At 38.5% G+C, this 1,153,433-nt stretch overlaps 6 protein-coding genes, 4 long non-coding RNA genes and 2 pseudogenes across 27 annotated transcripts; 4 read left to right on the forward strand and 8 right to left on the reverse strand.

Moving 5' to 3' along the window:
* Positions 1 to 29,663: 29,663 nt before the first annotated feature.
* On the reverse strand, positions 29,664 to 548,472 carry WDPCP (WD repeat containing planar cell polarity effector). 5 transcript variants are annotated; one of them, XM_032653049.1, is made up of 17 exons: positions 548,302 to 548,472; positions 540,888 to 540,940; positions 344,130 to 344,214; positions 325,184 to 325,231; positions 324,293 to 324,337; positions 322,693 to 322,763; positions 322,382 to 322,441; positions 299,057 to 299,171; positions 296,666 to 296,799; positions 292,967 to 293,158; positions 275,147 to 275,753; positions 264,337 to 264,525; positions 261,106 to 261,229; positions 211,891 to 211,954; positions 199,478 to 199,564; positions 183,234 to 183,336; positions 177,038 to 177,095 (listed from the first exon to the last, which is right to left on the reverse strand). In XM_032653049.1, exons 3-17 carry the CDS (start codon positions 344,188 to 344,190, stop codon positions 177,076 to 177,078), a joined length of 1,920 nt encoding a protein of 639 aa, XP_032508940.1. In that variant the 5' UTR covers positions 344,191 to 344,214; positions 540,888 to 540,940; positions 548,302 to 548,472; the 3' UTR covers positions 177,038 to 177,075. The 5 variants fall into 5 exon arrangements, with proteins under 5 accessions (XP_032508942.1, XP_032508940.1, XP_032508939.1 ...); XM_032653048.1 differs by having other exon boundaries at positions 540,794 to 540,940; positions 548,352 to 548,471; XM_032653051.1 differs by lacking the exons at positions 199,478 to 199,564; positions 540,888 to 540,940; positions 548,302 to 548,472 and adding exons at positions 29,664 to 30,425; positions 442,765 to 443,145 and having other exon boundaries at positions 177,033 to 177,095.
* Positions 423,448 to 429,846, forward strand: LOC116764021. The gene is given in 1 exon segment (XM_032652249.1): positions 423,448 to 429,846. A coding segment is annotated over 1 exon segment (5,313 nt). The 5' UTR covers positions 423,448 to 423,842; the 3' UTR covers positions 429,156 to 429,846.
* On the forward strand, positions 443,136 to 465,987 carry MDH1 (malate dehydrogenase 1). The gene is made up of 9 exons (XM_032653052.1): positions 443,136 to 443,597; positions 448,566 to 448,664; positions 449,495 to 449,591; positions 452,268 to 452,443; positions 454,313 to 454,435; positions 462,642 to 462,818; positions 463,281 to 463,394; positions 464,794 to 464,883; positions 465,651 to 465,987. Exons 1-9 carry the CDS (start codon positions 443,595 to 443,597, stop codon positions 465,774 to 465,776), a joined length of 1,005 nt encoding a protein of 334 aa, XP_032508943.1. The 5' UTR covers positions 443,136 to 443,594; the 3' UTR covers positions 465,777 to 465,987.
* Positions 541,744 to 548,445, reverse strand: LOC116764022 (annotated as a pseudogene).
* A 58,466-nt stretch (positions 548,473 to 606,938) lies between the features above and the next one.
* LOC116764671 lies at positions 606,939 to 607,375 on the reverse strand (annotated as a pseudogene).
* Positions 607,376 to 637,707: 30,332 nt separating this feature from the next.
* Positions 637,708 to 660,742, reverse strand: LOC116764110. Its single transcript, XR_004352731.1, has 3 exons — positions 659,889 to 660,742; positions 641,227 to 641,534; positions 637,708 to 637,768 (listed from the first exon to the last, which is right to left on the reverse strand). It is a non-coding gene; the product is annotated as an uncharacterized LOC116764110 (long non-coding RNA).
* Positions 660,743 to 661,560: 818 nt separating this feature from the next.
* Positions 661,561 to 716,106, forward strand: UGP2 (UDP-glucose pyrophosphorylase 2). The gene is given in 17 exon segments (XM_032652371.1): positions 661,561 to 662,148; positions 676,318 to 676,445; positions 677,287 to 677,394; positions 706,718 to 706,903; positions 708,221 to 708,230; positions 708,233 to 708,273; positions 708,275 to 708,354; positions 709,076 to 709,158; positions 709,161 to 709,219; positions 709,221 to 709,373; positions 710,461 to 710,575; positions 710,578 to 710,684; positions 711,234 to 711,290; positions 711,292 to 711,387; positions 711,389 to 711,487; positions 714,452 to 714,556; positions 715,678 to 716,106. Coding segments are annotated over 17 exon segments (1,554 nt in total). The 5' UTR covers positions 661,561 to 662,129; the 3' UTR covers positions 715,786 to 716,106.
* On the reverse strand, positions 705,417 to 871,014 carry VPS54 (VPS54 subunit of GARP complex). Of its 13 annotated transcripts, none has more exons than XM_032652359.1 (30): positions 870,922 to 871,014; positions 859,547 to 859,831; positions 858,860 to 858,966; positions 851,366 to 851,439; positions 847,624 to 847,887; positions 820,093 to 820,204; positions 794,577 to 794,732; positions 792,981 to 793,222; positions 784,198 to 784,276; positions 781,783 to 781,817; positions 779,589 to 779,720; positions 776,056 to 776,441; positions 768,152 to 768,278; positions 767,068 to 767,175; positions 764,484 to 764,539; positions 761,154 to 761,250; positions 754,401 to 754,741; positions 748,470 to 748,599; positions 747,682 to 747,863; positions 746,972 to 747,084; positions 736,078 to 736,141; positions 733,492 to 733,597; positions 732,504 to 732,591; positions 731,801 to 731,922; positions 731,612 to 731,692; positions 724,324 to 724,431; positions 722,318 to 722,412; positions 718,020 to 718,121; positions 716,502 to 716,680; positions 705,417 to 706,138 (listed from the first exon to the last, which is right to left on the reverse strand). In XM_032652359.1, the coding sequence occupies exons 7-29, from the start codon at positions 794,710 to 794,712 to the stop codon at positions 716,605 to 716,607; spliced, it is 3,006 nt and encodes a 1,001-aa protein (XP_032508250.1). In that variant the 5' UTR covers positions 794,713 to 794,732; positions 820,093 to 820,204; positions 847,624 to 847,887; positions 851,366 to 851,439; positions 858,860 to 858,966; positions 859,547 to 859,831; positions 870,922 to 871,014; the 3' UTR covers positions 705,417 to 706,138; positions 716,502 to 716,604. The 13 variants fall into 13 exon arrangements, with proteins under 13 accessions (XP_032508250.1, XP_032508251.1, XP_032508246.1 ...); XM_032652360.1 differs by lacking the exon at positions 705,417 to 706,138 and adding an exon at positions 706,149 to 706,571 and having other exon boundaries at positions 792,981 to 793,186; XM_032652355.1 differs by lacking the exon at positions 705,417 to 706,138 and adding an exon at positions 706,149 to 706,571.
* PELI1 (pellino E3 ubiquitin protein ligase 1) lies at positions 870,256 to 919,273 on the reverse strand. Of its 2 annotated transcripts, none has more exons than XM_032652369.1 (7): positions 918,944 to 919,273; positions 882,767 to 882,906; positions 879,632 to 879,761; positions 875,941 to 876,042; positions 873,522 to 873,719; positions 873,243 to 873,431; positions 870,256 to 872,668 (listed from the first exon to the last, which is right to left on the reverse strand). In XM_032652369.1, exons 2-7 carry the CDS (start codon positions 882,835 to 882,837, stop codon positions 872,102 to 872,104), a joined length of 1,257 nt encoding a protein of 418 aa, XP_032508260.1. In that variant the 5' UTR covers positions 882,838 to 882,906; positions 918,944 to 919,273; the 3' UTR covers positions 870,256 to 872,101. The 2 variants fall into 2 exon arrangements, with proteins under 2 accessions (XP_032508260.1, XP_032508261.1); XM_032652370.1 differs by lacking the exon at positions 918,944 to 919,273 and adding an exon at positions 895,941 to 896,060.
* Positions 919,274 to 978,664: 59,391 nt separating this feature from the next.
* Positions 978,665 to 1,000,438, forward strand: LOC116764392. The gene is made up of 3 exons (XR_004352867.1): positions 978,665 to 978,701; positions 991,696 to 991,741; positions 1,000,163 to 1,000,438. It is a non-coding gene; the product is annotated as an uncharacterized LOC116764392 (long non-coding RNA).
* An 87,888-nt stretch (positions 1,000,439 to 1,088,326) lies between these two features.
* Positions 1,088,327 to 1,112,494, reverse strand: LOC116764703. The gene is made up of 4 exons (XR_004352981.1): positions 1,112,431 to 1,112,494; positions 1,104,360 to 1,104,437; positions 1,094,246 to 1,094,307; positions 1,088,327 to 1,088,423 (listed from the first exon to the last, which is right to left on the reverse strand). It is a non-coding gene; the product is annotated as an uncharacterized LOC116764703 (long non-coding RNA).
* An 8,658-nt stretch (positions 1,112,495 to 1,121,152) lies between these two features.
* On the reverse strand, positions 1,121,153 to 1,143,202 carry LOC116764704. The gene is made up of 3 exons (XR_004352982.1): positions 1,143,069 to 1,143,202; positions 1,134,568 to 1,134,709; positions 1,121,153 to 1,121,253 (listed from the first exon to the last, which is right to left on the reverse strand). It is a non-coding gene; the product is annotated as an uncharacterized LOC116764704 (long non-coding RNA).
* Positions 1,143,203 to 1,153,433: the final 10,231 nt, after the last annotated feature.

Here is a 1,153,433-nt window from a genome sequence, read left to right on the forward strand (position 1 = left end):
TGTGAGTGGGTTCCAGCTGAAAAGATTAGAACGTGTTGCTCTGGCTCAATACTAACTGAAGGGACAAAAATAATCTTAAAAGAATAAATAAAATTGACTGAGTTCTCATTTTTTAAAGGCTGACTTATGTTTCAAATGGACTGGAAATAACCAAATTAAATTCATTTTTAAAATGTAAGAAGTTCACAGTACTGCTGGAGAAATTTGTGTCTTTTTTAGAGAACACATTAATGAGCATAATCTTATTTCTACAAGTTTTTATAATACCAAATACATCTGTTTTGACAGTGCTTGCTTACTTTTACTCTGTAAGGTGCTGGTAAATCAGAACAGTGACAGGTTAACAGTTCTTGCATGTACTGTTTCTGTAGACTCTCATAAAAATTAGAACTTCTGGTGACTAGAATACAAATACTCATCTAAGGTTCACAGAGCACAGGCACAACACAATTAAATTGGGCCTAGATAGTTTATTACAGTTCATCTGGAGGAAGTAGGGTTAGTGTTCAGTAACATTATTATCTTTCTTTTCATGTTAACTGATTAATTGTATGAGCAAGATTAGTCTAAATAGAAAATGTTCTTAGTAGATAAATTTAAAGAGCAAATTGATTTTTCATTTAAATATTTTATATTGTTTATATCCGGAATTCTGATTGGAGTAAATCTTTAAGGAAGCTTTAAAAAGTTCATCTGTAACTGCAGGTAAGGTATCTTTTGATGATGAATTTATAAATCAGCTCCTAATCAAAAAAGCAACTTCCAGATAAACATGGTCAGTTGAATACATGTGTTTATTTTCACTCCCTCTTGAAAACATACTAAAATGAAAGTCAAGGAATAAAGAAAGGCATGAACTCCATAAGGATAAAGAGAAGTTGAGAGGAGATGTCAACAGAATTTTGGAAGCTGGGACATCAGTAGGTGAGTGGTAGCTAACTTAGTAAAGAAAGCTTAACCCTTAGTCTGTACAGCTGCCTTCCACCTGCCACACCTGGCTAGCCAAGATAGCAGTTATTAGCCAATGGCTGTACAGATGCCGATGGTTTCCAGGCAAGTGGCCAGCATGAACTTGGTAGGGAACCAAGGCTCTGTCTTGGATGATATGATTGCAATACATGTGCCTAGACTCTTTGAGCCTGGGAATAACTGAACATTCATGGCTGAAATATGCTATGTAAGCATATATTATGAATAATTGCAACAGTAAGATGATGGCATCTAAGGAAGACCCTCAGTGGCTCTATTAATTCGACAAGGGTATCATAAGTCTAGATATTATGCAATTATAATATCTAGAGCTACACAGTCCAGTATGGTAGCCAGTAGCCACATGTGGCTTTTGAGCTATTGAAATATGACTGATTTGGATGGAGATGTAATTTTTTTGTTCTATTTATTTATTTGGTTGCACTGGGTCTTAGTTGCAGCTCATGGGCTACTTAGTTGTGGCACGTGGGCTCCTTAGTGGTGACATGCAGAACTCTTAGTTGCGGCATGCATGTAGGATCCTTGACCAGGGATCGAACCTGGGCCCCTTGCATTGGGAGCATGGAGTCTTATCCACTGTGCCACCAGGGAAGTCTCCCCGAGATGTAATTTAAGGATAAAATTCACCCTGAATTTCAAAAAGTCAGTATTTTAAAATGTAAAATATCTCATTAATAATTTTATATTATGTAGCTGCTTGTAGAAATATGTATATATTGTCTTAAATCAAATAAATTATTGAAAATATTTCACCTGTTTCTTTTTTACTTTTCTAACGTGAATACTAAACAATTTTAAGTTACATATGTGCTCTTATTATTTTTCTTTTAGACAGCTCTGAAGAGAGGTATTGATCCTCAGGGCTGGCTAGTATTGTTCCCTCGTCTGTTTACACGGGTGTTTAAAAAGAAGGTATTCTAAATGGGGACTTGTACCATACTGTGCAGCATCTCTCAGCACCTAAAGTACTGCAGTATGTACCTTTGCCAGACTACAAAATTAATGGCGTATGAGTCTGTTTATTGAATAAAAGGGAATAGTCTAAACTTATCAATAGACATCTTGCTAAAATTTGTAATTTTCTTGTTATCCATTTACCATGTCTCTTCAGCACAACTGAATCCTTATAACTCCCTGTAGCTGATTACTGAACGTTATAAGAGAAAACTACACAGTTGATCCAACTGAAAATGCCGTAGTTTTGGTTACCAACCCGGCCTTGGGTTCTCATTCTTTCTAGCTATATTTTCATGTTTTCCTTTTTTAAAAATTAATTAATTAATTAATTAAATTTTTGGCTGTGTTGGGTCTTCATTGCTGCAACTTTCTCTAGTTGCAGCGAGTGGGGGCTACTCTTCCTTGCGGTGTGCAGGCTTCTCATTGCGGTGGCTTCTCTTTGTTGTGGAGCACGGGCTCGAGGCGTGCAGGCTTCAGTAGTTTTGGTTCGCAGGCTCTAGAGTGCAGGCTCAGTAGTTGTGGCACATGGGCCCAGCTGCTCCGCAGCATGTGGGCTTTTCCCGGACCATGGCTTGAACGCATGTCTCCTGCATTGGCAGGCAGATTCTTAACCACTATGCCACCAGGGAAGTCCCTCATGTTTTCCTAATCATCTCTTTAACTTAGTCCTGATAGTGGCCATTTAAAACATCTTTCATTCTTCCCAGACCTCTTATCCTTGTTCTTAGGAGATGACCTTACTTCCTACTTCATTGAGAAAATGCTTTAGTAGGCATCAAAGAAGAATGCCTTTGACTTTCAATTTTTGTATATATATTTATATATATGCCATACCTACAGTCTAAGTGCACTCATAGCACTGTCCAGTTCTTGTCTCCTGTCTCAGGATAATCTCTGTTCTGTGTTCTGTATCGCATACCCTCTCTTTTAGCATCTTCAGTTTTTTCTCCTTCTCTATTGGCTTCATCCCAACAGTACTTAAACATGCTGTAACCTCTGCCATCTTAAAAAACTCTTCTCTTGACATTTTGTCCTCCCATACCTACCACTAGGTCTTCTTCTATTTAACTGTTGAGCTTCTTGAAAAAATTGTCTATTTGTTGTTTCCACATTCCCACCTTCTATTCACTTTTTAATTCACTGCAATAAAGCTTCTGCTCTGGAGACTGCTTTTGCCAGAGTCACTAGTAACATATGTTTGTGATCTGAGGGAACAATTTTCAGTCTTAATCATAGTTAATCTCTCTACAGCATTTGACACTAATAGTCATTTTCTCTTCTATGAAATACTTTTTCCCCTTGTTTTTTGTGATACTCTACTCTTCTGGGTTTTATTCTAATGTCCCTTCTTCATAGTCTCCTTTGTGATTCCCTCTTTTCTGTATGGAGAGAATATGCCTGAAGGTACGTGGAGAGAAAGAAAGGCCTGGACATTCCAGCGTCCCAGGTGAACCCAGACTTTTAGATGTTCCTGCCAAGATGCCAGACCTATGAGAGAGCCACCTTACGTGCTCCATACCCAGAAAGTTCCCAGATAATTTCAGCCACAGGTGACATCACATGAAGCTGTAGAACTGCCTAACTGAGCCCAGTTAATCCACAGAATAATGAGAGATAACAAAATGGTTGTTGTTTTAAACCCTAAACTTGTGATGGTTTATTTCACAATGGATAAAACCAAAACAAACAAACTCTCTCTGTTCTGTTTACTACTTCAGTCTCACCTCTGATAATTCACCTTTGACACTTTAAGATCCACCTCCAGTAAGCTGCTTGAAGTTTCCTGAATGAATTCTACTTTTTCTTCTAGACTTTTTGCTTCCAGTGTCAGCAACATTTTCTTCTTTTTAAAAAAATATACTTATTTATTTAGGCTGCGCCAGGTCTTATTTGCAGCATGCGGGATCTTCGTTGCGGCATGCATGCGGGATCTAGCTCCCTGAACAGGGATCGAACCTGGGCTCCCTGCATTGGGAGCACAGAGTCTTACCCACTGGACCACCAGGGAAGTCCCCATTTTCTTTTTCAACTTACACCCTCCCCCCACCAAATTCCTACTCAACTTTAAAGTTTTTACTCAGATATCCCTAAAACCCTGGGTGAATAAGTTGCCTTGCTGTGTCCTCTCATAGTAGCAAGTACTCTTACTGGCAGTATAATGGTTGAAAATACAGTGTCAAGTAGTGTAATATTTTGCAAGTTACTTAGGCTTCCTAACCTTAGTTTATTCATCAGTAAAATGAGGATGATAATGCAATTACTTAGTTTGTTAGGTGCATGTAAGAGTACTCAAAAAATATTAGCTTTTATTGATGTTATTAACACATTATCATAAGTGCCTTTTCATCACTTCATCCCTACAATCTAGCCAAGTGCCTGGCACAAGTGTCTAGCCAAGTGTCTTATTTCCAAAATTTTTTCATTACTCCATTTAGAAACTCTGTCCTATTAAGCACGAACTTCCCATTAATTCCTTCTCCCAAATTCTGGTAACCTCTAGTCTACTTTCTTTCTCTATGAATTTGCTTATTCTAGATATCTCATATAAGTGAAGACACAATATGTGTCCTTCTGTGACAGGCTTGTTTCACTTAGCATAATGTCTTCAAGGTTCACCCATATTGTAGCAAGTGCCAGAATTTTCTTCCTTTTTAAGGATGAATATTACATTGTATATATACCACATTTTGTTTGTCCATTCATCTGTCGGTGAACACTTGGCTTGCTACTGGCTATTGTAGATAACACTGCTCTGAACATAAGTGTACAGATTTATTAGTTTACTAGGGTTTCGATAACAAAATACCACTGACTGGGTGGCTTAACCAACAGTAATTTATTAATTTCTAGAGGCTAGAAATCCGAGATCAAGGTGTCATCAGAGTTGATTTCTCCTGAGGCCTCTCTCCTTGTCTTGCAGTTGGCTACCTTCTTGTTGTGTCCTCACGTGGCCTTTTCTCTGTGTGTTCACATCCCTGGTGTCTTCCTCTTCTTAAAAGGTAACAAGTTGTATTGGATTATGGCTCACCATTTGAACTTATTTAACCTTAATTACCTATTTAAATGCCTCATCTCCAAATACAGTCACATTCTGTGATGTACTGGGGTTTAGGACTTCAATGTATGACTTTTGGGGGTACACAGTTTGGTTCATAACAACAAATGTCTGTTTGAGACCCTGCTTTCAATACTTTCAGGTATATTCCACAGAAGTGGAATTGCTAGGTTGTGTGGTAATTCTATTTAAAAAATTTTGAGGGACCAGTATACTGCTTTGTATAGTGGCTGCGCCATTTTACATTCTCACCAACTGTACACAAAGCTTTCAGTTTTTCTACATATTCACCAACAGTTGTTATTTTCTGTTTTTTTTGTTTGTTTTTATTTTTTAGATAGTAGCCCTTCTAATTGGTGTTAGGAGGATTTTATTCTTTTTGATACTGTTATGAATGAAATTGCTTTTTATTCAGATTGTTCATTGCTAGTGTATAGAAATACAACTGATTTTTACCTGTTGATTTTGTATCTTGCAGCTTTGTTGAATTTATTTCTTAGCTCTAACAGTTTTGTTTTGTGGATTCTTTAGAGTCTTCTACCTAGAAGATCATATAAACTACAAATAGACATAGTTTTATTTCTTCCTTTTCAATATGGATGCCTTTTATTTTTCTTGCCTAATTGCTCTGGCTCGAGTTTCTAGCACTATGTTGAATAGAAGTGGCAAAAGTGGACATCCTTGTCTTATTCCTGATTTTAAAGGAAACCAAGCCTGTTTTTTCCATAAAGTAAAATCTTCCACAAATGGAGAGTGGTCTTTCACATTTGGGATATAATTCTCATTAGCTTGCTTTGAATGAGGAAATACAATCGCTTATTAAGAACAAGAGGAAAAAAGTGGGGGATGGAAAGAGTTGGGACAAAGCTAGGCTGAAGTTGGGATGATAGACAGGTATGGGAGAGCATTACAAGGCATGACAAGATGTTCAAACAGAGGTGGGGTCAGGAACATACAAGAATCATCCTACCACTAGGAGGCAGTCCCTAGCTGCCTTAGGGCTAGATCCTGAACAAATGGACAGGACTCTACAAGTTATTAGCAACTGTAATGGATATTCATAGCATATGACAGGTATTTTTATAAATTAGGAATGAACAAGAAGTGAAAAATAAGTGTAGTTCATAAAAGCTCCCTGTAAACTTGGCCTCATTGATATAGAGTCCATGTAGTTATTATCTACACTTTAAGAGTGAAAGAGGGTGCTACTAATGATCTTCCCTGAAAAGCAGATGTGAACTGATTGTCCCAAGCAGACTGGGACATAGGATATCCTATTTGTAGAGCTCTTCTCATTCATAGCAATAGATTACAACTGCAGTTAATCTTAGGAATGTTTAGTCATGATGGCATATTGATTAATTTCTGTAAAAAACTGACTGCTAAAACAATCTAGATATGGGTTCATGAGGTTGAGAAATTTAGTGTAAATCACTTCAGATTACAAATGAACATAGATAATAAAGGATAATTTACAAAGAATGTAGAGATCTTTGTTGCTGTTACCTCTATTATTGCATATAACTAAATCTAGGCTCTAAGCTGGACTGCCCTTTAGGCAACTTTTTTTGTCTGTTACACTGAGTCAGAGTAATTCTTATAATGAGGTAACTTTCTGTGATGATTGATGATAAGTTTATAGCTCATTTATTTTATTTTTTTAAAGAAGTTTTTGATGTGGACCATTTCTAAAGTCTTTATTAAATTTATTACAATATTGCTTCTGTTTTATGTTTTGGTTTTTTGGCCATGAAGCATGTGGGATCTTAGCTTCCCAACCAGGGATCGAACCCGTACCCCCTGCATTGGAAGGCAAAGTCTTAACCACTTAACCACTTCCAGGACTGCCCTGGAAGTCCCCTGTAGCTCATTTATGCTTACTGTTATTTTCTGAAAGTTTATAATAGCATCTATGAGTCAAGTGATTCACCTATATATGACAGAATCCATTTTCTGTAAGTAGTATGTCTTTCTTTTGGAAAAACCTTCTCCATGAAAGGATGTATATGTTACTTAGGTACAGGGCTACAATCTTTGCTATCAACCTAAAACTTTAGGAATTTATGTCATACCATATTAGTAAACTGTCATGACTATGACAGTGTGGTCTATAACTTTTCTTAAATTTTAAAAAGTAATTAGTTTATATTTTTGGTTACATTACATTTTTGATATATATTATATATAGTTTTTTTAGTTTATATTTCACAAATGTTCAGAAGGTAACTGGCATTTAGTTCTTTAATTATTTTGACTATTGCTTTGTTTACTTACCTACCCTGTAAGTTCCATGAAGGCATACAGACCTGTGCTACACCTCTTTGAGCTTCAGTGTAATCAAGTGCTAGGCACATAGTAAAGGCATACTGATAAATGGTTATGTTTTAAACATACCATATTTTCCAGTATTTACCTTAACCATACCATATTTGTGGTTTTGTTTAATTTATTCATGATTTTGTTCAATCATAGGTTGTCTTAATTCAAATTCTCATCTTTATGGAACTAAAGCTTATACATCAATGGTTCTCAATTTCATCAGACTGAACATCCTTCTTTTAAAAATTAATGCTTTATAACATCCACTGTATTATCCTGAAATAAAATTTATAGGCAATACAACCTATTTATACATCTAATTTTGAAAGACAGTATAATGTTTGAAATCGTATTAAGGAGCAATAAAGGAAATGGATTCATAAGAAAATATTAGATTTCAATATATAAATGCTCAGGCATTATTACACTGGAAGTCCTGAGGAAGTAATCAGATCTTTGTACTTGTACCAAAATCACCGTGAAATAGACGGCTACATATGCAAACTAATAGAGGTGTGTTGTACTGATGTTTAAAATATCATGAGTGGTGTTTCTTTTAGTAGTGATTTTCTGCAGTGGTGAACTATTCTTGAAAAAAATTCCAAACTTTGTATTACTGAAAAATTCAGCACATGTCAATACCATGCAAGAATATATTGTATTTATATGTAATATGAAGTTAGATTATAGGCTCAAGTAATTATAAATAAGTTTTTCCCTTATATGGCTGTCAGGAGTTTGGAAGTCATGGGTCAGTTCTTTGTTCTTGGAACTGTCCTACTTCCCACCCACTAGCTTCTTGCCCATTTATATCACTAACACCTCACCCATCCCAATAATTATAATACAGTAACCAAAAATGCCCCCCAAAATTTCCAAAAATATTTAAAGAATCTTTTAATTTCCACAAATTAAAAAAAATTCCTCTTTCTTAGAGGATTCCGTCCCATTGAGAATAATGTTGAAAATGATTTTGATTTTCAAATAGAATCAGCATTCCTCTAATGGTGTTTTGTGATAAACTAGTTTTGGACATGTTAATGCCCTTGAGGGAGAAAATATTCTATGGGCAAAGCAAAATAGTTTACTTTTTCTCTGAACTGTGTAACTTTTCATAGCCTTTTTTTTTTTTCCCAATTTATTTATTTTTGGCTGTGTTGGGTCTTTGTTGCTGCGCACAGGCTTTCTCTAGTTGTGGTGAGCGGGGGCTACTCTTTGTTGCGGTGCATGGGCTTCTCATTGCAGTGGCTTCTCTTGTTGCGGAGCACGGGCTCTAGGCGCACAGGCTTCAGGAGTTGTAGCACGCAGGCTCAGTAGTCGTAGCTTGCAGGCTCTAGAGCACAGGCTCAGTAGTTGTGGTGCACGGGCTTAGTTGCTCTGTGGCATGTGGGATCTTCCCGGACCAGGGATCGAACCTGCGTCCCCTGCGTTGGCAGGCGGATTCTTAACCACTGCGCCACGAGGGAAGTCTGATTACTTTTCATAGCCTTTAATGTGCTAATAGGTATTGTCAGTCTACCAGAGGAAGGTGCAGTGTTCCCAAAACTGCTCCATTGTGGAGTCCTTTTGAAATTGCAGAATTAGATTACTTAAAAATATAGTCCCGTCAGGCATATTAAATCCTGTGGGTTGCACTTTGAAGATAAAGACATGAATGTCTGCAATGTACTCTCTTTATAGTGGGATGTAGGCAGCCCTTGGTCACCTGGAGAACTTTTAGAATTGCATATATCTTGCCACATGTGAGCACTTCCGTTCTACCACAGTATTATGGAACAGTTCAATCCTGGACTGTGAAATTTAATAAACCTAGGAAAAGTTATGAAAAAATTCTGAAAAACCATTACTACACAATTGAATTTGATATCAATCTAAAAGTGGCAGGAAGACGAAGTGGCCAAAATTAGTGTAATAGTTCAATACCAGGTGTCCTTTGTTGGCTGAACTGGTCTCACATCTGGCATGGATTGTTAAAATTTTCCTTTTGTTGGTAGTTTTTTTTTTAAATTATTTTTGGTTGCATTGGGTCTTCGTTGCTGTGCAGGCTTTCTCTCTAGTTCTGGCGAGCGGGGGCTATTCTTCGTTGTGGTGTGCGGGCGTCTCATTGCGGTAGCTTCTCTTGTTGTGGAACATGGGGTCTAGGTGCACGGGCTTCAGAAGTTGTGGCTCGTGGGCTGTAGAGCACAAGCTCAGTAGTTGTGGCGCATGGGCTTAGTTGCTCTGCAGCATGTAGGATCTTCCTGGACTAGGGCTTGAACCCGTGTCCCCTGCATTGGCAGGAGGGTCCTTTTTTTTTTTTATTTAGAAGGGTCATTCATTCATTTATTCATTCATTCAGGCAGGAAACCCTCGTATATATATATTTTTTTTTGTTTTCATTTTTGGCTGTGTTGGGTCTTTGTTGCTGTGCATGGGCTTTCTCTAGTTGTGGCGAATGGGGGCTACTCTTCGTTGTGGTACATGGGCTTCTCATTGCAGTGGCTTCTCTTGTTGCAGAGCATGGGCTCCAGGCACACGGGCTTCAGTAGTTCTGGCACGTGGGCTTAGTAGTTGTGGCTTGCAAGCTCTAGAGCACAGGCTCAGTAGTTGTGGCACACGGGCTTAGTTGCTCCGTGGCATGTGGGATCTTCCCGGACCAGGGCTCGAACCCGTGTCCCGTGCATTGTCAGGTGGATTCTTAACCACTGCGCCACCAGGGAAGCCCCCGGCAGGAGGATTCTTAACCACTGCACCACCAGGGAAGTCCCTTGTTGGTAGTTTTTAAAATTCATAAAGACATTATATGCAGTTTAGAGAGGACAATGTAAAATATATGAATGCATCTCTAAAAAGATACCAAAGTGAACATAGAAATAAGTTAGGTTCTTTGGAGAAATCTCAAGCAGTGTTGAAGAAGATCAGATGGAAGAGTCAAAGGGAATGAAATGCACTAAAGAACGGAAAGAACACAAATCAATATTTTTTATTAATTTTTATTGGAGTATAGTTGCTTTACAATGTTGTGTTAGTTTCTGCTGTACAGCAAAGTGAATCAGCTATACATATACATGTATCCCCTCTTTTTTGGATTTCCTTCCCATTTAGATCACCACAGAGCATTGAGTAGAGTTCCCTGTGCTATACAGTAGGCTCTCATTAGTTATCTATTTTATAAATAGTAGTGTATATATAGTCAATCCCAATCTCCCAATCCATCCCACCTTTCCTTCCCCCCTGGTATCCATATTCTCTATGTCTGTGTCTCTATTTCTGCTTTGCAGATAAGTTCATATGTATCAGTTTTCTAGATTCCACATATAAGTGATATTATATGATATTTGTTTTTCTCTTTCTGACTTCACTCTGTATGACAGTGTCTAGGTCCATCCACGTCTCTGCAAATTGCACAATTTCATTCCTTTTTATGGCTGAGTAATGTTCCATTGTATATATGCACCACATCTTCTTTATCCATTCCTCTGTTGATGGACATTTAGGTTGTTTCCATGTCCTGGCTCTTGTAAATAGTGCTGCAATGAACACTGGCATGTGTTCATTGTGTTCATGTGTCTTTTCTAATTATGGTTTTCTCTGGGTATGTGCCCATCAGTGGGATTGTTGGGTCATATGGTATTTCTATTTTTAGTTTTTTAAGGAACCTCCATACTATTCTCCATAGTGACTGTATCAATTTACATTCCCACCAATAGTGTAAGAGGGTTCCCATTTCTCCACACCCTCTCCAGCATTTATTGTTTGTAGATTTTTTGATGATGGCCATTCTGACAGGTTTGAGGTTATACCTCATAGTTTTGATTTGCATTTGTCTAATAATTAGTGATACTGAGCATCTTTTCATGTGTTTGTTGGCCATCTGCATGTCTTCTTTGGAGAAATGTCTATTTAGATCTTCCACTCATTTTTTGATTGGGTTGTTTGTTTTTTTTGATATTGAGCTGCATAAGCTGTTTGTATATTTTGGAGATTAATCTCTTGTCAGTTGCTTCATTTGCAAATATTTTCTCACATTCTGAGGGTTGCCTTTTCCTCTTATTTATGGTTTCCTTTGCTGTGCAAAAGCTTTTACGTTTAATTAGGTCCCATTTGTTTATTTTTGTTTTTATTTTCATTACTCTAGGAGGTGGGTCAAAAAAGATGTTGCTGTGACTTATGTCAAGGAGAGAACACAAATAAATAGAATCTGTAGAAATTGCTACTTCTTGCCAGAGTAGAGTCCAGAAATTTATTTCAGATGGCTGCAAAGGAGCTCCACTTGAAGAGAGGAGGTGATTCTGTTTTTTTGATTGACAAATACTGTAGTTTTGTAAATCACATCCATTATTATCACACATAGTATGCAGAATTACTGTTTCAGACTGCCTAGCTGGCAAGAAATCTGTGGTGATGGTACCAAAGTAGTAGAGAAAAGAAATGAATATGATAGAAGAAATAGACTCCAGTCTTTTTCCCAATATCTGGAACACCTCAACTTTCATCATTAATAGAAGAAGCATGATTGGATCAAAAAGTAGACTGCACAGTTGGGTCCACTCTACCTCTCCATTTCAAATACCTCCAGCTCTTGGGCCAGAATGTACACCAGCCCGTAGACTGTTATGTTAACAGCACATCAGTACTTCCAGAGAGTTGAGAAAGGATAAATAATCAGCAAATACTTCACATGATCCAATTAACTGTTAATCTTTTGTAACTGAACTGAACATGCTGAAAAAACATAAATTAAAAACTATTTTTCCACATACTGTTGATAAGACCTTACTTAGCTTGTTACAGGGAGATGCTAATCTCTGAGGAATAAGGCGGCTGACTTTATGGAGAATTTTGACACCAAAGGAAGTGGTTGGTTACCATGGTCATAGACAAATTTGCTGGAAGAAATGAAAAGGAAACAGTGACTGTGTCAACTCCATGCCCTGCATCCAGAAGAAGCATCACCTGGGGAATTTGAAAAAAGTAGTGTTATTCCCCTCACTGAATTATTTGGAATGTTTTTCAATTAAGAGCAACTGCAGATAAGATAGTAGATACTTCCAAAAGTGCTTTTACTTTTAAGGCATCAGTGTCCAAACTAGAAATCATATTTCCTAATGATATAAGTGTAGCAAAAACTGTCTTTTCTAAGTATAGGAAACTCTGTGCTACTGTGAAACTCTGACCATTAGTGACAAATGGTCACAACACCAATAACATGATGAAAAAATCCTTGGAAGTTTACCAAGATCACATGCAGGCGAACCAGTGCGTGAGAACTTCAGGCTGCTGGTCTCAGGCTCCTTCCTGATGGGTTCAGGACAGTCATAGCTTGTCTCTTTTAGGATAGCAAAGTAGGAAACTCTACAAAATATTAATGACACAAGACCCTGTTTTGCTACTCTAGGTCCTGCAAAGGGGAGCACAAGGTTTGAGTTATCCTAAATGCAGTTGTCAGGGAGTACCACCTGTTTTGAAGGGAGATGCTCCAACCAGGAAAGAAAAAGCAAGCACATTTCATTAAATGGCTCATTGCTTCTCTCACCATAAAAGAGTTGGGGGCATCTTTGCTTTCTTAAGGCATAACAGCAGAGGAATCCAAAGGGAAACAAGATGATCAACAGGAAGATGCTGAAACAAAGTCAAATGATTTTAGGGTATTTCTTTCAATATTGATACATAAGTATAAGTATTCACTTCTAAATAAGAAGGGAAATTTTTTAGGGTTTTTTTTTCTTGCTCCTATAGGAAAATTCCAATAAGGTGATAAACTTGAGGTTTGGGGTCTTTGTTTGTTTATTTTTTAAGAATTTTAATGAAAGTTACATATGTTTGTGTCAGCCATGTTCATACCATGTCTAGAAAGCCCCCTATCTTGGGAAACTTAATCTCAGAGCTTCCTCTTCAAAATGCAAGCATCAAATTTTAAAAAATGTATGTGTAGTCCCTTTAATGTGATGCTAAAGTAGATATCTTTTCCCCTGTATATTGGTTTAATACATGTCAAATGTAGTTTACAAAGGGAGAGGACAAGTAGCTATGTATAGAATATACAGACACAGTATCACACTGGGGGGCCCACAGAACAGCGAGGAAGACAACACTTTTCTGTGGGAACAGCAGCTCTATTCCCAGAAATGGTTCTTGGCAAAAGGCTGAGAAGCCTGAAGCATAGATATCTTAACAAAATGCTGCTGTACAGCAGCCTCAACTATTAAAGTATGGACAATAAATTATTCTCACTTAAGCTAGTGTGACTCTTTTTTTTTTTTCCTCTTGGGTGTCCCTAGACTCTTGAGCTAGGATTGAGTTCTCAAGGATGTAGAGCAACATGGGAAGTATTCTTAGGGCTGCAAGATAATGGATGTAACATTTATTAAATGCCTATTATGATCTAGGCACTGGGATAGATTCTTTTAATTTACTTAATCCTCACATAAGTTTAGATATTTTATTTTCCTTTTACAAATTATAAGAATTGAGACCAAGAGAAATTAAATAACTTGTCCAAGATCATTCAGGTATTAAGTACTTGAACTTAGATTTTAATCATGGTTAATCTGATACCGAACCAGTTATTTTGCCATTTTGCATAATCTAAAAAATAACGTTAACGTAATTTCTACCTGTTAGAAGAAACAAATTTTTATAACTGAGTAGGTCATCTTTTGGAGCTGACCCTGTATCCCATTCCTAAGTAGGGGATTATCAATGACTAAGGGACAAAGAGCTTTTCTAGGAATAATAAACACGGGTTGGAGACCCTCTACAACAGTCACCATTTGATAGGAAGTTGATTGTCAGATCAGAGGTGATAACAAGAAAGCAACCATTTGGGTCACAGCTGGACTAGCACCCCATAGTCAAAGTGAATCAGAAAAAGGCTAATTGTGTAAATTCTTCGTTGAAAATCCTTCATTTTGGCATTCTGTTTCACTCCTTGTAAAGCCAGTTTTTATAATGGTCTACAAAGCTCTACTTGATCCCTACCCTACACTTATCTCCTATTGTCTCTCTAACTTCTCCTTCTACTATTTTTTTGTTGTTGTCGTTTGTTTTGATCATTATGCTCTGGCCACTCTGGCATTCATGCTGTTTTTTTAAATACATCAGACATACATTTGCCTCAGGCTCATTGCATTGGCTGTTCTGTATTATAAAACATTGTGTAGATATTCACAGACCTCACTTTCTTTTCTCCGCAAGTCTTTGCTCAAATGTCATCTCATTAAGGCCCACCCTGATCACCCTACTTAAAATTGCCACCTCCCCTACCTCAATACTCTCTTATCTTGCTCTATTTTTTCCATAGCGTTTATCATCCAACCTACTATATAATTTACTTGTACCATGTATTATCTGCCCATTCTCTCCCAATTAGAATGTAACCTCCATAGGTCTTTTTATCTGTTTTATTTACTGATGCAACCCCAGTGCCTAGAACAGGGCCTTGTATAAAATAAGTACTTAGTAAATATTTCTTGAGTGAATGATTGAATGAATGGGCTCTTCTTATTTCTTCAGAGGTTTTCTGACATCTGCAGCAAGCGGTTTGAAGAATCCCTTAGTGTATTGCCGTCAGACAGTGGCCCTGGTAAATAGTGGCTAGATCCAGGTTTATCTGAGTGACAGTACAGTCAGTCCATTTTTGATTGAGTGACTTCACTGTGGTGATTCCTGAATTAACATATATGTAAGACAAGATTTGATTTTTTTGGTTTCAGCTTGTTCTTAGTTTTTTTAGTAAATTTTTTCTTTCCTTTACCTTTTGGAAAATTTTGGGTATGAACTAAAATGGAGAAATACAGCAAACCCTTATGTACTTATCATACAGCTTTAACAGTTAACACATGGACAGCCATATTATGGAGATATTCCTCCTCGCTCACTGCCCTTTTCCCAAGATTATTTTGAAGCAAAATGGAGAGATAGAATTTTCATTTGTAAATTATCTGAAAAGTTTTTTGGTAGAGTTGAATATTGTTAAAACTGTTAATATCGCAGCTCATAATTTGTTTCAAAATATAATTAAATCACTGCTAAGGCCATCACTCATATTATGGAGTCTTACTATATTTGTATCTTTTCATCTAAGATATGCTGAACTGATTTTCCGACTTATTTTTGGTTTGAATGTGACTTTTCCCCTTTTGGTTATATAACTCAACTGTATTTTTTTTAAAAAGTCATCCTCTTAAGGTACCTGTTTTTCATATAAATGGCCTTTTATATAAAGTGATTGGACTTAAAAAGGAAAAACTGTTTGTTTTTAAGGTAGTGGGATTATGGGTAATGTTTAGTTTTTTCCAAAATTGGAGTGTCTTTACTATTACTGTTAAGAGAAAAAAGTATTTTGTAATTGAGGATTTCCTGCTTATCTGTGGAATATGAGATGACCAAGTCAGTGATGCAACAGAAGGGCCAATTTTGTTGTACAAATGGCTGAAGAAGAGCTGGATAAAACACTTTGTTCAAAGCAAATGAGCTGTAATTTTTATCTGAAAGCTTATTTTTTGAAGCACAAATTCTCTATGTGCTATGGGGTTACTTCATACAGTCTCAGAGCATGACTAAAGTCAAAGTTTTATTTGCTGAAAATTATTATAGGCCCCTACAATGTGTGGGGTTTTTTTTTTTTTTTTTTAGATTGGGAGCAGAAGGGAAAGCAAACAATTAGTGTAAGTACCAAAATTTGTTCATTATTAAGCCAAATTATTTTAAAATTAGTCAGAATTTCCTAAATAAGAGAATACATCTCATATGTGAAATTTTAATATTAGACTATTAAATGTAGTTGTAATAATTTTTATAGCTTGCCAGTTGTGAAGGCATAATAAAAAAATTTAGCCACTTGCTGTTACTAAATTATAGTCCCTGGTAAGGAACATATTCTGCCTAGAAACACTTGAAAGTTTTAAGTGCTGACTAGGAAATTTTAAAATGTTATATTATTTTAAAAAGATTTTCTTGACAGACAAATCAGCATCTCTGCCAGTTTCTGCATCATTATTTTTGGCAGGATAATAAGCTGTAATGCCAGGATTCAGATATATAGTAGTTGGAACTATAGATGATCCAAAAATTCATTCTCAAACTGTGATATATCTCACACTCATAGGAAGTTGGGTGTGGATTACAAATAATTAGGTATATACATGGTTTTAAAACTATCCAAATGAAGATAAGTGGTTTCTAATAAGTGGATGAGAACTTTTGAACTATTATAACTTTGATTATGTATTTTAATTTAATAAAATATTCAAAGCCTTAGCGCTCTTTTAGACTTTGGCAGTACATAACGGCAAATACACAATGATGCTCAGCATTTCTTGAGAGGAAAGGCAGAACTTTAAACGGTTTCTGACATGTGTCCTTTGCTTGAGGGAGCAGTTGAAATTACAGAAGAGAGGGGTTAACGGATGGAGTCTGATGTCTGAGGAGCTTATGCATAAGGATTCTGGGCCAAGAGGTGAGGAGGGTGAAATATTGTGCTTTGCCTGCTAAATTTATTCCCTGGTGCAGGGATTGTGTACCTAGAGGAGACACTTTTCTCTTACGGTGTGCACATGAGCTATCAGAGACTCTGGTGGGTAGAGATGAGCTCCAGAACTCAGGAGAAGAGATTCCTATTCCGTAATGACTGTAGGAAAGTAGAAAGTAAAAATCTAAACAGACGTCCCTTCAAATATTTGTTCAACATTTATTTTATCGAGGGGTAGGAAGATGCTGACTTTCTCGTAAAAAAAAAAAAATATATATATATATATACAATTATGTTCATAAGAAAATATTTACCACTTGCACAGTACATAGCTTAATATTTTTTTAAAAGTTTGTTGTTTTCCTGTCACAACTAGATAGCCTTATTTATTTACACTCATTAAAGATTGGCTCATAAAGCCCTACTTGATCTAACTTCTCCCTACCTTTCTGCCATCATCTCCTATAATTTATTTCCTTGCTCATTATATTCCAGCCACAGAGAAATATTTTTTTCTCCAAAGACCAAGCTTATTTCTGTTTTGGAGCTTGCTATTCCCTCTGCTTAGAATGCTCTGTTCTCCCCTATGCCCTATGTTTGCATGGTTGGTTTCTTTTTATCCTTTGGGTCTTTTGTACCTCATTGTGGCCTTCCCTTACTTTCAGTCTACATTAGCAGCCTCTCCAGCCCAGTCTTCTCTATCATATCTTTTTTTTTAAAAAAAATAGCATTTATTACTATATGTTATCTTTTAAAAAACATTATTTACTACTATATATTAATATTATCTTCATTTATTTGTTTATTATCTGCTTCTGCTAGAATTTAAATCCCCAAGAGCAGGGACCTTGTTTGTCTTGTTTCCCAGATCAGTACCTGGCACATAATTGGTGCTCAATAATATTGTTAAATAAATGATTAAAGTGGGAAAGTCTTGTTCAAAATATATTTTAAAGTTATTTTTCTGGTTTTCATGTTGGCAGCATGCTTCTTACTTTTCTATATTTTGGTTCTTTAATCAGTTTTCTTATGCTATTTTCTGAGCCAGACAGAAAGGTGTATTAAAAGTTTCAAATTTAGGCATATTAAAGGTTTCAAATTAGGTATATTAAAGGTTTCAGATTTAGGTTAAAAAATAAATTAGTTGTTCCTGGCAAATAGCACCATGCAATGCATGGTTTACTTTCAATTTTTCTGGAGATTCTGTCAGTTTCAAGTGCCTGTTAGCCACCTGGATCAGGGTTGGTAGTGTAACCTTTAGTAGCACTGTACAATCTAATAAATAGATACAATTTGCAAAAATATTTGATGGAGATAGGTTGGTGCTGGAAAGAAGTATTTAAAATTTTTCTCTCAAATGCTGTCCACTTTGGTAGTTTAGAGACCAGTGCACATTTGCCTGATTATAAAGCAGTTGCTCTAAATGGTCTCTTATTGTCAGTTTCTTCCAGTGATTTTATAGTGCTTCTTGTAGACTGGCATTCAGGCAGCTATTTGGTGAGTCAGTCCTTTAATCCAGCTCCGGGATATAGATAGGTATGAGTACAGGTCAGTATAAGAGTGATACCAAGAATTTGAGGAGTTCTTGGCTGATGTTCCTTATCGGTGAATTAGGAGGCAAGGTCATTTGCTCAGATTAAGGGTAGAAATAGCAAGATGGGAGGTTTCAGGAAAGTGGTGAGGAGTGGGAGAGAATTGACCAGGGAAGTCAAGAAGGGTTATTAGGTAGAGTTGAGGGCAAAATTGAGATTGGTGCCGCTGAAATGTATCATTTACCTATCTGCTCATTTGTGTGAACAACTGGAATGGAATGGTAAATTGTTGAGTAGTGTAACAGACAAGTCTTATTTTTATGAGTTCTATAGTATATATTGGACAGTTGAAATAAAAAAGACTATCAAATGGGATTTTCAATATAAGTTGATGTAATATATGAGATAACTAAAACATAAAGGGGGAGGGTAAAGGGATCTATATGGTGGTAATGTTTCTCCTTTCCACTTGAATTGTTAAAACACTGATTCTAAGAAGATTGAAAAGTTGTCAGTTTATTTTAATCCCTAGAGAAACCACTAAAAAAATCCTATAGGTATAAAAAATAAATATACAGAGATATAATAAACAAATATATAGTAACTAAATATAATAAATTAAAATGAAATACTAAAAATTATTTAACTAATTTAGAAGAAGTCAAGAAAGGGGAAAACAGAGGAATGAAAACAGAGGGACAAACAGAAAACAATAAAATGGTAGTTTTAAATCCAAACGTATTAATATTTATATTAAATATAAATGGCCTAAATATAAGAATTAAACAGTTAGCAGTTGTCAGATTCAATAATAATAATAATAGTAAGAACATAGTTGCTTGTAGGAGTCTCTTATGGTCCTTTGTATTTCTGTGGTGTCAGTTGTAACTTCGCCTTTATAATTTCTAATTTTGTTGATTTGGGCCTTCTCCCTTTTTTCCTTGATAGGTCTGGCTAAAGGTTTATCAATTTTGTTTATCTTTCCAAAGAACCAGCTTTTAGTTTCCTTGATCTTTTCTATTGTTTTCTTAGTCTCTATTTCTTTTATTTCTGCTCTGACCTTTATGATTTCTTTCCTTCTGCTAACTTTGGGTTTTATTTGTTCTTCTTTCTCTAGTTGCTTTAGGTGTAAGGTTAGGTTGTTTATTTGAGATTTTTCTTGTTTCCTGAGGTAAGCTTGTATTGCTATAAAGTTCCCTCTTAGAACTGCTTTTGCTGCATCCCATAGGTTTTGCATCATGGTGTTTTCATTTTCATTTGTCTCTAGGTATTTTTTTTCTTCTTTGAATTCTTCAGTGATTCATTTGTTGTTTAGTAGCATATTGTTTAGCATCCACATGTTTGTGTTTTTTGCATTTATTTTTCCTTATAGTTGATTTTTAGTCTCATAGTGTTGTGATACCACAACCAGACAAAGATACCACAAGAAGAGAAAATTAGAGGCTGATATCACTGATGAACGTAGATGCAAAAATCCTCAACAAAATACTAGCAAACTGAATCCAACAGTACTTTAAAAGGATCATATACTATGATTAAGTGGGATTTAAACCAGGGATGCAGGGATTTTTCAGTATCCACAAATCAGTCAGTATGATACACCACATTAACAAATTGAAGAATAAAAACCATACGATCATCTCAGTAGATGCAGAAAATGATTTTGATAAAATTCAACATCATTTAAGATAAAAACTCTCCAGAAAATGGGCATAGAGGGAACCTGCCTCAACATAATAAAGGCTGTATATGACAAACCCACAAGTAACATCATACTCAGTGGTTAAAAGCTGAAAGCATTTCCTCTAAAATCAGGAACAAGACAAGGATGTCCACTCTCACCACTTTTATTCAACATAGTTTTGGAAGTCCTAGGCACAACAATCAGAGAAGAAAAAGAAATAGAAGGAACCCAAATTGGAAAACAAGAAGTAAAACTGTCACTGTTTGCAGATGACATGATACTATACATAAAAAATCCTAAATATGTTACCAGAAAACTACTAGAGCTCATCAATGAATTTGGTAAAGTTGCAGGATACAAAATTAGTACACAGAAACCTGTTGCATTTCTATACACTAACAATGAAAGATCAGAAAGAGAAATTAAGGAGAAAATCCCATTTACCATCGCTTCGAAAAGAATAAAATACCTAGGAATAAACCTACCTAAGAAAGCAGAAGACCTGTACTTGGAAAACTGTAAGACACTGATGAAAGAAACTGAAGACAACACAAACAGTTGGGAAGATATAGTGTTCTTGGATTGGAAGAGTCAATATTGTTAAAATGACTATACTACCCAAGGCAATTTACAGATTTAATGCAATCCCTATCAAATTACCAATGGCGTTTTTCCACAGAACTAGAACAAAAAAATTTTTAATTTGTATGGAAACACAAAGGACCCCAAATAGCCAAAGCAATCTTGAGAAAGAAAAATTCACCTGTAGGAATGGGCTTTCTGACTTCAGACTATACTATAAAGCTGCAGTAATCAAAACTGTTTGGTACTGGCACAAAAACAGGCATATAGATCAATGGAACAGGATAGAAAGCCCAGAAGTAAACCCACGCACTTATGGTCAATTAATCTACAACAAAAGAGGCAAGGATATACAATGGAGAAAAGACAGTCTCTTCAATAAGTGGTGCTGGAAAAACTTGACAGCTACATGTAAAAGAATGAAACTCTTAACACCACACACAAAAAAACTCAAAATGGGTTAAAGACGTAAATGCAAGACCAGATGCTATAATACTCCTAGAGGAAAACATAGGCAGAACACTCTTTTTTTTTTTTTTTTTTTTTTTTTTTATGCGGGCCTCTCACTGTTGTGGCCTCTCCCATTACGGACCACAGGCTCCGGACGTGCAGGCTCAGTAGCCATGGCTCATGGGCCCAGCCGCTCTGCGGCATGTGGGATCTTCCCGGACCAGGGCATGAACCCGTGTCCCCTGCATCGGCAGGCGGACTCTCAACCACTGAGCCACCAGGGAAGTCCCAGAACACTCTTTGACATAAATTGCAGCAATATCTTTTTGGATTCATCTCCTACAGTACTGGAAATAAAAACAAATATAAACAAAGGGGACCTAATTAAACTTAAAAGCTTTTGCACGGCAAAGGACACTATCAACAAAATGAAAAGACAGCCTATAGAATGGGAGAAAATATTTGCAAATGATGCAACTGACAAGGGATTAATCTCCAAAATATACAAACAGCTCATACAACTCAACATCAGAAACAAAACAGAAACAAAAACAACCCAATCAAAAAATGGGCAGAAGATCTAAATAGACATTCCTCCAAAGGAGATGTACAGACGGCCATGAAAAGATGCTCAGCATCACTAATTATTAGAGAAATGCAAATCAAAACTACAATGAAGGCTTCCCTGGTGGTGCAGTGGTTGAGAGTCCGCCTGCCGATGCAGGAGACACGGATTCATGCCCCTGTCTGGGAAGCTCCCACATGCCGCAGAGCGGCTGGGCCCGTGAGCCATGGCCACTGAGCCTGCGCGTCCCGAGCCTGTGCTCCGCAACAGGAGAGGCCAGAACAGTGAGAGGCCTGCATACCACAGAAAACAACAACAACAACAACAAAAACTACAATGAGATATCGCCTCACATGGGTTAGAATGGCTCTCATCAGGCTTCCCTGGTGGCACAGTGGTTAGGAGTCTGCCTGCCAATGCAGGGGACATGGGTTCGAGACCTGGTTTGGGAAGATCCTACACGCCGCAGAGTAACTAAGCCTGTGTGCCACAACTATTGAGCCTGTGCTCTAGAGCCCGTGAGCCACAACTGCTCAGCCCGTGTGCCACAACTGCTGAAGCCCGCGCACCTAGAGCCTGTGCTGCAACAAGAGAAGCCACTGCAATGAGAAGCCCACACACCACAAGGAAGAGAAAGCCCGCAACTAGAGAAAGCCTGTGTGCAGCAACAAAGACCCATCGTAGCCAAAAATAAATAAATAAAAGAAATAAATTTATTAAAAAAAAAAGAATGGCCATCATCAAAAAGTTTACAAATAATAAATGCTAGAGAGGGTATGGAGGAAAAAGGAACCCACCTACATTGTTGGTGGGAATGTAAATTGGTACAACCATTATAGAGAACAGTATGGAGTTCTCTTAAAACACTAAAAATAGAGCTACCATATGATCATGCAGTCCCACTCCTGGGCATATATCCAGAGAAAACTATAATTTGAAAAGATACATGCTCCTCAGTGTTCATCGCAGCACTATTTACGATAGCCAAGACATTGAAACAACCTAAATGTCCATCGACAGATGAATGGATAAAGAAGTTGTGGTATATATATATATACAATGGAATACTGCTTGGCCATAAAAAAGAATGAAATAATGCCATTTGCAGCAACATGGATGGACTTAGAGATTATCAAACTAAGGTGAGGTAAGCCAGACAGAAGAAGATAAATATCATGTAATATCACTTATATGTGGAATCTAAAAAAAATGATACAAATGAACTTAACATACAAAACAGAAACAGACCCACAGACATAGAAAACAAACTTATGGTTACTGAAGGGGAAAGAGGATGGGGAGGGATAAATTAGGAGGTTGGGATTAACATATATACACTACTATATATAAATTAGATAACCAACAAGGACCTACTGTATAGCACAGGGAACTATACTCAATATTTTGTAATAACCTGTAAGGGAAAAGAATCTGGAAAAGATATATATATATATATATATTTATACATACATACATATATATATACACATACATGTATATATATACAACTGAACCACTATGCTGTACACCTGAAGCTAACATGACATTGTAAATCAACTATACTTCGATAATATTTTTTAAAAAATTAACAATACTGAACTGCTTTAAATAAAGAAATAAGTAAATTAAAAAAAAAAAGACCTGGAGAAAAATAGATCTACAATATGATCCAGCAGTTTCACTACTGGGTATATACCCAAAGAAAACACTAATTCGAAAAGATACTTGCACTGCAGTGTTCATAGCAGCATCGTTTACAATAGTCAAGATATGGAAGCAATCCAGGTGTACATTCAGTAGATGAATGGATAAAGAAGTGGTATGTATGAACAAAGGAATATTACTCAGCCATAGAAAAGAATGACAAATTTCCACTTAAAACAGTATGGATGGACCTGGAGAGTATTATGCTTAGTGAAATAAATCAGACAAAGACAAATGCTGTATATCACTTATATGTAGAATCTAAAAAATATAACAAACTAGTGAATATAACAAAACAGAAACAGACTCACAGATAGAGAACAAACTACTGTTTACCAATGGGGAGAGGGATGGGGGAGGGACAAGACACGAGTAAGGGATTAAGAAGTACAGACTTCTATGTATAAGATTCAAGGATATATTGTACCCCACAGGGGACATAGCCAATATTTTATAACTTTAAATAGAATATAATCTGTAAAAATATTGAGTCACTATGTTGTACATCTGAACCTAATATAATATTGTAAATCAACAATACTTTAATAAAAATGTGAAAAGATACAAAAAAATTAAAACAATAGTGTAAGATAAGAATAATCAATATAGAGTTAACCAATTAAAACCAGAAAGTAAAAGATTAAATAAAATAATAAAGCATTCTCAAATGATAAAAAGTAAAATAATCTAAGATTAAGGAGATTTAAAAAAATAAAATCGAACAAAAATTGAGGAGAGGGCTTCCCTGGTGGTACAGTGGTTGAGTCTGCCTGCCGATGCAGGGGACTTGAGTTTGTGCCCTGGTCCGGGAAGATCCCACATGCCGCGGAACGGCTAGGCCCGTGAGCCGTGGCTGCTGAGCCTGCACGTCCGGAGCCTGTGCTCCACAGTGGGAGAGGCCATGACACTGAGAGGCCCGCGTACCGCAAAAAAAATTGAGAAGATAAGTAGATACTCAAATCTTTTTTGGAACTTCCCTGGTGGCCCAGTGGTTAAGACTCCACACTCCCAATACAGGGGGCCCAGATTTGATCCTTGGTCAGGGAGCTAGATCTCGCATGCCGCAGCTAAAGATCCTGCATGCCGCAACTAAGACCTGGCACAACCAAATAAGTAAATATATATTTTTTAAATTAAATCTTTAAAAAAAACCAATTATCAATTTCATTTTAGGTTATCCCACCTTGGTCCATGGCATTCCCTCAGGACTTGTCTAGGATTCCAACCTCTTGACCTCTGACAGGATCCTCCAACTCTAGTAGTGCCCTCCAGGCGACACTCCTTAGCCTAGATCTGTTTATTATTTTTTTATTTAAAATTTTTTTAAAATTTTGGCCATGCCACGTGTCTTAGTTCCCTAACCAGGGATTGAACCTGAGCCCTTGTCAGTGAAAGGGTGGAGTCCTAACCACTGGACTGCCAGGGTATTCCCTGAAATTAAATCCTGACATTAACATCCTGTAAGAGAAGAATAAAAAGTGTCTTCTGAGCTGAGGAAGCTTCACAGCTTGAGTGCCTTACTACAGATTGCTATGGGATAGAGGACAGTACCTACTTAATAGTGCCATTTCTATCATGCTTCTCATATTTGAAAAAGCATCAGTTCTCATATATTTTAAAAGAAATTTGAAAGAGTATGCTTCTTTCTTCATTGTGTCGTGTTTTCAAGTCCTTAATTAGTTTGTAAAACTTTGTGTATGAATGTTTCTGAATCATTGTTACAATCAACGAATGTTTGGTTGTAACAACAAAAAGATTCAAGTAAAAAGGTAGGGAGAGTTGATACCTTAAAAGGGCATTTCATTTCATTCAACTGGCAGCCTCCAGGAAACAGTTCTCTGGAACCAGCTGTCTTGTTGACATTTCTCTGCATGTTTGCTTTTCTCTTCTCATTTGTTATAAATTGGCTTTCCTGCTCATGCATTCACTTGCACATGGCCATATCAAGACCATCTCAAAATGATAGCCTAAGACCTAGGTCTTAGTCTACATTACTTCTGGTTGTTCTTCCCACAATTAAATGTACATGTTCTAATTCCAGATCCCCAGGAAAGAGTAATAAATTGCCTTAATCAGTTGTGTTCTGGAGGTACAGTTGGGAGTGAGGGGACAGGGTCAAATGGCACAAAGGACATTTGCCTTCCTGGGTTACGAGCAGGGCAGGTTTTCAAAGAAGAAATTATTGGCATCTCTCTCTCTCTTTTTTTTAAGTTAACCATTTAAAAAAATATTTATTTTTGCTACGTTGGGTCTTCATTGCTGTGTGTGGGCGGGCTTTCTCTAGTTGTAGTGAGCGGGGACTGCTCTTCGTTGAGGTGCACAGGCTTCTCATTGCGGTGGCTTCTCGTTGCAGAGCATGGACTCCAGGCACACAGGCTTCAGTAGTTGTGGCACGAGGGCTCAGTAGTTGTGGCTCGTGGCCTCTAGAGCGCAGGCTCAGTAGTTGGGGTGCACGGGCTTAGTTGCTCCGTGGCATGTGGGATCTTCCCGGACCAGGGCTTGAACCCATGTCCCCTGCATTGGCAGGCAGATTCTTAACCGCTGTGCCACCAGGGCAGTCCCTATTGGCGGGCATCTCTTGTATACATCATTAATAATTTGATTTTTTATATGTAATATGAGTAATTACAGAGTAAAGAAAGGGTTCTTCTTTTTAGTCTGACCATGTCTTTCATTCTACCTGTGAATTATGTGAGCACATCTCTCCTCTCTTGATAGTGGTAACTTCAGTGAGTGATCACAGAATGAGATCATGTTGACTTCTAGATAGAACCCCCTTAAATAAATCTCTATATTTAAGGTTTACTTATTAATTTTATATTAAATGTTATCAAATGAAGACTTTAATTCTACCTCTTAAAATTAAATATGACATTTATTTCACATTTTAAAATAATTAAGTCCATTCATGTTAACATAGACTTTTTTTTGCTGTACGCGGGCCTCTCACTGTTGTGGCCTCTCCCATTGTGGAGCACAGGCTCCGGACACGCAGGCTCAGCAGTCATGGCTCATGGGCCCATGCTCCGCGGCATGTGGGATCTTCCCAGACCGGGGCACGAACCCATGTCCCCTGCATCGGCAGGCGGACTCTCAACCACTGCACCACCAGGGAAGCCCATAACATAGACAGTTTTTGACATTTTAAAATAAATAAGTACATTCATGTCATATAGATTTTAAAAGCTAATATTTTAGGATTTAATTCTTGTCCTTTGTACATTTATAGAGTCACTTCCTGTATAATTTTAAAATCTGAATTCCTCTTAGCATGCAGAATAAATAGATTATGATATACTGAAGGGCTAAGCTTCACTGTCTTGTGTCAGATTAATCCCTCATATATAGGTCATCACTTGTACTGACAGAAATATGGCTGCAATTCAGCAAAAAAGTGCAGTGGATAAGTTTTTTTATGTAGGGTGAATCCTATGCTTCTTGACTGGTTGTTGTATAATTCTCCAAACAGACGAACAAACAAACCAACCTCCATGATTTGAAAAAAAAAAAATTGGTGATTATTTAACTAGGATTATAGATTCTAGATTATTAAAATATGGGAAATATTGTTACTTCTGAAAATTAGCTCTTTTTTGGAGTTATTTTAATGAGGTAGCAGATCTTAATGTACATCTTTCAGAGACTTCAAGGTCATATTGTAAAGTAAAACTGTGTGTTACATACATACTTATAAAATCATGGTAAAATACACATAACATAAAATGTATCATCTTAACCGTTTTTAAGTGTACAGTTCAGTAGTATTAAGTATATTCACATTATTGTACTGCCAATCTTCAGAACTTTTTTGTCTTGCAAAACTGAAACTCTATACCATTAAACAGCTCCTCCTGATTTCCGCTGCGTCCTAGTCCCTGGCAACCACCATTCTACTTTCTGTTTCTATGATTTTGACTACTCTAGATACCTCATATAACTGAAATCACACAGTATTTGTCTTTTTGTGACTGGCTTCTTTCACTTAGCATAATGTCCTCAAGGTTCATCTATGCTGTAGCGTGTGTCAGAATTTTCCTTCCTTTTTAAGACTGAGTGTTCCATTGTATATATATATATATATATATATATATATATATACCACATTTTGTTTATCCATCCTTTGGTGGGACACTTGGGCTACTTTCACCTTTTGGCTATTATAAATAATGCTGCTATGAACATGGGTGTACAGATACGTATACCAGAAAAGGAATTGCTGAACGATATAGTACTGTTTTTAATTTTTTTTAGGAACTGCTATGCTGTCTTCCATAGTGGCTGCACCATTTTACATTCCTACCTGTAGTACACAAGGGTTCCAGTTCTTCCACATCCTTGCTGACATTTACTTTCTTTTTCGTCCTTAGTAGCCATCCTAATGTGGTGAAGTGGTATCTCATTGTGGTTTTGGCTTGCATTTCCCTAATGATTAGTGATGTTGAGTATCTTTTCATGTGATTACTGGCCATTTGTATATCTTCTTTGGAGAAATGTTTATGCAGGTTCTTTGCCAATTTTTCAACTGGGCTGTATTTTTGTTGCTGTAGAAGTTCTTGTAAGATACATGATTTGCGAATTTTTTCTCTCATTCCATAAGTTGCTTTTTCACTCTGTTGATAATGTCCTTTGATGAACAAGACGTTTTAAATTTTGATGTAGTCCAATTTATTTATTTTTACCTTTGTTGCCTGTACTTTTGGTATCACATCCAAGAAGTCATTGCCAAATCTAATGTAATGAGGATTTTCCCTATGTTTTATTCTAAGAGTTTTACATAAATTAGGTGTTATGTTTTGGTCTTTGATCTATTTTTAGTTAATTTTTATATATGGTGCAAGGTAAGGGTCCAGCTTCATTCTTTGGCATGTGGATATACAATTTTCCCAATACTAAAATCACTTGATTATATCTCTGAGGGTTTATATCTGGGTTGTCCATTCTATTCCATTGGTCTGTATGTCTTTACATACTTTAAAATAATATAGTTAATAAAGTTTTAGAATATAACATCACTTGTAAATCTGATAGTTCTTGTCTTTACTAACATGTCGATAGTTGGTAAGAAGCAAGTATAATATCAGTTTTGGTTATTTGGCTTTTTAGTGAAAGCAAACCATTTAGAAACAGGTATTCTAAACACAGTTTATTTTGGTAATCAGGCACAATGTCATCACTAATATGAGTTACTGTGGAACTTTTTGGGGATCTGAGAATGTCACAGAATAGTTGAAAAAGCTCATGCCTCTGTTCCTGAAGGAGAAAATGTGAACCTGTCAGTGCTAGTGCAGATGCTATGTAGCTGTTCTTGTTTGTGCCTCTATTCTCACTTTAGAGCAGTGGAAGTTCATTCATCATCCTTCCTGTCTGTAGCAGAGCAGAAATATCAATTTATTGGAATATTTAATAAATACCCCCAGGTTCACAACATTTTGAAAGCACAACATTTGTAAATCATGGACACTCTTGAAGATGTCATGTATAACATATTCTTACTACTGTCTAAACTTGGTTTTCTACATATTTGAGTTAATTTTTCCAGAGGCATGTGAAGTGGGAAAAATGGGAAATTTATCTAAGAACTAAATTTTGTTTAATTTTCACCTAGATAACTGGCAAACCTACCATCATCATCATTGTATAGAAGAAAATAATTTTATTTATATCCATATTTTATCTTAATATTTCATTTAAATTTTTACTTTTTAGTATGAACTATGGTCTACTCACAAAGGACCTAGAAACAGTACTGAACTTTTCTACCAGTCTCTAGACAGTGGCCAAATAAACAAAAGGATATGGTAGATCAGAAAATGTGTTTTGTATTTCTGGTTAATGACTATTTACTAAAAAATCTGGAGAAATTGTTGCAATCTTGACAAAGCCATGTTTTTCTCAATATAATGTTTTCTTTAAAAAATCAGTTAACTTTTGATTATTATGCTAAAGAAAGATAGGAATAGTAAAAAGAAAATTTGCTGGTAACTTTTCATCTCTTTTTAGTATGGTTCAGGTACTATGTATTACTAAAACTTTTCCAGAGCATATTGAAAAATCTAATTTGGGTTTCACCTCTTTCCTGTATTGTACCCTCTGGTAGTGGTACAGAGGAATAGGAAGTAGGGAGAAAAATCCAAAGTATAAAAGGGTTCAATCTAATTAACTCTTAACTATAAGATTTAAATATATAATGTGCCTCATATACAATATTTGAAAAAGATGTTGATTATTATAGACATTTACAGTTGTAAAATATGTGCTACCTGCTAATGAATGGGGATCAAGAACTGTGAAGGGTCTGAGATTTTTATCCTACTTGCGAGACAACAAGTTATCAAACTTCAGTTTCATGCTGGTAGAAGACATGAGACTCTGGGTCAGAGACAAAAGAGAGTTTATTACTTACAGCAATAGTTGCTAGAGTAACACTTTTTTGCAGGGTGGGCAATGGTTTCCTAAGTCCCATTCCCACAGGGTGATGTGAAGAGGGCCAGGTGACAGTTGCACACTCATTGGGCTGTGTAAAGGGTAGGAACTCTGAGCTTAGGGAATTCAAACCTTTTATAACAGGTTGTAAGCATATTGCTCCAGAAGGAGATAGTATCTGTGTTCCAAGGGGCAGTCAGTGCCTCATTATCAGTAATTCAAGAGACCCATGGAAAATTGTCTTCCAACAATGGGCCTGGGCTGAACTTTTCACTTAATAAATACTTTATTCATCATGCAAATTAATAATATAAACAATATCACAAGAGGAGATATTTAAAATACTTGGGAGAACCAAGTTTAAATATCCTACTTTTGAAGCACCTAATAAGGTACAATTTAAGGAACTTCAAAAATTTTACATTATTGAAAATAAGTAAATTAAAGACTTTTACTTAAGATGACTTTGCTGTTATGCTGCATGTTTTTGAAACTAATAAAACTTTACTTTGAAAATACTCTGAATTTAAATGTTTTAACTAATTCATGTTATCTCTCCTCTTTTTAATTCATATAGGGAGATTTTAATCTATATCAGGCCATGAAAAAGTTTAGATGTGAAAAATGCGGGTTTTTTAAAAATAAAAAAACAAGTTTCGTATTTATACCAAACCGAAGTGAACCATTCTGAGAGAACCACCATCTCCGATTTCCTGAAAGTAAACAGATAGAAACAAATTAAAATCATGTTTAAGCAGAGAGTAAAAAATAATTGACAATATTTATATCTTTAATATTCTTAATTTAAATATTTTAAAACAGTGAAATAAAACAAAAAGTTTAAAATGAATTGTATATGTGTAAACAAGAGAACTGTGTATTTATCTTACTCTTAAAATTTTGCTGGAGTGTTTATAATCAGTGAAGAGAAATAACATATGAAGCATAAGACATTAAAGAAGGAAGGATAAGATGTTAGTTGAAATTTGGAAGCATCTGAAATGTTGCAAACTGTGGGTCTTCGTTTGTGATTCCACCTATTTGAATTTATTTTTAAGTTTTATTATTTATTTATTTTTATTTTATTTACTTTTGCTGTGTCGGGTCTTAGTTGTGGCACATGGGATCTTCGTTGAGGCATGCAGGCTCCAGGGTGCGTGGGCTATGTAGTTGTGGCGCACGGGGTCCAGAGCACGTGGATTCTCTAGTTTGTGGCCCGCGGGCTCTAGTCGAGTTGCGCAAGCTCAGTAGTTGTGGCACACGGGCTTAGTTGCCCCACGGCATGTGGGATCTTAGTTCCCTGACCAGGGATCGAACCCACATCCCCTGCATTGGAAGGTGGATTCTCTACCACTGGACCACTGGGAAAGTCCCCACCTATTTGATTTTACAATACTGTCTGTTCTAAAAAGTCCCATGTAGCATATATATATATTTTAAATTAATTAATTAATTTATTTTTTGCTCTGTTGGGTCTTCGTTGCTGTGCGCGGGCTTTCTCTAGTTGCAGTGAGTGGGGGCTACTCTTCGATGTGGTACACAGGCTTCTCATTGCGGTGACTTCTCTTGTTGTGGAGCATGGGCTCTAGGCACGTGGGCTTCAGTAGTTGTGGCACGTGGGCTCAGTAGTTGTTGCTCCACAGCATGTGGGATCTTCCCAGACCAGGGATTGAACCTGTGTCCCCTGCATTGGCAGGTGGATTCTTAACTACTGTGCCACCAGGGAAGTCCCAAGTATATATTTCTTAATTTTGATGTTTTACTGAGTATTTAATAGTGGCTCTTGAGATAATGGTTCGTAGAAAAGATTGTGTGTTTATAAGCCCTTTATGAAACTGTATGAAGCTACAAAGAGATACTAACAAGAATCTCATCCATTTCCCATTTCTTATTCTTTCTGTCTTTCACATCTCCCCACCAACCCTATCAAGTATAGAAAAACAAAGGATTTTATGATAGGATTCTGAAGTTGGAGAGTGTTTAAATGTAAGACTAAATGTGAGTAATTTTATTGGAAAAAACAATACAGTGGGGACATATTTGAAAGTTTGGAGATAACCTAATTAGAGTTGAAATGGTAAAGGGGAAAGGTAAAGAGAGTAGGCATGATGGTTAATATTTAAACTAACATGTCATAACTGGAGACATTTCTCTTATTAAAAATTATTTAAAATTTTATTCCTTAAGCTATATCCTGAAAGTTCTTTTTACTAAGAGAAGCCTTTCAGTAAGTCATTACCTTATTCTAAGTAGTCATATCTCAAAGAAAACAGGTGTGGGGCTGGCAGGTAAGGGAAACTTGTATGTATGCATGTGCCTGTGGATCCTGATTTACACACACACACACACACACACACACACACACACACACACACACCAACCTGGAGAAACAAGTAACATGAAGAATGAGTAATTTAATATTGCCTGAGGCTTGTGTGTGTGCTGGCAAGTTCAGGGGTTTTAGGTAGCTTTTAATTTAAAAACAAAAAACGTAAGCACTGATATTTTAAAAATATTAAGCTCCATCTCTTGGTTTATAAGCTGCCATACAAAGTCTATTTCCTATACCACTAGAATGGTCAAGAAACCTGGATTTAGCTTTTGGTCTTGTACACTGACTGGCAGAGATCCTAGGTAAATTATTTTATTTTCCTAATATCTGGTTATAATCGTTGCTGGAAGGCCAGACTTTGCATACCCAAGAAGTGTCATCTGGTTCAGCCATATTCTTGATGTTCTTTGGTGCCTTCTATCCAGGCCTTAAAGCCTGTCTTACGTTAGGACTTACATTTAATAAAGTAAAAATCATAGAATTAACTTCTCAGTGATCTCCCAGGACTTAAATTTTTTTTTCCTTTGAAGGATTTCCTTTAAAATCCATTTTATTTTTAAAAGACTTACTTCTAGACATTTCCAGGGTTTCCATGACTGTGTATTCCATGCTAAATAACCTTAACTAGTACCCTATTTACCTTAGAGGAATATTTTAATGAGTAATGCAATAATGTATTTTGTATACTCAATTATATAATCATTATTAAAGATAAACTATATTCATTAAATAAAATTTGAAACACAGAAATGTACTAAAATTTACCCACAGTCCCACCAGTCATATAAAACTATGGTTTAATGTGTATTTGCTTCCTGTCACTTTCTTCCACATATATATTTTACTTATTTTTTTAAACACAGCTGAAAGCATATTGTATGTGCAGTTCTGTACATACAGTAAGTCCCCTGCATACAAACGAGTTCCGTTCTGAGAGTGAGTTCTTAAGCCCAATTTGTTTGTAAGTCCAATAAAGTTAGCCTAGGTACCCAACTAACACACTTGGCTATACAGTACTGTACCGTAATAGGTTTATAATACTTTTCACACAAATAATACATAAAGAGTAAACACAAAAAATAAAACATTTTTCATCTTACAGTACAGTACCCTGAAAAGTACAGTAGTACAGTACAACAGCTGGCATACAGGGGCTGGCATCAAGTGAACAGGCAAGAAGAGTTATTGACTGAAGGAGGGAGAGGAGGTGGGAGAGGTAGAGCTGAGGGATCGTCAGCAGTAGGAGATGGAGGGCAAGATGCAATTTCACTCATGCCTGACGTTGATGGCACAGGTTCTGGTTCCTTGCTGAATTCAATTCTATCTACCCTCTTGAATAAACGATCCAGTGATGTCTGGGTAGTAGCTCTTTTTTTCTTGTCATAGATGACACGGTAGCACTGGATTGCATTTTGAACGGCTGCTGCAACCTTTGTGTACTGTTTTATGTTTCCATCCTGTGCCTCAAAAACTAACAGTGCCTCCTCAAAGAAACTCCCCTTGCCCTTTCCAGTGTCGTGAATCTCTTCGGGTCTTCAGTTACTTCTTCTTCCTCTTGTCTCTCTTTGTTCTTTATCTGGGCCTCCAATTCCATCAGGTCCTCATTAGTAAGCTCCTCCTGTTGCACAGTAGATTCCATTGTTATTGCCTCGCGCTTCTTAGCAGTACCAGCTATGTCACCACTCCTTTAAGGCTTGCTTCTGGACATCCTGGGCTTGAGATAAAGATACTGTACTACTGTACTCTATATAATACTGTGCAATAAAGTACACAAAAGCACAACCACTTGTAGAGGATACATGCACGTGACAATGTACTCCAGACATGTGAACTAACTTACGTGACTGGACGTGCAAACGCACATTCGCATCTTTGAAAGTTTGCAACTTGAAGTTTCATGTGTAGGAGACTTACTGTATTTGGCTTTTGAGTTTTTTGGCCTTACTTTAAACACTTCTCAATGCTCCCACAAAGTCTTTGTTTTCAGTGGCTAAATTTTATTATATTAATTACTATAGCTTTACTTAACCATTCCTTTTTTTGGTTAAATTTATATTGTTCCCAATTTCTTCTTTTTATAAATAACCCTATGACAGACATTCGTAGGCCTGAAGTTTTTTCTGTGTTTAGGGTTATTTCCTTGGTATAGAGCTGTAGAAATAGAATTATTGCACCAAAGTTTATGAAATTTTAGGCTTCTGGATAAACACTCTAGAATTGGTAGTTTTGCTTTGTTTCTTTCCTAGTTTGGGAGGAAATGATTTTGTTTGGTAACCGGAAGTGGTGGTTTCAACAGAGGTCGATCTTCATTTTATTACGTGCTGAAATTGTGCTTATCCTTGACTGAATGCTACATGTTAATTCTTGTGATAATTTACTTCAACAAAAGGGTTTTCCCCAGGCCCTCATTTGATTTCTGCATACAGTTAAGTACATATTCTGAGTCACACCCTATTGCTGTTACCTAATGTTGGGTGATACCAGGTAACTTTCTTTGAAATGTACACAGACTTTTTTTTTTTTTTTTTTTGCCTTACGGGGGCCTCTCACTGTTGTGGCCTCTCCCGTTGCGGAGCACAGGCTCCGGACGCGCAGGCTCAGCGGCCATGGCTCACGGGCCCAGCCGCTCTGCGGCATGTGGGATCTTCCTGGACTGGGGCACAAACCCGTGTCCCCTGCATCGGCAGGTGGACACTCAACCACTGGGCCACCAGGAAAGCCCCGTACACAGACTTTGTAAGCAGATTCTACAGACAAGTTAAGGTTTGCTTTGCTACAAAGTAGAGTTTGATGTGTTGCTCATTTAATTAATATAAATACCCGTTTTTAATATACTAAATGATCATCTCATTAATTACTGTTAGGTTTCCCCTGTGTTACTGATGGTCTCATAAAGTTTCTGATTTGGCTCAACAGTAGTTAAATCCCAGAAGTATACTATTTTAGAGACAGAAGAAACCTTGAAGTTTTCTAATCTGAAATTCTTTCATTTTACAGTTGAGGAAACTGAGGCTCATGTGGGATAAGTGTCTTGTCCAAAGTCACTCACTTAGTGGCAGAGTTGGGATTAGAATTAAGTTATTTCCCTCTCTAGTACTTTCCTCACTTTTTTATGCCTAACCACATGTGTTCCACAGGCTGTTTTATGATTAACTCCGATGATTGCCTATTCTTGTCACTTAACGGATGCCATAGTTCACCTCTACACAACAGGAGAAGCTTTGCTGATAAAGTTGGCAAGTTATTCAAGTTTCACTGTTGAATATTAACTCTCCTTTTCACATATTTGGTATCATATAGCAATTTCTTCTTAATCAGCATTCCAGAGTTGTGGTGCTTGATGTTCTGTCTAGAAAATGAAATCTCACTGACTACAGTCTAGCACTTGCCAAAGGCTAGCTTGAGGTTTCTGGTACTTATGAGAGACAACTTTGTAGATAAGCTAACTAACTTTCCAACTACTTCTGTGTTAAGTAAACAATCAGAAAGGAATGTACTTAGAACATGTCATCTCACCTTTCCACAGAATTGTCTTCACTGAATTATTATTCAATGTAATTCCCTCAGCATTTATAGAAGATTTATAATAAAAACATCATGTGAATAGGATTTTTGTCTTTTTCAAAACCCTACATGAAGACATGTTTAGTTTGTTTTTCAGTTCTCTAACACAGTTTTTTTTTTCTTTTTTTTTTTTTTGCGGTACGCAGGCCTCTCACTGTTGTGGCCTCTCCCGTTGCGGAGCACAGGCTCCGGACGCGCAGGCTCAGCGGCCATGGCTCACGGGGCCAGCCGCTCTGCGGCATGTGGGATCTTCCCGGACCGGGGCACAAACCCGTGTCGCCTGCATTGGCAGGCGGACTCTCAACCACTGCGCCACCAGGGAAGCCCTCTAACACAGTTTTTGAGTGTGAGATCCAGTGCTAGAAAAATGTTTCTATCCAGAAGAATTTACCATTTGCATACTTTAAAAAAGTAAGTCAATAAAAGCAATAATAATGAGCAGTGTTTTGGAGTTAATAAAATCCTTTCGCATTATCTAATTTAACATATCAATCCCATGATGTTAGTAAGTATAACTATTTTCATTTTGCAAATTAGGGAATAGGTATAAAGAAGTGTGTGGCAGGGGGAGATCAGCCAAGATGGCAGAAGGGAAAGACCCTGAGCTCACCTCCTCTCATGGGCACACCAAAATTACAACTATTTACAGAAAAACTATTGATGAAAAAGACCAGAACCTGCCAGGAAAGATCTTCTACAACTAAAGATATAAAGGAGGAACTACCATGAGATGGGCAGGAGGAATAGAGTTGCGGTATAGTCAAGTTCCATACCCCGAGGTGGGCACCCCACAAACAGGAGGATAATTACGATTGCAGACGTTCTTCCTAAAGGACTGAGAGCTCTGAGCCCCATATCGGGCTCCCTAGCCCGAGGAGCCTGTGCCGGGAAGACAAGCCCCAACAAGGGCAGAAGCAGTTATTTGAAAGGAGCCTGGATCAGACCAACCTGGTGATCTTAGAGAGTCTTCCAGAGAGGCAAGAGGCAACTAGAGGTCATCCTGGGGACACAGAAACTAGTGGCAGCCATTTTGGGGAACTTATTCTACCACATGGACACTGGTGCTGGCAAGCACCATTTTGGGATTCTCCCTCTAGCTTATTAACCTCAGGACCCAGCCTGGCCTCTGCCCAACAGCATGTAGGCACCAGTAAGTACTGTGATGCTTCAGGCCAGGCAATTAACTGGGCGGGGACACAGCCCCACCCACCAGCAGACAGGCTATCATAAGACCCCCTGAGCCCACAGCTGCTCCTGGACATGGCCCTGCCCACCAAGGCCCAGGACTCAGTCCCACACACCATCTTGTAGGCACTAAACCCGGGAACCCCCCAGAGCCTTGCAGCCAGAGATCCTGGGAACCAGCCTCATCCATCAGCATGCGAACACCAGCTCCAGGGCAGCAACAGCTAGGCAGCCTGTGGAACCAGCCTGCCCACCAGCAGGGCAGCACCAGCCCCCAGCTCCGCCCACCAGCAGGTCAACACAAGTTTCCAGACACCCCGGACACTGCAGCCAGCTTTGTCAGGAACAGGCCGCACCCACCAGCAGTCTGACACCAGCTCTGGGACCCCTGAGCCCTGCAGCCAGACCCCAGGATTTGGCTCAGCATGGGCTGGCATTAGCTCCAGGACCTAGTTTCATCCACTAGTTGGTGGGCACCAGCCCCAGGATTTTCTGGACCCAGACTCCAGCCTCCAGTGAGCTAGTACTCACCCTGGGCACATAGCCAGCTGCCTTGTGACAGAGCCCTGCCAACCAGCAGTTGGCAGCTTTCACACAAGGCAGGGCTTGGCAACCAGCTGGACCAGGGACCAACCAAGCCTACCAGACCACTCACATTAGTCAGCCTACTACAATAGAAGGGGCCACACAGCTCATGTAGGGGACACCCCTAGAGCATATAGCTCTGGTGACGAGAGGGAAGTGCACTGCTGGGATTCATAGGACATCTCCTACAAAAAGGCACTTCTTCAAGGACAGGAAATGTAACCAACCTACCAGATACATAGAAATAAAACAGCAAGTTAGGCAAAATGGGGCAGTAGAGGAACGTGTTCCAAATAACAAAACAAGATGGAACCCCAAAAGAAGAACTAAGTGGAGATAGGCAGTCTCCCTGAGAAGGAGTTCAGTATAATGATTGTAAAGGTGATCAAATAACTTGGGAGAAAAATGGACACACAGAGTGAGAAGTTGATTAGAGTTGGAAAATATAAAGAACAACCAACCAGAGATGAAGAATACAATAGTGAAATGAAAAATACACTAGAAGGAATAAGTGGTAGACTAAATGATACAGAGGAACAGGTCAGTGAGCTGGAGGACAGGATAGTGGAAACCAATGACGCAGAACAGAAAAAAAGAAAAAAAGAATGAAAAGAAACAACAGTTTAAGAGACCTCTGGGCAACATTAAGCATACTAATGTTTGAATTATAGGGGTCCAAGAAGGAGAAGAGTGAAAGAGTCCGAGAACATGTTTGAAGACATAATTGCTGAAAATTTCCCTAATCTGGGAAAGGAGATAGATATCCAAGTCCTGGAAACACAGAGTCCTAAACAGGATCAACACACACCAAGATACATTGTAATTAATATGTCAAAAATTAAAGATAAAGACAAAATATTAAAAGCAGCAAGGGAAAAGCAACAAGTTACATGCAAAGGAACTCCCATAAAGCTGTCAGCTGACTTTTCAGCAAAAATTCTTCAGGCCAGAAGGGAGTGGCATGATATATTTAAAGTGATGAAAAGGAAGAGCTTACAACCAAGAATACTCTATCTGGCAAGGCTCTCATTCATATTTGATGGTGAGATCAAAAGTTTTACAGACACACAAAAGCTAAAAGAGTTCAGCACCACCAAACCAGCTTTACAAGATATGTTAAAGTGAAAAAGAAAAGGCCAAAGAAACGTGAAAATTACAAAAAGGAAAAAGCTCATCGGTAAAGGCAAACATACAGTAAAAGTAGAAAATCAACCATGTACAAGGTGGTAGGAAAATTAAAAAACAAAAATAGTGAAATCATCTATATCCACAATAAGCAGTTAATGGATACACAAAACAATTCGATGTAAAACGTAGCATCACGAAAAGTAATTGTGAGAGGAGGAGAGTACAAATGCAGGGTTGTTAAAATGTGTTTGAAATTAAGAGATCAGCAACTTAAAATAAACAAATGTATATATAAAGAGATTGCTATATATAAACCTCCTGGTAACCACAAACCAAAAATCTATAATAAATACACAAAAAAAGAGAAAGGAATCCAAGTGTAACACTAAAGATAGTCATCAAATCACAAGAAAATAGAACAAAGAAGAAGAAAGGAACAAAGAGAAAAGACAAAAACAACCCAAAACCAATTAACAAAGTGGCAGTAAGAATGTATATATAGATAGTTACTTTAATTATAAATAGGCTAAATACCCCAATCAAAAGACAGAGTGGCTGAATGGATACAAACAAGACCTATATGTGCCACTTACCAGAGACTAACTTCAGATCTAAACACACACACAGACTGAAAGTGAGAGGATGGAAAAAGGTAATCCTGTGCAAATGGTGATCAAAAGAAAGCCAGGGTAGAAATAAATATATCAGACAAAATAGACTTTAAAACAAAGACTGTTACACAAGAAGATATAACAATTGTAAATAAATATGCACCCAATATAGGAGCACCTAAATACATAAAGCAAATATTAACAGACATAAAGGGAGAAATGAACAGTAACACAATACTAGTAGGGGACTTTAACCCCCCATCTACATCAATAGATTGTGCAAAAAGAAAATCAATAAGGAACCAGTGACCTTAAATGACACATTTAGACCAGATGGCCTTAATTGATATATATATATAAAACATTCCACCCAAAAGCAGCAGAATATACATTCTTTTCAAATGCACGTGGGACATGCTCCAGGATGGATCACAGGCTAGGCCACAAAACAAGCCTTGGTAAATTTAGGAAACTTGAAATCACATTAAGCAAATTTTCTGACCACAACACTATGAGACTAGGAATCAACTACAAGGAAAAAATACAAATACACAGACATGTGGAGGCTAGCAATATGCTACTAAACAACCAATGGATCACTGAAGAAATCAAAGAGTAAATAAAAAAATACCTGGAGACAAATGAAAATACAACAATCCAAAATGTATGGGATGCAACAAAAACAGTTCTAAGAGGGAAATTTATAGTGATGCAAGCTTACTGCAGAAAATAAGAAAAATTTGAAATAAACCTAGCCTTACACCTAAAGTAACTAGAAAAAAACCAAACAAAACCCAGTTAGTAGAAGAAAAGAAATTATAAAGATCAAAGCAGAAATACATGAAATAGAGACTAAAAAACAATAGAAAAATCAATGAACCTATGAGATCGTTCTGTAAAAAGATAAATAGAATTGATAAACCTTTAGCTAGGCACATTGAGAGAAAAAGGGAGAGAGCCCAAATCAATAAAATCAGAAATGAAAAAGGAAAAGTTGCAACCAACACCACAGAAATACAAAGGATCATAGAGATTAATATGAACAACTACTTGCTTATAAAATGGACAACCTAGAAGAAATGGACAAATTCCTAGAAAGGTACGATCTCCCAAGACTGAACCAGGAACAAATAGAAAATATGAATGGACAGTTATCAGTAATGAAATTGAATCAGTAATATTGATAATAATAAGGAAAAAAAAACTCCCAATAAACAAACATCCAGGACCAGATGTCTTCACAGGTGAATTCTACCAAACATGGAGAGAAGAGTTAACACCTATCGTTCTAAACTATTTTGAAAAATTGCTGAGGAAAGAATGCTTCTGAACTCATTCTATGAGGCCAGCATCATCCTGATACCAAAACTAGACAAAGATACTACACAAAAAGAGGAAACTATAAGCCGATATCACTGATGAACATAGATGCAAAAATCCTCAACAAAATACTAGCAAACTGAATTCAACAATACATTAAAAGGATCATACACCATGATCAAGTGGTATTTATCCCAGGAATGCAAAGATGGTTCAATATCCACAAATCAATCAATGTGATACATCACATTAACAAACTGAAGAGTAAAAACCATATGATCATCTCAATAGATGCAGAAAAAGCTTTTGACAAAATTCAACGTCCATTTATGATAGAAGTGGGTATAGAGGGAATATACCTCAACATAATAAAGATCGTATATGATAAGCCCAAAGCTGACATCTTACTCAACGGTGAAAAGCTGAAAGCATTTTCTCTAAGATTAGGAACAAGACAAGGATGCCCACTCTTGCCAGTTTCATTCAACATAGTATTAGAAGTCCTAGAATTAGACAAGCAAAAGAAATAAAAAGAATCCAAATTGGAAAGGAAGAAGTAAAATTGTCACTGTTTGCAGATGACATGATACTATACCTAGAAAATCCTTAGATGCTACCAAAAAATTACTAGAGCTCATCAATAAATTTTGTAAAGTTCCAGGATACAAAATTAATACACAAAAATCTGTTGCATTTCTATACACTAACAACAAAATATCAGAAAGAGAAATTAAAGAAACATCCCATTTATAGTAAAAAAAAAAAAAAGAAAGAAAAAAAAAGAAAAAACCTAGGAATAAACTTACCTAAGGAGGTAAAAGTCCTGTACTTGGAAAACTGTAAGACACTGATGAAAGAAATTGAATAAAACACAAACAGATGTAAAGATACACCATTTTCCAGACTCATAGACATAGAGAACAAACTAGTGGTTATCAATGGGGAGAGGGAAGGGGGTGGGACAAGATAAGGGTAAGGGATTAAGAGTTAAAAACTACTATATATATAAAATAAATAGGCTACAAGAATACATTGTACAACATAGGAAATATAACCAATATTTTATAATAACTATAAATGGAATATAACCGTTAAAAATTGTGAATCACTATGTTGTACACCTGAAACATTATACATCAACCATACCTTAATAAGAAAAAGGTATGCCTTTTTCATGGATTGGACGAATTGTTAAAATGACCACACTTACTACCCAAGGCAGTCTGCAGTTCAGTGCAATCCCTATCAAATTGCCAGTGGCATTTTTCACAGAACTAGAACGAATAATTTAAAAACTTATATGGAAACACAAAAGACCCTAAATATCCAAAACAATCTTGAGAAAGAACAGAGTTGGAGGTATCACTCTCCCTGACTTCAGGCTCTACTACAAAGGTACAGTAATCAAAACAGTATGTACTCACAGCAATCAAAATTCATCACCATTGCTATTTATTTACTAAGAGATTGAATGTGCTGCCAGTAACACTCAGTGAGGTTGCTGATGATCATGGAATCCTGGAATACATATAACCTTTAAAAATTGAGAATCACTATATTGTACACCTGTAACTTATATAGTATTGTACTTCAACTATACTTCAATCAAAAAATGAAAAGAAAAAGTATGGTACTGGCACAGAAACAGATCAGTGGAACAGAATAAAGATATCAGAAATAAACCCACACACTACAGTCAATTAATCTACAACAAAAGAGGCAAGAATATGCAATGGAGAAAAGAGAGTTGCTTCAATAAGTGGTGCTGGGAAAGCTACATGTAAAAGAATGAAATTAGAACATTTTTCTCACACCATATACAAAAATAAACTCAAAATGGAATAAAGACCTAAATTTAAGACCGGAATCCATAAAACTCCTAGAAGAAAACATAGGCAGAACACTCTTTGACATAAATTGTAGCAATATTTTTTTTGGATCTGTCTCCTAAGGCAAAGAAACGAAAGGAAAAATAAACAAATAGGACTCAATTAAACTTAAAAGCTTTTGCATAGCAAAGGAAACCATTGACAAAAAGAGAAGATAGCCTATGGAATGGGAGAAAATATTTGCAAATGATATGACCGATAAAGGGTTAATATCCAAAATATATGTACAGCTCATACGACTCCTTATCAAAACAAACAAACAACCCGTAAAAAATGGGCAGAAGACCTGAATAGACATTTTTCCAAAGAAGGCATACAGATGGCCAAAAGGCACCCAAAAAGATGCTCAACATCACTAAGCATCACAGAAATGAAAAAGCCACAATGAGATATTACTTCTCATCTTTTAGAATGACTATTATTAAAGGACCACAAATAAGAAATGTTGGTGAGGATGTAGAGAAAAGGGGACCCTGTACACTGTTGGTGGAAATTCAAATTGGTGCAGACACTGTGGAAAACATTATGGAGGTTGCTGAAAAAACTAAAAATAGAACTACCATATGATCCAGCAATTTCATTCTTGGGTATATATATCTGAAGAAAACGAAAACAAATTCAAAAGGATACCTGTACTCCAATGTTCATAGCAGCATTATTTACAATAGTGAAGATATGGAAGCAACCTTAAGTGTCCATCAGCAGATGAATTGGTAAATAAGGTGTGGTATATACAATGGAATACTACTCAGCCATAACAGAGAATGAAATTTTGCCATTTGCAGCAACATGGATGGACTTGGAGGCTATTATGCTAAGTGAAATGAGTCAGAGAGAAAGACAAATACTGTATGATATCACTTATGTATGGAATCTAGAAAATGCAACAAACTAGTGAATAAAACAAAAAAGAAGTAGACTCATGGATATAGAGAACAACCAGTGGTTACCAGTGGGGAAAGGGAATGGAGAGAGGGGCAATATAATGGTACAAACTATTATGTATAAAATAAGCTGCAAGGATATATTGTACAACACAGGGAACATAACCAATATTTTTTAGTAACTATAAATAGAGTATAATCTTTTAAAAATAAATTTACTTATTTATTTATTTTTGGCTGTGTAGGGTCTTTGTTGCTGCGCACAGGCTTCCTCTAGTTGCGGAGAGTGGGGGCTACTCTTCGTTGTGGTACATGGGCTTCTCATTGCGGTGGCTTCTCGTTGCAGAGCATGGGCTCTAGGTGCACAGGCTTCAGTAGTTGTGGCACACGGGCTCAGTAGTTGGGGCACATGGGCTTAGTTACTCCACAGCATGTGGGATCTTCCTGGACAGGGCTCGAACCCATGTCCCCTGCATTGGCAGGTAGATTCTTGACCACTGAACCACCAGGGAAGTCTCAAGAGTATAATCTTTAAAAATTGTGAATCACTATGTTGTGCTCCTGAAACTTATATAATATTGTATATCAACTCTACCTCAATTAAAAGGAAGTTGTGTGGCAGTGAGAAAGCAGTGGAATAAAACTGGAACTGAGATATTTTGTTTATAAATCCCGTGATATTTCTATTATACCATTTGCCTCCCAAAGTATGCCTATTTCCCTTTTTTGCCTCAGACTTCCCAAATTCAGAGCTAAACTCAATTTTAATTTGAGTAATACAGCCCAGATATTCAACAACCTCTCTTACTTTGCAACTTTTAATTGATTTTTGCTTTGTATAATTTTACTTTAGATATTGTTTATGAAATAATTTTGGGAATTTCCTCAAATCTTTCAAAAAGTAGATGAGATAAATTGGTTTATATCTATGAAAACTGATCACTGTGTTATGGCTGTGTTCACACTTTTGTTTTTTTAACTAATGTTTTATGTAACTCATCTCTTTAGGTGATATGTTGATACATTTTAAAATATTTTAAAAATCGGGCTTCCCTGGTGGCCCAGTGGTTGAGAGTCTGTCTGCCGATGCAGGGGACGTGGGTTCGTGCCCTGGTCCGGGAAGATCCCACATGCCGCGGAGCGGCTGGGCCCGTGAGCCATGGCTGCTGAGCCTGTGCGTCCGGAGCCTGTGCTGTGCAACGGGAGAGGCCACAACAGTGAGAGGCCCACGCACTGCAAAAAATAAAAAAAAAAAGAAATCATTCTTTGGAGGAAACAAGTATGAGAATAGTTTATCACTTATTCCATCTCAACAAATAGTTCAGGCTGTTGTCATCCATCAAGTAGATTAATACACTTTGTGATAGAAGGATCAGTGAACACAAAAATTTTATCACATTTTTAGAAATTACATACTTTTACTCCAGTTATATAAGGTGCTCTTTATTAATGTGGATAATTATCAATTTGTAAATATTGGGGATATTTCTATTTGTATACATATATACACTCTATTCTATCTGTACTACTCTCTTCTGGCTAGGCTCAACCCTCCTGAGTGATTCTAAGGACAGAAAGAGCAATATAAGTAGCAAATTGCTGTATCTGTCATAACTCCACATTAAAAAAATGGGTTTCTACCATTTCCAAAATTTCCAGACAGTATGCCAGTGAGTAGTACAGCAAGACAAATTAGATGTAAAACTTCATGATTTGTTACCTGCTTGTCCATGACCAGAGTCAGTGGTGGGGAACAAGAGGTATGCTCCATACCTAGAAACTCATTCCAACATGCAACCCAAGGTAGCATCTTTAAAATGTATTGATTAAAGTTTAACAGAGAACTCACATTCTTTCCCTCAGTTTTTGTCATTAGCAGAAATCCCTGCCAGAATATTCCCTGGAGCTAGCTAGACCCCTAGTGGTTTCATTTTTTTTTCTTTTGTTTTTTAAATTTTGGTGAAATATACATAAAATTTACCATTTTAACTATTCATGACTTTTTCTAATTGGTTTTTTTGTTCATTGTGGCTGACTCTTAACTGTAACTCAGTTCAGATCTGTTTAAATATGTTTTTCAAAATACTTCTGGAGAAAGTGGGCAAGAATCTTCTTAAAGTGTACCACATCCATCAGAGAACAGTCTACGAAATTGCAGGGCACCTGAGGTTAATAAGATCACTGTGAAGATGGTTTATAAGTTGTAAAAGTGAGGACGAATTAATATTTTCTTATTGCAGGGGGAAAATGCCAGAGCATTTTTTGTTTTCATGAAGACTAATATTAATTTTTCTTCAGATGGTAGTTATTTCAAATTAAGACATGGTAACATAATTCTCTTTTCATGTTTTTCGACAAAAGAGAATGTGAACAGGGAAATATGAAGGACAAACTTTTTCTTGAAAAGTTGTAAAGAGGCAGTAATGTATACTATTAGAGAAAAATATTTACTGTAGTAATTAAGGTTTGACAGCAAGCTAATTCAAAGCATCAGAGAACTTTACATCTGGATTTCTCTGTATATTCCGCAGAGGATTTTACCCAAAGAATTTTTCTTAGAATTAAAGTCCATATTCTGATGAGCCTAAGGCTAGGTCATGGTTAAAATAAGCAATAATTAAAAATAGTGTCACTCCTTACTTTAACTGTAAACTATTTTTAGGCCTGAGCAGAATATGAACTTTAAGAAAATTGTTTGGCTAAAATTCCTCTGGGGATTGATGGAAATAGATAGGTAGATAGGTAATCTGTAATAATATAATATATGTTATGTATAATATATATATACACACTTATATAATGGAACACTTAAGATTTGTGCATTTAATTGTACATTTTATAAGGGGAGGGGAAGGGTTGAAAATAAACATTAAACTCCAGTTAATGATATGCATGCTAAATTGGCTTAAAGGGGTGAAGTGTACAGATGTCTGAAACTTACTTCAAAATATATCAAAATATAAGATGGTTGATAGAAGGACGGGTTGATGGATAGATATATGATAAAGCAATTACTATGAAACATTAACTGTAGAATCTAGGTAGTAGGTTTGTGTATGTTTATTGTCAAAGTCTTAACAACTTTTCTGTACATTTGAAATTTTTCATAATAAAATATTGGAAAAAATAGTGTTAGTGATAAGATACCTAAATAGTTCTAGTAGATCTACTTTGGTTCAATTAATATTTATTGACATATTGACACCTCTAGTATGCCAAGTGATATAACAGGAATTAGGGATATATAATGACTCAAGACTCTCAGGTGGAGAGTAGTAGGAGATGAAATTGGAGAGGAGGACATAGGCTGGGTAATGGAGAGTCTTATATACCATAATAAGGAGCTTGGCCTTTATCCTATGGGGCTTTAGGCAGGGGAATTATAGGTAGATCACTCTTGTAGCTTTGTGGGGGCTATATTTGAGGTAGTGGTGGGGATAGACTAAAGATAATGATATCAGTTAGGAAGCAGTATTCCAGGTACAGAAAATTAAGATCTGAATTACAATGGGGCTAGGTTCTAGAAATATTTAGGAGCAATCAACAGAACTTGATGATTGGTTTGATTAGCTGTAGGTGGGTTGTAGGAAATCAAGAATCATATAAATAACCATATAAGAGAAGGATCAAGTTTGGGGCCTGAGGATAAAACGATGAGTTTGGTTTTAGATATGTTATGTTTCAGATATGTGAAAGTAACCAGGTTAGGTCCAAGATGGAGTCATTCATGCTAAGCCAACCTAAACTTAACTAAGCTTCTGCGCTTGGCTCTTCTAGAAAAGGAAGGTCTAGGTCAATGAATTAGTGCCTGCCTGCTCAGCACAAGTTACCTAAGACTTCCCTTTGCAACATGTAAGGAAAGTAACCTGCTTTAACCAATCAGCAAATGCCCAGTATAACTTCCTTGTTCCTGCTCACTTTGGTCTATAAAATCTGTTACTTTGTACAGCAATTCAGAGCTCCTTTCTGTCTACTAGATTGGATGTTGCCAACTTCATGAATCATTGAATAAAAGCTTGTTATGTCAATATATTTTCTCTGGAGATTTACTTTTAACAGATACTTTCTAGTCAAAGAGATATTTATTCATTCATTTGTACCTATGTTATTTGACAAATATTGACCACAGAATTCCATGCCTGCTGTTAATGATAAGATGGTGAGCAAAATGGACATAAATAATGCTTTTAAGAAACATAGTCTAGAGGGAAGAGATATGGGGACATATGTATATGTATAACTGGTTCACTTTGTTATAAAGCAGAAACTAACACACGATTGTAAAGCAGTTATACTCCAATGAAGATGTTAAAAAAAAAAGAAACAGTCTATGGGAGAGACAATTAAATCAGAAGGGATAATAAAGAGTGATCTTTCTGGTGATAGGAGAAGCAAAGGATGCTGTGGAACTTCATAGAAGAGACAGCTATCTTAGTCTGTCAGTGGCTTGCAGGAGCAGGATGTATCAGTGTGAAGCTTTGGATGAAGCCTGGGCTGAAGATACCAATTAATGTGTTTCTGCTGCTGATTCCTGAGAATTGATAAAAATGTCAAGGGATAATATATAGAATTTAAAGAAGAAAAGGCTAGAGGCAAGTAAAAAGTTATAGAAGGAGATGATATAACAAGGTAGAAGAACTAGTTGAGTGTAGTATGATGGAAGTTAAATGTTTCAAGATAAAAAGCAAAGTCAAGGGTGTTAAATAGTATAGAGATCTGTGATGAGTTAGGCATAATTTGTCCATTGGGTTTGGCAGTTCAGAGGTCATTCGTGACTAAGTGAAAGCAGTTTCAGTGAACTGATGTTTAGTTAAAACAAAAAAAAGTTAATCTTTAGGGGCCAAGATTTTTAACATAAGAAAAAAAGACTACAAGGAAAAAAACACACAAATAAATGAAATAAACCCCTCTTCATCCTAATTTTAAATTGGAAATATCAGTTAAAACTCTTTTTTTTTTCCTTTTAAAAATATGTATTTGTGTTCACTGAAAAAGCCTAAAAGCTATAACTCTAGAGAAATAGTAGATTCCAAGTCTAAGGCAGGGAATATATGAGTCAGGTACATGCTGCACCATAAAAGTAAGGCAGCTGCCAAAGGCTAATTGGGTCATATCAAAAGGAGAAAGGAGCCGACATGAAGGGAAACAATTGGAGAGTCAAAACTGATAATGACTACAGGGGATTGGAGTGCATCAAGCATCTAAAAATCCACAGGTTCTTAAAGATTTTTAACACACACACACACATACACACACACTTACTCTCTCATTGGATGTGTGGAGGTGGCTAGGGCACCAATTCATAACTCTAAACAAGGAGTTGGCAGGCTATGGCTTATGACCCCAATCCAGTCCACCTCCTATTGTTGTAAGGCCTGAGAGCCAAGAAGGGTTTTTAAATTTTAAGTAGCTGGAAAAAAATCAAAATAAGGATATTTCATAATGTGAAGATGACATGAAATTCAGATTTTCAGTATTCATAAATAAAGTGTTATTGGAACATAGACATCCTTATTCATTTAAGCATTGTCTATGGTTGCTTATTTGCTATAATGACAGAGTTGAATCATTGTGACAGAGACCATATTGTCTGCAAAGCCTAAAATATTTACTATCTGGCCCTTTATGGAAAAAGTTTGCTGATCTCTGCTCTGAACATTGATAAATAAAAGGAAAGAATCAAGCATTTATCCTACCTTTTTAAAACTTCCTTTCATGAAAACCAGATAGTTGATGACAGACACATTTTTACAGAAGAATTGCAAGTAAATGATAGACTTAGAAAATCCCTATTTTTGAATCCCCCATGAAAAAATTGTTAGGCAGTGTTCACCAATGTATTTTAAAACCACCAAGTAAAAGTTTGATGGGGAATTTTAAGTGGAGGAATCAGATACCGTCTGAATCTGTTGGTCAATTATAACATCACTAAAACTTGGGGCAGCCAAATATTTATGTACCTCATGATATGATGTAAAAAACTGCCTAGAAAGCTGCACTTTAAGCAAGAAAATGGATTAAAATACAAGTGTATAGGAAATAACAGGGGACAGAAGAACAATTTAAATGAGCAATCTATCAACCAAACCCAGAATATGAAGCATTATATAGAATAAATGACCTGGTTTCTCTAAGGAATGAACTATGTAAATGGATTAGACATAAATGTGAAAGGCAAAAGCTTTAATAACAGAATAATATCTGTATAACACTGGGAGGAGGGAAGGACATCTTAAGACATAAAAAACATACCATAAAGGAAAAGGTGGTACATTCTTATCTTTACTGTGGTTGAATTTCTCTGTAACAACCATAAAGACAGGGACAATACAAGCAACAAATAGGGAGAAGTTACTTAACAAAGGATTAGTTCCAGAATATGTAAAGAACTCCTCCAAATCAGTGAGAAAAAGGCAAAGAACCCAATAAAAGTGAGTGAAAGATAGGAATAGGCGTTTCTAGAAAGAAGAAACAAATAACCAGAAACATATGAACATATGTTTAGCCTTATTATTAATTAGGCAAGTGCAAATTAGAATCTCAGCAAGAAACTATTTCACAGATACTAGGAATGGCAAAAAAGTTGAAATACGAATGTTAAATCTAAGTGTTAGATTGTAGAGCAATGGAATCTCTTACACTTCGCTGGTGGAAATATAAATTGGTAAAACTACTTCGGGAAAAATTTGGAATTATTTATTAAAATTTAAGATGTGCATTGCCTATCACCAGAAATTGTTCTTGGGGATATACCCTAGGGATATGTAGAAAAATATTCATAGCAGCACTGTTTGTAATAGAAAAAGCTAGAAACCACTTAAATGTCCATCAGCAGTAGAGTACATGAATAACTTATGATATTCATCCAGTGGAATACAATAGGCAATGGAAATGAATAAACTTACACCTATACACATCAGCATGGATCTATTTCCAAAACATAGTATTGAATGAAAAAAGCATGTAACACAAAGAATGCACTATGTTTTTGTTTATATGAAGTTTAGAAATAAGTAAAACTAAATATCATGTTATTTAGGAATGTAGCCACATACAGGGAAACTATAAAGACAAACAAGGGAACAATTAACATAAAATTTAAGACTGTGAGAGTAGGTAGACGGATAGGAATGTAATTGGGGGGGAGCACCCGGAAAACTTAAAATGTATGAGTAATATTAATTATCATCTCTAGATAGTGTAATTATAGGTGATTTTAATTCTCTTATTTTCCTGCTTTCCATATTTCTATATTGTGGTTTTTAGAGAGGCAGTGTTCTGTAGGGGTTTCTCTGGAGCAGTGCTTCTCAACTGGAGGTGATTTTACCACTCTCCTCCACGAAGGAGACACTTGGCAATGTCTGGAGATGTTACTTGATTGTCACGACTGAGGTGGGGGAACTACTAGCATCTAGTAGGTAGTGGCCAAGTATGCTGCTAATGTTTAATCCTACAATGCACCGGATGGCACCTCCAAAACAAAGAATTACCTGGCCCAACATGTCAGTAGCTCTGAGGTTGAGAACCCTGGTCCAGAGCCAGACTGTTAGGGATTGAATTCCAGCTGTATACCTCACAAGCTGTGTGACTGTGGGGAAGTTACTTAATCTCTGTGTCTGTTTTCTTGTCTATAAAATGGAACTAATAGTAGAATCTACCTCATAGGGTTGTGAGAATTAACTTAATTAAAACATTTAAAGTACTGAGTATATGCCTAGTATACTAGGCACTTGATAAATATTAGCATTAATTATTTTATTATTTACAATTTTTATTTCCTATTGAATACATTCAATTGATTAGAGAAATATGTCAATAAAGTTATTATAGTAAAAGAAAATTGTACAAAGACACACAAAACCCTACTTTAAAATGTAGCATATGAAAGTTTTACATGAGAAAGAACTTTGCAAGCAATAATGACAGGATGTTACAATCTGTGTTTTATCTGTGCTTAATAATAATTCCTAAACAAGAAACCAGGGGGCTGAACATAGAGTGTGTATAAGTTAGTGCTAATCTGACCATAAGCTATATTAATATCTGAACTCAAAGATGTGTGGCCTATTTTCGATAATTATCCTATACTTTAGTACACAAAGTGATGTTTCTCTTTTTTAAAAAAAATTTTAAATTTTATTTTTTTATGCAGCAGGTTCTTATTAGTCATCAGTTTTATACACATCAGTGTATACATGTCAATCCCAATCGCCCAATTCATCACACCACCATCCCTACCCCCCCGCGGCTTTCCCCCCTTGGTATCCATACGTTTGTTCTCTACATCTGTGTCTCAACTTCTGCCCTGCAAACCGGTTCATCTGTACCATTTTTCTAGGTTCCACATACATGCGTTAATATACGATATTTGTTTTTCTCTTTCTGACTTACTTCACTCCGTATGACAGTCTCTAGATCCATCCACTTCTCAACAAATGACCCAATTTCGTTCCTTTTTGTGGCTGAGTAATATTCCATTGTATATATGTACCACAACTTCTTTATCCATTCGTCTGTCAGTGGGCATTTAGGTTGCTTCCGCGGCCTGGCTATTGTAAATAGTGCTGCAGTGAACATTGGGGTGCATGCATCTTTTTGAATTATGGTTTTCTGTGAGTATATGCCCAGTAGTAGGTCATATGGTAATTCATTTTTTAGATTTTTTAAGGAACCTCCATACTGTTCTCCATAGTGGCTGTATCAATTTATTTTCCCACCAACAGTGCAAGAGGGTCCCCTTTTCTCCACACCCTCTCCAGCATTTGTTGTTTGTAGATTTTCTGATGATGCCCATTCTAACTGGTGTGAGGTGATACTTCATTGTAGTTTTGATTTGCATTTCTCTAACAATTAGTGATGTTCAGCAGCTTTTCATGTGTTTCTTGGCCATATGTATGTCTTCTTTGGAGAAATGTCTATTTAGGTCTTCTGCCCATTTTTGGATTGGGTTGTTTGTTTCTTTAATATTGAGCTGCATGAGCTGTTTATAGATTTTGGATATTCTTTGTTCATTCGTTTGCAAATATTTTCTCCCATTCTGAGGGTTGTCTTTTCGTGTTGTTTATGGTTTCCTTTGCTGTACAAAAGCTTTTAAGTTTCATTAGGTCTCATTTGTTTATTTTTGTTTTTATTTCCATTACTCTAGGAGGTGGATCAGAAAAGATCTTGCTGTTATTTATGTCAAAGAGTGTTCTTCCTATGTTTTCCTCTAAGAGTTTTATAGTGTCTGGTCTTACATTTAGGTGTCTAATCAATTTTGAGTTTATTTTTGTGTATGGTGTTAGGGAGTGTTCTAATTTCACTCTTTTACATGTAGCTGTCCAGTTTTCCCAGCACCACTTATTGAAGAGACTGTCTTTTCTCCATTGTATATCCTTGCCTCCTTTGTCATAGATTAGTTGACCATAGGTGCGTGGGTTTATCTCTGGGCTTTCTATCTTGTTTCATTGATCTATGTTTCTGTTTTTGTGCCAGTACCATATTGTCTTGATTACTGTAGCTTTGTAGTATAGTCTGAAGTCAGGGAGTCTGATTCCTCCCGCTCTGTTTTTTTCCCTCAAGACTGCTTTGGCTATTTGGGGTCTTTTGTGTCTCCATACAAATTTTGAGATTTTTTGTTCTAGTTCCATAAAAAATGCCATTGGTAATTTGATAGGGATTTCATTGAATCTATAGATTGCCTTGGGCAGTATAGTCATATTCACAATATTGATTTTTCCAATCCAAGAACATGGTTTATCTCTCCATCTGTTGGTATCATCTTTAATTTCTTTCATCAGTGTCTTATAGTTTTCTGCATACAGGTCTTTTGTCTCCCTAGGTAGCTTTATTCCTAGGTATTTTATTCTTTTTGCTGCAGTGGTAAATGTTTCCTTAATTTCTCTTGCAGATTTTTCATCATTAGTGTATAGGAATGCAGGAGATTTCTGTGCATTAATTTTGTATCCTATAGCATTATCAAATTCATTGATTAGCTCTAGTAGTTTTCTGGTGGCATTTCTAGGATTGTCTATGTATAGTATTATGTCATCTGCAAACAGTGACAGTTTTACTTTTTCTTTTCCAATTTGTATTCCTTTTCTTTCTTTTTCTTCTCTGGTTGTCATGGCTAGGACTTCCAAAGTATATTGAATAATAGTGGTGAGAGTGGACATCCTTGTCTTGTTCCTGATCTTAGAGGAAATGCTTTCAGTTTTTCACCATTGAGAATGATGTTTGCTGTGGTTTCATCGTATATGGCCTTTATTATGTTGAGGTAGGTTCCCTCTATGCCCACTTTCTGGAGAGTTTTTATCATAAATTGGTATTGAATTTTGTCAAAAGCTTTTTCTGAATCTATTGAGATGATCATATGGTTTTTATTCTTCAATTTGTTAATATGGTGTATCACATTGATTTGCATATATTGAAGAATTCTTGCATCCCTGGGATAAATCCCACTTGATTATGGTGTATGATCCTTTTAATGTGTTGTTGGATTCTGTTTGCTAGTATTTTGTTGAGGATTTTTGCATCTATATTCATGAGTGATATTGGTCTGTAATATTCTTTTTTTGTAGCATATTTGTCTGGTTTTGGTATCAGGGTGATGGTGGCCTCATAGAATGAGTTTGTGAGTGTTCCTTCCTCTGCAATTTTTTTGGAAGAGTTTGAGAAGGATGGGTGTTAGCTCTTCTCTAACTGTTTGATAGAATTCACCTGTGAAGCCATCTGGTCCTGGACTTTTGTTTGTTGGAAGATTTTAAATCACAGTTTCAATTTCATTACTTGTGATTGGTCTGTTCATATTTTCTCTTTCTTCCTGGTTCAGTCTTGGAAGGTTATACCTTCCTAAGAATTTGTCTATTTCTTCCAGGTTGTCCATTTTATTGGCATAGAGTTGCTTTTAGTAGTCTTTTAGGATGCTTTGTATTTCTGCAGTGTCTATTGTAGCTTCTCCTTTTTCATTTTTAATTTTATTGATTTGAGTGTTCTCCCTCTTTTTCTTGATGAGTCTGGCAGATGGTTTATCAATTCTGTTTATCTTCTCAAAGAACTAGCTTTTAGTTTTATTGATCTTTGCTATTGTTTTCTTTGTTCCTATTTCATTTATTTCTGCTCTGATCTTTATGATTTTTTTTCCTTCTGCTAACTTTGGGTTTTGTTTGTTCTCTCTCTAGTTCTTTTAGGTGTAAGGTTAGATTGTTTATTTGAGATTTTTCTTGTTTCTTGAGGTAGGCTTGTATAGCTATAAACTTCCCTCTTAGAACTGCTTTTGCTGCATCCCATAGGTTTTGGATCATCGTGTTTTCATTGTCATTTGTCTCTAGGTATTTTTTGATTTCCTCTTTGATTTCTTCAGTGATCTCTTGGTTATTTAGTAATGTATTGTTTAGCCTCCATGTGTTTGTGTTTTTTACGTTGTTTTCCCTGTAATTCATTTCTAATCTCCTAGCGTTGTGGTCAGAAAAGATGATTGATATGATTTCAGTTCTCTTAAATTTACTAAGGCTTGATTTGTGACCCAAGATGTGATCTATCCTGGAGAATGTTCCATGCACACTTGAGAAGAAAGTGTAATCGGCTGTTTTTGGATGGAATATCCTATAAATATCAATTAAATCTATCTGGTCTATTGTGTCATTTAAAGCTTCTGTTTCCTTATTTATTTTTAATTTGGATGATCTGTCCATTGGTGTAAGTGAGGTGTTAAAGTCCCCCACTATTATTGTGTTACTGTCAATTTCCTCTTTTATAGCTGTTAGTGGTTGCCTTATGTATTGTGGTGCTCCTATGTTGGGTGAATATATATTTATAATAGTTATATCTTCTTCTTGGATCGATCCCTTGATCATTATGTAGTGTCCTTCCTTGTCTGCTGTAACATTCTTTATTTTAAAGTCTATTTTATCTGATATGAGTATTGCTACTCCAGCTTTCTTTTGATTTCCATTTGCATGCAATGTCTTTTTCCATCCCCTCACTTTCAGTCTGTATGTATCCCTAGGTCTGAAGTGGGTCTCTTGTAGACAGCATATATGTGGGTCTTGTTTTTGTATCCATTCAGCAAGCCTGTGTCTTTTGGTTGGAGCATTTAATCCATTCACGTTTAAGGTAATTAACGACATGTCCTGTGACCATTTTCTTAATTGTTCTGGGTTTGTTTTTATAGGTCCTTTTCTTCTCTTGTGTTTCCCACTTAGAGAAGTTCCTTTAGCATTTGTTGTAGAGCTGGTTTTGTGGTGCTGAATTCTCCTAGCTTTTGCTTGTCTGTAAAGCTTTTGATTTCTCTGTCGAATCTGAATGAGATCCTGGATGGTAGAGTAATCTTGGTTGTAGGTTCTTCCCTTTCATCACTTTATCACGACACTCCCTTCTGGCTTGTACAGTTTCTGCTGAGAAATCAGCTGTTAATTTTATGGGAGTTCCCTTGTATGTTATTTGTCGTTTTCCCTTGCTGCTTTCAGTAATTTTTCTTTGTCTTTAATTTTTGCCAATTTGATTACACTGTGTGTTGGCATGTTTGTCCTTCAGTTTATCCTGTATGGGACTCGCTGCGCTTCCTGGACTTGGGTGGCTATTTCCTTTCCCATGTTAGGGAAGTTTTTGACTATAACCTCTTCAGATATTTTCTCTGATCCTTTCTCTCTCCCTTCTCCTTCTGGGACCCCTATAATGCAAATGTTGTTTCATTTAATGTTGTCCCAGAGGTCTCTTAGGCTGTCTTCATTTATTTTCATTCTTTTTTCTTTATTCTGTTCCACAGCAGTGAATTCCACCATTCTGTCTTCCAGGTCACTTATCCGTTCTTCTGCCTCAGTTATTCTGCCATTGATTTCTTCTAGTGTAGTTTTCATTTCAGTTATTGTATTGTTCATCTCTGTTTGTTTGTTCTTTAATTCTTCTAGGTCTTTGTTAAACATTTCTTGCATCTTCTGGATCTTTGCCTCCATTCTTTTTCAAAGGTCCTGAATCATCTTCACTATCACTATTCTGAATTATTTTTCTGGAAGGTTGCCTATCTCCACTTCATTTAGTTGTTTTTCTGGGGTTTTATCTTGTTCCTTCATCTGGTACATAGCCCTCTGCCTTTTCATCTTGTCTATTATTCTGTGAATGTGGGTTTTGTTCCACAGGCTGCAGGATTGTAGTTCTTCTTGCTTCTGCTGTCTGCCCTCTGGTGGATGAGGCTATCTAAGAGGCTTGTGTAAGTTTCCTGATGGGAGGGACTCATGGTGGGTAGAGCTCAAAGTGATGTTTCTCTTATTCTGTTTAGCGACCTTTCCAGAAAGATTCTTGGGAAGTCAATTTCTTGATTGAATTTCATGTACATCCAAGTGGATGTGTCTGTAAAGTTTTGATAGGTTGCAGTTTCTTTTTTTCCTTAACAGTTAGTATTCTAAAAAATAAGCTATTTAAAAATATATAAAATTTATGGTTAAATTTCTTTAAGCTTTAGCAAATTAAATGCGGATTATTATGCGAGCACATTCAACTGTAATATGGCAGTTCCCTCTAAGCAATTATTATATTTTCAATATAGATATGTCCATAAAGAAGTAGATTCAAGCAATGATGTTAATAATTACTATCATTAGTATAGTTCCATATAATTAACAAAGTCCTACCACATACATAGTCACTATAGAGCTTCACAAAAATCTTGTGGGGTATGTGGAGTTATCTCTATTTTACAGATGAAGTAGTTGAGACTTACGGAGGTGAAATTATTTTTCCCAAGTTATAATTCTCATAACTGTGGAACTATCATTCAAACTGCAGTCTCATAATGAATCAGTTACTGTGATAATCCACTGTGGCCTTTTTTTAAATGTAACTTCTTAAATAGATTTATTTTTATTTATTTTTGGCTGTGTTGGGTCTTCATTTCTGCTTGCAGGGTTTCTCTAGTTGTGGCGAGTAGGGGTACTCTTAGTTGCGGCACATGGGCTTCTCGTTGCAGTGGCTTCCCTTGCGGAGCACGGGCTCTAGATACATGGGCTTCAGTAGTTGTGGCACATGGGCTCAGTAGTGGCTCGCAGGCTCAGTTAGTTGTGACACACCAGCTTAGTTGCTCCATGGCATGTGGGATCTTCCCGGACCAGGGATCGAACCCCTGTCCCCTGCATTGGCAGGCGGATTCTTGACCACTGTGCCACCAGGAAAGTCCCCATTGTTGACTTTTAATAAAATTATGAGGCTTCCTCTGACTTAAACAAAACCTTTTTGGAATTGGTATAGCAGGGCATTGATTTCTTCTCTCAAAATGAGCTTAGATGTGATGTCAGCAACAGAAGATGGAGAGGGACCCCACATGCATTACTTACAAAAATTACACATAAATGTGATAAAAATGAATTGGTTAACTTCATTATTGTTATAAACCTTTTATTTTTATGTTTAACTTTAGATAATTTCAAATATACACCAAAGTAGAGAGAATGGTATATATAAACTACTATATTACCCATCACCCACCTTCATCAATCATCAACTCATGGCAACTTTAATTCATCTTATCCCTCCTGCTTTCTCCCCGCTGGATTATTCTGAGGCAAATTCCAGATATATAATTTCTTTTGTGGAAAAGAAATTATGCATAATTTTGTTTTTCAAAAATAACTATTTTAATAATAATTATAACCTTGAAATACTGAAAAGCTGAATAGTTTTCTAGAAAGCTGTTTCCAGCTAATGTATTCCAGTAGGCAGCTTTTCCTGAGTTCAGAATAATCACAGTATGCTTTTCTTTTGGAATTTAGATGTCTAATAAACAGAGAAAGAGTTTTACCTGTCCTATGCCATCTTCTCTCATTTCTCCTAAAATAAAAGATCACAACATTCATTATCTTAAAATCTAATAAAGGGCTTTAATAAAAATTGTTAATAGAACCTTTTAATATCCTCACTAAACAGAGAAATACTTAAAATAATCATAAATAAAATACTTAAAACTCTAGAGAAAGCAATAATCAAGCTTCAAAATAGTATGAAAATACCAGTTATTCTCATACATACATGTTATGGCTAATGTACTGAAATCACATGAGTAGACTATGCCTTTATTATTCCTTCTGTTCTTAAAGAGATGCCTTAAAACTTGCATGGTAAGTAAGTTTCATTTAAGTGCCAATTCTGGTGATTAGTGGTGGTTACCTGGGGAGCTGTGTTAAGTTTTATGAGGGCTTTTTTTTTTCTCAATGGGAAAGAATACTATATTTGATTAGTGGGTTATTTGCTCTCATAGCAGTGATATGAGACCTGCTGCCTCTGGCTTAGTACATCAAAATGATGCTTTTAAAAGAATCATCTTTACTTAAATTTAAATATTAGGCTGAGGAAAAAGAAGGGACATTACTGCCACAGTCTAGTTTCTCATTATTGATGAATAGTAGGTAGACATTAATTTACATATTTTCATCCTTGAAACAAGTAATTGTGTATATAATTGGTTGTATTAATAAGTCCCAATTTTGTTTCTCTTTTCTTACAGCACTTAGTGCACATATGCATATACTCATTTGGCACTAGGCTATGTTCACTTATATTATTATTTATTTTCTTTATTTACTTAGTCTAGCTTACCAAGTAGATTATAAATTTTCTTAAGCTTATCAGCAGAATCTTATTCTTCCTTGTAGTCCTAGCACCATGAAAGGCCATGATGATGATGATATTTTTATAAAAGTACATGTTATTTGTCTGTCATTAACTCTAAATTATTTGCTATTTTGTGGCATTTTTTCTATTGACTGGGATATTAGCTATATAGTTTAAAATTTTCATAACATTTCTAATATGGTATGGAGCCATCTTATGAAATCTGGATTGTAATGCTTTCATAGGACATTTGAGTTTTTTAAAATAATGGATTGGCTCTTGCCTTTAGGTAGATAAAAGTTTAAAGCCTACAGTAAGATGGTTATTCTCTTTTGGAAGCTCTCTAGGAGTATAAAATTAACCATCTCTCTCAGAAACTTGTGTAACATTTTGTCTTCCTAATAGTCATACATCATTCTTATGACTAAACAAAACTAAAACAAAACAAAATAACCTGCTTTAATTTATGTTTTAAAAAGTTTTCCATAGACCATAAAACAGCCCAGTGTACTTTGTGTAATTAAATAGTAATTGCTATCCCTGTAATCTTGACACTTTGCACTAAACAACTATACTTTTCAAAATGTTTAAAAGTAAACACTGTTTCACCATGTTAGTCACTATCAATCATCCTTGAATCCATGCCAGTTTTTCATATAAAGGAAAATTAACTTCCATAGAAGAAGTGTTAAGATCTATGATCTAGATTCTAGATGGACATCTAAAGAGATTGGTGTAATGAAGTGATTGCTTCTGACTCTGGTATGTTATAGTCTTTTAAACACATACCACTTTCTGTTTATTTTTCTCATAAAAGACAGTTACTGCTTCATTCAGTTTCTTGTCAACTATGACAGTCCCCATCCCTTAACTATATTTATCTTAGTCTAGATGAGGGGCCTACATAACGTAAAGGGCCAGGTAAATATTTTAGGCTTTGCAGGCCAATAGGCAAAATTGAAGGTATTATGTAAGTACTTATATAGCAAGAGAGAGAGATTCTGAAATGTTTGTCTTGATGAAATTCAAACTATAATAATAACTGATTACAGGTGTTTTTGTGGCACACATCTAATTGGAATGGGGGATAGCATTTCATTTGATTGGGGTTCAAAGTTAGTGTTCTCTCTCATCAAACTCAACTGCAAATATTCATCTGTTAATGCTGATCTCTGATGAGATTTCATGTATTTCACCTCTGAATATGCCCTTTCAAACAGATTAGTACCACACACTGATATCAATCCATGAGCAGCATCTTATTTTATAGAATTCTTCTTTTTTTTATTAGATTCATCTTATTTTATTAGATTCTTCTTTTGATGTTTGACTTTTAGCATGTTATTATATTGCAGATTAATCACTTCCAGTTGCAAGTTAGGTAGAAGCTTCTCAGTTGCAGTTGATGGATTTTGAAATATGGAAATTTCCTTTGCATTTGCATTCAGGTCCAAAAATCACTGCTGGAATTAGGGAGACCAGTTGTTCTAGTTTCCTGGGACTGAGCGGTTACCCAGGATTTGGGACTTCAAGTGCTAAACCTGGGACAGTTGTTTACCCTCTCTGGAGTTTAATTTGATATTAGAAAGTATATCTATTTCAGATTTCTGTGGGAATATAGATATTATTTTTTGTTTTAACTCTTGATAACACAACATATTATTTGTGATTCAAACAGCATTAATTAGCATTGTATTGGCTTTGCTTCAGTAAAAAAAATCACATATTAACAACTGTTTGCCTTATAATTTTAGGTTAAATTCATTAAGAAACATCAAGTTTGCAGCAAAAGCTCATTTCCTAAGCCATTCAGTTTGATAATAGTGGTCAGTAGTGATTCTTCTCATTTAGAAAAATTTTAGTCTTAGTACCTAAAAAAGTCACAATAAAATTTTGTCACTGCAAAGTTTTTGAACTGCATGGTAGGGCAAGTCAAGATATTCAGCTTCCATTTTTGACAAAAATTCACAAAGCTGAGGATAGTTAAACCCATAGGAGTGAGTGAAATTCACCTTTGACACTGTTGGTTCATGATTAATTCAGATATTTTTCTGCAGGATGCCTGCTGATTGAATAATAAATACCGTGAATAACCATAACATTTAAAACACATTTTGTAAATTTGTCTTTTTCTCCTCCACATATATTGGCATCATCGGTTGTAACACATCTTAGCAGATTCCACTATAGGTTGTACTGAACTAGTGTTTTCTCAACTTTGAATATATTCTTGCCTGGAATTGTTTTACACAGATTCTTCATAGAGGTTAATTCTTCAGTTACTCCAAACTTGGCATTGACTCCTCAAATAAAAAACAGCAGTTGAGCGGTATCCACATCTTTTGACCAAAGAAAACCACTTGAAATCATTTTCCTTGCGTGTATATGTGGGGTTTTTTTTGCTTTGTTTTTTCATCAGCTATTCATATTGTTCCCAATGTCCTCAATTTTTTGAGTAACTGTACTCACTGAATGGCTGATAATCTCAGACAGAGATTATTTTCTCTCGACACACTTCTTCAGTTTCTACAATCAAATATGATTTAATTAACTAACCATCAGTAAATGACTTTCCTTGATTAGCCAACAAATGAGCCATTCAGAAAACTTACTTGGTCGGAACCTCATGTTCATTTTTTATTTTTGTGAAGAAACTTTCCTATGATGAGACACACCATTTAAAATTTTCTATTTTTTTCTGACCATTGTTTGCCTGTGGCAGGGGATATTGTGATGAGTTCTTTGATTGGTAATATTCATGTATATTGGATTCAATTGAGCACAGCTATGGTGTCATTGCATAATAAACACGGTGCTTTGCCATCTAATTTGATAACAGAACAATTCACTGCCCACTGTGCCTTAAAAGTGTGACATTTGCAGTCTAATCCTCTTTTCTGGTTTTGATATGATGAGCAGGCACTGGTAATAAAAATAAAGTTAAAAATTGTGATGTGGCACTTGAAAGGCTGTGGATTTATAACTGTGTCACTGCAGTTTGCAGTGTGCTAAGCAGCCATACGAAGTGCTACTCAATTCTGCTGTTGTAGCATGAAAACAGCTATAACCGATGTAAAAGAATAAGCATGGCTGTGTTCCAATAAAACTTTATTTATAGACATTGAAACTGAACTTCTGTGTGTCACAAAATATTGTTCTTCTTTTGATTTTTTCCAAAGCATTTAAAAATGTGAAACCATTCTAGCTTGTGGGCTCTAAAAAAACAGGTGGCCATCAGACTTGGTCCATGGGCTGTACTTTGCAGATCTCTAGTCTAGATAGCCTTTTTCCAAACTATGGTAATGTTACTCCTATTTTTTAACCCTTACATTCATTTCTATTGATTTTCCCCTTTCCATATCATTTTAAAATTTATTTCTACCTAAGTAAATAAACTAAGTGATAGTTATTCTTTACATGGAGGATAGCTAGCTTTAGCATAGTACCTAAAGTACTTATCAGGATGACTGGCACATTGTAAATGATCAGTGATTGTTTGCTTTACCCATGGACATTCTTATTCATAATGGCCCCTAATAGTGGTAGAGCGGTGTTTAAGATTAAAACATTTTCTAGCTTGTTTTGGAATACAGGACACAATCAAAGCCTTTAAAAATTGAGGTATGTAGATTATATCTATAACATTATGTGGACTGTGATAGAAATACATTAAATCAATACAATGAGAATTGCTTTCCAGAAAATCCTTACTGGTTGTGTCATAGTCTCATCAGTTTTATAGGAAGGATGGTAAATTATTGGATAATTTCTTTCAGTATTTGACCAAGAAAATTGTCAGTGTTAGGCCGACCACTGTAATGCTTTAAAAAAAAAAAAGAATTATTTGTGATCCAGTGTCTTAAATGTCTTAAGTACATATCCATTAGGTCTTTTTGACTTGAACACATCCAGTGTTGTTGCTGTTTCATCACAAATTTATTACATGAGCTTTCTCACTAAATTTAATAAGCAGTTACTCGTAGACCAGTGTTACTCAGAGTGTGGGATGAATACCAATAATTGATCTGCAAACTGTTTGCTACTGGTCTGTGAACTGTTTATTATTTGTGATGAAAAATAGAAAAATATGAGAAAAAGCAGTTAGAAATTTTTATGATAGTTTGACAGGATAATTTTATGTGTGTTTAATAAAAGTTTAAACTTTTATTTTTTAAATTTAAATAATATATTAAAATTATGTAATTGACCTATTAGATTCAGATATACAACATATTATTAGATGTTTATATATTGCAAAATTATCACCAAAATATGTCTAGTTAACATCTATTACCACACATAGTTACACTTTTTTTCTTGGGATGAGAACTTTTAATATCTGCTCTCTTAACAACTTTCAAATATACAGCATGGTATTATTGACTATAGTCACTTTGCTGTACATTACATCCCCATGATTTATTTTGTAAGTGGAAGTTTGTATCTTTTGCCCCCTTTTACCTACTTAGCCTACCTCTCAATCCCCACCTCTAGCAAACCACCAATCTGTTCTCTGTATCTATGAGTTTGGGTGTTTTGGGTTTTTTTTAATATTCTGCATATAAGTGAGATCATACAGTTGTCTTTCTCAGTCTAGCTTTCACTTAGCATAATGCCCTCAAGGTCCATTCATGTTGGCACAAATGGCAGAATTTCCTTCATTATTATGGCTGATAATATTCCATTGTGTGTGTGTGTGTGTATCACGTTTTTTTTTATCCATTCATCCACTAATGGATGCTTAGGTTGGTTCCATATGTTGGCTACTGTAAATAATTTTGCAACAAACATGGGGGTACAGATATCTTTTTGAGGTAGTGCTTTTGTTTTCTTCTGATAAGTACCCAGAAGTGGAATTGCTGGATCATCTGGTAGTTCTATTTTTAATTTTTTGAGGAACCTCCATACTGTTTTCCATAGTGGCTGTACCAATTTACATTACACCAACAGTGCATGAGGGTTCCTTTTTCTCCACATCCTGACCAGCACTTGTTATTTCTTATCTTTTTGATGATAGACATTCTGACAGGTGTGAAGTGATATCTCATTGTGGTTTTAATTTGCATTTCCCAGATGATTAGTGACGTTGAGCACCTTATCATGTACCTATTGGCCATCTGTATGTCTTCTTCAGAAAAATGTCTATTCAGATCCTCTCCCCATTTTAAAATCAGATTTTTTTTTGTTATGTGAGTTTTTATATATTTTGGATATTAACCACTTATCAAATATGTGATATGCAAATATTTTCTCCCAGTCTGTAGGTCGCCTTTTCATTTTGTTGATGGCTTCCTTTGCTGTGCAGAGGCTTTGTAAAAGTTTTATGTAGACTCACTTGTTTATTTTTGTTTCCCATTTTGTTGATGGCTTCCTTTGCTGTGCAGAGGCTTTGTAAAAGTTTTATGTAGACTCACTTGTTTATTTTTGTTTCCTTTGCTTTTGTTGTCAAATACAAAAATCATCACCAAGATTGATGTCAAGGCAGTTACCGTCTATGTTTTCTTCTAGGGGTTTTATGGTTTCAGGTCTTATATTCAAGTCTTTAATGAATTTTGGGTTAACTTTTGTGTATGGTGTAGGATAGTGGTCCATTTTCATTCTTCTACATGTGACTATCCAGTTTTCCCAACATCATTCATTGAAGACACTGTTCTTTCCCCACATATATTCTTGGCTCTTTTGTTGTAAATTAATTGACCATATATTTGTGGGTTTATTTCTGAGCTCTCTATTGTCCATTGGTCTACGTGTCTGTTTTTATGCCAATACCATACTGTTTTGATTACTATAACTTGTAATATAGTTTGAAATCAGGAAGCATGATGCCTCCAGGTTTTTTCTTCTTTCTCAGGATTGTTTTGCCTATTTGGGGTCTTTTGTAGTTCCATACAATTTTAGAATTGTTTGTTTTATTTCTGTGAAAACAGCCACTGAGTGCTCAGTTCCTTTCCAGGAGACACCAGTGACCTGGAGCAAAGCAGAGGGAGAGCGCTAGCCTGCATCTTTGGCAAGTAGTTCAGTAGGCACTTGTATGGGTATTAAATTAGATGTCTGTTCCTTAGGCTGAAGATTTAAGACAAGTAAATGGGCCTCTTTCACAAAAAGACTGGGTGTTTTTTCAGTTGGAGCCTCTGCCCTGGGCCCTGGGACATACTTAGGTAAGTCTATGAGCACTTTAAAAACTGTTTCTCAGTTTGTTAGAGCCTTGTTGGTCTTGTGGATGCAAGCCCCATTGGCTTTCAAAGCTAGATGTTTGGGGGCTCAGCTCGAAGTTACAGATCTGAAAAGTTGGGAAACTAGACATGGGATTCAAACCCTTTGCTCCTCAGAGGGAAGTTCCAATTTGAGAGTTCCAATGGCGGGTTGCCATGTGGGGTGAGTTTGTGGCAAGATTATGTCTCAGTCTCTCCTACCCATTTCGATGTTGGTTTTTTTTCCTCATTTGCCTGATGTATAGGAGTCACCTAGCTAGTTTCTGGGGTTTATTTTTTCAGAGAAAATTGTTCCCTATATAGCTATAGATTCAGTGTGTTCATGGGATGAGGTGAGCTCAAGACCCTTCTAATTGCCAGCTTTTTTTTTTTTTTTAGGCTGCACTGGGTCTTTGTTACTGTGTGTGGACTTTCTCTAGTTGTGCCAGGCGGGGGCTACTCTTCATTGTGATGCACGGGCTTCTCATTGCAGTGGCTTCTTTTGTTCCGGAGCACAGGCTCTAGGCACATGGGCTTCAGTAGTTGCAGTACGTGGGCTCAGTAGTTGTGTCACGCGGGTTGCAGAGCATGTGGGCTTCAGTAGTTGTGGTGCATGGGCTCAGTAGTTGCAATGCGTGGGCTCTAGGGTGCGCGGGCTTCAGTAGTTGTGGCGTGCAGGCTCAGTAGTTGTGGCTCGCAGGCTGTAGAGCGCAGGCTCAGTAGTTCTGGCGCAGGGCCTTAGTTGCTCCATGGCATGTGAGATCTTCCTGGAACAGGGATCAAACCCATGTCCCCTGCATTGGTAGGTGGATTCTAAACCACTCCACCACCAGGCAAGTCCCCTAACTGCCATCTTGAGCCAGAACCTCCTTGGATATTAATTTTTAATTTCATTTTAATTTTTGTTTTGTTTTAGATAGAAAATTAAAAAATAAAACTTCTCCTCAGATTATATGATTCATTTATGATTTCTGTAAAGACAGAAGGGAAGAACCATTAAAAGTTTCTTTTTTCTCCTTAATTGTACTTTTTTCTCCTCTATTGTACTTTTTTCTCCTCTTTTGGCTATTTCCACTTTTTCTTTCAAATTGCAAATTTCAGTAAAGTTCTCAACTTAGCCAACTTGGTCATTTGTTAGGTTTTTGTTGTTTATTTTTGCTTTTCTGTCTATTAAGTTAGTTTGTATAGCTTCCTCATCAGCCTCATCTCTGTAATTCCTGCCTATTCTTATTTTGTGTTAGAAAATACCACCTTTATAATGGGTTTTCTACTAGGTAATTAAACTTGGCTGAGCAGGATCCATGTGGATAATTGTTTCTGTGTCAATGTGACTGATCCATAGGGTACCTGTGTATTTGGTCAAACATCATTCTGGGTGTTTCTATGAAAATACTTTTGGATGAATTTAACATCTAAATTGATAGACTGAGTAAAGTAGATTGTCCTTCCTAATGTGGATGGGGTTCGTCCAGTCAGTTGAAGGCTTGAATAGAAGAAAAGGCTGTCCTGTCCCTTCCCTGAATAGGGGGGGAACTTCTCCTTTGTCTGCCTTTGACCTGGGACATTGGTTTTCTCCTGCCTTTGGACTTGAACTGAAACATCAGCTCTTCCTGGATTTGAGCCTGTTGGCCTTCAGATTGGAACTAAACTATCAGATCTGCTGGGTTTCCAGCTTGCAGATCGTAGATCTTGGAACTTGTCAGCCTCCATAATCACGTGAGCCAATTCCTTTTAATACACACACACACACACACACACACACGCACACACACCCTATTGGTTTATTTCTCTGGAGAACCCTAACTAATACAACCCATATTCATTAATTTGTTCTTACTGTATTAATCCTTTGGTACTTAAGTGTGGAAGTTCACACATAGTAAAACACAAAGGGAGATGCTGATGTGTTATTTAGCCACTTATATTAGAATTGGTTGCTTAAAAAATATTTTAAACTTATCTGAATATTATTCTAAAACAGTTATTAGAGCTAAGATCTATATTGGGCAAAAGAGGATTCAGTTGCTAGAATACAATGAAGGCAAAATAAGGTTATTTCAAGGAAGGAGTAGTCAATAATATAGAATGTTATCAGCAGTTGTGCGAAAGAGTTCTGGAAAAAATCATTAGAATTTGTCAGTAGGAAAAGATTAATCGTTTTCAAAATGAATATTTTTAGAAGAATTGGGTAGAAAGGATCATTTAGGTATTAATATGTTTTGGGTGACAAGGAAGTAGAGGTAGTTAAAAAATATGCAGTAGTAGAAAATAAGGTTGGATAGGGATGATATGTGTAGATTATAAAAGGTCTAAATAGTTTAAAGTCACTTTAATGTCAGTTTGGAGAATGTATCAAAAGCATTCCACCATAGTTATCAACTGTGAACCCATTATATGCAGAGATTATGTCTTTTACCTCTGTTTTCACTCTATAACATAGTTTCTGGTACATAGGAGGCACTCAATAAATATTTGTTGAATGCTGGATGAAAGATGCTTACAAGTCGTATTAAATCTTTTATTAATCTCAAAAATTATCCTTTTCTGTTCCTATCAGTATTTTCCCTCAGGCTTACTGTACTCCCAAAGTATCATAATAAGCTTGCTATTTAGTATTTCCTTCTGTTATTTCTCATTTCAATCAACTTGCTATGAGGCCAGTAGATTGATATTCTTATGCCATGCTTTTGATAATATTACTTTCCTGCCTATAACCTTAAAAGCCATGTAACTACCTACTGAAATAAATATAAACTCTTTAGCCTCGCACCACAGCCCATCCACAATCTGACCCATTACCTACCTTTTAGTCCTTATCTTTCACTACTGCTTTACACTTTAGTATCATTGCACTTATAAAGCATGTAAAGCCGTGATCTACTAGCCCAGTTCACTGTCAAAATGACAAAATTCAGCAACCAATTCTTGGTCATTTCGAAATAACTCAAGTTCTTCAATTACTTTTCTTAAATACCATGAAGGAAACTGTATTAACCACAGTGATACAAAAAGCTATAGATATTTAATGTATTCAACTTGATGTATTTGGAGATACATGTACACCTGTGAAACCATTATCACTATTATTGCCATAAACTTATCCATCACCACCAAGAGTTTCCTCCCATCCACCCTCCCTTGTATTTTTTTCTTTTTTCCTTTGTGTAAGAGCACTTAACCTAAGATCTACCGTCTTAGCAACATTTTAAGTACATAATACAGTATTGTTCATCATAGCCCCTGTGTTGTACAGCAGATCTCCAGAACTTATTTTGCATAAGTGAAATTTTGTATCCTTTGGCCAACACTTTCCCACTTCCCCCTCTCCCGAGCCCCTGGCCATCATCATTTCACTTTCTGCTTCTATGTTTTGACTTATTTTATTTAGCATAACTGTCCTTCAGGTCCATCTATATTGTAACAAATGGCAAAATTTCCTTCTTTTTAAGGGCTGGATAATATTCCATTATATGTATATAGAATATTTTCTTTATCCATTTGTTCACTGATGAACATTTGGGTTGTTTCCAACCCAAATGTTGTGAATAACACTGTGATAAATGTGGGATTGTAGATATTTCTTTAAGAACCAGATTTCAGTTCCTTTAGATATATAAAACCAGAAGTGGAATGGCTGGATAAAATGGTAATTATATTTTTAATTTATTGAGAAACCCCCATATTGTGTTCCATAGTGGCTGCACCAATTTACATTCCCACCAACAGTATATAAGGCTTCCCTTTTGTCCACATCCTTGCCAACACCTGTTGTTGTTTGTATTTTTGATAATAGCCATCCTAAGAGATATGAAGTGATATCTTGTGGTTTTGATTTGCACTTTCCTCGTTGGTGATTTTGAGTACTTTTTCATGTACGTGTTGGCCATTTGTATGTCTTCTTTGTAAAAAGGTCTATTCAGGTCCTCTGCCCATTTTTAAATTGGATTTTCTTTTTTAATGGGTTATATGATTTCTTTATATATTTTAGGTATTTATCCCATATCAGATATATGCTCTGCAAATACTTTCTCCCAATATTGCTTTTTCATTTTGTTGATGGTTTCTTTTGCTGTGTAGAAGATTTTTAGTTTGATCTAATCCCACTTATCTATTTTTGCTTTGGTTGTCTGTGCTTTTAGTGTCATATCCAAGAAATTGCCTAGTTCAGTGTTTAGCTTTCCCCCTGTTTTATTCTAAGACTTTATTGTTTCTGTTTTTAAGTTTAGGCGTGTAATACATTTTGAATGGATATTTTTTAATATGGAGTGAGACAAGGGTTCAGTTTCATTGGTTTCCATGTGGACATCTAGTTGTCCTACAAGGATGGAAGAAACAATCTTTTTCCCATTGTGTATTCTTGGCACCCTTTTTGAAGATCAGTTGATCCTATATGTATGGGTTTATTTCTGTGCTCTCTATTCTGTTTCACTGGTCTATATGTCTGTTTTTATACCAGTACTATGCTGTTTTGAGTATTATAGATTTGTAGTATGTTTTGAAATCAGGGAATGTGTCACCTCCAATGTTATTCTTCTTGCTTAAAATTGCTTTGGCTATTTGGCGTCTTTTGTGTTTCTAAATGAATTTTAGGATTGCCTTTTCTATTCCTGTAAAAAATGCCGTTGGGGTTTTGTTTAGTTCTAAAAGTTTTTTTATGGAGTCTTTAGGGTTTTCTACATATAAGAACATATCATCTGAAAACAAAAATAATTTTACTTCTTTCTTTCAAATTTGGATGCCTTTATTTACTTTTTGTTTCTAATTGTTCTGGCTAGGACTTCCAGTACTGTGTTGAATAGGGAGGTGAGAATGAGCATTCTTGCCTGTTCCAGAAATTAAAGGGAAAGGTTTCAGCCTTTCGTTACTGAGTATGATGTTAAGTGTGGCCTTTTCATAAATGGTCTTTTTTGTAAGGTAAATTAAGGTCTTTAACAGGTAGGTTCTTTCTGCACCTGATTTGTTGAGAGGTTTTTTATGTTTGTTTTTGTATCATGAAAGGGTGTTGAATTTTGTCAGATGTTTTCCTGTATCTATTGAGATGATCATGTGAATATTTTCCTTTGTTCTGTTAATGTGTATCACATTCTATGATTTTTGTATGTTGAACCATCCTTGCATTTTAGGGATAAATCCTACTTGGTCAAGTGTGTGATTCTTTTAAGGTGCTGTTGAATTCAGTTTGCTAGTACTTTGTTGGGAATTTTTGCATCAGTGTTCATCAGGGATGTTGGCCTGTGGTTTTCTTTCCTTCTGGTGTTTTTGTCTGGCTTTGGTATCAGGGTGATGTTGGTCTCATAGAATAAGTTTGGAAGTTTTCCCTCTTCTTCAATTTTTGGGAAAAGTTTGAGGAGGACTGTTATTAATTCTTCTTTAAATGTTTGCTAGAATTCACCTGTGAATCCATCTGGTCCTGGGCTTTTCTTTGTTGGAATTTTTTTGATTACCCCTTCAATTTCCTTATTTGTTATTGATCTGCTTAGGTTATTTCTTCTTGATTCATTCTTGGTAAATTATGGGTTTCTAGGAATTTTGCCATTTTGCTAGGTTTTTCAACTTATTGATATATAATAGTTCATAATAGTTCATTATGATCATTTTTGTTTCTGTGGGATCAGTTGCAATATCTCCACCTTTATTTCTGATTTTATTTACTTAAGTCTTCCTTCTTTATTTCTTAGGTAGTCTAGCTAAGGGTTTGTTGACTTTATCTTTTCCAAAAACCAGTTCTTAGTACCAATGAGTTTTAAAAATAGTTTTTTCTATTTTCTATTTAACTTATTTCTACTCTAATCTTGATTATTTCCTACCTTCTGCCAGCTTTGGGGTTAGTTTGTTCTCTTCTAGTTCCTTGAAGTGTAAAGTTATGTTCTTCATTTGTAATTTTTTTTAATAAAAAGTTTATAAAGTTTCCTCTTGGTACTGTTTATGCTGCTTCCTATAAGTTTTGGTATGTTTTCATTTTCTTTGTCTCAAGATATTTTCTACTTTACTTTTGATTTCTTCTTTGACCTAATAGTTGTTTAAGAGTGTATTTTTTAAAATTCCATTAGTTATCCCATTTTCTTGTATTCATTTCTAGTTTCATTACATTGTTATCAGAAAAGATACTTGGAATGACTCCAGTCTTCTTAAACTTGTTAAGACTTGTTTTGTGACCTAGCATGTGATTTATCTGGATGATGGTCCATGTACACCTGAGAGGAATGAGTATTCTGCTGCTATTGTTTTGTATATGTCTTCAGTTTTAATTTGGTGTATAGTGTTGTTCAGTTCTGCTGTTTCCTTCTAGATTTTTCCTGTCTGAATGATTTATACATTATAAAGAGTTAGGTATTGAAGTATCCTGCTATTATTGTATTGCTGTCTATTTTGCTCTTCAGATCTGTCAGTGTTTGCTTTACATATTAATAAACATTTTATATTTGATGTTGGGCACATATATATTTAAAATTGTTATATTTTCCTGTTGAATTGACCCTTTATCATTATCTTTGTCTCATGACAATTTTTGACTTAAAGTCTATTTTGTCTGATACAGTGACTCCTGCTTTCTTTTGGTTACTATTTTCATGGAATATCTTTCTCTACACTTTCACTTTTAGCCTATGCGTGCCCTTAAATCTAAAGTGAACCTCTTGTAGATAGCATGTAGTTGAGTGTTAATTTTTATCCATTCAGCCACTCTGTCTTTTGATTGAGTTTAGTCCACTCACCCTTAAAGTGATTATTGATAGGAAAGGGTTTCCTATTGCCATTTTGTTAATTGTTTTCTGTTTTTTTTCTCTTGTTCTTGTCCTCTTTGCTCACATTTCTTTATTGTTTGATGATATATTTTTTTGGTAATAGCATGCTTTGATTCTTTTTTCTTTATCTTTGGTATATCTATTATACTTTTTAAAAAAGTTACTACTGGGCTCACATCAAAGATTTTATAGTTATATCAGTCCGTTTTAAGCTAATAACAACTTAACTTCCATTATATCCAGAAAGTGCACCCTTTACTTCTTTCCTCACACACACAATTTACAAACTCATGCTAGATTTTACTTCTTTCTATATTGTGTTTCCATGAATACATTACAGTGGTTATAGTTATTCTTACTACTTTTGTCTTTAAAGACTAGTGTTACAAGTGATTTATGTGCCACAATTACAGTATTACAGTATTGTGTTTCTCTTTATATTTCCTTTAGCAGTGAGTTACAGTTTCATGTTATTGTCTAGCATTTTTTTCTTTCAACTTGAACTCCCTTTAGCACTTCTTATAAGGCAAATAAAGCATGATGAACTCCCCAAGCATTTGTTTGTCTGGGAAAGTCTTTATCTCTCCTTCTTTCTTAAAGGAAAGAAGTTTTTCCAGGTAAAGTATTCTCGTTTGGAAGCTTTTCCTTTAGAAAAGGAATATATCATCCCACTCGCTTCTGACCTGCAAGGTTTCTGCAGAGAAATCCACCAATAGTTTATGTGCGATTCCTTGTATACTCCCTCGTATGTGACAAGTTACTGTTCGCTCACTGCTGTAAAAATTCTCTCTTTGCATTTGATTTTTGATAATTATAGTGTGTCTCATGAAAATCTATTTGGGTTCAACCTATTTGGGGAATTTGGGGCCTCACAAATCTGGATGTCCATTTCCCTCTCTAGATTTCAGATGTTTCAACCATTATTTATTTTGTGTTTTATTTATTTATTTATTTTGGCTGTGTTGGGTCTTCGTTGCTGTGCGTGGGCTTTCTCTAGTTGTGGCGAGCAGGGGCTACTCTTGGTTAAAGTGCACTGGCTTCTCATTGTGGTGGCTTCTCTTGTTGCAGAGCATGGGCTCTAGGCACACGGGCTTTGGTAGTTGTGGCTCGCAGGCTCTAGAACACAGGCTCAGTAGTTGTGACGCACGGGCTTAGTTGCTCCACAGCATGTGGGAGCTACCCAGACCAGGGCTCGAACCCATGTCCCCTGCATTGACAGGCGGATTCCTAACCACTTCATCACCAGGGAAGCCCCAACCGTTATTTCTTTCAATAAGTTTTTAGCTTTTCTCTCTCTCTCTCTTTTTCTCTGTCTCTGTTCCTTCTGGGACTCCCAAAATGTGTATATTTGTGTCTTATTGGTATACCATAAATCCCATAGACTTTCTTCACATTTTTCATTCTTGTGGTTGTTGTTGTTTCTCTCAATGGGAAATTTCAAATGACCTGTGTTTGAGTTTGCTGATTCTTTCTTCTGCTTGATTGATTCTGCTGTTGAAGTTATTGAATTTTTTACTTTAGTTATTGTACTCTTTAGCCTCAGTCTTCTTTTTTTTTATGTTCTTTTTAAAAGTATTTTTATTTTTATATTTTTGGCCGCACTGTGTGGCATGCAGGATCTTAGTTCCCCAAGGATCAAACCCATGCCCCCTGCATTGGGAGTGTGGAGTCTTAACCACTGGACCACCAGGGAACTCCCTTTTTTTTTCTTTTTTGAATGGTTTCTATATCTTTATTGAACATTTCATCTTGTTTAGGTATTGTTTTCCTGATCGTCTTTAGTTGTCTATCTGTGTCCTCTTTTAGAACATTGAGCTTTATGACAGTTTTTATACAATTCTTTGTCAAGCCATTCATGGATATACATTTCTTTAGGGTTGGTTACTGGAACTTTATTAGTTTTCTCTGGTGCCATCATCGTTGCCTGATTCTTTGTGATCTTTATAGCCTTGTATTCGTGTCTGTGCATGCACTTGAAGGAGCAGGAACCTCTTCTATTCTTTATAGACTGTTTTTGGCAGGTAAAGGCCTACTCCTGCTAGGTCCTTGGATGGACAAGCCTGCCTCCAAACTGCAGTTAGGCAGGGCCAAGGCCAGATTATGAGGCTGCTTCCAGGTCCACAGTCAGGTCCATGGTTGGCTAGACTATTACTGCGGGCACCAGCAGAAGTACCACATGCTGGGTCCGTAGGTGGATGGGACTACTTCTAAATCCACAGTTGGCAGGTCTCTTTCTTGGGGTGCAGATTGTCTTGTCTCCTCCCAGGTCTCTGGGTGGATGAGACTGCTTCCAGGATCACAGTTGAGCAGTGGGAGCTCGTCATGGGGTTGCTTCTAGTCTTTAGTTGGGTGTGTATTCAGCGGGCCTAAAATTGGAGTCACAGGTGGGTGTGGTTCCTGCTGGGTCTTAGTTGAGTGTGGCTGGAGCCATGTCCACAGGGGGATAGGGCTGCATTCAGGTCTATATTCAGCAGACCTGCTACCACGTTGTGGGCATGCCTTCTCAAAGTGTCTTTCCTTGGTTTTGGGCTCCAGTGGGGATGCTGCAACTTCTACCTGCATTTTGAAGTTCCTACAAGTGGCACTTTTAATTCACGGATGATTGCCAGATCAGTGTTTCTGTGGGGGAATGAGGGCTGGAGGGACCTCCTATTCTGCCATCTTACTAGTAACCGTCAACTTTTAACTTCAACTTTATTGCTGGCCTTTTTAAATATTGTTAACTCTACACTTTTTTTCAAATTCAAGGGAAAACGAAGAGACAAAAATAGCATATTTTTCTGAAGACAAAATCATGTATCTTTAAGCCATTAATGCCAAAAGAATCACTTTTAACTGTTTATTCAACTGCCCATCCTTTACATGAATCATTCCATTGAAAGTTTGATTTCATAGGTGGGAACAGCTGAAGAGTTGAAGTGACAGTATTTTGGTCAGAATTGGGACCATGTATAGTATATCTGCTTTGTGACATGGAGTTGGTAGGCCTCAGTTTATGAAAAAAAATGTTAGTAACTGCTATATCCCTGGCACAATGCAATACTTACAAATTCTTTTTCTGTCTTCACCACATCTCTCAGGTGCTGAAGTTGCTCTCATGTATTTCCTTCCCTGGGCTCTTCAGAAGAAAAACTCCACTTAAAGTCTCTTAAATCCACATGCCTCTCTTGTCCTCTGTTATTTTCCTTTCTTCCAAATTTTGCATTTCAATTGGCCCATTCGCAGAGGTAAAGGGAAGAAAATGAGTAGGCCAAACTTAGGTTCATCTTTAGGGGACAGTGAAGGGGACATAGTGAAAACATTCAAATATTAATTATTTTTGCCCCTTCACAAGCAGTCATCTATGTGTTACTATGCTTTCTATTTCTCTAATTTCATATGCAGTTTCTTCTGCATGGTAAAATTCTACTTATCTTCGAAGGCCACCTGCTCAGCTCAGCATCTTGGCTGGAGGTGAATGCTGTTACCTCATCATGCTTTTATTTTGGTACCACTTTTAGGGAGTATATTACATGGCTGCCTTATTTTACAGTACTTACTGTTTTTATCTTCTTGTTACTACACTGGGCAAGAATCATGCCATTTTTCTCAATGACCTTCAAAGTCTGGCTTCTCAAAGTGTAGTCTTCAGGCCAGCACCATATACATTACTTGAGAGCTTGTTGGAAATTCAAAATCATGGGCTCTAGCCCAGATCTACTGAATTGAGAATCGACATTTTAATGAAATCCCCAAATTTATTTGTGTGCTTATTAAAAGTCAGCCTTTGTTATAATCACGTGACTTGGTATTTTACATTATACTAGCCTAGAGTAGTCTTATAGCACATCAACTAAAAATGCTTAGGGTTTTCTTATTTTTATGCATTCACTTAAAGCTCTTGCCAGCTATGACACTGTTTTTCTGTTACACTTTGAATACTCTGTGTAACCTGGATACCATTACCTTCTTCATTACAGGTCTTAGCCATCAAAGATCCAGCACAGATGTCTTTTTCAAGTTCATTCCTTCTGTCAAATACTTGTCTATTGTGTATAGGTTTTTTTAATTGTAAAAAGAATGAAAAAGGAAATTATAGGGTTAAATATGTTACAGATTTTAAATATTGAATATTTTCAAACTTACGAGGTTTTAAAAAATATAATGAAAAAAATTTCCTTGGAACCTTTCAACAATATAATCATTTAAATACTGTAATGTTAAAAATGTTGAAAACTGTTTTTAACTTTCTCACCATTAAATACTTTACAGGACATTTTGAAGAGCAATTAAATTCAACTTTAATATACAAATGAAATATTTCACATGTACAATTTTCAAAAAAAAGCAGTAATGGAAACAAAATGTGACGCTCTGAACTCCTCCTGGGTATTACAAAATTAGAATGAATGGTAAAAGTTTTCTATTAAATAAACTTTATTTTTCTAATTTTAGAAGTAATCCATTATTATTGTAGAAAAACTAAACACACACACACACACACACACACACACACACACAGAACATTAATATAATCCAAATATCTAGAGTTCTTATTTGGATAGTTAGCTCCTATACTTATTATTATGCATCTTTTTTAACAAATAAAGCTGAGATTATGTTGTCTTACAAAGTTTTAGGTAATTCTCTTACTTATTTAATAAGTTTTTTGGTTTTAAAATTTTTATTAAGTTATTAAAATGAACTTTTAAAGACATAGAATCTATGAATTTTAAGAGATGTATAGATTCATGTTATTACCACTACACCACAAACAGAATACAAAATAGTTTCATCATGCCAAAAAATTCCCTCATACTTTATAGTCACACCCTCCCCTACCAGTACTCCTGGCAATTGCTTCTCACCATGACTATAGTTTTGACTTCAAGAATGTCATATAATTGGAATCATACATATAAACATCTGTGTCTGGCTTCTGTCACTCAGTATATTGCTCCCGATATTCATTCAAGATACTAAATGTATCAATAGTTTGTTACTTTTTATTGCTTAGCAGTATTCCATTTTATAGATGTACTAGTTTATTCACCTGTTGAAGGATATTTGTTTTCCCAGGTTTTGGCAATTATAAGTAAAATGACTATCAGCATTCATCTATGGGTTTTTGTGTGACATAAGTTTTCATTTCTCTAGGGTAAATACTCAAGAATAGGATTGCTGGCTGATGCTAAATATACTTTTGTAGTTTTTTTTTTTTTTTTTTTGGTGGTGCCATGCGGCTTGTGGGATCTTACTTCCCCGACCAGGGATTGAATCAGGCCCCCTGCAGTGGAAGCGCAAAGTCCTAACCACTGGACCATGAGGGAATTCCCTCAATATATTTTTACTTCATAGGAAACTGCAAAACTGTTTCCCGGGATGGTTGTATCATTTTTGTATTCTCATCAGCAGTGAATGAGTTCTTGAGTTGCTCTGCATCTTAACCAATGCTTAGTATTATTGTCAGTATGTTTTTATTACAGATATTCTAATAGGTGTGCAGGGGTATATCATCATGGTTTTAATTTTGCACTTTCTTCATGACTAATGATGTTGAATATTTTTTCATTTGCTTATTTGCCATCTGTATATGTCCTTATTAAAGTATATGTTCAAGTCAAATCTTTTGCCCATTTTAATTGGGTTGTTTTCTTATTGTTGAGTTTTTAGAGTTTTTAATACATTCTGGATATAAATTTAATGTCTATCATGTGATTTGCAAATATTTTCTCCTAGCAAATAGCTTGTCTTTTCATGCTCTTAATAGTGTCATCTGAAGAGCAAAACTTGATGAAGTCCAGCTTATCCGTTTTTTTAAATTATGAATTGTGCTTTCAGAGTCAGATCTGAGAATTCTTTGACTATTTCCAGATCATGAAGATTTCCTCCTATGTTTTCTTCTAGAAATGTTATAGTTTTACATTTTATATTTAGATCTATGATCCATTTTGAGTTAAGTTTTGAATAAGGTGTGAGGTTTAGTTTAGGACTCATGGTTCTTACACATAGATTCCAGTTGTTTGAATACCATATGTTGAAGAGTATCCTTTGTTCATTGAATTGCCTTTGTATTTTTGTTAAAAATCAGGCATATTTGTATGGGTCAACTTCTGAGTTCTCTATTCTATTTCATTAACCTACGTGTCTGTCCTTTTGCTAATACCATACTTTCTTGATTAGTTTAGCTTTAGAGCAGGGAATGGCAAACCACAGTCCATGGCCAAATCCAGTCCATGCCTAGTTTTATAAATATAGCTTTATTGGCACACAGCCATTCATTTACATATTGTCAGCGGCTGCTTTCTCACTACAACTGTAAACTTAAGTAGCTGTGACAGAGACTGTATGACCTGCAAAACCCAAAATATTTATTAAGTGGCCCTTCACAGAAAATATTTGCTGACTCCTGCTTTAGAAAGGCTTAAGATCATGCATGATTCTTCCAACATTATTTCCCATTTTAAAAATTGTTTTTGCTATTCTGGTATCTTTGTCTTTCTGTATAAAATGTATAATCAGCTTGCCTATGTCTACAAAAATCCTTTCTGGGCTTTTAATTAGAATTGTGTTAAGTCTTTAGATCAGTCAGAAGACAACTGACATCTTTACTATATTGAGTTTTCCAATCCATAAACCTGGTGTGTGTATCCATTTATTTTGATCTTTTATGATTACTTTAAACAGTGTTTTATAGTTCTTGGCCTACAGATTCTGTTCAAGTTTTGTTAGATACATTCCAGAGTAATTTCATTTATTTTGGAGCTACTGTAAACTTTAAAATTTTTGACTTCCAATTCTTCATTACTAGTATATAGGCATATAATTGACTTTTATGTATTGGCTGTATATTCTGTGACCTTGTTAAACTCACTTAATAGTTGTAGGAGTTCTCTGTAGATAACCTTGGGATTTTCTATGTAGATAAATCATGTTGTCTGCAAATAGGGATGGTTTTACTTCTTTCCCAAGCTGTATTTTTTTTTCTTTCTTTTTCTTGTCTTATTGCTGTGGCTAAGACTTTCAGTGTTGTATAAGAGTGGTGAGAGTGGACATCTTTGCTGTGTGCCCACCTGTGTAGTTTTGTTTCTGTTTTTGTAGCTTCTCTGTACAGATTGAGGAAGTTCCTTGTTATTCCTTGTTTTCTGAGTTTAAAAAGTGCTAAATGGGTATTAAATCTGGTCAAATGCTCTTTTTGCATCAGTTGATCTGATCAACTAGGTTTTCTTACTTGAACTGTCAATATAGTAGATTTCTTTGATTTTTTTCAAAATTGAATGAGCCTTTGCCTTCCTGAGGTAAACCACTTGATTGTGTTGTATTTTTAAAATATATATTATTGAATTATATTTCTTAATCTTTTGTTGAGGAGTTTTGCTTCTATAGTTATGAGGGATACTGGTCTAAAGTGGGTTTTTGGTTTGTTTGGTTTTTTTGGTTTGTCTTGTTTCGTTTTGGTACTCTGGGTAATGGTAGCTTCAGAAAATGATTTGGGACGTGTGGTTTTTTTTTGGCTTTTTTTTGTGGTACGCGGGCCTTTCACTGTTGTGGCCTCTCCCGTTGCGGAGCACAGGCTCCGGACGCGCAGGCTCAGCGGCCATGGCTCACGGGCCCAGCCGCTCCGCGACGTGTGGGATCTTCCCAGACCGGGGCACGAACCCATGTCCCCTGCATCGGCAGGCGGACTCCCAACCACTGTGCCACCAGGGAAGCCCTGGGACATGTTTTTTAATCTTTATTTTTCTGATAGAGATTGTGCACAATTGATGGTATTTTTTTCCTCTAAATGTTCGGTAGAGTTCACCAGTGAGACTATCTGGACATGGATATATCTTTTTCGGAGTTTTTTTTAAACTATAAATTCAGTTTTTAAAATAGTTCTAGGAGTATTCAAATTATCTGTTTCATTTTCAGAAAGCTTGGTAGCTTGTGGTTTTTAAGTAGTCTATTCCAACTATGTCATCAAATTTATATGCATAGAGTAGCTCACAACATTATTATCTGTTTAATATCTATGAGGTCTATTATAATATCCTCTTTTCCATTCCTGATAATGAAAACCTATGTCTTTTCTCTTTTTTTGTCAGTTTGACTAGAGTTTTATCAATTTTATTGATCTTTTCAAACAACAACTTTTCAACTTTTGATTTCATTGATTTTCTTTTTCTGTTTTTAATTTCAATGATGTCTGCTCTTATGTTTATTATTTCTTCAGCTTGTTTTGAGTTTTTGATCTGTTTTTTTCTAGTTTCTTAAGGTGGTAGCTTAGACTGTTCATTGAGACATTTTTTAAAATAAGCATTTAGTAGAACAAAATCTCCACTAAGCATTGTTTAAGCTATGTCCCACAAATTTTGATATGTTGTATTTTGATATTTTTCAGTTTATAATATGTTCTGATTTCCTTGAGACTGCTTCTTTGACCTATGGATTATTAGAAGTGTGTTTATAATTTCTAAGTTTATAGATTTTTCTGTTTGTCTTTCTGTTATTAATTGCTAGTATAATACCATTTAAAGTCAAGATTTGTTTTATGACACAGGATATGATATGTCTTAGTGAAATAAGAAGGTTCATTGGAGATTAGATTAGGCTGGAGATAAAGTGGAAATATTCTTTTTGTTCTTCAGCTCCCATTATCTTTCTCATATTATCTTCCTCATATTATCTTCATCTGCTTTCTTAAACATAGCTAGAGATTCAGTGAAAACCTGTAATGATCTTTAGGTTGTCAAATTGCTGATACCCTTTAATTTTTATGTTTTGAAAGAGCTTAAGATGGTCTATCTTTGGAAATATGTTTAAAATTGGCCAGTTTTAGCCATATACTGAGGCTTAGAAAAAGACTTCTCTACTTAGTTTCTAGTTTTATAGGCAGCAAACACATAGCAGGGATAATATGAACTTAACCAGCTCTATCTAATATACATTAAACTACCGTAATAGCTGAACACATTGGAAATGCTCAGTATATTCTACATTTATTTCAGTTTAAGATGCATAAATGGACTTCCTAGACATATGCCATATGTTCTCCTCTTATGCCAAGATAACAAGAATTAAAAGACTGAGATGAATAAACAAGGTCAACTTAGACTGAGCCAAATTAGACAACAGAATTGTCAGATTTTCTGTTGGCAGGGACAGTTTGTTTTGAGCCAATCTTCATGAATTATAGGCTGTAAATTTTTTTTTACTGGTAAGTCTACCGCCAGGGATTCTGTTGACAATTTCTTTGTTTTGTAAACACTGAAGATTTTTAACAGTTATATTGTTTATAGGCACACATAAGGATTCTGAATAGAGATGGGCATTTATTTTGTTCCAGTGTAAAGGAAACTGCTTAGATATGAATCAAATAAAACCAAGGCAAAATTTAATAGCTTTTAACAGGATAGTATTTCATTTGGAGTTTCTTAGGTATGAATTCAGATATAACAAATAGCAAGTAACTAACCAATATTGTAATTAATTTATGACAGTAAATATCAAAGTAGATAAATTTGCTAAAATATAAAGTTTATTTGCTCTACAGTAAAGAATTTTAGACATTGAAGGGGACTATCTAATACAAATGAAAAATTGAGGCAACCAGAGAAGTTGACTACTTGAAACATAATAACTAGTTTAGGGAAGTACCAAATCTAAAGTATGTTTAGTTTAGTCCTAGGATCATTTATTTTACTTATCATTGCTCTTCTCACCCTTATGGATTTTTTTTTCCTTCTAAATTGTTTTTTCTTTGAGTTGTGTAACTTTAAAAATTGCTGGTCAAAAATATGAAAATGAACGACTTGAATAATGGTTGTCTTCGCCACATCAAAAATATGAAAACAAACTAGTTGAAATAATGCATTAATGGCATATAAGATATAAAGTCTCAGTCAATTCAATTATTCAGAGTTTGATAGCTGAATAATGAATTTTTTTTGAGTTCATATTTAAAAATTCATTTATAACTTGCCATTCAAAGTGTTTTTAAACAGCATTTTATTAATCAAGTATTGTTTTTTTGTTAACCAATTAACTAGAATATTTTATTATATTGGAAAATTGTAAGATTTTTTTAATTTTAGTCTCTCAAATGTAGCATACAACTTGAAAACTAAAAGGAAAATATTTTTTCCAATATTTTTCCAATATTTAAAGTGTCTGTAGAGAGTTTGCTATTCCCACATCATACAGATGAATAGGGAGAACTTTAATATTGGCAACTTTGACACAGCATTGTTTAAAAAAATTGTTTGAAACATAAGAAGTGTTGAAAATATATACTCGAAAAAACGTAAACCTTACTTAAAAAACCAGCAGCCCTTAGAACCACAGTGTATCTGTATTTTTTTTTTAGTTTTAAAAAATTTTAGACTACAAAAACAGTAAAAACACATACTTAATTTTTACCATGTTGAGCATTTTTTAAGTGAACAGTTCAGTAGTATAAGTATATTCACATTATTGTGCAACAGATCTCCAGATGTTGCAAAACTGAGGCTGAACACCCATTAAAGACTCCCCATTTTTCCTTTCCTCCAGCACCATTTTACTTTGTTTTCTGTAAATCTGACACTTTAGATGCCTCATGTAAGTGCTATCATACAGTATTTGTATTTATGTAACTGGCATATTTCACTTAGCATAATGTCCTCATGGATCATCCATACTGTAGCATGTGACAGTATTTTCTTCGTTTTTAAGGCTGAATAATATTCACTCTATATACCACGTTTTGTTTATCCCTTCATTCTTCCATGGATATTGGGTTGCTTCCACTCCTGGCTATTGTGAATAATGCTGCTATGAACATGGATGTGCAGATATTTTTTTTGATATCCTGAATACAATTTCTTTAGATATATACATATATAAGTAGGTTTGCTGGATAATATGTAAGTTCTATTTTAATTTTTTGGGGAACCACCATATTGTTTTCATTGTGGTTGCACCATTTTACAATCCTACCAACAATGTACAAGGGTTCCAATTTCTCCACATCCTAACCAACACTTGTTATCTTCTGGTTATTTTTTTGGTAGTAGCCATCCTAATGAATGTAAGGTGATATCCATTATAGTTTTGATTTGCTTTTCCATAATAATCAGTGATGTTGAGCATCTTTTCATGTGCTTATTGGCCATTTGTATATCTTCTTTGGTGATAAGTCTATTCAAGTCCTTTGGCCCATTTTGAATCAGGTTGCTTGATTTTTGTTGTCGAGTTTCAAGAGTACCTTATATATTCTGGATATTAATCCCTTATCAGATTATGATTTGCAAATATTTTTTTCCCATTCCATGGATTGTCATTTCATTCTGTTGTTAGTGTCTTTTGATGAACAAAAGATTAAAATTTTTGGTATAGTCCAGTTTATTTATTTTTACTTTGTTGCCTGTACTTTTGGTGTCATATTCAAGAAATTATTCCAAATCCAATGCCATGAAGATTTTCCCTGTTTTTTTTTTTCCCCTAAGAGTTTTTTAGTTTTAGGTCTTATGTTTAGGTATTGATCCATTTTGAATTAATTCCCTAAGAGTTTTTTAGTTTTAGGTCTTATGTTTAGGTATTGATCCATTTTGAATTAATTTTCATGTATGGTGCAAAGTAAGGGTCTAGTTTCATCTTTTGCATATGTATATCACGTTTTCCCCAAAACAATTTGTTGAACAGACTGTCCTTTTCCTCATCAAATGGACTTGGCACCTTTGTTGAAAATCATTTGACCGTATATGTGAGGGTTTATTAATTAATTTATTTATTTTGCGGTATGCGGGCCTCTCATTGCTGTGGCCTCTCCCGTTGCGGAGCACAGGCTCCGGATGCACAGGGCTCAGTGGCCATGGCTCACTGGCCCAGCCGCTCCGCGACATGTGGGATCTTCCCGGACCAGGGCACGAACCCGTGTCCCCTGCATCGGCAGGCGGACTCTCAACCACTGCGCCACCAGGGAAGCCCTGTGAGGGTTTATTTCTGGGCAGGCTATTTTATTCCATTGGTCCATATGTCTGCCTTTATACCAGTGCCATACTGTTTTCTTAGCATTGTGGTAAGTTTTGAAATGAGGAAGTGTGAGTTCTCCAGCTTTGTTCTCCTTTTTCAAGATTGTTTGGCAATTCAAAGGTCCCTTGAGATTCCATATGAATTTTTGGATGAGTTTTTTCTGTTTCTGTAGAATACATCACTGAGATTTTGATAGGGATTACACTGAAGATACGTAGAGTGCTTTGGGATGTACAGATATTTTAACAATGATAAGTCTTTCAAACTCATGAACATGGTATGCTTTTCCATTCATTACTGTGTATTCTTTATTTTCTCTTAGCAGCGTTTTCTACTTTTTAGTGTAGAAGACTTTCACCTCCTTAGATTTAAGAATTTCATTCTTTTTGATGCTCTTGTACATGGAATTGTTTTTTAAATTTCCTTTAGAGATGTTTCATTTCTAGTGTATAGAAACATAGCTGGTTTTTGTGCGTTAATTATGTATCCTGCAACTTGGATGAATTCATTCATTTTAACAGCTTTTCAGTGGAATATTTAGGGTTTTCTACAACTAAGATTATATAATCTGCAAATAGAGATCATTTTACTTCTTCCTTTCCAATATGGATGCCTTTGATTTATTTTATTGCCTAATTGCTCTGTCTGGGACTTCCAGTACTATGTTGAATAGAAGTGGAGAGAGTGGGTATCCTTGTCTTGTTCATGATTGTAGAGGAAAAACTTTCAGCTTTTTACCATTGAGTACCATGTTAACTGTGAGTTCTTCTTTATTATATCAATAGTTTTCTCCTGTACCTACTTTGTTGAGTTTTTATTATGAAAGGGTATTGAATTCTATCAAGTGTTTTTTGTGCATTAATTGATAAATACATATAGTTTTTTTCCTTCATTTTGTTAATGTGGTATATTACATCCATTTTATTCAGGTTGTACTATCCTTGCATTCTAGGAATAAATCGCTTGGTCATGGTGTATAATTTTTTAATGTTCTGCTGAACTTGGTTTGGTAGTATTTTGTTATCAATTTTAGGTTCAACAATCATCAGAGATATTGGTCTATTTTCTTTTTTTTCTTTGTCCAGCTGGTTATGTGGGCATCTTTCTTGTAGTTTTGGTTGTATAAGAGACCTTCTGGGGCTTCCCTGGTGGCGCAGTGGTTGAGAGTCCACCTGTCAATGCAGGGCACACAGGTTTCTGCCCCGGTCCGGGGAAGACCCCACATGCCGCAGAGCGTCTAGGCCCATGAGCCATGGCCAGTGAGCCTGCGCGTCCGGAGCCTGTGCTCCGCAACGGGAGAGGCCACAACAGTGAGAAGCCCGCATACCGCAAGGAAAACAAAACAAAATAAAACCTTTTGCCAGTTTTCAGTTGGTTTTCTAGGAGAAATGTTCCACATGTAGATGTGTTTTTGATATGTTTGTGGAGAAGGTGACCTCCCTGTCCTTCTACTCTGCCATCTTGATCTCCACCAGTCTATTCTTTTCTTTTTAAAAAAAAAATAAATTTATTTAGCTATTTATTTTTGGCTGCATTGGGTCTTCGTTGCTGCACGCGGGCTTTCTCTAGTTGCGGCAAGTGGGGGCTACTCTTTGTTGCGGTGTGCAGGCTCCTCATTGCGGTGGCTTCTCTTGTTGTGGAGCATGGACTCTAGAGCACAGTCTCAGTAGTGGTGGCACATGGGCTTAGTTGCTCTGTGGCATGTAGGATCTTCCCAGACCAGGGCTCAAGCCCATGTCCCCTGCATTGGTAGGCAGATTCTTAAGCACTGTGCCACCAGGGAAGCCCTATTCTTTTCTTTAGTGTCTTTGTCTAGCTTTGGTATTAGGGTAATGATAGCCTCATAGAATGAGTTTGGGATGTTACTTCCTCTTCAGTTTTTTGGAAAAGTTTAAGGAGGTTTGGCATTAATTTTTCTTCAGATGTTTAGTAGAATTTCTAGTGAAGCCATAGGCCCTACACTTCTCTTTCTGATTCAACTTTTTTTTTTTTTTTTTTTTTTTGCAGTATGCGGGCCTCTCACTGATGTGGCCTCTCCCGTTGCGGAGCACAGGCTCCGGACGCGCAGGCTCAGCGGCCATGGTTCACGGGCCCAGCCACTCCACGGCACGTGGGATCCTCCCAGACCGGAGCACGAACCCATGTCCCCTGCATCGGCAGGCAGACTCTCAACCACTGCGCCACCAGGTAAGCCCTGATTCAACTTCTTTATTAGCTATAGGTCTGGTCAGATTTTCTATTTCTTCATAATTCATTCTTGGTAGATTGTGTGTTTTTAGGAATTTATCCATTTCTTCTAGGTTTTACAATTTGTTGGCATGTAATTGTTCATAGTACTCTCTTATAATCTTTTTTTGTTTCTGTGGTATTGGTTGTAATGGCCCCCCTTTCATTTCTGATTTCCGTTTCTGAGTCATCTTTTTTTTCTTTTTAACATCTTTATTGGAGTATAATTGCTTCGGTGTATTAGTTTCTGCTTTATAACAAAGTGAATCAGCTATCTTTGTTAATCTAGCTAATGGTTTGTCAATTTTGTTGAAATTTTCAAACAACCAGCTCTTAGTGTTATTGATTTTTTTCTATTGGTTTTCTCATCTCTATTTCATTTATTTCACCTCTGATCTTTGTTATTTCCTTTCTTCTGCTAACTTTGGGCTTAGTTCATTTTTCTCTAGCTCCTTGAGTTGTAAAGTTACGTTGTTGATTTGAGATCTTTCTTCTTTTTTAATGTAAACATTTATTGCTATAAACTTCCCTCTTAGCACTGCTTTCACTGCATCTCCTAAGTTTTGGTATGTTGTGTTTTCAGTTTCACTTGTCTCAAGATATTTTCCCTTTTGATTTCTTCTTTGACTCATTGATTGTTTAAGAGTGTGTTGTTTAATTTCCATGTTGTGATGGTTAATTCTGTATATCAAACTGATTGGGCTAAGGGATGCCAAGATGGTTGGTAAAACATTATTTCTGGGTATGTCTGTGAAGGGGTTTAGGGAGGAGTTAACATTTGAATCAGTAAAGAAGATCCACCCTCATCAATGTGGGCATGTATCATCCAATCTGTTGAGGGCCCAAACAAAACAAAAAGGCAGAGAAAAGGCAAATTGTCTTTTTCTCTTCTTGAGCTGGGACCCCATCTTCTCTCTCACTCTGACATTGGAGCTTCTGGTTCTTGAGCCTTTGGATTCTGGGACTTAACATCAGTGACAAGTTCTCAGCAGGCCTTTGGCCTCAGACTGAATTACACCACCAGATTTCCTGGTTCTCCAGCTTGCAGATGGCATATTGTGGGACTTCACAATCTCCATAAACATGTCAGCCAGTTCCCATAATAAATTCCCTCATATATCTATCTATGTTCTGTTTGTTCTGTTTCTCTGGAGAACCCTAGTACACATGTATTTGCAGATATATTAGTTTTTCTTCTCTTGGTTTCTCGTTCCATTGCATTATGTTAAGAAAAGATCTTCCTAATGATTTCAGTCTTTTAAATTTTGTTGAGTCTTGTTTTTGGCTTAACATAAAGTCTGTCCTGGAGAATGTTCCATGTGCATTTGAGAAGAATGTGTTTTCTGCTATTATTGGCTGGAGTAGTCTATATATGTGTTTTAGGTCCAATTGGTGTGTAGTGTTGTTCAAGTACTCTGTATCCTTCCTGATATTCTGATTGTTCTTCCATAACTGAAAGTAGGGTATTGAAATCTCCTACTATTAGTTTGTTATTATTTCTTCCTTAAATTCTGTCATTGTTTGGTTCATATCAGAGCTCTCATGTTTAGTGAACAAACACTTATATTGAAATATCTTCCTGGTGAGTTGTCCTTTTTATCATTATATAAGGTACTTTGTCTCTTGGGACAGTTTTTGACTTAAAGTCTGTTTGTCTGATATTAGTACAGACAGCTCTGCTGTCTTGTGGTTACCATTTGCACAAAATATATTTTTCCATCCTTTTACTTTCAACTTATGTGCATTGTTAGATATAAAGTAAGTCTCTTGTGTGCAGCATGTTGTTGGATCCTGCTGTTTTAAATCCAGAAATGAGACATAGGTTAGCCAATCTATGTCTTCTGACTGAGAAGTTTCATCTGTTTACAGCTAAAGTTATTACTGATGCAGAAGTATTTACCATTGCCGTCTTGTGTATGTCTTCTGTATGTCTTGTGGTTTTTGTCCCTCATTTCTCCACTTACTCCTTCCTGTGAGTTTCTTTGACTTTTTTGTAGTGATATGCTTTGATTTCCTTCTTTTTTACTTTTGGGTGCATTCTGTAGATATTTTCATTTTGGTTATTTCAATTAAACAAAATACCTTATAAAGCAATAAAAATCAATTTTAAACCAATATTTTCAATCCCATGTAAAAACTTTACTCCTTTACATTTCTGCACCCAATTTGTTACTGTTGTTAAAAATTATATCTTTATATATTTTGTACCCAGTAACATAGATATATGGGGCAAATATTTGGGGGGCCTTTTGTCTTTTACACTCTATTTAAGAATTAAAAGTGGATTTATGCAACAAAATTACAGGAATAAAGGTTTCTATATTTGTCTATATGTTTACCTTTACTGGGTAGCTTTTACTTTCATATCACTTCATGTTGCTGTGTAACATCCTTTCATTTCAATTTGTAGGACTCTAGCATTATTGTTGGGCAGGCTTAATTCTAGGCATTACTTAGAATTAGTAATGAATTCCTTTAGCTTTTGTTTATCTAAGAAGATCTTAATTACATTTTCATTTTTTAAAAATTGAAGTTTAGTTGATTTGCAATATTGTGTTAGTTTTATATGTGCAACATAGTGTTTTGTTTTTGTTTTTTGCAGGTTATATTCTATTATAGGTTATTATAAGATATTGGGTGTAATTCCCTGTGCTGTAGAGTAAATCATTATTGCTTATCTATTTTATGTATACTATGTTGTATCTCTTAATCCTATACTCTTACTTTGCCCCCCCTTTGGTAGCCACGCATTTGTTTTCTATGTCTGTGAGTGTTTTATATTTAAATTCATCAATACTATAGTTTAGATTCCACATATATGTGATATCATATAGTACTTGTCTTTCACTGTCTGACTTCACTAAGTTTGATATTCTCTAGGTCCATCCATGTTGCTGCAAATTTGTTCTTTTTTTGTGGCTGTATATACCACATGTTCTTAAGTGTATCATTTGTTGATGGACATTTGGGTTGCTTCCGTGTCTTGGTTGTTGTAAATAGTGCTGCTATGAATATTGAGGTGCATGTATCTTTTTGACTTATGGTTTTCTCCGGATATTTGCTGGGATTGCAGGATCATATGGTAACTCTATTTTTGGTTTTTTTAAGGAACCTCCGTACTGTTCTCCATAGGGGCTGTACAAATTTATAATCCCACCACAGTGTAGGAGGGTTCCTTTTTCTCCACACTCTCTCCAGCATTTATTACTTGTAGACTTGTTGATGATAGCTATTCTGACTGGTGTGAGGTGAAACTTAATTGTGGTTTTGACTTGCATTTCTCTAATAACTAGCAATGTTGAGCATTTTTTCATGGGCCTTTTAACCATCTGTATGTCTTCCTGGGAAAAATGTTCAGGCCTCTTGCCCATTTTTTGGACTTGGTTGTGTGTTTTTTTGATATTGAGTTTTATGAGCTGATTGTATACTTTGGATATTAACCCTATGTTGGTGACATTGTTTGCAAATACTTACTCCCAGTTCATAAGTTGTCTTTTCATTTTGTTGATGGTTTCCTTTGCTGTGCAAAAGCGTTTAAGTTTGATTAGGTCCCATTTGTTTATTTTTGCCTTTATTTCTTTTGCCTTGCGAGTCTGATCTAAAAAAATTGTATGATTTATGCCAAAGAATGTTTCGCCTATATTTTCTTCTAGGAGTCAGTCTTACATTTAGGTCTTTAAAGTATTTTAAGTTTGTTTTTGTGTATGGTGTGAAGGAGTGTTCTAATATCATTGATTTATACGTAGCTGTCCATTTTTCCTAATACCACTTGTTGAAGAAAATGTCTTTTTCTGCATTGTATATTCTTGCCTCCATTGTTGTAGATTAATTGACCATACATGTGTGGCTTTATTCCTGGGCTCTCTATTCTGTTCCATGGATCTGCCTGTCTATTTTTGTCCCAATATCATGCTGTTCTGATTACTGTAGCTTTGTAGTAGTACAGTTTAAAGTCTAGGAGGGTTATGCCTCCAGCTTTTTCCCCCTCAGGATTGCTTTGGCAATTCTGGGTCTTTAGTGATTCCATATACATTTTAGAATTATTTGATCTAGTTTTGTGAATAATGTCATGGGTATTTTGATAGGGATTGCATTAAATCTGTAGATTGCCTTGGGTAGTATGGACATTTTAGCAATATTAATACTTGCAATCCAAGAGCACAGAATATCTTTCCATTTCTTTGTATCATCTTCCATTTCCTTTATTAGTGTTTTATAGTTTTCAGTGTATAGGTCATTCACCTCCTTGGTTAAGTACTTTATTATTTTTGTTGCAATTTTATACAGGATTTTTAAACTTTCTGGTATTTCATTATTAGTGTATAAAATGCAACAGACTTCTGTATATTAATCTTGTAACTTGCTACCTTGCTGAAATCATTTATTCTGCTAGTTTTTGTGTGGAGACTTCAGGGTTCTGTACATAAAGTATCATGTCATATGCAAATAGTGACATTTTACCTCTTTCCTTTCAATTTGGATACTTTTATTTTTCTTGCCTGATTGTTGTGGCTAGGACTTCCAATACTGTGTTCAGTAGAAGTGGTGAGAGTGGGTATCCTTCTCTTGCTCCTGAATTTTGCGAGAAGGCTTTCAGCTTTTCACCATTGTTATGTTGGCTGTGGGTTTGTTGTAAATGGCTTATCATGTTGAGATATGTTCCCTCAAGACCAGTGGTCCCCAACCTTTTTGGCACCAGGGACCGGTTTCGTGGAAGACAGTTTTTCCATGGACAGGGTTTGGGGGGATGGTTCAGGCGGTAATGCGGGCGATGGGGAGTGGCAGATGAAGCTTCGTTCACTCACCCGCCGCTCACTTCCTGCTGTGCAGCCCGTTTCCTAACAGGCCGTGGACTGGTACTGGTCCATGGTCCAGGGGTTGGGGACCCTTGCTCTAGACCCACTTTGGTAATAGTTTTTATCATGAATGGATGTCAAATTTTGTCAAATGCTTTTTCTGTATCTATTGAGATGATCATATGGGTTTTGCCTTTCCTTTTCTTAATGTGGTGTATCACATTCATTGATTTGTGTATGTTGAACCATCCTTGTGACCCTAGAATGAATCCAACTTGATCATGGTGTATCATCCTTTTTATGTATTGTTGGATTGAATCCAACTTGATCATGGTGTATCATCCTTTTTATGTATTGTTGGATTGCTAATATTGTGGATTTTTGCGTCTATATTCATCAAAGATACTGGCCTATAATTTTCTTTTCTTTTTTTTTTTTTTTACTGTTTTTTGTCTGGTTTGGTATCAGGGTAATGATGGCCTTGGAGAATGAATTTGGGAGTCTTCCCTCCTCTTTAGTTTTTTGGAATAGTTTGAGAAGGATAGGTATACGTTCTTCTTCATATGTTCGGTGGAATTCCACAGTGAAGCTGTCCAGTCTTGGACTTTTGTTTGCATGGAGTTTTTTTGTTTGCTTTTGTTGTTGTTTTTTTTTTTTTTGGCCGTCCCATGTGGCTTGCGGGATCTTAGTTCCCCGACCAGGGATTGAACCTGGGCCACGGCAGTGAAAGTGCAGAGTCCTAACCATTGGACCGCCAGGGAATTCTTCAGGGAGTTTCTGTTACTACAGATTCTATTTCACATCTAGTGATTGGTCTGTTCATATTATCTGTTTCTTCTTGACTCAGTCTTCACAGGGTACATGTTCTAGAGATTTTTCCATTTCTTCTAGGTTGTCCGATTCGTTGGTATATAATTGTACATAGTCTTCTTCTTCTGTTTTTTTTTTTTTTTGTATTTCTGTGGTGTCAGTTGTTGTTTCTCCTCTTTCATTTCTTATTTTATTCACTTGGGTCCTCTCCCTTTCCTTCTTGGTGAGCTTGGCTAGAGGTTTATCAATTTTATTTATCTTTTAAAAAAACCAACTCTTGGTTTTATTGATGTTTTCTATTTTTTTTTTTTTCTTTTTTTTTTTTTTTTTGCGGTACGCGGGCCTCTTACTGTCGTGGCCTCTCCCGTTGCGGAGCACAGGCTCCAGACGCGCAGGCTCAGCGGCCATGGCTCACAGGCCCAGCCGCTCCACGGCATGTGGGATCTTCCTGGACCGGGGCACGAACCCGTGTCCCCTGCATTGGTAGGTGGACTCTCAACCACTGCGCCACCAGGGAAGCCCGATGTTTTCTATTTTTTAAACCTCTCTTTTGTTCATTTTCTCTCTTATCTTTCTTATTACCTTCCTTCTGCTGACTTTCAGCTTTGTTTTTTCTTTTTCTAATTCTTTTAGGTGATAGGTTGTTTGAGATTTTTCTTGTTTCTTGAGGAAGGACTGTATTGCTATGAACTTCCCTCTTAAAACTGCCTTTGCTGCATCCCAGAAATTTTGTAGCTATGTTTTTGTTTTCATTTGTCTTGAGGTATTTTCTGATTTCTTTTAAATTTCATCATTAACCTGTTGGATTTTTTATTTGCATATTGTTTAGTTTTTACATCTTTGTGCTTTTTCTGTTTTTCTTTCTGTAGTTGATTGCTAGATTCATACCATCATGGTCAGAAAAGATGCTTTTTACAATTTCTATCCTTTTAAATTTGTTGAAGCTTGTTTTGTGGTCTAGTATTTGGTCTATCATAGAGAACATTCCTTGTGTGCTTGAAAAGGATGTGTATTCTGAATTTTTTGGATCTGGTGTCCTGTAGATATCAATTAAGTCCAACTGGTCTGTTGTGTCATTTAGGATTTCTGTTGCCTTATTGATTTTCTGAAATCTGTCCACTGATGTCCATGGGGTATTAAAGTCTCCTACTGTTATTGTATTTTTGTCCATTTCTCCCTTTAAATCTGCTAGTTTTTAAAAATATATTCAGGTACTCCTGTATTGGGTGCCTATATGTTAGCAAGTGCAATATCTGCTTCTTATCATTATGTGATGTCCTTTTCTTTCTTTATGGCCTTTGTTTTAAAGTCTGTTTTGTCTGACATGAGTATTGCTATTTCACTTTCTTGTCTTTTTTGTTTGCATGAAATATCTTTTTCCATCCCTTCACTTTCAGTCTCTGTGTGTCTTTTATCCTGAAGTGAGTCTCTTGTAGGCAGCATATTGCAGGGTCTTGTTTTCAATCCAATCAGACACTCTGTGTCTATGATCAGAGCTTTTAGTCCATTGACATTTAAAGTAATTATTGATAGGTATGTACTTAGTGTCATTTTATTCCTGTTTTGCAGTTGTTTTTGTAGTTCTTCTTTGTTCATTTCCTTTTGTTTTTTGTTTTTGCTTGGTGGTTCGAGGATTTTCTTTTGTAGTATGCTTGAGTACCTTTATTTGAGGTTTTTGTGAATCTATTGTGATTCTGATTTGTGATTACCATGGGGTTCATGTTTGTTTATCCAAAACTATTTCTACCTGCTTTAAACTGAGAGTCACTCAAGTTCTAAGAGATTTTACAAGATTTACGTTTGTTACTCCTCTCCCCCGACATTTTGTGATTTTGATGTCCTATTTTACATCTTCATCCTTTTACTGTTTGTTTTACTTATAAATCTCTTTACATTTTTAAAATTTTGGTTTGTTTTTTAATCTATGTACTGGCTTATTAGATGATCTTTAATCCTTTTATAAATTAGCCTTTCCTATTGTGATTTTTCATTTCCTATAGATTCTTGCTTCTTTTCTATTTAGAGAAGACCTTTCAATATTTCTTTTAGGGTAGGTTTAGTATTGCTGAATTCTTTTAGTTTTTGCTTGTCCAAGAAAATCTTTGTCTCTCCTTCTATTGTAAATCATAATCTTGCTTGGTAGAGTACCTTAGGTTGCAGGTTTTTTCCCTTTCAGGACTTTGAATATATCATGCCCCTCCCTTTTAGCCTGTAATGTTTCTGCAGAGAAATCCACTGATCGCCCTATGGAGGTTCACTTGTAAGTAACTGTTTGCTTTTCTCTTGCTGCCTTTAGAATCCTCTGTTTAACTTTTGCCATTTTAATTATGATATATCTTGGTGTGGGTCTGTTTGGGTTTATCTTGTTTGGGACTCTCTGTGCTACCTGTACCTGCATATTTGTTTCCTTCTTTAGGTTTGTAAAGTTTTCAGCCATAATTTCTTCAAATACCTTTTCAATCCTCTTCTCCCTCTCTTCTTCTGGAACCCTTATTATGCATAGGTTGGCATGTTTTATATCGTCTCATAGAGCTTGTATATTGTTTTCTTTTTTGTTTTGTTTTTTTCTGTTTACTGTTCTGCTTGGGTGATTTCCATTATTCTGTCTTCCAGATTATTCATTTTTCTGTGTAATTTAGTTGACTATTTATTGCTTCTAGTTTGCTTCTTTTTTAAATTTATTTTTGGCTGAGTTGGGTCTATGTTGCTGAACACTGGCTTTCTCTAGTTGTGGCAAGTGGGGGCTACTCTTCATTGCGGTGCACAGGCTTCTCATTGCAGTGGCTTCTCTTGTGGAGCATGGGCTCTAGGCACACAGGCTCAGCAGTTGTGGCTCGCAGGCTCTAGAGCGCAGGCTCAGTAGTTGTGGCACACAGGCTTAGTTGCTCTGTGGCCTGTGGGATCTTCCCAGATCAGGGCTTGAACCTGTGTCCCCTGCATTGGCAGGCAGATTCATAACCACTGCGCCACCAGGGAAGCCCCTCTAGTTTGCTTTTTATCTCAGAAATTCAATTTCCTATTTTTGGTAGGTTCATGTTTATAGTTACTAGTTCCTTGTTACAGTTATCTGCATTTATATTGATAATCTTTTGTAATTCAGTTACATTTTTATTACCACCTTTTTGAACTTGGGGTCTGGTATACTTAAGCTTTTTTTTCTATTACTTATCCTTCTAGGGGATTTTTCTTGTTCTTTTAATTGGGGGTAGTTCCTTTGCCTTTTCATTTAATTAACTTTCTCTGTATCTATGAATTTAGGAGAAACAGTTTTCTATTGTGCTCTTGAAGGGGTGGTTTTATGTGGGAGCATCCCTGTGTAAACTGCATGTACAGTGTTTTTTGGCACAAAGGCTGGTTTTGGTATGGATGCCAGCCATGTCTTTCCTCAGGGTGTGCTGGCCAATATCACCTTGATAGGGGATGTGGTTAGTGTTGGAATATCTAAAGCCTGTGTAGGTTGCTAGTGGGACCTCCTTTCTGCTCCATGGCTTTCACAATTTTGGAGTAGAAGCCTTGAGGGTTGGGCTTGATTCAGCTCTATTCCCCTTTAGAGGGAATGTTCTGCTCCAAAGGAGGGGAGTGCTGAAGCACCTATGTAGATATCCATAGCACTGCTCAGAGGCAGCCCAAGCTTGTGTCCCTTCCCCTGCTGTGTTCATCCCAGATCTAGTGCAAAGTTGTGGCATGGCGTGGGCAGGGCCAGAGCATTCACTCAGCTGGGAGCTTGGCTAGGAGTGGAGACTAAGTCATGCTGGTTCCCAGCACCACCTGAATAAATATTGACAATGGCTGCCACTGCCCTACCCCAAGCATACTCCAGCCTCTCCAGGTTGTCTCTGCATAGCTAGACTGAGTCTTTCCCCAGAGCCCGGCTGCCCCAGATCCTGTGCCAAGCTGTGGTGTGGAGTTAGTGGGGCCAGGATTTAGCCCCACTCAGAGTTGGGAGAGTGGTGAGGTGGCAGCCACCAGTGCAAAATTCTCTCCACCCTGGTTGTTGGCAAGCCAGGATACATGCACTTTTCATGAGTGGTGTCTAGGCTTCTCACCCCCTTCTCTCTGTCCCAGAGATTCTCCAAGCAGCCAAGGGGACTCTTCTTCTCTCCACAGGACCCCAAGACTGTGGCTCGACCTGCTTGTTTGCCATGGCGAGGGTCCACCGGTGCAGACCTTCTTTTCAGAGCCCTCCCAGGAGCAGAGGTCATAACATTATGTCTTTTTGTCCATCCTACCTAGTTAAATGGAAATCTTTCTTGTAGCTTTGGTTGTATAGGAGTTCTTCTGCCAGTTTCCAGTTAGTTTCCCACAACAGTTGTTCCACATGAAGACGTATTTTTGATGTGTTTGTTGGGGGAGGTGAGCTCCATGTCCTCCTACTCTGCCATCTTGATCTGGCCCACTCTTTCATTTTTTTTTTTTTTTATTCTTTTTTTTTTTTTTTTTTTTTTTTGGGTTACGCGGGCCTCTCACTGCTGTGGCCCCTCCCGTTGCGGAGGACAGGCTCCGGACGCGCAGGCCCAGCGGCCATGGCTCACGGGCCCAGCCGCTCCGCGGCATGTGGGATCCTCCCAGACCGGGGCACAAACCCGTGTCCCCTGCATCGGCAGGCAGACTCTCAACCACTGCGCCACCAGGGAAGCCCCCACTCTTTCATTTTTGAAGCATGGTCCTGCAGGATACAGTACTCTTGGTTGACAGTTTTGTCTTTTAGCACTTTGAACATACCATCCCATTCCCTTCTGACCTACAAGATTTCTGCTGAGAAATCTGCTCAGAATCTTATTGAGGCACCTTGTATGTGATGAGTCATTTTCTCTTGCTGTTTTCAAGATTCTTTCTTTGTCTTTGACTATCAACAATTTGATAATGTTGGTGTCTGTATTTAAACTAGTTGAGTTCATTGAACTTCTTGACTTTGAATATCCACTTGTTTCTTCAGATTTGGGAAGTTTTCAGCCATTATTTCTTCAAATAAGCTCTCTTTATACCTGTCTTTTCCTTCTGAGACTCCCTCAATGCATATATTGGCCTCTTTGATGGTGTCCCATAAGTCTTTTAGGCGCTCTCACATTTTTGCATTTTTCTAACTTTTGCTCCTTTGACTTGATAATTTGTAATGACCTGTGTTCAAGTTTTTTTATTCTTTTTTCTACCTAATCAAGTCCGTTTTGGAATCTTTCTACTGAATTTTTCAGTTCCATTGTGGTATTTTTCAACTTCAGAGTTGCTGTTATTTTTAATAGTTTCTATCTCTGCAGATGTTATTTTATTCATGCATTGTTTTCTTGATTTGGCATAGTTGTATGTGTTCTCTTTTAGGTTATTGAGTGTCTTTATGACAGTTATCTTAAATTCTTCATCAGGAAGTTCATAGATATGAATACATAGAGGAGGTGTAACTGAGGGAACAGCATAGTATGTGCCTGCAATCCTGGCCCTCTGACCATGACAGCTGAGCCACAGTTTCAGGAAACCCAGTAGCAACAGGGAAGTTGGCACACATGACTCTGGCCTCCTGACCACAGTGGTGCCTGTGTCAACAGGTAACTGGGCAGCAGAGCAGCAAGGCCTGGAACCCATCCCTCCAGCTGCTGAGGCGCCCACAATCCCAGCCCCTGCGCCCCCCTCCCCAGTCCTCAGAGGTGCAGCCCATGAACCTTACAGCAATGGATATGGTAGAAGTGTCTGTGAAACCCCAGCTTCGGCCACACTAACCCCCTTCTGCCACAGCAGAGGAGCCCACAACTCGGGATTCTAGACATGAGGGAAGAGCCCATGATCCATTTGATGACAGTGACTCTGAAAGAAGGCAACAATGACCCTGGTGGCAGAAGCAGCAGCAATGAGGGCAAAGAGCCATACTTCTTACAGAGACAATGGAGGCTAGAAAGTGCTAATTCTCAAATATAACAAAGGGAAGCTCAGGTAAGAAAACCAAAACCTCTTCTTATAGCATGATCTACCAGAAAACAAAAGAAAGGACTCAAACTTCTAACATGTCATTTAACTTTAAATGCACTGGCAAAGAAACAATTGATCAGGCACCATCAAGAACCACAGTAACACCACAGCACAAACAGGAAATGACAGTTCTTCAGAACCAACCTTAAAATCATAGAATATGTGATCTAACTGATAGAGAATTAAAAATAGCTGTCATGAAGAAAGTGAGCTACAAGAAAACTCAGAAAGGCAGTTTAATGAGCTCAGGAATAAAATTAATGAACAGAAGGAATACATTACCAAGAGATTGAAATTTTAAAGAGAGCCAAACAATTATGGAGCTGAAGAACTGAATAAGTGAGTTGAAGAATGCATTAGAAAACCCTGGAAATAGAGCATGTGGAAGAGGGAATTAGTGAGTTTGAAGATAGAAATCCAGAAATAATATGAATAGAAAAGAAAAGAGATAAGATGTTTTAAAAATGAGGACATTCTGTGAGAGCTCTTTGACTCTTTTAGGAAGGGCAACATTCAGTAATGTGTATCCCAGAAGGAGAAGGGAGGGAGAAGGGAGCAAAGTTTATTTAAAGAAACAGTAGTTGAGAACTTCCCAAACCTGGGCAAGCAATTGGATATACAGGGCCATGGAGCTAAGAAAACAGCTAATTACCTCAATGTAAAAATGTCTTCTCCAAGACACATAATATTAAAAGTGTCAGAAGTCAATGACAAGGAAAGAATTTTAAATGCAGCCAGGGAAAAAAGGATGGTAACCTACAAAGGAACCCTTATTAGGCTTTCAGCAGATTTCTCAGCAGAAATCCTATGGGCCAGGGGGCAGTGGAATGATAGTCTCAAAATACTGAAAGATAAAAACTTTTGTCACCCAAGAATACTCTATCCATCAAAATTATCATTCAGATATTAAGAATAAGTAAAGACTTTCCTAGACAAAGAAAAGCTGAGAGAATTCATCAACACTAGATTTGCCTTACAAGAGATATTGAAAGGAGCTCTTATACCAAACACAAAAAGGCAGAACTACACAAAACTTTGAACAAGGTGAGAAATAGAATCAGAAAATTGCAACGTTTATCAGAATAGGTCTCTAAACACTTTATTATAACATAAAGCTTAAAGGGGGAAAGAAATCAGATTAAGCAGATTATAGCAATTTCAGTTTAGTAACAAAATCACAACATAAAAAGGGATAGATTGTGACAACAAAAACATAAAAGAGAAAGTGGAAGAGGAGAAAACTCATATAGGTAAATGGAAATTAGATAGTATCATCAGAAAAAGGAACATTTTGTTGGTGAGACATTTAATACAAACATCAGGGTAACACAAACAAACACAGATCAGAGACACAAAATATATAAAGAAAGGAAACAAAAATTTCATAGAAAACCAGGAACTCAAAATGGCAGACAGAAACACAAGGAAAAAGAAACAGTGAAGATACAGAGCAACTAGAAAGCAAAAGGTAAAATGGAAGTACTAAGTCCTCATCTATCAATAATCACCCTAAATGTAAATGGATTGAATTCACCAGTCAAAAGATACAGAGTGGCTAGATGGATTAAAAAACGAGACCCAACTGTTGCTTTCAGGATACACCTCAGCTTTAAAGACAAACATAGGCTAAGAGTGAAGGATGGAAGATGATACTCAAAGCAAATAGCAGCCAAAAGAAAGCTGGTGTAGCTACACTTATTTGAGAAAAAATAAACTTCAAGCCAAAAAGATAACAGGAGACAAAAATGGGCAGTGTATAATAAGTGGACAGTCCATCAAGAAGATAAAACAGGGATTAATATATATGCATCTGACATGGGAGCACCAAAATACATAAAACAGTTATTAACAGACCTACAGGGAGAAATTGAAAATAATACAATTAGTACTGGACTTTAACATCCCACTTACATCAATGGATAGATCATCCAGACAGAATGTCAACAATGAAATAGTGGCCTTAAATGAAACATTAGACCAGATGGGTTTGATAGATGTGTACAGAACATTCCATTCAAATGCAGCAGAATAATCATTCTTCTCAAGTGCACATGGACCAAAAGGTGCACATGGACCAAAAAGAGGATATGTTGGGATACAAAACAAGTTTCAGTAAAGTTAAGAAGATAAAATCATATGAAGGATCTTTTCCAATCACAATGGAAAATAGAAATCAACTACAAGAGGAAAATGGGGAAAATTACAAATACAAGGAGGCTGAACAACATGCTACTGAACAACTGTTGGGTCAGCAGAGAAATCAAATGAGAGATAAAAAAATTACCTGAAGAGAAATGAAAATGAAAATAATACATATCAAAATCTGGGATACAACAAAAGCTGGACTTTTATAGCAATACAGGCCTATCTCAAGAAACAAGGAAAATCTCAAATAAACAATTTAACCTTACATTTAAATGAACTAGAAAAAGAAGAACAAATGAAGCTCAGAGTTAATAGAAGGAAGGAAATAATCAAGATCTGAGCAGAAATAAATGAAATGGAGACAAAAAAGACAATAGAAAAGATCAATGAAACTAAGAGCTGCTTCTTTGAACATTCTTTTTTAAAGATTTTAAAAATTATTTATTTTATTCATTTTTGGCTGTGTTGGGTCTTAGTTGCGGCATGCAGGATCTTCGTTGAGGCATGCGAGATCTTTCATTGTGGCATGCGGGCTCTTTGTTGCAGTGCATAGGCTTCTCTTTAGTTGCGGCGTGCGGGTTTTCTCTCTAATTGTGGTGTGTGTGTTTTCTCTCTCTAGTTGTGGTGCGCAGGCTCCAGGGTGTGTGGGCTCTGTAGTTTGTGGCACACAGGCTCTCTAGTTGAGGTGCATGAGCTTAGTTGCCCCACAGCATGTGGGATCTTTTTTCCCTGACTAGGGATTGAACCCGTGTCCCCTGCATTTTAAGGCAGATTCTTCTTTTTTTGTTGTTTTTTTAAAGGCAGATTCTTTACCACTGGACCACCAGGGAAGTCCCCAAGAGCTTCTTTGAAAGGATAAACAAAATTGACAATTTGATAGCTAGACTCACTAAGAAAACAGAGAAGGCCCTGATAAATAAAATCAGAAATGAAAGAGGAGAAGTAACAAAGGATATTACAGAAATAGAAAGCATTATAAGAGAATATTATGAACAGATTTATGCCAGCAAATTGGACAACCTAGAAGAAATGGACTAATTCTTAGAATAACACAAGCTTCCTAGACTGATTCATGAAGAAATTGAAAATCTGAATAGATCCATCAAAGTACAGAGATTCACACAGTAATCAAAAAACTCCCCCAAAATAAAAGTCCAGGACCAGACAGCTTCACAGGTGAGTTCTACTAAACATTCAAGAAGACTTAATACCTATTTTTCTCAAACTATTCCAAAATTTAAAGAGGAGTAAACACTTCCAAACTCATTTTATTTAATTTTTTTACTTCTTTTCTTGTGGTACGCGGGCCTCTCACTGTTGTGGCCCCTCCCGTTGCGGAGCACAGGCTCCGGATGCGCAGGCTTAGCGGCCACGGCTCATGGGCCCAGCTGCTTCGCGGCATGTGGGATCTTCCTGGACTGGGGCATGAACCCGTGTCCCCTGCATCGGCAGGTGGACTCTCAACCACTGCGCCACCAGGGAAGCCCCCAAACTCATTTTATGAGGCCAACATCATCCTGTTACCAAAACCAGATAAAGACAACACACAAAAAGAAAATTGAAGGCCAAGATCTCTGATGAACACAGATGCAAAAACCTTCAACAAAATATTAGCAATCCAAATTTAACAGTACATCAAAAGAATCATATACCATAATCTAGTGGGATTTATTCCAGGGATACAAGGATGGTTCAACCTCCACAAATCAATCAATGTGATACACCATATTAACAAACTGAAGAATAAAAACCATATGGTCATCTCAATAGATACAGAAAAAGCACTGACAAGATTCAACACCCATTTATAATAAAAATTCTCAATAACATGGGTATAGAAGGGAACCACAACATAATAAAGGCCATATATGATAAGTTCACAGTTAACATCATACTTGATGGTGAAAAATTAAAGCTATCCCTTTAAAGATTAGGAACAAGACAAGGATGCCCACTCTTGCCACTCTTATTCAACATGGTATTAGAAGTCCTAGCCACAGAAGTTAGGCAAGAAAAAGAAATAAAAGGCAAGCAAATTGGAAGGGAAGTAGTCAAACTGTCACTGCTTCCAGATGACATGATTTTATATATAGAAAACCCTAAAGACTCCACCAAAAACTATTAGAAATAATAAATGAATACAGTAAAGTTGTAGGATACAAAATCAATACACAAAAATCTGTTGAATTTCTATACACTGACAATATACTAGCAGAAAGAGAAATTAAGAAAACAATCCCATTTAAAAATCACAACAAAAAGAATAAAATACCTAGGAATAAATTTAATTGAGGAGGTGAAACTATACATTTGAAAACTATAACACATTGTTGAAAGAAATTAAAGAAGAAAAAAATTGACAAATAACTGGAAAGATATTCTGTGTTTTTGGCCTGGAAGAATTAATGTTGTCAAAATGCCCATATTACCCAAGGCAATCTACAGATTCAATGCAACCCCTACCAAAACTTCAGTGGCATTTTTCACAGAAATAGAACAAAAATTAAAAAAATTTTTTATGGAACCAAAAAGACCCTGAGTTGCCAAAGCAATTCTGAGAACAAATCTGGAGGTATCACACTCCTTGATTTGAAACTGTATTACAAAGTCACATAATCAAAACAGCAGAGTATTGGCATGAAAACAGATAGCTCAATGGGACAGAATTGAGAGCCTAGAAATAAACCCATGTATATAAAGACAATTAATTTATGACAAAGGAACAAAGACTACATAATGGTGAAAGAATAGTCTCTTCAATAAATGGTGCGGAAAATGGACAACATGCAGAAAAATGAAACGAGGCCACTATCTCACACTATGCACATAAACTAACTTAAAATGTGTTAAAGACTTGAATGTAAGATCTGAAGTCATAAAACTCCTTGAAGAAAACAGGCAGTATGCTCTTTGATGTTGGTATTAGCATTATCTTTCTAGATCTATCTCCTTGGGCAAAGGAAAAAACAAAAATAAACAAATGGGAGTCCATCAAACTAAAAAGCTTCTCTGAAGTGAAGCTTTTTTTTTCTGTGAAAGAAACCATCAATAAAATGAAAAGACAACTTACTGAATGGGAGAAGATATTTGCAGATGAAGTATCTGATAAGGGTTTTAAAAATTTTATTTCTGGCTGCATTGGGTCTTCGTTGCTGCGTGCGGGCTTTCTCTAGTTGTGGAGAGCGGGGGCTACTCTGTTGCAGTGCATGGGCTTCTCGTTGCAGGGGCTTCTCTTGTTGCAGAGCTTTAGGCACGTGGGCTTCAGTACTTTTGTTGCGTGGGTCAGTAGTTGTGGCTCGTGGGCTCTAGAGTGCAGGCTCAGTAGTTGTGGCACACGGGCTTAGTTGCACCATGGCATATGGGATCTTCCCAGACCAGGGATTTAACCGGTGTCCCCTGCATTGGCAGGCGGATTCTTAACCATTGAGCCACCAGGGAAGTCCCTGGTAAGGGGTGATACCCAAAATATATAAGGAACTCACACAACTCAACAACAACAACAAACCCTATTGAAAAATAGGCAGAGGACCTGAATAGAGGATGGCCAACAGGCATATGAAAAGATGTTCAGTGTCACTAATTATTAGGGATATGTAAATCAAAACCACAATGAGATATCACCTTACATTTGTGAAAATGTTTATTAAAGAAATAAGACAAGAAATAACAAGTGTTGTCAAGGATGTGGAGAAAACAGAACCCTCATTCACTCTTGTGGGAATGTAAATTTGTGCAGCCACTATGAGGACAGATTGGAGAGTCCTCAGAAAATTAAGAATACAGCTGCCAACAGGAATAAAGATGCAGACGTAGAGAATGGACTTGAGGACACGGGGAGAGGGGAGGGTAAGCTGGGATGAAGTGAGAGAGTGGCATGGACATATATACACTACCAAATGTAAAACAGATAGCTAGTGGGAAGCAGCCACATAGCACAGGGAGATCAGCGTAGTGCTTTGTGACCACCTAGAGGGGTGGGATAGGGAGGGTGGGAGGGAGACGCAAGAGGGAGGAGATATGGGGATATATGTATATGTATAGCTGATTCACATTGTTATAAAGGAGAAACTAACACCATTGTAAAGCAATTATACTTCAAAAGAGATGTTAAAAAAAAAGAAAATGAATGGAAAAAAAAAAAGAATACAGCTGCCATAAGATCCAGCCATCCCACTTCTGAGTATTTATTCAAAGAATACAAAACAATAATCCAAAAAGATATATGCACCCCTATGTTCACTGCAGCATTTTTTATAACAGCCAATATATGGAAAAAATGGAAGTGCCTATCAGTGGATGAATGGATAAAGAATATGTGGTATATAGATACAATGGAATACTATTTAGTCATAAAAATGATGAAATCTTGACATTTGCAACAGATGGATGGACCTTGAGGGTATTATGCTAAGTGAAGTAAGTCAGATGGAGAAAGACAAATACCATAAGATTTCACTCACATATGGAATATAAAAAAACTAATAAACAAAAACCCCAAATGAATAAGCCAAACAAAAACAAACATGTAGATACAGAGAATAGAGTTATGGTTACCAGAGGGGGAGGGCAGTGGGGGAGAAGGTGAAATGGCTAAAGGGGTTTTAAGTGTATGGTGACAGATGGAAACTAAATTTTTGGTGGTGAGCAGGTTGTAGGGTATACAGGAATAGAAATATAAAGTACACGAGACATATAATGTTATAAATCAATGGTACCTCAATAAAAATTTTTTTAAAAGTCCAGAGTTCTGGCTTCTTTTTGAAAAATTAGAATATGTGGCAAAATTTGACCTCCATTGCTTTTTTTTTTTTTAAGAAGATGTTGGGGGTAGGAGTTTATTAAGTTATTTATTTTTGCTGTGTTGGGTCTTCGTTTCTTCGTGCGAGGGCTTTCTCTACATTCAAATTCATAGTTTTTTGTTTTTTTGCGGTACGCGGGCCTCTCAGTGTTGTGGCCTTTCCCATTGTGGAGCACAGGCTCCGGACGCGCAGGCTTAGCAGCCATGGCTCACAGGCCCAGCCACTCCGCGGCATGTGGGATCCTCCTGGACCGGGGCACGAACCCGTGTCCCCTGCATTGGCAGGCGGACTCTCAACCACTGCGCCACCAGGGAAGCCCCGAGGGCTTTCTCTAGTTGTGGCAAGCGGGGGCCACTCTTCATCATGGTGCACGGGCCTCTCACTATCGCGGCCTCTCTTGTTGTGGAGCACAGGCTCCAGACGCGCAGGCTCAGTAGTTGTGGCTCACGGGCCTAGTTGCTCTGCAACATGTGGGATCCTCCCAGACTAGGGCTCAAACCTGTGTGCCCTGCATTAACAGGCAGATTTTCAACCACTGCACCACCAGGGAAGCCCCCTCCATTTCTTAAGAGCAGAAATCTGCTGAACCAGAATGGCTATTGCCCATTTTAGTCGGATAGACGCACTCCAGTTCATACCAGTCTCCATCATACCATATTATTTCCTCAACACTGAAGCTGGGTATCTATTCTGGTTATCATCAGGCTTATACTCTCACAGGCATTCAAGTTTGCTTTAGAACAGGGTCATCAAACTACTGCCCTTGGGCCAAGTACAGCAAGCTTTCCATCCGGATTTGTATGGCTCATGATGTAGGAATGGTTTTTATATTTTTAAGTGGCTGAAAAAATAATTATTTTGAGGCATGTGAAAATTATATGGAATTCATATTATACGAAATTCAAAAATTTTATTGGAACACAGCCACACTCATTTGTTTACATATTGTCTATGACTGCTTTTGTGTTACGATGTCATAGTTGAGTAGTTGGGATAGTTCATATGACCTGTAAAGCCTAAAATATTTACTATCTGAACCTTTATAACAGAAGTTTGCTTAGCTCTGCTCTAGAACAAAAGGGAAAATCTGTCCTTATTCCTTTTTCTTTATTTTTTTTTCCTTTTCTTGTCTCTTGTACTGGTTTCTTACTCTTATACATGTGCCTTCAGACACAGGATAAAATTGCCTTATCAAATTCCATTTCACATCAAGAAGGAAAACAGTGAAAAACCCAGGAGACGATGGTTCTCATCTCTGTCTTTAACTCTCTGTGATCTTGGACAAGTCATTTAATCTCTCTCAGCATATATTTCCTCATTTATTCAACAAAAATGCTAAATAAGATAATCTCTATTTTTTCACTTTGAAGTCCCTGAAATAGGAGAAAAAAAAGGAAATAAGGGAAGTGAAAAGGTGGGTGAATAAAAATGTAAAAGACAGGGCTTCCCTGGTGGCGCAGTGATTGAGAGTCCGCCTGCCAATGCAGGGGACACGGGTTTGTGCCCCAGTCCGGGAAGATCCCACATGCCGCAGAATGGCTAGGCCCATGAGCCATGGCCGCTGAGCCTGCGTGTCCGGAGCCTGTGCTCCGCAATGGGAGGGGCCACAACAGTGAGAGGCCCGCGTACCGCAAAAAAAAAAAAAAAAAGTAAAAGACAGAGACTAAAATATGATTGGGAGTCTCCTGGTTGCTAAGTAGGTAAGACAGAATAATGATTGCTACCTTAATTCAGTTAGGCCCTTTACATATATTACCCCTAATTCTCATAATGACCCTGTAAGGTAGGTATCATTATCCCATTTGCAGATACAAAAACCAAGGGTCAGAGAGGTTAATTGGTTTGCTCTAAACCAGTATCCCTTAAGTAGCAAAAGAATGGAGGTTCATACCTGGAATATCTAGCTCCAAAGCCAGTGCTGTTCCATTTCAGCAAACCGCCTGAGTCAAAAGAAGTGAGCTAAGAGAACTTATTGCTATTATATGTTTGTCTTCTGAAATAAATGGCACTATTTCCGTGATGATCTTACACATTATTCTTTAAATCTATTCTTCTGTTGGCCCTGTGCCTTTAAAAAAGCTATCCTTTCCAGTCTAAAATCTCCAAAGGATTTTCAAGGTAAAACACATTTCAAGATGTGCAATCACATGGAAGAATGAAAATCTTTTATAATATTGTTTGTTAAACTGACAGCTGTACTTAACAGAAGCCATTAAAATATTTACAAAGTAGCAGCTGTTCTTGTAAAAAAAATACAGCTTTTTGGAGGTATAAAAATAAACAAGTTGATAAGTACAAGATAAGCCATTTGATGGTTTCTTTGTGTACACTGCACAATATATTGAAAATGCTGATATTTACAGAACAATTATACTATGAAGCCTTTTAAGTTAAAAGGACACAGACCCAGTAAGAGCTGTTTACAAGAATTCTTCATATGAATTTTTAAAGCAACTTTTTAGGAAGCCCCCAAACATCATAATCCTTTAAAAAATGTTAGGTTTTTGGTTTCTTTTTTAAATTAGCTTTGTTCTTAGAAGATACTTTATCTTATCTATCTATTTATCTATCTTATCTATCTCTTTTGGGAAATCTCTATTGAACTAGACTTTCAGCCAGCAATCTCATAAAAATAATTGCAAGTCATAGGAAATAGACCAAGAAAGCAAAAATGCGTAAAACTGAACATTTGCATTTTTATACCTTACTCTATTAATTTGACATTTTATATATAAACTGAATGACTGATTTTGTCTTTTTAAAATGAACCCTTTTAAAAAGCAAACATTATTACATAGCTGCATTGTTGGTAATTTTTTTTGTTTTTGTTTGTTTTTTAAACGTGGCTCACGCGTCCCCTGCATCGGCAGGAGGACTCTCAACCACTGCGCCACCAGGGAAGCCCTGTTGGTAATTTTTATTAGCAGTGATCTGCCATTTTTTGCCATCCAAAATTATTTATGAAGGGAGGGAAAAATAGAAGGTGGCTTTTGGCAAAATCTTGATAGTTAAATGGAAGAATGACACTGGTCATGCTTCTGTGATATGAGCTTGGTAATTTTATTTAATGACTTCTACTTATTGGTAAGAGCATTAACTGAACAGAAATTCTGTTAGTGATTTCTAAATGTGTGATATATTAGTAGTTTGAGAAAACCACATATCATAATTTCATTATTAAAGATTCATATATAAGTTAAGGAATTATTCCAAACCTTTAAAAACATTCTGATAACATTTTCCCCTACCTTCAAGTTTACTTTTTTCTTGTCCCTCCAAGTACAATATTTACCATGTTCTTAAGGGAAATAATATGTTTCTATTTTTTAGAACTGGAAAAAGGCAAGAACCTAAGATGATAATGTGGGAAATGTTAGGATGGTCAAGTATCATCAGTGTATCAAAAGTAAGAAATAGCAGGAAGGAAGAGCCAAAAAGTTTAAAAGAGGTGAGCATAGGCAACTTATCCTTTAGGGTTAATGTTATGAAGTTCTACACTGTTCTCAGCTATTTCAAAGCATTGATATGATCTCTATGAAAGTCATGCCCTCCAGTGTAAGAAATACAGCATATATTTTGTTGAACAGTTCTGTTTTCATTAGAAAAATATGTAAGCACAAATAGGAAAGGTAACCATATTATTGTTATCATAATAACTTTGAGTAAAAATTTGTAATTTTAACATTGGGTTTTCTCGTGTCATCCTTTAAAACCTTTGATATAAGTTGATGTACCTCAACTGAAATAAATAATAACTCATTCTTTGGGGAGATGTAAATATATTGAGATTAAAGTACTTTATAAGAATTTTATTTTCAGTTAATCATTACTGTGTTTTGATGGATGTGTTGAGTTTCAGTGTATATATGTTATCAAAGTATATCACAGGGGAAAGAGGTACTTGAAACAGTCTATTCCAGAGTGATTTGGTGGGTAAAGAAATCTTATTAAACCAGATCAAATTTCATTTTTCATTGTTTGTCCCAAGTTAGAAAATTTAGTGAATATCAAGAATCACTAAATTTGTTTATTGTATTTCACTTGGTAAGCAGTTGGTTTTCTACAACTGAAATTTAGTGGTGAGATACTAGTTATCATTATTCTATTTCTATACATTTCCTCAAAATGTATGGTAATCTTACAGTGAAATATGAGGGCTACAAAATATGTAAAGTTGAAGTCTCATTTAACTATGATTTACTAAATGACTTACTAATAGTCTTTAAATTTCAAGGATTCTTTACTCTTATTGTTAATACTAATGGAAACCTATTTTCATTTATGGAATTTTCATGTATTCTCTAAACTTTTATTAACTTATAACTGGTAAGATTTTTTTTTTTTTTTTTCTGCGATACGCAGGCCTCTCACTGTTGTGGCCTCTCCCGTTGTGGAGCACAGGCTCCGGACGCGCAGGCTCAGCGGCCATGGCTCGCGGGGCCAGCCGCTCTGCGGCATGTGGGATCTTCCCGGACCGGGACATGAACCCGTGTCCCCTGCATTGGCCGGTGGACTCTCAACCACTGCACCACCAGGGAAGCCCAGATTTTTTTATAACTGGTAGAGGATGGACTTTTATTCAGAGTTTTATATATACAAATTTTAAAACGGTTGCAATTAGTAAACCATTGGCTCAGGCAGTATGATAATTATTGATCATTATATGAGGTTTTTTTTTTAGGCCATGCCATCTGATCTTGGGCAGGTCACTTAACTTTTCAGACTGTTGGTGAGGGTGTGTAGAAATGGGCATCTTGCACATTGTTGATTGTGTATTGTTGGTAAATAAACCCTTTTAAAGGGAAGTTTGGCAGTATCTATAAAAATATTCATACTCTTTCTGGCCTAGAAATTCTATATCTTGAAATTTATCCTGTATAAACACTACTAACGTCATAGGTACTTACAGAAATATTTATGCCAGCTTGTTGTTAAAAATACACATTTTATTATGGAATTTCAACACATCTGAAACCGGAGAGAACAGTATAATGACCCCCTAAGCTGGCTGTCCATCATGTAGCACTTAGCAGTTTATGGCCAACGTTCTACATCCCCATCCACTTCCACACCCTATCCCCTGTATTATTTTGAAGCAAATCCCAGACAGATCATTTTATTTGAAATATTTTATAATATACTTCTTAAAAGATAAGGGCTTCCCCTTTTTAAACATAACACAATACCAATATCACACCCCTACAGAAATAAAATCATCAGATATCCAGTCAGTATTTTGCCTAAGTTGTCATATATATATTTAAATTTGTGTATTTGAATTAAGAGCCAAACGAGGTCCACAAATTGAGTTTGGTTTATAAATTTCTGAAGGACTCTTAATCTTTAGATTAATTATTCCCTCTTCTGGCACATTTAAAAAAAATTGGGTCATTTGTCCCACAGTTTCCCACAATCTGGATTTTGTTGATTGAATCTTTTTGGGGTGATTTAACATGTCCTTCTGACCCCTGTATTTCCCTGTAAATTAGTAGTTAGATATTGGGACTTGATTAGACTTCGGTTATTTATTTATTTGGAGGGGAGGGAGATTAAGAATTCTTCATATATAATGTTATGGCCTCCATCAAAAAGTACATAACTTCTAGTTCTCTTTTTGTAAGGTTAGTAGTCAGGGATTATGATTGTGTACTCTCTTCATCTGAGTTTGAAAAATGGTAATATTCTAATTTTGTCATTTGAATTCTAACATATGATATGTTTTGATCCATTGCAGAGATTATCCTTATTGACGTTCAAAATATCCCATTTTTAGCCAGTGGACTCTGTTCAAGTTAGTTTTTAGTGTCTTTTAGACATGACCCTACCATTAGTCATTGATATGTTCCCTGCTTTCTGCTCTGAAAAAATGTTCCAGGATCATCTTAAACATTTCCCGCTCCAGAGCAGGAATTGGCTTTTTTGCCAAGAAGTTCTCAGTCCTTTTAATGGGAAGAATGGTATTTAGGGACAACAGTCTGGGCACTAGCAGTGCCTTTTTATTTAGGAATGTTATTGTCTCTAGAACATTTCAGTGATACAGCTAAGATAAAGGTTTGCTTATTTGTTGTAATTAATTAATTATTGGCTGAGTTGGATCTTTGTTGCTGCGCGCGGGCTTTCTCTAGTTGCGGCGAGCGGGGACTGCTCTTTGGGACTAGTCTTCGTTGCGGTGCGCGGGCTTCTCATTGTGGTAGCTTCTCTTGTTACGGAGCATGAGCTCCAGGTGCATGGGCTTCAGTAGTTGTGGCACTGGTTTTTAAAATTTTTCAGAATATAAAGTACATCATTAGTGTATACTGATATTGTCAATTTAAATTCAGATCTATAGTGATTTTTTCATCAATGTTACTATATTTACATCTCATATTTACACATGGGCTCAACAGTTGTGGCTTGTGGGCTCTAGAGTGCAGACTTAGTAGTTGTGGCACATGGGCTTAGTTACTCCGCGGCATGTGGGATCTTCCCAGACCAGGGCTCAAACCCGTGTCCCCTGCATTCGCAGGTGGATTCTTAACCACTGCACCACAATGGAAGCCCAAGGTAGTTTTAATTTGCTGTGAACTCTGTTCATATCTGTGGCCCATTTTTTAAGGATTGTGGATCTTTTTCTTCTCTATTTTTTAGAAGTTTTTATATATTAGATAATCAAAGTTTTATTCATGTAAATTACAATTTTTTTCCTTAGTAGTTATATCTTAAGATTTTGCTTACTGTGTTTTTGCCTTTAAGATATTTTAATTTTAGGTTATCACATTTATAATTCTTTGCCCATTTTACTTCTGGATTTTGAAACATAATGTACTGATTTTTCTGTTGCTGCCATAACCAAATTGAGTGGCTTAAGTCAACACCCATCTATTATCTCACTGTTCCACGGGTCAGAAGTCCAGGTACAGTGCAGCTCAGCTGGGCCCCTTGCTCAGGGCCCTACAAGATTGAAATCAAGTTGTTGGCTGGGATAGACTGTTGTCTGGTGGTTCCGTAGGGAAGATTCTACTCCCAAGGTCATTCAGGTTGTTGGCTGAATGCAGTTCCTTGAGGTTATAGCACTGAGGCCTCCCTTTCCCTACTGGCTATCATCTAGGGCCATTTTTGCTCCTAGAGGTTACCTGTATTCCTTCTCATGCTTTCCATGCAGACTCCTCCAGCAAAAGAAAATCAGTTCTCTCTCACACTTCAAACTTTTCTTTCTTTTTTAAATTTTATTTATTTATATATGGCTGTGTTGGGTCTTCGTTTCTGTGCGAGGGCTTTCTGTAGTTGCGGCAAGTGGGGGCCACTCTTCATCGCGGTGCGCGGGCCTCTCACTATCGCGGCCTCTTTTGTTGCAGAGCACAGGCTCCAGACACGCAGGCTCAGGAGTTGTGGCTCACAGGCCTAGTTGCTCTGCGGCATGTGGGATCTTCCCAGACCAGGGCTCGAACCCGTGTCCCCTGCATTGGCAGGCAGATTCTCAACAACTGTGCCATGAGGGAAGCCCCTTTCTTTCTTTTTTTAAAATTTATTTTTTGCTGTGTTGGGTCCTTGTTGCTGCGCGTGGGCTTTTCTCTGGTTGCAGCGAGCGGGCGCTACTCTTTGTTGTGGTGCGTGGGCTTCTCTTGTTGTAGAGCATGGGCTCTAGGCACACGGGCTTCAGTAGTCGTGGCACGCAGGCTCTAGAGCACAGGCTCAGTAGTTGTGGCACACGGGCTTAGTTGCTCTGTGGCATGTGGGATCTTCCCAGACCAGGGCTTGAACCCGTGTCCCCTGCATTGGCAGGCAGATTCTTAACCACTGCACCACCAGGGAAGCCCTCACACTTCACATTTTTCTGACCTCCCCTACTGCCACATCTTTCTGACTCCAGCCAGAGAAGGTTGTCTAGCTCATCTAATAGGTTGGGCCTACCTGGATAATCTCCGTGCAACTGTAATTATATTTGCAAAGTCCCTTTTTAGCATAACATAGCATATTCAGGTTCTAGGGATGCAGATATAGACATCTTTGGGGGACCCATTTTGCCTACCATTCAGTTTTAGGAAAGTCTCCCCCATTCCCAGCTTATACTGGACTTCACCCATGTGTTCTTCTAGTACTTAAATAGTTTACATTTAAATCCCTCATCCTTCTGGAATTTACTGTGGTGTGAGGAGTGAATCCAATTTTATCATTAAAATATCTAATATAGTCATCAGTTATAGAGATTCCACTTATTAAAAAGTTGAAGTTCATCTTTTCCTCACTGATTTGAATTGCTTTTATCATATTACTAAATCTCCATATGGATTGTCTACTCTTCCGTTAGGATATCAATATAATACTTTTAACTGTAGAGTCTTTATAGTATGTTTCAGTGTCTGTGGGGCCAGCTCCTTCTCATTGTTCTCTTGCAGGATTTTCCTGGCTTTTCTTGCTTATTATCTTTACAAAAGAATTTTACAATTAATTTGTTGACCTCAGGGGAAAAAATTCTGATGGTATTTTTATATGCATAGTGTTAAATTTGTAAGTTAACTTAGGGAGAACTGATTTTGTCAAATGCTTTTTTTGTGTCTGTGGAGGGGATCATGTTTTTATTCCTTAGCTCTATGAATATGAATAAATTTCCTAACATAAAACCAGTTTTGCAAATTGGAATAAAACACACTTGGTCATAACTTTTATTATTATTATTATTTTTTTTTTGCGGTACGTGGGCCTCTCACTGTTGTGGCCTTTCCCGTTGCGGAGCACAGGCTCCGGACGCGCAGGCCCAGCGGCCATGGCTCACGGACCCAGCCGCTCCGCGGCATGTGGGATCTTCCCGGACCAGGGCAGGAACCCGTGTCCCCTGCATCGGCAGGCAGACTCTCAACCACTGCGCCACCAGGGAAGCCCTGGTCATAACTTTTAAAATGTGCTATTGGATTCCATTTCCTAACATTTCATCTAAGAGTTGTTACAGTGACATTTGTAAGTGAGAATGGTCTGCGGTATAGTCTTTGATAGGTTAAGAGCAATGGTTTACTTTCCTCATGACAAGAATTTTGAAATTTTCCTCCTTTTTATATGGTCTGAAAAAGTTTAAGAGCCAGTGGAATAATCTGAGTTTTACAAGTTTGGTAGAATTTCTCTATTAAATTACCTGAGCCAGGAGTGTTGTTGTGGAGGGAGTGCTTTAGTTTTTCTGTTTTCTTCTAAGGTAACTTGCCATTTAAGACTTGATGTTAGTCTGGTAAATTGTGGTTTTCTTAGAAATTACCCATTCTAAATAAGACTTCAAATTTATTTGCATAGGTATGTAAAATAGTCTCTTATGATACTTAAAATTTTCTCTGTCTCAATAATTATTCCCTATTTGTCACGTCTGATTTTGTGTATTTGTGCTTTCTTCCTTTCCCCATTGATTAATAATAGGTTAGCTACTGATTTGTTTATGATGATTTTTTTCAAATGACCAAATTTTAGACTTAAAAGTTCTACTGATTTTGTTTTCTAGCTTTAATTTCTAGAAATTAATTTCTCCTCTTATTTTATTCTTTCATTCATTTTTTTTTGAGTGGGAGGATTTCTTTTGTTGTTTCCTAAGCTTTTAAAGTTATGTCTGATTTTTTGAATTTCATATTTTAATGTATTAAATGCTATACATTTTTCTCTAACTCAAAGACATTGATATATTGGATTTTCATTATTTTTATGAAATTTTGCAATTTAACTTGATCTAAGAATTATTCAATACTATATTCTTAAGCTTTCAAATGACAGGCCTTTTAATTTTTATTTTATTATTCAAGTCTCATTGCTTCCAGAAAGGTCACATTTTCCATGTTATTTCTACTCTCTCCAATTTACAGGTTTATGGAAGTTTTCTTTGTAGCCTAAGATATGGCTAGTTTTCCTGAATGTTTCTGTGAGCACTTACAAAAAGGTATATCCTCCATTATCGGAGTTCAGAGTTTATTATAGATCTAAAAGATCTAACTCACTGATCAGGTCATTTTGGTCTTCTCTTTCCTAAATTTTTGTCCACTTGATCTTTCTTACATTAAGATAGGTATGTTAAAGTCTCCTTTGATAGAGCACTGCTCTTTATCTCTCGTAGCATGTCTTGTAATTTCTCTGATGAAAGCAGTTGCTGTGTTGTTTGGAATTTCCATAACTGTTACGTCTTCATTGTGAATTGCATCCTCTAGCAGTATGAAAGTATCCTCCTTTGTCTCTCTTTTGGTCTGAATTTTGCCTTATCAGATATCAAGAGTGTGACCTCTCATTTCTTTTAATTTGTATTTGTCCACATTTTTATCCCTTTATTTTTAACCTTTCTGAAAATCTCCCCTTCTCCCTTTCCCTCCATCCCTCCTTTCCCCCCTCCCTGAGAGAGTGAGAGCATATGCGTCTATTTTGCATGCAGTATAGTGTTGGATTTTGCTTCGACAGATAATCCAAACCTTCTTCTTTTTATAAATGAGATAAATTAATTTATATTTGTTGATATATGATATTTATGTTTGGCCTCAGATTTGTCATATTTTTCATTGTGCACACACAGAGTCTATGTTATCTGCCTTATTTAATGTGTATATCTAAACTTTTAATACTTAGGAAGTTTTGTATTCTGATAGTTACATTTATGTCTACATTACATCTGTACCTTTATATAATACCCTTGGCACCTGAAAAAGGGGAGCACAGTCTGTTGGTCCCCTACTGTGAGACATGCTGGAATTAGCTATTAGCCCATTTTCCTCTTTATCCTTCTTCTCCAGTGTCAGATTTTTTTTTTAACATCTTTATTGGAGTATAATTGCTTCACAATGTTGTGTTTCTGCTGTATAACAAAGTGAATCAGTATATGTATATATATATCCCCATACTCCCTCCCTCTTGTGCCTCCCTCTCACCCTCCCTATCCCACCCCTCTAGGTGGTCACAAAGCACCGAGCTAGTGGGAAGCAGCTGCATAGCACAGGGAGATCAGCTAGGTGCTTTGTATCCTATGTCAGATTTGAAGTGATATCCCTTTTACTTCCAGCCAGTTTCTATAAGACAATCATGGTAATTATTCTACCCTTATCACTTCTCCACATTTTTTGATAGTTGTACTGTGTTATGTCATTCTCTCCCCTACAACTATTAGTTTTTTATTGTAGTAAAAATAAGCAACTTAAAATTTGCCATCTTAATTATTGATATTTTTAAGTATAAAGTTCACTAGTGTTAAGTATAGTCACATTGTTTTGCAGCAGGTCTCTAGAACTTTTTTATCTAGCAAAACTGAAACTCTGTGCCCATTAAACACTAATCCCCCACCCCCGTCCCAGCAGCCACCTTTCTGCTTTCTCTTGGGCTATTTTTGATACTTCATATGAGTAGAATCCTACAGGATTTGTCCTTTTGTGACTGGTTTCATTACTTAGTTTTATGGGTCGGTATATTTATAATGCTCACCACTGGTCTCCATGTAGATGCCTTCCAGTTATTTTGGTTGTCTGAATCTCTTTCTCTTTTAGATTTCCTACGAATGGCTCATGGGAATAATGGGTTGTTTTGGCTGAATATAAGATCTTTGGTTGACATTTTCTTTTCTTGAGTATCTTAAATGTATTACTATATTGTGTTCTGGAATAAATTGCTGCTATAAAAAAGTACAATCTGATTTTATTTGCTTTATAAGGACTTAATGTTTTTGCGTGAATGACCAAAGGATTTTGTTTGTCTGTTTGTTTTCTTTAAAGTCCAAGCATTTCATTAGAATATGTCTTGATATTAGCCAATGTGGCTCATTTTCCCAGCTGTGTGATATGCCTTTTAATTTTGTAGTACAAAGTATTTAAAAAAATTTTTCATTAGAGTATAGTTGATTTACAATGTTGCATTAATTTCTGCTGTGCAGCAAAGTGTATCAGTTACACATATACATATATCCACTCTTTTTTAGATTCTTTTCCTATATAGGTCATTACAGAGTATTGAGAAGAGTTCCCTGTGCTATACAGTAGGTCCTTATTAGTTACCTATTTTATATATAGTAGTGTGTATATGTCAGTCCCAGTCTCCCAATTATTCCCTCCTCCACACCCCCTCCCTTTGCCCCTTGCTAAGCATAAGTTTGTTTTCTACAGCTGATTCTATTTCAGTTTTGTAAGTTCATTTGTACCATTGTTTTAGATTCCACATATAAGCGATATCATATGATATTTGTCCTGTTCATTGCGGCACTATTCACAATAGCCAGGACATGGAAACAACCTAAATGTCCATCGGCAGAGGAATGGATAAAGAAGATGTGGTATATACATATACAATGGAACATTACTTAGCCATAAAAAAGAACAAAATAATGCCATTTGCAGCAACATGGATGGACCTAGAGATTGTCATAAAGTATTTTTTATTTCGGGAAAGTTTTCTTTAAGAGTTTTTAATTATTTATTCTGTTGTATTTCTTTGGGTTTTCTTCTTTAGGAACTCTTATTATACATGTGTTGGATCTTTTTTGTCTATCATCTATATCTAATACTTTTCCTTGAGTCCTTTTTATCTCATCCTTCACTTTTTTCTCAGATTCAGTAAGTTTTATTCAAGATATACACTTTACTGAGGTATAATTGACATTACATTAGTTTCAGGTGTACAAAATAATGATTTGATATTTGTATATATTACAAAATGATCACCATAAAAAATCCATTCATCACCTTACATAGTTACAATTTTTTTTTTCTTGTGATGAGAACTTTCAAGATCTGTTCTCCTAGCTAATTTCAAATATGCAATACCAAACTATAGTCACTATGTTGTACATTACATCCCTATGACTCATTCATTTTGTAACGGAAATTTGTACTTTTTGACTCCCTTCAACCATTTTGCCCACCCCTACCCCCCCACCCCCGTTTCAGGCAACCACCAATCTGTTATCTATATCCATGAGCTCATTTTTGTTTTTAGATTCCACATATAAGTGAAATCATATGCTCTTTATCTTTTTCTGTCTGACTTTTTTCACTTAGCATAATGCCCTCAAGGTCCATCCATGTTGTCAAAAATGGCAAGATTTAATTCTTTTTTTAAATGGCTGAATAATATTCCTGTGTGTGTGTGTGTGTGTGTGTGTGTGTGTGTGTGTGTGTGTGTGTATGACCCATTTTCTTCATCCATTCATCAGTTGGATGAAGCAACACTTAGGTTGCTTCAGTGTCTTGGCTATTGTGAATAATGCTGCAATGAACATGGAAGTAAAGATATTTCTTTGCGTTCCTGATTTCAATTCCTTTGGATTTATACCCAGAAGTAGAATTGCTGGATCATATGGTAATTCTATTTTAATTTTTGAGGAACCTCCATATCATTTTCTGTAGTGGCTGCACCAATTTACATTCCTACCAACAGTGCACAGGCTTCTTTTTTCTCCAGGTCCTCACCAACACTTGTTATTTCTTGTCTTTTTGATGACCACCATTCTCACAGGTGTGAGGTGGTATCTCATTGTGGTTTTGATTTGTATTTCCCAGATGATTAGTGATGTTGAGCACATTTTCATGTACCCATTGGCCATCTGTATGTCTTCTCTGGAAAAATGTCTATTCAGTTCCTCTGCTCATTTTTTAATCAAATCATTTGTCTTTTTGCTATTAAGTCATTGAGTTGCTCTTAAGTGATTGAATTCTTTATATATTTTGGATATTAAGCCATAATCAGATACATGATTTGCAAATGTTTTCTCCCACACAGAAGGTTGCTCTTGTTGATGGTTTCCTTCACTGATTTTTAAAATTTTCAAGTGTTTCCTCCTTTAAATTCTCTATTTATCATAAGGCATTGTGTTTATTTGGTCTTGTGGTTCTTCCAGTCTAAACTTCATTTCTGAAATGATTTTTTCCTTTTATTTCTAATTATTTTCATAGTTCTTTCACCTCTAAAAAATCTTGCTTCTATAATCATCTCATTTCTGAGTTCCTCTTATACTGATTTATGTTGTTCTTTCACAACTTCTATCTTTGTATTAGTTTATTTAAGCTTATTTTAGAATATTACGGTCAGTTTTCATCTGTTTGTGGGCACTTCGTGGGCACTCCAGATCTTTCTGGAGTGCTTTCACTGTTCATAGGGAAAGTATTCTGCATCTTGTTCTGTTTTGTAGAAGTAACTTTGTATGAGATTTGATTGCAGTCTTTTTTTTTTTAACATCTTTATTAGAGTATAATTGCTTTACAATGGTGTGTTAGTTTCTGCTTTATAACAAAGTGATCAGTTATACATATACATATGTCCCCATATCTCTTCCCTCTTGCATCTCCCTCCCTCCAACCCTCCCTATCCCACCCAGTCTTCTCTTATTATTCGTTTTTATGAGAAATTTGTTTTTCTATACTTTGAAGAGGCAGTGTGGGCCAAGGTAAGTTTTATCTTCATAGTTCTGGAGCTAGCTCATGAGTCTGTTGTGTTCAACTAGTCAAAAATAATGGTCTCCTGTTGTCTTAGTCCATTAGGGCTGCTGTAACACAATACCACAGATGGGGTAGCTTATAAACAGGGAATTTATTTTTTATAGTTTTGGAGGCTGGAAGTCCAAGATCAGGGTGCCAGCATAGTCACATTCTGGTGAAGGCCTCTTCTGGGTTGTAGTCTGCCAGCTTCTCACTGAGTCCTCACATGGCAGAAGGTGAGGGATTTCTCTGGAGCCTGTTTTATAAGGGTACTATGTAATCCCATTCATGAGGACTCTACCTTCATGACCTTATCTCCTTCAAAAAGGCCCACCTCCTAATATTATCACCTTAGGGGTTAGGATTTCAATATATGAATTTTGGAGGGACACAAACATTCAGACCATAGCACCTATATTCTTCCCTTTAATTTCAACCTTTTTTTTTTGTGGCCCTGTTGTGTCTGTTATGCTCAATTTGGTCTCTACTCTCAAGTGTTTCTCTTCAGTTTAGGGATTTATCTAGGAAAAGTATTTTGATTTGTTAGTTTTAAACATTTATAGGACCTAGAATCTAGACCATTCCAGTACTTCCATATCTTCCCACATTTCCTTTGTATCCAAAAATTAGAGCCCCCAGTGTCCCCTCCAGTTTCTGTTGCTGTTCTAAGAGTGGGTATGGGAAATTTTCCAGGTAGTACTTGAGTTCTTTCTCGGAGCCATAATAAGTCCATTACCTTCCCTCTGCTTCTCCCATGAAATCTTTATTATTATGTGTGTGTGTGTGTGTGTGTGTGTGTGTGTATGTTCCTGCTTTCAAAGTCTGTATTCATGCTGAAGATCAAGATCAGGTGAGCTTTTGCTCTTCTGCTCCATGAGAGCCTTCTGTCCTCCCTCAGGACACCTGCATTACATATCACAGGTGTACAGTATCAGTTCAGCTCCCTACCTGTCCCTGTCCCTAGAGTTGTGCCTGGCTGGTATGACTGGGTGCTTGGAGCTAGAAGCAAGAGCCCCTTGGGGGTTACCCCCTCCAATCCCCTTACTGGGTCAGTGAAAAAAAAAGTAAAAGTAGTGGTATTTCAGAGGTGGCCTACAAGGCTGCCCCATACCACCCCTTCATAGGGATGTGGTGGGGGGTGGGGCGGTGCCTCCCACTTATACACCTCTTGAGTCTTTTCACTGTGCCAGACTAGAGTGAAGCTCAATGGGGACTCATTTCCCCACTGATTCTGCCAAACCTCTTTCCTTGACTGTGGTTTTGCTGGATAGTAGGTAGGGACAGTGGGAATCTCATTCATCCATTCACGCATGTCCCTAATTAGATGACAAAGCATTTGGCTACTTTAAGAGAGTCTTAGTTACTTCCACCATTTACCAGAGCTTCATTGAATTCCTTCACTTTGACATTCACAACACTAGGTAGAAATCACATTGCATCAACACCCAATATGGGTCTTCGTGTATCCATAAAGATTTTAGTACATTTTGTAGCTACTGCTGATTTGTTCCAACCCACTTATATTTTGGGGTTCATTAATATGTTGCCACTAGATTTTGTTGTAGATAGATTTTGGGGTTTACTATCCTATTTGCTATTTCTGTTTTATGAGGAGTTTCAAGGAGATTCAAATACTACAGTGATGCTGTCTTTTCAGAAACCTCTGGCAGCAGTGATTCTCATGAAAACAGGGAATAACCCCAATATCCAGCAATAGGATACTGGTTAAACAAATTATAGTATATCCATACAAATGAATAATATAGCTGTTAAAAAAAAGGGGGTCAATCTACATATAGACATGTAGCTTTCCAAAATATTTTGTTAAAAATTTTAAAAAGGAAATTTGTAAAACAGGAAGTAATATATGACCATGTATTACCATATTTTCTTAAAATATGTGCAAGGGGAAAAGCTAGAAAAATATGTAATATGTTAAGATTCCTTTTATGGTAGGTGGGTATTATACAGAGCTTTTATTTTCCCAAATTAAACATTTCATCAATGTTTGAATTTTATGTAATGCACATGTATAATTAACTTTTGTCATCAGAATACTTAATAACTCACACATACTTAATACTCATCTAAAATAGGTAATTTAGGAAATGGCCAAACTTAATAGCTTTTTTTCTGAAAATTTATTAGCATAGGAAATTTTAAAACAGAATAAATGGAACCAGATTTTATACTGAAAACTGATGTTTTCTACTAGGGACTACTACAACAATAATGTCATCTAAAAGCATTGAATTAGGTTCATCTAGAAGAAATATTTTAAACGGCAGTGTTTCCACTTATTTATTCTAGCAACTCATTGATAGGCTTTTAAAAAAATTATCAGATACTTTGAGCAAGATTTTAATAAAATCTCTGACATATTTGTCTTTTTTTTTTTTTTTTTTTTTTTTTTTTTTTTCTTTACGCGGGCCTCTCACTGTTGTGGCCTCTCCCGTTGCAGAGCACAGGCTCCGGACGCGCAGGCTCAGCGGCCATGGCTCACGGGCCCAGCCGCTCCGCGGCATGCGGGATCCTCCCGGACCGGGGAACGAACCCGTGTCCCCTGCATCGGCAGGCGGACTCTCAACCACTGCGCCACCAGGGAAGCCCCATATTTGTCTTTTGAAGCATAGAAATAAATTCACAAAACAAGAATCAAAATAATCTGTTAGAACAAGGGTTGCCAAAATATGGCCAGGCCAAATCCAGCCCACTGCCTATTTTTCTGCAACCTGTAAACTAAGAATAATTTTTCCATTTTCAGTGATTGGAAGAAAGTCAATGGAAGAATATTTTGTGACATGTGAACATTATATGAAATTTATATTTAAGTGTCCATAAATAAAGTTTTATTGGAACGCAGCCTTGATCTTTCATTTACATATTGTCTATGGCTGCTTTTGCACAACTGCAGAGTAAGAGTTGAATGGTTGTGACAGAAACTGTATGGCCCACAAATTCTAAAATATTTACCATCTGGAGCTTTACAGAAAATAATTTGGTAACCTTTGCTTAGAATACTTTATTAACCTAGAAAAGCTGGGTCCATTAGAATCATAGGTTTTAAATCACTCCTCTCCAATTTTATTTTGGTTTAAATAGAGTGATCAACAAAACAGTTCGTTTGATCCTCAATTAGTAGTTTTTCATTTTCATACATGACTTAGGTAAATTCTTGAGACCAAAAGGTGAAGTATTTGAAATAGCTTTCTTTCTCCTGAACTAAAATCTTACCTCACATCTGTCATCTAGGAGAAAAGGGATGACTAACATATCATTTTGTGTTGGGCCACATAATTAATGGACCAGTGCACACATTGATGGGTTTAGATGAAAAGTGACTGAAATTTGAACTGTTAGCTTTCCCTTTCTTGTTACTTCAAAACTAGTTTGGGCTTTAAACATCAACTTACAGGTGTTTATCTTTTCTTCTTGTCAGATAACTAGGCTTCCTGAGACATCATTCTGTGGTTTGGTCCACCTCAAAAAGAAAAACCCAAGATTCCTTCAACTGAATCACAGATAAAGACTAGACTACCTCATGCCCCTTAAGGGTGCCTCCATCCATTGACATAGCTTTCATATCCGTTCAGATATGAAAATTAGAAGTGTCACTATGGAATACTAAGTTACTGAGTAATTACACAAAGGTTTTTACCTCAAATCTGAGCACTGACTGGAATTCAATTTGGTAATTCATGGTACAAGTATTAAAACCTTTAATACTTATCTAGACATTTGAATTATTACCTTGTTGAAATTTAGACCACAAAAGGTATTTTGTTGCAAGTAATGTTTTTGGTCAGATTAGACGGAGTGGATCATGAGAGATTTTCATTGACTATATTGTGCTTTTCTGTACAATTTGTATTTTTTTGATGAGTTCATAGGTTAGTTAAGATTAAATTATCTAAAATTCAGGAAAGAATATTTAGAATATTATTAGTAAGAAGTCAGCAAACTATAATACTTGTTTTCATCCCTTATTTCAGTCCAAAACTGTGCAATTCTTAGAAAACTATGATGTGAATATATACTTGTTTCTGCATTTATTTTAATATTTTAATGTAAAACTAGGCATTTCTCATAAAATGCATCATGCTTTAAAACACAGATTTTCCCAAAGATTTTTGCAAAGACAGTAAAGGTCTCCAGTGAAACTTTTCATATTATTAGCAATTTTAATTCAGTACATATTGTTAACAGTGTTTTAAAATACTGGTTAAAAACTGCCAACAATTAATAAAATTATTTTCTTCATCCTCAATCTGAAATAGTTGCTGAACTATAACAAAGTCTGAATTATCTGTGATTTTAAATATACAACTTACATATATGCATAGTGTTTTAAATATTCTTTGCATTGCTCTTCACTATTTGGGCTTTTTATTTAGTTTTTTCCCAGATGGATGCTTTTATGAGCCAAAACATAGGAGTACTTCCTGAATTTACCTTTAGGCATTAAGACAAAAGAAGTATTATAACCTGACTTGTTTAAAACATCACTTTGCTACTTTGAATGACAGTTTACAATTTACAAGTAGGGTGTGGCTAATAAAGTCACTGAAGCAGACATAAGCATAGGCCTTCCCTTATACACAGTTCTGGCCTGTCAATCACAACTCCTAAATGCTTTGTTGCACAGGCATGCCAATAACTAAAACCACTTTTTGTCATTCTTGTACCCAAAGGCTTTTAAAAGGCGACGCAACCACATCAGTGTTTGAAAACCTGAGATTAAAGTGTAAGTCCTCAAGGAAAGACTTATATTCCATCTAAACGAGTAAAATTTCCTTGCAATTAAAATAACGTATTGTAAGAATTATAAACATTATATTTTAACAAAATTGTTAAAACTTGGTACTAAAAGTACTTGTTCTGCCTTGCTTCCAAATTTTCTATAAAGTAACTTTTACACATCTAGAAAATGTTAATATGAATGACTTAAATATATATGTATATTATCTTCAGTGGTGTAATTAATATTCTATGCATTTAAGGTATAGTAAAAACAGAACAAATAGCAAAAAAAAAAAAAAAAGTCTATGACTATGCTGACTATATCTCCTTCCCCTGCTGCCCCAAACATGGCATCCTTAGTAATTTTTTCTTTTTTATTTATTATCTATATTCTATCTTTTTTTTTTTTTGCGGTACGCGGGCCTCTCACTGTCGTGGCCTCTCCTGTTGCGGAGCACAGGTTCCGGACGTGCAGGCTCAGCGTCCATGGATCATGGGCCTAGCCGCTCTGCAGCATGTGGGATCTTCCCAGACCGGGGCACGAACCCGTATCCCCTGCATCGGCAGGCGGACTCTCAACCACTGTGCCACCAGGGAAGCCCTATATTCTATCTTTTGTGTGGCAATCTGTTACATAGTTTTAACTCAAGGGAATAGATTTTGATGGTAGAAGCAGGGTTTAAGCCAATAAAACTTCTTCATGTGTCTTAGTGCTTTCTAGTTTTAGAAAATTGGTTCCTATTATAGCAGATTTCAAAGCTGGACATGAGGCTGTTGGGAGTTTGTTACTTCTTGCATTCCTTTTATGATTAGAGCATTGGGTGAGAAAGTAACTTGAGAGTTGTAGGGAGCAGCAGCAGAGTGGGTGAATCTGACTGAACATGTATAACTCTAAGCTAAATGTGAGGTAGTTGGTTATAACTATGACTCTGAAAGGTTCTAGGAAACTTTTAGCTAAAATTGATAGAATGAATGTGTCCTGAAGGAAAATGTTTTCTCCAGCTTCAAGGATGTCTCCTGATAACTGTTGTATATTGCTTGCCATTTTAGAAAGTTTCCCTGCCTTATTAGGTTTCTAAGTCTGAAGTCCTTCCTAACTAGTGATTGATGAGAGTTTGTACAGTTATCCAGTAGTGCAGAGAAAAAAAAGCAGGTGTGGAGGTCAAAATTATTATGCAATGATATTCAGCAAATGAATGTAGTAAGTTATTATTTACTGGCCAGTGCTGCACCTACGTTTGAATTTTTCTTTTAGATACTGAGCCAGGTGTATTTGCAGATGATTTCTCCATCTCCTGGCCTATATCCCTTATCTTTAGGGACTTGTCTCTAAATAGCAGTCCCCAACCTTTTTGGCACCAGGGACTGGTTTCGTGGAAGACAGTTTTTGCGGGATAGTTTTGGGATGATACAAGTCCATCACATTTATTGTGCACTTTATTTCTATTATTATTACATTGTAATATATAATGAAATGGTTATACAACTCACCTTAATGCAGAATCAGTGGGAGCCGTGAGCTTGTTTTCATTTGCCACTCACTAATAGGGTTTTGATATGGGTCTGCAAGCAATTGATTTATTATGGTCTCCGTGCAGTCAAACCTCTCTGCTAATGATAATCTGTATTTGCAGCTGCTCCCCAGCGCTAGCATCACCGCCTCAGTTCCACCTCAGATCATCAGGCATTAGGTTCTCATAAGGAGCGTGCAACCTAGATCCCTTGCATGCACAGTTCACAGTAGGGTTCGCATTCCTATGAGAATCTAATGCCACTGCTGATCTGACAGAGGCAGAGCTCAGGCAGTAATGCTAGCAATGGGGAGTGGCTATAAATACAGATGAAGCTTTGCTCACTCACCCGCCACTCACACCCTGCTGTGTGGCCCGATTCCTAACAGGCCATGGACCAGTACTTGTCCGTGGCCTAGGGGACCCTGCTCTAAAGGATTCTTGATTGGGTTAGGCATTGCTGTGTGTAGGTGTCTAACTGTTGTTTGCTCCTATTGTCTTAGTTAATTAAAACTGTGGAAAATTTATTAGAATTCAGGTGAAGCCTTATACTTTTTTTTAGAAGGTTCATTAAGCAGGGTAATGAGGTTAGAAAAATGGAAGATGAAATAACCTGTGAAACCCAGAAGAGTTTAAATATTTTTGATGGGGGGAGTTGTTGTCCTATTCTAGGTTGGATCCTTTCCCATAGCTGGATAGAGCATTGCTTAGGAGAGTCACCTCCAGGCTCTCAAAGATGCGTTCTTAGGGGTTGGTCAAGTGGCAGTACTCTTGCAGGCAGTTCAGCCTTACCTGGACAGAGACTCATATAAAGTTGAAAGCTAAGAATAAAAAGCAAAATTTCATCCATATATATGATCACTGCTAATATAAAAGATCAATCTTTGGAAGCTGGCTGAAGCATTGCATAGGCTTAAGGACATCACAAGTTACTTTTAGCTTAAGAGTATCTGGAAGACTTTTTCACTTAAAATTCTACCCTGTAAGTCCAGATTCTTTAAGACTCAGACCATCGAAGCTGTAGGGTATTGGCACAGCAGGAGTTTCCCCCTGCCCTTTTTTTTTTAAGCAAGACATTGGATAAAATTGAAGATCTCATGTACCACGGCTGGAGATCAGGAATATGGGAAGAGCTGCTGCCTTGGATAATAACTATACATTCTTTGCATCAAGTCTTTTACTTGCGGCTCTAGTGATCAGGTAACTCCTTTTGTCTCCTGGTCTGAGGAGGCCTCAGAGGAGGCAGGATACTTGGTCAGAATTCTAGGAGTGGATAGGGCAGATGGCACACATAATTAGGTGGTTTTTAGACTATGCTTAAGGCCTTGCTTAGAGGCAAAGCTTGCAGCATTTGAGTCTGCAATACAACACTGATGTATCATCCTGCATTTATAGCTGTTACATTTACAGTGATTTTATATACATGTATAAGCTACTTAATAATACTTCATTATGCCTTTCAGTGTAGAAATGTCACAAGGACTTATATTTTTTAAATTATAAACTACATTTATTTCTTATCTACATTAGTTATGACATTGCATTATCTAATTAAAATTATATATGTGTGATATATACATATTCATTATCTATGACTGATTTCAGCAAAGTAAAATTGATGTCATATATTTGTTTTAAAAGAGGAAAAGATCTAAAAATGTTAAGAACAGCTGATCTAACCTATAAAGCATAAGAAAAAATGGGGAAGTGGCTCCAGCAAACCAATTATCTATGTAGACAATATAAAATGGATATATTCTTTAATTCTTTTAGTCCCTCATTAAACAAAAATGAGAAAGTGACTGTATCAGTACTGAATAAATATAAATATGTCTAAATGCAGTAACCTTAAATTTTAAATGAGAAAATTAGGAATTCCTATTTTAGGGAAACAACCCAGCTCCCATTGACAATGCTCATGAATTCTATTCATAGCTGAATGTTAATTCATCTTGACTAAATTGTGCAATGCATTTGCAACTATTCAGATAATTTCTGATAAATTAAAATCAGCAAAGATCTAGACTCTCCATTAACCTAATAATTTTATCAGGGAACTTTTATTTTTAATACTTTGTTGTTAATAAATTTATTTATTTTTGGCTGTGTTGGGTCTTCGTTGCTGCGCGTGGGCTTTCTCTAGTTGCGGCGAGCAGAGGCTACTCTTCATTGTGGTGCACAGGCTTCTCATTGTGGTGGCTTCTCTTGTTGCAGAGTACAGGCTGTAGGCATGCGGGCTTCAGGAGTTGTGGCACGTGGGCTCAGTAGCTGTGGCTCATGAGCTCTAGAGTGCAGGCTCAGTAGTTGTGGCACATGGGCTTAGTTGCTCCTTGCATGTGGGATCTTCCCAGACCAGGGCTCGAACCCATGTTCCCTGCACTGGCAGGCAGATTCTTAACCACTGCACCACCAGGGAAGCCCCTCAGGGAACATTTTACCACCCTCCTATGTATCTCTAGACAGTATATTGTCTAGTTTTGAAGATCTGAGTAGCACTCACAAACCTAGCTTTCTAAAGAAAAGACAGTAATGCTACAGTTACATGAAGGCTCCCTGGAAGAGGGAAGCTGAATAGTAATAGTTGAATTTCTGCTTCCCTATGGAGTTTATAAGAGCCCCATTCTAGGGAAGTCAGTGGGCAACGTTTGAGTAAATTCTGCAAAACTCAAGACTTACTAGCTTCACATAGGATAATTTCGGGGAGGGATGGAGTATGTGCTGGGAAGCCCAAGATGTATCTTTGTAGATGTAACAGGTCTTTACCACTAGTCTGACTTTGAAATTTCTTTCATGGAAGTTATGCCCTTACTGCCAGTGTTCTGGGAGCCAACTGGGGAAAGCAGACAAGGGATCGCAACATTTTCCCATTTAGTTGCACACCATCCTTTAATCCCCCTCTTTGTGACATGGTACTCACACTGGGGTCTTTCTCTTTTACCCTCTCCAGAGAATTTAACCTCCACTCCTCTGTGGACAAGGTCAGTCAAGCGCTAGAATGGGGCTCAGACTGCTTCTTGAAGAGCTTTCCCCCACTGTCCTTTTTATCTCCCCCACACCCTGATTTCTTAGTGCCCTGTTACTACCATTTCTTTGTATTTTGAAGAGTATCCCTTATAATTCAAAAATTCTGTTGAGTAAATCATTTTTCTTCTGAAGGTTGAAGGCACTGCTCCACTGTTGTCTTACTTCCAATGCTGTTGTTGAAAAGTTCACAGTCCAGTCCTTGGGTTTTGTATAATTTGGCGTGGTTCTCAGCCTTCCCCATGCTAGTTTCTTTCTTAGATTTGTCAGTTACTCACCCTTCCCTTCTATTCCTCCTAATTGAAGTTTTAGGAGACACAAAAATTAGATGAGTATAGACTGCCATTTTCCAGGAGCTTTAAAAAAATTCTTAAGTGAGTTCATTTATAACACTGTCTTTCCTACCTTCTTACTGAAGAAAGGATTTTCAGAATTGCATTATTACAGATTAATCATTTAAAACCACTTAAAATACTTGCCTACCTGGATGTTGGAAGGGGTGGCACTGGATTGTGGAAATAGTAGTCCAGAGTCTTTGAAAGTCAGAGTTGCAACATTTTTCAATATGATATTATTAACAAATATTTTTAAGTAGAAAGATTAAGTCTAAAACTAGAAGATACAAAATTTTAAAGATGCCACAACTCAAAACACTTTTATATCCTCAAATATTTCAGTTTTGAATTGAGTCCTTTTGTATCTCTTTTGTAATATTTTGTGTTGTTTTAATAATATTGAAACCGACTTTTTCTTTTGGAAAACACATTCATTTCAAAATATCATATAAATAGTAAAAAAAAAAAAAAAGTATAGTGGAAATTCCTTTATTCTACCTTCTAGACTTTTATTAGTAGCCAAACCTGAATGGCCTGTACTTGTCCGGGGAACTCCTACTAATGGGACCACAGTGGGGGTCTGTCAAATGATGACCAGAATTTCACCAAAACCTACAAATAAGAAATGTTTCTAATGGTTATATTGTATGCTTTGAAAGAAATAAGTTACAGGTTTTAAATATAATTTTCGTTTGAGAAGTTAAGCTGAAATGATCATTTTTTTATTAAAAAATTCTAGTCTGTGGCAGGAATGGAAATGCAGACGTAGAGAATGGACATGTGGACGTGGGGGGGGGAAGGGGAGGGTGGGATGAATTGGGAGATTAGGTTTGATTTAAATACACTACAATGTGTAAAATAGATAGCTAGTGGGAACCTGCTGTATAGCACAGGGAGCTCAGCTTGGTGCTCTGTGATGACCTAGATGGGTGGGATGGGAGGGGAGGGAGGTCCAAGAGGGAGGGGACATATGTATACATATGGCTGATTCACTTCATTGTTCAGCAGAAACTAACACAGCATTGTAATGCAACTATACATTTAATTAAAAATGTATTTTAATTGGATATACATCCAATTAAAAAAAAATTCTAGGTGTGGAGAAAAGGGAACCCTCTTGCACTGTTCGTGGGAATGTAAATTGATACAGCCACTATGGAGAACAGTATGGAGGTTCCTTAAAAAACTAAAATTAGAGCTACAATTTGACCCAGCAATCCCACTACTGGGCATATATCCTGAGAAAACCATAATTCAAAAAGAGTCATGTACAACAATGTTCATTGCAGCTCTATTTACAATAGCCAGGACATGGGAGCAACCTAAGTGTCCATCGACAGATGAATGGATAAAGAAGATGTGGCACATATATACAATGGACTATTACTCAGCCATAAAAAGAAACGAAATTGAGTTACTTATAGTGAGGTGGATGGACCTAGAATCTGTCCTACAGAGTGAAGTAAGTCAGAAAGAGAAAAATACCATATGCTAACACATATATACGGAATCTTAAAAAAAAAAATGGTTCTGCAGAACCTAGGGGCAGGACAGGAATAAAGACGCAGACGTAGATTATGGACTTGAGGACGGGGAGGGGGAAGGGTAAGCTGGGACGAAGTGAGAGAGTGGCATGGACATATATACACTACCAAATGTAAAACAGATAGCTAGTGGGAAGCAGCCGCATACCACAGGGAGATCAGCTCGGTGCTTTGTGACCACCTAGAGGGGTGGGATAGGGAGGGTGGGAAGGAGACGCAAAAGGGAGGAGAGTTGGGGATATATGTATATGTATAGCTGATTCACTTTGTCATAAAGCAGAAACTAACGCACCATTGTAAAGCAATTATACTCCAATAACGATGTTAAAAAAAAATTCTACTCTATGATAATTATGCTATGATATTTTTCTCCATTAATATTATCAGGAAGGGTACCAATATATTGTCACCCCCCCACTTTGCTAGGTAGGAAGCTAAGACATAACAATATTAATTTTTAAGAGATATGCTCATGTAATGAGTTTAATAATGTTTAATGTATTATTATTGTATTATTAAGGGCAAGGTAAAAAAAATCCCTTTTTCCTGACCTCTCTCCCACTGCCTTCAAGCAATACCTCTGCCTGAGAAAGAGAAGTAACATGGGGAATACAGCATGAGAGATTAATATTTTCATATTTCATAGAGAAATCATTAGATATACTAATGGAGTGGGTGTTTACTTACACTGTGCCTCTGTGAGCTGTAATGCATATGGCTGAAACAGACGTATCTGCTACACATGCCCAAGATTACCTGTTTACTGTGCATTGTCACAGTACTTCTTCAGAGTGTTGCCTATGACACCTCTGGTATATTCTTCTTTTAGTGTGTATTAGAGAAAAGATAATAATTTGGCTGTTTCATCTTTTGTTAATCCGCAAACAAATGCAAAATTAGAATTCCTATCAAAATAGATTTTAATACCATTGATTCAAAAAATAAAACAAGATGTTGAATTAACATAACAAATGGAACAAATAACAGTAACAAAAAGACTAAAATCAAAATCACTTTGCAAATAAATACACATAAATAAGATGCTTGTTAAAATAATTATTTTCCATACTCTAGGCTCCACAAATTAGGTCAAGAAAAGAAATTACATATTCCAAAATTAACCTATAAAGGTGAAAAAAAATTTTTAATACTATTAAAATGCTATATATTGGCCTGTCTTGGTAGCACAGTTAAAAAACGAGGGGGATTACTTATTTTTTTTATTATTATCATGTTTGGACCTTAACAACTGTGTATACGTTTTTTGTGTGGGAAATTGCTGGATCATATGGTTACGTGTATGATTAGCTTTTTAAGAGACTGCGAAATTATTTTCCAGAGTGCTAGTACCATTTTACATTTCCATGAGCAATGTATGAGAGATCAAGTTTATCTGTACCTTGGCTAGCATTTGGTATTATCGCAGGTTGTCTTTTTTTTAAATTTTAGTTGTTCTAATAGATGTTCAGTAATAACTCCTTATGGTATTAGTTTGCATTTCCCTAACACCTAGTGATGTTGAACATCTTTTCACCTGCTTATTTGCCACCCTGTGTCCTCCTCAGTGAAATATCTCTTTGTGTCTTTTGCCAATTTTGTAATTGGATTGTTTGTATTTTTACTGTTGAGTTTTGAGATTTCTTTATATATTCTAGATATAAATCCTTTGTCAGATATGTGGTTTGCAGATATTTTTTCCCAATCTATAGCTTGTCTTTTCAATTTCTTGAGATGGTTCTTTACAGAGCAAAAGCTTTTATATTTGAATAAATCCAATTTATCAGTATTTTCTTTTATACATTATGATTTTGGTGTCATATCTAAGAACCCTTCACTAAGCCCTAGGTCCCCCAACTTTTCTTTTGTCTTATCTTCTGGTGTGAAGTTTAGGTCAAGGAACTTTTTTTTTTTTTTTGTCTATGGCTATCGAGTTGTTCCATCAACATTTGTTGAAAAGGTGTCCTTACTCCAATGAATTGCTGTTCCACTCTTGTAAAAGGTCATTTGGTCATATTTGTGTGGGTCTATTTCTGGGCTTTCTCTTCTGTTCCATTGATCTGTGTCTATCCTTTCACCAATATAACAGTCTGGATTACTGTAGCTATGTAATAAGTCTTGAAAATGAGTAGACTGATACTTCCCTATCCATGATTTTCTTTTCAAAATTATTTTAGCATTTCTATATAAATTTTTTTTATTAAGGTATAGTTGATTTACAATATTGTGTTAGTTTCATGTGTACAGCATAGTGATTCAGTTATTTTTTTCAGATCATATTCCATTATCGGTTATTATAAGATATTGAATATAGTTCCCTGTAATATACCATAAATTCTTGTTGTTTATATATTTTATATGTAGGAGTTTGTATCTGTTAATCCCATACTCCTAATTTATCTCTTCCCCCAAAATTTCCCCTTTGGTAATCATAAATTTGTTTTCTATGTCTGTGAGTCTGTTTTAGTTTTGTACACAGATTCATTTCTGTTATTTTTTAGATTCCATATATAAGTGATATAATATAATATTTGTATTTCTCTGTCTGACTTCACTAAGTACAATATTTTCTAGGTCCATCCATGTTGCTGTAATGGCAAGATTTGCAAATCTTTTTTATGGCTGAGTAATATTCCCTTGTGTGTGTATATATATGTGTGTGTATATATATATATATATATATATATATATATATATCACATCTTCTTAGCTAGTCATCTGTTGATGGACACTTGGGTTGTTTCCATGTCTTGGCTGTTATAAATAGTGCTGCTGTGAACATTGGGGTGCATGTATCTTTTCAAATTAGAATTTTTGTTTTTTTCTAGCTATATACTGAGGAGTGGAATTGCCAGATCTATTTTTAGTTTCTAAAGGAACTTACATATTGTGCTTCTTAGTGGTTGCACCAAATTACATTCCCACTAACAGTGTATGAAGGTTCCCTTTTCTCCACATCCTCTCTAGCATTTATTTGTAGACTTTTTGATGATATACATTCTAACTGGTGTGAGGTGATAACCTCATTGTGGTTTTCACTTGCATTTCTCTATTGATTAGTGATGTTGAGCACTTTTTTCATGAGCCTTTTAACCATCTGTATGTCTTTGGAAAAACATCTGTTTAGGTCTTTTGGCCATTTTTTGATTTGGTTGTTTTTTTGATATTGAGTTGTATGAGCTGATTGTATACTTTGGATATTAACCATCTGTCGGTGACATTGTTTGCAAATATTTTCTCCCAGTTGGTAGGTTGTCTTTTCGTTTTGTTGATGGTTGCCTTTGCTGTGCAAAAGTTTTTAAGTTTGATTAGATCCCATTTGTTTATTTTTGCTTTTATTTCTTTTTCTTGGGAGACTGATCTAAAAAAATTGTATGATTTATGTCAAAGAATATTTTGCCTTTGTTCTCATCGAGGAGTTTTATGGTGTCATGTCTTACATTTAGGTCTTATATTTAGCCATTTTGAGTTTAGTTTTGTATATGGTGTGAGGGAATGTTCTAATTTCATTGACTTATATGTAGCTGTCCAGCTTTCCTAACACTTGTTGAAGAGAATGTTTTTTCTCCCTTGTATATTCTTGCCTCCTTTGTTGTAGATTATTTGACCATAGGTGTGTGGGTTTATTTTGGGGCTTTCTATTCTGTTCCATTGATCCAAATATCCATTTTTGTCCCAGTACCACACTGTTCTGATTACTGTAGCTTTGTAGTATAGTCTAAAGTCTAAGAGGATTATGCCTCCAGCTTTTTTCCCCGCAGGATTGCTTTGGCAATTCTGGGTCTTGGGTGCTTTCATATAAATTTTAGGATTACTTGTTCTAGTTCTGTGAATAATGTCATAGGTATTTTGACAGGGATTGATTAAATCTGTAGATTGCTTTGAATAGTATGGACTTTTAAACAATATTAATTCTTGCAATTCAAGAATGTGTATTTGGATGTAGCGTCCTGTAGATATAAAGTCCAACTGCTCTATTGTTTCATTTAGGACCTCTGACTTTCTGCCTTACTGATTATCTGCCTGGATGGTCAGTCCATTGATGTCAGTGGGATGTTAAAGTCTCCTACTAATACTGGAGCCTTGTCAATTTCTCCCTTTATATATGTTACTATTAGCTTTATGTATTTAGGTGCTCCTATATTGGGTGCATCTATGTTAATGAGTGTAATATCCTCACTTTGTATTGGTTCTTTTATCATTCTGTAGTACCCTTTTTATCTTTCTCTATGGCCTTTTTTTGTGTGTGTATTTCCTTTGATTTATTTTTGGCTGCACTGGGTCTTTGTTGCTGTGCGAGAGCTTTCTCTAGTTGCGGCGAGCAGGGGTTACTCTTCATTGCGATGCATGGGCTTCTCACTGTGGTGGCTTATCTTGTGGAGCACGGGCTCTAGGCGTGCGGGCTTCAGTAGTTGTGGCACACAGGCTCAGTAGTTGTGGCTCGTGGGCTCTAGAGCATAGGCTCAGTAGTTGTGGCGCATGGGCTTAGTTGCTCTGCGGCATGTGGATCTTCCCGGACCAGGGCTTGAACCCGTGTCCCCTGCATTGGCAGGCAGATTCTTAATCACTGCGCCACCAGGGAAGTCCCAATGCCTTTGTTTTTCATTTGTGGTTACCATGGAGTTCAAGTATACTGACCCACAACACTATCTACTTCTTTAAACTGACAAGTCATTCAAGTTCAAACACATTTTTAAAAAGCCTACATTTTTATACTCCCCTCCCCCACATTTTGTGATTTTGATGTCCTATTTTACATCTTTGTGCTTATCCTTTTACTTTATTGTAGTTATAATCACTTTTACAATTTTTTGGATTGTTTTTTAATCTACATACTGGCTTACTTAAGTGATCTTCAATCCTTTTCTATATTTGTCTTTCCTATTGTGATTTTCCTTTTCCTATAGATTCTTGCTTCTTTTCTATTTAGAGAACATCTTTCAATATTTCTTTTAGGATAGGTTTAGTATTGCTATATTCCTTTAGGTTTTGCTTGTCTGAGAAATTCTTATCTCTCCTTTTATTCTAAATGATAATCTTGCTGGGTAGAGAGCATCTTACTTTGCAGGTTTTTCCCTTTCAGGACTTTGAATATATCATACTACTCCCTTTTAGCCTGTAATGTTTCTGCAGAGAAATCTGCTGATAGACTTATGAGGGTTCCCTTGTAACTGTTTTTCTCTTGCTGCCTTTAGAATCCTGTCTTTAGCCATTTTAATTATATGTCTTGCTGTGGGTCTGTTTGGGTTAATCTTGTTTGGGTCCCTCCATGCTTCCTGTACCTTGATATCTGTTTCCTTCTTTAGGTTTGGGAAGTTTTCAGCCATAATTTCTTCAAATACATTTTCAATCCCCTTCTCTCTCTCTTCTTCTGGAGCCCCTATGGGTAACTTGGAACATTCTATATAATCTCATACATCTTGTATGTTGTTTTCAATTTTTTTCTTTTGTTTTTCTGTCTTCTGATCGGTTCCATTATTCTATCTTCCATATCACCTAATTGTTCTGTTTCATTTAGTTGGCTCTTCATTGTTTCTGTATTGGTTTTTATCATGGCAATTGAATTGTGTATTTTTGATTGGTCACCTTTATAGTTTCTAGTTCCTTGCTACAGTGATCTGTGTTTCTATCAATAAACTTTCTTAATTCTTTTAACATTTTTATTACCACCTTTTTGAACTAAGGGTCTGGACTGGTGAGCTCTGTTTCATTATTCTTTCAGGGGATTACTTTTGTGTTTTTAATAGGGAGTAGTTCCTTTGCCTTTTCATTTAATTTTCTCTGTCTCCATGATTTAGGAGAAACAGTTACCTATTGTGATTTTGAAGGGTGTTTTTTTTTTTTTTTTTTTTTTTTTTTTTGCGGTATGCGGGCCTCTCACTGTTGTGGCCTCCCCGTTGCGGAGCAACAGGCTCCAGACGCACAGGCTCAGCGGCCATGGCTCACGGGCCCAGCCGCTCCGCGGCATGTGGGATCTTCCCAGACCGGGGCACGAACCCACGTCCCCTGCATCGGCAGGCGGACTCTCAACCACTGCGCCACCAAGGAAGCCCCTGAAGGGTGTTTTTATCCGGGAGAATCTCTGTGTAGACTGTGTGTGTCCAATGTTTTTGGTGTGAGTGCTACTTCTGGTATGGATGCCAGCCACATCTTTCCTCAGGGTATGCTGACAGTTATCCCCTTCACAGGAGTTATGGTTATGCAGGGTGTGAGGCAAGGCTTCGTCTGTTCTGTGGCTATTGCTGCCCTGTCAGGGGTGGGGGTCTTCTCCCCATTTGTTGGAGTAGGAGCCCTGAGGGTAGGGTTTGATCAGGCTCCGTTACCCTTCAGTGCATGCCCTGCTCCAAAGGAGGTGAATGCTGAAGGAACTGAGGCCTGTGTGGTCACAGAGGACCTAAGTGCCGCCTGTGTAGGTGTCTGGGGTTCCACTCAGAAGCAGCCCAAGGTTGTGTCCCTTTCTCTGTTGTTTTGTCCCAGATATAGAGCAAGGCTGTGATGTGGAGTAGGTTGGGGCTGGGATTTGGAGCAATGTGGCTGCAGGAATAAAAGTGGCTGTGCTGTTTACTGCCTGAGATCTGGGCTGCCTCTGTGTCAGTCTTTTCCCAGGACCTGTCTGCCCCAAATCTAGCACTAAGCTGTGTTGTGGAGTCGGAGGAAGGGGGCACTCTTGCTGGGAGACAAACCACTGGGTAGTTAAGTGTGTTGACATTAGCTGCCACCACCCCACTTGGACCACACCCTAGACCCTCCAGGCTGTCTTTGCATAGCTAGATTGAGTTCTCTCCCAGGGCCTGTCTGCTGGAGATTCAGCACTTTGCTGCGGTGTGCTCTTGGGTCGCTATCCTGTGAGCACACTGACAATGTCCACTGCTGCCCTGCCCCACCGAGGTCATACCCCAGGACCCCTGTCTCTCCATATCTAGAGTGAATATTTTCCCAAGGCTTCATTGGCCCAAATCTCACAGCAGGCTGTGGTGTGGAGTGAGTGGGGCTAGGGTGTATGCCCCTTTGGATCGGGAAGTGCGGTGAGGCTGCAGCTGCCAGTGCATGGCTTTCTCCACCCTGATTGTTGGCAAGTGAGCATGTGCTCACTTCTTGCAAGTAAAGGCTAGGCTTTTCTATCCCTTCTGTCTGGCCCAGTGGTTTTTCCCAGCAGGCAAGGGGCTTTGTCTTCTCTGCGCAGGACCCCAGGACTGGGATGCCCAGATTATGGCTCGACCTGCTCACTCCCCACGGTGTGGGTCTACCCGTGCAGACCTCTTCCTTAGATCCCTCCCAGGGGCACAGATCCCAACCCAGTGATTTTTTTTATCCCCATCCTACCAGTTACATGGACATCTTTCATGCTGCTTTGGTTGTATAGGAGTTCTGCAAGTTTCTAGTTAGTATTCCATGAGTATTGTTCCACATGTAGATGTATTTTCAATGTTTTAAGGTGTGTGTGGGGGTAAGTGAGCACCACATACTCCTACTCCACCATCTTGATTCCACTGCTCCATACAAATTTTTGAATGATCTTGTCTGTATCTACCATTAATCTTCCTGAGATTTTGATAGAAATTGGTTTAAATCTATATAACAATTTGGGGAGAACTGACATCTTTTTTTGGCTGAGTTTTCCAATTCGTGAAGATGGTATGTTTCTACATTGATTTAAATTTTTGATCTTTTTCATCAGTGTTTTGTAGTTTTCAGCAGAAAAGTCTTGGGTTTGTTTGTCAGATTACACCTAAGTATTTTATTGTTCTGAGCAATTGTATATAGTACTGTATTTTAGATCTTGGTGTCTATGTGTTCATTGTCAGTCTATGGAAAAACAGCTGATTTATTTTTTATCTCTTATCCTGCAACCTTGCTGAACTCATTTCTATAGTTCTAAGAGGTTTTACTGTTTTTAGATTCCTTGACATTTTCTATATAGACCATCATGTCATCAGCAGATAGAGACAGTTTTATTTCTTCCTTTTCAGTCTGTATGCTTTTTATTTCCACTTCTTGCCTTACTGCACTGGCTAGAACTTCAAGAACTTTGCTGAATAACAACGGTATGAGTGGATATCTTTGTCATGTTCCCAACTTAGGGAAAAAACATTCAGTCTTTATCATTAATTATGATGCTTACTGTAGGTCTTACATAGATGCTCCTTATCAAGTAGAAGTCCCTCTCTTTTTCTGAGAGATTTTTTTTTTTTTTTTAAATCATGATTTGGGTGTTGAATTTTCTCAGGTGCTTTCTCTGCACTGATTGATATGATCATGTGATTTGGCTTCTTTAGTCTGTTCATAGAGTAGATTACATTCAAATACTGAACCAGTCATTCATGCCTGGGGTACCCCACTTGATAATATATTTTTATATATTGCTGAATTTTGTTAGTTAATATTTTGTTAAGAATTTTTTTGTTTGTCTCCATGAAGAGTATTGATTGATTTATTTTGTTTTTTTTTTTTTGGCCACTCAGCACAGCATATGGGATCTTAGTTCCCCAACTAGGGATCAAATCCACACCCCCTGCAGTGGAAGCACAGTCTTAACCACTGGACTGCCAGGGAAATCCCTGTTCTTTTCTTTTTTGTATTCTGTTTGCCTGGCTTTGGTATCAGGGTAATTCTGGCTTCATAAAGTGAGTTGGAAAGTGTTCCTTTCTCTACATTTTTCTTAGAGATTGTGTAGAATTGGTGTTCATTCTTCTTTTAAGTTTGGTAGACTTCTCCAGCATAACCATCTAGGCCTGGAGTTTTTTTTTTCTGAAGTTTTCAAATTATGAATTTGATTTCTTTAATATCATAAGACCATTCAGATTATCCATTTCATACTGGTAGTTCGTAGTTAGATATAGAGAATTATTTGTGGTATTCCTTTATTATCCTTTTGATGTCTGCAGAGTAGGAAGAGACCATTTTCTTCCCAGTAGTGATAGTACAGAAAGTCTTTTTCTCTCTCCCTCTCTCTTTTTTTGGTCAGCCTTGCTAGAAGTTTTCTTTTATTGATCTCTTCAAAGAACCAGCCTTGTGTTCCTCTTGTTTTTCTGTTTTCAATTGTATTGAGTTATGCTCTTATTACATCTTTCTTTCAGCTTACGTTGGTTTTTTTTTTTCCTCTTTTCTAGTTTCTTGAGGTGACAACTTAGAGTAATGATTTAAACTTTTAATCTAATAGAAGCATATGCCTTTTGGCATTTGTGTCCCACAAAGTTTCAATATTTCATATTTCATTTTTATTCAGTTCAATTTATTTTTAAATTTCCTTTGCGCTTTCCTCTTTTTTGACTCATGGATTATTTAGAAGGGTACTTTTTAGCTTCCAAGTATTTGGAGATTTTCCTGTTATATTTAGATTATTTTTCTATATTATTGATATCCACTTTGACTTCATAAAATCCAGAGAACACACACTGTGGTTTCAGTTCTTTTAAATTTGTTGAGATTTGTTTTTTGCTCAGGATATGGTCTCTCTTGGTGTATATTTCACAAGCAATGGAGAAGTAAATACATTCTGATGTTGTTGGGTAGTTGATGGTGATGTTGAGTTCTTCTCTGTCCTTGCAGAATTTCTGTCTAGTTGTTCTGCTGTTGTTGAGAGAGAGGTGTTGATGTCTCTAACAACCATGGGCTTGTCTAATTCTTTCAGTTCTGTCTTTATTTATTTAGCTTCATATATTTGGTAGCTCTTTTGTTTAGTGCATACACAGTTAGGCTTAGTATGTCATCTTGTTGGGTTGCTCTTTTATGATTATATAATATCCCTCTGTGTCCATGGTAATTTTGTTTTCTTTGAAGTCTACTTTATCTGACATTAGTAGAACCAGTCCTGATTTCTTCTGATTAATGTTTAGATAGTATATATTTTTTCTATCCTTTTACACACAGCCTACCTGTACCATTATATCTGAAATGAGTTTCCAGTAAACAGTATATATACTGGGTCATTTCTTTTTAATATTCTGCAAATCTCAGCTATTAAAAATTTTTTATTAGTGTATAGTTGATTTACAATGTTGTGTCAGTTTCTGCTGTACAGCAGAGTGTATCAGTTATGCATATAAATATATCCACTCTTTTTTAGATTCTTTTCCCATACAGGTCATTACAGAGTAATGAGAAGAGTTCCCTGTGCTACACAGTAGGTTCTTATTAGTTATCTATTTTATATATAGTAGTGTGTATTTCTCAATCCCAGTCTCCCAATTTATCCCCCACCCAAATCTGTTTTTAAATTGATGTATTTAGACCACTGACATTTAATTATTGCCATGTTAGGGCTTGCTTACGTATGTAATTTCATTTTTTGTTTTCTCTTTGTTCTTTTTAAAATGATACATAATTGACATGACATTGTACTAGTTTAGGTGTACACATGATTTTATTATGATATGTATCATAAATATATAAAAATTATAAGCTTAGTTAACATCCATTACCATACACAGTTAAAATTATTTTTCTTGTGATGAGAACTTTCATATTTACTCTTGTGTCAACTTCTCAATATACAATACAGTACTGTTAAGTGTAGTCACCATGATGTACATTACATCTCCAGGACTTATTTCTCTTACAACTGGAGCTTTGTACCTTTCAACAACACTCATTTCATCTAGCCCTGCCTCTGGTAACTACCAATCTGTTCTCTGTATCTATGGGTTTTTCTTAGCCTCCACACATATGTGAGATCATACAGTATTTGTATGTCTCTGATTTATTTCACTTAGCATAATGCTCTCAAAATCCATTGTCACAAATGGCAAGATTTCCATCGTTTTTATAGCTTAATAGTATTACATGTCTGTGTGCACACATGTATACATACTACGTCTTGGCTATTGTAAATAATGCTACAGTGAACATGAGCACGCAGATACCGTTTTGAGTGTCTTTATTTCCTTCAGATAAATGACCTGGAAATGGAATTACTTGATCATATGATAGTTCCATTTTTTATTTTTTGAGGAATCTCCATACTGTTTGTTTTCCATAGTGGCTGCACCAATTTATACTCACACCAAAGGTTCATAAGGTCCCTTTCCTGATATCCTCACCAACACATGTTATTTCTGGTCTTTTTGAGAATAGTCATTCTCACAGGTGTGAAGTGCTGTCTCATTGTTGTTTTCATTTGCATTTTTCCCTGATTATTAGTGATGTTGAGCATCTTTTCATGCACCTTTTGGCCATTTGTATGTATTCTTTGGAAAAATGTCTATTCAGATCCTGTGCTCATTTTTAATTGGATTGTTTAATTTTTTTCTATTTAGTTGTATGAGTTCTTTATATATTTTGGATATTCACCCCTTATCAGAAATATGATTTGCAAATATTTTCTCTCATTCTGTAGGCTGCATTTTTATTTTGTTGGTGGTTACAGTTCGTTTGATGTAGTCCCACTTATTTGTGTTTGCTTTTCGTGTCAAATCCAAAATACCATTGCCAAAAATGATGTCAAGGAGCTTACCTATGTTTTCTTCTAGGAGCTTTATGGCTTTATTCAAGTATTTAACCCATTTTGAGCTAATTTTTTTGTATGCTATAAGATAGTGGTTCTGTAATTCTTTTGCATGTGGCTGTACAGTTGTACAGTCCTAATACCACATATTAAAGAGACTGTCCTTTCCTCGTTGAGTATTCTTGGCTCTCTTGTAAATTAGTTGACCACATTTGCATGGATTAATTTCTGGGCTCGCTATTCTGTTTCATTGGTCTCTGTGTTTGTTTTAATGTCTGTACCACTCTGTTTTGATTACCACAGTAACAAGGAAGTGTGGTGTTCCAGCTTTGCTCTTCTTCCCCAAGACTGCTTCTATATTGGGGGGGGGGGTCTTTTGTATTTCCATACAAATTTTAGGATTGTTTGATTTCTGTGAAAAATGCCACTGGAACTTTGATAGGGATTGCATTGAATATGTAGATTGCTTTTGGTAGTATGGAAATTTTTAACAATATTAATTCTTCCAATGCATGAACATGATTATTGTGTGTCTTCAATTTCTTTTCAATCTTGTGTAGTTTTCAGTGTTCAGGTTATTTACCTCTTTGGTTAAATTTATTCCTAGGTATTTTATTTGCTTTGATGCAATTGAAAATAGGATTTTTTTCTTAATTTTTCTTTCTGATTGATAGATCAATATTAGTTTATAAAAATGCAACAGATTTTTGAAAACTGATTTTGTATCCTGAAAGTCTACTGAATTTATTAATTCTAATGGTTTTGTTGGTGGGGAGTCCTTAGGGTTTCCTATATAATATGTCATCTGCAAGTAGGGACAGGTTTCCCTTCTTTCTTTTCAATTTGAATCTTTCTTTTTCTTCCTTAATTGCTCTCGTTAGAAGTGCTAATACTATTTTGATTCAAAGTGGCAAGGGTGGGCATCCTTGTCTTCTGCCTCATTTTAGAGGAAAAGCTTTCAGCTTTCCACTGTGGAGTATTATATAAGCTGTGGGCTTGTCATATATGGAATCAATAGCAGAATAAATGAGGGAGAAAGAAAAATGAATAAGTGAGCTGGAAGACAGAGTGGGGGAAATCAGTACCACAGAACAGAATAAAGAAAAAAAAGAATGAAAAGAAATGAGGACAGCCTCAATGACCTCTGGGACAACACTAAACACACCAATATTTTCATTATGGGGTGGAAGAAGGAGAAGAGAGTGAGAAAGGGCCTGAGAAATTATTTGAAGAGATTATAGTCGAAAATTTCCCTAACATGAGAAAGGAAGCACACAGGTCTCATACAAGGTAAACCCAAGGAGGAACATGCCAAGACACATATTAATCAAACCGAGAAAAGTTAAAAAGACAAAAAGAGAAAATACTAAAAGCAACAAGACAAAAGCAACAAATGACATACAAGGGAATCCCCATAAAGATATCAGCTGATATTTTTTAGCAGAAACTCTGCAGGCCAGAAGACAGTGGCAGGATATAATTCAAACTGATGAAAGGAGAACACCTACAACCAAGAGTACCTAGCAAGGCTGTTGTTCAGACTTGATGGAGAAATCAAAAGCTTTACAGACAAGCAAAAGCTAAAGAATTCAGCACCACCAAACCAGCTTTACAACAGATGCTAAAGGAAATTCTCTAGGTGGAAAAGAAAAGATCACAATTAGAAACAAGAAAAAATTATGAATGGAAAAGCGCACAGGTAAAGGCAAACATAAAGGCAGGAAATCATACACACAAAAATATGACATCAAACCCCAGGAGTCATGGGAAGAGGAGAATATAAATGCAGGATATTGGAAATGCATTTGAAATTAAGAGATCAGCAACTTAAAACAATCTTGTATATATACAGACTGCTATATCAAAACTTCAAGAGAACAGCACACCAAACATCTACAACAGATACAGACATAAAAAAAGAAAAAGTAATCCAAACACAAAACTAAAAATAATCTTCAAGTCACAAGTGAAGTGAATGAAAGAGGAAGGGAAGATAAAAGACCTATAAAAACAAATCCAGAACAATTAACAAAATGGTAATAAGAGCATACATATGGATAAATACCTTAAATGTAAATGGATTAAATGCTCCAACCAAAAGATACAGACTGGCTGAATGGTTACAAAAACAAGACCCGTATATATGCTGTCTAAAAGAGACCCACTTCAGATCTAGAGACACATACAGACAGAAAGTAAAGGGAATGGAAGAAGCTATTTCATGCAAATGGAAATCAGAAGAAATCAGGAGTAGCAATACTCTTATCAGACAAACTAGACTTTAAAGACTGTTACAAGAGACAAAGAAGGACACTACATAACAATCAAGAGATCAATCCAAGAAGAAAATATAACAATTGTAAGTAATATGCAGCAAACATAGGAGCACCTAAGTATATAAGGCAAATGCTAACAGCCGTGAAAGGAGAAATCGACAGTAACACAATAACAGTGGGGGAACTTTAACACCCCACCTTCTTCAGTGGACGGATCATCCAGACAGAAAATCAATAAGGAAACACAGGTCTTAAATGACACATTAGACCAGATGGACTTGATATTTAATACCCCATGGTAAAGTGGGATTTATCCCAGGGATGCAAGGAGTTTTCAGTATCTGCAAATCAATCAGTGTGATACACCACATTAACAAACTGAGGAATAAAAATTAGATGCAGAAAAAACTTTTGACAAGACTCAATATGCATGTATGATAAAACTCTACAGAAAGTGGGTATAGAGGGAACCAACCTCAACACAATAAAGGCCATATACCACAGCCCACAGTAATATCATTCTCAACAGTGAAAAAGTGAAAGGATTTCCTCTAAGATCAGGAACAAGACAAGGATGTCCACCCTTGCCACTTATTCAACAGAGTTTAGAAAGCCCTAGCCACGGCAATCAGAGAAGAAAAAGAAATAAAAGGACCCAAATCGGAAAAGAAGAAGTAAAACTGTCACTCTTTGCAGATAACATGACACTATATAAAGAAAATCCTCAAGATGATATGAGAAAACTACTAGCACTCATCAATGAATCTGGTAAAGTTGCAGGATACAAACTTAATACACAGAAATCTGTTGCACTTCTAGACACGAACGACTAAAGATCAGAAATAGAAATTAAAGAAACAATCCCATTTACCATCACATAAAAAGAATAAAATACCTAGGAATAAACCTACCTAAAGAGACAAAAGACCTGGACTCTGAAAACTATAAGATGCTGATAAAAAAATTCAAAGTTGACACAAACAGATGGAGAGATATACCATGTTCTTCGATTGGAAGACTCAATATTGTCAATATGACTATACTACCAAAGACAATCTACAGATTCAATGCAATCCCTATCAATTACGAATGGCGTTTTTCACAGGACTAGAAAAAAATCTTAAAATTTGTATGGATCCACAAAAGACCAAAGAGCCAAAGCAATCTTGAGAAAGAAAGAGCTGCAGGAATCAGGCTCCTTGACGTCAGACTATACTACAAAGCTATAATATGGTACTGGCACTAAACCAAAAATATAGATTGATTGAACAGGATAGAAAGCCCAGAGATAAACCCATGAACCTACGGTCAATTAATTTATGACAAAGGAGGCAAGACTACACAAAGGAGGAAAGACAGGCTCTTCAATAAATGGTGCTAGGAAAATTGGACAGCTACACGTAAAAGAATGAAATTAGAACATTCTCTGTAACCATACACAAAAATAAACTCAAAATGGTCAAAGACCTAAATGTAAGGCCGGACACTCTAAAGACCTAAATGTAAGGCCGGACACTCTAAAACTCTTAGAGGAAAACGTAGGCAGAATACTCTTTGACATAAATTGCAGCAACATGTTTTTGAATCCACCTCCTAGAGCAATGAAAATAAAAACAAAAATAAACAAATGGGATCTAAGTAAGCTTAAAAGCTTTTGCACAGCAAAGGAATCCATCAACAAAATGGAAAGACAACCCACAGAATGGGAGAAAATATTTGCAAATGATGTGACCAAAAAGGCATTAGTCTCCAAAATTTACAAATAGCTCATGTGGCTCAATATAAAAAAAACGAAGAACCCAATCAAAAATGGGCCAATGACCTAAAAAAAAAACATTTATCCAAGGAAGAAAGATGGCCAAGAGGCACATGAAAAGATACTCAACATTGCTAATTATTAGAGAAGTGCACATCAAAATTATAATGAGGGAATTCCCTAGTGGTCCAGTGACTAGGACTCCACGTTTTTAGTGCTGAGGGCCCAGGTTCAACCCTGGTTAGGGAACTAAGATCCTGCAATTCGTGTGGCGTGGCCAGAAAAATAAAAGCTACAATACTACCTCACACAAGTCAGAATGGACATAATCAAAAAATCAACAAACAATAAATGCTGGAGAGGGTGTGGAGAAAAGCAAACTCTGCTGTGCTCTTGGTGGGAATGTAAACTGGTACAGCCACAATGGAGAACAGTATGGAGGTTCCTTAAAAAGTAAAAATAGAGCTGCCATATGACCCTGCAATCCTACTCCTGGGCATATATCCAGAGAAAACAATAATTCTAAAAGATACATGCACCCCAATGTTTATTGTAGCAATATTTATAGCCAGGACATGGAAGCAACCTAAATGTCCATTGACAGAAGAATGGAAAAAAGAAGTTGTGGTATATATATAAAATGGAATATTACACAGCTATAAAAAAGAACAAAATAATGCCATTTGCAGCAACATGGATGGACCTAGACATGATCATACTGAGTGAAGTAAGTCAGAAAGAGAAAGGCAAATATCATATGATATCGCTTATATGCAGAATCTTAAGATACAAATGAACTTATCAACAAAAGAGAAACAGACTCACAGACTTAGAGAACAAACTTACGGTTACTGGGAGGGATAGATTGGGAGTCTGGGATTGACGTGTACACACTACTATGTATGAAGTAGATAACCAACAAGGACCTACTGTAGAGCTACCTAAAGGGAACTCTGCTCAATATTCTTTAATAATCTAAATGGGAAAAGAATTTGAAAAAGAATAGATACATTTATATGTATAACTGAATCACTTTGCTGTACACCTGAAACTAACACATTGTTAATCAGATGTGCTCCAATATAAAAAAAATTTTTTTTAAATGACACATTAGACCAGATGGACTTAACTGATACTTATAGAACATTCTATCCAAAAGCACCAGAATACATTCTTCTCAAGTGCACATGGAACATTCTCCAGGATAGATCATATCTTGGGCCACAAATCAAGCCTTGGTAAGTTTAAGAAAACTGAAATCATAGCAACCTTTTCTGGCCACAACTCTATGAGGTTAGAAATCAATTACAGGGAAAAAAAACTCTAAAAACCACAAACTCGGGGAGGCTAAACAATATGTTACTAAACAACCAGTGGATAATTGAAGAAATCAAAGAGGAAATTTAAAAATACCTAGTGACAAATGACAATGAAAATACAACAATTCAAAACCTGTAGAATACAGCAAAAGCAGATTTAAGATGGAAGTTTATAGCAGTATAATCTTACTTAAGGAAGCAAGAAAAATCTCAAATAAACCACCTAACCTTACACCTAAAACAACTGGAGTAAGAACAAACAAAACCCAAAGTTAGTAGAAGAAAATAAATCATAATGATCAGAGCAGAAATAAATGAAAGAGAAGAATAAAACAATAGTGAAGATCAATGACACTAAAAGCCAGTTCTTTGAAGAGATAGACAAAATTGATAAACCTCTGGCCAGATGCATCAAGAAAAAAAGGAAGAGGGCTCAAATCAATAGAATTCAAAATGAAAAAGGAGAAGTTACTACCAACACCACAGAAATACAAAGGATCATAAGAGACTGCTACAAGCAACTCTGCCAATAAAATGGACAAGCTGAAAGAAATGCACAAATTCTTAGAAAAGTACAGCCTTCCAAGACTGAACCAGGAAGAAATAGAAAATATGAACAGATCAATCACAAACACTGAAACTGAAACTGTGATTAAAAGTCTTCCAACAAACAGAAGTCCAGGACCAGATGACTTCACATGGGGATTCTATCTATCAAACATTTAGAGAAGAGCTAACACCTATCCTTCTCAAACTCTTCCAAAATATGGCAGAGGGAGGAATACTCCCAAATTAATTCTACGAGGCCACCATCACCCTGATACCAAAGCCAGATGTCACACAAAAAAGGAAACTACAGGCCAGTATCACTGATGAATGTAGATGAAAAAATCCTCAACAGAATACTAGCAAGCAGAATCCAACAACACATTAAAAGGATCATACACCATGATCAAGTGGGGTTTATCCCAGGAATGCAGGGATTCTTCAATATAACCAGATCAATGTGATACACCATATTAACAAATTGAAGAATAAAAGCTATATGATAATCTCAGTAGATGCAGAAAAAGCTTTTGACAAAATTCAACACCGATTTATGATAAAAACTCTCCAGAAAGTGGGCAAAGAGGGAACCTACCTCAACATAATAAAGGGCCATATACAACAAACCCACAGCCAACATTATTCTCAATGGTGAAAAACTGAAACCATTTCCTCTAAGATCAGGAACAAGACAAGGGTTCCCACTCTCACCACTATTATTCAATATAGCTTTGGAAGTTTTAGCTGTGGCAGTCAGAGAAGAAAAAGAAATAGAAGGAATCCAAATCAGAAAAGAAGAAGTAAAGCTGTCACTGTTTGCAGATGACATGATACTATACATAGAGAATCCTAAATATGTTACCAGAAACTACTAGAGCTCATCAATGAATTTGGTAAAGTAGCAGGATACAAAATTAATGCACAGAAATCTCTTGCATTCCTATACACTAACAATGAAAAATCAAAAGAGAAATTAAGAAATCACTCCCGGGGGGGGACGGGGGAAGATGGCAGAAGAGTAAGACGTGGAGATCGCCTTCCTCCTCACGGATACACCAGAAATACATCTACACGTGGAACAACTCCTACAGAACACCTACTGAAGGCTGGCAGAAGACCTCAGAGCTCCCAAAAGGCAAGAAACTCCCCACGTACCTGGGTAGGGCAAAAGAAAAAAAGAAAAAACAGAGACAAAAGAATAAGGACGGCACCTGCACCAGTGGGAGGGAGCTGTGAAGGAGGAAAAGTTTCCGCACACTAGGAAGCCCCTCCGCGGGCGGAGACTGCGGGAGGCGGAGGGGGGAGCTTCGGGACCGCGGAGCAGTGCACAGCGACGGGTGCGGAGAGCAAAGCGGGGAGATTCCTGCACAGACGATCGGTGCCGACCGGCACTCACCAACCCGAGAGGCTTGTTTGCTCACCCACCGGGGCGGGCGGGGCTGCGAGCTGAGGCTCGGGTTTCGGTTTTGGACGGAGCGCAGGGAGAGGACTGGGGTTGGCGGCTTGAACATAGCCTGAAGGGGTTGGTGCGCCACGACTAGCCGGGAGGGAGTTCGGGGAAAAGCCTGCACCGGCGAAGAGGCAAGAGACTTTTTCTTCCCTCTTTGTTTCCTGGTGCGCGAGGAGAGGGGTTTAAGAGCGCTGCTTAAAGGAACTCCAGAGACGGGCGCGAGCCGCGGCTAAAACCGCGCACCCCAGAGACGGGCGGGAGATGCTGGGGCTGCTGCTGCCGCCACCAGGGGGGCTGTGTGCGAGCACAGGTCACTCTCCGCGCCCCTCTTCTGCGGAGCCTGCGCAGGCCGCCTCTGCCAGGTTCCCGGGATCCAGGGACAACTTCCCCGGGAGTACGCACGGCGGGTCTCAGGCTGGTGCAACGTCACGCCGGCCTCTGCCGCAGCGTCACGCCGGCCTCTGCCGCAGCATCATGCTGCCTCTGCCGCCTCAGGCCCGCCCCGCACTCAGTGCCCCTCCTTCCCCCATCCCCCGGCCTGAGTGAGCCGGAGCTCCCGAATCAGCGGCTCCTTTAACCCCGTCCTGTCTGAGCAAAAAACAGACGCCCTCCAGCGACCTGCGCGCAGGGGCAGGGCCGGGTACAAAGCTGAGCTCCTGTGAGCTGTGAGAGCAGGGAGGAGAGGGGGAGGTCTCTCCCGGCAGCCGCAGAGGCGGCGGATTGAAGCTCCACAATCAACTTGATGTGCCCTGCATCTGTGGAATACCTGAATAGAAAGGGAGTGATCCCAAATTGAAGAGCTGGAATTTAAGAGCGAGATCTGTGATTTTTTTTCCCTTTTCCTCTTTTTGTGAATGTGTGCGTGTATGCTTCTGTGTGAGATCTTGTCTGTATACTCTTGCTTCCACCATTTGTCCTAGGGCTCTATCCGTCCATGGTTTTTTTAAAAAAAATTTTTTTTCTTAATAATTAATTTTAATTGTAATAACTTTATTGTACTTTACCTTCGTTCTTTCTTTCTTTCCTTCCTTCCTTCCCTCCTTTAGACAGCGAATCACCCCAGGTTGAGAAGGTGGTCTCTGGGAGCAGGATTTATGATTTTTCCCCCTTTGCCTCTTTTTGTGAACGTGTATGTGTATGCTTCTGTGTAAGATTTTCTCTGTATAGCTTTGCTTCCAACATTTGTCCTAGGGTTCTATCCGTCCCTTTTTTTTTTTCCTAAATATGTTTTAGTACAATAACTATATTATACTTTATTTTTACTGTATCTTCTTTCTTCCTGTCTTTTTTCCTTCTTTCCCTCCTTCCTTCCTTCCTCCCTCCCTCCTTTCTTTCCTTCTTTGCTTCTTTCTTCCTTCCTTCCTTTCCTCCTTTCCCTCTTTCTTTCCTCATACTTCTACTAATTCTCTCTACATTTTCTCCTTCTTTCCCTCCTTCCTTCCTCCCTCCCAACCTCCCTCCTTTCTTTCCTTCTTTGCTTCTTTCTTCCTTCCTTCCTTTCCTCCTTTCCTTCTTTCTTTCCTCATACTTCTACTAATTCTCTCTACTTTTTCTCCCTTTTATTCTGAGCCGTGTGGATGAAAGGCTCTTCGTGCTCCAGCCCAGGAGGCAGGGCTCTGCCTCTGAGGTAGGAGAGCCAACTTCAGGACACTGGTCAACAAGAGACCTCCCAGCTCCACATAATATTAAACAGTGAAAATCTCCCAGAGACCTCCATCTTAACACCAGCACCCAGCTTCACTCAACGACCAGCAAGCCACAGTGCTGGACAACCTATGCCAAACAACTAGCAAAACAGGAACACAACCCCACCCATTAGCACAGAGGCTGCCTAAAATCATAATAAGGCCACAGACACCCCAAAACACACCACCAGACGTGAACCTGCCCACTAGAGAGACAAGATCCAGCCTCATCCACCAGAACACAGGCACTAGTCCCCTCCACCAGGAAGCCTACACAACCCACTGAAACAACCTTAGCCACTGGAGACAGACATCAAAAACAACGGGAACTACGAACGTGCAGCCTGCAAAAAGGAGACCCCAAACACAGTAAGATAAGCAAAATGAGAAGACAGAAAAACACACAGCAGATGAAGGAGCAAGATAAAAACCCACCAGACCTAACAAATGAAGAGGAAATAGGCAGTCTACCTGAAAAAGAATTCAGAATAATGATAGTAAGGATGATCCGAAATCTTGGAAGTAGAATGGACAAAATGCAAGAAACAGTTAACAAGGACCTACAAGAACTAAAGATGAAACAAGCAACGATGAACAATGCAATAAATGAAATTAAAATCACTCTAGATAGGATCAATAGCAGAATAACTGAGGCAGAAGAACGGATAAGTGACCTGGAAGATAAAGTAGTGGAAATAACTACTGCAGAGCAGAATAAAGAAAAAAGAATGAAAAGAACTGAGGACAGTCTCAGAGACCTCTGGGACAACATTAAATGCACCAACATTCGAATTATAGGGGTTCCAGAAGAAGAAGAAAAAAAGAAAGGGACTGAGAAAATATTTGAAGAGATTATAGTTGAAAACTTCCCTAATATGAGAAAGGAAATAGTTAATCAAGTCCAGGAAGCACAGAGAGTCCCATACAGGATAAATACAAGGAGAAATACGCCAAGACACATATTAATCAAACTATCAAAAATTAAATACAAAGAAAGCATATTAAAAGCAGCAAGGGAAAAACAACAAATAACACACAAGGGAATCCCCATAAGGTTAACAGCTGATCTCTCAGCAGAAAGCCAGAAGGGAGTGGCAGGACATACTGAAAGTGATGAAGGAGAAAAACCTGCAACCAAGACTACTCTACCCAGCAAGGATCTCATTCAGATTTGATGGAGAAATTAAAACCTTTACAGACAAGCAAAAGCTGAGAGAGTTCAGCACCACCAAACCAGCTTTACAACAAATGCTAAAGGAACTTCTCTAGATAAGAAATGCAAGAGAAGGAAACGACCTATAATAACGAACCCAAAACAATATACAAAATGGGAATAGGAACATACATATCGATAATTACCTTAAATGTAAATGGACTAAATGCTCCCACCAAAAGACACAGATTGGCTGAATGGATACAAAAACAAGACCCTTATATATGCTGTCTACAAGAGACCCACTTCAGACCTAGAGACACATACAGACTGAAAGTAAGGGGATGGAAAAAGATATTCCATGCAAATGGAAACCAAAAGAAAGCTGGAGTAGCAATTCTCATATCAGACAAAATAGACTTTAAAATAAGGACTATTAAAAGGGATAAAGAAGGACACTACATAATGATCAAGGGATCGATCCAAGAAGAAGATATAACAATTGTAAATATTTATGCACCCAACATAGGAGCACCTCAATACATAAGGCAAATACTAACAGCCATAAAAGGGGAGACCGACAGTGACACATTCATAGTAGGGGACTTTAACACCCCACTTTCACCCATGGACAGATCATCCAAAATGAAAATAAATAAGGAAACACAAGCTTTAAATGATACATTAAACAAGATGGACTTAATTGATATTTATAGGACACTCCATCCAAAAACAACAGAATACACATTTTTCTCAAGTGCTCATGGAACATTCTCCAGGATAGATCATATCTTGGGTCACAAATCAAGCCTTGGTAAATTTAAGAAAATTGAAATTGTATCAAGTATCTTTTCTGACCACAACGCCATGAGACTAGATATCAATTACAGGAAAAGATCTGTAAAAAATACAAACACATGGAGGCTAAACAATACACTACTTAATAATGAAGTGATCACTGAAGAAATCAAAGAGGAAATAAAAAAATACCTAGAAACAAATGACAGTGGAGACACAACGACCCAAAACCTATGGGATGCAGCAAAAGCAGTTCTAAGGGGGAAGTTTATAGCAATACAAGCCCACCTTAAGAAGCAGGAAACATCTCGAATAAACAACCTAACCTTGCACCTCAAGCAATTAGAGAAAGGAGAACAGAAAAGCCCCAAAGCTAGCAGAAGGAAAGAAATCATAAAAATCAGATCAGAAATAAATGAAAAAGAAATGAAGGAAACGATAGCAAAGACCAATAAAACTAAACGCTGGTTCTTTGAGAAGATAAACAAAATAGATAAACCACTAGCCAGACTCATCAAGAAAAAAAGGGAGAAGACTCAAATCAATAGAATTAGAAAGGAGAAAGGAGAAGTAACAACTGACACTGCAGAAATAAAAAAAATCATGAGAGATTACTACAAGCAACTCTATGCCAATAAAATGGACAATCTGGAAGAAATGGACAAATTCTTAGAAATGTACAACCTGCCAAGACTGAATCAGGAAGAAATAGAAAATATGAACAGACCAATCACAAGCACTGAAATTGAAACTGTGATTAAAAATCTTCCAACAAACAAAAGCCCAGGACCAGATGGCTTCACAGGTGAATTCTATCAAACGTTTAGAGAAGAGCTAACACCTAATCCTTGTCGAACTCTTCCAAAATATAGCAGAGGGAGGAACACTCCCAAATTCCTTCTACGAGGCCACCATCACCTTGATACCAAAACCAGACAAGGATGTCACAAAGAAAGAAAACTACAGGCCAATATCACTGATGAACATAGATGCAAAAATCCTCAACAAAATACTAGCAAACAGAATCCAACAGCACATTAAAAGGATCATACACCATGATCAAGTGGGGTTTATTCCAGGAATGCAAGGATTCTTCAATATACGCAAATCTATCAATGTGATAAACCATATTAACAAACTGAAGGAGAAAAACCATATGATCATCTCAATAGATGCAGAGAAAGCTTTCGACAAAATTCAATACCCATTTATGATAAAAACCCTGCAGAAAGTAGGCATAGAGGGAACTTTCCTCAACATAATAAAGGCCATATATGACAAGCCCACAGCAAACATCATCCTCAATGGTGAAAAACTGAAAGCATTTCCACTAAGATCAGGAACAAGACAAGGTTGCCCACTCTCACCACTCTTATTCAACATAGTTTTGGAAGTTTTAGCCACAGCAATCAGAGAAGTAAAGGAAATAAAAGGAATCCAAATCGGAAAAGAAGAAGTAAAGCTGTCACTGTTTGCAGATGACATGATACTATACATAGAGAATCCTAAAGATGCTACCAGAAAACTACTAGAGCTAATCAATGAATTTGGTAAAGTAGCAGGATACAAAATTAATGCACAGAAATCTCTGGCATTCCTATATACTAATGATGAAAAATCTGAAAGTGAAATCAAGAAAACACTCCCATTTACCATTGCAACAAAAAGAATAAAATATCTAGGAATAAACCTACCTAAGGATACGAAAGACCTGTATGCAGAAAATTATAAGACACTGATGAAAGAAATTAAAGATGATTATACAAATAGATGGAGAGATATACCATGTTCTTGGATGGGAAGAATCAACATTGTGAAAATGACTCTACTACCCTAAGCAATCTACAGATTCAATGCAATCCCTATCAAACTACCACTGGCATTTTTCACAGAACTAGAACAAAAAATTTCGCAATTTGTATGGAAACACAAAAGACCCCGAAGAGCCAAAGCAATCTTGAGAACGAAAAAAGGAGCTGGAAGAATCAGGCTCCCTGACTTCAGACTATACTACAAAGCAACAGTAATCAAGACAGTATGGTACTGGAAAAAAACCAGAAAGATAGATCAGTGGAACAGGATAGAAAGCCCAGAGATAAACCCACGCACATATGGACACCTTATCTTTGATAAAGGAGGCAGGAATGTACAGTGGAGAAAGGACAGCCTCTTCAATAAATGGTGCTGGGAAAACTGGACAGGTACATGTAAAAGTATGAGATTAGATCACTCCCTAACACCATACACAAAAATAAGCTCAAAATGGATTAAAGACCTAAATGTAAGGCCAGAAACTATCAAACTCTTAGAGGAAAACATAGGAAGAACACTCTATGACATAAATCACAGCAAGATCCTTTCTGACTCACCTCCTAGAGCAATGGAAATAAAAACAAAAATAAACAAATGGGACCTAATGAAACTTCAAAGCTTTTGCACAGCAAAGGAAACCATAATCAAGACCAAAAGACAACCCTCAGAATGGGAGAAAACATTTGCAAATGAAGCAACTGACAAAGGATTAATCTCCAAAATTTACAAGCAGCTCATGCAGCTCAATAACAAAAAAACAAACAACCCCATCCAAAAATGGGCAGAAGACCTAAACAGACATTTCTCCAAAGAAGATATACAGAATGCCAACAAACACATGAAAGAATGCTCAACATCATTAATCATTAGAGAAATGCAAATCAAAACTACAATGAGATATCATCTCACACCAGTCAGAATGGCCATCATCAAAAAATCTAGAAACAATAAATGCTGGAGAGGGTGTGGAGAAAAGGGGACACTCTTGCACTGCTGGTGGGAATGTGAATTGGTTCAGCCACTGTGGAGAACAGTATGGAGGTTCCTTAAAAAACTACAAATAGAATTACCATATGACCCAGCAATCCCACTACTTGGCATATACCCTGAGAAAACCAAAATTCAAAAAGAGTCATGTACCAAAATGTTCATTGCAGCTCTATTTACAATAGCCAGGACATGGAAACAACCTAAGCGCCCATCATCGGATGAATGGATAAAGAAGAGGTGGCACATATACACAATGGAATATTACTCAGCCTTAAAAAGAAATGAAATTGAGCTATTTGTAATGAGATGGATAGACCTAGAGTCTGTCATACAGAGTGAAGTAAGTCAGAAAGAAAAAGACAAATACCGTATGCTAACACATATATATGGAATTTAAGGGAAAAAAATGTCATGAAGAACCTAGGGGTAAGATAGGAATAAAGACGCAGACCTACTGGAGAACGGACTTGAGGGTATGGGGAGGGGGAGGGGTGAGTTTTGACAGGGCGAGAGAGAGTCATGGACATATACACACTAACAAACGTAGTAAGGTAGATAGCTGGGGGGAAGCAGCCGCAAGGCACAGGGATATTAGCTCGGTGCTTTGTGACAGCCTGGAAGGGTGGGATGGGGAGAGTGGGAGGGAGGGAGACGCAAGAGGGAAGACATATGGGAACATATGTATATGTATAGCTGATTCACTTTGTTATAAAGCAGAAACTAACACACCATTGTAAAGCAATTATACCCCAATAAAGATGTTAAAAAAAAAAAAAATCTAGAAACAATAAATGCTGGAGAGGGTGTGGAGAAAAGGGGACACTCTTGCACTGCTGGTGGGAATGTGAATTGGTTCAGCCACTATGGAGAACAGTATGGAGGTTCCTTAAAAAACTACAAATAGAATTACCATATGACCCAGCAATCCCACTACTGGGCATATACCCTGAGAAAACCAAAATTCAAAAAGAGTCATGTACCAAAATGTTCATTGCAGCTCTATTTACAATAGCCCGGAGATGGAAACAACCTAAGCGCCCATCATCGGACGAATGGATAAAGAAGATGTGGCGAATATTACTCAGCCTTAAAAAGAAATGAAATTGAGTTATTTGTAATGAGATGGATAGACCTAGAGTCAGTCATACAGAGTGAAGTAAGTCAGAAAGAAAAAGACAAATACCGTATGCTAACACATATATATGGAATTTAAGGAAAAAAATGTCATGAAGAACCTAGGGGTAAGACAGGAATAAAGACGCAGACCTACTGGAGAACGGATTTGAGTATATGGGGAGGGGGAAGGGTGAGTTTTGACAGGGCGAGAGAGAGTCATGGACATATACACACTAACAAACGTAGTAAGGTAGATAGCTAGGGGGAAGCAGCCGCAAGGCACAGGGATATTAGCTCGAGGCTTTGGGACAGCCTGGAGGGGTGGGATGGGGAGAGTGGGAGGGAGGGAGACGCAAGAGGGAAGACATATGGGAACATATGTATATGTATAACTGATTCACTTTGTTATAAAGCAGGAACTAACACACCATTGTAAAGCAATTATACCCCAATAAAGATGTTTAAAAAAAAAAAAAAAAAAGAAATCACTCCCATTTACCATTGCAACAAAAAGAATGAAATACCTAGGAATAAACCTACTTGAGACAAAAGACCTGTATGCAGAAATCTGTAAGACACTGATGAAAGAAATCAAAGACTATACAAACAGATGGAGAGATATACCATGTCCTTGGATTGGGAGAAAAATGATTATACTACCCAAAGCAATCTACAGATTGAGTGCAATCCCTATCAAACTACCAATGGCATTTTTCGAGGAACTAGAACAAAAAATTTTACAATTTGTATGGAAACACAAAAGATTCCGAGTAGCAAAAGCAATCTTGAGAAAGAGAAACAGAGCTGAAGGAATAAGGCTCCTTGACTTCAGACTACACTACAAAGCTACAGTGATCAAGACAGTATGGTACTGGGACAGAAACAGAAATATAGATCAATGGAACAGGATAGAAAGCTCAGAGATAAACCCACAAATCTACAGTCAGTTAATCTATGACAGAGGAGGTAAGACTACACAAGGGAAGAAAGACAGTCTCTTCAATAAATGGTGCTGGGAATACTGGACAGCTACACGGAAAAGAATGAAATTAGAACACTTCCTAACACCATACAGAAAAATAAACTCAAAATGGATTAAAGACCTAAACGTAAGGCCAGACACTATAATACTGTTCAAGGAAAACATAGGCAGAACACTCTATGACATAAATCACAGCAAGATCCTTTTTTACCTACCTCTTAGAGTAATGGAAATAAAAACAGGAAGAAACAAATGGGACCTAATGAAACTTAAAAGCTTTTGCACAGCAAAGGAAACCATAAACAAGATGAAAAGACAGCCCTCAGAATGGGAGAAAATATTTGCAAATGAAGCAACTGACAAAGGATTAATCTCCAAAATATACAAGCAGCTCATGCTGCTCAATATTAAAAAAACAAACAACCCAATCCAAAAGTGGGCAGAAGACCTAAATAGACATTTCTCCAAGGAAGATATACAGATTGCCAACAAACACACGAAAGGATGCTCAACATCATTAATCATTAGAGAAATGCAAATCAAAACTACAATGAGGTATCACCTCACACCAGTCAGAATGGCCATCATCAAAAAATCTACAAACAATAAATGCTGGAGAGGGTGGAAAAAAGGGAATCCTCTTGCACTGTTAGTGGGAATATAAATCGATACAGCCACTATAGAGGACAGTATGGAGGTTCTTTAAAAAACTAAAAATAGAACTACCATATGACCCATCAATCCCACTACTGGGCATATACCCTGAGAAAACCATAGTTTAGAAGGACACATGTACCCCAATGTTTATTGCAGCACTATTTACAATAGGCAGGAGATGGTAGCAACCTAAATGTACATCGACAGATGAATGGATAAAGAAGATGTGGCACATATATACAATGGAATATTACTCAGCCATAAAAAAGAAATGAAATTGAGTTATTTATAGTGAGGTGGATGGACCTAGATTCTGTCATACAGAGTGAAGTAAGTCAGAAAGAGAAAAACAAATACTGTATGCTAACGCATATATATGGAATCTAAAAAGAAATGGTTCTCGTGAACCTAGGGGCAGGACAGGAATAAAGACACAGAGATGGAGAATGGACTTGAGGACACAGGGAGGGGGAAGGGTAAGCTGTGACAAAGTGAGAGAGTGGCATGGACATATATACACTACCAAATGTAAAATAGATAGCTAGTGGGAATCAGCTGCGTAGCACAGGGAAATCAGCTAGGTGCTTTGTGACCACCTAGAGGGGTGGGATAGGGATGGTGGGAGGGATGCTTAAGAGGGAGGGGGTATGGGGACATATGTATACAAGTAGCTGGTTCACTTATACGGCAGAAACTAACAAAACATTGTAAAGCAATTATACTCCAATAAAGATGTAAAAAAAAATCGTATGATAAGCCATAATGGAAAAGAATATTTTTAAAAAATGTATATATAGGTATAACTGAATCACTTTGCTCTACAGCACTAATTAACACAACAATGTAAATCAGCTATAATTCAATTAAAAAATATGTAAAGAAAAAAAGTAAATTTTGCTTTCAGGTAGGGTGGAACAGTGTGCAGCACACCAGTATCCCATCTAAGGAGAAACAGAAATCTGTACAAAATTTTAAAATATTTATCTCTTCCATTTTAGTGACACATGAATTATATAATACAGAATACATATAACATTATTATATATATCTTTGTATATGTATGTACACACACACATTATAGATATAGAAGAAGATTGGAGGTAGACTGAATTTTATCAAAATTACAACCCAGCATCAATTTAGTACAGTCTCTGATTTGATTAAGGTTGTCATCCGTCATTCTTTCTACCTAGCAGAGGAAAAGGAGAGAGGAATATAACATTATAGATGACTATAATTTTTTGAAATCAAGAATTAGAATTCAGTAAAAATAACTGGCAAAGCCAAGAGAGAAGATCATACCAATGAAAAACCAGAGATCAGATAGCAGAAACCAATTCACAGGTGGTTCAGGTATGGGCCACTACTAGACAAGGACCACTATAATTTGGTTATTAGTTTTGTTTGTTGATTTCAAGGAACATAAACATAGTTTCTCTCAAGTAACCTCATGAGCCGCCCTTTATTTCCCTCTCGATGCTCTATGTATATGCTCCGTCTCTTTTTTTTTTTAAATCACTTCATATAAGACAAATATACTAAGATTTATTTTATGTTTATATTTTTAAAAAGCATACAAAAAATGAAACAAAATATGCCATTTACAATAGCTTAAATATCCTAAATATTTAGAAATAAATTTAAGAACCTCTGCATTGAAAATTATGAAATATTAGGAAAAAGTAAAGAATTAAATAAGTGGAAAGACATATAGCATGTGGAAGACTCAATGTTCTCAAGATGTCAGTTCTTCATAAGCTGATTTTATAGATTCAATGCAAACCCAATTAAAGTCCTAACAATATTTTTTGTGTAAATTGACAGTTGTTTATAAAATGGAAATGAAAGTGCAAAGAACTAAGAATAGTCAAGGCAATTCTGAACAAAAACAAAGCTAGAAGACTTACATAACCAGAAACCCAGACCTTTTACAAATCTATAGTTATTGAAACAATGATAATATAGTGTAGTTACCTGATTTACAGCAAAGGTGCCACTGCAGTGCAATAGAGAAAGGATGATCTTTTAAATAAGTTCTGCTGGTTCTTGTGGATATCCATTTGGTTAAAACACACATTTTTAAAACCCTGCCCAGTGTATACAAAACCAATACCCAGTGTATACAAAAACCAATTCTATATGGATTATAGATCTAAATATAAAAGGTAAGACAGGGACTTCCCTGGTGGTCCAGTGGTTAAGACTTGCCTTTCAATGCAGGAGGTGTGGGTTTGATCCCTGGTCAGACAGCTAAGATCCTACGTGCCTTGCAGCCAAAAAACCAAAACATAAAACAGAAACAATATTGTAACAAATTCAATAAAGACTTAAAAGTTAAGACAAAGATCTTAAAGAAAATAGAAGATATCTCTTTATAACATAAGATATCTCTACAAACTTTTAAACAGGGCACAAAATGTAATCAACATAATGGAAAAAAAATGGGAAAGGTAGCATATTACTACTAAAAACTTCTGCTCAACAAATTACAATATTAAAAAAGCAAAAAAGGGAACCCAAGAGTGGTAGAAAATACTTGCAGTAATAGGTCAGGATTATATAGAAGACTCCTGAAAAATCATAAGAAAAAAGAATGATAATGCAGTGGAATAATGATCAGAAGTCTTGACAGGCACTTCAAAACATACTCAAATTTCCGGTAAACAACATATAACTGGATGCTCAGTTTCATGAGTCATCAGGGAAATACAAATTAAATCTATAATGTAATACCACTATCCACCCTTCAGAATGAGTAAAATGGTGGCAGGGGATAACAACTGCTGGCAAAGATGAGGCTAAACTGTAGTTCTCATGTACTGATAACAAAAATGTAAATTGTTTCAGCTACTGAATAAATCTTTGGAGGTATTTACTAAAGTTGAATGTATGCGGAAATGGATAGGTATAGTCACAAAGGATATTCAGGAGAACATTTATAAAAGCCCCAAACTGGAAACAACTGAAATATCCATCAGTGACAAAATGATTACATTTTGTTATATATTGCTATATACAATGGAATAATATACATAATAATATGGGTGCATTTCACAAAAGTAATGTTATGTGAAATAAGTCAGACCTCAACCCTGCCCAAAAGACCCTACTGGTCATCTCCATACATTACTAAAGTACATATATTTATGAGTGAACCGATTTCCAGAGAAGGACAGATGATTCTCTTACAAGGTCAAATAAAACTGACTTGTAGTACTAGAAGTCAGAAATGTTTATCCTTTGGAGGCATGAGAAGTTGGGACAAGGGAGTCTTTTTAGAGTGCTGATGAAGTTCATTTCCATTATCTGGATGGTTATATGGGTATGTTTACTGAGCTGAAAACTTACAGTATGTACATTCCTCCAAATGTATGTCATACTTTACCACTTACTGAAGTACACACTTATTTTCCTATGATAAAACCAAAATTCAGCCCTTTAGAAGCAAATCTTGTGATCTAACCATATTCTTCGTTGAAACCCCATGCTTTGGGACAGGAGTTTGTAATGACAGCTATATAATTGCAAAGGCTTCAGAACAAAAGGAAAAGCAGGTGATGGAAACATAAATTTATCATTGAATTTTTTGGTCAACAAATAGATGTATAAATTCTAAATGAACAGATGTATCTGCTGGTAGGCACTCTAACAGTAAAGGAACCTAGAGATTTCTCCCCTACCCTAATTGGCAAATATTTACTTTTTTCTGAGTAAAAGACTTTCCTAAACGTTTAAGCAGTTGAACTCAATTCTTTGATAGATAACAGGGTTAAAAAAAAAAAAAAAAAGACTATATACTCTACAGATCTTTATGTACTATTTACTTAAGTCCTTTTAAAAGATATTATTTTTAAGATTTCTTGAAATTCCTGACCTGAGTCATCTCTGTGATATATCACACCCTGTCACATCAAGTTAACTTACATTGGATAAAGAGAAGAAAGGTTATAAACTTAGCATGCATACCACCTGACATAAAACATTTGCCAGCTATTTCTTCTGCTTAAATGAATGCATTCCAAATATCTAGACTACTACCCATAAAAACTATAAATTTTATTTAAAAATAATGAAACAGTCATCTCTACACGTTATTATAGTGCATACATTTATGAGTACACCTAATTCTAGATAAGGAAAGAGTTTTTACTAGAAACAACATGTTTCTCTTTCACATTTTGTCTTCACCTTTGACCCTGCATATGAATGTATGTGCACAAACTTGTTTTACTTCCTTCTTAGAGGCAGTCTGACCAGGAACACGGTAACTATCTAATTATGGAATTTAGAAAATAAAGAAAAAATAACTAACTGAATTTTAACACATTTGCCCTGAAGTATTTACAGTGCTTAGGTTAACGTGCCATTTGTTATGAAAAAGTTTTATGAAGATCTAAACACTTTTACTTCTGATTACTAGGCAACATGAAATGAGAAGTTCATAAGAATTTCAGGTAATGTAGGAAAAAAGAATTTTTCTGACTAAAGCAATCACTCTTCACCCACACTTAATGGTCTCCACTAATATAAATTATTTAGCTACATTATAAGCAAATTTACTGTAATAATGCCTCTATCTCATTTTGTTATTATAAATACATCTTTAAATCAACATACCCACTGAATGAACAAGTCAATTTCCTTTAACTTTGGAGAAATTGCTGAAGTTTACCACTGAATAGGTGAATGAACTGTTCAGCTCAAAGGCTAAGGTAAAGAAATTCAGTTCCACAGTAGTACTATAATCTTCCAGCTCACTCCTCAAAATTATTATAGAGATTGTATGACACACTGCTCAAAGCTACTTTCCTGCATTATGCTATGAAAATGGTGTACCTGCTCGTGTTTGGCACTGTTAGGATAATATGGTAAACAAAGATGACAAAGAAAACCTTCTATCTTTTTTTTAATGCCAAAAAAAAACCCCAAAAAAGAAATCCCACAAAAAGCAAAACAACTCAAAAATAAGTAAAAAGTAACATTAGGCAGTAAGGAATATGGGAAATTACAGTGGATTTGAAATAAAAAAGAATGGCAAAGTGGTTCAGAGTATGAGATTAGGAGTCAAATAGGAATGGTTTTTAATTCTGCTTCTGTCACTTTGAGTCTCTGTCCTTACTTAAAAACGGGAAAACTAATACTTAACTCTTACGGTTGGTTGTTATAAATGTGAAACATGACGGTAATTGCAGAGCTTAGCACTATGCTGGGTAAATAACATGTGTTAGTATATAGTAATTTTTATTTTCGATGAAGATTGGTTCCTTTATTCTCCTCCCCTGATAATAGTCCATTTCTAGATTCAGCACAGTAGAGAAGTTACAAACACATGCTTTGAGAAAAAAGGACTTATGTATAACAATCTTTCTGCATCATACTTCATCTAAGATTACTGTGACCATTTAATGAGATAATGCATGGTCTTCAACATATTCTCCAGTTTATAGTATGTATTTGATAAATGGTGGCTAAAATCATAAGACCTGAATTCTGGCTCTAGCTGTTGCACTGATGAGTATGTAATTATGTAAACAAGGCACTCAACCTTTCTGAATTTCATGCAAAAAATGGGCATAACATCTGTCCTGTTTATCTTTTAGGGTTGCTGAGATAATAAAATGATGCAGGTAAGCACGTAGAAAACGGGAAAGCCCATAAAAATGGATGGTGTTACTATACTTCTGATGGCAGTTTAGAGGTTAAGTACCATAAAAATGGGATTTAAAAATCTTTTTTATATAATCAAGAAAGCTGTGCTTGACTCTTGTTTCACAGACAATACACAAGTGATGAACATTATAATAGAAGCACCATTTTTCTCTGTTGAGATTTATTGTACTCAGGATCAGAAAAGTTACTTAAAGTGAATATTTTGTCTTGTTCAACCTAACACTTTGATTTATATACATTGTAGTATAGAGTATATGACAAGTAGATTTAAGGTTTTTGTTATGCAGAAAGGCCTTCTTTGACCTCAGGAATTCACTAACAGGAATGGTACATTATTATGTTATAAGATTAACTACAACTGGTAAAGCCCTTTAAAGGTGAAAAACACTCTATAAATGCTTAGCATTTATAGCTACTAACATCTAATAAGGTTAAGCTCTTCTTCAAAATGAGCTACTGCTTGATGAGTTGGTTTTTAAATAAGCTGACATGCCACAAGTGTCAGCTGCTATATCATGTGAGTGATTTCATGATTATTGCAATCATTAGAATGTCTATTATTAGGTATAATTATTGATTGGTTATTCCTTTAAGATTATTATTGTCTCAGAAAACTGAGGCACCAAAAAGTGAAATAATCTGTTTGATTCCACTCATCAAGCTAGCACAGCATAAGGCTCTGGAAAACCCCCGAGGTGATGATGCTGTACAGCTGCTGTCCAATATGGTAACTACTACTAAGTGTGGCTATTGAACTCTTCAAACATGGCTAGTAAGACTGAGGAAAAAATTTTTAAATTTCATTTATTTAAAAAATTTTAAATTAAAAAACTGATACTCAGTTTAGTAATTGTAAAACTTTTAAGAATGTATGGACCAACTTGGGTACATGAAATTACTTCTTCAACTGAAAACTTTATGAAATCTAAATACAGATAAAGTATTTCTGATGAAAATTTAACATCTAATTTGAGATGTACTTTTAACATACAGTAGAAAATTTAAGGGTATGTGGCTTGCATTGTATTTCTATTGGACAACATTGCTATATAGGTTCAAAGACAAACAATAAATTATGTATGATATGGACCCTACTCCCTCTTATATCCATCTGGAGAAGGATATATGAATGTTAAAAATTCAGTTCCAGGAACTGAATAAGGAACAGTTATAGGTGTTTTCTTTTATAGTGGACACTTGGCTTCAGGAACCATAACCTGGGATTACCTCAGTTATGTGCTGTTAAATGACTAACAACCAGCTCTTCAAAAACCAAATCCAAACAAAAGTCCCAAAATCAACCAGTTTCTTGATTTCTGTGGTGTAAATTATTCCTACCATGGCCAGTTTTGAGCTACCAACATGATGTCCTTGAACTTAGAATTGGGAAGAGATACCCTTAATTGGCACTTGGAATGCCACAGGAGCCAGCCCTAGTGCATCACTGGAATACTTTATGAGTTCCTGACATCTGTATTTCTTTAAAGTTTTGTAGGTATGTATGTCTGTTGTGGGGGCTGAAGTAGATCGGCTTTAAACTGAGTTCTACCCCATGGCAAATTGTAGGATGATTAGACCTGGGAATGAAGGGCATTTTATTTTCTTTAAGCCTAAGGGATGTAAGTCACTAGAAAAACCCTGACTCTTCCTTTACTCCCATTGAGAATACAGATTTATGGTTACATGAAGCCATTTTGTGAACTATAAAAATGGTTAAAAACAGGTAAACATACTAAATTTTGATAAGACAGATGCATGATTTGAACTCATAAACTTTAAATACCAACTGTATAACAAATACTTTCTTTTGTGAAAAGAGACATCTTGGGGACATGGTAAGAATATAGGAAGAATTGATGTAAATTCTGACACATTATGAAGAGAATTTAATACATGTAAAATATCTGTAAGACTTCCAAATTCAGCTCTAAAGTTCAATAATTTTATGACTTTTGTTAGCGAATATATGTGAAATCATTCTGTTTATTTAGAAGTTACTCAGTTTCTGTATTAGCTCCTTTGCCTGGACACCCTGATGTTACGTCTCATGCTAGAGTAAATTTCTGCATAAAATCTTTTAAAGGCAGTATTTAAGAGGATTTAATTCAAAAGTATTTTTTTAAGATTTTTTTTTTGATGTGGACCACTTTTAAAGTCTTTACTGAATTTGTTACAATACTGCTTCTGTTTTATGTTTTGTTTTTTTGGCCATGCGGCATGTGGGATCTTAGCTCCCTGACCAAGGATCAAACTCACACCCCTTGCACTGGAAGGCGAAGTCTCAACCACTGCACTGCCAGGGAAGTCCCCAAAAGTGTTTTTGAATAAAGCAGTTCACCTTCTAAGAGAATATTCAAACTTATTTTTTCAGTATGGGTTTGTACTATTAGGTGGATATGCATAAATGATTTCTTTTTCAGAGTTGTATGTTGTCTAGAATTTTGTAGTGTTTTAATTTGGGTTCTGTCTAATCATATGTCATCATATACATAGAATTTATTGCTGAAAAGACTTAGACTCTTCTAGTTATATCTTATTTTATAGTTGAGCAAACTGAGACCCCAAAAAGTGACTTAAGATGTCAGATGGTTAGTCTTGACTAGTTTAACTAAAACTAGAACTCAGCTTTCCTGACTGCCACCTTAGTAATCTTAAAGTTTGTAGCACTGTACTGCATGAATCTATTTGTCTATCCACATTTCAGGATTATTGATACAAATTTTTTTTGCTGTACTCCATACTAGCCAAGTTAGCACATATTCCATTTATTCTTATCTTCATGGTTTCATTAGCTACTCTTAATATAACATACCAACCCTCGGGCAAAATTCTTCATTATTTACTTGCAGAAAATGTAACTGGGAACAATTCTGTCCTGTATCAGCACAGTTTACTAGTCTAACTAATAAGTAAGTCAGAGAAGAAGGTTTGAGACATTGACTCCTTTCTGAAAAGGAGAAAAAGTAGGGGAAAGCCCAAATAGTTTAATGTTTGCACCTTTCTCCATAGGAAAAGATTATTGTTATCTTTTGCTAAGTTACTGTAAATTTATGACTAGGTGAGTCCTGAAAAGATGACACCTTGTTTCATAATATTGTGTATTTCAGAATTCAAAAACATGTTAAATATTTAAATGATAGAAAGGTTTGACCTCAAAATCAATACCTAATTTAGAGAAAATCTATATGTAAGGCAATTAAGAATTGATATTACTTAATATGTCACATTGTGTGATTGACAACATTATGTCACTACAGAAAGTAACAAAGGTTGGATAAGCGTGCATTCTTAGGAATTTTACTGAAAACTTTAAGTCTCTTTTAAGTTATACAAGTGATACAGTCTTGTATAGATCTCTGCAGCTAAGCAAAGCAGTTAGTCTTTAATGCACTTATAATTATGAAGGGTTTAATAATTATGAAGGGTTTAGGGTTATGTCTTTCGACAAAGATGCTTAGAGGTGGGAAGGTATAGGTCAAAACTGACATCATGACACAATTAATATAAGACAGGTAAAGTAGAGCCAAAATTAGGTTGGCATGAATACATCTCCTAAGTCAAACAAGTAATATAGCTTCTAAACCACAATGTAGGTAAACAGTTAACCACAACTTCAAATATTAATAATGAGAATTTAAGAGAGTCTTAACTTTCATGCTTTTATCATCTATAGGTATAATTTTATACACTTGTACAATGGTACCATGATTTTATAGTAAAACCAATAAGGCATTTAGGAAGAAGATAACATAAAAAAATTCAGGCTTTTGAATGGTGTTTAATGACATGGGAATGTAGGCACAATATACCACTGGGTAACAAAAAGGAAGATAAATAAATGACTTGAGTTTTGTTAAATATATGCATAAGAAAAAGAAATAAGTTGACTAATATTATCAGTTATCTCTGGGTGATAATAATTTTTTTTTTTATTTTCTGCCGAACAGTGTAGCATGCAGGATCTTAGTTCCCTGACCAGGGATCGAACCTGCCCCCTGCAGTGGAAGTGTGGAGTCTTAACCACTGGACAGCCAGGGAAGTCCCCAATATAATGAGTAATCTTTATACTATATTTTTAATATTGTATTCTCTAAAGTTCATCACTATGCACAAATAATCTTTCATATCAATTTCAAGATATATTTTAAAAGGAGATTGCAACTTATAAAGCTACAGCCTTTTCTAGCATAGTATCTGAAAGATCATATATGATAAGTGTATTTGGAAATATAATGCACTTGGAAGAATTTCTTAATATTCAGACAGCCACATTACATGCAGCTGGGAATTATTTTTGAATAGGGTTTTAAAATTATTTCCATTTCTGTGCATATGAGGATTATATAGAGGAAGTTGTCCCCCCATTTTGCTTATTGCTTCTTCTAAATACTATTCTTCAAAAGTCATTGTAACAGATGAACTTGTAGCTTTCCCAAGTGGTGACTGCTTTTAGTTATAGGTGTTTTGCTGGGTGTATGCTCACCTCAATTAAGATAGTTCCCAGACTTTCTTACAGTTAGGTGTAGCTTTGTGACCAGGATCTGTCCAATGGGATATGAGCAGAAGTGATGTGTAACAACTCCTGGGTTGTACCTAAATGAGAAAAGAGTGTGCCTTCCTTCTTTTTCCTCTTTCTTGAAGGCAGGACTGTAAATCTTCAAAGATACAGAAAAAATACCCTAGATACAACAAAGCAACACGATAGAAGGAGCCTAGTAATCTGATACCAGGATGCCTTACCAGTCCTTACCACCTCCCAATAAAATTCTTTCTTAAATCATTGTGGTCTCTTGCTACAGCAGCCTGACTGTTACATACTTAACATTGTGGTGGCATTATACCACCACTAGCACACTACCAATGAAGCTCATTTTACCCTGGCAAGTTTGATTCAACATTGTATTGGAGGTCCTAGCTAGAGCAATCAGGGAAGAAAAAGAAATAAAAGGCATTCAATTCAGAAAGGAAGAAGTAAAACTGTCTCATTTTGCAGATGACATGATATTATATGGAGAAACTAAAAAGGCCACCAAAAAAAATGTTGGAACTAATAAAAGAATTCAGTAAGGTTAGAGAATACAAAATCAATAAACAAAAATCAGCTGAGTTTCTTTATACTAGTAATGAATTATGAGAAAGAGAAATTAAGAAAGCAGTCCCATTTACAACTGCATAAAAAATGAGAATAAATTTAACCACAGAAATTAAAGATCTATACACTGAAAACTATAAGACTTTGATGAAAGAAATTGAAAATGACACAAATGGAAAGATAGCCCATCTTCATGGATTAGAAGAATACTGTTAAAATGACCATACTACCCCAAGCTATCAACAGATTCAATGCAACCCCTATAAAAAGTTCCAATGGCATTTTTTAACAGAAATAGGAAAAACAATCCTTAAATTCGTGTGGAACCACAAAAATCCTTGAATAAACAAATCCTGACAGAACGAAGCTGGAGGCAGCACACTTCCTGATTTCAAACTATACTATAAAGCTACAGTAATCAAAACAGTATGGTACTGGCATAAAACTAGACATGTAGATCAATGGAATAGAATAGATAGATACATCAGCTAATATTTGACAAGGGAATCAAGACTACTCAACAGGGAAAGGATAGTCTCTTCAACAAATGTTAGTGGGAAAACTGGATAACTGCATGCAGAGAAGTGAAACTGCACCCTTATCTTACACCACTCACAAAAATTGACTCAAAATGGATTAAAGACGTAAACATAAGACCTGCAAACATAAAGCTCCTAAAAGAAAACATAGGTAAAAAGCTCTGTGACACTGGTCTTGGCAATGATTATTTTTGAAATGACAGCAAAAGCACGAGTGACAGAGATAAATAAGTGGAACTACATCAAACTTAAAAGCTTCTGTGCAGCAAAAGAAACAGTAAAAACAATCGAAAATATCGGCAGAAGACCTGAATAGGCATTTTTCTTAGCGAGACATACAGATCGCCAACATGTTCACGAAAAGGTGCTCAACACTACTTTTAACCAGGGAAAATGCAAATCAAACCCACAATGAGTTATCATCTTGCACATTTTAGAATGGCTATCATCAAAAAGAGAAGAGATAATAAGTGTTGGTGATGACATGGAGAAACGAGAACCCTTGTGCACTGTTGGTGAGAATGTACACTGGTACAGGCGATATGGAAAACAGTATGGAAGTTCCTCAATAAATAAATAGGACTACCGTACAATCCAGAAATTCCACATCTGGGTATATTTACAAAGGCAATTAAATGGATATTGAAAAGATATCTGCACTCCCTTGTTTACTGCAGCATTGTTCACAATAACCAAGACACGGAAACAACCTAAATGTTCCTCAATGGATGAGTGGATAAAGAAGAGGCTGTGTGTATATAACTACATACAATGGAATATTCTTCAACCATGAGAAGGAAATCCTGCCATTTGTGACATTTGGATGGACCTTGAATGCATTATGTTAAATGAAATAAGTGAGACAGAGAAAGACAGATAGTACTTAATACTGCTTATATGTGGACCACAAAAAGCTGATCCTATAGAAATAGAATACAGTGGTGGTTACCAGGGTTGAGGGGTAAGGGAATTGGGGAGATGTTGGTCAAAAGGTACACAATTTCAGTTATAAGATGAATAAGTTCTGGGTACCTAACGCACAGCACTGTGATTATAGTTAACAGTACTGTATTGCTTTATTAAAAATCACTAAGAGTGGGGCTTCCCTGGTGGCACAGTGGTTGAGAGTCTGCCAATGCAGGGGACATGGGTTCGTGCCCCGGTCCAGGAAGATCCCACATGCTGTGGAGCGGCTGGGCCCGTGAGCCATGGCTGCTGAACCTGCGCATCTGGAGCCTGTGCTCCGCAACGGGAGAGGCCACAACAGTGAGAGGCCTGCGTATTGCAAAAAAAAACCAAAACAAAACAAAAAAACACTAAGAGAATAGAGTTTATTCTCACAACAAAAAAAAAATGGTAATTATCTGATGTGATCGAGGTGTTAGCCGACACTATGGTGGTAATCATATTGCAATATGTAAGTGTATCAACAACACACTGTGCATCTTAATTTACACAATGTTATATGTCAATTATATCTCATTAAAGTTGAAAATCAATAAAAAAACTATCAACAGAAAATAAGTTCATAGGAATAATTATTAATAAAAGCTGTGCAGGACAATTATGAGAAATTAATGAACATCATTAAAGATGGTCAAAGACCTGATAAAAGGAGAGTATGCCACATTCATGACAGGAATATTCAATACTGTAAGGATGACAATATTAGCTTTATGCAATTTCACTTAAAATACCCATGAAGTTTTCATGAAACTTGACAAAGTAATTCTCAGTGAAGCTCATATGGCAGAGCATAGCACATGAACAGCTAAGGAAATTTTGAAGAAAAACAAGGTGGGGGAAGATATCTATTAGGTATTTCTTACACAATTCTGTGATGAAAGACAGTGTGGATTGGTACAGGGATATACAAATAATCTATGCTTAAAAGGCTTTCTTCCCCTGAAAACCCATCTGCTCACTGACTTTCAAAATTTTCTACTTTTCCTTTTTTTCATTTTAATTTTGTATTATAACTCTTTCCTCATGCACTCCTGTATTCATTCATTCAGCAAATACTTATTGAGTTACTTACTGTGCAAAGGTCTATACCAAGTGCTATGGATTCAATTTAGCCTCTGTTTATTAAGTCCAACATCTGGGCTTCCTCAGAGGCTGCTTCTACTGATTGCTTTTTTTTTTTTTTTTTTTTTTTTTTTTTACTGTTTATGGGTCATACTTTATTTCATTAAATGTCTTATAATTTTTTGTTCAAAATTATGTTAAGGGGGGATCAAGATGGCAGAGGAGCAGGAAGTGGAGCTTACTGCCTCCGACAAATACATAAAAAATACATCTACAAGTGGAAAGATTTGTACAGAACATCTACTGAACGCTGGCAGAAGACCTCAAACTTCCGAAAGGGCAAGAAAACCTCCACGTAACTGGGTAGGACAAAAGAAAAAAGAGCGAAAGGAATCGGGATAGCACCTGTGCCCCAGGGATGGAGCTGTGAAGGAGGACAGGTTCCTGCACCCTGGGAAGTCTCCTCACTGGTGGGGAGATCAGCCTGGATGGAAGAGTAGCTTTGGAGCCTCAGAGGAGAGCATACCAGTTTGCTGTAGGCAAAATGAAGAATGACATGAAGAAGTGGTTGGTACTGCCACCCTGTGCTCCTCAGCCTCAGATGCTCAACCGTTGGTGCAGGCAGGGGCTGGGTGCTGAAGCTCAGGCTTTGGAGCTCAGACCTGGGAGAGGACCACAGCTGGCTGTGCGGACACAGCCCGAAGAGGCTGGAGTGTGGCAACTGAGGGTACACTCGGAAGAAGCTGGGGCCCACCAAAGAGGCAAGGCTCCATTGGGGGTGCAAGGGAGAGGGGTGGGAGTGGGACCTCCATAGGAGCCTCTTTCTCTGAGTTCACTCTCAGGCAACAGGACACCATCTACATGAGCTCCAGGGGTGGGTGCAAGCCACCAATGCCATCCTGGGTTCCAGAGATGGGCATATGCTGCCGCCTCCGCTAAGAGTCCTGCAAGTAGGTGCCAATCACTACCCCCACTGTCCCATGAGTGCACGGACCACTGCTGCTGCTTTGAGACCCACAAGAAGACACTAGTCACTGCCCTCACTGTCCCGGGAGTGTGTGAACTGCCACCACCACTAAGAGACATGAGAACAGGTGCCAATCACTGCCCCTGCTGTTGTGGGAGTACGCAGGCAGCTGCCTCCACTAAGAGATGTGGGCACAGGTGCAGGTTGCTGTACGTGCCATCCTGGGAGCATGCACAGGCCACCACACCTGTACACCCCCATTTCAAGGGGATAACAGCCAGCACATGCTGAGGAAAGAGGCATAAAGAATCCAAACTAAAAGCAGCCCCTTGATTGTGGACAAGATGGCAAAGTAGAAGAACTTGAGCTCACCCTCTCATGAAAACACCAAAATCACAGCTAACTGCTAAACAACCACTGACAAAAAAGATTGGAACCTACCAAAAAAGATATTTACATCCAAAGACGAAGAAACCACAACGAAATGGTAGGAGGGGTGCTTTCATGATATAATGAAATCCCATACCCACTGGGTGGGCGACGCACAAACTGGAAAATATATCACAGAAGTTGTCCCACAGGAGTGAGTTCTGAGCCACATATCAAGCTCCCCAGCCTGAGGATTTAGGCTAGAGCATTTGGCTTTGAAGGCCAGTGGGCCTTGAATGCAGGAATTCCACAGGGCTGAGGGAAACAGACTCCACTCTAGAAGGTGCACACAAGGTTTCACATGTACAGGGACCCACACAAAGCAGGAGCCAGGGCTAAACTCACCTGCAGGTCTTGGAGAGTGTCCTGGGGAAGCAGGGGTCAGCTGTGGCTCACTGTGGGGGCAAGAACACTGGTGGCGGAGGTCCCAGGGAATACTGACGGGTGTGAGCTCTCCTGCAGGTTGCCATTTTGGCACCAAGAGCTGGCCCCACCCAACAGCCTGCAGCTCCAGTGCTGAGACACCTCAGGCCAAACAACCAGCAGGGTGGGAACACAGCCCCACCCATCAGCAGATAGGCTGCCTAAGTTGTACTGAGCTCACAGCCACCTCTAAACACACCCCTTGACATGACCCTGACCACCAGAGGGACAAGACCCAGCTCCACCCACCGGTGGGCAGGCATTGGTCCCTCCTACTAGGAAGCCTGCACAAGCCCCTGAACCAACCTCACCCAACAGGAGGCAAACACCAGAAACAATAGGAACTACAACTCTGCAGTCTGTGGAAAGGAAACCACAAACACAGAAAGTTAGACAGAATGAAACGACAGAGAACTATGGTCCAGACAAAGGAACAAGATAAAACCCCAGAACAAGTAAGTGAAGTGGAGATAGGCAATCTACCTGAAAAAGAATTCCGAGTAATGATAGTAAACATGATCCAAGATCTCAGAAAAAGAATGGAGGTACAAACCAAGAAGATACAAGATATGTTTAACAAAGAGCTAGGGGCTTCCCTGGTGGTGCAGTGGTTGAGAATCTGCCTGCTAGTGCAGGGGACACGGGTTTGAGCCCTGGTCTGGGAGGATCCCACATGCTGTGGAGCAACTAGGCCCGTGAGCCACAACTACTGAGCCTGCGTGTCTGGAGCCTGTGCTCTGCAACAAGAGAGGCTGCCAAAGTGAGAGGCCCATGCACCACGATGAAGAGTGGCCCCCGCTTGCCACAACTAGAGAAAACCCTCGCACAGAAACGAAGACACAACACAGTAAAAAAAAAAAAAAAAAAAAAAAAAAAAAAAAAAAAAACTAGAAGACTTAACAAACAAACAGAGATGAATAATATAACTGAAATGAAAAATATACTACAGGGAATCAACAGCAGAATAAATGAGGGAGAAAAACAAGTGAGTTGGAAGACAGAGTGGTGGAAATCACTGCTGCAGAACAGAATAAAGAAAAAGGAATGAAAAAAAAATGAGGACAGTCTCAGAGACCTCTGGGATAACATTAAACACACCAACATTCACATTATAGGCATCCCAGAAGGAGAATACAGAGAGAAACGGCCTGAGAAAATATCTGAAGAGATTACAGCTGAAAACTCCCCTAACATGGGAAAGGAAAGACTCACTCAAGTCCAGGAAGTGCAGAGTCCCAGGCAAGATAAACTCAAGGAGGAACATTCCAAGACATATTAATCAAACTAAAACATATTAAAGACAAAGAGAAAATATTAAAAGCAACAAGGCAGAAGCAACAAACAACATACAACGGAATCCCCATTAGGATATCAGCTGATTTTTCAGTAGGAACTCAGCAGGCCAGAAGGGAGTGGCACCATATATTTAAAGTGATGAAAGGGAAACTCCTACAACCAAGAATACTTTACCCAGTGAGGCTCTCATTCAGATTTGACAGAAATTAAAAGCTTCATAGACAAGCAAAAGCTAAGAGAATTCAGCATCACCAAACCAGCCTTACAACAAATGCTAAAGGAACTTCTCTAGGTGGAAAAGAAAAGGCCACAATCAGAAACAAGAAAATTACGAATGGGAAAGCTAAAGGTAGGAAAGACTCCATACACAAATATGATATCAAAACCAGCAATCGTGAGGACAGTACGAATGCAGGATATTGGAAATGCCTTTGAAATGAAGAGAGCAGCAACTTGAAATAATCTTGTATATATGTAGACTGCTATATCAAAACTTCATGGGAACTGCACACCAAAAATCTACAACAGATACACAAAAAAGAAAAAGAAATCCAAACACAATACTAGAAATAGTCATCAAATCCCAAGAGAAGAGAAAAGAGGAAGTAAAGAAAAAAGACCTACAAAAACAAATCCAAAATTAACAAAATGGCAATAAGAACATACATATGGATAATTACCTAAAATGTAAATGCATTAAATGCTCCAACCAAGAGACACAGGCTTGCTGAATGGATACAAAAACAATACCCATATAGATGCTGTCTAAAAGAGACCCGCTTCAGATCTAGGGACACATACAGATTGAAAGTGAGGGGATGGAAAAAGATATTCCATGCAAATGGAAATCAAAAGAAATCAGGAGTAACAATACTCATATCAGACAAAATAGACTTTAAAATAAAGACTGTTACAAGGGACGGACACTATAAAATGATCAAGAGATCAATACAAGAAGTAAATGTAACAATTGTCAATATATATGCACCCAAAATAGGAGCATCTCAATATATAAGGCAAATGCTAGCAGCCATGAAAGGAGAAATCAACAGTAACACAATAATAGTAGAGTACTTTAACACCCACTTACATCAATGGACAGCTCTTCCAGACAGAAAATCAACAGGGAACATATTAGATCAGATGGACTTGATATTTATAAAACATTCTATCCAAAAGCAACAGAATACACATTCTTCTCAAGTGCAAATGGAACATTCTGCAGGATAGATCACATGCTGAGCCACAAAGTGAGCCTCGGTAAATTTAAGGAAATTGAAATCACATCAAGCATCTTTTCCAACCACGGTGCTATGTGATTAGAAATTAATTACAAGCAAAAAAGTAAAAAATACAAGCACGTGGAGGTTAAACAATATGTTACTAAACAACCAATGGATCACTGAATAAATCAAAGAGGAAACTAAAAAATACCTAGAGACAAATGACAATGAAAACACGACAATCCAAAACTATGGGATGCAGCAAAAACAGTTCTAAGAGGGAAGTTTATAGCAATACAATCTTATATCAGGAAAGAAGAAAAATCTCAAATAAATAATCTAACCTTACACCTAAAGTAACTAGAGAAAGAAGAACAAACAAAACACAAAGTTAGTAGAAGGAAAGAAATCATTAAAGATCACAGCGGAAATAAATGAAATGGAGAAGAATAAAACAATAGAAAAGATCAATGAAACTAAAAACTGCTTCTTTGAAGAGATAAACAAAATTGACTCATGAAGAAGAAAAGAGAGGGCTCAAATCAATAAAATCAGAAGTGAAAAGTTACAACAGACACCACAGAAATACGAAGGACCATAAGAGACTACAAGCAACTATATATCAACAACCTAGAAGAAATGAACAAATTCTTAGAAAGGTACAACCTTCCAAGACTGAACCAGGAGGAAATAGAAAATATGAACAAACCAATTACAAGTACTGAAATTGAAACTTGATTTAAAAACTTCCAACAAACAAAAGTCCAGGATCAGATGGCTTCACAGGCAAATTCTATCAAACATTTAGAGAAGAGGTAACATTGTAGAGGAAGGAACACTCCCAAACTCATTCTATGAGGCCACTGCCACCCTGATACTGAGACCAAAGATACCACAAAAAAGGGCTTCCCTGGTGGCGCAGTGGTTGACAGTCCACCTGCTGATGCAGGGGACATGGGTTCGTGCCCTGGTCCGGGAAGATCCCACATGCGGAGTGGCTGGGCCCGTGAGCCATGGCCGCTGAGCCTGCGTGTCCGGAGCCTGTGCTCTGCAACGGGAGAGGCCACAACAGTGAGAGGCCTGCGTACCGCAAAAGAAAAGATACCACATAAAAAGAAAAGTATAGGCCAACATCACTGATGAACATAGATGCAAAACTCCTCAACAAAATACTAACAAACCAAATCCTAACCAAATACATTAAAAGCATCATACACCATGATCAAGTGGGATTTTTCGCAGGGATGCAATGATTCCTCAATATCCACAAATCAATAAATACGATACACCACATTAACAAATTGAAGAATAAAAACCATATAATCATCTCAATAGATGCAGAGAAAGCTTTTGATAAAATTCAGCAATGATTTATGAAAAAACTCTCCAGAAAGTGGGCATAGAGGGAACTTACCTTAACATAAAAAAGGCCATATATGAAAAACCCACAGCCAACATCATTCTCCATGGTGAAAACCTGAAACAGGAACAAGACAAAGATATCCACTCTCACCACTTCTATTCAACATAGTTTTGGAAGTCCTAGACACAGCAATCAAAGAAGAAAAAGAGGGGCTTCCCTGGTGGTGCAGTGGTTGAGAGTCTGCCTGCCAATACAGGGGACACGGGTTCGTGCCCCGGTCCGGGAAGATCCCACATGCCATGGAGTGGCTGGGCCCATGAGCCATGGCCGCTGAGCCTGCGCGTCCGGAGCCTGTGCTCCGCAACGGGAGAGGCCACAACAGTGAGAGGCCCGCGTACCACAAAAAAAACAAAAACAAAAACAAAAGGAAAAGAAACAAAAGGAAACCAAATTGGAAAAGAAGAATAAGACTGCCAATCTTTGCAGATAACATGATACTACACATAGAAAGTCCTAATATGTTACCAGAAAACTACTAGAGCTCATCAATAAATTCGGTAAAGTTTCAGGATACAAAATTAATACACAGAAATCTTGTGCATTTGGGGTTAATATATACACCACTATATATAAAATATGTAATCAACAAGGACGTACTGTATAGCACAGGGAATTCTATTTAATATTCTGTAATAACCTATATGGGAAAAGAATTTGAAAAAGAATGGATATATGTAGGTTTATAATTGGATCACTTTCCTGTACACCTGAAACTAACACAACATTATAAATCAACTATTCTGCAATATAAAATAAAAATTAAATTTAATTAAAACAAAATTTTGTTGAAAAACTGAATTTAAGTAATATGTTTAAATATTATAAATATTTAATAAATGTGTAAATGTTAAATATATTATTTAATATATTTAAATATAATGTGGCAACTCTGTAAATCACTCTTCTCCAAGGTTTGTTGTTGCTATTTGTTGTTTGGTAACTTTTGAACTAATTCTGTAAAGTCTATATATCCTTTGTTGTGTGCAGCCACTGAAATCTCTTTTCAGTTACCTAAATAGTCATCTACAGATTGGATAAAGATTTTTAATCCTAGAATCCTATCTTGGAATCTTTTTGGGTGCGGGTTCTGTGTTTTAGGGAACCCCTTGAATGCTCAGCTAGGCATTTTACAACTCAGCTTTAGCCTCCACAGCTTGCATGCATAGAGCCTCCAGATCAGCCAGAGGTAAGAATTTAGGTGACCATCTCATATATTTCCTAAGAATGCACACAGTCCCGGGCATGCACACAGTAGTATACAGAGTCCCAGAAAGATTTTCGAGCTTTTCAAATCTCCTATGGATATCTTATTCTCTAGAATTTCCTTTTTAGCTTTTTGGTTGGCTTATTGTTTGCCCCAGCACTTATTTACCTTCTCAGGCAGCCAAAATCTTAAACAACTGCCTCTAATAGTTTTCCACAAAGCACCCTGGGGAAAAGGCTTTTTCACAAAGAGTGAGCTTCCAATCAGGTCAAATAAAGAAAGGCTTACACAAGAGGTCTTCCAAGGAACCATCAGTCAAATAATGATAGTTATCTGGGATTGGGACTTTGAAGGACCTCCAATCCTGTTCTTTACTCTCTGCCGGCTCCTGGAGCTGCTGATTTTCACCAGGATTATGGGCTGTGGTTTTCAAGGCTACTGTGGAGCTGGGTGGTGGGGCAGATGCGAGAAGGGCAAGTTAAAACACTACAAAGAACTTCCCTGGCAGTCCAGTATGTAAGACTCCATGCTCCCAATGTAGGGGGCCTGGGTTCAATCCCTGGTCGGGGAATTAGATCCCACATGCATGCTGCAACTAGGAGTTCCCATGCCACAACTAAGAAGTCCACCTGCCACAACTAAACAGGCTGCAACAAGATCCCACATGCTGCAACTAAGACCCAGTGCAGCCAAAATAAATAAATATTTAAAAAAACCCAACAACACTATAGAACTTGCTGTTCTTACATGAAATTCAGTTGTTTTTCTTGAAACCCTCCCCAGATTGCTGCATTTGGTTAATTTACAGAAGTCTGATAAAGAGAAAGCAATAAAGGAAACTGAGAAGGAATGACTGGAAAAAATGTTAGGAAGAAAATCATGCAAGAATGATGTCAGAGAAATCACAAGAAGACCATTTCGACATAGAGGGAGTAGTGAATAACATTTAACTACTGTTGTAAAAGTTATATAAGTTGAGGACTTAAAAATGCCTACTCAGTTTACTGTCATGGTGGGGTAGGGAGAGGGGAGTCACTGTAACATTGTGAAAACTGTTTTGGTGGAATAATTTGATAGCAGCCATATAGGCATGGTTTGAGGAGTGAGTGAATGGGTAGTAGAACAGCTCTGTTTGTTTCCCCAAGGTTCTGTATCCTTTATTTCTCATTCCTTATTTCTTTCCTTGGAAGTCTCTTCAGCTCAAATCCTGATATACGGTGCTGATCCTTCCCTTGTCTTAGATATTCAAATGATTGTGGGACAGCTTGTCCTCTAAGAGCCTTGAATCAGAATACCTGAAAGTAAACCTATTTTCTTTCTTTTAAAGGTGATCTTGCTGGCCTGCAGGATGGAGTCATATTTGGTTCTTTCCTTTACCTCTGAAGTAGATGTCTATAGGATTATCTGCCTAATACCCTTGTCCTAAAAACTGACCCCCATATCATATCCAATTGTGGGAGCCTTTTTCTTGGAGCTATGTGACCCAGCCCTCTGGCCATAGTTGATGGGAACAACTTGGGTAAGGAAACCAGCTGATTCAAAGTCCTTCTCTGGAAATTCTGGAACAAGAATGAGAATAATTTTTCCCTCTGCATGCCTCAACTAAAGGATGCAAAGTTTGAGTCCTACTGGCAAACTTGCTTACTGCCTTAAAAACTTGAGAAGATGAAAATGGTCTTTGGAGAAAGAAAATATTGAAGAAAGTCCAAACAGCTTTTAAGTTTCTGGTTACAGCTATGTCTCAGGTACACCTGTATTCCTATCCTTTGGTACTAGCATATATCCCATGATCCCAATGACATTCCTATTTTTACTTTAGCTCTTTTGAGATGGGTGTCTTTCACTTATCCTCACCCACATAAACTCACCGGTCAAGTCCTATCTACAACCTCTTTGCTCTGTGCAGACTTGACTGGAGAGTTTATTCCGTTATATTTAAAATAACTACTGATAGGGAAGGACTTTTCCCATTTTGTTATTTAATTTCTGTATGTCTTAAAGCCTTTTTCCCCCTTATAGCCTTTTTCCTCCTAATTTCCTCCATTACTGCCTTCTTTTGTGTTTAGTTGATATTTTGTAGTGAAACGTCTGAATTTCCATTGTGTATATTCTATAGTTATTTTCTTTGTAGTTACTATGGGGATTACGTATAACATCCTAAATTATAATAATCTAATTTGAATGGATACCAAGTGTTCCTGTGTGTTCCTGTGCTCCAACTTTATGTTATTGAGGTCATGAATTACATCTTTATATACTGTGTACCTACTAACAGATTTATAATTGTTTTCTATGCATTTGTCTTTTAATTCCTGTTGAAAATAAAAAGTGTAGTAAAATATTATAATAATAATTGTTTTTATATTTGTCCATGTATTAATCTCTATTGGAGATCTTTACATTCTTCATATGGGTTCAGGTTGCTATCTACGATCCTTTCATTTCAACCTGTAGGACTCCCTTTAGCATTACTTTTAGGGAAGGTAATGAACTCCTTCACCTTTTATTTAGCTAGGAATGTCTAAATTTCTGCCTCATTTTTGAAGGAAAGTTTTGCTGGATATAGAATTCTCCATTGACATTCTTTTTTGTTTCAGCCCTTTAAATATGTCATTTTATTGCCTCAGGCCTCCAAGGTTTCTACTAGAAACTTGCTGATAATATTATTGAGGATACCTTGTATATGATAAGTTGCTTTTCTCTTGCTGCTTTCAAGATGCTTTTTTCAAGCTGAAAAGCTTTTGATAGTTTGATTATAATTTGTCCTAGCATGGGTCTCTCTCCTGGCTGATTGTATTTGGAGTTCACTGAGGTTGGATTTGTAGATCCATCTCTTTCCTCAAATTTGGGAAGTTTCCGGTCATTATTTCTTCAAATAGTCTCTCTGTCTCTTTCTCACTTGTCTTTCTGAGACTCCCATAGTTGTTGGTATGCTTGAGAGTGTCCCATAAGTCCTTTAGGCCCATTTCACTTAATCTTTTTTCCTTTTGCTCCTCAGACTCAATGATTCTAAATGTTGTATCTTAACGTTTGCTGATTCGTTTTTTCTGTCTGCTAAATATAAGTGAGAGCCACCCCAGTTTTCTGGAACAAAAGTGGAGTAGAACATTTATCTAAGCTGTTCACTTCTTGATAGTTACTGTTGTTATTAAATGGATCTTTGACAAGAGATAGTAATCAAAGCCATAGGATAAGGCCTGAAAAAAAGCTGAGAAATGGGGAGTAACAGGGTTTCAGTGAAAAAAAGGTATTTACTAGAAATGAGGCAGGGCTCAAAGGGGGAACACCAAACTCTTTGGCTAGGAATTATCAGCTGGCCTAGGTAACCTGATCAAAATATACACAGGGCACAGGATGCATTTTGGTGAATAGTGGAGTTTCTTCATTTTTCTGAAATTTCGTGGTAATCTCTTCATATTCCTTTTCACTCTTAGTAAATTTAAATAGCTTTAAAATGCAAAAATTGCCTCCATTATATCTGAAACCCTGGTGGAAAAGGCAGTGTACATGACAACTAAGGAAAATTCTGATAAAATTTGCTATGAATTAACCTCCTACTGTGTTTCCTAAATGGCAAGAGGGATGGGGATGGAGGATGTTTGTATCCCCATGATGTAACACAGCAATTCCTATTAATATGGTATGATTTCATTATTTAGTTATAAGTGACTTATCACAAATATAAATTGTACCTGCCTCAAAGAATTATGGTGAGGCTTAAATTAGTAAATGTAGTTAACAGAATAGTACATGGCCCACAGTAAGCATTCAGTAAATATTAGCTATTATTGTTTTTACTGGGATGCACATCACTATCCTTAGCAAGTAACAATATACATTGATAGGTCAACTGAAGTTAATCTTATCTAATATTATATTAATATTGAATATCCTTTATCCATTAGGAATGAAGATTTGAAAGTGGTCTATGCATCTTTTGGGTTTGATCAGTTTGGAACTTTTTCAGGGTGGGGGAGGGAGAACAAAATCATCTTTCTGGTAAACAACTGTCAGCTTTGGTATTCAGCTTTAGAGCTACCCTGGTAGTATGGTTTTGAGTCCTTCAGTACCAACTGGGAGACTGGGATCTCTGGTGGTGATGTTAGAGAGAAGCCGACAATTGCTCCTTTTGGCTGCCAACATTACAAAAACAAAGCACAAGATGATCCATCAATGGATAATCAATGTTATAATATTTTCAAGTAACTTACCAAGTGGAAACCTTACTGAAACTTCTTTGTTTTATAGGAGTTCCATGAAGAAATAAATTCTATTACAATTTCTGAGGGTCCTCTGCCTAATTTAGGAATAGGAAATACCAGGAACAATAGAAATTGGGATGTCCAGAGATCAGTACTTTCAGAGTTGGTCACATTAGGATAAACTGAGTTTAGAAAAAGGAAACTCAGGCTGATATTATTATAGTTTTTAAAGACATTTTTCTATATTATAAAGTTTTGAATGGACTTTTAGATTCAATTTAGGCTTTTGATTTATCTTCTTTGGAAGACTCACAGTAAAATGAATCTAGTGGCTTCTAAATTAAAAAAAAAAAATCACCCATCAAACCTAAATTTCACGTGAAGTACTTTGTCTGATATAGGAGGGAATTCTTCTGAGATGTGCCATGTCTATGTATAAAAATAAAGGATTATATATGTTCCTGTGTTGGTTAATTTTAATAATAGCACTAATAATAAACTGTTTTCCTTAAAATCTTATGAAAAGAACAATGACTTTTTAACTTTTTGCTAAGTAGTTATCAATTACTGATTATTAATTTGCATATTAACACAATTCCAAGCTAAATATCCATATTGTACTATTTACCCAGGCTTAATTCTTGTTTTTTCTAAAAAAAGACACTGTCTTCACAAAGAAAATAATTCAAATTAACCAGCCATGCCCTACAAATGTAAATACAAGTGATACTGAATAAGTATTGATTAAAATAAAAAGCACTTTAAAAAAACAGCATTAAATCTTACCAACTCCAGAGGTTATTGATTCTGCATCAATGTCACTAGCTCTCTTTCTTGCCACTTCAGCTAGTGCCAATTCGCCCTTATCTAGTGCAAGGTAATGGATGTCCTTTGGAAATAAAGCAAGATAAAAGATTAATCCAAAATGTATCTTAGTCAAGTTACAAAGGAGATTTTGAAAGAAAGAACTTACTGTTCTTTCAAAACAGTAACAAAAATAGATTACGAAACAGACATGGCTGATGATAAAATACAAAAATTTTGTATTTTAATTTTCTCAGTTTTCTAATACAAGCAAATTTTCTTGAATTGGAAATCATAGCTATAACTAGTGGCAGTTATTTCAATAAATTAAGTCTTTAGGGAAAAAGATAAGCTTTTAAATCCAATGTTTGATGTACTTAGTTTTGTCAGAAAATAAAAACCTTAGTGGCTATTTTCTTTAATGAAATTTTACTATCTGAGGTAGCTTCTTCAAAATTCAGTTCATTATGATAAGCATTTTATAAGGAATACTATTATACAAATTTGTCTCTGATATTTATGTGTCTGGCACATGTTACTTTATTAATATTATTAACACTACTATTATCTTGAACTCATTCAGTCAACAAATAATCAGTGTCTATTAAGTTGTGAAAAGAGAGATCAATTACAATACCATTTCTCAACAAGCTTTCAGCCCAGTAGGGAGAAAGACAACTGTAAACAACAGTTAGTAACATAGTGTAATAGGTTTTATGGCAGAGTTAAGAATGGTGTAGAACCAAAGAGGAGGAACTGATCCTTGATCTGCATCTTGAAGGATAAATAAGAGTTATAGTAGAAGGGAAAATGGAGAAAAGGCAACAGAAAATGAATGATATCTGGTGCACATACATAGAGAAGCTTGAGAAAACACAGTTCTATCAGGCAATGGCAGGTCTTTCAATACGGAAGGAATGTTGGTTGTGTGGGAGAATACAGTGGAAGATAATTCTAAGGAAGTAGACAGAGCCACTAAAAAGGACTTTGAACTCTTTTTGGTACACAGGGTGACTGTTGGAATGAGAATTTTATTGCAATAAAAATGGAAAAAGAATATGAACAACAAGTTTTCAATGATGAAATATAAATGACCTATAATCATGAAAAGGTATTTCACTGTCCTCACGTTCAAAGTTGAAAAAATGTAATTTCAAACTGGACAAATTTTTTAAAGTTAGTACTTACTGGTTGCAAAATTTGGGGGGAAACAGGCACTTATTACATTTACTGGGAATATAGACTTTACAGAGCAGGGGTCAGTAAACTATGGCCTATAAGCCAAATATAGCCTGCCTTTTGTACAGCCCTTGAGTAAAGAATGGTGTTTACCTAGCATAATGCCCTCCAGGTCCATTCATGTTGCTGCAAATGGCAAAATTTCACTCTTACTTATGGCTGAGTAGTATTCCATTGTGTGTGTGTGTGTGTTTTTTATGACCTTTGTTTTTCTTTTTTTTTTTTTTTTTTTGGCTGTGTTGGGTCTTCGCTGCTGTGCGTGGGCTTTCTCTAGTTGCAGCGAATGGGGGCTACTCTGCGTTGCAGTGCACGGGCTTCTCATTGTGGTGGCTTCTCTTATTGCGGAGCATGGGCTCTAGGTGCACGGGCTTCAGTAGTTGTGGCTCAAGGGCTCTAGAGCACAGTCTCAGTAGTTGTGGCACACGGGCTTAGTTGCTCTGCGGCATGTGGGATCTCCCCGGACCAGGGCTTGAACCCATGTCTCCTGCATTGGCAGGGAGATTCTTAACCACTGGACCACCAGGGAAGCCTGATATGTACCACAGTCTTCCTTATCCACTCATCTGTTGATGGACACTTAGGTTGCTTCCATATCTTGGCAAATGTAAATAATGTTGCTATGAACACTGGGGTGCATGTATCTCTTCGAATTAGTGCTTTTGTGTTTTTCACATATACACTCAGGCGTGGAATTGCTGGGTCATATGGTAGTTCTACTTTTAATTTTCTGAGAAACCTCCATACTGGCTGCGCCAGTCTACATTCTCACCAACAGTGTATGAAGGTTCCCTTTTTTCTACATCCTCGCCAACATTTGTCATTTATGTTCTCTTTGATGACAGCCATTCTGACAGGTGTGAGGTGATATCTCATTGTGGTTTTGATTTGCATTTCCCTGATGATTAGTGATGATGAGCATCTTTTCATGTGCCTGTTAGCCATCTGCATTTCCTCTTTGGAAAAATGTCTATTCAGTTCTGCCCATTTTGTTAACCAGGTTGTTTGTTTTTTGATGATTAGTTGTATGAACTATTTATATATTTTGGATATTGACCCCTTATCAGTCATATTGTTTGCAAGTATTTTCTCCCATTCAGTAGGTTTTTTGGTTTTGTCATTATGCTAAGTGAAATAAGTCAGACAGAGAAAGACAAGTACTGTATGATATCACTTACATGTGGAATCTAAAAACTACAACAAACTAGTGAATATAACAGAAAAGAAGCAGACTCACAGATATAAAGAGCAAACCAGTGGAGAGGGAAGAAAGGGCATTATAGGCATAAGGGATTAAGAGGTACAAATTATTAGGTATAAGTTAAGCTACAAGGGTATATTGTATAACACAGGGAATACAGCAAATATTTTATAACTATAAATGGAGTATAACCTTTAAAAATTGTGAATTGCTATATTGTACACCTGTACACCTGTATATATAATACTGTACATCATCTATACTTCAATTTTAAAAGAAAATGGTGTTTACATTTTTAAATGGTTGGAAGAACTGTGCTCAACCACTCAACTCTGAATGGCTTTGGAATTACCTTATGCTGAAGACTTGAAAGTGTTTCAATCTGAAACTATTACAAGCAAAACAGTACTTACATGTGAAACTTATATTGTGATAAAGTCATTTCAGTGAGAACTAACATTGTTTGACTTGCAAGTAATAGGCTGTGTTATACACTTCCTGCACTGTCAAAAGTTAAAAAAAGAAGTGAGATCTCCATTCCTAAATGCTGCTATTTCAGTCCACAGCAGCATTTTTCAACCTTGATACAAGTGCAAAGGTAATGTCCATATTCCAAAGTCTACTTAATGTTGCAATTAAGGAACTTTAATAGGAAGTAATTAATTTGCAATGTAGTAACATGTTAAAAGGCAGTCTAGCCTTTAGCTAATAGAATTGTAAAAATGCCTTCTGATCAGTGAATATGTGCAATTAAACCATACATTCATGGATTGATATCAGTATTTGGAAGTACTTATCTACGAGGAAAGAAATTTGCAAAGTTGAAATACATAAAATCTCATCATAGATCAGTATTCACAGATGAACATTTGCAACAGATTTTGTTGTTAAGGAAAACCACCTTTCAACCCTTATTAAGAGAAATGTTATCCCCCCACAAAAGAATTCCATTATTCACATCTGTAGAACTTTATTATGAAAACTGTACTCAATTAATAGATTTTTAATTTTATCAATAAAGATTTGTGGAAATTTGTTTTCTATCATACTCAATTATTACATTTAAAATTGTATCAACAAAAATCTATGGAAATTTGTTTTCTCAAGTACCTAAATAATAACCTCAATTTTTCCTTTTGGCCCACAAGCCTATAATATTTGCTGTTTGGTCCTTTATGGAAAAAGTTTGATGATTCCATATTTTAGTAATACATCAGAATTCAAATTTGCATACATATACTTTTGGAAAATCTTCTTAAGGAAATGATGTGACCAATCTTATGTCCAAGATTGGTGATGACAGCAATACTTTTTTTTTTTTGAGACTATCTTTTTTTTTTTTTTTGGCTGCACCATGCAGCATGTGGCATCCTAGTTCCCCAACCAGGGATTGAACCCAGGCCCTTGGCAGTGAAAGCATGCAGTCCTAACCACTGGAACACCAGGGAATTCCTGACAGCAGTACTTAAAACGATAAAAAATCAGAAGCAACTTAAATGTATATCAATTGAAAAAATCATGTTGATTTTCTTTTTTAATCCAAGAGTGGCATGATACTTTCATAATAGATCCTTATATTCAATGAAGAAATTAGCAGTAATTTAAAAATATATATACTCCGGTATTCAGTTTGCTAGTGTTTTATTTAATACTTTTGCATTTATGCTTTTTTTCACTGAGGTATAGTTGCTGTACAGTATTATATAAGTGCATCTGTGTTCTTAAGAAATTCTATCACTTTACTTGCACTTGACTGCTAACAAGCCCTCAACTGGTATTAAAGTTATACTAGTCTTACAAATAAGCTAAGGCAGCTTTTTCTCCTATCTTCTTGTCTCTGGCAAAATTTATGTGTGATTCTTCACTGAAAATAAGCAAAAGATATACAATGCATTTAAGAAGAAATTACCACCCATTACTGAGTGACATAAATGAACACCTGATTAAAATACAGATATACATCTGCTTATGGCTGAAAAGATTATACATCATAAAGATATCAATTCTGACCCCAAATAATCTGTAAAATTCAGTGGAATTCAATCAAAATCCCTTCAATATTTTTCACGGAACTTGACAAGTTGATCTTAAAATTTGTATGTGCAAGTAAATGGTCAAGAGTATCTAAGACTTATTCTAGTTAACATTAAGACTATATAATAGCACTAGTATATAGGCATATAAATCAGTGAAAAAGAAAGTTACCCATAAAAAATATCAATTTTTTTGTGAGTTACTAATGTTAGTATTTTATGTTTAACAGTGATGTAAGTGTTGGCTATAAGATCTGTGGTCCACAAATTATTTCTGGAACATACTCTCTCTCTCTCATTCTTAATTCTGTGATTTCTACTCTTAATTTTTTAACTGTTATAGGGAATTTGGGGTCATTAATTTCAAGAAGGTAATAAGGCTTAACAGTTCTTGAGTTGAAATTATATCTGTACCATGAAGGTTTTCATTTCTTAATCTTTCTGTGGACCTTCTCACTATTCATATATATGAATGTAGTTTTTAGTAAAATGCAGTAGAGAGTATATTTCTGTAACTCCATACCTCTCAGTTTGAGACAGTTCATGCATGAATCTTTACAGTGTGATAAAAGACATCTAGTATCTATATCACCCCCCACAATTGGCTATCCTCTGGATACATTTATTTTTTAACTTTTAGATAGTTTTAGTGTTTCAATTTAGTTTAAATGTTGGGTATATACAGTTAAATATGTTCATATACCCCTGGGAAATGGTCATATTCTAAATAAGTCAAGAAAGTAAAAGCCACTTGGCTTTGTATTTCATTTTCATGTCTTTCACTTGATTAGGACAGCACATACAAGAATAGAGGACATGCAGTAAAGCTGGTTGAGACTAAGGCTAAGGTACTGTTAAATGATATTATATTAAATACACTGCAAGAGACCACTACTGGGAAAGTCATGCCTTTCTCATCTTGACCTTAATTCTTATTAATCAAAAATTATTCCACAAATAATTATGGAGTGTTTACTACGTGCCAGATGCAGAGGTAAATTTACTACAAAGTTTATAAAGCATAAGCTTCTCTGCCTCTTATTTGTACATATCCTTCCCAGTACCTAATTTTGTACTTGAAATGTTAAATTATTTTTTTAACTTTCTTTTTTAAATTGAAGTATAGTGGATTTACAATATTATAATATTTTCAGGTGTACAGCATAGTGATTCAGTATTTTTATAGATTATACTCCATTTAAAGTTATTATAAAATAATGGCTATATTTCCCTGTGCTGTACAATATATCCTTGTTGCTTATCTTTTTTATACATAGAGGTTTGTATATCTTAATCCTATACCCCTATCTTGACCCTCCCACCTTTCTGTCTCCCCACTGGTACTATTGGTTTGTTTTCTATATCTGTGAGTCTTATCCTGTTTTGTTATATATATTTGTTTGTTTTATTTTTTAGATTCCATATCTAAGTGATAATATACAGTATTTGTCTTTCTATGACTTATTTTACTAAGCATAATATTCTCTAGGTCAATTAAATTATTTTTCTTCAGAAGTATAAGTTTCAAGCCCCATAAAACATGTATCTACCCCCTGATGCCCATCCATCAAGGTTTTCACATACTAGTGAACTGTGTTACCGTACCATACTTAGATGTTTAGAATCATGTGTCTCGGAGGCACATGGCACAAGGAGACATTGTAAGTTGTACAGTCCTTTTTTGTTTCCTTGGTCTCTTTTTGGAGACTTATTGTGTAAGATTAAAATGGCATGTAATGGGTCTAAAGGGATAACATAGATGACAGTAGATCTGAAAGTGTCATATTGATAAATCCCAACCTTTACTGCCACCCAATCAGGATTACCTAGTTATGAATGGTTTTATTATAAAAGTGTTACTAATGTGGAAGCAAGTTTTCAGAAAAATATTCACAAGAATGAACTATTTAGTTTCTGTCATTCTCAGTGACAATTTTTAATTTACTGTTTGCCAAACTGACTTATATTAGTAACATCTTTTAGCACTATTAAGTGAAATTGGCTTCCACTGAACAAAAGATGACAAACACTGAGTCTTTGGCTATGATCCATGTTTAAAAATTTACATATTCTCTCTGTATCATCTAAGATCTGGAATAAAAGACTTGTTATTCCTGGGAGCTCATTACCTTTCACAGGTGGTATTTAATGTACTACTATAATGAATATGCAGATTTACAACAAAAAGCATTTAAAGCTAAGGAGTCCCTGGTGGTCCAGTGTTAGGACTCGATGCTTTCACTGCTGAGGGCCCGGAATCAGTCTCTGGTTGGGGAACTAAGATTGTGCAAGCCGTGCAGCAAAACCAAAAAAAAAAAAAACTATTCAAAGCTAAAAAAAAATCCTGAGTAGATTTTCATCTTGAAATCATACTTTGGACTAGTCACTGACAGATAAGTTTAACTATTATAACGTAATGATGTTGTTATAACCTTTTCTAATTTTTGTTATGCTTCTGGGGATTGATAGGTTTGTATGAGATAACAGAAGCACTTACAAAGACATGCAACAGCTTCTACACATTTAAGACTACCATGTTCTGGCCCTCCCTGCTATAATATTTTACTTAGTTCAAATCAGTTGATAATATAAATTTTAAATTCATTAACTACAAGCTTTGCAGCTTTAAGCCTTGTCCAAAACTGCTTTCAGAACATTTAATTTCATGCTGCTTTATTTCAAGTAAAGTAAAATGTTGATACACTTCTCTTTGTACTTATTTAAAATAACATTTCTTTTCATAGGACAAATCTGGTTAATAAGAAATTTTAAGAATTAGGAATAAAATATTTCTGATAATATTTTAGAAATATCATATTTGTAGATTTGAGGGAAAAGTAACTTTCAAGATAAGGAAGTCTATGAAATAATTTATCTCATAGTTACATTTATATTAATATAAATTTTAGTAATCAGTTCTTAATGTCTACATAAGTATCTACATAAATAATCTTTTTTATATAAGAACAATGAATAATTATTTTAAATGTGAAAATATATGTAAAGAATTTAGATTTTGTTACCAAATGGAGAATTTACTTGGAATGACTTATTTTCATGTTAGAATAAGTTTTTAAGTTTTTAATTCATAAATAAAACCTACTGCTTTTTTTTAGGAGTTATATTTTTGGCTTGTTTGAATTTTGTCCTTGGAGCTACTGGTTTATTTAAATTCATCTATTTTAGTCAATTCAATTTTTTCATTTTATTCACGTTCACTAAGTTTTCATGTTTATTGCACTGTTGTATATATTATCATACTTTTTAAAAGTCTTCTGATCATTTTATATACTGCTATATAGAATGATCAGAGTTATTCCCAGGATATTATAACAAAATTAAGTTACTATATATAGAAAACCCTAAAGACTCACAAAACTACTGATAAATGAATTCAGCAAGGTAGCAGGATATAAGATTAACATATAGAAATCAGTAGAGTTTCTTTACACTAACAATGAAATATCAGAACAGAATGTAAATAAACAATCCCTTTTAAAATCACATCTAAAAAAAAACAACTTAGGAATAAACCTCACCAAGGAGGTGGAAGACTTACTTATATGCTGAGAACTACAAAACATTAGTAAAGGAAATTGAAGATGATTTAAAGAAATGGAAAGATATGCCATGCTCTAAGATTGGAAGAATTAAAATTGTTAAAATGACTATTCTACCCAAAGCAATCTACAGATTTAATGTAATCCCTATCAAATTACCCATGACATTTATCACAGAACTAGGACAAATAATCCTCAAATTTATATGGAAACATAAAAGACCCAGAATTGCCAAAGCAATCCTGAGGAAAAATAACCCTCCCAGACTTCAGACAATACTACAAAGCTACAGTAATCAAAACAGTGTGATACTGGCACAAAAACAGACATATGAATCAATGGAACAGAATAGAGAGCCCAGAAATAGACCCACACAGCTATGTTCAATTAATCTTCAAGAAAGAAGGCAAGAATATACAAATGGGAAGACACAGTCTCTTCAGCAAGTGGTTCTGGGAAAGTTGGACAGCTGCATGTAAATCAATGAAGTTAGAACACACCCTCACACTATACACAAAAGTAAGTTCAAAGTGGCTTGAAGACTTAAATATAAGACATGACACCATAAAACTCCTAGAAGAGAACATAGGCACAACATTCTCTTAAATAAATCACACCAATGTTTACTTAGGTCAGTCTCCCAAGGCAATAGAAATAAAAGCAAAAATAAACAAATGGGACCTAATCAAACCTCTAAGCTTTTGCACAGCAAAGGAAACCATAAACAGAACAACCTACAGACTGGGAGAAGATATTTGCAAATGATGCAACCGACAAGGGCTTAATTTCCAAAATATATAAACAGCGCATACAACGCAATAACGAAAAAGCAAACAACCCAATCAAAAAATGGGCAGAAGACATAAAACATTTCTCTAAGGAAGACATACAGATGGCCAACAGGCACATGAAAAGGTGCTCATCATCGCTGATTATCAGAGAAATGCAAATCGAAACTGCAGTGAGGTACCACCTCACACCAGTCAGAATGGCTATAATTAAAAAGTCTACAAATCATAAATGATGGAGAGGATGGGGAGAAAAGGGAACCCTCTTAACACTGTTGGTAGGAATGTAAATTGGTACAGCCACTATGGAGAACAGTATGGAGGTTCCTTAAAAAACTAAAAATTGAGCTATCATATGATCCAGCAATCCCACTCCTGGGCATATACCCAGACAAAACTATAATTAGGAAATATACATGCACCCCCTATGTTCATAGCAGCACTATTTACAATAGTCAAGATATGGACATAATCTAAATGTCCATCGATAGATGAATGGGTAAAGAAGATGTGATATGTGTATATGTACGTGTATGTGTATATATATATTTATACACACACACACACACACACACACACACACTGGAATATTACTCAGCCATGAAAAACAATGAAATAATGCCATTTGCAGCAACATGGATGGATCTGGAGATTATCAAACTAAATGAAGTAAGTCAGAGAGAGAAAGACAAATACCATATGATACCACTTTATGTGGAATCTAAAATATAACACAAAAGAACAAATCTATGAAACAGAAACAGACTTACAGACATAGAGAACAGAACTGCGGTTGCCAAGGGGTGGGGGGGAGGAAAGGATTGAGAGTGTGAGATTAGCAAATTCAAACTATTATATATAGGATGGATAAAGAACAAGGTCCTACTGTATAGCACAGGGAACTATATTCAATATCTTGTGATAAACCATAATGGAAAAGAATATGAATAAGAATATATGTATAACTGAATCACTTTGCTGTACAGCAGAAATTAACACAACATTGTAAATCAACTATGCTTCAATAAAATTTAAAAAAAACAAAAAACCATCAAGTTTCCAAACAATGTTTTAATATGCTACTAAAACACTAAAACAGAAGTTTTATTTAAAAACAGGGATATAGATGAATATATATGCATCTTTAGTTTTATATATATATATATATACTATATATTTTATATATATATATTATATATAGTATATATATATATTATAAATGAAGGATAAAACCAAAAGTGATGACCTCACTTTTGGTGAGAAGGACTAAGAAGATGTGACACTAACCAGGAGAAAAAATGGTCACTTGAAACAGACCCAAAAGAACTAATGGTTTACAGGAAACACAGGAGACAGAGGAACATATTAATAAGCACTCCAAAGATATGAGGTTGGCACATGTCAAAATATAAGAAACTCTATAGGGCAAATGGTTCAGTTTATTCAACAGCAAAACTGCAAAATAAGTGGGGAAAAGAGAGAAAGCCGGAACTCAGATTAGAATAAACCACTGAGGGACTTCACTGGTGGCGCAGTGGTTAAGAATCCGCCTTCTAGTGCAGGGTACATGGGTTCAATTCCTGGTCCGGGAAGATCCCACATGCGGTGGAGCAGCTAAGCCCATGTGTCACAACTACTGAAGCCTGCGGGCCTAGAGCCCGTGCTCCGCAACAAGAGAAGCCACCGCAACGAGAAACCCATGCACCACAACGAAGAGTAGCCCCAGCTCACCGCAACTGGAGAAAGCCCACGCGCAGTAACAAAGACCCAACACGGCCAAAAAAATATATAAATAAATAAATAAAATTTTAAATAAATACAAAAAAGAAAAAAAATAGACTTTAAACCACTGAGACACATCAACCAAATGTAACGTTGGACCTGGTTGATCCTGAGATACAACTACCTTTTAGATTTTTTAAAATAAATACTTCTGGAGATAACAGAGAAATCTGAACATCAATTGGATTTGATGATATTAAGAAACTAAGGGGAGAGACTTCCCTGGTGGTCCAGTGGTTAAGAATCTGCCCTGCAATGCAGTGGATGCCAGTTCCATCCCTGGTTGGGGAACTAGGATCCCACATGCCACAGGGCAGCTAAGCCTGCGCGCCACAACTAGAGAGCCTGCATGCTGCAACGAGAGAGCCGACGCACTCTGGAGCTCGCACACCACAACTACAGAGCCCACTCACTCTGGAGCCCATGAGCCACAACTACTAAGCCTGCGTGCCACAACTAGAGAGAAGCCTGTGTACCGCAACAAAAGATCCCGCGTGCTGCACCTAAGACCTGATGCAGCCAATAAATAAATAAGAAACTAAGAGGAATTTCTTTAGATTTAATAATAGTATTGTGATGATGTTTCTTTAAAAAAACCAACAGAACTACTCTTTCAGCGATATATAATGAAGCATTTAAAGTAAAATAATACGTTGCTTCAAAATAATCCAAAATGGGATGTAGGGTGGTTGGAAATATAAATGAAAACTGTTTGGTCATGTATAGGTACTTGTTGAAGTTAGGTGATTGGTATATGGCAGTTCATTATTTTATTCCCTCTGTTTTTTATCCATGATAAAAATAAATTGAAAACAAAATTAATAGTATCCTCCCTTTAAAAACAAATTTCCTTTGCCATAATTATGTCCTTTTCAATCCTAGTTTGTGTGTGTGTGTGTTTGTCTTCTTTTTCTATGCCTTGATGATATTTTTCTAAACTATTATCTTACAGGTCTTTTCTAGAAAATGGCTTTGATTTTATTGAGAAACTCTACTTTAAAAAATTTAATTCTTTTATCTTCATTAATTTCATTTCTCTACATTCTTTGGATTTGTCTTTGTTCTCTTGAGATGAAAGCACAGGTCATTTATTTTCAATCTTTTTAAAAAAATAATAAATTTAAGGCTATGAAATTTCTTCTGAGTATTACTGCTTTGGCTGCAAGCCACAGACCTTGAAATTTTCATTGTCATTAAGTTATAAGTTTATAATTTCCACTTTGAGATCACCTTTAGCCAAAGAGTTATTAATAAGTATGTTGTTAAATTTGGGGGCACATGTTATTTTTTATCAGGGTGATCTTTTTTTAAAAAAATTTAATTAATTTATTTTTGGCTGCATTGGGTCTTCACTGCTGTGCACGGGCCTTCTCTAGTTGTGGTGAACGGGGGCTACTCTTTGTTGTGGTGCACAGGCTTCTCATTGCAGTAGCTTCTCTTGTTGTGGAGCATGGGCTCTAGGCACGTGGGCTCAGTAGCTGTGACTTGTAGGCTCTAGAGTGCAGGCCCAGTAGTTGTGGCGCACAGGCTTAGTTGCTCTGTGGCATGTGGGATCTTCCCGGACCAGGGCACGAACCCGTGTCCCCTGCATCGGCAGGCGGACTGTCAACCACTGCGCCACCTGGGAAGCCCTGGCAGGTGGATTCTTAACCACTGCGCCACCAGGGAAGTCCTGGGGTGATCTTTTTGTAGTTAATTTTTACTTTTACTGCACAGAAGTCACTGAATATGGTTTCTGTGGTAGAAATATTTGGAATATGTTGATATTTCCTTGGTGGCTTAGATATGATTATTTTAAATGACTTTATTAATAATATGCATTCTTTAATATGTTTAATAATATGTTTATTAAACGTATCTTCATTAGGTCAAGTTTTCTAATTATGTTATTAAAATCCTTAATATCCTTACTGTCTTTTTCCTTCTCAGTGTATGGTTTTCAGAGAAGGGTGGGCTAACATCCTGCACTTTGTGGATTTTTCAACTTTTCCTTGAAGGTTTTTTTTTTTTAAGAATATATTTTGGAGCTCTGTAGTTAAATGAATAGTGCTATCTCTATTTGATGGGTTATTTCTATGATTATCAACTATGTTATTATAAAGGATCTCTCTGTATTAGTTATCAATTGCTGTACAACAAATTACCCCCAAAGTTAGTAGCTCAAAACAATAAACATCAATTATACCATAATTTCTGAGGGTCAGGAATCCAAGAAGACTTAACTGGGCAATTTGGACTCAGGGTCTCTCATGAGGTTGCAGTCAAGATGTTGGCCAGAGGGGCAGTCATCTGAAAGTTTGTGTATGAAGGCCCTGCTTCTAGATGGCTCATTCACATGGCTGGCAAATGCAGTTCCTTACCGGCCATTCATCAGACGCATCTGTATCTCACTGCATACAGATGCAGGCCTCTCCATAGGGCCTCTCCATAGGGCTGCTTGAATGTCCTCATGACATGGCAGCTGGCTTCCCCCAGAGCAAGTGATCAGAGAGAAAGGGGCAAAAAGGAAGCCACAACACATTTTATTACCTAGTTTCAGAAGTCACACTTCATAGCTGAAGTTAGTTACTACGTCCAGATCACATTCAAGGGCATGAGAGGATAAGGCACCACCTTTCGAAAAGAGGAGTATCTGGGGCTTCCCTGGTGGCGCAGTGGTTGAGAATCTGCCTGCTGATGCAGGAGACACCGGTTCGAGTCATGGTCTGGGAGGATCCCACATGCCACAGAGCGGCTGGGCCCGTGAGCCACAACTACTGAGCCTGCGCATCTGGAGCCTGTGCTCCGCAACGAGAGGCCGCAATAGTGAGTGGCCCCCGCTCGCCACAACTAGAGAAAGCCCTCACACAGAAACGAAGACCCAACACAGCCAAAAATAAATAAATAAATTAAAAAAAAAAAGTATCAAAGAATTTGAGCACATGCTTTAAAAGTACCTCACCTTCTTTTTCCCTTTTAATACTTTTGTCTTCAGATATTTTCTTCTGACAGTTGGTTTTGGAAGCATTTATTATATATATTTTTCCATTTGAACCATGTTATTTTGGGTTTGGAATGTTTTATATATGCAGCACATACCTGGATATTTAAAAATCCAATGTTGTGGTCTCTGATTTTCAGTAGGTGAATTTAATTCATTGACATTATAATTACTGATGCTTAGACATTCTTGCCAGCTTATTTTTTACTTTCTATTTGCCATACCCTTATTTATTTCCTTTTGATTATTTCCTATTTGTTCTGTAATAATTTATCAAGTCTTCTTTTCTGTGTTTTTATTTACTGATTCTAAAGTTACGCCATTTGTATTGGTCTGTTAGGGCTGCCGTAAGAAAATACCAAAGGCTGGGCACATTAAACAAGAGAAATACTATTTTCTCACAGTTCAGGAGGCTGGAAGTTCAAGATGAAGCTGCTGACAGGTTTGGTTTCTCCTGAGGCCTCTCTCATTGGCTTGCAGGTGACCACCTTCTTGCTGGATTTGCCTCTGTGCACATGCATCCCTGTTGTCTCTTCCTCTTCTTACAAATACACCAGTCATATTGGATTAGGGCTCCACCTCCACGACCTCACTTAACCTTAACTGTATCTTTAAAGGCCTCACTTCCAAATACAGTCACATTAGGGGTTACAGCTTCAACATATCAATTTGGAAAGACAGGGGGACACAATTCAGTTCATAAAATCACCCTTCATATTTTTCTGGTGAATATTCTTAAATTCTTAACATACTCACATCACCTTATTTTTCTAACAATACCTGGGGTTTATCAGTATTTACTTACTTTGACTTCTCCACTCACCCACCTTGCTACAACCTGATTATTCACCCTTGCTATCCCAGGAACATTTTTCTGATTCCTAGTATCCCCTTTCCCAGGGCATGGAGAACTTTTGGTGCTTCTTTCAACTTTGGGAGCCATCTTATCTGGACATTTAGGTTTCTGCTTTCTTTTTTCAATCTTATTTTGTGTGTTTTACAATTTTCAGTGGATTCCTCACAGCTTCCGGTCTCTTATGTATTCTTGATTTGAATTCCAGTTATAAATTTTAACCACACACACATATGTTCCATCATTTATAGAGATGTGGCACAGGAGGGAGAAGTTGATGTATACACTCAATCCAGTGTCTTAAAACAGAAGAGGTACATTTCATTTATAGAGTAATTCTTCAGAGTAGAGACTTCTGACTGGGAAAATTTAAACTTGGAAATCCAAGACAGGTTTGAGTCAATAGAGGTCAGAAAATGCTATATTCATAATATTGTATATAATTATAATGTATATAGTAAATGTCAATTCTTGCTTCAGAAGTTTGCAGGTATAAAACTCTTCTAAATAAAAACAGTGCCAAAGAAGCTATTTTATGTCAACTTGATCACTAATTAAGTGCCTAGGAGTGGCAGATGTAAGCTACGCTATAGAAATAATGCCAACGGAAGACAAACTACGCAATAGTATCATGCCAAGGGAAGGCACAGATGGCTGGAGAGCAGCAGCTATAGGTCTTTTTATAGCATTATCAAATAGCACACTTGACATTCCAACTGGTCCTGTGCCAATGGCCAAGGTAATTAGGGATGTCAACATGAGAAAGTTCAGAAGGCACAGTCATCCTCATGCCATCCATATGGGGCCAGAGAAGCAATCTTGGGTAGTAAATGACTGTCTTTTATGCCACAGTAATAATTAAGTTGGAGAGGTCACTTGAATTTTGAAAAGCAGAATAAGGTCCCAAAGACACAGAATTAAAAGTATTTCTGTGACCAACAAAAATAGACTTCAAAACCACACAGCTTCTACTTAGAGAAACAATGTCTAGAGCTGTGACAATAGTGAAAATTTAAAATATTCTCAGTTTAGAAAAGTTTCAAGTACAGTACAAAGATCTTTTTTTTCTGAATTATTGGAGAGTAAGTTGCCAACACACTCTTGAATACATTAGTGTTTAATTTCCTATAAATTTAGATATTCTCCTACATAACCACAATCAAATCATGAAATTAACATAGATAACGTTACTCCCACTTAATCACTGAAATTTCACCAATTGTTCCAGTAACAATTCACAGCACACAGCACACAGATCCGTTTCTTGATAGATTTAGTTGGTATGTATCTTTAGTCTCCTTATTTAGTATAAAATAGTTCTTCAGTCTTTTCACTGATGTGAACTTGGAATTTTTGAAGAGTATAGGCTAGTTATTAGAATGTCCCTTAATTTGGGTTCAATTGGTATTTCCTCATGATTAGATCCAGATTTTGCACTTTTTTTTGCAGGAAAGCCACAGAAGGGCTGTTGTGTTCTTATAACAATATATAAGGTAGCAAATTATTTTTATTTGCTCCATTTTGATCATTTGATTAACATGGTGTCTACCAGCCTTCTCCACTGTAAAGTAACTTTTTCCTTTTGTAAATAATACATATTTTGTGGGGAAATATTTTGAGACTATGTAAATAATATCCTGTATCTCATGAAACTTTCTCTCACAGTTACAGCATTCATTAATGACTGTTGCCTTATTCAACTATTACTATGATGTTTGCCAAATTGTGATTTTCTTTTCATTTTATCATTCCTTTTATATTTATTAAATGGCTTTCTTTATTTGTGTACTTACTTGTATCAGTATGGAGTCAGGGTGCCTCATTTTATGTAATGGATTACAGGTATACTCTGGAGATATTGTGGGTTCAGCTCCAGACCACTGCAATAAAGTGAATATTACAATAAAGCAAGTCACAAGAATGTTTTGGTTTCCTACTGCATATAAAATTTATGTTTACACCATACTGTAGTCTATTGAGTGTGCAGTAGCATTAGGTCTTAAAAAACATTGTACATACCTTAATTTTAAAATGCCTTACTGCTAAAAAAGAAAATGCTAACCATGATCTGAGTCTTCAGTGAGTTGTGGTAGTAACATCAAAAATTACTGTTCACATATCACCGTAACAAATATAATAATAATGAAAAAGTTTGAAACATTGCAAGAATTACCAAAATGTGACACAAAGCCATGAAATGAGCAAATGCTGTTGGAAAAATGGTGTGTGTGATAGACTTGCCTGAGGTAGGGTTGCAACAAACTTTTAATTTGTAAAAAATGCAGTATCTGTAAAGCACAATAAAGTGGAGGTGCAATATAATGAGGTACGTCTGTATAATCATCCCATACATTTTGATATGTTCATTAAAATTCAATTAAAAATATTTCCAAGTTTCTCTTGTGATTTCTTTGATCCATGAGACTTTCAGAGAAGCGCTGTTTAATATGCAAATAGTTGGGAACTGTAAATATATGAATGTTATTGACTTGTAATTTAATTCCTTTGGTGTCATATTTCAGTCTACTAAAGTGTATTGTGCCTTATTTTATGGACCAGCAGATAGTCTGTTTAGTGAATATTCCACATACATTTGAAAAGAACGTGCATTCTAAAGTTGTTGGATGTGGATTCAAAAACTGTCAGGTTTAAGTTGGTTAAAAGGTTCACTAATCTTTATGGATTTTTTTTTTTTTTTTTACTACTTGTTCTGTGAATTACTGCATTTGTCTATTTCTCTTTTTTGCTGTCAGCTTTTGCTTCACATATTTGAAACTCAGTTATTTTGTACATAAACATTTAGAATTATGTCTTTCTGCTGAACTTTCATTATCACAAGTGTCCTTCTTTGTCTCTAGTAATACTTCCTTTGTCCTGAAGTCTAATTTGTCTGATACCTTACTGTTTGCATGGTACATCTTTTTAATTTCAATTTATTGTGTCATAATAACTGAAGTGTTTCTCTTATACACAGAATATAATTAGGTCTTGCTTTTTATCCAGTTACACAATCTTGGACTAAAAAAAAATTTCAATCTCTGCTTTTTAATTGTAGTGTGCAGTTAATTTGAATTTAATGTAATTATAAATGTTTGGGTTTAAGTATACCATCTTGCTTATTTGTTTTCTGTTTGTTCTCCTGTACTCCCCTCTTTTGGGTTGAGTATTTTTTATGTATTTTTAAATTTCCTCTATTGACTTTTTAAAGTTGCATATCTATTTAAATTTTTAAGAAAATCCTTTCGGCACTACAATATGCAATCTTAATCTATCACAGTCTACTTAGAATTAATATTATACCACTTCAGGTAAAAGGTACGAACGTTACAGCAGTATAATTTCATTTATCCCAAACCCCCGTGATGTTAGTGTCATTCATTTCATATCTACATAGGTTATAAACACCACAATGTATTGTTGGTATTTTCCTCTAAACAGTTATCTTTTAAAGAAATTTTGGCATGAGGAAAAAATACTTTTATTATTAATCCACGTTTACCATTTCCAGAGCTCTTTATTCTTTTATGTATATCCACATTTGGCATCATATTTGTTCTGCCTGAAGAATATCCTTTAATTCTTCTTATGGTGCAGGTCTGTTTGTGCTGAGTTGTCTCAGCTTTCATTTATTCAAAAGTGTCTTTATTTCATTCTCATTTTATGGTAATTTTCACTAGATATAAAATTTTGTGTTGAGAGTTTTGAATTTTTCAGTACATTAAAGATGTTGTTCCATTATCTTTTGGTATCATTGCTTCTGATGAGAAGTCAGCGATAATTCCTATTAGTTGCTCATCATTTTATGTAATTTTTTTTTTCTGGGTATTTTAAAGACTTTTCTCTTCATCATTGGTTTCAATAGTCTGGATATGCTGTGCCAAGATGTTGTGTGCCTGGGTAAAGCTTTCTTCTATCTAGAGTTCACTGAGCTTCTTGGATCTGTAGACTGATGTTTTCCACCAATTACATGTATTTTAGAGCACTTGACTTTGTCTCACATGTTAGTTCTTGTTCATTTTTTGCAATATTTTTCTTTCTTTTATTCAAATTAGATGATCTCTATTGAACTATCCTCAAAGTCACTAATCCTTTATTATACAGTGTCTATTATTTTTCTAAGTAGAATTTTTGATTTCAGATTTCATATTTTTCATCTCTAGAATTCTTCCCCCCATGGTTTTTAATAGTTTCTATGTCTCTGCTAAGAATCCCTATATATTCAGTCATTATGTTCTTCTTTTCTTTTAAAATCCTTGAACATATTTATAATAGCTGCTCCAAAGTGTTTGTCTACTCATTTCAACATCTGGGTCATCTCAGCGTCTGTTACTATTAGCTTCTCTTTCTCTTCATAATACATCACATTTCCCTGCTTCTTCACACACCTAGTAATGTGCGACATTGTTTATGCTCGACATTGTGGATGTCACATTTCAGGGAGTTTGGATTATATTGTCCTTCTTTAAAGGATACTGAGTTTTGTACTGGCAAGGCACTAAATATGCGGTAGATTCTTTTGATCCTGTCAAATTGGTTTTATGATATTTAAAGGCAGATCTATTTCAGTTTTGTAAATAGTCTTAGTATGTGGTCCTTATTCTTACAGCATGGCATTTCTGAGGTTTCATATAAATGCTCAGTGAGGTTGCTTCACTTTGGCTGAACCAGAATTAAAGCATGTCTCAGCACTCTGCAGCCTCTCCATTCACTCTCATTGTCACAGCAGAGGCTCTTTGATAGGCCTTGTCTACTTGCAGCCTACTCTCCCATCAAGGACCCAAAGGGAACCACCATGAAGACTTCTGGGTCCCCACTCTTCACAGATTCTTCACAGAATCTTCACAGATTCTCCCTTTCTGGTATCTTGCCCCACAAACTTTAGACCCCTCATCATCCCTGAATTCTGAACTCTTATCTCTGGCTCTTCAGCTGAGTGATATCACTGGTCTCTGCTCTGGAAGTTGTATACAGGGCTCATCTGTGTATTCTCCATTTTTTGAGGAATCATGGTCCTGCTGTCCTTATTGTCCACTGCCTAAATACAGTTGTCTCATATATTTTGTCCAGTTTCACAGTAGGAGGGCAAGTCTGAAAACCAATGTCTCCATTGGCTGGAAGTGGAAGATTCCCCCTTCCCTTACCTCACCAGTAATATTTTAAAACAGTTGAGCCAATATTAATTATATCATGATTTCTCTTTGTTTGGGTTTTAGTAAGAAATAGCCTTGAACTATAGGGACCAATGAGAAGCTGATGCTTTTCTAAAGGACAAGAGATTGGGGATGGACACAAAAAGTGTTACACCTGTCCAGTTCACATGACACTCTACGATACAACTCTTCTTTGTGTCTCCCAAGATGCAGATGGGTTCTCAAAGAGTAGATTCATAGTTCTGGAAGATCTATCAACATGATGACTAGCATAAACCACATCTACCTGAAAGAAAATCATGCCTAAACATGTGAAAATGTTCTTACCTGGAGACATGAATGAGAAAATAGGGAAATAGGCAATTGGTGCTACTTTTCTGTGATCCATTTCATATTCACTGCACACAACAGATGCTTCCCTTTTACTACAGACAAACTTTAAGAGCACTTAATTTGGATGAATCATCTCCCCAATAAGCTGGGGTTCTGTAAATCGTTCAAGCAAGATCAGATTGTCATGTAGATTGTCATTCTACAATAAGCAGTCTTGCTGAAATCTTTGTGCATTTTCATAAAAAATAAAAGGGAAACAATAGCTTTCTTAGACTTAGTTATGGGTAGTTATCAAGTCACAAATTGCTAACTTTTGGAGAACTTCCAAATCTTTTGTTTATATAAGCAGTTTGGTATAATTGGAAATGACATGGAGTTTAGAGTCAAACACATCTGAGTTTGAATCATGATTTTCAGTTTTCCTTATCAGTTTTGTCAACTATAAAATAGGTATAATAATTCTATTAGTTAGGATTATTATGAAAATTAAATAAGATAACATGTAAAGCCTCTGGCATAATGCCTGGCACTTTGCAGATGATTAAGAAAAGTTAACTTCTTTAATTTTTTGAGCTGTAATGATTTTGTTCCTGATAATCATAAAGCACTTGCATGCCCTCAAGCAAGACAGACTATAAATTTAAGCAGGCATAATCACAAATATCTCCTACTGTTATCAAAGGAGAGACTTGCATTATTAATCCTACAAGATTAAAACAATTCTTGAACTTGAAGAGCTGTAAATTTTTTTTTTACTTTCTTGAAAATGAGTTAAAATAGGAAAAAATTAGGTTCTTCTCTTTAGTTCTTTTACTTTAATTGAGTGATAAACCCTAGTATGCAGTATTTTATAAAATTTCATTTGATCCATTTGGGGCATAAAATTGATGACATGTTATGCTTAAAAGTAGAATTTGTCACATTTAAGGCTCTTAGTGATTAATAGTTCAAACATAATAGCACACTGCAGGGAGTTATACAGAATTGGAAAGCAGCTAGTGCCAAGTTTAACACTTCACTCACCTTCCAAAAATATACTGCAGAACTTCTGATTCCAGTTATCCAGATAAGGATATAAAAGAGAATACTCTTACTGAGAATGACTAGAACAGCTGGATAAAATAATTTCTAAAATTCTGTTTGAAGACACTGGAGACCTACCAAGACAGTGAGTATCTGAAAGACCCAAGTTCCTAGACAAAAGCAAAGCCCAGAGAGGTATAAGCCTGATGTTTGGTGCTGCTTTTGCTTTCAAAGCATTTGCCAATTTGTAATTGGTGGCCAAGAGCCTTGAGAAACTGCGCAGAAAGTAGTGTTTGAAAAGTTGAGAAACTGCACAGAGCTTTAGGTAGAGTTTCAGGTACTGGGCTAAAAGTACAAAGTTATACTTCAGAGATTGCTGAGGCAGAGCTTTCAGCTGGGACTCCTGAAGGGCTACATTCTTGGTAAGTATAAAGTGGAAATAAACCACCTCTCAGACTGAAATTCAGCTTCAAATAAACTCAACTCCAGAATAGATTAAAATGTTGTTTAACCTTTACCCTAATTATTTGCCAGAAACAAAAATAAATTCTTTCTGGAGGAAAATAACATCATATACAGCCTCAAATTATGACTAAATTTTAAATATCTTATGTCCAAAATGCAATTTAAAAAAGGAAAGAGATAAGACTAAATGACCCCCAAACAACAGGAACAATAAAAAGGCCTACCAAAAAGACATTAGTCAAGAGGAAAAAAATACGCTAATGAAAGAGAAGAATGGAATATAGTTAATACTAAGAAGGCCAAGGATGGTTAAAGGACATAGAATAAGTCAGACATACAGAAAAGAAACAGTTTTACTCTTATTTATATTATACTTCAATTAAATGTTCCAATTAAAAGACAAAGCTTGTGAGAGTTGATTATAAATATCCAACTCTATATTGCTTACAAGAGATACAACTTAAATATAAGGAAACATGGATTATGATTTATGAAGGATATAAGCAAACACAAACCAAAATAAAGCTGGTGGAGGTATACTTTGAGATATGAAGTAGGTTTTAAGGCAAACATTTCTAAAAAATAGAAGAATGTTTTATAATGATAAAGGTGCAATATACCAAGAAAATATAACAGTTCTAAACTGGCATGCACCTAACTACACAGCCTTAAAACAAATAAAATAACAAAAAAGGCAAACAGAACCACAATCACAGTGGAAATTTTTAATACATCAGTCTGAGTGAAGATATAGAAGAATTGAACAACATGACTAACAAACTTGATTTTATATAGCATACTGTACCCAACAACTGTAAACTGTAGAGTACATATTCTTCTCAATGAACATGGAAACTTCACTATTGACCATATAATGAGCCATAAAGAAAGTTTCAACAAATTTCAAAGGGTTGACATAATACAGTAGGTTAAGGGGTGTGTGTGTGTTGTTTGAGATTAGTTGAAATTTAAAGAAACCATGGGCAAAGAAGAATTCACAACAGAAATGTTAGAAATATTTTGAGCTGAATGATAATGAAAAATATGACATAAAGTGTCAGAACACAAAGCTATGCTTGAATGGAAATTATCCCCTTGAATGCATACATTGGAAAATAAAGCCTAAAAGAATCCATGATTTAAGCATCTATCACAAGAAGTTAGAATAAGAACAACACATTTAAACAAAGTTGGAAGACTTATGCTACTGGATATAAATACTTAAAAAGGACAATAATTAAGACTGGTCTTGGTACAGGGATACAGACTTAAACGTATATATGGGAACCTGATTTATGACAAAGGTGGCCATGTAAAGCACTAAGCAAAGGACAGTCTTGTTAATAAACAGTCATAGGTCAACTGGATATGTGTGTGTGTGTGTGTGTGTGTGTGTGTGTGACAGAAATTAACTTTGAGCCATACCTAGGTGGATCATAGGTTTGATTGTTAACATTAAAATAATAAAACTTTTAGAAGATTAAAAAAGGAGAATATTTTCAAGACCTTGGGATAATAAAAGATTTTAAAAACAATACAGAAAGAGCACTAACCAGCCTCTAGCAATTACCCTTCTGCTCTTTATTTCTATGAAATCAGCTTTTTTCTTTTTAAGATTCCAGATATAACTGATACCACACAGTATTTGTCCTTCTCTATCTGGCTTATTTCACTTAGCATAATGCCCTCCAGGTTCATCCATGTTATAGAAAATGGCAAGATCTCCTTCATATTTTGGCTGAACAATATTCCATAGTGTGTGTGTGTGTGTGTATGTATGTATGTATGTGTATATATATGTATGTATATATATATCTTTCTATGTATTATATTTTCTTCATCCACTCATGTCAGTGGACATATAACTTGCGTCCAGATTTTGGCTCTTGTGAGTAATGCTGCAGTGGACATGGGAGTACATATATCTCTTTAAGATATTGATTTTGTTACCTCTGGATATGTACCCAGAAGTGGGAATACCGGATCATATGGTAGTTCTATTTTTAATTTTTTGAGGAACTTCCATATTGTTTTCCATAATGGCTGTATCAATTTACAGTCCCACCAACAGTACAAGGGTTCCCTTTTCTCCACATCTTTGCCAACATTTTTTAATCTTATGTCTTTTTTGAAAAAAGCCATCCTAACAGGTGTGAGGTGATAGCTCACTGTGGTTTTGATTTGCGTTTCCCTGACGACTGCTGTATCTGTTGGCCATTTGTATGTCTTCTTTGGAAAAATATCTCTTCAGGTCCTTTGCACATTTTTAAATTGCATTATTTGAATTTTGGTATTGAGTTGTATGAGTTCATTACGTATTTTGGATATTTACTCCAGATCAGATATATGATTTGCAAATATTTTCTCCCATTCCATAGACTGCCTTTTCTTTTTCTTGTTTGTTTCCTTTGCTGGGCAGAAGCTTTTTGGTTTGATGTAGTCCTACATATTTATTTTAGCTTTTTTTGCCTTTGCTTTTGGTGTCTTATCCAAGAAATTACTGCCAAGACCAATGTCAAGTGGCTTTTTCTCAATGTTTTCTTCTAGGAGTTTTGTGCTTTCAGGTATTACATGTAAGTCTTTAACCCATTTTGAGTTAATTTTTGTGAGTGGTATAAGGTAATTTTTGTGAGTGGGCCCAGTTCCATTCTTTTGCATGTAGATATCCAGTTTTCCCACCACCATTTACTGAAGAGACTATCCTCTCCCCATTGTGTGTTCTTGGTGCCCCTGTCAAAAAGCAGTTGACAGTATATTCATGGGTTTACTTCTAGGCTCTCTATTCTGTTCCACTGGTCTATATGCCTGCTTTTATGTCAGTACCACCCATAAAATGGAATACAATGTAACCATTAAAGTAGTGATATAGGTCTATATTTATTTTTATGGAAAACTGTCACTATAACATTGATGAATGAAAAAAAACTAGTTATAAGGAAGTTTAGTACGTGTGTACATTTATAGAGGTATTTTAAAGGATGTTCATTTCTGGATAAGAAAATTTCAAGTGATTTTTTTTTTTTACTTTGTTCTTTATATTTTATGGTATTGTTTTTTATTATATTATTAATTACTCATAATCTAAATAGTTCATTTTCATCTAAGGGCTTACTGAATCATATTGATTTTGCTTACAAAATATCTTCTCTTTTATATTCATGTAATTCAGGCCGTTTCAGGTCTTCATTATTTCTTGCAATTGGCATGTAAAAACAATTGTTGCTCTCTCTTAATAGTAATGACACATAATATCTGTTTAGTACTTCCTAGTTTACAAAGTACTTCCAATACAGTATCTCCACTAAGATTCGAAAACAATCTCAAAATGGATTAAAGACATAAATGTGAGACCAGATACTATAAAACTCCTAAACAGGCAGAATACTTAAATCATGGCAATATATTTTTGGATCCATCTCCTAAAAGGAAAGGAAACAAAAGCAAAAATAAACAAGTGAGACCTAATTAAACTTAAAAGCTTTTGCACAGCAAACAAAACCATCCACAAAAGTGAAAACACAACCTACTAAATGGGAGAAAATATTTGCAAATGATGTGACCAATAAGGGGTTAATATTCATAATATATAAAAAGCTCATACAACTCAACATCAAAAAAACCAAACAACCTAATTACAAAATGGGCAGAACTGAATAGCCAGTTTTTTCAAAGAGGACATGCAGTTGGCCAACAGGCACATGAAAAGATGCTCAACATCACTAATCATCAGGGAAATGCAAATCAAAACCACAATGAGATACCACCTCACACCCGTCAGAATGGCTATCACCAAAAAGACCACAACATATGTTGGTGAGGATGTGGAGAAAAAGGAACCATCATACACTGTTGTTGAGAACATAAATTGGTACAGCCACTGTGAAAAACAGTATGGGATTTCCTCAAAAAACTTAAAATAGAACTACCAGCAATTCCACTCCTGGATATATATCCGAAAAAAACCCCAAAACCACTAAGTCAAAGAAGATACATGCACCTTAATGTTCATAGCAGCATTATTTATAATTGCCAAGGTATGGAAGCAACCTAAGTTTCCATCAACAGTTGAATGGATAAAGACGGTGTCTTATATATATACCTTGGAATACTACTCAGCCATAAATAAGAATGAAACTTTGCCATCTGCAGCAATATGGATGGACTTGGAGGACATTATGCTAAGTGAAGTAAGTCAGAGAAAGACAAATACTGTATGATATCATTTATATGTGGAATCTAAAAAATACAACTAGTGAATATAATAAAAAAGAAGCAGACTTACAGAGAACAAACTAGTGGTTACCAGTGGGGAGAGGGAAATAGGGAGGGGCGATATAGGAGTGAAGGGAAACAAAGGGTTATTATAGGATTACATGAAATCATCTGTGTGAAACTTAAAAATTATAAAGCACCACAGAATTCAAAGATGCTTTTATTCAATTAAAAAACCCAACCTATGGGTAGGTACTATATTATTATCGTCATTTATATACATTTTAAAAAACTCAAAAGTTACTGATCTTGAAGACAACTTATGACCCAAATTCCATGTATCTACCATTACACCTTCCCATTACACCTTGCTGATTTGGGGTAAGGATAAACCCAAACTCCTTAACATGGTCTGGATATAATAAAGAGTACAGTACATTTCCCAGAACTGAAAGAAAGCTGATGTAGCTGGAAAGCAGAGAGGTGAGAGCGGAGGGACCTTAGATGCCATATTAAGGAGTCAGAATTTATCCCAAAGGTGACGAGAAGCTGCTAAAGGGTTTTAAATAGAGGAGTGAAATTATAAATTATGATTTTTTTGACAAGGGGTCTGCAAACTTTTTTTGTAAAACACCAGATAGAAATATTTTAGGCTTTACAAGCTACATAGTCTCTTGCAACCACTCAACTCTGCCATCATAGAGTAAAGCAGTCATACACATTACATAAATCAGTTTGGCTGTGTTCCAGTAACATTTCACTTATGGACACTGACATTTGAATTTCACTATCATGTATTTTTAATATATATTTTAAAGTGTTTTGATACTATTTTGATTTTTTTCAGTGATTTAAAACTGTAAAAAGCCATTTTGGGGCTAGATTTGGCTGGCAGGCCATAGGTTGCTGACCCTAATTTTAGAAGATGTTCACTTAGGCTACAGTGTAAAGCAGACAAAGAGGTCCTTTCTGGCCCATTTCCTCAGGTCCAGTACCCACATCCTGACTTTTTAATATTCAAGGCCTATTGATATCATGCTATATGTCTTTTATCCTTCTATCTCTGATAGATGCTAATGCAAAAAGAATATTCTCAGGTTAACCATTATGCTTTTTTGGTGACCCCTTTGCATTCAATGTGGTCATATTTTTATTCTTTAAGGAAGAGATATCTTGGTGGGAGAAGATAATTTACATGTAGGAATAATCCTGTTTATTTAAAAAAATTTTAAATTCAAAGAGGTAATATTTCTCAGTATATAGGCTAGATGATAATTTAAATACTAATATGTGACCTATTAGAAAATATGATAAATTCTTTAGACAATTTCAATATGGAGCTTCAAATGTATACAGTAGAATCATGACCTTAAATGGAGCTTTAAGGCCTTAATGCTCTCTTAAGGCTCTTAATGCTTCCTGAAGGCAAATCTTGGGCTATAAATAAAGTTACATAGGAAGAATAAGGATGTAGCATTTTGATCACTTTTACAAATAAAAAGGAAAGTAAAACTATTTCTCTCATTCCCTTATTTTAGGTTTTTACCTTTTACTAGTAAATATCCTTATGGGTTAGGGTTAGGGTTAGCCTATCAGTAGAAAGCCTATTTGGCTTTAAACTAACATGGAGACTTTCTTTATATTGTTACTGCCTAACAGACTAAATGCTGAAACAGATATGATTTGAAAAAAAATTATAAGATGGCTTTGATGATTATTTATTAATTAATAGCCAAAGAAGCAAAAATTACAGAGCAATATAATAATACATTGAGAAAGAAAGTTTACCAGACACTAAATATTTAAATACTCATCTCTTCAGTTCTTTTCTTTGCTAGAAAAAAGACTGGGACTATAGACATAAAAAAAATAAAGAAATATGAAGAAAATCTACCTTTACTTGTGAGTAGTGTCAGAGGTGAGAAGGTGGAGATAAAGAGTGAAAGTCACTGGGGTCAGAAAATCTAAAAGGTGTTGTAATTAAATTTCTGACACTGTGATGTCTGCATGCATAGACTTTGGTGAAAATAATAAAATGTTCCCTTCATATACTAATATGCCTGATCAGTTTGACCTAACAAAATACAGATGACCAACAAAAGGCTCACACATGTGAAGTATGACCAATGAAAGCACAATTTAACTGAATGATGCAAAATTAGAATTTAAATAACAAATTCATTACAAAGTCATGAACCCATATTAATATCTAAAGCATCAAAGCTTAATTTAAACTACAAAATGTCTTCATTTGTGCAGAAGATTCAGGTAAAAGAGCCTTCCAGAAGTTTTTGTTGTTTTCAAGAAGCTTTTGCTTCATTGTTTCATTGACAACAGTGAAATCTCTGTGGAGCACACCACAATATGCTGGAAAACCAGGAACCCCACCTTTGTTTATCTGATCCCACTGGACGCTGTGGTGAAAGGTCTTATAAAATAAGAACCTGATACAGAGCACAAAGATCTGTAAGAAACTGGTTGATTTTACTGTTCTGTAGCTAATAAATGGAGGACTAAAGCATATTTGAATTTATATCCTCTTGGATCCACTTTGCACTGTGGATACTTTAAAAATACAAGTGAGAACATTCATAATATGTTACTTCTCACTAAAATTGAAGGGACAAACTGAGCACATTCACGATCTAGGAGACATGTTTTGCCCTGTGTCCTGGTTTCTGAAGCTGTACTTCTTTAGAGAATGGATTAGAAAGACATTTAAGCTTGTTAGATACAAAGGTGTCATCCCCTCACATCAACGTACATGAGGAGAAACGTTCAAGAATTATAAATTCTTAGAAAACTTAAAAAACCCTTTGGGTCTGGCAAGGAAAATGTCAAAAGAGACTAGATGGCTACTGACCAGTTTCATGAAGGCAGAGCTGCAAGCCAGGATGGAATAATACTTTCCCACCATGTGTCGAAGGCACAAATGACACTAATCCTTTTTAATGGTCACAAAAGCTGACAACTTACTCAGCCTTAGAACTGAAGGCACAAAATCATCTCTGGGAATGACTCACCATAAACAGGTCACGAGCACCAATGTCAACAGCTAACAGAAATGCCTTTTCAAATCTCTGGTACCTATAAGGTAGAAAAGAAATGTTATATGCTGTGAACAAAACTACAGAAGAGGAGAGATCAGTTTGTTTAATTTACTTATGTGTTACTGTTTTTATTCTGATACGAAAAATATTCTCAAAGAGGAGGGACTTTGCCTGCTGGGATCTTCCCTATGTGAACTCTTATTGTACTTAGGAGGAGCTGAGGCACACAGCCCTGTGGAGGTGTTCAGTGCAACTTTCAAAGATAAACATAACCAGATTAGGTGCTGCTGAATGTAGAGAAATGATAGCTTAGGAAATAATGTTTCTCATTATATTTTACTTTGTTGTGTTTTGTTATGTAAGAGAAAAGTATGGGGATATGGAGAATATAGCAGGATAAGAGCAATTAATAAATCATATAATTATACTTTCATGTTTCTTAGGTAAAAGTTAAGAAGTCAAATGTTGCATTATTACAAAACTTTCATATTTGTGAGTTTGGAAAAAATACGTTCTCCTCTGTTGTAAATGAAAATAATAAATAGTTTCTAAGATTTTTTTTCTTGTTTTTTTTTTCAGTTTCTTTCAGAAACTGAAACTGCCGTGTCAGTTTCTGCTGTATGTACAGCAAAGTGAATCAGCCATATGTATACAAATATCCCCTTTTTTTCGGATAAGTATTTTTTTAAGATACTACTTTTCTATTCTTTTATCCTATCTTTCCTTGAGGTAAAACTGAGAATTATCTTTGTGAAAGTTTAATTTTAGGCTAAAATACATGAGAACTTCAGTTTAAATTAATTACCTCTGTAGACATTTTTAAATCCTGAGAGAAAAGCATGTCATGAACATACAATTTGCACAGGATTTTGGAATGAAAGTTCATCTTTATTTTGTCTAAATGTTGAGACTTACATATAACTGTCAGTCTTTCTGACTCAAGAAACAAGAACATAAATAACCAAGTTGTTCTCTGTTCTGTTTTATGTTGTGAAATAAAATGGTATAAAATATAATGATGCGCCACAACAAGAGAAGCCACCACAATGAGAAGCCTGCACACTACAACGAAGAGTAGCCCCTGCATGCCACTAGAGAAAAGCCTTCATGCAACAACGAAGACCCAACGCAGCCAAAAATAAACAAATAATCAATTTATTTTTAAAAAATATAGATTTCAAATAAAACGTGTCAGAAATGTAGAATATAAATTATTATGGACAGAGTACATACATTTATTAGTGAAATAGCTAATATAATTAAAATTCAAACACACAAGGCTTATTATTATTCCATATGAGCTGGTAGGTCCAGAACCTGAAACACTTCACAATTTCCATGCTGTGTTTGATTACTGTTATCCCATCTCCTCCCTGGCTCTACTTACTAGTATCTCCAGTATTTGCTTGAATCCCTTTCAACTATGGAAGATCAGAAGAAAATTGTGTTTATTTTTGTTCCAGGAAGCTGAATGATTCATTATATATACAGTGGAAATGGGATGTAATGAGGAAGAAGAGGATCAGCAAGTTGTACTACTCTTCCATACATTCACTGCCATCTTGCATTTGTTGCCACTCCAATGAAACTTTTCTAGCAGTAATAAATTATCCAGACTTAAAGATAAGTTCTTATCTTGTGTGCCCTTTTGGCCATATCTGACCCTACTAACTTCCCCTCCTTGAAACCCTCTCTTTCCTTGCATTTGGAGATTCATTCTTTGTTTTCTCAATTCTTAGAATTCATCTTCTTATTCTCCTTTTTAAGTTAATTTTTCTTTGCCTACTCCATGAAGTTTTCCCCAGTAACCTTACCCACTCCTATGGCATTGATAATTATATCAATGACCCATAAATCTCTAGAATCCATTTATTTCCTGAGCTCCAAACTCTTTATTTCCAGGAAACTCAAATTTAACATGTCTAATATATCCACTGATACATAAATTTGGCAACCATATATATGATTAATTGAAATTGGGAAATATGAAATTAAGGTGGACAGATCAGAAGGTACTCTTCATTCTAGGTGAGAAGTAATGATTAACATTATGATAAAATGAAAGAGTTGGCATTGGTGTCTGGCAGTATGTTCAACCAAAAATATCAAAGAGCACTCCCCAACTAGATTGCTTAAAAAATATATGTTAAAGTACAACACAGGACTCTAAAAAAAGGGAAACTTCCAAGGGTACCACACTCTCAGTAAAAAAAATAACCAACTAACCAAAGTCCCTTGATTGAAACTACAGTAAGGATCCCTGAGCAGAGAGCAAAAATGGGGGGAAAAAAGGCAGAACTACTCTGGGTCATCACCCTCAGTAGACTGAGCCCTGAACAAGTCTCAAGGTAAAGGGGCTAAGCCTGAGACTTTTGATTAAGACATGGGCTAAAATGACCCCAGGTTATTAGTGCCCCTAACTTTGGTAGAAAAAATAAAAAGAAAATTCATGTCTGGATTAAAGCACTTTTGATAGAAGCCATCAGGACTGCCATAAATTAAAATAAAACAAGTATGAGTTCACAATGAAAGATCACTGAATACAAAAGAAAACAAGCTACTGTGATGGAAAATTAGAAAATAAACAACAGATATACTTCTCCAGGGATTTCAGATCACTGAATTATTAAAGTTAGAATATAAAATAATTCAGCATAAGATTTAAAAATAATTATGGAACCATGAAAATAAGCATACAACAGGACATAATAAAAAAAATTACCAGGTAGATCTTTTAAGAAATAAAATAGAACTTTTGGAAATGAAAACCTGAACTGGAGTTAAATAATTTGTCACAAAGAGAGAATTAGTGAAGTAAAAGAGGCGTAAGTAAGGAATTATAGAAAATGTACAGAGAAATAAATATAAAGAGAGATTATCAATACAGAGAACATGGAAAAGTCTAACATGTCTAATCAGGTAATTAAGTTAAAGGCTGAGAATTTTCCAAAGCTGATAAATGATATGAATCAATAAACACAAGAGGGACAATATATATCAAGCAGGATAAATTGAAAAGAATCTATAATTATGGACATCTGTAATGGAATTGCAGAACTCCAAAAATAAAAAGATATTAACTGCCAGAGAGAAGACAGATCACCTACAAAGGAACTACTGATACAGACTGACACCAGACTTCTCAATGGCAACAATGGGATGTAGAGGACATTAGGGATATACTTTCAAATTATAGAGAGAAAATAAGCATTACTCTTTTTTTTTTTTTTTTTTTTTTTTTTTTGCGTTACGCGGGCCTCTCAATGCTGCGGCCTCTCCCGCCGCGGAGCACAGGCTCCGGACGCGCAGGCCCAGCGGCCATGGCTCACGGGCCCAGCCGCTCCGCGGCATGCGGGATCTTCCCGGACCGGGGCACGAACCCGCGTCCCCTGCATCGGCAGGCGGACTCCCAACCACTGCGCCACCAGGGAAGCCCAAGCATTACTCTTGTATAATATGACAGTGGAACTTTCTTTCAACAATTAGAGAAAAATAAAGACACTTTCAGATGTACAAAAACTGAAAGCATTCAACAGATCTTCAGTAAAGGGACTTCTAGGAAGCATAACTCAGGAAAAAGGAAAACGATCCCATAAGGAAGGTTTGAGAAGCAAGAAAGAATGGCTTCAAAAAAAAAGATTTGGTTAATATACAGTTAAATACACACAGACATACAGTCACACACACAAATGGTCTGATATTTTTAAGATCAGAAAATACTAATTACATATATCATGTAAATCAAGTGCTAAGGTCTTTGCTTTTTGTACTGTTGAAGATAATAATTGTTTGATTTTGGTAACTATGCATAGTCAGATTTCAAATAATAACCACTAAAAGATTGTATAAATTACTCGAATAGCAGTATAGGTAGAGTGGGGTTGAGGCTGAGTGAACTGAAAAAGAAAAAAATTCAAGAAGTATTAAAAAAAAAACAAGAACAGTGGATCTATGCTGGTGCCCTGGTGAAAACAACAACTGAGAGACAACAGGGCCAATTGCCTGCATACCCACAGTTAAGGTGCGACCAACAGCAGTGCCAAAAACCGTGTAATCTGAGAGCTCGCACAACAGGTGAAAGGTGACACAACAGAGCACACCCAGGTGAGCAGCTCCAGAGGAGGAATACTCAGTGGCTTCTCTCCCAGTGGGAGTGCTCCAATCCCACCTACCTCACATCACAGATCAGAACACAGGTAAGAAACGGCTCTGGGGGCCTCTACTCCAGCAACTAGGGAGCAGACCATGTCCCTGTCAAGGCAGTGACAACCACAGAGCATGTCTAATATGTCCACTGTCAATTTGGCAACCATATATATGATTAATTGAAATTGGAAAAAATGAAATTAAGGTGGACAGGTTAGGAGGTACTCTTCTTTCTAGGTGAGTAACGATTAACATTATGATAAAATGAAAGAATTGGCATTGGCATCTGGCAGTATGGAAACCAAAAATATCAAAGGGCGCTCCCACCTAGATTGCTTAGAAAATATATGTTAAAGGACAACACAGGACTCTAAAGAAAGGAAATTTCCAAGGGTACCACACTCTCAACCAAAAAATAACCAACTAACCAAAGTCCCTTGATTGAAACTAGAGTAAGAATCCCTGAGCAAAGAGCAAAAATGGGGGTAGAGGAGGCAGAACTACTCTGGACAGGAGTCAAAGAATGGGATGTAGAAGATAGTAGGGACATATCTTCAAATTATAAAGAGAGGATAAGCATTACTCTTGTATAGAATTTGAAAATGAAAAGATACATGTATATGTATAACTGAATCACTTTGCTGTACACCTGATCATAATATTGTTAGTCAGCGATACTCCAATATAAAATACAAAGTTAAAACAAAAAGGAAAATCCTAAAGATGCTACCAGAAAACTACTAGAGCTCATCAATTAATTTAGTACAGTCGCAGGATACAAGATTAATACACAGAAATCTCTTGCATTCCTATATGCTAACAACGAAAGATCAGAAAGATAAATTAAGGAGACAATCCCATTTACCATCACATCAAAAAGAATAAAATACTTAGTAATAAACCTACCTATGGAGGCAAAAGACCTGTATTCAGAAAACTACAAGGTGCTGATGAAAGAAATGAAAGATGACACAAACAGATGGAGAGATATACCATGTTCTTGGACTAGAAGAATCAATATTGTCAAAGTGACAATACTACCCAAGGCAATCTACAGATTCAATGCAATCCCTATCAAATTACCAATGGCATTTTTCACAGAACTAGAACAAAAACTCTTAAAATTTGTATGGCTACACAAAAGACCTGAATAGCCAAAGTAATCTTGGCTGCTTGACATCAGGATATCCTACAAAGCTACAGTCATCAGAACAGTATGATACTGGCACAAAAACAGAAATATAGATAAATGGAACAGGATAGAAAGCCCAGAGATAAACCCACAAACCTACAGTCAATTAACCTATGACAAAGGAGGCAAGACTACACAAGTGAAGAAAGACAGTCTTTTCAATAAATGGTGCTGGGAAAACTGGACAGCTACATGCAAAAGAATGAAATTAAAACATTCTCTATCACCATACACAAAAATAAACTCGAAATGGATCAAAGACCTAAATGTAAGGCCAGTCACTCTAACACTCTTAGAGGAAAACGTAGACAGAACATGCTTTGACATAAATCGCAGCAACATTCAATGTTTTTGAACCCACCTCCTAGAGCAACGAAAATAAAAACAAAACTGAACAAATGGGACCTAACTAAACTTAAAAGCTTTTGCACAGTGAAGGAAACCATCAACAAAACAAAAAGACAACCCAGAGAATGAGAGAAAATATTTGCAAACAAAGCGACCAACAAGGGATTAATCTACAAAATATACAAATAGCTCATGCAGCTCAATATAAAAAAAACAACCCAATCAAAAACTGGGCAGAAGATCTAAACAAACATTTCTCCAAAGAAGACATACAGATGGCAAAATGCGGATGAAAAGATGCTCAATGTCACAAATTATTAGAAAATTGTAAATCAAAACTATAATGAGGTATCACCTCATACTAGTCAGAATGGCCATCATCAAAAAATCTAAAAACAGTAAATGCAGCAGAAGGTGTGGAGAAAAGGGAACCTTCCTACCCTGCTGGTGGGAATGTAAATTGGTACAACCATTATGGAGAAAAGTATGGAAGTTCCTTAAAAAACTAAAAATGGAACTACCATATGACCCAGCAATCCCACTTCTGGGCATATATCCAGAGAAAACCATAATTTGAAAAGATACATGCACCCCAATGTTCACTGCAGCACTGTTTACAATAACTAAGACATGGAAGCAACTTTTAAGCCTATTGGCAGAGGAATGGATAAAGAAGGTGTGGTACATATATACAATAGAATATTACTCAACCATAAAAAGGAACAAAATAGGACTTCCCTGGTGGTGCAGTGGTTGAGAATCTGCCTGCCAATGCAGGGGACCTGGGTTCAATCCCTGGTCTGGAAAGATCCCACATGCCACGGGGCAGCTAAGCCTGTGCACCACAACTACTGAGCCTGCACTCTAGAGCCCATGAGCCACAACTACTGAGCCCACATGCTGCAACTACTGAAGCCCGTGTGCCTAGAGCCCGTGCTCTGCAACAAGAGAAGCCACCGTAATGATAAGCCTGTGCACCGCAACGAAGAGTAGCCCCCCACTCGCCGCAACTAGAGAAAGCCTGCGCGCAGCAACGAAGACCCAATGCAGCCAAATAAATAAATAAATAAATAGAACAAAATAATGCAGTTTGCAGCAACATGGATGGACCTACAGATTATCATACTGAGTGAAGTAAGTCAAAGACAAATATCATACAATATGACTTATATGTGGAATCTAAAAGAAAATTGTACAAATGAACTTATTTAGAAAACAGAAATAGATTCACAGATATAGAAAACAAACTTATGATTACCAGGGGTGAAAGGGGGGCAGGGATAAATTGGGAGATTGAGAATGACATATACATAATACTATATATAAAATAGATTACCAATAAGGACCCTACTATAGAGCACAGGGAACCCTACTCAATACTCTCTAGTGTCCTATATGGGAAAAGAATATAAAAAAGAGTGGAAATATTTATAACTGATTCACTTTAGTGTACACCTGAAACTAACACAACATTGTAAATCAACTATACCCCAATAAAATTTTTTTTCCAATAAAAATTTAAACAAATAAAAATAAAAAACAGGAAAGGAATAAAAGGAAGCACAGGAAAATAGCACAAAGGAAGACAGAAACAGTTCAATATAAAAATAATCATATACATGGACTTAAACTCACCAGTTTAAAGACAGAGTGTCAAACTGGAAAAGTAAAATCTGGTTTTATATTATTTATAAAAGCCACATCTAAATCATACAGACAAACAAGGTTAAAAGTAAAAGGATAGAAGAAAATAGAAGACAATTATTGATAAGAATGTAAAGTAATGCAGCCACTTTGGGAAAAAGTTTGGCAGTTTCTGAAAATATTACACATAAATTTGACATACAATTACACTCAATTTCATGGCAATTCCTAGGTATCTACCCAAGAGAAATGAAACATACCCCAGAGAGACTTACACTCATGTATACATAGTGATATTATTCATAATGGCTTAAAAGTAGAAACAATCCTAAATGTCAATCAACTGATGAATGAACGAATTAAAATACGGTATATCCAAACAATGAAGCAGGTTTCAGCAGTAAAAAGGAATGAAGCACTGATACATACTACAAAATAGATGAACTAAAAAATATTACGTTAACAGTTAAAGAAGCAATATTGTATGAGTCTATCTATGTGAAATGTCCAAAAAGGATAAATCTATAGAGACAGAAAGTAGATTTGTGGTTGGCTAGGGTTGGGAAAAGGGAGTGACTACAAATGGGCATGAGGGATCTTCTTGGGATAAAGGAAATGTTTAAAATTAGATCAAGATAATGGTTTATAAATCTGAAAATTTACTAAAAATCATTGAATTGTAGAATTAAGTGAATAAATTCTATGGCAGTTAAATTAAACCTCAATAAAATTTTCTTGTTAAATTGCTAAGGTAGCTATATAATCAGATAAATGGTTTTTAGAAAAAAATTATTAGAGATAGAAAGAGTAAGAACAAAATAATAAAGGTTTCATGTCTCCAGGAAGATACAAAAATTCTAGACTGGATGCATTTAATAAAATAGGCTAAAACTATATAGATCAAATCTCTGATAGAATTAAAATAAATAATGAGCCCACCAATAAAGGGGAAAGTTCAAAGTTATATCTGAATTTTTGCTAGGCCAAGCAGTAAAAAAATTCGTAAAGAAATAGAAGTCTTAAACAACATAATTACACAGCTGGATTTACTGGATACATAGAACTTGTCACTCATAAATTAGTGGATACACATCCTCCTCAAACACACATGGAATCCTTACAAAATTATGTTAGTAAATAAAAAAGCATGTCTCAATAAATTTTAAGGAATAATATATATAATGAATCTGTCAACAACGCAGTTTTTGATAGAAAGATAAGCAATAAATCCATATGCATTTAGAAACTAAAATGTCATTAGTCAAAGAAAAATTATAATAGAAATTTAAAAATACTTAGAAGTAATTGAAAAACTTGAGCAAATGAGACACTTGAAGGGAAATTCGTAGCCTTAAGTGTTTGTATTAAGAAAAGAAGAAAGGTTAAAAATTGATGAGCTAAATATCCCATTTAATAATTTAGACAAAAATAGAATAATCTCAAAAAGACAGTGGAATAAATGTCTGAGGTACGCAAAGGAAATAAGACTGTCACCCAGATTCTATATTCAGCAAAAAAGTATCTTTCAAGAATGAAGGTGACATAAAGACATTTTCAAGGAAAAAACACCTCTAAGATATGTATCTCCAGTAGAACTGCAGTATAAGAAGGGCGAAAGGAAGTTCTTTAGGCTAAAATAAATGATATCAGATGGAAACTTCAGTTCTTCAATAAATAATGCAAAGTACTACAAGTGATCAATGTAAAGAAGATCATTTCCTTTATTTAACATACATATGTCTGTTTTAAGCAAAAATTATAAAATTGTTTTGTGGGGGTTATAACATATGTAGGTAATATATGTGGCAACTATAGCATAAAGCAGGAGTTCCCAACCTTTCTGTCACCAGGGACCAGTTTCATGGAAGACAATTTTTTCCATGGACCGGGTTGCTGGGGGGATGGTTTTGGGAGGATGCAAGCACATTACATTTATTGTGCATTTTATTTCTATTATTATTACATTGTAATATATAGTGAAATAATTATATAACTTACCATAATGCAGAATCAGTGGGAGCCCTGAGCTTATTTTCCTGCAACTTGATGGTCCCATCTAGGGGTGATGGGAGACAGTGACACCTGAAGTGTATTGCTTATGTCCAGTCTACTCCGTAAGATGCAGCTTAATTGTCACTTGCCACTCACTGATAGGGTTTTTTTTTTTTTTTTTTTTTTTTTTGCGGTACGCGGGCCTCTCACCGCTGCGGCCTCTCCCGCTGCGGAGCAACAGGCTCCGGACGCGCAGGCTCAGCGGCCATGGCCCACGGGCCCAGCCGCTCCGCGGCATGCGGGATCCTCCCACACCGGGGCACGAACCCGTGTCCCCTGCATCGGCAGGCAGACTCCCAACCACTGCGCCACCAGGGAAGCCCAACTGATAGGGTTTTGACATGAGTGTGCAAGCAGCTGATTTATTATGGTCTCTGTGCAGTCAAACCTCTCTGCTAATGATAATCTATATTTGCAGCCACTCCCCAGCACTAGCATCACGGCCTCAGCTCTACCTCAGATCATCAGGCATTAGATTCTCATAAGGAGCGTACAACATAGATCCCTCACATGTGCAGTTCACAGTAGGGTTCGCACTCCTATGATAATCTAATGCCACCACTGATCTGCGGAGCTCAGGTGGTAATGCGAGTGATGGGGAGCGGCTGTAAATACAAATGAAGCTTCGCTCGCTCACCCGCTGTTCACTTCCTGCTGTGTGGCCTGGTTCCTAACAGGCCACAGACTGGTAGTGGTCCATGGTCCAGGGACTGGGGACCCCTGGCATAAAGGATGAAGTGAGGTGGGTAAATGAACCAATTGACATGTAAGATTTCTACATTTTACATGAAATAGTACTATATTAACTCTAAGTAGACTGTGGAACATTATGGATATTTAATGTAACCCTTAGAGCAGCTAAAAAGTATAATGTAAAGAGCTATAGCTAAAAAAGCAAACAGATAAAACAAAATTCTGAAAAATATTCAAATAATCAAAAAGAAGAAAAGAAGGAACAGAGGAACAAATGTTAGAAGAGATAAACAGAAAACAAAAAAAATGGTAGATTGACTTTCAACCATATCAATAATTACATAAATATTAACGGGCTGAACACGCCAATAAAAAGACAAAGATTGTTAGAACGGATTAAAAAAAGCAAAACTCAACTATATGCGGTTTATAAGAAATACACTGTAAATATACAGACACAGTGTGAAAGTAAATGGATGGAAAACAGCATAAGAATGCTAGAATGGCTAAAATTATCAGATAAAATAGACTTCAAAACAAACAGTACTGTCAAAGACAAGGAGGTATAACGGGAACACACAACAATCATAGTGTCTCCAGGGTGAGCTGCAGTTGCCTCCCGCCTCTCCAGGATAATCTCCAAGATCAGCAGGTAGGTCTGACCCAGGCTCCTAGCAGATTACTGCTTCTGTCTTGGGTCCTGGAGCATGTGAGATTTTGTGTGTGCCCTTTAAGAGTGAAGTCTCTACTTCCCCCAGCCCTCTAGGACACCCAAAAGTAAGCCCTTCTCGCCTTCAAAGCCAAATGCTCTGGGGTCTCATCTTCCCAGTACAGGACCCTTGGGCTGGGAAGCCTGATACAGGGCTTGGACTTCTCACTCCTTTGGAGAACCTCTGCAGTTGTAATTATTCTCCTTTTTGTGGGTTATCCACCCACGGGTGTGGGACTTGACTATAGCATGACTCCACCCCTACTACCTTTCTTATTGTGGCTCCTTTATATCTTTAGTCGTATTAGATCTTTTCTGATAGGTTCTGGTCTTTTTCATCAATGGTTGTTCTGCAAACAGGTGTGACTTGGTTTGCTTGTAAGAGGAGATGAGCCCAGGTTTTTGGTTTTTTTTAAAGGAACATTCATCTATCTATTTATCTATCTATCTGTCTATCTATTTATGGGTGTTGGGTCTTTGTTGCTGCCCACAGGCTTTCTCTAGTTGCGGCAAGTGGGGGCTACTCTGCGGTGCTCGGGCTTCTCATTGCGGTGGCTTCTCACTGTGGAGCACGGGCTCTAGGTGCATGGGCTCAATAGTTGTGGCATGTGGGCTCAGTAATTGTGGCTTGTGGGCTCTAGAGCATAGGCTCAGTAGTTGTGGCGCATGGGCTTAGTTGCTCCGTGGCATCTTCCTGGACCAGGGCTCCGAACCTGTGTCCCCTGCATTGGCAGGCAGATTCTTAACCACTGCACCACCAGGGAAGTCCCAAGCCCAGGGTTTTTCTACTCTGCCATCTTAGCTGATCTCCCATGGACCGTACTGTTTAATTTCCATATGTTTGAGAATTTTCAGTTTTCCTTCCATTACTGATTTCTAGCATAATTTTACTATGGTAAAAAAAAGTATGCTTTGTGTGATTTCTATCTTTTTAAATTCATTAAGACTTGTTTTATGTTCTAATAGTGGTCTATGCTGGTGAATCTTCCATGCTCACTTTAGAAGAATGTTATTCTGCTGCTGCGTGTAGAGTCCTCTATATGTGTCTGTTAGATCTAGTCAGTGTATACTGTTGTTCAAGCCCTGTATTTCCCTATTGATCTTCTATGTAGATGTGTTATCCACTATTGAAACGGGTGATGAAGTTTCCAACTATCATTGTACAGCTTTCTACTCCCTTCCATTCCATCACTGTTTGCTTCATATGTTTCGGATCTCTGTTATTTTGGGGCACAGATGTTTTATTATATCTTCTTGATGCATTGTCCCTTTAAGGATAATGTTGTTCTTTACCTCTTCTAAAACTTTTTTACTGATGTCTATTTTGTCTGATGTTAGTAAAGCCACCCTATCTTGCTTTTGCTTGGAGTATACCTTTCATTTTCAACCTATTTGTGTCTTTGAGTCTACAGTGAGCCCCTTCTAGACAACATACAGTTGGATCACATTTTTTTCCACTCTTTCAATCTCTGTACTTTAATTGATGGTATTAATCCATTTTCATTTAGTGTGATTACTGATAAAGAAGCTCTCAGTTCTGCCATTTTACTATTTATTTTCTACATCTATCATTTTGTCCTGTAATTCTTGCAATACTGCCTTCTTTTCCATATGATTTATTTTTTTCTAATGTACCATTTTGATCCTTCTCTCTTCCTTTTACTTTAGTTATTTCATTAGTGATTACCCTAAGGATTACAATATCTTAAATTTATAACAATCTAGGTTTAAATTATACCAGCTTAACTTTAATAGCATACAAAACTTTACTTCTATATAGCTCTATCCTCTCCTTTATGTTATTATTGTCACAAAGTTATCTGTTTAAATACTGTGTGCCCATTAACAGAATTACAATTTTTGTTGCACTCACTGTTTTTAAAATCAGATGGGGAAAAAAGAAGAGTTACAAACCAAAAATATAATAATACTGGCTGTTATATTTACTTACATAGTTTTCTTTCCTTGTATTGTTTACTTCTTTGTACTGCTTTGAAATACAGTCCTTTCATTTCAGACTGAAGGACCCTTTTTAGTATTTCTTATAAGGCAGATCAACTAGCAGTAAACTTCCTCAGCTTTTATCTGGGAATATCTTAATTTTCCTTCATTTTTAAAGGATAGTTTCGACAGGTGTGTAGAATTCTTGATTGATTTTTTTTTCTTTATATACTTCAAATGTGATCCTGCTACCTTCTGCCTTCCATGGTTTCTAATGAAAAAATTAGCTGTTAATCTTATTGAGGATCTCTTCTACAAAACCAGTTGCTTTTTGCTTGCTGCTTTCAAGATTCTGTCTTTGGTTTTTGACATTTTGAATGATGTGGATTTCTTTGGGTTGATTCTACTTGAATTTCATCGTGTTTCTTGGATATGTAGATTCCTGCAGTTAGTCTAAATTTTCTTCTCCTTCTAAGACTCCCATAATGCATACGCTTGATGGCATCCCACATGTCCCTCAGGTTCTGTTCATTTTTTTTTCTTCTTTTTCCTCTCATGTGATAATTTTTTTTTTTTTTTTTTTTTTTTTTTTTGTGGTACACGGGCCTCTCACTGTTGTGGTCTCTCCCGTTGTGGAGCACAGGCTCCAGACGTGCAGGCTCCGGACGCACAGGCTCAGCGGCCGTGGCTCACGGGCCCAGCTGCTCCGTGGCATGTGGGCTCCTCCCGGACGGGGGCACGAACCCGTGTCCCCTGCATCAGCAGGCAGACTCTCAACCACTGTGCCACCAGGGAAACCCCTCATGTGGTAATTTTAATTGTCCTATTTTAACATTCACTGATTCTTTCTTCTGCCTCCTCAAATCTGCTGTTGAGCCCATCTGGTGAATTTTCCTTTTCAGCTCCAAATTTTCTATTTGGTTCCTTTTAATTATTTCAATCTCTTTACTGACATTCTCTATCTGGTAAGAAATCATTCTGATCTTCTTTACATCATTGTCTATCATTTCCTTTACATCTCTAAGCTTATGTAAGACAGCTGATTTAAAGTCTTAGTCTAAATAGAAAGGCAGACATAGAGAACAGACGTGTGGGCACAGCGGGGGGGAGGGGAGGGTGGGATGAATTGCGAGATTAGATTTGACATAAATACACTATCATGTGTAAAACAGATAGCTAGTGGGAACCTGCTGTATAGCACAGGGAGCTCAGCTCAGTGCTCTGTGAAGACCTAGAAGTGGGATGATGGGGGAGAGAGGTACATGAGGGAGGGGATATATGTATACATGTAGCTAATTCACTGTACAGGAGAAACTAATACAACATTGTAAAGCAATTATACTCCAATTAAAAAAAATAAAGTTTTAATCTAGTAAATCCCAATGTCTGTGCTTCCCCAGGGATGCTATTTTTTTTTCCTTGTGAATGGGCCATACTTTCCTGTTTCTTTGTATGCCTTTTAAGTTTTGCTGGAAGTAAGATATTTTGAATATAATAATGTGATAACTCTGGAAATCAGATTCTTCCAGGTTTTACTGTTGTTGCTTTTGAGGCCAGTCATCTATTTGTTTAGTGACATTCTCAAACTATTTTTGCAAAGCCTATATTCCTTGTCATGTGTGATCACTGAAATCTCTGTTTCATTATCTCAGCTATCAGCCAGGTATTTTTAACATCCTGACAGACTGATGTGACAGATTTTTAAAAAAATTCTAAAGCAACAAACAATTCTCTCAGTCTTTGTAGATTGCCTCTGAGCTAAGGCATGGTTTTCACTACTTAGCCAGGCTACCTATGTACAATTCAGCCTCAGAATTCAACTCTTGCTGTGCATAGCCCAAAGGTCCTCCAGAGTTTTAAGTCTGGGGTTCTCTCAGGTCTTTTATGAGCATGCATCTTATTGTGGGCATGTGTGTTGTACCCTGATTCCCTAGTATATGAGGCAGTCCTTCAAGAACTTTATTCCCCCCAAAATCTTCACCTTAGCCTTCTCTTTCTCAGGTCTTTCCATCTGTCTGCTGCTTCCCCCACTCTCCACACCTTGCCTGAGAGACAGCTATGCATATTATGTATTGAAGTGCTTTTGACATACACAAATGCTTTTGCAAAGATGCTGTTCCAGCCTGAGGGAGGTGAAACAAAGCCAAGCTTCTGCACTGGTCCCTCTGGAAACCACAAGTCTGGTCAAAATTTGTGACCAGTTTTGGAGAAAAAGATCCATTGTTGCCCTCTGGCACCAGCTAGCTGACACCAGAAATGCTGGCCACTGTCACACTGGGGAATGGGGGATGGCAGACAGGTAAACAAAAATGCAACAATGCTTTCTTACCAAAAAGTTAGCAGTCTCTGTCTTTAGTAAGCACTCCCCTGATTATTACAAGTTTTAAAAATTAGATTCTAGAGTTTTAAAAAAGTTAATTTTGTCAGTCTTTGTTTGCCTAATGTTTGCTTCACTGAGGGACTGATTCTTGGAGCTCCCTACTCTGCTGTTTTCATGATGTCTCTCCCACTTCTATTTATAGACCCCAATGTGGCATTCATAAGAATATCGCTCTGAGATCTCCTACTAAAGGGAGTGTAACTGACAGCCCCAGCTGTTCCATTTTGAAATGTGTCATTGTATTTTTGTGTTAAGGCTACACTTTCCACAAGCTGCTCCTAGAAAATAAATGAGGGCAGTAAGGGATACTGAGGCAGTCCTGTTCCTGACTGACATCGGATTCTTCGAGTGGCAATATTGGCTTGAGGGCTCCAGAGAGCCAAACCAAACCTTCCTTTCAACTGTTCTGTGGTGTACTGGAGTGGGGGTGGAAGCTGTGGATGGGCAGTGTTCAGTAAGTAGACAGTGGCATAGGCCGATGACTACTAAGTTGTATTTATGCCCCAGGGAAGAATAATAAGAGACTGAGTGCTCTTTACAGTTAATGGCTAAGTGTGACAGCCAGAAAGCCACTCTGGTAGCTTATAGAGGTCCTTATCTACTGTATTTGAATGGAAGGTACAATTGACAGGTGGAAGACCTAACTGTTAACAGTCACAGAGTGCTAGGGACATTTGGATGAATCATCAAGGAAGGTCTGCTTTGCTAAAGTCAAGGCCCTATTTAAGAACACTGAAGGTACTGATATCTAGGTTAGGTACAGCTGCATGGATGCCCTTGAGGATGTTCACAGTGCAGACTCACTGAATCTGAGATAGCACTTCCACCGTGCTAAAACATTCTATACAGACCTCTCCCCACAATGCAAAAGATACTCCCTCCCCTCAGGAAATGCCTCTACTACTCTCCTGGTTGCCAGGCTGATAACAAGGGTTAAATCTCAGCACAGTTTAGCTGAGAATATGCTGGACTTGATAAGCTAGGAGACCGCACACTTAAAGAGTTGAAAGAATTAGCTAGCATGTGCCAGCAGAAACAGGGGAGTTGGAATGGAAGACTGGATAAATAATTCATTAACGTGGGTGGCAGTTTTTCAGGATACTGAATTTAATATCCTATCAAGGACCCCAAAGGATGGTATAAATTGCTGCTAGAATGGCTCTTAGTAGCCTGAAAAAAAAAAAAAGGCCAACACTCAATGAAGTGGAAATGCCTGAGTGCTATGGCAAACTGTGCAAGGAGAAATAAAATGGATAGCAGATGAGGGAGAGGATGAATACTATGCAACTCTGAGATGAACTGCAGCAACAGTGGATGCAGTTTAACTCACTAAACTCCTATTTTGTCTCCAGTCAGTTTCCATGGAGTAGTTGCTGTGGAAAAATAGATCTATACAGACAAATGGTGGATAGTGGTATCACAAGAGTGCATTTCTCAGATCTCTAACTTCAGGAAAGAAAATAAGCCAATACCTCCAGCTGCCATGATGTGATTCATCACTGCATCTACACTGAGGCTACATTCCCCACAGGCTGCTCCCAGCCAATAAATGATACAGCAGGGATTCCTGGGAGACATGGACCTGTCCTGTCACTGTCCTTTGCCCCATAGTGTGAAGTCTCACTCTATGCATGCACAGGTTAGTGTTCAGCCAAAGACTAAAGGTGATCCTTCTGCAGATTTCTGGGGCTCTTTCTCTCCTGACTTTCCTGTTTGACTCCAAAGCTTGGGCTTTTCAAAAATTATTGCATGCTATCTACACAACTGACTAAACCTTAGTCTGTAAGTGCTATACTAGAGCTGTAAATTAGGACTTCAGTGAGCATTCGTAACTAGTACATCCTCCTCAATACTTCGGAGAGGCTATTCATAATTGCTTTTGATGATTACTGAGATGGCATATAGTAAGTAGACTTATGGTATTATAATATTTATTAAAGATATTATTTCAGAGACCTTCTTCTGCCAGCTATGATAAGTAAAGTGTAAGAGACTGACTTTATTGTCATTAACATAATGGTAGAAGTTATTCACTGCCCTCACAGGGACATTGAGGATAATAGTATGTTGTGATATGACTACTGACATTATAATATATAAAAAATGCTTGGACTTCCCTGATAGCGCAGTGGTTAAGAATCCGCCTGCCAATGCAGGCGACATGGGTTTGAGCCCCGGTCTGGGAAGATTCCACATGCCGTGGAGCAATTAAGCCCGTGCGCCACAACGACTGAGCCCAAGTTCTAGAGCCCACGAGCCACAACTACTGAGCCCTCATGCCACAACTACTGAAGCCCACGTGCCTAGAGCCCATGCCCCACAACAAGAGAAGCCACCACTATGAGAAGCCTGTGCACTGCAATGAAGAGGCCCCTGCTCACCGCAACTAGAGAAAAGCCTGCACGTGGCAACAAAGACCCAACGCAGCCAAAAATAAATAAATAAATTTTTTAAAAAATGCTAAGTTGAAGAATAATTCTGTGCTAGTAAATCAGTACAAAATAAATTAAAATACAAACCTCTAAATTAATGGCAGCAAGTATATGTTAAAAGTAAGGACATAAGTGAAAAGATAAGGCCTGACAAAGGAGAGTTTCAGCACTCCTTCTTAACCAAGGATATTCCCCTCAAGAGAACTGTTTGGTCAGGATTTCTGAGAACAAGTGTGTCAACATATTCTGGTTCTAAGGACATCAAGACTTCCCATAATATCTGAGTTGATGAAATACGAGTACCAACAGTGGCCCCATAAAACATGCTGGGAGAAGGAGATGTTTATAAAAAGTATTGAGAAATGTTTTTCAGAGTCACTTCATGGAAACTTAAACTGAGTTTGCCTCCAGTTTCTCCTGTCTTCAATACCTGTATGTTGAGAACAGGAATGAAAACTTGTGATTAATAAATCTACGCATGTTAAATTTTGTCTGTGAAGTATGGATAGAAGTAATGATATAGCTCAAAGTTTCTGACTTATTCTAGAACCATGAGTTCGTCAGAAGTCCCTGGTACTTTACTAAAACTATAACTTACTGTTTTTTATAGGATGTCAATTTAAAAAGTAAAATAATTTAGATCTCAGTTTAAATATATATATACTACTTTTAAGTCATAAAGCACTAAAATTTTATTTTCCTATAATAATTTTTTTATTTTAGTATATTTGAAACCCAGCTAAAATTTCCATCTATTCTGTATTGTGTCAAAGTAACTACTGGATTTGAGTATTTTCTACTACCCCTATCTCTCTCTCTATATATACAGTTTATTTTCAAATATAAACTATTTCTGGTACAAAATAAGATATGCAAAAAACTAAAGTTTCTTAGCATTTTTATTAATCAATAAATACTGAATGGTAGTTGGAAGCCCCTGGAAAGAAAACTGTAAGGTGGTTTCTTTCCTTTTATCCCCCATAAAAAAGTATACAAATCTATATTAAAGTGAAACAGTTGAAGTCATTTGTCTTAGGAATAAACAGTCTGATTTTCACCATTTGAAGGAAAAAAGTACATTTGGAATGAAGGGGGCTCATAAAAACTGACTGACTAGACCACCTGTGTACTCTGTGGTTGCTCACTCAGAATGATACTCCTCTTTACTTAACAATAGCAGGAGTTTTGACTTTTCTTTTGTTGGTGTGGTATTTCACATTGATTGATTTTGAACCATCCTTGTGACCCTGGGATGAATCTGACTTGATTGTGGCGTATGATCTTTTTTATGTATTATTGGATTTGGTTTGCTAGTATTTTGTTGAGAATTTTTGCATCTATATTCGTCAAAGATATTGGCCTATAATTTTTTTTTTTTGCAGTGTCTTCATCTGGTTTTGGTATCTGGGTGATGGTGGCTTCATAGAAGGCCTGTATCACGAAGACTTCCCTCCTAGGACTGCTTTTGCTGAATCCCATAGATTTTTTTTTTTTTTTTTTTTTTTTTTGCGGTACGGCCTCTCACTGTTGTGGCCTCTCCCGTTGCGGAGCACAGGCTCCGGACGCGCAGGCTCAGCGGCCATGGCTCATGGGCCCAGCTGCTCCACGGCATGTGGGATCTTCCCAGACCGGGGCACGAACCCGCGTTCCCTGCATCGGCAGGCGGACTCTCAACCACTGCGCCACCAGGGAAGCCCAATCCCATAGATTTTGGAGGCTTGTGTTTTCACTGTCATTTGTCTCAAGATATTTTTTAATTTTCTCTTTGATTTCATCGACCCATTGGTTTTTTTTTAGTAGCATGTTGTTTAGTCCCCATGTAATCTTTTTTTTCCTCATTCTTCTTCCTGTGGTTGATTTCTAGTTTCATTACATTGTAGTCAGAAAAGATACTTTAAAAAATTTCTATTCTCTTAAACTTTCTGAGGCTTGTTTTGTGTCCTAGGATGTACTGTGTCCTAGAGAATGGTCTACATGATCATCTCAATAGATGCAGAAAAAGCATTTGATAAAATCCAACATCCATTCATGATAAAATCTCTTACCAAAGTGGGCATAGAGGGAACATAACAAAAGCTATTTATGATAAACTTACAGCCAACATAATACTCAATGGCAAAAAGCTGAAAGCCTGTCTCCTAAAATCTGGAACAAGACAAGGATGCCCACTCTCACCACTTTATTCAAGATAGTATTGGAAGTCCTAGCAACAGCAATCAGACAAGGAAAAGGAACAAAAGGTGTCCACATTGGAAGGGAAGATGTAAAATTATCATTATATGCAGTTAACATGATACTACATATAGAAAACCCAAATGACTCCACACAAAAACTACTAGAACTGATAAACGAATTCACCTTGGTAGCAGGATACAAGAATAACATACAGAAATATGTAGCATTTCTTTACACCAATAATGAAATATCAGAAAAGTAAAAACAATAAAAAATCCCTTTCAAAATTGCATCAAAAAATACTTAGGAACAAACCTAACCAAGGGGGTAAAAGACTTGTACACTATAGAGAACTATAAAACATTGATAAAGAAAATTGAAGCTGATTTAAAGAAATGAAAAGATACCCCATGCTCCTTGATTGGAAGAATGTTAAAATGGCCACACTACCCAAAGAAATCTAGAGATTTAATGCAATACCTATCAAAATACCCATGACATTTTTCACAGAACTAGAACAAATAATCCCAAAATTTATATGGAACAACAAAAGACCCAGAATTGCCAAAGCAATCCTGAGATAAAAAACCAAAACAGGAGGCATAACCCTCCCAGACTTCAGATAATACTACAAAGCTACCGTAATCAAAACAGTGTGATATCAGCACAGAAACAGACACCTGGATCAAGGGAACAGAATAGGGATTCCAGAAATACATCCACACACCTATGGTCAATTAATCTTTGCCAAAGGAGGCAAGAATATACAATGGAGAAAAAAAGTCTCTTCAGCAAGTCGTGTTAGGAAAGTTGGACAGCCACATGTAAATTAATGAAGTTAGAACATTCCCTCACACCATACACCAAAATAAACTCAAAATGGTTTAAAGATTTAAACAAGGCATGACACCATAAAACTCCTAGAAGAGAACATAGGCAAATGTTCTCTGATATAAATCATATCAATGTTTACTTAGGTCAGTCTCCCAAGGCAAGAGAAATAAAAGCAGAAATAAACAAATGGGACCTAATCAAACTTATAAGCTTTTGGCACAGAAAAGAAAACCATAAACAAAATGAAAAGACAACCTATGGACTGGTAGAAAATATTTGCAAATGATGCAACAGACAAGGCCTTAATTTCCAAAATATACAAACAGCGCATACAACTCAATAACAAGAGAAAAACACACAACCCACTCAAAAAATTGCCAGAAGTGCTAAATCGACATTCCTCCAAAGAAGACATACAGATGGCCAATAGGCACATGAAAAGATCCTCAACATCACTAGTTATTAGAGAAATGCAAATATAAGATACAATGAGGTACCACCTCACACCAGTCAGAATGGCCATTGTTAAAAAGTCTATAAAGGGAGTGGACTGGGTCTTTCTCACTGGTGTGCAGCCTCAATCAGGTGCCACCATGGATAGAAATTTCTCCCAGTCAAAGCCAAAGCCCTGAGTCTGACACCAGATGGTGGAGTAGAAGGACTTGAGTTCACCTCCTCGCACATAATCACAACTAAATGCTAAACAACCATTGATAAAAAAGATTGGAACCTACCAAGAAAGATATTCTACACCCAAAGACAAAGAAGAAGCCACAGTGAGAAGGTAGGAGGGGCACATTCATGATATAATCAAATGCTAGACTCGCCGGGTGGGTGACCCACAAACTGGAAAGTAATCATATCATAAAGGTTCTCCCACAGGAGTGAGAGCTCTGAGCCCCACATCAGGCTCCCCAGCCTGGGTGTCTGGTATCGAGAGGAGGAGCCCCCAGAGCATATGTCTTTGAAGGCCAGTGGGGCTTGAATGCAGGAGATCCACAAGACTGAGGGAAACAGAGGCTCCACTCTTGGAAAGTGTTTAGCAACACAATCTTACCTCAGGAAACAAGAAATATCTAAAACAAACAACATAACCTTACACCTAAAACAACGAGAGTAAGAAAATAACCTTACACCTAAAACAACTAGAGTAAGAAAAACAAACAAAACCCAAAAGTTGTAGAAGGAAAGAATTCATAAAGATCAGAGCAGAAATAAGTGAAATAGAGTTGAAGAAGACAGTAGAAAAGATCAATGAAACTAAAAGGTGGTTGTTTGAAAAGATAAACAAAATTGATAAAGCTTTAGCCAGACTCATCAGGAAAAAAAAAAAGGGAGAGGGCTCAAATCAATAAAATTACAAATTACAACTGACACCACAGAAATACAAAGGATCATGAGAGACTACTATAAGCAGCTATATGCCAATAAAATGGACAACCTAGAAGAAATGGACAAATTGTTAGAAAAGTACAATCTCCCAAGTCTGAACCAGGAAGAAAAAGAAGATATAAACAGACCAGTCACAAGTAATGAAATTGAAACTGTGATTTAAGAACTTTCAACAAACAAAAGCCCAGGACCAGATGGCTTCACAGGTGAATTCTATCAAACATTTAAAGAAGAGTAAACCCCTATCCTTCTGAAACTCATCCAAAAAACTGCACAGGAAGCAATGCTCCCAAACTCACTCTATGAGGCCACCATCAAACTCATTCTTTGAGGCCACCATCACCCTGATACCAAAACCATAAAAAGATACCACAAAAAGAGAAAACTACAGGCCACTATCATGGATGAATATAGATGCAAAAATCCTCAACAAAATACTAGCAAACTTAATTCAGGAACACATTAAAAGGATCATACACCATGATCAAGTGGGATGTATCCCAGGAATGCAAGGATTCTTCAATATACACAAATCAATCAGTATGATAAAACCACATTAGCAAATTGACGAATAAAAACAATATGATCATCTCAATAGATGCAGAAAAAGCTTTTGACAAAATTCAACACCCATTTATGATTAAAAAAAAAAAAACTCTCCAGAAAGTGGGCATTGAGGGAAACATCCTCAACATAATAAAGGCCATGTATGACAAACCCACAGCTAACATCATTCTCAATGGTAAAAAGCTGAAAGCATTTCCTTTAAAATCAGGAGCAAGACAAGGATGTCCATTCTTTCCACTTTTATTCAATATAGTTTGGGAAGTCCTAGCCATGGCTATCAAAGAAGAAAAAGAAATAAAAGGAATACAAATTGGGAAAAAAGAAGTAAAACTATCACTGTTTGCAGATGACATGATACTATACGTAGAAAATTCTAAAGACACTACCAGAAAACTATTAGAGCAAATCCATGAATTTCATAAAGTTGCAGAATACAAATACACAGAAATCTCGTGCATTCAATGAAAGATCAGAAAGAGAAATTAAGGAAGCAATTCCACTTACCATTGCATCAACAACAATAAAATACCTAGGAATATACGTACCTGAGGAGACAGAAGACCTGTACTCTGAAAACTACAAGATGCTGCTCAAAGAAATTGATGACACAGATGGACAGATACACCATGTTCTTGGATTGAAAGAATCAATATTGTCAAAATGACTATACTACCCAAGACAATCTACAGATTCAATGCAATCCCTATCAAATTACTGATAGCATTTTTCACAGAACTAGAACAAAAAACCTTAAAATTTGTATGGCTACAGAAAAGACCCAAATAGCCAATGCAATCTTGAGAAAGAGAAACAGAGCTGGAGGAAAAAGGCTCCCTGACATCAGCCTATACTACAAAGCTACAGTAATCAAAACAGTTTGGTCCTGGCACAAAAACAAAAATATAGATCAACGGAACAGGATAGGAAGCCCAGAAATAAACCCATGCACCTACGGCCAATTAATCTACAACAAAGGAGGCAAGATTCTAGAATGGAGAAAAGACAGTCTCTTCAATAAGTGGTGCTGGGAAAACTGGACAGCTACATGTAAAAGAATGAAATTAGAACATTATTTAACACCATACACAAAAATAAACTCAAAATGGACTAAACACCTAAATGTAAGAACAGACACTATAAAACTCTTAGAGGAAAACATAGAACACTCTATGACATAAATCGCAGAAATATCTTTTTCAGTGCACTTCCTAGAGTAATGAAAATAAAAACAAAAATAAACAAATGGGGCCTAATTAATCTTACAAGCTTTTGCATAGCAAAGGGAACCGTAAATAAAACAAAAAGACAACCCAAAGAATGAGAGAAAATATTTGCAAATGAAGCGTCCAACAAGGGATTAATCTCCAAAATATACAAACAGCTCATGTAGCTCAATATCAAAAAAACAAATAACGCAATCATAAAATGAGCAGAAGATCTAAATAGACATTTCTCCGGTTGCAGAGCACAGGCTCTGGGCGTGCAGGCTCAGCGGCCATGGCTCACGGGCCTAGCCGCTCTGCGGCATGTGGGATCTTCCTGGACCGGGGCACGAACCCGTGTCCCCTGCATCAGCAGGTGGACTCTCAACCACTCTGCTACCAGGGAAGCCTTCATTTCTAATTTTATGGATTTAAGTCTTCTCCCTCTTTTTCTTGATGAGTCTGGCTAAAGGTTTATCAATTTTGTTTATCTTCTCAAAGAACCAGCTTTTAGTTTTATTGATCTTTGCTATTGTGTTGTTTCTATTTCATTTATTTCTGCTCTGATCTTTTTGATTTCTTTCCTTCTGCTAAATTTGGGTTTTGTTTGTTGTTCTTTCTCTAGTTCCTTTAGGTGTAAGGTTAGATTGTTTGAGATTTTTCTTGTTTCTTGAGGTATGACTATTGCTATAAACTTCCCTCTTAGAACTGCTTTTGCTGCATCCCGTAGGTTTTTGATCATCATGTTTTCTTTGTCATTGTCTGTAGGTATTTTTTGATTTCTTCTTTGATTTCTTCAGTGATCTCTTGGTATTGTATAGCCAAGAGGCTATAAACGTATTGTTTAGCCTCCATGTGTTTGTGTTTTTTATCGGTTTTTTCCCCTGCAATTTATTTCTAATCTCATAGCATTGTGGTCAAAAAGATGCTTGACATGACTTCAATTTTCTTAAATTTACTGAGGCTTGATTTGTGACCCAAGATGTGATCTATCCTGGAGAATGTTCTGTGCGCACTTGAGAAGAAAGTGTAATCTGCTGTTTTTGGATGGAATGTCCTATAAATATCAATGAAATCTATCTGGTCTATTATGTCATTTAAAGCTTGTTTCCTTAGTAATTTTCTGTTTGGATGATCTGTCCATTGGTGTGAGGTGTTAAACGTCCCCCACTATTACTGTGTTACTCTCAGTTTTCTCTTTTATAGCTGTTAACATATGCTCTTATTTTGGGTGCATATATATTTGTAATTGTTATATCTTCTTCTTGGATTGATCCCTTGATCCTTATGTAGTGTCCTTCCTTGTCCCTTGTAACATTATTTTAAAGTCTATTTTGTCTGATATGAGCACTGCTACTCTAGCTTTCTTTCAATTTCTATTTGCATGGAATATCTTTTTCCATACCCTCACTTTAAATCTGTATGTGTCCCTAGGTCTGAAGTGGGTCTCTTGTAGACAGCATATATATGGGTCTTGTTTTGTATCCATTCAGCGAGCCTGTGTCTTTTGGTTGGAGCATTTAATCCATTCACATTTAAGGTAATTGTCAAAATGCATGTTCCTATTACCATTTTCTTAAGTGTTTTGGGTTTGTTTTTGTAGGTCCTTTTCTTCTCTTGTGTTTCCCACTTAGAGAACTTCCTTTAGCATTTGTTGTTGAGCTGGTTTGGTGGTGCTGAATTCTCTTAGCTTTTGCTTGTCTGTAAAGCTGTTGATTTCTCCATTGAATCTGAAAGAGATCCTTGCCGTGTAGAGTAATGTTGGTTGTAGGTTCTTCCCTTTCATCACTTTAAATATATCATGCCACTCCCTCCTGGTTTGTAGAGTTTCTACTGAGAAATCAGCTGTTAACCTTATGGGGATTCCTTTGTTGTTATTTGTTGTTTTTCCTTTGTTGCTTTTATTAATTTTTCTTTGCCTTTAATTTTTGTCAATTTGATTACTATGTGTCTCAGCATGTTTCTCCTTAGGTTTATACTGCCTGGGACTCTCTGCGCTTCCTGAACTTGGGTGGCTATTTCCTTTCCCATGTTAGGGAAGCTTTCGACTATCATCTCTTCAAATATTTTCTCGGGTCTTTTCTCTCTCTTCTTCTGGGACCCCTATAATGCGAATGCTGGTGAGTTTAATGCTGTCCCAGAGGTCTCTTAGGCTGTCTTCATTTAGTTTCATTCATTTTTCTTTATTCTGTTCTCCAGCAGTGAATTCCACCATATTGTTTTCCAGGTCATTTATCTGTTCTTCTGCCTCAGTTATTCTGCTATTGGTTCCTTCTAGTATATTTTTCATTTCAGTTACTGTTTCTTCATCTCTGTTTGTCTGTTCTTTAATTCCTCTAGGGGTTTGTTCTTTAATTCTTCTAGGTTTTTGTTAAACATTTCTTGCATCTTCTAGATCTTTGCCTCCATTCTTTTTCTGAGGTCCTGGATCATCTTCAGTATCATTATTCTGAGTTCTTTTTCTGGAAGGTTGCCTATGTCCACTTCATTTAGTTGTTTTTCTGGGGTTTTATCTTGTTCCTTCATCTGATACATAGCCCTCTGCCTTTTTATTTTGTCTATCTTTCTGTGAATGTGGTTTTCATTCCACAGGCTGCAGGATTGTAGTTCTTCTTGCTTCCGCTGTCTGCCCTCTGGTGGATAAGGCTATCTAAGAGGCTTATGCAAGTTTTCTTTATAAAGGAAAGTTTCATTCCCAAAGCATATCTATAAACTTATGAAAAGTATATTTTCAAACTATCTAATTAGAAAATAGACAAAGGACACCAAGAGATATTTCACCAGAGGATATATACATGGGAAATAAACATATGAAAAGATCCTCAGCATCATTAGCCATCAGGAAAATACAAATAAAAACCACAATGAAACATCATTACACATATAAAATAAAAAATTTTGACAATGTTGGCAAGGGTGACAAGAAACTGGATTTTTGACACATTTCTAGTAGGAATGTAAAAAGATGTAGCCACTCTAAAAACAGTATGGGGCTTCCCTGGTGGCGCGGTTGTTGGGGGTCCGCCTGCTGGTGCCAAGGGTATGGGTTTGAGCCCTGGTCTGGGAGGATCCCGTGTGCTGCGGGGCAAGTGGGCCTGTGCGTCACAGCTGCTCAGCCTGTGCTCTGGAGCCCACGAGCCACGGCCGCTGGGCCTGTGTGCCATGACTGCTGAGGCCCGTGCGCCTGGAGTCCATGCTCCGTGGCAGGAGAGGCCACTGCGGTGGGGGACCTGTGTGCCTTGGCGAGGAGTGGCTCCCTCTCATAGCAGCTGGAGGGGGCCTGCACACAGCAACAAAAAAACCCAACACAGCCAGAAATGAATAAAATAAAGAATTAAAAAAATAAAAACAGAATGGCAGCTTCCTATAGAACTAAACACACATAACCTAGCATATGACTTAGCAAGCACTCCTAGGCATTTATCACAAAGAAGTGAAAATTCACATCTACACAAAAACTATATATGAATGTTCATAGAAGCTTTATTTGTAATAGCCCCAACTTGAAATAATGAAAATGCCCCCCATAGGTAAATTGCATGATTTTAAAAATTGGACCTTACAGAATAATATTTCTTAGGAGAGTCAGATTGGTAGCTTTATATATATCGGTTAAAAAGTAGTATCTATTTAAACATTTCCAAAAAAATTTTTCCCCAAATCATGCAAAACAAACCAAACTTCAGCTTTTAATTAGACTAAAGGCCAATAGAAGTCTGTGTCTTAGTGACTAGTTGTTGAAGAAATTTAAGCACTTGATATCATATGGTTAGATGACATTAGTGAACATTTTTCTATCCAACAAAAGCCAATCAAGTAATTTTACTCCCTTGCCTAAACCGTTATTGATGTTTTAAATTTTCTGAATTCTTTCCATATTTTCAACGTGAAAACTTCTTAAATTCCATAATACCTACTGCCAAACATATAGATTTAGGATTCTGTCTTTTATTCTTTTAATTATGAACTTAATACACAAATATCTTCTCATTTTCAAAACTCAAGCAATGCAGAAAGAGCACAAACCCCCTCAGAATCACCTCCAAGTCCCAAGCCAAGGTATAAGCAGAGGTAAACACTTTTATTATTATGGATTATCTTTTCATACCTTTTAGTGTTCCTGTCTATACATATTATATCTCAAAATAAATGGTTTAAAACACAGTTTTTATAGGGGTACCCTTAGACATCTATATCCAGTTAGTAACCTCCAATGTTTTTTCCTCTCAAGGAAAACCTTTATGTTTTACTAACATCTTACTATTTAGCTGCTTCTCAACTGTCTGTGTTTATCTCTGTATACAGACACAGTGAAGCATTCTCAGCAAAGTGCTTCAGGCTGAAAACAGATGTTAATTAAAAATGCTGATAACGACCCATGGCACCTATTGTTTCACACTTCTTTTGCTCAAGCCCAAGTCTGCCAAATCCCATTCTTTAGTTTTGTAATTCTCTTCAGCCTTTCTTCCATTCCAGCTGTAGGTCTTTCACTGTAGTGATCATTTAAACTTAACAGGAAAGCCATGTTTTACTTAGCCAACCTATCAGGATGACTACACAGTCAGCTCAGAGAAACTACTGTCACAGCTCGGATTAAGAGTGAACTATATTCTAATGATAAATGTCAATTGTATAGATGTGATATTAACAATTTTAACTCTGGGAACAGGAACTTGGTAAATCAATTAAAAGTATGTCCCCCTTCATTGCAGATCTCAGGAGCGTGTTTTCATGGTAGGACAAGACAGAAGAAAGGAAGAGGATATATGTAGCACTGAGAAAGACCAGATCAGAATTCATAGTGACCTTAATTACATGTAGTCAGAAAAGGTTAAAATTCTTGAGAAGTAACTATAGGCAAATCACTGAAAAAGAAATAAACTATATTAAAGCGATAAGATGGGGAAGGAGAATATGTCAGATTTACATAGTGGCTCATATAAAGTAATAAAGACTAAAAAATATAATACATTGCTAAAATAGCTAAATGAGATAATACATGTATAAACTGGCATATGCTGAAACTGATCATGACCATTGACCCTAAATTATAGTAAGCATGGGGTTACAGCCTCAGCAGACACAACGTGAGAGAGCTTTGAGCTCTCTTCTGCACTCCTAGCATAGCGGGTGGCACAAAGTAAATAAACATTTGTTGATTGAATGAATAGTTTCTTCAAAAGCTAAAGAAATATTTGGAGCAGATTCTGCCTACATTGTTCTTAAAGGTGAAAGATGAATGTTCTCCCCTAACACTGGAACAAGAAAAGGATGTCCAATCTAACCACTCTTTTTCAACAAAGTGCCAGAAGTTCTAGCCAGCACAATAAGAGAAGAAATGGAAATGAAAGGAAATTTGCAAAAAAGCTCCTAAAATCAGTAACTGAATTCATCAAGGCCACAGGATCAATTAGCATACAAATATCAATTGTATTTCTATACAATAACAATGAACATGTAGACACTGAAATTAAAACTTCAATACCATTTACAATTAGTCAAAAAAAATACTTAGACATAAATCTAAGGAAAACTTGTATGGGATTTGTATGCTGGAAACTATAAAATGCTGGTGAAAAAGTCAATTATCTAAATAAATGGAGAGACATACCATGTATGGATTGGAAATTCAATATAGTAAAGGTGTCAATTATGCCCAAGTTGACATAAACAAGTTGAGCACAATTCTTATCAAAATCAAAGCAAGATATCTTAGATTTAGACAAGATCATTCTAAAATTTATATGGAAAGATAAAGGAATGAGAATAGCAGAAAAAAAATGAGAAGACTCAGTCTACCTGATTTCAAGACTCATATAGCTGCAGTAATCAAACTGTGTGGTATTGACAAAAGGACAGATACAAAGATCAATGGAGTAAAATAGAGAAACCAGATATAAATCCACATGAATATGCCTAAGTGATTTTTGACAAAGGTACAAAAGCGATGCAATGGAGGAAGGGTAACCTTTTCAACAAATGGTGCAGGAACAGCTGGATATTGGAGGAAAAAGAGAACCTAAACCCAAATCTCTCACTTATGTGAAAATTTATTCAAAATGGATTATGGTCTTATGAATGTAAAATATGAAACTATAAAATTTTTAGAAGAAAAATATAAGAGAAAGTCTTTGGTATATAAAGCTAGTCAAAGACTTAGACTTGACACCTAAAGCAGAATTAATAAAAGGAAAATTGAGCTACTGGATGTCATCACAATTAATCATTTTCACTCTGCCAAACACCCTATTAAGAGGATAGAAAGACAAGTTACAGATGAAGAAAATATTTGCAAACTACCTATCTGACAAAGGCTAGGTATTAAAACAAAGAACTCTCAAAACTTAACAATGAAAAAAAAAGGTTAGAAAATGGTGAAAGGTATTAAGAGACATTTCATCAAAGAGGATCTACTAATGTCAAATAATTGTATGAAAAATATTTTCATAATCCATTAGGGTAATGGAAATTAAAGCCACAAGGAGATATCACTACACATCTCTCAGAATGGCTAAAATACAAAACAGTGGCAACACCAAATGCTGACAGGAGTGTGGAGAAAGTGAATCATTCATTTAGTGCATGTTGAAACATAAAATATAGCCACTCTGAAAAACAGTTTGGCTTTTCTAAAAAAACTAAACCTATAACTACCATATAACCCAGCAACTGCACTCCTGGGCATTTATCTCAGAGAAATGAAGACATGTGCATATAAAAACCTGTACATGAATGTTTATAGCAGCATTATTCATAATAGCCCAAAACTAGACACAACACAGATTTCCTTCAATCTTCAAAGGATGAATGGTAAAACTGTGGTAGAACCATACCATGGAATACTATGCAGTAATAAAAAGAAATGGATACATGCAAGAATCTGGCTATTACATAACAAGATTATGATTATGAATATTAAATATGTCAGGTAAACATTGTTGTAAATGTTATTTGAATCTACATTGAACTATTTATGTGTGCCACTATTCAGGACTTACACTGATATACCATAACTGTTCACTTAGAACTTGGAAAACTTAAAACCTTAACTAGGAAAAGGTTACCTTAGGAACAGGGATTTTATTTTTCTACTCAAAGGAGCCTGAGAAACATAGGATCATAAAATCTCAGGGTTGAAAAGAACCTTAAAAGTATGAGGAAATCAGGTTAGGATCAAGATGGCAGAATAGGAGGATGTGGAACCCACCTACCCACATGAATGTATCAAAAATACATCCACATGTGGAACAATTTTCATTGAAAACTAACTAAAAACTGGCAAAGAGTCTCCTGTACAATGAAATCTGTAAAAAAGATACACATGGAATTGGGTAAGAAGGGAAAAGAAGCAATCAGGTTGGGACCTGACCCTGGCAGGGGACTCAAAGGAAAAGAGAGATTACACAGGTGGACACCATACCCTAGGGAGTTGAGCAGTTTGAGCCACATATTGGGCACCCCAGCCCTGATGTCCAACACAGGGAAGAAAGCCCCTTGGCTGGTTGGAGTGCCAGTGGTACTAATAAGGAGGGCTGTTCGAAGCCTGGACTCCACTTGTGAGAAGCATGTGTGTTGCCTGTGTCCTGAAGCAGGACAGAGAGGGCAGACTAAAAGTGCTCAAGTGGCTGTCCCAGTTTTTACACAACCATCCTAGTGCACACCCTAGCCTGAGCCAAGTGAATGCTCCAGCCCTGCTAACTTCACATCACAGCTCTACACTGAAGTGAGGCTGCCACGACTAAGGAGAGAGCATGATTGTGAGATGCAGAGGCAACTCAGACCCTAAGCAGCATCTGAGTAGGGCAGGGCAGCAATCACTGGCCCTTACAGAGGCAGCACATCAGTAGTAGTAGTACCCATCTCTTACTGAGGACCGACTACCACAGCCTGCGCACCAACACACACCAAGTGCCTCCAGGGCCCCACCTTCCCTATGGTGCAGCTCCACACAATGGCAGGGGTGGCAGAAGCTGAGGGGAGTGAACGGCTCTGAGGGACGAAGAAGCCTTAGACCCAAAGAAGCATCTAAGCAGGGAGGGGGAGGCCACTACTGGCCCTTGCAAAGGCAGTGCATCAGAAGCAGCCCACGTCTCATCACAGGCCGAGAGCCTGCACAGGCCCCTCTTGTTCCAGCACTGCTCCCCTCTGGGGCAAGGGTGCCAGTGCTGGGAGAAGTTAGAGCACACATTTAAAGGGAACAGAGCCAGTTTGGACTCAACCCTCAGGGATTATACTCCAGCAACTTGGGATCTGACCCCACCCTCGATAGAGCAGTGACAGTCACTGAGCAGAGGGGAAGTCCCACCTGACATCTGGCTCAGGCTCTAGCCCCTCCATCTCCATCCCCACCTCCTACCAAGGTGGGTGACATGTGCTAGCACACCCTAAGGAAAGACGTAACTTGTGTCCACATAAAATCCAGTTCTCCTACCAAAGCCACTGGGCACACACAGACTGTATAGGTACACTTCCACATAAGGACAGCCCTTCGAGACCACAGTAGGTACCTGTTTCACCTAAATTCATAAAGACAGAGAAAGTTAATCAAAATGAGAAGACAGAAGAAATGGTCTCAATTGAAAGAGCAAAAGAAAACCCCTGAAAAAATTAAATAATGAAACAGAAGTAAACAACTGACCAGATAAAGAATTCAAAAAGTTAGTAATAAGGATTCTAACTGAATTAGGGAAAAGAATAGATGAACACAGAATTTTACAAAGGAACAAGAAAATATAAAAAGACCCAATCAAAAATGAAGATTTCAACAGCTGAAACAAAAAAACAAAAACAAAACAAAAAACACTGGAAGAAATGAAAAGCAGCCTAAGTGATAAAGAAGAACACAGAAGTGATCTGGAAGAAAGAATAATGGAAACCATCCCATCATAACAGCAAAAAGAAAAACGTATTTTTAAAAATAAAAACAGCTTAAAGGACCTCTGGGATAACACCAGGCGTACCAACTTTTGCATTATAGGGGTCCCAGAAGAGAAGAGACAGAAAGGGGGTTGAAAATGTATTTAATGAAATAATGAGTGAAAACTTCCCAAGCCTGAAGAAGAAAACAGACATCCAGGTACAAGAAGAACAGAGTTGCAAACAAGATGAACTCAAACTGACCCACACTAAGACATATCATAATTAAAATGGCAAAAGTTAAAGAGATGACTCAAAAGGTAGCAAGAGTAAAACAAAGAGTCCTACACAAGGGAAGCCCCATAAGGTTATCAGCTGATTTTTCTGCAGAAACTTCGGAGGACAGAAGGGCATGGCATGATATATTTAAAGTGCTGAAAGAGAAAAACCTGCAACCTAGGATACACTACCCAGCAAGATTATCATTTAGAATCTTAGGAGAGAGAAAGAAATATTCAGACAAGCAAAAACTAAAAGAATCCATCAATACTAAACCTACCCTAAAAGAAATGTTGAAGGGTCTTTTCTAAATGGAAAGGAAGTATGAATATATAGGAAAAGGAATCCCACTACGAAAGGCAGATATATAGTAAGGACTGAAGATCACTTAAATAAGCCAGTAAGTAGATTAAAAGACAAAAAATTATGAAAGCAACTATAACTATAGTATACAGTTATGGGATAAGCATAAAGATGTAAAATGTAGGGGAGTGGAGAAAAAAATGTAAATCTTTTAGAATGTGTTTGAACTTAAATGGCTACCAGTTTAAAACAAGAAGATATAATTTTGGGTGAACATATATGAAACTCATGTAACAACAAGTCAAAAACCTACAAAAGATACACAAAATACTTGCAAGGAAAAGAACTATACCAAGAAATAAAAGCATCAAACCACAAGGGAAGAAACAAAAATAAGAAGAAATGAACAGAGGAGAACTACAAAAACAACCAGAACACAAGCATTGGGCTGGCCAAAAAGTTCGTTCGGGTTTTTACGTAAGGTATTACAGAAAAACCCAAACGAACTTTTTGGCCAACACAATAATAAAGTGGCAATAAATACATACCTATCAATAATTACTTTAAATGTCAATGGACTAAATGCTCCAATCAAAAGACAAGGGTGACTGATCAGATTAAAAAAAAAAAACCCAAGACCCATCTATACGCTGCTTACAAGAGACTCACGTTAGAGCTAATGACACACATAGACAAAGTGAGAGGATGGGAAAAGATATTTCATGAACATGAAAAAAAGAAGAAAGCAGGGTAGAAATACTCATATCAGACAAAATAGACTTTAAAACAAAGTCTGTAACAAAAGACAAAATAAGGCATTATATAATGATAAAGGGATCAATATAAGAACAGTATATGACACTCAACATATATGTACCCAATACAGGAGCACATAAATATATACAGCAAATATTAGTACACATAAAGGGAGAAATTGACAATAATACAATAATAGTAGGGGATTTTATCACCCCACATACATCAATGGACAGATCATCCAGAGAGATAATTAATAAGGCAAAAGTGGTCTTAAATGACATTTTAAACCAGTTGAACTTAATATTTACAAGACATTCCATCCAAAATCAGTGGAATACACATTCTTTTCAAGTGCATATGGAACGTTCTCCACAATAGATCACATGCTAGGCCTAAAAATAAGTCTCAATAAATTTAAGACATAAATTTTATCATGCATTTTTTCTGACAACAAAGGTATTAAACTAGAACTCAGTTACAGAAAGAAAAAGGGAAAAGCACAAACACATGGAGACTAAACATCATGCTACTAAAAAGCCAATAGGTCAATGAAGAAATGAAACAGGAAATCAGAAAATACAAGACAAATGAAAATGGAAATACAACTTTCCAAAATCTATGGGATGCAGCAAAAGGAGTTCTAAGAGGGAAGTTTAAAGTGATACCGGCCCACCTCAAGAAACAAGAAAAATCTCAAACCAACAACCTAACCTACCATCTAAAAGAATTAGAAAAAGAAGAACAAATGAAGCCAAAAGTCAGCAGAAGGAAGGAAATAATAAAGATCAGAGAGGAAATGAATAAAATGGGGGGGAAAAACAATGGAAAAGATCAATGAAATGAAGAGCTGTTTTTTTGAAAAGATAAACAAAATTGATAAACCATTTAGCCAGGCTCATCAAGAAGAAGAGAGATAAAACCCAAATAAACAAAATAAGAAATCAAGGAGGAGAAATAATAACCAACACAACAGGGATACAAAAAAAAAAAATAAGAGAATACGATGAACAGCTACATGCCAACAAATTTGACAGCTTAGAAAAAATAGACAAATTTCTGGAAACATACAACCTGCCAAGCCTGAATCAGGAAGAAACAAACAATCTGAAGGAACGAAATGATAACTAGTAGAGAAAGTGAATTTGTAATTAAAATAAAAACTTCCATCAAACAAAAATCCAAGACAAGGCAACTTCACAGGGGAATTCTACTGAACATGTAAAGAAGAGCTAATACCTATCCTTCTCAAACTATTCCAAAAAACTGAAGAGGAGCAAACAGTCCCAAATCCATTCTACAAGGCCAGCATTACCCTGATCCCTAAACCAGACAAAGACACAGCAAAAACAGAAAATTACAGGCCAATATCGCTGATGAAGATAGATGCAAAAATTCTCAACAAAATATCAGCAAACTGAATCCAACAATATATAAAAAGGATCACACACCATGATCAAGTAGGATTTATTCCAGATATGCAAGGATGGTTCAATTTTCACAAATCAATGTGATTGATACTACATTAACAAAAGGAAGAATAAAAATCAAATGATCATCTCAATGGATGTGGAAAAAGCATTTGATAAAATTCAACATTCATATATGATAAAAACTCTCATCAACACTGAGAGAACAAATCTCAACAAAGGCAGTATATGATATACCCACAGCTAACATCATACTCTGTGATGAAAAGGTGAGAGCGTTTCCTCTAAAATCAGGACAGGGGATGCTCGCTCTCACCACTTCTATTTAAAATAGGATTGGAAGTCCTAGCCACAGCAATCAGAGAAGAAAAAAACAAAGAAAAGGCATTCAGATTTGGAAGGGAAGAAGTAAAACTCACTATTTGCAGTTGACATGAAACTATATATAGAAAACCCTAAAGTCTCCACCTGACAACTAGTAGAGCCAAACAATGAATTTGGTAAAGTTGCTGGATACAAAATTAATATACAGGGCTTCCCTGGTGGCACAGTGGTTGAGAGTCTGCCTGCCGACGCAGGGGACACGGGTTCGTGCCCCGGTCCGGGAAGATCCTACATGCCACGGAGTGGCTGGGCCCGTGAGCCATGGCCGCTGAGCCTGTGCGTCCGGAGCCTGTGCTCTGCAACGGGAGAGGCCACAGCAGTGAGAGGCCCGCGTACCACAAAAAAAAAAAAAAATATATATATATATATATATATACAGAAATGTTTTGCATTCCTATACACTAACAATGAACTATTAGAAAGAGAAATTAAGAAAACAATCCCATTTACCATTGCATGAAAAAGAATAAAATATCTAGGAATAAATCTACTTAAGGAGGTTAAAGACCTGTACTTTTACTGTAAGACATTGATGAAAGAAACTGAACTGAATACATACAGATGGCTAACAAGCACATGAAAAGATGCTCAATGTCACTAATCATTAGAGAAATGAAAATCAAAACCACAATGATATATGTAACCTCACACCTGTCAGAATGGCTATCATCAAAAGTAACAAGTTGGCAAGGATGTGGAGGAAAGGTACACTTTTGTGTACACTTTTGGTGGGAATGTAAATTGTTGCTGCCACTACGGAAAACAGTATGGAGGTTCCTCAAAAAACTAAAAAGAGAACTACCACATGATCCAGTGATTCCACTCCCGGGTATATATCTGGAAAACAACCCTAAATACTAATTTGAAGAGATACATGTACCCCAATGTTCAAAGCGGCTTTATTTACAATAGCCAAGATATGGAAGCAACCCAACTATCTGTCAACAGATGAATGGATAAAGATGTGGTACACACACACACACACACACACACACACACACACACACACACACACACTGGAATATTACTCAGCCATAAAAAAGAATGAAATTCTGTAATTTGCAACAATGTGATGGACCTAGAGAGTGTATGCTTAGTGAAAGAAGTCAGAGAAAGGCAAATACTGTATGTTATCACTTATATATAGAATCTAAAAAATAAAAGAAATGAATATATATAACAAAACAGAAACAGACTCACAGATATAGAAAATAAACTAGTAGTTACCAGTGGGGAAAGGGGAGGTGGGAGGGGCAAAATAGGTGTATGGGATTAAGAGATACAAACTGCTATATACAAAATAGATAAGCAACAAGAATATATTATACAGTATGGGGAAATATAGCCATTATTTTATAATATCTTTAAAATGGAGTATAATCTATAAAAATATTGAATCATAACACTGTACACATGAAATTAACATAAACTGCAAATCAACTATACAGCAATAAATTAATTTTAAACAACTACAAAAAAACAAAACTACAAGGAAACCTCATTTAGTCCCATTTCCTCCCTCAAACCTAGGATAACTCTTCTATGAGTTTGACAATTTTGAATTTTGTTTGATTTTAAATGGAGGCATTTCCTTCTAAAACATGCATTCGCAATGAGACCAATATCATCTTCAAGGGCAAAAATTTACTTCTTTAAAAAGATTTTAAAAATCTTGGGTATTACAACAGTTTGTGGGCCTCCAAAGTTTAACTCTACCTAAGAAATCTTATTACTTAGACTTTAACTTATCTTTTTAGGAAGAAATTAAATTTATTTAGTTAAAATGTATTTTTTCTCCTCGAGGTGGCAGTAATGAGGAAAAGTTGGGAAATATTGTTGTAAAAGTTCATTTAGTCCACCTTCATCTTATTAAACCTCTACAACACCATAATCAATAATAGCATTTATGGGTCCTTATTATGTGCCAGATTGTACCACATGCTCCTATTATAGGGACTATTATATTAATTCTAATAACATCCCAGTGTGGTAGGTACCATGATTATCCTTATTTATTGATACAAATCAAGAAACTGAAATTAAGGAATGGTAAGAATGCCCATATTCAAAATTCTCAGTTGCTTCCCTCTATACTGCACTGTCCCTCCATAGCAGTATACATCTCCTCTTTTATCAAATACCTCTAGAAAACAGGAACTCCTCACCTCTTGAGGTGATTCAGTTTCTAGTATAATGGTGAAGGGCATGGACTTTGAGGTCAGATGGACTCAAGTTAGGATTCTGGTCTGCCATATATTATATATAATTGTTATACAAGTTACTTAATCACTCTGAATATCCTCAGCTATAAAATAAGAATAATATATGCTTACATACTATGATGTGAGGATTAAATGTGATCATATTTATAAAGCCCCTAGCTTTAACCGTCACACATTAAACAGTAACCTTTCACAAAATACAAATAGTCTCTGTGTGTGTATGCGTGTGTGTGTGTGTGTGTATAAGGAAATGTATGCAATAACCATTAGTAAAAAAAGATATTATTAAAGCAGGTTGGAGAGAGAGGGTATATGGGAAATCTCTACACTTTCCTCTCGATTTTGCCATGAACTTAATTGCTCTAAACAATAAAGTTTATTATTTAAAATTTTTAAATAAGAAAGAATTTACTACAACAAAAATTAAAGCAGCAAGGTGCCAAATCTCACCTATTTAATTTTCAACGCTTTAAGATATTGATTATTTCAACTGTGGATATGATGACTAATTTGAAAAAATGGTGACAGGAACATTTGACAAAAATATATCAAGAATCTTATAAATTTTCAAGCTCTGACTTGGAAATTTCACTTACAGGAATTCATTCTCAGGAAATAATCAGATAAATGCACAAAAGTGTGTGTGTATGTGTGTGTGAGAATATATGTGAATATGACATTTATTACAGCATTGCTCATAGTAGCAAAAATTTGGAAATATTCCATGTCCATAGATAGGAGGATGGCTGAATAAATGATAGTGGTACATCTCTATAATGCATGATGTGGATCTATGTTTACTGACATGAAAAGAAGGCAATGATATTATATTGTAAAAGAAAATCATGTATTACTTATACAATCAGGAAGTTTATTTTGGAAAAAATGTAGCTTACTGTTCTAAACTTTAATGACAATGTACAGTCCTGTGGATAAGGAAGAGTTGAATTCATGGGGGACTTTAGGTTTAAACATTTATTTATAAAACCTATGAACTAAAAGACAAATACGTATCCTCTCAGAGCAACAACCACATGTGATCAGTGTGTTCACTAAACATTTCACCAAAGTAATGTCTTTTTTCCAGCCATTTCAACACTGCTGAGGCCCACATGCTAGCTTTCTAAGGAAAAAATTTAGATAGATGCTCCTTCTCCAGGTACTGACAAAACCCAAGCACCTCTTTCTATAAAATGTTATGAGATAGTTAATAAGAATCAGAATCTACAGCAAGCTGAATATTTTATTATTTGAACATGGTTATCAGTGGGGAAGGAAAGGGAAGTGGGGGGAATTAAAAAAATAGGAAGTGAATGGTACTTATCCTGTCTACTCTAGAAGATGACAGATGGGGCGAATACTTACTATAATTAGAAATAAGGTTATAACATCTGTTCATAGTTTTTTAAGTTTAAATATACAATAAAAAAGAATTATTAACATTATGTCTATACTTTATCAAATACAAAGGAAACATTTCACATAAAAGTAGACATATTCTGAAACTTATTTATTGAGGTTCATTTTTTATACTCTATCGAGGTCTTTCCTTGAGCTGTGAGACCTGCCGATGTAAACAATCTGCCTAATAAATTGTTGACTGTATCTTCTCTGCATCTCTCTTTTCAGACCTCAGCAGGTTAGAGTCTCTAACAAAGCCGAATTTCTCCTAGACTTAAGTCTTCATGAGTGTCAACAGCCAAGAATCATCATCACTCTCTTAATAGCCACAAGTTGCATACCATGTATGTCCTTCACTATCTGAGCAGACATCTTTGATTTTTGCCACGTTGGTAAAGGCTCTCTTCACGCCACAGCTTTTTTAAAAGTAGCTGTAACTTTGTTACATGGTCCATGTTACATGTCCATATTCGTCTCTAGTACATACCAATTGCAGCTAGGTGCCATTTATTTAATGCAGTGAATGTGAATAAATCCTAGTGTCTTTTAATCCCTTTCATCTGCCAAACTAAAGAGAGTAAGACTTCCTGACGAGAAGCATGAGGAGGCCGTCATTTGGGGCCAGTCTGGGGTTTGAGGTCAACAACTGTCTTGATCAGAAGTGTCAGGCCTGCAGACACAGTTCATTCACTTATAAATGTGGCCTTTTACCCCGGCCCAGTAAATTACTCATTGAATAAGAGTAACAGAGAAGACAGTGGGAAGTTACATGCAAGAGAAAATGAGAATGACAAGCAGTTCTGAATAGAAAACTCAACTAGAATTTAGGCAGAAAACAAATTTTGTACATCACAAATGAAAACAGTAATGACTAGAGTGAAAAAAGTCTTAAGATTCATCCATTCAATATGATGCCTAATAAGAAGCCTATCCCTATTCTTAACTCCACCTCTATAACGAATCTAGTCTATTTCTCTCACACTGGACAAAAGGGAGTTCTTAAGGTCATTACAGTAATTCCAATAAAACAGAATGGTTATTATGGTGGCTTTTCAAATAATCATGATTTTCCTTTTAACAATGCAGTTTTTACCCATTTTGATTTTTAGACATAAAAATCTGAGAGAGAATGTGAGCAATACAAGTAAAACCTAAGGACTTATTTCACTGGTATAGTCATATATAGGGAAGTGATGCTGAAAAGGAAAGCCATACTGCCAAATGCAACACAGTTTGGATGCTTTGCGCCACATCCCTGGCTCATACCCCTGATTAACTACAAAAGGGGAACCTTGAGGAAGAAGAGCCAAGTGTGTCAAACTTGTTCATGAAACAGCCTTCAAGTTATTTGCATCTATCCTCAACAAATTTTGTTTGGTTTACCAATTTACTGATTAGTATCACAATGTTTTTTTCAAATCATCATTATGGTAGAAGGCCCCTCACCCTCTGGTGGGAATCTCAACTGCCCCTATACCCAACCAGCCCTAACTGGGCCCACATGAAAACAAGCTCCTTCATCTATAAAAGCACATTTATCTAGTTGCTTTCAGTTAAAGGCCTTAAGGTTTTGTCCTTGTTCCCTTCTGTTTATTTTCCCTTTTTGATCTTTGATCCTTTTCCTAAACAAAGGTCTGTTCATATATACGTGAGTCACTTTCTAGAGTTAAACAATCTTTAAATCTAAGGACCATATCAAAGAAAGTAAAAGTCTCTTAGAAGGCCATCATAGTGAATCAACTCTCAGGATTTTTTTGTTTAAAATTTCATGTACTCAATGATTACAACTATGTAAATAAATATGCATTTGAAAAAACAGCTTGGGCTTCCCTGGTGGCTCAGTGGTTGAGAGTCCGCCTGCCGATGCAGGGGACACGGGTTCGTGCCCCGGTCTGGGAAGATCCCACATGCCATGGAGCGGCTGGGCCCATGAGCCATGGCCACTGAGCCTGCACGTCTGGAGCATGTGCTCCGCAACGGGAGAGGCCACAACAGTGAGAGGCCCGCTTACCGCAAAAAAAAAAAAAAAGAAAAAACGGCTAAAAGAAAAACAATGAAGAAAAAGTTGTGTGAGTATAGTCATGGATCCTCATTTGTTAAAAACATCTTGGGACTGTGGCTTACTTTGTGGGAAAAATGTTAATTACTAATTTCATTAATGGTTATAGAGCTATTCAGATCTTCTATTTTTTTTCATTCAGTTTTGGTTATTTTTATTTTTCTAAGAAATTCTCCATTTCACCTAATTTTTCAAGTTTGTTGTTCATAGTGTTCCCTTTATTTTAATTTTTTAAAATCTCTGACATGCCTATCATTAGGTCCCTTTTAGTATATCCCTAATATTGTTCATTATTTTCTGTTTTACCAATCTTGTCAAAGAACAAATGCTTAGCTTTATTAATCCTCTTTTATAAGTTTTTGTTACATTAATTTCTGAGCATATATTATTTCCTTCCTTCTACTTTTTGTAGGTTTATTTTGCTAATATTTTTTGAATTTCTTAAATTGCATGGTGCTTTTTTTAAGAAATTGAAGTATAATTGCTATAGTGATTTGATATCTCTATACATTACAAAATGATCACTGTAATAAGTTTGGTTACAATCTGTCACCATATGAAGTTATTATAATATTATTGACTATATTCCTCATGCTGTGTATTTCATCCCTGTGACTCATTTATTTTGTAACTGGAAGTCTGTACCTCTTACTTTCCCTCACCTATTTTACTCATCCCCCCCACTCATCTCCCCTCTGGCCACCACGTTTGTTCTCTGAATCGATGAGTCTGTTTCTGTTTTGTTGTTTGTTCATTTGTTTTGTTTTTATGTTCCACATATAAGTGAAATCATACAGTATTTGTCTTTCTCTGTCTGACTTATTTCACTTACCATAATATCCTCTAGGTCCATCCATGTTGTTTCAAATGGCAAGATTTCATTCGTTTTTATGACTGAGTAATAGTCCATTGTATTAATATAGACCACATCTTTTTTACCCATTCATCTGTCAGTGGACACTTAGTTTGCTTCCATATCTTGGCTATTATAAATAATGTTTTAAATTGCATGGTTCTTTAATTTTGAGCCTTTCTTCTTTTCTAATACAAACATTTAAAGCTATATATTTCCCTTATAACTCTGCCTCAGAACTTACCTCTGAATTTCTCATTGAAACTCAACATGTTCAAAACCAATCTCTTGACCTTTTCCCACTACCTATTCTTTCTGCAGTCTTACTGGTCTTGTCAATGCAACTCCATTTTTCCAGTTGCTGAGATCCAAACACTTCAAGTCATCCTTACCTTCTCTTTCTATCATATGCTTCATCCAGTCTGTGAGCAAATGCTATTAGCCAAACCTTCAATATGTCCAAAATCCAAGCACTCTATCCTCATCCCTCTTACTACCAATCTGCTCTAAATGGTCACCATTTCTCACTCAATTATTGCAACAGCCTCCCAAATGGTCTCCTTGCTCTTGGCCTTCAAAGGTCTATTCTCAACATAGCATCTGAGTGATTCATTCACTAGTTGATCCAAATCATCTACTGACTTGCCCTATTATTCAAGAGAAAAATCCCAGTTCCTTACAACAGCCAACAAAAGTCCTATATAACCGAGCCACCTGCTAGACCTCTGACCCAAGCTCTTATTATTCTGCCTCTCATTCACTGCTCCAGCCAAAGTGCTGGGATTTAACTCATATTTCACCTTCTTAGGGAGGCCTCACCACCCAATGCTCCCTAGTTCCTGTCCTTGCTTTGCTCTTCTTCAAGGTATGCATCATTACTTAACATTCTATATATTCTACCTACTTATTTACATAATGTTTCCTTCACTAACTGTAAACTTTATGATGCCATGGATTTTTTTTTCATTTTAACATCTTTATTGGAGTATAATTGCTTTACAATGGTATGTTAGTTTCAGCTTCACAACAAAATGAATCAGTTATATGTATACATATGTTCCCATATCTCTTCCCGCTTGCGTCTCCCTCCCTCCCACCCTCCCTATCCCACCCCTCCAGGCGGTCACAAAGCATGGAGCTGATCTCCCTGTGCTATGCGGCTGCTTCCCACTAGCTATCTACCTTGCGTTTGGTAGTGTATATATGTCCATGCCTTTCTCTCGCTTTGTCACAGTTTACCCTTCCCCCTCCCCATATCCTCAAGTCCATTCTCTAGTAAGTCTGTGTCTTTATTCCTGTTTCACCCCTAGGTTTTTCATGACATTTTTTTTTCTTAAATTCCATATATATGTGTTAGCATATGGTATTTGTCTCTCTCTTTCTGACTTACTTCACTCTGTATGACAGACTCTAGGTCTATCCACCTCATTACAAATAGCTCAATTTCGTTTCTTTTTATGGCTGAGTAATATTCCATTGTATATAGATGCCATGGATTTTTGTGTGTGTCTGTTTTGTTCATTTCTATATTCTAGCTCTAACAATAGTGCCTGTTTATATTCTCTATTTCCTCAATTATACTTTGTTCACTTAATCTATCAATTACCACACAAAGGGAATTAAAATTTCTAACTATGAAAGTGGATTTGTCAATTTTTATTTTATGTGTACTCAAGCTATATTATACACATTTAGAATTGTTATATTTTACTGGTAAATTGATTCTTCTGTTGATATTGATCTCTAGTAATCTGTACTACTGATTTTGCTTTAAAGATTATTTATATAACATTATTAGGTCTCTTTTGGTATTGACTTAGTATAATTTTTTTCCATTCTCTAGCTTTTAAACTTTCTATGTGTTAGGTGTCTCTTGTAAAAACGTAGAAAAAACTCTGTTTCAACAATCTCTGCAAATGAAAATTTTAACCTACTTAAACTGACAATGATTATTGATTTTTAAAATTCATTTCTACTACCTCATTGTGTTTTCTGTTTTTCATCTTTTTTTATGTTTCTTCCCCCTGCATGCTGCACCCTCCCCCAATTCTTGCCTTCTTTGGGGTTGAATTTTTTTTTTCCTTATCCAACATTTTCACTCTATTTGTTTAACAAGTACACACTCTATTTCTATTCTTTCAGTGATTACCCTAGAAATTCTACCGTGTATCTTTTACTGAATAAAATCTGGTATTAATAAGTATCTCTACCTTCCTCTTGAAAAGTCAAGGACCTTAGAATGCTTTAACTTCTTCACTTCTCTTCTGATTTATGTGTTGTCATTGTCCAGGATTCTATCTTAATTTAACCACCTGCATTAGACATTAGTGGTTATGTTTTACATGATCCATTTTTGTTTAAGTTCCCACAAGTTCAACATTATTTTTGTCCACCATTCCTTCTTGCATCTCATACCTTCCTTCCTTTTAGTTCTCTCAAGGAAGATGTTGCCCTTCAAGGGTCCTAGATTAATGTGGGGATCTCTGATCCAGTCTCCCACTCTGCTTGAGCCCTAGGCTTTGTCTCCAACCCTCTGAGTACACAGCCTTTATAAATCAAGCACCTCACTGCCAGGTGCCAGCAGATGCCCTCAAGGCAAACTTTGACTTTGCTTATTCTTGTGGAATCAAGCATCCTTGTCATTTCAACTTCTGAGTGTTTCCCTTAGTTTCCTGCCAGCTCTACCATGCTTTAAACAAATATTTTAAATATATTATCCATTAAATAGATGATCTGACCAGGAAGTTTTTCTCTGTATATCATTCTGTCTTATTCTCTAAATATTCGTAGGTAGCAGTTTTAGTATTTTTGTTTTTTGAATTGGTTTCATATAATTGTTTTATTTACTGTGTATGCTCCATTAGTAAAAAGTAAAATTTAAAAAGCCATTTAAAAGTCAAAGTGGTTAACAATTTCTTTTTGCCTAACACATATATTTTTCATAAGCTAAGAGCCATTCCTAAAAGACTACCTTTTTTTCTGAATTCTAAGTGTAAATATTGACTCCAACATAATACCTATTATCCTCCAATATATTATACAAATTTTCAAACATCCAGGAAAGTTAAAATAATATATATATATATTTTTTACCACCTAGATTCTATCATCATTTTACAACATTGTTTTATCACATATCTATTCATCTCCCTTTCTATCCATCAGTTCATCTTATTTTTTTGTTGCAGTGCCAAGGAAAATGCAGACATCAGTACATTTCCCCACAAGTATTTTATAAACATGATATTTTTATTTCTAGGCAATAAAGCTCCCTGTCCCAAGATTTTGCATACTATTTTATAAGCATTTTAAAAATATGATTTTCTGTGCCATAATCACATAATATTTGATTCAGAAAACAACAGTCTTATAGTTAAGAGGGGAAATAAGTAAAATTAACTATTAATCCTTTATAACATATTTCCATGTTAGTAAAATAAGCTTCATATGTGGCACATTCACTGAAATGTTTGCCCTTTTATTTCATCAATATTTAGGAGTTCCTCTTATAGTTTCTATTTACTTATAATGAAAAGCTCTTACTTGTTAATACTTCCCTATTTTTTTAACATCTTTATTGGAGTATAATTGCTTTACAATGTTGTGTTAGTTTCTGCTGTATAACAAAGTGAATCAGCTATACATATATCCCCATATCCCCTCCCTCTTGCGTCTCCCTCCCACTCTCCCTATCCCACCCCTCTAGGTGGACACAAAGCACCGAGCTGATCTCTCTGTGCTATGCGGCTGCTTCCCACTAGCTATTTTACATTTGGTAGTGTATATATGTCAATGCCACTCTCTCACTTTGTCCCAGCTTACCCTTCCCCCTCCCTGTGTCCTCAAGTCCATTCTCTACGTCTGCGCCTTTATTCCTGTCCTGCCCCTAGGTTCTTCAGAACCATTTTTTTTTTAGATTCCATATATATGTGTTAGCATATGGTATTTGTTTTTCTCTTTCTGACTTACTTCACTCTGTATGACAGACTCTAGATCCATCCACCTCTCTACAAATAACTCCATTTCTTTTTATGGCTGAGTAATATTCCATTAATACTTCCCTATTCAGTAGTTCTGGAGGACTGTTCAATTTTATGGAAGCAGAGAGGTGAACAATCACCTTCTGAACTTAGTTTAGGCAAATCTGCATCTTCCTTCTATGATATTGTGATTTATAATAAGAAATATATATATTAGATCTTTGTACTGTTTGTGACAAAGGAGCTCCCTGGAACTTCCTAAGTGACAAGGAGCCAAAAAGGTGAAAGGAAAGTCTTTTGTAATTCATAACAATCCCATTTCAACCATACCTGAGTTTAGGTTAATGAGGTGACTTTCTGAAAGCCTCTACAGATGGGGGCTGGTTGTCAGGGGAACCAACCACATGATTAGAGGGTTAGAACTTCAGTCTCACTCCTGGACTTCTTGGGAGGAGGGAGGAAAGGGGAGCCGGAGGTTGAATTAATTACCAATGGCCAGTAATTTAATCAATCATGCCTATATAATGGAGCCTCCATAAATACTCAAAAGGAGAAGATTCAGAGAGCTTCTGGATTGGTGAATATGTGGAGGGGCTGGGAAGGTGCTGCACTTGGAGAGGGCACAGAGGCACAGGTCCTTTCCCATATAACTTGCCTTATGCATCTCTTCATCTGGCTGTTTTATTTGTATCCTTTAAAATATCAGCAATAGGTGCTTCCCTGGTGGCACAGTGGTTAAGAATCCGCCTGCCAATGCACGAGACAGGGGTTCAAGCCCTGGTCTGGGAAGATCCCACATGCCGCGGAGCAACAAAGCCAGTGTGCCACAACTACTGAGCCTGCGTTCTAGAGCCCGCAAGCCACAGCTACGAGCCCACATGCCACAACCACTGAGCCTGTGCTTTAGAGCCCGTGAGCCACAACTACTGAAGCCCGTGAGCCACAACTGTTGAAGCCTGTGCGCCTAGAGCCCCTGCTCCGCAACAAGATACCGCAATGAGAAGCCTGTGCACCGCAATGAAGAGTAGCCCCACCAGGGAAGCCCCGCCATATACTTTTTGATATTAAAATCAATATTTTATTCTTTTTCTAATCTGGACTCAAGCAATCTGAGTCCTCAGTTTAACCAGTGGGTGATCTTAGGTATATCCCTACTCTGCATGGTGCCTCTTTCCTTCATCTTTAATTTAAAATTCTTTATGATGATCTTTACTGTTTAGGACTTATTCCATTATCTAATAACTTTTTTTTAGAGTATTAAAATACTGGCTAGCCAAGTACAGAGGGTAATGCAATTCTAGTACTTCACAAATACAGAAAAGTATTTGCCCTTTTTCTCTTCCCTTAAGCAGAACTTCTTGGCAGCAGATTAAACAAAAGGATGGTTCCAACTTAAGCTATCTCATTCAATTTCTTCTACACTTAACGTTCCTTTTTTCATAATGCCGTGTATAGCCTACTCTCAAAAGAACTACTAAACATTCATTATAATTGAAATAGTAGAAAGCATGCAAAAAAGGAAATATGAAAAACCTAGTATACCCTAAGAGACAACATTCAATTGCAGATGTAACCAAACAGAAAAGTTAGAGTCTGTGTGGTTACATCAGTACTATGTCAGTCCCAGTATTTCTGTCATGTCTATGTATATGATTATACATAGAACACTGCCTCATTTAGGGTGAAGAATCTCTTAGAATATACTAAAATCGTTCAGATAAAAAGGCAATATTCAACTATAGGTCATAACTCATGCAATATATTAACATCTCTCAGCTTCTATAAAGACTGTTTTCCAAAGGTTTCACTGTTGGGTAGAGATCACAGTGCCACTTTATAAATAGTTTACTCTTTTGTCAATTGATAATACCTCCTTAGCAGGGTTGTTCTGAGGAAAAAAAGGGGAGACTATACATGAAATTGCTTGAGTTAAAAAGAACTACAACAGCTAGGTTATACTGTAAGTAAAATTAAAACTCTAAATTCAACTCAATGTAATTTATGGTACATGAAACTGAAAATTCTATTACTTTCTATTATAAAATATATATAAAAGTACACAAAAAGTATACTTTCAGCTAAAAGAATAATAATTTTTATTGGACCCTGATATATACCCCACTTAAGAAATGGAACATTACTAATACCTTGGTGGCTCCATGGGCTTGTTCCTCTCATATTTCTCTTAACCCTTTCCACAATACCCTAAATTTTGTTATACTCACTTCTTTGCTTTTACTTCTAGCATTGACATAGTCAGATGTATCCCTAAAGTAACTAACTAGCTAGTTATCTATCTATCTATCCATCCATCCATCCATCTCTATCCATCCATTCATCTTCCATCCATTTTTTGAACTTTATATATAAAGAAATGCTGTATGTACTTGTCCTTCAACTTCTGCAGTATCTGTCTCAGAGTAACTTCTTGACATTATCTAATTTTTCATATAATCCATAAGATTAAAAGAATTAAAGGAAATTAAAGCAGAGAAAATGAGGCACAGTGAAGCTAGCAACTTGCCACCTTGTATAGGAAGACAATGAGCAAATCTCTCTACAGTAATTCGGAAAGTAAAGCAGACCTGTGACTGTCTTAGAACTTTATAGCACATTCATTTTAGCTGCAATTAAAATAAACATTTCTCTATTGTTAAGAGTACAATTAATATTTTTAAATTCACTTTACATAGCTGGTAGTTTTTGCTTTTGTATTAAAGGGGCAATTATATTAAAGTGTAGTAATGATGTAAAAGCCCTCAACAATATTCCAATATAGTCCTTAATAGGAAAACAAGAATGAATTAAATAAAGAATATCAAGAGCCAATTTGTTTTTCTCTTAGGGGACAGACTATTAAAAAAGATATAGCCATATTATGGAATATTCTAATTAAAGAAGATGGCTCCTTGAATAGGTAATTAGTCTGACACTAATTAATCCAAAGATATCATTCACCTGAGTAAGTGGTGGAAGAATCTCCTTGCGTATTTGCTGATTTGGTCTCTGTATTCCAATATAGTTGTATCCAGGAGTGGTCTTGTTGGAGCATAGAAGGTTCCAAGGCTTGCCTCAAGCTGTGCTGTGGAATTCAAACATAGCAGCACTAAAACAAGTGAAACTCCTTCAATTACAACAGAATACTCATGTTTGCAGTCAGTCAGGTTTTGCAAACTTGGATGAAATGTGAGCTTGTTGCAGGAAAGATGAAATTAAAATATGACAGCTGATACAAAAACAAACCTGTGTATAAACTTTCACTTGAAGCAAAGCTGACAATGACTCTGAGCAACAAAAAGCTGTCAAAACTGAAGAAATCCATAATGAATCAGCCTCTCACCACAAATGGGTAATTAAAACAGTGACTCATCAGAGTAACACAGTTTGAACTAGTATTTCCAGTAAAATCAACTCACAGTGTGCTCAACATTTACTCTTTAGCTGGAAGGAACAAACTAGCCTTTCTGCATTAGGCATTGAAATCAGTATTAGAAATGTTTAAAAAAATAATACAAATAAAAATATCCTGATTGGAGTAATAATATCTCTCTATTACAACTTTAGAGAAAGACTGAAATTCCCTATACCTTCCTTAAATCCTGTCCTAAACAACAAGATTGTTGGTTTTGTCCAAGTGTGAAAGTTAACACCCCTGGGAGGTATGTTAATCTGCTTTGGTCAACTGATACCCTCCTAGGAAGGAAGGATTGGAGAGCAGGTTTTGATAAGCCAAAGGGCTAGTGATTGGGAGAAAAAAGCACATTTTGCCTAATTTACACTTTTACCAAGACATGCCAATGGGGTTGTGTTTCCTCCCAGAAATACCTGGAAAATATATAATTACCATAATGGTGAGAGTTGTATGAGAATACAGTTCACAGTAAGACTCCACTGATTTTTATGCTACTAGCACTAGGTTGAATGAACAATTCCTTATTTAGCAAAACTCTTTAATTTTAAGCATATCTGGGTTTGAAAGTATTGCATACCTCATCAGAGTAATTGCTATGGACTTGGCTAAGCTGTTAGCTATTTCTTTTTTTAATCTCAAATCTAGACAGTAAAGTAAGATGAACTTTAGTGGTATTTTCTTTCAAAGCAGCAGTCAATTTAGATTAAAATTGAATACAGCAATGCCATTGTGAAAGCAAGCCAGATTCTCTTGCCATTGCTTGTTTTCTTGACAGCATGTTCCGTACATCTGAAATGTTTGAGCCTACATGGAATACTCATAGGTCTCAGCACAGTTATAGATTCATTAGATAGCCCAGCTTGATGTTTAAGGCAGAAATGAAGATCTCAAAGACAACCACAGCACAGCTACAAATAAAAGAGCTCACTGGGTTCCACTAATAAGAGGAAAACAAATTACCATGTCAAATTTGTTAGATTCAGATAGAATAAATCTCAATAGAGAAGAATTGTAAATGTTTTAGAAATGTGTTTTGCAGTTACTTGGGGGAAAATGCATATACCTACTTAAAATGTACATATTCTGATAACCCAGCATCATGCAAGCATTTTATTTTAATAGCCTAGTATATCATACAAGTTTTTTATTTCCCTATCCACCCAATATGGTTCCTTGATAATATCCTTCATTAAGGCGGGAATCTGATAATACCCATTTGTGAATTCCCTAATAATCTTTCTTACTACACAGGGATCTTACAACACAAATTCACTAAGGTGCTAGCAATTTCTCAGTCCCCTAAGAGTCAATATTTTATCTTCTTCATATTTCTTCAACTGTAAATTTAGAGTATCTTGCATGGCTTATGTGTACCAGGCTTTCTTTAGGGACCCTGCTACTTTTTTTTTCCCCTGCTATCTACCCAACCTGAAGAGTGTACCAATACTAATAAATAATTACTTGAGATAACTCTGCAGGTAGAAATACTACAGTAATCCTAGAACCCTAAAATTTTGAAGTTACAGTCTTCTTTTTATTTTTAACTAATATTCATTGAGTACCTACTGTGGGCCAAGCACTGTGCTATGCATTTTCTCATTGCAGAAGTACTGGAATCTCCGTAGATGTGTTGGACTACCTCCAAAAAGCACATTCAATTAACATTAAATAAATATTTATTGTGGGCCTCCTATGAGTTGGGGCCAAGTCTCATGATGCAGACTTCTTGAAAGAACATGTTCTTGCTGATTATTCTTCTCTAAAATTAGTAAAATGAAGGTTATGTACAGAATACTATCTAAACAATTTGTTTACTTTGGAAATGTAATAAAATGGAATAAGAAAATCTATAAACATGGAAAGAAAATAGTGGGGAAGCAAAGCTCTCCAGTAAAGGCCTTTTGACATATTCCTTGTTTTCCTTACCTTGTAAATCACATACAGAAAGTTTCTCATTGGCCATTATTTCCCACTGTTAATATCCATGCTTATTACAAACATTTGAAATAAAGATATGAATGCAAGAATGTTTAGATGCATTTTACATTAAGTAAATAAATTACTCATAATAAAAATAACATACACTGGATAACTGGCAAATATAAAAATTGATTTCATTACTGTATGTGGCACATATGTTTTTTCTTTTTTGTTAACAGTGCCTTGTCTCTCTTTGACAATAAACATCTGAGATCCTATGGGCAAAATAACTTATTAGGAGAAGGTTGGGAAATCCAAGCATGCAGAAGAGAGAGGGGTATCAGAACTCTAAGTTAGAATGAAAACAAGAAGGAACAGCCTGGGCTGCAATTCTCACACACACACACACACACACACAATAAGTGGTAAGGTCTACTGTCTGGACAAAGAACTTGGGATGTGAAAGAAAAATACTGATATCTAAAGTAAAGGAGAAATAAGGACTTTGTTTAGGGCCCTTTGTCTTCCAAACCCTACAGAGTACATGAAATTTCTCATCAAAGTTTGAAATCTGAGCATATTCTACACATGAACTTAGTCTGAAATATACAGTGACTTCATTGTGAGTTCCAACATAGGTATATACAGAAAAGTTATTACGTTGACCAGTACTATAAGTAAGTACCGTATGGAAGTAATTATTTGATACCTCATTTTGTCAGTTTAATAGGGCATTAACATTTTTGTCTTCTAATCTCCAGTAACATGACTTCAAAACATCCTCAAAAAACTACTGACAATAAAATGTACTTCATGTATATACAAAACCCATTTATGAAATATGTTTTAAGTCTGACCTTCTCTCTCTGGAGTGAGCTTTTGTCTAAGAAGATGGTTTACGATGGCAGTCATGCTGATAAAGCACTGGTAGCCCAGAGTGTCCCAGTTCATACTATTCAGGATGTTTATTGCCTCATAGATCTCATCACAGTGAATGTACTGGAAGATGATGTCTACCAGGCCCAGCTGTCCTTGTGTGAAGATACCTGTCACAGAAAAATATAAAATCAAGTGAATCTTTTAAAAATAAGAAGTAGGACTTCCCTGGTGGTCCAGTGGCTATGACTCCATGCTCCCAATGCAGGGGGGCCAGGTTCAATCCGTGGTCAGGGAACTAGATCCCACATGCTGAAACTAAAGATCCCGCATGCCACAACTAGGGACCCCGTGTGCCACAACTAACGATCCCACATGCCACAACTAAAGATCCCAGATGCCACAACTAAAGATCCTGCATGCCGCAATGAAGATCCCACAAGCGGCAGCTAAGACCTGGTGCAGCCAAATAGATAAATAAAAAGTAGACAGCTTCCCTGGTGGCGCAGTGGTTGAGAGTCCGCCTGCCGATGCAGGGGACACGGGTTCATGCCCCGGTCCGGGAAGATCCCACATGCCGTGGAGCGGCTGGGCCCGTGGCCTATGGCCGCTGAGCCTGCGCGTCCGGAGCCTGTGCTCCACAACAGGAGAGGCCACAACAGTGAGAGGCCCGTGTACCACAAAAAAATAAATAAATAAAATAAAATTTTAAAAAAGTAGAATAACAAAAACAGATTTAAATTTTCTACAAAGGAAAAAACCAGTGATCACTTCTTGCATAAAGTGCTAGAAATATGGGATTTGGGGGGACCAAGAGTAATATGGCACTGTGGTTAAATCTTTAAATACCACCTACCAACTCCATCTAGCTTAGGCTTACCATTCAGCACATATTAACTAATTTATAATCAAACTGTTCAGACTAAAAATGAAAAAAACTGAGAACTTTTAGGTAAATCACAATAGCTAATTTAATTTTTCCCATCTGTCATTTAGGCCTCGGTTGTATATATTTAGAGATAATTTTGATGTAACACAATTCTTATTGACCAGCTTAATTAGTTCTAAGTTGCACCTGGTCTTCAGCCCCATGTACTTGGGGGTCAAAAAGTACAAATATCCATGACAAATATAATGTGACTATATAAACATTTTTAGGACTGTTTTTATTAATGGGTGCTCTAAATTGATAGCTTCTTCACAGATACCACATACCAATTTATTTTAAATTGGCACTGAGATTATTCTCTTCTATTATTAGTAATTATTAGTAAGAAATTATCAGGATTAATCTTGTTATTGATCCACTTTCACAACTAAGATCTACTATAAAATATCTTAGAACAACATAAACACATTTGCCTACCCTTTTAAAATGAAAGAAAATCCACTTCTAAGCTTAGAGAAGCAAGAGCACAAAACAAAGGGGGGTGGACTCTGTTCTAGTTTTATCTTATCTTTTAAATATGGCTGATCTCATTTGAAACTAACAATTTCTGTGTAATTAAGTGACAATAAGTATTAGTGCTTTTAAGGAGTTTGCGGTTTTTTTTAATCTTTAAAAAGTAGCTATCTGTAAAATCTTTTTCCTTCCACAAATGTTTACTGATTTGAGTGAACTACAAAAACTTCTCAGTACAAATAGTCATAAAGCTAAATGAGAAAACATATGTGAAATTATTTGGAATCTGTGAAGTATATAAAATAAAAACAGGGAAACAAAGATAATAAATTGCAAACTTTGCTTCTGAAGTTATGCAAGCTAGAGACAACAGTAGAGCTTTAAAAAATGCTGAGAGATAAAAATGAATTAGCCTAGAATTCTATAATTTTATAACAAAGCATTGAAAATTCATGAAGAAAAAACAGTCTTAATAACAGAGCTCTAAAACAATAAAGCAAAAACTATCAAACTAAAAGGAAAGTCAAATCTACAATTATCATTGGAGATTTCAGCATTTCTCTCTGATTAGTTGAAAAAAACCTATAAACAAAATCTGTAAATATAGAAAACACTTGAAAAACATCAGTAAATTTGACCTAATTGACATCTATACAACGCTTCACCCAACAACAGCAGAATACACATTCTTTTTAAGTGCACATATAACACCAACCAAGATGGAGCATATTCTGGGAGATAAAACAAGCCTCAATAAATTTAAATGCTTTGAAAGTATACAGAATAGGTTCCCAGACCACAATAGAACTAAATTAGATATCAAAACAGAAAGATATCTGGATGACTTTCAGTGTCTAAGGATTTATACACCAAGATTTTCAAGGGAGAAAATATTCCCCTTATATCCTCAGTGTGCTGGTAAATCTAAGTGATGTAAATACTCCCACCATGGCTGACTTCAAGCACTAAAGTGATGTCATGGAACAAGTGATGCACCACTGCACACTGTTATGTAATATTTCTACCATACAGATAAAATAAGTGTAAATAACCTCAAAGGTATAGATAATAGCAAAATGTAGTAAAATAACTAGGAAGTGGGAAAAAAAGAAATATATCTGGAAAATCTTTAAATATTTAGAAATTAATCAACACTGTTCTAAATAACCTACGGGTCAAAGAAGAAAACACGAATTAGAAAATATTTTGAAATGAATAAAAATATAACATCAAAATTTGTGAGATGTAGCTGTGGTTATAGTATTACTTAGAGGGAAATTACCAGTATTAAATATTCAATTACAAAAGAAAAAGGGTCTGAAATCAACAATCCAAGCTTCTACATTAAGAACCTAGAGAAAGAAGAGCAAATTAGACCTAAAATAAAATAGGAGATAATGAAAATATGAAAATAAATAATAGAGAAAGTCAATGAACACAAAAGCTGGTTCTTTGAAACAATGTGTAAAATTGACCAACTTCTGGGGTTTCCCTGGTGGCGCAGTGGTTGAGAGTCCGCCTGCCGATGTAGGGGTCACGGGTTCGTGCCCCGGTCTGGGAAGATCCCACATGCCGCGGAGCGGCTGGGCCCGTGAGCCATGGCCGCTGAGCCTGCACGTCCGGAGCCTGTGCTCCGCAACGGGAGAGGCCACAACAGTGAGAGGCCCGGGTAACGCAAAAAAAAAAAAAAAAAATTGACCAACTTCTGCCAAATTGAGGAAAAAAAGAGAAGATACATTTATCAATATCAAGAATAATCATTATAGCACTACAGACATTAAAAAATAAGTGAATAATATGCTAACTTTACAGAAATAAATGTAGCTTAAATGAAATAGATTCCTTTGAAAGATACAAATTATCAAAGCTCATTCAAGAAGAAATGAACAGACAACGTGAATGATCCTATATTTAAATTTGAATTTGCAGTTTAAAAACCTTTACACATACACACACACACAAAACCAGATGCCTTCACTGGTGAATTCTCTCAAACAATAAGAGAAGAAATAGTATCACCTCTACACAACTCAAAATATAAGAGGAGGGAATATTTCCTAATTCATTTAATGATACCAGCATTACACTGATACCAAAAATGACAAAACATTACAGGAAAAGAAAAAGAAAATTGCAAACCAGTATCTCCCATAAACAGATACAAAAATCCTTAAAAAATATTAGCAAATCCAGCAACATATTGAAAAGGTAATACATCATGAACAAGAGAGATTTATCCCACAAATGCAAGGTTGCTGAAACATCTGAAAACTGATCAACATAATTCACTACATGACCAGAAAAAACATATAATCATTTCAATACGTGCAGAAAAGCACTTGATAAAATTGAACATCCACTTATGCTAATATATATCAGCAGACTAGGAATGGAAGGGGACTTCCTCAACCTCGGTAACATCATACATACAGTGAAAGATTAAATGCTATCCACCTAAGATTGGAAACAAAGCAAGGATATCTTCCCTTGCCACTTCTGTTTAATATTGTACTGTCCTAGCTAGTAAAATAGGGAAGAAAACAAAATAAAAGGCATACACATTGGATAAGAATATATAACATTTGTTTTTAACTGAAGTTGCCATAGTCATCTTCGTAGAAAATCCTAAGTAATCTACAATAAAAAGTTACTACAACTAAGAAATGAGTTTACCAGGGTTGCAGGATACATGGTCAATATTTTAAAATTTTATTTTTATATAACCCCAATGAACAACTAAAAGTTGTAATTAAAAATACTAATTACGATAGCATCCAAAAACATGAAGAAATTATATACAAGATCTTTACACTTTAAACTATAAAACACTGCTGAGAGAAATTAAAGAAGACCTGAATAAACAGAGATGTTGTGTTCATAAATTGGGAGACTCAATATTGTTAAATTGCCATTCCATCCCATATTGATCTATAGATTCAATGTAATCTCAATCAAAATCTCACCAGGTGTTTTTGTAGAAATTGACAAGTCAGTTTTAAAACTTACACAGAAATTCAAAACATCTAGAGTAGCCAAAACAATTTTGAGAAGAAGAACAGAGATTTCCCTGGTGGTCCAGTGGTTGAGACTTCGCCTTCCAGTGCAGGGGGTATGGGTTCAATCCCTGGTAGGGGAGCTAAGATCCCACATGCCTCGCAGCCAAAAAACCAAAACATAAAACAGAACCAATATTGTAACAAATGCAATAAAGACTTTAAAAATGGTCCACATCAAAAAAAAATAAATAAATAAAGAACAAAGTTGGAGGACTAATAGTCCTGGCTTCAAGACTTACTGTAAAGCCACAGTAATTAAGACAGTGTAGTACTCGCTGAAGTGTATACACAGAGATCAGTGGACGAGAACAGAGTCTTTTTTTTGTTTTTTGTTTTTTTTTGCGGTACGCGGGCCTCTCACCGCTGTGGCCTCTCCGGCTGCGGAGCACAGGCTCCGGACGTGCAGGCTCAGCGGCCACGGCTTACGGGCCCAGCCGCTCCGCGGCATGTGGGATCCTCCCGCACCGGGGCACGAACCCGCGTCCCCTGCATCGGCAGGCGGACTCTGAACCACTGCGCCACCAGGGAAGCCCCAGAGTCTTTTCATAGATAAACACATACATATGATCAAGGGAATTCAATGGAGGAAGGATAGTCTTTCCAACAGTTGCTGCTGGAACAACTGAATATTCATATTAAAAAATTAATTTCAACTCATACCTCACACCATACACAAAAAATTACTTGTATCAGACAATAAACCTAATTGTAAAAGCTAAAACCATAAAATTTCTAGAAGAAAAAAGGGTTCGACAAAAACTTCTTTGATAGCACATAAAAAGCATAAGCCATAAAATTAAAAAATCCAAGAACTGGCTTTCATCAAAACTAAAACTTCTGCTACCTAAAAAACTGTTAATAAAATGAAAAGATAAATTACAGGATGGAAGAAAATATTCACAATACTAGCATCCTACAAAGGACTTTTGTTCAGAATATATAAAAACTCTTACAACTCAATAATAAATAAACAATCCAATTAAACTTGGGCAAAAGATTTGAAGATATACTTTATCAGAGAAGATACATGGCAAATAAGGACATAAAAGATGACCAGCTCCAAAGGCTCATCAGGGATATGCCAACTAACACCACTATACACCTACTACAATGGCTAAAATTAAAAAGACCATTAATGCCAAGTTTTGGTGAGGATGTGGAGTAACTGGAACTCCAAAATAGCTTCTTCTTAAGTTAATCGTAAACTTAGCATATGGCCCAGCCATTCTACTTCCAGGTTTTTCCTAAATTAAAATAGATGTCATACATCTGTTTTACATACATTTGTACATACTTTGTGGACACAAAGATTAGTACAAGAAAGTACATAGCATTTTCAATATTGGCTTAAATTTGGAAACAACCCAAATGTCCATCCACATGTGAAAAGATACACAAATTGTGATTTATCTATATAATAGAATACTACTCAGTAATGTAAGTGAAAATTTACAGATATATACGGAAGAGTCTCACAGACTCTTCCATACTTACTGAGTGAAAGTAGCAAGACACAAAAGAGGACCTATTTTTTTAGTATATTTCTATAAAATTCTAGAAAAAGCAGATCTAATCTGTAATAACAGAGAGCAGATCAATGCACTTTAGCTTTGAGGGAGGCAGGGATCGACTGCAAAGGGGCTGAGAGAATTTTGAGGGTGAGGGAAATGTTTTACATCTTGATTGTGGTGGTAATCATGAGGATATACATATTTGCCAAAACTCATTGACCTATGCATTTTTAAAACAGGTACAACTAATTTTATGTAAATTATACCTCAATAAACTTGATTTAAAAATCCATCACATCACTCTAGAAAGCAGAATGCTGTCTGGAACAGCAATCCATCTAAAATGATATAAGATCTAGTTTTAAGATGACTAGGCATCTAATAAAGTATTTGACATATCCTTCCAGCAATAAATTACCACCAATTACCACTTGGGTAAAGTAAAATTTAAATAACTCATTAAAAATAACTCTTTTAAAGAACACATACTTCTTACAAAAGTTCTATGAGAAAAATCAGACTACTTGTTTTTTAGATAGAGTGACAAACACACAGATGCAAACACATTGCCTGTGATTTTCAAAATCCTATGAGAGGGAAGAAGTTAGCTTTAATTATTTGTTTAATATCATCATTTGAACTTTTAACCTTTTCCTAACTTTGTAGGTGTTATGAAGCACTGTGGGAACACTCTAGGTAGGTGGAATACTCAACACCACTATGGAAAGAAGGAGTGTGAGAGCACATGCTGTGATTGGGGAGCTACTAGGGAAGCACAGTTGGGGAGGTGAAGCCAGAGACGCAGACAGGCTTATTAACCACTGAAGGATTTCAGGCTGTAGAATCCATGACCAAATCTGCACTCTGGTGGCAGTTCAGGGGATTAATTGAGCGGTGGGTTGGGAAGATTGGAAGACAAGAGGATTACAGATAGAGGGCCACTGCTTGATCATGGTAAAACAGCAAAGATCTAGATTAAGGTAATGACAGCAAGGATGAATAGACTGAGATGTTTTTGACAGTACGTATTTAGAAAGGCAGAACTGATGGGATTTGGTAGCTGATTGGATATGGCATCAGGGGTGAGGGAGGATTCTAGGATAACTTCTGACTTGGGATTCTGTATGTATAAATAACTGTACCATCCCTCAAATTGGAGAATATAGGAGGAAGAAGCAGGGAAAAAGATTATGACTTCATATCTGCCCATAATAAATCTGTATACCTGTGTACATTCAGGGGGAGGTATCCAGCAAGCCACGTTAATATGTGGATGTGGAGTGAGGAGTGGTCTGGGCTGAAGTCAGAGATAGGATACCAAAATCAAAAATAAACTCTCAATCTGTATAAAATGGGAGGAGAGCTAAAAATGGAACCTTAGAGAGTCTCAATATTTTCATGAGGAGGCAGAAGAAGAGCATTAAAAAGTGACGAAAAGTTGCATCTGGAGTCATAGAAGCAAGTATGATGAGAGTTCTATGATGGTGAAAGTGGTCAGCAACCATCAAATGCTGAAAAGTCATCAAGTAACATAAGAGAAATAATGTGTATCAAGTAGGACGTCACTAGTGAGCTTTCCAAGAGCAGTTCCAGGAGAACACTGAAGAAAAGAGCCAGAAGGCAGTGCTGTGAGGGGTGAATGGGAGGTGAAGAAGCAGAGAAATTCAGTGTTCACTACTATTTCAATGAGTTTGACTATGAAAGGAAGGTGAACATTTGATTAATAACAGGGGAAATAATTTTAAAGAAGAGATGTATGTATGTTTCTTTGTTTCATGGTGTGGCTTGGGCCTGTACCTGATGATGTAGCAAAATTCATGGGGAGAGTGGGGAAGGTGACAGAGTAAAGGTATCAAAGGGAATGTTATGGGATCCAGAGTGGAACCAGTGCTGGAACTAGTCTTAGACAAGAGGAAGGCTCCTTTTCCACTGAATTGAAACTGAAAAGATTTATGTACATGTAGGTAAGTCGTTGGGTGGGTGGTGGGGAGCAGATAAAATTAATGAAGTGCCAAGTAAAAGATGAGATTCTCTGTTGAGAGGGCAAGGAGCTAGCTGATCATGTGAGTTTAAAGACAGCAGTGAAGGCTGGAAAAGGTACTGATGAGAATGGAAGAGCTTTAATATCTCAGTAATTAGGGACTCCTCTTAATCGCAGGTATATGTATATGGAAATATGAATGATGATTGTCAGGTAAAGAAATTCTTTTTACACATTGCTTCCACATAGGAGGATGACACTTCTAGCTCACTCCTGAGGAAGACATGTTTTTCGCATTCTTACAACAGTGGTGATGGCCTTTTAACCACAGTGAATTTGTGCGATAATTATAAGGATTTAGAATGGAAGCCCTAGCCTTGCAACAGAGTTTTCTTTCAACATGACACTAACTGACCTATTCTAAGAGTCAAATTCCAAAAATCTTAGCATCTTGGCAGTAGCCACTGACACGTTTACATATGACAGCATTCTATTTTAAACCATGATCTATCTCAGCTTCTTACATTGTAAGCTACACCTTTCATGTCAAAATTTCCAAAGGCTTGCATAACAAGCGTATGAAAAATATCTCATAAATGCTCCCTAGTGGGGAAACTGCACAGGCAACTACCTGTTTATATATGCAGTAACTTGAATTATACATGAAAATTCCACATGGATGCCCAGAATCAGCACTGTGTTAATTCAAGAAGTATATTAAAATTTCTGGATGTATTTAGTAGCAGATCCTAAGAAAAATCTGTTCTTTAAACAGGGTTTTCTTTTAAAAAAAAAAAAAAAAGATCTGTTAGCTGGAATCTACTGTTTCAAGGAATCTACTCTTCCTAGGAAAAATAATCTGTAATAAACATTAATCTTATAATACATTTTCAAAAATTCTGGGGAACTCCATCTTTAGATCCTTTAAAGAGCCTGTAAAATTTCCCTATTCTATAAAACTTCAGTCATATTGAAAATAAAATTTAAATGATAAATGTCAGTTGCAGAAGTTATCACCTTTTCATTTGAATGCTTGACTTCTATTGGATAATTCTCTTCCAAGAGACCTACTTGGGAAAAAGAGGTGACAGCCAACTCATTGCCTAATTGATTTAGGAACAGTGCCCAGGGAGATAGTCCAATTAAGTTTACAAGCTGGCAATTAGCAGGAAGCCCTCTAAATCCCTACACTGAGAGCCTGTTTACTTTAGTAAGAAGGCAAATGTGCTAGAGATAGGAAGAGAAAGCTGTGCTTTTTGCAAAGCTGTTGTGAGTAGGCCCACAAGGCAGGGCTGAAGAAAGGCTAGGTATACGTCAGAAGACAGCCTTCTGTTTGACAGGTAACTTGGGTTATTGAGAGAGAGAGAAAGAGAAGGGGGGAGGGAGTTTTAACAGATATGCAAAACATCTAACATCCACTTTAATAAGTGTTGAGTATAGAGACATACCACTGTTAAATGTGTAGTTGGGCAAAGTAGAACTGGATTATCTCATAATAAATGAGATTCCAAACATATTTTTCTTGGACAATACTGACATGATGAATGGATTTAGCTGCATTTTTAATGTGTGGAAAGAACATAGCCCTCACATTTAATCCCTGATATCTTTCAAGTTAGTCAAGTCATTTTCATTAGATTTATTTCATGTGTTCAATTTCAGAGGGAAGTAGATCCATAAAAAAACAAAGTAAACTGACAGCTATTTAACAAACACTACAATGTCTTAAAAACTTAACTTTTAGAACAGAGCCAAATCTTAAAAGGGGTTTTTAAGTGTATTTACTTTTCTATGTTTTCAAGTTGCGGTGATGTGCATTAATTAAAATCGCTTTTTTAAAACCTAAGTGAAGTTCTTTCAAGAATGTTAAATTATACATAACTGCCTAAAGGGACTTCCCTGGTGGTGCAGTGGTAAGAATCCACCTGCCAATGCAGGGGACACGGGTTCGACCCCTGGTCCAGGAAGATCCACATGCCGTGGAGCAACTAAGCTTGTGCGCCACAACTACTGAGTCTGCGCTCTAGAGCCCGAGAACCACAACTACCGAGCCCGTGCTCCACAATAAGAGAAGCCACTGCAGTGAGAAGCCTGCACACTGCAACAAAGAGCAGCCCCCCGCTCACCACAACTAGAGAAAGCCCACGTACAGCCAAAAAATTAAAAATAAATACCCAACTCTAAAAAAAAAACCCAAAAAACTGCCTAAAGGATATCATGTATTTCAGGACATAGCCAGTAATGCAAAACTACAAAAGGCAAAAAAATCACAATAATAAAATTCCGCTTTAAAGCTTCCTGGCTGAAATGGGATACATTAATACACATTTTTCCAAATATTGATTAATACTTTTGAATATTTTAATCTAAAATCTTTAGTAAATGCTAACTAAATATTTCCTTTCTCTTTTTTAAAACACTTGCTTTACACATTTCCAATCTGGGAAGAAATGGACACCTATAATCTAAAATAATTTTAATAGAAAAGTATTACAGAATTTTGTAATGGACATACTTTTAATATATTCTCATGTGTACTATTTCTTCAGGAATTTTTTTAATAGTTTATTTTGGAAAGCAGCAAATGTGGCTAATTCAGTCTTTTTATTCATCACAATGGAAAATTAATGCAATTTCAAAATTCTTCAATATATAATGTACCTTGACATTTAGAAAATCATCCACAAAGCTTTCTTAAGGAAACTATATGAAATGTTTGAAAGGCAAGCACATTGATGGAATGACAAACAGAAAATCTACATTCCAAGAATAGTTTTATTGTCTTAGTTATATTGTCACCATCATAAAAAATTTATTTACTCACCAACTTCCTTGACTTACCAAGTTTAAACAGAAGCACACCCAAAGGTCCTCTGTCAAACTTGAGGAAGAGGAGATCATAGATGTCCCCACTTTCAGGCTTAGAAACAACCTGCGGAGCTATCCACTGCATTTGAACAAGACTGCTAGAAACATCAAAGAATTTTTTGAATTGTAGAGTCTCCCTAGGTGAGCGGTCTTCAGCCAAAAGCTGCATGTTAATAGGAGAAAGAGCCATATCAAAAATTTGCAGCTCCCCTTGGTTACTGCCAACTAGCAGAATGGCACCACTTGGGTGGCAGCTTATTAATGAAGGCAGAACTTCAGCCTGAGCTAAGACAGTCACTCTACGGTGAGTTTCATAAAGAATTACTGAAGAATCTTCACAGCCCAGAATCAGTTTGTCTTCAGTAACATTCCTGCAACAGCTAATGGCCTTCGATCTTAGTGGTATTCTGGTGACTGATACACACTGGATTTTGTGCCGAACACATTCATAGATGCAACTGTCAGCCATGGGCTCTTTGTCTACACTGATGGAGCACTCCACTGTCAACACCTGATAAGGCTGTTTGGTGCCAAAGCGAACATCCAGTGGATCCCATTCCGTGCGTACAGAACTCAGAACCTGTAAGAAATGTATCAAGTATGTTCATATAGACCTTGGTTTTTCTTCAGCTGTCACACATAGCCCTGCATATTAATCTAGAATCCTATTGAATACCATCAACTATCACCTTAAATATCAGCAACATATAAGCAGCTATGTGTATGTCTCATATAGAACACATATAAATATATATAGCACATATTTAGGACAGCTGCAGAAATTAAACTATAAAATTTTAACTTAAACACTTTGTTTTAGGAAGTCTGTAAGTAACATAAAGACAAATATTTCCCATGATATATAAAAACTAATGAAGTGGGCTTTTAGTAAAATAATATGGCTAGCAGAATATCTAAAGACATTAAAAGTTTGATTTTTAAAAGGATGAATAAAGGACTTAAACAATTTAGTCAATCTCCTTCCAACCCACTACCCCTCCCAATTCTGAAATTATTGGTAAATTACTTACCAGAAATATATTTCTAATTAGTTGGGCAGGGTAGGCAAAGGAAAAACTTTAGAACCCTGTTAACAGTCCTGTAGAAATATTTTACTGTCAGAAAAGATATGAAGGGTTGTTAAGTAGATAAATGACCAATAGAAAGAAATAAGAAGGTAATGCACTAGTTTTAAAATTAAAAAAAAAAAAAAAAAAGACCTGGTAGGTAATATGATTTGCAATACTGGAGAGGCAAAATTTCCTATATACTAATGATGAAAAATCTGAAAGTGAAATCAAGAAAACACTCCCATTTACCATTGCAACAAAAAGAATAAAATATCTAGGAATAAACCTACCGAAGGAGATGAAAGACCTGTATGCAGAAAATTATAAGACACTGATGAAAGAAATTAAAGATGATACAAATAGATGGAGAGATATACCATGTTCTTGGATGGGAAGAATCAACATTGTGAAAATGACTCTACTACCCAAAGCAATCTACAGATTCAATGCAATCCCTATCAAACTACCACTGGCATTTTTCACAGAACTAGGTCAAAAAATTTCGCAATTTGTATGGAAACACAAAAGACCCCGAATAGCCAAAGCAATCTTGAGAACGAAAAAAGGAGCTGGAGGAATCAGGCTCCCTGACTTCAGACTATACTACAAAGCTACAGTAATCAAGACAGTATGGTACTGGCACAAAAACAGAAAGATAGATCAATGGAACAGGATAGAAAGCCCAGAGATAAACCCACGCACATATGGACACCTTATCTTTGATAAAGGTGGCAGGAACGTACAGTGGAGAAAGGACAGCCTCTTCAATAAATGGTGCTGGGGAAACTGGACAGGTACATGTAAAAGTATGAGATTAGATCACTCCCTAACACCATACACAAAAATAAGCTCAAAATGGATTAAAGACCTAAATGTAAGGCCAGAAACTATCAAACTCTTAGAGGAAAACATAGGCAGAACACTCTATGACAGAAATCACAGCAAGATCCTTTCTGACCCACCTCCTAGAGTAATGGAAATAAAAACAAAAATAAACAAATGGGATCTAATGAAACTTCAAAGCTTTTGCACAGCAAAGGAAACCATAAACAAGACCAAAAGACAACACTCAGAATGGGAGAAAATATTTGCAGATGAAGCAACTGACAAAGGATTAATCTCCAAAATTTACAAGCAGCTCATGCAGCTCAATAACAAAAAAACAAACAACCCCATCCAAAAATGGGCAGAAGACCTAAACAGACATTTCTCCAAAGAAGATATACAGAATGCCAACAAACACATGAAAGAATGCTCAACATCATTAATCATTAGAGAAATGCAAATCAAAACTACAATGAGATATCATCTCACACCAGTCAGAATGGCCATCATCAAAAAATCTAGAAACAATAAATGCTGGAGAGGGTGTGGAGAAAAGGGAACACTCTTGCACTGCTGGTGGGAATGTGAATTGGTTCAGCCACTATGGAGAACAGTATGGAGGCTCCTTAAAAAACTACAAATAGAATTACCATATGACCCAGCAATCCCACTACTGGGCATATACCCTGAGAAAACCAAAATTCAAAAAGAGTCATGTACCAAAATGTTCATTGCAGCTCTATTTACAATAGCCCGGAGATGGAAACAACCTAAGCACCCATCATCGGATGAATGGATAAAGAAGATGTGGCACATATATACAATGGAATATTACTCAGCCTTAAAAAGAAATGAAATTGAGCTATTTGTAATGAGATGGATAGACCTAGAGTCTGTCATTCAGAGTGAAGTAAGTCAGAAAGAAAAAGACAAATACCGTATGCTAACACATATATATGGAATTTAAGGGGAAAAAAATGTCATGAAGAACCTAGGGGTAAGACAGGAATAAAGAGGCAGACCTACTGGAGAACGGACTTGAGGATATGGGGAGGGGGAAGGGTGAGCTTTGACAGGGTGAGAGAGAGTCATGGACATATACACACTAACAAATGTAGTAAGGTAGATAGCTAGGGGGAAGCAGCCGCAAGGCACAGGATATTAGCTCGGTGCTTTGTGACAGCCTGGAGGGGTGGGATTGGGAGACTGGGAGGGAGGGAGACGCAAGAGGGAAGACATATGGGAACATATGTATATGTATAACTGATTCACTTTGTTATAAAGCAGAAACTAACACACCATTGTAAAGCAATTATACCCCAATAAAGATGTTTAAAAAAAAATAATAAAATAAAATAAATAGATAGCACCATGAAAAAAAATAAAAAGCATTTCTGGTGCAGAAAGGAAAGGCTACCAAGAAACACCACAGCAGAAGAACAAAGAAATAAAACAACAGGCCATTCACTTTATTCATATGTAAATGTTGGAGGACAAGAACCTGGAGAGTGGTGTCAAAGATAGTTTCTAACACTTTGTCGAAAACTTCAAAATTAGATTTAGAAACATTAAAAAGCACATTTCTACACGAGATAAAATTTCACAGAACTATGCATGTGCACACGCACACGCACACACACACACATACACAAGTGCATGTAAAATCCGATGAAATCCAACTAAGGCCAGTACCTGAGTTAACAGTATTATACCAAGGTCTTGTTCCAGGATTTGACAATGTACTGCAGTAATGTAAGATACTATCATTGGGGCAAACAAGGGGAAGAGGTACAGGAAGGGAATTTGCTTTTAGCCTATTTTGGCAATTATATTAGCAGTTTCTTGAGAGTCAAACTATTTCAAAAATTTTTTTTTCTTTTTTTAAAGCACATACAGCTATGTTACATGGTACTGACTTGGGGAGGGAAAGGGGGTTGATGTGACTCTTTTTAAAAATCCATCCTACACATCATTACCAAACTAACTTTCCAAAACTAAATGTTTATGCTATCATTCCCCTGTTCAAACCCTTTAATAGCTACCACTAACAAATAAATTAAATTTTTATTCCCCTGCCTGGTATGCAAAACAATATAGGATCCATATCCAACCCCTTCCCTCCCTCACACTCACTTTCCTGCTCTTGTTTTTCTTTTTTGTCTAATATATGCTTGAGTATGAGCTACATGCCAGGCACTGGTCCTGGCACTGCTGGGGATACAGCAGTAAGTCCTCACCCTCAGAGAACATACACGCTAATGGCTGAAGACAAAGTAACAATTCACAAACAAACATACATAGGATGTTAGTGATCCTATATACGTACTTCCTAAGTACTATGAAGAAAAATAAAGCAAAGTAACAGGAATGGGAAGGGGAGGTAACAGAAGTCAGGACAGGCCTCTCTGATAAAGTTGACCTAAAATAAGTGAAGGGTAAGCCATGCAGCCACCTGGGAGAAGAAGGCTCCAAGCAGAGGAAGCAAACATCCTAAGGGAGCACTCTTGGCCTGATGAAGGAACAATGGGAGACCAACATGGCTAGATAAAAGGGAGCAAGGAAGAAAACACTGGGAATTGGGGGAGGGAGAAGATTGTGAAGTGGCTTGTAGGCCATTATAGGGACTTTGGCTTTTCCTCTAAACAAGATGAGAAGCCATAAGGAGGGACAAGATCTGACTCACAAATTCTAGTGTTATCTCCGACAGTCTCCCTTCATTACTCTACTCTGAGGTCAAACTAAAGCCACATTTTCCCAGCTCTGTAACTTGTTAAATTAAACAAGGAGGCTGTTCAACTGATGAGGCCCGAATTCCATTGCAACCTCTGTAAGCAAACCAAAACCTAAACCTGTAAATGCCTCAAAGTTACAAAATCAAAACACTAAGGATAACCATTACAACAGCCAATTAGGCTTTAAACTATAGCCAATCAAATAATTTCATTTCTTTGCTTCTGCACTTTCACTGTCAGTCTTTTCCCTGCCTCATATCAGTAGGATGTTCCTAACCACTTCCAGTTTGGCACTGCCCCGCCAGAATCGATTTACTCAAACTCTGAAAACTTTTACTATGCCTCAGCTTATCTTTCAACAGCTTCACTCATGTCCTTTACCTCAGGGGTCCCCAACCCCCAGGCCACAGGCCAGTACCAGTCCGTGGCCTGTGAGGGATCCGGGCCACACAGCAGGAGGTGAGCAGCAGGCGAGCGATCGCAGCTTCACCTGTATTTACAGCCGCTCCCCAACGCACGCATTACCACCTGGGCTCCGCCTCCTGTCAGATCAGCGGCGGCATTAGATGCTCATAGGAGCGTGAACCCTACTGTGAACTGCGCATGTGAGGGATCTAGGTAGCACGCTCCTTATGAGAATCTAATGCCTGATGATCTGAGGTGGAGATGAGGCAGTGATGCTAGCGCTGGGGAGAGGCTGCAAATACAGATTATCATTAGCAGAGACCATAATAAATCAATTGCTTGCAGACACATATCAAAACCCTATCAGTGAGTGGCAAGTGATAATTAAGCTGCATCTGGTGGCAGGCTTTAAATCAGAATCCAACATTTATTTTAGTCTGCACATGGCCTGCCCATTCTTTTATTTACCACTTCTGTCTGCGCCTCTTTCCCGTACTGAGCACTTGTCTCAGTCACAGTTTTGGTTAAGCCCACAAGCTAACCTTAGCCAAAATGAGTAAAAAAACAAATGTCGCTGGAGAGCTTCTTTGAAAAGGAGGAAAGACCAAATGATAAGACAGCAGAAGACTCTAAGACTGCCAACAAAAAGAAAGCTGCATTTAAAAGAAAATACCAAGAGTCCTACTTAAATTAATGGGTTCATTGCAACAGGTGATTCACACTCTCCAAGCCTGCTTTGTATAATATGTGGCAACCACCGGCTATCCAACAAAGCCATGAAACTTTCAAAACTGCTTCGCCACATGGAGACCAAGCACCCTGCATTAAAAGACAAGCCTTTGGAGCTTTTCAAAAGAAAAAAACGTGAACACAAAGAACAGAAGCAATTATTGACGGCCACCATTTCATCAAATGTGTCTGCACTGAGAGCATGATTCTTAGTGGCTAACCACATTGCTAAAGCTAAGAAGCCCTTTGCTATTGGTGAAGAAGTTGATCCTGCCTGCTGCTAAGGACATCTATCGTGAACTTTTAAGAGAGGCTGCAGTTCAAAAGGTGGCACGTGTTCCTCTTTTGGCTAGCACCATAACAGACGAATTGATGAAATAGCAGAGCATATTAAGGCGCAATTGTTAGAGAGGAGTAATGAGTCACCGTGGTACACAATCCAGGTTGATGAGTCTACTGATGTTGACAACAAGGCAACAGTGCTTGTTTTTGTGCAATATATTTTTCAGGAGGATGTGCATGAGAATATGCTATGTGCACTTTTGTTGCCAACCAATACCACAGCGGCAGAACTATTCAAGTCTTTGAATGATTACATATCAGGAAAACTGAATTGGTCATTTTGTGTCGGTATATGCACGGACGGAGCAGCTGCCATGACTGGACGGCTTTCTGGTCTCACTACTCGGGTCAAAGAGGTCACTTCTGAATGTGAGTCTACGCACTGTGTCATCCATAGAGAAATGCTGCCTAGCAGGAAAATGTCACCTGAACTTAACAAGGTTTCGCAGGATGTGATTAAAATTATCAACCACATTAAAGTATATGCCCTTAACCCACGTCTGTTCATGCAGCTCTGTGAGGAGATGGATGCAGAGCACACGTTTTCTCTCATACACAGAAGTGAGACGGCTTCTAAAGGTAGATCACTGGCCAGAGTTTCTGAGTTATGAGAGCCGCTCCGGAGATTTCTTTTAGAAAAACAGTCACCACTGGCAGCACATTTTAGTGACACAGAATGGGTCGCAAAACTTGCTTACTTGTGTGGCATATTCAACCTGCTCAACGAACTCAATCTGTCACTTCAGAGGAGGACGACAACTGTATTCAAGTCTGCAGATAATGTGGCTGCATTCAAAGCCAAAATGGACTTACGGGGGCACCGAGTGAACACTGGGATTTTTCATATGTTTCAAGCATTAGCAGAGATTTGGAAAGAGACGGAGCCCAGGGACTTCTTTCTCCCAGCTGGTGCATGATCACCTATCTCAGCTTTCAAAAGAGTTTGAGCATTACTTCCCAACCACACAAGACCCCCGAACTGGGCAGGAATGGATCCTTGACCCATTTGTGAATAAGCCAGGTGAATTGACCTTGTCCGTGCTAGAAGAGGATCAAACTACTTGAGATTGCAAATGATGGCGGCCTTAAAAGTATGTTTGAGACAACTTCAAATCTCCATACGTTCTGGATTAAAGTCAAGGTGGAATAGCCTGAGATTACCACAAAAGTACTGAAAAGCCTGCTTCCATTTCTAATATCCTATCTTTGTGAAGCAGGGTTTTCTGCAGTGACAGCAACCAAAACGAGATTACAGAGTAGCCTGGACATAGCAACACACTTCGTGTGTCACTGTCTCCCATCACCCCCAGATGGGACCATCTAGTTGCAGGAAAACAAGCTCAGGGCTCCCACTGATTCTGCATTATGGTGAGTTGTATAATTATTTCATTATATACTACAATGTAATAATAATAGAAATAATAAGTGCACAATAAGTGTAATGCTCTTGAATCATCCCAAAATTATCCCCACACCACCCCCCCATCTGGTCCATGGAAATACTGTTTTCCATGAAACCCGTCCCTGGTGCCAGAAAGGTTGGGGACCGCTGATTTACTTGAAATCCACACTCTTCACCCACACAGACTCAGTATTTCCTACCAACAATACTCACTCTTGAAGAATTAGACCAAATGCTATTTGAGTTTCTGAATTTCTTCCAACTGGGCAGCATCCTTCCTTCCTTAGATCTCACTTCCATACCCTCTTCCCCACTCCAACTTGGCCAATGTGTGACATTCGTTTGGCCTTTTATTTACTTCTAATTTTTGATCATATGTCATCATTTTGACTATAAGCTTAAAAAAATAAACTGTCTCATCTATTTTACACTTTTTTGTGTATGCTGTGTAGGCAGCTAGCCAAAAACTATGCTGGTAAGAGCTTTTTAAAAAATATATAAAATTTTTAAAAACCTCACACTATAATGGTGGTTGAATTATCATACTTTCAGAAAGCTTAGAGATTTGTAAAGGAAGCGCCAGGGCAGAAAACTGGGAGGCCAGGTGACACTGAATAGGACCTGAACTCACACAGGGACAGCCTAAAAGGAGGGGCCAAGAAAGACAGCAGTCTTGGCATAGAACAGGTTAGTCCCAAGGTGCAGGAAGAAGGGTCCCAGGCTTCCTCAGTTCCAAAAGTATGTAAGACTCTTACCAATAGGTTCTGTAGTTTCACCAAGAGAAAGGGGTTAAAAGGGAAGTAAGACCATGGACCCCTTATACACCTTCTCCTCTACTGCCAATCCCTGATATCTCTAAAAAGCTAGCAAAGGTCAGATTTAATACCAAATTCTGATTAAAAAAAGAAAGGTAACACTATATATTTATTGAAGTATAGTTGATTAACAATATATATTTGTGATTCAATATTTTTATAGATTAGACTCCATTTATTATTACATAAATGGCTGCATTTCCCTATTTCTTAATACCCTACTCCTATTTTGCCCTTCCCCCATCCCTCTCCTCACTGGTAACCACTAGTTTGTTTTCTGTATCTGTAAGTCTGCTTCTGTTTTGTAATATTAATCTGTTTTATTTATTAGATTCCACATATAAGTGTTAATATAGAGTATTGTCTTTCTTTGTCTGACTTATTCTACTAAGCACACTATTTTCTAGGTCTATCCGAGTCTCTCCACATTGTTGCAAATGGTTTCATTCCTGTTTATGGCTGAATAATATTCCATTATATATATATAAACACAAATATATATATACCACAACTTGTTTATCCATTCATCTGTCGATGGACACTTAGGTAGCTTCCATGTCTTAGCAATTGTAAACAGCGCTCTTGTGAACATTGGGGTACATGTATCTTTTCAAATTAGTTTCTCTGGATGTAACCAGTAGTAGGATTGCAAGATCATATGCTAACTCTAGTTTTTTAAGGAACCTCCATACTGTTCTCCATAGTGGCTGTATCAATTTGTATTCCCACCAACAGTTGCAGGAGAGTTTCCCTTTTCTCCACACCCTCTCCAGCATTTATTGTTTATAGATTTTTGATTGATGGCCATTCTGACTGGTGTAACGTCACACCTCATTGTAGTTTTCATTTGCATTTCTCTAATAATTAGTGATGTTGAGTATCTTTTCATGTGTCTATTGGCCATCTGTATGTCTTCTTTGGAGAAATATCTATTTAGGTCTTCTGCCCATTTTTTGATTGGGTTGTTTTCTTGATATTAAACTGTATGAATGAGCTGTTTGTATAATTTGGAAATTAATCCCTTGCCGGTAGCATTGTGTGCAAATATTTTATCCCAGTACGCTGGTTGTCTTTTCATTTTTTTTAATGGTTTCCTTTGCTATGCAAAATCTTTTAAGTTTAATTAGGTGCCACTTATTTTTACATTCATTGCTCTAGGAGGTGGATCCAAAAGGATATTGCTGCGATTTATGTCAAAGAGTGCTCTGCCTATGTTTTTCTCTAAGAGTTTTATAGTGTCCAGTCTTACATTTATGACTTTAGTCCATTTTGAGGTGTGTGTGTGTATGGTGTTAGAAAGTGTTCTAATTTCATTCTTTTCAACGTAGCTGTCTAGTTTTCCTAGCACCACTTACTGAAGAGACTTTCTTTCCTCTATTGTATATCCTTGCCTGCTTTGTCATAGATTAGGTGGCCATAGGTGGGTGGGCTTATCTCTGGATGTTCTATTCTGTTCCATTGATCTATATGTCTGCTTTTGTGCCAGCACCATACTGTTTTGATTACTGTAGCTTTGTAGTCTGAAGTCAGGGAGCCTGATTCCTCCAGCTCTGTTTTTCTTTCTCAAGATTGCTTTGGCTATTCGTATTTTTTTGTGTTTCTATACAAATTGTAAACATTTTTTTATCTAATTCTGTGAAAAATGCTATTGGTAATTTGACAGGGATTGTGTTGAAACTGTAGATTACTTTGGGTACTACAGTCATTTTGACAATGTTGATTCTTCCAACCCAAGAACATGGTATATCTCTCCACCTGTTTGTGTCATCTTTGATTTCTTTCATCAGTATCTTAAAGTTTTCTGAGTACAGGTTTTTTTGCCTCCTTAGATAGGTTTATTCCTAGGTATTTTATTTTTTTTTATGTGATGATAAATGGTACTGCTTCCTTAATTTCTCCTTCTGATCTTTTGTTGTCAGTATATAGGAATGCAAGAGATTTCTGTGTATTAATTTTTTATCCTGCAAGTTTACCGAATTCATTGGTGTGCTCTACTAGTTTTCTGGTAGCATCTTTAGTATTTTTCTATGTATAGTATCATATCATCTGCAAACAGTGACAGTTTTACTTCTTCTTTTCCAATTGGATCCCTTTTCTTTTTCTTCTCTGATTGCTGTGGCTAGGACTTCCCAAACTATGTTGAATAAAAGTGGACCGAGTGGGCATCCTTGTCTTGTTCCTGATCTTAGAAGGAATGCTTTCAGAATTTCGCCATTGAGTAGGATGTTAGCTGTGCGTTTGTCATATATGGCTCTTATTACGCCAAGGTATGTTCCCTCCATACCCACTTTCTGAAGAGTTATCATAGATGTTGAATTTTATCAAAAGCTTTTTCTGCATCTATTGAGATGATCATATTGTTTTTATTCTTCAATTTGGTAATGTGGTGTATCACACTGATTGATTTGTGAATATTGAAAAATCCTTGCATCCCTGGGATAAATTCCACTTGATCAAGGTGTATGATCCTTTTAATGTATTGTTGGAGTCAGTTTGCTAGTATTTTGTTGAGGATTTTTGCATCTATGTTCATCAGTGATACTGGCTTGTAATTCTTTTCATGATATCTTTGGTTTCGGTAACAGGGTGATGGTGTCCTGATAGAAAAGGTTCTGAAGTGTTCTGTCCTCTGCAATATTTTAGAATAGTTTCAGGACGATAGGTGTTAACTCTTCTCTAAATGTTCGGTAGAATTCACCTATGAAGCCATCTGGTCCTGGACTTTTGTTTGTTGGGAGTTTTTAAATTACTGATTCAATTTCAGTACTGGTAATTGGTCTGTTTCATATTTTCTATTTCTTCCTGGTTTAGTCTTGAGAGATTGTACCTTTCTAAGAATTTGTCCATTTCTTCTAGAATGTACCAGTTTATTGGCATGTAGTTCTTCATAGTAGTCTCTTATGATCCTTTGTGTTTCTGTGGTGTCTATTATAACTTCTTTTTCGTTTCTGATTTTATTGATTTGGACTGTCTCCCTTTTTTTCTTTTTTTTATGAGCTTTTTTTTTAAAGGAATTTTGCCTTTTTTTTTTTCAAATTTTATTTATTTGTTTGTTTATTTATTTATGGCTGTGTTGGCTTCCTCATTTCTGTGTGAGGGCTTTCTCTAGTTGTGGCAAGTGGGGGCCACTCTTCATTGCAGTGCGCGGGCCTCTATCGCGGCCTCTCTTGCTGCGGAGCACATGCTCCAGATGTGCAGGCTCAGTAATTGTGGCTCACGGGGCTAGTTGCTCCGCGGCATGTGGGAACTTTCCAGACCAGGGCTCGAACCCGTGTCCCCTGCATCGGCAGGCAGATTCTCAACCGCTGCACCACCAGGGAAGCCCCTCCCTTTTTTTCTTGATGAATCTGTCTAAAGGTTTATCAGTTTTGCATATCATTTCAAAGAACTAGTTTTTAGTGTCATTGATCTTTTCTTTTTTTTTTTAGTCTCTATTTCATTTATTTTTGCCCTGACCTTTATGATTTCTTTCCTTCTACTAACTTTGGGTTTTGTTTGTTCTTTCTCTACTTGCTTTAGGAGTAAAGTTTGGTTGTTTACTTGAGATCTTTCTGGTTTCCTGCGGCAAGCTTGTATCGCTATAAATTTCCCTCTTAGAACTGCTTTTGCTGCATCCCATAGGTTTTAGATCATCGTGTTTTCTTTTTCATTTGCCTCAAAAAATGTCTCATTTCATTTTTTGATTTGCTCTTTGATTTCTTCAGTGATTCAGAAACCAGACCTTATTGAAGAAACCGATAATTCCAGGTTTGCAGCAGGAAATGTACAAGAAAGCATGGACTGTATTGTTACACCAGACAGAGGGAAGCTACCCAAGACTACTGAGGTCATGACAAGAAGAGGAGCCAACTTGAGGAGGCTCCCACTGCCCAAAGTTAAGAATCTGAGCTTTCTAAAGGATAACAATTACAATTTATGAAACCCATTAAGTCAAGTATGTTTAAATCCATGAATAATGCTATTAAAAAAACAAAAACTAATTGGTTACCTTCAGGGAGTGATAGGGAACCAATTCAATCTTGAAAACTAGTAAATAAAAGAAACAGATGCTTATCCTGATTATACTATATGAATCCAGCCACTGGGAAAACAAGCAGGAGATGAGTAGAAGTGTCTCATTATAAAAATATCACAATTAATAAAAAAAAATAATATCATTAGATATCACCATTTTGCAACCGTCATGAATTACTGGATCTAGGCATTAAGCATCAATAGCTGCTAAAATCAAAAAAGAGAGACAACCAAAAGAGAGAAAGAGAACCTGACATTATGTGCCTTCTGATTAAAAAGCACTCCTTTGCACACAGCCTTGACAAAACTGACTACTAACTTGCAGAATTTTCAAAAGAAAAGAAACTTGTTGAACCATACCATGATGATGGAACAACAAAATCCAGACTGTGGGACACTGCAGTTTCAACAGATAAATTTTAATTTAAAAAAAAGGGATGGAGTGGGAACTTGCAGATTAAAAGAGAGTTAAAAGACACATTAACATGTTTTAAATAGATAATATTAAACTACAGTTTTGCAGGATGCACATTTAGGTGATAAAAACTATATGAGAAAATGTGTAAAAGTCACAATAGAGGTTACTCTGGGGCACCAGGAAGGGTTGAGATCAAAACAGAGTACGTGGTGCTATTGCTGGTGCCTAGCAAAGTTCTATTTCTTGACCTGAGTGTGGTTCAGGGGTGTTTCCTTAAAGCTCATTAAACTATATATTTAGTCTCTGTGGTTTTCCTTAGTGTGCTTTAAAATAAAGAGATTTAAAAAAAAAATCATCCCTAAATAGAAAATCTTGGTTATCTGGTTGAAAGCTAACACAGTTCATACATTTCTTTGGAAGAGATATCTTTTAAATATTTTGGCTTTTCAGTTGAATGCATTTATAATACTTCTTTTATCAAATTATACTATATTAAAAGTTGGTCACATTTTGACTTTCCCATCAGTTGGCTGCTCCTCTAAATCACTGCAAAATTAGTTTTTAATTTTTATGGGAAAAAAGTTACCTTTGTGAGGTTGTATTTCCCTAGCCCTGACAACAGGTTTTAAGGTTTAATAGCTCTGCTTATGTGTTTTTGATTAATTTGGTTAAAAAAATTCAAGTGACCTTTTCTGAGTAAGATATCTTGAAATTACTGACATACTCAGAAAGCATTATCAAATCCATACAGCTGAAAAGCTAAAACATCTGCTTGAATACAAAGGTAAGGAAAGAGTAAGTTGTGTTGTCACCACATTTTTGACAAAGTTAATGAATTAAATAGTTCTATGATGATGGTAATCACCTTTTCCAAATTTAAGTATAAAGAGTGTGAGGAATTTAAGTAAAAATGACTACCATGTTATGTACAATAATACATACAAACATCATTAAAAACTATTTTTAAGTGAATCGTACTGATAAAAAATTTCTTTTTCTTCATACTATTGTATATTTTTCAAAACAAATTTTTTTCCCCTAGACTACATAAATCTCTCTGTTCTGTGCTTCTAATTAAGATATGTACTGTTGTTTAGAGCTCTGCAGTGTGAAATTAGACCAGCAGTTTTCTAATATCCATAAAATAAATTAAGAAATGTTCCTCCTCTGAAAGACAGATAATTCAGTCACAGAGAGCTTACTTCTATGTTTCCTTTGTTTTCTTTTTTTTTTGCTGCTTGGTAAGCCAATTTTCTACTTGGAATTTACTGTTAACACTCTCATTTGGTTCAGTATGTGGGCTTTATCCTTTCCATGGTCTGTTATGCAAAAAAGATGGCTTAAAAATTTTTTTCCAGTCTGCTGTAAAGCAGTGGATCTCAACTTGGATGCACATGAGAATCACCTAGGGAACCTGTAAAAGAATACTGATGCCTCCTACCCCTCTGGAGATTCTGATATAACTGGTCTGGGTGGGCTCCTTTGTAAAAACTCTGCAGGTGACTGTAATGTGTTGCCAAGGCTAAGAACCACTACTCTAGGATCTTGCCATTGTCCAAATAAAAGCTTACTATCTTTTCTGATTGAAATTGGGTGGGAAATTATTTTTTTAAGTTCTATCATTTAATAGATGCAAAGATTAAATTTCTTCTCTATGAGGCTGCTACTTTTTTAGTCTGAGTTTTAGGGTTTAAGAGTATACCATATCTCTTAAGAGTATATCATATCTCTTATTCTGAGGATTAGCTCAAGGAGTCTATTGGTCGCTAGTGAAAAAATATTTAAAGACATATGCCTGAATATTACTTTTATAGACTAGTGGTTTTAGTTCATGTTACCCTAAATAATGTGCTACAATTCACAGTTAAAGATTATGTCTTCACACACACACAAACAATTATTTCCCCAGACATTTCTTCCAAAAGCCATTCACCTTTTGCATATAGAAGTTCACGAGAGGTTCTGAAAAAGAAATCTTTACAAATTTTCCTAACAGTTTAATTTTTTTTTTTTTTTTTTTTTTGCGGTACGCGGGCTCTCACTGTTGTGGCCTCTCCCGTTGCGGAGCATAGGCTCTGGACGCACAGTCCCAGCAGCCATGGCTCACGGGCCCAGCCGCTCCGCGGCATGTGTGATCCTCCCGGACTGGGGCACGAACCCATGTCCCCTGCATCGGCAGGCGGACTCTCAACCACTGCGCCACCAGGGAAACCCTAACAGTTTAATTTTGATAGACTGATTGAAAGAGCCAAATTCAAGACAAAAGCTACTTGACTAAAAAAATGAATTATATATCTTAATATATTATGATCAAAAAATTAGCTATGCAGTCAGTGGTGAACAATTAAAAATCAGGTGCAAGTATTATATACAACTTCATGAAAATCTATTCAAATACTTAAATAAGATGGATAATTTTCCAAAAATACAAATTAAGGAAAATGACTCAAGGAAAAGAGAATTCCCGAAAAACAAACAACCCTCGAAAAATGGAATCAATTATAAAAAATCTACCTTCCTTGAAAGACAGCACACCCAGGCAGTTCTATATGAGTTTTACCAAACATTCAAGTATCATATAATTCCTTTTGGGACTAGTTCAGAGAGGAGAAAAGAGAAAAGCTAGTCAAATCACTCTATAGGGGTAGTACAACTTTGATATGAAACTTAGAAAGGATAGTAAAAAAAGTAAAATTGTGGGCTTCCCTGGTGGCGCAGTGGTTGGGAGTCTGCCTGCCGGTGCAGGCAGCGCAGGTTCGTGCCCTGGTCCGGGAGGATCTCGCATGCTACGGAGCGGTTCGGCCCGTGAGCCACTGCCGCTGGGCCTGCGCATCCGGAGCCTGTGCTCTGCGAGGGGAGAGGCCACGGCAGTGAGAGGCCCGCGTACCGCAAAAAAAAAAAGTAAAATTGTGTACCAACCTTGAGCATATTGTATATCCTCTTTAAAGTTCCTCCCTTATTATCTCTCTAGGTAGAAACAATCATTCCCCACTGGCTCCTCTACAGCTTACACATACTCTATCCACAGCATTATTTAACACTTTAGTGTACTCACATGTTTTCATATTTGTCTCTCATTGGTAGACACTAAGATCCTTGCGAGCAGGGATAGTTTTGTATTTATATCCCCTGGCATGAAATACAGTGCTTACTCCATGGTCATGCTCAGTAGTTGATGAATGATGTGAAAAGAGAGAGGGAAGGTCCTTTCAGGTAGAAATACCAGTAATTTGTACAGACAGGAGGTGGGAAATAAAGAAGCAGTAAACCATTTGGCTAGAACATAGATTTGTATAAAGAAATAACATTGGAAAGGTAAGTCAGGGCCAGTCAGGGGGACCTTTTCAGTGCCGAGGCTAAGTTTAGTTTCAAAATCTACTGAAGGCGTTTGAACATGCAATGGCTAAATCAGACCTGTGCTTCAGAATCCAGATGTGCACGTTTTTGAGGTGCCCAGGACCTATGTGGTTTAAATCCATCATTTTAAAAATTAGAAAACTACAGTCAGAGAGGGTAGGTGATCTATCCAAGGCCAAAGAACATAGTATTAGTTAAAAGCAGGCAGAAGCTGACAGGAAGTAAATTTGATTAAAGTCACACAGTATATGGTCAACCAACAGGCAAACCGAGGTTTATCCAACTCCGAAGTCCATAAACTAGATGACACCAGGAGATGAAGTACATAGACCATACGTATACCCTTTTTGAACAGTCCTAATTTCAGGTAATAAACTCATTTCAAATAAAGGTAATTTGTGTAATGTAAAACTAAAGGCTGATTTATATTATTTTTACTTTTATTATAAAACAGAACATTTAAAAGAATTCTAGTTGGCTTTATTATATTAAGTCATTTTGATTAAGTCTTTTATTCAGTTAGCTTCTGGACCCAAGATCAATAAAATGGTGGGCATGAACAGGAATTGAACAGGAATAAAGCACTTCTTTATCCTCACAAAATCCATACCTGAAGCATTACAACTGGTATTAGTTACTACAACAAATTGGAAAAGTTCCAGAAAAAGGTAAAATAATTAGTTAAAAAGGACTCTTCAGTCTTAAAAGATAGCCTGTAAATTTATAAAACCAGAAGAGGTAGGTAGGGATAGAGAAAACTTGTTCATTGTATCTCAGAATACTAATTCTGAAAAATTAAAAAACTTAAAGCCTAAAAGATAATGGATTTAGAGAAAATACAGGAACATACTATTTTACCCAAGCCAAAACATTAAAAAAACAGGTTGGAGGAAGTTGCTTTTTTTTTAATTACATAAAAAAAGAAACAGAATTTCATACTCAAAGTACTGATGCAAGGTGAAAATAGCCATAGGTTCGTGATAATGAATGATGATGGAGAACCACTGTCAGGAATAGATAGGGCAAGATCTTGTCTGCACCTCTTAGATTAACCCTTTTTGTGCTCCTGTCCCAGGCAGGAAACTAGACTGAGAAGGCTGCTCTTCTAAAGCCCTCCTTACAAATCCTTGCCCCAGCCATGGTTTGGCACCACAGTCTTGCAGAAAATAGGCATCTGACTAATGTTTGCTATCTAACTGAAGTTTAAAGAAGGTGATTGATAACATAGCTTCGATAGGCATGAAATCATGAGCAAACAGTAATGACAGTACTAATAATGATAATGACAAGAATCACAACAGTAATTCAGAGTTTAATATATGTAGTTATTGCTCTAAGTGCATGTATTATCTCATTCATCTTCGTTAACTTTATTTTTCAAATAATGAAACCATAGAGGTTAGTAATCTGCTCAAGGACAGAGAGCTAGGTAGTGGCAAAGCTAGGATTTGAACCCAGAAGCTTGTGCTATTAATCACTATGCTATTCAGGCAAGTCCTGAAACTGTGTATCCTCCAGATGTGATACTTTAAGGGATCCCATTTCATATGTAATTGCCTTTGTTGAACATTCGGAAAATAAATTATATGTTTTTAAAAGTATTCACACTTATTTCAAAATAGAAAACTAATAATCCTATTTTATTTTCTCTTCAATAAAATGTATAGATTTGCTTTAGATTTACCTCCAGTCTTCCTTGAGCATAACCCAGGAGCAGGAGATTGGCTCTGTCTTTCTCAGAAGAAATGGGGGCCCAAGGCCAAGCATCATCACTGACCAGTGGCCACCAGCAAACAACTATATCTTGAACACAATTGATAGCTAGACGACGCTGTGTTGTCCTGCTTACTGGGCCAGGGATTTCATAATAGGAAATCTAATGGTTAAAAAAAAAAAAAAAAAAAGCAGACAAGGATCATTTTTAAAATGCAAAATCCTCAAAGTATTGCAAAAATTAAAGCATCTGTAAATGTAGATAAATGCAAGTAAATATGCATGTTAAACATGTGCTTAAGGAGGTGTCAGAATTTACCAAATTCTTTTGACACATATATAAAAAAGACATATGTTCAAAATTCTCCCCATTTTTAGCAGAGGAAAGGAAAAGGAGAAATGTGAGTTAGGGAGGAATTGGCCATAGCAATCCCAATCAGTACCAAAATGTACAGTCATGGTTGCTTGACAGTATCGACCTACACATAGGATTTAAGACCGGCTATATTAAATGACAAGTTCAGTACTGCTGACCAAGAGTGTCTGACTACTGTTTAAGACATAACATGTTAACAATGACTGAATGACTGACAACAATAAAAGGAAAAACAACTTGAGGCAAATATCACTTTAAAGAATATATGAGACACATACACAAAAATTCTGCATAAAGGGATAAGTCACAGCATCATGCTGCATAAAAGTTTATGCAGCTTCTGAGAATTATGCTTTTCTTTCTTAGGACGGATTTGTAGAATTTATTATTCAAACTATGTTATTTTGGAACATGGTTATTTGAAAACATAAGCACGGCACCATCTGGGTGACACATGCCAAGGAAATATAGATTGCACCGTATTTCTGCTTAAGGAATTAATGGAAGGTTGATAGCTTGGAAGCCAAAAAAAAAAAAAAAAAAAAACTATCTTGCCATTGCTGGTCAGCAATAATCGAACCACTTTCTGGGGATTAAGCGCATGGCTAAGCCTACTGGACCAGACACTAGCAAAGGGCAGGGGGTCTTCTTATCAGAGAAATGCTTCTGGAGCCAGTCTCACTACATGACAGATTGCTTTCATATTCCTGTCTGCAAGGCAACAAAGGATGGCAGTAATGCGATAATGCCAGAGTGCAATGGGTGTTAAGAACCCGTTGCATTTATGTATTGTATTTAGTAAATAATCAGGCTCATCCAAATTGTGATCTCACCACTCAACCAAGGCCATTAAAATCAAGGTTAATGCTTTAATAATCCTCTGCTATTTTTTTTAATATGGTCAAAAGGAACTCTTTTCTATTTGCATGCCCATAATATTATTGACCTCTTCATCCTCTGAATGCACATCAAAAGGAACTGAAATCAAAGTAATTACCAATGTTGTTCTCTCATGGTAAACATTTAACTCCTTGCACTGTCCCTGTCCCTTCACTGTTAAATAAATTGAACTGGATTTTTAAAATGTAGACAGGAAAACCCGTTAAAGGTCAACACTTTCAGGATATTTCCCTTACATTTTTCTTTGCCAAAATTGTTTCAATCTAAAAGGATTAAATTATGGTACAGCTGTAAAGAAAAGCAGAATTATAGTACTCTACACTATTTCCTTGTTTTAAAATCCAAATGGGCAATGACAGACAACACAGATGGACTTTATGCTTTGAAGTGCAAATTCTTATATTTAAGCTCTCAATATCACTATTTTAACTAGCTATCTTCTTAAGAGAAATACCACAATGGAATTGCTAAGTCCTTAAAAATATAGCTACATTATTTTGATGTCCTACCTGCCATGTAAACATGTTACTTAAGAATTTCTAGATGAGAACTGGCACTTTCAGTCCTCACATAATGCAAATCATATATGTTATCTGAAATTTCATGTTTGCTATGAGTATTAATGGCATCAGTGTTGTATCACAATGGTCAGGAAGGCAAGTGAAATGAGTAAGTTTCTTAAAACATCCTTCCAATGGACAAATGGCAGTTTTTACTAAGTATTTAAATACCTATATTTAAGATACTGAACCAGAAAATGAAATCCATGGGTTTTCCAAAGGGAAGCAGGCTACTTCTCTAATGTAAAGAAATGACATGGAGTGCTCATGGAGTGCTTAATTTCTCAAAGCTAAAGGCAGAATGAATAAACAAATAAGTAACTCCCTTATTCAAGGTATAGGGCCCATATACTCGGTCTATTTTTCACATCTTTTCATCAGAAAAGATGACATCCTGACAGTTTCTCTCTGCTCTCATTAACAGGGAGCTAATATCATTCAGCTGAGAAGACTTTGCCAAATTATCCACCACACCTAAGATGGAGAAACTAGTCATACAAAATTTTATATAAATGCATTAAAAACAGTTACTTTAATACCTTGAGCTAATGCATACTGGTGCATTTTAAAGACCAGTATTAGTAAATAAACAACATTTTAAGTAAATCTACAGTTAGCCATTCTGGAAAATAATATCCCATTAAGAATGCTAAACCAATTTTTTTTACTAAATATATGAATACCACTGATTTTCAGTTTAAAAGAACCAATATTATACAAAGTGTTATAGAAACTCCACAAAGTTGGCAGACAAAACCAAATTTTAGTTTATTACCACAGTGAAACATTTATTTAATGTATTTTATCCCATGTTAAAAATCTTTTTTATAAGAGTAGATTTTTCCACTAAATAAAATTAAATCCTCCCATACCACCACCACCTCAGTCACAATAAGAAATAATGCAAAAGGGCAAAATGTTAGGTTAAATACTACTTTTCAAACACACACACAAAGTTGACTTTTAAGAATCTTTGCCCTTGTTACAGACACTCTAGGTATGGTGTAAGTGTGCATCTTGTTTAAGGAAGCTGTATATCAGCCCCGTTCCCAGTGAACTGTCTCAAATCCACGTCACAGAGGCTGGATCAATCTTGCAAACACAAGTCCTTGCTGAAAAGAGGCCTTGAACTGAAACAGCCTGGAAAATGTATTAGATACTCATCCTACCAGAGAGTATGCCTTCCAAGCAGTTAAAATGTAATGTGGCAAAACTTAAATTAAATACATCATTTAAAATAAAAATCCTGCCTTAACAGATGTAAGGTCCCTGATACAAGGAAACAAATTACCTGGAGTTACTGAAGGGAGAGATACTAACACAGGAAGGAGATTTCTTTTTGCATTTTTCTCCACAGTTAGAGTTGGGTGTGGGGGGTGGGGGAGTCTTCCCACTCTTCCTTTATTACACATTTCTATTAACCTTTGAAAGTGCCTTCTTCTTTCTTTCTTTTCTTGTGAAATGGAAGCCAGAGCAGCTATCCTTGCCTAGAAGGATGATACCGGGTCTTAGGGGAAAATGAGAATGGTGTATATACTACCACTAGCAAGAAAACCATTTTCGAACGTATAACTTGCCTCTATTATCTGTCTCTGACTTCCGTAAGTACTATATAAATTACTCCAAGCATGCCACTGTTAGACCCCCATAATGAGAGTGAAAAAGAAAACTCTGGATGGCCACTGTTTCTAGTTGATCAAGCTTAATCTTACAATAACTCTGGTTTTTCTGAAATCCAGAATCATTCAATAAAAACAAGCATAACATCAACTCATGTGATACTCTAGCATACCTTAATAATTAACAATATGACTATATAAAATGAAATCTCTACCTTATAATCCAAGGCTGAGAGTTTTTCCAGTCTTTTGTTTATATCAGGAGAACCCATCTTCTTGATAAACTGAATAAAACACAGTTTGTTTTGTGCCAAAAATGATAAGATGATAAAGCTGTCTGTGAGAAGAGCTTAAAAAAAAAAAGATTTGATAATACTAGCAAATACTAAGTTGGAATAAAATAATAAAGAATTAACAGTTTCTTCCACTGAAATGTTACAAAAAACTATTTTCAGAAGATAAATGAATATTAATTGAAATAACTAAAGTCTCCTAAATACCATTATGACATTTTACAAAGATAATAAAGATACTGGGAATAAACAACAATCATCAATCTAATCATGCATGGATTTGATACTTTTTCTTTTTTCCCAAGACCATTTCAATATACACTGATGTTTGGGGACAACCTCCAAATAAGATGTATTTGGAATAGGGCTAAGAAAAGCATAAAATAAAGACCGTTTCACATCTGAATGTAAAGATAAAAATGTTCACTTTTATTTGTGCTTAGCCTTTAATCCTGTGTTTATATGATATAAACCATCTGAGAATAAATTGGATTTATTAGGGGATACAGATCCGTGTTCTCCACCAATTTTTAAAAAAAATTTTCATCAATGAATCTTCTTTCTGAGGGTATACTAGTTGAATGAAATAAAGCATATTATATCCAATACACACATTATATAAAATAATATTTGATAATGAAGAGTAGCAAAAATATTTCTACAGCTTTATTTTTAGAGCACACAGGTAGATAATTAATATTCATAGGTTACATAAAGGGCCGTTAATGTTATAAAAATTGTTGATAAAAACATATAGTAGGAATTTGAGAAATGTTTTATATTGTTCCCAGCATAAAGAAATTATTGAATGTTTTATATATTTTTCTTTACTTCCATACCCTGACTATGCAAGCAGTAACCAACAGTATATCTACACAATTACAGGAGAATCTGGAGAACTGCCAAGAAATCACATTGTTATCATGGTCTCATGAGAGTATATCATTTGTGGTATAAATAAAAGACACAAGTGAAAAAAGATATGTCAGTGACATGAATAGTGTTGGAAGTCTCCTTTTAATTCTTATGGAGGAGAATCAATATGACAAAATCATCACAGCCACTATTTTCTTTGCAGTGTCAATGAAGGGGTCAATTATTAGACATATGAAAATGGAACCTCTTCCATAGGGAAGCTTCCTTAGCACCATGATCCTATAAGGAAAAGGAAATGGCACACTTATAACCTTAACCCCAGCTTTCATTATCAGGAATATGGCTAATGATAGCCATCCTGCAGAGTGCTTTTCTCTGCAGGATTTATTCAGAGATATTTATTCAGAGATAGCTAGTGAGCATACACAACAGAAGGAAGGTTTCTGTAATCTAACCTCTGTCCTTTCCATTAGATCACACTTTCCTTTGATTATTCAATTAAAGATACTGACAATTTTCAATCTCTAATGATAATGCAATCTGTTTCTTAGACCATTTTTTTCACCTTGAATTAAAGAACATAATCTTAAAACTTCAGGAGTCAGCACACCGTAGTGCAAAGAAAATGGGCTTTGCAGCCAGAACCTGGGTTCAAATCTCAACCTAGTCATTTTTGGGCTAGTCCTTAGTATCTCATTAGTGGTCATGTTCCTTAGTATTTCAGCTTCAATTTCCTTATCCATAAAATGGAAATAACCATACCTTATAAGGAATAGTTTTTTTAATTAAATGTTATACGTAGGTTAGCACAGCATAGAGCCTTTTAGGGATTAATAAATGTCAGTACCCTACTTTTTCAATTACTGGCTTAAAGTCTTTTTTTATGTGCTTCGTAGCAATTATGTACTGATTGTGGTATCACTTAATGGGATTCAGATATATCTAGTATATTTGGCATTGATTTTTGATATTTATAAATACTGCCCAACTCTCTCAAAAGTTAGTATTCACAGACTTTGGTAACAGAGAATCTTCCTAACAGCCAAAACACAGGTTTTGTTTTTGCTTTTGTTTTTTTACTGGTGGCCGTGTTGACAAATTTGGGTTATTTATTATTCAAAATTCATGTGAAAATGAAAAATATTTGAAATGTCAACACACCAAAAAAAAATAAACACCTCTTTTGAAAATACGTTCACATTTTTTTAAGCAAAGAGTGAAAAATACTCAAGGATATGAGTCTAACACTTGACAAAAACTTTGATATTAAATATTAGTCAAAACTTGTATGGGTCCCAGGGGTTGTAACTATGCTATTACAAGCAATTACTTGTGTTTTCAAGTCCCCAGTGGTAATAATTAGTCTACCTGTTGACACACTATTTCTCCTGCCCCACTGTTAATGCAGGCAATTGATTTGCACACGGGGGTAATTACCATCACTGATGGTGTCTGAGATGAGCTTCCCCACCAGGCTTCTGTCAATCACCACTTTCTCCAGCTGCGGCCCGGAAAGGCTTAAGGACACCAGCACACCTGAACCAAAGAGAAGCTAAAACCAGGGAAAGGGGGAGAGGGGGAGGGAGATATACTGAGAATTAGAATCTTTTAAAAATCTCTCTCCAAATGCACAACTTATACAGATATTTACATGTGCATCTACACCACGAAATTATAAAGAGCTTTTCTTCTTCGAAAAACAATCACTGACATTCTGAGTAAAAAGATACAGGTGGTTAAATGATGCAACACAATAAGGGCACTGATTAGTGCTATAAGCAGAAACTGAATTTAGTCCACGTTTATTAGAAGTGTAATCTTCTAAATACTTATAAAATAACCGTGTGGAAAAAACTACTTTGCACTGCATTCAGAAATGTGATGTGTCTTAAACTGAAATGTTTTCAAAGATTACTATTTATATCAGAAATTAAAAGATTTCTTAAGCTTTGAATAATCAATGCTACACATTAAATAGAGAAAAGATGCCATCATTACAATATTAACAGCAAGTATTACAATTTTTTTTTTTTTTTTGCAGTACGCGGGCCCCTCACTGCTGTGGCCTCTCCCGTTGCGGAGCACAGGCTCCGGACGCACAGGCCCAGCGGCCATGGCTCACGGGCCCAGCCGCTCCGCGGCACGTGGGATCCTCCCGGACCAGGGCATGAACCCACGTCCCCTGCACCGGCAGGTGGACTCCCAACCACTGCGCCACCAGGGAAGCCCTACAATTTATTTGGAATTTAAACTGCACTTCTACAAATAAAGATCTTGTCTAAAATATTAAAATACATGTAAATCAAGGCAATTAAAGTAAAATGTTAAAAAATTCATAAATAAATACCACATACCAGAAATAGCTTCTCAAGGAGAGATACAGTAAAGTAGGCAGGCTTTATTAATATTAGCGTTCACCCAACCACCCAACAGAAGACGTCTGGATATCACCATTATGGTTTTATACTGCTCCTTTCCATTTGTGGCAGCATAATTCATTCATCTCCAAATGTTTAAAACTTCTGAAAGGACTATGCATATGTGTATGCTTGTTATCTATGAGATTATGAAATATCAACATTGGAAGAAATTGTTTCACCTTCAGGGCAGCAGACTCAAAGCAGATGAATCATGGAATAGCATATGGTATGGAAAGAAAAAAACCAATTGTCAGTAAACTAATCATGAACATGCCAGCCAAACCCAAAGACAACTATGATTTTAAACAAAACAGGGGACTTCCCTACCTACCTAAGCATCATGTCCCAGCTAGAGGATGATTCTGTGACAAGACATACTGTGACATGTGTGAGAGATGAGCAGCATCAGGGACCAGGTTAATAAAAAAAAAAGACCATTACTCCCCTACGGTCTAACAGATTCCAGGCACATGAATCAGAAAAGAAACTGAAGGGTCCCACATGACTTAATGAATTGCCCATTTCATGTTAATGCCCCCAAAGTGGGGCGAAGGGCAGGGGAAAGGAGAATTTAATCAACTTTATTGGTCTCCAAGACTAATAAGAGAAGGCATATTTGTTCCAAGAATTTCAAAATACTTCACAAATTAATTAATCTCTACTGAATTATGAATTACATCCAGCCCTGCCATATACCTTGATGACAAACACTGATAGTTCCCTTTTAGGGAATTCCCCCATAACAATATAACATATTATATTATATAATAATATATTATATAATAATATAATGTGGTCTTTACTCCCTACATTCTCCCTTCTCAGACAGGGAATTTTAGGGTCATCTTTCATATCTAGTTCTCCCCTTTGTAATAGCTTTTTTCTCCCTTCCTCATTTATTCAAAGCACCTCAAATACCTGCCCTTTTCTATTTATTTTTATCTACTAAAACTTTATACCTATACTCTTAAGCACCTCTTTTCTTCATTATCCACTGATTACTAGCTCCTTATGGATACTAGCTAGGCCACTTTTATCTTTGTATCTTCAGTGCCTAAAACAATGCCAGGCACATAGGAGGTGCTAACTAAATGTTTAGAGAAAGAATCATAATAGGATCATAGGATCAAATAATTCATAGTTAGAAGGAAACCTGGTCTAATCTTCCACTTCCACATGACATGGAAGTTCCTCTGCAGCATCCCTACAAGCATCCTTCAAGCATCCAGCCCATGCTTGAAAACTGCCAGTGACCAGAAGCTTATTACCTTACAGGAAAGCTGTTCTACCAATGGAAAGTTCTAATCAATTTAAAGATCATTCCTTCATTCTTTTCATTCAACAGAAACTGAATGTTGACTATATGCCAAACACTAAACTAAATTTAGTGGCTCAAAAGTGAATCAAATATAACCCTTAAAATAGGTTAAATATAGGTTAGTAGAGAGAGGTAGGGATATAAGCAAGTAAGTGTAATAAAGCGTTACTGGTCCTATCATAAGAATACATACTGGATAGACTGGGGGGACTAAGAAGAGGTGGCAATGCTTGAGCTTGAGGTGAAGGCTAACACCGCCTTCTAAGAACTTCTACAGTAGCCCCAGTTTCTCTTCAATAGTGCTTTTTAAATATTAAAAGATAATAACATAGTGGTTAAGAACATGGACTCAAATCAAAATGAAATCAGCACTGGCTCTACCTCTTACTAGCTGTGTGACCTTGAGGGAGTTACTTAACTTCTGTAACTTCATTTCCTCCTCTGAGATGAGATATAATAATATCTACTTCATAGGATGAGGATTAAATTACTATTTACAAACAGTATCTAGAGTAATGTCTGGCACATAGTAAATGTCTGTAATTATAATTATTGTTATTCAAACATTACTCACATGTTTTCACTATACCATTTACCATCTCTGAACACATTCTTCTGTCTTTTTTAAAATCTTGTGCCCAGACTGGGCTCGATGTTAGATATGGAACACTAGACTCCAGGTGAGTTATAACCACTACAATTTTTTATCACTTTTCCTATTTGCTCTGATTTAACAAGGATACTGTCTCCAAGATATGTGCAAGTTCCTTCAGAACTTTGGAATTTAATTTGTCCAAGTCCCAAATTTGTTGTTCCTTATTTTGTGCTCTCACCACAATTATCACGAACTAACCCTCATCTCCTAATAGAAATTGCTTTTTCTATGTACGAGCACTTGTTATGTTATAAAATTAATTCTAAAAGATCACTTTTGTCGGATGGAGATGGAAAGTGCAACTGTGATAGTACATAAAAGAGGGAACTTAAGCTGGAAAGGATTTGAAGGGGAAGTGTCAAGGCATAGCAGGGAAGCATACCTACATCAGTAGATAACTGATATACACATGGAGATAGGGGCAGTGATTTGGGGACTGTGGATCCTGCCCACTGAGCTTGGGCATTCCTTCAGAATCTTTCTCAAAGGATGGGTGCAGCCACTAATGCATTCACTCATTCATTCCACAAATGAATATTTAGTATTTTGTATGACCCCAGGCCCTGTTCTAGGTGCTGAAGATACAGCACTGAACAAAACAGACAATGTCTTTGCCCTACCTCCCTTCAGGAAGCTTGCATTTGAGTGTGGACACAGAGAACAAAAAACAGTTTTAAAATAATGTCAGAAAGCAATAAGAACTACAGAGAAAAATAAAGCACAATACGGATGGAGGCTTTAGGAGGATGCTGTTTTAAGTAAATGACCAATAAAGAGAAGTAAAAACGCCTCCCTGAGGAGATGACATTTGAGTACAGATCCAAATGAAGTGAAAGAACAGGTGATATGATTATTTGGAGAAAGCGAGTTTGAGGCAGAGAACAGCAAATGCAAAAACTCTGAGGTTAGAATGTGCCTGGGACAACTGAGGAAAGGTAGGCCAGTGTGGCTAGTGGGGAGTAAGTGAGAGGGATATTCAGAGGATGAAATTAGCAAGGTAGTCAGGGGCCAGGTTACACTGGACGTTTCTGATGAGAAGCCATAGGGTTTTAAGCAGCAGAGAATTATAATTTATGTTTTAAAGAGGGATCAGGGCAGTGCTTCCCTGGTGGCGCAGTGGTTGAGAGTCTGCCTGCTGATGCAGGGGACACGGGTTCGAGCCCTGGTCTGGGAGGATCCCACATGCTGTGGAGCGGCTGGGCCCGTGAGCCACAGCTACTGAGCCTGTGCGTCTGGAGCCTGTGCTCCGCAACAAGAGGCCGCAATAGTGAGTGGCCCCCGCTCGCCGCAACTGGAGAAAGCCCTTACACAGAAATGAAGACCCAACACAGCCTAAAATAAATTAATTAATTAATTAATAATATATATACATATATATAAATAAATAAAGAGGGATCAGGACAAGAGTAAAAGCAAGGAGACCATTAGGAAGCTATTGCAGTGGTCCAGGTGAGAGAAGATGATGGCTTGAACTAGAATGGCAATGCTAGAGGAAACAGTATGTCGACAGATTTGAGATATATTTTAAAGGGGACTTGCTGAAGAATTGGGTGTGGCATACAAGAGAAAAACTCAAAGGTTTTTGGGCTGAGCAACTATGTTTACCGAGATAGGAAACACTTGAGGAGAAGTAAATTTAGCTTGGGGGAATCGAGGGTTTGGTGTGGACATGTTAAGTTTAAGGTGTCTATGGATATATAAGTAGAGACATCAAGTAGTCTGAAGTTCTGGGTGAAGTGGTAGCTGGAGATTATATTTGGGAGTCATCAACAATGTAAAGGTAGTGTTTAAAGTCATGGAACTGAATAAGCTCTCCTTAAAAAATGAGTGGAGAGATCATAAGGGTGGGGCCCTAATCTAATTTGACTGGTGTCCTTATAAGAGGAAGAGACACCAGAGGGCTCTCTTTGCATGTGCACACACAGAGAAAAGGCCATATGACAACGAAGTAAGAAGATGGCTGTTTACAAGTAAGGCAGAGAGGCCTCATCAGAAACCAACCCTCACACCACCTTGGTCCTCGACTTCTAGCTTCTAGAACTGTAACAAAATAAATTTCTGTTGCTTAAGAAGAAAAAAGTGGAAAGAGAGAAAGAGGTCCAAGGTCTGAGCTCTGGGACATTCCAATCTTTAGAGGTGTTAAAAGATCAGGTTAGTCCTCTATTGACACCTAGTTTGGGTACTCATTAGGATCAAGGTATGTCCATCATTTCAGATTTCCAAATGTCTTGTGTCCTAGCAGTATCCCTAACACCAGATTTTGGAATAAGGAGGTATAGACAAATTAATTAATACATTTTTTATAAAACAACTTGTGGGGAAGCATAAGGTTTCCGAGTACACTGGTGCCAAAGATATTCCTGGATATAGTAATGGAGATAACCAGAATTAGGGGGGAAAAAATAGTCTGAATCTCAGGAAAAGAATATTCTAGCCCAGACAGGAAAGTATCTCCACCTGTTTCCCCAAAAAGTTAGTTCTTAAGCTCTCCAAAATGGAAAAAGCCTATGTAAGATTTGGCAGGACAAGAAGGAAAAAGGGCACCAAGATACTGTCCTACTCCACTACAAGGAACTGGAGAATTCAACAGCTCAGAAAATGAAAAAGAGCAGACAAAGAAGCAAAGGGAGACACCTCCAGAGTACATCTGAGTTTGAGAAGAGATCCACAGGATGAATAAATGAGAGGGCCCATGGGATTTCCCAACATTGTTCCAATTTTAATGTCGTTTCTTGTGCAGAAGATGACTAAGACAAAATAGGAACTGAAACTTTTCCTTTTCTCCGATACCCTGTCAGACAGGAAGTATCTTCCTTGCTAGTTCTGCTCTGACCATGTTTCTTCCTATTGCTTTTATAATTTTTTCCTTCTCATTTTCTTCAATAAGCTCATACCAGAGAGGTGTGCTTTCTCTTTAAGAAACTAAGAAATGATTCCCATGATATTCAGATGGTTCTTCAAATTGGTTTCTCTTAACCTTATGTTGAGTACTTAATTAGAAATGAAATGGAACTGGGAAAAGAAAGAGAAAATTTTACCAGATGACATCATTAAGCAAAACAAAACTTAAGCAAACACAAGAATCCGAGTTTCATTCACTCAGTAGATCAAAAATATGCGAGTGCCTCCTATATATGCCAAGTACACAGACGGGGATACAACGATGAATGATGCAGGCATGTATTGGTAGAATATGTGTAGAATACGGCCGAAAATCTCATCTCAGAGAAGTGGAGATATTGGTTAAGACAGATGACTACTTCCTAGAAGAGGCAGTTTAGTAGCCATAAAGAAGAGAAATATTACATCATACATCATGTATTGACTGATACATCATGGTCTCATGTATTGAAGAACTGGTGCAGTAAATAACTGTGAATGAGCTATTTTATAATGGTGATCGCAACAATTTAATTGAATTCAGTATTCTCACTGGCTCAGGAAACTCCCCCCCCCCCCAAATCATGTGATTATTATGACATCTGGGGAGAAGTGAAAAGTAAAGGCATGCAGGATCAGTACTAGAAATCAACATTGGGTGATAAGTTCAATCCATCAGGCAGCCAAGACTGATCCCACGAAATCATCAGGAGATGTGGGAGACAGCAGGTGCTAAACACTACAATCCAGAGAGGCAACAAAGTATTATGACCCCTGGAGTGAATTCTAGGGTTGAAGAAAATATTTAAAGTATCAATATTATAAACCATTCCTCTGGAGGTCCAGTGAATTTGCATCAGGATGAGACCCAATACCTCCCTCAACCCTGCCCCACAATCCAATCCATGGGATAAATTCTGGAGAAACTCATAACTATAGACAGACAAACAATTTTACATTGAGGAAATCTACAATGAAAGGTAGGGTCACTGAACATTTTAACAGATAACCTGCTGGAAGAGAGATAACATGTTTTCTGTAATTTATTCCTTCATTCAGCAAACTTTTTTTTTTTTTTTTTCGCGGTACGCGGGCCTCTCACTGTTGTGGCCTCTCCCGTTGCGGAGCATAGGCTCTGAACACGCAGGCCCAGCGGCCATGGCTTACGGGCCCAGCTGCTCCGAGGCATATGGGATCTTCCCGGACCAGGGCACGAACCCGTGTCCCCTGCATCGGCAGGCGGACTCTCAACCACTGTGCCACCAGGGAAGCCCTCAGCGAACATTACTGAGTATAGAGGGAAATCATGCCTGACTAATCCATTAAAGTAGAGAGACAAAAGTGAATGTAGTTAAGACAAGAATAACACATTTAATTGACTCACTATAGGGAATTGACTAAGGAAAAGAAACAAAAGAACAAGAAACAAACAGGTATTTTTTTCTAGATAGAGAAGTGCTAACAATGGGGTTTCCCAAAGATTTCTGTGATGTTATTCAACATATGGAACAGATACATTCCTGGAAATTTGCCTGCTAAATCTATTGCAAATTACAAAATCTCATTTTCTCACTTATTCTCATTATAAAATGAGTGATGCTACATTTTAATCCCTAATGTAATTTTAAATCCAGCTCTTTTATATATATGTATATATATAAAATAATTACATAAAATAAGTGATTGTTCTTAGAAAATACAATATTTTATGAAATGCACGAAAGAACATGGTACAAAGGTAAATCTTGTATTTGCCAGTAGTTTTAAGGATCTAAAGGAAAAAAACAGTGGTAAGAAGTGAACAGGACAGCACATTACTTTTGTACAAAATCTTATAATTTACAGAGGACTTTAATACACACCATCTCTATAATTCATATGAAATGCCAGTACAACACTGGTACATAGTAAGTACATAAGTTAAAAAATAATAGTAACAAGGTTAATCCTCATACTAATTCACAATCAGAAGGGTAAAGCAACTAACCAAAGGTCTCATAATTAGTGGAGAAGTAGAGACCAAGACATAGGACAAATCCTATGTCCCCCCACAACCGGCCCACTTAGAAACTAATATCCTTTAACTCTCACTCAGTTGATTTCCATGCAGTAGCCCATCTGGTTTTCTTCTCTCCAGCTCCTTCTTCAACCTAAACCAGCTTCCCTCTAAACCAGTGGTTCTCAAGTGTGGGGATGATTTTGGCCAGCAGGGGACATCTGGCAATGTCTGGAGACACTGTGATTGTTGCACCTATATATGTCAGCCAGTTCCATTGAGGCTCACCTGAACAAATCACCTGTAAATGAGTTGCTGTGGAGGCAAAGGTGTTTTCCATGTTCCAACAAGCAGATGATTTGGAAGCTTCTCAAAATCGAATCAACACTTTTCTCATAAAGAAAAGGTAACAAATGAGGACCAGGTCAGATATTTTAAATGGAGTGGTGAGCAGTGCACAGTTCAGATCAGAGCCTGGAGGAAGCCTGTACCAAATGTCTGTAACTCTGTTCAGGGATATGACTGATAACTAATGCCAGTTGTCAAGAAAGAAAAAGCCCAAGGGCAAGTCAGAGCCCTAACCATAGCCTGATAGAAATATCCTGTAAGAACGTCTCCTTGCTTTTGTTCTAATTCTTGGCTCACCAATCAGCCTTCTTATCTATAATTTAGTCCCTTGAGTAATTCATCCATCAGGTGGGGGGCACTGAAGCTATGAATATATATTTGATAACCCAGGAGTTCAGAGTAAAGAGGAGAGGGCTTAGAATTAGGCCTTGAGGAACCCTAACATTCAAGGACAGGGGAAAGAAGCATAGGCCTGAAAAGGACACAGAGAAGAATGCTGGAGAGGTAGGAAGAATATTAGAAGAGCAAAGTGTCATCGAGAACTAACAGAAAAAAGTATTTTAAGAACACTGGAGTGGTCGGTACTGTTGAATCCTCCTGTGTATTTAAGATGATGCTTTAAAAAAAAAAGTCTATTGGATTTAGTAATACAGAGGGTTTTTTGTAATCTCAGTGTAAAAGGTTTTCAGTGTAATCAGGAGAAAAGTATAGCTGAAGTTGGTTAAATGCTGAGTGAGCAACAGAGAAATGGAGACCCCAAACAGAAATTCTTTTGAGAAATTTGATTCTGAAGGAAACAGATAAGACATGGTGGTACCTGAGATGAATACTAATTGTGTTTATTTGGTTGAGTAGAAAAGAGTAGAGCCTATTTAAGTTGACCAGAAATCTCAAGGAATTCCAAATAGCCAAAACAATTTTGAAAAAGAAGAACGTTCTCACACTTCCTGATTTCAAGACATACTATAAAGCCACAATAATCAAAATAGTGCGGTACTATCAAAAGACAGATCTACAAGCCAATGGAACAGAATAGAGAGCCCAGAAATGTACCCTCACAAATATGATCTTCAACAAGAGCCAAGACCACTCAATAGGGAAAGAACAGTCTCTTCAACAAATGGTGCTGGGGAAACTGGATATCCACATGCAAACAGTGAAGATGGACCCTTACCTTACACCATACACAAAAATTAACTCAAAATGGATTAAAGACCTGGACTCAGACCCAAAACCATAAAACTCCTTGAAGAAACCATAGGGCAAAGGCTTCACAGCATTGGATTTGAAAATGATTTCTTAGATATGACACTAAAAGCAAAAATAGACAAATGTGACTACATAAAACTTTAAAACTTTTGTGCATCAGAGGACACAATTAACAGAGTGAAAAGGCAACCTACAGAGTGGGAGAAAGTATTTGCAAATCATGTATCTGACAAGAGATTAATATCCAAAATATACTTTTTAAAACTCCTATAACTCAACAACAACAAAAAAATCAAAAAACCCAATTAACAAATGGGCAAAGGACTTGAATGGACATTTCTCCAAAGATGATATACAAATGGTCAACAAGCATATGAAAAGATGCTCAACATCACTAATCTTTAGAAAAATGCATACCAAAACCACAATGAGATATCACCTCACACCCACAAAATAGCAACTATCAAAAAAAAAAAGAACACAGGGCTTCCCTGGTGGCGCAGTGGTTGAGAGTCCGCCTGCTGATGCAGGGGACACAGCTTCGTGCCCCAGTCCAGGAAGATCCCACGTGCCATGGAGTGGCTGGGCCTGTGAGCCATGGCCGCTGAGCCGGTGTGTCCGGAGCCTGCGCTCCGCAACAGGAGAGGCCACAACAGTGAGAGGCCCGCATACCGCAAAAAAAAAAAAATAACAAGTGTTGGTGAAGATGTGGAGAAACTGGAACCCTTCTGTACTGTTGGAGGGGCTGTAAGATGGTTCAGCTATGAAAAACAGGAGGTTCCTCAAAAAATTAAAAATAAAACTATCATCTGATTCAGCAATCCCATTTGTGGGTATATAAGCAAAAGAAATGAAAGCAGGGTCTTCGAGAGCTATTTGTACACCCATGTTCACAGCAGCATTATTCACAATAGCCAAGAGAAGGAAACAATCCACATGCTCATCAACAGATGAATGGATAAACATAATGTGGTAAATACATCCAGTGGAATATTATTCAGCATTAAAAAGGAAGACAATTCTGTCACAGGCTACAACATGGATGAACCATGAGGACATTATGCTAAGTGAAATAAGCTAGTCACAGAAGGACAAATACTGCATGGTTCCACTTACATGAGGTAGCTAAAATAGTCAAACTCATAGAAGCAGAGAGTAGAATGATGGTTGCCAGGGGCTGGGGGTAGGGGTAAACGGAGTTGTCATTTAAAGGGTAGAGTTTCAGTTTTGCAAACTGAAAAAGTTCTGGACATGTTTCACAATAATGTGAATATACTTAGCACTACCAAACCGTACAGTTAAAGATGTGTTAAGATGGTAAATTTTATGTATTTTTTACAATAAAAAATTTGTTTAATTAAAAAATTTCAAGTTTGGGACTTCCCTGGTGGTGTGGCGGTTAAGACTGCACTCCCAATGTAGGGGGCCCAGGTTTGATCCCTGGTCAGGGAACTAGACGCCGCGTGCCGCAACTAAGACCCAACACAGCCAAATAAATAAATAAACATTTAAAAAAATTTTTTAAGTTTATTGGAAAGGTCCAGTTGACAGAAAGGATTATTTTTAAAAAGCAGGTATCTGTGGCAAAAACTCTTTCTAAGCATTTTAAGTATGTTAACTTACTTAATTCTTATAATAAACCTATGAGTTAGGTATTTTTATATTCATTTTATAGTTAAGTGAACTCTGACACAAACAGGTGAAGTAACTTCCCCAAAGTCACACGGCTAATAAGCCAAGATTTGATACCAAGAAGAATGGAGCAGTTTACACTTTCCACCAGTAAGAGAAGGGACAATCATGTGGGGTTCTGAGGGAATGGGATCCAAGTCTATGCCAGAGGCTCCCAAACTTTCTCAGTTCATGGCACCCTCTGTGTCTCAGAAATTTTTATGGCTCCCCTAGTCCAAAAGAAATAACAGAATTCAAACAATTTAAGTATTTATATCCCAACAACTTGGTAGCCATTTGAAAACATAATACACAGAGATTGAAAGAAAAATATATTTAATTCCTAAATAACCACATTACTTACTAATGGGATGTGTGCACTATTAGAAGTTGGGCACTACACAACTTCTCAAACCTTGGAATCAGACTGGAAACCCTTACCCTCATTGTGTTCTATGTTAATTCTTGTGTGGTACTTGCTTTTTTATCACAGCAAGCTCTAAAAAACCAGCTTCATATAGATATGACCTCCCCCAAAGGAAGTTAGTGTGTTCTAATGTTGAAAATCTGCTCTATCTGGAGCTACTTGTTTGTGTAGAATCCAGCAGAAGTCTTGTGTTTTTCCTGAAATTTTAAAATATCCTGCAGGACTCCTGTGAATTCACTGCAATTCCCAGGGTGCATCAGTGCACAGTTTGAGAACTGTGGGTCTAGGTGGGATGCCTGGCTTTAAACAGGAGTAAAGATTATTCCTCTATTATGGCAGAAGGATGGATACAGATAGAGATTTATATGTTTGGCACAGTGTTAACTGAGATCTCACAATTCAACCTAGGATTCTACCTAGACCAAGGGGACTACCAAATGATAGGTACTTCACTGTGGAAAGCCACTGTGAATATTTTACATTCAACACTATTTTATAAGAAGCATAGTTGCAGCTGCCTTTAATTTCAGTCACTTAAGCAGTATAAATGCTAACCTAATAGTTTTATTTTTTAACTTTATTTTTTAAAATAAGGGGTATAAATCACAATTTGGCAAAAGCACTTGATGTGTTTTCTCTACCAGCTATTTTGGCATATCTATAACACAATATTCTCAAATATCATGAATGTAAAGTTGCTGGGTTCTCACACCCAACCATATATACTAAGTTTATATGTACATTTCTAATTGGCACATTCCAAACTGTGCATCTAATACAAAGTTCTAAGTTTGAAGTCATATTTTAAGTTTTTATATAAAAATTAAGTACAAGGACTAAAATATAATGCACTAAAAGTCTTCTCATTAGCTAGCTATCGATGTAAAACTTTACTCTCCCTTTATAAAGTACATACATGTCTGGCATGTGTTTGTTTCCATTTTGTAAAATACACACGAAAATCAATGAGAGTCATTAGATTATTCAGATTTTGAACTCATTTAGCTTTAAACATATTTACTATTAACTATAACTGGATATATGGAGGAAATTCATAGTCCTGAACTGGCTTCCTTTGTGGCAAAATACCTTGAAGCTTCCAAAACATTATTAGACCCAAATGCCAAGGGCAGAGGCAGGGAATTATGAGTTTCTTCAAAGAAATGTTTTTAAATGAAAACAATAAAAGAGAAGAAAGGACCATTTATGAAAAGAACAGGAAGGAAATGCTGATTGATGACACAAAGACACATTATTATGAAGAAGATAAAAATTTTCTTTGTGTCATAACCGTGTTCTAAAACTGGGTCCATATATTACTGTATATTTAAGAGTAAATAGTTAATGTATTGATGAATTATCATAGGTCATCAAACTTTGGATTGAATTAGTCAAGATACAATGTAAATTTTCTATTTTTCCTGGAAAGGAATGATTTTTTTTCCCTAAAAGAGTAATTATTAGGGCATGATATTAAACTGGCTAGCTGAACATTAAGATTACTCAGGTATAGTACTGTGTGTATGCAAACATACAGATACGCATTCTTATTCTTAATATAAACCTTTGTGGGGGTGACGGCCATGGGCATGCATCACTCAGAGCTCCTTCAGGAGGAACGAATGCTGGGAACACAGTTGACTGACCAAGACCAAATATTCCCTAGGTGGCTACTAGCCAATGGCTGAGCATGGTGTGGTACTAGTCCAACAGGGGACTCCTCTAATGAGCAACTTTGACTCAGGGACTCTCCTGTGGCTGAAATTTTCTGAGCACCATGCTGCAGCCTGAGGCTCCTTATACCCAGTCCTTTCCCCTCATCGCTCAGGGCTCAGACCAGCATCACAGTCAAAAGGCTCTCCTGCCTGCTTCCTTCCCCTTTATCTTTCCCATCTCCCCATAAATCACTTGCTGTTCTAGCACTATCTTGACATCTGCTTCTCAGAAGCACTCTGGGCATGTTTAAAAAGTATTTCAGGGCTTCCCTGGTGGCGCAGTGGTTGAGAGTCCGCCTGCCGATGCAGGGGACACGGGTTCGTGCCCCGGTCCGGGAAGATCCCACATGCCGCAGAGCGGCTGGGCCCGTGAGCCATGGCCACTGAGCCTGCGCGTCCAGAGCCTGTGCTCCGCAACGGGAGAGGCCACAACAGTGAGAGGCCCGCATACCACAAAAAAAAAACAAAAAAGTATTTCAATTAAAGAAATACACATATAAATTGTTAAAATGTCAAAGAATACTTGGAATTAAAGCAGCTGTTTACTGTCTTATCCCACCACAGCCTCTCATCCCACTCTCAAATATAACCATTTCAACTCTTGGTAATTTCTCCTGGTTCTACCATATTTCTAAATTTCTAAATACGTTGTGTCACTTAGAACTGCATTCAGGTGCATGTAATAGAAACCTTAAAAAAAAAAGTCATTACTTAACTGAATGGAAGTTTGTTCTTCCTCACAGAACAAGAAATGTGGCCTTAAGCAGTTCATGGCTGAAAAGACAGCTCCATGACATCAACAGGTACCAGGAACCTACTTTTCATCCCCTTTCCCTTTATTAAGTGGCTTTTGGTTAACATTACTCCAGCAATTAATTCTTCCCTTTTCTGCATCGACTGTACTACTCCCATTAGCTTACCAACAGGAATAGATGTTATTCCTTGCATCTAAAAAAAGAAACAAAAACCTCTTTTTTTAATTTATTTTTTTATTTTTTTGCGGTACGCGGGCCTCTCCCGTTGCGGAGCACAGGCTCCGGACGCGCAGGCTCAGCGGCCATGGCTCACGGGCCCAGCTGCTACGTAGCATGTGGGATCTTCCCGGACCGGGACACGAACCCGTGTCCCCTGCATCGGCAGGCAGACTCAACCACTGCGCCACCAGGGAAGTCCCAAAAACCTCTTTTAACCTCACCTCTCTCTCAAGCTCCTGACCTATTTCTCCATTTTCCTTTATAATGTAATCCCTTCTGATGTTGTAAAGCCCTAATTTCTCTCCTCCTATTTTCCCTTAAATACATTCCAGTCAGGCTTCTGCCCATACCATCTATTGACCCTGCTCTAATCTAGGTCACGAATGACTTCCATGCTACTCCATCCGATAGTCAATCTCAGGCAACTGTTACTGGTATGCTACATACCAGCAACACTCAACTTTCTTCCTGAAACCTAGTTTCCAGGGCACCACATTCCCTTCAGTGTGCTCTACCTCTCTGGCTACTCCTTATTCGTCTCCTTTCTCCATCTCTCCCTTTCTCTCTCTCCAATCCCCAGTGCTGGAGCACCCCAGAGCTCCGCCCTTCTGCCTCCTCTAGTTCTCTATCTACACTCACTCCCTTGGTGCTCTTCACTGATTTCTTGGCTTCAATACCATCTCTGTTGCTGCCTCCCAAATTTCTCTCTCCAGCCCAGGCCCTTCTCTAAACTACACATTCCTATAACCAATTGTCTACTGACTTCTCTACTTGAATATCTAATAGGCATTTCAAACACTGACGTCAAAAACTGAGCTCCTGATATTTCCCTCAAAAATGTCTCTTCTCAGTCTTCGCCATCTCAGTAAATGGCCATTCTTCCAGTTGCTCAGAAATTTCTCCTATATTCCACATCTGATCCATCAGCAGAATCTGGCCACTTCTCACCACTTAACCACTCCACGCGGTCAAAACCACCGTTATGGCTGTTCACCTGGACTATGGTAGCAGCCTTCTAACTAATTGCCCTGACTTGATCTTCATTTCCTTCAATGTGTTCGCATCACAATACCTAGAGTTATCCAATTAAAAAGTAAATCAGATCAAGCTCCTCCTCTGCTCAAAAGCCCCAAAGGGTTTCCCATCTCACTTAGAGTAAAAGCCAAGCCCTTCAAAGGCCTGGAAGGCCCTTATATAACTAGTGCCTCATTTTCTCTCTGATCTTAATTCCTACTACTCTTCTCCTTGCTCATCCCACTCCAATCAGATCAACTCTTTGATGTTTTTCAAACATGCCACGTATACTTCCATCTCAGGGCCTCTGTACCTGCCTGGAACCCTCTTCTCCAGATACCTTCCACGGCTTGCTCCTTTATGTCTTAATCACACGAGGTCTTTCCTGGTCACCAGATATCAGGCCCATCCTGCCCTACCATCCCCCACATATACTTCCTATTTTTCTTGCTTTATTTTTCTCTTAACAGTTATTACTTTCTTACATACTCTAAATTTTACTTATCGATCCCTTCTTGACTGTCTACCCTAATGAAACTTAAGCTACAGGGGAACAGGAATAATGGTCATTTTTGTCTGTTTTTTTCACTGGCATCCCTAGCAATGAGAATTCTATTTGGCATATACTAGGCACTATATATATATGCCTTGAGTGAAAGAATGGTCAAAAGCAGGGCCCTGTCCCTTCAGGAATATTTCAGATCCAGACTGGAAGCGCAGAAGCTGAAAAGCCACATCCCAATTGAGTATGGTGTGACATTATATATATATATAAAATAAGTACATGTATTTTATATGTAAAAATACATTTAAAGTATGCAATATTCCTACAATATTTTGCTTTTTTAGAGGAATTTCAAATGCCTCAGCCTGGGGAAGACATATTTTTGGATAAGGGCAGTGGTCTATGGAGAATAATACCACTAGTTTGAACAACCTACTCTGCCCTCATAGCAGGCAGTGAACGGCAGGGCTTTGTGGAGCCGCTGGAAGCCCGAGGCAACAGGAAGAGTCAGTAAAACAGTGCAATACTTATTTAAAATTCTGATATTTTGCTCATTATAGGTCTTCTGAGGGGCATTAATTCTGATTTTTAAATGCTGTACAAAAATATGACTTAAAAAAAGTAAGCTTTCTTGTAAGTCCTACCAGGAACCTCTGCTTACTTTGGCCAGAATTGCTGCATTTTGCCACTCTGAACAATAGGGTCTGTTCATAAAGAAAAATGGATACTGGACAAGCAACTAGCAATGTCTTCCATATGTTATTTCTTGATTTAGTCATTACCTACTGATTTTTTTTCAGTAAAATTTATTTATCCTATATCTTTTATTATCTTATTAAATATTATTATTAATTCTCCTAGATCAGACTAGATATCAGATCTATCAGTTCCTTTTCTTCCCTCCCTCCAATATCCCTAGGAGAACCTTCTGTCCCCTGCCCCAATTTGGACCAGCTGCTACCTAGGCCTAAGGCACAGTCATCCTAAGATTTCTCCTCATTTCTTTCCTGTGTAAGATCCTGTTTCCTGGATCCTAAGAAATCTTGCTTCTTGGTTCACTCTACTGCTTTAGGGCAGCACATCTTCCAATAACCTCCTGAGAAAAAGTCCATGGCAGGTAAGTAAGATTTTTTGAGAGCTAACTAGCTTGAAAGTGTCCTTGCTTGAAAGACAATTTAGAATTCTAGACACAGAATTCTAGGCTAAAAGCTCTTCCCTTCAGAATTTTGAAGGCATGATTCCACAGTCTTCTAACTCCTTATATTGCTGTTGAGAAGTCTGATTCCCATTCCTTTCTATGTATCTTATTTTTCTTTTTTTTTCACTGCAAAAGCTTTCTGGATCTTCTCTTTAACTTTGGTTTTCTAAAATTCACAAAATATGTCTTGGTATTGGTCTTTTTTTCAACCACTGGGTCCTTTCAAACTGGAAACAAACATCCTCCAGTTATGGGAAATTTTCTTCTATTATATGTTGTTTGTTTGTTTCTTCCCTCCTGTTTTCTATCATTAGTAAGATATTGGACCTTCTGGCCTGATGCTCTAATCTTCTTACCTTCTATTGCCTATTGTTCACTATGGCCTTTAGTACACTCTGTTCTGCATTATAGGGATATTTTAACTTTATCGTTCAATTCTTCTATTAATTCTTCTACCAATGCTGTCATATTTTTAAAATTCATTTTTATTTTTATTTATTTTTGGCTGCGTTGGGTCTTGTTGCTGTGTGTGGGCCTTCTCTAGTTGCGGCGAGCAGGGGCTACTCTTCGTTGCAGTGCACGGGCTTCCCACTGCAGTGGCTTCTCGTTACGGAACACGGGCTCTAGGCACGTGGGCTTCAGTAGTTGTGGCACACAGGCTCAGTAGTTGTGGCTCACGGGCTCTAGAGCACAGACTCAGTAGTTGTGGCACATGGGCTTAGCTGCTCCGCAGCATGTGAGATCTTCCTGGACTAGGGCTCAAACCCGTGTCCCCTGCATTGGCAGGTGGATTCTTGACCACTGTGCCACCAGGGAAGCCCCTATGCTGTCATATTTTTAATTCTCAAGAGCTCCTTTCCTTTTTCCTGAGTATTCCTTTTTCAAAAATAGCATCCTATTCTTGTTTCAAAGATGCAAGAACTTCTCTTATTTCTCTGTGGGGATTAATTTTAATTCCCTGAATTTAGTTCTGTTTATTGTACTGTCCCTGATTCTTTTTCTTTTCTGTTTGTTTTAGTCTCAGACTCATAGATCTTAGATTTACAGATGGAGATTTCCTTGAAAGTACTGTGGATCTCTGGCTCCCTGGTTATATCTATTTTTTTAAAAGATCTTTATTGGAGTATAATTGCTTCACAACACTGTGTTAGTTTCTTTTGTACAACAAAATCAATCAGCCATATGCATACATATATCCCCATATCCCCTCCCTCTTGAGCCCCCTCCCACCCTCCCTATCCCACCCCTCTAGGTTGTCGCAAAGCATCGAGCTGATCTCCCTGTGCTATGCAGCTGCTTCCCACTAGCTACCTATTTTACACTTGGTAGTGTATATATGTCGATGCTACTCTCACTTCACCCCAGCTTCCCCCTCCCCTCCTCAGCATCCTGAAGTCCATTCTCTATGTCTACGTCTTTATTCCTGCCTGGCCACTAGGTTCATCAGTACTATTATTTTTTTAGATTCCACATATATGCGTTAGCAAATGGTATTTGTTTTACTCTTTCTGACTTACTTCACTCTGTATGACAGACTCTGAGCCCATCCACCTCACTACAAATAACTCAATTTCATTTCTTTTTTATGGCTGAGTAATATTCCATTGTATATATGTGCCATATCTTCTTTATCCATTCATCTGTTGGACATTTAGGTTGCTTCCATGTCCTGGCTATTGTAAACAGTGCTGCAATGAACACTGTGGTACATGTCTCTTTTTGAATTATGGTTTTCTCAGGGTATATGCCCAGTAGTGGGAGTGCTGGGTCATATGGTAGTTCTATTTTTAGTTTTCTAAGGAACCCCCATGCCGCTCTCCATAGTGGTTGTACCAATTTACATTCCCATCCCTGGTTATATTTAAAAGTGAGTCTCCAAAAAATTGATTGGAAGCTTGGTGCGTACAAGGAGGCTTGTTAACTTGGGCTTCACTGTAAGGAGATTTGTTGGCACATCTATATTTTCAAAGGGAACTACCAAATATCAGTATCCATAGGCTTTGCTCTGGGAGTAATAATCTATTTTGTCAGAGAAGGGTCTTCTAAATAAGTTACATTGAGATATAGCCTCGGTGCTGGAGCAGGTAAGGAGTTGGGGAAGATCTCACCATTCCAGATACAGACTCTTACTTAATCCCCTTATTTTCAGTCTAGCCACCTTACTTCTGCTCTGTGCTTAGAATCTTCAAGTCCAGAAACCCCCTAGTTTGGTGTTTCCAGAAAATAATTATCCCATTTCATTTGTTCTTTGTAGAAATCACCTCTGGTTTTCATGTTTTAGCCTACATCCCACTGCCAGGCTAATCTCTGTGCTTTCTCTAAATTCTTATTACCTTTTTAACTTGGTGTCATACAACTTAGCACTCACTAGTGTCCTAGTGATTTTACATGTCTGTTTTCCTTGACTAGGTTATACTGGCAACTCAGCCCACACTTTACACATCTTTAGTGCCTCCTGCAATGGTGGCAGTCAGTAAATACTGTGTGATGGGTTTTGTATAAATAATATGCTATTACTAATAGTTGTAACTTAAAACCATGGTTTGTCAATTATTATTTTATGAGGAAATCGAAACTGATTTTCACATAGTTTGGTGAAAGATCAGGTAACGATGCTATTCATTATACAACTGAGGAAGTTATAATAAAATAAGTTCCTTAAGGTCACAGTTTATCTGTGATATGCTTGGAAAATAATCTCTACTTTTACATAGACTGTCAAGTAATTCATTACAAGAATTTAAAAAGAAAACTATCTTTTCTTGGCATTTTAAAATTGCATCTGGAAATGTCAAATAAGTATAGAAAGAGATCAGGGTAAAGATGACTATATCATACTTTTATGCTCAAATGTACATATATGATTTAAATAATTTAATCTAAAATCAATATATATGAAGTTACATCTATCTTAATGATAATATTGCTTTTAACTAATTATGCAGTAATCTGCAAATATGAATGTGACTTGAAGCACAATTTAAGGAATTAAAATATTCCACCACAGCAGTGTACAATTTAATAGTATCTTAATGCTGAAACTATTATTCGCTAAGAACAGTTTGGAAAATGGTTTAAGAAATTCAAAGCAGAAAATTATTAAATACTTTCTCATAATAAAATAATTTTAGGAGATCAAAAAAACAGTGAGAAATATATGTGATACACTTTTAATTCATTTCAAACTAGTAACAGGTACAGTCTGAAAAACCAACTTCAAAAGAAAGTTTTCATATAGAACATATGTATAGGTAAGTCTTGATTTATAAACTGCTCTGAATTTACAAATGAAATTTTTTTTAAATGGTACAATTTACAGGTCATTGAATCACTGAATCAACAACATGAATTAAGCTTTGATACTGATGATAACCTATCAAAAAAAAACCTTGTTATTCAACAGAGGGAAAAATCCAGGCTCAGATTGCATCCTCTGAAATTCTTTATGTTGTTGTAGTTGCATTGCTAATTCCTGAACAACTGAACCTTTTGAAGAAATAAGGATCCCTTAAAAAGAAGACAACCAAGATAAATTCCATATAGCCTAAAGCTGCCCCTTTTTGAGGGGGGGATAAAAGATTTACATTAGTTAAGGAGTGGCACAGTCAAAAACTGAAGAGTCTAACTATGTTAGCACCAAGATACTGAGGAACTTTTTTCACTTCTTTTCTAAGAATTAGAGAACTTTACGTGTGATCAATGGCTGCCATTTTAGGGTTAAATATATGGGGAAAATTACTAATAGAAATGAAAGCATATGTTACCTTTAGAGTTACCACACTGGATGATGTACAAAAGGGGGACCCTATGGGAGCCTGTAGAGATGATGTACTGATTTTGCAGCTAACAAAAGGTTAAGGGGAGCCTTATGAAAATTTAGCTTGAGCACCAAATTTTTAATTTTCTGTCATATTAGAGATCTTTAAGAATAACACACATATTCATATTTTTAGAAGACCTAGCTAATAGTCCTGTCTAGAAACTGTGGTAGTAGATGGATAATGTTAGGAGGTCTTTCAAAGGCCCTAAAGATATGGGGAATAACCTGGACCTGTGGACACGGTGGAGGTCAAGTTATCTTGTTGAAATATATCACATCAAGAATGGGCTGGTATTAAAAGGTCTATTTAAGGCATATCTTATCAATCATAGAAATAAAGCACAAAATATGACAGAACATAATGATAAGCTCCACTGGAAATGTTAAACACAGACTCATTGGTACAACAGCCTATGAAATCAGTATTTTCAGTTTCCTATAAATTACGGAAGTAATTTTGTATATATTCTATCACACATATTCCTTTTCTGAGTTGAATTAATTCAATAGTGAGGAATATCCATCTTCATACTCTCCCATACACACATGCACACAAACCTGCTTATTAAATTAAAATGCAATAAAGTCTATTTAAAACGGATTGTGTACTGAGATGCTCCACTGCATATTTTCAGATGCCTGACATGTTCCAACTTACCTGTGCAACAATAAGGGTCAGGCCATGAGACACACCTCTTACTATAGGTGGTAGGCTTCCCCTGCAGTCAAATAATTTTGAACCAGCTTTTAAAGTGAGTAATGGCATTGAGAAGTACAATTTGAGTTGTACTAAGTTTAAAACTTTCTGGAGTATATTTTGTATTCAAGTTTTAAAGTCTGATTAAAATTTTTATGAAAACAAATTATGAATTTTTAAATAATTCCATCCTTTTCAATAGTATCCTAAGTCTAATTTAAGAAGTATTATGGTTCTAAAAAAGAAACGAAATTGAGTTATTTGTAGTGAGGTGGATGGACCTAGAGTCTGTCATACAGACTGAAGTAAGTCAGAAAGAGAAAACCAAATACCGTATGCTAACACATATATATGGAATCTAAAAAAAAAAAAAAAAAGCTCATGAAGAACCTAGGGGCAAGACGGAATAAAGACACAGACCTACTAGAGAATGGACTTGAGGACACGTGGAGGGGGAAGGGTAAGCTGGGACAAAGTGAGAGAGTGGTAGTGTATATATGGACATATATACACTACCAAACGTAAAATAGATAGCTAGTGGGAAGCAGTAGCATAGCACAGGGAGATCAGCTCGGTGCTTTGTGACCAGCTAGAAGGGTGGGATAGGGAGGGTGGGAGGGAGACGAAAGGGGAAGGAGATATGGGGATATACGTATATATATAACTGATGCACTTTGTTATAAAGCAGAAACTAACACACCATTGTAAAGCAATTATACTCCAATAAAAATGTTAAAAAAAAAGAAGTATTATGGTTCTAAAAATATTAATTCAACCTTGTAAACAGTCTCTGGAAAATAATAATTATGACAGTTGAGGAGGTAACTAAAGTCACTTTCATGAATAAAGGTAGACTAGTTTAAACAAAAAATGAGCACAAACCGGAGTCCACTAAAATGAGATCTATATTCAAATAGTATATTAACACAAGTTTATAATTACTACAAATTCAATGTGGTAGATTTATGGATAGAGCCATGGGTCTAAACTTCAAACAAGAGTAGTTAGACCTAAAATTCGTGAATCACATTGTAAGCAAGTAAGAATTTAAATTGATACAGGATATTTAATTCCATAAAACAGTTATAATTATTAGTACTGATGTAACTTCAACTACATGTAGGAGTAGAATATTACTAATGATTCGTTTTATCATAAGCGAGTAAAATTTTTCTAGGCAAATAGCATTTTTTAAGCCTACTGACACAGCTGAGATATCTGTCGATTATTTTATGATCAATGGACAAGTGATTATTATGTCCTGAATCTAGACCCATTCAACATGTAGCTCACCTTGTCCAGACTCTAATAGTGCTGTACAGAAGAACTTTCTCTGATGGAAATGCTCTGTATATATATTGTCCATATGATAACATGTGGTTACTGAGCACTTAAAATGTGGGTAGTGCAACTGAGGAACTGAATTTTTAATTTTAATTAGTTTAAATTTATATTTAAATAGCCACAGATGACTACCAGCTACCATATTAAACAGTACAGTTTAGAAGGTTCAAAAAGTAAGAGCAAATGTCTTGTTTTGTTAGGTCTAACTCTAGTCTGCTTGTTGATTTCCATAAGCATGGTGTTCACAAGTGCTTACAAGAGTGGTCAAAATACCTTTTGTCCTATGGTTTTACCTTCATTCATAAATATGATTAAATCTATGACAAACAAAAAATACCATCGGAAAAGACTGTTACTAGTGCTTATAGTGTCAGTACAACTATACTGATTAATGAGGTAGCCTGAGTCAATCTGTCTAATGTTAGTTCTAGAATGACTAGAATTCAAACTATGAAATACCTGTTCCTAAAAAGTTTTTGTCCATTACCTATCATAACACAAGAATACCAATTACTGCATAGTTTTCAGCTCCACTGGTTAAACACTGCGAAAGCATGTCAAACCTTTTTACCTGACAGATATATTTGTTCTTCCATTTGCTCAGCACACACTGACTATTTTGCATCAGCTCCTGAAGGAAACAGAAAAAGAGAGTGCAGTTGGCTATACACATTGTCGTTACCAGTTAAAGTGCTTCTGATTTGCAAGCAAAAAAAAAGATCAGCATGCCTCACAAAGATGCAACTGTTTTGGAACTCCTCACTGGACAAAAGCAAAGCTATCATCACCAGGAGAGTTGATCCTTTATGAAAATTAAAGCTGTTGAAAGATGTTTTAAAACAGATTTGTTTGTTGCCATTTTTGAAACTTCTGGAAAGATACCTCCAACTCCTTGAGTGAGTCTCGAAGTTTTTCTGGGCGTCTGTTTTTGAGCGTCCATGGAAAATCTCGTGCTGGCAAACAAAACGTGTACTATAGTCAGTTAAACGTGGTTTAAAAAGGAAACTCTGCTTAGCAATGTGCCTTAGGAGATTAAAATAAAACACCTCCTTAACTGAAAGGAAGTAGGCTTCACTTCCATCATCAAATGACAGTTTTTGAAAGGCTCTGTCATAAAAACAGGATTTTTACCACAAAACAATCTCCCTGATCAAAATTTTATGATGACAACTAACAAGGCTCGGAGAATCCCTGGGAAAGTTTCCTAGGCCTGTGAATCTAGCACTTAACAGTAAATGACCCACTCTTTACCACAGAAGTAACATTTTCATATAAATAAAGAGTCAATCCGAAAGAAATTCCAAACTGTGCAAGTAGCCTTATCAGATCTGAAAATTCCTATGAGTAAATGAATATACTGAGGAAAGAAATAAAATTTAAAAAATAACACAGAGAAAATGAATTTAAAATTAAGCATCACACATTTAAACTAAGGACAAATTTGAGGGAAATCCAAGTTTTAACAGATTAGACACTAACAGTGCTCTTTTCTATTTAAAATAATTCTCTTTAAAATCTACACCACAGTTCAATAATGATAAGTCTTTGTTTTGTTTTAAATTAAAAGATAAAATTATTTAGTAGAGTCTCAATGTTAGCCTAAGACAAATTAAAAATAGTTCTGTTTAAAAGAATTAACAGAATATTAAATTCATTATAATGATATCTATTTCATCACAAAAACGAATTCATCTCTGAATTCTCCTAAATAATAATTCTAAATGCGTGTGTACATGTGTTTTGTGTGTATGTACATATAATATACAGTATATATAGGCATTTAAATTTTTATAGAATTGCTATTATCTTATTAAAGCAAATTAATGACATTCTATAAACATAATTTATGATGTGCAGAGCATATGTAAAAAGTTTTAAATCTCTGTTGCAGGTACTAATACAGTATTTTTAAAAATTAAATGTTAGCTTGATCATTTAAAATGAGAATAAGTAGGATATTCAGCTCCACCTATATTCCAAATAAAACAGTCATATTTTAACCACATTATACTGTACCCATATTACATATATAACACGTTTATATATTTGAAAACAGGAAAGACTAAAGAGAATAAAATGCTAATACTGATAATTACAAATCTTATTCTCCTACAATGGGTAAAACATATTAATAATTTAGGCATAATATGGATAATAAAATGCTATCAGAATTTAAGCATGGCACACTTTTTAAATATATTAAATAATATAAATATGGTTCATTAAGAAAGTTTGTGTTTACAGAAGCATATATCTCACCAAACAATGGACAGAGATTTCATTGGTCTAAACGAAAAATTCCTAACAATATGATTCTTATTCACGTTTATGTACCTAAACAATGGGAATTTATAAGAAATTTGTAAGGAATAACATTTTCTATTTGCACAGAAAGCTTAAAATATGTTTTAAGGCTGAATTTTCAGGGATATTAAAATTCCAGTTTTATAATAATTCCAAAAAAATATAAAGTAAAACTTACATTCTGCCAGCTTCTGCTTTTCTTCTAAGTTACCATGCTCTGTTGCTGATATTGTGGCAGCGGAGAGATGTTAAAAAAAAAAAAGTGGAAATTATTTTTATTATAATACTTTGTATTTTTATATGTGCATAAATAATTATTTATACATGCTATTGAGATTAATAAAATATGCCAAACTTTAAAAAAGGCAGTTGAAAAATGCCATAATATGGATGTTTTCATTTCATAGAAGATTTCCTAAATTTGTAGTGAAAAGGCTTACAAAGCACAACAGGTGGGCCAATATCCTGAGTTTGCAATCTCATCAGATAGGGAACAGAACTGCAACTGAGCCCAGAACAGAAGCTGCTTCAGTCTGTCATCAGAACCATGAAGTCAGCCTATTAGCCACCAAGCTAAGCACACAGGATGCCCACACAAGCCTCACTTCAACAGAGACCAAAACAGGAAGTAACTCTAGCTAGAAAGACCTTTTGGCCCATCATGAAACTTCTGGGATTAACAGGATTAATCAGATAAAGAAAATTGATCACTCACTCAGAAATGCCTATTTCAGATATCAGGTGAGGATCCGGGAGGCCAGCATCAGTGGGACCCATGCATTAACAATGCCCTCTACTGGGACACTGATAAATAAACGAGAATAGACTGTCCAGTTATCAGTCTAATCAGCAGTAAAATGAAAATTTTCAGGTTCTGCTATAGCATTTTCTCAATATTGCTTTATTTTATATAGAAATCAACCTCAGCATTTTTCTGAAGAACTGGAGTAACCTTTCTTGAAATTCTAGAATTCATCTAAGACTCATAAAAACAGAGTTTTCAAGTCAGTATTTTACAGTTTAGAATACAAAGTTTATAAAAATCACTTTAGTAGAACAGATACTTTACCTGGTGGCTCTTTCTTGTCATAATACTGGTAGATCCCGATGTCTCTATCTGTAGAAAGGAAGAAATGACATTAGATTATGGTAAAAAGTTATGGAGAATAAGAAGCCAACCCATACTGTACAGCAGGGTCAGTAGGGCAGGGAGGAAGGCAGAAACAATCTCTTTATGTTACTGGAAATAAAATACTTCAAAAGTATGTGGACATGGGTTTATCTATTCTAGGGATATTCAGGAACTGGATAGTTTATCAGTCCAGTTAGAAAAGAAATACACAAAACTAGAATGGCAAGAGGAAAGAAGTGGTAAAGAATTGACGCCAAGGAAGACCAACTTTTTTCTCTCACACTTCCTCTGATATTTTTCACAGGGTGCTACCAAAAGAAACTACCACTAAGTAAGGCGAAATGAAATCAGTGGATAGAATTCTGAGCTGTGGCTTTCTCTTCTCTAATTTAACTCGAGTCTAGTACGGTATTTGGGAGAAATCTGCAGAAAAGAAAGGTTTAGAAGAAGGTGTGGATAAATTATCTGAAGCTTGTTTAGATTCAAAAAACCTTCCAAACCATTCCAATTCGGATGCTCTGCTGGGGTTACAAAAGCAAAGCTAGGCTTCCAAGATGCTGAGAGTGATTTGACCATGGAATCCGTTCCTGCAGTTGAATTACAGGAGAACAAAATAATTGTGTCCACTTTCTTCCTATCTGTGAATAGTGAAATATTTCTTTCTTTGAAATAACATTTGTTTCCTTCCATGCAAAATAATTCTAGTTACTAACAAAAGGATACAACTATTTCTAAAGAAAAGGAAGCAGTGCAGGCTGCCCCCTAGTGACTGACTGCTCCAAACTTTCTCAAACTGAATGATAAAGCTTCCTCAAAAAAGCTATAATTAACTTTTCAAATACAGTTTTTCAAAATAGTCAATCATGCGTACTTACTGAAGCTCTATTTTATTCATCATGCCACTAATTGGGACATATAAAGAATGCAGTTTATTTCTGTTGGTTATATTGAAGATACCTAATAAGGAGTACCAGGGAAAGGTCATGAGTATGGCTCCTAGGGTACTGATAATATTTTATTTCTTGACCTGGGTGAAGATTTTATGGGTGTGTTCACTTTTTGATAGTTCAAAACATATCGTTATAATCTTTACACTTTTCAATATATATGTAATACTTTTAGTAAAAAGATTCTTTAAAAAATCCAAGAACCATATGCATTATGTACACAGGCCATATCCTGTGTACATAATATGTGTACATAATGAATATTCCATGCATCCACGTATTACAACTCTAGAATAGAACTATGAGGATAATAAGGGGTCCTGAATTCTATGCACAAGTCTGACCTACTGCATCTGGCCCAGAGTGGGGCTCTTAAAACCGAAGCAGGAATAGAAAGGCATCCACATAAGACCCACCTCCCATGGAATGCCAGAGCCTAAGCTGGATGAGGAAGGTGTCCATAGGGAAAGTCAGCCTGACATAGTATGTCAGAACCCTAGCAGGGTGAGAAGCACATTCACAGGAGCAATGGCCTCGTCTTGGGTGTTAGAGGCCGAATAAAGTGAGGAGGACATCCACATACAGGGGCAGCCCAACATAGTGTGTCAGAACGTACACGGGGTGAGAAGGACATCCATGCAGGGAAGGGAACTGTCACAGAGACAGAAGACTGTCTGCATACAGGGTGATTTTAAGTAAATAAAATAAAGATAGGAAGCGTCAGCTTTCCCAGTGAGAGAGAAGTACAAATATAAAAAGAGAGAACATTAGAATGAACCCTGTGGTGATAGATTAGAATTTGAGGTACTGGTATGAACTCATGGTTTTCAATATATTGAGATACAGAAGTGAATGTGGATGCAAGTATGTGTGTATGCATACATACATACATTCCCTAAGCTCTGGCCACTGAGAGTACCTGGGAGCAGTGATACTCCAAGAGCAATGAGTGCACCTAAAGCACACCTTGGCTTCTAGATACTATTCTCCTCTAAAAGGAACCAAGCTCCTTAGAGAATTGGCTGATTCCAGCACTGAGGAAGGGAAAGTATAATAAGAGCCTGAAAGATCTGTTGTGCCAGAAAGAACGGAAATGCTCAAATATTGACAGGGACATGGCACAAAGACAGAGAAGCCAGCTTGTAAGGGGTCCCACTGGCCACATCAGGGACAACTTAAACATCAAAATGAATAATGGTACTAATGGATTAAAATCATTGACTAAAACAGTACCTGAGCCCACAGGGATAAAATAAATTTAAAATATATTTAAAGTTTAATGAGGAATAAGATATTCACATATTTTCAAGGTATCTCCCTTACAAAATACTAATTAATTCCAAAGAAGAAAGTAACTTTGCAGTGGAGAAGCCTAGCAGACATCACCTTAACCAAGTGATCATGAACATCATCAATAAAGACACGAATTGAAATTGTGCACTGCCTGTTAGGATGCATTGAGAATACAGCATCACTTCTGGAATATTCCCACCAGATATGCATAATTTGAACCTACTTATGAGGAAACTTCAATGATCTAAATTTAGGGACATACTACAAAATGAGTGGTAAAAAAATCTTCAAAAGTGTTAAAGTCACAAAAGTTAAAAAATAAATTTAAAAAAATTAAAAGGATGAAAAATTTGTTCCAGAATTAAAGAGCATAAAGAGACACGATAACTAAATGTAACATGTCTTTTTTTCTTTTTCTTTTTTTTTTTTTAGGTAAGAAGTGGATTTATTTAGACAGAAACACACTCCACAGACAGTGTGGGCCATCTCAGAAGGTGAGAAAGGCACCAGGGTATGGGGTTGTCAGTTTTTATAGGGGTGGGTAATCTCATAGGCTAATGAGTGGGAGGCTTATTGCAGCTATTTCAGGAAGGGGTGGGGATTTCCAGGAATTGGGCCACCACCCACTTTTTTGATCCTTATGGTTGATCTTGGAACTATCATGACACCTGTGGGCGTGTCATTTAGCATGCTGATGTGTTAAGTGAGGTATACTGAGGCTTAAGGTCTAGTGGAAGTCGACTTGTCCACCATCTTGGACCCATTTGGTTCTAATCAGTTTATGTCATGTCCTCGGGCTATGTCATTCTTTCAAAGGTTGTGCCCTGCCTCCTTCCCTCCTGTTTCATTCCCCCCTCAGATATTTTACTCCCATATTCTTATGAGAGCAGAAGGGCAATCGTCCGTCTTCTGTAACTGCTTCAGAGCTGAGTGGGGGGTGTCGACCCTGCCTGTCAGGGAGTAAAAATCTCTGGATACCTGATCTAGGGGCCCCAGAGGCAGGACAGCTCCTTGTTTTAAGTCAGTATGGGCTGTAATCCTCGCATAGCCATCATATTGGTGTGGAACTGTTGTAACTGCTTCCATAGCCTTTCTATGAATCTTGATGATGAAGCACTTTTTGTAACAGCATCAGAGTACTAAAATATCTATAAATGACAAAGGACTTAAAAGCCATGGTTAAACATCTGATTATACTGTAATCAATAAAGAAACTTGGTTATAATAACCAGAATTCCAAATGATTACATTTAACTTAACATACCAAATAATCCTAGTTAAATATTTCTCTTTAAGATACCTCAGGGGACCTCTAAAGTACCCCAAAGTTAGCTGGAAATCAAAAGAAACAAAAGTATTTGGGAAGTTTGTCAAAAAGTTTTAAAACACTTGGTCAAATAAGATCATAGGTCACTGTGAGACAATACTTATTCCTTAACCAAAGTTACAAAAGATCTCAAAAGCAAATACAAGTCACTTAAAGGCAAAGAAACTCACAATCTGTTGTCAAAAGCAGAATTTCAAGAATACTTTGGAGGGAGAAACCAAACCCAGTCTTGTTCTAGCCCATTCCTAACAAAATCCATTTACCCATCTAAATTCAATCCAGTCTTAGAAAATCCTGATCACACATAACTCTTTTCAGTATTTTTCATTCTTCACACCTTCTTTTACTAAAAAAACCCAAGTAATTCTGAACGAGAACCATTTGCTATAAAAAATGACACTGGAGGAACAATTGGTGAAACTCTGAGTATTAGATGGTAGTACTATTATCATTGTTAATTTCTTGATTTTGATGGTTATATAGATGATGTGGGACAACACATTTTCTATAGGAAATACACACTAAAGTATTTGGGGGTGGTGAGGCATCAGATCTGAAACTTACTCTAAAATGGTTCAAGAAAAAAAATTCTCTGTACTAACAAGTTTTCTGTAAAAGTTTGTGATTACTTCAAATTAGAATAGCATTTATCAAAAAGACAAGAAATAACAAGTGTTGGCGAGGATGTGGGGAATAGGGAACTCTTCAGCACTGCTGGTGGGAATGCAAATCGGTGCACTCACTATGGAAAACAGTATGGAGGTTTCTCAAAAATAGAACTATCATGTGATGCAGCAACTTCACCTCTGGGTATTTATCCAAAGAACATGAAAACACTAATTCAAAAAGATATAGGTACCATTATATCATGTTCATTGCAGAATTATCTACAATAGCCAAGATCTAAGTGTCCATTGATGGATGAATGGATAAAGAAGACGTGGTATATATATACAATGTAATACTACTAAGCCATCAGAAGAATGAAATCCTACCATTTGTGACATCTTGAATGGACCTTGAGGGCATTATGCTAAGTGAAATAAGTCAGAGAAAGACAAATGCCATATGCAGAATCTTAAAAACAAACAAACAAAACACAAGCTCACAGATACAGGGAACAGATTGGTTGTCAGAGTCAGGAGGGTGAAGGGGAAGGTGGGTGAAATGGGTGAAGGGGGTCAAAAGGTACAAACTTCCAGTTATAAAATAAACAAGTCATGGGGATATCATGTACAGCATGGAGACTATAGTTAATAATAATGTATTGCATATTTGAAAGTTGCTAAGACAGTAAATATTAAAAGTTCCTATCGCAAGAAAAAACTTTTGTAACCATGTAAGGTGATGGATGTTAACTAGACTTATCAAATCGTCATGCTGTACACCAGAAACTACTATAATAAGTCAATTAGACCTCAATTCAAAAAATACTTTAGGGGCTTCCCTGGTGGCGCAGCGGTTGAGAGTCTGCCTGCCGATGCAGAGGACGCAGGCTCGTGCCCCGGTCCAGGAGGATCCCACATGCCGCGGAGCGGCTGGGCCCGTGAGCCATGGCCGCTGAGCCTGCACATCCGGAGCCTGTGCTCCGCAACGGGAGAGGCCACAGCAGTGAGAGGCGCACATACCACAAAAAAAAAAAACTTTAAATGTCAAGCATAATGAGAGCATGTAAGAGGGTTACTAACTTAGTCTAAATGGCAGGGAAGGCTTCTCTAGGTGACTTACTAAAGCTGTGCCCTGAAGAAGTATGACTGCACACGGGTTCAAAGAGAAGAATACCCCCAGCAGAGAGAATAGATAGCTCTGCTGAAGATCCAGTTGGGGCAGAAGATCTTACTGCCCCCTGGGGCCTTTGTGCACTACTGTCTTTGGTCAGAGCATTCATTTCCTTTTTTCTATCATATTTATACATATTTCAATATAATTTGGTTTCTTGATTATAAAAGTAATATGTTCACTGTATAAAATTGAGAAAATAAGGAAAGAACAAAAAAATTTAATTTCCGGTATTTCCACTCTTCGGAGACAGCTATTAGTAACATTTTGTTGTCTCTCAGAATTTTTCTCTGAATGTATATTACTAAATAAAAGTCTTATGCTGAAAATGATGTTGAACATTTTTGGTTTTAAATTGTTTTTATTACTGGATAAATATAAAAGATTATATGTAATGTTTAAAAACAAAACACAAGAATATATGTAAAATTAAAAACATACACAAATCTAAAATAAAGAACTTTTATTATATGAGTTCCAGGTGTACAGCATTAAAATTCGACATCTTACACACTACAAAGTGATCACCACCACAAGTCTAGTTACCATACATCACCATACAGTTGCCCCTTTCAGCCATTTCACCCAACCCCTAATCCCCTTCCTCTCTGGTAACCACTAATCTGATCTCTGTATCTATGAGTTTGCTATTGTTTTATTTTGTTTATTCCTTTGTTAATGTTTTTTAGATTCCACATAGGAGTAAAAATTACAGGGTATTTGTCTTTTTCCATCTGATTTATTTCATTGAACAAAATACCTTCAAGGTTCATCCATGTTGCTGCACAGGGCAAGATTTCATTCTTTTTTAGGGTATTATTCCATTGTATAAATATAACACATCATCTATATGCATTCATCCATCAATGGACACTCAGGTTGTTTCCATGTCTTGGCTATGGTAAATAATGCTGCAATGAACATGGGGGTGCATTTATCTTTTCAAATTACTGTTCTCATGTTCTTTGGATAAATACCCAGAAGTGGAATAGTTGGGTCATATGGTAGCTCTACTCTTAATTTTTTGAGGAATCTCCATATTGTTTTCCATAGTGGCTATACAAATTTATAGTTCCAACAACAGTGTGTAAGGTTCCCTTTCCTCTACAGCCTCTCCAATAAATGTTACTTCTAGTTTTTTTTGATAATAGCCATTTTAACAGGTGTGAGGTGGTATCTCATTGTGGTTTTGATTTGCATTTCCCTATTATTAGTGATGTTGAACATCTTTTCATGTGCCTGTTGGCCATCTGTATGTCTTCTTTGGAAAAATGTCTATTCTGATCCTCTGCCCATTTTTAATCAGTTTTTGTTGTTGTTATTGAGTTTATACGTTGGACTTATCAGATATATGATTGGCAAATGTCTTCTCCATTTTGTTGGTGGATTCCCTTGCTGTGCAGGAGCTTTCTAGTTTGATGTAGTCCCACTTGTTTATTTTTACTTTCATTGCCTTTGCTTTTGATGTCAAAAATCATCTCCAAGATTGACGTCAAGGAGCCTACCACCTATGTTTTTTTCTAGGAATTTTAAGATATCGGGTCTTACATTCAGGTCTTTAATCCATCTTCAGTTAATTTTTCTGTATGGTATAAGATAGAGGTCTAGTTTCATTCTTTTCCATGTGGCTATCCAGTTTTCCCAACACAATTTATTGAAGAGACTATCCTGTCTCCACTCTATGTTCTTTGCTCCTTTGTCATAAGTTAAATGTCCATTTATGTGTGGGTTTATTTCTGGTCTCTCAATTTTGTTCCATTGATATGTGTGCCTGTTTTTGCACCAGTACCATACCGTTTTGCTTACCACAGCTTTGTAGTATAGTTTGAAATCAGGAAGTGTAGTACCTCCAGCTTTGTTACTGTTTCTTAAAATTGTTTAGATTACTCGGGATCTTTTGTGGTTCCATACAAAATTCAGAATTATTTGTTCTAGTTTTGCAAAATGTGCCATTGGAATTTTGGTAAGGATTACATTGAATCTATATAGGCATAACTCTTTTACTGCACTTCACTTTATTGTGCTTCGCAGACACTGCTTTTTTGCAAACTGAAGGTTTGTGGCAGCCCTGCACTGAGCAAGTCAACGGGCACCATTTTCCAATAGCATTTGCTTAATTCATGTCTCTGTCACATTTTGGTAATTCTTGCAATATTTCAAACATTTTCATTACTATTATTTTTTTATGGTGATCTGTGATAAGTGATCTTTGATGTTACTACTGTAATTGTTTTGGGGCACCATGAACCGCACCTATATAAGAAGGCTAACTTAAGTGATAAATGTCGTGTGTGTTTTGACTGCTCCACTGACAGGCTGTTCTCCCATCTCTCTCCCTCTCTTCATGCCTTCCTATTCCCTGAGACACAACAATATTGAAATTAGGCTAGTTGATAATCCTACAGTGGCCTCTAAGTGTTCAAGTAAAAGGAAGAGTTGCATGTCCCTCACTTTAAATCAAAAGTTAGAAATAATTGGCTTTCCTGGTGGCACAGTGGTTAAGAATCTGCCTGCCAATACAGGGGACATGGGTTCGAGCCCTGGTCTGGGAAGATTCCCACATGCCGTGGAGCTACTAAGCCCATGCACCACAACTACTAAGCCTGAGCTCTAGAGCCCATGAGCCACAACTACTGAAGCCCACACACCTAGAGCCCATGCTCCACAACAAGAGAAGCCACTGCAATGAGAAGCCCCTGCTCACCACAACTAGAGAAAGCCCATGCTCAGCAACAAAGACCCAATGCAGCCAAAAATAAATAAACAAAAAAATTTAATTTAACTTTAAAAAAAGAAATGATTAAGCTTATTGAGGAAGGCATGTTGAAAGTCAAGATAGGCTGAGAGCTAGGCCTCCTGAGCCAAACAATTAGCTACGTTGTGACTGCAAAGGAAAAGTTCTTAAAGGAAATTAAAAGTGCTACTCCACTGAACACACAAATAATAAGAAAATGAAACAACTTTATTGCTGATATAGAGAAAGTTTTGGTGGCCTCGATAGATCAGCCACAACATTCCCTAAGCCAAACCCTAATGCAAAACAAGGACCTAACTCTTTTCAATTTTATGAAGACTGAGAGAGGTGAGGAAGCTGCAGAAGAAATGTTTAAAGCTAGCAGAGGTTGGTTCATGAGGTTTAAGGCAATAAACCGTGTCCAGAACATAAAGTTACAAGGTGAAGCAGCAAGTGCAGATGTAGAACCTACAGCAAATTATCTGGAAGACCTAGCTAAGATAAAATTAATGAAGCTGGCTACACTAAACAATAAATTTTCAATGTAGACAAACAACCTTCTATTGAAAGAAGGTGCCATCTAGGAATTACATAGCTAGAGAGGAAGAGTCAATGACTGTTTTCAAAGCTTCAACAGACAGGATGACTTTCTTGTTAGGGGCTAATACAGCTGCCAACTTGAAGTAGAAGCCAATGCTCAGCAATCCTAGGGACCTTAAGATTCTGCTAAATCTACTCTATCTGTGCCCTATAAATGGAACCACAAAACCTGGATGACAGCACATCTGTTTACAACATGATTTAATGAATAATTTAAGCCCACCCTTGAGACCTACAGCTCAGAAACAAAGATTTCTTTCAAAATATTACTACTCATTGACAATGCACCTGGTCACCCAAGAACTCTGATGGAGATGTACAATGAGATTAATGTTGTTTTTATGCCTGCTAGCACAAGCACAACATCCATTCTGCAGCCCATAGATCAAGGAGTAATTTTGACATTTGAGTCTTATGGTTTAAGAAAAACAATTCTTAAGGCTATAGCTGCCACAGACAGTGATTCCTCTGATGGATCTGGGCAAATTCAATTGAAAACCTTCTAGGAATTCCCTGGTGGTCCAGTGGTTAGGACTCAGTGCTTTCACAGCTGGGGCCCGGGTTCAATCCCTGGTCAGAGAACTAAGATCCTGCAAGCCATGTGGCATGGCCAAAAAAAAAAGGATAAGAAAAGAAAACCTGGAAAGGATTCTCCATTCTAGGTGCCATTAAGAACATTCATGATTCACGGGAAAAAGTCAAAATAGCAACATTAACAGGAGTTTGGAAGAAGTTGTTTCCAACCCTCATGGATAACTTTGAGGGGCTGAAGACTTCAGTGGAGGTAGTAACTGCAGATGTGGGGAAAACAGCAAAAGAACTAGAATTAGAAGTGGAACCTGAATATAGGACTGAATTTTGTTGCAATCTCATGAGAAAACTTTAATACTTAAGGAGTTGCTTCTTATGAATGATCAAAGAAAGTTGTTTCTTGATATGAAATAAGTCTACTCCTGGTATAAATGCTATGAAGATTACTGAAATGACAACAAGGGATTTAGAGTATTATGTAAACTTAGTTGATAAGGCAGCAGCAGGATTCTAGAGGATTGACTACAATTTTGAAAGAGGTTTTACTCTGGGTAAAATGCTATCAAACAGCACTACATGCTACAGAGAAATCATGTGTGAAAGGAAGAGTCCATCAATGTGGCAAACTTCACTGGTGTCTTATTTTAAGAAATTGCCACAGGCACCCCAACCTTCAGCAACCACCACCCATCAACACTGAGGCAAAACCCTCCACCAGCAAATAGATTACAACTTGCTGTAAGCTCATACGATATTTAGCATTTTTTAGCAATAAAATATTTTTTAATTAAGGTATGTACCATGTTTTAAAGACATAATGCTACTGTACACTTAATAGATGACAGTATAGTGTAAACATAACTTTTAGATGCACTGGGAAACCAAAACATTTGTGACTCACTTTGAGATATCTGCTTTTTTGGAGTGGTCTAGAACTGAACCCACAATATCTCTAAGGTATGCCTGTAGACAGCTTTCGGTAGAATGGACATTTTAACAATATTAATGCTTCCAGTCCATGAACATGGAATATTATTTCCATTTATTTATATATTTTTCAATTTCTCACATCAGAGTCTTGTACTTTTCAGTGTATAGGTCTTTCGACTCCTTGGTTACATTTATTCCTAGGTATTATATTCTTTTTGATGCAATTGTAAGTGGGATTGTTTTATTTCTCTGATAGCTTGTTATTAGTGCATAAATATGCCACAGACTTCTGTACATTGATTTTGTATACAGCAACTTAACTAAATTCATTTATTAGTTATACCATTCTTTTGGCAGAGTCTTTGGGGTTATCTCTATATAGTATCATGTCATCTGCAAATAGTGAGTTTTATTTCTTCCTTTCTGATCTGAATACCTATTTTCTCCTCATCTAACTGCTATGGCTAGGATTTCCAATATTATGTTGAATAAAAGTGGTGAGAATAGACATCTTTGTCTTATTCCTGATTTTAAGGGAAAAGATTTCAGCTTTTCACCACTGATGTTAGCTTGGGTTTGTCATACATGGCCTTTATTATGTTGAGGTAAATTCTGCTTTACCAACTTTGCTGTAAGTTTTTAGCATAGATGGATGTTGAATTTTGTCGAATATTTTTTTCTGCATCTATTGAGATAATTGTATGATTTTTATCCTTCATTTTGTTAATATGATATATCATGTTGATTGCTTTGTGGGTGATAAAACATTTTTGTATCCCTGAATCCTACTTGATTATGGTGCACAGTCCTTTTAATGTATCGTTGGATTTGGTTTACCAATATTCTGTTGAGGATTTTTACATGTATGTTCATCAAGAATTGGCCTGTAATTTTCTTTTTTTGTGTGGTGTCCTTGCCTGGTTTTGGTAGTATAAAATGTTTGGAATGTTTCCCTCCTCTTCAACCTTTTGGAATAGTTTGAGAAGAACAGGTATTAAATCTCTGTTTTGTAAAAATTCACCAGAAAAGCTATCTCGTCCTCTATATTTTTGTTTGTTGGGAAGCTTTTGATTACTGTTTCAATGTCCTTACTAGTAATCAGTCTATACAGATTTTCTATTTCTTCATGATTCAGTCTGTAAAGATTGTATCTTTCTAGGAATTTATCTTCTATGTTGTCCAATTTGTTGGTGTGTAACTGTTCACAATAGTCTCTTATGATCCTTTGCATTTCTGTGGTATCAGCTGTAACTTTTCTTTCATTTCTGATTTTATTTGAGTCCTCTCTCTTTTCTCCTTGGTTATTCTAGCTAAGGGTTTGTTGGTTTTGTTTATCTTTTCAAAGAACCGGCTCTTTGTTTCACTTATCTTTTCATTTTTTTTTTTTTTTAGTCTCTATTTCATTTATTCCTGCTCTGATCTTCATTATTCCTTCCTTCTACTAATTGGGGCTTCATTTGTTCTTCTCTTTCTAGCTCCTTTAGGTGTAAAGTTAGATTGTTTATTTGGGATTTCTCTTGCTTTTTGAAGTAGGCCTATATTGCTATGACCTTCCCTCTTAGAACTCCTTTTGCTGCGTGACATAGATTTTGATATGACATATTTCTGTTTTCGTTTGTATCTAGGTATTGTTTGATTTCTTTGATGATCCACTGGTTGCTCAGTAGCATGCTATTTAATATACACCTTTTTGTGTTTTTTCCTGGCCTTTTACTTGTGATTGATATCTAGTTTCATACCACTGTGGCTAAAGAAGATGTTTAATGTGATTTCAATCTTCTTCAATTTACTGAGACTTGTTTTATGACCTAATAGTGCTCTATCCTGGAGAATGTTTCTATGTGTACTTAAGAAAAATGTGTATTCTGCTGATTTTGAATGGAATGTTCTATGTTTATCTATTAAGTCAATCTGGACTAATGTGTCATTTAAGTCCAATGTTTCTGTACTGACTTTCTGTCTGGATGATTTATTTGTTGATGTAAATGGGGTGTCAAAGTCCCCTAGTATTACTGTATTGCTTTCAATTTTTCTCTGTAAGTCTGTTATTATTTGCTTAATATATATTGGTTCTCTGCTGTTGGGTGCAAATACATTTATAAATGTTAATATTTTCTTGCTGGACAGACCACTTTATCATTATGTAATGCCCTTCTTTGTCTTTTATTACTGTCTCTGTTTTAAAGTCTATTTTGTCTGATATGAGTATAGCTAATCCAGCTTTCTTTTCACATCCATTTGCATGGAATATCTTTTTCCATCTCTTCACTTTAAGTCTGTGTGTTTCCTTTCAAGAATTACAAGAGAAGTAATTCTCTTGTAGGTAACCAATAGATGGGTCTTCTTTTTTTATCCATTCAGCCACTTTTGATTGGCAAATTTAGTCCATTTGCATTTAAAGTAATAATTGATAAGTACATAATTATTCCATTTTGTTAAATGTTTTCTGGCTATTTTTGAAGTTCTCTGTTCCTTTTTTCTTCTCTTTCTCTCTTCCCTTGTGCTTTAGTAGTTTACTCTAACATTATATTTAGATTCCTTTCTCATTTTCTTTAGTGTAGTTACTATACTTTTTTCCTTGTAGTTAGTGAGGTTCACATATAACATCCTATTTAAATAGTGGCCTGTTTTAAGTTGGTAACAACTTAAATTTGAACACATTCCAAAGTTTTATCTTCTTATCCCCCCAACATTTTATACTTTCATTGACACACTTTACATCTTTTTATTTTATGCATCTCTTAACTAATTATTGTAATTTTAGTTAATTTTACTTCATTTGTCTTTTAACCTGCATGCTTGTCTTATAAAAGTGATTGATCCACTACCTTTATCATATAGTTACCTTTTCTAGTGAGATTTTTACTTTTGTATATTTTCTTATTATTAATTAGTACCATTTCTTTTCCTTAAAATTAAAGAAGTCCTTTCAACATTTCCTGTAGGGCCAGTAACAGATTCCTTTAGTTTTTGCTTATCTGAAACCCTTCATCTCTCCTTCAATTATGAATGATGACCTCATTAGGTAGAGAATCCTTGGTAGGAAGTTTTTTCTTACAGCACTTTGAACATGACATGCCACTCCCTTCTGGCCCATCAAGTTTCTGCTGAAAATTTCTGCTCATAGCCTTTATGGGGTTTCCCTTGTACAAAATTAGTTGTTTTTTTCTTGCTGCTTTCTGGATTCTCTCTTTACCCTTAACCTCTCCCATTTTAATTATAATGTGTCTTGGTGTGCACCTCTTTGGGTTCATCTTATTCGGAATTCTCTGGGCTTCCTGGACCTGTTTCCTTTCCCCAAATAGGGAAGTTTTCAGCCACTATTTCTTCAAGTAATTTTTCTAGTCCTTGCTCTCTCTCTCCTCCTTCTGGGACCCCTATAGTCCAAATGTTATTCTGCTTGATGTTGTACCAAAGGTCTCTTAAGTTATCTTCACTTTTTTAAATTCGTTTTTCATTTTGTTGCTCTGTGTGGGTGAGTTCCATTGTTCTGTTTTCTAGCCCACTGATTCATTCTTCTACCTCATGCAATCTGCTGTTGAACCCCTCTAGCATATTAGTTCAGTTATAACTTCTGTTTATTACTTTCTTATATTTCCTATATCTTTGTTGAAGTTTTCACAGTATTCATCCATTCTTCTCCAGAGCTCAGTGAGCATTTTTATAATCATTACTGTGAGTTCTTTATACACTAGATTGCTTATCTCCATTTTCCTTAGCTCTTTTTCTGAGGTTTTGTCATATTTTTCTGATTGGAATATGTTTCTGTCTCATCTTGCCTAAGTCTCTGTGTTTATTTCTATGTATTAAGTAAATCAGTTATTTCTCCCAGTCCTTTCTAAAGTCCTTTCTATTTCTCCCTCTCCTTTCTAAAAGGTTAGAGGGAAAATTTCAAAATGGTGCTCACCTGCACCAGAACTATGAAGGCAGCCTGAAATTGCAAAAATGCTTTGGCCAGTGTCTCTGTCCCCAGAGAGTGTCTCAGTTGGTTCCTGACTCTCTGGCAGATGCTTCAAGATTAGTAAGTGGGTCCCCTTCACCTATGGTCCATGTGCTTCTCAGTATGGTGGTGTTGTGCTGGTTTTCAGGTCAACTGAGTTCGCATGCACATCCTTTAGGAGTGGGTTTTCTGTTCCCTGTTTGTTGTATATGGCCTTTATTATGTTGAGGTAGGTTCCCTCTATGGCTACTTTCTGGAGAGTTTTTATCATAAATGGGTGTTGAATTCTGTTGAAAACTTTTTCTGCATCTATTGAGATTATCATGTGGTTTTTATCCTTCAATTTGTTAATATGGTGTATCACATTGATTGATTTGCGTATGTTGAAGAATCCTTGCATTCCTGGGATAAACCCCACTTGATCATGGTGTATGATCCTTTTAGTGTGCTGTTGGATTCTGTTTGCTAGTATTTTGTTGAGGATTTTTGCATCTATGTTCATCAGTGATATTGGCCATAGTTTTCTTTCTTTGTGACATCTTTGTCTGGTTTTGGTATCAGGATGATGGTGGCCTCGTAGAATGAGTTTGGGCATGTTTCTCCCTCTGCTATATTTTGCAAGAGTTTGAGCAGGATAGGTGTTAGCTCTTCTCTAAATGTTTGACAAAATTCGCCTGTGAAGCCATCTGGTCCTGGGATTCTGTTTGTTCGAAGATTTCTGATCACAGTTTCAATTTCAGTGCTTGTGATTGGTCTGTTTATATTTTCTGTTTGTTCCTGGTTCATTCTTGGAAGGTTGTGCTTTTCTAAGAATTTGTCCATTTCTTCCAGGTTGTCCATTTGACTGGCATAGAGTTGCTTGTAATAATCTCTCATGATCCTTTGTATTTCTGCAGTGTCAGCTGTTACTTCTCCTTTTTCATTTCTAATTCTGTTGATTTGAGTCTCCTCCCTTTTTTCTTGGTGAGTCTGGCTAACGGTTTATCAATTTTATCTTCTCAAAGAAACAGCTTTTAGTTTTCTTGATCTTTGCTATCATTTCCTTCATTTCTTTTTATTTCTGACCAGATCTTTATGATTTCCTTCCTTCTGCTATCTTTGGGTCTTTTTTTCTTCTTTCTGTAATTGCTTTAGGTGTAAGGTTAGGTAGTTTGAGATTTTTCTTGTTTCTTGTGGTAGGATTGTATTGCTACAAACTTCCCTCTTAGAACTGCCTTTGCTGAGTCCCATAGGTTTTGGGTCGTTGTGATTTCACTGTCATTTGTTTCTAGGTATTTTATGATTTCCTCTTTGATTCCTTCAGTGATCTCTTGGTTACTTAGTAGCGTACTGTTTATCCTCCATGTGTTTGTATTTCTTACAGTTTCTTCCCTGTAATCAATATCTAGTCTCATAGCATTCTGGTCGGAAAAGATACTTGATACGATTTCACTTTTCTTAAATTTACTAAGGCTTGATTTGTGAGCCAAGATACGATCTATCCTGGAGAACGTTCCATGAACACTTGAGAATAAACTGTATTCTGTTGTTTTGGGGGGTAATGTCCTATAAATATCAATTAAGTCTATCTTGTCTAGAGTGTCATTTAAAGCTTGTGTTTCCTTATTTATTTTCATTCTGCATGATCTGTCCATTGGTGAACATGGGGTGTTAAAGTCCCCTACTATCATTGTGTTACTGTTGTTTTCCCCTTTTATGGCTGTTAGCATTTGCCTTATGTACTGAGGTGCTCCTATATTGGGTGCATAAATATTTACAACTGTTATATCTTCTTGGATTGATCCTTTGATCATTATGTAGTGTCCTTCTTTGTCTCTTCTAATAGTCTTTATTTCAAAGTCTATCTTGTCTGATAGGAGAATTGCTCCTCCAGCTTTCTTTTGATTTCCATTTGCATGGAGTACCTTTTTCCATCCCCTCACTTTCAGTCTGTATGTGGCCCTAGATCTGAAGTGGGTCTCCTGTAGACAGCATATATACATGACTTGTTTTTATACCCATTCAGCCAGTCTGTGTCTTTCGGGTGGAGCATTTAATCCATTTACATTTAAGGTAGTTATCGATATGTATGTTCCTATTACCATTTCCTTAATTGTTTTGTTTTTGTAGGTCTTTTCCTTTTCCTGTGTTTCCTGCCTAGAGAAGTTGCTTTAGCATTTGTTGTAAAGCTGGTTTAGTGGTGCTGAATTCTCTTAACTTTTGCTTGTCTATAAAGCTTTTGATTTCTCTGTCAAATCTGAATGAGATCCTTGCTGGGTAATCTTGGTTGTAGATTCTTCCCTGTCATCTCTTTAAATATGTCCTGCCACTGCCTTCTGGCTTGCAGAGTTTCTGCTGAAAGATCACCTGTTAACCTTATGGGGATTCCCTTGTATGTTATTTGTTGTTTTTCCCTTGATGCTTTTAATATTTTTTCTTTGTATTTAATTTTTGATAGTTTGATTAATATGTCTTGACGTGTTTCTCCTTGGATTTATCCTGTATGGGACTCTCTGAGCTTCCTGGACTTGACTATTTCCTTTCACATGTTGGGGAAGTGTTCAACTATAATCTCCTCAAATATTTTCTCAAACCCTTTCTTTTTCTCTTCTTCTTCTGGGACCCCTATAATTAGAATATTGGTGGGTTTACTGTTGTCTCTGAGGTCTGTTGTCCTGGAGGTCTCTGAGATTGTCCTCAATTCTTTTCATTCTTTTTTCTTTACTCTACTCTGTGGCAGTTATTTCCACTATTTTATCTTCCAGGTCACTTATCCTTTCTTCTGCCTCAGTTATTCTGCTATTGATTCCTTCAAGAGAATTTTTAATCTCATTTTTTGCATTGTTCATCCTTGTTTGTTTGCTCTTTAGTTCTTCTTGGTCCTTGTTAAATGTTTCTTACATTTTCTCCATTTTATTTCCAATATTTTGGATCATCTTTACTTTCATTACAGTGAATTGTTTTTCAGGTAGACTGCCTATTTCCCCTTCATTTGTTTCGTCTGGTGCATTTCTGCCTTTGTCCTTCATCTGCTGCATATTTCTTTGTCTTCTCGTTTTGTTTAACTTACTTTGTTTAGGGTCTCCTTTTCTCAGACTGCAGGTTCACAGTTCCTGTCGTTTTAGGTGTGTGCCCCCAGTGGGTGAGATTGGTTCAGTGGGTTGTGTAGGCTTCCTGGTGGAGGGGACTGGTGTCTGTGTTCTGGTGGATGAGGCTGGATCATGTCTTTCTGGTGGGCAGGGCCACATCCGGTGGTGTGTTTTGGAGTGTCTGTGAACTTACTATGATTTTAGGCTGCCTCTCTGCTAATGGGTGGGGTTGTGTTCCTGTCTTGCTAGTTGTTTGGCATGGGGCATCCAGCACTGGAGCTTGCTGGCTGTTGGGTGGAGATGGGTCTTAGTTTTGCAACAGAGATCTCTGGGAGAGCTCTTGCCGATTGATATTACATGGGGCCAGGAGTTCTCTGGTGGTCCAATGTCCTGAACTCAGCTTTCCTACCTCAAGAGGCTCAGGCCTGACACCAGGCCAGAGCACCAAGATCCTTTCAGCCACATGGCTGCTAGTTTTGGAGGGTCTCCTGCAGAGGCGGGGGGCAGCTGTGGCTCACTGCGGGGACAAGGACACTGGCAGCAGAAGTTCTGGGAAGTACTCCTTGGCATGAGCCCTCCTGAAGTCTGCCATTATCCCCACCAAAATGCCTGCAGGCTCCAGTGCTCTACACCTTTTTAATAGTAATTCGTTTACTCTCATTTTAGAAGAATCGGGGAAGGAAGCAAATGGGTGTTAAGTCCACTTTGTTTAACTGGATATTCTATCCTTATCCATTTTAAGCAAGCTAAACTTAATGAAATTATAATGACATCATCTGTAATTATATATTTGATATAAAGAAATAATGCTTTGCAAGGTAAACCATTTTCTTAGTAATGATGCTAAAGATGTAAATAAATCTGTCCTCCTAAATACAAGAGTTGCTTTAGATACTCAGACAGGAAAAGATTTTTTTAAAAGATGTTTCCTAATGATATATACTTTATCCTGAAATACTAATAAACATTGTTAAAACACATTTATATTACTCTCTTCCCCCAAAAATGTGAGATTCAAAAAACATGAATAGAGCTTCCCTGGTGGCGCAGTGGTTGAGAACCTGCCTGCCAATGCAGGGGACACGGATTTGAGCCCTGGTCTGGGAAGATCCCACATGCCGCAGAGCAACTGGGCCCGTGAGCCACAACTACTGAGCCTGCGCGTCTGGAGCCTGTGCTCCGCAACAAGAGAGGCTGCAATAGTGAGAGGCCAGTGCACCGCGATGAAGAGTGGCCCCTGCTCGCCGCAACTAGAGAAAGCCCTCGCACAGAAACGAAGACCCAACACAGCTAAAAGTAAATAAATAAACAAATAAATTTATTTATTTATTTAAAAAATGAATATAATTGTACCTCTTAGTTGTATGTTTGAAATATTACTTTAATATCAAATAGAAATGCATTTACCACTAGCAAGCCTGCAAATATTTATGAATATAAATCAGTTATGATGAATAATTCCAGGAAAAAATGGAACATTTGTGTATCTTAAGAGGAAACAGATATTAGGCCAATAAAATTAATGTTCAAAGCAGAAAATGTAACTCAAGTTGAAAAAAAAATAAGCAGAGTTAACTAAAAGAAATTACTATACACTAGCCAATTTTTCATTACGTATAAAGAAAATAATCCAATTCCAGCTGGAGAATCTAGGCTCTAACCTTTGCTAGTACTTATTTATATTGTTGTAACTTATATTTTAAAAATATTGAAATTAATCCAGAGCTTATTTACCCCCAATGTGTAAGGTATTCTTCAAAGACCACAGGTGCAGTTCAGTCAAGCAGAAAGACATCTGATGGCAGAAGGAATCTCTGTCCTGTTTAAAAAAATAATTAAGAAGAGGTGCCAATTAATTATCTTCTATTGCCAATAAAACCAAGATCCCTTAGAAATAATAAAAAGAATCACTTTCCGCTACTGATATTTGAGATACGGTTCATTAGAATAAACACACTTTAATGTATCCTTAGTTAACCACCCAGAAATGAACTCTAGAAAAAGGAAAAAAGCACTTCTTTTCCTAGATTTAGTATGTCATCACATTGAGAAATGTAGTAAGAAGAATATATATATTTGGGTTTCCAATAATATACGTTTGATTTCTAATTAGAAATTAGAATTTAGAATTATTTAGCATTATAATTTATAATTATTTAGCATTTAAGCATTTTTAAAAAGTATTTTTAAGGAAAAGAAACATCTGTTATGTAGTTAGTAAGTACAAACACATTTTGTGGTCTATCTTTAATATACAAAGCAAATATTTACAACCTCCCACATACTAAAAGGCTAATTAAAGTGGAATTTTCAAGGTAAATGATATATAGTTATTATTATAGGAAACATATTTACTTAGAAGTAAACTGTGTGAAACCACATTAGCATTCAGATTAGTTTGTTAATCTGCATGTTGTGATAGATCCAGATAGTCTACTCTACCTGCATTAAAAAAAGAGATAGCAATAATGTACATCTTATATTTTCTCCTAGTTTTAACAGCAGGGGCTAGTGATGGATATTATTAACACTTTATTATTTCCAACAAACTTCTGAATAACAAAAAACGCTTGAAAAATATTTTAAGACATCTTTCATATGGAGGAAAAAGCCCTCAGCTTCTTTAACATTTGGAGTAACTAAAAATATTTTCCCATACTATTCATATGGGTGATAATCCAAAATAATTTTAGACATAACACAAACTTTGTTGGTCCTTCCTTCACCTTTACATTTGACCTCAATGCACTTACAAGAATCAGATGCATGTTCAACTAATGAGACACAGTGTACTAATTATTGAAATGGCAGAGTGAACAATTTCACAGCATAAAAGAAGGGCTCAACCCTGCTTGGAATAGCAGGGCTCTGAGAAAGCTACAGACAAGTTGTAAAATGTCAGTAGGACCTCAGAGAAGCATAGGAATTAAATGATGAACATAGAACGTAAGCAGGACTGGTAGCCCTTCACATTAATGTACTCTGAGTGGTGGCATCCAGACAAAGTGGGATCCACACCCAGCAAAAGTAGACACGGCGGCAGCAATAACGAGTTGATGGAGCAGGTCTAGCAAGTGAGGCAAGTGAGAAGGAAATGGCCAGTGTCCATTAGTAAATGATTCGACTTATTTATGAACACATGTGACAACTCCTGCAGGCTCCCCAAAATATGTGTGATTAAGGAGGAGGCTTTGCAGGGTCATGCATTAGCAGGTAGGCAAAAGATAGTCAAATGTGGGTTATTCATCCTTCTTTTCCTCTGAACTTCAAATATCTGCTAATAAGACCATATAAAGTTAAAAAGAATTAATGGAGTAAATTTTTTAACATTTGTAAAAATCTATAATTACAGATGGACATGGTGGGAGGGGACCAAATCAATAACCTTTTTAGTCCTCAAAATGTCTTGCCATCTTTTACACTCTGCAGGTTTTTGAAAGACACAGCCCTCTGAAGGCCTTGCATCTTACTCAAGAATGCCACCAGTTAAAAACAATGCTGTAATTTCCTTGTTTGAAAAATCTGCCCGAAGGAAGCAGTCAAGACTGAGCTCGTATTATTCAAATATTGTATTAATGCATAAATAGTTGTTTTGAAGGAGGAAAGAAAAGAATTTCAGTAGAATTCTGGATTCTGCATTTTGGGAGGGGGCGTGGGCAGGGATTAAAAAGGTAGTGAAATAGAGAGTACCTACCAAAGTGGAGAAAAATATTGCCCCACTCAGTGCCCTTGTGCATTTCTCTGGGGATAAAACCCAATACACGTGACTTAGAACTAGACCAAAACTAGTTACACAGGGCAAAAATGAATAAAAGAATGAATGACTAAAAAATACAGCAAATTTTAATATTGAATAGGAAAAATAATTAGCCAAATGAAAAGAACAGCAGAAGGGAAAACCTAAACAAAAAATTGCCCTTAATTTAATTTTCATTTAAAATATCTTTTTAACTTTTTCAATTTTCTGTTTAATTTTATAAGGCAGTTGATGACAGTCTCAGATGTGTCAGAAGGCCGTTCTAAATCCAAATGTCCAGTCTCTGTGACAAAATAAGGAGCATGATTTAAACTGAGCTTGATGTAAATCTTGATTGTTCTCGTGTAGGGGGGAGAATCTATGATAGCCCAAATTTTGAGCACAGAGAAATGGGAGGATCTTAGCTTTTCTCACTTTCTAGTTACACCCTCGAAAGCTTTTAAGTCTTCCTTCCAAAACAGATTACATTATAATAAATATTTATTTGCCTTAAGATTAATTGTTACCATATAGGTAAATTTTAAGAAAGTATCACGAAAAACAGAAACCATTGCACTAAGATGCTGTGACTTTTTTATACTTTTGATAACATTATTTTGGAAAATAAAAACTTTTAGAGGTAAAGATTACGTGCCACTAAATAAATCTTCAGAATATTTGTCTTCCCTGGTTTCTGAAGTCAGCTATTTTGACTGCTTTAGAAAGGAGAGGAAGCCTGAGGGCAAATAAAACCCTAATGTAAAACATGATGGGATAGAAAAATTAACTAAGAGAAGAAGACATTGCTGTAGTTTAATAAAGATGAATGATACCATGGTGCCAATGAGACATTTAAAATGAAATGTGTATTGGCAAAATACCTCAAAGAGCCTAAGGAAATATTTCTTGGGCATAAAGTTAGAACATATACTTGCTATTTATTATCAATAGACTTTCTGAGGATTATCTATTCACCAATTTAAAATGTACAAAATTAAAGACAACTAAATAGCACAAATTTAAAAGAAACCACTAGTTGTATTAGGTGTTCTAGTCATCATTAGGTAATTTCAAAATTACCTAAAATACAGTGTATTCCCCCACAATCCCTTGTCTAATGCTATCTACATAAAATTACATTAATTATCTGTTAAGATATGCATGAACATATTTAATCCATGTCACATTATCAGAAATAAAGATTTTTGAAATATTCAACACTAAATCAAACAATCATGCAATGATAAAGTTTGTGTAAAAGGACAGAGGACTCTCAAAGAGACCTCAAGCTTAGATTGAACATACTCTAACAAAAGACTAGATTAGTAGGTACACTGGGTCATTTGTACCTCAGAGAGTCCTATGACATCTAATTATTAATTAAATATCACAAATACTTTGAGCACTTTAGGTGTTTGACATTTTACTTAGTCACAGATACAGGATATATAAATCAGAGTCTCTACTATCAAACAGCTAAAATCTAGTATAGCAGATAAAATAATCAGAAAACCAATATGAATTTTGTGATAAGTGCAAATTTAGCAACATAAACAAAGGGCTGTGGGTGTTCAGTAGATGTTCTAGTTTGATAAAGAAATTATCTTATAAAGTAGAGGACATTGAAGAATTCTTAGATTTTGATAAAGAGAGAGAGAGAGAAAAAGAAGGAAACAATATACAAAAACATAAATTAGACAGAAAGATGCAAGGCATATTTAAGAGGTAGTAAGCAATTGGTTTGGTGCACAAATAGAAGAGATAAATCAGGGCCATACTAAGTAAGTCTTTAAATGCCAAACTTAGGACTTTATATCTTGTTAGGTGGCTACTGAGAAATTATGAATAGTTTCTGATCTGGTAAGGTATTTTAGAAACGGTTAATCAACAGATCAGAATTGTTGTTGGAAGATTAACTTTGTGGATGGGAATATTGGAGGGATTTTTTTATACAAGTGACCTGTTAGAAAGGTAATAAAGTAACAGGCAACACCAATATTTAGCAACAAGGATTTGAATTGGGATGGTGGAAGTTGGAATGTAAAAAAAGAATCAGATTCATTTGAATAAAGTATCAAAGGCATATGGGAACTGATGAATTGTGGAAGTGAGGAAGGAGGAAGAATCCGGAGTGACCACCATGAGATAGGGATCTGGTTACTGTACAGACATGACCCTTGCCTTGAACATGGCTCTAGTGAGCCAACATGCCTCCATCATCATGTGCCAGTAAAAGAGTACCAGCGCATTCTGTTCACAACGACTAACTCAACTACGCAACCAACAACCTCAATTTTCCTAGCCACTGACCTGGCCACTCGGTCTCCTGCTATACTTTAGTCTTGCCTTTCAGTTTGTAATCTGGCTCTTCCTCTTCCTTAGACTGTGATTCAGCTTCTTCACCCTGGCAAAGGACTCAAATACCACTGTTCTGGCCACACCTGGTTCCCAGAAACCCCTTACCCAGACCTGTTCCCACCTGGTTTATCCTAGTTTCAAGGGCAGGACTTGGATTGAAACATACATAGAAACAGGTCAGTCTAGAAGAGGAGCAAGTTTTGTTGTCAATAAACTGAATTTCAGACACAGTGGGAGTTTAAGTTATAAGGGTTGATATGAGTAGAAATGTCTAGCTGATAGCTAGAAATATAGAAAGGGGGTCTGGACTATATAAAAACTATTTTGGAATTTTCTAAATAGAAAGTAAAGCTAAAGCTACTGAAAAAGATCCCAGAAGAAAAATAAAGTCAAGGATAGATATTTCGGTAATTCTCCAACAAGGAGACAATGGAAAAGGCAGATTAAGCCAATACAGTGCCAGAAAAGGCATGGAGGAGAAAATGGTGTGTGTTTTTAAGTGGTTATATAGCGATCAAACTTGTTGTTTCTGAATTTTAATATAGAGATGACCTAATCAATGGTTTAATGAGAAATAGAGTTTTATCGAGGACACAAAGATTAAGTCTTCTAAAGAAGGTGTGATTCTATTGCTCTAAATGCTGGGCTCTGAGCCCAAATGCCTTAATTCTAACCATGCTGTAACAAACTTACCCCGAATCATTCAACCTCTCTGCCTCAATTTCCCCACCAACAAAAACAGGGATAATGACATTGACCTACATTTCTAAGACTGCTATAAGGATTAATTAATTCTGTATAATGTTCTGAAGATGAAAAGCGCTGAATATTATTAGTGGGCATTACATAACTAATTGCCTATAACACTGAAAATGTTATTCTTAAATTTTACTCAAACAATAGTTATCAAATAAATGTTCTAGCTTCCTTAGTGACATTTATCTTCAAATGTTATTAAATTATTATTTTAAATATATCTAGATCTTTTCTATGCTATATCATGTTATCTCATAGCACATAAAGATCTAGATCACTTCAGAAGTCTAGAACACCTTTTCACCTAACACCTAAATATTAAATGTAAATATTCAGAACATATTTATCTGATAATGAGCACCCACCGTAATTAGTCAATAAATGCTAAAAGGTAATAAATACTTCAACTTACAAAACTTTAGATTTAACAAATAACACTAAGCAATGAAATGGCAGGAGCGAAATGCAAAAGCACAAAGCAGTGTGTTAAAAATACCATCTATCATGTCCTTATTTTTAAAACAGCTATAGAACCTAAAAGCATACAAAAAATGAAGAGAGAAACTTCAAAATCTATTAGACAATCTGTCTGGTCTTTTGTGTCCTCTTGGGTTTTAAAATTATAATAGTAATACATGCTTATTGTTTTAAAAAATGCAAATAATACTGAAGTATTTGATGTTAAAACAAACGTGTCCCCTTCCCAGAGGCCCTCCCCACTCTGAAGGGAGCCACTACACAACATGGCAGGTGGCCTTCCAGAACTTCTTGAGATACTTACAGTATGTCCACACCCACATTGACTTGTTTTGTATTTTAGTAAAGACAGGATTTTACTCAACAATTTGCTTTTTTTTCACTGAATACCACAGCATGGATATCCTTGCTAGCATATAAAGATTTACCTCATTTTAATAGCTACCAGATGTTCCATTGTATACCGATCATAATTTACTTAACCATTCCCTTAATGAACACAATTGTTTCTCCTTTTCATCTTACAAATAATAATACTATGAAAATATACATGCACACCTTACATTTTAATAGGTACTCACTAACAGGCTGCCAAGATGACAGTACCAATTTACATTTCCACCAATAACATGACTACTCTTTTCCCTACTTCCTCAACAACATGGAATATTAACAAAGTTTTAAATTTTTGCCAATCTGGTAGGTGAAAAATGGATTCTCGTAGTTTTAAGTTTCATTTTTCCATTCATTAAAGGAATCAAACATCATTTCATGTATTTTTTTTTTAACAATCTTGTTTCTTCTATAAATTACCTGTTCCCAGCTTTTGCCCATCTTGCTACTGAGTTCTCTGTCCCATTCTCTGTGCATTAATATTAAACCTTGGTTATATACATTAGACATATTTAATTCTCTTAAAAATTTTTCATCAACTTTGTACATGAAGAAAATAAGAGAACATAGAATTCACATTTTTTTAAAATTGGGCATAACACCCCAGAAAACTCTCTGAACTCAATTCAGCTAGTGCTGTGCAGAGTGTCATGGCCAGGGTGATTCTTCATAGCTGCTAACAATTGGTCAGGTGATGTTATTTCTAGATGATGCAGATGGCAATAGATTCCCGTTTCAAGAGAAACTGTGCATGATACTTTCTTAAAGAGGTTAGAAGAAATTCTATGCCTAGAAAGAATAGTAGGATTCTCCTCATTTTCCCAAAATAAATTATGGCAAAAATCTCCTGTTATACTTAAATTTGGAAAATATTTCTCTAGAGCATTGTTCAAACTGTTTAATTCACTTAGGTAAATAGATCATGTCAATTTAACATTTTCCGTACTGTAAGCAGTTTTGACATTTGGACAGTTCATCAATGGCTTCCTCATTGTGGCCTGCTTCCTCCTCTTCTTTCTACTCATTACATGCAACAAATTAAATTTCACTAATATTTAAAGATCAGTGTTGACCTTTGCATAGCCATTTTCTAGGTTCCTGTTAATACAAACATCTTGTTTGCTGATGCTCATTTCAAATATTTTGCTGCACACAATTTTCCATTATTCCAAAGAGACCTGTATCTAGTTGAAGTGCATTTCTTCCACGATTTGCAAAATAATCACAATGGCTTATATCAGGCATTTTAGGGAAAAAAGTATGCTTGCATAAGCAAATAATAACAACAACCATAAAATAATCTTTGCTCACCACCACCTCCAACATATGTACCCACTTCCTGATCTTCAAAAATATGGGCTTATTCTTCTTTTAAGGATATATCTCAACTACAACACTACAAAGACAGGGAAAACAGAAATGTGAGAAATGTGATCATGATAAGTAATTCTAGATTGTAGTTCCATAAATATAGTTTTATGCTACATTTGAATATATAGAAAGAAATGCAACTTTGAAGAGAAAATACACTGAATTTCAAGAATAATTCCTACGAAGATGAGTTAAAGACAAGAGAACACTGAAATGCTCTTATCTAAACCAATGTTAACTGCCGAAATAATTTGTCAGTTTAGAGTTACTGTTTTAAAAAGCGTATAAATCAAACACTATTGCAAAGTGAGCAAGAATGAAAAAAGAGATCCTTTCTCTTCAAACAGGAAAGACAGTGAAAAATCCTGAAGTGGCCCGCAGCTATATCACCTTAACCTTGTCAGATTTCACTTGTCAACACTTTGATGACAGATTGCCACCCGCTCCTCTAAAAAACAAATCCTAGTAACTGATGAAAGAGATGGCTTCTTATAAAAAGTGGAATATTATCTCATGCAACTTGATAGCTATATACTTTAAAATCTTTTTTTCCCCCAAAGAGACTTGAAAAACATTTTCTGTGGCTTTTATGAAAACTGAGAAGCTAGAGAACCCTCCCAATGTGGGGAATTAAACGGTGATTTAAAATACCTACTAAATGCACTTTATATTCACTATTTCATTTAATTCTCACAGTAACTCCCTGAAATTGCATACTAAATTGTGTGTGTGTTTGTGTACACAGAAGTATTTTTATGAGCAGGGAATAGCAGTTTTTCCAAGGAGTCCATTTACACACCCCTGTCTCCCATCAACTCTGATGAACTCTAAACCTCTTAATTTACAGATATGGAAACTGAGGTGTAGGGTGGTAAAGTAATTTGCACAAGCTCAGTCCGCTTGCTAGAACAGAACTAGAATTCCTGTCCATGATATCTGTGTGGTGCTCATTCTACTTTACCTCCCTTTGGCTAATGCTGTGCTAAATAGAGCCTTTTAGTTAAGTTTCTGCTTAAGCACCTGAGACAGGTGTCAATTTAGGCTTGTATAATTAATCCATGGTGAAAGATATACATAGATGGAAACTATTTTCTGGCCAAATTTACTTTATTTTTCTTAAGAAAGCCTTTGAGGGAAGTTACTTGAATGATAAGGATAATGATAAGGATTATTTTTAATTAGTATATCAGTAGCTCATAAGCAAACTGATGTACCTAAAACATGATTATAATTGGTATTTCTTAGGCACTAAAGAATATTCACACTATTTGCTTAGCAAACTTCATAGATAATATAAAAATAAGCTCCAACATGAAATAGTAATGCTTTATGGATGAGTGCTAAATAAACTAACATCTTCTTTATAAGTTACTATACTATATCAGAGAAGCTTTATTTCTACTTTGACTTCCCTTATTTGGTCACTCTCTATGACAAGTTCTTAATAAAACGTAAACAAGCCCTAAATGCTCACAGTTTATAAGAGTTTTGTGATGAATCTTTTTATATTGTGATTGGATCTTCCTTCATACTCTTTCTTCTCTGATTGGTTATTTTTGACCTTTAGTAATAGTGTATCACAGCATTATTACTTATATAATATTTTTAGTATTTTGTTTCACTGGTTGAATGGAGAACCAAAGTAGTTCATTCACAAAAGAACAGCCTTTTCTTATTGAAATGAAGGCCTGTGAATAACCACCAAGGTCCCCTGAGAGGGGATCAATTTCACCTTAACATATTTAACATAGGCATATATCATCAGGGCTTAAATGTTAATAATCCTTTAATGCAGTAGGAAATTTTTACCTGATATTTAAAAATCAGTAGAATAAAAATAAAAAACAGAAGATTCTAGATCACGATCATGTTTTGCCCTAAAACCCGAACAAATCATGGATTAATAAAAAATGTTTCCTATGCTTTTAAAACTATACTATATATTTTAAGTTATAAGAGAGTAAATGGGATAATTATTTGAAAATATGTGGCAAAAAATAATTATTCAATAAATGTCAGTTTCCTTTTCCTGAATATTCAGTATCCCTAGATTCTGTTTTCAATAATACCTAGGGGAAAATATTTTAATTATTTTAGCATTTATCATTTCATCTTCTGATTTTTAGTTTGGTTCAACCCACATTTGTGAAGCATCTACTAAGTGCCAACCAGGGGACCAGGCACCATGCTAGGCATTCAGAATATGAAGGAAATAATACAAGTACCTGCACTTGAGGAGGGCACAACTTAGTGAGGGATGGGGGTAGTGGGAGGATAAAAACAATGAATACGATTACATCAGAGAATGGCAAATAAAATAGAACCTTGTCAAAGGAAGAAAGTACAGGAAAGCAAATTGTTAATTGAGGCATCTAATACAAACTCAATCACAAAAATAGAAATTATATATCCAATTTCAGAACCTAAGACCTCTTCAAAGAAAATGAATGACTAGCATATAACCCAGTCACATGAACATAGTGTACTTCCTCAATTCCAGCATCACCATAATTCACATTTGATGGTTTCTGAAATGGTATGTCTCTTGTAATCAATGTTTCTATTTAATACAGTGTTGCTTTGATATTTCTCTATCAAAACATTCTTGCTGGGAAGGGAGATCAAGATGGCAGAGTAGGAGGACATGGAACTCACCTCCTACCACACACACATCGAAAATACATGTGTGGAGTAATTCTCACTGAAACTAGAGATATGCAGAAAAGACTTTTGTACAACCAAGGCTGTAAGAAGGAGCCACACAGAATCAGGTAGGAAGGGAAGAGGAGTGATCAGCTTGGGACCTGTGCCCCTGGGAGGGAACACAGAAGAGGGTGGAATGTAACAGCACAGATCCTCCCTCAGGAGTGAGTGGTTTGAGCCACATATTGGGTACCCCAGCTCTGGGATCTGACACCAGGAAGGTGAATCCCTTTGGCTGGAGGTTGGAGGGCTGGTGGGACTAACAGGAAGTCTGTAAGAAACCTAGAATCTGCTTGTAAAAAGTATGCATACAAAAGTATGTTTTGCTTACTCCCAAAACAATGTGGGGGGAAAAAAAACAGATTAAAACTGCACAAGATTCTGGCCAGTTTCCCACAACCACTCCAGGGCACAACCCAGCCTGAGCCCAGTGTCCACTCCGCCTAGCTTGCTTGGCTCCACACAGGAGTGAGGGCTGCCACAACCAAGGAGAGTGTTCAGTTCTGAGGGACAGTGCCAGCTCAGATCCCTCTAGCATCTGAACCGGGTGGGGGCAGCCATTACTGGCTTTCAGAGGCAGCGAGCACATCAGAGGTGGTCCCAGACTCTGACTGCAGCCAGGGCCACCACAGCCCAGGCCCAGACCTATACTGAGCACCCATAACTGCTCTGTTGGCTCTGAGATGCAGCTCCACACTTGGACAAGGGTACTGGAGCTGGAAGCGGGGAGAGAACACACTCCCTGACCCTCAGGGCTTCTACTCCAGCAACTTGGGACCTGTCCCTGTCCCCAATAGGGTGGTGTTGGCCACTGAACAGAGGAGAGGTCCCAGGTCACACCTGGCTCCAGCCCCACCTCCGACCAAGGTTATAGCTGCCACTACACCCTGAGGAAAGACATGACTTGTGCACACATCAAATCTAGCTCTCCTACCAAAGCCACTGGGCACACACAGGTTATATAACGATGTTCCCACATAAGGACATGCCTTCAAGACCTCAATAAGTAACTGTTTCACCTAAATTCATAGAGACAAAGAAAATTAAGCAAAATGAGAAGAGAGGAACTGGTTTACTTGACAGAGCAAGAGAAAACACATGAAAAAAAATGAAAAAAAAAATTTACCAGATAAAGAATCCAAATCGAGCTTCCCTGGTGGCGCAGTGGTTAAGAATCTGCCTGCCAATGCAGGGGACACAGGTTCAAGCCCTGATCCAGGAAGATCCCACATGCTGCAGAGTAACTAAGCCCATGCCCCACAAATACTGAGCCTGCACTCTGGAGCCCATGAGCCACAACTACAGAGCCCATGAGCCACAACTATGGAGCCCACATGCCTAGAGTCTCTGCTCTGCAACAAGAGAAAACACTGCAACAAGAAGCACGTGCACCACAATAGTGTGGCCCCTGCTCACTGCAACTAGAGAAATCCCGCACACAGCAATGAAGACACAACGTAGCCAAAACTGAATAAATAAAATGAATAAATTGAATAAAATGAATAAATAAAATGAATAATTTTTTTAAGAAAAGAAGAAAAAAAGAATCCAAGTCATTAGTAATAATGACTAACTGAATTGGGAAAAGAATAGATGAAGAACACAGTGATAATTTAAAGAAGGATACAGAAAATATATTTTTTTAATAGAACTGAAACACAGTAGCTGAAATGAAAACCACATTAGACAGAATGAACAACAGACTAGGTGATACAGAAGAATGCATAAGTGATCTGGAAAGTAGAATAATGGAAATCACGCAGTCAGAACAGCAAAAAGAAAAACAAAAAAATGGAACAGTTTAAGAAACCTCTGGAACAACATCATGTGTACAAATATCCACATTTAGGGGTCTCAGAAGGCAAAGGGAGAAAGAAAGAGATTGAAAATGTATTTAATGAAATTATTAAGAATTCCCAAATCCGAAGAAGGAAACAGATATCCAGACACAGGAAGCACAAAAGGTCCCAAACAAGATGAACGCAAACAGACCCTACCAAGACATACCATAATTAAGATGGCAAAAGTTAAAGATAACAAGAGAATTCTTTTTATCTTTAAAGAGAGAAGCTGGGAAGAGAAAAACAAAGAGTCATATACATGGGAACCTCCATAGGCTATCAGTTGATTTTTCTCAAAAAAAAAAAAAAAAATTTGTAGGCCAGAAGGGAGTGACACAATATATTCAGAGAGTTTAAAGGGAAAAACCTGCAACCTATGACACTCTACTCAGATATATTATCATTTATAATTGAAGGAAAGATAAAGAAGTTCTCAGACAAGCAAAAATTAAAAGATTTCATCAATACTAATCCTACCCTAAAAGAAATTTTAAAGTGTCTTCTCTATGTAGAAAAGAAAAGGCTACAACAAGAAATATCTATAGGAAAGGAAAAACATTAGTAAAAGAAAATATATAGTACAGGCTGAGGATCAACCACTTAAGTAAGCTAGTATAAAAAGTAAAACATCAGGGCTTCCCTGGTGGCGCAGTGGTTGAGAGTCCGCCTGCCGATGCAGGGGACAGGGGTTCATGCCCCAGTCTGGGAAGATCCCACATGCCACGGAACGGCTGGGCCCGTGAGCCATGGCGGCTGAGCCTGTGCGTCCAGAGCCTGTGCTCCACAACAGGAGAGGCCACAACCGTGAGAGGCCCGCGTACTGAAGAAAAAAAAAAATGTCAATGGACTAAATGCTCGAATCAAAAGACAGGGTAGCTGACTGGATTAAAAAAAAAAAAAACAAGACCCATTTGTATGCTGTATACAAGAGACTCACATTAGACCTAAAGACACACACAGACTGAAAGTTAAGAGTTGTAAAAAGATATTTCATGTAAATGGAAAGGACAAGAAACCAGGGGCAACAATGCTCGTTATCAGACAACATAAGCACCTAATACAGGAGCACCTAAATATATAAAGCAAATATTAACAGACATAAAAGGAGAAATTGACAATAATATAATAATAGCAGGGGTCTTTAACACTCTACTGACATCAATGGTTGGTCACCCAGACAGAAAATCAATAAGGAAACAGTGGTCTTAAATGGCACAATAGATCAGTTGGACTTAATAGATATCTACGGGACATTCCATCCAAAAGCAGCAAAATACACATTTTTTCAAGTGCACATGGAACATTCTCCACAACAGATCAGCTGCTAGGCCACAAAACAAGTCTCAGCAAATTCAAGAGGATAGAAATTATATCAAGCATTTTTTTCTGACCACAACAGTGTGAAACTAGAAATCAATTACAGTAAGAAAAATGGGAAAAACACAAACATGGTGACTAAACAACATGCTACTAAAAAAACAATGTGTCAATGAAAAAATCAAAGAGTAACTCAGTAAATACCTCAAGACAATGAAAAGGGAAACACAACTTTCCAAAATCTATAGGATGCAGCAAAAGCAGTTCTAAGAGGGAAGTTTATGGAGATATAGGCCTACCTCAAGAAACAAGAAAAATCTCAAATTAACAACATAACCTACCATCTAAAGGAATTAGAAAAAAGAAGAACAAAGCCCAAAGTCAGCAGAAAGAAGGAAATAATAAAGTCAGAGAGGAAGTAAATAAAATGGAGCCCAAAAAAAAAAAAAAGAAACAATCAATTAAACCAAGAGACATCTTTTTGAAAAGATACCCTAAATTGATAAACCTTTAGCCAGGTTGATTAAGAAAAAAATGAAAGAGAATGCAAATAAACAAAATAAGAAATGAAAGAAGGGAAATAAAAACTGATACCACAGAGATACAAAAAACCATAAGAGAATACGATGAACAGTTATATGCCAATAAATTGGACAACCTAGAAGAAATGGACAAATTTCTAGAAACACGCAACCTACTGAATCAGGAAGAAACAGACAATCTGAACAGATGGACCATGTGTAATGAAATCGAACTTGTAATTTAAAAAAAACGCCCAGCAAACAAAAATCCAGGACTGGACAGCTTCACAGGGAGTTCTACCAAACATATAAAGGTGAGCTAATACCTGTCATTCTCAAACTATTCTAAAAACTGAAGAGGAGAGAACATTCCCAAAGTCATTCTACGAGATTCACCATTACCCTGATACCAAAACCAGATGAACACTCCAGAAGAAATGACAGACTGACATCTCTGATAAATATAGATGCAAAAATCCTCAACAAAAAATGAGCAAACCAAATTCGACAATATATAAAAAAGATCATACACCATGATCAAGTGAGATTTATTCCAGGGATATAAGGATGGTTTAAGATTTGCAAAATCAACCCATATGACAACACATTAATAAAAATGCAGGATGAAAATCACATGATCATCTGAATAAGTGAAGAAAAAGCAATTGACAAAATTCAACATCCATTCATGGTAAGAACTCTCATTAAAGTTGGTATAGAGGAAACATATCTCAACATAATACAATCCATTTATGACAAACCCACAGCTAACATCATACTCAGTGGTGAAAAACTGAAAGCTTTTCCTCTAAAATCATGAACAAGACAAGAATGCCCACTCTCGCCACTTCTACCTTACATAGTATTGGAAGTCCTGGCTCCACAAATGAAACAAGGAAAAGAAATAAAAAGCATCCAAACTGGAAGGGAAGAAGTAAAACTGTCACTATTTGCAGATGATATAATACTATATATACAGTCTCCACGAAAAATCTATTACAACTAATAAATGAATTCAATACAGTTTCAGGACACAAGATTAATACACTGAAATCTATGCATTTCTATACACTAATAATGAATCATCAGAAAGAGAAAGCAAGAAAACAATAATGTTTAAAATCACATCAAAAAGAATAAAATACTCTGGAATAAACTTACCCAAGAAGGTAAAAGACCTATACACTGCAAACATTGAAAAAGAAAACTGAAGATGATACCAAAAAAATGGAAAGATATCCCTTGTTCACGGATTGGAAGAATTTATATTGCTAAAATGACCATACTGTCCAAAACAATCTACAGATTTAGTGCAATATTTATCAAAATACCATGGGCAGGGCTTCCCTGGTGGCGCAGTGGTTGAGAGTCCACCTGGCGATGCAGGGGACACGGGTTTGTGCCCCGGTCCGGGAAGGTCCCACATGCCGCGGAGTGGCTGGGCCCGTGAGCCATGGCCGCTGAGCCTGCGCGTCCGGAGCAACGGGAGAGGCCACAACAGTGAGAGGCCCGCATACTGAAAAAACAAAACAAAACAAAAAAAAATACCATGGGCATTTTTAACAAAACTAGAACAAATAATTTTAAAATGTATATAGAATCACAAAAGAACCCAAATGACCAAAGCAATCTTGAAAAAAAAGAGAAAAGCTGAGGGTATCACACGCTCTGACTTCAGACTATACTACAAAGCTACAGTAATCAAAACAGTATGGTACTGTCAAAAAAAAAACAGACACACAGATCAATGGAACAGAATAGAGAGCAGAAAAATAACCCACACACCTATGGTCAGTTAATCTATAACAAAAGACTCAAGAATATACAAAAGGGATAAGACAGGCTCTTCAATAAGTGGTGCTGGGGAAACTGGACAGCTAAATGTAAAAGAATGAAATTAGAACATTTTCTCATATCACATACAAAAACAAACTTAAAATGGATTAAAGACCTAAATGTAAGAGAAGAAACCATAAAACGCCTAGAAGAAAACATACACAGAACACTCTGACGTAAATCTTAGAAATTTTTTTTTGGATCTGCCTCCTAAGGCAAAGGAAACAATAGCAAAAATAAACAAATGAGACCTAATTAAACTTAAAAGCTCTTGCACAGCAAAGGAAACTCAACAAAACAAAAAGACAAACCACGGAATGGGAGAAAATATTCACAAATGGTATGACCACTAAGGGATTAATATCCAAAATATATAAACAGGTCATACAATTCAATATAAACAAACAACACAGTTAACAATGGGCAGAAGACCTGAATAGACATTTTTCCAAAGAAACATACAGATGGACAACAAGCACATGAAAGGATGCTCAAAATCACTAATCATCAGAGAAATGCAAATTAAAACCACAATGAGATTACTGTCTCAAACCTGTCGGAACGGCTATCATCAAAAAGTCTACAAATAACAAATGCTGGCAAGGATATGAAGAAAAGGAAACAACTGTACACTCTTTCTGGGAATGTAAATTGGTGCAGCCACTAAGGAAAACAGTATGGAGGTCCCTCAAAAAACTAAAAATAGAACTACTATATGATCCAGTTATTCCATCCCTGGCTATGCATCTAAAAACTGAAAACACTAATACAGAAAGATACATGCACCCCAATGTTCATGGTAGCATTATTTACAGCTGCCAAGATATGAAAGCCATCTAAGCATCCATCAACAGATGAATGGATAAAGAAGATTCTGGGGTGTGTGCGTGTGTGTGTGTGTGTGTGTGTGTGTGTGTGTGTGTACAATGGAATATTATTCAGCCATAAAAAAGAATGAAACCATTTATAACACTGTGGATGGACCTTAGATGGACCTAGAGAATAATATACTTAGTGAAGTAAGTCAGAGAAAGACAAATACTCTGTATAAACACTTATAGGTAGAATCTAATAAATAAAACAAATTAATATAACAAAACAGAAGCTGACTCACAGATACAGAGAACAAACTAATGGTTACTAGTGGGGAGAGGTGTGGGATAGGGGCAAGACAGGGTAGGGAATTAAGAGATTCAAACTACTGTGTATAAGTTAATAAAGCAAAAAGGATATGTTGTACAGTACAGGGAAATAGTCATTATTATCATTTTGTAATACCTTTAAATGGAGTATAACCTATAACAATATTGAATCACTAATACAATATTATTAATCAACTATACTTCAATAAATATATAGTATTGGTTTTTCATCACAATTCGATATTAAATCAATAGTACTTTATAATCAGTGGTAAATTAGAATCAATGAAACATGGTATATGCCAATGCTTGAATGGTTTCTTTTGGTAGCATGACCAGCTCCAAGTGAGTTGGCAACATGCACAAAACCCAGCATAGAGGACCATCCCAATAAAGATGGGGGACTGAGCACATGTAGTTACCTTCACTTCCTTCCAAACAAACACTAAAATGACAATAAGGCAATAAAAAAGACAAACTCACAAGGCAAAAGGAATTAGAGGCAAGATAACAAAAAATAGATATTAACAAAATTTTAGAGAGAAAAAACCAGATGGTCACAAGTATTGACAAAAGATTCAAAAAAGTACAAAACCAAGAACCTACGGAGGATGGATAACTGAGAGCCAAAGATCACATGCATTAGAAGCTTAGAGAGGCTCAGAAACTGAAGGCACCAAGTACTTTTGATGGAGTGCCTGTGGTGAGGATTGATAACAAGAGAATTGTTTGGAATTCTATGTAAATAATACTTAGACTTCTAGGTGCTTTTCTCTTCAAGCATAGCTGGGGAATTTTCCCTCTCCACCACTGAAGAAAAATGGAAACTGACTCTACTGAAAGGTTGTATTAGAGCAACTTGTTAAGAAAAAAAGGTAACTGAGAGTAGGAGAGCTATTCTGAATAGAGGGAGAAAAGAAACTCTTATCAATAAAAATATGAGAGTCATGTAAATAATTCAAAAGAAAACTTGAAAGAAACTGTTCAGGAAATCTCCCAGAAGCAAAAAACAATTGCATACTTATACACACACGTGCACACACACACACACGTGTGCGCACACACACACAGAGTTTGGAGGATCAGTCAGACTGGTCCTCAGTCACACTACCTAAGAGAGAGAAAAGAGACAATAGAAAGGAAGATATAATAGAAGAAAATTTCTCATAACTAAAGTACATGAGTTTTCAGGCTGAAAGAAATCACCAAGTACCCAACACAATGAATTTATAAAAGACACAACCTCCAGGCATATCATTATGAAATCTCAAAACATAGGGGATAAATAAAAATCCTAAAAGTTTCCAGAGAAGAAAAAAACCCAACAAAACCAGGTCTCTCGAAAATGATGAAAGGAATCAAAATTCTCAACACCAACATTATGCTTTAAAAGACAACAGGGTAATGTATTCAATTTTTTCTTAATTTTATTTTTTTATACAGCAGGTTCTTAATAGTCATATATTTAATACACATCAGTGTATACATGTCAATCCCAATCTCCCAATTCATCACATCACCACCCCCACTTCCCACCGCTTTCCCCACTTGGTGTCCATACGTTTGTTCTCTGCACCTGTGTCTCAATTTCTGCCCTGCAAACCAGTTCATCTGTACCATTTTTCTAGGTTCCACATATATGTGTTAATATACCATATTTGCTTTTCTCCTTCTGACTTACATCACTCTATATGACAGTCTCTAGACCCAACCACATCTCTACAAATAAACCAATTTTGCTCCTTTTGATGACTGAGTAATATTCCATTGTATATATCTACCCACATCTTCTTTACCCATTCGTCTGTCGATGGGCATTTAAGTTGCTTCCATGACCTGGTTATTATAAATAGTGCTGCAATGAATATTGGGGTGCATGTCTTTAGGAATTATGGTTTTCTCTGGGTATATGCCCAGTAGTGGGATTGCTGGGTCATATGGTAATTCTATTTTTAGTTTTTTAAGGAACCGCCATACTGTTCTCCATAGTGGCTGTATCAATTTACATTCCCACCAACAGTGCAAGAGGGTTCCCTTTTCTCCACACCCTCTCCAACATTGGTTGTTTGTAGATTTTCTGATGATGCCCATTCTAACTGGTGTGAGGTGATACCTCACTGCAGTTTTGATGTGCATTTCTCTAATAATTAGTGATGTTGAGCAGCTTTTCATGTGCTTCTTGGCCATCTGTATGTCTCCTTTGGAGAAATGTCTATTTAGGTCTTCTGCGCATTTTTGGATTGGGTTGTTTTTTTTTTTAATATTGAGCTGCATGAGCTGTTTAATTATTTTGGAGACTAATCCTTTGTCCGTTGATTCGTTTGCAAATATTTTCTCCCATTGGGAGGGTTGTCTTTTCATCTTATTTATGGTTTCCTTTGCTCTGCAAAAGCTTTGAAGTTTCATTAGGTCCCATTTGTTTATTTTTCTTTTTATTTCCATTACTCTAGGAGGTGGATCAAAAAACATCTTGCTGTTATTTATGTCAAAGAGTGTTCTTCCTATGTTTTCCTCTAACAGTTTTATAGTCTGGTCTTACATTCAGGTCTCGAATACATTTTGAGTTTATTTTTATGTATGGTGTTAGGGAGTGTTCTAATTTCATCTTTACATGTAGCTGTCCAGTTTTCCCATCACCACTTACTGAAGAGACTGTCTTTTCACCATTAGCTATCTTTGCCTCCTTTGTCATAGATTAGTTGACCATAGGTGCGTGGGTTTATCTCTGGGCTTTCTATCTTGTTCCATTGATCTATATTTCTGTTTTTGTGCCAGTACCATACTGTCTTGATTACTGTAGATTTGTAGTACAGTCTCAAGTCAGGGAGTCTGATTCCTCCAGCTCCGCTTTCTTCCCTCAAGACTGCTTTGGCTATTCGGGGTCTTTTGCGTCTCCCTACACATTTTACGATTTTTTGTTCTAGTTCTGTAAAAAATGCCATTGGTAATTTGATAGGGATTGCACTGAATCTGTATATTGCTTTGGGTAGTATAGTTATTTTCACAATATTGATTCCTCCAATCCAAGAACATGGTGTATCTCTCCATCTGTTGGTATCATCTTTAATTTCTTTCAGCAGTGTCTTACTTTTCTGCATACAGGCCTTCTGTCTCCCTAGGTAGGTTTTATCCTAGGTATTTTATTCTTTTTCTTGCAATGGTAAATGCGAGTATTTCCTTAATTTCTCTTTCAGATTTTTCATTACTGTATAGGAATGAAAGAAATTTCTGTGCATTTATTTTGTATCCTCCAATTTTACCAAATTCATTGATTAGCTCTAGTAGTTTTCTGGTGGCATCTTTAGGATTCTCTATGTATAGTATCATGTGAACTGTAAACAGTGAGTTTTACTTCTTTTCCAATTTGTATTCATTTTATTTCTTTTTCTTCTCTGATTGCCATGGCTAGGACTTCCAAAACTATGTTGAATAATAGTGGGGAGAGTGGACATCGTTGTCTTTTTCCTGATCTTAGAGGAAATGCTTTCAGTTTTTCACTGAATAATGTTTGCTGTGGGTTTGTCGTATATGGCCTTTATTATGTTGAGGTAGGTTCCCTCTATGCCCACGTTCTGGAGAGTTTTTATCATAGACTGGTGTTGAATTTTGTCAAAAGCTTTTCCTGTATCTATTGAGATTATCATATGGTTTTTATTCTTCAATCTGTTAATATGGTGTATCACATTGATTGATTTGCCTGTATTGAAGAATCCTTGCATCCCTGGGATAAATCCCACTTGATCATGGTGTATGATCCTTTTAATGTGTTGCTGGATTCTGTTTGCTAGTATTTTGTTGAGGATTTTTGCATCTATATTCATCAGTGATATTGGTCTGTAATTTTCGTTTTTTGTAGTATCTTTGTCTGGTTTGGGTACCAGGATGATGGTGGCCTCATAGAATGAGTTTGGGAGTGTTTCTTCCTCTAAAATTTTTTGGAAGAGTTTGAGAAGGATGGGTCTTAGATGTTCTCTAAATGTTTGAAAGAATTCACCTGTGAAGCCATCTGGTCCTGGACTTTTGTTTGTTGGAGGATTTTTAATCACAGTTTCAATTTCATTACTTGTGACTGGTCTGTTCATATTTTCTATTCCTTCCTGGTTCAGTCTTGGAAAGTTATACCTTTCTAAGAATTTGTCCATTTCTTCCATGTTGTCCATTTTACTGGCATAGAGTTGCTTGTAGTAGTCTCTTAGGATGCTTTGTATTTCTGCTGTGTCTGTTGTAACTTCTCCTTTTTCATTTCTAATTTTATTGATTTCAGTCCTCTCCCTCTTTTTCTTGATGAGTCTGGCTAATGGTTTATCAATTTTGTTTATCTTCTCAAAGAACCAGCTTTTAGTTTCATTGATCTTTGCTACTGTTTTCTTTGTTTCTATTTCATTTATTTCTGCTCTGATCTTTACGATCTTTTTCCTTCTGCTAACTTTGGGTTTTGTTTGTTCTTTCTCTAGTTCCTTTAGGTGTAAGGTTAGATTATTTGAGATTTTTCTTGTTTCTTAAGGTAGGCTTGTATAGCTATAAACTTCCCTGTTAGAACTGCTTTTGCTGCATCCCATAGGTTTTGGATCATCGTGTTTTCATTGTCATTTGTCTCTAGGTATTTTTTGATTTCCTCTTTGATTTCTTCAGTGATCTCTTGGTTATTTAGTAACGTATTGTTTAGCTTCCATGTGTTTGTGTTTCTGACATTTTCTTCCCTGTAATTGATTTGTAATCTCATAGCACTGTGGTCAGAAAAGTGCACGACGTGATTTCAATTTTCTTAAATTTACTGAGGCTTGATTTGTGAGCCAAGATGTGATCTATTCTGGAGAATGTTCCATGCACACTGTTTTTGATGGAATATCCTATAAATATCAATTAAATCTATCTGGTCTATTGTGTCATTTAAAGCTTGTGTTTCCTTATTTTCTGTTTGGATGATCTGTCCGTTGGTGTAAGTGAGGTGTTAAAGTCCCCCACTATTATTGTGTTACTGTCAATTTCCTCTTTTATAGCTGTTAGCAGTTGCCTTATGTATTGAGGTGCTCCTATGTTGGGTGCATATATATTTATAATTGTTATATCTTCTTCTTGGATTGACCCTTTGATCATTATGTAGTGTCCTTCTTTGTCTCTTATAATAGTCTTTATTTTAAAGTCTATTTTGGCTGATATGAGAATTGCTCCTCCAGCTTTCTTTTGATTTCCATTTGCATGGAGTATCTCTTTCCATCCCCTCACTTTCAGTCTGTATGTGGCCCTAGGTCTGAAGCGGGTCTCTTGTAGACAGCATATATATGGGTCTTGTTTTTGTATCCATTCAGCCAGTCTGTGTCTTTTGGCTGGAGCATTTAATCCATTCACGTTTAAGGTAATTATCGATATGTATGTTCCTATTACCATTTTCTTAATTGTTTTGGGTTTGTTTTTGTAGGTTCTTTTCTTCTCTTGTGTTTCCCACTTAGAGAAGTTCCTCTAGCATTTGTTGTAGAGCTGGTTTGGTGGTGCTGAATTCTCTTAGCTTTTGCTTCACTGTAAAGCTTTTGATTTCTTCATCGAATCTGAAAGAGATCCTTGTCAGGTAGAGTAATCTTGGTTGTAGGTTCTTCTCTTTCATCACTTTAGGTATATCATGCCCTCCCTTCTGGCTTGTAGAGTTTCTGCTGACAAATCAGCTGTTAACATTATGGGAGTTCTCTTATATGTTATTTGTCATTTATCCCTTGCTGCTTTCAGTAATTTTTCTTTGTCTTTAATTTTTGCCAATTTGATTACTATGTGCCTTGGCGTGTTTCCCCCTCGGTTTATCCTGTATGGGACTCTCTGTGCTTCCTGGACTTGGGTGGCTATTTCCTTTCCCATGTTAGGGAAGTTTTCGACCATAATCTCTTCAAATATTTTCTCAGGTCCTTTCTCTCTCTCTTCTCCTCCTGGGACCCCTATAATGGGAATGTTGTTGCATTTAATGTTATCCCAGAGGTCTCTTAGGCTGTCTTCATTTATTTTCATTCTTTTTTCTTTATTCTGTTCCACAGCAGTGAATTCCACCATTCTGTCTTCCAGGTCACTTTTCCATTCTCCTGCCTCAGTTATTCTGCTATTGATTTCTTCTAGTGTATTTTTCATTTCAGTTTTTGTATTGTCCATCTGTTTGTTTGTTCTTTATTTCTTCTAGATCTTTGCTAAACATTTCTTGCATCTTCTCAATCTTTACCTCCATTCTTTTTCCAAGGTCCTGGATCATCTTCACTATCATTATTCTGAATTCTTTTTCTGTAAGGTTGCCTATCTCCACTTCATTTAGTTGTTTTTCTGGGGTTTTATCTTGTTCCTTCATCTGGTATATAGCCCTCTGCCTTTTCATCTTGTCTGTCTTTCTGTGAATGTGGTTTTTGTTCCACAAGCTGCAGGATTGTAGTTCTTCTTGCTTCCACTGTCTGCTCTCTGGTGGATGAGGCTATCTAAGAGGCTTGTGCAAGTTTCCTGATGGCACGGGCTGGTGGTGGGTAGGGCTGGCTATTGCTCTGGTGGGCAGAGCTCAGTAAAACTTTAATCCACTTGTCTGCTGACGAGTGGGACTGGGTTCCCTCCCTGTTGTTTGTTTGGTCTGAGGCAATCCAACACTGGAGCCTACCTGAGCTCTTTGCTGGGGCTAATGGCGGACCCTGGGAGGGCTCATGCCAAGGAGTACTTCCCAGAACTTCTGCTGTCAGTGTCCTTGTCATCACAGTGAGACACAGCCACCCCCTGCCTCTGCAGGAGACCCTCCAACACTAGCAGGTAGGTCTGGTTCAGTCTCCTATAGGGTAACTGCTCCTTTCCCTGGGTCCCGATGTGCACACTACTTTGTGTGTGCCCTCCAAGAGTGGAGTCTCTGTTTCCCCCAGTCCTGTTGAAGTCCTGAAATCAAATCCTGCTAGCCTTCAAAGTCTGATTCTCTAGGAATTCCTCCTCCCATTGCCGGACCCCCAGGTTTGGAAGCCTGATGTGGGGCTCAGAACCTTCACTCCAGTGGGTGGACTTCTGTGGTATAAGTGTTCTCCGGTTTGTGAGTGTCACACCCAGCAGTTATGGGATTTGATTTTATTTTGATTGCACCCCTCCTACCGTCTCATTGTGGCTTCTCCTTTGTCTTTGGTTGGGGGGTATCTTTTTTGGTGAGTTCCAGTGTCTTCCTGTTGATGACTGTTAAGCAGTTAGTTGTGATTCCAGTGTTCTCACAAGAGGGAGTGAGAGCATGGCCTTCTACTCCGCCATCTTGAACCAATCTCCAATGCTTTCAATTTTTGAAGGAAAATTATTTTCTACCTCTAACTATATATGTAACCAAACTGTCACTTCAGCGTGAGGTTAGAATAAAGACATATAAGAGGCAATGGCTTAAAATTTAATAAGCACGCATTGTTTTTCAGAAAGTTACTGGAGGATGTGTCCCACCAAAGGATGGAATAAACTAAGAAAAGAGGATGAGATCCAGGAAGTAAAGGATCCCACATAAGAATAAGGAAAAAAAGAGTCCCAAAGTAACAGTGAAGGATAATTGTATATCATGCAGATTGAAGCAGGAGAGCAGAGAACGCTAGGAAGGATATTGGCAAGAAAAAATAAAATTGAAAGTAATAGATTACCTGATCATTTAAACTTACTGAAAGAAAATTTACACTTCTGCTGGTGAAGTTGGCAATGAAAAATAATAGGTCAGTAAGAAATAACCCAATAAAAAAGCAAGGCAATTATTAACTGCAGAAAAAACAAAAAGTTTTAGAAGAAAAATGTAATCATAGTATGCTACATGGCTAAACTTTGATTATTTACATAGTTAGAATAATGTAAGCACACAATATTGATTAACCAAAAATTGTGGTAAACTATGTTAGAAAGGAGAGGAAGCATGCATTGGAGGTGATAACTGCTGAGGTGGTGGTGAAGTTCTCCTCTTCCAAAGTAAAATGTTAATAGGTTAAAAACTAAAATTTTCAAAATAAAATACATGCATGCTGTTTACAAATATGGAGGTAAATACCAGAAGAAATAACTGAAGAATTGAAAGTGGTTGCCTCTGGAAAGTGCTGGGAAGATAAATGTCATTGTTAGTTATGAGTCTGTAGAGCTCTAACTTTTTATACTGTGTATGTGTTGTTTTGATTTATAGAAAAAGCTTCCCACCTCCTACCAATTTTATTCAGAATACATTTGCAGATGGAAATAGCAGTGAACACTGAGTAAATGCCTCATTCCAGGTGCTTCACCCACTCTTGTGCTAATGCCTTTAATGTAAGCATCCTTTATTCTCCTTCAAATGGATGGAGAACCAGTTATACCATTGATAGAGTTAATCATACTCCTTTGAGAGGCACTTTCCATGAAAGAATATTTTCTATTAGAAAGACAACTAGGATTTTTCTGAGATAACTTACCATTTTGACTTTGTGACATTCCATTATGTCACCAGACATTTAAAAATACATGCAAAATGGCTAGGCTGAAATAGTAATAGTTAGCAATTACTGTTTAGGAGATGCATATTCTGTGGAGTGTCAGGCTAACTTAAAGCTTTAGGTAGACACTAAACACCCAAATAGAGATTTCGAGCTCAGGAGTGAGATCTAGAATGAAAATATAGGTTTAGAAGCCAAAGATGTAACTGAAGCCACAGATGTGGATGGAGAGAGAGAGTGGGTAGCTAGAGGAGTCTCAACATGGAGGGCGAGGTGGTTTTTTTTTGTTTTTTTTTTTAAGATAGAAGAGACATAAACTATCATTCTTATCACTCCTGTATTTGCAACCTCTCTTCCCACGTCCTCCTTTCTAGAGGAAATAGGGCCAGGGCTACAAAGAGCACAGCATCAATAATTGGTTTTGGTGCCATCTCAGGCTGCAGCTGTGTGTCTGTAAACAATACAGTGCAGGATTTGTCACAGACGGTGCCAGCCAAAGACAAGGTATCTAAGTATTCAAAGTAGGGTTTGCTATTTTTTCAGTAGTTAGTAAATATTATATGTCAGTTATTTTCTAATAAAGGAAATGTGGATGATATACATACTTTAATTGCAAAGAATTGTTTTATTTATAATACAGATAATATGAGTAAATGGTGGATTTGATATGAACACTGGTAACTATGCATCCTCTTTTCATGAACATTCCAATTTACACTTATGTAAGTTACCTAATTTATGAAATTGATGTTTGGACATGATTTACTTATTTCAAACGTAAGTTTTATGGTGTGACTTTGTTACAAATTATTCAATATGCGGCTCACTCAAAAGTACTTTCCATTAAAGATACTCAGTAAAAGGTTTAATACTGTTACAGTGCAATGGTCCATTCCTGAAAACTACATTTGTGTTGGGTGTTGTTAACCTCCCACATCTAAATCACTGATTATGTCAATAAGGAAATATGTGCAATTTACCTTTAGAAATTACATTTACTTATTTCTAAACCTCACCAAGTTTGGGAAATCTCCAGGGTTTTAGTGTTGTTCATTTTATGTCTGATCAAAAAAGAAAGAAGAAAGTTCTTTTTTCAGCTAATTAGAGAGCATCTACCATATGCTGAATGCTTTATATTCATTTTCTCATTTAGACTTTACAACACCATATGAAGAAGTATTTCTCTATTTTACAAAATACAAAAATGATGGAGGTACACTTTTAACACAAATTTGTCTAATTCCAAAATCCATCATTTTGTCACTACGTGCTTCTTTCACTGTGGGGTATTTAAAACAATTTTTTTTAAGTTGCTGCTCTACCCAGTGTTCCAGCTGCTACAGCCCTCCATGAGCTCGAGTTTTCCTTCACAGACACTTGTCAGCCCCAGGCCAGAGGGAGAGGGTGTGACTGGCCACCATGTTGTGAAACCACTCAGAGCAAGCCTGTGAAGACATCGTCTTTCAACAATGGAAGAGGAAGAGCTAGCCTCTTGGCCAACAACCAGCACCCCCTTGCCAACCACGTATATGAGCCACCTGAGACTCAGATCTAACAGGTCCAGGCCAGCCTTCGGATGACTGCAACCTCATGAAAGATCCTGAGCCAGAACTGCCCAGCTTTGTGACCTTCGAATATCTGACATGCACAAACTATAAGGATAACAAATGTTTACTTAAGTTCTTCTAGTCTTTTATTAAATATATGAGTAACTAAATTTGAATGACGGCATCCTTTCCAATCTTATTATTACCAACTCTTTTCCCTTTTCCAACAACATGAAATACACTCTGGCTACATAGAAATGCTTGGTTTTACTGAAGGAGAAAGGGAAACGGGGGGGTGGGGGGTTGTGGGGAGGAAAGAGGAAGGGAGAGAGAAAGAAAAAAAAAGGAAAACAAAAAACCACTCTTGCAAGTCCTTCTCACTATCAGTCACCACTGTCATGTCTTCTTTTCCCTTTTTGGCTCTGCTTCATCCCAAACATATCCCAACTTTTCTACTTCTTTCCATCTCGGTTACTATGTTCTTCTCTTTTCTCATGCCCCTACGGCCACATTGGAAGCCTTTCTGAGATAGGTAGTTTACTTCACACATAGCTTTTGAATTTCAACAACTGACAAATGCCACTGCTGCCTGCTGTTGCTACTGTGTGTGTGTGCCACTCAGGAGAGGGAGAGGGAGAGAGAAAAAGCATGTGTGTGTTTATGCTTTAAATAATTACCTTTAGGGACTTCCCTGGTGGTCCAATGGTAAAGGGTCCGCCTTACAATGCAGGGGACGTGGGTTCAATCCATGGTCAGGGAACTAAGATCCCACGTGCCGCGGGGCAGCTGAGCTCGCGCGCCTCAACTAGAGAGCTCGCGTCCCGCAAACTACAGAGCGCACGCTCTCTAGAACCCACGTGCCACAACTAAAGAGAAGCCCGCGTGCCACAACGAAAAGATCCCGCATGCCTCAACAGAGATTCCACGTGCCGCAACTAAGACCCAACACAGCCAAAAATAAATAAAATTAAAAAAAAATAATAATAATAATAATTACTTTTAAATAGACCTTTAAATAATTACTCCTTTAAATAATTACTTTAAATTATTACTCCTATCACCAGGAACTTGAAAATTTTGAGGCTCTCCCTTCATTTATTTTTTTCTTTTCAGTGCCACTCTGGGTACTCATTTTCTTTTCAGTGCCACTCTGGGTACTCATTTTCCAATCTTCTGCTTTCTTTTCTCTCAGGAATTCTCACAATTTCTAATGATACTATTTTTGTCCAACAGACATTAAGAATTTATCTTTTATTTCCCTGTTTCAAAGAATTTGGAAAAGAAAAGGAAGTAGTGGCATCTATACGAAAATGATTTAGAAAGGAAAAAGGCCCTAGAATATCTATAAATTAAGAAGAAAGATGTAAAAAAAAAAAGATGTAGTGGAATAACAAAAGTTAAAGATATCAATAAAATTCAAACGCCTGCCATGATCTACCTCTCCAAGTTCATCATTTACCACTTTCCTCCTTAGCTTGATACACTCCAGAAACATAGACTTTCTTTCTGTTCCTCAAAAAATATCAAGCTTATTCCTTCAGACCCTTTGTACCTGCTGTTCTTTTAATGTGGAAATCTGAGGCTTTTCACAATTCAGATCTCTGTGCAAATGTCACTTCTTCCTGAATGTCTTCTCCAGTGACCACCTAATAAAATAGCTCCATCTCAGTTTCTCTCACATCATTCTATTTTGGTTTTAACAGTATTGAACTTATCCTACTCTAATATTATCTTGATTACTTCTTTGCTTACTTGTCTGAGCTCCTCAGCTAGCATAAACACTACATAAAGCTGTTCTGTAGTATCCCTCACTGTATCATGAGTATTCAATAAATATTTGATGAATGAAAATTTGGGAAAGAAAACACAGCCAATGACACAAGGTCTCAAGGAAGGCAAGAGAAATGGCATCAACATCAAAGTTGGAGTGTTAGCCATGAAAAGAAATAACTTATTTTTGAGATACATGGGAATGAAAGAAGGATAAAAATTAAGATATGTTTTGAGATGCTAGCAGACAATTCTCCATAGGTCTCTCATGTTCCCTTAAAAGAGGCACTGAAGGGCTTCCCTGGTGGCGCAGAAGCTGAGAGTCCGCCTGCCAATGCAGGGGACACAGGTTCGTGCCCCAGTCCGGGAAAACCCCACATGCTGTGGAGCAGCTGGGCCCGTGAGCCATGGCCGCTGAACCTGCGCGTCCGGAGCCTGTGCTCCGCAACGGGAGAGGCCACAACAGTGAGAGGCCCGCATACCGCAAAAAAAAAAAAAAAAAGAGGCACTGAATGCCCTTTGTGCTACACTATCTTTTCAAGCATAGCAAACAGCCCTGGAAAATAGAGGTAATGTCCCTCATGGGGCAAAGAGGAGGCATGCTTACTGCCCATTATAAAAGATTTGGGTTCCTTAAGCTCAGGGCTCCTTTCCTATAATTCAACCCACTGAACATACAGGTGTCATCTGACCCACTTCATGTCACTGAAGGGAACTAGTCCAAAAATGCTGATACTTCAACTACTCTATTGCTATGAATAAACTGTCCTTCATCTCTGACCCAGGAGCCTTATATTTTCTACCAGCACCCATGAAACTGGCAGGCTGTTTTGATTTGCAAGTAGGGTAATATCTCAGACTCTTCATAGTTCTTGATGTGAAGTAGGAAGGACAAAAAGTGAGACATTAAAGCTTTATGTCCTATTTTTTTTCTAACAAAAACTGAAGCGAAGTCTTCTGCTAAGTGAGGCAGGGAAAATAGTGGGGGATTTAACACGAGTGGTTTTGGATATAGTCATTCCAAGGAAGAGGGAAAAAAGCAAACTAGAAATGAACATCTCTTTACCCTGTCCCTTCCACCAGTTGGCGAACACTTTTTTTTTGGGGGGGGGGTTGCCTGATTTGTATTAATTTTATGTCCTCTCCCATGCTATGGTTTGATTTGATTCAGGCCCCCCACTCCTTTCCTGGGCTATTTCAATAATCTCTCCAAAGAACTTCTCTTTGCCCCAACCCAACCTACTGATAGATTAATCTTATGAAAAATCAAATCTCACAATATCATTCCTCTATTTGTAAGATACTGAAAATTAAACTAATGCATTATCATTTGAATTTTTTGATTGTGAAATATACATACTAAAGTATGAAACATGTAAGTACTATTTAATGAATAATAAAATGAATATCTACTACCATCCAGCTTAAGAAACAGAACAATATAAGTACCTTAAGATTCTCATGTCTCCTCCCAAATTGTATTCCTCCCATTCCCTCCTTCAGAGGTGACTAGAACTTGAATTTTGGGTTATTACTTCCCTTCTCTTTTTCAAAATAGATTACTTTCTATATATGCATCCCTAAAGAATACTGCTGATGAACAGATAAACAAGATGTGATATAGCTATACAATGGAATATTATTCAGCCTTAAAAGGAATGAAATCATCCCTGTATTTAAAATCTTCCTATAGCTTCCTATTGCTAAGAGCACAGAACTTTAGGTAGGCTGCAGCCAGGAGGGGAGTGTGAGGCCGTTCCGCTGCTAGCCCCAGACCCTTATGGGGGCCAAAGACCAGAGAAGAGACCCACAGTGGGAATTTTTAAAAGAAAACAAAGCTGGTGACAGCAGGGCTTCTCCCACGAAGGCACGGCAGCTTAGTGCTGGTGGTGCTGGCAGTAGTAGTAATCATGATAAAACGTGATGATGCCAGCTTCTCAAAATTACTTGCAATACATAAAAATTGTCAGATGAACAAAAATACACACAAACTAAAAAAAAAAAGAAAAAAAGGCTATTAAAAAAAAAGAGCACAGAGCTTTAGCATGGCAATCAAGGCCTTCATATTCATTTCCCCCTACTACGTTTCTAGTCCTATCTCTAACACAAACCCTAAAACTGTTGCTAGCTTACATACAACTTGCTACCTCTATGGCCTTATATTGATACTTTCCTATCTTTTACTATGCTGTCTCCTTTACCTGGAATATATTTCCTATCACTCAGTAGCTTCTTTAATGTGCTTGGCAGGGAAGGAATAGAGACGCAGACGTAGAGAACAGACTTATGGACACAGTGTGGGAAGGGGAGGGTGGGAGGAATTGAGAGAGTAGCATTGACATATATACACTACCATGTGTAGAACAGTTAGCTAGTGGGAAGCAGCTGCATAGCACAGGGAGATCAGCTCAGTGCTTTGTGACCACCTAGAGGGGTGGGATGGGGAGGGTGGAAGGGAGGCTCAAGAGGCAGAGGATATGGGTATACATATAGCTGATTCACTTTGTTGTACAGCAGAAACTAACAAAACATTGTAAAGCAACTCTACTCCAATAAAGATGTAAAAAGAAAAATGTGCTTTTCAGATGCTACCTCCTCCATGAAGCATTCCTGTTCCCTAGTCAGACAAATCTTTTCTTCATCTGAAATTACTCAGCACTTTATCTGTATTTCCCATATAGTGTGTATTTTCTACTCTGCCTTAATACCTTTTTAAATCAGTGACACTGCACTCTCCATTTTCCTCCTATCTCTCTCCAGCTACTTCTTCACTGGTTCTTCTTCCTCTGACCATCTCTTAAATGTTGGATCCTTCAGTGTCTTATCCAGGATCCTCCTCTCTTCTCTTTATATCCTCCCTTTAAGACATCACATCTACTCCAATTACTACCTACATGCTGATGACTCTTAATCACTAGTTCCCATTTTTCTCCTGAGCATCTGGTTATATAAAATTCAACTTTTACTGGCCATCTCCATGTAATATTCCAAATTAACTTTAAGTTCACCATTTCTCTAACTAAATTCATATTCTTCCCTTTCAGACTTCTTCCATGGTTCCAATCACATGGAATGGAAGCACCATCTACCTAGTTACCTACCAGAAATTTAGGTGTCACCTTTATTGCTATTTCTTCCACAAGCCTTCACATTCCATCAATCACCAACTCTTTTGCTCTTGCTAGTTAAATATTTCATAAATTCATCTAATTCTCTCCAACTTTATTGCTATCAAAAAAGTTTATGACTCCAGTACATCTCAGTTACTCAGAAAGTCCTCACATTATGTCCCTACCTCTAATCTCACTCCTTCCAATCCATCCTCCACACTGCTGCCAGTGCAATATTGCCTAACAGCAATAATAACCATGTCACTTCTCTGAAATGCCTTAATGACTTCCCATTGCACCAAGGATGAAATTCCAGTGATACACAGACCATGCAAGAAATGGTCCTTGCTCACAGCTCGAGCTTCATCTCTGAACACTGAAGTCTTGGGGTCCCATTAAGTCATGCCACGTTCTCCAGCTCCTCTTTGCCTTTGCACACACGGTGATTTCAAGTGAAACTCACTTAACTATCCCCACTTCTCTCTCCCTTCCAACACTTCGTCTGGCTAACTCTTACACGCGCTAGGCCTCAAGGTTAGCCAAAACTTTCTCCAGAAAGCTTTCCCCAACACCAGGCCTCACTAAGATTTGGTTAGTTGGCCAAACCTAATTCCATCACAGGTACTTTCAGAGTACTCTGTACTTTTCCCAATCATAGCACTCATCAACTTATATATTTAAATTTTAATTACCTATTTATCTGTTCCCCCCGCCCCCCCGCAGAATGTAAGCAACTTGAGCAATGAGGATAACTTACTTACTCGTGTAGAACATACCAGATGTTTTATAAATATGTGTTGTCAAATGAAGGAATGTCTTATCTTTGCTAAAAAAAAAGCAGAAGTCTCCCAATGGCAAAATCTGAGTCTAATAAATTTTCAGTCACCATATGCTAGGCTCAGAAAAACAAGATTTTTTTTTGTATTTCAGATAGGACAAAATAAGGCTTAAATTTCAAAGAACATAATCTGAATTATAGAAGTACAGCTCAAAATGCTAGAAAGGAACCTCAAGAGTCATACAGTCTAGGGCCCTGCTTTTAAACAAGTAAAATATTATCAATCCCTCAGTTATATATGACCAAGTATTTATAAATTATTATTAGCAATATTATTTAAAATAATGGAATCTACAGAATCCCAACTAAGACGTTAAAATAAAAACTGACTCACTACATTATGAAATGATTCATTAATATGCTACTGTAGAAAAATAAGACAAATGTGACTACCTTACAGAATTAGGATGCTGTAATCATTATATGAGTTTAGAGCTTTTATCATTATAAAATATTTTAAACCATCAGTTCAAAAGAAAAAATTTGCTTTTGACAAATTGCTTCGGGTATTCAAATGGAAAGAAATTCATACAAGCAAGCAAGGTTGTCCAGCTATGAAGATGATTTCCATATCCCCAAAATTTTAGCATATATTACTAACACAAGTCTGCTTTAAATGTACTACACCATGCTGTATATTTTCTTTACAGCTTAATATGAGTAAGAATCACTAGTGTCAACACCTCCTTTAAAAACATTCATTCATGTATCATTCAAGGAAAATATTTTTAATATATTACTTTGACATGTATTTTCAAATTGACAAGAACTCAACAATTATAAGGGTTTACATTTTTTAATGTAATAAAGCTAGCAGAAAAGATGAAACTAGCCTGACAGAATTTCACTGTCTAATGGTTCTCAGAGTCAGAATCCTATCGCTTCTAATGAAGAAACACTCAAGGAAAATTATTTACAAAAATCGGTTACTTTATTTTGATCTGAAAAATCACGAGGTGAGATGCAACCACTATCTATGATTAGTGTAGATATTTTCAAAGCAATATAGTGCCAGTCATTAGAATTCATGGGCTGGTGCCTTTTCACAGACTTTTCTCAATTCTTCCCTTTGTAATTCTCAAACCCATGCCTCCTAGAGCTTTTAATAAACTATTAAGAATATTGTTTCAACATCTGTTGCTAAAGTATTTCAAAGAAACCTATTTTAGCAAAAATAGCATTTGATGAAAAGTGAAACTCTTCCCAAATATATACACAATTAAATTAATTTTTAAAAATCAATTTGTATTTCCTTCTAAGACAGTAAACCCACAATTTACACCTATGTAGAAAATTGTATTATCTCACTGCAATCTGGCCAATTTTTTGACACAGAAAGCCACTCTTTTCATTTGCAGTAGAAACTGTACAGATATTGCAAGGTGAAAGCAGATAGAATTCTTTCACATTGCCAAAGCCTTTGTAACATATAGAATAAACTGAGTATGCTGAATAAGGTCTGCTCCATAAACAATGGTTAAAAAAAAATTCTAGAAAAACTCTGATTACTCCAAGTATTATCATATTAATTTTTTAGTAATATATTTCTTTCTAGTAGTTGAAATATTATCTATAGGCAAATGGAGAATTTGAAACAATGATTCTATTAAGTATCATAATTTAGAGCTAAATGGATAGATAGGTAGATAATAGTTAATAAATTATTTCTTGAGTGATTCAGGACATGTTTTGTATTCTTAATTTCTTAAAGAGTTTAACAATTTCATCATTTTTATTGGTATTCTAAATAGAACAAGTTATTCTATTAAAAGGTTATGTTCTAGGAGCTTTGTAACAAGTATCACTTTGAAAAGCAGTTAAATTTTAAAAAACAACTAGACCTTTAAAAACTATACAGAAATCGTTTTCTGTATCTTGATTTAACAGTGGATTAAAGATGGTCTGCACAATTCTATTCAAGACAGAAACACGTTTTCTATATTAAGAACTAGTATTTAATTTACTATTTCTATAAACGAGACATAAATATTATTTGGCCTCTGTTAACATTCTTCCAAAACATCAAAGTATTTGTTTTTCTTTTATAATTAGTTTACTTAAACTCTTACAAGGTCAATATTAACAACCAGTGCAAACAAATTAATCTGATGAATTAAAAGAAGGTATGGAATTCAGAAAATTCATTACATAAAATGTTCACTTTCAGAGCAGATCATTATACACACTATTCAAGTAAAGAGGGTAGAGACAGCAGCTTGTTGGTATAGAAGCCCCCTCTTACGGTTGGCTAAGGAATGAACTTGGTGCTTTCTAGAGGCACCCCTAGCCAATCACACACAAAGAAATGCTAACAGTGAACCAGAAAAAGCATGAGTGTGTTTTATATTATATATTCTAATAATCATATCTCTATACGTGATTGCTTATGTTAAATATGAAATACAGAAAAGCAGTATGCTAGAACTACATCTATTACATATTTTCCTAATTAAAACACGATTAAATTCTGTATTTCAGTTTTTAATTGATCCTATTTTGATTTAATAAGTTTTTAACTCAAATGGACTTCAGTAACTCTTTGATTTTTTTTAACATCTTTATTGGAGTATAATTGCTTTACAATGGTGTGTTAGTTTCTGCTGCATAACAAAGTAAATCAGCTATACATATATATCAGGATATATAGATATACATATATCCCCGTATCTCCTCCCTCTTGCGTCTCCCTCCCACCTTCCCTATCCCACCTCTCTAGATGGTCACAAAGCGCCAAGCTGATCTCCCTATGCTATGCGTCTGCTTAGCTATCTATTTTACATTTGGTAATATATGTACTCTTTGATTTTTTAAACTATATGCAAACAGTGCTCACTCAGAATTTATAATTCAATACGGTGTGTAATAAAGTTACAATCATACATGGTTTTTTAATTTCACATTATTCTTAATTGTATAATGTTGAAAACTTAACTTCTTTCATATGAAAGACTACTTTCATAAATAATTTTTTACCATAATATTCTGTTTTTTCAAAATCATTTAACATTACAAAAATAGAGGAACAAATATTAAAATATATAGCAAATGTTTCATTTTTGCCTCAGTTGGTATTAAAGCAGCATTTGCTGGGTTTCTGCCCTTTTCTTCCCCCTCATTCTCTAATTGACAAATGCTTTATTAAATGTTTAAAAGTAAGGGAGGAAGAGTTGAGTAAAAGTCATACTACTTAATAACTTCAAACCAATGAAACCGAAGACCAACTTGGTTTTTTTTTTTTTTACATCATCACTTTCAAATCTCTTTGGGCTAAATTTTCGTCAGCATGTGAGAATCAGCCATAGCGATCCCATTATTCTGAGTATTCCATATATAATTCCCCATGCATCAAACACAAGGCTTGCACAGTTTATCTTTCAAATATCTAAATAAATATGTACATATATAATACAAAATCCAAATTATTTATAAAACCTTAAATTTATATAATGTATATATACATATACATATTCACACATCTATATGTATACGTACTACACACACACAACACACATTATATCTCCACACTCTACCAGTCTTCTACATAGCTAAGAAGTTGAGTTACAGTCATTGAAAGGATTATCCAAAATAACTGGCTGAATAGCAATATCTTGGATAGCTGAATGAGCTATATATTTAACAGAGTGTGTCAAATGTGAGGATTCCCATTCTTAAGACTATATGTATTACCTAAATGAAACTGTTTGAAGCCTGAATACTGCATTCAGTAATACAGGCCTAGGAAGGAAGTATTTTTTTTCCTTCCTGAAGTGAATTTGATGCTTCTGAAAGACTGACAGATCGAGAAGAAAAAGTATAGCTCCAAACTAAATTAAGTAGTCACAGAACAAACACTGCAGCTGCAGGAGCAATTCAAATTTACTATCACCAATGTTTCAATCCTCTTTTAAAAGAACCATTTCTGAGGTCAGAGGTTACTCCCATTTTCATGGCTATTCAGCCCCCTGGCTAATGTAGCTAACATGGGTGCCATTAAATAGTGACAATTGAGATAATGGACATATCTGCAAGAGCAGCAAGTCATTTTATAAAAGCTGCCAACTACTACAAAAATACTGATTTTTCAATTCCACAAAATTGTTTCTATAACATTTTATCTAAAACTGGTTTACATCACTCAAAAACAAAATCTATATTGTTTAAATATTAATCACGTTACATTCCAAAAGTTACAAAGGGGACAGAAAATAAATTTTAAATAAAAATATGTATCATCCAGTAAGCCACGGCCCAACTGCTTGGACTTAGAGTACTACCAAACTATCTCTGATGTGTGTGTGTCTGTGCGTCTGTGCACACATACATCCCTATTTCACAAACAGAAAGAAAAATGACTCTGTCTTTCAAACCTCCTCTGCTAATTACTGATAATAACCTACCTGGTATTATACATTATAAGGAAGTTTGAACATCTTTTGAAATAAACGTGTAATATATAATTTATTCATAAGTAATGAAGTAATATTACCTCACAACAGAAATATCAAAAATTCAAAAGAAAAATACTAAAAGTGGTAGACTTGAAGTATTATTACAAATGTTAGAGGGAAAGAATTTCATAAGACATAAATCTAAATTTCTAAAAATGTAATTTTTGTATAGTTGTATATGGAAGATAAGTTTTAAAGAAATTTAAAGTCCTATGCTGTTTCATTACATTAGTGAAAAGTAAAATCAGTTTTGTATAACTCTGACAGAGGATATATGATTCACAGTTAGAAAAATGTAAAAATGTACATACAGTTTGTGTAATTCTATCAGTTATGATAGGCTACTTAAGTACTTAAATTAATTCTGATTTTTCTGTGATTATCAGTGAATGTTTTAAGACAGTAGGACAGCTTCACTTTGTGCTTCCAAAATATCGAAAGACATTTAAATACGAATGTAACTGAAAAAACATTATTCACTAAATTGCTAGAAAACATAAATTACTTTTTTTTTAATTTCAGAAAAAAAAACCTATCTCAAATTGGAAAAGAAGTTGAAAGGGGGGGGAAAAACCTTTCAGAGTTAAGACTTAAGGCTTTAAATAATTATCTGTATAGAAATATTTTCTTCTCATTAATATACAAGTAAATCAACAATTATTTCATTTCAGAAACTAAATCTTCAGTTTAATAATTTAATGACCTGAACTTACATAGGAATGCAAGGGTTTTTTATAAAGTGGATAAAAGAAGACAAAAAACATGCCAAGAGAAAAGCTACTTTTCTAGTTTTAACTGATCAACAATCACTTCATATGATGAAATATAATATTACAGATTATTGTTCAATTGTTCCTATGACATTTTAGAATGACTTGAAATAGTAGAGGGTAAGCCTGTCTAGTTGCAGTCACAGAGCAATTCAATATTTAAATGTTTGTAGAAAAACAAATTCGATTAGTTTTCTTTTCTGTTTTTTGTGGGGTTTTTTTCCTTCTGTAGTTAGTTGAGCTTAAAATGCAATATAGAAAGTACAGATACTTCGAAACCTTTGTCGTCTAAATTACAAGACAGGCCCTCATTTGAAGCCCGGAACAATTAATAAAAGAGCAAGAGTCATCCATTCATTTTAATATTTTGAGAATTCTCCTTTCCAGAGTTTCCTCAGGCCAGAATTTTAATTTCATCCTCCTGCCTCCCCTCAAAACAACAAAAAAACCCTCCACATAATTCATTATACGGTCCTTACACAATTGCACCACCTAGTGTTTACTAGGCAATAACCATACAAATTTAGTAAAGTTTTCTCAGTATTTAAAACAAAACAAAACCCGCTGCCATCACCATCATGACAGTACCACACTACATTAACCATCCAAACTTTAACTTATCTTTGTTTAACTTACAAAAAAAGTTTAATAGTTTGAGATGCATTAACATATTACATTTTAATTGTGATCTATTTAAGTATTCTAAACGTGCCCTGAGTTTAGCCCTCAACTCTGAAAATAAGTATTTCAAGAGTGCTCAAACTGATATATATTATTTGAAGAAAAAATTTATTTTAAAATCTAGAATGTGTTTCAATGCCAAAATTAATAGAGAAAAATGAGAATGGTGAGTGGCCCCTTCATGGGCAAAGGCAACAACGTACCTTCTCTTTTCTCTACTCCTTTGGCTTCCTGACGGCAGCAGGGGGCTCTTGTTTCCTTTTCTCCACCCAGAATCACATTTTAAATACTATTTAGCTATGTATAAGGAAGACATACTACTATAGCTCCCACGGTAAATAATTATTAGATTTTTAAAAATCTAATTTTTAAAATTAGATTTAAAATTTTTGATGTTCTTCCTATAGTGTTGAGCAATAACTTCTTTAAATGTGTATCCATTAGTGATAAAATACTATAATTATATTAAATTTACAATACTAACCTGACATTTATTTAATAATGTCATAATGATAAGAAATCATCATTACTGTTCTTACATGGTAATCAAGCATAAGTGATAAACTGTTCACATGAATTACTACAGTCCACATGGCCTTCAGGTAGTTAAAATCAAGCATTACTAAGGTGAGCTGGAGGGAGAGAAAGGGAAATCCAGGTGGAACAGAAAGGTACTCTAAGTCCCTACCAAAGACATTAGATCTATATTCTATACTTGGGAGAGCCAATCCTACTCCCTTCCTAGCAGCAAGGTGCCATGGTTGCAGATGACAGAATTCCTTGGCTGGTAAGTATACCAGTTCTTCAACTTGTGAACCTCCAATGTCAAAGCCAGGACAGAGCCAAATACACTTTGGCTTAGAATCGTAGTTAGTGTCTGTGCATTGAGAGTGTATATGGGGTTCGGGGCAGGAGGAGGGAAGGCAAGGGGTGGAGGGAAGAAAGGAGGGAAAAAGACATATGAAAACAGAGGGCTTCAACCCAAACTGAAAACTAGTCCAGGTTCTCCACTTTAACAGCAGAGGTATGCAATCAAATCTTCGGATAGTGTCGATTTCCATTTGTTTTCCAGCACTAGGCCTCCATCAACCATGCATTTTCTTATCTCAAGTCCACCCTATGATAATCTACCCTTTCTTTTATCTTTGGACATTACATTTTTTACCTTCCCTCTAGTTGACAGACATGATTTATATAATTTGTCTAAAACTGAACATAGAAACAATCCCACAATATCAAGTAGAGCTCAGATCTACCTAGAAACATTCAAATGTTTATGGAACACCTTGTATTCCCTAGAGGCTGAAAGTACACAAGCATATGACACCTCCATGGCAAAAAATGAAATGATGGTCTGCAAAGATTTGCTCTTCCACATCCTCTAGTTGCGTCTAACATAGATTACTATTACTCGTCATGAAAACTGGACTCTATGGTAATATGAGGGGCTCAAGTGCAAAAGTACTGTGAAATGTGGCTATGGTTTGAAAACTTTTTCGAACTTAAACAAAACTTACTAAAATTTTTCCCTTTGCTATATTGGTCCAGAATTCCTGAGATCCTAGAGGCCAACTCTGATAATAAAGTCTCCTAAGATTCTGAGAGCCATGGCTCTCAGGATCCTAAGCCTATCCTAGAACTCCAGGGCACAATAACCACTAAAATGTTGGGGGATACTATATCCAGTGAAGCAGAAAAATGAGAGAGGATGCTTGTGGCCTATAATTAGCTCAGCAAACAGAAGAGATGAGGGTGACATTTGTTCCTTTTCCTCCTGTAGAATCAAATAAAAGTGGAGAATGTTAAAAAGAAAAGTGTTATGTATAAGCTATATGGTGATAGATAACTGAGAGCCTTGAACATGAACTCAGAGCAGAAGAGTTCTACAGCTTTTAAAATCAAGATGAAAGTAGAAAAGTCTAGGCCTGCCAAAGGTAGGGAATCTAACAGACAACCATCCCCACTGTAAACCTTTAACGCTTAAGCACTACATTCTCAACATAAAAGCAAAGAAGTAAGCTGACCCAACTTCTCTTATACCCTAGAGTACTCCCAAGAAAGCTGCCTTGGTACTGAAGGTGAAAGTGAGGAAGGGCAGGGAAAGGATCCTGTTGCTGAGAAATTGTAGTTCAAAGTCACCCATCACACAGAATTGCAATCCAAATTCTCTTGACCTGGGTGTCCAAAGCACTTTACATTTTGAATTTAGCCCAAAGTGGTTCCAGGCTGTTAAGTGATTTCAGTAGCAAAAGCAAATACAATTCCTCTTGGGGGAATGAATACACACTTTCACTTCAGACCCAAAGACTTCCCAAAATTAATTTTCAATAAAAAATGACATAATGAAACGGCATCATGAGCAAGAACCAGTAAAAGTGGTAGAAAGCAGAAACAAACTCAAAGAATTAACATGTTAGAATTAGTAAGCACACATTATAAAGTAACTAGGTTAATTACATTTAAAGAAATAAAAAATCAAGGTTGAAAATACTGTGGAGAACAGTAAACCTATTAAAAAAGAAAAAGACTTAGATTTTAGACAGAAGTAAATAAAACTCCTAGGAAGAAAACACAATAACTGAAATTAAAACTCAATGGAGGGGGCTTCCCTGGTGGCGCAGTGGTTGAGAATCTGCCTGCTAATGCAGGGGACATGGGTTTGAGCCCTGGTCTGGGAGGATCCCACATGCCGCGGAGCAACTGGGCCCATGAACCACAACTACTGAGCCTGCGCATCTGGAGCCCGTGCTCCGCAACAAGAGAGGCTGCGATAGTGAGAGGCCAGTAACAGTGATGAAGAGTGGCCCCCGCTTCCCACAACTAGAGAAAGCCCTCGCACAGGAAAAAAGACCCAACACAGCAAAAATAATAAACTCCTACCACCAACATCCTAAAAAAAAAAAAAAACTTAACAGTAGACAGAGAGGAGCCTCCCTGGTGGCACAGTGGTTGAGAGTCCGCCTGCCGATGCAGAGGACATGGGTTCATGCCCCGGTCCAGGAAGATTCCACATGCCGTGGAGTAGCTAGGCCCATGAGCCATGGCCGTTGAGCCTGCGCGTCCGGAGCCTGTGCTCCGCAATGGGAGAGGCCACAACAGTGAGAGGCCTGCATACCGCAAAAAAAAAAAAAAAAAAAAAAAAAGAGTAGAGAGATAGCTTCAAGATGGCGCAAGAGTAAGACTTGGAGATCACCTTCCTCCCACAGATACATCAGAACTACATCTACAGGTGGAACTGCTCCTATAGAACACCTACTGAACGCTGGCAGAAGACCTCTGACCTCCCAAAAGGCAAGAAACTCCCCACGTACCTGGGTAGGGCAAAAGAAAAAAGAAAAAACAGAGACAAAGAATAGGGACAGGACCTGCACCAGTGGGAGGGCGCTGTGAAGGAGGAAAGGTTTACACACATTAGGAAGCCCCTTCACGGGCAGAGACTGAGATGGCGGACGGGGGGTAGCTTCAGAGCCACAGAGGAGAGCGCAGCAACAGGGGTGTGGAGGGCAAAGCGGAGAGATGCTCGCATGGAGGATCGGTGCCGACCAGCACTCACCAGCCCAAGTGGCTTGTCTGCTCACCGCCGGGATGGGCAGGGGCTGGGAGCTGAGTCTCGGCCTTCGCTTGGATCCCAGGGAGAGGACTGGGGTTGACGACGTAAACACAGCCTGAAGGGGGCTAGTGCGCCATGGCTAGCCGGAAGGGAATCCAGGAAAAAGTCTGGACCTGCCGAAGAGGCAAGAGACTTTTTCTTCCCTCTTTGTTTCCTGGTGCACGAGGAGAGGGCTGTAAGAGCGCCGCTTCAAGGAGCTCCAGAGACAGGCGCGAGCCACGGCTATCGGCGCAGAACCCAGACAAGGGCATGAAATGCTGAGGATGCTGCTGCCGCCGCCAAGAAGCCTGTCTGCAAGCACAGGTCACTATCCACACCTCTACTCCCGGGAGCCTGTGCAGCCCGCCACTGCCAGGGTCCCGTGATCCAGGGACAACTTCCCTGGGAGAACGCACGGCGCGCCTCAGGCTGGCGCAACGTCACGCCGGCCTCTGCCGCTGTAGGCTCGCCACGCATCCGAACCCTTCCCTCCCCTCGGCCTGAGTGAGCCAGAGCGCCTGAATCAGCTGCTCCTTTAACCGCATACTGTCTGAGCGAAGAACAGACACCCTCAGGCGACCTACACGCAGAGGCGGGTCCAAACCCAAAGCTGAACCCTGCGAACAAAGAAGAGAAAGGGAAATCTCTCCCAGCAGCCTCAGGAGCAGTGGATGAAATCTCCACAGTCAACCTGATGTACCCTGCATCTGTGGAATACCTGAATAGGCAACGAATCATCCCAAATTGAGGAGGTGGACTCTGAGAGCAAAGATACATTATCTTTTCACCTTTTTCTCTTTTTGTGAGTGTGTATGTGTATGCTTCTGTGTGTGATTTTGACTGTATAGCTTTGCTTTCACCATTTATCCTAGGGGTCTGTCCATCTGTTTTTTGTTTGTTTTTTACTTAAAACATTTTTTTTCTTAATAATTATTTTTTTTATTTTAATAACTTTATTTTATTTTACTTTATTTTATTTTATCCTCTTTCGCTCTTTCTATTTCTTCTCCCTTTTCTTCTGAGCCGTGTGGATGAAAGGCTCTTGGTGCTCCAGCCAGGAGTCAGTGCTCTGCCTCTGACGTGGGAGAGCCAACTTCAGGACACTGGTCCACAAGACACCTCCCAGCTCCATGTGATATCAAAGGGTGAAAATCTCCCAGAGATCTGCATCTCAATGCCAAGACCCAGCTTCACTCAACGACCAGCTAGCTACACTGCTGGACACCCTATGCAAAACAACTAGCAAAACAGGAACACAGCACCATCCATTAGCAGAGAGGCTGCCTAAAATCAAAATAAGGCCACAGACACCCCAAAACACACCACCAGATGTGGACCTGCCCACCAGAAAGACAAGATCCAGCCTCACCACCAGAACACAGGCACTAGTCCCCTCCACCAGCAAGCCTACACAATCCACTGAACCAACCTTAGTTTAGCCACTGCAGACAGACACCAAAAACAACAGTAACTACGAACCTGCAGCCTGCAAAAAGGAGACCCCAGACACAGTAAGTTAAGCAAAATGAGAAGACAGCAAAACACACAGCAGATGAAGGAGCAAGGTAAACACCCACCAGACCTAATAAATGAAGAGGAAATAGGCAGTCTACCTGAAAAAGAATTCAGAATAATGATAGTAAAGATAATCCAAAATCTTGGAAATAGACAAAATACAAGAAACATTTAACAAGGACCTAGAAGAACTAAAGAGCAAACAAAAAATGATGAACAACACAGTAAATAAAATTAAAAATTCTCTAGAAGAAATCAATAGCAGAATAACTGAGGCAGAAGAACAGATAAGTGACCTGGAAGATAAAATAGTGGAAATAACTACTGCAGAGCAGAATAAAGAAAAAAGAATGAAAAGAACTGAGGACAGTCTCAGAGACGTCTGGGACAATATTAAATGCACCAACATTCGAATCAGAGGGGTCCCACAAGAAGAAGAGAAAAATAAAGGGACTGAGAAAATACTTGAAGAGATTATAGTTGAAAAATTCCCTAATGTGGGAAATGAAATAGTTAATCAAGTCCAGGAAGCACAGAAAGTCCCATACAGGATAAACACGCCAAGACACATATTAATCAAACTATCAAAAATTAAATACAAAGAAAACATATTAAAAGCAGCAAGGGGAAAGCAACAAATAACACACAAGGGAATCCCCATAAGATGAACAGCTGATCTTTCAGCAGAAACTCTGCAAGCCAGAAGGGACTAGCAGGACATATATTTAAAGTGATGAAGGAGAAAAACCTACAACCAATATTACTCTACCCAGCAAGGATTCTCATTCAGATTTGATAGAGAAATTAAAATCTCTACAGACAAGCAAAAGCCGAGAGAGTTCAGCACCACACCAAACCAGTTTTACAACAAATGCTAAAGACACTTCTCTAAGCAGTTAACACAGAGAAGGAAAAGACCTACAATAACAAACCCAAAACAATTAAGAAAATGGGAATAGGAACATATATATCGATAATTACCTTAAATGTAAATGGATTAAATGCTCTCACCAAAAGACACAGACTCACTGAATGGATACAAAAACAAGACCTGATGTCTACAGGAGACCCACTTCAGACCTAGGGACACACAGACTGAGAGTGAGGGGATAGAAAAAGATATTCCACGCAAATGGAAATCAAAAGAACCTGGAGTAGCAATTCTCTTATCAGACAAAGTAAACTTTAAAATAAAGACTATTACAAGAGACAAAGAAGGACACTACATAATGATCAAGGGATTGATGCAAGAAGATACAACAATTGTAAGTATTTATGGGCCCAACATAGGAGCACCTCAATACATAAGGCAAATTCTAACAGCAATAAAAGGGGAAACCGACAGTAACACAGTCATAGTAGGGGACTTTAACACCCCACTTTCACCAATGGACAGATCATCCAAAATGAAAATAAATAAGGAAATGCAAGGTTTAAATGACACATTAAACAAGATGGACTTACTTGATATTTATAGGACATTATACCCAAAAACAACAGTATAAACATACTTCTCAAGTGCTCATGGAACATTCTCCAGGATAGATCATATCTTGGGTCACAAAGCAAGCCTTGGTAAATTTAAGAAAATTGAAATCGTATCAAGTATCTTTTCCGAACACAATGCTATGAGACTAGATATCAATTACAGGAAAAGATCTATAAAAAATACAAACACATGGAGGCTAAACAATACACTACTTAATAACCAACTGATCACTGAAGAAATCAAAGAGGAAATCAAATAATACCTAGAAATAAATGATAATGGAGACACGACGACCCAAAACCTACGGGATGCAGCAAAAGCAGTTCTAAGAGGGAAGTTTATAGCAATACAATCCTACCTTAAGAAACAGGAAACATCTCAAATAAACAGCCTAAACTTGCATCTAAAGCAATTAGAGGAAGAAGAACAAAAAAAAACCAAAGTTAGCAGAAGGAAAGAAATCATAAAGATCAGATCAGAAATAAAAAGAAATGAAGGAAACGACAGCAAAGCTCAAGAAAACTAAAAGCCGGTTCTTTGAGAAGATAAACAAAATGATAAACCATTAGCCAGACTCATCAAGAAAAAAAGGGAGCAGACTCAAATCAATAGAATTAGAAATGAAAAAGGAGAAGTAACAACTGACACGACAGAAATACAAATGATCATGAGAGATTACTACAAGCAGCTCTATGACAATAAAATGGACAACCTGGAAGAAATGGACAAATTCTTAGAAATGCACAACCTGCCAAGACTGAACCAGGAAGAAATAGAAAATATGAACAGACCAATCACAAGCACTAAAATTGAAACTGTGATTAAGAATCTTCCAACAAACAAAAGCCCAGGACCAGATGGCTTCACAGGCAAATTATATCAAACATTTAGAGAAGAACTAACACCTATCCTGCTCAAACTCTTCCAAAATATAGCAGAGGGAGGAACACTCCCAAACTCATTCTATAAAGCCACCATCATCCTGATACCAAAACCAGACAAAGATGTCACAAAGAAAGAAAACTACAGGCCAATATCACTGATTAACATAGATGCAAAAATCCTCAACGAAATACTAGCAAACAGAATCCAACAGCACATTAAGAGGATCATACACCCTGCTCAAGTGGGGTTTATTCCATGAATGCAAGGATTCTTCAATATATGCAAATCAATCAATGTGATATACCATATTAACAAGCTGAAGGAGAAAAAACATATGATCATCTCAATAGATGCAGAGAAAGCTTTTGACAAAATTCAACACACATTTATGATAAAAACCTTGTAGAAAGAAGGCATAGAGGGAACTTCTCTCAACATAATAAAGGCCATGTATGACAAACCCACAGCCAACATCGTTCTCAATGCTGAAAAACTGAAAACATTTCCTCTCAGATGAGGAACAAGACAAGGTTGCCCACTCTCACCACTATTATTCAACATAGTTTTGGAAGTTTTAGCCACAGCAATCAGAGAAGAAAAAGAAATAAAAGGAATCCAAATTGGAAAAGAAGAAGTAAAGCCATCACTGTTTGCAGATGACATGATACTATACATAGAGAATCCTAAAGACGCTACCAGAAAACTGCTAGTGCTAATCACTGAATTTGGTAAAGTAGCAGGATACAAAATTAATGCACAGAAATCTTTTGCATTCCTATATACTAATGATGAAAAATCTGAAAGAGAAATTAAGGAAACACTCCCATTTACCACTGCAACAAAAAGAATAAAATATCTAGGAATAAACCTACCTAAGGAGACAAAAGACCTTATACATAGAAAACTATAAGACACTGATGAAAGAAATTAAAGATGATACAAACAGATGAAGAGATACACCATGTTCCTGGATTGGAAGAATCAACATTTTGTAAATGACTATACTACCCACAGCAATCCACAGATTCAATGCAATCCCTATCAAACTACCAATGGCATTTTTCACAGAATTAGAACAAAAATTTCACAGTTTGTATGGAAACACAAAAGACCCTGAATAGCCAAAGCAATCTTGAGAAAGAAAAACGAAGCTGGAGAAATCAGGCTCCTGGACTTAAGACTATACTACAAAGCTACAGTAATCAAGACAGTATGGTACTGGCACAAAAACAGAAAGATCAACGGAATAGGATAGAAAGCCCAGAGATAAACCCATGCACATATGGTCACTTTATTTTTGATAAATGAGGCAAGGATATACAATGGACATAAGACAGCCTGTTCAATAAGTGTTTCTGGGAAAACTGGACAGCTACATGTAAAAGAATGAAATTAGAACACTCCCTAACACCATACACAAAAATAAAGTCAAAATGGATTAAAGACCTAAATGTAAGGCCAGAAGCTATCAAACTCTTAGAGAAAAACATAGGCAGAACACTGTTACATAAATCACAGCAAGATCCTTTTTTGATCCACCTCCTAGAGAAATGGAAATAAAAACAAAAATAAACAAATGGGACCTAATGAAACTTAAAAGCTTTTGCACAGCAAAGGAAACCATAAACAAGACCAAAAGATAACCCTCAGAATGGGAGAAAATATTTGCAAATGAAGCAAATGACACAGGATTAATCTCCAAAATATACAAGCAGCTCATGCAGCTCAATAACAAAACAACAAACAACCCAATCCAAATATGGGCAGAAGACATAAACAGACATTTCTCCAAAGAAGATATACAGATTGCCAACAAACACATGAAAGAATGCTCAACATCATTTATCATTACAGAAATGCAAATCGAAACTGCAGTGAGATATCTTCTCACACCAGTCAGAATGGTCATCATCAAAAAATCTAGAAACAACAAATGCTGGAGAGGGTGTGGAGAAAAGGGAACACTCTTGCACTGTTGGTGGGAATGTAAATTGATACAGCCACTATGTAGGACAGTATGGAGGTTCCTTAAAAAACTAAAAATAGAACTACCATACGACCCAACAATCCCACTACTGTGCATATACCCTGAGAAAACCATAATTCAAAAAGAGTCATGTACCACAATGTTCATTGCAGCTCTATTTACAATAGCCAGGACATGGAAGCAACCTAAGTATCCATCAACAGATGAATGGATAAAGAAGATGTGGCACATATATACAATGGAATATTACTCAGCCATAAAAAGAAATGAAACTGAGTTATTCGTAGTGAGGTGGATGGACCTAGAGTCTGTCATACAGAGTGAAGTAAGTCAGAAAGAGAAAAACAAATACCGTATGCTAACACATATATATGGAATCTAAGAAAAAAAAATGTCATGAAGAATCTAGAGGTAAGACAGGAATAAAGACACAGAGCTACTAGAGCATGGACTTGAGGATATGGGGAGTGGGAAGGGTAAGCTGTGACAAAGTGAGAGAGTGGCATGGACATATATACACTACCAAACGTAAAAGAGATAGCTAGTGGGAAGCAGCCGCATAGCACAGGGAGATCAGCTCTGTGCTTTGTGACCACCTAGAGGGGTGGGATAGGGAGGGTGGGAGGGAGGGAGATGCAAGAGGGAAGAGATGTGGGAACATATGTAGATGTGTAACTGATTCACTTTGTTATAAAGCAAAAAATAACACACCATTGTAAAGCAATTATACTCCAATAAAGATGTTTTTAAAAAAAAGATGAAAAGACAACCCTCAGAATAGGAGAAAATATTTGCAAATGAAGCAACTGACAAAGGATTAATCTCCAAAATTTACAAGCATCTCATGCAGCTCAATATCAAAAAAACAAACAACCCAATACAAAAATGGGCAGAAGACATAAATAGACATTTCTCCAAAGAAGATATACAGATTGCCAACAAACACATGAAAGAATGCTCAACCTCACTAATCATTAGAGAAATGCAAATCAAAACTACAATGAGGTATCCCCTCACACCGGTCAGAATGGCCATCATCAAAAAATCTACAAACAATAAATGCTGGAGAGGGTGTGGAGAAAAGGGAACCCTCTTGCACTGTTGGTGGGAATGTAAATTGATACAGCCACTGTGGAGAACAGTATGGAGGTTCCTTAAAAAACTAAAAATAGAACTACCACACGACCCAGCAATCTCACTACTGGGCATATACCCTGAGAAAACCATAATTTAAAAACAGTCATGTACCACAATGTTCCTTGCAGCTCTATTTATAATAGCCAGGACATGGAAGCAACCTAAGTGTCCATAAACAGATGAATGGATAAAGTAGATGTGGCACATATATACAATGGAATAATACTCAACCATAAAAAGAAACGAAACTGAGTTATTTGTAGTGAGGTGGATGGACCTAGAAACTGTCATACAGTGAAGAAAGTCAGAAAGAGAAAAATAAATACCTTATGCTAACACATATATATAGAATCTAAAAAAAAAAGGCTCTGAAGAACCTAGGGGCAGGACAGGAATAAAGATGCCGATGTAGAGAATGGACTTGAGGACATGGGGAGGGGGAAGGGTAAGCTGGGACGGACGAAGTGAAAGAGTGTTATGGGCTTACGTATACTACCAAATGTAAAATACATAGCTAATGGGAAGCAGCCACATAGCACAGGGAGATCAGTTCAGCTCGGTGCTTTGTGACCACCTAGAGGGGTGGGTTGGGAGGGTGGGAGGGATACGCAAGGAGGAGATATGGGAATATACGTATATGTATAGCTGATTCACTTTCCTATAAAGCAGAAACTAACACACCATTGTAAAGCAATTATACTCCAATTAAGATGTTAAAAAAAAAACCCAAAAAACTAGATATTCTCATAAATCGTTAGGAATTAGAAAGCAGACATAAGAACAACCCCACACTAAAGGCTGCTTATACCCAAGCTTCCAATTTGTTGTTCCAAATGCTGGGAGATATGAAATCCGGCTGTTAATTATGCAGTGAAGATGCACTCTCTCAGTTCTTGTTTCCTGCACTATCTCCCACTGCTCCTCTCCACGCCAGACCTTTCCTGCAGCACCTTCTGAATCTGTGTTCTGTCCTAAACATCTTCAATGCATTTACAAATGCTTTCTCTCCCTCTTTGTCTTCTATAAAACTTGGTTCTGTCATAATTAAACTGGTTTCTCTTATATTCTCACGTGTGGGTCCTTTCTCTCTGTACCTTACACCTTCCGAACAGAACTATGTTTAAGTGTCTCCCATTTTAAGAAGCAAAACAAAAAACCTTTCTCTACTCCTAATTACCACCACTCTCCATTTTCAAATACAACTCTTGAAAGAGTTTTCTCCACATCCTCCATTTCATACTCACTCTCAGCTCCTGCACTCTGGCTTCTATCTCCACCCTCTATGGTCAGGGTCCCCAACCAGTCCGTGGCCTGTTAGGAACCTGGCCACAAAGCAGGAGGTGAGCAGCAGGCGAGCGAGTGAAGCTTCATCTGTATTTACAGCCGCTCCCCATCGCTCGCATTACCACCTGAGCTGTGCCTCCTGTCAGATCAGCAGTGGCATTAGATTCTCATAGGAGCATGAACCCTACTGCAAACTGTGCATGCGAAGGATCTAGGTAGCACACTCCTTTGGAGAATCTAATGCCTGATGATCTGAGGTGGAGCTGAGGCGGTGATGCTAGCACTGCAGAGAGGCTGAAAATACAGATTATCGTTAGCAGTGAGGTTTGACTGCAGAGAGACCGTAAGAATCAATTGCTTCCAGACTCATATCAAAACCCTACCAGTGAGTGGCAAGTGACAATTAAGCTGCATCTGGCAGAAGGTTTTATAGTGGCAAGTGAGTTGATGTACTTCAATTGTACAGCTGCATCTGGTGGCAGGCTTTAAGTCAGAATCCGACACTTATTTTAGTCCACACATGTCCCGCCCATTATTTATTTTACCACTTACTGTCCGTAGCCTTTTTCCCACACTGCACACTTGTCTTGTCACACAATTCTGGTAAGCCTACAAATTAACCCTAGCCAAAATGATTAAAAAACAAACATCGCTGGAGAACTTCTTTGAAAAGGGGAGAATACACCAATGATGAGACAGCAGAAGACTCTCTAAGACTGCCAAACAAATGAAGCAGCTGCATTTAAAAGAAAACACCAGGATTTCCTGGTGGCGCGGTGGTTAAGAATCCGCCTACCAATGCAGGGAACACAAGCTTGATCCCTGGTCCGGGAAGATCCCACACGCTGTGGAGCAACTACGCCCATGTGCACAACTACTGAGCCTGCGCTCTAGAGCCTGTTGAGCCACAACTACTGAGCCTGCGTGCCACAAACTACTGAAGCTCGTGCTCACTAGAGCCCATACTTCACAACAGAGAAGCCACCACAATGAGAAGCCCACGCACCACAACAAAGAGTAGCCCCCGCTCAATGCAACTAGAGAAAAGCCACACACAGCAACAAAGACCCAACGCAACCAAAAATAAATAAATAGATTAAAAAGAAAAGAAAAGAGCAAGCATCCTACTTAAATTACCGGATTCATTGCAACAGGTGATTCACACTCTCCAAGCCTGCTTTGTATATACATGGCAACAGGCTATCCAATGAAGCCATGAAACCTTCAAAACTGCTTCGGCCACATGGGAGACCAAGCACCCTGAATTAAAAGACAAGGCCTTTTGGAGTTTTACACAAGGAAAAAACTGTGAACATGCGTAACACATGCAATTATTGAAGGCCACCACTTCATCGAATGTGCCTGCACATCATCACTGAGAGCATCATTCTTAGTGGCTAATCACACTGCTAAAGCTAAGAAGCCCTTTACTATTGGTGACGAAGTTGATCCTGCCTGCTGCTAAGGACATCTGTAGTGAACTTTTAGGAGAGACTGCAGTTCAAAAGAGTGGCACACCGTTCCTCTTTCAGCTAGCACCGTAACAGACGAATTGATGAAACAGCAGAAGATACTGAGGCGCAATCGTTAGAGAGGAGTAATGAGTCACTGTGGTATGCAATCCAGGTTGACAAGTCTACCGATGTGACAAGGCAAACAATACTTTGTGTGTGTGTGTGTGTGTGCGATGCATTTCTCAGGAGGATGTGTAAGAGGATATGTTATGTGTACGAGGATATGTTATGTGTACCTTTGTTGCCAACCAACACCACAGCTGCAGAACTATTCAAGTCTTTGAATGATTACATATCAAGAAAACTGAATTGGTCATTTTGTGTCGGTATATGCACGGACAGAGCAGCTGCCATGACTGGACAGCTTTCTGGTTTCACTACTCAGGTCAAAGAGGTCACTTCTGAATGTGAGTCTATGCACTGTGTCATCCATAGAGAAATGCTGGCTAGCCGAACAATGTCACCTGAACTTAACTACATTTTGCAGGATGTGATTAAAATTATCACCACATTAAAGTACATGGCCCTTAACTCACGTCTGTTCGTGCAGCTCTGTGAGGAGATGGACCCAGAGCACACACGTCTTCTCTCATACACAGAAGTGAGATGGCTTTCTAAAGGAAGATCGCTGGCCAGAGTTTTTGAGTTCTGAGAGCTGCTCCAGAGATTTTAGAAAAAGAGTCACCACTGGCAGCACATTTTAGTGACACAGAATGGGTCGCAAAACTTGCTTACTTGTGTGACATATTCAACCTGCTCAACAAACTCAATCTGTCACTTCAGAGGAGGATGACAACTGTGTTCAAGTCGGCAGATAAAGTGGCTGCATTCAAAGCCAAACTGGGATTTATGGGGGGGGACGAGTGAACATTGGGATTTCTGACATGTTTCAAGAATTAGCAGAGATTTAGAAAGAGACTGAGCCAGGGCCTTTTCTCCCAGATGGTGCATGATCACCTATCTCAGCTTTCCAAAGAGTTTGAGCATTACTTCCCAACCATACAAGACCCACCGAACGGGGAAGGAATGGATCCTTGCCCCATTTGTGAGTAAGCCAGGTGAAATCGACTTTGTCCGTGCTACAAGACCATCAACTACTTGAGATCTCAAATGACGGTGGCCTTAGAATCATGTTTGAGGGCTTCCTGGTGCGCAGTGGTTGAGACCTCCGCCTGCCGATGCAATGGACGCAGGTTTGTGCCCCGGTCCGGGAAGATCCCACATGCTGCGGAGCGGCTAGGCCCGTGAGCCACGGCCGCTGAGCCTGCGCGTCTGGAGCCTGTGCTCCGCAACGGGAGAGGCCACAGCAGTGAGAGGCCTGCATACCGCAAAAAAAAAAAAAAAAAAAAAAAGAATGTGTACTTGATTGTACTCACTTGACTGCTTCAGAATACCAAAACCTGGAAACAAACAACCCAAATGTCTGTCAACAGGAGAATAAAGGAATAAATTATGTAATATTCAAAGAGAATACTATACAGCAGTTGAAACAAATGAACCACAGTGACATGCAACAATATGAATGAACCTCAGCAATATAACATTAAGATGTTTGTTGTTGCCAAAGTTATTGGGGTTTTTTTGCCCCCCAACAGTGAGTTTACAGATGCCTATTATTACTTTTCAAAAATAACTAACAGTAGAAAGAGGAATAAGAAGTTTCTCATGTTAAAAGTTTTAGATATTTAAAAAATCTGGTCAAAAATATAACTACTATAATGGCAATGAATATTGGTCCACACTGATCTTAGGTAAACATTAAAGCAATTAAGGCCCAAAATATTTTAAAAGCAAAACGCTGGGCATATTGTTTTGGTTCCCTAAAACCAAATACACACGTGTGAATTATCTGTTCAAATAAACAGCACCCATTTGAAAAAGTAATGAATATTTTTTATAATCGTCTAGATTTGCTAGTTGCCACTTTTTTAACCTATCCCCAACGTATTCTTTCTTTCTTAACTCTTGTTATACCTAGTATAACACCTAAGCATGAGTAGTTTGCTTTCTTTAAAACATTTTATATTCTGTACTCTATTATAAAGACAAGTGCTATATTATATTACCTAAAGAAAACTGTAACAATTTCTTCCACTGATATGTTTAAATCTGTATTTGGGCATTCTCTAAAGTGAACAGAATGTTAAGGAAATGATAACTTCCTTTGTAAAAGATAATTTTCCTCCATTCTCTTTTATGCTATTATTTCCAATTATTCCCAGAGGAAAAAATACACCTACTGCAATTCACTTTTTTAAATCATTTAATTATCAACAGATTCCAGGAAACAATAATAAATGCCAATTTAAAAAGATTTATATCCATATTAGGTACTAACGGGCTAAAAGGATAACCATGTACATTAAAAAGTAATTCAACAGGACTTCCCTCGATGGCGCAGTGGTTAAGAATCCACCTACCAATGCAGGGGACACGGGTTCAATCCCTGGTCCGGGAAGATCCACATGCCATGAGCAACTAAGCCTGTTTACCACAACTACTGAGCTTACGTGCACAACTACTGAAGCCCACGCGCCTAGAGCCCATGCTCCGCACTAGAGAAGCCACCACAATGAGAAGCCCACATATCTCAAACTAAGAGTAGCCCCCATGCTCGTCGCAACTAAGAAAGCCCGTGCACAGCAATGAAGACCCAACGCAGCCAAAAATACAATAAACTTAAAAAAATATAATCCAAACACCAACACCAACAAAAAAATACAGTTAGATGCTCTTAAGACGATTGTGAGGTATAAATATAATATGTCCTCTTTGGGTGTTTATCAAACTAATTGAGAAGATAAAAGGTACAGACACAGTAAAACAAAAATGCAGAAGATTTTATAGGAAATATATGATTAAAAGTCAAAGAAAAGGCTTTAACAAACAAGCTACAAGATTTCTTAAGCATAGAAATCACCATAGAACAACAGTGATTAGAAATAGCTTCCAGGAAGAAGTGGAACCCACAATGTATTCTGTCAGATGGGCACCAAACATTCAGAAAAGAAAAGAGGTGCGAAAACCACATATAATTAGAGCCGAAAATTTTTTTGCATGATAAAATAAATAGAGTATGTTCTTGAGATGACTTCTACAGGGTAGTAAAGTTAAGGAAAATTAGACAGGTTATCACTAAACTACAGAAGACCATGAATACCAAACTAAGGGATATAAAATGAAATTTAACCTGTTTGGACCTAATGGCACTGAAATGAAAGCATCCAACAGACTTTCACTGACAGTTGGGGGGAAGCAATAAATATTTTAAAAGCTTCTGGTTCCCCTAAACCACTGAAGAGGGGAAGAATGGATATAAAAATAAGCTTGATTTAACTTTACCAGCTTTTCCGAACTAAAAACAAAATCACAAATGAATAATGTGAACTCGTCATGGTTAAATTCTATTTATGAATATGACACTACTTTTCTTTTGTTCTCTTTAAAGACTAAGCATTTATTTCAAAGGTTGCGGGAAGTATTTCCCCATCTGGTACATGTCAGGGCCAGTTATTTTTGCAGCTTTGAAGTTGCTTCAAGGTCTGTCATTTCTTTAGGTCAGGGGATGAATGCCTGGGGTGTTTTGTCCTTGAGGATGCTATTTTTCCTTAATGCATCCCTGTTTAGAAATGATTTATGCACTGTGGAATATAGGGTATTTTAAGATTTAAAAAAAATCAAAAGTCCCATGTCAACCTTCATATATTCAAGGCATAATTTTCCATTCATCTATTTTGTATAAGTATTCAAATTCATTTGTACATCAATCTGATCATTTAAAAAAAAACTGTTTTCTCAGTAAACAGAGCATCCAATGTGAACTGGGTTATTGGTAGTCAACTTCAGGGACTTTTTGAAAACTGTATTGTGAAACAAAACTAATAGAAAAGCTTAAGAATAGTACAAAGAACTCTTATACACCCTCAATCCAGATTTCCCAATGGTTAACGCTTTACCTCCTACAACTAACGTTCTCTCATACACACACAAATTTTTTCTGAACATTTGAAATTAATCTGCAGACGTGATGTTCCATTACCCCTTAATATTTCAGTAATATTCCCCTAAAAACCAAGGATACTGTCCTACATAACCACAGTACAATCACCAAAATCAAATTAATATCGACACGATTTTACCATTTAAACCAGAGACCCAATTCAAATTTCACCAAGTGTTCCAACAATGTCCAGGATCCAATACAGAATTATGTTTTGCATTTCACTGTCACGTCTCTTTGGTCCCCTTCAATCTGAAAGACCTCCTCAGTCTTTCCTTGTCTTTCACGACCTTGACATTTCTAAAGCATACATGTTGGTTACTTTATAGAATGTCCCTCAAATGGAATTTTTCTGATGTTCCTCTGTGATGAGATGTGGCCTATGCATTTTTTTTGGCAAGAATACCATAAATTTGATGCTGTGTTGTTCTAGGTTCATTATTTCAGAGGCATACAATGTTGACTTGTCCTCTTACTAAGGCTTACTAACCATCATCTGGTTAAAATGATACTTGCCATGCTTTCCATCAGTAAAGTTAGTATTTTGTAATTATTAAAAAGTAATTAGTAAGTATTTATAGGGAGATCTTTGAAACTCTGCAAAAATCATGCTTCTCATCAAAATTTCACTTGCTAGTTACAGTATCCATTGATGATTTTGCCTAAATTAGTTTATTACTATGAGGGCTGCCAAAGGTGATTTTCTAATTCCAACATTTATTTAGATTTATTAGCTGGCATTTTACTGTAAGTTGGAGTCTTCCCTTCAACCCCATTTATTTACTTATTCACTTATTTATATCAGTATATATGCATGGATTTCAATTTATTCAATGAGTTCAATCTATCATTATTTTGATATTCAAAATGTTACTGATTTGATGGGTAGAGCTTCTTCAAGTTGGCTTGTGTTTACTTTTGACATGGTTTTATCATTCTCTCAACACTTCATTGCTTTCCAGCACAAGCCATTTACCTAAGGAGACCTGATTGCTTTTAGTGATGAATAACATTTCGAAACCAAGATGTGGACACAAGTATGCTCACTGCTGCTAGATCGTCACTGTTTCTAGGCCCTCTCAGGGGTCAGAGCCAGGAAACACTTGTTGGTATACACACAAATACACACATATACATCCATACATATAGCCCACAGCTGGTTCAGTGATTAAAAGAACTGCATTTGTAATTCTAGTCTTAAAATCATCCAAAGAAAAAGGTTTTGATGCATATATAATAGTTTTGACATGACCTCACAAAAAAGTCTCCACTGGAGATAGAACAGGTGATGGAAGAAGGCAAGCAAGATGACCTCCTCTACTGATCCACTAGTCTGAGAAAGTGTCATGCAAAAATTGTCATGCAAGTCCTTTGTTGTACAGTAGAGATTAATACATTGTAAATAAACTATACTTCCATAAAATTAAAATAAATAAATAAATGGCATGCACACAATGCATAATAACGGGTACTTTGTCCTTTTGAAAAATGGTATAATTTAATAATCACTGCAATGTGGAAATGAAAACATTTTAAAGCACTACTAAGTGAGATTTATCTTACTGAGTACAGTCTTCAAAAAGAAAGGGTCAAAAGACACAAAAAGCCACATATTGTATAATTTCATTTATATAAAATGTACAAACTGGACAAATCCATGGAGACAAAAAGGAGATTAGTTGCCAGGCGCTGGAGGGAGGGAGAAATGAGGAGTGACTACTAATGCATATGGGACTTCTTTTGCGGATGATAAAAATGTTCTAAATTAGATAATGGTGATGGTTGCAAACTTTATAAGTATATTAAAACCCACTGGATTGTATACCCTAACAGGGTGAATTTCATGGTATGTGGATTATATCTCAATAAAAAGGGAGGGCCAATAATTCAAGACTTCCTAATGGCACACCAAATGTTAGCTTTTGAGGATTCTTGTGTTGCCAAACTTCCTAAGGCTGTTCTGTACACTAAACACAGCAACTAACACATGATAAATAATACTGTCACTTAAATGAAAGGTTGCTTCATCAGAAAAGGTCAACCTGTCAAGAATATAATTGGAATTTTCAATTTTTCACTTCATTAGTTGACAGAAGTCTAACTTAGCACAGGAATCTTTTCATAGCATTTGAACAGGTAGGCATGCTTTAGAGTTTCACTATTAGAATTCTGTAGCCTGTGGTTTTGGGAATATTTTATTCAGCAGATGTGCAGTGCATATTTTGGGGACTCTGTGACAACACTGTCTCCATTTTACCCACAATCTCTTCCTTGCTGTAATCTCTCAGATCTAGGCTTGTCATAAACCAAGCCCAGTGTCCTTAACTTTTTCATCCAGTTGTATATCAAATGTCTGTGGGGAGCCTCCTTCTTATAACAGGAAGTGAATTTTCCTTTTACTGTCATTATGAACTTGATTTCAGCTAACAGAGGGCAGTTAACTTTTTCTTCAATGCTTGCCATCTTCAACCAAAAGGACCAAAACAAAAAAAATTTTTTTAATTATTCAAAATTCACAAAAATATATGAGTATAAAAGAAATTTAAATAATTAAACTTCCAAACTTTTTTTCCCAAGTCTGTAGCATTTATACTTCTGAAGTCACTTAAGCTTAAAACTGCACTTTTAAGACTTTGGGAACACTCTTATCTTACATAAAATATCAAATTTAGCAGTCACATAGGAATATTTAGTCATCTAGGATATTCAGAAGACCATTACCAACACAGTAACTTGCACCCCCTAAAGACAGAGATGATTTTCTTTTCCAAAAAACAAACAAATAATAATTGTTTGGGTAGAAAATCAAGCACAAACAAGCAAGGACCTAATTAAGGATGACCTAACTGATCATTTTTAAATCTAAAGGTTCAATGAAAGGCATCCTGTGATGCTAAAAGAATTGAGTTAATAGTTATCATTCAGAAGAATCCATTAAAAAAAAAAAACTTGCAAGTTTTCGAATCTTTAGTCACTTTTCCATTGAGACATAGAATGCTGAAGTGGCAGGACATTAGATTCAGTCTAATTATATACCCACAAATCTTACTTTTACCTCTAGAAAAGTAAAGGGAAAAAATAAAATATATTTTAGAAAGAGGATACTAGGAAACACACTTTTTTTTTAATAGTCTGATCAAGGAACAAAAGAGAAAGTTCACAAAGTCTTTCAGATTTCATATAAAACATACCTATTACGTGGTTACAAACTGGTTTATAATTTCACTTCTAAGCCTTATCAATGTAGAAGAGCTACCCAAAGGGGAATAATAAATATTGTTTTTAAGAACTGTTTCTAAGTTAGCTAAGTATTTTCAGCCAAGACATATATGATTGGCTGAAGCCACCATGACTGTCAAATATCTACTACAGCAAAAAGGAAATACCACCCTGGTCAAGGGCCCCCTTAAGAGTAGCCAAAACAATCAAAGAGTATAGTATACTTGTGTAAATACAGACCAAAAAGACAAGAGTACTTCTAGCTATAATGACAAAAGCAAAATGGGACACCATTTATCCTAAGGCTTGAAATCCATGAACAGGCTGAGTATGGAATGACTGTCAAATCCCAGAATACTGGAATTAAAAATTGCAACCCTCAAAGCTTATAAATTGGTTTAAGATCCCCCCGAAAAAGTTGGTATTATATCTTTTTAAAATGAGCAGAAACCTATGAACTTGTCATTATAAATACATGACTGAAAATACAGTTAGGTTCAATAAGGATTTAAATAAATGTACAGATGACCACTGGTCGTAGAACCAATCCAAAAGTCTAGAAGACATAAACCTTGAAAATACATAGCAAATATTTTAAATAACCTCAAAATTTTTAGAATGCTCAAACCCCACAGGATATGAATTATAGTAAGACATCTATGAGCCACTGAGGAAAATAAGGTGTCACAGTGTTGGTTCAACACTGTGCCAACATTTGATTCACTTCTGAATCATTCCCAGTGCCTAACTAGTGCCTTGCTCATTGTAAAAATCTCAAAGATTTAATAAATTAATAATGATATTGTTAGGTAATCTAAAAAGCAAGCAGGAAATGAGTATATCTAACCAGAATCCCACATTAATTAAGCAGCTATATTTTTTAACATCTTTATTGGAGTATAATTGCTTTACAACGGTGTGTTATTTTCTGCTTTATAACAAAGTGAATAAGTTATACATATACATATGTTCCCATATCTCTTCCCTCTTGCGTCTCCCTCCCTCCCACCCTCCCTATCCCACCCCTCTAGGTGGTCACAAAGCACCGAGCTGATCTCCCTGTGCTATGCGGCTGCTTCCCACTAGCTATCTCTTTTACGTTTGGTAGTGTATATATGTCCATGCCACTCTCTCACTTTGTCACAGCTTACCCTTCCCACTCCCCATATCCTCAAGTCCATGCTCTAGTAGCTCTGTGTCTTTATTCCTGTCTTACCCCTAGATTCTTCATGACCTTTTTTTTTCTTAGATTCCACATATATGTGTTAGCATACGGTATTTGTTTTCCTCTTTCTGACTTACTTCACTCTGTATGACAGACTCTAGGCCCATCCACCTCACTACATTTAGTGCTTTTTAAAAACAGATGCTCCTGTAGTGAGGAGCATTTATTTTAAAAAGCACTAAATTCTATTATAGGTTATACGACTAAACAGAAAACTTGTAAAACAAGTCATGTTGAATGAAAAACTACAAACACAATTTAAAAGTTAGCAAAGGAGGTTGATAAACCGAAACTCTGAGTTATCTTGACACCCCCCCTCTCTTTCACCACCCACAGGTACATATACACCACCATCTAGCCATGTCTATTCTATATCCTCAATATTTCTGAATATCTAGTTCTCTCCATCTCACTGCCACCAGCACCTGACACCTCTACAACTTTTTACAGCCTCAACTAATTTATATTCAATACCGTCTCTATGCCGCAGGCAGATCCTTTAAAATGTAAAATAGATCCTGCCTCTCTCCATAGTTTAGCAAAACATGATTATCTCATTGACTTGATGCAAACATTACAAATGTGAACCTACAAAAACATCTGTGTAAGTAAAACATCACGTTTGTTTTCTATATTGAAATAATATGAAATTTTTAACTTAGAATAAAGGTTCTTTGCTATTTAAAAAAAAAAAAGTTTGAAAAACTGTGTCATGTATCACCCAACAGAAATGGCAGAGGACATTATGAACCTGATACACAGAAGGCATTCAATAAACGTTTATGTTTCTTCCCCACCAAAGAGCAGTCTGATTTTCTCTCTTCCTCCATAGCTCTTGTTTTCAGTCAGATATACTGAAAGAGGAGCCATGAGAGTAAAGAGAGGGCTAAGGGACACAATTAAGTCAAAGGATGAAGAATTTGAGAAAGGAATTACTTGCCCCAGGGATTGACCAGGAGGTACATCTGGGCCGATGATCATTAACAAGTTTACATACGAGAAAGTGAAGTATAATACATTATATATAAAGAAAACAGAATGCCAAGAACGTTAGAAACGGAAATGGAAGGTTTCTCATATTTAATATCTTTAACAAATACTTTACCTTTGATTTAGTTTTATTCATATACCATACTTTATTTGCAATATGCTGGTCATTAGGCTTAATTAAGGTTTCGTTTTCTGAGGAACTATAATATAGTAGTTAGGAGCACAAGCCCTAAAGTCAGGCATCCTGGGTTCAAATCTTGGCTCTACTACTTACTAGCTATGAAACCTTAGGCAAATTATCCAACACCACCATGCCTCTCTTTCCTCACGGTAAAAAGTAATTCATAACAGCAACTACCCGATTAAGTTGTTGTAATGAATAAATGGATAATACATGTAAAGAGCATAACACAATGCCTGACATATAGCACTCAATAAATGTTAGCTATTATAATTATTATTTACCAGAGAGTTTCTGCATTATTTCACTACTTTTTACAGGCTACTGCTATTTTCTACTCTACCATTTAAAAATTATCTGATGTCTGAATATCTATAATCACTTAAATAAATGTGTAACTCTTTGATTTGGATTTGGCTGCATGCCAGCATACTGAAAACTGCTGACCTCATATTTTAGAAATACCTCAGTCGTTGTTCTGGGGATAACAACACACATCCTTAATTTTTCACAGTCTACTAAGAGTTAATATTGTACCACTTCATATAAAATGCAGGAACCCTGCAATTGCCTTTCCTCAGTATTATGCTACAATCATTGTATGTATTACATTTACCCATGCTATAAACCTCACAACACAATGTTACAATTTTCACCTTAAACAGTCATAAGTGTTTTAAAGAAATTGAGGGAAAAAAATACATTTACCAACATATTTCCCATTCTGGTGCTCTTCATTCCTCCGAAATTCAAATTTCCACCTGGTATCACTTTCCTTCAGCCTGAAGAACTCTGTTTAGCATTTCTTATAGTGCAGGTCAGCTGGCAACAAAAATCTCATTTTCGTTTATGCAGTGTTATTCTCTCTTTCCAAGTGTTGACTCTTCAATTTCTGCCTGCTATGGTCACCCTCCAGTGCCTTCAGAGAGCTGTGAGGGTTTTGTATTTTGTCCAGAATTTATAATGTTTTTCTGCAGGATTAGTTCAATACGAGCTACTCCACTATTACTATAAGCAGCTCATATTTTAAGATGCCAGAAAAGTTGTAAACATTCAAAGCATATTCTTGGACATGTGACCATAGCTAAAAGATGGATTACAACACTTCAAACTTCATAACTTCATAGTTATCATTATTACATAAATTGATTCATGTGGTCTGTTAGGTTATAATTCAGTAACCTAAATTACTTTAGCATTGTTTCTATTTTTCCCACATAGAATATATACACTTCACTTTGTACTTTGTAAACTTGATAATGATCATATACCTAGAAACATAATCATGTACTTGGCTGTTTCTTCTACTAGAGTTTTGTTTTGGTTGTTTGTTTAATAAACAAGAGAAAACAACTTCAGTTAACTTCAGCAGAAAAGAAACTTATTACAAGAAAATCAGGTCACAGAATCAATGGAAGCCTAGAGAATCAGCCTCCAGAGAAAATCAAAGGAGACAACATATGATGAAAATCCTATGAGACTCCAGTCCCACAGCCCTTGAAACCTATGGAATACTCATCCCCACTCTTCACTCCCATACTACCAAACTCTCAACTACTCCTGAGTCATCTAATCTAATTTAACATCCACCACTCCCCTAAGAGTTGGTGTCCTGGACGGAACTATCTGATTGGCTAACTGCCAGGGGTAGATAGGTAGAGCCTACCTCACCATACTTGGTATTCCCCCCAGAATGAGAAGCATATGCAACTGCAATTTAGTTCTAATATATTATTATTAATTATAAAATAGAAAGTATAAATGATTGGCAAGGGAGAAAACAACAGAGAAAAATCATACACTATGAGGATTTCGTAAAAGTAATATGTCATGCTTGCTTCTTTTGTGGTTCAGTACTTCTAATTATTATGGAGTTAAAGTTATATCCAACTTAAAATCAGATACACAAAGCTCTCATTTATAAAACAAATAAGGCAAGGAGGAATTAATTCCATTAGAAGAGGATTCTTTTTTTTCTTTTGCGGTACGCAGGCCTCTCACTGTTGTGGCCTCTCCCATTGCGGAGCACAGGCTCCGGACGCGCAGGCTCAGTGGCCACGGCTCACGGGCCCAGCCGCTCCGCGGCTTGTGGGATCTTCCCAGACTGGGGCACGAACCCGTGTCCCCTGCATCGGCAGGCGGACTCTCAACCACTGCCCACCAGGGAAGCCCAGAAGAGGATTCTTGCTTTTCAAAAGTATTCACTGCTGGAGTCCTTCAAATAACTGGCTTCTCCATTACAATTAAAACAAGATTAGATTTATAAAAACTCTCTTTTCTTCTACTTTCTGAACCAGGACACAGGTAGTTTTGGGTTTTTGTTTTTTTCATGTAAAAGCTTATTTTTATTTAACATCTTTATTGGGGCATAATTGCTTTACAATGGTGTGTTAGTTTCTGCTTTATGACAAAGTGAATCGGCTATACATATATCCCCATATCTCCTCCTTCTTGCGTCTCCCTTCCTCCCACCCTCCCTATCCCACCCCTCTAGGTGGTCACAAAGCACCAAGCTGATCTCCCTGTGCTATGCAGCTGCTTCCCACTAGCTATCTATTTTACATTTGGTAGTGTATATATGTCCATGCCACTCTCTCACTTTGCAGGACACAGGTTTTAACCATTCAACTTTTGCATTTACACCCAGGACATCATTTTACTGATTTATAGATTAATGCATTTTGGTGTGCCTGCCCTCACAGAACTTACCTAACTAAACTAAACTAATTGGATGGACATGAAACAATTTCTCTCTTATGATGACTAAAATCAAGTTAATATAAAGTACTAGAGACGGAACCAGTACTGAACAGTAGAGAAAAATTGTTAAAGACTGAAACTTAATGGGTGCCTTGGCTGGGGAGGCCATCTGTCTGTCACTGACTAGACTTTTTTTTTTTTTTTTTGGCCACACTGCAGGGCTTGAGGGATCATACTTCCCCAACCTGGGACTGAACAGCAGTGAAAGTGCCGAGTCCTAACCACTGGATTGCCAGGGAATTCCCCTTGGATAGGCTTTTTTTGTAACTCTGTAGAGGGAGAAGCTAACTTTAGAAAACTGATATATATAAAATAATATTATAGAAATGATTCCTGTCCACAGAAATGCAAATTGGCCATGATTATTATTATCCAGTTGATACTGATCAGCTTTGCCTGTTCTGCATTCACTTGTAAATTCATTTCAGCATTCCTTATTTAACTATATATATGTGATACTTTGAACTGGCAACAATATAATATCATTAACTAGTGAGTGAAATAAAACCTCTGACACATGTTCATTTACATGTGTATAAAAGTCATGGTCATATTCTTTTAAAATCTATCCTTTAGTCTGCTTAGTAGAGAGCTACAATGAAAAGATAAACATATACAACTGCTATCAATAACTCTATAATATAACCTTAAAAAATATGGCAGAGGACTGTTTAGAAGGTAATTGCTGTAACTAAAAAGACTGAAGATCAGTGATATGTTTATTTCTCTATATTACATAATATAGTCTAGAAAGGTATTGTTCTCTACTATAGACAGTATATCTGTCTCTATGTATATATATACACACACTATATATATACATATATATATGCACTACATACTACACAGTATATATGCTGGGCACTATAAATATCTTGTACAATATACAGTATATATATATATACTCATACTACTATACATATATAGCACACAGCATATAGCATGTATACAGATGTATATATTATATGCTATAGGCTGTATAAAAATTAGAACTTTCCTAATAGTAAATGAATGATCATCTCCATCACTTAGAATAAGAACCTAGAAAAACTATGAATCCTAGACTCCCATATTTTAACCCTTCACCTAGCTGTTTATTACAATGAGGAGCATAATTTGGCACCAAGAATTTATTTTTTTTTAACAGGCACACAATTAAGTAATTTTACCTTTTCAATTAGATATAGCTTAAATGTCCACTAGTTAATAGCTTTCTCATAATCAACTTACAGTAGTAATAAAATCAGATTTTCACAGCCAGAAAAGGCCATGTTCTTTTAAAGCCTTCACTCTACGGTAGTTCCACAACTCAGTTTCAAACAGTCTTAAAGTAATTTCAAGTAACAGTAACCAAAATGCTTTTTTAAAATCCCCTGGCAATGAGTTTCTATTTAGTATGAAACTTAATTCATTTTAGATACGTATTTCACTTTTATATTTAATCCTGCCTAGAGAGTAATTTCCAAAGTGATATTTCCTGAAGCCAAAACCCAGACTTCACGTCTCTAGAATAATCTTGCCTTTTAGTAGTTTCAACTTCAGTAAGTCTATATATGCCCTTCCCAAAGTAGTTCTGACTGGCCTGGGCTTGTTGCAAATAGTTGGTTCAGTCAGACAGCTTTTTAAATGTCAACACACTTAATTCACATAATGTACAAGGAAAGTATTGTATTTTAAAATAAAGATGCATTTCCTCTTGTGAAATAAAGTTAATCATTTGGGAAAGTCTGATTAAGGGAAATGGGATAGTTTTACATTCTCCAGAAAAGAACTGAGAGGGTACCTCATCTCACTTTTCCCTCCTTTTATCCCATTTTCAATCATGACCAGGAGATCAAATGTTTTATGACAGAAAAAGAAACATATCATTAAAGGATGCAAACCTGCAAAATCTAATAGTCATATAAGCTGTGAGATTCCCAAACACTGTTCTTTTTAAAATCTGAAAAGAAACAAATAATTTTATGTTAAATACAAATTTTTCAAGCTCTCTAGTATATGCCTTCTACAATTTTCAACAAATATACTTGGTATGAAAAATAGCATTTTATCTAAATATCAAATATTATACTGAGAATTTGAACAGCAAACACAAACAGTCCTAATCCCAATCACAAACTATGTTGTAAAATGTTACTGTATTTAAATTTTTTAATTACACATGGAATTAACTGAAATACTATACTTTAAACAGTTAGTTATTAATATTTCAGTCATATTAAATAAAAAGAACACAGGAACAAGTGATACTCAATGCAGAAAATTTTCAAAGGCAAACTGTACATAGTGGGAATTCTAGTTTTAGCTTCTGGAAAATTTTAACTGCAGTCCAGTCTACACAGATATTCACAGAACTGCTGAATAGCTCTTTTAAGGAAAACACTAAATGATGATGCCGTAAGAACAGAAAAATATAAGAAAATACACTGACTTATATTTATATCTCTTAATCAGGCCAAATTAATAAGGCAGACTTAACTGTCATGGTTTCACAATATTTTTAGTGAATAATACAAGGTATTAAATTACTGAAAATCCTTGTCCCATTTTTATATCAATTTTCATCATCATGATTTAAAATAAATATCACAATATTAATATTCTAAAAGAGCTGAGAAAGTGAATCACTTAGCTTACACTGCCTACAGACAGAGTAGGGCTCTATTCCGGCAGGATGAAGAAATCAGGATGCAGATACATATTACCAACTATCCACAGTAGCCACTCAGGGAAACTGCCATCTCCACCAACCCTACTATAAGGGGAGCCAGTCAAAGGATACTCTACGAAAAGGAATAACATGTGTTTTTAAAATCATGATTCCTCTCCAACTGCCCCCCACCCCACATGCTGGGCTGGGAATGGGCACCTGACATAGTCTATAGAGATTGGTAAGCATACTACGGGGGGCGGGGGGGCGGTTATAACCTCCCAGGCCAATCTAACTCTCTGTGTCTCTCTGTCTCTGTCTCTCAGGAACTATGGATACACCAGACAGTTAAGAGCAGGAAGAAAAGCTGAAAGACTTAAAAAGAAGTCAGGTTATATACTGGTCTCTGACCCGGGTTCCTGACACAGGGCTCCTAAATCCCTCATAAATAGGGGTGCTAGGAGAATATTCTATTCTCATATTTTAGTCTTTGACCCCAGTTCCTAGCACAAAGCTCCTAAAACTCTTATAATTTCCTAAGTGATAAGAGCACTTTTTATTTGAATATTTGGTCTCTGACTCCAGTTCCTGATAGAGGGCTCTGTAATCCCTTGGAATTTTCTGGGTGATAGGGGCATCTTTTGCTCTAATGAGGCAACCCCGAGTAGACTGCTGGTTGGCTGCTGGATCAGGGCTTGTTACCAGAGGGAACAAGCTATGATTGGAAGCTTGGAATTTTCATCCCCACCCCCTATTGAATAGAGAGGGGAAAGGAGCTGGAAATGGAATTAATAACTGATCATACCTACAAGATGAAGCCTCCATAAAAATCCCAATATTATGGAGTTTGGAGGAGCTTCCAGATTGTGCTAGTGAACACATCCAGGTACCAGGAGGGTGATGCTCCCCAATTCCACAGAGACAAGTTCATGCGCTCAGGACCCTCCCAGACCTTGCCCTATGTATCTCTTTACCTGGCTATCTATCTGTGTCCTTTATCGTATTCTTTATTATATAATAAAACTGGTACACATAAATAGGTGTTTCCCCGAGTTCTGTGAACTGTTCTAAAAAAACTGAATCCAAGGGAGAAGAGGTCCAGGAACCTACAATTTGTAGCCAAGCTGGACAGAAGTTGTAGGTAATCTGGGGACCTACCACTTGCAATTCCTTTGCTAAAAAATAAAAAAGTAGGAACTAGGACTTCCCTGGAGGTCCAGTGGTTAAGACTCTTTGCTTCCACTGCAGGGGCCACGGGTTCAATCCCTGGTCAGGGAACTAAGATCCCATATGCTGCACAGCATGGCAATCAATCAATCAGTCAATCAATCAATCAATCAATAAAAAGTAGAAACTAAAAACCAGACTGTTTTTAGTCATATGAAGCTGTGTTAGGAGAGAGTAAGTATGGTGCAGGATGGGGGAAAATGTATACATGCTTAAAAACAAGTCCTGAAAGGATCAAACTATTTTTAAGTAACTTAACTGCACCCCAGAATAAAGTTCAAAATTATTTATAGAAAAATAAAAATACCCAACATCCAAAAAGGTAATATTCACAGCAGTTGGCATTCAATAAAAAATTACCAGGCATACAAAGAAACCAAAAAATATGATCCATAGTAGGGAGAAAAACAAAAAACCAACCCAGCTCTGACAAAGATAATTAAGAGACTAGAACATTAAAACAATTATTATAATGTATTCCATATGTTCAAAAATTAGTGGACATGAAATATACTTTAAAAACTCATATCAAGGGCTTCCCTGGTGGCGCAGTGGTTGAGAGTCCGCCTGCCGATGCAGGGGACATGGGTTCATGCCCAGGTCCGGGAAGATCCCACATGCCACGGAGCGGCTGGGCCTGTGAGCCATGGCCACTGAGCCTACACGTCCGGAGCCTGTGCTCCGCAACAGGAGAGGCCACAACAGTGAGAGGCCCGCATACCGCAAAAAAAAAAAAAAAAAAAAACTCATATCAAACGTCTAGAGATAAAAACTACAATAAGTGATATGGAAAATACAATGGATGAAATTAACAGCAGATTAGACATTGCAAAAGAAAAGATTAGTGGTCTTGATGACACAGCAATAAAAACTTTATAAGATAAAACCTAGAAAGAAAAGGGCATTTAAAAAATGAACACAGCATCAGTGAGTAGTGGGACAACAACCAGCTTACTATATGGATAATTTAAGTCTTCAAAACAGTGGCAGGATGAGAGGTAGACAGAAAAAAATATTTGAAGAAATTATGACCAAAATTTTCCCAAATTCGTTGAAATTACAAACCCATGGACCCAAGAATCTCAAAGAACCCAAGCACAAGAAACATGAAAAAAGTTACACAAATGCATATCATAATCAAATTACTCAAACCGAGTGATAAAGAGGAAAACAGACACTTAAGAGCAAAGGAAGAAAGACAAGGATGGCAGATGACATCAGAAACAAGGTAAGTGAAAAGACAGGGGACCACCATCTTTAAAGTACTGAAAGAAAAAAATGACAACCTAGAATTTTGTACCCAGTGAAAATGTCTTTCAAAATCAAAGACTTTTTCAGACATTCAAAGCTAAGAGAATTTGTTACAATACAGTCGATACTATAAAAATATTTTAAAAAGGAAATCCTTTAGGCAGGAGGAAAATCACACTATATTAGAAATGGAGATCTACACAATAAAATGAAAGTACTGGAAATGATAACTACATGAGTAAATATTAGATTTTTTTCTATTGTATCTTTAGAAAATAATTAGCTGTTTAAACAAAAATAATAACAATGTAGTATGGAGCTTATAACTTATGTAGAAGTAAAATGTATGAGAACCATAACACAATAGGAAGGGAGAAATGGAAGTAAATTATTGAAAGTTCTTATACTATAGGTGAAGTGGTATACTATCACTTGAAGGTAGATGTGAGAAAAGGGTGTATGCTATAAGTCTTAAAGTAGTCACAAAAACAACAAATAACTGTTATCACTAATAAGGACAACAAAGGAGATAAAATGGAATTGTAAAAAACTTCAAATAATCAAAAAGAAAAGAAAAAGAGGAAAGAGGGAACAAAGAACAGATGTGACAAACAAAACCAAATGGCCAGATGATAGATTTAAACCTAACCTAGAAAGCTTGAATGGGATTTGTAAAAATGAAAATTCCTCTAAATGGGTAAAAGATTTGTGAGAGACTTCTATTCTTTTACAAAATTGCTATTCCATAATCATATAAAAACTCTAAGCCACTATGTATATTTTTTATTAAATATCATACAAACAATAGTGATCAAAGGTATACGTATATTTTAAATATGTAACAAATATATAATAAAACATAAAAATGAATAAATGAAACAAATACTCATGCATCCACACATCTTAAGAAGTAGCAGACGATTACCAATACTTTGAAGACACCAGTGCATCCTCTCCTACTCTCAACCCCAGGCAACTACTATCTTGAATTTGGAATTAATCATCCCCCTACTCTTCTTTATGGTTTTACCAGATGTGTATGAAACTCTAAATAATAGGGTCTTTACACATTTTAAAATTTTATAAAACTAGGATCATACTGTATGTGTTATGATTTACTTTTTTCACTCAACATTGTATTTTTATTATTCAGTTATGTTGGTGTGTGTTGTTATGGTCCATTCATTTTCAGCATATTCATTCATTCTCTTATTGACAGACAATAAGAGTTTACAGTTTAGAGTTTTGTTCTTAGAAGCACTGCTTATGAACATTCTTGTACACCTCCTAATTTAAATGGATATCTATAGGAGGGGAATTGTTATATTATGTTATATTATGTTTCCAGACTTTACAGTCATGCTGTGTTATTACCCCATTGTATCAATCAAAAGAGACCAAGACACTTGTTCAGGGTCATATAGCTAGGTAGTAGAGTTAAAACCAATAAATTCTACTCCTTCTACTTAAAAGAAAAAACTCAAGGTTAGGTAGTTCATACTCCTGGAAACAAGTAATTATCAAAAAGAATCCTGAGAATAAGTGGAACAGAATAGAGAGCCCAGAGATAAACCCACACACATACAATTAATCTTCAACAAAAGAGGCAAGAATACATAATGAAGAAAAAAGTCTTCAGCAAGTGGTGCTGGGAAAGCTGGACAGCAGTGTGTAAACCAATGAAGTTAGAACACTCTCACATCATACACAAAAATAAATTAAAGATGGCTTAAAGACTTAAATATAATACATGACACTATAAAACTCCTAGAAGAGAACAAAGGCAAAACTTTCTTTGACATAAATTGTAGCAATGATTTCTTAAGGTCATTCTCTCAAGGCAATAGAAATAAAAGCAAAAATTAACAAATGGGGCCTAATCAAACTTACAAGCTGTTGCACAGCAAAGAAAACCATAAACAAAATGAAAACCTACAGAATGGGAGAAACTATTTGCAAATGATGCAACCAACAAGGGCTTAATTTCCAAACTATTCAAACAACTCATACAGCTCAATAACAAAAAAGAAACAACCCAATCCAAAACTGGGCAGAAGATCTAAATAGACATTTCTCCAAAGAAGACATACAGATGGCCAATAGGCACATGAAAAGATGCTCACGGCCAACAGGCACATGAAAAGATGCTCACCATCACTAATTATTAGAGCAATCCAAATCAAAACTACAAAGAGGTATCACTTCACACCAGTCAAAATGGCTATCATCAAAAAGTCTACAAATGATAAATGCTGAAGAGGGTGTGGAGAAAAGGGAACCCTCCTACACTGTTGGTGGGAATGTAAATTGGTGCAACCACTATGGAGAACAGTATGGAGGTTCCTTAAAAAACTAAAAATAGAGTTACCATATGATCCTGCAATCCCACCCCTAAGCATATATACAGAGAAAACTCTAATTCAAAAAGATACTTTCACCTCAGTGTTCACAGAAGCACTATTTACAATAGGCAAGACATGGAAACAGGCTAAATGTCCATCATCAGATGAATGAATAAAGAAGATGGGGTATATATATAAACAATGGAATATTACTCAGCCATAAAAAAGAATGAAATAATGCCATTTGCAGCACATGCAACATGAATGGACCTTATCATACATGGTGAAGTAAGTCAGAGAAAGACATATATCATATGATATCACTCATACGTGGGATCTAAAAAATGATACAAATGAACTTATTTACAAAACAGAAACAGAGTCACAGATGTAGAAAACAAACTTATGGTTACCAAAGGGGGGGGCAGAAGGGATAAATTAGGAGTTTGGGATGAGCAAATGCAAACAACTATATATAAAAGATAAACAATAAGGTCCTACTGTATAACACAAGGAAATATGTTCAATATCTTGTAAGAAACTATAATGGAAAAGAATCTGAAAAAGAATCACTTTGCTGTACACCAGAAACTAACACAACACTGTGAATTGACTATACTTCAATAAAAAACAGATAGATAGCGTAGAAAGGAAGGAAGGGAGGGAGGGAGGGAGGGAGGAAGAATCCTGATAGGTATTATTTTATCTTTTATACATGAAGTTGAAAGAGGAGGTGACTGACCCCAGTCCATTCTATTACCTCTTGACTACTCTCAGCAACTTGATTACATGAAGTTCACATGACTACAACTTTCATCCTGTAAAAATATCCTGTACTTCACCATTCCTGAAAATTCCAGCCAAATATTTTATAGTTAAATATGTCTGGAAACATGTAAATTGTGTATGTATAAAATAATAAAATAGTGGGACTTCCCTGGCAGTCCAGTGTTAAGACGCCACACTTTCAATGCAGGGGACACAGGTTCGATCCCCGGTCGAGGAGCTAAGATCCCGCATGCCACGTGGCTCAGCCAAATAAAATAAATAATAATAAGAAGAAGAAAATAGTAATAAAGCAGTACTCATTGTGACCACAATGACTAACTTTAAGTAAATTACAAGCACTTTAATTTCTTCCAGGACTAAATCTGACTTTAGAAATTCTATGTTTAAGACTCACTGAAGTAAATGTAATAATCATCTTCAAATTACTCTGTATTCATTTTAGAAGTTATTTGAGAATTCTTTCAAAACCTGTTTTCCATGTCATCCAAAACAACCAAATAATTTCCAAGATACATAACATTATGCTTACATTTAAAAAAGAGTACAAACCCAAACTTTTCTTTTTACTAGCTAAGTCAACTGATAACCCTTTAGCCCTGGACAATCCTCCAATTTAAAATATTTACATGAAAAGGATTCTGTGAAAATGGTAGAGTAGGAAACACCAGGAATCTGTCTCCCTACCTGGACAACAATTATACTGGCAGCATCTGTCTAATATAAGGAACTCTGAAGTCAGCTGAAAGCTTGCAACTTCCACGGAAAAACTTGAACATGCAAATATCAGCTAATTTTGGTCAATTTCAACTCTTAGCAGAGTAGCAGCTACCCACCCCCCAGCCACATAGCAGGCAGCTATTTACATGTTCCTGGAGCCGCTTACACACAGCTTGTGGGGGCTAGGTGGAATATAAGAACTCTGTCCTCTGCTTCTGATCACAAAGAGGTGGGCAGCCATTGTTGTTGCACCGCCCCTCACTGATGCAAGTCCCCAGTCTGGCTAAACTGACTTCCCAAAGATTTAATGGGGCAGCACCCTTTTTCACCCCTCTTCATTTTTTCCTGTTTCCTCTTTTGGGAGCCAGACATTAAAGACTAGGACATTCACAAACTGCTGATATACAAGAAAAATTAGAAAGTGACCACACATGCTAAGAGAAAGGCACAGCAAAGATCTGAACAGACATTAAGTTTATACCTCAGTCTGATCTTCAGCACAGACAGCCTACAACAATCAAAATACAAAAACTACAGCAAAAAATAGCAAACCCTGCGGAATGCAGACAATCTGATTTCCAGAGTTACAATATTAGATTCAAATGTCCAGTGTTCAACAAAAAGTCACAAGGCATACAAAGAAAAAGTATGGCCCATTCAAAGCAAAAAAAGATAAATCAAGAGAAACCATCCTTGAAAGATGTAATGGTAGATATACTAGACGACTTTAAAACAACTGTCTTAAACATGTTCAAAGAACAAAAATGTAGACAAAGACAAGAAAACAATGTGTGAACAAAATGGAAATATCAATAAAGAGACAGACAACCTGAAATAAACCAAAAAGAAGTTATGATGCTGAAAAGTACAATAACAGCAAGGAAAAATTCACTAGGTGGATTCAAAGGCAGACCTGAGCAGGCAGGCAGAAGTTGTTCTAGCCAGGGCAATTAAGTATGAAAAAGAAATAAAAGGCATCCAAATTAGAAAGGAAGAAATAAGATGATCTGTTTGCAAATATGATCGTATATGGAGAAAACCCTAAAGACTCCACAAAAGAAAACTGTCAGAACTAATAAATGAATTCAGCAAAGTAGCAGGATACGAAGTCAACAGACAAAAATTAGTTGCACTTGTATCCATCAAAATTGAAGAATCTGAAAAGGAAATTACAAGATCAATTCCATTTACAATAGCATCAAAAAGAATAAAATACTTAGGAATTAACCAAGAAAGTGAAAGACATGTTCAATGAAAAAACAATGCTGAAAGACATGAAAGAAGACAGATAAATGGAAACACATCTCATGGTCATGGATTGGAAGATTTAATATAGTTAAAATGTCAATACTACCCAAAGCAATCTACAGATTCAACACAATCCCTATCAAAATCCCAACAACATATATTGCAGAAATAGAAAAACTCATCTTAAAATTTAAATGGAGAGACTTCCTGGTGGCGCAATGGTTAAAAATCCATCTGCCAGTGCAGGGGGCATGGGTTTGATCCCTGGTCCAGGAAGATCCCACAGGCCGCGGAGCAATTAAGCCCAGGCACCACAACTACTGAGCCTGCGCTCTAGAGCCCATGCTTGCAACAAGAGAAGCTACCGCAATGAGAAGCCCGCGCACTGCAACAAAGAGTAGCCCCCGCTCGTCACAACTAGAGAAAGCCCGCACACAGCAATGAAGGCCCAATGCAGCCAATAAATGGATAGATAAATAAATAAATAAAACTAATAAAAAATAATAAAATAAAAAGTTTGAAAAAAATTTAAATGGCATCTTTAGGGACCCCAAATAGCCAAAATAATTGAAAAAAAGAGAAAAGAACAAAACTGGAGGGCTCATATTTCTTAATATCAAAACTTATTACAAAAGTCGAGTAATTCCAACAGTGCAATACTGGCATAAAAACAGCTAAATAGACCAATGGAATAGAACCCAAATCCCAGAAGTAAACCCTTACATATATGGTCAAATTTTTGACAAGTGTGCCAAGACCATTCAGTGGGAAAAAGGACAGTCTTTTCAACAAGCGGTGCTGGGAAAACGTGATATCCACGTGCAGAAGAATGAAATTGGACCCTTACATAAAACCATATATTAAAAACTCCAAATGGATCAAGGACCTAAATCTAAGACCCCAAACAATAAAACTCTTAGAAAAAACGTAGGACAAAAGCTTCATGACATTGGATTTGGCAATGATTTCTTGGATATGACACTAATGGCACAGGTAACAAAAGAAAAAATAGACAAATTGAAATTCATGAAGTTTTAAAATCTTGTGCATCAAAGGACACTACCCTTAGTAAAACAATGCATTACTTAAAAAGTCATGCATTAATACAAGATCCACTCAATGTGCAGGATAGGCCTATAGATTTTAATGTAACAGAATAGGAAATATTCAATGATATTGTTTCAGGTTACATTTTGCAAATAACCTTTGAGAAACTACCACTAGTGTAGCTTTGATTTAGTATCAAAGATTAATATTATCTGAAACACAATTATCTGAAACAGTTATTTAAAATACTACTCCTTAAAAAAACAAAAAAGCTCATTATCCACAGATCCACTGAATAAAAACGCAACTCACACCATTGGAGAAAATATTCTCAAATCATATATCCGGTAAGGGATTAAGATACAGAATATATAGAGAACTTCTAGAACTCAACATCAAAAAACCAAACCACCGGATTCAAAAATGGGCAAAGGACTTTAGTAGATATTTCTCTAAAGAAGATATATGTGGCCAACAAGCACATGAAAAGATGTCCAAATCACTAATCATTCAGGCAATGCTAATCAAAACTTCAAGGAGATACCACTACATACCCATTAGAATGGCTACTACAAAATAAATAAATAATAACAGAAAATAACAAGTGTTGGCAAGGATATTAAAAAATCGGAACCATGTGCAATGTTGGTGGGAACGTAAAAATGGTGCAGCTGTTAACGGAAAGCAATATGGCAGTTCCTCAAAAAATTAAAAATAGAGTTACCATATGATCCAGGCACTCCACTTCTGGGTATATACCTAAAAGACTTGAAAGCTGGGTCTCAAAGGGATATCTGTACACCCATGTTCATAGCAGCATTATTTGCAACAGCTGAAACTGGGAAGTAACCCAACTGTCCATATACTGATGAATGGATAAGCAAAATGTGGCACATGGCATATACATACAATGGAATATTATTCTGTCTTAAAAACGTTAATTCTGCAATATGTTACAACATGGTTGAAACTTGAGGATATTATGCTGAATGAAATAAACCAGTCTCAAAAAGACAAACACTGTATGATTCCACTTACATGAGTATTTAGTCAAAACCATAAAGAAGAAATTGTAATGGTGGTTGCCAGGGACTGGGGGGAAGGGAGAATGTTGAGTTATTTAATAGGTATCGAGTTTCAGTTTTACAAGATGAAAATTGTTATGGGGATGATGGTGATGATGAAGGGCTATGTTCTACTTTGGTAGAAATAGGACTGAATTGATGCCCTGCCATTAGGCCGTAGTGCTGCTAGGATTGCATCGATCTTCCTGTTTGTACTGTTCGTAACTATGGCCCCATCTTAAGTATTCCTAATTGAAAAACAAAGCCTCAGGAAACCGAAACTTAACCAGCCGCTCTCGCTTCTGTAACTATGCTTGCTGAACCCCCTTTTGCAACCATCCAACCAATCAGACGGTGACTAGTGTCTTTGTTTAAAAGTTAACCAATCATGGCGCAGTGGTTGAGAGTCTGCCTGCTGATGCAGAGGACACGGGTTCGTGCCCCAGACCGGGAAGATCCCACATGCCGCGGAGCGGCTGGGCCCGTGAGCCATGGCCGCTGAGCCTGCGCGTCCGGAGCCTGCGCGTCCGGAGCCTGTGCTCCGCAACGGGAGAGGCCACAACAGTGAGAGGCCCGCGTACCACAAAAATAAATAAATAAATAAATATTTTTAAAAAAAAGTTAACCAATCAGTGACTAATGTCTTTGTTTAAAAGTTAGCCAGTCAGTACCCCCCACCCCTGAAGGTCGCGAGCTTGTTTGTACCTGTCTATAAAAGAGCTGTACTAGGGGACACATAGTTTCTCAAAGCAGGAGCCCTATGTGTTCCCCTTTGCCTGGCAAAGTAATAAAGCTATCCTTTTCTACTTCACCCAAAACTCTGTTTCTGAGATTTGATTTGGCACCGGTGTACAGAGAGGCCAAGATTTTGGTAACACAATTAAACAATATTTTGATGACTATTAATCATTTAAAGATTGCAAGCAGAAAAGTTGATTTTTATAGAGTTATGAATATAGTTCCTTCTTAGGATAAACACATATATACTATCAAACACTGTTTTTGATTAACGGTATAGATACTCTACAAAATAGTCTGCAAATAAGATTTAAAATCGTTGCAGAATTATTGTCCTTTCTTATTACAGATTTGCAGACTATTTTATAGAGTATCTATACCGTTAATCAAAAACAGTGTTTGATAGTATATATGTGTTTATCATGTAATTTCATTTTCTCTATGCAATTTTATAAATGCAATGGGAGAGTGCAAATAAATAAATAAATAGAGATTGGAAGCAGTTTCTAATTACTAAGTCTCAGAAGACATAACATTTAAAAAGCCAAAATTAACTTATTCTAGTGACCTTTGAAATCATATTAGAATAACAATTTAGCAAATCACATGCCTCTTAATTCTGACTGAAGATATGAAATCAAAAAGTAGAATAAAACATGTTGAAGTTGCAGATAGTGCCAGCTTTGGAAAATATTCTGTTTTATATCCTGATCATCCCTAATTTTGGCTTCAGGTCTCAGACTGTCTTCTCCTAAATCATTTAAAATCAAAGAATCTGAGAAACAGCCACATTTATATTAGAGACCTCTGCCTCCAGCTTTCTGATAGACTGGATATTCTACAAACAAACAACCAAAACACTTCTTTCTTTGATATAACTTGATCCTGGGTAAATTTTAACAAGCTTATATTTAAATGAGTGACTGAGCTTGTGATGAAGTAAGAAAAATTAACAGGGTTACCAAAATAGGAATAGCTTGCTAAAACCAAAGCAGTGAGCATTAAGTAATCAAAAGCTAGGGGATGTTCCTAAAAAGCAATGCATATATCAAGTATGTAGATCTTAAAAATAGATGATATAGTATACAACATTGTAAATCAACTATATTTCGATAAAAATTTAAAAAATAAATGACATAGCATGTAGGAAATTAGACATTATCCTTAGGCCCACTGAATTAGAGATAAAGGGACACGACTGCAGTAATACTATGTTTTAGTGAAATGGTAGGTTACCAACATTTTTCTTTTGTTTTATTGAACTATAGTTGATTTACAATATTGTACCAAAATTTCCTAAACAACAAAAGGAACATAGAAGGATACCTGTCTGTCTCCATCTCAAAAAAGAGAAAGACATGATAAAAATAATGATCATCATCAAAATGATAGGCTTATCTGATAACTTACAAACATAAAGCTCTCTCAGGTGACTCTCGATTTCAAATTTTTACAACCCATGTCAATGGAGAGTATCAAGCCAAGAAATTATCTTAAATTGGTCCCAAGTTAGTAGTTCTCCTGATGACATATAAATACTCTCAGGAGGAAAAAAGACCCAAGAAAATATACTCAGGATTTCAACAGAATAAATCCTGTCAAATATTAACTCAGATTAAAAAATACTGGATATTTCAAGAAAGAAGCCATTATGTCTGAGGTCCAGCACAAACAACACAATAAAGACATACAAGGACTTCAGATACTGGAAATATAAGATTTAGAATATAAAATAATTATATTCTAATTGTTTAAAAAATGGGGTAAAAAAATAGCAATGTGCAAGAAGTTATCAAAAACATGAGAAATATCTGATATTCAATTAAAAAAGAGAATTAAGAGTGAAAAATATAATAAATTAAATTTAAAGTGAAGATTAACCAGCAGATTAAATAAATCAGTAGAGATTATTAATGAACTAAAAGAGACATTAAGAAATTATTTAGTCTGTAGCAGAGAGAAAAGAAGATGTACAGCATGAATGAGAGGTAAAAGATATGTAGGACAGATAAACATGGTCCATTAATATAATTAGAGTTCCAGAAATAAAGAAGAAAAATAAAAAAAAAAAAAAAAAAAAAAAAGAGCTGTACTAAACTCCATCGGGACCTCTTAGCGTCACCGGCAACGAGTGCGCGGAGGTCCAGGTTCGAACCTGCAATAAATGACCCTTGCCGTTTGGCTTTGACTCTTGTCTCTGGTGGTCTTGTGGAGGGGTCTCGTGACCGTGGGCATTTCATTTGGGGGCTCGTCCGGGATGCCCCCAAGCCCACCAGACATCAGGTCAACGGGTCATCGCTGACAACCGATCGGTAAGTAAGCTGGCTCAAGGTACCTTCTGTTTTGGGGACTAGGACAGTCCTGGCGGACGCGCTATAGGACACCTAGTCGGGCGTGGTTGGAGACGTCCACCGCAACCCATCTGGGGGTTGATAGCCCATCTGAAGCGCGCACGCGATAACCTCCCTTCCTCCTTTTACAGGCTCCGCTATTGGGACTGCTCTTAATCACTTTCGTTTTCAGAATAACCTTTTCTAACCAACCTCTTCCAGGACCTAAACATGGGCCAAACACAGAGTACCCCTCTCTCCCTCCTTCTCACTAATTTTGGGGATGTGAAATCCCGAGGACACGATCTCAGTCTGGACATCCGGAAAAGAAAACTTATTACCTTCTGCCGCTCTGAATGGCCAACTTTCGGGGTTGGTTGGCCCACCGAGGGTACCTTTTGTCTTCCTATAGTCCTAAAAATTAAATCTAGAGTTTTCTTACCAGGGAAAGAAGGCCATCCGGACCAAATCCCCTACATCTTGGTATGGCAGGACCTGGTAGAAAACCCACCTCCCTGGATGGCCCCCTTTTTGTCATCAGGGACATATAAGATCCTTACGGCCCGACCAACCAAACCTCCCAAGCCTCAGACTTCAACCGCACCCATACTTTCTGACAGCCAAGACCTCCTTCTCATAGAACCACCTCCATATCAACATCCTCCTTTGGCCCCACAACCGGTCCCCCTTCCTGCTCCTGACCCTGCTCCTCTCCCCTTGGAAGAACCTCCTGTGGCCCCTCCCGAGAGGCCACCCAGGTCAGAACCGGAGGAGCGAGAGGCAGAGGCACTGCCGGTCCTCCTGCCCAATGAAAATAACTCCCCTGGGCCGGCTGGACGCACCCGTGGACGCACTCAGCGCGACCCAGGGTTCCGCCATCCAGATTCCACCACAGCCCTACCCCTGCGAGAAATAGGCCCTCCCGATGAGACAGGGAACCCCCGACTCCAATATTGGCCATTCTCTACCAGTGACTTATATAATTGGAAAACCCAGAATGCTCGTTTTTCTGATAATCCTAAAGACTTGATAGCTCTTCTAGATAGTGTTATGTTTACCCATCAGCCCACCTGGGATGACTGCCAACAGCTTCTCCGGATCCTGTTCACTACCGAGGAACGAGAACGAATCCAGCTGGAGGCAAGAAAACTGGTTCCTGGAGATGATGGTCAACCCACCGCTAACCCTGATCTTATTAATGCAGCCTTTCCCTTAACTCGCCCCCCGCAGGATGATTGGAACTACAACACCGGAGAAGGTAGGAGACGACTGCTCATTTATCGCCAGACTCTAATGGCGGGTCTCCGGGCTGCCGCGCGCAAGCCCACTAATTTGGCCAAGGTATATTCAATTGTACAAGGTAAAACAGAAAGTCCCTCCTCTTATTTAGAAAGATTAATGGAAGCCTTTAGGCAATATACCCCTATGGATCCAGAGGCCCCCGAAAATCAGGCTGCCGTTGTAATGTCCTTCGTTAACCAGGCAGCCCCTGATATTAAAAAGAAACTCCAGAAGTTAGAAGATCTGGAGGGCAAACAGATACAGGACCTACTCCGTATTGCTCAGCGCGTCTTTAATAACCGAGACGCCCCAGAGGATAGACAACTTAAAGCCACTGAGAAAATGACTAAGGTCCTGGCCGCCATTGTTCAGAAAGATCAAGGGGGCCCCCCAGCCACTCGACCTCCCAGGCGACCATTGGACAGAGATCAATGTGCCTATTGCAAGGAAAAAGGCCATTGGGCTTGGGAATGCCCCAAAAAAAGGCAGCCGCGCCCCAACCAGGGGCAATGGCAACCGAAGGCCACCACCCCAGTCCTGTTTACACATGATGCAGAGTAGGGGGGACGGGGTTCGGACCCCCTCCCCGAACCCAGGGTAACCCTACAAGTGGAGGGGAAACCAGTCCAATTCCTGGTGGATACAGGGGCACAGCATTCGGTCTTGGTTAAGCCCCACGGGAAAATTTCTGACAAAACCTCCTGGGTCCAGGGAGCTACGGGAGTTAAACGTTACCCCTGGACCACTCAGAGAACTGTAGACTTGGGCACGGGAAAAGTAACCCACTCCTTTCTGGTCATTCCCAATAGCCCTTGCCCCTTACTGGGGAGAGACTTACTTACTAAAATGGGAGCGCAAATTCATTTTCGGTCAGAGGGGCCGATCATAACAGACCCTCACAACCAACCCATATCTGTGCTCACCCTGAACTTGGAAGATGAGTACCGACTTCACCAGGAACCACCCTCCCAAAATCAAGATATAAAGTCATGGCTTCAGCAGTTCCCCGAAGCATGGGCAGAAACAGGTGGGATGGGACTAGCCAAACATCGCCCATCCCTATTCATAGAAATCAAACCAGGGGCAGATCCTGCACGTGTCCGACAATATCCCATGCCCATAGAGGCCCAAACTGGTATCACTCCACATATTCGCCGGCTTCTTGACCTAGGTATACTGCGTCCCTGCCAGTCGGCCTGGAACACACCCCTGCTGCCAGTCCGCAAACCTAACAGTAAAGACTACCGCCCAGTACAGGACCTGAGGGAAGTTAACAGACGAGTCATAGACATCCATCCTACCGTACCCAATCCATATACTCTTTTGAGCGCCCTTAGTCCAGAAAAACAATGGTATACTGTGCTGGACCTCAAAGATGCCTTTTTTAGTTTACCCTTAGCACCCAAAAGTCAAGAACTCTTTGCCTTCGAACGGTCGGATCCCGAGAGAGGCATAAACGGACAACTCACCTGGACCAGACTTCCCCAAGGATTCAAGAACTCACCTACCTTGTTTGATGAGGCCCTACACGAGGATCTCAGTGAGTACCGGAGACAAAACCCCAATATAACCCTCCTGCAGTATGTTGATGATCTCTTAATAGCTGCTGGGACCACTGAAGCCTGCCTGCAGGGAACCAGAAACCTCCTACAGACTCTCGGCACCCTGGGATACCGGGCCTCTGCCAAAAAGGCGCAGATCTGCAGGCCTGAGGTAACTTACCTGGGATACCTACTGAAAGGGGGGCAACGATGGCTCACAGATGCACGGAAAGAGACTGTCCTCCGCATCCCCAGACCCACCACGCCTCGACAGGTGAGGGAATTTTTGGGGTCAGCTGGGTTCTGCCGTTTATGGATACCCAAATTTGCTGAAATGGCCAAACCACTATACTTAGCCACCAAAGAACAGACGCCCTTTGAATGGACAGAGGAGGCTGAGCAATCGTTTCAGCAGATCAAAACTGCCTTGCTATCCGCACCCGCCCTGGGTCTCCCTGATGTCTCCAAACCCTTCCACCTCTTTGTGGATGAAAACAAAGGCATAGCTAAGGCCGTGTTGACCCAACCCCTCGGTCCTTGGACCAGGCCTATCGCTTACCTATCGAAGAAATTGGACCCCGTGGCTGCAGGCTGGCCTCCTTGCCTCCAGGTGATCGCCGCCACAGCCCTAATGGTAAAGGATGCCAACAAACTAACTATGGGACAGGAATTACATGTCACCACCCCCCACGCCATCGACGGGGTTCTCAAACAGCCTCCCGACCGATGGATGAGCAATGCTCGGTTGGTCCACTACCAGGGTCTACTGTTAAATCCTCTCAAAATCAGCTACACTCCAACACGGGCTTTAAACCCTGCCTCTCTATTACCTGACCCAGACTTAGACTCCCCACTCCATGATTGTGCAGAGGTACTGGCTCAGATCCATGGGGTTCGGGAAGACCTATGTGACCAGCCCCTATTAGATGCACAAGTCATATGGTTCACTGACGGCAGTAGTTTTGTCCAGCAAGGTCAGAGGTATGCGGGGGCAGCGGTAACATCGGAAACTGAGGTGATATGGGCAAAGACTCTCCCCCCAGGGACCTCAGCCCAAAAAGCTGAATTAATTGCCCTGACCCAAGCTCTTAAGATGAGCAAAGACCAAAAAGCCACCATATATACAGATAGCCGGTATGCTTTCGCTACCGCACACATACATGGGGCAATATACCGAGAGCGGGGACTACTCACAGCAGAGGGCAAAGACATCAAGAACAAAGAGGAAATCCTGGCCTTGCTAGCGGCCATATGGGAACCCAAAAAGTTAGCCATTGTACATTGCCCGGGGCATCAAAAACCCACAAATCCAGTCGCCCGGGGCAACAATTTGGCAGACCAGACGGCTCGAAAGGCGGCATACACTCCAATACCATTACTTCCCCTACAACTGCCGGATCCAGGGCCCCGGGAATTACCGCCCCAACCCAACTACTCGGAAGATGACATTAGATGGATAAACAAACTCCCTCTAACCCAGATTAAAGACGGATGGTGGCGGGACGCTAAGAACAATATCCTCCTTCCAGAAAAACTAGGAACCTTGGTCCTTGAACGGATCCATCGTAGCACCCACTTGGGCGCCCGACGGCTACAGGATCTCATCAGACAGACTGGACTTAAAATTAAAAATGTCTCCGAAAAAACTGAACGACTGGTTGCTGGCTGTGCAGTCTGCCAACTCCATAATGCTAACACCCACCCACCAACCGCTGGCATCCGGGAAAGAGGGAACCAGCCCGGAGCCTACTGGGAAATGGACTTCACGGAGGTAAAGCCTGGCAAATATGGATATAGATATTTACTGGTGTTTATAGATACCTTTTCAGGTTGGACTGAGGCATTCCCGACCAAGAATGAGACAGCACAAATAGTAGCTAAAAAGCTACTAGAAGAAATCCTGCCCAGGTATGGCTTTCCAGTTATGATAGGGTCAGACAACGGGCCGGCCTTCGTTTCTAAGGTAAGTCAGGATCTGGCTTCCATACTTGGGGCTGATTGGAAATTACATTGTGCATACCGCCCCCAGAGTTCAGGACAGGTAGAAAGAATGAATAGAACTCTAAAAGAGACCTTGACTAAATTAACCATGGAGACTGGCGCTAACTGGGTAGTCCTACTCCCCTACGCTCTGTTTAGGGTGCGAAATTCCCCCTATAAGCTAGGATTTACCCCCTACGAAATAATACATGGTAGGCCTCCTCCTATTATCCCTAACCTAAAGACTAACCTTATCCAATCGGACCCAGAAAATAATCTCCTGTCTTCCCTCCAAGCCTTACAGTGGATACATGAGACAATCTGGCCCAAACTAAAAGAGCTATATACAACAGGACCCCCGCCTACTCCACACCAGCTCCGACCAGGTGACTGGGTCCTTGTCAAACGCCATCGACAAGAGACCCTAGAACCCAGGTGGAAAGGACCTTACCAGATCATCCTGACAACGCCGACGGCCATCAAGGTGGACAGCATAGCTGCCTGGATCCATTACACCCACGTCAAGCCGGTGGACCCACTTTCTGACCTCATCAAGTCCACTAAAGCTGACGTCACCTGGACGGTTGATCGGAGTAAGGACAATCCCCTCAAACTGACCTTACGCCATACCCTCCCCCATGAGGACCAAGGTACTGCTGATAGCTCTAATGACAGTCCTAACCCTCAACCCTCGGGCCACGAGGGGAGGATTCAACCCCCCCCCCCAATAAGAATGCTTTAATGCAACAACTATATGGTGCACGGTGCGAGTGCAGGGGAGGTACTAGCGAGACTCCTGTTGTTCCCCGAAGGTATACTCATATGCAGGATTGCGGGGGAATAACTGCATACCTTGTTCAGGTATATGGAGGCACCGGGGTCAAAACCAGCTGGCAATGCCACCATAAGCCTAAACCACTCCCCCCCCGAGCTATTTGTCCCTGTTCTACTTTTCAGGAATCAATGCATAGCACGTGCTACTCCTCTTACCAGCAATGTACAGGGACCAATAACAAGACTTATTTCACAGCCACACTACAAAATAATAAAAGTCCCACCATTAGTGATAATAATAAATACCTTCAGGCTGGATGCATTGGCACTCCCGGGACCCCGGTGTGCTGGAATACCAGGGCCCCCATACATATGTCAGACGGTGGAGGGCCCCAAGACGAAGTGCGCCAGATAGAAACCCGAAGACAAATAGAAAAGGCCTATCAGGATCTGTACCCGCAGCTCAGCTACCACCCCCTAATTCGCCCTAAGGTCAATCCCTCTGAACTGGACCCCCAAACCACGACTATACTAGAAGCTACTTTTGCGCTTTTAAATACCACCAACCCCAACTTAGCACAAGATTGCTGGCTCTGCCTTCCTCAAGGACCGCCCCGCCCTATAGCCATCCCCATTTTCGCCAATTTAAACATCAGCAAACAATGTAATCCAACTTTACTCCCGGAGCCGTTTCCCATACAATTTTCAAAGTTTTCAACTACCTTTAATACCTCATGCTTTGTCAAGAACGATTCCCTCTCTAACGCCAGTATTGACTTGGGAATCCTTTCATCTACTGGATGTAGTCAGTATATCCCCGTAAACTCCTCCCTCTGTAGTCCTAACACCACTGTCTTTGTCTGTGGAAATAACCTAGCATACACCTATTTACCCCAGAACTGGACAGGGGTCTGCAACCTAGCCACCCTCCTCCCTAATGTAGACCTGATCTCGGGAGACACTCCATTGCCCATTCCCAGCTTTGACCTTTGGGCAGGAAGAACCAAACGAGCCATTACAGCCATACCCCTCCTGGTAGGACTAGGAATTACAGGAGCTGTGGCCACAGGGAGTACAGGTCTTGGGGTCTCCCTTCACTCCTATAATCAGCTGTCTAGACAATTAATAGAAGATGTAGAAGCCCTCTCTGGAACCATTCAGGACTTACAGGACCAATTAGATTCGCTGGCCGAGGTGGTCCTACAAAATAGGAGGGGCTTAGACTTGCTGACAGCTGAACAGGGCGGGATATGCCTCGCTCTAAAAGAAAAATGTTGTTTTTATGCAAATAAATCAGGCATTGTAAGAAACAAAATTCACCAGCTCCAGGAAGACTTAGCCCGCCGTCGGAAAGAATTAGCGGACAATCCCCTTTGGTCAGGATTTCATAGGATGCTTCCCTTCCTCCTCCCCTTCCTGGGCCCTCTACTATGCCTCCTTCTCCTCCTCACTATAGGCCCCTGTATATTCAACAAAATCATGGATTTCGTCCGAAAAAGAATAAACACAGTTCAGCTAATGGTATTAAGATCACAATATCAGCCATACGAGGACTTAGAAAATGAAGAAACTGAGCCTTGAGGACCCAAGATTGGCTCCTCTGGTTCATGAAAGAAGGGGGAATGAAGGGCTATGTTCTACTTTGGTAGAAATAGGACTGAATTGATGCCCTGCCATTAGGCCGTAGTGCTGCTAGGATTGCATCGATCTTCCTGTTTGTACTGTTCGTAACTATGGCCCCATCTTAAGTATTCCTAATTGAAAAACAAAGCCTCAGGAAACCGAAACTTAACCAGCCGCTCTCGCTTCTGTAACTATGCTTGCTGAACCCCCTTTTGCAACCATCCAACCAATCAGACGGTGACTAGTGTCTTTGTTTAAAAGTTAACCAATCAGTGACTAATGTCTTTGTTTAAAAGTTAGCCAGTCAGTACCCCCCACCCCTGAAGGTCGCGAGCTTGTTTGTACCTGTCTATAAAAGAGCTGTACTAAACTCCATCGGGACCTCTTAGCGTCACCGGCAACGAGTGCGCGGAGGTCCAGGTTCGAACCTGCAATAAATGACCCTTGCCGTTTGGCTTTGACTCTTGTCTCTGGTGGTCTTGTGGAGGGGTCTCGTGACCGTGGGCATTTCAATGACTGCACAACAATATGATGATATTTAATACCACTGAACTGTGCACTTGAAAATGGTTAAGATAGTAAATTTTATGTTATTTGTACCTTACCACAGTAAAGAAATATATATATATATTTGTAATAATTTGGTCTCTGATTTATTTCATGTCTTAATCTTGCTTCTTAAATGATGCTGTTTTTAATCACACTATTATCTAACATGCTGTTTATTAATTACATGGATGCTATGTAAAGCACATATTTCTAAATGAGCAGATACCTAAACCAACAGTAAGGGCACATCAGATTACTCTCCAAATATTACTTTGCTAGTTTCAATGAAAGGGAATCAGATTACAAAACTGTTACATAAAAAAGCCTTAAAGCTTAATTGTATTTCATTAAAGAAAACATCAAAATGAATGATTTTTAACTAGATGCATACCAACTTTATATACGCTATAGATAAAATTAACAGGAGATTAAATAATTTCATACTGTAAAAGTATAAAATCTTGTAAGCTCCAAAACACCAGCAGTGTAAAGAGCCAACATTCAATTTTAGGGATTTGAAACTGAACGCTCCTTTAATAGCTCTGTTGGAAGTTGTTAGAATGGTATTTCAAGTATTTTCCGTAATTTGAATTAAACATTACCTTAAAAATGCTGAGCTGGTGGAAAAATGTTAAGAACATCTCCAAATCTAGCATAACAGTTCAATGCTCTATTGTTTGTTGCCTTAACAAAATGAATGTCTACAACGAATTCACAAACCACCTGGAGATTCAAACTGACAATGAAATTGCAATGACAAATCATGCCACTAGACATTAGTTTTAACCAGAGATGCTTCTCCGAGAAGGCAGAGAAGACAGACAATCTTATTATTAGTATAACTGGAAACGTGCTGATACTCCCACCTGACCAAAAATCCTCTCTTCCAACGTATTATATTACCTGTGAAATGTAGCTTATAAACTAATCAGTACCGATGCATTCCTTCATCTGATTAACAAGGGGAATTCACTCTAAAGAGAACAAGGCCTGTGAAATACCAAACAGGCAACTTTGATTGTGTGCATCTGGGAGTGGGGATGGGGGCATGTTTGTAGCCTTCCTGGAGTATGGGAATGTCCTATCCTGCTATAAGACTGCAGTGAGAATTCTGGTTTTGAAAGCTCTTCCTTCTAAAATTCTCTGTAAATCAAGAACAGAAATCATGAGATTTTTAAGAACAACAACAGGGAAAAACCTTTTTCTCTTAGCAGTGAGAAGAATTCATTTAGCAGAATCACAGAAATTTTAAATAAGGTGAAAGGTAAGACTCCAAGAAATCATATTTTGGGAATAATGCACACCTACTCTATATAAGAAAAGGAGATGATGTTTTGCTCCTCAGAAAGAGAGGGAGGAAATGGGGAGAGCCAGAGGGAGCATCCTGTGTGCTATCCCGTTAGATCCATCCAGGCACTCTATGCCCAATGTTTAGTAAGGAATTTAATGCAAGCCACATTTTTTTTTCAGTAAACTGCATAATGAAATAATTATGGTCAAGCTTGATCTCAGAAAATGTTATTTTCTACTTTCTATTAACAAATGTAAAATTATCTGCTATTTGCCATACCAACTCACTTTTTTTGAATTTTATTTTATTTTTTTATACAGCAGGTTATTGTTGTCAATTTTATACATATTGATGTATATATGTCAATCCCAATCTCCCAATTCATCCCACCACCACCACCACCCATCTCCCCCACACTTTCCCCGCTTGGTGTCCATACGTTTGTTCTCTACATCTGTGCCAACTCACTTTTAGCAAATCACTTTCTTCCTTCATTAAATACATAGGAAAAGTTTGTGAATTGTAAGAAGTTTACTGAAGGAATACCATTCCTTTTATCATACTCCTTACTTCATAAATCACTTATCGTTTTAAGCCCACTTTATATCACTTTATTATAAATGAAGCAATGAGAAATAGCATTATCATGATTTTCATATTTAAACATTTATATTTTATTATCACTGCGTCATTTTAATTTGACTTTGTTTTGTAACCTCTCTTTCAAATGCATTCCATAATTTATTTCTAAGTTTTTTTAATAATATTCTTCAAAATCGAATGTTACTGCATTAATTTAATTTAAAAATGAAGTCATACTTTTTCTGAAAACTAAGTCAACCTTATTTGACTGACTGGTTTCACAATTAGGTTATATGGCAGTATTTTATCCAAAACTGAAAATTCAATCAGCAAATAAGACAGCTCAAGATGTTGACAAAAACATATTTAAAGCAGGCGAAAAGATAAAAGCATTTGATTTAAAATACTGTTTTAGGAAGAGGATACTGAAATAATATTTCAATTTTTCCTAACACTTTCAGAACATATTGAATTAATTAAGGTAACTCTAAATGAGAGAGGCAAAATCTTAATAAAGCTTTAAAAGACTAACAGGTAGTAAATCCTTTTGCAAGTCAGGTGGTTTCCAATTGTTTGCTTTCAGCCATTGAATAACAGCCTGAATGAGTTAACGGTTAACACATCATTGAAAACAAGTTCTGATAATAGGCTACCATGTGATTTTGTTTTGCAAATGACATGGAAGGAGTCCAAAGAACTCCCACCTTATTTATGTGAATATGGTTTCTAAGCACATACATCTGTAACTCTGGAAAATACAAATAAATTTGAAACTCAATCCAGTCTCATTCTAATACTCATCCACATATATATAAACTAATCAGAGCAGAAAAAGTCCCATCCATTAACAGATACATTTCCATTAAAATTTTACTTTTAATATTTAATAATTATCTAAAATTTATAACATTTGTTTTGATAAACTGTATGCTACTAAGAATTGTAATGGGCTTCCCTGGTGGTGCAGTGGTTGAGAGTCTGCCTGCCAATGCAGGGGACACGGGTTCGTGCCCTGGTCTGGGAAGATCCCACATGCCGCGGAGCGGCTGGGCCCGTGAGCCATGGCCGCTGAGCCTGCGCGTCCGGAGCCTGTGCTCGGCAACGGGAGAGGCCACAGCAGTGAGAGGCCCGCGTACCGCAAAAAAAAAAAAAAAAAAAAAGAATTGTAATGATAAAATTTATTACACTTAAAGCCATAAGTGGCAGATTGAAAAAAACAAAAAATTAGTTTCAATTTATATTTTTGATAAAGAAGTATGATGACACTGGGATCATGAAAAGACATTTTAGCATTAAAATATAATAAAGTAAGATAAAATCATGTCAGGAGACTGTACTGGGAGTTTGACATTAAGGATGTATAGAAACCTCAACTTTTGACTTCAAAGAGAGAGCTACCTATTTTTTAAATAGATGATGGCAATGAATATTTAGATTACACTGTATATTTTTTGAAGAATGATATAACAGTTCTGGTTAAAAATTCAATATTTATAATACATTGGAAATTACAACCTTTACAACTGTGTAAACATGATATATTTTAGATGTTAATTTTTAAATAGGTGACGGAATATGTAGGGTTTTTTTTTTTAATATTAGTAAGACCTTAGTTTTCTAAACATGGCAAGAAGTCCTCAGACAAGTCACAACCTTTGAAACTGAGTTTCCTAAACTGTAAAATGAGGATAATATCTACTCATTCTACCTCAGGATTAAATTATGTATGTAATATTATGAATGTTCACTACATATATGTATATGCATACATATATATGCTTTCAGTTAAATGTAAAACAGTATGATTAAATTTATGAGGGCCTAGAAAAATAACACCTCCCTTAATTTTGAGTACTTCTTATATGAACTAGACAGATCAAGGAAGACATCACATGACAAATCCCAGCTGTAAGTCATGAAAACTTGATTCATTTCCAGGGGCTATATATTAAATTGAACATATAAGTAACTAAATTCTTTATGTGCCACAATTATTTCAAATTAAACTTGATCAAATATGGGTAGGTATTACAAAACTAGACTTGGGAACTAAGGCACTGAAATGTTCAACTAAAAAGGAGCAAAGGCCTTAGATTTAGAAGCAATGCTGTAGAGGGCCATCCTTACCCAGTCAATCCCAACTTTTGGGGACCGTCTGCAACTTCCTATCTTTACAATGAACACTTTGCAACATAAATTCTAAGGCCTGCAAAAAGGTTATGAAACCAATAAGAGTAATATATGCCCATTCTCTGGGCCTCCATCTACAGTTCTCATTTGTTCCATTTAGATGGAGCCAACCATATTCCCCAGGCAAACCAATCATACTAGACTATAAATATATATTAGAACAAAAGATAATTTTAAATATACATTTTATAATCTAAACTGTTCTTAATTCTCTCTATAGCCTAAGCTTGATAATTTTGCTAAATGATTTGATATACAAGTTAATAATAAGCTATTTACCAAAAAATTGATAATATATAAATTTTTATTAAAGTGTCAAATTACATCTGGGAAATTTCTGATATGTTCAGTATTTCACAAGTTCTTCCAATCATTTTCCAATATAATTTGCGTTTACAAAATTTCTGTTTAGCTAGAAAAGTTTGAAACTGCTTAGGTTCATTAAGCCAAGATTAGTCTTCCAACTCCACAATGGCAATTTTAAAGGCATTCTGCTCCTTCCCATTGTGAGGAAGATATGTTGTGTTCCATGAGGCATTTACAGATGTATAAGACACAGTCTCTGAACTCAAGGAAATTTCAGTCTAATAACTGATACAGAAAAGTTGAAAGTAATGTACAGTGAACACCACAAAAATTCTACAATTAACATTTTACTATATGGTATTTTCTCACATTACTGTATTTGCTTTATCCATATTTTGATTTTTTATGGGCTAACTATTCATCTTTCTATACATCATTAATCCATCTTATATTTTTAATGCATTTCAATGAAAGTTGCAGGCATAAGTATGTTTCACCCCAGATACTATCATTAACTAGAGTTTAATAATTTTTAGAGTTGTTTTTAGAAAAAATTCATAAATATGAAATGCACAAATCTTATATCATTTGCAGATTTTTACAAAAGCTTATACCTCTGTAATGCAAACTCCTATCAAGAAATACACCATTACTGTCAGTCAAAAAGTTCTTTCATGCTCGTTCCCAGTCAATGCCCACCCCAACTCCCACCTCTGGAGCACTGGCTCCGCAACCCCTGGGCCGAGGACCGGTACTGGTCCGCGGCCTGTTAGGAACTGGGCCACACAGCAGGAGGTGAGGGGCAGGCAAGCAAGTGAAGCTTCATCTGCCTCTCCCCATCACTCGTATTACCACGTGAACCATACTATGCCCACCCCCATCCGTGGAAAATTTGTCTTCCACCAAACCGGTCCCGGGTGCCAAAAAGACTGGGGACCGCTGCTCTAGAAGGAACCACTGTTAGTGATTTTTTTTTTTCCCCACCACAGATTAGTTTTGTAGGTAACTTTTAAATTCAAAATTTAAAACAAAGAGCCGGGAATTCCCTGGTGGTGCAGTGGTTAAGAATCCGCCTGCCAGATGAGGGGACACTGGTTCGAGCCCTGGTCCAGGAAGATCCCACATGCCACGGGGCAACTAAGCCCGTGCGCCATAACTACTGAGCCTGCGCGCCTAGAGCCCACGCTCTGCAACAAATAGAAGCCATCTTAATGAGAAGCCCACGAACCGCGACGAAGAGTAGCCCCCGCTCACCGCAACTAGAGAAAACCCGCGCACAGCAACAAAGACCCAACACAGACATAAATAAATAAATGTAACAATTTTTTTAAATCCATCTTTAAAAAAAAACAAAGAGCGATCAGGCTGAAGAATCAAAAAAGAATTCATGTGGATCGATAGGTGTGCAGATACACGATAAATAAAGCAAAATGTTTAACAATTATAGAAATTAGGCGCTAGGTACTATATAGGTGTGCCAGTTATCAATTTACTATCTCTCAGCATTAAATCTACCTTTATTTGCCCTGCTTTATGACAATGGAACTAGACCCTCTAAACACTTCTTCGCCAGCTTTAGAGAGGGCCCTATCAGGTCACTACAGCAGCAGAGAAACACTTCCCTTCTGGATTCCAGTTCTCTATTATTATTAATTAGTGTGAAGGCCCAAGAGCACTGATGAGAAAGGTCCAGCTGTGGTCTCAGGCCCTGTGGCCATGGTAGGTATGCCCTTTTTGAAGAGGCCTGCATCCAAGCTTTGGGAAGAAGGGCTCTCTCCCAGTCTTTCTTCCTCATCCTAGTATCAATAGTAGGTGCTGCTCTTTCACAACTGCTACTTTGGGGACCCTTAGACAGAGCTCTTTTACCTCTTCTAACAGTTAACCACCCCTCCTTGTTCTAGTTAACAATTCATCATATTAAATTTTCAAATAACCTGTATAGTTGTCTCTCCTGACTGAACTCAGACTACTCTCAAGGATATTTACTGTACAGCTTGTCTGTATGTCTGACAATGTTGGGGGAGGGAGGAAACAGGGAGATATATTTTAAAAGATTGGCAGAATGTTGATAATTGTTGAAGCTGGATGATGGACTGAGAAAATTATACTGTCTCTTCATTTTGTTTATGTTTGTAATTTTTTGTAATAGTTTTTAAAAGTGGAGGGCGGGGAAGAAAGGCTTCATATAGGCCAAAGCATTTGGAGAGAGCCTGGTGGAATGGATTTTGACAGGCATAAATGGAGGCCTAGATTCCAGGTGAGAAAAAGCACACAGTGAAAATGGCAGCAGAATACTGAAGGACATATTTGAGCAATAGCAAGTAAGCTGGCTAAAGTAAAGGTGTATAATGCAATTGAATGTTTGCTGAGATTTTTTTTTTTCCTCCCCTTTAACCTTCATGTCAAGGTGTTAGTTCTTCATACTCAATTGCTTTTTTTCCCCCTACTCTCCTGTCCCTACCCCATACTTCTACTTACTATCCAAAGTCTAGCTCTTACCCATTCTTCCCCATCTCTTATTAATCATAAATTGATCCATTTCAGAGTCTTTTCATATATCTTTATTTTTTTAAACAGTGGGCCTAATTATATCTGTCTTGGGACACATTTAGGAGAAAATATAGGTATGTTTGTGCTTATATAGCAGTATTTTTTACATGTAAAGCCATTAGCAGTGAAATGAGACAAGTTTTCATAATCTCTAGTTAGTAGGGGATAAGAGAAAACATTAATTGATTTACTATTATTTAATAACTCGTGACTTTTTATAATCGCAAAATACACCTATACATACAAGAATGAGTATGCGTGTGTCAACACATTATCTCCGGGAAGGGGTTGGTAATATTCTTTGTTAAGCTGAGTAGTGAACTGACCAAATAATAAAATTAATACCCATTATTTTCTCCACCCACCAATACATTTAAAGCACCCTTAGGCTATTCTCCAGTGACAACTCTCTCTGTCCTTCCTTAGGAATGACAAAAATCATAAAATTTGACTTACAAAAAACATTTTTGCTTAATCCAAACTGAAAATATTATAAAGTATAAAAGCAGCTAGAAATTTAAGAACTCATAATAGAGATAACATCAGAGAGAGCACATATATCCAAATAAAACATATATTATGATGATTCATAAAAAGCGCATATGAATATGGACCTGTTGCACACATTAAAATATATAGACACCCCAATGGAGCTCCCTTCTTTCCTAACCCCCATTATTGGTAGGGTCTGAACCTACCATTCTACTTCAAGCTTCAACAAGTGGCACATGCTCTTCCACCTATTTAGAATGTGGCGGGACATAGGTATTCCAGAACAGTAGAGAGCAGAAGAGAAATGTTGTTCGATGTCACTCAGGCGATGACTATGCTTTCCTATGCCCTCCTGAGGATGCAGTGCTGCGGATGCTAAGTTTCATTCAAGATCTAGGACAATGCATTGTTTGTAAACTCTGCACACCAAAACTGTCAATGTGAGTTCTTCCAGAATAAATCAGCAATGGTTAAGACAAGAATTGGGTTTCTTTCCTGCCTCGCACAGGACTCTTCCTGTGTAGTCAGTATCACAGACAGCAATGCACTCCATAGGGTACCCATGGGCAAAAGAAATGCCTCCACAAAGATATGCTGCAGCTGCTCCTGCTCTAGATGACGTCTTGCTTCCACTAAGTTCTGGCAGCCATGCAACAGAACTTTCTGTGATAATGAAAATGTTTGCTAGTCTATCACATGTGGCTATTGAGCACTTGAAATGTAGCCAGTGTGACTGAGAAACTGTATTTTTAAATTAATTTTTATTGACATAGAGTTGACATATGTTAGTTTCAGGTATACTACAAAGTGATTTGATATTTGCATACACTATGAAGTGATCATCATAATGAGTCTAGTAACCATCTGTCTCCATACAAAGGTATTACAATATTATTGACCATATTCCTAATGCTGTATATTACATCCCCATGGCTTATTTATTACATAACTGTAGGTCTGTACATCTTAATCCCTTACACCTATTTCATCCACTCCTCTATCCCTTCCCTTCTGGCAAACACCTGTTTGTTCTCTGTTATCTATAAGTCTGTTTTGTTTCATTTGTTTTGCTTTTTACATTCTGTACATAATTGAGAGCATGTGGTATTTGTCTTTCTCTGACTTACTGCACTTAGCGTAATACTCTCTAGATCTATCCATGTTGACAAAAATGGCAAGATTTCTCTTTTTTTTTATGTCTGAGTAATATCCATATACCACATCTTCCTTACCCATTAGTCTATCAGTGGATATTTAGGTTGCTTTTATATCTTGGCTATTGTAAATAATGCTGCAATGAACACTGGAGGTGTTTTTGAATTGTTTTTTCTGTTTCCTTTGGGTAAATGCCCATAAGTGAAATTGCTAGATCATATGGCAGTTGTATTTTTAATTTTTTAAAGAAACTCCATACTGTTTTTTTTTTAATAGATTATTTTTATTTATTTATTTATTTATTTATGGCTGTGCTGGGTCTTTGTTTCTGTGCGAGGGCTTTCTCTAGTTGCGGCGAGCGGGGGCCACTCTTCATCGCGGTGCGCGGGCCTCTCACTATTGCGGCCTCTCTTGTTGCGGAGCACAGGCTCCAGACGCGCAAGCTCAGTAGTTGTGGCTCACGGGCCTAGTTGCTCCGCGGCATGTGGGATCTTCCCCGCCCAGGGCTTGAACCCGTGTCCCCTGCATTGGCAGGCGGATTCTTAACCACTGCGCCACTAGGGAAGCCCCCATACTGTTTTAAATAGTGGCTGCACCAATTTACAATCTCACCAACAGTGCTTAGCAGTATTTTTTGGTTAAGCCTCCTCATGCAAGGGAAACAAAAACAAACAAATGAGACTACATCAACTAAAAAGCTTTTGCACCGCAAAGGAAACCATCAGCAACACAAAAAGGAAGCTTACTAAATGGAGAAGATATTTGTAAACAATATATCCAATAAGGGGTTAATATCCAAAGTATATAAAGAACTCATATAACTCAACATCAAAAAAAACAAACCCAAACAACTCAATTACAAAATGGACAGAGGACCTGAATTGAAATTTTTTCAAAGAAGATGTACAGATGGCCAAAAGACACACGAAAAGATGCTCAATATCACTAATCATCAAGGAAACGCAAATCAAAATCACAAGGAGAAACCACCCTCACACCTGTACAAATGGCTGTTACCAAGAAGACAACAAATAACAAGTGTTGGTGAGGATATAGAGAAAAGGGAACCCTTGTATGCTAATTTTATTTAATTTTTATTAATTTAAATGTAACAGCCACATGACAATGCAATTCCAAAGCCTTAGTTTTAAAAAAAAAGCAGGGACTTAACACATGTATGTTTGCAAATTGTTGAATGTCAACCCAAAACACTACCTGCAACACTGCAAAGTGGTTCTACCTCCTCCTACCCTAGCTGCCTGGCAGAAACATCCATTTGTCCTCATTCAGACAGCACCTCCTTTGTGAAACTGTGGCAGCCCAGAGTTACTAACTTGTTACTTAACTATTACTAACCAGGTCACACCATGTTGTCATTATGGGTTTACATATCTGTGTTCCCTGCTAAACTGGGGCTCTAAAAAGGCAGCAGTTGTGTATTATTAACTTCCCCAGAGCCTAGCAGAATGCCACATCCTAAAATCCTTGCTCTATTATCACACCAGTCTTCATTTAACCAATCCATACTCTTCAATTTATCACACCAGTCTTCATTTAACCAATTTATCACACCAGTCTTCATTTAACCAATCCATACTCTTCACTACTCTACCATCTGAAATCTCATAATCCCACCATCCATAATGAACATCTTAGAACTGGAGAAATTACAGGTCATATTATCTGTACCAACGGGTGTGGTGTTTTACTTCTACATACAATTGCTCAGTAGAAAACACTGTAAAATAGTGGAAATGATGCATATTAGAAACTCAAGTTTTCTAAAGAGAAATAACGAGAAAGTAGTTAGACACAGGAGTTTGGAATTCAGGACGAGACACAAATTTGCGAGTTTTTGCCATAGAAGTGGCATTTTGAAACTATGCAACTCATGAATTAGATCACTAAGGAATTAAGTGTAGACAGAAGAATACAGGCACTCCAAGGTTAAGAGGTCAGAAGTGAAAAAGAACTTGCAAAGAACACTGAGAAGGGGCAACCAGTGACATACAGGAAAACCAGGAAATATGCTGTCTGAGAGCCACGTGAATAGTTATTCAAGGAGGAGAGAGTCATTAAGCTATGATAAATGCTATTGATAGATCAAGTTGGAAAGTAAGGTTCTATTTCTTTCACACAATAGCAAACCCTCCAAAACTGAAGAGAAAAACTGAAAGATACCACTTGGCATTCAATCACCAGTGTAACCAGAAGTTACACCAATGTTTTCTAATACAGATATTTCTTTCATTTCATTACACATATGCTATTCCAGATCATCACATCTTCCTCTTATCTTAACATCCACATGAAACAAGGTTTCAGTGAGCACAATTTTCCTAGGCAGCACTAATTTTAAACGAAAACCTCGTTATTTTACCAGCTGAGACTGACTGAAATAACCAGTGTCTCCCATTCAGCTGCCACGCTTTCCTTAGAAATGCAGGTTTGGCATAATTTAAAGGTCAAGATGGTTTAAAGAGCATTCAGTTTCCAAAAAAGAACGGACAAAAGTGTCAACATTCACGGAAGACTTCGAGAAAAAGTTAGACTGTGAACTCCTGGAAGGGAGGGGCTCATTTCCCACAAAGCTGGAGCTCAATATTTTTCACTTAACTTGAGAAAAGCTGTATCTTACTGCGGGGAGGTGGCGTGAACTTCAGGGCACTACGCCATCCAGAACACTGTTGCCCGAACACTATGCACGCAGAGAGGGACCGGCGAGCTCGCAGGCATCCGCGCAGATCAGCACCTGGGTCGATAAACGCAACGCGAGACGGCGCACAACCGCACACCGGACCCTAAGGTTGAAAGACCCTAGCCTCGGGCGGGGACTCACCTGCCTCCGGAGTGAGGAAGATGTGCGGCCCCCGGCCGTCTCTGAGGGTGCTTCCCTGCAAACCCCTCACAGCGTCACTGGACACTACCGGGGCGGTGAAGAAGGACACCTGAAGACGCTGCGCGTTCGCTCGGTCGCCTAGGTGTCTGAGCTGCAGCGCCACGGATCCCTCAGGTACTCCTCAGCGGCCCGTGCGTGCGCGCGCTCTCCCACCTCGTCGCTTAGCAACCTGCGAAGCCGTCCAGTCTTCTCTACACTTCAATTCCTCCCGCCCCCGCAGACTGTGAATAGTTTTAAAAAAGATTTTGTTTCCGGGTCGAACCGGCTTTACGCAGCGGAAGGTCTCTTTACCTCCCACGTTTACCCTTGAGGGGAGGATAAAGTCTTAGCAGCTTACGGGACAGCGCTGGAGCTAAGCGCTCTGTCTCTCCACCCTCGAGTTACACAGACCTCCCCTCTCGCCAATTGCTAGGCGCCATCCGGCAGGTCCTTTTTTCCTAAGCCCAAATCCTCCGCTCGTCGCCGTCCTCCAATCACAGCGGCCCGCCCTCGGGAACTACTTTGCAATCGACGAAGAGCGCAAGGAGCAGGGCGTGAGAAGACCATCTGACCTCGGGAAGTGTAGTTCAACAGTCGAAGGAAATGCGTTGGAGATTGCGCCAGAATTAGGGCTGCTTAAACTACAGTTCCCAGGGGGCTCCGCAGCCGGGAGCCGAGCCTTTTCTTTCTAACATCACTCGCCTTTTCCGAGTCGGTTCCACGGTAGAGGTGACCGGACTCTCTGAAGCTCGTTTTGCAGGTGCAGAAAAGTGTCCGCGCAGTTCCCAGTCATGGTGAGTGTGGGCCTCTGCATGCTGCCCACCTCCGACCTTCGCGCCCGTGTGTGGAGTTTCTTGCGTTTTAAGGACTGTTGGGGGAAGGCTGTGCAAGGGATTGTCCTTCGCGCCCTTTGGAAAGCCCCGACTCATCTTCTGGGGACTGTCGCAGGGACCCAGTAATTGGGAAGGGGTTGATTTACAGCTGGGGGTTCTTAGAAGGACTTTAGAGACATCTCTGTCCTTGGAGAGGCGCGATCTCAGTCCTTCTGCATGTTGGGGGTACAGAATACGAAGCTGCGGATTTTCTCCAAAGCACGGTATAGGGGTTTGAAAAGGACGATAAGGTTTGAAATGAGAGGGGGTGTTGGACCCTAAGCTCTTTTTCTCCTCTTAAGCCCACAGTGTTTTTAAGGGCTTTTGTCACAAAGCCCTTGAAAGCACAAGGCCCTCACTGCAAAGGTAGTGCTTACCAGATGCTCGGGATTGCGATCTACGTTTTCGGGAGAAGTGTTTCCGCCATATCTAATTTCACAAAATGTTATTTAAAACCTGTTCATTGATCTCCTTTCGTCGTACCTGGACATGTTGCAGTGACGGTGCCCCTATGCAAATAATTAGTACATTTTTTTTTACTGATCTGTGTGTTAGGAATTCTAGAACCACTACTTTTAAATGTTACACAATAAAACCATCGTGTCATGAAGCTTTGGATACCAAGATATGGATATCTTGTCTCTGCTGAAAGGGAGAGAAGGGAGGTTGGTGAGGGTACTGACGTAGGAATAATCAGCATGCTGTTTGAAGGTGACATTTGACATCAAACTGAGAGAAATTGCTTCAGTACTGTATTTGTAGTTGAAACTGTTTTTCCTCTGTTATTTCAAAATACTAAAATGAGTGGGGAATGTGGGAAAATATTTGAAGGAATTGGAACATTTCCAGAACCTGAAAAGACGTGTTTTCAGGGCAAGGGGATTACTTCTTCCACCTTCATAAGGGAGCCAGTGGGGACAGCTTCTAATTCTCAGTAAGTGTTAAACCTAGGTTTCCTACTTATTTTGTCAGATAACATAATTAGTCATTTAAATGATGGTTTCAGTGGTTTCTGACCTAGTAATCTTAGCAAGAAAGCAGAGGTACTTATTATCAGAGAACCTCAGACTTAATAATTTTAAAACTGGATGTAACCTTTTAAAAAAAAATCTTGACCATCTTAAAATTGAGTTTATTGAAACCGAAAAAGAATGTGATTTGTTCAAGGTCATACAACAGTTTGCCCCCAAGGATCTCGCATACTTTCCATTTTACCATATTGTATCATTCAGACACATATCAAGTCATTCTGAAAATTTATTTTTAGTTGCTGAGGTTCTGGATGAAGATACAAGCTCATACTGCAAATACAAACTAAACTATATATCAGCATTTATATTACTTGATGGTTTTACAATGAGAATATTGTAATTCTAGAATTGGAAGGGAATTTGGAAATTATTTCTTCTAATCTTAAAACATAACCTGGTGAGGTCAAATGATTGTCCCAAGGTCACAGAAAGCTCCTGGGCCCCCATTCTTGCTTTGTTTTTCTACACCGTATATCAAGCCAGGCCTCACCCCAGGAAGGTCACTCCAGCACCAAATAATGTCCATGAGGAAGAACCCTCCTGCCATTTTGCTGAAACTGATGGCAAATTCTCACATGACTCAGTCTCCTTGCCTCCTCAGGAGAGTGTGTGAACAATCACTGAGTTAGAAAAGAACCATCTTTTGTAAGCTATTAAAATCAGGTTTTTTTCAAGGAGTCAATTCTTTCCTTGTGTCCATAGGGAATGACAAGCAAGAATAAACTGTATGAAGGAATCTGAATACTGTTTGTCTTTTATATTACAGAAATATATATAAATGAGAAAGTAAAAAAGGAACACATGGGTCTTTCTGTAGAATAACAGAAGGAACACTTAAATTCAAGCTTTACAACTGAGACTTGAACACATGCCCAAGACAGAGCCTGCATCTGCACGAAGGTCATTAGTGCCCTGCCAAGAGCAAAGACGTTCCTTCCTTGGATCTTGGCAGACTGCCCAGATATCTAAGCAAAGAATAGTAACCTATCTTCACACTGTAACATTGTGAAAATGTCAGTGGGAATCTCCCACCCTCCTGCTTTTCTACTGCAACGTTGCAAAGAGCAGACAGAACCAAATAGGCACTTCTTTCCTGTTTCATCACCAGACATTTCAGACACTGGGCTTCATACTACTCTTAACAAGATGGAATCACGTACCTGTGAAAATAATTTGCTCAGTGATAGAGAATAAGGAAACTGCTCAGGTGGAATTTGTGCCTGTTCATTAGTTGCCCACAACCCCTTCACTAGGGACTGTGGTACTTGGAACCCATTTTTTTAGTAGCTAAAATAAATGCCTAAAATTGACTATTCTTTTCTAACCATCTACCTGACTTTCTGGGAGGTTAAGCTTTACAGATAGTAATGTTTACTTTTCCCCTCATTGCTTATCCTAGCTTGCTTTCATTGAAGTAGCATGTGTTTATGCTTTTCTTAACTCTAACTTTCCTTCATTCAACAAATCCTTGCTGAATGCTATATGGGAGTGCAAATTTGAGTCAGAGGCAGACTGTTCTCCCGGAAGTTTCACAGTCTAGTGGAGAGTAACAGCCTCAGGCTACAAGAGTCCTTAGAGGAAAAACCTGAGACCTATAATTATAGTGCTTGCTACTTACTGTTCTTACTGTTTTGTATGTTAACTCTCTCAATCCTTATGACTACCTTATTTGTCAGGTAGCTGCTATTATTATCTCCATTTTACTATGGAGAAACAATACAGTAACTTGCCTAAGAACATACAGCTGAGTTGAGGAATCAGGATTTGAACCAGAAAGTGTGGCTCTAGAGGCCATCTCTTTAACTGTCACACTCTACTGCCTCTCTAGCCCCCTGTTTTAAAAAAATTGGCTTATCCTCTTGTTTCTTGCATATGGTTCATAATGGAGTCTCTGGCCTAAAATAGTACAAGTTATGTAATAAAAGAAGACTTTCATTAGAACTACTGACATAAATAATTTTGCTAACCATAGCTGGAACTATTGTCATTATTTCCAGCCTTCTCAATGCAAGTATATATGAATAAAATAATTTTTTAAAGCATGTTGGGTTTGCTTCCAAACAATTCTTTTACATTTCCAAGGTTTTGATAGTAATTTTACAAGATCCAGCAAATATGTGAGCTTTAGCAAATGTTTGAGCTCTAACTACATGCCAGGCATTGTTCTAGGCAGCTGGGATACAACAGTAAATAAAGTAGACAAAGCCCCTGTCCTTAAAGAGCTTGCATTCTAAAGAGGGAGGGGGAATCATTTCTTCCTCTATTTCTTTTTCCTCACCTGCTATACTTCAAGGAAAGAGGGGAAAATGACAGAATTTAAAACATGTAAAGACCATGTGATAGAAAATAAATATATACAATAACAGTGCTCTTTATAAAACCTGAAGTCTATTTGGGAACATAAATATGTATTGTATTAAAATTGGATTATTGGGGGAATTATCGTATTTTGTATATTTAGAGATATTAAAGCATAAGGGGAAGTTGGTGAAGAGTATGGACAAGAGACCCAGAAGGTCAGGAAGAAACTCCATAGTTTTTTCCCTTTTTCTCCACTCTCACCCTGGTCACCTCTCTGAAGAAGAAACACATACATAGTCTGCTGTGTTCAGATGCATTTCTCTACAACAGTTGACACTTTCCTGAGACTGTTCTTCCTCTGAATTCTATGGGTACCAGATTGCTAAGTGCTGCTGACCTCCAGAGGTTAGGGTTTGAAGGTTAGAAGGAACCTTCAGGTCATAGTCTCCTATCCTAGAAGCATGACCCCTCTCTAAGAGGGAATTCTAAATATAAAGAAATCTATTCCTCTATCCCCAGTCACTTCAGCCACTTCTCTAGTGTGGGTAACTATAGAGGTGACACAGAGTGGAAGTACATTTACCCAGTATTGTCAGAGAAAGGAACAATTCCCTTGATTGAATTTTTCCATCTAATTAAACTTACCCATTAAGTTTCCAGGCATTTTTGTTCAGCTCCATTTAGTAGAAATATTTCTATCTTTTTAATTCTCTGAGCTTAATTTAACTTATTTTTAATGACTCAGGGTCATCACTTTGAATTAGTTATATATATTTTTGTCCATATGTTCATATTTTATTCAGGGTCTATAAGATGACTTCCATCTATTATAACTAATATGTTCTTTGTACTTTTTCCCCTTCCTCTCCTTTAATATTAATTTTCCCTTAAAATCAGGTTGTTAACTGTTACCACACGTTGTTACTGTTATTTATTAATGCTAAAATTTTTTACAATCCAGATATTAACATTTTTTCATTTTTCTTTCTCCTTAAATAAATATAAGCTTATTTTTTCTTCCTCCAAGTAAAGTTGAATCACGATTAATAGTTTTGTAAAAACTTCCTGGCTCCTTCTAAATGGAAAATTTTAACCGCTATTATTCCTCTTTCTGGTGTGAAGGATTCTTTTCAGCAGAAAGGAGTGGGGAATTTGCATAAGAGGATTGGATTTGTAAGGTTCTAGTGGCCACCAGGGTTTGTATCCTCACATAATGCACATCAACATCGTTAGGCCTATCTTAGTGGTAAAATATCCTAACAAAGATGGATAAGATTTTGTAAGTAAATCCAAGACAGCAGGGAGAGTTAAATAACACCACATAAATGTGCAGCCAAAGGACACATGTTCAAGAAATTGCTTAGTTGCTTTGTGCATGCTGTGTTTACTAGGACAAGTCTGGGATAAACGTCTTCTACTAAGCCAGATGCGAAGAGTCTTTAAAATTTTACATTAGCTTTTAAAGTATGTGGTTGTCTTATTATAGAGAAAATTCTGAATATCTTTAGGGTAAAATAGCATTTTTTAATAAGGTGTTAATGGGTCTCTTTCATTACAGTCTGAACCAATCCGAGTCCTTGTGACTGGAGCAGCTGGTCAAATTGCTTATTCACTGCTATACAGTATTGGAAATGGATCTGTCTTCGGTAAAGACCAGGTAGGGGCAAGTGTCTGTAAATCTTAAGTAAAAGTAAGAACATTTTCAATGAAACCCTGTATTTAGTTGCAAAGAAATGTTTAAATGGTAAAGGAATGGATAATCCCAACAAATGTATTAGGCACACGGCTATAAGTGGAATCTGGTAACTTATTTATATGCACCTCTCTGGGCATTGAAAATGCTTTGCAAATTAGAACTATTCCGCCTACTGTTAAGTTGACTTGGTGCAGCCAGCAGGTATCATAATGACAGTAATTGTTAGGGAGAGTCACGTGGGAGAGAAAGTTGCTGAATCAGCACTTTCTTGTTCATAAATGGTCTTAAGACCCAAAAGAGTTGGACAGGCACATAGGCTTCCCAGTTTGAAGCAGGCACCCCCTATTCCAGCAGGTCTGATTAATGTACACTAAAATCCTTTCATACAGTATTCATTTATCCATTCTCTTCACCCATGGATATCAAGTTCTTCCTTCATGCCAGATACTGTGCTTAGCTCTCTGTGAACTGAAATTAGATATACAGCCATCAACAACAAGAGCAAGGTGTGGCATGTCACTTCAACTTGATATTTCTTCCATGTACTCCTGTAAAATTCAGTAATGGTGATTCCTCTTACTGTGTTTAGCAAACCATTGCTGGTTTTATAGCATTCCTTTTTAAAGGACACCTGATGTTAGACACCTGACTTCCTAAAATAATTATGACTAATTAATGGGAATTATACACATATACACACCAATTAGCAAAAACTCTGTGAAAGGACTTTTTCTGTGACTAAGTGACATAACCTACACTGACAGATGCTGTCCTTGCTATTTACTTGGCAGCCTATCATTCTCGTGCTGTTGGATATTACTCCCATGATGGGTGTCCTGGATGGTGTCCTGATGGAGCTGCAAGACTGTGCCCTTCCCCTCCTGAAAGGTGAGTTGGGGAGTGGAGGAGCAAGGGATTTTATAGTATTTTATATCTTTAAAAAAACAGATTTTAGAGTTTTGTTAACGGGCCTCTCAGTTAGAAATTATTTCATAAAAAGTTTTTGTTTTTTGAACTACAACTACTTGTTAAGATATATACCAAGAATAAATAAGGGTATAAGTGTGAAATAACCTGTATAAGATAAAAGATTATACTTTTTTCCCAACATGCCTATATGTAATTTATTTTACCAATTAAGTATAATATTGCACAAGGGTTATCCACCTGAGATTGTCCACACTGTGTTATTATTTAAATTCTATTTAAATAGTAATAGTAGTGTCCTGTAATGGAGAACTTTTTCAACTCTAAATGATGTTTTCCAGAACCATATGCTGCTTGGGGACTAGAAATTGGTTGGTCCCCATATATAGTCCCACTCCATCTGCCAGTTGTCAGGTTAAGATATAATATAAATTGTTCTAATCCTATACTACATGGTTTGAGAAAGCCTAAAGCCATGGTTTGAGAAAGACTTCTGCTAAGAGCCTTTGAGACTCAATGAACAAGTAACAAATGTAAGACAGAAATCCTAAATTTGGTTGAAAGGTCCATTAAAATATTAGGTCAGGTTGTAAACTAATTTGAATATTTTTCTTTAGCTATACCTTCATCATCTTTTTTGGGGGGAGGGAGGGTAAGGATTAATTAATAATACTCTCAAAGAGGATTGCACAAATCAAAAATGTAAACACGCCCAAGAGAAACAATGCTCAGAATTCATATATCTGTTCAATAAACATTTAGTAGAAGGGGTACTCTGCCATCTCAATCATTTGGTTGCTTAGTTATGTAAGAGAATGCATTACCCTGTCCAAGCTATTCTGCTGGCTCCCTTTCCTCACGCACTGTTTCCAAATCAACCTCCTCTGTTGCTTTTTCCATTTTTATTCCCTTCTCTACAGAGTTCTCTGCTCTCTCTAGTGGGCCCAGGTTACAGTTGGCTTGTCCTTGGTCAGCTGTGAATATGATGGGAAGGGAAGGTTCAGCAGATAAGGGTGCATGGCTGGGAAGAAGATGGATATTTTTTCTCCAGCTGGTGCTCTTATGTATACCTATTTGGGGACTTACAGAAGCCTGACTGACACAAGTTCCTGGTCTAAAAATTTATCAGTGACAACACTGTATCCTGATTGCCTTAGTACCTTTGGGCTGCTATAACAAAAATACCATAGACTGAGTGGTTTATAAACAAAAGAAATTACTTCTTACAGTTCTGGAGGCGGGGAAGTCAGAAAGCAAAGAGCCAATAGATTGGGTGTCTGGTGAGAGCCCAATTCCTGGTTCACAGACAGCCATCTTCTCACTGTGTCCTCACATGGCAAAAGGGGTGAGGGAGCTCTCTGAGGCCTCTTCTATAAGGGCACTAATCCAATTCATGAGGGCTCCCCCTCATGACCTAATCACTTCCCAAAGGGCCTACTTCCTAATACTATCACACTGGGAATTAGGTTTCAACATATGAATTTTATATGGACACAAACAGTCTATATAGCACATGGCCTTTTTAATACAGTCACCAAAAGAAAGCCATGATATATAGCTGACGCTTCAACAACTCAGGGCTTAGTGGTGCCAATCTTCCCTGCAGTGGAAAATCCAAGTACAATTTATAGTTGGCCCTCTGTTCACGGATCCTCTGTATCCACAGGTTCAACCAACCTCAGATTGTACAATACTATAGTATTTACTGTGGGAAAAAAATCCACATATAACTGGTCCTGCACAGTTCAAACCTGTGTTATTCAAGGGTCAACTGTATGTTCTTCAATCAAAAAGCAGGTGGTGGTGGGCTTCCCTGGTGGCGCGGTGGTTGAGAGTCCGCCTGCCGGTGCGGGGGACGCGGGTTCGTGCCCCAGTCCGGGAGGATCCCACGTGCCGCAGAGCGGCTGGGCCCGTGAGCCATGGCCGCTGAGCCTGCACGTCCGGAGCCTGTGCTCCGCAGCGGGAGAGGCCACAACCATGAGAGGCCCGCGTACCGCCAAAAAAAAAAAAAAAAAAAAAAAAAAAAAAAAAAAAAAAGCAGGTGGTGTATTGGACTGACACTGCAGCATAGTGGTTGAAATCTGGACCAATCTTGACTTATAGCCCCACTCCTTTTTGATAGGCAGCTAATTAATCTCTTTAAGCCTCATTGTCTTCATGTGTAAAGTGTTTAAATTTGACAAAAGAAATCTCTTAGTGTTATTCCTTGCAAAAACTTCTCAATAAGCATTGTTTTAATTTGATTGATATCTTAGAATTAAAGTAATTATAACTTAAAAGTTAGGTGAATTAGTTTCTCTTTTGTGTTATCTGTGGTAATTAATGTGAATAATTAATGTTGCCTTGAAAGTTACCTTGCATCATTATAAAAGATAAAAGCTATAGAGTTTTGAAATTAAGATAATTATTGAAATAGGAAAAGCAAAACATATGTATTGACATTTCTGCTGATGTTATGGTTGTTGAATTCATATATTGCCTTTCTTTTTTTAGGCCCCTAAAACTTTGATCAATGTGTTTTGTAAAAGTAAACATTTGCTACAAAGTGAAAGAGTTACTGGGTAGATTCAGTATGAAAAAGAAAACCTCACACTTTGGCGTTTAAGTAGCTCTGCATATTTATTGCCATGTTCACAGATGTCATCGCAACAGATAAAGAAGAGATTGCCTTCAAAGACCTGGATGTGGCCATTCTTGTGGGCTCCATGCCAAGAAGGGATGGCATGGAGAGGAAAGATTTACTCAAAGCAAATGTGAAAATCTTCAAATGCCAGGGTGCAGCCTTGGACAAATATGCCAAGAAGTCAGTTAAGGTGACCAATGCAGTATTTTATTGGGTTTTTTATTATCAGCATTTGAAACTTCTGCTTTCAACATTTAAGTGAAAATGAAAGTATTTGCCTTTTTTTTTTTTTCCAGTTCTGTGCGATGGTCAGTAAATACAGATACAGAGTTTTGCTCCATTAGCCCTCCCTTTCTAGGTTTTGTTCATATAGTGGAAATCTGTATTCTGAGGGGCTCAAAAATATTCTGCCTATTACCATGACATGGAGATTTAATATTAGTTTGTAAACCTATAGAGAAGGCACAGAACTTTCTGGTGCCTTTTAGCTGTGTGGGACTATTTATTCAGACATTTGGATTTGTGTTTGTGATTGTGAAGGGAGATGGCTATAAGCTGTGTCTGTTCTTAGTCACAGGAGGTAGGGGCTTCTGAATGCTCACTTTTTCTCAAGTCCAGAGGAATTTCGATATGTTCGTCTCTTGAGGAGCTGAGTCAGTATGACTTCCTATTCTGTCTCTTTGTGTTCAACCTATTTATTTTGGTTTCTAAATTTGTGTTATTATTACAGTAAAGCCTCTTTTTACCAATTAAGTATCAGTTACCTAGAACTTAATTGTCATAGCAAAAGGGCTTGCTAGTTAGAGATTTTTCTGGTTTTGATACACTTCTTCCACCCAATTCTGAATTCAAAGAAAGGTAAAAGAAAATTTTGTAAGGTTTTTTAATGTTGCCATTTATAATGTTCTATCTTTTATAATACTTCATAGACACCTGAATTTTTGCTTTCTGCAGACTTTATTTCAAATAGTTAACTTTTAGTTTCTGTAGTCATTAACAGAAAATAATAGAAATGAGATGGGTAGAAATCCCCAGGTCTCTTAGTAAAAAAATTACAAGGTTGCTTGGAGTTGTAGTACTGCTTGCATAGTAATTGCCTCTTAGCCAAAAGTGTCTTTCTTGGGGGAAATATACACCGACAGTGGAGTAGTTAGGGATAGCGGAGTATCATATCTACAGCTTGCTCTCAAATAGGCCAAAAAAAAAGACTAAGGGCAGTGTGTGTGTGTGTGTGTGTGTGTGTGTGTGTGTGTGTGTGTGTGCGCGCGCACGTTTGCACGTGCACAGAAAGTGAAAGAGCTAGGGCAAATTGGAGAATCTGGGTACAAGTAATGTGGGAGTTAGTCTTTGTAATATGCTTACAGCTTTTCTGTAAGTTTGATATAATTTCACAGTAAGTTTTTTTATCATTTTATTAAAGATTTTTAAGACTTGTAAAACATGTTCATGTATACATTTTCCTATGCTGTATTGTAATTCACTGCATCCTATACCTACCCCCTCCAAAAAAAAAAGAGAAAAGTCTGAAGTGCTTTCTCCTACAGATTGATTCAATGGGTGTGAAATGGTGGGACCTGGTATTTTAGCAACTAACCCAGTTAATTCTTAGGATTAGGCAAAACTGAGAAACACTTTTCATTCATAAGGGCAAATCATTATCCTAAAGTAAACTTCTCAAGTAGAATTTCTTTCTTGGACTACTTTTATAAGGAAAACTTTTATGATTGAATAGAACTCTGAGATAGAGCCCTAGATTACTAGTTTTTTATGGCAACTAGATAAATGCTGTCTCTGTTTTGGCAGAAAACAAAATGACTTGTGTACATAACGGTGGTTTTAGTAAATGTTTTTAGTAGTCTCACCAAATACTAACAAGGGGGAAAAGTTATTAGAACAGAGGATAGAAAGCTACTAGAAACTAGAAACTGCAATAATAACTACATATTTAGCGTACACAGACTTGGTACGAAGGCTATATGTTACATGTCAGTCATATTCTAAGTTGGTTTAGTTAATCAGTTATGGTCTGTAGCTCTGCTGTGCCTCGCCTACATCCTAGGTTATCGTGGTGGGAAACCCGGCCAATACCAACTGCCTGACTGCCTCCAAGTCGGCACCGTCCATCCCCAAGGAGAACTTCAGTTGCTTGACTCGTTTGGATCACAACCGAGCTAAAGCTCAGGTAAGAAAGATGCCTTTTCAAATCTTATGAATGTTCAACTTTAAACCCTTTTTCTCTCACTTTTAAAGTAGCTGAATCATAGTTTGTGCTTTTCTCTTGTTTTGTTTTAGTAGGAAGCTATTCTAATTTTTTAGGACATCTTTAAATCTCTCTCTTAAAGCAGCTGAACTTTGTACTTAATTTTCTCAACTATATTTCATTTCCTAACTTTAATTACATATCATTGCTAATGTCCTCTTAGTACAGTGGTTAAAAATTAGTCATAAGCATAGATAATTCATATGACGGCACACAAATTATTTTTGTCAGATGTATAGGAGATTATAATTGAAAAACTTGAGCTTTGTGTATTATATGTGGTTCTGCTTTTTTCCCTACTGCTAAGCATTCGAGCTTGATTTTATATTTAATTTCATTTTCATTTTTATATCCTCATACTCTACATGTTTCCATAAAATTTCTTAGTTTTCACTACTTAGTAGCTAAATTTCAATTGTTATCCAGTTTCCTCATCCCTTGGAGCCTTAGATAAATATGCTAAGCAGTCAGTGACCAGGGTATTAACAATAGCTTTTTTTTAATTAGAGGCCATGCCACTCATCTGTGCTAGTTTCCTAGGCTTTCTCAGATCTAGACAATCCCAGTGCCCTTAGATGTCATGACAAAGTTCTAGTTCTTGGACATAACCTCTTTCCTTTTCCCTAGCGCCTTTCTGGCCATCCTCCTTATCCATAGCTCATCTGCTAGATAGGTCTATGAATTTAGTTCTTTTTCTTCTAGAGAAGACAACATTATTGAGTTTCAAGAAAACTATTTTTACCAAATGATGGTGTGAGGTCTAAGTTGAAAAACTGTTACCAGATTCAGTGGGTCCATCACTTGGGGTGCATCGCCAATGAACATACCAAGTACTTTCAGTCAAAGCAGAAGTGTTTATTCCTTGTGACAAGTAAGGAAACAGGTAGATAGCTCTCAAAGCACTGTCTTTCCAAATAGCCAGATCAGGGACATTTTAAGCTAAGGGTACATGTATATTCATGAAAGGGTGAGTGTAATCTTCAATGTAAAGGTGGAGTTCTAGATGCACTTGTGCAGTACAACAACATGCTCAAACATACATGCCTTGCATGTTCAAAAATGGCAGAAATTCCAGCCCTTGGGGTGGAGATTTTAGCATTAAAATGAGGCAAAGGTCACCCTAGGTTGACAAAATCCAGGTGCCTAGTTGAGTGAAATCACAGCGGTCAGCAAAGGCTCATTCCTTAGGCTCCAGTTAATCTGGTGCCTGAGTGCTTGAGGGGTTTTGGACACTGCAAAACAGCTCAAGAATGTGTATCAGGCTGATCTTTACCTTCCAAATAGGACAGAACAGGGAGTCTTTATGACTGATTTGTTATCTTTGCTGTGGTTACTTCTCATGCCAAATAACAGTTGTTTGTTCTTGCATTCTTTGTTCTTTCTAAAATCATTAATTACTGAGACCTATTCTTTGTTTCCACATTGAAGACCTAGGAGGTCGTAGTTCACCTTTCTCCCAATCTCCTTAGAACAGAAGGGTTCTGAAATTCACACTCTATTTCTTAACCTAAGCTTGTCTAGTGCATGTTACAGTTTCTCTTATTGCCCAGTATTCTACTCCTGCAAGACATGACATCCTCTAGTTTAACCCCATACCTTCCTTATTACTGTCTAGCTAACAAAACCACTGCTTTAAACTAAGAGCTTTTAGCTCTGGAGGGCCCAGTGAAGGAGAAAAGTATTTACATTTAAGTTTCTACACTAAGCTGAATGCTTTATATCTGACTTGTCATTTACTTCTCATAGTAGCCATATGAGATATCTGTTATTATTACTGTTTTACAGATAAGAAATGTGAAGCCCAGAAAGGTCAGGGAACCTGCTCAAAGTCACACAGCTAGTAAATGTTGGAGTCAGTAAAAGGGTCTGCCTGACTCCAGACCCTCATGTGTGTTCTTACAAAATGGGATCAAGTGACCTAATCCATTCACTAGCTCTGTGACCCTGAGAAAGTATATTCAAGCTATAAAATGGGATAATAATTGAATCTACCTCAGATGGTAGTTATGTGAACTAACTGAGATAAGATCTATGTTAAGACCTTATCCTGGTGCCTGTCACATAGTAAAAACTCAGTAAAGGTTGGCTGCTCTAGTTACTATTGATAATGATGATGATGATTAAGAGGTTTAAGAAGAGTCACACCTCAGAAATCTCTCAGTTAATTTAGAAGGTCTTTGGATAACAAGCTTAAATTGCAAATATTTCCTGAGAGGCTTTGGGCTGTGAGCTGTGTCTTTTTCCTTGTTATTTAGCCAGTGTCTAGGGGCTGGGAAGAAATGGGAGTTTGTTTGAATGCCTGGAGGCAGGAGATGGGATACTGTAGAACAGTTATGAAGGAAAAGATCATCATAGTTGTTGCATCTGTGGACTCTGGATTACCAGATGGCAATTCACTTAGTTACAACAGGAAAAAAGAGGTAAAATGATGACACCGACAAATTTCCATTTTTGCTGTTTGACCTGAGGCCTTGGTGGAGGCAGGCATTGGAAAATTCTGCTTCCAGAAGTACAGCTAAATAATACTTTGTCCCAGTGCCTGCAGCAGTTTTCCTTGCGGGGTGAAAGTCTGAGTGAGGAAAGAAGGAGCCATCTCATCGTACTTTGACTTTGGCACGTGTTCCAGCATGCCAGTCTGGTACAGTGAATGCTGTTAGAAGTTTCCTCGTCCTATAGAGGCTATTAATCCAATGAGAAAAGTAACAAACCCAAAGATTAATTTTTCTTACATGAATGGATACTGGTCTTACGTAATTTATTTTGGAAATCAGAGCTCCTAGCTACCTAGTGACTGTTTATCACCTGCAGAAATCCTCTGTGTATTTGCAGACCAGAGCTACGTATGTTGTCTGCTGACCAGGTAATTTGGCAATGAAACCAGTTTGGTGGTATCAGAGATAAGAAAATTACTAGAGCTGGAGAATGAATCAAAAACTGTTTAACAGATCTGTGTGACAGACGTGAAAGTGTCTGAAGGAGCAAAGAACTGCTAGCCTGGGTACATGGTAGTTTAGACTAGCTCTGACATGCATGATATTCTCAGAAACTCTGGGTGCAGAGTACTGGCCTTTGCTATCCAGACAGAAGTGGATTAGCTCAGGAGATCCAAAGAATAAGAGGACGTGGCCAATAGGACACAAGAAGTAAGGGGAGCCTCCTGTAGGGAGGATAGGCCTGCAGGCAGTTTGTCCTCACCCTACTTTGGAGCAGCTGAAACTGACATTCAGCAGAGTTATGGTTTCTAAGTTTTTGATTATATACATCTTGGCTCACTTACCCCAGTATAAATATTCCTTTTTCTCAATGATGCCAGCTAAATATAAGTGAGGACAGTTCTTTGCAAGTCCTTTCAGGTCATGGCACACACAGAAAATGGTACTCATTGCACAGCACACCACTCTACCGCAACCACTAAGCAGATCAGTAGCTGGGTACCCCAGAAACCAACCATCCAAATAATTTGTGAAGACTGATATGGTAGTTAATAGTCCTAATACTTGCAGAACTCTAAATGAAGCAGGGTTTAGATCAGAAGTGATTTTAAATGTCAGGAACAAAGAATTTTAAGTTATTTTTTAAATCTATTTGAGGACTTAAGAAATGAGTCTCGACTTATTTTAAGGGTCAGTGAAAGTAAGCACAACTTGCTTCTTACTTGACTGAATAAATTACCATGAAGATGAGTCAAGGCATTGCAAACATTTTAGGTAATGGCTTTTTTAATCTTCATTCCTTTTGGTTGGTTGGTTGTCATTTTATTTTTTACTCTTTAATTTGGAATAATTATAGACTTAGAAGAAGTTGCAGAAATAGTACAGAGAATCCCATGTATCCATCACCCACTTCCCCCAGTGGTGACATCTTACATAACTATAGAGAATTATGAAAACTAGGAAATTGACTAAACTACACACAACACTGTTAACTAGCTTTACTCAGATTTCTGCAGTTTTTGTGTCGTTATGGATGATCCTATGACATTTAATCATATATATAGATTACTATAACCACCATAGTTTCAAGAAACAGAACTGTACCATCACCCACAAAAGAAGTCCTATTCATGTTGCCTCTTTATAGTTACACACTCCCTCTCCTTTCCTAAACTCTGACAACCATTTGTCTGTTCTCCAACGCTGTACTTTGGTCATTTCGAGAATGTTTTAAAAATAGAATTGTGCAGTAAGTAACCTTTTGACACTGTGGGTTTTTTTTTTTCCACTGAGTTTAATGCCTTTAATATCCATCCAAATTGTTACATGTATCAGTAGTTCATTCCTTTTTATTGTTATTCCATTTATTTATTTAATTGTATGAATGTACCACAGTTGGTGTTGGAGGACAGAGGGAACAAAAAGTGCCCACCAAACTGAGAAGGTATTTTTGAGACCTTAAAATGAGGCAGGCAGCTCCATATAACCAATGGATCAGTTTATTATAGGGTGACTTACTCATAGGGTGGGATCAGGATCAGGTGGACAGTGATCCAGAAGCATTTGCAGCTGCACTTCATACCGCAGAGGGACCACGGGAACGATTCTATAGGGTATGGGGGTAGGTGCTTTGAAACAGGACATGCATTTCTAAGTTAAGATTTATGAATGGATAACTAGCCTCATGGGCGCCAGGAATATGTCAAGAAAGGTTTTCATCATTGTTTGGGGACCAGCAGAGCATAGAGGCTACCTGGTCCTAATGTTTATTGAACAGTATCTATTAACTACAAAGCCCTTGATGTGATTCACTTCACAGGTCAGTTTTAAAGGGTAGAAGAAACTGTAAGGGCCTGAGATGGCGTCAATTATGCTAATAGTCATACTTTGTTTAACCATTCTTGAAGGACTTTTGAGCTGTTTCCAGTTTGGAGCTATTGGTATCCTTGTTTTTAAAATTTCTTTAAAATATCAGAGTGTATTCCCTTTGCTGTATGGTGAATACACAACCAGAGCTTTGATGCAGTGCTGCTGTTATTTATGTGTGCAAAAGCTGTGGATTCTGGTACAACTATTTTTTTCTCTCATTCTTACTTTAACATAAAGGAAAGAAAAGTCACTCACGATGTCACCCTAATACATCAGCTTTTTAAAATTTTTTTCCAAAACCTTCTCTTCTAGATCATTATAAATTCTGCTATCTAATTAGGAACAAATTACAGGCATACATTAGAGATATTGTGGGCTTGGTTCCAGACTACTGCAATAAAGCAAATATCAGAATAAAGCAAGTCAATGAATTTTTTGGTTTCCCAGTGCATATATATATATATATATAAAAGTTGTATTTGTACTGTAGTCTATTAAGTATGCAATAGCATTATGTCTAAAAAATATATACATACCTTAATTTTAAAAGGCTTTATTGCTGAAAGAAAAACAAATGCTAACCATCATCTGAGCCTTCAGCAAGTCCTGATCATTTTGCTGACGGGGGGCGGGGGGGGGGGCGGACTTGCCTCCATGGTGATGCTGTTGACTGATCAGGATGGTGGTTGCTGAAGGCTGGGGTGCCTGTGGCAATTTCTTAAAATAAGACCACAGTGAAGTTCACCATATTGATTGACTCTTTCTTTCACAAATGATTTCTCTGTAGCATACAATGCTGTGTGATAGCATCTTACCCAGAGTAGAACTAATTTCAAAATTGGGAGTTAAACCTCTCAAACCCTGCCACTGCTTTATCAACTAAGTTTATATACTATTCTAAATCCTTTCTTGTCATTTCAACAATCTTCACGGCATCTTCACTGGGAGCAGTTTCCATCTTTAGAAACTACTTTCTTCACTCATCGTAAGAAGCAACTCCTCATGCATTAAAGTTTTATCATGAGATTGCAGCAATTCAGTCCCATATTCAAGCTCCGCTTCTAGTTCTAGTTCTCTTGCTATTTCCACCATATCTGCAGTTACTTCTTCCAATGAATGTTGGCAGTTTGCCCTCTTCCCAGGAATCACAGATGTTCTTAATGGCATCTCAAATGATGAATCCTTTCCAGAAGGTTTTCAATTGACTTTGCCCAGATCCATAAGAGGAATCACTATCTCTGGAAGCTATAGCTTTATGCAATGTACTTCTTAAATCATAAGACTTGAAAGTCAAAATGAGTCCTTGGTCCATGGGCTGAAGAATGGATGTGTTAGCAGGCACATTATCCACCAGAGCTCTTGGTGACCAGGTGCATGGTCGATAAGCAGTAATATTTTGAAGGGAATCTTTGTTTCTGAGCACTGGGTTTCAACAGTGAATATTTCAACAGGTTTAAAATATTCAGCAAACCACATTGTCAACAGATATGGTGTCCTCCAGGGTTTGTTGTGCCATTGATGGAACTCAGGCAGAGTAGATTTAGCAGAATTCTTAATGGCCCTAGAATTCTCACAATGGTAAGTGAGCCTTGGCTTCAGCTAAAAGTCACCAGCTGCATTAGCTCCTAACAAGAGAGTCAGCCTGTCCTTTGAAGACTTGAAGCCTTGAAGCCAGGCATTGACTTCTCCCCCATAGCTCTGAAGATCCTAGATGACATCTTCTTCCAACAGAAGGCTGTTCATCTACATTGAAAATCTGTTACTTGGTGTAGCCACCTTCATTCATTATCTTAGCTAGATCTTCTGCATAACTTGCTGCAGCCTCTGTATCAGCACTTGCTGCTTCACCTTGCACTTTGATGTTGTGAAGACAGTATCTCTCCTTAAACCTCATGAACCAACCTCTGCTGGCTTCAAACTTTTCTTCTGTAGCTTCCTCACCTCTCTCAACCTTCACAGAATTGAAGGGAGTTAGAGTCTTGCTCTGGATTAGGCTTTGGCTTAAGGGAATGTTGTGGCTGGTTTGATCATTGTGGCTGGTTTGATCATCTATCCGGACCATTAAAACTTTCTCCATATCAGCAATAAGGCTGTTTCACTTTTCTTATCATTCGTGTGTTCACTGGAGTAACACTTTTTATTTCTTTTAAGAACTTTTCCTTTGCATTCACAACTTGGCTGTTTGGCCTAGCTTTCAGCTTATCTTGCTTTCAGCCTATCTTGCTTTCAGCCTATCTTGCTTTCAGCCTTCCTCACTAAACTTAATTATTTCTAGCTTTTGATTTAAAGTGAGGGATGTGCAACTCTTCCATTCATTTGAAGACTTAGAGGCCACTGTAGGGTTATTAATTGGCATAAATTTAGTATTGTTTGTGTCTCAGGGAATAGGGAGACCCAAAGGAGAGGGAGAAAGAAAGGGGAATAGCTAGACGGTGGAGCAGTCAGAACACACACAACGTTTATTGATAAGTTCACTGTTATATGTGAGCAGGGTTCATGGCACCCCAAAACAATTACAATAGTAACATCAAGGGTCATTGATCACAGATCACCATAACAAATATAATAATAATGAAAAAGTTTGAAATACTGTGAAAATTACCAGAATGTGACACAGAGACATGAAGTGAGCAAATGCTGTTGGAAAAGTGGTGCTGGTAGACTTGCTCAACACAAGGTTGCCACAAACCTTCAATTTGCAAAAACACAGTATCTGTGAAGCACGATAAAGTGAAGCACCATAAGAGGAGGTATGCCTGTATACATCCAACTAACCATAATTTCTTTTCCTCACATTACCTTATCAAGTGATTAACAAAGTAAGCAAGCTGATTTTATTTAGATCTTTCAAAACATAACTTTAACCCTTTCTGGTACCACTGTACTATAAAACATAATTGATGTTCATGTGACTACAAGGCATGCAGGATCCTGAAGTGTTTTCTGAACCTACAGCTAGAGATTGTTACTTCTGTTACAATTTTAGTATTATATATATTTTGTATTTAAATTTTTTTTTTTTTTTTTTTTTTTTTTGCGGTACGCGGGCCTCTCACTGTTATGGCCTCTCCCGTTGCGGAGCACAGGCTCCGGACGCGCAGGCTCAGCGGCCACGGCTCACGGGCCCAGCCGCTCTGTGGCATGTGGGATCTTCCCAGACCGGGGCACGAACCCGAGTCCCCTGCATCGGCAGGCGGACTCTCAACCACTGCGCCACCAGGGAAGCCCCAGAGGCTTTTTATCTTAAGGACGTTTGTCAAACGGGTCACAATTTGAAATTAAAAAAAAAAATTTGTCAGTAATATATTTGTTTTCTGTTGAACTAGATTGCTCTTAAACTTGGTGTGATTTCTGATGATGTAAAGAATGTCATCATCTGGGGAAACCATTCCTCAACTCAGTATCCAGATGTCAACCATGCCAAGGTGAAACTGCAAGGAAAGGAAGTTGGTGTTTATGAAGCTCTGAAAGATGACAGCTGGCTCAAGGGAGAATTCATCACGGTGAGAAAAATCCGGGGGCTCTCTTCACAGCCAAGCATCAAGAACTCTTGAGAGACACACCACATTACTGACCTGAGTGTGTCCCCAAGGGGTGGTGGGAGGAAACTCAAGGACAGCAGGCATTTGATGAGTGCATATTTTCTTTGGGGGTCATACTAAGGCAGTCATAATCCAATCTGATCTATTGTGTAGCAGTCAAGATTGATTGTTAAAGTGGGAAAAACTAGATACCCTCTAGTCATCCAGCTATCTTATAGAGATCTGTTTCTTTGTATGAATTGTGGTAAAGCTTTCTGTGCAGTTATATAGTTTTCACTTTTCAGGAAGACTGGTGCTTCTAAGTGAAATAGGTTAGTAAGGTCAACATGGAGTAGTTGAGTGATTTTGGAAGGGACACATTAAGCTATGGTTTCAGCCTTTCACCCCAGGAATAACACTGCTGTCTCTGCCTGCCCTACCCAGACTGTGCAGCAGCGCGGTGCTGCTGTCATCAAGGCTCGAAAACTGTCCAGTGCAATGTCTGCTGCAAAAGCCATCTGTGACCACGTCAGAGACATCTGGTTTGGAACCCCAGAGGTGAGAACTCAGTGAACTGCACAGGCCACTCTTTTATTTTTGTCCTTTAATGCTATAATGTAAAAAAAAAAAACATAGCCTTGCAGTCAGGCCAGTTAGGTTCATATTCCACCTCAGCTGCTGACTAGCTGAGTAACCTTGGGAAAGTTGCATAACCTTACTGAGCTGTTTTATCATCTTTTACATGGCATCTAACTCACAGCATTGTAAGGGTAATGAGATGAAATATGGAAAGCACCTAGCACACATGGTAGAGGTGACTTTTTTTCCTTCTTAAAACCTATATTGGGCCTAAAACTTTTAGAGGAAAACATAGGCAGAACACTCTGTGACATAAATCACAGCAAGATCCTTTTTGACCTACCTCCTAGAGAAATGGAAATAAAAACAAAAATAAACAAATTAAAAAATTTTTTGCACAGCAAAGGAAACCATAAACAAGACGAAAAGACAACCCTCAGAATGGGAGAAAATATTTGCAAAAGAAGCAACTAACAAAGGATTAACCTCCAAAATATACAAGCAGCTCATGCAGCTCAATATCAAAAAAAACAAACAACCCAATCCAAAAATGGGCAGATGACCTAACTAGACATTTCTCCAGAGAAGATATACAGATTGCCAACAAACACATGAAAGAATGCTCAACCTCACTAATCATTAGAGAAATGCAAATCAAAACTACAATGAAGTATCACCTCACACCAGTCAGAATGGCCATGATCAAAAAACCTACAAACAATAAATGCTGGAAAGGGTGTGGAGAAAAGGGAACCCTCTTGCACTGTTGGTGGGAATGTAAATTGATACAGCCACTATGGAGAACAGTATGGAGGTTCCTTAAAAAACTAAAAATAGAACTACCATACGATCCAGCAATCCCACTATTGGGCATATACCCTGAGAAAACCATAATTTAAAAAGAGTCATGTATCACAATGTTCATCGCAGCTCTATTTACAATAGCTAGGACATGGAAGCAACCTAAGTGTCCATCAAGGGATGAATGGATAAAGAAGATGTAGCACATATATACAATGGAATATTACTCAGCCATAAAAAGAAACAAAATTGAATTATTTGTAGTGAGGTAGATGGACCTAGAGTCTGTCATACAGAGTGAAGTAAGTCAGAAAGAGAAAAACAAATACCATATGCTAACATATATATGGAATCTAAAAAAAAAAATGGTTCTGAAGAACCTAGGGGCAGGACAGGAATAAAGATGCAGACATAGAGAATGGACTTGAGGACACGGGGAGGGGGAAGCATAAGTTGGGATGAACTGAGAGAGTAACATTGACATATATACACTACCAAATGTAAAATAGATAGCTAGTGGGAAGCAGAATCCCTTAGCACCATGAGAATGTAAAACATTGTTATTTGTTATTTTCAGGGAGAGTTTGTTTCCATGGGCATCGTCTCTGATGGTAACTCCTACGGTATTCCTGATGATCTGCTTTACTCATTCCCTGTTACAATCAAGGTAAGGTATTTTGGGTTATTTTCCTCTGTCCTCTACTGGGAAAGCAGTTGTGTGTTTTTATTAATAATGGTATAATTTAGTCTAGAAAGTTGTTCCTTTACTAAATTAGACATTTTTCTCAATTTTAAAATCATGTGAAGCACAACTTCAGGTCACTAAAATGTTGAAATTAATCTGGAAGGCAAGTTGCAACTCTCCCCACTAGATACATTTTGTTATTATGCTTCTAATATTGGATATCTACAAATATTCTATTACTTCTAAATGAAGCAATGGTTCTAAGTATTGTTGCTCTGTATTATAACTATACTGAAGTCAGTCTTTTTTACGTTTGCTGATTAAAGCCTCATTTAAAGATTTTTTTCTAGATTCAGTGAGTTTCAGATTCAAGTGTTGTTTTCATCAGAATTATCTGTTAATATCTGGATTTTGATTTGCTTCTTTAGAATCACACTTTAAAACATACTTCTCTAGATTAAGTTCAAACTAAGTTGTTGCTTGCTGGAACATCAATTCTAGTTTAATGATAAATCTCTTGGGACTTCCCTGGTGGTTCAGTGGTTAAGACATCACCTTCCAGTGCAGGGGGTTTGGGTTGGATCCCTGCTCGGGGAGCTAAGATCCCACATGCCTCACGACCATAAAACCAAAGCATAAAATAGGAGCAATATTGTAACAAATTCAATAAAGACTTTAAAAGTGGTCCATATCAAAAAAATCTTAAAAAAAAAATTATAAATCTCTTATTTGCAATTATTTTCAAACAGGATAAGACCTGGAAGGTTGTTGAAGGTCTCCCTATTAATGATTTCTCGCGTGAGAAGATGGATCTTACTGCAAAGGAACTGGCAGAAGAAAAAGAAACTGCGTTTGAATTTCTTGCCTCTGCCTGACTAGACAATCATTTCCGTGTCACTAAGTGTCCCAAAGCTGAAGAATCTAAATGTCGTCTTTGACTCTAGCACCAAGTAAAATAATGCTATACTTAAATTACTTGTGGAAAAACAACACTTTAAAGATTGTGTGCTTCCTGGTACAGACTTGTGACAGTTCATCATCATGCTGTTAGTGCTGCATTCTAAAATAAACATACATTCAAATGAAGATGATTCAGACTCTAATTTCTAGATAATATTTTGTTTCTATTCAGAAAACAATCTTGCATATTTCCCAGCTTGCCTAAGGGGTTATGATTTAAAAAAAAAAAAAACACAGAGAAAGTAAAGATAGAAAAGATAGAAAATGTTACAAGGTAAAACATAATTCTCTCATATTTAAATAGGAGAGGAAAATCCACCTCGTGAATCAATCTACTCCGGAATATAATTTTAAACATTACCTACATTAGGCAATTAAACACATCATATACTTTAGATCTTAATTTATGCTTTGTGGATAATTTGCTTTTAACATTAGCTGTTAAATAGGCTGCAGATAATACTCTGTTAACAGTTTAATGCCATTGATGATATTAGAACCATCATTTTCATGACAGAAGAGAGAGGTAGTTAGTCTTCCCTTGAGGTATTCCTCTATAGCAGACAAGGATTCATTTACACTCCATAACTGGTAAATGCCACTGAAATTTATGCTAGTAGGAATATTCTTAATCTAAGTGTATTACTGGAAACATGCTGTTGTTCGAGAAAACTAGCCTTTTATTTCCAAAAATCCATGAGGATGGGAGACATCTATCTTTTCATCCTTGTCGTTAACTCTGTACATAAAAGATACTCAATATCATAAATCTCTCAGGGCCTAATACAGTGTTCATGGGTGTCCAAATATGTGGCTAGGTTTGTTATTTAAAATCACCTATACTGGGGCTTCCCTGGTGGTGCAGTGGTTAAGAATCCGCCTGCCAATGCAGGGGACACAGCTTCAATCCCGGTTCGGGAAGATCCCACATGCCGCAGAGCAAGTAAGCCCATGCGCCACAACTACTGAGCCTGTGCTCTAGCGCCTGCAAGCCACAGCTACTGAGCCCACGTGCCACAACTACTGAAGCCCGTGCACCTAGAGCCCACGCTCCGCAACAAGAGAAGCCACCGTGATGAGAAGCCTGCACACCACAATGAAGAGTAGCCCCTGCTCGCCACAACTAGAGAAAGCCTGTGTGCAGGAACAAAGACCCAATGCAGCCAAAAATAAATAAATAAATGTATTTATTTTTAAAAAGTTACCTATATCATGATCTCAATATTTCATATGTAGAAAAGAAAAAAGCGAGAGAAAAACGCTTTTAGAATTGTTATTAGATATATAAAAATTTTCACATAGAATTTTTATAAATTTATACAAGGAAAGTACAAATGTGGCAAACACACCCTTCCGTACTCTGCATGTGACACTGGGATTGGGTCTCTGCAAACATTTCTTTACCAGCTGCTCCTTGTTAAAATCTGACCATAAAGGGTACTAGAGGGAGACTAGAAGGCTGAGGAAGAAGGAAAGACATGCTCCTGCTCCTCCATGTTGTCTTTCTCTAGCATTACCTTCTCTTGACTTTATAGAGAAGCCAGAAAAGAAGAACACAAATGAGTCAAACGTATCTTTAAAACAGCAGTTAAGTGGAAGCACAAAGACAAAATTATTTCATGTGGAATTAAAGAAAATGTTACATGAAGTGTGTGAGTATAAAAGAGCTAGGAGACACAACTGGAAGATACGGTATAAAGAAAATTAAATTTATTCAATAATGTGTTCACCTCTTTTATCGTCCATATTTTTAAATTTTATTTATTTATTTATTTTTGGCTGCATTGGGTCTTCGTTGTGCGTGGGCTTTCTCTAGTTGCGGCGAGTGGGGGCTACTCTTGATTGTGCGCAGGCTTCTCATTGCGGTGGCTTCTTTTGTTGCAGAGTGCAGGCTCTAGGCACGTGGGCTCAGTAGCTGTGGCTCACGGGCTCTAGCGCACAGGCCAGTAGTTGTGGCGCACAGGCTTAGTTGTTCCGCAGCATGTGGGATCTTCCCGGACCAGGGCTCAAACCCATGTCCCCTGCATCAGCAGGCGGACTCTCAACCACTGCGCCACCAGGGAAGCCCTATACTGGCCTATTATTTGATTCTGTAAATTAACCTCACCCAACTCCTTAAAATCAGGGATGACATAAACATAAATGAAATGACAGTACATTTGAGAGAGAGCTGGTAGATTCAGATTGAGAGATTTTTCTGTAGACACAATTTCTCACCAACTGTGCTTTTAAAGCATAGCTTTGTGTTTAATAGATTCACCTTGTGAAATTGAGTATTCTTTATGCTATTCACTTCTGTCACCTTAACTAAGAAAATAAAGCATTTTATTGCCTCCTCTCTTCATGGACAGAGTCCAGGCCCAGGAAATTGTGCCCTTAAGAAGCATGATAATTTGTGAAGAGCCCATGCCTTTCATAATCATTTTACTAGAACTTGATGAAATTCACATGGGTGAAGTATAGAGCAGAAGACAGTACATGTTAAACAGATAATGTTGGATTTAAAAACTTTCTAGAAAAGTTACAATCTGAATAAAATAAACCTTAGGAGAGAATTGGCCTCTAAACATCCTTATACTGGTAGTGTTTCCTAAACAACAAAGAAAGATGGTCAGCAAAAACTTTTTTAAAAAAATAAAAAAACAATGGATTGTTTTTAATTATAAGAAACCATGAGGACTTCCCTGGCAGTCCAGTGGTTAAGACTTCACCTTCCAATGCAGGGGGTGCTCCTGGTCAGGGAGCTAAGATCCTACATGCCTCACAGACAAAAAAACAAAACATAAAACAGAAGCAATATTGTAACAAATTCAATAAAGACTTTAAAAATGGTCCACATCAAAAATAAATAAATACAATCTTGAAAAAAAAAAAAGAAACCATAAAGAAAGAGGAAAAAAAAACCCTACGATCCTCCTGCCAATTAAATCATATTTTACATAAAAGTAATACATACATGTTAGGAAGTCAGTGAAATGGTGTTAAATGAAAACCAAAAGCCCCTTCCTTCCCCCAAGAATAAACTCTCTTGAAAATGTGTTGTTGTTGTTGTTTTTATCCTTACAGGAAGAAAAAAGAATACAAACATTTATTTTGAAAGTTAAAAACAAAGTGAAGGGCTATATAGTGAAAAGAAATTTCGTTTACTCACCTAACTCCCACCCACTTAAACCCCATTTTTTTCTCCTTGTTGAGAGTACAGAAATATGTGATGCATAACCCAAGTATGTATGTGAATATGTGGGTGTGTGTTTGTAATCTTCCCCTTATGTACATAAATCATAGCACACTAAATACACTGTTCCACACTTTGCTTTTTTCTCTCAATATCTCTTATAGCTATGTTGATAGCAATAGTGCCACCTCATTCATTTGATCAGCTATGTAGTATTCCATTGAATGGATATACCACAATTTACACGCTTAGTCACCAGTCAATGGACTTTTACGTTCTCTTCAATCTTTTTTTTAATTTATTTTTGTAATTAATTTATTTTTATTATTAATTTATTTATTTTTGGCTGCGTTGGATCTTTGTTGCTGCATGCTGGCTTTCTCTAGTTGCAGCAAGCGGGGCTACTCTTCATTGCGGTGCGCAGGCTTCTCATTGCAGTGGCTTCTCTTGTTGCAGAGCATGGGCTCTAGGTCCATGGGCTTCAGTAGTTGTGGCTCGCGGGTTCTAGAGCACAGGCTCAGTAGTTGTGGTGCACGGGCTTAGTTGCTCCGCGGTATATGGGATCTTCCTGGACCAGGGCTCGAACGCATGTCCCCTGCATTGGCAGGTGGATTCTTAACCACGGCGCCACCAGGGAAGTCCCTCAATTTTTTACTATACTGTAAAAATGCTGTACTATTTATGTAAGTATGTTATTTCACGCATGTGCAAGTGCATACGTGGAATAAATTCTTAAAAGACAGCACAATGGATTTTTTTGACACTGTTGAATCTGATTCACTTTAAAAGCAGCAGCCTTCTGGATCCTTTAGTAATATGTATATTTAATACTATCTTAATTGGTTTTCTTCTAAACTCCCTTTTTTTTTTTTTTTTTTTTTTAAACAAGACCTTGATTAAACCAGCCATAATATTTCTCAAGGAATGTCAGCCAGGGACAAAGTCTATTAGAAGGTACCTTTCTGATATACAAACTTAAGAGCTTGGCTATGAAAAACAAAAGACAACAGAAATAGGTTCTTAGTCGTTCCTTTGAAACTGGAATAAGAATCCATGATCTTTATGATTTTTATGGCTTTAAACAACTTTAACAAAACAAGAAACATATCCATGTGTGGGTTTCCGAGTATCAGTCGGTTCTCATACAGCCTAAAAGGGTTAGTGACTCAGCAGGAGTATGTAAGCTTTGCGGTATTTTCCCATTAGTGTCACCTGGTACTTTGTGGGCTGTATTGACACTATTAGCCATACTAAAGTTTCATAAGGTTTATGATACCTACCACAAAGGATTGTGGTAAAATTAAATTACATAATACTCACATAGGTGCTTGACACTCAGTAGATAAAAGATAAATGTTATTTTTCTTCACTACTTAAACTGTGCTTAGTGAAAGAAGAAAACCATTTGATACATTGCTAAGGTACCAGCCTAGTCTAGTGGAAAATTAAACAGGGTAAAATTTTTTTAACATGAAAAAGGAAGTCTAATGTGCAAATTTGAGTCTTTTGTATACCCTTTATAGCTTATAATAAGAAATATCAAAGAAAAATAAAGATAAAAGATAATTTTAAGATTCTAGTGGCTTTGGTATTGCCAATAATGTCGATTAGTGGACAGTTTTTTTTATCCTGAAGGGAAAGAGGCCATATCACTCTACTACCTTCCTCTAGTATTACAGTTCAAATATGGTAGAATTACTTAAACACAGCAGTTCATGCACAGAAGAAAAAATTACTATAATGAAAAAGTATATGCAAATAAGGATATTAATGGTAATGTGAAAAAGAACTAAACAAAATTACAATCCGTAGAGGGATTTTACAGCTGGAAGAAACCTTTGAGATTATTTAGTAAAATCCCTTTGCATTTCTTTTTAAAGAATTGATCTAAAAAAAAAAAAAAAAAAGAAACAGAATTGATCTAATGGCAAGGATCTTTAAAGTTTAAGTATTTTTGGTTTGTTTATGAAAAACAAAATGCCTTTCTATAACACACCCAAGGAAAAGTAGGAGTGGATTAAATGAAAAAACAGATAAGTTTAGAAATGAATGCAAACCAGGAGCTTTTGCCTTGTCTCTGCTCTGCTGGCAGGTCCTCTGGGGCAGAACTGAGCTCCAGCTATTAGCACCTCACCAGGGGAGAAATTTTTAAGAACTCTCGACTAAGCCATTCACAACACAGAATAAATTCTTGCACATTACTCTAGGGGGGAAATATCTACATTGGCCATGCTTTTGCAACCCCAAGAGCTAATAATTAACCATGGTTTAATGTGTTAGTTGGGGTAATAATGTAGACCAATTGTCCTTTAACTCAGCTATCAAACTCAAAACTTTTCAGAATTTTCTTGAACTTAGAGATGGGTTGAAAGTAAGATTAGAATGATTACATTGTACTTCAAATGAAATTATGACCTCATTCCTTCATTTCATATGTATATTTACATATAAATTTTTATTTCAATCTTCTAGTGGGAAAGTAAAAACAAATATCTTAGAAACCACACCACTTTTAGACAAAACATGAAAAATTTTTTTTAAAAGGTGATTTGTTAAAAATTCTTCCTCTGTACTGTTTGTTTTCTCTTTTTTCTCATTTAGTAAAAAAAGAAAAAAAATGCATTTTATGCATTTTGCATTTCAACTACTAAATCCTTAAGGATTAAGACAGATTTAAATGAAAGAGGAGCTTATGTAAATACAACCACCTGTGAATTGGAAATGGGAACAATTTTCTTTTCTGCTCAGATACCAATGCCCTGTTGAGAAGAAGATTCTCCAAAATGCTCAAGCAAGTGCTTAGAATGAAAACAGCCAGCGTGGAGTGGAGAAGTGGGAAGCCGGGGAGGATGCTTTATTTTCTGGGAGTGATACTGCAACTTTTAAGTTAATAGCTTAAAATCTGTAACTTAGGTAGAAATGGACTTCGTTGTATTCCTTCAACACAATTCTAATTTATGATCAAGAATTTAATTGCCCGGGTGTCAGGTCTTTTTTTTTTTTTTTTTCTGAATCTATTTACTACAATTGTCTAATAGTGAGAGATTATCTCCTAGGTTCATCCCTTAGATGCTGACTGCCAGGCATGCTGAAGCAATTTCTCTTTTAATACCCCTAGGCTCTAGTTGACACAGTTCTGCATGCCCTGGGTTCACTTTTCCAAGCACAGGCACCACAGCCCTTTTTAAAATGTGTTACTCTTGAAAGAAGAGGGATAATCGTTTGGTTTTAAATTGGTTGTAAGTTGTAAGTTGTGAGGTGGGTCTATTATCCATATTAAGATGTAAAATTAAACACAACCACTATCAGGTTTCCCAGGAGGATTTTCTTTATTCTCTGATCCTTCCATTTCATTTCTTGACCACTGCCTCCTTCCCCAACCCATGTTAGTCTGCTGACCATTTGGGGGAAAAGAAAAAAGAATGAAGGGCAGAAAAGAGTTCTAAGCTGGTATCAGTCTGCTGGGTCATGGATAACTCAGATTATCCATGAAAATTATCCAAACAGCTTCCTTTAAAAAGACTAACAGAAGGAATTTCAAGGCTTGAAATGCCCATCCTCCTTCACCTCCATCTATCCACAACTCTCCTATCCTTCAAGACTTGGCTTAATTGCCACTGTCTCTATAAAGCTGCAATCTGAAGTGATTCTTCCTCCTCAAATTCCCATAGAGTTATTCAGTATAATTAACTCATTTGGCTTTGCAGCATCACCTCCCTTTGAGCTCAGACTGCTATTATTATTTACTATTCCATGGATCTATATCTTATTTCACTAGATTGTAAACCCCCAAAGGGTGGGATCTACATCTTATATTCTCTAACAGCCTAACATCATGCTTTGTACCTAGTGGACTTTTAATAATTATTGTTGATTTAAAAATAAGCATGAGGCAACTGGTTCACATGAAAAGTCCAGGACTTAGGTAAATGACACATTTGGTGAGTATTTCCATAAAAGGATAATTTTCCTGCTTTGATCTTGATTAGCCCATTTTGTTTTCTAAAACATCAGTCTCAAATACTGAATTTTCTCAGTTTCCCAAGAACAGGATCCTAATAGACAGTCTTTAATTCAAACACAAAGCTCATTCATTCTCAACTTTCCTCAGGATTTTCATGATCTAAAGTCACAATAGTCATGATATTCAAGGAGCATTTAGCTGACAATTTTTATATCCTAGTCAATGACTTTTGTACTTTAAAAATACTGAAAATCATAACTATAATGTTATATTCTGTATACAAGCTTCTTGCACTATAAAATAGGAGGATCTTTCTATTTTAGACCAACAAAAGGTAGAGTTTTTTTCCCTCTCACTAGAAAAAATTGCTACTATTTTCTACTCTTTTAACTCTCAAAACAAAATGAACATCATGTAGTTAATTATATCTACTCAGTAAAAGATAGTAATGATAAATGTAAGAAATCAGAATATGCCACCCCCAAATATGCCACTCTGGCATAAGAGCTGAAGGCAACTGAGAAAAAGCAGACTCAGGATGAGCTCTCTGCCATCCTCCAGCTACCTGAAAACAGATCATAAATTCCCCTTGTGAAGGTGTCCCTCCCCCACCCCACTTCCCAGACCAGGAGGGGAACAACCACCTTATCACCAAAGACAATATGACACCAAGAAAAAGTCTACACAAACAAATCTTACTAACTAGCCCTTATCTACTATTAGTTCCCTGCATATATGCCTTCCTACAATTTACTGCCCCTACAGCCCCAAGGTTCCTTTCCATTATCTTGTCACTTCTCTTTAAATTTACCCTCCTTTGTCCAAACAGTATAAAAGCCTGCAAGCCTAGCTGTTTCCTTAAGGGTTTTCTCTTCTCTCTATGAAGTCCCCAGGGCCAGGTAAAACTTGTAACATCAAATAAATCCCTATGCCTTTTCTCCTCTTAACCTGCCTGTTGTCAGTTTATTTCACAGAACCAGCCAGAGAACCTAAGAGGGTAGAGGAAAATTTTCCTCCCCCGTATATACATATTTTGATAGTGAACATAAAGCATGGGCTCCAGGCTAGACATTTACAACTAGCCTCCTGTTTATATTTCTTGAGGCAAGAAATAGATGGGCTCCAGGTTAGATATTTACAGCCAGCCTCCTGTTTACACTTCCAGATAAAAATAACAACAGGAACAGGGTAAATAGCTGGACTTTGTCTCTGGTGGACACTTTAAGATAAGAGTAAATGGCAGGGACAGAGAGGAGCTGAGTCCTGCCCAGATAAAAGATAAAGAGACCACATATTTCTCATTCTTGAGGTCAAGGAGACCTCCCCGACTACACATGCACAGAAAAGCTACTTGGGGGTCAAAAAGGAAGGGGCACTACCCCATAATAGGTGATGCCAAGCCTCCCACAGGTCTTTGCGCTGGAATCCATCTTGGCAAAAAGTTATGCACGCATGTTGCAGAGGGTCCTAGGGCAGGTCAGGTGTGGAAAAAGAAACAAGAAAATTAGCCAAAGGTAGGGCTTCCCTGGTGGCGCAGTGGTTGAGAATCTGCCTGCCAATGCAGGGAACACGGGTTCGAGCCCTGGTCTGGGAGGATCCCACATGCCGCGGAGCAACTAGGCCCGTGAGCTACAACTACTGAGCCTGCGCATCTGGAGCCTGTGCTCCGCAACAAGAGAGGCCGCGAAAGTGAGAGACCTGCGCATCGTGATGAAGAGTGGCCCCCGCTCGCCGCAACTAAAGAAAGCCCTCGCACAGAAACGAAGACCCAACACAGCCAAAAATAAACAAATAAATAAATTAATTAAAAGAAAAGAAAATAAGCCAAAGGTAAACAAAGAGCCAGAAGAACTGCCCTACCTAAATGATTTAACCAAGGGGTCCCCAACCCCTGGGCCGTGGACCGGTACTGGTCTGTAGCCTGTTTGGAACCGGGCCACACAGCAGGAGGTGAGCGGCGGGCCAGTGAGTGAAGCTTCATCTGCTCTCTATCGCTCCCCATCGCTCGCATTACCGCCCGAACCACCAACCCCTTCGCCACCAGCCCCCAGTCCGTGAACTCTTCTACAAAACCGGTCCCTGGTGCCAAACAGGTTGGAGACCGCTGATTTAACCGCCTCTTTACTGCACTCCTCCTCATTACGGAGGATGCCCACACCCTTTTCTCTCAGCATGTGTATCTCTGCTTTGCTTCTGTCTTAATTAAACAAACTGTTTCTCTGTGTGCTCTCCCACTTGTTGTGCTCTATCTCTAATAATAAACTTTGTACCTGTTTTTATCACTTTTGCCTCCTTGAAACATTCTTGCTTTCAAATGGCGCAAGAGTCAGGGGAAACTTTGCTTCTAGCCTCTAGTCCTTTCTGGTCTAGTGACTAGGATTCCTGGTTTTTATCCAGGCTACCCAGGTTCAATTCCTGGGCAGGGAACTAAGATCCTGCTTTGAGCCACGGCTCACTCTGTCTCCTCCAGATCAGAAACAGCTTCTGACCGTTCTATTTATGAATTTAGGAACAGAAACAACAACAGAGCTCATTTTTAAAAATTTATTTAAAAGGCATAAATGTCTAAAAAATAAAGTCCTTGGAAAAATAAAATCTACCAAAGGGGGGGAGGGAAGGCATAAATGTCAGCTGAGGAAAAAGTAAGACAGGAAGATGTTAAAATAAGGAGAGAGATTTCAGTCTAAGATTCAAAAAAATTTTTGCTAAGCTTCTGTTCTGTTAGGGAATTCAGAGCTATAAATTTAAGCTTCATTTGGTTTAGGGGAATTCAGTTTTTCCATACAAAGGAGCAGCTCTCAATTTAACACCTAGGTACGTGGCCTAAGGAAGTTGATAAACAAAGCCCTTTGCAATAGCTGCCCACCTTTTAATTCATTATTTATTTATTTATTTTTGGCTGTGTTGGGTCTTTGTTGCTGTGCGCGGGCTTTCTTTAGTTGCGGGGAGTGGGGGCTACTCTTCGTTGTGGTGCGCGGGCTTCTTGCTGCGGTGGCTTCTCCTGTTGTGGAGCATGGCCTCAGTTGCTCTGCGGCACGCGGGATCTTCCCGGACCGGGGATGGAACCTGTGTCCCCTGCACTGGCAGACGGATTCTCAACCACTGAGCCACCAGGGAAGCCCTGCCCACATTTTTAGTAGAAAATCATAGGAGTCTGGGAGGAGGGCGCATCCTTTGACAATGGTTTAGCGATCACTTGGATTAAGTTGGAAAACACTAATGACCTGCAAGGTCTCTCCTAAAAAGCCCAGACCCAGGACCAGAATACAGAACACTGCATCTCAGAGCTGGAACAGGCCTCACTGATGCTTAGTCCAGTGGTCCCAAACTTGGACTCAACTAGAAGCTTCAAAAAAAAAAAAAAAAAACAACCCTCAGGACTTCTGTTTCCAGAAAAGTGAAGTAGACGTTATTTTCTCTATTCCTCCCTCTAGGTATAACTTAAAACCCTGAACATCATATATAAAATAAACATTAAAAGGCTCTGAAAAGTTGAGAGAAGAAGGCAGACTGGATAGGGAGTTCAGGCCCCCCAAGGAAAAACATGCTGCTGAGTTCCCTGGGTTTGGTTTGGTTTGTTTGTTTGTTTTTGCCTTATGCATTGCAGAAGGCAATGACCTGGAAATGTCAATAAGTGCAGACAAAAAAGCTTCTACATAAGCTGCTCTCTCTAGCCAAAGAAGCAGCCTGGCAAGAGAAAAAACCTCCAGGCAATAAGCTGCTCTCTCTAGCCAAAGAAGCAGCCTGGCAAGAGAAAAAACCTCCAGGCAATAAGCTGCTCTACTCCAGCCAAAAACCACGGAAAAGAACTGTGGCCCTACTACCACCCACACCCGCAAATGCCAAGTGGGGAGCCTAGAGTTCCACTCAGGCCATGCTCTAAAGATACATCCTAACCCCACCACTCGGGTGCTATCAGAAAAGGCTAAGTACGATTCCAGGACTTTCATCCCCATAGGGATAGGCAGTTTGGGGCTATCTCCATGGTATCAGTGGAGACTACATGGGGAGTCTGGACCTCCACCCCACAAAGCAGCAGTCAGGCAACCCTCCTCCACTTCCATGTTACGGTGGTGTCAGAGGAGGGTTAGTGGGGGATCAGGACTTGTATCAGCAATAAGAAGGCCAGTCCCCTCTTGGTGCCAGTAGAGGCAATAATGAGGCACTCCTACCCCTTCCAGCCAGGGAACTATTAGCGGAAGCTTAGTGGGGAGCTGGAATTCCACCCTCACCCAGCAGTACAAGTAGTTTCCCCCACACTCCAGTTGGGTGTCAACATAGGCTGAGGAAGAGACCTAGATGTCTACCCCCAGCTGACAATAATGAGGTGGTACTCCCCTCTTCCTCTGCCAGAGTGCTATCAGAGAAAGCCAGCTAAAACAAAAGATTTAAGTAAGACTCAGAGTAAGATTTAAGATCTCATAATATAATAATCAAAATGTCCAGGTTTCAATTGAAAATCTCTTGTCATACCATGAACCAGAAAGATCTCAAATTATATAAAAAAGACGAAAGATGCCAACACTGAGATGACAGAAATATTAGGATTATCTGACAAGGATTTTAGACAGCCATTATAAAAATGCTTCAATGAGCAACTATAAGCATACTTGAAACAAAGGAAAAAATAGAAAGTCTCAGCATAAGTAATGTCTATATAATGTAATACCTATAACAACCACTAAAAAGCTATAACAAAGAGATACACTCAAAAACTGTAAATTAAAATGAGTTTCTACAAAATGTTCAAATAACCCACAGGAGGGCAAGAAAAAGAAAACAAAAACAAAATCCAGAGAGAACAAACAGAAAATAAAAATAAAATGGCAGACTTGAGCTCTAATATATTAATAATTTCAGTAAATGAGAATGGTCTAGATATACCAATTAAAAGACAGAGATTGACAGAAAGAATTAAAAAAACATGACCCAACTATACACTGTCTACAAGAAATTCACTTCAAATATAATCAAAGAGACAGGTTGAAAACAAACCAAAACAATAGAAAAAAGAGATATCACACAAATATTAATCAAAGGAAAGCAGGAGTGTCTATGTTAATATCAGATAAAGTATAGACTTCAGAACAAAGAAAATTACCAGATCAGAGAAGTGCCTTACATAATGATAAAAGGATCATTTCACCAAGAAGACATAGCAATCTTAAATGTGTATACACCAAACAACAGAGCTGCAAAATATGAGAAGCAAAAACTGGTAGACTTGAAAGGACAGAGAGGCAAGTATACAATTACAGTTGGAAACTTCAACATCCCTCTCTCAACAAGTAGACAGAAAATTAGCAGGATATAGAAGAACTCAACAACATCAAACAACAGGATCTAATTGACATTTAGTGAACACTCCACCCAGCAAAAGCAGAAAACACATTCTTTTCAAGTGTCCTTGAATATTCCCAAGATAGACCATATTCTGGGCAATAAAGCAAAGCTAAACAAATTTTGAAAAATTGAAATCATGTAGAGTATATTCTCTGACCATGATGGAATAAAATTAGAAATCAAAAATGGAAAGGTAACAGAAATTCTCCAAACACTTGAAAACAACATGAAAATACAGCATATCAAAAATTGTTGGACACAGCTGAAGCAGAGCTGAGGGAAAATTTTATAGCACTAAGTGCATACATTAGAGAAAAGGAAGAATCTCAAATCAAATATTTAAACTCTCACCTCAAAAACCTAAAAAAAGAAGGAGGGAGGAAAAAAGCAGAAGGAAGAAAATATTAAAGATCAGAGCATAAATCAATAAAATCAAAAATAGAAAAATAGGGCTTCCCTGGTGGCGCAGTGGTTGAGAATCTGCCTGCCAATGCAGGGGACACGGGTTCGAGCCCTGGTCTGGGAAGATCCCACATGCCGCAGAGCAACTGGACCTGTGAGCCACAATTACTGAGCCTGCGCGTCTGGAGCCTGTGCTCCGCAGCAAGAGAGGCCGCGACAGTGAGAGGCCAGCTCACCGCGATGAAGAGTGGCCCCCGCTTGCCACAACTAGAGAAAGCCCTCACACAGAAACGAAGACCCAACACAGCCATAAATAAATAAATAAAAATATTAAAAAAAAAAAAAAAAAGAAAAATAGAGAAAACCAATGAAATAAAGAACTGTTCTGTGAAAATATCAATAAAATTGACAAACCTCTAGCATGACTGACACAGAAAAAACAGAGGGAAGACACAAATTACTAATATTTGTAATAAAACAAGGATATCACTGTAGACTCTACAGACACAAATAATACTAAGTGAATACTAAAAACAACTCTACATTCAGAATCTTGACAACTTAGGTGAACTAACACAACTCACATAATATGAAATAGATAATCTGAATCACCCTATAACTATTAAAGAAATTGAATTCATAATTTCAAAGCTTCTAAAATAGAAATCTCCAATCCCAGATAGTTTTTCCAGAGATTTTTTTAAAATGTTTAAAAGAATTAACACTCATTCTACACAATCTCTTCCAGAAAACAGAAGAGGAGGAAACACTTCTCAATTAATTTTATGAAGTTAGCACTACTCTGATAGCCAAAATAGACAAAGAAAAAAAAAGAAAGAAAGAAAACTATAGGCCAACATCTCTCATGATTACAGATGAAAAAATAGTTTATAAAATTGTAACAAATAGAATTCATCAATATTTGAAAAGAACTATACATTATGACTAAGTGCAGTTTATTCCAGGAACCTAAAGGTGTTTCAATATTTGAAAATCAATCAGTGTACTCTATCACAGTAACAGGCTAAAGAAGCAAACCACATAATCATATTAACTGATACAGAAAAAAATTTGGACTAGATTCAACACTCATTCATGATTTAAAACTCTTAGAAAAATAGGAACATTAAGGGCAAAAAAAAAAAAATCTACAGCTAACATACTCAATGGTGAAATAATGAGCACTTTCTGTTATGAACTGAACTGTGTCCCCCAAATGCATATGTTGAAGATGTAACCCCCCAGTACCTCAGAATTTGACTCTATTTGGACACTGGGCCTTTAAAGAGATAATTAAGTTAAAATGAGGCTCTTAGGGTGTCTGATTGGTGTTCTCATAAGCAGAAGGAGATTAGGACACACAGAGAGACACCATGGGTGTGCATACACAGAGGAATGACAGTGTGAAGAGACAGCAGGAGACCAGGCCAGCCATGTGCAAATCAAAGAGAGCAGACTCAAAGGAAACCAAACCTGCTGACACTTTGATCTCACATTTCTAACTTCCAGAACTGTGAGAAAATCAATTTCTTTTGTTTTAGCCACCATTCTGTGGTATTTTGTTATGGCAGCCCTAGAAAACTAGTACACTTTCCCTTTAAGATCAGAAAAGGGCAAGGATATCTGTTCTCTCCACTCTTAACATAGTGCTGGAAGTTCTAGCCAGTGCAGTAAGGCAAGAAAAGGAAATAAAATGTATACAGATTGGGAAGGAAGAAATAAAACCTCTGTTCTTGCCCATGATATGAATGCCTATGTAGAAAATCCCAAGGAATCTACAAAAAGTATCCTAGAATTAATAAGTGATTTCAGTAAGGTCATAATATACAAGGTCAACATATAAAAATTAGTTGTATTTTCATATACTAACAATGAATACATTGACATCAAAATTTAAAATGCCATACCATTTATAATCTGTCAAAAAAAAGAGATACTTAAGTGTGAATCTAACAGAACATTTATAGGACTTTTGCACTGAAAACTACACAGTGCTGATGAAAGAAATCAAAGAAGATCTAAATAAATGGATAGACATACTGTGTCATGGATTGGAAGATATGAAATAGTAAAGATCTCAATTCTCTCCAAATTGGTAAACACAATTCCTATCAAAATCCCATTAAAGGGGGTTTCCCTGGTGGCGCAGTGGTTGAGAGTCCGCCTGCCAATGCAGGGGACACAGGTTCGTGCCCCGGTCCGGGAAGATGCCACATGCTACGAAGCGGCTAGGCCCGTGAGCCATGGCCGCTGAGCCTGCACGTCCAGAGTCTGTGCTCCACAACAGAAGAGGCCACAACAGTGAGAGGCCTGTGTACCACACACACACAAAAAAATCCCATTAAGATTTTTTTGTGGATATAGGCAAGATTATTCTAAGATTTATTATTCAAAAGAACCAGAATAACTAAGAAGAGTACAGAAGGAGAAAACATTCTATTTGATTTTAATACGTATAGCTAGAGTAATCAGGCTAACAAGGACTGGTGCAGGGTAAACATATATAAATGGAACAGAATAGAAAACCCAGAAATAAATCCATACAAATATGTTCAACTCAATTTTTTTAGTTTTTTTAAAATTTTTATTTTTTATTGAAATATAGTTGGTTTACAATGTTCCAGGTATACAGCAAAGTGATTCAGTTATATGTATATATATATATATATATATATTCTTTTTCAGATTCTTTTCCATTATAGGTTATTACAAGATATTGAATATACTTTCCTGTGCTATACAGTAGGACCTTGTTGTTTATCCATTTTATATATGGTAGCCTGCACCTGTTAATCCCAAATTCCAAATGTATCCCTCCCCACCTTTCCCCTTTGGTAACCATAAGTTTGTTTTCTATGTCTGTGAGTCTGTTTCTGTTTTGTAAATAAGTTCATTTGTATCATTTTTTTAGATTCCACTCTGTGATATCATATGATATTTGTCTTTGTCTGACTTACTTCACTTGGTATGATAATCTCTAGGTCAATCCATGTTGCTGCAAACGGCATTATCTCATTTTTTTTTATGGCTGATTATAGCAGCTTTATTCATAATAGACCCAAACTGGAAAAAATCTAGATGTTCTTTACCAGGTGAACAGTTAAACATATTGTGGTACATCTGTACCGTGTGATACTACTCTACAATAATAAGTAATAAACTACTGATACATGAAACAACCTGGATAAATTTCCAGAGGATTATGTTGAGTGAAAAAAACCAATCTCAAAAGATTACATGCTGTATGATTCCATTTATATAATATTCTTGAAATGATAAAATCATAGACATGGAGAACAGATTAGTAAGTTGACAAATAGTTCCTAAAGCTCACAATGAGATTGCATCAGTTTCCTACCAGCCAGAGTGGAAAGACCTTGCTGAATATGTGGGAAGTTTAATAGAGACCCCAGATTGGTCAAACCTCAGTAGTGGGGCTAAAGTCAACATACATGGTAACCTTAGACATGTCCTAAGAAAACCTTCAAAGCAAGGCTGGAAAAGATCAAGCTAATCTGCAAATAACTTCCTACCAGAACAAAGTCAAACACTGTTTACAGGTACAAAACAATATCTCACACTCAGTAATGTGAAATTTAAGTCCAACATCCAGTAAAAAATCACTAGACATTCAAATTACACAGGAAAATGTGACCCATAACCCAGAAAAAAAAAATTGGTTGATAGGAACAGACCCAGAAATGACAGATGATGAAGTTAGTAGACAAGAACTTTAAAAGAACTATCAGAAGTAATATAAACGTGCTCATTGTTCTCTATTGGTCTGAGTAGTGGTCTACATCTCCATTGCGCTGAACACAGCAATTGCTTCACATTATAACTCTTATTTTGACTCTTTGTTAAAAACAAAAATAACCCAACCAAGTGTGTTTTAAATGGCTTGGATAGAGTTGCTTCATATATACCCTGCAATAGTGGAAGGACAGTGTCCAAGGTCCAGATGATCTCTGCCCTGGATAATCTCTGTGCAATGTCAAAATGTATTACTGGAAAAGGACAGAGTGGGTGGTTTAAGAAAGTCCTTCCTGGGATGTGCCAGCTGTTTTGCAGCCACATACTTTTCTGCTCCATCTCTGTGATGGGGTAATCTGCCCTATGTACTGACTATGCAGAAAGGTCACTTGGATCCAATAGTGAGAGAAAGTGGCTTCATAGGACAGATAGCAGAGAATATAAAAGAGGAAACCAAAACAGAATTGAGTATTTTGATTGAATTGAGCATTTCTTTTTATTTTATTTTAATATTTTTAAAATGTTTTATTTATTTACTTATTTTTGGCTGCGTTGGGTCTTTGTTGCTGCACGTGGGCTTTCTCTAGTTGTGGCGAGTGGGGGTTACTCTTCCTTATGGTGCGCGGGCTTCTCATTGCAGTGGCTTCTCTTGTCATGGAGCACAGGCTTAGTTCCTCCGCGGCATGTGGGATCTTCCCCGACCAGGGCTCGAACCCGTGTCCCCTGCATTGGCAGGCGGATTCTTAACCACTGTACCACCAGGGAAGGCCCTGAATTGAGTACTTCAACCAAAAGGAAACTTTTAAAATATTGATTATCCTGTTTATTATAAAATCAGGACACTGGAAATACAACTTAGTAATGTCCAAAGGCAGGGGTTAGCTACACTTCCTTCAAACGCTCAAATAACAATAATTTGCACCCCCCAATCCTGTGTAATGGCAGAAAGTCCAATGGTTTACTGGGTTCTCTGATCTGAGTGTTTCCAGGAATCCCTGGGAAATGCTGATATGTTCCACAAGGCTGAAGTGCTTTTCGTTGATCATCTCAGGCAACTGGCTCACTATGACCCACTGCTTCTCTCTCTTCAGACCTCCTCTCACTAACTTTCACATTCAGCTGGGCTGCTGAGGACAACATCATCTCAAATGGATGAGTCTGTGCCAAAAAAAACTAAGCCTGACCTCACTTGACTGAAAAATTCAGGACAACAGAAAGAAATTACAATGCTCATGAGAAAAAAAATAAAACTAGATATAGTGGACTACATGGTGGCCCCCCAAAACACAAGTCCTAATCCCTGGAACCTGGGTCTTTACAGATGTAATTTTAAGTTGAAGATCTTGAGAGGAAAAGCTTATCCTGGATTATCTAGATGAGCCCTAAACTTATCACATGTATTCTTATAAGAGAAAGGGAGATTAGACTGAAAAACACAGGGGAGATAAACACACAGAAAAGAGGAGGAGGCAATGTGACCATGGAGACAGAAGTTGGAGTGTTGTCACCACAAGCCAAGGAATGCCTGTAGCCACCAGAAGCTGGAAGAGGCAAGGTATGGATTCTCCCCTAGAACCTTGGGAAAGGGCACACTTTGATTTTGGATTTCTGGACTATAGAATGGTGAGAGGATAAATTTCTGTCATTTTAAGTCACCTAGTTTGTGGTAATTTGTGAGAGCAATCACAAGAATCTAATACTAGATGCTACTGACTATGGATCCATAAGCTTCCACAGTGTCCCATAATGGCCACCTCCATCCTCAGTCCCTGGTCTGTGGCCACACTGTAGGATCAGCTCACTTCCTCATGGTCTAGTTGGAGTCTAGACCAGCTTCTCTTTTATTCTGAAGAATGGTGAAAACTCCTCCATTTTAATGATCCAACCATTTTAAGAATTTCTGCGAAGATGCAACTCTAGCCAAAATAAAAACAGCAGGAGGATTATAGAATATGAGTGCCCAAGAGCGAGTGTGTGCAGGGGCCGGGGTAGAGGGGAGGTGGTGAAAAAAAAAAAAAAGAAAGAAAAGAACAGAGAAAATGAGATGGAGAAAAGAAATGATGAGAACCTACAGTGCTGGAGATCATCACCCGCCCTTTATCAACCTATGTTAAGGTCTGAATAATGTCTTAGTAACACAGTATTATTATTCTTTAAAGTTTAGTAGTTGAGCTTAGTGAGAACTCTTCACATAAGAATATATTTAAGTACAAATTATTGTGGCAAATGTTTTCTTCAACATCACTAAAAAGGATCTTTTAACTACATGTATTTGATAAAATTCAATTCCATTTAGTAGAGGAAATACGAATCTAATTTTTTAAATTAATTTATTTTTGGCTGTGTTGCATCTTCATTGCTGCGCATGGGCTTTCTCTAGTTGCGGCGAGTGGGGGCTACTCTTCGTTGCGGTGCATGGGCTTCTCATTGTGGTGGCTTCTCTTGTTGCGGAGCACAGGCTCTAGGCACACGGGCTTCAGTAGTTGTGGCACGCGGGCTCAGTAGTTGTGGCTCACAGGCTGTAGAGTGCAGGCTCAGTAGCTGTGGCGCACGGGCTTAGTTGCTCCACGGCATGTGGGATCTTCCTGGGTCAGGGCTCGAACCCGTGTTCCCTGTATTGGCAGGTGGATTCCTAACCACTGCGCCACCAAGGAAGTCCCTGAATCTAAATTTAAATTAGGAAACCCTGTTATAATCTCTCATTCCATCCTTGTATTTCATAGCACTTACCATCTTTTGTAGTTATATCTTCATTTGTGTGAGTGTATGTAACAAATCTCTCAAAACTTAGTGATTTAAAATTACACATGTTTATTATCTCACAGTTTCTATGAGTCAGCTTTTCTGGGTTCTATGAGCACAGCTTAGCTGGGTCTTTTGCTTCAGTGTCTCTTACAAGGCTGTAATCAAGTTGTCAGTTGGGGATGTCATCTCATTTGAAGACGACTCGGGGGGGATTTACTTTCAAGCTCGCTCAAGTGGTTATTGGCAGGATTCACTTCCTTGCACTGCTGAATTGAGGCCTCAATTCCTTATGAGCATTTGGCTCCTTGCCACATGGGCCTTTCCATAGAGAATCTCCCAATATGGTAGCAAGCAAGAGGACAAGAGAGACAGAGCCAGTAAGAGAGAGATGAACAGCCTCATTACTCCATGTCATATCTGCTTCTACTTGTTCATTTTCTGACCTATAACCCAGCAATCTTTTGGTCACTTTCTTGAGCTTCTTTCACACATGTAATTTCTGTAGAGTCAAGATTCAGGAAAGCATCTTGTCTGTAGTGAGATAATATTTTTAACTATTAACTGATGGTTTTCCTGTGCCCTGCCCCCTGCCCTCCCCCAAACTTGGCAGCTACACATGGGATCACTATTATTTTGGGATATTTTATCACCAGGGAATCAGAGAACAAAGATGCCTAGTACTTCAAGAGCTCTGGTTCAGACCTGAAACAAATATTTGGAAACTACATGATCTTATAAAACACACAAGGTACTTATAATTATACAATGTACTCCTTCTCTACCCTAGGATTAGATATAGATCCCTGGAAGGGAAAGTAATAAGAGAGCAATAGTGAACTCTGATGTAGATTGGCTCCCAACTTCACCCAGACTGAGGGGGTAGGGAGGAAGCAGGAATAGAATCCCCCATAAAGTGGCAAGTGAAGAGCACAGAAATGGAGAAAGGACAAAAGGATGAACTTTGGAGGTTTTAAGATTTTGTAGGTGGGATTTATAAGATTTGGCTGGAGTCCAGAGTGACTCAGATTTCTAAGTTAGGTAATTTGTGACTAAAATATTTGGAGGGATGTTATAGATTAATTGGATTTTGTAGTGATGGGCTTTTACCTTATAGGTTGATAAAAAATATTTGTGACTCTTATGCTATTATGAAACAACTAGTACTGGAATGTTTCAATTTGATAATTGGTGTTGATTCCATGCATTTGTTGATTTTTTTTCATGTTTTCAATAGAAACAATGTTTTTCCTAGTTTGTGGAGTTGGGCATTTGCCCCCTATATCAACACCCCCCCACACACACCTAACCCAATCTGTACTGAGAGGCATTTGAGCATCTGGTAATTCCATTCAACTGAGAAACTATAGTGAGATTTGAGATCATTAAATCATTACATTTGGTTATGCACATGTTTGTCTCAAGGTCATATTCTTTTTACTGAAGTATAGTTGATTTACAATATTGTGTTAGTTTCAGGTGTTGCAGCAAGTGATTCAGTTTTATATACACACCTTTTTCTATATATATTTTTCAGATTATTTTCCATTATATATACAAGGTATTTTATATAGTTCCCTGTGCTATACAGTAAATCCTTGTGGCTTATCTATTTCAAGGTCATTTTTAGAACATATAGATGGAGAGGTCCAGATAGAATTCTAAGTGAGAAGTAGAGGCTGAAGTTCCAGGTTTGAAAATCATCAGTATATAAGTGGTCATTGAAACCAAAGTTGCATCCATCAAGGTTCCTGGTTACAAACAACAGAAGCCAACCCTGGTTATTTTAAGCAGGAAATAATTTATTAGAGATAATAGGTAGCTTATAGAATCTCCAGGAAGACAAGAGGACCAAGCTTAGAGATTTTATGATAAGAAACAATTCCCGGGGCTTCCCTGGTGGCGTGGTGGTTGAGAATCCACCTGCCAATGCAGGGGACACTGGTTCGAACCCTGGTCCAGGAAGATCCCACAAGCCGCGGAGTAACTAAGCCTGTGAACCACAACTACTGAGCCTGCACTCTAGAGCCCGTGAGCCACAACTACTGAGCCCACGCGCCACATCTACTGAAGCCTGCGTGCTCTAAAGCCCGTGCTCCGCAACAAGAGAAGCCACTGCAATGAGAAGCCTGCGCACCACAACGAAGAGTAGCCCCCCTCGCCGCAACTAGAGAAAGCCCATGCGCAGCAATGAAGAACCAACACAGCCAAAAATAATAAATTAATTAAAATAAATACATTTATAAAAAAATAAAAAAGAATAGAAGCTGAGATGGTGAAAGAGAGATGTGGAAGAAAAGAGAGAAGATAATTAACAGCAAATATTTATTGAGTGCTTACATATTCAGTATCTCATATATATAAAATAATTTACCCTTTAGATCAACTCTCTCAATTAGGAACTTTTCTTTTTTAATAAGGAGCACACATGTTTGGGAAATGGATAGTCATTCTTAGTTGCCTCAAGTAGAAACTATTGGTTTGCAGGTAGGGAAACTGACTCAACAGAGCAAACACATTGCCCAAGGTGACCCAGCAAGGAGGGGTGACTCCAGAATACACTATACTACCTCTCCATGGAGAGGATGAAGATGGAATTCTAGGAAACACAGACATTTAGGGAGTAGATAGAGAAAGTGAAATGGATTGAGAAGCAACAAATGATCATAGAGCTAGAGGAACCTCAAGAAGAGTACTCTCTATATCAGAAGTCCTGGGATAAAAAATGGTAGTTGTATAAGTTTCCTAGGGCTGCTATAACAAAGTACCACACACTGGGTAGCTTAAATAACAGAAATTTATTGTCTCACACTTCTAGAGGTTGGATGCCTGAGATGAGGGTGTCAGCAGAGTTGGTTCCTTCTGAGGGCTACGAGGGAAGGATCTGTTTCATGCTTCTCTCCTATCTTCTAGTGCTTTGCTGGCAATCTTTGGCATTCCTTGGCTTGTAGGTGCATCATACTGAGCTCTGCCTTTACATGGCATTCTCTTCATAGTCTTCCCCCTTTATATGTCTGTCTCCAAATTTTCCCTTTTTATAATGACACCAGTCGTATTGGATTAGGGCCTACAATACTCCAGTATGACATCGTCTTAACTAATTTACGTCTGCCATGACCCTACTTCCAAATAAGACTACATGCTGAAATACTGGGGGTTAAAACCTTGACATATGAATTTGGGAGGGTACACAACTCAACTCACAATAGTGGTCAACTATACCAATGCTGCAGAAAAGTCAAGAACGATGAAGGCTGCACATAAACTATTGGATTTGGCAACTAGGAGGTTACGGAGATTTGGCGAGAACAATTTCAGTAGCATGATACTGGTAGACATAGATTATAAAGAAGTTGACATAGGAAAGGTGCTTAGGAGAGGACACGGAGGGAACATGCGTAGACAATTCTCTATATGTTTGATGTGATAGGGAATGTACAGTCATCTCTATATTTGGAGGAAGACCCTTGAGTAGCCTTTACCAAGTACCCAATGGTATAAATAGAAATTTTATGGTTTGGTGGTGTTATTTCCTATGTGCCAAGCCAAATCTTTAGAAATTTGATTTAAAGCTAATAACTGAAAAAAAAATAAACAAAAAATAAAGTTAATAACTGGTTTTGGGCAGACATCTGTATAACATGTGGAAGTGCTGCCATAGTGATTGTCACTGTAAGAAATTCAGGTAGGGTATTTTCTGTGTTCAAAATGAAGTCATAATTTTAGATACTAGGGACCTTTCCATATATCCCTCTTGAATGTTAATGTTACTCAAATGAGTAATAGAACGCTTCAGACACTTTCGTTCCTTGAAAATGAAATGCCTTTCTTCCCCTGTCTGGAGACACTCTTCTACAGTGCAAGAGCTCAAATAACTGCAAATTCAAATAGGGTTTTTGAGCTGTACAGCAGGAAGGAGTAGGATTTAGAAGGCCAATTTCAGTGCCTGCTGTGTTTTCATTTCTCTTTGCTAGGGTCAGTTGCTGTGTTTCAGAAACGGAGAAGCTCTGAAAGCAAAGATGTATGACTTGAGAACATGGAATTGGTGTCCCACGTATGTTTAAAAACTCCAGTTTGAAAGAAATGCTTTATTCCTTTTCAAACTTCCCTACTGTTTCAGTGAATTCAGTTCTTACATGATCCCGCAGGACTGAATTTTATGCTCCCGCCTTCAGGCTGGAAATAGTTTAGTCCTATGTGCTAATGACTGATTCTCCCAGAGTGCGGTCACCTGGCTGCTGGGGCCTTTTGAAGTTCCTACTACAGCCAAGTTGCTCATCTCTGGGTATTTTCCACTTCCTTCTGTTTCCACTCCACCACTTTCATCCATTAACATTGTGAGAGCCCATGTGGAGTGTGTTGGAACCTCACCATGAATCCTACCCCACACAAATAGCCCACACTCTCCACGTTCCACAGGGGTTCTCTGCTGTAGAATCAAGGAAATCAAGCTCGGAATCTTGTCAAATTTCCCACTGATAGAAACCAAAAAATCTACCAAAAAAAGGGGGCATAGACACTCACAATGCAGATGCTTTTGTAAAAGATTTTAGGAAGTTTATTTCATTTCATGAGATACTTGACTCAGAAAGAAACAATATCCTGGAAGCATCCAAAAATGTTTATTAAAATGGTGGGGGACTTCCTTGGTGGTCCAGTGGTTAAGACTCCACGCTCCCAATGCAGGGTGCCCAGCTTCGATCCCTGGTCAGGGAACTAGATCCCGTGCAACTAAAAAAGCCCACATGCTGCAACTAAGACCTGGCACAGCCAAAGAAAGGAAGAAAGAAAGAAAGATTTTTTTAAAATGGTGGGACCCTATCTTGATTGTAGTGATGATTTCAGGGGTGCATACATCTGTGAAAACTTAACGGATTGTACACTTTAAATAAGTGCAGCTTACTGTATGTCAATTATGTCTCAAGGCTGTTAAGAAAATGTGAGGACTCCTGAGCAAATATATCTTTTGGTGTCTCATTGACATTGTAATATCTCAGAATTTGGCCAGTGACATTCACACGCCCATTTATTCACCATACGGTAAGGCTGGTAATGGACTTGTCCCCTAAGGCATGGCAGGGTTGGCAGAGGTACCGGGATAGGTGAGCACTTCACGCTGCAAACAAAGTGACTGGAAAAGCCTGAACAAATAATCCAGTGACTTCCGGCTCAGTAGATGGAACACTGAAATGATATTTTGCTAACATTTTAATAATAACAGCTAACTGCTTGTAGGTTTGGTTCGTTTCCCCACCCCCTCTGCTTTTCAAGGAGTGATTAGACTATGCACATCCAAAAGCAGTTCAGAAACTTTCTGGTATTTTCCCCCTGTTTTCTTGCTCCCTTCTTCTCTTATTTTCTTCTTTTTCCAGCGCCGCATTAAACTTATTTTTCTTCTATGGTTGTCTTTTGCAGGATAGGGTGGAGAATGGGGAGGTGCAGGGAAAATGTATAGAGGTAGGGTCATGTGATAACCCAGGCGAGAAGTGCTTCAGCTAATTCTTCCATATACCCTCTGGATTCCAGCTAGTGAAACCAACTGCCTTGAGTTCTCCAGGCTTCCTTCCTTTCATATTCAAGTAAAGTACCTTGAGTCCCACGCTGCACAGCTAGAAACCCAGTTCCTTCTTGCATGTTTCTTAAGGCTAGTGGGGTGGGTGTTCACACACTCTGGATCCTCCCCAGCCACCACTTTTCTCTACCTGATTTGTGCTTCTCCAGGATGCTGGACCTTCTCTCTGGCTCTCTTTGCTTTGAAACCTGGATTTTCTAAGGCAATGAGTGCTCACTCAAATCTGATACTAAATTGTGATGATTAACAAAAGCTTTTTTTTTTTTTGCGGTATGCGGGCATCTCACTGTTGTGGCCTCTCCCGTTGTGGAACACAGGCTCCGGACGCGCAGGCTCAGCGGCCATGGCTCACGGACCCAGCCGCTCCGCGGCATGTGGGATCTTCCCAGACTGGGGCACGAACCTGTGTCCCCTGCATCGGCAGGCGGACTCTCAACCACTGCGCCACCAGAGAAGCCCTGAGGTTTGTTTTGTTTTTTTAACAAAAGCTTTTTAAGGGTTTAGTGGAGGAGGAGGCAACAAATAGATGGCCATTACTGGGCAAGAACAAGACACAGAATGAGATGTTGGGCATCCTTGTTCCTTTGCAGGGAGGCACTGGCTGGCCCTGGACAGCTCTCCTTAGCAATCTGGGGCGGTCTCTCACACTCTCCTGCTCCTCCTCTCCCACCATTCCCTGGCCTCAAAATTCCAGGTTCCATGTTCCCAGGAAAACTAAAAAGTTTAAAGACTTAACACAGAAATGATTTTTCCACCAAAAGAAACCAACCCTTTTACAACAATCACCAGAAAAGTTTTAGCTCACCAAGTTCTGGTTTTTCTGGATTTGGCTTTAGCACAGCTAAAGAATCATTCATAGTACCCCACTCCGACCCCAAGAGAACAGCTGTCTAACCCAGAAGGAAATCTAGATCTGCACTTTTAGAAAATCAGGGTATTGATTACAAACTGTGAAATTATACTTTTTATTTAAAATGTAAACATACATTCATCAGCAGTACTCAAGATCAAGGTTTCTGCGCTTCCCTCCCCTGCTGACAGTGCCACAGATAGCGTGGGGATGAGATGATAGATTTATCACACACTCTACCCCATCCCACCACACCCCAACCTTTCCAGGCAAACTGAGGAGTTTGGCTCTTTCATTCTTCCTTTCCTTCCTCCTCCTTTCTATATACTCCTGTCTCTTTCCTAAATATATATGTTTACTTATTTTGTGGGAGATTCTAATAGACAGGAATTAGATCTAAACCTGATCTTGGCCTATCACCCATAAATTACTGCTGGTGTAATTTTGAGGACACTAATTGCTCTCTATAATAACTCTCCTTTCCCAGGAGCGAAAGTATGGGCATTGGAAACTGCTGCTAGCATCCTTTCAGCCAGATCCTAGTCATCTCAAAAGCTCAAAACTTAGCAATTATTATGTAAACCATTCCAGGATGCATAGGTCAGCAGTGTGTTTGTTCTTTTCTGGTATGAAGTACATAACAGTGTCCCAACAGCCACACCCCAGCAAACAATTAGGGGGAGAGCTTCGAACTGGCTTCTCTGAATTCTACCCCTTCCCTCTGAAACTCCAGAAGATAAAACCATGAAGTCTAGCAGAATAAACACAGCAGCTAAAGCCTGCACAGTGCAGAGTAGTAAAAAGTCTAAATACAACATGGATACATGCTTAAATGCAATCTAAGCAATTCGATTCTTCTACAAGGTTTACTTTTTAATTTAAAGAATACATGTTTTTGTTACATACATTTAAAAAGCTCTTCTCTACCTACATTTACTCAAAAGCCCAGTGGTGTGCTCAAGCACTCTGGCTTTGTCAGGACTCCTGCAGTGCCCAACTCCAGTGAACATATCTCGGTCTACGTGAATAGCTCTCCCAAGAGGTGTCCAGTGTGCAGACTGCATGACGGTATATGGAGCCCCTGGCTGGAATCCTGGCTTGCTACTTACCAGCTGTGTGAACTCAGGGAAGCTTTCTTCTTCTTTAAGCCTCATGTTCCTCAACTGTAGAGAGGGGATGCTAATGGTACCTCCCTCTTAGGATTGCTATGAGGATTAAATAAGGTCAGCTAATTAAGGACATGGTAATAACTGGAAGGTATATTGATAAAAATAACAAATGGGTACTAAAGTCCTGATACTCTAAGTTCCCTATTTCTCTGGTATTCAGCTGCAGAGAACACTTCTGTGATAGTAGTAAATGAGCATAGGGCAGGAGCACATTGCCACCACGCAACAGCAACATTGTTTTTCAAGGCTCTAATTTGATGTAGTTTTATGAATCTTGGCTCCTAGAAAGCTCTTTCAAGGTGCCAGGCTTTTATGTTACCAGTCTTCCCCCTTAGATCTGCTGCAGACCTGACATCGCTATGTACCCAGTGCTGCCTGACTTGCCTTGCCTCTGGCCACATAGCCCCTTTACTTCAGTTCTCCCACCCCAATGACTGCCCACCATGGAGACTTTACATGAACCTTAAATAGAGTTAGGACCCAGGGAAGGTGGGATCCTGGGATCTAACGTAGGGAGCTGTAAGTACTATAACCAAGTATACTGGGAAAGGTGGCTTCTGGGGTTCTTCCCTCCTGTCCTTGAAATCCAGGTCTGGTTCCATGGGGAGAAGCCACAGAGGTATCTTTTCAGTCAGATCCTATGGAAAATTGCAATACAGCAGGAAGATCATAGGGATGTGAGTATCCAAGGGGGAATGTGTGCAAGGGAAAGGGTAGAGGGAAAGTGGTGTAAAAACAGGGAATAATAGCAAATGAGATGGAGGAAAGAAGTGATGAGAGTCTAGAATTGTTGGAGACCATGATGACATCTGCCCTTTATCAATCTATGTCAAGGTCTAGGATCTGTTCAGAAACGGCTTCTGAGTTTATTAATCACACTCACCTTTGTACTGAGTTAGCACTGTAAATAACAAGGGTCAGCAACCTCTTATTACCTGAAGCAATGGGGGCAAACCTAAGGCACAAGTGTGAAATGAGAGACAGAGAGAGAGAAGTAGAAAAGGGAAAAAGAAGAAAACTGGAGAAAAGGAGAGAGGAAAAGGAAGGCTAAAATAAAGTTATTGCTCTTGAGGAACCAATTAACAGGCATGGTTGCCACTGCTACACATAACACGTTTTGCAGACAAGGGAGTGAAAGAGGTAAAGCCCACTGCACAGCCAGGACCCTTAATTCTGTCCCCCTCAGGCCCAGCTTTGAGATTTTTGAAAGAGGCTAAAGTAGTGCTCAGAGTGCCCAGGAAGGCGGCTAGGATCCTCTTCCCTTTGCTGACACAGTACTCCCCTGTCTCTCTGACTGTGACTGAGAATGTGCCTACCAGACCTCCAACTACTGGGAGTGTAAGTAGATGGAAGGCCCAGCTCCTGTGCTCTGAAATCCATCATCATTCTTGTCCCAAGGCCAGGCTTCCCACAGGCTGCTCCAAGTCAGTGACAGAGTACAGCAGGAATTCTAGGGCAGGCCCACTTCTGGGAGACACAGGAATCTTCTGGTGATGACCTTGGCTCTCTAACGGCTTTGCTGAACCTTTCTTAGACCATGGCAGTCTAAGATCTTCCACCCATCCTTCCCTCTCTCTCTTCTTCTCCTGGGGTCAGACTTGCTTCATGAACTGATGGCTCTCCTAGCCTCCTTGGGCTCCCTCCTCATTGTCTTTCACAGGTGGTCCCTCCTAATAAAATCCTTGCATATTTATTCCCAATTTGGTGCCTGCTTCCCAGGCTAACATAATCTCTAAGCACTAGCACCCTGATCTTAGGGTCCTTTTGAACCCCATCCCAAGCTTCTTTTAGTCCTTTGGCTCTCTCAACACTTTTTCATCGTCATTGGGAGCTCAGGAACTTTCAGTGTCTTCCGGGACCACCCTGGAGTATGAGATCCTGCCAACAGCCTCTTAGGCCCATCTGCCTACACACCTCCCTCAGCCTGGCTCATCTGCCACCCAGGCAGCAAGTTTCTCAGAATCCTGCTGAACTCACTAAACTCGAGGCTTCTCTAAGAGTTCTACAGTCTCTTTGTCTGGGATTCCCTCAAAGCTTTCTGGGTGTTTCCATTACACTATTTCCATTTGGGCTTTTACTCCAGGTAGGTGGCATGTATAACAGTGAAGCAAGTTGGGGGGATGGTTCTAAAGTAAAGAGTCTTTATTTTATTTAGTTCCCTCTAAAATCTCTTCGCCCTGACTGCTGTTCAAACTTCTTGCTTCCTTTTCTTTTTGTAGGGAGAGGACACAGAAAAATGGCTATTATACATTGTCATGTACTCTTTTCTACTCTGTTTTTTAGAATAAAGTATGCTTAGCCCTCAAAGTTTGGCACTTTCTATTTAAATCTAGTGTGGAATTACAAGAAAACCTTTTTTTTCTTTCAACAAAAACTGAGTCTTAAAAATCAAAAGGTTTCAGCCTATTGTTTCTGAGCAACAATATTTAAAAATTCATTTAGAAATTCAGTTGACATTTTTTGTCTAAAGCAGCTAGCCATTTTCCCCTTGAAGTCCAGATATATACAATGATATCACTTGTTTAAGTGTGGTGATAAAATGAATGTAAAACATAATTTAACATCAAAATACTGCCCAATGTAAAATATAATTTAATATCAAAATACTGCCTGATGTAACACAAATTTATGGTTCAGTTATAGCAAATATGAAAACCTTACGGTAAGATATTCTATTACCAATTTTTTCCCCATAGTTTCTAATTCTTTCCCCTTAGTCTACATATTTTCTCTAGGCCCAATGTTTTAGTTTTATTTAAATATTATTGAACAGAGTTCTATCTCTGACAATGGCTGAGTGGGTTATTAGGGACTAATCTTGGCATTGATAACAATTGCAAAAGATGGCCAGAATAGAAAGTAAATATCTGTTTAAGGCACCAAAAAGCTGCTGAGACAGTTTATAGGGCCAGAATCCCCAGAAAGAAAAAGCCTAGAGAGGGGAGCTCAGCATTTGGTCCTCTTTTCCCTCAAGGTAGTTGCTGATTCTGAAAGTGAAAGCTGTGGCTGAGGGCATGAGAGGCTGAGCAATCTCCTCCAGCTGGAAAAAACCTACCGAGGAGGGGTGGTCCCGGGAAACACACCAGCCTTTTGTTTGGGACCCTGAAAGGCTATGCGGAGGAGTAACAGCGAACAGGAAACAGTCCAGCCCTTACAACAGTGGTTCTCAATCATGAATGCACATTAGAATTACCTAGGGAGACTGAAAAAGATATTGATGCCCTATAATTTAAAAACTATCTATGCAATTATGCTGAATGAAAAGAGCCAATCTCATGAGGATCTGCATGATTTCTATTTATATAACAATCATGGAATAACACTCATGGAGAACAGATTAGTGGTTGCCAGGGGTTAGGGATGGAGGGGAGGAGATGGGTGTGGCTATAAAGGGTGTCACAGGGAGGGATTGTACAGTTGAGCACCTTGATTGTGGTGGTGGTTATGGAAGGCTACAGATCTGGAAAAATGACATAGAGCCCCCCCCCCACACACACAGATAACTACTGAAATCTGAATAAGCTGTATGAATTGTGCCAATGTCCATTTCTTGGTTTTCATATTGTAGTTGTGTACGATGTTGGTGTTTGGTGGGAGAGATTTGGGAAAGGGGTACATGAGACTTCCCAGTACATTTCTTTGTAACAACCTATGAATCTATAGTTACTTCAAAATAAATGTTTAAAAAAACTACCAAAAAAATCAATGCCTCACTCCAGAGCAATTGAATCAGACCTCTGGAGTGGAGTCTAGGCACCTGCATATTTTTAAAGCTTCCATTGTGATTCTAATGTACATCTAGGGTTGAGAACCACTGCCTTACCAGCATTGTAAGGCCACTTTTAATAATTTCAGTACTTGGATTAAGGTTATCTGCCACTAGTCTAGTTTATTCCAGAGCAAGAGTAAATCCTCTATGGAAGAAGATAACATCATCAGGGTTAAAAATTGTCTCTATAATTTTTCAAACTCAATGTCCATCAAGAAGACAAGACTTGATCTAAAACTAAGAATAAAAACAGATAATAGAAACATCCACAGAAGATCTAGATATTGAAGTTATCAGCAAAAGATTTAAAAATAACTATACTTAATGTTCATCAATGGATGAATGGATAAAAAAAAAGTGAGACATACACATACACATATATACACATAAACACAATGCAATATTATTCAGCTTTATAAAAAAAGGAAATCTTACCATTTGTGACAACATGGGTAAACCTGGAAAGCATTATGATAAGTGAAATAAGCCAGACAGAGAAAGCCAAGTACGGTATGGTATTACTAACATGTGGAATCTAAAAAAAAATGTCAAACTCATAGAAACCAAAAGTAGAATGGTGGTTGCCATGGACTGGGGGAGTGGGGAAAATGAGAGAAAGCTGATGAAAGAGTACAGACTTTCAGTTATAAGATGAATAAGATCTGAGGGCCTAATGTATAGCATGATGATTATAGTTGATAATATTGTATAACAGAAATTTGCTAAGCATTCTCACCAAAAAAAAGGTGAGGTGATGGATGTGTTATTTAACTTGGTTATGGGAATCCTTTCACAATGCATATATATATATCAAATCATCACTTTAAATATATTATAATTTTACTTGTCAATTATATCTCAATAAAGCAGAAAATAAAACCATTCTTTTTTTTTTTTTAAACCATTCTTAAAATAGCTCTGCAAACAGAAAAAAATTCTTAAGCATTAAAAAGACAAAAAAGGGCTTCCCTGGTGGCGCAGTGGTTGAGAGTCTGCCTGCCGATGCAGGGGACACGGGTTTGTGCCCTGGTCTGGGAAGATCCCACATGTCGCAGAGCGGCTGGGCCCATGAGCCATGGCCGCTGGGACTGCGCATCCGGAGCCTGTGCTCCGCAACGGGAGAGGCCACAACAGTGAGAGGCCCACGTACTGCAAAAAAACAAAACAAAACAAAAAGACAAAAAAAACCCACACCTATGCCCATCAGAGCAAAAGTACTAAGATCAAAGACAAAAATGTCTTAAAATTAAGCAGCCAGAGAATAAAAGACATAAAGGGACAGAAATAAGATTAAACAGTGTGATCCTCAACAGAATACTGAGAGTCAGAGTAAAGGTATGCTTCAAAATGCTAAAAGAAAATTACTACGAACCTAGAATTCTATACCCAGTGAAGACATCCTTCAAAAATGAAATAAAATAAGGTCATTTTCAGACTACTAGAAATTGAGAGAATCTGTCACTAAAGGAAATAAGAAAGAGTGCTCTTCAATAGAAGGAAAATAATCCCAGATGGAAATATGGGTCTGCAAGGATTGAAAAACAATAGGGTAATATGTGGGTAAGCCTACATACATGAATACTGACTGTATATGTTTTGTTGACTATACACCTTGGTAGATGCTTCAAAATATTTGTTTACATAACACTTTAAAAAGTATTCTCAAATGAAGTATATCATTTCATTTTCATAACCATTCTACAACAGGAAATCTGTATATCATTTAGGAATGTTTGGCTCCAAGTATTTGAAAAGCAAATAATAACTTAAACAAATAAAGGTTTATTTTTCTCATACAACAAGAAATATAATGTAGGCAATCCATGGCGCTTGCAGCTGCTCAATGTAATCAAGGACTCAGGCATTTTCTCTCTCAGCTTCATTATTCTTAATTTGTTAGCTCTCAGCCTTAATGGTCAACAGACGGCTGTCCCTCCAGGCAGCACATTCCCAGTTTGGGAAGGAAGAAAAGGAAAGATCAAAAGGATTCATTAGCTTTTTTGTTCCTCTTTTGAGGGAAAGCAATGCTTTCCCAAATCCGCTTAGCAAAGTTCTGCTTACACCTTATTGGCCAGAACTGTTTCACAAGGGCACCTCCAGTTGCAAGAGAGACTGGGAATTGATGGAGCCTTTCTCTTTTCAGTCTCTACTGCAGAGGAAGGCAAAAGGGAAGGGGGCTGGGAATTAGTGGGAAGTAAGTCGACCTACAGTACCTGCATGATGGATAAGGTCAATAAGCTCTCTAAATATTCACTCCACCCTCCTTTTAGTGTACCTTTTTGTATTGCAGAGGCTGGAAAGCTAAAAACAACTTTTCCCAACTAGGATTCTGTATAATTCAGGTTTTGCTAATCAGATGCACTTAATGAAGACTTGGAAGGTGGAAGTGAGTGAGGTGAAAGCCGTTCTGCTGTTCCTTTGACCCTTTCTGCTAGCAGGAATAAAGCACTGGCTTTTTCTATGACAGCATTTTAGTGGAAAGTTGTTAGCTTCATGGATAGCAATGGACCTGTTGTACCTCTACAACACACACCTCAGAGATTCGGCATAGATCTGAAATTAGCAGTGTGGTGGTGATGGCAGCAGCTACCTGACCCCAGGTATGTGCTCCTGAAGCCAACAGTTACTATGGTGATCTCCTGCTGGTGGCAGAAGTCACATCTCCATCAATACATAGTTCAGCAAAACTGTTCTGGGAGTTAATTTTGAAGCCCTAGCCTGGTACTTAACCCTTCATCTCTACCCAGAATCTTTTAAGTTTCTAATTAAATGTATTAAACACCTTTGCTTAAAATAGTTTGTTTTCCATAGTTGATCCTGACTCATATAATCTTCTACGGTCCACATCTTTAGGTTCCCAATACCCATACTTTTCATCAAATATATACTTCATTTGGAGGGGTCATTCCTTCCCCAAGATTTCACCCAGTTGCTACATTCAGTTTGAGTGATTTTTATCCCTCTCTGTCAGTTTCATATGTGGCTCCCCATGGAACCATGGTGTTAATCTGCCTTCAACATTCCCAGCCTACAGTGTGAGGAAAAGAAGCAGGATGACTACAATACGAACGTAAAACCTGGAATTATCAGTGGTCCATGGCACACATGGAATCCTATTGGACAGGAATGGTGAGGACTCTCCACACTGATAGTAGAGTCAGCTCCATGGTTGAACCATCTGTCTCTTAGTCCCAGCTCTGCCCTCTGTGAGAATCTTCCCTTTATCCTCCATGTCCACATTTTATTTGGTCACTGGAGAGTATTCCACTCCTGTGCAGATTTTGTAGCCTACTTCCTACTGACATGGATTCAGAGTTCCAAGGATGGCTTTCAGGGCTAAATTGTCTGTAACTAGTTATTGGTCAGCCAGCCTTGCATTCCTTTGAAGCTTCCATGAACCTCCTTAGGAGGTTTCTTGTCAATCCCATGTGTAAGTAACCATAGTCAAAGGCTTGTTTTGATATAATCTTAAGTCCAAAGATTTTTTTTTTACCTCCAGGCCTGTGTGCTATTCTTCCCCTCAGCCCTTAGCTTCATGGCCACTGCCTTTTAGATTGGCTATTCCTAGGTCAAGTTCATCTCTATTGTAAGACTTTGTAGAAAGTGGCAGTCATTCTGAATAGGGTGTGTATTGGGGGCAGGAGTGTGAGGAGCATAACTGAATGGATCAAATTGTTGTTTTTAAACTCTCCAGGGTATTCTGAGCAACTGGTTTACTTTCCTCTAAATAATTTTCTTCAACTGAATAAATTTTCTCCACTGAAAGCATTTTTAAAAGTAAGGCCTGGATGATGTCACCAAAATGATGGTTTATGAGACCCCAGACTCCATCCTTCCACAAAGATCAACAATTAGACAGCAATTCATGAACAAAATCAGCTATGGGGAGAGATCTTAAGAAATTTCAGCAACACAGCCAAACAAAAACAGGACATAAGTGCACAAAAGAGGAAGGAAAATAGCTTCATTTTGCCTGCAGCATCCCATCCCTCAGGCTGGCACTGCTCAGCACTGGGAGTACACTTCCCAAATGGAAAGAGTTCCCCTTGTTCAGAGAGCAGAGTGAGCAACGAGGTCCCCAGCCTTTTGGGGCACCACATGAAGGACCCTCTTTAGTTTCACCTCACCCAGAGAACTGCAGATCTGAGATGTATAGAGGTAGCTACAAACAAGGAGAAAAACCAGGGGCTACCAATATCAGCCACACAGCAGGAGCAACTGCAGTTCCCAATTGCCAGCACAGCTGCCACAGAATCCCTCCAGATTTCACCACCTTCACCCCACAGGTATTCATGTGCGCAGACACCAGCCATCTGAGTCTTTTCCATCTTCCTCCCGCTTGCCCCCCAACCTTTACAGGAGGCTGGAACCGGCACTGGCAGCCAGTCCAGGACTCTGTAGCTATGTGAGTACAAGACACCAGCATAGACCTCTGTAGCTGTGCCCTATCAATGTGTGCACACTCAGGGCTAGCCACTCTAGCTGTGTACCTGCATGCTGCCAGCCTGTCATCTGTCATCAGCCTCCATTGATGTTTGTGTACCTGTGGCAAGATCCTACAGTCACAGAAGTGCACACTGACCCTGTTTCCTGGCACTGGCCTGCACCATGGGACTCATCTGCAGCTTGGCCCTCCAGCTGTGTACCCGAAAATCTTAATCTGACTCCCAGCACTAGCCTCCACTTCTCCTGTGGTAAGACCCAGCAGCCACAACAGTGCATGCTAATAGCTGGGCCCTCATAGCTGCCAGTGTACCCACAGTTGGCCCTGGCCCTTTCTGCTTGCTGTGGCCCCCACTACTATGTGTGTGTCTGCAATAGGCCCCTGCCACTGTATAGGCACCTAAAGGTGGCTCCTGCAGCTGAATGTGTGCTCGCCACCAGCTCCAGCCACCACTGCTGCCTGCCTTGATCCCTAGCAACTGGACTTGGAGGTGCTACTGAGGACCCCAACAGCCTGTGAAGCCACTAGAGACTCCCACCCACTACAGCACTAACCAAGGACCACACAGTTGATGATGCTGTGGACCCCAGCAGACTGAGCCAAAGAGCCACGATGCCTCTTTGGACCTGGAGTCACCACAAACACCCGCACCTGTTGCCCTGCACCACTAGACCCCAGATCACAGCATGCTCCAGTGTGCCCCCACACACAAGTGAAGGTCTTTCCTAACTGAAGTCAGTCCATAAAGTGTGGAAGATGTGACTGCTTCTTCAAATATGCACATACCTACACAAGGTTATAGGAATCACAAAGAATCAAGGAATCAAAGCACCACCAAAGGAATGTAGTAAACATTCAGTAACTGACCCAAAAGAAATGGAGATACATGAATTACCCGACAAAGAATTCAAAATAATTGTTCTAAAAATGCTCAGAAAGCTACAAAAGGACACAGATATACAACTTAACAACATCAGGAAAACAACATAAGAACAAAACAAGAAGTTGAACAAAGAGATAGAAAAAAAAGAACCAAGTAGAAATTTTGGAGCTGAAGAATACAATGACTAAACTGAACTGAAGAATTTATTGAGAGCCTTAACAGCAGACTTGATCAATCAGAAGAAAGAATTATTGAGCTTGAATACATGGGACTTAAATGACATGTTAGATGGTCTACACAGAAACATATAGAACATTTCATCCAAAATCAGCAGAATATTCATTCTTCGCAAGTGCAAATGAAACATTCCGTATGATAGATCATATGTTAGGCCACAAAACAAGCCTTAATAAACTTAAGAAGACTGAAATCATATCAGGCATCTTTTCTGACCATATGGGTATGAAACTAGAAATCAGTTACAAGAAGAAAACTGGAAAATTCACAAATATGTGGAGATAAAGCAACATGTTACTGAACAACCAATGGGTCAAAGAATAAATCTAAAGAGAAATCAAAAATATCTTGAGACAAATGAAAATGGAAATGCAAGATACAAAACTTAAGGGTTGCAGCAAAAGTAGTTCTAAGAGGGAAAGTCATAGTGATAAACACCTATATTAAGAAACAAGGAAAAGCTAAAATAAAGAATCTAACTTCACACCTCAAGGAACTAGGGAAAAAAGAACAAAGTTCAAAGTTAGCAGAAGGAAGGGGATAACAAAGACCAGAGTAGAAATAAACAAAATGGAGAATAGAAAATAATAGAAAAGATCAACAAAACTAAAAGTTGGTTTTTTGAAAAGATAATCAAAATTGATAAACTTTTAGCTACACTATCAATTAAAAAGAGAAAGGACTCAAATAAATAAAATTAGAAATGAAATAAGAGACATTACAACTGATACCACAGAAATATAAAGGATCATAAGAGACTAATATGACCAATTACATACCAAAAAAATAAAAATAGAACAACCTAGAAGAACTGAATAAATTTGTAGAAACATACAACTTACCAAGACGGGATTAAGAGTAAAAATCCTGAACAGACCAATACAAATAAGGGGATCAAAGGAGTAATCAGAAATCTCCCAATACAGAAAAGTCCAGCACCAGATGGCTTCACAGGTACCAATTCTCATCAAACTTTTCCCCAAAAAAACTTAAAGAGGGAACACTCCCAAATTCACTTTTTTGAGGCTAGCATTACCCTGATACCAAAGCCAGATAAGGATACTATAAGAAAAGAAAGTACAGGCCAATATCCCTGATGAATGTAGATACAAAAATATTCAACAAAATACTAGAAAACCAAATTCAATACACAATAAAAGGATTATACAACATGATTAAATGAAATTTATTCCTGGGATGCAAGAATGATTCAACATATGCAAATCAACAGATGTGATAAACCACATTAAAGTCTTTTAAATTAATTAATTGTTGTGTTTGTTTGGATGCGTTGGGTCTTCATTGCTGCATGCGGACTTTCTCTAGTTGTGACAAGTGGGGGTTACTCTTCATTGTGGTGCACAGGCTTCTCACTGCGGTGGTTTCTCTTGTTGAAGAGCATAGGCTCTAGGCACACGGGCTTCAGTAGTTGTGGCACGCGGGCTCTAGAGTGCAGGCTCAGTAGTTGTGGCACATGGGCTTAGTTTCCCTGCGGCATGTGGGATCTTCCTGGACCAGGGCTTGAGCCTGTGTCCGCTGCACTGGCAGGCAGATTCTTAACCACTGTCCCAAGCCACATTAATTAAATGAAACACAAAAATCAAATGATCATCTCAATAGATGCAGAAAAAGCACTTGACAAAATGCAATATTCTTTCATAATAAAAACTCTCAACAAACTGGGAACATATCCAATATAATAAAGGCCACATGTGACACACCCATAGCTAATATCATTGTCAATGGTCAAAGACTGAAAGCTTTCCCCTAAGATCAAGAACAAGACAAGGGTGCCCACTCTCACTACTTCTTGTCAACATAGTACCAGAAGTCCTAGCCAGAGCAGTTAGGCAAGAAAAAGAAATAAAAGGCATCCAAACTGGAAAAGAAGACGTAAAATTGTCTCTGTTTGATGGTAATAGGAAAATCCTAAAGACTGAACCAAAAAGCTGTTAGAAGCAATTAAATGAACTCAGTAAAGTTTCAGGACAAAAAAATCAACATACAAAACCCAATTTATTTCTATATAGTAACAATGAACTATACAAAAAAGAAATAACAAAAACAATCCCATTTATGATAACATCAAAAACAATAAAAATACTTAGGAATAAATCTAACCAAAGAGATGAAAGATCTATACACTGAAAATTATAAGATGCTGATGAAAGAAACTGAAGGAGACAGAAATAAATGGAAAGATATCTTGTGATCATGGATTGAAAGAGTTAATATTTTTAAATTGTCTATACTACCCAAAGCCATCTATAAATTCAATGCAATTCCTATCAAAATTTCAATGGCATTTTCCACAGAAATAGAAACAACAATCCAAAAGACCCTAAACGGCCAAAACAATCTTGAGAAAGAATAAATCCGGCAGCATCACACATCCTGATTTCAAACTATATTACAAAGACATAGTAATTAAATCAGTATGGTACCAGCATAAAAACAGACACATAGATCAATGGAACAGAATTGAGAGCCTAGAAATAAACCCATGTATATATGGTCAACTAACATTTGACAAGGGATTCAAGAATGCTTAATGGGGAAAAGATTATCTCTTTAATAGATGATGTTGGGAACACTGGATATCCACATGCAAATGAATGAAAGTGGATCTCTATTTTACACCACTCACAAAAATTAACTCAAAATGGATTAAGGACGTAAATGTAAGACCTTAAACCATAAAACTCCTAGAAGTAAACGTATGGGAAAAGCTCCTTGACATTGGTCTTGGCAATAATTTTTTGGATACGACATCACAAGTATAAGCAACAAAAGCAAAAGTCAACAAGTGGAACTACATCAAACTAAAAAGCTTCTGCAAGGCAAAAAGAAACAACATGATGAAAACGCAACCTACAGAATGGGATAAAATATTTGCAACCATATATCTAATAAGCAGTTAATATCCAAAACACATAAGGAACTCATACAACTCAATAGCAAAAAAAACAAATAATCCAAATTTTAAAATGAGCGAAGGACCTAAACAGACATTTTTCCAAAGAAGACATACAAATAGCCAAAAAAGGTACATGAAAAGGCACTCCGTGTCACTAATCATCAGGGAAATGCAAATCAAATCCACAATGAGATATCACCTCACACCTATTAGAATGGCTATTATAAAAAAAAAGACAAGAATGTCAATGTTTGCTGTTTTCTATTTTCTCAACCATGTGTTTGGTCGTGGAAGGCGACAGGAGAAGAGAATCAGCTCAACAGCAAGATTGGCTTGCAGACATTAGCACATGAAAGCTGTATTGATGTCTGTGGCTCTGGAAAGGCTGTGAGTTCTCCTGTTTCCTTTTAGCATCACCAGCATGTCTGTCACAAGGTCAGCCCTTTCCAGAAGGAGTTATAAAAGAGGGTTTGCAGAAGCTGATTTTTTTCTCTCTCCAATTTTCATTCCAAACAGGAGTAAAAATATCTTACACCATAACAACTAAGTGATTGAACACAATAGTTGGTTTTATATGTATTATCTTATACAATGCTTACAAGAAACTTATGAGGCAGGTACAATTAATATTCTCATTTTGTAAATGGAAAAAATACTGAGACTCAGATAACATTTCATGGGTTCACTCCCACTGACAAATGCATAAGCATGTAGGGATGGCCATGGCTGTTAGTTTACAAACCTATGACAAATGCGTAGTGATGTTTTAGAGGAATTACATATATCTCAAAGCATTGGTTTACTTCACATTACTAAATTAAGTTTAGAAAATTCTACAACATCTATTTTCAACTTAATACAGCTCATAACAATGTTTATAAGAATTGCGCTTGTTTCTGAGTACTACTTACTTGGTGACTTCTACACATTGTTTTGAGTAGTTGCTTAAAGGTTTAAAAGTTTTTTAAAAAAATATGTGAGCATGGTTAAACGATCTTAACTGTAGAGGAAATGCTTGTGAAATAGTAGAGAAGCAATAAGATAGAGACCCAAACCATCAGAGAACACCAAAGAATGAAAGGAAAAGTCAGACATGGGGTAAGAAGAGCAACATGATGTGAAATTTATCACAGACAAGTTCCAGGTGAGAATAACCAATAAGCAATAATTAGTCAGGAAAAGCCCTGACTTAGGGAATATGAATTCTAAATGTGAGAGCACAACGTGAAACATTAAGAATAGGAGTTAAACTCGTTGCAGATACTCACTAGATGCCATAATGATGGAAAGGTTTTACCTAACCCTGGTGTGAGAACACCCACAAGAGCTGTTCATGCACGAAGTAACAAAAATTACAGAGATCCTGCTAGTGAGTCCACTTCACAATGACTTTCAAATCAAAGACACTACTTTTGGTCCTTGGCTTCTTTCAATGTTCTATCTAAGAAAAATACAACTTTATTATGTTTGTAAGAAAATAGATGCACATTTAAAACAAAGTAAGGCCTGACCTAATATTTTCCCATTATTCTCTATTACTTCTTGTCTTATTCAAAGTTACTAACTCAGCTATTCAGTGTCGTACAAAATGAAGACCTCCAGAAATTGCCAGGTTCAATTCAACCTTCCCTGCCAAGGGGTCAACTTGATCTTATTAGCACACTGTATTACACAGAAACAAGAATAAAAGTCGTAAAACATCATTACAAGGCAACTAGCAAGATTTTTAAAGACCTCAGAGAGATGTGAGCAATATCTTATTACTATATACTTACCACCCTTGCATTCAGATGGTGGTAGAAACCCCAGGATGAGTGTTTAAAGAGGTCAAGAGTAGGGCATAAATAGGAATTAGGCAGACTGGCTGAGTGAAACCATTAACAAAGGGTGGTCAAGTGTTAGATCATTTATCCCTCTGAACAGCCTGTTCTACACTGTTCAAAGTACTTACAATCAGTTATTTTAATTAACAGGCAAAACAGTTTCCTGTGGACTAGGTTGGAGAGGAAATTATTGTAAAAGTATATTTAAAACTGTTAAATTCAGCTGCAAAGGTTAATTATCATAATTTTACAAATGAAGAAACTGAGACAAACCCTGTTTTAACTCCTGGCTCTGTGCTCTTTTCACACCATCCCAATAACTCCCTACCAGGAACAAACTTGGCCCTCTATATCTTGGCAATACACATCAAAAAACCCCAAGCAGATTGTTCTAAGGTAGTAATCATGGATATATGTAAAATTTATCTAATGATCCCACTGAAGAGCTGTTGAAGTCAAAAGATCAGAGCTAATATATATATCTACCAAAGATGGAAAATTAAATTACATGGGGAAATGTCATGGTGGTAGGAAAAGAAAACACGCACATATTGTAAAAAAAGTAAAGTGTATAAACATAATACTGTATATCAAATTGGCGTTAAAATCAATGCACATGCATACTCTTAAATATATATTTATTAACTAAGCTCTGTCATAAGCAACAGTAACATCAACAATAGCATTTTTGTTCACAACCAAATCTCACGTGAGCACACTTAGTACCAAGATTTTCATCTCTAATACTATTCTCCCTTAAAACGAACCAGGATTCTTGAAGGATAGTTGACTCCATAATTTGGGGGCAGGAAAAATTATGTTGGGTCTGAAACATCAGGTTGATGCCAGAAATCAAGGATGCAATGATAGTAGTGTTTAGAGGACAAAAGAAACCATATAAAGGAGCTTCCCCTGAACAGGTTGTGGACATTTAAGCATCCAATAAGAAGTGGTAATTAATCAAAAATAATGGTTATTAGAACAATTAAGACTGTAAAAGTCTATGAGTTCATAGTGAAGCTGAAAAATAAATGCTTATTAAAAGTGATAAAAATAATATAGTTGCCATACAGAAGAATAAAGTTTCAATTTACTTTATTAATTTAATAAGTAGAGAGGTATTGATCTATACAGCTTTTTAAAAATTACATACTATAAAGTATATATATGTTGTGTGTATATATATGTATATATATTTTTCTATCCTATTAGCAGGGAGAAGTTTACGAAAACTTGTTGAATGAAGGAAACAATTCCCCCAAATATACAATAGAATTTACTTGTTTTCTAAATGTGATTTTTGCCAGTATCCTATAGCCAAATTACTCTCATTATTTATATCTGGAAGGATATTTTCTGCAGGTTTTGTTTGGGTTGCAAATTCCTAGCTGTATCTCATGGAGAGTACTTGATCTTGTTAGAGCCTCACTTTACCCAGAGAAAAAATTTTATAGACATATAACGCCATTGACCAGCAGATGGCTCCACAGAGCAATAAAAATCACTTGAAATGATTTAAGGTTGCTGTATCTGCAAATAATTAGTGCTGGAAATCTTCGGTTTTACGAACTTATCCACAAAATGAACTTATCTACAATACAGAAATAGAGTTACAGATGTAGAAAACAAACTTATGGTTACCAGGGTGTAAGGGGGGTAGAGGGGGATAAATTGGGAAATTGGGATTGACATATACACACTACTATATATAAAATAGGTAACTAATAAGGACCTACTGTATAGCACAGAGAACTCTACTCAATACTGTGTAATGGCCTATACGGGAAAAGAATCTAAAAAAGAGTGGATATACGTATATGTATAACTGATTCACTTGCTGTACACCTGAAACTAACACAACATTGTAAATCAGCTATACTCCAATCAAAATTAAAAGAAGAGAGAAATAAACTATTCTGTTAAGCTATTTATAAAATCATAACAACTTTGACTAGTATAAAATAAAATATTTAATTTGCTAAATTAACCTAGGCAAGTTAAATGTTTTGAGAAAATTTTAGAAACAAATATCTTTCAAGAAGTTCCTCATGAAATTGTTATTGTCAATTTATACTTCAAAATTAACCCATACTTTGGGCTCCCCTGGTGGCGCAGTAGTTGACAGTCTGCCTGCCGATGCAGGGGATGCGGGTCTGTGCCCCGGTCCAGGAAGATCCCACATGCCGTAGAGCGGCTGGGCCCATGTAATGTGATGTCTAGAAAAATAAGTGTACCAAAATCTCTTTTATATATCTTACATGACTTTTTATTTAAAAAATACAAAGTAAGTAATATAGAATATAAACTTCATTCTGAAAAATCTTTCTAGTAATAAATATACACATCATGACATCTTAAAGAGAGATAATAATTTCCATTAACATTCTTATGCACTATGATTATTTTATAATCCTAGTTCCAGAGATAATAAAAAGTAGTCATTATTTTCTCTAGATTTCAATTGCAGTCCATACTGTTTTATTCATTCATTCAAATAGCTAATATTTATGGAACACTTGCTATGTGCTAAGCATGCTTTTTTTTCTTTTTTTGCAGTACGCGAGCCTCTCACTGTTGTGGCCTCTTCCGTTGCGGAGCACAGGCTCCAGACGCACAGGCTCAGCGGCCATGGCTCACAGGCCCAGCCGCTCCGTGCCATGTGGCATCTTCCCGGACAGGGGCACAAACCCGTGTCCCCTGCATCGGCAGGTGGACTCTCAACCACTGCGCCGCCAGAGAAGCCCTAAGCATGCTTTTTGTTTTTTTTTGTTTGTTTTGTTTTGTTTTTGGCCACAGTGTGCAGCTTAGTTAGTGGGATTCCACTAGGGAGCTTAGTGGGATCTTAGTTCCCCAACCAGGGATGGAACCTGTGCCTCCTGCAGTGGAAGTGCCAAGTCGTAACCACTGGACCACCAGGGAATTCCCTAAGTATGCTTTTTCAGTCACTTTACTTGTATGAATTCATTTAATTCTCAAAGCAATTCTATGAAGCAGGTGTCATTATAATCCCATTTTATAGATAAGGAAACTGAAGCAGAGATTAAATAACTCTTTCCAATTCAGACAGGTAACAAGTGGCAAATGCAAACTCTGGTGGTTTAGTTCCAATGCTGCTGGTCCTCCATGCATTCATACATCAGAAAATATTTTTGGAGGCGCCGTGGAGTATGCACTACTCTCTAGATGTCATACAAAAATGTATGCACAATCCCCGTCTCAGGGGTGGGGTGGGGGCCATAAACTAGTTAATGAAAACAATCATATTTGCATTAGTATGAAGCTTTATAGTTTACAAAAGTATGTTCAAACATCCATGAATATTAACTAACTCTTTAAGAAAGCACTGCAGAAGATAGTGCAAGCTAGTATGTAATAAAACACCACATTAATGGTACAGTGATTTAATAATATAGGCAGGTAAGAGAGAGGATGTCTGTGGACTAGAGTAGGCAGATATAATTTAATGAAAGTGGTGGGTTTTGAGCTGGGCCTGGACAGTGGGGGAGGATTTGGTAGGCAGGGTGGAGGTGAGGAGGTGGTATTCTGGCAGCCCTGGGGGTGCAGAGCCAATAATGAGACCTGATTAGAAATAACCCAAGGCAGTTGGAGGTTGAGGGAAATAACGGTGGAAAAGTAGATTGGGGACAGACTTTGGAGACCTTTGTTATAGGAATGTCAGGGACTACAAGGGCAAGTAGTTGGTTAGTAACTAGTAACAACCCAGCATGTTCCTGGGAGCTGATTTAGCTGCTGAAGGTCACTACTGCATTTGCAGTGGAACTCTCAGAGTTGAAAATACTATTCCAGTTGTTAAAGATTCTGCAATTGTCTATGTCATTTACTGATTAATAAACATTTCAGTAATGTTTATGAAGTATCCTGAAAAAACCAGAGCTACTTGATTTATGTATCTATGGTAATACTGTTTCATAAAAATTAATACTTATTTGCCTTATTTATGATGCTTTTATACTAATTTGTGTATTTTTAAATTCTCCTCTGCACATCCTGAGCCTTTATCATTCTGCCCCCATCCCCTTCCTCTCTCTCTCTCTCTCTCTCTCAGCAAAAGAAATTGGTCACAGTAAAACTTATTAACACAGGAGTAATGTATATATATATATGATTTTTAAAGTTTTGAGTTTCCATGACAAGATAACCAGTCAGTTCAATCAACTGTGTGAAAAATAATTAGTGAAACGTGTTGCCCAGAATTGTTTAGAAATGACTGGATCAATGATTAGTTAAGTGATTCAATCAGAAATATATATAAGTTGACAACATTGCAGAAAGCCCACAAACTTTTGAAAGGATTAGGTGGCCAGCCTTTAGAGCAAAGGTTCCAAATATGGGTTATTGAGATACCTTATGATCTTTCTCTGATGTGGATGCAACTTCCTTTATCCCTCCTGTTTCATATTCCCCTCAAGCATTTTAGGAGATGTACTTATTGTTTAAATGAAAGGATATCAAAATCATTTTTGACTTGAGAATTTTACTCTAAATAAAGTGGGTAATACCCTTGGCATTACAAAATCACAACTTGGAAGCCTTCAGGGAAACAGGAAATAATTTCATTTTATTATCACCCATCTCTATAAAGTGAAAATGTGTCAAAGCACAAAACCTTTGGGATCTGATTCCATTTGCTGACAGAGCCTAGTTGTCCTAAATAATTCGTACTCGAATTTCTTCACCTTTAGGAGTGGAAAGTATAGAAAAGGAAGTAAGATGGAATTCTGAAAACTTGGTTCAAATCTACCAACTGTGTAAGAAGCATAGTTGAAATGTACCAGGTACATATTAGTTATCATTGTTGGAGAGAAAAAGGAAAAGTGACCTTTCTGAGACCAATAACAAATAGATTTTTCAAGTTTAGCCTATGAAACCTAGATAAGAAAAGGCAGGAAAAACACTGATTATACTGAGAAGGGTTCAACTTCCGTCTGAGCAAAGGTTACAAAGTTCTGAGAAAGGGTGAAATAGAGAGGAAAAAAATAAGAAAAAGAGGAAGAAAAAATAAGAAACAAGGACACAGACAAACCAGGAGTGAAATTTTCAGAAACATCAACCTACAGAGTTGCAGATTCAAAAAATAAATAAAAGTGTAAATGATTGGGGTGCTACTTTATTTATTTTGCTTATCTTATTTCTCCTCTTTTTATTGATATGAATGTGGGAATGAGAAACCCAAAACAACAGAAGAGAGGTATGAATGAAGGAGGAATGGAGACAGTGAAATACTAGAGCACTTACTTTCTCATTTCTATCTCCTACAATTTATTTTAATATTTCCTTCTAAGACTATATGTATCTTAAATACATATCATTCGATATATATCCTTTTTTAAATTTTTCATTAAATTAAAGATGAGACATATTTAGAAGATTTAAAGTAAGGGTTGCTAGATAAAATACAGGATGACCAGTTATATTTGAATTTCAGATAAGCAATGAATACTTTATTAGTATAAACATGTCCCAAATATTGCATGGGACATACTTATACTAAAAAATTATTTGTTGTTTACCTGAACTGGGCATCCTGTATTTTTATTTGCTAAATCTGGTAGCCTTAGGAAAGAGCCACTAGCCTTTTTTTTTTTCTGCGGTACGCGGGCCTCTCACTGCCACGGCCTCTCCCGTGGCGGAGCACAGGCTCCAGACGCGCAGGCTCAGTGGCCATGGCTCACGGGCCTAGCCGCCCTGCGGCATGTGGGATCTTCCCGGACCGGGGCACGAACCCGTGTCCCCTGCATTGGCAGGCGGACCCTCAACCACTGTGTCACCAGGGAAGCCCAGAGCCACTAGTCTTAATAGAGGTAGATCATCCTTTGTTTAATCCAATTTATCAATATCCCCTACTTAAAAAATTTTTTTTAAATTGAACTACAGCACATGTACAAAAAGAACACTTATCTTCAGTGTGCAGGTCACTGAACATTCACAAAATGAACATACCCATGTAGCCAGCATCCAGGGCAAAACCCAGACTGTTACCAGCCCCCTAGAGGCCTCCCTTGTGCTCCTTTCCCTCCACTAAGAATAATTACTATCCTGACTTCTAACAGTAAAGACTAGATTTGCCCATTTCACCACTCTTTCTACTTAGGGTTGTTGGCCTCATCCTTATATTCTAAGAAGGTTTCCATCTACTTGGCAGAAACACAGACCCATGGTACTAGGTTAAATGTCCAGCTGACTGAATATGGTTGAGGTTAAGGAAGAACACACTTGCTGCCATGTATTTAAAGTGAATTATCTAGGAAGTGTATTTACCCAAAACCCTACAGGATAGAAGGTGGGCAGAACCTTCCAGGGAACCTAGGAGATAATACTTCCAGAGGAACCAGGAGATAACAAAGGCAGAAATCCAGAAGTCATGAGTCTTCCAGGATATGGTAGGTGACGCACTTTTGGCTAGGAGAGACTGAGGACCAAACAGGTGATTTGGTTGGTGGTATATTTAACAGAGCGATAGTAAGAACTAAGCATTCAGTACACTCCCCCATGCAGAGCTTCTTGAAGGTGATCTTATAAGTCACTGTCCCCCCAACAAGGATTGCCCATTAGCAGTGTTCATCTGCACTGGCATAGCTTTTTTTCATAAAGTTTTTCCATGAAGCCTCCAAATACCTCTGAGTCTGTAACTCCCTCAACCTGTAGAGAGGATACTGGTCCCATTCTACCAGAATGCATCATAATCATTCCCATAACTAAAGACAGGGGATCAGAACCTAGAAGAAGATCCCTTCCCCTTCTCTCCAGTAATGGTGGGAAAGATGGCCACAGGAACTGAGCCTTAAGAGAGAGCAGGATCACCTCCAATAGGACCTTTATATGCACCAGCCTGGAAAATATGGAGGGTCCAGGGACTCACTGAGTTCACTAAATATCCCCCAAGTCTTCTTTGGAGCTGAGCCCATAGGGCTGAGTCATTTTATGTCATGAGAGCCATGGCATGAAGAACTGGAAGTATATGACACGGCTGGCCAAGGATTCTTCTCCAGTTGGAATCTGAGGATAGGATTACTAGTGATTCAATCTAGGAAAGACCTTCAGATATTTGACTGGGTGGTGCCATAAAGTCTGAATAGTTTCTGAGCAGCAACATTCCAGGCAAAAGGGAGGCACTGACATTCTCTCTGCCTCTCCAACGAAGTTCAAAACCAAGAAGGCAAAACATGGTACTTCCATTTCCTATCACTGTATTCTTTCCCTACCTAGTGCACAGTCTGTCCTGTTACAAATACAATGAAAGAAGGATGTCTGATATGATATCACTTATATGTGGGATCTAAAATATGACACAAATGAACATATCTATGAAATAAAAACATACGACACAAATGAACATATCTATGAAACAAAAACAATCTCACAGATATAGAGAAAAGACTTGTGGTTGCCAAGGTGGGGGTGGAGGAGGGAAGGATTGGGAGTTTGGGATTAGCAGATGCAGGCTATTATATATAGGATGGATAACCAACAAGGACCTACTGTATAACACAGAGAACTGTATTCAGTGTCCTGTGATAAACCATAATGATAAAGAATATGAAAAAGAATATATACATATGTATAACTGAGTCACTTTGCTATACAGCAGAAATTAAACATGACACTATACTTCAATAAAATAAAAAAAAGAAGGATGTCTGTTTGCAGTATTGTTCATAATAGCAAGAAAGTAGAACACTAACTATCTAACGATGGGACCTTGATTAAATACATTATGCTACATCCCAAACAATGTAATCTTACCCAGTCTTTAAAATGACATTGTAGAAGAAAATGTAGTAGCAGTATCATAGTACCCAAAGCTAGTCCTATAAAGCCTAAACTACCTGCCGGGTACTGTTCTAACTACTTGGCAATTGTTGACTCACTTAAACATTCACAGCAACTATGTGAAGTAGGAACCATTTTTCAGATGAGGAAACTTAAGTACCTTTATCAATTAAAGGACATGCATGCCCAAGGGTCACACAGTTAGTAAGTGACAGAGCCAGGATTCAAATTCAGGTAGGACCAGAGCCCACACTCTTAACTACATAATGACAAAGGAAAATGTTAATCATTTATCAGTAAGGGAGAAAAGCCAGGTTAAAAACAAAAACAAAAACAAAAATGGTTTAAAACTGTGATTCCAATTCTATACCAAACATTTAAAAAATCATATGACTATACATGCAAAGAAAAATTATTGTAATGATATGTGCCATAGTTTTAACAATGAGAGGTCAGAGTTTAAGTGATTCTTAATTCCTTCTTTACAATTTTCTGTATTGTCTACATTTCCTGTAATAAACAGTTATTGACTTCTTTAATGAGGAAAAGATTCTTAAAACAAAACCGTCTCTTGGTGAAATCAGCTCAACAATTGTGACCTTTATGCAAGGCCTCCTGGTGTGAAGCCGTGGAGAGCAGTCATATCATATGGAAAATGTTTAACCGACATGCCCAGATCACATCATGCCAACCATTCTGCCTCAGAGAAAAGTGAGCTTCAAACTTATAAATGCATAAATCCAGTGCGTGGGAGGTGATCTCTGTAGAGCACCGAGCAGATGTTAGAATGTTGAAGCTGGCAGTGACCTCAAGCTTCTTGAATCTACCCCCTCATTTGGTAAAGACTGAGGCTTGAGAGGCTACCCGTAGAAAGATGGTTAACTGGGAGGCCCTTATAGAAAATGGCATTAGCCTTAAGAAGCAGAACTCAGCAGGAAATTTCACAAATTTAGCCACAAAAATTTCATGATAATAGCAAGAGGGCATTTGAGATTTTTATCTTCATGTGGCCAGAGAAATTTGCCGGGAGAGAGCCCTGTGAATGTATTGCAGCAAAGATCCGTGCATATAACTTGGGAGAGTTCAAAATTAGCTGTAACTGAGAAGAATCTGCTACAGATGATGACAAGGACACATAGCCTTCTTCTCCCAGGGCTGGGTTACAGACTTTCATTGTCTCCCTGTAGGTGCCAATGGCAGTAACCCAGAGTTCTTAGACTTCCTGTCTAGTCTGGATTTCCTGAGGGAAGGGTAAATTGGAAAACCAAGAGTCTCCCACCCAGCCCCACCCTCCCAAGACATCATGGTGACTCATGTGAGGATAGTGGAGAGGGCTGACAATTTCTAAGCAACATGGTTTTTCAAAGCTTGACCTTTCCAATGGCTACTCCCAGGAACAGGGCCAATCAGTGGGTCTTGCTGGTAGAGCAGCCCCTCCTAGCAGCTCCCCTCCCAGCTGGGTGTCTTCCAGTATCTCTTGCTGATTCCAGATCTTGGGTCTCTCTCTGGCTCTGGCTCTGATGATGTACTACCTCTAGAAGGCAGCTCAAAGCAGGGCTCTCACTGAGTTCTGGAATGATAGCACTTCGCAGATTTTAAAGAAACTGTTCCAAATGTCCGGGAGTACATTAGTGAAACAAACCTACGCTCTTTCACAGAATGTCACAATTTTCACTGCCTTCCCAAGCCATTTGCACAACTCTAGGAGTCTTGTGTACAGACCAAATATGTGCACCAGTATTTAAACTAAACAGAACTATGTGATAAGAGTTGCTAGACTTACAAAGAAAGAACTGAGAGGTTTCAAAGGGAAGGTTGTTTCCAGCTGAGGTAGTGAACAAGGCATTCTTCGAGGGATGGCCTTTGAGCTGGGCCTTATAGGTGGACCCATACAAGAAGAGGGGCAGCAGGACAGGGATACCCAGACAGTGGGAAATGTCTGAACAAAATTTTGGAGCTGTGAAAGAATGAGTCATAGCACAGCAAAATGAGAAGTCATGTTTTCTAGGATAGAGGTGTCCCATAGCCAAGCCAAGAACTGAGAAGAGAACCATATTTCATCAAATCTAAGATGACACGATTGCCATGGATTGTAAGATGCACTCTGATTTCAGAGATGTTTTCATTGTTTTAAAAAAAATGTGTCTTAGAATAGATGAAACACAGTTAGCTGGGGTCATATTATAAAAGGTCTTGCAAATCAGATAAGAAGGGTAAATGGTAAGGAAGGGGGAGCCCTGGAAAGCTTCTGAGTGGGGGTGTGATATTATGCTTTATGAAGATTACTCTAGTTTCTGCATGGAGGCCAAGGTAGGCTATGTTGTGCTAGAGCTACTGCATTAGTTCAGGACCAAGTAAGCTAGAGGGGCGGTAGTGGGAACACAAAGGGTCAGACATGAGATATTTCCAAGGAAAACCCAAGTGAGTCAACCACACAGACACTGTGAGTGAGAGAGGAGTCAAAGACGAATTCCAGATGGGTAATGAGGAAGAATGTGCTATGCCTATCATATTTTATGTTTCCAACTCATTATGTTTTCTTCTTGCATATTTTTTCCTTTCCTGATTTTGGCTAGATGGTAGCTTTTGTAATTCTTTTTCTCCCCTATCTAGTGTTTTAAAAGTTTTTATTCCCATCTTTATATTAATAATATTTGCCCTTGCATATTTAAGCCTACATTTTTATGTTAACATAAAAAATTAAGAGCTACTCATTCTGAAATACAATGGAATTTTTTTTTTTTTTTTTTTTGCATTACGCGGGCCTCTCACTATTGTGGCCTCTCCCGTTGCGGAGCATAGGCTCCGGACGCACAGGCTCAGTGGCCATGGCTCACAGGCCCAGCCGCTCCAGGGCATGTGGGATCCTCCCGGACCAGGGCACAAACCCACGTCCCCTGCATCGGCAGGCGGACTCTCAACCACTGTGCCACCAGGGAAGCCCAGAATGGAAGATTTAACTGTTTTTTCTCTCTTCCATCCTCATCCCCACCCCTTTCAGGCTTTGTTCATATTATCACATTTGGAATTTTATTTGGGTGCTAGATTCAGGCACATTTCATACCTAGTTATGAGGGTTATTTAATTATGCTATGCAAAATACTCCCCCAAGACAGGATCAATTTCAAGCCATCAAAAATATATTAAACCTTATGGAAACTTCTACAAATGGCCTGCAGTGAACTTCAGTTTATGGTCCACGTTGTGCTGATTCCTAATAATTCCTAACTACCTCTAAATTGTTTTAATTTTCAATACTGCTGTAATTTCTATTTCCCTAAATTCTATTTTAGCTTTATTGCTCTTAAAGCTCTCATGATTCAATTAGCATGTTTCCTATTCTTACTTTAGGATGCATGCTTCTAGAATAAAGTGTGCAGTTTTAATTGCTGCACCTTAAGGAAATCATGGGAGATATTCAGAAGGAACAGAGAAATACAATAAAATGTGTGAAGAGAAAGGGCTGCTGCTGAGTAGGGACCAACAACAATCATTAGGGATATTAAGTTTGGGAAAGAAATGACTTCGAGGGCATATGGTTAAGGCTTTTGAAATCAAGAGGCAAAGATTAGGTGAATCTACTGATAGAATCCTTACACTAATATTAGAACATTTTATGAAACTTTTAAAAAATAGATTTAGAGGAAAAACTTAAAGCTGTTGAGTTTCACAAGAGTTAGTTTTGCTAAGCACCTTCTTTCGCCTCTTCAGATCTAATTTTTATCCTTCTCTGCCCTGCTCTGGCCCTGGGAGACTGACTAACATGGACAGCATCAACAAACTCCCTTGCCTTCTGGCCAGGGTTGGGTTTGGCGAGTAGGGTGGTGATGAGAGGCACTGGGGCAGGAGACTGGAAGATGGAGGGGAGTGACATTGGGGTATTTGTTCCCCAGTTCCCTCTCTACCAAGGTGTGCAGGGTTGGCTGAGTCTATCCACTGAAGGCTATCACTCTTGTCAGCTCTCTCCATACTCTTTCTGAGTTCTGGCAAATGCATCCTCCCTTGCCCATTGTAGACTTATGGGCAGTAACAGCTCCCCATTGTGCTAACCCCAGATACTGCATTGTCCCTTGCTGATTCCTGTAAACCCTGCCCATACCTTGTAAATAGTGCCTTTACTAACTTCCTTCAATTACCTACATGGAGTATGCCATCCATGTCCAGACCCATGCTGGGCCCTGACTGACACATTATTGCATCTAGAGATCCCTGCACCTAAGAAATAATAAGAGTAGAAAACACAAATGTGAAAAAGTGACCATGGATAAAAGAGATGACCCTGACTTTGGGAAACAGGCCACTATTATACCATTTTGAGACTGTATTATTGGAGCCAGGGGACAACAGTTGGGCTTAGAGTTTGAGTGGATGTAGGCTTTTTCTTTTAGAGAATGGATTTTTCCACCATCAATAATCTTGAGAAATGGATAATCTCCATGTAGGAAATAAAGTGAAACTATGGACTGTGGAAGGAGGGGCACATCTCTCTGGATTAGGGATCCATTTGGCCCTGGACTTTGAAGTATGAAGAAGCTTTGAGCAGGCTTGTGCTGGCGGTGAGCTATCTTCAGGGCAGCACCATCATCAAGCTTTTGTTTTTGTCAGGAACGGCAGTAGAAACAACAGCAGCTCAGAGAAGAAAATAACAAGCACTTGAGGCCCTGGGGTAAGGAACCCCTAGCCTGGAAAGGCCTTGTATCTGTTTCTTTGCCACACGAAAAAGCAGGAAGCATTATCGGGATGTTCTCTTTGGACAAAAGGAAAATGTTTTTTTTTTTTCTGAAGCTGAAGTGAAGGCAACAGTGGGCACTGGTGGGGAGAACTAAGCCCATGACAGCAGAACATTCCTGAAGGTCAAAGCAGCAAGGAGAAGGCCAGAGGGGACACATGGAAAGCTCTCTCTCAGAGCTTTATATATAAAGTAGTACAAATAAAGTTTCAGATAATGTTGAGAGCCCTTTGAGAGAGGTGAATTTTCAGCAAACAGCCTGGTAGGAGAGAATGCTGTCATAATTTTGGTATAAAATGAAAGGATACTTTCCATTGTAAGTCATAGACTGCGAAGCTGGGAATACATGGATTATAGAAATAGCTTCTGAAGGGTCAGGTAAACCCTATCTCTAGTGGACTGATAGTAGTTTATTGATGGACAGTGAAATACGTCCCTGAGGATTGATACTGAAGAAACCAAGCTTCCCTTCCACAAAACTCCTTTTGAACTTCTGCTGGAGTCAGAATGCAGGATTAGGTGGGTATGGCAACATTCATGGATTTTGTTTTCATTGAGGTTCTGCAATTCATTTTCCCTGTACTGGACTTCTCATTGCGGTGGCTTCTCTTGCCGTGGAGCACGGGCTCTGGGTGCACGGGCTTCAGTAGCTGTGGCACTTGGGCTCAGTAGTTGTAGCTTGCAGACTCTGGAGCACAGGCTCAGTAGTTGTGGCACACGGGCCCAGCTGCTCTGCAGCATGTGGGATCTTCCCAGGCCAGGGTTCGAACCCGTGTCCCCTGCACTGGCAAGCAGACTCTTAACCACTGCAGCACCAGGGAAGCCCCAACATTTCTCAAGATTTTTAAAACAAATCAAGAGTACCTTCATATATTAAGAGTTTTGTAACAGCTCAAGAAGATAATTACTGAGAAATGAATATCAACTCTCATATGAAGAATAATTTCTCCTGTCCTTGGAAAACATTAATCGACCTTTAGGGGTCCAGCTAGCTTAGCATCTCAAGATGATAACCTGGGATACAGAGAGATTGAGACTTACGGTTTTAACATAAACTTTTCTATGAACCAAATCCTCCTGAATATGGTTACAGTCTGAAATGTCAGGCTCTCTCCTGTCTGGTACCACCAATTATGTATGACTGGGTTCCAAAATTCCACCTCAGGGACATTTTGTTTCTCCACAGGCACAAACATTACTCTCTGCCCAGGAACTTGTGACTCCTCCTCAAGCAGAAGTCTTTTTCCATGTGAGGGAGGGAGACTCCACGTAGTCTGATCTCCCTAATCTGTTCCTGTGAAATCTAACCAAAGAGTGCATCTGCAGAGCTGCCTTGCCTCCCTGACCTTTTCCGACCTTTCTGCTTAAACTTGAAGTAATCTCCAAGAGCGTGTGACTCAAAGCAGCATAGTATCAGGGATCAGGGCTGAACTATTATAGACACGGTGGTTTAGCAGCCAAGGAGCAGTTCCTCTAACTCAGGCTACCCAGTGTTCTGAGGTTTCATTTTCTGGCAACCATGCCACTCCGACTAATAGTTTTGTAATTCTGAGGAGTAATTCTGAATTACAACATGGCAAAATCCCCAGTGGATGAGCTCATTTTCTGGGTGCACTATTTGGGCACATTATCTCAACTATACTAACTTGAATTAAGACCTCCAAGAAAGAGGAGGGTTTTTGCTTCTAATTTCTTCCATCTTAACTCTGTTATGATCGTAATTCCATTGCACATCATGACTAGCACAGCTTGATCAAGCATGTGGTTCCAGGGATGGTTCCAGGGATGGTGAAGTGTTTCCTACATCAAGAGGTCAGACATCCTAACATTGCCTTTTACTGGCACTGCAGTATAGGTGTGGGCTGTCTACCATTCAGTACCCACTATATCTTCAATATCAATGTCACAAAAGGAAATGTCTATGGGGACATTCAGAAAACTGAACATAGGCGTGGACTTTCAAAAGCCCAGTGTGTTTCTACAATAGGCAAATTAGATTAGTCTTTATACCAATTTGCCTACAGAAGAGTAACAGTTTTTGGGAAAATAAGTAGATGTCTTCTTATGTGATAATTAAATGGTAATTAATTTGCCAAAATTAGTCAAACATTCGAAGTATGGATCCTTATGCTGACAGGAAGAAAGGGCGCAAACCTGACTTCTGGCAACTTTAGATTGTTTTTCAGATTTTTCTCAAAACAGACTTCATCAGAATTGCCTTCTTCCTTTAAAGCAGTTCTCTTAATTGAGTTTGAGTTTAATTATAGTACAAACGTGGCCAAAGCGCAATAGATATGCACTGATTGAAACATCTCAAGGAATTCATGTGGCAAAAACTTAGCTGGAGTTGGGCTGGTTTGCGTTTTCTTTCCCTGGTATTTTATGGAGACTGTGCTGATTGTTGTTTTGGTTCTGTCTGTACAGGAGCAGAGGTCAGTCAGCTAAAACACCTTTGCTGCCAATGACTCTGTGCCCTTTGATTCGTCAGAAAATTCTCTTTGGAAAATTCTCTTTGGAGGTTCAGAGGGCTGCGCTCCTCCTGCTAAGATAACGTTCATTGCATTAATGTCATGGGTTTTCCCTTTCAGAAGTAAGGGTAGGAAAACTGTTTGGCAATTTCTTAAAAGGTTAAACATAGGATTATTGTATGACTCAGCAGTTCCATTCCCAGGTATATAACCAAAAGAACTGAAAACAGATACTCAAACAAATACTTGTACGTGAATGTTCGTAGCAGCATAATTCACAATAACCAACAGGTGGAAACAACCCACCAATAGATGAATGGATAAACAAATTATGGAATTCACATGCAATAGAATATCATTCAGTCATAAAAAAGGAATGAAGTACTGATAATGGTACAATGTGGATGAACCTTGAAAACACTGTGTCAAGTGAAAGAAGATGGATACAAAAAGTAACATACTATATGAATTCATTTATATGAAATATACAAAATAGATAAATTCATAGGACAAAAAGCAGACTGATGGTTACCAGCATTTGGAGGTAGTTAGGTATGGGATTTCTTAATGGGGCAATGAAAATATTTTGGAACTTGATATAAATGGTAGTTACACAATATTGTGAATGTACCAAATGCCACTGGATTGTTCACTTTAAAATGGCTAATTTTATGTTACGTGAATTTCACCTTCAATAAATGTAAACAGCACTTTATTCAATTATCTGCATTAAGTACTACTCAACTCAGAATATCCTTCAGTCTTAGGCAACAGGACTGTAAGCCATAGGTAGAGAAACAACTGCACCAGTTCCTGACAATGAGAAGCTACTTCAGCCACCTGGAATGTGCCAGACTCATAAAGAGAAGCCTGACAGTTCACCAAGGACAGAAATGATACCCAGTCCTCATACTTGTTGGCAGCTGCTTCAAAAAAGAAGAGCCATTCACCTCTCTGATGGCGACAGAACTTGAGATTCCATTTTTTCATGCTTTACAAAAATGTATTTTCAATAGAAAATTGATATACTGTTTTTGTATGAAAAGAAATCTTGCAATTGGTGACCTGCAGAAGAAAAATGACCTATTTCTGTTCATACATTCGGCTGCATTTAAATTCTTAGTGCAAAGATAAAGCCAAGAATTCTCTGCTTCTCAGGGTCAGAGGTGTCAGAATTGCCATTCATCATAAAATCAGAGGGGCAACAACAATAAGTAAGTCTTTGGGAAACAGACCCGCTGAGGGCTAGGGGGAAAAAAGAAGACAGTGTTATAGGGGTTTAGCAGTTGAGGGATGTCACATGAAGTGGTGATTATCTGTCCTCTTTTCCCAGAGGAAAGAGGAAATAAGCCTAAATGTACAGATGGGCTTCTATTCAGCATTAATATGTTCTTGCTGTAAGGATTAAAAGAGACTGAAATAAGACACTAAGGAGGGCTACCATGTTTCTTCAGGAGGTATTTAAATTCTGGGAAGCTAAGGAATGGGATGAGCTGTGAAGTTACAGTACCCTTCTCCAACTCTGAGGAAGCTATAACACATCAGGATCTTTTTTTTTCTTTAGAGAAGGCAACTACCTGTCTGGTGTATTAATAGACCTCTCTACCTGTATCTAACATAATTCCTTCATGATTACTTTCTTGTCCTAACCTTAGTGGGGATAAGGAGCAAAGATATTATCCAAAATATAATCTTTCAAACAGTTGAAGCTGATTGCAATAAGCTCAGCCCCACGCCAGATACTGATAAGTTTTTTATTCTCTGGGTAAAAGAATATTAGTTTTTAACTTGATCATCTGTGGCATTCTTATCATTATTTGAAAGCTCTTTATTGTAGTCTGAAATCACCTATCATCTATGATTGGGCAGCCTAACTTTAGAAAAGAAGCATAAGTGCTATCTAAATAAATATGCTAACAAACCCAGAATATATCTGAGTTGTTCACTCACTTGGTTCCAAGGATAGTGGCTATTGCTCTATTGGCCACAAAAATGCCCTTGTTTGGGAAAGGTTGGTGCGTGTGGTGCAGGGCCAAGTGGAGACCAAGGAGCAAGGAGGAGAAGCTATTGATGCACTGTCCCATGAAAATAAAATTTCCATTTTTAGAAAATAAAAACTGGCCCTGCAGCCAAGAATTCCTCAAACTAAATATTAAGGACTCAACTGGCCGTGCCTTACTCTTTTTCCACTTTTATGTTTCACAAGGCCAAAGGCAAAGAAACAACGAATAGTTACTTACTACACAGAGCCAATCAGCAGTAGAACTGAAGTTAGAATTTAGGAGAACTTTATTGCCAATCTAGTGCTCAGTCTACTGAACTAGGTAGACTGCTCAAATTTGAAGCCAGTTAACATAATAAATATATTGTGATATTGTTCACGTAAGCACTCTGCAAAAAATATTTTGTAATCTCATTCTGGTAGTAATTTGATGTTTTGATCAAACTGACATCGCCACACTTTCTTAGGCATGAGATGTGTTGTAAGGACTTATTTCTTTATAAAGCAATAATGCAAAGCAAGACTGTAAACTTAAATATTTGAATAACAAGTAATTCTCATGATACTTGCATTTATTGTTTTTAATGGTCTTTATGGCACAGAGGTTATGGTGGTGATTTACTAGGTGTGAAGTCTCTGGATACCACTTTGGTGGGGGAAAATGTCAACCTGTAGATCAAAGTCACATGATACACTCAATTTTAGGATTCTAGTGTAAGAGCCTCAGATCAAAGGCTAGACTTGCTCCTATACTTTTCACTTTTCACCTTCCAGGAGAATTATAGTGCATTGTACTTTGGAGCTGCTAACAAAATTCTCAGCTAGATCTGAGTCATTGAGAAAAACAAATGGCCTGGAAAACAGGAAATAAAATATGATGAAATTTATTTTCAAATGGAAAATTGTAACTGGTTCATTCTGAAGGAAGAAGAAAAAGAATATAATCATTAAAGGAGCAAAAGATAAATGTGAAAAATGAAATGCAGCATTTGGAAAAGAAAGAAACAAGATGGGTTTATGTCAAAGCATATCTGAAATCCAATTTTAAAAATAGAATAATATAGGGCTTCCCTGGTGGCGCAGTGGTTGAGAGTCCTCCTGCCGAGGCAGGGGACACGGGTTCGTGCCCCCGTCCGGGAAGATCCCACATGCTGCGGAGTGGCTAGGCCTGTGAGCCGTGACTGCGCGGCCGGAGCCTGTGCTCCGCAACGGGAGAGGCCACAACAGTGAGAGGCCCGCGTACCGCCAAAAAAAAAAAAAAAAAAAAAAAATAGAATAATATAAATTCCAAGCACTCAGGACCAGTCCTCTTGGGTGAATAAGGACTTCAGGACCAAAGGTAGCCATGGAATACAGAGGCTCTGGCACACACCTGCTTTCTGTCACCGTGGAGGAGTATAGCTCCATGTTAATCCTGGGGTTATAAATTTTTATAAGCATAACTCTGGGTAGGCAGTGGTTTCTAGCTCCATACAGGCCATATGGAGGACACTTGGGAGGTCACTGGGTCATGTCCTTATGCAACAAGGACTTGACTTACTGAAACACTATGGGTGTGTCCTGTTGGTAACAAGACTGGGCAATGGAGGAACAAGCCATGCCGAGCACAGAGGGTGGCAACCTGGATGGGCTGCAGAGCCAGTAGAAGTCATCCATGCAAAGGGATACCAAGAGCTATTCCTGGGGTTAAGCCAAGATGAGACCCAAGATGAGGAGCCAGATGTCAGAGCCAAGAGCAGAGCTTGAGTCCAGTGGTAACATTCAACTGGGAGCTGAGGCAATGGCCAGATATTTCAGACAAGAGCAAAGTATGGGGTGTTGGATAAGGAGGGAGAATTCAAACCCCTTCACTTAATTCTTTGATTTCTAGCACTGATAGATTTTTTTAGGCCTACCTAATTGTAGTGGGTTGAATGGTATAGCCCCCTAATTCATGCTCATGTAATAACCTCTGGAACAGTGAATGTGACCTTATTTGGAAAAAGGGTCTTCACAGATATTAAGAATATTGAGATGAGATCATCCTGGATTAGCTGGGTGGGCCCTAAATTCAATGACAACTGTCTTTATTAGAGACGGCAGAGGAGAATACACAGACAGAAAGGAGGAGAAGGCCGTGTGAAGACAGAGGTAGAGACTGGAGTTATGGAGCCACAAGCCATGGAATGCCTGGAGCCACCAGAAACTGCAAGAGGCAAGGAGAATTCTCCCCCAGAGCCATTAGAGGGAGCACAGTCCTGCCTACACCTTGATTTCAGACTTCCAGCCTCTAGAACTGTGAAAGAATAAATTTTTGTTGTTTTGAGCAACCGAGCTTGTGGTCAGTTATTACAACAGCCCTAAGAAACTAATATACCAATTATACTGTGCTCTCATGAAGGGGTATCTTAAAAGCCCACATGACTTCTAATACCACCATCTATCTCTGCAGGTATACACACATACTCACACTCAACAGCCCAAAACAAGGGCTCCTAGGGTGGCAGATGGGGCATAACTATCGGGGTACTGAGTAGGAATACGCCTGAGCTCAACCTGTTTCTGGGTTTTTCTGGTACCTACAGAAGTAGCAGAAATGGTATATACAGGGAGAAATAAATTATTACTTAATAAATGGGATTTGTTTAAAGCATTAAATTTTTCAAAACATGGGGCACAAAAGTAAAAAGTGTTCTTAGTAGTAAAAAGATTTACAGCCATAGTTCTAACTTTTTTTTTTTTTTTTTAACTATCTCTGGGATGATGACAGGATCTCCTAAGACTGGGTTTAAATTGTCCCAAGACAGGGCCACTCTATACTATTTTTTTCTATACCATTCTATTTTTTTTATTGTTGCATATATTACTTAAGTGAACCCTTGAGGACCAAAAGTGCTTGGTAATTTGGAACCATACTAAAAATTTATGACTTAGTCTTGTGTATCAATCACCCAGCCTTCAACTGATAAATTTACAATGAGTTCCAATAAAAAAATAACTGCTTAGTTACTCTAAAGCTAGAATATAAAGTCCCTGCAGGTTGGGATCTTTGCTTTGTCCTTTTGCTTTGCTTTGTATCTTAAGCACCAAGAACAGTGCCTGGCACATAGGAGGCACTCAAACTTGAAGCCCCATTTAAAGAAAATAAAAACAGGACTTCCTTGGTGGTCCAGTGGTTAAGAATCTGCCTTCCAATGCAGGGGACTCAGGTTCGATCCCTAGTCGGGGAACAAAGTTCCCACATGCTGTGGGGCAACTAGGCCCACATGCCACAACTACTGAGCCTGTGCACCACAACTAGACAGAAGCCCGTGTGCTGCAAAGAAGAGACTGCTCGCTGCAACGAAAGATCCCATATGCCGCAACGAAGATCCTGCGTGCCGCAACTAAGACCTGACACAGCCAAATAAATAAATAGAAAATAAAAATATCTAGTATATAACCAAACATACTTTATGTAAGAATCATGGGTTAAAAGTATTAGTGTTATTAGAATTAAGCATATATGTTTCTACAATATAAATACAATTTTAATTCTCAGTTATCAGAGTTATCTTTGGCCTGTTCCATTCTGCTACTCAGTGAAGCCACAAACTATCATCAGTCAGGCTGAGACTGCTGGTAACAAGTGGGTGGAGTCTCTGATTGCATTCCAAAGTGAAAAAAAAAAATGTTATCTGGGTCATTTGTCATTTTAGATTATTGCCTCCTCTTCTCCTTTGTGTTAGCACTGATAACTCTCGGCAGAAAGTATTGGGGTTAGAGATGAAGTTAGGAACATGGTCTGGTATTTTCATAAGATTAAAAAAGATATATCCAAGTAAAGCCTTATCCAGGAAAATAATAAGTCACTTCCCCTTTTTCCTCAAAAGCAACTGACAGTAGGGACTTCCCTGGTGGCGCACTGGATGGGACTTCACTATCCTAATGCAGGGGGCCCGAGTTCAATCCCTGGTCAGGGAACTAGATCCCACATGCATGCTGCAACTAAGAGTTCACATGCCTCAACTAAGGAGGCCAAGTGCTGCAACTAAGAAGCCAGTGAGCCACAACTAAGGAGGCTGCGAGCCACAACTAAAAAGCCCGCCTGTCACAACTAAGACCCAGTGCAACCAAATAAATAAATATTAAAAAAAAAAGCAACTGAGAGTAATAGAAGTAAAGCAATTGTTCTTCACACTTTCTGATGGGGATTCCTTTAGATGCTCATTCCAGTTTTAGCTAACTGGTTTTGTGACTGCACCTATGACTATTTCTCTATCATGGTGATGCGCTATGCCCACACTCTCTAAAGGAGTTTGGCCACCAGAAAGCAGAATAGGGATAAGCCTTATTCTAGAGTAATTTAGCAGTGGATCTGGTGTTGGAGTTCCTCTCACAAAAGAATGGGGCTGAAGACTAACAGCAAGAAGACAGGTATTTATTGAGTTCTCCATGTGTCTGATACTATACCAAAAATGATATGGTGGTTAAGAGCATGAACTCTAGGGTCAGATTGCCTAGGTTCAAACCCTGGTTCAATGTCTTAGTAGCTGTGTATCCTCAGGTGGGTTAGTTAACCTCTCTGTGCCACTTATAATAATACTAGTATTATTACAATGAGAAGCAGAAAAGAAATATGTGACATGGATAGAAAGAGACTAGGCTGAAGAGAAAGGCATAGTGTTTGTAAGGGTTTGACAGGGTTGCTTTCATTTATAATTTAAAAATTTTTTTAGTCATTTTAATGCATTTTCCCTGTGCACAAGAGAAATAACTGACAGAGTCAAAGGATAGAGTTTCCTTTATACATAGTAGTTAAAAGTAATGCAAACATCACATGACACTTTCAGTGAAAGTTACATTTCCAATTTCAAATCAAAATACATATTAGGGTCTCTTTATGGGAGAAGATGAGAAAGAAGTCTCAGGTAAAAAGGCACTTACCTGGTATTACTATACTGATCCTTCAGGCTGCGCTAAGATTAAGGTCATTTACAGTCAATTTGCAAATGTTGACACAATGTCACACTGTAAGTTTTCTGTAGAATTAAATGTATACTTAGAGATATCAGAATAAACATTTCTACTATATTTTAACTGAACTTGCCTAGTCAACATTTTCACTGAGAAGTTTATCAAAGATGCTGTAAGACTCTACAAAACTGCAAGATATACCGAGCTCCAGAAATACACCTACTTACCTGGTCTTTATATAGTCACATATTTATTAAATGGCCTCACTATACAACTTTAATATTCTACTGTAGTTTTTTAGGGATTCAAAAATTAATCAGGCATGGCTTCTTCTCTCAAGGAATTTACAGGCTAGAGGGGGCAAGAGTTATAATTCAGTGTATTATTCATCTTAAGAAAATGCCACCAGATGGGAATGTAAATTGGTGCAGCTACTATGGAAAACAGTACGGAGGTTCCTCAAAAAAACAAAAACAGAGTTGCCATATGATCCAGCAATCCTGACTCCTGGGCATATATCCAGACAAAACTATAACTCAAAAAGATACATGTACCCCTATGTTCATAGCAGCACTATTCACAATAGCCAAGCCATGGAAACAACCTAAATGTCCATCAACAGATGAATGGATAAAGAAGATGTGGCATAAATATACAAAGGAATACTACGTGGCCATAAAAAAGAATGAAATAATGTCATTTGAGCAACATGGATGGACCTAGAGATTACCATACTAAGTGAAGTAAGTCAGAAAGAGAAAGACAAATACCATATGATATCACTTATATGTGGAATCTAAAATATGACACAAATGAACCTATCTACGAAACAGACTCACAGACACAGAGAACAGACTTGTGGTTGCCAAGGGGGAGGTGGGGGAGAAATAGATTGGGAGTTTGGGATTAGCAGATGCAAACTATTATATATAGAATGGGTAAACAACAAGGTCCTATTGTATATCACAGGGAACTACATTCAGGATAAACCATAACAGTAAAGAATATGAAAAGGAATATATATATATATGTATAACTGAAACACTTTGCTGTTCAGCATAAATTAACACAACATGGTAAATCAACTATACTTGAATAAAATAAATTTTAAAAAAAGAAAGAAAATGACACCAGAGAGATTGAGATAAATTATGAGTTCAGGGAAAAGTGGGATTACTTACAGCCGGTTGAGGTCCAGATTCAACGGGACCCCCTTCCGCATATCTGAATCTATAATCGCTTGAATCAGGACAATTCACTCAGATCATTGTCCACTGCCCCCAAACTGAAGGGAAGGTCACTCACTCTACAGAGTCAACAATTGAGAGAATGCAGATTAGGCCAGGGAAGGGGCCGGGGGTAGGGATTTCACTGCCATCTCAAGGATTAGAAGGACATCTGAAAACCTTTCCAAAGAGCCTGTTATATAGTTTGATGGAAACAAATACAATTGATTTTGCTCTAATCTCATTAGGACCATATGCTAAACACGTGAAAAAAGAGAAAACGATCAGTCTGAATCAATTGTTCATAACTGAAGTCATCATCTTGTTTTTCAGTTTTCTAAATAAATAATTAAATTATATGAACAGGGTGGCAATTCCTACTCATAATAGTCCCAGCAGGTAAGAAGGGTCTACCTAATTCAAAGTTAATTGTATCTATTAGAGAAAGTTAAACGTGTTTTTTCAAGGTGCATATGTAGAGCATGAAGAGCTCCATGAAGAGGACTGGTTATAACATATAATACTTAATAAAATGTCCTTTCATATGTGTGGATGTATGCACCAGCCTAGGTGATATTTAACACAAGTATAGTCATCTTCTTGTGCCCCTTTCCCTCCAAATAAACTAGGAGCAACAAAACAGTCATCCCCAGCCACTGCAACTATTGTGGCATTCACCTTGCTTTCTATACCTGGGGAAAATATCACAGATTTTGACACCTGAATATCATTCTGCTTTATATTTTTAAAATTGTTTCATGTATGTATATATCTTCTTTCACTTAGGAAATTATAAGCTTCTTAAAGAGAGAGACACTTTTGTGGGTGTTTTCTGCCACATAGGGCAAGGCATACTGTAGGCGCTCAATACAAACTTTGAGATTCAACTTCCAAACCAGATAGCATTGTAAATTTACACTTTGAGGCACACTAAAATAATACATGGCAATAACAGTTGCAATATAAAAAGAGAACAATTTGAATATACAGTTATCATCAAAATATGGTAAATGTTTCCACATTTCAGTAATAGACTAGAAATACAAAGTGGTCACTCCATGTCCAAAGTGGGCAGAGCCACTCAGGATTGAGGGCAGGGACAGGGCAGGAATGAGGCTCTCCCAGCCATGAAGTTGCCACCATGGTTGCTGTCTGGGGTCACAGCTTATAAGAAGCTGCTTATCTAAGAAGGCAATAGGAAACAGACAGAGTTTTGCAGCAAGGACCTGCCCAATCACCAGCTTATTCAGGGACTAGATTTGTGGTACCTTCACATCACCACAGCACAGGACACTGAGCTGCCACCACAGAACTGATAAAACATGTTGGCAAATGCATTTTAACCACTGACTATAAGAAGAAATCTATTTTTATGCTAAAAAAGGTGGAATTAAAATTCTCTATAATGATAAGGAAGACAGGGATAGGTGTTCATTGGGGAGTTAAAATGTGCTAAGGAGCATTTTTTCTCAGGGAAGAGGACAGAGATATCAACAATTTCATACTTTAGGGAAAATAATAGTTAAGGATATTATAACTTAAAGAGTAAGAATACAATCTGTGTCAAAACTAGAAGAGGGAGTAAACAGAAAACTGAAAGTAATATGGCAAAAATAAGCTCAAATATATCAGTAATCACAATAAATGTGAATGGATAAAATTTACCTGTTAATTTATCAGATTGAGTTAAAAATCAAAGTATAAACTTTCTTAAAGATATACACTTCAAAACAAAACAACACAGAAAGGTTGAAAAACAGGAGATGGCAAGAAAAAAAATTGTACCGTATAAATACAAACTAAAAGAAGACTGGTTTATCAGTTACTATCAGACAAAATAATACTTAAACAAAACCCATTAATATATAAAAGGAACAATCTACCAAAGAGATACATCAACCACAAGTTTATGTACACTTGACAAGATAGCCTTGAAATTAATAAAGCAAAAACTGAATTATAAGAAGAATGGAAAATTCAGAGTCTCGACAGAAGCAGATATTGTGTTCAGGAGAGTTGCAGATATAGTGTTCAGGAGAGTTTACCTGAAGGAACTGAATGAATGGATTGTTTACACAGGTGCATACAGGGTTGAAAGGACAAGAGGGGATGGTGAGGCACCAAAGAACTAACAACAGTGGGAAGCCATTACTCCTCTAGGCCTGAAGGAACAAAGGGAGGGAACAGAATTACTAGAGCCCACAGAGAGATAGAGCTGTGAAGTAGGGGCTGCCCAGAATGAGTTCCTGCCCTGGAGGAAGGCAGACCTCTGTGGGGCAAGGAGGTGGGCCAAACCCACTGACCAAACCTAACTGGAAACCAAAGGGCAAGAGAGTAGGGCAAAGGGCTAAGAATAGATTTTTAAAAGGAATTTATCATTTGATACTAGCAGGTCTTTCTTTATGAGCATCTATAAATCATAGGGCAAATGGAGAATAATCAGCACAATAATCATAGTGAGAAATTTTAACATCACTTTATCAGAAACTGATAGACCGGGTGACCAAGAGTTAGACGTAGAAGACCTCACAATACAATTAGCAAGCTTGATTTGACAGATGTGCATGTGTGTGGAGAGAGAGAGAGAGCCTGCTGCCAACAGAGAGTATACATTCTTTCTGAGCATATGGAATATTTATAAAAGTTTCCCTACTAGGTCACAGAGGATCAAATGCTAAAGAATTGATATTACATAGAACATAATGTAATTCAGTTGGAAATCAGCCTTAAAAGATAGACTTGTATGTGCTAATATGAACTTCAAGATATATTTCTAACTGAAAAGAATAAGATGTGAAGCATTATCTATTTTATACTAATATCTGCATAAAATAATCTACCTCTACTTACATATGCACAGAATACATCTGGACACCCAAGAAACCATTAATAGTGGTTGCCTGTGCGGTGGGAGAGTAATTTACCTTTTTTTTTTTTTTTTTTGATTCTGAATCTTATTCTATCTTTATCATTACTTAAAAAAATACTAGTTAAAAAATGCTGAATGGAATTGAGATATGTTAACCTCAGTTTTTTTTTTTTTTTTTACTCCATTTTCAAGGCAGTTTCCCAAGGTAGTTTTGTAGCATATAGGATTTTAAGCAAGATGAATAGCTACCATGGCTTATCCTAGGTTATGCCAAATTTCCACTTACCCTCCCTCATTTGTTTTTTCCTACATAGCAAACAATATTATAATTCAGTGTGTCTCTTTCCATTGACCTTAAGTTGAGGTGATTTCTGAAAAAATAAAAGCTGAGCTCCTGAACATAAACAACATTCCTGAGACCTCTGAATGTATATGCTGTATTGTTCTTTGAGAATTCCTGCTTGAGAAGGTAGTAATTTATAGAGCAGTCAAACAGAAACAATATGGAGGACATATAAAATAATCAGGACAAGAAAGTAAATATTAACACAGCCCATTGAAATGGATGTCAAGAATGGGACACCTAAATTACCTTATACATTTTTTTTTTTTTTTTTTTTTTTTTTTTTTTTTTTTTTGCGGTACGCGGGCCTCTCACCGCTGCGGCCTCTCCCGCCGCGGAGCACAGACTCCGGACGCGCAGGCCCAGCGGCCATGGCTCACGGGTCCAGCCGCTCCGCGGCATGTGGGATCCTCCCAGACCGGGGCACGAACCCGCGTCCCCTGCATCGGCAGGCGGACTCCCAACCACTGCGCCACCAGGGAAGCCCCCTTATACATTTTTAAGCTGCATTCCCCCTAGTCAGAAACAGTTAACACTTCTCTGAGCATGCTGCCATACCTGACAGACAGTCACTAACCCAGAACCTGAAATGTCAATAGCAAAATAATTTCTCATCTGACATTTCAAGTGATAATAGGGACATCTGAACAGAAAGCCCCGAAGCAAACAGCTCTTTAACGGGCTTCTTTATCTGAGAGTCTACACTGACGATCCCTGCTTTTATAATTCAAACACGGGGTTCAGATACATGAGTTGAGGAGAACTGGCATGACTGAGTAAATGGAGCTGCCACTCAATTCCATGATTTATTCATTTTCAAATTTATAACATGACAATGAATGTTCCCTATCTGCTCCCTTCAAAGGGGTGCCATGAGAGGAGGCATCCTGGCCGTTAAAGTCGGCTCCACACTACCAGATGGGATCAGAGGTGGTGTGCTCGCAGGTATCTGATGGGCCTGGGCAGAGCTCCTCAGTGAGCTAACTTCAGCTTTGCTCTAACTCTCACCTGGGGTCCAGGATTTGAGAGCTCACTGAGCTTCTGCTCAGGTCTCCGTGTGTACTCCATCAGGTCAGGGCCTTACGCTGAGCAACCCCTTCTTGATTGCGCTCTGGGTTTTGGAGTGCGGATGGAACTGGATGGAAGCCTCAATGTCCTGCTATTCTCTATTTGCTCCCTTTTGATCACACCCTCTGCCCCTTTCCTCCTAGCTCTCTGCCCTCTGGCTTCCCGTTGGGTTTGGCTAATGGGGACCCTGATAGGAGACACGTGGGAGAAATAGAGAGTTGAATGAGGTGGCGTCAACTGACTGTGTCCTTGAACTGAGGATCACTGTTCCTTTCAAAGTAGCTTCACACAACTTTCTCCTCGCAGGGTCTGGGAGCAACTCTCTCCTCTTGAAACTTTGATTCTAGGGGTGTTCACAACAGCTCAGCTGCTACTAGCCCCTGTTTACTGAACTATTTCTCATGGTCCCCCACTTTGCATCCTTATTTGGTAATCCTTTGTAAAACAAACATCCCCTCCTTGAATTATCTTCCTTCAAGTTTGCCACCCGTTTCTGGTTGAGACCCAGAATGATATGCCCCTCTTCACTACTGATGAGGTGAATGGCCTCAGACAGATCAAGTAACTCCTCTTAGCCTCAGTTTCCTCATTCACAAACTATGAGGATATCCCTTCCCTAGAGAGTACACAGGGATGTATGGGACACTTTGTAAATGTGCTTCTACCCACATTTCTAAGGGGCTACTTACCAGTAGCCCCACATAGCAACTAACTGGCTTGACCTCCTGGGAATTAAGATGATTTCACCTTCCTGACAATGAGTATTGTCTGAGGCTGCTGCTACTATATTCTTGTGATTTCCAGATCTTTATATCTCACTATTTGACACCTCCACTGGAATGTCTCAGAGCTACCTTAAAATCCACTATGGTCCAAACAGAACTCATGTCCTTCCCTTCTAAACTTCCCATGTCCTCTAGTTCAGTAACACCACCATCTACCTAGTTTTTAAAGTCAGAAATTCTGAGAGTCATTCTTGACAACTTCCTGTCTCCCATAACCAACCAAGTAGCAACTCTTTACAATTCTGCCTCCTGTATTGTCTCTGGAATTTGTCTATTATGCCCCAAGCCGGATGCCAGGCCACCATGATCTCTTAGCTGGATCACTGTAATAGCCTTCTCCAGGGTTCCCTGCATCCCCTTTTGCATCTTCTAGTCCACAATCTACAGAACAGCCAGAATGTTCTTTTAAAAATGTAAGTCCTAAAAAAATAAATTTCACAATCAGTAACTCCCTCACTCTCCTGGCTCCAGCCATGATGGATTTGCAGTTTCTTGACATGCTTTTCCAATTTCTGGGCCTTCCCAGAAACCATTCCCTCCACTTAGAATGCTTCCTTTTCCCCACCCCTCCTACTTGGCTAATTCCTGCTCACCCTTCAGAATGGAAACTTCCTCACAGCCACCTTCCTCGACCTCCCTACCCTCTGGCCTGGTCAGGTTCTGCTATTATAAACTCTCTTAGAATCTTATTTCGTGGGTTTCCCTGGTGGCACAGTGGTTAAGAATCCGCCTGCCAATGCAGGGGACACGGGTTCGAGCCCTGGTCCAGGAAGATCCCACATGCCACGGAGCAGCTAATCCTGTGCGTCACAACTACTGAGCCTGTGCTCTAGAGTCCGCGAGCCACAACTACTGAGCCCACATGCCACATCTATTGAAGCCCGCATGCCCAGAGCCCGTGCTCTGCAACAAGAGAAGCCACCGCAATGAGGAGCCCGTGCACCACAACGAAGAGTAGCCCCCACTCGCCGCAACTAGAGAAAGCCCGTGAGGGCAACGAAGACCCAACACAGCCAAAATTAATTAAATAAATAAATTTATTTAAAAAAAAAGAAACTTATTTCTTTGTAGTCCTTATCATAATGCTAATTGAAGAACTCTCCTAGAGCAGAAGCTCCACGCTGGAGTTCATCATTAGCTGCCCAGCCCTCACACAGTGCTTTGCACGGTAGTTGACATTCTAGAAATAGTTGATGAATTATGGATGAGTGAAGGCATATTAATACCAGTTTGGACTCTACCCAAGTATACCTTCCACCGCCCCCTTACTTGAACTACTGGTGAGCTGTACTGTTATATGAAAATATTTTTATTTTTCCTCTACTTTTTTTTATTATAAAAGTAATATGCTCACTAAGAAAACTTGGCAAAGTTCAAAAACATAAAAAAAGGAGAAAAAAATCCCCCATAACTTCAATGTCTAGCATAGTGTCCATTTTAAACCTCTAGTAAATTTGTGTGGCATTCTACCAGATTTGCTACCTGTGCTTTAATTTGAAATTCCTTTATCCTTAATTAACAACTCACACAACTAGCACATGGCTTATTATGTCCTGCCCAGTTTGAGAAAGTCCTATGAGAGATAAATTATAACCCCCCCAAATACACACTGCTGAGTAATAAAGGAAAAAAAGCTGAATGATGCATCTTCCATCCATAAGATGTTATGGAAAAACCTGAACAAACTTTTTGGCCAATCCAATAGTTTGATGTAGTTGTTTATTGCTATTCTGAAATTCTTGCCCATACATGTATTTACCTTTCACAATAGGGAAAAAAAATGGTCTAAAAGGGCCACATTTAATCTATGTTCTAATTTTCCATTAAATCAACAGATTTAAAAAATGATCTTATGCCTTTTGTTCTTCTCCTTCTTAACTACTAAAGGGCAAAAAATGCACTCTTTGAAAGAACCTCATCAATACTTTTACTGTAGGTCATATTTCTGGGGAATCTCTCTCTTTTCTCTTGCCTCTTCAGATTTTACTAATCATTGAGCCTGACTATATTTTCATATTAAAAAAATCATAATTCCTCTGTGACAGATTTAGCTTCAAAATATCATTAATCATATCTGGGTATCTGCAAAGATTTAGAAGGTAAGTATAGGGCATAGTGGGGCAAAATTTAAGAGTGGGTCAAACCTTTTAACAGCAGCATGAGGAAACTCAAAGGAAATATGGCAACAAACTGTAAAACTCTCCTAGTGAGCAACTTTTAAAAGTTCTAAAACTAACCATTAACACTAGCCTCCCTTGTTTAAAGAACTCAATGAGAGGTTTGTCACTGAATGGTTACCCAGAAAAGCCCACCTCAGTCAGACACATGTGGGCATGTGAACAGATCTTGAAAAATCTGTTTGTGCAGAGGGGCAATTCATTTTTGTTTCTAGGACTGGCTCTGAGCCTAGAAGAACTGCTTTCATACCCATTCACCTCTGGAATTTTTTATGATAACCTTGCAACATCTTTTTACTTGACAAGTAAATTGCTTCTACCTTGAAAGCAAGCGATTTAAAGAAGATGAAGTTAAAAGATCCCCCAGTACTGCAAATTCCAGAAGACAATAATGCAGACATGGTATTTTTTAGCAGTCCATCATAATGTAACACTATCTCCAGAAGAATATCTGAAGATAAAATGAATATATCTTGTAACATCTAACCATGTACAGGTATATGAGTAACATAATAAGGGAACAGAAAGAAAGAAAAAGAAAAAAAAAGGAAGTTAGAGGATTGTCTTATCCAAGCAGCAACTTTATAGCTTTGAGGGAGAAGGAACAGCTGCTCCTAACCTACCTCAATGTAAGAAACAACAACAAAAGTAGTCTTTCAGGGCTTCCCTGGTGGTGCAGTGGTTGAGAGTCCGCCTGCCGATGCAGGGGACACGGGTTCGTGCCCCGGTCCGGTAAGATCCCACATGCCGCAGAGCGGCTGGGCCCGTGAGCCATGGCCACTGAGCCTGCGCATCTGGAGCCTGTGCTCCACAACAGGAGAGGCCACAACAGTGAGAGGCCCGCGTACCGCAAAAAAAAAAAAAGTCTTTCAGAAACCAGACCCACATCTAAAGCTGTATAGCTCCTATTCACAGGAGCTGTGCTTGGCCAAACACCACGGCCTGGACTAGGGCAAGATGATGAGTGAGAAGCCTGCTGGCCCTACATTTAAGGAGGTACGCACTCTCAGGATGGGTCAAGCGCAGGGTCAGATCTGAGAGCAAGGGCCTCCTTAAAAGTTGAGCCCCAGCACCTTACTCACCTCCCCCTGGTCTGGGCCCTGCCAAATGCTATATGATAACAATATTCATGTGATGCTTTTTCAAAGTAATGCTGTATACTTTATTTTATTTAAGACTTATGACAACCCCAGGAAGTATCAATAGATATACAATTACCCTCATTTTACAGATGAGGAAACTGAGGCTCAAGGTTAAGTGATTTACCCAGTTACTCCACCAGCAAGCAGGGTATCTAGACTTGAATGTGGCACTGGCATTCTTCCACTCAACACCCCTCTCATATGCCACTCAGAACAGCTTATCTCTGAATTCCAAGGGGATGCCTTCCAGCAGGTATCAAGGCAATTTTCAATATATGGTCTCAGGAACACAGACTGAAAATAATTTGGAAGTTACAATAAACTTACACTCCACCTAACTATTCATCCAATCTCTATTTATAACCAGCACCAAGAATTACATATTTCACCCAAAAAATCCTTAATCTATATTTTGTAAGAATATACATTGACATATTCTGTACAGCTTTTGAACAAAAGACAGTTATACTCCCAAAGAGTCCACTCCATATTATCCAAAATCATGATATTCCCTACAACATCAGGGTCAAAGTAAAAATCAATTATAGTGCCATATTTTACTAAATAAAATTTTTTTTTGAAAAAATGTATCCTAAATAAAACACTGACATGGAGATAATATGACTCAGTGTTTTCTAATTCAATGTTGTCATAAAAGGAAATAGGGACTTCCCCGGTGGCACAGTGGTTAAAAATCCACCTACCAATGCAGGGGACACGGGTTCGATCCCTGGTCCAGGAAGATCCCACATGCCAGAGAACAACTAAGCCCATGTGCCACAACTACTGAGCCTGTGCTCTAGAGCCCACGAGCCACAACTACTGAAGCCTGCGCGCCTAGAGCCCGTGCTCCTCAACAAGAGAAGCCACCACAGTGAAGAGTAGCCCCTGCTCGCTGCAACTAGAGAAGGCCTGCGTGCAGCAACGAAGACCCAACACAGCCAAACAAATAAATAAACAAGTTAAAAAATAAAAGGAAATATATTCTGGTTATATATTAGTGGTTTTATTAAAATTATATTAATATATTTTTATTAAAACACTATTCTAAAATGCTTTTTTAACCTGTAAGCATTTCATAATATACCACACAAAACAATAAAAGATTTAAAAAATTCCTGGAGAGTAGAGTTGTTCTGTAAAAAGCAGTTCTTGAGTTAAAACAAGTGGGGGCAGGGGGAGAGGTTTGACTCAGTGCTTGCATTTTCCAGATGAATAAATAGGTCCAGCTAGAAGTGGTCTGTCAAGGTCACTCAGTTAGTGGCAGGGCCAGGACCTGCATCTCCTGATCCTCAATCCAGAGCTCTTTCCCTGAACCTTTCTGCCTCCTGATAACACATCAGGCAATTTCCCCTTCATGCTAAAAACAAATCAGAAATATTGCACAACTCAAATTTCTATTTCCTTATTTAACACGTGGAATAACTTTCATCTACAGTTCAAGGCTTTCCCTCCTCCTCCTCCCTAGATTAAAGGGATACAGCCATTATAACCAAATTCTGCACAATATTTAAGTTCTATATGCTATTTTTGTGCAATGAAAAACACTTCCTACCAAAAAGTAAAGATTACAAAGAGGAATTATAAGTTTTATCACACAGAGGTTGCTTTTCCTTTTCTTCCTGTGTCTGATACCTACTCCTGTGGTTTTTTCTTACAATGCTAATCAAATACAGTCCATGCTCAGTTTTCCACCTGGGTGCTTCCTTGACTGGCATTTGTTTATGCATAGTGGGGACGGAAGAAAGAGACAATGCCCCAGGCATGGAGCAGATAAAAGCAATTGTCGCTCAGTGTTTGTAATAAGGAAGGTGGAGTAGCTTCTGATACTAGGAGAGAATTAGAAAGTAAATTAAGTTTGCACACAGACACCCATACACATGCACGTGTGCGCCCTCAAGGGACACTTATATGCATTATCAGATTCAATCTCCACAAGGACCTTAGGAGAAAGCTTTTACCCAGTTTTCACATGAGGAAATTGACTTGCCCAAATGACAGACACAAGATCACACAGCTAGTATGTGACAGCACAAGGATCTGACCTGAGGCTGTCTGACTCCAAAAACCCACAGGAAGGAAAATTTTTCTCCCTTCTATTTCCAGAGATTGATTTTCTACCCCTCCCCAACAAAAATAAAAAGGAGTAGAAATGGTCAGATCTGTATCAGGAACAAGTAATCCCATAGGGACTGAAGTCCTCTAGGAGTAGTATCTTCTTAAAAAGTCTCCAAGAGATAGGTGACAGCATTCTTTAGGGAACTGATTCAAGAGCCAGAAAAGATACTGAGAAAAAGGAAGAGAAAGAATGGGCACGAATAGGGAGTGTCATTAAATGAGCAAAAATGACTTACTGTATTAATGATAGCTAACGAATAAATTGTGGCCAAATGCTGATGACCTCACCGCTGAGTCCCACAAAGCCTTTAGACGGTCGCCCAGACCCACCTTTCGCTGTTGTTTTCAGTGGCATGTGGGAGAAAGGTGAAAGAGCCAGGTCCCTGCAAGAGAAGTATTAGCAGCATTTTAAAAGATAAGAATAATAAAAAAAAAAAAAAAAAAAAAAGACAAGAATGAGACTGTTTACAAAGTGGTGGTTCTTTGTGTTACTAACCCAAGTAATGCAGTTTTTTTTTAATTGGGGTGAAATTCATATAACATAAATTAACCATTAACATTTTAAAAGGTGTACTATTCAGTTGCATTTAGCACATTTCACTGTATTGAGCAATCATCACTTCTAACTAGATCCAAGACATTTTCATCATCCAAAAGGCAACCCTGTACCCACAGTAATGCAGTTTTGCAGAAATACTGTTAGAAAACTGGCAAAAGAGAAGAAAGTAAGACAAAAGTTCCAGTGGTATGGCAAAAAGTGAGAAGTAGCTACCTGATGAACTTAAACCAAAAAAAACTTATTTAACAAATATTTTGCTGAAACATTATAATGTATAATGTACTGTGGGAAGGGTAAGCTGTGACAAAGCGAGAGAGAAGCATGGACATATATACACTGCCAAACGTAAGGTAGATAGCTAGTGGGAAGCAGCTGCATAGCACAGGGAGATCAGCTCGGTGCTTTGTGACCACCTAGAGGGGTGGGATAGGGAGGGTGGGAGGGAGGGAGATGCAAGAGGGAAGAGATATGGGAACATATGTATATATATAACTGATTCATTTTGTTGTAAAGCAGAAACTAACACACCATTGTAAAGCAATTATACTCCAATAAAGATGTTAAAAAAAATTATAATGTATAATGTACTGTGCTAAGTGTTGGACACTTAAAAAAAAATTTCCTAGCAAAACTTTACTGTAGCGCTGAGGTCAGGGCTCTTCTCTCCAGGTGCTGCTGAAACTAGATAGCTGGGGGTGACGGCTCTTGTATTGCACCTTCCACAACACTTCCATCACCTTCAGACTCAAATGGAGGGGGACTGGGGGGCACCCTAAGTTTGCAGCACACTCCAAGGAAGGCCCACTTGCAGACCCTCTCTCAGTCACTGCAGCTAAGCCATTCCTGGTTCCTCATTTCTTGGATCCCAGCTTTTCAGGTTTGGCCCTTCTCACAGGGCTCTTGTCTTTAAGACTGGTTCTCACTGCTTCTCTTCTTTTTCCACCTTTTCTTCCTCAGTAATGTTCGTCTGTTTCTGGGGTACTAGCCTCTTGACTTGTTTGACAGGGGTCTCCTCCTCTAGGGATACATCTACATCATCATTATGTTCCTCCTCTTCCTCCTTTTCCTACTCCTCCACTTACTCCTCCTCTCAGGGCTCCTGTCTGAAGGACAGTCTGAAGCATCATAACATTCCTGGCCTGAGAAACACAGGTTCAGAGCCAGCCTGGAGCTGAAAAGTGACTGGAGGAGAAAGTTCCAATCCCATCATGATGACATGGGTAGGATGGTGGTGATGTGATGGGTTTTGTCTTCTTGTCCTCCTGGCTTGCTGGGGACAGAATCTCCACAAGGTTCATCTTCTCTTTGGCTTTTTTCCCCCAAGCAAATCATACTAGACAACAGCTTACAGTCCTGCTTCCCCTGCTTCTGGGGTACAAAGGTTCAAGTCTGCTTCTACTGGTTTAGCTCACAGCTCCAGAGCATGACTGTTATTGCCTTTTCAGCTGTGCTGCAGCATTAGGATGTGGAAGGTAGCAAAAATACAATCTAGCTTTTGTCTTCAAAAGAGTTTGCAGTCCATTGAAGGGTTCAGATGTATAATCAAATGGTACAAGGTAAGCAAAAGAAAAGGGACTAGAGAGAGAAGGGTTAAGACACCAAAGGAAGGTCAGAGGAAGACTACTTGTTTGGTTTAGATAAAGAAAAGTTTTGGGCATGGACCAATGATGATTTTCTCTTTGAGACTACGAAGAGCCAGAAAGTGCCAGTTAAACTGCTAAAATAGGTAAGGATGTTACACTGGCACATGAACCCAATCTCCACTCTGCAGGAAAAAATGAGGAAAGAAGGGAGCTAGTTAAAGCTTCATGTGACCATAGGTCTTTCTGGTGTTATGGTGTGTAGACCCTCTCACAAGAAAATGCCAGCCAAGTCCAAGAAACTTCAGGGGAAGATATGAAAAGGAGGTGTTTTTATGCAGTTATAGCTAAATGGCATCATTTGGACAAAAAAAAAAAAAAAAAAAAAGGAATGTGAGCATTTAAAACATATAAAGAATAAGCAATATAAACAGGCTTCCCTGGTGGCGCAGTGGTTGAGAGTCTGCCTGCCGATGCAGGGGACACGCGTTCATGACCCGGTCCGGGAAGATCCCACATGCTGCGGAGCGGCTGGGCCCGTGAACCATGGCCACTGAGCCTGCGTGTCCGGAGCCTGTGCTCCGCAACGGGAGAGGTCACAACAGTGAGAGGCCTGCGTACCGCAAAAAAAAAAAAAAAAACAGGTATGGATGCCAATAATAATAAAACAATGGGACATAAAGAGGAATATGATAGCACTAAATCTGTAAAGTATAGAATGGGCATCGGGACTTCCCTGGCAGTCCAGTGGTTAAGACTCTGTACTTCCAGTGAAGGGAGTGAAGGTTCGATCCCTGCTTGGGGAACTAAAATCCCACACATTGCGTGGTGTGGCTGAAAAAAAAAAAGAATGGGCATTCACTCTGAAAGGGAAGAAAATGCAATAATTAGAGATCAAGCTTCAAATTCCACCCTGCCCAAGATGAAACAGCAAATCCTGCTAAAGAAAGATTTGTAAATATAGAAGACAGATGTCTTTCCAGAAGTATGATGAAGGATTATCAATGGAATGTAAAGACTGAGGACCTAAAAAGTGTGATAGGAAATTATCAAAGAACTCTTAAAGGAGATGTATATTTATAAAAGAATAAACAATAAATCTGAGTATTAAAACAATCTTTGAAGCTATAGAAAATAAGAGAACAAATTAATAAATATGGTTTATATTAAATATAATATAAAACAAAAATATCTTACTAAATGTTTTAGCAAACAATGATTCTCCAATAAAAATGTTCAAGTTAAGGGGCAGCAACTACCATTGCATGGGTTACAACTAAATATCTTTGGAGTCAGTCAAGATTAAGGGGAAGGGGGCTTCCCTGGTGGCGCAGTGGTTGAGAATCTGCCTGTCAATGCAGCGTACGTGGGTTTGAGCCCTGGTCTGGGAGGACCCCACATGCCGCGGAGCAACTGGGCCCGTGAGCCACAATTACTGAGCCTGCGCGTCTGGAGCTTGTGCTCCACAACAAGAGCGGCCGCGATAGTGAGAGGCCCACTCACCGCGATGAAGAGTGGCCCCCACTTGCCACAACTGGAGAAAGCCCTCCCACAGAAACGAAGACCCAACACAGCCAAAAATAAATTAAAAAAAAAAATTGGCATTGCCTTAAAAAAACAGATTAAGGGGAAGGAAGAGATGAATTACAGTTCCAAAGAAAAAACTTATGGGTCTTTCTCAGAGGAAGGAGAAAGATGAAGAACAAATCAGCATCTTAAAAATAAAGAGTGGGAAATCAGAAACAGGAAGAACTACAGATGTAGAAAGTCAGGAAAACTGTTGCTATATGGATAAAATATATTAGAAAGAGAAGAGTGAAGCAAATAAAGGGCCAGCAGACAAATCCACTGCATTTATAAGAAATGGAATTTTTCCATTTTCATGATGGATGAACAATTATAAATAGGTGTAAAACATATGCTTGGAAATAAAACATGAGAATCAAATGAGTTAATAAGGATGGAAGTGCTTGAAAAATTATAAGCCAACATACAAATAAAAGCTTTTATTTCAAGTATATGATGTGAGGCTCTTAAGATTAATTTTATTATTTTAAGATTTATTATTTACTTAATTTTTTTTGGCTGCATCGGGTCTTAGTTGTGGCATGCGGGATCTTCACTGAGGCAGTGGGATCTTTACGGGTATCTCTCTAGTTGTGGTGTGCGGGTTTTTTTTCTTCTCTCTCTCTAGTTGTGGAGCGCAGGCTCCAGGGCGCATGGGCTCTGTAGTTTGTGGCATGTGGGCTCTCTAACTGAGGAGCGCTAGCTCAGTAGTTGTGGCGCACAGGCTTAGTTGCCCCATGGCATGTGGGATCTTAGTTCCCTGACCAGGGATCGAACCCATATCCCCTGCATTGTAAGGTGGATTTTTTACTACTTGACCACCAGGGAAGTCCCAAGATTAATTTTAAGATAAAGAATTTGTCCAAAACTTGGCAAATATCACAGAAGGTATAGAAATGAATAAAGTCTTTTTTATATATACAAATATACATTTATATATTGTATATACTATATAAATATTATGTAATTAATATATAGCATTATATATATATAAATATATAACCACTTTAATATATATGTGTGTATATATATCTATATCTATCATGAGCCCTATGGTGAGTCATCTGTCTGTTTTCCATTGAATGGCTGTTCTTTGCCCCACCCCCGCAAAGAAAGAAAAAAAGGCCACAACTTTTTTCAGTGCCCCACATGTAGCAATGTCTCAAGTGAATTCTTCACCTCACCAGATTAAAATTTGTATGACGCATCTGCAGTTAGTGTTGATCTTTTTCATAGAGCTGCATCAGTTTTAACAAACATTTGAACATCACAGTACACAAACTCATGTGATCCTAAATCACTTTTGAAAGCTGACTACAGCACAATGCTTGAAGGAAGGGAACTAGATATTAATTACATGCTCAACCAGTGGTTTAAGTTACTGTACCTTTCTCATTTTTCTTTTTTTCCTGATTTTCCTCACTGAAACCAGAAATAGGCTGAAAAATTATAGGATAGATAGACAGCCATATAGATAATAGATAAATAGAGAAATTTCCCATGGTAACTCTGATTTTTTTTTAATTAATTAATTAATTTTTGGCTGCTTTGGGTCTTTGTTGCTGCGAGCAGCTTTCTCTAGTTGCGGCGAGTGGGGGCTACTCTTCGTTGCAGTGCACGGGCTTCTCATTGCAGTGGCTTCTCTTGTTGCGGAGCACGGGCTCTAGGCCCTCGGGCTTCAGTAGTTGTGGCTCACGGGCTCTAGAGCACAGGCTCAGTAGTTGTGGCACACGGGCTTAGTTGCTCTGTGGCATGTGGGATCTTCCCAGACCAGGGCTTAAACCTGTGTCCCCTACATTGGCAGGCAGATTCTTAACCACTGCGCCACCAGGGAAGCCCTGCTCTGATATTTTTTATTCATCGAACAAACATTTGTGGAGGAACTGCTACATGCCAGGTACTTCGAGGGCTACAAATATGGAACAGACATTGCTTCTGACTTCATAAAGCTGATTATCTAGTGAGGAAGATTGATATGAACATAAATATCTGTAATATATTTATAGAGTAGAGTAGAAATATAGAGTAGAAAGTGATAACTGCTATGAGAGAAATGCAGGTAAGTTGCCATGGGAGCTCAGAGAAAAGAGGTTGCCTACATTTAGGAGAGATCAAGAAAAGCTGGTAGCAGAACCTTGGCCTTAAATTTTAAGAATAGGTAGAATCTGGACAAGTGAAAACAGGAAGCAAGAATCAATGGGACAAAGGCAGAGAGCCAGAAAAATTCTGGGCATGGAAAGAAAGAGCAGGGAACTTGAAAGGCTAAGGTAAAAGGAGTAATGGGCCACAATGGTGGGATGCTGCACTGTGTCAGATGGTACAGGACTCTGTGTGCCATGAGGAGTTTGTATTTTACAATGCAGTAAACAGAAAGGTATTAAGGTTTTGAGCAGGAAAGCAATGCGAGAAGAGCTGAATTTGAGATTAAGCTGATAACCCAAGTATAAAATCATGTGTGAAAAGGGTTAGGGAGAAGAGGCCAGGTGAGAGTTGGAAGGAGAGGGCATGGAGGAAATAAACATTATAAAAACAGAATCAAATAAATGTTTCATATTCCTGTTACTAATTTGCATTCCAGGAAACTAAATTCTATTAAGTTAATATAGAAATAAGCCTTTGATTGATTGCTAACAACACATCACTTGTGCCCAAATGTACACAGAAAATTACCCCAGCTCTCTCTCTAAAAAAAAAAAAAAAAATGTAATATCAATAGCTTCTTAAAGTCCTCTCAAGGTGAATTTTTCTCCTTCAAATACTGAATCCGTCATTAGGATTCTTCAGGGAGAGCTCTCATAATCCAGAGGTTAAGGAATGTGGAACCCTAGTCACAGAACTTTGGACTAATCACAGAACTCTGGGTCAATTTGTCCCACCTCAAACTTTACCAAGAGTGAAACTGAGCACCAAAGCGGGAACTGACCTGTCCAGGGAAACTTGGCTGGTTAGAACTCAAATCTCCTGATCACTGCCCCCACCCCCTAACTCACATTCCACTGTGGATACTCTGGGCTGGCTAGAAGTGAAGTATCAAAATAAAATAACTCAATTTGCTTGGGCTTAAAAAAATGGGTTTCAAACAAATAGCAATCATGAAAAAAAATATGGCTCTACCAGAAAATTAGAAATCTGCAAGATATATATATATGTATATATATATATATATATATTTTTTTTTTTTTACATAAATCAATAGCAAGGTATTGCTATCTAGTTGGAATATTGACATACCACACACCTTGCTCATTAGGTGTCATCAAACACTGAGTTAAATGTAATGTAGCAACTACTTGACTCTTTCTGGAAAATTCTGGTTACTTTGAGGAATTCCGTAGGTCTTACAGAGATTTGTGGTCTCCAAACTCCAAACATTTTTTTTGTCTAGAATAACAAATATGTTTTTAATAGAATTCAATTTGGGATTTCAGGAAGTTACTGAAAATCTGCAGCCTATAGGCATTGCAGAAATGAAGGAAAAGGTCATCAATCTCTCAAAATTCTGGCAGGAAAGGAGTGGCTGTTTCCAAAGTTCTTTTTCCTTTGCAGTAAGCTGCTTGTTGGTGCCAAAAAACAGCTCATCAGCAATATTGTTTCAGTTTTTAGGGATGTTTTGAGAGAGAGAAAAAAAATTAGTAATGTGCGCTGTGATTTTTCAAACCTCATGTCCCACAGCCTACAATAATCTCACCGCATTTTATTTTAAAAAAGGAAACCAAATGTTTGAGATTTGATCTTTAAGTCTACCTTGTTCACTGCAAGCACATACTTTAACCTTATCTTATCACAAAAAGCAACATGTAGTTTCTTTAAACGCTGCCAAGTCAAAAAAGAAAAAAAAAAGTCATAGATTCCATTGAGGACTCAGTGTTTTTCCATGTGTAACTTATGTTACACATAGTAAGAACCATAGCTACAAAATAGCATTTCTTTACCTCTGCTAGAGGGTTCATCCTCTACTGCCCCTAAATCAGGGTACCCAGGGATGTCGCATGTGCCCTCCAAGAATAGGCTGCCAAATGGTATTCAGAGTTCTCCTTGCCTGTTAAAAACAGCTGCTGCCAACTTCCAAGCTACGTCATCACTGCTCACCAAAGGCACTGCCACTGTATGCTAGGAGGTCTGCAAGGCTGAAGTCCAACTTCAAGGCATTGGAAGTGTTGAGAGTCCTGGCACCGACAGTCATACCACTGATAAGCTGCACTCCCTGTGTCCTAAGATTAGCAAAACAAAACAAAACAAACAGCTCCATTAGCTCTTACTAGATCTTATATTACAGCTGTGCTGGGGTCACAGGACTCAGGGACAGACTGTTCAATAGCTATTTGTTGAAAGAATGAATGAGTCCACCAGGCTGGGCTGCAAACAATCTGAGTGGCAGACACCATGATGTACTCAGATATATTCAACTCCATCTGTTGCCCTTAATGCAACCTCTGTAATTTGGTTCTTTCTTCTACTGGGTTAGTTCTTCTTTGGAAGCAACTTGAGTTGTCTTATAAATAGAATTCCAGAGGGCCCACCTCCACCAGACCCCAGGAATGCCCAGATATGCCTGAATACTAGGGAGGAGAAAACTTAGGTTCAAGCATTACCACATAGTATCTTTCTTTATCTTATAAAAGGGAATTACAGAATTGACATACAAAATTCAAGTTTATGTTTTTTATATGATTCTCATCAGAAGTTATGAATTGGTAGCCTGTGGCCAAATCTGGCCAGATGATTTTTTTTTAAACCCACATGATTTTTTAAAATATTTGAATCAGAATACATCTAAATCAATAGTTCTCATACATGAACATGTGTCAGAATCAAGCTTATTAAAACTCAGATTGCTGGGCTCCACCCCCAGTCTCTGATTCAGTTGATCTTGGTTGGGATCTGATAATTTGAATTTCTACCTAGTTCCTGATGCGTTTCTGGTCTGGGGACAGACTCTGAGAACCACTTTTTGTGGGTTCTATGGTTTTCCCAAACCCCATCACCAGACCCCATTGTATTTCATCTGGCTTATTTTACTTATTCTAGTTACCTGTCTGGCTTTTGAATTTTAAAGCTGAGTCTCAGTATTGCAGGTGAAAATCCTTCTTCAGCCTGATTCAGGGAGATGACTGTATTACTCACTTTGTTTCACTTATAATACTTGGTTTATCTATAATATTACAACAAAGTGTTCAGTAAATGGTGTTTCTAATACTTAGGTCCTTATTTTTCATTATGGTTACTATTGACAATTGATTATTCATGAGATTACCACCATCTTTTCCGCCATGCACATAGATTTGCCTGATATCAGCTAAATCTAGAAGTGGGAAATGAAAAAGGCTGGGCTGTTTGTGACAAATGAGAAAGCAATTCAATTTTTGTCTATTTATGTTCAATCCTATCACTTTTAAAAATAAATGGTGATTTTCCAAGCATATGTATATTTGAATTTTTTAATCTGTACCTTGGTCAAAGACCAAATATTGCCTGAACAACAAATACTGATCATATTCATAGCTATAGACATAGTAATAAGTGAGGGCAATTTAAATCTGTCATAAAGAATAAATATTTTTACATTTTTGTTTTTTAACTTTCTATTAAAATACAACAGATAAACAGAATAGTACATATATCTTAAGTGTACAGGTCATTGAATTTTCACAAATTGAATATACGTATCTAACCAGCACCCAGAGCAAGAAATAGAACATCACCAGCTCCCAGAAATCTCCCTCACTCCTTTCACAATTTTAAACCCAAGGATAACCACCATCCTGACTTCTAACGTCATAGATTTGTCTTGCCTGTTTTCGCAATTTATACAAATGGAATCACAGTATGTACTACATTGTGTCTGGCTTCTTTTGATCAACATTATGAGATTCACTCACAATTGTGTATAGAGTTTGTTCATTCTCTGCTGTACAGTATTCCACTGTGTGACCACACTACTGTTTATTCATTCTACTGTTGATGAGCATTTGGGTCATTTACACTTTGAGGTCATTAGAAAAAGTGTTTCTACAAATATGCTCATATGTCATTTGCTGCATTTCTGTTGAGTGCATACCTAGGAGTAGAATGGCTGGGTCATAGGGCATGTGTACAGTCAGTTTTAGGAGATACTGTCAGTTTTTCCAAAGTGGTCTTACCAATTCATACACCCACTAGAAGTGTATGAAAGTTCCAGTTTCTCTACATTCTCACCAACACTTTGGATTTCACTTACACTTTAAAGACAGATAGCCTTGCCTAGATTTAAGTCATCAGTGTCTTCATTTGATTTTCATACATTTTAAGTTCACTGTAAAACTTCTATCACTTTCAAGAAATAGAGGCATGAATCTGTCTTTAATAAATGATTGGGTTTCACAACAAATTTGTAAATAGATACCTTAAATTAGTGAATTTGCTACCTAAGTGAATTTTCCTCCTGCCATGTATTATCTACTGTTTGCTTTTAAGCCACAAAGAATATTCTATATGGGAAGATATGATCGTTCTCTCTGTTTACAGCTCTAATCTAAAGGTGTAACCAAGAGTACTTTGCATTTGGTGACTGGCTGCTGTTGTTTGTAGAAACTCTTCCTGCAAGTGATGCTCTTTTAGAACCACAATTTCAATAATGCAGTAAGAAGTTCAGGTTCAAGACCTCACTCTAGGAAGTCAGAGATTTCTGGATGTCTGCCCACAGGGAATAACATTGACAGTTTCTGGCCAAAGGTTGACTCTAATGATCAGTAACAAAATTTCTAATGTCATGCTATTTCTCTCACTCTGCTGTAAGTGGCTCCTTCAAAAACACTGAGATAAAGCACAAATAAAGACATCATTTGTGTTGCTATCAAGGACTAGCTGGGGAACCAGTCTTAGGCCCCTGGGACCTTCTTTTTTTTTTCTAGGCTGGTTTTCTCCCAAGAATCTCTGGTAATCAAGTGTTATAATACGGTAAATGCTTTATTTAATTGAGCAGGAAATGGCCTTAGCAAAACCAAGGTATTTTGTATTTCACACGCTTAATATTTATTTCTTTCCTTTTCTTGTCTAATTTGAGTGATTTCTGACTTTGATACATGGCATCTTAAATTTTGTTGTTTCACCTGGGTAAGTACAATATTTACACTTTTCTTCTCTTAATATTTAACAGCTTAACAATGTAAATTCTCATTCCATATTTGTCACTTTTAACTGAAAGCTGGATAAGCGGAAAATCTTTGTTTTCGATGATTTTCTTTTTTTCAAGTATAATGATTTTGATTTTTAAAAAAAGATACATGCTCATTTAGAAAATTCAAGCAATTAAGAAAAGTATAACAAGTAAAGCAAAAAACTTACTCCCTCTTATCACTCAGAAATTAACCATTGCTAACCTTCAGTGAATGTCATTCTAGACATCTCTCTATGCCTATATACATATAAAAGAAGATAAAGATGTTATTAAAATTGGATCACACAACAGTTATTGTTTAATAAAAAATATTAGAGTTAATTATAACAAAAGAAAAGCAACCTGAATGATATGAAATAGCTGAACTTCACATAAATTTTTCATCACATTTCAGGCATATTTTAGCGATTGGGCTTGCCTCGGTCCTGATCTCTAACACTTGGCTAAACCTAGAGGAATTTCTTGACTGCATATCCAGTGATATTAGCCTCCTCAATCTCTAATAGTTTGTCTTATTGTAATGTGTGTTTTTGTCAGTAGCCTGTTATTCTTTCTGTTAAAAGATAAAATGTAAAGAAAGAAATGAAGAAGGGGAAGAAGAAAAGGAAGGAAGGAAGGAAGGAGGAGAGGAATGAAAGTTTATGTTTCAATGTCTATATTCCAGTTCATCGTTGTAGTGGTCTTCTTAATTAAAGTGCCATGTAAATTGTAGATGATACTTGCTGAGCATTATAGGGAGAACCAATTTTTTGTTAAATAGGTCTGGGCTTCATTATGGAACAGGTCCAAAGGACCATTATGGTATGGTCACATCAGAGTTTATGATACCCTGCCTGATCTACATCCTCTCACTGTGGAAGGAGGCTGCACTAAAAGTCTAGTCTTGTTCAATCTATTTTATGCAGCCTGTTATTGCTATGAGGCTTCTATTTTAACCTACAAAATTCTAATGAGATTAGCTTTAGTTCATCAGCACAAAACCCCAGAGCAGTGGTAACTAACAACAAAAAAAAACGTACAAGAAGACATAAAAATGTTGATGGATTGTGTATCGTATGCTCTCCACAATGACACAACCATGAACTTGTAGAATGTCTGGGTAATGTACCAAGCAGCACCAGGGAAACTCTATACTCAGTCCTTGCATTAAGGACACAGAGCACAATGCTATCACTTGCATCACATAAACTAGACTGTAAAGAATCTAAGAAGGCTATAATTGAAAATGAACTGAGGGACTTCCCTGGTGGCACAATGGTTAAGAATCTGCCTGCCAATGCAGGGGACACGGGTTCCAGCTGGTCCGGGAAGATCCCACATGCCGCGGAGCAACTAAGCCTGTGCGCCACAACTACTGAGCCTCTTCTCTAGAGCCCACGAGCCACAACTACTGAGCCCGTGTGCCACAACTACTGAAGCTTGCGTGCCTAGAAACCATGCTCTGCAACAAGAGAAGCCACTGCACGAGAAGCCCACGCACCACAGTGAAGAGTAGCCCCCACTCGCCGCAACTAGAGAAAGCCCACACACAGCAACGAAGACCCAACACAACCAAAAACAAATAAATAAATTTATAAAAAAGAAAATGAACTGAAAATTTATTAAGACCAGCATGACCCAGACAAATGGGAAGAAAGGAACTAACATTTCTTGAGCTTCTATTTTAAGCCAGATAGGTTATTTACATCATTTTCATCCTCAAACAACGCTGTGGAATTGGTATTGTTTGTATTTTCATGTTACAGATGAGTAAACAGGGCTTGGAGGGGTTGATGTTGTGATGAGCGAGAATTTGAATCTAGATCTGTCCAATGTTAGGACTTTTTTCCTGAGCTGCTCTCCCTTCCTGCAAGTTGTTATCCAAAGAAATTTCAAACCATACATCAAATAAAGCTTGGTGCAAGGATGGTATATGCAGCCTCTACATGGCTCTGCTACCTGATCATTCCTCAGAACATCAGACCCACTGCTCCAGTAAGGTTGTCAGTGTTCTCTCAGAGTCACACCTAACATTAAATGGATTTGGCTACTGACTGTGCCTGCCACCTGATGCTGCCAAGGGAAATGGAAGAACAGCTGCTGGAAAGACTTACTAATTCCTTTGTATAGTTTGTGACATTATCTAAACTTTAGATTCTAAAGGGCTTTGTAGATACTGCAATTTAAGAAAAAATATATCAAGATATATCTGGAAACAAAAGGATAAGTTTTTTTTGAAAATTATTTTGTTAGTAGTATGTAGACTTCTCAGATAATGTATATGAAATTTAATCCTAACAGTTCATGGTATTAAGAGATGGAATTCTATTTAAAAGGTCATGTGCACATTTGAGCAACTTGATATTAAGTGATCTTATTAGGGAGATTACATCATAGACCTTGTGATATTAAAAGCATTTTTTTTTAAAGTCATGAGCTGCTTAAAGGTAAAAACTGATTGTCTCTGGGATATATTTATACGTCTTACAATTTTAATACCATGGAAAATTAAGTTTAAAAATGCATTCACTGTTTTATCACTCTTTGTGATTTAAAAATCTCTCTAAAAATACTTGGGTAGAAATCACATGACTCCTAAGGAACAGAGGGTATTCTTGATTAAAGTGTACTAAGCCACTTGACGGCAGGGACAACTTCTGTACATAGTGCTCTGAAGAAAAAAAAAATATCATTATTTCTCTAACCTACAGTCACAATATGTTCCAGATGTATGAATGGTGCAGGTACAGAGGGATGGCAGAGAGAGGGAGTTATTTCTCATTTTATTTTAAAACTGGAGAAACTGAGAGAAGTGTTGAAGTCATAAAGCTCTTGGATTTATAACACTTTTATCTGCAGTCACTTTTTCTCTAAGCAGAACACCTATACTTTATTGATTCAGATCAAGGAGGCGGTGCCTTCTTCCTTATTTCTAATCTGCTCTAATTTGAAAGCTGCAATAGCCATGAAACCCTCTCCTCTGGCTCCTTGGCCTTCTTTTATGCCTGTGGTTGGGAATGGCACTTCATCTGTTTTTTGGCTTTAATTTACTAAACTACTTAACTTACTAAAATTACTTATTGAGATAAGACTCACAACAGAATCACCTTTATGTGGCTGTCATAAAGTACCAGTCTATGAATGATTGATTATGTTCTTCCACTGATACACTTTTCAGACATCTCTCAATGTTGAAATGAAACAAATTAGCCAGACCAAGGCACACAGGATTCAGACTCACCTTGGAAATCTGTGAGTCTCTCATACACTGAAGTAATTTATTAAGTTGCAATTGCTTTAGAAAAAAATAAGTAAAAGAACCAAAGGAAAAGAAAACAGTTTACACCCTAAAGAGAAATTAACTTACAATAACACTTTTCTAAGTATGGTTCTTCCAGTTTTTTCCCTTTGAGAAATCTTCTGTATGATTCTCCCCTTTAGGGCCACCGCCTGCACAATCCAGAGAAAACCCTGATTATAGAAACTTTCCATGTGGTGAAATTTTAGGTCCCCCTTTCCCCTACCACCCCCACCTCCTGCACAAATAGCTTTACCATCTGTCTATAACACTGCCTGAAATTCCATCATTAAATGTATTCCTCGGATTACATTACCCACTTATTGTAAAAATCATAATCACTTCAACTTTCCCATCAACCTAACACAACTATTTATATTGTTTTAACTATCTCTGATACTTTCAGTGCTTCTGAGGATATTTTAAATCATATAGACAGTATGTAAATGTATGTTTAGTTCTGGTTGTTCATTTGATGTTGCTTAAAATATCCATATACTTGGAATCTAAAAAAAAATAAATAAAATGGTGCTGATGAACCTAGTGGCAGGGCAGGAATAAAGATGTAGACATAGAGAATGGACTTGAGGACACAGTGGGGGAGGGGGAAGCTGGGACGAAGTGAGAGAGTAGCACTGACATATATACACTACCAAATGTAAAATAGATAGCTAGTGGGAAGCAGCAGCACAGCACGGGGAGATCAGCTCGGTGCTTTGTGACCACCTAGAGGGGTTGGGATAGGGAGGGTGGGAGGACACAGACCTACTGGAGAACGGACTTGAGGATATGGGGAGGGGGAAGGGTGAGCTGTGACAAAGCGAGAGAGAGGCATGGACATATATACACTACTAAACGTAAGGTAGATAGCTAGTGGGAAGCAGCCGCATAGCACAGGGAGATCAGCTTGGTGCTTTGTGACCGCCTGGAGGGGTGGGATAGGGAGGGTGGGAGGGAGGGAGACGCAAGAGGGAAGAGATATGGGAACATATGTATATGTATAACTGATTCACTTTGTTATAAAGCAGAAACTAACACACCATTGTAAAGCAATTATACCCCAATAAAGATGTTAAAAAAAAAAAAAGAGGGAGGGGATATGGGGACATGGGTATGCATATGGCTGATTCGCTTTGTTGTACAACAGAAACTAACACAGCATTGTGAAGCAATTATACTCCAATAAAGATGTATTAGAAAAATAAAATAAAATATCCATATACCAATACAAGGCATATATTTATCACATTATTCTTATTGTCAGTGCGTTCTACTTTGATAATGTACAATGAATAAGGAATTTGAATTGCTTTAAGTTTTGTTTTCATAAATATTTCTACCTTAAACATTACTGACATTGGCTTGATTCTGACTTTTTGAGATTATTTTCTTAAATAACCTTAAATTTCCCAAAGTAGAAATCCAGAGTCAAAGAATGGCAATATTTTAGTATCTCATTTCATTTTTCTAACATGGTTAAACCTAATCCACTGAAAGACTGTATCAATTTATAATGCTGTTGGCAACATATGAGTACCAGTCTCTCTACACTGTTGGTTGATCACTAATTTGTTTTAATTAAAAATATACACATAGTGTTTATGTATATAGCTAGAACTCATAATTGCTGATTTTATATTTATTTTTTCCTTAAACAAGGTAATGATTTTTCAAGTATTGTTCTCTTATAGCCCTTTCATCTGGAAAGTCTGGAGTCTGGATATTGATCTTCGGCTCTGCATTAAGATCATACAGCAAGGAAGTGACAAAATTAAGATTTGAATTTAGGTTTTTCTGACCTCAAATCACTCCACCATAAGGAGAGGAAATTGGCCTGGAGGGCTGGAGGGGAGCTGGCCATAAATATAGGAATGTTCTTAGTATATTTTATAGACTAAATTGTTTTTAATGTTATACTAGCTTCATTTTTAAACATATAGTATACATACAGAAAAGTGTATATGTAATTATAAAGTGAGCTCCTGTTATGAAATAGAACATTGATAATATTTTAGAAGCTCTGTGTGGGTCCTGTACTCTCTTCCAGAAGTAACCTACATAACGTACTCTCCCACTTCTGTGAGTTTTTCCCTATGCTTTTCTTTATAATTTTACCCTTTATATATGCCTTCCTAAATTACACATCGGTTGGGTTTTATCTGTTTTCAAACATCATGCAAATGGAATTATACTGTCTGTATTCTTCATGACTCAACATTATGTTTATAAGATTAATCTATCTTGATACATATAGCTGTAATTTGTTGACTTTTATTTCTGTACAGTTGCAATAGTTTTATATGCTGTGTAACAAATTGCCATAAGTTTAGTGGCTTAAAACATCATTTATTATCTCAGTTTCCACAGGGTCAAGAGTCTAGGTGTGACTTAACTCGGTCCTTTCCTCAGGGTCTTACAGGTTGCAGTCAAAGTGTCAGCCAGGCTTCATTCTCATCTGGAGGCTTAACTGGGGAAGGATCTACCTTCAACCTCATTCAGGTTGTTGACAGAATTCATTTTCTTGCCTTAGAACTCATGGCAGCTTGCTTCTCCAAGGCCAGCAATCATGGGGGTGATATTCCATTACCTTGCCATACAACATAATCTAATCAAGAGAGGAACATCCCATGACCTTTGTCATATTCTATTTCTTAGAAGCAAGTCATATATTCTGTCTGCATTCAAGTAGAGATTATACAGAGTATAACATCAGGGGTAGAGATTATGGGGGGGGCCAACTTAGAATTCTGCTTACCATAATAGTAATTTAGTATTTATTGTATGTGTAAGCCATAATTTATTCATCTAATCTACCACTGATGGACATCTAGATTGTTTCTAGTTTGGGGCTGTGATGGTTAATTTTCTGTGTTAACTTGGCTGGGCCATTGTGCCCAGATATTTAGATGTTTCTGTGTGGGTGTTTTTGGATGAGATTTAAATTTAAATTGCTGGACTTTGAGTAAAGCAGAGTGCCCTTCATAATATGAGTAGATCTCATTCAATCAGTTGAAAGCCTGAATAGAACAAAAGACTGACCTCCTCTGAGCAAGAGGGAAATCTGCCAGCAGATTGCACTTGATCTGCAACATTGGCTCTTCCTGGTTCGCCCGCAGACTGTCTTTGGACTCAAATTGCAGCTATTTCCTGAGTCTCCAGCATGCTGGCTCCCCCATCAGATTTTGGACTTGCCAAGCCTCCACAATGGCATGAGCCAATTACTTAAAGTACATCTGTGTGTGTGTGTGTGTGTGTGTGTGTGTATGTATATACATATACATACACACACACACACACACACACACACATATATATATATCTCCTATTAGCTCTGTTGCTCTTGACTAATACAAGGGCTGTTACTAACAATACTTCCATGAATGCTCTCTGTATATCTCTTGATGAACATGAGGAAGAGTTACTGGGGTATATAACTAGGAGTGTAATTCCTGGGCTGTAAAGTGTTCCATCTTTATCAGGTAATGGCAAACTGTTTTTCAAAGTTTTTGTGCTCATTTATACTCTCACCAGCACAGCTGAGTTCCTAGTAATACAAATGCTCAACATACTGTATTGTCAATTTTTAAATTTTTGTCAGTCTGATGGGTATGAAATGGTATCTCATTACTGTTGCGTTTTCTTGATAACTGATTATGTTGAACATGTTTTCATGTGTTTATGGGCCATTTAAGTTTCTTCTTTTGTGAAAGATTTGGTCAAGTCTCTTGCCCTTTTATCTATTGAATATTTTGCCATTTTCTTACTGATTTGTAGCTGCTCTTATATATTCTACACGTTAGATCTTAGTAACATGCTACAAATACCTTCTAGTTTGTCGCTTGTCTTTGTACTCTATGATATCTTTTGATGATCAAAAATCCTTAATTTTAATGTAGTTTACATTTCAACTTTTTTCTCTGTGTTTGACGTTTTATGCTTTAAGAAGTCCTTCTATACTCTGTTGCCTTGAAGATGTTTTCCTGTATTATCTTTCAAAGGCTTTAATTTTGTCTCTCTTTGTTCTTTATTTCTCCCAGAAATTGATTTTGAAGAGTTCGATATTATTGAAGAGAGACTAGGAGGGTGTACTGCCTCTGGACGCTAGGTGGTTAGGACACACAAGGAGGTATTAGAATGGATGAAAGATATGCTTAAAGCTCTAAAAGATAGAAAGGCACTAAAATAAATGTCTATTATCTCACAATTTTGCCTAGGTTTAGTTATACAACTGTAATTAGAATAACCTATCACATAACTCCTAAGAAACTAAAAACTCTAACTCAAAGGGAAAGTTCATTCGAACTCAAGAACTTTTAAACAATTCCATTTATTTTACTCACAACCCTGGTAAAATAAATTGGAAAGCATAATTTTAAAAAATATATGCAGGGACAGTTTTACTTCTTTCTTCCCAATCTTTTTTTTTTCCTTGCCTTACTGCAATAGCTAGGACCTCCATTACAATTGAATAGAAGTTGGAAAGGTGGGAACTTCTTATTCCCAATTTTAGGAGGAAAGCATTCAATGTGTGACTGTAACAGAGAAGAACAAACCTGACTAATCTTTGTGCTCTGTTGCCTGTGCTTAGTCATGCTGGCTCTGCACCTGTGTAAAAGAATGTTGCCTATGGCCTGAAATATATATGATATCCCATTCTCAAAGCCATTCATATAGAGATTAAAAAGTTGCATAACAGAGAATAACATGTCTTGCTGCAGGTTTACAGGACTATTGTGACCAGACTTACATGGACAGCTGCAAGAACAAAGGTTTATCACAACCCCTCTGGGGTCTGACCAGCACCAAGAAGTTTTAAACAACCAGCCATACCCTCTACCCTTTTAGTACGAAAAAAGCCTGAATTCTAACTCGGTTAAGATGGTTCTCTGGGACACTAGTCTGCCATCTTCTTGGTCTGCTGGCTTTCCAAATAAAGTCACTATTCCTTGCCCCAATACTTCTTCTCTCAATTTATTGGCCTGTCATGCAGTGAGCAGTATGAGCTTGGACTTGGTAACATGATCATTAAGTGTGGTATCAGTTGTATGTTTTCGTAGCTGCCTTTTATGAAATTGAGGAAATTCCTTCCTATTCCTAGTTTGCTAAGGGTGTTTTAAGACATGGGTGATGCACTTTGACAAATGTTTTTTATTCATATATGGAAATGACTTTTTTTTGTCTCCTTTATTCTGTTAATGTGGTTATAGTGATTGACTTTTGAGTCTTAAACCAACCTTGCATTCTTGGGCTAGACCCTTCTTGGATGGTCATGGTGTTTTATTCCTGTTATATATTGTCGGAGTCAATAACCAATTTTTCAAGTGTTCTGACTCTGTGTTCATGAAAGGTGTTGGCAGATAACTTCCTTTTCTTGTAATGTCTTGTCAGGTTTTAAGATCAGGGTTATGATGGTCTCACAAGCAAGGAGGAAGTTATTCCCTTCTTCTCTATTTCCTATAAGAATTTTTGTAAGGTTAATGTTATTTCTTCAATGATTGTTTGATAGAATCCACCAGTGAAACCATCTGGATGTAGAGTTCTCTGTTATGACAAGTTTTTGACAATATATTTAATTTCTTTAATAGATATAGGTCTATTCGTATTTTCCACTTAATCTGTGTTGACTTTGGTAAATTGCATTTTCCAAGAAATTTACCCACTTTAAGTTGTCAGATTTTTTGGTACAGATTTTTGTAATATTATCTTATTATCCTTTTAATGTCTGTAGGATTTACAGTGATAACTTCTCTTTTATTTCTTATATCGGAGACTTATGTTGCATCTTTTTCTTGATCAATTTTAGAATTTATGAATTTTGTTGATACCTCCAGATTATCACCATTATCAGCTTTTGGCTTTCTTAATTTTTCTCTCTTGTTTTTCTGTTTTTAAGCCTTTCCCAAGGTTTTGAACTTGTTGTCTTGTGACCTAAGACAAACAGACTGCCAAGACATTTCTCCAGCAAAGATAGGTTTATTTGGGATGAGCAGAGAATTGTAATTCAGGGTCTGCAAACATGGCGAGCTATGTGCAAGTTCTGCATGGCAAGAGGAGAACTCTTTTATAGCTGGGAAAAGAAGTTGGAAGGGCTATAGTAAACAGAGGGCTTTTCATTGGCTGAGTCTTTGCCAGGAAAGAAGAGGAGTCTTTCTTCTTCCTGTTGGGTTCTGCTACTGTCGCAGGGCATGAGAGCTCCCTCTTCTGGTCTTCTGACTCTATTTAATTGAGGTTTCTGTTTACTAACTTTTTACAGACTGAGAATACATTTTCTTCACTAAATCCAATATATCAGTAATGTAAATAACTGAGACGATCTCACCTCTCCTGTTCAGTTTCATGGAAGTAGGTAGTCTTAGATCAAATTCCCCAGAAGCAGAATCTAAGATAGGGATTTGGGTGCATATGGTTTATTGAGGGAACACTCTTTGGGAAAAACGTGTAAAGTGGGGAAAGGATCATGATAGGGAAGCAAAAGAGCTGCCAGGCAAGGATCTGGTATTAGGTAAAGTATAGCCTTGGCCAAATTTACATAGGGGAGGGCTCTGGATATAAACAGCACCACAGACCTGTCATCCTTTGTGGCAACAGGGCTGGACTTTTACACCATCATCTTATTTGATCATTGGTATGGATCATCTATGGAGAGGGCATAATTTCCTGAATGAGTTGGTTCCCATTGGTTGATGGAAATTGTCTGGAGAAGAGGGCTAGCTGTAAACTATTACAAGCCACCTCTCACAGGAGTCGGCGGGTACTACAGTATCACCTGCAACTGTGCTAGTCAAATAAAATAGAATTTGCAGGTGGAAAATGTGCTTTGAATATTTAATCACATGCCTTTTAAACAATGTTTTTGATAGTGTTTAAAGAGCTATTCCAATAGTAATCCTTGCTCAGAGGAATAATATCCTCATATATACATGAGGGTTAAAGTAAGAAAGAAATAGAATACAAAGTTGGTGTATTAGTTAGGACAGGCTGAACTATTGTAAAATTTAGACCACAAAATGTAATGGCTCTAAAGAAGTTTCTTTCTCTCTCAGTCCAGGTTGATGTAGGGAGTTGAGAAACTAGAGGAGAAGGCTCTCCCCTACAAGGTCATCCAGGAACCTGAGCTGATTACAGCTCTGAACCCTTCTTGTGGCTTCTAAGATTGTCATGAGCATTGCCATCCAGCTGACTTGATGTATCAGTCATCTATTGCTGCATAACAAACTCAGAAGCTTAAATCAACACTTTAATATTTCCTATCTCATAGTTTCTGCAGGTCAGAAATTTGGAAGTGGCTTAGGTGAATGGTTCTCACTTAAGGTTTTTCGTAAGTTTACAGTCAGATATCTGTTGTAATGGTTCTGACTCAATGTCTTTCATAAATTAACAGTCAGATATCAGCTACAGTCAACTAGGGCTTTCAATGTGGCTCAGTTAATGCTGGTTGTGGGCAGGTGGCCTCAGTTCCTTGTCACACAGGCCTCTCTCTATAGGGCTATTTGAAATGTCCTCAGCTGTCCTGCCAGCCTGTGGCAGCTGGCTTCCCTCAGAGAAAGTGATCTAAAAGGTCCAGATGAAAGTCACAATATCTTTTATGACCTAGACTTGGAAATCACATTCTGTCATTTCTGCAATATATAGGTAAGCCATATTCAGTGGAGGAGAGGATTACATAGGGACATAAACACCAGGAGTCAAGAATCATCGAGAGCCATCTCAGAGAGGTGGGCTACCATCCTGGAGAAGCACTGTGGAAGGTATTTACAAGCCAAGACTACTCAAATTCCATTTAAGTAAATTTATCACATGACCACATCTAATGGCAAGAAAAGCAAGGACATGCAAAATAGCTGTCCAGCCATGTGTATTTTATTATAGTGGGAGAAGGGGGTGGGGCAGTATTTAGATGCACATCTGGAAGACTCTGCTACAATTGGGAAAATGAATCAGGAAGAGAAAATATTCAAGAGATGAGTAACTAAAATAAAAACAACAAAAGTTGATCTTAGTGAGCAAATTTCCAAATATGTGTATCCATGCCAACATAATGTTTAAAATTTTCTTTCTGACTTCATGAAATTGTTCTTGCCAACAGCATCTCACAGGCAAAAGCTTTGAAATTCCAATAGGTTGTTTGAAAAGCCAACATCCTAGTCTTGGCTTTAACAAATGTTTTCAATTTATTTTAAGTAACTGACATTTAAAAAACAGTGCAAAAAATACTAATCTCTATTAGTGAAACCCAAGACATACACAACAGAGAAAATGTAATTTGTCTACACACTCACTATCTAGAAAACTAGGAATTTAAGAGCAAAACAGCCCACCCCTCCTTTGAGAATCTCCCTTGGAAAAATGTTTCCTATGTACTGACTTAGGTCATAAAGCAGGTAATTCTCATTCCATTTCCTCTGAAAACAGTAAAACCTCAGATAAAAGACATAAGTATTTAACTGAAAGATATTTTCAATTATGTTAACTTAATGAGGAAGAGATAATCTCTTAGTTGTAACATGAACCTCAAGTGGGGGAAATTTTTCTTCCTAATTTGGCCGTGAGTCATATTCTGCATCAAAGAATTGGAATTCAGAATGTTATTGATTTGTCCTAAACATTTAACAGCTCAAAACTAGTTTTGCTCATATTTCTCCTGAGGATAGGAGAAATTCTTTTTAAAATAAGTTTATTTGACTCTATTTGGTTGGAATGATAGAAGAAGCACTTGTACAAATTATATATTCTCTGAATTGTTGCATGCTGCCTTGTTACTGCAACAATTTAAGGAGAACACAGCCTCATTTCAGGGTCTGTTAGTTCTTTAATAATGGAGAATTATGTAAATCAGATGACAAAATTCTTGTCATGGATTACCATCATTCTGTGACAATTTGGTTTACGATAAAAAATGATACAAATATACATTTTCTGTAGAACTTAAAAATGTTTACCCTGAAACAAGCAGCAGCCACGGTGGGAATAGAACACACAGGGAAATAAAATTGGGAACCCTGACTTCGGTCATTTGCTGGGAAATATTAGGCAAGTCATTTAATCTCTTTGAGTTCTGGTTTCCTCATCTAAAACAGGAATACTAACAGTGTCCTCTCTAAGGTTTCTGTGGATTAAAGGAAGGAAAACAATGTGAGGACACTTAGCAAACACTTATGCAGTACATAAAGGTTTGGTCTGTAATAGAATTTCAGAAAAGAAAATTCAGACAGAGAAGTCAAGTGATGTGCCTAAGACCATATAGTCAAGAACATTCTCTAGTGTACTTACTACTACTATGCTCACCCCAAAGTCTCTTGCAGGGGGTCTATACATCAGTTAGTTACAGCAGGATGGGTATGAGACCTAACTGGATACATACGTGTGCTAAGTGTTGGGGGTAGTATCGTGTGGACTGTTTTGTGCCTAGTTCAGCACATAGAGGAAAAGATAAGTTCCAAATTTTATATATATAGAAAGAAATTATATATATTATATAAAAATTGTATATTACCAATTTTAGATTTATTTTTGTTATATATACTAACTTTAGTTTTTTTTTTTTTATTATGACAGCACCTCACTCCAGGTACCAATTTCTGCATCAATACCTATACTGTATCAGTGTAGATTATGCTATGGCAACAAACATACATATTTCAGTGCCTTAAAACAACAGAGTTTATTTTTCACTCATGCTACATTGTAGGTTGCCTGAGGGAATCAGCTCCATGTCCTAACTCAGGGTATCCAGGCTGATGAAGTCTCCACCATTTGCTGGGTTTAACACCCAGAGGTTCTGTTTTTGTCAGCAGGTCAAGGGTGGGGTCTGATAATTTGCATTTCTAACAGGTTCCCAGGGAGTTGATTTTGCTGGTTAGAAACCACATTTTGAGAATCATTGGCCTAAAGAATTAACTCCTTGCTCCTGTTCAGGAATTTCTGGCCTGTGTTTTCATACTCTCAGAAGATAACCAAACCTCTGAATTTGATAAGGTGTCTCAGAGTAAAAGGCCCGATTAAAAGACAGGCACCCAGCAAATCTTTTCAATTGGTCAAAATGGCTCAGGGAAAAGAGATGAAGTGTGATTCTCTCAGCAAAGTCTAGTAAGCTCAAAGTACACACATTTACAATTAAGAGAGAGAGAGAGATGGCAACAAGGAAGCATAAAAAGCATCGTAGAACCATATCTCAAAAAGAACTATAAAAAAAAAAAACTATAGCATGGTCACTGGCAAGTGGAGCAGACAAGAATCAAACAGATTAAAAACTCTACTAAATTTTTAAGAGAGCTGTATTTGAGCCACCCACCTAGACCAAAAGAGACTGTAACTTTTTGAGATTTAAAACAAATGTTGGGCTTCTCATTGTCCACCATGAGAAACCGGGCTGAGAACGCTGCTCAGTCCTGAAAGAGGCATGTTCCTCAATGTCTGTCTCAGATTCAGCCACAGAGGAAAATGAAAAAGGAAGAATCTTCCAGAAGGCATAGCCAGGTACCACAAAGAACAGTGAGCAAAAGGAGCTTCTCAAAATCAAGGCTTAATCAGATAACATTTCTTAATCAAGTAACCACAGGTAGGGGGCCCTCGGAAGTTCTCCGCAGCAGGATTTCAGAATTCCTACAGACCCCTATTTGCTGTGTATTTGCCATTTTCCCCAAGGAGAGTATTTATTACAATTATCTTGTTCCTGTACTACCATTATATACTGGATGGGAGGACATAGGTATTTGGGGGTTTTTTTGTTTTGTTTTTTTGTTTTTGTTTTTAATTTCACAGGTACAGGTAGAAGCAGCATCATGATTTGAAACTGACATATCTTACCCAGAGGTCTCAGATTGCATGGGATTTTGAGGCTTTCTTCCTTAGGGAGCGGATGAGTATATTTTGCGTGTCAGAAATGGAGTGAGTTAAATATTTGGTGACCAAAAGGGGATTAGCCATTAGGGCTGTTCTATATATTCCAGTTGTTCTTCCAGAGACATGATAGGATTGTATTTCCCTGCCTTTTGACACTAGATATAGACAGGTAATTTACACTGGCTAGTGCAATGTGAGTATAAAGGATATGTGTCACAGGAAAACCCTTTGAGAGCCAGTGCATTATTCACATGTTTCTCTTCTCTCTTACTGTAGTGATCACAGAAGCACATGTTGAGATTTGGTCCCTAAGTCACCATGATGAACAGACCCTCTTGTTGACCTGGATTCTGCAGGTAGAGTGAGCAAGAAATAAATATTTGTTGTGATCAAGGCTCTGCGATAAGGGGGTTGTTTGTTACTATAATAAAAGGTAGCACAAAATTCCTTAATTCATTGAGACCACTTCCTTCACAAAGGAACTTTGCAAGTAAGAGCAATTTCAACCAACCTGAGATAAAGTTTTCTTTTTTAAACTAACCTAATAAATTGTATTTCCCAACAGTAGGTGAAACTGTTTGCCAGAAAATTCTGTCATTGATAGAACCAACAAACTAATCTCCAACCATCTATGCTCGGCCATTTCGTTATAGAGTTAGGCAACAATTTGTGCTATATAATGTGAAATGAAAGGCAATTATCTGGTGAATTTTGTCAGGTTAGATGACTAGCATGGATAACATTTTCCCACGATGCAGCAAAATTTTGTTCTCCCTTGACTTATCCCAAGATAGCAGCTGCAGCTTTTATTGTGTTTTACCTTTCTAGGAAAAGTCAACAGGAACAAACAACTGGTTGTCGGGGAGGGAGTGAGTCTCCAACAGAATTTTATAAAGATAAAGGATGTCCTTTTTATTTTCTTTTTTTAATTAATTAATTAATTCATTTTTGGCTGTGTTGAGTCTTCATTACTGCGCGCAGGCTTTCTCTAGTTGCGGTGAGCAGGGGCTACTCTCTGTTGCGGTGCTCTGACTTCTCGTTGCAGTGGCTTCTCTTCTTGCAGAGCACGGGCTCTATGTGTGCAGGCTTCAGTAGTTGTGGCACACAGGCTCAGTAGTTGTGGCTCGCGGGCTCTAGAGCACAGGCTCAGTAGTTGTGGCACACGGGCTTAGTTGTTCTGTGGTATGTGGGATCTTCCCGGATCAGGGCTTGAATCTGTCTGTGTCCCCTGCATTGGCAGGCGGATTCTTAACCACTGAGCCGCCAGGGAAGACCTAGGATGTTCTTATTTCAGTTATTTTAGATATATGTGTGTGTGTAAAGTATATTGTATTATATTTCCATATAATCTTTTTAATCTCTATTATTTTTTAAAGGGATTATTATACTTATTTGTGCTTTCAGTTTTTGTACAACCATGTAGCTTCTCAAATAGGGATAAAATCGATTAAGGAGAGACTGCAATACTTGAAGGAAGAGGAGTTTTTTTCTTCCTTATAGAATATAAATATAAGCAGAACTCAGCATCCCAGCATCATTTAATTGACAAGAGTTTCCATAAAGAAAGGAGTCTAGGAATAGTTCAGCACAAAAGGCCTCCCAAGGAGGCCACAGTGACCCCTGTGTGTCAGAAAAGCAGAGTGGAAGAAAAATACTGCAGTCATGGGGCCTCAACAGAAGTTCATTCTTTCCCCTGTCAAAAAAAATATGACTGCTTAGCTTGTGATTTGTGGGTTTCAGGGTAAGCAAAAGAGTTTCTGTAATTTTCAAGAAACCTCTAGATTCTTAAAGCAGAACCATGAGTGGGTAGAGGGCATGCTATGAATGCAGGGTGGAGCGATCGTAAAGCTAATGAAGCATGTGTTTCAGGACTCCTCCCTTGCACAGGCCTCCTCCAAGGTCCTAGGAAGGGATGTAGTAATTCTGTATTTATAATTTTTTAAAGGATTGCCCCCTATATCATACAAGCTTCAGGCCTCTGAACTTATATCTGCTTCTGTGTGGAGGTAGCAAGCTGGCTAGAAAGCATTGTCACATCTTCAGGTGTTGCGGGTCAGGTGCAGGATACACAGAAATAGGAAATTAATCCTTCCCTGGGGAAAGGAGACATGAGAGCAGGACCAGCTACAAAATTGCAGGGCCTGGGACAAAATGAAAATATAGGGCTCTTTGTTCAAAAAGCAGGAAACGTGTTTTGTTAAAGGGACCAAAATATAAATCTTTTTCCTTTCTTCTACTTTCTCTCTCTCAACATGTCACAGAGTTTTAAATTTGCTATCTAATGAGGTTCTTTCTTTCTTTTTTGTTTTTACTTTTTGGCCGCACTCCGCGGCATGTGGGATCTTAGTTCCCCAATCAGGGATCAAACCTGGGCTCCCTGCATTGGAGGCGCAGAGTCTTAACCACTGGACCACCAGGGAAGTCCCTAAATTTGCTATTGAATGTAGTGCTCCCTCAGGCATGGGGATCCTCTTGTGGTGAATGTAGAACCTCTCAAGCAGTGGAGAGGTGGCCCCATGTGACCCACCAACTGCTGGGTCCAATCCCCACCACTAACCACTAGACCAATGTACTGCTTCCTGGTCAGGGTTGAGGAAGTCTCCCCTTCCCCCCAGGCTACTGCCCCAACCCACAGTGGACAAGAGACCCCTGGATTCACTACATTCTTGGATCATGGGTGGGCTAGAGGCTCATTCTGCCAAGTCCCTGATCAACATGCTGTGGTGCTATCAGCCCAGGGTAGGGATGGCACTTCCCATGCCTGCCTGACCCCAACCCCCCTATGCCCACCCCCAGGTTCCCACGGGGGGAAAGGGCAACAGCCACTACTGGGTTGAAGCAGTGAGGGGGCAGGCTGGGTGGGTCTCTGGGAATCAGAGAACAGGGTAGTGGGCAGTGGAGAACCCATCCAGAGAGGTGGTGGGAGGTGGGACTGTGCACGAGCTGAGGCTCCAATCCCCAGACACATGTTTCACTGCCCCATCAGACTGCATTTACAAAACACAAATTTGAAGATAAAAGTACGAAGAACTTCAAGATGGTGACCACAGAACATTAAACACTGAGCATGGAGCCCCTGGGAGGCTGTACCCATGAAGGTGGTCCTGCTTGAGAGTTTGATGTGCCAGCCAGCGTTGAAGCTAATATCCATTATTACATATCAACTACTACAACTCTGTTCCAGGAGGGCTTGATTATGTCTCAACTTAGAAGATTTAGACAGGAAAAGGTTTTATTTTTTTCCAGTCCTTACTTTCAACAGAGCTCTATGGAATCTCCCCTTCCTACTCCTAACAGCTTATAGAAGTTCTAGGGAAGTTAAGATTCCTAGCTGTCAGATTCCACAGCTACCCATTTTGATCATTAAAACTCTGTCTATTTAAAGACTTTAGTCTCATTGTCAATTGAAATCTCATTTCCCCTTCTCCCAGGGCAGAACTGAGCTGGGGCCCTGATTATTAAAGAGCCTAGTTCTGAGATGTCTCCTCCTTCCCTCTTCCAAAGTTGAACTTCGCAGTGTTGGGCAGGACAGGCAAGTGACTGGGACAAGGATCTCTTCCTCTCTCAGTGGGTTGTTGCTTCTCTCTGGTTAACACTGTGGTTCTGAAGATGCCTTCTGTGTGACAGTCCAATTCTGCCCACCTTGTAGGGTGCATGTGTGAGTTCTTCAGAGGCAAGGCCTTCCCACTGTAGGAATCCTTGAAGTGGGAGGTGCCACCCCAGCTCTCCCCCAAGGGAAGATGGCCCACAAGCCTGATATTCTTCCTCCTTCTAGTCTCTTTTTAATACATAGTCCAAGTATGGGATGGGTGGGTAAGGCAACGATCCAGGATAAATCAGTTGGTTTTGGTCTGTTTTAGGAATCTTGGAAAAGGGGTGTTGTCCCCATTGTTGATAGCTGTCTTACAATGTATAGTATAGACTCATTTTGTTTTGGACTGGGCCCTAGTTGCTAAGTCCTGGGCAATAATAACCTTTTTTAAAAAACACATGCATCAATAAATAGTAAAAGTCTTAACTTGGTTCTTCAGGACCATTGCAAGGTCGCCACCTCTTTCTGGCCAAGGTTCAGGGCAGGCTTGAGATGCAAGTTGCCTGAAATGGGAGCATTATGAACCAAATCGGGGCAATCACCCCAAAACTAAACCACTAAGTCCAAGTGCGCGGGTAGAGAATAGAGACTGGTGTGGACCTCAGAATCTTCAGAGACAGACTGAGGGGAGTAAAGAGGTTGCAGAGGAGGATGGATGCTTTTTTACTGTAGGGGTTTTCTTGTGGCCCTCAGCCCACTTATGTGAGCAGGATAAATGAATTAAAAGCAGACAATCTGAAGATTTGACATGAAAATGATATTTGCACACTGAGAATGGTGAGAAAGAATGCATTAATTACACTTTTCAGATTATAGCCAATAAATTAGTCATTTCTGGTTTGAGTCATCCTGGACTATGTAAGAACCACATAAAACAGTGAAAATAGTGTATAATTGTGGAAAGCTTTGTCCACTTATCAAAAAATATTTGATGAGTTTCTTTGATGTGCCAGACCCATTATGTGTTCTGGGGATACAGCAGTGACCATGACAATGACTCTTGATGCCCTGAAGCTCATCTTTGTCCTCTGTAATAGCTTTCTATATTTGAAACATGATCATCTATATAAATAATGTGATTATTTGACCATAAATTTTTGAGTAGGTGTATGCCTTATTCATCTCTGTATTCCTAGTACCTAATACCCTGACTGACACCTAGAAGGTTCTCAAAAATTATTTGTTGACTAAGTGGATTCATTTGTAGTGAGAATAGTATAGCTCTTGAAATCCATCCAAAATGCACATATTGTTAATTTAGTGTGACTAAAACTTCATGAAACCAAAATCCATCTCATATATTCTGAAGTGTGACACCAAAAATGTATTTGGATTAATGAAGTTATATAGAAAATATTCTTATAAAGGATATATTCAGAGATCAGTCAGGAGTTATTTTTGTTTGCTTCCATTATGGCTATTCCTCTGTGCCAACAATTTGCTGCTCGAAGTTGTTTTTTTAAACGGAATCTTTGTAGTAGATTAAATCCAGCTGGCTTCAAATACTACAGGGGAAGATGTGGTGGGGGGAAGGGGACCCAGATGGTCACATCTCCAGGGAATTCTGTGACCTCAGTGATGACCGACTGAAATTCCTAGACTTTTCTTGTGCAAGAAATTCTATGTTCCTGAGAATTCTTGTTATTTTTTTATTGAGGTAAAATTCATATAACATAAACATGTACTGAGTTCCAAACCATTTTCATCATCCTAAAAGGAAACCCCATACATATTAAGCAGTAACCCTGGGAATTATTTAATATTTGGCTCCAGGTAATAAGCATTAATCCTATCAGCTCTGTTATAGAGGAATAACACGAAAATTATTTTCCTGCCAAAAGTATAAAAATAGTTATTTAATAATAGGATTTGCAGGGCCAGCCAGGGGCCAGTCTGTGATTCCAAGGGTGATGCCTTCCTGACCTCTGACTCTGAACACATGGGTATGGTCTGCCTTCCAGAGGGGCAGCAGTAATATCTCTGCACAGACTTTACAGCCTCTGACAAAGCTACCTGGGTGATCCTAGAAGACCAAAGTGCCAACTGAGTTTTGAAGAATATTTAAGGTTTTCAGACTTAAGTGATTTTGAATTATCAACAACCAGGCAATCAGGAGATTTAGTAAGTGGTTAAAAAGAAGAGTGTGGATTCGAAGTTTATAAATGGGCTGGAAAGTGAAGAAAGCCACAAACACTACACTAACAGCCTCCAGAAATGGCCTCTTTACAACTTTGACTCCACTGATGGAGAATGTGTGCTGGGGAAGGGACTCATGTATTTAGGGGAAGGACCAAGAGGCCTCTCAGAGAGAAACTCTGTCCTAATAGAAGAGCCTGGAGGAAAAGTTTGGGCCAGAAACAAAGGTTGAGTCACCAGAAGGGCATGGTTTCCCTGATTCCAGCGCTACATTTGTCAAGATTCCTCTCCTAGCCGATTTCTCTTGGGGCTCAAGTTGGGGTGGGGTAGGGTGTGGGACATGGTAAGTAAAAAATGGAAAATCGAAAGAGCTGCATAGCTAAAAAGGAGTACTGAACTAGACTAAGGCATCTCATCCATTCAACAAATACGTTTGGGAAGAACTAAGTGTTGGGCGTTTGTTAGACAAGGATGATATAATGGTAAATAAGACAGATATAGTCCCTTTCCACAAGAATTTTATAGGAGGTAGATATTTAAAATAGGACTACATAAATCCCAATTATTGAACAGGGAAACTACCATGGTTGGGAAGGATAGGGAAGGCTTTTCTGAGGAAACAGCGGCTTCAGCTGAAACCTGAAGGATAAGGAGTTGGGAAGGGTGTGTAAATGTTTTTTGAGGTGGGAGGAGTTTGAGTTTGAGGACAGTGGGGCCAAGTACAGGGGCTGGAGGGAGAAGCCGCAGGACGCAGCTTATGAAGGAGAATGTTCTGCTAGCAAACACACCCGGACCCAGGCAGGGCAGAGAGTCCTTCCCTGTTGTAAGGCTGCGGGGTGTGAGCTGAACTAGGGCCTTGAAGGGCTTGGTAAAAGGTTTGTCAGGTGTCCTGTTTCTCCTCCAGCAAAATGCATTAGGTCATTAATTTGGCCTGTCACATGCCTCAGGTGTCCATGTGACATTGTTTCAAAGATGTGGATTCAATCTCTTCCAAGAAAGTCCAGGATTATTCCAGAATCTGGATCAAGTCTCATACCAGGAGCCAAAACGAAAGCATGTGGTGCTGGCAGTGTCCTTCCTGGTTAACGTTTCTGGCTCAAACTGGGGGCACATTTCTCATGCATAAATCTGCATGAGAAACCCCTCACAACATTAACTCCTCTCTGGTAGGAAGGGTATGGCTATGTTTGTGTTTCTCCTAGGATCACTCCTTCACCAGGAATGAGCAGTCTGAAGAGTCATAAATCTTTCAGTTATATCAGGGCCAGGCTTCCCATCAGATATTTGGGTAGAACTACTATGAATGGGGACAGAACCTCCAGCCACCCTTTGCTCTAAGAGGCCAGGAAAGTTGTCCTTCTTGTTTGAAGCAGTATCCCAGCACCTGGCACAGTGCATACTGTGTGGCAGGGAGTCAGTAAATACCTTTGTAATGAATGAGTGGAAGTTCAGCACAGGGCAGACAGTTCTGCCAAAGCAGTTCCCAGCTAACCCAAAAGATTAGCATTCTCTGCTCTTAGAGATGTGAGAAACCAGCAGCTAAAGCAGTGATTCTCATCCCTGCCTGCACATCTTGGAAATTTTTTTTTAAATGCATATACAATTTTATTTTGGGTATGTTTTTAAAAGTATACTTATAAAGAAATTAGGCTGGAAGTACATATGCCCAAATATTAACTTTTTGATAGTGAGATCATATAGAGTTGTTTCTTACTCTGGTACTTCTGCATTCCAAGGTAGGAATGTTAAAGAAAAACAAGAGCTTTAGTGAGGTATAATTGGCATACAATAAACTGCATATGTTTAAAGTGTCTATATAAGCTTTAACATATGAATACACCTGTGAAACCATCACCACAATCAAGATAATGAGCATATGGATCACCCCCCAAAGTTTCCTTGCATGTCTTTATAATACTATCCTCTGTCCCATCTTTACCTCATCCCCAGGCAACAAGTAATCTGTTTCCTATCACCATAAATTAGTTTGGGTTCTCCAGAATTTTATATAAATGGAATGATAAAGTATATATTCTTTCTGCCTGGATTTTTTCACTCAACATAATTATTTTGAAATTCATTCATGCTGTTTGTATCAGTATTTCATTCTTTTTATTGCTGAGTATTATTGCATTGTACATACATGTAATATATTTATCCATTTGTCTGTTGATGGACATTTGGGTTGTTTCTAATTTTTAGTTACTACAAATGAAGCGGCTATAAACATTTATGTTCAAGACTTTGTGTGGATGTATGTTTTCATTTATCTTGGGTTAATTCCCAGGATTTGAGTGTAAATTCCTAGGTAGGCATATGGCTTAACTTTTTAAGAAGCTGCCAAACTGTTTTCCAAAATGGCTGTACCATTTTGCATGCCCACCAGCACTGTATGAGAGTCCCAGTTTCCTCTCTGGCTTTTGGTATGGTTAGCCTTTTTTTTTTTTTTTTTGTGGTACGCGGGCCTCTCACTGTTGTGGCCTCTCACGTTGAGGAGCACAGGCTCCGGACGCGCAAGCCCAGCGGCCATGGCTCACGGGCCCAGCCGCTCCGCGGCATGTGGGATCTTCCCGGACCAGGGCACGAACCCGGGTCCCCTGCATCGGCAGGCGGACTCTCAACCAGTGCGCCACCAGGGAAGCCCCTGGTTAGCCTTTTGTATTTTAAACATTCCAGTGGACATATAGGCATATCGCTGTGGTTTTAATTTGCATTTCCCTAATGATTAATGATTTTGAGAATCTTTTCATGTGCTTATTTCCCATCTGAATATCTTCTTTGGTGAAATGTCTGTTCATATCTTTTGTCCATATTTTTGTAAGTGTGTTCTTATTGAGCATTAAGAGTTCTTTATGTATTCTGTATACAAGGCCTTTATCTGATATGTGATTTGCAAATATTTTCTCCCGGTCTGTGGCTTGTCTTTTCATTCTCTTCACAGTGTCCTTCGAAGAGTAGTTCTTAATTTGATGAAGTCTAATTTATCAAAACTTTAAAATGGATGACACTTTTGGTTGTGACATCTAAGGAATCTTTGCCTAACCCAAAGTCACCAAGATTTTTTTCTGTATTTACTTATAAAAGTTTCACAGTTTTAGGTTTTGTATTTTGGTCCATGATCCATTTTGAGTTAATGTTTTTATATGATAAGAGATGTGAAGTTCATTTGTTTTTGCATATAAATATCCTACTGTTCCAACACAATTTGTTTAAAAAAACAAAACACTATACTTTCTTCACTGAATTGCTTTGTTGAAAATCTATGAACCATATATGTGTAGATCTATTTCTGAATTCCCTATTCTATTCCATTGAACTACTTGGCTATTTTGACACCAATATCTTTAAGTCTTTAAGTCATGTAGTGTAAGTCCTCCAACTTTGTTCTTTTTTTTTTCAAAATTGTTTTGGCTATTCTAGATTCTCTGCGCTTCCATACGAATTTTGGAATCAACTTGTCAATTTCTAAAAAAAAATGTCTGCTAAGATTTTGATTGAAGTTGCATTTGAATGTATAGATCAATTTAGAGAGAAATGACATCTTAAAATATCAAGTCTTCAATCACTTGGGTGTTTAAAAAATACTGATGCCTGGCTACTCCAGACCAACTGAATCAAAATCTCTGGGCATGGGATATGGGTATCATTATTTTCTGAGAAATTTCTCAGGTGATTTTAATGTGCAGCCAGGTTGGTAAACAGTGAGCCCTGGCATCTCTCTTAGGGGGTTCTCCCCATTTAGTGCTCCCAAAGGGGAATAGCCACGTTGAATAACACAAGGAATGATTGAAGGAACTAGTGATGCTGAGCTTTACAGAAAAACTTTCAAGGTTACATGGACTTGAAGGGCTACCATGTAGGTGAGGAATTAGATTGTTTCTAATCCAAGAGACAGAAAGTTTAGAGAGTCAGATATCATTGCAGCCCAAGAAGGTGCTTTCTAACAGTCAGTGATGTCCTCAGAAACAATGGTCTTTCTGGGAAAGGAGACTGCTGCAGTCCTATAGGCTGGATAACTGTTTGGTGGGACAGCATTTGCCATGCCCCTACTACTTACTAACAGAAAAGCTGCAGAGGTTTTTCAGCATCAGAAGAGTTCTTGGAAGAATGGTTTCGCTAACCACTGTGAGTTTCTGATTCTAGGAAATATTTCTTTAATAATTTTCATGAATTTTTCATGAAATGGCTATTAGTGTAGTCTTTGTTATAAGTTATATCTCAAAGTTGTTGGGGAAAAAGTAAAATATGTTACTTACGGGTAACTAGTTCTGTGTAAGGGATTAGAATACACAGGGGCATATAGCATTATATGGGAGAGACAGAAATGGTAATAATAAAGCAATCTTACTGAGAAAAGAAAGCTCAGAATGATGAAACTTCTGAGGAATGAATCTACCCTGTTGACTGCAAGAGCGGGGCAATGATACTGTGCTGTAAAATTTATATGGAGATAAAGTAGCTGCTAAAATATTTGACAGATTCAAAAATATAATTAGTTTTTTTTAGTGCACATGGAACGGTGACAATAACTGATATTTTGGGCCACAGAGTCTAAAAACATGCAAATGATTGACACTATATAGAGCATGTTCTCTGATTACAGTGGAATTAAGCTAGGAAATCAACAATAAAAAATAATTAGAAAATTGCTAAGTATTTGGAAATTAAGTAATACACTTCGAAATAACCTATGGTTCTAAGAAGAAACCACATTTAATATTGGAAACTATTTTGAACTAAAAGGAATATTTTGTTTCATACTATGAAAACACAACATATTAAAACTAAGGTGCAACTTAAGTTGTGCTCAGAGTCATATTTGCAGCCATAAGTGTATATATTAGAAAAGAAGAAAGTCTGAAAATCATTTTAAGAAGTTAGGAAAATAATACCAACTTAAACCTAAAGGCAGTGTTAGAATGAGTCATATGAAATTATCTGTATTCAACAATTTTTTACCTTTACAAACAGCAATTTCACTTTGTTCAACCTCATAGAAAGAAGGAAACAATAGAAAGCAGAACTTAAGTTATAATGGAACAGGAAACAAAGTTATAACAGTGAGAATCAAAACTAAAGTTGGTTCTTTATGAAGACTAATACAGAGGTTCTAGAAATGTAGTCTCAGGACTATTGGATGTCCCTGAGTCCAAGGGGTCCACAGGTCAAAAAGGTCAAAATTATCTACCTCCTTTGCTCTCCCACTCCTCTTCCTCATCACCATCATATATTATTTTCCTTTTTCATCCTCATTATCTCACAAGTATATAGTAAAGTTTTCCAGTGGTTACATGACACATAGTATTGCAACAGATTGAAACTAAAAGTAGATAAGAGAATCCAGCTGTCTTCTATTAAATCTGATATTAAAAGAAATTTGAAATCTGAAACGTCATTCTTGTCAATAAATTTTTGTTCTAAAAAATATTGCTATTTTCATTTAAACAGATCTTTTTATAAAATGATGTTACTCGTTAAAATGTAATGGGTTTTTAATGAATTAATAAATAAATATCTTTAAATTGTCACAATTTAAATTTCTAATATGATAAATATTGATACATATAGATAATGCAAAAGTTCCTTAAGGTCCTCAATAATTTTTAAGAGTGTAAAGGATACTGAGTATCACTGGACTAATAAAATTGATTTGCCACTGATGAGGTAGGTCAAGAAAAAAGTAAAAAAGAAGGCATGAATCTCTATGATAAGAAATAAAAAAGAGATATGACTATATGCCCTACAGACATGAAAAAGATAATAAGATATTACAAACACTGTTACATTAACTCGTTTGAAATTTTAATGAATTGGCAAATTCCTAGAAAACATAGCTTACTAAAATCGATGCAAAAAGAAGTAGAAAGTATGAGTAGTTCCATATTTATTTAAATATTTAAGCTCTAATTTAAAACCTCCCTCTGCCATATACAAAACCCCATCTAGACCTGATGACTTTGCTGGTGAATTCTACCAAACAATTAAAGAAGAAAGAACACCAATCTTAATTAAATCTTCAAGAGAATGGACTAAAAAGGGACACTTGCCAACTTATTTATTTTTATTTTTATTTTATTTTTTTGGCTGAGTTGGGTCTTCATTGCTGCATGTGGACTTTCTCTAGTTGCGGCGAGTGGGGGCTACTCTTTGTTGTGTACAGGCTTCTTATTGCGGTGGCTTCTCTTGTTGTGAAGCACAGGCTCTACACACGTGGGCTTCAGCAGTTGCAACACACAGGCTCAGTAGTTGTGGCATGTGGGCCCTAGGGTGTGCGGACTTTAATAGTTGTGGCATGTGGGCTCAGTAGCTGTGGCTCGTGGGCTGTAGAGCACATGGCCAACTTATTTAATGAGACAAACATAATTTGGTGCTAAAACTTCATGGGGACGACACAAGAAAGGAACATCACAGGCTCTCTTTCATGACAGATGCAAAATTCCTAAACAAAGTATTAGCAAATTTAATCCAGTGATTCATAATAGGATAATACATCACAACCAATAGGATAATACATCACAACCAAGTTGAGTTTATTCCAAGAATGCAATGTTGGACTTCCCTGGTGGCACAGTCGTTAAGAATCTGCCTGCCAATGCAGGGGACACGAGTTTGATCCCTGGTCTGGGAGGATCCCACATATCACAGAGCAACTAAGCCCACGTGTCACAACTACTGAGCCTGCATGCCACAACTACTGAAGCCTGCATGTCACAACTACTGAAGTCCGTGCAATTAGAGCCCGTGCTCAGCAACAAGAGAAGCCACCACAATGAGAAGACCACACACCGTGATGAAGAGTACCCCCACTCGATGCAACTAGAGAAAGCCCATGCACAGCAAAGAAGACCCAATGCAGCCAAAAAAAAGAAAAAAAAGAATGCAATGTTGGTTTAATATTGATATTTAAAAATCAATCAATGTAATTCATGATGTTAATGGAATAAAGGATATCCATTATATGGTCAATTCAATTTATACAGAAAAAGCATCAACAATTTAAAAAATTCAACAATTACTCATGATATAAAGATAAAACAACCACCTCTTAACAAATTAGGTATAGAAGGGAACTTCATTAACTTGATAAATGATAGTTACAAAATACCTACTGCAAACATCATAGTTAATTTGAGATACGGAAAGCTTTTCCCTGAGATTGAGAATGTGGCAAGTATGCCCACTGTCACCTCTGTTATTCATTATTTTTCTGAAGCCAGAGCAGCAAGCCAAGAAAAAACATAAAATAGGCATAAATATTAGAATGAAGAAAAAATGATAAGACTATCACATTATTCAAAGATAATATGATGCATATTTATAAAATCCAAAAGAATCTTCAGAGAAACCATTAGCATCACATTTCTTTATATAATTTCACCCCTGCACATGTAGCCAATAAAATGTGTACATGTGTGCACCAAAAGACATTTACAATGTTTACAGCAGCATTATTTGCAATATTCAGAAACTAGAAACAATCCAAATGTCCATCAACAGTAAAATGGAAAAATAAATTGAGATATATTCATACAATGGAATACTACGTGGCAACAAAAAGACACAAACCAATGACAGATGCAACAACATGCATTATGTTAAATGAAAGAAGCCAGAAGCAAGAAGTATATGTTGTAGGGTAACATTTATATGACACTCAGAAAAGGCAAAACTAATTTATTGGGTTAAAAGCCAGAGGAGTAACTCCATTTAGAAAGCAGGAAGAGAAACTAGGAAGGGTACAAGGTGGGGATTTCTTAGGTGCTAGTAGTGCTTTATTTCTTGATCTAAGTGGAGATGACATGGATACATTCATTGAGTAAAATATTCATCAAGAATTTTGAGCACTTAAGAATTCTGTACTTTTTGGACTTTCCTGGTGGCATAGTGGTTAAGAATCCACCTGCCAATGCAGGGGACACGGGTTTGAGCCCTGGTCCAGGATGATCCCACATGCTGTGGAGCAACTAAGCCTGTGTGCCACAACTACTGAGCTTGCACTCTACAGCCCGTGAGCCACAACTACTGAGCCCGTGTGCAACACCTACTGAAGCCCACGCACCTAGAGCTGGTGCTCTGCAACAAGACAAGCCACTGCAATGACAAACTCGTGTGCAGCAACAAAGAGTAGCCCCCGCTCACTGCAATTAGAGAAAGCCCACGCTCAGCAGTGAAGACCCAAGGCAGCCAAAAATAAATAAATAAATTTATTTTAAAAAAAAGAAATTTGTACTTTTCTGTATATATATTATACTTCAATAAAATAATTCATAAAGGTATTTGTACAAGATACTGAAGAAGAGAGATCTTTTGACATGTACAGGCAAATGAATGATGACTAAGAAGGCTTAGAGAAATTCCAGGACTGATGCAAAAATATTTTTGAGATAAATCAAACTGTGCCAAAAGAGTGATCATAATACAATTATACAATTCAAATCAACATTATTATGAAAGAGAAAAAACTTAAAAAATCATATCATTTTTAGTATTAGAAACTTTGATTAAAATGTGAGCATTGTTGAAGGATTAGTTGGGAGATTGGGGTTGACATATACACACTACTATATATAAAACAAATAAATAATAAGGACCTATTGTATAGCACAGGGAATTCTACTCAAAACCCCTTAATGACTTATATGGGAAAAGAATCTAAAAAAGAGTGGATATATGTATGTGTATAACTCATTCACTTTGCTGTACAGCAGAAACTAACACAACATTGTAAATTAACTATACTCCAAAAAAAATTTTAAAAATGTGAACATAGTTTAGGAGACCTTCAAGATGGCGGCATAGTAAAACGTGGAAATCACCTTCCTCCCCACAAATACATCAGAAATACATCTACACGTGGAACAACTCCTACAGAACACCTACTGAACACTGGCAGAAGACCTCAGACCTCCCAAAAGGCAAGAAACTCTCCACGTATCTGTATAGGGCAAAAGAAAAAAGAAAAAACAGAGACAAAAGAATAGGGACAGGACCTGCACCAGTGGGAGGGAGCTGTGAAGGAGGAAAGGCTTCCAGACACTAGGAAGCCCCTTCGCAGGCGGAGACTGCCGGTGGCAGAGGGAGAAGCTTCAGAGCCACGTAGGAGAGTGCAGTAACAGGGGTGCGGAGGGCAAAGTGGAGGGATTCCCGCACAGAGGAACGGTGCTGACCAGCACTCACCAGCCCGAGAGGCTTGTCTGCTCACCTGCCAGGACGGGTGGGGGCTGGGAGCTGAGGCTAGGGCTAAGGAGGTCGGATCCCAGGGGGAGGAACGGGGGTGGCTGCGTGAATGCAGCCTGAAGGGGGCTGGTGCACCACAGCTAGCCAAGAGGGAGTCCGGAAAAAGTCTGGACCTGCCTAAGAGGCAAGAGAGCATTGTTTCCTGGTGCGGGAGGAGAGGGGATTAAGAGCGCTGCATAAAGGAGCTCCAGAGACGGGCACGAGCAGCGGCTATCAGCTCGGACACCAGAGATGGGAATGAAATGCTAAGGCTGCTGCTGCTGCCACCAAGAAGCCTGTGTGCAAGCACAGGTCACTATCCACACCTCTCCTCCCGGGAGACTGTGCAGCCCACCACTGCCAGGGTCCCGTGATCCAGGGACAACTTCCCCGGGAGAACGCACGGCGTGCCTCAGGCTGTTGCAACATCACGCTGGCCTCTGCCTCCGCAGGCTTGCCCGGCATCCGTACCCCTCCCTTCCCCCAGCCTGAATGAGCCAGAGCCCCCTAATCAGCTGCTACTTTTAACCCCGTCTTGTCTGGGCGGAGAACAGACGCCCTCAGGCGACCTACACGCAGAGGAGGGGCCAAATCCAAAGCCGAACCCCTGGAGCTGTGAGAACAAAGAAGAGAAAGGGAAATTTCTCCCAGTAGCCTCAGGAGCAGCGGATTAAATCCCCTCAATCATCTTGATGTACCCTGCATCTGTGGAATACCTGAATAGACAATGAAATATCCCAAAATTGAGGTGGTAGACTTTGGGAACAATGATATATACATTTTTTTCCTTTTTCACTTTTTGTGAGTGTGTATGTGTATGCTTCTTCATGTGATTTTGTCTGTATAGCTTTGCTTTTACCATTTGTCCTAGGGGTCTGTCCTTTCTTTTCTTTTTTTGTAAAGTTTTTAGTGCTTGTTATTATTGGTGGATTTTCTTGGTTTCGTTGCTCTCTTCTTTCTTTTTTTAATTACTGTTTAATTTTTTTAATTTTTAATAATTATTTTTTATTTTAATAACTTTATTTATTTATTTATTCATTCATTCTTTCTTTCTTTCTTTCTTCTTTTCTCCCTTTTCTTCTGAGCCGTGTGGCTGACAGGGTCTTGGTGCTCTGGCCAGGTGTCAGGCCTGCGCCTCTGAGGTGAGAGAGCCAAATTCAGGACATTGGTCCACCAGAGATCTCCCGGCTCCACGTAATATCAAACGGTGAAAGCTCTCCCTGAGACCTCCATCTCAACACTAAGACCCAGCTCCACTCAATGACCAGCAAGCTACACTGCTGGACACCCTATGCCAAACAACTAGCAAGACAGAAACACAACCCCACCCATTAGCAGAGAGGCTGCCTAAAATCATAATAAGGCCACAGACACCCAAACACACACCACCGGATGCGGTCCTGCCCACAAGAAAGACAAGATCCACCTTCATCCACCAGAACACAGGCACTAGTCCCCTCCACCAGGAAACCTACACAACCCACTGACACAACCTTAGCCACTGGGGACAGACACCAAAAACAACGGGAACTACGAACCTGCAGCCTGCGAAAAGGAGACCCCAAACACAGTAAGTTAAGCAAAATGAGAAGACAGAGAAACACACAGCAGATGAAGGAGCAAGGTAAAAACCCACCAGACCAAACAAAGGAAGAGGAAATAGGCAGTCTACCTGAAAAAGAATTCAGAGTAATGATAGTAAAGATGATCCAAAATCTTGGAAATAGAATGGAGAAAATACAAGAAACGTTTAACAAGGACCTAGAAGAACTAAAGAGCAAACAAACAATGATGAACAGCACAATAAATGAAATTAAAAATTCTCTAGAAGGAATCAATAGCAGAATAACTGAGGCAGAAGAACGGATAAGTGACCTGGAAGATAAAATAGTGGAAATAACTACTGAAGAGCAGAATAAAGAAAAAAGAATGAAAAGAATTGAGGACAGTCTCAGAGACCTCTGGGACAACATTAAACACACCAACATTCGAATTATAGGGGTCCCAGAAGGAGAAGAGAAAAAGAAAGGGACTGAGAAAATATTTGAAGAGATTATAGTTGAAAAATTCCCTAATATGGGAAAGGAAATAGTTAATCAAGTCCAGGAAGTGCAGAGTCCCATACAGGATAAATCCAAGGAGAAACACGCAAGACACATATTAATCAAACTATCAAAAATGAAATACAAAGAAAAAATATTAAAAGCAGCAAGGGAAAAATAACATACAAGGCAATCCCCATAAGGTTAACAGCGATTCTTTCAGCAGAAACTCTGCAAGCCAGAAGCAAGGGCAGGAAATATTTAAAGTGATGAAAGGGAAAAAGCTACAACAAAGATTACCCAGCAAGGATCTCATTCAGATTCAATGGAGAAATAAAAAACTTTACAGACAAGAAAAAGCTAAGAGAATTCAGCACCACCAAAACGAGCCTTACAACAAATGCCAAAGGAACTTCTCTAGGCAGGAAACACAAGAGAAGGAAAAGACCTACAACAACAAACCCAAAGCAATTAAGAAAATGGTAGTAGGAACATACATATTGTTAATTACCTTAAATGTAAATGGATTAAATGCTCCAACCAAAAGACATAGACTGGCTGAATGGATACAAAAACAAGACCTGTATATATGCTGCCTACAAGAGACCCACTTCAGACTTAGGGACACATACAGACTGAAAGTGAGGGGAAGGAAAAAGATACTCCATGCAAATGGAAATCAAAAGAAAGCTGGAGTAGCAATTCTCATATCAGACAAAATAGATTTTAAAATAAAGACTATTACAAGAGACAAAGAAGGACACTACATAATGATCAAGGGATCAATCCAAGAAGAAGATATAATGATCATAAATATTTATGCACCCAACATAGGAGCACCTCAATACATAAGGCAAATGCTAACAGCCATAAAAGGGGATATCGACAGTAACACAATCATAGCAGGGGACTTTAACATCCCACTTTCACAAATGGACAGGTCATCCAAAATGAAAATAAATAAGGAAACACAAGCTTTAAATGATACATTAAACAAGATGGACTTAATTGATATTTAGAGGACATTCCATCCCAAAACAAAAGAATACACTTTCTTCTCAAGTGCTCATGGAACATTCTCCAGGATAGACCATATCTTGGGTCACAAAGCAAGCCTTGGTAAATTTAAGAAAATTGAAATTGTATCAAGTATCTTTTTCAACCACAACACTATGAGACTAGATATCAATTACAGGAAAAAATCTGTAAAAAATACAAACACATGGAGGCTAAACAATACACTACTTAATAACCAAGAGATCACTGAAGAAATCAAAGAGGAAATAAAAACATACCTAGAAACAAATGACAATGAAAACACGATGACCCAAAACCTATGGGATGCAGCAAAAGCAGTTCTAAGAGGGAAGTTTATAGCAATACAGTCCTACCTCAAGAAATAAGAAACATCTCAAATAAACAACCTAATCTTTCACCTAGAGCAATTAGAGAAAGAAGAACAAAAAAATACCAAAGTTAGCAGAAGGAAAGAAATCATAAAGATCAGATCAGAAATAAATGAAAAAGAAATGAAGGAAACAATAGCAAACTCAATAAAACTAAAAGCTGGTTCTTTGAGAAGATAAACAAAATTGATAAACCATTAGCCAGACTCATCAAGAAAAAAAGGGAGAAGACCCAAATCAATAGAATTAGAAATGAAAAAGGAGAAGTAACAACTGACACTGCAGAAATACAAAGGATCATACAAGCAACTATATGCGAATAAAATGGAAACGTGGAAGAAATGGACAAATTCTTAGAAAAGCACAATGTGCTAAGACTGAACCAGGAAGAAATAGAAAATATAAACAGACCAAGCACAAGCGCTTATATTGAGACTGTGACTAAAATCTTCCAACAAACAAAAGCCAAGGACCTGATGGCTTCACAGGCGAATTCTATCAAACACTTAGAGAGGAGCTAACACCTATCTTCCTCAAACTCTTTCAAAATATAGCAGAGGGAGGAACACTCCCAAACTCATTCTACGAGGCCACCATCACCCTGATACCAAAACCAGACAAAGATGTCACAAAGAAAGAAAACTACAGGCCAATATCACTGATTAACGTAGATGCAAAAATCCTCAACAAAATACTAGTAAACAGAATCCAACAGCACACTACAAGGATCATACACCATGATCAAGTGGGGTTTATCCCAGGAATGCAAGGATTCTTCAATATACACAAATCAATCAATGTGATACACCATATTAACAAATTGAAGGAGAAAAACCATATGATCATCTCAATAGATACAGAAAAAGCTTTTGACAGAATTCAATATCCATTTATGATAAAAACCCTCCAGAAAGTAGGCACAGAGGGAACTTACCTCAGCATAATAAAGGCCATATATGACAAACCCACAGCCAACATCATTCTCAATGGTGAAAAACTGAAACCATTTCCACAATATCAGGAAGAAGACAAGGTTGCCCACTCTCACCACTATTATTCAACATAGTTTTGGAAGTTTTAGCCACAGCAATCAGAGAAGAAAAAGAAATAAAAGGAATCCAAATCAGAAAAAAACAAGTAAAGCTGTCACTGTTTGCAGATAACATGATACCATACATATAGAATTCTAAAGAGTCTACCAGAAAACTACTAGAGCTAATCAATGAATTTGGTAAAGTAGCAGGATACAAAATTAATGCACAGAAATCTCTTGCATTCCTATACACTAATGATGAAAAATATGAAAGAGAAATTAAGGAAAAACTCCCAGTTACCACTGCAACAAAAAGAATAAAACACCTAGGAATAAACCTACCTAAGGAGACAAAAGACCTGTATGCAGAAAACTGTAAGACACTGTTGAAAGAAATTAAAGATGATACCAACAGATGGAGAGATATACCATGTTCTTGGATTGGAAGAATCAACATTGTAAAAATGACTATACTACCCAAAGCAATCTACAGCTTCAGTGCAATCCCTATCAAACTACCACTGGCATTCTTCACAGAACTAGAACAAAAAATTTCACAGTTTGTATGGAAGCACAAAAGACCCTGAAAAGCCAAAGCAATCTTGAGAAAGAAAAACAGAGCTGGAGGAATCAGGCTCCTGGACTTAAGACTATACTACAAAGCTACAGTAATCAAGACAGTATGGTACTGGCACAAAAACAGAAATATAGATCAATGGAACAGGATAGAAAGCCCAGAGATAACCCCATGCACCTATGGTCACCTTATTTTTGATAAAGGAGGCAAGAATATACACTGGGGAAAAGACAGCCTCTTCAATAAGTGATGCTGGGAAAACTGGACAACTACATGTAAAAGAATGAAATTAGAACACTCCCTAACACCATACACAAAAATAAACTCAAAATGGATTAAAGACCTAAATGTAAGGCCAGAAACTATCAAACTCTTAGAGGAAAACATAGGCAGAACACTCTATGACACAAATCACAGCAAGATCCTTTTTGACCCGCCTCCTAGAGAAATGGAAATAAAAACAAAAATAAACAAATGGGACCTAATGAAACTCAAAAGCTTTTGCACAGCAAAGGGAACCATAAACAAGATGAAAAAACAACCCTCAGAATGGGAGAAAATATTTGCAAATGAAGCAACTGACAAAGGATTAATCTCCAAAATATACAAGCAGCTCATGCAGCTCAATATCAAAAAAACCAAACAACCCAATCCAAAAATGGGCAGAAGACCTAAATAGGCATTTCTCCAGAGAAGACATACAGATTGCCAACAAACACATGAAAGAATGCTCAACATCATTAATCATTAGAGAAATGCAAATCAAAACTATAATGAGGGGCTTCCCTGGTGGCACAGTGGTTGAGAGTCCGCCTGCCGATGCAGGGGACGCGGGTTCGTGTCCCAGTCCGGGGGGATACCACATGGCGCGGATACCACATGGGCCCGTGAGCCATGGCCGCTGAGCCTGCGCATCCGGAGCCTGTGCTCCGCAACGGGAGAGGCCACAGCAGTGAGAGGCCCACGTACCGCAAAAAAAAAAAAAAAGAAAATACTACAATGAGGTATCAGCCCACACCAGTCAGAATGGCCATGATCAAAAAATCTACAAACAATAAATGCTGGAGAGGGTGTGGAGGAAAAGGAACCCTCTTGCACTGTTGGTGGGAATGTAAATTGATAGAGCCACTATGGAGAATAGTATGGAGGTTCTTTAAAAAACTACAAATAGAACTACCATATGACCCAGCGATCCCAATACTGGGCATATACCCTGAGAAAAACATAATTCAAAAAGAGTCATGTACCACAGTGTTCCTTGCAGCTCTATTTACAATAGCCAGGATATGGAAGCGACCTAAGTGTCCATCGACAGATGAATGGGTAAAGAAGATGTGGCACATAGATACAATGGAATATTACTCAGCCATAAAAAGAAAGGAAATTGAGTTATTTGTAGTGAGGTGGATGGACCTAGAGTCTGTCATACAGAGTGAAGTAATTCAGAAAGAGAAAAACAAATACCATATGCTAACACCCATATATGGGATCTAAAAAAAAAAAAAAAAAAAAAATGGTTCTGAAGAACCTCGGGGCAGGACGGGAATAAAGTCGCAGTCCTACTAGAGCATGGACTTGAAGACACGGGGAGGGGGAAGGGTAAGCTGGGACAAAGTGAGAGAGTGGCATGGACATATATACACTACCAACTGTAAAATTGATAGCTAGTGGGAAGCAGCCACATAGCACAGGGAGATCAGCTCAGTACTCTGTGACCACCTAGAGGGGTGGGATAGGGGGTGGGAGGGAGGGAGACTCAAGAGGGAAGAGATATGGGGATATATGTATATGTATAGCTGATTCACTTTGTTATAAAGCAGAAACTAACACACGACTGTAAAGCAATTATACTCCAATTAAGATGTTAAAAAAAAAAACAGTGCAAATTAAAACCATATTAGAATGTCTAAAATTTAAAAACTGACAATACCAGGTATTGGTGAGGATGTGGAGTAACTGGAACTGTTATACACTGCTTTTGGAATGTAAAATATTACAGCCATTTTGGAAGACAGTTTGGCAATTTGTTAAAGTGTTAAACATACATTTACCATATCAAAGGCGTATAGCCATACAAAGACTTGTAGTTGAATGTTCACAGCAGTTTTATTAGTAAAAGCCAAAACCAGAAATAACCCAAATGTCCATCAACGGGTAAATGAATAGACAAATTATGATACTTCCATAAAATAGAGTATCACTTCATAAAAAAGAACTAATCTACTGATACACACTACATTATAAATGAATCTCAAAATAATTAATGTTGAGTAAAAGAAGCCAGACAAAAAATGGGTACCTGCTTTGTACCCTTTTATGATTCCATTTATATAAAATTCTAATCAACACAAACTAGTCTATAGTGACAGAGGCAGATGAGTGGTTGCCTAGAGATGGAGGGAGTAAGTAGGCTTGAAGGGGAGGAATTACAAAGGGGCATAAGGAAACTTGGGGGGTGATAGAGACATTCATTATCTTCACTATGGTGATGATTTCATGGATGTATACATATGTCAAAACCTATCAAATTATATATCTAAGTGCAATTTATTGTATGCAATTATACCTCAGTAAGATTTTTTTTTTAAACTGTACAAATAGTTCTGATGAGGAGCTAAGATTGAGAGCCATTGGTCTTCAGGATAAAAAGTGAACTCCTAGTATGCCGTTTAATGCCTTCACAATCTTTCTACCCTACTTCCTTCAACTCTACCCAGTCCATCCTGTGCTACTTACACCTTTTGAGTATGCCTTCTCCTTCATGTCTCTGAGCCTTTGGACATGGTGTTTCCTCTGCCTGTAGGTCATCTTCCCTTCTCCACTCGTTGAATTTCTGCCTATTCTTCAAAAGTCAGCTAAAATGTCCCTACTTCTGGGATATCCTCCAAACTCCCCCTACCTGTCCTTAGTCCCTGTGTCCTATGATGCTCCAGTTACTCTTTGTATTTAAGTACCACTATTTTCAAACTTACAGTGCAATAATTCTACATTTTCTGTACACTTTAGGATCTGTAACCAGTCTGAGCAGCATTTCTCAGCTTTTTAAAAATCTGTGTTCTCTTCTGATAAACATCAGGACTTTAACCCTCAAAGCCATCCTTAATTCTGAGACTCTTAGCACCTCCTGCATATTATTGTTCAAGCTTTACTTTCTGTTGTTCATCTTATGAAATAATATATTTTTGTTTTCCAAATAAAAAATGATATTGTCATAGTGAATATACTTTTTTCAAGTTATACACGTTTTCCCTTCCCTCCCGCTACCCTGGAGGTTCTGATATACATTCCTCTCTCTTCCACTCAACAAACATCACACTAAGGAAGAGGAATATATCTTTTCCTTCTTTGAATCCCAATGTTGGACACACAGTATATCTCAGTGAAGGTCTGTAAAATCTAATTGAATTGAACCTATCTTATAAGGGGTAGAGAGAGACTATTAGGGTACATAATAGTAACATTCATAAGAAGGTTCAAAATACATATAGGTAAATCACTAGGATCAGGCAGGCATCCTCCCAAGAATTTGGAAGACCATTAGAAACTATGAAAATACTAGAACTGTTTTCCAAAATGTGTAACCTGTTGTATAAATGAACACTACATTATGGTAGGATGAATTGCTCTGGCCTCCAATCATAAAACATACTTTTGAAAACAAACAAACAAACAAACAAAAAACATGTTTTGGAGGAGACTCGGGGAATAATAGATGTTAGAATCTCACTTCCATTCCTGTAGTAAAAGGTAGGCTCTTAGAGTGCTTAGGTAATAATATTTTTTTAAGTTGAGAAGGAGCCAAAATAAAGTTTCTGAGAAATAAGGCATACGCTTGTCCTGGCATCTTCTGATTTTGCAGGAGCCTCAGAGGCAACACACTGCAGCTGTGCTTAAGCGGGCCTGTTCAGCCCCTGTCTGTCAGGGAGGGGCATCCATACCTCCTGCCTGAGGATAAACCACGATCTCTCTGCAAGTGTGTATTTCCTTGGGGCAGAGAATGGGCCTTGATGTTGATTTGAGTGCCTTGTGAGGAATAAATAGTAAATGCTTTCCATTCTTCAGTGCAAAAACGGGAGGCAGTTGTACAAGAGAGTCTTTCAAATCACTTTCTCAGATGGACAAAAAACACTGTTGAAAAAACTTTATTCAGCTTCAACTTCTAATCCACTGTGTGAGCATGGGACTTTAAAGCTTAGTATGGTTTCACGATAAATAAGATCAGTATGTATGAATTATCCTTTCATTTCTTTTTCCAAAATGATTCTAAGAACAAGTTCTTAGAATCAAGACACTGTCCTAATCTTTTTTAAAATTAATTAATTAATTAATTAATTAATTTTTGACTGTGTTGGGTGTTCGTTTCTGTGCGTGGGCTTTCTGTAGTTACGGCGAGCGGGGAGCCATTCTTCATCGCGGTGCGCGGACCTCTCACTGTCGCGGCCTCTCCTGTTGCGGAGCACAAGCTCCAAATGCGCAGGCTCAGTAGTTGTGGCTCACGGGCCTAGTTGCTCCACGGCATGTGGGATCCTCCCAGACCAGGGCTTGAACCCGTGTCCCCTGAATTGGCAGGCAGACTCTCAACCACCGTGCCACCAGGGAAGCCCTGTCCTAATCTTTGACATATTTTCTTAATGACTTGTTTCCTTAGTTAGGGTTCTAGGTATACAAAGATGAAAAACACAGTTCCTGCCTTCATGTTGTTCACAATCTTTCCCACAACTACCTATAATACTGCCATAGCTGTTTTCTAAATGCCAAATAATAAAGGGAACTTTGTCTTTTATTCTTATTTCCAGCCCCATGCCTTGTGTTCAGGTTTTCAGTTATGCACAGCTGTTTGCTTCTGTCTTGCATAAATTGAAAATGTGTTCTGTCAGAGTGACTGGCAGTCAATGATCTTTCCAATCCTGGGTACAGTACCTGGCTCATAGGAGGCCTGGCTCAACACATTTATGTTTAATATATGAATATTGTGTCTCTCTACTCTGTGAGAAACTTCCAATCACCATTAAAAAAAAAAGCTAGTGGAAAGTGTTCTCTTGTGGGTCATGGGAGACTATATTGGCCAGAATACAATCTGGAAAGAACAGACAGAAGGATATTTGGCTCTTCGCCAGGATACCCTGCTGAACATTATTATCCTCAATTATAGAGAAGTAGATATTTTTCCTGTTACACGTTTTTCCTTCTAAGCATAGAACACCCAAGGACATACTTGGCCTAATCAGAAGTAGGGACTGAAGTGTAACAAATGAAAGGCAACTTCAGAAGGAGAATCACAGTGTTTTAATCAGCCCACAAGGTCTAATTCAAGACACCTGCTGCTTTGTGTAACAATAGCAATCTTCTCAGGACAACACATCTTTCTTTGTTTCCTAGCACTTATGGCTAATATATGCACAGGGAGAACAACATTTATTATGGTAACTAACTTCAGGCAGAATAGAAGTGATAAAGAAAATAAATATGTAGTTAGACTCCAGTATAATGGAACTTTTTAGGCTCTAAAAAAAGAACAAAATAAAACAAAACAAAAACCAAACAACATGTGGTACCTGAAAACTAGGCCAAGTAGTCATCTTACATTTTTTCCTCCACAAAGAAAACCACTTCAGAAAAAGATGGGATCTCTACTCACAGCTGGAATTGAGCCAACAATGAAAAACTGAAGAATCAGGTCTGTTGTAGAATTAGTTTGAAAAAAGTTTATTGCTCTTTAAGCTGTTCAGCTTACTTAGTGCTATTTGCCCCCTGTATTAGTACTTCAAAGCTACACCCCTGAGGAGCACGGTAAGAGCCCACTGTTTCTTTCCTACATCATTTCCATGCTTAAAGTGCCAAGTTGGTATTTGCTGGGCATATTCACCATCACACATGCCTGTCCATGCTGCATATGTCACAAAGGCCAAAGATGTGAACCCAGAAATGTTGGAATGGGACAGATGTGGGGTGACTTGGGAAGACAAAGAGAAGGAAGGGATAGAAAGGTACATTTAACGGCCTACTATATGCCAAGTACTCTGCAAGATACTTTACTCATTAGCCAAAAGCTGGCCAATCTCTTCCTTCCCACCCAAGATTTTTCATTTAATAGGGGTAGTGTCACTACTAATGGCATCATGCTGCAAGTATCACCATGCCAATTAATCCCAGGCATGCCCAAGTGGTGGAGAGAAGATAACGCAATGTCCAAGGGGATGGTACCTTTAACTTTCCCCTGTAATAGTAGAAACCCTCTTGTTGATTTCATTCATTTTATTTTACATCTTTATTAGTATAATTGCTTTACAATGGTGTGTTAGTTTCTGCTTTATAACAAAGAGAATCAGTTATACGTGTACATATGTTCCCATATCTCTTCCCTCTTGTGCCTCCCTCCCTCCCACCCTCCCTATCCCACCCCTCTAGGTGGTCACAAAGCACTGAGCTGATCTCCCTGTGCCATGCAGCTGCTTCCCACTAGCTATCTATTTTACATTTGGTAGTGTATATATGTCCATGCCACTCTCTCACTTTGTCACAGCTTACCCTTCCCCCTCCCCATATCCTCAAGTCCATTCTCTAGTAGGTCTGTGTCTTTATTCCTGTCTTACCCCTAGGTTCTTCATGACATTTTTTTCCTTAAATTCCATATATATGTGTTAGCATACGGTATTTGTCTTTTTCTTTCTGACTTACTTCACTCTGAATGACAGACTCTAGGTCCAGCCACCTCTTTACAAATAGCTCAATTTCGTTTCTTTTTATGGCTGAGTAATATTCCATTGTATATATGTGCCATATCTTCTTTATCCATTCATCCAATTTTGGACACTTAGGTTGTTTCCATCTCCTGGCTACTGTAAATAGAGCTGCAATGAACATTTTGGTACATGACTCTTTTTGAATTATGGTTTTCTCAGGGTATATGCCCAGTAGTGGGATTGCTGGGTCATATGGTTGTTCTATTTTTAGTTTTTTAAGGAACCTCCATACTGTTCTCTACAGTGGCTGTACCAATTCACATTCCCACCAGCAGTGCAAGAGTGTTCCCTTTTCTCCACACCCTCTCCAGCATTTATTGTTTGTAGATTTTTTGATCATGGCCATTCTGACTGGTGTGAGATGATATCTCATTGTAGTTTTAATTTGCATTTCTCTAATGATTAATGATGTTGAGCATTCTTTCATGTGTTTATTGGCAGTCTGTATGTCTTCTTTGGAGAAATGTCTATTTAGGTCTTCTGCCCATTTTTGGATTGGGTTGTTTGTTTTTTTTTTGTTATTGAGCTGCATGTAAATTTTGGAGATTAATCCTTTGTCAGTTGCTTCATTTGCAAATATTTTCTCCCATTCTGAGGGTTGTCTTTTATGGTTTTGTTTATGGTTTAGGGTCTTATGTTTTAGGGTCTTGTTTATGGTTTCCTTTGCTGTGCAAAAGCTTTGAAGTTTCATTAGATCCCATTTGTTTATTTTTGTTTTTATTTCCATTTCTCTAGGAGGTGGGTCAAAAAGGATCTTGCTGTGATTTATGTCATAGAGTGTTCTGCTTATGTTTTCCTCTAAGAGCTTGATAGTTTCTGGCCTTACATTTAGGTCTTTAATCTATTTTGAGCTTATTTCATTCATTTTTTAAAAAAAATTTTTGACCGCACCCTGGGGCATGCGGGATCTTAGTTCCGCGAACAGGGATTGAACCCACACCCCCTGCAATGGAAGCACGGGGTCTTATTTGCTGGACTGCCAGGGAAGTCCCTACTTCATTCATGTTTGAAAGGTACTCTGGTGGTAGTCTGTCATTTCACTTGCTCATTCATTCAGCTTTATTACTGAGTGCTCACTCTAGGCACTGCACAATTACTATGGTAGGTTCTAGGAAAACAGCAGTAAGTAGTAAGACAGTCTCTGTCCTCAAGAAACAAACATAGCCTTCTTGGGAGGCAGATAGACATGTAAACAACAGGAACAAAACAATCTGTGGGGAAAGTATAACAGTGGACGTAGGTATAAGATAAAACAGGGGAATGGAGGAGGGAGCAACTGCTCCACTTGGGGGAACTAGGGAACCTTCTTGGGACCAGTGGCAGGTCCCTGACATGAATTATGGTTCTGGTAAGTGAAACTGCCATTACCCATATCCTGTTGAGGAGACACTGCAAGTCGGCCTCGCGATCCTGCCCTCCCTCCCCCAGGCACAGCTCTTGGGACTAAAGGTGGGCGCTCTAGGGGAGGAAAAAACTCTTCCTCTACCCTCTTGTTTAGTCTCTGGGCCCTGCAAATTAAACTGACAATAGACAAATTAACAGGAGGAAAAACCCAGAGTTTATTTATGTGTGTAACACTCACACACATGGGAATTCTCCGTGATGAGGAACTCAGTAGGGTAGTTAGAATTTGGGGCTTACATACTTCCTTAATAGGCGAAGGGGAGAGGGGAAAAAACAAATTATTTTTTTGAAAGGTAAATGCGTTTTTAGGATAAAAAACAGGAGATAAGAGATTTTGTGATGTTTATCTATAGGAGTATGAATGGTCTTTCCTGCTCCTAGAGAGCCACAAAACTCCCTTGGAGATGGTTTAATTCATATTCTCCCTCATGGGAGTAGATCCACCCTGAAGAGGAATTTATGGCAGCCTATTTCCCAGAAATTGCTGCTTGTATTAAGATAAGGGAAGCTCCAAGAAGATTCCCCCCACCCCCGCATTTGTCGAATCTCAAATATCTTCAGCTCAAAATAATCTTTATACCAAAGTAGCATATTTTTAAGATGGCATACCCTGATCCACTTTAGCAATGAACCCAAAGCAGTCAATAATCCACACGCAACCTATGGCATGATGTGTGTGTATGTGTGAGTGTGTGTGCACGCGCACACGCGCCTGAGAAAAAGATGACTGGGGAATGCAGAGAGAATTGCGTAGTTAGCCCACAAAGCTTTCTTGCCCTCTTCTGGATATTAATTCATCCTTCAAGGCTGAAGTGAGGAAGCGTCAAGGCAGAGTGGGTTGTCACCAAGGTGCTCTGAGCAGCCAGGGGTCAGCAGCAAGGTCCCAGGAAAGGATCTCCGAAGCAAGTAGAAAGGCACTCAAAGAAAGATGGAGGTTACTTTGGTTCAGGATTAAATAATGTCTTAGGTTAGCTGGTATATGAAATCCCTTTTGACAATTATGAAATGTACCTGCATTTGATAGCAGAATTTGGGCATAAGAAAATGTGGGTTCAAAAAAGTTCTGATTCTTTCTATAATACTAATTGTATAGATTGAAAATGTAAGTGATGAACATGTGAAAGATGACTCTTGAAATATGATTTTTTTAAAACTCTGAACTTATGGAAAAAAACCTATCTTTTTAAAAAATATGCAGTTTCTAGAGGGAAGCCCAGAGAAAGATCTTGCTGCAATAAGGAAAGACAGTGAAATAACAAGTAACTCAAAAGTTAGACCCATTTCACTCAACATAAATGTTATTAGCAAACAGATATTTTAAGATTCTTGTATTCTTATAAACTGAAAATCACGAGTCATGAATACAACCGTATTTCAGTACCTGAATTAAATCTCGGTACTGAAATTGTACAAGGAACTGATGTGTTTAGGATATAGGCTTTAAAATAAGCAAACCTATGTGTGAATCCTGATGCTTTGGATGGCTTTCTTCACCCCTGAAAGCCTCAGTTTCTTAATATAGACCATGAACATAATTATGCTACCTCACAAAGTTGTAAAGATGAAAGGAGACAGTGTATAAAAAGATTTTGGCTGTGCTTAGCATATGAGGTTCAATAAGTGCTAATTATTGTGAAGTAAATGAAACTATCCCCTTTAAATATTTAAAATTAGTTCTTAAAAATCTATTTCTCCATCAGATTTGCTCTTCAATTTCACTGAGTTGGGTTTTTTCTCATTCATAAGAAGAATATTTAAATATATTCTTATTTTTCCTATTCAAAGTTAGCAAAAATGTGTTTCTTAGCCACAGAGGAGAGAATTTCTCTCTTTTCCCTCACAGGTTCTTTCTTGTACCAGAGGAATTATTTTCTCCTTCCTCCTTTTCTACCCCTCTGCTTTTTGTACACACCTAGGCTGACTACTTGGCTTGAGTCCACGTTCATTGCCTCCATCTCACTTATGTGGAGAGCTAAGCTCATTCATTATTGAAGAAGGGTAGAGGGCCATTTTTTAGTCAGTATTTTTAAAGGATACTAAACTGGCATTTAAATTAAGAATCCATAAATATTACATTATATACATTTACTCTTCTATTTTAATATTTATAAAGTTCTTAATGCAACACTCCTGCAGAGAACTTTTTTCTTAGAGTGTTATATTTTAGGAAAGGTTTATCATATTCCTCTGTTCTCCTTTTTCTTTAAGCTTAAAGTTAGGCATCTTCCAGATGAAAGCACACTTCGACTTAACTGACGCAAAAAAAACCATGGTATCTTCTTTGATTCATTTCCTGTCTCCTAATTTGAACCTTACAGGTTTTAATTTAGGTCACAGGGAGAAACTTGAACTGTTTAACACTGGGGTTTTTTTTAGGTGGGGGGAGTTGAGTTTTATATAATTGTGTAGCAAGCCAAAGTCATTTAAAAAATACATCAAGACAGAATTATCATGGTAACAATATATACATTTTGATTAGGAAAAACAGAGCACACATTTGGTAGCACAGCTTCATGTTCTGAAAGCAAGATTAATCACACTGACCTGGCTTTAGCTAAATGCTTTTTTAAAAGGTATATGTTTTCCACAGACAAATCCCTTATTCTAAATTTTTATGTTCCCATTTCATGTTTTTCTCTATGTGATAATCAGTTAAGCAGAAAATGAATATTTGAATTAAAAAATTCAGTCCCATTACGGACTGTATTTAGGTTGATGGCTCTATACAGTTTTGAAGAAGGCACCTATGTAAGCATTTTAATCCAAACCTTCAGGAAAATTTAAGCCAGGAATTTTAATGGCTAGGATTTGCTCATGATATGGCTGGTGCCAAATATATGTGTTGAGTACAGCCTCATTAGACCCTGATCTGCATCCTCTCTTCTATGAAAATGGTGAACTTTAACCTGTCAGCCTCTCACTTTGTTTTCAATAAGGTGAGAAACAAGCCTGTCGCTGATCAGCCACTTCAATGACCACATCTAAGACACTGAATTGTGTTTCATCAAGTAATACAGACATGACATAAAGCATGATCAGAGGAAACAGTACGAAAAAAAATCCAAATTGCATGCACTGATGTTATGACTTACAATATGAAAAAGCATGATTCATACTCTCAAGAGATATAAAACTGTACAAATGTGAGCACATAAGCACAGGGAATTTTATCTTTTGGTACTTGATGTATTTCAAGTGCCTAGAACAATTTCTGGCACATAATAAGTGCTCAATATGTGTGTCAAATGAGTGAACGATCAATACAATATAAATGAAGAAAGGGCATCATTTCTAGTAGATTCTTATGTTTCTTGATTCACGATTACTCTAGCTCTCTCCTATGAGTACATCTGCAGTGACTTTTTAAGAAATTACACGAACTAGTGTACCCTGGGATCTTAAGGAAAATCAACACAGAACAGGTAAATTTAAATGAGGGAAAGAAAATATGATACCCATGATCTTACAGAAAGAGATGCTAGGAACTGAAAGGGAAATTTTAGAATAGAGTGCCTGAGATGGGGCCCTAAGGGCAAGGGTGACTTCAGGAACAGAGGCAGGCATCCAAGACAAACATTACCTACTTTGAAATATTGCTCAGGGCCACCTGGATTCTCACACCACTAGCAAAGTGTGTTTAAGCAAGTAGAGTAGAAAAATAGAATGAGAAGTTCTTCTACCTATTCCTATTGGTAAAACAACTGGACAAAAATAAAGATGAAAAACGTGTTGATTGGAGAGGATTTGTTTTTATCTTAGACCAAAGTAATTTTGACTTATTTTAAAAGATCACCTTAATAAAGGGCACTGAAATTGTGAAAATCAAATGTGTGACTTATTTTCATTGGCTGTTACACAACAGACTTCTTTAAAAGATATATTTATAACAAGAATACATCAGAGCAGCAATTACCTAAAATTGGAGGTAAACTGGAGGACCAACCATGATCCAACTTCTGTCAATTAAAATGATGGTAAATATAAGTAACTCCAGACTATGGAACCAAAATACTAAGTCAATATGATTAGTACACTTGGGGGCCAATATCATTAGCTCTTTCTCTTTTAACCTTAGATAGAACTCATAATATCTAGCATATCTGCAGATGTTTGTTGCAACACTTTTTTTTTTTTTTTTTTAGCGGTACGCGGGCCTCTCACTGTTGCGGCCTCTCCCATTGCGGAGCACAGGCTCCGGACGTGCAGGCTCAGTGGCCATGGCTCATGGGCCCAGCCGCTCCGCGGCATGTGGGATCTTCCCGGACCGGGGCACGAACCCGTGTCCCCTGCATCGGCAGGCGGACTCTCAACCACTGCGCCACCAGGGAAGCCCTGTTGCAACACTTTATAACCAGAATAATTACACAGCCCTTCCAGACACATGTACAAACAAGTTGGACCATGATGTTCCAGTACAGGCAAGTATTACAAAAAGCAGAAATGAGCAATACATCATTAATGGGTATGACTCGCAGGACATTAGCCAATGCACTTTCCAATAAGAAGTCTGATCAACACATGTCATGGGAAACAGGAGAATTTTCTCAGTAAAATTTCCAACTTATACTTTTACACTTTAGAGAAACATATGGTTCTGTACTTAACAGACTTAGCAGTAGTGGGAGGCCTGTGAAAACTGCTTGCAGCCACAACTTGGACTACATCTTCAGGGTTTCTCCCGGAGCTTTCTTAAGGACTCCCTTTTTTCTAATGCTAAATACAGATATAGTCCTATTTTATTCACTTGTGTCATTATTCATTATGATCAGCATGAATATTATCAGAAGGACATTTCTATTTTTACCAAGAGAAACAAACCGCACAGTTCAGTTGTGCAACTAATTTTTTTAAAAAAGAAAAGAAATACCCTGCTTTCTTTTTGTTATTACTTTTTGTTATACTAATTCTGCAAATGGTTTTCAAAAATGATAATTACGGTATATACAAATTTTACCTGCCTTGGCTACCCTCACATTTTCAAATCTCGTTTCTTTCTTTGCCTATCCAGCCATATGCCTTCTGCTCCTGACATTGCCAGATTTCAGTATCACACACATCTGTCTGTAGAGTGTGCCTGTAATTCTGGCCACTCAGATCCTAAACACAGATCTTCAGACAAGAACCACCACAAAAAATAGACAAAGCAAAGACAAAAAAAAAAATAACAAAATAAAAACAAAGAGCACAGGGTGGAGGTGGGGGAGAGAGGATGTGGTGGGAAAGAAGTGCCAATCTGGGTATGATACAGGAGCCCAGCAGTTGGCATTGGGACACTGTGTCCCATTATGGTTGATGCAAGGACAAATCACAGAATATGGAAGCTTATATCCTTGTCTGTATTATCTCATGCATCCCTCTACCCCCAGAAAAAAAATGGGACAGGACTGTTTAACAGTTTTTTCTCTACTGACAGCAGTAAATTCTCTGTGAAGCTAATGAAGTTTAAGCTTTGGGACCCTTTACTTATACAGGCCTAGGAGGGCGCTAGCAACATGCTCACATGGTCAAATACTTTTGCAAACTTTGCAAAAGTAAGGTATTCTACCTGCAATTAAAACCAAAATAAAAGTACCCCCACCAGAGCTTCTCATACTTTCTCTTATGGTATAGTGCTGGAGTAGCTGCAAGTAGATTCAACTAAGGGAAAGGTGAATTGGAAATACATCTGGCTGGGTTTAATGGGAATGTTCACGTGGTTTATAGTCACTTCTGAGTACAGTTAAGATTTTGCTAGCCATCTCAATGTAGGAGTGGCTCCCAGGAATATCCCTAACTCATCCATGACATCATGGCCCTAAGGTGTGTCATGGCCCTAAGGTGAAGGGGCCAGAGGTTGTATCATGATGTGAACAGGTCCCAAAGTGGTCAGCACAGAGGTATACAGATAGTGGAGGTGAAACTAGATTTGAAATATATGAAAACAGAAGCTAGTCTGGGGGAATTCTTATAGTCATTAAATGTGTATAATTACAAGTGGAGGTTTTAATTCTAATCAATGTTAAACAAAATAGAAGTTCTCTTCTGTACAAATGAACTTGACAATGTCACTTGTACACTTATTATTATTTTTTAACATCTTTAATGGAGTATAATTGCTTTACAATGGTGTGTTAGTTTCTGCTTTATAAAGTGAATCAGCTATACATATACATATATCCCCATATCTCTTCCCTCTCGCATCTCCCTCCCTCTCAACCTCCCTATCCCACCCCTCTAGGTGGTGACAAAGCACCTAGCTGATCTCCCTGTGTTATGTGGTTGCTTCCCTCTAGCTATTGGTTTTACATTTGGTAGTGTATATATGTCCATGCCACTCTCTCACTTTGTCCCAGCTTACCCTTTCCCCTCCCCGTGTCCTCAAGTCCATTCTCCAGTAGGTCTGTGTCTACACTATACACTTTCTCCCATTTTAATGAGAATCAGGCGAAATAGAATTTATCATTATCCCTGTGTTCATGGGGAAGAAACCTGTAGCAGTATTACAAATTGCTATGCAGTATTTTTTTTTGATGTGGACTATTTTTAAAGTTTTTACTGAATTTGTTACAACATTGCTTCTGTTTGTTGTTTTGATTTTTTGGCTGCAAGGCATGTGGGATCTTAGCTCCCTGACCAGGGATCGAACCTGTACCCTCTGCATTGGAAGGTGAAGTCTTAACCACTGGACTGCCAGGGAAGTCCCACAAATTGCTATGCAGTATTTTATGTATCTCAAAGTATTAGCACATAAATACACTGACAAAAGATTTAAATTGTTTGCTGATTTGATACAAAATACTGAATCAATAAAGATACTATAAAACTCATAAGATGGGAGGAAATATTTGCAAGTGATATGGCCGATAAGGGGTTAATATCCAACACATACAAACAGCTCATATAACTCAACATCAAAAAAACAAACAACCCAATTAAAAAATGGACAGAATAACTGGATAGACATTTTTCCAAAGAGGAAATGCATATCACCAACAGGCACATGAAAAGATGCTCAACAACGCTATCATCAGGGAAATGCAAATCAAAACCACAATGAGATATCACCTCACACCTGTCAGAGTGACTATCATCAAAAAGAACACAAATAACAAATGTTGGTGAGGATGTGGAGAAAAGGGGACCCTTGTACACTGTTGGTAGGAATGTAATTTGGTGCAGACATTGTGGAAAGCAGTATGGCGGTTTCTTAAAAACTAAAAATAGAACTACCATATGACCCAGAAATTCCATCCCTGGGTATATATCCAAAAAAAACTCCCAAAACACGAATTCGAAAAGATATATGTAGGGTTTCCCTGGTGGCGCAGTGGTTGAGAGTCCGCCTGCCGATGCAGGGGACATGGGTTCGTGCCCCAGTCCGGGAAGATCCCACATGCCTCGGAGCGGCTAGGCCCGTGAGCCATGGCCGCTGAGCTTGCGCGTCGGGAGCCTGTGCGCCACAACGGGAGAGGCCACAACAGTGAGAGGCCCACGTACCGCAAAAAAAAAAAAAGAAAAAAAAGAAAAGAAAAGATATATGCATTCCAATGTTCATAGCAGCATTATTTACAACTGCCAAGATATGGAAGCAACCTAAGTGTCCATCAACAGCTGAATATATATATACATATATATATGATATATATGAAATTTTTCCATTTGCAGCAGCATGGATGAACTTGGAGGGCATTATGCTAAGTGAAATAAGTCAGGCAGAGAAAGACAAATACTGTGTGATATCACTTATATGTGGAATTTAAAAATACAACAAGCTAGTGAATATAACAAAAAAGAAGCAGCGTCACAGATATAGAGAACAAACTAGTGGTTACCAGTGGGGAGAGGGAGGGGGGAGGGGTACCATAAGGTTAGGGGTTTAACAGGTACAAAATATTAGGTATAAAATAAGCTATCAAGCTAACACACCATTGTAGAGCAATTATACCCCAATAAAGATGTTAAAAAAATAAGCTATAAGGATATATTATACAACATGGGGAATATAGACAATATTTTATAACTATAAATGTAGTATATAACCTTTAAAAACTGTGAATCACTATATTGTACACCTGTAACTTACATAATATTGTACATCAACTATACTTTAATAAAAAAAAAAACTCATAAGACACCACTACAATGAGGACATCAATGACACTTCAGAGTATTAAGATTAGCCCCTGTACCAGAAGAGTTGAAATTCCTCAAGTCTTACTGCTTAGATATGAAGAAAACTTGATAGAAGTTTTCCTAAATCTTAAAAACTTACATGACATTACTAATAATAAGTAGTGAGAATGAAAGAAATTTTTCTAAACTTTTAATTTAAAAAATTATTTTTGATCAACCACGCAAGAGTTCTCTCCATTATTTCTATAGAAAAATATATTTCTATAGAAATAATTTTCACAAAAATTATTGTTATATGAAGAAATTATCAAGGATTGTACAGACAAAAATAGGGGGAAAGTATTAGAGAGTTTTGTCAGACAATAAGTTAAAAAATACTGTTTTTATAGATTTTGTGATTTTTGTGGAATTTATCAGCTTTTAAAAACTTTAATTTGTCATGATTTCCTGTCTCTATTCATTTTCATACCTGCTTTTGGTTTGTAATTGAATTCTCTTTTTCTTAAAGAGGGTCTCCAAATTATATAAGCTTCAGATCACACAAAACATGGATCTGCCTCTGCCCAGTGCCTGGCTCAGAACCTGGCATATTAGATGTTTGTTGGAAGAATATGCAGGAAGGGCTATTGGCCCAAGGGTGGTGATATGACACTGAGCTTAGTGAAGGAGAGGCCATTGTATGCTGAGGTTCTTTAGAATATCCAGCCTGCAGGCTTGAGCACTCTGGGATATGATGGGACCACACCTGCCAGTAGAAAACCTGAACCCAGCTGGTGGGAAGCCAAGGTGGCAGAGGCAGAGAAAATGAGGCTGGAGCCTGTCATATTGTTTCACAGTCAAGAAAGAATATTTTTCCTTGTGTGTTCATTGTTGAAGGATGCTGAAATTAATTAAAATAAATTCTTCCTATCTCCAAAGAATATGCAAATTAATTTTCATGTGTTTGGAAATTTTTTCCTTTGAGTTATGTTTCTCATTTGAAGAAAATGGTTACTATTCCTTCCCTTTAAACTGAATAATGTGAATCATATGTGAATAGGATTACATCAAGTCCCAAGATATTAACGTTTGGAAGCAACTGAAGTCTTCCACATAGAGTCCCAATTTTAAAATTTTTAAAAAATTACTTCAAAAAAATGCATAACGTGACCTGATATTGCTGTTCTATTCATGTCCCCACTCGATAATATTTCCACTCTAAAATAATGTTTAACCTCAAAATTTCTAGACTGCTTCATTTCCATCAAGTGCTAGAAGTCTAGGAAGCTCCATTAACTAAAGACAAAGTAAATTCTAGATACAGAGTTTAACTGCTTCTTAATGGAGCCACCTCTGAGTCACCAGCTCCTAGAATTATAACTATCCACCAGATAAGGTACAGCCTGACAGGAGAGGTTGGGAGTAGATAGTCCTCTCTCAAGGTGCTGGGGTAAAGTATAGAGCAGCATGATATCTACAGGCTATAGCAATAGATAAATTCAAATAGTTGGTATCATTTGGGTTCTGATACTCAGAGTAGGGTACCCTAAAAGGGAGAAAATAGGGCACCCAGAGGAAAGCAGTTTGGAAGTTCTAGTAGGCAGAGAGTTTGCATCAGGGATGCTCATCAGCAAGTAACTTTAGCTACCTGGCTGGTGTTCAGGGACAGACTCCAGTCCCTGAAAAGGGTTGATAGTAGAGATGGATAATAAAACAGGACTCTGGTTGTTGAGGATACTAAGTCAGATACCAGCCACAAGGAAGCAAGGCAGAAACTCAGTTAACCAAGCTGAAGCACAAACAGGTCTTAGAAAATCAGACAGAGACTTGTAATCAGAACTTGAGCAAATAGTCAAAGCTAGACTAGCAACAAAGGTTGAAACTGAATCCACCTAAAACTGAGTTCCTCTACTGAGTTTATAATTAACCTCTCTGTCCAAAACTTTTCCCTTTCATGTCCCACCCCATTCCCCTCAGGATTGAGGAGTATCAAAGAAAGGCGGGTATTGAAACCAAGAAAAACTCTGTGGGGCCTTCCTGGGTACAAATGTCCCTCTGTGTCCCCCATTTATTATTTGTAGAAAATAGCCTTAGTCTCCTAAGCCTTCCCCAAGTTCCAAAGAGCAGGCCCAAAAAGTTAACAATTAGAGAAGTGAGGGAATGCAGAAACAAAGGAAAAGTAGTCCATCAAGAAAAGCGGGGGCTTCCCTGGTGGCGCAGTGGTTGAGAGTCCGCCTGCCAATGCAGGGGACATGGGTTCGTGCCCCGGTCCGGGAAGATCCCACATGCCGCAGAGCGGCTAGGCCATGAGCGGCTAGGTCCATGAGCCATGGCTGCTGAGCCTGCGCGTCCGGAGCCTGTGCTCCGCAACGGGAGAGGCCACAACAGTGAGAGGCCCGCGTATCACAAAGAAAAAAAAAAGAAAATAGGTATTTCCCTGGTGGCGCAGTGGTTAAGAATCTGCCTGCCAATGCAGGGGTCACAGGTTCGAGCCCTGGTCCGGGAAGATCCCACATGCCGCGGAGCAACTAAGCCCATGTGCCACAACTACTGAGCCTGCACTCTAGAGCCCACAAGCCACAACTACTGAGCCTGCATGCCACAACTACTGAAGCCCGTGCACCTAGAGCCTGTGCTCCACAACAAGAGAAGCCACTGCAATGAGAAGGCCGCGCACGGCAACAAAGACCCAACGCAGCTAAACAAACAAACAAACAAAACTTTAAAAAAAAGTCAATACAGACTATAATTAAGGACTATTTTTTTAAGTTCAGGAAGGATCAAGTTAGACATTATTTTTCTCTTCCTAAACACTGATTTAGCAACTGTTTGACAGAAATTCTCATCTAGGAAGCTGCTCAGCACATTTTTTTCCTTTGACTCATTGCCTGACTCTCCAGGGAGATAGGTTGTGCCGATATCTCTCATATCATTGCTCAATTCATGGGTCTAGGGTGGAAAATATATTAAAAGATTCACCATATTTTAAGTGGGACTTAAGAATTAGCCTTGTTGTCAGACTTGGTATCTGGTGATCCCTGGGTGGCCATATGTTAGTCCCTAACCCTGTCAACTTGGTTACATTTCAATCTCTGGGCTTCAATCCCCCCCACCCCCCCTTAGTATTCCAATTCCTTGCTGGGATGGAGCCTTACACTGAGACCCAGTTCACTTGTCTGGAGAGTGATTTATCTCTGGATCTGGATTCCTGAAAATCGGAATCCTATTTCCTATACTTCCAGCTTCTGATTAGTATTCTTTTCTTAAGGTGATGATAACTCTAAGCCATGGGAATGATGCCTGCTTATCTTGGAACACTGCTTACGGTCTGTATATCTGCTTGGAATAACTGTGAGATTGGCACCCTCTCATCCTTAGGTATTAGGGAGGATCTCCATAATGTGTTGCATGGAGAAAAAAAGCAGAGTTCTGGAACCTGACAGACTTGAGGTTGATCCCAGCTCTCTTACTTAATTTTAGATAAATTACTGAACTTCTCTAAGCCTATTTCCTCATCCATTAAAACGAGGATAGTGATTCCCACTCACATGACAACTGTGAAAATTAAACGAGAAAAAAAATGTAAAGCATCTACTACAGTGCTTGCATGTAAAAGCTTTTTAACAAATGATAGCTATTTTAATTACGAGCAAATGCAAGAAAAAGTAATTTCATTCAGCCCAAAAATGCTTATTAAGTGCCTATTAACTGCCAAATATTTTATTAAGCTCTGGAGGGAGGTAAAAAGGCGAAGGTGACATGGTCTTCTAATGGGGAAAAAGAATAAACATCCTCAACAGAATATGTTGTAGGTAGCAACGGCAGACATCAGCCCAGGGAGACATGTGTATTCCTAGGAGGGTCATCTAAACTGGAAGTGATGATCCTGGATGAGCATCCTAAAGAAGAGAGCTGATTAGGAGGAAAGGAGGATGAAAGGTGCTCCTGGCAGAAGCACGGAAGAGTTTGGTGATTTGGGAAACTGCAAATAGTTCATCAGTATAGTTGGAATATGGACTGGGACTAGGGAGATGAGTCAGAGAAGGAAATAGAAAGGTAAGTAGGGGTCTCTCCTGATGGCCTTTGTGGCTGAACTAAGGAGTCTGGGATCCAACGTGAGGGCTGTGAGTGGCTGCTGATGAGTTTGAAGCAGAGGAGCAACATGATCAGATTTAAGTTTTAGAAAAATCACTCCAAAGCACTTCCATCGTCCTGGATTTAAATAACACTGAAAACAAAGGCAGAACCACCATAGTAGAAGCCCATGTTTTACTCAAGAAGTATGCTCCCCTCTTCTTAATTCTGTAATGTAAATGTCATGCTAAAATAATCCCAACGGTGCTGGGATAATGAAAAAAACATTTTAAACATAAAATGTCTTTTATTGTGGGCTTCTTAACTTCTTAAAAAACAAAATTATACATCTTCAAAGATGATTAAAATGAAATTCTAGAATCCCTACACATGCTCTGCACCTATGGTCTTAACACTACATGCACCCCTAGTAATCACAGGTCTGACTGAAAATGACTTAATAAATAAAAATTTTATGTAATGTAAAATGCTTAGTCTTCCAGGGATTAGTGTAGAGCTATGTTTACACTGAACTCTATAAATGTTACTGACAATTTAAATTTTAAAATCTTAAAATTCTCAATTTTGTAAAATACTTTAGTACTTCCTCACATATATGTCACATTGCCATTTTTAGGATGCTGACAGGAAATTTAATTTTTGAGAAATTATAAAAGAATTCAATGAACTGAATTATAATTAAAGGTATCTGCTGTATCATACATACAATGAAATATTAGATAAAAATGTCAGATATTGGTTATTGAAGCCTCTATTTCTTATGTGGTCAAACTGTCCAGACAGATCATATAGAAAAGACATGCTCCAGCCAGCGCCCTGCTCTGAATTGCCCTGTTTCATTCTTGTACTTTGCCATTTATCGTTTGTCCCTTAATTTTTTTTTTCTTTTTTTTTCAGGGACCAGTGGAGATGATGATGGTTTTAATTCTCCCTAGAGAGGTAACCCCGGGCACTGAGGCTTGGCCAAGGCGGCAAAGTGCCAGGGGATGCAGCCCAACCCCTTGGGAGGTGGCCTTGAGGGCAGAGTTCCAGTGGGCTGCTGGAGGCGGCCAGCCTTGGGTGGGCCTCAGTAGCCGTCGTCGGCCCAGGTAACCTCGTAGCCAGGGTACCTGGCTTTGATCTTCTCAGTGGAGACGGCGTGCTGGGCGCGACCGTGTAACCCATGGAGTAGCCATACACGTGGATCTTCTTGCCCTGGCTCTGGTAGGAGATGCACCCACGCCCCAGGCACTCGCAGTCATAGCCCTTCTGCATCTCGACTGATACCTCGTCTGTAGATGTCGGAGTGGTACTCCGCCCACTTGTAGCCGCTCACGATCTCTTTGCTTTCCCTGGCCAGGGCCCCGGAGGGCAGCACCACATGGACTCGAATCAGCACATACTTGAAGACGCTGTCGCAGTCGATGTCCACGTCAAGGATCTGGGCGAGGTTCGCCGCTACCATGTTCCTGGAGTGTGCTCGCCCCTGTGGCCGGCGTCCCTTCCCCACGCGACCCGGGGTATCCCTTAATGTTGGCTTCCACTTGTGCAGTAGACACTGAGGTAATCTCTTCAACATCTATCCCACCTCCTGACACCGTGCATCAGCCATTTGGTTTAAGGAACTGACCTAGACATGTGAGGCAGGCCCTGATAAGTCTGCCTCAATCAATACAATCTGATCCTTTTTTGCCTGTAATTGGTCTAGGACCTAATGCTTAAACCAATCAGCACATGGCATTCCTTTAGAAACAGACTGGTTTAGGAATAGGCACATGACTGTTCCTAGGCCAATAAGACATGATAAGAAGATTGTTTGGAGGCTTCTAGGAAAAGTTTCCTCGCTTATAAGTGAATCATTAGAAGAGATGGCTTTTTTTTTTTTTAAACAAAGAAGCATGTAGCTTCAATTGTTACTACCACCCTATGAATATGAGAAAACCACTTTAGGATAGAACTGATGTTATCCTGGGTCCTTGATGATGTTGTTGAACTGAGTTTTAACCATACCTGAAGCCCAGTCTACCTCTGGACTTCCAGTTGTCCGAACCAGTAAATTTTCCTACTGTTTAAGCCACCACTTTCAGTTGGGTTTCTGTTATTTGCAGCTGAATGTATTCTACAAGATGCAATTCTCTACCACTTTTGCCTACCACCTTTGCTTCTAACCTGATGTACCCACTGGCTATCTTTCTTAGCGTTAACCATAATCACTCTTCTATCTAGACATTTATAGTGAACATTTTAGTTGTCTACCCAATACCTGGGCCTAGCTTCTTCCACTGGACATTATGTAGGATAGGTTGCATGAACCTGGTGCAGCCACGGGAGAAGCTAGCCTGAGAACAAAGTTGATATGCTTAAAATGACAAAACAGAAAAATGGAAAAAAACCCGAGGCCTTGATAATGTCATTTAACTGATGGAACACTATTTTCAGCCTTCTTATTATCTGAATAACAAATATTCTCACTGTTTAAGATAATCTGAGTTGGGGTATTCTGTTGTTTGAATTTGAAAACAACTGAAGTATTGTAGTAGTGTCTAATATTAGGGAAAATGGTAGTAAGAATGAGAATGTCAGTAAATGTTGACTACTTCTTATGGTTTTCACTAAAAACCTATAAAAAAGATGGAAGCTTAAGCTGAAAACAGAGAAGGACGTGGGAAGCAGTAGTAGGAGATAAACTTAGTTGCCAAAGTTTCTCCTATAGATGTCCTGCTAAGTAACTTACATTGGACAAAGGCACCTAGTTTTAGGTCAAATATAGGTTTACACAAGGGGCTTCTCTATCTACATTCATTGTTTTCAATTACACTGGCAACATAGGTCATCAAAATGTGAACTAGGGGAATGGGAAGATCTCAGAGAGATGTCTATGGCTAGAAGACTGAAGTGCTCAGACCCAAAGACTATGTCTAGTTGGGCTCTCTGACCGTATTTACTGATTTGTAGAATTAGCCAAAAGAAATCAGGATCCACTAAGTCTCTTAGGGAATTGACTATCAAAGAAATTCTAAGCCTGGCCAATCTACAGCAATGAGCAATTCTGTGATAGTTCAATTCCTTAGGCACCTTCCCAGCACCCCAAACTCACACTAACAAAAAGTGCTAAACTATCTAATACCTGTTTCAAATGTAGCCATAGAAGACAATGAACAAGGAAAATGTTCCCAAAAGAACAGAACTAAGGGCAATGGAAGGCAATGGGTTATCCCAAAAAACAGAATCACAGACTACCATATTGGCTGACCAAGGGACTCATCACTGCTAGGGTGGGCAGTCCTCTCTTCTTTCTAATAGGATATGATATGGGCTATGGGCCAATATCTACTGAATGTCATTTCCATTCTCCCCTTTCCAAATAAGAGTTTCAATTATATTTATCTTGTTCCTTCTCTATTATTTCATATTGAAAATGTCTGAGGTGGAAAACTTTAAGCCATGGGTTCACAAGGAACCATGTCCAGACCCGACAGAGAGCTCTTGGCCTCGGTGCTGGATGTGGTTGCTGGCTGAGACTTTGGGATGTCTCCCACTGGAGAGATAATGAATGTGTCTCACGTAGGTATGGACATTATTTTAGATTGTATGTGGGAAAAAGGAGGTACAAAGTTTGACTTATGTGATAGTGTTGGTTGTCTACTCCATAACCGTTTTCCCTTCTTATTGAAAGAGCCCTACTTTTGTTCAGGTACCCACCCCTTTCTACATGTCCATGTGCATCAGGAGACATTGGTCTCATGCCCATTCCCATGAGGTAAATCCTGACTAGTCTAGGCCAGTCATGATTTTTCTGTTCTCCTTGCTGGTAACTGCTTTAGACATGGGTGTACTGAGCAATGACATATGAGGAAAAGTTTGCTAGAAGACTTCTGGTAAATATTTTCCTACTTTTTAAAAAAATACAAAAGGAAATCACAGCTTCCCTCTGTGCCCTTTATTTTATCATGTCAGGTTACAATGTACGGGCCTGCTGCAGCCATCTGGTAACCATTAGCAGAGCTTTTTGCTATGTACAAAGCTGACATGCTTAGGCAAGGATAACAATGGAAAGAAACAGGGTCCTTCAGACACCGAGTTAAATAGTCTTATAGACTGTCTACCTCAGGATTTCTTGTCATGTATAATAGTAAATATCCTTATGGCTTAAGTCTATTTAAATTGAGGATGTCTTTTACTCACAGTTCAAAGCATCCTCACTGATACATCTCTGTTTCACCCTTTGAGTGCTGTTTTCACCTGATTAATATTTTGTAATGCAAACTTCCCTAGAGGTACCTTATTGAAGGTAGAGACTGGACACTGACCTAGATACTATACTCCAGTGTATTTTTTGGAGCATGAACACATTTATTCAGTTATGCCATACAAATACTAATTCAGACCCTAGTCTTTCAGTGTTTCTTATGAATTGAATTGTGACCCCCTAAAATTTATATGTTGAAGTTCTAACTCCTAGTCCCTCAGAATGCCTTATTTGGAGATAGGGTCGTTACAGAGCTAATCAAGTTAAAATGAAGTCATTAGGGTGGGTCCTAATCCACTGTGACCGGAGCACTTAGAAGAAGAGGATATTTGGACACAGACACATAGAAAATAATGTGAAGAGACATAGAGAACAGAGTCAATCTACAAGCCAAGGAGAGGAATATGTCCTTCCCTCACAGACTGCAGAAGGAACCAACTCTGCCAATACCTCGATCTCAGACTTCTAGCCTATGGAACTGTGAGACAATACATTTCTGTTGTTTAAGCCACTCAGTTTGTGGTACTTTGTTACAGCAGCCATAGCAAACTAATACAGTCTCTGTGCCATTTCTCCTAGGAACGAGGAAGAAGTTTTTCTTTCTTAACAAATGCTAGTCACTCAGTTACATATACAATTTAATTTGACAAGCATTTATTGAGTAACTACTATGTCCCAGGACTTGTTAAGTGATAGGTTCACAGAGATATGTACTCACTTCCTGTTCTCAAAGAGCTCAGTAAAGTAGCTGTGTGTTCACATTTAAACAAATTAAGAGAAGAGTTATGCTCAAACACTTTATAAGAAACTATTTATAATTCAACAAGTCATAAGCCAATGCAGATCACTCTTATGTGTACATTAAAGCAGATTTCTCTCATTAATGTTCATGATAAATAAATGTTATATTCATGAGAGGAATAAAATTGTATTAATTATTTCATAATTAATTCGGATTGAATTATATAATCAGTCTTAATTGGTGAAGCTTTACCCAAATGATTTGCAATGAATAATTTTTTAAAAGTTGCTCAAGACTATCAATAAAGTTCCTAGGGGGCTTCCCTGGTGGCGCAGTGGTTGAGAGTCCGCCTGCCAATGCAGGGGACACGGGTTCGTGCCCCGGTCCGGGAAGATCCCACATGCCGCTGAGCGGCTGGGCCTGTGAGCCATGGCCGCTGAGCCTGCGCGTCCAGAGCCTGTGCTCCACAACGGGAGAGGCCACAACAGTGAGAGGCCCGCATACCACACAAAAAAAAAAAAATTCCTAGGATGTGGAGATTATAAAGGAAGAGGGGTAGTAAAAAAATATTAAAAATATGGTCCTGTCCTCACTTATATAATCTAATAGAATACCAAGACAATGAAAAAAGATATAATTATACTTACAAAGTAAGATATAGGGAAAAGAAAATCTAAGTGAAGAAAGAAAGCTAGCACAAGGAAGGGACTAGCTAGCACTAGTCTTTCTATGTAGAAAACTTTTGTAACTTTTTATAAAAGGAGTTTTAAAGGAGAGGAAAATTCATACAGCCATCATTGGTCATTGTTCTATTTCTCTTCCCTGCTTAGAACCAGAAATTAGGTCCACATTTACTTTGCCAAGGAAACACCAGGCTCCTCTGGTTACTGAGACTTAACAGCCAGTCTCTGCTCCCTGCCAACTCGCCTTGGGGCAAAATGTGGCGAGCTATAAAATTCTTTTAGTCCAGTCAATTCCAGACACCGTTTCAGAAAAAAAAGTGCAAGTGTTACCAAAGAAATAAGTGGTCGTAGAACAATAAGGTATTAAATTTTATTTAAAATCATTCTATCCTGAACTGTTCTAAGTTTGTCTACAAATTATAACCTATTAACTACTTGCAGGAAGCCATAATTCTTTAACAACTGAATTTTTTAAAGAAACCAAATTGATAAGTAAATAACATATTTGACCTTAGATGAGTATGCTGTTTTTGATGCTTTCATGTAAAGTTAAGGTTCTTTGAAAAAAAAAAAAAGATAAATATTAAAATTACCATTTTAATGTTCAAATGTTTCTTTTATTCCAGAAGAAATTTATGGTTAGGAGAATTAAGCAAGAATAAATATCTTTATTTTAGCTTGAAATTAGACTGCATCTATCATAATTAGATGTTGAACTGAAGTCTAAGGTATCTTTCTTCTGACCAAACAGGGTAATAATTCTATACTTAATATCTCTAAAAGGTTATATTTTTCAGTTGAAATGATACCAACCTTAGAATTACTTATTTTGAATTTTGGAAGGTCATCAGTGTTCTAGATCTAAGATCTATCCATGATCTGAAATGTCTTAGAAGTGAACAAATGGGTACTTCTTACTTTTGCTTAATTACCACACCTACCAAGAATATTTTACACTTAAGAGTCTACCAATGCAAATAATAGTTTTCCGTTTCTGGAATTTTCCTATTATGTAAATCAATTGCATTCTGAAGAGCCATTTTGGTCCAAGTGAACAGAGATGTCCAAGAAATTTAGCCTGTGAGGAAATTAATTAAGAAAGCTTGTCAATATTTTATTAGCTGTTGATTTTAAGAGGAGAAACTGAAAATCTCTCTCCTTTTGGATATGCCAAGGAAGCCTGTAATCACATTGCTTCTGATAGCCTTCTTGTGACTAAGATTCTGGTGTCCAAGATGGCACCTAATCTCACCTCCTTCCAAAGGCACACCAAAATTATAAAAATTGCAGAGCAACTATTGATGAGAAAGACCTGAAGATGAGCAGAAAAGACCTTCTATAATTAAAGATATAAAGAAGAAACCACATTGAGATAAGTAGGAAGGGTAGAGATGTGGTATAAAGACCCACAGCCCTGGGGTAGGCAACCCACAAATGGGAGGATAATTACAACTGCAGAGGTTGTCCCCAAAGAACGAGGGGACTGAGCCTCACATTGGGCTCCCCAGCCCAGGGGTCCTGCACTGGGAAGATGAACCCCTAGAACATTTGGCTTTGAAAGGCCATCAGGGCTTATTTCAGGAAAGCCAGAGGGTTACAGAAAAGAAATTCCATTCTTAAAGGGTGCACACAAAATCTCACATGCTCCAAGACCCAGGGCAGAAGCAGTCATTGGAAAGGATCCTGGGTCAGACCCACTTGCTGATCTTGGAGAGGCTCCCAGAGAGGCAGGAGGCAACTGGAGCTCACCCTGGGGATACAGACACTGGTGGAAGCCATTTTGGGGAGCTGGTTCTACCACGTGGAAACTGGTGCTGGCAAGTGCCATTTTGGAATCCTCCCTCTAGCCTATTAGCCTCAGGACTCTGCCCTGCCCCCACCCACCAGCAGGCTGGCTTCCTTAGGACCCCTTAAACCCCCAGATGCCCTGTATTGCCAGTACTAGATCCAGGATCAACCTCACCCACTATCTCAGGGACCCCTGGGAACTGCAGCCAGTGACCTCAGGTCCTGGTTCCACCTACCAGTGGGCCAACAGCAGCTCCAGGACCCTTGCGGCCCTGCAGCTAGAGATGTCAGAACCCAGCCCTGCCCACCAGAGGTCAACACCAGCTCCAGGACCAATGCAGCCCTGCAACCTACAGTGTCAGGACCCAGCCCATCCACCTGCAGGCTGGAGCCAGCCTTGAGACCCATGGGCCCCAGGACCACCCATTAGTGGGCCAACACCAACACCTGGACCCCTACAGTCCTGCAGCCAGAGACCCCAGGACTAGCTGCACCCACCAGTGAGCCAGTACTAGCCCTGGGATTCCCTGGGCCCCAGCCCTGCCCACCAGCAGGCTGACAACTAGACAGCTTAGGCCCCTCAGCCAGCTGCTCTAGGATCTAGCCCCACTCACCAGCAGGCCAGCACCACCTTTGGGACACCCCAGAACCTGCAGCCAGTAAAGTCAGGAACTGGCCCTGCCCCCAGCAAGCTGACACTAGATCAGGCACTGCAAGCCCCACAGTCAGCCACCCTGGGACCTGGCTCTGCCCACTAGAGGGCCAGCACTAGCCCTGGGATCCCCAGGAGCTCTACACCCAGCAGCCTTAGGACCCTGCCCTGTCCACCAGCAGCTGGCAGCCTCCACATAAGGCAGGGCCTGGAAATCAACTGAACTGGGGGCCATCCAGGCCTACCAGACTGCCCACAATAGTCAGTCTGCTACAACAGAAGGGCTCACTCAACCCACACTGGGGGCACCCCTAGGGCATATAGCTCTAGTGACCAGAGGGCATTCTCCTACAAAAGACCACTTCTCCAAGATTGGGAAACATAACCAACCTACCATAAACACAGAAATAAAAACAATGAGTTAGGCAAAATGAGGCTACAGAAAAATATGTTCCAAACAAAGGAACAAGATAAGACCCCAGAAGAGCTAAGTGAAGTGGAGATAGGCAATCTACCTGATAAAGAGTTCAAGGTAATGATCATAAAGATGCTCTAAGATCTTGGTAGAAGAATGGATGAACACAGTAAGAACTTTAACAAGAGTTAGAAAATATAAAAAAGAATGAAACAGAGCTGAAGAATAAAATAACTGAAATAAAAAATACAATAGAAGGAATCAACATTAGGTAATACAGAAGAACAAATCAGCAAGCTGGAAGACAGAATGATGGAAATCACTCAAGCTGAACAGAAAAAAGAAAACAATTTTTAAAAATGAGCATAGTTTAAGATACCTGTAGGACAACATCAAGTGTACTAACATTTGCATTATAAAGGACTCAGAAGAAGAAGAAGAGAGAGAAAGTGGCAGAGAACATATTTGAAAACATAATAGCTGAAAACTTCCCTAACCTGGGAAAGGAAACAGACATCCAGGTCCAGGAATCACAGTGGCCCAAGCAGGATCAACCAAAGAGGAAGATGCCAGGGCACACTGTAATTAAAATGGCAAAAATTGAAGATAAAGAGAGAATCTTAAAAGCAGTAAGGGAAAAGCAACAAGTTACATATAAGAAACTCTCATAAGGCCATCAGCTGACTTTTTAGCAGAAACCCTGCAGCAGGCCGGAAGGGAATGGCATAATATGTTTAAAGTGATGAAAGGGAAAAACCTACAACCAAACTACTATACCCAGCAAGGCTTTCATTCAGATTTGAAGGAAAGATCAAAAGTTTTATAGACAAGCAAAAGCTAAAAGAGTTCAGCAACACCAAACCAGCTGTACAAGAATGTTAAAGGGACTTCTTTAAGACAAAAAAAAGGTCACAACTAGAATTATGAAAATTATGAAAGGAAAAATCTCATTGGTAAAGGTAATTATACAGTAAAGGTAGTAACATGACCACTTATAAAGCCAGTAGAAAGTTTAAAAGATAAAAGTACTAAAATCATCTATATCTACAATAAGCAGTTAAGGGTATGTAAAACAAAAAGATGTAAAATATGGTGTCAAAAACAGTAAATGTGGGTGGGGGTGGTGAGTAAAAATGCAGGGTTGTTAAAATATGTTTGAACTTAAGAGATCAGCAACCTAAAATAATCATATATATATTTTTTATATATGCATATAAAATTATCATATATATTACTATATATAAACCTCACGGTAATTACAAACCAAAAATCTATAATAGATACACACATACAAAAGAGAAAGAAATCCAAACATAACACTAAAGTTAGTCATTAAATCACAAGGGAAGAGAAGAAAGGAACAGAAAAGAACTACGAAAATAATTCTCAATTAACAAAATAGCAATAAGTACCTATATATCAATAATTACTTTAAATGTAAATGAACTAAATGCTCCAATCAAAAGACAGAGAGTGGCTGAATGGATACAAAAACAAGAACCATATATACATTGCCTACAAGAGACTCACTTCACATCTATAGATGCACACAGACTAAAAGTAGGGAGATGGAAAAAGGTATTCCATGCAAATGGACAAAAAAGGAAAGCCAGAGTAGTAATAAGTATATCAGACAAAATAGACTTTAAAACAAAGACTGTAGCAAGAGACAAAGAAAAACATTGCATAATGATCAAGGGATCAATCCAAGAAGAAGATATAACGATGGTAAATATATATGCACCCAACATAGGAGCACCTAAATATATAAAGCAGATATTAACAGACACAAAGGGAGAAATTGACAGTAACACAATAATAGTAAGGGACTTTAACACCCCACTTACATCAATAGATAGATCATCCAGAGAGAAAATAATAAGTAAACACTAGCCTTAAGTGACACATTAGGTCAGATGTACTTATGTATATGTAGAGAGCATTCCATCCAAAAGCAGCAGAATACACATTCTTTCAAGTGCACATGGAACATTCTCCAGGATAGATCACATGCTAGGCCACAAAACAAATACCAATAAATTTAAGAAAACTGAAATTATATCAAGCATCTTTTCCAACCACAAGGCTCTGAGACTAGAAATCAACTACAAGAAAAAAAACCACAAAAACCATAAACACATGGAAGCTAAACAATACACTACTAAACAACCAATGAATCACTGAAGAAACCAAAAAAGAAAATTTTAAAACTAACCTGAAGGGGATTCCCTGGTGGTGCAGTGGTTGGGAGTCCACCTGCCAATGCAGGGGACGTGGGTTCGTGCCCCAGTCCGGGAAGATCCCACATGCTGCAGAGAGTCTGGGCCTGTGAGCCATGGCCACTGAGCCGGCGCATCCGGAGCCTGTGCTCCGCAATGGGAGAGGCCACGACAGTGAGAGGCCCGCATACTGCAAAACAAAACAAAACAAAACAAAACATGAAAACAAATGAAAACAAAAACACAATGATCCAAAATCTACGGGACACAGCAAAATCAGTTCTCAAAGGGAAGTTTACAGTGATACAAGCCTACCTCAGGAAACAGGAAAAAAACTCAAATAAACAACCTAACCTTTCACCTAAAGGAATTAGAAAGAGAAGAACAAACAAAACCCGAACTTAGTAGAAGGAAAAAGAAATCATAAAGATCAGAGCAAAACTAAATGAAATAGAGGCTAAAAAAAATGGAAAAGATCAATGAAACTAGGCTGTTTTTTTGAAATGATAAAGTCAATAAACCTTTAGCCAGGTTCATTAAGAAAAAAAGAGAGAACACTCAAATCAATAAAATCAGAACTGAAGAAGTTACAACCAACACCACAGAATTATAAACAATCATAAGGGATTACTATGAACAATTATATGCCTATAAAAAGGACAACCCTAGAAGAAATGGACAAATTCATAGAAATATACAATCTCCCAAAACAGACTCAGGAAGAAATAGGAAATATGACCAGACTAATTATCAGTAATGCAATTTAGTCAGTAATTTAAAAAACTCCCAACAAACAAAAGTCCAGGACCAGATGGCCTCACAGGTGAATTCTTCCAAATATTTAGAAAAGAGTTAACACCCATCCCTTTCAAAATATTCCCAAAAACTGCAGAGGAAGGAATGCTTCCAAACTCATTCTACAAAGCCAGCATCACCCTGATACCAAAATCAGACAAAGATAAAACAAAAAATGAAAATTACAGGTCAATTACAGGCCAATATCACTGATGAACATAGATGCAAAAATCCTCAACCATACAGTAAAAGTATCATACACCATAATCAAGCTGGATTGATTATCATACACCATAATCAAGCTGGATTTACCCTAGGTATGCAAGGATGTTTCATATCTACAAATCAACTAATGTAATATACCACCTTAACAAATTGAAGCATAAAAATCATATAACCATCTCAATAGATGCAGAAAAGGCTTCTGACAAAATTCAACATTCATTTATGATAAAATTTCTCAACAAAGTGGGTATAGAAGGAACATAACTCAATGTAATAAAATCCGTATACGACAAACCTACAGCTAACATCATACTCATTGGTGAAAAGCTGAAAAGTATTTCCTCTATGATCAGGAACAAGACAAAGATGCTCACTCTCTCCACTTTTTTTTTTTTTTTTTTTTTTTTTTTGCGGTACACAGGCCTCTCACTGTTGTGGCCTCTCCCATTGTGGAGCACAGGCTCCGGACGCACAGGCTCAGCAGCCATGGCTCATGGGCCCAGCCACTCCGCGGCATGTGGGATCCTCCCAGACCGGGGCACAAACCCACGTCCCCTGCATCATCAGGCGGACCCTCAACCACTGCACCACCAGGGAAGCCCTCTCCATTATTATTAGACTTGATATTGGAAGTCTAGCCACAGCAATCAGACAAGAAAATGAAATAAAAGGAATACAAATTGAAAAGGAAAAATAAAACTGACACTATTTGCAGATGACATGATAGTATATACAGAAAAATCCTAAAGAGACCACCAAAAAAACTACTAGAACACACTAATGAATTTGGTAAAGTTGCAGGATACAAAACTAATATACAGAAATCTGTTGCATTTCTATACAGTAACAATAAACTATCACAAAGAGAAATGAAGAAAGCAATCCCATTTACAACTGCATCAAAAAGAATAAAATACCTAAGAATAAATCTATCTAAGGAGGTAAAAGACCTGCACTCAGAAAACTGTAAGATACTGAAGAAAGAAACTGAAGACAACATAGATGGAAAATATATCATGCTCATGGATTGAAAGAATTAATATTGTTAAAATGACCATACTACCCAAAGCAACCTACAGATTCAGTGCAATCCTTATCAAAATAACAGTGGCAGTTTTCATAGAACTAAAACAAATAATTCTAAAATTTGTATGGAAACACTAAAGACCTCAAATAGTCAAAATAATCTTAATTAAGCTGGAGGTATCATGTGCCCTGATTTCAAATTACACTACAAAGCTACAGTAATCAAAGCAGTACGGTAATGGCACAAAAACAGACACTTAGATCAATGGAACAGAATAGAGAGCCCAGAACTGAACCTATCCTTGTATGGTCAATTAATACAATGAAAGAGGCAAAAATATACAATGGAGGGACTTCCCTGGTAGTCTGGCAATTAAGACTCCACGCTTCCACTGCAGGAGGTGTGGGTTCGATCCCCGGTCAGGGAACTAAGATCCCACATGCTGCGTGGTGTGGCCAAAAAGTAAAAAAAAAAAGAGTATACAGTGGAGAAAAAGACAGTCTATTCAATAAATGGTGTCGGGAAAACTGGATAGCTACAGGCAGAAGAATCAGCTGGCCTACTCTCTCACAGCATGCACAAAAATAAATTAAAAATGGATTGAAAACTTAAATGTAAGACCTGAAGTGATGAAAGTTCTGGTAGAAAACACAGGCAATAATCTCTTTGCCATCAGTATTAGTAATTGTTTTTTGGTTATGTCTCCTCAGAAGTGAATCGAAAGCAAAAATAAACAAATAAAACTACATCCAACTAAAAAGCTTCAGTATAGTGAAGGCCACTTACTGAATAAGAGACAATATTTGCAAGTGTTATATACTATAAGTGGTTAATATCCAAAAATACACAAAGAACTCATACAATTCAACATCAAAAAAACAAACAACCCAATTAAAAAATGGGCAGAGGACCTATATAGACATTTTTCTAAAGAAGACACACAGATGGCCAACAGGCATATGAAAAGATACTCAACATCACTAATCATCAGGGAAATGCAAATCAAAACCACAATGAGATATTCCTCACACTTGTCAAAATGGCTATTATCAAAATACAACAAATAACAAGCATTGGTAAAGATCTGGAGAAAAGAGAATTCTCATGCACTGTTGGTGGGAATGGAAATTAGTGCAGCCACTATGGAAAACAGTATGGAGGTTTCTCAAAAAATTAAAAATAGAACCACCATATGATCCAGCAACTCTACTCCTGGGTAATTTATCCCAAGAAGACAAAAACATCAATTTGTAAAGATATATGCACCCCTATGTTCATTGAAGCACTATTTACAATAGCCAAGATATGGAAGCAACCTAAATACCCAACAATAGATGAATGGATAAAGAAGATGTGGTATATATATACAATGGAATATTACTCAGGCATTAAAAAAGAATGGAATCTTGCCATCTACAACAACATGGATGAACCTAGAGGGTATTATGCTAAGTGAAATATGTCAGGCAGAGAAAGACAAATACTGTATGATTTTACTTAGACGTGGACTCCAGAAACAAAACAAGTGAATAAACATAAAACAGAAACAGAGTCACAGATTCAGCGAACAAACAGGTGGTTATCAGACGGGAGGGAGTTGGGGGGAGGACAGAAAGAGGTAAGAGAGATTAAGAGGTACAAACTTCCAGTTGCAAAATAAATATCATGCATATGAAATGTACAGAGAGGGGAATATTGTCAATACTTATGTAATATCTTTGTGTAGTGACAGATGGCATCAAGACTTACCATAGTGATCATTTTGTAACTTGTAGAAATAGTGGATCAGTATGTTGTATGACAGGAAATAACATAATGTTGTAGGTCAATTATACTTCAAAAACCAACCAACCAACCAACTCATAGAAAAAGAGATCAGATTTGTGGTTCCCAGAGGTGGGGGGTAGAGACAGCGGGGATTGGATGAAGGCAGTCGAAAGGTACAAACTTCCAGTTATAAGATAAACAAGTATTAGGGATATAATGTACAACATAATAAATATAATTAACTCTGCTATATGTTATATATGAAAGTTAAGAGAATATATCCTAAGAGTTCTCATCACAAGAAGAAAATATTTTTTTCTATTTCTTTAATTTTGTATCAATATGAGATGTTGGATGTTCACTAAACTTACTAGTGTAATCATTTCATGATGCATATAAGTCAAATCATTATGCTATACACCTTAAACTTAAAGAGTGCTATATGTCAATTACATCTCAATAAAATTGGGGAAAAAAACTCTGCAATAAAATAGGTTAAAAAAAAAAGAAGAGGGCTTCCCTGGTGGCACAGTGGTTGAGAGTCCGCCTGCCGATGCAGGGGACACGGGTTCGTGCCCCGGTCTGGGAAGATCTCACATGCCGCGGAGTGGCTAGGCCCATGAGCCATGGCTGCTGAGCCTGCGTGTCCAGAGCCTGTGCGCCGCAATGGGAGAGGCCACAACAGTGAGAGGCCCACATACCACAAAAAAAAAAAAAAAAAAAGAAGAGAAGAAACAGAATTTAAAGGAAGGTAAACCATAGAAGGTTGGTGGTATCTTAGAAGTAGAATTTTAGATTTGGAAGTGACCTCAACCATTATCAAGTTATAAATGAGGTAACGGGCTCACTGAGATTCAGTGACTTGCCCAAGGTTTCAGAGACAGTGGAAGTTTAAGGAATACACCAAAGTAGCCTCAAGTCTAATCTTTCCTTGACACTAGCCCAGTGCTGATAACCACTCCATAGTAATCTCAGTGGTTTGTAGCAGCATCAGAGTCTTTTCTAAAGCGATCTAATTATGGGCTGATATAGATAAGAGGTTTGCCATCTTTTTCTGTAAGGGCCAGATAGTAAATATTTTAGGCCTTATGGACAACAACCAGTCTTTGTCTCATTTTTATTTTTTTATTGTAACCATTTACAGAAGTAAAAATCATTATTAGCTCAAGCCCCAGTTAAAGGCTTAAGGCTAAATTTGGCCCCTGGGCCAGTAGTTTGCCAATCTTTGTTACAGGTCAGAGAGTGTTGGTCAGCACACTTTTCATTGACCCAGAGCAAAATAAAAAAATAAGGTAATGTAGTGAGCTAAATTCATTCAGTTTAAAGAAATGCCCTCTGTTCTGAATTCATGTCCTTCCTCAATTTTGGGAGAGAGAAAAGCATTAAAATGTTTATGGAATAATGGAATAATGATGATATAGTTTTTGTTTGTTTTTTATGATCTCAGTTAAAAAGAAAAAAATTAGTTACCTAAGTCCCTATAATTAATAATTATATATATTATTGATACCTGAAACCCCAAAGTCTAAAAGAGTACTTGTGGATATTCCCTGCTCCTAAATAAAGCATTTTAGGCTCTTAGAGTATATCCAAGTGGCATATACAACTGAATACACATAACTTAATCTTAAGAAACCCCAATTGAAGTCTGGCAATTACTTCAAAGATATCTGAAAAGATCTTATGTTCCCTTTATTTGGATGACAGAATGCTACTTTGCCCAGTGAGTTATGAGTTCAGTACAGTTGCATTTCTGGTTCTTACATAATGGAAATAGCCTTTCTCAAGACCTATCTCTACTGGTATAGTGTCACATATGAAGAGAGAGACCATATTTTGCCCATATTTTTGTCTTCCCACAGCATCAAGCACAGTCATGAGAACTATATTTTTTCTGATTGAATAAATAAGCAAAATAAAATGATCAGAAGTTCAGAAGGACGCTGGCAGGATTATGGCCCTTAGCAGATACGAATTTAGAGAAATTTGGGGAATAGTTCGGGCTGAAATACGTGTGTATTCCAGGTGGACTAACAATTTGGCATCTTTCCAAAGCAATATCCAAAAAAGTATATGTTCAACACTTATCTAGAGGTAAGGCTAAGTGTTTAATGGCAGAAGAGTGCATTAGCTATTGATTGCTACATAACACATTATTCAGCAGATTAAAACAACAATGTTTATTGTCTGAAATTTTCTTTGGGTCAGGAATTGAGGAGAGGCTTAACTAGGTGGTTCTGGCTCAGGGTCTCTCATGACTTTGTAGTTAAGCTGTCAGTTGGGGCAGTCATCAGATAAAGGTTTGACTGGGTTGGAGGATCTATTTCCAAGATGGCTCACTCAAAAGAGGACTCGGTTCCTCGCCATGTGGGCCGCTCCATAACGTTATTTGAATGTCCTCTTGACATGGCAGCTAGCTTCCTCCAGAGCAAGTGATCCAAGAGAAAGTGCAAGAAGGAAGTCACAATGTCTTTTGTTACCTAGTCTCAGAAGTCACACATTGTCACTTATACCATAGCCTATTCATAAGAAGCAAGTCACAAAGTCCAGCCAACACTCAAGGAGACGGAAGAGGGAAGATGGTAAGTACCACCTCTTCAAAGGAGGAGCATCAAAGAATTTGTATATATATCTTCAAATCACCAAAAATAACAATGAACAAGTACACTGCCTCTCCTCTATTGTTCTGAACAATTCAATTATAATCTCAAACTTGCATACCCTATCATCACTGTTAAAGATGGTTTAGTGTTCTCAGCATGCCCTATGGGAAGGAGGATCCACCCATTAGCCCCAAGTAGTTTACCCAAATATTTCTTTTAACCCATGAATATCAAACACCATTTACACATTTTTCTCCATGTAATAATATTTTCAGTGATATTTTAGTCTCACAATGAGGTTTATAGATGTCCTAAGTTAATGTCCCAAAGAACTGCCTTGCTGAACTTTAGCTCTGCCTGAAGGTAAAGAACTGTGGAAAATATTGGACTGAGTTTCTTAGAGGAACATTTCCTACAAAGGATGATTTTTTTGAAATGTACAGTATTCACAACTTCTCACTTAAGAATTTTGGTGCATTATACCTAGTCCTGCAAATGTATATCAGAAAATTCTCTATATTATCGTTAGCCTATACAGCTTAAAAAAACAAGGAAATGTATTGTTTCTTGCACCTAAAAGAGAAGGAACAAAAGTTCTGAAAAATTCTAATTCTTAGATTTCTTTAGGACTTTCTTAACCAATTATTGGAAGTAGCTTAGGACATTGTTCTGAGCATAGAGCATTTTACCCAAACTCTAACCAAATGAAACACCAGATTTCATACTTATATCTGTTCAGGAAGGTGAAACCTTTCACATAGTCATAACACAAAAAGCTCAAGGTTTTCTCTTTGTAGTTAGATTCTTTATAGCATTTCTAGAGACTCTGACATTTCAAAGGCCCATACCTTGAAAGCTATCTATACAGGGAGTAACACAGACACTTGAGAAGAATGGTCAGAAGAGATGGTGCCTGCCCACCAGCATTTACTTTTAAAATTATTGATGTTTGCTGTTGGTAGGAACGTAAATTGGTGCAGCCACTATGGAAAACAGTATGGAGTTTCCTCAAAAAAATAAAAATAGAGTTGGCATATAATCCAGTAATGCCACTCCTGCACATATATCCAGAGAAAAATATAATTTGAAAAGACACATGCACCCCAATGTTCACTGCAGCACTATTTACAATAGCCAAAACGTGGAAGCAACCTAAATGTCCATTAACAGATGAATGGATAAAGGAGATATGGTACATATTTACAATGGAATACTACTCAGCCATAAAAAAGAATGGAATGCCATTTGCAACAACATGGATGGACCTAGAGATTATCATACTAAGGGAAGTAAGTCAGAAAGAGAAAGACAAATACCATATGATATCACTTATATGTGGAATCTAAAATATGACACAAATGAAACTATCTAAAAAACAGAAACAGACACACAGACATAGAGAACAGACTTGTGGTTGCCAAGGGGGATGGGGGATGGGGGATGGGGGAGGGATGGACTGGGAGTTTGGGATTAGAGATGCAAATTATATAGAGAATGGATAAACAAGGCCCCACTGTATAGCATGGGGAAACTATATTCAATATCCTGTGATAAGCCATAATGGAAAAGAATATGAAAAAGAACATATATATGTATATATATATGTGTGTGTGTGTGTGTGTGTGTGTGTATACACACACACACACATATATATAACTGAATAACTGCTGTACAGCAGAAATTAACACAACATTGTAAATCAACTGTACTTCAATAAAATAAATTTTAAAACTTATTGATGTTTATTATTGTCATTAGAAACTTATCACTAAGCTTCTATGGAATTATGTCTCATGAGATTCTAACATTTTCACTCTGACATTCATTCCTTAGCAGAGACACCAGCCCTGAGAGCAGACAAAGCTGTGTGTGACCTATGCATTTCAAACATACAAGGAAAAAGAGTTTCTGATTTAATTCTGAAAAAAATAATCAATTTGGTCATCAGATTTATTGCCTGCAATAAATTTACAAATTTTTGCTTTTAAAAATAGCAATGGTATATCTTTCTGGCAGAATTGGTATAGTGTAAACCAGAAAAGTATCATCTTTTCATAATATATTGTTGAGTAATATAAAACTAGAATAAACTAAAGGTTGAAAAATTTGGTTCTTTGCTTAAGTAACTTTGGGTAGTGAGTTAAATAATTTGCCAGCATTTACCATCTGCTGTAAACCCATCTCTTTATTTTCCTGTATGTTTAAAATTATTTTTCTGGGTACTTTTTATTTTAAATAAATTTATTTATTCATTTATTTTTGGCTGTGTTGGGTCTTTGTTGCTGTGCGAGGGCTTTCTCTAGTTGTGGCAAGTGGGGTCACTCCTCGTTGCAGTGCGTGGGCTTCTCATTGCGGCGGCTTCTCTTGTTGTGGAGCACAGGCTCTAGACGTGCGGGCTTCAGTAGTTGTGGCATGTGGGCTCAGTAGTTGTGGCGCATGGGCTCAGTTGCTCTATGGCATGTGGGATCTTCCTGGACCAGGGATTGAACCTGTGTCCCCTGCATTGGCAGGCAGACTCCCAACCACTGTGCCACCAGGGAAGTCCCCTGGGTACTTTTTAATAGCTCTTAATAGGGGCTTCCCTGGTGGCGCAGTGGTTGAGAATCTGCCTGCCAGTGCAGGGGACAAGGGTTTGAGCCCTGGTCTGGGAAGATCCCACATGCCGCAGAGCAACTGGGCCCGTGAGCCACAACTACTGAGCCTGCGCGTCTGGAGCCTGTGCTCCGCAACAAGAGAGGCCGCGACAGTGAGAGGCTCGCGCACCGCAATGAAGAGTGTCCCCCATTTGCTGCAACGGGAGAAAGCCCACGCACAGAAATGAAGACCCAACACAGCCAAGAATAAATATAAATAAATAAATAAATAAATAAAATTAAAAAAAAAATAGCTCTTAATATAGAAATTGTTTTTCAAACATTACACTTGTTTTATTATGTTTCATTATTTTTACAAAACAGATAATACCTTAGTTCATTCAGGCTGCTACAACAAAATACCACAGGCTGAGGTTATAAACAACAGAAATTTATTTCTCATTGTTCTGGAGGCTGAGAAGTCCAAGATCAAGGCACTGGCAGATTCAGTGTCTAATGAGATTCTGCTTCCTGGTTCATAGATGGCCATGTTTTCCCTGTGTCCTTCCTTACAAGGCAGAAGTGGGGAGGAAGCTCTCTGGGTTTTTTTTTACAAGGGCATTAATCCCGTTCACAAAGTCTCCACCTTCATGACATAATCACCTGTGTCAAAGGTCCCAATCTCCAAATACCATCATATTGTGGATTAGGTTTCAACACATGAATTTTGATGGGACACAAACAGTCAGTCTACAGAAGACAATGAGGGAAAAAGTGAGTTATTTCCTAGTAGCTCACCTATTTAATATGACTGAGGAGGTTTACAGCTCAGGCTTGAGTTCTCCCTCAGTTTCACTCACCACATACTAAATTCAGTATGTACAGGTAAGGAATTTTCAGACAGACTTTGGGAATTTAAATTATTGAACACAAAACCACATAATTTCAGTATTTAGCTTTAGATATGTACTTATCATTACGGACAATTAAGCACCATGCTTTTATATTTAATTTCACATTGTTCTTTTAATCTCTTATTTTCATATCTCTTCTATCACCAGAAAACTACATGTGACAGAATGAGAAAAATTGCCACTGAAATGAAATAACTGCCTTCAGAAACAGATTTATCCTAGATGATACTGCACTTAGAAATGCAATTGTGACTGACTATAAAATTTTATATGGCTCAATCCTCCCTTTCATACCCAGAGGGTTGGTACCATGTCTTTCCAAGCACACTAAGGAGAAGCAACTTTCTCAATTCTTATTCCAGGGTTTTAGAGGCATAGAAATGTCCTGGAGAACAAGCCAGGTACTCATATCACAACTTCATGGATGTGCCCTTATCCTTCTAACTGCAAGGTAGCCAGACCCCACCTTTGGAAAATAATATTGGCAGAATTCTTGAGGGTCATGGTGGAATAGTTCTCTTCTAACCCCTTCTTCTTCAGGCCTATCTCCTTGTCATATGTGACAACAGCACATGTAGAGTCCATGCCAGGGTATCTCTGGCTTGAAATAGGAGCAAAAGGAAAGCTAGCCAAGTCATATCAAATTTATGTGGCTTCATTCTCCTTTATAGAAAGGAAAGTGTCAAGGCCAACAACTTAGATCAAGAAGTAGATATACCTTTGACAATTTCGTTTTCTGTTGGGAACCCATACATTCAATGAGTACACCCCCCTAATCCCATTTAGGATCACTGAATTTCAGAACTGGAAGGGTATTAGTGACTACAGTTGGAGTTAGGCAGTTAGAGGTCAAAATGTCACCTTTATTATTGATAAGGTTGTTTGGAGAATGAGGGTTAGGACTGAGGGGCCAAATGACCTCGCTAATATCCCCTGACATATCCTGCCTTACCCCACCCTCATTCCTGCCCCCAAACCAAACCTTGAACAGAACCTGAGACTGCCTCATTCTGGTCCAGGGCTGAAAGTTTATGTGCTTATGTTCTTTTTAATAGATTAACTCCACTCAATTATAATCTGTGGATTCATGGATGTCAGCCACTAACAAGGTGGGGTAAGAGGCCAGAGTGTTACTCTGGGGTAGTCCCTCCACATGGAAACAGAAGGAGTGGGGGAAAACCTACCACTTTCCAGCATTTGTGAGGGGCAAACAGGAAGACTGTTAAATAAAAATCTTCCATTTCATTTCAAAATAACTTGAGAACAGTCTAATAAGAATATACTGTAAATTATTAATACAAACTCTAGTTTACTCTTAATAATCTATAAAAGACTTTTACTAACCTCTGTTAAACATATTAGCAAAAAAAATTAATAAAGTTTAAACCACCATATTTTTCCTCTTCTCAAAGTTTTATCATAACAATTTGCCTTACATGTCAAATTGTGAATAATTCAACAACAAACTTATTTTGAAGAAAGTAATACTGGAAATAGAACTGCTCTCTCTATATATATATTTTTAAATTTTTTGGCTGCGTTGGGTCTTCATTGCTGCATGTGGGCTTTCTCTAGTTGCTGCAAGCGGGGGCTACTCTTCGTTGCGGTGAGCGGGCTTCTCATTGCGGTGGCTTCTCTTGTTGTGGAGCATGGGCTCCAGGCGTGGGCTCAGTAGTTGTGGCTCGCGGGCTCTAGAGCACAGGCTCAGTAATTGTGGCACACGGGCTTAGATGATCCGCAGCATGTGGATCTTCCCGGACCAGGGCTTGAACCCGTGTCCCCTGCATTGGCAGGTGGATTCTTAACCACTGTGCCAGCAGGGAAGTCCCAGAACTTCTCTATATTAAAGAACTTTACAACTAAGATGAGTTTTGCTTGCAATTCAATTCTAAATGATAGGACTTTCAAAATAAAATCTCAGGAAATGATATTACTCTGGACTGATGAAGTTCACAATTAGCATGTGGAAGCCATCAGTTAGAAAGCAACCAAATCAACTAAGGCAGTAACAGATCCATATGACAGGTGTTCAGTGTCCTTGTTGAATTATTACAAAGTGTGTCTATATAAAATCTGAAGAAATTAGGCTTTTAGTTCTGAACGTTAAGACCTTTAATTCATTCAGGGTTCATCATTTCAATAAAATACCTCAGGTCACAAGGCTGCAAGCTTACATGTTATAATCTTTAATAGAAATGTTATTTAGAACAGGAATTTACAGAAATGAAACTGGCACAATACTGAAAAATCATCCAAGTTGCTCAAATCATGAAAAATAGAATATTTTACTTAAGGTTTTAAAATTTTAATTCCTTCATAAGAAATATTTTTTTCTTTAAATGAAAAAATTTCATGTATAGTATACCTTATTTACACTGTAGCCAGACTCCAAACCACTCTACAACAATGGGCTAATCAATCTAGTAAAAAGATAAAGTAATTTTAAAAAAAAGCAATATATAAAATAGAACCAAAATACCATGGAAAACTGCAGATACAAGGTTGGTTTACACTTCATTGAGCATTTTAATTAGAGGTTCTATACTTCTTTGATCTGTCCTTTTCTATTCTCTTCTGGATGACCTCATCTACTTTCATGATTTCAAATACCATTTTATATGTTAATTACCTTCACGCATGTACTCCAGCTATCACTTCTCTCCTGCTGTGTTGACCTGTATTTCTTTTGCCATAGGACAACCTCCTCAAGACGTTTACAGTTTCATAAAAAAAAAAAAAAAGGGCATGTAAAAAAAAATTATGGAAGTGTCATAAACATTAATAATATCACTTTGGGGCTTCCCTGGTGGCGCAGTGGTTGAGAGTCCGCCTGTCGATGCGGGGGACACAGGTTCGTGCCCCGCTCCGGGAGGATCCCACATGCTGCAGAGTGGCTGGGCCCGTGGGCCATGGCTGCTGAGCCTGCGTGTCTGGAGCCTGCGCTCCGCAGCGGGAGAGGTCACAACAGTGAGAGGCCCACGTACCACACACACAAAAAAAAAATAATAATAATATCAGTTTGTACAAGGTACTGTGAGTACAAAAGAAAGACAGGAAAAGCTTCATAGAGGAAATAACATTGGAGTAGATATTTAGGGGAAGGGGCAACAGAAGAGGAGGAAGTGTCATCATAGGGAGAAACAACAATGTGAGTCAAGCTCCTGAGTAATGAATCAGCCTATAAGCTAGTTCCCTAAAACATGGGCACTGGAATACAAGTGGGAAATGGCCAGAAACCATACAAGAGCCAAATAAGGGAGGGCCTGACTTGTCATACTTGGAAATTTAAATGTATCCCATATTTCTTATGCCTATTGTGCAGAAATAGAGAACCATTAAAGGGCTTTTTAAGCAAAGGAGAAATAGAATCATAATTAGATATAACAGGAAAAAAAAACATTTTCTATTTTAATTCCTATTGCCTTCTAAATAGCCTGAGTTGAATTTGTTCTGCTGAGTCCCTGAAGAGATTTGGCTGTACACATCTGTGAGTAGAAAGCTAGAAAATCTGAACTGCTGTGCCTTCCAGAGGGAGAAGGAATTCCCGACCATAGGGAAATGGGCAGAGGTGAGGTAAGCTAGCAAAATAGCCAAAGGCAGTGTCCCTATAATTTCCATAAAATACTAACTCACAAACACTTTCAGTGGTTGGTTTTTTGTTTGTTTTGGTAGAAAATAAGCTTCAAGGTCATTCCCAGAGACAGTGCCCAGTAAGCAGATAGCAAGGATAGAGAAGACTGTGAAAATGTTGTTACAGACAGACTTAAGGTGGCTCCCCATGATCTTTACCTCTTGGTGTTCACATCTCTGGTGTTCATGGCCCTGTGAGTGTGAGCAGGACCTGTAACTTGCTTATAATAAATATAATATAGCAAAGACTGTCACTCCCATGATCACACTGTTCTGTCTTGCTAGCAATGCCTCACTCTAGAGACTCTCCTTGCTGGTTTGATGAAGTAAGTAGCCATGATGGGGAAAGTCCACATGGCAAGGAACTGTGGGTGGTCTCTAGGAGCTGAGGACAGGCTTCAGCCAACAGCCAGAACAAAGTAGGACTTTGAGTTGTTTAACTACAAACAAATGCATTCTGCCCACAACTTGAGCACATTTGAAAGTAGATACTTCCCCAGTCAAGCCTTCAGTTGAGAACACAGCCCTGCCAACACTCTGTAGTCTTGTAAGACCCTAAGTAGAGACCCAGCTAAACTGTGCCAAACTTCTGATACAGTGAAACAACAAATGTGTATTGTCTTAAGCCTCTAAAATTTGTGGTAATTTGTTATACAATAGAAAACTAATACAAATGTAACAAACCCCCTCCTCAGTCTCCCCCTTCACCAAAATGACAGCTATTTCCTAATCTGTGGCTTTAATATGAACTCTGGGTTATATAAAGTTTGGAAAAATCATTTCTAAAGTAGTTGAAAAGATGAATTAGAAGGGTGGAAAGGAAGATTAAGGTAGGAGATAATGGCAATAGCCCAGGTGAGAAATGGTGAGAGTCTGAATCAAGTCAGAAAATATAGGAATAAGAGCAGGTTTCAGGAGGAATATAATGAGACCATTTGGGACACAATAGTTCAAGGTGTCTGTAGAACCTCTAAGTGAAGACAGTAAGCTTTGGTACTAACTGTGAGAAATGCTAGTTTTGATCTGGCAAAGGTCACTTTGTCCTGGACATACCATCACAACCTGACAGTAACCTGCCTTTTCAGCCCTCACCATGTATTCTATGCTTCATGGAGCTATCTGATGCTCCCCAAATAGAACACACATATTCACATTTCCATGTCTTTGCTCATGTTGTTCCCTCTGAATGAAATGCATTTCCCAGTTGTGCATATTTATGAAAATCCAATTCACTTCTTAAAATCCAATTAAAATATCAATATGCTTTGTTAGTATGTAAGCTTCCTCAAGGACAGAACTTTTTGTTTTGTTCACAGATATATCTCAAAACTCCAAAATAATGTCTAGCAGGTAGTAGGCACTCAATAAATACTTCCTGAGTAAATGGATGAAAGTCTTGGAATTAGCCATTCCTAATTCTCTACCCAGTCACAGAGCAAGTACTAGTGTATTCCGCATGCTTAACAAATGTTTGCTGATAAACAGTACAACCTCTCCTAATGTTTCTGAACAAATGAGGAAAAGAAAATGTAAATTTAGTAGGAGAGATAATGGGTGTGTAGCTGAACTTTAGTTCTGTTGAACATTGTGGATCACTTGTTAATTCATTACCGAACATACTATATGCAAGATGTGACTGCTACCGAAAAGTCATTCCTAACCCCTTCTCCCTTGCCTCCCTCTCATTACAGAGGTGAGGCAGACAGTCATTTCCTGAGCCCCCTTTACAGCTAGAGATAGTCTTGTGACACCATTATGGTCAATGAAATGCAAGGAGGAAACTATTGGATAGATGATTTGAGAAAGATATGTCTTTTCTAGTAAAAAAAAGAGGCAAGTAGAAAGTTCTAGTAGTGTCCCCTGCTTCCTGCCTTTGAAAATGGTTCTGACACTTGGAGCTTTTGCATCCATCTTGTGACTATGAAGAGAAGGCAAAAGGAATCACAGAGTTACCAACCTGAACCCCCTACATTAAGCTGCTAAAAATGTCAGCAAGCACCTATTCTGGATTTCTTGTTATGTTAGACAAATAAGCCCCTCTTGCTTAAGATCTATTAGTCTGTTATTTGTAGTTGAAAATATTCCCAAACAAGTAGAGAAGGTTTAAAAGTCTGGATAATAATACAATCTGGTAAATAACGCTACATATGAAATGCCCTCAAAATGCCTAATTTAATTTTGAAATTGTGGTTTTGAAAGTAGCATCTACATATCTTTTAAAAATATGTATCATAAGTTACACCATCTCACGTTTGACTATGTTGTCATAGTCTTCACTGTCTCTTCTGTTAAACCTCATCCTGTGGATAACTGTGTCAAAATGAAGAAATCATGATTTCAACAGAGTATATTTGTTTCTCTGATTTCAGAGAAAGGCCTATTAAAATTAAAATTAAAGGGACAGAATAAAGTAGAAATGAAAAATTATGATTAGTGAAAATTCCAAGTTTATCCACCCAAAAGTTTCAAAGTTATTATACTCCAAAATAGTGGCACTGTATCTACACTTTTCAAAAAACTTAAGTAAGCTTTTTGATTTACACACATTGCAAAAGACTGGGGTGGTAATGACAGAGCACATTACATAAGTTTGTTCCTATCTTTAAAACTGCAAGCCATTTTACAGGACCATTTTTAAGTTGTCTAAAAAGTATAACGAGAACTCTATACTTTTCTCTGTTATGCTTGTCAAGTTTCATCAGGGCCTGAGTAGTGTTTTTTGTTTGTTTGTTTGTTTCTGAGCAGTGTTTTAAATTGCTCTTATAAATGAATACTGTAGCCAATCACCAGTTCCTAGTATTGTTGAATAAATGAAGCAAATAGTCAATAAGAAACTACCAGTGTAAGTAATAATCTGGGAGGCTTTCCAATAGATTAAAAAAGAATCATTTATTAAAACAATTTCTAAGAAATTTCATCAATAAGAACTGCTCTGTATTATTGGAATTACTCTACTATGAAGAGTAGAGTTATCAGCATCTTCCTTCTTATTTTTTATTCACAAGCACTATTTAGTCAGGAAACACTTATAAGGCTAAGAAAGCACTGAGATGGGCCTGGAGTTGGAGGATACACAGGTGAAGAACACAGAGTTCCTCTCCTCTAAGACGCTTTCATTGTAGAGTAGAAGCCAGACACACGGGAGAAAGCCTCCAAACCACATCCCAGTAGTTCTATTAACGATGGACCTACCAGAATCTAAGGATAGAATATCCCAGATGGATGGCTTTGTTTGTTAAGGAACCGCATTTAAATCCATTCCAGTGGAATGGTCCATGTTAGTCAGGCCCATAATGAGATAAATGTATCAAATTTAGCCATGGTGATGGCTTTAAGCAAGGGAATGCAAAGTATCATAACAAAACAAAGAACTGACAGAATGGAGTCAAGCTGTGTTTTTGTTTTTGTTTTTTACTTTAACCAAGTATTCTGTTATTTTAAGGGGTTAACTTTAATCAGGTATTTCTGTTATTTTAAGGAGTTAAAGTCAATGTTTCCTGATTTGAAACTTGTTTGTTTCTTGATAGTATCTTGAGAAACAAAAATAAATATACTTATTAGAATTCCATATCTTGTCCCTTGGCAGTATTATGTTTTCACTTATACAACATATTTAGATCAGGTATATAGATGCTGATCAATTCTTACAAAAGTTCCTGCCAGAATTAAAAATGTCACTATGGGTAATTACCACTTAAAATTAATCACATCTTATATTAAGATAATTAGAATTGGAATTCAAAACTGTGAAGCTGAAAACATATCCACAAAAAGCCTTGTATAGGAATATTCATAGCAGTTTTATTCATAATAGCCAAAAGAAAGAAAGAAACAAATAAAGAATTCAAGTGTCTATTATTAGGTAACTAGATAAAGAAAAATGTGACATTGTGTGGGTTGAATAGTGTCTCCCAAAAAGATATGTCCACCTGGAACCTGTGAATGTGACCTTATTTGGAAAAAAGGATATTTGCAGATATAATTAAGGATCTTGAGATGAGATCATCCTCAATTAGGGTAGGCACTAAGTCCAATGACACTGTCCGTATAAGAGACAGAAGAGAAGAAAGACACAGAGGAAAAGGCCATGTGAAGACAGGGGCAGAGGTTGGAGTTAGGCTGCCACAAGCCAAAGAACACCTGGGCCACCAGAAGCTGGAAGAAGCAAGGAAGGATTATCCCCTAGAGTCTTTAGAGAGAAGGAGCATGGTCCTGAAAACACCTTGATTTGGGGCTTGTGGCCTTCAGAGATGTGAGGAATAAATTTCCATTGCTTTTATATATATATAACAACAGAAATTTAGGGAATTCCCTGGCGGTCCAGTGATTAGGACTCTGTGCTTCCACTGCAGGGGGCACAGGTTCAATACCCTGTCAGGGAACTAAGATCCCACATGCCACACGGTGTGGCCAAAGGAAAAAAAAAAAAAAAAGTCAAAACTATTAGCCAGATAGGGCTTTGCATTGACCTTAGAATAAAAACCAAAAATGTGTTGCTGCCTGCCTCCCAGCCTTTCTTCTTCCTCCCCTCCTACAACTTCCTGTAACAGGAGGTACATGATCAATGCTGACTTTTAGAAGAATCTTCTGGCAGCAGTTGGGGAAAGCCTGGAAATAAGAATAGTTAAGGTCCACTGGGATAACTTAAATAATAAGGAATCATTTAATGAATGTTTGAAGTAGAGTGACAGTGGGAATGAAGAAATGATGGATTCCAGGATGAATAAAATATTATTCACCCAATGATACACTATATAGCAATGAAAATAAACTATGGCTACATAAGACAACATGGTTGAATGTCCCAAACATGCTGTTGAGCAAAATAAGCAGGACACATAAGGATATAAACAGTATGATTCTTTTTATAAGAAGTTCAAGACAGGAAAAAACCAAACTATGTTGTTTAAGAATGCATATGGACTTTTAATAAAGAAAGACGTTTAATAAAGAAAAAATTATAACAAGCCAAGATAGTAGTTACCACCAGAGGGAAGAGAGCCATATTGTATGCATGTTATATCACGATTTAAAACAAAGTTTAAAAAAGTATGAATCCTACAGAAACAGTTGAGATAGACAGAATTGGAATTTATATATGGAAGGTAAGGAGGGGACCTGGGTTCAAATCTTGGTTCTGTTACTCACTAGTGGTGTGACCTTGAACAGTTATTTAACCTCTCTAAGTCTTGATTCCTACTAAGGGAGCTAACAGGACTGCTACTAACATTAAAGTTATCTTCTGTCTTCGAGGAGTCACCCCCTCTGGTTGGTCTGGGTAAATCTCCCTCAAATTACTGAGTTTATTAAATGCATTGTGATTTCCTATGCCCTATAATGGATAGGAGTTCCTCAGCACCTTTACAGGTCAGCTGGCTGTTTCCAGCAGATGGAGGATATTAAGCCGTTTGCTCTTATAGTCCTGTTCTCAAACTTAGACATGTATCACAATCTCCTGGAGGTCTTATTAAAACACAGCTCTGGGCTTCCTTGGTGGCGCAGTGGTTGAGAGTCTGCCTGTCGATGCAGGGGACACGGGTTCGTGCCCCGGTCCGGGAAGATCCCACATGCCGCGGAGCGGCTGGGCCCATGAGCCATGGCCACTGAGCCTGCGCATCCGGAGCCTGTGCTCCGCAACGGGAGAGGCCACAGCAGTGGGAGGCCCGTGTACCGCAAAACAAACAAACAAACAAACAAAACACAGGTTCTTGGGTCTCATAGGCCTGTAGTGAGGCCCGAGAATTTGCATTTCTAACAAGTGCTAATAAGTTCCCAGATGATGTCATTACTACAAGTCCAGGGACAACCTTTTGAGAACCACTACTCTAGTATTCTATACTTTATTCGCAGGCTGTCCAAATACAAGGGAGAGAAACACTTTACTCAGACACTAGGAAGGAGAATGATTCCGTCCACTTGTGCAGCACTATTTTTCCCAAAGGGAGTTGGCTTTCCACAGTTACAGACCTCATATGTCCAGTATATACCCTCTCCTATGGACATCCTCAGAAACACACATTATCAACAAGGGTTTGCTGCTCCAGTAAGGAATTAGGGGGAGGAAAGGAAGAAAGGGGCAGGGGGCCAGGAACATATGTTCAAGTCATCTCACTCCTGTGAGAATTAAAGGAGATAAAAAAGCATAGCACCTAGGACATTAAGAGCACTCAATAAGTGTTAGCTGTTATTGTTATGACTTTAACTTTTTTCAGGTGGATGTTTGCAAAGATGGTTGCATCATAAGAGTATACAGGATGAGCAGGTTTATCAGGAAGGTGATTAACTTCATTACCAACATTTTAATATCTGTATTTTCATGTTTATAAATTTAATATCATGGCTCTAAGGTTAAAATTGAGGAATTTTATAAAACAGAGTTAACAAGTCATATGAGAGACAGAGGAGACAGCAGAAAGTTTCTGGAGCTTCCTTTGGGAAATGAAGATGTGGCTGGGTTTGAGACTTAACTAGTTAGAAGGTATCCCAAATGCCAGCAGCTGGTTGGCTCATGGAAACTAGGTTTTAAGAGCAGGCAGTAAGCACATGTTAAACTTGTGATGTGCTTTGGCAGAAAGTCTTGACAAACCTCTCTCATTCTTTAAACACATGGTTCCAAAGTTTCTAAACTAAGCTCAGTCTGAACGTTGACTTTGCCTTCCATGGATAGGGTGGGTGAGTGAGCAGATTTTGCAATACCTTATTAAAGATGTCAGGGTTTTGCCCTCTGCAAGAAACAAGTGTTCTTTTCAGGCAGGAGTTTCTTTTTGGCACATTCCTATACTTTAATATTTGTATCTCAGCTATCCATTCCAATATTATTTCTATGCTTTACATGCTTTCAAATTACCCTGAGACATTAACATAGATTCTATGAATTATACAGACCCCATTAAAGTAAAAAACAACACTACATAATTTTTTTAAATGCAATAAATAAATTTAACTGATAATACAAACATTCGTAAAATTTTAGCAACCATTTTGTAGTTTATTTTTTAAGGTCAAATTATGACACTATAACTAGAAAATCCACATAGTTGATATTCTTAAAAGTGAAATACAATTATTAAACTCATTCCACATGATTCAGTTAAATTCAATTCAACACTTATTTGACTGGTAGGTGCAGGGGACACAGAGGTGAGTAAATGATGAGGTCTTTGTTCTTAAAGAGTTCATGGTCTTTTTGACCATGTGTTTGATCATTTCTTTCTATGTCTCTCTCCCCCACTTGAATATGACTGTCTAGTCCCTAGAGGAGGAGGTGACTGACTGCCAGACAGTCTGAACTTGCAGCTGTCACTGCAGAAGTGAAGTTTGAGTTGGCATTTGAAGGATACTAAGAATTGGGGTTGGGAAGCGGGGAGAGAAGTGCAGGATATTCTAAATGGGACAACAAGTGCAAAAGCACTGATGTGGGAAATAATTTGTTGATACTGACAAGCACCTCTGTGTGGCTGCAGCTCCTGTGCTAATTTTAAGAGGTGTGCAAATGAAGGTAAAAATTTAGGGGGGCCAGATGGTGAAAAAAAAAGATTTCTGTTCTAAGGAGTTTTGATTTTACCTGTAGGTGACTGGGAGCCATGGAAGCTTCTTAAGCAGCAGAGTTAGATCAGGTTTGTGTCCTGGCAACAACTATAGGGTCAACAGGAAAGAGAGTGAACCACAGTGAACTATCTGGACAAAAAGTCATGTTAGGATTAGGTCACAACAGCCCTCAGGAAGCAGAATGCTGTCTACTGTTGTTTCCAAATGTTTGATTTGACAGTAACCTTAAACTATTTTTAACTGTTATATTATACAAAATGGAACAATTGCTGAGAAAGAATTAAAACTGAAGGCACATTAGCCTAAAGTTCAAAATAAAAGTGTAAAATCGAGGATATCAAAGGATTTCAGAAACACACACACACACACACACACATTAGATATGAAGTTCAGGGGTAAAGATAGGTGTATTTCTTTCGTGGTCAGTAAAATCATTTTCAGCAGCTTAATAAATAACATAAGATTAAAATTTGAACCATCTTTGTGTGAGGGCAGAGGAGGTATGATTGCTAGTATATGCAGTGGAACAATTACATATTTTATTAAAGAAAGTTGAAAAAAGAGTTGGGGTTTGCGAATCAATCAGTTTGATCTTTAAAAGGAAAAATATGGGAAATGATATTAATAGTTATGTATAAAAGATGTCAATCTACAAAGCAGAAAAAAGTGGTTAGAATAATAATTTTATACAATGAACAGTCATAGGAGATGCTAACAAAGTACTGGGCAATATGTCACTCCATAAAGGAAAATATATGTTTGACTACACAAAGGTTAAAAATTGACATAAACCACCAACATAATAAAAATCTGAAAGCTAAACCAAACTGGGCAAATATCTGTGATAAGTATTGCAGTATGGAAAGCATGTATATACCCATAAGAAACCTTTAAGATTCTAATAAATGAATTGGCAAGATAAATTAATTTTTTTAATTACAAAAGGAATGACTTAAAAACATTTGAAAAACAGTCAGCCTCACTAATTAAGAAATGCTGATTAATAGATTTAACTTTTTTTTTGCCTATTAGCAAAGCTTTTTCTCCCACTTTGTTTTGCTTTATAAAGTGCACACCCAATATTGTGAAGACTACTGTATTGTGAAAGGGGCACGCTCTTCCTTGCTAGTGCGTGACATTTGACATTATATATTAAAATGCCTGTAACTTTTGATTTAGCATATGCATTTTGGGGACACCTTGTTAAGTGGAAATACATGTTTTATTTAGCTTGTTGTTGTTCAAGTATCAGGAGTCCTGTTCAAGCTCCATACGGCAACGTGGGGTTTTTAGTGTTAGAACCCATGGGACCTGGAAAGCACCTGGAACCAAAGAAATTCTAGGTATTGGCCGCTCTCTCTCATCATTCTCTCATGGTATCTCAGATACTCTCTGCAAGTCTGTCCCCTCTCCCCTTTCTGCTAACTGGCTGCTTCGGTTTATCCATAGTTTGTGACTTTACACATATTCAGTGCAGGTTAGCAGGGGATTCTGTTCATCATCACTCAGGAATCCTGGCTGATGGAGACTCCTCATTAGTGTGCTTCTTTTTTTTTTTTTTTTTTTTTTGGCGGTACGCGGGCCTCTCACTGTTGTGGCGCACAGGTTCCGGACGCGCAGGCTCAGCGGCCATGGCTCACGGGCCCAGCCGCTCCGCGGCATGTGGGATCCTCCCAGACCAGGGCACGAACCCTGTCCCCTGCATCGGCAGGCGGACTCTCAACCACTGCGCCACCAGGGAAGCCCTAGTGTGCTTCTTTGATAACTGTGGCAAAGGTAAGGAAACATGGAGAACTGTGTAGGGGCACTTAAAACATCTGCCCAGAACTGATATGTATTACTGGTGCTCACATTTCACCTGCCAAAGCAAGGCACAAGGCCACAACCAACTCCAAAGTGGGCCAGGAAGAGCAATCCTACCAATATCCAGGAAGAGAACCGAAATATCTGTGAACAGTCCTTGTGATTTCTTCATCATAATGTTTGCATGCTCACTTAAACTTCTCATAAATGAAGATTAAATTGAAAATTATGGTCCTGCATTTTTTATTTTTTTAATTTTTAAAAATTAAGACATGTCAGCACATTTACCGACATAAAATTGTACAAATGAGCACAAATCCACAACACACATGCATCATGCTCAGTTAAAAACCAGTTAAATGTTCAGATGCATCAATTTGGCAAATTCTCTGTTGAGGCAAAATTATATTGTAGCCGATTATGCAACAAAAACAACAGACTAACAAGTAAGTGTGGTGTCATAATACTGTATCCTATTATAAGTATTTTAAGCAATCCTTGTAACTTTTAGTTCCTTCTTCTCTAACCTTTATATTTAAGATAATTACTTCTACTAATAGATATGCTTAATGGTTTAACCTTGAAATAAAATTTTTGAAAATCTACTACTCCTTTCTCAGGCTTCTGAGGCAGCTTAATTTAAAAGTACCCTGAAATTACTATTTGCAAATATTTATCTTACTCCTGCATATCTAAAATAAATTAATTAATTAAATGCTAATGATAATAAAAGACAGGAACTGTCATCCATAATTCCTCTTTAAATTTATTTATTTATTTATTTAACTGCACTGGGTCTTAGTTGGGACCTTTTAGTTGCAGAAAGATCCCACATGCTGCAACTAAAAGAAGATCCCGCATGCCATAACACTTGATTTTAAAATTTTAGTGTGTTCAACAAAGTAGCATCCTTCCTCTACTCCTTAATAAGCAAATGTTATATAGTTAAATTAAAAAACAAATCTATACTAACAAATACACTTGTCTAATTTACATATTGAAATTCTCCCTAAAATTTCATTTGGAAAAAAGTTCCAATGCTAAAATTAATTTTGAGAACTACTTCTGTAGATCACTTTCTTTGTCATGAATCCATTTCGTATTTATCTGACTTTTAGATCTCTTTTATTTTGAAAAATCTTCTAAAAATGCAAATGTGGTCTCTTGTGTCTCATGACTTTCAGACTTTCTTCAGTCTCTGCTTTGTTAGCCATCCTAGCAAGACTCCCTAGTTAACAAAACACCAGAATTTTAAAAGCAGTTTACACTGCATATTTGTAAAAAATTTTTTCCATAAACCTAGAGAATGAGGCAAGAATTTATTTTCTACAATCCCATGCATGCTTATTACTTGGCTAACAAAATTAAGCCCTCCTGACCTTATATCATTGCTCCTTCTCAACCCCTCAGCTTCGGTTTTATTGAATAAAACATGGTGAAAGAGTGTTTTTCTCAGAATTTTCAAAAGATATAAATATTAGCATGATCTAAATGCTTCAATCAAAACAGTTACTGCTCTTGTGGTCTCATCTATATATTGGTTGTACACTGGCTTTATTAGTCACATCCATCTTCAGCCAGCAACATTTAAAAAATTCAGTAAAATGTTCATGGTTTCTATGATAAACTCTTTGAGAAAGTGAGCTGAGTTTACCATTTCTGGTCAGATCATTTCAGTTGCATAAAACAGGCAATTCAACTTAAAATGACTTAAATAAATAAAAAGGAATTTATTGGCTTACATAATTGAAAAGTCCATGTGTAGACAGGAGAAGGAAGGTCTCATTTTAAAGGTTTAAACTCTGTCACCAAGATTTAGTTACTCTGCATTCTTCACTCTGTCTTCCCCTGCGTTGTCTTCACTCTCAGGTTCCATGTGGTAGTCCCCAGAATCTTCAGGCACATATTCACTCAGATTCAAATTTATAGAAGAGGCATTGTCTCTTCCCTGTTGTTCCTTAACAAGTCCCAGGATCCACTTTGACTGGACCATTTTATTCACCTGTCCTTGGCCAAGGGATACTAGGGTCTGTATCAGGAATTCTTTGGGCTGCAAGTAACAGAAAAATCTTACAGTAGTTTAAACAATGTAGACATTTATGATCTCATTTAACAAGAAAATTGAAGGTAAGCAGTTCAAAGGCTAGTGCCATTTATTGAAGTTCATCCTTTTTCGGTCATCTATAATACCCATCTGGCATAAATCAAGTTACTGTATATGTATGGATCAGTTTTTTGACTCTATTCTGCTTCCACTGGTCAATTTTTTGTCGCTGGGCCATTGTCAATATGTTTTACTTAATATATATTTATAAGAAGTCTTGATATGTGATACAGCAAATCTTCCCCAGTTCTTCTTGAGTAGTATCTTGGCTATTTTTGAGTCTTGGATTTTCCATATAAATTCTGTCAAGCTTGGCAAGTTAAAGAAATCCATCTAAGATTTCAATCGAAATTAATTTGGATAGATCAATTTTGAAAGACGTGTCTTCTTTATAATATTGTCTTTCTAGCCAACAGTGTGATTATATTTCTCAATATATATATTTTTAAGATATTTTTTCTTTTGATGTGGACCATTTTTAAAGTCTTTATTGAATTTGTTACTTCTATTTCTTTTTTCTTTTGGGGGGGTACGCGGGCCTCTCACTGTTGTGGCCTCTCCCATTGTGGAGCACAGGCTCCGGACGCGCGGGCTCAGCGGCCATGGCTCACAGGCCTAGCCGCTCCGTGGCATGTGGGATCTTCCCGGACCAGGGCACAAACCCATGTCCCCTGCATCAGCAGGCAGACTCTCAATCACTGCACCACCAGGGAAGCCCTGTTACTTCTATTTTTATATTTTGGTTTTTTGGCCACGAGGCATGTGGGATCCCAGCTCCCCGACCAGGGATCAAACCTGCACCCCCTACATTGCAGGGCAAAGTTTTAACCACTGGACAGCCAGGGAAGTCCCTATATGTCTGTTTTCTTTAAAGTTTTATAATTTTCTCTATAAGGCCTTGCCTAATATCCAAAGGATGTTATAATTTTTTCTTGCTATCATAAAAATTATTTCTTAAAATATTATTTTCCTAATTGCATATAAAATGCATTTAAATTTTGTATATAAATCTTGTATCAGACATTTTGACAAATTCTTTAAGTCTAATGATTTGTCAGTAGACCCTTGGATTTTTCTATGTAGAAAATCATATCACCTGAAAATAATGATGGTTTTATTCATTTCCTTCCAATCCTTTAACTTTTTTTTCTCTTATTGCAGAACTTCTTCTTTTACTTAAGTATTTCTATGTCCTCATATTATAGTTCCTGTAAATTCAATTCAGGTATATTTTTGTATGTTTTTTTTTTTTCTTACCTGATAATGTCTATTTTTCAATTGGTGAGTTGGGTCCATTTACTGATATATTTGGATTTATTTCTTATCATTTTATCTCATACTTTTCTCTTTAAAAATTAAAAAACATCTTTTTACTTTAAAAAATCTGTTATTTTCTCTTGCTGCTATCTACCACATTAAATAAAATTTAGTTACCTCACTATTGTATTTTGGAATAGTACATTCTACATATATTCTTTAGTTATATCCTTAATATAAACATTTAGAGTCTGGAATTGCTAAATATATCTACCTTGATCATGAATAAAACAAGGGCCTGGAATAGTTTTCCTGTGTTCACTCTACCCCATTGTTCATGTTATTACCATTAGTATTTTGGCTTCATCTTATTTTTGTACTCCCTGATGAGTCATTATTATTATCATTGTTTTATATGAATAATACCCGTTTAGATCTTCCCCATATATTTACCTGCTCCCATTGCCCTCTGCTATTCTTTTCTTTTGAGAAGGGTCTCTCATTCCTTTCTTGTGGTATGATTTATTTAATTATGAAGTATATCCTTTAGTAGGGAGTCTCAATTTTTGGTCTCTCAAGTTATAGTTTAGCTGGGTATAAAATTTTAGGCTGACATTTATTTGCTCTTGTTACTTGGAATATATTATGCCATTGTCTTCTGACTTACATTGTTACAACTGAAAAGTCAATTTCAATCTAATTTTATTCTATTGGTGTGGTGAGTTCAAGGATTTCTAGAGATCAAGGAAAAGACAGAACAATGAGATGGCAGTATTGCATAATAATGCTTATTAGGTGGCACTTGGACAGAACTGCATGAAAGGAAAAGTCACTCACAGCAAGAGATTTTTCCAGAGACAGCAGCATGGGGCCACCACTCAGAAGAGGAAAAGGGCAATGGAACTCCCAAGGAGACAGGAATCAGAGAGGGGGCTACATGTCTAGGATATGTCACTCAGTGGTAAGGTGGTGAATCTCTGGGTCAGAGATCTCTGAAGGGCAGCCCAGTTTGGGGTCTTTTATAGCTACAAGGTTAGTCTTATCTATAGCTAGAAGAGTTTGGGTACAGTTTTGTGGGATATGTCAAATAGGTAGTATCTAAGTGGCTAGAAATCTGCTTATTTGGGCTACGCTTAAAACAATTGGATGTATAAAAATTTGACTTTGGTGCTGGTGGGTTTTGATCTAATGGTCCTAGCCTGCTGTGAATAAGTAAACAACATAGGAACCAATATACAGAGGTCATCTTTAACCTATTTATTTAATAATTGGGCAATCTATCTTTTCTCTCTGGATGTTTTTAAGATCTCCTCTTTATCTTTATCTAGGTGTAGAATTTTTTTTCTGTCTTCTTGCCACTATGTCTCCTGAACGTCCCAAGAATGTTCCCAACTCAAAGTTTTTGCATGTCCTAGAACTGCAGCTTGGAAAGCAATTCCTCCAGATATATTTTTGGCTTGCTTCCCCAACTGGTCCAAGTCTCTGCTCAATTACTTCCTGAGAGAGGTCTTCCCTGACCCCAATGTCAAACTTTCTTCCCTTACCCTTTATTTTTCTTCATAGAACCTTTTATATACTACTTGACATTTTCTTAAATATTTATTTGTTCATCATCTGCCTCCCTCTCCCAAGAATATATACCTACAAGGGCACAGACTCGGTTTTATTCACTACTGTATCCCTAGTACCTAGAATAGTACCTAGAACACTAGGTTCTTCATAAGTATTTGTTGACTTAATGAATTACTAGCCTTTCCTCTGTGCTTTATTCTTTCCTTTTTAGGAAGATGAATTCTTTTCTGTGTATCTATGGGCCAAATATGGCTGCCCCAGAATGATACCCTTTTTCCCCAAGTGACCAATACAAATGACAAGCATTTCTGAGTTCTAATTCTAAATTCCTAGGAGAGAAAGTCTGACCAGTACAAATTGGGTCAGTAGTCTCTCCTTGGTCAAAGTAGGTATGGCGATGTGGTGGGTCACAAAGTGCATGTGGTCACAGAGGTCTCACCCCCTGGAGTAGAAGCTTTTAGAAAAGGGAGGATCTGGGCAAGAAGGTACTCAAGAATTGTCTCATATTTGCTGTAAGGGCAAACCGAGTTAAGTTGAAAGTCACCATAGAAATGCAAGCAATTATAGTGTTCACTGATAGGTGAAACATCACACAGAGACAATAAGGTAAAATGATTTGTTGATTCAAGATCATTCTTAGCATTGGGTTACATTGTGACAGTGATATTTAAACTGTTTGATTTCTCTTGCTTTATCTTCTTCTTACTTAATCCATTGCCTGGACTCCTAAAGTCTTAAATTCTTGGCCCTGCCTCAGCCTTCCCTCTCTTGAGTCTTGAGAATCTTTAAAACTTACTGTTAATTTTTCCTTTCTTGCTAAGTGATGGTAAGATTGCTTGTCATTTTGTTTCTTTAGAAAAATTGCCTAATATTTGCTTTTGTTAGGAAATATGCCACATTATGGTATGGAAGCTTATAAATTTGTATTTTTAAGGTATTAAAAAACAGATACATATTTTAAATTATTATGATAAAAATAATACATGCATAAGTTAAAAATTCAAACAGATGAGCAGAAAAATAAAAGAGAAAAATACAGCCCAACTATTGTCCACAACCTAGTTCTACTTCCTAGAGTACTTATTTGACCAGGACCCAAGTAGGAAATACATTTTACACACACACACACACACACACACACACACACACACACACACGATAAAAGTTTCACCAATTTTACTTAATCATACTTTTTCCTCATCTTCTCCCTTCTAATGTAGATTGTAACCCACTAACTTGATTTCAGTCTCACAGTTTGAAAAACACTGCCCTAAAGGTAGCTACATCAAATTGTTTTTAGTACTTCTGATAGTTACCTCCATACTTGAAAATAATACACACATACTGCCACATTTTGGTTCAACTCCTGACATTTTTAAAATTGCCTCCACACTTTGAAAAAGAACAACAAGAATTTGGCTTAATTACATTAGCCTCCATTTTTCTTCCCCTAGTCTCTTCTATGCAATTTTTATTATAATACATTAAGTTCTATTTGTTACTTAATTGCTTTAAATATACTTAAACCTCTATTTCTTGATCTACCATTAGAAAATGTCCATCCACACTTTAGAAAATGTCTCTTGACTCCTCCATTATGTAAGTTTAATACATTTGCATCCTTTCACTTCCCTCCATTTCCCAACTTTATTAGCTGTACCAGTACTTTTACACAGTCAATACTTATAATATTTACACTGTTAGAATAACTGACTTTTGCATTTTGTCTTTAAATTTATTTTGAAAAGTGATTTTTTCAGTATTACAATTTAATAAATCTTATTCACTGCTGAATAGTATAAGTGAACTTGTAAAAGAGAAATATAAACCATGTTACTAAATCTATGCTTTTTGAAGGAACATGTTCTAGGTGTCAATGTCAAATGGATTCTCTTTTTTCATGTCCATTGATTACTCATAATAATGACACATATTTGTTTCATCTTTGGACCATGGGTTATACAATTTTTTTGCCTTTACTAAAGATTCTAATTGTCTTTTTTTAGTTGATGACAGGAGAAGCATATGTCACCCTACAATTAAGATTATTAAGGTTTTTAATCATGCTATTTCATAAAAATGAATCTACTTTTTTCTTAAAGATGTTCTTCTGATACCCTTCTAACTTTCCGTTATTATTACTACTGATCACCTTGAATGTCTAAATATTTGTGCTGAAATATCTTTTTATTGCATTCCTAGAGCAGATTCTATTACTGGCTTCCCATGTTTCCTTCTTGAGTTCTCTTTTCATTTTGCTAGAACATTTACTTAAGCTCTTTTTTTTTTCCTGAAAAGGTATATAAGAAGTCAAAAAAAGTGAAAAATTCCCTAATTTGCTCTCATCCTTGAATGCTTTGTCTGTCTATAGAATTCTAGGTTCAGAATTAATTTTCTCCCAGAACTCTGAAGTTCTACTGCCTTCTTATAATCAGTGTTGCTAAGATAAATAGCAAACTTCAATCTATTTCAACCTCCCTATCACTCCTGTAAAGGTAATTGACAACTTCTATTTGGCTGACTCTGTTTCTTCTGTGCTGTTTAATTAAACTCTCATAACTGGCCATTTCTGATACTCTCTTCCCTGGGCTCTACACCACAAACTATGCTGGTTTTCTTAAATAATTGGCTACTCTTGCTCATTCTCCTTCACATGTTTTTCCTTTTTCTATGTGACCTCTAAATGCTGGAGTTCCTATACCCTCTTTTCTATTCTCTATGCCTTCTCCCTATATCAGTCCCCGTGCTTTAAAAATTATCTGCTGACAATTCCTAAATTTATATTGGTAGGCTAGACTTCTTTTTGAGCTCCAGATTCACATCTTTAAACATCTGCTTGACATCCTCTTGTATGTTTCCTAGGCATTTCAAGCTGAACATGACCAAAATGAATTTTTTCTCTGTAAATCTGGATTCCCTCAGCCTTGACCATCTCAGTGACTGGTGATATGATGAACTGCTGCCCTTGACTCTTCCCTTTTAATTCACTCCTCATGACTCCTCCCTCCTCATCTGATTCTCCCTTCATCCAGTTCATCACCAATTCCTGTTATTTCTACCTTCAAAATATAGAGCTATACTCTATAAAAAATCATATCCTGTCAGTTCCCTGCTTTAAATGAAGGATAGGATAAAATCCAAAACCTATACAGCCAGCCCTGCAGGTCTGATTCCTTCCTAATTCTACAGACTCATCTCTTGCCTCTTGCCACTCTTCACTCACTTACTTCCTCCCTCCAGCTTCCTGTCATCTCCTAGAACACACAGTGCTCTTTCTATCTCAGAGCCTCTATAATTGCTATTCTATCTATCTGGCGTATTTCTCCTCAGGTCTTTATATGGCTGACTCCTTTTTATCCTTCAGGTTTTGGCTTAAATGTTCAGAGCCTCCATGTTAACCCACACATGGCTTCTAAGTGAATTAGGAAAAGGTACCCTTCTGGAGAGCATCATGTGGGTTGGATTAGCCCCCACAGGCAGCAGTGTAAATGCCACCTCTCAGAGGGCTTTTCTTGACCACCTTACTATATTAATGCTCCCTTGTATTCTGGATCACAGCACTCTGTTTATTTTCTTCATAGCTTTTCATTCAACCCGCAATATTTAACTAATTATTATTTTATTTACTTACTTACTGTCACCCCCACTTAGGTCAGGAACTTCTCCATCAACTTCACTATCATAAACCCACGGCCTACTAGTGCCTGGTTCATGTAGGTGTTCAATGAATATTTGTTGAATGAATAAATGAATGAAACTGGGCTCTGAAATTTCATATGAATGTGAAAAATAAAATGGCTTAAGTCATCCAGTTCTGTTTTTCATAAACACATTTCATCTGAAAACTCATTTTCCTTTACATTTTATTTTACTATTCAATTATTTCCATCCCTTGAATTTTTCTGTTTCCTGAAACCTTTTTTTCAAACATCATAGGATTTGAGTGGGATTTATGGCATTGCTCAGGAGTTGGTGATATGTCAAGCTGAGCACAAAGAGGTGTTAAGTATCTTTCATTTCAAAGAGAAAGCTTTAATAATTGGAGCTTTGCCACTTCCAACCCCAGCCCTTCCCCACCTATCCCCAGTGTCTATGACTAGAAGATTGAGGAAGGATGCTGAAAACAGAAATTGTCAGCATCACTGTAGGCCAGAGTACAGCACCTTTTCCACGGGGAGCAGGGAAGTGGGTTTCCTACCTCCCAAACTAGGTGAGGTATGAAGACCAAAAATCATTTCTCATAAGAAGGGAAGACCAACATCAACCTCAACTGTTGGATATTTTTTAGGTAGCCTTCTTGTTGATCTGCCCAGTACTACTTTAAGTGGAGAAAGGAGAAACGAAAGAGATGGCAAGGTGGAAAGTAGGAAGCAGAGGAGAAGTATGTTATCAGACTATGCGGTGTGGCAAGGAAGTAGGATATTCTCATTAGCCAATAGACTCCTTGGAAGGTAGCAGGGTTTAAGTCATTTTGCTAAAGTTGCATCTAAGTGAGCAATCTTTGGGTAAGGGGATGCTTGTAGCAAGAGTCTGTGGGTTGTATTACCAGTTGTAAGAGCTGAGGTAGGGTGAAAGAAGTCAAGTTTGCACCAGATCTCCCGGGTCGGGGAACTGCATGGCTGGAAGGCTTTGCAAGCACCCTCCTGTCCCCACAAATCATATAAATGCCACAATAGAAAGCTGGCATTTGCATCTCTGCCATATGGAAGTAAAGCAGTAAAAACCAACAAAGAACTATAACTGCAAACCCAGTGAACTAAAGAGATATTTATCACTCTTCCCCATTTTTCCTCCAGTCTCCCAATTCCTGGGGAACTACCACCAGAAGGAGAGGAAAGATGAATGAAAATGCAGACCATACCTCCCCCTCCACTGCAGGTTCCTGGAATCTCAAGTAAAGACTGAGAAAAAATAATGGGTGCAGGGAAAAAGAAATTTAATTGGGATATGAAATTGGATTTTTTTCCCTCACTTAAGATAAAAGGATTTTTTTTTCACGTCAACATATATATCAGTACAATGACCACATCTTTTAATGACTGACAGTATCCTTTTATATTGATTTTAAACATATCTATTATAATTTAACTACTCTTCTATTAGCCCATTTGAGTTGTATCTTCATTTTTACTATTAAGACACTGCAAGAAATACCCTTGTATACACCATGAATCTTCAAAGCAATATATTTAAAATTATGTTTAAAAATATATTTTAAGACCCAAACCTATCTTTTTCCACTTAAAGAATCTCAAAAGCTCTAGCTGTAAGGCAGATCTCTAAGAATAGGGACACTGGTTTAACAAGAAAAGTGACTAGAACAAAAAATTTCACAATTTGTATGGAAACACAAAAGAATCTAAATAGCCAAAGCCGTCTTGAGAACAAAAAATGGAGCTGGAGGAATCAGGCTCCCTGACTTCAGACTATACTACAAAGCTACAGTAATCAAGACAGTATGGTACTGGCACAAAAACAGAAATATAGATCAATGGAATAGGATAGAAAGCCCAGAGATAACCCCATGCACCTATGGTCACCTTATTTTTGATAAAGGAGGCAAGAATATACAATGGAGAAAAGACAGCCTCTTCAGTAAGTGGTGCTGGGAAAACTGGACAACTACATGTAAAAGAATGAAATTAGAACACTCCCTAACACCATACACAAAAATAAACTCAAAATGGATTAAAGACCTAAATGTAAGGCCAGAAACTATCAAACTCTTAGAGGAAAACATAGGCAGAACACTCTATGACATAAATCACAGCAAGATCCTTTTTGACCCACCTCCTAGAGAAATGGAAATAAAAACAAAAATAAACAAATGGGACCTAATGAAACTTAAAAGCTTTTGCACAGCAAAGGAAACCATCAACAATACCAAAAGACAACCCTCAGAATGGGAGAAAATATTTGCAAATGAAGCAACTGACAAAGGATTAATCTCCAAAATTTACAAGCAGCTCATGAAGCTCAATATCAAAAAAACAAACAACCCAATCCAAAAATGGGCAGAAGACCTAAATAGACATTTCTCCAAAGAAGATATACAGATTGGCAACAAACACATGAAGGAATGCTCGACATCATTAATCATTAGAGAAATGCAAATCAAAACTACAATGAGATATCATCTCACACCAGTCAGAATGGCCATCATCAAAAAATCTAGAAACAATAAAGGCTGGAGAGGGTGTGGAGAAAAGGGAACACACTTGCACTGCTGGTGGGAATGTAAATTGATACAACCACTATGGAAAACAGTATGGAGGTTCCTTAAAAAACTACACATAGCACTACCATACGACCCAGCAATCCCACTACTGGGTATATACCCTGAGAAAACCATAATTCAAAAAGAGTCATGTACCACAATGTTCATTGCAGCTCTATTTACAATACCCAGGAGATGGAAGCCACCTAAGTGTCCATCATTGGATGAATGGATAAAGAAGATGTGGCACATATATACAGTGGAATATTACTCAGCCATAAAAAGAAATGAAATTGAGTTATTTGTAGTGAGGTGGATGGACCTAGAGTCTGTCATACAGAGTGAAGTAAGTCAGAAAGAGAAAATCAAATACCGTATGCTAACACATATATATGGAACCTAAGGAAAAAAAAAAAGGTCATGAAGAACCTAGGGGTAAGACAGGAATAAAGACACAGACCTACTAGAGAATGGACTTGAGGATATGGGGAGGGGGAAGGGTAAGCTGTGACAAAGTGAGAGAGTGGCATGGACATATATACAATACCAAACGTAAAATAGATAGCTAGTGGGAAGCAGCTGCATGGCACAGGGAGATCAGCTCAGTGCTTTGTGACCACCTAGAGGGGTGGGATAGGGAGGGTGGGAGGGAGGGAGACACAAGAGGGAAGAGATGGGAACATATGTATATGTATAACTGATTCACTTTGTTATAAAGCAGAAACTAACACACCATTGTAAAGCAATTATACTCCAATAAAGATGTTAAAAAAAAAAAAGAAAAGTGATCAAAGGAAATCTCTTCTCAGGATTTGTAGAATAGAGTTTAGAGGTGACAAATGAGTGGACTGAAAAACACAGTCCCAGTGTGAAAAGATTAAGGGCAGTTCTGGGGCTAAGCAAAGAGTAAATGAGCATGGTTTAATTTTTCCTTGACACTACATTTATGGGTCTATCAGTTATACTGTACTGTGTAACAATACATGTATTGGATATAGTTTAGCTGGGCAATTCTTCTACTGGACTTATCTGGGTCACTCACATGGCCAGTTTGACTCATTGGGCTCCAATGCATGTCTGGCAGTTAATGCTGGTGGTCTAGGGGATCTCAACTGGAAAAATTTGTTTCTACTTCAGGCTGTCATTTTCTAGTAAGTTAGAAGGGCTTCTTCATATGGTGGTCTCAGGGCAGCATTCCAACAGGGGAGACTAAAGGCTGAAAAGCTTCCTAAGGCTAAGGCTTAGACATCACACAACATCATTTCTGCCACATTCTATCAATCAAAGAAAGTCACCAGACCAACCCAGATTTAAGGTGTGGGGCGAAAAGACTCACCTCTTAATGGGAGGAGTGACAAAGTGACGTTGCAAAGGATCAGGGCACAGGGGTGGGAAGAATTGTGGCCATCTTTGCAAACACTCTATCACAACAAACTTGTTTTGAAATGCCTCCTTTAGTGCTCTAAAAGTAAATTTATAAGTCAACTATTTGCCATCCCAAACATGTTTCCTGAAGAAATAATGGGAAAACTCTAATATAGACCAATATAGCACTCTACAGCTTTTAAAGTTCATTCATAAATATCTCACCTGATAATTCATTCAACTAGTTTCTTTTGATTGCCTATTATGTGCCAAACACTGTGATACGCTCTGGGGATGCAAGATAGACACAGTCCTTGCCCTCAAAGAGCTTACAGTCTGTGGGGCAACAATAGATGTTTAATAAGTAATTACAAAATAAGTAATAACACTAACGAGATTAATGTTATGGCAAGGCAATACAGGAAACCATCAGTTGAAATCATCATCACTCATACCCTGCCAACACTGAGTGAGATGATCTTTATGATAACTCTGTAGGAGGCAAGACAGGATATTAGTTGTTATTCTCATTTTTAAGTGAGGAAACTAAGGCTCATAAAGTTAACCAAGTAACTTATTCAGGGTTTTCAGGTTCTAAGTGGCAGAACTCAAAATAAAAAAACAGGCTGTTTTCTAAAGTCTGCTTTTTCCAATATACTCTTCTGCCTCCCTAGAAACCAATACTGTTATGAGAACCTGAAACAGAAAAAAAACACCAATAAATTAAAACAAACAGAAAAACCCTTGGATGATGGTACATATTTTGTAGGGATTCTTCTGAAGGGACTTCAGTATTTACAGCTTTAGACACTGATGTTGTACAGTTGATCCTTGAACAGGGGTTTGAATTGGAGGGGCCCATTTGTATAGATTTTTTCAATAAATATAGTACCTTTATTTTCATTCTACAGATCTTTAAGTGTGGGGGAAGAGTTTGTGTTCAATTAGAGATCATAATAGGTAGAATCTTAAGAACTAGGGTTTCAGTCCTGATTCTATCTAAATTGTTTCAGCTTCCTACTCCTTTGTTTTTGGGGTAGAAATAGCAGTAGTCAGATTTTCCACTGCGCAGGTGGGGTGAGCGCCCCTTCCCCCGCCACCACCATGTTGTTCAAGGCTCAACTGTAATGTATAACATATCTAATCTAGTATACCTACCTATACAACAAGGAATTCTGCTTACTTCCTAAATCTCTCTGGACCCTAGAATCTAGACTGTTATCATTTGGGTTCACTATATTGAGAAAAACCCATTTAAAAAATAATGCCTATGGACATATATACACTACCAAATGTAAAATAGATAGCTAGTGGGAAGCAGCCACACAGCACAGGGAGATCAGCTCGGTGCTCTGTGACCACCTAGAGGGGTGGGATAGGGAGGGTGGGAGGGAGACACAAGAGGGAGGAGATATGTGGACATATGTATATGTATAGCTGATTCACTTTGTTATAAAGCAGAAACTAACACAACATTGTAAGGCAATTATACTCCAATAAAGACGTTAAAAAAATAAAAGACTAAAAATTAAAAAATTAAAAATAAATAAATAAATAATGCCTAAAGCAGTTCTTTAACATGACTATCTACAGACAACAAAAAGGATTAGATGAAAATGACAAAACTGAATTTCCACTAAAGAATGAATTATACATTATGCAATTTACTAAGCAATTAACTTAATCAAGAATATACATGTCTTGGCCTCAAATTCTTTTTGGAATAAGAAAGGATATAAATTATAAATAAACATGGACATATGTAATGTATACCCACATATATATGTATGTACGTGTACATATACATATATATGCACACACACATACACACAAAAATTTCAAATAATTAGTATTGTTTTATTCCTTCTCACTAGGAAAATGGTAAAACCCTCAAGTTAACATGGTTTAAGGAAAGTTTTGGTCTATCTGGATCCTTCTTTCTTTGCTTATCCTGTTACTCCATTTGTGCCTTTATCCGATCTCCATCCCATGCTGGTCTGTGTTAGAAAGGCTTACATATCAAACAACTTAAAGTCTCTGAATCTGTCTGTGATGCTCAAAATTCAGACAGTAGTCTTCAATAAATTTATTTCTATTATTTGAATAATCTTAGTTTTTAATTTGTTACTGAACAGATCCATGCAAAGCCAGAACTTCAGTAGGTTTGTCAACCTCTAACGTTTTCTCTGTAAAATTCTTTTCAAAAGTCATTGATAATGGAGAATAGCCTCTCTCTTCCTCCCAGCACTGCTCTCTGCTCCAAAGGCTCATTTTCTTGGTGTGCTGCCCAGCAGTGGTGGGGTGGTAATGTAGACCAGAATTTTCTAATTCTATGCTTCGAATGGCTTACAGCTGTGAAGCATATTAAGCCTTTCAGGCCTGGGGCAGGCAGTTGGGACTCCCTCCGCTGGCTGCCTCCAGCTTCTTGCAGGCTTTATCAGAGGATGGCCCAAGATGAACAGTCTCTACAGGTGGAATGGATGATGAATAATGTCCAGTAGTTCCACAGGCCTCTTATCCAAGCATAGTAGTATGCTCGGCAGTTGGCTGCTGAAGTAGATGTCCAGATGGTAGAATACGTCCTTGGCTGTGCTCAGCACACTGCAGCCAGCATGGAGCTACTGGATGGTGCAGCTTTGATGGCTCTGAAACTCTGACTTCACAGACATCAGATACTTCTGATTGTTTGCAGCTGATGTGCTCTTTTAATGGCATCCAAAGTAGTTTTGGTCTGATTGATCCAACAATGCACATGTGTTTTACAAATTAAAGTTTCATCATTATTTTAAAATACTTGGTAGAAAAAAGTTCAGCTGGATTCAAAATCCATTTGCCTTATCATGTCATGTTTCATCATTGTGTTTGTCAATAAAAAGAGCTGTTAGATTCTTTGAATAGAATATCAACCATTATACATTTTTGAATGGTTGCAAAAGAAATAGTTTAAAATAATTTTTATCACCTATTTGTGCAATGTTCCTGATGAATGGTGACTCTATTAGTTTCCTATGGCTGCTGAAACAAATTACCACAAACTGGGTGGTCTATAACAACATATATTTATTCTCTTACAGTTCTGGAAGTCCAAATGGATTTCTCTGGGCTGAAATCAAGATGTTAGTGGGGCCACGCAGCCTTTGGAGGCTCTAAGGGACAACCATTTCCTTACCTTTTCCAGCTTCTGGTGGCTCTTCATTCCTTGGCTCATAGATTTGAATCATCACCTTTTCTCCCTCTGCTTCCATCATCACATGCTTTTTTCTTCTCTGTTTTCAAATCTGTCTACATTTAATTAAGGACACCTGTGATTACATTTAGGGCTACCCATATAAACTAGGATAATCTCTCTACTTGAAAATCCTTATTTAGTCATATTTTTGAAGTTATCCTGTTATACCATACAGGATAACACTCACTGGTCCTGGGGATTAAGAACTGGATATTGTTGGGGGGCATTACCCAGCCTACCACAGTGACTATCAAGAATCTGAAGAGATTGTCAGTTGACAGTCTTGATCAGAAACTATGTATAGCTATTTCAAGCATAAAACCTGATTTAAAAAAATATGTTCATGCAGGCAAGTTCAAATTTCTGACTCAAAAATTTGAAAAGATTTCATCTCAGAGTTTTTTTTTTTTTGCGGTACGCAGGCCTCTCACTGTTGTGGTCTCTCCCGTTGCGGAGCACAGGCTCCGGACGCGCAGCCTCAGCGGCCATGGCTCATGGGCCCAGCCTCTCCGCGGCATGTGGGATTTTCCCGGACCGGGGCACGAACCCGTGTCCCCTGCATCGGCAGGCGGACTCTCAACCACTGCGCCACCAGGGAAGCCCCATCATCTCAGAGTTTTATACAAATTCAGTGTTTAATATTTCCCATATTACTTTGCTTTTATTTTCATTACTTTATATATATTTAAAAAGCAGCTAATTTTTCACCAAGTCCAATATAGAGGTCTACAAATTCCCTCCAGGTTACCCCAGGATGCCATACAAATATTACCTTCTTTTCTCTGTGTCATGATGAGGAAAAGGTTGGGAAATATAGCCCTACAAAGTTTAGGAAACTAATACAATGGAGGAAAGAATGCCGGCGGTGTAAGTGAGCTAAGTCCATATCTATTGTAATAGGAAGTCAAAACATACAATGCCTAAAATCCAGAAACCAAAGAAATAGCAAAATAAGCATTTAGAAATAACAATCAGGTATAACTGAGGTAACTGTCAGAAGAAAAATGGTTGCCTCTGGGGTACAGGGCTGGAATAAAGAGGGGCAGAACAGGAGAGAACTATTATTCATTATGGGCATTTTGGTATTTGCTAGATTTTTTTTTAAAGATGTGCATCATTATTGAAATTTTTGTTTTAAAGTTCAATTAAAAAGGGTATCAGAACTTAACAGCAATATACCACATTTTTTCCTTTGGTCTTTTCTCTAATATGACATTCCTCCTCCTTTTCATTCTAAGGAGGAAAAACACACTGTTATTTTTTATTTGCTAATCATATTACCCATTTTAATGACCTATAATTACCCAGTTATTTAGGCTTCATCCAAAGAATAATCTTGAGGATCTTCTCTTTAATATTTAGTTAGGGTGGTGGGTATGAAGTGCTTAAAATAAATTTCCTGAGACTAAGTTAGGGAACAGAAGTTCTTTATTCCTTCCTTCCCAGTGGTGGCACTGGCAGGAAATTTAATAAGCTAGACCCAAGCAGAGATGTTTGGAAAACCATCAAACGATGTTTGATGGAATGCACAACAGGGAATCTTTAATATGGTTGAAAGAGGAAGAAAAAAAAGGATTAGACTGAATACTTTTCTATTTAACAGCTCTTCTCTATGAGGATTTCAAAGTCACTAAGAATAAGTAACTTCATTATCTATGCATATGTCACCTTAGAAAAGCAGTATAATATTTATTCTATCTTATGAGTTTAGCAAGAGATGTATTATTTCATAGTGAGTTTTTTTTGTTTTTCCAAATTATGATTACTTAATGATCTATGTTCATTAGAAACTCTGAGGGAATACAGACTGTTTCTTTATGCTTATTCCTAGGCCTACTCACTCTGCCTCTATAATCGGGGTGGGGGGTCTGTAGATGTAGTTTGGCATGTGACTGACATACAATTTATGGGCATCACCATTTGTGACCAACATTCTCCTCTGGGCAAGTGCAGAACAAGAGTAACAGGAGACAACATAGTAAACACCTGCCTTCTATGCAACTTTCAAAGGAGAACCCACAGGGAAATTATTGATAAGCATGAACAAGATAACACATGTGGTTAAACTGCATTTTTGTGAGCCTAATGACTTTTAAGACTACTCAGAAGATTGATTTATCAACTCATTAGACAATTATCTGTAATGTGAGTCAATCCTGTTTTTTAAAACACCTTATTTGAAATAATTGCTACTGTTTTGATATAAACTTAAATAACCTTAAATGTAATTTTAAAAATCATACTGTGAATAAATGGAAGGATATAATTGAAATAATTGAAATTCACAACTTGTTTCAGAAAACTTCCTGATTCATTAACAACAGAGTGTTGGCAACACGAAAGAATGAAGTCTTTCTCTTTCTCAAGTATTTGGAAACCATTCATTTTTTAGACTACTCATTCATTAGTAGTCTGTCTCACAGATATTACTTGATATCTTTTTCCAGTTAACCCTGTTTGGTTACATTCTGACTCAAATAAAATGCCCTATTGTTAGGTCTAGTCAGTAACTGGCAACTTCTGACTAATTGTAGTCCCCTTTTTCTTCTTTCAGTGGGTGGTCTAGGATTTAGATGGATACAGATGGAAGCCAATATTGAGCGTGGGCAACAGTTTAGTGTATAGTTGTTGCCTGGTCTCTCGGCTAAACACTTTGTGCATGACATAGAAATTTTTATGTCTCTGACATGTTCTCCAAAACTGCACTGCTTTATTTTCTTGTGTGTGGGGAAAAGGGGGTACGATAGACAAGGAAAAAATTAAAAGACCACACACATTGCTGATCTGTACACTTATTTCATACTTTAGTAATTTCTAAACCATCCTGTATTGGATAATGCTCATGGTGGGTAGTCAGCAAAGCTTACTGTAAAGTCATCACGGCGTTGCATTTACTGCTCTTACTCTTATACTTGGCCCAAGTTCACATTCTAGGTGGAAATAACTGAAACTTAAAAATTATTTACCTCTAAATATAAATTATAAATTTAATCTTATTTACAGCTCTCAAAGAGTAGCGAACAGGATACAACACTGCAAGTTAAAAAGATTTAGTGGCACTAAACTGGTCATTCAGAATACACTTATTGAGTGCTTGCTATGTACCAGACACTGTGCCAAGCATTAAATCTAAAAAGGCACCAAAAAGGATGCTTAGAAATAGGGCAGTAGCCATCGTTTCCTTGTGTTGATAGAACGTTCCTATCTAAAGAAAAAGATATGGCAAGGTTGTTATACATCCCAGGACATGGAACTGGTTAACTTAAACTGAATTTTCTCATGTTTCTATTGGGAAGTATAAAGAAGGAATGAGAAAATTATAGGCAGAATGTATATCATCCTTGGATGGTAATATATAGTACCAGCGAAAAACTGGCTTTCAGGCTTCTTTTTAGTTTACAGTCCATCTCATTCCAACTCATAACTGTACACACATTCCTTCACAGGCCCCCATTTCATCTTCCTTTAGATTCTGTCCCCCCGCAAGTTTCTGCAAAAGTTTCATCTGTAAATCTATCTATCCACATTACAAATTTCTAATGATACAGATATCAACTTCATGCACCTTGAAGGAAAATTCCACTGTAGTGTATTATGAAAAAAAGGGGTCACACACACACACACACAAAGTGATTTTTCAGATATTAAAGTGTGTAAATATATTTCAGAAATAGACAACAGCCTTTTAAGCACACTTGAAACTTCTCCACGGCCATGATCTTTCCTCCTTAATCCCACGTGATCTGCCAAGTGAGATTGTTTCTAGTGGCTCTGAGGTAGTGGGAGGTTCTTTTACAAAATGTTTGGGGGTTCAGAATTTAAATGTAAATCACTATGTAAAGAAATTCCATTTTACAGGGCACCATTTGAAATAATATTTGAGAATATAGCTTCTAGAGTGCTACTTCTCTAAGAGCCAGCCTCTGAACTGATATAGACCTAACCACTGAAGACAGGTAGTTACTTTTTGGAGATTTCTTGAGGCAGCAAATGTACAACATCCTTTGGTACTCTATCTCAATATATAATCGCTCATAAATCAAGATGTCATTCTTAGGTTTTACCAAATACTCTTGCTGCAATTAAAACTTACTTCCTCTCCCTTAATCTTTTGTGTAGGTAGGAAATAACTGATCATCCTTCTTAAACCTTGTATAATTAAAGACTCTTCACTGCTCTTCAGCTTATCATTTGTATCATTTGTACAATTTGTATCATTTGTATCATTTGCTCTACAGCTTATCATTTGTAGGCTAAGCAACCTATGGGGCTCAAATCTTTTGGTAGTATTTTATTTTGGTGTTAATGCTGATGGATGGATAAATACTGCTTATTCAGTGCTGGAACAATTTCTCTACTGTACACAAAGAATGTAGAGATTCTGATCAAGATCTTCAGTCTCCAAATGCTGCTATTAAAATGTAGACATTTGGATTTTACACACTTCTTTGGGGAAATCAGTTTTATCGCTGAGCGGTTTTTGGGTGTGATCCTTTTGGATTTCACATAAGAAATACAGTACCAAAGGTTATCATTCTCCAGCATGACAAATGAATCACTGGCCTTTTCTGTGTTACTTCAATAACATTTCCATACGAATACACAGCACTAAAAAAATAATTTGTTTACAGAATGAGCCATTTAAAAATTCTCACTTTACCTTGGTTGATTAGTGTTGTCCAAGGCCTCAAACTCTTCTAGAATGACATGGTTTACCTCCAGCACCTAAACAGAGCGCTGACAATTCATTTGTCCTGACGCAGGCGCCTTAGTCATGAATTGTAAAGTCTGAGATACACCCAGTGACAGGCGCACTGGGTCATACAGGTAGGTGGGTTTGGCAACATCAGGTGTGATTTAGCGGGCGCTGCGCTGGCCCTCTTGTAGTCTCCGACTCACTGCAAACGTTCTTTTAACAACCTCTTTCCTTGAGGGCTTCAAAAATCTATTAAAAGGAAAGCACCTCTTGAGGGATAACTTAAGTCATTTCCGCTTTTATCAGAAAAGTAAACGCCTAACACTGCGTAAATCTCTACAGGAATAGGAACCGGGTTGGTGGTTCTGGCGTGAGAGCCTTCGCTTGGCGTTTTCTTCAATGCCCTAAATTCCTCCTCCTGTTAGTTAAGTCCCACACATCCAACTGCTTACTCTTACTCTTTAACGCATCTTCACCCTTCCGAGACCAGATGTGTGGGTAGAGTTTGTGTCTACCGAGATAGGGCCTGGGCTTTCTCGGGGTAGTTGCGCGGGGTGCTCTGGCTCTACTCGCCCGATAGATATCTAGCTTCAGTCTCTGGTAAGCGGAAACATTTTTAAGCACGACAAAAATAACCACTCGTGCTTCAGGCTGTCTCCCTTGCTGAAGTATCTGTGGAAGGCTGGGAGTTCTACTGGTGAAACATCCCTGGCCCAGCCGCTGGAGGCGCAGCCCCAACGCGCGACATCCGGGTTCAGGCTCGGGCTCGGGCTCGGGCTCCGGCTGCGGCTCGGGCCGCGGCTCCGGCTCCGGCTCGGGCCGCAGCTCCGGCTCAGAGCCCACCTCCGCCAGGCTCCCTCTGGCCGCATACGCCCCGCCCCCTGCCACTCCTGCGCGCCTCATTGGCCAGGCCCTGAATCCGCCTCGGCTCCTGACTGGCGGCTGCTCCTGTCTGTCTGCGCAGTGGGGACATTTCCGCCGTGAGGGGGCTGCTCCAAATGGAGGGGGAGGGGAGGTGTTTAGGAGAAAGTGGGGGCTTTGGGTTGCGGGATCCCGCAGCCCGCTGGACGAAGGAGGTCAGAAGCTGGGCTGCGACCACTGGTGAGGGGTTCAAGGTGTGCATGTGTGAGGGGAGAGGGGGAGAGAGAAGGTTGCCTCAGAGGTGACATTCTCTCAGCCTGCGAGCCGTCTTCCAGGCGCGCCATAAACGCCCCCAATTTCCCAGCTACTAAAGGAAGAGGAGGAAGGTGGGTCTCTGTGGCGGTTTGGGGAGGGGCCGGGGCGGGCTTCCCACCACCCCTTGGGCGAGTGTGTTTCCCCCTCTGAGGCGTGTAGAGCCTCCAATGCCTGACCCGCTTTGGCCCCGGAGGCCCAATTTGGGGTTCGAACAGGAGGAACTAGAATGTGTGAGGGTCGGGGCGGGCCCTCCCGGGCTCCTGTCCCTCGGAGTCACCTCTCCCCTCATGGGTGGCCCCCCAGCGTCCGCGGCGGGGGAGGGCGTGTAGCCTTCGGCCCCTCCCGGGAAAAAGCCGCGGCAAGGTTGCCGCCGCTCCCAGCAGCGAGGCGTTGGTCTGGAGGGCCCCGCCCGCCCGCGCGCCGAGCGCCTCTTAGTCCCGGGACGTTGATGGGCCGGTAGAAAGGGTTGAATCGCTCCCCTCTGCCTGCCTTCCCCGCCTCGCAATCCCTGCAGGGCGGGGACCGCCGTTGGCCAGTTTCCCGGGGAACTGTCCAGAGGTCGGACGGCAGAGAGGGGAGGGGGAATAGGGGGTGCGGCCCGCCTGTGCCTGCGGCCGTGCAGCTCCGGAGGGCAGTGAAGTAGCCGCTCTAGATACGCCTCTTTCATTGATGAAATTTAAGTTCGTGTGATACTACCTTTTCCGGGAGCCTCCAGCTGGCCCTCATTTGCGTCAAGGGTTTAGTGTAACCTGGAGTTCCGAGCCGACTCGGTCGCACCAAGTTTGTCTTTTGGAAGTGCGGAAGGTTTTCCTGGGTGTTTTTTTTTCTTTTTTTTTTTTTGAGACAGTTTTAGCCGCTTTGAATACTCCCTTAAGTGGCAAAACATAGGAAGAGGAGAAGGAACTCGTCGGTTGTTAAAGCAGGGGTGGAAGAGAGACCTGCCCATAGCGTGACTCCTCTAGGCATTTGAATATATATATATATACACACATATATATATAGGCCAGAGTATTTTAATAAATCCCTAAAATGTCGAGATTTGTACAAGGTAAGACACGCTTCTTTTTTCTCCCGGGTTGCTTTAGCAGTACCGAATTTGGGTACTGGCAGTCGAGAGGTTGGTGGGTGGTTTGGAAGTGGAAATGTTCATTTGAGATACAATTCGCGAAACCTTTTTCGTTAAATTGACATTTGAGCTGTCTTGAGCTGCTGGGTTGGCGTTTCAGATACATGTAATTTATACCCCTGTACTCTGCTGCATTTAGTTCTGTCTCCCTGAAATCAGGTTAGTAGCACTCTGGCTTTCTGGGATAGGGGCTGTAAATGATGATAAAACAGGACTTTGGCTGCTGATTAATCCCTGTTCTCTTTTCCGGGTCGAAGTCAAGGTAACTCTGGGTGCGGACGGGAAGGGGAACTGAGAGGGCTGAGGAAAGACAGGTGGGTTTAGCCAGGACTATTGGGGAAGCTTTAGCGTTCTCAGCTTCTCCGTTTGTGTGTACGTGGTCTGAGTCTCAGATTCATTTATTGCGAAACCGGCAATAGCTCGTAGAAGCTGGAGGTCATTTCAGCAGGAGAAATGACTTTGCTGCATTGCTGTGTTTATTTTTTCCCCTTCTTTGATATCTGTAAATATTATTAAGGTTTCTTTCAAATTAGAAAATTGTTCTTTAAGTTCTATATGTGTGTTAAAAAAGGTTTAGGGAATGCCTCTCAACTGAGTTAAGCAGTAACATTGTGTGTATGTGTGTGTGTAACGTGTACACATTGAAATTGGTGCTACTTGAAACCTGTCATCAATTTGTAGCATAGGATTTGCCTTCTGGTAAAAGTAAACCCTTTTCTTGCAGACCCCAGAGTGTGAAAGCTTCGGCCATCTTGCTGAACACACAGCTAGTATAAAGTTCACAACCACTTAATGTGGCTCTCAATAAATGTAATGTACTTAAAAAAATTGTGTCAATGATGGCCATCATTTGGCCCTGCGCATAAAAATGCCCTAGTAGGTTTTATATCACTTTATTAACTCTTCTTTGAGTTTTGTATAATAAAGTAAGAGAATTTGCCTGCCTTATTATGAAAACAGATGGGACACTTATGTCTGCCTTTAGCACTAAGCTCAGAAATGTCACTTGTCATTAGACTTTTAAATTCATGTTATGCCTTGTATGTGGTAAGAGATGCTTCTGTTCAGGTTGAATAAATGTCTTAGTCAAGAATAGAAAGTAGAGGTAACTGTCAGAAGTTTGCTGGACTTTGTAACAACAATATTTAATTACCAGCAAACCAGTATTGCAATAATATGCTAGAGAAGAGTGGACAAGTCACTTCTCTTTAAAAGTTAAAAATAACATTAAACTCCAGGTGTTCCTCGTTGTTATGCTTTAGCGCAGCCTACAGAGATGGTGCATGTTGACTAATGTCACATACTTTGCTGTTTGTTAATGGCTAATTGTTTTCAGGAGATTCTAAATAAAGTGGCAATACCTGTGTATGTTATTATTCCTTTCCCTTGTCATCCACTTTTTTTAAAAAATCAGCTTTTTATCTTGAGATTTTTAGAAAAGTTGCACATATGTCAAAACTAAGAAATTATCACAAGTACCTTACTATTAACTAAACTACAGACCTAGACTACTTTTCCATGATTCAATCCAACATTGCATTTAATTGCCATCCAATTTGCTCTAAGTGGTAGTTTTCTTTTTAAATTGGCAGTTTTGCACAAAAAGATGACACCTCTCCCCTCCAAAATTTTTTTAACACGATTTTGCTCCTGTTTATCATTGTTTAAATTTGTACTTCAAGTGTAAACTCTCCGTATGTTTAATTAACTCCGCTGCATTGATCAGTGATAAACTTTATTGGGTAATGATTCTGCTGTCTCCACAGATCAGTTTTTAAGTGTAAGCGTTGGGATTTTTGTTTTTGAATTTTTTTTGGTAGCAAAGATCAAATTGTTTGATTTTTGCTGTAGCATTTATTGATATTTCCACTCATTGACACTTAGCTTGTGCTGCTTCATAAGGAAAAGATTGAACAAATATTAGGCCTCTAAACTGTTTTCATATGTTGTCTCATTTAAGCTTCACAAGAACCCTGAGAGGTAGTAGATTTCAATCATGACCTTACAGGTGAGAAAATTTAAGTATCTTATCCAAAGTTCACAGCTAGTAAGCACTGAAATTCATATATAAATGTGTCTTAAACCCTTGTCCTTTCCAGTACCTTTTATTGCCTCTTATGTTAAAAAAACTTACCAGGAACAATGTCTTCTTTCTCCAACTAGACTATCAGTTCCCTGTGGGCAAAGATAATATTATATTCCTGGGGGAAATACAGTGTCTTGAAGTGGTGGATGCTCTGAAAGAATCTGTCATGGATGACAAATGAGAAATGCAGACTTTCCATGTACTTTTTAGTAGTTTAGCCTACTTTTTTTTTTTTTTTTTTGCGGTACGCGAGCCTCTCACTGTTGTGGCCTCTCCCGCTGTGGAGCACAGGCTCCGGATGCGCAGGCTCATGGGCCCAGCCACTCCGTGGCATGTGGGATCTTCCCGGACCCAGGGCACGAACCCGTGTCCCCTGCATAGGCAGGTGGACTGTCAACCACTGCGCCACCAGGGAAGCTCCTAACCTACATTTTTGGTTGTAGTTTATTAACACCTCTAACACAAATGTTGAGAAAGATAAAAGGGATGGACCTAGGCTTGAATCCTGTTACTAACAGGTGGTCATAGACAACTTTTCTGAACCTCCGTTTCTATTTATATAAACATTGGGTATTAGTACTTATGCCAAAGGGTTTTTGAGAAGCTGAAATGAGATTAATTACATGAATGCATTTAGATGGCCAGTAAATTTTACTTTCCTTTCTTAAAATGATGGTAGCTTTTTGGATAGCATTGCCACTATGAGTATAACCCCATGTCACAAACAGAAACAATGTACCTATGACAGTTCTTTATTTTCCTATTCTAGGTTTGGTGTTCAGGCCTCCAGCAACTTGGGAGTTGATATATATATATATTTTTAAAGTATGGGGTTGGAGGGGAAAGCTTGAACAGTGATGTGAATACATAATTGGTGACAGTTTTTGTTTCAGTCCAATCAACAACTAAAATTATGAGCTCTTACAATACGCAATGTACTGTATTGGGATTTCTCCTGTATCCCTTATGGTTGGCATTTGAAATTCAGATCTGTATATTATACCTGTGTGTTGTGTACACGTGTTTGAATGTCCTGGAACCTGGGGTTGCTATTCTCGGCTTGAATCTCTTCCCTCAAATCTAGGCAATGTGCTTTATAGCAGCGGTCCCCAACCTTTTTGACACCAGGGACAGGTTTTGTGGAAAACAGTTTTTCCACGGATGGGGGTGGGGGGATGGTTCGGGGGTAATGTGAGCAATGGGGAGCAGCAGATGAAGCTTTGCTCCCTAGCCTCCCGCTCACCTCCTGCTGTGTGCCCGGTTCCTAACAGGGTTGGGGACCCCTGCTTTACAGGAAAGCTAGGCATGTCCATTCTCAAGCACTTTGTAAGTTATTAGGTAGAAATGTTCAATTAATAAAAATAGTTAATGTCAATAGGCAGGAGAATTCCCAGTATGTATTCCTTGGCCAAAAGAAGGTTCAACTTGCTTTGGGCATCTCCCAAGTCTGTGTTTCTCAGGCACTTAGAATTCCTTCTCATAGGAGGACTCTTTACTGGATCTCTGGCTTAATCCCCTAGCCGGTGTATTCTGCCCTCAGGTCACCTTCTGTCTGCCTGTGAAATTACATCTCCATTTGCTAGTTTTCTCCATCCCAGGGGTTGTTGCAGGGCCCACAATTTTTCTAAATAAATGTGACTACTACTTAAATGAGAAAGGGCCCCTTGTCACAGTTGGAGGTGACACCTCCTCCTGTGACCCTGCTGGGTCATCAACAGCTGTGACTTTTGCCAGGTATGTTAGTGCCATTTGGAATTTGGCTTTTCAAAAGTTGTGAGAGCTATGGGACAATCTCCCTACATGATTTGAAATTTATAAATGGCACTGGGCCTGCTGTCATCTAGCCAGCTAAGGCTGTGTTATGTACTTATACTGTAATTTAGAAGAACTTTTAGAAATTATTTATTTATTTATTAAAAAAATTATTTTTGGCTACATGGTATGCAGGATCTTAGTTCCCCACCAGTGATCGAACCCACGCCCCCGTGCAGTGGAAGCATGGAGCCTTAACCACTGGACCGCCAGGAATGTCTCTGGAGGAACTTTTTAAAAAACTGTCTACTTAAATTATATAAAAATGTCCCTTAATATTCTTAAATTGAGGTACTTTCTTATATTACAAGGGAAGCCATTTGAGTACCTCTGGGTCACTTAAAAAGTATTTCAGATTTTCCATTTGTTGGAATTCTCTTTTAGTGACTTTTTTTTGGTGATTCTTGTTTGGTCAGTGGAAGGTAGCCAGGGAAGATTAGCTGAACTAATTGTAACGGGAGGGGTCTCATATGAATACAGGGGTGAGAAGCATTCTGGGGCCTGGTTGTAGAGGTCAGTCCTAGGCCTGGTTGTTCTCAAATCCTAAGACTAAATTTAGCCTGTTGCTGATTATTTAGATGACTAGGATGTTTTCAGCCCAGGAAGGTTGTGGCATGGATTTGAGGCAGGACTAGAGGTGGCAAAACAATGACTAAGGCACACTTCTCATCTTTTAAAGAGGTAGCTTAGGATTCACTATGTTGCTAGAGAGACAGGGATTTAGTTAAATTCAGAGTCACAGTTATAAATGGAAAATTAAAAGAAATTGGTTGTCTTTGTTCTTCATAACTGGATCTTCTAGTAAAGTGGATGATTTTCATTTGTGAAAGCCCACTCAGGGAAAAAAGAAATTAGACATTAGAGAAATAAGAAATATTAATTGGTACACTTCTTGGAAGTCCCATTTTAATATTCTGAAGATAAATTGAAAAATTAAAAGGAAATTGATGTTAATTTTGGACAGTAGGTGTTGTAATATCAGTTAACATTCACTTCACATTCTCTGTGTATTTATTTTTCTTCATAGAAAATTGTAGTAACTTTATGAATTGTAGTGACTTTAATCAAAAGAATGGGATACTTAATTTGTGTGAGGAAAATTAGTTGGCCTAATAATGAAAATATTCTGGGTCAAAGAATAATATATTGTAATTTTCCAGTTTCCACCATGTTGAATTTGGTACTTTTTGTGGAAGTGCAGATATTAGGAGTTCCCAAAAAGTCAGATATATCCATTACTGAAAAGTTAATATAAACGAATATTTAAAAGTTAAACTAACTCTGGATTATCTGTAAAAATGAATAATTAAGAGTTGACTGTATTAACTTTATGTAATATGATTCATCCTGATATCCAGAATTTATGCCGGTGGAGAAAATCCCAGCAATATTAGAATAAAATTGTGGGGGAGATCCTCTGAAGGTTTGGGATTTAGTGAATGTGGAAATATGATTCACTTACCACCCTTTTGATTGCTTAGGATCTCTTTAGAAGCTTGGTTTTCTAGACTGGTGTCCTTTTTACACAGCCTACAGTTTCTTTTCTAAACTGTCATGTTTTGAACTTGGTGTAATAGTGTTTGAATTGTGGACATTTTGGTCTTGGGTAATTTGATGGATTGTCCCAGGCACAGTGACTATTAATTGAAACCATATGTCTTAGGTCTCTAAAATTGTACTACCAGGCATGCATCTTTCTATTAATAACTTACTAAATTCTTTGCAAGTTGGCTTGCTAAGTTATTGAAAGAAAATTAAACTTTATGTGTTTTTTGGTTGGGTTTATGTGTGAGAAAGGGGATAGTACTCCATTTGAAAGCTGTTTTCCAGTTCTCTTAACTGGTAAGCAAGCATCTCCTTCAGTTCGTTGCAAAGTAATTGTCTAGGATTCAAATTTTGCCTCTGCCAACAGTCCCATTGTTTACTTTTCTCCATCATTGCCAAATGAAATCCGTTGTGCCCCCAAACCATTTTGACAATTAAGAATTGTTTTTGAGAGCCATGGAGAAATTGGCTATGTTGTCTTAGTTAATTATATAAACAACAAAATGTTTTGTTTTCCAAACCATTGCTAGATATTTGTTAGTTTTTTTATGTAAATCAAGAAAGTTCCCTGTTTCTCTGATTTTTACTTGTATCTTTTAAAAAAAAACCCACTATTCGTTATATTCATGTACATGAAATAGTCATGTTATGCTTAGTCTACGTTTTAATTGTTAGACTATTCTAGGAGACACTCCTTTTAACAATAGTTCCACTTGCTCTTTGGCTGCAAAGGTAATTGAAGTTTGTGTTTTTCTCTGGTTTCTGCCCTGCCAAAGACTGATGTGATTTTTCATTTATGTTATAACCGCCTAGAATTTTAAAGCTTCCAAAGAGTGTAGGAAAACCAAATAACACAGTTCTGCACTGTTGTGGGTTCATCTACGCCGATGGTAAAATGCTTAGGCCTGGTAATAAAATATTTATAGAGTACATAAACGCTTTCTTCAATTTTTCATTGCCCAGAAAATAAACAATATAGAAGGAAAAGTTGAAGCGCACAAGAGAATGCTTATTCTGATATGTAGTTTTCACTTCACGCAGTAACTTCACTTGATAGACATATTTGGGTTTTTGCAGTTTTCATTCATATTTGGTGGCATACAGCCTGGAGGTGGTAAACTACATAATGCACCACTAACAGAGAAAGGGAGAACTTCCTCCAGGAAGGAGAGGCAGGGCGCCACGCGGCAGGGTTGGGATTCTTGCTTGGCTGCCACTGTGACTTTAGGCAAGTCAGCATCTCTAGGCTCTGTTTCATCTCCAAGATAAGGGAATTAGACTCACTAACCTTAAAGCCTTTCCAAGTTTAAAAATTTTATCTAAATGCACATGTATCAAATTACACGGCAGGCCTGTCAAATCATTTTTTGGTCCTTGATGGTGATTTTATGTTGTATCCCTTTTCTCTCCTCTCAACAAATGGGAAATGGGTGTGATAGGCCCCTTACCATCCATTAAACTTGTTGCAGAGTGATATTATTTAACTAGTTGGCACATCTCTCCTGAATGTTCTGTTTTCCAGAAGTGATATTTTCTGTTTTTTTGTTGTTGTTGTTTTTGTTTTAAGAGCTAGTCTGTTGTATGAGAGCAAGGTTAATCTTAATTATTAATGAGAAGTCTGGTTTATGTATAAATTCTAACAGTTACAAATATTTTTTAAGCAAGCAATGCATGATTAGCAAAAATCTTGATTACTAAGTAGCTCTGCATGTTCAGTGCTGGAACAGTTCTCAAAAGCCTGGTACCTTTTAATTTTTGTTAATCAAAAATCATTTATTAAGCATTCATATGGCTGTGACCCATGCAAGTGTTAGGATGTACATGGCTGAGTCATTTAAAAATCTACGTAAATGTAAACAGTCATACTATAGTTTATAAGCTAAAATAATATTGACTTTAATACTGAAAGATCATATAAAATTGTATAAGACCAACGAATTGATTTTTCTTTATGATTGAATGACACGAACTTTATTTTTCTGTGTTTTTCCTAAATAAAGCTAAATTTGAATATATAAATTGCCCAATTTTGTTTAATCTCTAAAGTTAGTGAAAACATTATGGTGACATTTATGCATAGTAATAAAAATTGAAAGGAAATTTAGAGGTCATTTTGTCTAAACTGCCTACAAGTTTGGCATTTCTTTGACCACATCCATGATACTTGACTGTTAAATCAGCCTCTGCTTGAGAACCCTTAGGTACTTCAGGTACTCAAGACACAGACCATACTTTTCTTAGCCCCATTTCTCCATGACTGGAAATCATAGCTCTTGAACACTTTCTCTTTGGCCTTACTGGGTACAACCTCCACTGGACAGGACTCTACCTTCTTTATACCCAGCACATTGCAGTATCATAATAGGCTCTTACTCATTAATTAATAGGCTTAACTCATTAATAGGCTTAACTCATTAATTAATAAACATTACTTGAGTACTATGTTTCAAGCTCTGTTTTATGAATACATTGGGTATACAGTGGTGAACAAAATAGATACAATATATTCTTGGATATTGTTGGGTAAGATATACATTGAATAAATTTTAGAAAGTATGATGTCATAAAGGGGAGGTTCAAGGATCTACCATATCAGCATGTAATGGGCAACTGTGCTTAGTTTAGAAAGATTTCTAGGAAGAGATTACATTTAAATTGGACATACAAATAATATATTACTGGCTGTTCAAACCACTAACATGAGAAGTTAAGTCTTGATCTCCAAATCAGGTGCCTGTACTGTGCCAGGTGTTGAGGTAGGTATAGGAAAAAAAGTTGAATAACACTATATGGCTTGTGCCTGTAAGGTGATACAGACAGACATCTCAGCAAAGAATTAAAGTTTTGCGGGTATTTGATATGTGTCTGATACAGCGCAGATTAAAACCTCCACATAGCCGAGTTGTGGCAGAAAGGAAGGCCTCTTTGAACGTTCAGAAGCCACCACCTAGAACACAAGGAATGCCACCTCCACAATAGCAGATGCTATTCAACTCACAACAGAGTTTGAGCTTTTGGGGGCTGAGGGATCAGGGAGTTTCCCGGGTGTTGGGATGATTCTCATGACTTTGGAATTCACAACTGGGCCTTTAATTTCTATTTTTCTCTCCTGTGTTTTGGAACAGTCTTATAATAGTTAGGATGGTTTTAATTTCATAGAGCAGAAAAATGCCAACTCAGTTGGCTTAAAAAATGAGAGACTTACTTACATCACATGAATCTTGAAGTAGGATGTTCCAGGGTTGGTTGATTCCGTGCAAAGACTGCATCAGTCTTTTCTTCCTTCTCTTAAGTATATTTGTCTCATTATTGGGTCAGCTTTCTTCAAAGTCACTAAATGGCAGAAGAAACTGAAGGTGAGGGGTGGACACATACTCATTGTGGCCAGGGATGGAAAAGGTACTATTTTTCTCAGGTGTCTCTTTTTTCAATGAGGAACGCCTTTATCCAAAGTCCTTTGCAAACTATATCTTTGTTGCTCACTGGCCAGAATCATTTTATGTTTCACATTTAAACCAGTCCCTGGGAAGGCTTTAGACCAGTCTGGGCCTGGTGCCATTTCTGAAGGCCTTGGGGCAGAGAATAGGTGACCAGAATAGCAATGGGGTAGGAAGATGATTGATATGCATGGCTGATACAAACGTGTTCAAATAAATGAGTAGAGTCTATATCAGAGCTACTCAAGGCAATACTGGCTGCATTCAGTTATTTGAAATGCATATTCTCCTCACTCCAGACCCAGAGGCAGGATCTCTGGGAGCTTGCCCAGGAATCATGTGTTTTAACAAGCCCTCCAGGTGATCTGCATGCATATTAAAGTTTTAGAACTACTATTGAGATAGGAACTTGGAGCCTTTAGGCATTCTGCTTGAGCGCTTTCTTTAGCTTTGGCTACTCAGAAAAGTACTTCAGCTTGGCTTTTAAGGTATGCCTGGCTAAGGAATTTGTATTTCTTTCCCATCAAATGAAAATCCCATCAAATGGAGAAGTGACATGATTAGAGTTGCAGTTTAAGGGAATGAATCCATTCTGCCTGGTACCACCAGATTAGAGTGACAGATGGGTAGACTAGTTAGAAAGCTGTTGTCATCATGACCAGGAGAGTGAAATTAAAGTAGCAGTAGTGCGAATGGAAAGCAATGAATGGAATGGTGGCAGTTCAATTAGGAAGTTTGGTATTGGATTGGATGTAATGTGAGGGGAAAGGAGGGAAGAGCCAACTGTGACTGAGATTTCTAGGTCACCTCGGAGTGACTAGGAGAATGTTAATGCCATGGGGTGCCGAGGCGGGAGGGGTGGAGGCAGGGAGATGAATTTAGTTTAGATGATGAGTTTTGTTTTGGACATGTTGAGCTTGAGGTACCCAGCTGGGTATCCAGGTGCAAAAGGTCTAGAAGGCAGTAGGGAATGTGAGCCTGGAGCTCAGGAAAAAAAGATCAGGATGTATTTGGGAGTTATCAGTAAGGAGATGGATAAGGAAATAATTGAGGGGGAAAATGGTCTGAGGACAGAATCTTAGGAAACCCAGGAAGTAGGAGAAGAAAGAAGGAGCCAGTTATGGAAACTGAGGCATGGTTAGAGAGGTAGAAGATGTAAGATAATACTGGGTAGCTGAATCCAAAGAATAAGAGCTTTTCTAGAGGAATATTCGCAAACAACTGGTTTAAAGGACTGCAGTAAGAGCCCGGGAGAGGCTGGTTAGGTTTAATAAGTCATAATTCTACTCAGCATATGTCCTCGGCTTTATTCATGGTTATTTCCAGTTGCCAATACGTTCTTAGAGTTTCGTACTTATTTGGCTCACAGGTCATTTCCTGGTTTAAGATTAAGTGAGCTTGCCAATTCTGTGACTTTGGGTACCTTTTATTGTGGGTTTTCAAGGAAGGTTGGGACTAATCAGATCTAACGAGTGGTGGGAGGTGGCCTGGGAGGGAGGGCTCCTCACCTTCTTAGTTGCTCTAGGTGTTATCTCTGGCCTGCTCCTTGTGAAGCTAGCTTTCTGCTTTGGAATGTGAAGTTGTTTTGTTTGCCAGTATCAGGATGTCAGGGAAGGGTATTATGTACACTTCTTAGTTTGCTGAAATGGATAAAATGAAATACCTGAATTAAGAAATGAAAACAATCACTTGCTAGTCTCCTACTTCTCAATTCTATTCCTTTCTTCCTCCTCTTCTCTTCCCCTCCCTCCTTTTTTGGCTCCAGTTGGATAGGGGAAAGTCGATGGTGTTGAAATCTTAGTTCTCGTAAACAGGAAAGAATTAGGAAATTGAGGTACGGGAAAAGTTTCGAAAGGCCTACTGCTTGTTCTATCCCCAATTTACTAAATTGTCATTAAGTCAACTAAGACAATTCTAGTAAACCCAGTTTCATGTGGTAGGGAGTTTCCTGTCTGTTCCAACTGGGCATAAGAAGACATTCTGATAGATATGCTTTCAGAGGAGAGTGTTATTTGGGGATTTTGTGCCAAAGATTAAAGAGAGCCAGACTAGGAGGGAAAAAATGAGCAGGGTATTTCTACCTCACTGTGGTGGAATTGGGCTCAGAATAAATTGGCTTTGCTTCCAGCATTAGCCTGCTCTGTGACTTTGGGTAGGTCATTTAACTTTTCACCCTCAGTTTCCTCATCTGTAAAATGTTGAGGGTAGATTAAATGCTCTGTCTCGTGTCTAAAAATGTTTTGATTTATGATTGAGGTAATGAAATGTTTGATTCCTAAAATGCTCTCTCTGTCTAAAGTGGAGGGGGATCAATTCTCTATTGCTAGGAAGTGAGGTGGTACAAAACATCTTAGGAGGTTAGAAAGCTTGCATTATTCAGTGGATTCTTTAATTGACCTTCCATTAGAAACACAGCTGCCATTGCCAGAAGTGTAACCTGAGAATGTTAAGTCCAAGAAAGCTTCTGAGTTCTATACTTCTTTTCCTACCAGAAATTCCAGACCTTTCTTAAAAAATTCAGGATGGATAAAAGAGGGCACTGCAAAGGGAAATGGTTTCTAGCTCCATGCTTCCTAGTCTGTGCCAGGTGCTTAAGATTGAAAATTCTTTATTCCTTAGAAGCCCTTATTCGTTAATCACTTAAAATCAGAACTTCATAGTAGCACTTTGCCCAGGGGAAGGGGAAGGAAACAGCAGTGGAATGAGGTGGAAGAGGTAATAGGCTTATAACGTTCTTTGTTGTAAAAGCTGTTAAGATTTGTAGAGGGGTAGAAGGAATACAAATTGTTCTTCATCTGCATTTGGTGCTATATCAAACCAATCAAAGTTAGGGATATTTGTCACAACTCGAGATTTTTTTTTTTTTTTTAATTATTTTTGGCTGCGTTGGGTCTTCGTTGCTGCGCGCGGGCTTTCTCTAGTTGCTGCGAGAGGGGGCTACTCTTTGTTGAGGTGCGCAGGCTTCTCATTGCGGTGGCTTCTCTTGTTGCACAGCACAGGCTCTAGCCGCGAGGGCTCAGTAGTTGTGGCTCACGGGCCTAGCCGCTCCGCGGCATCTGGGATCCTCCCGGACCGGGACATGGACCCGTGTCCCCTGCATCAGCAGGCGGACTCTCAACCACTGCGCCAGCAGGGAAGCCCTAGAAGACTGTGTTTTGATTGTCACAAATTGTACTGTCTAAAAACATGCTTAAGGTGATTGTCTTAAAAAAAAAAAAAGTTCTCCAAAGACAAAATAGGAACAATTATAACAGAAAATAATTATGGTCGAAATGTTTGTGGTTCCTTGGGAATGCTGTGCTTTTTGTGTTTTCCATTATTAGTGCAGTTTGAGTGAAGGTATATAGTTCAGAGGTCTTCGTATTTGCATTTTAAAATTAGGTAAAATGACCTCAACTTTCAAGCTTGAATTCATTTTTAATTTTAATTTTATTTCATACAATGTGTAGATAGTTACCTGTTCTCTGCATTTATAAGTATAAACAATATAAGTCTGTTAATTCTGTAATTTTATAATTATGTAACTCTATCCTATCCTTAAAACATTTAAAGTAAACCCTTTATGTGCAAAAAAAAAGTTATGCTAACGTGTTCATCCATTATCATCATTTTTTACATATTATAATCAAATTGCTACTTACTAGTTGAAACATCTTTATGTTGTTTATGGAACATACATAAAGGCGTGTGTTTCTTATGGTGTTTCTTAGCTCACAGAGAAGTTATTTATGAACTACAGTGTGGGTCATTTTGGTAGTTTTACTGGAGTCCATAAACTTAAGCCTTTAAGAAAAGCACAGTTAGAAAACACTATTTTAGGATTAGGTTGTGTGCTTTCAACAAATTCCCTTGTATTTTTTTAAATTTTAATGTGTTGGAAATTGTGTATATACTTTTTATTTTGAAGAGCTATGATAAATAACTCATTTGTTAACATTTTTCGGTATTTGGGAAAGGCTGTCTACATTAAATTATGTCAGGAATTACATATTTACTAATTTTTAATAGTAATTTACTAATTTCTGCTCTCAAAACTATCTTTAAAATATTCATTATGTTGCCTTTAATTCTGTCTATATGCTTCCTTCTGCCCAGATAACAAATGAAGGAATTTATGGTATGTGGGAGTGTTTTTAGGTATATTGAAATATGGTTTTGCTAAATTAACCAACATTTGTAGAACTAACTAGCTATCAAAAGAAATGTTTGAACATAAGCTTCAAAAATACATTTATAAAATAAGATTGAGTTAGGTGTTGAGGATAAAGAGGGGGTGAACAATAATCCGATTGTTCCTTATTTTACAAGAAGTAGACAGGATAATTTCTGTCTAGATAATGAAGTATGTAAAACAACCTTGTTGGCATTTTTCTCCTAAGGTACTTGGGCCTGGGATGTTTTCTTTTTCTGCGTTTTTCTTTGTTTGTTTTCATCTAAGGGGCATTTCTGTCACCTTTAGTGAGGTCCATCTGTCATAGAGGTGCCCAGCTATGCCAGAAGTCCTGATAGTCTTGTCCAACACACATGAGCATTGAAAAGTTTGGCTGAAATTAGGAACCAGAAACAGGGAGGCAGCCCTGTGCCCTTCTCCTTTTAAAATGAAAATTTTGATGCCAGGAAAGTAGAGGCACTTTGGAATAGCCAGTATCTCTCAAGAGGTTCTTCTTTAGGGAGGAATATGAGCTAGAGTGGCTCCCCTTCTAAAATGGAAAGGATTCCTTAAATTTTTCATCTGTCCTGGAGGAGGAAGGAGTCAATTTGGCTTCAGTTGCCAAACCCTTCAGTTCTCTTATGAGGCAGCAGTTCCATAAGGACAGGTTCTATAAAATATGCCCTTATTAATGTTATTCCAGGCGTTCTCATTTTTTTCCAGCTTTGACAGCTAGGACAGAAACATCAGCGGAGATGGAACTGTATGCTCAAATGAAGATTAATCATTTTACTTCCACCTGCTTCATCTCCCCCAAAGTGTTGAGTATTTTAGATACACCTGTAAAGCATATAGATGTACCAAACAGTCAAATTTGAGTGCATATGATTATTGAGTCATAACTAGTTGACAATGCTAAAATCCTCCTGGAGATTGATGGGACCAGAAGATTGAGCCCTTTTCATTTGCTGGCACACCAGAAATAAATTGGTTGTGGTTTACCAGCTGTTTGAGTGGCTGTCTGAGTTCTCAGTCTGTGGTTTTTATATTTCTGTTTTAAGATCTCAGCAAAGCAATGTCTCAGGATGGCGCTTCTCAGTTCCAAGAAGTCATTCGACAAGAACTAGAATTATCTGTGAAGAAGGAACTAGAAAAGATACTCACCACAGCACCATCACATGAGTTTGAAGTAAGGACCCTACACTGTTTTTGCTTTCATCCATCTACATATTGAGTTGCTATTGCTGCTACTGATCATCTAGCCTTAATAAGCACAAGATGTAGTGATATATTTAAAAAACTAGGATTGCTCAATAATTAAGGATTTTCAATATTTGCCCATTATAAAACCATTGTCTTTTTTATTTTTTAAATTCTGGTAAGTTTCTAAAGTTTGAAAGAATCAGAACAAAATTACAATTTATGTGATCTGTGTTTTGGTATCATTGGATGGAAAAATGGATACCAGTGTTGAGTTAAAATTGTGAGAAGTTAATTGATCAACCTTATATCCTGCATGCCTTTTCCAAAGAGCCAGTTCTAACAGAACTGTGCTACTCTGACAGCTATGATAGAGGTTTCCCAGAATAGGCAGGTGTTTACTTTTCTACTTATAAATCAATAGATTATCCTTTTTATTTTCAAATTTCAATTTATACTTAATGTTTTGAGGTTAGCTCATTTTTGTTCCTCCTTGTTCTTTTGGTGAAGATTGTCACTTAAAAGAAGTAGAGAAATACATTGGTGAGTAAATGTAGAGAACCAGTTGGAATTCCCACAGGCCAAATGGTGTTCAGATTACATGATACAGGTGGGAGATGGCGAGTTTACTTGTATTCCTTTAAGTGTGGTTCCTATTAGCTTTTTTTCCTCTTTAGTTTTAAATTGGGGTGTAAAAAAGTCTCTGCTGTACTCCATGTTTTAAACGTATAAGAATTTCACTGAAAGGTATTTTAAATGTACAATATATGTCTGTTTTTATTAAATATTAAGCATTCTGCTAGTTATAACAACGACTTCTATTCTCATAGCACACTAAAAAAGACCTTGATGGATTTCGGAAGCTATTTCATAGATTTTTGCAAGAAAAGGGACCTTCTGTGGATTGGGGAAAAATCCAGAAACCTCCAGAAGATTCGGTAAGTTTTGGATAAAATGTAGGAAATTTTAAGGTAATTTCAGACACTGGTTTAACTTTTGGGGGTGGGATACTATAGGGTACCTGTAGGAACCATCAATTCAGACATTGAAACTACAGAGATAGCCTGCTACTACTTTCCTTTCTTTTAGACCCATCTATCCAGTCCTGCAGAGCACTTATGAAAGTCTAATCTCCCTATAACACTACCTCATAACTTAACATCCTTGAACATGAGGCAGTTCTTTTGTTTAAACACATGATAAGAGCTTCATTATGTTTTCTTCCATCTCCAAACCATCTGATTTCTCATTGCCTATAGGGTCATGTACAGTCACTGTCAGGTACTTAAAGCTCTCCCTATGCTTTCAACCCATCTTTCTAGCTGTATTTCCCTTGCCTGCCTTTCTTGAACCAACCCAGCATTCCCTTCACACGCATAGTATTTCCCTGCTTCTAGACTTCTGTGTATGTTGTTTCCTTGGAATGCTACGGGCTCTTCACCTATCAAAATCCTGCTCATTCTTTGAGGCTCAGTCTAAATGCCTCCACCTCTGTTGTCAGCTCCTAGCAGAAAGCTGCACTGAAGAGGTGTAATGCTGTAATATCAGAGGTTCAAATCCTAGCTCTACTGCTTTTGAGCTTTGTGTAAAATGAGAATGATACCAAGTGCTTTCTGTACTTCACAGGGTTGTTATGAGACTCTCTTAAGAAACATATGGAAACATGTTAAACCATGAAACATTTTGCAGATGTTCGTGGTTATTTCTATCATGCTGAGGTAGTAAGCCACACTAATTAGTAGCAGTTGTTTGTATGCATGTGTTGTCTTCTTACTAGTCTTTGAGGCTAGGAGACCATGTATCCTGAGTTGAATGATTGATCTAAATTAAGTGATTGTTTCAGGGACAGGTTTGGTTAACACAGTGACCTTTCTTTCCTTTCCTGTCAGCAGTTTTGACCACTGCTGCTTGTGGCATTTTTCACTGAAGGTAGAAAAGGCTTGATGGAGTGGAATAATTGTATGTAGATAGTTTATCTCTTATGTATCTGTAATCTTAAATAATCTAACATTGGTTTAAAAACAGGGCTGTTTTAAGCAGGAGTTTGGCAAACTACTGTCTGAGGGCTGCACCACTGCTTGTGTTTTGTAAAGTTTTATTGGGACATAACTGCATGCATTCATTTGTATACCATATCTGGTGGCTTAAGCTAATGGAGTCCCTCATATTTCTTCTAATGAGAAAATCTTAAATGTAGTTCCTGGTGAAGAGTACATTTTTTCCTATATGTCAAAATTGTCTTTCAGTTATAAAACTTTTAAAAATTATAAATTACATGCTCATGGTAAAAAAAGAAAACAAAGCAAAAAAAAAAAAAATCCCACCTAAGCGTTCACCTTGAGGCATCTCTCATTTTTGATGTTGAAGTTAAAATTCCTCTTGTCTGTAGTGCTTGCTAATTACAGTGTGCATACATATATATTTTTTTTTCTTTAGGGTCTTCTATTTTAGTCTTTGATTTCCTTCGCTCTAGTGATGTACTGTGATTTATTTTTCTGCTTTTAAGTGGTAGAATTAATCATATTTTCTCCTGAAAAATTATTTAGAGCAATCTTCTGGATAGGTATATAATTTTAAAAAGGAACTAGTTGTAAATTCAGTCAGATTAAAAAAAGAATGGGATTAGGCCTAAAATTATAATAAAAAATTTATGCATTATGTATTTTCCCATTTTAAATAATTAATATTTTTGCTAGGAATTTATTCCTAGTTGAAATGGCTTTACTTTCCTGATTAATGACAGACCTGGGGATAAAGGTTTTCTTCTTAATTCTTGCAGACTTGGGAATTTTTTTTCTCGTTACACAAACTTAACCTTTTGATGATAGAGCCTACCTTGAAGGAAGGCACAAAAATTGATTACTTTCAGTATATTTTATGATTCAGGATTCTGCTTTCACAATGGAGAAATCTGCCTTTGTGTATTTTGAGAGAAGATTGTGATACATAGGAGGGTTTCTTGGCATGGGGATTGGAGTCGGGGGGAGGAAGCAAGTAGAGGGATCAGAACCACCTAGGGATTTTTCCAGTTCAGCGCCACCATTCCAAACAAGGTCTTGACAAATCCTTTCAGGAGGCTATGCCCCTGCAGTGAGCTGTAGTTACTGATAGGAATGCTGAATTGATATAGAAAAATAAAAAGAAAGAAATATAGAATTCTGGATGTAATATGATTTTATGAAGTCTTTTCTCTTTCTGTTTATAAAAATGTAAATCTCCATTAAAAATATGTCTTTGGGGGCTTCCCTGGTGGCGCAGTGGTTGAGAGTCCACCTGCCAATGCAGGGGACACGGGTTCGTGCCCCAGTCCGGGAAGATCCTACATGCCGCGGAGCGGCTGGGCCCGTGAGCCATGGCCGCTGAGCCTGCGCGTCCGGAGCCTGTGCTCCGCAACGGCAACGCGAGAGGCCACAACAGTGAGAGGCCCGCGTACCGAAAAAAAAAAAAAAAAAAAAAAAATATATATATATATATATGTCTTTATTTTAAAGTCTAGGTTGTGAGCATCTTTTAAAAAATGTTCTTATAATCCCATGTGCCCTTAATGTTGAGGGTTTTGAAATGCAGAGGGAAAAAATAAGTTTGCTCTTTTAACTATGTTATGAGCTTCTTGAGGGCACAAATGTGTCTTACATACTCTGTTAACTATTAGCTTTGGCAAGTAGTTCTGAGAATACAAATTATGGGTTAATATTCATTCACCTTGCTTCCCCTACACTCCTCCGGCTCCCTCCCTCTCCTCCCCACCCCCAGGCTTTTTACTCTCTGGTCATAGAGGTTATATAGAGGTCAGTTTTCCTTTCAAAACACATTATTTAGTGAACATAGGTTCTTTTTTTTTTTTTTAAGCATTTAAAAAAATGTATTTGTTTTTGGCTGCGTTGGGTCTTCGTTGCTGCGTGCGGGCTTTCTCTAGTTGTAGCAACCGGGGGCTATTGTTTGTTGCAGTGCGCGGGCTTGTCATTGCGGTGGCTTTTCTTGTTGCGGAGCACGGGCTCTAGGCGCGTGGGCTTCAGTAGTTGTGGCACGCGGCTCAGTAGTTGTGGCTCGAGGGCTCTAGAGCACAGGCTCAGTAGTTGTGGCACATGGGCTTAGTTGCTCTGCAGCATGTGCAATCTTCCCAGACGAGGGCTCGAACCCGTGTCCCCTGTGTTGGCAGGCAGATTCTTAACCACTGTGCCACCAGGGAAGCCTGAACATAGGTTTTTATTTTTTAAATGCAGGTGATACTGTACCCTCTTAACTAAAAAGAAATTATTGTCAGAGAATAGCCATTTAGAGTGACATTTCTCATGTCATCCTTGCATATAAACATTGTTATGACAGAGGATCTATATTTTTGTGTAGGAGTTGGCCACCTTGTTTTGTAAATAAAGTTTTCAGAACACAACCACACTTACTCATTTACATATTTTCTATAGGTGTTACAATGCTGTGATACTACAATGGCAGAGTTGAATAGTTGTGATGAAGACCATACGGCTTACAAAACCCGAAATACTTCCTTTCTGGACCTTTATGGAAAAAGTTTGTTGACCCCATTTTAGTGTATTTATTTTTAGAAGATCTTCAGTAGTTTACTTCTTTGGTTCCCAGAAAACTGACCTCAAATGCCTTTTTCAATTCAGATGATTACATTTTAGGTAAAACTATTTTTTTATAAATACTAGATTGAAGGATATACTTATAGAGAGACATTGAAATTTTATGTTGTCAAGTTTTACTTACTCATTCTTGCCTACTGTGTTGCATACTTCATTTTAGCTCTGTCAGTGAGCACATATATATATATTTTTTATTGAGGTATAACTAACATACGACATTTTATTACTTTCAGATGTACAACATAGTGATTTAATTTAACATTTGTATGCATTGCTAAATGATCACCACTGTAAGTCTAGTTACCATCTGTCACCATACAGAGTTAATACAATGTTATTGACTGTACTCTCCATGTTTTACTTTACATCCCCATGACTTATTTATTTTATAACTGAAAGTTTGTGCTTCTGGATCCCCATCACACATTTCACTTCCTCCTCCCCTTTGGCAACCACCAGTCTGTTCTCTGACATACGTTTTTTTTTTTTTGAAAAGCCTATTGAGCCCATATTTTATTGAATTATGCTTAGAAGAAGAACGCAATTTATGGAGTTATGCCATGGATAATGCTTTGCCCCCATTTTGTGAGTGTTAATCTTGATTATTACATTCATTTAGTTATCTTGATATTTAGCTACTTAAGGAAAGTTTTTAAAAAAATGTATTAAGGTTAATGTTTTTGACTAGCGAGGAGGGACCAGTCAGCATGTACAGCTTCATTGGACCATTTAATTGCTTTCTAGAGAGGCCGTAAGAGTGTCTTGTTCCTCGCCAAGCTTAATGTTTGAGCTTAAGTGTTGAGGATGGAGAGGGATGGGAAATAGATAAAAGATATGGGAAGATACAGAGCTTACTCAAGAAGGTATTGGGACTGACGGGTTCTTTTGAGACCTAACTTAAAACCTGTTATCACCTGGCTGGCCATGACCTCTGGTGACAATAAAGTACATTATCATTTATATGAAAATTATATGAAAAATATTCTCTAAATGTTTCATTTAGATAGGAACACAAAGTCCCTGGTTGATTTATGATTGTCATTCTTGTTTTATAGTCCTCAAAAGGGTGAGGGTGTATTTGTGAATGGGGAGGAGTTATATAGGGTCAACTCTTTTTGTTTGTTTGATTGAGATAGAGACTTGGCATGAAAAATATCGTATCAATGTGGTATTTAGCTTCAACAGATTTTTTTTGTTTTGTTCCACAAAATAACTGAGAGCTTTCCTTACTCTTAGTCTTTTTTTTTTAAACATCTTTATTGGGGTATAATTGCTTTACAATGGTGTGTTAGTTTCTGCTCTACAACAAAGTGAATCAGCTACACATATACATATGTTCCCATATGTCTTCCCTCTTCGTCTCCCTCCCTCCCACTCTCCCCATCCCACCCCTCCAGGCTGTCACAAAGCCCCGAGCTAATATCCCTGTGCCTTGCGGCTGCTTCCCCCTAGTACTCTTAGTCTTATCAGTACAAAAACATTAAAACGTGTTTAAATATAATAATAAAGCATTCTGAGAAAGTTACAGTGTACGTGTACAGAGTAAAAATACAGATTTTTTAAATTTGTCTTTTGGAAGGTGAATTATAATATATTGTGCAGCTAATGTTTGCACATCTTTTTTGAAAGACTTACTGGAGGCAGTTTGGCCAAGGATCTGCCGTGATATGACACAGGATGGTTTGCTTTGAGCATGATGAAGATTTCCCAACTGTAGTCAGCAGCTAATGGCAAAGCCATTAGAGACTTGTTGTTTTGTGTGTGTGTAGAGATAACATTAGATCCTGTAAAGAAGATGTGGTACATATATACAATGGAATATTACTCAGCCATAAAAGGAATGAAATTGGGTCATTTGTAGAGGTATGGATGGACCTAGAGACTGTCATACAGAGTGAAGTAAGTCAGAAAGAGAAAAACATATTGTATATTAACACATATATGTGGAATCTAGAAAAATGGTACAGATGAACTGGTTTGCAAGGCAGAAATAGAGACACAGATGTAGAGAACAAACATGTGGACACCAAGGGGGGAAAGCAGGGTGGGGGGTGATGGTGGTGGTAGGATGAATTGGGAGATTGGGATTGACATATATACACTAATATGTATAGAATGGATAACTAATAAGAACCTGCTGTATAAAAAAAAATTTTTTTTTAATTAAAAAAAAAAAGATAACATTAGATCCTGAATGTAAAAGTATTCCACAAAAAGGAAATAGGTAGTAGCATTTAAGGAAATGGACCTGGGGACATGGGTGGATACCAGAGGGCCTCATCTTTTCCTTGAAGTAAAATTTTAAAACGGTAATATGTAGAATTACTAATCTAATCAAAAATACTAATACTAATTTGGCAAATATTGCTAAAACTCATTCCCTGCCTTTTGATTCCATGATGAATTGAACAGTCTTTAATTTTCTCCAGGACTACCTTCCTTCACATGCCTTTATATACAGGAAACTTATTTCAGGAAGGGGATGTGACTAAGGGGGCTGACCACAGGCCTATGAGTCTTACTTCTGTTCTGGTTACTTATTTATTATTTCACTTTAGAAATAGTAATAGTAAATATATGGCCACTTTAACATCAATCCCATGGTTGACTCTGAGAGACTCTAGGTAATAGTGTTAGACCAGGGTCTCTAACCACACCCCCTGTGTCTAGAGTTGGGGATGGTCCAATCCCACAGAATCAAGTTCCTTGGGAAAATTATAGCATGGATATAGGTAGTAGTACCACTCCTCTGAACATTACCATTCCCCCCCTCCGCAACCCCCACCATATAAAGAACCTTTTTGGACCTTGGCCCATGTGTTGCAAGGCCTAATATAGATCAATTTATTATTATACTCTCCAAGTGTATATTTTATGTAGGCATTTTGTGTCTTATAATCAGATAAGAACAATACATCCGTGAAGTTCTCCTATCCCACATCTTCATCTGTGGTACAACTGTGAGGGAATTCCCATTATTTTTATCTAATACAGGACAACCCTGAACCTGCAAGATTGGCACTGGAAGAATTTAAAAAAAAAAAAAAAGAGTGGGTGGCCCATACCTACCTGTAATCCTTTCTGCCCTGTAATTCCTTGGGAACATTTTACTAATTCCTTTTCCTTATTCTAGATCAGATGTGGACAACTGACCCTCTGCTCATCCCATTGTATACGCAAGATGAAACTGGAATAAGTTTACACTAGGCATCTGAACCCAGGAAGTCTCTGCAGGGATTGTAGGCCCTAGATAGATTTTTTTGAACTTATAGGTAAAACTGTATAAATGTACATTTTCTCAGAGTGGACAGAAGTACTTTTTTAGAATATCATTCGAGAAACTTTTATTGGGTGCTTCCTCTCTGTCAGGAACTAGCTGCATGCTGGGACTACAAAAAAATAAGTCTTGGCCCTTCTTCAGCATTTTGGCCTTGAGTTTTAGAGGAAATGGATCCAGAAACAGCTACCTATGGAATAGTGTGAGAAGCAATCCATAGGGTGCTATGGAAGCATCTAACTGGCATGGGGGCTCCGGAGAGACTTCTTAGCATTAAGGTAGACTCTTGGGGTAACCTTGAGGCAAGACTTCTCTGAGGATGGGAGGAAAATCAAAGAGAAAAAAGCTTTGAACATAATAGGAGTCTAGAAACAAACAGGTTTATAGCATTTAGCTTGTTCTCTGGTTGTGGAGCGTATGGTAGATGTGTCTGCTTCTCCATGTCTAGAGCCAGAAGAAAGGCCCTGAGAGAGCCGGGTGCTGAGTCTCTTTGCCTGACATTGCGGCTCCTGTTGCTGGCTGAAAACCTCAGCCGCTGGGTTACACAGGAAAAATGTCAGAAACTACAGTTTCCATTTAAGAGAGACACTAACGGTGGAAGATGGGAACAGAATTTAAAAACCATGCTTCATTATATACCTCAAACAGTTTGCTTAGATTTTTCAACATTGTAAAACATCAACCCAAATAGTTAAAAGATGCTATTCTTAAAAGCAAAAATGAACAAATGGGACCTAGTTAAACTTAAGAGCTTTTGCACAGCAAAGGAAACCATCAACAAAACAAAAAGACAACCTACAGAATGGGAGAAAATAGTTGCAAACAGTGTGACCGACAAGGGATTAATCTCCAAAATATACAAACAGCTCATATGGCTCTATATAAAAAAAAAGAAAATGACCCAGTCAAAAAATGAGCAGAAGACCTAAAGAGACGTTTCTCCAGAGAAGACAAACAGATAACCAACAGGCACATGAAAAGATGCTCAACATTGCTAATTATTAGAGAAATGTAAATCAAAACTACATTGAGATGTAACCTCACTCTGGTCAGAATGACCATCATCAAAAAAATCTACAAATAATAAATGCTGGAGAGGGTGTAAAGAAAGGGAAACCTTCTACACTGTTGGTGGGAATGTAATTGGTGCAGCTGCTATGGAAAACAGCATGGAGTTTCCTTAAAAAACTAAAAATAGAGTTACCATATGATCCAGCAGTCCCATTCCTGGACATATATCCAGAGAAAACTATAATTTGAAAAGACAACATGCACCCCAATGTTCATAGCAGCACTATTCATAATAGCCAAGACATGGGAACAGCCTAAGTGTCCATCGACAGAGGAATGGATAAAGAAGATGTGGTGTACACACACGCACATACACACAGGAATATTAGCCATAAAAACGAATGAAATAATGCCATTTGCAGCAACACGAATGGACCTAGGGATTATCATACTAAGTGAAGTAAGTCAGAGAAAGGCACATATCATATGATATCACTTATATGTGGGATCTAAAAAAATACAAAGGCACTTATTTACAAAACAAATAGATTCACAGACATAGAAAACAAACATGGTTACCAAAGGGGAAAGATGGGAGAGAGGGATGAATTAGGAGTTTGGGATTAACAGATACACACTACTATATGTAAAATAGGTAAAAACAAAGTCCTGCTGTAATATTGCAGGGAACTATATTCAGTACCTTATAATAACCTTTAATGGAAAAGAAACTGAAAAAGTGCATGCGTATGTGTGTGTGTGTGTGTACATGTGATTGAATCACTTTGCTGTACACCTGAAATCAACACAACATTGTAAATCAACTACAATTAAAAAAATAAGTTCAAGGTAAAAAAAAGATGTTTATTCTTGTTTTTGTTTCTTGTGATAAACTTTATAAGGTTAATCAGCATTTTAGCTGTTAATAGCTTTTTTTTAATGTTAGGTTGATTAAGTTATAATTTACATACAGTAAAATTTATTCTTTTTTAGTGTAAGTTTTCTGAGTTCAGAAACGCATACAGCCGTGTAACTACCATCATAATCAAGATATAGAACTTTTCCATTATCCCCAACAGTTTCCTTGTGCAGCTGTAGGGCTTGATTCCCACTTTACTTCTTTCCTTAAACACACAAGCTAAGCAAATATGTATCTTTCTAAAGTATTGCCTTTTCCTTCATTCAGAGTTCTCCAAAGAAGAGGTCAGTCTAGCCTCTACCCTCAGTTTTTTTTTTAAACATCTTTATTGGAGTATAATTGCTTTACAATGTTGTGTTAGTTTCTGCTGTATATTAAAGTGAATCAGCTATATGTATACATATATCCCCATATCTCCTCAGTTTTATATCAGTTTTATATCTGGCCTTTCTTTTAGCCTTTGTTTTCCTCCACGTGCTCCTTTTTTTTTTTTTTTTTTTTAATGGTACGCGGGTCTCTCACTCTTGTGGCCTCTCCTGTTGCGGAGCACAGGCTCTGGACGCGCAGGCTCAGCGGCCATGGCTCACGGGCCCAGCCGCTCCGCGGCATGTGGGATCTTCCTGGACCGGGGCATGAACCCATGTCTCTTGCATCGGCAGGTGGACTCTCAAGCACTGCGCCACCAGGGAAGCTCCCTCCTCCTGCTCTTTAATCTTCCATAAAACTTTTTTTTAATAGCCTCTGACCTTTCCCCCCTGCCCCACCTTCATTTCTCCAGGGCTGCTCCAACAGTGTGAATTATATAATTAAACTAACAATGTACACTGCTTTAATCACTTTAATCACACTGCTATTTAGTACCTTAGAGTTTAAAGCTAGTATGCAGCATAAATAAGATTTGATGTTAGAGGCTTCAGTGTTATTTTTTTGGAAATTTAGGATTGTCACAGTTATTTTGAAGCATCTTTTGTCCACAGTTAGACTAACAGGAGGGTTGACTTATAGGGGAAATTTACGGTGATTTTAGTGAAGAGCTAGTCCTAGTCACATAAGCAGATTGGCTTTTGGACTTCCTATCTCTTCTGTTAGAATTCCTTTCCAACTCTGGTCATCACCCTTTGCCCTTTCTAATCCATACTGAAGTGGAATGTTCTTTGAAAACTACCACCCTAGCTGATAAGGATATGGGCCAAATGTCTCACAAGGTTGACTAATTTTATGATTTTAGCTCACTTCTATAAAGGGGTGATGAGCATGTACCTGTTTGTAGTATTTGAATTTTTTTTTTTTTTTTTTAACCATTGGTATATATTACTTTTGACTTTAACAGTTAAAAAAAAATATCGGAAAGTCTTTGAACTTCCTGGAGTGTCTATAAAAATATTCTCAATTATTGTAAGGGTTAGGGAGCAGCTGGCACGTCTCTTCAGTTACCACCTACTTTGTAGGATCATTTGCCATCTGTAATCACTCTGTTTCTTGTTTTTGTCATTTAGGTTTTCTGTCAGTTCTTTTACTGTCATCTCTTCTCTAGTTTATCAGGTTTAAAGTATACGGTTGTAATAAGACTATTATGATTTTAAATCTCTTCAGCATTTTGGAAGTTGCTACAGTTTTTTTCTTAATTTATTTATTTTATTATTATTTTTTGGCTGCATTTGGTCTTAGTTGCAGGATCTTTGTTGAGGCATGCTGGCTCTTCGTTGCAGTGCGTGAGCTTCTCTCTAGTTGCGGCGTGCCGGTTTTCTCTCTCTAGTTGTGATGTGCAGGCTTCAGAGCGCGTGGGCTCCAGGGCTTGTGGGCTCTGTAGTTTGTGGCACACAGGCTCTCTCCTTGAGGTGCACAAGCTCAGTAGTTGTGGCTCAAGGGCTTAGTTGCCCCACGGCATGTGGGATCTTAGTTCCCTGACCAGGGATCGAACCCGCATACCCGGCATTGGAAGGCAGATTCTTTACCACTGGACCACCAAGGAAGTCCTGGAAGTTGCTACAAGTTTTAATGGGAGGGCATTAAGTATGGGACCTTGAGAGGCAAAAATATTAAGGGTAAGAAACAAAATGCTATAGGTAGGTAAACACATGAGAATTGAATAAGTTAACAATTTACAATATGTGTTTAAATAAGCTTTTAATTTTAGAATAGTTCGATTTTTAGAAAAGTTGCAGAGATTCACTGTGTTTTTAACTAGAAACATTATCAAGCTATCTAAACTGATTTTTGTTACATGTATTCATTTTTAAACTTCCTGCTGAGTCAAAGGAAGCACAAAATAATTGCTAAAAATGCTTATGGAATGTTTCTTCCATGCTCAGAAAAAAAAAGATAGCTGAGAAGAAACATAGAAATGCCAGAGGGGTACCTATAACTAGACTAAATATGGAAAAAGGCAGAAGTAAGCCATTAAACAAAGATTTCTTTTTATAGAAAGGCTTGTGAAAGACAAGTGTTTTCATTGTATATAGTCCTAAAGCCCTTGGGAGATTGGAAAGTTTTCTATTATTTCAAAAGAGCATGAAACAAACACTATTCCAAAATTTTTTGTTTTTTAATGAAGCAAAGCATTAAGGATTTTTCATTTAAAAATTTCATAAAAACCTGTGTATGGGGCTTCCCTGGTGGTGCAGTGGTTGAGAGTCCGCCTGCCGATGCAGGGGATGCGGGTTCGTGCCCCGGTCTGGGAGGATCCCACATGCCGCGGAGCGGCTGGGCCTGTGAGCCATGGCCACTGAGCCTGCGCGTCCGGAGCCTGTGCTCCACAATGGGAGAGGCCGCAGTGGTGAGAGGCCTGCGTACCGCAAAAAAACAAAACAAAACAAAACAAAACCTGTGTATGTGCAGCTCTGTATTCTGTAATTAATGCTTATTTTCAATGTTGGGGTGCTTATGTCAGATGTACTGAATCCTTTGTGTTTGTTATCTCATTTAATATTCACAACAGACCTGGAAGATAGGTGCTATTATTATGCTCATTTTAAAAAGAGGAAGCTGAAGTTCAGTTAGTAAGTCATCTAAAAGGAAGAGCCCTGGTATGAACCAGGTGGCAGGCTCCAAAGACCTGTTTCTTTCATATCCTTTAGTAACAATAATGGAGCTCTTCAAGGAGTACAGCCCTATTTTCATCTCTAGTGCACAGAATGGGGCCTACTTTATGTGCTTATCAGCAACAGTAGTAAGAGCAATAACAGCAGACATTTATTCTGTGCTGATGTGCCAAGCATGTTCTCAGCTTTCACATGCATTTCCTTACATGATTCTTAGATGAGTCTAGGAGCTCGCTGTTTTCTCTGTTTCACAATTGAAAGCTCTGAGACTGAGTGGTTTACTTAACTATTAAGTAAGTGGCAGAACCAGAATTTAGGCCCAGATCTGCCTGAGACCAGGCTCTTAACCACTCTGGTATGTTATAGAGCAATCACCAGTTGCCATCCATGTTTGAAAGGAACTTGAAAGTCTTTAAAGCTTGGCGTTTCCATCATTTCTCCACCTTTCCTTGAGTAGAACTGTTGAGTAGGCTCCACTCCTTCCCATAGAGCTTCAGAAATTCTTACTTGACTTTGAAGTTCTAACAGCAACACGTTTAACAAATATTTATTAAATGGGTACTGTGGGGTAAGCATTTATCTAGGCATCAGAATACAAGTGAACAAGATAGACAAGGGCCTGACACTCAGTGGAGCTTCATTCTGGTAGAAGAGAGAAAACATAAATGTGTAAAGAAATAAGATTATTTCAAAAGACTCATTTCCCATCGCTGCTGTGCTGGCCCAGGTTTACCTCAGCAGTCACATCTCATCCCTGGCTGAAGACAAGGGTCTCCTTTTCTCATTACTTTTACTCTACAAATTTATCAAATATGCACTATTTTAATTATTGGGAATGCAAAAATAAAGACAATCACTGCTCTTAAACACCTTACAACTTTGTGCAATGCTTCCCAACCTTTCCCATGTAATAACATACACAGAAAATGAATGGAGTAAATACAAGAGGCTGTTTAAAGCTGAGAGGAGGGCTTTGGCCGCCTCAGGGTCTGTGTAGCTGCCTAGAGGGCTAAAGAAATAAACAACACAAGCATGCAATAGCAAGCCAATTTTGAATATTTGGTTTAGTGGGGAGATGTTTACACAAAGTTACATTTATAGTACAATGGGATAATAGCTGTGAAGGTAGTTTCAGAGACAGTTCACTAACGCATTTCCATCCTAGAGCGATTAACTGGTGTTCTCTGTTTTCTTTGAATGCTTGGGTCTAAATCATCCTAAATTCTTCTCTTACTAAGTGGAGTAGTTTGTTCACCAAAACTTAATAGTATTTGTTCCCAAACCTGTTCATACTAGTTATAGTTTTGTAATGACATAATGAAATTAAATTTTATGAATGAAATGGGCTTCAAAAATTTATTTCCATGAAAATTGAGTTGAATCCTTTGAGAAAGTTGGATAAAGATGAGTAGCCAAAGAGAAAAAAAGTATTGTTAAATTAGGTGAGGGTGAGATAAGTATGAATCTTCAGCACACAGATTGTTTCACAGTTGACTAAGATCTTGGTCCACTTTGAAGAAACGAAACTGGAAAATCACAGATGGTGTCTTATTGGTTTACATAAGTTGACAGAGCTCTGGTCAGCAGATCCATACCATACCAAAGGAAAAGATCTCTGTGAACGATTGAACAAAAGTTGAAATATTTTATGTATCTAAAACTTTTTCATTGTTCTGTGTTTGAACTTGTTTTTTAAATCTACCGTCTACCTATCTAGAATGTTTTAGATAAGTGGGTTTCTGGTACATGTAGCAAGTGTAGCAGGAAAGAGCAGTTGGGGAGTTGGAAAGTCCTAAGCAAGTTAGGGATGAAGAGGTGACATTAGAACTGAGTCTACACAAGGTAAGTAGGGACCATGTCTGCAGTTCATTGTCGATTTGGAGGGATCCATTTGGCTGAACTAAGAAGATGCTGGAAAATATAGGAGATGAGAGGTTATATAGCAGGCTAGTTGGAATGTGTTTTTAGGAGGTAAGTGGAGGAGTGGCTCTCTCACTCTGAGTTACATAGGAAATTACGATTTGTTTTGTTTTGTTTTGTTTTTTGTTTTTTTTTTTTTTTTTTGCGGTACGCGGGCCTCCCACTGCTGTGGCCTCTCCCGCTGCGGTGCACAGGCTCTGGACGCGCAGGCCCAGCGGCCATGGCTCATGGGCCCAGCTGCTCTGCGGCGTGTGGGCTCTTCCTGGACCGGGGCATGAACCCGTGTCACCTGCATTGGCAGGCGGACTCTCAACCACTGCGCCACCAGGGTAGCCCGGAAATTCCGATTTCTTATAGTTCTTGGTTCCCACTGAAGAAATGGCTACTTTTAATTTTTCCTGTTTTGTTTTTCTTTTTTCAACTCCCTTTATCAGGGCTAGCTGACTTCCTTGCAGTTTAGCTTCTATACGTTAATGATGTGTATTGAGCAATTTTTTATAGTTTAAAATCTCTGATCTCATGATATTGAGCTATAATATTCTTAATCATATACCTATTCAACAGGTATGTGAGAAATTACCTCATGCTCAGTGTCAATCAATATATTCCACCATTACAAAACCACCTCCCTATGTATACTGAATTCATTCTGCCTTCAGTGTACTTAGCAGGGTTTTTTTCCAGTTTACCTGTAATGGAAGTGAGGTCAAGAATAGACTCCAGAGTTTTAAATCCTAGCTTCATTACTTCTTAGCCACATAACATTCAGCAGGTTATTTAACTGCTTTAATCCCAGTCTCCTCACTCATAAAAAGTAGACGTAATAAAAGTAAGATTTTAATATTATTGAGAATGCATGTAAAGCATTTACTATGTGCCAGGCACTCTGATAAAGACTCAGTAAATGTTTACTATTGTTGTTATACATTCAACAAATATTTACTAAGTACCTCTTAGATGTCAGGTGCTATCCTGGACACAGTGAAAACAACAGAATTGTATTAAGATGGTATTTCTTTTTTAAGTTCTGTAACTTTTCTTATTTAAATATTCTTTGTCTTTGGTTATGAATATATATTTATTTGTTATCAGTATATTTAATTTGATATCTATTTCATTTATGGTCATGAATACTTTAATTCTTTCTATGTATCTTATTTTTTGTAAAATATTCCACCAAGTAGGTGAGCCATACTTTACATCCCTGTAATTCTCTTGTATCAAATGTGTTGGTAGTTTGCAATTTTTGTTGTAATAGATAAAGCTCATCTATCGCTAGTGATTTTTCCTGATTGCAGAGATAAATTCTAGGAAATTCTTTAACTTTCTGGATTACAGGAAGTCTGTGCTCCTTAGTAGCTGTAAGGCCAGTGAGGATAAGCAACATAATGTTCTCTGTTATGAAAATGATTAGCTGTACTATTCTGTTTTATGAGTTTTATTGAAGATCCACGTAGTGAAAGCTCCAGGGTGGTGTATGTAGATTGTCTTTAACCAGCAACTCCATCCATGTTTATAGATTTTTTTATCTACTAAACTCAAGCTAGATGTGAAGCCTTGTTTCAGAGGACTATCGTAGTAGCTATTAAAAGAATTGGGCACCCATTCTCATTTTGTGTGGACATTTAGGTATTTAAAGGATTTGTGTGTTCGTTGTGGGGTGTCAGGTTTAGTGAGCAGGGGAAGTTTTGCAGAGCGTTCTTGGCATTGGATCGTTAAAGCTTAGGTGAAATTGTAGGAAGGTTGATGGATGACCATTATAAGATTCTTTGATCATCTATCATTGGGCGTGGCAAAAGTTGGGAATTCAAATGTTTTTTCTTAATTTTTTGATGGTAGGAAATAAGATAATGAATCTAACTCATCACTTGAAGGAAATATAGTAGTAAAAACAGTTGACAGAAGTGTGAGAGTTGGGAGTTTGTACAAGTGTATCAGTGTGTGTTACTTCTGGAAAGTCTCCTGTAGTTGGGCATGTAGGTTGACTCTTACTTTTTTCCTATTATAAAAACCCTGTAATGAATATACTTATATATAAATCCTTGCATCTCAGAATTATTTCTAAGAATAAATATTCAGAAATGGTGTTGTGTTCGGAGGATATAAAGTTTTTAAAGTTTCTTATTAGACATTTCAAATTCCTTTCCAGAAAGTATACCAGTTTGCACTCCTAGTCACATTAATTTATTGGATCAACAGCTATATTTTGAGTGCCAACTGTATATTAGTAGAGAACCATACTGATAAAGCCTTACCCTCATCTAGTTTTTAGTTTATAGTCTAGTGGAGGTGTGGACAGTAAAAGATATGTAATGTAATTTCAGGTAGTGATAAGTGACATGAAAAAAACAAAGGTAAGGATATAGGGAATGAGGGAGTAGAGGTAATATTTTAGAGGGGGTAGGCAGAGAAAGGAAAGGCCTCTCTGAATTAGCATTGAGTAGAGACCTACAGTCTATTGTCAGTCTTGCTACATTTATTAAAGCATTGAGTATTATTGTTTTAAAAAATATTTGCCAGTTGAGATGAAACATTTTAAAATTTTTATTTGATTATTAGGTTGAATTTTTCCTTTGGCTTATTTGCATTATGTTAGTTGTTTGTATTAATTTAATATGGAGCCATCCTTTTATTTGTAATAATTGGTTGTTGGACTTTGAATGGCTATGATCCTTACCTTTATGTAACAAAAAGGCACAGTATTCAAGTTTGGCTCCTCTGAGAGGGCAATATGAGACTTAAGATGAAAATAAGTGATTTTTATGATTCTAGCTCCTGGTAATAGTTCTTTCTGAGATTTTTATTAAGGTTGACTTTAGTAACTGAGGTAGCAGATTGTGGTGAAGGATATTGTGCATGAGTTATTGGGTTGGTGCTGATGAGTGTAGTTGTTTAGAAAGCAGTGTTGTTGCCAAGATTTCTGACTTTTTCTTTGAAAGGACCTGTTTACTTACTCCGTCTTACAAATTTTTGCTTTTGGACATGTGTGGACTCAGTGTATGAAAAGGACAGTTGATTTCCTCCACTACTGGAAAAATTACCCAGTTTTCCTGTCTGTAAGGTCTAGTTGACATGTAATTTAGAATAATTAAAATTAATTTAAAAAGAAACAAAGATGTGGGAGTTAACATCAATAGCTGGCACAATTAAAATATGTACTTGATTTGATAGTTTGTCTTGTGTTCTTATAATTTCTTAAGTGAAAGAAGACGAAAGAACTTTCTTAGGAAATGTACTTTTCCAGGCTTAGCTTATAATGTTTAGTATGTGATCGTTCTGTTTGTTTCCTATCACAGAGGGATCATTTTATAATTACTACACTAATATTATGGCCTGTAAAAATGATTTTTTATGCAGCGCAAAGTCTTAGATTTAGGTTTTCTTTATCAGAATTGTATATAGTGTTGGCTAATTCAGTACTTTTTTTAAAATTAAAATAATGATGTTTGTAATCAGGTTTCTAATTAGTGATGACACCATTTTGTTTGAAACTTAGTATTTAATAAGGCAAGAAATAAGTTCCAGAGAATGGATTTCATTTATTAATAGCTGTTTGTTCCATTCATTTATTCACTTATTTACTCAACAAATATGTGAGTGCCGCTAATGAGCATGACACATAATTAAAGGTGATAGATATGGTAGGGGGAGTACCATATGGCAGTTACTGCCTTCCTGGAGATACGGAGCACTGAACAGACAATTTGGAGACAGTGTAATAATTACTGATAGAAGCTGGTAGTACCTGAAGCAGGAAGTGGGGGCTTTGTCAGACTCCCTCCTGGTCAAATGAGTGTCACAGAAAGTGATTTTGCTATGTGGTTCTCTGACACCTTGACAGGGTGTATATGTGTACCTGCACATATACACCCACACAAAAGACTAACTTTTTAAAAAATTCTTTTAATTGTGGTAAAATACACATAACATAAAATCTACCATCTTGACCATTTTTAAGTGTACACTTCAGTAGGGTTAAATATATTCCCATTGTTGTGCAACCAATCTCCAGAACTTTTTCATCTTGCAAAACCAAAACTCTATACCCATTAAACAACAACTCCCATTTCCCTCTCCCCCGATCTCATGGCAACCACCATTCTGCTTTCTGTCGCTATGAATTTGACTACTCTAGGTACCTCATATGAGTAGATAAAAGACTTTTATCTTTTATAAACAGGTTTTCCTTCTGTTGTTTTGAAAATTGCTGAGTTCTGCTACCAGCTACACATCCTTGGTTTTGCTTTCTTGGATGAATATGCGGGGATACAAAAGCCTGGGGGATTGTTCTGTGGCAGCATTGTTGCCAGCAGAACTGCAAGCTCACACGGCCTGAGGGAGCGCCTACTCTGGCCATCCTGAGAAGTCATCACGCAGCATGGAGCCAGGTTAGGAGGAGCAAAGTTTGGAAAGGCAGAGATATTATCAAAACCACAGAAGACCGTCTTAAACCAGGGTTTGGCAGACCTTTTCTGTAAAGGGTCAGATGATGAGTATTTTAGGCTTTGTAGGCTGTGTAGTCTCTGTCATGATCGCTCACCTCAGCCATGGCAGCGTAAAAGCAGCCATAGACGACATGTAAATTAACGAGAGCGGCTGTGTTCCAGCAGCACCCTGTGAAAACAGGTGGCAGGTCTGACTATCCCACAGGCTATAGTTTGTTGGCCTCTGTCTTAAACTATCCTCAAGCTACACATAACTGGAGAGAGATGGGGTGGAACCCATACCTGGGAGATCACTGAGCTGGTTTGTGACCCAGAGCAAAGAGAGAAATTCAGTTTTATCAAATTTTTTTGCCGTATTTTATCAAATTTGTGCCATCGATTATAAGTTGTACCTTTTATGTACAACTAAGAAAGAAAAAAAGTGCAACCCATTAATTTTCAGATCCCGTTGGTTGTATGATGCATCCTGGTTTCAGAAATGTTCAAGTGTGGGGTGGGGTGGAGAGTGTGTCTGGATCAGTGATGTAGTGATAGCACAGCCAGCACCTGTGTTCTTACTGTGGGCCACACATTTTGCTTAGCACTTCGCACATATTGTCTCATTTATCCTCATAACAGGTCAATGAAGTAGTTGAAAAAGACTTTGAACAGAAAAATAATTTGCCATAATAAGCAGTGGAACCTAGGATCCAAACCCAGGCAGCCTGGCTAAAAGCCTGTGCTCTCAGCTACTTTACTCTCCTGACTCATTCAGTTCTGGAGCAATCTTTTTGTCAAATGATAAAATTCATGCTGGAATTGACGTAGTTTATTAAAATGATTTGAATCAGGTCATGGAGGAAACAGCAGCTACATCATTTCCCTTTAGCATGTCCTTGCAATTTCAGACATTTCTCAGGGCAGCCAGAGTAATGTTTTTCACCCATTATGTGCCTGCTGGTGCCCTCAAAGAGGAATTGTTATTTATGAACCTCTTCTGGAAATGTTTTTAAAATGATAAAGTTTCCAAGCCAAACAAAATTTGTGCTGGAAGAAAAGTCTTGGTGCTGTGTACACAGTAGTATCTGTGATGCCAGCCAGCACTTCTGGTCCTGCTACTGCAGAGGAGAGTAAGCACCACATACACTGGCATTCATCCTCTTCTGCATCTGTGAGCGTTGCATCAAAGATGGTGCAATCCTGCACGAGTAAGGCAGACTTCACCGAAGATGACCTTACTGACTTTGGAAGATACAGAAAATGTACGAGCCATTGAGTTCTCGAAGTCTTGGGGAATTCTGGTGTTCGTAGCATAAGCCTGCATTCAACTGACAGAGCAAGCTGTGAGAGCTTGCCTTGGAGAGAGTTGAGGTTTTTAGTACTCAAGATCATCAAAAAAGAAAGTCAAAATTGAATGGCAGTTAAAGATGGCAGGCATCTCAAAGTCCATCTACAGTGTCAACTTCTAATTCAAGCCAAACAGAAGCCTTTTCATTGAAATTCAGTTTGGAGAGTTAGTTTATTTTTTGCTTTATTTGCATGTTAACTTTCACTGGGAAATAAACAGCATCTCTTATAAAGATTATTTTTATATGCTGTGAAATTTCCACAGTAGTGAAGTTTTGTTTTTTGGGGGGATGGCATTGCACTTTCCTGAAAGAGAGTCCATTAACGTCTGATTTTCACAAGTGACTGATAGCTCATAAAGGCTGAGAATCACTGCTCTGAACTGAGATGTGGAAGATGAAGAAAAGGCATTTGGTGAAGTGAGTTTGCATGAGGGGGAAAGTGCAGAGACTTGCAAGCAAGAGATGTGGCACATTAGAGAGCCCAACGCTGCATGTTCGTGGAGAACAGTGTGTAGGGAAAGTAGGAGAGCAGAGGAAAAAAGGGCCAAATCATTATGGACCTTGTATACCACATCTTCTGTTTGGGATTCAATTCAGCTACATTTAGTAGTGAAACTCAAAATAATAGAGTAAATGTAGAGAGACACAATCCAGAGCTAGTATGGCAACCTGGTGGGTTATCAGGAACCTGCACTTCTCTGTCTTGCCACTCTACTATTCTCACCATATCTCCTTATGGTCCCCAGTGGCCACCTGAATGAACTCTAGTCATCGTGTCTTCGTTCCAAACAGCAGGAAGGGGGAAGAAGGGCACAACCTCTGCCCTTTCACAGAGACTTTCTGGAAATCTTTCAACTCACTTCCAGTTAATCACAGTGACCAGCACTTTGGCACAAATACCTGCTGCAAGGGAAGCTGGAAATGTGGTCTTTTTTGGGGGGTGATGATGTGCCCAGCTGACAATCAGCGTTCTGAAACGGAAGGGGAAAAATGATGTTGGGGTAGGCAGCTAATGATCTCTGCCATGCCGTGTCATTGTTTGCTTTGTGAATGATGTAATCAGGAGAGAAACATCTTCAAATTTTATTTTCCAGAAGATCACCACCTGCAAGGTAGAGGGTGGGTTGGAGGGAGGTAAGGAGACCGTAGAGACCACTGCAGTAACATAGATGAGAGGTGGGTGGGATGCCGGCTGTGACAACAGAGACAGTTTCCTGAGGCTGACAGGACTTGGTCATTGATCAGATGTAAGCAAGCTCTTGGCTTGGCAGTTGGGTGTGTCTTGGTGCCATAGAGACAGGAGCAGATTGCTGGAAAGAGGAGGTCTACTGAGAAGGGGCTTGAAAAGGAACAGGAAGAAAGAGGAGGAAAATAGAATGCAGTGTTTCAGAAGTCAAGGAGGATAGAGGATTTCAAGATCTAGGGAGTGGTCAATTGTGTCAAATGCAGCTGAGAGCACAGTTAGAGAAGTACTGATGTTATGGATAGGATTTAGCAATTAGAAGGATGTTGATGACCTTGGTAAGAGCAGTTCATTGAACTATGGAGAAAACCAGATTGCAGCAGGTGAGCGAGTGAAAGGGAGGTGAGGAAGTAGAGGTGAGTGCAGCAACTTTTTCAAGAACCTTTGCCTTTAAGAAGATGGAGAAAAGAGGGATGTGAGTATGGAAAGGGATGAGTGAGTGTATGCATTGCTGTTTTCTTTGCTTTTTAGATGTCAAATATTTGAATTTGTTCATGCTGATGGAAAGGAATAGAGAAGGAGAGGTTGATGCTGAGACTGGGAGATTGATGAAACAGGGATCTTGAGATGGGCACTGGCAGAGAGATTGCCTTAGGGTGGGGGACAGCTTTTCCTGTGACGAGAAGGAAGGGGAAGCAGCAGAGGTGGAGATGCAGGGAGGTCCCGAGGATCTGATCTGGTGGCAGAGGGTCGAGGGCATTCCCCATAGAGGATGGCTTTATTTGCTCTATGAATAGCAGTTGAGCGTATCTTGGTGGCCGAGGGGGTGCTGGCAAGTGTGTTGGTGGAGTATGTGATAATGTACATGATTTGCTGGCTTTTCCTGAATGAGAAAACAAATGTCTGGATTAGGTATGATTTTTCTGTCATTAAATTAATTGGTAGGAGCTTTCAAATGACCCAGATTTTGGTCGTTACCTTTAGAAATGTGAAGTAAAGAGACAATGTGAGCCTTGGTACACAAAGGCTGTGCAGTGAGGGTTTGGTGAATAAGCTGATGTTCTTGGAACACTTCCTGTACATATGGAGCGTCATTTCAAACTCTTTTTTTTACTGTTACACAGCTCTTTTCTTTCAGGCAAACTTGCTTCTGTTGAAAAAAAAAAATTTCGAATTGCAATAATCACACCCTTGTGAACCGTAACAGGGCAGCACTGTTAGCTTGTCTGGCACCGTCTCCAGGAATAGCACGAATATGCTACCAAGAACCAGGTTATACTGTTGCTAATGGGAACATGTCTCCATGACGGTGTGAGGAATTCAGCTTTTCTGATAACTGGAAAGTAAGTGTGAGCAGACTTGGCAAGATACAGATCACGTTAGACAGTTTTTAAATGATCTTTTTAAAAATCTTTGTTTCTGCAGAAAAACTAGATTGACATCCTAGAGGGAAGAATGGTGTTTAAAGTATGTTCTTTCATAGATTGCCAGCTACTTTCTTTTGTTCATTCCCCAGAGGAACTTGGGTGTTTGACCCATTCTTTTCTCCCAGTGAGAAGAGAACATGAGTGGCCTCGTCTCCGCTGCGTATTTTGAGGGAGTCTCATGCGGTTTGCCCCACCTCACCTGTAGGGGTTGCCCTGCTGTATATTTATGTGCAGCAGAGGTCTTCTTAGAATACTGAATTCTATTCATGTCTGAATAGAGACATGAAAGAGAAACAGGGTGATCAGGATTGAAAGCGCAAAGATAGCACTAGTCACTGACTAAAGTGATTCAATCAGAGTAACATCAAGGCCACATCCGGCAGTGCATGGTACTCCCTGTTGTCTCCCAACACCTTCCATCTTTGCCTGAGTGGATGTCTTTGTGCATTCTCCTGGGGGAGCTGAGGAGGAGAAAGTGGAGCACAGGTCTAATAATGTTTCTGTGACTAGGTGTGTCCAGCAAAACTTCAGCTGTTACCAAGCAACCTTCTAACACAGGTCCCCTTGGCTTGTGGAAATAAACCGAGCTCTGTGGGATTGCTTGGTGAGGTCCCTGGTGGAGGGTGTGGATAGCATCACCAACAGAGAGAACTTGTGTTGGCATGTATACAGGGTGATTTGTGTGTTGGGAAGCTGAGCTTACCACCTAATTTAACCTGTAATAAGCTGTAGACCAAAAGTGTCCTGGCTTCCTGGACTCACACAATTGGTGCCTTTCTGTGTGTCTGTGTCTGCGTGTGGGAGTGTTGTGGGTATAAGTCGAAACCTAAGTAAAAGTGGAGCCTTCGAACAGCAACACTAACTTGATGACTCTGGACATCTTTCCCCTGGCTGTACCTTGTTACTTCACACCTTGTGACTTCTTCCTTTTCTCTCCATAGTCCTTTTCTTGTTAACAGTCAATTCCTCAGTGGTACTGGTATTTAATTAGCTAGCTGCTTTTAAGAATTAGATATAGCAAGACAAGTAGGTGTTACTGAGAGCACCATCTAAAGAACCATGGTTCCTTGACATTTGTAGGGTGACTCCCTGCCCACTTAAATTGGGGTACAAGGTTCTAAATATGGCACTTCACAGAGAATTCTGGGCCCTAACCTGAATGGTAAACAAGTCTTTCTACTTGTGAGTTGCCTGGGCCTGTACCCAAAAGTCTTCATTAGCTCGGTTTTGGAATTTAGTGTTATGCTTGGATCAGCTTGTTTTATTTCACTCCAAATATTTGAAAAGTAATTCAGAAGTACATTTTAAATTTAAACTCAAGTTAAGATACCAGTCTTGGGAAGATTTGAATTAAAACTAAAAGTATACTTAATATACCTTTTGGCTGAAGGAAGGCCAAGTGGCCTAGTGTTAAAATCATTATGAGGCTGAGACCTTTTGTTTATCACCATTATAGAATAAATTTGGGGGATACGAGAAAAAATTAGTTTAGCCTCCATAGACTCAGTCATAAGGAATTGTCTTCTTAAAGCATTCTAGTAAAATGCATGTTTTGAAGATTGTTTAGTGGGAACAAAACGTATTTTTTCTCTAAATACTTTATATTCTTTATGGTATGTGGATCAAAGATGTTTTATCATGAACATACATGACTTTGGAGGGTTTTTTTCTCTTGGTGAAACTTTAAGGCAACAAGGTTGACATTTGGTTTTTAATTCATCTGCACAGGAGGTGAAAAATCCCTATTAGTACTTTTTCTAAAAATGGTTCCTAAACCTCACTTTGTTTAATCCTGTGAGTGTTACTATACCAAACAGTTCTTCAAAGAGTAGAATTAAGATATAATCCAGTTTACATTATTCTGCCTGATATTATTATTTAAATTTGTGTAAACATTTGTTGGCTCAAAAAGGAAATTATATTCTTCTTAAAGATATCTAATATACTCAAATGTTGTGTTTATGTGTTTGGTTGAATGTCTTGTGATGTGATGTCAGTGTCATTAAAGTGAAAGAAAAAAAGATTGTATTGAACAAAGAAGGATTTTGGCAGAGTTTTATTAAAACGAATTGAAACATAATTCTCATCCCTCAGTTGATTTTTTTCTTTTAACAGACCATCTAGAACTGCACATGCCACTAGCCATGTGTATTGGTTTACATTTAATACTAAATAAAATGAAAACTTCAGTTCCTCAGCTGCATTTAGCACTGTCTGGAGAGTGACAGTGAAAAAAATGCCATACTATTGATCTTTTGACTACATACTTAAATTTCTTTTTACATTGTTTACATTTTTGTAAAGTTTTTGCCTTGAAATGACAAGCTGCCTATCCCTCAGAGATACTAGTAAATTCACAACTCAGGTGTTGAGCAGTGTCTGAAACCCCAAGCCCTGCCATTCTGTCCTGTTTTCATATGTATCCGAAAGATCAGCATTTTCTTAGATTTATACTTTTAGAACTGTGGTACACCTGTAGTTTTCTTTTCATTCTTTTAATTCAAAGTTAAGAGAGTATTGTTATGTTCATTAAATTCAAATAAAGAGAATCCATTTTCTGATTTACTAAACTAAGACTTCAGAACATGTATTCTATTCCAGTTTTAATACCTGCAAATGGAATAAATAACTTATATAAGGCTCAATTTGCCATAGAATTTGCCAACCTGTACCTGTATTCCAGTTCTTCATATCAATCCTGGCTTCTCTCAGATCTGTTGCATACACACACATCAACTTTATTAAATAAAAATATGTTTCTGGAAAAACCTGCATTAATTTGGAATCTCCTCAGACATATAAGCCACTTTAAAAAAAGAATGCTAAATAAACCTTGAGGACATTGTGCTAAGTGAAATAAGTCAGTCACAAAAATACAAATATTGTATGATTCTACTTGTCTAAGGCACCCAGAGTAGTCAAACTCATGGAGACAGAAAGTAGAAGGGTGATCGCTAGGGGCTGGGGAAAGGAGGGAGTGGGGACTTGTTTTCTAATGAGTATAGCTCCATTTGCAAGATGAAAGAGTTCTGGAGATTGGCTGCACCATAATGTGAATGTACTCCATACTACTCAGCTGTACACTTAAAAATGGTTAAGATGGCAAATTTTATGCTATACATATTTACTACAGTTTTAAAAAAAAGAATGTTATAAGTTATAAAGCTGGTTCTCCGACTTAAGGTTTTCTTTGAGAGTGTCTTGGCTCTTCCTGGCCCTTTGTGTTTTCATACATATGTTAAATTGGCTTGTCAGTTTACCACACAAAAAACTCTTGAGATTTTTATTAGGATTGCATTGATCAGTTTGGGGAGAATTAACATCTTTACATTAGCAAGTCTTCTAATTTAGGAACATGATAAATAAATCCCTGAATTTAGTTAAGTCTTAATTTTTCTCAAAAATGTGTTCTGTGTATAATCTTATGTATCTTTTGTTAGATTTACTGCTAGATATTTGCTATTTTTGATGGTTTTATTATAAAAGACACTTTTAAAATCAATTTTATTTTGTAATTTTTTTACATATAGAAGCAGTTAATTTTTTACCACCTTTAAACATTTTAAAGTATACAATTCAGTATTGTTAAGTACATTCATATTGTTGTGCAACCAACCTCCGTAACTCTTTGGTCTTGCAAAACTAAAACTCTCAACCCATTAAACAGCAACTCCCTGTTCCTGTTAACCATCCTGCTACTTTCTGTCTCTGAATCTGACTGTTTTAGGTGCCTCATGTAAGTAGAATCATACAAGTATTTGTCTTTTTGTGACTGGCTTATTTCACTTAATATAATGTCTTCAAGGTTCATCCATGTTGTAGTATGTATCAGAACTTCCTAACTTTTTAAGGCTGAAAAACATTCCATGTGTGTATATACCACATTTTTTTTAATCCATTCATCTGTTGATGGACATTTGAGTTGCTTCCATTTTTGGCTATTGTGAATACTGCTGCTAAGAAGGTGAGTATACAAACATCTCTTGAGAGTCTGCCTTCAATTCTTTGGGGATATACCCAGAAGTGGAATTGCTGGATCATATGATAATTCTATTTTTAATTTCTTAGGAACCACCATATTTTTTTCCTTAACAGGTGCACCATTTTACATTCCCACCAACAGTGCACAAGGGCTCCAAAAGCAGTGGCTTTTTTTTTTTAATTTTTGGCTGCGTTGGATCTTTGTTGCTCTGCGCGGGCTTTCTCTAGTTGTGGCGAGTCGGGGCTACTCTTTGTTGCAGTGCGCGGGCTTCTCTTGTTGCGGAGCACAGGCTCTAGGCGCGCAGGCTTCAGTAGTTGTGGCATGTGGGCTCACCAGTTATGGCTCAACAGCTGTAGAGCTCAGGCTCAGTAGTTGTGGGGCACGGGCTTAGTTGCTTGGCGGCATGTGGGATCTTCCTGGACCAGGGCTCGAACCCATATCCCCTGCATTGGCAGGCAGATTCTTAACAAATGCTCGATCAGGGAAGTCCCTAAAAGCAGTGTTTTTTGTTGTTTTTTTTTAATACTGACCATGTATCTTCAATGTTGCTATGCTTACATTATCCTAACAATTTATTTGTGAGGTCTTTGGATTTTTCCACATGTAAAATCATATCATCTGTGAATAATGACAATTTTGTCTCTCAGTGGATACATAAACTGAATACTACATGGCAGTGAAAAGTGAATGTATTATAGCTGCATGCATTAATGTGAATAATTCTTAAAACAAAACATTGAATTAAAGAAGCAAGTCACAAGAGGATACTTTATAGTATGATTCAACTTATTTAAAAGTTTAGAGACAAATAAAATTAAGTAAAATATTGTTATCATTATGAATGCATACATAGGTGGTAAAACTACAGGAAGTCAAAGTCAAGGTGGTTGTTACCACTAGGGGTGGAAGAGGAATATGATCAGGGACAGATGCATGCAGGCTTCTACGCTATGGCAGTATTCTTTTTAAATTTAGGTTATTCTTTCTACCCTGTATGTGTATTTTATAAACTTTTGTATGTGTGATATTTCACAATCAAAGTATTTTTAGGTGAAATTGAAAAACATAGGCCTGTCTCACCATATGTAGGAAAAAAATTTGCTTCTATGTATTCTATTTTCTTTTTAAAGTGTATTAAAAGAAACATTAAATAGGTAAAAATATTTCCATACTAAAACAGTTTTACCTAAAATGAATACATGAACTAGGGGTTTTCAGTTAAATTGATTTTCACACACTTGTGAGGCTTCTGTAAATATCAGACTCTTTTCTGGGAAGTCAGAAGTAACCGCTAGGGACTTGCCTGGTGGCGCAGTGGTTAAGAATCCGCCTGCCAATGCAGGGGACATGGGTTTGAGCCCTGGTCCGGGAGGATCGCACATGCCGCGGAGCAACTAAGCCTGTGCGCCACAACTACTGAGCCTATGCTCTAGAGTCCTTGAGCCACAGCTACTGAGCCCCATGCACTGCAGCTACTGAGCCCATGTGCTGCAACTGCTGAAGCCTGTGTGCCTAGGGCCCATGCTTCACAACAAGAGAAGCCACTACGATGAGAAGCCCGTGCACTGCAATGAAGAGTAGCCCCCACTCGCCGCAACTAGAGAAAGCCCACTCGCAGCAACGAAGACCCAACACAGCCAATTAAAAAAACAAAAAAACTGCTAAATGGAAATGTAAATTCTTGGCTTTAAAAAGATAATTGGAAACTAATTGGCTTGGTCCCATTTGCTAATAACTCTTTTTTTTTTTTTTTTTTTTTGCGGTACGCGGGCCTCTCACTGTTGCGGCCTCTCCCGTTGCGGAGCACAGGCTCCGGACGCGCAAGCTCAGCGGCCATGGCTCACGGGCCCAGCCGCTCCGCGGTATGTGGGATCGTCCCGGACCGGGGCACGAACCCATATCCCCTGCATCGGCAGGCGGACTCCCAACCACTGCGCCACCAGGGAAGCCCGCTAATGACTCTTTTGAGTAGATATAATGTGCCTAAGAAATTCTCAATAGATACTTGAAGTGTATGGCCAGGAATCCACATTTGACATGTATGTATTTTTGACCAAGTATAAAGGGATTTTTGCCTTCACAGCCTAATCACTGCAATGTGAGCCCATCAACTCCTTTTCCAATCATAGACTTTATTCATCATACACACACACATACACACACACACCATCACACACACCTACATGTAGTAGAACATGAAAACAGCAAAGTGTATGATAGGGTTTTATTTTTTCAGTCCCCTCAAGTGTTATCTATCCTCCACCATCATGTAACCAAAGAGGACATTTGATGACTTATTTCATTAAAGAAAAATAACAACAAATGTTCTTCTGTAAATGGATAGAAAATATACTGTGAACTTTTTAAAAACTTTCATTCTTGTTATGTTTAGACTTGCTTGTGCCTCTTCTTTAAACAGAAGAATTTGAGCTTCCACTGTGTCATTGTTCCTTCCCTGTGAGGGATGAATCGAAGGTGAAGGTTCTATGCTCATTTCGAACTTGTTTTACTGTTTACACAACTCATTTTCTTTCAGGCAAACTTGCTTTCGTTAAAAAAAAAAAAAAAAAAAGACTTTCAGATTGCAATAATCACACCCTTGTGAACCATAATAGAGCAGGTACTGTTAGCTTGTTTTTGAGTATTTGGCACTGTCTCCAGGAGTAGCATGAATATATTACAAGAACTGTGTGATCGTATATATATTTCTCCAGAACTGAAGTAGATTCACAGTGTACCAGAAATAGTCACAGATTTGATGAGTTTAGTGCACCCTATTTGCTATGTTGATGCAAATTGAGAATTCTGAGTTTTTGAAGGTAGTCCACGAGACTTGGGTGTTCTCACCAGCCAAATATTTGTAGACTATAAATACTTTTCCCCCTCTTGTACTCCATTGTACTGTAAATGAACTGCTGAACTACTTCTCTGTGCAAGGGAAGTTGCCGATGAGAACTTGATTTTGAACCAGAAGGGCCCTGGACATTAAAGGAAATGTAGTTGAAACTTTCTACAGAGAAAGCAGACCTCTTTAAGGAAGCATGGAAATAACCTTGGTATTAATTTGGTTTAACCTTTTATAAAGCTGTTTGAATTATTCTATAATTTTTTTTTTAAAATTCAGATTCAACCCTATGAGAAGATAAAGGCCAGGGGCTTACCTGATAACATATCTTCTGTGCTGAACAAGCTGGTGGTGGTGAAACTCAATGGTGGTTTGGGAACCAGCATGGGCTGCAAAGGCCCGAAGAGTCTGATTGGTGTGAGGAATGAGAATACCTTTCTGGATCTGACCGTTCAGCAAATCGAAGTGAGTAGTAGCTGTTAGCCTTTCTCACGAGCTAACAAAATCATTTTTAGTTTTTAGGGTATTGTAAATGTTACCTTATAAAATAACAGATGTGCATTTGAACTAGTCAAGGAGCTTGCTACCTTTAGTCTCTTTATTAGTGTATAGAAAAGGTTTGGTGTTCTAAGAGCAAAGCCTTAGGGTGATGTAAAAGCTTTTGATCTTTAAATAGCATTTGTGGTGCTGAAATCTCTGGATCTCTTTGGATTCTCCTTTCATCTCCCCGCCTCTCTCCCCGCTGTCTGTCTAGTGGTAGCCTTCATCACAGCTGGGATGATCTGGCTTTATTAACCCCTTTTGGGAGGCTGGGGAAAATTTCATGTATCTGGTTGGGCACCGTGGATGCTAAGAACTGTTGTTGGCGTCTCTCTTGATCATAGTCCATAAAGTCATTAATCATAGACCATAAGCTCTTCAGGGGCAGTGGCCCTATGTTTTTCATCTCTTTATCCCTAGTGTCTCATATGGTGCCATCAACCACAATAATAAGAGCAGTAGCAGTGGCTAACATTTATCCAGCACTTACTGTACACCAAGTGTTATTCTGAGCTCTTTACGTGAATTGACTCATTTGTTCCTCTCCACAACTCTGTGAGATAAGCACTATTATCATCCCCATTTTACAGATGAGGAAACCAAGACTCAGGTTGATTTACTTGCCCAAGGTTCCCTAGCTAGTTAGTAAGTGCAGAATCAAACTCTGAACATAGGACAGTCTGACTTCTAATATCCTATTTTCTTCTCACTCTGTTGCCTCTTAGCTCTTTCTGGAGATGGAAAAGATTTCAGTTGGGGTAAAATTACAATTCTTAACATGAATCCTGAGAATAGGGAGACATGTCTTTGTAACATTTGTACTTTCATCTCCACTGTGCTTTGGACACAGAGTAAATGCTTAGCCTGTGTTTGCCCATCCAGCAAGGCCATAGGGCATTGTGGCTGGGCACACAGCTGCAGAGTCAGACTGCGGGGGTGAGGGGGGGTGGTGTCCTTGTTCTGCCACTGACCTGCCACCTCTCTGGGCCTCAGTTTAGCCATCCATAAAATGCAGACAGTAGTTTCTATCTCATAGGGTTGTGACTTAATGAGCAAGTACATGGTGAATTGATAGCAAAATGTCTTATGCTAAATAGTTATATTTTATTGCAAATCTATATATTTTACAACTTATAGATGATGTTTTGGACATCTTGTGATTAACCACGGAGAGTTAATTTTACACTTTGAAGCAAAAGAAAAGTAAGTCTGGGTAGTCTGATTGTCGTTTTTCTTCCCTAGCATTTGAACAAACCTACAATACAGATGTTCCTCTTGTTCTAATGAACTCTTTTAAACACGGATGAAGATACAAAAAAAATACTACAGAAGTATAATCACTGTCGTGTGAAAATCTACACTTTTAATCAAAGCAGGTACAAGGAGTAAAAAAATTAACTCTGGGGGATGTTACTCCTGGGAAAGAAGGACTTCTTTGTTTTGTTTAACCAGCAGCCTCAAGATGTACAAGTGCCAAAGACTGTCTGCAAGTGTTTAATGCCTTTAAAGGCCTGAACATTTGTTAATAGATATTGTGATAGTTGCAAATCACTATGGTTATGTAACTTGGGACTTCTTAAAAGAGGAATCTGCCGGAGATTCTGGTTCTGCCAGGTGGTAGGAAGCAGACATCCTGAGTACTAACCCTGCTGTTGATTTTCTGGGAAAGTACTATCCCGCTGTTGATTTTCTGAATATATCTGTTGGTAAGAATGGACACCATTTCCAAATAGGTTTTCAGGGAAAAGAAACAATCCCACCACCAAATAAGTTTGAGAAAATTTACTTAATATGTCTCTCCTCTCTTAAGAAGTCATGAACAATATTAATGTCTTAAAAATATGGGGTGTCCTCCCCATCTGCATGACCATGGAATACTTTTCTGTTTTGCAGCAAATATTACTATCTAGTGAAGCTGATTTTTTGGGTCAACACAGATAATGAGAGATTTTCTTAAATGGATTCACTTACGATTAAATTACTACTGATAGACTGAAAGGGGAGGGAAGTTTTATTTAACTTTAAATGCATTATTTTACTTGAAGGTCTGGAATGCTCTAAAGAGTTGATACTGAAAAAGAACGTTTTCTTTTTAAGGTACCCGAGGATTAATAAAGAATCTTTACTACCTGTAGCAAAGAATGTATCGTTCTCAGGGGAAAATACAGAAGCCTGGTACCCTCGGGTCATGGAGATATTTACGCCAGTTTCTACAACTCTGGTTTGCTCGATACCTTTATAGGAGAAGGGCAAAGAGTATATTTTTGTGTCCAACATAGATAATTTGGGTGCCACCGTGGATCTTTATATTCTTAATCATCTAATGAACCCACCCAATGGAAAACCTTGTGAATTTGTCATGGAAGTCACAAATAAAACACGTGCAGATGTAAAGGTAATACTGAGAGGAAGCAGTTGGGGATTCACATCTTCACATTTCATAGTTCAAACTTTTTATCGGAAAGTTTCTGTTTAGAAACTTGATAACATCATTGTAAGCCAAAGTGGGATAGTACTCTAGAGTACCCTAAGTTCCATCTGATATAAGTGTGTATATAAATCCAGGTTTAATAGTAGTAAAATCATCTTTACTTTTGAATAATCTGTATGGGCAATTTTAACTGAAAACAATTCCACATATATTTATAGGGATAATCTGAAACATATGTGAAAACACTTTCAGTAACTGTGTCAAACCATTAATATTCTTCTAGTTTGGTGCTTAAGTGTTTTTATTTAATTATTCCTTTAATGAAAAATTTATTTCTATAATATGTATTTCTCTATATTTTTTATCACTGTAATATCTGTTGTAAAAAAAAAAAAGCAGTTTGATACAAAGCAAAAATCTGTTTTTTTCACTTTGCATGTTTAATGGTGATGACACTTGGCCTTTGATGGAATGGTACACAAGGTTTTCTCCTCACCCTCAGGGAGTAAGAAAAGTGGGCAATGTGTGAATACTACTATGGTTTGGTCCCGGGGCTGGGTTCTATGCCTCTTGCAAATGACCCCTTCACACGAGTAGACATCCCTTCCCTCTTCCCACACTGCCATGGCCTTAAGGCTAAGGCACTCAGAGGTACCTTCCCCTCCACTTGAGCCTGTCTTGACTTTACTCCCCTTACCTTAGAGGTAGTCAGAGCAGGGTTGTGAGGTGGTAGGATCGGTTGTTTGTAGTGGTTGGTGGTTTGAGAATAAGAGGAATGTCTGTTCTTGTAGGAGATCTTTGAAAGTGAGGCAGACTCTGATGTACTCCAGGGCTTTTATGTGGACAATGAGGGCGTGTATACAGTATAAGATGACAGACAACCTGAATTATTTTCTTTGGTTCTACTTTAATACATGTGTTGCTTTTGTATCACAGATCAAATCACTGCCAATGCTTTTTATTTCTGGGGGATTTGTCACGAGTGTCTTTTTCTGTATCGTTCGTAGACTGTAAACAATGTAGTATGGCTGTAATGGGGAGAGATGTGGAGGCACTCACTCTTCTCTGCCTTTCTAGGGTGGGGACACTCACTCAGTATGAAGGAAAATTGAGACTGGTGGAAATTGCTCAAGTGCCAAAAGCACATGTTGATGAGTTCAAATCTGTATCAAATTCAAAATATTTAATACAAACAACCTATGGATCTCTCTTGCAGCAGTTAAAAGACTGCAGGAGCAGAATGCTATTGACAGGAAATCATTGTAAATCCATAAGGTAAGCCAGAGTTGCAGGCCATCAGACTCCCTGGTTCTGATCACAGCATGCTACACACAGACCCCCTGCCCACTCCCTATGGCCCATCTATCCCATGGGTCACTGCTTTTCACCTAGTTTCTTCAGTTCCTGGCCCTGGTCTTTCAGAGTCGACACCCATCCCTTTAGTGTGCCAGACGAGCCATGGTGCCCTTACTTGACCCCTGGGCTGTGGCAGTGGCAAGAGCACTGGCCCAAAAGTTAAGGGCCCACCTCAGTCCTGTTGACTTCTGGTACTGATAGGCCTTTCGGTCCACAGGCATCTGTGTGGGTTTTCTGAACCTTTGGTTCTTTCTCATAAAATAGAAATGTTACTGAGAAGAGTTATGAAGCTGAAAAGATCACATATATATAAGCACCTGGCGTACGGTAGGGGCTTGAGAAATGTCAGCTCTCAAAATTCTGTTTTCTTCAATGGATCTCTGAAACCACTCCCCAAGTATTAACTAGCCCATGTGGAACTAAGTTGCTGAAATCTCTGTTTCTCTCTCGCTGCTCCCTTTCTTACAGACTTTGGATGGAGGCCTGAATGTCATTCAGTTGGAAACTGCAGTAGGGGCTGCCATTAAAAAGTTTTGAGAACTCTCTAGGTATTAATGTTCCCTAGGAGCCGTTTTCCTGCCTGTCAAAACCACAATCAGATCTCTTGCTTGTGATGTCAAACCCTCTATATCCTTAATGCAGGATCTCTGACAATGAAGTGAAAAGCGGGGAATTCCTCCTACAGTGGCCCTTGGTTAAATTAGGCAGATTCCTTTACCAAGGTACGTAATTATAAAGATGATACACATGTAGATTTGTATTTCTTAAATGTGTAATTATAAAGATACGATACACGTGTGAATTGGGAATCTAATTACAGTCCTTTGCTGCTGATCTATTAATATCCTCCATCTCTATTGTCTTTTAACGGAAATCAATCATAGAAGGTGAAAATGTAACTCATTTTTAAACCAACTGCTATAGAGTAGAAAAGAAATGTTTACATTTTAAGACATTTTATCTTATGTCTCGTTAAGACCATTACTGTTTTCCATCAGGTGAGAGAATGTTAATTCTAGTTTCACAAAATGTATTGAGCCTCTACCATGTGTAAGGCAGTGTTCTAGGTGCCAGGTATGTAGGCAGTAAATGAAACAGACTAAATCTTTGCCTTCCTGGATATTCTAGTGGGGAAGGATGATAATAAGCAAGTAAGACAAATGTATAGTACGTTGAATGATGGAAAATGCTAAATAAAGCAGGAGTAGGGAATGTGTGGAGTGTGGCAGTGGTGGTGGTCATTTTACATTGGGTGGCCAGAGGGCCCTCACTGAGAAATTGAGTACACCATGCAGGTATCTGGGGCAAAAAAAGCATTCTAGGCAGGAGGAATAAGCAAGTATAGTAAAAACTGACCCCTAACATGATAAGTGGAAACCAAAAAATTTAATCACATAAAAATGCTGTGAGGTTAATGAAGTGACAGGGTGAGCTTTTGTGGCTGGCCTATAGAGTCCTGCTATGCAAGTCTATTCTAGTCCTGGTTGTGGTTTAGTTGTCACCCTCGTGTGGATGTGTGTACTTGCCCTTATATGTTTGGGGCTATCATTCTGGGTCTTGTGGCTGGGGCTGTAATTTCCAAGATAGCATCAGGCATTTTAGAAGTCTCCCTGTCTTTCGTGCCTCCCTCATCTGCCGGGGTTGGGCTGGGGAAAAAGTCCTGGTGCTACAAGGACCCACCATCTGCCCACATCCTGAGGTAAGATTCCTAATCATTTCCACCTAATCTCATCTTCCCTTCCTACTCTTTCTAGCCTCTTCCAGACCCTGCAGGAGATAAAGACTTTAGCTGGCCTCAATTTGAGAACAGGGGCTGAGTGGGGGCAGTGGCTACTTGCTCTGAGGAAGAACATGTCTTAAGGACACGAGAGCACAGTGAGCAAGTGAGGGGATGGGGGTGGGAGATAGTTTGGTCAGAGAGATGACAGGCCAGATTGTGTAGAACCTTGTAATTGAATATTGGGATTGTGGCTTTTTTTTTTTTTCTGGGGGATGAGAAGCCATTGGAGGTTGTGAGCTGAGGGGTCAAGCTGACCAATCTGGTGGGCAAGGGTAGAATCAGGGAAACCAGGGATAGGCTGTTGCTGGAATCGTGGCTTGGACCAGGGGTTTTTGCAGGGGAAATAGTGAAAAAATGTTGACATTATATTTTGAAAGTTGTACCTACAACTTGCTGTTGGACTAGGTAGGAGGGTGAGAGAGAGAGAGAACGGTAAGGATGGCTCTGAGGTTTTTGGCCTGTGCAACTGGCAACATGGAATTGCCATTTACTGAGACACAGGAAGGCTTGGTAGAGTAGGTTTAGGGGGAGCAGAATGAGGAGTTAAATTTTGGAGATACTGTACTTGGACCTTCAAATGGAGAAGCTGAATGTATGAGTGTGGAGGAGAGATCTAGAAAAGAGGTAAATTTGAGGGTTGACACTTTATAGCTGGTAATTAAAGCCATGAGATAAGAACCACCTACGGAGTGAAAGGGGGGTGGGAAGTCTAAGAACTGAGCCTTGCGGGACTGGAAGGTTTAGAGGGTGGGGATGAGGTGGAGGAAGCAGCAAAGGTGACTGAGGAGTTGCAGATGAAGAACTGGGCAGGAAATCATGAATGTGTGTGGCCTGAAAGCCAAATGAAGAAAATGGTTCAAGAAAAGGGGCTAATCATTTGCAGTCGAGTGCTGCTGCCGATTCAAGTAAGAGGAATGAGAACTTACCATTAGAAGAGTTGAGAGGTTCTGGAGCCTGACTGGAATGGATTTAAAAGAGAATAGAAGAGAAATTGGAGATATGAGTGTAGAAAACTTATTCAAGAGTTTTGCTTTAAAGAAAAACAAAAATGGAGCTATAGGTAGAAAGGGATGTAAGATTTTACAGGGTTTTTTTTTAAATTGAGAGAATTTATAGCATGTCTTATACATTGATGGGAGTTGATACAATCAAGAGGGAAGGAACATTGAAGAGGGAGAAGGAATTGCTGGACAGTATCCTCGGGCAGTAGCCATAAGAAGAGTTAGCCTTAAGTTGGAATAGAAATAGTCCAACCCCAGTACTAGGAGGGACACAGTAATGGGCTAGAGGGCAAGTGGGTGGTGGTGGTAGAAGCCAGTGGAAGTTTTCCTGTTGCTTCTGTTTTTCTCAGCAAAATAGGAAACAAGGCCATATAGGACTATTTCTAGTGCCGGTAATCTAAGGAAATATAAGAGGCAAAGATAGTGATCATTTATAATGATAATTTGTGCTGTTGCTCTTCCTGAACTATATTCCTTCTTCTGAATCCTACCCATCCCATAAAACCCAGCTCCAGTCTAGCTTGCTTCGAACCATGATGATCTCTCTCTTTTTTCCAACTAACTCCAGATTATGTGAACCACTCGTCTGGCTCTTAGCGTGTTGGTTGTTTATCTTTTTATTTAATTACTGTTTTTTTAAATGTCTGATCTACTCACCTGTAGTGTAAATTGCTTGATTGTAGGGACAATGTTCATATCTCCTGGTCTCTCCTGCACAGGGATATATAAATTCTCACTGCACGCACAGTGAGTGCTTAATAAACAGGGTTCCTCCCGTAGAAGGCCTGAGCTTGGACATAAATAGAATGTTTTACAGTTCAAGCAAACTATCTTGTTAATTTAATCCCTGTTTTTTCTGTTAACCCATTTTTGAAACAATTTTTACGTTTACATTTTTCCTTCAGGTTCAGGATTATCTAAGGAGATTTGAAAGTATACCAGATATGCTTGAATTGGATCACCTCACAGTTTCAGGAGATGTAACATTTGGCAAGAATGTTTCATTAAAGGTGTGTGGTTATGATGAAAATTACAGTTCTTATAGCTTTACAAGACAGGTTTCATTTTCTAGTCCTAAATTTACCTTTAAGGAATACTTCCTAGGTTGTACCAGATTGTTTATAAGAATATGCATTTTAAAAATGAAATAGCTTACTACAATATTTAGTATTAATACTGTTTTCCATAAATATACAACATAGTTAAAATATAATTGTTGTGTATAGGCATTTTGTGGAGTATAGCATTCAAATGGAAAGCAAACACTATTAAATAATGAAATTGGTACTATTTTATTGAAATATGACAATTATTTAAAATAGAATCACTGATAAATTAGCATTAGTTAACTAAAAGATGACTATTTGAATCTGAATGAAAGTAGAAAATAATGGACAGCTTCATTTATACTGATTATAATCTAGTCTTGTTAATCTGTTGTTATCAGTATGATGTTCATTCACATTACTGTAGTGTTTGGGTACTTTGATGAATATCATTCCAGCCTAGCATAAGAAATAGGAAGGACTATGGGGTATGAGTATTAAAGCTCAGAACCAAAGATTCAACAGTTTTTTCCTAATCAAATATTTTTTAAAAATTCCATACCTAGATTTCAGGTGTTCTTCCTATTAAAGCTACTTATAGATCTTGGAAAAAAAACAAAACAACATATATATAATTATTGCTGATACTGCTTCATCTAAACAGTTTTACTTAAGACATGAAATATAAATCATTGAACTGTTCTCAAAAAAAACCCAAAAAACCCACACCTGTATGTAAATATAAACCAAGCACCTTTCAGTTTACGAAGGTAGATAATGCTGGTGGCCTTGCAAGTAGTTCTTGGAAAGGGCCCGCTATTCTGTGGCGCTGGCCTGCTTCCCACTGCTAGATTCCTTGCCTCCTTATCAGAGATGGTACCACAGCTACCGCCAGTATTGTGACAGGACACATTACAGTTTTCCTTAATGTGTTATTTGTTTTTCATGTGTAATATTGTTTATAAATACACTTACTCCATTGTAAGTGAAGTTCTACATAAACTTGATAATTGTAAGAAAATCAATTGCATTTTCAGCTGCACTTGCAAGTATATTCTTGTTTTTTGTTTTTTCCTGTCACTTAGGGAACGGTTATCATCATCGCAAATCATGGTGACCGAATTGACATCCCACCTGGAGCAGTATTAGAGAACAAGATTGTATCTGGGAACCTTCGTATCTTGGACCACTGAATGAAAATAATTGTGCACTTATACTAATTATGGGTTAAACAGTTTCTTACAATGAAATGTTCTCTAGGATTACTGTATCCTGCAGTGTTTAATTTTAAGCTGAGTTTTCTGCAGTATGCTTTTAGTCTGTGAAAAGCACAGGTGGAAGCAATACTTTTCTTTTTTGAAGAAGATCCTGAAAGTTAAATTCATCTTAAAGTGCAATATTGTTTAATCTTAAAACTGGGGTAGCTCTGCTGGAAAATCTTTTAACAGAGGCCTCAGTGATGGTCACTTTGAACTGTTTGTGGTTTAAAAATAAAGCTGTGAAGCAATCATGTATACACTTATACTTTTCAATGCTAACTTTATGAAATGGTGAAGAAAAATGGTTTACTCTTGCTAAACAGTTACTCTGTCAGTTGGAAGACTCGCTCTTGGAACACTGAAGTACTCACTAGCCAGTTACCTAACAAATCCAGTTTTTGCATTTCTAAGAATCTTAACTACATCATTATTTCCACAGGAATTAAACTTGAAGGTATTTAATATCTTTCATCCAGTTCTAAAGCTGGGATGCCTGCCATGCTCTCCATAGACTCTCTATTTACTGAAACAAAGTGGTGTTTCTTTTCCCAGATGAAGGGGAAGAGGTGGGGTGGGTAGAGGTAGGGCATTTCTTTCACATCCTTGTTCTCTAGTATAGCAGGGTGGGGTATAACGTTATAAAAAGTTACCTTTCCTTGAAGCTTCACTTGTTGAAGCTTGCTTGTTGTTACTGAAAAATGTTCTTGAATAACCCAAATCAGGTCTGCTGGTAGTTTGAATTTCAGCTTTTCTCTAAGAATCAATTACATTTTCCAATTCTTCCATACTTGTTTTTGAGTAAGCTGCCTGTTTAATAAGTTTACTGTTACTATAAAAAAAAAAAGTTGTCTTTTAAAGTCTGGTAATTCTTTACAGCTTTATTTTAGACAGACAGTTTAAGAACCAATGACATACCTCTGTAATAATAATAAAGGAAAGAATTCCTCTTAGGAAAACAAAGAGCACAAAATAAGACTATTTCATTGTACATAATCACCACAAGGTTAGGCACTCTGACAGGGTTAGGCAAGATTCCTGGTGTGAAGTGAGGCACAGGCACTTTCATTTATAGAGTGCTGCTGATTCTAATTTTGAAGGTAGGTGTTAAAAAAGTCTTTTTAAATAACTTACTCATCACCTTATATTTCTGGCCCCAACACAGCAGCCTATATTTTAACAGTTCTATTTCTCCCTGGTCTTTGTTCATATACACATTGAAAGTTACTTACAAATAAGAACCCAAGGCAGGGGATATACTTTCAATGTTATGAGGAGATCTCATTTTAACATTTAGATACGTAAGCAGAATATAAGAAAATGTATTCTTACCTCTGCTAGAAATAAAAAGGAAAAAACACCCCAACCCTGCATAGATACTTTACTTTTATAAAAATACAGCTGTTAAACTGCAGGCTTTCATACACCACATCTGAAAAGTATTTAAATTAGTAGTTGCATAAATGAACACCAAAATCTTACTCTTTAATTATTACTTATGATCAGTCTTTCAAGTATTTAGACTATTCTGGAAGGCTTTACGCAGTTGACATACAGTGGTGATGATGATAGATTAAATATGTGACACACAAAGCCTGAAACTTGACATTGGTCACTAAAACAAAAACTGAATTCCTAAATCCAAGCAATCAAAAGATGTTTATTTTTATAGAAAGATCTGTAAAAAAATAATTTTTCAAACAGCTTTACTTTCATAGAGAAAACTTTCTACAGAGGTTGAGTAAGATTTTAATATTTTAAATTGTACCATCATTAAATAAGGTGGGACACCATATGAATTTCATTGCACTGGAAGAAATGCAAAGCATTTTTTAATATAAAGTATACAGAGCATTCTAGTCAGCTACAGCTGTGTTACAGCTATGTGTTCTTTTGGATTTGGTCCAAAGAAACCTGAGTCTGTTGCCAGAGAGAATGAAAAATATTATAGACACCTGATCAGTTACTCCTCACTGAAGGAAGCACACAAATGGCATTCCTTGTAGATCCCAGTGAATCCCAGTTTCCCAACACTGATACTTTCCCTTTCCCCTTCCCCAGTTCACTTTGGGTTCCAGGTTCAGTTCTTGAATCACAGGCATCCATATTTTCATCACAAACATACACATCCCATGGTAAATGAACTACCCAGTTTTCCAGTATGTCATCACCTTTTCTGTTCCCAGATCTCGGCCATATTTAGGTCCAAATCTTTAAGGCCTTTTAAGGCTTGAAGATTTCCAGTGTAAAAAGCTACATCTGCTGTGACCAACCTAAACATTGGAAAGAAAATTATTTTTAATCTCATGTTTTCTTTTCAAATAAAGTAGCAATGCTCACAGAGTAATCTGAGTCCTATCCTAGCTGCTAGACTATGATTTAAAATTTGGACCAAATGTCAGTATATTTCAGCATGATTCCTACTATCATATAGTTAGATCATTTAATGTTCTCTCTCTTTCATCAGTGTTGTTTTGAAAAGGAATAAACAAATGCAGGTTGGACTGTTTAATAATTAATTCTGCCCAATAAAATAAATTTATCTTAGAACAGTATGAAATAGAGAAAAATAACAAGTTAAACTTTTTTTTTTTGATCAGTTGTCACTAGAATAGAGTATACATGTATATGACTATTGAACTCAAGGAAAAGACAGACAAGGTTTCCTGAATGCCATCTTAAGAAGTTAAATGAAGGCTGGGACTCGTGTTAAGTACTACTGGATACAAAACTTGCTATTGATGATGTAACAATACTTGACAAACAGGAATTATACTTTTTAAGTATTTAGCTGTCACATTAATCCCTATCCTTGAAAAAACACTCCTGGAAAGAATGCTCAGATGATAAACAAATACCAAAGCTCCACACAAAAAAATAGGGACTGGTCTGATTAGACGTGTACGTTGACAGATTTGGCCCATGGAGAAACAAATAGGAGAGCTTGATTTAGTAGTTTGTAAAAGAAGAGGAAATGCAGCTTTGATACTTTAAAGAGCATGTAAGTTCTGGACTGCTGGACCACAAGGGGGCAAAGGTATTTTAAGCACCCTTAATATATGTATGAGTCTAATTTATAAATACATTCATACTTATGTACTTAATGTTTCAGCTTTTGTCACATGGCAGAATTCAGTAAGGACCATATTTTTGTTTGAAACTCGTCTGGGTCAAGGTGCTTTAAAATCCATAAAACGTCTAAATTAGTAAATATGCTGAAACTGACAGCAATGGCTCAAAAAAGAACAAAGTCTTAAGGCAAGACTCCCACATGAAAAATTACACGAAATTAACAGAAATCTCCATTTTAAAATATCAAGTTATGTTTAATAAACAACTATTTATAGTCTATACAAGACAGTACATAGAAAATATATGTTTTACATCAAAGTTGAAAATATTTGATAAAAGAAACGTAAAAGAAAAGCAGATATTTGCAATATATATACCAATGAAGGATCAGTTTGAGGGCATATGCAAAAATCTAAAATCAGCAAGAAAAAGATAATACCCAAGATAAAAAATGGGTGAAGAATATGAAGAGGAAAAGTCACAGATGAGAACACCTGAATGACAAATATGTGAAAAGATGACAAACAATAGGAAATGCAAATCAAAACAAAATACCACTGTATCCCATTAGACTGGCAACAATTTAAAAAAATCTAACCGCAAAAAAAAAAAAAAAAAAACTAACAGCAAATGTTGGCAAGATGTGGAATAAAGGTGGGAATATAAACTTGTATAGCCACTTTGGAGAAAATTCTGGCAAAACCTAGCAGAGTGAAAATGTACATGTGATCCACTTCTATGTACCTACCCTAAAGAAATGATCACCCATTACACATGTATAAGGAAAGATCTTCACTGTGGCATGATTGTAATGGAACAAAGGTAATGACCTAAAATCGATCACCAGGTGAAATGGAAACATTAAATATGGTTGATTCATGTGGGAGGAATGCAATAAAGCAATCAAAAATGGACAATTTCTATATATCAACATAAACAATGTTGAATGGAAAAAAGCAAGCAGCATATGTACAATATACCATGTAAGTAAAATTAAATTCATAAAACAGCTCCACATTTTTTTTTTTTTAGATAAAGAGACAATAAATGAGAAGGACTTAAAGGATATAGACCAGATTTACTAGAAACATTGCCTAAGGGTTGGAGGAAAGAGAAAAGGACTGGAGATGGGGTCAAGGGGTACTTAAGCTCCATTTGGAATGCCATTTTTTTAAAAAATGATGAACATTTTTTTTTCCAAGTGAAAATGACAAATGTTAATAATGATCAATTCTAAGTAACAGGAATATAAATATTCTCCATATGTCTATTTTTAAAATATCTTAAAATAGAGAAAAAAATCACATTAAAAAGAAAAAGTGCAGGACTGGGGAGAAGAAGGAATAGGGAGCAACTGCTTAATGGGTCTGGGATTTCCTCTTGGGGTAGTAAAATGTTTGTAACTAGACAGAGCTGGCAGTTGCACCCAGGTGGTGGCTGCGAAGGCACTAAGGACCACTGAATGGTTAACTATAAAATGGTTAATTTTATGTTATGTGAATTTCACCTCAAAAAAAAAAAAGGTAAAATTTTAGAGCCATTTCAGGAACAAAAGTTCCTTTTAAGCAGGTAGTTTATTATGTCTTTGGCTAGAGTCTAGAGAGAAATTTTCAGGGAATTCTATCTTTCAAGTGATCACTCAAAGACATAGTTGACTTACACAGTATTAGTGTCTTTAAAAGTATGTGACAACAAAGATCTCTAAGGTGGTACCAACCCCCAATAGCTTTATTAACAAAGAAAATAATAGGTGATGAATTAACTTGGATGCTTCAGAACTACTGGTCTGAGAAAAACCAACCTGCGAGATTTAGTTACATGAATAAAAGTAGAAAAGTATGAGTGTAATAGGCCTTTAATTAGCTTTTTATGAATAGTTTCTGAGAGGTATTTGAAAATTGAACTTTTCTGTGGCTTTGAAATTTCTGAAAATAAATCTTTTTTAAAAAAAAAGAAGAACCAGGTAATAAAAGAGAATCAGATATTTGCATAAAACTCTTAAATTCAGCCTGGCTGACAAATTCAGCAGTTTGAAGCTTCCAAATTGTTTTGTGCAAAATCAATTCATTGTACTCTCCAACAACACAGGTTTGAACTGCGTGGGTCCACTTATACGCAGATTTTTAAAGACAGTAAATACTAGAGCATTACATGATCTGCAGCTGGTTGAATCTGTGGATGTGGAATTGTTGATACAGAGGAGCCCTGAATATGGAGGGCCAGCTCCCTAAGTTATACTCAGATTGTCAACTGCTGGAGGGTCGGCACCTCCAACCCCCACCCCATCCCCCTCCTGCTCAAGGGTCAGCTGTACTTCTTTTCTTTTTAAGGGTAGGGCCAACTTCTGACTCCAAAAGATGTTTTTTACATTTGTTCCTATAAGTTTGAAACTTAAGCCTAAAATTCCTTTAAAAGGGAACAAAATATTCTATTCTTAAAAATCCATGGAGGGCTTCCCTGGTGGCGCAGTGGTTGGGGGTCCGCCTGCCGATGCAGGGACGCGGGTTCGTGACCCGGTCCGGGAGGATCCCGCGTGCCGCGGAGCGGCTGGGCCCGCGGGCCACGGCCGCTGGGCCTGCGCGTCCGGAGCCTGTGCTCCGCAGCAGGAGAGGCCGCAGCGGTGGGAGGCCCGCGTACACGCAAAAAAAAAAAAAAAAAAAAAAAAAAATCCATGGAACAGGTAAACACACTACAGAAATAATATAAAGGTGTACCTACATGATCAGCGCTTTGCACTTTGTATACTCTTTAAACCCGTATCTTTATCTACATTGCTCTTAACGAAAATTCTGTGACAGTACTTTTTATCATCCCTATTTTAAAATCTAAGAATATTAAGACTCAGGGTAAGTGATTTGCCCAGTTATAGAGCTAGTAAGTGGCAGAACTTAACCCGTTTTCTGATTCTAAATCTATTTCGTCAATAATACATATAATTTGTTCAACGGCTTACAATAAAATATGTATACACTTATTTTTTGTAATCCTGTGAAGGAATTAAGGCAGATTTTATGGTTCTCATTTGATAAATAAGGCCACAGAGGTTAAGTGACTTCTCCACGGTCATACAAAGCAGGGCTTTTGAGTTCTGTCTGGATAGGTGAAGACCTACTGGGTGACTTAAGAAGGTGCTACTAATGTACACTGCCTCAAATGGACATATAAGGTCAGTTTAACTAATTCACCATCTATAGAACACGTTAACACAGATAGATAGATATAGGATATAGATATAGATATACATCACCTCCACAGAGGGAAAAAAGGCAAAAGTCTGCTGATTTTACAGTCTGGGGCCCTGGCAAGATTATAGTGGAAAAGGACAGCATAATGAATAAAAACCAATTCAAACAGTTCAATATGGGAGTATGGGGTAAAAAACATATTGAAAACATACCCATTTTGAGGTCCTCCATCATTTATCACATTTAAGTGAGACAATTGCTTTTTCAAGTGGAGTTTGTAACTTGCATTAATTCTTAAAAATAACATCTGGAAAAGAAAGAAAACTCAGTTTCTTAAAGCTCTATTGACACAGAAGACATAAGTAAGTAATCACTATTATTTGCAGAAAAATTTTAAAAACGTTTTGCTTTGGCATGTACTTTTAAAATGCTCCTCTGAAAGTATTTTATTGCTATTTCAGTATAGTTTGTCTCCTTAGTTGGATAAAAGCTCTTTTTGCTCTTTTCAGTAGTACTTATTTTAGTGATATGACTTATCACTGCCTTTTGCCCCTTAGTAGAAATCCTCTGGCATGTGTAAATGGGATCAACCATACAGGTGAAAAGAATAAAAAGAGACGGAGAATTCTGCAATGTATCAATATTAACTAGGAACTTGATAGAGGAAAAAGTCACAATGGTAAAGGCAAGGCTACCGTTATCCTTCCCAATTACTTGGAAGTATTTTATTGCTTCACATGCAGATTTTTAATGCAATACTTCTTTGGGAAATGCCTGACCTGAAATTATATACAATTAATCTATGGAAACAATTTTGTGAAATATATTTCCCATGGGAAAAAATATATAAAGTCATCTATGGAAAAGTTTTCTGGAATTACTTGTACTCAAGTGACAATAATGACCTAAATCTATAATTTGTGCCCAGCTTGACAAGAGTTCCCTTGTCAGATAAAAATACATGAAATACCTATATACCCAGCTCCTGGACTGGCTAGCCTTGTTCTAGAATTAGAACTCAAATGGCAAATCCAGAAGGTCAGAATGTCAGAGGTGGGGGATCTTACATGTGGAATGAAAAGGATGGCTTGGCTAGGAAGACTGAGAAAGGAAGAAGAGACCCTAGTGGGTGCTCCACATCTCAAGGCTCCTCCTCAGTCCTCAGAGAGCCCCAAAGGCGCTGGATGATATTTAATCATAAAGATGGTATGATTAATGAAACTTAGGGAAGCATGAAAAAGTGGTAATAGCTAGTATAGGATGGAAGTCTGAGGTGGCATGGGAAAGGAGACCAGCAGGCACAAGAGCAGGGAAGAGACACTGAAAAAGCTACTCTCTGCTCCCAAATACCATTTCCAAGCACTCAACCAATTCGAGACAAACTGAAATATTGATAAGAAACTTGTCTAAATAGCAAAAATCCCAGTGAAAACTAAGATCATTAGCATGTAACAACTAGTTTTGTACTAATTATAACATGTCATTCTACAATTAGACTTGAATGAGATCACCTGGTATAAAGGGACGAAACTAAGGTGGGTAAAGAAGACCAGAAGAAAAGAAGTACTGGAAACTTTAAAGTACTAGACGAGGGAATAGAGGGAAGTCACGGGTAGGAATGTCACCGAAAAGTGAAGAGAACTCTGATAATAGTGTAGGGAAGACAGTAGAGACAGAGGGTGGATACTTCAAAAGTAAGGGGTGCCAAAGACTACCCATTTTGCTATTTTTCCTGATCCGTGCCTACTACACATCACTTATGCTGATCTAACAAATATTAATGTTAAGGCACATTGATTGAGTTACTTTATATGTCATCTCATTATTAAGTCCATCACTAATTCCTCCCCTATCCAATTTGGATTATAATCACAGTCAGTAACATATTCTATTATGCACTGATAAATGCTAATCCTGATTTTCAAAACTAATAATGTAATAAATGATGTCAGTAGAATCTGGGGACATCTGATGACCCAATGAACAAATGAAAATCTGCTTTTTAGAATGGCTGACTACACAGCAAAGCTACTATTGCTCTGGCCTGTCAGGGCAAGGAGCACTTTGAAATCAAGTCAATATAACAACTGGAAAAAATAACAATAATCATACTGGAATACGAACTAAGCATAACTGTGCCAAAAAGTACATAATAAAAACACTCCAATTCTGGATGCATATTATGTTATATATAATAGTTTTAGGAATTACTACTCACTTGTGTTTGTTCTTCTGGAAGGAGATCAAATATAGCTTCATGCATTTTTGCCATTTGCTTACAAATATTCCTGAAACAGGCAGAAGGAACGGGAGCTTTCACTTCATACTGGCAGGGAAAATAATGAGAATTATATTCATGTCCTCTGGATTGCATATTGTCCCCACTGTTCCCTAAAACATATATTTTCTGCCCTACACATCTAACTCTTCAACTGTGATCTGTGCTACTCATGCAAATCTCAAAAACTTTTCATTAAAAACCTTAATCTATTTTGAGAGAACCAGCATAATATAGTGGCTAAGAACATAGGTGGCTTCCCTTCTTAAGATGGACCTGCTTGGGTTCAAATCCCAACTCTTAAATTCTTAGCTATGTGAGATGGGGTGAGTTACTTCTCTATATTGGGTGAGATATTTCTCTATGTCTCAAAGGGCATGCTGTGAGGATTTTAAAAGATGGCTCATAAGAACTCAAACCAGTGCTTGATAACCAAGTAGGTACTCAAAAATGTTAGCTACTATTGTGGCTTAATATACGATAATGAATCATTAAAGTAGGCCCTCCAAATTAACAGATTATTTTTTAAAACATGATTTTAAGAATGTGTTCAACATGATCATATCTGAAAATCAATATAACTGGTAGAATTAAAATGTTCTTTTTCTTGGTAGGTGGGCCAATATAGTAATCATATTTACCCTAAGGTTAAGAGAAGACTTTTTCAGGCTTCCTGGTGGCACAGTGGTTAAGACTCCGCCTGCCAATGCAGGGGACACAGGTTCGAGCCCTGGTCTGGGAAGATCCCACATGCCATGGAGCAGCCCGTGCACCACAACTACTGAGCCTGCGCTCTAGAGTCCATGAGCCACAACTACTGAAGCCCGCACGCCTAGAGCCCATGCCCGGCAATAAGAGGAGCCACCACGATGAGAAGCCCGTGCACCGCAACGAAGAGTAGCCCCTGCTCGCCACAACTAGAGAAAGCCTGAGCGTAGCAATGAAGACCCAATGTAGCCAAAAAATAATAAATAAAATAAATAAATTTAAAATAGTAATAATAATAATAAAGAGAAGACTTTTTCAATGATCTATACAGAAAATTTTAAATTAGGTAAATTCACTTACTATTCTTACATCTGGAACAGTACACCTGATATGATTTAGATAATCATCTTTTAGCCCACATTTTAGAATTCACAGCTTAAATTATATATCATTTTCATTTATAAGACAAATTTGGGCTAAATAATTATATTTTAGATGCACTAATCTTATATAGTTTATTAAAATGATGAGTTTCCAATATACTGCTGCAGCAGAACCATGTGGAAGTCACCGTGTGACTGGACCAAGCAAAGTCGTGACCACTCAAGGGTTTGTCTCTCTTCAGCTTAGAGTTATATCAAACATCCCCTTATCTTTTTTATTAATAACAGCTTTAAGATATAATTCACATACCATAAAATTCACCCCTTTAAAGTGTACAATTAACTTTTTTTAGTAAACTCTTATACAACCATCACAACTAATTCCCAAACATTTTCATAACCCCAAGAAAGAAACCCCATACCCATTAGCAGGCACACCCCCGTTCCCCCCTCCCCTCAGCCCTGGCAACTACTACTCTCTAGAAATGGAATCATACAATCTGTGGCTTTTTTGTGACTGGCTTCTTTCACTTAGCATGCTTTCAAGGTTCATCCATGTTGCAGCATGTGTCAGTACCTCATCTTTTTTATGGCTGCATGATATTCCATTGCATGAATATACCATAGTTTATCCAATCAGCAATTAATGGACATTTGGGTTATTTCTACTTTTTGGCTATTATGAATAATAATGCCATGAACATTCATGTACAGATTTCTGTGTAGACAAATGTAATCAATTCTCTTGGGTATATACCCAGAAGTGGAATTACTGGATCATATGGTAACTCCATGTTCAACCTTTTGAGGAAATGTCAAAATGTTTTCCACAGTGGCTGTACCACTTTACAATCCCACCCAGCAGCATATAAGGGTTCCAATTTCTCCATATCCTCACCAACACTTGTTATTGTCTTTTTTATTTTAGTATCCTACTGTGGTAATATCCCCTTAACTATCCCCCTGTCCTGGGTTGAATAATATCTTCTCCAAATTCATGTTCACTTAGAGCTTCATAAGGTCATAGTGGATTAGAGTGGGTCCTAAATCTACTGACTGGTTTTTATAAAAGAAAGGAGAGGGAAATTTAGACACAGAGACACACAGAGGGAAGATGACCACGTGAAGACAGAGGCAGAGATTGAAGTGATGCATCTACAAGCCAAGTAATGCCAACAACTGATAGCAAGCACCTGAAGCTAGAAAGGGCAGGGGAAGGATTCTTAGAGCCTTCAGAGGGAGCATGGTCTAGGGACACTCTATCCTCCAGAACTACAAGAGAGTAAATTTTTGTGTTATAAGCCACTCAGTCTGTGGGAATCTGTTATGGCAGCCCCAGGAAACTAGCACACCCCCAAAACCTTCCTTCATCACTGCTTTCCCTCAAGATACTATCCTTTCCATCTGACCTTCACCACACGTTTCTCCAATCACTTAAACTTGATACTGTACTTCTTTATTCCACACTATATAAAAAAATCAACTAAAAATGGATCATGGACTTATATATAAAACCTAAAACAATAGTGCTCTAGAAGAAAACACTGGAAATTATCTTTGTAACTTGGGTGACAAAAAGTTATTGGGATAAGACACAAGAAGCATGAATAATAAAAGAAAAAACTGATAAACTGGAGTTCACCAAAGTTAAAAACTGCTCTTTTTAAGACACTTAAGAAATGAAAAGGTAAGCCATAGACTGGGAGAAAATAATTATTTGATAAAGAACTTGTATCTAGGATATATAAAGAAACTCTTTTCTTAAAGAACTCTTAAAACTCAATAAGAAGATAACCCAATTTTTAAAATGAGCAAAAAAAATTTGAACATTTTTCCAGAGAAAAAGTATGGATGGCAAAATAACACATGAAAAGATACTCAACATAATTCGTCATTATATAAATTAAACCACAATGAGATATCACTCAATACAGACCTACTAGAATGTGCCGCGGAGCGGCTGGGCCCGTGGGCCGTGGCCGCTGGGCCTGGCGCGTCCGGAGCCTGTGCTCCGCAGCGGGAGAGCCGCAGCGGTGAGAGGCCCACGATACCCCCACAAAAAAAAAAAAAAAAAAAAAAAAAAAAAAAAAAAAAAAAAACAGAGAGACAGGGCTTCCCTGGTGGCGCAGTGGTTGAGAGTTCCGCCTGCCGATGCAGGGGACACGGTTCGTGCCCCGGTCCGGGAAGATCCCACATGCCGCGGAGCGGCTGGACCCGTGAGCCATGGCCGCTGAGCCTGTGCGTCCGGAGCCTGTGCTCCGCAGCGGAGAGGCCACAACAGTGAGAGGCCCGCGTTACCGAGAAAAAAAAAAAAAAAAAAAAAAAAAAAACAAAAAAAAAAAACCAGAGAGACAATAGAAGGTGCTTGGATGAAGATAAAGATTACCTAGAGCTCTTGTACATCACAAGTAGAATATAAAATTGTATAGTCACTTTGGAAAATAATTTGGCAGTTTTACATTTCCATGCCACCATCAATATATTCCAAGGTATTTACACAAAAGAAATGAAAACACATGTCCACACAAAGATGTGCCCATGAATGTATATAGTGGCATTATTTATAACAGTCAGAAACTGGAGAAAACCCAAATATCTATCAATTGATGAATGGATAAACAAATAGTAGTACATCCATACAATCGATATCACTCTATAATAACAATGAACAAGCCATTAACACCCTGCTATAACATCCATGAATTTCAAAAGTGCTGGGCTAAATGAAAGGAACCTGGGACAAAAGGTTACATTCTGTATAATTCCACGTATAGGATATTCTGCAAAAGGCAAAACTATATGGAAGAAAATCAGATCAGTGGTTGTCATGGTTTGGGGATGTCGGGAAAAGGATTAACTGCAAAAATGCCAACAGTGATGGAATTGTTCTATATCTTGATTGTGGTAGTTCTACTACATATACATGTTAACATCCATCAAATTATATACTTAGAAAGGATGAATTTTACTGAATGTAAATTATACCTCCATAAACTTGCCTTAAATTGCTTAGCTTTCCACTGATAGCAAAGCTTTCCACTATCTTTCCAACATATCTCTCACTCCTGGGTTACCCACCCTAATACATTAGCTAAATGGAATTACTTACCTTTCTGATTATTAATAACAACAGCAAAAGCATTAGCAGTCAACATTTATTGGAACTGGCTATAGTCAGATACATGATAGAAGAAAAGTGCTCCACATATATTATCTCATAAATCTTCACTACAAGTTTATGAGGCTTTATTATTATCCTCATTTAGAGATAGGAACTGAGGCTTAAGGAGATTAATAATTTGCCCAAGGTTCTTCAGTGACTAATGTGTGACAAACAATGGAATTTGAATTTAGGTCTACCTGACTCCAAAACCCAACACTAAACTTCCTTCTTAGGATTCCTACCAACATGTCTGTTCATGCTGTTACCTCAGAGTATCTCTTTGTCTCAACTTCATTTGCTCTAATTGTATCTATCTTTCAAAGCAAAACTTATATGCATGCCTCATCCATAAAGCTTTCCCAGATCTCCCTCCCCAGCTAACAACCATCTCTTTCAAAACATTAAAAGCTCCAATAGCACTGAACCGATTCCTTACTTACGATACTTTAATCTACCTCCTGTTATAGTTATTGATATAATTATCCTACTACATATTTTACTATATGAGGACAAGATCAAAGGCTTCTTCACCCTTGTGTATCACTGTTAACCTAACACGATTTAACTCAATGAATGAATGAATGGTGGCTGGACATTAGTCTAGCCAGTAATACAATTATATGTTAATGTTTCACTCTACCCAAGGAAAGGTACCCTTGTTTATTAGCTTCTTATAATCAGCGTATATTTTATACTGTGTTATTCTTCTTTCCCCAAATTAAATTCCTGATAAGAAAATGAAAAGCTAAAATTGAGAGACTAACCAAATCAAACACTGTCTGCTATTTTGGTGTGAATTAAGAACAGGGCCAAACTCCTGGGCAACCCATGGAAGCAAGTAGGGCAGGGAGTGAAAGAGAGACTTGATAATACAGGGAAAATGTAACATGTCAGGGTAACAGGAAAAAGTCATCAGTGAGGAAGGTAGCAGAGAAAACGCTAAGTTGCAAACGTCTAGGCACACTCTTGACATTAAAAAAATGACATAAAAAATGGGGAGTGGAGGTGTTGAAATTTATAAAAAAGTTAAGAGACATAATAACCAAATGCAATATGTAATTTTGTTAGGTGTGATATAGTAGTGTGATTATATAAAAAAGTATCCCTCCCTAGTTTTTAGAAATATACACCCAAGTATTTAGGGATGAAATATACAGTGCCTCAAATTAACTATAAAATATTTTAGCAAAAAAAGAAAAAATGTTAATGACTGTTAAATATAGGTGATAAATATATGGGAAGCTCATTAAATAATTTTATTTTTCTTTACCAAAAAGAAAGAAAGAGAGAAAAAAGAATGCAATGAATTGTCACAGGAAAAAGTCTAGCCATAGTCCCAATTCTTGTTCATAGACTTTGGATTGACCAAACATGATAGAAAAAAGTCAAGGTTTTAAGAGTACCAGCACTTGTTTCGTTTTGCCTCATTCTATTCCCCAGCTTATTACTAGTTTCACTATTTAACATTTACCTTACTCTACATTATTAGGTGTTAAGTCCTCTGCCTTGTTAGATGATAAACTTCTTGAGGGTCACAGTGCATTATTCATTGACTTTTGGTACACAGAAGAATGTCATGTATCAAAAAGGAAACTTGTGGAATAGAACTGCTTTTGCATTTAGCTTGTACTTGGCAACCATGAAGAAAATAGAGAATTTCTAACCAATAATTTTTCTCCATACAAAACTAGAAACTTAGAAGGCATAACATAACATAGGTATGTTTGCACATAACTATAAATTCCTTACGCTTCTTAAAAGCATAAAACATCTATACTATATACTAACTACGTCAGAGGTACTCAAAGTGTGGTGTGGGAACACCTGGGAGTCAGAGGCTCTTTCAGGGAATATGTGAGGTAAAAACCATTTTCATAATAATAATAATATTAGTATTATTCACTTGCAGTCTCTCATAATTGAATGGTGGGGATTTTTAGATGACCTGTGATGTCATTCTGAAGGCTAATCAAATGTGTGTTTATGTATTGTGTTTTAAATTTTTTTTTTAGTTTTAATTTCTAATATGGTACTTACTGATAAGTATATTTGCATTAAAAAAGCTCTTTGGGGTCCTCAATTATTCTTAAGAATATAAACGGGGTCCTATGATCAAAAATGTTTGAGAACTTAACATTAAACAAATGCAATCTTGTTTTCTAATCACTCCTTCTCACTGTCAACTTCAAAGATTTGGGTGTGAATGGGCACCACTTTATCTTGCCTTTTTATAATTTTCATGTGCCTGCTGCTCTTGCCATCTCAGAATCTGAAGGATCCAAGTAGAAGGAAAAGCATATCAAAGGGTCTTGCTTTATAAGATTACTCTAAAAATACTCTGGGGCAAAAGTATAAACTAAATAAACCTTCAAACTTTCAAGGTATGAGATTTCTGCTTTCTCTCTAAGACATGTACTGAATAATTTAGGGAAAGGAAAGACTGAGGGATAGGGCAAAAGGACTAGGGCTGATTAAGTGACATTTTTCTGAAGATACCCCTCCCAGTGCAATTAAGAATTTTTTGGAAAACAGTTCTCCTTTTAATGACCTATGTGGAATGGGAAGCAAGTAAGAAACAAATACTGAAATTGAGTATCTATGACGGAAATAAGAGAGCACCTCAGGCTCTGCCTTCTTGGCCTGGAAAATAAAATAACACACTTTACTAGAAATAATTTAATGTTTATTTTCTCAGTTCTGTCTCTGGAAGGCTTTTCAGACTAAAATATGCTTTGAAGGTACATAATTTTCAATGCAGCTAATATAAAATTACTTCTATATAGGGTTTCTATCATCCTTGAAATCATCTTCCCCCACCCCTACCCCCAAGTCCCTTAGGAAATGAATATCACCTATTTGGGTGATCTGAACATTTGAGTTTTTCCCTAAACCCAGAACAATTTTGATTTGTTAGACAACTGTGAAAAGTCACAACGCTTTCAAGCAAAGCCTAATAATTTCCGTAAGTTATTACCTTAGATAACAGCTTGTCAAATAAGCTATCCATTATCGCCACAAGCTTAGCTGATATTTCAGCTATGTGGTCATGGTAGTCCTGTAATGAGAAACGTTATATTTTAAAGTCCCTGGGACACATCTAAAATACTTAACAATTACAGAGTTAAATTTATGAAACTCCAGTAGAAAATACATGGAAAGGTACCTTAGTGATATGATCAAAATGCCTAAGCATACTATACTGCTTAGGCTGCAGTCGAGCTTCAAAATGAGCCCTGATCACAGGAATGTAGTGCACGATTAACTGCAAACAGCGTGAAGAAAGAGCTGAAGATCCGGGAGGTAGACATATCATGGAGAAAAACAAAGGTATTAGCTGGTATTTAAGGTATTTAATTACCTATCAAATTATGTAAAAGATATCAATTAATTTTATATAGACCCCAGTTTATTACATAAATGAAGAACACAGTAACAGAAAGCAACATATTTCATATTTTTTGTTTAAGAAAATCAGTTGGTACTGAATGATGTAATGAATGATGCTGCTTTTCCAATGGACTCAAGTTGTGAGTAGTACTGGCGTGAGGAAGCTAACGGACAACTGAGTCTCTTCTGACATTCAGATACCTTTCACCCCATATATACATACGTACTTCATACATATTACATTTTAACATTTTTTTACAATAGTGCAACTTTCTAGTAACTTATATTTATTGGAGGTGAAAATTCCTCATAACATTTCTCCAGAAGTTATTTTTCAGTTATGGCAATACATAAGAAAGTGACATTGCTACTTTTAGAGGCTTTAGTTAGAGGCATAAAAACATCAGGTATAATGAAACATAAGTATAGTGACATCACTGTAATGCCTCAGCATGTGAATTAAATGCAAAAATCCATACCCAAATTTTTTGTAGTTATTGTTTTTAGTCCAACAACTTGCAGTGCACCAGCTCCAAGAACTAACTGGCAACTTCTTGAATTGAAGTACTAACAAAGGAAGAAAAAAAAAAACCCAACAATTTATTAAAAATTATTCTTTATATGCTGGCAATGTGTTAATTCTAAAAATACATTCCTCTTTCCTCTCATTGAAGGACCAAATGAGTTTTTCTACTAGGAGCAATTAGGATCTGTTTATGTAATGACAAAAAAAAAAAAAAAAAAAAAAGGCAAGGGGTGTTCCCAAATGATAATATTTACAGTCTGGTAGGGAAAAAGTTGAAAAATTCTAAAAATCAGTTGTTCAGAAATTAATCTTTAATTGGCATTCACAAAACTAGTTGTTTCAGTCATTCTAATTGGATAGTCCTACTTTCGAAAGGGTAACAAAATCTTTCTGGACTAAAATATGACAACTTAATTTTGGGACAGAATTAATTGATAGATTAGGTATTTGAAAAAATAAAGCCTTTTCTCTAGGCTAGCAGTTTAAAATATCTGTTAATATGAAATGGCTGAATAATACTATCACCACAGTTTCATTTTACATCAATGGTTCTGAAATAATGATTTAAGAAAAATCTCTAACCTTAGTGAGATGAATTTTGTAAAGTTCAGTGAATTCCTTCCATGCACATTTGAAACCAGTCCAGGTTTTTTGACCTAAGTGGCCTCAGTCATGTTCAGCACCTAACGAACAAATCATCTCCTGTCTCCGATATCATTAACAACTCTACGGGTGTAATGAGGAATTACTAAATGTGGAGTGAGAAGGAAGCAGGTGGCCTCCTTCAAATAACATGTTGTGTTCAACCACAATCAAATGTCACAAAATTAATGTCTTAAAGATAGCTTAACCTCGAAATGTCTTAGAGTTGGAAGATTACTCATGCCCTAATGAATTACTTCTTCCAACTATTTTTTCCATAGGAGTGAAATCATACACACCTTCAATAAATCTGATAGACGAGTGAGCATGTCAGTAGTAACAGATGGGATATTATCCACACACTGGCAATATTCAAGGATAATTCTTATCAACAGCAATACAGTTCTACAAAAAAGAAAGATGACCCAGTAGACACTCAAGACAAGAAAAATCAAACTGATTTGGCATATAAAAATCAATATTGATCTTGGTAACTGTTAAATTATGTGTTTTACCTATAAGTGCAACAGAGTAGGGACTTAGGGTAAGGCAACAGAAAATCCCTAGAGTGTAAAATTAAGGAGGCACTCAATTTCAGGGTTGTGCAACTACAAGGTAATCACTTGCATGACACTGAGAAAGGGTACCTCCTTAAATTCTGTGTTGTGAGCACATCACTCTCTGTGTGACAGTCACACTAAGATAAGTCTCTTCCATAAGGCAGGTATCCCATTCCTTGGCCAATTTAGAAACACTGAAAAAAGCTTAACCAGTGTTTCTGATTATGTAGTAGGTCCTCATAAATGTTGAATTAATGAAGGGAACCTAGTCTAGATTTTCTTAGTGAGATGAAAGATAAACTGTGGCTTCTAAGAACAATATACCTTCTAAGAAGTTTATTGGTAAATCACAAAAGCTTCTCCAAAGATGAGAAAGTTATCAGCTCATTATCAGGACATGTCATAAGCTGAAAAGAGGCACTCACTAGTGGGAGGTTAAATAAGGTTGAAACTAAGGGAGAAAGAGCCATTCATTACAGCACATCTAAATTCAACGAGATCCTCAGAAATGAGTGATCCATGTAAACTAATGTTTTATGAAAGTCTGAAGAGAGCAGTGATTCAAGAAGAAGAGTATCTAGCCTTTATAACAGCTTAGTTGTCAGACCATATATTACTCTCCATGCATAGCTCTAGAGTCTGCTTTACTGGGCAGGAGTCCATTGCTTATCTTTTGTAATTTTCTCTCTGAAGATATAATACTCCACTTTTAGCTAGGGAGTTCCGTTTTTTGGCAGGAAGCCTCTTTGCCTAAAGAGCAAGAAAGCCAGATAGCTAGAGGGGACCATTTCTATCAAGCAAGGAAGAGTAATAAGACACAGTCCTTCCTCAGTATCCACAGGGGATTGGTTCCAGGACATCACGTGGATACCAAAACCATGCATGCTCAAGTCCTTTATATAAAATGGCGTAGTAAAGTCTTCCCTCTATATCCATGGGTTCTGCACCCTGGCTGGTTGGATGTGGAACCCATGGATATAGAGGGTCAAACTGCAATGGGTAATTAAGGAAAGAAATCATGATTCGATTGAAGGACAAAGATTTTAGGGAGGTTGAAAAAAGCTCTGTCCCACCCAGAAATGGAAAAGAACTCCAGAGAAGAAAGGAATGGAAGCTTTACCTTACAATGGGTGCACTTCAGAGTTTTGGATAATATACAGGTTGAGAAAAAGCATAAATTCTATACACACTATTTGAGTGCTTATGAGCTGCTAAGAAAAATTAAAGTGGTAAGATATGATCCCCATCTTTGAGGAATTCAGAGACTAACCAGAAAGTGCCATGAGAGAGGCACAGAGAGTTACAAAGAGAGGATCATTCATTCTTCCTGGAAGGAATGGCTGTTTCAGAAAAGACTTACTTAGTGACAAGAAACAAAAAAGTGAAAAAGAATTCTGGTATAGATATTGGGAGCTAGATTTTATTCTAATTATTCTGGCTCCATTTGGGTAATTTTATATTAACTACTTAAACTTCTAAGCTCCAATTCTCTTAACTGTAGAAGGGAACAATAATCCCTGAAATGTCTATTGTACAACATGGTTGTAGAGATCAAATGAGATCATATATATGAAAATATTTAAACTATGAAGTGTTATTAAAATTAAAGTATGTGAAGATATTATCTTAACTACCTATTTAATAAAAGGCATATAGTACTAGACAAACAACACTGGAATTTATATTTTCTTAGTTAACTTGAATTTGAAATACTGTTTTTGGTAAAAGACCTAATGACAAATGATGATAATGGAAATAACTACCAACAACTATCAACTTCTTGTTAGGTACTAGAACTGTGCTAGATTCTTTACATGAATTACCTGTTTAATTTCACAATAATTCTAAGTATAGTACTATTGTCCACATTTTGTTTTATAAATAAGGAACTGAGGCACACAGAGTAACTTGCCCAAGGCCACAAAGTAACAGAGCTGCTGGGACTCAAACCTAAGCAGTCTGATTCACAACTTCAACTACTATGCTGTATACTACACACTAAAAAAGTTGCAGGAAAAAAAGAAAGAGCTTGAGACACTTATAACATCATGGAGCCACTACAGCACCCTTGGATTATGTACCTCTAGGTTCTTGTTACATGAGAAAAATCAACCAACCCCTTTTTTTATTAAGCCAGTGTAGTCCTAATGGGTACAGAATACTACAAAATATAGAAAAATAAAAAGGAATCCATAAAATTTCTTTAAAATTCTTTGTAAGATTTACAATTGCTAATCCAAAATTTCTAATTCACATCAAGGGGTAACTAAAAGACATATGTTTTAAATACTTGATTCAACTAATGAAGAAAAACGTGTCACTCACCCAACAACAGCATACTGTTGTCCCTCGACAATGAGAACTTCAGCTGGTTTCCTTTCTTCTGTAGCTAGAGAGTAAAGCGAATAAAGAGACATGGGTAAAAGATGAAACAAAATATTGGATAAAAATTTAAACTGGAAAAAACTGAAAATGTTCCTATTCAGGGCCTGAAACGATCTCATTTCTGCAAATAAATCTACTTGTTGGGAAACAATTCAGCACAAAGTAAATAAAGTATACTGCATTTGGAATCAGAGAAATCTGGATTTGAATTCCAGTACTGCCAATTACTGGATGCAAGACTACGCCAATTACTTCTTTTGAATCTCAATATCTGTATCCATTAGACATGGACAACAATATCTACCTTTCAGTGTTGTTACTGAAAGAGATAATGCTTATGAACTGGCTATCCTCTAGGTCTGGCACATGGCAGATGATCGATAAGAAGTAAAGGAAAAAGAATGTTATTAGTTGGGAAAGGCAGAACTAGCATTTCAACTGGTTATCTTTTCTTTATTATAACCCTTAGAGTACAACTTAATTCCTAAATTCAATGGAGAGATTATGTATTACTTTTCAAGATTTTAATCCAAAAGTTACTTTATTTTCAGCATGTGGTATTTCTTATTATTAAAAAACAAAATTCAGCATATTGAGGTGAAAAGAACAGTGGACTGGATTACTGCCCTGAATCAGCCAAATTAAACAGATTACCATGCGCAAGTAAGTCATCATGCTTCCCTAAGCTTCAAATCCTTTTGTTCTAAGACATTAAATATCTACTTCCTCATCTCTTTCAAGGAAAGAAATTCAGTGTGATATAATTTCTAATCACAATTCACTCTGTATGTCAGATTAAGTTTTTTGAGGACAGGGGTTGTGTCTTAACCAATTCTCAATACTGCAGAGAAATGGCTTAGCACAGTAGTTAAGAGGAAGGGTCCTAAAGTCAGTCTGCCTGCAGTTGGATCCCAGCTCTACCACTTCCTAGCCAGGTAACCTTAGGCATGTTGCTTAACCTCTTTGTGCCTCAGTTTCCATATTTTTAAAAATGGGAATACTAACAGTGTCTAGCTCATGGATCTGTAAATGAGATAACAATGTAAAGTGCTTAGAAAAAACTGTCTAGCATCAGGTAAGCAGCAAATTAATATTAACTGCTATCCATTAAACTTCATCTCCCCAATGCGAAACTAAGTAGCTAGTAACTCAATAAGTAGATGATGGATGCATGAATAATAACCAAGGATCCTTAACTCTGCATGAACTAGGAAAATGTTAATGTATTTCTAATAGCATATCCTTTCTTCTTTCTCAGAGGAAAACAAAAGACAAAAGCAGGGTATATGGGGGACGGCTTGAAGATGGCGGAAGAGTAAGACGCGGAGATCGCCTTCCTCCCCACGGATACACCAGAAATACATCTACACGTGGAACAACTCCTACAGAACACCTACTGAAGGCTGGCAGAAGATCTCAGACCTCCCAAAAGGCAAGAAACTCCCCACTTACCTGGGTAGGGCAAAAGAAAAAAAGAAAAAACAGAGACAAAAGAATAAGGACGGCACCTGCACCAGTGGGAGGGAGCTGTGAAGGAGGAAAGTTTCCACACACTAGGAAGCCCCTTCGCGGGCGGAGACTGCGGGAGGCGAAGAGGGGAGCTTCGGAACCGCGGAGGAGTGCACAGCGACGGGTGCGGAGGGCAAAGCGGGAGATTCCCGCACAGAGGATCGGCGCCGACCGGCACTCACCAGCCCGAGAGGCTTGTCTGCTCACCCGCCGGGGCGGGCGGGGCTGCGAGCTGAGGCTCGGTTTCGGTTTCGGACGGAGCGCAGGGAGAGGACTGGGGTTGGGGGCTTGAACATAGCCTGAAGGGATTAGTGCACCACGGCTAGACGGGAGGGAGTCCAGGGAAAAAAAAGTCTGCCCCTGCCGAAGAGGCAAGAGACTTTTTCTTCCCCTCTTTGTTTCCTGGTGCGCGAGGAGAGGGGTTTAAGAGCGCTGCTTAAAGGAACTCCAGAGACGGGCGCGAGCCGCGGCTAAAAGCGCGGACGCCAGAGACGGGCGGGAGACGCTAAGGCTGCTGCTGCCGCCACCAAGGGGCCTGTGTGCGAACACAGGTCATTCTCCACACCCCTCTTCCGCGGAGCCTGTGCAGCCCGCCACTGCCAGGTTCCCGGGATCCACGGACAACTTACGCGGGAGAACGCACAGCGGGCCTCAGGCTGGTGCAACGTCACGCCGCCTCTGACGCCGCAGGCCCGCCCCGCACGCAGTGCCCCTCCATTCCCCCCCCAACCCCCGGCCTGAGTGAGCCGGAGCCCCCGAATCAGCGGCTCCTTTAACCCCGTCCTGTCTGAGCAAAAAACAGACGCCCTCCAGCGACCTACACGCAGAGGCAGGGCCAAATCCAAAGCTGAGCTCCTGTGAGCTGCGAGAACAAAGAAGAGAAAGGGAAATCTCTCCCAGCAGCCTCAGAAGCAGCGGATTAAAGCTCCACAATCAACTTGATATACCCTGCATCTGTGGAATACCTGAATAGACAAGGAATGATCCCAAATTGAAGAGGTGGACTTTAGGACCGAGATCTATGATTTTTTTCCCCTTTCCTCTTTTTGTGAATGTGTACGTGTATGCTTCTGTGTGAGATCTTGTCTGTATACTCTTGCTTCCACCATTTGTCCTAGGGCTCTATCCGTCCATGGTTTTTTTTTTTTTTTTTTTTTTTTTTTTGCGGTACGCGGGCCTCTCACTGTTGTGGCCTCTCCCGTTGCGGAGTACAGGCTCCGGACGCGCAGGCTCAGCAGCCATGGCTCACGGGCCTAGCTGCTCCGCGGCATGTGGCATCTTCCCAGACCGGGGCACGAACCCGCGTCCCCTGCATCGGCAGGCGGACTCTCAACCACTGCGCCACCAGGGAAGCCCGATGGTTTTTTTAAAAAACTTTTTTTCTTAATAATTAACTTTAATTGTAATAACTTTATTATACTTTACCTTCGTTCTTTCCTTCCTTCCTTCCTTCCATCCTTTAGACAACGAATCACCCCAAATTGAGGAGGTGGTCTCTGAGAGCAAGATTTATGATTTTTCCCCCTTTACCTCTTTTTGTGAGGGTGTATGTGTATGCTCCTGTGTAAGATTTTCTCTGTATAGCTTTGCTTCCAACATTTGTCCTAAGGTTCTATCCGTCCTTTTTTAAAAAATAATTTTTTAATTCAATAACTATATTATACTTTATTTTATTTTTACTGTATCTTCTTTCTGTCTTTCTTCCTTCTTTCCCTCCTTCCTCCCTCCCTCCCTCCTTTCTTTCCTTCTTTGCTTCTTTCTTCTTTCCTTCCTTTCCTCCTTTCCTTCTTTCTTTCCTCATACTTCTACTAATTCTCTCTACTTTTTCTCCCTTTTATTCTGAGCCATGTGGATGAAAGGCTCTTGGTGCTCCAGCCAGGAGTCAGGGCTCTGCCTCTGAGGTAGGAGAGCCAACTTCAGGTCACTGGTCAACAAGAGACCTCCCAGCTCCACATAATATTAAACGGCGGAAATCTCCAGAGACCTCCATCTTAACACCAGCACCCAGCTTCACTCAACGACCAGCAAGCCACAGTGCTGGACAACCTATGCCAAACAACTAGCAAAACAGGAACACAACCCCACCCATTAGCAGAGAGGCGGCCTAAAATCATAATAAGGCCACAGACACCCTAAAACACACCACCAGACGTGAACCTGCCCACTAGAGAGACAAGATCCAGCCTCATCCACCAGAACACAGGCACTAGTCCCCTCCACCAGGAAGCCTACACAACCCACTGAAACAACCTTAGCCACTGGAGACAGACATCAAAAACAACGGGCACTATGAACCTGCAGCCTGCAAAAAGGAGACCCCAAACACAGTAAGATAAGCAAAATGAGAAGACAGAAAAACACACAGCAGATGAAGGAGCAAGATAAAAATGCACCAGACCTAACAAATGAAGAGGAAATAGGTAGTCTACCTGAAAAAGAATTCAGAATAATGATAGTAAGGATGATCCGAAATCTTGGAAATAGAATGGACAAAATGCAAGAAACAGTTAACAAGGACCTAGAAGAAATAAAGATGAAACAAGCAACGATGAACAACGCAATAAATGAAATTAAAAATACTCTAGAAGGGATCAATAGCAGAATAAACTGAGGCAGAAGAACGGATAAGTGACCAGGAAGATAAAGTAGTAGAAATAACTACTGCAGAGCAGAATAAAGAAAAAGAATGAAAACAACTGAGGACAGTCTCAGAGACCTCTGGGACAACATTAAATGCACCAACATTCAAATTCTAGGGGTTCCAGAAGAAGAAGAGAAAAGAAAGGGACTGAGAAAATATTTGAAGAGATTATAGTTGAAAACTTCCCTAATATGGGAAAGGAAATAGTTAGTCAAGTCCAGGAAGCACAGAATGTCCCATACAGGATAAATACAAGGAGAAATACGCCAAGACACATATTAAAACAAACTGTCAAAAATTAAATACAAAGAAAGCATATTAAAAGCAGCAAGGGAAAAACAACAAATAACACACATGGGAATCCCCATAAGGTTAACAGCTGATCTCTCAGCAGAAACCCTACAAGCCAGAAGGGAGTGGCAGGACATACTGAAAGTGATGAAGGAGAAAACCTGCAACCAAGACTACTCTACCCAGCAAGGATCTCATTCAGATTTGATGGAGAAATTAAAACCTTTACAGACAAGCAAAAGCTGAGAGAGTTCAGCACCACCAAACCAGCTTTACAACAAATGCTAAAGGAACTTCTCTAGACAAGAAACACAAGAGAAGGAAAAGACCTATAAAACGAACCCAAAACAATTTAGAAAATGGGAATAGGAACATACATATCGATAATTACCTTAAATGTAAATGGACTAAATGCTCCCACCAAAAGACACAGATTGGCTGAATGGATACGAAAACAAGACCCTTATATATGCTGTCTACAAGAGACCCACTTCAGACCTAGAGACACATACAGACTGAAAGTAAGGGGATGAAAAAGATATTCCATGCAAATGGAAACCAAAAGAAAGCTGGAATGGCAATTCTCATATCAGACAAAATAGACTTTAAAATAAGGACTATTAAAAGAGACAAAGAAGGACACTACATAATGATCAAGGGATCGATCCAAGAAGAAGATGTAACAATTGTAAATATTTATGCACCCAATATAGGAGCACCTCAATACATAAGGCAAATACTAACAGCCATAAAAGGGATATCGACAGTAACACATTCATAGTAGGGGACTTTAACACCCCACTTTCACCCATGGACAGATCATCCAAAATGAAAATAAATAAGGAAACACAAGCTTTAAATGATACATTAAACAAGATGGACTTAATTGATATTTATAGGACACTCCATCCAAAAACAACAGAATACACATTTTTCTCAAGTGCTCATGGAACATTCTCCAGGATAGATCATATCTTGGGTCACAAATCAAGCCTTGGTAAATTTAAGAAAATTGAAATTTTATCAAGTATCTTTTCTGACCACAACGCCATGAGACTAGATATCAATTACAGGAAAAGATCTGTAAAAATACAAACACATGGAGGCTAAACAATACACTACTTAATAATGAAGTGATCACTGAAGAAATCAAAGAGGAAATAAAAAAATACCTAGAAATAAATGACAGTGGAGACACAACGACCCAAAACCTATGGGATGCAGCAAAAGCAGTTCTAAGATGGAAGTTTATAGCAATACAAGCCCACCTTAAGAAGCAGGAAACATCTCGAATAAACAACCTAACCTTGCACCTCAAGCAATTAGAGAAGAAGAACAAAAAAACCCCAAAGCTAGCAGAAGGAAAGAAATCATAAAAATCAGATCAGAAATAAATGAAAAAGAAATGAAGGAAACGACAGCAAAGACCAATAAACTAAAGCTGGTTCTTTGAGAAGATAAACAAAATAGATAAACCACTAGCCCAGACTCATCAAGAAAAAAAGGGAGAAGACTCAAATCAATAGAATTAGAAATGAAAAAGGAGAAGTAACAACTGACACTGCAGAAATACAAAAGATCATGAGAGATTACTACAAGCAACTCTATGCCAATAAAATGGACAATCTGGAAGAAATGGACAAATACTTAGAAATGCACAACCTGCCAAGACTGAATCAGGAAGAAATAGAAAATATGAACAGACAAATCACAAGCACTGAAATTGAAAACTGTGATTAAAAACCTTCCAACAAACAAAAGCCCAGGACCAGATGGCTTCACAGGTGAATTCTATCAACGTTTTAGAGAAGAGCTAACACCTGTCCTTCTCAAACTCGTCCAAAATATAGCAGAGGGAGGAACACTCCCAAATTCCTTCTACGGGGCCACCATCACCTTGATACCAAACCAGACAAGGTATGTCACAAAGAAAGAAAACTACAGGCCAATATCACTGATGAGCATAGATGCAAAAAATCCTCAACAAAACACTAGCAAACAGAATCCAACAGCACATTAAAAGGATCATACACCATGATCAAGTGGGGTTTATTCCAGGAATGCAAGGATTCTTCAATATACGCAAATCTATCATTGTGATAAACCATATTAACAAATTGAAGGAGAAAAACCATATGATTATCTCAATAGATGCAGAGAAAGCTTTCGACAAAATTCAATACCCATTTATGATAAAAACCCTGCAGAAAGTAGGCATAGAGGGAACTTTCCTCAACATAATAAAGGCCATATATGACAAGCCCACAGCAAACATCATCCTCAATGGTGAAAAACTGAAAGCATTTCCACTAAGATCAGGAACAAGACAAGGTTGCCCACTCTCACCACTCTTATTCAACATAGTTTTGGAAGTTTTAGCCACAGCAATCAGAGAAGTAAAGGAAATAAAAGGAATCCAAATCGGAAAAGAAGAAGTAAAGCTGTCACTGTTTGCAGATGACATGATACTATACATAGAGAATCCTAAAGATGCTACCAGAAAACTACTAGAGCTAATCAATGAATTTGGTAAAGTAGCAGGATACAAAATTAATGCACAGAAATCTCTGGCATTCCTATATACTAATGATGAAAAATCTGAAAGTGAATCAAGAACACACTCCCATTTACCATTGCAACAAAAAGAATAAAATATCTAGGAATAAACCTACCTAAGGAGACAAAAGACCTGTATGCAGAAAATTATAAGACACTGATGAAAGAAATTAAAGATGATATAAATAGATGGAGAGATATACCATGTTCTTGGATGGGAAGAATCAACATTGTGAAAATGACTCTACTACCCAAAGCAATCTACAGATTCAATGCAATCCCTATCAAACTACCACTGGCATTTTTTCACAGAACTAGGTCAAAAAATTTCGCAATTTGTATGGAAACACAAAAGACCCCGAATAGCCAAAGCAATCTTGAGAACGAAAAAAGGAGCTGGAGGAATCAGGCTCCCTGACTTCAGACTATACTACAAAGCTACAGTAATCAAGACAGTATGGTACTGGCACAAAAAACAGAACGATAGATCAATGGAACAAGATAGAAAGCCCAGAGATAAACCCACGCACATATGAACACCTTTTCTTTGATAAAGGTGGCAGGAATATACAGTGGAGAAAGGACAGCCTCTTCAATAAATGGTGCTGGGAAAACTGGACAGGTACATGTAAAAGTATGAGATTAGATCACTCCCTACACCATACACAAAAATAAGCTCAAAATGGATTAAAGACCTAAATGTAAGGCCAGAAACTATCAAACTCTTAGAGGAAGACATAGGCAGAACACTCTATGACATAAATCACAGCAAGATCCTTTCTGACCCACCTCCTAGTGTAATGGAAATAAAAACAAAAATAAACAAATGGGACCTAATGAAACTTCAAAGCTTTTGCACAGCAAAGGAAACCATAAACAAAACCAAAAGACAACCCTCAGAATGGGAGAAAATATTTGCAAATGAAGCAACTGACAAAGGATTAATCTCCAAAATTTACAAGCAGCTCATGCAGCTCAGTAACAAAAAACAAACAACCCCATCCAAAAATGGGCAGAAGACCTACATAGACATTTCTCCAAAGAAGATATACAGAATGCCAACAAACACATGAAAGAATGCTCAACATCATTAATCATTAGAGAAATCCAAATCAAAACTACAATGAGATATCATCTCACACCAGTCAGAATGGCCATCATCAAAAAATCTAGAAACAATAAATGCTGGAGAGGGTGTGGAGAAAAGCGAACACTCTTGCACTGCTGGTGGGAATGTGAATTGGTTCAGCCACTATGGAGAATAGTATGGACGTTCCTTAAAAAACTACAAATAGAATTACCATATGACCCAGCAATCCCACTACTGGGCATATACCCTGAGAAAACCAAAATTCAAAAAGAGTCATGTACCAAAATGTTCATTGCAGCTCTATTTACAATAGCCCAGAGATGGAAACAACCTAAGTGTCCATCATCGGATGAATGGATAAAGAAGATGTGGCACATATATACAATGGAATATTACTCAGCCTTAAAAAGAAACGAAATTGAGCTATTTGTAATGAGATGGATAGACCTAGAGTCTGTCATACAGAGTGAAGTAAGTCAGAAAGAAAAAGACAAATACCGTATGCTAACACATATATATGGAATTTAAGGGAAAAAAATGTCATGAAGAACCTAGGGGTAAGATAGGAATAAAGACGCAGACCTACTGGAGAACGGACTTGAGGATATGGAGGGGGAAGGGTGAGTTTTGACAGGGCGAGAGAGAGTCATGGACATATACACACTAACAAACGTAGTAAGGTAGATAGCTGGGGGGAAGCAGCCAGCAAGGCACAGGTATATTAGCTCGGTGCTTTGTGACAGCCTGGAAGTGTGGGATGGGGGAGAGTGGGAGGGAGGGAGACGCAAGAGGGAAGACATATGGGAACATATGTATATGTATAGCTGATTCACTTTGTTATAAAGCAGAAACTAACACACCATTGTAAAGCAATTATACCCCAATAAAGATGTTTAAAAAAAAAAAAAAAAAAAAAGAAAAAAAAATGTTATGAAGAACCTAGGGGTAAGACAGGAATAAAGACGCAGACCTACTGGAGAACGGACTTCAAGATATAGGGAGGGGGAAGGGTGAGCTTTGACAGGGCGAGAGAGAGTCATGGACGTGCACACACTAACAAACGTAGTAAGGTAGATAGCTAGTGGGAAGCAGCCGCATGGCACAGGGATATTAGCTCGGTGCTTTGTGACAGCCTGGAGGGGTGGGACAGGGAGAGTGGGAGGGAGGGAGACGCAAGAGGGAAGACATATGGGAACATATGTATATGTATAACTGATTCACTTTGCTATAAAGCAGAAACTAACACACCATTGTAAAGCAATTATACCCCAATAAAGATGTTTAAAAAAAAAAAAAAAAAAAGCAGGGTATATGGACTACCCTGATGGTACATTGGTTAAGAATCCACTTGCCATTGCAGGGGACACGGGTTGGAGCACTAGGCCAGGAAGATCCCACATGCTGCGGAGCAACTAAGCCCGTGTGCCACAGCTACTGAGCCTGCTCTCTAGAGCCCGCGAGCCACAACTACTGAAGCCCACATGCCTAGAGCTAGTGCTCTTCAACAAGAGAAGCCACCACAATGAGATGCCTGCACACCACAATGAAGAGTAGCCCCCGCTTGCTGCAACTAGAGAAAGCCCGTGCTCAGCAAAGAAGACCCAACACAGCCATAAATAAATAAATAAATAAATAAAAATTTATTAAAAACAACAACAACAAAAAACACTTTAAAAATTATTCAAAACTTCAAAATTTCAAATCTGGTATTACAGGATGAGTTGTACATAAGTTTATATTATTATTTTATTTATTTTTGGCAGTACGCGGGCCTCGCACTGTTGTGGCCTCTCCTGTTGCAGAACACAGGCTCTGGACACACAGGCTCAGCGGCCATGGCTCACGGGCCCAGCCGCTCCGCGGCATGTGGGATCTTCCCGGACCGGGGCACGAACACATGTCCTCTGCATCAGCAGGCGGACTCTCAACCACTGCGCCACCAGGGAAGCCCAAGTGTATATTATTAACCCATGACAACTCCACTTTAACTGATATACAAAAATATCTCTAGCCACTGCATGTCTTTCATAAGAGACCCAATTGACATTTGATACAAATGAAAATTTTCTTCTTGAAACTCTATTTTTTTAACTTGTGTGTTTTTCTGGATTGTCCTACCTGTCTGCCCTTCCTTTGTAGTCTCCTTCATAGTTTTCTTATTCTACAGTTCTTTATATTTTGGTTTTCTCTATCATATCACTACTACATTACTTGTGATTGATAATAAATATATTTTTCATCAGACTTAGACCTTTTAAAGTAAAATTATACCTCTTACCTACGTCTCAACATTTGACACATAGAAGCATACTAGTGTCCAGTAAAAGAATACATGTCTCTAAACAATACAGTACAGTGGTTAAGAACATAGCTATGAAATTATATAAAGTTGGTTTCAAATCCCAGATCTTTATTTGTACCAAATTCCTTAACCCCTGGAAGCCTCACGCCTCCTCACTATTAAACAAGGTAACAATAGTATCTTTATTATAGGTTGTTGTGAGGGTAAACTGGAGTAATGCATGTAAAGCACCTGGTCCAGTGTCTGGCTATGGTTAATACTCAATAAATATCTGAAATTATTATTAAAAATTACCACATACTTTTCCAATCAACTACTTACTAAGCTGGGAGTGTTAGTTCTAAGATTCCCAAGAGGCACTATCAATTAAAGAAATATTAAGCACTCCTACAAAATGAACAAACAATATAAAATTGAAAGAGAGTGTGTGAAAGAGTACACATACCCCCTGATTTTTTTTCAGGTAAAGCAATCTTTCCATCTGCTATAGAATCAACAAGATCCTGAAATTCTGCGGGAACATCAGCTTGCTTCCAGCGTTCATTGTCTAAGAGGAGGCTATTCAAAAGTAAAAAGAAAGGAAGATAAACTTTAATAATATTTCAACACCATCTCCTTGGGTGAAAAGAAAAGGAAGAGCTGAGTGAGTACATAAGACTTTTGTTATATATTTAAGACTACATGTATCTTAGTTAAATTCAAGTAGAGCCCATGCAATACAAGGCATTGAGTTTTTAAATAATAATGGCCAATACCTGTTAGTACGTAAGACTTTAAAAAGTGCTGAACACCTTAATAAACTGAAATCATTCATAAACAGTATGAATAGTTTCAGAAAATGTTTCTCTTTTTATGTCTCTTAGCCTAGTCAGGAAGAGTGGTAAAACATAATTAACTTCACTTTGAGTGGGAAAGGAAAAGTCAATCTATTAGGATCTTCCTGGTAAGTACTTTAATGGAACTAAACATTCTAACTACACTTTCAAAAGCTAAGAAATGTGATTTTAATTCCACAATCTGTCTTTAATTAAAAAGAAAAAAATCTGTCAGGGGTTTTAACTGGCCAATTAATGAAGTTTCCTCTTTTAAATATAATTGTGTTTTGTAAAGAAAAGGGGAAAAAAATGAAGAACAGAATGGACATGGTAATAATACCTGAGCTTGGTTTTTCTCTCTTCATGAAACCTGTTTACAAATTTATTAGCTTGGCTCTGAAGTGCTCCAAGTAATGACATGCTTTTTCTTCCACAGATCTGTTCAGTTTCTAAAATGAATGTTTCCATTAATCTGGAAAGTGTTATGAATTCTGTGGAATTCAGCTTCTCAAGAAAACCATCCTAAATTTTAAAGATAACACAAAAATCATGAGAGTTAGTATAACACCAAATATGGATGAGCTATAAAACCAACTTAAACAAATATTAATTATTTTTATAATAGTTGTATTAATTCCTAAAAATTATTTTTAAACAATTTTAAATAAAATTTCCCAATACTTTAGTCCCAGAAATCAAGCATAAAAAGTTTAAGATGTCTAAATTTTATTCTGATCCCTTTGTAATACAGTAGCTCAAATAAGTTCAGATCATACTATACAATTGTCATACTATTGGAGTACAACTAATTTTCTTAATAAATTATTTGGCTAAGTATACACATATATATGTATAAAAACAGCATATTAATTTCAAATTAATTATTAAGGTATTATATTTCAAAATAAGTCTTTTAATCATTTATTTGAAAAGCATGCTTAATTTTTTCTATTTCTTTTATTTGGATTATTTTGCATTTCAACATCTCCTTAAGAGACCACACCAGTACCTTATTAAGTGTTCAAAATATGCATTATGTGGAATAGGGACACAAGCAAGGATATATTCCAGATCTTGAAAATAATGTTACTATGTATAAAATATCTAAAGTTTATTAAAACAACTAACCTTTGCTCTTGACATGAGAAATTTGACAGCTCGATCATGGCATATATCTGAGGCACTATATAATAACTCCTGGACATTATTTGCCAGCTTTCCCAGCTCTAAGTCAGTTAATTTCATGTCTTCATTGACCCTGAAAATGATAGAAAGAGATTAAGTCAAGGAAAGTTATGAACACACTGTTCACCATAGATGACGTACCAATAAAAAACAAAAAGCTGTAAAATTTACATTTGAGGGAAAATTCTGTGATGTATCATATACTTTCATTTTTGTGGTAGAGCATCACATAAACAAGCTCAGATAACACAAATATATTTTACCCTAATATTATATAAGAATAATTTTCTCTCTCTGCTGTAGTATTTTTAATACTTAGTTCAGACTCTGACTGGAATTCTGCAAAAACTACAGCAAAAGAAATTCTCATTGGGTACAAGGGCGTAGCTGTGGCAGGTTGTGCACAGGTGCTTAGGATGACATGGTGGAAGCAAGAGGAAAGGAATGGAAAGAAGGAACAAACAGGCCCTCTTTTTACTTATAATTATGAATGACTATTAATAGTTAGATCAACTAAACTAATATTTCCTGAGTATTTACTGTGCTTAGCTACTATGCACTGGAGGGAATACTGTTCTCAAGAAACTTACAATTAAATAGGAGTACTTATAATATGTAATGCATCTATTCCAGTTTTGAGGAAGAAATGTAAGACTTCCTGTTTTTTATACATTTTTCCCCAGGGCATGTATAAAGACCACTGATTCTGTGCCAACAAGTCAGTTTAGTGTTATCATGAACCAAGTGAAGTACCTTAGCATAATTTTTCTCCGTTTCAGTTGAATTAAAATAACTTTCAAAGATATTTCAAAGAGGACCTGATGTATATTAATTTGAGGCAAACCACCACTCTCACTGGGTTAAGGTATTAAAGAAAGTTATTACCTGCTATCCTTTAAAGTTATATCATTAAATTTACTTACCAGTGCTTTAAAATAATGGATGGATAAATATTTTTAAAATACTCTCAGATACAGTATCTTGCTTGGTTCTCACACTCTGAAGAAGATAGATAAATTTCTACTTTACAGATGAGGATACTGAATCTTGAAAGTTTAAGTGATCTACTCAAGGTCACAAGGTTAAGAGGGTGGGACTAGAACCCAGAATTAGTCTAATTCTATTTCTAATCTGATAAGCTTCTTCTACTGCAACATTTCCTTCTATATAAACAGTCCAAGTGCTATTTCAATTCCAGCTCCCATAAAACTGTTTGCTTAAATTTCAAAGTTAAAATTTTATTACAATTGTAAATTCGATTTTCTGAAGGATTTCTAAAATTTGCCCCTACGTAAGGGAATGATTAAGAATTTGGAACTCTTACCAATACGCCACCAATTCACAAAGATATAAACAGGAAATAGCAAAAAAAAAACCAACTTAAGTCTTTAAGAAAGTAGGGTGACAATCCAAAAACCTGGGATGTTTGGTTTTCTAAAAAAATCATTTATTTGTTTGTAATTTTGCTTTTTAAAAAGATTTTTAAAAATTTAAGTCTAATGGATCTCTTTCACGTTAATACGGAAAAGCAAAAAACAAAACCTCACAAACATGATCCAGTAATTCTACCTCTGGCTATGTACACAAAAGAACTGAAAGCAGGATCTCAAAGAGATATATTTGCACACCCATGTTCACAGTAGCACTATTCATAACAGCCAAGAGATGGAAGCAATCCAAGAGTCCACTGACAGATAAAATGTGGTATATACATACAATGGAATATTACTAAGCCTATAAAAAGAAGGAAATTCTGACACATACTACAACATAGATGAACCTTAAACATAATATGCTAAACAAAAGGACAAATACTGTATGATTCCACTTATATGAAGTACCTAGAGTAGTTGAACTCATGGAGACAGAAAGTAGAAGAGTGGTTGCCAGGGGATTGGTAGGGAAGGAAATGGGGAGTTGTCGCTTAATGTGCATAGGATTTCACATTTGCAAGAAGAAAAAGATCTGGAGATTGGCTGTACAACAGTGTGAATATATTTACCACTACTGGACTGTTGTGCACTTAGAAATGGCTAAGATGGTAAACTTTATATGTTTTTATTTTAACCACAATTTAATTTAAAATAAAAAATTTTTAAAACCTACAAAACTTTCTAATCCTTTCCATTATTTTTCCTTTCCCATTTCCTGCATGGGAAATTATTTACTCTTTTGTGCCCATGTCTGCATTGGAATAAACTTACAAAGTTGTAGACTATTTTGATAATGTAAAAAAATATGGAAAATCTACCACTAACAGATAAAAAATCAGACATCATTTCTGCATGTACTGCATCTATGACACAATTACATACTGCAAAAACACTTGATACAAGAAAGAACTAGTTAGGGTCACGTGTATAAATATACTCAATCAATCCATTGCCCCTTGGGGGTGGGTAGTTCCCGGACATTTATGTGCCTATGAAACACAGAAGAAACTACCTACAGAACCTCTGGTATCATGCTATGGCAGCATGCCATTGTGGAAAGCCAGAGAAGCTCCAGAGTGTATAGTAAGCCACAATGGAGGTGGGAGGGGAGGGATAAAAACTATGAGGCTGCATTTGATTTAAAGGAATCTCAAATAGTACAGCTGATTTCTAGCTATCTTTTAATATCGTTTCTCACTTCTGCCATAATAGTTTTAGCTATCAAATAGCCAACAAGCTATCAACTATTTCTCAAGCCTCTCTTACAGCTAGATATAGACATGTGATAATATTCTAGCCACTAGGATGTGGGACTGCAAATTCTGAACTATGCTCTTAAAAGGAAAGAAAGGATAAAACATGAACAAATTTATGTGAAAGCAACAGGGGACTAACAAATCCTAAAATGTATATGGATTTGCAACATAAATAGGGCATACTGGAAGAAGAATAAAAGGTAGGAGAAATGACCAGATATTAAGACTAATTAAAAAGTGATCATAGGGTTTCCGTGGTGGCGCAGTGGTTGAGAGTCCACCTGCCGATGCAGGGGACGCGGGTTCGTGCCCCGGTCAGGGAGGATCCCACATGCCACAGAGCAGCTGGGCCTGTAAGCCATGGCCTCTGAGCCTGCGCGTCCGGAGCCTGTGCTCTGCAACGGGAGAGGCCGCAACAGTGAGAGGCCCACGTACCGCAAAAAAAAAAAAAAAAAAAAAAAAAAAAGCGAAAATAAAAAATACAATTTTACTTAATGGTACCGGTGCAAAGCAGACAAGTAACAAAACAGAATCTAGAAACAGACTCATACATATATGAATATTTAATTTAAGACAAGAGTGGCACTATAGAGCCACGGGTAAGACAGTCTTTTCAATAAATGGTGTGAAGTTAAAAAGATATCCACATGAGGAAAAAGACAACAACTTCACACTATACACAAAAATCAATTCCAGATGGATTGTGGATCTAAATGTGAAAGGGACAGCAACAAAGCTTCCAAAAAAACCCATAAGAGAATATCATCAAAGTCTTAGGTTAGGGAAAGATTTCTTAAATAGGACACACAAAAAAGCACAAACCATAAAAGGAAAGATTGAATTGTAAGATATTAAAATTAAGAACTTTTGTTCACCAAAGACCCCAATAAGAGAGTGAAAAGTCAACCCACAGAGTGGGAGAAGATATCTGCAGTATGGACAAATGACGAAGGACTGTGTTGGGACTACATAAAGAACTCCCATAAATCAATAAGAAATAAAAGCCAAACCAATAGAGAAGTGGGCAAAGGATTTGAATAGGGCCTTCACAGAAGAGGATATCCAAACAGCCAATAAATATATGAAAAGTGCCCTCTTACCAATCATCAGGGAAATAAAAATTTAAACTACTATACCTGTGACATATCCACTAAAATGTCTAAAATGTAAAAGACTGACAATACCAAGAGTGAATGAAGATATGGAGTGATAGGAATGCTTCCACACAGCTGACAGGATTGTAAAGGAGTACAATCCTTTGGGAAATTGTTTGGCATTAGTTAAACTGGCTATTCACAATACTTATTCATTCCTAGGTATATATTCAACAGAAATACTTATGTCATGTACACTGAAGACATCTATAAGAATGTTCACAACAATCAAACTGAAAATAATCCAAATTTCATCAACAGAATGATAAATACATTGTGGTGTAGTCAGAAGTGGAATATTTATGCACAAATAAACTACTGCTGCATGCAACTACTTAGAAAAATATCACAAATATAATGTGGAATGAAAGAAATTAAAAACTAAAGAACATGATTCCATTTATGGTTCCATTTATATAAAGTTTAAAACCTGGAAAAACCAATAGTTTTAATGTTTTTTGGGGGGGAAAAGTGAAAGCATAGTGGCAGGGGGGGCTTCTAGAGAGCTGGTAATGTTCTCTTAAACTTGGTGATTACACCAGGGTGTTCATTTTGTTATAATAAATTGAGCTGAACACTTATAACTGGTCCATTTCCCTATATGTGCATCACATTCCAATTAAAAGGTTAAAACAAAACAAAAAAGTAAGGAGAGTACCAGCCTTTGTCCTCTCCTTCCTGCTGCTACAGATTGAAATGAGATGATAAAACCTCCTAAGACACAGAGGGAAGCTACACAGAGATGGTAGAGCTACCTTCTTAGCTCTGGACCTCCTACCTCTGAATTGTTACAGGAGAGAAACAAAATTCTATATTGTTTAAGCTACAGATGTTTTTACATCTCTTTTAACAGCAGTTTTAGACTGAACCCTAACTAATAAATGTGAGAATATAAGCCAGAACAGAGAAGAAAAAATTTTATTAATATGTAGTTCAGAGTTTGATTGATTGATTTATGGTGGGGAGGGGGAGGTATTATAGCTGACTTTACACTATAACTGCAACCTTTATAAGCTCCTGGGCTATAAGCCGACTTACATCAAAATGAACAAAAGTACTGAATTCTTATTATTCTTAATAATAACAAAATACAAACAATGTTCTTGGACCAGAAAGATTGTATTGGCTGTTTTATTTTTGTTCTTCCTATTCAGAACATTATTGGGACAACTGGTGAACTTTGAATGGGGTCTTGCATTAGATGGTAATAATGCAGCAATGTTTTCTTGATTTTAATTGGTATACTGTAGTTATTTAAGAGAGTGTTATTGTATTTAGGAAATATACACTGAAGTGTTTGGAACATCAAGTCTGCAGCCTACTGTCAAATGATTGAGAAAAAATTTTAACATGAGAGACAAAGAAAGGAGAGACGAAAAGAGAGTGAGAAAGAGAGAGGAAGGGAGAAAGAGGGCAATGTGGTAAACCATTAACTGGGGAAGCAAGGTGAAGGATATATGAGAGTTTTTTGTACAATGCTGACAACTTTTCTGTAAATTTGAAATTATTTCAAAATAAGTTTAAAAAAGTAATATTAAAAAAGAGTGCGGAGGGGAGCTAATAAAGAGTGAAAAAAAAAAAAAAGATAGTGCGACCCACTTGGAAATTCATGTCTGAAAAACTGAAAATTGTAAATCAAACAGATTTTCACTATATACAAAATACAAAGGTGACATAGTAAAAGAAAGAAACATAACCAAGGAAATACTGACCTGAGTTCCAGGACAGGTTCTGCCACTAATGACTTTAAATAAGTCATCTGAACTCTCCAAATTGAGGGCATTTAATTAAATGGTTCCTTCCCAGCCTTAAAATTCTACAATTCTCAATTACTTCCAATGCTCACCTCCTTACCTTGTATACATTTTCAAAAAGATACATGTTTCAGAAAATTAATTTATTTTTGTTAAATTAAATTCCAAAAGACCAAAGTGTACACGGTTTCTCAATAAACTGAATAACCAATCTTATTGGAACGATTAGTAAGATGACTCAAAATCTTGTTAACTTGGCAGCAGTCACCATACTCACATAATATCCACAGCTCCTGGAGTAACCGATGATGATGTCTGCTCTTTGCTGGATGAAGAATCAGTAGTACATTCTGGTTCGGATACCGAATCACTGCTGCAGGGCTCACTATTTGGAGATGCATTTCTTTGAGAGGTAGTGTCAATTGCTATAGGTGTTAATTCACTCTCACTGAATGCATCGCTTATAAACATGCCTTCATGGATTAAATAAGCCACCTCTGTGTCCAGTGAATTGTCTTTTGCAGCATTCTTCTGCTGCGAAATCTCCTCCAATTCTCTAGTCCTTTGGTTTTTGTCAAGAACTGAGAGAACAACACTGTGAATGATATTTAACGTTGCCTACAAGAAAACAGGGTACATTTTTAAAGGATTTAAAATATTTTCTACCTAAAGGTTCCAAAAGTGAACTCTGTGTATGTACTTTTGAACATCTTACAAATGAGTCAAGGTCATGCATATCAGAATTTCTTTTATTACACAGTAAAGGTGAATTGTGAAAAAGAATTGCTCAAGAGAGATGGGTTCCCTAAAGCTTAGACATAGGGCTCCATTTACAAATTAATTTTGTAAATGGAAATCTCCCTAAAATATACTGCATATTTCTCTAACTTCTTAAATAGGTTACACTAAACATAACTTGCCTGTCAGAGGATCATATTCGTTGATTGATGTGCTTTCTTTTCTATTTTTTTTAAAGGGGGGTGTTTGGAACAGAGCAACCAGTATCCAATCATCTATGCAACAAATATTCACTGGGTTTTTTTTAAAATTAATTAATTGATTTGGCTGCATTGGGTCTTCACTGCTGTGCACGGGCTTTCTCTAGTTGCGGCGAGTGGGGGCTACTCTTTGTTGTGGTGCACGGGCTTCTCGTTGCAGTGGCTTCTCTTGTTGAGGAGCACGGGCTCTAGGCGCATGGGCTTCAGTAGCTGTGGCTCGCGGGCTCTAGAGCACAGGCTCAGTAGTTGTGGAGCACGGGGTTAGTTGCTCCGCGATGTGTGGGATCTTCCCAGACCAGGGATCAAACCCATGTCCCCTACGTTGGCAAGCGGATTCTTAACCACTGCACCACCAGGGAAGTCCTGCTGTGCTTTCTTAAAAGGAAAAAACAATCCGTATTCCTTACCGTACCTACCATTAAATCCATCTCTCTCTCCTCATCTTACACCATTTTCTCACTCATTCACTGCTCTCCAGACATTCTGGTTCTCTTCCTATTCTTCTAAATTCCACTGTTCCCATCTCAGTGCCTTTGTTGTTTCCTCTGCCTGGAATGTTCTTCACCTTGATGTTTGCATACATGTTTCCTTCTCATCACTCAGGTTCCTGCACAACTGTCACTTCCTCAAGAAGCCTCCGGGACGTCCCTGGTGGTCCAGTGGTTAAGACTCCGTGCTCCCGATGCAGGGGGCACGGGTTCGATCCCTGGTAGGGGAACTAAGGTCCCTCATGCCGCACGGCAAAAAAATAAAATAAATAAATAAATAAAACTGAATCAAAAACAACAAAAAAAGAAGCCTCCTATGACTCCTTCCAGCAACCCTATCTCATTAACCAGTTTTTTAAAAATAACAGTTACCACTATCTTTTTATTTTTTTAATTCTAGGTCTCTTTCCACTGCAATGTTAGCTCCATGAGATATTATATCCTACTGCCTAGAATAGTAAGTACTGGGCACATAGGAGGTACTTAATAAATACTGAAAGCTAGATGAATTAAGAGTAAATTTATGTAAGTCAATGTCTTCATGGACTACTAAGAAACAGGGGCTGCATTCCTACTTTAACATTCATGGTTGCGTTCTTGTAATTTGTTGCTCCTTTCTTAAAACTCTTGATTTCTTTTTTAGGATCTACATGGTTCTAGGCAAGCAGACTCCAACTTTAAGTCTCCAAAGATAGGATAAGGGTCTAAGCTAGTCCAATCAACTAATGGAACCACCTGAGCTTAAAGCTAAAGAAGATACACAGAAGACAGACTGAGAGAAACACAGAGAAACAAAACCAAGGCTTGATAACATCTTCAACCTCTCTATCAAGCACCTAAAGGCTGACCTACCTATGGTTATTTTTCAGTTATGTGAACTAATAAACCCCCTTAATTGTTTAAAACACTCTGTGTTTCCTGTTACTTGGAACTAAATGCACTCTAAGTGATACAATATTCTATACAGTATATGAGAGATTCTGAGCCTTCGAGTGTCTGTGGACACTGCATATTTTCTTTCTCCATTAATCAGTAACTTCTCTATTGTCACAAACTTGCTCCTTGCTACACTCCTCCACTGCTGCTTTTAATCCTCACTACTGTCCCGTCTTAATCTTGATGTGCTTTCTCCCCCATCTTCATTTTGCCTTTCTTCTTCCTTATCTCTTCTCTCTTGATGATTTTCTTTCTTAAAAAATTTTTTAATAAAAAATGGTCACGGTCTTTGGACATAGTCTTTTTCTCCCCAACAACTATTCTATACCTCCCCCATAGGAATACAGCTATGCAAAACTGAGTCCACCTTCCGGCTTCAGGTGTTAGTCCTACGTATCCCACACAGTATACTCCCAACCTCCTTGCCACAGGATTAGTTCATAAGTGAGAAGAAAATCCAGACCCAAAGCAAGCAGTGCACAGCACTGTCCTGACCACAGTAACCTAAATCAGCCCAGTGGATTAAAACCAAGGACTTTGATGATTGAAGAAGAAAAAATCTTGTTTTACGAAGTAGAGTATACAAATGTGGAAGACCTAAAACTGTTATACATAGCCATTTTGCTATAATTAGGTTGGTTACTTTGAAGGTGAAGCCAACAAAGAGGAGGTAGAAGTGAATTAAAACAGAGAAACTAAGCGAGAAAACCATGACCGCGTCATAACTGAAGCCTATCCTCGTTTTGGACTATTTTAAGTTCCCCAAGCCAATGCATTTCTTTTATTGTTTAAATTAGTTTCATTTGAATACTTTGTCCCTTTTAACTGACAACATCTTAGCTAATACAATAAACTTTCCATATACAGTGTATCAGGTGTTCTCTTAAGGGTTCTTCTTCACTGTTTTCACCATACCTACAGTTTTAAAGGTTTGCTGATTATTTTTTTCCAAGACCAGAGCCATTCTTGCTTAAGGATGCCAGAAGATTTTACAATATATAGTAGATTCAACAGTAGGTACGCGATTTATTCTCTGAACTTTCATATTGCAGCAGTTTACAGTCAAGTTCATGTTCAAAGACCAGAACCGCTAAAATAAATTTTTCCAGTCTTGAGAATAATGAATGAAACAATCTGGTAACCATATTCATAAGTCTTTAAAATGATAGTCCAGAATTATTTGTCCACGTAATAAATTGAAAACTTAAGAGTTAAAAATTTCTTAAAAAAGAATGTAAGCTTGCATTTAAGGATTATTTTCTTTTTTAACTATACAAATCATCTTACACTATGGGATATAAACAATAAACAAGAATTCTAATAAAAATACAAAATACAATTAATGCCCAGAAATAAACCCATGCACTCATGGTCAATTAATCTACAACAAAGGGCAAAATACAGCAAGAATATACAATGGAGTAAAGACAGTCTCTTCAACAAGTGGTGGTGGGAAAACTGGATAGCTACATGTAAAAGAATGAAACGAGAACACTCTCTAACACCATATAAAAAAAAAAAAACTTCAAAATGGATTAAAGAACTAAATGTAGGACCAGATACTGTAAAACTCCTAGAAGAAAGCATAGGCAGAACAGTCTTTGACATGTTGTAAATCACAGCAATATTTGGGGGGACCTGTCTCCTAGAGTAATGGAAATAAAAACAAAAATAAACAAATGGGACCTAATTAAACTTAAAAGTTTTTGCACAGCAAAGGAAACCATAAACAAAATGAAATGACAAGCTATGGACTGGGAGAAAATATTTGCAAATGATGCAACTGACAAGGGATTAATTTCCATAATATACAAACAGCTCACACAGGTCAATATCAAAAAAAAAAAACAAACCCAAACAACCCAATTAAAAAATGGGCAGAAGATCTAAATAGACATTTTCTCCAAAGAAGACATACAGATGGCCAACAGGCACCAGAAAAGATGTTCACTATCACTAATTATTAGAGAAATACAAACCAAAACCACAATGAGGTGTCACTTTACACCAGTCAGGGTGGCCATCATCAAAAAGTCTACAAATAGTGAATGCTGGAGAGAGTGTGGAGAAAAAGGTACCCTCCTACACTGTTGGTGGGAATGTAAATTGGTACAGCCACTATGGAGAACAGTATGGAAGTTCCTTAAAAAACTAAAAATAGAGTTACCATATAATCCAGCAGTCTCACTGCTGGGCATATATCCAGAGAAAACTCTAATTCAAAGAGATACATGCAACCCGATGTTCATAGCAGTACTATTTACAACGGCCAAGACATGGAAGCAACCTAAACGTCCATCGACAGATGAATGGATAAAGAAGATGTGGTACATATATACAATGGAATATTACTCAGCCGTAAGAAAGAATGAAATAATGTCATTTGTAGCAACATGGATGGACCTAGAGATTATCATACTAAGTGAAGTAAGCCAGAAAGAGAAAGACAAATACCACATACCACATGATATCACTTATATGTAGAATCTAAAAAAACTGATACAAATGAACTTATTTACAAAACAGAAATAGACTCACAGACATAGAAAACAAACTTATGGTTACCAAAGGGGAAAGAGCTGAGGGGGTGGTGGTGGTGCGTCAGGCGGGGGGATAAATTAGGATTTGGGGGTTAGCAAATACAAACTACTATATATAAAATAGATAAACAGCGGTCCTACTGTATAGTACAGGGAACTATATTCAATATCCTGTAATAAACTATAATGGAAAAGAATAGGAAAAAGAATATATATATGTATAACTGAATCACTTTGCTGTATACCAGAAACTAACACAACATTGTAAATCAACTATAGTTCAACTAAAAAAAAGTAATACCTCTTTTTGTAGAAAACTTAGGAAAAACAGAAAAGAATGAATCACAAATTTAAGTTATACATAATACTACCACCTAAAGATAACCACTAAAAAGACAAGCTATCTCTTTGGTCTATGGAGATGAAGAGGTAAAAAAATCTTTCTAACACAGCTAAGAGCAGACTATATATTTAAGTAGGTCTCTGTCTTGCTTTTTAACTTAACGTTATAATGCACGCATTTTCTTCAATCATTAAAAATCCTTGCCTGCATGATATTCCATGATAGTGAATACACCAGGCATAACTTATTTTACCGTTCCTCTATTGTTAGGCATCATGGTTCTTTCCAATCTGTAGTTATTTAAAAATTCTTCATTAAAAATGAACAGCTGTAATTAACATTATTTTTCAGCAAAATCATGCCCTCAAGGAACCACAAACTTTTTCAAAGAAAAAAGTACTATATTTAAAGATTAAACATCATTTTCAAAGATGTTTTACAACAGTATTAGTTTAAGTGGCCTAAATGTGAAAATAAGAAGCTACAATTAGGACAAATCACTGTTCCCATATTGTACATACATCAAATAATAATGTGGCTTAGTTTAACTGATATAGAACCTAAAAGATAGCTACTTAAAAATAACTGGCATTGTAAAGCAATTATACCCCAATAAAGATGTTTAAAAAAAAAAAAAAAAAAAAATAACTGGCAAAAAGTTGGCCAGTTCTAACTATGCACTGTAGGAGTTCTATATATCCAGACCTGTGTGTGATAAGGTCATGGTAGGAATATAAGAAAAAGTGAAAACAAGGCCTCGTTACTATGCAATCCACAGATAAAGGTTTCCTATGTATCACTATCAATGGATAGGATCAACATTTTGGTAGGAGTCTGAATTAAGTATAGTGAATCACATTTTATAAAACTTTTCCCACTCTGACTGGAAAGCTTATGTATGTGACTTAGAGCATGTCAATGTCAATAAGGAAGTCATATCACAGATAAGTACCAAAGTCCCTCAGATCATTTTTAACATGAAACTCAGGAGATGCCATGGATGTTAACTAGGACATAAATACAATATTGACACCTGATAATTCAAAGAATATCACATTTCACAAACAGTCTGTTATACTCAGTAATTCCTAATGACTGTCTTATTAAAACACAGTTATGACATGTTGGTAATCCCAACCAACATGTATTAGAGTCTGTGACATTTTTTCTTCTGAAAAATGCTGTGTGGCATGTGTTCTTTTCCTTATAATGACTGGATTAAAATTAAGTTGTTTGACCAAAGGGACAAAGTAATTAAATGCAATGCATAATACATGAATGGATTCCAGATTGAAAAATGAAAAAAAACCCTGCAATAAAGAACATTAGTACAGCAATTTAAATATGAACCATATGTTTAAAAATACCATTACATCAACATTAAATTCCTAGAAAAATTAAGTGGTTTGGGATAGATTTTTGAGTGTTTCACAATATTGTAATTCTAGGTAATCTACAGAGACTCAAGCATCACAAAATCACAAAAGGAAATATTACTGTATAATATTTAATGCCAAGTTAGCAACATATTTCTTTTAAAATAAAACATATCATCCAAAATTATAAAAAGGTATCAAAATACTCTGAAGCACTTCAAATCTAATTTAAAACCCTTTAGAAAAATTACAGAAACAAAGAAATTTTGTTTTATTCTAATTTTCATATCTAGAAAGATGACTTAACTTTAGGGATATTTTGGACAAACTGATAAACACATAAGCTTACCTTAACTCTCTGTAGGAAAATTGTAAACTTAGAGAAAATATCCTTTAGCAGATCAAACCACTGAAGAAAATTCAACATTCTCATCTGATCTGCAAGCCTAGAAAAAAAAATTCAAACAAAAATAATGACTGTCTTCAGGCCAACATGGTGTTATCTACACACTGGAGGAAACTACACTAAATACTAGCAACAAAAGAATAATAAAACGCAATTTAATCTAGATACCTAGCTAAAATTGAGATGAAGATGTCAATTACTAAGCAACTTCTCCTTGTTTAAACATCTCTAAGACTAGTCAAGTACACTGACTTATGAATCTTATCATGTAGTAATTCCATGGAACATGCTTCATGACCATTCAATGAAAAAGCATAGAGAAATAAACTAATTTTGGTTAAATATGGAAAAGATATATTCTGGAATAAAAATAGAAACATAAAATCTCCTTTAATAAACGAGCCTCTTCAATAAGTGGTGCTGGGAAAACTGGACAGCTACATGTAAAAGAATGAAATTAGAACACTCCCTGATACCATACACAAAAATAAACTCAAAATGGATTAAAGACCTAAATGTAAGGCCAGACACTATCAAACTCTTAGAGGAAAACTTAGGAATAACACTCTATGACATAAATAACAGCAAGATCCTTTATGACCCACCTCCTAGAGAAACAGAAATAAAAATAAACAAATGGGACCTAATGAAACGTAAAAGCTTTTGCACAGCAAAGGAAACCATAAACAAGATGAAAAGACAGCCCTCAGAATGGGAGAAAATATTTGCAAATGAAGCAACTGACGAAGTATTAATCTCCAAAATTTATAAGCAGCTCATGCAGCTCAATATCAAAAAAACAAACAACCCAATCCAAATATGGGCAGAAGACCTAAACAGACATTTCTCCAAAGAAGATATACAGATTGCCAACAAACACATGAAAGAACACTCAACATCATTAATCATTAGAGAAATGCAAATCAAAACTACAGTGAGGTATCCCCTCACACCGGTCAGAATGGCCATCATCAAAAAATCTACAAACAATAAATGCTGGAGAGGGTGTGGAGAAAAGGGAACCCCTCATACACTGTTGGTGGGAATGTAAATTGATACAGCCACTATGGAGATTCCTTAAAATCAGCCAGTATGGAGGTTCCTTAAAAAACTACACATAGAACTACCATACGACCCAGCAATCCCACTATCGGGCATATACCCTGAGAAAACCGTAATTCAAAAACAGTCATGTACCACAATGTTCATTGCAGCTCTATTTACAATAGCCAGGACATGGAAGCAACCTAAGTGTCCATCGACAGATGAACAGATAAAGAAGATGTAGCACATGTATACAATGGAATATTACTCAGCCATAAAAAGAAACGAAATTGAGTTATTTGTAGTGAGGTGGATGGACCTAGAGTCTGTCATACAGAGTGAAGTAAGTCAGAAAGAGAAAAACAAATACCGTATGCTAACACATATATATGGAATCTAAAAAAAAAAAAAATAGTCATGAAGAACCAAGGGGCAAGACGGGAATAAAGACACAGACCTACTAGAGAATGGACTTGAGGACACAGGGAGGGGGAAGGGTAAGCTGAGACAAAGTGAGAGAGTGGTAGTGTATATATGGACATATATACACTACCAAACGTAAAACAGATAGTGGGAAGCAGTTGCATAGCACAGGGAGATCAGCTAGGTGCTTTGTGACCAGCTAGAAGGGTGGGAGAGGGACAGTGGGAGGGAGGGAGATGCAAGAGGGAAGAGATATGGGGATATATGTATATGTATAACTGATTTACTTTGTTATAAAGCAGAAACTAACACACCATTATAAGGCAATTATACTCCAATAAAAATGTTAAAAAAAATAAAAATAGAAACATAACATCTCCCCTAATAAATTTAATAACCTACTTTTCTAACTACAAACTAAAAAGTACTCTTCCATATATGAAGGATCATGTGGCATGGTGGCTAAGAGCATGGGCTCTTAAGCCACAATGCCTTGGTTCAAGTTCCAGCCGTGCCACTTACTAGTTGGGTGACTCTGGACAAATGACTTAACTCCTCCATGATCTAATTTTCTCATTTTAAATGGGTAGAACCTACCTTATATGGTAGCTGTGAATATAAACTGAGTTAATACGAAGTACTCAGAAAAATGCACAGTGCTATGTAAGTATTAGCCAATATTGTATTAGTTACATATATATTATATATATACTAAATATTACAATACATAATAGTACAGCCAATATTTTTATAACTGACATCAATCAACTTTAAGATTAAAAATTAATAAAAAAATAGAATTCCATAAAGATATTTTAGAGTACTATAATGACTTATTACTTCAAATTTTTAATTAACACTGCTACACCTAGGACTTTATTCTCAAAAGATACTCCTATACACTTGAGATATAGGATGTTCTCTAAGTTGAGAAAATTCCCTAGGGAAGTAAAATATTAAAAATAACTGACTCTCCATGTATATAGGGCTTTTAGCAAAGGTCCAGTAACTTAATTTTTCCAACTACTAGTGATCCCTGCATTATTAGGATTGCTTCAACTAATTCTGAAGCTGAGCTTTCACTAGGTAATAGTGTGGAAATTAAAACTCCACAATCCTCATTCTATGAGTCTGACCCAGAGAAGTTTTACAGTTGTCCATATTACTATTCATATCTTAGACCAGTTAATAAAGTTTAGATACCTATATGAACAAGAAATTCATAGTCATAAAATATTTATCACTGTTCTCCTTAAAATAAGAATAGGTATTTCAAGGGGAAAACAAAAAATTATAGACATGGGCAATTCAAAATCATGTACTCAAACTTCTCAAAGCTAACTGGGTTTTAATTATATAGCTAAATAATTTAAATTTAACACCGCTATTCCTCTTCAATTTCCACCCTCCATATGACGTTGTATCCTCTCCACCCTCTCTCTGCCCTGGGAGGCTGACCTGCTGGGCTTGGTCAGTGAGGAGCCCTTACAAAAGACTGAAAGGAGGAAAGGTGCTAATAGTCCGTCTCCATCCCTGAGGGGTTACCTCAGGATGACTGCCTCCCTCCACTGAAGATCACTTCAACTACTAAAAGACTTTTTTTTTTCAGCTACTTACATCTTCTTCTCCTGAATTCCATTAACTGCTCTCTTTCTTTGTCCCTTAAAGGTACTGCACTATCACTTGTGATTTTCCTACACTCTACCCAAACCTTAGCAAATAATTCCTGAACTAAATCCTCCTTAGATTATTTGAATGCGTTATCTTTTCCCTGACTGGTAACCCCAACTTAATATTTATACTTACTTCAAGACAACATCTGTGTCTATGTCTTCTATTTGTGAAACTTTATTAATCACACACTGCAAAATTTAAGAAAAAAATTTGATTAATGTCTTTAGAACTTTAAGTACTACATGTTCATTTGTATATTAATAAGGGCCTCAATGACTATAATTATTTGACCAAACTTCTCCTGTCTCTTACACCTCAAGGTGTTTAAAAAACTGCAGCATTACCTTTACCCTATTAAATAATTATTCCAGGGTATGCTTGAACTGTATTAATCACAATTTCCTACTATTTAAAACTGTTCACACACAAATACACACACAACACACACAAACACACACGCACACACACAAAACCCCCATAGAACTATAATACTTAGGACATGGTATAAGCCCCATACTAAAATTCCAAAAGAAATTCATTTTGGAGGTCACACTTCCTTGCAACACGTGCAACAGTTTAAGGTTTTAAAAAATAAATGCTCAGACTTTAGAAGTCTAGGAATTAAAACAGAGCAGTTTTAAAAAACTGTTTAAAAGTATAATATACATACAGAAAACTGTACAAATTATGTTTATAGCTCAATATGTTTTTACAAATGGAGTGCACCTATTTAACCAGAACTCAGATTATGAAATTGAATATTACCAGTAAGCCCCTCCTGCTCCCCTCCTGGTCACTACTTCCTCCCAAAAGACATTGCTATCCTGATTTCTAACACCACAGATTAATTTTGCCCGTGTTTGAATTTTACGTAAGTGGAATCATACAGTGTGTACTCTTCCGTGTCTGGCTTCTTTGGCTCCACCTTATGTATGTGAATATCCATGTTGTTCCATGTAGTTTATTCATTCTCATTGCTGTATAGTATTCAATGTTGTAAATATGCTACAATTCTATTTATCTTTTTTACTGATGATAACATTTGTGTTTTTCTGGTTTTTTATTACAAATATGCTGCCATGGAATGCATGTGCTGTCTTTGGTGAGCCTAGGTATGAATTTCTGTTGGGTAAATTACCTAGAAGTAGAATTGCTAAGCTATAATATACCAACAAGTTTTGGAAGTGGCAGTGATAATTTTAAAATATGGTGCTTTAGTCAATGTTTGAAAGAGGTAAAAGATGGGGCGATTGTAACATTTTTCTTGCTTGTTTTATTTAAACATTAAAAACTAAGAAATGTACATTCAACCTAATGATGATGATCAATTAAGCCTAAGAAATTCATTCAAAATTGTTCTTTTTCACATACAGAAAAACTAAAGTTCAGAGAATGAGATTTATCTGAATAGAAAAAGTCAAAACAAAAATCAGGCAAGTGTATACATATAGCTGATTCACTTTGTTGTACAGAGGAAACTAACACAACATTGTAAAGCAATTGTACTCCAATAAAGAGGTAAAAAAAAAAATGCTTATGGAAAAAAATTGTATCTCATGAAATATAGCGGCAACTTGAATTTCACATCTTTAAAACTGAAATAACCTTAAAATATATATCTACTTTCTAATGAGTAGATGACAAATACTGAAACTTTGATAGCATTGTAGATAGTAAGCTTTTTCTTTTAATTTCTAAAAGTAATGCAGATGTAAAATGTTTGACAATTCCACTTTATCACTTTATGCCAATTGTGTTGTAATAAATACCAATTAGCTTGGGAAAAAAATCAGGGAAGACTAAAAAAAAAAACAAATAGATTTTAGTTTACAATTATAATTTCTTAGAGATCAGAGTAAGAAGAAATGCTGGTGGAAGTATATACTATTGGTAAAATGTTTTTAGAAGAAAAGCAATTCAGCTCCATGTATCAAACAATTTAAAAATACATTTCACTCTCTGACCAATAGTTCCACTTCAGGAATCAGTTATAAGAAAAATAGTCTTAAATATGAGAAACCAAACAAACAAGACTTTATACCAAAGCATACCAAAGATGTTTGTCACAGTGCTCTTTATAGTACCGAAATGAAAATGACCTAAATATTTAACACAGAGGAAAGCTTAAACAGGTTTAACTAACATAATGTTGATGGAATTTTATACAACCATTAAAAGTGATATTTCTGAAGGCTTATGAGCAAATGCTTATGTTATGATTCAAACGGAAATATATAATACAATTCAAAATTATATATACAGTATGAGAGCACCAATGATAAACACCAGTAACAATTTTGCTTAGAAATATTCTTTTTTTTTTTTTTTCGGTACGGGGCCCTCTCACTGCTGTGGCCTCTCCCGCTGCAGAGCACAGGCTCCGGACGCACAGGCCCAGCAGCCATGGCTCACGGGCCCAGCTGCTCCACGGCATGTGGGATCCTCCCGGACAGGGGCACGAACCCGCGTCCCCTGCATCGGCAGGTGGACTCCCAACCACTGCGCCACCAGGGAAGCCCTAGAAATATTCTTAAAGTGATAATCTTTTTCACTGGTAGGGCTATGTTTTTCTTTCTTCTATTTTTCTATATTAAAAATTTTTTAATAAATGAGAAAATGTTACTATGATACTGCATGTATTATTACAGGATCATGTAAAAATAAACTTCACAAAAGATTCTAGATGAAAATATATCAAATAAAAAAGTATAATTACCTGTTTAATGATATTCTTTGCTGTAATAATCATTTCTTCACTATATATTTCTAAAAAATTAAGTTTTCTTTGTTTTAAAAGTCCAAATACAAGAGATACTAGTCTTTCCTGTTAAAATAAAAGAAGGGTATACAATGTCAAAATTCAAATACAAAATAATCTCACTTAGAGGTAGGAATAATCAACGTCAAGGGTTTTATTGTTTGACCCTCAAATCTCTATCTTCCTTTTAGTATTTTCTAAAAGCCTTAAAAACCCCTTTCCATAGCATCTTGTCATCAGATTTTTGGAGTCATTATTCTAAAACAGGTAAATCCTACCCTACTATAGTGGATCAAATGAAGCTGGTTTGGGGACAAAACAATATGAGTATATTTTGGTCTAGTTTCAGTAAGTAGCTAGAAAGTATTCTTCTGAAACCCTGATGACCAATAAATACTCTATGAGCCCGGTGCTTTCTAATTAGTGGTCTAGAAGACTGGAATGATGACCTGGATTATTTGTGGAGCATTAACTGCTAACATTTACAAAAATCTCTTTAACTACTTAGGCTGCTATCAGGGCTTTTTGGATTCTTTACAAGTTCTTGGCAATAATCAGCATTGAGAAGTTACTAGATAAGTTACCAAATATGATATATTTGTACATGCATATGCATAAAACATGTTCATAATAGGTGCTCAGTGAATGTGGATGACTGATAAGTTATCATATAATAATGATCACTTTTTATAAAAGACACACTCCAATACATGCATATACATGGATATAAGTTAATTCATCCTATATCTACATCCTATATCTATATTTGGAACTTGGGTAGTAAGCCATATAAAGACTTCATTTTAACTCCCATTTCTAATTAAGCTATAAAATTATTTATTCTCTAATTTCACAGGATAATAAACAATTGTGTACTTCCTAACGTCACATACTTAGTCAAAGATTTCATAGGTCTCACAGGCTTGATATTGAAGATAACTTTGCTCACTATAACCTGAGGAAAATGTGTCCTAAACTAAGGCTGTTAGGAAATAACACTAAGCAATGACATCAATTTCATTCTACAGTTCAAAAGACATACCTCTTCTAAAATTTGACAGTCATCTTCCAATGGTCTATTTAAGTCACTGTGAGAATAAGTAGAAAATTCTGCAATCATCATTTTATCTATCAGTTTTTCTAATTCACAAAGCTGTGATCCCAAATGCCTACAAAGGAAGAGGGAAATGTTACCTCATTTATTAAAAACCCAGATTTACTCTACGATCAAGGGAACCCGCCAGCAAAACTTTTCTAGTGACAGTACTTGTGCAACAAGGTGATGTTTTAGTAAAATACAGTCTTTTAACTTAACAAAAATAACTGCGACAGTTTCACATCATCTCCCAAATTCTATTTTTCTCTGTATATCTTAACCTCCAAACAGTTAAATATACTATAGGAAACTTGGTTCTAGAAAACTTCATGACTGCTTTTTAGTCTGCTTTTCACAGACAAAATATTCAGATATTCTAAGTCCTTTCCTCATTAACCACTTACTGAATATAAATGTCAGTAGCTCCCCAGCCATTCACGTATGCAATAAATACAAGCGCTTACTATGCACCAGGCCCTGTTCTGGGTACCTATAAATATTTGAAGGACTATAGGCGAGACTGACTCAGCTCAACTTCTGTCAGAATCAGTTTGAGTTACTGTGCAATATCCCCCAGGCCATTAAAGTCATTAGAACACATGAGTGAAGATCTAAAGTCACTGAGCTATAATCTATCCATGGAACTTCTTCTCATGAAGTATGGTGTTCCTTTTTAGTCCACCTCTTCAGTACCTGCAGATCCTGGCTAGGGTTAAAGTGAGCAGGACTCTTAATTTTGGCAGAGTTGTGGGGGTGGTGAGGGCATGTATTACTAAAGAGATTTGGAACCTTTTCCCTAGAAAAAGTAAGTACTGTCCAAGTGACAAGAGTGGTCCCAGGTAGTTAATCCCTGCTCTGAAGGGCACTAAGGATGAATACCGTCATATCCAAAGGGATTTTTGCCAAACAATCTAATAGTTTCATAAAAACAATGGGTTGAAGAAACCTAGGTAATCTAGTTGGTCCAAGGCATTTCAAAAATTAAGTGAAATTTATCTTAAATGTAAACATTTATAATTAATTATAAAAACATTTTAAAAGTTTATGCTACATTTACTTGAAAAACAAGCCCTTAATGTTAGCAACTGTCTTTACTATGACCAGATATAGCACATTAAAAAAATTAAAGCATGTGACCTTTTAGACAGATCCGTTGTTCTTCTTTTATGAACAACAACAATATGGTAAGTAGTGCAGTGATACTTTTAGAAAAAATCTGATAAGTGAAATAACATAAATTTGTTTTTTGCAATATGAAAATTATATTTCTCACAGCTAATTAGAAGTCTGATAAGGTTCTCATAAATGGTGACAACATCTCACAATAAACTAATTTATAACATATCCACTCTTACAAACTAAAACACTGCCATAAAAGGAATTTGGCAGTGTCTTGCAAAATTACATAGGCAATTAGCCTTTGACCTAGGAATCTGACTTCTCAGAATCCATCTCAAAGATACACTGGTAAATGACAAAAGAACATACATTCATTGCAGCACTGTTGGTAATTGCAAAGGAATGGAAACAACCCAAATGCTGACCAACAGAAGGCTAGTTAAATATATCATAATAGCCCCTATACACTTTTAAAAGAATCGAGGAATACCGATTAATACACTGTATACTGCTACAGAGCAGTTTCTCGACTACTGCCCCCCTAAAAAGCCTTTTCAGACATTTTTATTCCTAATCACTCCCCATGAAGTTTTAATATCACAGATATACTGTAAATCCATTTATGTACTGTGGTGTTTGGAGGGCCACAAACTATTGTAAAATCCAAGAGTTTTTTTCACCCTTCAAGAAAAAACTTTTCCCCCCTTTGGGTGATATCCCCCATTGAGAATGCATACTGTAGCATGATCTACAGGGTATATACTGTAAGATAAAAACCCCACGGTGGAGAAAAGTATGTACAGTATGCTAATGATTATCTAAGATGAGGGACAGAGAGATGGACAAATAAACATAAATTAAAACTTTTTTAAATGACTTGTAGGAGTAGGTACAGAGGAAGAGAACCAAGACAGAAGTTAAATTTCTCTGAATATTTTTTGTTTTATAGATTTGACTTTGGAACTATGTAACTACTTAACATAGTTGTAAAACAATATTACATTTAAAAACAGCAATCCTTGAATATCAAAAGCAAATGAACTTAACTATGTATCAAAGTACAGGCAAATCTACACAAAGAGGAATTATTTCAAGTGACTTTAAAACACAGTAATTTATCCATTCATACCACAAGGGATATACCTTAAGAAAAAGAGGGAAAATTATTTTCTAGCTCTGCCCACTAAAAAGGCCTAGAGATCATGACCAATCCAGTAGCAAGGAACACCTCTGATACCTAGATTGTAATTTCTAAATACCATTTCCTACTAAAAGAAACTAGGGCTCCTTAGAGAAATGGCAGTTTACAAATATGGAGCAGAAAATGTATAATATGAATATCCTGTCATAACATGAAGAAAACCATTAATGACTACTCATAGAATCAAAAGAACTTGAGGAAGTTCCTACAAAAGATAGGACAATATGAACATCGATTAAAGAAAAACTTAATACTTCAAATATATATAAATCCATGTGCTTATAAAACATTTGGAAGATGCTACATTTTTCAATTCATTATTTTAAAAACTGCTAAATAAAGGAAAAGAACCTAGACTTTATCTTGCCTATCCTTGTAAGAACTGTCCTTCAGAATTACCAAGTAATTGTTATGGAGAAATATGGCTTTATAGAAATATTCCATTAACAAATGAATAAGGAAGTTTAGAATTAGAATATCATGATTTGCAACCCATAATGAGATGATAAATCTAGGCAATGATCACCAAATGGCTGCTAATTTCATGAAAAAAGAGACAACCAGATATATGCCTCTTGGCTGAAATACACCTTTTAGGTACTCTTACCAAAAAGAAAAACTTAAATCTGATCAAGGCTTTAAATCTAACTACCAGTTTATAGAAAATACAAGTAAAAGGAAAACACACTAAACATGGGGATGCAGTTGGCAAAATCCAGACTGTGAGAAGCACTACAAAGACAACTCAATTTCTTCAATAAATATTTTGAAAGGGAGAAAATGAGAAGAATGGAGAACTATATATCAAAAGACATTTGAAATATATCAACCAATTGTAATATACAGTTGTTATTATTTGGATCCTGTTTCAACAAATACACTGTGAAAAGAATTTTGAGAGAAATAGGAAAATCTGAACACTGACTAGCTATTTGAAACTATGAATGATATTTATGTTTTTAAAGATCCTTATCTTTCAGAGATACATAATGAAATACTTATGGATGAAATGAAATCATGTTTTGGATTTGTTTCAAAATAATCCAGGAGTAGGGGGAGGCATATAGAGAAAACCAAGTTGGCTATGAGTTGATAACTCACAGGTGATATGCAATTTATCCAGTTTCATATAATTCTCTTCATATGATTTCCTCTATTTTTGTGTATGTTTCAGTTTTCAATAAGTTTTAAAAAGCAGTAATAGGGTAGGATATGAATCCACACATAAATTTTTTTTTTTTTTTTTTTTCATATTTTTCAGCTTTATCACACATAAATTTAACATTGCTTTGTTCTCAGTTAATTGATTTTTATAAAGATCAAAAATTCCTTTTAAATGCAGACTAGAGGTTAACACCCAAGTATGTGTTACCTTCAGGTACAAACAGTCTTCAGCAAATCCCAACAAAGAATTAGGGTAGGAAGTCCATAGGACTGTATCTACTGATGTTTGGGCATCAAAGTAATAAAACTCTATCATTTCAGCCTAATAACTTAAATGTGAGGTTCTATTTAACTTCAGATATTGTCAAAAATAACTGAGTAGCTTCATTTTTACGCATCTTAAGTAATTTTAAAGTCTGACAAATATAATAAAGAAGAGCAGATATGAATCTCAATACTAACATCAAATAGTATTTATTATGTACTCACAGGTATATGATAACATATATAAAAAGATTTGTCTAAGCAAATCCCTAAATAAAATTTCTAGAATTAGTGTTTTATAGGATTCACCTATTCATCCTTGCTCTGTTTTAAAAATATTTTAGACTACTTTAACAATAGATGCAATTATACTGGCCTGTATATTATTATTAACCTTACCAAAAATATTTAATAGATAAATCTGCTAACAGTTCATTTTAAAAGTATGTATCCTAATAATCACATATAATACTTTACAGTGGTGAAAGAAATCTGCTGAAATGACAGACAAGTAACTAAAAATCACTTTCTGAAAAAGTACATAGGCTCATATATCCAGCTAAACAAATTGGAGCAATTCTAATACTTTCTACTTTAATATGCCTCAATTTGTACATGAATTCAGAACTTCTACTAAGCTGTGGGTTCACTACAATGACCTTTGTGTTGCTTTTATCACAGAAACTTACATATCAATAAACCCTACAGTAATACTAGCTTCATCAAATAGCAGAAAATCTGTTGTTTTGGCTTTACCTCAGAGCACACAATGTGGATGTTTTCATATCATAATGTTTTCAAGATCTAAATTATGGGAGATTATATAGGAGTAAAGAAGATGTTAAATACCTTTTACTACTTCCAATAATAAAAATCCCTTAAGTGGAATCCCAAGGAGGCCTCTGATCAATGAAATCATAATAAGCTGGAACCTATAATTAACTCTGAATGTTTTCCACCTTTTCTTTCAAGAAGAAGAAGAAGAAGAAGAGGGAGGAGAGGAGTGGGGGAGAGGAGGGGGGGAGAAGGGGGGGAGAGGAGGAGGAGGAGGAGGAGAGGAGGAGGGGAGGAGGGGAGGGGAGGAGGGGGAGGGGAGGAGGGAAGGGGAGGAGGGGGAGGGGGAGGGGAGGGGAGGAGGGGAGAAGGGGAGGAGGGGAGGAGGGGGGAGGGGGGAGGGGAGGAGGGGACGGGAGGAGGGGAGGAGAGGAGGACGAGGAGGAGGAGGAGGAGGAGGAGGAGGAGGAGGAGGAGGAGGAGATGACAACGTACGAGTAGAAAAACTAGTTTCATTAATTTTTATCCTAAAATCTATTACTATGGTAGATTCCTAGCTCAGCAAACCTCTAACTCAGTTGCCCACAGTTTAACATCTATTGCACTAGAAAATTAGCACTGATGTTCAGAGTGATCTATTTGAGGTCCTACAAAACCTCAATCAAATATATTAAAAAGTATACATAACTCTTGGGTCCGATGAGATCTGGGTTGAATCTTGACTCTACTGTTTTATAACTTGCTGTATGACTTGGAGCAAGTTATCTAAGATTTTCAATGCTCCAGTTTCCTTATCTATTAAAATGGGGATAAAACTATCTATCTCATAGAAGGGTTTTTTTGGAGTGGGGAGGGAGATCAAATAATATATGCAATATTCTTAGCACTGGTACAGAATACCAAAGTATTCAAAAAATGTTCTTAGGTTTTGTAGTGGTGGCAGTAGTAGAGTAATGGTGGTAGTAAGTAATAAAGAAAAAAAAATTAACAGTGGTGAAAACTGAAGTTTCTACATAAACCTTTACAGTAAGAAACAGAAAATAACAACATTATATCCCTGAATTTCAAGGTAACTGAATCTTTTCTATACGAAACCTGCAAGATATCAAGGTTCAAATATATTTTCATATATATTATATTTTATATGAAGAATAAACACTCTTTACAAATGTGCAGGTTCTAAAAAATATAATAGTAGATATTTGAGTAAAACATAGATAATCAGGGGCTTCCCTGGTGGCGCAGAGGTTGAGAGTCCGCCTGCCGATGCAGGGGACATGGGTTCGTGCCCCGGTCCGGGAAGATCCCACATGCCGCAGAGCGGCTGGGCCCGTGAGCCATGGCCGCTGAGCCTGCGCGTCCGGAGCCTGTGCTCCGCGACGGGAGAGGCCACAACAGTGAGAGGCCCACATACCGCAAAAAAAAAAAAACAAAGAAAAACAAAAAAACAAAACATAATCAGAATATTTGAAAGTCTTTTAAAAAATAATATACACTTTTTTATGAAGAATATTTTGTCCTTTGAGTTAAGGTACAAACCAAAAAAGTAAGGATGAAAATAAAGGTAAACTCTTTCTTGAGCTCAAGATAATTAAAAGATTATAAAATTTTCATTCTGCCTTCTGATAAATCATAATCTACTGGGAATAAATATCCAACCCTGTTCTTATTTTCCAGATAGCTTTGGAGAACTAAACTTTTCATCAGTATTATTAGGCATAAACTTATGAGTCAGGAAAATGAAATAAAATAAACTGCATGACCTTTGGAGTAAAAATGAGAACAGTTTCAGAATTTGTGTTTAGCAGGCAAGCATTTAATCTTTGCTTCTATTGCTCTATTCAGAGGATAAAGCACTCTACTTTCTAGAAACAGCTCCCAATATTCATCAAATTCGTATAATATAGTGGTGACAAGAAAAAACACAGCTTCTGTCATTACAGAAGTCCATTTTGCTAAAATACTGACAAAATTAATATTATTTATTTAAAAAATATATGCCATATACACATTCAAAAAAGAGAAATATTTAAATTTTCAGAGGTAAAGGGGAAACTAAAAATCATTTAGTCACCTTGGGTTCCCATGCTGAGAAATCCAAAGTAGGCTTCAAAGGACTACGAACCACCCAAAATTGATTGCAAAATTTTATGTACAGGTATATTTTTATGGAAAGAAGGTCCATCCACAGCTTTCAAGAGATTCTCAAAGAGGTTTGTGATCCAAACTTTTTCTGTAAACATCCAAGTCTGGATAAGGTTCTTCCCCTAAGGTTAGGCTCCATAGCAATCTGTACTTCATCATCATACTGTACTGTACTGTATAATAACTACCCAGTAATTTATGTCTCCCTCCTATCAAATAAATTGTAGAAACAGAGCAGAAAGCATCTCTGCTTTGTTCATGGCTATATTCCCAGTATTCTGCCTGGTGTCTGTCATGTAATCAATAACCATTTCTTGAATAAATGAATCAATCATTCACTTGCATAATTAAAATTGGGCCAACTTTTTAAAAGTGCTTTCAAAATAAATATTCCAATTACATATCCTTAGTCAATAAGAACTTATAATTCAATTAAAATAAACTTATATTAAAGATAACCTTTCCAGAATACATTAAGTTACAGAGCACGTCTTCCATAAAACTTCTTTGTAGTCACTCAGTAGTATAAGGTTTCCCAGCAGATAGGAACTTCAACAAGGAAACTGCAAGCCTGCTTAACTGAATGAAATTCTGATGGCTTACAATTGGTGTAATCTGTAAATTAAACATATGACATGATCTCACATAAAATAACTAAAACCCTAATCTTAAAGGTATTTTCAAAATAAAAACTTAGAAGAAATTGGGTCTTTTCCATCATCGTGTGGGATTTTTTGCAGTGTGATAGACTGTAAATGAGAAATGAATTTTAATAATTATCTAATTTAAAGCTTATTCAATGGCTTTTAAAATGAACTTAATTTCAGCTATACTAGTATTCCTTTTTCCACCCTTACCTATTATCTTGACACAAAACTACTTCAACATTTTCAAAATATAATTTTCAAAGATGTGACTGGCCCTTCGTTGATTTCATCTACTAGAAAATTTAATTTTACTTCTTTATCCAAATGTCTCTGTAAATATTGGTCCTTATGATTTTTGTTTGTTTTAGTAAGACTAAAATATCAGAATGATAACATTATTAAACAGATCAATCTGGAAGAAAAAAATACCCTTGTAACTCTAACACATTCATAGATTTTCAGCTAACATTACACACTAAAATTTATCCTTTAGAAAGTTCTAACATTATTTCTAATGGCTTACTTAATGGACATACCGGAAGCTGTGAATGCCCTGAAGTTCCTGCTGTAGAACCTCTTGCGTTGTTGCTATTAAGTCCAATGCTCCGACAAATTCAGAAGTAGATAACAACACCTGTACTGTAGGCTGAGTCTGGTGTACAGTGGCCATTAATTTCAGTTTATTGTATACTTTAACACAATTATTTCTGGTAAGTGCCAGTCTTAAAATGTGTAGTGATCCATCACACATTACTTTATCAATCTGTGCAATTTTATCTCGAAGCATTTTTACAGCCTGGGAAGTTTTCTTGAGGTAGTCCTGCAATTCGTGTTGAGAGGTCATTGCATGAAAAAATGCTTCTGAACGTAGAGAGATCTGGTGAGCAATGTTTACTTCCACAATATCCAGATAATGGCTCAGCTTAAGAGGAAAGGAAAAGAAAAAAAAAATCACAGCATATTATAAGTATACCTTAACTGCCCAAATACTTTCTGAAAACGATACAATATTTCTACATGCATTTTAAATCCCATTGTGTCAACTGTTTGATTATGTGATGCTTGATACTAGGCATACAAAATAGAAGGGAGATGAAAGGTAGAGCCCAAAATTAATAAATGTAAGACAAAAGCATAGAAGGTGATTTACCTTCTTCCTCTGCTACTGCCATTACTGTCCTCCAAACACCAACTACTTTCTAGAGAGTAAAAGTAGCCCACAGTCATCTCAGATTATAATCTAGTTTTAGAAGTTCCAAGATCTGAGAGAATGATTGAGTTCCTTAACCTCCACATATCACTGCCATCACCAATATAATGTATCATTTATCTGACTGAAAGATGATTATAGTTACCATTTACTGGCTTTCTATGTACCAGGCAGTGGTATTTTATATATATCATCTTCTAATTTTAACAATCTTGGAATACAGGTATTATTATTATTTTATTTTACAGTTGAGGACAATGAGGCTCAGAAACATTAAATAACTTGAATAAAGTCATATGATTAATAAGTAGAAAAACTGAAATTTGAACCCAGGTTTGTCTAACTCAAAAACTGAAGTTCTTTCTACTGTACCATGCTGCCTCAAAACGTTAGAGAATTCATGAAAGACAGATTGGTGATCCAGCCACAAATTACAGAGAGTACTAGAATTCACCTGGATCTTTTTTTTTTAAGCTGTTAATTTCACATTTCAACAATTATTCTTTTATCAATTTATAAAACTCAGTTTATTTCCAATGTGTTTTCCTCTTAAACAGTTGACTGAAACAATTAGTTCATATATATCTTATTTGTAATACTACCAAAATTAATTCCTGGAGTAACATGTATTAAGAATGCTTTCTAATTTCAAATATGGACTTCTAAAACTTGAGTTGTCTTTTCTTCCTTTATAACTGCATATGCTTTCTTTGGCTATATCATTTTTCCATTTCTCTCCCACTTTTTTACTTCTAGATTCTTCAACCTATAGCTCAAACTTTAAGAATTATCTCTGAACATCTCAGGAGAATTTGTAGTGTTAAAGGGTTAATGGGCTTTCAACATTTAGGACTCATAAAATTAGAGGATTATTTGGTCACCAAGCCTGTCTCATTAAAACCATGCAGGATCATGCATATCTTCAATACAGCTCCTTCAATAATCTATTATAATATATAATAGGTTACAAACAAGACATTCTTCTATAGTTTAAATCTGTTGCATTTATACTCTTTTGCTGTTGTTCTTTTTACCTTCAACAGCTGTTCATTTATTTACCTAAAAAGCAATATGGGGATGAAGGTACTTAGGTACATCACAAGCTAAAGTAGACTCAATCTTCAGAAAATGGAGAAAAAGTAACTCCTGTAGGACAGGGGTACTCAGAATGCAGTTTATATGCTGCTGCCAGTTTGTGAACTGTTTAACAGGTCCATGATGAAATGAGGAACTCTGCTGGAAATTAAATCAACTACATCACTAAGCCCACGGTATTGCTTTTTCATAGAAAGACTTTCTTAATGAAGGAAGCAGTGAAATGATTTACGTTCTAGAGCAAACTCATTGTCTCATTGCAGACCAGCACTTTGGGTAGCAGTACTACAATAGGACAAAAATTTCCCTAATCCTGGTTGTAGCATCCCCTCGTTAAAACTAGCAAGATAAAATGGGTGCTGTCCATCATACAGTGAGTTTGAGTCTTGGAATCCTGTCTTCCATTCCTTTTCTAAGAACAGAGCAGAATGAGACAAAATGTAAATGTAATAAAGCTGATTCTGCAACTTACCAAAAAAAAAAATTTCCATTACTTTAGTCACTTTAAACATTTAGCATGAGAAAATTGTTTCATTTGAATTTCAAAGATTTCTGCAATTTATCAATATTCCATTGATCTATTCTTTTCAAAGGCATAATATTTTCATAATTCATTTCCTAGTAAAATCCTATAAAGGGAACAGTTTTTAAAGTATTCCTAAAAGTATCTGTATAGATTGGTGAAATTTTTATTGGCTTTTGTTGTTTTTCTCTTTTAAGGTATTATTCTACCAGGGGATATACTTGGAATGTGAAAACGTAGTCTGGGAGTGAGTCTGTGTCTATATATCCATTGTTTTCATAAGATTTGTGAATGTATTCTTACTCAAGGAAAACCTTTATAGATGAAAATGTTGCCAAAAAAAAAAAAAGTGAATTCATTTTCATTTTCAACTGTGAGAAACGGAATACTCACGATTCTTTCCCCACATTTCTTCTCTCCTCCCTAAGTAGTCCTTTCTTCAGTTGCTGAGGACTGGACCCAACTTATTGAATAGTCTACCTGAGGCAAGCTTTCAGACTGCCAAGAGCTGTGGCCTGACTAAAACGAAATGCTTTCATCTCAGTTTAGGAACCACAGTCAGTTTTAGAAAAGCTCTAAACTGAATGCTAAGAAAGAACAGAGATCAAAGGTCTTTACTTCCTATTCTAGTTTTAAAAGATTCTTGATCTATGAGTTATGTTTAAAGTTTTACATTTTAAATGACTTTCAAGATGTTGACTTCTGAAATATAGAACACTGTAAAATTTTGAAAAACTGCTAATAACACGCAAAAGGCTACGCTTTGCAAAGCTTTGCAAAGCTAAAGGAACACTGCATTTTTAAACTATGCTATTTTTGCTTCAAAATAATCATCATTACTATGTGTAAACGAGGAAAAACAGTACCTCAGGAAAAGTTAATTTTCTGTGCTTTAAGTCATAAAGAATATAAAATCAGCCAATATACTGTTTGGAATAAATGTAAAACAATTAATTGTGTTATCTAATACATCCTTTCAATTGAGATTGCTATCAACTGCTGTTTCAGATAAGAAGCACTCAAACAATAACCTTTTCCTTTTTCAACAGCACAACTTGTATTGCATTGAAACAAAGTGCTATTACTTTATCAGTTAAGATCTGAAGGGTTCTAATTATCAGTAACAATAAAGATGAAATTAAAGGAATTAGTGCCTACTAAATAACTAACTCTGAACTCACACAAACAGTACCACTTAATTAAAATAGTTTTCTACATGGGAAAAGTAAAAAAGAAACTACCTTTTCTTGTAGCAACTTTGAGGAAGCTGCATCACGATTTCCTTTTCCACCAGCAGTATTAAAATGAGACCATGGTAAAACTGAATTAAAAGTTAAGGAATCGTCCAAGGCAAAATCTGGTTTCATAAAAATCTATTAAAAAAATGCATTTCCCTCAATTAGATAAACATTTTCTTTACATCCATTATCCCTTCTAACATCATAAGACCATTAAACAATAATTAACTTGAATCTCAGGCATATACAGAAAAAGCAAGTGATAATAAGTTGAGTTATTTATACAAAAATCTGTAGAAGAAAAATATATAAATAATGTTTCATCAAGCTAAAAATGCTCATGAAAGATAGAAAAATGTTTTTTTGCCTTTACCAACAGAGATGGTCATTCCATTACTACCTGGTCAAACTCATGAATGCAGTCCCACTGGGCACATACAAAAGGGAGATATCATACTTATCCTAAAATTTCTGTATTATTTCCCACTGATAGTGGTTTTTTAAAAATGTCAAATATCAATATCTCTATACTTATATTTCTATTTTCTCTTGCTCAAAATTCTTTCAAATTTTCTTTATATTAGACATACACTAAATTTTAAAACCAAAACAAATTCAATTTTATGAAGAGACTGCTCCTTTCCCTTGTATACCACATCCATCTGCGCACCAAGTACTACCCTTAATATTTCCTCATTATCACTTGAATCTCCTCTCTACTCTATCTCCACAGTATTTCTGCAGCTCCTCATTATCTCTGGATTATAGTAAATGTCTACTTACTGATGTCCTTCCCTAATCTATCCTCTATATATCTTTAAAATGCAATTATAACTGAATTAACTTCTCTTTTTAAATCTCTCAATGGATTCCCATGACTGACAGACCAAACTCTCTTAGAATGGCATTAAGAGTTTTATTTATCTCATACTTCACAAAATTTATTTAACCCCATCTCTAAACACAAGTATACCATGTATACTTATTTATCTCATATTTCATAAATATTTTTACTTAATATGTATATCTCCCCCAGACCATATGTTCCTATAAGACTGGATTTATAGATTATTAATCTTTCTATTCCAGCACATAGCATAAGGCCTGAAACATGGTTTAATCAATTAATTTCTATGTTATATTTTATTATATTCACTGATTCATATGACCCATATCCAAAAATTAGTATGAATGTGATAGGGAAATCTAACTAGGGACATGAGTATATTTTCTAGTCCCTCTAGTATAACTGAAAGTATTGATTAATTCAATAAATGTTGACTATCTATGATTTTACTCTTATGCTAGGCACTAAGGTGGAAACAAAGCTAAATTACTCCAGAGGTCCTAATCTCAAGGATCTTTAGCCCAAGGGATGTGATAAAATATATACATAAATATTTTATAAGGGAAAGAGTGACAAATGCCTTAAAAGGGAAGGCAGGGGTCTAGATAAAATGCTATGGCAGTTTGGCAAAGGGGCCAATGATCTTCATTTGGAGGAAATGTATTCATGTAAAGTTGTCATTTAAGCAAAAACTGTAAAGGGTTAGATATGGGGAGATAAGAGAAAAGTCTTCCAGGCTAAAGGAACACTGCAAGTAAAGCATGGAGCCAGCAAAAAAGTCTGGCTGAAGTAAAGAATGTGTAAAGATTAGTAGGCAAAAGTTAAGAGTGTGCCTATGATGGAAGTGAATAATTAAGGGCCTTAAATTGCAGAGTTTGAATTTTATTTTGTAGGAATCAAAGAACTTTAAAAATGACTGCCCTTTCCCTTTTGTTTCTGTCTTTCATCCTTCTGTCTCTTCGCACCCTAAAGAGCAATTATCACAGACCTCTTTGAGAATATGATGAATGCAATGGACTCCTTCCCCAGAAAAAAAAAGAAAAACAAAAAACACTCATCTATCACACATCTCTACAAAATTCTTCATACAAAGAAAATATCCCTAATAATTTGGAGGGGTAATAAGACCAATAAAATTATATTTTAAAATGAAAAGATTTAAACATATTTGTAGGTTTTGGTGATAAAGAAGAGATTGATCATGCAAAAGAGAGAGAAGAAAAGTAAGAAAGTCCCAGAAGAGGCAAAGTGGTCAAAGCATCAGAAAACAGCCCAGTGAAAGCTTCTTACAAGGCAAAATTAAAGATCAAATATTAAAAAGCTGTATTCTCATTTTTTAGGTTTTGTTACCTTAGGTACTTGCTCCAGATCTGTCCTGGATTTATCTATTTTAAAAAAGGAAAAGGGAAAATATGATTTTTTAAAACTTGTTTTCATTTTATTTCCATAAAATATATTTTGACAGATTCAATACTATACTAGGTCACAATTAAATAACGATTTAAGTTTCTTTCTTCAACAAATATCAAACACCTTCTGTATACCTAGGAGTAGGCAAAGCAGTGAGTATGTTTCAAATAATTTTAATCAATTGTTTAGTAGCAATAAAACAACTAAATGTATTCAAGTCTTTTTTAAATGGACACAGAAAGCTTGGTGCTATCTTATAGAAATGCTATTTTTATTGTTCAAAAGATCCACCATCCCATCCAGTATTTCCTATGATCAAAAAATTTTTTAATGCCGTAGTAGTTTTCTTCTTAGACATCTTAGTTTGTATCCTCTACAAACTTCTTGCAAATGAACCTCCTTTATCTTCGTCTCACCAATCAGATTTCAGACAAGGTACCCTCCTTTCCAAAACTAAGCTTTCTGTACTCAGACTCCATCCTCTCCTGCCTCTTCTCTGAGCTCGCATCAATTACCCTGCCTCTCCATATCTTTAACATTTTAATAGCTCTTTTCTCTCTGCATATAAACATGCTCAGTTCTCTTTGATTAAAATGAAGAAGAAAGATAAAACTCAGGGCCTAGAGTAGGTTGAGGCAAGGGAGAACCTCAGGTGCAAAATTTAAGGAAGCACTCACTCTCAGTACTATGCAGATACCTCTCTTGCCTCATCTAATCCTGGCCATGCAAAAACATTCTTCTAGCATAACTGCTAGTAGAAACAAACTAGAGGGATTATGTTCCCTCTAGTCAATACCTTAACATTTCAAATCTTCAAGTCACATCCATATTGGTAGTCTCCACTTCCTACTCTTGTACTCACTCCTTAATACATAGTATTGAAATTTCTGTAACTACTACTCCAGTCTAAATGTTCTCCCTAAGATCTCCCAAATTGCCAAATCCACAGAGATTTCTCAGAGTGCAAACCTGATCTATCCCTGAAGTATTCTGACACTGTAGACTAATTATTCGCACTTCTTTGAAATTCTAATTACCTTCCATCTCTAAGGTGGAACTCTCTCTTGGTTGACTCTCCTATCTCTCTGACTACTTCTTTTTAGTCTCCTTCACAGGTACATTTTCTACTCCTTCTTAAATGCGACAGCCTCCTAGTGTTCTATCATCAGTTCTCTTCTCCTTACTACTCACATCCTCCTGGGTGATCCCACCTGTGCCCTTGTATTCAACTACCATGCTATCGTCTAGCATACTGTCTATGATAATGTCTATCATACTTGTATCTCCAGCCTAGATCTCTTTCCTGAGCTCTGGGTTGCATACCAGACTCCTCCTTCTATGCAAAACTTCAATTAAACCAGCCTCTATCTCCTCCAAACTTCCTTCTCCAATACTACCTCTCTCACCTAGCCAGCTGCCCAAGCAAGAAATGTGGGAATCATCCTTGAATCATCTTGCTCCATTACTAACAAATGACTGACCACCAAAACCTGTGCCTCCATTTCTGAGGCATCTCTTAAAGACCTAATTTCCTCTCTATCCTCATTATAACTGCTATAAGGAACACATGATTTCTCACTTGTATTACTGCAATAGGCTTCTACTGTATTCTTGCCTCCAGTTTTATCATCATCTATAAATTTACTACCCACAACTTCTTTCACAGTGAAATATATAATCATAACTCTGATGTCTGGTTTAAAATATTTTGTAACTCTATATTGCTTTTAGAAAAGAAAAATGTCTTAGCATGATATACAAGGTTCTTCATGATCTGACTCCTACCTACTTCTTCAGCCTCATTTCTTGCTCCCAGTGGAGCCAGCATACTGAACTCTTGCAGGTCCCAGAACATGCTAAGTTCCCTCTTGACTCTACGGCTTTGCATAAACTGTCCCCTTTCCTGAAATGCCTTTTTGCACATAAATATTTCTTGATAGTTAGTTTAAAACACAGACAATTCTCATCAACTCTAGTTTTTATAAAGCTAAGTTAGGAACTCCTTACAATATTACCATGCTGAACTTACTGCCTGATATACAGTGTTGGTTTGTTTAACCTTGCTCAGGAGACCATCAGCTTCTTGAGGACAGGGATTATTTCTTATTCATTTATTTTTAGGCAACAAGCAAAGTACAAAGCACCTGAATATTAAATAACTATTTGTTGAACTGAAGGATAACACTACCATCAGATCCATGATTTTTCTCTTTAAAGCTTTTAGAAAAGATTATGATTGCAGGCTATAGAAATTTCACTAGAAATAAAAATTAGATATGATAGTCAACAAGGTCCCCAAATTAAGATTTTGTTCATTAATATTTATGCTATGCTACAAAGAGCACATATTCATACCATGAGTATGTAAGAGAGTCCTGTCAAAGGTATCTTTAGGAGGACAAATTTTCTTGCATCTCTCATGAATCTTCTCTCTCTAATAAAAAGACAAATAAATAATGTGATCAATGCTGAGTGGCAATATGAGTATTCAAAGCATTAAAATATTTAACAAAACAGAATATCAGAATATACCAAATAAGTTCTAAATTTTTCTAATATGAAATCACTAGCCTCTTGAACTTAAATACAAGTAACAAGTATGCTTAATAAACCAAATACCACTGAGATGTGTGAATGTCTATATACTTATACTCATCCCATTTTATACAATTATAGTAAAATCTCCATAAACTTAGAATGAAGTGGGAAAGCAAATCCTTATTTTTATAACAGAAATCAATTAAGAAAATAACTTTTTTAAAATAAGCAAGAAAATTTTAAACCTATATACCCAAGATCGAAAGACAGATTAGTAGTTAATACTTCCTGAGTCCAAAAGGAAAAAAGGAAAGACAGAAAGAAACCCCACTCTGAGTTCAGATTAGATGACCACTAACAACACTGTTATCTTTTGAGATACCATACACAGGACATATGGGAAAGTGGAGTGCGGTAAGGAAAAAACCCTGGGCTAATAGTATTAGCCCTGCAGTATTCTGAGAGCAGTTCTATCAGAAACTACAGGACTGTCTCCAAAGTGGCTGTACTATTCTGCATTCCTGTGCACAATGAATAAGAGTTCCTATTAGCCACATCCTTGCCAGCATTTGGTCTTGACAGCATTTTGGATTTTCATCATTCTAAAGGACGTGTAGTGGCACCTCGTTTTAATTTGCAATTCCCTATAGACATACGATGTCAGGCAATTTTTCATATGCTTACTAGCCATCTGTATCTTTTCTTTGGTGTTCTTTGGTGTTCTTTGGTGTTCAGATCCCTTGTCCATTTTTTGTGGTGAAATATACACAACATAAAATTTACCAGTTAAAACCATTAGCGGAGGTGGCCAAGATAGTGGAGTAGGAAGACCTTGAACTCACCTCCTCCCACAGACACACCAAAATTATAACTATTTACAGAGCAACTATCAATGAGAACCTGAAGAATAGCAGAAAAGATTTTTCACAGCTGAAGACATAGAGAAGAAACTACAGCAAGACAGGTAGGAGGAGTAGAGGTATGACCCACTCACCTGGGTCAGGGACCCACAAATGGGAGAAATATCACAATTATAGAGGTCCTCCCCAAGAAGCAAGGGGTCTGAGCCCCACATCAGGCTCCCCAGTCTAGGGTCCTGTGCTGGGAAGATGAGACTCCAGCATGTGTGACTTTGCAAACTAGTGGATCTTATGTTCAGGAGAGCTGGAGAGCTATAGAAAACAGAGTCTCTGCTCTTAAAGGGTGCATGCAAAATCTCACATGCTCTGAGTCCGAGCCAGAGGCAGTTGTTTGAAAGGAGCTTGGGGCAGACCCACTGGACAATGTTGGAGAGTCTCTGAAAGAGGCAGGAGGCAACTGGGACCTCTCTAGGGAATAGAGATGATGGGAGCAGCCATTTTGGGAGCTTGTTGCACTGCAATAACACCAGTGCTGGTGAGCACCATTTTGGAATCCTCCCTCTAGTCTATTAGCACTAGGAACCCAGCCCTGCCCACCAGCAGGCCAGCACCAGCCCTGAACCCACCCGAGGCTGAACAGATAGCCATATGGGGCCCCAGCCCCACCCTCCAGAAGGCCCATGGCCACTGCATGAGGCACAGCCTCAAAGCCAATCAGGCTGGGGGCCAGCCATGCCGACCAGTGTACCCACAGTAGTTGGCCCCTCCACAAAGTAGGGCACATGCAGCCCCACATAGGGGCTACCCCTATAGGATATAGCTCTGGTAACCAGAGGGGAGCATGTTGCTGTGCCCCACAGGACATATCCTACTTAAGACCACTTCTCCACGATCAGGAAATATAACTGACCTAACACACAGAAATAAACACAGAGAACTGGGCAAAATAAGGAGACGGAGGTATATGTTCCAAACAAAGGAACAAGACATAACCTCAAAAAAAGAACTAAACCAAGTGGAGATAAGCAATCACCTCCACTAAAAAGTCAAGGTAATAATAAAGATACTCACCAAACTCAGGAGGAGAATGAATGAAAACTGTGAAAATTTCAACAAAGAGTTAGAAAATATAAAGAACCAAACAGAGCTGAAGAATACAATAACTGAAACTAGAAGGAATCAACAGTAGATTAGATGATACAGATCTCTTCAGCAGTCTCGAAGAGGAAGTAGTGGGAATCACAGAAGCTGAACAGAAAAAAGAATAAAAAAAAGTAGTTTGAGACCTCTGGGACAACATTAAGCATACTAACATTCACATTATAGGGGTCCCAGAAGGAGAAGAGAGAGAAAAAAATGGCAGACAACTTGTTTGGAAAAATAATAGCTGGAAACTTCCCTAACCTGGGGAAAGAAACGTATATCCAGGTCCAGGAAGCACAGAGAGTCCCAAGCAAGATGACCCAAAGAGGTCCACACCAAGACACATTAAAATGAAAATGATAAAAAAAAAAAAAGATTATAAATACAGAATCATAAAAGCAGCAAGAGAAAAGCAACTAAGTATGTATGAGGGAACTCCCATAAGACTATCAGCTGACTTTTCAGCAGAAATTTTACATGCCGGAAGGGACTGGCAGGATACACTCAAAATAATGAAAGGAAATAACCTACAGCCAAGAATACTCAACCCAGCAAGGTTATCACAAACCTGAAGGAGAGATAAAGAGTTTAACAGACAAGCAAAAGCTAAAAGCTAAGAGTCCTGCACCACTAAACCAGCTTTACAAGAAATATTAAAGGGACTTCTCTAAGTTGAAAAGAAAAGGCCACAGCTAGAAATATGAAAAGCATATCCTATGATAAACCATAATGGAAAAGAATATTTTAAAAAGAATGTATATATACACACACACACATATGTATAACTGAATTGCTTTGCTGAACAGCAGAAATTGACATAATATTGTAAATCAACTATACTTCAATTAAAAATTTAAATTAAAAAAAGAAAAGTATTAAAAAAACTCACTGGTAAAGGCAAATATACAGAAAAGGTAGCAGATCAACCTCTTATAAAGCTGGTAGGAAGGCTGAAAGACAATAGTAGTAAAATCATCTATATCCACAATAAGTAGTTAAGAGTTACACAAAACAATAATATGTAAAATATGACGTCAAAAGCATTAAACGTGGGGGTGGGGTGTAAAAATGTAGGGTGGTTAGAATACGTTCAAACTTAAGAGCATCAGCTTAAAATAATCAGTGTGTGTGTGTGTGTGTGTGTGTGATATTTAAAACTCATGGTAACCAAAACCTACAAATACATACACACTAACTAATCAAAGATAACCAAAAACCTGCAATACATACACATACAAAAAAGAGAAAGGAACCCAAACATAACACTAGGGACTTCCCTGGTGGTCCAGTGGTTGGGACTTCAGGTTCAATCCCTGGTCGGGGGGCTGGGATCCCACATGCCTGTGGCCAAGGGGCCAAGGCACAGAATGGAGGCGGTGTTGTGGCAAATTCAATAGAGACTTTAAAAAAAAATGGTCCATGTCAGAAAAAAAAACTAAAACTCAAACAAACATAACACTAAAGATAGTCATCAAATCAAAAGGGAAGAGAGCAAAAGAAGAGGAGAAAAAAAAACCTACCAAAAAAACAAGGGGCTTCCCTGGTGGCGCAGTGGTTGAGAGTCCGCCTGCCGATGCTGGGGACACGGGTTCATGCCCCGGTCTGAGAGGATCCCACATGCCGCGGAGCGGCTGGGCCTGTGAGCCATGGCTGCTGAGCCTGCGCGTCCGGAGCCTGTGCTCCGCAACAGGAGAGGCCACAGCGGTGAGAGGCCCACGTACCGCAAAAAAAAAAAAAAAACTCACCAGAAAACGATTAACAATATGGCAATAAGGACATACCTATCAATAATTACTTTAAAAGTAAATGGAATAAATCCTCCAATCCAAAGACATAGAGTGGCTGAATGAATATAAAAACAAAACCCATATATATGTTGCCTACAAGAGACTCACTTCAGACCTAGCCACACACAGACTGAAAGTGAGGGATGGAAAAAGGTTTTCCATGCAAATGGAAACCAAAAAAAAAAGAAAAGAAAAGAAAAAAAAAGCTGGGTAGCAATGCTTATATCAGACAAAGTGACTTTAACACAAAGACTGTAACAAGAGACAACGAAGGACATTACATAATGATCAAGGGATCAGTCCAAGAAGAAGATATAACAGTTGTAAATACATATGCACCCAACATAGGAGCACCTAAACACATAAAGCAAATATTAATGAGAAAAACTGAAGGTTATACAATAAAAGTAGGGGACTTTAACACCCCACTTACATGGTTGGATAGGTCATTCAGATAGAAAATCAATGGTCTTAAATGTCACATTAGACCAGATGGAACTAACAGATATGTAAAGAACATTTCATCCAAAAGCAGCAAAATACGCATTCTTTTAAATGCACATGGAACATTCTCCAGGACAGATCATATGCTAGGCCACAAAATAAGTCTCAAAAGGGACTACCCTGGTGGCGCAGTGGTTAAGAATCTGCCTGCCAATGCAGGGAACACGGGTTCAAGCCCTGGCTCAGGAAGATTCCCACATGCCATGGAGCAACAAAGCCTGTGTTCCACAACTACTGAGCCTGCGCTCTAGAGCCCACAAGCCACAAGTACTGAGCTCATGTGCCACAACTACTGAAGCCCGTGTGAACCCATGCTCGGCAGCAGGAGAAGCCACTGCACTGCAACAAAGAGGAGCCTCCACTCGTCACAGCTAGACAAAGCCCACACGCAGCAACAAAGACCCAATGCAGCCAAAAATAATTAAATAAATTTATTAAAAAGTCTCAATAAATTTAAGAAGATTGAAATCATATCAAGCATCTTTTCCAACCACAGGGCTATGTGACTAGAAATCAACTCCAAGAAGAAAAAATTCAAAAACACAAACAGGTGGAGTCCAAACAACATGCTACTAGACAACCAATGGGTCACTGAAGAAATGAAAGAGGAAATTTAAGAAATACCTAGAAACAAATAAAAACATAAACATAACAATCCAAGATCTATGAGATGCAGTAAAAACAATTCTAAGAGGGAAGTTTATAGCAATACAAGCCTACCTCAGTAAACAGAAAAATCTCAAATAAATAAGCTAAACTTCCACCTAAAGTAACTAGAAAAAGAAGAAAAAGCAAAACCCAAACTTAGTAGAAGGCAAGAAATAATAAAGATCAGAGCGGAAATAAATAAAACAGAGACTTAAAAAACAAGTGAAAAGATCAATGAAACTAAGAGCTGGTTATTTCAGAAGATAAATAAAATTGATAAAGCTGTAGCCAGACTCATCAAGAAAAAGAGGACCCAAATAAATAAAATCGGAAATGAAAGAGAAGTTACAACTGACACCACAGATACAAAGGATAAAAGATTACTACAAACAATTATACACCAATAAAGTGGACAACCCAGAAGAAATGGATAAGTTCCTAGAAACATACAATCTCTCAAAACGGAAACAGGAGGAAACAGAAAATATGAAAAGACTGATTACCAGTAATGAAATCAAATCAGTAATTAAAAAAAAAAAAACTCCCAACATACAAGTCCAGGACCAGATGGATTCACAGGTGAATTGTGTCAAACATCTAAAGAAGAGTTAACACCTATCCTTCTCAAACTACTCCAAAAGGGATGCTTCCAAACTCATTCTACAAAGCCAGCATTACCTTGATATCAAAATCAAAGACACGACAAAAAAGAAAATTACAGGCCAGTACTCCTGATGAACATAGATGCATGAATCCTCAACAAAATACTAACAAACCGAATTCAATAATACATTAAAAGGATCATAAAATATGATCAAGTGGGATTTAACCCAAGGGTGCAAGGATGGATCAATATCCGCAAATCAATCAATATGATAGACCACAATAACAAATTGAAGAATAAAAATCATATGATCATCTCAATAGATGCAGAAAAAGCTTTGACAAAATTCAACATACATTTATGAGAAAAACTATCAACAAAGTTGATATAATGGGAAAATACCTCAACATAATAAAGCCATATATGACAAATCTACAGCCAACATCATACTCAACAGTGAAAAGCTAAAAGCATTTCCTTAAGATCAGGAACAAGACAAGGATGTCCATTCTCGCCACTTTTACTCCACATAATACTGGAAGTCCTAGCCACAGCAATCAGACAAGAAATAGAAATAAAAGAAATCCAAACTGGAAAAGAAAAAGTAAAACTGTCACTATTGGCAGAATACATGATACTATATATAGAAAATCCTAAAGAAGCTACCAAGAAACTATCAGAACTAGTAAATGATTCAGTAAAATTACAGGATACAAAATTAACAGAGTCTATTGTGTTTCTGTACACTAACAATGACCCATCAGAAAGAGAAATGAAGAAAACAATCCCATTTACAACTGCATCAAAAAGAATAAAATATCTAGAAGTAAATCTAACCAAGGAGGTAAAAGCCTTGTACTTGGGAAACTATAAGGCACTAATGAAAGAAACTGAAGATGACACAAACAAATGGAAAGATATACTGTACTCATGGACTGGGAGACTTAATAGTTAAAGTGACCATACTACCCAAGGTGATCTACAGATTCAGTGCCATCCCTATCAAAATACCAATGGCATTTTTCACAGAACTAGAGCAAATAATTCTAAAATTTGTATGGAAACACAAAAGACCCCAAATAGCCAAAACAATCTTGAGAAAGAAAACCAAAGCTGGAAGTGTCATGCTCCCTGATTTCAAACTATACTATAAAACTACAGTAATCAAAACAGAAATGGCACTGGCACAAAAACAGACACATAGATCAATGAAACAGAATAGAGAGCCCAGAAATAAACCCATGCTTACATGGGTAAATAATCTATGACAAAGGAGGCAAAAATATACAATAGGGAAAAGAGCCCCTTCAATAAGTGGTGCTGGGAAAAATGGACACCTACATGCAAAAGAATCTAACTTGACTATTTTCTCATACCATATACAAAAATAAACTCAAAATGGATTAGAGACTTAAATGTAAGACCTGAGGCCACAAAACTCCTAGAAGAAATATAGGCAGTAACCTCTTTGACATCGATCTTAGCAAATTTTTTTTTTTTTTGGATCTGTCTCCTCAGGCAAGGGAACAAAAGCAAAAATAAACAAATGGGATTACATCAAACTAGAAAGCTTTTGCACAGCAAAGAAACTATCAATAAAACCAAAAGGCAGCCTTCTAAATAGGAGAAGATATTTGCAAATAATATAACCAATAAATGGTTAATATCCAAAATACACAAAGAACTCATACAACTCAACATCAAAAAAACAAACAACTCAATTCAAAAATGGGCAGAGGACCTGAATAGACATTTTTCCAAAGAAGACATACAGATGGTCAACAGACACATGAAAAGATGATCATTAATTATCAGGGAAATGCAAATTAAAATCACAGTTGAGATACCACCTCACCCCTGTCAGAATGGCTGCTACTAAAAAGACAACAAATAGCAAATTAAAAGTCTTGGTCAGAAGGTGGAGAAAAGGGAACCCTGGTGAACTGTTGCTGAGATAAATTGGTACAGCCACTATGGAAACAGTATGGAGGTTCCTCAAAAAAGTAAAAATAGAACTGCCATAGAATCCAGCAATTCCACTTCTAGGTATTTACCTGAAGAAAACAAAAACACTAATTCTAAAAGATATATGCACACCAATATTCACTGCAGCATTATTTACAACAGCCAAGATAAGGAAGCAACCTAAGTGTCTATCAATAGATGAATGGCTAAATAAGATGTGGTATATATACACAATGGAATATGACTCAGCCATTAAAAAAAAATGAAATCTTGCTATCTGCAACATCAATGGATCTCGAAGGTATTATGCTAAGTGAAATAAGTCAGACAAAGATACTGTATGCTCCAACTTAACATGTGGAATCTATAAAACAAAACAAACAAACGAAGCAAAAGGAAAACAGACTCACAGATACAGAGAATAAACAAATGGTTGTCAGAGAGGAGGGGAGTTGGGGGGTTGACAAAATAGGTGAAGGGGATTAAGAGGCACAAGCCTCCTGTTATAATATAAATAAGTCATGGGGATGTAATACACAGCATAAGGAATATTGTCAATAATATTGTAATAATTTTGTACGGGGACAGACAGTTACTTGACTTACTGTGGTGATCATTTCATAACATATGCAAATGTCAAGTCATTATACAGTACACCTGAAACTAACATACTATTGTACATTAACTAACTTTTTTTGTAATTACAAAATAAAAAATGAAACATTAGTAACGTTGACCATCTTTTCATGTGCTTATTGGTCATTTGTATATCTCCTTCAGAGAAATGTCTATGCAAGTCCTGTGCCCAATTTTTAATTGGGTTGTTTGTTTCTTATTGGTGTGTTTCACATTGATTCTTAGAACTATTAGGAATGTATAATTCTGAAAAATCACTACTGTAAGAGAAATATATTTACATATATCTAAGCAAAGAATTAAATACAACCCAGGACAATAGAATGTATATGAAAAGAAAAGAATACCATAGGCTCATCAAAGATTATTGGTCAGAAATCTATAATAAATCAAACTAGAAATATTTCTTTTACTTTTAACCTGACTATAACTAATTTCAAGATCAGATATTACCTGAGAGATTTCCTGTTGATATACTCTAAAATGTTCCTTGCTGATCTGTGGGAGGTAGAATGAAGGTATGACTTCAGTGTCCACAAAGTCCAATCCCCATGTTTTTGTGAAGAAGTCAGATTCTCTTTTTGCTAATCTAGGATCATTTAATGCTGCTGGGAGATTTACTTTGGAATGATATATAGTCCATCTATGTTGATCTGTAACTAGAGATGGGGCAACACATAAACTATTTGAATCACCTGCAAAAAGTAAACAAGAGAACTCTGTAAAGTAAGTTTTATGTTTGAAAGCACATTCTAGAAAAATAAAAATGCTTAGATTATACAAAGCAACTAAACTCTTCCTTCTATAGCAAATGCTTTAAGCTTCAGCTGTCAGCATCAACTGCCAAGAGGAGGAAAAACATGTACAAGATAAAGGATATGCAGAATTTGAGGGCTGTAGTTGAAGAGTGGGGGAAAGAAAGTCTTTCATTAATTTCTTTCCTTAATGTACAATTTATCTTTTTTTCAACATCAAAACTCTTCTACCTTCTACTGTATGTCTTCTATCCTTTAATACTCCAGGTTTTTTCCACAGGTAGGCCTTTTTTCTATTGTTTTATGGCAGACACACCTGGTTCCAATATCCTTTTTTTCAGCTTATAATTAGATAACCAAAATGCTGCTGTGACATTAACCATAGAGGAGAGAAAAATATACAGTCGGTTCTCATTATTCACAGTTTTGTTCTATAAAGTCACTGGAACATTTAATAAGCAAATACTGAACCTTTGCTCCTATGGGAAATACAGGGTTACGTTCCTGCAAATCTTTGCAACTTTCATCATCCAATCAATATATAATCTTGTTTTGTGTGTGTTTCTGTTTAAAGATATCTTATTTAATATATATTGTTCATTCATTAACATTGAACTCACGGCTAACACCACTATAACTCACACCTGAATGAAGCTTACGCAACATATGTATTTTCCTCATAAGACACAATATAGCCTTCCTGTGCTTAGAAACACTAGAAAGCACTCAGTACAACATTTGGAAACCATTTTGAACAGCAAAATCATCAACAAAAATACAAAAAAATGTGGCACTAAATAGACCACAAAAGGGACATGTGTTTACAGCATGAAAGCTGAAAGAAGGCAAAGTGTTGCTTAGTTCAACCTCAGGTGGGAACGTGCATATCAGGCGATTCAAATTTTTCACTCCTCTGTGCTTGTCTACAAATGACCACAAATGTGCCACAAGTATTGATTTAGGGGTTACAACTAAATTTTAGGAATTAAGCAAATTTGCAAATATAGAATCGGCAAATAATGAGGACTGACTGTACTATGTTTAACTGAAGAGCTTTCAATCTGTACCCTCATTTTCAAAACTTTTCTTTCAGTTTATATAAGTGACTTCGTTTATGGAAATGTATGAAAAGGACTATATTCCAATTTCTTAATCAACTTATTTCCAAATTATGTCTTTAGTTTTCATATCGTAAAATTTACTCTTTTGAGTTAAGTATATGATATCTGACTTCATTTAAAGATAAAACAAATCCTCAATAAAATTCCTCAAAAAACGGAAAAAAAGGTATTACCTGTGGGTTCCTTGGGACACACATCTGGCAGTGACTGCACAGGTCGAATGTGTTTTGTCGGGTCTACCTCTTTTTTAAAGAAAACATCACTGCTGCTTCCTTGAGGCACTGGTGAAGAACTGTGGCTTGAAGCCATTGCATAAAATCACCACTCAACTGAAAATGAGCAACAAATAATCAAGATACTTAATACAAATCAAAACTCATCTGTAAGTACTATACATGTCACAAAAATTTTCTTTCAAAAACAGACACATTATTTAAAATCCCTCAAGGTGTAAGTACATAATTTGAATACTCACTATTAATTGTGGGAGTCATTCACTATATTTAGTTTGCTAAGAAAGTTATTTGTCCTTGTTTAAAAAGTATTCTCCTCAAAGTGAAATATCCTTATTTAGTCTTTTATCCAAAGGGAAAATAGATACCAAAACTGTAACCAATATATATTAAAAATGAAAACATTCCATTCATTCAGCAAGTATATAATAATTACACATTATAGCAAAGTGGGTTAAGTGCATGGGTTTTTGAAATCTGACTGTCTGGGCTCATACCCCAGCTTCACTTACTAGCAATATAACCTTGAGGAAATTTACTTAATCTTTGTGTGTTTTACTTCATGAGTAAAAATGGAGATGAAAAAAGATCCCATCTCATAAACATTTTGTAAGAATTAAAGGAATGGATATACATAAAGCATTTAAAACAATGCCTGCCTCAAAGTTAGTGTTCATAAATGAACACTAGTTATCATTATGTTTACAATTACTATGTGACTGTCACTATATTAAATGTTTATAAAAGAAGTATCATTCTTCAAGGCACTTGCAATTACATTAGGTAATCAAAAAAATCAAAACCCTAAACAAAACACAAGTTAATCTACGTCTACACTTTTTAACAAGTAAGAAAAGAATTTGTGGGGCCAAGACAACATAATAAAGGCTACAATGTCAGCTAACACTTTACAAATGAAGCAGTACATAACCTGGATAATGAAGAACATGTATTATTTTACTATCGGAGGGTAGAAACTCATATTGCTGATCATATCAACCAAACAGCAGACATTCAACAAATACTTTTTAATGAAGGAATAAATAAATGAACATAAACAGAAGCTTATAGTTGAAAAGGAACTTAGAGATCACCTAGTCTAAGTTCCCTGATACTAGAGATAAGTATGACAAGGCCTAAAAGGATTAGGTGGTTTACAAAGATACATGTGCTCTAACAAGTTTTTTAAAAAGCCAATTTAGGGAACCTGGTGAACAGAAAAGTAAGAGCAAGAAATAAAAGGAGAGATATAAGGCTAGGACTCGTGACAAAAAAGTCATCCCCTCTAGCTCCTCTATAGTTTGATGGAAAGCTAAAAATTACATTTCCCAGACTTCTTGTATACCTGTCTCAGTCCTTCTAACACAAAGGAAACACATCCAATTACACCATTCACTGAGACCATAAGAAACAAGCTGCTAAGAAAAGAACAAAGATAAATAACTTCCTCAAAGTTCCAGAAAAAGCAAAAAACAGCATGAACAGAGGTTAAGGGACATGGAATAATCGTAAGACTATGCGGAAACTGACTTGGCTGGAGTGAAATGTTTGCTGACAAAAATGCTGACAAAAGTACTGACAAATAAATCATATTTACACACACACACACACACACACACACACACACACACACACACACACACACAAAGACAGTATGGTCAAACTACAGGAGCCAGTAGAGGTTTGGGGGAAAAGAGTACTATGATGAAAATATCCGGGAAAATTAATCAGGGTATTGGTTTGAAAGCCATCACCGGCCCATTGCATTTATATCCATATATATTAAGTGTACAGTTGTTTCTGTATAAAAACATTTGCATATTTAAGAAGAAGAAACATTTAAGAATGTTTCCTAAGGATAGGAAACATTGATAACACAGAAGCCTGTACATTCAGTGCTTGGTAAAGACAATTCTACATGTGACATTAAGTCTGTTTAACTTTTTTGTTAATTTCATCAAATGAAATGGCTAAAATAAACACATTTTGACACTTAAAGAAGCAGGCTACAAATATATAGAAAATGTGTTTATGTCGAACACCCATTGCTTGATGTCAGATAAATTAAACATTGATTCCGACAATAGCACACTACAATTTCAATGTATTCTATTTACCATCATGTTGTTTTAACAGCAAAAAGAAAGCCTAATTGACATCTTAGGAATATAGAAATACTTGAGGAGATGAGGACTTGTGGAAAAACATTTCTAGACTCCTATAAGTTACTTCTATATCTGGGTGGGGAAATAAAAATGGCTTATTTACTCCTTAAAGATTCTGAATTGGGAAACATGCACAAGTTTTCTGTTTTTTTTCCCACACCCCTCCTAATGCTTATGAAAAGAGGGACAATCTCTAGTTATAAAGGGATTATGTACAATTAGGGTACTGCCTACATGGGTGAGCCCCAATTTCTATCCATCTGACTCTCAGATCCTCTCACCATCCTGTGTTTAAGATGATCTCCCCACAGTAAGAACCAAACTTTGTATTAATAACCACATAACACATATGACGCAGATACTTGGTAAGTGCAATCACTGGTAATAAAACATGGCAGATTTATTCACAAAGCATGGATGTACAAACAAATAAGCAAATCTACATGGCCTCTAAACCAAACAATTTCAACAAAGAAATAATCTTTCATAAGAAAGTTTTAGTGTAAGTGAAGAATAGTTTGTCTATCCAGAAAAAAAGAAACAAACAAAAAAACAGAATACAGGAAAAAGGAAAGCTCTCAGCACTAAATGTAGGCAACCCCCAATTTTTAACACTTCCACTTGTAACTACCATCTAGATACAAATTGGGCATTTGACCAGTGGTCACCAATAATGAGAATCTATAAATAGATCCACCCTTCTTCACATGGTAACCTTCTCATAATTATATCATTACCACACTCAAATATTTTCTCTTGAAGTCATCTTTGGTTTCTTACACTTAGTCGCTGTTTATTTCTATTTTTGTACCAATCATACTGAAATTTTGGTTTTCATACAGGTCTTTCCTATTAGACTGTGAACTTCTTGATGTTTCCATTTTCCTGTATATTCTATATGCCTAACACAGTTCCTGGCACACAGAAAATATATTATAAATATTCTACAGATGAATGAAATGGGTAGTACGTAGAACAGATCAGAAGAGAGAAACATTAGTTAGATAACTACCAATAATCCTTGAGTGAGTAGATAGAAGCATGGGTCTGGGCTGATGAAGAAAGGAATAAACAGACTCATTCGTTCCAAAAGAAAAAAACTGCAAGGATGTGTAAATCAGAAACATTTGATTTTTCTTTCTTGTAGCTCAAAATATCTTTTTATGCTAAAAGTTAAGAGCTTCTACTTAAAAGGCCTAGAAGCACTGTCACTCCAGAAGCAATGAGCACACCAAGTGCTCAGACCCTGGTTTCTAAATACCATTCCCCACAAAGAAACAATGGTTCTTTAAAGAAATAGTTGACTTCAAACCTGAAGCACAGAAAGAACAATTTGATCATGAGAACACTTGTGTCAGAAAGCAAGGAAATGCTCTAAGACCAGTAGGATCTATCAAAAGGACCAAGGACCAAGTTAAAGGGCTCCCACTGACCACATTTAGGACAAGTTGAGCGCAGGGGGATGAGGAAAAGGGTGTGGAGTGGGAGAGGGGAAAGGAAATCTCTTATTTATAGAAGAATGCCAGTAAATGTGAATGACTGAAATAGAAAATTACCATTTTGTAACCCCCAATGTAAAAATCAATTTAGGCAAAAATCATCAATATATGCTAAAGCTATTAGGTGAAAGGCTGTTCAGAAACAGAAAATTCACCTAGCGCCAAAGTATTACCTCACAGACTACTTTGCAAGGCAAAGGGGAAAATGTATCTCTAAAATGGAAAGATCTGGCTGTCACCACCTTAATTAACTAAGTCATCAAATTTGGCATCATTCAGAATAATAAGACAACTTGATATTATGTGATTCATGAAATAAACATCATCGCCTATGAAGCATTCTCACCAAAAATGTTTAATCCAATCTAATCAAGCGTCTAGACCAAGGGTTAAGCCTTTTGTCCTGTGGATTCCTTTGGCAGTCTGGTAAAGTCTACAGAACCCTTGCCAGAATAATGTTTATAATGCATAAAATACATAAGATTACAATGGACAATTATACTGAAATATAGCTGTCAAACTATCTTCTTAAATTTTAATACAGTAATATTTTTGCTTGATTATGCAAATTTATCCTAATTTCTAAGCAATAAATGAGCATAAATATTTTGAGATAAATTTAATATGATATGAAAACATCTGAAATTTCTCTTGGTGACAAAGTTACAGGTACTGCTAATACCCCTGTGAAAGGTTTCTTACATTCACAATTAAAGGAAATGCTAAAATTCAGTTAGGGTATGGCTGCTCAACCATGGCACCACTGACATTGACATTCTGATCTAGATAATTCTCTCCTTGTACATTGTAGGATCCTTAGATGAATCCTTAGCCTCTATCCACTTGATGCCAATAGCAGCCTCACACCCAGTTGTGATAACCAAAAATGTCTTCAGGCAAAGCCAAACGTCCCTATGCGGGGGAAGAGAGGAGAGAGGACAAAAATCACCTCAGTTGAGAACCACTGAGTTAAAATAAAGATGTAATTTTTTTCCCCATCCAAAGTTCCGACTCCCTGTATTCTATTCACAGACCCTACAGAGTATGTGAACTGAGTTAAGTACCTTTGCTCTAGACCTACCTTCTAGTCTAAGAAAACAGAGGGGAGTAGGATAGTGAGATTTAAACCACAATATGGGGAAACAAATAAACTGAGAATATGAGACACTCTACAAGAAAACTGGCCTGGACACTTAGATGAATGTCATTTTTAAAAGCTAGGGAACTATTCTATATTAAAATAAATAAAGAGACAACAACTAAAGGCAATATGCAAGCCTTGACGGGATGCTCGTTAAAAAAGAAAAAAATGCCTCTAATACACTCTTGGAACAATTGGGAAATTCTGAATATGGATTGGATGTTATATGGGATTTTGGAATTATTATTAATTTTCTTAAGTGGATTGATGGTATTGAGATTATGGGAAAATGTCCTTATACTCAGGACATGAACAATAAAGTATTCAGGAATGAAACATGATGCCACCTACAACTTACTTTCAAATGATTCAGCAAAAAATACACACAGATAAACAAATATGGCAAAATGTTAAAAATGGTTTATCTAAGTCAAGTACATATGACTAACATGTTCTATTCTTTCACTTTTCTGTATGTTTTGTAGTCTTCACAATAAAAAGTTGGGGGAAAGAAACTATATTTTTCAAACATTAAATAGATAAATAATGCAAAATATCAGAGAGAAGGAAAAACATTAAATTTGTAACTGTTAATCTGCCTGAAGATGGCATTCTTGTACAACTTCAAATATGGAGGAAAGAAAATCAATAAATTTCAATCAAGTTTTAATGCTGCAGAAGAATAATACCATATATAGAAACGAATTCCTTAGAAGCTGAATGAGAAGGCAGCTGAGATGGACAACCATTTACCACAGGCATTACCCAGATACTGTGTAAAAATCTCTTCCCTTGCTTCTACACTATATTAGCTGCTTACAGAGAACAATATTACAAAATCATTTACAGCCAACTCTGAAGTATGAAATTGCCTATTATAGGTAAAGTAATAGCAAGTCTTTTCTCCCCCCTCTACCAAAGTGGTTAACACAGATATACTAACTAATCATTTTATTTCCTTTCTATTCTTCAGAAGTGATACCCTACTTTATAAAACCTAAACTTGCCTGCCCTCTATCGGCCTTCTATCATACTGTGGTCCTCTAACTGGTCTCTGCTTTCAGTCTAGACCATTCTGCACATTGCTTTAGAATTAATCTTCTAGAATGTTTTCATTCTGTCATACTTCAGCTCAAAAACCTTTGCTTTCATTTGGAAAGTTATTCATTACTTTCCAAACAAGTGCCAAGTTTTACAAGCTGGTACTCAAGGATTTCTACAATCTGATGTTTACCTTCCTTTCTAGCCTGATTTCCTATTACCCATTGATAATCTCTATTCTGGATACGGTGGTCTAATTGTCCCTCTAATCCATCACACTATCAAGGCTTCCTTGTCTTTGTTAAGGCTGTGTCCTTCCTAGAATATTCATCTCATCCTTCTACCTATCCAATGCCTCTTCTTCCTTCAAAGGTCATTTCAAATTTCATTTCTAGATAACATATATTAAGAAAACAAATATACAAACACTCTAAAATATGAACAAAAATAACCTCAGCATTATTTTTGAGAGTGAAAAAGCTGAAACAAACTTCTAAATAAGAAGGAATTGGTTATTTAATAAACTATAGTATAGCCAATGGATTACACTGTCATTAAAAATAGGATTGCAGACTTAACATCCACTAGGATGGTTACTATCCAAAAAAACAAAACCAACCAACCAAACATCATCAACAACAACAAAAAGTGCTGACAAGGATGTGGAGGTACTAGAAGCCTTATGCACTGTTGATGGGAAGTAAAATGGTGCAGCCATTTCAGAAAACAGCATGGCAATTCCTCAAAAAAGTAAAACTAGAACTACCATATGATGCAGCAATTCCACTTCTGTGTATATACCCAAAAGAACCGAAAGCAGGGTCTTGAGGAGTCATTTGTACATCCATGTAATAGCAACATTATTCATAATAGCCAAGAGGTAGAAGCAACCCAAGTGTTCACTAACGGATGAATGGATAAACAAATGTGGTATATATGCACAATGGAGTATTATATTCAGCCTTAAAAAACGAAGGAAATTCTGACATTTGCTATAGCATGGATGAACCTTGATGACATTATGCTAAGTGAAATAAGCCAATCACAAAAAGACAAGTACTGTATGATTCCACTTACATGAGGTACATAAGCAGTGAAATTCACTGAGACAGAAAGTAGAATGTGGTTGTCAGGTGCCAGGGAAGGGAAAACAGGGAGTTGTTTAATGGATTATAGTGTTTCAGTTTTGCAAGATGAAAAAGTTCTGGAGATTGGCTGCACAACAATGTGAATACACTTAACACTACTGAACTGCATACTTAAAAATGGTTAAGATGATAAATATTATACATATTTTTTACCACAATTAAAAATTTTTTGAAATACGATTGCAAAATATTTAATAACACAAAAATGTTTAACATATATTGTTAAGTGGAAACAGTTTTCAAAGTAGTATGCCAGTATGATCCCAATTTTCTAATTTAAAATAAGCATACATATTTCCAAAAGAAATTGCACGGACATATACCACAATATTAACAATGGTTACCGCCAAATGACAAAATTATAAGAAATTTTTGTTTGTGCTTTTTTTGAATTTTCCAAATGTTTTCCTATGAAAACTTATTACTTTATATTTATTAGTCAGGGTTCTCCAGAGAAACAGACCCAATAGGATATTTTTAAGAGAGTTATTCAAGGAATTGGCTCACCACCCAGTTGTGGAGGCCAAGAAGTTCTACAATCTGCCTTCTGCAAGCTGGAGAACCAGGAAAGCCAATGGTATAATTCAGTCTGAGGCCAAAGGCCTGAAATACAGGCGGCTGCTGGTATTAAGACCCAGAGTCCAAAGGCCTAGAACCAAGAGCTCTGATGTATGAGGGCCAGATAATTCTAATGTCCCAGCTCAAGAGGAGAGAACAAATTCACCCTTCCTTTGCTTTTTCTGTTTTATTCAGGTCTTCAAAGGATTAGATGACGATGATGCCTGCTCACACAGGCAAGGGCAGATCTCTTTACTCAGTCTACTGAATTAAATGCTAATTTCATCCAGAAACACCCTCAAAGACACACTTAGAAATAATGTTTTACCATCAATAGTGGGGATCCCTTAGTCTAGCCAAGTTGATACATAAGATTAACTATGACATTTTATTAATCAGGAACGATGCTATTACAAAAGTTCAGTTTCAGCCTTATACCTACCTCCACTATGAATCTTTCTAATGACAATAACCCTCAGAAAACTAGCTTTCCTTTGAAGTTGGAATACTTAACGATCTATATCTAAAACAAACTTTTTTGATCCTGTATCCCAACAGTTAAAAAAATTTTAAGCAATCACCGTTTACAAATTATATAGGGTACAACTGTATTAATGCAGGTAATATAAAATTGTGCTAAATGGAACATTTTAAAGATAGAGAGAAAAGACTTTTAAAAATAATCTAGTTTATTAATTAATGGCAAAAAGTACTTTTTACTCTATTTTTAATCAATAGCAATGTGATTGCACTATACCTCATTATTATTAAAAATCTGGATTTAAACTTTATGAAATGGTGATTCAAAAGTTTGGCTCTAAGTTCAATTTATTTTTATACCTGGCTTTTAATGCCTATTATAGAAAATTTAAAAAGATACTCACAAATATATGTAGAACCAAATGGAAGAAATCACTGATCACACTTCCTAAACTCTCTATTTTGAGATTTTTAAAACAGGGTAGAAAACTCCAGTCTGGGTTTTTAACGAGTTCATCATTTAACAAAATAACATAATGATGGAATATTTCCAAACATCTGTTTTCAAAACAGATTTACCATAGCTTGAGTGTTTCTAGAAGATCAACTACTATTATACATTTTCTTATTCATTATTTAAAAATAAAAACAAACAAAAACACCCTGTGGAAACAGATTTAATGTGTGCGTCTGTCTGTCTGTGTTTTGTGTCTGTGTGTTTCACTATCTGTTTGGTTAAATATTACTAACAGTCACATGCCATTTCTGATAAGATCAGCAAATTTGGAATGCTTTTTTCTTATTAAAAAAAAACACAAAACATACATAACATAGTCTTAAGTTTGACGGCTATTTTGAGTACTTTTATGTATGGAAGAGCTTGTACTAAGAATAGGAGAATCCAACTCTGTGCTTTATTTATTTGTGGTTCCATTGTTAGTATTCATCCAAGATGTGATTTCTCTTCAGGAATCATTTTAGGTTAATTAAACATTTTATAAGAGTTGGTTTAGTTAAAACTAGATAGCATAATTTGTAAACCCAATTAACTATTCATGTAAGGCTATTACATGACAAGGATGAACTAAGTGAAGGATACCATTCTTAATCCCTTGAGCTTACTCACTTATCTGCAATTTGACTATCTGATAAACATACAGACTGATTGAAGATGCTGGCATCAATCCTCATAATAAATATTAGTAAAGGTTCATTTCTTTTTTCTTTAGATAAAAAATGAATATTCCTTAAGCTGGGTGGAATCTTACAAAGGAGTTTAGACTTAATGCACAAGACTGTAGTGAGTCATTATAGACTTAAGACACGAGTGTTGAACAGATCACTCTAGGAGAGTATTAGTGAGGAGAGCCAAGTATAGAACCTAGGAGGACTCCAACATTTCTGAAGAAAGAAGTGAAAGAAAGATATAAAGAAAAGCTTGTGATAAAGACAAAAAGGAACATCCAAGAAGGTGGGAGAAAAACCAGGGAAGAAAAATCAGCTCAGAATTGGCAAATAAAACACTAAGGCAAAAACCTCCTTTAGATTTGGAAATTAGGAAGTGACCACATCACATTGGGAAGCAATATCAAGTCCAATACAGGGGGTGGAAGCAGAATGCAGAGGTTAGAGTGAAATAGCTAAGGAAATTAACACACAATGGCTATTGTTTCAAGAGACTCAATTATGAGATTACAAAACAGAATATATAGTACAATCTCATTTTGGTATAAAAACTTTATATAGCTATATATAATGTATGAAAAAGTATATGACAAAATGTTAACGGTGGTTATATAATAGGCTTTTCCTGACCACAGTACCTAAGCACATCCTCCCCTTACTCTATCCCCCATCCAACACACATATCCCTGTTATTCTCTACTAGTAGCATTATGGTTTGTGTACTTTATAGTACTTTCTCAAATTATAACTATTTATTTACCTGCTTATTTCCTGTCTCTCTCTCTACATCATAAAATTATATTTGTTTCATTCATCTTTCTATACCACACCCAGCACAGATGAATGTTGGATGAATAAATGAATAAATGAATGACTCTCATGGAAAAGGAGGTAAGCACACACAAGCCACTAACAATATCTCATATAAGTTCACGTGTATTCAAAACAATCTAAAAACCTAAGTCAAGAATACGCTACCTTGTTTGTATAACATTACCTAACTTTCTAATATTTGATTCTAGATTTCTACTTTTCCCGTAACACAGTATAATATATTAGTTAAGAAAACTAGCCATAAAGTGAGTTAGATCTCTGTCATTTATTAGTTGTGTGACCTCTGACAACTTTTTTACATTCCTCTCAGTTTCCTCGTTTATAAAATGGGACGGCAACAGTGTCTTCCTCATAGGAATGTTGCAACATTTAAATGAAATATAATTTACATAATCTATGTACTTGGCACATAGTAGACATTCAATAAATAATTGCAACTACTACTATTTACCATTATAAACATCTTAAGCCTTAACATTTGGACTGTGCCATACAAAGTTTTAAAATAAATTTAAACGTCAGGCTTCTAAGTCTCCTCTACTGGTGTCCCTTGCTTGAGTGCCCCTAGTTTGGGTTGGGCGGGGGGAAGCAAACCAATATGGGCAGATATAATTTACTGTCAGAAAAGTAGTCAAAGCATAGAACAGTGGTCCTCAAAGCCATGCCAGTAAAAGGAAAGAAAAAAGAGTAGTGGAAAATGATGATGAAGCTAGAATAAATAGTAGCCTAAAACAGAAGCAATTTTTGATAAAAACTGTTTGTGAGAGAGAAGAGGGATGATGAGGCAGAGAAGCTAGAAATAATGCTTTGGAAGACATCTGAATAAAGGTCAAAATTCAATCCATGGGAGTAGAGTGGATGATATAAATATTACAATCTCTGAGTTGGATGGGACTTTCAGAGATCATCTGGCTCAACTTTCTACCGAATATATAAATCCTTTCTACAAGGGGTCTTTCTGCCTCCACTTGAAAACATTCAGTAATAGAGAACTGACTACTTCAAAAGCAGATTATTACTACAAAACAACTATAATTGTTTTAGGAAAAAAATTATCTCTTGTAGTAAACAGAATTCTGCCTCCCTGAACTTTGCATCACCGTTCCTAGTTCAATTACATTACAGAAATAATAGTGTAAATAATTCTAGTCACAGGAAAGTAATATTACAAAGGAAGAAAGTGCAGAAAAAGAGGGCCAATGAGAGCTCAGAGCAAGGGGTGGGGCCAATACATGTAAGAGGTAAGGAAGAAAGCAATCAGAAAAACCATCCTACAGAAGCCAAGGGAGAAGTGTCCAGGAAGAAAGTGTGAAAAGTAGTGTCAACATGCTGCAGACAGAGAGGTCAAGAAGGTTATTAACTTCAGAAAGGATACTGGATTAGAACAGTCTTAGGACAGTGTTTGGGGCAGACGCCATACCACAAGAGGTTAAGTAAGTGATGAAGTAACAAAAGCAACAATATCAACATATTTTTGGTGATGAAAGAAAAGCGATTAGAGTTGAGCAAGAATTATTTAGGCCATGGGAGGCTGGAGCACATTTATAGACAAACAGCAAGAAATCAACTGAAGGGTGAGATTAAAAGAAACAGGAAAAAGTGGTGGAGAAAGGAGATGAGAGAGAAAGAAGAGTTAGATACTCATGGGAATGGGATGGGGTGGAGAGGAGGAAGCAGAAAAAAAGATAAAGAATAATCATACCCAGAGACTATGAGGCACATTGGGCTATGCCCCACCTTGAGAAAAAAACAGGACTTTGTCAGGCAGCAGTTAAGAAAATGAACAAGCTGATCCAGAAAAGTTGCCTTCCATCCTACTCTTCTGCCTAATGCCCTTATCCATGATGGGCAGGCAGATCAGCTGGGACTTGGGTGAACCTGGATTGCCTCACTCCTACCACTAGTTCTGAAAATTCTCTTAAGTCCTAAGATCAAGAGTGCAATGAAAATACGTTATCTATGAAATAAGGAAGGATGGCAGAGGAGAGGGAAGCAACAGAAAGACAATAATAAGATGAATTACATCATTACTAATATTTGACTAAACACTACATGGTTCATAATTGCTTGCTTTCATTCAGATTATTTTGTTGGTCTTCCTAACAACCTAGCAAGAAAAACATTTCTGAGTGAATCTGTGAATGAATGAATCATTGGTCCCTATTATGTGGATAGAGAAACAGGTTCAAGAGTAACTTGGCTTCAAACCATTTAGCTACTTAGTTGTGAAGATGCGACTTGCATTCAGATCTTCTGATTCAAAATTCCACGTCTCTGTCACCAAACCACACTGCCTCTCCGGCGAGAGAAAAAAAACCCAAAAACCTATGTTTTTCACTACTGCCTCCCATCCATTTCAGCACCCAGTGCTCTACTTTTCTGTCTTCTTTTTCTCCTTATCAGATCAATTACTGATCCAATAACAATTATTTAGAAGAACAAGTCCATCTTGTTGGGGTTTTTTTTAAGATTTTTTTTGATGTGGACCATTTCTTTTAAAGTCCTTATTGAATTTGTTACAATATTGCTTCTGTTTTATGTTTTGGTGTTTTGGCCATGAGGCATGTGGGATCTTAGCTCCCCAACCAGGGATCGAACCTGCACCCCCTGTGTTGAAAGATGAAGTCTTAACCACTGAACTGCCAGGGAAGTCCTCTATGTCCATCTTGTATTAAAAATAAATGATAGCAATAATTAACATCTGATTGTGATCATTTTTTAAAGACTATTTTTTAGGGCAGTTTTAGGTTCAAATAATTTTATAAGACTGGGACTGCTAGAAAATTATTACTCAAGGAAAAAGACACTTTTCATCAGTATAATTTACTATTTTTGTTAACAAAAGGATAATTCCTGAGCTGCAATGAGGGACAAATACGCTACTATGGGCTATCAAGATGAGAAGACAAGTACTTATTTATATGATAGCATTAATTTGTTAGTTATTTCTTGAAAGCCCAAATCTTTAGGTTTAAATTTTAGCTTCAGTATTAAGATAACTGTGAGCAATAATGTATATGATATACAATTTTTTAACATTTTAAGTACTTTAAAAATTACGATTAAGGGCTTCCCTGGTGGTGCAGTAGTTGAGAGTCCGCCTGCCGATGCAGGGGACACGGGTTCGTGCCCCGGTCCGGGAAGATCCCACATGCCGCAGAGCGGCTGGGCCCATGAGCCATGGCCACTGAGCCTGTGCTCTGCCACAACGGGAGGGGCCACAACAGTGAGAGGCACGCATACCGAAAACAAAAAAAAAAAAAAATTACGATTAAACTAGATTCTGTCAGATGATAAATCTTATATAGTAGAGAAGTTTATTATTTGTGTCTTAGCTGTATGAAAGAAGCTTAACTATACCATTTACCAGAAATTGGCTCTTAAAATTCCAAAAATGTTGTGGCAAGTGCTTTTTTTTTTTTTTACTTATATTTCCCAACACATGTGCATGCTCACATACAGATGCACATACAAACATTCAATAAGTAAAGGGAAAAATCACCTAAATAATCACATAAGAAAGATCTTTTTAAAGCCCTCAGGATGTGTACTAACACTATACAGTTTTGTGATTTGTGAAAAATAGATCTAAATTCACCAAGTAAGCAAGATAACTTCATGATGAGTCTTCAGAATAGTTCTTAGAATTTAAAAATTTCCTATAAATAAAATGACTTACAGATCTCTTTGTTACTCACATCACTCTGTTATTGGTCAAGTCAGTCATACAATCAACTGGGTCATTCCATCATTGGATGACTTGATTTTTTTTATATATATACACAGCAGGTTCTTATTAGTCATCAATTTTATACACATCAGTGTATACATGTCAATCCCAACCTCCCAATTTATCACACCACCACCACCACCCCCTGCCACTTTCCCCGCTTGGTGTCCATACGTTTGTTCTCTACACCTGTGTCTCAATTTCTGGCCTGCAAACCAGTTCATCTGTACCATTTTTCTAGGTTCCACATATATGCGTTAATATACGATATTTGTTTTTCGCTTTCTGACTTACTTCACTCTGTATGACAGTCTCTAGATCCATCCAGTCTCAACAGATGACCCAATTTCGTTTCTTTTTATGGCTGAGTAATATTCCATTGTATATATGTGCCACATCTTCTTTATCCATTCATCTGTCAATGGGCATTTAGGTTGCTTCCATGACCTGCCTATTATAAATAGTGCTGCAATGAACATTGGGGTGCATGTGTCTTTTTGAATTATGGTTTTCTCTGGGTATATGGCCAGTAGTGGGATTGCTGAGTCATATGGTAATTCTATTTTTAGTTTTTTAAGGAACCGCCACACTGTTCTCCATAGTGGCTGTATCAATTTACATTCCCACCAACAGTGCAAGAGGGTTCCCTTTTCTCCACACCCTCTCCAGCATTTGTTGTCTGTAGATTTTCTGATGATGCCCATTCTAACTGGTGTGAGGTGATACCTCATTGTAGTTTTGATTTGCATTTCTCTAATAATTAGTGATGTTGAGCAGCTTTTCATGTGCTTCTTGGCCATCTGTATGTCTTCTTTGGAGAAATGTCTATTTAGGTCCTTGGCCCATTTTTGGATTGGGTTGTTTGTTTTTTTAATATTGAGCTGCATGAGCTGTTTATATATTTTGGAGATTAATCCTTTGCCAGTTGCTTCATTTGCAAATATTTTCTCCCATTCTGAGGGTTGTCTTTTCATCTTGTTTATGGTTTCCTTTGCTGTGCAAAACCTTTGAAGTTTCATTAGGTCCCATTTGTTTACTTTTGTTTTTATTTCCATTACTCTAGGAGGTGGATCAAAAAAGATCTTGCTGTGATTTATGTCAAGCAAGTGCTTCTTAAAATATGACATATTTGAGATATTTTAAATTACTATGATTGAAAAATAATCTCTACTAACTTCCATCACATCGATCTTCGGTTGGACATTACAGTGTGTTTTTTTTTTTTCTTGCGTATATCAGTATTTCTAAATTGGGGGAAATCAAGTTGAAGCTAAAGGAACAGAAAATAAGAACAAAGTTGTGCTAATCTAATTTGCTTTTTCCTTACATTCTCATTTGACATGTATGAGACCCTGGGCCTTGTAGGAAACTCTCAATACAGGTGTTTCCTGAAGTTCCTTATTTACTTTGATTTAGTGACAAGAAGGAACAGTAAGAGAGAAATTTGGCCAGAAGGATAAAAAGTATAAATATTTGTAATATTAAGTTTACGTATTTTTAAATGGCTATAAGTACTATTTCACGTGTGACATTCTTATCAGGAATAAAATCACAAATATCCTCAAAAAACAACAAATATATTTTTAAAATCTAGATGTTATTAAAAATAAAAACAATGTCTTTTTTCCCCAGCACTCATCAGAGACTTAATACACTAAAATAACATACTATAGCAGCCGTTGAAATTAATGAAGGGTTCACAGGCCTGGAACTGAATGATAAAACTGTACTGTGAAAAAAATCTGTCTCTAGCATGTAAAAACTTGAATGAAATTAAAATATAACTTGGATGCTTTATTATACTCCTTTAGGGCATTGATATTACTGTATTACTAGTGAAATTTTTGTCAAGGTAAATCAGATGAGAACACTGGTATTCTGTTCTTGGTGTCTTGACCAAAGATTAACAAATAAAACCTAAAATCGCTCATTCAAAGTTATTGGAGAGTACAAGTGTCTTAAATATGCAAACCAGTAGATACTTAACATTTCTACAAAAAGAGTAAATTTAAAAGAAAATCTGTATAATCGACCCTACCTTGAAAATAGTTGCTAAGAGAAAATTATATATTAATGTTTTCCTAAGAAAGACAAAAATGACACTAGGATTTATCCACTGTTTTGGGTTATCCCTGCCTTGCTTCTTTCTAGAGTAAAAACAATCTAGTGTTAAGTCTATCTTTGTAAATAAAATACATTTTGTATCTAGATCCTTGAAGAGAACGGTCTTCAAATAATCTAAACAAGTATGTACTCTATAAATGTTAAGTAATAATAAAGATGATGCATTCAAGAAATTTTTTTTAGAGAAAATAAAGCAAAATAGCTAGAAACTCACCTGCAGTGAGTCAGTAAGTGGTTCAAGAATGAAAATATTAAATGTTAGTTTGAGGTATAAAGTAAATAACTATAAAGTTTATTAGTACTATAACCCCAAACCAACAATAAATTAGCATTTTAATTAATTACTGCTTGATATTACCTCTATACCTCCTCTCCCCACTGTTTGGGTCTCTTAGCCCAGTTCTGCCTCACAAGCTTCTCCACTTAGCTTGGATCTCATGGTCAATTACTTCAACAGTCTCCCTTGGATGTTCAATTCTCCCTTCCCTCATCCATCTTCAGTACAATCTGTCTGCTTTGTTCCTGGCTGCAGAACACTGCCAGAGAAAATTTATGTAAAACATGCAGATTATACATTTATGAGTTCCAATCTCAGATGAGGCTCTGCTTAGCAGTCCTTTCACTTACTTATCCTCAAGCACTTCTCTTTCCCAATCCCCACAGTATTCATAACAAATTTTCATTACTCTCATGTCCCCTAGCTTACCTCCATCAATCTCACGCTCAAAAAGTAAATGTCTACCACATAGCAATAAAAAAAAGTCCTCAGATATGACTTCTTCCATCCATATCCAAACGTACCTAATTCTCACCTATACACAACTCCTAACTTTCTGAGGTACAGTATAGGTGTCTACTCTTTTCCAGAGTAAATCTCCCAACCTGCTGTTCTTGATCTCATCTTTCTGCACTTCATCTGAGACCTTGTCCTATTAATCATTCCCTGACTCTCCTGACTCTCCTATTGTCAATCTCATCAATCCATCAAAAAAAAAGTTCAAGTACTAAATTAAAGTTCTTTCCTTCAACTCTATCTATTCAAGCTACTTCTTATTGCCTCCCCTTCACTGGCAAACCTCTATTTTCTCTCTGGTCTACCTCCTTAGTTATCCGTCTTCCATCTTCACCACTCACTTGGCTCTGGAAAAGGTGAGGAATGACCTGATTTCTAAATTCAATTGCTTATATTCAGTCTTCATCTAACCTGACCTCACTGCTCTCAAAAATCAATTAAGGTAATAAATGTAGATGGAATGAAAGAATTAGAAAAATCACCCTTTGTAACCCTCCAATGCAATGACTGATTCAAACAAGGATCATTAATGGATGCTAAAACCGTTAGTTTAAAAGATTGTTAGGAACAGGATATTTACATGGCAATGAAGTATCACACTATCAATTATGTATTAAATAGTAGAGATCTGTCAGTTCTCACCTTTACCAAGTGATCAAGCTGGAATCACCAACAGGGGACAGCCTGACATTACGTGTCTCCTGATGTGATAAAGTGGTGGGTATATATATCATCTGTGTGGTATTCTTGCCAGAAATATTCTACCAGAATCGAATCATAAAGAAACAGACTAATTCAGAATATGGAAGATACCTGAGGACAAATGCCTCTACTTTTCAAAAGATAAACCCAAGAAGAAAGGGAGACAGTGGGACTAGTCCAGATTGGGAGAGACTAAAGAGACATACAAGCCAAATGCAATGTATGAATCTTGACTGAATCTTGCATTAAAGGGAGAAAAAAAGCTATAATTTTGGGACAAATGGGAAAATTTAAGTATGGACTATATGTTGAATAATGTTATTGAGTAATTGTTGACATTCTTAGGTATCATAATGGTATTGTGGTTACGTGAGAGAATGTCCCTGTAACTGGGAGATGCATGCTTAAGTATTAGGAATGAAGCATCGTAATACCTACATCCTGTTTTCAGGTTTGGCAAAGGGGTGTGTGTGTGTGTGTGGGGTGTGTGTGTGTGTGTGTGTATGTGTGTTCACTCTACTATTCTTTTGACTTTTCTGTGGGTTTGAAATTTTTCAATAATAATAATAATGCACAAATGAAGGCTTACTAAGAACTGAACATAAGTAGAAATGAGTCAGATAGATGAAGGGGAGAAAGGGTGTGATAAGGAGAACTCTTCAGGAATAGTGAACAGTAGTGCAAAGACTTGGAGGGAAGAGAGAGCTTATTGCCAGAAACCACAAGTAATTCAATCTGTCTATTTTAGGGGAACAGGGAGTTGTGGAGAGTCACTAGGCTAGAGAGATAAGTTGGGAAAAGAACTTAAATGAATTTATAAATCTGTTAAAGGAATAAGGAATGTGGGTTTCATCATGAGGAAAGTCACAGAAATAATTTAAGCTGAGGAATGATATAATCAAATTTGTCCTTAATAAAAATCACTGATTATAGTATTGAAAACGGATTGGAGAAGACTAATACTAGAAGAGACCAAACAGGAAACTTGTAGGTAAGAGATGACAGTAGCCTGAACTCAGATCATGGTAGAGGAGACGGAGAAAACTGGATAGATTCAAGATATACTCTTTTCAGTATTCCATACCCAAATTTGTAACTGCCTACTGGGCATCTTCACCTACAAGTCTCAGAGATACCTAAAATTCAATATATCCAAAACTTAAATTCATTATCTACCATCTTTATCCAACCTCCCCTACCTGCCAAAAACGTTATTCCTTCTCTAGCTCAGTTAACAACACCATCTATGTAGTTTACCAAGCTAGAAACACTAGAGTCAACTTAACTCCCTGACCTCTCCACATTCTTCAAAGTCTATACCAACTTGAACTGTCCTATGGATTCTACCTTTAAAATTCATCACAAATCCATCCCTTGCTCTCCATTCCAACTGACACTGCTATAGTTTAGGATTTTACTTAGCCAAATTGAAAAACAAAACAAACAAGGGCACAAACTTTCTTGACATAACAATTATGATTTCAAAATTTTACTTTATTCACTCCTCATGAGAAAAACATCATAAAATATGATGAATTACCACAATATTCATATACAACCCTTAAAATATGAAGAAAGGCATGAATAGTAAATGAAGACAGAAGGAATTATTCCCAGCAAGGTAACTGATGCAGATAACTATAGCTTACTCTTGATAAGGCTAAAACTTTTTGTATAAGGCACTTTTCAAATTTTTAATTCTTAAATTATACATTTTTATGACTTTTCAAACAGCATATTTTGAAAACAAGGTAACCTATTCTTTATAACTTAATTTCACCATTTTAATAATCAGTTTTTTGTTTTGTTTTTTGCAGTACGCGGGCCTCTCACTGTTGTGGCCTCTCCCGTTGCGGAGCACAGGCTCCAGACGCGCAGGCTCAGCGGCCATGGCTCACAGGCCCAGCCGCTCTATGGCATGTGGGATCTTCCCAGACCGGGGCACGAACCCATGTCCCCTGCATCGGCAGGCGGACTCTCAACCACTGTGCCACCAGGGAAGCCCAATAATCAGTTTTATACTGTGTTGTAATAGTGATACCCTCAGGTGCTACTGAAGGAAGTCAGTGTGCCCCTAGTTGGAAGAGCTCCAGATTATGGTGATAATACTAGTTCTTTTACTAGTTTGTTAGCAATATATTCTTAGAACTTCTCTCTTCTCCCTAGAGAGGTTGACAGCAGTTACTATTCTCTGCCTAGCTTTCTATATTCCTGCTTTGGCACCATCTAATTTGATTCTTCTGAAACAAGTAACTCTTTTTTATTAACTGAGGTATAATTGACATATAACATTATATTAGTTTCAGGTACATTAACTAACTCATATAGTATTTTACAGTTGACATAGCATCTTAACACACATTACCTCATTTAATTCTCACAATAAGTTTATAATGCAGGAATTATCACTATTCCTACTTCATAGATGAGAAAACTGAGGCTCAGAAAGATTGAGTAATTTATCTAAAGTCATAAGGCTGGTAAATAGCAAAAGTGATTCCAACTTTTCAATCTTTTCTTCTTCTTTCACCAAATTAAGCTTGTTATAAAGAAATTAGAGTCAAAAGGGGCCCATAAGAAAAAAAAAAGATGAGATTCATGTACAAGCTTTGAATTTTTCTTCATCACAACATACACAATTAATTAAAACACTTTAGCTTACTTTCTCTCCTTTCTTCGTAGTTGAAGCTACCAGGAAAAGAAATCTAGATAGAGAAAATACTTATCTATTTCCAATTTCAAAAACCTATGCACCAGTAACAAACAATTCAAAACATAATAGTTCAAATCTGCAGTAAAGTAAGGCTGCCATTTTCAGGAAAAAATTTTTTTACTTCAGATTTGAAGACAACTAAACAGACTAAAGAATATCTGCATTATGTCACAGATTTCCTTTCAATTTTCCCTCAACCGCCTCCCCCTGCAAAGAGAGAGAATTGCTAGAGGACTTAAAGTTTAATGTAACCCACCAAACAATGCCCACTGAAAATATTTTCCAATCTGGTGGGAGTCACGAACATTTGCTCAGGCCCTTACCAGAATAACACAAACTACAGGATTAACATTACTGATATGTAGGGTCAGATAATTCTTTGTTGTGTGTGGGGGGTAGGATGGAGTAGGACATGTCCTGTGCATCCTAGGATATTTAGCAATAGCACCGCACCCTCAGTTGTGACAATGAAAAATGTCTTCCGACACTGCCAAACGTTCCTTAGAGGGCAAAACTGTCCCTATTTTAGTACCATTGGTTTAGATGTTAGGGTCCTGGGTCTTTGAAAAAGGAGGTCTCCAACCAGCCCTGTATAATTTTTAAAAATTAATTTTGTGGGCTTCCCTGGTGGCGCAGTGGTTGAGAGTTCGCCTGCTGATGCAGGGGACGCAGGTTCGTGCCCCGGTCCGGGAGGATCCCACATGCTGCGGAGCGGCTGGGCCCGTGAGCCATGGCCGCTGAGCCTGCGCGTCCGGAGCCTGTGCTCCGCAACGGGAGAGGCCACGGCAGTGAGAGGCCCGCGTACCACAAAAAAAAAAATTAATTTTGTTTATAAAATTTGGATTTTTAAAAATAAGATGGTAATAGTACAAGAAGATAGCTAAATAATATATATGCCATCCTCCTTTAGGTTAAAGCATTTTAGAGGATTTTGTAACATGAATCGCATCTACTGTCACCTCTTCCCCTCCATCCCAAAGTTGGGGAATGTCCAGTTCTCTCCCTACTGTGCTAGTAAAATGTCAAATACTTACATACATATATACATACATACTTATATATACACAGGATCTAAACAGTTCTAACTTGCAAATCCCCATTTCTTGCCTTACATTGTCTCATTGTGGTTCTTGAGCCATGCATTCTAGAGATTCAACCTTCCACTCTTCAGATTTCCTCATCTGGTTCCTGCCATCTATTTGCGAAGCAAGCAGGAAGTAAGCTGATGACCTTTAAGATCTTTTCCAGCCCTAATATCCAATGGCAAAAATACTCCTTCAACTTTTACTTACTGACTCCCAGCTGACTAAACCACCTCCTGAGATCACTTAAGTCATTAATCCTAACTTTTTTCTTTCTCCACTCTTTATAGCAATCCATGAGGAATACAACCAAACAGTATATCAACTGTTTAAAACATCACTTATTAATACCAGTGATCAGTTGATTATTTCCTGTCCAGAACTATTTTAAACATGGAAATTAATCTTAAAAGAAAAACTTTTCAGGGAGCTGATACTATTTATGAGTGAACCACAATTCACTCATTGAGATGGAAAGTATATTAGTGGTTGCCTAGGTCTGGGGCTGGGGTGGGGAGTATGGGGAGTTTCTTTTTGGGGTGATGAAAATATTCTAAAATTAGATTATGGTGATGGTTACACAGTTATGTAAATATACTAAAAATGGATGAATTTAACACTTTAAATAAGTGTACTTTTACTCAATAAAGTATGTAAAAAGCTAAAAGCAGGAAAAGAATTTTAATCAACTTTTACTGATAGGAAAGGAATGTGATTAAGAGCAAATTCTGCAGTTTGCCATTTCAAGAGTTATGTAAGATTTGATTTTAATTCTGACATAAAAACTTAATACCTATTCAGAAATAAACCTTAACTTTTCCAGAAAACAAACATATGCAAATTTAATCATCTTTTCTTAGTAAACTTTGGATAATTTAAAAGCAACGGAAAACACTTCAGAAAGCCCAGTGTTAGAGTAACAATACCTCTCCAAGACCAAAATATATTAATATCATCAACAACAAGAAAATGTGAACAGTCTTTATAGTTTGGAATGCATTCTTTATAAAGAAAACCATAAAACATTTATTTCTTTTAAAAGTGACCCTCAGATTGTAATGTCTGTCCTGATAGTGCAATAATTCTGAAATTAACAAGCATAATTTTAAAACAGCCAAATCACAATAAAATCTCAAACATCTAATCCCTCAAACCACAACTATCAGTCGACCAAAATTTGCACGCATTGATCATTTTTACCAAAACATATCATTAGCAATGATGACCACTATGAACAATCAAGTAATACCTATTTCTAGGAAATCAGACTCTGACTGCAATACAAATACAGTCGAACAAACAAATCCCATCATTCCATCTGTTCTATCATAACTGCTTAGAAGTCATTAAGGCTCTGAAGGTACTTTTCCAACTAGAACACTTCATCAGATATAAAAGTCAACCTGACTGTCCATCAAAATCTGCAGTTTAAGTTACCACAATAACACATATCTCAGTATACTATCATGACATCACTTGCCTTGTAAGCATTTACTCTTAAGATTGCCCTGGGGTTTGACAAATCAGATATAGAACCAATTAAAAGCAAAACACAAAAACATTCCAATTTAATTCTTCGAAAGTAAGGAGAGCCCCAATAAAGACCAAAATAAAGCTGGTGAAAGGGGAACTTTAAAAAAAAACTGCAACCCGGGTCAACCAAAATTCTAAAAATACCATCCCGAACTCAGTACACGGACAGACCAAGTGTTAATTATAATGGGGAGGCAAAAGTTCCCTTGTCAACGACAGGAGGGCAGGGAAGGCTTGCCTTTGTACCAATGCAGAGATGGAAAGACACATAACTGAAGAAAAATTAATTATTGAACAAATGCTTGCGAGCTAAATTGCCAAACTGCAAAACACCGAGTTATTTTCTGGGCTGGCTTTCGCCAGGGGGAAAAAATGACTTTTTAAATTTAAATTATTCCAGTAGGATCAAAAAGGGGTAAGGGCCCGGCTAGAAAAAGAAAGGCAAAGTTTGGGGGCAGCGTCTAAGGCGGGTGGTGGCGGTTCCACAGCCCGGATCCCCGAGAGGGGAGAGAGGGGCGAGAACGGCGTAGCGGCCGCGGGCTGGAAGCGAGGAGCACAGTTGCCGGCCCCGATCCCGGAGGGAGAGTAAGAAGGAAGAGGAGGTGGTGGTGGCCGGGAGTAATGGAAGCTTCGGCGCTGGTCAGTTGTGACCGAAACTCTGCCGGCTCCGGCAGGGGAGGAGACATAGGGGGTGGGGTCTCGGTCCTCCCTCTACAGGAGGTCGGGGTGAGGGTGGGCCGCGAAGCGCTGGGGGCCGCGTGCGGCCGGCCCGACACCTACCTGCGGGTCCCGGGCAGCAGCCCCAGAGCGAGGCCTAGTGCATCGCCGCCGCCTCCAACCCTCCACGTCGCGCCGAGGCTGCTGCTCCGCGGCCGCCGCCGCCCGGAGCCCGGCTGGGCCCGAGCCCGGCTTCCCGCCCCCGCCCCGCGCCGGCTGGCTAGTCGGCTGGGGGAGCACAGGGCCGCCCTCTCGAGCCCAGCTCCGCTCGGGGGTGAGAGGCGGCAGCGGCAGCTCCCTCACGTCTCTCCCGGGTGTCCTGTCAGCCAGCAGTTTCCCCCAGGTCCGCAGCGCCGCCTCCGCCGCTCCTGCCACCGCCTCTCCCACATCCCCGGCCTCCAGAGGAGCCGCCGCCGCCGCCGCCGCCGCGCCGCGACCACTACCCTAGCGCTTCTGCTCCCTGCTCCACTGGTTCCCCTCACTCCGCCCGCCTGCCTCGGCCCGGCTAGGTCCGGGGAGACAGTGTCCGAGGCCGCAGTGAGGCCGCCGCAGCCCCCAGCCCACAATCCACCGCGCGGCTCCGCCGGGGCGGGAGGCCGCGGCCCGGACCGGGGGGTAGTTCTCGCCGCCTCAGGAGAAGGCCGGGGCCGGCGCTGGCGCCGCCGGCGTTCCCCCGGAGCGGGTAATACCCCGCGCGGCTGCTCGGCGCCTCCTCTAATCTATTCTAATAGCCCTCCAGGCAAAGAGAGAAACCCACGCTGAACTCGACTTTTCCCCACGACCCTTCCCCCACCCCGAGGTGCTCTCGGCGGCAGCCAGGTGCCGTCTGCCGCCTTCCGAGGGACGGTCCGCGAACCCTCAGGGTGGCCTTCGCCCACCCCCCAGACCAACTGACTCCAAGCATCTCTCAACCACCCAGCGCCTATTAAAGAAGATACTTCCACAACATTCCACCTCTCCTTTCACCCCCTTCAAAGTGAAGGCTGCTCAGAATTTCCCAGTTAAGCGTCCTTTTAAAGGTTTAAGGTGACCCCTCCCCAACAATCCACTGGACTCTGGAAACTGCATTGTCTCTCTCTCGAGGCCTTCCCTCACTAAGTTCTTCTAAGTTTTCCCCTAGTTCCAGGCCTTCCTTCCAGGCACCTATCAAACTTCTCTGGCACTGAAATCAGTTATTCCTGCTATTTGACTGAGATGCTTGAAGTGTGTGTATATTATTAATACCTCCTCCCTGTGATTCTCAACGGTAATCCAATTTAGCCGGGTTTCAGAGGGCTGGTGATCTTAATCCAATAAAATACAATCCACAAGAAAGGGAATGTCTTAGGATATTTTTTAAAAGAGAGGAAAGGGCCATTTGAGTGCTTACGTCTTAATTTTAGGAAGATTTCTTTCAATTTTGAAATTATTTCTTTGCCTAAAAATATCAAAGTTTCAGGCATTTATAAGACACTTAACAAATCAAAAGTGAAAATATAAGTCTTACCTTTGGGGATTGAAAAAAATGATTCAAATTTCACTTCTAAGAAGTCACTTTGAAAACTGCAAACATAACTCTTTGTGAAATAATAATTTACACACTAAGGAGCTAAAGTTGGGGGAAGGGAAGGACAAAAGAGAAGGAAGCAACAAAAATAGCTGAGAGGAAATTCTTACAGTATGTTTTTCAAATTCAATTCTCTACAGTTTTGTAATAAGGAGAACGAGAATATCAATCTCCAATATGAACTAAATTTAACTTTAAAATAAGAAATCCTCTAAATCCCCAATCTCATATAAAACCAGATGAGTTTACATTATGAACATATCAAGGAAAGACTCACCAAATTTCATCAAAGGCCAGAAAGGAGAATAATTCACTTTAAATCTGGAATCAGTTCACAGATTATACTAAGAAATATAGCAGGTTCCTATATTTTGGAACATCAGGAAATCAACAATAGTTTAAAAGCTGCCTTAAAACTGGCAGTTTGGCCTTTTAAAAAATATTTGCATTTATATTATACCCCACCTTGTTTCAAAAGGATTCCAAGTTGCTGTAGTTGGCACTTGGGTTAGACAATAGCCACGAAGTATCTCCCAGACACTAGAAGAAGACAGACTGGTTTGCTTTCCTCATCCATCTGTAGATAACATACCATAGGAAGAAAATACACACTGAGTATTGCACTTAGTTCTTTCAGGGATCCAGCATGATTTTATTTTTACTTTTCCACAGAACAGTTCATAATCGTGAATCTAAATGTAAAAGTAAATGGTAATGATCAGGTTTGCCAAAAATAAAACAAAACAAAAAACTGTTAACTGGACAAGTAATTTAATTTAGAAGTAGATAAATTTCAAATTAATTAATATGTTCACTTGTTATCCCTTGAATCATTTCAGTATTAAAAAGAAAAGCCAATGGTGGTGTGATGAATTGGGCGATTGGGATTGACATGTATACACTGATGTGTATAAAATTGATGACTAATAAGAACCTGCTGTATAAAAAATAAAGTTAAAAAAATGATGGAATACTGAAAACTTGTATATTACTCCCAACAATTACTGAGTGTATTATTATCACGTGAAATATTGTAACATTTCTAGTGTTAGAAGATGTTTGCATCTTCTAAATCAGCTGCTTGATTACTTTGGAAACAATTATTTAACTCTGTTAGATTGCCCTGTTACATTTCTCTTTGACACTGATATTCCACATTTTCATTTGATTACCATAATAGCAACTACCATTTACTAATAATTTACTGTGCTCCAAGATAGGGAAAACCAAGGTAGCATGGTGTATTAGTTTTCTATTGCTATGTACAAAACTTAGTAGTTTAAAATAACACATATTTATGATGTTATAATTTTGTGAGTCAGGAGTCTTGGCACAGTTTAGCTTGGTCTTCTGCTCAGGATCTCATAAGGCTGCAATCAAAACATCAGTTATGCTGTGTTCTCATTTGGAGGCTTGACTGGGGGAGAATTTGCTTCCAAAGTCATTCATGTTGTTAGCAGAATTCCCTTTCTTGTGATTGTAGGACTGAGAACCCTAGCTTCTTGCTGTCTGGGGGCTGCCCTCAGCTCCTAGAGGCCTCCTGCAGTTCCTTGCCATATAGGTTTTCTCACTATGGCTGCTTATTTCATCAAACCGGCAAGGCGTTTCTCTAAACTCTCTAAAGTGAGTCATCTAGCAATACAGAATGATATTCTATCTTCATGTTCTATGGTTTAGAAGCAAGTCACAAATTTTGCTCACACTTAAGAAGGAGGAATTACCCAAAGTTTTGAACACCAGGTAGTGGGAGTCATGGGGGCTACCCTAGAGTCTGTCTACCACCTGCAATGATTAATTCCACAGGCTTTGGAATTCAGCTAATTTTGGGTTTTTCAACCTGCTTTGACACTTTAACTCTGTGATTTTGATCCCAATTTCTAATCCTTTGTTTCTTCATCTGTCAAATAGGAGTAATATCCCCTTCACAGTTAATTTTTCTCCAATGTAAAGTGAGGGTAATGATAAAGTTGTTGTAAGGATTAAATGAGCATTTTAGCACAGTAACTGATAACATGAGAGGCTCAATAAACACTTGTTAGTTTTCTTCCTTTTCCCTCCTCTCTTTTTTTTTTTTTTGTTTTGTTTTGTTTTGTTTGCAGTATGCAGGCCTCTCACTGTTGTGGCCTCTCCCGTTGCGGAGCACAGGATCCGGACGCGCAGGCTCAGCGGCCGTGGCTCACGGGCCCAGCTGCTCCGAGGCATTTGGGATCTTCCCGGACCAGGGCACGAACCCGTGTCCCCTGCATCGGCAGGCAGACTCTCAACCACTGCGCCACCAGGGAAGCCCCCTCCTCTCTTTTTTATTTTGATCTTGGTCTCCTAGAAGTCCCCACTGTCATTTCTACTTTCAATGGCTACTTTGGTAGCCTGCGTGCAGTGTACGCATACGTGCGTACCTGTGTCTGGGGCCATGCAAACCCAACTCTACTATCAATACCTTTAAAAATAGGACTGTATTGCAAATGTTATCTCTAACTTCAACTAGGAAAATTAAAAACTGATAAACCCATAACATTAGAAGGATAATTATTAAACATAGAGGCTTTGAGAGTTTAGAGAAGTTTGTTGGGATTGACATTTTTTACTCCCTCAGAATCATGTTTAATATGCATATGGTACAAAAGACATATTATTGCATAGTAGTCTTCATGGACTCTGGGTTTGCATCCTAGACCTGCCACTTTCTAGCTGAGTAACCTCAGGCATGTTCGGCTCTCTAAAGCTCAGTTCCTTGTAGGAATAATGATAGCACCCACTTCACAGACCTTCTATAAGGATTACATTTAAAGTATACTTAAATAGCATCACTTACTGCCTAGCTCATAGTCAGTACTTTAAAATGTTAGATATCATACTCATTATTATAATCTTTACTATCTCATTATTATTAGGAAAGCTGTGTTAATGAAAAGTACAGAACAGGAAGCAGCAAGACATGGCTATGAATGAGGTGGGTGAAGTGAGGCATGAGAAGTCACAAAATCTCAAAAGTTCTCGAAAACCAAAGGGCTGCAAGTAAGATAAATGGTCAGAAGTATGAAAATTTGCAAGTCAGAAGTTGGACAAGTAAGAACTAGGGGCCAAGGTAAAATTGTGAATTCTCAACCAAACTGTGAGTAATGCAACCTAAGACATCAGCAAGAGAAGGTCACATAAAACAGGTAATTCCTACCTCAGACATAAAGTCTTTTATATAGTTCCTCCTGGAGCAGGAGTCAACCATATAGCATATCTAGTTGCGTTTGGAACAGGAAACACTGAGTCCTGTTACTATTGGAAAATAGTGAATAAATTGTTGAATAGGTTAGGAGAGTATAGCAATCAGAAATATGGGCATATCCTGACAAATGTAAAATTATTTTCAAATTGGACCATTTCCCTAGAGAAGTAGTTATACCATTTAATCGGTCCCATTATCATATTTTTTCTTATGTCGCTTTTTACAGTATTGGTTCTTTTATCTATGGAGGCTTTGTCTAACAAACTAAGCTATAATTATTTCCAGGACAGGATTTTCTGTTGTTGCTGCTATTGTACTTTTTAAAATATCCTACAGAATCTGGAACAATGTACTACATAGTAGACTTTCAATAAATGCTTGTTGAATTAAAAAATAAATATGAATTACTCCCACTTAGTAAATGGTATTTGGTATAATGAATAGTAATAATTCATGAAATTAATGGATGACCTTGAAATCATACTTGACTCTTTCATATTCCACATCTACCATGTCAGAAAATCCTATTAGTTCTACCTATTAGTTCTAGATATACCTTCAAAGTATATCTTGACTAAACACTTCTCACCACTCACATTGCATCCACCCTGGTCCAAGCCATCTTGCCTACAGAGCTGCTAACTACAGCTGCTGGGCTATACACTGCTCATTATGGAAAGCACCATTCTCAGACACTGCAGGGTGAATGATGCTTCTTGGAGTTGTATAGTGCAATGATCCTACTTGCCTGGATTACTGCAAAGGTCTCCTAGCCTTTGTCCCCCACCAGCTTATTCTCAACCCAATAATCAGCTTGATCTTGATGAAACTTAAGTCAGGTCATGTCATGTCATTCCTCTGCTTAGAACACTCCAGTGGCTCCATCTCATTCACAGTAGAAGACAAAGTCCTGGCAAGGCCATAGTTGATCTCATCCCACTCTTACCTCTCTATCTTTATCTCCTCCTAGTCCCCCCATTTCTCACTGCTGTAGTCATATTGGGCTCCTCACTGTTCCTAAATCCAGGCATGCTCCTGCCTCAGAGTATTTGCACTTGCTCTTCCCTCTGCCTGGAATGCTTTTCCCCCACATATCCTAATGGCTAACTCCTTCACCTTCTTCAGGTCTTTATTCAGATCTTACCTTCTCAGTGAGACATTCCATGACACCCATATTTCTCATTGTAACACCATGTCCTATATGTTTTTCCACTTTATTTTTCTCCTTAGACTTTATTATCACCTAAGCTCCCATATGTTTTACTTATTATCTGTCTTTCCCCCACAGGAATGTTAAGCTTCATGAGGACAGAGAGTTTTGTCTGTTTTGTTTACCACTTCAGCCAGCCAGTACCTGGAACAATGCCTGGTGTGAGCTGAGAGCTCAGTAAATACTTGTTGAATATTGAATGAAAGATAAAGACAAACTAGTGCTTATAAACATAAACCACTTTCTTCCACACATTAAGCAGAATGAGTAACCAATTAGTCTAATGTTTTTTCAAGCCTTGCCACTGATATGTTATAGGGCTCAAGATTTTTGTTAAGTCACTATTAATTTATTAGATAATGATAGTCTTGGCTTATTTTACAATTGGAGTATTTTAAGTAATAACTATATGGAATTATTTTTTAAGTATGCTATTCTATAATGAAAAGACAATGGTTAAACATCTATTAGAAAAAAAATTTTTTTCATTTAAAACTTCTCTAGGTTAAGGAGAAATTTCATTTAAACTTTTCTAGGAAAATTATGGGCAATTTAGAAACCATATATTTTCAGAGAAACAGAAGCCATGGTTGGCCTCTCAGGGATTTTCCTCAAGAACCACCCTCTACATCAACTGGGTACGTGACTCAACACCAACCATCACACAGAAAGAACCCCCTAAGCAGCAGGAATACAAATTCTTATACCGCTATGTAATATTTTTAAATAGAGAAAAAAATAAAACAGGAAATATTTTAGAAGCAAAATAAACAGAGACAAAAACAACAACAACAAACAGTGGTATCATGGAAACAGGACAATTTCACAACATAATCCAGAGTAAAAGATTAGTATAACAATGGATTGCAATTATATAATGGACTTTCGTTGGATACCAAAATGCATCAGAAAGGCCATTTAATTCTCATGCCACTGTCTGGTCATTTTGATTCCGATTCTACCAGGAAGTAAAATATCTGTGTTTTCTTGCCCTATTCTCTTTACTTCTGTGAATTCCTGAGCATTAATAAAAACAAGTTCTCAGTCAGAATTTGATTTCAATCTAGAAGTCTTATTTCTGAAAATCTAGCCTTAGATTTAAAACAGTATTTTCCCCTTCCACACTATTATTTATTAACTTTTAAGGATCTATATAAAATAAAAATAATGAAAAACTCAAAAGAAAGAAAACATCTTTGAAATCAAAGACTTTTGGAACGGAAGAGGTTTTTCACTTGCACATGAGGAAATGGAGGTCCAAAGGGCTGAGACAGATAACATTTTAGCAGTGGCAGCCGATTTCTAATCAGAAGCCAGGTTTAAGGGCTTCCGGTCCCATGCCGTTTGTCCTACACTATATTGTGGGAATGCCACACCAAGAAATTACTGAAAAAGAGAAGAATTATGTTAAGTGGAATTACTTATTATTTGAATCCAAAAAATATCAGATTCCCCTTCTTCTCCAAAGAAAAGTTAAGGCTTTCTCGAAAAGTATGGAATTTGAAGGTTCTCAATACTTATAAGAAAAAGACATCTTGTAGGGAAGATTTTGCTTGGAAATAAGTCTTTAATAACTTAGTAAATAATCAATTAGATTAATTTATTATTTCAGGTATTCTTTACCAGTTCACAAATCCAAGAGACAGTTCCTATATTTGGTTGCAAGAATGCAGTATTTTAGAAAATGTATAGCTTATTTTTGTGTGTTCCTCCTTTATAAATATGCAAAAGCCTATTTCCATTCTTCTAAGTTTACCCTAACTTTATTTTACAGCTCAATATGCCCAGCAAAAGAAATGGTAAAGAAAGCATACAGGACACATTTACAAAATGTAAGTATTTTTGTGTCTAATACACAAAAATTGAAGGTCAGACTAGTGACAGCTTTTTTTTCCACAGATCCCTACAACAAGCATATATCAAACCAGTGAGCAAACAAAAAGCCTGTATAAATGGCTTTGTCTTTATGATTAAACTGGCTCACTGATGCGTGCCAGGGAGTGCTGCTTTGATTCCAGGTGGTCAGCATATCCCTCTAGTTAATGGCATCCAGAGGGAAATGGCTCTCCTCTCTGGCTGTCTGATTCTTTACTGCCTGCCTGAGCTGCCTGCCTTTTGCCCCAGTATGTTAGAGGCTACCTCGGTTACTCACTACTTGTCCCCAGAATTAGGTTAATTTTTTGTCAAAGTCATGACTCCTCTTAATGGTGGAAGAAATATTCTGATTCTAAATCTCTTATTAGAATGAAGAGGTAGGGAAAATGTTCCTACACCAACACTCCTTAACCCCCTACCGTCATCCTCATTCTCCAGTAAACATCCAAACATCCATTCACACTCAGTGGATATTTATCAGAGATGTTTCTGGGTCCTAGATGCTAGCAGTAAGCAAGATTGATTCAGTTCATGCTCTCATAGCACTCACAATCTGGGGGTGGTTTGGAGAGGGAGTACAGAAAAGAGACATTCAACAAATATTATAGAAAATGTTCAACAGTTGGGATACATGTCATGGAAAAGTAAAAGAAGCTATGAGAGCTTGTAAAGGTGAGTGTAACTTAATGTAGGTGAACAGGGAATCCTTGCCCATGGAAGCAGCATTTAAACTGAGAAATGAATAGGAATTGGCCAGGGAAGGGGAATAGTGGTGGTGAAGAGTCCCAGGCAGTGGAAAGAGCCAGCAGAAAGAAACTCTGAGACATGAAGGAGCTAGGTAAGCAGAGGGAAGAGAGAAAAGGCTGAAGAAGGCCTAAGCCAGACCATTCAGGGAGTTACAGGTCATGGTAGAGTTTGGACTTTATTATAAGTTTTTACAGGGCTCTGGGGAAAGAGATGACACAAGCATGTTTTTAAAGGATCAGTTTGACCACTCTGTGGAGAATGAGTTAGCGGAGATAACCAAGAAAATGTATGGCACTAGCAGCTAGAAAGGTATCTGTTATGGACTGAATGTTTGTGCCCCCCATACCCAAATTCATATGTTGAAGCCTTCATTCCCAAGGTGATGGCATTTGGAGGTGGGAACTTTGGGTGGTAATTAGGTTTGAATGAGGTCATAAGGGTGAAGCCCCTATGATGGGATTAGTGTCCTTATTAGAAGAGGAAGAGTGAGAGATATCGCTGTCACAGTGAGACACGGTGAGAAGGTGGCTCTCTGCAAGCCAGGAAGAGGGCTCTCACCAGGAACTGAATCTGCCAGCACCTTGATCTTGGACTTCCCAGATCTCATAACTGCTAGAAATATTTGTCTGTTGTTTAAGCGACACAGTCTACAGTATTTTGTTATAGCAGCCGGAGCTAACTAACACAGTGTCTGAGTGGTGCAGGTGCTGGGCTAAGGTGGTAGTGGTAAAGACAAAGAGCAGTAGACAGATTGAGAAGTATCCTTGGAGACAGAATTGACAGTACTTGGTGACTGGTTGGACAAAGGGACTAAGAAATAGGTAGATGTAAAGGATGATTCCTAGGTTGATGATTCCTAGGTTCCTGACAAGAGCAACTAGGAGGATGGTGGGACTATTTAATGAGGTAGGAAACATTGGAGGAGGAAAAGATTTGGCACCATAAGTTCAGTAATAGACATGTCCAATTTTGGATGTCTATGTATTAGCTATCTGGAAATACTAAGGAGGCAGTCAGATATATGGGTCTGGAACTAAGAGAGACCTGAATGAAGATATAAATTCAGAAGTTGTCAACATGCATTTAATAATTGAAAGGATGGATGTGTATGAGATTCCTGAGAGAGTATAAAGAGATAAGAAGAGAAGAGAAGGGAAAGGAAGGGAAGAGAAAAGAAGGGAGGAGGGCCTACGACTGACCACAGATCCATACAACAAGCATACATCAACATATATCAAATCAATGAACAAACAAAACATTTATATAAATGGCTTTGTCTTTATGATTAAACTGGCTCGCTTATGTGTGTTAGTGAGTACTGCTTTGATTCCAGGTGGTTTAGCATATCCCTCTGGTTAATGGACTAGGTCCTAAGAGGAGGAAAAGCAACCAGGGGAGACTAGAAAGAGGAACCAGAGAAATAATAGAAAAGCCAGGAGACCATGGGGTCACAGAAGACAAGGAAGCAATTTTTTGGGAAGAAGATGGGAGTGGTCAACTATGGCAAATAAGATGTGTTGTCCATTAGATTTAGCAGCCTGAAGGTCACAACTGATCCTACCAAGAAAAGTTTGGTAGAATTAGAAGCAGATTATCATGAGCTGAGGACCGTTATATGAAAAGAACAAAGAATGAGTAAACTGTTTCTAAAAGCTTAGTTATAAAAAAAAAAAAAGTGGAGTAGGGGGAGGGACCAATGGAGTGGTAGGTGAATGTAAGGGAGGATTTTCTTAATATGGTACATATTTGAACATGTTTGAATTCCCAGAAGTTCTCTTCAAAAAAAAAAAAAAAAAGTAACTCCATTGGGCATAATAATTAATTTTCTCCCAAATATTTTTCACTCATGTTATTCTGTGGGTCAGGAGATCTAATATCACTTAAAACTTTTTTTTTTTTTTTTTTTGCGGTACGCGGGCCTCTCACTGCTGTGGCCTCTCCCGCCGCGGAGCACAGGCTCCGGACGCGCAGGCTCAGCGGCCATGGCTCACGGGCCCAGCCGCTCCGCGGCATGTGGGATCCTCCCGGACCGGGGCACGAACCCGTGTCCCCTGCATCGGCAGGCGGACTCTCAACCACTGCACCACCAGGGGAGCCCACTTAAAACTTTTGATTGAACTTGACAAAAAAAATCTGGCTTAAGCTAAAAATTGGGGTGGGCGGGTGGGGAGGGGAAAATTTATCACCTTATGTAATTAAAAAGTCCATGGTTGGGGATGACTTAGGACATGGTGATATTTAGATGCTCAAATGATCAAGCAGGAACCAATTTTCCCCATCTCTCAGCTTTACTGTCATTCATTTATTCATTTGAAAATATTCATTGAAAAGCTACTATGTCTATTTTAAACACTTGAGATACAATGATACAAAAAACAAACCCACTTTCACTACTTCTTTTCAGCATTTAACTGGAGGTTCTAGCCAGTGCAATAAGTTAAGAGAAAGAAGTTTTAACAGTATAACAATTGGGAATAAATAAAATTGTTATTATATTTATGTAATATAACTGTATTTAGGAAATCTCAGTGAATCTACAGATATATTACTTGAAATAATTAGCCAGTAAGGTTGCTGGATACAAGGTGTGGGAGGTAGAATTCTAAGTTGTCCCTCAAGATTCTGGTCCCCTGGTGTACATACCCTATGACATTCCCTCCTCTAAAGTGTGGGTGGACCCGTGAATGAGATTTCACTCACATGATTAGTTTAGCGTGTATGGCAAAGGTGAAGAAATTTTGACGATGTAATTAAGACCAGTTGAACTTGAGGTAATCAAAAGGGAGATCATCATAGTGGCCCTACCTAATCAGGTGAGCCCTTTTAAAAGAGTTTAGAGGTCAAAGATGTCAGAAATCAGATATATTTGAAACAAGAGAAATGGTATCCTGCAGGCCTTGAAGAAACAGAATGCCATACTCCAGAGAGGACTACATGACAGGAAACTGCAGTGTCCTCTAGGAACTAAGAGTGGCTGCTAAATGAGAGCCAGCATAAAAGAGGAACCTCAGTCCTACAACTGCAAGGAACTGAATTGCAGCAATAATCAGTGAGCTTGGAAGAGGACTCTCAGCCTGAGGTGAGATCATAGGCATGGCTGACACCTTGATTTCAGCCTAGTGAGACTTTGAGCAGATGACCTAGCTAACTCATATCCAGACTACTGACTCATGAAAACAGTGACAGAATAACTTTATTTTTTAAGATGCTAGGTTTGTGATAATTTGTTATGCAACTATGGAAAACCAATATAGAAGGTCAACATGCAAAATTCAATTATTTTTCTATATAACAGCAACAAACAGAAAAAAAAATTAAATTGTTACCATTTATAATTGCACAGAAGTATCAAATACCTAGGAATAAATGTAATTAAAGAATGTAAGACTTATCTACACAGAAAACTATAGAACTTATGGAGGGAAACTGAAGATAACCTAAATAAATGGAAATATGTGCATTGTTCATGGATTCGAATTTCAATGTTGTAAATATGTCAATCTCTCTAAATTAATTTATAGATTCAATGCAATCCCAATGAAAATCCTAACAGATTTATTTGTGGAAAATAGCAACTTGACTCTAAAATGTATATGGAAATGCAAAGAGCCAAGAACAGCCAAAACACTCTTAAGAAGAAGAGTAAGATAGGAGGACATACTCTACCAGTTACCAAGGTTTACTATAAAACCACAATGTAATATGGCATGGTATTAAGGTAGCAACTAAAGATAAAAAATTCTTAAACCTCTTACAAATCAAAAAATAAAAGACAAGTAACTCAATAGAAAAAAGGGCCAGGCAGTTGAACAGGCACTTCATGGAAAAGGATATCCAAATGGCCACATGAAAAGGTATTTAAACTCATTAGTCATGAGGAAAACGTAATATGATATACTATACTACACATCCACACTTAAAAGACTGAAAATACCAAATGTTGCCGAGGATGTGGAGGAACAGGTACATAACAGGGTGAATTTGTGTGATCACTTTGTTCTTTTAATTAAAAAAAATTTTTTATGGTACGATCATTTTGGAATGTAATTTGGCAACATCTTCTAAAGTTGAACATATGTACACTCATGTACACTCTATGACCCAGCAATTCTATTCTTAGGAATATATCTAAAAATGCGTGTATATGTTCATCAAAGGCATTTATAATAATGTTGAGTAACAGAATCGCCAGACACACAAGAATGAATACTATACTTCTATTTAAACAAAGTTGGGAAACTCAAAACTATGGTGTTAATAGTCAAGAGGAGAGAGCGGGTAGTGACTGGGAGGAGTATGAGGTGGGTAATGTTCTATTTCTTGATCTGGGTGGTAGTTAAATATGTGTATTCACTTTGTAATAATTTTTTACTCAAATTAGTTTTGTGTGTTTTCTTCTGTATGTGAATGATGTATCAATAAAAAGATTTTAAAAGAGTGCCAAGCTTCCTCCCCTCATGGACTTTATATTCTTCTGTGAGGATCCCTACGCTCCTCTGTGTTGGTGGCTTCGATGTCAGGCTTCAAGTGGTGGGAAGAGGTAGGAAGATAGCTCCCAGCAGCTCCTCATCTACAACTTCCCACGTTCAAACCAGAAGCCAAGGTAGGCTTCTCTGCTGAGTCTTACAGGCTCAGCAAAAGTTCCAGGTTGCCCCTCTCTGGCCCTGACTGAGGGATGCTCTGATCCCAGTCACTGAGGCCAGTGTGAGATTCTTAACTGGGAAGCCTGAATCACAGCCAACCCTGAAACCAGAATGAAATAGGGTCAACTTCACCAGAACACATAAAATAAGAATGAGGAAAGATGTGGTTCTCCAAAAAAAGAAAAATGAAACAAAACAAAAAACAAAACTGGGGCCCCATTTCAGAAAAGGAAATAAATGTGGGCTGAAAACCCAGGAAGCGTGTACCACGGGTCTCCTGCAAGTGAAAAACCAGATTTGCCAATTCATATTAGGTCAACTTCCCTTTAATCTCTTTCATTTACCACACATGTTTCAGGGATTTGTTTTGCTTACTTCTTCCACTACTAACATGATTGCAAATAGACTCTTTTCTTCCCTTTCATTAGCTGAGAAGTAGGGTACTCCCTGTTTCTATGGCTTTGAGACAAGCTGAAAACAATCAACCAAACAAAAATTAACAACAAAAATCCGTTTAGAGTTTTAAATATCTGTGTCTGCTAGAGACTACAATGGTTAATAAAAATAATCAGACCTTGGAAAATAAGTTCTATTTCCGCTCACCTTCAGAGGCTCCTTTCAGGTGCCTCAGGGGATACCTTCTCTGGTAAGCTTTCTTTACCATCTCCTTCCCTGATCTGAGTTACTCAGCTCCTCTGACTGCTTGCTTACACTGTACTGTAATTTCCTGTTTTCTTATCTGTCTTACCCATTGCCTCATGTGTTCCTTGAGGACAGGCTTTGGCCTATATCGCTGTATCACCAGTACAAAGCTCACTGTCTGGGACATACACAACGGAGGGTCAATAAATATTTTCTGAATGAATGAGTGCGTCATATCCCACTTGCATTTAATTCTGGTAACAGCCTGTGAGATCGAGATTATTAGCCTGAGGCTTGGAGGGGTAAGGTAGGTGACTTGCCCAAAATCACACACAGGTAAGTGGAGTCAGGATTTGAGCTTGGATCTATCTGATGCCAAAGTCTGGGCTCTTGGCTACTGTCTTGGTCAAAAATGTTCATTTATTTGGAATAAGGTTCAAACTCTAGCTTGCAAAAGTTGTCCATAATTGGATCCTATCTGCCTTTCTAAGCCTTTCTGTCATTCACCTTCACGTATCTTTCCTCACAGCCCCTGAACAGACTTGGGTTTTCCTGCCTCTGTTTTTGCTAGGCTTTGCCAACTCTGCCTACTAATCTTATTCCTTCTTCAAGGATCAGCTCAGATGTCATCTCTTTGATGAAATGTTCCCTTATCATTTAGCCAGAAGTGACATCCTCCTCTTCTCAATTTTCATATCCTTTATTTCCTGAGCCATGGACATGGCATTTATGACACACTAGTGTCCTGTTCAAGCTATTAGCAGACCTCTTAGTTTCCATATTAGACTATTGCTCCATGGCCTGTCCCTCTATGGCCCCTCATACAGTGACTTGCACATGGTAGACTTTAAAAATGCTGGATGAATTAATGGTGGCAATGGTGACTTTTTGATATGCCACCCATCTCCCTCCCTGTCTAGGGATTATGACTGTGCAAATCATTGTTAAATCTGCCTCATATCTTATATCCTCCTCATATTCCATAGTCTGTGCTCTCTTGGGACTCAAAGGGATCTTCTGCATTCAGAACCACCAGCTCTTAAGTTGGAAAATTGAAGTATAGAAGGGGTTTTTTTAGCTGTCAACAACGTGGTTTCACAAATAGTTTGGTGACATGGCTTTGTGAATAATATCTTTTTTTTTTTTTTTAGTTTAGAAGGCCTAGTGACTGTGAGAGGAAAAAAAATAAGGGAGTTTATTCTAGGTGTTTCTAGAGCTGAGGTAATTTGGTCTGTTAACAGTAAAACCTGAAGTTAACCAGAACCCAATTAATTGGCACCTCCAATGACACAAACACACACACACACACACACACACACACACACAAACACACACACGCGCGCAGAAGAGGGAGAGAGAAAGAGAGAGGATTTGCCCTTAGAAGAAACAAATGACAAGAACAACACAATATTATCAGGTGCACTCAAAACAACCACTAGCAGCATGTGCCCTCCTCTCTCAAAACATCGTTTCCAGAAGTGAAGCAACTCAAACTTCTGAATCATGCAACGTGATAGAAAGATAGAAGGGTTTACCAGAAAATTCATTTAACCAGCACATGTTATTTCCCACAAATTGTGGTTAAGCAGTGTTATATCTTAAGACTATAGTGAGCTGCCTAGGAGTTGTGGGCAAGTGTAATTCCTTAAAAAAAAAACAACTTTGCAAACTTGTTCAAGAATTATAGCAACTCAACTAACTAGAAATGTAAGCCATTTTCAAAATGAAACCAGAATCCTCAAGGTACAGCTGGAGCAGAAGATTCTGGAGTGCCTTGTTTTCTGCTAAATTGCAGGCTCCTTCAATGATCAGGTTTCAAGTTTTACTGCAGCAACTGACTCAAAGTGATTACTTAGCTTGCAAAAGAGAAGAGTGTAAAGGAACATGACTGAGGTACTGAAAATTGCAATTAAAGAGGGCACATGAAACTTGATCTGTTCCTCCTTTAAATCTGGTTGAACAATACATGGACAAGAACATTTAAAATAAAGTTTAATATTAATGGAAATACTAGAGAAGCAACTAAGATTTCTGGAGACATTTTTAAAGGCATAGTATTTATAATGGCAAAGGGGGACATGGAGAAAAAGGCCAAAATAAGATATATTTTTAACTGAGTAATCACACATATTAGCATTTGATGACAAAGTCAACAATGTCAAATTTCAGGTGATTAGAACCCAAGAACTTGGTGGGCTAACCCTGAAGACGCTGCTGGAAGAACACAATAATAGCCATTGTAAGATTGGAGGCAAATTAGCATGGTGAGCAAAGTGGCCAGTACATCAGATCTTCAGATGATGGTGACGATGAGGAGAACTGGTGTGTTCACAGCTACTTCCCCATTATTTGAAAAAAAATTTCCCTGAGTTTCTTTTTGTTTTGTTTTTCTCCATTTCTTGGATTACCTTCCCTGCACCTCTTCCTACCTGCCCCACCCCCAACTCTGCATATCCAAATTCTACCTCTTCTTCGAATAAACTTTTAAAAATGCAGTCTATTCCAGAAAGTGATTTCTGAGCTCACTACTAGGAAAAAGCAAGCCTCTTCTCTTTATCCCTCCTCCACACCTCTTGTGAGGCACTAGTCATTTTCTGCCTTATAATATGGATACGTATAATGGGGCTTGTTTCCCATACTAGACCTTAAGCATAAGATTCATGATTTATCTCTGTATTCTCTACCTCATCACTTCTTTCTTATGTATAGAAAGCAACCAACAAATATTTGTAAATAATTATAAATTTGTGTTTAGTGAATGGAATAATAGAGATGGAGTTGCACTGATGTAACTTTGTCTTATCCAGATTCTCTTTGACCAATGTCTCATCTTTTCAAAGGCTAAAGGTGCAGTTCTTATGACTTCATGGGCTAAGGATTATCAGTATTAAGACAACATATGATACACATGTTTTAGAATCTTTATGTGAATTAACTTTATAAATTTAATTATATTTTAATGCCAGAGGGGTTTTGCTATTTAGAGGAACCATGTATAGGATCCTTTTGAAATACTTAGCTCCTCCTAAGTATTTTGCTGTAATTTTAATGCATGGAGATAGTTTTTTATTTAAAAAAATATTTATGTACAATAAAAGTCACTTTTTTGATGCCTAGCATTATAAGTTTTGACAAACGTATAGAGTCACATAATTAAGACACAGGACAGTGCCATCACTCAAAAAGTTTCCTGATGCTGTCCCTTTGTTAGTCCATCCCCTCACCACAAACCCTTGACAACCACTGACCTATTCTCTGTCCCTATAGTTTTGCCTTTTCCAGAATGTCATATAAATTGAATCAGATAATATATAGCCTCTTGAGTCTGGCTTCTCTCACTTAGCATAATGCATTTGAGATTCATCCATATTGTTGGCATATCAATAATTTAATTCTTTTAATTGCTAAATTGTATTCCATGGTACAGAGGTATTACAGTTGAAGGATATTTGAGTTATTTCCAGGTTTTGGCTATTATGAATATATCTATTATAAATACTCATATACAAGTCTTCGTGTGAACTATATTCTTTTCTCTTGGGTAAATACCTAGGAGTGGGATTATTTGGTCACATGGTAAGTGTGTAACTTCATGAAAACTGCCAAATTGTTTTCCAAAGTTTCTGCAGAAATTTGCATCCCCATCAACAATATATGAGAATTGCTCTGCACCCTAACCAGCACTTGGTATTATAAGTTTTGTTTTTAGAAACCATTCTAATGAGTGTGTAGTGGTATCTCATTGTAGTTTCAATTTGTATTTCCCTAATAACCAAAGATGTTGTGCATCTTTACATGTACTTACTTGCTATCCATCCTCTTTGGTTAAAATATCTGCTGAAATCTTTTTTTCCATTAAAGAATTGGGTTGTTTATTTCATATGGCTTGCCTTTACTTAAATAATTTTTTAAAATCACATAACTTTGTAGAAAAAGAAGAGAATTAAAATCACCCATGAATCCATAATAGGTGATAACTATTTTTAAATATTGTATATGTACTTCCCATCTATTTTCTTAACGTAGGTTTACCCTAAGTTTCCTTGGTTGCACCAGCCTAAATATATAAATGAGGTCAGCAAGTAGTAATAAGTCAAATGTAACTCAGGTCCTTTCTATGCCTTGCTCACAAAATGCTTAAGATAGAAGAATGGAGGATTCTTCAATGGAGAAACTAAATAGCCTTAGAAAAAGATATTTTCACATACTGGCTTTAGGTAATTGGCCAATAAGAAGGCTGTTATACCAATTGATCACCCTAAGAGAAGCCCATCATTTGATCTGTTCCCTTCACCCCAGCAAGTGCTTTCAATTTACTTTTTTAGTTGATTTCTGTCACTTAGAAAAAGAACAGAGACCCAAGAGTTACCCGACAATTAAGAAAAGCCTTGGAATATTACTCAGCCATAAAAAAGAATGAAATAATGCCATTTGCAGCAACATGGATGGACCTACAGATTATCATACTAAGTAAGTCAGAGAAAGACAAATATTATATGATATCACTTATATGTGGAATCTAAAAAATGATATAAATGAACTTATTTACAAAACAGAAACTGACCCAGACTTAGAAAACAAACTTATGGTTACCAAAGGGGAAAGGTGGGGGGAGGTTGGGATTAACATATACACACTACTATACATAAAACAGATAATCAACAAGGACCTACTGTATAGCACAGGGAACTCTACTCAGTATTCTGTAATAACCTATATAGGAAAAGAATCTGAAAAAGAATAAAAATATGTATATGTATAACTAAATCACTTTGCTGTACACCTGAAGCTAACACATTGTAAATCAACTATACTCCAATATAAAATAAAAATTTAAAAACAAGTCCACAACATCAGAGGTAACAAAGAAAAAAGGAACTTGGAGGAAACAAAGATGATGCAGGATGCAGAAAAAAAACGCAAAAACAAAAAACACCTTTTTTAAAAAAAAGTACTTGAGGGAATTCCCTGGTGGTCCACTGGTTAGGACTCCGTGCTTTCACTGCCAAGGACCTGGGTTCAATCAGGGAACTAAGATCCCACGAGCCATGCAGCACAGCCAAAAAAAAAAAAAAAAAAGTATTTGAAAAGTAAAAATACAATCACTGAAATAAAAAGTCCCAAAGAAGATCAAGAGGAGAATATTGAAGACGAAGAAGACAAGGAGATAGAAAGTCGGGGAAAAATGTAAGAGACTTTAAAAATCAAACAGAAATTCCATTGTTTAGCTAGTTAGAGTTCCAGAGAGCACAGGACAAAAATGAAGGAGAAAAAATTATAAACGAAATCCTAGAAACTTTATCTGATGTAAAGAACATAATCACCAGGTGAAATACCCAGCCCAATGATTGAAAAAAGTCCTGTAACAAGGACATGATGATAAAATATTAGTACACTGAGCATAAAGATCATAAGACCTTCTAAAGAGGGGAAAGATGATTGTATCAAAAGGAAGAAAAGGGTTTCCCTGGTGGTGCAGTGGTTGAAAGTCCGCCTGCCAATGCAGGGGACGCGGGTTTGTGCCCCGGTCCGGGAAGATCCCACATGCTGCGGAGTGGCTGGGCCCGTGGGCCATGGCCGCTGGGCCTGCACGTCTGGAGCCTGTGCTCCACAGTGGGAGAGGCCACGACAGTGAGAGGCCCACATACCGCAAAAAAAAAAAAAAAAGGAAGAACAATAACTTCAGCCTTCTCAATAATATCACTCAATTCTAGAAGAAAATGGAATATTATCTTCAACATTCTGAAGTGAAATTATGTCTAGCTAAGAATTTTATATCCAACCAATACAGTGTGAGGGTAGAATAAAGACATTTTCAGAGATTCAAGATCTCAAAAATGTATGTTTTATGTATCCTTTCTAGGGAAATTACTATTTCAGAAATATAAGACAGTCAACCAAGAAAGATGACAAGGAGCCCAGGAAATGGAAGAGCTAACCCAGAGGATGGTGAGAGAAGTCTTAGAATGCTAGAATGACAACCATGCCTCAAAGCCTAGGGTTCATTCAGTCCTAATTAGATCAAGAAGAAAGAGATTTTTTTTTTTTTTTGAGAATAAAAGTGGACTGATAGATTGATGGTTCTGTGTTTGGAGGCTTGGAAAAAAAATATTTCTAGCCTTTTGAGACTTGAAAATCTTTATATATGGTCGTAATTATGTAAGTTCTGACTACTGGCTTAAAATATTTTTGCCTTGTGACATTTTTGCCAAAAAGTCTTGCCATTTAAAGATTATGATAAATCTATAGTGGGAGGAGGTGGGGAAGGGAAGTGGAGGTGGAGGTGGAGTAAAAGGGCTAAATCCTCAACCACCGTAACAGGATGTCAATAGACAATGTCTTAAATTGAGAAATCGAGAAATAGCTGAATGAGCAAAGTACTTAAACACAAAGAGGTAAATAATAGATAAAACAGTTAGAAATTGAAAGTGGCAGCCTCTCAAGAGCAGTGTGGATAAGAGATGGAGCAGAGGTCCAACTGTATCCCCACATAAGTCTTCTAGAATAATTTACTTTTTTAGAACCATGTGCACATATTACTTTGATGAAAAAAACACAAAAATTAAGTAAAAATATTTGCAAACACTTCAGATAGAATTGGAGTTGATGTTTCAAAAGGCCTTACACTTTTTAGGTATTTGCTATATACTGTACAATTGTCTTCTAGAAGTTATCAGTTTTATTGCCACCAGCATGTATAACTAGTATCCATTTCCCTACCTCTTTGCCAATCTATATTATTTTTTTTCAAATCTTTGCTAGTTGGATAGGGGGTAAAAAGTTTCTAACCATTATTTGAAATACATTTTCTTTAATGGGTCCTACTTACAGTTGAGGCTAAGTGGCATTCTGTCAGTTTGCTTCCTGTTAAATTCCTGGATTGCTACTTGATGAAATTGCTAATCTTCTATATGAGTATATGTCTTAACATCTAGACCTAGAGCTAGACAGACTGCAAAAATTGCCTTAACTGTGAAGTAACAGAAAACATATCTCAAACAGAATTATTGATCTTCTTTCCCAAGCAAGTACCTCTTCCTGACTTTCCTACTTCTGTTTAAGACCCTAGTAATTTTGGACCCTTTCCTTCATATTTAGTCAGTCATCTAATGAATCAACTTTGACTCTACGTAGACTCTTATACTTGTTTCCTTTTTATCCCCTCTTACCACTCAAATGTTGCTTTTGCTTTCAGAAGAATTTTGATAGATATTTCCAAATCTCCCTTCCAAAAGATTTTATATGAACTTATATTTCCACCAATAGTGTAGGAGAATAACTTTGTCCTTGAACTGTCAACACTTGGTACTAAACTTTTTGATCTTTATCAATCTAATAGGTGAAAAATAGATGATACCTCATTGTTATTTTGATTTGTACTTCTTATGTATGTAGCTAAAATGTATAATTTCTGCCTACATCTCAGTAAACAACATTAGGTCACATAGACAGGCTCAGAGGCAGGGGGCTCAAAATGCCAGCATTTCACTATACAGCCTTTACAGTGCAAGGCAGGGAGGAAGGGGGCTGGAATGGATGTTGAAGCCATCGTCATTTTTCTCATATATGACTGTTGGGTTTTATGTCCTTCTCTAGCCTAAGATTAAAATTTTGCTCATTTTTTTATAACTTTTTGCTATAAAACCATTGAAATACACAAAAGTAGAGAACAGAATAACAAACTTTCTGGTATCTATCACACAGCTTAAAAATTATTAACATTCTATATTTTGTTCACTTATCCCATGCCTAATTATTTTTCTGAAGTCTTCTAAAATAAAATCTCGGATACTGTATTATTTCACTCATGAATAATTTAGTAGGTTTCCCTAACAGGTAAGGAGTTTTAACTGATGTATAACTTATAGACATTAAAATGTATGGCTCAATTAACTTTCATAAAATGAAAACACTCATGTAACTACATCTCATATCAAGAAAGAGAATATTACCAATACTCCAGAAGCCCCCTTTCTGTCTTCTCCAGGTTATTACTGTAGAGAAGAAAAAAGTTTTCTTTGACCCTCTTAGGGTCCCTGGATGGGTCTGACAATTAAACTGACAGAGACAGGTTAACAGGAGAAGAGCATACAAATTTAATATAAATTTTACTTGACACGGGAGCCTTCATATGAAAGTGAAGACACAAAGAAACAGCTGTGTATTTTACACTAGGTTTGATGAAGAGTGGACAGTGATGGAGGAAGAGGCTAGGTTAAGGAGTATGAGATAATGTAGTAAACTAGGGGAAATTCACAAGGCCTGTTTGTTAGGATGCTTCTTGGTGTCCCTTTGTCTTCCAAAATTAGGATGCACCTCTACTCCAGCTATAGTGAGGGCACCTCTCACATGAGAGTTTTATGACCTGTTTCAGAGGAGAAGGGTAGGAAGGGGGGTGAGTAGGGGAAGGTGGAAGAGACTTTCTTGCTCTGCTGTTTTTTCAACTCCTTCAGTTTAAAATAGTATTTCATTATATGAAAATTTCATAGGTTTTTAACCATTCATTATATTAATGGATATTTGGGGTATTTCCAATTTTGGGCTATTGCAAAAAGTGCTGCTATGATCATTCTTGTACAAGCCTTGCTGCACATATGTCTGCATTTCTCTTGTGTATATACCTCGGAGTACCATCATTGGATGATAGGGTATGCTTATGTTCAGTTTCAGTAGATACTTTCAGTTTTCTAAAATGTTTGTACCAAGTTACAGTCCCACAAGCAGTGTATGAGAATTACAACTGTTGCACATGGTCATCAACACTTGGCATTGTCAGTCGTTACAAGCTGAGTTCCCTGGGAAGTAGACTCTGAGAAGGAGATGATCAAGCAAGGAGTTTACTGGGATCAACACCTGCAGAAGGGAAAGGGAGTCAGGACTGGACAGAGGGAGGAGTTGGACTGTGATGTAGTTTCAACCAGGGACTCAACTGACCCCACAGAGAGCCAAGTTTTGGGGCCATTACAATAGTCCCCGCCTTGCCACCATGGCTGCTCTGTTTATATGTCTATTAGATCAGCATAGGAGCTGATGATGGAGGCTGAGTGAATCAGCCAGCTGAGTCATTTTGTCTCGTGGTGTTTAGTGCCTCTTCTGTGGTAGATGCTCTCAGTGGGTGTTCACATGCAATCTTCATATCCACTTTGTCCCTGCTCCTATATGGCCATCCCACCCCAGACTTCTTCCTCCCTGATCTCCCAATCTTTCTTCTTCCAGGCCCTGACCAGTTGGCCAATGCTTTGTCACTGATCATGACTCTATGTATATTCTAACCTCCGGCTGCTTCTCTTTCCACACAAAGTAGATGATGAGTACAGTGAGATAATTGTTTATAAAAGCACCTTGTCAGTGGGTCTCCATGCCCAGGCTATATACCTCAGGCCAATTAAATAAAAATCTCTGGGAGTGGGACTCAGACATCAGTGTTTCTTCAAGGTTTTCCAGGTGGTTCCATTGTTCATCTAAAGTTAAGAACCACTGCTCAGGTGTTCAGCTTTCTGCTAAAACTTGAAAGACAGTGTTGCTCCAACTTTGTTGTGCATTAGAATCAACTTGTAGATGCAGATTCTTAAGCTCCAAACCCACAGAGTCTGATTCAGAGAACTGAGTTAGGGCCCAAATCTTTGGATTTCTTAAGTCACCCAAGAGACGGGTAGATACAAGTCAACCAAAGAGGTAACTCTGACAATCTCTGATATAAGTAAACCAAGTTTCTTGCTTACAAGGAACTCAAATCTCATAGAGAGCAATTTATTTTAATTGGTGGCAGGAGGAATTTTAGCAAACAGTGTTGAAAATCATCTCTACAGGATTTTAGAAATCAGATAATTCATTATCTGCTAGTATGACAAATAAATCTGTACTTGAAAAATAAATGGGTCTGAATTACTGTGAGACACTAAATAAGCTTATATTTCAAGCTCTCCATAATACATTTGACTTTTTAAAAAGCCAGGCTATACTATTGAGAATGTTTTCAAAAGAAGCACCCAACCTAAAATTACAGCTGCTCTTTGCTGTCTTTAGGTTCATGTTCTTAATATTCATGATGGGTTCTCCTTTCTGCTAAAGCCCAGAGACAACTAGCAGCAGCAATTTTCACTGTCAAGAGTACTGCTTCTCCAAGACAGCATCTTCAATAAGTGGTGCTGGGAAAACTGGACAGCTACATGTAGAAGAATGAAATTAGAACACTCCGTAATACCATACACAAAAATAAATTCAAAATGGATTAAAGACCTAAATGTAAGACCAGACACTATAAAACTCTTAGAGGAAAACATAGGCAGAACACTCTGTGACATAAATCACAGCAAGATCCTTTTTGACCCACCTCCTAGAGAAATGGAAATAAAAACAAAAATAAACAAATGGGACCTAATGAAACTCAAAAGCTTTTGCACAGCAAAGGAAACCATAAACAAGATGAAAAGACAACCCTCAGAATGGGAGAAAATATTTGCAAATGAAGCAACTGACAAAGGATTAATCTCCAAAATTTATAAGCAGCTCAATATCAAGAAAACAAACAACCCAATCCAAAAATGGGCAGAAGACCTAAATAGACATTTCTCCAAAGAAGATATACAGATTGCCAACAAACACATGAAAAGATGCTCAACATCACTAATCATTAGAGAAATGCAAATCAAAACTACAATGAGGTATCACCTCACACCGGTCAGAAAGGCCATCATCAAAAATCCTACAAACAACAAATGCTGGAGAGGGTGTGGAGAAAAGGGAACCCTCTTGCACTGTTGGTAGGAATGTAAATTGATACAGCCACTATGAAGAACAGTATGGAGGTGCCGTAAAAAACTAAAAATAGAACTACCATATGACCCAGCAATCCCACTACTGGCCATATACCCTGAGAAAACCATAATTCAAAAAGAGACATGCACCATAATGTTCATTGCAGCTCTATTTACAATAGCCAGGACATGGAAGCAACCTAGGTGTCCATCGACAGATGAATGGATAAAGAAGATGTGGCACATATATACAATGGAATATTACTCGGCCATAAAAGAAACAAAATTTAGTTATTTGTAGTGAGGTGGGTGGACCTAGAGTCTGTCATACAGAGTGAAGTAAGTCAGAAAGAGAAAAACAAATACCGTATGCTAACACATATATATGGAATCTTAAAAAAAAAGGTTCTGAAGAACCTAGGGGCAGGACAGGAATAAAGACACAGACATAGAGAATGGACTTGAGGACGCGGGGAATGGGAAGGGTAAGCTGGGACAAAGTGAGAGAGTGGCATGGACATATATATACTACCAAATGTAAAATAGATAGCTAGTGGGAAGCAGCCGCATAGCACAGGGAGATCAGCTTGGTGCTTTGTGACCACCTAGAGGGGTGGGATAGGCAGGATGGGAGGGAGATGCAAGAGGGAGGAGATATGAGGATATATGTATATGTATAGCTGATTCAGTTTGTTATAAAGCAGAAACTAACACACCATTGTAAAGCAATTATACCCCAATAAAAATGTTAAAAAAAAAAAAAAAAGAGTACTGCTTCTCCACTTCATGTGCATAAGAATCACCTGGAGCTCTTGTTAAAATGCTGATTTGGATTCAGTAGGTCTGGGCTTCTGCATTTCTAACAAGTGATGCATTACTAACATCTTCTGTATTTCTAACATCCCAGGTGATGCTAATGCAGCTGGTCTGGGAACCACAGTCTGAGTAGCCAAGATCCATGGCCTCTTGTCCTTCCCCTGTAGCTCATACTTCACCTTATAACAAATTCTGTTCCACTTTGGTCCTTTGGGTTAAAGTCAATAAACCCAAACTGCCTAAGATGTTAAAATCTGGGAGGTTAACTGATCCCATTACATGTTCTGCTTTGCAAGTTAGAATGAGGACTTAAAGAATTACACTATATTAAGCAAAGACTTTAAAAACAATTAAAAACGTGACTCACGCTCCATATTGATTCAGACTCTCCATATCCTTTGATTTCAACAGTATTATTGTCATGCCTTGACCTCTTGTTAATTAACAAGATTTTAAAAGATGGATTGATGAAAATGATGTGCTGATCAACTTATCTGACGACATTGAAACTAAGTAAAAATTCTTTTGGAAATTTACTTACTCTATACCAAGAGACATTAAGTTTGTTTACACCAGCACTGTTTTAATATTTGATCTCATATTCGCATTCCTGATAACATATTACAAATAATTTACTTATACAACAAATATTTGCCGAGCATTTACTACATGCCCCTCTCTGTAATAGAGGTGAATTAACTTAAAAGAAGGAAAAAAGCACTTTCTGCAAAGATATTTATTTCAGTATTAACTAAAACGAAAAACTTGGAAACTAAATCTTCAACAACTGGGGAATAATTATGTACGTTTTGATATAACAACTCAAAGTAATAGTTCAAGACATTAAAAATGCTGTGTAGATTACAAAATTGTGTGCAAAAGGAATTTAAAAGAGGATTAAAAAACTGTAGAAGCAAAAAACTGAAATAAAAGCTAGGGAGGTGTATTGTTATAATATTACCGTAAATAAAATGTTGCCATAAAAAGCTTATTAAAAAACTACACACACACTCACACACACTTGTAGCAGCATCAAATACTATAAAGGTTCATTTCTTTGACTACTGATGCAACATTTAAAAAGCCTTCTCTTACATCAACAAAAACATTTCTGTCCTTTCCTGCCTCTATAGCCTGCTTCTTCCTGTCTGTAAATGCAGGCAGGAGATGTCGAGGAGGTAATCTAGAGCTCTCCTGATTTACAGTGAGGAAAATAACGGTTTCCTGAAGAGGCTGGCAAATGTTATGCAGACATTTTACATCCGTATCAGTGTTACCAATGACATGGATTCTACAAAGCTAAACCCAGGCACCTAGGTATTTTTCTTTCAGCTATTTTTGCTTAAAAGTTATTCGTTTGGGGTTCTATTTTTCTCATATTGCAAACTTTATGGATATTGGGTTTTTAGTTGTAAATATCATCTTGTTTATATTTGAGTTTACTCAGTGTTGGAATCCCTATGTAATTCTTTAAGTTTGGTAACTTCTCAGGTACAAAGGCATAATTTAGGGAGGGGAGTGGGAGGGGTGTGTGTGTTTAGGTAGACTACCACAGCTAGTGGGTGATGAATGGCGTTGGGGTGGGAGTGGGGGAAAGGGAGCTTGGGGATTTTTTTTGCAGAGAGAGTGCAAGGCTCAGGGATGCTGTCCTGCAAACTAACAATTTTTATTCTTCTCTCATCCTTTCACCTACCAAAGACTTGCCAGGGCTGTGAAGAATAGATAAATATACACAGAACTAGAAGAACTGAGTAAGTGATAAGCCTTTTAACAGCAGAGATTTTATGAAGCTTACTATGAGCTAATTTGAAAAACAGTGTTGCTGAATGGTGAAGAAAGAATGCTCTCATATTCAGAGTTAGAGTGATGCCAGTTCCTTCTGGGCACCATTCATAAGGATAGGTTTGCTTCTTTGCCCTATGTCAAGGAATTAAGAGGAGTGCTTCCTGGTTTGCCCTCCTATTTACACTCCTGACACACAGAGGTGAAGGCAGGTGGGGTTTTGCATTATTTTGTACGTGCAAGTGGTTGTTCAGTGACCTTGGAAAAGCCCAGTGCTAATGTATTACAGCAGGTGGCAGCCTTTCCCTGGGAGAGAAGGAAGAGCTAGTCTTACCTAAGGCAAAATTGTTTTTGGTTTTATAGCTTTTCTTTGATATAAGTGTAAGGTGATTCATCTAGGGCCTGAAGTTAAGACTGGCTTTATAACAGAGGGAAGAGGTGCAGGAACCCTGGAACCCAGAAAAGGGGATGTGGGCTCACTTCCAGGACCCAGCTGCTTAGTCACTGACTCTGAGTTACTCAGTGGCTGCCCTTGGGGAGCCTGGTCAAGTTCAGACTCCACACCAACAGGTTTGGGTGAAGGCATCAGCCTGAGGCTCAGAAAGGGGCTCTGAGCAAGAGGCCACAGGGAGGTAAAGAACTGACCTAAAGGTATAGAATCAGAGCAGATCAAGAAGACTCTGCTCTATACAGTGAGGAAGGGCGTTTGATAGCAGAAGTATCCCTTTTTCATTCCAGATCTGTAAAGAAACATCTAAACTGCCAAATGTTTTTTTGAAACGGTTATTAAGTTATTCTCCTTCAAGTTTGCAAAGTGCTTAATGGAGAGCCAGACTTGGCTGAGAAGCTTGACGCTGGATATATATCCAGTTCGTTTCTACTTTCTTAATGGTATGATTGTATTTTATCATTTATCAAGAAGGAACTATGTCAACTATATTTCAATTTAAAAAGGTTTTATGTAAAAAATGATGTTATTCAAAACAGTGTGAATAAGGAGACATTTACTAAAGTACTTACAAATGGATTTGCTTTGTGACTAAAGGTAATTACTGTGATGAGATGGGGTAGGAACATTCAGATATCAAGAAACTAGCTGTGACTATTTAAATTAATTAAAATTAAAGCAAAAATTCAATTCCTCAGCTGCACTAGCCACATTGCAAGAGCTCAATACCCATCTCTGGCTAGTGGCTACCATATCGGATAGCACAGATTATTGACCATTTCCATGGTCACAGAAAGTCCTACTAGTCAGCACTGGACTAGAGGAAAAAACTGGGGAGTGCCGCCAAGTGAAAAGGCATGAGGTTAAGAACAAGCCCTCCTTGTAATACTAAGTATTGTAATCATAATACCTCAGTGCAGCAGGAGTCTCAAATAGAGTATTTCATATAATTCTGAAGGCAATCCACGACCATAACAACACTGCAGCCTACATTTTTGGAAACCTTAATGCTGGCCAGGCACTAAGAGCTCTGTTGTAATAACTCATCGGTCTTTGCAAAAAAAACCTTGACTTCTAACTTATCTGTAGTTACCTGGCTTGTAAGGAGCAGCTGGAACTCAAACCCATGTTTTTCTGGGTTGTAATAATTAGAGAGAAGACGTGGGAAATGCCTAGCACACTCTGTATGTGAATAAAATCTGCTTTTAAGCCACTTTCCCCTTAAACCCGGCCAACTCTTTGGATTCTCTGTCACATACTTGTCTTTCTGGCTGAAGAAGGCTTTTATGCCTATTCTGATAGAGTAACAATGATGCCCTGTTTGTCAGGATGTGAGCCATTTCCTCCCCCCACCCCGCCCCCCCCACCCGCCGCAAAGCAGAATCAGCTGTCTGCACAAAGTAAGTTGGTTTCTCAGAAGCTCACCTTTGTAGAAATCAAGCCTATTTGGGTGAAAATTTTGAAGTAAGATATTCTTGTTTAAGACAAAAATATTCTTATTTAAGCCTGGAAGTGTATATGGGAAAATGCTGTTTTCTCTAGGTTGGTACAATTATGAAAAATATTTCCTCTTTTTGCCCTTTTCTCCTTTTTCTTCAAAATGTTTGCTCTATTTTGTAACTTTTCTACATGAATATGTGTAATAACATTTAACAAAATCAAATCCAGATACTACATCATGAAACTGGTTAATTGGTTAACAATATTTTAAGCTTTTGATAATATAGCAAATACTTTAATACTAGCCAATAAAAAACTTTAAATTGAATGATAAATAATACTTTAACCAATAGCTGAGGAAGCATGGAATTTAATTATAAGGTTACAAACATCAATAAACAGTGTTGGGTACTCACTGCCTCTCTGCAGGTGGGGACTCGGGGTTGTTTTATGTCAGTGGCCCCATGGATGCCTGCTTCATGTCATCCCGTTCAAGATGAAGTAGGGACTGGTCCATAAAATAGTCTGTGATTCACGCTGTTACTTTTATCATCAATTAGCACCATATGGTCTTTGAAAACTAATAAACGTGGTGTGAGGAAAGAGAAAAGGGATCTTTTCAAACTATGGCATAAATGTCTGTCCTTCCAGGTGAGGCTCATTATGCAGGAGTGCTGAAACTGCAGGGAAGGCAAAGGGGAAAAAAGAGGTTGAGAACTGGCCCGTACTTGCTATAGTTCTTTTCTCCAATAAAATTCAGACTTTGTGATAGTTTTACTTTGAAAGCACGTCTTTACCCACTTTTAACACACCATTGTAAAGCAATTATACTCCAATAAACATGTTTTTAAAAAGTGGTGTTCTTTTAAGTGTGTATGCATTTTAATTTTCTTTAATGAAATTTGGTATGCTGCTAAAGGATATCTTTACACTTTTAGTTAAACCTGTAGTGAGTCTACTGTGAAATAATAGCCAAATGAAATGGTAGCCAAAAATGTTTTCAAATATCTAAGAATTCTGATTGAATACAGTTTATAGATCATTCACTTTAATGGCCTAATAAAACATTTTTAAATATAAAAGATAATTTAGAGGATCAAGTGATAATGTAGCAGCAGAGAATCAAGAATTTACTCCTTATTCCCTCACTTCCCCACCTCTGAGGCTTCCATTTAAAAGCATTACTGCTAACTTTAGAGTGTAATTTAAGTTAGGTGGCTATAGGTTTAAAGCTAAGGAAAAACAAAAGACATGTGAATTCCCAGCAATCATCTGTCTAAGCAGGCAGTTGGAGATAAGAAAGAATGAACTGAAAAAGGGCAACAGATTCATTCCACAGGTGGTGTACGCAGCTGCAAGGACTCGGTGAGCCAAGCGCTTTTCAGAAACACAGAGAAATATTCAGCCTTGTCCGCTCTCATTCCCTGCAAGGGGATAGACCTGGCAGCCTTAAAAAGGAAGAGTCCTGGAATCGGACCAGGCTCTTTTGTGTTTCCTGTTTGATTGAAGGCATTTTGAAAAAAAACAGAATCCTGAGATCAATTCACTTAAAAAAATTATGTACATAAACATATGAATACCATGCATTTTATACTGCCTGATGGATGCCAAACAATCCACTTCTGCCAACTAAATTGTCTTTGCAGATGTCTTGGAGCTACCTGTTTGTCTCCTCTCTTCTGATTTTCATAGTAAGATATTATTTCAAATAATTTTTCTTTTTGCTTATGAAGTAACAAGGCTAGGGTCACTGATCTGATACCACAGAACGATATGTTCATTCTTGGTTCCACACTGCACTTCTGGTTTCATAAAGAAGGCTGCACTTAGGCTTTGGTTTACAGAGTTCAGTTTACAGGTGTATCCTCCACTCTATTTTATTCCCATCCTCTGGCTTTCCACTGTTGTGTGCTTTGCTCAAGTGTGGTTAAATGGATGAGCTACTCACACAGCGCTTCACATGGATTATCTCAAAAGGCAGGCATCACATCTCATTTGTGGAATGAAAAAACTTCAGGAAATATAGGGTTTACATCTTTCCTTTTTTTTTTTCTTTTGGACTTTAAGTGCAAAGACTTGAGTTAATCACCCTCCTCAGTTCAAGATGGTACATGATCATTCATCCATGCAAGGTCTTTTCTTGTTTCATTTTATCATTTTCTTCTTCTACTTTATTATTTTGCCCTTTCATCTCCAGCATCAGCAGCCACTCTGATATATTTAATATGTGCTTGGATATGCACAGACCCCCAAGTTTTTAATATAATATTGTTTTATGAATGTGTTTTAATTCTGTATTGTTCAATGGATCATTTCTGTTTATTGATTTTTTTTAATGCAGTGCTGTTTTTAAGTTCCTTCCATGTTCCTTTATGCACATGTAGCTAATTTCTTTGAACTGCTACGTAAGGTTCCATAGCATGTGTCAGATACCTTTAATATGTCCATCCCCCTAGTGACAGGACACCTGGACTGCCTCTAACTCCCCTGTATCGCAAACAACCCTGTGATAAACATCTTTATACACATCTCCTTATGAACCTGTGCAGAGAGTAATTCCCGAGTCATAGGTTGCATGTGTGCATGTGAATGTGTGCAAGCACACACACACACACACACACACAATTAAATACTGCCAGAGTGCTCTCTAGAATACCTGTATCTATTTACCATCCCACCAGCAGCACACGAGGGTCCTTGTTTTCTCTTTGCCGAGAATGCCAAATCATTTTCCAGCTTTCTAATTTTTACAAATCTGTGTGTAGGTGGTATCTTAAAAAGTCTTAATATGCATTTCTGTGTTTACTGGTGACACTGAACTTCTCTTCAACCCTTCTTAGCCATTTGGGTTTCTACTTGTGAGAAATGGCTATTTTTACTCTTTGTCAATGTTTTTTTTTTTTTTCTCAGTCCAGATCTTTTTTATTTTATTTTATTGAAGTATAGTTGATTTACAATGTTGTATTAATTTCTGCTGTATAGCAAAGTGACTCAGTTATTCATATACATATTCTTTTTCATATTCTTTTCCATTATGGTTTATCACAGGATATTGAACATAGTTCCCTGTGCTATACATTAGGACCTTGTTGTTTATCTAGTCTATATATAATAGTTCGCATCTACTAATCCCAAACTCCCAACCCTTCCTTCCCCCATCTCCCCTCCCCCTTGGCAACCACAAGTCTGTTCTCTCTGTCTGTGAGTCTGTTTCTGTTTCATAGATAGGTCATTTGTCAATGTTTTGACAAAGATTCTTTACTTCACCAAACTTTAGTCAGGCTCCTGAACCTTCTCCTAGGCCCATCTCTTCTCTGCACTTCCTTGTGAAATCCAGCTTTAGCAAGAACCCCGCTAAGTCAGTTTAACCAGAACCCTCCACCCTCGATATCTGATCACCCTTGATATCTGATCAGGTTCCTCATCCTCTACCATCCCTCAGGTGATGTCTGATCACCCAGGTCTATCTTCAGCGAAAATCTTGTTTGATTTAGCCAGAATGCCGCTTACTGCTGATTTTCCTCTTAATAATTTTCCATTCACTGACCCCTCCACCCCTGCTCACTTACCCATGCTCTATTTGGAGTTGAGCCCAGTCTATCTCCCTTACTGTATAATTCCACTGCAGTGGTCCCTATACCACAAAGTAATCTGAACAGGGGAAGTTTAATATAAAGTATATTAACTGAAAGTGGGATTAACTACTAACGAGTAAACAGAACTCTAAAGAATACAGGAATAGTCTATATGGGGAGCAGTACTTTCTAAGGCAGTGTTACTGAACTTCTTTTTTCATTATTGCTCCCCTAAGGAGAATTTTTAGACATTTTCCCCCCTTAATGCTCCCCTCCATGAAATTTTAACATTGCAGATATACTGTGTATCTGTTTATGTGCTGTGGCCTTTTTCAGGGCCATAAACCATTGTAATACTTAAGATTATTTCACACCTCCCCCACCCAAGAACCAGTTTTTACCCCCACTGAGAACACTTGCCCTAGGACTAAGGCCAAACACCCAAGGAAGGGACATATTTGGAAGAGCCCTTTCTCCCCTCAAGGCTGAGATTCTGATCTCACTGAAGAGGGTGTAGCTGTCATCCATTGGGTGGTAGAGAAATTCACTGAGTTGCTGCAAGTCAGGATGGGGAAGAAATCACCTCGCGGAGTGCCTGTGAGACGTGCTGGGTGGTTGAGTGTGGTCGGGATTCTGGTACCCACTGGCTGCCATGCACTACAGGAGAAGGAAAACCACATCAGAACAAAGAAGTACTTTCCTCCTGCAGTGGCCCTCCCGTGCTCTTTACTGACAAGGCATCATGCCAGCTGCAAAGGAGAAATATTCACAGGGTCCAACTCCAGCATCACAAAGGAGGGTAGTAAAGGATGGATGTGAGCTGAGAAGAAATAAACTGGTAACTGGAACATGCATCAAAAGAAATTCTTTTAAATTTAAGGTTCTAATTAAGTTCTGGCTAATCAAAGCTTTACAATGGCAACTCACCACACTGTGGTATATACACATCAAAAACATCTAGGAATTTGCAAAAATGCAGGGCATATCATCAGTAAAGCAATTTATTAATGTTATGTGTTGCCATTTACATGTAATGTTTATGTCTTTGGCCCGCTGTCAGTGAGATTTATACTTTGAGTTATTTTCTTGAGAATGAATGTGAGTGTCTGATTTGTCTGTATTCTTTCTCTAAACAATTCAGCCATAGACTGTTGACCAGCTGACACCAATCTTGTCTTTTTGATAGTAACATTTCTCAGGGTAATTCAATGAACATTTTGATTTACCAGTAAATCTTTTGTGAGGCTGATAAATATATCAGTTCATCAGGACCTGATTATTCTTGGGTGAACAGAAAATTGAGTTTCTGAATCACAAATCAAAGGTCTAAACCTGTGACGTAGAGCAGAGCAGATGTACAAATCATTGTACCACGGAAGCCTAGGTTGTCCAGTGAGACTTCCCCACTCACCATATACTGAGCTACCTAAAGGTAATCTGGGCAGCCAAGGGACAGAGCAAAGATAGCTAGTCAATGTCTTTGGCCTTGTTTGAAATTTGCCCCAGTGCTAATTGCTTATGTGAGCCTATAGCTGCATATCATATAGATGTCTCGATTCATACTTCTAGTTTAGATTTGGGCGTGAAATGGCTTCCTAAAACAGGGCATGTGAATCAAGCTCTCTGGAATTTAGTTTCATTACTTGTAATGTGAGAAAGTTGGTAAAGATTACATAAGTGGTATGTTGAATAAGCACAATTCTCTGACCTAATCGAAAAGCAACCTTATATATTTATTTTTGCCCCCACTGTTCCTTTACACATATATAAGGTCAGATTGTGAGGGGGTAGAGAGGTCATCTTTCTCTGCCCTAGGCTGAAAATTGTGGCAGGCCCTTAAATTTTCTGGCCACTCTGGCATCATAGACTTTCAACTTCAGTTATAAACAGTCCTGATACAGAAATTAGATAAGTGTAAGATATTAATCAAAACTCCAAAGCTGATGTTAAGAACACACCTTTTCCTCTCCGCAAGCCCAAGACATCTTCACTCTGAAAGCTTGCAGTGGGAAGGGGGAGGGATATTGGATGGCTCTTCCTCAAGCCTTCTTGTCAAGCAAATGGAAATATCATTACACCGTTCCTGAGATCCACTCTCCACTGTTTTCTACCTTCCTCTCTGCCCAGGAGGCTGGCCCTGCATGAATGCGTTCTCTTTCTCTTTGGCTTCCAGTTGGCTTTGGCCAATGGGGAGCCCTTGCAGAAGACCAGAGAAGGTCAAGGTATTCATCCCTTGGCTTTTTCCTAGTGAGACTGCCTTTGATTGGCTTGGGTCAAGGTCACTGCTCCTCTTACTGTGGTCTGCTCCTAATAACACTCCCTTTCCAGATGCTGAGAATCACTCCCTTAGGGTCCCAGGGTGTCAACCACTCTGTTTCTTTTAACCCCTAGTTCCCAGACTGTCCCTTGGGTTTACATTACACCCCCAACAACCTCCTTACAAATAGTCTCTTTGAAAAGAAGCTCTTCTCAACTTATCCTAATTTAAGTGTACCATCTGTTTCCTGTTGGGACCCTAACTGGAAAAAATTCACCAAAATTCGTATTGCATAGCAACACTTGAAGTTTAAAAAATCCGTTTTCTTAGATTAAGTAACACATCACAATACTCACTCTTAAAATCATTTGCCCCACAATATTATTATCCAAAGAACTTCAACAACTACTGTACTGTACTGGGCCAAGTCTAGGTTCAGAAAAGCCAGAGCTGGGGCTTCTAGTCTCTCCCAATTCATCTCTTTCCTTCTTGTTCAGGGCTCTCTTGCTGGTAATCTCTCCCACCGAAAGGAAAAATGGACCTAATTAGTTTCAATATCTTCATGAATTAGTCTAATATATTTCCAGGAAAATATGCATTTTAAAAGAGAACTCCAGGATAAAAAAAATGAAGCTCTAATGACAGAAATTTCAGACTCTGCAACACCAGGAATGGGGAAGTATGTTTGACCTCATCTATTCTGAGCAAGATGAGGCCTAATTTTCCTACATCTTTGTTCTAAAACATGTCACACAGGGCTGAGTTTTAAAGTCCCTGCTGCAGTGTTTGTGCAACTGTTCAGGACTTTCCAGGGTATCAGTTATTCAAAAAAAATTTAGCCCAAGTCAAGGAGAGCTTAGCGTTTAGTTTTGAAAGTACAAGAAATACCTAAAGATTGTGGGTAATTGTCTTATAGTGTGCCTGAAAAATCACTAATGTTACCTCTCTTTTTACATCTTGCCTCTGATCAGCCTTGCAGCTTCAGCTACACTTAAATGAAAGAAATCAAGTAAACAACTTTTAGCAATCAGTGAACCTTAAAATTGCAGGTGATCTGTAGCAGGTTAAGCACACAGCAACACACATGCAATCATTCAAATTTTGTACCTGGCAAATGAGGCTAACAATTTATACCTTGATCTGACTTGATTATTTGAAAAAGCTGCTTTTCTGTGGCATAAATATAGATGCTAGTTCTGTCTTGCAGCCAAGTTTCTCACTAGAAAGCCACATTAATCTTATGATTCCCTTACAAAGAAACTAGTAGAAATGATTTCTTCTAAATTGTAAACTAATAAAAAGGTATCCATGAGTGCTTGTCAAGTTTAAAAATATTGTCTTTCTCCTTTTCCCCTCTGCATGAACTTAGTTGGCTTTGGTCCACACATATTTACTGCTTATTATGTGCCAGGCACTGTTTAATGCAAAAATACAGCGCTGAAGAAGGCAAACCAAGTCCCTGTCCAAGGTGGTTGCCCTCCAAGTAAGGGGGAGAGAGATAACAAACATTTAAACAAACAAATAATACAATTTCAGGAACTAAGGGCTATGAAGAAGACAAAATAGGGTAATATGGTCGATGGTACCTGGGGTGGGATGTGGCCGCGTGGTGACATCTGAGTTGAGATCTGAAGGCTGAGAAGGAGGCAGTAGTGCGACAATCTAGGGAAGAGCTCTGCTAGCAAAGAAACAGTAAGTGCAAAGGACCTGGGGTCGAAATGAACCTGGTGTATCTGAGAGCAGAAAGGTGGGCAGTGTGGCTCTAGTAGAGTAAGAGGGAAGGCTTGGAAGATGAGGCTGAAGAGGGAGGCAGAGTCAGGTCAGAGTGATAGGAAGCTATTGGAGGATTTAAAGCAGGGAAGCTGGGAAGTGATAGGATCTAATTTATATTTTACAAAGAAAAGTCTGGCTGCTTTGTGGAGAATAGATTGTAGGAGGTCGGACATAGAAGCGGGAGACCATGGAGGAGACAATGGCAGAAGTCCAATGACAGATGCTGGCAGCCAGGCTGAGGGTTTCAGCAGCAAGGCCACAGCTGGCCCACACAGTGCTTTTGTGACAATTAGAAAAAAGTCTCCCATTCCCTTTGGTGGTTCTGAATAGCAGATGGGTGATATATGGAGTGTGAAGAAAAGAGAGGAATCCAGAATGACTCAGGCTTGCACTGCCTAATTGGGTGGGTAACGGTAGAATCAGGTTTCTGTTCACTTTGAGGACCATGAAGTTTTTGCATCAAGTGGGTTTACCCAAGTCACAGCTGAAAACTTAGTAACATTTACCACACTGACACTGGCTTCCCCGCAGCATTGGAAGCCTTATGCTGATGTCATGGAGATAACATTGTGAGATATTCAACCAGCGTGTTTCCCGGTAAACCCAGTCCCCATGGATCCTCCACCCAATGAGTCAATGACATGCTTTGAGTCACGGGGAGGAAAAAACCCAGCCAAGAATGGGTAAGTCATCATTTACTTTGAGTTTCAAAATAGGATTGAAAAAAAAATTCATAGCAAGACAATAGTTTGAAATTAACTGCCTTTGATTCGTAAAAACCAGACTTTGTTGAAAGAAAAAAGAATGTATTTGCATACACAGATGAGGCAGAGCTTGGAGGGCTGCCCCTGAGGAGGTCACAGACAGTGCCAGGAAGAACACAGGATGTGATGTCAGAGCCGTTTTCCCATGACTGGAAAGGAAGACAAACGTTAAAGCAGCAGGCAGGAAGTTGTGAGAATCAGAGGGTGTGCGCACAGGGCTGCCCTAGATGAGGGGTGGAGGGGCCCTACGGCAGGAGGGATGTGTACCCTGCTTTTCCCTTTGGAACTAAGCCAACTACAGAGAAGCGGAAATGCCAGGGTTGGGCAACGAGGGGCCTTGAGAAGTGCTCCCAGTTCCCAGGCCTGTGCACGGTCTGCAGCAGAGCCCGTGGGAGAATGACGAAGGCTGACAGGATGAACGGGCTGGAGGAGGCCTGGCCTTGGGCCAAGAAGGTACAAGGTGTGCGGCCATTACCACTGAGGGCCGTGGTGGGGACCGTGGCTGTCAGTAGCTGGAATCAGTGTAGCCCAAAGGCCAGAGAAAACAATTTCCTCACCATGGCCTCGTGGTCAGGAAGGCCGGGCGGTTGGCAGACTTCCCCTGCACCTCCCCTGTAGCGTGCCTTTCACCTGGGCAATATTTTTGGAGAGGGAACAGGGAGAGAAGAACCCTGCGATGAGGGAGAAACCCCGAAAGACTGAGTGATTTCCCAAGGGAGACTGGTTTAAACCTAAAGGAGATATCTTTTATTTGCAAGATCAAGTGTTTTCCACCTACATCAGCAATGGGGGCTTTTTAGCAAGAAGTCGTTATAGACAATAAAGTTACCATATATATTTTTGTAAATCTGATTTATTTAGTGTGTCCATTTCAAGGCTCCTACATTAGGAAGGTCTGTATCTTTACTGAATGAAGAGAACTCAGCTTATGTACCTCAGCCTATGACGGAGGAGGGGAGGGGTGAGGGAGAGGGCAGGGCTTGATTCTGTCAACACTGGTTGCCTCCAGGGACAGTAGCTCCAGGACAGAGGAGAAAGACTTATTTTTCACTGTATACCTTTTGTAACTTTTGTATTTGTACCACGTGTAAGCATTAACTATTCAAAAAATAAAGTAAAATGGGAAAAAAATAAGTTTCTGAAATGAAAAAAACGCAGATGCACAGAATCTAATATTCGATGCTCGACAATTAACATTCAATACTTTTCATCTCACCAGGAACCTCTGAGCTATTTCTCCTTCTTGGTGCACCCTGGGTTTATTCCTTTCATTTGTGCTGGTGTTGGTTTTGTAAGCTCTCTTGCCACTCCAGCTTGCCCATGACCCATCTGTGCTTTGTACCCCAAACACAGCACATCCTGTGGGTAGACCGTCCATTATCCAGGGGAAAACAGTCCTACTGACCCAGTCAGTCTTACCTGCCGTCCTGGATTGAGGTGTGGAAAGGATTAACGAGGGGTAGATGTGGTTGTTTCCACCTCTTTGGCATCAAGTAGCAGTGGGGAATTAGCGGAAAGGACTTGAGTACTGGAGTCAATCTCACTAGGACTTCCCTCTGCCAGCTACTAGCTTTAGGTCCTTGGGTGAGTCTTGAGTTTCTTCTTCTACACATTAGAGTTAATATAAGCCTCATTGGGTCAACCTAGCACAATGCTAGAACTGTTCTGATTACCCTCAATCCCCAGTCCAAGAGAAGAGAGATTAATTTTGATAAAATCTTACATCCAGCCAAACTCAGCGTGCCTCTTCTCCCTGTTTTCCTTGGTTTCTACCCAAGGCCTAAGCCCCTCCATTCATCTATCACATCCTTTACTCTCATTTACATCCTTCCCTATACTTTTACTCCCGTGACCCAATCTTCCTCTATTTCCTTCTTTTATTAAATGTGTTTTCATTTGCAAACAGGCAGCTCAAGTCTAACTGGTTTGAACATTAAGGGCATTTATTGACTCAAGGGGCTGAAAATTCAGCAGTGGCAAGGGCCTTGGGTTGGCTGCAGTTCAGAATTACTATGGTCTCTGTTTCTTTCCATCTCTCCACTCAACCAACCCTCAGCGTTGCTTTATTCTGGGACTGACTCCCCTAGTGTTTATAGGCTGGATGTCAGCAGCAATTGGGCCCACATACTTCCTCATTATGTCCAGAGGGACTGAGAGGGAGTGAGTCTATAAGCAGCAAACAAAAATCTTAACCTTCCATTAATTGGAATAGCATGAACCAATCATGGTGACTAGGAGATAGCCATGTGCTACTTCACTAAGGTTTAAATTGTCCACCCTTGAGCCAATCAAGGGAGAGGGGATTACCATCATTAATTTAGACCAATGGTCCTCAACTGTGAGCAGTAACACCTCCTTAAGATTATTGAAACATGTTATGACTGGGGTATCACTGGCATTTAGTGGGTGGGAGCTAGGAGCTTCGAATGTCTTGCAATGTACAGGACAGTCCTGTACAATGAAGAATTGGCCTGCCTCAAATGCCAATACTGCCCCGCCAAGACATACTGGCTGAGACAATCAGGGCACATCACCCTGAAGTTGGGGGTTTACTTTCCTCTGAAGTGTGAAAATACATAAACCACACCAGGGTGAAGAGATACCTGAACAAAAATGACCAGATCACTCAGCTCCTTCCTCATCTTTATTGCCTCCCTTCTGTCTACTTAAATCCCTCTTGACAATATCATTTACTTCCTAGCCCCATTCTGTTGTACCTACCCAGGTAAACCCTATTGTGGCAGTGATTCTTAGTATCTCCCAAGGTCTGGACTCAAATTTTTAAATTTAAAATGTAACTGGTCACATGACCATCCATAATAAAGACTAAAATTTTCGGCCTCCTTGCAGCTAGATGTGTCAAAGGACCAAGCTATGGTCAATGGATTTAGGTAGAAGTGGCATATGCCCTTCTGCTGGTCCTGCCTTCTTCCTGCTGACCAAAATGCAAACAAAATGGATGGAGCTGGAGTAACCATGTTAGAACATGACATGGAAGCCAAACCCTGATGGCAAAGTAAGGCACTCGAAGGAATTTTGATTCCTGACACACTGGTGCTCTATTCTAGCCTTATTAGTCTACCTGGATTTTTATGTAAGAGGGCAATTGACTTCTTTCATGTTTTTTTTTTTTCTGTCACTTGCAACCAAACATAACTATGTAACAATATTGGACCAATAACTGCCTCCCCACATCAATACTGGGGGTTCAAATGCTGATGGTCAGTCAAATCACATGACTAGGCAGATCGTTGCCAATATCTGGTATATTCTCCACCCTCACCTGGGTCCTCAGTGCTGCCCAGCAGTGTCTCCAATTCTCTCCAGTAGCCACTTCAAACCTCCTTCATGCTCCTCAAATTTTCATTCTTTCTTCTCCTATTTCCCTCTCTGCTTATTTCAGAGGGAAGATACAAGAAACCATTAGATAAGAACCTCCCCCCTCAGTTGCCCACCTCCAACATTGCTTATATCCACACCGTTGGTTTTTTTCCCTTTTCTCCAGTTACAACGAAATTAGCTTGTCTCAGGCTAATTCTTCCCATGTGCTACGGATCCAATCTCCTCCATCCTATGCTCTATCCATTATCCTCCTCCCCTCCTCCAAAGGCTCCTTCCTTTCAGCCTTCAAACATCCTTAAGTAGCTCTAATCTGCAAAGCAAACACACAAAAATCTTTCCTTCAACCTTGCATCTCTGTCCAGTTTTCTCCCTTCTCCTTCTCTCCCCTTCTTGCCTCTCCTCTATTCCCCATTTACTCCCTTCCCTCCCTTCTCTCCTTGGCTTCTCCCTCTCCATCTCCTCCCTTCCATAACCAAACTATTTGACTTTTCCAGGTCTCCACTTCTTCATCCTCAAACCTCTGAAGCTTGGCTTCTACTTCTCTCACTCCTTGAAAATGCAGTTGTCAAGGTCACAGACACCTTCCTTGTAGCTAAATCCAATGAATATTGCTCAACCCTTGACTTACTTTGCTCCTCAGTAATTTGACACTGAGACCAGCCCTCCTTAATGGGTTCTCTTCTCTTGACTTCCACGTCAGCGATCTCTTCTGGTTTTCTTTTTTTTTTCCTCTGACATCCCTCAGTCTTTCCTATGGGTTTCTCTTCTTCCACCCTACCCCTTCATGTTAATGTTCCATCTGGTTGGGTCACAGCTTCCTGGGAGGTCTTACTCATAGGACCTCAGGCTGATACTCTCCAAATCCATATCTCCAAGGTGGATCTTATTTTGGGTTTCAGAATCATACATTCAACTGCCAACAGAACAGCATCATGGATAGTTTATAGTATCTCAAACTACGTTCATCTTCCTCCCCTTCCCTATAAACCTGCTCTTCTGTTATACTATACAGTGAATGAACTACCATCTATCTAGTTGCCCAAGCCAGAGTCATGGCTCCTCTTTCATCTGGTCAGTCATAAAGTCCTGCCAAGTCTACTTTTAAATACATTAAATGTTTAAGATACATCTGCCTCTCTCCATTCCCACCGCTACTTCCTGTATGCAGTTCCCCATCATCTCTCACTTGGGCTATTCTGCAACTTTTTGTCTCTCTGCATCCAGTCTTGCATACCTGTTCTCCACAGCAGTCAGAGAGAGTGATCTTTCAAAAGTGCAGTTCTGATCTCGTCATTCCCCGTCTCCCTATGGCTATCAGGATTGAGCTCAAGGACACCTTGGCTTTTCTTACAAAAGCCCTGTCTGATGTGTCTCCCGCCTGTATCTTTTCCTCCCCTTTTTTATACTTTCCACTTACCTACATTCAGTTTCAGTTCCTCAAATATGCACTGCTCTCTACTGGTGCTGAGCCTCTGCACAAGCTCATCCCTTGCTAGGAATCCTCTTCCCACTGCCTCCACTGCCACCTTCCCCTGTCCTCTTCCTTCAAGTCAGGCTTCTCTGACCTCCCAAGTCTGGTTCAGTGCCCCTCCTATGTGCTCTTAAACGATCTTTATTTCTGTCATGGCACTTACACATATTGTAATTGCTTACTTACTCGTTCCCTTTGACTAGATTTTCAGCATTGTGAGGGTAGGGACCATGTCTGTTTTATTCTTTGTAGTTTCAGTGCCTCTCACTTACTAGATGCTCAATATATTTTTGCTGACTAAATGAACCCAAAGTAGGTATTCAATACATGCTTCCCTTCCCAGTGGATAAACACGTCTGACTAGTCAGGTAATTAGAAGGTATTCAATGAAACAACTGCTCTCAGGGTGAGGGAAATGGAAGAATCCCTCTCCAGATATCTTATTTAATGTTGAAAAAAAAAAAACCCACTGAGTTCAATAGAGCACTGTAAATTGTGATGTTCATGTGGAGAAAAAGACCAAATTAAAATCAGCCCTTGGGGCTTCCCTGGTGGCGCAGCAGTTGAGAGTCCGCCTGCCGACGCAGGGGACATGGGTTCGTGCCCCAGTCTAGGAAGATGCCGCGGAGCGGCTGGGCCTGTGAGGCATGGCCACTGAGCCTGCACATCCAGAGCCTGTGCTCCGCAACGGGAGAAGCCACAACAGTGAGACGCCTGCGAACCGCTAAAAAAAAAAAAAAAAATCAGCTCTTGCTTTCCAGTTTAAGTTGTCAACAGGCTTTCTTCTTTGAGGTTTCCCCATGACTCCCACAGAACAAGGAGAGAAAGGTATATCACAACTGTCAGCAAAGATTCTCATTACTTCCCTCTCCACTCAAGAATGAAGTTCCTCTCTCCTTTCTTGTGATCTCAAGGTTGCTAGAAAATTAAAAATAACTCTTCATCCTTCATGAAGGATGAAGGGTCCAGTTCTGCTCAAATATGCAATGAATATTTAACTGAAGGCTGACTCTATACAAGACACCCTCTTATTTGTCACACTCTCTTCAAGTTTTATGAAGGATTAAACTTTGTCTCCTGCAAGTATTTTATTCTCTTGCACAGACTTCCCTTCAAGAGGCCAGCCTGTACTCTATTGCCAAAGGCCCGCTAGCTTTTAAGAAGCAGAATGAAATCAGATAAATAGTTTCTGTCCCAGCCATACAGGTCCAAATCACATCACTCATTTAAGACACCAAAAAGAATTTTGCTCTGAGCTACTTTTCTAATCACATTGATCATGATGCATCGCACTACTTACTCTTTCTTATCCATTAATTCCAGTATATATTAGCCCCTGGTACCTGTTTGCTGGTCATAGAATAGTTTTTCTCCATGAGAAAACAATTGGTCCAGAAAGGAGATCAAATTTTGGATCAAACAGCAAACCAACTCCACTATCTCCAATTTCATTTAAAGAACTGATCTCTGGAATTTCAGAAAAGCATGGCATTACCTTGTTGGCACCCATCTAAGTTTAGTTTGCTTAGATACAATGCCAGAAAACACAAAGCAAATGCTGGCATTTCAGAAATGCTGTGTTGGCTGGAAATGAACCATGAAAACGGAAGCAAACGGAAGCAAATGAAAGAGGGTCTTAAAGTCAGTGTGTTCTTGCCAATCAGGAAGATGAAGTTGTCACTGCATAAGATTCCATTTTGTTTACTTATACCAAGTTCTCCAAATAAATATAGACTTCTATCACCTTTCCCCATAAAAGAGAAACTTAAAAAAAAAAGCCACAAAACAGATTTTCTGGAAATGTTCTCACTCAACGAGATGTGAGCTTCCCGTTGTGTGTAAATCTTCTCTAGTGAATGCTGGGTCTTATGGTTACAAGTGTACTTACAAATCAGACCAGGGGTATTTGGGAACCCAGAAGGTTAGTTGGTAGCTCAAAGTGTCAGCCATAATGAGCAATGAACATGACAAAAGTTAAATTAATGTAATATTCTCAGGCTAAAAATTTAAACTACTACGTTATATCAATTCTTTCACTCACGTCTCTCCCATTTTGTAGAATATTTCACTGGTAAGCAGATGTAATTCATAATGAAGGAATGCATCAAAAGGTTAAGATCGACTTTCTATTTGAATTCCCATTACAACCAAGCACATCTGCAGATCAAAAAGATGTTCAAACTGGTGTCACAGGTCAACATATAATTAAATTCCAACAAAGGCTCACAAAGACAAGTTCCTTGGAATTTGTTGTTAGGGAATTTGACATGTTGGGTCACTGCTCTGAACTGTCCCCCAAACTATACCCTTTCAGGGATGTTTTGGCTATGAATAATTTGGAATATCCTTTCCTTTAGCCACTGAATGATTAAAAAGGTCACTGAAGATAGCTTTATAATTCATTTAAAATTCTTTGACTTTGTTGTATATCAAAGAAGCTACTGAGCTCCCCAACTGAAGAGACCATAAATTTCTTAGCCTGGGACCATTTGCTCTTACAAGTCTAGTTCCACACATAGGACCAGCACCAAAGTCCTTAGGAACTAAGATGAGGTAGAACGAGTATTAATTAACTGATGTCAAAGGGTTGGATTTTCTTTTCCCATAGGATATCAGGTAACAAGATTCATGACCACAGATAGATATCAGGTAATAAGATTCATGACTACAGATAGAGCCAAGGAGTTAAACATAAAAGTATGTTACAAAATTACAGGAAATACTGGCTTTAGTATAATTAGATCCTCTCCAAAGCGACTGTATAGCTTGATATTTTCTCACTCCCCTCACTCACTTAGGCTCTAGTTTATTTACAGTGAATAACTGCCCATTGTTACTGACTCTGATAAAGGAACATCTGAGGACTGGTATCCGAGGCCAGACTGGATTAAGGCTTGGACTCATGCCTTGTCTGAAGAATTCCTTGTTTTTGTGAAATTCCACCCAGACATTTTCAATGGCTCTTTTGTATTTAAAACGGAATTACAACACTTTGGTAAATAAATATGGCCATATTTGAAGTCAGTAGCAATAATGAAACCATAAAAGCATCTTCAAACAAACTCTTGATTGTTAACTTTCAAACTTTAAAAATCCTATAACACATACCAAAGCAGTAAACGTTCTTTTAGGGCTTCTCTGCGAAAGGCCACATCTCAAGAGTAGTATCTCTGACTTTCATTTCATCACCTCACAAGTATCACGTCATAGTTATATTACGTTACCTCTACAACTAAATACCAACTGTGCATAGTACACCTGACTCAGGGCTTCTTGCCACGGTTGAGTGCTCTGAATAAAATCAATCAAAAATACAACTAACATTTGCATTCATTCAATGTGACTAATATAGAAATTACACTAACAAACTTGTCAGAATTTACACACTCAGGTGAACACTGTTTCTTTCAAAAAGTCATCATGAGGAGCTATACTTATTCCAAAATTGGGAGCAGGTGTTTGGGGTGTGAGGAGGGGGGTAAGGAGAGAGGGAGAGAGAGAAACTGATTGAGAGAGAGGCAGTGGTGGTGAAGGGGGAATCCAAGAAATTGCCTGTCTCTGGATGTAATGATTCCTGCCCATAATTTCCACACCTGGACATCAGGATAATTACTCTGCTTTCTCTGTTGGGGGCCACAAGTTCTCTAACTTCCCACCCCCAATCCCTGTGCAAACTCAACTTTGGAAGTAACTGCCTTAGGGATCCTAACATGTTACCAAGACCCACAGTGGGGAATTCCTCCCATTACCCCTCTCAGCTGTCACCAGAGCCCATCCCTTCTTTGGGAGCTCCGACCACCTACAGGTCTCTGACAGCCTTTCTTGTGGAAGTTCCTTTTCTTGTGTCTGTACACCTAGCCCAATTTAACTCCTCTCTCTCCACCTAAAGATCTGCCCCTCATGATTCAAGATTAAGACAACTTTATGAGCACTTAGGGTTTCGGTTGCTACTATTATTCAATTACATTGTGGACCAAGAAAAATTCTGAGTTGCTTGACAATACAGTAATTTTAACATTTTAATGAGACATTACAATCACCACTTCAAATAACTTATTTTTCCAAAGGTCAACTGAAAAAGAAGCCTACTGAAAGTGAAGGGTATCTGAATGTGTTGCATTCCTGCACAGGTGCGGTATGCAAAACAACTGTGCTAACTTCACAATAAATAGAAAAGTAAAATAAGTGCCCTGTCACTGAGTGAGCGCTCTTATTGGCTGAATGTTTCACGTACAGGCCAAATGGCTATAAGTGACACTACTGAACAACTCTTGATTTTCTTTCCCTACTCTTATCTTTCATTTCCAAACTAGATAACCATTTAATGAAAAGAATTCTGAAACAGACCATCCCCTACGTTTGGGAGCCATTGTTTATATGACAATGAGAGTTGATGTTTTAACTCTGCTGACTCTTTGAATTTAAAAAGAAAAACGATTAAAGTGCATGTACTTAATCTCTGCTTCAACAAACAAAACATGGGAATTTAACTGAATCTTGGTGACTCAAGTTCATGATAATTTAGACTGTTAGGGGACACAGGGGACCGAGGTTCTAGTGCCGGATTTATCAATTGGTAGCTACTACCTAACAAGGCCTTGGTTTCTCACCTGTAACTTAATTGCCAAGATCCCTTCTAGTTTATATTCTATATTTTTATTAATAGTTATACAGGAATATGATATAGTAAAACTTTAGGAAATTCTAAGGTGGGTAGATCTTAACTTTCCCTTTCAATCTTGGCTGTTTTCTGTGTCTTCCCCAACCAATAAAAGGCTCAAAACCTTGAATTTCTGGATGACATACTTTTGGGCTATAACTGATATTTCTTCTCTCTTCTCCAGGATAATCCTTTTTGTTGTCTTCTGACACCACCCATGGGTTTTCTCCTTGTTGCCCTGTCAACCTTCTAGTAATTGTTACTTTTTGCCATACCTCCACCTTTTCCATTTTTGTCTTTTTGACCAATGAAAACACATTTTCTGATTAAATAAACAGCTTCTGTAACCTTCATTCTTTTGACTGTTTTTGTTAATGCTTCCACTCAGACTGTTTGGATAGCTTAACAGTTCAGAGTTCTAACAGTTTTCTATAATTATATAAGAAATAGTTTTTGAGCATCTGCATGTGCCAGGTACCATGACAGCCCTTTATCAACCTGGGAAAGAATTCTTTCAATGTGTTCCATCATTAAAGTGGGGAAGCAGCAGATATGACACCGAAAGCACAGGCAACAAAAACAAAAATACACAAGTGGGACACACTAAGAAGCTTCTACACAGCAAAGGAAACAACAGAATGAAAAAGCAACCTATGGAATAGGAGAAAATATTTGCAAACCATGTATATAAGAAACTCTTATAACTCAATAGTAAAATAAACTAATAACCTGATTAAAAAATGGACTAAGCACTTGAGTAGCCATTTCTCTAAAGACGACATACAGATGGCCAACAAGTATAGGAAAAATGCTCAATGCCACTAATCATCAGGGAAATGCAAATCAAAACCACAAAAAGATATCACTTCACACCTGTCAGGTTGCTATTATCAAAAAACAAAAGATGACAAAGTATTGGCGATGAGTTGGAGAAACTGGAACCTCTGCCCACTGTTGGTGGGAACGTAAAATGGTGCAGCCTCTACGGAAAGCAAAACTACCATATGATCCAGCAATCCCATTTCTGGGTATTTAACCAAAAGAATTGAAATCAGAATCTTGAAGAGATATTAGCACTCCCTGTTCACTGCAGCACTATTCACAAGAGTCAGGAAGCGGAACAAACTGTATGTCTGACAGATAAATGGATAAAGTAAATAAATAAACACACACACACATACACATATAGTCTGGAATACTATTCAGCCTTAAAAAAGAAGGAAATTCTGCAATACGCAACAACATGGATGAACCTTCAGGACATTATGCTAAATGAAACAAGCGAGTCACAGGAAGACAAATACTGCATGAATCTACTTATATGAAGGAATGGCACTGCTTCCTGCATGTGAATTTCTCTGCTTGCAGGAACAGAAATGATTACAAGTTTCTGTAGCAGTGGATGTGTTGCTACCTTCCAGGCAGCTGCCTGGATCTTGTAACTGATCATGTACCCCTATTGAATAACCTACTAAACACCCTGGCACTAAATCGATTTGTGACTCACCTTTAGCAAGTTTAGAGGCCTTCATTAAATCTACTTGTGTACTCATGCCAATGCTGATTCTACCTTACTTTGTTATAATACCAAATTCTTTTACTTCTGTTCTTCCCAAAATTTTTACTATTGATGTTTAACGTTCTTAATTATAATTTTTATAAGCCACCTTAAATCATTTTTGAAAAATTGTTTAAAATTGATTTAAAAAAAGACTTCAAATTCCATTAAGGCTGGGGGGCGGACAGTAAAACGTAGCCGCCTGTGTACACAGGTATGGAGCAAGACTTCCGAGGTTCAAATTTTGACTCCTCTAGTGACGAGCCATGTGGACCTTGGGCAAGTTACTAGACACTGCTGTGTCTGGTTTCTATTGTAAATGGAGACATACAGATATAGAAAACAAACTTATGGTTACCAGGGGGTAAGGTGGGGGAGGGACAAACTGGGATATTGGGATTGACATATACACACTACTACATACAAAACAGATAACTAATAAGTACCTACTGTAGAGCACAGGGAACTCTACTCAATACTTTGTAATGACCTATATGGGGAAAGAAGCTAAAAAGAGTGGAGATACATACATATATATATACACATATATATGTATATACACACACACACATATATATATACATATATATATTTAACTGATTCACTTTGCTGTACAGCAGAAACTAACACAGCATTGTAAATCAACTATAGTCCAATAAAAATTAAAAAATAAATAAAATGGAGATAATAGTTCTCTCTCAAAGGGTTGTTTTGAGTTTTAAATAAAATCAGTAGTATACTTAGAATGATGCATTTAAAACAGTGCTTGGCACATAGCAAACGCTCAAATGTTGGCTGTGAGGAATTTTTATGCTGTAGTTTAGCATACATAGCTGGGTTTACAATCTAATGTCAGTCTAAACAAATCAGCATTCCCATCATATCATGTAACAGAATGTCTGGACATGATATTTTACAATGATTACTAGAAGAACTCTTTTGATCTTCTTTACTGCATTTTCTGCTGACAATATTATCAAAGACAGGCATATTTCCTTAAGGGGAAGCTGGATATTAAAATCTGGACTTATAAAATAGGTTCAAGAGTTCTTTGTTTTCCGTTAACATTTAAATATTAAAATTAAAACAAACACAACTGTGCTCTGCCACTGCCAGAAAGGATTTGAAGCAACAAAATATTAAGCTTCAATAAAACTGAGAATTTTTTTAAAAGCAAGACCTAAGGAAAAAGGTGTATATGAGCGAGATGGGAGAAAAACTGTATCAGAACAAGTTGGCTAAAGGAAGTTACTGTAGTTGAAAACAGAACTTCATTTCCTCAGAGGGCAGCCAAAGCAAAGGGAGAAACATGAGAAGTATCCTGACTCTCTATTTCAATGAAAGGAAGCTGGCCCTTAATCAGGAGGAATACTTTTTTGTTTCTAAGCTAGCATAGGATACATGGGGAACACTGATGATAATAATTAAGAACTTTGACCGTAGTCAAAGAAAAGAAAAAAGCAGAGACAGTTTTCGGTAAATACCTCGTCTAAGAGGAGTCTCAATCTAAGTACCAGAGTCAGTACACCCTCCTCCACAAACTGTTCTCTACTTCACTAAATGACAATTCGATCCTCCTAGTTAGTTATTCAGGCTAATAACCAAGTCATCCTTGACTCCTCTTCGCTCTTTCACACCCCATATCTGATCTGCCGCAAATGCCATCAACTCTGCCTTCAAAGCATACTCAGATTCTGGTTACTTTTCAAACCAGCTCCACTGCCCCCACGCTTTGACCTAAGTCGCCATCATTTTCCTCCAGGATTACTGCAACAGTCTCCTAACTGGTCTCCCTGCTCCACTTCAGCCTATTTGGATCCTATTAAAATCGAAGTCTGAGCACATCATTCCCCTGTTCAAAATCCTCCTATGGCCCCCCACTCATTCAGAATAAAAGCCAAAAGTCTCAGGAGGCTCTCTGAGATCTAGTTCCACCCCCATGCCCCACTTCTTCTGTCTCTTTACCTCTTTGACCTAACCTGCTCCTCCTCTCGCTTCACATCACATGGCCACACTGGCCTCTTGGCTGTTACAGAAATGTTTCAAGCATCAGGACCCTTGCAATTGGTGTTCCCTCTGCCTAAATGCTCTTCTCCTAAGTAGCCACTCCCTTCAGATCTTTACTCAAATACCACCTTTCCAGCGGGGCTTTCTGTTGCTCTATTTAATACTGCTAACACTCCGCGCACCCACACACATCACACGTGACGTTCTGTATCTCCTTTTTCTGCTTTATCAGTCCCTCAGAACTGCTCACTATCTATCATACTATATGTCTTTTCATTTTCATGTTCATTTCCATCTTCCCCACTAGAATGTAACCCCATGAAGGCAGGGTTTTGTTTTGTTTTGTTTTGTTTCCTGCTACATCACCCAGTGTTAGAACAGGGCTTGTCTGCACAGTGGATATTCAAATATCCGTTGTAAGAATGTGTGGGTAAAATTCTGAGGGCATGGCCTTAGAGTATACTTATATAGGAGTAATTCTGAAAGTGGGAGTGGGAGATAGAGTAATACAGTTCAGTTATGTAGTATTTTGGTGATCTGATTTGCTACATGGTTAATGCTTAGAACACAAAAACCAAAGAATGGATCACAGATCTTTCAGCCAGTGGTCTATAAAGTGGGGAAGCATAAGATGACCGCTTAGGATGAGGGGTCAACATGTTGGAATTATATTTTTTTTTATAAAGTTAAAGAAATAATGGATGGACTTTCACTGGTGCCCTCACTCAGTCTATGTGTCAGAAGGTCACGCATCACACTTGGTTCTTGGGGCACTCTTCTGAAGGAAGACTGGAGTGGGAGTACTCATGTTAGATGTAATTATATATTTACATGATTATTTATTCCTATCCTGTTTCACACGTACTAGAAGATTTTTATATCATGAAAGTAAGCAAACACAGCTTCGAGAAGATAACGTGATGAAAGACTCCTCTTTCTAGATATCTACCCTGTCTTGCTTCATGACCCTAACATTTTAGTTGAAGGGAAATTTAATTCACTGTACAAAGTAAGGAACATTTAGATATTAAGATCACTTTGATAAAAGAATTGAGCCACAAAGATTGTCTTTCTTGAGAGTGCATTTAGGAGACCTAAATACAACTTTTTCTCTTTGGTCAGAATACTGACATTCCCTTAATACAACTGAATAAGTAAAAGTATTCTGTTAGGCATTGGCAAAATGACAGAACTAATAATTAAAATGCTTGAACAGAAAAAGTATGACTAAAGATTTAAATTACCTGAGTTTTCAAAACCTAAATTTGATAGAAAGTGAACCAGATTTTTCTTACTTGGTAGGAGGAAATTCAGGCACCTTGGGAAGAACATGAACCTTTTATGATCACTAAGGCACTATTAAACGGTCTAGTACGCAACTTGCTACAAGCCATCTCTCCAGCAGGGCTTGACTTAGAGAAAGGCCTCAATTATTCAACCACTAAAGAAGTTCCTCTATTGATAAGTAAGAGATGCTTTCCCAAGAGAACCAGAGATTCAAAGTGTTACATTAAATGCAAACTCCTCATCTATTTCAAGTGAATATTTTTGGAGTGTGGACTAGATTTGTCCACAAGTTTTCACTTCTGGTTTCCCATTCTCAGTTATGCAAAAATGAACTCACAAAGGCAAATTCAAATATCTATTTTGAAAAGTATTTACTCAGTTTGAATAAATTAATTGCAAATAAAAATCAGCTACAATATATAGCCTGAATAGAAATGACTAGAACAAATACAACACAGGACTTGATTTCCTTGCATTAGTCACAAAGCATGTGACAATCTAGAAAACTTCAAAATCAATTATATTTCTTTGAAAAAGGAGTAACAGCAGTTACTGATACATCACAACTAGTCAACTTATAATACAAAGTTTCCTGACATGCATTTCCTGAGTGAACCCAAATGATTTTTTAAAACAAGGAAATTTTGACAAGTTGAAGTAAAGTAAAATAGTTCATGGCTTCTAAGCAACAGGTTTTGTTTTTTAAAAACCAAAAGAAAATTCAGAACAGCACTGTAATAGGATAAATTAAAGTTGTGCTACCACATACAAAATTTTGCTAGAGTCAATTAAGTATAATACAACTTTTCGAACTAAAGGAAAACAAAAGATTAAAAAAATGATTCTGTCTAATCTAAAAGTGTACTGATTTCTACAAGTGTCACAAAGAGTTTGATGTAGTGCAACTGTCTATACTTTCCTTGTGGTGTGTTAAAAAAAAGGGGGGGTAGGGGAGGGGAGAAGAAATGTTTTCTTGCTTCTGAAAGCAAAGAACTTACTGAAATTAGAGAATAAACTGACCATGCAAGTATGTCCCTCCATTTGGCTGTCACTGGTGCTCATTTGCCAACCAAGCATTTCCTTGAGTCACACTGTGGCAACTGTCCTTTTAGGATTCAAGCCTACAGTTAAGGCTGGTCTGTTAGATTAAAAAAAAAGAGCACTGTTGTCATTCAACCCTTTATATCTCTCTAAATTTCTTACCTGAATAAGTCCAAATACAAGATAGTTAATTAAGCATTTCTTTTTCTAAAAGCAAATCAAGTCACTCTCCTTTCTTGTTATTTATGCTTTTTCTCATGGGAATGATTTTTTTTTCTAGAAACAGTGAACAGATGAACCACAGTTTATATCCAAAAAATAAACTTGCCAAATGTTGCTGATACTAAAAACAGATTAGTTATCATGGGGGAAAAATAGATAATCTAGATTAAATTGCATATTCAAAGGAGCATATGAAATGTTTCTTAGCATTAAGTTTTTGTTATAGTACTACACTTGGGAGAAACATTAAGGAAAAAAAATCTTTCCCAATTATCTTCAATGTGGTTAAAAACAAACACCTCTTACCTAATGGTAATTAATATGAATTTTGTTTTACAAAGTATTCTAATTTACCAAATTTCATATTTAGATGGGGGTGGGGAGAGAGGCTCTCTTGTCCTTCTTCCTAACTTTGCAAATCCTTGAGCTATGCTTGCTAAACTACCATTCACACCAAGAGTGTGAGACCATCATTACCATGCTACTCTACCAAGAACATTCTAAGATATTTTCTATAATAAAGATAAATAGAAAAAAAGTTAATATACATGTTGCTGTATTTTACAATGTTTGCAACAAACTGTAAACTAACATAGTTTGAACCAACAGTACCCTCAGTTATACAAAACAATTTTTCAACACTGAGGATGGGTGATTCAAAACACTAAAATGAAGGCATCAAATTAGACTATGTCTTTTTCTCCTCAAAATATATTTTCAAAACTCAGAATTCAGAAGTCTGGTACTTTTGGAAATTCCTTTGAGTTTCCCAGATTTTTGCTCAGAAATTGCTACTATTTATTATAAATGTTTAAAAAAATTCTTCATCTTAATGCAAATGACCAGAGCAGAAAAACTGTGATGTGGACAACAGGTTGGAAAACCCAAATCACTTAGCTTATAAATGTATAATGTAGTCCTGGAGGACAATGGTCTGTTAGTCTAGAGGTCCTTGGAAAATAAGTCTGATGTAGCCTTGTTCACCAGCCAACTGATGTGCACAAAAGGGACAGGCTGCATGAAAAGTATGAGTACCATGAGGAAGCGGGATCTGGGACCAGTAGGCAGTTGTCTTTTCTGAACACACATGCCCACACGGGCTAAACGCATGGGTTGGAGGGCCGGCGTCCACATAAAATCCAGCTTCACATCCAAGCCACAGAGGGACATAGGGACCAACAGACCTACACATAGGACATTCACGATCTTTTCCATCACGTTCTTCTTTGTTTCCCCAGTTATGATAGCCATGCACATGGCCGCAGTTCAGATACACCCATGGTTGCTTTTCATCAACAACATCTTTCCTCTTCATACTAGGAAATGCTAGTGTGTTGAACCCTACAGGGCACTGAGGTCGTGCTGCATTGATTTCTTGTCTTAAAGCTTCTAAATGCTTCACGGTAGGAGTGTGGGAAAGGCCTTCTGCAGTACGCCACAGCAATGTTGCACCACAGAGGTCAATTAATGAGCCATCTTGTAACTGATTGGTTTCAATTTCCACCTAGAGGAAAAAAGAATCAAAAAAACACATTGACCACTGAGTTTTGGATTTTTACCTAAGAGTCTTGGTCTTACGTGCTCCTTACTCAAGAATCAAGATTTCCTCTGGTTGTTTATTTAAGAAACTCAAATGGTAGTCATGAAAAATATGGGTTTGAAAATCAAGGATAAAATATTGAGCAGTAACTTATCTCTTTTCAGCTTTATAGTAAAGACAATTTATGATTAAAACATCTGGCTAATCAGTAAGTTTAATATTTCCAATTTGGTAAATATGTTGCTCAAAGATATATAGATACAAGTAGAAAATACACAGAGTGCTGTTTAAATTGGGAAAGCTTAGGTTTTAAAATATATTAATATAAAAGAAGAATAAATTTTTAGAGTGTTCTAATTGAAACATTAAGATATTATCCTCCTGGTATAGTATTTGGTTGTCAGCACTTGATAGCCATATTTGGTACTCTGTGTCAGTAAAAGATTAAATAGTTTTTGGGAATATGTAATGCACTCAGTCCAACTCACCCTATGAGTTTATTGTTGTTTAAAAAAAGAAGCTACATCTCAGTACTTACCATTTTCCCTCTCTGCTGAGCTGATCTGGTTTCACGCAGGCTGAATACATTTCCACACACTGATATTTCTCTCCATATTCCAGGCTTAGAGTCTTCTGTGAACCCATTGCGTGGATGCATAACAAGAACACCATTGGTGGTCAAGCCATCCATCTGTCCATCTGATGTCTTCCATTTGGCAGCCTTCTCCTAGTAGGAAAAATAGTGATCTTCTGTTTATTTATAACTGGGAAATAGAAGTGGTTATAAAATGCAACATTTAGGAAAAAAGCTTTTTACCCCAAGAAAGATGTTTTTTGATGAGTCAAATCCTGCAGCATAAATCCGTGCTGTAAATGGGGGATTCCGTTCACATATAATTCTACAGGCAAATCTTGATATGGTGCTTTGCACTGACTGTGTATCAGAATTACTTTGACTTCCAGGAACTGTGTCAGTTACTACAAAGTCAATGGGACTTTCAGTCGACCGACCAATCTAAGGGAAAAACAAATATCTATAAACCTATTCAAAGGAACACAATGGAAAATCCACTCAAGAAAGGCACAAACAGTAAGGTGAAATCATTAAGCCTCCGAAATTTCTAATGCTCAAACTTATCATACTTAACTCTGGGGCATCTATACCCTTGAAAACCAATCTGTCACATTCCCTCTGATGTAGTAATCACTTAGAGCATAAAATTAAGTAGGAACTTACAATCCAGAATATATGAAACCTCAGGGAATGAAATGTTTAGGATGGCTGAGATTTCTGGGTGGCTGCAGATTTTAATTTTAACCTCTTTGGACAGAAATATGTCTACCATGTATTACTCTAGTTTCCTTAACAGAATATAATGAACATAAAAGTAAATCTTTTATGATGACTCCAGGACATTATACTACGAATACCTTTATATTAAGCTGAGCTGCCCTGATGTCTTCAGGTGCTATAAAGGTGTAGAGGAACGCTGATCCTTATGTTAAAGGCTTACAAAGCCGTGCTTTGAGGTCTTATGTATACTTTACAGGATTCTTGTGTCTTTTCTGTCAGGTTGTCAGCCATCATTTCTTGCTGTTGGGCATATTTGTCTCTAGCAGCATAGCCCTCCTCTAACTAGTTACTCTAATTCTGCCATGCATTGAGAAATCAAATAACCAAACTTCAAAGAATAGTATTTCAAAAGGTTCTTAGTGATGGCCTAAGGGATTCTCCAGGGAGCAGGGAAAAGTGCATGGACTTTGTGGCATTTATTTTATATGCCTAGATGTCCTTTTTGTTTTCTTCCTCGTTCTTGGTTATGTTTCAGAGAGACAAGGTTCTTAGAACAAAGTTCTGCTGGGTGAGGTGTCAGTGAACTAAACATCTTCAAAGGTCTAGCAAGTATAAATTAATTTCATTTTGGAAGATGAATGTTGAAAAGAAAAAAGGAAATCAGTGGAAGAAATGACAGAAGTGACAAATGTCACAGAGTTTTAAACATTTAGAAATCAGTTCATTAATGTATTTGTTATAAAGTAGTATCATAAAAATTAAAGAATACCGTTACTAAGAAAAAATATTGACCCTTTACAAAGATGACGACTCTTAAGTCATTCTTTGCATAGTTGAGCTTTAAGAATTCCTTATATCAGCACACTTTTAGATAAAATTCTTCAGTGTTTTTATCCTGCCACGAAGTACAAAGTCTTTATTTAGTTTGGATAGTGTTAGGGGGAAATTTTTTGGTTAAAAAATGTAACATTGGATGTCCCTTTATTTTTAAGAATATGATATCCAAAGAAAATGGTCTCAGACCTTTGGAACTAAAAATATTTCTACTGTTCTAAAAAATTCAGCATTCCATTAAAAGGATGTGCGGGATAGTGACTTAAAGAAATACTTTGTTACTGACTACAGCAAAGACATCTCCAGGCCTTTTCATATTCATTTAATTCTTTAAAATAAAGAAAAACTGAAATGTCATTGGGGCTACAATTATAAGAACAACATTATTAGGTACTTTATGTCCCATTTGTTTCAAAAAAGCCCAAGGCCTTACAAAACCCAATATTAAGGGAGAAGATATCATGAATTTTGCTTATGTCTTTGGGTTTAGCTTTTCTATCATCTATCAATTTATAAAACCATCAGCACTGGATTGGTACAAAGAATGAGAGAAATAAAAACTGTTATTGCCAATAGCTTTGACCAAATATGTGTTGAGAAGCAAGTTTGACTCCACATATATGATGTGAACAGTTAGAAACTGCCTGTAGTTTCAGTTGCCTAGAGAGGAAGGAGACAAGCAAAAAAGAAATCATAAATGTGTACAAAATATCTCTTGGCTCCTTTTTTTAGATAATAATAGCTAATAATTATTATAGCTACTAATATTACCAGTTAAGTGTTTACCAGGTACCCGGCACAGTTCTGAGGACTTTATAGGTATTAACACATTTAAGCCTCCTAATAGTCACCCGAGGGAAGTTCTATTATCTGCACTTTATAGGAGGAAACTGTGGCAGAGAGTAACTAAGTAATGTTTACCAGGAATTCTGATTTCAGAGCCCATCTTTTAACCATGCTACATGGACTTCTACATATGGGGTTTAGAAATCAATATGTGTTTTAATGACATGCATTCAAATATCACAATCCTTAATCAGACCACAGCACAAGTCACTTACAACAGGTTTTTAACTTAAAAAAAAAAAAAATGTAGATGTTACAATACCTGAAACATATCAGTGTTGCTGTCATGAGTATATTCAACCACCACTGTCTGGGCCCGAGACAAGGTGTATGATATGCTATGCTGGTCCTTGTTGCTTATTGCCTAAGGAAGGAAAGATCAATAGCAAAAATTAGCAGGTAGGTCAATCAAAATAGATAATCTTTTCATAAAAAAAGAAAGGTCATCTATTTATTATGTGTGTAACATATTTTCCCCCTGAAATTTAGGGTAGAGATTAATAACTCTTGCATAAGCTCGGCTGTGACAGTGGTTTCTTAGGTTAAGTGGGATGCGGAAGAATTCAGGCAGACCTCATTTCATTATGCTTCACAGATTTTGCGTTTTTTTTTTTTTTTAACAAACTGAAGGTTTGTGGCAACTCTGCATTGTCAGATGATGGTTAGCATTTTTTAGCAATAAAGTAGTTTTAAATTAAGGTATATACATTATTTTTTTAGACACAATGCTCTTATTGCACACTTAGTAGAATACAGCATAGTGTAAACATAACTTTTATATGCACTGGGAAACCAAAAAAATTTGTTGTGATTTGCTTTATTGTGGTGGTCTAGAACTGAACCCCAAATATATCTGAGGTATGCCTGTACACTGAAGCAATTATAGAGTAAGAACATAAGTTCACTGTATAAAAATATTATACAATCTGAGTCTCCATTATAAGTATTTTAAATTATAAGGTAATCAAAACCAAATCCCAGGTAGAAACTGAAAGTAGTACTCAGTAGTGCTCTGATAAGGAGAAAATACAAAATCTTGCAAGATAAGAGGAATCTTATTTTTAAAGTAACTCAAAGAGGTTTAAAGTTAACAAATAAGCAGAGATAATTGGTTTTCCTAGCCATTCTGTGACTTTATAGATGACAAATATTTGCCATATGCTGGGCTAGATACAGAAAAATTCACAGAATGATTAAACATACCAAAGGAAATGGATACAATGCTTATGACTGTACTTCTGACTTATGCCAAACTAAAAACATTGCTAAAAAGAACTTTTCAGTTTTGTTTTCAGGCGTTTTCTATGTATATGAGTTGACGATAATAGCAAAGGGGGAAAAACCTGCACAAAGGAAGTGGAAACAGGTTGCATAAAAGAAAAAACAGAAAGACACAGAAGAATGACTATAGGCAGTAAAGAGGTTAAATGAAAAAACTTTCTTAATTAGAACTTTGACATTATAAAATTTTACTTGGTTTTAATTTGTAGCTAATCTGTAATAGATAAAGCCTTAAACCCATAGTTTTAAGATAATTAAGATCGTGAAATTTTCAAATATACAAAGAGAATAAACAAACACCTGGGTACTAACTACCCAGCTTTATCATTCTTACTAATGTCATTTTTGCTTCTGATTTTTTAAAAGAAATTAAGCTGCAGATATAATGAAGGCTGCTTACATGTCCTTCCCTACTCCCCTCTCTCTGTGGAGGTACTAAACCTCAAGAGTGCAGTGTAGGTCACTCCCATGCATGTGCTTAACATGTTTTACTACACACTTATGTGTTCATAAACATTACAAAATGGTTTTAAAGGTTTAAAAACCTATAATTATTTTAACTCAGCATTAAGCAGCTGATTTTTCAATGAAAGAATTGCTCAGTATTTTGGAAGTTAATTCTTTTCTTTTCTTTTCTTTTTTTTTTTTTTGCAGTACACGGTCCTCTCACTGTTGTGGCCTCTCCCGTTGCGGAGCACAGGCTCGGGACGCGCCGGTTCAGCGGCCATGGCTCACGGGCCCAGCTGCTCCGCAGCATGTGGTATCTTCCCGGACTGGGCCACGAACCCGCGTCCCCTGCATCGGCAGGCCGACTCTCAACCACTGCGCCACCAGGGAAGCCCTGGAAGTTAATTCTTAATGGCTAAAGGGATTTAAAAACAAAGGTTTTGTGTACTTTGAGATTGTAAGCCCTGGATTTTTTGTTGCTGTTTGCTTGTTTTTTAAACTATCAGACCTACTCTTAGATTGAGAATAAGAACTACGTCAAGTTCTCACTGGACTGGAAGGCAGGGTTTAACCACTCATCCCAGATGACTGCCAGACTAAACAATTAGTTTTCTTCATGACCTCATTACCACATCCCTCCAAAATTGAAAGAGGAAAATGTCAATTTTTGACCCCTAAGATTCTTGTTGCCTAGTAAAGATGAAAAGGAGCCAACAATGAAACATAAGGAGCATGACAGTAAAAATATGTAGAAAAGTACAGAATAGGAAATTACAGAAGTAAGGATCAGAAAGATTTCTGATAGTGGGTCTCAACCAGAGGTAATATTAGCTGTGTAAGGGAAATTTGGAAATACGTAGGCGCATTTTTTGGCTGTCACAATGATTTGAGGGCTTAAATGGCATTTAGTGGCTGGGGACCAAGAATATTAAATATCCTACAATATGTAGGACAGTCCTGCATAAAGAAGAATTGGCACACCCAAAATGTCAAGAGCACTTCTGTGGGGAAATACTGGAAAGAAACTCCTCAGACTGGATCAATAAGCCTTTCACTCCACCACCTGCTTATTATTTATCAGCACATCCCTTCTCTGCAAAGGAGCAGAAAGAAACACCTAGAAGAAACTGTCCCTTTTCTACATTCACTGGTTCTTGAACAGTAAAAGAGGAGACTACTCAAGGTATAAGATCTCTTGTTTAGACACCACACTGGATATAAAACAAAGCCAAAAATCCAACTGACTTCAGGGACCAGAGCTGTGACCTAGAGCAAGGCACCGTATGCCAATTTCTCTCTCATTTATTAAACCTACAAAAATATACCTCAGATGGTGTAATATTAATGTACATTCTGGGGCTGCTTAGCTAAAGATATAGATACTTCCAGAAGTCTAAGAACTCTTTGTAATTTTTATTCACTCACCACAGTATCAAATTCAGTCTGTTATAAAATTGGAAGTAGAGGAATTCACAGGAAATGTAAAGATCTGAAAATTCCCCCTTATTGTCTAGGAAAAGCCCAAGGGTCCTGAAATGGTGGCCCAGCTTCTTGAGATCTTGGTTGGGAAATAAAAAGGGGGTGAGAAGCATTAAATAGGCCAGGAGATTGAGAAGTTACATTATAGACACAATTGGGTATTTGCTTTCATAGCTTTGATTCAATTTAATAATTATTCAGGTCTACGGTGTTCAAGGCAGTATGCTAAAAGCCATGAGGATCATAAAACAAAAAATAAATAAAAACAAGAGCATCCATAGGATCTTTAGTTTAAAAAAATCACCCCATCCAAACATGCTTCTAGTACCTGAATACAAATATTATGAACCACATTCCCTGCCCAGCCCAGGCAGGGTCTCTCTGGTAACAGCAGGACGCCCTACTTCTCAGGGGAGTTTCACAATTCCAAATACTACATAAAGCCCTGGCCCCACCCCACCCACACCTTTTTAATAAGAAAAAGGAATTATTTCCTTCTAATTTCCACCCACTGATCCCAGTTTGTTATTAAAAAAAAAAAAAAAAAAGTCCTATGCTCTTCCAGATGGCAGTTCTTCAGATATTGTATCTCCAAAGTGTCCTCTCCCACCCAAACAAAAGGAAGCTTCTGGTACAGAATGTGAAGGGAATGCTAAAGAATATGAACAGCAAGTACAAGTCTTTCCATTTCTCCAAGTTAATTCATTTAGTTTTTATTTTTTGGGTTTTTTTTTTTTTTTTTTTACCTTTGCAGCCTGAGGAGTACAAGCAATATGCACAGTGCTGGGCTTCACCCCATTTGCCTTAGGTCTTTTAAACAAAGCAAACCTACTTTTCCTCCTTCCTCTATCGCCGTTTGGGAGAGACCCATTATACCTGATGGAGGAGAAAAAAGTTTAGGGGATCTCATGTAAGAACCACACCAATTCTAAAACAAATGTTTTACACTGTCTTAGAGGATATCAGTCCCCAATTAATTATGTATTAGCAGATTGTAAGTGTCTGGAATTAACTTCTAGCAATTGCTGATCCTCAGACCAGCTGCCTGAGTGTGAAACAAAATGAGATTCTTTCTGGTGACATTCGAAGTCACAGAGAAGTACCTTTTGGATTACACACAGCTTTGAATTATCTATATTTTCCTTCCCTCTTTTATTCAAGATAATCAAGAGCTGATTAATGGCAAATCTGATTTCTTACGACTCATTCTATTTTTTTAAAAAGGTGAATGTTTGCATGTGCTAATACAACCTTTAAAAGTACAATATAATCTCCTTTAACTATGAACCAAACACTTTATAAATAGCTGAACTTCTGAAATAAGGAATTTTTAGGTTTGTTTAAGTCTCAGCTACTTGCCATGTACACACTCACATTCACATTATGTCAGCAAAACCTGCCTGAGTGTAACCAGGTGGCAGTTAAACATACTTTTGTTGTTCAGACCTTATGACCATTTCTCCATGATAGCATATATATGCCCTAAAGCTAAGCAAGTAAGCAAGGACTGAACTAATAGGAAAAAAGTTCAAAACATTTTGGTGCTACTATGTACTAGGCACTAGTGGGTTCTATTCCACACATCACCTCCCTTAATCCATTCTCATAAAAACTGCGAGACTGGCACCACTAGCCACTGTTACAGGTTAGGAATTAAGTTATCCCTCAGAGGAATTAAGTTCCTCAGAGGCTCAGAGGAATTAAGTTATTTCCTGAAGGTCACACAAGTGACACTGGCAAAGCTAGAATTGGAATCCAGGTGTTTGTCACTCTTTTTTCATTCTTTTTTTTTTTTTTTTTTTTTTTTTTTTCTTTTTTTTTTGCGGTACGCGGGCCTCTCACTGTCGTGGCCTCTCCCGTTGCGGAGCACAGGCTCCGGATGCGCAGGCTCAGCGGCCATGGCTCACGGGCCCAGCCGCTCCGCGGCATGTGGGATCTTCCCGGACCGGGGCATGAACCCGCGTCCCCTGCATCGGCAGGCGGACTCTCAACCACTGCGCCACCAGGGAAGCCCTCTTTTTTCATTCTTTACTGCACCGTTGAGGCATGAACGGTAGCTTAATAATGATCTCTCCTCATGTACTATCCCCTCACCGCCCGACAAAAAACTTTGGTTTGATGGTTTCTTATTTACAGTTGGTTAATCTGGGGGAAAATGAGGCAAAAACTGGGGACACTTTTGAGGGTGGAGGAGAATGTACTTGTAAAATGGCCTATATTAGTGTCTGACAAGGAAGGGAAGGGAGTTTACTCAAAGACTGTCAGATATAGCAATTACACTGAAGCTTTATAAAAATGTCACACACTCTGACTCTACTGGAGAAAACCCCTGCTGGAAGTTCAGAGTGGCGCCGGCAGCTAATGCATGAAGTCTGCTATTCTAGGCTGTGCTGGCCCCAGCCCACCCACTGTGGGCTCTTCACTGCCCCTCACAACTGTCCACCCAGAGCCTGCCTTGTTCCTCTCCTGGACATATGCTCTCTATTCCCACACTGTGTTCCTGCAGCTCAGAGCTCATTTTTTAAAGAGCAACAGCATGAAACTGACAACCTTATGCAGCTTGACTTCTCCTTCTAGAGGGTTGAGAAGAAGCATTATTTGCATTTTAAGATACCAAGTGCCAGGTACAGAGACAAGTACTACTGATAAGATTAACTGAGAAACTGCTGGGCTAAAAGCCAGTTTAAACCATATACTAAATTTTAAATTCTAAGTCTTCAAATGACTCAAATTTCCTGAAGAATTTAACTTTGAAAAGTTTTTGGTGGTTAAAAGCTGTTTGTCATTAATACATCAAAACCCATGTGATTTGAAATTGTAATATTGTAGTTACTATATTGTTTATAATCTTTTAAATTGATTTTGGGAAAAAACATGCTTTTTTTTTTTTTTTTTTTAATCTCAAAGGGCCTTAGATGATCTTGTCTAACTGTCATTTTACAGAAGAGTAAACTAAGGCCCAGAATGGTTAACTGACTTGCCTAAGGCCATACAGCTAGCAGTGTTGGAATAAGCACTGGAATCCAGGATTCCTGGCTTCTAGTCAAGCTCAGTAATGCCATATTATCTCCCCGGTTTTTCTTACTTTCTTATCTGAAACAATGGACACATTCTCATTTAAAGAAGAATTTGCACCAACCTGATTCTAAAACATGTTGTAATGTCTAGAGCCACTTTTTAGGCAGGAGAGAAACAGTAGGGGGAAAATAAATGTCACAATTTCTAGTTTCTGAGATCTCTAGTAAACAGAGTAACACTGTGTCTCCATTTTGACAGCTGTGGCAAGTTTAGATTGAATAAACTGAAATAATGGAATCATCTATTCCTCAATCACAGATTATATCTGTGTGAGTTGAATGGATGAGATTACTTTTGAAGTAAACAAGTAGCAAGGTCCTGGCTGCAGAATCATCATATCGTCATGTCTATACAACTCTTTTCTTCAAGTACAGGACTATAAGCACAAAGCAGCAACTACCTCAGAGGGGAAAGGAATAAATAAATACTAACCTACATGAAATCACCTACGCAGAGAGGGGATTTCTGGTAAAGTCAGCTGAGGCAAGTTTTCTAAAAGGGACAGGAAAGACAAATGGACTGGCTATGTGACTTTAGACAAATACCTCTTTTACTTCATCTTTACGGTTTGCCCTTTCCAGGGGTGAGGATGAGGCAGAGTTTATGTAGCATTTGAGTACTTATAAAAGATGATATTAAAATGAGAATTAAAAGAGTTTCTTGATTTGGTAATATTATTCTATAGCTTTAAATACTCCTTGGAAATAGGTAGGATATAAATTCTAAAAAAGGTACTTTTAACCTAGATGTTCAAGTTACCATATATCATTCAATTATATGCTCATCAGATGGAGAAACCTTACCCTAAGACAATGAGTTCACCGTATTTTACTGGTGCTTTGGATGGATGATTTTCTTGATCAGGAGAAAACATGAGCTTGGCTGTTTTTCTCAAATCTCTGTTCACTGATCAGGAGCCTTGGGACACCTTTTGCATTATTTCCTAGAGGGGAAAAGTTTTCATTAATAATTTGAACAATGAATTTCAGTTTAAATAAAGATGTTCTTTTCTAGCAGTCTTTGTGAGCACAATATTATGTACATAATATATAAAGTATGTGACATTTTCCCCAATAATGGTTATATATTTGATATAACCCTTTAAATACATTAGAAATGTAAATTTAGCAACTTCTGGTTCCAGGAAGATGAAGTAGACATTATTTTCCCTACTATTTCTGTTAATTATAACTAAAAACCCTGGACATTATATATAATACATAAGAAGACTCTGAGAAGTAGAGAGAAGGCAGAATAGTTAGGGGCCTCCGGGTCCAAGGAATGACTCAGTGGCGAGTTCTCTGGGTTTTCTTTTTGCCTAATATAATCCCAGACTTGGAGCTGAAGAATCTAGCAACCTGGAAATACCAACTGGCAGACAGAAAAAACAAACAAACAAACACCTGACAAATGCCTGGCCTCCCTAATCGAAGGAACAAGAAAACAGCAGCCTTAGCAAGACAGAAAACTTTTGACAATGACTGCTCTACTGCAGCCAACACCACAGAAAACACTGTGATCCTACCACCACCTTCACCGGCAAGGCCTGAGTGGGGAGCCCAGACTTCTACCTCATGAGGCCATAATGAGGCAGCCTGACCTCCCCTGGCCCTGGCCCTGCCCCTGCCACAGGTAGTGTCAGAGCAGGCCAAGTAGAAAGCCAGCACTTCCAGCCTGTTGGCTAGTAACATGCCCCCTCCTATGCCCTAGTGGTGTCAGTGGAGACCACAGGGAGCCTGGACTTCCATCCTGGACTCGGCAGGATCTCCTTCCCTCAGGTGTCAATGGAGGCTGAGGAGGGAACCTGGACTTCCATGTCCACCTGGCAGTAAAACAAAGAGGCTCCCCCTCTTCCCCTGACAGAGCAATGTGAGGAAAAGCCAGTGAAAAGAGAAGGTCTGGATAATATCCAGTGTCAGAACTTAATACAAAAATGTCCAGGTTTCAGAGAAAACCCACTTATTATATCAAGGACTAGATAGAATTAAAACAATGTAAAAAGATAATCAACAGATGCCAAAACTTAGATGACACAGATGTGAGAATTATCTAACAAAGATTTTAAATCAGTCATGATAAAAATGCTTCAGTAATCAATTACAAACAAGCTTGGGATAGACAAACAAACAAACAAAAAAAATAGAAAGTCTCTGCAAAGAAACAGAAGATATATAAAGCTCACTGGATGGGCTCAACCCAGAATGGAAGGAATGTAGTAAAGGATCAGTGAACTGGAAGACACAAAGTACCCAGTGTGAACAACAGAGAGAAAAATAGACTGGGAAACAAAAAACAGAAAAAAACAGAGCCTCATGGACCTGTGGGGCTACAGCAAAAGATCTAAGATTTTTATCACCAGAGTCCAGAATGAAAGGAGAAAGAGTGGAGCTGAAAAAGTACTAAAAAATAATGACTGAAACTCATCAAATCTGAAAAGAGAAACAAAACCACAGATTCAGGAAGCTGAACAAATCCCACACAGGATAGAACTAAAGAAATCTATGCCAAGACACATCAAACTTTTGAAAACTAAAGGCAAAGAAATTTTCTTAAAAGCAGTCAGAGAAAAACTACACCCTACCTATGGGGGAAAAACAATTAGAATGACAATTTTTCACCAGAAACTATAGAAGCCAGAAGAAAGTAGCCCTTTTCAAGTGCTGAAGGGAAATAACTATCAACCAGATTCCTACACCCAACAAAAATGGAGGGGAAATCAAGACATTCTCAGATGAGGGGAAATTAAGAGAATTTGTCACCAGCAGATCTACTCTAATAGAATGGCTAGAGGGAATTCTCTAGACAGCAGATAAATAAGAAAAAAAACTTGGAACATCAGAAAAGAGAAAGAACATGGTAGTAAAAATATGGGTAAATAAGCTTTCCTTTTCTTGAATTTTCTGTATTAGCTTTGACGGTCAAAGCAAAAATTTTAACTGTCCTATGTAGTTCCAAATGTATGTAAAGGAAATATTTAAGGCAATTATTTAAGGTAATACATATATTGTACTCCTGGGCGTTTCTCGCAAAGAAATCAAGACTTATGTTCATACAAAACTTGTACATAAATGTTTATAGCAGTTTTGTTTGTAATAGCCAAAAACTGGAATCAACCCAGATGTTCTTTACTGAGTGGATGATTAAACTGTGGTACACCCATACTATGGAATAGTACCCAGCAAGAAAAAGGAACAAACTATTGGTACATGAAACAACATGGACAACTCTCTAGAGAATTATGCTGAGTATAAAAATCTAAGCTCAAAAGGTTACATATGATTCCATTTATATAACATTCTTAAAATGACAAAATTATGGAAACAGAAAACAGGTAAGTGGTTGCCACAGGTTAAGGAGGGGGGAAGTAGGAGGGAAGTGGGCGTGGCTACAAAAAGGCAACAGGAAAGAACCACAGTGGTGATGGAAATATATCTGTATCCTTATCAATGTCAATATTCTGGCTGTGATATTGTACTATATAGTTTTGCAACTATTACCATTGGGGGGAACTGTGTAAAGGGTACAAAGGATCTCTCTCTCTCTCTCTGTATTATTTCTTACAACTGCATATGAATCTACAATTACCTCAAAATAAAAAGTTTAATTAAAAATATAAATTTGACACATGTATGAAAAACAAAAGACTAGCACTTCTGATAAGCTAGAAAAATCACTACAATAAATAATCCCCACAATACTATGATGTCTATTTTATCAGAAGTTTAATGGGACCAGGTACTTCCTATATCTATTCTCTCCATGGTCATCCTGATAGCCCTGTTATGAAGGTTTCACAAGAAAACTTTTCTAGCTAACCCATGAAAGTCTCTTGTTTTTATCCTTCCACTAATTGGTTTCATAAGCAACTCATGAATGAAAAATGCCTACTTGCCTTTTTCTACATTACAGTAAAATATGCTTGTACAGCAACACTTCTGGAAAGAAGGCAACACAGAATATTTGTAGCCCTTGGGCTTCCCCAGTGGCGCAGTGGTTGAGAGTCCGCCTGCCAATGCAGGGGATACAGGTTCGTGCCCCGGTCTGGGAAGATCCCACATGCCACGGAGCGGCTGGGCCCATGAATCATGGCCGCTGAGCCTGCGCGTCCGGAGCCTGTGCTCCACAACGGGAAAGGCCACAACAGTGAGAGGCCCACGTACCGCGAAAAAAAAAAAAAAGAAAGAATATTTGTAGCCCAATGAGTAAGAACAAGTAAAAAAACAAGGCTTAGCTTTTTTGATGCCCTTTTATTCCCTTGTAACTGACATACACATTTAGACCAGCAATCCAGACAAACACACTTTTTTGTTGGTAAATTTTAAAATTGCTTATTAAATTAAAGAAATGACACATTTGTAAAGAATTACTTTAAGAAAAACATTTCCTTCAAATATGCTATAAAATCTTCTCATCTCCCCAGATGAATTTGCTTTTGATGACCAGATTTTAATATATTAAATTGTTCGAAGTTTACAGAAATCAATATATAGGTATAGCACCATAATTATGAGACATTAGGTTTGTGCAGAAATGTTCACTTAAGTAAAATAAACTATACTGATCAAATACCCCATTTAGAAAAAGAAACTGATGTGAAGCTAACTAAATCCTTCAATGTAAAAATGTAAAAGTTTTAAGAAAAATTAACTAAAGAACAATTTAGTTCCATATAACAAGACCATCTAATCTACACTGCATCATATTTTAATATATGAACATGTATCCATATCTTTTCTCCCCTAAAGAAGCATTCCATTTTAAAAAGCTAAGCAGAAGCTTAACTAGAGGTTTTAAATGTGGTCTTCTTAGACAATTAAGGTACTGCCGTCAAACATGAAAACATTGCTTTGACACACTTCTGACCAAGAGCAGCAAGAATTAAAATTTTAATAAGAATTAAATTGAAATTTTAAATTAAGTTTTAATAACACTGCTTTGTCTTGATTCAGATTCTTTTTTAGAGTTACTTTCTATTTTTAGGAAGTGGGGGGTTTTCATTTATAGTAGCAAAACATTTCCTTAAAAAGAACTTATTTAAAGAAGTCAATTTCAATAGTATTAATAGGATTAGTAAGTACACATATATGGCAAAAATCTGAAAATGATACATTAATGTCCATATTTGGCTGATATTAGTTTAAAGCATGGCTAGCAAGTATTAGCCTATGTTCCAGTTCTAGCTCTCTCTTTGAACAAAGTAATCTGTTTCCTCAACTCTAAAGATGAAGGGACTAAAGTAAAATGAAGATAATTTTGGAGGTGGAAATATGTAAGAGACCATCTGGTCCTAACATAAGAATTTACAAGTAATGTGCACATGGCACTATAGATTTAGTCCTATTGCCTCTATAGAAAAAGGAACAAATTTTAGATTTGACAAGGAATTAGTAGAGTAGGGCTGGTGTATACTCACCATTCTATACTTTCTAGAACCGCTGGCCAAATGAGCCAAGAAAAATAACATATTCCCAATTATTCTTACTCTGGTTAGGTCCCTTAGAAGGTCTGATTTGGTATATTTTATCAGTGATATCAAAATTTCAATCACAGGAACACAAACTTGGCTTCTACTTCTGTATCTAATAATCTAAAATCTGTAATAAAGTACTTTAGTAGTACTGGTTATGTATAATCCTAAAGCCCAGCAGCTAGATAGTGCTCTTGCATTCACTCTCTTTATATAATCTCTGTGTTTTGAAATCTGAATAATATACAGATTTCTTCAAAATCAATTCCTTAAGTCATGCTCCTGAGAACATGAAATGGGTATATACATAAAGTATTTATATTCTAATGCCTCAGTCACAGGCCCCACCTGTTGGTATTAAGTTAGTTGGTCTGACCCCATATATTCAGTCCTACCCCAAGGTGATCTAGCACAAAGAATATGAAATAGCACCATTAGTTCTACATGAGACTTGAAAAAAATGATAAAGAAAACCTTGCTAAGATATTAATAAGGCTGTTTTCTATAATATCTATTACTTTGAAGCTCTGCTTGATGCTTGAAAACTAAGCATGCTGTTCTCATCAGCAGGGACCTTCCCAAGTTAAACAAATTTTTAAAAGAAATATATTCTGGAATAGTGTTGTTTTTTGTGTGGGCAAGGAAAATACGAATAATTAGCCATAAAAAATATATTTCTTAGAAATAGTCTCATTAATTTGACTGATACAACATTCTAATCATTTGTTCTTTAAAGCCCAGTGAAATACAATTGTTTTCTTATCAAGTCTTTGCAAAGGAGACTCTCCATAATAGGTAATTGTCAGTTTTACCTTAAGAAGGAAATCTGGGAAACCAATCTTTGTCCAAATTGCTCCCTCAACATAACACTTTTCTTTTCTTTTCTTTTTTTTTTTTTACATTGCACACAGCCTTTTTGCTTGCTTACTAAATACTAAACACAAGTACAAGATTCCTGTCCTGAAAAATAAAAAGAAGCAAAACAAACACTAAGCAAGGGACAAAACAGATCTTAGGAAGATGTTTACATAATCTTTTGAACACTCCTATTTTGGCGGGCAAGTGAGTAGGCATAAGGGGTGCTGGGGAAAAAAAGAAAATGTTTTAAAACATGAAAATGTTATAAAGCTTCTTTATGGTGAAAAATACAACGTGGATTGCATATATTATCTCTGATGAAACAGATTTCCATCTACACTAGAGTTCTCCTGTGGTTGATTTCAAAAGGATGACTCAAACAGAAGGAACTGTTTTCTTATATTTGTGGTAGAGCCATTTTATGAAACCAATTTAGCTGATGATTGGAGGGAGGTAAACTTATAGCAGCTGCTTGATAAGAGTGAAAAATTAATCACCTTCTTCCTTCTTTCACAACCAGCAGGATTAATAAGCAGCATTTTTCCATAAAAGGAGAGGAGGGATAGGAGAAATAATGGTGTCAGCTGTAGGAGTACGAAGTTACTACTTTACTTTCTGTCGGTGTCTTCTGGCTTCTGAGTATAGCACTGAAGGAAGTGAAGGCCATGTTCCCCTTCTCAGGATACAGGGCATCCCCTGGACAAACTCCCAGCCTCCCCTTTTAAGGTGGCCAAATGACATGCTGATATTCTATCAGCTACAGGGATAACGTATTTTCATCCTGATGGGAAAGCAATGAACATCCTTCCCACAGACAGTATTTGTTCCTCTAAGCTAGGGTTTCTCAGCCTTGGCACTACTGACATTTTGACATGGGGGCAGGGGGCTGACCTGTGCATTTTAAGAAGCTCAGCAGCACCCCTGGTTGTAATGATCAAAAATGTCTCACCTTCCCACACTCCATCCCCTAACTTCCTCTCCATTCTTCTTCACTCTCAGAGCCACTGAGAACAAACGGGATAACAATTTTTTTTTCAGAGGGGAATTTCCCATACTTTTGGTATAATGCTTGGTACATATCAAGGTATTTAATAAACATTTGCTTACTACCATAATCATACTGATGTCTTAAAAGGTTATTACTAAGCCTTGTGATAGTGAAGGCAATGGCTTTGAAGCTGCAGTTTCAGTATTTTATCAGACTTGAAAAGAGTGGCTGGGAGTGAGAATGGGAGAACTATCATCTTACCTTGATGGTGATTAATTATTAATATTTCTGTGCATTTAAAATATTTTAGTATTGTAGCAACCTCTCTCAAGTGGTTGAAGGGACTGGAGTTGGGGTGGCCAAAGAAGTAGCTATAATGCCAGTGCTGGGTAGCCTGACATTTAGAGAAAGGCTAATCTGTGGAGGCCAGATAAGGAAATATCTTCTTGACCTAGGGGACCCATACCTAGAGAAACTAGAAGTAGGCTTTGGAAAGCATAGGGGAATGCTTTTAAATCAAAAGGCGTATCAATCTGAATCAAACTTAGATTAAGGTCTATTTTGTACTTGCACAGAATGTTAATTAGCAAAGTGCTTTCTCATAAGATTATTTTATTTGACCTTCACAATAGCCATGTGAATTAGGTAGGAAAGTCTTACTAACTCCATTTTCCAGACAGGGAACAGAAGTTGTCAGTCAGAAGGGCCAATGACTGGTTCAAGGCCACACAGGTAATATTTGGCAGAGCTAGCTGAAACCCATATATTAATTAAACATACATTATTTAACTCATTTAATTTCTATCACAACTATATCAGGTATAATCATTTATCCCCATTTGATAAATGGGAAGACTGACACTCCTAGAAGTTAAGTAGTCCAGGTTTTTTGATACCACTAATCACACCCCAAACAAGGTTGGGTGGGGCTGACTCCTAAATAAGAGCAAGAGACCCTATTATGGGGCCATTTAGGAGAGAGACTAAAAAGTATAATAAACTCTAGACAAGTTACACTCCAGCATACACTAGTCACAACTATGCAACTATGACTAGGGCTTTTTGAGATTTGAAACTTTGTCACTTCCTCAATGCTCATTGTATTTGTCAACCCTGTTTCCTGGTAGTGACCAACAACAAAAACATCAGTAAACAGTGGACTTTGCACGCTTATTTTAAAAATGAGGAGGGGAGAAAGGAACCCAAGGGGAAAAGCAGGGTATTACACTAAGACAAATTCCTGGCACCACCAGGAAGAAAAAAACGTGTAGTAGAAGAGAGTCCAGATAGCCTATGGACAGAAGCCTTCATGCACTCCCAGAAAAGTGACAGCCAAGAGAAAACTGCAGGGCAGTATTCCTGACTGGGGAAGGGGGTTTAAATACAACCTTGCCACCCCACTCCAAAATGATCACTTAATTCCCCACATCTAGAAAATGTGTTTTAAAAGACACAACTAAGGACTCAAACATTTTTACTGTCTCTGCCCATGCTTGGTCTGTATTTAACTCTTTTAGACTACCAAAGTTCCTAAAATGATAATATACTTCTCAGAAAGCAAGACTAGAAATTCCCCTAGATTTAACCGCTAAAGTCTCAAAGAAAATTCTGCAGAATGCAGCCAATTCAGTGGGATTAGCTAGCTACTTGGAACATAAAACATCTGATAAAAGTATACTCATTGGAAATTCTATAGTTTTCTAAAGTCAGCATCCAACACTGGCAGGCAACTCATGCTTGTGCTACCCTTTTCTCATAGTGTCCAACACTTCCTGGGTTTTGTCTCTGTGCCAAGCACTGTTCTAAATACTTTACATGTATCAACTGATTTAATCCCAGAACAACCTTATGAGGTAGGAACTATTATATTCCTTGTTTAATAGATAAGAAAACCAAGGTTACAACTCAAACTCTAGCCAGTACTCTGGAACTGCTGAAACAACTGAGTTTCAAATGAAAAGTTTAAAAAAAAAAGGGCAGTGGTTAAGACTCCACGCTCCAAACGCAGGGAGCCTGGGTTCGATCCCTGGTCAGGGAACTAGATCCTACAGGCGTGCCACAACTAAGGAGCCCGCTTGTTGCAGCTAAGACCCAGTGCAACCAAATAAATAAAATTAAATAAAATTAAATGAAAAGTTCATGGGGGGTGGGGAGGAAAGAACTACATTGGGAAACTAAACAACAAACAAGAAAATCCCCCAACTCTTTTTCTAATATAATGTATTAAAGAGTGAGAGTTTACATAAATGCTACAGTCCTAATATGGGATAAACTTCTATAATATTGACTATTTAAATTTTCTTAGTAATTCCATTTTAAAGCTGAGTTTAAAAGTCCCTTGGATAAAATTTAAATTTGAAAAAAGTGAATAAAATGGATTTTTCTCAACCACTTTAAATCTATACCAACCTATGAAATTAAAAATGGAATATGGAGTCCATGTTCCACAAAAAGTATGGTGCAATGATTATTTTTGGACAGTTAGGTTACTCTAGAATAATCTGGGTTTTCTCTAGTCCTTATTCTTATTAAAACACTGACCAAATTACACGCATTTTAAAAAGGCAACAACAATAGCCTCAAAGTACCTACCCCAAGGTACTTATTAATTATAAAGGAGAAAATAGTAACTTCACAGTGGGAGCAACCTGGGAGACACCATCTTAACTGATCAAGGTTAACATCATCTGTAATAAAACATTTTGATAGCATGTATTCCCTGATTATGATGCACTAAAGCCACATCACTTCGGTGGTTATGCTGCCAAAAATTGTATAACCTGGATCTAATCAGGAGAACACATGAGACGAACCCAAATTAACAGACATTCTACAAAATAACTATCAGTAATCAAAGTGCCAAGGTCATGAAAAACAAGGGAAGACTAAGAAACTCCCAGATTGGAGATTAAGGAGCTGCAACAACATGGGATATGGGATCAGGAATTGGATCCTGGAACAGAAAAAGGACATTAGTGGAAAACTGGCATTTGACTATGTCCTATAGCTTAGTGAACAATATTGTACCAATATTAATTTCCTGGTTTTGATAATTATACTCTGGTTATATAGATTGTCAACATTAGAGGAAGCTGAGTAAAGGGTATATGTAAACTCACTGCATTATTTTTCCAATTTTTCTGTAAGGCTAAAATTATTTCAAAATAAAAATTATAAACAAAAAGATAATAAAAATAGAAAACAAAATAGCCCTCCAAATTTAATAAAAATTTAAAAACAAAAAATTTAATTTAAAAAATGCATTCATGATTCAAAGTTTGCTTCCTTTCAGCCCTCTCACAACCTAAAGGTTCAAGATTTCCATTTATGCTGGCCCTGTCAAGTCAGTGTCTGGTCTCATGTTCTTTCTCTGATATGAAACTGCCCCATCCACAGCCTCTTTGGTGAAGAAAGTTGTTAACTACACAAGTGTGGCCACTCATTGGACTGAGTGATACCTGAACAAAAGTGATGCATACTGATCTGAATTTGGCACAATCATGCTTCACAGGTTTTTCTTTTTAAAAAGGTACGACATAAGGGCAATTTACTATTGAATGCTCTAGGTGGCATCATTAGAAAACACTTTGTATATGAATTATATCATAGCTTCTGAATTAATGCTCTACACTGAAACCTCTAACAGTATTTGAATTTGAGTTCTAGCCACCTACACACATTAATCTTGGTCTTAAAGAGTATATAAAAGGGAACAGAAGGGGGAGCTGGAAGAAAGAAGAGTTGGGAAGCATCAGCCCTGGGTAATTTTGACAGATTTCATTTAAAATAAAATTTTGAAAATTTTATTTTCAAGAAATAAAAAGTCAAATACTTTCCTGAATTATTCACTAATTATTTCATCATGATACTGCGTTCTTCAAACTAAAGAGAGACTTGTGAAGGACTAAGCTATGATTGCCTAGGGCCAACCCTGAGAACTCTGGCCCTTGACAGTCATGAGGGCTCTATCAATGGTCCTTCACGAATTCTCAAACCTACAAACCAGTCCTGTAACACATAATCTTCCATCTAAAAACTGGGGGCAATATTTTCCACACCTCATACGATTTTGTCACTAGAACTGAATGCGAACAACAAAGCTGCACGGAGATTTGTATGTTGGGTCATCTGCTTGATTCATTCACAAAATATCCAAGTCACAGAATTTTGAGTCTCTTAAAATTATTAAAACTGTGAGAGTTAAACCAGTGATTTTCAAGGTTCTAATGCCACGTTAAAATAAAAAAAATCAGGGGCTTCCCTGGTGGCGCAGTGGTTGAGAGTCCGCTTGCCGATGCAGGGGACACGGGTTCGTGCCCGGTCTGGGAGGATCCCGCATGCCACGGAGCGGCTAGGCCCGTAAGCCATGGCCGCTGGGCCTGCGCGTCCAGAGCCTGTGCTCCGCAGCGGGAGGGGCCACAACAGTGAGAGGCCTGCGTATCGCAAAAAAAAAAAAAAAAAAAAAAATCAAGTATTTGTTAAATGTATTTAGTTAGGCATACAAAGTTGGTGTTGATAATAACTGTTAACTTATGGTGATGCTGCCTCATCACTTAATATTTAACTATTTCCTCAGAGATGCATCTTCATTTCTGAATATCTAAACAAATGTTTATAATCTGTTCTTTGTAGGTAACTTTGATACCATGTAGAAAGTTCTAATTTTCTACTGCTCATAATATATAACAGACCCTGAAATATAATCAGAAGCCTCAAAGATCATTGCAATTAGTTTCAAGGTTGAATGCTATACAAGTGACTGATTCTCAATAGTGGAAAAAACTACATCTAAATCAAATAAGATTTAGTATATGTATTTCTTGCTCTTACAGGGAAGTTAACTTCAACTCTTTTATAGTTTCACAATTCCATTATAAGCTCTATTAAAAAGGAGTAGGAAGGGCTTCCCTGGTGGCGCAGTGATTGAGAGTCCGCCTGCCGATGCAGGGGACGTGGGTTCGTGCCCCGGTCCGGGAGGATCCCACGTGCCGCGGAGTGGCTGGGCCCGTGGGCCATGGCCGCTGGGCCTGCGCGTCCGGAGCCTGTGCTCCGCGGCGGGAGAGGCCACAGCAGTGAGAGGCCCGCGCGTACCGCAAAAAAAAAAAATTAAAAAAAAAAAAAAAAAGGAGTAGGAAAAGAAAAATGTAGTTGAAAATTCAAATTACAAATGAATCTCCAGTATTTTTTCTAACAGTAAAATCAGCTACCCATAGAGAGAAGTCATTGCTAAAAGATGACAACTATTATAATCTCACTAATGAACAAAAGTTTCATGTTATGAGTTTTAATTTTTCTTTGGTTCATGAAAAGTTCTCAAAAGTAACAGCAGCTGATCTTTCTTTGACCAAATCATAATGTTTTCCCCATAAATTTTTATAGCAGTAATTTAGAGACATTGTGTGTGGGAGGCTAAGAACATCTATTTTTTAGCGGAGTGAATATTTTAAATCACTCAGTATGGTATTCCTATTTAACTCTTTATCAGGAAAATAATACATACATATAGCTTGGATATTTCTATAAATTTCCTCTTTCCACTCTGATTATTGTTACAGTATCACATTACAAATACCCCGATTAGGTAACTTACGATCAAATTTTCCTCCTAATTTGCAACTTTTCTATTGTTGCTGACTTGTTGTATACATACACAAGAGAATGAATACTTTCCCCTCACGAATAGATTAGAATATTTGATAAAAAATGAACACATATTACTGGGCAGCATGTCAGTATTCTAGCAAACATTCAGTTTTTTCATGAATTTTCAATTTAAAAAAATCTTAGTTATACCTTTTCTTTTAATGAAAATAAAATGCTTCAGAAAAGAACACTGCTGGGAACTTATAACTGTTCATCTTCTAGCAGAAAGAGCCTTACTCGCCCCGCCCCCCCACCAATCAATCATCAGATCTAAAATTATTAAATCTCTTCCTACCACATCAGAGAAGAACAACAAAACATTCAGGTAGAGACATTACCTAAAATTCTTACAAAGCAAGACTCTCAATATTTCCATAAATTCTTTATAAATTTTCCCTACCTTATAAAAATGTTTAAATAGTAAACTGTAGTTATCTCAAGGCCTAGATCTCTTTGAGAGGACCTCAGGAGATTTATGGTCAAAAAACTAGATTCTGAATAAACTGTCAACAGCTAACCAAAGTACAATGACAGCACCATCATTCTGGCTACCAAACGATTTCCTTCAGAGAGCTACGTAATTCTCAAATTTAATAATTGAAAAGAAAACAATGGACAACACTGAGTTCCAAAGCATGTTAAAAACTAAATACTGTAGCTTGGATTGGAAAAATACTGCAAATGAAGAGTTTTCAGTTTTCTGCTGACCAACAGTCAAAAGGCAATAAACCCCTGTAGTTATCTGCCTTACGCTTTCTTAAAGACTAATAAGAGGTTAAGATTAATAGTCTAAACCTCCCTAAAAACACAAAATCCTTGGAGCCTGAGATTTATTCAACCCTTTTTCTAAGAGGGAAGGAAATATAATTTATACATAACATACTTCTAAAACTGAATGTGAAAAAAATGTGAAAAAATTAAATATAAACCATCTGATAATTCAAATCATTCCTTTTACAACCCTACCTTTAACCCAAGCACTGACAATGTGACACTTAAAATTAAGCCACAGAACACCTACCTCTTTATTCCATCGCTATTATCACAAGTAAGATAAACAACCTTCTCACCAGAGGATAAAATCCAGATAGTACTAAAGCATCTTCCAATTACACGTGGAATCACACACAGAATAGCAGTCTGCTCAGTGTTTTCACTTAAGCACCTTCATAATATATGTGGGTGGGTCTGTGTTATGCAAAATAGGTAAACACTATATAATTTTAGATTCTATTGGCTGAATTGAGAATTCACTTCTCCTCCCGCCTCCCTAAGGAAGTCTGTGTCCCAAAAGGGAAGAAACGGAAGTAAGAGGAAAGCACGGAACAATTTTTAACACTGGCTGAATTTCAAGTTATGGAATAAGGTACCTCAAAAGGGAGTATTCTATTTCTTAAAAGGCTGACTGAATTAACTACATAAATGCTCTCTAAAAATGTCGGAAATATAACTAAGATACTGAACTATGTTTTCATGATAAGAGTAATAGTCTATTTTAACAGATTTAGTATAATACTCCATCTGTTAAGAAATTAACACTCCATTTAAAAAAAACTGAAGAATCAATACCACTCATATGTAAAGAAAGAGTACCCTTTTAGAACTATCAAATGAAGCAGATTTTTTTGGTCTTGTTATAAAAAACTACATTATCCCAGGCATAAGAACAGGTGAACATTCAATCATATTTTTAATTGATCATGCTTGTCTATTTCCAGCTTTATACTTTAAAATAGATTCACTGGGTGTTCATAAACATGGAGAAATGATAGCAGTATCCAGAGGGAGTTGGGATTGTACAAGTTTCACCAAATAGCTACTGAAGGCACCTGACTTACTGACTTAAGCTGCTTTTAGATCATCCTACTCATAAGCTTCATTTGAGGAGTTACTGCCTGCTTCTCCCAATTCCCCTGTACCTTTTCTTAAGAAATGTGTTTCCTTATGGCGAAGGGTTATACATGTAACTTGTATATTCCTCTACACAAAGGTGAACCTGTTTTGTGCTTAATTACATTTAAGTTTTTTTAAGCATGCTAAATTAAGTCCCAAGAGCAAATTCTGCTCCATACCTGTTCAATAAGCTGCATATGCAAACCATCTATACTCCTCACCCACTAAACTGTTGTTCAGCTTGAGTCTAGGGGGCGTATGCTCTTATACAAAAATACTTTTGGTAGCCCTAGGTCTAATAATATCTTGTCACAAAATGAACCCTCTTCTAGCTTATAGCTACAAGTCTACTTCTGTTGCTACCCAGCATTCCATAACTGTGTCACATCCCCTGAAGCTATTCTTGTGTAAATCTGCGTACTGTTTCTTTTGCTCATTCTCTGGCAGCAGGCCCACTTAGGTTACTGTAAAGTAAATCTGCTCAGGTAGTCTGCTTTTGTCCAATGTAGATACATGTTCGGTTCAGGAAACCTATTTGTAAAAATGATCTGGGCATATTCTAACATTTTGCTATTTGGTGATCCTGCCATGTCATGTGCTTCTAGGCTGATGAAACTGCTCAAGAAGCCGGACATGACAGGTCCAATACTTATACTAAACAGAATGTAGTTGTTATTGACTATGCCTTAAACTTGATTCCACAACAAAACCTGAGGACCTGCCATTCTTTAGACCAACATATTGACCTCAATTTTGGGAGTGTATTTCTTGCTCAACTCCTAAGGCAGTCAATATATCAATAGCTTATATACTATCATAATGACTTAATGATTAAAAATAGAGCATTAAGAGTATAAAAATTCCTTACATATTTCAAGCTCTGTATTTATACCAAATAATCTCCTGAAGGAATATATTTTTCTTAAAGAGCTCTAAAAAGACATTAAGGACAAAACCTCCCTATTTACTAAGTGAGTATGATGAGCAATTTTTAAATGGGACAAAGACCCATATTCATAAGGGAAAAGGGCTAGAATTAAATTTTTAAGTTTTTCTTTCCCAATTTGAATTGACTAGTTACCTGTTTTTTTTTTTTTCTTTTCACATGCGATTTATTTACAATGATGTCGATTAAATAACATCATGGAAGCCAGTCAAATACAAAAATAAAACATTAGGTAGCTTTGTTGGCTGGTATGAATCAAAGTTACCAAACTCTGGCAGATGGACCTTAATCTCAATGACCTTTCCCCCACTCTTCTTCCATATCTGCCTTGGCTTACAGGTGTCAAACTTCCTTGTCCTCACCTACAATATCTGAACTTCTGGCACTTATCTCAGTTGGGCTCAGAGACCAACAAAAAACTTTCAGTACCCTGAAAACTTTAAAAAATCAATCCAGAAGAAAACTAAACAAAACAAAGTATACTTACCTCACAATTTCTATGCCTTTTTCAGATGTTTCTTTTCTCATGTCCTATTTTTCTTATGTGTTGTAGTTTAGGTTTTGATTTTACCTTTGGACACAACTGACCTCTGAGAGCTTGCTTCTCCCCTAATGATCTCTGAATACTTCTGAGGATGCAATCAAGGACTCATTCCTCCTATAGTCCCTTTACCTCTAGCCACACCCACAGCAGGCTTATAAATTATTTCATCCTTTAGTTCCACCTCACCGGTGACAGCTATGTCATGTTCCTCTAACCCATAAGGCAAATTCACATAGATGGCCTTGGCTATTCCCCAATAGCGTTTACTGAATATCTACATGTGCCCAGTTTTTTACTTGCCAAATGCATCTAACTCTCATCCTTTTGAGGAAAAGGTATTTGGGGCCTAAGATTTTTCAACAAGGCATGTCTTCCTTGTTTAGGGGCAGGAAGAAGAAGAAGAAAAACATCACTGGTATTACTGTATCATATAACCACTTATTAAAGCTGGAAAGAACCCTAACGAATATCCTCTCAGCTTACTCAGTTTTCAATTCCCTCATTTTATAGATGAGGAAAATCTACAACCAGAGAGGGTAAGGTATTTGATTAAGTCATAGGACTAAGTAGTGGAGCCAGCTAATAGACCTTTTGACTTCTGTTAGGTTGTTTCATTAGTTTTGGAGGCAATACTACAAACACTAAAGAACAGAGCAGGCAGCTAACAAGTAACTCATACCTTGTACCATAGTATTATCACATGAGATGGCCAAGTATTTACCTTTAGCTCTATTATTTGCTGTGTGTTGTTACTTTATACCATAAAGAAAAAGCTGAAAATTAGACAAATAAAAGTTTGATGATGTGCATACCATGGAGATTTCTTTCTTTTTGCTCACCAGATGGGTCATGCCTCCCCGAACTGGTCACACTCCCGCTTTGTTGGCTTTGCTAACCTGGAAGTCTCCCTAAACAAACCAAAGAAATCTAGATATCAAAAGCACTGCATTAGATAACCCACAAAATGGTATATATCTATATCCAGATACAGATATATATGGTATATATCTATATCCAGGTACAGATATATAAAGAACTCTTGTAATTAAATAATAAAAATATAAATAATCCAACTAAAATTTGGTAAGGGAATCTGAAAAAAGACTTCTCCAAAGACATACAAATGACCAATGACTACAGGAAAAAAAAAAATGCTCAACATCAATAGCCATTAGGGAAAGGTAAATCAAAACCATAATGAGATACCATTTCGCACCCACTAGGATGGCTATCATCCATAAAAGAAATATTGTCAAGGATGTGGAAAATTCAAAATCAAAATCACTGCTGGTAGGAAAATAAAAAGTGCAGTCATTTTGGAAAACAGTCTGGCAATTCCTCAAGAGATTAAACACAAGGTTATCATATGACCCAGGAATTCCACTCCTAGGTATATATTCAAGAGAAATGAAAACATATGTCCAAAGACTTGTGCATGAATGTTCATAGTAGGATTATTCTTAATAGCCAAAAAGTGGAAACAACCCAAATGTCCATCAACTGATGAATGGATAAATAAAACGTGGCACATCCATACAACTGAATGTTATTTGGCAATAAAAAGGAATAATATACTAATACATGCTACAACATGGATGAACTTTGAAAACATTATGCTAAGAGAAAGAAGGCAACCACAAAGGATTACATATTACAATTCCATTTATTTGAAATGTCCAGAGTAGTCAAATCCAGAGACAAAAAGTATGAGTAGTGGTTGCCTAGGGCTGGGATGGGGGTGTGGCTGGGAAGGGGTGATGGCTAAATGCTATGGGGTTTCTTTTTCAGGTGATGAAAATGTTCCAAAATTGACTGTGATGATGGTTGCACAACTCCATGACTACACTAAAAACCACTGAAGTATATATTTTACGTTGGTTAAACTGTATGGTATATAAATTACATCTTAATGAAGCTATTATAATAACAAAGAGAGAAAGAAAGCATTACCACATTAAAAAAAAAAAAACAAAAAAACCTGCCATAAACTCAAGATCACTGGATGCTGGCATGCACCTGGAATTCAAATACTGCTCTTGAACTTGCTATTTCCTGAACCACAGAAACTGAGGGAAACAATCATTTGAACGTTCTACAAGATATACAAGTTTTCACAAACAGAGCTGAAGACTTTCCCAAACCACCTGCTTTTTGTACCAGAAATCTCAAAATTCACAATTAGGCTTGGAATTTCTAATTTCACATTCTGTTTCAATCTACCTTTAATTGTAGACACAGGTTTTTTGGCTTTTTTTTTTGGTTTGGTTTTGCTGACATCTTACATCACCTTCAACGAGTTCGAGTGACGGGTGTTTCCTCTAACACCAACCAACTCATCAATTCTCTGACACCAAATGGGTGTCCAAGAATTCAATTTAATTCTGACACTACCTGGAGTAAGCTTAGATCCCACAAGTTAAAGGATTCAGTCCTACAGAAGGGCCCCATTTCAGATGCCAGCTGCAAATCCCAGGCAACCCTTAATTCTGCTATAAATTGTGGGTTCCCATGACTACCTCTTCATGCTCCATAATTTACTAGAATGGCTCACACAACTCAGGAAAACACTTAACGTTTACCAGTTTACTATACAGGGAAGTATTATTTAAATATTTAAAGTATTAAACAGCTTATAGTCTTATTTGGCTAAATAGCCGAAAACAGTGAGAAAATTAATATCTAGGTTACCAGATGATGGTATCTCTCCACAACAGGATTATGAAGAGTCACCCTTCTCTCAATATTCTAGATTCCATTAAATGCTTATTGATGATTTCTTCTACTAACAACAGCAATTATGGGCTTCCTTGCACTTTAATTAACTTAGATGTTTGAGTAATTTTCAAACTGAGGCCTGTGGTCTCCTTACTTTCACATCTAGAGTCTAATAATGCAATTACTAATCCAACATATTATTGAGCATTCACTACAATGCCAGAAGCAATAGTATTCAAACTAATGCAAAAGGTATGATTCCCTATACTACCTCTCATTTACTTATAGTTATGAAAACAAAGGTGTAAATCAGTCAGACTAACCCAAATCAGTAAAGGACAGGTACCCAATTAAAACAAAAGACAATAGATAAGGTAAGACTTCAAAGAAAAGTGTTACCACTTTGGTGTAAGAGGACCCAGGGAAAGCTTCATAGAAAGAGGGGTATTTGAGCTGGGCCTTGGGAGACAGTCTAGATTCTGGTAAGTGGAGAAAAGGCATTTCAGGTGGGAGAAACAACTTGCATCAAGATTAAAAAAGGCAAGCGGAAAAAATGTATTGTGTGCTCAGGAAAGGGTAGGTTCCCAGGAGTGAAGGGTTTGGTTAGGAGACCAATAAACAGTAAGCCTGGAAATCAGGGACCATATAACCTTCTGTAAGCTCAGTGACTGTATCAGCAAGCATTGATAAATGTACTGAATGAGATGAAGCTGAAAGGTAAAGAAGTGCCTGATATAGTGGGCCTTAAGAGTCTGGGTAGAGATTGAACTTACTCTGGAGTTAGTCCAAAGTCTTTAAATAAAGCTTTCAGAAAAGGAAGAAAACAAACTTGTATTACCTACTATGTAGCTAGTAAGAACTTTACATTTGTTAAACTCAATCTTTACAACTGTCTTATGACAGATGAGGAAATCAGGCAAAATAATTTGCTCAAGGTCATTTAGAAACTAAGTGGCAAAAGCTGACATCTGAGTTTAAACACACATCCTGTCTACCATTCTACACAGCAAAAGTCAACCAATCCATCAAGCCAGGGCCAAAAGATGTCTGGCCACAATGTCTAGGATAAAAATAATATATATTTCAAATTAAATTTTTTAGTCTGCTTATTACTACATTATGGTAAAATGGGTTTTTGCCAAATTTGGGTAGAATGTTGGGATAGTCTGACCCAAAATATAGGCTGTAGTAGACACATAAAATTCATTTTGGGCATTCTTGGGAAGTCATCTCAAAGAAACAGTTATCTTTCCAAACAGATTAAACTGATATAAGAGAAGTTAATCTGAAGAGGGAAATATATGCCAATTCATTAAGATGAAATGGATGATGTAAGCCATAGAAAGCCCACAAGGACACAAGCAGCATGGCTCCTTTTCTAATTACTGCTTCTCCTCCCAATTTTTTACTGTTTATTTATGAAAATCTATATTGATGAATACAGAAGGCTGGTGTGCACTCCCTCAGCATTTGTGTATGTTAATATTCAATTTCTCCCAGAGGTAGAGCTCTTTCCCCAAGGAAGGCAGGAGACCCTTGGGGTCACCACACAGGGATGGATTTGTACCTTTCCTTTTTCTCAGGTTGATGGATCAAGAACAGATTAGTAATGTGGCTCTCTCCCTAAGTGAGATCAGTTGCATACATGTTTCTGGAAGGCAAGTATGTAAATAAAGTATAAAGCTGTATATAAAGCTGAAAGATGCTTATTAAACTTTTTAAAACTAGCCAGGCCAAACTGATCAAAAGGAATCTGTTTGATGTTGGATATGGTTTTCATATTTTTAGGTACTGAGAACCAGGACAAACCTGACCAAGGATCAGTTTACCTGTAAGAATGAGAAGCTGGGTGTGGTAGATTGGAAGGAAACTAAAGAAATCACTCATCCGTTATGATTTTTAATATTTGTACAATAAAACCTCAGTTTAAAAAATTCAGTTCAGCATAAAGAAAAAGTATGACAATTATTGATTCCTCTTTATATCTTGACAATAGATAAAATCTCTTTACACTGTATTTTTTCAATAGTGGACAGACTACCAAGACCAGAAAAAACTCTCTTAAAGCATATTAACTTGCAAAAGCCCAGGTTGTTACATAACCCTTTTGCTGATATTTATTAAACAATAACAATAAAACATGGGAGAACAAAAGCACAAAACTCATCCAATTTCAAGCCATTAAAAGTTGGTTTGAAAACTTTTCAGAGTATGATTCTGTATAAGTTTGTTTGGAGACTATGCTTTAGTAGATTATGAGCATCACAGCAATGTTTCTTTCAGGTTTTTAACACTGATGAATTGGAAGTGGATGCCTTTTGGAACTTCATCGTGTTAAAAGTATATTCATTCAATGCTGCTTTAACTGTTTTTCTCGAACTCTATTTCCAACCAGACCTTGACTGCAACAACTGCAATTTTGCTAACCATAGTTCTTTTCCTTGTTGTCAAAGTAATTTTGTACCTGAAATTGTAACTAACCTGGAAAATCTAAGTTGCTGCCTCAGTTAACATTTGAAAGTCAGAATTTAGCTTCCCTCTAATTACATGTTAGGAATGACCACTAAACAGGAAGAGATCCTTTTTTCCAACTGGTTCTCCACCTTAGTTTATTGACTTTTTTCCCATCAGTCATCTCAGTTAAAACCAGATTCTTCCCATCCCTATGGTTTAGAATCTATATTTCGTACACCAGATAACTGAAAAGAAGGAATGCTGTTAAATCGAGTTCCTTTTTTTTTGCGGTACATGGGCCTCCCACTGCTGTGGCCTCTCCCGCTGCGGAGCACAGGGTCCGGACGCGCAGGCTCAGCGGCTGTGGCTCACGGGCCCAGCCGCTCCGCGGCACGTGGGATCCCTCTGGGACCGGGGCACAAACCCACGTCCCCCGCATTGGCAGGCGGACTCCCAACCACCGTGCCACCAGGGAAGCCCTCGAGTTCCCTTTTAAGTAATTTCAGTTCAAGCTAAGATTGGGTAGATGAAAAACATCAGTTTTCTTCACATTCAAAACTGAAAACCTATTTGTATCAAAACTGACATACAAAGGTGTGTGTGTGTGGTGGGGGGCTGGGGGAGAGAACAGTTTTTTTTTTTTTTTTTTGCGGTACGCAGGCCTCTCACTGCTGTGGCCTCTCCCGCTGCGGAGCACAGGCTCCGGACGCGCAGGCCCGGCGGCCATGGCTCACGGGCCCAGCCGCTCCGCGGCATGTGGGATCTTCCCGGAGCGGGGCACGAACCCGTGTCCCCTGCATCGGCAGGCGGACTCTCAACCACTGCGCCACCAGGGAAGCCCGAGAGAACAGTTTTAAAGGCCAGAAAAATAACACTGTCTATCCTGAAATTTCTAAAGTTAAGGTTAGTTCTGTAAACATTTATGAAGTGCCTACTATGGGTCAGGTACTGTGCCAGAAGTTATAGATACAAAGATTAAATGAAAAACATTTTTATCTTAAAGGAGTCATTAAAATTAGGGAAAACACCTTTTCCCCCTAGAATTCTTCTGAGATTTCCTATTTTAACCATATAATGGTCTTATAAGGAAATAAAGTTATACACTATACACGTCTATGCTTTTAAAACTAAGCGATCAGATTTGTAAATGTACTTTTTAAAAGTACCGTATACATTTTAATTGCCACCACCATTTCTTTCTTTTTTCCTCTCCCACTACAGAATTTTTTTTTTAAAGGACCTCAAAATTTTCCTAAAATTTTTCATTTTTAACCAGAGTTACAGACTGAGTTGAACTAATATGACATCTATAATGAGTTTTTTTAAAATTCTTAATTTGCTTCTATTGTTATCTTTGTTTGTCCTAATTATGCTTCCTGCCTTTACTGGAGTTTTATTGCAGAGTATATGATAGTATGTTTAAATTTCCACACATATCTTTGAATTTCATACAGCTTACAATTCTTAAAGAGGATCTCCTCTATCAATATTTTCACATATTAACATCTGTCAAAGCAGAGTTTTATGTGCATTAACATGATTATTTTTCATAATAGAAATAAGATTTAATTAACATATTGCTCTTTCTCTTTGAAGGTTCTGACGTAGACAAGAAATTGCTATTTGGATATGTAAGTTTGGAGGGCCTTTGGAGCTTTTGGTTTTGTTTTTACCTTTGACTATATAGCATTTGGTCTATCACTGTGTTTACTGAGCCAAGTATCTACAAAGACAAATAGCAAAGCTTTCTATTCATTCCACTAAATCAATTAGGTTATTCACACATTTATTGAACACTTGCCAATAAGCCCTTTTTTTGGGTAGCAATAAAAAGCAACCTTATAATAAAGGTGTATTTTGTTTTGGAAAAAAAAAAGCCAGGGTTCTCAAATTCATATTGCAACTCTTGCTTCACTTGCCTTCAATATTGTGTAGGTGGAGGAAAGAAACCAAGACATTCAGAACAAAATGTGAAGTCAAGGGAAATTTTTAGACAGCAATAAATGGTGAAAATGACTTCAACTTATTGTCAGAACAATCCTTTGTAGAGAAACATAAATGTAGGCACTTTAATATACCCCTGACATTCAATGAAAAAAATACTAGGCACACAATACCACAGATTCAGATCTTATTTGTTTAAACTAATTTGGGCTCTTTTTCATATAATTCAATAAACTGCAATTATAATCATTCGAATAGGCTTTGTCTAATTGCTCTTTTTAAGACTTAAAAAGACTTAAGTTCTTAATAACTCATGAAATATATTATTCCTTTATTATAAAAATGTTCTTCAGTAAATATTCAGACTATTTATAAATTTTCTAAGACCACTCATTTAATGTTACACTGTATTGTGGAAAATCCACTTTAAATGAACCATCCTATATTTGTAAAATGCACTAACATCTATATAAAAACCACGTAAATAAATACATTGCTGATTCTAGAAAATGTAGAATACAGTCTACAATTGGTAATATTGCTATCCATATACCATTACAGGGATTTCTTTAATAATGACTCTAATGTTAGAACATTAATTTAGCACCCCCTAAGGCAATGTATGTACTATTAAGTTTTTATTCAAATCATTGATTACCTACAGAGAAACAATGTAATTTTTGTTAGCAATGATTCTCAACTAGTATTTATATTAGGAAGAGTTACTGTGGTGGCTGAGATAGAAAGCTCCCCAGTTGATGTGCCCCAATAAGCTCCATTACTTCAATTTTTAATTTTTAAACCATGTGTCTTTTAAATCCATTGTAATTCAAATTCTTTCCAACTTCTTCCCAAGTATAAAGTGCCACGGCTGTCCCTCTCTATGTCATATATAACACACGTTTTTGACAAAAATGAAACTGAATATATAATAAATGCTCAGTAAACAGTAACTTTTAATGTTATCCCTATTTACCTGTAAAAAAAATTCTGTTAATGTTTCAAGACCCATTTGATATTCCTTCTCCAATCAGGAAATTTTTCCTCATCCCCTAAACTCTTATCCTTATATCCAGCTTTGCATTACAGTTATGTACGACCTTGTGCTGTCTCTCCTATTAAAGCTGAAAACTCCCCCAAGAGAAAGAGTGTTTTGCTCATTTTGCAGCACTTAATAATAAATGAAAAGATGATGTTAAATATACATTTACATTAGATTCCTTTGGAGTCTTCATTTTAATTTTGGTGGATAAAGCATAAATATTTCTGGGGTGTCAAGAAATTTAAAAGAAAAAATCGAAAATTTCCTAGAGACTATAGAATATTAAAGCCTTATGGGGATGGATGTATTCATTCATATACATATTAATGTAACATAAGAACTAGAAGGAGATAGCTAAATGCTTATATTAGAGACTGAAATGTAAATATCACTTGCCACTTCATTTCATATTTTTGATGTTAAAAAGCAAGAAAAACCCTACAATGGGTATCTTAGTTTTTCAGTAAGAACCAAGTTTTCATTTTCAGACTAAAATCAATCATAGAAATCAATATGTAATGTCTTTACTAGTGTCCCTTATCGCCCCTTACTCCACCTCCTCTCACCAAGGCCCTGAGTGTCCAGGAGATAATATTCGATTTTATGGTTCTTTATGAAGTTCTTGGTCCAAGAGCCCAGTCTGCTTAAGGCATTAAAGAAGTGTTAACCTAGAAAAAGATGTTAATCCATAAAGACACTGCCCTATATCACAAGAACTAGCTATCAACAAACTGGATTACCATAGATAATAGGAAAATTAATATTTTTTATTTGGTATTTGTTAACATAGCACCAAATTTCGATACATTCTCAAAGCTCTTCAGAGGTGAAAAGTCTAGCAATTCCCATTTACGTACTGCTTTAAACAGTAATTTGGAAGTGAAATTATACAAATTCCAAATTAGCGCTAAATACTAAATTAAAAAAAATCAAACTGGTCTTTGAGTGCTAACTCTTAAAATGGAAAAGATACTATAAAATACATCTATTTTCCACTGCCCAAAAAACATTCACTCTTCTGGTGGTATAATGATATCTTCATTCCCTTATTGTAAATACATATAGTTTATGTGTGTCTGTAGTTGACTACACCCTCAAACTCGATAGCTGGGTACATGGCTCTGTCCCAGACAATCCAAACTTCACATTCCCTTGGCTACAAGGGAAGTGGGCTACTATGAGTCCATGAGATGCAGTGAGACTTTTGCTGGGACTTCTAGGAAAAAGATGGTTAATCTTTCCAGATATACATGACTAAGGATTTAGGGGCTGAAGGGACTGAAGTTATCTTTTGCTTATGTAGGGCTGGAGAACAAAGCTAACACTGAGGAAGCAGTGCCAAGAAACATACAGAAATTGCATCTTGATGACATTATTTGAGCCTTGGGTGGAGCCATTCTTGACGCCACACCTATCCTGGACCAGTTTACACAAACCGTTATAAATCTCCTTTCCCCGCCCCCTGGGCTCACCCCTACTTAAGCCAGTTTGAATGGAGTTTTCTGTAAAAATAGCGTCTTAGCTGATATAACAACTATTTTAACTGTTTTCCAATAATCAATACACTAGGTCATAAAATTCAGTTCCAAACACAAGGTAAGAACAGACTCTTCCCCATAGATGATTCTGGCTTTTCAAAATCCACTCTCCTTCTTAAGAACCCCCCACCCTCTGCTAAGTTCAAAAACTATGAAAGACTTTATATCTTCTGCCTTTATACTGTCTTAATACAAAAAAAAATTTTTTTTTGCCGCAAAGGAATAAGAATAAAAAATCAACAATGGAAAGAAGAAATAAGTAATTCGGGGGAGGGGGGAAGTAAATCCTCTATAGAAACTGTAAATAATATCCAGATGTGCTTTTTACTAAACAGTTAAATGAGAGTCAGAGACTAAAGCTTATAAAATTTAGCAGATTCAACTACATCTAGAATCTAATACAAAGATATAATGCTAAAATCAAAGTTCTTATCTGAAAATCAGCCAATAAAATTAAAATTCAAAGACAAATTTCTTGGGAAATTGAAATGTCTTAGACTTCTGAAAACAGACAAATCACTACATAATTTCAAAAGAGGTAACAATCAAAATCATAAAAATTATTGATTTTAAGCATATTATGTGGATACAACATGCTATTGAGCCCCCAAGTCATTCTGAAAATTTTAGCTAAAGAGGATTTAACAAAGTAAATGACAACAACTGAAGTCACTTAAGAGTAATATAGAATTAGTACTTCCATTTTCTAGGGATTTTCGTGACTTAACTGCTAACAAGAAAGGGAAAAAAACAAAAAATACACATGGAATAAAATGGAATTAAGATGTATATCCTTGTGCTTCTCATATCTTACTGAAGTGAAATTTTACCTGCATATTTTAGATCTTCTACATTTTAAACACCAGGTGTGTTTGCTGGAATGAATTACAATACTCTTAGGATCACGACGAGACCATTAATTTGGAGTCCGTGTGCAAAAGGATGAGATAAATTCTTATTAGTTGAGATGAAGTAAAATAGAGTGGTTAAGGGAGTTCTGGAGTCAGACTGTCTATGTTGACTCTTGGCACTGTCATTTAATAGGTGTGAGACTTGGACCAACTGTACAGTTGGTCAGTTTCCTCTCCTGTAAACCTGAGATAATAATAAGTAATAATCTTAACATGTACGCAGTGCTTATCGTAAGTGCCAGGCATTTTTCAAAGACTTTTACATATTAATTCTTTAACTCCTTCTTAGGAGATATTAATGTTCTTAGGAGATAAATAATAATAACTCTTGGGATTCCCATTAGTTTGATTTTGAACTTGAGAATCTTAGTTACCTTTGAGACATCCATGGGAAACAATTATACGTACAAGTCTGGAGCTTGGTATGGAAATATAAACCTGGAAATCTTCTACAAAAGAAATTACCTAGGAAGAGTACAGACTAAGAGAAGAGAACCTAAGACTAACCCTTGGACTTCCCTGGTGGCGCAGTGGTTAAGAATCCACCTGCCAATGAAGGGGACACGGGTTCGAGCCCTGGTCTGGAAAGATCCCACATGCCGTGAAGCAACTAAACCCGTGCGTCACAACTTCTGAGCTTGCACTCTAGAGCCCACGAGCCACAACTACTGAGCCCACGTGCTGCAACTACTGAAGCCCGCGCGCCTAGAGCCCGTGCTCCGCAACAAGAGAAGCCACCACAATGAGAAGCCCGCACACCACAATGAAGAGTAGTCCCCGCTCACCACAACTAGAGAAAGCCCGCACGCAGCAACGAAGACCCAACGCAGCCAAAAAATAAATTAAAAAAAAAAAAAAGACCAAGCCTTGTGGAATTCAAAAATTTAGGGTGCTGCAAGAACAGCAGCAGCTTCTGAAAGAGATTAAAAAAGCAACAGCATTAAGGGGTTGGTGTAAGGTATATGGTGTCCTGGAAGCAAAGAAAAATGTTTCAAAAAGTAGGAAGTAGCAACAATGTCAAATGTTGCTGAGAGGTCAGGTAAGATAAATACTGGAAAAGTGTCATTGGATTTAGCAATATGGAGATAATAAGTGATCTTCTGAATTAAGAGACTTTCTTATCCTGAATCATACTGCTTCTCCTTTCTGATATACTTATTAAAAAATAGTAATAATAAATCATTTTGGGGGCTTCCCTGGTGGGGCAGCGGTTGAGAGTCCGCCTACCGATGCAGGGGACACGGGTTCATGCCCCGGTCTGGGAAGATCCCACAGGCCGCGGAGCGGCTGGGCCTGTGAGCCATGGCCGCTAAGCCTGCGCGTCCGGAGCCTGTGCTCCGCAATGGGAGAGGCCACAACAGTGAGAGGCCCGCTTACCGCAAAAAAAAAAAAAAAGGCAGCTCAACATGAGTCTAGACACAGTTTTTCCCCAAGGCCATTTATGATTAACTATTATTACAGTGATGATGAAGTCTCTGATTGTTTGACATTTTCAGAAAAGACAACAACATACACCAAGAGCTGAAAACAGCTTTTGAAATTCCACTAGGCTAGTTTAAGTATAGATTCTGGATAGATGCAGGATTAACTTATGAGGCTTTCAAATCAATGAGTTTATTACTATTTCCTACATTACTGAGTTCAAAAAGTATGCCATCCTATAGGTCAGTTAGTGCCAGCTAATACAATATACCATCCCTCCACCAGAATACACACCAAAAATAGCACAAGATAAAAAGAAGCTAAGTACATAAGACACAAATAGGAAAAGTGTTATACTTGCCATCTACATGTCACTTCTTTTAGGCCCTTAATTCATTCCAAGCCCTCTTTATAAATATAAAAAATGGCAGACAAATGTAGAAAACACTGTATAAGAGCAATGGGCACTACTAAAGCTGGCGAAGGAAGATAAACAGAGCCAGTGAGAGTGATGGAGAGATGAGCATGAGAGAGAGATGAAGTGAGAGAGGCAGGGATGTGGAATATGAGTATTTGCAATGCACAACGTGAAAGAAATAACCTAGAACCTGATGCTGCAACCATCTACAGAGCTTAAGTAATAGACTGAATTTCCATGTAATTCTTAACTACTATTAATCATTATCATCACCAATTCCAAGATGAAGTATAGGCTTTATCATGGTCATAATGTTTAAGTCAACATGAAATATAACATGTCCCTTTTGCAAAGCAACTTTTTTCCTTAAAATGCAAGGTGTATTATCATTACTATTCTCTACTTCATTTATAAGTTTGAGTCTTAGCTCATTTAGGTCATGGACACTTAAACAGATTCGAGTTACAAGAATTATCTATCCATGGTCATGTTTACTATTTTGTGAGAACCAATTTTTTTCTTTCCTTCCTTCTCTTGCTTCCTCCCCTCTTTCTCTTTCTCTTCCTCCTCCCTCAGAAGTTATTTATTCCACAAAAATGGAAATGAAAAACAGATTCATAATCCTACCACCAAATCAAAAGACTGAAAGCTATTTCTAAAACAAGCCACACATAAGTACAGTCACCACCTTAGAATTTCAAAGTCCTTTCTGAAAAATTACCACCACTTTTATTTTACAGATGAACCAAAGATAGCTTTTTAAAGACTTTCAGAGTTAGTGGAAAGCCCAGAAATTAAACATGGGCTCTGTGTTCCATGCTCACAGGTTAGTGTTTAAAACACATTAAATAATCCAGCCTAGCAGCTCAATCTCAATGGTATGTGCAGTATATGAAGAAAGGGTCTGGCTATATACCTATCTATCTATCCACCAAAGGGACAAAAACTCGAGTGAATTAAACAACTAGATTCCTAACAATTTTCTGAAAAATAGGAAGCTTTGTTAAAGTATTCCTTATACAGTTATATACTTATATGCTTAGTGGTCACTTTTTGCAATCTATTATATAATAACATTTCACAAATTCTACTTAATCCCATTATATTCTACACATTATTGGTTAAAGAAAATATTGTGCCTTCCCGTTATGCATAATTAACTAGAAAAAGGATGTTTTCTTTATTCAGTGTTATCAGTAGAGTAAAAACCACTGAAATACGTTTAGTTTCTTAGGTTGGAAAACTTATTCTTTTTTTTTTTTTTTTGCAGTACGCGGGCCTCTCACTGTTGTGGCCTCTCCCGTTGCGGAGCACAGGCTCCGGACGCGCAGGCTCAACGGCCATGGCTCACGGGCCTAGCCGCTCCGCGGCATGTGGGATCTTCCTGGACCGGGGCACGAACCTGTGTCCCCTGAATCGGCAGGCGGACTCTCAACCACTGCGCCACCAGGGAAGCCCGAAAACTTATTCTTATAAAAAAAAAAATGAACTAGTATCAAACTATTCAAAACTAGTAATCTCTACATGTATACTGCCCTTTAAGTAGAAGATTTAAAAAACCCATATTTATGGAAGGTTTTTTCTGGGGGTGGGGCTTTCAAACATTTGGAGGATGAGGACTGATTTTTCTATAATTTTAATAAAGATTTAAAAAGAGGGACTTCCCTGGTGGCGCAGTGGTTAAGAATCCTTCTGCCAATGCAGGGGACACAGGTTCGAGCCCTGGTCCGGGAAGATCCCACATGCCGCGGAGCAACTAAGCCCGTGCGCCACAACTAGTGAGCCTGCGGGCCACAACTACTGAGACTGCGTGCTGCAACTACTGAAGCCCACGAGCCTAGAGCCCGTGCTCTGCAACGAGAAGCCACTGCAGTGAGAAGCTCACGCACCGCAACGAAGAGTAGCCCCCCACTCACCGCAACCAGAGGAAGCCCGCACGCAGCAACGGAGACCTAACGCAGCCAAAAATAAAATAAGTTTATTAAAAACAAAAAGATTTAAAAAGAGTTCTTTATGAGAAATCAGCATGTTCTTGAAAAAATCACTAATCTGAGATTTGAAGCATAAATACAAGAAGACTTGAAAGCCAGATTCCTAACACTAAACGTGTGCTAGTCTTTCAATTCCCAAGTGTATGCCATTGCAACAAGAAAGTTATACAATTTCATTACAACGATAAATGCCATCTCTTCAGTCTTGGATGCATGACACAAATGAAACGTATCAGCAATGACTGTTTTGAATACTTAAGAAATACGCATGGTCTTGTATGTATATGTTATGTGTTTTAATGTATGAGACAGAACTTAAATATCCAAATGAATATAGTCTTTCCATATTAGTCACTCTCGTTATATCCTTACTTTAAATGATGCTACAATTGTCCAGAACATTATTAAAATTCCTCTTTAGTCTATGGGTGGATCTGATTTTCAGAAACAGTAATGGCCTTCTCAGAGTAGATCTGACATTCACAAACAGCCTGAAGTTATTTCCTATTTTCTTTCTGTCAAAATCCTTTCTGAGTCATATCTGATAAATAAGGTATCATGTGGCTAATACCCCCCTCTTCCTTAAAAACAAGGCGGAAATAGAAAGTAATGAGCTCTGTTCATGAGTGGCTCTTAAACTGGCTTAGAAGGCAATTTAAAAAAAAAAAAAAAAAGAACAAAAAATATTTGAGTAATGCTAGTATTGTTGAAATAAGTGTAAAGCTTCCAGGGGGACTAAACTAGACTTATTTTAGTTAAGTGTATAAAATAAATATCTTTACTTTAAAGGAAGGATGGACAACCAAGTCCTATACCATCTGGTCTCTACCCTTCCTTTATATTTCTGACTATCCCCAGCTATTCTCTCTCACTCTAACCCAGACACACTGGTTTTCTTGTAATTTCTTGCATTCCAATCAAGGTCCATTCTCAGGGTCACTGTACTCACTGTTCCCTCCACCTGGAACGTCCTGCCCTAAGATTACCTGCAAGGCTTACTCCCTCACCTCCTTCAGGTCTTTACTCAAATAACTATCACCTTCTCACTCCCATCCCATATTCACATCCCACATATTCCCTCTCCCCCCTTTCTGCTTTATTTGTGTGTGTAAAACTGTTAATTATGGAATTTTTCAAACATACACAAAAGCAGAGAGAATATAAGAAATCTCATGTATCCATTATCTAGTTTCAAAATTTTTTCGATATAGGGCCAATATTGTTTCATCTATGCTCCTCTCCCCTGCAAATTATTTTAAAGTAAAAAAATCCAGATATCAGATTTTATTTATTTATTTTTTTTGCAGTACGCGGACCCCTCACCGCTGTGGCCTCTCCTGCTGCGGAGCACAGGCTCCGGATGCACAGGCCCAGCGGCCATGGCTCACAGGCCCAGCCGCTCCGCGGCATGTGGGATCTTCCCGGACCGGGGCACGAACCCGTGTCCCCTGCATCGGCAGGCGGACTCTCAACCACTGCACCACCAGGGAAGCCCCAGATATCATATTTTAATTCATAAATATACCCCCAAAAGGTAAGGACTATGTTTTAAAACCATAAAACATTACTATACCCTAAAAAAAATTGACAATTCCTTTTTATTAAATACCCATCAATGTCCAAATTTTTCACCAATGTCCTTTTACAGTTAGTTTGCTCAAAGCAGGATCTAAGGTCCACACAATACATTTGGTGGATATGCCCCTTTAGTTGCTTTTAATCTTATATCCCCCCCCATTTCTTGTTATTTATTTTTTAAAGAAACCAGGTCATTTGTCATTAAAACACAAAATATTTTACCTTTTTATTGTCTGTGTCTTGTTATTAGAATGTAAACACCATAAGGCAGAGATTTTAGTCTGTGTGATATCAGCATCTAGACCAGTGTCTGACACATAAAAGGCATCCAAAAAGTACAAAATGAATATTTGGCATTCATGCCAAAAGCCCACTACCCACCCAACTGCAGAAATTGCTAATCACAGCACTCACTCCTGCTGAGTCTGAACCAGGACTCCCAATTTTCTAAACATAACACTCCAGGCAGTCACTACCAGGCAATCAGATTTGATACCCAAGATGAAATCTATTGGCTATATCCCTGTTTTAGCCCCCTTCAAAGTAAGTATACTTTTATCTCTAAAACAGATTCACATACCTAGTATTTGGAAATTTAGCTGAAGCTTAGCATAATAAATTACTGACTGTATTTCTTGTCAAGTATGTTTAAAGATTTCTTAGCTCATTTTAGACAATTTAGGGGAAAAAGCAAATTGCAGCCAAAAAATTAATAGAAAAAGAAACTGCAGAACATGGTGGGAAACTGGGAGGTACTACATATTTTTAGAACTAGCAACATCCCAAGAGGTTCATTATAAAATAAAAATCAGCAATAAATTCTTTGAAAAGTAAATTACATGTGTACTCAATTAAAAACTTTTAACTACATGAATGGTCACGATTAACTGAGGGATGACGAACATCAGGATTTTCCCATAGGCACCAGGAACATATTCTATTTTTCTGTAAATGGTATTTTGAGGTGTAAAAAAGCATTACAGGCGCGATACAAGGAGTAACACGTAGAACTCTGCTTCTCTGAAACGGAGTTTATTGTGGCAAAAAATCTAAAACATATACAACATTCTGAAAAAATAATCAGGTGTTCTTAGACTCATTTGCAATTCAGTTCTCTTAAATCACCTGATGAAGCTCTTTTCCTCTTAAGTTTATTTCTGAAGGAAGCTATGCTAATTGAAGGGCTCCAATCACATGTTCATCAGTTACTTCTATTTAAAAAGAAAAAAATCAGAAATTCTCTGACTCAGGAAATCTTGTGCTTTCTCTTTATTACTTGTAAATTCATTCAGCAAAAACAAAAACTATGTAGGACCTACTAAGTGCAATTATTTTCAGCCTTTGGAAGGTACAACTATTAGAAGGGATCTTTCAAGATAACATAAAACAAGCTAGTGGTACAACTTGAAATTATATCTAGTTCTTTCAGTGTCCAATATTTCTTGTTTTGAGGTTCCCACACATTAGTCTGGGGAAAATGTTCTCTGGCAGAGGTCAAACTTAAAGAAAAACAATAAACCTCCACTACCACATGTGTAAAAAAATACTCCAACAACCCAAATGCCTTGAAAGAATGCTTTCTATTTACTTTTCCTGTGTGACATATTTAGAGAGAATCATGAAAAGATGGCTAGAGATCTACAAACAGAAAATGCTAAGTGGAATTCACTGTTTACAGACTTTAGCTAGAATTTTGTCCCTTATACAATGTTGTCAGGAATCTGTAATATTGTTCTCTATAAAAACATCTTCACCAGGTTTCCTTCATTCTACTGATTTTCTTCCTTCTACTGGCTTTTAAATTTGTTTTATTCTCCTCAATTAAAAGACACAAATGTAACTTTATGAAATAAGATGATTTTTCCAAAGAAACTCCTAGAACCATCTCTCAGTGCCATCATGTGTTTGTCATTATGTTTTCATATACACAGTTAAAACAGATGAAATAAAATAATCAATATAAGCCTTTCTGATTTAATAAATATGAGAATAGGTCTATATTGACATGCCATTGTAAGATGTATGTATGCGAGAATGTTAGATAGTTTTCAATTCTACCTCCTCCAGCTTAAAATCTCTATCAGTTACAGAAGCTTCTGTCTGAAAACAATTGTTCGCAGAGCAGGACTACTATAGTCCTCATCATCTGACCTACTGGACAACCACAATAAGGCATATTCTGAATTGACAGAACTCTTCATATACAAGTGACATTTTGACAACCAGAAAGGAAGCTGAAACAAAGACAAAGGCAAACACACTCAGGCTTTCCCTTGAAACTTGGCTCTGTAGCTCAGCAGTACTAGACTCAGTTCCCTGCCCTGTACTTTTCACTCATTTCCTTTAAGGGGTCCCAAAGAAACTAGGAAACCTGCAATGCCAGCCTTTGACAGTCAACACTAACTTCTGCCTTTGGACTCCAGTGACTGGGCAGACATTGTGTTAGTAGCTACTTTAAAGTACAAATGCCTCTGGCAAATTTGGTTTGTAAACACTACAGAAAAAGTTCAACATAACCAACTGTAAGGTCACCTAAATGAAAATTTTAAGGAGAGCACAGATTTCCGCCCCCTCCCCCCAATCGGCCACTAAGGCACAATTCCCAGATCACTTTTTTTTCAAGTCAATAAATACTACTATTATTACATTACAGCACTTCTATAATATTAATAAAAACCTACGTGACAGTTTTCTCTTTAAAAGTCTTAAATTTATTAGATGAAGTACTATAACCACTTCACTACATACAATTTTCCACACACTCAACTGTATGTTCCAAACAACTTATTTTTCAATTTTTAAAACTCAAGATCTCTTTCAACATACTACAGAAAGGGGACAGGTTAGAGGATTGGGGGAAAAATATTAAAATAACAAATGTCTTTTCCTTTTCTGATGGGACCACCAGAATCTAAAGTCTGGGGGGCAACTATAAAATACAAAATTAAATTCAAGAGAATTTAGGATAAAAGAAAGTACTGTTACTACAGTTCTGATCATTATTCATCTCAGGAAATAACTAGTAGACATGATGCTTGATTTAAATTTTTAGTACCTTCCAGTTTGGTTCAACTACCAAAATAAACAAACTTGTCCTCAGAATTATGTATTTTCCTCCAGAAGAGGTTTTTGATGTGAATAAAAAACATAAGGAATTCATATGCTGTATTTGTACAAGAAGGACAATGTTTTGAAAGATATAAATCTGATCACACCGAGAAAACATTTTCTCTGTTAGCTATAAAGAAAACGTCATAAACTGAAACCGAAGAACTGGAGAAACCAAACCTTCTCCACAATTCAAAAATTTAAATTCACGCTACTATGCAAACTAAACAACAACACTGTTACGATTCTGCTCAGCTATAAAAGTAACACATATTCAATGTAGAAAAAGACAAAGCCAGTTCTAAAACAAAAGATCAGCTGCTAAGAAAACAAAGTAACATTTTGCAGAGTAAGAGAAGTACACAGTCTTTGAACCAAAACAAATAGATGACCGTTTCGTACACTTAAAGCGTCAGTTCTTAGCACAACCGGCGTCTTATGGATAAAGTGCTCACTCAATTATCTGATGACTAAACGATGGGAAGGTTGTTGGTGCTATTAAAACCAAGACACATTTCCTTGTGTGTAGTGATTAAAGTCTGTTAAGCCTCCATTAAAAAAATCTCTGCCCTCCCTCCCCCAACCCCCATCCCCCATCCCTGCTCTCCCGCCTTGTAAGAGACCTGCATGTACAAAAATAAAAGTAGATGGGTGAGGTGAGTTTGTGATGTACAGTATTTTCCCCACTCGGAGTATTTTTCAAGACTCTTGAGGTTTTAAGATTCAAACACTATGTAAGAAGAGTTATTGTTTGAACTACCTAACAATCACCCCTACTTCTTTTAGACTTTAGTTAGCCTGTAAGTAAAATGAGCACCTTTAACTTTTCCACGGGTTACTGAAGAACGAGTTCTTACTCATAGATGCTTTCAGGTCCTCAGACACCAGGTGCGGTGGAAGAGCAACCGTATCCATCAATTAGAGAGCTCTTCTGGACCTCAGTTTACCCACTTACAGAAACGGGCTTATTAACGTGTTTCGTAGGGGCCCCGGAGGTGTAATTAATTCGTCTTTTTAAGTGCTCTGAGATTCAGAGATGAAAGAAAACGCGAAGGACACGCAAAGATGATGGCAATAATCGTAACAAAAAAAAGAATGACTAACTCGGGAGTCTGTGTTATGTAAGGAAGGAAGAAGTTATCAGATTCGCACAAACAAAAGCCCACCACCCCCTTTGTTTCTCTTTTTTCTGTCTTGCTCCCCGCCCCCGCGGAGCTCCCCTCCAGCAGCTGGCGGCCCGGCGCGGGGCGTAGGGCGCGGGGCTCGGACTTGGCTGCCGCGCGCCCGCACTCAGGCGGAGGGGGAGGGGGCGCCCGCCGGCTCCTGACAAAGGCGCTTCCTACTGCGAGAGCGCGGGATGCAGGCGCCGCAAACTCCTCTCTCGGCCGCCTCCGGCGCGGGGGCGCGCAGGCGGGCGGGGAGAGCCGGCCGGCCGCCGAGGAAGTTGCGCGCCCGACTGGCCCGCATCCCTCGGTGGCCCCGCCGCGACCCCTCCCACGGCACGCCGCGGCCACACTCACCGGACAATTGCTGGTGGCCGGAATCCCAGCACGGCCCCGAGACCCGGACCGAGGGGGGTGAAGGGTGCGTGCGCGAGGAGCACGAGCAGACAGCCCAGCGTTCCACCGCAGCCTTCCTCGCCTGCCGGCCGAACCCGGCGAGAGGAAGTTGGCCGCAGAGCCAAGCGCTGGAGAAGCCGCGGGCGGAGGGAAAGCCGTGGGGTCCGCTTTGTGATGCGCTCCCGGAGGGCTCGAGGCAAATCCGAACGCGCGGCGCGGCTTGTGCAGCTGCTGGAGGCGGCGGCGGCGCCCCCCGACGGTTTCTCCGCCTCACACCGCCTCTGGGTCACTGACACACTCTCGGAGGGAGGGGAGGGGACTAGCTGGAGGGCGGGGCCGGAGGGAGGGGACGGGGCAGAGCCACAGCGGGAGGCGGCGCTGCAGCGCCGAGTGGTCTCTTGGGAGTTGTAGTTCGCTGACTGAAGAAAAAAGGTGTACCTTGTTGAGATCGTTTCCGGGCTCGCTCTGCACCACGCATGCTCGAGGGGAGAGGCTCGGCCCCACTGTTACTATGCTCACCGACAACACTAAGGAAGGGTACGTGTTCAGTGCTGCTCCTGGCTGAACAAGGCCCTCCTTGTATTATGGTGCTGTTAGGGATCCCGCTCTTCGCTAGTCCTTCTTACTTCGCTCCACCTCCAACTCCTACCCTCACCACTCATAAGTGCCCAGTGAAATCTGACTTCCTCACCACATCTCGGCCTTCCCTGCTGCTTAATTTTATCTCATAAATTCGGAATCACGAATACCCATTTCCCACGCTTCCCTCAGGCGAATCCTCTCTGCCTTAAATTCAAGATTTTCTTTGCTTGTTTTCGTTTTTTTCAACCTAAGACTTGTAGAAAGGTAGTTGCTTCCAATAACATAACAGTTAATTAGGTTACAAAATGGCTTGGAACATTGCCACTGTCAGATTCCGGTAGTTCATTTCTTCGCTCAATTAGTCACATCTAACTTTAAGGCCAGTAAAGGTAAAGCTTGGGATTAAGATCGCTGTATCTTACTTGGTCAGTGCAAAATAATCCAGATTTCTAAAATTTTAAGGCCTACAATTTTTAAGAAATACAAATTTTATAAAGTAGAAGTTTAAAAGATAAGTGGAAATTTGAACATTGTTTACGGTATATACATTGGCCAGCTTTCATTTGGCAATAAGAGAAATCTGAAGCAAGGTCTGAGTATGCTGTTGGGCTCATCAGCTAAGTCGACACCCACAAAGGGCACCCAGGTGTGAATAGGTGGTGGAGGAGAGTGGTGAAAGGCAGGACATGTTACTGGATCTCCAGAGGACTATAAGCAGCCTGTCCCAAGCTCTTTTGTTTTCCTTCTCTGCCTACCTAGAACCCCATATTCTGGAAGAAAAAGATTAATGCTTAGAAATCAGGAATACAGGAAAAGTTAAGGTTTTCGGATAGAGAGTTTCGAGATCAAGTATCCTTATGTTTGCAGACCACATAATTATTCATTCAAAAAACATTTATTGAGTATACTATGTTTCAGGCACTTTATTAGTTCCCAGAAATAGAGATACAGGAATGTAAAAGAAGGATTTATTATTTTCAAAGTGCTTACTGTGCAGAGGAGGAGCCAGGTAAATAAACAGACTCAGTGTGATAAATACTTTAGTAGGAAAGTACACTAGGTGCCTTGACACACAGTTACCCCAGACTCAGGCAGGGTCAGGAAATGCTTCAAAGAACATTTAAACTTGAGGATGACTAGGAGTTAGTGTGTTTGTGTGCTGTGATGGAGGAAGGAGAAGGGAGAAGTGAGTGAGAGCATTGGGAGCATAGGTTAGGGTTACGGTTAGGGCAGTGAGAGTAAAGTGCTAGAGGCGTGAGATCAAAGAGTATTTTGGTTCAGCAAAGAGTTCAGCATTGCCTGTGGTAGGATGGGATTGAAGGGAGTGGCAAAAGGAGACACAAGAAGGTAAAGGAGACAGATCATGAAGAATCTTGTACAATACGCAAAGAATGTAGAGTCTTTTCTAGAAGCAAGGGAAAGCCATACCAGGATTGGAAGCAGATGAAATTTTGGTAAGGTATACGCTTTAGAAATGCATTTTATGCATTTAAAAAAAGAGAGCCTGAACTGGCACTGGCACTAGCAAGAGACAGAACTGAGGGAAATCAGACACTATTTAAGGAATAGAATTACTAGAACCTAGTGAGTAAATTTCCTGTGTTTGGGGGTGAAGGGTGAAGGAAAGTTATCAATTATGATGCTTTGGGTTGCAAGCAGCAAAAAAACTCAACTCTAACTGGCTTAACCAATAAACCAATATTGACCTGTCTAGATAGAAAGTCCAGTGTAAAGATGGGCTACAGGGCTGAATGATTCAACAGCTCAGTGATGTCATTAAGGACACGTTTCTTTCTTGTTTCACTGCTTTTCTTTCCTTAGTATTGGCTTTACAGTTGCCAACAATTCTTATGGCTGTGAGTTTCACCATCTAGGTCCAAGAAGAGAAGAAGAGCGAGTATTGATGAAAACTCTTTTAGAAAGGAGAGAAAACTTTCCCAGAAGCCTCAAGAATTGATTTATGGTGGCCAGGGGATGGCATGAGGTTAGTTATCTTAGGATAAAGACATATGCCCTGCCTCTAGGTCCAAAGCTGTGATGACAAGGTGTGGATATCCCAATGAAAATTGAGGTAACTACCTAGAAAAAGAAGAATGGAGGCTGAGATGGGGAGAACCACAATACCTACTACAAGGAAGGAGAAAGATGATGACTCACAGATGTTTGGCTTGTATGATTATGAGCCGTGATGCCATTCACTGAGTTAGGGAATACAAGACATTGAGCAGATTTTGAGGGGGAATTTGACGAGTTCATTTTGGATATGCTGAGTTTGAGATGGCTCTGAATCTAGGTGGAGAAGTGGAGTGGGCAGTTATACATATGAATCTAGTGCTCTGAAGAAAAATCTGGACAGCAGAAGATATAATCGGAGAATACCATCATATAGATGGTAACTGAAATTCTGGGAGCAGATGAGATCAGCCAGGGAGAGAATGCACAGCAGAAAAGGAGGAGCCAATAATAGCATCAAGGTATCTTCATGCTCTTCCTGCCTACGTCTTAAGTGCTGGGAACATCAGCACTTCAAGAGTAGGCAGGAAGAGCATGAAGATGCGTTGGAACTAGCAAGAGAACTAGGACATATTACAAAGTAGGAAAATGTAATCTATTACCTTTTCAGGAAAAAAAGTCAATAAACAAAGCCAAAAATGACAGAGATGGTAGCATTAGCAGTCAAAATATTAAAACAATTATTATAAATATGTTCTATATGCTGAAAGAGAAATTAAAGACATAAAAATGGAATTTCTAGAGATTAAAATTGCAACTTCTGAAATAAAATTTCCACTGGATCAGATTAACCCTCATAAGTAGATTAGGTACTCATAAGAAAAGATGAGTAAACTTGAAGACATAACAGTGGAATCTAGCCAAAATAAAGCACACGAAGAACAAAAACCAAAAAGAAAAAACCAGAGAGCCTTGGTGATCTGTCGGATAATACCAAATATTCTAATATATGTGTAACTGGAGTTCCAGATGAGAGGAGGGTGAGAGGGGTGATAGAAAAATTATTAGTAATATGGCTGAAAGTATTTTCAAATTTGATGAAAATTATAAACCCAGAGACTCAAGAAGCTCAGTAAGCCCTCAGCAGGATAAACACACACATTCCCACATGCTCACAAAAACCACTGCAAAAGACATCATTAAATTGTTGAAAACTAGTGATAAGAAGAAAAGATTAAAAGCAGCTGGTGGAAAAAAAGGTAGGTTATGTATAAGGAAACAAAGACAAAAATTCAGTAAACTTCTTATTAGAAACTATGCAAGTCAGAAGACAATGAAAGAGCATTTTTAAAGTGCTGAAAGAAAAAACAGTCTGTCACATAGAATCCTATATTTAGAGAAGATATCTTTCAAAACTGAAGGCTAAAGAAAACAAAAGCTGAGAGAATGTTGCCAGCAGAACTGCATTACAAGAAATGTTAAAGCAACTTCTTTGGCATAAGAAACCAAAACCACATGGAAACTTGGATTTATGCTAAAGAATGAAAAGTGCCAGAAATGATAACTACATGAGTTAATATATAAAAGACTTTCCCCTCATTTAAAAAAATTTTAAAAGATAATTGACTATTTAAAGCAAAAATTATAACATATAAGTAGAAGTAAAATGCTTGACCACAATAACTATTTGAACTCAAAGGATGGAAGCAGGAAATGGAATTATATCGTTAGAATTTACATTATACTATTATTTGAAGGTAAATTTTGATAAATTAAAAATGCATATTCTAAACCTTAGAACAGCCCTCAAAAATAAAACAATCAGGTATAGCTAATAATAAACAGGTATAGATAATAATAGGTATAGCTAATAAAAACAGAAATATAGATGAAATCTGTGTCCCTAATGACCATGGAACTGACATACAGCTCTGGACTTTTCACATCCTGACTTCTTTTAAGTGAAAGAGAAATAAACTTCTGTCTTGTTTAAAGGCATATTTATTTTGTCGTCTGTGCTATGTACAGCTGAACCTAATCAGAATAGCCACAGGCCTAAAAGTAGTTTCATCAAGTGTATTTCCCAGAATCAGGCAGACCCGCACATTGCCCAGAATTTGGCCACATGGCCAATAACTCCAACACATGTTCTGGAGTTCATAATTGTCACTATAATTCCAAGGATAGTTCATCTTTTGTATGAACATCACTTACTATTAATTCTTCAGTTTTTCTTGAAGGAGAAGATACATGTAAATTGCTTAGCATAGTCCTTGGAATATAGTAAATGCTCAGTCAATATATGTTACTTTAAAACAGATCCACAAAAATAAGATGGATGTACCACCTTTTAGACATATGGTGGGGTTTGTGCTCCAAAGTTAGGTGTAGAAAATCAAGGTGGCATTCACATATATATTAAAATCTGTGAATCTCTTTTTGAAATTTATCCGCCACACAGTTCTGTATAGTTCTTCAAAATCTGCAGTCCTTTGAACAGAGGACAGTTCAGTCATGGAAAGTGAGTGCACCTCTGATTACCATCTACTCAGTCCACATATCTAGTTGAATACCTTCATTTCCTTGACTGAAGTAGCTAATCTTCTGTTATCTGCAATTTCAAATTTGGTATATTCAGATATCTAGCCATTTCAGTAAGAAAGTGAATCCTAAGGGACTAACAAGTTGGATTATTTCTATCCCTTAAATTCTAAAAAGTTTTTCATCTTGGGAAGCTGCTCAGTAAATTTCAGCATTTCCTCTACTGTATGACTATGTAAAAATCAACTAAAACTATGTTTCTACTCTCCCCCAAGCAAATAAAAATGGTATTTAGGATATGAACATAAGGAAAAATCACAATATTGGTACCTTTCTCTAAAACATCATGTGATAAATCTAACTTACTAGATTTATCTAAATGCATTATCTAAATGATGCAGAGGAAATTGGACACACCAAACTTTTCTTATGACTTGAAAAAACTGTTGCAAACTTGTTTTTCTCCTTTTATTGGAAAATTTTAATTTCCTGCAAGTGAACATATCTTTTTATGTTTAGTCCAAATTTCTCTTACTTTATATGGACAAATGATTATATACTGTTAATTCATGTATGCTAAAAGTTATTTTTTGTCGCTAAAAATTCAGGCAGGCTTCCCTTTGGGATCAGAAAAACCCCAGACTGCATTTTGGACTGCATACCGGACTCTTGCTGAGATTCTTGGATTTGAGAGTAATAAAGTATGTGTGTGTGTGCTCGTGCATGTGTGTGTGTTCATTTCAATATTCAGATAATAAATAGGTTCTCTCTCAAAACTCCTACCTTCCAACATTCCTCCCCCAAATAAAATTATTCTCTCCTAATGTCCTCAAAGTCTCCAAATAGCTCACAGCCAACATGGAACATGTTCCTATTTTAAACCTGTGAATGGCACACAATTTGAAGGCCTGGGCTTTCACTCAAAAGATTTGTAGGCCCCAAATGCTGGCTCTGACATTTTAGATATATTTGGAAAATGTCAAAGACAAGCTAGTTAAGATTTTAATGTTTTAAAGGAGTATGCTTGTACACCACAGAATGCAGCCTATATATTCTCAGTATTAGTACAACCAACATGAGTGCCAGCAGTTATTTTGGAACTTTAAAAAATACTGAATAATGAGAGAAGTGGAAAACTCATGAAGAGAAAATTTAGATTGTGTTTCCATCCCTATCGATTTATTTACTCATGGAATAATTACTTGTATTTTTGTACCTCAAATTTCATGCATTCATTCTTTCACCAAATACTTATTGGGCATCTACTATGGTGCTAGGCTATGGACACAAAGATTAATTAGCCATGTTCCCAACCCAGAAAAAGCTTATAATCAAGTGAATAGATAAGTGCAATAAAATTTTAGAGGCACTTTTCTAGAATGATGTTCAGGGAATAGTGAGAGTGTAGACAGGGGAATAATCAATTTTTCATGAGAATGCAGTCAGAAAACACTTCTAAGAGAAGTTGGTGGTTGAGCTGAGTCCTGAAAAATGAGAAGGTGTTCATCAGGTAAGTAAGGACATTTCAGTATAAGTAGCACTTTAGGAATAGACATGGAAAAATGAAATAGCAGGGCCTATTTAGAGAACTACAAGCCATTCAGTATGGCCAGATCATAGGGTGTAACATGGGCACCCTGAATGTTGAAGTTGGGGGAATTTTCTGGCATCAGATCACAAAAGTCATTGTATGCCATGCCGTGCCATGCCAAGAAGTTTGGCAATGAGGAACTGTTGAAAGATTTTAAACAGAGGAGTGACATAAATCATATTTATCTTTGAGCATGGTGATCAGTTAAGAGAATATGCAATAATTCAGGTGAGAAATGATGGACAAACTAAATAGCTGTAGAGCAAAAAGAAGAGAACAGATACCAAAGACATTTAAGAGGCAGACTGAACAGGACTTGATGGCTGATTGGATGTGGGAGGTAAAAGGAAAAGGAGGGAAGAATAATGTGGAGGTTTCTGATTGTGTAACTGGGCATTACATATTGGAGTTATTCATTAGTATAGTGAACACTAGAGGAGAAGCAACTTTGTAGAGAAGGATAATGATGAATTTCATTTTGGACAGGTAAGCTTGAAATGAATTCTATGATAACCAGTAAACATAAGATAAATATTTAGGACTCATCCCATCACTGAATCCAAGAATGTGGATAAGATCACCCAGGAAGAGTGTGTAGAGTAATGATGATGACAGTATTTAATATTTACTGCATTATTAAGATCTTATTTGTGCCAAGCAACTGCTGTATAATATTTCATTTAATCTTTGCTACCACCCTATGAGATAAGTACTTGCAATGGTTAATTTTATGTGTCAACTTCACTGGGCTAATGGAATGTCCAGATATTTGGTTAAACATTATTCTCGCTTTCAGCAGAAGCTCTGCAAGCCAGAAGGGAGTGGCAGGACATATTTAAAGTGATGATGGAGAAAAATCTACAACCAAGATTACTCTACCCAGCAAAGATCTCATTCAGATTTGATGGAGAAATTAAAACCTTTACAGACAAGCAAAAGCTGAGAGAGTTCAGCACCACCAAACCAGCTTTACAACAAATGCTAAAGGAACTTCTCTAGGCAAGAAACACAAGAGAAGGAAAAGACCTACAATAACAAACCCAAAACAATTAAGTAAATGGGAATAGGAACATACATGTCGATAATTACCTTAAATGTAAATGGATTAAATGCTCCCAGCAAAAGACACAGACTGGCTGAATGGATACAAAAACAAGACCCGTATATATGCTGTCTACAAGAGACCCACTTCAGACTTAGCGACACATACAGACTGAAAGTGAGGGGAAGGAAAAAGATACTCCATGCAAATGGAAATCAAAAGAAAGCTGGAGTGGCAATTCTCGTATCAGACAAAATAGACTTTAAAATAAACAATATTATAAGAGACAAAGAAGGACACTATATAATGATCAAGGGATCGATCCAAGAAGAAGATATAACAATTGTAAATATTTATGCACCCAACATAGGAGCACCTCAATACATAAGGCAAATGCTAACAGCCATAAAAGGGGAAATCGACAGTAACACAATCATAGTAGGGGACTTTAACACCCCACTTTCACCAATGGACAGATCATCCAAAATGAAAATAAATAAGGAAACACAAGCTTTAAATGATACATTAAACAAGATGGACTTAATTGATATTTATAGGACATTCCATCCAAAAACAACAGAATACACATTTTTCTCAAGTGCTCATGGAACATTCTCCAGGATAGATCATATCTTGGGTCACAAATCAAGCCTTGGTAAATTTAAGAAAATTGAAATCGTATCAAGGATCTTGTCCAACCACAACACTATAAGACTAGATATCAATTACAGGAAAAGATCTGTAAAAAATACAAACACACGGAGGCTAAACAATACACTACTTAATAACCAAGAGATCACTGAAGAAATCAAAGAGGAAATAAAAACATACCTAGAAACAAATGACAATGGAGACACGACGACCCAAAACATATGGGATGCAGCAAAAGCAGTTCTAAGACGGAAGTTTATAGCAATACAATCCTACCTTAAGGAACAGGAAACATCTCAAAAAAAACAACCTAACCTTGCACCTAAAGCAATTAGAGAACAAAGAACAAAAACCCCCCAAATTTAGCAGAAGTAAAGAAATCATAAAGATCAGATCAGAAATAAATGAAAAAGAAATGAAGGAAACGATAGCAAAGATCAATAAAACTAAAATCTGGTTCTTTGAGAAGATAAACAAAATTGATAAACCATTAGCCAGACTCAACAAGAAAAAAAGGGAGAAGACTCAAATCAATAGACTTAGAAATGAAAAAGGAGAAGTAACAACTGACACTGCAGAAATACAAAGATCATGAGAGATTATTACAAGCAACTCTATGCCAATAAAATGGACAACCTGAAAGAAATGGACAAATTCTTAGAAATGCACAACCTGCCAAGACTGAACCAGGAAGAAATAGAAAATATAAACAGACCAATCACAAGCACTGAAATTGAAACTGTGATTAAAAATCTTCCAACAAACAAAAGCTGAGGACCCGATGGCTTCACAGGCGAATTCTATCAAACATTTAGAGAAGAGCTAACACCTATCCTTCTCAAACTCTTCCAAAATATAGCAGAGGGAGGAACACTCCCAAACTCATTCTATGAGGCCACCATCACCCTGATACCAAAACCAGACAAAGATGTCACAAAGGAAGAAAACTACAGGCCCATATCACTGAGGAACATAGATGCAAAAATCCTCAACAAAATACTAGCAAACAGAATCCAACAGCACATTAAAGGATCATACACCATGATCAAGTGGGATTTATTCCAGGAATGCAAGGATTCTTCAATATACACAAATCAATCAATGTGATACACCATATTAACAAATTGAAGGAGAAAAACCATATGATCATCTCAATAGATATAGAAAAAGCTTTTGACAAAATTCAACACCCATTTATGATAAAAACCCTGCAGAAAGTAGGCATAGAGGGAACTTTCCTCAACATAATAAAGGCCATTTATGACAAACCCACAGCCAACATCATCCTCAATGGTGAAAAACTGAAACAATTTCCACTAAGATCAGGAACAAGCCAAGGTTGCCCACTCTCACCACTCTTATTCAACATAGTTTTGGAAGTTCTAGCCATAGCAATCAGAGAAGAAAAAGAAATAAAAGGAATCCAAATTGGAAAAGAAGTAAAGCTGTCACTGTTTGCAGATGACATGATACTATACATAGAGAATCCTAAAGATGCTACCAGGAAACTACTAGAGCTGATCAATGAATTTGGTAAAGTAGCAGAATACAAAATTAATGCACAGAAATCTCTGGTATTCTTATACACTAATGATGAAAAATCTGAAAGTGAAATTAAGAAAACACTCCTATTTACCATTGCAACAAAAAGAATAAAATATCTAGGAATAAACCTACCTAAGGAGACAAAAGACCTGTATGCAGAAAATTATAAGACACTGATGAAAGAAATTAAAGCTGATACAAATAGATGGAGAGATATACCATGTTCTTGGATTGGAAGAATCAACATTGTGAAAATGACTCTACTACCCAAAGCAATCTACAGATTCAGTACAATCCCTATCAAACTACCACTGGGATTTTTCACAGAACTAGAACAAAAAATTTCACAATTTGTATGGAAACACAAAAGACCCCGAATAGCCAAAGCAATCTTGAGAACGAAAAATGGAGCTGGAGGAATCAGGCTCCCTGACTTCAGCCTATACTACAAAACTACAGTAATCAAGGCAGTATGGTACTGGCACAAAAACAGAAATATAGATCAATGGAACAGGATAGAAAGCCCAGAGATAAACCCACGCACATATGGTCACCTTATCTTTGATAAAGGAGGCAAGAATATACAGTGGAGAAAAGATAGCCTCTTCAGTAAGTGGTGCTGGGAAAACTGGACAGATACATGTAAAAGAATGAAATTAGGACACTCCCTAACACCATACACAAAAAGAAACTCAAAATGGATTAAAGACCTAAATGTAAGGCCAGACACTATCAAACTCTTAGAGGAAAACATAGGCAGAACACTCTATGACATAAATCACAGCAAGATTCTTTTTGACCCACCTCCTAGAGAAATGGAAATAAAAACAAAAATAAACAAATGGGACCTAATGAAACTTCAAAGCTTTTGCACAGCAAAGGAAACCATAAACAATACCAAAAAACAACCCTCAGAATGGGAGAAAATATTTGCAAATGAAGCAACTGACAAAGGATTAATCTCCAAAACTAACAAGCAGCTCATGCAACTCAGTATCAAGAAAACAAACAACCCAATCCAAAAATGGGCAGAAGACCTAAATAGACATTTCTCCAAAGAAGATATACAGATTGCCAACAAACACATGAAAGAATGCTCAACATCATTAATCATTAGAGAAATGCAAATCAAAACTACAATGAGATATCATCTCACACCGGTCATAATGGCCATCATCAAAAAATCTAGAAACAATAAATGCTGGAGAGGGTGTGCAGAAAATGGAACACTCTTGCACTGTTGGTGGGAATGTAAATTGATACAGCCACTATGGAGGACAGTATGGAGGTTCCTTAAAAAACTACACATAGAACTACCATACGACCCAGCAATCCCACTACTGGGCATATACTCTGAGAAAACCATAATTCAAAAAGAGTCATGTACCAAAATGTTCATTGCAGCTCTATTTACAGTAGCCAGGACACGGAAGCAACCTAAGTGTCCATCAACAGATGAATGGATAAAGAAGATGTGGCACATGTATACAATGGAATATTACTCAGCCATAAAAAGAAACGAAATTGAGTTTTTTGTAGTGAGATGGATAGACCTAGAGTCTGTCATACAGAGTGAAGTAAGTCAGAAGGAGAAAAACAAATACCGTATGCTAACACATATATATGGAATCTAAGGAAAAAAAAGTGTCCTGAAGAACCTAGGGGTAAGACAGGAATAAAGACTCAGACCTACTAGAGCATGGACTTGAGGATATGGGGAGGGGGAAGGGTAAGCTGTGACAAAGTGAGAGAGTGTCATGGACATATATACACTACCAAACATAAAGTAGATAGCTAGTGGGAAGCAGCCGCATAGCACAGGGAGATCAGCTCGGTGGTTTGTGACCACCTAGAGGGGTGGGATAGGGAGGGTGGGAGGGAGGGAGATGCAAGAGGGAAGAGATATGGGAACGTATGTATATGTATAACTGATTCACTTTGTTATAAAGCAGAAACTAACACACCATTGTAAAGCAATTATATTCCAATAAAGATGTTAAAAAAATATATATATATATTTGTAGTGTTTTTTTAATACTGTTTAGCTACATATGCATTTAGGTTGTTCTATTGTAATTTCCTATTTTCCCATTATAATTAAAATTAATTTTTTAAAACACCAAAAAAACCACACATTATTCTGGGTGTGTCTTTGAGGGTGTTTTTGCATCAGATTAACATTTTAATTGGTAGACTGAGTAAAGGCCCTAATCTTCTTTACATTAGGGTCCTCCCTAATGTGTGGGCCCCATCCAATAAGTTGAAGGCCAATTTGTATAGAACAAAAAGGCTGACCCTTCTGCAAATAAGGAGGCTTTTCCTCCTGCCTGTCTGCCTTGAGCATGGACATTGAACTTTCCCTGACTTTGAACTCAAACTGAAACATTGGCTCTTCCTGGGTCTTGAAACTGTCAGCTTTCAGACTGGAACTACACCATAAGCTCTCCTGGGTCTCCAGCTTGCTGACAGCACATCTTAGGACTTGTCAACTTCCATAACTGTGTAAGCCAAATATCTTTGTGTGTGTGTGTGTGTGTGTGTGTGTGTGTGTGTGTGTGTGTATAATATATATATATATATTATTGGTTCTGTTTCTCTGGAGAACCCTAACTAATACAATACTTTAACTTTGAATAAACCGGGGCTTATAGGCCTGAGGTTACTGAACTATACAAAATTGTGAATCTAGAATTCATATCCAGATTGTCTGAGCTCAGAGCTTGATCCTTGAGAACCAGGGAAAAAGTCTTGAGGAATACCAACATTAAGGGCTGGCAAGAGGAAGAAAGAGATTCATGAAGGAAACAGAAGGAATAGCAGAGAAGTAGGAAGAAACCCATTATGCATTATCATGGACTCCAAAGGAGGAAAGTGTTTTAGAATGGGGGAGGTTGGGTAAAATGAAGTTTGAAAAAACCCATTACATTTGGCAGCTAAGACGTCCCTAGTGTCTTTTTCCAAAGCAGTATCTTTTGGAGTATTTCAATATTTACAGTGAAAGGATATAAGAAATTTAAAAATATTTTATCAAAAATTTTAATTTTCTTATTCAAGATTAAAAACCTGATAAAAGAAAAAAATAATAAAAGATTAGATCTGGGTCTAACCAACAAATTACTTACAGTTGAAAAACCAATGCTTTATATATTCAGACCAGTTAAGGATTATCATTAATATATGATTCTAAATCTTTGAGATATTCCATTATTAATTTATTGACTTTAATAGATACATTACTGTGGAAAATTTGTCTATAAGGTTGTAGATATCTTTTTCAGATAAGGTTTCATAGAAAAGGACAGTACCTCTGACTGTGATAGAGGAAATGGGAATCTTTTTGCAAAACAAAATACTCTTGCAAAAATACAGATGGTAAATGAGTGTTCTTTAAAACAAATTAAGGTATTTTCTAAATCTAAGAGTTTACAAAACAAAACCAATGGATGTGACAACGTCCTTAATTGATTCTTCTCTGTTTTTCCTCCACCACCCCTTTCCTAGCTTCCATTGATCTACTCACGTTTTCCTTATTTCCCCCCGTTTTACCCTTCTCATAACATGGTTCCCAGTTAGTGGTGTCACCGATCTCTTAGGGGGCATTTAGAAATGTGTGTGGTCATTTTTTGTTTTTCACAATGACTGAGCACTGCTATTGGCATTTCACAGGCAGGGCCAGGATTACTGCACAAAGGAGAAATGTCATACTCAAAATGCCAACCGCATTGACTGGTTAGGTGGTTATACATTCTATATCCATCATTCCAATGGTTACTCTTAGATTTTTAATAAGGTATACTTATTTAATCAACATTTTAAAGCAGTTCCCAAACAATACAAGGAATTCAGAAAGATTCTGATCATACCCTGCCTGCCCCACCTTCCATATTATTGTTTTTAGTACTACCTTGTTCTTAACTCCCTAAAAGTCAGCTGTCATTATTATTTTTTTTACAATAAATGCTTATTTATATTTATGTATCTACATTCTCACTAACCTCTATTTTCTGTCATTTTCATTTTAGCTATTCTAGTGAGTATGTAGAATCCCACTGTGTTTTTTATTTCCATTTCCCTGATGGTTAGAGCAACTTTTTGTAAGAATATTGGCCATTTGGGAATCCTTTCTTTGAAGAGTTTAAGTTAAAATCTTGCCCATTTTCTGATTACAATTTCTTTTTATTATTAATAGAAATTCTTTATATATTCTAGTTATAAGTCCTTTATCATATATATATGTATATATGTGTATATTGTATACATATATATGTATATAATATTTTTACTACCTGGACTAGTTTTTATGAAAGTTTCTCAACTTGAGAGTCCCTTATCACAAAGGTAGTATAAATCCAGACCCTATAGTCACCAATTATGGAGCTTTGGGTTTAGATTTCTCCGAGGAGAATTTTTTTCTCTACTCAGAGCTCAGAATAGAAAACAAACTGCTTGCTACTTGTCTAGTCTGGTAGACAAAACTTTTCTAGCTCCTTTTCACTGATTGTGCAGCTATTTAGAAGTCCTGGCATTAGCAGGAGTCCCAGTTCTAACCCTTGCACTGCAGGTGGGAGGGCACATCTCCTGTCCCCATGTGGGCATTGAAACCCTGGCCCCCAGCCCCTCAGGCCTAGATTCAGGTCTCTGACTTTGAGTTCCTTCCCCCGACACAACATTTTTTTTTCTGGCAGCAGGAATTTCTCTTTCTCTCAAGCTTCATTTTTGTTTCTGTTGTTACATTTATCCAGCATGTCTACATATTTGTATCAGAAAAGGTGGCTCCAATTAGTTCAGTCTGCCATGATAGAGGAACCTATTTTTCATTATTTTTGAAAACTATTTCAAATACTTAGCCATATACCACTACTTTTTTTTTTCCCCTGCAGTACGCAGGCCTCTCACTGTTGTGGCCTCTCCCGTTGCGGAGCACAGGCTCCGGACGCGCAGGCTCAGCGGCCGTGGCTCACGGGCCCAGCCGCTCTGCGGCATGTGGGATCCTCCTGGACCGGGGCACAAACCCGTGTCCCCTGCATCGGCAGGCGGACTCTCAACCACTGCGCCACCAGGGAAGCCCTATACCATTACTTTTAAGAACACATCCAACTTTCTAAAATACTACTTCATTAGTATTTAAGTAAAAAAAAAAAACACGTTGACTGTTAAACATTACAGTCTCAGGTGGTACTATAGAAACTCTTGTTACATGGTTAGGGAATACTGGGAAGCCAGGGTAGGGTTGGGAGAGGGTTTTGGGTAAAGAATCATATTTAAATTTGGTAAGTTATAGGACTATAATCTCATGATACTCACTTTAATTCTCCCTGTTTCATCCTCCCAGCTAGGTAGGTGCCCCATAACCCAATCTTCCATGTTTGTTTCCTCTAGTCCTCTGAGTTACTTTAATAAGTAAAGTAGCAAGTTACTCCTTAAACTCCTCAGTTTTTTTGGTTTCTGTTTGTGTGTTTGTTTGTTTTAATCTCTTTGTAAACTTAAGTACAGGAATCCTGGACTTTGCCAATAGAAATTTCCTATTTGAGTTCTGCCTCTCTGAGGATTGATTCTTCACAACTACCTCTCTTGAACTGGTACTGCTTTAATATTTTCTCACATAATTCCCCCATGCAGTTTCACATCCTGCCTTAATCATCTGTGTCTCCTGCTTGTCCTGCCTCCACAGTTACCTCTCAGAGCTCAGTTTCTTCACAACCCCACCCCACTGTGTCACCATGCAAAGCTCCCAGCCTCCCAACCTGAGTCACCATACGCCCCCTTCTAGTGTTACCAGCCCAGGCTCCTGTCCCCAGTCTACCCCGTCTCTTCTCAGATAGAATCAGCATTGCACATTAGTAGAGATACAGTTCCATCCATTTGACTAGACTTAGCCAGCCTGGAGTTTTTCAATTTATGGGAGTACTTTTTTTAAAATGTAGTACTTTGAAATCTTTTTATTACAGAAAATTTCAAATATACAGAATGACAGAGAGTAGTCTAACGAACCCCATGTACCCATCATCCAGCTTCAACAATTTTCAACTCCTGGTCAATCTCATTTTATCTCTACCTCTACCACACCCACTGGTTTATTTCAAAACAAATCCCAGATGCCATATAATTTCATCTGTATTTCCATATGTGTCTCTTAAAAAGTGGGATTCTTTATTTTAAGAACATAACTATAATGCGATTATCACACCTAAAAATACCCTCTCTTGAATATTTCCTTAATATTCTCAAATATCCAGACAGTTTTTATGAACTGAGATCCAAAAAAGAATATAAATGCCATTGGTTGTTATATTTCTTAAGTTTCTCTCTATTAAAAAAAAACAAACATAAAACCTTTGTGTTATGGAAATTTCCAAACATATACAAAGTAAGCAGTATAATATATGTACTCAACACCCAGCTTCAACAATGATCAACAGTCTGTCATTCTTGTATCATCTATACCTCCACCTACTCTCCAATTTCCATTCAATTATTTTTTACAGTCTTTTGAGGTAAAATGTGCATGTATTTAAATATACAAACCCTAGTTGTACAGTTTTGACAAATGGATATATGTATGTAAACCTCTGTCATCACACAGGACATTTCCCTCTCCCTAGATGGTTCCCCTGCACCTCTTACCTCCTCCCTGGCAATCACAACTTTGATTGTTTTAAGCCTTAGATTAGTGCCTGTTCTAGAACTTTATACTATTTTATGTTCAGCTTCTTCTCAGTATAATGCCTGTGAAATTCATCCTTGTTGTTGGATCAATCTGTTTCTTATAATTGCTATCACTACTACATATGTTTATCTTTTCTCCTGTTGATGACATTTGCTTAATGCAAAGTTTTGGCTAATGAGAATAAAGCTGCTAAGAACATTATTGTATAAAACTACCAGTGATTATTAAGTCTCTTTTAAGCTCCAAGTTGTGTGTGTGTGTGTGTGCATGCATGCGTGCGTGTGTGTATGGCAGTTGTTAGTTGTTAAAGAATCCAGGTAATTTGTCCAGTAGAATCTCTCGTCTGGATTCTGCTGATTGCATCCACATATATTTCACATATTCCTCTGTCCTTTGCATTTTCTGCAAATTAGTAGTTAGATCTAGAGGCATAATCAGATTCAGGTTCAATTTTGTCAGGACTATCAAAGGGGGTGCTGTGCACTTCCATTAGAAGATTCGTAGTGATTGATGTTCTTTTATTTGCCACTGTAACTCTGGGATAGATTTCTAGAAATACAATTGTTGGATCAAAAGATAAATATATATATAATGTCGCTAGATTTAACTTACAGGACTTTTCAGGGGCTTATACACTATAATATGCTGTTTAGTGAGGTATTAGCCAGTTGCAGTAATTTTACTACATGGAAAAATACACACACACACACACACACACACATGCACCATTGAATCTCATTACTGGTAATAGTTATGTTTGATAAAGTCACTGTGAACACTGAACTAGCAAATACTGAATGATTGCCCTTAGAGGAAATACAAGGTTAAGTTCCTGCGAGTGTCCGGTCCCAACATTTTAGTAACTGATCAGTACATAACCATGTTTTATGTGTACTTCTGTTTAAAAACACATTATTTAATATGTATTGTTGATTCATTAACACTGAACTCACAGTCAACAGCACTACAACTCATGCCGAATGAAGCTTGTACTAACACATATCTTCTCCAAAGGCAACATCACAGTTTCTTGCACTTAGGAACACTAGACAGCACCTCAGCACTACATTTGTGGGCTGTTTTAGACATTGAAATCACCAACGAAAAGCAAAAAAATGTGAAAAATTTGTCACTAAATGGACCACAAAAAGGACACCTGTTGACAGTGTGAGAGTTGAAACAAGAAGGCAGAGCATTGCCTTTCTCAGTCTTAGGTACTAATGTGAGCACCAGGTGACTCAAATTTTGTCTGTTCTTCATACGTTCATGAATGATCTGCAAATCACTATGAGTATTGAATTGGGGGTTACAAGTAAATTTTAGTGAGTAAGCAAATTCACAAATATGTACTCCACGAATAATAAGGATCAACTGTATATATAAAACAGGATTGTCATCTCTTCCGAATCCCCAGAATTTGGGCAGATAAAAAGAATAATAAATTTCCTATTTTCAGCAAACTTGATGGGACTATATTCCCATGAGTCTTGGGCTTGATTTGGTGTCCCACCCTCAAATATGTGTAGATTTAAGGGTTATCATGACTCACTGTGATAGAAGATGTAAATATATTGGGTTTTAGATATGCTGACATTTTTACTAAAAAAGAATCCTATCTAGGTGACAAAAAAATATCATCTGTAGAGGTAGAAATGGCATGAGGTCTAGAAAGATAAATAAAAAAGTGTCTAAAAAACTAGCCAAATATATGACTTGAAAGAAAGACTGAGAATTGAGTACTTAATTAACGCAAAAAATCCAGTTCTAAGATATTTCAACGAAGCGGAAATGAGAGACGTACTACCTAATGAGGATGTCTGCTGACTAGAAGAATCACTACTAGATCTACTACTAGAAGTAGAGGTGGGGCACAAACAGAAAAGACTTTGCCTTGCCGATGAAAAGGAAAACAATTCTGACTTGGACTTGAGGGTATATGTATGGGAAACTTTAGTAAGAATAGATCAAGTGATTGCAGAATGCATATGGGTAAAGGAAATTGTCTCAACGTGGGCATGAACCTTAGAGAACAATTTGTTATAAATCTGATTGATTAACTTAGTGGCATTAGATTAGTACAACAAATAAAACTGTATGCCTGTGATTTACATGTTGAGATAGATTTTATTCCTCCCAAGACCTCTATAAATTGTAGTCATATGTTTTGTTTTCTACTTCACATACTAAGCCAATGCTGGAGTGAAGAACATTACCCGGGATACTACAGGGGATACAGCATATTCTCCAAACATTACCATAACAATTACCCTTTCCCACCTCTACACACTAGTACCATTTTGGGGGGAGGTGACAACACACCACTAGACTAGAAAATACACCACTAGACTTTTCCTTTGGTCTCATCCTTAAAATTTCCCTCCAGGTCAGATATCCAGACTAAGGCATTTCTTTGAGTCAAGTCCCAGAGACACTTCTAGTGCTATCTTACTACCCTTGACCACAACACTTGTATCCCTACATCAGAGACTCCAGTTTCCTTCCCAACCTCAACCAGGATTCCCGTAAAACTCTCCTATAATTCCCTCTCTTACACACTCTCACGATAGCCTGTCCTAAGCCATGGTGTGTTAGCCTGGGTCTCCCTTTGTTTATTGGACATCTTGCTTGCACTCACTGGTTTCTCCCTGGATTTAAGAATTTCAGAGACTATATCTGGGAAATGAAAAAAATAAGATATAGAGGGGGAAATGGTGCTGAAAAAGTCCACCAGTAGTACATACTTTTAAAGAAAGCAACTTGGCTAATAAAATTATCATTACTATGATAGACATCTACATTTTAGTTTCTGACTGGCCAGATTTCACAAGATTTAGGAGAATTGTGAAAAGTAATTCTTACCTCCCAGAAGACTAGAATTCAAGAAAGCTCTGTCACTCAGAAGTAGTTTTACTGATTGAGAAAAATTAATTCAGTAAAAAAAAAATCAGTGAAAACCTTGTCTGTACACATGAAGTAGTAGGACTGATATAAAATAAGAAAATAAGCACTTTTGTAATTGCAGGTTCAGTTTGAACTTTTTGTTTACTCCATTTTTAAATTTCATTGTTCAGTTAGAACCCTATGATAACACTTATGAGATTATTTTGCTATCCAAAGCAATTTACTATCCATTCCTCAACCATAGCTATGACCCTCATCAATTCCAAATTCCAACAGATAATACACTGGAGGGTTAGACTGGGCTAGGGGTTGCTGACAACTAGGTGATATGTAATAAGAAAATCAGAATAGGTCAAATCACTCTGAAGACAGATCCTCATGTAAAGCTGCGAGAGTCACAAAGGGCCTGATTAGTGACCCTGTCACTAATTTGGAGTCAGACCTGAGATTTGGGAATGGTCTTCACTGGCAGTCACTGTTGCCTCTCACCTTCCCCCTTGGAAAAATATCTGCTATGTTGCAATCACTGAGCAAATGCCAAATGCCTTCTGGAATGTTCTGATCCTGCCAGGAATACCCTGTCCCTCAAGCTTTCGTCTGTTCCGTGGGAAAGTTTTGGAATTTCCAGTCTCTAGCCTGCTGCACAGAGATCCTGGGCAACCAAACCTAACAAGTGTGTGGTTCAAGTGGTCCCTTCGATCTCATGGGTAACCAAACATGTCCAGGGAACAGAAGAGAATTATCACATTGATGACAACTTGTGCCTGTTTAGAGCTTATGTGTAACTCTTAACACAGAGGGAAGAAATTGCCATTAGAATTCTGCCGTTATTGATACTGATATTATGATCAAGAGTCGAATTATGTCTTGATTGATAAGCATAAGAAGGAACACAGTAAAAACCTTGTTTTATAGGTATAGTGAGATTGATACAAAATAAGAAATAATCCCTTTCATAACTTGAGGTTCACTTGAAACTTTTGTTTATTCCATTTCTAGATTTAATTGAACCATGAGTGTATACCACTTAAGCGATTATTTTGCTCTCCTAAACAATGTTACTACTATTCACTCCTCAACAATAGCCATCTACCCTCATTTTTTACTCTCCATTTCCAAATTCCAATGGATTATTCAACTAGAGGACTTGATGGAGCTAAGAACTGAAGACACATAGGTGATACTTAAACACAAAGAAATGGAATACATAATGTAAATATCTGACAGTTCTATTCAATTATGAGATGTGTTTGGTGTTAAGATTTAGAAATACAACTGCTGTGAATTTTTACTGATGACATGCTGAATTGTGGCCTTGGCTATTGACACGGTTGGCCATGTGAATAAAAGGCAAACATTTATATGTGACAACACAGGCAAACTGGTTAGCTTATAAGAAACTTCAAATCTATCTCTATAAATAAAACAGGGAAAATGGATTAAAATAACATAGTAAGAAAAAAACATCGGTTATCTCACAGGCCTATATGGTAAAAATGCTAACTATCTTGAGATCATTTATTCAGCAATCAAAATAGGGCCCACTAACCCAGAGGTAAGAATAAAACTTCTGAGCTGCTAGAAAAAGAAAGAAAGGAAAAGAGAAACGTTTAAAAAGCTATACTAGGGCTTCCCTGGTAGCACAGTGGTTAAGAATCCACCTGCCAATGCAGGGGACATGGGTTCAAGACCTGGTCTGGGAAGATCCCACATGCCATGGAGAAACTAAGCCTGTGCGTCACAACTACCGAAGCCCTGCAACAAGAGAAGCCCCCGCAATGAGAAGCCCACCCATCTCAATGAAGAGTAGCCTCCGCTCCCCGCAACTAGAGATAGACTGCGTGCAGCAACGAAGACCCAATGCAACCAAAAATAAATAAATTTATTTTTTAAAAAAAAAGCTATACTAAAGCTCACAAACTTTATTAGTAGAAATTGGTCTAATACTTAAACTCACTTAAATAAACTTGATTATTTCATTTCTGGGGCCACAGAAGATTAGAAACAATAAATTGTTTTTTTTCTCCAGTCATTACAGACCCTTAAATTTATTGTATGTTTACTATGTGGGAGGGATATTTACAGAAATAGCTAATTCGATCCTATGAGGTGTGTACTATGAGTCCCCTCATTTCACAGACAAGGAAACTGAGGTGGAGAGAGGTTGATAAATTCACCCAAGAGCACGCAGTAGACATGGATAGGGTCAGGATTCAAACACAGGTATTTTACCAGAGACCACACCGTCAGGTATTCGTGGCAGAGATACAGTGATGAACAGATCTGAGGAGCTTCCTGCTGTCACAGTCTACAAGCGACAAGGAAACGTAAGAGAAGAGAGATGGCAGGAGCAAGAACTGACACACAGCAGAACAAGGAAGGAGGTTGAGGGTTGGCAAGTACCAGACCCTTTACAGTTATTATTTAACTCTCTCTTTGCAACCATTTTGCAAGTTAGCATAAGCACTTTGCTGATAAAGAAACTGAAGCTGTAAAGTTAAATAAGTTTCCCCAAATTGCATAACTAGTCAACAGTGGACCTGTGGTTGGAAGCTTAATTTCTTTCTCCTACACGTCACTACTCAAACACAGGCTCATAGACAGCGTTTCAGCCTAGACCACTCTATATGAAAGGAAACAGCCCTGAACACACTACATCAGCCTGTGAGGGCCTTGGGTAATGCATAAAATGGTTAAATGTAAAAATGGTACAATAATGAATGTGTAAAATCGAGACCTGAATAACCGACAACCAGTTACATTATGTTGATTACTCTCTGTCTAAGAAAACGTATGGCATATTTTTAGAAGTCTAAAAATAGACATGGTGAAAATAAAACATTTGTGGATTTAAAGAAATGAGCTTCGAGTATCTGGAAATTTTTTGGAATATTTCTTTTCTAATGAAACCAGATAAAGTTTTCTATATTGGGAAATAGTACAAATAGGCATATTAAATAAAGGCTAACACAATTTTGTGTCACAGGGCCCAACAAAAATAGTCCCAATACTTTAATACCAGGTTCGATTATGTGTTAATACTGAATCAGGCAGCATCTAAAAAGTGTTTCTACAAGTTAAGAGAGATTATAATTTATCAGGAATTCAAGGTATTAGGAAGGTAAAAGAATTGAATTTCCCCCCATACCATACTTTCGTGAGCAAAAAAGGACACCAGGTATTTTTCAAAGACTTCTGAACTTAAAATTCAGGTATTCAGTGCCAAATAAACAAAGGGTTTATGTTAAAGAACAACATACATGGCATATCTTAAATTCAATGTTTATCTATGTTTCCTACACTTTCCCATGTAGAGTGCTGTATCTCATAATGATAATCATGATCCACAATGTACCTTCTGAGCTATAAAAAGGCAAAAAAGCTAAAAACTACAGTCAGCGTAATTTGGGAGTAATATATTTGTCTCTGTCTTTTAAAAAAATCAGCCAACTATTGCTTAACTCAGCGGTCCCCAACCTTTTTGGAACCGGGGACCGGTTTCATGGAAGACAATTTGTTCATGGATGAGGGGGGTTTCAGGTGGTCATGCGAGCGATGGGGAGCAGCAGATGAAGCTTCGCTCGCTCGCCCATCACTCTCCTCCTGCTGTGCTGCCCGGTTTGTAACAGGCCGCGGAGTGGTACCGGTCCGCGGCCCCAGGACTGGGGACCCCTGGCTTAACTAACAGCTTTCAGATAACTCAAATCATTAGTTAGAAGATGTTATTCTCCAGCCTATTCAAGGGAGCATTTGAAAAAAAAAAAATTATGGAAAGTAGTCCTAGAAATTCAAGAAAATCATGTTTTCACCTATTGCACATTAGTTGTATCGACCTGAATGCTCTTTTAAAGTCGCAGGTCCTGCTTAGGTGTTTGGTGTATTTTTAATGAAAAAGTTTAATAATTTAAAAATAGCTCCTAAGAATTTTTCAGTTGGTTAATGATCATAGACAATTCAAACAGACAAAAATACTATTTGTTACTGAATAGCTTTAACATTTTACCGTGTTGCCAGAAAACTATGTGTGGGAGATAATTACTTAATTTAGACCTACACATTTGTGCACTCAAAAGTGGCGCTTTATGTCAATGACAAAAACATAATCATAAATAAAGGTTAAGTTCTGTTCAAGCCCTTTTGCTAATTGTGGGGGGTTTTCAAAAGAAATCAAAGAAATGGATGTAGTTTAAAGTACAAGAGAAAGCAAAACGTTTTCTTCCTGAGCTTTCACACAGTGGAAGATGTGTAGCTACAATTACTTTTTCTAAACTTTCCAAGACAGTCCCAATGTTAATATTACGTTTTGAAACCATGTTAAGCCATTCGCATTGATTTTTGTTTCAAAATGTTTGGACACCAGAGAGGGTAATAGTCTAATATTGATATTTTTAGGAAAATCTTACTTTTACTTTGATTCCTAATGATATTTGGGAACATCAGAGAGTTTGTAAAGGTAGGTCCCACACTCATTTAGAAACTTAGAACATTTAATTAATAAAAAGTAACTGATTTTGAGTAGGTCTTTCTTCTGATGGACTTCAGAAATTTTATGAAATATGATCCAAGTTTATAACAACACAGAGAGATTTACTTATGAAATTTCTTATGCCAAAGATACTCTGATAGTTCTTTCTTCCAGCCTTGGTCTTTATATGGTGCATATACACTGATTAATCTGTAAGTTAAAAAGAATCCATCATCTATTATTAGGACAGCATTTCAAACATGTAAGAGAATATATTCCTCCTTTTAAAAACATTTACTATCATTATATTTTCTAAGGAATCATTTAAATATTGAATTAGTATGACAGACCTTATCAAAGCAACAATTGAGTAATTGGCCTAGAATGGTACTTTGCACACCTAGAAGAGGCTCAGATAGTAGACTTATTAAAAGAACATTATGTCCTGTTTTCTTCCCGTTTAAAGGAAAGGAAGCATTTTAGCAGAAGTATAAAGATAGGACATACCTATTTCTTGCTTATTAAGGAAAATGTTGAAAGGGAACCTTATCTCCGCCTGCTTGACATCTTCTCAGAAAAGACTAATCTTTTAATTTCCTTTCCTTTTTCTCCTTACAACTTTTAATTGGTTCACATGTTCTAGACCTCAGGGGTCAATGTCATCTTTCATTTTTAATGTGGCATGTCCTCAATTTCCTAATGCCCATGCACACACAGGTGGTGTGATATTGATGGCTCATAAGACATACTTGTCTTTGTGTCATACTTGTATTATATATCTTGTGTGACAGTTATGACATACTTCTTACATCTCAAATAAAGATTTAAATTTAATTCTTTTTTGAGATAATGCATATAGATGTCCCCTAAAAATTATACATATATATGTAATAGACACAGAAATTTATATATTAGTGTCATTATTACTGACTCATAGTATGACCCTGAAGGTACTTTTTAATGACAAGACCATACACACGTACAAATGAAGGAAGCTCTTAAACCATCTACATATTCATATAGATTGAATCTAAAAACTGCCACAGAAAGCTCAAGACTCAATTCAAGTCAAGGGACTGGAAATGAGAGCATTTCTGTTTATATTTGATTTCCTGGTGCTGTGTCTTTACATAACTAAGAAATGATGTGAATTCACATAATTATGGCCAACAGCCAAATCTTCCACAAGCACTTGTGAGCATATGTATATAATCATGAATAGATATATTAAAGATTCCTATCTTTGTAATTCATAAACTTCTTATGTCTAGACAGAAACAAATATAGTGCAATGTCTGAGCATTATTTCTGATGTGTGTGATAATAATTTGCAGAGACCACTTAGACCAACTAAAAGTATGTGAATTAAATGTGGTGCTTCTAAACAGAAGCCCTCTCTTTTTCACTCTGGAGAAAATAATTTGCTCTTTTACTTAACTATTTTCCCCCCATGACTCAAGGGAACCCATGACTTCAATATATTTTTCTTGTAGGTATTTTAAATAATATACTATAAAAATAACATATAGTAAATTCAAATTTAATTAAATAGGGAAATGTTTAAGAGTGCAACTTTTAGACTACACTCATGAAATTTAGACAATACTCTTTCCTGAAATTTTAGTGAGCTTCAAAATTTATAAATGTTTTGCTCTTTCTTGAATAAAACATTACATCCAACATGTAATTGAAAAATAAAAACTTCACATATCACAATATTAGCATCGTGTCTATTCATCATACATGACTTACTACTTTATGTGATGGACCAATTTAATCTGGAAGTGACATGTGGCCTCTATTAGCTGCTTAAGAGAGTCACAATGAGCAGCAACATGGATGCAACTAGAGATTATCGTTCTAAGTGAAGTCAGTCAGAAAGAGAAAGACAAATACCATATGATATCACTTATATGCAGAATCTAAAATATGACACAAATGAACCTATCTATGAAACAGAAACAGAATCAGGGACATAGAAAATAGACTGGTGGTTGCCAAGGGGGAGGGGAGTGGGAGAGGGTTGGGTTGAGAGTTTGGGATTAGCAAATGCAAACTGGTGTACATAGAATGGATACACAACAAGGTCCTACTGTATAGCACAGGGAACTATATTCACTATCCTGTGATAAACCATAATGGAAAAGAATATAAAAAAGAATATATATATACATATACATATATATAACTGAGTAACTTTGCTGTACAGCAGTAATTAATTCAGCACTGTAATTCAACTATACTTCAATAAAAAATAAATTACAAAAAATAGACAGTCACAATAGACTAGATGCTGATTTTTTAAACTTAAAGAGAGCATCAGTGGTTTACTAAATTTTCTGGGCAGAGCAAGACCTTCCACCATCCTGTAGGGTCAAAATTCATTCTCTAGTTATGTCGTTCAACCTTCCTTAGTGTTCACCAGAATGAGAGTCAGCAGCAGCTCGCAAGGCCCCTATTTCACCATCATTCTGTCTTGCTCAGCTCACAGCACTGGTCCTTTTAGCTCTCACCGTCTCTCTCTCTTTCTCTTCCCAGTCAAGCTTCCTGAGAGAGGGCTATATTCAGTCGCTCCATTTTCTCATCTCTCATTCACTCCTTTATTATCTCTCTTTTTCCCTTTTAGTAAAATATGCATAACATAAAACTTGCCATTTTAACCATTTCCAAGTGTACAGCTCCGTGGCATTAAGTACATTCATATTATTATGCCACCACCACTGCCACCTGTTTCCAGAACTTTTCCATCTTCTCAAACAAAAACTCTATACCCACTAAACAATAACTTTCTATTCCTCCTCCCCCACACCCCAAGAGCCCCTGGCAACCACCATTGCACTTGCTGTCTCTGAGGTTGAGAGCTCTGGGTACCTCATTTAAGGGGAATTATACAGTATTTGTCCTTTGGTGGCTGATATTCACTTGGCATAATGTCTTCAAGGTTCAGCCCTGTTTCCTTTATTCTCTATTCTCCCACCCTGTCTTCTCCACGTCACTGAAATGTTCCTTGCCAAGGTCACCAGTGATCCCCTATCTACGCCTCTGAAAAATCATCTTTATTTTTCAGTGGCATCAGCTGCACTTGGCACTTCCTAATACTCTCCTCTCTTTTCACTTCCAAGACATCCTTCTCTCCTGATACATTTCTAGCATTTCTTTGTGGGTTCCCCTCCACTTTAAATACTGTTTTTCTTTTGTGTCTATGTACATTCTAGAGCATTCTCCTTGGGTGATCTTGCCCATTCCCATGGCTTCTACTACCATCCACCTGTGGATTCCGACTCTATCTCCAACCTAGATTTCTCTCCTGAGCTCCCAAGGAGGGCAAACACCTGTAGCTGGAGACCTTCACGTGAACGCACTATGGACAACATGTTCAAAACTGAACTTAGCATATTTCCCTCCAGACTTATATAAACAAATGGATGGAACCATCCTCTGAGTCATTTTTTTAAAATTAATTAGGCTGCATTGGGTCTTCGTTGCTGCGTGCAGGCTTTCTTTAGTTGCGGCAAGCTGGGGCTACTCTTTGTTGCAGTGCATAGGCTTCTCATTGCGGTGGCTGCTCTTGTTGAGGAGCATGGGCTATAGGCGCATGGGCTTCAGTAGTTGTGGCTTGTGGGCTCTAGAGCACAGGCTCAGTAGTTGTGGCGCAGGGGCTTAGTTGCTCTGCAGCATGTGGGATCTTCCCGGACCAGGGCTCAAACCCGTGTCCCCTGCATTGGCAGGTGGATTCTTAACCACTGTGTCACCAGGGAAGTCCCCTCTGAGTCATTCTTGACTTTTTAATTTTCCCTACCCATAACATTTAATTGATGTCAAAGTTTCTCAGTTTTGTCCACTGAAAATCCCTGGAATATCCATTCTCGCTGCTACTGCTACTTGTCAATTCAAGTATTATTCTTCTCTATGAATCACTGCCACAGCGTCCTAATGAGTCTGCTTCCCTTCCTCAGTTTCATCCTCTTCTAATATATTCTCCACCTGTTGCCAGAATGATCTTTCTACAAAGCAAATCTGATTATATCACTCTCTGAATAAAAATTTTGAATGTCTTCCCATTGCCATTAGGAAGAAGTCCAAACTCCTTAGCATAGAGCGTCATGCTCTGCATCTAAACCTCAGCCCTTACTGCTTTCCCTTAGGCGTTACTCCTTCCCTACAGGCATGACAAACCACCCTGAATGCACTCTCCTCAGGCTGTCATGTCTTTGTACGTGCCCTTCCCCTGGATAACTCCTGCTTGTCCTTTAGGACTCAGCTCCAGGGTCACCTTGTCCAGGAAACCCTCCCTGAAGGTGGGTGAAGTGGATGCAATGGCATGATGCTTTGATTCCTCTACCTCCTCAGGACTAAAACACTTATCCTTCTAACTGCTCAGAGTGTTGGTAGCAGTTTAGATCTCTGCTAAATTTCATTTTGGAGATTACCCTGGGTTGAAGAGCCACTTACTTAAGGTCATGCCTTCCTTCCTAAGGGCAGCGCATACTCAATGATTAGTCACAGAAGTATACAGAAGTATAAAGGCTGGTCCCGTGGCCCCAACTGGGACAATGCTGCAGGCCATCCTAGCCCCATAGTTCTCTCTTGCAAAGGCAGAGGACTTTGTTGCAACTGCATCACAGCCCAACTTATTCTTCTGGCCGGTTCACCTTCTTTCACTTCTTCCTACAGGTGTTGATCATGAGAACAAGCCTTCTGCACATAAATCTCCATCTCAGAGTCTGTTTCACAGGGAACTGAATGGTAACATTAGGTTAGGACTCTCAACACCACTTGCTTATTCCTATCATAGCTCTTATGCCACGATATCATCATTGTCTGTTTACTCGTGGGGCTATGCCTGAATATAGTGAGCAGCTTGAGAACAGGGATTTTCAATCTTGTCTTTTCATCTTCACTTCCTTTTTATCCTCACTCATTAAATCTTTTTGAATAAGTGAATGCATAAATGAATGCATGAGATCACCATCTTTAAAACCCTTGGGGGCTTTCCTAAAATCAGTTCAATCCTGCCTGAATCTTATTTCTTCTAGGAATAGCCCCAGAAAATCTGGAATGTCTCTCCCAGAATGTATTTTAGGCTTGCTGCTGCTTCTGCTTCGTGAAATTGTTAAAGCATGAATTTGGAGATCTGGATTTATTAACCTGGAATGAATACTCAGTCATCATAACTGTGTGACTTTGGGAAAATCATATAACCTCTTCATGTCTTGGTTTTATCAGTTGGAAAATAGTAAATCTAGCCCATAGATATTGCTTGGTGATAAATGAGATAATGTCTGTGTGAAGCAATGGTACATAGTAGATACTCAGTAAATTTTAACTCTCTTTTTTTCTTTTTAGATTTAGCTTACTCTTTTTATAATAATTTGCAAAGAAATAAATTACAGTAGTTTGGTCCTACTGAGATGATCTCATTAGCTCTCATTACCTTCTCCCTCCCCCTTACCACATGGCAAAAATCCATCATCCTCTGCTACTATTTTTATTTTAGAAGGAAAAAAGAAGGGCGGCTGAAAGCATCTACTCAACAGTGCAAGTCCCTGCTTGCTATAAGTTTTGCTATTTATCATGAGGCATCAAATTTGCTAGTGGCATGAGGTGTGGCTGGGTGTGTCTGAGAGTGAATCAAAGTGAATAAATGACATGAATGTAACACTACCTGATGGGTTTCAGTGAAGTGTATGAAGGGCTAAAATGATTAAAATAAGGCACGAAGAAAAGGTTAAACATACGGTAGCAAGGTATCCCATATGTTAAGTACCTGATTCACCCGTATTTCCAGTTTTCTTCTCAGTACTTGGAAAATCCCATTTCTCAGCTTCCTTGCAGTTGAGTGGACAATGTGATAAGCTCTGGCCAATGGCTGTTAGTAGAAGTAACAGATCACATGTAGGAGAAGAATTTAAAAGCCAGTGATGAGTTTTCAGCTAGAAGTCTGGAATGTTGAAGGATATAGGCCCTAGACATTCTCCTAGATCTGGAGCAGATTCTGTGAAGCGTGAATTAATCTGTTGTGTTAAACTACTGAGATGTTCGTGTTCCTGTTACCACCACAAAACTTAGCCAGTTCTGACCAATGCACTGGAGCTCAAGAAAACTCAGGATAAATCTGAATAAACAAAACATCTCAGGAAAAATAGGAACTGTGGCCAGCTGTCTCAGAAAATAGAACTGGAAGGGTATTCAGGGTCTTTGTCAATCTTTACTGTTCCACCACTAAAGTAACTTAGCTTCTCTCTTTGAATCTGCTCCTTTCTGTGTCTGTCTCCTTCTCCCACTTCCAACTGCCAGTTGTCTTTCTTTGCATCATTGTGTCTCTGCATCTCTGTATCATTCGTCTTTCAAAGAGATAGAACTCGGTCCAATTTGGACAACCATCAGAAAGAACTCTTGTAACCAGATTACTTTGTAGGCCGCTGGGTAGTCTACAAATTGGCTTTCCTTGAGTCAGATGCCCTTCCCTGGTCCAGTTAGCAAAAGCCATGGGATTAGGTCATGAGATACAAAACATGGCCACCCATGTTTAAGGAAAGGCTTGGGATCTCCCCTGACCTTCACACTCCCTACCATCCCCTCATCAGGAACTGTAGGTTAGAGGGCTGTTAGATGGTGCTGCAGATATGGTAGGTATCATGTTGGCTTGCCCAGTAAACTGGGATACAGACCTTTCAGGTCAGTGAGAGAGAGACTATTACTCCACTGCTGTGCCCACTGGGCATAGAACTAGTTGCACAAGTGCCTTGGCCTTGACCTGGAAATTGACCTGTGACTTCTGGGTCAGGACAGAATTTTTGTTAAGCTGATGAGACTTCCTAGATGAGAGAGGAAAAGTGGATCCAATGACCCTGGGTCAAATGCACAAGATTTCTGGCCTCCTAGATATTCATTGATCAAGAACTAGATATTTAATTTTGAGAATTTTTTTTGGTTGATAATAGACACAAAAGGTGATAGTTGTTTTAGGGTAGTGTAATAATCAGTGATTTTTAAATGGTTTTAGTGTCAGAATATAAGTTAAGGACCATTTCACTTCACCATGAGCATTTGGTTAACTTATTCGTAAATGTGAAATAAGAGCTTCCCTCTGCTCTTAACATCACCCTCCTGCCACAGTCTCTTACAAATATTCTTTTTAATGTATGGTCGTCTTTGTTTGGACTGTATTTTATCTTCTTAAAATGTTTATTCCATTTTAAACTCCACTCCTTAAGCCAGCCCCTATTGTTTAACTTTCCCCTGAGGCACCTTCTTATCTTTCCCAAAATACTCTACTACCCCCTCAAATGGCTTCAACTCCCTAACTGCCCTCAGTCCATTCCCAATCAAAATCCTCATTGCCTCTGAGGTGATCTCAGTTGGAATTAAAAGGAAATAAGCCAATTAAACTACTATAAATTAAGAATGTCTGGTAGTTAAGTGACAAAATAAAAACAATGCAGAAAAGTTTTTTGATCAGAGATGCCTTCCTACTGTTCTTTAAATTACTGCAGTTAGGTTCTTTTAGCTTCCTTTTGACACTACAAACAGAATAGAGGCTCCAACACCAGCTCTTGGTCAGAGGTAATGACACAGGAGAGGGATGGTGGATTTATTTTTTGAGAAACCATGACCACATCTCAAGTAATTGAAGAGGCTATCTCATTTATAAAATGCATCCCTATTTCAGGAATGTTAAGTTGTAAAGAAAGTGTGCCATAAATTCTACAGAAATATGGTAAATGGTAGACATCATGTTGGTACACTCCGGGGAAGCTGCAGTGAGGGAGTGGAGTGTGTGCTGATCTTTCATGGAGACTAGGTTCAGCTTCCAACCCTTCCCCTTATTAGCTGTGTGACCCTGGGCAAAGCGTTTCACTTCTTTGAGCCTAAGAATGCTCATCTGAACAATGGGGATAAAAATAGCTACAGAGTTATTAGATGCTTTACGGAATATTATTGTACATGAAAGATCCTGACACATAGCAGGTTCTCAGTGGGTGTGAGCTGAATTTGAATCTGCCTTTTAAGCACCCTGTAAACTGAAGTCAAGAGGATTGAAGTCAAGAGGATTGATAGAGGACTGGAATGAACTCTTTGGTTGGGAGAGAAGAGACTTCAGCCGTGGATACCACATCTCCTTTGTACCATTGTTGATTAGATAATAATTTACTTGTTGTTCCTTCCTTCATGTGTTCCTTCACTCAATCATTACTTTTGGGGTACCTACATTTTGGCAAGCACTGGGATAAAGTGATAAATAAGACATGGTGATCTCCATGGATCACTGAACCCAACAGGGAAATAAAGGCATGTGAGCAAATAAGCGAGAAACATTAAACAAACTATTCTTTAAAAATCTGCAACCATTTCCGTTTAAGAAACAATTAAAAAAAAACAAAACCCAAACCAAGTTAGAATACCAATATCTTCTATGATTTGCAAAATGTTGTAGAAGCATGGGTGATCTAAACTAAACTCTATCACAAAGAATATTGCCTTCTTCAACTTTTCTCTCTTATTACAGTTAATTTTGACTTTGGCATCAGGACACATTTTGTTTTCCTTCTGCTCTCACACTCTGCATCTGTTACCTTCTCTGTCAGGCAAGTAGAGAAAGTAAGTCATCAGGCAAGAAACAATAAGCACAGCACACATCTAGAAACTGAAACAAATTGGTAGGCATAATTTTAGCTCTACCTGCTTTCATAGTGCTTTGCATATGGAATACTGTATCTATAGGACTTTTAGATTTTTGGTGAGGCAGTACGGCACAGTGAGAAAAATATAGGTGTAGAAAACAGAGTAAGTTTAAATTTTAGCTTTATCATTTGCTAGTTGTGTGGGCAAGTCATTTAACCTCACTGACGCAGTTTCCTCATTTGTAAAAATGAGTGATAATAATACTTACGAGATTACAGTAACGAACACATATGCTTACTCGTAGGCCTTTAATAAATATAAGTTACTATTGAAATCATATGACACAAAAGAAAATATTTTCTCAGCCCTTGGATAACTGTATAAAATACTCAAACAATTTAATATAAATTGTGTATATTAAGGGCAGGATTTGACCTGGTTATATTAAACAAGCAAATAGTTATTAAAATTGTCTTAACTTGGGTCACCTACTGGGAAAAGATCATTACAAGCTGTAAATGTCTAGCTAGAGTGATCAACCCTGAAAACAGGGCTGGGTACAGGTTGGAGCCAGTCCTCAAGGTGGGAATGTGGAGCAGGGAATTAAGCTCTACCTCTTGGAGGGTGGTACATGTAATATTTGGAGTTCTTGGGTAAGAAAGGGTTGTTTCTTATTCATTTATTCATTCATATGGACTTGTGTATATTTTATATTTTAGGTAATATCTAATGCTATGTTATTTATCTTGCTATTCAAATTGTTTTAGCTTTGGCCATGGGGAGCCTTTTCAGGGTAGTTCCTATGCCCCTCTGACACACCTACATCCTTTTGTTTTTCTGAGCACTACTTTCTTTCTGGGACTACAACATGCTTTGGGCTCGTCTTCTATTTTCTCTGCCCCAGCCCTAGAATCAGCCGTCTCTCCAAAGAGCCCTGGCTCCTTTGATTGGGGAATGGCATTTAGAAATCAAGATCTCGGTGATAGATGTGCTCAACCAATATTTTCTATGCATCTGGTACTGTTCTGGGCACTGGAGATAACAACAGCCAAGGTCTCTGACCTCAAGGAATTTACATTCTAATGGATCATGAAAATTAAAGGTGATACTATGAACAAAACATCCAGAAAAACACTTGGCTTATAAAAAGTACTCAAAAATGTTAGTAAATCCTTCCTCCTCTCCCTCACTATACTCACTCGACAATTGTCCTAATCCCTTTCTTGGGGATTGGAGCAAACTGGGCTATGCTGAGGGCTGGAGTCCCATATAGGAGTGGGTGTAGGGATTATTGCTGGTGCTGGGCTGCATGGCACCTGTGCTCCACAAAGCATGTTTGAAGTGTTCCTGAGAAGGCAAATCAAACCCTGTAATAGAGTATCAGTATCTAACCCTAACCCAAGGGATACAACTCAGACCATTGAGGAGATGAGTCAAAAGCTCCGAATTTCAGTTGATCGAGACCAAGTGTGGAAGCAGAGTACAAGTTGAATCAAGTATAAAAGGCCCCAAGTGAAGACCATGAATGAAGTAGTGGATCTGGGTCTTTATTGGGTGCTGCCTCCATGGTATAGGAGCACCTTACCTGCTGATAAACCCAGGCAAGGCGAATACACTTGATCTTTGAATGTCTGTCTCTGTTTTGCATCTTCTGTCACATTTCCTGTCCATTGTTTCCAGCTGTCCTGCCATGCATTTCAGAGTCCAGATAAAAGCCCAGAGTCATCTGGAGGAACTCTTAGTGCAAGCATAACGTTGACACCACGATGGCCATATTGTCACCCAGAATCATAATGCAGGGACTGGAGAGTAAGCTGTTAATAGCTGCCCCCAGAATTGAGGCTTACTTAGGGAACACCATGTCTCTCGGCTCTCCGCCTTTATGCTTAGGTCCTCTTTTGTGTTGGATGAACTGGGAAGTTGCTACCTGGGAGGGTCTGTGCTGAGGAGTGGCAGCCCAGGGTCTCACCAGGAATTGTGAACAGAGGGAGAGGCAGAGGTCAGCACCAGGGAGGTGGTAAGCAGAGTCCTGCCTGGGGCTACAGATAAGAAAAAAACACAGGAGGCCAGACTCTGGGAGGGCTGAGAACTGGTAGGGAAAAGAAGTACGAGAGGGGGCATACAGAGAGGTATAGGACAAAGGCTGAAGGTTAGGGCTCCATGTGTCCAGTTACCTGTGCTGCTGGCTGCTGAGGGGTTGGGCTTAAGGGGTTGGGCTTGATGGGCTAAAGGAGCTTTTCCAGGCCTCGCTCCAGAAACTCCCAGGGACTGATATTTCCCCTTCTTCCCACAGTGATAAGTAAATAATGAACAATTATTTATTATAATGATAATTAATTATAAGATAATTAGCAACCATATTATTTATAATCATATATATACATAAATAACAATAACACAAAAATTTGCCTTCTGATGCCATTCTGAGGCTTATGGTAACCTCTTAAGAGGCAAAACTCACCAAAATCTAGTGAAAGAAATCCAGAAGAGAGGTAGTCTTTTAAAATAACTGCATTTTAAACCATACATTGAGTTGAGCCTGCCCATCTCAACCTCATCTTGGGACAGGAAGAGAGCAATGGGTTGTCACAGTAAGTTTGGTGTCCCCTTATCCCTTTGCAGCCTGGCCTCTTGACTAGGGACTGAGGCATCATGGAGCTTAGAGGGAGGACCAGGCCTAAAGGAGAGAAGGGATGGTTTAGGGCCAGAGGACTTCTTTTGTCCCTGTCCTCTCATAAAACCCGTAATCCTGGCACAGTCTTGCCAAAAACATTCTGACGAATGCTTAAAATGCAAGTCAAGAGCAGTGCATGGGCAGTCATGTGGGATGATGGTGGAGATGAGGTGATTGGTCCTTAAGAGTCAGGCACAATGTCCTCTTGCCTGCATGAACATCAGGACATTTGAAGAGCACTTTCTGTACTCAGAGTCTCAGCTGCTTCAAAGTGGAAAAGAAAATCCAATACGATTTTTAACTAATTTTTACGCCTCCCTGGCAACTGTAATATTATTCATAGTAAATATCTAGGGTAAACCAAGTAGTCACATGGGAAAATGATATTTCACACCTCTAGTTTGGAATTATGTGCAAAGTTTGCCTCATCCCTCATGTTGAATATCACAGTTAAATTGTTAATTACCCCAGTTGAAAATGATGATCTGAAATTAAATGATTAGTCATCGTTCTGTTGCATAAAAATATTTGATTTCTCAACTCATGGACAAAATCTGTTATAAATGTTGCTGGCTTACAAGTCGATATTTACCACTGATTTATGCAAGGTTCTAAAAAATTGATTAACAAAGGCTAAAACAAGAGAGTGAAGAATTTAAGAAATTATTAGGTTCTCTGTTGAAAAAAAACCACAAACCTCTTATGAAACTTTAGATTCAGTTTCTAATAGAAGGGTAAAACCGAAAGGGCATTCGCTTCCTCAACAATTGAACACTGGAACTCAGCAGTCCTCTGGCATATATTAGCAATGCTTAAAATTCCCCCTTTAAGCTAAAAAGGAAGTATTGGGAATTCCCTGGCTGTCCAGTGGTTAGGACTCTGCACTTTCACTGCGGGGGGGCCTAGGTTTGATCCCTGGTTGGGGAGCTAAGATTCACAAACAGCCTGGTGCAGCGTGGCCAAAACAAACAAACACAAACCAAAAAACCCGCTATCCCGTCCCCTTTTTCTTTGATTACTCACTTTTCTCCCCTTCTCCCCATCTAGTTCTCACCGTTTCCTCTCTCCTTATTTATAACCTTCAAGCCTTGCCTCTTTTCTTTTTTCCCAATCTCCTTCCTTGTCTCCCTCTTCAAGGCAATGCTACCCAGTGGTTCTTAAGACCATGGGCTCTGGAAGCAGATCAAGGCTTCCAATTCTGGCTCCACCGTGCACTGAGTGACCCTGGGTAAGCTGATTCATCTTGCCATGTCGCCACTACCTTGTATCAGTCAAGGTTCAATTAGGGAAGCAGAACCACTAGTGTGGGAGGCACTGGGGAAGCAGAGGTCTGAAGGGGAAGTTGAAAGATCAGAGGGGTCACCCATCAGTTCATCTGAGAAGGCAGGTGTGTCCAACTGTCTGAATGGGTCTCTGAGTAGGGAGCTGGTGGAGAAATCTATGGGAGCTGTTGCCTCGAAAGGTTTGCATTCAAGCATCTGGTGGTGTTGAGTCTGATCAGGAGGGCCAGAGGTCCCCTCAATCAGCAGGATGTGGACTGGAGGAGAGCAGACAGCTGGAACCTACTGGTACCTTCATGTCTGTCCATTGCTGCATCTAACCATGATGACCTTCAGAGAGTAATGGCTGCTGCTTTATTCTGCCTTCCAAATCTCATGCAAATTCCACTTTTGGCCAAATCAAACTCAGAACCATACAGGGAAGAGGATTCTGGGGAACTTGGGTCTAGTTTAACCAGGGTTTTTAGTACAAACCACCATGTGAGTAATTTTCAAAATGCAGTTACTAGGACTTCATAACTCATGGAGGTGTGAAAAGTAAATGAGACTTAAAACATGTAAAGAAAGCACTTATCACAGTGTCTGACACATTGTAAGCTCCCACTAAATGTTAACTGTCATTTCTTCTTTGTTTTCAATCCACTTCCTCTTATGTTGCACACTTATACCTAAGCATTATGACTAAATTTCTCAATGTCATTGACATTGCATCATCAATGTTCAGGATAATTAGTAAATGATGTGGGAGATGTAACAACGAAACAGATATTTATTGAGTACTTACTAGGTGACCTTTGTATGCATCAATACATATGATGCTAATAACAACCCTATGAGCTAGCTATCATCATCATTCACAGTAAACGATCAGGCCACTTAAGTAGAGAGATTATTTACTTGCCCCAAATTATACACAATTTAGACACAGTACCGGTTGAGAGTGGAGTAAGCCCATTTTAAACACTGTTTTCATTAAGGGTGGGAGTACCACCTCCCGGAAGATCATCTTTAGAAATACAGCACCTTCAAAACTAACAAAGGATCTTAGAACTTCTTTTCTGTTGTTATTGTTTCACACAAAATTTGGATGAATTATAAATCTGCTCTCCATGGTTTGGACTACAAAGCCAGTGGTCAGAAAGAACTCAGTACGTGGCAGTGTTGTGCAAAGCAGCCTTGATCAAGCCAAAATGTGTTGAGGTATTTGGGGAGGGAGTTGGAGAAAAGTTGAAGAAAGGTTAAAGTTAGTTCATAATTAGATATAATTTTGCAACCTAAAACTTGAAAAACTTGCTCCAAATGGACTCCCTGGCCCTTTTTAAAGCATGGCCTTGTGACTTTTATTGGAATGCAAAGTTTGTTGTTACTCCAGCCAGTAACTCTCTCCCCGACCTGCCACAAGCTCAAGCTGTCCCCTAAAGCAGAAACTCAATTTGCAACTCCACTGACTGTACTCATTTTTTTCAAAAATTTAAAAGTTTTCGGTTGGGGCTTATCACAGTTCCCACTCATCTCTCTGTATTTTCTGTCATCCAGCCTTACTTCACTCATCGATGTTACATGCGTTGACCTACAAGGCATTTGAGCTTCCAAAACGTGCAAGATAATGGTCTCTATGAGCACAAATTTCAAAGGGATTGTCTGGTCTTGGATTTCCACACAGAAGTCAGCAGAGATAAGGCGCATGGACCTTCCTAATTCTATTTTCTACTCACTTGGTCCCTTACCACTCAACAAACTCCTTAAAGCTCTTTATGGATAAACTTGCTGTGTGACATTCTGACAACCCCTAGGTTTACCTTTTAAGAAGTAAGATCTGAATTGCTCAAAAGCCAAGTGGAGAAATCATACAATTTCACCTTTGCCAAATGTGACATGCATTTTGTAAAAGAAAAACCCTGAGATGTAAGGGCTAAGTACTGAAAGAGTAAAGCAGAAAAATCTAAGAATGTTCATAAGTAGACACAGGTGCAATCCCTGCAAATGCACTTGAAAAAGGGTTAATAGTGTACTTTTTAGTTTGTAGGGCTTGAAGTTTTAAAGTGTGCTATTAGGGAAATATTTGATTTCTTACGGTTTGGAACACCTGTGGTATGAAAACTTGAAGATACTAAAATATGATAAATGATAATGTTTCAGCTATGCTGACAAGCATGTTTGGCATTGAGGTGGTTACCTGTCAGAAACAGTGCTGGTATTCATTACTTTTATTAATGGTCACTGAAACGTGGGACATGAAAATGATGGTTCTGTAACATGTATTTAGTTCAAAAGCTGGTTTTGGTATTTTATGATACCGATTGACAAAAGTGTGTGATATGTAACTTAAAACATGTGGGTGCAGTTAAAGTAACCATAGTATTTATTGGATAGAATCTTTTGTTTTTTTTAGAGATACGGAAAAAATCGGATTAGATAGAGTCTAGCTTGCTAAAAAGAGACACAGAACCTTGCTTTTTATTACAAGAGACAAAGCCTCCTAGGGGTTTGCATTTGCAAATTTCTCCTGGCGTCCTTCAGGTTTGTGTACCTGAATCTGAGCACCATATCATCTTTACCATTCTCTTATCCTCTCTCTAACACTTACATAACTAAAGATGCTTTTGCTTAAATGGGTGTTTGAGTCAAATTATTACTTTTAATTAAGTATAAATGTTATAGTTTTGCTCTCCTAACCGCTGGCAACTTTCTAACCTCTGCTCTCAAAAGCAAACTATTTGCTTATACCATATAGAATAAGATGGTGGTAACTAGAGTCTTAGGTTTTTAAAAAATGCTTGATTGTCGAAATGAAAGGATCTCAGTAAACATATCGAGTATTATTTATTTGGAACACTATACCAGTTTAACACATAATTTCAGAATGTGTGCCATTATGCATTTAACATAATTAAGTAAATTAATACAAATCCAAATTCCTCATACACTAATGATGACTCCTAGAACACATTATATCTTTCCCATTTTTATTCTCAGCATAGTGCATAGAAGCCTGGCCTGTGTAATAAATGCACTTTTAGAACAGTGGATTTTCTCAATTTCAAGGACTCTTTTTGGTGCTTAGCAAAGTATACAGAACAATAGGTCCTTGGACCCTTACTGATCAAAGCAGCCAAATGATTTGTTGATGTTTTGGAAGAAAAAGAGGTGAAATATTCAGTTTACGTTTAATGCTTGAGTGGAGAGTAGTTTTATAGGAAAGGGGTTTAAGTCACACAGTTAATATTAACAATAGCAGCAATAATAATGAGTTGATTGAGCCTGGAAAAAGAATATTCTCCTTGGCTAGAATTTTAGGATTACTTGAACTGTGCTGTCCAATACAACTTTCTACAAGGATGGAAATACTCTACAATCGGCACTGTCAAATATGGTAGCCATTAGCCATATGTAACTATTAAGTACTAAAAATGTGGCTAAGGCAACTAAGGAACTGGATTTTAAATTTAATTAATTTTAATTAATTAATTAACATTAACTAGCCACATGTGTCTAGTGGCTATTGTGTTGGATAGTGCAGTTCCAAAGTGTTTTCTTTTTAATTTATTTATTTTTATTATTTATTTATTTTTGGCTGCTTTGGATCTTTGTTGTCGTGCTCAGGCTTTTCTCCAGTTGCGGCGAGCAGGGGCTACTCTTCTTCGGGGTTCGCGGGCTTCCCATTGCGGTGGCTTCTCTTGTTGCGGAGCATGGGCTCTAGGCGCACGGGCTTCAGTAGTTGTGGTGTCTGGGCTTCAGTAGTTGTGGCTCGCGGTCTCTAGAACACAGGCTCACTAGTTGTGGCACACGGGCTTAGTTGCTCTGTGGCATATGGGATCTTCCCGGACCAGGGCTCAAACCCGTGTCCCCTGCATTGGCAGGTGGATTCTTAACCACTGCACCACCAGGGAAGCCCCCAAAGTGTTACTAATAAAGCCTCTTTGAGTAATTTCTTTAGTTCACTCATCTATTCATGCATTTTATATATTTTTACATTCATTAATTCAACAAGTATTTTTTGAGCACCTTCTTTGTTTCAGGCACTGAGAATGTGATGAGCAAAACCGACCAGGGCCCTACCCTCACAGAGCTTATATTGTCTCATGGAATAGATGAAAACCAGTCAAATAATCACACAGCTGGTGGGAATTAGGAGAATGTGATGGTTGTAAGATTATTCCATGTGGCTGATTTCTGTGAGGAAATCCAGGCTTTTCAACCTCTTTAAAGTCTTCTGATTTCCCACAAGGGAGTGACCTCTGACCTGGGATCTGAAAGATGTTTGGCCCTTTGAAAGGGATAGATTTTATCAGTTGACACTACAGAGATCAAGCAGGGTTGGTAGAAACAAATTTAGATAATTATCAGACTGACTACACATGTAAACAAAATCACTGTTTCTCTTTAGAAAGAAGAAGAAGGATATCAGGAGCTTGGTGGCTTAGAAGCATTAAAGCTGTCGAAACTGAAAGTAGAGCAGTTGATCATAGGATATCCAGGGAGTTTCCAAGTCATTCTGTCTCACAGTATGTAAACGTACAGACCCCATTAAGTGCTTCTTTCTCTTTTATTGAAATAAGGTGTAGAACACACACACACACACACACACACATACACACACACACACACACACACACCCCTGGGTATAATTAAGAAGTAAGACGTTAGGTAAATTACGTTTCCTTAAAGAAATATTTTGATGTTCTTGGAAACCTATACTCTTACTGAATACTAGCTAAGTTTCTGATATTGACAAACTGCGTCTCCTGTAAACATGCCATATGAAACAGCACTGATCTCTTCCATCTAAATATTTCCCAGTACCCTAGGATGGTCATCTGTGAAATAGATGATCTGAAGGTTCAGGAAACAAAACTATCCAAAGGAGTAAAACAGTCATCAGAATGTAGTTTGCATGTAGAATTCCAATCTCCCTGGAACTTCTAGCCGGTAATCTAATTTAAGCATGAAATGATATATGATAATTTGAAAATAATTATGTACTCTTAAATGAGAAGTCACTAAAGCACAGCAGCACAGAATTAAAGTAGCATGTGACAGTCTCTAATTTTACCTGCTGTAATTTTAATTTGGGGTTCGGAGTCAGGGTGGCAATGCCTCTTCAAAACATTCTGATCTTGATAAAAAAAATATCCAGATAGAATATCTAAGAGAAATACACTCTGTCATCCTCAAAAGAGTGTAAAAAGTGCATCTCGCACTTCCCACGGTGCAGTATTTCATGAATCTGTCTAGTTTTGTGGAATGCTGCCAGATGGCTGAGCTCTATTTCCACACATACCCACCCCTTTTCTTGGTATGCCTGAGAGCATATGACTTAGGCTACAGCCATGCCTACAGCAAAATTACCCCGTGCTTAATTAACAGAAATCACTACATAACACACCTATGGACCATTCCTGGGGGTGTGTTGGATAGAGCCACTAGGAACTCTTGGGTCAATGCAGTGTTGAATGCTTTTCTCTCACCTACAAATATTAACATGTATTCTTCCCTGGACCAACAGGTAAGATCTCCACAAGTAACGGGACACTGCTCCGTAATTCAAGTCCGCAGATACCCTGAAGCCTCTGAACAAGATTGTGCTGAGTTCAAGTTTCTATAAAACCCACGACGACTGTCTTTTCATCAGGATACATGCTCACTCCCTCCCCAGAGGTAGGCATTGCTACTAGGGGATCCCTAGGTTGTTATTACCCTACACCCAGTCTTTCTAACCTGCAGTTTTTCACAGGAAAGAATTCTTGTTAAGAGGGCTTCTGCGTGCAGAGGGGAGGATGGGAGGAGTAGTGGTTTGGGGAGGAGAATTCAGCTCATTTCACTAGTGGTCACTAATGCCTTTCTGTCCAATCACTCCTCCAGGCCCAAACCATTATATAATACATGTTGTAGCCTTTTGCATGTAGGTTATAACCTAAGCAAATAATCTTGTGGAATACTTTAACTTTTTATAACGTAAAATTTCAAACATCCAAATGTGAGGCACATTAGTGTGATGAAGCCCCATGTATTCCCATCACTCAGCTTCCACGTGACCAACTCATGGCCAATCTTATTCCATCTACACCCCTACACCCCTACCACTGGTATTATTTTGAAGCAAATTCATGAATAGTTTGCATTTCGATGGAGCAGTTAATAGAGGAGGCCACTTTTTCCCTAAAGCCGGCTTTGATTCTTCTCTTCCCAGCAGCAAGAAACCGTGATCCTTGAGACTCCCTAGCATTTTATTTCTACATTTCTTCTAGCACCAATCACGTCTTGTCTGGTATTATAGGTCTTTTTATACCTCCCATCTTTCCTATTGAACCGTCAGTTCCTTGAAGGCAGGACTTAGGACTAATTCATCCAGCATTCAATAAATGCTTATTGAATGAAAGAAGAAATGTACAAAGATGGGCTACAATGACTAAAATCCAAATTCGGATCAAAATAGATACACATCCAGCACTGGGAATCAAAGAAACAGACATTTCTTCACCTTAGATTTGCTCCTTCTGTTTATAACTCATAAGTAGAGACCCTGAGTTTCTTCCAAACGCCAATACAATCTTTAGGGAAAATATGTTTACCTTGAATTGGATGATAAAGCACTTAAATATGGTGAAAGATGTATTTGTTATTTACGATAATGTAGATAGAAGTGGTTTCTTGTAGCTATGCATTAATATAATACAAACTTGAAAACAGTGATCCATATCTTGCATGAAATAACAAAAGAAATTTGGGAAGGGCAATTTTCTTCCACAGGGAAAGAAAATGGACTTTGGAGTTGGGCAGACTTGGCCACAGAGCCCTGCCTTCTGCAAGTGACTTAACCTCTCTGACCTTTACCTTCCTAATCTATAAAAGTGGAAGGATTTTTTTCTTGCTTCACGTGATCGTGAAGGATTAACTGGGATAGCATATATGAAATCTCCAGCACTGCCTGTCATATAGTTGGTGCCCTTATGCACTGGTAATAATATTAGCAACCACTTAAGAGTTTACTATACGCTGGTCCTGGATTAAGCAGGATACATGTATTATTCTAATTAATCTTCACAGTAACTTTGAGGACAGTTAATATTTCCATTTTGTTGATGAGAAAACCAAAGTCTGGAAACTTAAGTAACTTGCTCAAGGTCACATAACTAATCAGAGGTAGAGCTGGGGTTTGGATATTTAAACCTGGGTCTCTCTGACGCTAAAGAGGAATTCTTTGTAATTATTGTGCTACCTGACTTTCTTTCATTAAAATTCCTTTGAAACTTTGTATAGAAAAGGGCCTTTCTTAAAACTTTAAGGAAAATACCTTTTCTTTCAACCACTTATTGCTGCTGTAATAGAACCTGAGAAATTAGCAGCTTTGAATAATTAGGAATTTTTGAAAGTGGGAGGGTTAATAATGGAAGGATGAACATTTGAAGACCACATTCACTTTTATTTTAAACACTTATAAGAATAGTGATTGTATAGAAAATTAATATATTTACTTAAGGGATGTATAATATGCAAAGACTTTTTGTAACACTAATTCTAGCGATGTTGCAGAAAAATATACCTGAAGGCACAACTTCCGTAAGACACCAACAGAAACAGCAGCATCGAAAATGTATAATATTCACAAAATTTGGAAGATTTTAAGTGAAAAAGCTAATAAAGTATTTAGTGCATGATATATAATGAACACGGAATAGATATTTGCTGGATAACATGAAGCAAGAGTCATAAAACACCTAATATATTAAGTCACTCAGAATCTGAGACAGTGTCCAGTGCCTAATTAAGTCTTATGAAAACCTCTAAGAGTATATATTTTCTTTTTCTCTTTCTCGTTATTAGAAGTTCTGGCATTTCCTAAGTCTATTAGTTCCATTGGTTATCCCAGTACAAAAGCCTAGAAAGGCTTCCATTGAAATATTCAGGTTGACTATTAGAGGTTGTCAACACTGTCCTCTTTGAATAAAAATATTTAAAGGGTTTGTTCTTCTAGGAAACGTAGTCCAGCTTGAAAATTCATCTTTAAGATTGAGCTGGAGTGGCTGTTCCCTACAACTCTCCACGCTCTGAACACAGATTTACTGTAGTAAAGAAAAATCTGAGTCAAATGTCTGAGGAGCAGGGTGTGATTGAGCTAAAACTGCCAATTTTGTTACAGCATGTTTGGAAAAGTTGCCCCCAAACCGGCTGTCATGAGTACTTCTTAAATTAAAATAATTCTCACTGAATCTTTTGAAACTAAATAGTTGATGTCCGAGAATCTCCCAGGAAAAGCCATTGTAAAGTCTCATGAGGACGGGAGCTTTTGTCTGTGGCACTCACCTCTGCATGCTCAGGGCCTGGCACTTGGCAGGTGCCATAGATCTGTGTGGACTTGGGAATAAAGGGAAATTATTTATGCCACAGTTCAGCTATACCAGGAGCCTGGCTTTGTGCTTATTCTTACAGTTAAAGCTTTCCCTAAGTGAGCTCTAAAATTCCCAGATGTTATAGTAAACACTCCTCAAATAAGTTTGGGATAACAACCTTGATATGGTTCAAGTCATATGTGGCAAAGTTAAACGTGCCCTAGTATTGCTGCACCCTAAAACTCCCCATGGATTTGGAAGCTGGCAGAGATAAAGCAGACCCCAAGATGGTCTCAGCTGGACAAATGTTGAACAGAACAATTGCTGCCTCCAGTTGCTTTTGACACAAGTATTTGGTGGGGTGGGGAGCAGAGGAGGATAGTATGCTTGATATTCGTGGACAGGCTCTTTCTATTTTATCCTGCAGCCTTTGGAAGTTAATGATAATAAATTAATACTGCAGGGTCGTCAAGGTCAGACACCCTGTATCCTACGGGGCACCTGGACTTCCGATCCACTCAGATAAGGGGAAAGACAAAGGAGCAGTAGCCACCTGTCTTTATTAGAAATGGTGCTTGGTGCCCTGGTAGGGCTCTGCCAGTCTGCTTTGGCTTGCACGTGGGTTGGGCAACTCGCCACTAAGAGGTCCTCACGGGGAGAAAGGCTTAAGGGGGTGGGCAGCATGATAGAAGAATCACCAGATTGAAACACAAGTCTAAATATATTCATCTTGTCCTTGTCTCATCTTTAATGTAACCACTTGAGGAATTAAGTTGCTCCTGTATGTTAGGGTGCCTCCGTTTCCCTAAGTTTTGCTCTCCCCCAGTTTAGCCAGGGGCAGAGAATACACTTCTACCCTAGGGGCTGCTGCTTGTAGAAGGAGATAATGCTCTTGCACACATTACTAAGCTCAGCGTGAAATTAGTCCCCAAAGGGAGGAGGCGTGACCAATGCGTGTCAGATGTTCAGGCTTTCTGCGTGACTCCAGCCAGGGGCAGGGATGTGGCTACAGAGAAAATAGGGTTTGGGGAAACAAAGGAACTTGAAGGCAACCAGAGTGCCAGGCTAACCCCACAGAATAAAATGCAAGGAGTCAGGAGTGGGATGGAGGGCGAGTGGGAGGCAGTGGAATAAAAGAGGGAGGGGAGATCTTTGCAAGCCATATATTAGAGGTCTTGTTAACTGGCCTGGCCACTCACCAGCAGTGTGACCTTGGGCAAGTTAACTTTCCTGGGTCTCACTGTCCTCATTTGTAAAATGTCATCAGGTTGTTAAGAAGAGCAGATGAATACATACATCTGCAGATGAATGCACCTGCACCCCGCCCCCACCTCAGAATGCTCAATAAACATTAGCTCTTATTATCTGTAGCTCAGGCTTGCTTTTATGATTTGGTTTGATTCGTTTATCTACAGTTTGTACCAAGACAGGGTTATTTTGAAACACAGAGTTTCCACTCGGTATCACTTCATAGTTTGAGTAAACTCACGTACGCCTGTGCTGGGAAAGGTTGGAGATCTTTAAGAAATGTTCTTAAGAAGGATTACACCTGCCACTAGGTGTGAATTATTTGGCTAATTTAGTGTTACAACTAACAAAAAGAATGAAAAAAAAAAGAGGCTTTCCTTACATCTGTCCTCACTTGGTAATATAATAGGAGACTTAGTGGCTCACTCTCTCACTTGTTCAAAAGAAAAGGCAATTAAAGAACTTCACAAAACATTTGGTTGCAAAGCCTGAAAAGAGTGCACATCTCGAGAGCAGTTCCTTTCTTCTGCAGGAATACATTTTCATTAGGTCTTGGGTCAGCCTATATCTAGGCTTTGGGAGAGTGTGCTGGCTTAAGGCAGACCTCTGTATCAATTTACAGTGGGATCTGATAAAAAAGCCCACAAGAAGAAGAAAGAAGCTATGAGCTTCCAGATAACTACATGGTCAAGAATTCATAGGACTTGAAATTCTGATCTAGACCAGAATGTGCTTTTGACAAACACAGGGGAGAAATTATTGTAAATGTGCTATGCTAGGTGGCCCAGTAGGAGAAGTGGGACAAAAATGTAAAAAAAATTTTTTAAAATTTTATTATTTAAATCCTGAGGTGAGGGGGAATCAACAAACTTTTAGGTTAATCTTTACTACCTACCTTACCAAGGGAGTCAAAACACTTGATACAAGGTCATTTTAGATGTAAAACAAGAATAACATGGAGGCATAATTATTATATACAAAACATAAATCACAGCAAACAGTGGGGAGAGGGATGGGCAAGATAGGTGATGGGGATTAAGAGATATAAGCTACTAGGTATAAAATAAATAAGATTAAGGATATAATGTACAGCACAGGGAATACAGCAAATATTTTACAATAACTTTATATGGAGTATAATTTATAAAAATGTCAAACCACTATGTTGTACACCTGAAACTAATATAATATTGTAAATCAACTATAATTCAATTAAATTTTAAAAAAAATTACAGCAAACAAATTTTCATAGAGACTTGGCTAGTTCTGGTCAGGAGAAAATTTTTGGTGTATTTTCACTGGAGTTACCCTCATAGTGTAACCTAGGGGAGTTACACTAGTGTAACCTAGTAGTGGAGTTATTGGAAAGTCATTATTGTATAGTGGCTTCTATAATTAGTCTATGATTAATAGGTCCCTGATGGAAATTAACTCTGAGGAAAGCATCATAGGGAAACTCAGTTTTAATCTAGGGTTTTGCAAGTTCATACAATTGGCAGTGGCCTAAGGAGCAAAATGGGTTAACTGGTTAACTGAAGTGGGCTGTTACCAAATTGTTTGCATTCAACCTTAGTCTTCTTCTTATTAATAAAAAGGTAATGTGTTTTCAGGACAAATATTGTGAATGCTCCATAAGCAGAAAAAATTAAAGTTATAAGTTAAATTGCCATAATTCATTAGGAGGGAAAGAATTAAAAGAGAAAGAAAAGTTGAACTTGATACTTTCAAGTTTAATGTCAGAACCTTGAAGTCTGGATCTTGCCCATTTGTGACGGTGTAATCCTGAATAGGTAGGTAACTTAGTTTCCCTACATATGGCCTTGAGTAAATAACTTAATTTTTCTGGTATAAATTAGGAATACTTTATGAACATTTCATCAATGTCTACACAGCGAAAAATTAAAAAGTTATTGCTGATTGCTCGGTTTAGGTGCTCAGTGAAGACAGCAGAACCAGCCAAGACAAGTCTGAGACTTACTGCCCTTGACTTGCCTGCCTTGATTACTTACAGGGCCTTAATTAGCCAGCTTGGTGCAGACTTCCTTTCACTTTGTACTCAGCAAATTTGACTGCAGAGTTGTTTTCCTCCCCTGCGAAAATGAGCAATGTTTATATTACTAAGATCTAAAAGAAAAATTTTAAAGATGACTAAAAACTAGAGCGTGGAAAATTTTCATTTATTGAGCCTCCACTTTGTACTTTCTTGTATCACCCAAAGGGTGGCTCCTCACTCTGTTGGGTCACCTGCCTCTAGTTCAGTGGCTCTCAAACTTTTTTTTTTTTTAAGATGTTGGCGGTAGGAGTTAATTAATTAATTAATTAATTTTTGCTGTGTTGGGTCTTCGTTTCTGTGCAAGGGCTTTCTCTAGTTGTGGCAAGCGGGGGCCACTCTTCATCGCGGTACGCGGGCCTCTCACTATCGTGGCCTCTCTTGTTGCGGAGCACAGGCTCCAGACGCGCAGGCTCAGTAGTTGTGGCTCACGGGCCCAGTTGCTCCGCGGCATGCGGGATCTTCCCAGACCAGGGCTCGAACCCGTGTTCCCTGCATTAACAGGCAGGTTCTTAACCACTGCACCACCAGGGAAGCCCTCTCAAACTTTTTTTTTTTTTTGCGGTACGCGGGCCTCTCACTGCCGCGGCCTCCTCCGTTGAGGAGCACAGGCTCCGGACGCGCAGGCTCAGCGGCCATGGCTCACGGGCCCAGCCGCTCCGCGGCATGTGGGATCTTCCCAGACCAGGGCACGAACCTGCGTCCCCTGCATCGGCAGACGGACTCTCAGCCACTGTGCCACCAGGGAAGCCCCTCAAACTTTTTTAAAAAATAATTTTTATTGAAGTATAGCTGATTTACAATGTTGTGTTAGTTTCTGCTGTACAGCAAAAGTGAATCAGTTATACATATATCCACTCTTCTTTAGATTCTTTTCCCATATAGGTCATTACAGAGTATGGAGTCGAGTTTCCTGTGTTATACAGTAGGTTCTTATTAGTTATCTATTTTCTATACAGTAGTGTGTATGAGTCAGTCCCAATCTCCCAATCTATCCCTACCCCTGTCTTTCCCCCTTGGTAACCATAAGTTTTTCTACATCTAGGGGCTCTCAAACTTGACTAGCTTCAGACTCACCTCAAGGGCTTGTTAAAACAGATGGCTGGGCCCCACCCCCAGAGTTTCTGATTCACTGGGTCTGGAGTAGTACCTGAGAATTTGCCTTTCTAACAAGTTCCCAGTGACGCTGGTGCTGCTGTTCTTGGGACCACACTTTGACCACCACAAAGGGAACTGGCCTCCTGCCAGCTACTTAATTGTCCCCATAACACCCTCCCCTCCCCCCATCTTACCCCTAAGCCTTTATCTCCTCCTTGGGCCCTTGCTTTCACCGCTGTAAGTAACCAGTGGGATCCCTGGCCTCTAGCTGCTCCCTCTGGGTGGCCCCTGCTGGGAGCTGACGTGAAGGAGTCTTACTTCCTCACAACCCCTCTAATGCATGACTCTTGATGTTTTAAATGAAAAGACAGAAATAACTAGAGGAAATTACAAACATTAGTGGATAATGTGAAACTAAAGCTAAATGTGATTGTTCTAGTTCACAGAAGCTTGGGTTGAAAACCCCACCTCTGCCAACTGGTGATGGTGGCTCCATTATGATGGCCACTGTGTGCCATATTAGTGACTCCTACTTCCTGTCCTGGAAAAGACATTAGAGGTACCTGACTTGAGCCTGCTTATTCTGTACTGAGGAGTGAGATCCAGATGGGTGCCCTGACTGTTCCTTCCTCTTCCTTTGCTGTAAGTTCAAGATTCTGTTTTTCTCCCAGATACTACTGGGATCTGTAAAGTCTCACAGTAGAGAAATCGTATAGGTCTGTCTGGGTTTAGGCTCCAGTTTTCTGAAGAAGTGAAGGAAACAAAGTAACCTTTTTGGCTTCCAAATATGAGGTTAAGGAGAGACTACAGAGGAGGCCTCTAGGTTTATGAGAACTTCCCCACATTTTCAGGAACCTCACAGTGAGCTCCAAAACATTTTCCTATGGTTGCCACACGACCAACATGGAAACCAAGAAAGGAAACAAGGAAGCTAAGGGTGAGGTCTGGACAAAGATTTCCCTTTCCTTCTCGAGTTCCTCTTCTAGTAGAAGCAAGATCCAATGACATCAGCATCTTTGGTGAAAAGGAAGACAGAAGTGGAGGGTGTACAGGGAGGGGATTAGTACTCCGGAGGCACCCGACCTAGCAAATCCAGCGTGGGTGTCCAGCATCTTAATTAGTGAAAGCACCATCTGAATGTGGCCTCAGTTGCAGGTTGGGGCCCAGATTCATCTGTGACTTGACCCAATTCAAATCAACAAGTAAATATTAAGCAATGATTATGTGTCAGGGAAGTGTTATGGGAAATAGAAAGAAAAGCATGACATGGATCCTGCTTTCAAGGAATCTATTATCTAGAAGGGGAGAGAAGAACAGTATACAAACCACTAAGGTGCAAGAGAGACTGTGACTCTCTGGGAGCCCTGGGCTACGGCTGCAAATGGGCTCCTGGCCATATCCTGTGCATCTGGGCCACTATCAGAAGGTTAGAGATGGCTGAAGTAGAGGCTTGTGCTAGGGAGTTGGTGGCAGTCAGTTAGGGGATTCGGTGCTAAAGAGGTTATTAGTTGACTACAGAAGCAACTACATACTTCTACCTAGCTATTTGTGATAATTGAGGCCAATTTTCAATTTTAATCTATATATTTGCATCCCTAATTTTGGTGAGGCCACTCTTCCCACTCACAAATCTGTGCTTGTAAATGACTAATCATTGTTCTATCCACTTGAGTAGTTAAGCAACTAAATGACTGCATGTGCAAATTCAGGGGTTTGGTGACAAACACAACTGTGTTAGTGGTTGCATAACCCCAAGGTGGAAAGGGAAAATTAATAGGCAACCTGTGAAAATCATTACTAATGTTTTTCTTCTGAACTATCAAGAAATAAAATTACATACTTGGTCTTTGGAACATGATAGATGGGGTAGACTATCAGACAAGGAACATAGCAATCCTCTGAGTAGTTGATGCCTTGTTATTTGAATCAGTAGAATCGGTATCAACAACAACAACAAAAATAAAACCAAACCATGAGATCCTGAGTATTTTGAGGCCATTCCAATTTCAGTGGGTTTCAGTGGGTCTAGGGAGTTTGAAATTTTGTGTGGCTGAAATTGTTACGAGATCACCCAAAATTCATCATCCTCCTTCCATAATGGAACTGTTGCTGGGAGGTGGATTGAGGCCCAAAGAAAGATGAATCTTTGTGATCCCACAAAGATTCCTATGTTCCTGCAACCCTAGAACCACTTGCCTCTGCCTGCCCCCTCCTCCCTGATGGAATGCCACAGGAGAGGGTTACCAGGAGGATGCAGACAGAGTAGAAACAAAGAAACATTTCCACTTCTCGTTTTTGTATGAGGCTGTACCCTTTACATGGCTGGACTCTTTTGGGAGTACTGGAAGAAAGGGGTAGGGTCATTTAGGAGCTCCAGGGCCCTTGGAGATAGGCATGTTGGGTGGGTATGTGGGATGGGATGTGGGAACTACGGGTAGAAAGGAAAGCTTGTGATGGAGCCAAAGTGATACAGATGCCCAGAGGCTCCAACTAGCTAATCCCCAGGTACCTCCAGCAGGGCACTCTTATCTCTCTTGCTCAGCATGATGGTTAGGCTCCTGAGAAGAAGTAATTAGAAAATATAAAAGTGAATTTTGTCATAAGAAAAAAATGAAATCATGCTCCAGTAGGTTGAAAAAAAATCTGTCGGGCTTCCCTGGTGGCGCAGTGGTTGAGAGTCCGCCTGCCGATGCAGGGGACACGGGTTTGTGCCCCGGTCCAGGAGGATCCCACATGCCGCGGAGTGGCTGGGCCCGTGAGCCATGGCCACTGAGCCTGCGCGTCCGGAGCCTGTGCTCCGCAGCGGGAGAGGCCACAGCAGTGAGGGGCCCGCATACCACCAAAACAAAAAAGAAAAGGTGGATGGTGACTAGGCCTGGGCTTAGATCCTCACTGCACAGGGTATTATATCACATTACCCCCACCAGCAACACTCCCAAATGACACCATCAGCTCCAGTTCCAAAATATTTTGGTGGGCAAAACTAGTCTTATTATTCCAAAACTAGTCTTAATTTCTTCTTTGTTTTATTAAAAAATTAAAATAAATGTGTGAAAATTGGGAGATTGGTGTATTGTGTGAGTTGAAGCCTTGGCAACAGTGTGTAAAATCTATATCTGGCAATAGTTGAAACCAAGAGTTAGACTGTGCATTGCTTAGTATTACAGGCTTCAGTGTATTAAAGGAATATAAAATAAGTAGGTAACTTTTGCTTCTTCCTTTCACCTGAAATGTAGTTAGTAAAGAGTAAAGTCTATGTGGTTCATACCAAAAAATACATCAGTTTGAAAATACAGCAGGAAAAGATTTATTTTTTTAAAGAAGCCAAATCTTGGTGTTAACAAAGCACAAGCATTGTGATTCAAACTTTATAATTTGTTGAAAGTGCTTTCACATTGGTATTACTATTATTTCTAGTCTATTTTCCCAGAAGAGCAAAGTCAAGTTCGAGATGAGAGAACTGACAGAACAGGAGGCCATAAAAGTGATGGAATGCCCAGAAGGCATATAAGAAACTAAATATTGATCTTTGTTCTTTCAGCGAGGACTCTCAAGTTTCTAAGGATGTCATTACAGCTATGGTGGCGTTGGTTAATCTGATCTGCTATTCAGCTGTGGTCTTGCTCAGCACTGAAAGAACACTTTGTTCATGAGCTTCAGCTGACAACCAGAGAGTTCTCTAAAGCAAGGGTTATAGCGAGAACATTCCTTTCCATGTGTTATGTAAGATATTCAAGGTATGTAGGACTCTGAGGCAATGAATAAAACTTGTTTTAAAAAATGACACAACTAGCTAGTGGGAAGCAGCCGCATAGCAGAGGGAGATCAGCTCGATGCTTTGTGACCACCTAGAGGGGTGGGAAAGGGTGGGTGGGAGGGAGGCTGAAGAGGGAGGGGATATGGGGATATATATATATATGTATAGCTGATTCACTTTGTTATACAGCAGAAACACACCATTGTAAAGCAATTATACTCCAATTAAGATGTTAAAAAAAATGACACAACTTATACAAATTACTTTTTATCCTTCAAAGAGTCATATTGGAAGACACATACTTATCCTAGCAAAGCACTGCTCAAAGCATTTTGGAATTTTTTGTTTTAGTGTTGCCTTTAGAGCCAGGGTTAGGGTTTGTGAACCACTTAGGACTAAATACTTAGCATGTCACCTCAATTTTTAGCCATGACATGGAAGGTTGATTATTTGTTTTGCTTCTCCATAGACTTAATTCTAAATAACTTGGGATATTTTTTAAAAAAACAAATCTATTCATTTACCCATTGATTCATTTAATCAGTAAATATCCATTCAGTGTCCTGTGTGCCAGGCTACACGTTAAAAGTTGAGGATTCAGCGATGCTCAAGACAGAAATAGTCCCTGCTCTGTTGAAGCTGACGTTATAATAGGGAAGACAGACCACATCCATCCCCACAGCAACATGCTAACAAACAAATTTTTAAAATACTTGCCAGTTGGGATAAGTGGCATAAAGGAAACAGATAAGGGGCTGAGCTAGAGAAATAACAAGAAGAAAACAGTTTGTTAGATGGGGAAGGTGACATTTAAGCACAAATTCAGCCTCTAAAGATGTCTACTTGCCACCATTGGGAGTATTCAGATGAATACATTTTAATTTTTGAGAACAATTTTGAAGCCCGAGTGGGGGCACAGCCCACTTTCCCCACAGCAAATTTTCTTTCTGTAGGATATGAAAGTGTGACCCTAATCAACGAAGTGGCTTCAAATGTGATACCTCAGTTACCATAAATAATCTGATAGCAAATAAGTTGTATCTCACTTGGCAGCCCTGACCAACTGATAGCAGCCCTTTCTTTTTTTTCTTTGGGATTAAACAAACATACACACAATTTTCTCCCCAGACGGTAGAGCTGTCTGACATCTCGACTGTCCCATTTGCAAGGCCCCAGGATCTTTAATCCTTCATCTACTGAGGCTCTCAGAGCCACCTGGGAGATGTCCTGGAGGTCCCCAATACTACAGAGGTAGTAGCACTTCATGCTATGTCCAGTACTTGCAGGACAGCATCAGCACCCTGTTTAGGTTCTCAAACACCTTCTCCAGGATGATGCCAATGGTCTTGAGAGAGATTCTGAGTCTGTGCCCTGGCTTCATGGGAAACCATGCTGAGAACCATTAATGATGTCTGCTAAGGGCTTGGAATGGGGTCACATAATGTCAGTTTGCCCATTATTGGAGATGTTAAGTTTGATCACTAGGTTAAGCTGGTGTCTGACAGATTTCTCCATTGTACAGGCACCCTTCTTCCTAAAGAGTATTAAGAAATACTCTGTGGGGTAACATTTTGAGATTATGTTAATTTCCTGTTCTCCAACAATATTTCACTGCCACATGACTTGCCCAAGTTCATAGCTAATAAGTCACAGAACTGTGACAGGAGTTCTATTTCTCCAACTCCCAGCCCTGACAACTTCCACTCCACTGTGCTGGTTCCATACATTAGCATGTGAACATTTCAGGTAGGATATGAAGAAGTCAGGGTTTCTAAAGATTCTAAGATAATCTAGGTGCTATTTAGACCTTCATAGTTTATTAAATGCATTGAAAAATAAAAGTTTCATTAGAAACTCCTATTTTGTGGGAAATAATTAGATTTCCCTTAATGTAGCTAAGGAAGCAATAAATGGTAACACTGCTAGATAGATGAATTGTTGCTATTACTATTCAAAAGGGACAGACAGATATTGTGGCCAATTCTCCTGCCCCCAAATATTCTTAAGCAGGTTTGGATCCTGTTTCTTCTGCCCTTCTTCACTTAGAATTTTTGTTTTTTGGCTGTGCTGCTCAGCTTGAGGGATCTTAGATCCCTGATCAGGGATCAAACCCGGCCCCGGCAGTGAAAGCACAGAGACCTAACCACTGCACTGCCAGGGAATTCCCTGCCCTTCTGCACTCTGAATACCAGTATAGATTTGCTGGATAAAAGACTCTGTGCTGAGTGTGAGTACCAGTATCTTTCCTTAGAATCATTAACTGTAACTATAAATCAGATGGATTTATGTTCATTTCATTTCTTAAACCACACTGTGGTGGTTTTTATATGAATCGAATTCCTATTGTTGAGTCTTTCTAAACATCAGAAGCTGTCCCAAAGACTTCCTGTGGTAGTATAGTCCATGGGGTAATTGTATTAGGATAATAGGGTTGAAACATTTCATAATTTAATGAGTTTGTAGATTTCTTATTCCCAGAATTAAAAAAGAACCTCTATGAATGTCAAATTCCATAATTATCTGACAGAACAGAATTTGGCTCTATTTAACCAACTGGCATACTCTCCATAGATAACAACATGGTTTGATTAATATAAAGAGCCCATTTCCCACACCCCTCCACTCAGGCATCAGAAATTCATTAAATATAAAGCCTTACATAATTCTGTAAAGAAGCTCACTTCTCTGCAGTTTCTCTAGCTTCTAAATTAGATATTAAAGAAGAAATATCATTCTTTAGGTGCAGGCTTTCAGCTTTCCCTGAAATGGAGTGGCTGGTTATGGTCCAGCACACAAACTGGCTTGGGTTTGATGGAATTTAGTTAATAATAATAATAATAATAATAATAAAATACAAAGTCCCCTTGGTGTTAAGTTAACAAGCAAATTCTGGGGAGAGAGATGAGAATAGGATGTGGATCTAGTCTATAAGTGGCCTAGGCCTTGAAGATTCCTTCTGGCACTAGGTACACACATTTGGGTTTCTTTGGATTAGAAACATAAAAGCATAATTTGTGCCTTTAATTAAATTTTTTTTCCAGTAGAACTCTTGCCAAATGACCAAAGAAACATAGAGCTGGATAGAAACAATAGCTGACATTTATGTCCTAGGTGTTTTACATGAATATTGTTTAACCCTCACAAACAACCCTTTAAGAAGGTACAATTATTATTTTCCTTCTTTGAAAGATGAAGAAACCAGAGCCCAAAAAGTTTAGGCAACATCCCATAGGATAGTCTGGCTTGCAAACACAAACAAAGAGTAAGACTGCAGAGTCTGAGATCCTGAGGTCCCGAAGATAGGCCCTATCGCCTCCCAAACTCTGCTGCCTCTCCATGGAGGGGTAGGGAGACTTACAGTGCTTTTCACAGGAAGACTGCTAAGTGCTTCTCTTGAATATTATGATTATTTTCCACAGCAATCCTTTCATGCAGCTTATAGGCCAAGAACTGGGGGTCCATCAAATGGAAAGTGACTTGTGTAAGACATTCCCTGTGTTCCTGGGAGATCCTGGCAGAAGGCGAAGAGGCTCTTACCATTACTCCTGGGAATTCACCAATGGCTCGTACTCCTCCCAACTCCTCATTGTGAAAGACAAACAGCATCCGTCCTAGTTGGAGTGTACTCATTTGATACTTGTTCTGTATTTCTCCCTAGTGGCCAACATTCCTGGCAAGAGAAAAGGAAACCAGGATAATAACCATTGTAGAGTATGAAATTGCTTCTTATCTGAATCCATACTCTAAACCTCCTTCAGTGCTTTCATAAATCATCCCACACTGATAGAATTATTTTTTATGACTCATAGGTATATTTTACTTTTCCAGTTTTATCCTCTTTACTTTCAAGGAGAAGATTGGATGATGGAGAAGAAAGATTCACCTGCAGAGCTATGTTGGATTTTATTTAACCCTAACACATAGACTGTGGACTAAAAAAAAGAAATATGCCCAGCTTAGTGTTATGTATAAAAATACTTTTTAAAGTTTTACAGAATATAATCCAATGACAAAAGTCATTCACTTAACAAGAATTTATTGAGTTCTTTCTAGGTATAAAGCACTGCAATAGGTGCTGAAGTACAAAAATAAATAAACCTCATCCCTGCCCTCAAGATGCTTATACTCTTGGGTGTAATATTGTGTGACCATTTGTCTGGGCCTGCCTGAGGCAGTCTTGGTTTACACCTGTTTCCCCAATGTAATTATAAACAATACTCTCTTTCACTCTCAAAAGTGTCCCAGCTTAGATGACAAATTGCAAATACCCTAGCAAGAATATTTCCCACTAGATGATGTTTTTAAAATACTTGTAATTCTTGGATATACTATAAATAAAAAGTACAAACCGCAAAGCTGCAAAAAGTATACTGACACACTGTCTTCATTTTGGAATCAATATTCCTGTCTCTATATGTCAGTTGAAGTAAGTTCATTGGGAAAGTGTGGCATTTGGTCTTACATTATTTTTTAAAATGCAACTACTGTTCAATCTCTATTGAGAGTATGAAATATATTGGCTAGAAAACTTAAGAAGATGAGAGAATACTGCCATAAATGGAGATAATAATACGTATCATGCACTCAACCCCAGTTTTATAGGAGCCAGTTTTATAGGAGCCAAGGACACAGGGGCCCTTGGGGGCCAGGGAAGTGTCAGGTGGAGCAGAAAAAGCAACGGTTGGAGGCATTTGGGGTCACGAGCCTCTGATCTCAGAGTTCAAGGTGGCGTCTTTCCCTCTCTTGGACTCTTTGGTCTCTCTCCCATTCCTATATGTACTGAACTCATTAGTTTTTAAAGTCACCTGTGATGTGCTTTTGTGAAAGGTTGGTGTCTGCAGAACTTCTAATTACACATTACTTTGTGTACTGTTGTCTGAAAATGTATATGTACGTATTTTGATATTGAAGACAAGCTATTTTTAGTTTCCTTTTGGGTATGTTTGGAGAAACTCTTAACTGTGGCTATGCTGCTATGGAAACAGTATCCATGTATACTGACATGTTTACAATCGTTTAAAACACTATAAACTTTCTAGGGCAAAGGCAAACAGCTTACTTCCATCAAAGTTGCTCCCTGGTTTCCTTTTTTATTAGTTTATTTATTACTCTCAGACCCATGTTGGAATCTGTTTCATCTGTGACTGCATTAAAGAGCTGGTTTTTGCTGACGTGCATCATTTAATTGATTTCACATTCGTAACTACAGTAGCACTGAGAACAGATGAAAAGTTTACCCTGAAATCAGAAATATTCTTTGGCCTTGCTAGAAAGTGAGAATTAAATACCTCCTAGGCTCCCAAATGAAAAAAATGGAATAATACCTCTTGAGGATATGTTGACTATCTAGAATTTGCAAGTGTAGGATAATCATTTCAATGTAACTACTGTAATTATTATTTGTGTATACAGAATGAATTTAAAGACTAGGCTAATTGCTTCAAAACATGTAAACCCAAAAAGGAGTTTTCTGGCTTATTCCAAGCATGGAGTAAAGTAGGTGGCTAAGAATCTTTACAATCTCTGGAAAAAGAATCTTAACAAAGCCACATGAACTGAAGTGAATAAGAACCATGTTTGTTTGAAAGTACCAGGAAAGTGATTTTTGGCAGGGTAGTTTTCCAGGAGTCAAAAAGTATTTTAAAGTGGAACCTGTAATTATGAATCATACAATAGTGTGTCCTGACTACATAAAAGGGCACATACTCTAGCAGAGCATATTTTATAGAATTTTAAACAGAGTACTTACTCCTTTAAAAACTTCTCTTTTCCAAAATTTTATATCTATTTGGGGTAAGTATACAGTAAAGAAAGTTTTAGCTGTCATGAAGTCTACTTTCCTCTCTCTTCTACTAAAATCTCATTTTTGTCATCTTCCCGAAATGGTCATTTAAAATCACAGATCAAGGGGCTTCCCTGGTGGTGCAGCGGTTAAGAATCTGCCTGCCAATGCAGGGGACACGGGTTTGAACTCTGGTCCGGGAAGATCCCACATGCCACGGAGCAACTAAGCCCGTGTGCCACAACTACTAAGCCTGTGCTCTAGAGACCGCAAGCCACAACTACTGAAGTCCGCGCACCTAGAGCCCGTGCTCTGCAACAAGAGAAGCCACTGCAATGAGAAGCCTATGCACCACAACGATGAGTAGCCCCCGCTCGCTGCAACTAGAGAAAGCCCGCGCGCAGCAACAAAGACCCAATGCAACCAAAAATAAATAATAAATTAAGTAATTAAAAAAAAAAATCACAGATCAAAAAAAAAACACCCAATGGAGTATAGTTGATTAACAGCTATACTCCAGTATAAAATAAAAATTAAAACAAAAAACAAACAGCCAGTGGAAGTCGTGTGGGAAGGGGCATGCTTCGTGGTGAGCTGGGACGTGGGCCTCAAGTGCACGTAGAGATCAGTGAGCCATAAGCCGACAGTCCCCATCCCCCTCCCTCCCAGGCCCCTTTCCAACAGTGTTTATATACTTTCTCTGCTCCCACTCATCAGCGGACATTCCATTCTAAGCCCTTCAAAGGGACAAGGTTTCTATGATTCTGTTTTTCTTCTTTGTGGGAAGGATTCCTCCCCGACAGGAGCTTAGCAGCAGCTAAGAAACGTGACCCCAAGGTCACATTCAAATTAGAACTCAGTAAAACCCCAAGGTTTGTTGCTTCCTGGCTCTAAAGGAAACTCAGAATGACAACGGTGGCTGGATATTCTACCGTAGGTATGGAGAGAGTTTATGGTGGTGGTGGTGGGGCTAATGGGATGGGAATCTGGGAAGAGTGGGTGTCAAGTGGCTCTGACAACTGGATCCCTTTAGGGTTGCCCTCAGGATCAGGATGAAAAGGTGGAAGCGGGGTAGCAGCAGCAGTTTGGCTTAACACAGAGCACTCCCCAGACAGCCACTAATTGGCTTACTCCTTTCACACGTCTCTTAAGCAGCAGATTTCCGTTTCTGTTCTGTTGCCTCTGAGGGGATTTCCCAAATTAACCTCCTCTAAGCTTTCTTGAGGGGCTGTTTTTGAGGGCTGGTGGGGAATTTCCCTCTTCTGACCAAACTGTTGCTGGGAGAGATTTATTGCTGATCTCCGTCTGGGGATTTTCTCACAGGCCTTTGCTACTTCCTGTTTCCCAGGAGTTTCTGCTCTCTGGGAACTGAAGAGCCATCGGGAGAAGGGGACAAACAGGCTTTAGGAAAAAGGAAAGAGGGCATGTTTGATACAGTGTTACTCTTCTCCCCTCTTCCGGTTCTTTGCCATAGTGATACTGGATTTGAAGATCAGGCCCAGGGACCTTGCTGAGGGTTCAACTGGATTACACTAAACATTCCACAGGAACTTGGGTTGGACAGTGAAATCACAAATCACATGAATGACTGGTTTATTAGAGTAGCTTTCCTTTGTTGGGGATGGATGGAAACTCTTGTTAAAAGAAAGCATTAAAGAATCATCAGTCCTTTTACTTAATGGTAATACTCTACCACTTCTTGAGTGCTTTCTGTGTATCATGCATGGTGCTGGGAGTTTTGCATACATTTCTCATTTGATCCTGGCAACAACCCAGAGAAGTAGGCTTTATTAAGGCCCATTTAACAGATGAGCAAACCAAGGCTCTGAGATGTTAGGTAATTTAGCCACATTTTCCTGGCTGGTATTAGGAGAGCTCCAATTTTGTGGAACCCCAAAGCCTATATTCATTCAGCTATAAATTTGTCAACTTGAGATTTGTTTCATAGATCTTTGAGGTGCTATTACCAGCAGAGTAGTAGAAAGGATCCTGTATAGAAGCAGCCCCCCAAAACCAGGAGTGAAAATATTTTACGGGCAGTATCGACAGTTGTTAGCTTAGCTCTGTATACCTGCCAGGCCCTTTTGCTGTATACTCACCATCTTCACATCACCTGGAAAGTGATGCTGCTGACCTGGGAGTAGGAATCAATATATAAAAGAAGCTCCAATTGAACCAATTCACTAGTTGTTTCTCTTAGAGAACCCTCTACCTAACCACTGCTTTTCACCTTGCTATTTTCTGCCCTAGCTTTGTACATTTTATCAAGGTCCTTAGAAATAATTCCCCTGAGGACAGGTCCCAGAATATCTCTGACCCTGCTCTGGCCCAGGGAAAATAACATTCTTGATTGCTCTGAAGCTAGATTACTGTCTCTGTGTGCACGGGTATGTGTGTGTTTTCTTTTATGAGTTTCTCAGTGGGATAGATTATTAGCCACAGTTGACATTTGCGAAGTTCTCCATATACTTTCAGTTCCACCAGAGGAGTTATGAGTGAGGGTGAGGGTTCTGGGGGCAGTACCAGGACTGATATGGCAGATCCTGGGAGTTCCCAAGGGTCGGCGTGGACACTCCTTTCCCACTGCACACGTTGCTGCAGCATCTCCTCTCCAGGGTCTGCCTAGGAGGGCTCCTGACCATATCCTCTTCATCCAAATAGTGAACTCTGCTAGCTGCCAACTGTTGAGAGTTTACTAGTTGCCAAGTGATTTACCTGCCTTAACTGACTTGATCTTCACCCATGAAGGTAGACAAAATGATTCTCATTTATTTTACCGGTGAGGAAACCAAGTCCCCGGCAGGTTGATGATTGACCCAAAGCCGCCTAGTAAGTAATCTGAGAGACTGGGACTCAGATACTGGTCTGTCTGATTCCTAGTTATGGCTTTGTTGTGGGAGAGGGGAGTAAACCTTATTTATGTGTTTATTTATTTATATTGAGATATTATATTCGGTTCAGGTGTACAACATAATTTAATATTTTTATATATTATGAAATGATCACCAAAATAAGTCCAGTTACCATCTGTCACCGTGCAAAGTTGTTACAATATTATTGACTATATTCCCTATGTGTACATTACATCCTTGTGACTTATTTATTATATAGATAAGTTTGTACCTCTTAATCCCCTTCACCTATTTTGTCCATTCCCTCACTCTCCTCCCCTCTGGCAACCACCAGTTTGTTCTCTGTATCTATAAGTCTGTTTCTGTTTTAATTTGCTTGTTTGTTTTGTTTTTTAGATTTCATATGTGTATATATATATCTCACATCTTTTTTTATCTATCCATCTATTGATGGACACGTACATTGCTTCCATATCTTGGCTACTGTAAACAGTGCTTCAGTGAATATAAGGGCATGAGTTCTTTTTGAATTAATTTTCTTCAGATAAATACCCAGAAGTGAAATTGCTGGATGTTATGTATTTCTATTTCTAGGTTTTTAAGGAACCTCCATACTGTTTTGCATAGTGGCTGCACCAGTTTACATTTTCACCAAAAACGCACGAGGGCTCCCAATTTACCACAACCTCACCAACACTTACTGCTTCCTGTCTTTTTGATAACAGCCATCCTGACAGGTGTGAGGTGGTATCTCACTGTGGTTTTGATTTGCATTTCCCTGATGATCAGTGATGTTGAGCACTTTTTCATGTTCTTGTTGGCCATCTGTCTTATTTGGAAAAATGTCTATTCAGATCTTCTGCCTAATTTTTAGTCATGTTGTTGGTTTTTTTTTTTTTTTTTTTTTTTTTTTGCGGTACGCAGGCCTCTCACTGTTGTGGCCTCTCCCGTTGTGGAGCACAGGCTCCGGACGCGCAGGCCCAGCGGCCATGGCTCACGGGCCCAGCCGCATCCGCGGCACGTGGGATCTTCCCGGACCGGGGCACGAACCCGTGTCCCCTGCATCGGCAGGCGGACTCTCAACCACTGCGCCACCAGGGAAGCCCTGTTGGTTTTTTGATATTAATTTCTTCACTTATGGTTTGATGGATTCCTTTATTGTTATGTTTGGATTCCCTTCTTTTAGTGTGTGTGTATCCATTGTAGGTTTTTTGTTTGTGATTACCATGAGGTTCATACATATCAACCCGTATCTATAGCTGTCTATTTTAAGCTGATAGTCACTCAAGTTTGAAGGCATTCTAAAAGCACTACGTTTTTATTCCCGTTTCCATGTTTTATATGTCATATTTTATATCTTTTTATTTTGTGTGTCCCTTAACTACCTATGTAGCTATAGTTGATTGTACTACTTTTGTCCTTTAACTGTCACACTAGCTTTTTAGTGGCTGATCCACTGCCTTTACTATTTATTTGCCTTTATGAGTGAGATTTTCCTTCATATATTTTCTTATTTCTATTTGTGGTCTTTTCTGCTTAAAGAAGACCCTTTAACATTTCTTTTAAGACTGTCTAGGTGTGATGAACCCCTTTAGTTTTTACTTATCTGGGAAACTCTATCTCTCCTTCAATTCTGAATCATAACCTTGCCAAATAGAGTATTCTAGGTTGTAAGTTTTTTCCTTTTAGCACTTTAGATATATCCGGCCTCTCCCTTCTGGCCTGTAAAGTTTCTGCTGAAAAGTCAGCTGACAGTCTTATGGGGTTTCCCTTGTATGTGATTAGTTGCTTTTTTTCTTGCTGCCTTTAAGACTCTCTTTTTATCTTTACTTTTCCATTTTCATTTTAATGTCTTGGTGTGCATCTCTTTCAGTTCATCTTGTTTGGAGCTCTCTGTACTTCCTGTACTTGGATGTCTGTTTCCTTCCCCAGTTTAGGGAAGTTTTCAGCCATGATTTCTTCAAGTAAGTCTTCTATCCCATTCTCTCTTTCTTCTCCTTCTGGGATCCCTATAATGCAAATGTTATTATGCTTAATGTTGTCCCAGAGGTTCCTTAAATGCTCCCCGATTTAAAAAATTCTTTTTTCTTTTTGCTGTTCTGGTTGGGTGATTTCCATTATTCTATCTTCCAGATCACGTATTCGTTCTTCTGTATTATCTAATCTGCTGTAGATTCCCTCTAGCATATTTTTTATTTCAGTTATTGTACTCTTCAGCTCTGATTTGTTGTTTCTTATATTTTCTAAGTCTTTGTTGAAGTTCTCCCTAAGTTCCTCCATTCTTCTCCTGAACTCAGTGAGCATCTTTATGATTGTTTCTTTGAAGGCTTTATCAGGTAAATTACTTATCTTCATTTCATTAGGGTTTTTCTTCTAGGGTTTTATTTTGTTCTTTCGTTTGGAACATATTCCTCTGTCTCCTCATTTTGTTTTATGTATATCTATATCTATCCATCTACCTACCTACTTACATTCTTTTTCAGATTCTTTTCCATTATAGATTATTACAAGATATTGAATATAGTTCTCCATACCATACAGTAGGTCCTTGTTGTTTATTTTACATATAGTAGTGTGTATCTGTTAATCCCAAACTCCTAATTTATCCCTCCCCCACTTTTCCCTTTGGTAAATGTAAGTTTATTTCTATGTCTGTTAGTCTGTTTTGTAAATTACTTCATTTGTATCATTATTTTTAGATTCCACATATAAGTGATATCATATATTTGTCTTTCTCTGTCTGACTTACTTCACCTAATTTGATAATCTCTAGGTCCATCCATGTTGCTGCAAATAGAATTATTTCATTCCTTTCTTTTTCATGGCTGAGTAGTATTCTATTGTGTGTGTGTGTGTGTGTGTGTGTGTGTGTGTGTGTGTGTGTGTGTGTGTATACACCACATTTTCTTTATCCATTCATCTGTCGATGGACACTTAAGTTGCTTCCATATCTTGGCTATTGTAAATAGTGTCACTCTGAACATTGGAGTGCATGTATCTTTTCGAATTAGAGTTTTCATCTTTTCCAGACATATGCCTAGGAGTGGGATTGCTGGATCTTATGCATCAAGGGTCTTTTATAGCAGAAATTATTTTATAATCTCTGAAATGACTTTATACCAAGAGTAATATTAATAGTTTGTTAAATAACTCCATAGTAAATAACCATGTTTAGGACATGTTTGCCTGCTTGAAAGAAAACAGGGCATTAATTTGGAAATTATTAATTTTTCATATTAATACATGAATAAACATTTAAGAAAAATGAGGGCCATAGTTCCATTTCTTTGTACTCTTTTAAGCAAAAGTTTTTTAACCAGTTATCTATATTTGCTGCCTCTAATGTCTCTCTTCTTACCACCTCTTAAAACTTGCTCCAAACATGTGTCTCCCATGAATGCTTCATTGAAACTGCTCTTTTCAGAGATGCCAATGACTGTACTTTTATAGGTCCATCTGTCAGTTCTCAGGCCTCAGCGTAGGTGTGTGTCAGTAGCATTTGACATAGCTGGTTTCTCCCTCTACTCTGGAACAGTTTCTTCACTTTGCTTCCAGGACACACCCTCTCTTGGGTTTCCTCCTCCTCACTGGGCATTCCTTCTCAGTCTCCTTTGCTGGTCCCTCCTCTCCTCCCTGACCTTATAACCCTGGAGAGCTGCAGGGTCTTCTTCTTAGGCCTCTTCTGTTCCTTATTCCCTCCCTTGATGATCTCACCCAGTTTCATGGCCTGAAATATCATCTACATGCTGCCAAAAGTGTATCTCCAGCCCAGACTCCCCTTCTGAACTCCAGACCTTTATGCAACTGACAACCTGACATCTCAGACTTAACAAGTCCAGACTCAAACTCCCATTCTTCCTTTTAAAGCCTGCCCCATCCACAGTCTACACCTCCCCAGTGGATGGCGACTCTATCCTTAATTAGTTCCGAACAAAAACCTTACAGTCATCCCTGACTCTTCTTTTGTCTTTTTTCTCACATCCAAGTCTTGCTGGCTCCTCCTTCAAAATATATATGGAATCCAACCACTTTTCACCACCTCCACCTCTCCTAGCCTGGTCTGAGCCACTGTCATCTCTCTCTTGGATAACTGCCATCACTTCTTAACAAGTCGCCCTGCTTCTAACCCTTGCCCCTTGCTTCTACTACAGGCTAGTCTCAAGAATTCAGTCAGAGAGATACTTCAAAAATAAAGTCAGATCATGCTACTCTTCTGCTCAGAAACCTCGCAATGGTGTCCTATTTCACTCAGAGTAAAACAAGTCCCCTCAAAGGCTTATGCAACCCAGATGACCTGCTTCCTCATCACCTTTCTGGCCTCAACTGCTGCTAACTTCACCTTCACTCATTCCTCTCCAGCCATGCTGGTCTTCTTGTTGTTCCTCAAACACCTCAGACCTTTGGCCTGGAAAGCTTTACCCAGATGGCCACATGGCCCGCCCCCTCACCTTCTTCACATGTTCCCTAGGTTTTCACCTTCTCAATGGGGCCACCCTGCCACCTATTTCAACTGAACTTTCCTTCCCTCTTCACCTCTAGCACTCTTGATCTCTTACCCTGGTTTACTATTTCCATTTTCCATAACATTTATGCCTTCTAATGTCTATTGAAATCACTTACTGTATTTATGGTTTATTTTCTGCTTCCCACCTATAATGTAGTCTCCATTAGGATAGGGATCTGTTTATTTTGTTCACTGATGTATTCTAAGCACCAGATCAGTGTTAGCTGCCTGGTAGGAAATCAGTAAATATTTTTAAATGAATGAAAATTCAAATCTTCAGAGACAGAAATGACAGGTATGAGAAAAGTCTATAAAGACCCTATCCATGTTGGTTCAGTGATTTTAAAAGGGATTTTTACCTCTTACTTCTTAATGACAGAAATGAGAATATAACTTCACAAACTCACAAATTAAAAGCACCCACAACAGTCTGTTCACTTCAACTGTTGCTTTTGAGGAACTTGATAAAATATCTTGTCCTTCTATCCCTTCTTTTTTGGTAAGCCTCCTTTTAAATACTCAAATAACCTGGGTGTTACTGCTGGGAAGACATCAGAAAGGCATTTAGCTGAAGGATAGAATTTATCAGGGCTCATGGTCAAAACAGCTCCTCAATATTTATTCTATATTGTCTTTGAATGATAATATTCATAGTTCCAATCTGGACAGGGCTCATAGTGTTCATGGTACTGTGAAGGGCCTTAAAATTCATGTGATCTGTTTTCTCAGATGAAAGTGGGAAGGATTCTGACAGCAAGTTGGTTTGTGGGTAAAAGCAATGACACCGTTGGCCGAGGTCTGATGGCCACCATAGCTGTTACATGTTTATATTAATACTTCCCTTTTTGAGACATTTCAAGAAGTACTGTTCTCAGTAGTATGAGGCAGACTACATGTACTAATGACAAAATTTCTGAGGTTGCTCTTGAGTGTTTCCTGGTAAACCTAACCACGACATGGTGGGTACTTCGTAAATGAGAACATGGTGGGTACAGAGGTTAAAATAGGGTCATTCATCTCACAGTCTTTCTCAGTGGAAGGCCCAAAATATTATATGCTATTTTATTCTCTAGTTTTCACCCATGCTCTTTTCCCCACTCCAGGGAAGCTTTAAGTGGATTTGCTATAACTGTGTTATGCATATGATAGACAGAATTTGTTACTATGATTAAATAATTGATTTCTATTTTAAAAAAGCAATTGTCTGTTATTTATAATGGCAGTCCTATTACTTAAAGTAACTTTGGATAGATCAAAATTCGTCACTCAATTTTTAACACTAGGGCTTGAAATTACTGGGTTTTTTTAAATCAAAAGCATTAGAAGAATATACGATAGTTATAGGAATATGATAACATTATAGGAAGTTTGGACAATTAAAAAAACTACCTGTAATTCCATCTAACCATTATGATCATTTGTGAGCCAATATACTAATCAGTCTGATGTTGATTGTACTTAAGTTTTAAATCCTCTGCAAACCCACTTATTAATTCATTCTTTTGGCAATAATTTTTCAAGCATCTGTCTGTACCAGGCCCTGTGCTACACTATGGGTATTTTGTTGGTTCACAGGGAGAGGCCAAAGTCTCAACACTTGGCAAACATCAGCCATTCTGTGACTTCCTCTTTTGCCCAGAGGTCTAGAAGCAGCACAGGGGGGATGCCAGTCCAATGGTGACATGGTCACTCTTCTGCTTTGCTTGAAGATAAGGGCACTAATTCCTTTGCTTCTCCACCCTTCATCTGCAGATTACCTGGGCCTAGACTGGCCTTAAATCTCTGAGACAGACTGAACCCTAATAAATGGGTTGCTGATCCTAAAATAAAATTGCGAATCAGGTTTGGTGTTTGATGTAAAAGCCTGAGAGACACAGGTTTGTTGCTAATTTAGATTACAAATGTCATCAAAAATAGAAACCAAAAAGGTTGGGTAATTTCTAAATTAAACACTCTTCCTTAGAATAATTACCATGTTACAGCATCTGTGTACTTTGGTAGAATCTGAATAACACTTTATTGCTCAGAATAATGTTCTATTCTTGTCACCAAATAATACTTGAGTACATGCTCTTGTACTCCCTGACTGCAGGAAGGGTGTTGCCCTGAATGCTGGTACACCCTCTGCAGTGAAGCTTGGTTTTGATGGAACTTTTCAGGTACTAAAAGAATCCCTTTTTCTATTCCCCATTCATTCACAGGCAAGAGACATAGGCTTTGTTCACTTTTTTCCTAAGTCTAAATGGACTGAGTCAGGCTTGTATAGTCACCACTAAGGACAGACCATGGCAGCATGGAAGATATGATTTGAATCTCCTTTCCATGGAAACTGGCTATGAAAAGGGTAGGTCCATCAATCATAATTTGAAAGGCAAGTTACAAATCTTCTGATGAAGCCGTCTCAAGCTATCATCACAGCAAGTAGAACTGGGAACCCGTTTTTCAGTTGAGGAAATATACCTGGTCATTTTGGATATTTCCATCTTGATAGCTTAGCCAGTGGGAGAAGCTTCCTGGGCTTAAATAATAGCTTTTCAGCATTTCATGTTTCTAAGTTTGAGTCTGAATCTAAGGAATGCTAATCTGTAACAATAGTTACAGAATTCCACAGAATTTTGTCTAAAATGACACGAACTGGTTGTCAGAGTCTGGGAGATAGTTCTTCACTAGGACACAGCTTTGCCTTTAGTCAAAGCTCTTACATGCACAAGCAAACAATGGCTGTGTTTTGTATATTTTTCTGTTACTTTAATGCATTTAAATTTCAATTATGGGTGTACAAGACATGAGTTGTATTATTAAACTCTCCTTTATGCTTCTTAATGAGGACTATTTTTTTCCTTTGAGTTAAAAACAAACCTTTTTAGCTTAAAAGCCTGTGTATTCTAAAAATGAATAATCACTATACAGAGACCATGATCACTATGCTATTTGTCCCTTAATATGTGCTCTCCTTTCTTCCACAGTAATAGAACCCCTGATTCTTTAGCTGGGCATGTAGCTGTTCAGAGGGGAAAATAGGCTATTTCCCAGTTTCCTTTGCAAAGGACTGGGTGGAAGTTTTATATGGCAACTTCTGGAACTTTCCTTAAGTGATAGTTGGTATGTACCTCTTGCCCCTTCTTTGTCCCGTCCTCCATCCTGCTGCTACAATTGTGGACACACTTGCAGGAACTCTCACTGACATCCTGGCTCATGAAGACAAGGGCAACACGGCAGATGAGTGGGCAGAAATGTCATACCAGCTTGCCTACCTTTGCAGCTTTACATGAAAGAAAGATAAACTATCCTGTTTAGATGACTGCTCTTTTGGGTCTATGTTTTTCAAAATGAAAACTAATCCTCATGTACACAATCACCTATAATGGAAAATAATGGACTGTTTAATCTCACGTGAAGAAATAAACATACTGTAGCAGACACCTATTGGCTCATCTGCCTGACACCATTTTCCAGAACTGACCCTCTCTCTGCCACCATCTACTTAGTTATAGTGAGAGTTTCCAAGCTCTAGAACATGACCTCACCTTTTTCTTTCTTTTTTTTTTTTTTTTTTTTTTTTTTGCGGTACTCGGGCCTCTCACTGTTGTGGTCTCTCCCGTTGCAGAGCACAGGCTCCGGACGCGCAGGCTCAGTGGCCGTGGCTCATGGGCCCAGCCACTCCGTGGCATGTGGGATCTTCCCGGACCGGGGCACAAACCCATGTCCCCTGCATTGGCAGGCGGACTCTCAACCACTGCGCCACCAGGGAAGCCCCACGACCTCACCTTTGACTGAAGGATGAGCCCCTGACCCAGCCTGGGCCAATCAAAAGCTTTCCCCAGGAACTTGAAAATAAAAAGGAGAAAAAGAGATTAGTCTCTTTAGAGTATAAGACTACAATAGTAAACACATGAGCTACTGGCAGCTTTGTTTTCCAGCAGGCGTTGGGAGAAGTAGAAGAAAGCAGGCTACAGTGGGAAAGAACAATGAATCACAGTCAAAGAGAGAAGCAGAGGGACTTCCCTGGTGGCTCAGTGGTTAAGAATCCACCTTCCAGTGCAGGGGACATGGGTTCGAGCCCTGGTCCAGGAAGATCCCACATGCCCCGGAGCAACCAAGCCCGAGAACCACAACTACTGAGCCTGTGCTTTAGAGCCTCCGAGCCACAACTACTGAGCCCACGTGCCTCAACTACTGAGCCTGCGCGCCTAGAGCCTGTGCTCTGCAACAAGAGAAGCCACTGCAATGAGAAGCCCCCGCACCACAACAAAGAGTAGCCTCCGTTCGCCGCAAGTAGAGAAAGCCCCGTGTGCAGCAACGAACACCCAATGCAGCCAAAAAATTAATTAAAAGAGAGAGAAGCAGAGATTTAGGGATGGAGGCAGAGAAGATTCCTAGGTTCCCCAAAATCCTCTCAGGCCTGGTTGTCTCAGCACTGCTACTTGCTTACTTAACATCCACTCTCCACTTTCTCCTTTCTAAGCAATGCTGATGTTCTGAAACCCCCTCTCCCCCCATCCTTAGAGGGGGTTATAGATTGGCTGAAAAAAATATGTGCCTGACAATCCCCTGGCAGCTCTATTGATCCAGTGATGGGCATACCTCTTATATTGGCCCAATCTGATTGAAAATTTATATTCCATTTCTAGGGGGGGCAATTTACTCTTTTTCCTGCTGGAGATGAACAAGGAAGCACATAGTCCTGATTGCCACTGTCAGCTCTCTTGCCTCTATGAAGGCGACCATCCTGGGATGAGGGCAACACGAAGATGGCAGCAAGAAGAATTCTAAAAAGTGTGAGCCTTTGATAGCATTTTTTAAATTATTTATTTATTATTTGGGGCTGCATCTGGTCTTAGTTGCTGGCACGCAGGATCTTTCGTTGCGGCGTGGGCTCTTTGTTGCGGCACGTGGGCTTCTCTCTAGTTGTGGTGTGCAGGTTTTCTCTCTAGCTGTGGCACGCGGGCTCCAGGGTGCATGGGCTCTGCAGTTTGCAGCACTCGGACTCTAGTTGAGGCGCCGGAGCTCCGTAGTTGTGGCGCATGGGCTTAGTTGCCCTGTGGCATGTGGGATCTTAGTTCCCCAACCAGGGATCAAACCCACCTCCCCTGCATTGGAAGGTGGATTCTTTACTACTGGACCACCAGGGAAGTCCCTGATGGCATTTTTGAGCCCACCCTGGACTGAATCAAATATATTTAGATAATAAATGACCTATTATAGAAGTCAGGGGTCATCGAAGTTTTTCTTAAAGGGCCAGACAGTAAAAAGTTTAAGATTTGCAGGCTATAAAGTCTTTGTCCTGACGAATCTACTCTGCCATTGTAGCTCTAAATGAGCCTTAGGAAATACGTATATGAATGGCTCTGAATGTGTTCCAGTAAAACACCTGGTGACCAACCTGCAGGCCGTCATTTGCCAACCCCTGTTATAAGCCAGTTTGAGTCAGTTTTCTGTTACTTGTTGCCCAAACTACCATATATGATACACAGGTCCTAGTTCATTTCTGAGGGCCAGCTGCATCTTGCCCTTGGAGTCTATGAGAATCTCCAGTGTCCAGAGCAGATGGCCAAAATATTTAACAAAGGGTACAGCATAAACACCAACCAACCACGAACATGTACAACGGTCATCTTGGGGTGAACTGGCTAAATATTACTTTGCTATTATCTCTCTATGAAGTCCTCTTTGTTACTGAAACCAGCCAGGGTTTATTTCTGTTATTTATAAACAAAAGCATCTTCACCGTTCTTTTTAGATTCTCATTTTGGGTACTCCTTTAATGATTTTTTTTTTTTTTTGGTTAAGATGCTGATCAGTTTTATATTATTTCTTCTTTTTGAATCTTCCTTTCTTAAGTTCAGTATTCCAGTGACAAGATTGTAATACTGATTCTTTTAAAAACTGGCAGATGAAAACGTTCCCTGATAATGAGCTCTTTTTTGAATTCCTGCAGGCCTTATGATCAATAACACACAGTCTAGCACTTGACACAGGGGGTGTGACTATAAAGTATCAAAAAGATTTTAGCACACATAACCACTGCTCAGACACCCAATGTAGTTTGTTAAATACAGTTGCAACTATAAGTTATATTCTAGCAATGCCGCCGTTTCTCAAAGCATCTTTGGAATTCCTCCAATCTCCCCACTTTATTTTAATATCTGATGTTGATGGAGATCTATCACACTGTCATCAGGTCTGGCTTTGAATGAATTCCTGCCATTTGCAAAAAAGTAGATCCATCTTAAATATTTGCAATCATAGAGTATTTTCTTTTTCCCTTTCCTCTCTCACATAATTATTGGGCACCAAGCTATGCCGAATATGCACCTTTAACTCTTCTAGGTGCTCGTGAGATAAAGTCCCTATTATCAGTGTGTTCATAGTTTAAAAGGAGAGAAAATAAATAAGTTACTATGTCACCCAAATTTGTCCAGGCTTCACCAGTCCATGAGTACAAATATGGTCCTCCTAAGTCAAATAACCCGAATTTCACAAGCTTTGCCCCACTTACATATGTAGGAACATAGCCTCCTGCCAGGCTTTTGACATGGGTTCCCACACTAACCACTTATGTGTTTCCATTTCAGGTCTCCCCTGTTGATCTCTGCTGCTTTCAAGCCTCAAAGATGCCAGGTGCCTGGGTTTTCTTGTTTTTCTTTTTGACTTTCAAAACTTTTCTTTAACGGTGAAGGAAAATGATACTATGTTACACTAGTTTAAAGCTTTTAACATTGTTTTCAAAAAAATTCTAGAAAACTATTTAACAGGGGGTAAATCTCTGTAGTAGGTAGCCTGACTGGCAGCCAGCATCTGTAAAACAGTTCAGAGTAGAGAATTCTTATTGTTTTCCAGACTGACCTGCTTCAAAAAGGGAAGCAAGTTTAACCCAGTAAGCAAATGCAGAGCTAAAAGACAGGAGGAAAATGGGCCAGGAGAATGGCTGAGACATATTTTCTTCTCAATCGCAGTTGCCCTCCTTTCTGGGGGCAGATTTTAAAAGAATAAATTTCTGCAGATGGTGCTTCCTGGTCATCACAGCAGCACTGAGCTCCAGGAAGGCAGGGGCTTTGTCCATTTTCTTCAGTATTGTATTCTTTGGGCCCACAACAGTGCCAGACACTTACTAGCAGCTCAAGACATACATGAACAGAAGATGAATGAATGAAGCCGAAATAGAGTTAGTCCTTCATTCCACATTTCACTGCTACCCATCTGTCTTCCACACAGAAATGGGAAGCATGCCCTGCCCTTCACTGGGTGCTACGTTTTGTTTTCTGGGTCTTAATGCCCTTTCTCTTTCTAAGTCCTTGGTGATCACAGCCTTTTTCAAATTCTCTCTCAGCTCCTTTCTCTAAGAACTCAGGCCTGGTCCTTGGGTCATTGGTGGGAAAGACATACTTGAACCCCAACTATGGCCCAGGCTCAAACTTACTTTCCTGACTTAAAGATAATATGGAGTGGTAAGTATTACACTAGATGCACACACAGGGACATAGTAAACGAGATGAGAAATTGAAGACAGTAGGAAATCATAGGGAGGGGGACAGATGGTGTAGAAAAGATGATGGATAAAACTGCCTGCTTCATAGTTTTTTGCCTTTTACTTGCCCTGAAAATTTTGTCTTCATAACCTGATTGTTAACGTCCTCCTCCTTGTTTTATAATTTCCTCTTTCCAAGTATACAATAGGTGCTAGTTAAATATTTGTTGACTGGTTGACAAAGAGAATTAAGACCTTAGTGGAGTCTCATTGCTTTTCCCCTAATATTTGCTTTTCCATATTGATTGCTCTGTGGTCACACTGGTCTATGAGACACTGGATAATGAAAACTCAATGAACGCTCATTTGTTCAAATCAAAATCTACTTAAGGACTACATACAATGGGTCAAGGCTTGTGCTAGATGAAAAGCCCCAAAGATATCTAATAAGATGCTCTAAAGAAGCATACAATGTAGCAGTAGAGATAAAGCAGGTCAAATAACTCTAATGTAAGGTAGAAAGAGTTCCATGGTGTACTAGAAGATCACATAACTTGCTATGGGAATACAAAGGAAGCAAAGAGATCTCTAATTTGTAAGCTCTGAGAAGGGTACACAGAGGAACTCTATGAGGAATAAGTAGGCTTTTAACCAGTGGAGGTGGGTGGGGGGAAGCATATGGGTAGCGGGAACTCCATGAATATATGGAGGTGAAATTCAATCTACAAAGGAATGTATATCATAGATGTTTCCAGTATTCTCTCCCATTCTTTAGCAGTTGTGTATCAGTCTCTTAAAACAGAACCAGTAGAACAGTGGTACGGCACATTTTTTGGTTGTTTTTTTTCAAGTTTGCACTGAAGGAGAGGGTTTCATGAAGAATGCTGCTGGCAGTATTTTAAAAGAAGGACTAAAGCACCACGCTGCATGTGAATTGCTCCGTCCAACTGTGCATGCAAAGCAGATGGTTGTTAAACATTTGTTCCATCCCTGGTATTGTCTGCCTTATAAATGCTAAAGAGTAGGTGAAATGGAGAATTCTATCATGTTAAAGGAATTTTTGCCTATAATTTGTTTATAACACACTCCTGACTAACGGGCAAGCTCCCTGCTCCCTGGGGCTATGCTCCAAGTGCACACACATTCCAGAAAGATTAGCCTTTCCCCTGTTGCTGCTAAGAGCCCTAAAAGCCATGGAAATCAATACATACAATGATTTATCACTGACAGATTAAAATTTTCCATTGATTTCTTCTGGAATGGAAGTTTGTGTCCCCCAAGGAGCTTTATTCTTTTAATAGACAACTAGGCACTCAGTTGTAATTTTAAGTTTTGAAATGCTTTGGCAACAGTTTTTATGAAACACACAGACGAAAAATGGCAAGGGGCCCTGGATAGTTTCAAAGTCTGGCTAAGATGTACAGAAGTGAATAGCGCTTGCTTGCCTGGGCCCACTGTGAGCCTTGGTCCCCTGAAGCAGATGCTCCGTCCCTTGCCATTGCCATGTATCTAACGACTGCTGTCAATTTGCAAGCACCAGCAGTCTGGTGGGCTCCTTGTCTTTCTTTCCTTTCTGAAAACAACTGTCTACTCACAATGTACTCTGAGGCTATACATCTCAAGAGACCAGCAGGCAGTTAGTATTTGGAGGATCCATCATTCAAGCAGGCTTTATACTCATGCTTTTCAAAGTTGAATGTGTGCATGAGTCTCCTGGGGACCCCATTAAAGCTCAGATTCTGATTCTGGGGTGAGACCTGAGATTCTACAGTTCTAGCATGCTCCCAGGGTTACCTGGAGTGGGATTTTAAACTCATCCCTCTCCAAGGTAGGAAGGACATGTGGTGTGTGACAAGGACAGTGTGCTGAGCACTCAAAGGCCACGTGATAACATGTCACCCTGACCAAATGTCCCACAAACATCAGGAACGGAACCCAGAGGGAGAGTCTGAGCTCTTCACTGGGAAAGCCTGACCTTATTTGTTTCTCTGAAGCAATACAGCGATGGGATAACAGAGGAAGAGAAAGAAAATAGATGGTTCATTCCTCTATTCCACATGTTTTAATCCCCTACTCTGTGCCAGGCATTTTCGGCACAGGGAATATAAATATAATAAGAAAATGGACAGAGGAGTAGACTATTTTGGAAAGGCAGACATTGAAAGCATTCCCCTCAACCCCTTTATTTTTGTCAGGAAACTTCTGCTCCAAGACCCTGTAAGGAATCTAGCTGTTCAGCATCGCCCAGGAGAACAACATTATCTGTCGTTGTGCTTTGTGTTCAAAGATACTTCTGGCAATGATGTTACTATTCCTGTGTGTGAGTCTGGCAGAAAGCCCTAAGATGTGACCTAATTTCCAAATAGCGTGTCCTTCTGGTGAGCTGTTATTAGTAAAACCTGCTGTAGTTTATGACTCTACCCTATAGACACTGAGAAAATCGAAGGAAAAGGAGGTTTCCAACTGGATTCGTTTGTGTGACTAGATGATCTTTATGGAATAACAGCTTATGCCCATTATATGAAGAGATGATGTAGAAACCAACACACCACCTTTTCTTTCTGAGAGAAGGGCTCTTAAAAGCCTGGAAGTGGAAGATCATTAGGTAATTTGTTGTTAGCTCAAGAAGGGCACATCCTGGTATATTTATAGTCATGCTGCCCAAGGGGAGAATGTTTACGTATGGACCTGTTTTATCATCCCTTCTCTCCTGAGTGGGTCTTGAAAGTTAAATTATAACATTGCATTATGCTTAAAAGGAAAGGATGCTTCATAGAAAAAGCATTTACTAAGTTCTTAAGGGACTGTTGTACACTGATCAAATGACAGATGGTGTTCAGTTTTCACAATGTAGGAGTGCTAAAAGAATGTAGGGTCACAGTGAAGGCATGGAAAATCAGAGTAAAATATGGTGCAAGTTGTTCTCAGCCTGGCATAAGAAGAGGAGGTACCAGGAAAATGATCCTAACCACCAAGGGAGGAAAGGAAACTGAAATGAAAAATGACAGTACTTCAATTTTTGAAAAACAGGTCTGCACCCTAATTTAGCTATGGGATTTTGGGTAGGTCACCAGTGTCTCTGGGCCTCGCTCTATGGGTGCAGCAGATAAGAGGTTTTCAATGATCTTTAAGTCCCCTCCCGCTCTGTAACTCTGAGTGCTTACTCTGTGTTAAATGCACCATAAAACAAACACCTTCAGAAGCACCATCATCTATCTCTGGGAGGGCTTTTTTTTTTTTTTTTTATCCACATTTTGCAAAAGAAACTAAGGTTTGGAGAGTTTAAGAAACCAGGCCAAGCTTACACATCTAATTGGAGACAGAGCTGGGATTCAAACCCAGGCAACTTGACACCACAGCTAATGCTTTTAAGCTTTACAACATGTTGCCTTTATAAGAACTTTATGGGTAAAGAAGGAATATTTTGTCACTTTCTTAGAAAATCAATTGGTGAGGTAGGGAGGTCCCTTACAATATTTGTTACATACCTGTTTTATAATTCTTGACATATTGGAGTTTGATCCTGATAAAGGAAGAGGTTGTAACTGGTGTCATAATCTAATGTCCAGGAATTTAAGATGTGAGATGAGCAGCGCACACCTTCCTCAGTTCCTGCCTTCCTCAGCTCACTTAGCTGCAGGTATTGATAGCTTTACTTCTCAGGTTCTGGCCTGCCCAGCTGAGCCCACTTTGTCAGGCCAGGCCGCTGAAAAGTAGCCACGGGAGCACTGACTAGTGGCATCTTAGGATCCGTGTTCCTATCTATCTCCTGGACTCGAGATCCTGGGAGCTGGGCAGTTCTAGGCTGTAGACAGCAGCTTCCTCTCACTCTCTTCCAACAAAATTTCCCACACCCACATGACAGGGTTCCAGTAGAGTTTCCTAGTTTGCACATCGACTTTCCTCCTGAGACTAGAATTCTGCACTAAACACCACCCTGCCTGGATGGGGCTAGGCTACCCTCCCCACCCCTTGGAGGAGGTGTGACAAAGGGCAGAGGTGGATGCCACCTTCATCATTTTTGCATCCCTCTTGTATATATTCTTATTTACTTATATATACTCTTATTTACTTATATATATTTTTTAAACAGACTCACTTTTAAAATTTAAATAGCTTAACCTTTTTGAGAGAGAAAACTTTGTCAAGGAGGTTTATAGTTTTAAGTTTTATATTTAGGTCTATGATTTGAGTTAATTTTTGAAATATGGTCAGAAGTATAGATTGAGGGATTTTAGTTTTTGCATACAGACAACCAATTATTGCAGCACGATTTATTGAAAAGATTATCTTTTCACCAAATGATTGTCTTTGCATCTTTGTTCCTCTCCTTGGGAGTTAGGCTGGGTTCTTTGTTCCTCTTGATTTCCAGCTTGGGAGCCACCTGGCTTCAACTGTTGCCCCTTCTAGGAGGTTCCTGCTGCCCATTCATTAGCCTGGACTCTATGTTTGCTATATCTTTGGACATTGTAATTTAGTCTCTTATTGACCTCTCTTTGGTTACTTCTGCTTAATAATATAACTCTCCCTTTTCTTAAGGGTTTACTAGGTACTCCAGCCCTAACTCTGCCAACCCTCCAAATTCTCTCTCTTTTTTTTTTTTAATATCAACTTGCCCTTGATGTCCCAAAAGTTACAACATACAAAGTGAATTTGAAATTTTTTAAGGGGTAGGAAAGGGTAAGAAAAGTTTTGAATTTACAGAAGAAACGGGTGGGTATTCATAAAGCAGTGTCATTAACTATTGGCATGTCCCAACTGGGATTCACTATTAAAGGGCTCTTGTGCATAATGAGTTATTTCCCTCATGTGATTTCTGTTTTAGGGTAGGACCAAAGCATCTATGTTCTATCCTACATATATCCCACAAAGGTACACATACAGACATCAACGCACACACATACACAGATATCCGGAAATATTTTTGCACTTAACTGTGGCTCCCCTTCCAGTTAATTTACAGACATATTTTGTAGTTATACTATAGGGGAAATTTCTAAGTTATCGGATTTTAGAGACTATAAGGATTCATCTGGGTTAGGTGGGCTGTCAACTCTGATGAAATGGTGGTGATGGTTTTGGAGCACTGCATTGAAAAGGATTGCCAGGCTGAGTTTAGCTCAGTGGGAAAAAACAACTTTCATTGATTAGTTATGCCTGCCACGGTTCGGGGTGGTGGCATATATGTGGTATATTACTAACTCTGATCTAAGACTAGGCCACTCTGTTTTCCAGTGTAATAATCTCTTCTACACTATCTTTGAGTGCTGGCTTCTGTCTATTACAGGAATATTTTCAGTAACTGTGAGCTTGCTATTTTTCAAGAACGCTTACCGCATTGTTGAACAGTTTACATGTTGAGTCCAAACTCTATCATTGCAACTTCCAATCATTTGTCCCAATTCTACTATTTGGACCTGTACAGACCAAATTAATACCCTATTCCCCATCATAGCTCTTCAAATATGAGAAGATAGCTATTATATGATCTCTTCTCCTAGATAAACATCATTTCTTTCAGTTATTTTTCAGATATTGTGGTTTCTGGGTCTCCACCATCCTGGATGTTGTTTAATTTTTCCTTGCTACCTTTCAAGTTTGCTAATCAGAAAGGGACAAAGAATTTTGTCCTACCTTCCAGGTAGGATCTGACCAACTGGAATTAATTGGGACTCTCTTATTGCCTTACACTTACTTATATTAATAAGCTTTAGTTTGCACCTGAAACATGTTACTTGGCTATTTCACACTGAGCTTACAGTAAATATAAAAAAAATTATTTTTATATAAATTACTTCACTCAGTTCTTCTCTTTCCTGAGTTCATATTTAAATTTTTACCTTTTAAATTGTATCTTAATAATAACTGCCCTTTCTTGAGTACCTGTGCTGCATGCTCTATTTGTGTTTTCCTTCATATCTAGAAGTAGATATTCATTCCAATTTAGCAGTTGTGAAAACTGAGACTCAGAGATGCCCAGTGTTACAGATCTAGTAAGTTGCAGAGCCTGCACTCAAATTCAGTTCTTTCTAGCTCTAGAGTTTATTCTCTTTTGGCTGCCAAATGCTCAATTTGATAATTTTGAAACCTGAATCCATCACAGAAAAAAAAAAAAAAAAAAAGGTGGGAGGAGATAAATAGGCTGTCCTTTTGTCAAGATGTTCTTTATTTTTGGCATTCTGATGTACCAGTCAAGCACTTCATTTAAATACATAAATAAAAAGGAAATAAACTTTTCCTGACCAGTTCCTGGTGAACTCTTGTTGGTGCCTAGTGGTCATCTGTTTTAAAGTGTTCATGAGATACCTGCTTAACTATCCAGTCTGGAACTTTGCTGGGGATTAATGGCAAGTTTATCAGTCTATAATTTCCAGAATCCATGATTACTGGGACATTTGTCTGTGTCCTTTGTCTGGTCCCTGTCCTACTTCCCATAAGATCTCACAGCTGCTCACAGTGATTCTACCCTTACATCTGCATATGTGTCCAGTTCTCTGGGATGGAAGTGGGGTTGGGGGTTGGGGGGTTGCCCTCCTTTAAAGTAGCTAAGTACTTTCACACCATAGTCCCTTGTCTTTTTAAAATTTCTTCTCCATACTGTTATTTTTTCCATTTCCACTTTGTAGGTAAAAAGCAGAGCCTCTCTCTTAATGGAGGGATTAATGGAATAGATGCACTCAACAAAGTTTCCAGTAATTTCTGTTAAGTGAATTCTAAAGTGAACTCTTATGGCCCCAACAATAACAAAAGACAGTGAGTGCACTTTCCCGAAAGCCCAACTTGTATTACAAGTCAGTGAAATGCATTTGGGTACTATCTACTCTTTCAGATGATCTGTGCTGGGAAACTTCTCCGTCAGTAAAAATAATAGAGCCAAATATGAGTATTAATAGATAAGCAACCCAGCAGAACCCTGCAGGGCCCTCCTCAAGTACAAAACCAAGCAGGTGATGATAAAGACAACAGAGTCACAGACTTGGTGTCTGACGCACATTCCTGAGTCGTTTTACAGATACTGTAACTGCCATGAGAGGACAAAAAAAGAAAAAAAAAACTACTGATAACTGCATGATGACCAGACTGAAGCCATGACATAAGCTGCTCCAACTTAAGCAGTACTGAACCTATGGCTAGCACAATTCCAAGAGCTGGCCTTCAGAGAATAGGATTAACATTATTGCTCATAGTAATCTATATCTTTATGGGCATCAAAATAATTGCAGCTTGCTCTGCCCATCTATGTAAGCAGGCAACTGAAATAGTCAGCAAAGAGACGCTACAGACCCATGTTGACATCTTCCACTCTGAGAATATGGCGCCCTACGTCGGCACGAAGAAGTTACAGAAGATGGATCTTTGGCCCTAATCCCACAGAAATGAAATGATGTTTGACAGTAGGGAATTGAAAGCAGCTCTTTTGCCCCTTTCCTGCTTGCCCATTTCTGTACCCCTCTAACCTTAAAAGAATCTAATTAATTATACGAATGAGATCACTAGGCAATTTAACCTAACTCCTGACCATGCTCTCCTGAATGCACACCATGCCTTGCCTAACCTGTTGATTCTTTTCCCAGATTAAAAAGAAGTACGAATGAAGAATTAAGCAGTTTAAAAAAAAAATGACTAGCTTTCTACCCCAACAGTGCCCCTAAAACAATCCTGCGGGCAGATCACTCAGGCAAGATAACATCTGGAGAGAGAGTCAGCCAGTCTGCATTAAAGGGAGAAAGATGCTGCGTTTAATGAACGGAACCTCCTGCCTCGACGATTCACTGAGATTCTTCACCACCACCCCCATTTTTCCCTTTAAAAACTGTCATGGGGTTTCCCTGGTGGCGCAGTGGTTGAGAGTCCGCCTGCCGACGCAGGGGACGCCGGTTTATGCCCCGGTCCGGGAAGATCCCACATGCCGTGGAGCGGCTGGGCCCGTGAGCCATGGCTGCTGAGCCTGCGCGTCCGGAGCCTGTGCTCCGCAACAGGAGAGGCCACAACAGTGAGAGGCCCACGTACCGCAAAACAACAACAACCACAAAAAACTGTCATGGTTGAGCAGAATCTTCGGAGTTGGTCTCTGGACACCATGCCACCATTTCCCCAGATTGCCAACTTATCTGATTAAAGCACGTTTCCTTTCTATTGACACTTGCCTCTTGAATTAGTGGCTTATATTAAGAGCAGTGGGCAGCCGAACCTGGTTCCATTAACAGGTGTGGTTAATTCCCTGATTACGTCCCAACTAGATCTAAGAGTATATGTATGTTGAAAGTTTAAAGTTTCTAGCCTATGACATAGCCTGACACCCATATAACCGTCAAAAGATCAGTAGACCGTGCAAATTAACACACCTGCCAGGACCCTGTGTGAGAGGGGTCCGGTGTTAACACAGAGCTGTTTCCTCGATAAGAGTTAGGAAGCAAGCACTTAATACAAAGCTTACTCTCGGTTGTTTTCATGCTTCCCAGTGCTACAAAGAGAGCTTGTCTGTGAAACACTAGTAATTGCACATTGTTGGTGTGGAGGGACATTGAAAAACGATAAACTACAAGGAGCAGCGAGCTCCCTTTATAAATCTTACCTCGCCTAGATTAGCAACTGTGGACTTCAGTTTCCATGTGCTCTCTCCTCTTTGTAGTCCTCAAAGGCAAGCCCTGACTAAGCCCAGCTCCCTCCTTCCTTCTGACTCCTTATCTGGAAGCCCCCACCGTCCTTCTAATCCCTTTAGAGGCTTTGAAATCCGGGTCTCTGAGCACAGGCGGTCATGAATATTCATGTAGGGGCGTGGCCCCGCAGCGTGCTCAATTCCAGGCAGCTGGGATCTGCCGAATGGGCGCGCCAGCTGCGTGCCGGGGCAACAGTTCTCATTTTGTTTGGGGGGCTGACAAGATGTCCAGCCTCACGCCGGCTCGAGACCGCACATTGTGCGTGCGTGGGAGGGGCTTTGCCAAGACGAATGGACTTCTCTGAGGCAGGGCCTAGGAGCTGTCATTGGAGGGGCTCAAATCTCCCTGCCACCCACCTGCCAGGGCCTGTGAAATTCCATTGACAAAAATTCAGGCATTATCCTCTCCAGGAGTTTGTCACTTTTTAAGAAAACAAATATCCCTTGTGTGAATAACTGGAGGCTTTTATCCTTTGGTGGCACCTCCTCCTTTGCAATTCTCTCTGATGGAGACTCTTCTGCCTTCTCAGGACTAATCACAACTCTTCCTCACAGCAGTTTTGTTTTGGTTTCGTGTTTGTTTTTAAGATTATCAAGCCATCTTGTCTGTCTCCCCTCCTCTCCATCATCTTTATTTAGTAGTAGTATAGCAGTAGTGGTTAAAAAACAGACATCCTGAATTAAAATTCCAGTTTGACCACTTACAATCTGTATGAATGTGGCAAGTTAACTGCTTTTGCTTCAGTTTCTTCAACTGTATCATAACAGGAGGTAATAATACCACCTACATCATGGTGGTCTGAGGATGAAATTTCATTTTTGGATTTATGAATACACATAAAATATGATACTGTAATATAAAATAATCTAATATTAATCTGGTAGAATATATACTTATATATTAATGTACAGTGGTTGCATACATTATCTACTATATATGATCATAAATATAAAATGCTTGTACAATTCCAGGCGTGTATTAAACACTCAGTTGTTCTTTTGTCTTTTGACTGGACAGGACTGTCAGAAGACAGCTGAGTGTAAAACAGTGGAAGTCAGCTAGAGTACATGTTGCTGGAGGCGGAGTTCCATGAGAAGCAAAGGAGGCAAGAAACCACATCCACCCAAGGCAAGAAGAAAGTCAGGCTGAACCCAGAGGGAACAGGGAGGAACAGAGAGGTCAGCCTGCAGTGGGAGCTGGGATGCAGCTGAGAAGGGGGGTGCCAGTGGGGAAGTGTGGGAACCAATCCCCTTGAGGAAGCACATGTGCAGCAATAATGATCACAGTACCGCAACTCGCTCTTTCGTTTGTTTGATTTTAGGCTGAGTCCCAGACCCTAGTCTGCACTCCACTGACTCTTAAAGCAACAGGAACCTCAGGCAGCCCTAGGAGCAGGAGCTGGCGCTTTCCTTGGGGTGTCTCAGTTTGAGAAGCTTTTGCTCTAGGATTCTCCATCCACCCCATCTTCCTGTCTTTGCACTATTCCCATCTTTAAAATCCCATTATCCACAGCACAGCACTCAGGCTCTGAACCCCACCCAGTCCTTCTAGTTATGCTGGCTTTGACTTTACCTACCTTCCTATCTCTTCTGACATTGTCCACCCACCCTTTTATTTCCCCACAAGACATATTACCCCCACCACCCCCCATTGATTTCCAGGTATTCCAGTCTTCCTATGGTTTCCTAAACATGTGGTTTTAGAAACAGTGCTGTGTTCACTACTTCATTTCATTTTCCTGGGCAGCTAAGAAGATATTTCCCAGTTAGGTTAGGACAATGAGCAAATTCTTAACAACAGAAAAGTGGGCAGAGGGATATGACACTTCTGGTTCAAGGAAGGTAAAAGGGGATCTGAGTTCTTTGTGGTCACCCTCTCTTGTCTATAATTCAGGAAATGCAGGAATCTAAGACAGTGGTTTGCAAGATGGAAGCAGACTGGATCCCAAGTTTCTGTTGCAGGAACGCAGACCAACTGGAATTGGATTATTTTTTTTAGTGAGAAAAAAAGCCATTGAGATTATGGAGTTTATGATCTCAGCAGATCCCATCCTATCCTGACAAATCATACCCATGCTATGCTCTGTCTCATTTTGGTGTGTCTCTAATAACATTATGCCCCTTGAAATACCTCCCTGATTTCCTACCCTGCAGTAAAGTGCTATTATCTTTGGAGTCTCCTCTGTGCTCTTATGTTGTGCTTAGGTTTCTGGCCTGAGTGATTGGATGAATCTTGGCACCAGTAAAAGAAAATGAAAAGGAGGAAGAGGAATACATTTGGTAGAGACGAAGAGCTCCCTAATGTGCATGATGAATTTGAGAATAGGATATCCAGGCAGAGATGTCCAGGAGGTATTTGGATATATGAAAAGTAAGATAAGAAGAGGGTGGAAGATGGGAAGATGGAGCTGAGTGAAACCCCAACATTTAGGGGAAGGCAGAGAAGGCAGAGCCCTTACAAACTTCCCTAACTTCACAGTGTCCCCCTAGGCCATTCAGGGTTGAGCATGAATCTGGGCAACTAGCACGAGTTTGTCGATCAAAATTTACAAATGTGAAATTTAATTTCTGAAGAAAACAGGGTACTGTACAATCAAAGCTGTTGGATAGACATGAAAAAGTCTTTGAAGGTGGAATGGCTTTGCCTTTATTACTGAGAAAACTTCCCTTGGAAAGTTTAGCTTTGATCATGTTAAAGGAAACCATAAATTGGTAAATTTAATTTAAAAGCCTACCCTGGCTTTTATATTCCTGGCTTTCCTCAACCTGAAGTCTTCTGGCTTAGATCAACCTAAAGGAGTGAGAAGGTTGCGAAGATTTTAAACTTGCTTATAGGAGTCGACTGTTTTCACTATCCTCTGTTTTGTTTTGTTTTTCTTCATGTGATTGCTCATTGCAGATAATTCTTAAATTATTCTAAGTGGTCACCCTATTACTGCAGATCCTTTTTTTTTTTTTTTTTTTTGCGGTACGCGGGCCTCTCACTGTTGTGGCCTCTCCCGTTGCGGAGCACAGGCTCCGGACGCGCAGGCTCAGCGGCCATGACTCACGGGCCCAGCCGCTCCACGGCACGTGGGATCTTTCCGGACCGGGGCACGAACCCGTGTCCCCCGCATCGGCAGGCGGACTCTCAACCACTGCGCCACCAGGGAAGCCCCTACTGCAGATCTTTAAATGGCACCTGGACTACCTTCATGGGTCAAGAGAGGTGTAACCGGTGCATATATCAAGGCTATCAGCAGACCACTGAGGTTCTTTCAACACAGATACTATTTAACATCTGCTGTTTCAGAGGCTTCCGGGCCCAGATTTCTGGAGTTTCTCTCCCTCAGAAGTGTAACTCCCTTTGAAATCAGTTCCATGTGAAAAGGGGGTGGTTTCTGTTTGATACAGAGGTACAGATAATATCAACCATTATATTGTCAAATAAAATTCCAAATGCAGCTCAACATGCTGGTTTAATGCAGTTTGGGTTTGGAAGGTGAGAACCCCCAAATGCATTTTCAGTAGCCAATTTTGTCACAAATCCTACCATTAGATGTAGCATTAAGTAATTTAACCCTTTCTTAAGTCTTTGGGCAAATTTAAGTGCCTATTACATCTGCCTTCCATCTTGGGAGTCTGTAGTAAAAATGCAGTCTGTATGGTATATGGATACACCACCACGCAGTACGTGGTGTATTTGATGAACATCATACATTAAAAGCCATAACAGAGAGTGAGGGGGAGGAGAACAGACAGTGAAAGGCATCCTGCCCTGTGTCAAGGGCACCACTCCAGGGTGACATCTGCTCATAAGCTGCTGGACAGCATTTCTCCCACATTGAAAAAATTATCCTTGTGATCTGCAGATTGAATGTCTTGTCCATGTGTTTATTAATGGTTTTACATTTCCTTTCATCAAGTCGGTAGAAACATTCACATGTCCTCTAAATGTATGTAGCTCTGTTGTTCTTTGTGGAATCATGCCTGTAACTAGCATTTTGTTTGTCTCTGAGTGCCTATTATGGACTAGTCCTTATGTTAGGGGTTTATATAACATCTTCAGTATCCACATCAGCTCTACAAGATGGCCATTACAATTTTCCTTGTATAAATGAGGAAACTGAGTCTTGGAGAGGTTAGTAAATTGCTTCGGGTCACAGCTGGTGAGTGGTAGAGTTGGATTCAGAGCCTCCAGAGCGCATGCCCTTTCTGTGGGACCTTGCCACTCCTCAGTTAGTCTTCCTTGTGCCATCTTAGAGCTTTTCCTCCATAGCTTATCACTTGACCTTGGAAGTTCCAATTTCCTGAGCCAGTCCCTGGGAGAGTTTGATGAGTTAATTCAAGTTTCTTCATCTGTTGAGGGAACTGAAAAATCTCCGAGTGTAGACCTCAAATTCCATTTATCTTGGATTCCTCCCTCCTCAGCAAGTGGCCTCATCAGTGGCTGACCAGCTCTGTGGTGGCCGGTGGGTGTTTGTGCATCTGGTTCTCGTCTTGGCTCTGCCTCTAACTCACAGGGTGACCTGAGGATGTCACTTAACCATTTCATGTCTCTGGTTCTCCAAATATAAAATGGAGGCATATTAAGAATTATCTTCCCTGAAGACTTGCATGGACTAGCTAATTAGGCCCTGGATTACATTGTAGCGCTAAGAATCATATTAATTCAATTCAATAAACATTTATTGAGTTGCAGAGTAGGTGGAGGCACGACGTGCCTGGCCTGTGGATGCAGTATTCTAAACATTTCCTTCATCTGCACCTCTTTGAGACTCCATGCCACCTCTAAGAATGCCTTTATCTCCACCTACAAGTTTCTTTAACTTGTCTGTGTGCTAAGACTCACTCTTGAGTACTTCTTCATCCTTGCTCACTCTACTTTGTTTGCAGGGAAACATAGCATAGTTCCTTCCTGTCCTTTAGGAAATTCTGTTAGAATTCAACCAGTTTGGAAAATGACCTCTTCCTGCTCTACTAAACTGGTCTCGATTCCCTGGGTTGGAGCGTGGCATGGTCCATACAGGTCTACACGGTTAGCTCAGAGACGCATACTTTTTTTTATTTCAAATGTGGCACCTGACCTAGCACTGAGTCTTCCCACAGTGAGATCACGATCATGACAATAGAACTTTCATGTGTTTGGGCTCTCTGTCAAGTGCATCCATGAGCCTGAGACACAGCATTCCTGAGATTCCCAAGCCAGATCTTCCTTGGTCTCTGTGCCAGCCCATGAGATAACAGCATGCTGTGAACACATACAATATCGTGTTTACCCTGTCTGGAGCCGGCTCTCCAAAGGTTGAAACTTTACCCTATTTTGGGGGGGAACCTGCTTTCTTATATTTTCATTTGGGATCTTTTAGTAACAAGATAGCCTTCTGGGACTGTGTTGTGAGCAGTTCTGGAATTGATGGGTATTTTTACATGTGTGTACATTTGCTTCTGTTCCTTTTTATGGTGACCTAGCAGAGGGAAGAGTCTCCATTTGGCTGGGAGCCTGGGAGGATTTAATCTCTACTGTTTGAGTGGCATTAATTAATGTAGCAAATGTCTCAGAAACTTAGTTGTCTTAGGGATACCAGGGGAAGGTCTTCAAAGAATCTGTACCATAATCAAAGATATGTAAAGAGTATATCCTAAGAAGAAAGAGCAGCCCTGTGGACCAAGAGCAAAACTGCTGAAAAGCATTGGTGGAGGATCATTAGCTCCCTAGTGGGTCTTAATGCTCCATTTCCTCAAGTTTGAGCAGTGTCCATTTCATAAAGCTTTTGGCTTGTGGTAGGTGTTGTTCAAAACATGACGTACAGTGACTTGAAGCAGTGGATTAAAGGGAGAAGAACTACCACTTTGGAAGAATAACAACAGTTAAATACCTGAACTTGCAAAGCAAAGCAAAACAAAACAAAACACCCCAAACTCAAAGCAACAACAACAAAAATGAGCAAACAAAAAACCCCAAACCCACAGGAATACTGTTAAAGCCACTCCTCTACTTCTTCTGGTATCATCTCTGGAAACCAAATTTTATTAGAAATACGAAAACGGGATAAAACTTTTGAAACAATTTCTTGTCTGTTGGGCCTTTTCTTCCCAGTCCCTTGATTATCAGATCTCAATTGTAAGGGATCCAAATACATCTTAAGAGCTTTGTCTTACTCATTAAATTTATCTGACAACATGTAGGTTTGAAAGATTAAAGATAGCAGGGAGGGTTTTACAGATTGGGGATCTATTTGTGTTTTCTGAGATTGGGATCACTTTTTTTAAAAAGCTTTTCAAGGTAATGACTGACGTGCCAGAATGTGCAACGTCACCAATAGCTATCACAGATGAAGTTGTTCAGTGAAGTTCATTAGCTGTACTGTTTTTTACTGCATCCCATAGCATTTCAATATCTGAGATGCATTGCCCTTCAAGAACGGCCAGTGCTGAAATGCATCCTGTACAATAAGGTTTCCTCTAGGTGGGAACATCGTGGCTCCTAATCTTTTGTTTCTACCATTAACTTTGGAGGAACTTTCACTCCTCTAGGAATGTCAGCCAAGCTGACTTTCCCATAGACCCCGAGTCCTATTAGTTATGAAATCAGTGATTCTATTCATTATTATGTCACAGTAGGATGGGCTTTATACTAATTTTAGAAGCTCTTTTCTCTTTGGAACACACATGCCATCAAATAGCCTGGTTTGCCTTTTAGGAGGTAAGAAATCAAAAGTATTCAGTTTTGACCTTTTAAAATTCTTAGTAGTCTAGAAAACTAGAGATTTTTCTTGGAAACATAGTGGAGGGGTTCATGATTGCTTTGTAAGATTATCAATTGCATACATTTAAAAACTCTACAGAATTAGAAGAAATATCATGACAAGTATTTTAAATATTCACTGTCAGGAATGTACCATAGGCCAAGGTCCTGCCATTCCCGGATGGGTCCTTTAGAATTTCTTTTAATTAAACATTGCTAACATTTTGCTGCTTTGATTGAGGCTAGATGAAGAAATAATAAAGCAACTCAATGAATGTAAATTAAAATGCTAAGTGTTGTTAATGCTGTTAAATGTTTGGAAGTTGTTAGGTTTGTGCCCTGTGAATTAAAGGAAGGGTATGATCTCAGTCCTGGGTAAAATATGTGTGAATCCATGTTCTTCTCAAATACAATTGGAAATATTGGCCCCTATAATTTGATCCCTTCAAAATATTAAATTTACTCCAAGCAAATAATTAAGGACATATGCAAAGATTTAGCTACGAGTTGATGATAGCAAAAAATTGGAGGTAACCTAACATTTAGGTAGCCCTATCTTAGAGGAAGAGTTAAATAAACAATGGCACGTGCATGCAATGGAATTCTTATAGCCACTTGAAAAGATGTTGCAGAGGAAAGTTTGATGATGTCATAAGATGATCAAGATGTACTGAGTGAAAAATGCAGTTCACAAAATAGTATACACAGCATTCATTTTTAACCCTTCTGGGGTCCACATACCTCTTTGAATATCTGAGTAAAATGTACATTATCCTGGGCTTCCCTGGTGGTGCAGTGGTTGGGAGTCCACCTGCCGATGCAGGGGACACGGGTTCGTGCCCCGGTTCGGGAGGATCCCACATGCCGAGGAGCGGCTGGGCCCGTGAGCCATAGCCGCTGAGCCTGCGCGTCCAGAGCCTGTGCCCCGCAGTGGGAGAGGCCACAACAATGAGTGGCCCACGTACCTCAAAAAAAAAAAAAAAAGTACATTATCCTGGATGGTATTTCCCAAGCTTTGCTCTTAGCAGTTTACCCATAAATCTTGAGTTTCTCCTTGGTTTGTAAGTTAGGTAAATCATGTAATACTGACTTTGAAACTTTCTCCTAAATTTTATATAAACAAAAAAACTTCATGCATAACTTGTTTAAGAGGAGATCTACTATTCATTCAGATGATGTTAATGTTCTTAGTGCTCGTTTTTGAAGGTCTTTCATTCTCACATGTGAAATACTCAGCAGAAAGCCTGACAAGTAGTAAACAAACATACAAATGATACTGTTATTTTCACTCACATGCATTGATTTATCCATTCAAATCCTTATTGAACAACTACCTTGAAATGGCTAGCCAGTGATAAATAAGACTGATACAGTTCTGCTCTCCTACAGCTTTTTTATGCCTATTGGGGGAAGCAGACATCAACGGACCACTAAAGAAAAAGGGAGACAGTGTTACAAAGTGGAGATAGAGAGTACCATGCTAGCATAGGTGGGGGCACTCAGCCTCTGCTGAGATGTCAGGGAAGCTAAGATCCTAAGGGTGAACTGACATTAGATTGGAAGTTGGGGTAGAGTGGATGGGAAGGAAGCAGCATTCCAAGCAGAGGGAACAGCATGTGCAAAGGGCTCTGAGTCAACACTTGACCTGGATTCCAGTAGATTTTCATAATTTAGAAAAGGTATACTCTTAGTCATTGGCAGTCAAGAGAAGTATAAGCATCGCTTCTTCAAAATGGACTTCTTTCTGTTTTCAAAGTTTGTCTTCCTTAACTCTATTTAGATTGGATGTCCATTGCAATTATGGTGAACTTCCCAATACCTCCAAGTATATGCAGGATGTATTGTGGGAAGTAAGCCAGCAAGATTGTTCAAAGACAAAGATCGAGCAAAGACAGCATTTGATCACCATTATTTTTCTGGGGAAAAAAAGGTTCTGCTTGCCCCATAGTGGGTACAGATGATCCGACTTTCTTCCTTCGAAGCCTCTTTGAATATATAAATAGATGCAAGTTCACCAGGAATTAAAAATATGGTAGATCATTTTGCAGGCATATTTGACTAGACTGGACCCTCTTATCAAGTGTCAATTATATCAAATTTTGCAGCAGGCTTGAGTCCATGAAACCAGACTTTGTGGAAGAGAAAGTTCAGTGCAAGTTCACAGGCAAAGGATGTGACAGAACCACTTTGCAAATACGAAAGATTGAAAGAAACGTTACTTCCCCATATTTAAGCATGACCAGCCTCCCTCCTCCTACATAACATAGTATAAGATAATATTGCAAACAAATGCCCAGACGGATGCTGAATTATTTATAAGAACAGGCTACTGATGTGGATTAGAGAGAAGAAATAACAAAGCAAGAAATAATGTTATTGAGACAAAGTAAAAGTACATAAGCAAATGTGAGTGAACAATACCTCTAGAGATTTACACCCACAGAAAAGCTGTATGCTGTCACTTGGTTCATGTAGATCCTTACTTGAGAAGAGAAACAACACCTGGAGAATTAGCTGTACTGTATTACTTAACATTTATTTATAACTTTTCAACAATTTCCATAACCAGCATTATTTAGTCACAGATGTCTCGGTAATCAGGATCACGGGCTCTGACAGCCATATTTTTTTAAAACAGATGATTTGTAGTATCTCAACGATGTTTGACAATTTGGAACTTTCCAGTCCTTGCCTATTCACTATTGTATTTTTACAACAGACTGCGTCAGCAATAGCAATTAGAAGATTTAGAAGCTCTATTCTAGTGCTCTTTTCAAAAGAAATATCTAAAGACTGTCTGTTTCTGAGGACTTTATTGTTCTGTTTTTTTCAGATGTGAGTGGCCAAGATAGTATTTAGATTTTGGCTATGAGCCAAGAGGAAATCTCAATGGTTACCACTGAGGTAGGGATACAGAAGAGCTAAGAATCTTAAGAGGGCCCTTTCTCTTTTCAGAAAGTTATTCTAGGGTGAAGATGTGCTCCCAAAGCTTCCTGATGTGCCACATCTACTAAATCCTCCTAATTTTAAAGGACTGAATCAGGTTTCCTTACAGTATAGCAAAACCATATTTAAATTAAATCATAGCTTTAAAAATTAAAATATCAATAATCCTCTCTATTCCTGATTAGGATTTAGAAGGCACACAATGTACCTTGCAATGCACTTTTCCCCCGTGTGGGCAGGGACTTTTTCATGAAGTCAGATTTGTCTTTTTTTGTTGTTCTTACTCTTTTATCCCCAGTGCCTAGAACAGTGCCTGGCCCAGAGTAGGTGCTCCACAAACATGAATGAATGAATTAATGTATTGAAGCAATTAAAGTAAACCAGAACAGAAACACTCATGTGACCTATACGTATAGACCTTAGCAGTCTGGGACCACAAAATTGAGTCACATTTGATGCCCACTTTATGATGGCTTTGAGCCTCTGCCTGGCTCTATGGGAAGCTAACCCTCAACAAATAGCCCCAGGTATTTCTTAGAGGTCCTGAATGTGAGGGATCCTGTGTGTTTAGAAACAGAACCAATAGTTTCTTCTCTAGCCACGTGGCTGAGCCATCCTGCCCCAACCAGACTCCATCTGTAGCGCTGGGAGAGAGGTTACTGTTTTCCTCTTTGCTACTCCATCCCAAGCCTGACACAGACCCTTTCCTTAATTTCCCATGGCACAGCTGAAACCAGGCTGCAATTTGGGGTAGGACTTGATTGAAAGTTTAGTACAGGGTGTTAAAAAAAAAATTCAGTGGAGTAAATTTGAAGATCTAACTGGCTTTATTCAACAATTCATGAATCGGGCAGCATCCCATCAAGCAAATAGAAAGGTATTCTGAGGAGCTGTACAAAATAAGGGAGTTTTATAGAAGTGGGCAGGGACAAGGAAAGAGCAGATTACCTCATCTTTCTTTGGGGAACAGAAGGAGTCTATCATGTGGATTACCTCACTAGTACTGACCTGGAAATTCCAGATGGACCGGTTTAAGATTACGTTCCTGGGAGGAGGTGAGGCTGCAATTAGGTTGGGTATTAAGTCTTGGTTTGCTGATGTGGGTCTTAGCACAAGTGACTCCATTTTGGACCTGTTGTCTCTTTTTAACCTGGTGAACATCTCAGTGATTGCTGCTATGTTAGGTTGTGCTTAGAGCCCATGAATCCCAAATCTGGCCTCATGAGACTGGAGGCACTGTCTCCACATGGCAAGGGCCAGTTCCTTCCCACTGCTGGGAGTCCCCTTCCACTAGGTCACACTGCCTTCTACAACATTTGCAAATACGTGAGTGCCTAATGCTTGGTCCAAACAACAAATGCTAAGGACATTCAGGTCCAGGTGGTCAAGGGTACCTTTACCATAAAGGTAAGAGCTGTTGCTACTTGAAAAATATAGAAATGAGCTAAAAGGTGATCCTGATATTAGGTAATGCAGCTACAACTACGTTTGAACAGAGGAACGTCTGCTTCTCAGGCTAAATAGCTAGAAAGTTTAGTCCGGGTAGAAACTGCCCTGGATTATGTCAAAAAGCCAGATTCTACAGCATGTTGACTTCACATTCAAGGGTAAAGTTAGGCTAGATTTTTTAAAAAATCAGGAATCCATAACAGGTCTTTTATTTTTGTCTGTTGAGGTTTAGATTTGCTTTTGAGGCAAAATACTAGAAAGACTGTGATGCAGAAGTAGTGGTCACTTTAACACAAGTCCACTTCTTCCTCCCCACCAGTTTCAGTGGAACATTCCATCCCCCAAAATTCCATTTGCTTTTGGTACCCACCCTTGGTTCCCCCACTATGTGGAGAAACCTAACCATCCTGAGTTCTCAGTGTAATGAAACATCTTACTTGTGAGTTTTATATCAACAGGGAATCGATTACAGAACAACCTGTGTTCTACAACTTTTGGCAACCTGAACCTTTGTGAGCAAGGCACTGGCATTTCCTTGTCTATCGGTATTGAGCTAACTTTGTGGCATTAAATGGAGGTGATGATGGCGTTGTCACTGAGATGACAAGCAGGACTGTGGGCATGGCTCTTTCAGGACCTCCACAGACCTACCGAACTCTGCCTACTTGGATGGTTTAAATGAATCAGTAATTTTGCTGAGGCTTTTAAAAAATGTTACCTTGGGCTTCCCTGGTGGTGCAGTGGTTGAGAGTCTGCCTGTCGATGCAGGGGACACGGGTTCGTGCCCCAGTTCGGGAGGATCCCACGTGCCGCGGAGCGGCTGGGGCCGTGAGCCATGGCCACTGCGCCTGTGCGTCTGGAGCCTGTGCTCCGCAACGGGAGAGGCCACAACAGTGAGAGGCCCGCGTACCGCAAAAAAAAAAAAAAAATGTTACCTTATGCCACCTCCAAATTTTATATTTCTTCCATGTTTATAAATACCACGTGAATTCATCTTATTGAAGAGAGGAGATGCGATGTAACAGTTAAGAACAAGGACTCTGGAGGCAAGTGGGTCAACTCTGTCGTGTTCTAGTTGCATGACCTGGGACAAGTCATTTCCTTTCTTTGAGCTGACTTTGCAAAACAGGGAGATAACTCCTTCCATCCAGGGCTGCTGAGAGATTTAAAGGTAAAACTGTATGAAGGTACTTCACAAAATGCCTGCCACAATGTCAATGCTCAAAAAGGGGTAGCTACTATTATTCTTGATTTTGTCTCATGTTTCAAGTTTCTTGGTAGAAGAATCATGACTATTTTTTTTCTTCCATTCGTACCCAACAAGATTGTTGATGGTGTTTGTGTCTATACCAGCATTATCTAATCACCAACATAAGTCATGGAAGCAGATGTTCTTGCTTCAGGTTTATTCCTCTCCATGCCCTGTTTGTGGGTGGGGTGGTCTCTCCCCTCTCCCCACTTATCTCATCCTCCACCCCTTTATCATCCACTTTCAGAATCAGGGTAGAAAATGTAGGCATACCACTACTAGTTTTTAGCACAGTTTTTAAAAAAAACATCTTTATTGGAGTATAATTGCTTTACAATGTTGTGTTAGTTTCTGCTGTATAACAAAGTGAATCAGCTATATGTATACATATATCCCCATATCTCCTCCTTGCGTCTCCCTCCCACCCTCCCTATCCCACCCCTCTAGGTGTTCACAAGGCACAGAGCTGATCTCCCTGTGCTTTGTGGCTGCTTCCCACTAGCTATTTTACATTTGGTAGTGTATATATGTCAATGCCACTCTCACACTTTGTCCCAGCTTATCCTTCCCCCTTCCTGTGTACTCAAGTCCATTCTCTATGTCTGTGTCTTTATTCCTGTCCTGCCCCTATGTTCTTCAGAACCATTAAAAAAATTTTTTTTACATTCCATATATATGTGTTAGCATATGGTATTTATTTTTCTCTTTCTGACTTACTTCACTCTGGATAACAGACTCTAGGTTCATCCACCTCACTACAAATAACTCAATTCTGTTCCTTTTCATGGCTGAGTATTATTCCATTGTATATATGTGCCACATCTTCTTTATCCATTCATCTGTCGATGGACACTTAGGTTGCTTCCATGTCCTTGCTATTGTAAATAGTGCTTCAATGGACATTGTGGTACGTGACTCTTTTTGAATTATGGTTTTCTCAGGGTATATGCCCAGTAGTGGCATTGCTGCGTCGTATGGTAGTTCTATGTGTAGTTTTTTAAGGAACCTCCATATTGTTCTCCATAGTGGCTGTATCAATTTACATTCCCACCAACAGTGCAAGAGGGTTGCCTTTTCTCCACACCCTCTCCAGCATTTATTGTTTATAGATTTTTTGATGGTGGCCATTCTGACTGGTGTGAGCTGATACCTCATTGTAGTTTTGATTCGCATTTCTCTAATGGTTAATGATGTTGAGCATCCTTTCATGTGTTTGTTGGAGATCTGTATATCTTCTTTGGAGAAATGTCTATTTAGGTCTTCTGCCCATTTTTGGATTGGACTGTATTTTTTGGATATTGAGCTGCATGAGCTGCTTGTATATTTCGGAGATTAATCCTCTGTCAGTTGCTTTGTTTGCAAATATTTTCTCCCATTCTAAGGGTTGTCTTTTCATCTTGTTTATGGTTTCCTTTGCTGTGCAAAACTTTGAAGTTTCATTAGGTCCCATTTGTTTATTTTTGTTTTTATTTCTACTTCTCTAGGAGGTGGGTCAAAAAGGATCTTGCTTTGTGATTTATGTCAAGGAGTGTTCTGCCTAGGTTTTCCTCTAAGAGTTTTATGGTGTCTGGCCTTACATTTAGGTCTTTAATCCACTTTGAGTTTATTTTTGTGTATGGTGTTAGGGAGTGTTCTAATTTCATTCTTTTACATGTAGCTGTCCAGTTTTTCCCAGCACCACGTATTGAAGAAGCTGTCTTTTCTCCATTGTATATTCTTGCCTCCTTTATCAAAGATAAGGTGACCATATGTGCGTGGGTTTACCTCTGGGCTTTCTATCCTGTTCCTGTTCCATTGATCTATATTTCTGTTTTTGTGCCAGTACCATACTGTCTTGATTACTGTAGTTTTGTAGTATAGTCTGAAGTCAGGAAGCCTGATTCCTCCAGCTCTGTTTTTCTTTCTCAAGATTGCTTTGGCTATTCAGGGTCTTTTGTGCTTCCATACAAATTGTGTGAAGTTTTTTGTTCTAGTTCTGTGAAAAATGCCATTGATAGTTTGATAGGGATTACATTGAATCTGTAGATTGCTTTGGGTAGTAGAGTCATTTTCACAATGTTGATTCTTCCAATCCAAGAACATGGTATATCTCTACATCTGTTTGTATCATCTTTAATTTCTTTCATCAGTGTCTTATAATTTTCTGCATACACGTCTTTTGTCTCCTTAGGTAGGTTTATTCCTAGGTATTTTATTCCTTTTGTTGCGATGGTAAATGGGAGTGTTTCCTTAATTTCTCTTTCAGATTTTTCATCATTAGTGTATAGGAATGCAAGAGATTTCTGTGCATTTACTTTACCAAATTTATTGATTAGCTCTAGTAGTTTTCTGGTAGCATCTTTAGGATTCTCTATGTATAGTATCATGTCATCTGTAAACAGTGACAGCTTTACTTCTTCTTTTCCCATGTGGATCCCTTTTATTTCTTTTTCTTCTCTTATTGCCATGACTAGGACTTCCAAAACTATGTTGAATAATAGTGGTGAGAGTGGACAACCTTGTCTTGTTCCTGATCTTAGTTGAAATACTTTCAGTTTTTCACCCTTGAGAATGATGTTTGCTGTGGGTTTGTCATATATGGCCTTTATTATGTTGAGGTAAGTTCCCTGCATGCCTACTTTCTGGAGGGTTTTTATCATAAATCGGTATTGAATTTTGTCAAAAGCTTTTTCTGCATCTATTGAGATGATCATATGGTTTTTATCCTTCAATTTGTTAATATGGTGTATCACATTGATTGATTTGTGTATACTGAAGGATCCTTGTATTCCTGGGATAAACCCCTGTTCATCATGGTGTACAATCCTTTTAATGTGCTGTTGGATTCTGTTTGCTAGTATTTTGTTGAGGATTTTTGCATCTATGTTCATCAGTGATATGGGCCTGTACTTTTCTTTTTTTTTGACATGTTTGGTTTTGGTATCAGGGTGATGGTAGCCTCACAGAATGAGTTTGGGAGTGTTCCTCCCTCTGCTATATTTTGGAAGAGTTTGAGAAGGATAGGTGTTAGCTCTTCTCTAAGTGTTTTATAGAATTTGCCTGTGAAGCCATCTGGTCCTGGGCTTTTGTTTGTTGGAAGATTTTAAATCACAGTTTCAATTTCAGTGCTTGCGATTGGTCTGTTCATATTTTCTATTTCTTCCTGGTTCAGTCTCAGAAGATTGTGCTTTTCTAAGAATTTGTCCATTTCTTCCAGGTTGTCCATTTTATTGGCATATAGTTACTTGTAGTAATCTCTCATGATCCTTTGTATTTCTGCAGTGTCAGTTGTTATATCTCCTTTTTCACTTCTAATTCTGTTGATTTGAGTCTTTACCTTTTGTTCTTGATGAGTCTGGCTAATGGTTTATCAATTTTGTTTATCTTCTCAAAGAACCAGCTTTTAGTTTTATTGATCTTTGCTACTGTTTCCTTCATTTCTTTTTCATTTATTTCTGATCTGATCTTTATGATTTCTTTCCTTCTGCTAACTTTGGGGGTTCTTTTTTGTTGTTGTTATTCTTTCTCTAATTGCTTTAGGTGTAAGGTTAGGTTGTTTATTTGAGATGTTTCTTGTTTCTTGAGGTAGGATTGTAGTGCTATAAAATTCCCTCTTAGAACTGCTTTTGCTGCATCCCATAGGTTTTGGTTCATCATGTTTTCATTGTCATTTGTTTCTAGGTATTTTTTGATTTCCTCTTTGATTTCTTCAGTGATCCCTTGGTTATTTATTTCGTAGTGTATTGTTTAGCCTCTATGTGTTTGTATTTTTTAGTTTTTTTCCTTGATATCTAGTCTCATAGGGTTGTGGTCGGAAAAGATACTTGATATGATTTAAATTTTCTTAAATTTACCAAGGCTTGATTTGTGACCCAAGATATGATCTATCCTGGAGAATGTTCCATGAGCACTTGAGAAGAAAGTGTATTCTGTTGTTTTTGGATGGAATGCCCTATAAATATCAATTAAGTCCATCTTGTTTAATGTGTCATTTAAAGCTTGTGTTTTTCCTCATTTATTTTCCTTTTGGATGATCTGTCCATTGGTGAAAATGGGGTGTTAAAGTCCCCTACTATGATTGTGTTACTCTCTATTTCCCCTTTTATGGCTGTTAGTATTTGCCTTTTGTATTGAGGTGCTCCTACGTTGTGTGCTTTTTAGCATAGTTTTAATCAAAAGACATTTTGCCTTTTGTATTGAGGTGCTCCTATATTGGGTGCATTTTAGCATAGTTTTAATCAAAAGACATTCCATATATTCCCTTAACACTAGGTGGTTTCTGTTTAAAAAACAAAACAAGACCCAGAATTATTTGTATAGACCAAAAAACGTATTTGGTAACTGGATTTAAAAAGTTTTTTCAACCAGTCATGCAATGTACACTTAATAGAACTCTGAGACTCTTTGAGAACAAACTAGCAGGAATTGATGAAACATTTTACAGACTAAAAATTCCATTTAAGTCCTTGGTTTTGACCTGAGTGAATAAAGGGATAAGAATGCTGAATGGTCTACCCCCAAGAAGGGGGCCTGAAGTGGGGGAGGTCACCACCAGTGGGGTGTCACTGGCAGTTGACATGGCCTCAGCCACACTTCCTGACTCACCTGCAAGTGTCCCTTGGGCATCACTCAGGCTCTGGGGAAGCTTGCCTCCACCCTACACTCCTGCCTTGGCCATGCCTTCAGCCCAGCAATCCTTCCTCCCTTCCCGGGGAATTAATGCATTCATGACACCTATTAGAAGAGATGGTAGATCTGGAAAAGGAAACCAAAATGTGGTAGAGTGGGCAGAACACAGTTTGGGGAGTCATTGGCAAATCTAGCTTCAAGTCTGGGTTCTAATATGCTTTGGCTGTGAGCCTTTGAGTAAATCATTTAGCTTCTTGAGCCCAGTTACTTTATCTGTAAAACAGTGCTTCCATTTTTCATAATCAGATATTTATTGAGTACTTAGTAAGTGCCAGGCATTGTTCTAGGTACCCAGTGTGCCACAGAAGGGGGTTAGAGGATGTGGGTAAAGGGTGTGGGTACAGAGTCCAGTTTTAAAAATAGGTCAGACAGAGGCTCACTGAGAAGGTGACTTATGAGTGAACATCTGAAGGAAGTGAGGGAGTGGGCCTTGAGGGCATCTGGGGGGAGAATGTTCCACGCAGAGAAGTAGCTAGTGCAAAGGCCCTGAGGTAGGAGGGAGCCTGTTGTGCTGGAAGAACAGTGGGGAGACCAGTGTGACTGAAGCTGGTGAGGAAAGCAGACAATAGTGCAGAGGGAAACAAGAGGGAGCTAAACTGTGTGCAGTTCTGTGGGTCACGGTGAGGACTTGGATTTTCACTGTGAGAGAGGATGGGAAGTCCTTGGAGGGTCATGAGCCAAGGACTTATGTTTTGGAAGGGTCACTCTGGCTGCTGTGTTGAGGATAGACTGTAGGTGGGCAGCGGTGTGAAGCAGGGACACACGTTAGGAGGCTATTGCCTCAGGCGAGAGAGGATGGTGGTTTGGACCAAGGCATAGCTGTGGAGGTGGCTGGATTCTGGACATATCTTGAAAGCAGAACAAACAGAGTTTGCTGATGGATTGGATTGAGCATGAGAGAAAGAAAATAGTTAAGGAGACCTCTGAGGGTTTTGGTATGAACAATTGGAAGAATTGTGTTGCCATTAGTGGAGATGGGAAAGCTGGGGGAGGAACAGATTTGGGGTCGGGGGGAGATGGAGAATTGAGTGATAATGATAATATCTGCCCTGCCTCCCTCACGGGATTAATTGTGATGATTCATGGGTAATCTACCCTCCCAATATGCCTTACAGTTCCTAGTATTCAAACACTCTCTCCCTTCCTATTCAGAGGCCGTCTGTTCTATGGAGAGTTGCCTCTCTTCCACTCTCAGGTGGTTGCAGGTGGTGGTTGGGCTCCTAGCACATGGACTCTTGGATCTGACAAGTATTATCTGAGCTATATTTAGGTGGATATTTTAGGATGGGTCTTCACAAACGTGACTCAAGTATGACTTAGCAGTAGATACCTTTATTTCTCCCTAGCAGAATATTGTTTCTAATTTTTCTTTTATATAGCAACCGATGTTGCCATGCAGATCCCTTGGTTGCTATGAGATGGTAACAATACTCTGCCCCGCGATTGGCGGGGGCCTCCTAAGCGGTGTGGTTCTCGCTTGGGTGACTGACACTGAGCTGTTACTATGGTGAACTTTACAATTTCCTTTGATTGGTGGATTTTAGAAATAGGTCATCAGTGGAATTCATTACATTTTGTAAGTAAAAATGAAAAATAAGTATCATAACTTTTCCCCGTCTCCAACATGAAGGAAATGTGACACTCAATGACATAATGAATCGCTGTTGGATGACTTAGGAATCTTTTGAGAACCGAAGAGTGATGATAATCCCGTGCTAAATTTTGGTGGGAAATATTTTCCTTCCTGCTTTGAGTTGATTATTCAGAGTTAGGGACATCAGGCTGACCAGAGTTGGGGTGGGGTTGGGGAGATGTGCGTGGATTGAAATGTAAACTCCCTTCTTTCTGTGGGAATAAAGGTGATGCTGGGGGCCTGAGTGTGGAGGGCAGGAGGGATGTGGGCTTCAGGCAGTGCTGATTAATGCTGCATCTCAGGACCAAGTATTCTCGTGGTCTCAGGAGGGTGCTAAGACTTGGGTCATCAGACTCACCTCCAGAGAGTAAGGCCACTGAGTGCTCCTGGCTGGACATGGCTTGACACAGGGATCTGAGAGTCCAAGCAGGGCTTGTGCTATAGCTGAATCCTCCTCACTCCCATTCCCTCCCCAGCTTCACTCAGGTGGGTAGGCAGTCCTGAAGGTTCAGTCTTCTGCTCGTCTTTGCCCTCAACAAATGGGAAAAGAGGGTAGAGGAATGAGTTTTAACCTTTCTGATTTTGTAACCTAACTTCCTCTCTACAAGAAAAAGTGGGAGAAAGCTGGAAGAACCTGGGAGGAAGGATGAATTATTTTAAGTACATCTGATCTACCTTTTTCCAACACTTGGTCCTGTTTGGAGTGATGGGTGGGGGAGTGGGGGTGGAGATGGGAATGAGGCTGTGTGGGAGGGAGAGAGTCAGGGAGCCCTCAAACAGAATACATAACAGATTAGGGTGCTAGGGCTAATATGTGACACCCAGAGCTGATAATTTCTAACACTCCTTCTTACATGACAAAATTATTTTTAGTAATAATCACACAATGAAACCAATAATAATAGTCATTAAAGAAATTTTACTTTATGAAACTTTGTGCCATGTCAATTAAAAAAATAAAATAAACATCACAATCTAAAAAAGGAAGAGTTATGAAGTAATATTTTCAATTTCATTAATGTATTTTTGAAGAAAGAGATGAAAACTTAGACCTACCTATTGGTCTTTTACAGTAATGAATAATAATGTTACAGTGTCTATTTTTGCAATTAACTTCTGCAAATTTGTCGGTGACTTTGTCAAACTTGTTTTTCTTCACATATTCATGATGTGTCGATCCACCTTTGATCAAAGAATACTTTTCATTAGAAATTTTAATTTTGGAAGGTTTCTTTCACATGAAACAACAGTTTAAATAAATAGGAAGTCTTCAACATAAGGCTACATTTGGAAGAAATGCATAAAAATCCCATTTCACAATAAATCCCAGAAACTTTAAACACAATAAAAACTCCAAGTGGTCAAAGAGAATGACAGAATTGAAGTAACTCAAGTTCTGTTTGTCTTTACAATCACTGTGCTATCGTTATTTATTGTGAATCAATTGTTTGAACACAGGAATTTGAAGGACAGACAGGTTGGACACTTGTGCCCAAAGCAAGCTTTCTTATGTACTTACTCTCAAAATAAATGCACAGAGTTAATTCTCTGAATCAACTTCCATGTAGAATATGTTTACTAAAGGAAAAGCAATAAAAAATGTGCTAAACTGAAGCTTACATTTATGTTGTTAAAACTCAAGAGCAATTGTTTGGAAACTAGACCAACAGAAGATTTTTTTTTGGTGAAGAGAGAGCAGTTTATTACTGACATTGTTTAGAATTGCTTGCCATGGTGATAATAGAAAGCAGACTGGCTTTTTAGCTGGTTTTATTGTTGTTTTTTAAGTCTTCTCCAGGCCATGAACCCCTGGATGGGCCTCTGGGGTGGACCACTCCTCCCGCCCCAGCACTGCACTGAAGTAGAATCACTCTGATTGTGTCTTGCTGGAGCCAAAGCACAGTAAAAGGTGATGATGCAGGGAACTGAAGGAATGACAGACCCTGAGAGGCTGTTGGTCAGTAAATACCTGGTAAATTCTCTGACCCTGATACAACCAAATGGATTTTTTTTTCACTTTTTACTCTCATAATAAAAGGAAAAAACAATCAAGCATCATAGCTTACGTATCCTTCTTTCTCATAAAAACATTAGTGATTCCTGCAGCTTTGCGTGTTATTCATATAGCTCTTGTGTCGCCTGACATTTTCCCCTGAACCTTTTGCTATTTTATTCTATTCTGGGCCACTGTTTCTGACGCCTAATTTCATTGTTCACTGAACTCAGCACTGAATTTATTTTTACTAATAAAACATGTGACATGCTTTGCTGCGTCTTCAGAACTGGTTTAGTCATGGGGCAAAGGCATTGGACGCATGAAGTTGCAGGAACCATTACGAGGGCTAGAATGATTGGTAAGGGAAGGAGGAAGAAAAAAATAGCAGAAGTCACGACTTACCCTTCTAGGTTTGCTATGTATGACACTCCCTTTTTTTCCTGTCACCGCATCAGACATATATTTAGATCCACCCTTATATTGATAGATGGTTTCCTGGGTAGGGCAATTTAAAAGTGCTCATGCCTGAACTTCTACCATTAGTTCTGTATATTTCTTTAGGTTAAATATTGTTTGCTCTCCACGGGCCTCTGGAAAGCAGCTACCTCTGGAGTGTAGGTAGCTCTGGGAGGAGTAACACATCAAGTCTCTAACACTTTAGTATAAATGAATGTATTTGATTGCTCCTTCTGTTACCTGATTAGCAGGATATGCACCCTGGGTAACTAGAAAGTCATGGAGACACTTCTCAACTCAGCCCTGACAGCCTGGAATGTGTACGTTTGCTATAAGGAATTCCAAGTCCCTCTCTGAGAGTAAACAACAGAAAAAGGCCCACCCTGGTGATAAGAGGTCTGAAGGAACCTCATATGTAAAGAATAACATGTTTTAATTTCATTTCTCTCCCAAAAACCAGAACATCCTCCTAGCCTACAACACAGCCCCCCACTTTGCCCCAGGAGTGCTGGAGGCTTTGTGCCATCATTTGTGTCTCATTTTTATTCTACTCGCATATGTCTGGGGGGAGGGCCCTTTGAGATTTCTTCTTGGCTCTGCTTCAGGCTCCATAATAGCAATGGATCCGCGCTTCTTAATCCAGGGAAGGCAGGTGGCAGCAAGCCAAAATGGCCTCCATGGAGTGCGTTTGTAGGAGTGGCACTTTCAGCATGCATTAAAAAATCAGGAGCCAGGCAGGACAAAAGCCCAGACTGACAGCGTGCCCCTAAGAAGGGTGCCTGCACCAAGGTTTAAAAAAGAAAGAAAGAGAAGCATTTTCCTTTCTATTGAATTGAGTTAATGTTCTGTGCCAGCTTTTGTTTCTAGAAGCATCGTGTGTGTGTGTGTGTGTGTGTGTGTGTGTGTGTGTGCGCGCGCGCACACAAGCCTGTGGACATGCATGTGACTAGTTGCTCACACAGCTGCTACCTGAAAAATCAGAGCCAAGTTGTAGAGATGATGCTAGAAAGTGTTAAGAAGGCAGCTGAGAGGATGCCCATCAAGGTTACCAAGAACAAATGAGGTGGGGCTTCCCTGGTGGCACAGTGGTTAAGAATCCGCCTGCCAATGCAGGGGACATGGGTTCGAGCCCTGGTCCGGGAAGGTCCCACATGCCGCGAAGCAACTAAGTCTGTGTGCCACAACTACTGAGCCTACGCTCTAGAGCCCACAAGCCACAACTACTGAGCCCACGTGGGACATCTACTGAAGCCCGCATGCCTAGAGCCCATGCTCTGCCACAAGAGAAGCCACTGCAACAAGAAGCCCGTGCACCACAACGAAGAGTAGCCCCTGCTCACCGCACTCGAGAAAGCCCGTGCGCAGCAACGAAGACCCAACGCAGCAAACAATAAGTTAAAAAAAAAAAAGAACAAATGAGGTGACCTTGACTTTGTTAATACTTTGTCTCCTCTCAAGGTTTAAAAATATATTTATGTCAATATATAACACCAAAATGTTCATTAATTGCCTGTTTGGGTGGTTCTGTTCATAATATGTATTTATCTCAAACATAAGTTGTTCATAGAGAGTATGAAAACTGCTCTAGATGTGGAATAGGGTCCATTATTTTAGGGTTTAGAACCACATATATAAATGTGGTACCACACAAATTCACACTCTTTTTCATGAGCCATGGTCCTTCACTATACATAGGTATTTTCCCAGGAATGTGTGTATAAGATAAATCTTTTCAAATGAAATCATATTTTGCTTGCTCTAAAAAATGAAAATTCCTGTGACAAAACTTTCCTTTCTGAAAAGTATGAGTTAGGAATGAGAAGGTCATTGGCCTGGTCATTTTTCCTCTGTGGGCTCGATTTTCTCATCTACGAAATCAGAGGTGAGGGCAATGAATGATTTCTAAGACTCCATCACAGCTTTAGCCTTCTATGTTCCAAAACTGTTTTTAGTGTAAACAATCACCCCATAATTTGTCCATCATCTTTTTAAATCCAGAATTTTGACTCTGGGCTGCCTTACTTAAGGTTCACCTGAACTGGTACTAACAGGTTGTCTGAATTCGTTATTCCTTTCCATTATTCTTTTGGGATGAAGTGGAATGAGTCATAAGTGAGGAGGTTATAAAAGCACACACAGATCAACAGGAAGACAGAGACAGGAACGGGTAGCAAGACACGTCAGCATTTTTCCCCAGACAGCTTGAAAGCAAAAGCAGAGGCCCCATTGTTTGCTCACAGCTTTTGTACACTGACCTGTCAGAGTGGGACACCCGGCCACAGAGCATAGCCAGGAGCATTTCGTGGAAGCCGGCAGGCCTCAAAGGCAAGCAGCTGCCCTGCAGGTGTCTGCAGGAGAGGAAAGTCTGGGAACTGTATGAATTACAGGAAGTGAGTCTTAGGTAGGACTCCTCCCACCTTTACCCTATTTGACAATTTCTTGAAATTCTCTCCATACCAAAAATGCCTTGAAAGAGGTTTTTTTTTCTTAGTATTTCCAGTGTGGGAAATTAAAACCCTCTTCCTTGGTGATAGTAAAAATTCAGTAATTTTGCACCATTGGTGGCTTTTTGGTGATATAAATCCATTCTTCTGGAAACGTCCTATTGGCTAAGAATATTTATTAACATATTTTGAAGGAAATTGACAGTGAAATATGATCTGCCTCTAGATCATCACACAAATTACTCAATTTGTAGATATATAACCACACCATTTACAGAAAAGAATAACTTGATTTACGTTAACAGCCATTCTCTGAGCACCTATTCTTTGTCCAGTAGTGTGCTAGGGGTGAAGCGATCAAACCTTGCTTGCTGTATTTTAATATTCCTGGATGCCCTCCACCTATGGACCGAATGTTTATGTTCCCCATAATTCGTATGTTGAAATCCTACCCCCACAATGTGATAGTATTAGAAGGTGGGGCCTTTGGGGGGTAATTAGAATTAGATGAGGTCATATGGATGGAGCCCTCAGGAATGGGATTAATGCCTTTGTAACAGTCATGAGAGAGCTTGCCTCCTCTCTCTGCTCACCACCACGTGAGGTTACAAGGAAAAGATGACAGTCTGCAATCCAGAAGAGGACCCTCACCAGGACCTGACCATGCCAGCATTCTGATGTCAGACTTCCAGGCTTCAGAACTGTGAGAAATAAATTTCTACTGTTTATAAGCATCCTAGTCTATATACTTAGTATAGCAGCCTTAACTAAGACACTCTCTGCTAATATTTTCCAGAACTACATATTTATCTATTTTTCCTACCTTGGATTTTGTGATGTGCAATAGCACATCAATAAATTCTAGTTTATCTTTGGTTGGTTACAAAGCAGCAACCTTGACAAAATTCTCTGTTCAGCATTTTGACCGTATGCCAGTCAGTTATTTTCTAGTAATGGTTGTTTTCTAATATAGTCTTCAATTCATAGTATGCAGCTGGATTAGTTGAACACTACTGGCTTGTCTATTGGATAGTTTTAGCACAATTATTATGGCAGCTGCTGTCATCACAGAAAGGGGAGTAGAGTTTACTCTCCCATTGGTGACTCTATTCTATTTATACATAATATCAAAAGGATGTTTTTTGTAAAATCATTTTAAAAAACCACAACCCTCTTATAAATTGTTTTCACAAACTCTTATGTCATCAGAAAACATACTTTGGTTATATTTTACCTACATAATCTTGGCTGAATGGATGCAGGTAAATACCAGAAAGGCAATCTAACCTGGAGTGGGATATACTCCTGAAAGCACAGTAAAATGTCAAAGTTCTCTAGATACCTCATTACTTGTCAAAAGTTGATGGTAAGGGATCCAGGGCCACTATCTGCACCATATAACATTATGTCATAAAAAAGATAACTACACCCCAAACCTTATAACAAAAGAATGAAAACCCAAATCTGAATTATGGAAGAAAATAGAGATTTAAAGGGAGGGGTGTAGAAAAGGTGATAGGATTCACAGAAAGATAGACAAAATGAAAGGCAGAGACTATGTACCAGATGAAGGAACAAGATAAAACCCTAGAAAAACAAACTAAGTGAAGTGGATATAGGCAACCTTTCAGAAAAAGAATTCAGAATAATGATAGTGAAGACGATCCAGGACCTTGGAAAAAGAATGGAGGCAAAGATTGAGAAGATGCAAGAAAAGTTTAACAAAGACCTAGAAGAATTAAAGAACAAACACCTAGAAGAATTAAAGAACAAAAAAACAGAGATTAACAATACAATAACTGAAATGAAAAATACACTAGAAGGAATAAATAGCAGAATAATGGAGGCAGAAGAATGGATAAGTGACCTGCAAGACAGAATGGTGGAATTCACTGCCACCAAACAGAATAAAGAAAAAACAATGAAAAGAAATGAAGACAGTCAACAGACCTCAGGGACAACATTAAACACACCAACATTCACATTATAGGGCTCCCAGAAGGAGAAGAGAGAGAGAAAGAACCTGAGAAAATATTTGAGATTATAGTCAAAAATTTCCCTAACATGGGAAAGGAAATAGCCACCCAAGTCCAGGAAGCGCAGAGAGTCCCAGGCAGGATAAACCCAAGGAGAAACACACAGTAATCAAAATGGCAAAAATTAAAGACAAAGATATATTATTAAAAGCAACAAGGCAAAAATGACAAATAACATACAAGAGAACTCCCATAAGGTTAACAGCAGATTTCTCAGCAGAAACTCTACAAACCAGAAGGGAGTGGCAAGATATAGTTAAAGTAATGAAAGGGAAGAACCTACAACCAAGATTACTCTACCCGGCAAGGATCTCATTCAGATTTGACAGAGAAATCAAAAGCTTTAGAGACAAGCAAAAGCTAAGAGAAACCAGCACCACCAAACCAGCTCTACAATAAATGCTAAAGGAACTTCTCTGAGTGGGAAACACAAGAGAAGAAAAGGACCAGACCTACTAGAGAATGGACTTGAGGATATGGGGAGGGAGAAGGGTAAGCTGTGACAAAGTGAGAGAGTGGCATGGACATATATACACTACCAAATGTAAAATAGATAGCTAGTGGGAAGCAGCCGCATAGCACAGGGAGATCAGCTCGGTGCTTTGTGACCACCTAGAGGGGTGGGATAGGGAGGGTGGGAGGGAGGGAGATGCAAGAGGGAAGAGATATGGGAACATATGTATATGTATAACTGATTCACTTTGTTATAAAGCAGAAACTAACACACCATTGTAAAGCAATTATACTCCAATAAAGATGTTAAAAAAAAAAAAGGACCTAGAAAAACAAACCCAAAACAATTAAGAAAATGGTAACATGGAACATACATATCAATAATCACCTTAAATGTGAATGGATTAAATGCTCCAACCAAAAGTCACAGGCTCTCTGAATACATACAAAAACAAGACAAGAGACCCACTTCAGACCGAGGGACACATAGAGACTGAAAGTGAGGGGATGGAAAAAGATACTCCACACAAATGGAAATCAAAAGAAAGCTGGAGTAGCAATACTCATATCACATAAAATAGACTTTAAAATAAAGAATGTTGCAAGAGACAAAGAAGGACACTACATAATGATCAAGGGATCAATCCAAGAAGATATAACGATTATAAATATATATACACCCAACACAGGAGCACTTCAATACATAAGGCAAATGCTAACAGCTATAAAAGAGGAAATCTACAGTAACACAATAATACTCGGGGACTTTAACACCTCACTTACACCAATGGACACATCATCCAGGCAGAAAATTAATCAGGAAACACAGCTTTAAATGACACAATAGACCAGATAGATTTAACTGATATTTACAGGACATTCCATTCCAAAAACAGAAGATTACACTTTCTTCTTAAGTGCACACAGAACATTCTCCAGGATAGATCACATCCCAGGTCACAGATCAAGACTCGGTAAATTTAAGAAAATTGAAATCATACCAAGCATCTTTTCCGACCAAAACACTATGAGATTAGAAATAAAGTACAGGGGGAAAAAACGTATAAAACACAAACACATGGAGGCTAAACAATACATTACTAAATAACCAAGAGATCACTGAAGAAATCAAAGAGGAAATCAAAAAATACCTGGAAACAAATGACAATGAAAACACGATGATCCAAAACCTATGGAATGCAGCAAAAGCAGTTCTAAGAGGGAAGTTTATAGCTATACAAGCCTACCTCAAGAAAGAAGAAAAATCTCAAATAAATAATCTAACCTTACACCTAAAGGAACCAGAGAAAGAGGAACAAACAGAACCCATAGTTAGTAGAAAGAAAGAAATCATAAAGATCAGAGCAGAAATAAATGAAATAGAAACAAAGAAAACAATAGTAAAGATCAATAAAACTAAAAGCTGGTTCTTTGAGAAGATCAACAACATTGATAAAAAACTTTAGCCAGATTCATCAAGAAAGAGAGGGAGAGGACTCAGATCGATAAAATTAGAAATGAAAAAGGAGAAGTTACAATGGACACCACAGAAATATAAAGCATCCTAAGAGACTACTATAAGCAACTCTATGCCAATAAAATGGACAACCTGGCAGAAATTGACACATTCTTAGAAAGGTATAACCTTCCAAGACTGAACCAGGAAGACACAGAAAATACGAACAGACCAATCACAAGTAATGAAATTGAAACTGTGATTAAAAATCTTCCAAAACACTGGAGTCCAGGACCAGATGGCTGCACAGGTGAATTCTATCAAACATTTAGAGAAGAGCTAACACCCATCCTTCTCAAACTCTTCCAAAAAATTGCAGAGGAAGAAACACTCCCAAACTCATTCTATGAGACCACCATCACCCTGATACCAAAACCAGAGAAAGATACTACAAAAAAAGCAAATTACAGACTAATATCACTGATGAAGATAGATGCAAAAATCCTCAACAAAATACTAGCAAACAGAGTCCAACAACACATTAAAAGGTTCATACACCATGATGAAGTGGAATTTATCCCAGGGATGCAAGGATTCTTCAGTATACACAAATCAATCAAAGTGATACACCGTATTAACAAACTGAAGAATAAAAACCATATGATCATCTCAATAGATGCAGAAAAAGCTTTTGACAAAATTCAACACCCATTTATGATAAAAAATCTCCAGAAAGTAGACATAGAGGAACCTACCTCAACATAATAAAGGCCATATACGACAAACCCACAGCAAACATCATTCTCAATGGTGAAAAACTGAAAGCATTTCCTCTAAGATCAGGAACAAGAGAAGGATGTCCACTCTTGCCACTATTATTCAACATAGCTTTGAAAGTCCTAGCCACAGCAATCAGAGAAGAAAAAGAAATAAAAGGAATACACATTGGAAAAGAAGAAGTAAAACTGTCACTATTTGCAGATGACATGATATTAGACATAGAGAATCCTAAAGATGCCACCAGAAAACTACTAGAGCTAATCATTGAATTTGGTAAAGTTGCAGGACACAAAATTAATGCACAGAAAACTCTTTCATTCCTATACACTAACAACAAAAGACCAGAAAGAGAAATTAAGGAAACACTCCCATTTACCACTGTAACAAAAAGAATAAAATACCTAGGGAGACAAAAGACCTGTATTCAGAAAACTATAAGACACTGTTGAAAGAAATTAAAGATGATACCAACAGATGGAAAAATATACCATGTTCTTGGATTGGAAGAATCAATATTGTGAAAATGACTATACTATCCAATGCAATCTACAGATTCAATGCAATCTCTATCAAACTACCAGTGGCATTTTTTACAGAACTAGAACAAAAAAATCTTAAAATTTGTGAGGAAATACAAAAGACCCCGAATAGCCAAAGCAATCTTGAGGGTAAAAAACAGAGCTGGAGGAATCAGACTCCCTGACTTCAGACTATACTACAAAGCTACAGTAATGAAGACAATATGGTACTGGCACAAAACCAGAAATATAGATCAATGGAACAAGATAGAAAGCCCAGAGATAAACCCACGCACTTATGGTCAACTAATCTATGACAAAGGAGGCAAGGAGAGCCAATGGAGAAAGGACAGTCTCTTCAATAAGTGGTGCTAGGAAAACTGGACAGCTACATGTAAAAGAATAAATTAGAACACTCCCTAACACCATACACAAAAATAAACTCAAAATGGATTAGAGACCTAAATGTAAGACTGGACACTATAAAACTCTTAGAGGAAAACATAGGAAGAACACTCTTTGACATAAATCACAGTAAGATATTTTTTGACTCACCTCCTAGAGTAATGGAAATAAAAACAAAAATAAACAAATGGGACCGAATGAAACTTAAAAGCTTTTGCACAGCAAAGGAAACTATAAACAAGACGAAAAGACAACCCTCAGAATGGGAGAAAGTATTTGCAAACGAATCAATGGACAAAGGATTAATCTCTAAAATATATAAACAGCTCACGCAGCTCAATATTAAAAAAACAAACAACCCAATCAAAAAATGGGCAGAAGAGCTAAATAGACATCTCTCCAACGAAGCCATACAGATGGCCAAGAGGCACATGAAAAGCTGCTCAACATCACTAATTGTTAGAGAAATGCAAATCAAAACTACAATGAGGTATCACCTCACACCAGTTAGAATGGGCATCATCAGAAAATCTACAAACAACAAATGCTGGAGAGGGTGTGGAGAAAAGGGTACCTCCCTGCACTGTTGTTGGGAATGTAAATTGATACAGCCACTATGGAGAACAGTATGGAGGTTCCTTCAAAAACTAAAAATAGAATTACCTTATACCCAGCAATCCCACTACTGGGCATATACCCAGAGAAAACCATAATTCAAACAGACACATCTACCCCAATGTTCATTGCAGCACTATTTATGATAGCCAGGTCATGGAAGCAACCTAAATGCCCATCGACAGATGAATGGATAAAGAAGATGTGGTATGTATATACAATGGAATATTACTCTGCCGTAAAAAGGAACGAAATTGGGTCATTTGTAGAGATGTGGATGGACCTAGAGACTAATATACAGAGTGAAGTGACTCAGAAAGAGAAAAACAAATATCATATATTAACGCATATATGTGGAATCTAGAAAAATGGTACAGATGAACAGGTTTGCAAGGCAGAAATAGAGACACAGGTGTAGAGAACAAATGTATGGACACCAAGGGGGGAAAGTGGGGGGCGGGCAGTTGGTGGGGGGGGAGAAAAAGGAAAAGGTGATGGCAAGTTGAAACATACTCACTTGCTCAACCATTTTTATGTGGACTATGGTGGCAGTAGTTATCAGAACAAGACTGGAAATGACTTCAGCACCCCTTTTGGCACACTGTATAAGTGCAAGGCAAGGCACCTTTAAATTTAATGTGTTCATGTGGTACATATTTATACACAATGGAATATTACTCAGCCATAAAAAGGAATGGAACTGTGCCATTTGCAGAGACGTGGATGGACCTAGAGACTGTCATGCAGAGTGAAGTAAGCCAGAAAGAGGAAATCAAATATCGTATAATATCGCTTATATGTGGAATCTAGAAAACAGTAGAGATGAACTTATTTGCAAAACAGAAATACAGTCACAGATGTAGAGAACAAACGTGTGGTTACCAAGGCGGGGAAGTGGGGGTGGGATGAACTGGAAGATTGAAACTGACATATATACACAACTATGTATAAAACAGATAACTAATGAGAACCTACTGTATAGCACAGGGAACTCTATTCAATGCTCTGTGGTGACATAAATAGGAAGGAAATTGAAAAAAGAGTGGATATATGTATATATATGACTGATTTACTTTGCTGTACAGCAAGAAACTAGCACAACTTTGCAAAGCAACTATACTCCAATAAAAATTAATTTAAAAAAATTGAATGTGTTCAGTGTAAATTGAAACTTTTAGTCTGAGGATTCATTTCTACATGAAGAAGAGTAGCTTCCAGCTCACTTTCCTCCTGCTTTCTTAGTAGCTGCACCCTGAGTTGCTTATCGGTCCTTCCCAGGGTTAGGTGGAGCTGCCTTTTTGCTCTTGGATCCATTCTTCCTTCAAATCCTATGAAAACACAATTCAACAGAGGATTGTGAGCTCTTGCTGCCTTTGATCTCTGAGCAAGGAAAGGTGAGTGTATATGATTAATGAGCTCAGCTGGACTTTGCCCAGTGGCCTAGAGGATGATATGGGCTCCCAAGAACATTTAGAGGAGGAACGGGGAGATACCCAGGATGTTCTGATGGCAGCTGGTGTCTTGGAAATGTGTAGTCTTGGAGAAGATGTCCTAGCCCAGCAGGGTTGCCTGTCTTGGTGTGACAGAGACATGCTGAAGGGGGTGGCCACCCATCCACTCACAAAGAATAATTACACCCTTCTGCCAGCTGTGTGTTCCCTCCAGTTCAAGGAAGTTTCCATTCAGTGAGGCAGCACTTAAATTAATGGGAGAAATGAGCTTGAGTGGGATACAGAGAGGGGCTTAGCTAAGAGGGAGGACCAGGTAAGGGAGATGAGCTGGACTGGGACAAGCTCTAATTCTCCAGCTCAGAAAGACTGTCCTCACTACCCAAACCTTACTAAGTTTAGACTGTAACCGGCACCTTCTTGGTAAACTGTGCAGTGTTTATGGTCCCGTATGGATTCAGTTCTTCTCAATAAGGTTATCTTTCTTTTGAGAAACATCCCCTCTTGGTGAAGGGAGCTCTCTGAACTGGGTGGGCCCAGGATGGTTGTACCAGCTGTGCCTGGGCAATGATGCCTTTTCTGGGTGAGGGACTCGAGCAGGGGCTGGATCTAGCCCACTCAGCTTGCTGAGCTGAGGCCTGGCCCAGGGCTGAGTCAGCTGAGGGAAGGAACACCTTTGTATAATTGGCCTGTCATTTTCTAGTTTGCACAAAGCCCCGCTGAAGTGCTAGTGCTATATGAGCCCCATCCCAGGAGGGTCCAGGAGCCGTGTGGGATGACATCTTGGTGCTCACCTTGGGCAGCTCATAGGCACATCTGAATGAAGCCTCTACCTCTTTAGGCTGCCACTTACCACCCTTGTACCGGAAGAGTGACAAAACCTTGAAGAGTGACCTTCAAGACTTCCACAAACGACTGCAGTAGTCTCACTGCTCTTGACGAGGCCCCCGGTTTCCTCCAGCATGAGCTCAGAGAATAAACCCCTACCCTGAGAGGACTCTGAAGACCTGACTTTTTCTTCTGAATCCACCTTCAACAGCTGTTTGATCTAAAGTGAGTCATTTAACCCTTCACATCCTTCGTTTCCTTACCTATAAAAAGGGGATGACAATTTTCATGTCAAAGGATTGTCCTGAGGATTAAACAAGAGAATGTTTAGGAGAACATTTTGGGATGTAATATACTGAACAAACGAATGTTAGGAGTGACCATCAATCCCGTGCATCACCTTGAGATGGGAAACCAGATGCTCTGTTTCCATCTGGTACAGCGGCCACTTCAAAGTCTCATGAAGTCTGCCTAATAATGCCAGTGAGAATCGAGCCCCTCTGTTCTGGAAGAAAGGCTACACCATGAGCTCGCTGTTGCTGCTTTCTTGGAGGAGACTTCTTTATAGATAAATAACACCGCTCATGGGAACTTCAGAGAGAAAATCTTTGGTGTGCCATAAAAAAGATTTATTTTTGTGAAGTTAGATATCTGTGAAAAGTAAAAAGGCAAAAGATTAGGGGACAACCAAAGTCAGGAATCTGACTCTCTTTAACTGGACCTCAGAATGTTTTTGTTAGTCTTTAAGTGATAAGAATAAACATTGGAGTCAGGCGGAGACAAATTATAATCTCTTGGGTTGTGTGTTTTCCTCTCCACAATGCCAGCTGCAGCAGTCCCAAACTGCTTTCAGACCGACCTCGCTTTCAAGTCTTTCTCCAAACGATTGTAACCCTTTATCAAAATCCTCAGTAGGTGGTCCCACAACTGGTTGATGGGCAAGTGGAATAGATAGTAACTGAACTTAAGAAATGCCCCTACCCCAAAGTATCTCCTGAGTATCCCACTGCTGATGACTAAAATCCTGCTATTAGCCATTACTTTCTTTAAATTAAGAAGTTACCTCCTATTAAAATCCAAGTAATGGATCTCTTCTCCTGGAGAAGTAACATATTAAAACTGTAATACCTTAGTGCAAGGGACTTGATTCAGGGGCTAGCGGACTTTTTCTATAAAGGATCAAATAGTAAATATTTTAAGCTTTGTGGGCCATAAGGTCTCTGTTGGAGCTACTCAACTCTTGTCATTGTAAGGCAGAGGCAGCCATTGAGGTAAGGAATAAGCATGGCCCGGTTTCTATAAAATTTCATTTACAAAAACAAGAGATGGGCTCCATTTGGCCCTACGGCTGTTGTTTCCAACCCCTGACTTAATTGAATCCTTTTGAAAGGAGCAACCAGCTGAGAGCAGGGGAAGGAGGACCTGACACCTGGTGTGGGGGAAGGGAGGTGACCAGAAGGGTGGGAAAATGTAGGACAAAGAGCCACAGGGAGAGATGGGCCCTATAAGCCAAACTTCATAAGAGTTAGTCCTGTTTAGCCATTTTTGACATTTTTTTTCTGGTCGAAATAATTTGACTCAATCAGTTTGTTTTTTTTTTTTTTTTTTTTTTTTTTTTTTTTTTTTTTGCGGTACGCAGGCCTCTCACTGTTGTGGCCTCTCCCGTTGCGGAGCACAGGCTCCGGACGCGCAGGCTCAGCGGCCATGGCCCACCGGCCCAGCCGCTCCGCGGCATGTGGGATCCTCCCGGACCGGGGCACGAACCCGTGTCCCCTGCATCGGCAGGCGGACTCTCAACCACTGCGCCACCAGGGAAGCCCAATCAGTTTGTTTACTACATATATTTCTACAATTTTTTATTTGGTGGAAAGGTGATACTCATTTTAATTGTATTTAGTATATCATTCTTACTTAGTGTATCAATTCAATAGTCACAGGACGGGGCTTCCCTGGTGGCGCAGTGGTTGAGAATCTGCCAGCAAATGCAGGGGACACAGGTTCGAGCCCTGGTCTGGGAGGATCCCACATGCCGCGGAGCAACTGGGCCCGTGAGCCACAACTACTGAGCCTGCGCGTCTGGAGCCTGTGCTCTGCAACAAGAGAGGCCGCCATAGTGAGAGGCCCGCACACCGCGATGAAGAGTGGCCCCTGCTCGCCGCAGCTAGAGAAAGCCCTAGCACAGAAATGAAGACCCAACACAGCCAAAAATAAATAAATAAATTTATATTGAAAAAAAAAAGTCACAGGACAAGGCAGTTCCCATTCTACCATTTAACAGCTTAGAATACTATTCACATGTCATGAAAATTGCTGAACATTAAAAGGGAAACACTTTTGAATACAAAAAAAAATTCTCAGACTGTATCACGCTCCCTCTCCCCTTCTTCTGTTTGCGTTGAACACTTTTTGACACTTGAATTACCTTATGGGTGGTTTGAGAAGTGAATGGTGTTCTGATTTCCTTGAAGCTGTGCATGAAAGAAGCTTTTTTCAAACAGTATTTTCTTTCAGGATCAGTGGAAGCTGATACATGGTGCTTAGTCTTAGCTGTGACGTGTTCTTGAAGGAAAAAGAGAATTATTTATAAGCCTTTTCAAGCCTCATTCAGGTGTCAGTGGGCACGTGGGGGAAAGTGCACGATATCCACAGAGCTGGCACAGCTGACTCACGCCATGGAGGGTGTGAGCTTGGGTGGTATTCCAGGAGTGGGGTAGGATTTGACTAAGAGATGACTCCTCTTTGCCAGTTCCTCCTGTGTCAGACAGTGCAACATGGAAGATGACAAATTTAGAATTAGCAATGGAGCCTGCAGCTGTGGACCAGGCAAGTGAGAATCATAACCACAGCCTCTGAGAAGACTACAGCTGACCACTGGGGTGGGGAGAGCAAGGGCAGTGGGTTGTTAAATTGGTGCCTGCATGTCACTCTGAGACATGCTGGCTTCTCTCCATTGTTGGGAATAGGCCCAATGCCTTGGAGACAGTCTAATTATCTTTTTATACATTCATAAAGAAGTTTATTTTTGGTAAAGTCACTCAAACTGGAATCGACTTGATTGGTTTATATTGGAAAAGTAATTTGGGGCTTATCATCCAAATTACATTAAAAATGCTGAAATGCATTCTAGCTATTACCTAATCTAGCCTACTTCTTTCTTTATCAGGGAGATGGAATACCATCCAAATGATAGGGCTTGTGTATATTTTGTGTCCCTAAGTATGACCCAGTAAGGGAAAAACTGCTTTTAAAAGGGGACTGTTAACATTCACTAGATGGTTTATAGTGAACTGGTTTCCTCCTTCTGTAGAATATTGTCAGAGATCTGAATGCAGAAAGGACAAAAGGCCCTCATCATCTGTGCAGTGCACAGCCAGCCCTGGAGGAAAGGGTGGTACTGCACCTGCATCAGTTTGGGTGGCTCCAGAGAAACAGAACCGGTAGTGTGGATGCCCGTGTGCATGCTGCCCTCCCCCCCACCCCACACACAGAGTCAATTCTCATTATTCATGGTAGTTATGTCCCATAAAGTCCCCAAAAACACTGAATTAGGAAATACTGAGCCACTGTTCCTAGGGGAAATACAGGGTTAGGTTCCTGTGAGCCTCTGGTCACATTCTCCTCAACCGATCAAAATATAACCTTGTTTTATCTGTATTTCTGTTTAAAGACACCTTACTTAATATACACTGTTGATTCATTAACATTGAACTCACAGCCAACAGCACTCTAACTGATGTCTGGATGAAGCATATTTCCTCACAAGGCAAATCACAGCCTTCTGGCATTAAGAACACTAGACGGCACTTCAGCAAGATGCTTAGGAGCCATTGTAAACAGCAAAATCGCCAACAAAAAGCACAAAAATATGAAAATCATGGCACTACATAGACCACGTAAAGGACACTTGTTTACAATCTGAGAGCTGAACAAGAAGTTGGAGTCACCTTGTTCGACCCCAGCTGGAAAAACAGCTGCATCAGGTGACAAATTTTTCACCACTCTACACGTGTCCAGGAATAACTGTGGAAGCACTGTGAGTGTTAATTTGGCATTATAATAAAGTTTAGCAAGTAGGCAAATTCACAAATAGAGAATCTGTGAATAATGAGGATCAAATGTATATGGAACAAGATTTATTTAAAGCAAATAGCTTCCATGATTGTGGGGAATGGCAAGTCTGTGGTCTGTAGGGTGGAGCAGCTGGCTGGAAACTCTCTGGCAGGAGCTGAAGCTGCACTTAACAGGTGGAATTTCTACCTCAGAGAAACCTCTTTTGCTCTTAAGGCCTTTCAAGTGATTGGATGAGGCACCCAGACTGTCAAGACCTTTACTTAACATCAGCTGATTGTAGATGTCAACAACATCTACAAAATACCTTCACAACAACACCTAAACTAGTGTTTAATTGAACAACAGGGTGCTATCGTATAGCCAAGTTCATACATTAAGCACCCAATTTAGAGCCCAGGAAAATGGCCCTGGAGGAAATCTTCCCTTTTCATTTTCCTAGAAGGTTAGTACGAGAGAGCAACAGCTCATGAACCCCACCCTCTGCCTGGGTAAGCATTTGTTCAACGTACTTTGACGACTTCCACTCTGCAGAGGGACCTCAGTCAGAGCACTGACCACAGTGGGTAGGAGTGATGAGGATCTTTTATTTGAGGTGTTAAAAAGGGACAGAGATTTTTAAGCCTTTCCCTCTGATTCACCAAATATAACCCATCTGTGTTTCTAATTTGATAATTTTCTTATGTCCATTGATCAGGCTCTTTCTGCTCTGAGCCTCAGCCAGCAGCCAGTTGCTCAGCCCCTGCCCTGGAATGCATGAGAGGGCTTGGACTGCTCCCAGCCTCTGGGCTGCTGTGTCCTGTCAGCAGTTTTGTTGGGCAAGAGTGGTGCTATTGCCCAATCTCCAGGCTTCCCGGTTCCTCTAGGGCCCATGATGGTTAGGAGAAAAGGAGGAGGGACCCTGCCCTGTGCTGTAGCCCCTGTATTCCACGTGATGCATAAACCAGCAGCACTGGCATCACCTGAGAACTCGTTAGAAATGCAGAGCCCCAGACTTACTGAATCAGAATCTGCATTTTTAGCCAGGTTCCAGGCGATACACATGTACAGTAAAGATCGCAAGCCTGCTCTAGGTAGCTACGTGGAGCCTACAGTCCTGCAACCCTCAATGTTTAGGTCTTGAATCCTGACCCATCTTTCCACCTATTTTGAATCAGATATTCCAGAACAACCCTGCTCCACCTGGCGCTGGTGGATGGACACCTCCACCCTGCTTTCCACAATTGGAAGCCCTTGAATTTTTCTTCGCCTGGTTGTGCATGACTCTATTCTCAGCGCCTGCCCAGGAGCACTACTTCTGCCCCATCCTGCCCTCTGATCCGGCCGGCTCCCCGCCCCCTGAACTCCTGTCACGTTCTACACACAGACGTGTGGGGGGAGGAGAGACTGGAACTTCCTCTTCAGAACTGACTTGGACAGATTCAAACACTGATGAGCACAGTTCAGAGAGGAAGTAGAATCAGCTGAGAGATTCAGGGAACAGGGGGTCGGTTTCCAGATGTCTCATTTCCAGAGCAACCTGAGGTCAGCATCTGAGCTCTATTTAAGCCTCCATTGCCTAATTGTAAACTGACAAGAAAGCTACCTTTGAACCCCTTCTGTGAAACCCATTAAGCCAGTTCGGAACCTCAAAATTTCTCTATACATTTGCTTTTGAGGCCAGTTTAACAGGGGATCTGTGGCCAGCAAAGAGCTACAGTATTGACTTTACTAGAAGTCTAATGGTCTCTTTTTTTTTTTTTAATTAAGCATGGAATCCATTAAACTGTCATTATGGGATACCACCATGCCATGGAGTCAAATGATTAATTTGCCGTGCACTTAATAGTATAGTCTGTAATTATAAAGGCTATTTTCCAAACCTCACATTTGATCATTCCTGAAGAGGGAGGATTTCTCACCCTGAAAACCAGCTTTAGGCTTGGCTAGCAATTACTCATCTTTCCTTTTCCTGGCATTATGACTGTAGGAGTAGACAATGGATTGGTTCCCAAAATGACCTCAAGCTTTTCCCACTTAAAACTGTGTTAATTTCTAGGCTCATCTCCCATGTCTCCAGAAGTGGAGACCATAGAGTCATAAGCCGATCGATCGAGTCCAGCCTGCAATTTGCTGAGGGTCATTTTCTTGACTTGTCTGAACCATCACATGGTTAATTTGATTGCCATTGTGTCCAGATGGACTAGGTGCATGTCAGTAGATGTGCAAGTCAACTTGAGCAAAGGAAATTAACTATACAAGTGAACTGACTTACATGTGCCTGAAACACTGAGCTGCTGCACTGCACAACGCTCAGGGATGCCACTGTTGTCCATGTGAACGGAGTGCATGGGCAGTGCACAACCTGTGGGACTGCATGTAGTAGCCCTGGGAACATTCTTTTCCTGACTGCCTGTAGTTGTTGCCTTGTCAACCATCTGTTTCAGCCTAAGTATCACCTCCTCAGAAAAGCTTCCTTGACCATTTAATCTAAAGGAGCTACATCCTTACTCCCCATTCTATTTATTTCCTTCATTGTACTTACTACAGTCTGAAAGGATCTGGTTTAGTCTCTGCCTCTCTCTATTAGACAGGAAGTTTCTGGAGGGCAGGGGTGTTGTCTGTTTGATACACAGTAGGTGCTTAATATGTATTTGTGGGATGGGTGAATGAGATACTCAATATATACATTTAAAGCAATACCTATAAGAAGGGAGATTACCTCAGGAATCTTTTATCCTATCACCAAAATGCTAAAGTAAGCTTTCTTCCACGGTTATTCTTTCTGGAATTTTTTGTTTTGTATAACTTCTTCTGTCCTCTTTTACTTTGTCTTGTCTTTTATCCTCTGCTATCTTAAGGTACAAATAATAACCTTAAACCTCTCTAAAATGAAAGAACCACCTGGTATATGAGTGCCCACTGAATACCAGGCATGGTTACAAATGGAAAGCAGTCAAAACCATGGTCCTTATATCAATGATGGAGCAAGACATAAACATGAAATGTTGATGCTTTTTAATTATTCAAGCTATGCCTGTGTTCTTAAGGACTGATAGAGAAGGGGAATATCTTTGCTTAATATTCTCAGAATCAGAAAGATATTCCTTTAAAATATATTTTTTCTAGTACAATAAAAATTTTAACCCCAATTTGAGGAAAGAACAAAAGAGTTGTCACAAGCGAAAACATGATTAATTATCAAATTAGTTGTACAACCACGATTGCTACAGAGGCTTATAAGTTTATTTAGCCTGAGACAGTCAGAGAAGATTTGATAAAGGTTGGTGCTAAGTCTGAGGGTCCTAAAGGGAATGTAGTGGGATTCCTGGTTTGAATCTAAACTCTTTCTACCAGCAAGACTAGAATATATCCAAGTACCTCTGAGTACATCCAAGTACAGCCAGACACATAGCTCTCGGATGAGCACTTGCATGAGTAAACTGTCAAGGGTGCCCTGTGGGGGGTCAGGGACAGGAGACTGGGAAGGACTGTGGTCTGAGCCTGTTGAAAGAGCGCAGATGACCAAGGAGCTGCTATCAGGAAGGATCTGAGCCATAGAGCTGTGAGTAGTGTCCCCTGGAGTCCAGGGGGTGCAAGCTGGCCTACCACCTGTGCCTTAAGGACTCCAGGGGACACAGTCCTGGCGCCTTGAGGGTTGAGTCTTGGGCTCATCTAGAGAAAAGACATTACAGTATTTGTGGAGGGTACATACAGGAGAGGCGGCCTTGGCCAAAAGCATAAACGTGGGGCATAAGGGTGGCTGGCACGGGAAAGGAAGAACATGGCAGGGGCCATGTGTTTGTGGCATGTTGTGAGTACATGTCAAACAATGCATGGGGTGAAATTTCCGGGTGCGACTCTGAGAGGCCTCAGAGATCTCACAGCACTCAGGTGGGGCAACGGAGGAAGCTGCTATTGCTGTGACGCATAGGCCAATAAAGCTAGACAAACTCAGGTTTTGAATGAAAATGTTTGCAAATGAATGCAAATATTTGAATAGAAGAGCTGCGCCCAGGGTGCAAAGATAGACTGTGGCCAGAAGCAGAGGCCCCAAATGACCAAGCTAAGGAGGTTGCCTTTGGAGGCTGATCAGAAGGACAGTGATGCAAAGGAATCAGGCTTCAGGAAGGCTTATCTGACCCTGGTGTTTAGTAGTAGTTTTCAAACTTGCTTTAGCATTGAAAACATTTTGTGAAATGAAATCTAATGAGGATGCTTTGTAGGTGTGAAGTAGATCAGAATGATAGAAAGGGAGGGGAAGGGTGGAAAAAATGGGGCCTGGGTTGCAGGGTGATGCCCAACAGTTACTTCTTGGTGGTGAGGTAGTTGGGAGTTTAAACTTTTTTTTTTCCTAACCTGTATTTCCTAATATAAACAGTTAGTTTTATAATTAAAAATTCCAAAGTTGGGACTTCTCTGGTGGTCCAGTGGGTAAGACTCTGCACTCTCAATGAAGGGGGCCTGGGTTCGATCCTTGGTTGGGGAACTAGATCCCACATGCACGTCATGACTAGGAGTCCTCATGCTGCAACTAAGAAGTCTGCATGTCACAGCTAAGACCTGGAGCAGCCTAAATAAGTAAATATTAAAAAAAAATTCCAAAGTTATTTTAAAAACTAAAACAATTCATTGCTTTGTATTTAGAATCAGTTCATAGCTCACCTCCTCAAGAAACTTTCCTTCTTTCTCTGGACCTCATGCATTTCCTTCTATATATATCTATATATATCTTCTCTATATGTCTCTATATATCTTCTCTATATATCTACATATATCTTGCATGCTCTTTGGAACTTGTGGATAGTTTGCAGAGGTGCTGTTTTGGTCTGTTCAGGCCACTGTAACAGGATACCATAGACTGGGTGGTTTATAGGCAACAGAAACTTATTTCTCACTGTTTTAGAGGCTGGAAAGTCCATGATCAAGGCACCAGCACATTTGGTGTCTGAAAGCCCGCTTCATATATATATATATATATAAATGAATGAAATGATGAGGTACAAGGAACACTGCCCAGATGCCAAATTCATTAGCCAGTAAACCTGAGATTGGTAAAAAGTCCTGCTGGTCTCTCCTGTATATACTTATCCCAATAGATGACTCACTCAGATTCACACTGGGCCCAATCACAGAGGAGGCAATCAGTGGCTAAAAGTGACTGAGCACTTCAGGAAATTAGCATTCTGGTTTCTCGAATATTGGGTCTGATTATATTTTCACATCTTCGGACCTACCTCACTATGGCACAGCCTCATCCAGAGAGGCTGTGGGGCAGACACAAGAGCCTCCGGGGCTTGAAAAGAACTTTGAGAGACTAATTGTCTATGGAGATGAATGGTTATAGTCACTGGGCTCTTGAAACTGGAATGTAGCTTATGAAATACAGCATTATTATTCCAAAACCCACTCTCTGCAGAGGAAGTGGAACTTCTCCAGCCGGTTGGTGAGCTTCTCAGTTGTTTATCTCTGGACTTCACTTCCAAGGGGAGCATTTTTCCTAGGCCTCACCAGCCACAGGGAAAGAAATCAAGGGTCTGAGTTACAAAGAGGTATTTGATTTCGAGCACCACCTGGTTTCCCAGGATGTCAACGTTTGCCAGAGCTCAGAGAAGCTGCTTGGGCTGTTCCCGCCCCAGGTCTGAGGTTGTGGCCCCGTAGAGAGGCAGTCCTCCCCATGGGCCTCAGAAAGCATAGGCCTGCTAGTATCAGATGTCTGTCTGATGAACCAGAGACCAGTCCCAACCAGCCCAGTTGGAAAGGGGCCAGGGTTGATTCTCTCACCCTTTTTGGGACCCTGAGCCCAACCCCTCCCACTAAGGGCAAGTTCTCCATCTCATAAAGGAGCTTCCGGAGTCTCATCTTTCTTCTTCTGCTTTACATGAGAATCCTAATCCCAAAGTCCAGGACTTGGAGAAAAGTCTTCCTTTTCCTTCAGATTCTCTTTGGAGAAAAACGCTGGTGGTCGCTTGGACGTTCCAGGTCCCTGAACCAGGCAGGCAGGTGAGTTCCGGCTGCTGCCCTCCCTGTAAACAGGTACTTAGGTACCCTTTTTGTGACAATACTTGCAGTTAAATACAGGCATCTTATTCAAACAGGAAATTCACATTTTACACATTCTTTAACCAGAGTTAAAGAGGATACTACAGAAGCAGCAGTGCAGATTAGGAATTTGTGGGATGTGAATGTTCTTCATACTTTTCCTTCTGTTGGAAACAGCGGTACCTTCTCCATCCTCTTTATCCTCTGGTGTGACAATGCTCACTCTTCATATGGTGAGAGCTCCTAAAGGACTAGAGCATGGCATGATGCTTACAGGATCAGCCTTTGGTGTTAGAACAGACCAACTTTCAAATCTCCAGGTTACCCCAACATTTAAAGTGTAGGGCTTGAGGAGGAAAAATCAAGGGAGAAGAGGAAGGTCTGGTATCTGGAAAGCCAATAAAAGTGACAGAGTCTGCCATAAGCTGGACAGGTAAGACCAGGTATGTGGATGGGGTCATGAAGGAATGGACTTTTCCAGGAACTTGGCTGTGAGGGAGAGGGACAACAGCAGGCAGGTTGGGGAGAGAAGTTTTAGGAAGGGAGAGACCTGATCATGTTTCTAGGCTGCAAGGGAGGGACCAGAAGTGGGGAGAAGAAGCAAAAAGTAGAGAGCAAAGGCCCAGGAGAGATTCGATCCAGAGCCCCAGAGGAGGCTCTTGGCAGGAGAGAATCCAGCTTTTCCTTTGCAAAAGCTGGAAGGTGAGTGTGACTGCAGAAGTGCCTGAAGTTTCAAGGGTGGGTGTTGAAGGAGTTCATGAAATAAAAGCTGTTATGGACTAAATGTTTATGTCCCCCAAATTCATATGTTGAAGTCCTAATCCCTAAAGTGATGATATGTTGGAGGTGGAGGCTTTGGGAGGTAATTACGTTTAGATGAGGTCGTGAGGGTAGAGTCCCTATGATGGGATTAGTGTCCTTACTAGAAGAGGAAGAGACCAGAGCCTTTCCTCACCCTTTCACATGAGAGAACAGCAAGAAGGCAGCCATCTGCACACCATGAAGAGGGCTCTCACCAGACACCAAATCTGCAAGCAGCTTGATGTTGGAATTGCCAGCCTCCATAACCGTGAGAAATAAATGTCTATTTTTAAGCCACCCATAAGTCTATGGTATTTTGTTATAACAGCCCAAACTGCCTAAAACAGAAGCCTTGGTCATCTGCTGAGAGAAAGGTGGCCATGGTTGGGGTGTAGTGGTGAAGGTTTAAGATGGCAGCTGGGAGAATCAGGGGAGGAAAGGATGCTGATCAAGGGCCTGTGAAAGGGTGGCTGTGCTGAGAACCCAGCTGAGGTCAGAGGACATGGGTTGTCAAACCCAAACCACAAGACTGTGAATTCCTATGCCACCCTCAGGGGCCCTCACATAGGAAGAAAGTAGGAAAATGGTAGGGGTGATCCACAGAAAAGGGTTTGTGGAACTGACACAGCAAAAGGAAGGGGGCAATGAGGCTGAGGCTGGTCACAAGAGAGTGACAGAAGAGTTGTGTCTTGAGGTCCAGCCATGTTGTCAATGATGGGCCAGGGAGAAAAGAGTAGAGATGAGCAGCAGCTATACTGGGAGAAAGGGGTGATGGATCTGAAAGAATAAGGGATGGGTGTGATGAGAGAAAGAGAGAGGAGACATAGAGGTAGAAAGATATGATAAATATTGAATAGATGTGATAAAGATAGATGATAGAGAGATCGATAGATGACAGGTAGAACAGGTCTGAGTTGCTAAAGTGGAGTAGGGTTGAAGTTTTCTGATAAGATGTTGTCAAATAATCTTTTAGAAAGTTAACCTTTTCCTGAAAGAAAATAGAGGTAAGCATACCCCTTAGAAGGCTAATACAACGGTGTAGATCAGAGAGCATGCTGCAGTTTCCCTCCTGTGCCCATGGCGATCACCATTAACGGTCAACCACACTCTTTCCTGCTAAACACAAAATCCTTTTCACCATAGGGTTCTAGTAGCCACTACCAATTAATTGGAATTGGCCTGTGAGATGGAAACTACTCTCAGTTCTGGTCCAGATGAAAGGTAATAAGCCTGGACCAGGTTTTTAGCAGCAAGGATGAAGTGACAGCAACATGTAAATAAAGGTCTATAAACTGACTAAGGTCAGCTTGTCATAATCCATGTATTCTTCCTATTCATCAATAGGTGCTCAATGAATGCTTATTAGCTAAGGAAAATCCTTCTGCTAGACTGGGAAGGAGCAGGACTCAAAGCTCGCCTGTAGCCATTAAAGCCCTATTTGGAATCTGGCCTACAGCTTTAGGGACTTTTGCATATATCTTGAATGTTGACTTGTTTTTAAATTAATTACTGGATTCCTACTGCTATCTGTAATGTTATATATTTGGTCCTAGCCAAAAGAGACTGCACCTGAAGAGATTCTGCCACTTACTCAGAAGAACTTTAATCTTTTACTAATTAGGTTAGGAGAGGACACAGGAAGAAGTGTGGGAGGCTGGATGCTAATTGAGGAAATATCAGGAGATGGGTAACAGGGAGCATGTGTGTTACTCTCAGGCTTCAAATCTGCCAGGTGTGTGTCTGGTCACAGGTATTTCACGTCACACCTCCACCTGCCCACGCCACACAAGGCCATTTTGCTCTCTCATCCTCTCTCCTTCTGCCCTTGTGATACACACCACACACACACACACACACACACACACACACATACACACACACACAATCTCAGTGTTGTGCTTTCCTTTATAACTCTTTCAATAAGCCTTTGGTTCTATTAAATCCTAGTCCCTTTTGGATCATTGAACTCACTGGGGTTTTCCTCTCTAGTTCTTGGCTCTTCTGGTAAGTGCCAAAGGGGAAACAAACATGAACAAAGAGATAAACGACAAAAACCAGTCCCAGAAGCCTTCACATTGAAGTCACCTCATTATGTAACAACAATTTTAAAAGTCCTAAATAAGTGGAGACCAGGATGGTATACAGAAGAATTATTCTTTTCAATATTAATAATAGTCTAAAGGAAGTTGTAGTGACAAGTCAGGGATTAACTCTTTACATGGATATCTGCTCTATTACCACCACTGGGCTTAATGGGATTCAATAGTCTCAGTCATATTGTGCAGTCAGAGATCAGTTTTGTAACAGCTCAAGACAAAGGCCTAAAATCAAGGAGTTCCAGCAGAGAGGAAAGAAATGAGGCTTCGTGCCAGCTGAAGCTGCTCACCCAAAAGGAAAATGGATTAGATAAGGTGAAACGTGTTTCTCAGAGATGGGCCCAAAGCTGCCTCTGTTTTCTTGTAGCCTCAGGCTGGGTCTATCTTTTAGGAAATTATGACCCAGAGTGACTAAAGGGAATTAACTGCATCCTTCCCTGGGATCCTACCAAGCCAGGGCCAGAAACACTCATCTACCCCCGACATGGAAGATCATTGAGTCATGAGATTTGTGGTTTGCCTCATTCTCCAGCTCTGGAAGCCAGCCATGGCTCACTGACCTGGGTTTTCCATCTGGGTCAGCGAGGGGCAGTCCAAGTGAGCTCTTGGGCTTCAGTACAAACTGGCCTTAGGGTGTCCCCAGAATTGAGATCTGGGGACATCCCGAGAGCCAAGGGGCGCTCTCAGGGTTCTGTGAACCGGTGAGGCTGGGCTGTGAGATGTCCTTTCCTCCTTAAAGAAGCATTAATTGAGTACCTACTGAAGAATAGGAAGGATACATGTATTATGACAAGCTGACCTTAGTAAGCTTATAGACCTTAGTTTACTGGTTAGGAAGAAACATTGGGCACGTTGGGCTGCCAACGTTGGGCTGCCAAACACGTTGGGCAGTAGGTGCTGCCTGCCATATATATGGACTGACTGTTTGTGTCCCTGCAAAATTCATGTGTTGAAACCAAATTTGCAATGTGATGGTATTTGGAGGTGATGGTCTTTGGGAGGTGATTAGGTCATGAGAGTGGAGCTGTCATGAATGGGATTATATGCTTATAAAAAGAGACCCCAAAGAGCTCCCCTGCCCCTTCTGCCATGTGAGGATACAGTGAGTAGATGGCATATATATATATGTGAATATCTATGTATGAATATATATATTCATACATAGGTATATTTAAGAGAAATAGCCTTGGGAAATAACACTTCAACTGTTTTGCTAGAAGATCAGCAGTAGTAGTTCACCTCGTATGTAGTTTCCTCAGCATGAATACTGAGGGGTTTCCTTTTTCTAACTTGGTGGTACAGATTATTCTAGTGTTTAGCCTATGGGTGGAATCCATACTTACTTTCCAGCCCCCAGTGGAGTTATGGAATGCCGAAGGAGATGGCAGGAAAGCACTTGGGAGAGCCAACCACCAAAAATGACCCCAACCCAATTCCAGATGACTTGGCTCCATTTTGAATGGGACTTTCTTATTGTCCTTTTTCCCTTTGAAATTGGTTTTCATTTTACATGTTTCCCTAAGTGGATGAAAACTGAAAACTGTGGTTATTACATTTTAATTGGAGCTGGTACTATTCTAACAATTAGAAATTTAACTGATATTTTTTAGAAAACTGAACTTGCTGACATGAAAAAGATACTTTTGCCTCAATTTTTCATATGTTGATGCAGGAGTGTAGGGAAAGCCATCAATGTCCCAAATAAAATAAAATATTTTCAAATAGTAAACTATCACTCAGTTCTACATTTCTTTTATTGCCTAAGAGATTATGGGAAACCTTGTAGGTGTCACCACCAATGGGTACCTGTTATGACAAATATCACCCCATAGCACTCTTACTTTCCTCATTAACTCTTTTTTTTTTGCAAGGGGGGGGGATTAGCAGACAAAGATTTTATTTTATTTCATTGTTTCTGAATTTTTGAATCTTATTTATTTTTTATACAGCAGGTTCTAATTAGTCATCAGGTTTTTTTTTTGTTGTTTTGTTTGTTTGTTTTTGCGGTACGTTGGCCTCTCACTGTTGTGGCGTCTCCCATTGCGGAGGACAGGCTCCGGACGCACAGACTCAGCAGCCATGGCTCACGGGCCCATCCGCTCCACGGCATGTGGGATCCTCCCGGACCAGGGCACGAACCCGTGTCCCCTGCGTTGGCAGGCGGACTCTCAACCATTGCGCCACCAGGGAAGCCCTAGTCATCAGTTTTATACACATCAGTGTATACATGTCAATCCCAATCTCCCAATTCATCACACCCCCACCCCCACCCCCCGCCGCTTGCCCCCCTTGGAGTCCATATGTCTGTTCTCTATATCTGTGTCTCAATTTCTGCCCTGCAAACCGGTTCATCTGTACCATTTTTCTAGGTTCCACATATATGTGTTAATATACGATATTTGTTTTTCTCTTTCTGACTTCACTCTGTATGAAAGTCTCTAGATCCATCCACATCTTAACAAATGACCTAATTTCATTCCTTTTTATGGCTGAAAAATATTCCATTGTGTATATGTACCACATCTTCTTTATCCATTCATCTGTCGATGGGCCTTTAGGTTGCTTCCATGACCTGGCTATTGTAATGGTGTTGCAATGAACATTGGGGTGCATGTGTCTTTTTGAATTATGGTTTTCTCTGGGTATATGCCCAGTAGTGGGATTGCTGGATCATATAGTAACTCTATTTTTAGTTTTTTAAGAAACCTCCATACTGTTCTCCATAGTGGCTGTATCAACTTACATTCCCACTAATAATGCAAGAGGGTTCCCTTTCCTCCACACCCTCTCCTGGATTTGCTGTTTGTAGATTTTCTGATGATGCCCATTCTAACTGGTGTGAAGTAATACCACATTGTAGTTTTGATTTGCATTTCTCTAATAATTAGTGATGTTGAGCAGCTTTTCATGTGCTTCTTGGCCATCTGTATGTCTTCTTTGGAGAAATGTCTATTTAGGTCTTCGGCCCATTTTTGGATTGGGTTGTTTGTTTTTTTTAATATTGAGCTGCATGAGCTGTTTATATATTTTAGAGATTAATCCTTTGTCCGTTGATTCATTTGCAAATATTTTCTCCCATTCTGAGGGTTGTCTTTTCATCTTGTTATGGTTTCCTTTGCTATGCAAAAGCTTTGAAGTTTCATTAGGTCCCATTTGTTTATTTTTATTTCCGTTACTCTAGGAGGTGAGTCAAAAAATATCTTGCTGTGATTTATGTCAAAGAGTGTTCTTCATATGTTTTCCTCTAAGAGTTTTATAGTGTCCAGTCTTACATTTAGGTCTCTAATCCATTTTGAGTTTATTTTTGTGTATGGTGTTAGGGAGTGTTCTATTTTCATTCTTTTACATGTCCAGTTTTCCCAGCACCACTTACTGAAGAGACTGTCTTTTCACCATTGGCTATCCTTGCCTCTTTTGTCATAGATTAGTTGACCATAGGTGTGTGGGTTTATCTCTGGGCTTTCTATCTTGTTCCATTGATCTATATTTCTGTTTTTGTGCCAGTACCATATTTTCTTGATTACTGTAGCTTTACAGTATAGTCTGAAGTCAGGGAGTCTGATTCCTCCAGCTCCACATTTTTCCCTCAAGACTGCTTTGGCTATACGGGATCTTTTGTGCTTCCATACAAATTTTAAGATTTTTTGTTCTAGTTCTGTAAAAAATGCCATTGGTAATTTGATAGGGATTGCACTGAATCTGTAGATTGCTTTGGGTAGTATAGTCATTTTCACAATATTGATTCTTCCAATGCAAGAACATGGTATATCTCTCCATCTGTTGGTATCACCTTTAATTTATTTCATCAGTGTCTTATAGTTTTCTGAATACAGGTCTTTTGTCTCCCTAGGTAGGTTTATTCCTAGGTATTTTATTCTTTTTGTTGCCATGGTAAATGGGAGTGTTTCCTTAATTTCTCTTTCAGATAGTTCATCATTAGTGTATAGGAATGCAAGAGATTTCTGTGCATTAATTTTGTATCCTGCGACTTTACCAAATTCATTGATTAGCTCTAGTAGGTTTCTGGTGGCATCTTTAGGATTCTCTATGTCTAATATCATGTCATCTGCAAATAGTGACAGTTTTACTTCTTCTTTTCCAATTTGTATTCGTTTTATTTCTTTTTCTTCTCTGATTGCCATGCCTAGGACTTCCAAAACTATGTTGAATAATAGTGGTGAGAGTGGACATCCTTGTCTTGTTCCTGATCTTAGAGGAAATGTTTTCAGTTTTTCACCATTGAGAATGATGTTTGCTGTGGGTTTGTCATATATGGCCTTTATTATGTTGAGGTAGGTTCCCTCTATGCCCACTTTCTGGAGAGTTTTTCTTAGCATAAATGGGTATTGAGTTTTGTCAAAAGCTTTTTCTGCATCTATTGAGATGATCATATGGTTTTTATCCTTCAATTTGTTAATATGGTGTATCACATTGATTGATTTGTGTATATTGAAGAATCCTTGCATCCCTGGGATAAATCCCACTTGACCATGGTGTATGATCCTTTTAATGTGTTGTTGGACTGTTTGTTAGTATTTTGTTGAGAATTTTTGCATCTATATTCATCAGTGATATTGGTCTGTAATTTTCTCTTTTTGTAGTATCTTTGTCTGGTTTTGATATCAGGGTGATGGTGGCCTCATAGAATGAGTTTGGGTGTGTTCCTTCCTCTGCAATTTTTTGGAAGAGTTTGAGAAGGATGGATGTTAGCTCTTCTCTAAATGTCTGATAGAATTCACCTGTTCAGCCATCAGGTCCTGGACTCTAGTTTGTTGGAAGGTTTTTAATCACAGTTTCAATTTCATTACTTGTGATTGGTCTGTTCATATTTTCTGTGTCTTCCTGGTTCAGTCTTGGAAGGTTATACCTTTCTAAGAATGTGTCCATTTCATCCAGGTTGTCCATTTTATTGGCATAGAGTTGCTTGTAGTAGTCTCTTAGGATGATTTGTATTTCTACGGTGTCTGTTGTAACGTCTCCTTTTTCATCGTTAATTTTATTGATTTGAGTCCTCTCCCTCATTTTTTTTTTTTTTTTTGGTACACGGGCGGCCTCTCACTGTTGTGGCCTCTCCCGTTGCGGAGCAGTGGCTCCAGATGCGCAGGCTCAGCAGCCATGGCTCATGGGCCCAACTGCTCCGTGCCATGTGGGATCTTCCTGGATCTGGGCACGAACCTGTGTCCCCTGCATCGGCAGGCAGACTCTCAACCACTGTGCCACCAGGGAAGCCTTCCTTCTTTTTCTTGATGAGTCTGGCTAATGGTTTATCAATTTTGTTTATCTTCTCAAAGAACCAGTTTTTAGTTTTATGGATCTTTGCTATTGTTTTCTTTGTTTCTATTTCATTTATTTCTGCTCTGATCTTTATGATTTCTTTCCTTCTGCTAACTTTGGGTGTTGTTTGTTCGTCTTTCTCTAGTTCCTTTAGGTTAGATTGTTTATTTGAGATTTTTCTTCTTTCTTGAGGTAGGCTTGTATAGCTATAAACTTCCCTCTTAGAACTGCTTTTGCTGCACCCCATAGGTTTTGGATCATCATGTTTTCATCGTCATTTGTCTCTAGGTATTTTTTGATTTCCTCTTTGATTTCTTCAGTGATCTCTTGGTTATTTAGTAATGTACTGTTTAGCCTCCGTATGTTTGTTTTTTTTTACATTTTTTTCCCTGTAATTCATTACTAATCTCATAGCATTGTGGTCAGAAAAGATGGTTGATATGATTTCAATTTTCTTAAATTTACTGAGGCTTGATTTGTAACCCAAGATGTGATCTATCCTGGAGAATGTTCTGTGCACACTTGAGAAGAAAGTGTAATCTGCTGTTTTTGGATGGAATGTCCTATAAATATCAATTAAATCTATCTGGTCTATTGGGTCATTTAAAGCTTGTGTTTCCTTATTAATTTTCTGTTTGGATGATCTGTTGATTGGTGCAAGTGAGGTGTTAAAGTCCCCCACTATTATGGTGTTACTGTCAATTTCCTCTTTTATAGCTGTTAGCAGTTGCCTTATGTATTGAGATGCTCCTATATTGGGTGCATATATATTTATAATTGTTATATCTTCCTCTTGGACTGATCCCTTGATCATTATGTAGTGTCCTTCCTTGTCTCTTGTAACATTCTTTACTTTAAAGTCTATTTTATGTGATATGAGTATTGCTACTCCAGCTTTCTTTTGATTTCCATTTGCATGGAATATCTTTTTCCATCCCCCGACTTTCAGTCTGTATGTGTCCCTAGGTCTGAAGTGGGTCTCTTGTAGACAGCATATATATGGGTCTTGTTTTTGTAACCATTCAGCAAGCCTGTGTCTTTTGGTTGGAGCATTTAATCCACTCACGTTTAAGGTAATTTTTTTTTTTTTTGCGGTACACGGGCCTCTCACTGTTGTGGCCTCTCCCGTTGTGGAGCACAGGCTCCGGAAGCGCAGGCTCAGCGGCCATGGCTCACGGGCCCAGCTGCTCAGCGGCATGTGGGATCTTCCCAGACCGGGGCACGAACCCGTGTCTCCTGCATTGGCAGGCAGACTCTCAACCATTGCGCCACCAGGGAAGCCCTAAGGTAATTATTGACATGTATGTTCCTATTACTATTTTCTTAATTGTTTTGCATTTGTTTTTGTAGGTCCTTTTCTTCTCTTGTGTTTCCCACTTAGAGAAGTTCCTTTAACATGTGTTGTAGAGCTCGTTTGGTGGTGCTGAATTCTCTTAGGTTTTGCTTGTCTCTAAAGCTTTTGATTTCTCTGTCAAATATGAATGAGATCCTTGCTGGGTAGAGTAATCTTGGTTGTAGGTTCTTCCCTATCATTACTTTAACTATATCATGCCACTCCCTTCTGGCTTGTAGAGTTTCTGCTGACAAATCAGCTGTTAACCTTATGGGTGTTCCCTTGTATGTTATTTGTCTTTTTTCCCTTGCTGCTTCAATAATTTTTCTTTGTCTTTAATTTTTGCGAATTTGATTAGTACGTACCTTGGCATGTTTTTCCTTGGGTTTATCCTGTATGGGACTTTCTGAGCTTCCTGGACTTGGGTGGCTATTTCCTTTCCCATGTTAGAGAAGTTTTAGAGCATAATCTCTTCAAATATTTTCTTGGATCCTTTCTCTCTCTCTTCTCCTTCTGGGACCCCTATAATGCGAATGTTGTTGTGTTCAATGTTGTCCCAGAAGTCTCTTAGGCTGTCTTCATTTATTTTCATTCTTTTCTCTTTATTCTATTCAGTGGCAGTGAATTCCACCATTCTGTCTTCCAGGTCACTTATCTGTTCTTCTGCCTCAGTTATTCTGCTATTGATTCCTTCTAGTGTATTTTTCATTTCAGTTATTGTTTTGTTCATCTCTGTTTGTTTGTTCTTTAATTCTTCTAGGTCTTTGTTAAACATTTCTTGCATCTTCTTGATCTTTGCCTCCATTCTTTTTCCGAGGTCCTGGATCATCTTCACTATCATTATTCTGAATTCTTTCTCTGTAAGGTTGCCTATCTCCACTTCATTTAGTTGTTTTTCTGGGGTTTTATCTTGTTCCTTCATCTGGTACATAGCCCTCTGCCTTTTCACCTTGTCTATATTTCTGTGAATGTGGTTTTTGTTCCACAAGCTGCAGGATTGTAGTTCTTCTTGCTTCTGTTGTCTGCCCTCTGGTGGATGAGGCTATCTAAGAGGCTTGTGCAAGTTTTCTGATGGGAGGGACTGGTGGTGGGTAGAGCTGGCTGTTGCTCTGGTGGGCAGAGCTCTGTAAAACTTTAATCCACTTGACTGGTGATGGGTGGGGCTGGGTTCCCTCCCTGTTGGTTGTTTGGCCTGAGGCAACCCAACACTGGAGCCTACCTGGGCTCTTTGGTGGGGCTAAAGGCGGACTCTGGGAGGGCTGACGCCAAGGAGTACTTCCCAGAATTTCTGCTGCTACTGTCCTTGTCCTCACAGTGAGACACAGACACCCCCTGCCTCTGCAGGAGATCCTCCCGCACAAGCAGGTAGGTCTGGTTCAGTCTCCTATGGGTTCACTACTCCTTCCCCTGGGTCCCAATGTGCACACTACTTTGTGTGTGCCCTCCAAGAGTGGAATCTCTGTTTCCCTCAGTCCTGCCAGAGTCCTGCAATCAAATCCCGCTATCCTTCAAAGTCTGAGTCTCTGGGAATTCCTCCTCCCGTTGCCGGACCCCCAGGTTGGGAAGCCTGACGTGGGGCCCAGAACCTTCACTCCAGTGGGTGGACTTCTGTGGTATAATTGTTCTCCAGTTTGTGCATCACCCACCCAGCAGTTATGGGATTTGATTTTATTGTGATTGTGCCCCTCTTGCCATCTCATTGTGGCTTCTCTTTGGTCTTTGGATGTGGGGTATCTTTTTTGGTGAGTTCCAGTGTCTTCCTGTCGATGACTGTTCAGCAGTTAGCTGTGATTCTGGTGTTCTTGCAAGAGAGAGTGAGAGTACGTCCTTCTATTCCGCCATCTTGGTTCAGGGCCTCCTCATTAACTCTTGTTAAGTGGTTTGAGACAGAAAACAATTCTTTCCAACTCTAGCACTTCCAAAAAGAATGGTTTTAAAGAATTTTAATCGTACCCATTATTAAAAGCAAACCCAGAATATATGTGATGTGATGTGATGTATTATCATATATACTCCATTTGTGAATATAAAGACATCAAAGAGGAATTAATCTGTTTGCTACAAACTTAGGGAAACAAATTGAAATCTCCATTCTATATTAAATATCTAATTAATTTATCAGCTATTTGCCTCATCATTTGAACAAGTAAAAAAATATATCATTTATAGAAATTATATAGTTTTGTCATATTTTATTTTCTAGACTAGTTTTATAATTATCTTAGCCAATAGATTTCAGCTATTTTATGTCTTTTTAAATTTATTATTGTTGTTCTTGTAACTTGGAATGTACATTGATGATTAAAATGTTCTTTATGTCATAAAAACCATTTACCTTAAAAACTGGACCATTCAGTAATTCAGTATCTAACCTATGCCGAGGAAATAAAAATTGACTAAATTTGAATCTCAATATTAGAGCTACACTGTTTCATAGAACCTAGATTTAGCCTTCAGAATTTTGGAGGGAGAAAGTGGAAGGGGGAAAATGACTTAGTTTTTAGTTGGACAGAACATAAATATACCTGCTGCCCCTAAATGGTCAAAGGTGAAACCACATTGATGCATCAACCTGTGAATGTTTAAAATCTGTCTACTTCAATTCTTTCCAATGTCTGGAACATTTAGGAATGTAAAATTAATAAAAAACACGCTTTAAAAAATGTTTCAACTCACTTCCTTGGAGGAGGAGTAAAAAAGCTGATAATCATCTGATCAGACCCGCTGTTTCCTCAAGAACTCACAGAATACTTATGATCTTTCCATTCCTACCACACTTGCTTGTGTTATAGACATCAGGGTGTTAGACTAGTCTTGTCTGTACATTTCAATGAGCAGGGTAGGGGAGACTGGGTGAAATCTGAAACCAGGATTGCCTGATTCTTGTTATTTGGTTACATAATACGTAACATAAACAGAATGAGTGTTGCCCCTTAGGATTTAAGTTAAAGCACTCAAAGCAGAGTGGACCTTGAAGAGTCATGTGGTTGTAAACGGACCCCAGTAGCTATTGCCTTTGCTCCCATTAATTACTTCAATTCCCATTTTTGCTTCCAGAGATTATTAACGTACTGGCCCCCAGATCCTACTTGAATCTCTTGACTGTATACTGACTGCTATACAAATAATACTAGAAGGTATCTGAGGATGTGAGTTACACGTACACAGTTATAGCTCAAAAAACATAGCTAGAAGATTCAGGCTGTATCCCTGTGCAGTTGGACATCTAGGAGGTTCAGGACCATGATTGGGACTTGGTCACTGACTGGTCCAGGAATACCACAGCTATGATAGCTGTCATAATCAGGTGGGCTAGGGGTCTGCGTGATTTTCCATTAACTCCACACCACCATGGAGTGAGGCATATAGGATCACCTACAAAGCAGAATAAGCCTGTGCTTCGGCCACCAGCAAAGCAAATGCCAATCCCTTCTTCTCCCTGACCATCTACCTGATCAGTTGAAAGCCTTAAAAGATTGATACCCCCTAAGAAGGAAGAAATTCTGCCTTTGGACTCAAGACTGCAACATCACCTCTTCCCTGGGTCTCCAGTCTACCATGCAGATTTTGGACATGCTAGCCCCCACAGTTGTGTGAGCCAATTCCTGAAACTAACTCTGTCTCTCTTTCTGTCTGTCTCTCTCTTTCGCTCCATCTATCATTCCATCTATCATCTATCACCTATCCATTCACTACTGGTGCTGTTTCTAACTAATACAGTGACAGAGGTGGACACTGAAGAAATAGGGCAGAATAATATTCCTGAAATTTTACTGGTGTTTTATGTTCCTATTACTTCTCCCTTTTGCCCATCCCTCAAGCCAAGGTGCTCAGTACTCACTGCTTTACAGCAGATGTAACAGGAAAAAATGAGTCTTTCTTGCTTTGGTTTCCAATAGCCCTATGGCCCTCAGGGGACTGTACAGACTCCATTTAGAGCCAAAATATTTGGGAGATGTGGGGTTTCAGAAGAGCAGTGCTTCCTCTGGACTAGAAAAGTTACCCCAGGCCTTGGAAGGGGAAGTGGAAGGGACATAAATAGGCCAGAGATTTTGTTAGTCCTGAAGATCTTGTGGGAGGTGAGGGTGTGGGTCAAGAGGAAGCAAGACCCTAGCTAAGGGATGGCTGTTCAGTGAGCCTGGACAAACAGTTCTTACACAGCCAGGCAGAGTCCTGGCTCCCAAATGAGACATGAAAGCCACAGGAGAGCCCGGACCACTCATGAAGAGGCAAAGAGACCAGGAACACATCTCAGTGATGACCAACAGGTTTCCATGGCCTACAATTAGGAGAACAAAGGATGTCTCAGTGGACACCCTCATGGTTAGGTGACTCAAGACCAATGGACCTTCACCAACCCAGTGACCTGATACAACTTAAACGTCAAGGAAGTTAGACACTGCCAGAGAAACTCCAACTTGCCTTAGATAAGTTTCTATGATTCTGGAGAATGGGAACTCAATGGTTTAGAGAATAAATATGTCTCAGTCACCGGAATTGTGACAAGATATGAGAGTGGAATGGCTTTGGGGAACTGAAAGATGGCCATGATGGTGCAGTGCAGTGAGTGAGGGGAAGGAAGCCCAAGCTGAGGCTGGGAAGATGAGCAGGGGCCAGCTCACACATGCCTGCATAGAGCATGTATTGCAGGTGACAGGGGAAGCTGTTGAAGGATCTCAAGCACTTCCCAACTCCTAAAGGTCACATTGGCTATTGCACGGAGAATGGATGGGGCGTGGCCTGCATGCAGGTTAGGAGAGCAGTTTGAGAGGCTACTGCAGTCATCCAGGTGACAGAAGATGGTGGCTCGAACCAGGTTAGTGGCAGTGGAGCTAGGGGATGGATTATTGATATGTTTTAGTGTAGAAGTAACAGGTCTTGTCATTGGGGTGTATCTGGGGAATGAGGGAAAGTGAGTGGTAAGAACTGTCAGGTTTCTGTTTAAGCAACGAGTGGAAAATGAAGCCATTTACTGAAGGAGGGGAAGTCTGAAAGAAAACAAGTACATGTGAGGAAATCCAAATTTCTGTTGTGGATGTAATAAGTTTGAGATACCTGAGAGACAACCCCATGGAAATGTCCAGAAGGTATAAACAGAGCACAGAGAAGTCTGGGTTGGAGGTAGGAATGTGGATGTCATCAGTTTTAGCCTTTGCTGTTTCTTATTTTGTTTTATTTTGCACCTGCCTAACTCCCATTCATCCTTCAGGTGTCAGCTAAAATGCTGCTTTCTTGGTAAGGCCTCCCCTCCGCCTCCGCCAGTAGACATCAGTATGAATTAGGTGCTCTACTACGCTCTCTCTCTTTAAATTTTTCCTTCAAAGTACTTATCGTGGTTAGAAATTGAGATTTATGTTTGCTTGTTCTTCAGGGATGAATCTCAGCCCACACTGAGCTGCTCTAGAAAAAAAAACTGACTTTATTTTTCTATAATGAAATAATTTAGGCCCTAAATTTTAGAAAAAAAGGCAGGGAGAAAAGAAAAGAGGGGCCAGAGCTGAGTGCAGATAGACTGACACATTTATGTGTCGAACAGAAGAGGAAGCTGACAAAAGGAGCCCAGAAGGAGCTTGGAAGAAAACAGAGTCTGGGATGCAAGGGGAGACAAGCACTGAGGGTGTGTCGCTATATCAAATTCTGCTACGAAGACTGAAGTGATGGTTGGATTTACACCATGGTGGGCATGGGGTGCTTTGTAAGAGCAGTTTGGGTGGAGCCATGTGGATAGAAGGCAAGTTGCCCTGAGTAAAGGAACAAATGGAAAGGAGGAATGATAAATAATACATGAAGACTACTGTTCCGAGAAGTTTTACTGTCTGGGGAGAGAAAACTAGGGCAGTGGCTAGAAGGCTATGTGGGGTTAAAGGAGGGTAGCTTTGGGGGTAGTGAAGTGTATGCATGTGTAGATGGGGACAATGGATTGCGGGGGTTTGGGGAGAAATAAAAACAGAAGGAATTAGAGATGAATAAAAAAAACAAGAGAAAGGGAGAGAGCAGGTAGGAAAGTGGTGACACAGAGAATGGCGCCAAGAAGCCTTTGCAGGCCATGCCGGAGAAGCCTCAGCCACGCCCACGGGGCGACGAGGCGATGCCAGCCGCTGCTCGTGGAGGGGGAAGCCATTGCTGGCTAAGCGGTTAGTCAGTCTGTCAGCAGCCAGACCCTGGCCCCTGGCCAGCCACATATTAGGAGCAGAGTAACGAGTCTTCTGGCAGGCGTCGTTGAAGAGAAAGGATGGGGTGGCTGAGCGCTGAGCAGCTGGGACCGGTTTCAGAAGAAGCAAACTCTGCGGGAGCCTGCAGGGGAAGGGCCAAGAGATACCACCCCTGCGCCCCCTTTCTCTAGCCTACACAGCTGCAGCCAAAGGGGTGCGGTGCAGTTTCACTCATTGCTCGTACTGCCTCGCAGTTCGACCACTACGCGGAGAGCGGCCCTGCAGCCGCAGGACCAGATGGGCACTGCTCCAGGCTGCCTGGGAAGGGGAACCAGGGAGACGCGGCGGATTCCCATACTGAGCTCACCTTCCCGGTGCAGGGTCCGAAGCCCGGGAAGGGGATGGTTCTGGCTGCCCGGTGGGAGGCCCAGGATGGCTGAGCCCCAGAACCACACAGAAGAGCAGACCCGGGCTCCTGGCAGAGCCCGGAGAGGGCATCTGCTACAACACACAAAATCATTCAGTGTCCCCGCTCACCTAAGGCCGGTGCTTTTCAAACTTTAATGTGCAAGAGAATTACCAGAGGATTGTGTTAAAATGCAAATTGAGTCCATAGAGCTGGGGTGGGGCCTGAGAGTCAGCATTTCTAACAAGTTCCAGGGTGATGCTGACACTGATGCTGCTCTGACCACGCTCTAAATAGCAAGGCTTGAGAGGCCTGATGGGGTGAGGACCTCCTCTTCCTCTGAAATCATATCAGCTCATACGCACAGACCCTTCACACCAGGTGAGAGTCACATGGACAGTGGAGGCTATTCCTTGTGGTTTGACCCCCAGGATAGTGACCCGTGCACCACATGGTTATTGTTAAGTTGTTGCCCTTCCCCTAACTCCACCCCAGAAGGTTTCAGAATTGAGAGGACATCAGAATCACCTGAGACACCTGTTAAAAATACAGACAACCTGCCCCCTTTCTCATTCCCAGAAGACCAGATTCAATAGGCCTGGGGCAGGGTGCAGGAATACACATTTTTATCAAGTTCCCCAGCTGTTTCTGATCCAGGTATTTTCAATGAACCACCTGGCAACACCAAATACAAACACTTATATGGTTCATGGTTTCCCAGAAATACGTATACCGGTGTTTGAAAATCTGAAGACTTGAAGGAATAAAGATACGACTGAGGAAGGTTAGGGGCTGGGGCTGGTATTTTTGCTCAGGGGACCCTCCCAAGCATTCTCTCAAATCACCCTAGAGTGATTACCATGACTGCACACTCGACTGAGCCTACCTTTCAGTGGACAAGTTGCTGCCCCTCCAGGAAGGTTAGAGCTATTTTTCAAGCATTTGTGATGGATTGGAAGTGGCTGATGAGGTTCCCCAGGGGACTAGGGACCACCTCCTTAACAGGTGCTCTGTTCTCCCCTCTGTGGGAGGGTTCTGGGGTCTTTCAGACACTTTCAAGTTGTAGGACAAATCTTTCTCCTGCTAATGGAGCAGGCAGGAATCTTATTCCATTATACAGGGACCTGAGAAATGTCACATTTATTTGCTTTATTTCCAGCTCATTCTAAGTCTCTGGTCCACTGGGCTGGCAGGAAATTTGAGCTCAGTCATTGAGATCTTAATACCTCTAGGGTGATGTAAAGATCCCCAAAGACCCTCAGATGTTTAGCTCACGTTGGTCCCTTTTCAAGGCCCCTTCAATCCAGTGACTTTAATCAGAACTGTTGCTCTGTACTTGGATCTTTGTGGAGGCTGGGAACGCCATGCTTAGGCTCTAGCCTTCTAGTTGCCCTGTTTAGCATTTCCCTCTGGAAATCCTGCTTCTTTTCTGGGACTCTGTCCCAGACTCTGTCCCAGACTCTTTAGGGTCTGTGGGACCATCACCTTCCCAGTCTTGGGGAATCTCCCAACTCTGTCTCCCCACTTCTGCCTTCTTTTCCTCCCCACTTTGCATAAACTCAGAGGTAGCTCAGGCTTTTGAAAAACAAAAGCCAGAAAAAGAGTTTGTCTGTAATATAAACCATTTTTGAAGGAGTGAAAACTTTTCAAAAGATTGAAAAGCATGAGTCTCATGTAAATATGGCATGAACACATGTCAAAGATTACATTCAACTCCAATTTATGAGGGAACTGGTAAGACATTAAAACTAGTCTAAAGAGCATTTGAGAACCTCGTATCTATACACAACTTATTAGATTGCTGGGTTAGATACAAAACTGGTTAACGTCCAACAGGGCCATAAACCATGACTTTGGGGGTTATCTGTTCTTCTGGACAGAAATTATTTGTGTCTCTACCCAATAAAAATCTATAAGTTAACCTCACCCCTACAGAGTTGTAAAATTGCCTTAGGAAGCAGAAAGTCAAGTCAAGCACTGCATTTAACACCTAGCACTACTCTCTCTTGCCTATTTCCAAGTTTTGGAAAATTCTTCTGGCAGAAGAAACCTCAAAGGGCCCAACTACCTTCTTGGAATGTGGGAGGAAAAAAAAAATAGCAAGAACAAACCTCAGAATAATATCTCAATTATCCCATCACAGAAATATATGACCCTCATTAATATGACCCCATTCTTATGCTAACAAAGTATCTATATCTTTACTCTGTCTCACCAAGCCTCCACTTCCTACAAGGCGAGGAGGATGATGAGGACACAGAACCTCTTCCTGTACCATATTAAACACTCCAGTGGAGACTCAGCCTTCTATCCTGTCCCTGAAGCACATTTACAGATCCTTCTGAACACTGCTTGAAAATCCACAAAAACAGAGAACAGAGGGAAGGTCTACCCTTGATCTCATTAGTGTGAGACGTTAGCCCCCTCTTCCATTGTCAAAATCTGCACTCTAGGGCTTCCCTGGTGGCGCAATGGTTGAGAGTCCGCCTGCCGAGGCAGGGGACACGGGTTCGTGCCCCAGTCCGAGAGGATCCCACATGCCGCGGAGCGGCTGGGTCCGTGAGCCATGGCCGCTGAGCCTGCGCATCCGGAGCCTGTGCTCCGCAACCGGAGAGGCCACAACAGTGAGAGGCCCGCGTACCACAAAAAAAAAAAAAAAATCTGCACTCTTACTACAGCTTGCTGTCTGCCCAAAGCCTGGCTAAAGTCACAAGAAAAGAGTTGGATACTTTGTGACTAATCACACCTGTGGCTGCACATTGTTACACAGAGGGGAGCAGCCAGAGAAATACACCTGTAGGGAGAACTCTCCTTCCTTAAGTCAACTGCAATGGTCTCTCTCACTTCCCCAGGTCTCACTTTGTGCATCTGGGCCACAGAGAAGACCCACTTCCTGTGAGCAGGCAAGTGTTTGTTTGCTTCCTTAGTTCTTGGGTGGCGCCTTTGAGTCTCCATGCTGTGCTGTTCCCCTTCCCTGCTTGGTCTGCCCCATCTTTTCCTTGTTTCATATGAAACTCATCAGTAAGTCAGTCTTGGGGCAGGAGTCAGTGTAGCCTGTGGCAGGGATCCTGAGTGGGAGATCAGAGAGACTGTGAGAAAAATGTCAATCCCTGCTCTGACTGGAAATGTCCCAAGATGGGAGGAAGGTGGGTCTCACAGAAGACAAACTGTTATTCATCTCAGTCTTTTGGATTTGGAAGCCAGAGTTACACACAGGGTTTAGAGAACTGAGTTAACTTGTAAGCCTCTAAAACATTCAGCTGGCCAGATTCCCCAGTGGACTACAGTCTGAAACATTGCTTTATCCCTCTAGATTTTTTTTTTTTTTTCCTCTAGATTTATAGTTCTGAAATGTTAGCATGCACCAGATCATCTGGATGGCTTGTTAAAACAGAATCCTGAACCCCACCCCTCAGAGTCTCTCATTCAGTGACCAATGAATTTGCACCTTTAACAAATTCTCAAGTGCTGCTGCTGCTTCTGCTCCCAGGAGCACACTTTCAGAATCACTTCTCTAGACCAATGCTTCTCAGATTTTAATATATACAAGAATCCCCCAGAGAACCTCCTTCAAAGGCAGATTCTGAGTCAGTAGGTCTGGGATGAGATTCTACATTTCTAGCAAGTTCCCAGATGATATCTGTACTCTGGTCTTCAGACCACACTTTGAGAGGCAAGTCTCTAAAGCAGTGGTTCTCAACCCTGGCTGCATATTAGAAACATCTGGAGGGGTCTTGAAAAATCCCCATGCACAGGCAACACTCAGCCAGTGAAATCAGAATTTCTAGGAGTGAGGTCCAGGCATCAACAGTTTTAAAACCTCCCCAGATGAATGCAATGTGCAGCCAAGATTAAAGACTATTGTGGGACTTCCCTGGTAAAGAATCCACCTTCCAATGCAGGGGAGGCAGGTTCGATCCTTGGTCAGGGAACAAAGATCCCACATGCCACAGGGCAACTGAGCCCGCGTGTCACAAACTACAGAGCCCACACGCCACAACTAGAGAGAAGCCCGTGCGCTGCAATGAAAGATCCCGCCTGCCTCAACGAAGATCCCGCGTGCACCACTAAGACCCAACGCAGCCAAAAAAAAAAAAAGACTATTGTTTTAGAACAGTGGTTCCCAGCCCTACTGCATATTTTAAACGTATGGGATGCTTTTGCAAAATACCTATTCTTGATTCATATGCCTAATAACTTTCTAACTGGTCTCCCCAGTCTGTTATCCAAATAAACGTCAACACACACACACACACACACACACACACACACACACACACACACACACACCTTTAAAATCTTAAATAGTTTCTCCTTCCCTTTAGGATAAAAACAAACGTCAGAATTTCTGGACATGGACCTGGGGTCTTTTTATTACAAAACACCCCCAGTGATTCAAATGTGCAGCCAGGATTGGGAACTGCTCTAGACAGTCTCTAATGACATTCTACCTGCTCTTTAACCTTTGCCCATTAAATGTGGTCTGCCCACCCAGGCATGCAGAAACCTGCCCTGGGCAGCAGCCTCTGCTTGCTGACCCCTCCCACTTGCCTGCTTAGCCTGCTATTTCCCACTTTGATCGCTGTCAGTTTGACCCTCTGCATCTGTACTTTGCCTCCCCAGAGCTGCCTTGGGGCTCCTCCATGTTTTACTAAACATAGGCTCTCCTCTCTGGGTTCTGACCCTGCTCCACAGTCTCCCACACCCTGACTTGGATTTTGGCTCTGCACACTCCCCTCTTGGCATCAGCTTCCCCACCATCTCCCAGTACCAGCTGCCTGCTTAAGCCTCCCAGCCTCCACGTCAAGTATGTAGACTCTGCAAATATTTACCAGGGGCCTCCAAGGTGCCAGGCACTGTGCTGGGCAGGAGCTGCCTTGTGAACCAAAACAGACCCAATCACTGCCCTTGGGGAACTTCACATTCTGGTGTGGGAGACAGTATCGGACAAATGTAAAATTGCTACAGTATTATGTGCTGGGGTGGAGAGGGCACAGTGCCAGGGATGTCTATCAGAGGGAAGACTTGCCTGAGGAGCAATATTCAAGTTAAAGTCTAAGAGAGCAGTGGGAATTACCTAGGTGAAGAGGAGAGGAGAATGGAGGAGGAGGGGGTGTCATGTGCAAAGTCCTGGCTGTGGGAAGGAACGTGGCATACTGGGGGACGAAAGGTCTGGGTGGCTGTGGCAGAGGGAGAGGAGGGTGTGAAGTGGCGTTAGACATTCTATAACCTATATGACACCCACTCTCTGGCCAAGGTTCAGCACACAGCAGTCACCAACCCTGATGTGGCAGTCATTTGGTAATCGGCTCTGGTGGGCCACACTCTGCACAGCTGTGCAGGTTGTATGCCCTGGTTATGTGCATAGCAAAACAGAATGTTTCTCTTCCCTCTTCCTGTCCCCTTTCCCCGGGCTTTCTCCTCTTTTCTAGGGAAACGGGACAAATCTACTGCCTATAACAGGAAGAGACGAGTACCATGGTTTATTTCAGTTGGCAAGGCACAGGCTCAACATCCAGAAGAATGTTCAGAACAGTCCTTTATTTTAGATTCAAGCTGTGCATCTTCTAACTCATATGCTGTCCACAGGGGTTGGATGTCTGGGAGGCACTCCTCTATCCCATTCAGTTGTCCCCCACATCCTCAGCAGTTGGAATGTTTCCTTACATCTTAGCTTCTGGAGGCCAGCGCCATCTCCTGTAGCCCCTGGATAACAACAACAGCAGCAACAACAACAAACTTCCCTTTGGACCCTCATTTCCCATAGAGTGTCCTAGGAAGAGGGACTGTCCCAAAGGACTCCATGATTCAGCAGGGAACTCCAGAGCTTCTTACCTATGGGGTATGCTCCCAAAGAACGTACGCAGGTCCTTGAGGGCCAAGAATAGATAGGAACCAGCCCTTGTGCTAGACCCAATGAGAACAGCTCAAGTCAAGGGAGGCAAGATGCTAACAGAAATAACTGTAATTAAAGGTAGAAAAAAATTGATGTGTTAGAAAAAGCTGTAACTTCCTCAACTTGATAAAGACAATTTACAAAAACCCTACAGCTAATGTCATGCTTATCATCATGCTTGACATCATACTTGAAATTCTTGCAAATGTAATATGCAAGAAAAGGAAATAAAAGGTATACACATTGGGAAAGAAGATATAAAACTGTCTTTGTTCACAGATGACATAAGCATCTATGTAGAAAATCCAAAGAATGGACCAAAAAAACTCCTAGAACTAATCAGTGATAATAGCAAGTTTGCAGGATACAAAGTTAATATACAAAAGTCAATTGTTTTCCTATATAGAATCAATGAACAAGTAGAATTTGAAATAAAAAAGAATACCATTTACATTAGCATCCCCCAAGAGATACACTTAGGTATAAACCTCATAAAATATGTACAAGATCCATACACAAAACTCTGATGAATGAAATCAAAGAAGAACTAAATAAATGGAGAGATAGTCTACGTTCATGGATAGGAAGACTCAGTATTGTCACTATGTCAGTCCTTCCCAGTTTGATCTATAGATTCAATGTAATCCTAACAAGAGCCTTGCAGAGAAAGGCAGCCTACAAAGAGAATGGAGAAGACAAACAGAGCAAAGAAGAGATGAGACGCATCATGGTTTCAGAGAGAGAGAGAGAGAGAGAGGGAGAATCAATTATGCCTACTTTCTAAACTGACACTCCTAGGAGATTTCCCCTTTCCTTAATTACAAATATTTTAGTTCCTTTGTGTTTCAGTATCTTGTAACCAAAGAGTTCTTCAACCAAAACAAGTAGAAATCAGAGCTTCAGAGATGACCACAATGACATAAGCCCAGAGGAAAACCTAAAGAAGGCTATGAAGACTGAAGGTGAAAGAAATCACACAGCACCTGCAGCAGATTCTGCCCAGTCCTTATTGAAGGACTATTTAAATTACTTTGTTTCCAGAAATGTACATTTAGTCAAAAAATTTCAGAGAGTAACAAACAAGGTCTGGTGAGGAGATAATGCGTGCCTGGGACTCTGTGTACCACTCCAATTTACAGCTGACCTGCAGAGAGATTTGATCATCTCAGATTACAATGAAAGTTTAATAACCAAGGTGAGAAAATTGACCAGTAGTAATGGCTCTCAATCCTCACAACCTCTGATTAATGATGTACTTTTCAATGATTCTTATGCTACACAATCACTCTTTCTTTCCTGTAGCCATCCCGCCATCCATTGATTCTACAACTATTCATTTAGCACCTACTAAGTAAAAAGCATTGGAAATACCAAGACAAATAAGACATACTCTCTGTCCTCAAGGGCAGTGAGTACTGTTCATTCATAGAATTTTTACAGCTTGTAATTATATGCATTTGTAGGATTCTTTGTTTAATCTCTCTCTCCCTGACTATGTCAGTTTTATAAGGGCGGGAATCATGTCTTTTTTGGTTCACTCTTATATCCTAGCACCTGGCAGAGTTCCTGGCACACAATGGGCACTTGATACACATTTGGTGAACAAAGAATGAATAAAGGGCTTTCAGTCTAGTCAAGACTTAGAATTGTCTTTCTTCTGTTTTTATTTAACCCTTATTATATCCTACTCCAGAAAAGGAGATTTTATAGGAGAATCAGGCAATTACATTTTGAAAGCTAGGTGACTAATGTCCCACAGTGTTTGAAAATTGCAAGCTCTGTGACAGGTGCCTGAGCTAACAACCTGGTAACAAGAATCCTCCCTTGTAATGTGGATCCTTGGCGTCTAGGGACCCTTCCTTTCTTGGTAGCTTTCAGAATAAAACTGCTCAGGAGAGGGGGGTTCATAGAATGCAGCTGATTCTCTGACCCTGAGGAAATGGACTGTGGAAAGAAGAAGTGGATGTGTGAAATGCCCATCTTTAGACTGGCAGGAGGAGGTGGGCAGAGAGGACAAGAGATTCCTTGTATGGCTGTGCAGGTTGCATCCTCCACAAGGCACCCAGACAAGGGGGAAGTAGGGGCTGAAATCTAGCCAACCTCTTCTCGCTGACAATGAACTCGGGCAAGAGGCTGTGTCAAAGGGGCCCCAAGGAGGAGGTAGCCCTTTAGTGAGGAATCCTCACGTTCTGAAGAAGACTGACAAAGTAATGAAGGAGGGTGTGGAAAGAACCCGCCTTCAGCGTTCAGTCAGAAAGCAGAGAGGTGGAGTGTTGCCCACTCTGAGGGCCTCACTCTCTGCAAACCATTGTTTGCCCGCACCCACCGCTCATACCCACTCCAGCACACCCAGTTCTTAGAGTGATAAGGGCTTGTCTCCTAGTAGGAGCAGGGAGATTTGTAAGAGGACGTCTAAAACCAAAACTGTCAGCAAGGGGAAAAGAGTCACCCCGTTTCCCTGAAGACGCAGGGGGATGGGATGGTCGACGACAGGGCTATGCGGCTGCAGGCCCAGGTCTGTGTCCTGGCTGGCAGCATAAGGCTTCCTTTCCCCAAATGTGCAGAAGCTCTATCAACACAGCAAAGAACTCATGTACACAGCCTAAAAGAAAAACTGTTTAGTATCAAACAGCTTTTCTAAAAAAAAAAAAAAAAAAACAATTACCCACATCCACCCCTGTTCTGCTCTTTATGATACATGGAAACACCAGGGCTATTTCTAGCTCGAGATGCAGGGGTGCTGATGGGCAGCAAGGTTTCTGCAGCCGATTACTGATAGGCCCAAGCTGTTGCCACGCTGCTGAGGTGCTAGGGACAGGCAGCTTAACTACACATGGCCAGCACATGGTAGGTGGGCGGGAGGACGTCTGGCTGGCTCTGGGTGGAGGTGGGGGGGACGGAAGCGGCTCTGAAACTGCATTTTGGGAGCAGTAAGCTGAAGACATTGTAGTTCTGTGTGCTTCCAACACCACCTTCCTTCCAGAAAGAAAGAATGAAAACTCTAGGGATATCAGTGCAGCTTCTGCAACTGTTTCTCTTGCTTCCAACCTGGAATGTCATTGCAGGGGGCCAAGATGCAATTCTTTTTCCTGACAGAGAATGAGTAATCTTGAAAGAAAGTGATCAGATCTTAAGGAAGGTCATCAAAACACCACGGGGAGGTAGGGAAAGGGAAGGATTGACTTCAACTCTAAAATTTCATAGACTTTGAAATCATATGAATTTGAGTTCAATTCCTGTCTCTTTCATTATCAGCGGTGTGACCTCAAGCAGGTGCTTAACCTCTCTGCAACTCATTTCCCTCATTTGTAAAGTGGGAAGAAGCCACGACTGGAGGGTTTTATTTTGGTGGGGGGCAGCCCGTGCATGGTCAAGCTTCTAAACGCTCATTTTTTTGAGCGGGTTCGTCATTCCAAAATCCAGGATCCTGCTGAATCTTGTTCATCCTCTCCTAGGAGAGTACTCATTGTTTTTCTTCATTTTTATATTTTACCTTAATGGAAAGCTGGCAATTTTTGCACAAAGAACAGGTAGAAATGTGATTTATGTCACAGATGTTATGTTACTTACAGAGCAAAATCCACACACTGCCTTGTTTTCAACAGTTTAAATATTTTTGCCCTCTAGGATGTAGGGTGTCAGACATTGCTCTCCCTCAAAGCCATGTCTAAATTGATAGTAATATGTACATTGAAATGATTTTTGTAAGAATTAAGCATGTGAATATTTAACTCCATGCCTCGCATATAAATGCGAAGAAAAAAAAAGTGGCTTTTGGTGGTAGGTAGGTGTTTTCAAACACCACACTTGGGTACAGAATTACCCGATTACTTTCTACATCAAATTACATCTTATCCTGAGCCTCTGCTTTCTACATCTTATTCATTATTGGGGCTAGCGTACTCTCCTCAAGTCACGAGAAGGTCTGAGGGCCCTCACACAGAGCAGAACTAACCAGGAGGCTCTCTGGCCTTTAGCGCACGCTGGTCACTTGCTGATGTGTTCACTGTCCGAGCACTCAGAGGGGTGCTGTACTGCTGCCTCCACTCCTTGCTTAGGTTCACAGTGTTTGCAGGGGCTGGAAGCCAGAGCCCCTAGCACCCCAGTCCCCCCACCTCCCCAGCCCTCCAGCTTACCTCCTAGCTATTCTCCTCTGAGACTGAGACATCTCTCTGTGTGACTGCAAAGAAGCAGGGACTCTATTAACCTGAGCGTCCCAAAGACTCCTGGAGCCCAAACCATCATTCCCTTCTCGGGCTCAGGGACTATCTTCTTTTCCTGGAAGGGAGGAGGGGGCCAGGCAGGGCTGCTTCAGCTTCTACTCCTCCAAACACCAGGTAATCTCCCTCCAATGGGGCCATTTCCCTCTTAATTCACCTTTTTACTCCATTATCATTATTATTTTTGAACAGGATTTATCATCTTACCATGGGAATTTAGGACTCTTTTGTCATATTTTTATTTTGAGAGTTATGAACACTCTCAGAATCCCATTCATTCTGATACCAAATGAAGATCTAGCCCCATAGAGCAGAAATTCACTTGGGCCCACTGAGAAACAGAAATCTGTCTTCTAATTCTTTGTTTCCTGTTCCCTTCCAGATAGCACCGTGCTTTAAATTCTCTGTGAAATATCCTCTGCTTACTCTTCTCTGTTAGAGAACTTTCCCAACTCATGTATGAGATATTTCACTTGACTGTACTGTGTACTGGGGAGAGAGTGTGGGTCTGTTGAGTGTGATCATCTCAAAAAAGGAAGTATGTTTGCCTGTGATTTTTCTGCAGAAGGCAGCCAGCAACACAACTCAGTGGCCCTGTAACTAAAACATCTGACTTTCTTACCAACGTGGTTAAATCTTCTGTTTTCTTACTCAGCAAGAGCTTGCTGAAAACTGACATTGTAGTTGCTGGCTGGGATCACAGCTCTGCAGATTATTTTAATGGTATGCATCGTTTCTAAAAGGAGTCAAGCAAGGTCAGCACAATGGGTATTTGTCTGATAGCCTCTGGGGTTAATGAGCATTTTTGTTTACTTCAAGAAGAGAATGAAGACCTGTGATCTGCAGTCCAGAAAAGTTCTGCTATTGGCTATTACCATAGATGTTTCTGAATTTTTCCATCCATGAGGAAGTGACTAATAAAATATGCACAACCTTAACAGCCAGCTCTTAATAGGTTTATTTCTACTATAATTAAATGCTTCTTAAAAGTCATCAGAACGTTGAAGAATTAGATTTGCCCTTGTTGGCAATTCATACAAGTAAGGAAGCCCCAAAGAAGGATGAGAATTAGCCCAGACCAACATGGCCAATCTTAGAAAGTCATAACATCTCATCACAGAATTTCCAAAGCTCTGGTTCATTTGTGAAAGTGGCAGAGAGTTAGGGAGAACTTCAGCTAAAGATGATAAACACACAAGTGGGAGCCCTTGACTCACTCCAAACACTTAAGAACTTCTGGATAAAATATAATCAAAGTGTTTTTAATATATAAATAGGCATGAAGTCAAGAAAGGAAAATCACCAAGTTGCAGAAGCAAAAAGAGAATTCAAAGTCAGAGGTGAATGGGAGTTGTACTGTGTATAAGGTGAGATCTAATCTCATATTATCTATAGAATGTGGAAACCCAAGCTGTGATACTACTGTTAAAAACTTGTCTTGACCTCGATGTAAAAATACGAGTTCATTAAAAGATAGGTTTAAAAGGCGTCAAGATGAAAAATAAATCAGGTTCAAGGATAAGAAGATTCACTAATATGAAAATCAATTTGCCCAAGTTTATCAGCAGTTTCAATCAAAATTTTAATGGGAATATTTTGTGGATAGTCTGCAGAAAAATCTCAGCTGCTTGTAAAATGTATATGGAAGGGCAAAGGGCCAGAAAAAGGAGAGGTAATCCTGAAGAGGGAGAAGTAGAAGAAGGAGGGAGAGGACTTGCCTTACCAGATGGCAAGAATGGACTGTAAAACTCTAGCAATGAAGACTTGGGGGAGGGGAGAATTGATGCGGATGGGATAAGCAAAGAGACCATTCCAGTGGAATGGAAGAGAACTTAGAAATAAACTCACTGTACGAGAACAAGTTGATTCATAACAGAGCAAGCGTTACAGATAAGTAAAGAAAGGAATGGGATGATCAGAAAAGGAGCTGGGACAAATAAATTCAAAATGGATTAAAGACTTAAATGTAAGACCTGAAACCATAAAACTTCTAGAAGAAAACATAGACGGTTTGCTCTTTAACACTGGTCTTAGCAATACTTTTTTGGATCTCTCTCCTCAGGCAAGGGAAACAAAAGCAGAAAGAAACAAATGGGACTACATCAAATTAAAAAGCCTTTGCACAGCAAAGGAAACTATCAACAGAATGAATAGACAGGCTACTGAATGGGAGACAATATTTGCAAACAATACATCCAACAAGGGGTTAATATCCAAAATATACTAAGAACTCAACATCAATTAAAAAACCCAATTAGGGCTTCCCTGGTGGCGCAGTGGTTGGGAGTCCGCCTGCCGATGCAGGGGACACGGGTTCGTGCCCCGGTCTGGGAAGATCCCACATGCCGCGGAGCGGCTGGGCCCGTGAGCCATGGCCGCTGAGCCTGCGCGTCCGGAGCCTGTCCTCCGCAACGGGAGAGGCCACAACAGTGAGAGGCCCGCGTAACGCATAAAAAAAAAAAAAAAAAAAAACCCAATTAAAAAATGGGCAGAGGACCTGAATAGACATTTTTCTAAAGAAGACACACAGATGGCCAATAGGCACATGAGAAGATGCTCAATAACACTAATCATAAGGGAAATGCAAATCAAAGCCACAATGAGATATCACCTCACACCTGTCAGAATGGTTACTGTCAAAAAGACAACAAATAACAAGTGTTGGTGAGGATGTGGGGAAAAGGGAACCCTCATGCACTGTTCGTGGGAATGTAATTTGGTGCAGCCACTACGGAAAACAGTGTGGAGATTCCTCAAAATATTAAAAATAGAACTACCATATGATCCAGCAATTTCACTCCTGGGTGTTTATCCAAAGAAAATACAAACACTAATTAGAAAAGATATATGCACCCCTATGTTCATTGCTGCATTATTTACAATAGCCAAGATATGGAAGCAACATAAGTGCCCATCAATAGATGAATGGATAAAGAAGATGTGATATATATATACAATGGAATATTACTCATCCAGAGAAAAGAATGAAATTTTGCCATTTGCGACAATATGGATGGACCTAGAGGGTGTTATGTAAGTGAAATAAGTTAGACAGAAAAAGACAAATGCTGTATGATTTCACTTATATGTGGAATCTAAAAAATAAAACAAATGAACAGACATAACAAAACATAAACAGAGTCACAGATACAGAAAATAAACAGCTGGTTGCCAAAAGAGAAAGAGGTAGGGAAAGGAGAGAAATAAGTGAGGAAGATTAAGAGATACAAACTTCCAGTTGCAAAATAAATGAGTCACAGGTATGAAATATACAATGTGGAGAATATAGTCAATAGTTATATAATATCTTTGTATGGTGACATATGGTAACTAGACTTCTGGTGATCATTTTGAAATGTATAGGAATATTGAATCAGTATGTTGTACACCAGGAACTAACACAGCGTTGTAGGTCAATTATACTTCTAAAACAAACAAACAAACAAACAAACTCATAGGGAAAGAGATCAGATTTGTGGTTACCAGAGGCAGGAGTGGGAGGGAGGGGGAATTAGATGAAGGCGTCAAAAGGCACAAACTTCCAGTTATAAGATAAATAAGAACTAGGGACTTGATGTACAACATGATAAATATAATTAACACAGATGTATGTTATATACGTAAATCCTAAGAGTTCTCATCATGAGGAAAAATTTATTTTTTCTATTTCCTTAATTTTGTATTTATATGAAATGATAGAGGTTCACTAAACTTACTGTGGTAATCATCTCATGATGTATGTAAGTCAAATTATTATGCTGTACACCTTAACTTATACAGTGCTGTATGACAATTATATCTCAATAACACTAGAAGAAAAAAAAATTTTTAAGGGGGCTAGGACAATTGGTCAACATACCAAAAAAAAAAAAAAAAAAAGGAGAAATAGAGTTCCTACATCATGCCACACAAAGAAATCAATTCTAAGTAGATTGAAAAGGCAAAACAAACATTCTATTTAAAATGTAGAATGTTCTTATGCACATTGAGTAAGGAAATTTTCCATAAATCACAAAATGTGTAAAAATAGAAAACATTCATAATTTGAATACATAAAAATGTATTTACCATAACATGTCATGAAAAGAGTGAAAAACAAGATATAAAATGAGAGAAGGAGCTTGAAAGAAACCTAAGTAGCAAAAGATTAGTATTTTAAATACCTAAAGAACCTCTCTGAATTAATAAGAAAAAGACAAGGTTGATGGGATACCTGATATGTTTGAACAGGCTAAGAGGAGGTTGAAACAACTGTTAGAGGGTTGGGGTTAAATGAGAGAGAAATTCATAGAAAACTATGCAATTGAGAAAAGTAGTTACTGATGCCATGGAAATCAAAAACTGTTACAGGAAAGGAAAAGCATTCTTAGTACATTACAGGGCCCAGCAATCAAAGGTGTTTACATAACCACAGTAATCTAAATAATGAATCAATCTAATTAAATAAGGAGAAAACTTGGAAGGATGGACTATGGAGCAGGATGCGTGGCTGGTGGGGCATGAGGACGAAAGAGAACTAAACCCTTCTTTTCTACAGTGGGATTGCAACATGATGCCGCCCACCAAAACAAACTAATAAGCAGACGAGAAACAACAACACAAATGTGTTATTTAGAGATAGAGGAGCAAACCCCAAACAATCAGCTGAAAGAGCTGAAAGTGACTTCTCTGGGGAGGAGAACACAGGATCCCCTTACAGGACTATTTGCCTCTTTTAACAATGAGCACATATAACTTTATAACAATAAAAACTGACTCTGTGACTGATAAATAACAACAAAGCACCAAATTGAAAGTCTTAGAATAAAAAATGAAACCATTGGAATCAAAAGCTCAAGACATGGATTAAACTGAGGAATAGACACAGCTCCCTCTGGAGTTTTTTGGTCCAGCCAATAAAACAGGGAAATTAGGAGAAGAGTGTACAGAGCAAGGAAACTGAGGCCTGCTGAGCAGAGTCGGGTGATCTCTAAGCCATTTACCACTGCCCAGCCCTCGCCTTCTTCTCTACACTTTGGCTACACACACACCTGCCTGAAGTCTTTATCGCTGAAAACAGGTTAAGGATCCCTCCTATACCACAAAGGAGTGTGAGCTGAAAGTAGAATGAATTCACAAAACAAAGGGATGCATAATCGTTTATTGATTTTTATTTATTCTCTACCTCATTTTCAAAAAAGATATAAAGCAGCTTCCCAAAGTGTCACATCTAGGAATTAAATAAAATATGAGCAAAGTAAGAAAAGAGCCAAAGAAAGTGGACAAGGGATGATGCCAACGAAAAAGTCAAGAAAGTTGCTATATCTGAAAATAAACCTAAAATATGATCCTCCTAGCAGCCAAGAAAAAGCAAGAAATGCAAGTAATTGCAAAAATCTCATTATAAAATGGGAGTTGATTGAATGTTGATATGATGTACAAGGTAAGTGCATGATAGAATAGGAAGGGGAGGTGAAATGTCATGTCATTACATATGGAGTCACTGTGATTTCGGAGAAAGTCACCACCTTTCTTTCATCAATTTGGAGAGTAAATTTGGAAAAGCTTTGCACAGGCCTTCTGTCTGCCTTGAAGATATCTGGCTCTTTTCTTAGGCTCACAACATTAAAACCACAATGCAGACTGCTTCCCTAGGTCAATGGAGCCATCCTTAATATGAATCAAGCTAGTGCAGGGTAAATAAAGAAAGCAACCAGAACAGAGCCAGGTGGGACTTGAACCCAGGGCTGCAATAGTGCAATAATATTTCCTGTGCTCATGGGGCTTGTTGGCACCCCTCTCCCTCTGCTGTGTGGAGGAGTTGATTGTGCAGATTTTGGAAGGCTGGATGGAGGCCAGCTGTGGACAGGCAGCCAAGTGCACTAGACGTCAGAGTCGGGAATAGAGTCCTTAGATGCTCCTGGGATCTTGGGTACTCAGGGAAGATACTAGCCACAGCCACCATGATATTTAAGAGAAGAGAAGACAGCCAACCAGCTAGCAGTGCAAGTGCCTGCACCCTTCCTTGTTTCCTTGACCTGATAGCCCAGGCATCCTGGCACCCTCTGTTTTCTGGGAAATTGGTATTTCCTCTAAGCACAAGAAGACTTGGAACTCAACAGAAATTCCAATAATCATTGAAGGTATCAAGATGGTCTTCCCTGTTGGGGCTGAGTCCACTCCGAGCACAGCCATCACACCCTCCTCCAGCAACCACCTTATCTCTCTCTGCCACAGCCAAACTTCTTGAAAGAATTGTCTACACTTGCTGTCTCTACTTCTTTATCACCCGTCCAATATTCCAGTGAAACTGCTCTGGACAGAGTAGCTAATGACCTTGTTTCTGAGTCGGCACAGCTCTTGTCTTCCTTGGTCTCTTTGTAGCAGGGTTATCCTTTCTTTGGAAATGCACTTCCCTTGGTTCCATAACTCTATCCATAATTCCATCGTCTCCTGACTTTCCTTCTCAGGTTCTTGACCCCGGGCCCTGAGTTTCTAGCGCCCCTCCCCCTGCATGCAAACCTGCTGCCTTGTGAGCTCTATGAGGGGAGGGAAGATCTGCTTGCTCTCCATTGTTTCTCTTTCTACAGTTTGGCTAAAGTTCCAAGAGCAGGGAGGGCAGCTGGTGGTGCCATCTCTTCTAGACCTCTGGGGAAAGACTTGCAAAATGCTGAGCATGTAGAAGGTGATCAATCAATCAATCAATATATATATTTATTTATTTATAACAGTTTATTTATTTTATTTTTTTTTTGGCTGTGTTGAGTCTTTGTTGTTGCATGTGGGCTTTCTCTAGTTGTGGAGAGCAGGGGCTACTCTTCATTGAGGTGTACGGGCTTCTCCTTGCAGTGGCTTCTCTTGTTGTAGAGTACGGGCTCTAGGCGCATGGGCTTCAGTAGTTGTGGCACATGGGCTCAGTAGTTGTGGCTCATGGGCTCTAGAGCACAGGCTCAGTAGTTGCGGCACACGGGCTTAGTTGCTCCATGGCACGTGGGATCTTCCCGGACCCGGGCTCAAATCCGTGTCCCCTGCATTGGCAGGCAGATTCTTTTTTTTTTTTTTTTTTTTTGCGGTACGCGGGCCTCTCACTGCTGTGGCCTCTCCCGTTGCGGAGCACAGGCTCCGGACGTGCAGGCTCAGTGGCCGTGGCTCACAGGCCCAGCTGCTCCGCGGCATGTGGGGTCTTCCCAGACCAGGGCACGAACCCGTGTCCCCTGCATCAGCAGGCGGACTCTCAACTGCTGCGCCACCAGGGAAGCCCGGCAGGCAGATTCTTAACCACTGCGCCACCAGGGAAGTCCCTCAACAAATATGTTTGAAGGAATGAACAAATATAAGTTTTGTTCATGTTTATTTAGGATTTGTATCCTGATGACCTCAAGAAAAGGACTGAAGGTGGTTTATAATGTTAAAATATATAGAAAAATATAACAAAACATTTAAAGAGAGAAAGAAATGATGGAAACCAAATGAAAGTGGAATGAGATGGATATACCAGCTTCCTGGAATGAATTAGTTACTGCAATGGAACATTCAATTTAGTTCTGAGCTTCCTGGTAGGCAAAGCAAAATGAGAAATACATCAGGTTATATATTTCCTCACTGGCAAATAAAAGGAAGCTTATAAGTATGAGTAAGAATAAAGTATGGATAGAAATATTTTCTGGTATTGAATTTAGTAGGTGTTCTATCATACAGTTACCTTTATAAGGAAGGGACATTAGTAATATACTGGGCACTGTCTTTGACCATCATTTTTCAAAATGTCTAGATGCTTCTCCAAATTGTTCTTTTAGACACCTAGAGGATACTAATAGAAAGGGTAGGTATTCCAAGACATACCAGAGCTATCTTAATTAGGGAAGTGAATTGAGACTGAATGGGATAAACCCCTTCTGGGTATCAGGCATTCACAAGATACATTCGTAAAATGGACTCAAATACCATGGGTCTCTTGCCCTAGTTGGAAAGCCTAAGTACATTTTGGTGGAGGCCAAGGAGGACCAGCTATACTGATTTTCACAAGGAAACACATACAGAAACCCTAGTTCCATTTTCCTCAGAGATCTAACACCATTGGTTCATAAAAGCTCTAACTTGGAAATGCTCTAGGGACCATGTGATGTTCAATTCCCAAAGGGAGGCCAGGTAGGATTTCTGCTCATGCATCCCTCTCCTACCAGATCTGGGCTACATCCAAAGAAACCACAATTCAACATGAGGTACAAAGTTCAAAGTTCAAAAATCAGGTACAAAGGTGTAGAAAAAAAAACAGATTATTCTTAATGTCCTCTCAATATCCAGCTTAAAAGTAGACTTAAGAAAGTGAGTTAAGAGGCAAGATTTTCACTGAGAATTTTAGAGAAAGCTGATGGTATGCTGAGGACCTCCATCATCCTTGCACACAAGTGGAAGAGATGCACATGCTTCCCCTCACAATAGAGGAGCTTATGGAGAACTTAATGTGTGTCACCTTCAGTTTGGGGGACACAGTGGATTGGACCAGCCTGGGAAACCTACATGGACTGGCTAGCCACCTTGATGGCAGACTGAGGAGACAGGATTGGGTGAATGGGTGTGGGTCAAAGAATGCAGGCAGCAGACCATGTATGCCGAGAAAACCAGCATGGGGACTTGGATGCTGCCCCCCGAGTCATCTAGGGGTGGGGACATCAGCTGAGAGAAGCAGAGACATCACTGAATTTCCAGGGAGTATAAGCAACTACTGGGATCTAGATCTTATTGTCCAGGGGTCCACAGGTGAGAGAACCCAGGGATGCTGATGGGGGGAGGTCTCTGAAGAAGACTGAACTGTAATACTGGCCAAGTCTTGAAAAGGCCCTTCCTAGAACTTTCCTGCTCCCTTCTCCAGACCTCCCTTTTCCTCCAACTGTGTGTGTGTGTGTGTGTGTGTGTGTGTGTGTGTGTGTGTGTGTGTGTGTGTGTGTTTGGGAGGGTGGCGGTCAGAAAATGCAGTCAGCAGTTTAAGGGAATAGAAGAAGTAGGGAAGGAAAGTGAACCACAGCTGCCCTCCCTCCCATGGTTGGCCTGACCTAGAAGCCAGGAGAGACCTCAACTTTAAATCTGGTTCAGAGTTTTTATTATTACATAGGACTGGACATTTTTATTTCTGGATTGAGACTCTATTTTGTGACTTAAATGACCACAGGCCTCGTTTTTTTTAGCTAAGAGGGACCAGAAAAGTCAGAGGGCCTGCCTGAGTTTCCTTCCAGGGCTAGGGAAGAACCCACAGTACAAGTTTTAAGGGATCCCAGAAGACAAAACCAAGCTTCTGGGTGACACTTGCCCCCAGTCACACTGGCACAAAGTAGCCGGGACAGGAGCAGGCCCAAGCCCATCCCTGCCCTGGAGATGGGACAAGGAGGGTGCAGAGTCCACTGAGGGCAGGCTTAGGATTCCAGCCTGTTCAAAGGAGAGGCCTGTCCCTGGAGGCAGAGGCCGGAAGCCGAGCTCACTCTGGCACCGGGGAGTCTGGGAAATGAGGGCACCAGTGGAGAGGCTCCCAGATCCTGGCAGGAAGGGACAGGACGGAGTCACGCAGCACTTCTGAACCCTACCCCCTGCAAGGTCAGGTTCAGCCACCAGGTGAAAATCTCCGCCATCTGATAACAGGGTGGAGGGCAGGCCAAACACCCAGGAAAGTTAGCCCGGGTGATGCGAACCTTGTGCCCCAGGCTCTGGGAAGGAAAATTAGTTCGGAACCAGAATCCAAAGAAGGTGTAATTAGAATCTGCAAGTAGACACAAATGGACTCTCACAGCTGACAGTGCTTGGAGCACTTTGGAAGAAAGGCACAGTGAAAATACAAAGTAATATTATTATCGCCTTAATTATAATTAGAACCTACAAGTCAAGTCTTGAAAGACATTTATAGCACATCCTTACTTGTTTAGGTCAGCTTCCCAGAAAGAGGGGGAAAGGCAGACTTGGACTTTTAAAATTTAGGCAAGAAACAGATCAGTCTATGGGTCAGGGCTACTATCTGGAGCTCCCCTATTTTAAGAACGCCCTTTGGGGCTCAGGTATGTTAACTGCTAGAGCCTAAAAGCTCAACATGGTAGAAAATAGGCTTGTTTTTTAGCCTCGGAGGGCTACAGGCCAGCTGGAAGCTTCCACCCACTGTGAAGTAATGCAACTGGTAAAATAGCTGGTAAATTATCCATGACTCAGGGCCTGATGAGTGATGCATCTGCGAAGCAGAGCGTGAAGGGAGGATGCTGAACAAATATCTAGGGGAACCCCAACGGTTCCTGATTATTACAGGGCTTATTGTCCTGGTTGAGGATAATTCAGACTCACTGACATTTTTCCTCTTGCCTCCTGCCCCTATTAGACGGCAGGAGGGGGTGGAGTGGGGCCGGAGGGGGAAACGTTGCCTGGTTATTTAGGTATTAAGGGCAGCTCTGGTAGGAAAATCCATGTGAGCAGGTCAGGGCTGATGGTTGCAATGAGTCTCAACCTCTGTTGATTTCAGGTACCCCCACTGCCCCTGTGCTCAGAGCACTTTGGAAGGGAACAATCCAGAATGCCTGTGATCGGCAGAGACACTGAAACCAGAACTGCGTAGACATGACGGAAAGAGTCACACCACTGTGTGGTGCAGCGAGGTTTGAGGCTTTGTGACTGATGACGACAAGTGTTGCATAACAACAGCTTATGAAAAGCTGGTTTTAAAGTATCTGTATACCTGTGTCATAGTCAATGAGGACTCATTGGAGATGCAGCCTGGGATGATCTGCTTCTATTCACCTCCTATTCCCAAAACGTAGGCACCCAGGCTTCCTGGGCTACCCAGGTCCTCCTTCATGCCTGGCACTGCCCATCTCATGTTCTGAACCCATTACTGGATCCCCGTTCCCTTCTCCACTCAGTACCACATTCCAAACGTACCCGTCCTTAGTCTCTCCCTTAGGGACTCTGAGAGTCTGAAAATCAGCAATGTTGGATTAACACATCCCTTCTTCCAGATAACATTTTACTTGACTTTGTGGAGATGTGCCTTCACCTAAAAGGAGACTGGTTTGAGCCTTTGAGGCATCGTGTAGCCCAACAAAGTGTGGGTAGTTGGGTGCAGGGTATCCCAACATCATCAGACACACACGTCTGAAAAGCATCTTTTGTCCAACGCTGCTCTGAGGTTTTTGGCTACTATCCTCACTCAGATAAGTTTTCCTCTTCCTAAGTTTCTAATCCCTAGGTTTGTCATGACTCACACTGAAAACAAACAAATTTTACTTTTTTCCGCCTAAGTGCTGTAGCAGTTTTTCCCTGGGTGGGAAGAAACTTAAGAGTCCGCTCCAAAAACTTTAGAAAAAGGAAATTCCAATCTCTCCAATGATCACTATGTATTTTTTACTCACAGGGGGTTTTACTGAAGTAAGGAGCATTTTTGTATGCCTTCTGGGTAATTCTGTGCAAAATTCCACAGTGTCGAGAGAACATGGTTATTAGCAGCAAACTGTACAACCGCTTATCTGTTTCTTCACAGGTTCTAGCCACAGGGCTCAGAGCTAAGTGCCAGCTCTTCATGCTAAAAATGTTCACAATTTGGTCTGTGCCAGCAGTGAGGACTGCAGTGTGAATTCTTGCTCCAAACTGGCTAGACGCACACTTTGTAAATGTCATTTCTTGGGATCCTGTTTTATCTGAGAAACCAGATTTCACCAGTGGCACTGACATTAGCTGATGATACCATACAAGTTGTGAATCCTGCAGGGAGAAGCTCTTTTGAGGCCCTTCTCAATACAACTGACATGCTTCTCACTTAGAGCCTTTTTAGGATGAGGTTAAATCCTCAAATCACTCTACGAATCTGATAAAATGAAAATCAAATGCATTACTTTTACAAGCTGCTCAAGTCTATCTTCTCCTCTGCAACATCTGATGTAACTGCTAATACAATAGAAAAATTTTAAACCTTCTCCTTGCTTTCTACCAATGGAGTTATATGGGTTCAATATACGCCAAAATACAGAACTTAAGATGTATTACAAATTTAAAATACAGATTTTATGTAACAGGATGACCATCCTGGACCTCCCTCTTTAAAAATTAATGTCATCATCTCCAAAGTATTTTTTGACCACGCAAAGTCAGTATCAGATAAACCTCAAATTCTAATTCTAGGATTAGTGATGCTATCTCAAAATAGAAGAAATCGTCTTCCAGAATCATTACGTACTTGGATAGGTATGCGATAAAAGAATCAAGCTGACAGTTAAGCTGGTCTCTAGGTATTTATTAACCTAAGAAAGGATAGAGAGAAATATACCATGTATACAATCTTCAATCAGATACTCTGCTATGCTCCAAAATGAGCTTCATTAAGGTTTGTATTCAATAGAACTACTATCCATGTATATTTAAATGAAATATTTTCCCACTAAATGGAAAAGTTAATAAAAATGGGTGTCGTTATTTTGGCAGGCAACAAGTAACAAGATGAGGGAGCTACAAGTTCAGTAAAATTAAAATTGAGGTTGAAAAATGACCCTTTATTGTTCGAATTGCAATAAATTCTTGTTTGCCTGGTACCCAAACTGCTTGAAACATCAAATAACAGAAGTGCTTTGGAAACACTGTTTTTATGATGTGACTAGTAACTAAGCTGATAAACAGATGTATGTAACTAACAAAAACAAAACCTTCTAAGCTGCACCTTAATAGCCATGTGGTTTCATCCCAGGATATCTGCCATCTGAGGTTATGGTCCTCTGCTCTAGGTTCTGTGCTCGTGGGAGGGCTCTGAATGGTTCTGAAGGGTTGTGTGCACCCAAGGCCCAAGTACAACACCCACAGAGCAAAAAGGCAGAAAATGGTAGTGGCTAAGTGTGTGGACTCTGAGGGCAGCTGGCCTGGGTTCAGATCCCTGCCAGACCACTTACTAGCTGTGTGACTTTGCACCAATTATTAATCTGCTTTAGCCTCAGTTTCCTTATCTGTTAAAATGCATCATAGAGCTTCCCTGGTGGTACAGTGGTTGAGAGTCCATCTGCCAATGCAGGGGACACGGGTTCGTGCCCTGGTCTGGGAGGATCCCACATGCCGCGGAGCGGCTGGGCCCGTGAGCCATGGCCGCTGAGCCTGTGCGTCCGGAGCCTGTGCTCCACAACGGCAGAGGCCACAATAGTGAGAGGCCCGCATACCACAAAAAAAAAAAAAAGCACCATAGACTTGTTGTGAAGAATACATAGACTATACAGTGTTTAGAATAATACTGGCACATAGAAGGCAATAAACATCAATGATTATTATCCCCAAATGTTTTTCTCCCAATTGATCCCAACCTTCAGTCTATGCCTTGATCTGACTAAAGATAATGATAGGACCGTATTCAGGAGGGTTACCATAGAAAACTGTCACCTTTCTATTGCCCCAGGTACAGCTCCTAAAATTCCATCACTTGAGCAAGTGTCAACAGAGTATATCTGGATGTTGAACACAAGTGTTTCTATTAGCAGTAACAACAGCAAACACTTTTCTGCAAGTATTACATGCTCTGCCTCAGAAGCCAGTTGAGACGTAGGGCTCTGGCCCATCTCAAATCCAGAATTCCCAAGGTCCTGCTCCCTATGTCTCCAAACACCAGGTTCATCATTCCATCTTGGCCTTCTGACCAATTACAGATTTTCTCACTCTTCCTAATGACTGTGCGCTCTAGATTTAAGAGGAGTATATCTCCTTTCATCCAGGCCAATGCAGAGCAGGCATGAAGAAAACATTTGTTTCTCTTCTCTGCTTGGCTGTCAGGTGTTTGGGAGCTGGCCAGGAGGAAAGATAGTGCCAGAGGAAACCACAAACCCAGTGTCAGCTGCCTGGATGTCACAGGTTATACAGACTTCTGGGGTGACACTTCTCTCTAGCATCAAGCAGAGTGGCAAGGACCCCATCCCACATGTGGTGGAAGCCAGCGTGCCCCTCCCCACAAGGAGCTTACTTGTCTCCTAGTCACCTCTTCTTTCAGATTTCTTGCTTCCACTGCACTCTTGAGCTACCGTGTGTCTTGCCTCCTAGAACTGCTCCATTCTCCCCACTGTTTTGTCCCAGGCTGGACACTGCCCTAAATCCTTCATTTTCTCCAAAGCACAGCATGAAGCAGTGGTGTAGAACAGTGTTTGGAGCAATGGAGCGGTTATAGGAACAACAGGAACAACAGACCTCATTGGTGGGAAAGCCCATCAATTACTGCCACCTGGGGGAATTTCCTGCTGGCTGTTCCATCCCCTGGGCCCATCTTGATGCTGTTTCTCAGGTGCATCCTTCTCCTCTCTCCAGGCCTTTCTTCCCTTTGTAGGGGCCATTCTTCTCCGCGTTTTGATTTCTTTCTCATGCATAGCATCTAGCTCTCCATCCCTTGCTCCCAACTAAGCTCACGTCTACCTTTGCAGATCTACCAGCTCACCAAGGTGCTTTGCTAAGCAGAGGTCTCTGACTTCGGGGTTCTGCCCTTAAGCTGCATGAAGACCTGACAGAAGCTTTGCAATCGCATGATCAAAGTTATAACTAGGACATTTGTTCCCCACAGTCTCTGTAAGAGAGAGGAGGACAGTATATTGGTTAGGATAGGATATCGGTGCAGCTCGATGTCAGAGACCCACGATAACAGTGGCTAAAAGAATAGAATCTTAGCTTCTCCACACGTAGACGTCTGAGCTGGACTTGGGACTCTGCTACCTGGAGTCATCCTCAGGGATGCAGGTTCCTTCTATCTGATTGCTCTGCTGTCCCTGAGGTGTTGTCTTCATCACCTGGTTCCACATGGTGCATGGCTACCTTCCACTCCACCCAGCAAGAAGGAGTAGAAAGCCAGGGGAAGCCGTTTTCTTCTAGGGCATAATGTGGAAGTCACTTACACCACGTGCCCTCACATCTATTGGCCAAAACATTATCACATGCCTGCAAGAGAGGCTGTGAAACAGTCTTTATTTCAAGGGACCGTGTGCCCAGCTGCAAATTGGGGCTACTCCAGAACTTCACTGCTCAATACTGGTAGCCACTACCCCCATGTGGCTATTTAAATCTAAAAGAATCAAATAAAATGTCAAGTTCAGTCCTTCAGTCAGCCTAGCCACACTTCAAATGCTCAACAGCCACGTGTAGCTCATGGCGACGGCATTGCACAGGGCGGACATAGAACATGTTCATCATCACAGAAGGTTCTACTGGACAGTGCCGCTAGAGGAGAAAGGGGCACGATTGGCAGTCACTGTCACCAGCAGTATAAAGATTTACTCTGCCCCTTTCAAGAGTAAGTCCCTTAGGGTTGGGGACTTTGTCCAGTACGGCTCTGTGCTGTGGTCGCTCCCTCGTTTGAGCATGCCCTGCAGCTAGCTGTTCACCCTGCAGTATCCTTGGATCTAACACAGGCCTGGCACAAGTAGACAGTCACGAGATGTCGCTTCCCTATGTGCCCCCTACCCGCCATGCCCTCATCCACACTCACGGTTCCCCTCCCCTCTATGGAACTTAGTTACAAAGTCCTGTGCCACCACCCTGATGGGGAGACATCATCAATCACTTCCCCATAACAGAGGAGATGAGACTTGGCCAAGGTGAGGGAGTGAAGTGTCTGCCAGGGTGAGGGCTCCAGCTCTCTCTCCCTCCACTCATCAGCGTCTGCTTTGATGCAAGGGAAAGCCTGACAGTGACAGATGACCACATTCTCAAGCCTTTTTAAGAATTCATGGAAAGAAAATAACCCCACTTACTTCCAGAAGAGAGGGAGGTTATTCTGACTAACTCGGCCCTCAGCCTTCAGGTACGTTTGTCTTGGACAATATTTGCTGGGAACCTCATGGGCCACCTGAGAATCCATGCCAGGTCTTTATGCTGGACCCTCAGAGCCAGGGCACTTTGTCCCTTAACCCTTTGCGTCTAGGTGCTCTGTGACATTATATCCCCTTTCTCTAGACCAGGAATTTACATGCTATGACATTCCAGAGCCCCTGTATGGTAAAGGGGTGAGGGAGGAGGCCAAGGGTGTTTGAAAGTTTCAGCATTAGTCCCTCAGGTCAAACATCTGTGTTTCGGCTCTTGGGAGAGAGGGAGGAAGCGTGAAATCGCTAATTCTTAAACTTTGTGGGGTCACGTTACCCGTATGAAAATTCGAGACTGTCTCCTCAGAAAAATGCACGTACACACCAAAATCCACAAACATCTTGGAAAGTTCACGGACCAACTTAATTAAATTGTGTTATCATCTGGCTTGAAATCCCAAATGGTCACTGTGGTTTCTTAACGTTTTATGAGAGAGCATTATCAAGCTTAAAGAAGCCCTCCAAGGCCCTAAGCTCATTAAGGGCCAGGCTTAATAGAGGCCAGTTTAGACTGATGTCACAGCTTGTAGGCTCCATTTTCTTTCTTTCTTTTTTTTTTTTTGGATTTCTTTGTTTCTGGGAATATGAGGATCTCCTACTCTAGAATGACGCCCCAGGGATAAAAGCAGCCACATCCACCAGGGCTGAGAAAATACCCGAAGGTTCAGCCAGGAGCACAAATTACCCAGATTGGAAGATAGGGAAATGAAAATGCATGAGGCTCAACTGCACAAACTTTCAAACAAGAAAATAAAATTCCTGATTTGAAATCTCCTTGGGGAGCAGAGTTCTTTGCTCTCTGATGGGAACAAAAGGTTACTGCCTTGCATAGTGGATGTTTTCTCCTTAGAGCGTGGGCGGCTTGTTGAGAGGCTTCCTGAGGCCTCTTGTCTCAAGTGCAGGGAGCGAAGCATGAGTGGAAGGTGGAGTGAAGCGTGGAGGGGCCCCACATGCAGAGACTGGATTATTAGGATGTGTGCTGTCACGTGAGGCTGCCATCTATGACACTCTTAACCCTTTCTGCTTTGCCCAGAGCTGCAGCTCCCGGGGCAGCTGGTGTTCATTGTCTCAGAAGCTCTGCCCCTTAAATCAGTGGTTCTCAGCCCTAGCTGCACATTAGGACCCCCTGGAGAACTTTAAAACTACTGCTGCCCAGACACCGCCATTTGACTGGTCTGGAGTGGGTCCCAAGAGTCCCTGGAAATAAAAGCTCCCCGGGTGATTCCAATGCACACCTAGGGCACAGAATCATCACTTTAAAGTGTTGCTTGAAACTATCAAAAGTTTTCTGAGGAGCTGTAGAGAATTTAGAAACTTAATAATCAGAGAAAAGCTGAAAGGACTGTTCCTTTAACAAACATGACTGCCTTAGAGATGGGAAAACCATGTCATCAGAGAAGGTTGACCAGGAAAATGGGCTTGTGGGTCTGACATTCGTCCTCCTTTCAGTCCTTAAATAACAGATTCTGATCAGCTTCAGTAATGAAACTGAAGTTCTGTTAAATACTTAATAAGATGAGAGTTTCCAGAGAGAATTAATTAAGAATGAGTTTAATACTATTCCAATTAAGTGTGGGCTAAATAATGCACTGCATGATAATTCAAACCAGAGATCAAGTAGGCTCTGGGAGTCCCTCTGGTCAGGGAGGGGGTTACTGACAGCTCAAAGGTGGGGAAGTTTGGCTGTGCACATTACTTGGCAATAAAATCTAGTGAATTTGCACTTTGACAGGGTTTAATACTATTCCAACGAGGCTAAATGTCACTATTCTTCCAACTAGATTATTCTTGTTTTTAGGAAGCAGATAGAAGATTAAGGGTGACCCCTGGGGACTGTTCAGTCATATGTCAGAGCAATCAGTAAGTTGGAGGTTTTAGTTTGGGTTCCCACAGACTTGTGCTCCAAAACAAGGATTCCAGGACAAGTAGTTCATTTGGAAGGTGATCCCAGGAAACATTGGAAGGGCAATGGAGAAGGGATACAGGGAAGGAAAGAAAGGCTATAAAGGATATGTAATTAGGTAGTTACCACTGAGGGCAACATGCAAACATGCCTCGGTCACCCCAACAAAGATGCAAGGAAACTGGGCTTGTTATCCACCAAGTCCCTATCCACCATGGGTTGAGGGCTACTTCTAGAACATTAACTCTCCTCTTCTGGCTCCCAGGCCTAATGTGCTCCCCTGGTCAGGCAAAGGCTCTCAGAGACAGAGTGGCAGGTATGCGAAATAAGCAGCCTTTGGTGTGTAGAGATAATATGGGCAAGGCACTGACAGTGTCTGCTGCAGTGGATGAATACTGAGAGTAAAGCTGTTATTCATCCATCGATCGATCCATCCATCCATCAACCCATCCAACAGAATCATAATCAAATGGTAGACATATACAATTCAGAATAAGGGCTGGTCACATAAACTCTTACAGATTTCTGTACAGTGGTCTTGTGGAGAAGAACCAGGAGGGTATACCAGTCCACCACATTTCTTTTCAACTGCCTGCCAGTCTCCCAGCCCACCTGATCATTAAATCCAGGAAGAATTGTTTCCTCTGACTCTCCAAAAATCTGGTGTGCTTAAAACTTCTTCCTTCTATCACCCACTCCCGTTCCAATGCTCAAAACTCAATGACAGGTTAGCAGGTGGGATACCATTAGATCTGGCCCATCAGAGATAAAGGGAGAAAAGTCACTTGGTAAGAGCCACCGACACTAAAGGAGATGAGAATTGCCTGACTGAGCTGGGGCTGGGTCCCCTGACCTTCTTGCCATTATTAACTGCTCTGTTCCTGTCAAAGCAGCCTTTTGCCGTGACCTCCAGACCCAACTAAAAGCATGAATTCTTTAACAGCTATCTGATATTTCTTTCTACTAACTGAGTAAAGCGATTCTTACCAGTAAGAAGCCAGAAGTGAGCCAGAATCCAGGGTCATTGCAGGCAGAGGGGAGGAACCATCTCGGGTGAGTGAAATTCAAATGCAGTCATTTTATCCTTTAACAGAGCCAAACAGAAACACCTACTAAATCTTCAGGCTTTAAAAAGTAACAAATGCTGTGCAAAATCAAATAATCTGACTCCATCCCTGGCCTTCCTTTCTGCAGGGCAGGGTTTGGGGTGAGGCAGGGGATAGGGAAGGATGCAGTGGAGGAAAGTGAGGGCCAAGAAAGGGGGAGCTTAAAGGGGGAAGGGCTGGCACCACCTGGCACAGAGAACCAGGCTCCTGTGTTTGCTCTGCTCATCTCAGGAGGTGCCATCAGTCAGACAGACAGCAATTACCCCTTCTCTGAGAGTTCGCTCATATCTTAATGGTCCGCCTCTCAAATTCTCTGCTCCATCCCTTAAAGGTAACAACACACTGTTGTGTGGGGGACAATGAGGACCTTTGAACCATAACATTATCTCTTTTTCTTACTTCAGAATGCCCAGAAAAATGTCAATTAAATTTCTAAGGCTTTAAAAAATACTTTCTATTAAAGACATACATTAAATACATTATGCTTCCTCCCAACTTATGATTTTTTTAGAGACAAAACTAATGTAGCCCTAGAGTCTTACCCAGTTCTGGCAGACTTTAAAAATTCTCTTTATGGCCTTTTCTGGTTATAAAAATAATTCACCTCATAAAAATTCAAACCAAACAGAGATCAAGAAGACTGTGGGAGTCCCTCAGGGTCAGGGTTGGGGGTTATGAACAGCACAAAGCCGGGAGTGTCTGCTGTGTGTGTCACTTGGCAATAAAGCCTCGGGACTTTGCACTTTGACGGGGCACTAATGTCAAAATGGCTTCATCACACAGGCCTCTTTCAAATGTCCCACCTCCTGGGGATGGTGAGGTGGAGGCAGCAGGCTGCTGGCCCGTCCTATTATACAAATCATGTCTTCTATTAAAGACATACACGGAACACGGTTCCACCCGTGTTCACTGAGTCCCCAGCAACGAGAAGGCATTGATGAGCAGGGCAGACAGGAGACAGATTTCTCCAAGATCTCGCCTCTCCACGGCCGGTGGTGAAGGGAGATAGACCTAAATAAAATAGCCACACTCTTCACGCACAATTGTAATCAGTGACAAGAAGTGCTGAGGAAAGGAACTTGGTTCTAAGAGAACATGTAACAGAGGACTCTGCCCTAGATGGGGGTTAAGGAAGACTCCCCTGACGAAATAATGCTGAGATTAGAAGGAGGCGGCATTAACTAGAGGAAGGGGTGGGGCAGTAGGATGGGGAGCCCTAGGCATTGCAGATGGCAGCAGTGCAAAAGCCCTGTGGTAGGAGGGGATCTCTGCATTTCTAGGGACTGAAGGAAGGCTTGTGAGGAAGAAAGTGGTGGATAATGCAGTGGAATCAGGCAGTGTTTGCTAGTCAGGCTAGGGGTCTGCGAAAACTCAGGAGGGTTTAAGCAGGATTTGCGAGCATGTGGGTCAGTGGGGGATAGAGGCATGCCCATGCTAGTTGAAGTTGGAAAGTGGACGGGGCAGGGCAAGAGAAGTGGCAGCGTTGTTGATGGGTGTAACCCCAGCTATGGCAGTTCTCCTGGCCAAAGCAGCCAGACATATGCCTCCAAACCCTCTTACAGCCAGAAACACAGCATTATTGCTTCTGCGACTGGCTTCCAGACACCAGTCCACCTCGCCAGCCCAACTGAATCAGCTCCCCCGAGGGAGCTCCCTGAGCTCCTGTAACATATCGATTCTTATTTAGTAGGCCTGGGAATCTGGAGTTTTAAAGCTTCTCCAGGTGACTCAGATGTGCGTCCACACATCAAGTTTTCTCCGCAAAGATCTGCTTGGGAAGATGGTGTTGAACCCTGAACTGAGCACTGGATGCTAGTTCAATTCCACCACTCCTAACAGTGTGACCTCAAACAAACGGCTTCACCTCATGAATCTCAATTTCATCATCTATAAAATGGGGGTGATCATTTTCTTCTTGTGTGCCTCGTGGGTAAGGGGTGTTTTGAGGATCTAATGAGATGATGAATTTGAAAGCATAACACAAATACCTGATACTCCCTACCTGCAAACAAACAATAGCTTTCAGTGTGGAAAAGGCATTCAGATTTTATTACTTGGTGCTTTGGCCCTTTTTCTCTCTGGCTACCTTGTGTAAGGGAGGGCTGTCTAATGGTGCTTCATTCCAAATGCCCCCTCCCAATTCACTGAGGAGGGGGTGCATCTCCCTCCCCCTTCCTTAAGGATCTGCCCTCCTTCTAGGCAATGGCCACTGTGTCCCCTTTCACATGCTCATACTCTCGTCTCCGCAGCAGCCAGTATTGCTGTTCCCACTGCCTTTGGCTGTACATCAGCTAACGGTTGCTACATGCCAGGCACTGAACTAAACTCTGTACACATATTATTAAAAATTGTCCCTATCACCCCCCTTAAAAGACGAGGAAACTGAGCTGTAAAGAGGCCAAGTAATTTACCGAAGGTCATGTGGCCAGGAAAGCAAGGAGCTATTTGAACCGATTAAACAATCTGTTGTACCATCATTTGTAGGAGGGGTCTGACCATTAGGCTCAAACTTCACCTTTGCCTTTCTTCCAGAGGAATAGAATGCTATCAGGCAATGGTGACTCCTGGGGTGAGTGTAGATCCAACCTTGAGCCTCATTAAGCAATGGAAATGTTCATAAGGTTGTGAGCCCCCTGGGGGCAAGGACACCCTCATTCATCTTTGTGTGAATGGCACAAAGCAGGTGTTTGGTAAAGTTTGTTGATGAATGAAGCATTGGCAAGATGACTATGGGGGAAGAAAAGCATTTATCAGTGTACTGCTAGCTTCCAACACTTCGTGTTGAATCTGGAACAATAACAATGTTAACTTAAAAGGTAAGTGGTGGGCTTCCCTGGTGGCGCAGTGGTTGAGAGTCCGCCTGCCGATGCAGGGGACGCGGGTTCGTGCGCTGGTCCGGGAAGATCCCACATGCCGCGGAGCGGCTGGGCCCGTGAGCCATGGCCGCTGAGCCTGCGCGTCCGGAGCCTGTGCTCTGCAACGGGAGAGGCCACAGCAGTGAGAGGCCCGCGTACCACAAAAAAAAAAAAAAAAAAAAAGGTAAGTGGTGCTTTACAGTTTACACAACGTAGCAACATAATATTTATCCCGTGAGATGATTTTTATCCCCATTAGAAAGAAGACAAAAGTGAGGCTCGGGAGGTTAAATGACTTGCAAGGCTACAGTGTGAATTGCTGCAGAGAACACCAGCATGGAAGTCAGACAGACGGATTATAGCCTCGATTGCCCTAGTTACCATGTGGCTATGTGGCACTGAACTATGTATTCATGCCCTAGAATCCCCACATTACTCATAGGTAAAATGGAGATGTTTATAGCATCATTTACATAGTATTTTCTTGAAGATTAAATGCGATCATGCATAAAAGCACCAGGCACATAGTAAGTGTTCAGTAAAACTAGCTCTTGCTAGTGGAGATAGAACTGGTGAACTCTGGTCATCTGACTTCAGTTGAATGTTCTTTGCCCCAGATTTGAAGTTTGTGGCCAGTATGTTTATACTGAACAAATACATGGCAGAATATTATAGAGAATTTATGAAAATATTTACCAAAAGAGGTGGCATTTGCATTGATGAAAACCAAAGTAGTAGGACCCTCAGGACTGACCAGTGCTGGGTGTCTTTGACAAATTTGGGTCCTTATTTTGAAACTAAAAAAGATGGTCCCCTCTGCTTATAACTACAGTGGCCAGCACAGTGACCCTGGCTCATCGTTACCAACTAATTTCAGTAGTTACATGAGGCATCACTTGAGAATGGAATATCATTCATTCATTCAACAAACATTTATTGGGCACCTATTGTGTGCCAGCCACTGTGCTGGGAGTCAGGATGCGATGGTGAACATAAGAGGCTAAGTCTGCAACTGCATGAAGTTCACAGTCTAGTATGAACACTAGAGAGGTTGCTCTTAGCCCTGGAGAATCTTGGGACCCAAAGAGCCACACTCCTGGTGGAACACGGGACCTCTCGAGCAGGCGGTGACCAGGGTATGTTATGATCCATTTTCTCTTAGTGGTAAAGCTGTGAGCAAGTCTCAAAGCCCATTTCTTCTTGGAGGAAGCACAGGTAAGAACTGGTTATAGAAATAAAGCAGAGAGGAGAGGGCCTTCTTTGAGTGGGGTCCCAGGACCCATGAAAACCTCTTCTGATGGCAGATATCCTCTGGCTGGAGAGAAAATCCCATGCCTTATCCTGATCTAATCTGACTGTCTTTTTTTTGTGTGTGGTACGCGGGCCTCTCACTGTTGTGGCCTCTCCCGTTGCGGAGCACAGGCTCCGGACACAGGCTCAGCGGCCATGGCTCACGGGCCCGGCTGCTCCGCGGCACGTGGGATCTTCCCGTACCGGGGCACGAACCCGTGTCCCCTGCATCGGCAGGCGGACTCCCAACAACTGCGCCACCAGGGAAGCCCTTGACTGTCCTTTTAAATGTTATCCCAAAGGATGTGTATTCTTGACTGGATGGGACAGGGAAGGAAGCCCCTTTGATCTTCCATGATGAGACTTACTTCCCTTCAAAGTAGATTCACAGAGAGCTGGTAGCTTAGTAGAGAGATTTAAGTTATCCAGAATTAACAACTGGAAACATAAACAACATTTATGGTCTTAGCCTCTTAGCTACTGATATAGAGACAACCAGAGTTAAAACATTGGTTTACAGGTCCTCTTCCTAAGCAATGTGTTTATTTCCAAAGAAAATGTGTTCTCACTTCCAGACCATATTTTCTGAGTGTCCCAAGCCTAGCACTGGAGCTGGCAGAAAGGACCTAGCTACAATTTGTGTCGTGCCTTTTCATTTGTATGAAAGGCAGGGACTTCCCTGGTGGTGCGTGGTTAAGACTCCATGCTCCCAATGCAGGGTGTCCAGGTTGGATCCCAGGTCAGGGAACTAGATCCCACATGCATGCCTCAACTAAGAGTTCGCATGCCACAACTAAGGAGTGGGCGAGCCGCAACTAAGGAGCCAGACTGCCACAACTAAGACCCAGCACAACCAAATAAATAAATATTAAAAAAAAAAAGAAAAAAGAAAGGCAAATGTCTTATATAGGACCTGCCTCATAGAATCAGCTTGGGAATCAAATGAGATCATGTATGTAAAACACTTAACTCAGTGCCTGGAATGTTATAAGACGTAACTATTTGTAGTGGATCTCTGATGTTGGTCTGCCTGACACCCCTCTCTCCTTTGGGGAACAGTCCCCCTCCCATTTCATATGGCCTTGGTAGACATGGAACCCAGACTGGGCTGATCGTGGTACCCCTTCTCCCACCTGTGGCAGGAGAGAGTTAGGCCAACATGCAAAAAATGTGCAGAAATGAAAGCTGGGTGGACAGAGAGAGGGTCCTGGCATACTTGGGACCAGTTTTGGTCCCTAAATCCGGGTTCCTATGCAATAGCTCCTTATTCAATTCCATGAGCTTCCCTGAGTCAAGACACAAAGGTGAGCAAAAAGTTCCCCTTTTGCTTAAGTTGGGTTTCTATAACAAACTGTTAGGATCATGAGGTTGTGAGGGCATGAAGCTGTAAGCCCGAACGACAGGAGGATGGGGGGAGGCACCACCCTTTCAGGTGCCCACAACTGAGAACTGAGAATGTTCTCGGTACATTCCCGGGGTCTTAGTCACTGATGTTTCAGCAGGCTGCAGAAAGTCTCCTTTCATCTGCCTCTCACCTGTCCTGGATGAGTCACATCACTTGACTCACCACCTAAAGTCACCCTTCCCTTCCGAGTCTCAGAGACAACAAGTAAGCCGAGAACTTGAACTGTGTCTTAGTGATGGGGACCCCTCACCTGTTTAGATGAGGAAGGATATCCAGTGGTCTCTGTAGGTCAGTCACAGCCCAGGCCAGGGGCTGGAAGAAAAGCAAAGTGGGCATAATGAGCAGTGACATTTAAACTGGAAAACAGATATTAATACCAGGGCACTTTCTGTGTTTTAGTCACCTTTGGATCCCCGGTGTGAGTGCAGTATCAGGTACTTTATTAAGTTCCCTATTAAGGTCTCAGTAAGCGGAAGGAATCTGAGCACGCAAGGAACATGTCTTTAGTTCACTCCAGTTATAAGGCCACACTGCACAAGGCCCTTAAGGGGTGAGTTGAAAAGGCTTGAGACCTGCCTCCTGCCTTTAAGGAGCTCCATCGGAGTGAGGGAGGTGAGGAAATTGATGCACCGGGGGAAGTCAGTGTATCATGGAAGATAAGGTTCCAAGTCCACGGGGTGGCGCTCTCTACTGAGAGGTTGGAAAGGCCGGGAGAGTGGGGTTTCTGCTGGCATCAGAGGGTGAGTGGGATTCCAAAACGTGGAGAATGAAGCAGAGAAGATCGGGCAGCTGTGGGTCAAGGGAAGCAGGAGCTGTAGACCTGCAAGGTCAGGGAGATACAGCTGAACAGATAAAGTAAGAAGTGTCCTGGAGAGCGTACGGGTCTGTAGCATTAGGAGGTGTGGAAGGGTCAAGGAGCAGTTTCTGCTCGCCTATTCAATTTTGTTGACAAGGTAGCATTTGACCTTGACCAACTGGAGGGATGCAGGGGGGAGGGGTGCCCTTGGTGGCAATGGAGAGGTGTGGGCAAAGTGTGGTTCCTGACATGCAGCATCCAGGAACTTGTTAGTAAGGCAAATCCTCCGCCCCACCCCACATCTGCTGATTCAAAAACCCCAGGGGTGCGCCCCTGCTGGGTGTGTTTTAACAAGCCCTCCAGGTGACTCTGATGTCTGGCCTAGTGCGGTCAGCATGCAGAGAGTGTCTGAGGGGACCAGGCAGGCAAGGTGGGCTGGCGTCCGATTGCAGGATCCTAAATACCAGATTCTAGAATTAGGGCATTTTCCCTGTACCATGGAGAAGCTACTAAAAGTTTGTGACCATGAATCATTTATTCACTCATTCATCCAGCCAATATTTATTGTGTACCTTCCATGTGCCAGGCCCCATACTGGGCACTGGGACCCAACAGAAAACACGCCCATGTTACTTCAGGCCAGTGTGTTAAGTGCGAGCTTCTCTGTAGACGAGATTGCTATTGCCTGTCTTTTTTTAAAATCTGATTTACTAACAGAACAAACACCTATTACGTTCTCCAGAAACAACTCTGCTGCTTGTCTCTGCCAACAGAAGTTGTTTGGCTAAACATTTACTAAAGTTTCAAACACTAGTGATGGGAACTGATGGAGAGAAAACAGCTTTCAGATATAAAACAAATAAGTCCTGGGGATGTCATGCACGGTGCGGTGACCATAGTGAGTAATGCTGTGTTGTATATTTGAAAGTTGCTAAGAGAATAGATCTTAAAAGTTCTCATCACAAGAAAAAAATTGTAACTATGTGAGGTGAAGGAAGTTACCTAGACTTATTGTAGTGATCATTTCACAATATATACACATATCGAATCACTATGTTGCACACTTAAAACTAATACACTATTATATACCAATTATATCTCATTTAAATTTTTTTTAAATAAAGGGGTGGGGTCAGTGGGAGGAAGCATTTTCCTTCAGTCTGTGCTTCCTGCCAGAGAGCTGCATTTTACTGAGTTCTCAGATGGACCTGCAGCCTTGGACTTTTGGACCGTGAGGGCCAATTAGCTCCAGGTGTTTCAGGAAGCTGTGTGCCCAGAGGGTGGGGCGGCGAGGGGAGGGGAAGAGAACGAAGGCGGCAGCTGTTGGGGACTCGGTCCTGTTCTCCCACATCAATTCTGCTAGTTGCTCTCGAGGAAACTGGAGCTTGATTTCAAAGGCAAACAGGTGTTTTCATCTGAGTTCAATGAAACAGCTAATGTGCTCTTCTGGAAGGTCAGACATCCTCTGGACAACTTTCAGTCCTCTTTACTGTTTGGACAAGGGCCAAAGTGGGGGTGAGGATGGGGAGGTTGGAGCGCCTCTGGGGTCCCGGTCTCAGGCCACAAGGCTCCTATTGCTTCCCACCCGGCTGACTGAGCCTGGTGGGCATGGCCCTCCACTTGGGAGGAACCAGCTAAGGCGAGCGACGGTCGCACCAGGTGGCAGGGGACAGGATTCGGAGGTGTCCCAGGGCTATTCCAGTTTGAGCTTGGGCTCTCTGGCCTCTAAGAAAACAAAGACGGCTTTCTGATCTTCCCTAAACCCTCCGTCTCCCGAGTCAGCACCCTTGTCAGGACCTCGGAAAGATTCCAATTCCTCTCCTACCCCAATAAAGCAATAATCGTTCACTCCTTCCACTGAGCGGTCCTCAGTTCGCTCAGCTGAGAAATCTGTGTCCAGCATTGCCAATGCCACCAGCCCTACGTCCAGTTTCCTTGTCGCATGTGTGATAATACAACAGCAGCTTGATGCAAGGCCCCCTCCTCATTTGCTTCCTGGGGATTGTTTATTGGAGACCAGCATTTCAGAGAGCGAGCGCCAACTTTAACATATCCGTAGGCAGTGCACTGTCAACCCCACGGTAGATCTTTTTTTTAAGTAATTACATTACAGAGGGGTGGGTGGCAGGGAGGAGAGTGGGTATTATAGCTGCGGGAATATTTTTTAAAGACCCAGTTTAAAAAAATCTCAGACTTAATTTAGTAAATTTCAATTACAAGGAGAGTTACTAAGCTGAAAATCATTTGCTTCGCATCCTTAATTACCACTTCATTTGTACCTGAGATCATCAATAGAGATTCTTGGGAATGCGTAGTCAGAATAAGTGGTGGATTCTAATGAGGTCTTTGTTCTTCCTGAGTCTCTCTTAGGAAGCTCTTTCCTCCCTCTGTGCAGAGGCACAGCGTTTTCCAAACTGGGTGGAGACGCCTTAAATTAGAAGTGGAGCGTGTGAAGAAATCGAGAGGTTTTCAAGCTGGCTTCACCAGGGGGAGAGAGGATGCCACACCCCACCTCCGGCTCTCTAACAGCTCCTCCTCAGGATTTTATTCCTCTCCCCTTGAATGCATTAGTTCTGCTGGGCTGCTGTGGATTCATTTGCTCCTGTGCTGGCCACAAACGTCCATCTTTATTAGCCGGCAACAGAGCAAATAGCCTTTCTGGGCCTTCCTCTTGCAAATAATGGATGTGCTGCCATCGATCTTCCTGCTTCTGTTTTTCCTGCTTCCTCTAAAGAAAGTGCATCCAGCAGTCCCTGGCCACTGGGTCTTTATTGGAAAAGCTGTTTTCCAAGATCAGTTAGCTCTAAAAAACTGATGAGCCCTCAGAGACTGCGAGAATGTGTGTGTGTGTGTGTGTGTGTGTGCGCGCGTGTGTGTTAAGATATACTTTGTAAGAGACGTCTCTCTTTTTGGATGGCGGGGTAGGGGGGCAGTAAGGAAAGGGCCAAGTGAATAAAAATCTCTTAACTAAATCCTGCTAATGCCCACTGTTCGTTCCTTCATATGCTACCCCCGACCCTGCAGCCTTTACAAAGCACTTGTTCATCTATTACCTTGTAGGTAATTTAAAAATTGCCCTCATTCTACAAATGAGGAAACTGAGGCTCAGAGAGGTTAAGCAACTTGCCCAAAGTCACTCAGCTGGGGGTGACAGACTGAGGATTTAAGTCCAGCTCTCTTAATCCTGTGCTCCTTCCAATACCCCAAACCACCTCTCACAGGCTGCCGGCAGCCTGGACATTGACCCCATTTGTGGAGGTCGGCGTTTGTATCCTGCTACAGTGTGTTTCCCATTTAAACTTTATTTCTGAATCTGTATATTTAAGCAACAATTTTGTTTCAGAGGACTCCAGAGAGTGGCCTTACTTAACCTTCCTCTGGAGGTATGTGTATTTGGTGGAGAGTGGTGAAGGGGGTGGGGGAGGAGGGGAAGGGAGGAGCCAGCAGGGAATTTTCTCAGTTTTCCACTGGATGAGGCCAAGACCCAGGGAGGCAGACAAATCAACGATTCTCCTGGCATTCTGAACGTTTGCCAAATCCCTGCTCTTTGCTCTCATTATTCCTCTGGGCTGGTTCCAAGTGTGGCGTGCAGTCTGCGGAAGTGTTTGTGTTGGGGTTGGAGGCAGCAGGACTGATGCTGTGAGGAAGGAGGGTGTTAACACCAAGACTCCAGCCAAGCCTTGGGGTCACAGGGACTGGTCCAAAGTAGGAAGTGTCCTGTGAGCTGGAGGGGTGTTTGTCTCCTGCAGAACCTCCTGGATACGGTAGCTTCCTCTGCACTAGCTGGCTACCCCCTCATGGTGCAGATGGAATACTCTGGTGAAATGAACAAAAGATTTGAAGCTAAATAACTGGGTTCAAATCCCACCTCTGCTTATTAGCTGACAGATCCTGGGTAAGTCACTTAACCTCCCCAAGGATCAGTTTTCTTACATATAGAATGAGAATACTAACATCCACTCTCTGGGCTGTGCTGAGGTTTAAATGAACGATGTACAGCAAAGAGCAAATGGTGGCTTTGATGAGTAGATGGTTTGAAGCAGCCAGGAAGGGGGAGGATAATAAAAGGAGACTGCTTGTCCCACAAAGACATTAGCAAGGGGTAGGAGTGGGTTCAGTGATGAGACAGCTTGCAAGGACTTGTGTAAATAGCCCATATGCTGGCTCTGGGGGAACACTGAGAACCTAGTTTGAAAAGCATAAAAGTCATAAAATAGCACCAGTATTTTTTTCCTTAGTGTGAGCAAAAATATTCAAGCAGACAAACCCAAGCCAATCTTCTGGGAATAAGACTCTAAATATTACTTGAGAGTCACCTCAGCTTCCTTCCAAGAGAAAGACACCCCCATTCCTTCACCCCACACCCTCATCTATGACGCATTAGAATTGTAACTTTTCAGCTTCTCCCACCAAAATCATAGACCCTCGTCGTGGGCTTGAGGACAACCCTGTGCTCTGTACTGTGTTTCCTCAGTTCAGTCCCTTTGGTGGTTACAGTCAGTTTCCAAAACACCCTATCAAAGGAGCGGGACGCACGTCAAGCCCCACAGTAGACACTAGGTGGCGCTGGACCCCATGTTATTCAGGCAGCTAACACCGCATCCCTTTCTGGAAAATTATTTCTGCAGTGAGGTTCTCTCCTTCCTAGAGACGTGGGACGCTATTTCAGTTTATGCCACAAGCATAAAGGGCCACCAGAAGATCACCCCTGGCTTTTCTGCTAACTGGGACAACTGTCTGGGGTGGCTGCAAAAGGCAGCTCCCAGCCCTGAGGCTGGAGACCCAGCAGTCATTTGCTGAGCTATATATATAACTTGTTAGGAACAAGAAGGTCTTTTCAATTTCGGCTCTGCCCAGAGGGGCAGGAAGGAAAAGAACTTTCTCCCTTAGGAGGAGGTGGGGGGGAAAAAAGAAGCAGATCCATGATGCTCCTTTGTGAGCTGCCCAGAATCTGCCCTTCCCTCTGGGAAGGGAGCTGAGGGACTTCCGACCCTGACCCCAGTCCATTACATTCCAGGCCCCACCCCCTCTCAGGGTGAGACCATCCATCCTCAGTGGCCCCAGGAGCTGAGTTATGGGTTTATTTTCTGTCCAGGGATCTGAGCTGAGGTTGACATTTAGTACCCGCTTAATTTCATCGCACTGACCCTCATATGTATCAAGAGCATACTGGCATCCTGATTGCTGTGATCACAACGCTCTTATGAACAATAGCAATAAGTGGCAGTTATAAAGTAATTTCCAGTTTTCTAAGCATTATAAGCACTCTTTATACCCACAGAGGCAGGTGAGTTTCATTTTCTGTTTGCAGATAAAGTGACTGACACCCCGGGGTCTCACTGGAACTGCTGGCACTGATGTTGTCTCTTTGAAACAGTGATGATCATTGTTGCTTATTATCATTTTCACTGTTATGTTCCCTTCCATGTGCAAGAGGCCAAACAGAACACTTGCTTAAAGACAGCTTTTGGCTACTGGGTTTCTGTTTGGGTGGTACTACCTGGGCAAAGGAGGGCTGAATGTGGAGAACCAAAGAAGTGGGGTGAACACTGAGCAGACCCTTGACTTCTTGGACGAGCAAGAGTTTCCTTCGGTGAAGGTGGGGCTCTGCAGAGTTGGAGGGCAAATGTGTTGGGAGGGCGGGTATGTTGGCAGTGCTGTTAAGAAGACAACTGGGGAGTCCCCATCAACCAGCCGAACAGCACATTCGTGGGTACCTACCATACAGAAAAGAAACGGTGTGCCTCCGTGAGGTCACAAAGACCTTTAAGTCTTTGCCTCCAAAGAGCTTGTGGTGCACTGTCATTGGGGCATATATAGCATGTACAGATAAAAAATTAATGACTCACAGAAGTCCTAGAGAATATCCTAGCTTGGCTGTGCAGGGCTTCCGTTCGGAGCTATGAGAAGGGAAGGGGTTGGCAGGGCTAGAAGGAGATGGGAGGAAGGGACCAGCTGGGATTCCTGGTGGCCTGGGCTGGACCTTATCGTCTGCATAACATGGGGCTTGCCCCCAGTTCATGTCCAGGCTATAAATATCCTGCTGGGGTCAGAGTGCCTGGGTGATGTTTTGTACCTTCCAGATGCCTGTGTTGCGGCCTCAGGAAGTCAGAGGGAAGTCACCTGGGGCAGGTGAACTTTCTACCTTCCAACCCTCCTCCCTACAAGGTTCTGTTCCCCAGGTCCTCGAAGGTGTGGGTGCAGTTCCAGGCCCATCACCCCCACTTCCAGTCAGTCCTGGCAACTCTGCTCCTGACTTTCCCCTTCTTCCCTGCTCCCCCCACCGCCTCCACCCCCAACACCACTGACATAGTCCAGGCCTCATCACACCTGGTCTGAAGGGCTTTCCTTTTAAAAATAAACAAAATGATTTCTATAGGAAATAAATGCACATGGAAAGGAATGCACATGCATAAATCTGACAAAAACATTTACAGTAAAAGTAAGCCTCCCTTGCAGCCCTGGTCCCCAGCCTCCCAGGTCCTCCCTCAGAAGCAGCCACTGATCTCCTACCTCCAGTCCACCCCCTTCTCTCCCTACCGGCCCAAGCCTTGTCCAACCACCCTTTTCTGCTTTCCAGAATCTTGTTTTTTAAAGCATAAATTGATCCTGTTTTTCTTTTTTCTTGGATATGTGAAAATGCAAACTCCTTGACCCAAGCTACAAGCCCTTTCCTATCAGGCCCCACAGACTTCTCCAACCTTCTCCTCACCCCCAGCCCCACTCACAAGCTCTGTTCCAGCCAGGCCGAAGCACTTGCAGTGGCCTAAATCCATGTTTTCATCTGGCACAGTGTATATTTAAAAATAATTTTTAATTTACTTTTTTGAGTAGGTAATACTAATACACACACATATAATATCTTACTTCCCTAAGCACCACTATTCACTAATTTCTTGCAGTTCCTTCCAGATAATTTTTATGCATATTCCTCTCCCTTTTTTTACTCAAATGATAACATGTAATTGACACTTTCTACATCTGTGTTTTAAAAATTTAGTAATAATATCCTAGAAACCTTTCTATAGCAATTCATAAAGAGCTTTCTCATTGTTTTTCATAGCTCTGTGGTAATCAATTGCTTGGATATACTCTAATCTGGCAAACTTTATTGGACCAGATAGTCAAGGATAGTCAGGACAAGAGAGTCAATATTTGAGGGTTTGTGGGCCATCCAGTCTCTGTGAAAACCACTCCCCTCTCTGCTCTAGTGTAAAGGAAGCCCTGGATGGTGCATAGACAAAGGGGTCCGGCTGTATTCCACATACCTGTACTTATAGATGCTGATGTTAGAATTTTATATGATGTTCATGTGTTATGAAATAGAATTCTTCTTTTGATTTTTTTCAACCATTAAAAAATGTAAAACGATTCACTGCTGCAGGCCCTGCAAAAGCACGAAGAGGGCCAGTTTAATGAGAGTTCGCTGACCCCTAACTTAGTTAACCAGTTCTCAATTAATGAGCATTTAAATCACTTCTAATCTTTTGCTGCAATTTATAATCATGTACATATGTCACTTTATATGCATCCAAATACTTCTCCCTGTAGGGTCAGCTCTAAGAAGCAGGGTTGCTGGGTCAGAAGGTGTATGCATTTATTTTGATGAGGATTGCTAAATTACCCTTTTAAGGGCTATACTAGCGGACATGCTCACCAGCAATGGATGGGAATGTCATGTCTTCACAGCCAAACTTGGGTTTTTGCCAAGCTAATAGGTTAAAAAAAATAAGAGGCATCTCAGCACACAGCCATTTGTACTTTTTTTCCTGAGTGTTGTCTTTTCATATCCTTTGCCCATATTTTTATAAATCTTTTCTTTAGAGGTTTGTTTATATTTTCATGGTTTAAGGAGATTAGCCCTCTGTCTGCTGAGTTGTGTATATTCTTTGCAGATTTTCACTTGTTTGTTACTTTGCTTATACAGGTTTGCTCGTTTGTTTGGTGTGCACAAGCTCTAATTTTTTTTTAACTTTTATCAGCTGAGTTTATCAGCTTGTTATGTTACAGCCTGTGGTTTTTGAGTCATAATTAGGAATAATTTTCCCACTCTAAGATTATAAAAGAATTCTCCCATGTTTTCTCTTGGTACTTGTGTGGTTCTCTTGTCAACATTCAAATGCTGAATCCATTTGGAATTTATTCTGGTATACGGTGTGAAGTATGGCTTCAACTTAATTTTTTTCTAGATGGCTACCCAGGAATCTCAACACCATTTATTGAAGAGTCACTGGATTTGGAACGCCACATTTATCATATACTAAATGTATTTATAGTCTTCATAAAATATATGTATTCATTGGTCTGTCTATTCATGTGCCTTGAAGGTTTTTTATTTTGTTTTACAGATTTCCTTTTTTTCTTTCTTTGGGCCACTCTGCGTGGCTTGTGGGATCTTAGTTCCCCGACTAGGGATCGATCCTGGGCCCTAGGCAGTGAGAGTACAGAGCCCTAACCACTGGACCCCCAGGGAATTCCCTATGATGTTTTTAATGATCAAAGTGCTATAGTTTGTTTTTATGTTTGTTGACCTTGTCCAGGATTTCTCAACCTCAGCACTATTGACATCTTGGGCCAGATATCCTCCTTTGTTGTGGAGGGCTATCCTGCACATTGTAAGATATTGAGCAGCATCCCTGGTCTCTGCCCACTAGATACCAGTAGCAGGCGTGCACACACACACACACACACACACACACACACACACAGAGTGATAAGCAAAAAAAGAAAGAATAAAAAGTTTCCAGATGTTTCTAAGTGTCCACTGGGGGACAAAATCACCTCAGTTGAGAACCACTGGTTTAGCCATTCCTTGTTGCTTTTTTTTTCTTTTCCATAGCTTACCATTTCTTCTTGTTTATTTCACCACAATGATCCCTCTACTTGGAATGTCCTTCACTTACTCACTTTCCTCTCAGCATTCAGCTCAGGCCCTCAGGAAGCCTTCCTGAACCACCCTGCTCCGTCCTGTCCCCACCCAACCCGGTGTGACCCCCATGAGAATTTCCATGAAATTTGCTTGTCTCTCGCCCCTGACCGGGCTGTCAGCTCCTAGAAGAGAAGGGTTTTGTTCCTGCCTTTATCTCCTCTGGCACATAGCCTCTTGCACTGAGCTTGGCACAGGGTAGGTGTTCTATCACTATTGTTGGATGAATGGGTAAGTGGATACTTTTTTACCCACCTCTCACCAACAGCCACAAGTTCAGTCAAAGCAGATGGGTGAAGGATGGGATCTGTTACCCAGAATGCATCCCTGGTGCTGAGAACCGGGGTGGGGAAAGCTTGTGTGTGTCCAGGCACACTAGTCGATGAGATGTGTGCAATTTCCTGTTTAATACCCTGCAGTCCCCAGCTACTAAGCACTCAGCTGCTTAGGAACAGGAAAAGGAGAGCTGGGGACAGCTAGCCTTGGTGGTTTCCTGGAAAAGCTGGATAAATAGTGTTGACAACATGAGCCCTGGAGTCTGACAGCTTATGTCAGATTCCTACTCTATTCACTTACCAGGTACTTAACCTCTTTAAGCCTCAGTTTCTTCATTAGTGAAATGGGGGTAATAATAGTACTTACCTCAGAGGCGAGCAATGCCCCCTTTGGCTGGCTGTTTATAGTCTGATGAGTTCTCCCAGTTCTCTTGCCCTGAGCACCCTGGTGAGAGGAGAGAGACGAAATGATTACTCCGAGGTACAGGCCAGACCATGTGGGAGAGAATGATGGTGTTTGGGGGCCCCTGTCTGACTTTTCTCTAAGGCAAGGAGACCCTAGCACTGATGTGGGCCTCAGGAGCCAGGAAAGAATCAGACACTAGGTAGGAAGTCTCCCCCTCAAAAAGTTGACACCACAAGCATTTACCCAAGATCTTTTTTTTTTTAACTTTTTATTTTATATTGGAGTATAGTTGATTAACAATGGTGTGATAGTTTCAGGTGTACAGCGAAGCCCAAGATCTTAAATGAAGTGAAATGATTCAGTTCTATGCATAGGAGAAGATAATGATAAGTAGAACCTATCAAGTTAAATAGATTAAACGCCAGACACTGTGCTCACTGGTTTACATACAGTTACATAACAAACCCCTACACACCTTCCTCTCTCAGAGCAGGTCTTCATCTGGTGACAGGATGGGGTAGAATTGCTATTCACAGCCCTCCTCCCCCATCATCGAGGCATGGACATATATACACTACCAAACGTAAGGTAGATAGCTAGTGGGAAGCAGCCGCATAGCACAGGGAGATCAGCTCGGTGCTTTGTGACCACCTGGAGGGGTGGGATAGGGAGGGTGGGAGGGAGGGAGACGTAAGCGGGAAGAGATATGGGAACATATGTATATATATAACTGATTCATTTTGTTGTAAAGCAGGAACTAACACACGATTGTAAAGCAATTATACTCCAATAAAGATGTTAAAAATTTTTTCCTTATTTATTCTAGCCCTGTTTATCTCCAACCTAAAAGCTCTCTCCTGGCTGCCACACCTGGCTCTGTGTAGGCTAAGCTGGAGCTAGAAGCACACTGAATGAATCAGATGTGAGTACAGGCTCTAGTCTTGATTTTAGAGGCTTTTAACTCCCAGCCGCTCATGACTGTGCTGCATGGCCCTGCCTGCACCCTCACACCTGCTGCCTACAGTACTGTAAAGAGCATGCCTGCTACTGGCGAAAACAGGAGCTCCAAGAGAGAAAACAGACATTACCCAAAGAACACATGCTTCTCTTTTGCATTTCTTCTGATGCCTGCTCAGAACCCACGAGTGCTGAGAAGATATTGCTGATGGGTTTACCCTGGACTTAGTTGCATTTCTATGGATGTGGCCCATAGAGGCAGTGGGGTACATAGGTCTCCTTTCAGAGGTTCTTCTAAGAAGGGAAATGGTGTGCCCCATTTATTTTGTTTCTACCACAATCTTTGTCCAGGCCGTCTGTCACCTTTTCCCCCAGAATCTACAGCCCTTTTAAGGATGTCTCTGACCCTAACCTCTACCTCCCTGTGACACTGTGATTTATAATACGAAATATATATTTGGTCTTTGACCTTCCATCTTTACTTAGTGAAACTTTACCTGGTGAATGCATCAAATAGCATGTAAATGTCACTTCCTCAAGAAGGCCTGCCCCCAGTTGGTCATTACCAGCTCTCATAGCTCCAAGTACCACCACACATCACAGTTGCAATTTTATATTGTTTGTGTAATCATTAATTAATGTTTTCTCTCCCAGTCCATGAGGGCAAGTGGTTTCTTTTTTTTCTTACCACTTATCCTCAGAGCTTAGCATAATGCCTGACACATAATAGATACCAGGCATTTATTAAGTGAATAGTGAATAACGGGTAGTATAATCTAGTAGATAATGCTAATATTTATGTGCCAGGAAAGTTCTGAGCATGTTAGAAATACTACGATCTTCCTAACAATCTATGATTTGGGTAGTATTACCCCTACTTTACACACAGGAAAATTCACCCATGATCCCATAACTGGAAGAGGCAGGATTTGAACCCATGGAGCTGGCTCCAGAGTCTGAACCTTTAACCACTATGTTGTTCTAGCCTGTGTTGTTCTCCCATGTTTTAGTTAATCCACAAATTTCATTTGGTTCTAGGTTGTTATTATATCATTCCTTGTACCTCTTACTTGCAATGAATTGTACTCCACTTGATGTGACATTAGATAATTTCCTTGACAAAGTGTTTTATCTGCCAAATAGCACTGTAGTAATATGCATCCTGTGTTTTAGCAAAAATAAATTGTACGTATGAATAAAAATTTGGTAGCAAACCTGTGAATGGACATCACAGTACATGTGTTGAGAACCACTGGTCTACTGGCTGATAACAAATCTTTAGTATACTTATTCATCCCATTCTCTTTTATGGATTATAGATAAAATCTTTCTCACCATTCCCCTGAGAAAAATATGTTTTCCTGGACTTGGTGGCATGCTTCATCTTTCTGCTCAGCAAACCTTTGATCCGGAGGAGAAGCAAGGTCTCCTATCCCTAATGTCTCAAATACCCCCTCTCTGACATTCGCCGTGGTCCACCTCAAAGGGCAAGGCCAAGCTTGTATTCAGAGGTTTTGATTTCTTTACAGCTGTGTTCCTGGTTCCTTGGTACTTTGCAAAAATCACCCTCACTCCCTTGCAGGAAAGTACCAGGGACATTAATCCAGGGCTTTCTTGGGTGACCGGCACGTTTTCACTTTTCTAAGATGGAATTGGAAGTGGCCTACCATCCCTGGTAAAATATTTTTTAAAAGACGTATTTTTAGCAAGGTGTATAAGTGTGTATGTGTATATATGTGTATGCATATATATAGTATCTATATTTTATACATGTAAATTAACAGACTAGAGATGGGGATAATCTCTGTCAAGAGTGCTTACCTCCAGAGGCAGAGGTAAGAGTGAAAGAGATGATGAAGGGAAACTTCATCAGATTTTGGGAGGTGGTTTGCTTCTGAACATTTGGATCTTTACAGTAAGACTATATTTACATATCAGATAATTAACTCCTTCCTCCCAAAAGAAGAGAGACAAAGAAAGAATTGTTATTAATGCTGAGGAAGGGAGGGAAGTGAGGAGGGGCAATCAATGAAAGGACTCTCATTTTTGACTCTGTATACTTCCGTATTATTTGAACTTATGCATCAGGGACACACGTATTTCTTGTGCAGCTATTTTTTTTATCATGCAAAGGCTCGTTGATTCACTAAACAGCTAATATGTTTTACTCTTCACTCGATGCTGAACACTGTGTTCTGTACTTGATCTGCTGTAATCCGTGCAATATTCCATGAGTGACATACTGTCATCCCATTTTATAAAAGAGGAATTTGGAGCCCAAAGACTGGTTAGGTCATCTGCCCAATGGCCCACCTAGGTAGCAAAGAGCAGGCTGAGAACCAACCAGCTCTGCCTGATTCGATGTGGGTCATGGTGGTGGGTATCAGCAGGAATGAGGCTTCCCTGCCTTTATGTAAGTGGAACCTAGTCAAGATGGAAAACATGAGAGAAAGGCTAAAGAAATGAACAGACTGAGGAAAATAAACAGAGACATTTAGCAGAAGGAAATGCTCAGAGAAATAACCCTAGTAAACTTGAATGACAACAGAAAGACAGTCAGTGACAGTTTGGTGCTCCCAAACACCTGTAAACATTTTCATTTGACTCTGCACACCCTAGAAGCCTCATGTCACACTGCAGCTCTGTCCAGACGATTCTAAAAATAGCCCGACAGAATCCTGTGGTTGGAAGAGACTGTGAGAGGTAAATGAGTCCATCCCTTCTGCCTGCAGAAGGGAGTAAGTGTTCTCCTTACAGGAAAACCGAGGCAAGAGTAACTTAAATTACTAGATCAAAGTCACTTCTCCACCCCACCCTCTAAGTCAGCCAAAGAGTTGGAGCTGGGGTCAAGGGCACCGATAGCCTCATGACTCAGCATGTGGAAAATATATTCATACCACAGCTCTTTACAAAGGAAACTTACTGTCCACCCTCTTTTCCAGCTGTAAAACATCCGGCTGGCGGGGGTGGGGGGGTAGGTGTCAGCTGGGAAAATGAAAAGGAGTCACTGTAATGCCCCTTCTCCCAAGGCAGCATCAGGAGGAGGAATGCGGATGGTGTTAGGGGCTTGGGGCTCAGAAGGAGGTGGGCGTCAGTTGTTCTTGCATTGTTGGTGTCATTCTTTATTCCTGTTATCTACCTCGTCAGGATGCGGTTCCATTGGCACACCAGATCAGGCTAAGTGTGTCATGAATGATTAAAGGCCTTGAAAGAGATTAAGGGAATTACATTTGTATGTTCCATATAGCCAAAGGCTGAAGGACAACTGCAGGCAAGCCTCTGAATAGCTTTACACGTGAAAAATAAGAATAACTGAAGATGGTTCCAGGGCTTAGCACTTTAAATCATGAGGATGTGATGCAGAGACAAGTTCTCTGAGGGCAAGTAGCTCCTCAGTCATGGGCACTGAGGACGGTTGATGGTTGTGTAGGATTTGAATGAAGATACAAGTCGGACAACATCGATCTAGGAAGCAATCCATAGGGCCGCCTTTGGGCCACTGTGGTTAACTGGGTCAGGACTAGGGTGAAGCTATCACCTCCAGTGCAAAATTTAAGGGGACACCAAAAAACTCAGTCATCAAGAAAAATAATATTTCAATGCCATATTTTTTTTTTTTTTGCTGTACGTGGGCCTCTCACTGCCGTGGCCTCTCCCATTGCGGAGCACAGGCTCTGGACGTGCAGGCTCAGCGGCCATGGCTCACGGGCCCAGCCGCTCCGCGGCATGTGGGATCCTCCCAGACGGGGGCACGAACCCGTGTCCCCTGCATCGGCAGGCGGACTCTCAACCACTGCGCCACCAGGGAAGTCCTAATGCCATATTTTTAAAAAATAAAAATTAATGCAAAAAAATCCAAGATGAACAAAGGCTATTACGGGGCCGTAATATATTGGAGCCTGAGGCAAAAGGAAAAATGTAAGTCCCTGGCTTTAGTGGAAGCAAACTCATGAGAGAATTGTCATGTTTGACAGTTTCCCTTGACTAAGTGACAATCTTAAATAATGTTAAATTAATTAAGCAGAACTAAAATCAGAGTAACTTCTGTTGGGGTATAAATCAAATATTCAAACTTAAAATAATGTGAGTTTTAATGTACCTACTTTCCAATCTTTCAATATTTTTTCAACTACTTTAATGTTCTGGAAAAAAGTAATAATTAACAAGTACATATGGGGGCACACAGCTTTCCTTCTGCTTTGGACTCCAACACAGCCCCCCTGGCTTGGGTGGTAAATAAACCACATCCGCTGGTCTCCATTTGGAAACGGGGTGTGTCTGTGTCAAACCTGGGTAATCCTGCTGATTACTACTCCCCTGGGTCTACAAAAAACCCTTTGGCTCTCTGGGGATGCCCTTTAGCATTGGGGATTCAGGAAGTCATCTCGTCCCATTTCACACCTTTCTATAGGCCACGAGATTATTGGGAACTGGGGAGACATTATCCCACCCTCACTGCTTGATGTGTGGGAGTCTCTGACCTTTGGGGAGGAGTCACCTTGAGTCCAAGGGCACACAGCACATCCTTGATACAGAACATATGACTAGTACTTCTGTATACCAAACAACTTTAAGAAACACCATTTGGAGGTTCTTGGCCAGAAGAAACTTTCTGAGATGAGGTTTTTCTTATTCTTTTGCCTTAAAACATATAATATGCTCACATGGTTCAAAATTCTAAAAGAAGTAAAAAGGTAAACATTGAGAAGCCTTTCTCCCACCCTTGTTCCACACTCTCCTCCTCGCGTACAAATAGGCAATAACTTTTAGTCATTTACTGGCAATTGAGACTTCTTTAAAATTAGTATTTGAATAGGTTTTATGATTTAGACTGGGACCCACCCAGCTCCTTCTGGATGAGACGATCTAGCTGGTGACGAGTACTGAGCAGAGTCACATTTGTCACATACTGTGTATGTGGTTGACACTGGCAACATGGAGCCAGCATCTTTTCAGGTGCCACCAGAGCCCACAGGCATCCAGACCTCTCTTCCAGACTGGCACAGCATCTAGTGTTAGTGCTACTGGATACCCCAGAGCCAAGCCAATGGGGAACAGGTCTGAGGCCGTCAGCATGGTTGGCATCTTGGTCTAATAATAATAATCCCCAAAGAAAAGGGTATCAGTGTTTCCTAGAAACACATGACGGAGTTTGTAATCTGTCCCCATTGAACCGCAAGCAAGCTTCTGCATACTCGGGATTACACGCATCCTCGCAATTGGAATGACATTCCAAACCACAAACACAGCTCTTTGTTTTTGTGGTCACCATGTACCCTCAAGATATCAGTTGCTCCCAAGGTGACTGATTTCCTCTGTTCTCTTGGTTATGGTTGAGGAGGTCACTGGGAGAGTAGGAGGGAGGAACCCTCTTAGAGCCAGGGTCCCACAAGACCCAGAGTCGGAGGGTAAGTGGAAGCCAGGCTGGAAGAGATCTCAATACCAACTGGGGAGAAATGCTGACTGAACCACCAAGCCACGTTAGCTTTATAATGTGCGGAAGGCGTCTTCTCCTCACGCCTCTTTTGGCCACATCCCTACTCACCACTCTTCTCTATAAAGTTGTTGCCCACTGAGACACCCTCTAGGGCCTGCTGGCAAACTTTCAATTCCTTCTGGCTTTCAGCTGAGAGGCCCCTCCCAGACTTCTCCACTCATTCCCACCCTTCACAAGGCCTTGGAAACTTTGTTGAAAACTTGGGTGGTGTGTGAACACCCAGGTGCCACAGTAAGTCCTGAGTAGAGTGAACCCCTCTGCCCTCTCTGAGCCCTCAGTCTAATTCAAAGTTAGGAGGACACAGAGACTACAAGGTAAAGAAAAAGCAAGCAGAGTTTGTGGTTCCACCCTCGGGCAGCATTACCTAGCCTAGAGCAGACATGTTTTTTGGTTCAATTCAACTAGTGTTAATTAGTGCGTTCAAAAAGTGGTGATCGGGCTTCCCTGGTGGCGCAGTGGTTGAGAGTCCGCCTGCCGATGCAGGGGACACGGGTCCGTGCCCCGGTCTGGGAGGATCCCACATGCCGCGGAGCGGCTAGGCCCATGAGCCACGGCCTCTGAGCCTGTGCGCCCGGAGCCTGTGCTCCGCAACGGGAGAGGCCACAGCAGTGAGAGGCCCGCGTACCGGAAAAAAAAAAAAAAAAAAAAATAGTGGTAATTGCTGCGGAGGCAAATTTAAGAGTAAGAACCCTCTGTTGAGGAGGAGGGACAACGAGTGGTAGCCAGTGTTCAAAGAACAGGAAATGTCTCTGGAAAGACAGGCTGTGAAACCATGACAAGGATCAAATGCCTAAATGCTGAAGGAAATCCACGTGAAGGAAAGAGAAGCTGCAGGGTGCGTTCTGAAGGGAGATTACCGATGAAGCAAGATCCCAAGCACTGTCCCTATTTTCCTCAGAACCAGGCAAGCCTCTCCCTTCTTTCGTTTGTGCAATGCCTATTTGCACCTACTTCACTATGGGCACTCAAGAATTGACACAAATAATGTATTTCTCTGCATATTTTTTCTGTCTCCCTGGATATCTCTTCCTCCATTTTTGAGAAGAAACATAAAGAAACAACTTTTTCTCTGGAAGACTGATTTCATCACCAACAGTCCATTTCCAGAGATATACCATATCTCAGGACATATCTCGTGTGCTATGTCCCAGGAACACTTTAACACATTTTCATAAATAATTGTCACATGAATTCTCAAGGGTTATTGGCTATCCTTCTGTCAGTGAGTGGGGTAAAGAGTAGAGCATTCTCTCATAAAGTTAGACAAAAACAGTATCTGGGTGTTGCTTTGGCTTTCCTGACTGTTAGACTATGACACTTGCTATACTTTTTCTAAAACTCTATGATTTTGAGGTCACATTGATGGAATGCTCCTTTGTACTCTTGCTGCTGTCTGGAAATATTTGTTTTCATCTTATGGATTAAAGAGAGCTCAGAGTTCTATAGTTTAATAAGTTCAACCCAGATAGTGATGAACAGCTCATGCTTCACCCATACCATTCTGATATAATACAGGACATCCAAATATGCCTTTTGAAATTCTGATTAGCTCAGGACAGGAGAGTTTGAATCACTTACCTTACGTTCCACTTGCTGTTAGAGGAGATTTCTCCCAGGTTCACCTCATATACACACACCACCTGGGGGGAAAAGAATCAAGAAATATTTTCCCTCACAGCAAAGTTGAATAAATGTTAACTTCCTTCCTTTGCACGTGAACAGTTAGATATCCCTCATCTTACCAAATGTCAGCTTCTCCCTCCTACGGGATAATCCCCCTCATCTTCCCAAGGTCTTCACTCCGCAAGGAGTGAAGTCCTTCTTTTTCTGCTGCTTTGATACCTCTCTCTCTCCTGAATCATTCCCATTCACAAAGAAAATACACATGAAAAATTCCCATCCTCTCATATCCCCTGGCTACAGCCCCACCTCCCTGTTTCCCATCGTACCCAAATTTCTAGAATACTTCTCTGCCCACTGCCGAAGCCTCTGCCTTCATGGCACCACTGAAATGACCCGTCTCGGGGTCCCCAATGACTGCCCAAGTGCAATGGTTGTGTTTTTGTCCTAATCTTTTCTTTTTTCTTTTTGCGGTACGCGGGCCTCTCACTGTTGTGGCCTCTCCCGTTGTGGAGCACAGGCTCCGGACGCACAGGCTCAGCGGCCATGGCTCACGGGCCCAGCCGCTCCGCGGCATGTGGGATCTTCCCAGACCGGGGCATGAACCCGTGTCCCTTGCAACAGCAGGCGGACTTTCAACCACTGCGCCACCAGGGAAGCCCTGTCCTAATCTTTTTTGATCTGACCATTCCCTCCTCCTGGACCCTAGCTTGGCTTCCAGGTCAACCTATCTGCTGGTTTCCTTCCTTCCTCCCTCCCTGCCTCCATCTGCTTAGCCTGTTCCATCCAACTTCATATGTTGATGCAAATGGAGGGTTTTGTCTCAGCCTCTGTCCTCCTCTACCTATGCCCTCCCTGGGTCATCTCATCAGTGCCCAGGGACTGAAATTCCCTCTTTATGCTGTTGATGCCCAAATTTCTACCAACTGAGACCTCTCCAGTCCAAGGCTGGCTCACAGAACTACCTGCCATGTGGCTTCTCCTTGGTCAGTGTCTCAAGGATGTCTCACAGCCAACCAGTCCAAAACCAGGGCTGATCTGCATTTCTGAGCACTTGAAAATTAAAGGAATGTATTCTTGTCTTCATCCTGGGTGATAATGCCTGCTGCTAAAATCTGTGTGTGTGTGTGAGAGAGAGAGAGAGAGAGAGAAGTGTGGATTGGGTGTGTGACCTAGAGTTCTATCCTCACTCGCCATGTGTACAGTATCCTGATAGGCAGCTATGTGTCATTTTCCCTGGGTTTATTTCTATTGGACTATTTAGCCTTTTCCTACTAATTCCATGATATTTTGAATCATGACCTCCATGCCCCAATACCAACAAAAGTCCACTTCCCACATATTTCCTGGAATGTTGGAAAATGTTCTATAAGCTATGATGATTGCCTTGCTGGGACCACGGGGCCAGGTCATGTCCTTTCAGTGGGACTTGAGAGAGGGTTTCCCTGAAGGAAAGAAATGTTCTCACTGCCATTCAATCACAGAAGAATTAGTTCTGCGCCTTAGATGTAAGTTAGGGAAACCATAATCTCTCTGGGTTCAAGGCCTGAGGACACTGAAAAGGCTAGTAGTGGGCAGGTTCCTGAGTTACATGAACATAAAACAACATTTGAAAGCTTTTTTGTGTGTCATCTTACTCACTTGTCCATCTCCCACCGTGGCTGTCCCCTAAGGTCCTAACTCATCAACCATGAAGTTTCCAACAAGGGGGATTCTCTGGTGCAAGACCACATAAGAGGTGCCACGAAGCTCTGGCCCATAGCTCTCCATCCTGGTATGCTGGAATTACAGTGGGAGCTTTAAAAAGTGCTAAGGGCGGAGACCTTCCCCAGAAACTCTGATTTACGTGGCCTGGGTGTGGCCTGGTTTTCAGTTTCCCAGGTGATTCAGACGCACAGCAACGTTTGAGAGCTCAACTCTGGGCCACGCTGGCACCAGCTTCACAAGGTTTTTCTTCACCACAGATGATTTCTAGCAGTAGGATTTCAGCTCCAGAGAGGCTTGGGCTTGCATCTATCACATGGTACCTTCCTGTAATGTTCAGTGTAGATTTCTCTTTCCCAGTAGACTGCGAGTACTTTGAAGACTGGGGCTGTGTCATTGCATCTGCTTCTCTATGTCCAGTATACCATGGCGCTCAATAAATGTTAGCTCAATGCATAGGTGCACGTCCCAAGTAAGGTGAAGTGGATGGTTGCCCCCAGATACCATGCCCTGGCATTCAAGTTCACCTTCAGAGACCCCACACCACCTGCTGCACATTGGGTGTGTACTTTGCATCACAGTACATTCCAGACCAGGTCCCCAGGTTCCCAAGCAGGGCAATCTGTGTAGAATTGCTCTGCTGCTGCCTCCTCCACAGGGCAGGAAACTCACCACAGTAGGTTAGCTCCCTATTTGCTATGGCTGGGGACTGTCAGCCAAGAACGTTTCATCAGCCACTCTAAGCCTGCTCTCCCACTGGCCCAGGAATGTGGTTCCCTGAACGCTGGAAGGTCTGCAACCAAATGGGTGGTTCTGAGAAAGCTCCTAGATGCCGTGGAAGCAAGTGTTCCATGAGGGATTGTTTCTCTTTGGGATGTGTCACTGGTTTGACATTGTCACCTGTCATTCTCTGAGTCTCAGGATGACATCATCTAGCTCAGGTCTCTGGGTGTGGTGGGAGGTGGTGCTGGCATTGTTTGTGTTTGGTTTTAGGCAGCTCCATTCCTTGGGACTGAATCCTTCAGAATGGGGTGTCTTAACCCAGGGCTGATAGATGGGTCTTGGGGAGCAGGGCCCATGACTCCCTGAAATTGTATATGGGGTATTGCATCTGTAGGCTTTAAGCACATTTCTCTAAAGAGAGAGCCCTCTAATTTTCTTCAGATATTTTAAATTGTCCATGAAACTGCAAAAGTTTTGGCCCATCAACTTCCCACTGTCTTCCCCACAGTTTTAACTTTCCGCTGTTCCTAGAAGGCCTTGAGCGGGTAAGTTCTAACATCATTCCGGCACAAGGTACGGAATGAGGTTATCTGGGTTGGACCAGCCTCTGTGGACACAGAAAGAGACTATGGGTTACTTGGTTTTCTGAGAACGTGAAAGGTAGAGGAGCATATTAGTGGCCATCTGTCACCCTCTATCTTGAACATTGATGAGTGTGTGAGAGAGAGATGGTGTGAGAGAGTGTGAGTGTGTGTGAGAGTGTGTATGAGTGTGAGAGAAAGTGTGTGTGAGTGCATGAGTGTGTGGGTGTGTGAGGGAGTATGTGTGTATGAGAGTGTATGAAAGTGTGCGAGTGTGTGAGTGTATGGGTGTGTGAGGGAGTATGTGTGAGTACGTGAGAGTGCATACGTGTGAGAGTGCGTGTGAGGGAGTGTGGGTGTGTGAGGCAGAGTGTGTGAGAGAATATGTGAGAGAGTGTGTGTGTGAGAGGATGTGAGTGTGAGAGCGAGCGAGCGCTGCAGTCCTCCTCCCACTGAGCGTGCGTGTCACACGACAGGTGGCCGTATCTCATGTGCCTGCCTTTCCGTGTTCACAGCCCTAGTTTTCCCGGGCTGGAAATCTCCTCCAAGACGAACCTGCTGCCACCAACACCCCCATCCCTGCCCACCCTGGACTCCTCACACAGCGCCCCCGCCCCATCACCCGGTTCTCCAGGTCCGGCTGGGTTTATTTTCAGCAGGATGCACGCCGCTCCCCTCCTCCTCCCCCTCCCCCTCCCCCTCCCCGGGCAGGGGCCGCGGATGAAGCGAAGCCTTGTTGCCACCGCAGAGCGGTGGCCCCAGCGCTCGGCCCCATCTCCTCGGCGGTGGAAACAGTGGCCTGCGGAGGACTGAGGCCGGGAAGGCAGCGCCCGACTCAGAGAAGTTGGGGGAGGGCAGCCAGTGCTGGAAACGCCAGGCCTGCTCCCTCTCTGCTCTGGGCCCACCAATGTCCTGGGGAGAGCGCGACGCTGGAGGCCTCCCTCACTGCCTGGGGCGGGCAGGCGGTCGGGGGACATCAGCCTCTAACGTGGCCTCTTGGCTCACAGCCTTGTATTCCCTACCCGAGGGCTGGCAGCCCTCCCTCCTCACGTCCCTGGTGCTGGGGTACTAAAAAGGTAAAAAGGCAGCATGGTGCCAGGGGGCACTTTTCTTGGCAGATGCCGGGCCCTGAATTCGGAGAAGTAGGTCTCACATGAGGAACATGGAAATCCTGTGCTTTGTTATGAAACTGACTGTGGGGCCCGAAGCCTTGTATTCTCTCCTTGCCCATAATTTTCTGTGTTTAAACCCCACGCATGTATGAGCACCTACTTAGGTACATAGGGTACCGTAGCTGGTGCCGGCCCTCAAGGAGACTGCAGTGTACTGTGGAACACATATCGGCACACAAGAATAACGACCATCATTTCAAAACGGTAGCTGGCATTTAGGAAGTGGGGACCACACCAGATATATGTGCTTCGCACGTTACATGGATGACCCGTTTTCATCCTCACAGTACACCTGAAGTAGGTACTGCTGTTATGAGAGTTTACAGAGGAAAGTAAAGCTCAGAGAAGTTAAGTGACTTGCTCTAGGTCACACAGTAGGTAAGTGGCTAAGCCGAGCATCAAGTCCAAGTCCAAGCCCAAGTCCATCTCCAAAGCCTGTGACTGAACCACTGCTATGAGCTACCCCCATAAGGATGCCAGGCAACCTGAGCAGCCCCAAGAGTGGCACAGACAGTATGTGATATGGGCATTCAGAAGAATGAAGAAAACCGGTGATAAGAGGAAGGGGACAGAGCAGAGTGGGAGGGGGAATTATAATTCTGGAAAAGAACGCCTTGGACTCTGCCCTGAAAATCCATTAGTTCCACTAAAAGCTTGATATTGAAAGGGTGCCTGTGGTGATCTCAAAAGCTGTGCCCAATCTCTCCACTCTGACAGGCCATCCCAGCCACCAGTGTGGGAGCCCCTTGTCTGCTCCCAGGCCCCACCCATTGCAGACGATTCCCAGGGGCTCTGCGTATTCTGATGATGCTCCGGTGCTCCACCCCATCCTCCCAGATCCCTCTACCCGGCTGTGTGGGCTTTGCTTTCAACAACCTGCACCTGTGGCTTCCTTAAAGGCCCGCCCTTGGGCTAATGGAGCCACTTTCTCCTTCAGGAGCAGGAAGCCCTGGGAATGTGTAAACCCCATCCCCAGGGTCACCTGTAGCCGTGGATGACCGTAAGATGAATGCTCAGCAACCTTCCCTAAAGGTGGTACAGACACGGAGGGATGATTTCCACTCCGGAGCTCCTCGGGGCCCGGCTGGAGCTGGGCTTCATGTCAGGTCATATCCATATCCCTGCCCTGCCTGCTTCCCTGCTCCCACGAGAAATTTCTCGTGCACACACGCATCATCACGTGTTCACAAACCTCATCTCAGGGTCTGCTCCCAGGAACCAGACTTAAGACAGTGTGGCTGTGAAGTTCCAGCAACATCTCTGGGGAGGCCGAGCTGAGTTGAGCTGACCGGACACCACACCAAGCCTGAGGCTCCAGGGACATCTGTGGGTCAAAGAACCCCTAAAGGAAGAGGGAGAGCTTCCGGAGAGCAGGGCAGGGACATGGACCGACTTTCACCCCTCCCACAGGAGCGCCTGTCTACGACTGCCCGTGGCGACTTCTGGGGTGGCCGTGGGCCTTCCTATCAGAGATGGGACTCTGCTCTCCTGCCCTGCTCATTCCCACGCCACACGCATGTGAGGGGCTCGGGTTATCGGGAACGGAGGAGGGGAAACAAGGTGACTCCTGAAGGATAGAGAAAAGGTGAGGGAGAATATTCTTGGGACAGAAACAAGATGAACACTGAGGAGGAAGTCCTCTTGGGTCTCCCATTCATCACTGGAGCTAGACCTGGGGCCACCGCCTTGCAGCCTGCTCACTGAAGGTCAGACCCCTCTAGGCCACCTGCAGAGCCCTCAGCCCACAACTGGGACAGACACTGAACATGAGCCTTTTCTTCCTTCAATAAATCCTACTCCTGCCAACCACGGCACACTAAGGTGAGAGGAGGTGGTGATTCCCACGGGGGTTACCTCACCTGAGGAGCCATGTTCCCTGAGTTTCAGGTACAAAGACTCTGATGAGAAGACACACATGATTAGGACTCCCTCTATGGAGATTCCACATCACCCCCTGCACACACACACACATGCATGCACACACACACACACACGCACGCACGCACACTCATACCCTTCCTGTATTCTCTCAACCGTGCGTTGACCTCAGTCAAGGCCAGCTGGGTCGAGGCAGGTGACCGGGCCTTGAGGCCGGTTGTAAAGCCAGACTTCGGGGTGCCTGCGTTTTCCTGCTTGAGTGAGCCCTATCTGGCAGCCTGACCCAGATAAACACCAGCTCAGGTCACAGGAAAAGTGGTGGGGTTGGGAGAAAGAAAGTGGAGCACCACAGGGCCTTGAGACCTGGCTGACAGTGGTGGGCCCCTCCCCTGCTCAAATCATCTCGACTCTCACTCCACATCTGCTCAGAGACTGTGACCTGCTGCCTGCGGAATGCAGCTGCCTCCCTCCACAGCCTTGCGCAGGAGAGGAACAGCTGTTTCACCTCTGGGGAGGAGTCTCTCCCTTGGCCCCAAAGGGATGCTGTCTCCTGCCTTCTTCCTCATTCCTGCAGTTTTGGCAATTCTCCCTCCCTGGGTGATGCTAGGTGTGGCCTTCATTGGAGCTTATCCTCCACTCGTGGGTGTTTATCCATCATGAACCAGGAACGTGCTTCCTCCTCTCAGTCTGGGAAGGTCCTAAGGTAGTGTACAATTCCTCCTCCTTCGTCAGAACTTCCACTGATACTTCCCACAGCCAAACTCAGGCCTCAGAGTAGGCTGTGAAAATCTTCAGCAGGAAAGGTAGAGTTCCTAGTGATATATTTCCCTCCATTCAGGAGAAGTAGTAACTTCAGATTCTCTCAGTAATAACTCAGTTGACCCTTAGGGCCATTGTGGACTATTGTGTAGGTGGCATACTGCACAAGTTTGCCCTGCTGAAGGGATGAGTGGAGGCTGAAACTCAGCCAGAGCTTTCTTTGCCAAGCCATATACTCTGGTATGAGACTGCATCCTTTTTATTCCTTTGCACAAAACCCCTCTTTGCTCAATGGGCTGTGTACCTAGAAGGGACACCTTTTCCTAATTCATACAAAGGCTCCCTATAATCTAGCTTCTGACCTGGCAACCTTGCTTCCCTCATGCTCTGCCTAGAAATGTTCTCATCTTTGCAGTCTCAAAAGACAACGTCTTTCTCTTTTCATCTCTCCCCCTTCTGTCTGAGGTCAGTCTAATAGAATCAGAGACCAACAGTCTATCCCTGTCATTGAGAAAATAATGCCCACGTGCTTTCTCAGATTCTCCATCCTCAATGAACAGTAGCCCCAGCCACGCTGGAGAGAACTGTCAATACTGGTTTGCCCATCTACTCGGCCTGGTCTTTCTTTTCCTCCCACAGTGTCCAGCAAGATCATTTCTTATGAGACTCTCTCCTGGGAAGGTGAACAAAGATGAACCTGAAAAGATCCCCCTGATCCTGCTGCAGACTTAAGAAATGGCAGGTGGAGTTCGTGACCAGCCTGGCTCCAATTCCCCTTTGCTCTCCTATGTAATACTTATTTCCCCTTGTTGAGTCTTGCCCTGCTAGGCTGTGAGCTGGAACTAAGCACTGCAGCTGGGGGCAGTGCCCAGCACAGAGAAGAGCTCAAACAAAATTGTAGAAAGTGCCTGCCAGGTACACTCCCCTCACCAGCTTCAGTCTGTCTGATGCAGTGACGGCACACTTATATCTCAAGCCCAGTTAGAAAACACGTCCATGAAGAAGTGGGCTGATTTCTCAGTGTGTCTTTGTCTTCTTGAGCTTGCTGTACAAGCGAAAAAAGAACAGTTTCTCCTAACCAATGAATGCAAGAACTTTATGCTGGGGAGAGGGTAGAACAGAAAGAGTAGCATTTTGACACCAGGGCTCAAGTCTTCTTTGGGGATGAAGATAATACATGGCCTGTTCGATTCACGCAGTTGTAGGACCAAGTGTGGTGGAAACGCTCTGTTAAGCCCTAAAGTGCTGAACTAATGAGAGTTATTACTGTAGCTCTAATCCTTCTGCCCTCCATCCTGTCCTGTCACGGAGAGAATACTGAACCTGGAGAACCTCTATATTTGTAAAAAAATCTGTCTCCCAAAACATGATTGTTTTCTCCTCGTTAAGACTTTTATTAGCAGTTATGGGAAAGTTTCATGAGCTTGGCTTTGAACCTTCTAAATTAGCAGTGATTTTTCTGCTTCTGTCTCAGGAGGCTTCAGCAAAAACAATCAGTCTGGGTTTGTTCTCCCTCCTCCCTTGCAACTACAGCCCTGAACCTTCAACCCAGCACTTGCTCTACAACGTGACCCAGTGGAGCCCAGAGGATGTAAAACACCTTTGGGAAAGTGTGTTTTTCACAATCCAAATAGGCAAACTTCACCTGCTGAGAAACAATTTAAGTTGCTGTCGCTAAAGAGAAGAAAGATAAGGGGACTGAGGTTAATCACACATCTAGCCTTCTATGCCAGGCACTGTACTAGGTAGTTCAATGTTAACACATTTAGTTCTCAGACCAAAATAAAGAGAAGTGTCCTTATATTATATAAAAGGAAAGTGAAGCTTCAGTTAAGTAGATTTCCTGAGGTTACATACCTGCAAGATGGTGATTAGGTTTTGAGACAAATGTTTTTGACTTCAAAAGTTGTCGATAACGCACTCATCATACACAGAGTGGCGAGGCTGATTTAAAGATTTAAAAACTGAAAAAAAAAAAAAAAAGATTTAAAAACTGGAATGACAAGAAAGGAAGCGGGGTGGGCTCGTGGCGGGGCTAAGAGCCTGGAAAATGACCATTACCTTAAAGGTGCCAGGGGTTTTTTAGCCACTAGTGGTGGATACTTCTTTTCACCTTTGGTGAAGAGTACTCCTTGGTTTGGGGAATATCATCACCAGAATGGGCTTTCTGGTGCTGAGAGGCACTTGCAGGAATTGAGGAGAATGGTTTCATGAGAGACTTGGGGGACCTGGCTGTGGGCAGCTGCTTCTTGAACCAAGGCAACAAGCTTGGCACAGATAAGAGGAGATACCAGGGCCACCCCTCGGGGTCTCTGTCTATAAAAAACATATGGTTTAAAAACGTATTACTAAATTCACAGGTCCGTGTTAGATATAGCCATGTATCCATGAAGATTTAGAATAATGGGTAGGAAAGAGGTACTTCTGTTTGTGCTTATCGTTCAATCAGTAAAGCTGCTTACCTGAAGATTCTTTGTAAAGTTCAAGCACCCAAAAGGGTAGCAACATAATTATTTCTCACAGTTCCATGGCGCTTTGGAAACCTTTGTAATTAAACAGTACAGGTTTCTTACTTCCCTAATACTGTTGTTTAATACTGGTTATATCACTACTCATGATGCTGTATCATTCATCATGCCACCAGCTCCCAATCACTCTCTCAAAGGCTGTTCTGTGCTTCCTTGATGATGACCACAAATGGAACTTTTATTCAGAGTATGCAGACGAATGTAAACAGTAATTTGTTTTCTAGTCATGTTAAATTATTGATAGGAATTTTATAGTGAAAGCACAGAAACACACTTCTGATTGTGTCTTATCTTAAACTCATTAGTCTAAATCACCGCATTCCTAGAATGTGATCTCTTTCAAGAGAATACATCTCTAAAGACAGCCTCTTCAGCAAGTGGTGATGGGAAAGTTGGACGGCCACGTGTAAAGCAATGAAGTTAGAACACACTCTCATACCATACACAAAAATAAACTCAAAGTGGCTTAAAGATGTAAATATAAGGCATGACATCATAAAACTCCTAGAAGAGAACATAGGCAAAACATTCTCTGACATAAATCGTACCAATGCTTTCTTGGGTCAATCTACCAGGGCAACAGAAATAAAAGCAAAAATAAACAAATGAGACCTAATCAAACTTATAAGCTTTTGCACAGAAAAGGAAACCATAAACAAAACAAAACGACAACCTACAGACTGGGAAAAATATTTGCAAATCATGTGACCGACAAGGGCTTAATTATCAAAATATACAAACAGCTCATACAACGGAATAGCAAAAAAAAAAAACCCAATCAAAAAATGGGCAGGGCTTCCCTGGTCGCACAGTGGTTAAGAATCCGCCTGCCAATTCAGGGGATACGGGTTCGAGCCCTGGTCTGGGAAGATTCCCACATGCCGTGGAGCAACTAAGCCCGTGTGCCATAACTACTGAGCCTGCGCTCTACAGCCCACGCACCACAGCTACTGAGCCCATGCACCACAACTACTGAAGCCCGTGTGCCTAGAGCCCGTGCTCTGCAACGAGAGGCCACTGCAATGAGGAGAAGCCTGCACACCGCAACGAAGAGTAGCCCCAGTTCATTGCAACTAGAAAAAGCCCGCGCGCAGCAGTGAAGACCCAACGCAGCCCAAAATAAATAAATTTATAAAAACAAACAAAAAAATGGGCAGAAGACCTAAATAGACATTAAGAGATTCCACCCTCCCAGCCCTCTCTTCCTTTCCACCCCCAAAATACTGGAGCAAGAGGAAATGTAAGACCGGGTCCACCAACCCAGCTCCTCTAATGAGATCCACAGTGAACCACCGACAATCTCCCACCAGCCACAGTCCTACTTTCATTTCTGTGTCCTTACCTAGTTTCATAGGAAGTTTAGTGCCTTCTGCTTTTGGCCACCAGAAAACTCAGAGATACATTTGCTACCAGATATCTCAGGTGTATAAGACCCTGTCGTCCAGAGAATCTATTCTGATTGGTCTTTTCCCTCATCCTAATTTTATTCTGCATTTATATTTCACTAAGCACTGTGCATTTCCTATAAGCCACATTTAATCCTTTGTGGAATGAGGTGGGGTACGCATAAATAAATAAATCATAAAGCCTGACCTCGGAGCTAAACTGAAACCACCTACATGTCTTCTCTACCCCCACCCAGCAGGGGTGGCTGATACAACGGCTCCTTCTTCCTGCGAGTGCAGCTGTCTCTGGAGGTGATGCTTTCCAGCCTTCTCACCAGCACTTTGAATTTTCACTTATTTATTAATTCAACAAGCATCTAGTGAGCACCTAAAATATGTCAGGTGTGGCGGGAGATAAGCAAGTCCCTTCTCTTACAGAATCTATGTTATAGGGTGGGGGAAAGAGACAAACAAATGAGTGAAAAAATAAATCACATGACTTTAGATAAGTACTATAAAGAATAATACATCAGGGTAGGGCAATTTATTGTTTTAGCTAGGGTGGTCAGGGAAGGCCTCTGGGAGGGGCGATATCTGAACAAAGACATGAATAAAGGGATGGAGGTGAGCCAGTGGATGTTCTGGGGGAAGAATTTTCAGGCTTTGGTAACAGCCATGCAAAGGCTGTGTGATAACCCCAATGAGCTTGACCCATTCTGGGTGACACCTGACTGTCGTCACCCTCTCCTTCACTAGCATTCTGGTCTAAGCTACCCCGCACCACTGCAGGGGCCTCCTGACTAATCCCCCTGCTTCTACTCTTGCTTCTCTTCTGTCTGTTCAGCACACAGCAGCCGGAGAGATCTTTTGAAATTATGAATCAGTTCACCCCACTGCCTTGCTCAAAAGGTTTCAACAGTTTCCCATTATACTCAGAATAAATTCCAAACTCTTTACCATAGCATATGAGGACCTACATGACCTGGTTCCTCATCTCCTACCACTGCTACTACAACCACCATCAACACCACCACCATCATTATGACCATCATCACCACCACCAACAACAACCGCCACCACAACTTCATGCTACACCAAAAAAAAGCCTCCATAATAATACTAGTTAATGTATACATATATATATGTATACACATACAGAAAGCTCCTATAGTATGGCAGACACTATTCTTAGCACTTTCCACATAATAGCTCATTTAAGCATCACATTTAAAATACAAATTTATATATAATTTATATAAATTTAACTTACATATAAATGTAAAGCTTCACATAATAGCCCACTTAAGCTTCAACAATGCTGAGGGGAAAGTACTATTATTATCATCATCATCATCCTCACTTTTTTTTTTTTTTTTTTTTTGACTGCGTTGGGTCTTCGTTGCTGTGTGCGGGCTTTCTCTAGTTGAGGTGAACAGGGGCTACTCTTCATTGTGGTGCGTGGGCTTCTCGTTGCGGTGTCTTTTTTTTTTTTTGCAGTACGCGGGCCTCTCACTGTTGTGGCCTCTCCCTTTGCGGAGCACAGGCTCCGGACGCGCAGGCTTAGCGGCCATGGCTCACGGGCCCAGCCGCTCCGCGGCATGTGGGATCTTTCCGGACCGGGGCACGAACCCGTGTCCCCTGCATCGGCAGGCGGACTCTCAACCACTGTGCCACCAGGGAAGCCCGCGGTGTCTTCTCTTGTTGCAGGTTGCAGAGCACGGGCTCTAGGTGCACGGGTTTCAGTAGTTGTGGCACGTGGGCTCAGCAGTTGTGGCTTGCGGGCTCTAGAGTGCAGGCTCAGTAGCTGTGGCGCATGGGCTCAGTTGCTCCGCGGCATGTGAGATCTTCCCGGACCAGGGCTCGAACCCATGTCCCCTGCATTGGCAGGCAGATTCTTAACCACTGCGCCACCAGGGAAGCCCTAGCCTCACTTTATAGATAAGGAAACTGAGGCATTGAATAAATAGATAATTTGTCCACGGTGAACTAGCTATCAAGTGGTATAGCCAGGATTCAAACCCAAGTGGCCTGGCCCTGGAGTCCAAGTGCTTAACCACTACTCTCTGTGGCCATGTTCCTGCAGTGCAGCTCTACCTCCTAGGCAAGGGTTGATGGGTGCAGTACCTGGTCAGGATGTTAAAGGGAGGGTCATGGCCTCCTTACCCCTTTCCCCCATCTCTCTGGCTGGGATGTAGATATGGTGGCAGGCCACCGTGGAGAAAGCAGGTGAAGGCAATAACTGAAGTTTAACAAAGCAAGAAAATAGAAGGAACCTGGGTCCCCAACAAGATGGAGCCCTTCTATCCATCCTGGATTGCTTAGGGGAGAAAGAAATCAACTTCTGCCTGGTTTAAGTCTCTGTTATGTCATGTCTTCATTACAACAGCTGGGTCAATATCTGTAATAATAAGTGGGCAAATCAACCTAGAAAACAGAGGTTTGCCAGTGGCACAGCTGCCTGTCCACGTCTCAGAAGCTGTGATGTGCCAAGGGGCCGATTCGGTCTCTGTGTGAGGTCGGAGGTTTCTGAAGACCACTGCACCAGGCTGCACAAGCCAGACTCACATGCTAGAGGTGGGGAGGGGCCCATCTCCACAACAGGGTGCTAATGATTTTATTTATGTAGAACCATAAATGTCCCAGTAGTTTTTATGAGTGTAAAGCAGAAAATTATCAAACCAGAGCAAGGCTTCCTAAGCAAAGAGCTGACACTCCAAAAAGCAGCCTCATCTCACAAAACAGTGTGTGCGTATATTTAGAGAATGTAAGATCACAGGAGAAACTAGATAGGCAGGCTTTTTTTTAAATTAATTTATTTTTTATACAGCATGTTCTTATTAGTTATCTCTTTTATACATATTAGTATATACATGTCCATCCAAATCTCCCAATTCATCCCACCACCACCACCACCGTCCCACTTTCCCCTCCTTGGTGTCCATATGTTTGTTCTCTACATCTATGTCTCTATTTCTGCCTTGCAAACTAGTTCATCTGTATCGTTTTTCTAGATTCCACATACATGCATTAATATACGATATTTGTTTTTCTCATTGTGACTTACTTCACTCTGTATGACAGTCTACAGGTCCATCCACGTCTCTACAAATGACCCAATTTCGTTCCTTTTTATGGCTGAGTAATACTCCGTTGTATATATGTACCACATCTTCTTCACCCATTCGCCTGTTGATGGGCATTTAGGTTGCTTCCATGACCTGGCTATTGTAAATAGTGCTGCAATGAACATTGGGGTGCATGTGTCTTTTTGAATTATGGTTTTCTCTAGGTATATGCCCAGTAGTGGGATTGCTGGGTCATATGGTAATTTAGACAGGCAGTCTTATCTGATCTGAAGGCTGGGAAAGAGAAAAGTAGAGTGAGGTGAAGGAGGCTAAGTTGAGTCGCAAAGTTTGAGCATGGTGGTTTGGGAGGTGCAAAGAAGGATTCAAATTGCTTTTCCAAATCACTTTTTCTTTTTTTTTTTGCGGTACGCGGGCCTCTCACTTTTGTGGCCTCTCCCTTTGCGGAGCACAGGCTCCAGACGCGCAGGCTCAGCGGCCATGGCTCACAGGCCCAGCCGCTCCGCGGCATGTGGGATCTTCCCGGACCGGGGCACGAACCCGTGTCCCCTGCATCGGCAAGCGGACTCTCAACCACTGCGCCACCAGGGAAGCCCTCCAAATCACTTTTTTTCATTGAAAAATCAATATAATAGTGAAAGAAAATTTTAAGCTTCTGTGATTTCACTAATCTTTAACGGAACTTTAAGAAGAATCTTTTATATATCTATCCCTTCAAGTCTTTGTACCCATAATTATCAATCTTATCTACAAATTTATTCAACTTTTAAAATTTCTAATTATGCTTCCCCATATTTCTACATACCTATTGCAGTTGTTGGGAAAGTCATTTAACTCAAAGAGCCTCAGTTTCCTCATCTTTAAAATGCAGCTAATAATACCTAGAGGGGTTGTTATTGAGGATTAGCTGAAGTAAAGAGGGTCAAACACTTAGCAGAGGGTCTGCCACACAGTCAGTATAACCCAGAAGCATCCCTTCTCCCTAGAGACTTAAAGTTTCCCCAAAATCCAGTTCAAGGCCCCTGAGAGTTCAAAAAATCCCCTTCAATTCTGTGAATTCCTAACAATGAACTTCCTCAAGCTTCTCTCTGCCTCCATGCTCATAAGCTATTTGTCTTCTGGTCACATCAATCCAGTAAAGGAGTAACAAATAAAAGCTTGGGTACATAAATCAATTATGGTATAATTGGCTGATGGATTACTAGACAGCAATAAAAAAGAACAGACCATTGCTACAGGGAGCAATACAGTCCAGCTCATGGTGGTAATGCTGGGTAGAAGATGTTAGACCCAAAATGACACATACTCTATGATCCCATTATACAAAGTTCCAAAACAGGCAAAACTAAGCTATGGTGACAGATGTCATAGTAGTGGTTACTTTAGGGGGAAGATGCATGGGTCACATTGCCAGAAAGCAGGGATCACCATGCTGGTTGCACACCATTGTAACGCTCAGCTTAGCACACAGCACAGTTCCACGCTCCGGGTGGACACTTAGTGCTTGTGGAATGCATGAATGTGGATGATGACACGTTTGAGATGGACGGTCACCTCGAGTCTAGAGAAGTATCATCACTTTCAGGGAAATGGTCTAAGAGTGGCCAGGCTGGTGCCCTCAGGAGTGGTCTTTTTTCCTGGTCTACATATTGATGAGAACTAATTGTTGTGTATGAAAATCTCTTGGATGTTGTGACTGAGTACGGCCATCTTAAGAAAGCAAAGTGGCCATAGGAATAAAGATGTGATCTCACTCTTTGAAAGTTCATTCAAAAGAAAAAATATACACACACATAAAGGAGTTAATCACAATGATATGAAGGAGAAAAGAATTTGGAGGGAAGAAATTCATCGACACGGCACTTAGGAGCAGACTCTGAGCTTCTCCTGGGACCATTAGGGTTGGAAAACTGTTCTGCCTGAGAAAGGGAGAAATGTTTGGACACTAGAGAGGAGATGGCAGAGAGGAGGGGTGGGGCCAGAGCAGTCAGTGCAAGCCAGGCATCCTGCGTTGGCATCTGGCACATAATTGATAGGACACTAGCTAGAGAAAAATCTGCATTGGCTGGCTGAAAAAATAAGTGACCTCTAGAGCCTTCCCATGAGTTATTGGTCCATTATACCTTCAGCCAGACCTTTCTCTGCCTCTTTCAAGGCCAACTAGGATAAGAGATCAGCATAAGATCTCATTATAATAGCTTACATTTTTGAGCACTTACTATGTGTTTGGCATAGTTCTAAAATGTTTCATATATATAACTTCACTTAATCTTCACAACACTCCTATAAGATAGGCACTATTTTTATCCTTGTTGTACAGATTAGGAGTGGAAGCACAGAGAGGTTAAGTCACTTACTCAAAGTCACACAGCTGGGGCATATTGGAGCCGGGATTCAATCTAGGAATCTAGAAACTATACTCTTTTCTAATCACTCCTCCTAAAGAAAGGAACCAAATCTGCTTTCCAGTAATGCCATGGCACCAGCCAAACATGTCCACAAGCTACTCCCACAGGTGAGATGTGGACTGTTCCTCTCAGGATGAGATGGGCCAGGAGTAGTCAGGCATTTGGGGTCAGAGGTGGCTTTGTGGAATGAGTTGGAAATGCATAATATGGCTAAAGTCTTGGAGGACATTCCTGGGGGAATGTGGGGTATATAGCTCCTTGTTCCTTTCTTTCCTGTTTTCCATAGTCACCATACCAAAGCACCTCATCATCAAGGCCCTATTTCCCTCACTCTCAGCTAATGGCCTCACCACCTGTTCCACCAAGGAAATAGTGTATGAGCCCCTCGACCTCCTGCTCCCGTAAACGTGCCGGTATCTCCAAAGAGCCCTGGGTCCATGTGTTCAGCCTAAGAGGACGTGTCCCCTGTCTCCTCCAGGCTTCACCTCCACTCCTGTTCCTATTCCTGTTACTTCTGCAGATTTCCCGGCCTTGGTTATTTTCTCTTTGCCCTGGCTCCTTCTCCTCAACCAATAAGGCCGCCCAAGTCCTTCCCAACACTAAAAAAAAAAAAAAAAAAATCCAACCACCAACTCCTTTTAATTGCTGCACCTCATGAAGGAGGTCCACCGTGGTGTTTCTACTTCTTCAAACCCAGTCCCTCCGCCACCCGCTGCAACCTGGTTTCTGCCCACCACACTGTTCCCTTTACAAATTGTTCCTGTGCCGGGCATGGATGACCTAATCTTATTTGACATCCCTACAGTGTTGGCAGCCTCCTTAGCCTTTTGTGAGTGTGAATAATAGTGTGGCAGTAAAGAGTGCTGGCTCAGGAGATGGACTACCTGAATTCAAAGTCCAGCTTCTACCTGTGTGACCTTGGGCAAGTGACTTAATCTCTCTGAGCTGCACTTTCCTCTTTTTTAGAGGTACTCATAATAATGGTAGGGACTCATAATAATGGTAGGTTACACAATCAGGTACCTTAGATTAGATGAAATGTGGTACCTTCCTAAACAGAGATTAATGGTGTTTCTCACTGTTAAAAGCCTTAGCGACTCTCTTTTGCCTGGAGTATGAAGTCCAACTAACCTTAGCCACAAATACAGGGCCCATTCCCATCTTCCCACTCTCTCCCCCAATTCCACTGACACGAGATCACAGTGATGACCCAACAAACTACTCTCGCCACTGTGGGGGGCCAGTTCAGAAGGGAATATGGGGGGATGCTGTGCTGTGGCCTCTTTTACAGAAGTCAGCAAGCTGGACCTGCGTTCAGAGCTTTACCCCTCCCTGAGTTATGGCTTGAAAATTATTTTTCAAAAAGAAATAAACTATTAAATTTTCAGATTTTATCTTACAAAGATAGGACAATTTTGAAATTAAATGGCATTTAAAACTAGGATTAAATATGGGAAATAAAGAAAAAGAACATGTTTGGGGAAAATAATGTTGTTTCATACATGTATAAGTATTGTTCAATATGCAGATATTTCAAACCCATATTTAAATGGTTTCTAAATTTTGTAATAGAGCTGATTTCCACAAGAAATGTAATATTTAATTCAAGTATAATTTTGCAATAAAGATTTGTTATGATGTTCTTAAACTTGGTTGTTGTTTTTTTTTTTTTTTTTTTTTTTTGCGGTACGCGGGCCTCCCGCTGCTGTGGCCTCTCTCGTTGCGGAGCAACAGGCTCCGGACGCGCAGGCTCAGCGGCCATGGCTCACGGGCGCAGCCGCTCCGCAGCATGTGGGATCCTCCCGAACCGGGGCACGAACCCTTGTCCCCTGAATCGGCAGGCGGACTCCCAACCACTGCACCACCAGGGAAGCCCCTGGTTGTTGTTTTTGATTAGTTTGTTTTGTTTTTTACTCTTTATTTTGAAATAATTATAGACACAGGAAATTACAAAAATAGTAAAAGAGGTTTTATGTACTCCTGAGATTGGTTCTTAACAGATGCTAGAAACCAATATAATAAAAAATGTCCATACATTTAAAAGTTCAAAGAAAATTTACTAAAGAGGGGTTTTATACATTTTATATATATTCCTGGGATAAATTCCACTTGGTCACAATGAATTATTAATTTTATGTATTGCTGCATTCCATTTGCTTATATTTTGTTAAGGATTTTTGTGTCTATGTTCACAGGTATACTGGTCTGTCATTTCATTTCCTTAGATGCCTTTGTCAGGTCTTGATATCAGGGTTATGCTGACGTCATAAAATGAATTTGAAAACTTTTCCTTTTTCTCCCTTTTTGAAAGAGTTTATGCAAGATTTATATTTTTTTCCTTAATCAATAATTTGCAAGTGAAATCATCTAGGCATAGGGTTTTCTTTGTGGCAAGCTTCTTATAGTGAAATTCAATTTCTTTATAAAACATAGATTATTTAGATTTTCTGTTTCTTCTGTGTCAATTTTGGTAAGTTGTATTTTTCAAAGAATTTGTTCATTTCACCTGTTTTCAACTTTATTGGCATAACGTTGTTCATAGTATTTCCCTATTACCATTATAATGCCTGTAGGATTGGTAATGATAGCCTTTCTTCCATCCCATATATTGGTAATTTGTATTTTCTCTCTTTTTAAAAAATTGATCAGTCTTGCTAGGGGTTTATAAATTTTATGAAACTTTTCAAAGAACCAATTTTCAAGTTTGTTAAAAATCCCTACAGTTTGTTTTCTAATATATTGATTTTCTGTCTTTATATTTATTTTTTTTCTACTTTCTTTGGGTTTAATTTCCTTATTTGTTTTTCTTTCTAAAGTGATAATTTGGATAATTAACTTTAAACCTTTCTTCTTTTCTAATATGATCAGATTAGTGCTATCAATTCCTCTCTAAGCACTGCTTTACCTGCACCCTATAAATTTTGAAATGTAATATTGAATTTTCATTAACATTCAATTTGAATATTTTCTAATTTCTCTTAAAATTTCTTCTTTAATCCATGGTTACTGAGAAGTATGTTATTTAATATCCAAATACTTAGAATTATTTAGTTATTTTATTAATTTTTAATTTAATTCCATAGTTGTCAAAGAACATACTCTGTAAGATTTCAATCTTTGGAAATGTATTAACATAAAACAAGTGTGTAACTTACTTTATAGAAAGTGGAAAGTGGCCTTCAAAGAGGTGTAGATAAAGTGCCATGGGAGTTAGACAAGGGAGAGGGAAATTCCAACTAAAGTTAATCATGGAAGGCTTATGAAAGGAGGTGGCATTTGAGCTAGGTCTTGAAGAATGGATAGGATTAAGAAATAAGGAGTTAGAGGAAGGAAAAACTACATTTAGACTCAATTTTCCTTAAAAGGAGAAATTATCTTTTATGAAACCCAAGACCTCAGAGCACTGCTGCGGAAGTGACTACCAACCTATTGCCCCAATATTCTCCACTAAGTGTCCTTAAAACGCCTGTTCCAAAACAACCACTTGGGTACTTCGAACTCTGAATCTGGCTGCCTCCTGTGTTAGAAACTTAAGCGGCACCACATATTTAAAACTAGCAATGATAACAACTAGATTTCATAACTTGAAAAGTATTTTTCTTTTCATTTTCAGGATACTCATCATTCTAAGATTTCCTTTTACGCCCACAGGTCTGGGAGTGTAAGAAGTAGGATACACTGGGAAGTCGGTATTCCCAGTCATAGCCTTTTCCTTTTGGGGAAGTCTGGAATTCTCAATGGTATCATTGGAGAAAAGCTCTACTTGTCACTACAGTCACGTGGCAAGAGTCACTTTTAGAAGTGTCACAGGAAAGAGGCAAGTGCCCTGTGGGGATCTGTGTCATCTGAAAGTAGCTCCTGGTCAGAGCTCTCTGGGTGAATGAGGCAAGTAACTTTAGGCCTGAGTCCATTATCCTTCAGCCAAGCAACATGTAGGCCACCTTTCAGCTCTGCAGGCATCTTGCGGGCTTACAGCCACCATCTCAGAGCTCAGGGCAGAGATGGTGTTCTTTCCTACTTCACACGCCCTAGTCTCCAGTGTAGCGTTTATGGAAGTCCATCAAGTGACTGAGCAGGGCCCAGCTGAGCCTCCGTCTTCCCTGAGCTCTGCACTTTGCAGGCGTGGCCTTTACCCAGCACTGCCCTCTCAGAGGTAAGATGCTCGCCCTTATCTTGATTCTTTCTTAGGGACTGAGCTCCCAGTGTGGCCAGGTTGGTATGGAATATTTTCTCAGATCTACTCTGACGTGTTAACACCCACATTCTTGCCTAAAGTTAACAATCCTGCCAGCCTTGCCAGACATCACGCACTTGCCTGTGTCTCAGGTGCCCTGCGGGGGAGGGGGTTAAGGGCTGACCTGGGATAAGTATGAGCCCTTGATAGCGGATTCTCAAAAGACTGAGAAGCTACACCAGTCTATCAAGAACTTCAGTTCCGGACAGAATCATTTAATATAATTCCTAGCAAGAAAAGCGTAATCCAAAATCAGGTTTAGGGTTAGTCCTCTGTGGGTCTGATGAAACCTATTGGAAAAAATCAGCTTTCTGTTTCATTTGGTCTTGCTGAAGTCAGTGTCCTCTGGCTAGAGGCTGATTTTGGACACACTAGCTTGCCTGCCCACGTGTGACACATTTCAGCCATGTGTTTACGATGAAACCTGCAGCAAGGTCCCCACCTCTAGTGAGCGGCCCCTCCATGACATTTGCAATTCTAAGGCTGTAAGAGCTCCCTAACCAGGATGGTGGTGAAGATGAAACTCTCCCCAGAATGCTTCTCTTCAGAGGCAACCGATGCTTTCGTGTCAGAGACACAGACAAAATGTGAGAGCAGAAAATGCCTCTTCCTCATCTCCAGTGATGGCATCTGATTGATTTTCAGGCTGAGTGATCCTGACAAAGCCTGCCAGCTCAGTTCTTAACACTGGACAGAAAACAGGCATCTGGTATCTCACCATCCAAGCACAGAGCTTGGATGAACATACGGGAGCCTCTGGGCTAGAGGCCCCACAAGGCTGTTATGCCTGGATGAATCTTAGAGCGTTTAGGGACAAACACTTCAGTCTTGAGTCTGGTGTCTTCTTCCTGATGCGTTGCTTTATGTTACTAGTCCCCCCCTTCAACTCGTCAATGACTTCCTTACCTACTTCTCCGTGTTTTCCTCTCTCTTTGCAGAGGAGGCTAATATTTGAGGACTTCAAGATTTGGAGGCTTTTAGACTCAGCCTGGAAACTGGAAAGAGGCCCAAGTGAAAAACAGAAATGCCTAATTGGGCCCTGTGGTATATGTTTGTCAGGGGAGATGAGGAGGGAATGCTGAGGACCCAAAAGGCCAAGAGAGGGCTCCTTGTAATGCCTCCTACAATTTTTGATAACACATTTATATGCCAAGACAAATGCTACAGAAAGGCACGTTTCAAATGTAATGGGTTTGACAAGATGGGGTAATGTCAATGTCATACTTGGTTGAGATGTTTCCAGTATCTTCCCAGAATGTGCCCAGAGCAATAACTATTACAACAACGTCATTGAAACAGAAGTGCCCTGGAGTACTCCACCCTCCACTTTCGGGGTTAGGCTTTGTGTGTTATCATACATTCCTGACATGTAATAGAACTCCCTCCTTGTATATAAGATGCTTGGGCTCCAACATAACTGGTTTGCATTTAAATGCGCAAATATGATTATATAACCTTGATTCAATTAACAGGTCTGACTTGACTTAAGCCTTGCTCAGGAATGAGCCAAACAGTCATCTAAATAATAAATAGAACAAGACAAACCAGGCTTTCTGGTCTCAAGTGTTGAGGACTGAAGGAACTTCGGAGTCACCAGATGGAGTTGAGGATGCAGAGATCCCAAGACTATGCTCACTCACCTTTGAGGTCCAGGGTTAATGATCTGGGGTTCACCCACAGTGGCCAGCAAGGGATCTGACAATTGCTCCCTCTTTCCAACTCAGCAATGATAAAATGGAGCCCAGAAGAGGTGATGTTGCCAGGCCAGGTTTATTCCATCAGCTGAAAGCAGGGTGAAGACTTAAGTTCAGCACAAAGGGCTATAGAGTTCATCTCATTCAACCTCCCACCCAGTATAAGAACCTCTGACTGTCATCACACCTCTGCTTGGCCTCTGTGAACAACAGAAAGCCCACTACCTCCACCAGTCTTGGATGGCTCCAACTATGGTAAACTCTTCCTTGTTTTGAGCCCAAACCCACTTCCTTATAACTTTCATCCAAAGATCCTTTTATCCTTATCAATGTCATTTCTTAAATTCCTCTATTCCACTCCTTCAAAATAGATCCTGGATCTTAAAAAACTTGCTCTGCTAAGGTATCAGCAGCTTAGACTTGTGGTTTCTTATGAAGCCCAGTCATGGGCCTGCCTTGAATTTTGAATGTTTCAGCAGCCGTACCATTGAACACTACCACAGCCCCAGACCTGGCAGGGCTCGGGGGAATTAAGGAATCCAGAACTTTGCTGTATAAAGTCATTTGAAGACTAGAACAAAATTGGAGAGGAAAATAATTAATTACAGCCTTTGCCAACAGAATGACATGTGTTGAGACAATCTGAGCTGTTTTTCTGAATAGATTTTTGTATCAGTTTGACAGTGTCATTTATGAGTAGTTAAGGATGATACAGTGTGCCTTTCACAATATTAGACATGGATCCCACTGAGGGCCAGTTTGTGGAAGGGGAAGCCAGATAACCCAGTACCTTGATTAGATTTTCCATTTGAAGAGACTAGAATTCATCACAGTTTACACAATGCATGGCACCTGGGAGGCTAGGAGCTGTGTACCTGTCTGCCTTTGCCACCAGACTGTGAAGTCCTTGGAGGCAGGAAGCATGTCCCCTTCATCACTGTACCCTCAGGGTTGGCACAGGTGGGTTCTCAGTAAAGCACCTCTGGCCCACAGCCTCCGTGCGAGAAGGGCTTTGGCTTCTTAGGTGGGGCAGGTGCTGCCTTCAGATTTGGATTTCTCACCACGGGTTCACTGTCAACCCAGAATCCCTTTGCTTTCCACCTCTAGTTGTAAATTACTTAGAAAAACGTGTCTGGGAATCCCATTCTGACATAAGGCGGGTGTGAAAGCCAGGCCTCATGTGCTGGAGTGCTGGTGAGTACCTGCCGTGGATGGTGAACTGGGTTCTGACACTATACTCCTGTCACCTCCCCCACCTTTTTTCCTGCCTCCCTCTGCTTCCTTCTCCACACTCAGTCCATGGGGCAGGAGAGAAGCCACAGTGGTCCTGGCACGCCCCAGGCTTCAATCCTGTCTTTGCAGGTATCAGATAGAGACCCTGGCTTCGAGACAGCCAACTTAGGATTCAGCTTAGTCTGGGCCTGTAAGCCAACTAGAGAGAGAACGTCTATCACGAGTCCTTCACCTATAGACTAAGGGAGAAGGGTCATTATGGGACTACAGATGTCCTCAGGTGGTCTCTTTGCTGGCCTTTGCTCGGGATGACCCTGGTACGTGGTGTCTGGGATGACTCCAGGATGGCTGGGTTGAGCCTGCCCTCTGAGAATGAGTGCGGTTGGAATGAAATGGGTGACCAGCTCCATTTCTCATTGTTCATCCCAGCCAGAGGAAGCGTTGCATAAGATGGCTCTGGTGGTATTAGCCCCCAGTTAATAATCTCCTTGCCTCATCTGCAGAATCATGGCCCTTTACCCACCCGATCTCCCCAAGTCTCTTCCTCCACCCTGTCTCCACTCGTGCTTTACCCTCAGAGTACCTACTCTTTATCCTCAAACACACCATGCTCTTTGACACCATCGAGACTTTACTGTCCCTTGTATCTAAAAGAGCTCTCCCCAATCCTCTCCCAGCTGTCTACAGCCACCACTGATGTCACCTTCTTGCTGTAGCTTGCCACAGCAAAGCAAAATTCATTCCTCCCTCGTCCAAATTCCCACAGCAGCACTCTGTCTGCCTATATTGCTTGTCATATGATATGAGAGCATTCGTTCCCGTGTCTGTCTCATGGTGGTTGGACAATGCACTCTTTGGAGGAGAGGGATCATTTCGTATCCCTATGAACATCCCTGGGGCCTGGAACACGGGAGGCGCTCCAGGGATGTTGTTGGAAAGTGATGAGAGCAGCAGCATTGGAAGATATTTTTTGTGCTCCAAGGGCCCTGGGAAGGAGGGAACACAGGACAGGCTCCTGAGTGACAGGATCTCTCCTCCCTCTCTTACCACATTCTCCAGAGGGGCTCAGCTTGGGTCCTGCAGGAGACAGTCCATCAGTTCTAGTGCAAGGAGGGTGTTCTGGGGGCAGAGTTTGGTTTGGGGGCTCAAAGTGTCCTTTGAAGGAAATCAAGGTTGTTTCTCAAATCCATGAGGATGGCTCCCTAAGCAGGAGGTACAGAGAGATGGAGTTGCCACTTACGATCTGGCTGACTTTGAACATGTTACGTAATCTCTCTGAGCCTCAGTATCTTCATCTGTACAGACGGGGAGATAATCATACCTCACGTTGCCGTGAAGATTAATAATTACTATTTATTGGATTTACTGTAGCACTGCGGGCTCTATAAATATCAGCTGGTGAGAAAGCAATAGAGACAGAATCAGAACCACTACACCATATGAAAAGGACATGGAAAAATGCAAAAGACTACACAAATGTTACTACAGTTATTTACTGAAAGCGCATTTAGACTTCAAAACCTTTGTCCTGTTAGGAACTGAAACTGGAAAAAAAGATATTTTTCCTGAGCCACGCTAAATAGTTGTTACAGGAAGTCCAAAGGTGAGGGGATGGAAAGGACGGCTAGTTGTCCACCAACAAATTGTGCCTCACCTGCCACAGGCTTAATTACTTCTGGGAAGTGGCTACCGAGCCAGGGACTACATTTCCCACCCTTCCTTGTATGTAGGTGGGACCATGTAATAGGTTCTCCTAAGGAATGTGATCAAATGAAAGGTGTCACTTGCAGGTTAAGATGGCTAAGAAGAGGGTGTGAAGAGCCAAAAGGTAAAAACAACCCAAGTGTCCATTAATGGATGAATGGATAAACAAAATGTGGTTTACACATACCATGGAATATTATACAGCCTTAAAAAGGAAGGAAATTCTAACAGGTGCTACAACATGGGTGAAACTTGAAGACATTATGCTAAACAAAATAATCCAGTCACAAAGGTACAAATATTGTATGTGTCCACTTATATGAGTAGCCAAATTCATAGAGACGGAAAGTAGAATGATAGTTGCCCAGGGCTGGAGGAGAGCAGAGAATGGGGAGTTAGTGTTTAATGGGTACAGAGTTTCAGTTTGGGAAGACGAAAAAGTTCTGGAGATGGATGGCGATGATGGTTGTACAACAATATGAATGTGCTTAATGCCACTGAACTGTACATGGACAAATGGTTAAAATGGTAAATTTAATGTGTATTTTATCACAATAAAAAAAAAGAAGAGGATGTGATTTCTCTACATCCGCCAGTTAGATGCAGAGGACTTTCAGGTCCTAGGATGGAAAGAGCCACACGATGGAAATAGCCACATGACAAAAAGCCACTTGCTGACTGGGAATCTGGCACTGGACTCTTACATGAGTGATAAGACTTCTAATGTGTTAAACCACTGAAATCAGGGTTTAACTGTTACAGAAGCTAGTGGAATGCTGACTAACACGACCTGCGGCTGATACTCATGGCTGATGTCACAGCATGACACCCCTGCAACACGGTCCTCTGAGAACAAGATGGAGGATGCCTTCAGAGCTTGGCTTGGTTTGGGGATGAGTAGATCTTTGTGCTGAGGGCCCATCTCCAAGTTCAGCAGTTCTCAAAGACTGAATCACAACCCCTTGGCTATGAGATGGATTCCAAAGACTTTGTTACTAAGGAAACCCAGAGGAGTTTGTCTCCTTGAAAGACACATAACTCATTCAGTGATAGGAACTGGCTGTGGGCTTGGGCTGTAGGAATGCAGAGGAGAATGGGACCGTGGTCCTCAGTCAGCCAGGGGCAGACATGGGAACCTGTCCCCATATGCTGTCCTGGCCCAGCCTGCCCAGGGGAAGTGGCTCCCTGTGGCTCCAGTTGGGCAGTAGCTTTAGCTGAGCATAGCATTCAAGGGGCCAGGGATTGTCCTGTCTTGGGTTCAAAGGAAAATTGCCAGTGGGACCTGCACCAGGGCTGCTGGCTGTGCCACAAACTCCAGGATCAGCAACAAGAAAAGTCCCAGCCTCAGGGTTAGAGGAAGTGTGAGCAACCAGGACAGGCTTTGGGGCTCAAATGAGGTCATGGAATTACAAACTGGCAGCAACAGCAGCAACCGTACAAGCTGTTGCCCAGGCTCTGGCCCCTCTGGCTTTGGCGGCCACCCAAGAGCCCTGGGTTTGGCGGTAACTGAGGAGCCCCCAGCCTGAAGGCATGCATCTGAGGTGGCACCAGTGGCCCAAGAGACCAGGTGTGACCACTGGGTTCCAGGTAATCATCCTGGGAACCTGGACTTCTTGGGCTTATCACAGGACAAGTGACCTGGGGAAAGAGAGAAGGTCATCCTTACAATAGAGGGGATGAAGCTGGAGCCAAAGTAATAGAACTGATGAAAGAGATGCAACTTCATTTCATTCTCAGTTTTGCAAAGAATTTACTGTTTTAATGAATTAGAGCAATTCAAGTTTACCATATAATGCCAATACTCTTACATGCATTCTTCCTGAGCTCCTAAGCTGGAGAGGAAGAGATGGAATGCGGGCTAGAGAGCCAGGGATTGCACACAAATTTGACGGTTGTGTCAAAATCTGGCAGTGTCTATGGGGTGACTCATGCAGGTAAAGGTCATGTGAGTTGTGTTCAAATAAAGGTTGAGAATGATTGTGTTTTCTAGATTTTTTTCAAGGATTCAATGTTTGTCAAATGCATGCATGCCTCCCTGTCCTTGTCACCATAGCTTCAAATCTCCAGAATTCTCTCCATAGTGGCCATCGGCACTGCTGTTGACTCTTAGCTCTTTTCAGCTTATCCTAGGCATTCAGCACGTGATGTGACACCAAACTCTGAGGCATTCAGAGATGACAATTGGCACAACAGTCAAAGAAAAAAGTTCCGACCCTGCCTTTCTCTGCATCCCCTGTCTCTTGGAGTCATCCCCCCATTTTCCTACAGGGTAGTGTCTGTTTCTTTATCCACCTCTGGGCTAATGTTTGCATTTTCCGTCACTAAGGCCCAAGTGGTGTGGAAGCACCTTGCCTATGGTCTGAGCCTTATTTTTAAAAAGCAGTTCTGACTTCCCTGGCATTTTGCACATTCTTATGCAACCTCAGCCTGGGCCTTATACAAAAGCCCACTGATAAGCGTATGAAGCCAGCCTTTAAAATGGTGCCAAGGCTGCCTGGGTCCCTTGCTGCTTCCTGGGAGCTGGTCCCAGGGCCAGTGCTGAACACCAGGCCTCCCGCCTGCCTGACCTGGGCAGGGCCCAGCTGAGAATGGAAGCCCTTGGGAAAGGGAGGCCCATTGACTTTTGCCAATTGGAGGCTGAGTCAGAGCTGCCAATCTGGAATCCCAGTCCCACAACATGACGACGCTCTCCTCACCACTCACTTGCCAGGATGACCCAGCAGCCCCTCTCCGGCTGTCAGCGCTCACCTGCATGGGAAGCACTCACTGGGTCACAGGAATATTTTCCCATTCCCTTCAGCACCAGGGTGGGGTGGTGGCTGTGGTGACCTGAGGTCATTCAGGGCCCTGCCTGCTCAGTCTCCTCTGTGCCTCCTGCCCTCCTGCTGCCACTGGGAATGGGCTGAACCATTCCTGACACCTGGAGTTGAGCAACACTGCAGGGATGCCATGGGAGAATGAGGATAACCAAGGTGGGCTCATCATGCCTCACAAAACGCAAAGCATGTGAACCCCAACCTAAGGCCCACTTCCATGAGAAGGCTATTGCCTTGGGTGGGAGGGGGAGAGTAGACTTATGTTCTTGGGATCACCCCTGCTTCCTAGTTTCTGCTTCTGCTGGATTCTTTCAGTTCGAGTCACTTTGCGACCTGCGTGCACTGTCCTGGGTCTGCACCCAGATGTGGAACTCAGGCCCTTGCTTCAATTTCCACCAAAACCAAACCAACCACCCATGGGACGCCTTTGTGTGTGTCTGCTGAGGTTCTATTCAGACCAAGGGGGTTTAGGCTGCAGCAATTCAAACGACTTCAAAAGGAATTTTTGATCTTTAATGATCCTCTTTGAGGCTGCCCCACCTCCGGAGATTTTTCACTGGCCAGACCACCCCACGTTGCTAATCAAGACCATGTTTCTCAAAAGTGTGGTTCATGAGCCGCCTGCACCAGAATTCCCAGTGTGGAAGTGGGGTCTGTTGGGGGGAGTGTGTGTGTGTGTGTGTGTGTGTGTGTGTGTGTGTGTGTGTGTGTACATGTGTGCACGTAAGAGAGAGACAAGGGAAGTTTGGATTTTGGCTTGTTTGTTTGGATTTTGGTTTTTTGTTAGGACTCCTGTTTGTAAGGGAACCTTTACCTTTGGGGCTGTTTTCCTATATTATTTACAGTGCCCACTCCCTAGAGTGATCTCTTAGACCACATGCACAAAATCCAAAGCGTTGAAAGGAACAATGAACACCACCTAGTTCAGGGGTCTTCAAGCATTTTGCTTTCATATCCCTCAAAAGAATCGTGAGACACTATGCACTCCCCTCAAACATTTTTATGTTGGTATCTAAAATTTTTCATCTTAAGTTTAAATAACTGCAAAAGATTAAAGCCCATTGTAAATGTGAAATATTTTAATAGTTTAAATATTTAAAAATTACTACTGTCACTCATTTAAATGTATCCAAATAGAATTTAAACACTAAAGTAACTGATACACTCCATCATCCTTTTTTTTTTTTTTTTTTTTTTTTTTTTTTTTTTTTTTTTGCGATATGCGGGCCTCTAATTGCTGTGGCCTCTCACGTTGCGGAGCACAGGCTCCGGAGGCGCAGGCTCAGCGGCCATGGCTCACGGTCCCAGCCGCTCTGCGGCATGTGGGATCTTCCCGGACCGGGGCACGAACCCGTGTCTGCTGCATCGGCAGGCGGACTCTCAACCACTGCGCCACCAGGGAAGCCCCCCATCATCCTTTTAAAAATATCATGAAAATGCTCTCTGCTTTAACAGTCAGAAATTTTACCTTATTTCTTTATCTCCTTGAATTTGTATTTCCATTTCTCTTCCCCATAGAACTTTACCCTAATATAACATAAATTTATGATTTAAATATTTTATTAATCACCTTGTCATAGTTCTCTTAAAAATGTATACATTATACTCCAATAAAGATGTAAAAAAATTAAAAATATAAAAAACCAAAAATGAATACAGATTCAAATTTAATTTTTTTCCTTTTCTGTGGCCATAAAGCTCTAAAGCTGTACTGTCCAATACTGTAGCTACTGGCCACATGTGACTATTAAAATTTTTTTAATTAAATAAAAATTGAAATTCGGTTCCTCATTCACACCAGCCACATTTCAGGCATTCAATTGCCACATGTGACGTATGGAAATTATATTGGATGGAGCAAATAGAAAACATTTCCATCATCACAGAAGGTTCTATTGGACAGCGCTGGCCTACAGCATGAAGATTTTCTTCCAGAATGAGTTATCATAACAATTAGCAGTAACACACAATTCATCAAAATAACATAAATATATCACACAATTATTAAATATTTTGATAAAATACTATTATCCCAAAGAATTTTATTAGGAAATGCTTGTCTTAATGAGAAAGCATTGGTGCTGTTTTATCCATATATCCATGGATGAATACTACTCTCTCTAGAATGAGAGTGGGTTCAGCCTCAATTCTAGCTTTAATTTTTCACTTTTAAAAATATAAGTGCCAAGAAAACTTGTTCAGAATGGAGGGATTTTATTGTAGTGATATTATTTGATTCTCTGAACTCTTTCCGAGTTCATGCATAATGACAATATTATTATTAATCATTTATCATGTGATATTATTAAATGTTCATTAGCTTCTCCTCCACCTTTGTTAAAATGATGGGATAATATCTGATTTGCAAATGGATTTGTAATCCTATCTTTAGAGTAATTTACTTTCTCAGCTAGAACCAGTACTTTGAATTGTTTCTTTGGTTGGAGTCTGGAGATTTTTACCAATGACAAAATGACAGGATGGACCACATCTTTCTTCTGAAAAAACATGGGAAAAGGACACTTTGAAAAGAGGAAAGGGGAAAGGAGAATAGCTCAAACACAGGAGTATTCTTAGGGAGACGAGTTTCAGTAAAGAGGACATCTGGAAGTGAGCATCTAGAAATTAATTCTTTAATAGAATCTGTATTGGAAACTTTTAGTATGTGTTCATGGACCCTAGGAATATGCTTACCCCAGTTTAAAGACCACTGCTCCAGGAATTCCAAATGTTTTTCAATTTAGCTCTCACACTCTCCTCTCTTGATCTCTATTTTCCTTTATCCAAATATATGAATTTGTATATCACAATTAAAGGCTTATTCTTTTTTCTCTCTCTTTTTGTTTGTTTCTTTCTAATATTTTATACCTAAAAAAGAAATAAAGATACATATATATTTAAATAAGACATATATACATATATAGTATATAATAATAAGCATAAGTTTATCTATAAATTTACATGTATATAACAATTAAGCAAATACCTATGAACCTACCACTCCACTTAAAGCCAAATGGTCCTAAGGAAGTAGAACAATACCAAATGACCCGAATGTCTCAGTTTCCCTCCTTCTGGGCACATGATCAGATGGCACTTCCTCACTCCGTTGCAGTTATACATGGCCATGTGACTTGCTCTGGCCAACAGGATGTAAGCAGAAGCAACAAGTGCCTCTCCTGGATGGCCTTTAAGAGCCAGTGCATGCCTTGTCATGTTCCCTCCCCCCACCACACTTACTAGAGACACACCAATTGGTGGAGTCCCTATTAGCTGGCCCATAATGAACCTCTGTTGTATCCAACCCATTGAGATTTCAGGGGCTGTTCGTTACTGAAGCATAACCAGCTCATCATAACTGAAACAGAAATATCTCTGAAACTTCATGTATATCCTTTGGCAGTGGTATTCCTTTCCCTCTTCCCCAGAGATAAACACTATTCTTGCTTTTCTTTAAGGTTTTGCCATATATTTTTATCACTGAATAATATATTTTATGTTTTTGATCTCTATAAATCATATTTTATTGTTTTTTGTAAAGTATTGTCTGTGAGATTCAGCAATACTATGAATATTTCACAATTTATTTATCAATTCTACTATTTATAAACATTTAAGTTGAGTTTCTTTTTGCTGTTATGAATAATACCACTCTGAACATGCTCGTATATGTTTACTGGGATAGAAGTAAGAAATGTTCTCTGGAATAGCAGAGAACCTCTGGGAGCCCCTGAGATGATCTCAGTGAGGGGGTGGGGGGGATGGGCAGGGGAGGTCTGTTAAGTCAAAACTATTTTCATAATAATACAAAGGGGGTTTTTTGGCATTTTTACTCTCAAGCTCTCATAAGTAAATGGTGGAGTTTTCCACCGCATGAGATGTCACAACACACAGATGCAGAAGCAGATATGAGAATTCCAGCTGTCTTCTATTAAGTCAGATTTGCAAGACTATAAAACAATGCCACTCTTCCCACTGTTTTGTTTTAGAAAATATATTTATTTTTCATAAACGTTATTTGTTAGTGTGTAATGAGTTTTTATTGTTACTTTTAAATGGATTAATAAGTTTTTGAATTCTTAGGTTTAATTTCTAATATGGTAAATATTAGTCGATATAACCCATCCAAGCAAAAGTTATTTGGGGTCCTGAACAATATTTCAGAGTGAAAAGGGGTTCTGAGACCAAAAGGTTTGAGAATTGCTGCTCTAGGACAAATAACTAGGAATGGAATTTCTGGGTTGGTTTTGCATTTTCGTCTTCCCTGTATAACGTGACAAGTTCTCCCAAGTGGTTGTACCAAGTCACCTTCCCACCAGCAACACCTGAGAGTTCCTATAGCAGCATAGACGATCCACCTTCTCAGAAAGCCTCGTGAAGGGGGTGGGTTTAAAAAGCATCCACTCCTCCCCCTCTGCCTTCCCCTGCCCTCACACAGGTTTTCCAGGTGGGCTTCCCAGGTGAACCAGATTAACAGTCCACTTCCTGAAAAGAGGGGGGTCCCTTGGCTCTGGAGGCCACCGTGAGGCTCTGAAGTCAAAGAGATTATGAAATGCCCCAACCCACCAGGGACAGCTGTGGGTTGGGGTTCTGGACAGGAGAATGAATTATTGCAGACTATCCACTTAGGGTCTTGTTGGAACGATGTTGATTTTACACCTCTCTGCAATTATAAATGTGTAACTCCTTTCCCCCTCTTCATCAAGGCCCCTTGCTCCCCCTCAGAGCTTTCCTTCCCTGAGTTCACCTTGCCGGAGCAGTCAGCCAAGGCAGATTGTCTGCACGTCTGTATCCCTTACCCTCCCCAGCCTAAAAAAGCTCTGAAGAGGCCATGATTAGCTCTGGCTCTAATGGGCTGGAAAGGAGCTTCCCAGGAGTTTCCCAGCCTTGTCCTGGAAGAGAAAATCTAGAAGGCACGTTCATGCCTCAGAAACACGAAGAGGTGGGGCTGATTTTTGCACTGCGTTATTCCAAAGCATTCTCAGGCAGGGACCATGAATAGTTTATAATAGTCCTTCTTTGAAAACAAACACACACACCTGGGAATAATTGCATTATTCCCAGCCTAGGAAGTAGGCTGGCCTGGAAGAATAAAAACCCTCTTCATTTTCAGAAACATGTTTACCTCCGAACAGGGTTTTTAACCAGGAAAATGTTGCTGGGTTGTGTCCACTCCCTTCAATGCCCTCTTCCCTCTGCCCTTCCCACAAATCCTCCACTTCCGTCACAAGTTGGCAGGAACTTACTGTTCCTCAGGCCTGGGCAGCATGCCAGAGCCCTCCCATTTTCCGGAGAGATTTCTTCTATTTCTAAGTAGAGTTGTTTAAAACCGGATGCCACATGGAGCCCGGACTCCTTGCCCTTCAACCCCCCTCCCAACCCCTGGCCCCACAGAGCAGGCCCCTCCTCCCTTCACTGTTCTTGACTTTGGAGCCTGACAGTGTAACCACAGCCAAGCTCCTTCTGTGGAGCGGGCAGGCGCAGGCCCCGGGCCAATGGGGGTAAGCTGCCAGAGGAAATCTCACTGGGCAGTGAGGCTCCCGAAAGGCCTTCCAGCCACCTCTTCTCTCAGGCCCCTCATTTCCTTCTCCCTCTGCCTCACTGTCCTAGAATCCTGAGGCCAGAAGAATTAGACCAGCTCATCTAGCCCTCAGACAGAGCCAGACTTAAGCCAGCACAGATAGATAGTCCAGTTGAAAAAACAACCAAAGGAGTACCTACAGCCTTCACTCATTTTGTTCCAATACACAGCCATTCACTCATTCATTTTCTGTCCAACAAGATATCTACCACGTACCAGCTGCTGTTCACAGTATTTTGCTGTCGCGTGGATCTTATGCACTGAGAGATGTTACAAATTTAATACAAGGAAAGAAGGAACAGGAAGTCAGCAAAATGATAATAAAGAGAATAATTAGAAGGTTGCTCAGTCCCAGAGTATGAAAATATCCTTTGACCCTGTTGCAATCTTATAGGTGCATCCAGGGCTCACCAGGCCTGAAGCCCAGATCTAGCAATCAAGAAGGCCGAAAAACCTGCCAGAGTGTAACGGCTAATGGGAGTGGGAAACTGGAAGTGTAGCTTTGAATTTCCCCCAACACATGTATGGATGCGGGCCATCTGAAGCTTAGACGGGTGGGCCCTGGACCCAGCAGCAGCAGAACCCCCTGCTCATGTCTGGGGGGCAGCTGGCAGTTAGAGGGTCTCCCCCAGACCAGGGGAGGGGCCCCTGACCTCCCTCCCTGGTGCTGCTTTTCTGGTTGCTACAGGAACTGTGAATCCATTATACCCACAGGTCGCCCATGACGATGGGTGCGGGTGGGGTGGGACCCAAAAAGAAACAGCCACTGCCTTCCTTGAGAGCTGTGGTGGTGTCTACGTCTTTGCAAACCAAATTCAGTTTTCCACAGTGAACTAGTCATCTGTGTGGGAGCCTTTACCACTGTTCCTGATTATTGCTTCTTGGGTAAGGCCTTCAACATTTTGCTTTCAGTTTCCAGCTTTTCTGTCACATGGATAGTGATCTATAAGTACACATTCATTCATTCAAGGAGCATGCACAGGGTGGCAACCATGTGCCAGGCCCTGTGAAGGATGCTGAGAATGCTTTTTTGGAGGAGGAGCATGGGCCCTGCACGGAGGGTTGTAATGGGAGACGCAGGCACCTAAGAAATGCTCTCATGGAGGGACTAGTGAGCTGAGTGTCTGGGACAGACAGGAAGGCACTCAAGTGTCCCTGGGGATGGGGGAGATCTGAGAGTTCATCCAGTGTTGGTTGCACTGTGCTAGGCACTGGGATCCCAACAGGCTTAGCTCAGGAGGGACAGTGAGCTTATTCGAGATGAATGAATAGAACTTTCCAAGGGAGGCACCTGATGGGGAGGGAGCTGGGAGCTGGGTAGTCAGAGTGAATAACTTGTGCAAAGGCTTAGACAGGAAAAAAGGCTAGGTTCACAGCAGGCCAAAGAGTATTTGCCGTGTGGGGGTGGGACGTGGCCTGACGAGGAGGAGGGTATGTATGGAGGAGCTGCCAAGGAGAGTTTAGACTTTGTCCGATTACAAGAGGGAACTATGGAAGGCTTTTAAAGCATGACATGATCAGATCTGAGAGATACACTCACACACATACATACATACATATATACTACACACACATATACACATATAGATATCTATAAAATAAACGAAAGTATCTATTCTAAATGTATACACACTTGAAATACATATTGCATATATTTCACCCCTATAAATCTAGATAAATCAGTTACTATGCTTTTCTTCCTCTATTCACTCTCTCCTTGTCAGTCAGAGGCCTGCACATTGCCCAGGAGAATTACGATTCTCTTAGCAGAAATATAAAGAGAAAAACACAGTTAATATTCATTTGGCGTATTTTTCCCTTTCTTCCAAACAATGCTCTTGAGAATCAATAAGGAAGGCTCTAGGGAACTGAATTTGGAAGAAGAGGGGAGAGAGGGGTGGGCAGACGACAACCCTCCCAAGGGGGCCTCCTCCTGCCCCGCCCCCCCGCCACCGACGTGGGGGATGGCACAGAGAGAGACTGGAGATGCAGGCGGCCTGCGGAAGAGTCCGCATGACAGACTGCCAGCGCCTAGCATGTTGAGTACTAGGGGGCGGAGCAGAAATGATGCCCGTACCTGCGGCTGGTTCAGTGTCTTCCCACCAGCAGATCTCCACGCCAGGGCAGAAAGGGTTGAAGTTATACATCAACAGCTGGCTGAGTGCTTTGGAGGGGGGTGGGGGGGGTGTCACATAGTAGTGGGAGGGGCCACGCCACAGGGGGAGGGGCCACACCGCAGGGGGAGGAGCCCACCCCAGGGAGGAGGGGCACATGGGTCCTGAAACTGTTGAGCTCCGTCTGAACTGGCTGAGATGACAGTTTAGGACAGCCCTCACTGCTCTCCCACTCCAAAAATACCCCAGAAGTATAGTCTCTGAGACGCCACACAAGAGAGGAAGGAATGGTGGGGATATACCGCCTATCATTAAATATGCATATCATTAAATATGATACGAATGGTGGGGATATACCGCATATTATTAAAATATTTTTTCAGGTGACTTACAAAATCTACCCACTGTAAAAAATCTTTTTAAATTTGATAAAGAAATGAGGTATAAGGAGAAAATGGGGGAGAGGTAGAAGAAAGGAGATTCATGTAGAAGGAAAGTCAGTACTCAGTTATTTAAACTGATCTTATAAAATTTTCAAAAGTAGGCTGTAAATTAGGTTGTGAGCTTCCTATGAAACCCAGCAAAAATGAAAATGTGAAAGTTACAAAATTGACATTGCACAAAAGATCAAAACCCAGTTCCTCAGGAATACTCTACTCTTCTTTGTTCTGAGACTCTAGTGATCTTTCTCCTCCAAGTCCTCATAAAGGGCAGCCTCCCAGTGCCCTCAACAGCTTTCCAGAAATCCAAGCAACACTAAGTTTCTATGGCAATTTCCGTAGGGTCACTGAGGGTGACAGATATTCCAAAGCTCAATTTAGGACAGCAATTCTGTCAGGTGATAGAGGAGGAAAGCCAAACACATTTACCCATGGTATTAGACTTACCTGATGTGGATCCACGAATAAGATCTACATTATCTAAAGACTGGACTGCATATCTTTCAAGCAATCCTCTGTAAACATTTGTTAAAAGTTGAGTCATACATAATTAGAAGTTATATTATTTGAAAAGAACCCAGCTAGAATAATTTTCTATTACTGATTAAAAGCAAATCATTAATCTTAAAAATCAATCTAACACATATCCAAAGAAACACTAGAAAGTCATTAACGATTATTTTCTATATCATAATTTTCACGATCTGACAAATGTCCGTAATACTACAGTTAGATAAGAATTCAGTAACAAAATATGATGTATAGCATGAAGCACTGGGAAAAGAAAAGGAAAGATATAAAATATTAACTGGCTACTTCTAAGTGGGAAAATGTGTATATAGACAGAGAGAGAGAGAGAGAGAGAGAGAAGAGTAGAAGGAAAGTATAAATGTTAACTGTCTCTCTCTAGGTAGTAGACTCCTACCACTTTGCTCTTGCATAGTTTGGGTTCTCCTTACTCCTAAGACAAGGATTTGGGTGCAGGTAGTATGTTTGGAGATAATCCCAGGAAGCACTAGAAGGGAAGTGGGAAAGTGAAACAGAGAAGGGAAGAAAGCCAAAAAGCAGTGCATTGGTGAGTGGGTTGCCAGTGTAAGCAACTGGAATGAAATCCCCAGGGACTCTCTGAGAGGCCGTGTGGAACATACCTCAGTGCTGTCTGGCACTAAGGGTCAGACAGCTGGGGTATTTACCCACCCACTCTCATCCCCATTGTTGAGGATCGCTCCTGAGGTGTTAACTCCCCGGTACTTTCGACCTTCCCTGTGTGGAGGCCAAACAGGACCCTGTGGCCTCAAGAAGATAAAGTCCTCCCAAAGGTGACAGAGATGCTGAAGAAAGGAAGTCACTGACAGATAAGGGAACTGTGCATCAACTGTAGGGGACCTCCAGGACAGATTGAGGAATATGGGCAGATGACAGACACTGCAGTTTCCAAATTTTCTACGTATATTCCTTTTGCTATTGGGAAAATATTTATTGAAATCAATTTGTCAGAAGATATCTGTTGGCACCTGTTATGAGAATTAAATAGCTGACCATGACTCTCCTGAACAATGACAGTCCCATCTCTGTCCGAAGGTGGGCTGGGGCAGTACAACTGAAGGAATGAACTTTGTCTCAACAAATATGCTGGGACCAATCCAGAACACAAACCAATGAGAAGTCAAGATCTCAAACCTTCAGCCATGGAATACTAGCCATACTGATGTTGGCCTAAACTTTGTTCACATTAGAAGCTGCCAACTGTCCACTAGAGCCATAGAGCTCAGCCATGCATTCATGAAGCATTTAAATTTGAGTTTCCAAGGAAAGATGGCTTTCACTTTATTTTTCTAAATTAATTAATTAATTTGTTTGTTTATTTATTTATTTCTTTTTGGCTGTGGTGGGTCTTCGTTGCTGTGCATGGGCTTTCTCTAGTTGCGGCAAACGGGGGCTACTCTTCGTTGAGGTGTGCGGGCTTCTCATTGCAATGGCTTCTCTTGTTGTGGAGTACAGGCTCTAGATGCATGGGCTTCTAGAAGTAGAAGCATGTGGGTAGTTGTGGCTTGCGGGCTGTAGAGCACAGGCTCAGTAGTTGTGGCGCACAGACTTAGTCACTCTGTGACATGTGGAATCGTCCTGGACCAGGGCTCGAACCTATGTCCCCTGCATTGGCGGTGGATTCTTAACCACTGTGCCAACAGGGGAGCCCTGGCTTTCACTTTAAATTCATAATCACAAACTTCAAATGGGTGCCCAACACTGCCTGGCAGCATGACTACATCTGTTCTAGTAAGTTCATCTTCCCCATTGTTGCAGTCATGAGAATGCCTCACAGGGAGCATAATTAGCTTAAGGCCCCAGCAGCTGTGCTCTGAAATCCATCACTGTGTTGATGCTAAGACCACCTTCCCAGGTGCTGCTTCCCAATGGCTGAGCTCAGCAGGGACAACAAGGAAACAGGGAACTCCTCTGATGGCCAATTTTGGCTTCCCATTGGCCTACTGAAACTTCTCTAGATTCCATGGCAGTCTAGTACATTTCTACCCACCCTTCCTTTCCTCTCTCTTCACTTGGAGTCAGACCTGCATCACTGTCTGACAGCTCTCCCATCCTCTTCTGGCTCCCTCCCCATTTTCTCTCACAGATGGTGCTACTAATAAAATCCTTCTAAGAATAAACCCACCTAAGGAGACAAAAGACCTGTATGCAGAAAGTTATAAGACACTGATCAAGAAATTAAAGATGATACAAACAGATGGAGAGATATACCATGTTCTTGGATTGGAAGAATCAACACTGTGAAAATGACTCTACTACACAAAGCAACCTACAGATTCAATGCAATCCCTATCAAACTACCAATGGCATTTTTCACAGAACTAAAACAAAAAATTTTACAATTTGTATGGAAACACAAAAGACACTGAACAGCCAAAGCAATCTTGAGAAAGAAAAACGGAGCTGGAGGAATCAGGCTCCCTGACTTCAGACTATACTATAAAGCTACAGTAATCAAGACAGTATGGTACTGGCACAAAAACAGAAATATAGATCAATGGAATAGGATAGAAAGCCCAGAGGTAAACCCACACACGTATGGTCAACTTGTCTTTGATAATGGAGGCAAGAATATACAATGGAGAAAAGACAGCCTCTTCAATAAGTGGTGCTGGGAAAACTGGACAGCTACATGTAAAAGAATGAAATTAGAACACTCCCTAACACCATACACAAAAATAAACTCAAAATGAATTAAAGACCTAAATGTAAGGCCAGACACTATCAAACTCTTAGAGGAAAACATAGGCAGAACACTCTATGACATAAATCATAGTAAGATACTTTTTTACCCACCTCCTAGAGTAATGGAACTAAAAACAAAAATAAACAAATGGGACCTAATGAAAGTTAAAAGCTTTTGCACAGCAAAGGAAACCATAAACAAGACAAAAAGACAACCCTCAGAATGGGAGAAAATATTTGTAAATGAAGCAACTGACAAAGGATTAACCTCCAAAATTTAGAAGCAGCTCATGTGGCTCAATGTCAAAAAAACAAACAATCGAATCCAAAAATGGGCAGAAGACATTAAATAGACATTTCTCCAAAGAAGCTATACAGATGGCCAACAAACACATGAAAGGATGCTCAACATCACTAATCATTAGAGAAATGCAAATCAAAACTACAATGAGGGGCTTCCCTGGTGGCACAGTTGTTGAGAGTCCATCTGCCGATGCAGGGGACACGGGTTCGTGCCCCGGTCTGGGAAGATCCCACATGCCACGGAGCAGCTGGGCCCGTGAGCCATGGCCACTGAGCCTGCGCGTCTGGAGCCTGTGCTCCGCAACGGGAGAGGCCACAGCAGTGAGAGGCCCGCGTACCGCAAAAAAAAAAAAACTACAATGAAGTATCACCTCACACCGGTCAGAATGGCCATCATCAAAAAATCTACAAACAGTAAATGCTGGAGAGGGTGTGGAGAAAAGGCAACCCTCTTGCACTGTTGGTGGGAATGTAAATTGATACAGCCGCTATGGAGAACAGTATGGAGGTTCTTTAAAAACCTAAAAATAGAACTACCTTACGACCCAGCAATCCCACTACTGGGCATATACCCTGAGAAAACCATAATTCAAAAAGAGTCAGGTACCACAACGTTTATGGCAGCTCTATTTACAATAGCCAGGACATGGAAGCAACCTAAGTGTCCATCGACAGATGAATGGATAAAGATATTGCACATATATACAATGGAATATTACTCAGTCATAAAAGAATCGAAATTGAGTTATTTGTAGTGAGATGGATGGACCTAGATTCTGTCATACCGAGTTAAGCAAGTCACAAAGAGAAAAACAAATACCGTATGCTAACACATATAAATGGAATCTAAAAAAAAAAGGTTCTGAAGAACCTAGGGGCAGGACAGGAATAAAGAAGCAGATGTAGAGAATGGACTTGAGGACACGAGGAGGGGGAAGAGTAAGCTGGGACGAAGTGAGAGAGTGGCACGGACATACATACACTACCAAATGTAAAATAGATAGCTAGTGGGAAGCAGCTGCATAGCACAGGGAGATCAGCTTGGTGCTTTGTGACCACCTAGAGGGGTGGGATAGGGAGGGTGGGAGGCAGATGCAAGAGGGAGGAGATAAGTGGATATATGTATATGTATAGCTGATTCACTTTGTTATACAGCAGAAACTAACACACCATCGTAAAGCAATTATATTCCAATAAAGATGTTATTTAAAAAAAGCAAAAAAATAAATAAAATAAAATCCTTGCATGTTTACTCCTGTCTTGGCATCTACTTCTTGCAAGACCTAGACCAATACAGCACTCTCTAAACTGGCTCTTTTCCTCCCTTCTTCTCTCTTCTCAACAACTCCCTTCTCTTCCTCCTAACAGCTCATGTCCTGACTCCTGCTTC

This window comes from Phocoena sinus, chromosome 13, assembly GCF_008692025.1.
Source record: "Phocoena sinus isolate mPhoSin1 chromosome 13, mPhoSin1.pri, whole genome shotgun sequence".
NCBI classification, from domain to species: Eukaryota; Metazoa; Chordata; class Mammalia; order Artiodactyla; family Phocoenidae; genus Phocoena; species Phocoena sinus.

Bases quoted from the DNA above. Each gene is read 5' to 3' on its own strand.
- MDH1 (XM_032653052.1), top strand. The intron at 452,444-454,312 runs GTGACCAATGCA...CCTACATCCTAG, and splicing joins ATGCCAAGAAGTCAGTTAAG to GTTATCGTGGTGGGAAACCC. The intron at 462,819-463,280 runs GTGAGAAAAATC...TGCCCTACCCAG, and splicing joins TCAAGGGAGAATTCATCACG to ACTGTGCAGCAGCGCGGTGC.
- VPS54 (XM_032652359.1), bottom strand. From the start codon at position 794,712: ATGGCTTCAAGCCACAGTTCTTCACCAGTGCCTCAAGGAAGCAGCAGT. The intron at 784,277-792,980 runs GTAATATCTGAT...TCTTTTTATTAG, and splicing joins ATCAACAGGAAATCTCTCAG to AGAGAGAAGATTCATGAGAG. The intron at 733,598-736,077 runs GTGAGTGACACG...TCTTTTTTGTAG, and splicing joins CAACAGTATGCTGTTGTTGG to AACTGTATTGCTGTTGATAA.
- WDPCP (XM_032653049.1), bottom strand. From the start codon at position 344,190: ATGTCTTTCTGCTTGACTGAACTGCACCTGTGGTCTTTGAAGAATACC. The intron at 324,338-325,183 runs GTAAAGTATCTG...CCACAATATCAG, and splicing joins TGACAAGAAAGAGCCACCAG to CAACAGAGCATGGTAACTTA. The intron at 199,565-211,890 runs GTGAGTCATTCC...ACTTTATTGCAG, and splicing joins GTGCTCGTGACCTGTTTATG to TGGTCTGGAGCTGAACCCAC.
- PELI1 (XM_032652369.1), bottom strand. From the start codon at position 882,837: ATGTTTTCTCCTGATCAAGAAAATCATCCATCCAAAGCACCAGTAAAA. The intron at 879,762-882,766 runs GTAAGGTTTCTC...CTCCTCCATCAG, and splicing joins GGTGAACTCATTGTCTTAGG to GTATAATGGGTCTCTCCCAA. The intron at 873,432-873,521 runs GTAAAAAGCTTT...TTTTCCTACTAG, and splicing joins CAAAAAACATCTTTCTTGGG to GAGAAGGCTGCCAAATGGAA.